The 1,153,433-nt window shown below is 36.2% G+C and overlaps 6 protein-coding genes across 13 annotated transcripts; 5 read left to right on the top strand and 1 right to left on the bottom strand.

Moving 5' to 3' along the window:
- Positions 1–292,262: 292,262 nt before the first annotated feature.
- On the top strand, positions 292,263–763,803 carry KCNH7 (potassium voltage-gated channel subfamily H member 7). Its single transcript, XM_028830770.2, has 15 exons — positions 292,263–292,580; positions 294,262–294,492; positions 589,571–589,723; positions 607,297–607,725; positions 620,402–620,616; positions 687,680–688,105; positions 698,452–698,851; positions 710,778–710,977; positions 734,339–734,591; positions 737,918–738,123; positions 740,378–740,474; positions 749,901–750,152; positions 754,800–754,968; positions 761,764–761,956; positions 763,306–763,803. The coding sequence occupies exons 1-15, from the start codon at positions 292,505–292,507 to the stop codon at positions 763,570–763,572; spliced, it is 3,567 nt and encodes a 1,188-aa protein (XP_028686603.1). The 5' UTR covers positions 292,263–292,504; the 3' UTR covers positions 763,573–763,803.
- An 8,968-nt stretch (positions 763,804–772,771) lies between these two features.
- On the bottom strand, positions 772,772–817,277 carry GCA (grancalcin). Of its 4 annotated transcripts, none has more exons than XM_077956374.1 (9): positions 817,120–817,277; positions 816,813–816,926; positions 788,942–789,109; positions 783,002–783,071; positions 778,932–778,975; positions 778,508–778,655; positions 776,239–776,352; positions 775,837–775,895; positions 772,772–775,183 (listed from the first exon to the last, which is right to left on the bottom strand). In XM_077956374.1, the coding sequence occupies exons 3-9, from the start codon at positions 789,071–789,073 to the stop codon at positions 775,157–775,159; spliced, it is 594 nt and encodes a 197-aa protein (XP_077812500.1). In that variant the 5' UTR covers positions 789,074–789,109; positions 816,813–816,926; positions 817,120–817,277; the 3' UTR covers positions 772,772–775,156.
- A 611-nt stretch (positions 817,278–817,888) lies between these two features.
- On the top strand, positions 817,889–869,051 carry IFIH1 (interferon induced with helicase C domain 1). Its single transcript, NM_001047123.2, is given in 16 exon segments — positions 817,889–818,341; positions 825,144–825,312; positions 829,310–829,456; positions 842,497–842,601; positions 847,799–848,019; positions 853,640–853,850; positions 854,684–854,901; positions 856,111–856,227; positions 857,903–858,026; positions 858,560–858,838; positions 859,308–859,567; positions 862,326–862,475; positions 863,853–864,014; positions 867,977–868,167; positions 868,682–868,772; positions 868,872–869,051. Coding segments are annotated over 16 exon segments (3,078 nt in total).
- Positions 869,052–892,731: 23,680 nt separating this feature from the next.
- Positions 892,732–964,496, top strand: FAP (fibroblast activation protein alpha). Of its 2 annotated transcripts, XM_028830766.2 has the most exons (26): positions 892,732–892,972; positions 893,303–893,387; positions 908,538–908,636; positions 909,584–909,678; positions 910,620–910,694; positions 911,490–911,542; positions 915,284–915,356; positions 916,028–916,148; positions 917,082–917,236; positions 919,236–919,339; positions 921,156–921,291; positions 925,201–925,245; positions 932,070–932,174; positions 932,273–932,343; positions 934,598–934,651; positions 936,345–936,469; positions 940,468–940,515; positions 945,457–945,555; positions 946,038–946,107; positions 946,840–947,034; positions 951,771–951,825; positions 960,240–960,339; positions 961,399–961,463; positions 961,965–962,037; positions 962,300–962,373; positions 964,106–964,496. In XM_028830766.2, exons 1-26 carry the CDS (start codon positions 892,967–892,969, stop codon positions 964,205–964,207), a joined length of 2,283 nt encoding a protein of 760 aa, XP_028686599.2. In that variant the 5' UTR covers positions 892,732–892,966; the 3' UTR covers positions 964,208–964,496. The 2 variants fall into 2 exon arrangements, with proteins under 2 accessions (XP_028686599.2, XP_014965724.2); XM_015110238.3 differs by lacking the exon at positions 925,201–925,245 and having other exon boundaries at positions 892,733–892,972.
- Positions 964,497–982,891: 18,395 nt separating this feature from the next.
- On the top strand, positions 982,892–992,325 carry GCG (glucagon). Its single transcript, XM_001093871.5, has 6 exons — positions 982,892–983,050; positions 986,013–986,113; positions 987,687–987,848; positions 989,522–989,659; positions 991,033–991,176; positions 991,835–992,325. The coding sequence occupies exons 2-6, from the start codon at positions 986,022–986,024 to the stop codon at positions 991,839–991,841; spliced, it is 543 nt and encodes a 180-aa protein (XP_001093871.2). The 5' UTR covers positions 982,892–983,050; positions 986,013–986,021; the 3' UTR covers positions 991,842–992,325.
- Positions 992,326–1,062,456: 70,131 nt separating this feature from the next.
- Positions 1,062,457–1,147,690, top strand: DPP4 (dipeptidyl peptidase 4). Of its 4 annotated transcripts, XM_077956052.1 has the most exons (27): positions 1,062,958–1,063,192; positions 1,063,689–1,063,776; positions 1,066,348–1,066,483; positions 1,092,010–1,092,105; positions 1,092,512–1,092,603; positions 1,093,886–1,093,966; positions 1,100,532–1,100,584; positions 1,100,695–1,100,767; positions 1,101,532–1,101,652; positions 1,104,646–1,104,806; positions 1,106,323–1,106,435; positions 1,114,978–1,115,113; positions 1,117,123–1,117,167; positions 1,119,249–1,119,356; positions 1,119,666–1,119,733; positions 1,120,683–1,120,736; positions 1,121,110–1,121,231; positions 1,122,803–1,122,850; positions 1,123,091–1,123,189; positions 1,125,485–1,125,554; positions 1,127,952–1,128,146; positions 1,130,624–1,130,678; positions 1,131,256–1,131,355; positions 1,134,091–1,134,155; positions 1,144,534–1,144,606; positions 1,144,872–1,144,945; positions 1,146,552–1,147,689. In XM_077956052.1, exons 9-27 carry the CDS (start codon positions 1,101,616–1,101,618, stop codon positions 1,146,651–1,146,653), a joined length of 1,725 nt encoding a protein of 574 aa, XP_077812178.1. In that variant the 5' UTR covers positions 1,062,958–1,063,192; positions 1,063,689–1,063,776; positions 1,066,348–1,066,483; positions 1,092,010–1,092,105; positions 1,092,512–1,092,603; positions 1,093,886–1,093,966; positions 1,100,532–1,100,584; positions 1,100,695–1,100,767; positions 1,101,532–1,101,615; the 3' UTR covers positions 1,146,654–1,147,689.
- Positions 1,147,691–1,153,433: the final 5,743 nt, after the last annotated feature.

The following is a 1,153,433-nucleotide window of genomic DNA, read 5'->3' as shown; positions in this document are numbered from 1 at the left end:
TTTTCCCCAAACTAATGAATGAAATTAATGGGCTATGTCTTAATTCATTTAGTGCTGCTATAATGGAATACAAGACATTGGGTAATTTACAATGAATAGAAATTGATTTGACTCATGATTACCGAGGCTTATAAGTCCAAGATTGAATGTATGACATCTGGTGAGGTCTTTCTTGCTGTGACATAACATGGTAGAAGGTATCACATGTATGAGAGGGAGTGTGAAAGAGGGTCAAACTCACTTTTATAATGAACCCAACTCCTTGGAGAATGACATTAATCCATTCATGAGAGCAGGGCTCTCAGGACCTAATGATCTCTTAAAGGTTCTACTTCTCAACACTGCTGCTCTGGAAATTAAATTTCCAACATGTGAATTTTGGGGACACATTCAAAACATAGCAAATTACTATTTCCCATGAGGTAATGCTATCCATTGTGGTACAGTAATCTCCCCTATCCATAGGGAATATGTTCCAAGAGCCCCCAGGGATACCTGAAACCATGAACAGTACCAAACTCTATATATTCTATGATTTTTCAATCTGATTATCTGTAGCCACGAAGTGACTAACAGGTGGGTAGCATATACAGTATAGATAGGCTGGGCAAAGGGATGATTCACATCTTGGATGGGATGGAGTGGGTTGGTGTGGGGATTTCATCACACTACTCAGAACAGTGCACAATTGAAAACATTAATTATTTCCGGATTTTTTTTACCTATTATTTTAGGACCACAGTTAACTGCAGTTAACTGACAGCATGAAAAGCGAAACTGTGGCTGAAGAGAGACTACTGTATAGCAAATCGATGGTGAGCCCAAGTCACTCCAAAACCAACTACTATTTGAAGTATCATGCAACATTACCCTCCCATAATTAGACAGTTTATATCCGTCATTCCTGCTTTGTTATTCCTCCTGTAAAGCAGGATAAGTTGTGGGCAGCAGTCACCTGACTATGGTCCCAGTCTATGACCTCCAGTTGGTAGCAGTCATGCTCCTGTCATTCTTCTGCATGAGGGTTAATAAAATACCAGCAAAGCATAGCGGAGAAAGTGAAGATGACATGGATGGTCACAGGTATTCCTGACTCAAGTGCGTATGCATTAAATGAACAATCTCCTTGAATATGCAACATAGCTATATGTATTAGTGCAGTTTCAGAGACAGAAACACCATATTTAGTTACATTATTTAGCTATTTATATAAGCACATATGCCTATACAGCTATACACAACTATATACGTATGTACACCATAAATGTAAAAAGTAACTTACATTCATAACCAAATAGTAAGGAAACTCCTTAAATCCTAAATTACCTAAATTCTCCCGATTACCCATTCTTAGGTAATTGAGACTTCATCATCAGTCTGAACTTCATGTTCATCTACGTGATTCTTCCTTTTACCACATTTTTTTCTAAATCCTTGGCCTTATAATTTCATACTTGCTTTCTCTGTTCTTGTTATGGGTCACAAAGCAATCTCAGAAGGAGATAGACAGATGTGGATTTCTCGCCTTACAGAGACCAACTCAACGGCAACCCTCCTGCTTGCAAATTTATTGCTGAATCCCCCTAAGTAATTCTATCCACTGCCTAATTTCCAGCTTCTCTTATTCCACACACATACACTATTTATGAGCTCACTTTTGGCTTCATTGAAAAGATGGAACCTCTTGGATCTGATGTATTCTTCTTAACCTGATATTTTATTTTCTGAAAAATAATTGCAAGGGAAGGTGTGCTGATCTTTATAATCCATAATCAAGTAACCTTTCATCCCATCATTTCCTGACACCTGAGAACTTTACTCTGTATTGTTTATGTTGAGACACTCCTACTTTAATACATAGTTTTTTGTTTTTTTTTTTTATCTTGATAGACAAAAACCAGAAAAACTCTAAGGAATCCTTCCTTTGCTCCACTAGACTTGCCCCCCGGTTATCAACTTTTATCTTTTATTTCACTGAAAACTGTGAAAATTCCAGCATTTTCCTTCCCATTTTTATCAACTATGACTTCTGCAATTTTACTGACACCTCTCTTCTAAAAAATGCTCGTTTTAAATTTCCAACACTCCCCTTTATAGCCACCTCTCCTGGCACTTTGACTGGTCCTGTGGACTCTTAGTTTGTTGACCAAGCTCTCCTTTGTGAACCTCTTTTGTGGTGTGGACTGTATGGACCACTAACTTGATGTTCCTCCAATCATTTTGATACCATGTTTATTTTAGGTCTCTTGCACTTCCATTTTCTTCCTAATTATAGATATTTCTCAAGTCTCATTGCATTACTAAACCGTTGCTGTTCCATTTATTTTCCACTTATTTACTTATTCATTCACCCATTCCTTTATACAGCTATCAGTTTATCCATACTACCACTAAATATGCCATATTTTATTGGGATATGGCTCTACAGGGTAAAGATCTCTATAGAAGAGCTGACTGGCAAGTGTTGAAAGAATGCTAACATTGGGAAATAACCATTTGACAACAACATACAATAGTACATATAAACCATATAATCATAACAAAGATGAGTTCAGGCAAGAATCATCAATGGACATTAACTCTAGAAGGAAGTTTTGGTGAGGTACAAGATATTTGCATTGTCCTAAAATGTCTCCTAACACATTGGTTAATAGTTGCAAAGGAAATTATAGAGATCATTGAATAGAGAAATTAATCATTACTTTGGGTGATAAAGTCAACATCAGTAAATCAGACATTGTCTCCCTGTAGGCGTTATGCCCTGATAAAATATCACTTAAGCATCTGGACTTGTTTTCTTATCAATGAATTGAAGATGTGACTTGTGAATTCAAGAACACAGCTTGGTGCCTGAATTATAGAAAACATTCAATAAACGTTAATTGTTTCGTTTAAAGTCTTCTCTAATATGACTTTATACATTTTGTACATTTAATCCCATTATTCCTCAGTATGTTTTCTTCGCCCAAATGCCATGTGTATTTCTTTTCGTTAACTAAATTAGCAGCTAGTATTTAGCATTGTGTCTTGCATAAAATAGATGCTGATGCATATTTTTTATTGCCATTGGTTTTTGATTACTTTGTGCCATGTTTTGTCTGGCCAAGTGGAGGAGAAAGGATTCTTCTAATTTAAACTAAATCCGTTGCTATAGATACCACATTTTCCGCTAGGTTTTCATCTTCTTACTTCTCTCTATGATACCAGCAAATTATTTTCATCACATCTCTTTTTACCTTGATTTAGCCAACCACACCATCATAAGCATGAAATGTAATAGAAAAACAATCTAAAGCTTAAAAACAATTGCCCTTATAATAAAGTTTACCATCCAAAACTAATATTGGAAGACATATTCATAGATTATGCTTTGAAGCATAATGTAACAATACGTTTTAAAGTAGAGGTTTTATCCAATTGTGGCTAAAGAAATGAATTGTTAAGACTACGCAATGCAATTTAAGTAGTTTTAAATCTCATCTGTTACATTAATATTGTATTGGCAAATATGTTTATTGATTACACAGAGAAATAAGGTAACTATAGATTTTAAACTACAATTATTTTCCATTGTGTCTAAGAAATAATTAAGCTATTAAGCTTGAGTGCATGATTCATTTTAATTATGCTTCCTCGGAACTTCTTTATTTACATTAAAATTCATTTGTCAAATTTAGATTTTTGATTCAGAGAACAAAAATATGGTTTTTATTTGTTATTTGTTTAGCATACAGTTTATGCTTATTAGAGCATATTGTAATTTGTCTATATTATCGTATGAAATGAGGAAAATGAATACTGATTCAATACAAATAAAGTCAATGAGAGTCAATTTAATATTTTGAGTGATTTTCACAATCACTGCTTAGTAATTTAGTAATCTTTCATGGTGATTTAATTGCGTAGCTCAGATTAAATTTTTTAAGTTTTCTTTTTAGACAAACTTAGTAAATGTATTAAGGTAATAAATGTTTCATAAATTAACTACTTGTTCTTCAGTTTGAGAAACTGAATGCTTGCAATAGAACCTTAATTCTTTGCATATAGAATGTCAAAGCAATATTTTCATTTGGTTTAAAAAATTAGAAAAAGAAATTAGCTTTATGGCATCATAATCCATGGCGCTTTTGTAGCTTGTTAAATGCAGGGTAGTGTTGAATTCTTGAGATAAAAAGCAATGACTAACAAATAGTTCAACTTTATTTAGTCCTTCTTTCATAGTATTTAAAGCCACAGTGCCATAAGACAACACCTAGAGATATAACACCAATCTTCATTTAACTTATTTCTAAGTAATTTTCAATATCTATTAAATAATGAATAAAAAGTGAGAATAAAGGAAGCATTTTGTTCTAAAATCTATATAATATTAATAACCTCCATTTGTCAAATTTTACTAGATGAACAGCGTCTTGTATACACTAATTTTCATCTTAACTCTATGAACTACATTTGACAAATTAAAAAATAGTCCCATATTAACTTGTTAAAAGAAAAACTTTGGAAAAATTAAATATGGCAAAGTTTGTTTGAGCAAAGTATGATTTATGAATTGGGCAGCAATTACAACCAACAGAAGTTCAGAATGCTCTACCCAGCATTGTGGACAGGCAGTGTTTATAGACAGAAAAAGAAAGTTATACAGAAACAGCTTAACTGGTTACAGTGTAGAATTTGCGTTATGTGGACTTCTAATCAGTTGGCAGCCTATGAATGACTGACGCTCAGCTGCTGGGATTGGTTGACACTCAGCTACTTGTTACAAAAATATACTAAGTGGGGTTCAGTTTGCTTATATACTAAGTTAGGTTGGAGTTCACGATGTAAGAATTCAAAGTACTGAAGGAGTTCTAGGCTAAATTTAATTTTATTTAACAACTTCCAACGTCCAAAGGTTAAATAACTAGGCCAAGGTTATGAGGCAAGTGCAGGCAGAACTAGAATTTAAAAATAGGTCAGTCGGGGTTTACAGTCTGTGCTTCTAGCCACAGTGCATACTGCCTTCACGGGCATGATCATATTGAAGTGTAAAGGCCAACCAAGTTTTAGTCTCTACTTTTTTCCTTTGATCATGGCTATATTCTACATTCATCTCACCAGAAACCTAATCAAGAAATGTAACTTTTCAAATCATGTATTATCTTTTAACATTTCATTTTATAGAAATAAATACAAGTTTTAAAATATCTGAAATCATTTTAACCTGATTTTCATTTTTCTGATGCATACTGGAAAATGTTTAAAGTGGGAACAGAAATATCTATCATCAAAGATTATTGTAAGGATTTAAGTGAGGTAAGACATCACAGAAGTTATGTGTAAAAAATTACAAAGTGTGCTTTATGAATGTAAGCAATATTTTTACTTTTCTCCGTGTTTTATGAGTGTTCATAATGACATAGTTACGACTAGAAAAAGGAGATTCAACTTTTGACTAACTAGTACCACAAATAAGTTCCTAAGTATGGTGCACTAAAAAAATCTGTTTTCCCCCTTGAGTATGGGGGAGATATGAGTTATTTAAGGAATTTCAACTGGTACTCTGATACACTAGCTGGTTTAGTTCCTCTGTGGCAACAATATTTTATGTTTTTTAACAATATTTTAAATTTTTAACAATATTGGGTAGAACCTAAGGGTTTTTTTGTAGGTGTGTGCATGTCCCTTGTTTTGAAAGATACATATATATTTATATATATATATATATATATATATATATATATATATATATATAAAATGTGTGGTTGCGTGTATATTACATGAATTGGGTACTTGCCCACCTGCCATAATAAATAAAAACTTGAGAGGTAACTGGATCATACTTTTTCCTGAGAGAGATATATATGTACACACACACACACACACACACACACACACATCAGAAAAAATATATATGTAATATATGTATTTATATACTGCCATGCTGTTGACATGGAATGGCCTCTTGAGACAAGAATATAAGTCATACTTTAACATTTTTTCAACAGGTACTTTTCCACCACCTGCACATCTGGTATCTAAAGCATACAAATCTCCCTCTAATTACATGGAATATTAGCACTTCAGATGTGTACAGAATTCAATCATGAATTAATTGTAACTTAATACTTGCCAGATGTTCACTTGAGAGAGCTAATGTTTAAGAGGTGGCATAGAGATTCATTAAGTGCTCATTCCTCCGAGTTCTCTAACTTCTCTCGTTTCTCCATCCTGAGTTAGGCCACAAGGAAGCAATATTGATTTTCCTTACCTTCTCATAAAACACTTCAAAGTCAGGAAATGAGACCACATCTCATGTATAGCCACTTCCAGATGATCACTTCTATTCTGTTGTAAAAACAGTTTTCCACCCTGACATGTAAACAGCTTGACAGTCATCACTCCCATCCTTACAACAAGGAAAAACTGAAAATGAACAACTCTTCTTGGATCCCTCAGGTAATTAGGATTCCAGGAAAACCACTGCCCCAAAACAGGAGAGACAGGCAAAGAAGTACAGTTCACCAGAAGGCAGAAGCTGGTGTAGACAGTGATTGGTAGGAATAATTAACAGAATTGACAAAAATGCTACAGGTGAACTAGCATCAGAGTTAAAACTCTTGGGAGACCCCACACTTTTATTATTTTTACCCCCAGGAACACTACCCAGGTTTTCATGGTGAAGATAAGAGAAAAAGCCTACTGTATGTTACGCACTGGGAGGGGAAACATAACCATTTTAAAATACACCTAGGGCATTCTGTTCTCTTTAACAAAGGTTGGTCTCAACTGAAACTACTTTACTAGAGGCTCATCTGACCTGGGAGAAGGGCAACAAGCCAGCTCCCGGCCCATGGCCTTCCTGTCTCACATAAGTGGAGAAATGAAAAGGCTATGAGACTCTTCTGATGGTCACAACCCAGGGGCTGTGTTCCCCTAAACCCTCAGAGATTTAATTATAGGATTATAGAATGCTTTCCCTCCCCAGCACTTCACACACTGTCAGGGCTGTAGGATTATATAATAGCAGTAGATTACATCTTAAAGTCTTGTAAGGCACACTCTTTTTAAGAAGTGGTTTCTAGGGAAACTGAATTACAACAGGGTAAACAAAAGAATAAGAATACTAGAAGAAATGGAAACCTCTAATGCAGCAACAGTAAACACCACACAGTTTAACCCCTAGCCAGATAAACTAAAAGCCTATTTACTTTAGTTCCTATTACCCAGTATATCATGTCCAACATTCAGCAAAATTTACAAGGCAAGGACAAGTAGAGTCTGAAGAAACAAAGCAAACATCAGAATCAGACCCAGATATGGCAGAGACTTGGCCATTACCAGAATAGAAATTTTAAATAAGTGTGATTAATATACTAAGAACTTCAATGGAAAAAAATGACACACAAGCAAAATTGTAACACTTCTGGTCTCTACCTGCTACAGAGTCCTTAGCATTGTCTAACAATCTTTCTGTTTCCCTACTTTGCTACCTTTTTTTTGCATTTTTCGGAGATGCCATTTTACTATTCTCAAATATCAGGCACTGCATCTTTCTTTCGTTTATAGCATTAACATCATAATTTAATAAAGAAAACAGAAGCTACTGCACAATCACTTGACTTCCTATTGGGAAACTATTCAGAATATGGACTCCAGAGTCAGACCTATGTTCAAATCCTAGCCCTACTAAGCATATGGCCTTGGGGAGGTAACTTAAACTTTCTGAATGAGTTTTAGCTTCTGTATAATAACGATAAAATTTTTTTCTTCATTGAATTATTTTGAGGATTAAATAATGCATTTTAAATATTCAAAATAGTGCTTAGTACATAGTTCTTCATTAAAGAGTAGAAATTAAAATTGTGATTGTCACTGTTGTTTATGCCACCCATTTCTACAAGCCTGACTTCTTTAGTATTTACTCCCTTCTATTTTAAAGGAAAAGGGATCCTTCTTGGTACATGAATAGCTCATCCTTTCACTTATATTTTGAATTCTATTCCCCTCTGCCTTTCAGGTGCTCATTTCTAGTTTCAATTCCTTTTAAATCCCATTATCCTGTATCTTTCCTACTTTTTTCTTCCTACCTCTTTCTCATCACATTTAAGTATGCTTAATTCTGTCCACCTTAAAGGCAAAGGAAATGAATTCCATTTTCACTACTGGCTTATATCCAACAAACTCTCCTAGAGACAACAATTATAAACTGTAGAAACATACAAAAATAACTGTGTGGTGGCCCTAAAAATGACAAACATCAGAAAAAACTGGAAAAGATTCAATCCTTGAAAGAAGAAAAACAGACTGGGTGAGATTTACATTTACAGGGCTTTTCCCCTGAAGGCACTCCAGAATCCCAGTGTCATGAGTGGCTAGGACTTAAGTAGAAAGCTGAAGTCATGTGCTTGAGAAGTAGAAGGGTAGAAGGCAGTGGCTACGAGGGTGGTTGGAAATCGAGAGTGGAAATTTTCAAAAGGACAGATCCACCAAATGGGAAGCCCCAACGGGTATATAAGCTCCCCTGAAATACAAATTCTTCCAGAGCTGCAAAACTCCCAAGTGAAAAAAATTCAAAAACAAACAGCTACAAGGCTAAAAGAGTTAAATAGAGATTTCACCTGTTGCGCATTTCAGGGAAGAAAAGTTGGAATCCCGACAAAGCAGAAGCACTTTGATAAACAACTTTGTATTGAAACTCTAGGAAAGCTACTTTAGGAGTAAAGACTACACCCTGGACTAAAATAGTCTCCCTAGGACAGAAGAAAAACAGAAAAACAAACAAACAAACAAAATAGACCCGCTCTTGCAAAGCTTACAATCAAGTCTGCAGGTTTCCTGTCTGGCAATTACTAAGTAGATTCTATTGAATCAACTCTTCCAAAGATAACAACGTCTATATAAAACTCCAAATCAAACAGATAGAAAACCTACCTGAAGGCACTGAGTTTCTAAAAACAGGCAGAAAACTGCAGGAGTGGAGGCCCTTGGAAGAAGGGATCACACAGCTTTATGGAAAATAGGTTAGACTTACCACAGGGGCAGCTAAGCAAAGAGAAAAAATCTTTAGTCTTACTTGCTCAAAGAAAGAAAGTAAAGGTACGGACAGTCACAACAACTGAAGTGAGACAGTGACAGCCCCAAGTTGTATCTGACCTCTGAAAGGATCTCTGGCTGGTCACCGAATGACACACTGATAGGACAGGCTGCAAAAGACCCAGCTGTAACAAAAAGAGCTACACATGGATTTCAGCTATCACCCACGTTAGAGAAAACAGAGCTTGTAGTTTTAGGCTGGCCAATTTCTACTAACAATTTCTGGTACGTTAAGCAAATCAGATTGTGAGCAGTTTAAAACTAGTTCTGTCCCTGCATAAATAGGATGTAGATTATCCTACAGCAAAAGAAGTAGTTAAGAATAAACAAATTACAGTTTATACGTCTGCTTATGAGCCATTATGGTTAATTATTAAATAAAAAATTAATACTCTGAAGGGAATAGAGAAGAATCCAAAATCTGTACAATATATAATTTTTTATGCTCAGCATACAATCCAAAATTACCAGGCATATTAATAAATATAAAAACATGATCCATAATCAAGAGAAAAGGCAATCAGTAGAGACCAAACTCAAGATAATCTAACTGTTGTAATTAGCAAATAAGGATTTGAATTACTTACTATAACTGACCTCAAGGAAATAAAAATAAATCAACTAGAAATCTCAGAGAAACAGAAATTATAAAAAAAAAAAATTACAACTCAATAACATAATAAATATCTCAGTAAAAAAAATAGCAAAAGCTTTAAATAAGAAGTTTATGCAAGAGGTTCTATAATGGGCAAAAATCATATTAAAAGATGTTCATTATTACTAGTTATCTTCAATGCAAATTTAAACTACATTGAGATACCACTTCACACCCATGGGAATAGCTAAAGTAAAGCCTGAGTATACCAACTATTGAAGAAGATTTGAAGCAAGTAGAACTAGCCTATACTGTAAAATGTTAATCGGTTTGAAAGTTTAGCATTGTCTTGTAACTTTAAACATATGCCTAACCTTTGACCTGGTAACTACCTAGGTATTTACCCAAGAGAAAAGATGGGCACTTATTTTTCTTCAGTGAATCTAAATATCCAGCAATAAGAGAACGAATAAACCAATGTGATAAATGAAACTCCACCCAGCATGAAAAAGTACAGACTATGGTATCTCAGTAATATGGGTAATTCTCAGAAACATTTAGCTAAGTGAAGAAAACAGATCCAAAGGACTACATAATATATAATTCCATTTATATAAAGTTCAAGAATAAACAAAACTAAACCATGGTGTAGTCAGAAGACTAGTTATCTTTAGTGTCACAAGTAGTGAGTAGCTGGGTCAGTGTCACAGGCAGTAAAGGAATTTACCATGACAGTTGTATGTAAAGAAAGGCAGATATATTAAAGAAAGTATGAAAATATGTTGTAAGGGTGCAACAGGCTGATCAGCAAGAGAGGAGCCGACTGCAAGGAGACAAAGTCTTGCTGGGGATTTTATAGGATGGTGCTTGTGCTGGAGAGAGCTACGTGCAGTACTGATAATGCCAAGGTTGCAGCGAGCTAACCTGCATTTTTCTATCAGGGTCTTCTGATAAGCTGGGCTCAGGAAGATTGCAAGTCATTTGCGCAGGAGGGCTATGTGTCCTGGACCATGAAAAAAGGCAGAGTTACAGAAAGCAGATATGCTTTCTCTTTTTGCTTTCCCCTCCTTGCCAAGACTGACTCCTTATCCCTTTAAGACTCCACATTTAGGAGACAGGATTTGACTAGAAATGGACATTAAGAAATTTAGGATGATGTAAATATTCAGTATCTCAGTTGTGGTGGTGGATATATGGATGTGTACCTTTGTACAACTCAATGCTCAAAATTTATTATTTAAGCAAAAAAATTATACTCAATTTTAAAAACTTTGAAAAAAAATTCATTCTTACATAAATACTGGCTGGCAGGCTATCTGCAATCCATTTCCCCGACATTGCCACATCCAATGCACAACTTCTGGAAATCTTCTGTGCTCTTTCTCTGCTGTCAGAACATATTAATATTCAGGCTCTCGTTTTCTCTCATATGGCTTATTGAATTAGCTTTTAATTAAGATATCCGCAATCTTTTTAAAATGCAAAATTGATAACATCACATTATTACTTAACAATTGATCTTAAGCTAAATCCCAAACTCCTTTCTGGGTTTTATGAGTGTCTTTATGTTCGGTCTGTGTCCCACCTCCATCTTACTTTTTACAATTTACCCACTAGAATATTTAGTCCCAGACATTAGAAATGTTTTCTGTTCAATTTCAAACCTTTCTCTAGCTTCAAGTTCCTCATCTATGCTTATCCTTTGACATGAAGCAATCCTATTTTTCTCTATCTGACGAATTCCTACTCAATCATCTGGTCTCAACTTAATTAACCTTTTGTTCTAGGAAGCTGTTCCCAACAATGTATTCTGTTCAGGGCATAAATGTTCTCCAAAATACCTATGCCTTTCAAACTATATTTAGTTACTCATTTATTTGTCTATTTTTCTTACTAACTCCAAATATGTGATTTAAAGGATTATCTCTCTCATGTTAGGATTACATTTACAATACCTACAACGATTTCTGGTCCATGGAGGGACTTCAATAAATATATAATTATTACTCAGTGATTGAATAATTAAATAAATGAATGATGAATGAAATAAAAAATCAGTGAGTATAAAATTCTTGGCGTTGTTTAGAAGAACTACATAAAGTAGGCATTTAGAGAACAGTCAAATATCATCTACAAAAATATAGTCACAAGTTTCATTCATAAACGTCTCATTGCTGCTTAAATTTGCCACCTTTTTGTTGGCTGTTTTTAGAAACCTCTGACTGATAAGCAACATAGTCTCAACAATTTCTAACCATTTCTGGTATATTGAACAAATAAGATTGTGGGTAAGTTAAAACTAGTTTCTGTTCTTGCATAAATAGAATATAAGTTCTGCTATAACAAACTGCTAAGTAGTTAAATGGTTAAACATAAAAACAAGAATAAAAGCTAACAGTTTGTAAGTAGACTTTCCAGAGAAAACTCAGGGAAAGCGACATAGTTATTAGAAGAAAATTTCCAGCAGGAAATTTGGGATTTAATCCATGGCAACTCTCAAGCATCACAAGAATGCATAAAAATCTGATAACTAGGCAAATTATTTCTCCTAATTTTATTGCTCTGTTACAATCTGTCTATATTTGTTAAATCCTCATTCTTTTCCCAGGTTAATACCTGGCAAACCCATCAGATATGAAAACATTTGAGTGAATAAAACTTTTAAATAATAAAATAATGAATTGCTTTCATTTTTTGTTTATTTTCTTTAGTACTAGGTGATAATGCTATTAGCTAGCATTTACCAAGTGGTTACTGCTTATCAGATAATGTTCAGTTACTGATCACTGACAGAATTTGTTCCACCTAATTGAAAAATAAGTGAGAAAAATGAATGGATATTTATAACATATCATGAAAAATAGCAGATGACAAAAAACTTAGTACAATTCTGAAAATTTTAAATTGTAAGTGTACTCTATGTGTGTGTGTATATGTGTGTGTGTGCGTGTAAAAAAAGCTAAGCAAATTACTCACCAAAATGATGACAATGATTATATTTGTATGGTGAGATTTAGGGTGACTCTTATTTTAAAACTTTATTTACTGTGTTTTAAGTGGGCATTTAATGATGAGCACACATTATTTCAAGTATCAGTAACAATTTCTCCCTTCTCACATACATTTTCACTTTGGAAAAATTAGAGAAATATTATACATTTAGTCTTATTTATTAATCTTATATATATTTCTATGTCCATAAACAAAAACTTGTTACTTCAAGCTTTATAATTTTAGGGTATTTTTCTGTATGTTCTGTGCTTGAGCCATATTTTACCAGAATCAGAGTGAGTGGGAATGGCTCACTGAAAGACAAATGAATAATGTTAAAGGGAATAAATTGTAGTTGTGTCTTCGCTTCTGTTTTTTTCTACTTAGTATATAGCTAAACAAATTAGTTTAGTTTTTAAATATATGAGCCCCACCAGAGTTAAGAACATAAACACTAAATATGTTTATTTACTCTTACACGTTGAAATGTACTTGAGAAGTTATTGAAAAATTTCTCATGAACGTTATGAAAACCCGAGTATTAGGGACAAGAATTTCCCACTGTTCAGACAATATAAAATTATTCCATCCCAATTCCACTCGATGTTTTTGTTTTTGTTTTTGTTTTTTTGAGAGACACGGTGTCACTCTGTCACCCAGGCTGGAGTGCGAGGGGTGATCTTGGCTCACTTCAACCTTGACCTCCTGGGGTCAAATGACCCTCCCACCTCAGCCTCCCAAATAGCTGGAACTATACGTTTCACTTGATAATTTATGAAGTGCCAACTTGAGACTACAGTTTGCAGCTAACATACTTTAGTAGGCTCAATAAAATCTGTGAACCTGAATTCAAAATCAGACATTCCGTTAAAAGCATCTAGTGATTTTCTTATTGTTTATACTTACATTTTAGAGGTTTTAAGTTCCTGTCTCCAGTCTTTGGAGCAGGTTTAGAGAATATTTTGAGAAAATATTTGGAACTGATTCCTACAGTTCATCTTTCCATAAGAGTATATTGGCACCATACTTGCAATAATGCAATTACTTAATAGCATGTTATCTACAGCAAGGGGGTTTCTTGTTCAACCACTTGTGTAATTTCTGCCCTTTAGACATTGATGAGAGCTTCATCCTATATTAACTCTTTTAATTCTTACCAAATATTTGAAACAAAGTTGTCCTTGAGAAAGAATGTCCAGAAAACATGCTATCTATCTTATCAGTAAATAGCTGGGCTTGCTTTGTCATGAAAAGACCCCTTCTATAAATAAGTCACCTAGAAGTAATATCCTTCTTAGGATATGGAAGCTTAGTGATTATGGGCTCATGAGGAACTTGTCCCAATTTCCAGTGACAAGAGCAAAGGAAAAAATGTAAAACCCATCATGGTTATTTTCTTGAGTTTTTGAGACCTGGTTCTACTCTTTAACCCTGTGCTTTGATTAGCAACTGATGCTGAGGACTAAGAGTTATCATATCTCATCTTCTATCTATACTCAGTGTATCCTGCCTTGAAACTAAGGTTGGAAAGAGAATATCATGCATTAAAACTATGAATGGGATATAAGGGAAAATGGTGATGTGGTACGACTATTTTTTCTTATACCACTGCAACAATTAGCACTTTAAGAAATTTCTTGGTGTATTAGGCTGTTCTTGCACTGCTATGAAGAAATACCTGAGATGGGGTAATTTATCAAGAAAAGAGGTTTAATTAGCTCACCATTCTGCAGGCTATACAAGAAGCACAATGGCTTCTGGGAAGGCCCCAGGAAACCTTCAATTATGGCAAAAGGCAAAGGGGAAGCAGGCACATCTTATATGGCCAGAGCAGAAGGAAGAGAAAGAGGTGGAGATGCCACACACTTTAAACAACTGGATCTCTTAAGAACTCTAGCACCAAAGGAAGATATCCACCTCCATGATTCAATTGTTCCCCATCAGGCCCCACCTCCAACATTAGGGATTACAATTCTACTTGAGATTTGGGTGGTGACACAAATCCAAACCATATCACTTGGAATTAACTATCTTGACATTGGTAATTCACTATTTCATATAATTTTTCCAGAATAATGGATCAAGAAGGTTGTGATAAGTGTTTTCTTCCACCGTTTATTCTTTGGATTAAATGTCTAATGACAAGAAGTTTTATTTGACATTTATCAAGAATCAACTGAAAAACTTTTCTGATTTTTCCACCACATATAAATACTTAATGCCTCCTAAATTGTTATTCTTAAAAGGAATGATAAGGGGAAACTATAAATTTGATTTACAATTTGGGGTAAGAAAATGTTTACCCTTGACAATCTTTCTCCAAATTGGTCTAAGGATTACAATTTGCATCCTTTACTAATCACAGTATACCATGAATTAAAATTAAACCACTGCATACTTAAGAGCCTTATTACAGTACAATTTATCTCTTTCCTATTCTTTGTACTATTTTGTCACAAGTTTTACTTCTACATGTTTCAAATACCACATTTTTTATAATTAAGCAATCAACTTAAATTTAAGAAATAAGATTATATGTATCTGCATATTTACCATTATAAATGCTCATCATTTCTTCCTATATAAAATAATTTCCATCTGGAGTCATTTACTTTGTGCCTGAAGAACTTTCTTTAGCAATGTTTTTGTGTATGTCTGCTGGAACAAATTTTATCAACTTGTTTACCTGAAAATGTCTTTTGCCTTAAATCTTTAAAGACACATTTCCTGGATATAGATTCTTTCTTTCAGAATTTTTAGAGTATTATTCCATTATTCCATTGTCTTTTGATTTATGTTGTTTCTTAAGAGTGATCAGTAATAAATTTTGCAGTTCCACTACCTATAATTTTTTTTTGAATGCTCTGGTTGCTTTCATAATTCTTTTTCTATTTATCAGTAGAGTTTGACTATGATTTTCCTATGTGCATTTTCTTCTTTATTTAAGCTGTTCAGGGTTCACCAAGTATCCTGCATCTGTAGGTTGCCCTTTTTAAAATCAAATTTGGAAAAAATGTTAGCCAATATTTCTTCAAAATTGTTTTCCTGCACCTTTTTCTTTATTCTCCTTTGGGGACTCTAATTACATGTATGTTATATTACTTGATATTGCCATAATGGACATGGAGGTTTTATTCTATTTTTTCAGTCGGCTTTCTGTTTCTACTTTAGTTTGGAAAATTTCTGATGACTTATTTTCGAGTTTACAAATGCCTTCCGTTTTGTGCAATCTGCTGTTAATTATACGCAATGAATTTTTCAGAGATTGTGTTTTTCAGTTTATGGTTTCCATTTGTTCCTTTATAGTTTCATGGTTCTTTTGAAATTCTCCATTGCTTCTCTAATTTTCCCATCTTTTTCTATAGTATCTTTAACATATTTATCATAATTATGTTCAAGTTCTTACTGGTAATTTCAACATTTGGGTCATAAATGAGTTTGTCGCTAGTGAACTATAATCACATATCTGATTTTTAAGTAGTTTACATTGTGCATTGTAGGGACTCAGGAATCTGTTATCTTCTGAAGAGTGCTGCATTTTTATAGGAAATCAGCTAAGTTACTGGCAGTTTACTTGATATTTCAAAAGATTATTTTTAGGCTTTCTTAGAATGGAGAATTTTGTTTTTTCTTTGAGTCTTATGGCAACATTTTTTTGTCTTTGTATGCAACCTTTACTCCTAAGATGTAACCCTTATATTGTTTCAATGGAGATCTTGAGATATTTACCAATTTCCTCAAAATGTTGAAATTCTCACTGCATTCCTGTTTCTCCAGCACTTGGCAGTTGCTAATACTCAGTAGAACTCTTCTAGAGTTTTAGATGTTTTCCCCAAATGGGCTTACTGATGTCTTGTTGTGTGCATGTACAGTTTAGGGGGTCATCCAACTATTTGAGAGGGATTAATATGCAGTCTCTGTGGTACTCTTCTGAGATGTTATCCTCAAATCCCATTGTCTGCCTCCTTAGACTAATAAGTTAGTGGCTTTCTTCTTGAGTTCTATCAAAGGTATGTCAATATAAACTGGGTGTTTCCTCAGGAGAAAACCATATCAATAGGGATCTTACCCAGAATGAGATAAAAATCCCTCCATTTTGTGTTTGTTTTTATTACTCTTAAATTTTTAAAATATTTGTATTCAATATTTTGTCCACAGTATATAATTGTTATCAGCAGGTGGGTTATTCATTTATAAGCTAAAAGCTTCCTTCACTTTTATTTGCTTGATTTGCAAATTAGTGAACTAGAAATCTTTGAAATATTTTACTAAAATTAAATTCATTTAAATGCAAAGTACCTCTTAATTATGTGCATTTTGGCACAACAAGTGAATAAGAGCTTCAAGAATTAGGTATGTCATTAAAGTATATCAGTCATTATGCAATGAGCACACTAATGTTCACACAGATTACTGAAAGATGACAATCAAGAATCTCAAGTCATCTTGATCCAAGTATCTGCTGAAGTTGCCAACATGTTTTCTAATGTTTATTAGTATTACTCTTGCATTTTACTCCATATAATTTAAACTGTTTACATTGATTTGCTTGTTTAAGGCAATACTATGTGTCCTGGTAAAGACCTATATTCAACATAAATAATGAACTTTAAGAACATCTCACATTCACAAAATAATCCATAGTTTGCAAACAAAACAAAATTCACACATTTTTACGGAATTTAATTTTCTTAACCACTGCCCGAGGCCATGGGAGCCCACCTTTTGCATCAGTGTGACCTAGATGTGAGACATGGAGTCAAAGGAGATCATTTCAGAGCTTTAGGATTTGGCTACCCCACTGAATTTTGGACTTGTATGGGGCCTGTAGCCCCTTCATTTTGACCAATTGCTCTCATTTGGAATAGTTGTATTTACCTAATGCCGGTACTCGCATTGTTATCTAGGAAGTAACGAACTTGCTTTTGATTTTACAGGCTCATAGGCAAAAGAGACTTGCCTTGTCTCATATGAGACTTTGGACTTCTACTTTTAGGTTAATGCTGGAATGAGTTAAGGCTTTGGGTTACAGTTGGAAGGCATGATTGGTTTTGAAATATGAGGACATGAGATTTAGTAGGGTCCAGGGGCAGAATGATATGGTTTGGTTCTGTGTCCCCATCCAAATTTCATCTTGAATTGTAATAATCCCTACGTGTAGTGGGAGAGACCCAGTGGGAGGTAACTGAATCATGGGGATGGGTTTTTCCCATGCTGTTCTCTTAACAGTGAACAAGTCACATGAGATCTGATGGTTTGATAAAGGGGTGTTCCCCTGCACAAGCTCTTTCTTGCCTGACGCCAAGTAAGACATCTCTTTGCTCTTCCTTCATTTTCCTCCATGATTGTGAGGCCTCTCCAGCCATGTGGAACTGTGAGTCAATTAAGCCTCTTTCCTTTATAAATTACCCAATCTCAGGTATCTCTTTATTAGCAGCATGAGAATGAACTAATACAACCACTCTGTGATAGCATATCAGACTCTTTCCATCTTATAGATTAAAAATTAGAATCTTAAATAAGTTATGGTGACTTTCCAGATAAAACACAGATACAGATAGTAGGTGATGGAACCAGACCCTAGACACAGATATTCTACTCCTGGTAAAATTTTCTTTCCACTAATTCATAGTAATCTCAACATTTGGGTCCCATCTCATTCTGCTTTGGATCTAAACGTTTTTCTTGGTGCAAGTCAAATACCTTGTATTACCTTTGATATAACAGAGTAACACAGGATATTTGATGGTACCTTAGAGTTGGAGTTTGGTTCCCTTGAAGATAACAGATGAGAAAATACAATTTATAAATTATTAAGAGACACATAGACTGACAGAGCTTGAACTATAATTTGGGTGTCTTAAGTCTACTAAATATTACACTGCATCATTCTTGGCATAGTGGGAAGAAATAAGTTCTGGTTCATTGTTTTTTATATTTTACATTTTAATTAACTTAAAGCTTAATAAAATAATTCATTTCCACTTTTGTAGGACAAATTTATAGGAAAAAAAGCAAAAGCAAATAAAGGCATTTTTTAAAGTAAATGGTAGACTCAAGTCTGTCTCTCTTAGCCTCCAATGTTTTATATAAGGCCTGAAGACAAATTTTAAAAACGTATTTGCCAGCAGCCTTTTATCGCCACAACCTAGAACTAGATAGACTGCTATGTATTCTCTGGGGCTATGGGTGGGGGTGGGGTGGGAGAACAGGAGATAAACATCATTCAGTCTTATCTGCAGAGCTCATTTGCTTAATCCCACTTTGAAATTAAACTATTCTTTTTAAACATGTAGCTCTGAAAATAAGATACCAGCCTCTTAATAAAATATGGTATGTTGCATAGGTATTAATTATATATAATATTATTATGGGGGTATCCTTCCATGTGATTTTTTTTAAGTTGAATTGGATCTAAAGAAATTGCTGCCTGAATATCTATTTGGCTTCTCCCTCCTTTATACAATTGTACCATTACTTTGATTGTTGGATGTCCTATGCAGAAATTGAAGCTGCTTCTGAAAAGCTCTTGCCTTGCTAATCAAGCTGAAGGCATACGATTGTAGAGACAGTTCCTTAAAGAACTTATATGTGATCCTTGTTACTAGGAAACTACATTCCTAGATTGAAAATCTCTTTCATACAGCCACAGCTCAATATAGACACAGATAGATATGTTATATATACATATGCATGTGCATATCCAAAACTTTGCACATACATAAAACCAAGTTAAAATAGGAAATAGCTTTAGAGATACAATTTCTACAAATATAGTTAAATCAAAGAGTTGTATAGTTGCATCAAAAGTGATATGTCACACAGGCATATAATTAATCCTGAATATTTTATTATTGACTTTAGAAATATACAAAATGGAAATTTAAAAGATAAAACCAGCTAAATTGAAATCTTCCCAGTTTTAAGCTATTCTGTATCAGAAATATGTGTGCAGGGTAATGAAGGGAGGCATCTGGTTAAATTGTCAGAGCCGAATTTAGACATATTACAGGATTTATAAATATGCTTTCTCCTAAGAGAGTAAGAAAGACATATGTATATCAATGTCATCAGTTTCTTCGGACTTAAAGAGCATTAGAGACCATGCAGTTAAATTATCTTTATTCCTGCACTTCTTTTTCTTTTTACCTAAGCAGAATTACCTTGTAATATTCTTGTATTTCTGATAAAATTACAAAAAGCTGCCCTTCGCAAATTGATATAGTGGTAAAGTATATCCATCAAGTATTATTTTCCAAAAATTTGTATTGTTAGGCTATTCTTGAAGATTAAGGCTGAATACAGAGTAATACAAAAAGGAGGATCATTTTGACCCAGTGGCCAGACAGACTACAAAGCTTCTTGGGATACTAGAAAAGCTTTAGGAATGGGAACTTACAGAGCAGAATGGCTGCCAGCTTTACTGCATTTAAAGGAAGTATACTAGACTGGAAGCAGTGTTTAATTTTGCCAGATTTAGTATGTCAGATCGCACACGCTCTTTAAGTACTGAAGGTGATTGAGAGACTTCATCATAGTATCTTTTTAAGTCAAGAGGGTTCCAAATGGTATTCTATACATATATGTGGTTCCTGTCCCCAGCACACTATACAACAAAAAGCATAGACAGATCTCAAGCAATTTAGAGGTTTATTTTGCCAAGGTTAAGGATATGTCCAGAAAAAAGAAACCAATCCACGGGAACAACCTGTGGTCTGTGGCTTTTTTCAAAGATGATTTTGACAGCTTCAATTTTTAAAGGGGTAAAGCAGGTTGGAGAGGAAGGAGGGAGAGTATGATCACGTTACTGAATCCACACGTTGCAAGAGAAGAGGAGCAAATAAGGAAATAGTCAATTATGTATTCGTTAATTGGCACTTTAGATAAGGTAAAGTGAACATAGAGTAGCTACCTCTGTTGATATCTAGCCTTTTATATGTAGTGACCTGCTTAGGAGCAAAATAAAAGGCAGTTTATTGCACGACCCAGCTTTCAGCTTACTTTTTTTGTCTCCTGGCATAGCAAATTGGGGTCCTGAGATTTTATTTGCCTTTCACAACACATACTCTTAAACAGAAATGACAAATATTCGGTAGCTGACCTAGAAGTTAGTTTTATAAAAGTCAGTATGTAGTTGCTATGGCCCGAATGTTTATGTTGCCCTAAAATTCATATGTTGAAATCTTAACCTCCAAGATGGTGGTATTAGGAGGTGAGGCCTTTGGGAAGGTGATTAGGTCATGAAGGCAGAACCCCCAGGAAAGAAGCTCCAGAGAACTGCCTTGATCATTTCGGCATGTGAAGATGCATTGAGAAAGGCACCATCTATGACAAAATGGGACCTAAGTAGACACTGAATCTGTTGGTGCCTTGATCTTGGACTTGCCAGCCTCCAGAGCTGTAAGATACAAATTTCTGATGCTGAGAATCTACTCAGTGTATAGTACTCTGTAAGAGCCCCTTGAATGGACTAAGACAGCATTTGATACAGGATGGGGAGCAAAATACAAACTGTTGTAGAATACGAAAATTTGGGTCCCTTACTAAAGTATTTCTGTACCCTCGTGAGGATGACAAAAGTTTTAAGTGAGGAAGTGAATTGGAATGATGAATTCAGGAAGTATGGGTAGTTGAAGCAGGTCCGATAGTGTCAAGAAAAGAAATATGAGGAAAGGAGTTGCTAAAGGAGTGCTAAAAATCACAAAATCCTGAAGTTTCCAATGTAGATTATATTTAATCGATCATAACTCTCAGATTTTACAGATCTGCATATTGTAAACCAGAAATTGATCACTCAACCTCCTAAGACGTAATTTTGACAGAACTACATCTTTATTCTCTTGATTCTCATTCCAGATTTTTTCTAATATACTGTAATGAATTCATACTGTAATGAATTCATACTGTGTTCCCATCGACTCTTACACAATTTCATTATTATTTCTCTCATTGCTGGGCAGCAAAATAACTCTATTTAATCTAGGTTCTAGACATAAATAGAAGTGCCCAGGTCCAGAGAAAAAGGACTTTCTTCAAGAGAATGTCTGGACTTTAGATGGATCCTGGAAACAATCTCTGGCCATAAAATTATGAGGTTAAACACATCTACAAAATTATATAATTCTGGCTGAAAATGAAAAACTAATTCAACATTTGAAAAAATATTAACTCATTTAATATAACTCACTTGTTCATTTTTTTTCCTTTTAGGGTAAAGAAGTAAATTAAAAGAATTGAGACACTGACAAAATAACAAGCAAATTTATATATCAACTTCTAAGGCTAATACATCTTTTACATCTCTAAAAAGTTCTTACACAGAAATGATCTGATTGGACTAAATCACCCACTGAAAAAATAAACCTGCATGGAGGATATATATATTTATAAAATCAGGCAGGAAATGTAGTTATATTTAGATTGTAGTTGACTTCAACGCTGCTTCTGGATTCACCACGGGTGACTAGTGGACATTGAGAAGGATACCCCTTTTAGGAAAACAATCTGCCTTTGCCAAATATTAACCAGGAATAGATGTCTATGACTTAAATGACCACTTTGGCACTTTGAAATTTGAAAAATAGCACTTCTAGTAAGAAAAATTATATGGGGTTTTCCCTTTTTAAAACATTTTATTCTTTTGATAATTGAGAAGCATGAAGATGGATAACTTCAACTAAATAAAAATCATGTCACGTAAAATCAATATAACACAATTAAAAGGCAGATTTTCAAAATATGAGCTAACACTTGCATTATGCACTACAAATTCATGTATCACATCCCTAAACAGCCGGATGTGGTGGCTCATGCCTGTAATCCCAGCATTTTGGGAGGCTAAGGTGGATGGATCACAAGGTCAGGAGTTCGAGATCAGCCTGGCCCATGTGGTGAAACACCATCTCTACTAAAAAATACAAAAATTAGCCAGGTGTGGTCACGGGCACCTATAGTCCCAGCTACTTGGGAGGCTGAGGCAGAAGAATCACTTGAACCCGGGAGGCGGAGGTTGCAGTGAGTCGAGATCACGCCACTGCACTCCAGCCTGGTTGACAGACTGACACACCATCCAAAAAAAAAAAAAAAAAATTTAGAAAACTGAGCAAATATCATGAATTTTAAAGATTTCCCACAGAAATTATACAAATGGCCTTTGCTCTCATAAAAAGATGCTCAATTTTACTCATTATAAGAGAAACATAAAATAAAATTACCTGCTTGATATTATTTATCATCTATCAGATTGGCAAACTTTCAAGTGTGACAAGACTCTTTTGCTGAGGTGGTACAGCACCAGGCTCTCTCATATATTGCTGATGGAATACAAAAATATAACAGCATTGTGAAGAAATTCCCAATAGCTAAACAACAACAAAAAAACCTGGATATGAAATTACTCTCACTCAGTAATCCCACCTCTAAAGATTTACTCTTAAAATACATCTCCAGGAAAATCAAACAAAGCAAAAATTCACTGAGATAATTATTGCAGCAATATTTCTAATAGCAAAATACATGAAAAAAATTCTCCTTTATAGGATATTGGTTGAATAAACTAGGCTAAACACACATGAATTGACAACTACGTAACTATGTAATAAATGAGCATAATCTTCATGAATTAATATTGCATAATCTCTAGGATGTATTGTGAAGTGAAAAAACAAAGTGGGAAAATATACTTAATACAAAATCTGTGTTTAAGCGTGAATGGGTATAAAATATATACTTATATATATTTTTTTAAGATCTTATTTTTTACAGAAAGAAAGAGAAAGTGTCAATCAGATACTAAAGAAAATGGTTACACAGAGAGAGTGATGGGCAATGAGTGGAATAAAAAGAGTTGAGAGTGGGACTCTTCTAATGTTTTTACTTTGAAACTATGTAACTAACTTACCTATTTAAAAAATAAAGCAAAAGGAATACAAATGAAGCAAGTGTCAACATGAAAAACAAATAGAAACAAAGGAATATATTTCACTGTAGCACTGATAGCATAATTATACTGAAGAATTAGTTCGCTTATTATAAAGTAGAATTTGTTCACTTTTGAACAGAGTGCTCTGAGGGGACATCCTCGATGAGATATACTCTAAAGAAAAGACAAAAAAACAAGAGAAAATGTGGAAAAATTCTAAGTTACATAGTAGGTTTGATGTTGATAGTGATAGGCATGTAGTGATTTCAAAACTATTTGTATGCAGTGCAGAATTGAACAAAGAAAGGAACATATTGATGCTATTGGGAAGTAGGTTATTATTATGGGAGAAGTGAGATGCAAATATGAAATAGCAATGGAGATAAAGAGCCTGGTGATGGCCAGGCATGGTGGCTCACGCCTGTAACCCCAGCACTTTGGGAGGCTGTGGTGGGCGGATCACAAGGTCAGGAGTTCGAGACCAGCCTGGCTAATATGGTGAAACCCCGTCTCTACTAAAAATACAAAAAAAAAAAAAAAATTAGCCAGGTGTGGTGGCACACGCCTGTAATCCCAGCTACTCGGGAGGCTGAGGCAGGAGAATTGCTTGAACCTGGGAGGTGGAGGTTGCAGTCAGCGAAGATCATACCACTGTACTACAGCCTGGGTGACAGACTCTGCCTCAAAAAAAAAAAAAAGCCTTGTGATGTAGGAGAGTATTAGAAGTATTAGTACAGTCATCCTTCAGTATCCCCACAGGAGATTGCTTCCAGGACACTGCAGACACCAAAACCCATAGATGCTCAAGTCCCTTATATAAAATGGCATAGTATTTGCATATTACCTATACAAATCCTCCCATATACTTTAAATAATATCTCAATTATTTTGAATACCCAATAAAACATAATTGTTATATAAATAGTTATACTGTATTTTTATTTTTACATAATAAAAATTTAAAAAATTGTTACTTTGTGTTGCATGTTTTAGAAAATATTTTCCTTCTGTGATTGGTTGCATCCATAGATGCAGAACCTGAGGTATGAAGGACCAACTGTATAGCCTCTGGATTTAAAAAAAAGTCTCTCCTTTCTCTATCTAGGCATTTCTTAACAATGTCCACTGACAGAACCTAGAATTCCAGTAGCTATAAAGTATTCAGATCTTTTAAAAATATATTTGGTTCCCCACTAAAAATCACCAAGCCTTCTTAAAGAAATGACTACAGGTGGGGCAGGAAAAAGTACAAGTTGAGAGCATGCCACAAAGAAGATAAAAGGACTCCAAAACACAAGGAGATGTGAAAAGAACACAGGAGCCAACTTAAAAGAGCATGCACTGGCCAAATTTGGCACAACTTGAGTATCAAAATGAACAAAAACCATGAATGGTTTTATAACTCATTCAATAAAAGAAGAATCCATGAGTTTATCTATTTTTAAAAGTTAAGAAAGTAGAAAAAGGGATGTTATACTTTACAGAATGCCAATCTGTATAGGATTGATAGAAATATAGGATTGATAAAAATATGGTATCACCATAGTATTAATTCAGCAACAATCACCAATGGATGGTAAAACTACTGCACGAAAGATTTTTGTGGAACAGGATTCACACAGTCCCAAGTGTTTTTCCACAGACTACTTGGGAATTTCAAAGAAAACATCCTTTAATAGTTCAACCATTATGGAAGATAGTGTGGCAATTCCTCAAGGATCTAGAACCAAAAATACCATTTGACTCAGCAATCCCATTACTGGGTATATATCCAAAGGATTATAAATCATTCTACTATAAACATAACATACACATGTATGTTTATTGTAGTACTATTTACAACAGCAAAGACTTGGAACCAACACGCCCATCAATGATAGAATGGGTAAAGAAAATGTGGCACATATACACCATGGAATACTATGCAGCCATAAAAAATGAGTTTATGTCCTTTGCAGGGCCATGAAGCTGGAAACTATCATCCTCAGCAAACTAACACAGGACGAGAAAACGAAACACTGCATGTTCTCACTCGTAAGTGGGAGCTGAACAATGAGAACACATGGACACAGGGAGGGGAACATCACACACCAATGCCTGTTGAAGAGTTGGGGGAAAGGGGGATGGAGAGCATTAGGACAAACGCCTAATGCATACAAAGCTTAAAATCTAGATGACAGATTGATAGGTACAGCAAACCACCATGGCACATGTATACCTATGTAACAAACCTGCACGTTCAGCACAGGTATCCCAGAACTTAAGGTAAAATAAAATTTAAAAAGAATAATGAAATCTGGGAGATGCCACACTGACCAAGGAATCAAGTTTGGTATTGCCAAAAATTTGGCACACTGACTTATGAGCCTCCTAGTGTGATGTATTGGGAAGGAGGCAATATCCCTTGTATCGTTTTCCTGCCAAAAATGTTAATATGAATCTAATCAAGAAAAAGTAACCAAAAATTAGAAAATTAAAATCAAAATATTTTTGTAAAAACAATTGTGACAGAATGTTAGAAGTATCAATGTTATGAAAGATTACAAAAGAGAGGAGAAATGGTCTAGATTATACATAACTAAAGAGCCGTAACAACTAAATGCAATGTGTGATCCTTAAACTGGATCATGGAATCAACAAAAAATTTAAAAATAAAGCATTATTGGGACAATCAGGAAATTCTGAATATAAACTTCTTTTCAACTTCAACCAAATGAAGCTTCTATAGATTGAAATTAATTTAAATGAACTATCTAAGAACTTGCATTACTCAAGAAGGATGTTCTACTTTGGCATTACTAACAACAGAACATATTTATGTAAAACTCATGAAAACATAACTAGATTTTGCCGAATTGAAAGTAAAAAAATATATATTTAATATATGTGATAACATATTCACTCACTTTGAAGAGTACAAAAGAATTCAAAGAAAAAAAAACAGTGCATCAATCTCTTTCCCAGAAAAATTCTTTGTATTTCATTGGGCTTGTTTCAATTTTTTCTAAACTTATTTTTATACATAATTTGGCTTTTCTTTTCTGTACACTATTTAGCACAATGCCATTTCCAAATATCTTAAAATATTATGCTATAGCCCCATTTTTACAGGCACAATAGTATCTTATGATATGAATCTAAATCTATATGGCTTTAATTATTTTCTAGATTGGTTTAGCAAGAAAGTTCTAAGCTTAAGTTCATTTTTTCAGGAGATACAATGTCTTCTCCTAGGTTCTGGTGCATGTATCTGTAAATGAAAGGGGGCTGTAGTTAGACAAAATAATTTAAAACCCAGGAAATGTCTTTTTATGAAGTAAATACAGTCAGCAGACATATCACACTAACAATCTTACATTTGACTTGATTGCTTTTCTATGCAAAATATTTAGAGCCTGGATCTCGTTAAAGACATAGAACATCAAACGAAAATGTGACTTGAAATGATACGTATGTAAGTGCTTGACTTTGTGGCTTCTGAACTTTTGCTAGAAAACATAAGGAAAGTTCTCAATATGGGTAATTGGAGACATAGCTTAGGGAATGCAAAAGAACAGGGGTAACTAGCAAAGACAGTCTCTTAGACTCAACTTGGGACTGGGTTCTTGCACAAAAGATCCCCAACACCTCAGACATGGCTATGACAGATCCCTCTCTCACCTCTGATACACCTTTGTATCATAGATCGTTTTCTGGCTTCTGAAATGAGACTGTCTCCTTACACCTCATGTACATAGAGCTCATGTACTTTCACACTTCATAATGAACCACTTCATACTGAAGAGGAGTTTTTATTTCTCTAGTAACTAGATAAGTATCTTTTTTTGATATCATGTATACAAACTTATACATGAATCAATCTCACTTCAGATCTATAATTGCCAAAGACCCAAAAGCAAAAAAAAACCTTTTAAAAATACTCAATAAATGACTCGAAATAACTAAGAGCTTACCTTGTTATATACTCAACACATTGACTTTGAAAATATTTGGACGTTAAAACCCATATTTTTCTGTGTATGGGTGTAAACAACATGCTCTTCTTGTATATTATAGGAAACTCAGAGCAGAGCTCTATATTTGTATTCAGGCAGCCAGCAAGACAGAATTCAAGCATTAATATACGTATGTATTTTTAATTTTAACTTAATTAACTATAAAATAAGCCAAAAGTAACTATTTTCCCTGTATTTTTCTCAGGCGTATGCCCCACATCCCTCTAACATAGGGATAAACAGTTCTGCCCAATAGTTGGCCTCATTAGTTACTGCTGCATCACTTTCAGCTGCACAGTGATGGCTGGATGGCTGGCTGCCTGCCAAAGGGCAATATTCCTTCTCCGCAGTCTCTCTCATTCTCTCATTAGCTGCATGCGAAATTGTCACATTTCTATAAGACGACTTTTTCTGTGAGAACCTAATTCATTTGGTATTATATCTAGCCTGAAATTCTGCCCATCACATACTTCTATGTGTTTCAAGAAACTTTATTTTTAGCTTGCCCCTTTTTGTGCCCTTTCAGCATTTATGGTTTGCCTTTCTCTGTAGAAAGGCAGTTAGGAAAAGCTAATGGCTAAAAAGAAAGAGCCCATTCAGAGATAAGACCCTCAATGAATTATTGGGATGACTATTTCTCCTGCTTTGTCAAATATTTACATAGCAGCTTGTAAATGAGCATTGTTCAGTTGGTGTTATTTCCATTGGCACCAAAGGTCAATATTTCCTTTAATAGATTCTATTTAAATATATGTTTATACTCACAGTGCTCTGATTTTGATTTGTCTATTCATCTCAAATGGTGCAACAACAATGTAGTTTTGATAATCTGTAAAAAGTCCTATTAGACTCTAATCATAATTCAGTCCATGTAAGTGACAGACTCTCCTGAGTCACACTCTACCCATCTTGCTCCTTGAAAACAGTTTGCCAAATTGAGCTACACGCCAAGGAAATATAAATTACATTTAGACTTTCTTAGGGTGGGATGATGCAAAGGATTTACCAAATTCTGTGAAAAATTGTATTGTCACTACATTTTGAAATGTATTTGATTTGAGCCTATTTCTTACGTTTTTAGGAAGAAGCCAGATTCTCACACTCCATTTTTCCATGTCTTCCTTAGTCTAAAGGACAAACCCTGAAGTCACAGATTAGTAACTTTGAGATAAGAATATTTGAGATATTCACTATCACTGCTCTTTGGTGAAAATAAGAGGAAATGGGTAAATATGCCCATTGGCATCATAACTCCAGTCAACCACCAATCACAGCAAGGGACCAAATGGTTAAGTCAAATAATTTGCAGAATTTTTATTCTGACTATACCCTATGTGAAGACAAACTCCTTTGTCTTTAATTGGCACTGAAAATATGTGAGGACAGACAAATTCCCTTGTCTTTAATTGCCACTGCAAATATTTTTTTCTAGTACATCCTCTATTGAAGTAACCCATGGAGGTTCTCAGTTTCATGCAAATACCTCATTCCACTTTTCATAACTTGAACTTATCACACCAAAAGAATCCAGAGTAGCTACACACTCTCTACCCTATTGTCTACAGCTATACTCTACAAGTAGTGAAGTTGTACTACTTAAAATAATATGCTGTGGAATTCTGAAAACAGTAAGTTCCAAAGCTGGAATAATTTTTACTCTGGTGGCTGTTGAAATGGCCAACAGGGAAAGTTCTGGGGCCCACCACCTGCAGTCAGTAAAGACGGGAGCAGATTATTTCCTTCAGCACACAGTACATAATCAAAATGCTGATCTCACCAAGTCAACATAAAAAGGTGTGAATAAAGAAACCTTTGTTATAAAACTCAGCAATCATAAATCTCCTAGTGCTCAGAGTTCGGGTGAGCTCATTTCCATTATGCTTTCTCTTTCCAGTCATCTCTGATGAAATTACACATTCCTTCTATTCTTTTTGCGGTTATCCTTAGGGTTTTAGCGGTATGTTGAACTAAATTTAATTATATTTCTACTTGACTCACTCAACAATACAAGAAACACTGAATTATTTAACCTGGAAAATACCTTCTGTTTTAATATGGCACATTTCTGATTTTTTTCTATTTTTTAATCACCAAAAATAAATCACTTATTTTTATTGAGTCAATGTAGATTTACCTACATGTTTGCAAAATTTTTGCATACTTGTCTGTCTGACATCTCAAATTTCATTCTCAAAATTTTTTTTTCTTGAAGTATATGTTTTAGAATTTCCTTTAATGTGGTTCTATTGAAGATAAACTCCCAATTTTGTTAGGTTGGGGCAAAAGTAATTGTGGTTTTGTCACTAAAAGTAATGTCCTTAACTATGTCCTTATTTTTACCTTTATTTTATTTTGTGTTTACAGTCCTATGTTATTTTCTTTTAGCAGACTGAAGAGGTTCTACTACCATCTGGCTTCTATAGTTGAGGATTTGTTTGCAAGTATAAATGCTGATTGCAAGCTCTCTCTTTTCTCTTTAATAACTTAAGATACTCTTTGCCTTTGAAGTGATACAATGTCACCATGACCTGTCCAGTGCATTTTTTTTTTCCTACTTGGATTTTGTTGAGAATCCTGAATCTAAAAGTCCATGTCTTTAGTTATCAAAAATGTTCAGCTATTATTTCTTCGAGTATTTTCTTTCAAGCATTCTATTTTGTCCTTCTAGAATTCTGCAGGTGAGATGCATTCAATGCTCTAATTTAATCACTTAAAATTTTTCTATTTTGATTCTCTAGACTTCCATGTATTTACTGTACTAATTATCTTCAGTGTATTTATACCTGATGTCTGTGTGATCCACTAATTTTATTGTTTGCCTATTATAGATATATTTGCGTTTTTATTTGGTTTTTAATAGCTATCTCCTTTTTAAAAGTCATTCATTGCTCACTTAAGTCCCATTCAATTTTCAACATGTTACTTATAGTCTCCATCTTTCTATAATTGGAAATATTTGTAGAGCTAATCCCTGTTGATGATTTCTGCTGATTCTTACCCCAGTGACTGATTTGTGTGTTGGATTATTTGGGATTATGAGCTCATATTCAGGTATCCTTTTTTGAACTAAGAGTGACTTGAGGGGCCGGGTGCAATGGCTCACGTCTGTAATCCTAGCACTTTGGGAGGCTGAGGTGGGTGGATTACCTGAGGTTAGGAGTTCGAGACCAGCCTGGCCAACATGGTGAAACCTCGTCTCTACTAAAAATACAAAAATTAGCTGGGAGTGGTGGCAGGTGCCTGTAATCCCAGCTACTCGGAAAGCTGAGGCCGGAGAATCATTTGAACCTGGGAGGCGGAGGTTGCAGTGAGCCCAGATGGAGCCACTGCACCACTTCAGCCTGGGTGAAAAGGCAAGATTCTGTCTCAAAAAAAGTGAATTGAGGTACGTCCTTCTAAAATATGATCTGTCTTTGATACTGCCAGATACCTAAAACCACTTGGTTGTCCTGAGACTCACAAGTAGTGTAAATTCAGGTATAAAACTGAAGAAACCACTGGCTATGAATTCTGAGGGCAGAATTTTTCTTCTGCCTGTAATCTATGTGAAGACAAATTCTCTTGACATCTTTAATTGCCACTGGGAATATTTTTTCTAGTACATCCTCTAATGAAGTAACCCATGGAGATTCTCAGTTTCATGCAAATATCTCATTCCATTTAATCGTATTCTATGGCCCAGGCCTGTTTTCTTTCTATCGTGAGAGCAGTTACTGCTTCAGTTTTAGTTTTCCAAAACTTTCAGATTCTTTTCCTTTTTCACATTTTCTCTATATTTGGATTTTTTTTATTTTTCAAAAGTTCAACTAGTTATTGTAAAGGATGTTTGTATTATTTTATTAAGAATTTGTTTTTATTTTAACCAAAAAATTTTCAGGTTTTGTAATTCATCCTTATAGCCAGAAATTGGTTACTTTTTTTCCCAATGTGATCCAAAGGACTAATGAAGTTAAACATTAAAAATATCGATTATGATCTTAAATCCATCACTGGTACTCTGAATTTTCATGTTTATGAGCAATTAGCAACACGTCTGAAGTTATTTTCCTATTTAAATGAATGTAATTTTACTGTCTTAATCCAGATTCTGAGGAAATTTAATATGCCAAAAAATATTCAAGTCTGACCACTACTATGAATTATTTGAGGTATATTTTGGTATGAGGTATAAATAATATACACGCGTTGTTGACATAGTAATGAGAGATGACAACGTGCTAGTAGCCCTAGCTCGCTCTCGGTGCTTCCTCAGCCTTGGCAGCTGCCGGGTCTGCGCTCCAGGACTGCGCTTCAGTACCCCTTCAGCAGTACCCGCTGCGCTGTGGGGGCCCCTCTCTGGGGCTGGCGGAGGCTGGAGCCGGCTCCCTCTGCTCGCGGGGAGGTCGCGGAAGGTGTGGAGGGAGAGGCGCCGGAGGGAGCCAGGGCTGCAGCACTCACCAGCCGCGCCGTGGGTTCTGGTATTAGTCTGTTTTCATGCTGCTGAAAAAGACATAACCCGAAACTGGGAACCAAAAGAGGTTTAATTGGACTTACACAGTTCCACACGACTGGGGAGGCATCAGAATCATGTCGGGAGGTGAAAGGCACTTTTCACATGGTAGCAGCAAGAGAAAAATGAGAAGGAAGCAAAAGCGGAAACCTCTGATAAACCCATCAGATCTCGTGAGACTTATTCACTATCACGAGAATTGCATGGGGAAGACCAGCCCCCATGATTCAACTACCTCTCCCTGGGTCCCTCCCACAACATGTGGGAATTCTGAGAGATACAATTCCAGTTGAGATTTGGGTGGGGACACAGCCAAACCGTATCTCATTACTTGCGAACCTTTTTTCTTTAACAAGAAAGTAAATCCAACTTAAAGCCTTATATGTAGTAGACAGCAATAACTACCTATAGATTTAAAAGCATTATTTCTGTGTTATTACATGTATTTAAAAGTTGTCTTTTACTTATGACAATTTTACCATTTTGTTTTTACAGCAGTGCAAGCATTTATGTATTTGAGTTTAGAAAGTCAATTTAAAGAGATTATTAATATATGTGAGTTGTTGACATAGTAAAAAACTTTAAAAGTAGTGTTCAGAAAATAGGAATGATGAGTCCACAATTAAGTATATTCTCTGAGGTATTAATCAGTAACCATGGATTTGTCCTGATCTTTACAAACTCCTTAGTTTGCTTTTTATGTTATAAGCAAATTGTTTTATGAGGCTGGAGGTAGAAAATTGGAAGAGTATATGCTTACAGAATAGGGTTCAAAGTACAACCTAGGTCTTGATAGTATGATGATCAGCCTAGTCAAGGTAAACAAATTTGATTATAATTAGTAATCTATCTTAATAAAGTACAAAAAACTCAAACTACCTCTGAAGGCTTAAAAATCAAGTTAGAATTCAGCAAGGGAGCAAATTTTAAAAATTACATTATCTGGACAAGTGACTGCTAAACCATCACATCAGAACACCTGAGGAATGCATTGATTGACTAGTTCACAACTACTGACTGACAGTTTGACTATTCAGTAGTCAATAGCTCATAACTATTGACTGATAGTCAAAGAATTGACTTCTTGATTCTAACTGCCTATGGCCCACTCTGAATACTGAATTAGAATTTTTAGTGGTGGGTCCTCTTAAAAATGGATTGAAAGCAACTTACTGTAGTCTAATACCTAAGAAATATTGCCAGGAATATATTGTTAATCTAATAAATTTGACTATGTATAGATAGTATATATGATTTATTCCATAGCGAAAAGCATATTATATTTATACTTTAACAGGAAAGAAAAGAGCAAAGAAATAGGCAATTCAGACTATAATTTTAGATATATTTCATTACATATGCATTATATTTCTTCTCTTGGTTAATGTTATTAAAATGTGCTATGATAGATCTATTTGATTTTGCTCTTTGTTATGTTACTGTCTAGACATTGACTAAGTTCTCTGAGAAACCTACTTGAAACTATCTTCTCATGTTTTTCAAAGGCCAATTTTCTCACATTTCCCTGTTATTAGTGGCTCATTATGCTTCCATCAACTACAACTAAGTTATTCTTTCTGGGTCTCAGTTTCAAAATCTATAAATAAAATGGAGATAATATTTATATCATTGTTATAAATAATAGATAATATTAGGTCGGTGCAAAAGTAATTGTGGGTTTTGTCATTAAAATTAATGACCTAATATTATACTGCTGATTCATATAGTCAGAGACCTCTCACTTTTGGAAGATGTCTTTAGATTGATATGAAACTTTTTTAGCACTAGTGGAAATATATTAGTTTCATTTTGCTCAGAAACAAGTGTTTTAAATTTCAAAACTATAAGAAAGTTGTTCCCCTTGCTTGAAAATGACAAAATTGTTACCATCTACTAAAAATCTGATATCTTATGTAAGTTTCTTTTAAGCAGCAACTTGAGGATATGTTAGTAAAACATAGCTGAGTTTTTACCAGGTTAATATTTTGAAATAACATTGCAAGACCATTAAAATTTCCTTGTCAGATATTCTGAGCTGATTTTAATCTATAATGACTGAATATTCCATACTAGTATTATTTACAATTGGTTATTTGAATATAATTTATTGGTGATCAATGGCATCATCAATAAAAAGAAAAATCCCTTCAAATATAAACACAGGACAATGAGAATTTTGAAACGAAAATATATTGAGATGGCATTGAAAAAAGGGATGACTAATTGAAAAAGTATATATCATGCAGTGACGAGAATATCATAAAATTACACATAATAATTTCTCAAATGTAATGAACTCCAATGTTGTTAGCTCTAATACTTATCAATAATTATAAACTGCTTTTAGATGTCAAGGTTACTCTTACGTATCATTTGCTTTGAACTTCTTTAGAAGATACTTATTTTTAAATAATACATTAAGAATTTCATAAATTTCTTTTAAGTCAATTAGAAAAAAAATCCATACACACCACCACCAACAAAAATAATAAATCTGAATACTACACTTTGTTAATTTTAAGAATTTGAAAACCCTACAGTTGTAATTTTGTGAAGACTAAGCTGTGAGAAAAGTTTTCCTACTGTTAATTCTTGTACTATTTCTGATCCTAAATTACTTCCAAATATTCTTGAACAAATATTGTTAAGGAGGCATGACAAAAGTGTGTGTAATAGTGATGAGTTATACTTTCACACTGACAGAATATTTATACATAATAACAGGAACAAAATATGTTCTAGGAAATCCTAGTGCATTAGACTCTTGGATTAAAAATTTAACATATTAGAAGCAGGTGTATTTTGTCATGACTGCAAAAGCAAAGAAGATGTGATATAAGACAGTAGAATCAATGGACAGAAGATCAGGGAGAATCTTCCCGCTTCATTAATGGAAAATAAAACTAAATTGCAGTTTTGAATAGGTCATCTTTGACAAGCACTAGGAAATCATGAACAGCCTGGGGGAGAAAAGAGCTTGCCAAGACTGTGCTGCTGGCCACCGCTTGAGATTTGGGGACAACTCATTACTGCTTTGAAACCTATCAGATCTAGGAATGAAGAGGACCTGGAACATCAGCTTTACCATGGAATCCCAGTGAAAAATTTGTCCAAGCAAGATAAAATAGTTCTCTCACTCTTTCACCGTTAAGTACATGTATGTGTATTTACATATATGCTATATATATATGCCTAAAATATTTTTAATCACAATTTAAACACCAAAAAGGGAAGACTGTACAGAATCAACATAAATTTAAAAGTGAATAGAACAGGGCCAGGAGCAGTGGCTCATGCCTGCAATCCCAGCACTTTCAGAAGCTGAGGCAGGCAGATCACTTGAGGTCAGCAATTCGAGACCAGCCTGGCCAACATGGTGAAACCCCATCTCTACTAAAAATACAAAAATTAGTCCGGTGTCATGGTGTGCACCTGTACTCCCAGCTATTTGGGAGGCTGAGGCAGGAGAACCCCTCAAACCGGGGAGGTGGAGGTTGCAGTGAGCTGTGATCATGATACTGCACTCGAGTTTGGGTGAAAGAGCGAGACTCCCTCTCCAAAAAGTAAATAGGACATAGGAATTGCTCAGAAATTGGGTTGGTTGACTATGAAAAGAAAATTGTGACTTTACTATTACTAGTGCTTTCTACATCTACTAAAAGAGGAGAACATGGCTTTACACAATATATAATCTCATGGTATGGAAGCCTTGCACTTGACCTAATGTTTTTGTCTAACTCGTATCTTATAAGACAGAAAATTAAAAGACCAAGAGAAGATATTAATTATTCACATCTACTCAATTAGACCTCATGTCAACTTTTGAATATATTCCAGAGTTGCATATACTTTCAAGATTATGATTATAAAATAGATTGTAATAGTCATTCCACCACAAAGCAATCATGTGAACACTTCTGGTGATATTTTAAACCCCTGCCTTTATAAAAAATAATGAAGTAGGTCTACATAACATGAAAAGTAAACCTTCTTACTATTGATTTTTCTTATTTGTATTTTGTTCTTAGGTGCAACAAGGCAAGTTTTAAAAAGGCAGTGATTACTTGTGCTGCCATTAAACTAGGGAAGCAATGAAAACTGGCAATTCTCTGAAACTGGTTGAGTACAACAATAACTACATTTTTAAAGCCCTACCTGAAGGCATACACTCTGAAAATAGATCTCAGCAGTGTTTCCAGACAACACCTTTAGGATCTAAGATCTTGCCTTCATATTTCGGATTAAAAAGTAAAAAAAAAAAAAAAAATCAAAATGACTTTTTGTTGAATTCTGCCAAAGTTGTTTCAACTGTCAAGAGACAAAAATAGAACAAATTTAGATCTAATTGACTTTTATTCATAATTCATGAATCATGCAGCCTCTATTCTACAAAATATTATGACTATAAGGAGTATAATACCAAGAGTTTGAAGTGTGCTTCTCAGCCGGAGTCCTCAGGAATCAAATCAACTAAAATTAAGTAGACTAAAAGCCAGATTAGGATTCTACCTGCTTTAACCAAGTAGCTTGTTATTTTTTGCAGCTGAGTCACTACAATACTTGATGTATTCATCCACGTGCAACAAGAAATATTAGCAGCTGCAAGACTCCTGTTCAGCTAGCAGGTAACAAATCTATTATCAAGCATCCCAAGGCTGGGTTAAATTGAAACGGGCAGTGAGAACATGTGGGTCTAGAAGTCTAATGCTATAAAAGAGATCATTCATATAATGTGAAGCAGTTACTTTAAAGATGTTGCTAACATTAGCCACTAGGTTAACTGGAGGATCCCTTAGGTCATAAAAGATTTGGGTTTGATATGAATGATCTAACACTCTGTCAAGTTTCCCACAGAAGCTATTGATTGTGAAATTCTAATTATAGCATCATCTTGCCAAGCGAGAGAGGTAGGCATAAGCAAGAAAAAATTAAGGGACTGAGTCTCATTATGATGTGGAGTCTTGTTCTGATATCTTGGGTACAGCTGTCCACAGAGTGAAGTCATCAACTTCTTATCCTGGTTTGCAGTTTCAGTGTCTCTACTCATGGCACTGGGCATTTTGGTGAAGTCTCTGAGTGGCCCACACAGCTGGCATGAGAATATTCTCTTGAAATTTACATTGAATTTTCAAGCTCTAGCTTATGGAGCTTCTGGAACAGAGAAGTTCTGGCTAGCAATTCCATGGCACAATATTAGTTTGGAGGAAACTAAAAGACTGCAGGATTCAGTCCAGTCTGTAGGTTGATTTCAAAAACCCAAAAACAGTGAACAGGATTTACAATCTAATAATGGAGTTACTGTTTTTCTTCTGAAATACAATTGTTTTCTCTACAATTAGCCCCATTTCTACTAATCAAAGTAAGACTAATTTGTTTGCAAAGTTTAGCCTCATCAGCCTTGGCCTGGTTATTTACATAAATGCGGCAAGAATAGCAATTGACCACATAGGCTCTTTTAAAGTACATTTGGCTGGAACTTTTGATAAGGAATATCAGATTAGACTTTTTTTTAAAAAACCCTTAAAGCAAAGATGTCAACGCAAGGCAGACTTCAGGCTTTACCTGCTGTAGCTATAGATTCATTGTAAGGACATACACAAATATGGCATTCCAGTCAATGTCTTGAGAGGATAACCAGTATTTCCAATTCTGTCCTATTATAAAGATACTAGATTCTTAACAAGGCAAATAACTATGTTACCATAAAAATATAATACTCATGAGTGGTTTCTGAATTTTAGAGGGGATCAGGTAGGAAGAAATAAATTCTTGCATTTTTGTTCACAAAAGTGTATTTTACCCAATTGCTGAAAGCTATGGATAGCTTACAAGAAGGAAAAAAAAAAAAAAAAACTTTCTTTAAATTTGGAAAATAGAACAGTTGAACCAAAAAAATTAACATAAAAAGTCGTAAAATCATGACCCTTTTCAGATCATCCGGTTCCATGCAATAAATTTTTGTTTTGCTTCGTGTAGGTTAGCAGTTTCATGAAGCTATCAGTCTCTTCACCAGAGTTCTAGAAATTCTTACTCAATCCAATGGAATGATATTAAAGCTGTAAGAAATCTGTATTCCAAAGTACTTGTCAAAGTTTTTACCATAAATCTCCTTGAAAAAGATAATTTTGAACTCTAGCTTATTGCAAATGTTTTTAGAGAAGACTCAGTTGTGGAGGACAAAGACAATGTTCATGGTTAAAAATATGAGATTTAATTGTAACCAGCAATTTAGAAGGAAATATTTTTCTGGTATATGGCATTTTAACATAAAAAATTATGATATAACAGCTTTCTGGAAATCAATTTTAAAAAACCCATACCTATAACATACTCATAACTTGAAGGTTTAGCATTGATTATTTGACAATGGTTCCCATATAATTTAACATATTAAGAAAGTGGAATTATTTTAACATTTCTCTTGTGTGAGAAACACATTATCCAAAACTTTCCAGGGACCCAACCTAAAAATTCCAAAGTTAATTCAAGATTAAAAAGACAATTTGGAATTTGATTTTTGGAAGTTCATAACAAATATCAAACATTTAAAAACCTTGATTAAATAGGATCACAGGTCACTGTGAAATAATAGTGATTAACCAGACTAACAATTACAAGGTCAGGCATGGAGGCTCATATCTGTAATACTGCACTTTGGGAAGCCAAGGCAGGAGGATCACTTGAGCTCAGTAGTTTGAGACCAGCCTGGGTCACGTGGTGAGACCTTGACTCTATGAATTTTTTTTTTTAATTAGCCATTCGTGATAGTGCATCCCTGTTGTCCCAGCTATTCGGGAGGCTGAAGCAGGAGGATTTTTTTGAGCACAGGAGGTGAAGTCTACGGTGAATTTAATTCACATCACTGTACTCCAACCTGGGTGACAGAGACCTTATCTCTAAAATAATAACAATAAAACTACTAACAAGACTTTAAAATGCAGATACAGACAGTTACATAGTTGTAAATAAAACTTTACCTCTTTAATAGAGAGGACCCTATTTTCTTAAGTAATCAAAGACCTACTGAAAAACAACTTGAAGCACAGGGAATCATCTTGATAAAACATAGAATCCGTTTTCTAGGAGAATTGCCTATTTCATCTTAAGAGCAGATCAAGAATCCAACAAAACCTTCTTGTTTTAACAGAGGACGAAATTCTAGTTTTGTATCAGTCTCATTTTGGAATTAATGCTTAATTTTTAGAACTTTAATTCTCTTCCAATTTTAGCCAATTTGATCACACATAAAAACTTTCTGCCATAAGATGCACCTTTCACAAACCTTCTATAACCTTCTTATAATCCCTTCAGTGTCCTTTAATTTTCCTTTTTCTCATAATGAAATAACCAGTCATTGTACTTTAGGACAAAAATTACTTTTTCTCTTAACAAAACAGAACAACAAACCCACATAATTTCATCATTCATGTAAGGTTTACTTACCAAAAATCTTTCTTTGCATAAGTTGTTTCCTTTATCATTTCTAGTTTTAATTATCATATGTAAACAAGAATTTTTCTGTGTTAGTAAAGTTAAATTCTACTGAGGACCTAGAAGTAGGCAATTTTGAAATGTTTTATGTTAGCATTTTGTAGATTAGAACTATTTCATGATTTTTAGAAACATGTTTTCTCATAAGAGTTTTTTTCATGTTTATGAACAGACCTGAATATATTTAGCTTCTTTATGCCATAGAAAAACAAAATCCCAAAATACCTATGCTTTAAGCCTATATTCAGTATGTTTCAGTATTTTAACTTAGAAATGATTCAGACATTTCACTAATACCTATTACTTAATTTAATATAATATAACTTTAAAAGTCAGGTACAGTAGCCAATGCCTATAATTCCAGCACTTTCATAGACTGAGGTGTGATGACTGCTTAAGGCCAGGAGTTCAAGAGCAGCCTGGCAACATAACAAGACCCTGTCTCCGCACTTACATACACAAATTAGCAAGGTATGTTGGCTACTGCCTGTAGTCCTGGCTAGCTGGAAGCTGAGGTGTGAGGATTGCTTGATCCCAAGAATTCGAGGCTGCGGTGAGCTGTGATTGCACCACTGCACTGCCGCTTGGGCAAGAGTGTAAAACCATGTCTCATTAAATAAGTAAATAAATAATCCACCATAATATAGCTTTTAAGATTTATAGTTACTGAAAAAGAATTTTAAAATGATACAAAAATTTCTTTAGAAACTTTTATTCTATTTACAATCACCTAATTTACTTGATCTTAATTGGGTTGGTATTTACTCATGGAAAACATAGTTGGCCATTATCTTAAGTTATTTTTTGACAAATCAGGGAAGTATCAAAAATATCACAGTGGCAATGAGACTAAAAAAGTTTTTTCCTCTTTTTTACTTCCATGACTGACATGAACCAACCAATTTATTTTCATCATGCATTCTGCTCTTAATTTGGATTTATAGTTTTATAAGCTTAAACATCTAGGAGATAACAAACTTGTTTGACTAATAAGTCTAGTTTTAAAAAAAAGCATGTTTGCCTTTGAATTAATGCTGACAATTTTGAAGACATTTCTGTTTGTATTTTATCAATTTTATAACTAGTTTTATTTACCAAAGACTACCAGAGATCACATGAACTAAAAGTCACTTGCATTAGTTTCTATTTGAGAGAAGACTCGATTTATTTAAGCACTCTCTTTTTCTAAGCCAGTTAAATAGAGTCCTTTACAAATTTTGGCAACATCAGCTGAGTTCGAAAAATATCTTATGTACCTAACATACTTACATATGCAGACATACATAAACATACAGACAAAAAACAGTTTTTACAGCTTTCATTAAGATATTTATCAGTTTCCAAAGAGTTTCCTTCCCCCTTTTTAGATTATCAGTCTTTCAATTATCTCTACCATTGTCCTAAGCAATTCTTAGCCAGGGAACCTTAAATTTATACTTCCAAAGGGATAACTCTTAATTGAAAATTTTATACCTAACAGGCATGCAGAAAGAATGCATGTATTTTTCAAGACAGTTTAGGACATGTTACATATTATTAGGAGTCAATTTTAGAGGCTGTAGAATATTGAATCTGAATGTCTAAGTTCATCTGTGGACAGAATTTCTAATTTTTACTAAAATTCGATATGATGCATTTTCCTTTAGTTTGGTCTTGAGGTTTCTGTCTGGAAAGTGGCTATAAACTCTAGCCCTGCCCTGATGGGCCTTATCAGGATAGTCCTTCTCTAGGACAGCCCTCACAGGAAGGAGACTTAGGTTCAGATATGTCAGTTTGATGAGACAAAGGATCGAAATTAAAGTTAAGGCCGGGTGCAGTGGCTCACGCCTGTAATCCCAGCACTTCGGGAGGTCGAGGTGAGGGGATCACGAGGTCAGGAGTTCAATGCCAGTCTGGCCAATATGGTGAAACCCCATCTCTACTAAAAAATACAAAAATTAGCTGGGTGTGGTGGCATTCACCTGTAGTCCCAGCTACTTGGGAGGCTGAGGCAGAAGACTTGCTTGAAACTGGGAGGCAGAGGTTGCAGCAGTGAGCTGAGATTGTGTCATTACATGCCAGCCTGGGTGACACAGCGAGACTGTCTCAAAAAAAAAAAAAAAAAAAAAAAAAAAAAAGCCAGACATAGTGTTATGTTCTTGTAATCCAAGCTACTCCAGAGGCTGAAGTTGGAAGGTTGCTTGAGCTCAGGAGTTTGAGGCCAGTCAGAATAACAGCAAGATTTTTGTCTCAAAAAAAAAAAAAAAAAAAAAATTATAAAGCAGTCACAGATTTTAGAAGGATGTACTCAATTAGATAGGTAGGTCTTCAATTTAACTTTTGTTAACTGGATTAGCGATTTCTTGGTGGAGCCCATTAACAAATAGAGCTGACAAAGCATTTTCTGTGCCTGAACTCAGCATGGATAGTACCTAAAAAAAAGCAAACCTACTTGGATAAACACTTTTTACGTTCTAGGGGCATAGCAACTAAGTGCAAAGGTTGGTAGATTCAATTTTTGTCTTACCAATTAGTTGCTTAAGCTTTTCAGTTTTCTTTTGCAAAGCATTTAAAAGAGGCAATACAAATTTTTGAAATCTTAGTAGAAGTTTCTGCACGTCAACAGACATCCCTGGATGGGCCCAATTTTAACCCCTCATTTTTAAATGCACTTTTCGAAGTACAGTGTTATTCATTTGGTATGTTCCATATAGTGATCACAATTCTAAGTTACCTTTAAGTAAGACTACCATTTTGGTAAGTATTTGCAGCTTCCAGGGCCTAATACATACACACATTGTGAAATGCAGGCATACTCAGAAGGTCGAGTACTCAGTTCTAGAAATTAAAAATCCCATTTTTATGTTGAATCTTGGCTCTGTCGGAGCCCAGAAAAAAAGCGCAAGAGAGAAATGCTACAAAATTGGGTTGTATAAATGCTTTCACAGTGCACCTTCTTGCATGAACATTTTTCTTGATGCTGGCAGTTGCTATCCTGTTCAGTGTTCAGTTTATCTTTTCACAGTAATCTCACTTTTTGGTGGAGGGTTGCTCTAATAGCTTTTAAGGGCCTGAACTGTGTCCGCTAGTCAAGTTGTGACTTTGGCTCCAAGTTCTCTTTAACCAATTTAGCCAATGATTCCCCCTACCTAAGCAAGAAAAAGAAGAGAAGAGGATGGAACCCAAATTCCTGCGAATTGTAAAAGCCAGAGTTCACACCCCCACAGTGATATCCTCTTACTGAAACTGCTGTCAGTTACCTTGAAAACTGCAGCTCTTGCCAGTGACTTTTTAGCCACCACAAACTCAAAGTTTTGTACTCCCTCACAGAACAAACTAACCCTTGGTACTCACCCTAAGGTAATGCTCTCTCTCATAGTAAAAACTACCCCTGGATTTGAAAGCCAAAAACATCCGGGGACTCAATGCAAAAAGGGCAGATTCTGTCCTGAGAGGGACTTACAGCCTTCAGGGCTCTGTGAGGAAGACAGGAGGCCCTCTTCTGCATTTCTCATGGGGTCTTGAGAGTCACCAGCAGTTTTCTTTGGGTCTTTGTCAACAGAACTATCAAATAACAAAATTACAAGGAATGTAGTTACATATTTAGTTGGCTTTTATTCATTATTCATGAATCATGAAGCCTCCATTCTACAAAACAGGCTGTGAGCTTCCTCTGGGCAATAACAGAACTGTGGGTTTTGTAAGGTGGGAACAAGAAAACAGAACAATTGAAAGATGTCTGACTGGTTAACATCAGGCTACTTCAGGTTACCTTTTTGAAAGGTTAAAGCAGAGGAGACTTCCTTATTTTACTGACTCAGGTAAACCGGAATCTCCTGTTTTCAGAAAACAGGATATTGGTCTGTTTGGGGATCTATCTGCTTCCTTAAAGCTTCAGTTTTGTGGCATTCAGATTGTGTGGCATTTAGCATAAATATCTTCATTTTGATTTGATCTGGTCTGCTGGGCCTAGTGCAAGAGTTTAGCCCCAACCAATGACCTCCCATACGATTCGTGTAACACAACTTTAACACTTTTTGAATTATATAACTTTACATATTAACTTAAATGAGTACTACTGAGTAAAGAGGAAGATTATATTTTATCTTCAACCACCCTTGATAGAAAATGGGTTCAAGATCCTTCTCAGTTATTTCTTATATCTGCTTATTTGAAGGAACATAAAACATTCTAGCTAAATTTAAAGCATTTATATACTAATTGGAGAAAGGAGATTTACACTTTTGTAAATGAAATATTTTTGCCCATTGCCCAGATAGAGCTGATTTATCAAGACAGAGAAATTTCAGTAGAGAAATAGTTTAATACATGGAGAGCTAGCTAAACTAATGACCAGAATTTTATTATTACTCAAATCAGCCTCCCTGGAACTTTGGAGGCTACCATTTTTTCAAGGATAGTTTGGTAGGCAGGGGACTAGGAAATGTGCTGGGACAATCAGACCCAACACCAGGTCGTTGGGGGGTAACAAGGTCTAGTGGAGTCTAAAGGATTGAGAAAAAAGACAGTTTGAGAGAGAAAGCTGGGATGAGGGGGCCATCGCAATCGTGGAGGCTGCGAAGGCCGGGAGCTCTGGGAGCCCACGCTATTTATTGGTAATCCAACAAAGAAACAGGTGGTGAGAATGTGGGGTCAAAAGGGCAGGTGCATGGTTTGCAGCTGTAATGGTTTAAGCATTTGTAAGGAACATGTTCTGCTACTTGGGATAATGGAGAGCAGGTTCTTTTAACTCAAGATACAATCAATCCTGGGAGAGCAAGGAGCAAGGAGCAAGGAGCAAGGAGCAAGTAAGTCTAGACACATTCCAGAACCACGAGCCCTGGATTCTATACAAACCACGAGGGATTTTATGTCCTGGGCTTAGATTATGGGACGTCAGGGTAGCCTTCCACCCTTTATCACAGAGCTTGGTGTTCCAAAGGCCACAGGGGTTTTAGACCCTGGACCATGGACATGTTCCAAGGCTCTTTTACATTATGTCAGACATGCAAGCCCTGCCTCAGCTTCTCCTGACACTCAGCTTTTCCCAACAGAAATGGGTGCTGCTAACTGGTTGAGAATGTTGTCCTAGGGATGTGGAAATTGGTCTTTGTGCACCGTGTCCACTTCTAAATGGGGGCCATCAGAGGAGTTGCTAGTCTAGGTGGGGTCATCTGGTCATCAGAAATACAAAAGTCTGAAAAGATATCTCCAAAGGCCAGTCTTAGGTTCCACAAAAGTGATGTTATTTGGAGGAATTATAAAGGATGTTGCAAACCTTGTGGCTTCTGAAATAATGGCTGGTGATCATTTAACTACTATTCCTAGCAGAATTCAGGCCCTTCTCCTTCTAGTCTAATAGCCTTAGTTTTACAAAGGTAGTTTAGTCTTTGGAAGGGCTATTATCATTTAAACTATGAATTTCTCTCATAGTTAGATTGATTCATGTCCCGGAATGACCAAGGGCAGTTTGGAGGTCAAAGGCAAGATCGAGTTTGTTACATCAGGTCTCTCACTGTCATAGTTTTCTCACTATTATAACTTTTGCAAAGACGATTTTAATTCCCCTTTGGGTGTTCACCACACATTATTTTTAAGGTATGAGCTATGGAGATGGGAAAAGGCCAATCACTGCTCTAACTTCTTCCTGCTGACAGGGAAATATTTGGGATAGGGGTTGTCTCCAGGGTAAGAGGAGTGAAACTGCTTCATAACTGTGTGTATTTATGGGTGCCTGGTTGAGGATTAATAGTCAGACTATAAGACAATGAGTGCTAATATAATGAGTGAAAGACCTAGTTTTAGACGTCCTTGTAGAATTGATCTGAAGCCCTGAGGGATCCTGATGAATAGCCCCAAGAAACCAATCTGACTTGGGGTCACTAGTAGATTGAGATTTGGGCTAGAGGTTGTTTGAAAGAAAAATTGAGATAAACAGGAAATAGTAAGTTTAAATGTTACATCCCATATTTTTTATTCTGTTTTTAGTTCTGAGACTAGATCAGTTCAATTAAACAGTTTTGTCCCATTCCGGGAGGTAGCATTGCAGATGGGCTCTCTATGCAATGAAGGCAAATAGATTTTTAATAAGATTCATTTCTATGGAAATAGAAGAAAAACAATAGTTAATATTGGGCATACTTTTTTCCAGATGATAGACTCAAAGCATCTCTATAGAGGAGGAAGGCAGTGGCAATCTGACACATTTTTTTCACCTGTATTACAAGGACTGAGCTTCATTTTGCAGGGCCTCAGGAAAAACGTAACAGTAATTTCATTAGTCCAAGTCAGCAAAATGAAAGAAAAATTTGAAAGCATTAGTTTGGGAACTTCTAGCCCAGAAAGAATTGAGGATTCAGTCCAAATTCCAGAAAATAATAAATACTCAAAAACAACAGATAAAACTAGAATCTAACAAGTATACTTCCAAACATAATTTTTCTCTCTCCAATCCATGCTTTTACTAAAGACAAACCATAATAGAAAAAAAATTTGCATAGTAAGTTATAGTCTTATTATACTTGGCCTGATTATTTGCATGAAATGAAGCAAGAATAATTATTTGTCACATAGGCTTTTTTTTTTTTTTTAAATTGGCTTTGCTGGAACTTTTTTTTCATAGGAAATTTTATATTAGACTCTTTAAAGCCTCAAGCCCAGCCATGGTATATTTATGCCAACAATACTTATATGAATTAGATAAATTCCTCTCCTCTGGAGGTCCCAAGATAACTTGGGGTTCCTGGGCCTATCAGAAGGTGACGTTCTTTACTTAGCACAGGTCAGGGTCTCTGTACAGGATCTGCATAGACAAGGTATAAGATCAAGTTCCTAAGGGGCTATTGTCAGCTCTGTAAGTCAACTTTGATTCCTTAAAGCAATCTGCTTGTACTTGAAAGAATGTCATTCCAGTCAAAGTCTTGGTAAAATAACCAAGGCCTCCAGTTCTGTCCTGTTACAAAAGAAAACAGATGCTTACTTTACTTTTGCAAATAAATATCTTGCCATAAGTTAGGAATATTCACAAATGATTTTCAAATTCTGTAGAAATCAGATAGAGATAAATAAATATGCACCAAACTTTCCTCAAATACTTTACTCAATTATTAAAAGTTATAAATAGCTAAAAAGAAAAAAGATTTCTTGACTTTGAAAAACAAAACCAAAATAATTAGTAATGTGTAAGCAACAACTCATAAAGAGTTCAGTCAATGCAATTAACCATTATTTTGCCTGATATTGGGCCAGCAGTCCTTATGAATACATTGGCTTTCTAGAAGAGTCCTGGTGTTGTGTTTTTTTCTCTCTATTTCAATAGCACAATCTCCAAAGTTATTAGATACCTGCATTCAAGAGTTCCTGCCAGAATCCTATAATTGATTACAAACCTCCTTTTGAAATGGATCAAAATAAGACATAATTGACTGTGGACGACCAAAGTCTTGAGACATCCACAGGTAAAGATGCAATGAAAAAAGAAATCTTGTAATCTCTGTGGCACATAATCATTTAAGATAGCAATCAAAATTATTACTGATAACATATACTGAGATAGAATTATAGGAATCTTATGTAATTTTGGAACACATACTAATAACATATTAATGTGAATATAACTCAAAGAAAGTTAAACATCATTTTTATATTTGACAATGCTTCCTGCATAATTTTAATATGCTAAATAAGCTGAATATGTCTCCTTTGAACCCCAAGGGACATAATACTTAAAAAATTAGTGAGGTCAAAAAAAGAATTAAGAATTTGATTTTAGAAAGTTTGTCAAATATCAAAGGTTTAAACACTTACTATCACAAAACAGAATCCAGGTCACTATAAGTCCAAAATGATAATTTGAAATTTTTAAAAGGCAAAAAAGCATTACTTGTGGGCACAGGGGAGACTCCGCTTTCCAAAAAACAAGACCCAGTAAAGACAGCATGAAACCACTAAATCTGTCTCTTCGTTCTTCTGTAGTGTATTTGAAAAGCAAATTAATAAAAACCTTTTACTATCTTTTAATATTACATGAACATCTTGCTTAAAAGAGAAAGCTTAATTTTACCTTCACATTAGTGTACCATTAGTTAAACTCAATTCTTAATAATATCTTATAAACAAGTCTATTCAATCTCAGTCAGTTTGAACGTAAGGTAAGATTTTCATAAACCTTTTATAAGTCTTTACAATTTCTTGTTAAAGAGCAGATTAATGCTCTTAAAAACCCTGTTATTCAGAAACATAGGTGTAGATTCTTGCCTTGCATCAGTGTGTTCTTATTTTAATGTTCAATTTGTGGAAAAACTAAATAATACACATTTAATTTTAGCCAACTTGCTCACACATATAATTTTTTAAGCCAATTAATTAGAGCTCTTTCATGTATTTTGGTAGTGAAATATCACACATACAACACATATAAATATAGACAGAAGCAGATCTGGTAGGGTGATAAGATTCTTCATTTGCCAGTTTTTAAGTTCCTCTTTCTCATTTTAGACTTTCAATTTCTTTATTACCTTTTCCCTGCCCTAAACAATAGCCAGGCAATTCCAAATTTGCATGTTTAAAGGGATAATTCTTAAGTGAAACAAAATAGAGAATTCACTTTTTATTTTAAAATGACATGAGTAAAAGTTCCCTTCAGATGGCCAGGAAAAGCAGACATATGGATATATTGTTACACGTGGATATATTGTTAAAGATCTGTTTCTTGATTGGATTATTGGTTTTAGGGTGGAACCTTTTAAAGAACAGAGCCAGGAAAGCATGCAATTACCAGGGCTTAATAAGCAGGCACAGCTGGAAGGCAAAACAGATCTCCAAAATCAAGGATCCCATTTATATATCTAATCCTGTGTCCTCAAAAGAGACAGATTCCATGGAGCAAAAGAGTGCAATGCTTCCATAGTGTATTTTATTGTAAGGACATTTCCCTAAGGCTGCTGGGCAAACAAACACCAATTAGCCCACTCTATAGTCAGCCCATTCCCCACACCATACATTCTAGGTGTCTAATGGCATGCTTTTTTTCGTTTAAATGCACAAAAAAAGGAGTATCACCCTGTAGTAATAATCACTCACTGTAAGTAATTGCTATTAGCAATTTTAAAAAGTGTATCTCTTATATTACTATTATACATGAAAATTAAATTTTCTCATAATGTAAAATAATTGTTGGTCCCCCCAAATTTCAAAAACATTAGATACAAGAGGAAGGAGGGACAGACAGGGAAACTGAAAAACAGAATTCAGTTGACTGAGAAGTTTTTACAGTGAGAGAATGGGGGCTTTATACCAATATCTGTACACATATGGCTCAAATATCAGCCTTAATTAATTTTATTTTTAAGTAAAGAGCTCCAAAAAAAATCCATTAAGCTACTTTATTATCAGAGTTTAGCTAGGACAAACAGCTGATATTTCTGGTTTTTAACTGTACCAAAGATAAGCTCCCAGGTGAAAACAATGTTAAGCTTTCATTAAGGTTATGACTTAACCAGAGGTATAGGAGATACTTTCAAAGAGATGGCAAGTGGTTTTAACAAGATTTAGAATTGCCCCAAAGGTAGCTCAGAGAAAGGAAAATTCGGGACAGGAAATCAAAAAGCTGTTCATGGGGGAAAATATAATGAATAAATGGCAAAAGTCTCAGAAGTACTGAATCTGAAAGGACTCTGATATGGTTTGACTGTGTCTCCACCAAAATCTCATCTTGAATTCCCACATATTGTGAGAGGAGCCCTGTGGGAGGTAACTGAATCATGGGGCCAGGTCTTCCCCTCCTGGTAGTCGGTGGGTCTCGTAAGATCTGATGGTATTATAAGGGGGAGTTTCCCTGCACAAGCTTTTTCTTTGTCTTCTGACATCCATGTAAGAGGTCACTTGCTCTTTCTTGCCTTTCACAATGATTGTGAGGCCTCCACAGCCATGTGGAAATGTAAGTCAATTAAACCTCTTTCTTTTGTAAATTGCCCAGTCTTGGGAATGTCTTTATCAGCAACGTGTATAACAGACTAATACAGACTCATTTCCTAAACTGCGAATAGAATGCTGGCTGCCATTATAACAGGGCAAAGGTATAGCTGCTGAGCTATACCATTGGCATTTACCATTACTCTTCCCAGAAAGAGTGTAGAGCAGCCATTTTTGAATATACAAAGGATTTTTAACTGCCAAGAGAATTCTCAATACTAGCCACGACATGAACCTCAAAATTCCTGCCCTCTGGATGGCAGAGACCAACAGAGAGTACCCCTACATGATTACAAACTCAAGTTTTCAAGGATATAAACAAGATAAAAGGGAAATCTCATTTGGTTTTGTTTTTTGTTTCAGGGACCCACAGCGAAATTTGTAATTGACTCACTTGAGCAGCGGTCTTATAGGAGTCCTAGGGCTGTATTCTATCCTGTGGTATCCCTCTTCATGACAGAACAACACAGAGAGACAAATTTATAGCACAAAATACACCAGATTCACTACAGCCTAAGACTAGTCTCACAAATCCTTTTTCCTGTTAATCAAAACCTTGTAGGGGAGACAAACAATGACTTTTAGCATTCATTCATCCAGTTTGCACAGATAATGAGAGGCCAGAACCCTGACTGGTAAGAAATTCTTACCCTTTAGCTAGCATGCCAGGTTTCTGGGTTTCCTTTGTCTGAATGCTTTGGTGACTGTACTCACTGTACCATAGATGTGGGGGCCCAGCTACATTACAAAAAAAAAAAAAAAATCCTTTCCTGTTTCATGGAATCATAAGCAAAAGCCTCTCAATGTTTCAAGATGCAGCCCAACAGGCTGTATGTGAGAACTGATTAATATTTCTTATTTCAGCCAGAACAAAACACATATGACAAAACACAGTCACCAGGTATCCCACTCAGTGTCCAAGTATTTACCTGGTAAGGCTCAAATTTTGATCCATTGGCCCTTGTCATCTTTGATTCACTCAAAGTGGAGTGGCATGGCCTCCGACCAGAAGTTTCAACAGGTGTTCTCTGGGTAAAATGGAAGAGTATACGGTCACCCTAAGTTAGATCTGTTGAACTTCCTTCAGGGCTTACCAAATGGGATCAACCAAATTAGGATGCAAACCAAGATTCCAGACCAGATTCCAAAATATAAGAGCCTCTCAACAGGATCCCTATTCTCCATTCAATTGGGGAAAATCTCCTCAAACTGAGACTCTTTCAACAGTCCAGGGAGAGCTGAACAGTCCCCATGACAGAGATACAGAACCAGCCAATCCCTATGACAGGGTTACAGTACCTCTAGATAGGCCAACGGAACAGGAGAAGAAAGGATATCTTGGCAGTACTGGGAATACTGGTCAAACCAAGTTACAAGATGCTTCCTGGACTATTTCTTCATAGTAGTTGGGTCTATGCACTATGGTTCAACAGTGCGCCACCTATAGAGACAGTGCCAAAGACAGCCTTTAGTCCAAGAGAACTAGGGGGCTGCTTGGGCTGGTATTGGGGGAAATTCAGCCCCCAATATTTCTCGTGGGTTTTCTATTTCCGTAAGTGTCGGCTGGTCTGAGAAATAAAGGGAAAGAGTACAAAAGAGAGAAATTTTAAAGCTGGGTGTCCAGGGGAGACATCACATGTTGGCAGGTTCCATGTTGCTCCTGAGCCATAAAACCAGCAAGTTTTTATTAGCAATTTTCAAAGGGGAGGGGGTACATAAATAAGGTGTGGGTCACAGCGATCACATGCTTTAAGGGCAACAAAAGATCACAAGGCAGGAGGTCACAACGTCAGAGTGAAACTAGAATCACTAATGAACTTCCATGTCCAGCTGTGCACGCATTGTCATTGATAAACAAGGTTCAAGAGCAGAGAACCAGTCTGACTAGAATTTGCCAGGCTGGAATGTCCTAATCCTAGCAAGCCTGGGGGCACTGCAGGAGACTAGGGCATGTTTCATCCCTATTTACATCTGCATAAGGCAGACAACCCCAGAGCAGCCATTCAGAGGCCTCCTCTGGGAATGCATTCTTTTCCCAGGGCTGTTAATTATTAATATTCCTTACTGGGGAAATAATTCAGCGATATTTATCTTACCCGTTTTTGGTAATAAGAGAAATATGGCTCTGGTCCGCCTGACCCACAGACAGTCAGACTTTAAAGTTATCTCCCTTGTTCCCTGAAAATCACTGTTATCCTGTTCTTAAGGTGCCCGGATTTCATATTGTTCAAATACACATACTCTACAAACAATTTGTGCAGTTAATGCAATCATCACAGGGTCCTGAGGCTATATTCATCCTCAGCTTACAAAGATGACGGGATTAAGAGATTAAAGTAAAGACAGGCATAGGAAATCACAAGAGTATTGATTGGGGAAGGGATAAATGTCCCTGAATTCTTCACACTTTATGTTCTTCTGCTATGGCTTCAGCCGGTCCCTGTGTTCGGGGTCCCTGACTTCCCCGAACAGGCTGGCCTCTGGATCTGTCACCAGTGAAGGGCTGCCAAACTGCAGGCAGGTAGCCACAAGGGCTAGCCCAGACAAATCTTTAAATTTGTAATCATCCAGTGGGTTCTTCTTGCCCACTGTACAGACAAAACCAATTCACGGAAACCATGGCACTGCAATAAAGAGAGTTTAATTGATGCAAGGCTGGCCATGCCACATGGGAGATGAAGTTATGACTCAAATTGATCTCCCACAAAATTCAGACGTTAGGGTTTTTCAAGGATAGTTTGGAGGGCAGGGGCCTAGGAGAATGAGTGTCACTGATTGGTTGGGGATGCAATCATAGATGTGTGGAAAATGGTCCTGATGTGCTGAGTCGGATTCTGAGTGGAGACCACAGGAACAGTTGAGACGAGAGTCATGGGTTTTGGTGGAGCCATCAGGTTGTCAGAAATGCAAAAGCCTGAAAGGACATCTTAAAAGGTCAGTTTTGGGTCCTACAATAGTGAACTGGGTAAGCTGAAAATATTGTGACCTCTGGAATAATGGCTGGTAATAATTTAACTATGTCCACATTTTCTAGAGAGAGAATTCAGGTTCCTATCACCCTCCTTACCTGGTGACCTCTCGTTAGCTTTTTCAAGGCAGTTTAGCTTTTATAAAGGGCTATTGTCATTTAAAATATAAAGAAAATTTCTCCCAGAGTTAGCTTGGCCAATGCCCAGGAATGACCAAGGGCAGTTTGGACGTTAAAGGCAGAATTAAGTTAGTTAGATCAGAGTCAGATCAGCTCTTTCACTTTTACAATTTTTTCATTGTTATAATTTTTGTAAAGGCAATTTCAGCAATGAGACAAGCCAATATCATTAAGACATGTATGCAATCAGTCCTAGTTCATGCAGTATACACACAAGATAGAGGAAAAGGAAAATGATTTTTATATTTTGGAAAAGTGAGATGTGAACTCCATGAGGATGGCATAGATAAATGGGAAATTTGTCCTTGTTAATTCAAGGACAAATGGGAAAAGGACTTGATAGGGACATGGAAAAAAGCAAACATAATTTAGACTAAGAAGATCAGCCTCATTTGGTGGCTATTCATATTCTAACTAAAAGTTGAGAAAATGGATGCACAAAGAATTTAGGAACTTTGCCTAAGATCACATGCTTTGCCAGGAACCAAAGGTTTTCTCAGGGAAGAAATGAATAAATATGAATAGGAGGAGTAGAGCCTTTTCTCAAAATTCATCGATTCCTATTTCTCAGTAGACTTTCATTCTGGCGTCCTTTATTTCCACTTTTGAATATTTTTTTCTTTTTATTTTATTTATCATTCTTGAATTTTCTCAAAATAAGATTTTCATCCTTAACTTGATTTCAGAGTTCTCTAGCTACTGCCTGGGAAACAACAACAAAAATACATTTTCCCCTACTGTGCTTTTGGTATCTGCCTCATTCAAAGATTTTTCTATGAACATTAAGAACAAAGGGCAAGTGAAGCTCTGCAGAGGAAGCTTAACTTGCTAATTACCATTTCAAAGAAATCTTATGGGAGGTTTTTTTTTCCAAGTTAATGGCTCAACTGTTTAATAGCCTGTAACTATGGCAGTTTACACACATTTTAGAACCATAGAAATTGCTCACTGCCTCTAGAACCCTTCCTCTTTTTTTCTCACTCTATCTTTTCCAAGCACCTCTCCTTTACTTTACTAGTCTTTCAAATCTCTACCTGTATCTTTTAACCTCTCTTGATATAGTTCCCTTTTCTTACATTTTGTCCTACTCCTTTCCCCACTCAAAAAAATATAATGTATATTATTTGTATTTTAAAATTTTTAAACTGGTTTTCTTTACCTTCTTACCTCTCAGAAGGGATAATTTATCTACATGAATTTTCCTTGAAACTTCATTTGTTCAATCCTCTCTCTCTTATTTTCAGTATTTCAATTCCCTACAAAGAAAAAACGATCTTACTTCCTTCTCTCCCTGCTTTATGAACTATATATGGGATTTTTTCATACAAACAAACGCCTGAGTGCTAAAAAAAGTAGCACCCTTTCCCACACACAGACACACACACTTTAGATGTTGATTCTGAACTTCTATTCATATTTCAAAAGTTTTAGAAAACACTATTTTATCTGCATCTTTTCCATCAAGTAAATAATTATTTGGCCTTCAGTTTTTCCTCAATTATAAATCATTGATTCCATGTCATACTGTATACATACTCAAAAAGCAGTCACATAATTTGTCATTTAATCACAAGTAATTGGTAAAGAAAGCACAAGATTGATTCATTGCAAAACTTCTCAGAGCCTTTAATGTAGTACTATGCATTATGAATTCTCTTTCATTAATTTTATTCCCTTTCTAACATCTTATAACAGAACTAGTGTTCCATAAACAGACTTTGGAAAACATCATTGTATTTTCATATATTTGTTTATAGGTTATATAATATAAACAAATATAATGGTATTTTTCTTTGACTGTATATATTTTTTAAAAGATTATATTAAGGCTGTATAAGAAAAATAAGATACTGAATTCAAACCAAGAAGTACAGTATTGATATTCTGGCGTGACCTAGAAGTACCTCGGAGAATTTATTCTAGGTTTCATGCTCCCTTGGTTCTTATGTTAAGAGATAAAATATAGATTTGAGTTATTAATATAAACAGAGCTGACACACTAACAAAAATAGAACTTAAAATGGCCCATACCTATTTTTCCAAGACACCTTGAAAGGAAATTTTACCTGATAAAAACATTGAGTTTTCAATTTAGAAATTAAAAATAGTGGCAGTGGTTTATTAATAATTTATATATTTGATTTTCAAAGTTTGATAGTTATCTTAAAGACAACAATGTCTTTTTCCCAAAGTGGAATTAAAAATCTGACAACTATGTGTTCTCGGTTTAAACACAGATATACAAAGGCATACACAAGGATTACGGCAAGATTGCTTTACTGCCTTCCGCTCACTCTGCATCAACAGGAAACTAAAGTTTTTGAACTTGTTAAGGTAATTTGAAAAGCCAGAAAAATTATGTTGAAATAGTATTTTTCTAATCCATGAGTTGCTGATGATAAATTATGATTTACTTTTAGGCACTCTGTTTGGGTGGTCATTTAGTTTTACTAATTGTTTAAAGGAAATTGTGGTTTTCCAACTAGAGACTCTAGTTGTGTATTGAGGGGTAAACAGATTTTGAATAAACAGGTTTGCCATTTTTCAAATCAGTTTTTTAGCTTCCCCTTGAGAGTGGGACTGTGCTCATAGTTTTCAAGCTCAGAATTGTTTAACGTGTCTCTTGCCAAAACTGATTAATGTAGCCTAACCTTCAGGAAAAAAAAAAGAAATTAAGCATTGTAGATCTTGGGATGCTGGCTTAGTGTCTTGAAACTTCAACACCAGTAAGATCTTTGTAAGAAAAACAGAATCAAGCCTTCTTCAAAGGGCTTCAAAGGGCATTATGGTAAAATCTGCACAGACCTTCCAAGGTGGAAATTAGAAAATTAATAGAGGTGACCTTGGGTTCAAGGTACTATATTTCTGTTTTCTTTTTTGCTCCTCTTCCAGCTCCTACTGGGAAATTCCACACAGAGATGTTAATCAAAATTCCACTAGAACTTGTTTCAATCTTTTCATGAAGATCCATGAGTGAAAAAATGAGTGTGTGACCTATAGTCTGAAAACTAAGTCAATGACAGAGTTACTATCTGAGAGCCAAAACCAAGGGTGGAAAAGTTTGTTAACATTGTTTGATCACTTGATACCAACACTGAAATTACATCACAGTTTTATATCTATGGAGCCCAGGATTGCATATGGTTTATTTTCTTTTCCACATCTCCTCACAAGTCATTTCAACAGAGGCATACAGTGTTAGTCCTATTGCAAGAGAGGTCACCTTGTGGCAGGGAGTTCAGAGAGAAGCTGGTCCTGCGCCATTCCAGATTTAGCAGGAAGATCCCACTGAGCACAGACATTTGGTCTACACAATTGCCAGAGAGTCCCCAGCTTTGTTATAGAAACTTGTGAAAACAAGTGTCACTGTCCACCACTGCAATGGCCAAGTACTCTTGAGCATCTCTAGGTCCTGTATTTAACTGAAGTTCTTTCCAGCAAAGCACCTACGCCTTTGACATGCAAAATTCTAGTGATATCCATACACTGTAATCTGGCTGCAGTGGAGACACAGTCTCTAATGCAGCACAAGTTCAGCACAGAATATAAAAACGGGTACTTCTACCAGAAATAAGGGATTCATTTGACAGTAGTAACTTGGAATAGCTGCTTAACTAAGCCTTCTTGAAAATATGCTTCAAGTTTGCTTTCAATGAGAAGAAATACATGATAATAAGTATCAAATGGTAATGAGACTACTTTGCAGAGAATGATATAAGGAATGTACTATAAAAGTCTGATTTAGAGATAATGAATCAGTAGACTACAAAATGAATCCCACAAATAGAATTACTTTGTTCAGCTAGCTTGTCTTGCTTTGAGTTAGTTTCTACCATTTAAAACAAAACTGGGCGTGGTTTATTCAAAGATCCAATTCCCGCTGTTTCTTAAAATCAGAAAACCTGGTAAGAGTAGGTCCACATTCTTTAATGTCAAACATGAGCTGAAGCTTATATCTCTGCAATCTCTGTAGCTGGTCTGTTTTGCACGTCACTTGAGCACATCACTTGGCATGTCACTTGGGTATTGAGTTTTCAAATCCTGCTCTAAGGGACACTTGAAATATAAAAGCTGCATCTGGATGTCACTTGGAGCCTTTATAGGATATATAGATACTTCTAAGAGATGACATCAGTTTTTAGATCATTATAATTTATCACTACACGTATATATAATGAGGCCAGAAATAGGTGCTATCAGAAAACTGACCTAACCCATACCCAGGAATGACTAAGCCCTTGTAAATCCACACTCCTCGCCATTATACTTATTGCCATACACATTCATCTGCTCTGACTTTTGGAAAAGCCTCCAGATTTCAAGGAAGACTTCTGCGATTAGTGTTCAGTATAATGATCTGTCTCTATTTGTTCCATGAAAGGGCTGTATATGTAAAGTAACCCCCAAGTGCAGAAGGAGCTGGAAAACAAAGAAGGAGGCAGACAAATCCAGTGTGTTGAGTGATTTACCAGAGGAATCTTACAGACAGACTCGTGGTCTTGGAGGGCTTCAAGACTGGTAGATCTCCGCACTGCAACCCCCCAGACCAGGGCTTAAATCTAGGAGGGAAAAGCACGCGTGCTCTGAAAGGAATGTGTAGGTGGTTATGGGCATCACAACCTATGATTTCTGGAACAACAAGGTTGCTTTGGAGGAAACTTACAATGAATAAGTATTCCTACATAAAGAGTAACATGTTGACTAGAGATTTTGGAGGCATTCCCCAACTTGTGGTTAGTCAGAAGTTACATGGCAGATTAGTATTTAAAATAGTCACTCTTGTCCCCACATTATTATAGTTTGTCCCCTCAAACGGGCAGGGAAATTTCATTATTGCTATTAAGGTCTTAAGTCATAAAAAACTTTTAAACCAATAACTATTTTCAGTACCATAGGAGCACTTAATATATGGCAATTACATACAATTTTTATAACACTTTACACATTTAAAATGTTCTCACATGTCTTAACTCTTTCATTTTTTACAAAATCACTGAAAAGTAGATCTTATTGTTCCTTTTAGTAGTCTCAAAAAATAAAAATGTTTTTTTTTCCAAGAATAAGTAAGTAATTTGAAAAGCCATGAGAAGAACTTTGGTTTATTTCCTACAAATAATAAAATTTTGGAATGTGTTCTTGAAATACCTAAGTTATCAGCAATTGAGTAAATACCGTTATACAGAGGTATAGTCGCTAACAGTGTAAGTTCTAAAATTAACAGATTTTACTTACTACTCTGGGTGTGTTGCTTAACAGCTCTGAGGCCTTGGGTAATCTATTTTTTTTTTCATTGTTCTTTCATTTCTCTCATTTTAAAAATAATTATAGTTATATTATAGTATTGTTGTGAAAATATATGAGACAATGCCTGTTAAGTACTTACAATAGTGGCTGGTTCACAATAGGAGTTCAATAAATAATACTTAAAATTATATTAAGATTCATAGGGAGAGAGGTGAAGTATCTGAATTTACCTACCTGGCTAAAAGAGTTATTTGGTCATTTTAATGTAATTTTCTCGGTCTACTGGAATTTAATAGCTTGCAAGGGAAAAAATGGCCAATGTAGAATTTAAATTGGCAACGTAAAAAGTTAAATATGCTTGTGCAAAGGGCTCCTAAAAGATGTCAGAATGATACTTGAAAAAATTGCTTTGGATTCTTTTATTTTTGTGCTTAACACTTAAACATTTGTGCTTATTTATTGACAGAATATTTTTAATACTTGAAGTGCTCTCAAGCACAGCAGTTCATTTCACAATTCACATTGAGTATGGAATCATTCTGTACTGATGCTGTCTCCTTTATAATTGTGAGATATTTTGTGAATCTGTTGAACAGTTGCCACCCTCCTTTTAGATTTTGACTGGCTTTTGTTCACCCCCTATCCTTCAGAGTTTCCAGAATTCTCTTACTGGGTAATGAGAAACAGGTGTACATGAGTCAAAACTCATTAAGATGAAAACCAATGGAGGCTCCTTTCTCTGTGTACCATGTAACAAACATAGTGCTCTTACATTCAAATAAGTATAAATGTTAATTTGTTGCTTATTGTTAATTCAAAATGGAACCTGATAACAAAATTGCAATATTATTGAGTTTTACTCTATAAACTACACCCTTACAAACACAACTAAACTATATATGCTACACACCACATCACTCAGACATTTCTCAAGTTACAATTGTACAGGTGACTGTAAGTCACTTTTCATTGTACTCATTGAATATTCAATTTTTTTACTATCTTTAATATTATAGGGTTTCATACAAATGTTACTGTTTCATATTCAGTTATTCAAAAAATCTCAGTCAAATTGATAATACTTTGAGTCTTGGCTTAATTAAAGCTCTTAGGATTTAGGTAAACCCATCTGGTTTGGAAGGTATTGTTTGTTTGCTTATACTTTATTTGTGAGGATTTCTTTGCAAAAAATTTTAAAAATACCTCAAAACTTTGTAAGTATTAAGAGCTATTTATAAAGAAGAAGCCAAAATATTCTTTTTCTTTAAAATGATCATATTAGGAAGGAAATAAAATTTTATTTAAACCTGTAGGCTCTTTCAAATTCAGAGATTATGATTATACAGCAAAAGGAAAGGCAAACTATAATATCCTCTTCCAATAAGAGTGCTAATGTATTTTCATTGCTCTTTTAACTTAATACTTTATCCTTTACTGTACCTCCCTTTTCATATGACAAAATTTTATTGAAGATTCTGATTACTATTTTTATAGATTTTATCTCTATCAAATTGAGATACAGCTACTAATGATGTGCAAATTAGTTTCATAAATACATACTTTGGTCTCATAAGTTTATACATGTGTTGTGATCTTGCCAATATTTTATAGAAAATGTAAGTCCATAGTCAACATATTTTTCATAAAAAGACTAGCATAGTAAACAAATTCTTAAAATCTTTAATCTTAAGTAAGTTACAAGATTTTAAGGCCTATTACAAAATAAAAATATGTATACTTTTTATTTTATAAAAAGGTGTACCCAATGACACATGATTAAATTATTATATATTGTGATCTTTGTTTATAAACATATTTTACTGCAAAGCTAGTATAATAGAAAGTAGATAAATGAAGGGTGTTACAGAAAAATATTAATAACCAGAAATATAAGTTAGACAGAAATCAAATAAGCAACAGATCCTTATTAACTGACTCCTCATATGAAAGTATAATATAAGTTGCTGGAGAAAAATTAAAGAACATTTATAAATATTAAGTTTTCAGACAATCTTTTCTCAGATACAACTTCATTAACTATATTACTTACAATAGTACCTCACTATTTGTGAAAGTACAAATAAGAAAACAATTAAAATTCAAATAACTGAACTATCATAAGCTGACATTGTCAGTTATATTTATATACATAGTCATTTGTTTTCTAGAAGTTATATATATTATTTCTAATCTTCATTTACTTCACTTAAAGCCTATTTTTAAAAGAAAGAGTGCCCAGTTCTTTGTTCAAATGTTAAGAAATTTGCCTATGCCCACAATTAATCATGAAAACCCACAAAATTTTCATTATTGGGAAAAATGGAGATTCATGCAGAGTTCAAGTATAAAAAAAGTAAAGACAGCATTGTTTCGCCACAAGAAAATTTTATGACCCATTTCACAGATTCACACATTCTATCTATATTCATTTTTATCTCTGTATATAAACTTGTATTTAGAACATTCGTCTAATCACTTCTCGGCCTTTTGGTTAAAATCAAGTATAGAATATTCATTTATATATATGTCTATAACAACATGTAAATGCAAACACAATGTATATATACACATACACATAAATAGAAAAACACCAGAAAGAGCATAAAATAAATTAACTCTGAAGAGAGATGAGAAATCATTGGGGTAGGCAGTGTGCAGAGGACTTACAACTTTTTGCTATATTTATTTTTATCATTGAGGGATTTCATAATGAGAATGAATATTCATTTTGACTTTAAAAAGAAATTAATTAAAAATGTTCAATATTTTGAATTTATAATATATAATGTATAACATATATTATTCATGAGCTTAAGAGTAAGAAGATTTTATGATTAAAAATGTGTACAGACAAGACATTTTTAATTGAATACTTATTAGACACTTTAAAAAGTTGTAGGTTTTCCACATGCACTTTACCATAATCACAGATTTCTCTCACTGTGATATGTATAATATTTTTGAGAAAGACCTCTACTTGTGTTAACAGAGTTCTGTTTCAGGTATTCAATTCAAGAAAAAATGAAAGTAATGTTTCTCAAGCTTTATTCTTTTTTAAATGATGACCTGTAAAAAAATCCAGATACTGATTCAGTAGATTGGGAATAAAACCTACATTTTTGAAAGCTGGCAGATGATGTTTTTTTCTGCTAAGGATGCCTAAAATTATCTACAAAATACTCAAAATCTAAAAATTGAAATTTTAATTAACCAATTAATTAACTAAAAGTTAAAGCAAACTGATAGATTCATGTTTACAAATTTCCAGGTTAATTAGATTTGCTGTTTTCATCTCAATGTTTGCCCTAGTGCTCTAATGTCTAAATGGCCATGGAATCATGTTATATCAAAGATCATCTGGCTGTCATGGTAGGTTTCATTCAGGGTTCATTAGCTGCAAGTAAGTGAAGCAGGCAATTGTTTGGAAGGGAAAAGGTAGTTCACAAAATATTAGAAAAAAAAAAACACAAATCATTGAATCGTTGAGCTTAGAAATGACAGGTTGAAGGCAGCTGTTAATATGTGGGACGAAGAAACGGTCAGTCTCTTCTGGATGTTATGATGGTAGGTCTTTTTGGCGTTGGTCATTCATCCTTTCAATTCCAAGTTGAATGCATCTAATTACCCCAACTTGGATCTTCCAAAGCAAAATGAAGGTTCTGTTAATAGAAGAAAAATGAGTAGAAAATGGGTGGCAAAAAGACAGAGGCCTACAGTTTCATGATATACAGAATCTATTTACCAGGTAACTGGAAAGGTAACTAGACCAAAGTACTACACATCATCTCATAAATTCCCAAATTGTGTGTGTGTGTGTGTGTGTGTGTGTGTGCATTCAATAGTTTTTCCCCCAGGACAATTACAATTTATGAAGCAATTATGAAAGCATCTTTGGATTTATGGAGTAGTTGTATCAGATTGATTTTACATGCCCTTTTTTGCATTTCAATATCTCTAAAATTTGGATGTATTTTACCATTTTACAACTTATGACATTTTAGCATTGGACATTTTAGCAGTGATTGGAAGCATTTCCTTTAGTGACACAAAAAGTGATGATGCACCTCACAATTGATGGCATTGTATATTTTATGAAATATGATAGTGATGTGAGGATTAAATAAGACAATGTTTATAAAGCACAATGGTTGTGCTTTATAAATAATGACGGTCATGATGTTAGAAATGGTAATGATTATATACTCGCCTGAAGGAGTTAGCTTGTTGCAGCATACAAATGCAAATAATTAAATTAATCTTACCAGTGTAATTTGAAGCATCACACTTGTGAAATTTTGTTATCCAAATTATTTCATGAAATTCAAGGAAGATATACAACTATCTGACTTATATGACAAAATGCATGTTCTTCTTTTAAACAAAAATTGTAAAGGGGAGTAGTCAATACACTTCCCAGTGAGAAATAAGCATCTGTGCAGCCCTAGAGATAGCCTAGGAATTCAAATGAATTGCTACTTTTTCCTCATAAAATCTGTTTATAAAAGTTTACAGATGTAAATTTTGGGACTAGGAAAGAAGTGTTCATAGTTTAGACTACTCAAATTCATGGTAAACTCAGTTGATATAGACATTTATCACTTGATCCAGAGACATCTTTAAGTTCCAGTGGCTTACATAGAGTCGTGACATCAGCAGGAGGATACTTGTTGTTGGTTATTACCTCTCCATACAATATCTGCTGAGATGATCTGCTGGTATTTGCAATCGATCCAGTCTCAGCCACATGGGAACATATTTGTTCCTATTTCTCCACTGGGTTCCATGGGAATTTCTGAAATTGTAATAGTTCCGTTTGCCATGGCACCCCCAGATAGCCATTTTTACTCTACTCTCCTGTGCCCTGGTAACATGAGAACACTTACCTCCTATCAGATCCCTAGGCATGAGATGGGACACAGGCCTTTTCTACTATCATGTCTCTAAGTTTATCTGGAGTAGTTCTATTGATCATTTCTCCTTCATCACATGGGGCAGGCATAGGGTCCTTTCTCAGCAACTCTTACCAGTTTCTAACATTCTTACTACTTTCTTTGTTGCAGCAAATTTTATCTTTTTTAGGATAGAAAAACTACCTATAGTTCTGTCACCCCAGTTCAAATAATAATGCCCCTTTTTGTTTTCTTATGGAATTCGTTATGATCTCTCATATATATTGAATATAGTAGGGATACTATACAATTTTGCTTTCACCACTAAACGTTACATTTACTGTATGGGGTTCTCTAATTTTCTATAAGATAGCACATTATCAAGTTGAGGTTTCTTTTTTTCTGTTTCTGACTTTATATTTTTAAAAATATCTAAAATTCTTTATGCTGGTGTTCTCTTTAGATAAATTTAATTCCAGTTTTCTTAATGTTGAATTATTTTTGTATTCTTAGAACAAATCCTACTTGGTTACAATGCAACCTGTTAGTGTTCTGTTGGAGACAATTTATAATGTTTTATCTAGAACCTTTATATCCATATTTATAAGTAATATTGGTCTACTTTTCTTTTTCATTAAGTTTACAGTTTTTGTTTTAGCTTAGTATTATCAATATTCCTCATATAAGAAATATGTGTCACTACTAAATAACAAATAAATAGTTGCTTTATGGGGGATATTTTAATCAAATAATTTGTCATGTATACATATATATACACACATACATGCATATGTATATAAATAAAATATACATGAGAAGGGTATTAATCTTCTTTCTGGGGGGTCCTCTACATACCAAATTCTTTTGCTTTGTATACAACTTCAATCAACCGATTCTAATATATTTTTACCTTGCACTTGAACTCTACATTATTTTAATAACAGGTATGCCACCAGTGTTGCCACTAAGATATTTTACATATTATTGTTCAAGTAATCTTCCCAAATCTCATCATTGCCACGTTTGGTTTCCTTTTCAAAATTTCCATTCTAGTACTCATTTGTAAATATTGTGTTTTAATCAGGTAAGAGGTTAGGTAAATTTATTTTTTGATGTTTATAATTACAATAAAATATGCTAAAACTAAGCATGATTTAGACATATCCTAATTCTGAATGTACTTTAGAATCTATTAGAACAAAGAAGAATTTTCACTAAATAATTTGTCTTTGTATGATTACTGTAAAAATAGGGTAGGAGGAATTTTGTGGTTCTGGATTCGAGATAAAACAATTTTATCTCAGTGTTCAAGAAAAATTGACTGTCATATATAAAGCAACAATATATTTTTTGATCTATATGAACATATGTAGTATTTGCATTAAAGAGTTTTAAGAAGCAAATATTGTCAGTTGTAATTTATACAAAACATGTGTATGTTTGTCATTCATCAAAAATCTGGAGTGCTTTAGTTTGTATGTAATCTTGAGAAAATTAAATGAATCTTGGCTAAATATAGAGCTGAAGCTCCTTTGATGCTACTGAATCTCTTCTGTCTTTGCAGAACGCACAGTTTTCATTCATCTTAGGAAAAGATCACACATACACATACATACATGCATGTGCATAAAGTAATATATAATCACATAAATTATATTTAAATATGTGCATTCATATGTATAAATTAATATATATGTAAATAAACATGACCTATGATTATTAATAAATGCATTACATTAAAGTCAAGGAACAGAAATTGTGCAAATGCAAAAAGTGATGGAACCACAGTGGCACATCAAATTTCCAAAATACATATTCTACAATGTACTTGAAATATGAAACAGCACTCATTTCCAGCATCAGAAAAATATACCAAAAACTCCTTGGTTGAATCTATTTTGGTCTGTAGACTGAATTCTTATTTATATACCAAAGTAGCTAAGTTTAGTAATTCTTTCTACTCTGTTAAGAGCTGTAAATCAACACTCTTAGAATAAAATTAAGCTTCTCACTGTAACATGTTTAATATTCATTTTTAAGTTTTATCATTTTCGGATATAACCTGATTTCTTTTAGGCAATAGCTAGATTCTCAATCTCTCAACCACTGCCTTATGCCTTTCATCTGTGTTAACTCCAAGAATTGGCACACAACTCCACGTTATGGATATGGGCCTCAAAAGAACTTCTGGAATTAAATTTTCATACAGATTGTTGGAATATGTGCTTGAAATCAAAATGAAGGGAAATTAGACAAAGAAAACATAGTTTTTAGAAACAAGAATCTGTATACTGAAATTCATACCTTATATAATCATACAATTTGTTGTTGTCTTTAAAAGGGGAATATAAAAGAAAGGGCATTCCAGGCAAGAAGAGCCTAAGGAAGGCAAAAAAGTTGAATTTAAATATGCTTATCTTGTGCCCAGAGACTGGCATGGTCCCTGATACAGAGCCGCTGCAAAATAAATATTTATTAAATGTGTCAAATTAGGGTTGCACTGGTAAATAATCTTGCTTTTCTGTATAAAGAGCCTGTATCCTCAACTCTAGTGTATGCAAAAACACTCAAGAGACTTAAGTATTGAGTTTCCAAATTTTTTTTTAGAAACTCTCAATTGTGTTTCCTGCCCCAATCTTAAAATCTGTAAGTTCCCCAAACAATTATTTTCTTTTACTTTGCCTGTTCCAAATTGATTGTTATTTTTGAATCCTTCTGCATCCGTTTAATTATAGCATATCATACATCTAATACCCTTGTTGAGGTATACCTGCAACCTCTTGAGTCTCACAATCCAAGTGTGCCTCTATTTCCATAGGCATCGATGAAAAGACCATTTATGAGCTTGTAGTTAAAAAGCTGTGGTTCCACTCAGCTGACTTTTTTATTCTAAGGCTTTTACCCCTCTGATATATCTATAATATTTCTGCTGTACAATGGATATATTTCTCAAGAATCTTGTTAGTAACTTAAATTCATCTAAGATTTAATAGATAGATTTAATATTGTATACTCTCCTCTCTCTTATACTTCCCACAATATAATTTTAGTTTAAAAAGTCTAGCCAAAAACATAATACTTACATAAATCTAGCACAATATGTACAGGATCTACATGAGCAAAACTAAAAAGCTTTAATAAAAGAAATTTAAAAAGAACCAAATAAATGGAGAAATATTCCATGTTCATGGATAGGAAGATTCAATATTGTCAGTTATTCCCAACTTGATCTATACACTCAAAACAATCACAACAAAATTCCAGCAAATTATTTTGCAAATATAGAAAAACTGATTTGAAAGTTTATATGGAGAAGTAAAATACCCAGGAGAGCCAGCACAATATTGAAGGGCAGGAACAAAGTTGGAAGACTGATGCTACCTGACTTTAAGACTTACTATAAAGCAATAGTCATAAAGATATTGTAGTATTGTCAACAGAATAGACAAATAGATCAATGGAACAGAAACAGAATAGGGAGCCCAGAAATGAACCCACATAAATATAGCCAACTGATCTCTTACAATGAAGCAAAGGCAATACAATAGAGAAACACTACTCTTTTCAACAAATGGTGCCCAAACAACTGGACATAATATGCAAAAATAAAATAAACTTAGACCTTATGTCTTTCACAGAAAAGAGTCTCAAAATGGATTCCAGACCTAAATGTAAAAAACAAAACTGTAAAACTTCTAAAAGATAACATAGGAGAAAATTGAGATGACCTTGGGTTTGGCAATGACTTTTCAGACAAAAACATGATCCACGAAGAAAGAATTAATAAGCTAGACTTTGTTCACATTAAAAATTTTGGATCTGCAAAAATAACTGTGAAGAGAATAAAAAGACAAGCCAAAGACTGAAGAGAATATTTGCAAAAGACGTATTTGATAAACGGCTGTTATTAAAAACATACAAGGAACTCTTTTTTTTTTTTTTTTTTTTGAGATGGAGTCTCACTCTGTCACCAGGCTGGAGTGTGGTGGTGCAATCTTGGCTCACTGCAACCTCTGACTTCCTGGTTCAAGCGATTCTCCTGCCTCAGCCTCCTGAGTAGCTGGGATTACAGGCATGCGCCACCCCACCTAGTTAATTTTTGTATTTTGAGTAGAGACAGGGTTTCACCATGTTGGCCAGGATGGTATCGATCCCCCGAACTCTTAAAACTGAATACTAGGAAAACAAACAACACAATATACATATAAGCTGAAGATCTTCACAGTCATCTCACTAAAAAAGACATACAGATAGCAAACAAGGCTATGAAAATATGCTCCACATTACATACCATCATGCACATGCAAATTAAAACACAGTGAGATACCACTACACACCTTTAAAATGGCCGAATTCAGCACCAAGTACACTAAAGATATGGAACAATAAGGACTCTTACTCATTACTGGCGGGAATTCAAAATGGTACAGCCACTTTGGAAAGCAGCTGGTCAGTTTCTTATAAAAGTAAACAGACTCTTATATGATCTAATAATCATGCTCCTTGCTGTCGACTCAAAGCAGTTGAAAACTTATGTCCACACAAAAAGCTGCATATGGATGTTTATATCAGCTTTATTTATAAATGTCAAAACTTAGAAGTAACCAGGATATCTTTCATTCCCTTTTTGTTTTTAAATTAAACTTTAAGTTCCGGGATACATGTGCAGAACGTGCAGGTTTGTTACATAGGCATACAGGTACCATGGCGGTTTGCTGCACCTATTAACACATTATCTAGGTTCTAAGCCCTGCATCCATTAGGTATTTGTCCTAAGGCTAACCCTCCCCTTGCCCCCCAGCCCCCGACAGGCCCCAGTGTGTGATGTTCCCCTCTCTGTGTCCATGTGTTCTCATTATTCAACCCCCACTTATAAGTGAGAACATGCGGTGTTTGGTTTACTGTTCCTGTGTTAGTTTGATGAGAATGATGGCTTCCACAGGATGTCTTTCAATAGTGAGTGGATTAAAAAAACTAGGGTACATCTGGATAATGGGATATTATTCAGCATTGAAAAGAAATGAGCTATTGAGTCATGAAAAAAAGACATGAAGGAAACTTAAATGCATATCACTAACTGAAAAAAGCCAATGTGAAAAGGCATACTATATGATTCTAAGTGTATGACATTCTAGAAAAGGCAAACTACAGAGACAGCAAAATGATCAGTGTTTGCCAGATGATGAATAGGTGGAGCACAGAAGATTTTGGGGGGCAGTGGAACTACTCTTTATGACACTACAATTCTGGATATGTGTCGTTATAAATTTGTTCAAACCTAAGGAATGACCACTAAGAGTAAACTCTAATGTAAACTATGGACTCTGCGAGATAATGATGTGTCAGTATAGATTCATCAATTGCAACAAATGTACCACTCTGGAGGGGGATGTTAATAATGAGGAAGGCTATGCATGTATAATAAGGGGATTTATGGGAAATCTCTGTGCCTTTCACTCAATTTTGCTGTGAACTTACTACTGCTCTAAAAATAAAATCTAATTAAAAACGAATGAGAACTAATTTGATATTTGCTATTATTCAAATAAAATACGAAAAATATAATCAGAAATTTTTGTCTAGCTAAAGTCTGTCCTTTTCTGATTTTCTGCATATTGAGCACATACTGAACTCTACCTCTTTGTCTTTATAAAAAGAGGGATGTTGGGATTTCTCCTTCTACATTTGAGCTTCACTGACCTTTTTTAAAATTATTGGTTTGTATTAGTGACTAAAGCCTAGTTAGCTCTATGGCCTCATAATAATCCTAATAAAAGCAAATGGCTTTTTGCAGCACATGATTATGTGTTCTAATTAATTCAGTGATTATTTTTATGTTAGGATAACTTTGACCTTTGCATTTCATTTTTTATTACTATGACTTTAAACAAAATCTTTCCACAAAAGTTGGAGAGTATATTAGATACATTTTAAACTTTTATGACATTATGGTGAGGAAATACAGCAAGAACCATCTTCATCTTAAATGAAGAAAAGTTAGAATTAACAAAGCAGGGCATTTTATCAAAAGCCATTAGAGACCAAGGTGGGAGGGCTGCTTGAGCTCAGAAGTTCAATATCAGCCTGGGCAACATAGTGAGACATCATCTCTGCAAAAAATTTAAAAAGTACCCAAGGTGATGCAGCGTGCCTGTAGTCCTAGCTACTTGGGAGGCTGAGGCAGGAGGATCACTTGAGCTCAGGAGGTCAAGGTTGCAGTGAGCTGTGATCTTGCCACTGCACTCCAGCCTGGGTTACAGAGCAGGACCCTGTCTCAAAAAAACACAAAAACAAACACACGAAAAAAGCCGTTTTAATTGATGCCATCTTAAAAAAAGAATATATAATTTACTCTGAACATTTGTGGCCAAACTTCTGTTTCTCAAATACAACAATATCACACCACATGAATAGAAAATTAATCATAAATTCAGATTATAGAGGATTTAAATCTTGAAATAACGCAAGTGGAATTCTAAGTAGCATCTGTTCCCACCCACATCCTCTTCTGGTTTTCTTTCCCCAAAGTGTAAGGAAGTGGTGATTGAGGACATTCAGCAATGTTCTTATGTGCTCTACCTCCAAACTCAAGGTTTACATTGACTTTGTGATGTGAACTACATTGCCTATAAGGAACTGGCCATATTCCATAGTTCAAAACTCCCTAAATAAAAATAGTTCTCATGCAAAGTTTCAAAAAATTGAATATAAAATGCAACAATAATTTCTTATAGTAACCTTTGTAACAAAGTTGTACCAAGTATGCCTTTGTATATTTTTATTATTTGTTTGCCTTTAAATTATGGTCTATTCATTTTTGTTTTCTATTGCAAGGTTTTTACAATTTGCGTATTATACAGGATGATGATCTGAGCTCATTCATATTTAGCACTCCATGACCTACAAAACAGTAACAACAAAGCATTTAGCTGATACTATTGCATACAATTTTCACTTCTTTTTAATATTTATTACCTTTCTGCACTAGTGATTGTGGTGCATAGTGCTCTCATAGATGTTAGAAAGCGTTACATGTGTGAACCATTGCCAGTGCTGCAACTAATAAAAATTAGTATCCACATGCAGTCGACTGTGCTTGTCTCTGCCTAATACAGTTCCCTACTTTGCCTGGCCAGCAAGAAAAACTGGTTTGGATATTAATGGATAAACTTCTTGGGGTTCTGTGGAGGTAGCAAGTGAGAGGTAATGTTCTTTTTGTTACTTCACTGGTAAGTAAGTACAAGCTTACCCAAAACTAGAAGGTGTACATTTCAGTACCAAAGATAACATTCTTAGTTCTTGGTGCTTCCTCTGGGGTTTTACAATACATTCATGTAAGCTAAAGAGGGGGATGTTGCCTTCTGTGGCCAGCAACTTGTTCTTGTACATAGGAATATAGACTGGGGTCCAAATCCAGACTGTCACACATAGCACTATCTTCCTTCTTTATCTTTCTCCTACTTATTTCTTGTTTCTACCACTATTTCCATTATCTTCTCTCAGAACTTGTAAAAGGTAACAAAATGTTTTCCAGTAGGAGGTAATATGATAGACATTTCTCTAATTGGAGGATACTGAAGTTAAACTTGGCCCAAAGGACCTTCATGTTAGACAGCTTCTGTGGTGTCTCAGAGCCGAGAGTGTCCAACTGTATCCACTTATTTTATCTCCTTTGATTGTATTAGTTTCTATTCTACTCAATACTTTTTAAGTAACATTTAAGGTCATTTATCTTTTGGTTAAGTAGGCAGGAAGCAAGAGAGAGAAGAAAGAGAATCTAATGTTCAAGTTCCTTTCCTACTTTATCACATTCTTCTGATAGCATCAGAATCACCATTGTCAGTCATAATGAACACTTGATAGCCCAAGATTCAGATTATTTATTGCACCCCTCCCTGGGAAAAGTGTGTGTGCGTGTGTGTGGGTGTGTACTGTGTATTCCCAAAAAGGAGGTTTTTAACCAATAATTAAAACCCAACAGGGTATGATGGCAAAGATCCAAATGGAGACACTTAAGTAATTATGAAAGTGTAACTATGAATTTCAATATCCACCTGAGAAGGCCCTTTTGTCTTCATGGTTACATTACACTAGAACAAAGAAGGGATCAATAATTAATGCACTGGGTTAAAAAAAATACCACTATGAAATAGGAGTAAAAAATGGTTATCAAAAGACCTCAGATTTCGAAGCATTTGCCAGTTTGTGTTTTATATTAAATACTTACATCCTTCTTTTGTCATGATCCATATTTTTAACAATGATTCCTGTTTTTGTAAAAAAAAAAAAAAAAAAAGCATTAATGTTTCAGGAAATTTCTGTTTTGGACTTTAGATACTAAAAATGGAGAGGTTTCTTGAGATATTTTTGGTGTTATTGACCACAGTGAGATGGAAATGACCTACAAAGTACTGTGTTTTCCCCCATTTCTGCTCTTAGGTGTCTCTAAAAGAAGAGCTGTGCAAACAAAATAAAAGTGCAGCTTATATCTCAACCAGAGTTAATATTTCTTGAGTAGTTACAGTGTGCTAGACACTATTCCAGGCATTTTATGCTTATTAATTTTATAATTCTCATAATAACCCTAGTAAGTTATTTTAATTCTCTAAATGATTTATATTGGTGGCAATTTTTATTATTATTTTTAAAATTTTTGAGATGGAGTTTTGCTCTTCTGCCCAGGCTGGAGTACAGTGGTGTGATCTTGGCTCACTGCAACCTTCACCTTTTGGTGTCAAGCGATTCTCCTGCCTCAGCCTCCTGAGTAGCTGGGATTAGAGGTGCCTGCCACCACGCCCGGATAATTTTTGCATTTTTAGTAGAGACGGGGTTTCACCATGTTGGCCAGGCTGGTCTTGAACTCCTGACCTCATGATCTGCCTGCCTTAATGTCCTAAAGTGCTGTGATTACAGGCATGAGCCACTGTGCCCGGCCTATATTGGTGGCAATTTATATAAATACTTATTCAACCCAAACTAGTTCACTTTTTCAGTAGCAAAACTCCACCATGCATTGTCTTTAAATGCTATAATAATTAAATTATAAACAGCAATTAAAATAATTCTATTAATTAAATATAAATTCAAAACATCCATGCCAAAATGAGAATATCAAGTTAAAATTTGGCATAGTGAATAAAGACATGATAATATTATGATTACAAATCATTTTCAGTAGTTCTTCCTTTAGAATTTTCCTGAAGGTCAGTGACAAATACAATCTGTATTGCTTACTGGCAGGAGACTATCTTAATCCAAGAGCTGATTATTTTGGTCTTGATAAATAAAAAATGTAGTCCCTAAGTAAGAGTTTATTTAAACAAAGACTGAACATACTTAAGAAATTGACAATTAGTCTTAATTACTTTGGGTGTGTTTAGAATCTACCCTTACTTTATAAGTTCTACTGCTACATGTTTTTTTGTTGTTGCTGTTTTGTTTTATTTTTTGGTTTTTGTTTGAGACGGAGTTTCACTCCTGTTGCCCAGGCTGGAGTGCAATGGCATGATCTCGGTTCTCTGCAACCTGCGCCTCCCAGGTTCAAGCGAATCTCCTGCATCAGCCTCCCAAGTAGCTGGGACTACAGGGATGCGCCACCACGCCCAGCTAATTTTTGTAGTTTTTTTAATGGAGGCGAGGTTTCACCATATTGATCAGGCTGGTCTCGAACTCCTGAACTCAAATTATCTGCCTGCTTCGGCCTCCCAAAGTGCTGGGATTATAGGTGTGAGCCACCGTGTACTGCTATTTTTTTTATTGTGAGTTATTTCACCAACCTGAACAATTACTGCTTCATCTCTTAATTCCACTCTTTTAGTCCTATAGTAGAGACTCTATTTGGGTTCTAAAACTGTCATTTTCTTGCTTAAAACTTCCCCTGAGCAATTTTCCATGTATGGAGGATAGTGGTAGCCACCTGAATCTGAATCTGTTCATAAAACCTTCTAAACAACTGCAATATCAACCATGAACACACATAAAGTTACTATTGGCCATGCTTTAGGCATTACTAGGGGACAGAGAATGCCAGGAGCTTCTAATTATTTGTAAGCAAAAAAATAAAAACTAAATTCCATCAAAGGTCTCATGACTGGTAAAAGTCTGTACATGTTGAGAGTAAGGAAGAGGAAACATAAAAGCTGCTGTAAAAATGAAGACTAGAAGAGAATATTTAGATGAAAGACAGACAAAATCAGGTTCAGAAAGAGAAATTATGATAGAGAGTACCAAAATGCCAAGCACAAGTCAAGGAATTGGTCATTCTAAGCGTTAACTGCTGCACTGGGGGGTCAAAATCAGATCTGAGGTGTTAGCCTTTGGAATGCATTTCTTCTGGAGGGAGAATGTGAAAAACAGAGAAGGGGCAGAAGTGAAAAGAAAGAAGTAAAAGAAGAATTGAAAGTTAAGGCTCCCGCAGAAACAAAAGACAACATGACGCACCATCTCTTCCCTCTTTCTGCCACCATCACTACCATCAGCAACATAATTAACTTTTTAAATGCATTTATTATACTGGTAGAAGTGGGCAGTATTCCTGAGCTAGGAAACATTGTCAACAAAAGGCTAAGGATTGCAAAAAATCAAACCAATTCAACACAAAAGTACTGCAAAAAGTATACAGAAAATTCAACTAAAATATATTCTGAGATGAGTATTCTCTCCAAAAAATCAATAAGGAAGCAGAACACTGTGGCAAACACTCCCAACTGAATTAAGTAGTTGTCAACAAATATTTATTTATATTTTTAAAAAATGTATTGAATCAGAAACTAAAAAAAACCAAAATAACACAAAGAACAAAACACAGGAAACAATGCAAAGACAGTCAATCAAATTCAGAAAAGAAGTTAAAGACAAAATGAACCAGAAAATAGAAAATGAAGAAGAAATTAGAAGGTGCCCAAGGGAGCACATATTAAGATAAATATTTAATAAGGGACATTGAGGAAAGGCAGGAAATTAACCAAGAGGGTACATTTGAGATTTTTAAGAAAGAGGAAAATGTTAGGGAGAAAGTAGATGAAATGGAAGACTGCGACAAAATAAAAATAAAAATAAAATAAAATCCAGACCATGGTATTATATAATTAAAGATCATAGGAAAGAAAAACAGAAAGAACAGAAGTAATATTTAAATGTGAAAGCCAAGAAAACTATCTGGAAATAAAAGGTAACCTAAATCTGTATTCTGAGAGGGCCTAAATTGTACCTGGGAAAATGATCCAAAACAAATGACTGAGAAATATTCTAGAAAAACAATTACATTTTTCAGGAAAATAATCACCAGTTTCTCTAGGCAAAAATAATCAAGTTACTCATAATGGGAAGAACATTAGTGTTATGTCAATCAGTCTTAATAAGAAGGAACAACACAAAGGAACTGGGGAAGCAGCATTTAGCAAGCACTTATTTAACAAGTGAAAAAGTTAACCAAGGTTTTTATATGCAGACAAGCTGTCAAAGTATCAAGACTAGAGAAAAACAGTTTTAGCTTTGCAAGAACTCAAGCCATATCGTATACATGGGTCATTCGAGAAGAATCTAGTAGAGGATGAGTTCAAGCAAACAAGGCATTCTGAAGAAACCATTGTGAATTGATTGCTTGTGATTATTTAATATATTCAATTGTAAACCAAAGATTAAAACAAGGATAGGGAGATGGGTGAGAGAATAGTTTATAAGCGTTACCTGTTCTAGAAATGTGGAAAGAAGTCAATAAAAATGGGAGGAGAAGAGAGGAAGAAGGGGAAATTTGAAAAATGTAATTGTTGTATATGAGTGTCCATGTATACCATTTAAAACTGACAGACTAGATTGTAAAGGGTTATTAAGAAAAAGGAAAATGAAGGTCACTAGAACAGGTAGAAATTACTAGAACAAAGTAGAATCTTTCTGAAAATCCCAATGAAGTAACAAAAACAATTTTATTATGTATATTATGTCAAAAATAGTGTGTGATACACATATCAATTATAGCATAAAATATGTCAGAATTGAAACTAAATGCCACTCATAGCATTAAAGACAAATGAGCGAGGATGTCTTCTCCCACCCTCCTATTCTACACTATACTAGAATTTCTAGCTAGTGCAACAAGACAAGAAAAGGAAACAAAAGGTATACAGCATGGATAAGAGGAAATAAAACTGCTTTTATTTGTAGACACAATGATTATCTACGTAGAAACCACTACTATTGAAGAATATATGTATTTAAAACCTACTGGAGCTAATAAGTGACTATGGTGTGTAGCAGGATAAAAGGTCATGTATAAAATCAACTGCTTTCCTATAAAAATTTATTGAAAACCTGGAACTTAAAATTTAACAAATATCCATTTACAATGGCACCAGAAAATCAAACACTTAGACAAAATCTGACAAAGTATATGCAGAATTTAGATAAGAAAATTGCAAAGCATGGCTGAAAGAAATTAAAGATGACATAAATGAAAAAGATGACATAAATGAAGAGAGGTATTGTGTGCTGACAAATTGGAAGGCTCAATATAGTAAAGATGTCAATTCTTTCCAACTTAATCTAAAGATTCAATGTACTCCCAATCAAAATTCTAACCAGCTATTTTGTCAATATTGACAAACTTGATACTAAAGTTTATATGGAAAGGCAAAAAGCATGCAATTCTATTCAACATAATATTCTTTGTTCATTCGTTACCATGCTTTTGTTCTTAAAAGGTTATTTTTATTCTTAATTCCAGACTTCTAAATTGTTAAAAGCATGTCATTAATATCTCTGCAAAAGTGGAATGGTTAATGAAAAATTACCTTGGAAACCAAACTCAAGTATACCACCATGGGATCAACTTTTGCCACTCTTAAGGAGATTGGCAGTAAGTTGTTTATGTGGATTGCTTCGGGATTCCATTTTAAATTTTCACCATGGTATACTCTGAAGGATTACACATGCCTGGTGGCAAGCATGCTGAGTATGCACAATTCTATTCACTCCATTGCTCAGATGTTCAGTACACATCATGGGAATATATAAATTGGAAACCACAATTCTCCTCTTGCTGAACATAAGAGACTTATCATTACTGATGATTCTTTTCACTCAGGATTCTGTCCCCGCTGAAATCTTTGAGACAGCTGATCAATGACTGAGTGCCATTTGAAAATCCAATACGATCCCCAAGGAAGGTATAGCACTGTGTTTTCTTTTTATAGCAAAGGAAACATGTAAAAAACTTGGCACCTACTTCATTTGACTTCTTATAGGAGGAAAGGCCCATTTAGAAAATATGGACTACAAATCTGGAGAGAAATAAATAAATAAAAGAAGTAGGCCTCTTATATTACAAAATTTTCCAAAGTCATAGTAGATCTCTGTGGAACAAAGTTAGAAAGTTAAATATCATGATAGGACTAAAGAATTAGGTGACAATTTGTTAAAACAACAAAACCCAAGCTATTCATTAGTTTAGACTGGTAATATAGTCTGCAAAATGAGAAGATTAGAATTCTATTCTTACCTAATCCTGCACATGAGTTGATTAGCCAAAACTGAGGGACTCTGCTGTTACTGATCATTATACTTGCCTAACAGAAAAGCTCTTAGGTTTTAATTTACTGTACATCATAATCACCTGCAGAATTTGTGAAACTCACAGATGCTCAAATGTAACCCCAAACTTACTGTATTGGGATCTCTGGGGGATTGGTCATTTATATTTTGAACTAGCTTCCCAGGTTATTTTGATGCTCACCTTGTCTTATCATGTGGAAAACTCTCTAATAAGGAGCATGGAAGGAACTTATTAGTGATTATTCGTTGTCAGGGTCCAATACGTAAAAAACCTATTGGCATTGCTGCAACTGTACATCTCTGCAATCATTTTCCTGGCACTTTACTTTGGATTAATATATCTGTTCTGTAGTAGCAAAGGAGAGAATGAGAGATAAAATAAAAATGTATTTATTGTGAAAGGTTTTGGCAAAGGGTTTTGTAAAAAATATAGATGGGCATAAATGTTAAGGTTACTTGAGGATTTCGCTATCTATACACATGGTATCTGCAATAGAATCGGTTGTATTGTCTTGGATCCTAAGTAGACCCTTAGATAGATTCAAAAATCTTAGAACTTGAAAGTTAGCAACAGTCTCAGAAGTTATCTCAGTCATCTCAGTTTCCTGATATAGAATTAGAACATATATATATTTTTTACTTTCAAACAGGCTTCCACTTTACTTAATACATACTTCAAATAAATACAAGTCAGCAATATAATGTAGAGCTGTTGATGTATAATTAATGAGCATAATGCATAAAAGAAGTCTTTTTTACATTCTGCCAACCTTATAAAATAGGTTATAAAATGTATTTGGTCTTGAGCCAACCAGTTTGAGAGAAAAGGAGCTGCGGAACAATATGCAAAGAGGGATGTTGAAAAGAAGTGAGAAAGGCTGGGCATGGCCGCTCACACCTGTAATCCCAGCACTTTGGGAGGCCGAGGTGAATGAATCACACGTGAGGTCAGGAGTTTGAGACCAGCCTGGCCAACATGGCGAAAACCCAGCTCTACTAAAAATACAAAAAAATTAGCCAGGCATGGTGGCGGGCACCTGTAATCCCAGTTACCTTGGAGGCTGAGGCAGGAAAATCACTGGAACCCGGGAAGTGGAGGTTGCAGTGAGCCGAGATCATGCCACTGCACTCCAGCCTGGGTGACAATAGCAAGATTCTATCTCAAAAAAAAAAAAAAAAGAAAGAAAGAAAGAAAGAAAAGAAGGGAGAAAAGGAATGCAAAGGGCTTATAAGGATCACTACACAGGGGGAGGAAAGTGTATTTTCTTTCAATCATAAAGAATATGAAGAGTATGTTTTAAATTGCTTCAGGAAAGGTTGACACTTTGCAGTTTCCCTCAGCTATATCTATATCTGTATCTATATAAACTATACATGTTAGTTTCCCTAAACTAACACTATATCATGCTTCCGTCTCTTTGCAAATGCTATTTCTTCTTCTTGGCATGCCTTTTTTTTTTTTTTTTTTTTTGTTCCTTTTGCAAGCCTTTCTTGACTTCACCTACCAAGCAAAGTTTTCCTTCTCTTGGCTTGTAATAGATTGCATCATCATTGTTCCTGTGTTTTGCTTCTATATCTCCTCCCAGGCAAAAATCATATTTTTATTCACCTTTAATTCCCCGTTCTAGCTCAGTGTCTTGAAAATACTGGTTTGTTGAAAGACTGAAAAGTTAAATGAAAAAGAAAATCTCTTGACTAAAGAGCTATAGGTTAACAAAAGTAAGTCATTAGCGGGGGAAAAAAGTGAAACTTCTGACCAAAATTGGTCAGAAGGTTAGTACATAAAGCCTCAAACTTACAGAGGAGGCAATGGGCATGGGGTGGCCACCAGAAGATTCTGTTTTTATTAGACCTATCACTTTATGTGTGAGCGCAGAATCTGGGGCCAGACTTCTCCTAATGGTACTTTCTATCACAGTTCCTGCAAGACTGAATGACAAGAGATATAAGGTGTAGTCTCTTATGTCAGAGCAGCAGCTTCATAGCCTATAACCAGAAAGCCTGAAATCATAAATACTGGCCTTACAACTAGGAGAGGTCAACTTCCTCATGGAATCTATCATAATATATCGAGACAAAAACATTCTGCATTTTATTTTAATCACAGTGTCACAAAATTTACAGGGCGTAAACTTTATCTGAGGAACCCATAAACCCAGATTCCCAAGACAATTGATTCCAAAGGTATTGAGAGCCTGCAATTTAACTAGTATCCTGTGATTCTAATGTGTTTAGCCCTTCAAAATCACTGTACTATGTTAGCTATGGTGAACACTTTTTTGCTAATTACCTGAAAAAAGCCTGGACACTTACCCAAATAAATAAAAATGATTTTAAATATGTTTAGCTTCTATAGAATTCATCAAGTAATTCAGAAACTATATTAATTTCTATTTTGTACAAGGTAGAGGGACATGATGTAGTGGTTCAGAGACTGTCCTCTGGATTCTTACTATGCGGTTGGATAACAGCATTTTGGAGAAAGATACTTAAACGTTTCACATCTCAATTCCCCCCACCTTTTTTTAAAGAATGGGAACTATAAAAGTACTTACAGAGCAGCCACAAGGATAAAATGAGATAAGTGTTTAATACTGTGTCATGCTCCCAGGGTAAGTTTAAAAAAGATTAGCAGTTGTGATGATAATCTAACTTATAATTTCAAAGAATAGATAATTGAAAAATACAAAGGGGATAGAAAAAAAGAAGAAAAACTATATATAGATATCTGTGTTATGACAAGAGCAATGGTTTGAGCAAGGTATATGATGTCAATTTTATAAAACAAGTAGAGATAAAATTCTGTGGCACTCCAGAAACGAAAATACTGTATGCAGTTGTGGGGTACAAACTCTGGGAAGGCACTGTGGTTGAAATTCCACTCAATTGGGGTCCTGAAGGATCAGTAAACTATCAGTGTATATGCAAGGGAGAAAACCATAAACTAGGGTTTGAAAGCATTAAAGCATACAGTGTGCATGGTTGTAAGAGTGATTCTATTTTGCTTCATCAGGGGAGTAAGAAATAAAATTAAAATGGGACATGAGTCTGAATAAACTAGCAAGTGAAGGCCTTTGCTTATTTGATGACTTTTTCTACCCAGGTGTGTCTAACAAACTGAGCAGCAGACACTTTTATTTCCAGCTTGAGAAGCAGTCTCAGGGGTGGTAACTGGAATGTCAATATCACTGCCTTTTCAAAATGCAATGAGTCAATTGGAGTTGAGAATAGAGGTCTCTATTAGTCACAGATAAATATTCAACCAAGCCTGTCACATGAACCTAACAAGAGGGGAGGTGCCACCAGTAGTGAACAGATGCAGCCTTTTAATTCTATGATCCTCAGCCTTTTCCAAAAGGGAACATTGAAAAAATTATAGTAGTTAGAACTGAAGAGAAATGACACCATCTTTGGTAACATGCATCACAGTGTCAGTACGGGCACCTGGGACCCATCTTGGCTTTAGCATTAACCCCTTCTGTGTTTTGGGGGAGATTCTAAAGCCTTAAAGCAACTTTCCTTCCAGGGCTGTGACTCCTGACTAAATTGAAAGGAAAGTTATTGCTATAAAAATGTCTCAAATCCTTGCATTAGGACAGTGGTTAAGAGGTGCTTCTATTGGCAAAGATATATTAAATTGGTACTATGTTTTTAGACATAATGTAAAAATATGTTACATACTCTCTTAATTCCAGCAGTGTTGAAGAAATTGAAACTGAGTTTTTTGAAATTTGCAAAGAAGTAGTATTACACAAAATCCATGGAGTATCAAGTTACTAAGTACTTACAATAAAGATTTTCTAATTATATAATGTGCTTGCTTTTTTTTCCCTTCAGGGAAATTATATAATAAAAAAAACTGTGGAGCAGAGTTTAGATGTCATAAAAATATCCCAGAGACTGTTGGCTTTTTTTCTATACTAACAACTCATATATTTAAATTATGTACATGTATATATATATATGTGTGTGTGTGCTTAAAATATTTATTTAAAATGTATACATGCATATGTACATGTTTTAAACATATATGTATGTGTTTATTTCAACAAGGCAAGTGTTCACAGGATTTCTCTGAAGGTACTTTCATTACAGTGTGTTAGTGTGTTATCAGAAGAATATCTAACCTCATTAAGAATCCAGAATTATGCAAGCTATGCATTTATCAAAAAAGGAATGTTTTTCAGAATGCCACATTTAATAAACAGCCTCAAATGATTTCTATTTATGAAAGGAATGAGCTGGCCTCATGTGAAGTATAGGCCACATTATTATTTCTGAAGGTGGTATTAACATACTGAATGCAAGGAACATGGTATGTTGAATGACCTTTAGATTTCAATACGGCAACCTTTAGCTCTGACAAATTTGCTGACTACTTTAATGGATAGCTTAATTGATTTTTCTAATGACCCATCCTTTATACTTTCAACATGTATACATCAATTATTGACAGCATTATCAAAATGACAATACAGTTTCATCACATAGATGCCACATTAAAAAAGATACACCATCTACTTAATTCAAAAATTACCACCAGAAGGAGGCATTAGTTTGAGTCTGAATAATGGTATCATGATCCTAGGGACAAATAGAGGGGGTAATTTCAGTAAACATCTAACTCAGTCCTTAGTATAAAAGAGTGAAAGGGAAGCTGAGTATCTCAGAAAGGAGGAATCTCAAATGAGCTTACGAGTGTGGATTTGAATTATTTAATGAATACTGTGATTTCGTTATTACTAATGTTTATATAGAGAACAGGCATTTAGTATGAAAGCAGTTGGGCAGTCAACATATTATTAATACTTTAAAAATTACCATTTATGTTCTAGAACATTAATTAATGAAGACTTCTTTATTTAAAAACATTTTATATACAGAAATAATATCTTTTTCTTTTTCTTTTTCCTTTGAGACAGGGTCTCACTCTGTCACCCAGGCTGGTGTTCGGTGGCACAATCACAGCTCACTGAGCCCTTGAACTCCCAGGCTGAAGTGATCCTTCCATCTCAGCTTTCCGAGTAGCTGGGGCCTCAGGCACACACCACCATATTCAGCTTATTTTTATTTCTTATTTTTTTATAGAGACAAGCTCTCACCATGTTGCCCAGGCTGGTCTGGAACTCCTGGGCTCAAGCAATCATCTCACTTCTGTCTCCCAAAGTGCTAGGATTACAGCCATGAGCCACTGTGCCTGGCTGAAATTTTAATTGATAAAATGTACAGCTTGTAGAAGAAATGTATGCCTCTTTAAAATAAGCTTTGGAAAATTTCAACTTTTTTTTTAAGCAACATCTACTTCTAGTCTGATAGCAAAACATCATAAATGTGACTTGCTTGCAAATGTACACACTTTGGGGACTCCAGTTGAAAAAATTGATGTTATTGTTACTCTTTATTTCCACCAAGACTCAATCCTCAGAGCCTGATGACAGAACTTGTGGTTTATTTGTAATAGTAATTATGTGCTATTTAGTAACTATTTGGCATATTGTTTCATTGAGTGTCTGGACATGCTCTATTTATCAAAAACACGTTTGGACTACAGGGTGTATTAGTCAGGGTTTCCTAGAGGGATGGAACTTATTAAGTATTAACTTACATGATCGCAAGGTCCCACAATAGGCTGTCTGCCAGCTTGAGGAGCAAGGAGAGCCAGTCCGAGTCTCAAAACTGAAGAACTTGGAGTCTGATGTTCCAGGGCAGGAAGTGTTCAGCTTGGAAGAAAGATGTAGGCTGGGAGGCTAGGCCCATCTCTCCTTTTCACGTTTTTCTGCCTGCTTTATATTTGCTGGCAGCTGATTAGATTGTGTCCACCAGATTAAGGGTAGGTCTGCCTTCACCAGCCCACTGACTCAAATGTTAATCTCCTTTGGCGACACCCTCACAGACATGCCCAGGATCAATACTTTGCATCCTTCAATCCGATCAAGTTGACACTCAGTATTAACCATCACACCTGGCAAAATAATTTATAAGGCATAGAACAGTTCAGTTTCACAAAGATTTGGTACATAATTACTGTGTGTCAAAAGTTGTTTACTTGAATTTTTGTTGACAGGTACTGTTCGAGAATTTTCAGCGGAGAAATTATTGTGGCTGTTGTATGAGAGATGAATTGAGGCAATGGGCCCCCTTAAGAAGGTGATGCCATGGTTCAGGAGGAAAATAGCCAATCTTTACTTTGGCTATGAGAGGGATGATGACAAAGGGGTAGTATTAAAGAATTATGTAATAAGTATTTAGAATTATACCTTTAACTTCCAGTGATTGCTTACATGTATGTGATGGAGATAACCAAGGGAAAGAAAAGTATTAAGGGTGATTCTCAGATTTTTAGAATAGATTGGGATAGTTGCTGTCTTCACCAATAAGATAACAAATACGGGAAAAGTTATTGATTAGAGATATAGGGATATGATGAGTTAAGCTTTGGGCATGTTACTTTAGAGGTTCTTCAAGAAATGCAGTTACAACCAGCTATCCAGCAAACATATGAATGTCTGAAGCACAGGGAAATTTCAAGGCTAGATATAGAAATTCAGTCAGGATTGATAGATGGTAGTGGAGTGAAAGAAGTTACTTTAGGAGGGAAAGAGGAGAAAAAATAAAAATAATTTGAGGACAAAAACTTAAAAAGAATATCAATGGTTAGAAGAATAAAAAGGTATTATAAAGCACAACTTCTCGGAGAGGTAGAAGAAGAAAAACAACGAAAAATGGTCTCACTGAAGCTAAGGAGTTTTATGGATAACCAACCTCGGTGTTCACCTAAAATACCAGCTTTGTGAGAGCAAGCTGCTTGCCTTACTTGTTCCTTGTTAATCCCCAACACTGGAAGTCCTGTTGGGACCTTAACAGACCCTCAATAAATCTTAAATACATGGGACAAACAGTGATATAAAATATACCACAGAGTTTTATTCAAATAAACACTAAAAAATAGCATTCATGAAATGAGGACATTGGCAAAAGCAATTTTAAAGAAATGGTGGAAACAAAAATCAAACAATAAGAGAAGGTTAAACATTACAAACACTGAGAGATGACATTCTTAAAAATTTTATATATGAAGGAAAGTAAGAGGATGGCAGTTTTTGAATAAAAAGATAAAAATAAATAAATAAATAAATTTTTTAAAATAAAAAGATAAAAAAAAGTTTTAGGAGACAGATTATGAAAAAGGAAGAATCTTCTAAATCTCAGCTCATGAAGGATTGGAATCAAGTCATACTAAGGTGGACCACAGCAAGGAGAATTCCATCACTAGACCGTAATTGTTTAATGTCAGGGAGAGTGTCTTATCCTGCTATCTCCTTCCTAGAGGTTGTGACCTGAAGCAGGTACTCAAATTGAATGTGCTTGCTAAATCAACTACATCTAACTACTCCAAAGTAAAACCTGTTGTGTCTTTCCCCTCCCACTTCTCACCTCAGAGTTGGTCTTGGTCCCACACTCAAAGGAAAAATGATGGGAAATAAAGAGTATGTTAATACCATCAGCAGATGGGGGTTTAATTATGCTCTAGTCCTGGGATCTCTGAGGAAATAGTGTGAAACCATTGCTCCTTATTATAGAGAGTAATTCTTACTCATCTAGAGATCAGATTTGTCATATAGCACTTGAAAATTTTTTAAATAAGATTTAAAGTATTTCATGCAAATACTAAGACCTTAATATTGACAAAATACATATTTTAGAGCTAAAGTATTTCTTAGTCCAAATAAAAGTTTGTTCCTATAGATACAATAAAATTACTTTCATACACTTGCCTATATACCGGAATATAATAATATTAATAATATTTTACACCCGAAATTCTTTTCTGTTTGCTTGCTCTTTCCTTCTTGTGCTCCATCCTTTCTCTTAGAATAGATATACAGGGAAGCTGGGTGTTTTGGATTTAGGTGATTATATTCTGGTTTTGTTTTCTGTTTCTCTCTTACCTCCACACGGCTAGTTTACAGTGTTTGGGTACATTCTTCAGTATCTGTGGTGCTTTGACAAAAACCTAGTTGTAGGTAGACTGTTATATAAGTTACTGCTGCTTTGCAGACTGTGAGCATTTGGAGCTCTGTCACTGACAGTTGCAGATATTGGGAGCTATTTCATCTAGATTTACAGGATGTCTCAGCGGATCTTTAATCTGATGTAATTGTGCCAAAATAACCTGGTGCCATGCATGTACAATATGCCTGTGCTAAAAATTCCCACAAAAATTTTGGATGCATAACCTCACAGGCTAAGTAACTGGGATCTGCTATTTTAAAAACAGAACTAATGTGATAGTGTTTGTTGTTTTCAAATAGCAAAGAGTATATTATCACTAAATATGCTCAATTGCTCAACATCCCTTGCATAATAATGTGTTATGCTAAGACTCCTGTAAAAAATATCAATGTAACATATAGCTTAAAGTGTTTTTCCTCATGGACATGACAGTAGAGCCCTTATTGCCTATTTGAAAGTTCATTTGTAATGGGTAACTACTTACACTCTCTCAAGACCTATTTTTGACCAAAAAAAAAAAAAAAAAAAAAAGAGTGTATGGTATTCATGCCCTAATCAGCTTAAAACCTGCTATACAGACCAAATAATTAGCTAGAAAAGGGTGAAAAGCATAAGACCTGGTTTGTGTTAATGTTTCTCAAACTTTCATGTGCCTAAAACTCACATGAGGCTTATTAAAATTTCAACTTTATGGCTTCTGTCTCAGATGTACTGAAAGGGAATCTCTGGGTGTGGAGGCTTAACTAGGAAATTTTAGTAATCACCTTTGGTGAGTTGTGTGTCAGTGACCCTAGGCCACACTTCTATATACACTGTATGTAGGCAAAATTTTAGAAATTTTTGCAATTCAATGCCAGATTTTTTTTTTTTAATTTTTAAATTTTGGTTGGTTTTCACATTTTTTCAGCTTCTATTCATGTAAGAAGGTGGCATGGGATTATAAGCAGAACATGATGCGTCTGGAAACGTAGAGAGAGTAAGAGTGAGAAGAGAAAGGGTTGTGCTTTTCCACTTCCTCTTTGGACAGAGCATGGTGATCAGCAGGATTCCCGCTCATCAAACAAAGCACCCATTGGAGGCAACTGACCAGTGAATTGAGGGGAATTAGGTCATTCCCTGAACAGATGAATTTGCTATCTCAATTATCTGGGGAATCGACCTGATTTTCTTCTTTGTCTTGTCTGTGGAGACTTGGCCTAAATTTGCCCTCACTGCATGTAAACGAAGTAGGATTAGTGGCCAGACACATCCAAATGGTTTAGGGTGTTCTTAGTACAGTTGCATTACTCTTTCATTAGCCTCAACACTGTATTAAATTGAATTTTGGTAACTCTTTAGTTATTATGAAGTCTGTATATCCATTTAAGCCTCAAAAACGGATGTTAGTGCAACATTACAGCTCAAAAAAAAAAAAAACCCCAAAATCCCAGAAAAATCTAACAATTAGTTTTTTGGAAAACTCCGGTTTTCTGACATATTATAGAGAGTTTTATCCTTGATTGTGTTTTGGTTTCTTTTTTTCTTAAAAAAGATTACTACATAATTATCAGTATTAATATGAATCCTAAATCTTAGGATATTTTTAGTCGCAAGTCACAGAAAATCACCTCAATATGGCCTAAACAATAAAGGCAATTTATTAGCTCCTGGTCATATAGCTAGTGTTGCTAGTGAAACCAGCAATGCTGGTACAACTAGTATTGTAAACAATTGCTGCCATAACTAATATTGCTTAACGTGAGACTTGATCTTGGTGCTCAAGTAAGGACCTGGTATTTTTCTCATATTTCCTCACCCAACTTACCACTGTTGACTCCATTCTTCACTTCCTTCTAATCCAGCAGGAAAGATAAAACTTTTTGCACTTCTCCTTGCCAACAGCTGGATTAAAATCTCGTTAGCCTGATTTAGCTCATATGCCGAGTTCTGGGGGCAGAATTAATGCTGTGAGGATTGGTTTAAGTGAAACAAGGTTTACACTTGAAGAAAAATTTTTTTTTTTTTTTTTTTTGAGACGGAGTGTCACTCTGTCGCCCGGGCTGGAGTGCAGTGGCCGGATCTCAGCTCACTGCAAGCTCCGCCTCCCGGGTTCCCGCCATTCTCCTGCCTCAGCCTCCCGAGTAGCTGTGACTACAGGCGCCCGCCACCTCGCCCGGCTAGTGTTTTGTATTTTTTAGTGGAGACGGGGTTTCACCGGGTTAGCCAGGATGGTCTCGATCTCCTGACCTCGTGATCCGCCCGTCTCGGCCTCCCAAAGTGCTGGGATTACAGGCTTGAGCCACCGCGCCCGGCCACACTTGAAGAAATTTAAACAAGGTTTACACTTGAAGAAGTTTAAACTTGAAGGTGAAGTGCTAAAAAACACAGTGTTGAGTGAAAAGAAGCTTCATGGGGGTCAGAAAAATTTGACTTGTTAAAATTCTGATTTCAACATCCCAATCTTCTTTACTCTTGGTTTTAAAAACATTTGCAAATTGGTTTCATTCTTCCTATCTTTTTCAGGGACCCTAATAAGTCATAGATTCAGTCTCTTTACATAATCTCATATTTCTGTGAGGTTTTTTTTCCTTCCTTTATATTCTTTTTTCTCTATTCTTGTCTGCCTGTCTTATTTCAGACAGACAGATTTCAAGCTCTGAGATTTTTTCCCCACTTGGTCTATTGTGCTCTTAATACTTGTGATTGAATTGTGAAGTTCTTGAGGTGTATTTTTCAGCTCTGTCAGGTCCGGTCACATTTCTATCTATATTGACTATTTTGGCTGGTTAGCGCCTGCATTTTTTTAATGATTTTTAGCTTCCTTGCATTGGGTTACAACGTGCTCCTTTAGCTTGGTGAAGTTCATTTTTAATCCACATTCTGAAGCCTACTTCTGTCATTTCAGCCATCTCAGCCCCATCTCCATTCCAAACCCTTGCTAGAGAGGTATCGCAGTCATTTGGAGGAAAGTGTGCACTCTGGCTTTTCGAGTTTTCAGCATTTTTGTGCTGATTCCTTCTCATCTTTGTGGGCTTCTCTACCTTCGATCTTTGAGGTTGCTGCCATTTGGATGGGGTTTTTGTGTTTTTTTTTTAATTTAAAAAAATGAACTCAAGATGGAGTAAAGAATTAAATATAAAACCTAAAACTATAAAAACCTTAGAAGAAAACCTAGGAAATACCATTCAGGACGTAGACATGGGCAAGGATTTCATGACGAAGATGCTAAAAGCAATTGCAACAAAACAAAAACTGACAAATGAGATTTAATTAAACTGAAGAGCTTCTGCATAGCAAAAGAAACTGTGAACAGATAACCTACAAAAAGGGAGAAAACTTTTGCAATCTATGCACCTGACAAAGGTCTAATAGTCAGCATTTATAAGGAACTTAAAGTTACAAGAAAAAAAAACATTAAAAAGTGGGGAAAGGACATGAAAAGACACTTCTCAAAAGAAGACAGACATGTGACCAACAATTATATGAAAAAAAAAGCTCAACATCACTGATCATTAGAGAAATGCAAATCAAAACCACAATCAGATACCATCTCACACCAGTCAGAATGGCTATTACTAAAAAGTCAAAAAAGAACAGATGCTGGTGAACTTGGGGAGAAAAAGGAATGATTTTACACTGTTGGTGGGAGTGTACAGTTGTTCAACCATTGTCGAAAAAAGTGTGGTGATTCCTCAAAGACCTAGAAAATGGAACTACCATTCAATCCAGCAATTCCATTCTGGGTATATACCCAAAGGAAGATAAATCGTTCTATTATGAAAACATGTGCTTGTGTATGTTTATTACAGCACTACTCACAAGAGCAAAGACATGGAATCAACTTAAATGCCCATCAGTGATAGGCTGGATAAAGAAAATGTCATACATATATACAATGGAATACTATGCAATCATAAAAAGGAATAAGATCATGTCCTTTGCAGGGACGTGGGTGACGCTAGAGGTCATTATCTCTAGCAAACTAATGCAGGAACAGAAAACTAAATACCACATGTTCTCACATAAAAGTGGAAGCTGAATGAGAACACCTGGACACATATAGGGGAACAACATACACTGGGGCCTACTGGAAGGCAGAGGGTGGCGGAAGAGAGAGAATCAGGAAAAATAACTAATGGATGCTAGGCCTAATACCTGGGTGATAAAATAATCTGTGCAACAAACCCCCAAGACACACATTTATGTATGTAACAAACCTACAAATCCTGCACATGTACCCCTGAACTTAAAGTTAAAATATATACATATGTATTAACTTTTAACTTATAGGTTCCATTGTATTCCTCATTTTGGCCAGCATTCCAGCAAAGCTTTATTTTTGATAATGAAGGGTACTTGGATAGACAGTGTACATGATTCAGTATAATCTGTTTTTCAATCTCGGTATGAAATCAGATAATCTAGAGTTCATGCTGTACCAGTAAATCTTAAATCAGTGATCTCTTGAGGACATGGGGACTCTTTCTATGGCTTTATTCAAGCCCTGCCCTCCAAATCTTTACTGGGAGTAAGATAGCCTCTTTGAAAGAGCATTGGAAATAATTACTAGATACACAATAAAAATGTATCAGTAGAAGAAAAATATGGAAAGAGAAGACAAATTAGGAGGAAATTTTAATGGTTTCCCCTTAGAAATTTGTATCAAAAGAGCTCTCTAAAGTTTAGGAAGATTCAGTTATCTCAAGAGAAACCTTTTTAGTTGTAAAAACAAGGTAACTTTATAAAGAAAAAGGTAAGCATTAAAGCACTGTTATTCAATGAACAAATGTTTCTTAAACAACTCTATGCAAAGGATTTATTTAAGCATCCTGTTCGATTACTTCAGAGGATAGATTTTATTTATAAGGTTTCAGTTTTGTTTGTTATATGTGTGGATTGAACAGCTTCTAATCCCCAAGTTTTCTTAGAAGGATATTGATTCACCTTTTGAAAATCACAGCTATTTAACTCTCAGTTTATGTTACTGGGGCATATTGACTTTACTGCCATTCTAAGGATAAGCATATGACCACCCTCTTGGCCAACAATATAATTATATATCCCCTGTCCAGAGAAATTGGTTCATAGATTTACCCAAGTTAGATCTATGGCAGTCTTTTCAGGCACCTTTGCTGAAACTATTAAGAAAGTGACATTGTTATTAGTTGTTACATGAACTATTAAGATACAGTCATCAAGCTTCTGGGGGTCACCATTGGGTAGAGTACCAGCTTGGTAATAAAACCCACATGGAAGAGAGCAGAGCTGAGAGATGCAAAGGGAGATCTAGCCTTGATAACAATATCTAAGCAGCTGTTTTTCTCAGGGTCCAAAACTATACTGTATACTTTTCAGTCAGGTGAGCCAGTACATTCTCTTTTTTGCCTAAACCAGTTTGCTTTGTGTTAACTTAGACAACTAAAAGTGTGAATTAACATAGTTGCCAATGCTACATTTATAAAGGTAAGCCCTTCCATTTAAGCTATCAAATAACTAATAAGTATAGAATATAAATAGAATGCAGCAAGTTATACTAGACACTATGTTAAATAGAAAGTTTTTATAAATAGTTGAATTTTTTTAAGGGATAGACCCAGTTTGAATGCAGTTTGACCAGTAGATACCATAGCCCTGTCTTACGACAATTGGTCTGAGAATTCAGCCCCCTAATAGGAAGACTAATACAGAAAGACCATCTCTGCAAATTCATGTGTTTTTTGAATGAAATGTGCCTAGTTCTCAAAAGAAGTCACCCTTGGGTCAAGAAATTTTAGAAAGAGATGACCTCAGGCACACTTACAATTTAATTTTACCTTAAGGGATTAAGTATGGAATTTCGAAGTCATAGATTTTTGGTCTAGCATGTTTATTAGGTGACTTGTTTGTGATATTTGGAAAGTGCAAACCACAGAAAAACTTAGTGTTTTAAGAATTCCTGAAATAAATGGCATGGTATAAAACCATAAAACAGTGACAAATTGTGCACTTAGTTTGGGTCCAAATATGAAAAATAATTCTCTTTTCTTATTGAGGTAAGATTTATATACAGTAAATTTTTTAAAAAATTAAAAATTCAAAGTGTACATTTTGATGAGTTGTGATAAATGTATACATCATAGTACAACCACACTGGTAAACATACTGACAATTTCCATTACCCAGAAAGTATTCTGGTGTAAGACTCCAGTCAATCATCATTTCCATAGACAACACCTTTCTGAGGTTTTTTTTTTTTTTCGATGACTGTAGATGATTTGTCTTGTTTAACATCATACAAATGAAATCATAGAGTGTTTACTCTTGTGTCTTGTTCCATTTGTTCCATGTAACAAGAGATTTATCTGGGTTTTGAGTGTATTAGTAATTTTTTTAAAAAATCAACTTTTTGAGGTATAGTTTACATAAAATCATATTTAACAATTTCAGGTGCATAATTCAACAACTTTTAACAAATATATATATGTAGTTATGTAATCACCACCCAAACTATGATCCATTATGCATGACATTTCCCACATCTCCTCACCCTCCCCCCAACCACCTGTCCCTATTAAACCATCATCTGCTTTCTGTCACTATAGCTTTGTGTATTTTATGCTTTTATATAAATGGAGTCATAGATTATGTGCTATTTATGTCTAGTTTCTTATATTTGGAATCATGCTTTTAAAATTCGTTCACTTTGAAATTTAGTAGTTTGCTCCTTTCATTGCTAGAATTATTCATTGTATTTCATTACATGGATACAATATGATTTGTTTATCCATGGGCCAATTGATGATTATTTTAGTCTTTTCCCAGTCTGGGACTACTGAGAATAAAGTTGCTATGAACACTAAAGTACAAGCCTTTTATGGGCATTTATGTTCATTTAGTTACTTACACAATTAGCTAGGAATTGTATTGCTAAGTTCTATGATAAATGTATATTTGTCTTTACAAGGAAATACTAATACATGTTTCACTGTTGCCTGTACTATTTTGCATTGCTACTAGTGATGTCTGAGTTATAGGTGCTCTACATTGTCACCAGTACTTGGAATTTTCAGTTGTTTGTGTGTATGTGTATAGTTTTTTGTTTGTTTTTGTTCATTTGGTTGTTTTGTTTCGGACAAACATCACAGTTTTCTAAAAACTGTGATGTGTTATTCCATGTTTTTAATTTGCATTTCCCTAGTTATATGATGTTGAACATTTTTTCATGTTATTATTTGCTCTTCATAAAACCTGTTTGGTAAAGTAACTGTTAAAATATCTTGCCTATTCATATATTTTTAAGTTAGTTTTTGTATTTTTTGTATATTGTAAATATAAGTCATTTACGAGATACATGTTTGCAAATATGTTTTTCATATCTGTAGATTGCTGTTTCATTTTCTTAACAGTATATTTTGAAGAGCAAAATATATTAATTTTGAGTAAGCTCATTTTTTATATTTTATGGTTCATACTTTAGTATCCCATCTAGGAAATATTTGTCTAATTTAATTTTCTTCTTTTTTTTTCTAGAAGTATTATTCATTAGCTCTTACATTTAAGTTTGTTAATTATTTTTATTCAAAATTTATAATGGTGTAGGGTAAGATGTGAGGGATTTTTTGTATATGGTTATTCAATTGTTCTAACACAATTTGTTGCAAAGACAATTGCATTAGTCTCCTATTGCTGCTGGACAAATGATCAGACTTAAGATAATGGAAATGTATTATAGTTCTGGAGGTCAGAATGCCAAAATTAATGTCACTGAGCTAATGGTAAGGTGTCAGGAAGGCTGGTTTCTTCTGAAGTTTCTAGGGGAGAATCCTTCCCTTCCGTTTTCCAGCTTCTAGAGGTTTTCTGTATTCCTTGGCTTTTGTCCTATTCCTCCATCTTCAGTGTCAGCAGAATAACATTGTCACTAATCCTTCACTGACTCTGATTTCATCATCACATTGCCTTCTTATTCTGAACCTCCTGCTTCCCTCTTCTAAAGAGCTATGTAATTATATTGTCTACCTAGATAATTATACAGGAGGCCTACACTGAGAAACAAGATCTTTAATAACATCAGCAAAGTTCTTTGCCACATAAGGTAACGTCTTTACAGGTTTAGAGGATTAGGACATGTACATCTTTGGTGGGATGGGGGAGGATTATCCACTCAATCACAGCAACAATTTTACTTATTCAGTTACCGTTTTCTGAAAATCAGTTGGCCATATATGTATGAATTTGTTTCTGGATGCTCTATTCTGATCCATTGCCCTATGTGTCTAGCCTTAAGCCAGTATCACACAGTCTTCATTATTATAGCCTTATAGTAATACTTAAGTCCATGTAGTGTGAGTCTTCCAACTCTGTTCTACTTTTTCCAACATCTTTTGGCTGATTTAGGTCCCCTGCATTTACATAAACATTTAAAATTAGTTTTTCAACATCTACACCAAAACTTATATATCAGTTTGAGGTGCTGACAGCTTAGCAATAGTAGATTTTCTAATTAACAAAGATGGTGTGTGTGTGTGTACACATGTGTGTATATATATCATATATACATCATATATATCATATATATGATAGGACATCATATATACATCATATATATCATATATATAATAGGACATCATATATACATATATACACACACACCATCTAATATATCTATATCTATTCATTTTGGTCTTCTGTAAGTTCTTCATCTATTCCTTGTAGACTTCAGTGCTTGTTCTTACATATATATTATTTAAGTTTATCCCTATGTATTTAATATGTTTTATTATATTAAAGTGGCACACAAATACATGGAAATTAAACAACTTACTTATGAATAACTCCTTGAGGGTGAACATTGAAATTAAGGAATTAATAAAAAATTCTCTGGAAGTAACGAAAATAGGGACACAACTTACCAAAATCTCTGTGGTATAGTCAAAGCAGTGTTAAGAGGAAAATGTATAGCCCTAATGCCTTCATCAAGCAGTTAAAAAGATATCAAATTAATAATCTAATTTTGCACCTAAAGGAACTAGGAAAAAAAGGACAAACCAACTCCAAAGCTAGCAGAAGAAAATAAATAACTAAAATTTGAGAAGCACTTAATAAAATTGAGATGTAAAAATCCATACAAAAGATCAATAAAACCAGGAGTTTTTTTCTTTAACAAAATTAGATTGATAGATCCCTAGCTAGATCAACAAGAAAGAGAAGATCCAAATAAGCACAATCTAAATGACAAAGGTGATATTACAACTGATCCCGCAGAAATACAAAAGATTCTCAGAGACTACTGTGAACAATTCTATGCATACAAATTAGAAAATATAGAAGAAATGGATAAATCCCTGGAAGCACACAATCTCCCAAGATTGAATCAAGGTAATGATGACCTTATAAAATGAGTTGAAAAATGTTCTATTTTCTGAAACAGGCTAGTGTAAAATTAGTATTTATTAAACATTAAGCATAACTTTTATATGTACTGGGAAACCAAAAGCATAAGCATAACTTTTATATGTACTAGCAAACAAAAAAATGTGTGTGACTTGCTTTACTATGATACTTGCTTTATTGCTGTGGTCTGAAACCCAGCCTTCAGGATCTCCATGGTATGCTATAGTTGAAATGTACTGTGAGTAGATCTCAAGCATTCTCACAACAGTAAGAAAGGTAAATATGTGAGGGGATGATATGTCAATTAGTTTAATGGTGGTAATTATTTTACCATGTACAAATCTATCAAAACATCAAATCGTATTTCCTAAATATATACAATTTGTGTTTATCATACCTCAATAAAGCTGGAAAAAACAGACAAAAGTTCCTCTTTTCATAGACTATGCATTTTACTATGAGAGTCAGATCATCAATAAGATTAATTAAATAAAATAGTTAATATGGTAGATAATGGCAAGTAACAAAGAAAAAAAAGTAAAAAGGGGGAATATTCGTGTCCCCCAGATGAGGATGTCTATGACATTTTAAAAGGGAGATTAGGCAAAGCTTTGCTGAGGTGATTTTGAGGTGAGGACCCAAGGAAGGTGAAATCGCTATGGGGATATTACAGAGAATTACAGGAACAAATAACATCAGGCTAAAGTTCTAAAGTAAAAATGTTAGGTGTATTCAAAGAATAGCAAGGAGGTGAGTGTAAGTAGAGCAGTGAGATTGATCAGTAAATCTCCCCAGAAATTTACTGAAGAACCAGAGCCTTGCTACTTCAGGGTAAGAATTCAGGTTGCTAAAAATAAAAATAAACAAATAAATAAGCCAATAACAACGAATGATAGTCATCACACAAATATGCTTTAAAAAAATAAAGCAAAGGCAAAGCTGGAACTCTTTGAATAGAAGAGAAAACTACAGGATCTGAACAGTCAAATCAGTCAAAGCAGATCATTTTACATCAGTACCACTGTAAGCTGTAATAAAGAGATGCACATCTAAATGTTGAACTACAATGTGTCATTGACAGAAATACAACCGCAATGAGAGATTTTAAAATTGTATTGATCAAAGGCTGAATAGGTGGATAAATGGGAACCATTTGAGCAATATATTTAATAAAGATTAATTAGTAGATATGATCTCATTCCATTATGATTCTAAGAGACAGGAAACCTAACTCAAAATAACTGCTCCATCAAGATAGATCTGGCTTCAGAGTATGCTGACCTCAGCACTTAGAGAGGATGTCTACGGAATCCATTCTCACCAGCTCTTGGCTCTGCTGTCTGCGTCGTGATGAGGTATCCACATGGAGATAAAACACCTGATTCTTATGCTGCAGAAGACAGCATGTTTTGCCCTCAGGACTCTCCTCTGATTGGGTCACAAGTGTATAGCAGAGTGTGTGATGAACTGTGTAGTCAGACCTGAGTCAAGTATTCCTCTCTGAAAGGGAAAATGATCCATACTGAGATTCTGCACTAGACTGAGATTGTAGGAGCAACTGGTTCCCCCAGAAGACAATTGGGTTCTCTTACCAATAAAAATAGAAATGAACCCTAAATGTTAAAATGCAGCAAACTCTACTCACTGGCTCCATGACTTGTCTCTGGTCAACTTCAACCACTCTCCACCTTGCTCTGGTAACCTGGTCTCCTTTCTATTGCTGAACAGGTCATACTTGTTCTTACCTTACTGATTGCACTTACTGTGACTTCTGCCCAGGATGTGCCCTTACTATTCCAACTGGCTACCTCCTTCCCAGTCTTTGGCTCTTGGTTTGGACCTTCTCTCATCTGTTCCCATGTTTCACTGTTCTTTATTGCAATATGCAATTCTATATATTTACTTAATAGGATACAAAGCAATCTGAAAATTTATTTATTTATTCATGATCTGTACCTCTATTACTTATGTTTTGTAAATCACAGAACTGCACTTTCTTGTTCACTGAAATAGCCCCAGCACTTATAGCAGTTCTTGGTTCATTAACTTGATAAATCCTTGTTCAATTAACACTTTATATTCTGAAAGAATAAAATTTAAGTGACTTTGGAATATTTCTAATAATAATGATATTGAGTTTTAGTCTAAAAAGAAAACTGAAATATCCTGTAATCTGATTTTTACAATTGAAAACTCCTTTTATATTCCTTGGTCAAATAGAAAACTGTATTTGTTTCCTAGAACTGTAGTATAACTGGGCAGCTTAAACAGCAGAAATGAATTGTCTCTCAGTTCTGGAGTCTAAGGGACTGAGATCAAAGTGTCAGCAGTGTTGGTTCCTTCTGAGAACTATGAGGGAGAATGAGATCCATGTTTCTCTCCTACATTATGGTGGTTCACTAGCAGTTTTCGGCATTCCTTGATTGTGGACACACAACCCTGATCTCTGCCTTCATGCTCATGTGGCTTTCTTCCTATGTGCATGTCTGTCTCTTCACATGACACTTTTTTATAAGAATACCCATCGTATTGAATTAGGGGTCTACCCTACTCCAACATGACCTCACCCAAACTAATTACATCTGCAATGACTCTATTCCCCAATAAGGTTATATTCTCAGATCATGAAAATTAGGATATCAGTGTATACATTTGAGGGGAACACATTCAACTCATGACATAAACCAACATTACAATTTCAGAAAATTCAGAAGGAAACCTTACTTTATCAGAAAAATGTGAAAATTGACAAAAGTAGTACCTGTCAATTCTTAACCTTTAATTACATGATCATGAAATGGATAATTAAAATAAATGAGATAAGTATTCAGTTTGATAAATTAACCAAAGATGATAAAAACTATTAGAGAAAAGAGTAGAAAAATTATAGAAATATGAAATTTGAAAAAATAAATTTAAAAAGAGTAAAATTAATATATAAATTAAAACTTTTAGTTAAAAATATGTAACAATCTGAAAAGTCTAATCAGGGTGAATTATAGATGATACAACTAAATAAGCAAGAGATGTAACAAGAAATGTAAGGAGGAGATTGCAAAAGTATAATTGTATATTTTACATAATCATTCATAACATTTTTTAATGGGATAAAAGAAAAAAATTGTAATTATATATGTAATACATCAAATATATATTTATACTATATTACATATACATATTTATATAGAATATATTTGTATTGTGTGTATATATATCTCTGTCATCTATATATATATATAGAGAGAAAACCTAAGCAGATAATAAAACAGTAGAATTTTAGAAATCAGATATCAATTCAAAATTAGTGCCTAAGGCTTGACATTTTTATACATATTTAAACTTTACAGTAGCAACTAATTCCAATGCTATTTAATTTGTTCATATACAAATAAGTGTGAAAAGTTGTTTATTTAATAACTTGAATATATTAAATTGAATATTACATAAAAGAACATTTCAAAAATAAACTATTATTAACAAGTGACATGATCGCCTATTTAGAAACCTAAGCAATTTAGATTAATAAGAGAGTTCTGTAACTTCCTCTGGACACATCAATATTAAAAAAATTATTAAATTTTGTCATACTAACAATGGCCTACCAGAATATACAAGAAACATACAACAGTAACAAATTCAAAAGATAAATCGTGGGACACATGTTAAAATATGTATTTTTTTAACTTTTAAGTTCAGAGGTACATATGCATGTTTGTTCCATAGGTAAACGTGTGTCATGGGGTTTGTTGTACAGATTATTTCATCACCCAGGTATTAAGCCTAGTATCCATTCGTTATTTCTCCTGATCTTCTTCCTCCTACCCTCTGCCCTCCAGTAGGCCCCAGTGTGCGTTTTTCCCCTCTATGTGTCCGTATTTTCTCATCATTTAGTTCCCACTTATAAATGATAAAATGCAGTATTTGTTTTTCTGTCACTGCATTAGTTTGCTATGGATAATGGCCTGCAGCTCCATCCATGTCCCTGCAAAGGACATAATCTCATTATTTTTAATGGCTGCATACACAGTGTATTTGTACCACATTTTCTTTATCCAGTCTATCCTTAATGGGCATTTAGGTTGATTCTATGTATTTGCTATTGAGAATAGCCCTGCAGTGAACATACACATACATGTGTCTTTGTAATAGAATGATTTCTATTCCTTTGGGTATACACCCAGAATGGGATTGCTGGGTCGAATGATATTTCTGTTTTTAGGTCCTTGAGGAATCGCCACACTGTCTTCCACAATGGTTGAACTAATTTACACTTCCACCAACAGTGTGTAAGCATTACTTTTTCTCTAAAACCTCACCAGCATCTGTTATTTTTTGACTTTTTAGTAATAGCCATTCTGACTGGTATGAGATGTGATTTTGATTTGCATTTATCTAAAATCAAAACCACAATGAGATACCATCTCACACCAGACAGAATGGCTACTATTAAAAAGTCAAAAAATAACATATGTTGGCAAGACTGGAGAAAAGGGAATGGCTATATACTACTGGTGTGAATGTAAATTAGTTCAGCCATGTGGAAAGCAGTGTGACAATTTCTCAAATAACTTAAAACAGAAGTACAATTCAACCCAGCAATTCCATTTTTGGCTATATATCCAAACAAATAGAAATCGTTCTACCACAGAGACACAGGCACACATATGTTCACCCCAGCACTATTTACAGCAGCAGAGTGATGGGAATCAACCTAAATGCCCATCAATGGTAGACTGGATAAAGAAAATGTGGTCCATATACACCATGGAACATTATGCAGCCTTTAAAAAATGAAGGAGACTCTGTCTTTTGCAGTGACATGGATTGAGCTGGAAGCCCTAATGAGAAGCAAACTAATGAAGGAACAGAAAATGAAATACTGCATGTTCTCACTTATAAGTGGGATTAAAACATTAAGTACACATGCACACAAAGAAAGGAACAGCAAACACAGGGACCTACTTGAGGTTGGAGGATGGGAGGAGAGAGAGGATCAAATAACTCCCTATTTGTTACTATGCTTATTACCTAGGTGAAAAAACAATCTGTACACCCAACCCGTGTGATGCACAGTTTACCAGTGTAACCAACCTGCACATGTATCCCTGAATGTAAACTAAAAGTTTAAAAAAACTAACAAATACTATAAATAAAAACGTAATAATTTTAAAAAAGAAATATACAAATGGTGCTTTCCAGAACTCAAAGACAGAAGAGTTAAAAGTGACAGGTATACAGAGTGCCTCGCACAATGAATTAAATTACACACACAAAGATTTGATATTAAACATTCAAGGAATCTGGGAAATATAAGATCCTAAAAAGCTTCTGAATGAGAAGGTGAAGTTCTATATGAAATATCAGATATTAGAATGACACCAGACTTCTCAACAGTAAAATACCAGAAGATGATGGATAAACATCTTCAGAATTTATGTTAAAAATTCTGTTCCAGAATTTTCGATGAATTCAAACATATTAATTAAGTATGGGGAAATAATAAGCATGTTTTTGAACATGGAACATGCACAAAATTTACTTTTCATACAATTTTTCTGATTGTAAGAGATGTTTTGTCTTTTTGAAGCATTTAGAAAGAGGAAGCAATCAATACTGAGAAACAGAAAATCACACACGGGAACGTGATGAAGGGCAGTACGGAATGATGGGGAAGGCAAGTCACAAGTAAATAGTCCCAAAATAGACTTACAGAGCAGCCAGTGCATATTGGAGCAGGGCAGAGATATATCTCCAAGAGTATGAAATTGAAAGAAAATCTGATGTATTTGAAAATACTGAAATGATTTTTAACCAAGTAAGTTAAAAATAAGTTTAAATATGTGAAAAAGTACAAAAAAGAAATAGGAAAGCTCAATCATGAAGTGTTCACACAGTCATAGTAGAGCCCCTGAATATTGTCCTAGCCAATAATTTCAAATTTTCTGCACTAAGAAAATATGGGAATAAGAGGGGAAGATGATGTGTTTATTAGGGAGGAGAGAAAGAATGGGAATGGAGCTGGTGGTAAAAACTTTTTTTTCCTCATCTATGTCTTGTAAAACTATTTTAATTTTTTTATGTGCAAAGCAAAAATTAAACTAAAACATTGAAGAAAAATAGACTGTTGTGAATAGCTGAGAAACGTTTCTCAAAAGTAATGTAATGAAGGAGAACTCACCCCGCTGAGTTAAAGCACATTAAAAAGCTATAATAATGAGTGTGGTATCAGTTAAGAATCACAAAACATATAGCAAAGGCAATATATGTGCTCAAAACCACACCCACACCCACACCTACACCCACCCACCCACACCCACACACACCGAGAGAGAGAGAGAGAGAGAGAGAGCGCAATATCAAATAATAAACAAATGATATGATATGAGGGAAGTTGGGTATTTAGAAAAAAACTTCAATCAAGGAAATAAACTTTACTGGGCCAGAGCAAACTTGCAATTGAGGATACTTCACGAGGGAGGTAAAGCAGGCACATTTTAAAGGAAAATTTTGCATTTAGAAACCAAAGACACATCCCAAATTACACCAGGTATTATTGAAGCAAATCAGGAAATGAAAACTTGGTCTGAAGCCAACAAGATGTTACTGGTGTTAACAAGTCATAAGAGGAATAAAATAAGCTATGTCATATTATAAAGGGCTCACAGCCTCACCTGTGAAGAAAACGTTAAGGATTCCAAACAGATCTGAACACATACAGTATAGCAAAATAAAAACTGCATGTAGTAAAACAAATGTAAAATAAATAAATAGATAGTAATGTAAAATAAAATTTTGTCAAGTGTTTAGTTAAACACTCATGGTGGAAAGAACTTCTAAACCACTAAGTGATGGAAGAAATCAATGACTAATAAATTAGCTCTTTCAGTAAAATTCACATCTATTCCTCTTTAATGCACATTATAGATAAAAGAAAAACCCAAATGAAAATTTGCAATCAATATGTCAATGGTTCATATGCATGTAATATTTAAAGAGGTGATAGAGATCGATGATAACAAATACAGTTATAAATAATGACAGAATAAAGACAATATTGATAACCAAAAAATTCACAGAAAATAAAATGTGAATAACCAGTAGATGCTGAAGAAAGTGTTCAACTTCAATACTAATAAAAATATACTTTTTATCATTTCAATAAAACTTCCTACTCAGCGCTGAGAAATTTGGAAGACATTCATTCTTACATACTTCTGGAAAGAAGATGTTTATAAAAATCTCAGAACTGTTTTAGAACACTTATAAAGAATCTATACAATGTTTATGCCCTTCTGATCAGTATAATTCTTAAGAACATATCCCTATGATAGTTAAAAATGCAGACACCATTTTGTGTAAAACATGCTTCTAGTGGTATTACCTCGAATAGTCCAAATTAACAAAAATCTAAATGTTAAACAGTAAAGCAACAGTTTAAAACATTGTATAAGAGAATATTAACATTTGAATAATTATAAAGTAATCTGTTTACAAAGATTTTAATGCCATAATTTAATAAGTATAGAAGTAAGATATAAAAATATATTTTCATCAAAAATAGGGATAATAAAAAGTGTTCACAAGGATGAGGAGAAATTGGAAGCCTTATCCATTGCTGGTGAATATAAAATGGTACAGCTGATTTAGAATAGTTTGGCAGTGCTTCAGAGATTTACCATATGACACAGCAATTCCACTTTTAGTTATATAAAAAAGAATTGAAAACATACATTCACACAAAAATTTGTACATGAGTGTTATTAATAATAGAATTAGTCCTAATAACCAAAAGTAGAAACAACCCAAATGTCATGAAGACAAGATTAGAGAAAAAAGAAGGAAAAGGAATGAACAAAGCCTCCAAGAAATAATGGGATTATGTGAAAAGACTAAGCCTGCAATTGAATGGTGTACCTGAAAGTGACAGGGAGAATAGAACCAAGTTGGCAAACACACTTCAGGATATTATCCAGGACAACTTTCCCAAATTAGCAAGACAGACCAACATTAAAATTCAGGAAATACAGAGAATACCACTGTGATACTCCTCAAGAAGAGCAACCCCAAGACACATAATCGTCAGATTCTCCAAGATTGAAACAAAGGAAAAAATGTTAAGGGCAGCCACAGAGAAAGATCAGGTTACCCACAAAGGGAAGTCCATCAGACTAAGAGCATATCTTTCTGCAGAAACCCTACAAGCCAGAAAAGACTGGGGGCCAATATTCAACATTCTTAAAGAAAAGAATTTTCAACCTATAATTTCATATCCAGACAAACTAAGCTTCATAAATGAAGGAGAAATAAAATCCTTTACAGATGAGCAAATGCTGGATGATTTTGTCACCACCAGGCCTGCCTTACAAGAGCTCCTGAAGGAGGCACTAAATATGGAAAGGAAAAACTGGTACCAGTCACTGCAAAACCATACGAAATTGTAAAGACCATCAACGCTATGAAGAAACTGCATCAACTGATGTGCAAAATAAACAGCTAGCATCATAATGACAGGATGAAATTCACACATAACAATATTAACCTTAAATGAAAATGGACTAAATGCCCCAATTAAAAGACAAAGACTGGCAAATTGGATAAATAATCAAGACCTATCCATGTGCTGTATTCACGAGACCCATCTTACGTGCAAAGACACACATAGGCTCAATATAAAGGGATGGAGAAATATTTACCAAGCAAATAGAAAGCAAATAAAGCAGGGGTTGAAATCCTAGTCTCTGCTAAAACAGACTTTAAACCAACAAAGATCAAAAAACACAAAGACAGGCATTACATAATGGTAAAGGGATCAATGCAACAAGAAGAGCTAACTATCCTAAATATATATTCAGCCAATACAGGAGCACCCAGATTCATAAAGCAAGTTCTTAGAGACCTACAAGGAGACTTAGACTCTCACACAGTATTAGTGGGAGACTTTAAGACTCCCCTGTCAATATTAGACAGATCAATGAGACCGAAAATTAACAAGGATATTCAGGACTTGCACTCAGCTCTGGACCAAGCAGTCCTAATTGACATCTACAGAACTCTCAACCCCAAATCAACAGCATATACATTCTTCTCAGCACCATATAGCACTTATTCTAAAATTGACCACATAATTGGAAGCAAAACGCTCCTCAGCAAATGCAAAAGAATGGAAATCATAACAAACAGTCTCTCAGACCACAGTGCAATCAAATTAGAACTCAGGATTAAGAAACTCACTCAAAACCACAGAACTACATGGAAACTGAACAACCTGCTCCTGATTGACTACTGGGTAAATAACAAAATTAAGGCACAAATCAGGAAGTTCTTTGAAACCAATGAGAACAAAGACACAACATTCCAGAACCTCTGGGACACAGCTAAAGCAGTGTTTAGAGGGAGATTTATAGCACTGAATTTCTAAATCAGAAAGCGGGAAAGATCTAAAATCAACATCCTAACATCACAATTAAAAGAACTAGAGAAACAAAAGCAAACAAAGTCAAAAGTTAGCAGAAGACAAGAAATAACTAAGATCAGAGCAGAACCGAAGGAGATAGAGACACCAAAAACAGTGAAAAAAAATCAATGAATCCAGTAGCTGTTTTTTTTGAAAAGATTAACAAAATAGATAGACCACTAGCCAGACTAACAAAGAAGAAAAGAGAGAAGACTCAAACAGACACAATAACAAATGGTAAAGGGGATATCACCACCGATCCTACAGAAATACGAACTACCATCAGAGAATACTATAAACACCTCTATGCAAATAAACTAGAAGATCTAGAAGAAATGAATAAATTCCTGGACACATGCACCCTCCTAAGACTAAACCAGGAAGAAGTTGAATCACTGAATAGACCAATAACACGTTCTGAAATTGAGGCAGTTATTAATAGCCTAACAAGCAAAAAAAAAAGCCCAGGACCAGATGCGTTCACAGCTCAATTCTACCAGAGGTACAAAGAGGAGCTGGTACCATTCCTTCTGAAACTATTCCAAACAATAGAAAAAGAAGGACTCCTCCCTAACTCATGTCAGGAGGCCAGCATCATCCTAATACCAAAAACTGTTAGAGACACAACAAAAAAAGAAAACTTCAGGCCAATATCCCTGATGAACATCCATGCAAAAATCCTCAATAAAATACTGGCAAACCAAATCCAGCAGCACATCAAAAAGCTTATTCACCATGATCAAGTTGGCTTCATCCCTGGGATGCAAGGCTGCTTCAACATATGCAAATCAATAAATGTAATCCATCACATAAATAGAACCAATGATAAAAACACACGATTATCTCAATAGACGCAGAAAAGGCTTTTGATATAATTCAACACCCCTTCATGCTAAAAACACTCAATAAACTAGGTATTGATGGAACATATCTCAAAATAATAAGAGCTATTTATAACAAACCCTTGGCCAATATCATACTGAATGGGCAAAAGCTTGCAGCATTCACTTTGAAAACCAGCACAAGACAAGGATGTCCTCTCTCACCACTCCTATTCAACATAGTATTGGAAGTTCTGGCCAGAGCAATCACGCAAGAGAAAGAAATAAAGGGTATTCAAATAGGAAGAGAGGAAGTCAAATTGTCTCTGTTAGTAGATGACATAATTGTATATTTAGAAAACATCATTGTCTCAGCCCCAAATCTCCTTAAGCTGATAAACAACTTCAGCAAAATCTCAGGAAAAAGATCAATGTGCAAAAATCACAAGTATTCCTATACACCAATAATAGAGAGCGAAATCATGAGTGAACTCCCATTCACAATTGCTACAAAGAGATTAAAACACCTGGGAATATAACTTACAAGGGATATGAAGGACCTCTTCAAGGAGAACTACAAACCAGTGCTCCAGGAAATAAAAGAGGACACAAACAAATGGGAAAAACATTCCATGCTCATGGACAGGAAGAATCAATATAGTGAAAATTGCCATACTGCCCAAAGTAATTTATAGATTCAATGTTATTCCCATCAAGCTACCATTGACTTTCTTCACAGAATTGGAAAAAACTACTTCAAATTTCATATGGAATCAAAAAAGAGCCCAAATTGCCAAGACAATTCTAAGCAAAAAGAACAAAGCTGGAGGCATCACGCTACCTGATTTCAAACTATGCTACAAGGCTACAGTAACCAAATCAGCATGGTACTGGTACCAAAACAGATATATAGACCAATGGAACAGAACAGAGGCCCCAGAAATAACACCACACGTCTACAACCACCTGATCTTCAACAAACCTGACAAAAACAAGCAATGGGGAAAGGATTCCTTATATAATAAAATGTGCTGGAAAACTGGCTAGCCATAATGCAGAAAACTGAAATTGGACCCCTTCCTTACACCTTATATAAAAATTAACTCAAGATGGATTAAAGACTTAAATGTAAGGCCTAAAATCGGAAAAACCCTAGAAGAAAACCTAGGCAATACCATTCAGGACATAGGCATGGGCAAAGACTTCCTGGCTTAAACACCAAAAGCAATTGCAACAAAAGCCAAAATTGACAAATGGCATCTAGTTAAACTAAAGGGCTTCTGCACAGCAAAAGAAACTATTGTCAGAGTGAACAAGCAACCTACAGAAAGGGAGAAAATTTTTTCAATCTATCCATCTGACAAAGGGCTAATATCCAGTATCTACAAGGATCTTAAACCAGTTTAAAAGAAAAAAACCAAACAACTCCATTAAAAAGTGGGCGAAGGATATGAACAGATACTTCTCCAAAGAAGACATTTATGTGGCCAACAAACATGGAAAAAAGTTCATCATCACCAGTCATTAGAGATGTGACAATCAACACCACAATGAGATACCCTCTCACACCAGTTAGAATGGCAATCATCAAAAAGTCTGGAAACAATAGATGCTGGAGAGGATGTGGAGAAATAGGAATGCTTTTTTTTTTTTTTGAGACTGGAGTCTTGCTCTGTCACCCAGGCTGGAGTGCAGTGGCCGGATCTCAGCTCACTGCAAGCTCCGCCTCCCAGGTCTACGCCATTCTCCTGCCTCAGCCTCCCGAGTAGCTGGGACTACAGGCGCCCGCCACCTCGCCCGGCCAGTTTTTTTTGTATTTTTTTGGTAGAGACGGGATTTCACCGTGTTAGCCAGGCTGGTCTTGATCTCCTGACCTCGTGATCCGCCCGTCTCGGCCTCCCAAAGTGCTGGGATTACAGGCTTGAGCCACCGCGCCCGGTCAGGAATGCTTTTACACTGTTGGTAGGAGTGTAAATTAGTTCAACCATTGTGGGAGACAGTGTGGCGATTCCTTAAGGATCTAGAACAAGAAATACCATTTGACTCAGCAGTCCCATTACTGGGTATATACCCAAAGGATTATAAATCTTTCTACTATAAAGACACATGTATATATATATATATTTATTGCAGCATTATTTACAATAGCAAAGACTTGGAACCAACCCAAATGCCCGTCAATGATAGAGTGGATAAAGAAAATGTGGCACATATACACAATGGAATACCTGCAGCCATAAAATGAGTTCATGCCCTTTACCAGAACATGGATGAAGCTGGAAACCATCATTCTGAGCAAACTAATACAGGAACAGAAAACCAAATACCATATGTTTTCATTCATAAGTGGGAGTTGTACAATGAGAACACATGGACACAGGGAGGGCAACATCACATGCTGAGGCCTGTCGGGGGGGTGGGGGGAAAAGGAGGGAGAGCATCAGGAGAAATACCTAGTGCATGCGGGGCTTAAAACCTAGATGATGGGTTGATGGGTGCATGAAATCACCATGTCACATGTATAGCTAGGTAACAAACCTGCATGTTGTGCACATGTATCCCAGAACTTAAAGTATGATGATAATAATAATAAAGTGAATAAATTATGTAAATCAATAGTGCTTTGGTCTACACCAGTGCTGGAAAATGTAGTGGAAAAAAAATGCTGTCACTCCTAGTTCCTTGAGCACTAATCCATCACTCTCTCCTGAAACAGAAAAGGCCCTTGACATCCTACTCAACATACCACAGCCAGGAAGCAATGCCAACAGAGTCGATTTGGCTTGTTACCAAGAGCTGAAAGCTAATTGCAATCTAAAGTGTTCACCACTAAGCCAAATATCTAGTCGTGTAATATTTTTTTAAATAACCATTGTTGATATTGCCTCTACCATACAGCCTGTTGAATGTTTCAACAAATTTACAGGATTTGAACAAAATAATGGATGTGGCTCTGGCTCTGGCAAGCAGGACTTGGCAAGTAGATGAAAACAAATGATATGCACCTGTCTATGCCCAATAACTATTAATTGCATAAACTTCACCCGTCTAAATCCAAGGAAGCTACAACATTACAATTTCATATTTGCCTGTTGCATTTGCATGAAAAATATTTAATCACTATATGAATGCAACTCAAAATTAACAACTGCTATGGGACAGACAAGCAACAGAAATAGGTAATATAACTAAAGCATAATCAATCAAACTTTTCAATTGTGTAATTTTACTAATGCAATTTATATTATTTAAATAGCAAAATTATTTTTAGGTGTCTTAGATAACATATGATTCATGTGCTAATTACCCCAAAGCATGAAACAGAATTAGATGATTGGTCACTCACATGCATAACAAGATACAAGAAACAAAAACAACTACAATGCTATGTGTAACATATTGTAATAAGAGTTCAAGAAGATACAAATTATTGAAAGCTGTAAATATATTTCAGAAGCAGCAGCAATAAGAAAAATAAATTCTAAGGAAGATGAGGAGCTGACATAACAATTCCTCGAAAAGAGCCCATAGCTGGATGATATACACTTTTCTTTACTTGATGTATGCTTTCTCTCTCTCTTTTTCACACCAGTAGGTGCAAAGGAATACCAGGAAGTCCAATATATTCCACCTGATTGACAAGCAAGTGAGAAATATTTGACAGTAAACAGAATTTGAAAAGAAGACTTGTGCCTAGAAGGCAATTGAAGGTCAGTAATTGAATCTTCTCAGAAACTGTGATAAATTATAAAGAAGGCCACTAGCAAAATAATTACTTGTGAAATTGAAATAATAGGCTGGGAGAATGGAGGGTAGGTGGAGCAAAGAGAGAGATGAGAAAGAGGGGTGGGAGATAACAAAGGCATGTGATGAAGAGATTAGAAAAATATGAACTCATGTATGTACATTGTAGAAAAATAATTATTTTTTTCTGAGACAGAGTTTCACTCTGTCTCCCAGGCTGGAGTGCAGTGGCATAATCTCAGCTCCCTGCAACCTCAACCTCCCAGGCTCATGTGATTCTACCATCTCAGACTCCAGAGTAGCCGGGACTACGGGCACGCACCACCATGCCCACTTAACTTTTGTATCTTTTTTGTACAGGCAGGATTTTGCCATGTTGCCCAGGTTGGTCTTGAACTCCTGGGCTCAAGTGATCTGTCTGCCTCAGCCTCCCAAAGTGCTCTGACTCCCAAAGTCCCATACAGAGAGATAATGTCCAAAATAGCTGATCAAACTGAGCAATCCTGAAAACTTCTTAGCCAGTACCATTTTGAATTAGCATTAGTATTTTCACTGTATTATATCTAGACCAGTGGTTAGAAGCTGGAAGGATGACTTTTAAATAGTAGCTAAATATTTTAGAAAAATATCTAAAAAAATTTAAATCTATCAGGAATAAACATATTTAAGATAAAGAAAAAATTCAAACAAAATTTTATCTATAACCAATCAATTACAATAATTTTTTCTTAGATGTAATATGCTTTTCAAACTTGTATTGCATATTTCTGGTCTACTTGGTAAACAAGGTTAGGTTGAAAAAATAAAATATGCATACAGATTTCCTTAATAAGGTATAATAGCTTAAAAGACCATAATCGTGCACATAATGTTTATCTTTAAAAGAAGCATTTAACTGTGTAAAATTATTTTTCCATAAAATTACTTTTTACTTATTTCAGAGGCAGCCTTTTCATTTGCAAGCATAATAAGAAGGGGAGAGCTTATGAACAATGGCCCAAGCTTAGGAAAGAGAAAAGGTAGGGCACAATATGGGCATAGCAGAAAAATTCAATGTTTACACTGAGATGCTCATTAATTCATTCTTTGAACATAATTGTATTTCTTTTTTTTTTTAAATTTATTTATTATTATTATACTTTAAGTTGTAGGGTACATGTGCATAACGTGCAGGTTTGTTACATATGTATACTTGTGCCATGTTGGTGTGCTGCACCCATCAACTCGTCATTTACATCAGGTATAACTCCCAATGCAATCCCTCCCCCCTCCCCCCTCCCCATGATAGGCCCCGGTGTGTGATGTTCCCCTTCCTGAGTCCGAGTGATCTCATTGTTCAGTTCCCACCTATGGGTGAGAACATGCGGTGTTTGGTTTTCTGTTCTTGTGATAGTTTGCTAAGAATGATGGATTCCAGCTGCATCCAAGTCCCTACAAAGGACACAAACTCATCCTTTTTTATGGCTGCATAGTATTCCATGGTGTATATGTGCCACATTTTCTTAATCCAATCTGTCACTGATGGACATTTGGGTTGATTCCAAGTCTTTGCTATTGTGAATAGTGCTGCAATAAACATACGTGTGCATGTGTCTTTATAGCAGCATAATTTATAATCCTTTGGGTATATACCCAGTAATGGGATGGCTGGGTCATATGGTACATCTAGTTCTAGATCCTTGAGGAATCGCCATACTGTTTTCCATAATGGTTGAACTAGTTTACAATCCCACCAACAGTGTAAAAGTGTTCCTATTTCTCCACATCCTCTCCAGCACCTGTTGTTTCCTGACTTTTTAATGATCGCCATTCTAACTGGTGTGAGATGGTATCTCATTGTGGTTTTGATTTGCATTTCTCTGATGGCCAGTGATGATGAACATTTTTTCATGGGTCTGTTGGCTGTATGAATGTCTTCTTTTGAGAGATGTCTGTTCATATCCTTTGCCCACTTTTTGATGGGGTTGTTTGTTTTTTTCTTGTAAATTTGTTTGTGTTCTTTGTAGGTTCTGGATATTAGCCCTTTGTCAGATGAGTAGATTGCAAAAATTTTCTCCCATTCTGTAGGTTGCCTGTTCACTCTGATGGTAGTTTCTTTTGCTGTGCAGAAGCTCTTTAGTTTAATGAGATCCCATTTGTCAATTTTGGCTTTTGCTGCCATTGCTTTTGGTGTTTTAGACATGAAGTCTTTGCCCATGCCTATGTCCTGAATGGTACTACCTAGGTTTTCCTCTAGGATTTTTATGGCATTAGGTCTAACATTTAAGTCTCTAATCCATCTTGAATTAATTTTCGTATAAGGAGTAAGGAAAGGATCCAGTTTCAGCTTTCTACTTATGGCTAGCCAATTTTCCCAGCACCATTTATTAAATAGGGAATCCTTTCCCCATTTCTTGTTTCTCTCAGGTTTGTCAAAGATCAAATGGCTGTAGATGTGTGGTATTATTTCTGAGGACTCTGTTCTGTTCCATTGGTCTATATCTCTGTTTTGGTACCAGTACCATGCTGTTTTGGTTACTGTAGCCTTGTAGTATAGTTTGAAGTCAGGTAGCGTGATGCCTCCAGCTTTGTTCTTTTGACTTAGGATTGTCTTGGAGATGCGGGCTCTTTTTTGGTTCCATATGAACTTTAAAGCAGTTTTTTCCAATTCTGTGAAGAAACTCATTGGTAGCTTGATGGGGATGGCATTGAATCTATAAATTACCTTGGGCAGTATGGCCATTTTCACGATATTGATTCTTCCTATCCATGAGCATGGTATGTTCTTCCATTTGTTTGTGTCCTCTTTGATTTCACTGAGCAGTGGTTTGTAGTTCTCCTTGAAGAGGTCCTTTACATCCCTTGTAAGTTGGATTCCTAGGTATTTTATTCTCTTTGAAGCAATTGTGAATGGAAGTTCATTCCTGATTTGGCTCTCTGTTTGTCTGTTACTGGTGTATAAGAATGCTTGTGATTTTTGCACATTAATTTTGTATCCTGAGACTTTGCTGAACTCGCTTATCAGCTTAAGGAGATTTTGGGCTGAGACAATGGGGTTTTCTAAATATACAATCATGTCATCTGCAAACAGGGACAATTTGACTTCTTCTTTTCCTAACTGAATACCCTTGATTTCTTTCTCTTGCCTGATTGCCCTGGCCAGAACTTCCAACACTATGTTGAATAGGAGTGGTGAGAGAGGGCATCCCTGTCTTGTGCCAGTTTTCAAAGGGAATTTTTCCAGTTTTTGCCCATTCAGTATGATATTGGCTGTGGGTTTGTCATAAATAGCTCTTATTATTTTGAGGTACGTTCCATCAATACCGAATTTATTGAGCGTTTTTAGCATGAAGGGCTGTTGAATTTTGTCAAAAGCCTTTTCTGCATCTATTGAGATAATCATGTGGTTCTTGTCTTTGGTTCTGTTTATATGCTGGATTGTATTTATTGATTTGCGAATGTTGAACCAGCCTTGCATCCCGGGGATGAAGCCCACTTGATCATGGTGGATAAGCTTTTTGATGTGTTGCTGAATCCGGTTTGCCAGTATTTTATTGAGGATTTTTGCATCGATGTTCATCAGGGATATTGGTCTAAAATTCTCTTTTTTTGTTGTGTCTCTGCCAGGCTTTGGTATCAGGATGATGTTGGCCTCATAAAATGAGTTAGGGAGGATTCCCTCTTTTTCTATTGATTGGAATAGTTTCAGAAGGAATGGTACCAACTCCTCCTTGTACCTCTGGTAGAATTCAGCTGTGAATCCATCTGGTCCTGGACTTTTTTTGGTTGGTAGGCTATTAATTGTTGCCTCAATTTCAGAGCCTGCTATTGGTCTATTCAGGGATTCAACTTCTTCCTGGTTTAGTCTTGGAAGAGTGTAAGTGTCCAGGAAATTATCCATTTCTTCTAGATTTTCCAGTTTATTTGCGTAGAGGTGTTTATAGTATTCTCTGATGGTAGTTTGTATTTCTGTGGGGTCGGTGGTGATATCCCCTTTATCATTTTTAATTGCATCGATTTGATTCTTCTCTCTTTTCTTCTTTATTAGTCTTGCTAGCGGTCTGTCAATTTTGTTGATCTTTTCAAAAAACCAACTCCTGGATTCATTGATTTTTTGGAGGGTTTTTTGTGTCTCTATCTCCTTCAGTTCTGCTCTGATCTTAGTTATTTCTTGCCTTCTGCTAGCTTTCGAATGTGTTTGCTCTTGCTTCTCTAGTTCTTTTAATTGCGATGTTAGAGTGTCAATTTTAGATCTTTCCTGCTTTCTCTTGTGGGCATTTAGTGCTATAAATTTCCCTCTACACACTGCTTTAAATGTGTCCCAGAGATTCTGGTATGTTGTATCTTTGTTCTCATTGGTTTCAAAGAACATCTTTATTTCTGCCTTCATTTCGTTATGTACCCAGTAGTCATTCAGGAGCAGGTTGTTCAGTTTCCATGTAGTTGAGCGGTTTTGATTGAGTTTCTTAGTCCTGAGTTCTAGTTTGATTGCACTGTGGTCTGAGAGACAGTTTGTTATAATTTCTGTTCTTGTACATTTGCTGAGGAGTGCTTTACTTCCAATTACGTGGTCGATTTTGGAGTAAGTATGATGTGGTGCTGAGAAGAATGTATATTCTGTTGATTTGGGGTGGAGAGTTCTATAGATGTCTATTAGGTCTGCTTGCTGCAGAGATGAGTTCAATTCCTGGATATCCTTGTTAACTTTCTGTCTCGTTGATCTGTCTAATGTTGACAGTGGAGTGTTGAAGTCTCCCATTATTATTGTATGGGAGTCTAACTCTCTTTGTAAGTCTGTAAGGACTTGCTTTATGAATCTGGGTGCTCCTGGATTGGGTGCATATATATTTAGGATAGTTAGCTCTTCCTGTTGAATTGATCCCTTTACCATTATGTAATGGCCTTCTTTGTCTCTTTTGATCTTTGATGGTTTAAAGTCTGTTTTATCAGAGACTAGTATTGCAACCCCCGCTTTTTTTTGTTCTCCATTTGCTTGGTAAATCTACCTCCATCCCTTTATTTTGAGCCTATGTATGTCTCTGCGTGTGAGATGGGTCTCCTGAATACAGCAGACTGATGGGTCTTGACTCTTTATCCAGTTTGCCAGTCTGTGTCTTTTAATTGGAGCATTTAGTCCATTTACATTTAAGGTTAAGATTGTTATGTGTGAACTTGATCCTGCCATTATGATATTAAGTGGTTATTTTGCTCGTTAGTTGATGCAGTTTCTTCCTAGCCTCGATGGTCTTTACATGTTGGCATGTTTTTGCAATGGCTGGTACCGGTTGTTCCTTTCCATCTTGAGTGCTTCCTTCAGGGTCTCTTGTAAGGCAGGCCTAGTGGTGACAAAATCTCTAAGCATTTGCTTATCTGTAAAGGATTTTATTTCTCCTTCACTTATGAAACTTAATTTGGCTGGATATGAAATTCTGGGTTGAAAATTCTTTTCTTTAAGAATGTTGAATATTGGCCCCCACTCTCTTCTGGCTTGGAGAGTTTCTGCCGAGAGATCTGCTGTTAGTCTGATGGGCTTCCCTTTGTGGGTAACCCGACCTTTCTCTCTGGCTGCCCTTAAGATTTTTTCCTTCATTTCAACTTTGGTGAATCTGGCAATTATGTGTCTTGGAGTTGCTCTTCTTGAGGAGTATCTTTGTGGCGTTCTCTGTATTTCCTGGATTTGAATGTTGGCCTGCCCTACTAGGTTGGGGAAGTTCTCCTGGATGATATCCTGAAGAGTGTTTTCCAACTTGGTTCCATTTTCCCCCTCAGTTTCAGGCACCCCAATCAGACGTAGATTTGGTCTTTTTACATAATCCCATACTTCTTGCAGGCTTTGTTCATTTCTTTTTCTTCTTTTTTCTTTTGGTTTCTCTTCTCGCTTCATTTCATTCATTTGATCCTCAATCGCTGATACTCTTTCTTCCAGTTGATCGAGTCGGTTACTGAAGCTTTGCATTTGTCACGCATTTCTCGTGTCATGGTTTTCATCTCTTTCATTTCGTTTATGACCTTCTCTGCATTAATTACTCTAGCCATCAATTCTTCTACTTTTTTTTCAAGATTTTTAGTTTCTTTGCGCTGGGTACATAATTCCTCCTTTAGCTCTGAGAAATTTGAAGGACTGAAGCCTTCTTCTCTCATCTCGTCAAAGTCATTCTCCGTCCAGCTTTGATCCGTTGCTGGCGATGAGCTGCGCTCCTTTGCCGGGGGAGATGCGCTCTGATTTTTTGAATTTCCAGCTTTTCTGCCCTGCTTTTTCCCCATCTTTGTGGTTTTATCTGCCTCTGGTCTTTGATGATGGTGATGTACTGATGGGGTTTTGGTGTAGGTGTCCTTCCTGTTTGATAGTTTTCCTTCTAACAGTCAGGACCCTCAGCTGTAGGTCTGTTGGAGATTGCTTGAGGTCCACTCCAGACCCTGTTTGCTTGGGTATCAGCAGCAGAGGCTGCAGAAGATAGAATATTTCTGAACAGCGAGTGTACCTGTCTGATTCTTGCTTTGGAAGCTTCCTCTCAGGGGTGTACTCCTCCCTGTGAGGTGTGGGGTGTCAGACTGCCCCTAGTGGGGGATGTCTCCCAGTTAGGCTACTCAGGGGTCAGGGACCCACTTGAGCAGGGAGTCTGTCCCTTCTCAGATCTCAACCTCCGTGTTGGGAGATCCACTGCTCTCTTCAAAGCTGTCAGACAGAGTCGTTTGCGTCTGCAGAGGTGTCTGCTGCGTTTGTTATGTTTACTGTGCCCTGTCCCCAGAGGTGGAGTCTACAGAGACAGGCAGGTTTCCTTGAGCTGCTGTGAGCTCCACCCAGTTCGAGCTTCCCAGCAGCTTTGTTTACCTACTTAAGCCTCAGCAATGGCGGGCGCCCCTCCCCCAGCCTCGCTGCTGCCTTGCCGGTAGATCACAGACTGCTGCGCTAGCAATGAGGGAGGCTCCGTGGGTGTGGGACCCTCCCGGCCAGGTGTGGGATATGATCTCCTGGTGTGCCTGTTTGCTTAAAGCGCAGTATTGGGGTGGGAGTTACCCGATTTTCCAGGTGTTGTGTGTCTCAGTTCCCCTGGCTAGGAAAAGGGACTCCCTTCCCCCTTGCGCTTCCCAGGTGAGGCAATGCCTCGCCCTGCTTCAGCTCTCGCTGGTTGGGCTGCAGCAGCTGACCAGCACCGATCGTCCGGCACTCCCCAGTGAGATGAACCCAGTACCTCAGTTGAAAATGCAGAAATCACCAGTCTTCTGTGTCGCTCGCGCTGGGAGTTGGAGACTGGAGCTGCTCCTATTCGGCCATCTTGCTCACATAATTGTATTTCTATTGAATATATTTTGCTAGAATGAACTTTCATAGGGCTATCTGTAAGGAAGACTTAATTTTAATTTTTGAAATTATGTGTGAAAGCAAAAGAAAATTGTCGTAAAATTATAAGAGTACAAATTTTGCTTTATGAAATTGAGCCTCCTCGGTGAAGGTGAGCTGCTGATTACTTTCTGACAGGTAAAGCTGTTTGCAAGATTTTTTTCAGTTTCAGGAGAATTTTAAAGAACAGAAAATGGCATATGTGGACACCAATAGTTTCTCATGAATATCCTCTAAACATATCCTTATATGGTTTACTAGTGCAGCTGCACACAGTGATCACTGCCTGACATTTTATTATTAATAGAATAATTCTACCAGCCATAAGAAGGAAAATCTTATTTTTTCACAGAATGTGATAAAACATTTAAATGTTGTGTATTATTTATTCTTCCTTTGAAGTCTTAGATACAGTAACTGAAATGATTCCATGTAGTAGTAGAATTAGCAAACTTTATGTGAGACTTAATCTAAAAATAAGATTTTAACATGTGGCTATAAAGCCAGGTTTTACGTTTCTTCAAATTTTTCTGTTTCTATCTACTTAGTTTGTAGTTGGTTTGAACTACCTGATATTCCTAATGTTTGTTCAAATAAAAACAAACCCAGATTGCTGAAACTCAAGAACCTACTGAAAGGCACTTTACATATAGCATCTAAGAAATCAGCATATCACTATCGTATATATTTTCCTCTGTCATCTTATCATTCTTTAGTTGGTAATTTTTCCTTGCTCACAAATATAAATTGAGAGTGTTTTGATTTGGTTACGGTAAAGTAGCTTTTACTGGTATAACCTATTCTCTCTTGGACAAAAAAAATACGTTCTGAATAAAGTTTCTAAAAATAAATAATTTAAGGCATGCAGGATTAAATAAATGCACGCATAAAATTAAGAGGCATTAAATCTAAAAAGAGAGTTCCACATTTCTACTACAATCCACTTCAATCCATATAGTACAGGGTGACTAGGACTCTAGCAGAAAACTGACGAACATTTCAGGGCCTTGAGGACTCAGAGGACAAAGGTTGAGACCATTGCAGCTCCTGGAAATTCAGGGTGAAAATCCTGTATATTAAGAGGACACAGAAGGGATATAACCCAAATCTGTGTATAATCATTCTCAAATTATTAACCATTTCCTATACTATGCATGCATGGAGAAGACTGTAATGGTAATAGTGTAAAACATCAAATAGAAGATTGAATGAGCTAGGCAAATATCTCAGTTTCTTCACACCAAAGGAAGATGAAAGTTTGAATTTGTGTTCTTCTCAGTGAAACACCAGAAGACAACACTTTCAGAATAGAGATGATGTAGCAGGACTAAAGCATTTATCTTGAACAAAGAACAAAACCAAAACAAATCTCTCCTAATAAAAGATAAAGTCAAGCCCCCACAGTCCATAGTTAATAACCAATGCTTTAACTGTCTGAAAAACAAAAATCACTCTTCAGAGAAAGTTAACAGAATCCAGAGTTTCTACAAAGTGCCATCTACCTTGTCCAGTATACAATAAAAGTTACTATATATAGAAAGAAGTGGGGGGAGAAACTAATATTTAAGAGAAAAAACAGTCAATAAAAATGGATTCTAAGATAGCTCATATGTTGAGGTATCTTCATAGCAGCTATTTAAAAACGTATTTAAGATGCAAATGAAAATATTATCAAAATGAGCAGTTATATGGAGAATATGATCATAGAGATAAGAAATTAAAAGAAGTAAACCAGAAATTTAAGAATTTAGAAGTACAATGTATAAAATAAATTTACTAAAATTTATAAACAGACTTTTGAAGATAATGATCATTGTGTATGGTAAGTGTTTATGAATTAGCCAATCTTAAAAACAGAGATAAAAACAAAAAAACAAAAGAGCTTCACTGATCTGTCACAGAAAATCAAGTGGTCTATCATGTGTGATTAGATTTCCAAAAGGACCAGAGAAAGAAAATGGGGTAGAAAAAGTATTTGAGGTTATAGGGCTGAAAATTTTTAAAGTATGGAAAAGAACAGAAACTTCAAAAACACAGCAAATGTAAGGTACAATAGCACATATAAGACCACATCTAGATACAGATATTAAAAATGCTGATAACCAAAAATAAAAAGATAATATATATAGTCAAACTGTTGAAAACCAAAAATAAGAATATCATAAAATTAGTCAGAAAAATGTATATTAAAAAGATAGATATAAATATCTGGAAATTTATATACATAAGATATAGCTAGAGATAAAAGAAAGAGAAAGAATATGTGTTGTGAGATGTTATCAGTTCTATTCCCCTATAGTCTTATGTTGAAGGCCCAACCCTTAGTACCTCAAAAGTGACTATATTTGGAATTAGTGTCTTTAAACAGGTTATCAAGCAAAATGAACTATTAGGTTGGGGGCTTATTCAGTCTGACTAGTGTCCTTATAAGAAGAGGAAATATGGACACATGGACACCAGACATGTGCACGCACAGAGAAAAGACATTTTAAGACATAGCAAGAAGGCAGCCATCTAAAAGCTAGGAAATAGGGCTTCAGAAGAAACCAAACCTGATGATACCTTGATCATAAGCTTCTCACCTTCAGACCTATAAAAAAATAAATATTTGTTTTTAAGTCACCTAGTCTGTGGTACTTTAGTATGACAGCTCTGGAAAACTTGAACATAGAGAGAGAGAGAGAGAGAGAGAGATGATAGATAGATAGATAGATAGAGTGAACATATAAGGGGCTTCAAAAAGTTTATGGAAAATGCATATCATGCAAACACTATGCATACGTTTCAAATATTTCTCTATCAAAATAAACTCATAGAAACTTGTTATAACACGTCTGAACAGGGTCTAGTTTGAGGCACTAAGAAGGATAAGACACCTACTCGAAAACAGCCCCTGTCAGAGCAACATATTTTGCTAAAATTGACACCAAAAAACATCAAATTTATGAAGAGTGGTGACATCACTGATACATTATGAAAAATGTATGGTGACAATGCCACAAAGAAATCATCAGTTTACAAATGGATAACTCATTTTAGAAAGGGACAAGATGATGTTTAAGATGAAATTCACAGCAGCAGACCATCCACATCAATTTTTGATGAAAAAATTAATGTTGTTTATGCCCTAATTGAAGAGAGCAATGATTAACAGCAGAAACAATACCCATTACCATAGACGTCTCAGTTGATTCCACTTACACAATTCTGACTGAAAAATTAAAGTTCAGTAAATTTTCCACTTGATGAGTACCAAAACTGTTGTGTCGAGATCAGCCACAGACAACAGCAGATCTTTGAATGGAACTTTTAAACAATTGGGATCAAGATTCTGAAAGATTTCTCAGAGGAATTGTAACAGGAGATGAAATATGGCTTTACTAGCATAATCCTGAAGACAAAGCACAATCAAAGCAACAGCTAGCAAGCGGTGGAAGTGGTTCGGTAAAAGCAAAAGCATACCAGTCAATAACAAGGGTCATGAAAACAGTTTTTTTGGGATGCTCAAGGCACTTTGCAGGTTGAATTTATACAAAGTATGAATTTGAACAAATCAGAAGTAAATTAAATAAAATAAAGATACCTGGAAATTTTCTAAATATTTGGAAATTAAAGAAAACATTTTGAAAAAATCCACAGTTGAAAAAGAACTCACGAGGCAAATTATAATGAAAATGAAAATATCACATACCAAAATTTGAGTCACGTAAATCATCTGCATTGCTTTCAGATAATTTTATAGCATTAAATTAAATCGTCATTTTAGAAAAGGAAAAAGTCTCAAAGCAGTTATTTAAACTTTAAAGAAATTTTTAAAAACTCAAGCTAAATGCAAAATAAGTAGAAGGAAGGGGATAATTATACAAATAGAAATCAATCAAATGTAAAAAGTTGAAAACCAAAAAAGTAGAGAAAATCAATGAATGTAAAATCTGGTTTATTGAAATGATCAATAAATTGATAAATATCTGGCTAGATTCATCATAAGCGAGAAAAACAAATTACCAATAGTAGGAATAAAATTGTGGATATCACAGCAGCCATTAAATAATAATACGTCAATGTTATGAACAATTTCATGGCAATAAGTTTGGCTGCTTACATGAAATGTACAAATCCTTTTGACAAGTATAGACTGCCAAAGCTAAAAAAAAAGAAATAGAAAACCTGTAGACTTTTATCTTTAAAAGAAACTGATTTATAATTAATAACTTTCCAATAAAATAATCGTCAACTCAAATGGCAAATTTTATTAATCATTTGAGAAATAATATAGAGGAACCACTATCTTTTGGCAGCTTATGTAGGGTCTTGATCAACATCCCTTGATGTTGATGTCTACTAACTGACCAGAGTGGTGGTTGCCGAAGGATGAAGTCACTGTGACAATTCCTTAAAATTTGACAGCAGTGAAGTTTGTTGAGTCTACTGACATTTCCTCTCATGAAAGATTTCTGTTTCTGCTGTTTGATACCATTTTACCCACAGTATAATTTGTTTCAAAATCAATCCTTTTGAACTCTATCACTGCTTTATTGGCTAAGTTTATGTAATATTCTATATTCTTTATTGTCATTGCAACAAGTTCACAGCATCTTCACCAGGAGCAGAGTCCATCTCAAGAAAAGATTTTCTTTGCTCATCCATAAGAAGCAACTTCTCATCCATTCAAGTTTTATTATGAGGTTGAAGCAATTCTGTCATATCCTCAGGCTTTACTCCTAATTCTAGCTCTCTTTCTATTTTTAATTACATCTGCAGTTATTTCTTCTACTGAAGTCTTTAACCACTCGAAGTCATCTGTGACTACTGGAATCATCTTCTTTCAAACTCCTGTTAATATTGATATTTTTACCTCCTCCCATGAATTATGAATATTCTTAATGGCATCTAGATGGTGAACCCTTTCCCGAAAGTTTTCCATTTATTTTGCCCAGATTTATCAGAGGAATCACTATCTTATGGAAGCTATGGTCTTGTGAAATGTATTTATTAAATAATAAAACTTCAAAGTCAAAATTACTCTTATATATGAGCTGCAGAAATGACATTGTGTAAACAGGCATAAAAACAGAGTTGATCTCCTTGTACATCTCCATCAGAGATCTTGAGTGACTAGGTGCGTTGCCAGTAAGCAGTACTATTTTTGAAAGGAATTATTTTCTAAGTAGTATATCTCAACAATCGACTTAAAATATTCAGTAAACCATGCTGTTAACAGATGCACTGTTATCCATTTGCTCTTCTATTTTCAGAGCACAGGCAGAGTATATTTAGCATAACTCTTAAGGGCCCTAGGATTTTTGGAATGGTAAATGAGCACTGGCTTCAACTTAAAGTTACCAGCTGTATTAGCCCCAACAAGTGGATCAGCCTGTCCTCTTGTCTAAAGCTTTAAAGCTAGGTCATTGACTTATCTCTAGCTATTAAAACCCTAGATGGAATCTTCTTCTAATATAAGGCTGTTCTGTCTACATTGAAAATATCTTTAGTGTAGCCACCTTCATTGATGAACTTAGATAGATTTTTTTGATAATTTGCTATAGCTTCTACGTAAGTACTTGCTGCACTTTTATGTTATATAGACACCTTCCTTTTTTAAGCTTCATGAATAAACTTTTGCTTGCTTCAGTCTTTTCTTCTGCAACTTCCTTATTTCTCTCAGCCTTCACAGAATTGAGGAGAGTTAGGGCTGGTTTGGATTAGACTTTAGCTTAAGGGAATATTATAGCTGGTTTGATCTTCTATCCAGACCACTCAAACTTTCTCCATACCAGCAACAAGCCTGTTCTGATCTCATATTACGCTTGTGTTCACTGAGGTAGCACTTTTAATTCCCTTCAGGAACTCCTTTGCATTCACAACTTGCCTAATTGTTTAGTGCAAGAGGCCTCACTTTTGGCCTATCTCTGCTTATGACAGGGCTTCTCACCAAGCTTTATCATTTCTAACTTTTGATTTAAAGTGAGAGATGTCTTCCTTTCACTTGAACACTTAGAGGCCTTTGTAGGGTTATTAATTGGCCTAATTTCAATAGTGTTGTGTCTCAGAAAATTGAGAGGCTTGAGGAGAGGGAAAGAGATGAGGGAACAGCTAGTGGGTGAAGCAGTCAGAGCACTTGCAACATTATTGACTAAGTTTGTTGTCTCATATGGGTGCAGCTTGTGGTGCCCCAGAACAACTACAATAATAACATCAAAGATCACTGATAACAGATCACCGTAACAGATGTAATAAAACAATGCAAAGTATTGTGAGAATTACCAAAATGTGGCATGGAGACACAAAGTGGAGCACATGCTATTGGAAAAATGGTGCCAATAGACTTGACTGATATTACTTCAATTTACAAAAATTATAGTATTCTGTGATGCACAATAAAACAAATTGCAATAAAATAAGGTATGCCTGTATACATGATTATTAACTATAGTTATCATGGAGTACACTAGGTCTCCAGTATGTATTTTGTGCCCTTTGGCCAGTATCTCTCCCATTCTGCTATCCCCCAACCCTTGGTAACAACAATTCTACCCCCGTTGCTATGAGTTCAGCTTTTTTTTTTAGATTCCACATATAAGTGAGATTATGTAGTATTTGTCTCTCTGTGTCAGGGTTACTTATCTAGCATACAGTCTTCAAGGTTCATCAGTATTTTTCCAAATGGCAGGATTTCTTTCTTCTTTAAGTCTGAATAATATTCCACTGTGTCTATATACCACATTTTCTTTATCCATTCTTCTGTCCATGAACATTTAGGTTGTTTTCGTATCTTGGCTACTGTAAATAATGCTGCAATGAATGTGAAAGTGCAGATATTATTTTGAAACAGTGATTTTATTTCCTTTAGGTACATACCCAGAAGTGAGATTCCTCAATCATATGGTGGTTCTATTTTTAATTTTGGGAGAACTTCCATACTGTTTTCCATAAAGGATGTACCAGTTTGCATTCCCAACAACAGTGTTCAAGGGTTCCAATTTCTCCACATCCTTGGCAACACTTATTGTCTTTTGACTTTCTGATGATAACCATTCTAACATGTGAGGTGATACTTCACTGTGGTTTTGGTTTGGATTTCTCTGGTGATTAGTCTTGTTGAGCATCTTTTTATTACAGGTTGGCCACTTGTATGTCTATTTTTGAAAACTGTCTATGTTGGTCCTTTGCTCATTTTTTAATTGGGTTACTCATTTTGCAATTGAGTTGAGTTCTTTATGTATTTTGGGTATTAATACTTATCAGATATATAATTAAAATATTTACTCTCATTACGTAGGCTGCCTTTTTTATTGTTATTTCCTTTTCTGTGCAAAAATGTTTTAGTTTGAAGCCCCACTTGTTTATTTTTACCTTTCTTGCCTGTACTTTTGGTATAAAACCCCAAAAATCATAGCCAAGACCAATGTCAAAGACTTTATCTTCTATATTCTTCTTCTGGCAGTTTCACAGTTCTGGTTTTAAGATTATGTCATTAATACATTTTTAGTTTACTTTTATGTCTGACTTAAAAGAAGGGTCCAGTTTATTTTATTTTTTATTTATTTTTTTTTTTTTTTTGAGATGGAGTCTTGCTCCGTCACCAAGGCTCTGTCACCCAAGCTAGAGTGCAGCAGCGTGATCTCGGCTCACTGCAACCTCTGCCTCCCGGGTTAAAGTGATTCTCCTGCCTCAGCCTCCTGAGTAGCTCGGATTACAGGCACCTGCGATAATGCCTAGCTGATTTTTGTATTTTTAGTAGAGACGGGGTTTCACTGTATTGGCTAGGCTGGTCTCGAACTCCTGACATGGTGATCCACCCACCTCAGCCTCCCAAAGTGCTGGAATTACAACCATAAGCCACTGCGCCCAGCCTAATTTTTATTTTTATTTTTGCATGTGGATATCCAGTTTTCCCAACGCTATTTATTGAAAAGGCTATTCTTGTCCTGTTGTGTATTTTTGGCATCTTTGTGGATAATTAGTTAACCATATATGTGTGGATTTATTGCTGAACTCTCTATTCTGTTTCATTTGTCTATGTGTCTGCTTTTATGGCAGTACCATACTATTTTGATTAGTATAGGTTTGTAATATTTTTTGAAATCAGGAAGTGTGATATCTCCAGCTTTGTTCTTTTTGCTCGAGGCTGCTTTAGCTCTTCAGTGATTTTGAGGTTTCATATGAATTCTAGAATTGCTTTTTTCTGAAAAACAGTCACTGAAATTTTGATAGGGACTGAATTGAAACTATAGATCATTTATTAATTCTTCCAGTCTGTGAATGTGAGAATCTGTGCATTTATTTGTGTCTTTAATTTCTTTCATCAGTTTTTTATAGTTCTCAGTGTACAGATATTTCACCTCCTTGGATTTATTTCTGTTTTTTTTTATGCTATCGTAAATGAAATTATCAGTTTTTTTGAATAGCGCATTGTTAGTGTATAGAAATGCAACTGACTTTTGTATGTTGATTCTGTATCCTTTAACTTTACTGAATTTATTAGTTCTAATAGTTTTTTGGTGTTTCATTAACATCTCTACACTCAGGATCCAGAATATTGCCTAGCATATACTAGGTACTCACTAACAGTCATTGAATGAATTGAAGAATGAAATCCATTGTTTAAAGCTGTACTATTTAATTTTGCCATGTGTCTCTCTCATTTTATGTTTTCGTCCTCCTTTTCTACGTGTCTTATTTTTATTTTCTTATTAACTTCTGAAGTTCTTTCAGTTAGTCATGTGCTTTTTAATTACATAAATGCTTTCTTTAAACTTTTTCCATGATATTTATAAACCAATATTATACTATGAAATATGAAGACTAAGATAAAACCCTTGTTTCAATACCTCCCAAATATGTGACTTTAGGCAAGTTTTCTAACCTCTCTGTTTCTCAGTTAGCTTACCTGCAAAGCAGGAATTATAACATTACCTATCGATTGGCTGTGAGAATTAAATTAGTTTATATGTGCACTCCTTGGCACACTATAAGCAACATTCAGTTGATAGAAATTATAAGTATTACTATGATTATCATAAAATCATAAAAATATGTAATAAACTAATAACTTCTTTCTCATTCTTATGGAAGACCTGAGTGTCGTTTTTTGCCTAATACTGTATTTCCTTCTTTTGTTAATTTAATCCACAAATATAAACCTGTTTTCCTTCTTGTTTCATTTAATAAAAGTATGGTTTTACAAATAGTTAACTGAGCACAGTATTAGGCAATAGGCTAAAGCAAAGTAGACATGATCCTGAGGATACACAGTTTAGTGGGAAAAGATGTAGTGAAGAAATCAGCACAAAAAACCAAATACATATATAAATGAAACTTACAAAAACGTTCTAATTATAACAACCATTGTGCTATGATAGAAAATATCAGAAGGGACTTTAAAGTTGCCACATAAGGCTCTCCAAGGTAATATGATGGAAATTGAGAGCTAAGGGATGGGAAAGGCCAGGAATATTGACAGTAGCAAAGTGGGTGGACTGGAAGTTTCCAGGCAGAGGTGCTCACAAGACTGCCCATCTTTAATCTTCCAAAATTCACCAGGATACATATGATTCTCTTTTTATTAACTTTGCTTCAAAGACCTTCAACTCTCAATTTTTAGACTAAATTTATCTTAGATAAAAGCGTTTTATGCTACTATTTCTTCTTTGAAATTTCTATTTTGGTAGGTCACATTATCCTGAATCTAAGTTAAGGTTCTCATTTTGTTCCTTTATTTTTAATTTTTTTTCTTTCTATCCCTTTGAATTTGAGGAAATTCCTTTAGATCTATTTCCTTAGCAATTTGATTTTCTGCAGCATTCACAGTCTCAATTTAAAAAAATATGACAATTATGTTTTAAATTCACTTAAAATTCCCCATAAGGTCAAATAACCCCATATTTATGACTACTTGTGTGTAACTCAAATAGGTAGTCTCTTTTGAACCTTATTGAGAGCACAAATATTGTGTTTCTAATGTGTTTTCTTATTCTTTTTTAAAAATAGCTGTTTTAATGAATATACACTTCTATGTCTTTAAATAAGTCATTCTTTTTTGAACTACAGAATCTTTTAAAAGACCTGATAGTTTTTTTTTTTTTCAATGGGAACTTTCAGACTATTCAGTATTGACTGATCATTAGGCAGAATCAAACAGGTCAGTGACTGTCTCTGGCCCTAGGTAAAGGATATTTTGTGAATTTCTATTTATAATTATGTATCTTTATACAAAGAAAAATGAGACAAAGTAGGAACTTGAATATGGGAAATTTCCTAAAAAATACTTTAATAATGACATTGGCTGGGAAGAGAAAAACTAATACCATACAAAATCTGTTTAGTTTCATATATTGGATAGCTCTGATGTAAAACATATAATGAATCTGATTATTTTGCATTGGTCAATAGGTCTTGGTTCTAAAATTGACTTTATTTTTACTATTTTATTAAACTTTTTGTTTCCCTTTCTGCATGGATCTTAGGGGGAAATAACCCAACAAAAGGAAATTCTGATATATTCTGAATCATCCTATCTACAGAAACAGAAAGTAGACTAGTAGTTGCCAGAGCATGGGGAGGGGGCAGTGTGGCATGGTGGTATAATAGGTATGGGGTTTCCTTCTGGGGTAATAAGAATGTTTTGGAACTAGATAGTGCTGATGATTTCACAGCATTGCAAATGTACTAAATGCCATGGAATTGTATACTTTAAAATACTTAATTTTTATGTTGCCTATTTAAACCACGATTTTAGAAAAAGGATCTCCCTACCGTAAAAAGCAATTCCTTTTTCTTAAGTAACAGACTTGGTGCTAGTGTGTAATAAAATGTTTTTAAATTTTTTTCCTGATAGACAAAAACACAAGGAAAGTACAAAAGGCCAAATCCTGATACAAGAAGATGCAGTTATGACCAGCACCGTGTTCTCAGTTGGAGGAGACACGTTTTTCTCTGGTGTTATCCACCTCCAAAACACATAATATAAAATGGAGTAACAGAAATATAACTCCCTTAAGAAAGATACCTGCTTGAATAAGAGCAGAATAGGAAATGCAGCAATCTCTTTTCCATAGCATGTATTCAGTGCTAAGTAGAAATAACTAAGAGTCCTTGCCTATCTGATGGTAGAATCAACTTATTTCCTATCTGATATAGAAGATAATAGTTTTGCTTTCAAGAAAGAGCTCTATTGTGTTTCATGACCACAAGGAAGATGGGCCCTTCCTATGTTTCCACTGCTTGAGTAGTCCATTTCCTGTTGGAATTAAGTTGGTGGTCTTAGGATTGAGCATTCTTAAGTTATTGCCAAGCTATTAAGTTTCTTTATATCAATAGAGTCCCCTGAAAAATCTAGCAGGCTTTTATAATACTTATTTACTGGACTAATAACTATCACCGAGATCTTGACTACACTGAATTTGATGTTCTTCCCACATCTAACCTTTTGTTTAATGCACTCTACCTTGAATCCAATAAATAATTGGCCATTAATCAGATTTTACTCTTAATCAAATTTGTTCATTGTTTGGTGGAGAATGCCTAAAGAAAGGACCCTATACTAGACTTAGGTCTCTCAACAATTATATTTTCTGCAGAATCATTTATATCCTAATTCTCTGAAGGCACTAGCTACATATTGGGGATAGATAAATTGTTTTAGAAACCTTGGGAAGTGTGATATAAAGGGGCTCTGTCTACTTAGATGGCCTATTACAGACAAAACTCGTTTCTCAATACTGCATTTTCTGTCCTTTCTCCTGTCAGATCAAACTTTTTAGGTTAAGTTTCTCTCTGTCGTGTAGTCCCTTGCTAAAACCTACATGATAAAATCAACTCAAACAAACATTTTGAAATGTTTATATGATTTTTTCCTAATTCTGTCTCTTGCCCTCTCGGAGACCTATTATGCTAGGAATAAAGCAAAATTGGTCGGGGGTGGGGATAGGCAATAACTATTGATCAAACAGCCAGCAAAGTCTGCCAGATTCAGGGCTTAATAAATGTTTATTGAATTATTTTGCTTGGATTTATAGTTGCTACTGACAATTCCTAATATGAAGAATGTTTTGTTGTTTTAGAAATCTTTCATTAGCTGTTTTTTCTCCCTGATGATAAACGCTCCTGCATTAATCTACTTAGACTGCTGTACAATATTCCACAGACTGGGTGACTTGGACAACAGAAATGTGTTTTTTCATCATTAAGGTTGCTACAGTCAAAGATCAAGGTATCAGCAGGGCTGGTTTCTGGCTGTGTCCTTACTGGCTTGCAGATGGCTGCCTTCTTGCTATGTCCTCTCATGCATTTTCTTAGAGTGCACAAGTATACACACATACACATAAACACAAACAAATGCACACACACACACAGATGTGGTGTGTTTTTTCCTTCATCTTCTAAGGACACCAACCTGTTTGATTAGGGCCCCACCCTTATGACTTTATGTAACACTACCTACCTCCTTAAAGGTCCTATCTCCAAATATAGTCACATTCACAGGTTAAGACTTCAACATATATATTTTGAGAGACACAATTTAGTCCATGACATTCTGCCCTCTGGCCCCCTAAAATTTATGTTTTTCTCAGATACAAACTACATTCACTGTGTCCAAGAGCCCCCAAGGTCTTAACCCACTCCAGTGTCAATTTCAAGTCCAAAGTCTCGTTTAAATATTTAAATCAGGAATGAGTGAGACTCAAGGCATGAATCACCCTCAGGCGAATTTCCTTTCCAGTTCTGAACCTTTGAAACCAGACAAGATATGTGCTTCCAAAATATAATGCTAGGACAGACATCGTTTAGACATTGCTGTTCCAAAAGGGAGAAATTGAAGGGAAGAAAAGGGTAATGGATCCAAAGCAAGTTCAAAACCTAGCAAGAAAAATTGTATTAACTATTACAGCTTCAGAATAATCCTCTTTGATTGGACACTCTGCCCCCAGGGCCCACTGGGGCAGCAATATCACTTGTATGGCCCTGGGTGACAATTCTCTCCCTTGGCTCTGCATCCTGACCTGCCTTTCAGTTCCATGGGGTGGCCCTGTCCCAGAGGCACTGGGTGGTAGCATCTTAGCCCAGTGAAATGAGAGAGGAAACAACCTTGTCCTTGTGCCTATGGTGGGAGTGCCAGGCCTGACATCTCTGAATTGCCTTCAAGGTCATTCTTCTCTTCTCCTGGAGGATGATATTGGATAGCTCTATTGTTTTATCCTGTAGAATCTCAGAAGTCTGAAACCTTTCTTTCATCCCATCACATTTTCTCTGTCCCTTTTATTCTGGCAGTGTTTCTGTTGGTATAATCTCATTTCTATTTCTTGTTTCAGCTGAGATTGCTGATCAAATGCACAAGTAATCTTTCTATGGAGAGATTTCCAGGGCTGCTCTTTGTGTTCTCTCCAGGAAATGCTTTTTGTTATGTTTTGCAATATGGGTAAGCTGAAAATGTTCAAATCTTTGAGTTTTGGTTTAGTTTTACTTAACAATTCTTTCAATTTATATCTCTTCTCTTGCACTTTACTATAATGAGTAAGAGAGACCAGGCCACAACTTCAACACTTTGCTTAGAAATCTCGTCTGATAAATATCCAGTGTTATCACGCACAAGTGCGCTAGAACATTATTCAGCCAAGTTCTTTATCACTTTATCAGACAGATCACCTTTCCTCCGGTTTCCAATAACAAGTTCCTCATTTCCATCTGAGACTGCACCAAAAGCATCTTTAATATTCACATTTCAGCCGGGCGCGGTGGCTCAAGCCTGTAATCCCAGCACTTTGGGAGGCTGAGGCGGGTGGATCACGAGGTCAGGAGATTGAGACCATCCCTGGCTAACATGGTGAAACTTCGTCTCTACTAAAAATACAAAAAACTAGCCGGGCGTGGTGGCGGGCGCCTGTAGTCCCAGCTACTCGGAGGCTGAGGCAGGAGAATGGCGTGAACCCAGGAGGCGGAGCTTGCAGTGAGCCGAGATCGCGCCACTGCACCCCAGCCTGGGCGACACAGCGAGACTCCGTCTCAAAAAAAAAAAAAAAAAAAAAAAATTCACATTTCTACCAACCTTCTGTTTGTCATGGTATATATGTCCTCTAACATGATATAACTTTCTCTGCAGCTCTCCTCTTTTCTTCCCGAGCCCTCATTAGAATCCCCTTTAAAATTTAGAATTCTAACAATCATCCCTTTGAGACAATCCAGGATTTTTCTAGCATGCAACTGAAAACTCTTTCAGGCTCTGGCCATCACCTAGTTAGTTCCAAAGTGTCAACCGAATGTCAACTTGTTTGGATTGAAGGATGCAAAGTATTGATCTTGGATGTGTCTGCGAGGGTGTTGCTAAAGGAGATTAGCATTTGAGTCAGTGAGCTGGGAAAGGCAGACCCACCCTTAATCTAGATAGGTACCATCGTATCAGCTGCTAGTGTGGCTAGAATATAAAGCAGGCAGAAAAAATGTGAAAAGGCTAGACTGGCTTAGCCTCCCAGCCTACATCTTTCTCCCATGATGGATGCTTCCTGCCCTCTAACATGGGACTCCAAGTTCTTCGGCTTTGGGACTTGGACTGGCTTCTTTGCTCCTCAGCTTGAAGATGACCTATTGAGGGACCTTGTAATGAGTTAATACTACTTAATAAACTCTCCTGTATATATATCCTATTAGATCTGACCCTCTAGAGAGCCCTGACTAATATAGGTTCCATCCTTATGATTTCATTTAACTTTCCTCCATAAATTCCTTATCTCCAAATAAAGGCACATTGGGGATTAAAGTTTCAACATATACATTTTGGAGGTATACAATCCTATCCATAAGAACACTTTTTAAGCAACATTCTAATAATAACCATATTTCTTTTGGAGTATCAGTTGCTCTCACTGTGAAAAACATATTACCACCTATAGGTCAGAGCCATTGCTCACTAGTCTTGACCAGATGGAAAATCCTTTGGCAGGAAAGTTTACTAAATAAAGTAAAATTAGTATAGAATATATTTTGTTAGAGAGCTGGAAATGTATGATCATGTGATTATTGCACTTGAAAATGTATGTTGTTAGAAGTAAAGTATATCAAATTGGTAGTCTGAGTAAAAGAAGTCTTGGTAACATATATGAAGACCAAGAGATACTGGAAAAACTATAAAGACTCTGCAATATTGCAACCATGAAAAGGAAGCATTCTGGGGGCTAGTACTGTATCCGATCAAATGAGATAAAAGTCTCAACTAAGAATGGACCAGGATAGTTTCATTCTGGGTTGCCTTGGAGAGTGGGCCTGTTTGCACAGGTGCATTTGTTTTAAATGCCTAATGCATTCCAGGAACTGAAGACGCAGCAGAAAATAAGACAAACAAGTGGAGCAGATGCTGGTGATGCCACATCCCTTATATCCTCAGCCAGTGACAATGGAGGACAATTTCTATGCAGGCTGACAGCTTTCCACTCAAGTACTTTTGCTTCCCAGTCTAAACTTTAGGCTTTCTTCAGGACTCATGAAGCTGTTTGTCTCACTCAATGGGCAGTCTAGCAGTGTTGGAAATTTGGCATTCTTAGCATAAATCCCCTCACTCAGAAAATTCTGAGGTACAGTCAGTTCTGCTATAATGCTTGTTTTGAATAGATGTATTAGTTTCAAAACAATAGAGATATTAAGAAAAAAATTTAAATATGACCCAAATTTTGTGTTTGATTATGCATGATTTCTTCCATAAAAAACATTAACTTAGGAGTTGGGAAACTCTGGCTCACTGCCTTGTAAAGAAGGTTTTATTGGAGAACAGACACATCCATTTTTATTTTTTTGGCTTTTTTTTATGTGCAGGTTCCATATGTCCTGCAATACCCAAAATATTTACTATCTGATCATTTAAGGAAAAGATTGATCATCTCTGATTTAGATAAATACAGAAAACAGCATATAGCTGGCCTAAGCCATATAAAAACACCAAAATGCACATCTGCACACACCTCAACATCTACCAGTGACCTTAGGGCACTTCACATGTTGTGAGCCACACTTAGCCAACCCTGCCATTAACAGCTATCCATCAACTTTCACCTAACTCTTCTTTCACCACTTTGCAATAATTCACCAACTACAACCCTTCCAAAATGCCCTTCCATGTGCAAATGCCAAACGTTTTTCAATATAAAGCACTATATTTATTATAGATGTTATGCATTTCTTAACCATTTATCACATGTGAAACTATGCTACCATTTTTTAAGGATTGTATCTTTTTTATGTGTGACTGATACCATTTTTTAGTGTTGTACCCCAACTCCATTTCTCCCACAAGCCTTGTGGTTTCTACGGCATGATTTTGTATAGCAGTAATTGTTTTTAGAAACATATATGCGCTATTATAGCAGAACTGACAGTACTTTCTACATTCTGTTTCTCAAAAGCTCATCAGGGCAATTGAGCCCCAATTGACCAATCAGAACTTCCTCTTTAACAGATAGATTAATTGGATTTGCCCTCTTCCCTGTCTCACTTATCCCACTCTCTCATTTGTGATTGCTATCATGTCTCACATAAACTACTTACTTCCCAGTCCTTGTTTCCCCAGGCTGTAATTTTGGGGTGACACTAAGAAACAAGTTTCTGCCCTCATGGAGCATAAACCCCAATTTAGAAGAAAAACCATAATCAATTAAATGAGTGAACAAACATATTAACAAACAAGCAAGACAAATAGAGATTATGGTAAGTGTTATGTAGGTAACAACCAAGGAGGTGAGAGGAAGAAAAATTGGGGGAGACTACTTTATAAAGCATTTAGGGCAGGTGTTTCTGAGGAGCGACATTTGCATTGAAACATATTGGGTGAAAGCAAGCCCACTGGGGAAAATGCTAATGCTGTTATAATGAGAAAAACTAGGGGGAAATCAGTGTATGCAAAAGGACCAGAGTGGTAAATAATAATATATCAGTACTTAAGGATGTGTTGGGCATTGTACCAGTCATAATTTCTCCCACTGGTACAGCAGCAATCAGTATAAATGCACTGTCTTAATAAAGCCATGTTATACTCAATATATACAAAGGACCACAGTGTGGAAGACTGAAGTTCATTCTTAGCATTTGTGAGTTGGCATCAGTAGGTAGAAACTGTAGCAACTTACAGCCTAAATTGCTCTCCCTGCCTTTTACGGCTATGAAAGTGTAATTTTCAGAAAATGATAGGAGGCAACAAGTAGAATAAGAGATGAAAAAGCATGGCATAAAAATACAATATATGATGCAGATAAAGCATCTTAAATAACCTTGGGAATCTTGAAGTCCCCAGTAGTGGGCTCTCAAAGAATAGTGGTGGTGATGACTTTGACATTGACATTGGCAGTTATGGCAGAGAGTGGGATAATCATGGCACTGATTGATGATCAATCCTCAGTGCAGAAACAATGAAATATAACCTCAACCATTAGAATTCTTGACAATGTAAAAGATACACACAATTTTAAGGTTCTTTTAAGACTGGCTCTTAAAACCTAAGGTATCCTAAAAGGAAAGAAACAGAAATAAGAAAGGACAAGTCAAGGAAAGTGACATTGCTGCATGTCCACATATCATCACTCTGAGTCACCTTTTATATGTTACTTTACTTATTTTCACAATAACCATATGCAATAATTACTATTTCCCCAATTTATAAACAGGCAAACTGAATCTTGAAACATTTCTCTAATTTGCCCAAGTTTGCATTGTTCATTCAAAGCATTATGCTTTATGCTAATAAAGAAAAAAATAAGTTACTATTACAGGCTGAACAAGTATGGACAATTTTAGGGAGAAGAAAAAACGTGGAATAAATGAATGTCAGACTTGAGTTTAAGACTTCATTTAGAAAAGTTTGGAAAGGAGACAAGACAGGAAAGGTGCAGTGAGATGTGAGGTCTCCTCATTTGATTATGTTGTCTCAAGCAATAGAGTCATTGTGGTGGATCATCACCTCTAGGAAGATACACAGTATTGGCTTACTGTCAGTAATTAAACATTTGTGCTGTCTTTGAAGAATTTTATGAACACAGTAGGGAAGCCAAACTAATTTAATTGTTTTGCTAATTGCTAATTAGCTTCAGTATAAGGGCAGGTGTTTGCATTTGTGTAATTAGGAAGAGGGCCAGAATATCATTTGTAAGAAATCCTGCGCTAAAAATTTGAAAAGTGACAACGATGTCAGTTGACAAAATGTCTATACAATAAGGCAGGTGGTTTGCAATTTTTTTAAGTTTAAAAAGAGAATTAAGATGCAATGTGTTTTCCCTTTCACTCTCCAGAAAGTATACTAACACATATCCCTCTTTCTTTCTTTCTTTCTTTCTTTCTTTCTTTCTTTCTTTCTTTCTTTCTTTCTTTCTTTTTTTTTTTTTTTTTGCACATTTAGGAATGAAGTTGCAAACGGTTCAATGGTTCAATGAAGATTAATTAATACAATAGAGTATAGAACTAAATAAAGGGAAACATTTTTGGAAGTGGGCTTGCCCCATTCTCCACCTTTATTTCTTCCTTTTAATTTTAATTTATCTTTTCTCAAATTTGAGTCTCCATTCTCTTTTAGATCCTTGTTCTTATTTATATTATACTATACTCTTTTACTATACTTCTAGTTTACTCTTAAAATCAACAAATGCTCTATGACAATAGGAATTCTGTGTGTCACAAATGCCATTTGAATTTCTTTCATATTCTGCTAGAAAGACAAAAATCTTGTTAATGACATAATTTACTGTTGCTCGAGCAGATTAATCAGGATTTCCAGAACATTAAGAAAATTGCTATAAATGTATACTGTGTTATAATACTATTTTCCCCCATAGCTTTGTTTCATTAGTATGCAGGAAGTGGCGATGTTAATCTTTATGTGAGCCATGCACTCCTAGAAGACTGTTAAGACAGTTAAGAAATCCTCCTACCATTTTCTTTTCTGAAATCTCCTCACTATTTTGTTTCAATAAATGGCTAACCTAACCACAAAGGACATTCTTTCTCTCTCATATTCAAACAAAAACAAAAACAAAAACAAAAGCAAAAACAAAAAAACACTCTCCTTAACCCCCTATCTTTCTTCAGTGACTCAGATTTGAGTCATCTTTGTTCTTCAGTACTCCCATCAGACTTGATAATGATTTTCTTGTTTACCTGACTCTCCGTAACCATTCTTTATTAATGAACATTTTCTCTATCACAATAGCCTGAATAAAATTATCCCCTTAAATGTCCAACATCTTTTTTCTTGAACGAAGTTTGAAAGAATTGGAAGAAATATTTGTATTTATACTTGACAAAAGCTTTCATCACACCCATTTTTCTTTGCCCTTTAGGTAACCAGGTGGCTGGAGAGCATAGCACATAGTCACAAACTGGTCCTTTATGCAAACTTGGCACAAATAAGGCTACCTAAAGCACAGAAGACTGCACTGCAGTTCATCACCACCAAGTGGTATAAATTGAATATAACAGGATGATCTTCTATTCCAAGTATCTTATTCCAACCTTGCTGTTAAAAACTCACAAACCTATCAAAAACAATGACATGAAGCTTTTAGTTCAGTTCATGGAACGTACTGAATGCTCTATAAGTGTCAGTAATTTTTACTGTTGCTAGCCAAGTGCTCATAGTTTCTTTCAGTAAATTAAACATTCATTTCTCTGGCTTACAGGCATTCCGCATCTAAGATGTTCACTACTAAATGTGAGTACTCCTGGAATGGGTGACATTTTTATCCGTTACTAGAAAAGCTCCTGATTAGCACAAATTACATTAAAAGAAGGAGGTAAATCATTCTCTTTAGTAAGGGATTGTCAAGAGAGGAGAAAGCACCACAAACAAACAAATTATATATTGATAAGTTGGCCTTATATTGGTCACTAAAGGTCATTGCTTCATCCTAGAGTTTTATGTTATTGTTGACAAGATCACAAATTTATACTTTATAGTCTGATTGCCCAGAAAAATACCTTGCTCATTTCTGCTAATTTATTTAACCTGCCTTAGGAGCATCCCATCACCATATTACATATACATTCATCCAATCCGGAAAAAAATTCTACATAAATGTAGTTCAGTCTGGTAAACTCATTTCAATTTGATAGTTTAGTCTATTTTGTTTCAGGTCAAAACAAATATTGAAGATTTTTCCTTTTTTCTCCCTACTGCTTTCCTAGGTCGATTTTAGATAAAATGAAAACTAGGGATTATATGACGTTGTAGCTGAAGAAAGTAGAGAACGAAGGCTGGGCCTTTAATTCACTTTGTGCCTTTGGATGCTCCGTGGAAAATGCTGTGGTGTGGTTAGTCTGGGCTACTCTCTGGACTGGTGATTGCTGAGGTGAGATTGGCCTTCATTCAGCCATTAAAGTCTTCTAAGCACCACTCGTCCTTGGTCAGAAAGTCCTCACACTTGGTGGCTGCTTTGTCCTCATCCAGGCCTCTGCAGACTCACCAGCTTTCTCAGATTCTCTGAGCTCTTCAACCAAAGCACACAGGAACACCTGGATTCCTCACGCTTCACATAGGACTTGGAACCCAGAAGCATCTCGAAAGATTTTTCTAGGCATTTCCTTGTGGCAGTGCTGTGCAATACTGCCACATCGTAATAGATGCGACTGTGTTGGACTATGCCTAGTTTGTGGCCTTCCCAGGAAAATAGGCCACTCACCAGTGTCAATGATTTCTAGTCCTGCGCTCATTCAATGGTGTTTCTCCTATTCTGTTTTTCACACCTTTCATTTCCCACCTTTACAGACAGAAAGCAAGACACATGTGTGCCTCATCTTTCTACATTGTTCACATGTCTGTCTTTTTTGCCACCACACATTGGGGCCACAAGAGGTGAAATTTCTTTATTATTTGCCATTCCATTCAAGGCAGAAAGGACGAATGTTCACCTCCGTGCTTTCTACTGGAACAGCGGATTGTAAGGACTTCAAGAGATGCTGCTGGCCAGAACAAATGGGCATCCCCAGGATAACTGGCATGAGTAGAAAACCAGAGAGGCTGCCCCCAAATGCGCTGTATGAGACCCGTGGTATTTTACATTACTTTCTGGAGAAGGGAAGACACCAAAAATAATTGAAGTTTCCCAGCAGGACAACTAAATGAGGGTTCTTCATCAACCTGTACTGACTTTAACTAGGTTAAAGAAAATAAAGAAATAAGATATTCTTGCAAACCTCAATTTGTGGACCACTTGGATCTGCTACATAATGCTGTTCTTCTCTCAGAATAAGTTCAGAATTTCTGATGATTTGCTTAACATTCACAAGGGCTAATGTCATGAATTTAGAAATTGATAACTTTTTATCTATAACAGATTTCTTCCCTCTCAAAGCACAATTGAGTAAATGTAAACCTTGTATGCTTTGCATTAACTGTAATAGCTATTTATTCCTCTGAAGGAAATTGAACTTTTGTAATTTATTTTATTCAAAATATCTTTGAGTTTCCCCATCATCCTTTGCTATGACAAGTATATCATATTTACTGCATCTATATTTTTAATAGTTGTGGCTTTTAAGAATTTGATAATTTTAGAGACAAGACATACTCAACCCACACATTAATGCTTTATGCTGTGAAAATTTCTAAATCAATAAACATTTTAGAAGAAAAAAATCAATACTGCCCAAACTCCAGTGAGCAGGAAATGCCCTTGTGTTTCAGATAAGTGCTGAAGACCTGCGAGGAGACCCATAATTGGATGGATTCTGTTTTTTGGCTTTGTGACACGGTATGATTCACCATGCTATATTCCCAGCATCCCCCTTTGCAGGAACGTCTGCCTCCAGAAAGAGATCGTAATCTTCAAATGTATATGTTCACTGTGTGATGCCTGAGGGGCATCTGGGGTCATCTGCTTAAGGCTATGAGGAAACAACTACAAGTACAACATATTAAAGGTGATTTGTAGACTGATGATTTTTTAAAATTTACTATGCCCATTCTCTAGAAAAGTATGGCATTTTACCTAACCCCGAAAACAACAAAAAAAGGAACCTCTGAGGTACTAGAGTTCTTATTCCTCAGCAGTGGACAAGATGAAGGCCCATCATTGAATCTCTACTAAGTTTAATTCAATTCAATAAAAACATAAATAAGACATTTATTGCAAACCTAACTTAAAATGGTAGTATAACAATACTGTAACTTGGTAGGTAATGGGGTATAAATATATTCCCAGTAGGAGTAACCCTAAAAAATCATATTTCAGGCCAGAAATGGTGGCTCATACCTGTAATCTTTGCACTTTTGGAGGCTAACACAGGAGGGTCACGTTAGGCCAGGGGTTCAAGGCCAAACTGGGCAACATAGTGAGACCCTATCTCTACAGTAATAATAGTAACAATAACAATAAATTAGCCAGGAGTGGTGGTGCACACCAGTAGTCCTTGCTACTTGGGAGGCTGAGATGAGAAGATCACCTGAGCCCGGGAGTTCAAAGCTACAGTGAGCTCCGTGGTACTCCAGCCTGGGTTACAGAACAAGACCCAGTCTAAAAACAGTCATCTTTCATCAGACATTAATATATTAGTTTCATGTTTTATTTACTTTAGAATCAATTGGTTTTAAAGTTAGACATCCCTAACTTCCCAAGCCAATGTTGCCGCATATGTCCATTTCAGTTATAATTAGGATCAGCTGGGTTCCACATGTATTTCTCCTTATCACCTGCTACGGACTGAATTGTGGCCTCTCCCTCTGCAAATTCATATGTTGAAGCCCTAAGCTTCAATGTGACTGTATTTGGAGATAGGGCTTTTAGGAGGTAACTTAAGTTAAATGAAGTCATCGGGGCAAGGTCCTAATTCAATAGGATTGTTGGCCTTATAAGAAGAGGAAGAGAACGAGAAAGAGCTCTCTCTCTCTCTCTCTCTCTTTCTCCAAGCATACAGACCAACGAAAGGCTGTGGGAGTGTGCAATGAGAAGGTGGCCATCTGCCTGTTAGGAAGAGGGCCCTATCAGAACCCAACGATATTATTACAGGGATCTCGGACTTCCAGCCTAAAGAACTAAGAGAACATAAATAAATAATAAATACAAACATTCTCTGTGGTTTAAGCCACCCAGTCTATGGTATTTTATTATGGTAGCCCAAGCTGACTACCTCCATCCCCACTGCTTTTCAAGGTCATTCCTGAAAGTGGTGGTACTGCAGCTACCATTCATGTTAAGCTGGCACCATATGCCGTGTTGACTCATTAGTAAACCAGGCTTGGGCTCCTTCATAGTCTCTCAGCTTGCCATTTGAGATGCTTTTCCCTTCTCCATAGGACCATGTGAGTGAGCTGGAGGATGGACTCTTGTGCACCTTGGTGAGTGATACATACGTTGGACCATCTGCTCATGCAGCTTACTTGCTCTGATCCTCCTCAAGCTCAAATCTGATGTACATTTCCATCTTCTGATGGACTGCTGATGGGCCTGTTCACCTTTGTGGTTTGATGGGTCCAACAAAGGCCATCTCATTTAAGGGAAGTTCTAGACATAGACACACAGTCATTTTGTACAGAGTCAGTGGTCAAGCATTTCCTCTCCTATAAGGACCCGGCAACATGCCAGGAGCCATTTTTTGAAAAAAATGCAACATCATTCACTGTGAATGACATGGCTTTGCTTCAGCATCTCAGAAGTCTGCATTGCTAGTAACTTGGGCTTGTCATAAATTCCACACTGAATCTTTTCCCATACTTATTTCCAGTATTATAGGATCTTCCAGATATTATGGCCCAAGAGACGATCTGGGCCTTCTGTGCTTCCCTTTCCTACTCAAGACCCTACTCAACACTGGTAGCCTTCCATATCACACAGTATGGAGGCCAGAGCAGTATTCCTAGGGTTGAAACGTGTTGACTCCATAACTTGAAGAGGCCTAGCAGGTTCTGTGCTTCTTTCTCTGTAATAGAGGATGTAAGATGCAGCAATTTGTCTTTTACTTTGGAGGGAGTAACCTGACATGCCCTCGACCATGGATACTCTAACATTTTTAACCAAATGGAAGGTCTCTGAATCTCTCAACTTTCCTAGGGCTTAATCTCCACTTATTTAATACATGTGTCTTACCAAGTCCTCCCATGTTCTAAACTCTTCATGCTCATTCTGCCTTGATCACCATGATGTCCTAAGTGAAATGATGATGTCAGTGATTATCAAAAAAATGCCACATTTGTCAGAATGTCCAAAAGGTACAGATCTCTTCAAACTATATTATGAAAGATAACCAGAGAGTTTATATAACTCTCAAGCAAAACTGTAAAATGAATATTTTTGTCCGTTCCATGTGAATTCAAATTATTTCTTTTCCCATTTTCTGAGTACAGGCTTGACACCTATAAAAGGAGAGAGGGAAGAAAAGAGGAGTGCATCAGGAGAGCTTCAGACTGAATTGGAATTGAAAATCTAGGCTAAAATAATGAGGAGTCTTTAGAAAATGTATTCCTAGAGGAGTTCCATGTCAGTCAAAAATGACTGGCTCTGGTAGTCCTGCCATTGTCAGTCATTGCTGTAAGCAGCTTAAGGGAAGCATGACCATGGTGTGGCTGTAATGGAGGATTAAAAGTGCACTGAAAACTCAGCCAATTATGCTTTCTGCAGGGAATTCTCTTGAAGAGAGATTCAAACAGTGCAAAGCCATTGGTACTAAGAACGGAAGAAAATATTGTTTGTTATCATTGCTCTCCTTATAAAGATTGTTATTATTAGACTAATTTCACTCTCACTTCTTTAGTTCATCCCTCCAGGTGAAAAACAAACAAGTAAACTATTTCTAACAGATGCTTATCCTCACTTCCCTAAATAAATGCTGAAAAAAATGCATAAAGAATATGAATCAGAAGGGATATCAAATTATTATTCTGCCCAGCGTATTTGCAATCCAACCCTGTGAATATTTGTTTTCTATCACTTTCTCTCGAGTCTCTCACCATCACATCCTTGCATTTGTGATGATTTATGTTGGTTGGTGGGTATGTGGCATTTTAGGTAGGGGATGCAGGAGTTTGATCATTTTCTTTATTCAGTTATGAGAACATCGTTCATCTGTTAGGTATCAGGTTTGAGCTTACATCTGATTTCCAAAGGTGTAAAAATCTACCTTTTTAGCATGTAGGCTGACAAAATAACTATCTAACTGGAGATGTGCCATCCTAAAAAGATTCCTTGTTTTGGCAGAAAGATAAAAGTTTTGTGAATCAAAGAAAAAAAAAATGTCACCAACTGCCTGGTTATGCTTTGGAACCTTAATGTATATGTTTTCCTACGTCAAAAATATTTATAATAGTATTCAATCTTGTTCTTGGAATTTTAATGAGAAAATAGTATCTAGTAAAAACAAGACATTTTGTTCTGTTAATTTTTCATTTTGAATGTACTATATGCTAATAGCCTATTAGATACAGAATGCAAATTCTTCTTAAATTTGTGGCTGTTCACTTTGATAGAGCAGTCTGTATGGTTATTGTTTTGATCAAAGATTCTTTATCATTTTATGTTCAAACTACCTTTCACATCTATCTATTGGCTTTAAACTAATCTAAGCATCTGTCTACAGGGTTTTTCACTGTTTACTGTTTCTTCCACATATAGTTTTATCAATCTGTGAAAATCCTAGTTTTTCTTTAGCTGTTTTTTTTAAATTTTTTTTTTAAATTTTAAGTTCTAGGGTACATGTGCACAACATGCAGGTTTGTTACATATGTATACATGTGCCATGTTGGTGTGCGGCACCCATTAACTCATCATTTACATTAGCTATTTCTCCTAATGATATCCCTCCCTGCTCCCCCAACCCCATGACAGGCCCCGGTGTGTGATGTGCCCTTTCCTGTGTCCAAGTGTTCTCATTGTTCAATTCCCACCTATGAGTGAGAACATGCAGTGTTTGGTTTTCTGTTCTTGTGATAGTTTGCTGAGAATGATGGTTTCCAGCTTCATCCATGTCCCTACAAAGGACATGAACTCATCCTTTTTTATGGCTGCATAGTATTCCATGATGTATATGTGCCACATTTTCTTAATCCAGTCTATCATTGATGTACATTTGGGTTGGTTCCAAGTCTTTGCTATTGTGAATAGTGCCACAATAAACATATGTGTGCATGTGTCTTTATAGCAGCATGATTTATAATCCTTTGGGTATATACCCAGTAATGGGATGGCTGGGTCAAATGGTACTTCTAGTTCTACATCCTTGAGGAATCGCCACACTGTCTTCTACAATGGTTGAACTAGTTTACAATCCCACCAACAGTGTAAAAGTGTTCTTATTTCTCCACATCCTCTCCAGCACCTGTTGTTTCCTGCCTTTTTAATGATCACCATTCTAACTGGTGTGAGATGGTATCTCATTGTGGTTTTGATTTGCAGTTCTCTGATGGCGAGTGATGATGAGCATTTTTTCCTGTGTCTGTTGGCTGCGTAGATGTCTTCTTTCAAGAAGTGTCTGTTCATATCCTTCACCCACTTTTTGATTTTTTTTTCTTGTAAATTTGTTTGAGTTATTTGTAGATTCTGGATCTTAGCCCTTTGTCAGATGAGTAGATTGCAAAAATTTTCTCCCATTCTCTAGGTTGCCTGTTCACTCTGATGGTAATTTCTTTTGCTGTGTGGAAGCTCTTTAGTTTAATTAGATCCCATTTGTCAATTTTGGCTTTTGTTGCCATTGCTTTTGGTGTTTTAGACATGAAGTCCTTGCCCATGCCTATGTCCTGAGTGGTATTGCCTAGGTTTTCTTCTAGGGTTTTTATGGTTTTAGATCTAACATTTAAGTCTCTAATCCATCTTGAATTAATTTTCGTATAAGGTGTAAGGAAGGGATCCAGTTTCAGCTTTCTACATATGGTAGCCAGTTTTCCCAGCACCATTCATTAAATAGGGAATCCTTTCCCCATTTCTTGATTTTGTCAGGTTTGTCAAAGATCAGATGGCTGTAGATGTGTGGTATTATTATCTGAGGGCTCTGTTCTATTCCATTGGTCTATATCTCTGTTTTGGTACCAGTACCATGCTGTTTTGGTTACTGTAGCCTTATAGTATAGTTTGATGTCAGGTAGCATGATGCCTCCAGCTTTGTTCTTTTGGCTTAGGATTGTGTTGGCAATGCAGGCTCCTTTTTGGTTCCAAATGAACTTTAAAGTAGTTTTTGCCAATTCTGTGAAGAAAGTCACTGGTAGCTTAATGGGGATCTCATTGAATCTATAAATTACCTTGGGCAATATGGCCATTTTCACAATATTGATTCTTCCTATCCATGAGCATGGAATGTTCTTCCATTTGTTTGTGTCCTCTTTTATTTCATTGAGCAGTGGTTTGTAGTTCTCCTTGAAGAGGTCCTTCGCATCCCTTGTAAGTTGGATTCTTAGTTATTATTCTCTTTGAAGCAATTGTGAATGGAAGTTCACTCATTATTTGGCTGTCTGTTTGTCTGTTGTTGGTGTATAAGAATGTTTGTGATTTTTGCACATTGATTTTGTATCCTGAGACTTTGCTGAAGTTGCTTATCAGCTTAAGGAGATTTTGGGCTAAGATGATGGGGTTTTCTAAATATACAATCATGTCATCTGCAAACAGGGACAATTTGACTTCCTCTTTTCCTAATTGAATACCCTTTATTCTTTCTCCTGCCTGATTGCCCTGGTCAGAACTTCCAACACTATGTTGAATAGGAGTGGTGTGAGAGGGCATTCCTGTCTTGTGCTAGTTTTCTAAGGGAATGCTTCCAGTTTTTGTCCATTTAGTATGATATTGACTGTGGGTTTGTCATAAATGGCTCTTATTATTTTGAGATACATCCCATCAATACCAAATTTATTGAGAGTTTCTAGCGTGAAGCGCTGTTGAATTTTTTCAAAGGCCTTTTCTGCATCTTTTGAGATAATCATGTGGTTTTTGTCTTTGGTTCTGTTTATATGCTGGATTACGTTTATTGATTTGCATATGTTGAACCAGCCTTGCATCCCATGATCAAGCCCACTTGATCATGTTGGGTAAGCTTTTTGATATGCTGCTGGATTCTGTTTGCCAGTATTTTATTGAGGATGTTTGCATCAATGTTCATCAGGGATATTGGTCTAAAATTTTCTTTTTTTGTTGTGTCTCTGCCAGGCTTTGGTATCAGGATGATGCTGGCCTCATAAAATGAGTTAGGGAGGATTCCCTCTTTTTCTATTGATTGGAATAGTTTCAGAAGGAATGGTACCAGCTCCTCCTTGTGCCTCTGGTAGAATTCAGCTGTGAATCCATCTGATCCTAGACGTTTTTTGGTTGGTAGGCTATTAATTATTGCCTCAATTTCAGAGCCTGCTATTGGTCTATTCAGGGATTCAACTTCTTCCTGGTTTAGTCTTGGGAGAGTGTATGTGTCCAGGAAATTATCCATTTCTTCCAGGTTTTCTAGTTTATTTGTGTAGAGGTGTTTATAGTATTCTCTGATGGTAGTTTGTATTTCTGTGGGATTTGTGGTGATATCCCCTTTATCATTTTTTATTGCATCTATTTAGTTCTCTCTTTTTTCTTTATTAGTCTTGCTAGCGGTCTATCAATTTTGTTGATCTTTTCAAAAAACCAGCTCCTGGATTCATTGATTTTTTAAAGCATTTTTTATGTCTCTATTTCCTTCAGTTCTGCTCTGATCTTAGTTATTTCTTGCCTTCTGCTAGCTTTTGAATGTGTTTGCTCTTGCTTCTCTAGCTCTTTTAATTGTGATGTTAGGGTGTCAGTTTTAGATCTTTCTTGCTTTCTTTTGTGGGCATTTAGTGCTATTAATTTCCCTCTACACACTACTTTAAATGTGTCCCAGAGATTCTGGTATGTTGTATCTTTGTTCTCATTGGTTTCAAAGAACATCTTTATTTCTGCCTTCATTTCATTATGTACCCAGTAGTCATTCAGGAGCAGGTTGTTCAGTTTCCATGTAATCGAGCAATTTTGAGTGAGTTTCTTAATCCTGAGTTCTAGTTTGATTGCACTGTGGTCTGAGAGACAGTTTGTTATAATTTTTGTTCTTGTACATTTACTGAGGAGTGCTTTACTTCCAACTATGTGGTCAATTTTGGAATAAGTGTGATGTGGCACTGAGAAGAATGTATATTCTGTGGTTTTGGCTGGAGAGTTCTGTAGATGTCTATTAGGTCTGCTTGGTGCAGAGCTGAGTTCAATTCCTGGAAATCCTTGTTAACTTTCTGTCTTGTTGATCTTTCTAATGTTGACAGTGAAGTGTCAAAGTCTCCCATTATTATTGTGTGGGAGTCTAAGTCTCTTTGTAAGTCTCTAAGGACTTGCTTTATGAATCTGGGTGCTCCTGTATTGGGTGCATATATATTTAGGATAGCTAGCTCTTCTTGTTGAATTGATCCCTTTACCATTATGTAATGTCCTTCTTTGTCTCTTTTTATCTTTGTTGGTTTAAAGTCTGTTTTATCAGAGACTAGGGTTGCAACCCCTGCTTTTTTTTGTTTTCCATTTCATTGGTAGATCTTTCTCCATCCCTTTAGTTTGAGCCTATGTGTGTCTCTGCACGTGAGATGGGTCTCCTGAATGCAGCACAATGATGGGTCTTGACTCTTTATCCAATTTGCCAGTCTGTGTCTTTTCATTGGAGCATTTAGCCTATTTACATTTAAGGTTAATATTGTTATGTGTGAATTTGATCCTGTCATTATGTTAGCTGGTTATTTCACTCATTAGTTGATGCAGTTTCTTCCTAGCATTGATGGTCTTTACAATTTGGCATGTTTTTGCAGTGGCTGGTACTGGTTTTTCCTTTCCATGTTTAGTGCTTCCCTCCAGAGCTCTTGTAGGGCAGGCCTGGTGGTGACAAAAATCTCTCAGCATTTGCTTCTCTGTAAAGGATTTTATTTCTCCTTCACTTTTGAAGCTTAGTTTGGCTGGATATGAAATTCTAGGTTGAAATTTCTTTTCTTTAAGAATGTTGAGTATTGGTCCCCATTCTCTTCTGGCTTGTAGAGTTTCTGCCAAAAAATCTGCTGTTAGTCTGATGGGCTTCCCTTTGTGGGTAACCCAACCTTTCTCTTTGGCTGCCTTTGACATTTTTTCCTTCATTTCAACTTTGGTGAATCTGACAATTATGTGTCTTGGAGTTGCTCTTCTCAAGGAGTATCTTTGTGGCGTTCTCTGTATTTCCTGAATTTCAATGTTGGCCTGCCTTGCTAGGTTGGGGAAGTTCTCCCAGATAATATCCTGCAGAATGTTTTCCAACTTGGTTCCATTCTCCCCGTCACTTTCAGGGAAACCAATCAGATGTAGATTCGGTCTTTTCACATAGTCCCATGTTTCTTGGAGACTTTGTTCATTTCTTCTTACTCTTTTTCTCTAAACTTCTCTTCTTGCTTCATTTCATTCATTTGATCTTTGATCACTGATACCCTTTCTTTCAGTTGATCAAATTGGTTACTGAAGCTTTTGCATTCGTCATGTAGTTCTCGTGCCATTGTTTTCAGTTCCATCAGGTCATCTAAGGACTTCTCTGCATTGGTTATTAGTTAGCCATTCATCTAATCTTTTTTTCAAGGTTTTTAGCTTCTTTGTGATGGGTGCGAACTTCCTCCTTTAGCTCAGAGAAGTTTGATGGTCTGAAGCCTTCTCTCAACTTGTCAAAGTCATTCTCCGTCCAGTTTTGTTACATTGCTGGTGAGGAGCTGCATTCCTTTGGAGGGCTAGAGGCACTCTGATTTTTAGAATTTTCAGCTTTTCTGTTCCGTTTTCTCTCCATCTTTGTGGTTTTAGCTACCTTTGATCTTTGATGATGGTGACGTACGGATGGGGTTTTGGTGTGGATGTCCTTTCTGTTTGTTAGTTTTCCTTCTAACAGGACCCTCAGCTGCAGGTCTGTTGGGGTTTGCTGGAGGTCCACTCCAGACCCTGTTTGCCTGGGTATCAGCAGCAGAGGCTGCAGAACAGCGAATATTGCTGAACAGCAAATGGTGCTGCCTGATCATTCCTCTGGAAGCTTCATCTCAGAGGGGTACCTGACTGTGTGAAGTGTCAGTCTGCCCCTACTGGGGTGTGCCTCCCAGTTAGGCTACTCGGGGGTCAGGGACCACTTGAGGAGGCAGTCTGTCCATTCTCAGATCTCAGAACTCTGCTGGGAGAACCACTACTCTCTTCAAAACTGTCAGACAGGGACATTTAAATCTGCAGAGCTTTCTGCTGCCTTTTGTTAGGCTATGCCTGCCCCTAGAGGTGGAGTCTACAGAGGCAGGCAGGCCTCCTTGAGCTGTGGTGGGCTCCACCCAGTTCGAGCTTCCTGGCAGCTTTGTTTACCTACTCAAGCCTCAGCAATGGCGGGTGCCCCTTCCCCAGCCTCGCTGCCACCTTGCAGTTAGATCTCAGACTTGCTGTGTTAGCAATGAGTGAGGCTCCATGGTCATGGGACCCTCCGAGCCAGACGCAGGATATAATCACCTGGTGTGCCATTTGCTAAGACCCTTGGAAAAGCACAGTATTAGGGTGGGAGTGACCCGATTTTTCAGGTGTTGTCTGTCACAGTTTCCCTTGGCTAGGAAAAGGGATTCCCTTACCCCTGCGCTTCCTGGGTGAGGTAATGCCTTGCCCTCCTTCGGTTCTCACTTGGTGGGCTGCACCCACTATTCTGCACCCACTGTCCAACACTCCTCAGTGAGATGAACATGGTACCTCAGTTGGAAATGCAGAAATCACCCGTCTTCTGCATCACTCATAATATTGTAAAATATTGTAATATTATATTGTAAAAATGATCAAATTTTTTATCGTAAATTCATAATATTCATAATATTGTAAAAATGATCAAACAGATACTTTGTTTAACATAGATAGTAAAGTATATCAAGCTTTCTTCATTGTTATACAAATCAAATTAGCCATATTAACATGTATTGTTGTGACAATAAATCACAGTATGCATACATGTTAGTATTGTTTGTTTGGCAGTGAATGACACTCTGTTAAGAAACTACTTAGACTCCTGAAGAAATCTAAAAGTACTGTTGAATTTCAATTCAAGTAACATGGCTGGAAGCTAATTCCCATATTATGTGTTGGAGAGAAAGATTTGTCCTATTTAAAATTGAGAGCAAATACATCTCCAGAGGAAATTGTCTATAGATAAAATCTCTACTTCTCTTCCTATTTACTCTTCATCTCAATTCATCCAAGTTTTTTCTCTACCATTCAAGTTTATTGCCTTGTGAAAACAAATGTTTTCCAAATCCAGTGGGCATTTATCAGTTTTTATTTCACTCAGTAGACTTAGATTGCCAGAGTTGAACACTCCTCTTTTCTGACTCACTTTTCTATTTTGGCTTCCATGTTGTTACATGTAATTGTTATTTTTTTTCTTTTTTTACCTCCCTAGCCATTGTAACTTGATCTTCATTTCTGGTTCATCAGGACATATTACAATTTTCAATGGGGCCTAATTTTGTCTTTCCTACTTTGTCATATTGGACAGCTATTGCTGCATAATAAACAACTATAAAATCTCAGTGGCATGCAATAAGAAGCATTGTTTCTTACATGTCTGTGGGTTGACTGAAGTGGCTCTGCTGATCTTGGCTGGGCTTGCTCATACATCCATAGAATGGGGGTAGATTGAACTAGGCAGACATTGCTGGGTAGTTTTGCTTGAAGCTGAAAAAAGTTGGCTGATCTGCCAGTCAACCAGGTGGCTCTGTTTCATCTGTCTCTTATCCTTCTTGCACTAGTGGGCTGGGCACAGCATGTCCTTATCATGGAAATGGCAGACATGCCATGGAACCAGCCAAACAAAATTTGCAGTTTGCAAAGATAATTGAGAATTAGCACACTGCCTTTTGCATTCATAATCCATTGATCAAAGAAAGTCACATTGAGTCTAAAGTCAAAAGGCATGGAGATACACTCCTCTTTTAGAGTAAGAAAATGCATTATCACATGGCAAAGGATGTGGATATTAGAGTGAAGAATTGGAGCTAAGAGCTCAATCCACCACATTGACCTAACTCACCATATTGCTCATCTTTAGTTCTTCAAATAGGTTATTTTTTCCCATATCAGGATTATTGTACATAATATACCCTTTTTTGCAGTACTCTTCCATAGTTGCCTAACTGGCTCTTATGGAGCATTCGTTTCCTCACAAATATATTTTCCAACCATTATAAAAAAAAAATCAGCTGCAGCTCTCATACAACACATCACAGCATCCTATTGTTTCCTTACAGCAGTCAATGTATAGTATTCTATATATTATTTTATTTGTTTGTTAAATGTTCTGCCATTCAGAATTCAAACTTCAAAAAAGTAGAGTATGTATGCTATGTTCACCATGGAGTTCTCAACACCTAGCAAAAGGTCTTGCATATTGTGTTCAATCAATAAATATTTGTTGAATAAATAAAATGGTAAAAAGGTTAGGCTATGTGTTTTTCTTCTAAAAATTATAAACAAGAGGTAGAGTCAACAGCATTATATTTAGCTCTTTGTGTTCCACAAATTTATTTGTTGTGGATGAAAGGGGGACACCAGGACAATAGCTTTAAAATAGTGAAGTATTGTTACTCATCTTTTAAAAAAATTCAGTTTCATTTTCAATTCAGAAAGCCTGTTACTCTTAGAAAAATGTTGCTTTCTAACCTACAGTGGTATAGCATCATAAAAACAAAGAGATCAGATAGGACATTATTGCAGTGGTACAGATGAGATAGTGACTTCGAGTAGACTGGAAAACCAGAAACAGGAGAAGGTTTTGGAGGAATATAATGAGTTCCACCTTGGGCATAGAAAGTTTAAAAGATGAATGAACATTTGAATGGAGATACTAGCAGGCTAGAGAAAGAAATTTGTTAAATGGAGTAACTGTGGCCAAGGGAGTGGGTAACATTATCTCTAGGAAGTAAGCAAAGAGTGAGAATCAAAGAGGTCCTAGAACTTTGCCCCAAAGGCTCTGACAATTAAAGCTTGGCTAAATAAGTTGAAATCAGACATAAAAATGAGAAGGGGGCGATTACAGAGGGGGCAAGAATACTATGCCATCACACACCACAGTGGAAGACAATGTTTTCTGAAAGAGAAAATAGTTAACTATTTTGACCCCTGTTGCGAGGGTAAGATGTGGAAGCAGCAGTATCCATTGAATATGTACGTATAGAAGACCTACTTTACATGATCAAGAGCAGTTTAGAGATGTTCTTTTGGTGGAAGCTAGAATGGAGCAGACTAGAGATTAAATATAGGCAAGAAATAAAGTCAGGAGATGTAGATGACTCTGAGAAGTTTTTGCAAGAAGTGGGAGATGTATAAATATAAAATTATTATGACATATGAGTCTTCTATTTCTCCTGGAATATCAATTCTTTTTCCTTCATTCCATGAGGTAGTCAAATATCTAGATATAAAAAAGCTAACCATAGGTTTGAATCTTAACCCCACAAATTACTAATTATTTTAATTATTTAACTTTTAAAGCCTTGGTTCCTCATATCTAAAAATAGGGATAATAATATCTAATTTACTGGGGTCCTTAAGTGTCAAAGAAATGGTTAATGAGAATGTGATTGGCATGGAGAAGATGTTTAGTAAATATTTGATCTTGAAAGGGTAAATTTTAGAACTAAGAAACAAAGCACACTTCACACTGAAGTCCTTTTAAGATATTTAAAAAAAAACTAATTCCTTTTCTTGTTTTTAACTTTGGTGCTTTGCTTTTACAGCTCATTTTGCTCTTCTGCCATATTATCTTCATTTTCTTCTCTTTTTTCCTTGCTTCGTTACTATTCATGCTATCAAGATTTGGAAATACTTTATGCTCTTTTTTTCTGCCTTTGACTTTGGAATTGCCTGAACCTTTCTGTCTCATCCACCCAGCACTTGATTCTTGACAAATAATATTGTTACTCTGAATATCCTTACTCTGAGCTGCAATTATGTATGTGGATGACTTGTCGAACTATGGTTCCTTCTCTGACACCCCAAACTCAATGGGCATGTATTTATTTTTGACATTGGTACCTTACTTTTTGGGGGATATTAATATTAATATTAAAAATGAAACAAAAAGGTTTAGTAGCTTAACTCTTACAGAGCAGATCATTATTCTTCATGAAGCACTTTCACGTATAACACCATTTTTTCCTTATAATCAGCCTATGAGGTATATATTCATATTATCCTCATTTTATAGATGAGAAAACTAAAGCACAGAAAGGTTGAGAAACTTGCCCAAATACACAATTACTAAATGATGGAACCACTATGTCTGCAGTCTATAGACCTTTGGTCTAATTCTAAAATCTAAAAGTTCTAAGACCCAAACATTTTTGTAACCTCTTTTCTGGCAATAGAAACTTGCCCTTAAAGTGATTTAGTCCAGGAACTTAAGATGGTGGTTATATCAAAGGAACAATTTGTTTGGACATGGAGACCCACACATGTTTGCAGGAAGCAGGGAAGGTGTTCACAGGAAAAAAATATGTTATTTCCACAAACATATTTTAGCGTATTTTTATATTGCACACTGTGCTAGCCTCTGAGTTTACTGCAATGAACTCAACACAGATTCTGGCCTCATGGAATCTGTATTCTGTAGAGGAAGGATCCTTGGCAGAACAAGATCTCAGAAGATGCAGGAGATGGTAGGTAAACAGTGTGGAGCAAAGAGGGAGCCAAGTGGATTGGAATGTTCATGATCTGATTCCTATGTAGGAGAATTTTGGTGGATCACATAGAGGGATTAGCCTCGCTAGGAAGGAAGAAGTAAATGGGAAAAATGTTGAAGGCTTTTCAAATTCCTAAGCTATTATGGACATATAATAGTTTATAAGTCTAAGAGGTATGTGTGAAGACATACAATGTGTAATGATCTAATCAGTGTCATTGGGGTATCCATCACCTTAAGCACTTATCATTTCTTTGTGTTAAGAACATTCTAACTTCACTCCTCTAGTTATTTTGAAATACATAATAAATTATTGTTTGCTAAATTCTCCCCTATTATGCTACTGAACACTAGATTGTATTCCTTCTATCTAATTGTGCCTTTGAGTTTTGAGGTGTAGTGACATGAAGACAAGGTAGGTTACACCAGGAGACCTTAACTTTTCATTGAAGTAGGAATAAGGTATGAACGTGTGTTTCATGCCTTTAATTTCTCTGCAGTTATGTCTCCATGTTCCTACATGGTGTCCACTCTAGCTAGTGTCTCCCAAATGCAACAAGCACCTTTCTATCTCCTAACCTTTCTCATTTCTCTGAAGTGCCTTCCCACTCCTCTAAATATATTAAGGTCTCCTTCCTTTACCTACAAGCCATCTTGAGCCAGTATAGACTTCTCATAGAAGAACTTCTATGAATTCTTGTTGCCATCTGTAGCAGTGTACGTATAACATACTCATTAAAAACAAATTCTAGGGCCAGATACCTGGGTTTATATCAGTTCTACATCTTAATATGGGATTTTTGGAAAATTCACTTAAGCTTTCTAAACTTCAATTCTAAATTGCAGATGATAGTAATATCTACCTGATAGGTACATTTGTCACATGGTAAATATTCTTTAAATGTTAGCATTTATTGTTTATTACCTACTCCAAGCATGCACTCAGCATATGTTACCCATATAGTTATTTTTCATATATGTATATATATGTATACATGTGTACATATGTATACATGTGTACATATGTATACATACATGCACACACATGGGTTCTCTTCTCACTTGAAAGCAAGGGTTGAATCTTAACTGCTCAACTCCATCTATACAAAGATAGCTGGCTGGTCACTTAAAAAAATGCAAAAATGATAACATAACAGTTTTCCATCGTGTACTTTCTGTTTTGAGTCCCAGGTCAAGCCATCCTTCTTAATGTATCTTACACAGTATCTCAAGAACTGTGTTCCACATTATTGCTTTGATGGATTCATTAGTAGCCTCAGAGAAAAAAGTAACGTTGTGATAAGAAAAAAATTGAGCTTAGTGTTCGAATACCTCTGTTTTGGAGTTTGTCAAACTCAGTACTATGGAAATTTAGAGCTAAAAAACTATTTGTTTGGGGGTTTGTCCTGTGTGTTGCAGGATACTGAGTAGTATCCCAGGCCTCTACAAACCAGATACTGTCCTTTTCCCAGTTGTAAAAACCAAAAATGCCTCTTCTGGACATTAGCAAATGCCCCTCTGGAGGGCAGAATTGCCCCTAGTTGACAACTGCTGATGTAACTACAGTTCTATTTATACTTGAGCTTTGTCATTTTTTAGCTACATGCAATTTTAGGTAGGTCACCTTACTACTGTAAGACTTGGATACCTCATTTGTAAAATGTATATAATATTAGCTACCACATAGAAGTGTTACAAAGACTAAATGAGATATTGTATTGCAGTGTCTGGTACAGAGTATATCAATAATACAATGTGTTAATCTAAATTTCAGAAGTCTCCATTGATTATCCACTCATAACAAGAGAAAATGTTAAAAATGCATCCGAAGGATGAAAAAAGATCATGCCCATTTCTAACTCTCAACTTCGCTCCCATCCTGACATCAGTTTCCACTTGATTTGACCCATGTTTGCTGCAGAGCTAAAATTGGCACTGTTTTAAGTAACCTTCATGCACCACCTGTCTCTTCTGGCAACCCAAACTTAAAGAGCAGCAAGTCAGAAGTGGAGGGGAAAACAAGACACAACAACCAAAACACACTGACAACCAGCAGTAGGATGGCTTTTGTAGTGAAAAAGAAGTGAATTCTTTGTCGCTAAAGTATACAATACGCTGGGTGACTTCACAGCATTCAAGTATTGAGACCAAACTTAAAAGGACATTATTCTTGATATTTGCAAAATAGTATGCCTTAATTGGGTAAATTAATCATTATTATTAAAGTAGAATATTAAATATCCCCATTATAGCTCAGGAGATTCAAGAAATAGCTGTCCACATAGAGTGAAATTATTCTTAAGGCGTTGTTTGATTCAGAACAGAAATTCTATCTTTTTATGGTATTGAAACTATAAATAAAATATTGTAATACTAAAATAATAGTGAATGCTTTAAAATGTGAAACCACATTTATATGTCAAAGGGTACAGATGGGGTCCTTTCCTAGAGGATATTATATCTCTTAGGCTTAATGAAAATTTGATTCACTGACATGCTGCAGCATTGAGCTGTTGTGTTTAACTTGGATTTTTTTTCTTGGCCTTGACTTTGCAAAAAAAAAAAAAAAATCTCCAAATTGTTGTAAATATATTTTTGAACATTTTTCTATCTTAAGAAGCAAAACAACCTGAGACTTTCCTTGCTAACACAGAATCCTAAAATGCTTCAGGGATCTACATTCTCATGGAGAATGAATAATGAGGTAGAAATCACTGAAATGAATATTTACTGGCCCAAAGGCAATATGTAGAAAATTGTTTTTAATATTAGACCTCTGGGACTCACTTTTTTCTTATATTTGTCTCTGTTTGATAGAAGCCAAGCACAAAAGTAGCTAGATGACTTAGATTTTATTACAGTAAATTGATTGTATCAGAAAACGTAATTTTGGATCACTAAGGGTCTTAATGAGCTCATGAATCTCTGAGCTTACATTAAAATATTTGTTTACTTACAATAGTTAGCCATAAATTACCAGAAATTCTTTTAAAAATGTATAATATACTGTTTTTAACTCTCCTTCTCTCCCTCCCTCCCTTGATTCCATTCCCTTCCTTCCCTCCCTCCCTCCCTCCCTCCTTTCCTTCCTTCCTTCCTTCCTTCCTTCCTTCCTTCCTTCCTTCCTTCCTTCCTTCCTTCCTTCCTTCCTTCCTTTATTCCTTCCTTTCCAGTGTCAAAAGCATTATTTGATTATATGAGCTGTTCCAGAGGGCAAATTTGATCAACATGGATAAACAGTGTGTTACTACATGCCTAGCTACCTCTAGGAAGCGATTTATCTCATGGATAAAAAATAGTGACTTTGAAACTAAATGTGTTATAGCCACATTGTTATAGACAATGTTACACTTACTAGATATCTAGCCATCATTATCATTTGCCTTAGAATTTCAGTCATAAACTGCCATACAAATAATTTGAATTTATTTTCTTTTGCATCGCTTCCCCTACACCTGTCATTTTTGAGTACAGAAGAATAGAGGAGAAAAATTTTTATTTTCCTTTTGCTCATAGATGGTCACCATGATTTTACCTTACATATATGCATATATATACACCAACACACACAAATAAGCATACATAATCTGTAACCTCACCCACATGCTGATTTGTTAGATAAGGATTTGTGAAACCAGGTTTTTAACTTCTTTTACTATTTTTTAAAATGAGTTTTTATTGCTCTGATGGAAAACTTTGCTTAATTGAAAAGGCACAGTTTTTGCCCATGTGTGACTAGAAAAGAGCTTTCTTCCTATGTGAGCTAATTATTTGTGATAAATTTTCTCTTTTTATTTCAACTATTCATTACTTTTAGTTACTTTTTACTGACTAATAACCTTATTGCTTTACTGATATTGCTCTTAAACTTGAATTTCATTAACATTTTGTGTGAGAAACAAAAGATAAATTATTTTGCTTGGTTTTTCTATTCTATCCCCATTTTATGAAATTAAGAAAACTTGTTCAGAATGTGTATCACAGACTTAATAATACAGTAAAAAGAATGGAATGCACTTATCCTCTCTTATGATTGCTCCATAGTTAAAATACATTCAGTTTGTCCTCATATTAAATTACAACTATTGTAAATATTGCAAGACCTACGTACACTTTAATTATATAACATACACAAGCACACACACAAAGATATGGTGAAAATTCTAGCTTAAGAAATTGTACATTCTACACATCCTGTATACAGCTTTATATATTTACATTTGTAATTTGTAGTTTTTACTGTATTTCATATTACTTTTCACATGATTTTAATCTCAAAACATTTTCTTCCTGCTTGATGAAGGAAAGTAAACACAGTTCAGTTAAATAACATCTGAAGTCACATAATTAGGCAGCGTTCAACCTGAAACTAGAATCTGAGGCTTCTGATTTTGAATCTAACAACCTTCCCACTCCATCTATTGCTGAGTGGGGTGTCATAATTCTCCTGAGGGCAAAACTCATGAAATTGGCTTGTTTAAACCCAGTTAGGTACATTGGAAATATTCGATAGTGTAAGACTGACATAGAACACTATTAACTTAAATTTCATTTTGTACATATTTTTCTAAGCAGCACAGGCAAGCTAATTTCCTCTTACTACTGAATACTATTTTGGGGGATTTAAAATCTGTTATGCCTCTTTATTCACTTCACCCCCCTTCTCACCACATCTTTCCCTTCACTATTTCTTGACTTTTTCTAGGAAGATGTCCCAATTTAGGGTGTGTGTGTGTGTGTATGTGTGTGTGTGTGTGTCACTCGCAGCTGTCTGTATGCACATGTTCCTTTTTTGTTTATCATTATGTACTCCATCCCAGATTATCTCTTTGAGTGGAGTGCTTCACAAATTGTTGTTAATGTTCGCATTAAAGCTCTTTACAAATAAAATGCCACATACAAGAATGACTGCCACAAAACAGGTAGATGGGGCGGCTAATTATACATCTTTGCATTTATGATCTCCCTCAAGGAAAAGTAAAAGATGTGTGAGTTTAGAAAACACTCACAAGGTGAATACAAAATGCTTACTGTTCTGAGACAGATGTCAGTGAATGAACTCAACTCAGGAATAGCTATAAAATATTCAAATTGCTGTTGTACTGGGAAAGCAGATCTAATGTGTCCATGCACAACAGCTTGCAAAAAGGTGCTTCTTATACAAATCGGCTATTGTTTCTTTATAGTAGATATAAACTTGAGTAATTTGAAATGGGATCCAGAAATACAGACTTGCTCTTGACAATTGAAAGGGTAAACAAAGCTGAAAATTGAAAGTAAAAATATTTTTCTTCTATTTCACTTAGTGAGACCAAATAGAATTTTCATAAGTCACTGAACAAATGCTGAAGTCTATGGAAAACATCACTTAGCCTCTCGAACTTGTCATATAATATTCAAAAACAAAGCTGCACTAATTGTGTTCTTGAGCTGCTCCTGAACCACTGTGGTGACTCTTCCTAGCTTTATTTCAGTTATACAAGCCACACATCATTGGGATTCAGAGAAGAGTGGTGGACATCCAAATTTCTTTGAATCGTATTATTTCAGGTTAGTGTTTTTAGCTGTGATATTAACATGCTGGGGATTTTAGTTTTAACAAGCTACTACAAATTACATTTAGTTTTGCTAACATGGCTAATATTTTATTAAAAGTGATGGCCTGTTAAATGGCTGGAGAACTTGTTGGCTATATGAAAGAAATATATTACATTTATTTCTTGGTTCTTAAGGTAGTCAATATGATGGATTTACACTGGTGAGCTGCTAAATCTTGCCTAATCTCTCTGTAAAACACAAATAGTCACCCTATAAACAATGCTATTGACACACCCAACTGGGAATATCTGGTGTTCACAAAAGGTTTCCAAGATAGTTCTCCAGCAGTTTGTGGGGTTTTTTTGCTGTTATCTGGTTTACTTTGTAGTGACTTGAATTGAAGGAGGAAAATGAAAAACTGGCCACCAAACATGTCATAATTTAGTCTTTGGAAATAAAACCAATATGACATCTAATTTCAGGGAATATAAAGCAGTACTTCTATTTATAGCCTGAGAAGTATGAGCAAGGTAATACTCTTTTAGCTGTAGCCTTGGGATGGACTGTAGAAAGCAAAGGAGAAATAAGGAAATTATTCCATTTTACAATAAAACATTTCATTTGTTATTTTCAAGTTGCTTGCTTCCTATTAGAGTAACCATAGTATCAAGGTTTGCTGTAATCGTGGGAGTCTAGTGGATCAGCCTGATTCCCCCAAGTGATGCCCAAAGCGATGAGTAATCTAAACTCTGATGAGTCAATTTAACAAAAATTTAGGGAACACTTAATTTGTGACAAGCTCTCGGTAGGAGCTCACAGCTAGAGCTTCTGTTGGCTTAATGACACCATAAGAAGGGAAACTCCTGCCACACAGGAAGGACTTGTTTTCAATGTAGTAGGTAGACTTTTGTGTATTGACATGACCTTCATTCAGCCTGAATTACACAAAGTAATGAGCTAGAGGTTCTTTTGATCTGCCAAGATCTTCATTCTACATAAACCACACTGATTACAAAACTTGGGAGACATCCTTATAAGAAACTAGGGAATTCCTACTTCTCACTGGGAGCTACATCTTCTTGGTCATTTGCATCATTGTCTCATATATCATTTACACTATTTGTTTGTAGTCTGACGGTAAACCAAAGTTTGTAGTCTTTGGTAAACCAAAGCTATTTATGTCAAATATGATTCCTCATTTTAATGGATATTCTGAATGGAATAGATTTTGTATGAGACTGGCTTACATCTTGCTAGGTGATCCTGAAGATGCAAGAACATGTATATGGTAAGTAGTATATTCACAACTGTGTAACTATACCACAGGCATAGGTGATAAAGAACTTAATATATGATATTTGCTGTTCAGTTTAAATTTAAAGATTTTATTGGCCGGGCGCGGTGGCTCAAGCCTGTAATCCCAGCACTTTGGGAGGTCGAGACGGGCGGATCATGAGGTCAGGAGATTGAGACCATCCTGGCTAACCCGGTGAAACCCCGTCTCTACTAAAAACATACAAAAAACTAGCCGGGTGAGGTGGCGGGTGCCTGTAGTCCCAGCTACTCGGGAGGCTGAGGCAGGAGAATGGCCTAAACTTGGGAGGCCGAGCTTACAGTGAGCTGAGATCCGGCCACTGCACTCCAGCCTGGGCGACAGAGCGAAACTCCGTCTCAAAAAAAAAAAAAAAAAAAAAAAAAGATTTTATTTTGGTCAATTACATGAACGAATCAAACTTCTTTTTCCATTAAATTAACTGACCTCAATTGGCCATAATTAATTACACGTGAATGTCAAATATAGGAGTCCTATGTATACACAGGCTGAGCAACCATAATCTGAAAATTTAATTCTAAAATGCTCCAAAATCTGAAATTTGCTCTCACAAGTGGAAAATTTCACATCTGACCTCAGGTCAGATATGTAAACTCCAAAAGAGATAACTGCAAAATGTGAAAATTTAAAGAGAAGAAAAATGCAGAAATCATCAGCAGGACCAAGCAACTGAGACTTTTAAGTATTTTAGTTCAAATTCAATCCCATGAGAGCACTATGAAATATTTATACTTTAATGTCCCCAAAGTAGTTTAATCTGATCTGCCAAGTCAGAGCTACAGCATGATGCTATGTCCCAGGGTCAGGCAATGTGCTGAACTCAGCAGGATAGGGCCCAGCTTCCAATGCTAACATATGTCTTACAGACATAGTTAAGAAAATCCCTCAACTCTCAGCCACAGAACTCCTCTAGAAATATTGAAGAATTTTCTGTTTAGATTTCTGGATGTATTATTTCTTAAGTGATATTTTGAGTAGAAGAAGCAATATTTACAGAATTGCTACACACACACACACATACACACACACAACCAAGGTATTAACCTATTAACAATTTTGAGACATCATTAATAATTAAAGCTATACAATTGCTTCAAAAATTACATATGATTAATACATAGCGATGAAAACAGTTTATTAAGATGGAGGGGGAGGTGGAGCAAACCAATCTTAATTGATTTATCTGTTACTCAGAATAACACCATGATAAATAATTATCACCTAAACCCAGCGAGTTGTACCGTTTCCTTTAAGGTGATATTTGTGACATATTATCAGTGTGCACAACTTAAAAGCTTACATATGTTTTTCCCATCCGTGTAATCTAATCAAAGGTGCAAAGCCTGGATCTATGCCAGTACAAACCTTCCTTGTTACACGGTTGCAGTTGCATGGTCCATCTGGAGTTTCTGGTCTGCTTGATGTCATATGACAGATCCTACTGGCTTGGAAGATGAAAGGATGTGCAGGCCACGTGTCTGGGGATGACAGTTTTCTTTGTGATGAACCACAGAGTCACAGCTTGTAAAATAAGCCTGTAAAGTGATAAAAGACAAAGCCATCAGTTTGTAGCAGAATATGGCCTATCTGCCCATGACAAACTATGCTATCTCTTCTCACACACACTGACATCTCATAAACCAGTCCCACAAGTGGTGGCCAGAAATAGTGTCTGAGGGCAGCCCTGTAAGAGTGTAATAGCTTGCTGCTTATCTTTGAGCAAATGAATGGAAAAAAAAAAAAAAAAAAACCTGGAGTGCACAGTGCAGTTCTCTTAGCCTCACGGATGAAAGTGACTTTCTACTTAGAACATTTTGCATGATGGACCTATTTCACATAACATTAAAATCCTGAGCAGTGACATAAAGATGACTATGAGATACCTGCTTCCAAAGGCATGCAAATTTTGAACTCTTCCGATTGTTTAATAAGTCCATAGGTTCACTTTACAAGGCTGCTTCTGCTTATTCAGAAACAATATATCTATGAGCCAAACAATTATGAAAACAGTAATAACAGCTACCACTTAGTCAGTGTTTACAATGTGCTAGGCATAGCGCAGATTACATAATATATACTATCAAAATTCTTACAACACAGATATTACCTAGACACCACTGGATGTATCATTTCCTTTCAAGCAATGGCATTATTATACCCATTCTGCAGATGAGGAAACAGAAACCCAAAGAAATAATGTTCCCAGGCCACTCAATAGATGAATCTAAGATTGGAATGTGAGAATCCTGATTGATCATTTCCACTCTATCAGAATAGTAACAAATATAGTGGGAAATATTATGAAAATGGATGGATGAAAATGTAAGGACTGTAATCTTGGACACTTAATTTGGGGTTATACCTAAATTCATCAGTGATTTAAACCAGGGCAGAAGTTGAAATAGTTAGGTCCAGTTATATTAGTATGTCAGAGCATGATATTCTTCCAGGTGTTTTGCTGATGTGGGGCAATTCACACAAGAGAAACCAGTAGTTTAACATTTGACCATTCCTTTCCTTTGTTTCTTTTTTCTCCTTCCCAATCTCCTAGTCTTTCTCTACACAATCTTACTGTTTAGATCACATTTCTTTTCATCTGATTCTCTTATATCTTAGACTCTCCATGGTTCCTTTGAATTTTGGTGTTTTCTATTCCTGAAGAGTCGTTTTACAGATACATGCACACACATTCTGGCATTAGGTTCTATTTAATCATATGATGTTTTCATATAGTTCAATAATTGCTTTGTGAATGTAAATTTTGGCTTTTCATTCTGCCTAACAAATTTCTTGAGAATGTAAATGGGTCAAATACTTCTCTGTATTTATATCAGGCTTTGTAAAATCCTGGACAACTAGAAGCTCAGTGAATGCTTATCCAATTGAAGTGTTTTTCTCTGCTAATACTTTCAAAGACCAAAAAGGATATGCAACCCCTAATGCTAAGGAATAATAATATCTGCCAAATCCAAATTCTGAATAAGCTTTTCAGTAGCAATAGAAGCTTGCTTTGAAAAAAAAAAAAAGAAAAAGACTTTCTCTAGTCCACTAAAATTGAAAAAAAAAAAAAATGCTTTCAATCCTGTGGTTCTTACTTACCGTACTGGCTAAACCATAACACTATATTGGTTTTAATGGCCACCTTAATTTTAAATGCTAATGATGGGATTTCAATAGAATTTACAGATACATTAGAATAGAATATTTGTACTTACAGATAGTTTTAACTATGAAATTATAAAATAAGCAAGTTTGAGACTAAAATTGAACTTAAATATCACGAATTAACTAAACTGGTTCTCGAATCTGGGTTTGCATTTGAATCCACTAAGATGTGCATGCACATATGTAAACACACACACACACACACACCACACACACGCACACACGTGCCATCTCCACAAATTACTAAGGTGGAATTTAAGGTGCTAAGACATTTAAAAAACATTCTCAAGTGATTCCGATGTGCATTCAGGGCAAGTCAGTGACCTAGTTTAACCATTGTTTGTTCTAGCATCTCTTCCATAACATCTCTTCCCAGAAATACGTAACCTATTTCCTTAATACTTTCAATGACAGAGCACTGTCAGAGCACTTAATGACTCTCATGAACTGAAAGAGTTGAAGTCACTTGCAAAATACATTATTTACAATCAGGAAGAACAGCTCCCTTCTGATTATAACATACAAGTCTATTAAATTTCAAAATCAGTGTCCTTTACAATTCAAAATTATAAAACATATAATACAAAGCAAGGCTTTTAAACCAATGTTTTTCCCACTGAAGCTTCGTGTTCTTGTTGATAAAAGTAGGGGAATCAGGTTGAAAGTGATTGGAAAGAGGCAGAAGAAAGATTCTTAAGAAGAAAGTAACAGAAAAAGGAGAACAAGAAATTATCCTGGAAAAAGAATAATTACCTTTTAGAATTTAGGCAATTTGGCCAAAAACTATGCTTAATTTTTGGCTGTGAGCTTTAAATCACAGAAGAACAACAGTAGAGATCAGATTGTACATGTCTGGATGCATGTGTTGTTTATCATTCAAGGAGATTCACAGGCTTGATAGAATAATATCAAAACCCACCATCAGATGAAATCACCTCGTATTTATGGAACATTACAAGACTAGCCAGTATGTGGAGGATCTGGCAAAATTAGGCAGGCTTTTCAAAGTGGGCCAGTCAGTTTTGTAAGAGGCCAGAAGTTACCAATAGATGGAGATAGAGATAGAAAACTATCAATGAGGAAAATAGAGCAATGAACAATGATTCTTAGTGGGATGTGAGCTTGGTCCTCTGAAATAGGAGAAGAATACAGTTATTAGAAAATAATTGCACCACTAGGAAGATAAACTTCTAAATAACTTGATAATATTGAACTAGTGATTTTGGCCTCTAGCTTCTCCCTGACTAAAAACCATATTATCATCACCAAATTGAAGTTTAAAGATAGGGTGAGAACAACGGTATTTCAAGTGGAGGTATGTGAATTTCGGGTGTAGTTATTTGAAGTTTACAAGGAAATGGGGCCAAGAAGATCATTGTAGACTCTATACTAGATATAATTGAAACTATATTTAGGTATTTTCTTCCTTCTAACAGACAGACACCCTATAAGAATATGATAAGAAATAATAAACATAAAGTTCAAATATAATAATAGAAGAGGTGTCGCAAGATAGTAGAAGATTAACTGCACAATAATGAGTTGTTCATATAATAACAGCATTAAGACTACCAAGAATATACAGATCCCTTCCATCTGAAGAGCTTGGGAAACCTGGAGGAGAAGAACCTTGCAAATGGGTATAAGGCAACTCTCCAGGGGAGAACCATTCTGCCATTAAGGCTTAGGGGCAGGATCTTAAGACAATGTCAATTAATAATTTATTTGATAGAAATGAAATTTTTGGCAAGGATAGGTTGGCTTAGGTGTTTAAACACATGCTGAGTAGTTTGGGTTTCATTTTATAAACAATGGGGACCCATGGAAGGTTTTTACAGAGGATAGTTATTTGTGATCAAAACAGCACTTTTAAAAAAATTGATAGGTCGTATTGAATAGATTGGAAAGAAGAGAAATTGCAGAGCTGAAGACCCATTATGAAATCATCATAGTAAAGTACACATAAGGCAATAAGGGTCTGAATGGGAGTCGCGGCAGTAGGAACAGAAAGAAAGCATCTGATGCAATAGTTTTTCTAAAGAAAGAACTGAGAAGATATAGCAACTGCTTCGTATTAACTTTGTACTTTAATCATTCAGCTGTAATCAGAAGTCTCAAATGAATCAATTTGGTGAAACATTAGCTCAGTTGAAATGTGTGACAATTTACTACTTAAAAGGTCACAAAAGTCAAACCTGAAAAGCTTCTTATTTGGATACAATTATTCAAACACCATTTGAAAACAGCACTTCACTCATATGCTGCCTACCAAAATTTAGCCAGTCCCCTCAATTAAGCCTTTTCATCTGTGGAACTTTTCCAAGCCAACAATGTTCCTTGGCCTCTGATGTCCTTTCCAAATCATATCTGACAGGGAGAGAACCCTCTGTCTGCACTGAAGACAGAAAATGACATTAAACTCTACAGCAATGCAGATTCATTACCATTTAAAAGGATTTTAAAAACACAGAGGTTATGAATTTGACCATATAAAAGCTCCATTTAGCTTTTTGGTACTTAAGGTGATGCTGTAGACAGAGATCAGCTATGAAGGTGGCAAAAACAATAACAACAACAACAAAACTTCGAAAGTTCTTAAAACATTCTAAAAAGCTAAGAAAGAAACAATGTTACAACTGGATTTATATATAGTTAAATAGTTTAAGCATATTCTGTTTGATAGGTAATAGTTAAATAATCCAAACGTTACCACCTAAAATGCATGAACTTTGGAGGAGTCTACCTCCTACATATCTCCTGGAGATCTATTGTCACATGATGTCCCAGTCTTTACTTTTGTCCTTTTTCTTTTGTATTCTTTGAAAAGCCCCAGGTAGAGAAGGTGATACATTTAACTCTCTTATCCTTTGTCAGCCATATATTCTGTAATTTGTGCTATGTAGAACATTCTAAGATGATACAGTTATCTCCAGCACATCCTGAAATGATAATACTTCACAGAATCATGACATTTTAAATATGGAAAAGATTTTGGAAACTATAGCCAACCTCCCACTCAGGATAGAAATACCTTCTTTGACAAGGATATCCCTGACAGAAATTATCACCCAGACTGAGAATGCTTTGCAAGTATTCCATTCTAAAGCTTTTACTACAAAAAAAAAAAAAAAACAAAAAAACCCTCCTATATCTTTATCCAAGGCATTTGTAAAATTGTTGAACAAAGCAAAGACAAATGCTACCTCTGTAGGCCCAGTGTATTCGTTCATTCTCATGCTGCTATAAAGAACACTCTGAGACTGGGTAATTTATAAAGGAAAGAGGTTTAATTAACTCATAGTTCTGCAGGGCTGGGGAGGCCTCAGGAAACTTGCAATCATGGTAGAAACGGAAGCAAACACATCCTTCTTCACATGGCAGCAGGAAGTAGAATAATGACAACAGAGCGAAGGGGGAAGCCCCTTATAAAACCATGAAATGTCGTGAGAACTTACTATCACAGGAATAACATACGGAAGGCCGCCCCCATGATTAAGTTACCTCCCACTGGGTCCTTCCTGCGACATGTGGGGATTATGGGAACTAAAATTCAAGATAAGATTTGGGTGGGGACACAGCCATACCATATCACCCAGAGACTTATTAGAAATATCACTATTCCTTATTTATTTATTTATTTATTTATTTATTTATTTTAATTTTACTTTAAGTTCAGGAATATGAGTGCAGAACGTGTACCTTTTATACATATATATACACATATATATACACACATATATATACATATTCATATATACCATATATCATGGTAGTTTGCTGCACCTATCAATCAGTCATCTAGGTTTTAAGGCCCGCATGCATTAGCTATTTTTCCTAATGCTCTCCCTCCCCTTGCCTCCCTACTCCCTGACTGGCCCCGATGTGTGTTGTTCTTCTCCCTATGTTCATGTGTTCTCATTGTTCAACTCTCACTTATGAATGAGAGCATGTTATGTTTGGTTTTCTGTTCCCGTGTTAATTTGCTAAGGATGATGGCTTTTAGCTTTATCCACATCCCTGCAAAGGATGTTATCTCATTCGTTTTATGGCTACATAGTATTCCATGGTGTATATGTACCACATTTTCTTTTTTTTCTTTTTTTTTTTTTTTTTTTTTTTTTTTTTTTTTTTTTTTTTTTTTGAGACGGAGTCTCGCTCTGTCGCCCAGGCTGGAGTGCAGTGGCGCGATCTCGGCTCACTGCAAGCTCCGCCTCCCGGGTTCACGCCATTCTCCTGCCTCAGCCTCCCGAGTAGCTGGGACTACAGGCGCCCACAACCGCGCCCGGCTAATTTTTTGTATTTTTAGTAGAGACGGGGTTTCACCGTGGTCTCGATCTCCTGACCTTGTGATCCGCCCGCCTCGGCCTCCCAAAGTGCTGGGATTACAGGCGTGAGCCACCGCGCCCGGCACCACATTTTCTTTATCCAGTCTATCATTCATGGGCATTTGGGTTGGTTCCATGTCTTTGCTATTGTATATAGTGCTATAATAAACATGCATGTGCATGTGTCTTTTTAGTAGAATAATTACATTCCTTTGGTTATATACACAGTAATGGGATTGCTGGGTCAAATGGTGTTTCTGGTTCTAGATCCTTGAGGAATCGCCACACTGTCTTCTACAATGGTTGAACTAATTTACATTCCCACCAACAGGGTAAAAGCATTTCTATTTCTCTACATCCTCACCTAAATCTATTGTTTATTGACTTTTCAATAATCGTTATTCTGACTGGCATGAGATGGTACCTCATTGTGGTTTTGATTTGCATTTCTCTAATGATCAGTGATGTTGAGCTTTTTTCCATATGTTTGTTGGTTGTGTAAATGTCATCTTTTGAGAAGCGTCTTCTTATCCTTTGCCCACTTTTTTGATGGGGTTGTTTTTTTCTTGTAAATTTGTTTAAGTTCCTTGTAGGTTCTGGATATTAGACTTTTGTCAGATGGATAGATTGCACAAATTTTCTCCGAATCTGTAGGTTGTCTGTTCATTCTGATGCTAGTTTCTTTTGCTGTGCAGAAGATCTTTAGTTTAATTAGATCCTATTTGTCAAGTTTGGCTTTTATTGCAATTGCTTTTGGCATTTTAGTCATAAAGTCTTTGCCCATGCCTATGTCCTGAATGGTATTGCCTAGGTTTCCCTCTAGGATTTTTATGGTTTGGGGTCTTATGTTTAAGTCTTTAATCTATCTTGAGTTAATTTTTATATAAGGTGTAAGGAAGGGATCCAGTTTCAGTTTTCTGTGCATGGCTAGCTAGTTTTCCCAGCACCATTTAATAAACAGGGAATCCTTTCCCACTTGCTTGATTTTGTCAGGTTTGTCGAAGATCAGATAGGTGTAGATGTGTGGTGTTATTTCTGAGGTCTGTAGTCTGTTCCATTGGTCTATATGCTGTTTTGGTTACTGTGGCCTTGTAGTATAGTTTGAAGTCAGGTAGCATGATGCCTCTAGCTTTGTTCTTTTTGCATAGTATTGTCTTGGCTATAGGGGCTCTATTTTGGTTCCATATGAAATTTAAAGTAGTTTTTTCTAATTCTGTGAATAATGTCAATGGTAGTTTGATGGATATAGCATTGAATCTATAAATTACTTTGGGCAGTATGGCCATTTTCACTATATTGATTCTTCCTATCTATGAGGATGGAATTAATTTTTCCATTTGTTTGTGTCCTCTCTTATTTTCTTGAGCAGTAGTTTGTAGCTCTCCTTGAAGAGGTCCTTCATATCCCTTGTTAGCTGTATTCCTAGGTATTTTATTCTCTTTGTAGCAATTGTGAATGGGAGTTTATTCATGATTTGGCCCTCTCCTTGTCTATTGTTGGTGTATAGGAAGCTTGTGATTTTTGCACATTGATTTTGTATCCTGAGACTTTGCTGAAGTTGCTTATCAGCTTAAGGAGTTTTTGGGCTAAGACAATGGGGTTTTCTAAATATAGAATTATGTTGTCTGCAAACAGAGACAATTTGACTTCCTGTCTTCCTATTTGAATACCCTTTATTTCTTTCTTTTGCCTGATTACCCTGGCCAGAACTTCCAATATTATGTTGAATAGGAGTGGTGAGAGTATTCCTTGTTTTTTGTATTTGATCTCATGTCATCATCTTGTCCACAATGACACAAGAGATTATAAGACTTATTAGATACTTTAGAAGCCAATGCATTTCCAAAGAGAAAAGTCTAGGCACTGCATCTAGGGCAGTTTCATCTACCAGAGGGAATCCACTTAATAGGGCATGACTTGTTTTTGTGAGTCCATGATGCCTTCTAGTCATCAGCACTTTAATTTCAAAGTACTTACAAATTATCCATTGAATAATTTATTCTGGATTTCTTTCGGGGCTTAATGTTAAAATCACAAGAATGTATATTTATAGTGTAATTTATTGATTCATCCAGTTTGACAAACATTCATTAAGCACCTACTGTATGCCAGGTATGAGCATATGTTTAGTGCTGTGATGGCACATATGTTCTCTACATTCCAGTCTAATGGGGTAATATGTTAAAAAACAGACAATTTCAATGCACTCTGGTAACAGATAAGAAAGGAGAAAAAAATCTGGGGAAGCATATCAGAAAGTCATTTAGTGAGGTTAAGTTTTCCAGAAGATTTTAGATATTAGCTGAGAAATAATCCATGAGCAGAAGTTAGGTAAAAGCAGGGATAATCAACGTGGAAGAATCTGCATGTTTGGAGATCCCAGTGACAGACTTTTGGTTCAGCAAATAAGGTTAGCAAAGGATGTAGAGGAGAGTATTGGGCTAAGTTGTAGAAAAGGTGTGTGGAGGTTGCAGTAAGAAATAAGATTAGGAGGAAAGTATTCAGAAGAGACTTAACATCCAAGGAATACAGTGTGTGTGTGTGTGTGTGTGTGTGTGTGTGTGTGTGTGTGTGTGTGTGTGTGTGTGTGTTTAAAAGAGAAATAGCAACCAAAGGTAGAAGAAAAATAGAAAAATGTGCTGGCAAGAATGCCAAAGAAACACATTTTCCAAGAAAGAGAGATGAGTTTATTAAACTATATGTACTTTGTGAAATCAAGCAGGGTAAGTTTGGGATGTTTTTATTGGATCTAGCAACAGACTGGTTCTTGGCACCCTCGTGTGAACAGTACCAGTGGAGGTGGAAATAGAAAATCCAAGTTGCTATGAATTGAGAAGTTACTGCAAGGTGAGAAAGTAGGCACAGTAAGTACAGAAAACCTAAAGGATAAATTTACTGTAAAGAGGAAGGATGAAGACAAGGCTGTAGCTAGAAATGCATCTCAAGGGAAAACTTTTAAGTATGATAATATTAAAAATTGAAAATATTTAAATCTAGATGAGGCACAGAAAAAGAAAAAATAACTTTTTAACCTGAAGAGTCAGAAGAGAATAAGATCAAGATGAAATGTAGAAATTCACTATAGACAACAGATGAGACACCACTTTTATTTTAAAAGGAAAAAGGGAAAATATATGAATGCAGATTCAGAGAAGTCAGTAAGTTGGGTGATGGCTATAGGAAATGAGAATGCTTATTTCATCTCTTCTACTTTCTCTATAAGATCATGAACTGAGATTGAGACAGATGTTAAATCAAATGTTTAAAGAATGAAGCCTCTGCAATGAGGAGACCTGGAGGCTAGAATACCTTGCTTTCCACTTTGCTCAAAATGTTGACAAACAGTAAATTTTTGACAAACTGTAAAAGTATTATCTAGTGGCATTGGGCATGAGTTAAAACATTTATATGCCCACTGAAAAAGAAATGTTTCTACAACCCAGAGTAACAACTTACTTGAATTTTTTACTTCTTTCTTTTGATTCATTCATCTTGTAAGTATTTTTAAATAAATGGCCATTATTGACAAGCAAATTGGGAGGGTCCCACAAAAAGATCACATAAGAATTGAACTATAAGGAAGATTTTTTCCCTTAAGAAGAATATATATGAATATGATTAACAATAATTTGTGAAAAATACTATAAAGGCCTTAAGAGTCTCAGCATAAACTTAGTTCCAGTACTTAATGCTAACTATGGGAATTATACTTACTATTCTCAATTTGTCATATACTTACGAATATAAGAAACTAGCAGCAATTCTTCTGAGGTGATAGGCCAGTTAAGAAGAGTTAGAAAGGGAGTTTCAGAAGAATGCATATCCGAGTCTCTGGCTAGGAGCCATGCAAAATTCTTAAAAGCTTCCAAGAGATTAGGATGTATTACCCCCTGCCCAGGCACAAAGGCATATTTTTTGAGGATTAGAAGTTTTCTCAGCTAAATAAAAAAAGGTTATACTGAGATATTTCTTTCTTTCTGGGTCTATCTCTCTGATAGTGAAAGTCTCGTTGTTGGATTTAGTGAGTTAATAAGATTTGGAGTCTCCTGAATATTATTTCTTCCATGAGTTCCCAAACTAAAATATATGTTTAATTACAAATATATTAGTGATTATTTTATAACAAAACAATTTTGTTTCCATTTTTTATTGTTACAAATATTTCTAGTATTCAGGTTAGTTTCTGGGTAGAATGGGGAAAGCAATTTGAATTTTATATTAAAAATGCACAATGAGCTTATATTTATGTAAACTAAAGAAATAGTTAAGGACAGAAGACAACTATACCTAACTGGGTGGTTATTTTGCATATTAAAGAAAAATCTTAGTTCCAAGTTGCCAATTGCTTTGAATTTAACGAGGAAAAAGATGTATCTACCACATATAAGATCATGTAGCCTTGTTAATCCACTTTAAGCATAGTGGATAGAGTAAACCCACCCTAACAAATGTGAAAGATAGAATGCTGGTGAAATATTTGATTTGAATAAGAAGAGAACTCTCCAATAAAGATACTGTTGTAGCAGAAGCTGGAGAAGGGTATAGTAGGAGAAGAGGTTTAGCCTTGGAGTTGCATACAGTAAGTACTCAGCAGAAGGTTCCTGTGTTCTAGAAAGATGCTGTGTTGTAAACATAAGTATTTAGGATTAAATGGCCAAATATTTCTATACTTGCTGTGGTTACATATAAGCATAAAGAAAATGTCCAGAGAGATTTTCAGTGTTACCTTCTAGGTAACAAAACAAAGCAAATCCATAACTTCCAGTACAATTATTAACTAACAAAAGTAACCCTGCTTTTACCTATTGCCTTTTCCATTTTCTCCTTTTCTTTCTTTCCTTTATTTATTTATTTACTTATTTTGCTTTCTTTTATCCTTTCATAGTCCAATATTATCAGTCATGGCTACCAGATCTACCAGGTCTATTTAGTTTGTACCATGTATTTTATGACAAAAGACAAAAGACAAGACCAAAAACATTGGGCACACAAATACACATACATACATATACATGTAAAATAAAATAATATGACAAATAAAGTCAGATGATGAATTATGAGGCAAAAGATCACTTAGAAAATGTAATAAAATATATTTCATTCACAACACCAACAAAAACATAATCTATCTTGGAGTGAACATATTAATACTCTAGATTTACAGTAAAATAAAACACTTTACTAAGGCACATAAAAGAAAACTGGAATACATGGTAGTTACCAAATAAATGTTATTGAACTGGAAATTTCATAACTATAAAAATGTTAATACCCCATACATTAAAAGTTGAATAAACTATTGAATTCCAATCCAAGTATTAATTTTGGTATTTTTAATTTTTTTTAAAAAAATTTTCCCTTTATACTCAAAATGTTCTTGGATATTCATGGTAAATAATTTTTAGAATTATTCATCAAATAACCAAGCAAATGGGCATGGTGGCTCACACCTGTAATCCCAGCACTTTCAGGGGCTAAGGCGGGTGGATCACTTGAGGTCAGGAATTGGAGACCAGCCTGGCCAGCATGGTGAAATCCCATCTCTATTAAAAATACTAAAATTAGCCAGGTGTGGCAGTGAACACCTGTAATCCCAGCTACTCAGGAGGCTGAGACAGGAGAATAACTTGAACCTGGGAGGCGGAGATTGCAGTGAGCTGAGATCACACCACTGCACTCCAGCCTGGGCCACAGGGAGACTCTGTCTCAAAAAAAAAAAAAAAAAAAAAAAATCAAATGATAATTCACTTGGTAAAAATTATGCAAAGGTCATAAATACAGAATGCAAATAAAAATAAAATGGCCAAAGGACATTTGTAATTTCTATAATATAAAATGTAAATCTAAAAGATATATTTTTCCTCTTCACATCAGCATTTTTTAGAGTAACTTGTGTCAGTGAGACTGAGAGAAAATAGTAGTCTTCTATACTACTGTTACTAACATACAGTTATAAATAACAAAATCCTAATTAGAAAGGAAGAATAAGTACTGGTGTTCTATTCCACAGTAGGGTAACTACAGTCAGCAGCAAGAGCGTATATCTCAAAATAGATGGAAGAGAGAATTTTGAATGGTCCCACCACAAAAAAAGACAAATGGTTGAGGTTATGGATATGCTAATTGTCCTGATTTGATCAGTACATAATATATACATGTTTTGAAACATCACAATGTACCCTGTAACTATGCACAATTATGTCAATTAAAATGAAAATAATTTTAATAATGAATAAATAACAAAATCTTTCATCTGTAATGTTGTGCCTGCTCACTCCCTTTTTTGCTACAACCATCCAACTTGCAGAAATGTACCTTAAAGAAATAACTGAATGACAACCCAAAGGTAGTTTACAAATATACCTTTATTTAAACTCAAAGACACTTTAGAACTTTATTTAAACTTTATTTAAAATTCTTTATATAAAGAAGTTTATTTAAACTCAAAGACAACCACAAGTAAGTTGAATACTCCTCACTTCCCGAAGAAGGCATCAACATTTCTCTAAACTTACTATTTTAAAGTCTTTCTGCAGGTTGTTGTATTTTAACCGAGAAACAATGCGATCGAGATGTGAGTACCACATCTCATTTATATTCACTTCAAATAAAGAATTTATATACAATCTTTGAAGATACAAACAGAAATAAAAAGCAAAAGTGATTTTGAGTTGACACAAAATGTTCTTAAATTTCTTACTAACCAACCTATACTACTTCTTAGAAAATTTGTTAGGCTTAACATTTCTAAAACTGGACCTTCAGCCCATGTTATCTTGGATAAATAAGCCCTTCCAAATTGCTCTAATCCTTTCAAGACTGAAATGTAGGTAAAGTGCCGCTCTATTTCCAGCGCAGAAGTGGAGTTCCTCTGGGTTTCGGTTCTCTTAGGAAGTCAGCCACATGGCCAGTAGTTCTTGACATGGCTTTTGTGTTGTACCAGCTACATTGAAAACTCTCCTAGCTTGTGGAACTCCAGAATATAAGACTAATGATCTGTGGAACTGAACAGGGTCGGTGAGAAAAATCACAGCAGGATATACCAGGATGTTTAGTGCACTTTTCTAACACTTGTATTGTGTGGAGTGGTAAGAAATAAAAGTCATTTTGCATTTTAGTGGAACTTCTCTTGAAGAGAGTGCATGCTGTCCCAGCCTTAGGCAACAGAATTAGAAGTCTTCAGTGATCTCTGGGACACCAAATGTCTCCTTAGAAAGACAAAATAAACTATCAGGGTGGCCTTATATTAGCATTTCAGGTTTGGAAAATGATCTGCCATTCTTTATATGAGTTGTTTCTCACTGTAATCTTGGGGTTCGTGAACTTGGTATAGATTAATGCATGGCATACAAAATGCCACTGTGAGAAGGGATATAGCAAAGCTAAGAGTTTCTGGATTCTAAATTGAGGTTATATAATTGAAGAATAATAGGAAGAAGTGTCTTTAGAGTATAAACATTCACATTTAAAAATGGAGGTAGCTTGTTCCCTGAATTGCAAGTGATATGGATCCTCTTTGAAGATATTGATGATCTGGAGCTAACTCCCTACCCCCAAAATCATTTATGTTGAGATTTGAAATATCTTGCACATATTTGGAGCAGTAAGTATATCTTGGTGATCATTAATGTGAATGTTTATGTCTTGAATTTAGAGATGGAGACCAAGAAATCTGATGGGTGGTAGAAAACAACTGGATGAGATTTGACTAGTTTGTTCCCACAGTCAATAATTCACAGATGGTTAAAAAGTTGTACTATAAAATTCTTTAATGAAAGGTAAATTTAAGTATTTTATATTATTATTAGTAGTTGTATTATATCAGTTCTAGATATGAGTAGTTAATTTGCAGATCAACTATTCTAGCCTCCCAGGATGACATTTGGAGAAACTAAGTGATATAACTTGCACAACCACATACCCACCAAGTGTCCAGATTGGGAATGGAATCTAGAGATACTCTTCCACTATAGCAAGTGGTCAGGAAGACAGATTTAGATTTAAGAGCCAAGTGAAATTTTCCTAAATATATAAATACACACACACACACCCACACACACACACACACACACACACACACACTCGGAGTAGGCAGAATAATGGCCCCCAAATATATTTGCATCATAATTTCTAGAACTGGGAGCCTGTAATTATGTGGCAAAAGAGATTTTGCTGATGTGATTGAACTTAAGGACCTTGAGGTGGGAGATCATCACAGATTATTCAGGTAGGTACAGTCTCATCATATGAATCGTTAGAAGTGGAGAAACTTTCTTGGCTAGTCAGAGATATGATGACAGAAAATGGAAGAGAGCTGCTAGATTTGAAGATGAAGAAAGGCAGCTATGAGCTAAAACAGTGGGCAACATCGAGAAGCTGGAAAAAAACAAGGAAAGGGTTCTCCCCTAGAGTCTGTAGAAAGGCACGCAACCCAGTGAGACACCAGTCAAACATCTGACCTACAGAACTGCACGATAACAACTCTGTGTTGTTTCAGGACATTATGTTTGTAGTACTTTGTTATAGCCACAAGAGAAAGCTAATACTATATGTATGTGTGTGTATATAGTATATTATATACATTATTATATATATGTATAAACATTTAATGATTTATAATACATATAGGAAGAGGTATACAAATTATAACTGAACTGGTCAGTGAATTATCCCAAATTGCTTACACATGTATAAGCACCAACCAGATCAAAAAATATATTACAAGTGCACCAGAAGCCTCCTTCATGCCCCATTCCAGTCACTATGCTGTTACCCAGGGTAACCACTATTATAACTTCTGACAGCACAGATTGTTTCCATGTTGAACTTGAAATGCATGGAATCATATAATTCGCACTCTTTTGTATCTGTCTTTTTTTTTTTTTTTTTTTTTTGAGATGAGTCTCGCTCTGTCCCCCAGGCTGGAGTGCAGTGGCGACATCTCGGCTCACTGCAAGCTCTGCCTCCCAGGTTCACACCATTCTCCTGCCTCAGCCTCCGGACTAGCTGGGACTATAGGCGCCTGCCACCACGCCCAGCTAATTTTTTGTATTTTTAGTAGAGACGTAGTTTCACTGTGTTAGCCAGGATGGTCTCGATCTCCTGACCTCGTGATCCACCCGCCTCGGCCTCCCAAAGTGCTGAGATTACAGGCGTGAGCCACCGCTCCCGGCCTGTATCTGTCTTCTTCTAATCAACGTTGTGTTTCTTAGATTCATATGTATTGTACTTGTAGTTGGTTCATTCTCATTTTTTGATAAAATTCCATACATCAATATACTACAGTTTACTTACCTCTTCAACATTCAGAAAATATGGCAATTATCAGTTTGGAATTATTAGAAATAGCACTGCCTTAAGCGTTTTTTGCATGTCTTTAGTGAATATATATCCATATTTCTGTTACATCTCTACTTTGGAATGGAATTTCTGAGTCATAGGATATGAGTACATTCCATTTTAATGTATGCCATCAGTTTTTCAAAGTTTTTGAACCCATTTGCACTCCTCCCATCAATATATGGGAATTCTAATGCAGTATATCCTTTCCAACACTTGTTGCTTATACTCTTTTATATTGTATTTATTCTTGTAGTGGTGGTATTGCGTTGTGATTTTAATTTGTATTTTTTTATTATGAAGATGTAGTTTACAGTTTTTAACATAATTAGGTATCTAATTTGACCAAATTACTTTTCTGCTTCTATTGAGATGATTATATAAATGTTCACTTATGTGTTTATTAATGTAGTGTATTACACTGATAGATTTACAAGTGTGAAAATGTACCCTTGGTTTTCTGAAGTAAATGGCTTAGTCTTGGAATATTGCTTTTTTAATCACTGAATTCTATTGTCTAGTATTTTACTTAGGATTTTGAACTAGATTAATGAAAGATATTGGGCAGTAAATTTCTTTTCTTTTCCCGTTCTTGTAGGGATTTGGCATCATGGTAATGTAATCGCCATACAAATAGGTAGAAAGTGTATCATCTTTATTATGTGGCAGATTTTGTATAATATTGGTGTTGGGAAGAATTCACAGGTTAATCTATTATAGTTTGAAATGTTCATTATGGGAAGATTTCTTAAATTGAATTCATTTCTTCATGGGATTTCAAATAATTCAGATTTTTAATTTATTATTAAGTCCATTTGGTAAGTTAGTTTTCAGAGAATGCTTTCATTTCATTCAAATTTTCAAATTTATTGGTTTAAAATGTTTCATATTCAATTGTTATAGTTTTAATATTTAAATGATTTATACTTATATCATCTCTAATATTCCTAACATAGGTAATTTGTGTTTGCTTCTTAAAAAATTAATCTTCTTAAGAGTTTTTTCAGTTTTATTAAAATTAAATAAGAACAAATTTCTGATAATTTTCTCCAGGTTCTTTAGTTCTTGGCTACTGTGGCTAGTGCTGCCATAAACATAAAACTGCAGATATATCTTCAATATACTAATTTCCTTTCTTTAGGCAATATAGCCAGCCATGAAATTGCTGGATCATATAGTAGTTCTATTTTTAGCTTTTTCAGGAGCCTACATATTGCTCTCCATTGTGGTTGTACTAATTTGCATTCCCACCAACAGTGAATGAAGGTTCGCCTTTCTCCTCATCCTTGCCAGCATTTGTTACTGCCTGTCTTTTGGATAAAAGCTTTCTTAGCTGGGGTGAGATAATATCTCATTGTTGTTTTGATTTGCATTTCTCTGATGATTAGTGATGCTTGTTGGACATTTGTAGCTTTCTTTCAAGAAATATCTATTCAGAGCTTTTCCCATTTTAATAATTGGATAATTTGTTTTCTTTCTATGGAGTTGAGTTCCTTATATATTCTAGTTATTAATCCCTTGTCATATAGGTAGTTTACAAATATTTTCTCCTATTCTGTGGGTTGTTTCTTCTTTTGTTGACAGAAGCTTTTTAGCTTCATGTGATCTCATTTATCCATTTTTGCTTTGGTTGCCTGCCCTTTTGAGGTCTTATTCAATAAATCTCTACCCAGGCCTATATCCTAGAGTGTTTCCCCAATTTTTTTTGTAGTAGTTTCATAGTTTAAGGTCTTACATGTAAGTCTTCAATAAATTTTTATTTTATTTTTATATATTGCAAGAGATAGGGGTCTAATATCATTCTTCTGCATATGGATATTCAGTTTTCCAGCACCATTTGTTGAAGAGACTGTCTATTCTCCAATCTATGTTCTCAGTACCTCTGTCAAAAATGAATTTACGTACATGTATGGATTTATTCTGGGGTTGTCTATTCTGTTCCATTGGTCTATGTTTCTAGTTTTATGTCAGTAAACAAAATACTAGAAAATTGAATCTAAGAGCACAAGGAAAGAATTATTTTGTATAATAGATAAAGATTTATTTTGTATAAAAACTTATATAAAAGATTTATTGTACTCTTAGATTCAGTCTTCTGGTTTTGTTGAAGATTTTTACGTCTATGTTGATTTGAAATACTGGCTTATAGTTTTCTTTTTTCATTGTATCTTTTTCTGGTTTTCATGTCAGGGTGATACTGGCCTTATATAATGAGTTTGGAAGTATTCCCTCCCTCCCTGTCTATTATTTGGAATAGTTTGAGTAGGATTGGTATTAGTTCTTTATTATATGTTTGATAGAACTCAACAGGATAGTCACCAGGTCCTGGGATTGTTTTTGATTGCAGTCTTTTTATTACTTCTATAATATCATAGTACTTGTCATTGGTTTCTTCAGGTTGTGGATTTCTTCCTGGTGCAAACGTGAAGTTGATGTATGGTTGATGTATGGTTCAACCATGAAGTTAAGGTAGGTTGTATGTGTCTAGGACTTCTTCTTGGTTTTCCCATTTACTGGCATATGGTTGCTTATATGGGCTCTAAAAATCCTTTGAATTTCTGTGGAATCAGTTATGCTGTTATTTTTTTTTTATCTGATTTATTTATTTGGGTCCTCTTTTTCCTTAGTCTCACTAAAGTTTTATCAATTTTGTTTATCTTTTCAAACAAGGAACTTTTCATTTCATTAAATTTTGGGGGTTTTTTTAGTTTAAATTTTATTTATTTCTCCTCTGATGTTTATTATTTATTTTCTTCTGCTAATTTGGGGTTTTGTTTGCTCTTGCTATTCTAATTCTTTAAAATGCATCATTAGGTTGTTTATTTGAAGCTTTTCAACTTTTTTGATGTAGGTGTTTACTCCTACAAGTTTTCCTTTTAGTACTGCTTTTTCTGTGTCCCTATAGGTTTTGGTGTGTTGTGTTTCCATTTTCATTTGTTTCAAGGATTTTTTTAAATGTTATTCTTAATTTCCCTGTTAACCCAATGATTATTCTGGAGCATATTGTTAATGTATTTGTGTAGTTTCAAGAGTACATCTTGTTCTTGATTTTCAGTTTTTTTCTATTGTTTTTAGTAAAAATACTTAATATTATTTCAATATTTCTCAATTTTTTGAGACTTGTTTTGTAATCTAACACATGGTGTATCCCTGAGAATGCTCCATTTGCTGAGAAAAAGATGTTTATTCTGCAGCTGTTGTATGAAATGTTCTGTAAATGTCTATTAGGTCCATTTGGCCTATAGTAAAGATTAAATCAGATGTTTCTTTTTTATTTTTTAGTAATTTCAACTTTTATGTTAGATTCAGAGGGTATATATGTTCATGTTTGTTACATGGGTATATTGTGTGATGCTCAGTTTTGAGGTATGAATGACCACCCCAGGTTGTGAGCGTAGTACCCAATAGGCAGTCTTTCAAACCTTGCTCCACTCTGTCTCTTGCCCTTCTAGTAGTCCCCAGGATCTATTGATTCCATCCTTATGTCCCTGTGTACCCAATTATTAGCTCCTTCTTATAAGTGAAAACAGGCAATATTTGGTTTTTCTGTTCCTTCATTAATTTGCTTAGAATATTAGCCTCCAACTGCATCCATGTTGCTGCAAAGGACAAGATTTTGCTCTTTTCATGGCTGTATAATATTCCATGATGTATATATACCACATTTTCTTTATCCTATCCACTGTTGATGGACACCTAGGTTGATTCCATGTCTTTGCTACTATGAGACACACAAATGCATGTGTCTTTTTGGTATAATTATTTATTTTCCTTTGGCTACATACCCAGTAATGGGATTGCAGGGTCAAGTGGTAGTTCTGTTTCAAGTTATATGAGAAATCCCCAAAGTCCTTTCCATAATGGCTAAACTAATTTAAATTCTTGACAACAGAATAAGCATTCCCTTCTTTTCTGTAGCCTCACCAGGATCTGTTATTCTTGTAAGTCTGACTTTTTTATTGATTTTTCTATATAGATCATCTGTCCAGTGCTGGAAGTGGGATGCTAAAGTCCCAGCTATTATTGTATTGGGGTCTATCTCTCTTTTTGGCTCTAATAATATTTGCTTTATATGTCTGAGTGCTCTAGTATTGGGTGTGTATATATATTTACAATTATTATATCATCTTGCTGAATTGACTCTTTGTCATTATATAATGACCTTGTCTCTTTTTACAGTTTTTGTCTTGACATTGATTTTATCTGATATGTATATAGCTATTCCTGCTCTTTTTTTGTTTCCATATGCATGGAATACCTTTTCCTATTCCTTTATTTTCAGGCTATGTATGTCTTTATTGGTGAGGTGAGTGCCTTATAGGCGGGGTATAGTTGGGTCTTATATTTTATCCATTCAGCAAGTCTATGTCTTTTGATTGGATAATTTAGTTTATTTTTATTCAATACTATTATTGATAGGTAAGGACTTACTACTTTCATTTTGTTATTTGTTTTCTGATTGTTCCGTTGGTTCTGCCCTTCTCCTTGCCATCCCCTTCCCCCTCCCCTTCCCTTCCCTTCCTCTTCCCCTACCCCTTCCCCCTCCCCTTCCCTTCCCTTCCTCTTCCCCTACCCCTTCCTCTTCCCCTTCTCCTTTTCCTTCCTTCCTTCCTTCCTTCCTTCCTTCCTTCCTTCCTTCCTTCCTTCCTTCCTTCCTTCCTTCTTTCCCTCCTGTCTTCCTTTGTGTAAAAGTTACTTAGTAATATGTTTTAGTGTTTTGCTTTGTATTTTGTGTGTGTATGTTGTAGGTTTTTGTTCTGTGGTTACCATGAGTCTTGTAAATAACATCTGATAATCTATTATGTTAAACTAAGGACAGTTTAATTCTGATTACAAGAAAAGAAAAAAAATGAACAAGCAAAGAGAAAACTAAAAAACTCCACAGTTTAACTCCATCACCACCATTAACTTTTTGTTCTCTCTATTTTCTTTATGTTCTCTATCTCCTAAGACATTTTTGTAGTTATGATTTTTACACATTTGTCTTTTAGTCTTCCTGCTCAAAATGCGAGTGGTAGTACACAATTACATTGTTAAAATATTCTATATTTGTCCATGTACTTACTATTGCCAGTGAATTTTATACCTTCAAATGATTTCCTGTTGTTCATTAATGTCCTTTTCTATCAGTTTGAAGGACTGTCTTTTGAATTTATTGTTAAGACAGGTCTGATGTTGACAAAGTCCCTCAGCTTTTGTCTAAGACAATATTTTCCCTTCATGTTTGAAGGAAAATTTTGCTGACTATAATGTTCTAAGTTGAAAGTCTTTTTTTTCATCAGCACTTTGAATATGCGATTTACCTCTCTCCTGGCCTATAAGGTTTCTGCTGAAAAGTCAGCTTTCAGACATATCAAAGCTCCTTTATATGTTATTTGCTTCTTTTCTCTTCCTCCTTCTAGGGTCCTTTCTTTATCCTTGACTTTGAGAGTTTGATTATATAAGCCTTGAGGTAGTCTTATTTGGGTTGAATCTTCTTGGCATCTATGACCTTCTTATACCTGGATATTCATATCTTTCTCTAGGTTTGGAAAGTTCATTGTTACTATTTCTTTGAACAAGCTACCCTGATTTCTTTCTCTATATCCTCTTCAAGGCCAGTTACTTTTATATCTGTTTTTATACTTTTGAGGCTGTTTTCTAGATCTTGTAGGCATGCCTCATTCTTTTTTACTTTTTTTCCTCCTCAGACTGTGTATTTTTATATAGTCTGTCTTTAAACTCACGAATTCTTTCTTCTGCTTGATCACTTCTGCTGTTGAGACTCTCTTGATTTTTTCAATTATTTATTTGAATTTTTCAACTCCAGAATTTTTTCTTTTTAAAAAATTAATCGCTTTGTTAAATTATCGACAGAATTCTGAATTTCTTCTCTCTGATATCTTGAAGTTCATTGAGTTTCCTCAAAATAGCTATTTTGAATTCCCTGTCTGAACTGAAATGTCACATATCTCCATCACTTTGGGACTGTTTACTGGTGTTTTATTTAGCTTGTGTGGTGAAGCTATGTTCTCCTGGATGTTTTTGTTGCTTGTGGACATTTTTTATTTCTCGGCACTGAAGAATTAGGTATTTATTTCAATCTTTGAAGTCTGGCCTTATTTGTATGCATCCTTTTTGAGAAGGTTTTCCATGTATTCGTGTGTTGTGATCAAAGCCTGTGGTCACTGCAGCAGTCTCAGCACCAGGGAGCACCCTAAGCCCAGAAATGCTGCGACTCTTGACAACTCCTAGAGACACTACCTTGGGGGGCTTGAGTAAGACAGGGGAGAATCCTGTGGGTTACCAGACAAAATCTCTCACTCTCTTCCCTCTCTTTCCCCCTCAGTCAGGTTGGAGGAAGGGTCACACAAGCACTCTTGTGGCCACCAGTACCACACTGTACCATTACCATCACTACCACCACCAGTACCATCCAGGCACCGCACTGGTTTGCACCTGAAGTCAGTATGGTACTGGGTCTTGACTAAGGCCTGTGACAACTACTGCCTGACTATTGCTAACATTTATTCAAGGATAGAAGGCTTTTTATTCAGCTGGTGGTGAATCCTGCTGAGACTGGGTTCTTTCCTTCAGGGCCATGGATTCCCTTCTGGCCAAGAGTGAGTCTAGAAATGCCATCCAAAAGCTAATTCCTCTAACTGGGTGATTCAGGAATCTTATTTCTGCTTACTTTTACTGTGGCTGAGCTGGTATCCAAGTTGCAAGACAAAGTCTTCTGTACTTTCCCCTCTTCTTTCCCCAAACAAAAGGAATTTCTCCTCAAGCTTCACTGCCTGGAGTTGGGGAAGATGCGATGCAGGCACTACTTGGCCTTCGTAGTTGGTGTCACACTGGGTCACATGCACCCCAAATGAACGGTGTGATATAGACAAACCTCCAGGTCTCACTGAAGGACTGTAGTCCAAGTCCTGACTGACACTCAAATTTATTCTGGCCCCAGACCACTTTATATTCAGCCAGTGGGAGAGCCAGCTAGGACTCAAATTCCTACTGCTGGGTGATTGTTTTAACATGCTGTTGACTTCAGTTTGCCTGATACCCCTGATAAACATAAAAGAAACAATTTTTTGCATATATGTTTATCAGGGATATTGGGCTCTAATTCACTTTTCTTGTACTGTCCTCATCTGGCTTTGGTGTCAGGGTAATTCTGGCCTCATAAAATGAGTTTGAAAGTGTTCACTCCTCTTCAATTTTTTGTAAGAAGTTGAGAAAGATTGGTGTTATTTCTTTAAATGTTTGGTAGACTTTGCTAGTGAAGCAATCTGGTCTTGGGTTTTCTTTACTGGGATATTTTCATTATTGATTTAATCTTCTTACTTATTATCAATTTGTTCAGATTTTCTATTTGTGATGCAGTCTTGAAAGTTTGTAGGTTTCTAAGAATTAACCATTTTTTCTAGTTAATACAGTTTGTTGGTTTATACTTGTTCATAGTATTCTCTTACGATCTTTTGCATTTCTGTGGTATCAGAAATATCAGACATTATGGTATTAGACATTATCAGGTAATGTCTCCTTTTAAATTTCTGATTTTATTAATTTGAGTGTTCTCTTTGTTTCTTGGTTAGTATAGCTAGTGACTTTTCAATTTGGTTTATTTTTTCAAAAACAATTATCAGTTTCTTTGATCTTTTCTAATTTTTTTTTTGTTGTATAGTTCATTAATTTTTCTTCTAATCTTTGCAATTTATTTCCTTCTGTGATTAGTGTGTTCTTGTTCTAGTTTACTGAGGTGTAACATTAGATAGTTTGAGATCTTTCCTTTTTCTTAATGTAGGCATTTAGCACTATAACCTTTCCTCTGGAAACTGCTTTTGCTGCATTCCATAAGTTTTGTGGTTGTTTTTGTTTGCTTGTTTGTTCGTTGTTTTGTTTTTTTGAGATGGAGTCTTGCTCTGTTGAGCAGGCTAGAGTGCAGTGGCACGATCTCAGTTCACTGCAATCTCTGCCTCCCAGCCTCAGCCTCCCAAGTAGCTGAGATTACAGGTGTGTGCCATGATGCCCAGCTAATTTTTGTATTCAACCTGAAGGTGGAGGGTGGGAGGAGGGAGAGGAACAGACAAAATTACCATTGTGTACCAGACTTTGTACTGGGTTGACAAAATAACCTATACACCAAACCTCTGTGACACAAATTTACCTATAAAACAAAGTGCATATGTGCCCATGAACCTAAAATAATTTTTTTAAAAGATCAGATTTATTAAGTAAACTCTTTTGAGTTGACAAGATTTTAATTTTTCTCTTGGCATTTTGCATATATCATCCAACTGTCTCCTGGTCTGCAAAGTTTCTGCTGAGAAATTCACTGATAGTCTAATTAAAGTTCTGTTGTATACAACATACCTCTTTTCTCTTGATGTTTTCAAAATTCTTTCTTTGCCTTTGATTTTTGACAATTTGATTATAATGTTCCCTGGTTAAGTCCTCTTTGAGTTGAATTGTTTCAGAAATTTCTACTTTGTCCTAATGTCAGTGAAAAAATACTCAATGGTTTTTAAATCCTAGATACTGGCCAGGCGTGGTGGCTCACGCCTGTAATCCCAGCACTTTGGGAGGCCAAGGCAGGTGGATCACAAGGTCAGGAGATCAAGACCATCCTGGCTAACACGGTGAAACCCTGTGTCTACTAAAAATACAAAAAAATAAAAAAAAATATTAGCCAGGTGTGGTGGCAGGGGCCTATAGTCCCAGCTACTTGGGAGGCTGAGGCAGAAGAATGGTGTGAACCTGGGAGGCGGAGCTTGCAGTGAGCCTAGATCGTGCCACTGCACTCCAGCCTGGGCGAGAGAGAGAGATTCCGTCTCAAAAACAAAAAACAAAAAACTGTGTTTTTGTTTCTACAATACTCATTTTATTATTCCGGTATATTGAAATCTCATATGACACCAATTTTTATATTATATTTTTTTTCTAATTTCTTCAACATATTTATCAAAGTTGTTTGAAAATCATTGATTTCTAAATTCAATATCAAGATCACTGGATATCTAGTACTATTGTCTACTTTTCCTTTTGGTTACTGATCATATGGTCCTATTTCTCTGCCTGTCTAATTTTCTTGAGCAATGATAAACACTGTACACAAAAACCATAAATGTTCAGATTATGGATGCTGCTTTTCACTAGAGAGGTGCTAGGCAAAGGAAATGGCAGAGTGATCAATTTTATCCAATCAGAAATGGAGCTAGGTCAAAACTGCACTGAAGTTGAGACTCAATTTATTTCTACCCTGTCCCTCTTTCTATAGTATGCCACACGAAGCTCATATAATTGAGGGCCTGGAAAGCATCTGTCTTTGACCTCTGAGAGAACGTAGGAATTTCTTCTCTGCTTTCACAGATTTTCAGTTTAGTCTTGTCTTCTGCAGCTTTTCAGTGCCAAACATCCTGAGAAAGAGTCTGACTGTGTGTCTGACTGCCAGAATTCCTGCTTGTTTCTTAGTTCTCCAAAAACTCTCTGCCATGGGGCCAGGCTTAATTCTATCTCTACCTTTATTCCGAATAGGCAAATATCCCCAGAAAGAAAAGCAAATGGTAGCTTCTCAGTATCCATTCACCACTCTCTCCAGAGCTCTCAAAAATTGTGTTTTTATGGTCCTTTTCTCTCACAGAGATACTTCAACATTTTTGCTCTAATTTTCTAAGCTTTACAGGTTGGTTCTTTTAAGCACTCACTCTGCCCATCTATAAGTTATTCTAATGAGAAAAACTGGTCATGGGTTTGAGGCTGCTTAAGTCTCCAGCCCTGGGTGACTGGTAAAAGCTCTGTTTGTTTATTTGTTCCTTCCCATTGCTTCTCTTTATGAAGAAAACCCAAGTCCTCAGGCTCCATATCACACTAAAAATCATCACATTCTCCCAGCGAAAAGGCAACTACAAATCTTGAGCTCACCTCTGAATATCTTTTCTGAATTTTTCTCTAAAACTGTAGTTTGTCTAATCCTTCTTGTATCCACAGCTCTCTGAAACCTTTAAAAATATGATTTTTATAATGTATCTGGTTTTCGAGGTATTCACATTAAAAGTGTTAGCCTCCTGTAAATTACTCCATTCTACTTAGAAGTGGAATTCTCCGTACATTGTTCTTCATTTGGATTTTTAATGCCAGCAAGGAGGGAAATTATTCTTCAGGTTTGTTTTTGTTTTTGTTTTTGTTTTTGAGACAGAGTCTCATTGTGTCGCCCAGGCTGGAGTGCAGTGGAGTGCTCTTGGCTCACTGCAACCTCCACCTCCCAGGTTCAAGTAATTCTCCTGCCTCAGCCTCCCAAATAGCTGGGATCACAAGCCTGTGCCACCACGCCTGGCTAATTTTTGTATTTTTAGTAGAGACAAGGTTTCACCATGTTGGCCAGGCTGGTCTCAGACTCCTAACCTCAAGTGATCTGCCTGCCTCAGCCTCCCAAAGTTCTGAATTACAGGTGTGAGCCACCACATCCAGCTAATTTTCAGTTATTTAACATTTCATTAATCCCTTTGTATGTATTTCATATCATTCTGATATACTGATATTGTTTGTGATCACTGTAATAAAATAAATTATACTTTTTCATCTCCTCTGACTGCCCAGTTTTTATAAGTTTTTAAAAGCACGATTCAAGCCCAACTCCTCTGGGACACCTTGCCTCACTGGCAGGAGATATCTACTTCCAATAAATGCCTTGACACTACTGTCCTCTGTGCCATCTTCCTCAACAATAAATATTGGCAAAGAGTTCATGGGTTCCAAAATAAAATAACATTTTCATTTGTCTGAAATAGTTTAGATATGGGTAGAGGCCCAGGGAAGAATGAGTTTTGATACTTTCCAGTTTCATCTCACCCTTTTAATTGAAAAGTGATTTTAAAAGACTTTAATAGCTATAGATTGCATGGAAGACAAGCTAATAATATTCTGAAGAAGTAGCTCTTTCTGATTTATTTGGAAAATATATTTTACGGGTCTCCCGCATGCTTTCCTTCTCTGCAAGCTGAGGATACAATGAAAAAAGAAAAATAAGGCCGGATGCGGTGGCTCACACCTGTAATCCCAGCATTTTGGGAGGCCAAGGTGGGCGGATCACGAGGTCAGGGGATCGAGACCATCCTGGCTAACACGGTGAAACCCCGTCTCTACTAAAAACACAAAAAAATTAGCCAGGCGTGGTGGTGGGCACCTGTAGTCCCAGCCACTCTGGAGGCTGAGGCAGGAGAATGGCGTGAACCCAGGAGGCGGAGCTTGCAGTGAGCCGAGATGGTGCCACTGCACTCCAGCCTGGGCGACAGAGTGAGACTCCATCTCAAAAAAAAAAAGAAAAAAAAAAAAAAAAAGAAAAAGAAAATATACACAGAAGTCGGTTGCCTGACAGCAACATCAAATTTATCTCACTGAATCTGACTGTTAAGTTGTTCAACTGAATATTCTGCTTCTGGCTACGCTTAAAATCTCTCAAGTTTCAGGGTTGGGTGAAAAAGCCCACTATGCTACTAATCAATTTATCTTTTCAGTTTGGGTAACAGTAGCTCTCTGGGTCCCAAAGGCAATCAGTTAGTTCCCTGAAGCACATAATTTAGGTATACAGTTTATAAAATGTTAATGTAAATAAAATGATGACTCTTATTTTGAAAAATAGCCTGTAACAGAAATAATGATATTATAGAAGTGGTATTTGAAAATCTAGCCATAATACCTTAATATTAAATTTTGTATATTCAGTAGTATATATTTGTCACTACACCACCGCATGATTTATTCATACCACTCACTCAGTGTCCTCCAGCATTGATCTCAAAGCTGCTTTTTAGCTCTGTAATGAAAACTCTAGAACTTAAAATCCTGATCAAATGTCATCACTACCCCAATCAGAAATATGGCCCATGAGGGTTGAGGTAGAAGAAACTTTGGTTTTTTGGCTCCCATTATAAAATCTTGCCCAGAGCTAACCTGAAAAAAAAAAAAAAAAAAAAAAGAGGATAGAAACAACTCAGTGAGTTGGGAGTCCTGCTGCCATCTTCTGCTCATCAGCATAGATTGAATTTGTCCTTCTGAATCATGTGCTCCAAATATTAAAAGAAAAGGAATGCCTTTGATAAGATGAGCAAGTGCTGGTGTTTAACTAAGATGTGACATTCGGAAATGCACTAATAATGGAAAGATTTTCCTTTCCTTTTTTTTTTTTTTTTTTTTTTTTTTTTAAGAGAGAGTCTTGCTCTGTCGCCCAGGCTGGAGTACAGTGGCACTATCTAGGCTCACTGCAAGCTCTGTCTCCCGGCTTCACGCCATTCTCCTGCCTCAGCCTCCCGAGTAACTGGGACAATAGGCACCCGCCACCTTGCCCAGCTAATTTTTTGTATATTTAGTAGAGATGGGTTTCACCGTGTTAGCCAGGATGGTCTCGATCTCCTGACCTCATGATCTGCCCGCCTTGGTCTCCCAAAGTGCTGCGATTACAGGCTTGAGCCACCGCGCCTGGCCAGAAAGTTTTTAAAAATTCTCTTTAAAGTGAGGTTAATTTAATATCAGTAACAGCCTTGGGACAACAGAAGTGAAGAAAACTTCACTAGAATGTTTCATTATCCATTGTTAAGTGCTTAGAAAGACAAGAGTTAGCTCTGGGATTCATGGGAATATTACAACTTTCTAAAAAGATATGATGCATGATTGTGATATTTTCATAAACAGAAACAAAAACAAAATATTGCAAGGAAACCTCTGAAGTATGTCTCATTAAACTCTTCTTGGAGAACATCTTATGAGTAAAACTCAGCACCTTCTTAGGCTTCCGACTCTACCATGGGGTTGTCTAGAAATAAGGGAATGTCATACTTTGCTTTTGAAAGACAGAAATATCCTAGTTTTCCATTTTATTTGACTTAAAAATCTCCATCATATGAATTTAAGAGTGGAGGTTGCCAATAATATCAGTCCTTTTATTAATATTAATTTACACATGTATTTATAATGTACAAAATTTTATAAGAATATCTAAAGGATCAAGCACAAAAACAGCCAAGACTCCATAGACTGAAACAAATGTATTGAGGTTAACCCAAGAAAAATAGACTGTAGATATAATAAATATTCACAAACCTGAAAGGATAACTTAGCAATGAAACATACAGTTTCTGAGTTTCATTAATTCCTAACATCTTACAGTATTTTCCTCAAGGGCAGGAAACACAGTTTGGTAACCTTGAAGTCTATTTCATTGGTTAACATTATGTTTGGAACTATAATCCAGGTAATTGTATCAATCAAAGTTAAACCAGGGAAGCAGAATTAGTAGGAGATATACATTGAGAGATCTATTGCAAGGAAGTGGTTTACACCATTCTGATGACTGGCTAAGAATATCTGAAGTTTGTAGAGCAGGGCATCAGGAAGGGCAGGCTGGAACTTTCAGGCACAGAATGAAGCTACTGTTCACAGAAAGTCTTCTTCTTTAGCAAAGCCTCACCTCTGCTCTTAACTTTTCAACTAATTGAATCAGGTTCATCTAAAATAACCTCCATGACTTTAAGTCAGCTGATTATGGATTTAAATCACATCTACAAAATCTACAAAACACCTCTACACCAACAACATGATTAGTATTCAATTGAATAACTGGAGACTACAGCCTAATCAAATTGACACACCAAAAAGACAATCATAGTAATATATATGTTGAAACAGGAGAGTTTCTTGATTCCCCTCCCAGGATGTGAAACATGGGTGTGGCTCGCCTGCTTGGTTGCCCTGCAGCTCAAACCCCTAGGGGGAGCACGCAGACAGGCAGGTGCAGAGGCCCTGATGAGTGCTTTTGGGATCCCGCCCCAGGGAGGCATCTAGGAGTGGGTGACTGCGACTCCCAAGGCCCAAGTGGGCATGTGTTGCAAAGCTCTTTCAGATTTGCCGTCTGCAGACGGCTTGAGTGTTAATCAGCTCAATGGACCCTCTTCCTTATCGCAAGGGCAGAGGGCCAGTGTGACAGTCTTCTGTATCCCGAGCTCTTGCCGAGCCTCCCGCAAGAATCACATCACTCGCAGGCTCAAAGGATGAGTGCAAAGTTTTATTGGGTGGTGGAGGTGGCTCTCAGCAAGATGGATGGGGAGCCAGAAGTGGGGATGGAGTGGGAAGGTAGTCTTCCCTTGGAGTTGGGCTGCCCAGCGGCTGTTCTCCGACCACCCCTGGCCAAACTCCCCTCAGAGTTCAGATGTCCCTCCTCTTCTCCCTTTCTCTGCCACCTCCTTCCACCATCGCTGGTCTGCTGGTCTCGACAGACATTCAACTGCCTGTGTGTGTGCCTGCTAAGGTCTTGGGTTTATATGGGGGCACAATTGGGGGGCATGGCAGGCCAAAAAAATGTTGAGGCTGGAAAACAGAAATGCCTGTCCTCATTTAGCATTGAGGGTCTTCAGGCTTAAGGGTGGGGCCTTTGCCAGGTAACCGCCATCTTTTACCCAGTATTTCCGTCTCCTGTCCATATCATTTGAATTTAAGTATTGGTTCATTTCCTCAAATCCCAGAGAGTGCTGAAGATTACTCAGTTGAAATTCAAGTCCTGCTTTCTTGAAAAATCAGAGAAATGAAGTTAGAGAAAGTTTAAATCTTTCTTACCATAAATGTTTGTGTCAATCCTTATAAACACATATAATGGTGAAGAGGAAATATGTCTGCATACAGTTTTCTATAACAAAATGCCATTGAGCATGCATTTCTACTATCCCTAGTCCAAAAAATATTAAAATAAGAAAAATAATTTTGTAGACACTCTATACTTGTCAATGATGAATAGCTGTAACACTGATATCCCTATGTATTGATACATCAACAGAGAATTAGAGGAGTTGTTTTCATAATCCTTAATAAGTATTGTAAAACCATTGAACTATAGGAAGATAGGATTCTTATAAAGATATACCATGTAAAAATACATCACGGAGTATCTGCAACAGTTTAGAACAAATGGAGCAACTTCAGTTCTTTTCTTTTGGCCTTATGATTGGCATTGTTTAAAATTACGTGGTTTGCTCTAGGTGACAGCATAACAAGAAAGGCAACTAAAGATTATGGTAAAAGGAGTTATTACTGTTTTAAAATTTATCTAAGTACAATTGACCTTAGTTTGTTCTAAAATTGTAATATATATTATATATACAATATATAAAATATAATACATATTTTTGTTCATTCAGGTATTCACTACTACAGTCAGAATCAGTTCCATCTCCCCAAAAAACACTCTTGGACTTCTTATTTGTAATCAAATCCCCTCTGTATGCTGAATTCTAGGCAACCATTGATTTGTTCCCTTTCCCTATAGTTTTACTTTTTAAAAGTATTTGAAATTGATGGAACATTCTGAGACTGTCTTCATTCAGCATAAGATTTTTGACATACACCCCTGTTATTGTGTCAATAGGATCAATAGTATTTTTTCCTTTTGGTTCCTGAGAGTATTTAATTACATGGATGTACCGTGATTCATTTATCCATTCTCCAAGGAATGACATCTGGATTGCTTAAAGGTTTTGGCAGTTATAAATAGAGACACTATAAACATTTGTGTGCATGCATTTGTGTGAACATATGTTCAAATTTCTATATGAGGAATATCTAGAATGGGGATTGCTGGATTGTACGGTAAAGATATGTTTCTCTTCGCAAGAACCTGCCAAACTGTTTTACGGAATGACAGTACAATTTTGCACTCCCACTGGCAGTGCATGAGAGTTCTAGTTGCTCCACATCCTTGCCAACTTTTGGTATTGTTAGGTTTTCTTTTTGTTGTTGTTGTTGTTGTCATTAACGGTTTTAGTCATTCTTATAGCCTTGTAGTGATATCTCATTGTGGCTTTGATTTGCGTTTCTCAAATGGCTAATGTTAAGTTTTTTCATATGCTTATTATCTATATGTATATATTCTCTGGTAAAGTGTCTGTTCAGATATTTTGCCTGTTTTTTAATTGCATTAGTTGTTTTATTATTGCTGAATTTTGAGACTTCTTATGAATTACAGTACTTTCTCCTATGTGACTTCTCAGTTTATTAATAATTTCCTTCACATGAAAAAAGTTTATCTAATATTGATGAAATCCTAATTTATCAATATTTTTCTTTAACCAATCATGCTTTTGGTGTCATATCTAATAACTTCTTCCCTAACACGTGGTTATAAAAATTTTCTTTTTATCAGGAAGTTTTATAGTTTTTACAATTTGTATTTTGTTATTTGGTCTATTTTGAGTTAATTTTTCTATAAGGTGTGAGGTTGAGGTTCATTTTTTCTTTATAAATGGATGTCTAATTGTTTCAATACCATTTGTTCATTGAAACAAATGGTAAGACTGTTTTTGCTCTATTGAATTGCCTGTGTGCCTTTGCCAAAATTAGTTTGTCATGCTTTTTTGGAGGAAAGATTCTTTTCTGGAAACATTATTATTATTTTTTGATTGTCCATATTACATCCTAAATACTAAAGCCTTATAATGTCTTAAATTAGTGTGAGTGCTCCAAATTCCCCTTTTTCAAAACTTTTGACTATTCTAGCTATTTCAACATTTTCTATAAATTTTGGAATATTCTTTTCTCTGAATGAAAAAATCCTTTTGAGATTTGTATGATAACACAGATTAATTTGGGGAGAATTGACATCTTAAGTAGACTGAGTCTTCCAATCTGTGTGTATTACATATATCATATTTAAATTCTTTCATTAGCATTTTGTCATTTTCAGTATACAGATTCTGTTTTAAAATATGCATATTTGTAAACCTTTTGGAGCCATTGTAATTGACATTAAAAAAAAGTTTCTAATTGTTCATTACTAGTAAATGGAAATGTGACTGAGTTTTCCTATGATGACCTCATATCCTAGGACTTGCTAAGCTCTCCATAGGCAATTTTTATTTGCAAATGGAAACAATGTTATTCTTTCTTTCCAATGAATTTTTGTATATATTTTTTACTCCCCTTATTACAATGTCTGGAATATATACTACAATGTGGGATAGGAATAGTTAGAAAAGTGGCAAGGACTTAATCCTGGCCATGTTCCCAATCTTATGAGAAAAAAAAACATCTTTTCTCATTAAGCCTGATGATACCTGTTGGGGTTTTCATGTAGATTATTGTTATCAATTAAAACATGTTCACTGGTATTCTTAGTTGACTGAGAGTTTTGCTCCTTAATAGAGGTTGAATTTTATCAAAAATTTTTCTATCAGTTAACATCATCTGCTTTCTACTTTGTTTTTTAATTAATATTTGAATATTAAACCAGCCTTGCATTCCTAGGATAAGCCCGCTTCATGTCGTGTATTATTTATCTTCTTTACCACTTCTGTGAAACTTTTCACTTCACAAGATCCATGCTTTCCAGCCCTCTGCCAAGAAAGCCAGAGTTTTATTTTCCCCACTCTGTTGCATACTTTGAATGACTATGGCTGCCTTAGAGGACAACCAATAAAAGGATGGGGAGGGAGGGAGAGAAAGAGAAAGAGAAAGAGATAGAGATAGAGAGAGAGAGAGAGAGAGAGAGAATATGAATTGAGATTTTGTGATTCTTTCCACACCCTTGGGACCAAAGTTCCTCTGGACAGAGAGAAGGGCTCACCTCCCTTACAGTTGTGGTTACCTGTCTGAATGTTGATGCCATTGCTTCCTCTACTGCCTGGGACTGGAAGAGGAGAGAATGGATGAAATGAAAGTACAGATATTTATTTGACTCTCTCCTACCTGTTAGGAATTTCTTTCCCACTCCTCAAATAAGAAACAGAGACTTTTCTGTGGCACCTTTTCTGAATGCATGTAGTAAGCATGGGTCTTAAGCTTCCTTTGAGCCCAGCCTTGGAACTAGTGGAAAATATAAAATAAAATAAGAAATATCCATTTTGTTGCTATATCAAACTCTGGCACTTTTCTCCAGTTCCACCTTCTCCCATTTAGTTTTGAGTCCTCAGACAGCTTCTTCATGCATTCTATACAGAAGTTTTAGGTGCATTTGGTAGGAGTATGCTTACTTCATCTTATTCAAAACTGGAACTAATACAGATTTTTTTTAGGTAAAAATAGTAAATGAAATAAATATCCTTCAGGCCTTGGATAGAATATACTTACTGCTAATGTTTTACCTTAAAATGCATTTTTATTTGACATAGCTAAGATGATAATTCTTCTGCCTAATTGAACTGTACAGATGATTAATTTGCAAACTTCAGTCCTCAGAAATTACAGTAGAAAAATGCATACCATAGATTTTTAAATAAAAAACCAAACAAATCTATAGAGTAGACTACATATATAATAAAAAGTTAACTACTGTATAGTTTAATGGTTTGAAAATAATAGCATTTCCCTGAATTCTCATTAAAAACAAATTTGTTATTGGGATCAGCTTTTTGAATCTATCATTAGACACAGTTCATTATGTGGCCTTGCATTATCCACACTTGTAATCATCCATACTTGCTTATCACAACTTATTCTTAGCAAGGTTGGAGATTTTGCATTTCTTTTTTCATCTAAGTGCTTTAGGTGGGATAGCAGGGTGATGGTGGGGAAAAACGCAACGTGCTTGATGCATGAGCAAACACACTGACTTGAGTTTTCCTACTGAAAGGAGTTATCTCTCATCTGGCACCTTTTAACTGAAAATATTTGATGTTTGTTTTGACTATTACCTCTGTTGCTGAACCCTGAGTTTAAAAAAATGTTACATATCTATTACTGAGGATTTCTAGGTTCCTGGATACTAAAGACTAACTGAAGAATTTTTTGGCATGCCTTTGCCTAAGTTATTCAGGATCTACAAAATGCCTATGGCCAGAATTTCTTGGAGGGCAGTCAGCACAAAGTGTATGAGACAGACAAGCCAGAGCAACTGGGTTCTAGATCCAGTTTTTCCCTAAAGCATTGTCTTATATAGGGGTTTGGGTTTTTCACACTAAAACACCCATCGTCTCACTTAGTCAACCCAACCCTGCTGTACTATTTTCCCCGTTTTAGGAATAAGAAAAGCCAAAGCATTAAGATCTACTTTGTTAATCTTAGATTCTTCCCACTTCAATGCTACTAGCCAGCTGTGTTGCTAGGAAACCCAGTTTCTTCATCTGTAAACTCAATTTTTCCAAGGCCTTTGCATGTATGATTGAGCCACATTTATACATTTTAGAAACCTATAAACCATAATGTTACTTTACAACCTATAAACCATAATGTTACTTTACAAACGACACCTTAGTAAAATGCATTATTTTTGGCAGTTCACCAATCTACATATGTCTCTGATTCTGTCAGTGAAATGCAAAGCATTCCTTTTGACCACACACCATTGTATAAGTACTGGCTGTGGATCATAGAAGCATATATGACATATGATTAATATGATTAATTAATAACATGATTCATATGATTAATTGATTACATATGATTTCTTGTTGTCTTTACAGAATTATTTAATTTGAAAATTGTGATGTATTTTAAAAGCTATTAAATGTATTGGATTACAACCACCCATCCAAATGCCTCTCAATCTAACTTGTCTCACTAATGTACACATACAATAGAATGGCAAAAATATGAATAGACAATTCATTGACAAGGAAATATATTTAGATAAGATAGAGGGTAGAAGATAGATGATAGATAGATAGATAGATAGATAGATAGATAGATAATAAGTAAATACATACTTAGCCTCAGTAATAGCCAACTAAATACAAATTTAAATGAGACACCACTTTACAAACATATGGTAAAGATATATGGAAATGGGAAACTTTATATACTAGATTATGTTAATATTCTTAAAACCCTTTATAGAGTCTCTGGCATATGGTAAGAATTTCAAATTGCTTGTTAAAAGTCAATCAAATAATTAAATAATTAAACTGCTAGTGAAAGTGTGAATTGTTTCAAACCTTATGGAAAGTTATCTGGAAATACCTATAAATACTAAAAGTTAACTTTTGAATGAACATTGCTACTTTTGGCCAATACTTTACAGCAATAAAAGCACAGTACATAAGAATATAGGTAGAAGACGTTTACTTCAACAAAAATACTGAAAGTAAAGTGAATATTCAGTAGCATGGTAACACTGAATAATTTTATCAGTCAGAGTCAAAGGGAACAGAGAAGTCATGATCATTATCCATAAGGGAAGTATTTTAAAAGTATAATTAGTATGTAGGGAAACCATAAGTGCTACTTCAATGACCAAAGTTTAGTAGCATTGGAGTTGCTACCTTCCCTAATTCCAAAAAGAGGAACCTGTGCAAAGTTCAGAAGAAGAAAGTAGAGGAAAGGGCCCGGGTGCAGTGGCTCACACCTGTAATCCCAGAACTTTGAGAGGCTGAAGTGGGTGGATCACCTGAGGTCAGGAATTCGAGACCAGCCTGGCCAACATGGCAAAAACTTGTTTCTAGCAAAATTACAACAATTAACCCAGGGTTGTGGTGCGCTACTCGGTAGACTGAGGCAGGAGAATCGCTTGAACCCAGGAGTTGGAGGTTTCAGTGAAGCAAGATCACGCCACTGGACTCCACCTGGGTGACTGAGCGAGACTCTGTTAAAAAAAAAAAAGAAGAAGAAGAAAGAAAGAAAGAGAGAGAGGAAGGAAGGAAGGAAGGAAGGAAGGAAGGAAGGAAGGAAGGAAGGAAGGAAGGAAGGAAGGAAGGAAATAGAGAAAGACCTCCTTGAGAGGAGAAGTGGTGCTCAGTTGAAAAACAGTCAAGATGAGTCTGACTTGCACAAAGGCAGTCAGGGAATAAATAAGCTGCCCTCACCTTTTTCTTCTCTTGTTAATCTCCTGTCTATTTGTCAACCCAACCAGAGGACAAGGGAAACCACGGGAGTTTGCCTCCTGAAGAGCAGCATAGAGGTGAGTGGCAAGCAGATCTGGGTAGTCAAGCAGAAGGTATCCAGAATGATATTCATATTCCATGGACACTGTGGAATAATACACAGCCATTAAAAAGATGAATTGATATGGATGACTATGCATGATACATATTCAGAAAAACAAACTGGGCCGGGCGCGGTGGCTCAAGCCTGTAATCCCAGCACTTTGGGAGGCCGAGGCGGGCGGATCACAAGGTCAGGAGATCGAGACCACAGTGAAACCCCGTCTCTACTAAAAATACAAAAAATTAGCCGGGCGCGGTGGCGGGCGCCTGTAGTCCCAGCTACTCAGGAGGCTGAGGCAGGAGAATGGCGGGAACCCGGGAGGCGGAGCTTGCAGTGAGCCGAGATCGCGCCACTGCACTCCAGCCTGGGCAACAGCATGAGACTCCGTCTCAAAAAAAAAAAAAAAAAGAAAAAAAAAAGTAAAACAAACTGGAGTGTAGAGTTTTAAATATTATTTAATTTTTAAAAAATAATTATCTGTGTGTATGTACAGGTATCTGTATATATTTATGTATAAACCTATATTTTGTATTATTTTATGACATGGTCAGTCAATTATGGCCAGGAAAGGAGGGTCGGGGGGAAAAAAAACAGTTTCTTACGTTCATAGGTCCTGCAGACAGGAGGCACTGCACACCACCCAGAGGTGCATGGAAAAGACACCAGGGTAGTCAGGTGCAAGAAGACAGGAACAACAGGAAGGTTCAGGCCACTGCCTTTATTGAGGTTTGCATGGTAAAGGCAAAGCGGGCAGGGTGAACAGTTCAGGATTGACTAATTGCAAAAAGTTTGGGGGATTTTGACTAGAGGGGTGATCTCAAGTTGCTTGGCACCTGGTTCTGAATAATTAAAGTAGAGGAAGATTGTATCCTTGGGTGGTTGGACAACATAGAGGTAACATGGCCCTAATTGGTCAGTTTGTTTATCAAAGTCATGCTCCTGGCTGGACCCTTTGTGGTCTTGAAGAATTAGCTAGCCCTTGTGGGGCAGTCTGTCTTCAGCCAGAAAAGTTTTTTTTTTTTTTTAAGAGCTCAAAACATCATACTATAGAGAAAATAAATATTTACAATGCAAATATATAGACACATACAGGCATGTATGTATTGTATATAAATATGTATATATAATGTTTGTGCAAAAAATGATGTTAGGAAGAGTGTTTTCCACACTGACTTGCATACGCTGGATATTTGAGGTGAATGTGAACGGTGTGGAAGAAAGGCAGATATAAGGTTAGAGAAGGAAGGAGATTGTTACCTCTCCTTTACGCCTACATCCTTAGAGTTCCTACAGAGCGCATTCACTTGTTATTTAAAAATCTAAGAGTTTAATGCCATGAGAAAAACAGGAAAGAAACTTCAAGACATTGCGTCTATGGGCTAAAATAGAAAAGTGTAGTCCAAGTCTCTCCAGCATTTCTCTTCTTCCTGAAGAAAATAAAGACCCAGTGAAAAATATGGTGGGTCTGGTGAGTGTAAGGTCACTTTTCTAGAGTTTTTTTTGTGTGTGTATACCTCGTTTTTATCTAAGTGATTCACAAGTACCACTCTATCTTGGAGAAAAGATGTAACAAGTGTTCAGGAGACACCATGAGCACTGCTTCATAAGCAAGAGCGATTCTGGAGAACCTAAGTGGATTAAAACACACACATATACACACACACACTCACACACACACGCATACTGTCTTACTCATACACATAATCTGCTTCTGAGATCACCTCCATTTAAATTTCAATAAATCATTAACCATTCTAGAAAATATTGACTATTATGTGAAAAATATACTTTTAGTGAAAGAACATATTATTGAAAGATAAGTAAATGAATGCAAAATTACATACTGAACATATTAAAATAATTTAAAAACACCTTTCAAATAACCTATTTAAATTAAACCATTAAGATATAAGTAAAGTCTAGAGTATTCTCCCATGTTCCCAGCAGAGTTTAACTTTTATCTTATAAATATAAATGTTCCATTGTAGACAGAAATTCCTGAGGACTGTAATATCTGGGGACTAATTTTTTTTCTTTAGGCTGCAGGAGTGTCCAATCTTTTGGCTTCTCTGGGCACACTGGAAAAAGAATTGTCTTGTACTGCAGATAAAATATACTAATGATAGCTGCTGAGCTAAAAAAAAAATTGCAAAAAATCTCATATTGTTTTAACAAAGTTACAAATTTGTGTGGGGCTGCATTCAAAGTCTTCCTGGGCTGCATGCGGCCCATGGGCTGCAGGTTGGACAAGCTTGCTTTGGGACATCAACTTAGAATATGAGATCAATAGCTTTTCAAAACGCATCTTGGAAGCCATTATCCTTAGCATACTAACACAGAAACTGAAAACTAAATACTGCCTGTTCTCACTTACAAGTGGGAGCTAAATGATGAGAACACATGGACACATATAGGGGAACTATATGGGAACAACACACACTGGGGCCTTTCAAAGGGTGGATGTTGACAGGAAAGAGAGGATCAGGAGAAATCACTAATAGGTACTAGGTTTAATACATATATGATGAAATAAGCTGTACAACAAACCCCCATGACACATTTACTTATGTAAGAAATCTGCACTTGTACCCCTGAACTTAAAAGTTAAAAAAAAAGATATATGAGTGCCTATACATACTATGAATTCATTTGTGTTGCTTCTATCTTCAATGAGAAATATTGAGAAAGTGTTAATACCATTAGAAGAGTAATGGATTGAAAACCAAACTGCTTCTTAAGGAGTTCAAAATCCAGCTGTAATTTAAAGTCTAAAAGGAATGATGACCTTTATTTACTTGTGCTTGAAAAACAGCTTCCCAATTCTCAACCACAAGTAATTACAGTCATGCATTGCTTAACAATGTGCCTTAGACAATTTCCTCATTGTCTAAACATCATAGAGTATACTCACACAAAACTTGATGGTATAGCCTACTACAAACCTAGGCTATATGGCATAATCTATTGCTTCTAGGCTACAAACCTGTACAGCGTGTTGCTATATTGAGTACTATAGGCAATAGTGACACAATGGTAAGTATTCATGAATTAAACATATGTAGACATAGAGAGGATACCGTAAAAATGTTAAATAAAAGATTTTTTTTAATGGTATACTTGTATAGGGCGCTTACCATTGATAGGGTTTGCAGAACTGAAAGTTGCTCTGGGTAAGTCAGTGAGTGAATGGTAAGTAAATATGAAGGCAAAGGATATTACACCACTGTAGACTTTATAAACACTGTACACTTAGGATACACTATATTTATTTTTAAAACTTCTGTCTTCAACAATAAATTAGTCTTAGCTTACTGTAACTTTTTTACTTTATAAAGTTTCAATTTTTTAACTTTTTGCTTTTAGTAATAACAGCATAAAACAATGTATAACTCCACAAAAATATGTTCTATCCTTATAAGCGTTTGTTTTTATTTTATTTTTCTTTTTAAACATTTTTTTGTTGTTAAAAATGGAGATACAAACACTAGGCCTATACATGGTCAAGACCAAGATGTCACTAGGCGATAGGAACTTTTCAGCTCCATTAAAATCTTATGAGACCATCATCCTATATGCAGTCCATTGCTGACCCAAAACATCATTATGTGGTACATAAATGTAGATTCTTGTTCTCTACTCAGTCATGGTTTTGGATAAGCGCTATTACTAGTATAAACATTCCCTTTCATCTGCAATGCCCAAGTGTCTGCCTAGATTGCATTAATATTCAATAGTCTAAGGGATTCTTGTGAGTGAACCATTGAGAAAATATAGTTTTTCTCTTCCTATGCAAATGATATTTGTAATTTGAAGATCAAGCAGAAGATTTCACTAGGGCTTATATCTGATTTTAAACTGTCAGCTGTGTGAAATACAGCAGGTTTTTATTTTAGTGTTTCTACATAGTCCTTTGAAATACTTTAGAAATATAAGATGTCGTAAATATTTTGGTACTGTTAAGAGTACTTTGCATGTTCATGGTAGGTGATTAGCAACATAGATGAAGTGGCTGAAGATAGCTGCAATAAAGATAGATTGTTCATAATTCACATAAACTAATTTAGCTTTGTAATGCAAGTAGGAAAAAAAAGACCATGCAGATAAGTAAACCTTCAGAAAAAGAAGAAGCCACTTTTATGTTTCTCTCATATCAGTCTCATGACTGGAATTTAAATGCAGCAAAGCATACTGGGATCTGACCTACTTTTGAAATAAGGAAACATAATAATCATTTGTAGGCAACTGTAATATGAGGGAATTCAATGAGGCCCTTCTCTCAGCAGCAACTTATCTCGAAGTCAGAAAGTTACTCTAAGTCTGGAATGTTGGTTAAATGTTAATCCGGTAATTTCTATTTCTTCTATTCAACTGGGATTCCCTAAATACGTGTGAATTTTTATTATTTACTGGAGGATTTTGTATAACTCCACGCCCATTATCACAGATACCCACGTTTATAACATGTTTCTATTTTTAAAGTATTTTCAAATGTCATTGACTTTCAAATATTACCTTTCACAATGCAACTTGCAGATCTTGTTTAAAAACACATGCCAGACTTGGACTTGCTACAGATAACATGCTACACTGGCACAGCTGTTTCATCAGCCTTACCTGGGATCATTTTCAAAATTCCAGGGCAAAACAGGAGTCCCACAGCTAAATGCCTGGAATATCACCAGTCTCACAGCACTGAGTCAGTATGACACACAGACAGTGAGTCAAAGGTTCTCAGGTCTATAAGATTCCAAACAACTGGTGCTCTCTCTGTTCTCTCACCCTCTCTTTCTCTGTCTCACGTCAAAGGAAATATGGAAACTTTTACATTATGGGCACAGAGTCTATTGGAAAGAGTACTAAGAGAGCCAAGCTGTATGTGCGAGCTGTGTGGGTAGGAACATAAGTCACACTGAGATCTTTCCAGGCATGGATGCAAATGTGGAGTGTGTTGCCCATCATTAGTATCAACTTCAGAGGTGAAAGGCAGCAATTATATAGCTGATTTTTAAAAGGAAAAACACACGGGTAGCAAAGAATTGATAAAAGGATATTAAAATGTGACTCTTATATTTTAACTCATGGAAGTGGAGCCTGGAGTTTAGGACATTTTGTTAATACTTAAGCAATTGACTTATGTACATTAACCTGGGGAAAAAGTGCATCAGGCTTAAATTTTGATGATATAAAATACATACTCTACCAAACTGAAATTATACCCTTGACATTGCAGAATTATAACTTGAGCTAAAAAGATCATTACTAGTGAAATTCGAATGTTGTTTATAATCACAAATTCAATATAGGAAGCTAAACATCAGTAACATTGAAATAGCTAATCTCATAATCGCTTTCTCTGTTTTAGGAATTCATCTTTGTACTTCCGGGTGACTGAAAGCAGTGGTATAGGAGGAGGTTCATAAAAGTATATGAAGGGTCTTACAACAAAGAACAAACAGGTGATTGTTACTGGAAAACTTGTGTAAGCAGGTCCAAGTTTGAAAACGGTAATGTCTTCCCATACCTTCGATCACCAACATTTGAGCACATAGGAAGCTTGCATTCTGGTAGAAAATAGAACAGAAAGTAAAATAGAACAATAAGGAGCTAAGTGCATAAGTAACCAGTAGAGAAAAGCAAAGACCATGGCTATTTTGTGGTGCTGGGGAAGGCAGGACAAATTACCACCAGATGATATGACAAAATTCTTGTGAAATATGCCCCTAGAGAACACTTAAGGGTTAATATTACAGGAAGGGTGCTGGTAAAAGAGTCTTTACCTGAAGAAAATAATTTCAACGCTTTTCTAAGTACCTATTGCTCACAGTCTATTTTCTTCTTCATTCCTATGGTGTGTCTAGTAAGGAGATTATACCAGGCAACAATTTTAACAGTGTCATGTCACACAGCGTGTTTGCAGGTTGGAGCCTACTGAATATCCTTATTGACTAGTGTTAAATTTTTAATGGTAGTCCATGATTTAATAATGACCTATATAGGTCCCTGCTGCCTCTCAATGTTACTGATTTTCCCTCACTGTCACTGGCTGTCTTCCACTCTCCCATACTGTGTTAGCTCTTGGGGGAAAAAAGAAATCATTATCATTAGGAGTCCTGTGGATTCAAAAGCAAAGGAAGACAAAAAGAGGTGAAAAGGCAATAAAATATTATGTATGTATATAGTGTGTGTGTGAAATATCTTTTAGGAGAAGCAGAGTTTTATACTCTTAGACCAGTCTGATAGGCCCACTCTGTGACCCACTGCCAAATCTAACTTCTTCATATGCTTGCTAGCTGAACTTTTCACTTAATTTCATATTGGGTCAAGAGTTCAAAGGCCTCTTGTTGGGTTCCAAGAGTTAGCAGAAGTGTTTTAATATCTGTTGAGTGACTGATTGATAAGTAACAAGCACTGTGATAGACATGTATTCTCATAACTACCCTGTGAGCTATAATAATATTAATCCAATTTAAAACAGAGGGGAGCAAAAGCTCAGAAAAAAAGATTAAGTAATTTACCAAGGCAAGGGTGATGGAGTGAAAATTCAGATATGTCGAACCCCAGAGAATATCACTGCTGCTTCTTCTGCTATTCCACATTGCCTCTGCAATGTTACCAGCAGTTTATGTCTTAATGTGATTTAACTCAATCTGGAGCCATTCACTCATCTGGATTCAACAAACATTTGTCGAGCACTGTGTGGAGTACTGTTACTTCCTGAAGCCTTGCTGAGATAAGCGCACTGAGGAATTTGAGTTTGGCATGGCAGTGGGTTAAGTGGCTGCATGTTGATTATTTAGCATAAGCATAGATGGGCAATACCTGAGAAAGGCCCCTAAGGACTTCTTGGACTAAGAATTAGAAAATAAACTAGATAATGGAGAGTGAGAAGGTACTAATGACTAATTTTACATCCTTAAAAAGTATCACCAGGTTTGATAGTTTTTAAATTGCCAACCTGGCTAAGTTGAACTACATTTCCCTAAATTCCCTGTATGTTCCTGGTTAAGGTAGGTACCAAAAAATATTTTTGGGCGAGATTTTGTGGGCAAGTGAAGCAGCACCCATTTTGTCTTTATGCTCAGGCCAAGGCAGGCACTTTTGTAGCTTATGCATGTTGTCACTACTCTGCTTGCTCACATTATTCCAGTAGGGGTCCTAGCCAAGCTGCACTGCCCCACCTTCCCTGACCCTCCTTTAGGTTCTCTGACTTCTGGGCCAGGGCATGTTTAACTCCATGACGAAAGGTACCAGCTTCTCCTGAAGGACAGCCAGTTCATCAAGGTTGGAGACAGTTCCACTCTGTCCTCATAAATTTACAATCATCTCCTGGTCATTGGTTCTAGATTGTCCCGGTGCTCCCCCACTTCGTATCCATTTTCCCTTTCCAACTGTCTATGCCTATTGTATTTCAACTTCCAGCATCAGACACAGAAGAAGCGGTCTGAGACTGTTTAATCAGCTTCCACAGCTGTGTGAAGTCAAATTCCTATACTAAACCTTGCTTCTCTGATAGTACCCTAATATATGAGGGAGAGATCTGGATGTTTTCCCTCCCACTTTCTAGACCACATGACCTACCTGTATCTAATACTCTTTCAACATCAAATATTTATGTTCCTCAGAGACTGCATGCCTCTTTTCTCCTTGGTCCACTTGGTCTACCTAAGCCACCTCCTACAGTCCATGTTTTCAGTTACCTCTAGGAGCCACTGTAAGCTACAACTATCACTCAGTATCAGTAGGCTGAATTTCTCTTGCAAGTTTCAATCCTGTATATCCAATTGCCTATTGAACACGCCCATTTAGATGTTTGCACTAAATACAAACATTTAATTTGTTCAGAATCAAAGTTATTATTGCTCTCCCCATCCTCTGGAAAAAAAAACAAAAACAAAAAACACACAAATGAACTGACAGATAAGCAAGCAGCCCTCTTCTTCTCCCAGTGATTTTTCTTTATCAGAATGACCATCCATCTAGTGCTCAAGCCAAAATGCCAGTTTCCTTTCACATCTCGCTATTCTCCACACCTAATCACTCAGCCATACATTTTCTAAATATCTATCAAATCCATTCACTTTTTTCCAAGCCACCCATTCTCCAAGATTTATCTGTCGTTATGAAATGCGCATCTTGTAAGACATACAGAATATATACATTTGCTATATACATTATATATAATATTTATTTGCAATATGTACTTTGTATATATTTACATATATGAGCTCATGTTATGCATACTTTTCTGAAACTTGCTTTTTCACTTAATATTCTGTAAACATTACTATTGCAAAGTATTACGTGCCATGAGAGTACCATTATTTATTTAAATTATGGAACTAATAGGCACATGTGGTTAAAATGTATGCAGAAATCTATGAAATAGAGAGTAGAGTAAAATCTACCATTTTTCATGGTTTCCTTTCTATTCTGCTGTTGCTGCCACTGCTAAAAGTTTATTATACTGGTCACACTGAGTTTAATATAACAACTTTAAATCTTGTGCTATACTTCTATTTTTTGATTTGTCAACATTAAACAGTAACTATTTACTTCCTTCAATAAAGTTTGAGAATTCACTGTAGTTAGACTATTGCCATGCGCCTGCTACAAATTCAACACTTTTTACTGATTTAGTTTTAGTTTTTTGTGTAGTAATTTCAACTTTTAACTAAACTATATTTTTATGGCTTTATATCTTTTTTCATCAACTTTTAACACTATCGAGACACTATCTAGAGGAGACTTAGATATGAAAGATGAGTCTCCTCTATGAAAGGTGAGGTAATGATTATCGCACTGGATTTTTCTCCATCTTGTTTTTTCTGTTCCATGTCTCAACTTCCATCATCTCTATCATGATTTTGGCAACATCAAGGTAAGTAATATTGATCAGTATATTCAGGTACATTACTCTACTTAAGTTTATTCTCTTTATTTGTAGGTTTTTAAATAAAGGCTGAAAACCAATAAATAACATTTTTATATCCACATTTAAATACTATTTACTGTAAACTTAAATAAGACATATGGATCATAAAAAAAGCAATAAAACCCTGTGTAACTGAAGCTTCTAAATGGCAAATGGTTAATGGCTTCTGTTGTTGTTGTTTTCTTTCCAGTGTCCTTCACTTTTTCTAATTTATATGCAAATTTTTCTTATATCCTATGTAATACTTCCTTGGATTACCAGGAGCATCTGCAGCTGAAGAAGTTGAGTTCATTACTTATTGCAGCTGGAAACTGTGGGGAAGCCTCTCACTAAGGAGTGTTAGAATGAACCTACTATTGGATTTAGAATTACTTTATATAATTTGGGAGAGTTTAAGTAAGTAGGGCTTTCTTTAAATTGCATGCTCTCAGGAAGTGAAGTAATTCTGTGATTGGATGTTGTAGTAAGTCTATCTAGAAGGAGAGAACATTAGATAAAGGTTAAAGATATAATTGATAAGGATAAAACAGTCACTCTTATTAGACAAGATAGGAAGATGCTGGTCACGTTCGTGGTTTGAAAAATATTTGTATTTTGTCTGTGTTCAGACATGATTACATAGTGGTCTTTATTTCTCTTATTTCATCATGGTCACAGAGTGGACTTGTCTCAAGTTTATGTTCTATGAGACTACTTATGTTCAACAGGAAAAACCAAGGCCTATCTGTGAGTGCTAAGACCAACACCAAGACTTAACTACTACGAGGCCACCCATTCCAGAATGCTGATTTTGGGCTGCTATCTATATCTATCTATCTATCTATCTATCTATCTATCTATCTATCTATCTATCCATCCATCCATTAATATCTATCTAATCTTCTATCTATCATCTGTCCATATATTCCTTTGACCCTTGAACAACACAAGTTTGAACTGTTTGGATTTCCTTTTGCATGGCTTTTCTTCCATCTCTGCCACCCATGGGACATTAAGACTAAGCCTTCCTCTTCCTCCTCTTTCTCAGCCTACTTAATTTGAAGACAATAAGAATGAAGACCTTCATGATGATATACTTCCACTTAATAAATATTAAATATATTTTCTCTTCCTTATGATTTTCTTAATATTTTTTCTCTAGCTTGCTTTATTGTAACAGTAAAGTATATAATACATATAACATGCAAAATATGTGTTAATTGACTACACATTGGTTAGGCTTCTTGTTAAGAGAAAGCTATTCATAAAGGTTTTGAAAAATAAAGAGTGATAGTCAAAGTTTTTACTGCATGGGGGTCAGTGTCCATAACCCCCATGTTATTCGAGGGTCAACTATATATTATGTATACCTTGTATAAAATCTTACATATATACATATATGTATGTGTACAGGTATATATATAATCATATATATAATCCTATACATATAAAATCTTACACATATATGTGCATAACATGGTTTTTGCATGTGTTTGTGTATATATAGATACATATGACACATATGTACATACACATATATATGCAAGGATACCAGTGGTTTCTAACTTGAGGTGATTTTGATCCCCTGCCTTTACCAGACAATGATGCTGCTAAATATCCCACAATGCACTTGATACATTTTTACAACAAAGAATTATCTGAGCCAAAGTGTCCATAGTGCCAAAATTGAGAAACTCTAATGTGCACATATATATGTATATGTATATGCATATCAAATCATATGTGTACATACACATTCTTACATATAAACATATATATGTGTATGTGTGGGCTTAACAGATTAGAAATTTTCTGAGTTCCTCCATATCTCCTAATTTTTATTTTTTCTCATAATTTGTTTACATATAGATTTATAGGCTTAAAATTAGAAAATATTACTCTACTGTCTTCTATTATTCAGTGTTGCTGATGAAACTGAGGAAAATATGATATTTGTTTCTTAATATTTAAGTTTTTTACTCTCCCTTTTCTCTCCTGTGATCTTTCTACATGTATGTCTTTTTGTAATTTTTCTCATTAATTCTGTAGGCCCCTTCAACATAAACATTTATACTATATATGTCATACTATAATATTAGTTTTGAAAATTCTCTATTAGATTTTAAATGTTTTTTCTTCTCCATTATTTCTGTTTGCTATACATTCTGAGTCTATCATCCATGTATTGCAACCTTTATCATGTACTTACTTATACTTTACATTTTTATCATAGTCTAGGAAACTTATTTTATTCCTGATCACATATTTGCTCTTCAGCCATTTTTATAGTATCAATCAGAAAATTCTTTATTTTTGTTCTCAAAAATCATATTTTAATTTTCAAGAACTTTTTGTCATTCTTTATCTTATCATGACAGCCTGGTTTTGTTTTAAAAATGCAGCATCATTTGAAACTCTCTAAAGATATTAAGTATATATTTCAATTATCTTTTTTCTCAGATGATTTGTTTCCTAGGCAGTCTTATTATTGCTAAAACCCATGGTGCTGGTTGTTCTCAACTCTCTTGTTAGTCTTGATTGCCTATTCATAATTAATTGAATGACTAGATTGATTAATATAGGCAGGGAGCCTGGAGACCTACACAGTTGCCAAAACAAGAAGTGACTCTCGAGGTGAAGTGGGATAAATTCTTTCTCTCGGGGCAGATTATAATTTCTAGTTTCCCCAGTCCTATCTGCTGTGGCAGTTAGGACTTGTCCAAAGCTCCAGGGTGCTTTTCTCTTAGGACTTCAAACTCTTCCCAGAAAGACCAGAGACTTTCTGTAATTTGCTCCAGTGTTTTACCTTGAGAGCAAATCTTCTCTTACCAGTCATTCTGTTTGGCTGCGGGAGAAAGGAAAGGCTTGCTCTCTGGGCTATTTTGTATTCATTCATTTAATGACTTTTTCTATGGCCCCAAGGCCCACTTCTGCTCTTTGAATTTGTTGGCTTTTATTTGGAACTCCTTTAGGAATAATTGGGGGAAACAACTCATAAGTATACCTTCGGTTGGTGTCTCCAGGGCCTCTCTAGATGTTTGAGCAGGTTAAACCCTGCATAAGTCTATGTAAATTGAGCCCCTAGAGTTATACAGTACACAGCTTGAAAAACATAGCTCTGGTATTTCATCTGCTGTGACTTCACTGCCAATCTTTATCTAACTCCCAAAATGTCTGCAAATTCTTACCATTGTGGTTTCCCAATGATCTCATTATTTTATTCTCTTGAAATATTATGTAAGTATTCAATACGACCTTGGAAGGAAATAAAAAATGGTAGTACTGGCTAATGACTTGAACCAGAAACCATATACTATATTTAGTAGTATATTTTCCTCTGATATTACCTATAATTGGACTATGTCCCCTGCATATTATTTCACCACAACCCATAAAAGGGAGAAACAATAAATCTTAACACAATAGGTATCTCTAAATTTTTCAGTGTTATTTATGAAAAACTATGACTTATCCAGAGTAACATAAAAATCATGGAGATTTTCTGAAACTATGTTTGTATCGGCCTCTGATACTTTAAACAAAGAAACATATTAAATAAAGGTGCATGTATAAAAGTGAGAATCATGAGGATAGAAGTTATTTTTTAAATAAATTTACACGTCCTTATGTTTCTGTATTTAAAACTTTCAGCTATGTAAATATGATTTAACGAAAAAAATGATTAGACATTCTTGAAACTTCTAGTTTAAGAGGGAAGAAAACCAATAAAAAGGAAAAAATAAAAGACATATTATTGACTATCTTTTCCTTTCTTATTCTAATGAATGGTATACAGTCAGTTGTGGCTTTACCTTAATATGTGTCCACCAAGGAAGGATCAACAATGTGTCACAGTATCCCCGAGAAGCAGATTCTGAGAGGGAGACTCACATGCAGTATATTTATGAAGGGGTGCTCTTAGGATCAATGCCTATGAAAGGAAGAAAAAGAAAGTGAGGAAAGCATAATTGAACAAGGTTGTCATCCCAAACAAAACCTCAGCCCACCCCACTGGAAGCTCCTGAACTCATCTGGTGTTTAAGAGATCTCTCAAATTAGGATGAATGACCTTGGCTGTTTACTTCCAAATTGATCAGACATTGAGTGTAGGCACACCCTAAAAAGGTGTGACTTGGCTAAGGCAACGTTCTTCTGAGGATAACCCCCTAAACAGCTGATAATTGAGGGCCATCTTATGCTATTCCTCCCAACAGTTAGGGAAATAAATACTTTATTCCTGAAGGGAGATATAGGCAGTACAATCTCAAACATCAACCACAGCTGACTCTTATCACTCGAATTCACTTCTTATAGGTTCTGGGAACATCTGTATTCTCTAAATATAAGGTATACTAAGAGGAAGAAGGTTAGTGGGACAAACTAGCCCAGATACCAGGTCACAATATCATACAAGGAAACGTTTCTCAAAGGCTGCAAATCTCCAGAATACTAGGGGTCTGCACGAGATTCTCCCACTAGGGGCTTGCCATAAAATCTGTATGGAATTCTTTCCAGTCACTCATATCTTCAAAACCACAGGGCCTTCCAAGTCATATAAGCCAACCCCAGCAGCAAGATTGCCTGCACTGAAGCCTGGAATTACTGCAGAGCCCCTCCTGCTCGGAGCCTGTTGTGGGTGTGACTGACTGACAGAAGGTAAAAGAATTTGCCAAGACAGTTGTGGGTAAAGAAGATAGATTTATTGGAGGAAGTATGATGATACCTTGCAAGAAAGCAACAGGCAGCACACCTGAGAAGGGGCTGTCTGCAGAGTCAGGGGCTGCAGGGACATTTTATAGGGTCATGCTGCTGGGGCTAAATGCAAAGCAAGGTCGTTGGGCCAGCAAATTGATTACCTGACTCTCAGAACAATTGTTCTCTCCTACCCAGGGCCCATTCCTTGTTGTTGCTTGCTTATTAGGACTCCACATCCCCCCACCCCACCACCACCAACAGAACAACAATGACAAATCTTTGACATTGAGGTGGAGGTCTCATCTTCCAACTGCTTCCTGCGGGCCTGGGACATAGAATTGACCCTACCTATGGTCACTAGTCTATCAGGAGACCCTGTGTGTTATTGTCCCATAATGTGGGACTTACAATATTGGATCTTGCTGGAGGAAGGGGTTCATCAGAGAGGGGGAACATGTCAGGGCAAAATTGGTGTCCAGCTAAATCCAGGGGAGGTTTGTAAAGATATCAGACATCATTGGGGAGATAATGACATCCCGTTCACATCATCATTTGAAGTTGAAACTGCCGAATTCTAGAAGACACAAATTTGACAAGTAAGTTACTGGAAAATGACATTCAGGGTTGGGATGTTGGGGGTAAGGTGAGGGAGAAGGAGCAGATGGATTAGGTGTAATTGAATATGAAGGTGGCTTGTCAAGGGAAGGTGTGGCCTCAGTGGGTTCATCTGGTTGGGGAGATCAGAAGCGAGTAAAAGAAGGTTCGTCCAAAATGTTAGAAGAGCAAGTGAGGCCAAAGAACTTGGTCAAGCACATCAGCAGGTTTGGCAGAGATCAGGATCCCCAGAGTCATGAAAGCCTGGATATAAGGAACTTCAGACCGTTTAAAAGAGTTGTGACAGAAAAGGCCAAGCTGCAGAATAGTGTAGGGGGCAAGAGTCCTGCCTGGAGGCCAAGAGGACTCCTGACCTGGAAGGTTATAGAGTGGTCATGCTGTATTATATAAGAAAATTAGATGTTTCTTTTTGAGAGTCTGAGTGTCAGATTTATCCCAAAGCTTTAAAACACAGCCCAGCGGCGAGTCTGAAGGAATGGAGGGGCTTTGTACCATGATGGGACTGGGAAACAATGTCCACTAGGAACATGAACTACAATTTCTCTCGGGGCCTCCTTCCAAGGAAAGGGGGTTCCACTTATGTCCACTAAGGGATCCACTTTCAAAAGAGGCATCCAACCTATTGGAAAAGATCTCCCAGCGCTAGGGCCTTGCGCTGGATGAACGCTGGGTGAGCGACCCCAGGTCAGTCCAGTACAAATTATGCGGAGCTTTCAATCCAGGTATGGGGGCGTGGGGCGGGGAAATGTTGAGGGACGACTTACCCTCTCGGCGCTATCGGGGATCACCTGGCTTAAGATGTCCGAAGCAAAGTGGCTGGCTGTCTTCATGTGGGAACTTAGAGAGAGAAAGAGGGGTCCTGAGTCCCCCAAAACATGTGTAGATTTGCCCTGGTCTAACTTCCATTGCCAGTCAACGCTGCACATAGGGACTGGGGACTTTTGACCAGTAAGGATAGGAGAGAGCCTTCCTCCCTCCCTGGCAAGAAGGCCACACCTGTTCACCTCCTGGTCTTCAGGCTACACCAGGTGCCATCAATTGCCAGAGGGCTATTAGAGTTTGTCCTCCAGAAAACTGAAAATGAAGGCAAAACTCCAAACTCTCACCTAATGGGGACGGCAGCCGTCAGAAGTCTTCATTATGAGACCTTCTGGTTCGCCAGGAAGTGGCCCTGGCTGGGGACCTTCACTTGTCTCCGTGCTTGGACGCTGTCCACCGGGAACCTGGAGTTGGAGGAGAGGAAAGGGGGGAAAGTAAAGGAGGAGTCCCCTAGCAGTCCCTGTACGCGCCACCGTAATGTCATGGGTGCAACTGGCTGGGACCAGCGTTGCGAGTGGTAAAAGAATTTACCAAGACAGTCATGGGTAAAGAAGGCAGACTATTAGAGAAAGTATGAAGATACCTTGCGAGAAAGCAGCAGGCATAACAGAGAAGGGACTGTCTGCAAAGTGGCAGGGGCTGGAGGAAAGTTTTATAGGGTCGTGCTACTGGGACTACATGCAGAAGGAGGTAATTTTGCCAGGGGTTTGTAATTAGCCGTTCCTAAGAACAGTTGTTCTCCCACACCTGGACCTCTTCCTCATTGCTGCTTACTTATCTTATTAGGACTCCACAGAAACACTCAAAGCTGCCAGACTTTCAGGTCACTAGGTGTATCCCTAGGTGTAAAACATGTTGACTCCAGGTCTATCAACTCACAAAGTATGTTATCCTTTACTTTGCAGAGAATGTCCTGGCATACTGGACCTCTAAAATTTTCATTAACACGATGGGACCCTGAATTTTTGTAGAGTTTATTACTCAAAACCTGGAGTACATGTACCAAGATTTCCATCATGCTAGCTATTTCTTGCCCATCCAGTCCAATTATAATAATGCCATTTATATAATAGTGGAGCAATATGATATTCTGTGAGATGTCCAGGCAGACTGGATTCCTTCAAACTGTGTTATAACAGAATAGCTGTAAATATATTCGGTTTTCTGTTCCTTTTTCTCTAATAAAGATGCAAAAGACAACATTCACCAGATCAAATCAGTGGTCACTTATCTGAGTTTCTGAGGCCATGTTACTCCGTTCTAGCAAATATACCACATCTGACGTCACACCAATAGTTGGGGTACTATTTTCTTGAGTTTTCAGTAATCTACTTTATGCTCCAATATTTGTCCACTATATTTTGTTTTTCAGAAGAAAGGCTTCTATATTCAATGAAGACACAATGATGACCACCAGCCCTGTATCTTTTAAGGATTTAAAGGTGATGCTAATTTCTGTCAGTCCCTAAGAATGCTATATTGTGTTTTATTTACTCTTGGCTAGGGGTATGAATAGAGCATTTCCAGAGATTTCCACTTGGTTTCAATTGCTCATATACCACAGGCCAAGAACCTAGTATACGGGATGGCACCAACTAGCAAATATAACTGTTATAAATTTGAGGACTCTAGAAATGACTATTGGGTGAGTCTATACATCTTGTGAACCCATTGGGAATTATTCCGGGGCCAGGACACAATTTATTATATATTCTCATATGATTCCACCATATGGAATCATTCAGGGTACCCATGAAACTCTTCAGGTCTCAGGGTGTCATATCATCTCAGCCCTGTGTCCAACATTCTTTAAAGTGTTCAGCTATTTTTCTTTTCCCACTACAGTTACCTGAGTAAATACCTGAAGGCCCCCTTGGGAAAACACTTGGCAGTTAATCATAGCCATGTACAATTGCTGTGGCTTTGTGGAGCCCTTTTCACCTGGTGACTCAGACTTTTCTTCAGTCAATGAATTTGAGGTCCAAAATCTGGCTCTGAAATGGAAACTGAGTAGGTCTTCTTGGATTTTTATCAGTATATCTGCAGTAACCCTCAGACTCCTGATTATTTATCTTTGGTGTTATAGATGGAGTGATAAACTTTTTGGCCACCTACCTAGGGTTACTCCTGGGATACTGTGTTCTATTAACTATCTCCATAACACTGAGTTGGGCTTCCTTGACCTCTTGACTTAATTCCAGTCTTAATTGTCACTAGGGCAATTGCGACCATGTCCCTTCTGATGGCTAACAGTTACCATCTGGCCTCTATTGTTTTAGGCCATGTTATCCCATTGTGTTAGTCATCTTAGTTCTGTATTGGTATTTCTCACTCACCTGGCCTAGAGACAAGGGCAGTAGATAAACTTCTCAGTATTACCAGGTTCAGTCTCACCAGCATATTCATTATTATTTCAGTAAATCCTTTTTCCTACTGTCCCTTCACACCCCCATAAATTAGAAATATCTAATGGGCTTTCCAGCCATATATTATATGTTTAACATACCCATATCTCTGAGACTTTTATCTCTTCTTCTACCATCTGCCTTGACAGTTCCAAAATTGCCACCTCACCTAGAATGGGCCATCTAAGTGGCATGCTACTAGGTGGTATTCTAACTATGCATTCACATCATCTTCCAGGGCTCTTTCCCGAGTGATTAATTCTGATTCCTTGAAGAGTATTATCCAGGTTTATATTCTACCCTCCTGCCTTGGACCAGCATCCTCAGAGCGTAGTCCCAGGCATACTCTCCCACCTCATACAAATTCATGTTGGTCAGGTCCTAGTGTCCCTTAGAGGTGTAATTCCTTTTGTCTCTTCACAGGCCTGGTATATTCCTACCTAGGTGATTGTAAATTTTTGCCTAAATTATTTTCCTGATGGCCAAGGAGGTCAAGGGTCAGGGAGAGAAGGTTAATACTGAAGGAGGAATACCTGTTATCTTTTAGGAAAAAGGCCTCTATATTTTGTTTAGACAAAGGAGGTTGCTAACCCTTTCAGCCTTTCTCTGCTCTCTTCCTATTGAGTTTCTTTGTGTGCTACCAAAGAGGCCCTCTGGCTTTCACATTTGGCTTTTAATGCAGATAAATCACTTTTAGCTTGTTATCTTTTACCAGAATATTGATAGAACTTAGCAATAGCAACCCAAGTCCAATATCCTTGAAATCACCCTACCTTCCATAATTCTCAAATGCCTAATGCATTGCATGAGCTAATGCTGTCCCTTCCACCACCCCAGTTTGCCACTGATAAAAGTTTTAGTAATTTGTTGCTACCTCATGCTCAGGGGCTATTTGTGCTCACCTACTACCAATAATGGGATCCTCAATTTCATCTCCAGCAAAGGGCAGGTGATCCAGCTTTAAAATCCCATTCAGTGTCTGGTTTCTCTGACCCCACTAGAGTAACAGGGAGTTTTATCTCTGGGAAGCAAACTCTGAGCTACAGATTAATAAGTAGGAAGAGGGATTTTGTTTGTTTGCTTGTTTCTGAAATGGATTCTTGCTGTGACACCCAGGCTGGAGTGCAGTTGAGCAGGGTCTCGGCTCCCTGCAGCCTCCGACTCCCGGGTTCCAGAGATTCTCCTGCCTCAGCCTCTAGGGTAGCTGGGATTACAGGCATGCATCAGCACGTCCAGCTAATTTTTTTTTTTTTTTTTTCAGTAGAGACAGGGTTTCACCATGTTGGCCAGGCTGGTCTCAAACTCCTGACCACAGTTGATCCACCTACCTCGGCCTCCCAAAGTGCTAGGATTACAGGCATGAGCCACCGTGCTCAGCCAGGAGAGATTTATTAAGGAATTTCCTTGGGATCAACATTTGCAGAGGGAGGAGCAGAAAATGACACATCATAGCATCCACTGCATGAGGTGATACATTTCAGCTGGAGATACATCTTTCAAATTGAGGCTGGAAACAAACAAACAAAAAAGTGACAAAATAATGTAAATAGTTCTTATTGTTGTCGGTTTTTAAATGTGACTAGGAGAGGAAAATCATTTAATGAGGAAGGACACTCACCTGTTATTCGCCTATTTCTTGAAACACAACTTATTGAGCAAAAAATCTTGCATTTTAAGTATCGATGGGATTTAGATGTGAATAAGAGATAAAGCTCTACACTCATGAAGATTATACCCTACAGAAGGGATCAGATAGTAAATACATTAGCAAATATACATGGCAATTGCAGATACCTTAGTAATAAGCATATTTTAGCTGGATAATTTAGTACATTTTATTGGGCACTAGCTTCATGCATATACTAAGTACTATACAGAATAGAGAAAAGTGTATATTTTGTCATTATCTTCAGTTAATCTACAATCTTACTGGGGCAATCAGAGATGCAAATAGGAAATTTGCAAACTGAAAATTAATGTGTAATTAAGGTTCAAGTAAATAAACCAAATAATAACTGCTATGTGATGTTTCTAAAAGTATAATCACAAGTCCACCAGAGTCTGAATCACTTGTGAATTTTGTTAAAAACAAAAATTCTGTGAGCTCACCATTGATTTACTGAATGCAAATATCTAGAATGGAGCCTGAAAATGTGCATTTTACAAGCATTGCAAGTAATTTTTATATAATGTTATGTTTGAGAGACATATGTAAAAATGTAAACTCAGAATGGATTAAAATAATTACCAATTGGCAGAATGCAAGAGAGATCCATGGAGCCACAAGCATTGAGAAGAACCATGAAAATAGATGGAATTTATATCAATGAAGATAGGAGAATATGTTTCAGATAGGGGGAATTGAATCCTAGGAATGAATAAATGAGCAAAGGATATTTAAGAGATTTTGAATAGATCATACAGATTATAATGTTGTGCAAACGAGAAACGTAGGAAATAAAGTTAGAAATACATTTGTATCAGGTAGTGGAGAGCTCTGAATTCCAGACAGAAATTTTTACTTTATTCTGAAAGCAATGGAGAGTATTTATTTATGCCAAGGGAGAATGTTTATATAGGCAAAGTTTTGTGAACATTAACCTGGCTGTGGTAGTAGGATAACTTGAAATGAAGAGACACTGTAAACAAGATGTCAGTAAAGAGACCATTGAGATAGTGCAGGTATGATATGAACAGCCTAGATTTATGTAGTGGAAGTGGAAGAGATAGATGGATGTCAGGAAGATTGCAGAAAGAATACTTCATACATGTTTTCATTTGCTTCTTAACAAAAATGAAAGTTGATAGTTATTTATTATCCCAAAGTATGCACAGTAGCATAAATAAGATAAACATCTGACTTGATAAATGATAACTGTAATGCATGTCATGTGCCTTGTCTAGTCACAGAGGGAACTGATGTTCAAAGAATGCCAGCCCTACCACCAACTATTCTCATATGGCACAAACATGTGCTCTTGTGAAAGGGTAATTTACTATAGTCAGGAGTGCTGGGTTCAAGTACCAGCAAGGTCTTGCTTTTTGTTAGGTTGTTGCTGTTTCTTCTGGAGTATGCAAAATGGCTCTAAGGTCCTTTTTAAGTTCTGAGATTCTAAGAAATGACAAGCTAATAGATATTATAATAGCTATCCTATACATAAATATGCACCATATTTCATAAAAAAAGAATAGCAACTTCTTGAGCCTCTTCCAGGCAGAGGTAATTCCCTTCTTTTCAGATAAAGTTTTTTTTTTTTAATTCCTTTATTTGTACTGTTTTCGGTATACATTATGCATTTGAGTTTAAAGGAATTTTTTTAAACTTTAAATAAGAACTAAGTCTTGTTCTATGAAAGAAGATAAACAATGTGGTGTAACAAAGATTAGAACTGGCCATCTTATATTTGCCTATACTTGTAGAAGTACTTGTAGAAATCATTTTTAAAATCCTTTTTCTAAGAAAAAAAAAGACACAGAAGCATGAAGATGAACCTCTAAGGCAGGGAAACTGTAGAACACTCATGTCTGTATATTGAGTTTAAAGACCAAGAAATATGATGGTGAAATGTCTTTTGTGTCATCTATGAAAAGAAGTATAAGCTGGCTTAGATCAGACTTGCCTTATTGAAATTCACATACTGCAAAGATAAATGTTTTTAAGTTTGGAAAAAAAAATCGCTTCTCTCATCTTCTGTTTAAAATAAGATAACTTGCTTTCTGTGAAAAAAATATTTCAGAAAAAAAAAAAAAAGAAAGATTGGGAGCTATGGGGGAATGTGTGCCTAGTGGTTTAGCTTTAGGCAATCATTTCTAGTCAAGCACATTTTTCTTCATAAATATTTATAGACAATCTGTAACAAAAAAGCAACTTAAAAATAAATCATGTTTATTTAGTAAAACCTATGATAACTATGAAAAGTTTTAGTGTCAACAAGGATTTATTTCAAAACAGATTTGTTTTATACTAACAAGTATCCTGTTACAAAACATGGTACCATTTTAATCGATTAAAATTGTGATTCATATTTTAAAAAGGGATTATTACTTTTATGAAAATATTCACCTTAGAAATAGCTTGAGTAGCAAATTTTTCAACTATATTAAAATGCTATTCAGTTTTCTAACTTGTATTTTATACTTTTTTAAGGTTTATGTTTGTTGAATTTATAAATATAGTGTTGAATCTTGGGTATTGAATTGGCTTCCTGGAATTTATCTAAGTTGATTATCCCTTATATTGTGTACCAGTGTATGATATAAGCCCCACCAGAACAAAAAAAAAAGGTGCATATAGCTCTTTCTATTAATTTATTTGTTTATAACATAACATCATTGGTCTTGTTTCAGATCAGTTTGAAGATTTTTAGAATAAGTGTTTATTTTTACACTTCTTCAAAATTTTTTTGCACCTTTATGTGGTTAAATGATCGTAAGTTCAAAATATAATCTACATGAAATAAGATAAAGTATATGGGACATATATATATATACTTGTATAGTCAGAGCTGTCTTTTAAACTCACTCTAACAGGGCTAATTGGCAGAGACCAAGGTGAGGGGAGAGCCAGATCTGTTGTGATCTCTTTGCATCTCTTCCTGCAATGGTGCCTGCCAGCCAATGCCCACTTGTAGGAAGAGAACTGCAAAGAGATTACAGAGTCATTCCAGGGGGAGCCAAAGGAAGCATTCAGGAATGAGAAGCAGGATTTAGGTGAGGGGCCCTTCGGTTTCCTCTTAAAAGTAGCATAAGATCGTTGTCACTGAGAGACAGATTTTCAGATCTTGAAATTTATAGTTTAACACACTATTTCCTCCAGTTCTGCTTAGGAAGAAGTAGTATCCATCAACATTCTTTTGCAAAGAGAAAGGGGAAAATGGTCTAAGACAGAGATTTTAATAATAAGTCAAGAAGGTTTGAATTTAGAAGGTATGTATCAGAACTAAATATTCCTATTAACTCCCTAACTGTGAAAAGCAATTCCTAACAGGAGAGTGCAAGATGTCAGAGGATTTGTGGAATAACTTCAAATTTTCATATCAAGCTTCCTTAGTATTCTAATAATATTCATTTCCAAAAAATATTTGAGAGTGGTGGAAGGGGAGCAGAAAGTTACCTTCATTCTGTATAGTTTTCTTTATCAGTTCAAGCCAACGAACCATGGGAAAGAGATAGTTAATAGCATGAAATCTGGGTCAGATATAAATGCATGATGATAAAGACCTGAATGTGTTTGAATTATGGCATTCAGAATAAATATTGGGAAATGGTTGCTGAATTATCATCGTGCTTTTGCAGAAGCTTTGTCTCAATTTGAGAGCCTAATTTTATAAATACTGTGCTGCAAATTCCAAAGTGTTATTTTACTGCATTGACTTAATTAGCAAAATGAGGTAATGATAGGTCAGATGAACAGAAAAACAAATATTCGCAGCCACTTATTAATATAACTTTGGTTACTTCTGTTTTCCTTCCTTTGCTTCCAGCACAGTATTGTTCACTATATATGGAATTGCATATGTCTTGATTTTATTTTGTTGAGTTTTATCTATGTTGAATACAAAAGCTCTTCTAGCCTAGCAAGCAAGTGCTGCGTAAACATGTATAGCCCGTAACATGAACCCTTGAGGCATGACCAGCAGAATGGCTTAAAACCTATACAGTGAAACTGAAATTCCATGTTGCAATTGCTGAGACAAGTATAACAGTGTATTTCATGTGTGGATACAACATTCATTTGTTTCAGCCACTGGTCTCAAATAAAACAACCAGGTTTTGTTGCCTATAAGATCCATAGTCGCCGGGCGCGGTGGCTCACGCCTGTAATCCCAGCACTTTGGGAGGCCGAGGCGGGCGGATCACAAGGTCAGGAGATCGAGACCACGGTGAAACCCCGTCTCTACTAAAAATACAAAAAAAAAATTAGCCGGGCGCGGTTGTGGGCGCCTGTAGTCCCAGCTACTCGGGAGGCTGAGGCAGGAGAATGGCGTGAACCCGGGAGGCGGAGCTTGCAATGAGCCGAGATCGCGCCACTGCACTCCAGCCTGGGCGACAGAGCGAGACTCCGTCTCAAAAAAAAAAAAAAAAAAAAAAAAAAAGATCCATAGTCAACATATTGCCACTCCTTAACTGGGTTAAGGGTTAACTAGGCTGGCTTCTCCCAGTTCATCCCTTAACACCTCTGCCCCAAAGCAATCTCCAAAATTCTGGAAGGTGGGGAAGCACGCTTATGCACAATACATCATCACTGCTAGGAAAACCAATCAAAACACAGGACCAGTTGATGATGGCCTGGCAGTGACACCTTTTCATTGGTAGTGTCATATATTTAGCTTACTACTCTGAATTCTATGACTTTTTGTGTCCTATATTTGAATATTAAACTGAGTCTGATAATACAACAAAGAAAGAAAGAGCAGTAGTCCAACTAATCAAAATGAACTATTCTCCAAATCTGGCTTTCAATTAAAAAATACAATCAATTTTGAGTTTTTTGTTCTTTAGTTTAAAAAAAAAAAATCCTTGTAGATAGGGATGATGTCTTACATTTAGAACATCATTAACATTTGGTCTTACAATTACCATAGTAGAAAAAGACAGACACAGTCAGGCCTTGGGTATACTTTTGAAGGAGTCAAATTTACCTCGAGGACTTTCTACCTCTCTATCAGCATCCCTCATAGATCATCTGGAATACACTCCCCAGATTCTGGGAAATATAACCTAGGTCCCTCCTTCCTAGATCCTACGGATTGCTGGAATTGCTGAAACCCAAAGACCCATGGAAGCTATCCAATCAAAGTTGAAGCCCTCATAACATCGCTTTTTCCTTATCCTACCCTACCTCTTCTTAACCAGCCTATACAATTGAACTAGGAACTTCGTCAAATTATAATTTCCAAAAGATCAAAAACCTTGGATGTCTTGCTTATAATTTTATCTTCCATCTAGTATCTATAAGCAGATCAATATATTTTTGAATAAATAAACGATCCATTCATTGCAGCTGACTTCTGCTAATCATTAGAATAAACATTCTGCTTCAGATCATTTCAAGCAACATCTCAAATGTGATCATAAACGCAATTACATTTCCTTTAGGCCATCTCTGGAAAAGAGTCAGCTGAGTCATGGCCTGAATCCTCCAGTGGAATTAAAGCAGCATTTACAGGTTTGCTTGACTTTTGTTTTTCTTTTTTGCAAAACAGTTTCACATTTTGATGACATTTGCTACCAACAGAATGGAACCTAGCTTTGAGTTTTCATCTTTCTCATTTATCCAGAACTATTTATTTATATACTTCTATGGGTACTCTGATTGTTTTACTATGTTATTAAGCTTTTCAAATAGTATAATTAACACACACACTACATGTATTTCCTTTAATGTTTAAGATATCACAATCACAACTAAAAGCAATTTGGGATATGAAAGGGCTTTTAATAATTTAACAATTGTTGTCTCTTGCCTGTGGACTATTAAATACCTAACCCAACAAGGATGAATGATTTGAGATGTGATTTCAAAATATTACCATGATGATGCTCCCTTGTATTTATTTAAGCCTGGGTAAAAATGGCCGAGTGATATTTACAAACAATAGTAGTTTTCATATTGTGAAATTTCTCCAATTTCCTGCCTTCCACTTTGATTATTTATGAAATACTTATTTTGTCATTGTGTGGTAGATAGTATATCTAATGGCTTAAAATTTAGTTTGAAATTAATAGGAGCAGCATCAGAAAAGTCCTCCATGATGTTTTTTATGGGGAGATAAATACTCGCTTCATGAGAGTTAGTGATTAATTAAATGTGGGAAGAAGCTGTGAGAGTACATTAGTTTCCTAGGTCTACTATAACAAAGGCCACACAAACTGGGTGGCTTGAAACAATACAAATTTATTATCTGACAGTTTTGGGGTCTATAAGTCTGGAATCAAGGTATCAACAGGGCCACAGTCTCCCTGAGACTCTGGGTAAAATCCTTCTTTGTCTCTTCCTAGCTCCTGATGTTGGCCATCAATCCTTGGCATTCCTTTTCTTTGGTGTCATCACTTCTGTATCTATCTCTGACATTACATGGAATTCTCCCTGTGTGTCTCTGTCCATGTTTTCCTCTTGTTATGAGGACACCAGTCATATCGAATTGGAGCCCATTCTGATGACTGCACCTTACTTCTGCAAAGACTCTAGTATCAAATAAGGTCACATTCTAAGGTTCTGAGAGTTAGGATTACAACATTTATGTGGGGGGACATCACCTATAGCAAGGAGTTCAGGGAAGATTTAAAATATTCATCTTAGACTTTTGGCATGCTGGTTAGGCCAGTGATGGAAACTGAGATTATAGGAAGAAGATGAATGAGAGAAACTTGGGGGAAAAAAACAGTTTATGGGAACTATTCTCAGCTATATTAATTGTGCTTGCCCAAGGAAACCACACAGAACAAGAAGAGGCTGTCAGTACCTGGTAGGTGAACAGCATTTTAATGAGCAAGAGGAGATAGAAAAAGAAACCAAGCAAGAATGGGCAGAATCTTGAGAGAAAATTTAGGGACATGTGTAATAAATAAGATGACAATAGAATTTCAAAGATAAGAGTGATCAATAGTTCTAAGTTGTTTGTTTCACCCGGAAGGAAATCTTAGAAATCAACAGTTTTGTTCCTTACATATAATAGATCAGAAATTGATATGCATTTCAATTAAAAAATAAGAAAAAGACACTTTATATATGCTGAAGACATAGCTAGGCATTAATTCAACATTGAGCTGACCAAATTCCTAATTTTACCATCACTATGAAGGTTCCCTTGATTGTTTAATATGAGATGGTCAGAATGCAAAAAAATGATGCCAGCTCTGTTTGTAGGTGTTTGTGAATGTGTGGGCTGCTATGTGACAACTCCACAATAGTTTGCTGAAGCCTAGACACAGACAAACCCACCCCCTGCCTCGGCCTGCTCTGTGACCGTCATCGGCAGTGATGAGTACTTGCAGATCACATCAGAACAGGGACCAGATAATTATATTCATGAGATGAGTTGGCCCTGTAATTATTATTTAAGTTGCTAACAAGTCCTAAGATTGCAATTACAACCTAGAAGTTCCTGGGTTTTGATCTTTTAATGAGTTACATTTAGAAGGCCAAAGTCATTACATGTTAGGAACAAAGGCCATTCAGTAACCCTCCCACTACCTATGCCACTTTACAAATTAAATCTGGAACTTTTTTTGGCTTTTTGCCTTAAATTATTAATAATCAAAGCATTGCAACTCATCATGTGGCATCCCATTTGTAGTGAAGTAGTGGAGTGTAGCGGAAAAAGCACTAGACTGGGAGGTGGCATTCTGGGTTATGGTTCTGGCTTTTCCAGTAGTTTCCTACATAAATATGAGCTGGTGACTTACCTTCAGGAGCTCTAGTTTTCCTTATTTGTAAAAATAGTGGTTTGGAACATGCTTATAAATAAAACATTCAAAGGTTGTATTAGTCTGCTCAGACTGCCATAAGAAAATACTACAGACTGGGTGGCTTAAACCAGCCGTGGTCCTCAACATTTTTGGCACCAGGGAGCAGTTTCATGGAGGACAGTTTTTCCACCAACGATGAGGGGATGGTTTCAGGATGAAACCGTTTCACCTCCAATCATCAGGCATCAGATTCTCATAAGGAGTGCACAACCCAGCACTTTGCATGCGCAGTTCACAATAGGGTTCACTCTTATGAGAATCTAATGCCACTGCTGACCTGACAGGAAGCAGGGCTCAGGTGATAATGCTGGCTTGCCTAACACTGCTTACCTCTCGCTGTGCAGCAGGGATCCTAACAGGCCACGGACCAGTACCATCCGTGTGTTGGGGACCCCTGGCTTAAACAACAGAAATTTATTTTTTCACAGTTCTGGAGGCTAGAAGTCAAGTTTGGGGGTGCCAGCAGGGTATGTGTCTGGTGAGTGCTTTATTCCTGGCTTGGTTGTGGCTTCCTTCTCACTATGTCCTCACATCATGGAGAGAGGAAGCGAACAAGCCCTTCTTAGAAAGGTACCAGTCCCATCATGAAGATCCCACCCCCATGACCTCATCTAACCTAATTATCTCCCAAAGACCCCATCTCCAAATACCATCACCTTAGGGGTTAAGAGTTTCAACATATTAATTTGAGGGGCACAATTCAGTCCACACCAAGGATTCAAATCTATGAGAAGCAGAATCATTCTTATGCTGAGAGAGAATATATTTTCAAGGTATTAAGGGAAATAATGTCAACCTTTATGCCTAACAGGAAATGATTATTCCCAGAGAGATTTGATATACTTTTACATTTACATGAGCTATTACAGCAATTTTAAGACTTCTTCTAGGCAAAGAAGTGAAAGATAATATTTTGCATCGACATAGTGACTTTTAAGTCTAAGAACCTAAAGCCACTTTAAAAATTTAATGTGAAGTTATGACCAGGAGAGCAAGTTTTAAATGGTTTGCTGAGAAAAGCATTATATCTTGCTGTCACAGTTAGCAAAATAAAAACATAAAATTTCGCAGTTCTGTTTTGGTAGTAGGAGCTTAAGAAAAGAAATGCAAAAATCTTGTCAATCAATATGAACTAAGTTATACTAGCTAGAAGAAACAAAAAAAGTGTTTGAACAGAAAAAAATGACTGAATAGTACATTTAATAGTATATTGTATCAATAGTTAACATGATCGTTTCCATCAAAGCAATCATGGGATTTTGGACTATGAGAAATAATTAAAATCATGCATTCATTCAATTTGAAATGATTCATTGATATATTCTACATGCCAAGTACTGTTTTGGGTGCTGGGGATAAGAGAGTGAACAAGCAAATCAATCTTTGCTCTCATAAAGATATTTCAATGGGATGTGATAAGAATAAATGAACAAATAAATGATACAAGATATTTCAGAGAATTACAAATGCTTTTAAAGAAATGTACTACAGCAATGTAGTAAAGAATGACTGGTGATATGGGTGAAATATTTTATTATGGGGTAACATATTTGCTGAATTCCAAAAGGTAAGAATGAACCAATGTAGTGGGCAAAATTACTCCCCACTTAAAAGAAATCTGTCGCCTAATCCCCAAAACCTGTAAATATGTTACTCTACATGGCAAAAGGGACTTTCCAAATGTGATTAAATTTGAAATATTTTGTATCATTTATCAACTCATTTATTATCTCGCCCTATTGGGATGTAATCTTTTGAGAGCAGAGATTATACTGAATATTTGGGTGGGTCATATCTAATCGGATGAATCCTTAAAAGTGTAAGAGGAAGGCTAAGTGGATCAGAGAGATGAGACATGACAAGAAATCTACCTGTCATTGATGACTTCGAAAATGGAGGAAAAGGGCCAGGAACAGTGCAATGCAGCAGCCCCTAAATGCCAAGAATAGCTCTCAGCTCACAGCCAGCAAGAAAATTGGACCTCAATTGTTCAGTTGAAATTTTCCAACTACCCAAATAACAGGAAATAAATTCCCCCTCAGTAATTTCAGAAAGAAAGGCAGCTTGCTTGTGCCTTAATTTTAGTCAAATGAGACTTATATCAGACTTAAAATGTACAGAATTGTAAGATGTTAAGTTTTGGTATTTTAATCACTAGGAAGGTGATATGACATTGTTTCAGGAGCAATAAAAAATCAATATGACCACATCTATTGAAATGATCATGTGATTTTTGTTTTTACTTCTGTTTATGTGGCGTATCACATTTATTGACTTGTGTATGTTAAGCCATCCCTGCATCCCTGGTATGAAACCCACTTGATCATTGTGAATTATCATCTTGATATGTTGTTGGATTTGGTTAGCTAGTATTTTGTTAAGGATTTTAAAAACTATGTTCATCAGGAATATTGGTCTGTATTTTCCTTTTTTGGTTATATCCTTTCCTAGTTTTGGTATTAGGGTGATACTGGCTTTTATGATTAAAACTGCCAGCAAAATCAGCATACAAGGGACATACCTCAATATAATAAAAGCCATCTGTGACAAACACACAGCCAAAATAATACTGAATGGGGAAAAGTTGAAAGCATTCCCTCTGAGAACTGGAACAAGACAGGAATGCCCAGTCTCCCCACTCCTCTTCAACACAGTACTGGAAGTCCTAGCCAGAGCAATCAGACAAGAGAAAGAAATAAAGGGTATCCAAATTGATAAAAAGGATGTCAAAATTTGCTGTTTGCTGATGACACGATTGTTTACCCAGAAAACCCTAAAGACTCCTCCAGAAAGCACCTAGAACTGATCGAAAAATTCAGTGAAGTTTTTGGATACAAAATTAATGTACACAAATTAGTAGCTCTTCTATAAACCAACAGCAACCAAGCTGAAAATCAAATTAGAACTCAACCCCTTTTACGACAGCTGCAAAAACAAACAAACAAAAAAAACTTAAGAATATACCTAACCAAGAAGGTGAAAGACCTCTACAAGAAAAACTACAAAACACTGAGGAAAGAAATCATAGATGACACAAACAAATGGAAACATATCCCATGCTCATGGATGGGTAGAATCTATATTACGAAAATGACTATACTGCCAAAAGCAATCTACAAATTCAATGCAATTCCCATAAAGATACCACCATCATTATTCACAGGATTAGAAAAAGCAATTCTAAAATTAATACGGAACAAAAAAATAGCCCACATAGCCAAAACAGGACTGAGCAAAAATAACAAATCTGGAGGCATCACATTACCTGATTTCAAACTATACTATAAGGCCATAGTCACCAAAACAGCATGATACTGCTATGAAAATAGGCATATAGACCAATGGAACAGAGTAGAGAACCCAGAAAGAAACCCAGACACTTACAGTGAACTGATCTTTGACAAAGCAAACAAAAACATAAAGTGGAGAAAGGACACCCTTTTCAACAAATGGTGATATGATAATTGGCTAGCCACACGTAGGAAAATAAAACTGGATCCTCGTCTCTCACCGTATACAAAAATCAATTCAAGATGTGTTAAGGACTTAAATCTAAGACCTGAAATTATAAAAATTCTAGAAGGTAACATTGGAAAAACCCTTCTAGACATTGGCTTAGGCAAGGATTTCAATAAGGAAGAACCCAAAAGCAAATGCAATAAAAACAAAGATAAATTACAGGGACTTAATTAAACTAAAGAGATTTTGTATGGCAAAAGAAACAGTCAGCAGAGTAAACAGACAACCAGCAGAGTGGAAGAATATTTCACAACCTCTAGATCTGACAAAGATTTGTTTGAATCTACAATGAACTCAAACAAATCAGCAAGAAAAAAAAATCCCATCAAAGAGTCGGCTAAGGACATGAATAGACAGTTCTCAAAAGAAGAAATACACATGGCCAACAAACATGTGAAAACATTCTCAACATCACTAATGATCAGGAAAATGCAAATAAAAACCACAATGTGATACCACCTTACTCCTGCAAGAATGGCCATAATAAAAAAAAAATTAAAAATAATAGATTTTGGCATGGGTGCAGTGAACAGGGAACACTTCTACACTGCTGGTGAGAATGTAAACTAGTACAACCACTATGGAAAACAGTGTGAATATTCCTTAAAGAACTAACAGTAGAACTACTATTTGATCCAGCAATTCCACTACTGGGTATCTACCCAGAGGAAAAGAAGTCATTACACAAAAAAAGATACTTGTACATGCATGTTTATAGCAGCACAATTTGTGACTGCAGAAATGTTGAACCAACCAAAATGCCCATCAATCAACCAGTGGATAAAGAAACTGTGAGATATATATGTGTGTGTGTGTGTGTGTGTGTGTGTGTGTATGATGGAATACTACACAACCATAAAAAATAATCAATTAGTGGCATTTATAGTGACCTGAATGAGATTGGAGAGAATTTATCTAAGTGGAGTAACTCAGGAATGGAAAACCAAACATTGTATGTTCTCACTCATAAGTGGAAGCTAAGCTATGAGGTTGCAAAAGCATAAGAATGACACAGTGGATTTTGGGGACTCAGGGGAAAAGTGTGGGAAGGGGGTCAGGGATAAAATAGGGTGCAGTGTATACTCCTTGAGTGTTGGGTGCATCAAAATCTCGCAAATCACCAGTAAATAACTTATTCCTTTAACCAAACACCACCTGTTCCCAAATAACTCAGAGCTGGTGGTTTGGAGGAAGGAAGTTAGTGAAGGAAAACAAAAACAATGATGACTCATGATTTTGCTTTAAGGAATTGGTTGGTTGATAGAGCTATTTCTTTGTATAAGGGAAACAAGAGAGGGAAATATCGTCTCCATTGACTACTGATGATAGTCAGGAAGATGGAATCTCAAACATAAATTTCAAAGGTAATCTGGGAATATTTGCATTTCATATTTATTTCTGAGGGAACATGGGAGTCTTTTCTATCACTCTCTCCAGAAGTTTAGAACATTTATTCAAGTGTGAGTTCCATATAACTCAACTTAATCCCTTTAGGCATCAACCAGAGCCCATATGCAGCCCATATGCCATGAGTACTTTTTGCCCCTAGCAGCTGTGGAGTTTATCTTACTTAGGGATGTTGTATACAAGTGGTTTTGTTTTGTTTTGTTTTGTTTTTTTGTTTTTTTTTCCCCCAGGGTCTTATCTTTAGATATCCTATTGTTAGGATAAAAACTAAACTAGTAAGACTGGTTTTAAAAGTAAAATTGTCAACTATGGTGTCTGAGAAGAACTAAAAATGACAATTATAATAATAGTTACAATTTATTGAGATCTTATTATATAACAAGCACTGATCTAAGTATGTTATACTCTACTTTTAATCTGAGGTAGATACTACTTTTAACTTATTTTTATATGCAATACTGACATTCAGAGAAGTAAAGTAACTTGAGGTCACATAACTAGCAAAAGATGGAGCTATGAATGGAACACAGGTTTGCAATTCTTTACATTTCACATGTAAAATCATGCTAAACACTTTCTCTTTCTAAACAGATCTCTTGATCTTCCTTCTAAATGCCTAAGATTCTACCATTTTATGTAATGGACATTTTCACACTCACATACATACTACCTCAATGGGTAACATAACAAACCTTTAAGGAAAATTGGCTACCAACCAGCCAATTCCGTTTATGTTTCCACTTTTTTCCGATGAGGAGAGTGGAGTTTAGAAGGTCTAATACATTTTTCAAAGGTCACAGAACTATAATTTGTAGTTCCTGGGTTTTGTTCTAATTCTAAATTTCAATCTCAGTTTTCTACTTTTATTTCTCTAATATAAAAAGTAACAAAATAGAAAATATTTATTCAAAAACTATGACTTAGTCTCTATTATATGTAGGCAGTATTCTAAGAACTTGAACGTAATCTTTCAAAATATCTAATTTCTGAGACTTCTTCTCACCATGATGGAATAATTGTTGCCAGATTTATTCTCCTCCTGTAAAGAATACAAAACAGAACAAAATGTAGGAATACACTGTTTGAGAGATTGAATATCAAGGAGTGCAGCACTATAATTATTTGGATTGGAGAAATACACAAATTAAGTCCCAAGTTCTTCTCACTTTCTTCCTGGAAGAACTTTTTGGACCACAGCATAGCAAAGATGAGCCCAAGAAGAATGTAGAGGTCCTAGTAAGACGAGGAGTAAAATATCTGAGTTTGGACTCCCTGAAGTGTCTGGAATTTGTGGAATAGGGCAATCAATGGTGAGGAAAGAGCAGTACAGGATAGAAGGAGAAGCCTTCTGATGGTTCTCCTGTGGCCCTGGATGAGGGCTGGGTTGTGCATGAGCATGACAAAATTCCACGAAGCTCACAGAAAGCAGATGCTGTGCGCATGAATCTAAATGTTGCTATTGGAGATCACACAACACTGAGGCTGCTGAAATTCTGGTCCAGTCAAAGTTTAGGGTCCTCACTGAGTACTTTGGGTATTCAGTTGAGACCCTACAAAGGCTAGACTTTAGAAATAAGGACTCCCTTTTAAAGTAAAGGTGATATCCCAGAGCTAAGGACAAAACTGAAATAGCCCTAAACATTTTTTTTTTAAGAAAAAGGGAAATCTGACAATTTTAAGAACATCTCCTATAACTTATCTATGTGCCAGAGCAAAACACCATAACGTATCTAGAAAACAACACGGAAAAGACAGTATAACAACAGTATTCAAACTGCCTACAGTATATGGCTACAATCTCCAGCATTCAATTTTAAAAATTACTAGATATGTGATGATATAGAAAATATGACAAATAATTGTGAATAAAGGTCAATAAAGACTGAGAGATAATCCACTTCTGATAATTCAGACAATAACTTAATAACATGTTTAAGGGCTTAAAGGAAAAAATTAGATCATGTGAAAAGGTACATGCTCTTAGCAGAGAAGTAGAAATTATAGAAAACAGAAGAGGAAACTCTACAATGGAAAGCTAACACATTAGAAAAGAAAAATCCAACAGATGGACTAACCAACAGATTGGATACTAGAGGAGAAAAAAAGGATCAGTGAATTTGAAGACAAACCATTATTTAGAATGAAGAACATAGCAAAGGAAGACATATGAATGATAAAAAGGTATATGAAAAGGTGCTCACCATATTGATCAGCGGAGAAATGCAGATCAAAAGTACAATGAGATATCATCTCACCCAAGTTAAAATGGCTTTTACCTAAAAGATGGGCAATAACAAATACTGACAAGGACTTGGAGAAAAGGGAACACTCATACACTGTTGGTGGAAATGTAAACTAGTACAACCACTGTGAAGATGAATACAGAAGTTCTTCAAAAAACTAAAAGTAGAACTACCATATGATGCAGCAATCTAACTAATAGGCATATACCCCAAAGAAAGGAAATCAGTATCTTGAAGAGACATCTGCACTTCCATGTTTATTGCAACAGTAGTCACAGTAGCTAAAATTTGGAAGCAGCCTAAGTGTCCATTGAGAAAAGAGTGGATGAAAAAAATGTGGTACTTACACACAACAGTGCACTATTCAGCCATAACAGAATAAGATCCTGTCATTTGCAGCAACATGGATGGAACTGAAGGATTTTATGTTAAGTGAAATAAGTCTGTAACAGAAACATAAACTTGGCCTGTTCTCACTGATTCGTGAGACCTAAAAATTAAAACAATTGAACTCATGGAGACAGAGAAGAGAATGATGATTACCAGAGGCTGGGAAAGGTAGTGGGTGGGATGGGGAGGGAACTGGGGATAGTTAGTAGTTACAAAAATATAGTTAGGTAGAATGAATAAGATCTTCTGTTTGATAGCACGATGAGGTGACTAGAGTCAACAATAATTTATTGTACATTTAAAAGTAACTGAAAGAATATAACCAGAATGTTGATAATACAAAGAAATGATAAATGCTTGAGGTGGATACTCTATTTACCTTGATGTGATTATTATGTATTGTATGTCTATATTAGAATATCTCTTGTACCACATAAATATATATACCTACTATGTATCCATAAAAATTGTAAATGCAAACCAAAAAAAGAGCACAGAGAAAGATGGTTTCACCTCTGGAATGGCAGCTGTGGAGCTCCACGGACTCACTCCTTACCTAGACAACCATAACTAGTGAAAATCATTATCTAAAGAAAACAGCTATTATTTTAAAAGTCTCTAAACTTTGTCTTATAGACATATGAAAAATACAGACACACGTATTCAAGAAAATCTACTAAGTCTCAGGAAGAACTGTGAGAGCCTGCAGAACATGAGCCACAACCTGCTCCCTCCCTAACCCCACTGCAGTGTGATAGAAGCTTCACTATGTGTGAGTGTGGTCAAGGAGATGGGGATCTCCCTGTTCTTCCAACTCCTAATCATGGGCTAGTTGGTTTACCAGAGAGAACCAGGAGAAAGGAAGATTACTACTAGAATAAGAAAAATTTCACAATGACTGGCCTCAAAAACCACCTTTGCAAAGGGGCCTGAATTTAATGGGATCTGAGTGTGGAGCAGTTTGTGTCCATGGGCATTGTTGAAAACAATAGAGCAATCACCTGGAAATTGGTGGAGCCTAGAAGTGGGTGTAATACCAATAGAAGCAGAAAGTTTAACAGAAAATTCAGGAAAAGAGATAGTCAAAAACAGCCTTTTAAAAGTACTGTTATCCCAGGATAACTTCATAGTAAAAATTTATATTTCTTCTTTTTTATCCTGTTAACTAATTTGAGAGCAAGTGTATAAAACAATATGCATATAATTGAATTTCTGGGCCTATAACATATAGAAATATAATATGTTCGAAAATAAATGCACAAGGAAGAGATAGGGAGGTCAATGAAATAACATCAGATGGTAACTTGAATCCATATGAACAAACTAGAAGAATCACAAATGTTAAATAAGAATGTAACCTACAACAACTCTAAGACATATACTCAATCTCCTTTTCAGTCTCTTTATAAAAGATATAAAATCATTTTGTTAAAGTTTACAAAATTGCAGTTAGGTAGGAGAAACAAGTTCTAGTGTTCTACAGTATGGTATGATGACTATGGTTAACATAAATACATAATTTCAAATAGCTAGAAGGATGATGTTGAATATTTCTAACAGAAAGAAATAATAATATGAGAATAATATTTGCTAAAATGAATATGCTAATTCCCTGATTTGGTTACTATACGTTATATGTATGGCAACATCATTATGTACCCCATGAATATGTACAATTATTATGCATAAAATTTTAAAAAATAGAAACTTTTTTAAAGTTGAAAAAAGATAAAAAAGTATATAAAGTAATAAAACAATTATAATGATGCACTATTGTAAAATATGTCAACATAATATGTATGACAATAACAGCACCAAATAAGGAAGACGGAAGAGTGTTGTATAGGAGTAACATTCCTGTATCTCACTGTAAAGAAGTCATTTGAAATCTGAAGTAAATTTTAATAAGTTATGATGGATATGATAAGCCCTAAGAAAATTATTTTTTTATGTAGTGAAAAAAACAATTAAAGGAATTAAAATGTTACACTGGAAAATATTCACTTAATGCAAAAGAAAGCAGTAAACAAAGAACAGATAAATAGTAGATGTAAAACATATAGAAAACAAAATTAAAATGGCAGTTATAAATACAAATATATGAATAATAATTTTAAATGTGAAAAGATTAAAACATTCCATTAAAATGCAAAGATTGACAGACTAGATTTAAAAAAACAATATTCTAGTATATGTTATCTACAAGAGTCACATTTAGGATTCAAAGAAGCAAATACAAGGAAAGTAAAAAGATACAAAAAAATATGATGCAACAGCAATCAAAAGATAGCTGTGATGGTTACACTAACAACAGACAAAAGAGACTTGCAAACAAAGAATAATGCTAGAGATAAAGAGAATAAAGAAAAAGGATTAATCCATTAGAAATATGAAACAATTATAAACACATATGCGTGTCACAACTGAACCCAAAAATACATAAAGCAAAAAGTGACAGAATTTAAAAATTGATAATTCAACCATAATAGTTGGAAATCTTAATACTCCATTTTAAATAATAGAACATTTAAGCAGAAGATAAATAGGGAAATATGATCTTTATTATTACAAAGCTTGCTCTTTAACTAAATGTGAAGAAACAGCTAGCTGAATATAACCTGGGTCTTTAATCAAATAATCCAAGTTTTGAAGTTAATAAAGCTGGAATAAATGTATTTTTAGAGTTGGTTCTAAACAAAACTAAGGTAATTTTTCTTTCTGCCATAGTTGAATTTGACCAAAGTGTAAAGGCTTTATGATGGTCATGAAATATATCAAATTGTTTTGATGTTTGAAGAAATGCATGCATCTTCCCATGTTGTCTTTGGTCTTTAAAAATAATAATAATAGTGGTCTGGCATGGCAGCTCATCTCTGTAATCCCAGTATTTTGGGAGGCCGAGGGGGCAGATCATGAGGTCAAGAGATCGAGACCATCCTGGCCAATATGGTGAAACCCTGTCTCTACTAAAAATACAAAAATTAGCTGGGCATGGTGGTGCATGCCTGTAGTCCCAACTACTCAAGAGGCTGAGGCAGGAGAATTGCTTGAACCCAGGAGGCGGAGGTTTCAGTGAGCTGAGATCACACCACTGCACTCCAGCCTGGCAAAAATTAACAAAATTTTAAAAATTGTTTAAAAAAATTAAAAGAAAACAAACAATAGCAACAGAATGAGCTATACAGCCATATACTGACCACAGAAAAAAATCAATATTACTTTGGGGCAATTTAATTAAATGAGGACCATGTTAACATTTTCTCTTCTAATTAGTATTCTTCTATAATGCTTGTATAGCATAGTTATTTAAAAATTTAGTGAAAATTGGCCAGGCGCGGTTGCTCATGCCTATAATTCCAGCACTTTGGGAGGCCAAGGCAGGCAGATTGCTTGAGGTCAGGGGTTCGAGAACAGCCTGGACAACATGGTGAAACCCTGTCTCTACCAAAAATACAAAAATTAGCTGGGCATGGTGGCACACACCTGTAATCTCAGCTACTTGGGAAACTGAGGCAGGAGAATTCCTTGAACCTGGCAGGCAGTTTGCAATGAGCCACGATTGCACCATTGCACTCCCGCCTGGGCAACAAGAGCAAAACTCCATCTAAAAAGAAAATAATAATAATTTAATGAAAATTATGCACTCTTTTAGTTAAAACACACACACACACACACACACACACACACACACACACACACCCCTGAACACGAAATCTTCACATAATTTCAGAGTGAGTAGCAAACATGGAAGCCTACCCTTGGACTTCAGATTAAGAATCTAAAAGTTAAAATCATATAGAAATGAAATAGCTGCCATGTATGATATGAATTACTCTGCACACAAGGCCAGCTTTATAACTGAAGCCAAGTGTTCTCAATTTTTATAAACTAAACATAATACTTTACCCCTAAAGGCAAACTTGGTTTTATTTCAAAATGATATTTTTATATTTACAAAAAAACTTTTCACAATTTTATTATGTACAGACAAAGAAAAATTGCAGTTTTTTATCTTGAACTGTCAAGGCCAGTTACTATCAAACACATATGTTGGCCTGGCACGGTGGCGCATGCCTGTAATCCCAGCACTCTGGGGGGCCAAGGTGAGTGGATCACGAGGTCAAGAGATCAAGACCACCCTGGCCAACATGGTGAAACCCCGTCTCCACTAAAAATACAAAAATTAGCTGTGTGTGGTGGTACACACCTGTAGTCCCAGCTACTCGGGAGGCTGAGGCAGGAGAATTGTTTGAACCCAGGAGATGGAGGTTGCAGTGAGCTGAGATCATGCCACTACACACCAGCCTGGTGACAGAGCAAGACTCCATTAAAAAAAAAAAATTTGTTGCAAAAACCATAAAAAAACTAGCATAATTTATTATTGGGGGAACCAGTCCCCAATATTTCAACATAGGTTCTTTCTATTTTCCCTAAGTGTTGACTGGTCTGAGAAATAAAGAGAAAGAGTACAAAGAGAGAAATTTTACAGTTGGGCTTCCAGGGATGTCATCACATATTGGTAGGACCATGATGGCAACCCCGAACTGCAAAACCAGCAAGTTTTTATTAGGGATTTTAAAAGGGGAGGGGATGTATGAACAGGGAGTGGGTCATAAGGATCACATGCTTCAAAGGTCTATCACAAGGCAAAGGCAAAATTCGAAATACTCATGAGGGTCTATGTCCTGCTGTGCATGCATTGTCTTGATAAACATCTTAACAGGAAACAGGTTTCAAGAGCAGACAACTGGTGTGACTAGAATTTACCATGCTGGAATTTCCCAATCCTAGTAAGCCTGAGGGTACTGCAGGAGACCAGGGCATATGTCAGTCCTTATCTCAACTGCATAAGACAGACATTCCCGGAGCAGTCGTCTATAGACCTACCCCCAGGAATGCATTCCTTCCCCAGGGTTATTCCTTGCTGGGAAAACAATTCAGTGATGTTTCTCCTACTAGCACATCCATCTATAGGCTTTCTGCGAGAAGAAAAATATGGCTCTATTCTGCCCCACCTTGCAGGCAGTCAGACCTCATGGTTATCTTCCCTTGTTCCCTGAAAATCACTGTTATTCTGATATTTTTCAGGGTGCACTGATTTCATATTGTCCAAACACACATGTTTTACAATCCATTTATACAACAGTGGTCCTGAGGTGACGTACATTTTTGGCTTATGAGGATAGCATGATTAAGAGATTAAAGTAAAGACCAGCATAAGAAATTATAAAAGTATTAATTTTGGGTACTGATAAATGTCCATGAAATCTTCACGATTTATGTTCTTCTGCCTTGGCTCCAGCCAGTCCCTCCGTTCGGGGTTCCTGACTTCCCACAACAATTTATATACCCAATGATTGGAATGTTCATACATTTATTAAATATATATATATGTGTGTGTGTACTTGTTTGTGTATGTGTTTGTATATATATAAAATACATAAATATATATGTATATTTATATATATAAAATCCTGCTAGATTAGGTGAGGTGGGGAAATAAATGCTAATTAAAACTAGAATTATCTTCTGTCACATGGAGCTTAAAATATAGTGATAGAAATAGATATTAATCAAAAGCTTGTTCAAATAATAACTGAATTGACGAAGCATGATGCTATAAGAAGAACCTATAATAGGGAAACTTGATATAATCTAAGAAGACAAGAATGACATCCTTTTGAAAAGAAAAGTAGCAATTCAGCTGTGATATGAAAAATAGAAAAGCTACATAGGTGAATGGGGAAGGAAAACATTTCACAAGAAGCAAATTATCATATGAATATTCTATGGCTGGAAGAATTATGAAACTGAAATGTTTCCTATATTACATGTATTTCTTCCTCTCTCATATATATGTTCCTGTTATACATATTTCTTCTCTCTCGTGTGTGTGAGTATACATATGCACACACACATAGATATTTATGTGTATATGTATATTATATGTATATGTATACTTATATAAGTATAAAATTTCTAGACTTTAAAAAATACCAGTAAATACTTGGCTTTATCATGATGTAAAGAATTATGTAAGTAGAGCAGCTAGAAATTATCAGACACTTAAGCTAAAAACAGATACATACATATATATATGCACTGCATATATATGTATAACCCTGTATTTATATAACACTGATGTGTTATTAATTATTAGTGTCCCTTTTATTCTCAAAAGTGTGTATGTTTAGACAATAAATGGAGTGACAACCTACACATCTTCTGAGCATGTGGGAAACTTTATAAGCCTGAGTCTTTTATCTTTAAGATTCTTTTTAGCTATGAGTGCCATTGCAATCGTTATGATAATCAGCGGTTTCTGGCTATTTCTCTTTCCTTTTAAATTCTAAAGTGGTTTATTCTTTTGAATACTGTGCATGCAATCATTGCAAATATGTTCATTGACCATGATTCTACTGTCTAAAGAGGAGTAAACTACACTGTCATGCTTTTTCATGTGTTCATACATGCATTTCTTGCATATATTATTGTCAATTGACATTTCATATATTAAATGACCATCCTCTTATTAACAAACTGGACCTTATTGATTAATTCAGTGATATCCTGAATCCTATTTATTTATTTATTTTGCCATTTCATACTAAAATGTGAGAAATTACATGGTAAGCTTGTGTGTTGTCTCACTGCCACCTGGTGGCAAGAGTATAGAAAAGGCAGCAAAGCAAAGATGGATGACAGACCAAGTGAAAGTCATTTCCCATAGCATGCAAATCACATTACCCAGACTTCTTTCAAACACCTAGTGGAAGCATTTTTCGTATCTATGTCTTGGCTCTTTCAATAAACTGTATGGAAAACCCTAAAAAGTATAAGAAATGAAATTATCAATGATTAATCAGTATATCGTTAGTGGGGAAAATGTGAAAATAGTGAGATGCTAAAAAGATCTGCTTAATTATCAAAGTATAACTTTGAAATGCTTTAAGATTTTTTTTAAATTTTATGGATAAACTTTCTTTAAAACTGTCATTTTCTATGGCTTTAATCTTGTCAGTTAAAGGAAATCAAGCAGACTAATCTTTGAAATATAATAAATAAATTTTTGCTATCAAATAGGTATGACTCATGACCTCGCTTCTGGTTTAAGTGATTTTTCAAACTAAAATCTCCAAGACAGAAGTATCTGTTTCTAGCTTATGTGTCTGGTTTTTATTTCTAGCTGCTCTATTTATATAATTCTTTATATCATGATAGAGCCAAGTATTTACTGGTATTTTTCAAAGTCTAGAAATTTTATTGTATCCTCTCAAACAATATGTATTTAAGAAAATAATGCTGAATATCACTTTCACTCTTGCTGTTCAAGTTTTTCTAATTCATTATGCATTTAGTGAATGAATCTCATGGAATAACAGTGCTGACTTCTGTCATCTACTTTTCCTATTTGAGGGATTTCTCATTTCAGGCTTCCAGGTATGTCAAAGTTATGCATATATGTCTATTTAAATTATCCTATTTAATTTATTCATATATATTACAATGTATTTCTATATTGGGGCTAGTTGAGTCCATGTGTATATATTTAATAACAAATTAGTGTTTTACATTTATACTAAGTTTCTTCATATGTTGTCCTGCATCTGGCTCTCAAAAAAAAAAAACTATTGTGAAGGAAGAAGGGAGGAAAACAGGACTAATTATTACTATCTCATGAATAAGAAAATAAAAACAGAAATTGACTGAAGGAGGAGTAGTTGAACCTAAGAATTCTGGTTCCAACACCAGCACTTTTTCACTATATAACAACAATGGGACTATCATTTCTTTCTTTTGGAATGTCCACCAAAATCTCACACACTTAAGGGAATTTGGCATACTTCTAAACAGACACTCCCAAGGTGGTGTGATAGAGTGAAGAAGCATCACCTTCAGTTTTACTAGGTGTGTGGCATGGCCTCAGCTGAAAAATTAGAATTATAACACATTTCTCTTCAGTTTCATCAGATGATTAGAGTTAATTTATGCAAAGCTCCTAGTACAATTTCTGGAATATTGTAGATGTTAAAAATAGCTATTATCATTAAAGAGAAAACATGAAGCTAACAAGATTCTTGTGGATCATCAGACTTAGGCTGAAGATAGGTCTTCTTTGATAAACTGAACTGGCATTTCAATACCTGAAATGTACTGCCAGATATTACCCCTACATTGTAAGGCTACCCTGTAGTTCTGTTTGATGCCTAGCAATGACTATTTTGCTGCCATACTAACACTGACTGGGAAGAATGAAGAAATGTTATAATGATTGCAAATCTACTTCACTTATCTAGAGCCACATATGGTTAGTTTGGTCTCATCTAGCCTGTCCATGAGGGCCTATCTTATTCCTAGCACTGTGCAAGAGAGGTTTCATAAACAGGGAAATAAAAGCCACAACTGTACCAAAATGAATATATCTAGCTAATATAGGAGAAAAGAAATTGCACATGCAACAAATAAAAATTCAACCTTACATAACCATTCCTAGATATGGGGTGAGTGTATGTGTGCACACATGTGTGTATGTGTGTGTGTGTTTTAATGAAACAAAGCAACAAAGCATAAATGCCCTAATCATACAAGCAAAACAAAACAAAACAAAAAAGCTATGTAACCTGTATCTCTGCAGACAAGTAAAGTGAGTGGGTTTGCCTAGGACTCGGAAGTGAGAAGACACTGCTATGTGCCAAGAGAATCTAACCATTTCAGTATCTAAGAAAAGAATGTTAGAGAGTACAATAAATGGCCTGGAGAGAAAAACAGGAAGTGTCACCTAGTAACCACTTTACAGTAGCATGATGAGGCCAAAATGTCCTCAAGAAAGCAGTGCCTTATGCAAAAATATGGGAAAGAGGCTTGGGAGAAAAGGCCACTATGCTAGGAGCCAACGTTTTAGAAGAAGGGTTTCAGAGTAAAAAAGAAGCATGTACATCATAGATGTAAAAGAATCTTATAAAAATAAGTGAAAGTCATTTTTGAAAATCTAGGCACAGTTTAATGTAACGAAAATAAACTATATATTTCTATGCAAATACTAAAATGGTATATATTTTATTCAGTACATTTATAACTCTCATAAACTCTTATAACTATCTTTAAGCAAATATGTAGAATTTACAAGAAATAATTTTGGAGATAAGTCTTTTTTTAACAAAATAAATCACTGAGTATTTCCTTTATAAAGAAGATTCCACTTATGCATTTAAGTTATGATCCAATTTTTAAAAGATGATGATAAATAACTTGGGTTATGGTCTACAGTAAAGGGTATAGCGTAGTCTTAGGCAGGAAAGCTATAATAAAATACCTGTGCACTCAGACTGTGGTTTTAAGTACCATAGAAATTCAAGTATTATAATGGGTGGTCTATAAGTTAAGCAAGGAAATTGACTTACTAACAAGAGAATATAATGTATCTCAATGATAGTAGAAAAATGAATAAAGTGAAAAGATTCAGTCTGAAAAGAACCTGAGTCATCAAATAATGAATTTTCAAACTATGACTCTTCTATGGTTCCATAAGAAAGAGACAGGAGTACTCAGTTCTTACTCAAAATTGATTTTCAGAGAAAAATAAACCACCAGAAGATTGAATGGTGAACTCTATAGTCTAGTTATAGTGAACAAAACATTCAGACAGGAAGTGAACAAATCTGTGAGGAAAAAAAAGATGCCTAATTGTAACACCCCAGAACTACTTGGAGAATGACAGAATGTACAACTAAAAATTAACTCATAGAATTGCTGTATGACTTTAATGAATGGTTCATATTTTTAAGGGCAAAGCCTGCGTGTATGTGTGTGTGTGCATTTCTTCTATAACTAATTTTCTGCCTTGGCTTCACATTATAATCATGGGTCACTTGAGGAGTTTTTTATAAAGAGAGATGTTTGTGCCTTGTTCTAAAACAATTAATTTGAATATCTAGAAGTAGGACCTGACCATTTTTTTAAATTATACTTTAAGTTCTAGGGTACATGTGCATAACGTGCAGGTTTATTACATATGTATACGTGTGCCATGTTGGTGTGCTGCACCCATCAACTCGTCATTTACATCAGGTATAACACCCAATGCAATCCCTCCCCCCTACCCCCTCCCCGTGATAGGCCCCAGTGTGTGATGTTCCCCTTCCCGAGTCTAAGTGATCTCATTGTTCAGTTCCCACCTGTGAGTGAGAACATGCGGTGTTTGGTTTTCTGTTCTTGCGATAGTTTGCTGAGAATGATGGTTTCCAGCTGCATCCATGTCCCTACAAAGGACACAAACTCATCCTTTTTTATGGCTGCATAGTATTCCATGGTGTATATGTGCCACATTTTCTTAATCCAGTCTGTCACTGATGGACATTTGGGTTGATGCCAAGTCTTTGCTATTGTGAATAGTGCCGCAATGAACATACGTGTGCATGTGTCTTTATAGCAGCATGATTTATAATCCTTTGGGTATATACCCAGTAATGGGATGGCTGGGTCATGTGGTACTTCTAGTTCTAGATCCTTGAGGAATCGCCATACTGTTTTCCATAATGGTTGAACTAGTTTACAATCCCACCAACAGTGTAAAAGTGTTCCTATTTCTCCACATCCTCTCCAGCACCTGTTGTTTCCTGACTTTTGAATGATTGCCATTCTAACTGGTGTGAGATGGTATCTCATTGTGGTTTTGATTTGCATTTCTCTGATGGCCAGTGATGATGAGCATTTTTTCATGTGTCTGTTGGCTGTATGAATGTCCTCTTTTGAGAAATGTCTATTCATATCCTTTGCCCAGTTTTTGATGGGGTTGTTTGTTTTTTTCTTATAAATTTGTTTGAGTTTTTTGTAGGTTCTGAATATTAGCCCTTTGTCTGATGAGTAGATTGCAAAAATTTTCTCCCATTGTGTAGGTTGCCTGTTCACTCTGATGGTAGTTTCTTTTGCTGTGCAGAAGCTCTTTAGATTAATTAGATCCCATGTGTCAATTTTGGCTTTTGTTGCTGTTGCTTTTGGTGTTTTAGACATGAAGTCCTTGCCCATGCCTATGTCCTGAATGGTATTACCTAGGTTTTCTTCTAGGGTTTTTATGGTATTAGGTCTAACATTTAAGTCTCTAATCCATCTTGAATTAATTTTCGTATAAGGAGTAAGGAAAGGATCCAGTTTCAGCTTTCTACTTATGGCTAGCCAATTTTCCCAGCACCACTTATTAAATAGGGATCCTTTCCCCATTTCTTGTTTTTCTCAGGTTTGTCAAAGATCAGATGGCTGTAGATGTGTGGTATTATTATCTGAGGACTCTGTTCTGTTCCATTGGTCTATATCTCTGTTTTGGTACCAGTACCATGCTGTTTTGGTTACTGTAGCCTTGTAGTATAGTTTGAAGTCAGGTAGCGTGATGCCTCCAGCTTTGTTCTTTTGACTTAGGATTGTCTTGGAGATGCGGGCTCTTTTTTGGTTCCATATGAACTTTAGAGCAGTTTTTTCCAATTCTGTGAAGAAACTCATTAGTAGCTTGATGGGGATGGCATTGAATCTATAAATAACCTTGGGCAGTATGGCCATTTTCATGATATTGATTCTTCCTATACATGAGCATGGTATGTTCTTCCATTTGTTTATGTCCTCTTTTATTTCACTGAGCAGTGGTTTGTAGTTCTCCTTGAAGAGGTCCTTTACATCTCTTGTAAGTTGGATTCCTAGGTATTTTATTCTCTTTGAAGCAATTGTGAATGGAAGTTCATTCATGATTTGGCTCTCTGTTTGTCTGTTACTGGTGTATAAGAATGCTTGTGATTTTTGCACATTAATTTTGTATCCTGAGACTTTGCTGAAGTTTCTTATCAGCTTAAGGAGATTTTAGGCTGAGACAATGGGGTTTTCTAAATATACAATCATGTCATCTGCAAACAGCGACAATTTGACTGACCTGACCAGTTTTTTTTAAAGTTCTCCAGATGAAAACGTAGTGCAGCCACAATTAACAATCACCAATATTCACAATAATTAATACTGCATCAGCCTGTATGTGCCAGGCACTCTTTATATGATTCACTCATATTCACTCATTTAATCCTCGTAACAATGTTATTGAGCCAGTATGCTTTATTTCCATTTACAAATGAGCAAACTGATCCTTTAGAGAGGTTAGATAACTTTCTAAAGTTATGGTGATTGGAAAAGAGGAAAAAAAAAAGGATTATCTGATTTTAGGAACTCGCAGCCTACCTCTATTATCAAATCTACAAATTCATTCAATTATTCTTTCAACTGCTGATTTATTCCACAATCATGGATTGAGTACTTATCATGTAATAGAAGTTGGAAATATAGACAAATAGAATGTGGCCTACATCTTTGGAGGAGTTCATTCCTAGAATATTCCTAACTTTTATGCCTGGAATGTAGCTGTGATGACTGGTGTCCTTATGCCTCTCTTGTATATTTTTCCCATCTGTATTTAGCAGCTCTTCAGATTGAAATTTTACAGCAGCTGTACAAAGGAATTTTAAACTGGTACATGTGCAGCATTCTCTATTTGGACCTTGTAATTCCAAAACTACAGTGGGCTGTTGGCTGGCCAATAGCTAACACAAAGTTGAGGTTTAATGAGTTAAATTGCCATTCCAAAAATGTGCATTTGGCACCTGTCTCTGGACATATTTGCTAACATTTATATCCACAGTACCTAGCACAGTTATTACCTAGCATATAATAAATAGTAAATAATTTTGTTTAATTGAAGTAAAGTATATTGACTTGGAATTATACCTCAAGATACCAATCTGAGTTACTAAAGGATTCATAGTTTTAGATCTCTCCTTTTTTCTTTTAATAGGCTTAAACATTCTCTTCCCAGACTTATGAGGCTGGTACTAGGTATGCTGATGCATTTAAGTAACTCATTAAAATAATTTTATCTTTTAAATTCTTGATGATGGGTAAAGGCCTTGTTTAGAAAAATGATATGCTTCTTTAATGTCTTCTGCTGGCATCTATTTATTCTCCTGATTTTGATCCACATTTGAAAAGTGGCTGTGATGAGAGGCTCATGAGAGAGTCATGTACCCTCCCTAATCCTTCATTTAATATAAAGCAATTATAAATGGAATTAAACATTAAACTGATTCCACAAAATTAAACGAAGCAAGGCCATCATTTAGTGGTCGAGGTTTTGTACCTTAAGGATTATATATACAATTACAGGAAAGACTTTGGGCAGTGGACACTTTAAATTTTGGGATAGAAAAAGTTGTAGTCAAATCTCTGGTGTAAGAGGATAAATGTTTCCCTACAGAACGGTGCACGAACTCTTGGGATTCAAATACCAAATTTTGAGTTCTGTCGAGAACTATCAGTGAGGCATTCTCTCCAACCAAACAAAAACTGAAAGAGAATAATCTCCCTTTCATAAAGTAGTACTCTTTATGTCATCTTCCCTAGAATCCAGGGGGGGAAAGGAGTCTAAAAGGAAACTTAACCTTTTATATTTGCATAAAAATGACCATTTTGGTTTTTACAAAGCAAGATGTGAGTAAAGGATAAAAAAAATGTAATCTAGTCCATTCTTATTTGTGCATACCTTTTTTTGAGCAGCTTGTGTCATCAGTGAAAACCTGTCAGAACTCTCAGAGCTCATAGCAAGGGCTGGCCACAAGCCTTAATCAGCAATGAACCGGCCAGCACATTTAATTTTAATTAAGTCCCCATGCCAGGAAAGAAGGCTTTGGGGGAAAACAGGCTTTAGAGGTGCCATGTGTTCATGGAGTTGTTCTATATTCACAGAACCATTTGAAATAATTGCAGCTGGTGTGAACATTAACTGACCAATTAAAAGAATTCTATCACTTGACTCCTGCCAAACATTTGACATGACTACAAAATGATCTTTGAATTATGCACACCTTTATGACTGCTCATTCTCCTGGGACATCAGGAGACTTTCTTCCAGAATTGATCTCTCTCTTGAATTGAAACCAGCATTTCCTCTTTCAGTTTCCTGTCACAAGTAATAAATAAAAAATAAACCATTCCATTCTTTTTGCAAAAACACCAAGGGCAGAGGTAATGATTTTACCCCAACTCCAAAGAGACTGGAGGAGGCCAATTACAGCTGTCGAAGGCAAGCTGGACTCTGTCGTTGCAGGTAATAAGATCTCCCCGAAACTCACCATCTGTACCTTCATTTCACCAGTTGCTATCAAATTACATTTTCCATAAAGAAATTAAAGAAAAATCGAATCACACACCATATGTAGATCCATCTCCCCTGGTGTTATTTACATTTGCCTTTTCCATTATGATTATTAGGGGAAAGGACACTTGTGACTTGCTGTACTAAGGTATGGCTGGATGAGGAACCTTATGCCAGTAATGCTACCTTTACTAGTTACCTTAGAAATAGGGGACCATAGCTTCATTGAGCCATTTCTCCTAATTCTGGAGTGTGGAAGAAGATTGTTAGAAAAAAGAGAAAAAAAGAAAAACACATGCAAATTTGGAGTCTTACCACAAATATTTCCCTTCCGATCCAACAGTGGGTGCTTTGATAAAGAACAAACCTGGAAAGCAATAGATTTTACTGGTAGTATGGCCCTGAAAGCATTCAGAAAATTTATTTCTTAGCTGTAAGGCTGCGGTTTATAGTACAATGAAAAGAAGGAGAGGCAAGCATTTACACTGAGGGAGTGCTTAAAATCAAGACTAATTTCTTCATTGTTTGCTCTGCATCCGGTTTATAGATCGTTAACCTCTTGGTACATTGGCTCTTTTCCCTAGGTATATGAACAAGCTATAATTCCTTCCATCTTAAAAAAAAAAAATCTATCCGTTCACCTCAGGCCTCTGTTCAGCTATTGTATTATATCTCTCTTTACCTTCATCATTATGGCTTTGAAAATCCACTTCCTCACTTCCCATTAGCATCTCAGATCACTGCAATCTTCCTCTTCTGTCCTCAGTATTCCATTGAACTGGAACATCCCCAATACAATGCATAAATTTTAGCTATTGTATTCTCTGCCTCACTAATATTTTACTACTCCTTTATGTTTTTAACCCTAGCCATATTCACTGCCTCTTTAATATTCTTTTCTGGTTTCCCTTCATCCTCTCTGGTCTCTCCTTCCCAGTGCCTCAAGTCCATCCTTTTTTCTCATCCCCACAGTGTGACATTAATGCACGACCTTATCGTATTATTTCAAAATTACACTTTCACTGGCTTGCTGAACTTTCAATAATTCTTTCTTTTTGTTTCCTGTCTTAACACTTTGTAATAACACTCATTTATTCTCCCTTGCCTCATCAGAACCTCACAATAGTCATTAGAATAAACCCAAACTTCCTATCATATGTCCTGTTAATGACTCCCCAGCTTCCTCTGACTCTCATCCACAGATAAGAAGCCATACCAAATTGTTTGCTAAGTATTCTATTCCATGTTTTGGTAAAGTCCTTATTCCACTCTTTTATCTAGCTAACGCCTACCCATATTTCATGAAATATTTTAAATCTTATCTCCTTAGAAAATCAACCCAGACACCATATGCAGATAGTCCAACCTCCTCCTCTTCATTACTTTCATTGTACCCTGTGTATGCCTCCATAGTTACTTATTGTACTGTTTTGCTGTGGTCTGTATTTTGGCACTAGACTCATCTTCCAGTAATGAACCATGTTTTTAATTAATGTATTCTTCAGTATTTATAACAGCGCTAGATATTAGTCACTAATGTCAAGTTAGAAGAAAAAAATGGAGAAGGAGAGAAAGAAAGAAAGGAAGGGAAGGAAGGAGGAACAGAGGGAAGAATCAACATATATGTTACTATGCCAGACCAGCATCCATCCATCCATCCATCCATCCATCCATCCATCCATCCATCGAAACTTCTTGTAGTAGTTTTCTTAGGAACCACCCTTTCCTACTCAGTACATGTGATTCAGGTAGAGTTAATTTCACACTTGGCTTCAAGAGTGCCATATGGATTTTGAAAATATAAGTATTAACTTTGCCTGCCAATTCTGAATGCAGACACTTTGAAAGCTCAAATATCTCAGAGATAGAAAATATTTTATGCATGTTTTCCAAAAATATGTTATATTAGAAGTTAAGTACAACTTTAGCATACATAACAACAATGCTAAGATGTCTGCTAACTATCCAGCAGGGTTATCTCAGGAGTCTAACCTAAGAATGAGAGCATTAATTCAAGTGATGCTTAAACTCATTTAACCATGCAAATAAGTCCTTGAATTCAAGTTTACATACTGTTTGTTAAAACTTCCTTGAATTGTATCTACATTTTCTTTATGCACATCCTATATGTTGAAGTTATTTTGTTGTCTCAGTCACAAAATCCTTCCTCTGAGATGTCCCAGGTATTCCACATTGCCTTTCCTTCTTGTTTCTTATATCCACCATCACTTTCCTTTTCCTTCTTTGTGGTGCCAGCTCCTGGAAAAAAATCAGGGAATACCTAAGCTCTTCACGTTCTTTACCCATCAACACAGAGGTGGCAAGTTGGCAAAATCACTAACTGCCTCCAGCCCACAGATTTATTTTTCACCAGCCAACTTATAATGATTTGAGGATTTAACCTAAAAACTGAGTTTTCAGCTTCCTTAAAAAAAAAAAAAATTCTAACAGATCTAGAGCACCAGTTTTTCCAGCTATTGTGGGTTACATGGTGCTCCCTATAAGGATTCATTGAAGTCTTGACCCCCAGTAGCTATAAATGTAACCTTATTTGGAAACAGACACTTTGCAGATATAATCAAGTTAACACAAGGTAATATTGGATTAGGATGGGTCTTAATCTAATTATTGGTCTCCATATAAGAAGAGGAAAATGTGGACATAGAGACATAGATACACAGGGAGCAGAATGTCATGTAAATATACACAGACAAAATGAGGTCATCATTGTGGAAGGGATGGGAGTGATGTGTCTACAAGCCAAGGAATGCCAAGAATTGTGGGTGACCACCAGAAGCTAGGAAGAGGTAGCAAAGGATGCTCCCTTCTCCTTCAAAGAGCAAATGGCCTTGCCAACACATCAATTTAGAAATTTCAGCCTCCAGAACAGTGAGACAACAATTTTCTACTGTCTTAAGCAACCTAATTTATAATACTTTTTTAGGTCAGCCCTAGGATACTAACATAGTAACAATGGGCTAAAAATAAATGTAGGCTGCCCCCTTTAGAAGGGGCTTGTGATCTACAGTCCAGGGAGCTCAAGATCCTTTTTGTCACCCCTATGGTTTCTTAGTCATCAAGGCTAAATGTCATTTGCCATTTGTCTCCTGCCACTCAGCGAATCTCCCTCACTCACATTATATCTTTGGTCCCTGTAAGACTTTCAGTTTGTGATATTTTACTATTTGCATATTAATACTTTCATTTTTTCATTTCAAGTTTTATATTTTGTTTAATACTACTCTCAACAATGTCATTGGCAACTGCTGCTTTTCTTTGTGTAGTTGTTGACATTTTGGAAATTGATTTCATCTTGAGTAAAAAGGAGAGAAATACCTATGTTTTCACCAAGATATTGATATTTTGTTACAGATAATTCTTTATTTGAGGGATTGTCCTATGCCTTTTATAATAATTAGTAGCATCTCAGGCTTCTTCTCACTGGATGCCAGAAGCACCTTCCGTCGTCGTGACAACCAAAAATGACTCCAGAAAATGTCAAATTTTCTAGAAGGGGAAGATCCTCCCAACAAAATCTTCCCAACAGAGAGCCGCCATCTTAGGTTATTTTTCCTATCCATGCTCAAAGAGAAAGAATAGGACACTATAACAAATGTTTCAAAATAATAAATGTCTCATAAAAAGTAATTCACAAGGGTTCATGATGCCTCTACACTTTTGTCTTGTCACGTATTTCTGTACATCTAGCTGTAAGAATTCTCTTTATGACAAAAAGTCTTAGATGTATCCCAGGAACTTTTTGGCTATTCTGCCTTAATAGTAATAACATTAATATTAATTAGGACATTGCCATACTGATAAAATTTTTTGTTCCCCAGCTGATTGTGGCCAGTGAGAATATGTGGATAGGTGTTGGCCAATGAGATATGAGTGGGAGTGCTATGTGAAACATTAGAAAATGCCATTAAAGAAAGCGCTTACAAATATTCAGTTCTTTTTTGCTTCCTGCTGCCTGAAATTTGAATGTAATGATTGGAGTGCTGGCAGCCATCCTGAGACAATTCAGTAAAAATAGAGGGAACACAAATTAGAAGTCTGGGTCCCTGAAACAGAGGATCTGCCATATTACTTCAGAATTGCCTCTCTTAGGACTTCAACTCAGGAAAAACACACACACACACACACACACACACACACACACACACACACTTTTATTTCAGGTTTCCTGATACATGGAACACAGTCTACCTCTAGTTAATACATAGCTCATTCTAATTCTACAAAGCTTTTTCAAAGTTTGCTTAACAATAATTTGTACTATTTCAATATTTGCTCATACATAGCTCTATTTAAAGTTCAAAAATTATCAAAGTGTTTTTTATTATATATTAAAGACAACATATACCTTGTGAGAGTACGGTTGGATCAGGGCTAACGTATACAAAGCACCCAAAACATTGCCTGTGTGATGGGTGTTGCTACAGTCATGAGGATAATTATAAAAATTGCCATTATCATTAGATGTGAGAATGTCTTCATTTAGCATTCCTATCATCTAAGGAAAGGATTCTAAAAGTCTTGAAAATATCAATTTGGGAGGCTAGGAATGAAATAGATATTTTACTTACCTATTTTCTTCTGTGTCATATTAAATATGATATTAAAACCAAAACTTGTATCTGAAATCTGAATGCCGATTGGCATCACCGATGATATTTTAAAACGTATAGATGCTTCTGGACCACTCCAAGAGATTCTGATTTAATTATTGTGGGGCACAGCCTAAACATTAAGAATTTTTAGAGCTCCCTAGCTATTCAAAATTCACAGCAGAGTTTCAGAGTCACTGCTTTAAACAACAGTAAGAACAGCCCCTTTTTTTTACTGCTTGCTGTAGTTGTCAGAGACCAGGGGGCTGGCATTGGAAATGGATGAGCAAACTGTAACTCACCAGGTTGCCTGAATACTTACCAAAATAACTAGATTTTCCTCTTTTTTTTTTCCATCATATTCTTCTCTTCTGATTTTTTTCTCATTTTTATCAGTCATTTATTGGCAATTCTAAAATAGAAAAGGAATTTACCATTTAATCTTAAAAAACTATATATGAGCTTTCCAGGTAACGGTTGAAAAGAGGAGAATATCAGAATGATTTGGCATTAGAGTGGCTTCCTCTGACATTGTTAGTCACAATTGCCTTGACTTTCAACCCATTGCCTTTCTTATCTTTAACATTAAACTTTGACATCACCTCTAATTTTTTTAATATATGAAAAAATGTAAGTTTATTGCTGATGAAAATTCTAATGTCACAGAAAAATGGCAGAACAACTTTTTAAGAGCAAGATATATTGCTGAATCCACAATGGGATTTTATTCTATTCTAAGCAATGTTTTTCATTTAAAATTTTTTTATACCCTTCTCACCTCTTTTTTTATATATATATACTTTAAGTTCTGGGTTACATGTGCAGAACGTGCAGTTATGTTACATAGGTATATGTGGTGGTTTGCCGCACCCATCAACCAGTCACCTACATTAGTTATTTCTCCTAATGTTATCCCTCCCATAGTCCCCAACCCCTAACAGGCCCCAGTGTGTGATGATCTCCTCCCTGTGACCATGTGTTCTCATTGTTCAACTCCCACTTATGAGTGAGAACATGCAGTGTTTGGTCTTCTGATCTTGTGACAGTTTGATGAGAATGATGGTTTCCAGCTTCATCCATGTCCATGCAAAGTACATGAACTCATCCTTTTTTATGACTGCATAGTATTCCATGGTGTATATGTGCCACATTGTCTTAATCCAGTCTATCACTGATGGACATTTGGGTTGGTTCCAAGTCTTTGCTATTGTGAATAGCACTGCAATAAACATACATGTCCATGTGTCTTTTTCATAGAATGATTTATAATCCTTTGGGTATATATATGCCTAGTAATTGGATTGCTGGGTCAAATGGTATTCTAGATCCTTGAGGAATTGTCACACTGTATTCCACAATGGTTGAACTAATTTACACTCCCACCAACAGTGTAAAAATGTTCCTATTTTTCCACAGGCTCTCCAGCATCTGTTGTTTCCTGACTTTTTAATAATCGCCATTCTAACTGGCATGAGATGGTATCTCATTGTGGTTTTGATTTGCATTTCTGTAATGACCAATGATGATGAGCATTTTTTCATGTGTCTGTTGTCTGCATAAATGTCTTCTTTTAAGAAGTACCTGTTCATACCCTTGGTCCACATTTTGATGTGGTTCTTGGCTTTTTTCTTGTAAATTTGTTTAAGTTCTTTGTAGATTCTGGATATTAGAACTTTGTCAGATGGATAGATTGCAAAAATTTTCTCCCGTTCTGTAGATTGCCTGTTCACTCTGGTGACAGTTTATTTTGCTGTGCAGAAGCTCCTTATTTTAATTGGATCCCATTTGTCAATTTTGGCTTTTGTTGCCATTGCTTTTGATGTTTTAGACATAAAGTCTTTGGCCATGCCTATGTCCTGGATGGTATTGTCCCCAGGTTTTTTGCTAGGATTTTTATGGTCCTAGGTCTTACATTTAAGTCTTTGATCCATCTTGAGTTGATTTTTGCATAAGGTGTAAGGAATGGGTCCAGTTTTAGTTTTATGCATATGACTAGCCAGTTTTCCCAACACCATTTATTAATAGGGAATCTTTTTCCCGTTGCTTGTGTGTGTCAGGCTTGTCAAAGTTCAGGTGGTGGCAGATGTGTGGCGTTATTTCTGAGGCCTCCATTCTGTTCCATTGGTCTATATATCTGTTTTGGCACCAGTACCATGCTGTATGGTTACTGCAGCCTTGTAGTAAAGTTTGAAGTCAGGTAGCATGATGCCTCCAGGTTTTTTCTTCTTGCCCAGGATTGTCTTGGCTATGCGGGCTCTTTTTTGGTTCCATATGAAAGTTTAAAGTAGTTTTTTCCAATTCTGTGAAGAAAGTCAATGGTAGCTTTATGGGGATAGCATTAAATCTATAAATTACTTTGGGCAGTAAGGCCATTTTCGTGATATTAATTCTTCCTACCCATGAAATGTTTGTCCGTTTGTTTGTGTCCTCTCTTATTTCCTTAAGCAGTGGTTATGTTTTTGCACACTAAACTGAAGGGCAGATAGGGAAACAAATAAAAAAATGAAATTACCATTTTTATATACCTTGAAAACTGACTTATAACAAGTTACAAGATGAAATAAAACTATAAAGAATAAAGGGATATACTCATTTCTTTTTAGCAAGTTGAGTTTTGAAGGAGATGGTGTACTATTTTGATAAATAATTTTCTCAACAAAGAAAGATATTGAGAAATATCCAGTGATTTTTAAAAAAATACAGTACAGTTTGGAACAAATAAAGTTTCAATGTTTATGCATGGAAGTTGGTTTTATAATACAATCCCCAACTTACAATGATTCGACTCAAAATGTTCATACTTTATGATGGTGTGAAAGCAATATGCATTTAGTGGAAACCAGACTTCAAGTACCCATAAAACCATTCTGTTATTCACTTTCATTGAATGGTATTCAATGAATTAATTAAATTAAATAAATGATATATTCAACCTTATTATAAAAAAGGCTTCATGATAGGTGATTTTGCCCCACTGTAAGTTAAGGTAAGTGATCTGCACACACTTAAGGTAGGCTAGGCTAAGCTGTGATGTTAAGGAGGTTAGGTGTATTAAAGGCATTTTTAACTTACAATGTTGTCCACTCACAATGGGTTTATTGGGATAAAACTTCACTGTAGTCAAGGAGCATATGTACACAGAAACCATATTAGTGCCTACCCCAAGTGTATATTATGATCTAGGATTTAAAAGAAAGCATTAAATATGCCCAATTGCTGATGTCAAACAGATTTGGATGTGATTCAGCCTTAATAATAGAAAATGGAATTTGAAAATTGAGCACAAATATTTTTGTTTGTCTAGGTCAAGAGTGATATTCCTTTAACTTGGTTGTAAACACATTTTTAACTTTTTCTTGGGAAATCCTTATAGAAAGTGAGTTTATATAGTCCCATGATTTATAAACAAAGAAACATCGACACCTATGTTATCCTCATCACAGGACAAGAAAATAGAGTACTGTCGGAACCTAAAGCCCCTTCATGCCATTTCTTAATCTTTGCCCATCCCTCCTGCAAAAGGCAAACATGATCCTTTTCTTTATAGATAAATTAATTAAGCATGTATCCATAAACACTGAAATTAGTTATGTCTGACTTATAAAATTTATTATATATTTATAATTTCTATAAGTATATGTAAATTTTATATAAGTAAAACTATAAAATAGGTGTTCTTTGAGGTCTAGTCTCTTTCACTCTACATTATGTTTATGAGATTCATTCACATGATTTCCTATCGGTGTAGTTCATTTAGTATTGATGGTATATATGATTCCATTTTGGTAATATGCCACAATTTATTTATCTATTTTACCCTTAATACATATTTGGATTGTGTTTAGTTTGAGAATATAATAAATAAGACCCCTATGAACATTCCTTACATGACTTTCAGAGCATCCAATGGAGGTTGATGTGCCAGTTGAGGGGGCTGACATTTAGGAAGCTATTAAGATGACTAATTGATGAGCAGCTAACAAAAATATCAATTTATATAAGAATGAATGTCCAGGAGACTGAGAAAACTCCTATAAATAAGAAGTCCTCATTTCTTACCCAGTTTCTGCATGTCAGCTAGTTCTCAGAAGCCAAATTCATTGGCCAGAAGAAAAGCTGGGTCCTCATGAGATGGACCCCAGTAATACAATGGCAAGTATATTTAGTAAAAATTACCTGAGTCCTTTCTCAAAGGAACATATACATAAATTTACTCAGGTTGCCATCCGTTGGAAAAAGAGTCATTCTCAAACATTTTGAGAAATTTTGGACACAGGTTCAAAGTTGACACTGGTACTCAGGGGCCTGAAGAATCATCATGGTCCACTAATTAGAGGTTTATATGGAGCAGTTAATAAATACAGTCATCACTCAGTATCCAAGGGATTGGGCCTAGGATGCCCTGTGGATTTCAAAATTCATGGATACTCAAGTCCCATATATAAAATGGTGTAGTATTTGTATATAATGTATATATGTCTTCCTGTATATTTTAAATCATCTCTAGACTACTTTTAATACCTAATACAATGTATATGCTATGTAAATAGTTGTTATACTGTATTGTTTAGGAAGTAATCACAAAAAAGTCTGTACATGTTTGGTACTGTTCATGTTCAGTATAGACTCAAACACCCATTTTTTGAGACCAGAATCTCATTGTGTTTCCTAGACTGACCTCAAGCAATCCTTCCACTTCAGCCTCTTGAGTAGCTGGGATTACAGGCAGATGCGACCACACCTGGCCATTTTTTTCTCCCTGAATATTTTCAATCTGAAGTTGATTGAATACATGGATGTGGAACTCATGATTATGGAGGACTGACTGTACTGTCCTAACCCAGACTCAGCTCACAGTGGTTTAATTGTGTTCAGAGACTGAACTGCTGATCATTTCCTGGGTTTCTGAGTATATAATCATAAACCACATCACATGATAATTGGCAGAGCCATAACACTAGCTTCTTGGCCTATGGAGTATGAGAGTGGTTATAAGTAGCGAATTCAAAGCAGAAGCTCCTGAAACTACCAACACCCCTTCCCTGTTAAAATAATGAATCAAAACACCATCCATTCCAGAAGGAATGACAGAGATTAGTGTCGCCTTTTTTTATTTTTCATTCATTTGTATATTTTTAATTTTCTCTTTTGATTTTTGTGGGTACATAGTAGGTGTATATATTTATGGGGTACATGAGATGTTTTGATACATACATACAATGGGAAATAATCACATTATGTAGAATGGGGTATCCATCCCCTCAAGCATTTATCCTTTTGTGTTACAGACAATCAAATTATACTTTTTAAGTTATTTTATAATGTACCGTTAAGTTGTTATTTACTACAGTCACCCTGCTGTGCTATCAAATATTAGGTCTTATTCATTCTTTCTATTTTTTGTACACATTAATCTTCCCTACCTCCCTGCCAGCCCCCGACTACCTTTCCCAGCCTCTGGTAGCTATCATTCTACTCCATTTCCATGAGTTCAGTTGTTTTGATTTTTAGATCCCATAATTAAGTGAGAACATGTGATGTTTGTCTTTCTGTGCCTGGCTTATTTCACTTAAAAGAATGATCTCCAGTTCCATACATGTTGTTGCAAATGACAGGATCTCTTTCTTTTTATGGCTAAATCCATTGTGTGTATGTACCACATTTTTTTAAATCCATCATCTGTTGATGGACACTTGGGCTGCTTCCAAATCTTAGCTATTGTGAACAGTGCTGCAACAAACATGGGAGTGCAGATATCTCTTCAATATACTGATTTACTTTGTTTTGGTTATACACTTGGCAGTGGGATTGCTGGATCATGTGGTAGCTCTATTTTTAGTTTTTTGCAGAAGCTCCAAACTGTTCTCCATAGTGTTGTACTAATTTACATTCCCACCAACGGTGTTCAACAGTTCCCATTTCTCCATATCCTCACCAGTATTTGTTATTGGCTGTCTTTTGGACATAAGCCACTTTAACTGGAGTGAGATGATATCTCATTGTAGTTGTGATTTGCATTTCTCTGATGATCAATGATGTTGACCACCTTTGCATAGGTCTGTTTGCCATTTGTATGTCTTCCTTTGAGAAATGTCTACTCAAATCTTTTGCCCATTTTTGACCAAGTTATTAGATTTTTATCTGTATTTATTTGAGCTCCTAATATATTCTGGTTATTAATTCAATGTTAGATGGGTAGTTTGCAAATATTTTCTCCCATTTTGTGGGTTATCTCTTCACTTTGTTAATTGTATCATTTGCTGTGCAGAAGCTTTTTAACATGAAGTGGTCCCATTTGTCCATTTATGCTTTGGTTGCCTGTGTTTTTAGGGTATTGCTCAAGAAATCTTTGCCAGACCAACGTCCTGAGATTTTTCCCTAAGATTTTCTTGTAGTCATTTCATAGTTTGGTCTTAGATTTAAGTCTTTAGGTCTTAGATTTAAGCCTTTAATCCATTTTGATTTGATTTTTGTATATGGTGAGAGGAGTCTAGTTTTATTCTTCTGCATACGGATATCCAGTTTTCCCAGCAGCATTTATGGAGAAGACTGCCTAGTCCCTGGTGTATGTTCTTGGCACCTTTGTCAAAATAAGTTCATTGTAGGTGTGTGGATTTGTTTCTGGGTTCTCTCTTCAGTTTCATTGATCTATGTGTCTGTTTTTATTACTGTACCATGCTGTTTTGATGACCATAGCTCTGTATTATAATTTGAAGTCAGATAATATAATTCTTCTAGTTTTGTTCTTTTTGCTTAGGACAGACAACTTTGCCTATTCTGGGTCTTTTGTGGTTCCATATAAATTTGGGGGCAGTTATTTTCTATTTCAGTGAAGAATGTTATTGGTATTTTCATAGAGATTGCATAAAATTTATAGATTGTTTAGGGGAGTATAAACATTTTAACAATATTGATTCTTTAAATCCATGAATGTGGAATACTTTTCCTTTTTTTTGGTGTCCTCTTCAATTTCTTTCTTCAGTGTTCTATAGTTTTCATTATAGAGATCTTTCACTTCTTGGTTAATTTCTAAGTATTTAATTTAATTTATGGCTATTGTAGATGGGATTACTTTTTTATTCTTTTTCACATTTTTCACTATTGGCATTAGAAATGCTACTAATTTTTGAATGTTGATTTTGTATCCTGCAACTTTGCTGAATTTGTTTGTCAGTTCTAATAGCTTTTTGTGAAGGCTTTAGGATTTTCCAAATATAAAATCATTTCATCTGCAAAGAAGGATAATTTGACTTCTTCCATTCCAATTTGGATGCCCTTTATTTCTTTCTATTGTCTGATTGCTCTAGCTCGGATTTCCAGCATTATGTTGAATAACAGTGATGACAGTGGATATCCTTGTCATATTTCAGATCTTAGAGGAAAGGCTCTTAGTTTTTTCCCATTTAGTATGATACTAGCTGTGGGTCTGTCTTATATGGCTTTTATCATGTTGCAGTATGTTCCTTCTATACCCAGTTTTCTTAGGGTTTTTGTCATGAAGAGATGTTGAATTTTATCAAGTTCTTTTCAACATCAATTGAAAAAGTTATATAGTTTTATCCTCCATTCTGTTGATATGTTGTATCACATTGATTGATTTGTATCTGTTGGATCATCCTTTCATCCCAGGGGTAAATACCACCTGCTCATGGTGAATGATCTTTCTATTCTATTGTTGAATTTTGTTTGCTAGTATTTTGTTGAGGATTTTTGCATCAATATTCAAAATAGATATTGGCCTGTAGTTTTCTTTTGTTGATGTGTGCTTATCTGGTTTTGGTATCAGGGTAATACTGGCCTTGTAGAATGAATTTGGAAGTGTTACCTCCTCTATTTTCCGAAATAGTTAGAGTAGGATTGGTATTAACTCTTCTTTAAATGTTTAGTAGAGGGCTGGGCGTGGTGGCTCAAGCCTGTAATCCCAGCACTTTGGGAGGCCGAGACGGGCGGATCATGAGGTCAGGAGATCGAGACCAGCCTGGCTAACATGGTGAAACCCCGTCTGTACTAAAAAAATATAAAATACTAGCCGGGCGAGGTGGTGGGCACCTGTAGTCCCAGCTACTCAGGAGGCTGAGGCAGGAGAATGGTGTAGACCTGGGAGGCGGAGCTTGCAGTGAGCTGAGATCTGGCCACTGCACTCCAGCCTGGGCGACAGAGCAAGACTCCATCTCAAAAAAAAAAAAAAAAAAATGTTTGGTAGAATTCAGGAGTGAAACCATCCTGGGCTTTTTTTTTTTTTTTTTTTTTTTTTTCTGGGACACATTTATTACAGCTCTAATCTTGCTACTTGTTACTGGTCTGCTCAGATTTTGGATTCATTCCTGGTTCAAACTTGGTAGATTGTATGTGTCTAGGAATTTGTTCATTTCTTCTAGATTTTCCAACGTATTGACATATAATTGTTCATAGCAGTCACTAATGATCCTTTGAATTTCTGCAGTAGAGTTGTAATGTCTCCTTTTTCATTTCTGATTTTATTTATTTGTATCTTCTCTCTTTTTTTCTTAGTCTGGCTAAAGGTTTGTCAACTTTGTTTAGCTTTTCAAAAAATCAACTTTTTGTTTTATTGATCTTTTGTATTGTTTTCTTCATTTCAATTTCAATTATTTCTGCTCTGAACTTTATTATTTCTTTTTTTCTATTAATTTTGGGGTTTGTTTGCTTTTGCTTTCCTAGTTCTTTAGAATGCATCTTTAGATTGCTTATTTGAAGTTTTTCCTCTTTCAATGTAGGCACTTGTAGCTATAAAATTCCCTTTCAGTACTGCTTTTACTGTTTCCCACAGTTTTTGGTATATTTTGTTTCCATTATCATATGTTTCAAGAAATTTTTAAATTCTTAATTTCATCCTTGAGCTACTGGACATTGAGAAGCATATTGTTTATTTTCCATGTATTTGTATAGTTTCCAAAATTGCTTATTATTAATTTCTAGCTGTATTCCATTGTGGTTAGAGAAGATACTTGATATTATTTCAGTATTTTGAATGTGTTAAGACTTGTCTTGTGACCTAACATATGTTCTACATAGTCTATCCTTAAGAATTATTCATGTGCTGAGGAAAAAAAATGTGTATTCTGCAGCTGTTGAACGAAATGTTCTGTAAATATCTTTTAGATCTATTTGGCCTGTAGTGCAGATTAAGTCTGATTTTTTTGTTGTTGATTTTAAATCTGGAAGATCCTGTCCAATGCTGAAAATGAGGTGTTGAATTCTCTAGCTATTATTGTATTGGGGCCTGTCTCTCTCTCTTTAATAATATTTGCTTTATATTTCTGGGTGCTCCAGTGTTGGGTGCATATATATTTAAAACTATATAATTTTGCCTAATTGACTCCTTTATCATTGTATAGTGACCTTCTTTGTCTCTTCTTACAGTTTTTGTCTTGAAATCTATTTTCTGTAATTATAGATATTCCTACTCTTTTTTGGTTTCCCTTAGTATGGAATAGCTTTTATCATCTCCTTGTTTTCAGTTTACTTGTGTCTTCATAGGTGAAATCTGTTTCTTGTAGGGAACAAATCAATAGGTCTGATTTTTTTTCATCCATTCAGTCACTCTATGTCTTTTGACTGGACAGTTTGGTTCATTGACATTCAAGGTTGTTATTGATGAGTAAGGACTCACTCCTGCCATTGTTTGTTTGTTTATTTGTTTGTTTTCTGGTTGTCTTGTGATCTTCTCTTCCTTCTTTCTTCCTATCTTCCTTTAGTAAAGATGATTTTCTCTGTTAATATTATTGAGTTTCTTGCTTTTGATTTTTTTGTATGTTTGTTGTATAATTTTGGTTTGAGGTTACTGTGAAGCTTGCAAATACTGTCTTATAGCTCATTATTTTAACCTGATAACAACTTACCACTCTCTGCATAAACAAAGAAACCAGCAAAAAGAAAACTAATAAACACTCCATGCCTTAAATGTTTCCCTCTTCTTCTTAACTTTTTGTTGCTTCTACGTATAGCTTATAATACTATGTCTTGAAAAGTTGTTGTAGTTATTATTTCTGATTAGTTCTCTGTTTAGTCTTTCTATTTAGGATAAGAGTAGGTTACACATGACAGTTACAGTGTTATTATATTTTGTGTTTTTCTGTGTACATACTATTACCAGTTTTATACCTTCTGATGATTTCTTATTGCTCACTGATATGGTTTGACTGTATCCTCACCCACATCTCATCTTGAGTTGTACTCGCATAATTTCCACGTGTAGTGGGAGGGAACTGGTGGGAGATAATTTGAATCCTGGGGTCAGTTTCCTCCATACTGTTCTTGTGGTAAACTGATGGTTTTATGAGGGGTTTCTGCTTTTGCATCTTTCTCATTTTCTCTTGCTGCTGCCATGTAAGATGTGCCTTTTGTCTCCTGCCATGATTTTGAGGCCTTCCCAGCCATGTGGAACTGTTAAGTTCAATTAAACCTTTCCTCTTCCCAGTCTCGGGTATGTCTTTATCAGCAGCGTGAAAATGGACTAATATAATGACTAACATCCTATTCTTTCTAATTTAAGTACTCTCTTTAGCATTTCTTGTAGGACAGGTCTGGTGTTGAAATCCTTCAGCTTTTGTTTGTCTTGAAAAGTATTTCTTCTTCATCTTTGAAGGATATTTTCATCAGATATGCAATTCTAAGGTAAAAGAGTTTTTCCTGTAGCACTTTCAATATGTTATGCCCCTCTGTCATGGCCTATAAGATTTCCACTGAAAAGTCTGCTGCCAGACATATTGGAGTTTCATTGTATGTTGTTTCTTTTGTCTTGCTGCTTTTAGAATCCTTTCCTTTTCCTTGATCTTTGGAAGTTTGATTATTGAATGCCTTGAAGTGGTCTTTTTTGGGTTAAACCTGTGTGGTGTTCTATAACCTTCTTGTACATGGATATTGACATCTTTCTCTAGGTTTGGGAAGTTCTCTGTTATTATCTCTTTGAATAAACTTTCTACCCTTACCCCTTTATTTACATCCTCTTCAAGGCCAATAACTCTTAGATTTGTCCTTTCAAGATTGTTTTCTAGATACTGTAGCCGTGGTTCATTGTTTTTTTCACTTGTCTCCTCTGTGTATTTTCAAATAACCTGTCTTCAAGCTCACTAATTCTTTCTTCTGCTTGGCCAATTCTGCTATTATAGTACTCTGATAGAGTCTTCAGTATGCCAATTACATTTTTCAGCTCCAGAATTTCTGCTTAATCCTTTTTAATTATTTCCATCTCTTCATTAAATTTACCTTATATAATTCTGATTTCCTTTTCTGTGTTATTTTGAATTTCTTTGAGTTTCTTCAACACAGCTATTTTGAATTCTCTGTCTGAAAGTTCATATATCTCTGTTTCCTGAGAGTTGGTTTCTGGTGCCTTATTTAGTTCATTTGTTAAGGTCATGTTTTCCTGGATATTGCTGGTGCTAGTAGATGTTCTTCAGTGTCTGGGCATTGAAGAGAGAGATATTTATTGTAGTCTTCATGGTCTGCGCTTGTTTGTAACCATCCTTCTTGGGAAGACATTCCAGATATTTAAAAGGACTTGAGTGTTGTAACCTAAGCTGTATCTGATTTAAGGGGCACCCCAAGCCCAGTAATGTTGTATTTTTTGCAGAGTCATTGAGTACTGCCTTGACGGTCTTGGACAAGATCTGGGAGAAGGATTACCAGGCAGAGACTCTTGTTCTATTCCCTTACTTTCTCTCAATGAAATGGAATCTCTCCCTCTGTTCTGAGCCACCTAAAGCTGAGAGTGAAGTAACACAAGTATCCCTGTGTCCACCACCACTATGACTGTACTGAGTCAGACTTGAAGCTGATACAGCATTGGTCTCACCTAAGGCCTGCTGTATTCACTCCCTGGCTACTGCCTGTTTGCTCAAGGTCCTGGGACTCTACAATCAGCTCATAGAAAGGCCAGCCAGACTGTGTTCTTTCCTTCAAGGCAATAAGTTCTTCCCAGGCCCCAGATGGGTCCAGAGGCACCATCCGGAAGTCACAGACTAGAGGCAAAAACCTTAGAAATCTACCTGGTGTTCTATTGTACTGTGGCTGGGCTGCACTCAAACCACAGGATGCAAACCTTCTCTCTCTTCCCTCCTCTTTACAAAAACAGAACAGCCTCACTCCATACTTCCCATTACCACAGGTCATGAGGAGTACTGCCACACTACCACCAATGTTCTCTTAAGTTCTGAGGGCTTTTAAGTCACCTTGTGGTAAATGCTGCCTAGCCTGAGACTCACCCTTCAGGCAATAGGCTCCCCTCTGACCCAGGGAAGGTCCAGAAATACTATCCAAGAGTCAAGTTCTGGAATTAAGGGACCCAAGAGCCCACTTGGGCTTCTACCCTCCTGTGACCTTGTTTTTACCTAAGATGCAAGACAAAGTATCCTTTACTTTTCCCTGTGCTTTTCTGAAGCATTATCAGTTTTGCCTCCAAGCCACAAAAGTTGATAATGTGTTGAATCTCTCCTGAAGACAGCAAGTCTCAGAGGCTTACCCGAGGCCCCTGACGTAGTACCTGGGTATCAACTGCTGGTTATTCAGGACCCAAGGGCTCTTCAGTTACCAGGTGATGAATACTGCCAAGACTGGATCATTTTCTTAAAGGCAGCAAGTTTCCATCTGGCCCAGGGTGTGTCTAGAAATGTTGTCTGGGAGCTAAGGCCTGTAACAGGGGCCTCACAGCTCTGACTGGTGTATCCTGCTGTGGCTGGGCTAGTATCCAAAATGCAAGACAAAGTCCTCATCACTCTTCCCTCTCCTTTTCTCAAGAGGAAGGAAGGGGTCTCTTTTGGAGGCTTGAGATATTCAGCCTGCGGTTAGGGAAGGAGGGATGCCAGCACTCCATTAGCCACCCAAGCTGATGTCTCAGTAGGTCACATGCCCCTACCGTCCACTGTCTTTTGGCCCAGTTCAGCACTAGGGCTTGCCTAAGAGTTGCAGTCCTTATAGCCTAGACTGCCTTTCAAATTTACTTAGAGACCCATAGCACTGTATCCCTCAGTGGTGAGATTTATAGGAACTCAAGTTGCCACTGCTGGTATCGACGATTCCTGTCTGGTTAGGGTGGACATCAGCTAAGTTTGATCTGATTTCCTTTCTACTCTAACGGTACAGCACTGAAATCAATGCCTCACAATGACTGTTCTCTCCCTCCCTCAGCACCCAGAGATGCTTTCCACACCACAGCCACCACTTGCAATTGATGGGGGAGGAGTGGTGTCAGTGAGTCAAGGCTATATTTTTTTATATCTCTTCAGTACCTCTTTAAGTGATATGAAGTTAAAACCAGGGCACTATGAGCACTCACCTAATTTTTGGTGCTTATGAAGATTTTTTTTTTTTTTTTAGATAGCTGATAAATTGGTATCCTAGCAGGGAAGACAATCTGTGGAGCCTTCTATTCCAACATCTTTCTTTACCTCCTAGTGTCACTTTTAAAGATCTAAAGGAAGCAATGATAATGGCCCCCATCCTCTACCCATTTAATTTATCAATCTGACTCATAAAACCAGACAGATCCAAGGTGATATGATAGGCTACTTCCAACTTGGCTAATTAGTAGCGTATTTGCAACTCTGGTGGCCTATGTGGTATCTTATCTAGAATAGAGTAACATAGTTTTAGGTACACAGCCAGTGATCTGGTTAATGCATTCTTTTTTATGTCAGTGGTGTATCAGAATCAGAAATACTTCATATTCACATAAAATGGATAAAGTATATATTTATTATCTCACACAAGCATTATGTTAATTCCCTCAATCTCTGTCATAATATAGTCCCAAGAGACCTGAATTACTTATATATTACACATGATATTTGGTATACCATATTAATAGTATTGATTATTCAGATCAAATGAATAAATAGTAAAAAATACATTGGGGGCTTTGGTACAATACATGAGGTTCTGCCCTTTTAGACATATGACCTAGCAGATCCTCTGATAGTAGAGCTATCTGTGATGAGAAAAAAATACTATGTAGAGTTTGTGGCAAGTTCCAGTAGGATAATTACATAGGCCCCTGAGATTCTGCAGAAAAGTTAATGATATGTGTTTCTGAAAACTACACATCAATTAAAAAACAGCCCCTGATGAGATACTGGGCTTTCATAGAGATGGAGTGCCTGACCAGGGGCCATCAAACAACCATGCAACTCATCTTGAACCAACTCATGTCAGACACATCAAGTCATAAAATCAGGTGCACTCAGCATCAATTCATCATAAGGTGGAAGTTACACATCATGAGCCTTGTGGAAGGAAAATATCTTGGGCCCCTTCAAGCTGGGAACCACCCCAGAAAAAATTGGTCTCCCATTCTATTCAAAGTCATCCCTCTGCTCACAGAGACAGATGCATATTCTGATTGCCTCTTTTGGAAAGACTTATCAGAAACTCGAAAGAATACAACTATCTGTCTGTCACCTACCTGTGACATGAAAGCCCCCGGGGGGGTTGGGGGGAATTTCTTTGAGTTGTCTCCACCTGTCTGGATGGAGCTAATGTATTTCTTACATGTATCGATTGGTGTCTCATTTCTCCCTAAAATGTATAAAACCAAGTTATGGCCCAACCACCTTGGGCACATGTTTTCAGAATTTCCTGAGGCTGTGTCATGGGTGTGTCCTCAACCTTGGCAAAATAAATCTTCTAAATCAACTGAGACCTGTCTCAGATTTTCTGGGTTCACAACCTTACAGAAGCAGAGAAACTATACTAGCAGGAGACCCAGACTATCATGCCTTATACCACTTGATATGATTTGGCTGTATCCCTACCCAAATCTCAACTTTACTTGTAGTTTCCATAATGCGCATATTTCATGGGAGCAACCCAGCAGGAGGTAATTGAATTATGGAGGTGGTTACTCCCATGCTGTTCTCATGATAGTGAATTCTTATGAGATCTGATGATTTTATAAGAGGATTTTCCCCCTTTGCTTGGCACTCATTCTCTTTCCTGCTTCCCTGTGATTCTCTTTTGCCTCCTGATTCCTGATTCCCTTTGGCCATGATTGTAAGTTTCCTGAGTCCTCCCCAGCCATGCGAAGCTGTGAGTCAACTAAACCTCTTTTATTTATAAATTTTCCAGTCTTGGGTATTTCTTCATAGCAGCATGAGAATGGATTAATACAGTAAATTGGTACCACAAAGAGTGGGATAAAGATACCCAAAAATGTGGAAGCAACAACGTTGGAAATGGGTAACAGGCAGAGGTTGGAACAGTTTGAAGGGCTCGGAAGAAGACAGGAAGATGTGAGAAAGTTTGGAACTTCCTGGAGACTTGTTTAATCGTTTTGACCAAAATACTAATAGTGATATGGACAATGATGTCCAGGCTGAGCTGGACTTAAATGAAGATGAAGAACTTGTTGGGAACTGGAGTAAAGGTCACTCTTGCTATGTTTTAGCAATGAGAATGGCTGTGTTTAACCCCTGCCCTAGAGATCTGTGGAACTTTGAACTTGAGAGAGATGATTTAGGGTATCTGTAGAAGAAATTTCTAAGCAACAAAACATTCAAGAGGTGACAGAACATAAAAGTTTGGAAAATTTGCAGCCTGACCATGTGATAAAAAAGAAGAACCCATTTTGTGGGAAGAAATTCAAGCTGCTACATAAATTTGTATAATTAATGAGGAGCCAAATGCTAATCACCAAGACAATGGTGAAAATGTCTCCTGGGTATGTCAGAGACCTTCATGGCAGCCCCTCTCATCAAAGGCCTGGAGACCTAGAAGGGAAAAATGGCTTCCTGGGCTGGGTCCAGGGTCTCCCTGCTGTGTGCAGCCTTGGGACTTGGTGCACTGTGTCCTAGCCACTCCAGCCATGGCTAAAAGGGACCAAGGTACAGCTCAGGCTATTGCATCAGAGGGAGCAAGCCCCAAGCCTTGGCAACTTCCACATGGCATTGGTCCTACAGGTGCACAGAAGCAAAGAATTGAGGTTTGGGAACCTTTGCCGAGATTTCAGAGGATGTAAGGAAATGCCTGGATGTCTAGGCAGATGTTTGCTGCAGGGGCAGAGCAGAGATTCTCATGGAGAAGTTCTCCTGGACAACCTCTGCTAGGGCAGTGCAAAGGGGAAATATGGGGTCAGAACCCCCACACAGACTCCCCTTTGGGGCACTGCCTAGTGGAGCTGTGAGAAGAAGGCCACCATCCTCCAGACCCCAGAATAGTAGATCCACTGACTGCTTGCACTGTGTACCTGGAAAAGCCATGGACATTCAATGTCAGCTCATAAAAGCAGCCAGGAGTGGGGCTATACTCTGCAGAGTCACAGGGGCAGAGCTACGCAAGGTCATGGGAGCCCATCACTTGTATCAGCATGACCTAGATGTGAGACATGAGACATGGAGTCAAAGGAGATCATTTTGGAACTTTAAGGTTTAATGACTGCCCCATTGGATTTCAGACTTGCATGGGGCCTGTAGCCCCTTTGCTTTGGTCAATTTCTCCCGTTTGGAATGGCTATATTTACCCAATGCCTGTACCTGCATTGTATCTAGGAAGTAACTCATTTGTTTTTTATTTTACAGGCTCATGGGCAGAAGGCACTTGCCTTCTCTCAGGTGAGACTTTGGACTTGGACTTTTGAGTTAATACTGGAACTAGTTAAGGCTTTGGGGAACTGTTGGAAGGGTATGATTGTGTTTTGAAATGTAAAGACTTGAGATTTGGGAGTGGCCAAGGATGGAATGATAAGATTTGGCTCTGTGTCCCCACTCAAATCTCACCTTGAATTGTAATAATCCCCACTTGTCAAGGGCCGGACCAGATGGAGATAATTGAACCATTGGGTTGTTTTCCTCCATCCTGTTCTCCTCATAGTGAATGAGCTCTCACAGGATATGATGATTTTATAAGTGTCTGGCATTTCCCCTGATGGCACTTGTCACTGCTGCTTCCCTGTGAAGAAGGACATGTTTGCTTCCCCTTCTGCCATGATTGTAAGTTTCCTGAGGTCTTCCCAGCCATGTGGAACTGTGAGTCAATTAAACCTCTTTTCTTTTTAAATACAGGCTGGTATTTCTTAATAGTAGCATGAGAATCGACCAATACAGCTGCTTATCAACTACTTTGAGAAGAGCAGTGACCATTGGTGGAGAGATACAGTCAGCCCTAGTTGATCTTGCAAGAGAATAAATAGTTTGGTGTCACTCTCTGGTTGGTACACTCATTGATAAACTTAATCAGAATCATAGGGCAAAGGAATGTTGTTGATGTAGTCCATGTGGTTCAGCCTCCTAGGGCAAAGCACAGGGTGGAAAATATTGGATAATGGATTCATAGGGACAAACAGCGTAAGGACTTTAGTATCATTCATAGCACTGATAGGTCCTGGCAGGATTATATTTCTACTATATAAACATCCACTTTATAAATACTTGGTAATTATATTTAGTTTAATATTTAAAAAGAAGCAATGTGATTGTGTTAGTTAATTAAATAAATATTTATTACCACCCACCATGTGATAAGCATGCTTATTCAAGTCCTGAGGATATAGTGGTAAACAATACAAACATTTTTAAAAAACCCAGCTTCACAAAGATTACACATGTCATATAGCAAGTATATATGACAGAGCTGTAAAAGAATGTGTTATATGTGAAAGATTCATTTAAATCGATTTCAAATCTGATAACAGAATCCCTTATATGTTTATTAATTTACAAAGGTCACTTGAAAAAAAATAAATTTCTTTAAAAGTTGTATATGGAATTTTAAAAGTTTAATGTAAAAACAAATGTAGCAAATTGTTTAAAATGTTGTTTCATGTTTGTCTAAATATCCATTGTGTTTTCTTAATAGTAGGTGAACATGTATAGATTTCTGTCTAAATATGAGAGTCCTTGGCCATAGAGCCCAAATAAATGTGAATGAATTTTCATGCAAATAAATTCCAAAGATGCAGGGTACTCCAGTTTTCAGCGAACTTCCAGCTTAGTTTAGCCCCTGCATTACATCATTAATAAATATTTTTTGGGTGTGGGGAAGGTTGGGAATATTAGGTACTAACTCTTTCAATTTTAATACTCAACATAGACTCTTTAGGTAGTTCCATGACAGACCAAAGGCTTTAACAGGGATTGTAACATTTTTTAAGTGTTAAATATGAGAAGTGCATTAATTTCATTCTCATTTCAAAGCACTAACTTTCGGTGCCATAATGAGTATCTCCAAAGGCTCCTTTTATCAAACCTAATTAACTCTCAATTTCCCTGTAAGTTTCCCTAAATCCTTTTCATCAAGATATCCAAGGTCAGAAGATAGTTACTATTCAAAATATTAAACATTCAGAATTAAAAGATACTTAAGGGCTTAGAATGCATCTTAATGGACAAGATCTCAGGCACAGACATTTATTATCAATTATTTTCAGATAACTTATTATTATCATATATCAAATACATACATAGAACTATGTTGTGTACTATGGGCAGCCAGGAGATATACAGGTAATGGAAAATGTCCTTAAGAAGTTTCTAATCCAATCCTAGAAGAAACATAGGTGAAATAACTACAACTCAAGACAAAATGAAATTCTGAGGCATCTAAACATTGAAATTTAAGAAGATAACCAACCATACATAAATAAGAAATGTTTCAATGGGAAGTAACAAATATTTAAGCTGATCCCTATAGAATGAAGTTTTGTTTGTTTTTGTTTCTTTGTCTAGGATGGGAGATATAACATTTCAGGAGGAGAAAATAGCACAACAGAAAAGCAGATATTACAATGTATGGGGCCTTTGCTCATCCAAATTTTTGTGTGGACAAATACATGTTTGGTTCTGTCCATCAGCAAAAGACTTTGAGGAACATTTCCATAACCACTTGCTGCTACTGAATCTGAACTTTTTTTTTTTTTTTTTTTTTTTTTTTTTTTGAGACAGAGTCTCGCTTAGTCGCCCAGGCTGGAGTGCAATGGCGCGATCTCGGCTCACTGCAAGCTCCGCCTCCCGGGTTCACGCCATTCTCCTGCCTCAGCCTCCCGAGTAGCAGGGACTACAGGCGCCCGCCGCCTCGCCCGGCTAATTTTTTGCATTTTTAGTAGAGACGGGGTTTCACCGTGTTAGCCAGGATGGTCTCGATCTCCTGACCTCGTGATCCGCCCGCCTCGGCCTCCCAAAGTGCTGGGATTACAGGCGTGAGCCACCGCGCCCGGCCGAATCTGAACATTTTTATATCATTTGCAGCCAGAATAATTACATTTAGTTGAATCTTCTTAAAAGATCATAGTTTAAAAGATGAATGATTTCAAATAAATAAATGTAATTGATAAAGAGTTTGATGAAATATGAAATAGCAACTATTTAAAAAATTGTAAAATTTTTGCCCCTCTCTACTCATCAAAATTCTGTTAATTCTTCTTGGACTTATTTCTCTATCTTTATGTCAAATTTTTCTTCTTCTTATTTTGTATTTTTATAGCCATTTGTGCATGGTCCTGGGACAAATCACCATATATTAATTTTATAATTTAATACCCAAATGATATTGGTTTATCTTGAAATATTAAATTATATATCAAGCAATAAAATTACATAACAATTTCGTTTTCCTTTACCCCTTGAATACCCAAAAGCATAAAGTGAATTTTAATGATCAATCATAGGTACTACATTAAGCTAAATAATGTCTATTAAATGAAGTCCCCTTTCATTTAGATGCACATTTGTAAACTGTACAGATGTTATAATATGTGTTTACATGCAGCAAATATTTTAACACTATTACTCTATTTAATGGAGTCTTTCTTCAAGCATGTCAGAAAATATAAATAACAAGTTACTTAAAATTTTATTTACATTTTAAAATATACTGCTTCATGTGAAATATCCTAATACAAGAATGTCTCCCATTAATAATTTGTGCACATTTATGAACTACTTGTTCCCAAATAATGTAGTTAAAAGTTATGACTCTACTAAATAAACCATTAAAACAAAGAAGTTGAAGCAGAGCAAGCTATTTGTGAGAATGAACAGCTTTGTAAAAATTATTTAAAAAAATAGTAATATGCTACCGAGTTACTCTCTTCCAACAATCTGCCATAGAGATATGCAAATGTTTTATAAATTTAATGAAATCTTTATCACTGAAAAAGTAATGGCTCTTAATGCTACACAACCAAACAACAAAAGAGGCTTATTTACAATTACAGATGGTCAAACATTTGCATCAGTATATATGTATCAACAATAAAATTATATCGCATTATATATAATGATATATATATTTCTGTTCCCAAGTTATAGTTATATTTTCTGATTAGAGAATCATGGCCTATGTTCAAATCAGCATGATTGAAAAAGTAGCAAAACATAGGTCATATCAACTGAGCCATCATGTGATGGACCCTTGACTGATAAACTTTTGATGCTGAATTTTGGTGAGAATAGTAGGGAGTCATTATGCTATGCTGGTATGACATAAAAAGAATGAAAGAAAGTGAAACTCTTTGGAAATCATAATCTAGGTAAGAAGTAGTCCTATTTGTATATGTTGTGGGTAGTATGATTTGAGGGACATTAGAAAAATAGAGTTTCCTCCAAATGATTTCCTAGTATATTTCTTAAATTTTGCTTTTAGCAGCCATGTTTTTGATTTAAACATTGGAAGTCTAATGGTCAGAATATTGGGTCGCTAAACATCTTTGTTTCTGTCAAAGTATTTTGGGGAGGAGTTATGTGAGGAAGAGTATGGAATGAGGATATTTTATTGCCTGAGCATGTATGCGTTTTCTTAAGACCTTTGCATTTGAGAGAGGAAGAAAACTCTGTGAAAGAATTTCAGATATCAAGAAAACCTTGTTAAAGTAACTAGCCACTTTCGAGTTGAGGGCGGCTGTGATGCATAGTTCTGACCAAGAGGCATAAAAGAACGTTTGCTGGGTAAGAATTCTGAGAATATGAAGATTTTCCTGAATTTTAAAAAAGGAGACAGATTCAACTTTTATATCCTTTTCTGCCCTTTTGCCCTTCTTTTTTATTCTTCTTGCCTTAAGTCACCTTGTCTGGAATACTGATTGGAAGCCTGGAAATACAGTAGCTATTTTACAGCCAGGAAGAAGCAAACATGAGCAAGAGAGTCAAGCAGAAGATGGAACAACTCTGTGTCTCTAATGGCATATGCTTGGGCTGTCTGGTCCAGGACTAACAAAGACTCTTATGGCCTAAGACTGACAGACTTTCTGAGTCAAGTATGTTAGAATGGAATTTTGGGTTGCTTGCAGTCAAGTACAATACTAAAAGATACACTTCCAAGTACACCATGAAAGGAACTCCCTCCTCTACCACTTAATCTTGTATCAGTGCCAAAGTCAATGAGAGAAATTGAAGTTTTCTAGGTTATCTCAGCTGACAATGCCAATATTAATTGCTTAATACAGGCACCAATGTTGAAAGTCTTTATAATGGTGCCATATTCTAGAACTATGCTGAATTATTATTACAGAAACTTATTCAAAAAATACCACACATGAACCCAATGCCCAAGGTGGTTTGTTTCACTATGTAAGCAATTGTTTAGACAGGGGTGTTCAATCTTTTGGCTTCCCTGGGCCACACTGGAAGAACTGTCTTGGGCCAAACATAACATACACTAACACTAATGATAACTGAAGAGCTTAAAAAAGTGCCAAAAAGTCTCATAATGTTTTAATTTAATGTTTAATTTGTGTTGGGCCACATTCAAAGCTTTCCTGGGCCACATGTGGCCCGTGAACCACTGGTTGGACCAGCTTAGTTTAGAACAAAGGATTTGTATTGGTATAATGTCTCTTTTCTCCTAGTCTTATTTTCAGCATGTTTCATAATGTAGTGTCTGCCAGGCAAAGGTATAAGAAACCCCATTTTGAGCCATAATAGTGAATGACAAAATGTCATGAAACAAAATTGTAAAGAATTGAAAGAGGAATTTCTGACCTGAATTCATTTTTTAGATTATAGTTGATAGCATAACAAGAAATGATAGTGACAAATGATCTGCCAGGGAAAATGATCCAGTATTATTTGCTGCTATGTGACATTATGCTATGAAATACTAATTCAGATAAAACATGGTAAGAAATTAAATCTTCAAAAGTACAATAGGAAGTATGTATGTCGTTGATCAGCATTATTTCTAACGCTTAATTCTATCCAGAGCTAATAATGTTAGTGACTAATTCAAGGGAGGGCAGACACCACAGTTTTGTTATTCAGATTAATTCCATTTATAAAACACATTAAGAATATTCAGCAAAAGAATTTAATGCAGAAGGCTTGAAATAAAATATTAGGGTGACAGCATTTTATAATTATATTTTGACCAAGAAGAGGCAGAATATTTAGTTAGCACGAATTACAGAAAGATAAATGAAAATTTATCTTTGAAAAGATTAAATATGTCCTCATTGGGTAAAAACATCTCAAAGAATTTCAAGATCCAAGTGCTGTAAACCATTGCTAAAATGTGCTTGAAAGTGCAGTATGGCTTAGATATGCAGTGTTGGTTAAAAAGAAACATTCAAATTAGTGATCCAATTTAGAAATTTAACAGATTTAGAAGAAGGAGTATGTTTTAGCAGTTAGGAAGGGCATGAGATTTATGTATTAGTTACAAGGCTGGGAAATGAACTGAACTGAACTCATTTTTGTGACCTAAAGCAAATCTCCTCTGGATCTCAATTTTCTTAGTTATAAAAGTGAGCTGAGAGAGACAACAGTGTTGTTCACTCACCTGTCTCCCTCTGTGAACGTCACAAAGTCCCCTTTAAAGTCAATACAGAGAAGACTGAAGAGGAAAAGGCACTAAAAACAAATAGAAATGCACATGTAGTTGCATGTGTAAGTCCTGGGTTTTGCTGTTAGCATCAATAACAACCACTTGCCAATATGATTATCTTTGATATATAGTCAAGCACAAGGTATTTAATTGCAAATACATATTTCCATTTAGCAGTTTCAAGATGGGATTTGTTTTGTATTGCAAATAAGCATTCTGCTTTACTCTATATACATATTTATTCTTCTTTGTAATGTCATTAAAATGGATGTCAGTTTGTAGGAAATTATTTCTAGACTCCTTTATACTACCAAGCATATGCTGTGATTGTAATCAACTTGAATGAAGCATATCTATGTTTATTTAGAAATAGTATTTTTTAATGGTTCTTGGAAATTAGGTAGTTCTTTCATGTCATGTGAGATGGGGGTGTTGGTGTGGATTTGGGGTGGTGCTGTTTTAATTGGCTATTAGAGTGTGTAGTAGTAGGGATGGCCGTCTTCCATAAAGGTTATGGTGGGCTCATGGTTACCTTAATTTCTTCCTTCTTTTCTCTTTCCTTCTTTCTACTTCCTTCATTTTCATCTTTCCTTCTTTCCACTATTTCTTCTTTTTTCCATTCATTCAAACTTCCTTTACTTTTTTCTTTATCCTTGTCTTTTCCTTTATTTCTGCCTTCTTCTCTTCCTCCTTCCATTCCGTCTTTCTTCCCTTGCTTCCTTCATTTCATCCTTCCTCTTTCTGTTTTTCTCTCTTGTCATTTTCTCTCTCATTCATCCCCATTGCCTCCTATTTTTCCTTCCCTCTCATCTGCCATAACTGCCTTCCAATCATCCATCCTGCTTAGTTTTCTTCCTTCTTTGCATCCACCTTGCCTCCCTTCCATCCATCCATTCATATATTTACCAGGTTTGCTTTTCTTTCTTCTTTCATTAAACAGCATTTATTGGACCCTGCTGTGTGCCAGATGGCAACTCAATATTAGGAATACTGAAATAAATAACATATGGTCTCCAAGAAACTGAAAGTGTGTCTAAAAGAAAGAAAGAAAGAAAGAGAAAATCTAAAACATCTTAGTAAAATCATACAGAGGACTATGAAGAAAGAGCTATGGCTTGGGCTAATGAGGTTTGTGCACAATCTTCAATTTCTACCCTCTAGACTAACTTTTGCAGACCACTTCGGGTATCTAGTACAGCCAATAAGCCCCCTCCTCCATAGTGATACATTGTGATAGAAGTTATCGCAACCATTAAAAACTGCTGTCTCTCTGTGTGTCAGCAGATCTCCGTTTTTTCTTTCAAGAATATCCATAATAATGTCATAAGAAAATACATTCCAAAGAATCCTTGGATTAGACAAGCACCAGAGATTATCTGCCTGGGTTCCTCAATGCCTGCTCTTCCCCCCTACTGCGCCCCCCCCCCAAAAAAAAGGCCCATTATCAGGATACTAGCCCTTGGTTTGGATCCTGGGAATCGATTTCTGACTCCTTGGAACATCCTACTTGATAAAAATGTTTTTTTGTGTGTGTGCCTGAGGCCTTTGATTATTCTGTATCAGTTTGACATGGGGGGATCTAGAGCCTGAAAAGCTGAGGTCATTCACATCATTCACACAGGTACTGCACACCTCTCTTACTCATCTCCAATTAAAACCTTAAGCACCAAGTCTCAAGTAAGTTTCCCTGGCAGGCAACATTTCACATGTGTGATAATACATAATTTCTGGGAAAATCAATCCTGTCTAAATGTGGCTTCAACTGGGAGATAACATCTGGAATCTTACACCTGATTCTCCTGAACTTCTCTTGTGTACCTTTCCTTTTGCTGATATTAATCTTTACTCTTTTCACTGAAATAAACGATAACAATGTTATGAGTCCTGTGAGTCACCTGAGGGTGTTATTAGGGACCCCCAACATACCAAGAGATGCCTACCCATTTTCCTGTACTTTCTACAGACCACACATTATACTATAATTATGAACATGATACCATTGGGAGAAACCAGTGAAAGTATAAAAGATCACTATGTATTGTTTCTTATAACTACATGTGGGCCGATAATGATCTCAAGATAAAACATTTTTTATTTTTTTATTATACTTTAAGTTCTAGGGTACATGTATACAACGTTCAGGTTTGATACATAGGTATACATGTGCCATGTTGGTTTGCTGCACCCATCAACACATCATTTATATTAGGTATTTCTCCTAATGCTATCCCTCCTCCAGTCCCCCACCTCCCGACAGGCCCCAGTGTGTGATGTGCCCCTTCCTGTGTCCAAGTGTTCTCATTGTTCAATTCCCACCTATGAGTGAGAACATGCGGTGTTTGGTTTTCTGTTCTTGTGATAGTTTGCTGAGAATGATGGTTTCCAGCTTCATCCATGTCCCTGCAAAGGACATGAACTCATCCTTTTTATGGCTGCATAGTATTCCATGTTGTATATGTGCCACATTTTCTTAATCCAGTCTATCATTGATGGACATTTGGGTTGGTTCCAAGTCTTTGCTATTGTGAGTAGAACAGAGGCCTCAGAAATAACACCACACATCTACAACCATCTGATCTTTGACAAACCTGACAAAAACAAGAAATGGGGAAAGGATTCCCTATTTAATAAATGCTGCTGGGAAAACTGGCTAGCCATATGTAGGAAGCTGAAAATGGATCCCTTCCTTACACCTTATACAGAAATCAATTCAAGATGGATTAAAGACTTAAATGTTAGACCTAAAACCATAAAAAACCCAGAAGAAAACCTAGGCAGTACCATTCAGGACATAGGCATGGGCAGGAACTTCATGATTAAAACACCAAAAGCAATGGCAACAGAAGCCAAAATAGACAAATGGTATCTAATTAAACTAAAGTGTTTCTGCACAGGAAAAGAAACTACCATCAGAGTGAACAGGCAACCTACGGAATGGGAGAAAATTTTTGCAATCTACGTATCTGACAAAGGGCTAATATCCAGAATCTGTAAAGAACTCAAACAAATTTACAAGAAAATAACAAACAACCATCAAAGTGGGCAAAAGATATGAACAGACACTTCTCAAAAGAAAAGATTTATGCAGCCAACAGACACTTGAAAAAATGCTCATCATCACTGGTCATCAGAGAAATGCAAATTAAAACCACAATGAGATACATCTCACACCAGTTAGAATGGCGATCATTAAAAAGTCAGGAAACAGCAGATGCTGGAGAGGATGTGGTGAAAGAGGAATACTTTTCCACTGTTGGTGGGAGTGTAAATTAGTTCAACCATTGTGGAAGACAGTGTGGCGATTCCTGAAGGATCAAGAACTAGAAATACCATTTGACCCAGCAATACCATTACTGTGTATATACCCAAAGGATAAAACGTTTTTTAAATATTTATTTTAATTGTACCCTTTAAATTAGTGCATTTTATTTCATATGAATTATACCTCAATATAATTGATTTTTTTAAAAGGTCTAAATTACTTTATTATGAGAGCCTAGTCCTTGACCTTTATATAGTAGTCTGAAACATTTATGTATCTCATCATGATAAGATTTTGTACTAGTAAATCAACTTTTCATGATTTTCCACTTAGGTTGAATGTTTCCCCCAGCAAGGCTCCTCAGTCCCTCTCACAAATAGTCTTTTGTAAGGCAGCCCCGTTATTTTGTAAGAAGTACCTGAACATGCAATAAAACCAGTTAGACACAAACTAGAATGCCTCCTTCAAAATAAAAGATAAATTTAATAACCCCTACTCAACCAACTCAAAATGTATTTATCAAATACTTTTTTAATGCTAACATTGTGCCAGGAATTGCAGAAACTAATAAGTTATTACAAAACAACATCCATGCTTTTGCAGACCTTACCATAGTTCTGCCACATGCTATCTATGCAATCTTGGTTAAGTTTCTTAACCCTTTTCAACTTTAGTTTTCACATCTGTAAAATAGAGAAAATGAAACCACTTACCTCATAAGTTATAAAGCTTAAATGATTTTTAAAGTTTTATATAGCAATGCAAAGAAAATGACCTCATGGCTGGCAAAAAGCAAATATACCTGGGGATTCATGAGAAGATAGTAAAACAATAACTAAAGGAGTCCCAGAATTATAAAGATGGTAGGATTTGAGTTACATGTGGAGAAAGGAGGTGGTAAGGGAAATAAAAACCATGAATAACAAGGGAGGATGTTTGGCACTGGACTATATAAGGAAGTGAATCTATTAATATATGGTTGTGGTAGGAGATGAGGATGGATAGGTGAAGTATGCAATTGTAGACTAAGTAGAACTTAGATGTTATTGAAAAAGTAATAAAAACTGTAAATAGTTTCCAATATGGATACAATTACAGTTTGATGTTTTCAAGATTATGAGTATGATATTAATTAGTAGGATGCTTTAGAGTGATAATATTCTTTAGAAAAAGGGGAAAGAATTTAGGAGACTACTGTGATGATCTAGAAATTAGGCAATAAAATTCTGAAACCTTGAAGTTTGGATCCAAAACATACAGTGAAGGCAGATAAACTAAATATGTCATTTAGTAGAATAATTTAACCTAACACATTATTGAATGAATGACAACAATATGATCTGGTGATGCTTTCTTTAATGAAAGGAGTATGTGTTGATTTGATGGTTAGTTAACAGGCTCTATTATACCTATTATTATTTCTCCTCAACTTTAATGTTTTTTTCCTCAGGAACTCATTATTAGTGACAATATATTAAACATACAGTGTTATCTTTTACTAAATTTATTACATAATTCTTTTCAGACTGCTCACCATTTAGCCAATGAAAAATACATACTGTTTTAGGTTTATGAAACATGCAAATTTTTATATATAAGATGATATTTTATGAGTTGCAAAGCTTCAATATATCTCCTGTTTTAAATTTCATTTCTACACCCAGATAAATGTAACCACCACAATTCTGACATGAAACAGTTCTATCATCTCCCAATATTTCCTGTCTTTTCTGTATTTAATTTACTTCTTCATTCTCTAGCTGTTAACAACCACCAACGTACTTTCTATTAGTATACTTTTGCCTTTTTAAGAGGAATATTATTTAAATGGAATCACACAGTTTGTACTTTCTTGTGACTAACCTACTTAGCATAACGCCTTAGAGGTTCACACATATTATCAAGTGTATCAGTATAGTTTTTCCATTTTATTCAATTGTGTGAATAAACCACAATTCTTTTATTCACTTGCTAGTTATTGGACATTTGGATAATTTCCAATTTGGGATTATTATGAACAAAGTTGCCATAAAGGTTAACATACAAGTCTTTCTATAGACATATGCTGGGTCACAGGACAAAATATATACTTAACCTTATAAATCTTTGTAAGAGGCCAGGCGCGGTGGCTCATGCCTGTAATCCCAGCACTTTGGGAGGCCGAGGCGGGCGGATCACAAGGTCAGGAGATCGAGACCACGGTGAAACCCCGTCTCTACTAAAAATACAAAAAATTAGCCGGGCGCGGTGGCGGGCGCCTGTAGTCCCAGCTACTCAGGAGGCTGAGGCAGGAGAATGGCGTGAACCCGGGAGGCGGAGCTTGCAGTGAGCCGAGATCGCGCCACTGCACTCCAGCCTGGGCGACAGAGCGAGACTCCGTCTCAAAAAAAAAAAAAAAAAAAAACTTTGTAAGAAACTTTATAAATATTGTAAGAAACTTCTTTCAATAGTGGCTGTACCATTTTTTATTGCTACCAGCAATTTATTAAAAGTTCAGCTGTTCCACATCGTCATCAACATTTGGTATTGTCAAACATATTTTTAATTAGTCATTCTATTGTTGGTAAAGTGGTACTGCTTTGTGGTTTTGATTCGTGTTTTCCTAGTGAGAAAAAATGTTGACCATATTTTCAAGTACTTATTACCATTCTTATATCTTTTTAATTATTTTTTGGATTTATTAAGGTATAATTGATGAATAGGAATTGTATAGATTTAAAGTCTACAGTTTGATGTTTTGACATATGTTTACATTGTCATATGATTAGCACAAGCAAGCCAGTTGATATATCCATCACTTCTTCCCTCTTTCCTTCCATCCTTCTTTCCTGAGAACTCTTAAGAGCTATCCTCTTAGCAAATCTTCTTTAATATAGTGTCTATTCCAATATATCACTCATTGTAATTAATTTTTGTTGTCTTATTATTGACTTTCAAGCAGGCTTAATTTTCTGAATACAGGTTCTTTATTGGGAAGATGCTTTGCAAATAGTTTCCCACAATCTTTGCCTTGCCATTGTATTTTCTTAACAGAATAAAAGATTTAATTATATTGAATTCCAAATCATCATTTTTTTCTTTTGTAATATGGGATTTTTTTGTATAGTTTTTTGATTGGATTATGCTTTCTTCTAGAAATTTTATATTTTTAGTTCTGATATTTACGGGTATCATGTATTTTGAGATAAATTTGTATATGGTGGTAACGTAAGGGTTGAGGTATCTCATTTTATTTCATATGACTTCCAATTGTTCTAGCATCAGTTATTACTAAAGAGTATTACTTCTCCATTGAATTACCTAGGCTGATTCATTGAAAATCATTATTTATTACTCATATATGTCTGAGTCTACTTTTGAACCCTTCCTTTGCTTCCATCATCTATGTTTATATTATTACACATGCCACATGGTCTTGATTAATGTAGTATGCTGAGTATTGAAATCAGATAATATAAGTCCTCTCACTTCTCTTTTAACATTCATTGTTAAGTGTACATTAATTGTTTGGACCATTTAATTTTATATAAATTTTGTATAAATTTTATATAAATTTGTAATTGGCCTGTTAATTTCCTTAATAAATCTGTTTGGATTTTCATGATAATTATATTGAATCCATAGACCAATTATAGGGATAATTGAAATTTTAACAATATTAAGTCTTGAGATCTATGAACATTATATATCTTTCTATTTGTTTATGTCTCTAATTTCCCTCAGCAATGTTTAGTAACATTTGGTGTATAAGCTTTATTATTTTTTATATGCATCCCTGTGGATTTCTACAATTTTGAACTACTTTAAATGGTGTTGTATTTAAATTTGTATTTCTAAATATTAATTGCTAGCATATAAAAATACAACCGATTTTTAAAATTCTCCTTGTAAAAGGTTGAAAAAGCTAATTATTAGTCATAATATTATTTTGTGTGAATTCATTAGAAATTCCTGTAAAAACGTTTAATCATTTAGTCTGTTAATAAAGACAGTTTTACTTCTTAATATTCAATGTGTATATTTTATTTATTTTTCCTACCTTATTACAATGGTAACAACCTCCAATAGAATATGGAATAAAAGTTGTCTGTGGATATTTTTGTTTTGTTCCTGAGCTTAGAGAGGAAAAATTTAGTTTTTTTATAGTTAAGTATGATTTTGAAAGCAGCTTTTCATAGGCGCCCTTTGTCACATTGAGGAAAATTCCCTGGCACTCCTAGCTTAAGAGAGCATTTTTAAAATGATAAATTTGTATTCAATATTACTTGTATTCAATATTACTATTATTTTAGCATGTATTAAGAAGATCATATGTGTGTGTATATATATTTATAAATGTATGTGTGAATATAGATGTGTGTGTGTGGTGTGTATGTATATATATACATCTTTTTCTGTCAATATGGTGAATTACATTGATTTTTAAATGTTAAACCATTTTTACATTCTTCAAACTCCATTTAGTTTTCTAAATTTTAGGGGGAAGAGGGATGCATCTATGTTTATAAAAATATTACTGTAAGATTTATTTTCTTGTAATTTATTTATCTGGTTTTAGTGTCTGATTACTATTCTTGTGATTGTATATTTTCCATCTTAGAATTAGTTTGCTTAGAATTAGTATTATTCTTTAAATTTATGGAATAAAGACATCTGCAACTAGAATTTATTTTTAGGAATGTTTTAATGACAAGTTATACTTCTGCAATAATTAGAGGGCTACTCAGGCTACCTACTTCTTGAGAAAATTGTTTTAATTTATGTATTTCAAGGACATGTGTACTTTATCTAATTTGACAAATTTGTTGGCGTAAGTTTTTCATAAATTTTAAGATTATTTTTCAATTGACTGTAGGATCTGAACCATTGATGCCTGTTTTACTGCTGGTATAGTTAATTTGTGTTTATTCTCTTTTTCTCCCTAATCTATCTGGCTAGAGGTTTATTGATCATATTGATTCTTTTAATGAGCCACTTATTGTTTTCACTGACTTTCTCTATAGCTTTTGTTTGATATTTCTGCTCTTATCTTTATTATTTGATATATTCCTCTTTGTGCACAATTTTGGGGATTTTGTTTTGCTGTTCTTTTTTTTAAGTTCCCTAAATGGGAAGCTTAGATTATTGATTTGACAGATTTGGGGTTTTTTTTTAAGCATTGAATGCCATAAGTGTCCTGTTTAGTCCTGTTTTATTTTCATCTCAGCAACTCTCATATGTCACATTTTTCTTTTTCAAAAAGTTTAAATTATCTTCTAATTTTACTTGTTATTTCTACCAGAGATACAGAAATACAGAGAGAGAGAGAGAGATTTATATATCAATATATATTTATAAATCTATTGCAAGAAAAAGGAATTGGCTTACATGATTGTGATGGCTGGCTTAGCAACTCCTACTTCTGTAGGGCAGGCAGTCAAGAAGATTGGTTGGAACTCTTAAGCACAAGCTGAAGCTGTAGTCCACAAAATGATTTTTTTTTTTTTCCAGAGAAGCCTAATTCTGCTTTGAGAGATTTTCAACTGACTGAATCAGGTCCATCTTTGTTATACAGAATAATTTTCCTTACTTAAACTGACTATAGACTTTAATTACAGCTGCCAAATATCTTCACAGCAATACCTTGATTAGTGTTTGATTGAATAACCTGGAACTATAGCCTAGCCAAGTTAATACACAAACAGGCTGCCTTAGTCCATTTATGCTGCTATAACAAAATACCACAGACAATAATTTATAAAGAGTATAGATTTATTGCTCACAATTATAAGGCTGGGAACTCCAAGATCAAGGTGCCAGCATGTTCGATGTCTGGTGATGGCCTCATCTCTGTTTTCAAGATGCTACCTTGAATGCTGTGTTCTGACATGGTGGAAGGAAAGCAAGCACAAAAGGACTGCCTAGTTTCCCTCCACCCTTTTATAAGGTTCTAATCAAATCCCTAATGGCAGGGCCCTCATGGCTTAATCACCTCCTCAAGGCCTCACCTCACGTTGAGAATTAAATTCCATCATGAATTTTGGAAGGGACACAAACATTCAAACCACTGGTCATCACATTGACTCAGTGGTAAAATAGAAGTATATTTTAAAATTTCTCAATATTTGGGGATTTATATGTATCTTTCCTTTTGTTTCTAATTTAATTCCATTTAGCAGGAGAACATAATTTCTATGGTTCTTTTTTATATTTATAGAGCTTATCTTACTGATTTTTTATCTTGGTAATTTTTCCATAACTACTTAAAACAAAGTGATTTCTGTTATCCTTTGGTGGAGTGTTCTATAAATGTAAAATAGCTTTAATTTTTTGTTAAATTTTCTATATCCTTACTGAAATCTGGTCTACACGTTTGATATGACTTGACTGTATCCCCACCCAAATCTCATCTTGAATTGTAATCCCCATAATCCCCACATGTCTAGAGAGAGACCTGGTAGGAGGTGATTGGATCATGGGGATTGTTATTCCTATGCTGCCTTCATAATAGTGAGTTGTCACAAGATCTGGTGGTTTTGTAAGGGGCTCTTCCCCCTTCGCTCCTCATTATTTTCTCCCCTACCACCTTGTGAAGGTCCTTGCTGCCTCTTCACCTTCTGCCACGTGGAACTGGGAAGGCCTCAGGAAACTTACACCTTTTTTCTTAATAAGTTACTCAGTCTCAGGTAGTATCTTTATAGCAGTGTGAGAACATTCTAATACAGTAAATTGGTACCAGGAGTGGGGCACTGCAATAAAGATACTTGAAAATGTGGAAGCAATGTTGGAACTGGGTATCAGGCAGAGGTTGGAACAGTTTGGAGGGCTCAGTAGAAGACATGAAGATGTGGGAAAGCATGGAGTGATATAAACAACAAAGTCCAGGCTGAGGTCTCTCAGATGGAAATGAGGAACTTATCGGGAACTGGAGCAAAGGTCACTCTGGCTATGCTTTAGCAAAGAGACTGGTGGCATTCTGCCCCTGCCCTAGAGATCTGTGGAACTTTGAACTTGAGAGAGATGATTTAGGATATCTGGCAGAAGAAATTTCTAAGCAGCAAAGCGTTCAGGAGATGACAGATCATAAAAGTTGAAAAATTTGCAGCCTGACCATGTGATAGAAAGTAAAACCCATTTTCTGGAGAGAAATTCAAGCCTGCTGCAGAAATTTTCATAAGTAACAAAGAGCTGAATGTTAATAGCCAAGAAAATGAGAAAAATGTCTCCAGAGCATGTCAGAGATCTTCATGGAAGCCCCTCCCATTACCGGTCTGGAGGCCTAGGAGAAAAAATTGGTTTCCTGGGCTTGGCACAGGGCCCCAGCTGCTGTGTACAGCCTAGGGACTTGGTGCCCTGAGTCCCAGAAGCTGGGGCAAAAAGACCCAGATATAGCTTGGGCTGTTGCTTCGAAGGGTGCAGGATCCAAGCCTTAGTGCTTAACATGTGGTGCTGGGACTGTGGGTGCACAGATATCAAGAATTGAGGTTTGGAAACCAACTAGATTTCAGAGGATGTATGGAAATGCCTGGATGTCCAGGCAGAAATATGCTGCAGTGGTGGAACCCTCATGGAGAACCTCTGCTTGGACAGTGTGGACAGAAAATGAGGGGTTGGAGCACCCCACATAGAGTCCTCACTGGGGCACTGCATAATGGAGCTGTGAGAAGAGGGCCACCGTCCTCCAGATCTCAGAATGGTAGATCCACCAACAGCTTGTACACTGTGCCTGGAAAGGCTGCAGATACTCAATGCTAGCCTGTGAAAGCAGCCAGGAAGAGAGTTGTACCCTGCCAAGCTATAGGGTCAGAGCTGCCCAAGGCTGTGGGAGCCTACCTCTTGCATCAGAATAAGCTGGATGTGAGACATGGAGTCAAAGGAGTTTATTTCAGAGCTTGGAGATTTAATGACTGCCTCTCTGGATTTTGGACTTGCACAGGGCCTGTAGCCCCTTTGTTTTGGCCAATTTCTCCCATTTGGAATGGGAGGTTTTATTCAATGTCTGCACCTCCATTGTATCTTGGAAGTAACTAACTTGCTTTTGATTTTTATAGGCTCATAGGCACAAGGGACTTCCCTCATCTCAGATGAGAATTTGGACTTGGACTTTTGATTGAATGCTGGAATGAGTTAAGACTTTGGGGGGAGTGTTGGGAAGGCATGAATGGTTTTGAAAATTTGCCTTTTCTCAGATGAGACTCTGAAATTGAACTTTTGAGTTAATGCTGGAATGAGTTAACACTTTGGGAGACTGTTGGGAAGGCATGATTGATTTTGGAATGTGAGGATATCAGATTTGTGAGGGGTCAGGGATGGAATGGTATGGATTGGCTGTGTCCGCACCCAAATCTCATCCCGAATTGTAACCTCCATAATCCCAACATGTCTAGGGAGAGACCTGATAGGAGGTGATTGGATCACAGGGGCAGTTCACTTATGCTGTTCTCTTGATGGTGAGATCTCATCAGATCTGAAGAGACCTGATGGTTTTATAAGGGGATTTCATGAGGACCCCTTACCCCATCAGATCTGATGTTTTTTTAAGGGGCTCTTCCTCCTTTATTCCTCATTCTTCTCTCTCCTGCCACCATATGAAGAAGGTCCTTCCTTCCCCTTTACCTTCTGCCATGATTGTATTCTGAGGCCTTCCCAGCCATATAGGACTGTGAGTCAGTTAAACATCTTTCCTTTATAAATTACCCAGTCTCAGGTAGTATTTATAGAGTCATGTGAGAACAGACTAATACAATGTTCTATCTTTTATTGACAAACAAGTGTTAAATTTGTAACTATAATGTTAAATTTGTTTATTTATCTTTTTCCTCCTCTCAAATTTTTGTTTAAAATTTGTTTAAGGACCCGTTTTAATGAGACCTAATTTACATACTACAAAAGTTATCTTTTTAAATTGTACAACACGATTAGTTTTATTAGTAGTTATGCATCGCTTAACAATACAAATGTATTGTGAAAAATACATTGTTAGGTGATTTCATAATTGTGTGAACATCATAGGATATACTTGCACAAACCCAGGTGGTATAGCCTATGACAACATAGGCTATATGGTATAGACTATTGCTCTTAGGCTACAAATCTATACAGCATTTTATTTTTCTGAATACTGTAGGAAATTATAGCACAATGGTAAGTATTAACATTTGGGGATCTGAGCATGAGAAGGTACAGTAAAAATATAATATTATATTCTTTTGTGAACACAGGGATATATGTAATCCTTCACTGACCAAAATGTAGTTATGAGGCACATGACTGTATATAGTCACAGATTTGAGCAATATCACCACAATCTAATATTAGAACATTTCCATCACTACAAAAATAAGCCTTATACTCATTAGAGGTTACTCCCCATTCCTCTCTCTACTAGCCCCTAGCAACCACTAATCTATTTTATGTCTATAGAGATTTGCCTGTTCTGAGCATGTCACAAAAATTGAATCATAGAATATGTAGTGTTATGTGTCTAGTTTCTTTCACTTACTATAATGGTTTCAATGTTCATTCATGTTGTAGTACGTATTAGTATTTTATTATTTCTATGTCCTAGTAATATCCACTGCATGAATATATAACATCTATTAGTTACCGATTCATGTATGTTAAAATTCCATTAGAAGAGAATACACATTTACTGTCATATCCTCATGAAAGAGTAATGTCTCTATCATTACAAAATGTCCCTCATTATCCCTGGTAATTGTTCTAGTTCTTCAATCTACTTTGTCTAATATTAATATAGCAACTCTAGGTTTTTTGAAAAAATAAGAGTTTGCATGTTAAACTTTTTCTCATAATTTGACTTTAAACTTAATTTCATCTTTTATTTAAAGTCGATTTCTTATAGACAACTCATAGAGGGTCTTGGTTTTAGGGTGACCAACTGCCTTTTAAATGGAACATTTAGATTAGTTACCTCTAATATTATTATTTCTCAATATAATTATGGTTGAGTTAAATCTACTATACAGGTTTTTTTGGTCCTATGTGTTCTTGATTTCTTTTCTCTTCTTTTGCATTTGTTTGGATTTTTTATAATCCTTTTTCAAGTCTACTATTAGTCCATTAGTGATACATCTTTATTGATCTGTATCATGGTTTCCTTAGTTTATAAAATACGTTTTAGAATATTACACTATAAGTTCAAATAATATACTGCTTCATATCTTTTATAAGAAACTTGCAAGTGTATACTTTTAGTTCCCCCTCAATATTATGACGCACCTCACAATTCACTACTGTTAGTTTTATCTTAAACATTCAAATATCTTTTAAAATACCTTTAAAATTTTGCGAAAAAAAATTTATTTTGCCCACAGATCTTCATTGCTTTGGGTTAATCCAATTTTTCTTTTGGTTTGATTTTCCTTCTTTTTCTAAATTAACACAAATTTTATTATAGGTCTGTGGTTAGTGAATTCTCTTGGGTTTGTTTGTCTGAAAAATTCTTTATTTCACCTTAATTTGTGAATGATAAATTTTACTGCATAGTAAATTCCAGATTGACAGCTGATAAGTGTTTCTTTTGTTTTGTTTTTGTTTTATTATTCCATGCATGTTGCTGAATTACATTATTACTATAATAGATTCTGATAAAAATTATCCATTATAAGGACTATGTCTCTTTTTTAACTTGTTGTTTTTAAGACTTTTTATGTCTATTAAAAGTCATCATTCATTTGATTATGATATGTCTTGTTGTGACTTCATTTTTCTTCTGTTTGGGCTTTGTTGAACTTTGTGGATCTCTGAATTCAAATTTTCTATTATAGTTTGAAAGTATTTAGAATTACTTTTGAAACAATTTCCCTTTCTGACTCATTTTTTCCCCTGGGGCCCCAATTATATGTTTGTTTGACCGCTTGATATTGTCCCACAGGTGACAAATGCTGTTCTTTCTTTGACCAGTTCTTTTCTCTCTGTGTTTTGTTTTGAATATTTTCTATTGCTATGTCCTCAGTTTCACTGAATTTTTGTTTTAGTGTCTAGTTACTCTTACTCTCATCCAATGTATTTTTTTTCTTGGATTCTATATTTATGGTACCTACATGTTTGATTTGAATCTTTTTATATCTTCCATTTTTTTCATTATCACATTTATGTTTTCCTCTACTTTTTTGTACATATGTAGTATACTTACAATAATTTTCTAATGTCCTTGTCTACTAGTTCAAAAACGTCTGTGTCCTTTCTGGTCTGTTTCTGTTGATTTTTCTCCTGGTTATGGATCAGGCTTTGCTACTTTATTGCATGCCTGATGATGTTTAGTTCGTTGCTGGACTTTGTTCATTATATGTCATGTGATGCTTCATTTTGTTATATTATTTTAAATATTGTTGATCTTTTCTCTAGGACAAAATTAGCATACCAGTAAAATCCTTTTTAGACTTCTTTTTGAGTTTGACAGAGAAGCTTTACTTATCATTTCACCCCCTCCATTAATACAATATATTTATGAAGACCCTATGTATACATAGGACATAGGTTATTCACTTTAGGTGGCGAGAATAGCAACTAATTCCAGATATGTGTGAGCTTTGCTAATTGTTCTGACAATATTTTCCTTAGTTTCTTCCCCTAGTCTTGGGTGGTTTCCTCACATGCTTGTGCAAATCAATACTCAGACAGACTTTCACTGACCCTATGAAGATACCTAGACCTCTCTTTCTGTGCAGCTCCCTCTGTTGAGAACGTTGTTTCCTCAGTTAAGTCCATTGAGTTCTGTTTGGTTTCTTACTCCATGCACTGTGCTCTAGAAGAGCTTTTTAGCCAGTAATATGTGTAAATCATAGGCTATATCTTGGTTTTGCTCTTCTTTCAGGAAATATTCTCATGTACTCCTTGTTATTCAATGTCTAAGCACCTCGATTTCTCTATTTTGTCCAATTATACAATTGTTAAATGTGAGGCATTAAACCCTGACTCCATCACTTTATCATGAACAGATAGATGTAGAACCACAAAATATTACTTCCAAATTATTTAAGTTTGGAAAAAAGCTGATTCTCTGTGTACAGATTTATCTGAATACTAAATATAGACTTTCTGTAATCAAATTAAACCTATCCGCAGATAGAGGCAATTTAACCATCACATTTTAAATAAAAGCAACTGTGCATTTTGTCCAGAAAAGAAACAATGCAATTTGGTGTAACTTGAAATCTCATTATCTATATTACCTGTATCTATATCTATCTATTTATCTATATACACATACGCATATTTCCACAAGGTGCAAAGACCAATCAAGTTAGACGTAATGAATACCACAAATTCATTAATTTGCATAATTGCAAAAGTAGATATGTCAGCCAAAACAATACAACAATTTTAAGGTCTACTGATATAAAAGTATCTCATATACCCTCTTAGCCTTCAGTAAAGCTATATGCAACAAAGCTCATTTTTGACCCATGTGCTAAATTACTTACTAAATTTAGTAAATAAATCATCTTATAAAACAGCCTTACCCATGCAATCTATGAAATCCTCACCTAGAATACCTAATTTTTCATTTTAACAAGCATACATTTATAGGTATATATATGTATTTTTTTCATAAAATATAATAATTTTGTTAGGTTCCTAGCTATCTTATGTGTCAGTTATTGATGAATGTATGATATTAACAACACACATACAGACAGATTATTTTCTGCAGGAATATTCATTTTTAGGAAAAGGACGGCCAATAACTTATTCCTTACAGGGAAGAATTTATTCTTCTACTAAGATTTACATATTATCAACAAGATTAGCCAAATCTTATACATTTGGATAAAAATTTACATGTAGAATATGTTGTCCCGAAGTATCTGAGGTAAAATGACTAGTTGGATTATAACTAACATATAAAGTATGGCATAAGAAGGGTATCTTAAATTTTCTGAAGTAAAATTCAATTTTCTGACTATATACACTTATGTTAATATATTAGGAACAGTCATTTGTATTAGTTCCTGTTGCCTGGATAAGCATGATTCACCGACTATTCTATACCTTATTCTCATGCCCCCTCCCCGACAAAACACTAGGACACCCTTAATCTAAATTAGTTAAATACTCTATGTTAATGTAAATGTTATTAATTTACTGATTTCCAAAATGTAGAACATTTATATTGTAGGATATATGATACTTAAATATTCGCTGTATACAAGATTTTGTCCTAATCACTGTATATCTATTTTCCTACTTCTCACAAAATTGAATGTTGGAAATTGTTATACAGATTTTAGAAATAAAGCTATGAGCAAAATACCTGAATTATCTTCGTTATTTTCTCCTAAAAATGGCAGTGTTAACACCAGGTTTCTTTCTTGCACTTGCCCCTATTTTATGCTGCTCAGCAATATTGTTGTTTTAATAAATGGCCTCAAAATTTCTGCCTCTTCTGAGATACTAAAGTTACATTATGATAATACAAGCTGAAATTTTCCTGACTTGTAACTGTAAACTCAGATGTTTCTTCAGTTAAATGTGACCCAGTTAGTAGAATGATACCCAGGATCCCCCTACAAGGCTACATTAAAACAGCCATTAAAATGCTGCATTAGGCCTGGCGTAATGGTTCATGCCTATAATCCTAGCATTTTGAGAGGCCAAGAGGAGCAGATCACTTGAAGCCAGGAGTTTGAGACCAGCCTATGCAACAAGGCAGAAGCCTATCTCTAAATTTTTTTTTTTAATTAGCCAGGCACAGTGGTCTGTACCTATAGTCTCAGCTAATCAGGAGGCTGAGGTGGGAGGATCACTTGGTCAGCGAGGGGTGTGAGGCTGTAGTGAGCTATAGCATGCCACTGCACTACAGCTTGGGCGACAGAACCAGAATCCATCTATAGAAAAAGATTAAATAGTCTGAGCACAGTGGCTGCCTGTAATCCCAGCACTTTGGGAGGCCGAGGCAGGTGGATCACAAGGTCAGGAGATCGAGACCATTCTGGCTAACACAGTGAAAACCCATCTCTACTGAAAATACAAAAAAAATAGCCTGGCTTGGTGTTGGGTGCCTGTTGTCCCAGCGACTCCGAAGGATGAGGCAGGAGAATGGCGTGAACCCGGGAGGCGGAGATTGCAGTGAGCCGAGATCGTGCCATTGCACTCCAGCCTGGGTGACACCGTCCCAAAGAAAAAAAAAGATTAAATAAATAAGAAAAATAAAAATGTGCACTGTGGTCATCAGATTATTAAACTAGTTTTGCTGAATTGGGAAAACTTTACATTAATTTCATTGACTTATATTCCGCAGCATCTCAAAAATGTGAACCAAATCACAATATTTAATTTGATATTAAAAAGTTTCTATTCTATACCAATACATGAATGCCACTTAAATATCCCATAGTGATGGTTGCAATAATATATGCTGCTTGAATGATTTCTAATGTAGGTTTCTTAAGCAGAGTTTCATTAATTCTGTGAGCTTCTATGGAAAATGCTGTGTGTGTAAAATTTATTGAATTGTTATTATATGGTAGGCATTCAAAATATTTTTACATATGTAAATACTAAATGACTTAATTTTAAAGTAATATTGATAATTAGGTAATTTTAAGAACATACAATCTATCCTGCAACCTTGCCTATAAGTAGATTGTATTGAGTGTTAAGCTGTATACATGATAGGATTTCAACAGTTGAATTGTGTGCTTGGTTCAATATTTGTACTTCCAAAAGGTCCAAAAATACTAAAAACTTGTGAAAGTGGGTCTCCACACAAAATATAAAGTTAGCTTTTATAGAGAGTGGAGTGGGGGAGGATAATTTTCCAGCCAACAAGCAGCCATGATTACCATCCACTGCTTTTATTCTATTGGCTGAATATAGATTAATGTACTTTCTCCACTGTTCCAATGCATAATGTATGAACACGATTACTGGGGTAATTTAGAAACAGGATGCCTTTAATCTTCTGCTCAATCAATTACAATACATAGGTTATAAAATGTTCTGTGATTTTACACTGAATCCTTAATAGAACTAATTTTGGAGTTAAATGAGATTAGGAAAAGTGTAAAGCCCACAGAGCTCACACATATGTAACAAAGACAATGGGATTTTAGCCATCACGTATTTAGTTAACCAACCCAAACAAACAGAGACCACTCTAAAAGTTGCAGAGAAAGAGAGAATACTTCAGGGAGCAGAAAGCCACTTTTTCTCTTGAAGAAGGAAAGTGGAATTCAAGGGTTTCCAGAATCAATATCCTATGAAAGTTAGTTTCAGACTTATAATTAGAGACATTATGCACAGTTACCTTCTGCATGTCAATATATCTTGTCATGTGACAGATAAACTTTGTGTTTCCAGCTGTATTTGGAAATACCTATTACTTTAAAACAGTATTCATTCACTAAATTTATGTGTAATTTTTAAAAAGTTTAGCTATATTACCTTTATATAACTTATTGTTATATTATTGTGCCGTGAAATCTTAATTAAAATACAACTTTATAGGTGAAACTTTAATTACAATCTACGCAATATGCAGTTTCTTCATTTTTTTCTGGAGTCCTTGATGCATTTTGGGAGGAAGGTGAACTTGGGTTTAGTTAAGACGCTAAGTAGAGAAGAAATGTGTTTTAGAACACTCTATTTCTTTGGGCATTTGGTGAAGAGAGTGGTGCATGTGGATACATTAGGGCCACTTGCCTGAGTTTGTAGTTCTATTGTCTGCGGCTGGTTGTAGGCAGAGAACAGTTGCCAACGGCTGATTCGGATTCAGAACCATGGATAGCTCCACACGTTCAGCACCTGGGAGAGAAACTCTAGTCGTCTCCCAAGCACGGCTGCAGCTAGCGAACAGTATGACGGAATGATGGACTTATATATATTTTTAAGGAGAAAATAAAACCACACACTAGTGATATATGGCTTTTTATATTCCCGCAGAGGCAACCATAAAGACTTAGGAAAGCTCAAGCTACTAGAAGAGCCTAGAGGTTGTCATAGGTTGCTTATTTTTAAAGTAAACCTTATTAGCCATAAAATTCAACATTCCTAGGAACGTCTTTCGTTTGATTCATTTTAATTACTCTGATATTAAAGAGGAGGAATTACTTCGGTTCTTGTTTTTGTTTAGACTTTGGGGTTTGTTGTTTTGGAACATAAAAGTTGTTATGCTTACTTCCTGGTTATTGCAACCCACCTGATTCACCTTCCTAAACTAACCCTGCTTCACGGCCCTTCTCAGTTCCACTCTCATTATTTCACTTCAGATTTGAAGCTGTAACTGAGAAAATAAGAACCCAATTGACTCAAGGCATAGCAGGCTAATGAGCTACAAGCACCCCCCAAATTCTATCATGCAACTGCATGTGTTGACAGGAATCTCTGGACCCTTATCTCCAGCAGGAAATGAGATATTCGTCTGTGTTCTGCTTGAGTAGATTGAAGTCGTAGCAAATTCCATTTAGAGAAAGGGGCGTGGAGATGGGCTATCAGGTTAAAGTGGGTGGGGGAGAGATAAAAATAAAGGGAAAACAATAAAGAAAAACTAGAAAAGCAACTTCAGAAACACGCTTTCCTGGCACAGCTTGTCACATTTGTTTTCCTAAGTCTCCAGGAGGACTATTTGAACAGAAGTGTCTGTATACCCTGAGATTCCCACGCTGGCAGCCTTTGAGAAGCGAGAAGGAAGAGGACTCTATTCTGCCCCTTGAACCCTTTTCTATCCTATATGAGATGGCTCCTTAGAGATGGTGGAGGAGAGCAGAATGTAGCTAGTGTGTTCCGGAGATGAGTGGCATCGGAGGTCACAGCCAAGGCTGGTAACTCTTAGCCCCACCCACCTTTTGTTCCTTCCCCTTGGCGCTCAGTCTCACCTATTTCAAACTCTTTCCTTGTTTTGTACTAGTCGCTGGCAATCTTTGGCCTTCTCGTCTTTGGCCGTCTCATCTTTCTCGCAGCCTACGGCACCTGGAGACCAAATCAACCCCCAATCTTGCAACCCTCCAGGGACTCAGGCAGAAACTGGGCATGCTCAGCGGCACGGGCAGCTTTCAGTCTTTCCGAGGCGCGGCTCAGCGCTGGGCAGGGACCCGCGTGCCAATTCAGTTCGGGCTTTGGCACCCACCTCTGCTGAACCCAGGGATCCGAGCTGCACCCTGAGGCTAATTCTGCACCCTTAGGTGGTTCATTCTCAATCTTCAACCTGCTGAGCGCCAACAGAGCCTACAAATATTCCTCATTAAGAAACTGTTTTCCCACCTGTGTTTTCCTTGCAGCTAAGGGTGCTTTAGCTACTGCGGCGTGAGGAGCTCAGGGACGGAGCTCTGTGGCTGGTGGCCGTAGAGATCACCTTCCCAGAGTAGCTGTTTGTCACGGAGTTTTAGAGATTTCTTGGCTGGCTTCCGCTAAAGCACGCTTGAGTAATCCGAGCTGTGGCGGCGCCCAAGCTACCAGGATAAAGGGAGCGTGTGTGTGTGTGTGTGTGTGTGTGTGTGTGTGTTAGGGGGAGAGGGCGGGGATAGAAACGTCAACCCCCCCGACCCCCAGCCTCCTTTTCTCTCTCTCCTTCCTGCAAAAGCAGCACAAGTCTTCCAACCCCCCTCAGCCATTCCTCACTGCTCTGGGCAACCGCCAGGTTAAGCCCATTTGCACTGGGAAATTGGCGCTGTTTGGGAGAAGAGAAACAGATCGATTGCCCTTGTGACTCCCCGCCCCCTTCCCACCCCACCCCCACCGCTCCCTCCCTCCTTCCCTCCCCCGCCACCTCCCCTCACCCCGCCTCCTTCCCGTTCCCCACCCCCAAACCCTCTCACCCGCGGCAGTCCGGTGCGAGGCCCCTCCGGAAGGTGAGGGGAATGGATTGGACTCCGGTGGGGAAAGCGGGTGTCTAGAAGTGGTGCTAATGGGAAGAGAATTCTGGTTTCAAAAGAGGATGCTCTGCCACAAAGAGCGGCTCGCGCGCTGGCCTGGGCTCTAGCCGAGGAGAGATCCCGGGAGAACTCCAGAGCTCCGGGGGAGCGCTCCTCGGAAGACTGGGGCCAACATGCCTGTGCGCAGGGGGCATGTGGCACCACAAAATACATTTCTGGGGACCATCATTCGGAAATTTGAAGGGCAAAGTAAGTTCATTTGTTCTCTTCTCTCGCCCTCGCTTTCTGCCTTGATAGTGCACTTGGCGTCCACCGCTTCCAAGCTGGGGAGACCGGCAACTCCAGGCTCTGTCAAGTTAAGAGGCTATGAAACCGAGCCAGGAGGTTCGAGCGGCAGCGGGAGTGTTATTCTTCTGATATTAATTTTGATTTACATTTTAGATTACGGTCTCCATTATAGGAGGCAATTTGATCCTCCTCTACCACTGCTCCATTATCTGCCTTGCTACTTAATGTCCTACTATTCTACTATCTTAAAGGGAACGTGCTAGGATAACATGGGTTTATATTTTGAGGTTGTTTTACTGTAGACTTTTTGAAAGTCGGAAGCAGAGCAGACCACACTATTGGAACAAGAGAATGTAAATGGTAGTAGCGATGTAAATGGCTATGCAAACTATATTTTACCTTGGTTAAACTGCAAGGCAGTGGTATGACACGGATGCTTGCTTGCTATTAGTTTATAGAAGCTAAATGTTGTATTGAATCAATGCAAATATATCCTAAGCAGGATAATTTGGAAAAGCAGTATCTAATCTCTGCTGGTTTCCGATGCAAATGGCTCATTATTCAAAATAATATTTCTATTCTTTTATTATCTCCTTAACATTTCCATCTAGAAATTTAAAAATTGAAGTGTAATAAGTAAATCCCACAAAGACTGAATGAACAGAAATTTAATGTTCTCATGTGGACTAAATATAGGGAATACATTTTTGCTATATAAGTATATTAATTTAAAATCCTATATTTGTTAACTTATCTTCAACCTTTTCTTAAAACTATATTAATACATTTGTATGCCATATATTTTGCGGTTATTTCAACACTGCATTTAGTGACGTGAGGATCTGGTACCTTGCGTACAAAATAAACTTGTATATCCTGCTTCACAACGTATTTGGAAATAGTAAATACAATCTGTGATATAAATTAATAAGCTCTTTGTATTAAAAAAATTCCTGCTACTACACAAAACATCAAGGATCTCCCAAAGTAAAAGTAAAAAGTGTCATCATGATATTCACTGAGTGTGTGTAAATATTTTTCTTTTGGAAAATATATATTATGAAAAGTTGAACCTTTGCCTTGTTGAATTGCTATTAAATATGAAGTAGTTTCATTACTAAAGCTAGTTGCCTTTGTTTTTAACATGATGTATGTAACATGCCTAAGAGAGATAGAGAGAAACCAAAGAATAATAACTACTTTGAGAAAGTTGTATTCAAAGGGCCAAAGTTGAAATGACAAATCTTACAACTACAGAATGTTTCACTGTTTGACTTTGAAAATATTTACATTACAATTAAATGACATTCTGAAAATATCAATGGGCAGCTGCTTGTCTGAGGGCCCACTAGGATCCTCAGCAGTTGCAGGGCTTGAGAGCTAGACTATTTGGGAAATTCTATTCTTGCAATTTGAAGAGTGGTTTCTTAATACTTTCTGTTAAAATTACTTAGGATCATTAATCCCACATTTAAAGTTTGTGGGGTTTCTTGTGTTTTCTTTTTTCATAAAGTATAGAGAAATTAATAATTTGGGGAAGCACCTGCATTTCAGAGCTCTTATTATGCAACAAATTTCTTCAGTGTTACGGAGAATATTGTGGAAGCTTTTTCAATGATGCCATACTATCTTCTTATTACAGATAAAAAATTTATCATTGCAAATGCCAGAGTGCAGAACTGTGCCATCATTTATTGCAACGATGGGTTCTGTGAGATGACTGGCTTCTCCAGGCCAGATGTCATGCAAAAGCCATGCACCTGCGACTTTCTCCATGGACCCGAGACCAAGAGGCATGATATTGCCCAAATTGCCCAGGCATTGCTGGGATCAGAAGAGAGGAAAGTGGAGGTCACCTACTATCACAAAAATGGTAAAATTTATCTATTTAGTATTCCTTCTATTTTATCCCATTGAAAAGAAATTTTGACTGTTAAAAGTTCATATACAAAGAAGCCCAAAATGTTCAGTTGTAGATATATGCTTTCCTTATAGTATTTTGAGATCCAACATGTATGGGTATTCTGATTAGTGATCTGGGAGAAACAATTTTTTCTTTGAATAAGGGTACTGTGATCTCTTCAAAAGTACAGTAATATAATGTCACTCAGGTTAAAAATGCTACAAATCAGTCTTAGATGCTTCTTTCTTTAGGAATTATAGAAAGATCAACAATTTACTGCTGCGTTGGTATGCATTTGGTAGGTGAGAAACACAGATACAGCGTTATTTGTTTGAACTTTAAAATACTCTACAAAGCAAGTTTATGTTGAAAACTATATCAAAAACTAAAACTATTACAGTTATGTCTCTTGGCTCTTTAGCTTTAGTTGATAGGCAACACCTCTTGTTTCTTTTCCTCCTTCTTATACAAGATTAAGGATGATAAATAGGTACTTATACATTGATCCAGTTAACCTGTGTATATTCAAACAATAAAGGCTGTTTATGTAGTCAAGATTTGTCCTAAACTAAGAAATGTAGAAAAAAATTATGATACTGTGGAGTTATTAGTATTGATTTTTATAACTACAGCAAAACTGGGATCTTAAACTTAAGGTCATACCTCAACTTCAAGGGCAACACCTCCTTCTGTCAAACTTGCTATGAGAACAATAAGAGTTAGATATAATAGTTCTTTTAAAAAACTACACATGTAATAGATAGGCATGCCTTAAATACACAATATATATTTAAATGAACTCACATATATGAATACCCAGATATGCCCATTTTAAGGTGTATATATATATATATATATACACACACACACATACATATATATATTCCTGAATATCTATATATCTATATCTATAATGATATTTGACAATTTGGGGCTTAAAGGTAAAATTAGTTTTAAAACTTGAATGTTATAGTTAATTTTGTGGATATTTCATCATCATCTATTTCTTTTTATTCCACTAACAGAAATTACTGAGGCAGAGAGGTAGCTGTTCAGATTTTTAGAAAACTCTTCAGATTTTCATAAATATGTAATGTGCCATGGCCTATATCATATAATGACTCATCATTTGGTAAACTAGACAGAAAAAAAGACAGCAGGGAAAAGGTTTCACTCTAACTCTTATTTTCTTATAATTCAATGTACAATGTACAATTCTTAATTATTACATTTTCCTTAACATGAACTTCAGTGGTTACAAAACATTACTAAAAACAAGTTTGTATAACTTTGTAGTAATCTGGAATGAAAGCAATTGTATAGTTATCAAACAGACAGAAATTGTTTTTAAAGTTCTTCCCACGTTTCTCGTACTTTTCAATCAGTAATGTTGGCATACTAGAAATAGCCTTATTGTTCTGTTGTCTTGAAAACATTTATTGGATTGAGCTCTCACTACCCAAATGTAACTCATGTCTTTCGAGTATCTGATGCCAACAATCTGGACTTTTGGAATAATTTGAATGTCTGACATTTTTTCCTATTGAATATTTATTATGATGCCAACACAGTCTATATTATGGTAACTTCAGTGAATGTTGGTCCATCTTTGGTCATTATGTTTTCTAGACCATTTCAGGGTTTTCTCCAACTCCTAGAATTTAAGTATGACATTAATCTGGACAGTCTAAATTGCTCAGATACCAGGTATATCTTTCAGAGTGTTTTCAAGTAGAAGTTATCTATTATAGCACAAGTGGCATGATGATGTTTTGAAAGTTGTGAGATGTGGGTGTGTAAAATGATCTCAAAACACTGTAAAACAGCAATTTAATAAGAATCACAAATATGATTAATTCCTATTAAATTATTGAATTTTCTGTGTTGAACATATTGACAAATACAAATCTTTCTATTTGAATGGTTTTCTTGGTTATATGCATTAAAACTCCCTTGTTTTCAGAAAAGGACTTTTGATTTGGAGGGTTGTTTAGGTATAAAAAAATTAACCTTTGGTAAAACATTTGATTCTGTTGACTTCCTTTTCAGGTGTAACTCAGTCTTCAAGGATTTGAATATCTTTAGCATTAACTATAAAATCTACCTATTTTGGTTTGATTGATATGGAAAACACGAGATAATGGACCAAGCATTTTCTTTTTATTTAATATTTTAAGAAAAATATTAATTTGAATGACCTTTTTAGATAGTGATGACACAGTTGTAGTCATTTGCTTTGAATGTAATAAACTTGTGTTTTGGCTGCTAGTTCAGATACCTTGAATAGAATCTTCAGTGTGTCTTGGTTTTATATTTATGACAACTACAAAATTAGTTAGAGCTTATGAGATACAAATTCTTGGACAGTCTCATCTCTTAGAGATAAGACTACTGCCAGGTTCTCTACATTTATAAAAGCGGGAAGGGGGAAAATCACCAACATATTTGTTGGTTTGTTTCTCAAAGTTTCCTTAATTCTTTATTATTGATGCCATTGACTTTTGAGTTTCTTGATTTCTTAACTGTATACAGTAAATGCTTCTTTTACTTATTCTTTATTTAGCATTTCACAAGAATATGAAGAGTGATGTAATAAGCCCAATGAACAAATTAACAGAAAGTTTATATATTCTGTTTCCATTTCTTCCATTTGCTCTTACTGGAGGAGTAAAAATACGACCGAGGCATTATTTTGGAAAGCTTGTTCGCTGAAGTGGCCCAGAGGCTTTATAAGCAATTTAAACCCGTGATCTATGTAATGAGTTCACATTGATGCGGTTCATGGTGAACTACATGATCATCATTTTGCAACACCATTTCCTACTATGCTTTTGTATGTGATTGTGCTAGGTACAATTAAACTTGCTGTTTATCAGAATATCAATTTTTAAAAACCTAGTTATTTGCAGTAGGAATATTTGACAGCTCTTCCTTTGAGGATTCTATTTTACAGTTTAAGTCATTATTGCATAAATCATCCTTGGCAGCTGTGAAGTATTGCTTGAGGTGATAAAGCTGTAAATCTTTTGACATAAAACTCTAATTATACAAAACTATAATTATGCTATGACTTATATAAGGATGGGCATGTATTTTAATAGCATAATACATTCATTTAAAAACACTTTTCAGCAACAAAGATTAAAAAATAGCAAATACTTCAGTTATTAACTAGTTCATAGTTTTAGATGATGCGAATGGAAAGGAAACAGAAAAAAAATAGTTCGGCCCCACAGCTAAGTTTATCCCTCATCTGGTTTGGAGTATGTCACGGAATAGAGCTAGCTAGTTTAAGTGCTAAACCCCTTCAGGCATATTTAGAAATGTGACTTTGACCTTAAATTATCAAGCAACTTTAAGCATTTGAAAAAACGAAGTATATTTCTCCAGGAGAAATAAATGTCTTTACTCAGTAAGACAGTAGGACTTAAAATATATTATTTTTTTAAGTCAGAGCATTCTTGTATTTTTGCCATTATGCTTTCATACACGCTACAGTAGCTACTTTGCTAACAAATCAGAAATATATAGTGCTACTTTTCTTATCTTCACACTGCTTTTAAAGAACTGAAGAAGGATAAGGGACTGAGAGAAGTTCTTGGCTAATCCAGTCACATATCAGTACAAAGTTTCCGAGGTAGAGTTTGATTAACTAAACTCAGAAGAGGTCTTGGTTTGACAACACTGAATTTACTATGTCTGAAAATTATGTGGAAAGACCTTCTAGAAACAGCTCTCTTTTGTGAATCAAAGTGAAGATGTATACTGAGTGCCTCCTCTCTCTCACATAACGTACCAGGCACTATAAGTACAGTAGGAAGAGGTACAAAGGAAGATGCAACCTGATCTCTGCTTGCAGGACATTTGTATTACAGAGTGACTAATGTTCATTTCCATCTTCTAAATCTCAGCTGTTTGTATAAAATTATTTTTAATGGAAAAAGAGTATTTGGACTATGGGGTTGTTAATTGCATAGAGAACCTGCAAAATTTATTATTAATTGCTATTTTCCTTCTATTCCCCAAATTTAAAATAAACGTGCTTATGTGTATCTTTTTTCACCATTGTCATGTATACATAATAATGTATTAAAGAAGCAATGAAGTTTAGTTAAAATTTTATTAGTACAAACAGAAATTTCACAAAATTTCATAATAGCTTTATATAAGTTATATGGCATATAAAACATTCAGCTCTCTTAATTCTTGGATTGTGTAGAAGACATACAGATGGTAGTTTTTTAGACAAGAACAAAAATATATTTTGTGTGTGTGTAATTCAAGCAATGAGAAAGATTTTCAGAGCGTATCTTGCCTAGAGTTTGCTTGGGTGTTCATTTTAACTTTCTGTTTATACATTTTTATATTCTATTCAGTAGACTACTGCAACAACAGTAATCCTAAAATTCGTTTTCCCTTATGTGCATAAATTTTATATCATCTCACCGACTTTGCGTATTATCCAGAATTCAGATTTGATCAGGTGTAATTGTTGATAAAATAGGCATTCGCAAGGAATGGTCTTCCCCATAATTTGAAAACTATTTCAGTATTGTACTAAGTGAAACCAAATGCCCTAAAACTGTGGCTGAGCTCTGTTTATCAGTTACTTTTCACCATTCACCAACATCATACCTCTAAGAAATTCTGGTGACAAGAAGCCATGTTGTCAGCCAGCTCGAGGGAGAACTTCTTAGTTATTTTCACACCCAAGGGGCTTGAGAACAGGTCAGTTTAGGACTGAAGGAATAGGATAAGTTTAACAGGAGGAACTCGTTTCTACTGGCTTCCAAAGGTTTTTGGTTTGTTGGTTGGTTCGTTGGTTGGTTGGTTGGTTGTTTTGGTTTTGTTGCTGTTGTTGTTTGGTATAAATAATCTCTGAATCCATTGCTGGCAATCTAGCCTGCCAGGAGAGTACCCGGTTAGTTGAGCCACAGGGAAGTAACAGTTGGGGTATGAAGTTTTGAGGTGTCATCATTCATCTGTGATCTATACTAGAAATTTTGGTGTCCTTTTCCATTTTTCTCCATCTCTCAGCTCCCTAAACTCAACTGGTCACCAAATCCTTTCAATCTTTACATCAGAACTATCTTTCAATGCTACCTCCACTTTTCCAACCACTTCGAAGTGGTCTAATGAAAGCCTGCTGTCCTTCTGAAGTATTCAAGTTTCTAGTTTCTCTCCTCCGATTCATCCTCTATGTGGTGGGAGAGACCTATTCCTGAAACACGAATCACCTATGCTGATGGCTTATTATCGCCAAGAATCACTGAAAGTAAATTTTATATACTAAAAAGTGGATACAACCATCTCATAAAATATATATTCTTATTGTCCCCTTTTTGTGGAAATAACACTGAGGCCCAGAGAGACTGAATAATTTGCCAAATTGCACATAACTCATGCACAGTGGAGTCTGAGCCCTTAACAACTTTGTCTTACTCCTGCTCGGTGTACGTATATCAAACTTGTTTTAAGTCATTAAACCAGGATACTGGCTGGCTTCAGAATTGAATTCACTTGGGACTTCAAGTATGGTGTTGTCTTAGTCTTTTCCTTTTGTGATAACAAAATACCTTAGAGTGGGTAACTTATAAACAATAGAGATGTATTTCTCACAGTTTTGCAGGCTGGGAGAACCAAGATCAAGGCATCAGCAGATTCTGGGACTGGTGAAGGCTGGCTCTTTGCTTTCAAGATGGCAGTTTATTGCTGTGGCCTCACATGGCAGAAGCAGAGGGCTAAAAGGGGTAGTCAGCTCTCTTAAGCCTCTTAAAGGCATTAATCCCATTCAGGAGAGTGGAGCCCATATGACTTAATCACACCCCAAAAGTCTACACCTCTTACTACTCTCATGTTGGGGTTGAAGTTCCAACATAAATTTTTGAAGGAACACATACATCCAAACCATCATAGGTACGTTTAGAAAAATCCAGTTGCATTCCCATCTCTGATAATAACTAGATGAACTCGTTGGAGTTTACCTTCTTCGTGCCTCAATTTTCTTTACTGATGACTATTTGGAGAATATCATCTATGTTGTTAGGCTTATTGAGTGTGTCTCATACAATAAAGAACACAGCATTACTTCTGGCATGGTTTCCATAATGTATTCAATAAATGTCAATTAGTTGAATATATTGCCACTTTCGTTTCTCCCACAGATCTTATGATCCAGTCATTCTTCATTGCTCAGAGTTTCTTAAAAAAGTAACATATTTTTCTTCTACTAAGACTCTGTTTAACCTTTAGAAGTTTTTCTTTACCTATAATGAATACTTCAAAGACTTTCTAAATGGATTGCCCTTCCCTCAGCTTCTTACCCTAAAGAAGCCATCATTCTTCTTTCAAAGACAGATCAAAAGACTTCTCTGTGAAGTCCTTCCTGATGTTCCCAATATTTGCACCCTGTCTCCTCATAGCACTTGGTTCTAGACTCCAGGGTAGCCTCTGAAGTGTGCTCCTTGTTATTACATATTATTGTAGTCAGTTTAGTCTATTTTTAGCTTATTCAGAGAAAATACCAAGTCTTATTAATTTCTGTGTCCAGGATATATGGAAGGGTAACTAGTACGAAGTGAGTGCACTGTTAGTATTCACTTAAAGAATGAAGAGAAGATGAAAAATGGTACCATACAGTTAGAAAAAAAAAAAAAACAGATTCAGTTAATAAGATCTGGGGGAAAGTGTGTTATAGGAAAAGTGTAATGCTTTGATTTTTTAAAATTTTCTTAAGAATACTTCTAAAATATTAAAAACAATTTTTACCTTAATTGTATTAATGGCCATATGTTTTATTTAGTAATCTAAGATATTAAATTATCCTCATACCTGAAACTATATGAATATGAATAGCTAGAAAAATATTTAGTGAACAATTAGAATCTATTCACCATAAATTATTAACCTGTTATCTAAGTGTCAATCACTTGCTACCCCACCAATGACTTACTAGTTTCTCAAACAATCTCTAATAGCCCAAACCAGAGTTTCTTCTGTTCTTTTCTGACTTGATTTCCTTGCTGTGGTTGACACAATTATATAACTAACTGAATATGTTACACACTCTACTGGAATTTTATATCTAGTGCAACTGTTTATCTCTCCATGTTTTCTTGAAAATTCTTAATCAGTAATGAAGCTTGATTTCAGGGTTATACAATAATGGCAATGTAAAATGTAAAATGATAAAGTTAGGTTATTAATAATTAATTATTATAATTGCCAAATGAATATTTTATCTCTCTTTACTATGCTGTCTGCATTTAGCAATAGCACTGAACTACCGAGAAGCAATAGAGTCAGGTAGCTACAAGGCACTAATTATAGTAGTGAGGAAATACGTCTTATTACTGAACAATTAAGAAAGTTAATGGTTATGAGAAAACAGAATTCCAGGTTCTCATGGCTGTGACTGGATATTCCATAATCTCTGCCTCATCCTCCTTTAATTTACATTAAATATCTAATTAAGAAAAGCAAAGGGCTCTTTCCATGATAGCTTGAATCATGGCTGAGGCGTCTTCTCTGACTTTTCCCAAGTTAAAGTAGGCCTGCTTGTGTGCAAACTTGTCCTTTTCATGATTCCCACTGTTTTGTAGAATGTCTCACACTACTTTTTACTCAGAAAATGGGTAAAAACAGCTGTGGCTGGTGCTCAGTGGGCAGGAATTCAAGGGAGGAGTGAGAGAGGACTGTGGGTACATTTCTGCCTTTAGTTGGCTCATTTTGTAAAATGATCTCAAACTAGACTGTACTGGGCGGGATATGTGAGGTTCCCTGAGCCACACGGCTTTTGCTTACCTGTGCTTTCTTTCCAGATGAGTCAGAATACAGTGTAACAGCAAGTGGACTCTCACCATTGTGGGTTTTCTTGTTTCCTTTTTCTGTTTTTATTTTGTTCCTTACCTTTTTTTTTTTTTTTTTTTTTTTTTTTTTAGATCTTTAGGAGTGTTTTTATTTATCATTCTTTCTTAATTTTGATAGGACATTAATTCTTCTGCATTTTTGGAAATATTTGTTTTGAGAAAAATGTAATAACTGCACAAGTTCAAGACAGCTTAAAATGTCTGTTGCCCATCATATAAATTATTGTAGCCTCAAAACACTCTTCTTACTTATATTCAGTGAAGTCTGTATCAATGACTTAAGATGATGGGCATGATGACAAAAATTAAAATACAAATTAGTGTTGGTTTTATAACAAGTAGCAAAGAAAAAGTAATAAAAATCCATTTGTGCTAAAAAAGATCACATATTGTAACACAATCTTAAGGCATTTGCATATACTAATTAAGATTATATCAATTGGACAAAATCATTGTTAGAGCTATGCAAGGTTGCATGGTGTATGAATACTTTTTAATGAAGTTTCTGTTTACCTCTTTTAGCTAAATCCATTAAAATTTCTTCTTGGTTTGCTAAAAAGTTTATGTACACCATCTGTTTTATTTAATAATAATATTAATCATTTGATCTTTAGCTGTACCTTTATTCAAGGGGCTTACATGCGACAGATGTGCTCTTCAGATTTTAATTTCTGTGGTTGCATGCAATGGACACCAGCCCTCTACTCAGTATAGATCTTCTCCCAAAGGTCTAACATTGAGTTCCAACTCAGTGACTGGTTCTTCATACAAATTGCTTTAAGTGATTTTCATGACAGTTTTGGGAGCAGATATTATCCCATTTTACAGATAAGTTAAACTGAGGTTCAGAGAAGTTAAGTACTAACGATCACAGAGCAATGTGGAAGTGTGGCTTATGATTTACATTTATCTATGCTTGCAAACTCTACCACATTGCCTCCAAATGATACACATCTTAAACCTCAACCTACTCTATTCTGTATTTCCTAGTTCCAGTTCTTAACCATAGATTTTATCGATTATCCAAGGTTTAAATCTGACTAACTTAATTCACATCAAAGAGTGAATAAAGCAAGGCATTTTGCATTTTTAACAGAACTTTATTAACAAAAATGAATCTCTATCAGGCAGAGTGTTAGATTTCAGTAGAATGAGGATAGCTAGTATATGCTTATAATCTACATCATTTTAAACGGTATTCTTTTTTGATCTTACAATGTCTCAGTTTTGGACTATATATTGTATGACTGACTTAGATTTTGGGGGCATTTTTGGTTAAGGTCCCCTCAGTTACTATATGTCTAGTCTTCATCCACGAAATCAGGAAGAAATTTCATAAGAGTATTGTGATTGCGGTGGCTCAAGCCTGTAATCCCAGCACTTTGAGAGGCCGAGACGGGCGGATCACGAGGTCAGGAGATCGAGACCATCCTGGCTAACCCGGTGAAACCCTGTCTCTACTAAAAAAATACAAAAAACTAGCCGGGCGAGGTGGCGGGCGCCTGTAGTCCCAGCTACTCGGGAGGCTGAGGCAGGAGAATGGCATGAACCCGGGAGGCGGAGCTTGCAGTGAGCTGAGATCCGGCCACTGCACTCCAGCCTAGGCGACAGAGCGAGACTCCGTCTCAAAAAAAAAAAAAAAAGCGTATTGTGATTCAGTAGCAGGGCCATACATGGTGTCCTTTTCCCCCTCTCCTTCCCACAAGAAAGTTTTATTTCCTGGCAAGATTACGTGATGTAACAAAATTCACCACTAGTATTTTAAAGGGAACGCATAAATATACTGTGTGGAGAGTGTCTGGTTTATTTAAAACGCCTCCAATTTTCTACATCTTGAGCCAAATGTCAGACTCACTTCTTGTTACACAGCCTACTAACTCGTTTCCCTGAGCTCCTCCTAAAGGCCATCATTCTTAGGACTCCTCCCTTTGACCACTGGGTTTCTTCTTCCTGAGATAGCCTTAATGTCCCCTCCCTGCACCCTTCATCAATTCTCCTCCACTTTTAAGCAAATTCTGTATGGCTTCAATCTCAGCTCATTTCTAAGGTCTCTAAGTCCCTCAGGCAGCCTTCTCCACATTTCTCACATATTTTCCTTTTCTCTATTGGAACACTTATGAAATTATATTGTATTAATTTGTTTCTATTTCTGTCTTTCCCACTCTATGTTGAACATTTTGAGGGGACTCATTAAGGCAGTTATTAAGAAGTAGAAGAAATGGTGGGAGAGCAAAGAACAGACTTACGAGAACCCAGCAATACACCCATTTACAGATGAATATGTGTGAAAGGTGTCAGAGTCTGGAAAGATATCATTCATTCATTCATTCACCATCTTGTGCTGGTCATTTTGCTGCTATGAGAATGGTAAAAATCAATAACTTACATTGTTTGTTAACTGAGAAATTAATTATTAACTTGCTGCCATATGGTTTATATACTATAAAGCAGTTTATTCTAATACTTAATAACCTGTAACTCATTATAAAAATACATAACAAATAACTCTTCTTAGTTAGCCTAGGGAAAAGGTGAATGGTCAGAAGAGTTCAGATAGATCCCTGATGCCAACACAGTTGACTGATTCTGATGGAACATCCACAAGTTCAATAAAAGGAAGAATATCTCTACATGTTCTCATAATAATATGTGCATGTGTACAAACCATCCCAGCCCTCCCTGGATCTCCTCAGTTAAATACACAAAATACTTATACAACCTTGTAATTATGCTGATGTATTTTTCTGCTATTTTTCTCCACACATTGGACGCAGCTTCATACTCACACTGGTCTCACAACACATTTCATTCTTTTTTCCAAACCTTGGGTCATGGGTTGAGATTGTAAGGCCTGTATGATATCAGAAGATACTTCATCAGTCACATCCTGATACAGGATTTCGCCACTTCAACAAGGACTTGTATCTCTACTTGCTCTCTGTCACTGTCAAGGTGATTTAACTTCACTGTTGAAAAATTAGAAAATACAGAGAGAAAATAGAAAAAAAGCCCCATAATCTTAACACTAAGAGATATCCACTGTAACAATGATGGCATGTAGTGCAGCTATAATTTTTCTAAACAAATACACACATGTAAGCATTCATGCATGTTTTTAGCAAGACCAGGACAGCACTACATATATCACAGTTTGTGGCTTGTTTTCCTCACCGAGAAATTTCTGCTGAACATGATTATGTTTTTTTAATGATTACATAAAATTTATACACAGACCATAATTGTTTTAATATCCACAGAATATTACCAATAATTGAGCACTCGACTATTTCTAACTTTTTACTATTGTACAAATGTACCAAAAGTCTGTTCAATCATCTTGACCACCCGTAATTTTTTTCCTTACTAAATACTCCTAGAAGTATAATTACTGCATAACGGTATACCTATCCTAAAACTTTTGATACTCCTTGTCAAACTATAACTCCAAAAAGGAATGTATTTAACTGCACATTTTATGTGTCTAATAAAACTTGGCATTCTTTTTAATTTTTGTTGATCCAGTAGAAAGAGTACCTTATTGTCTGATCACTAAATGTAATCTAGTTCAATTTCTGTTGAAATTTGTTGAATTTTGCAATTCAATTTTTATTGAAAAACACATGTAGAAAATATTTGAGGCAATTTATTTTCCTATTAAAAAACATGCTAAGTATTTTGAAACCTAGGAGCAATGAGGATATCTTGAATAGCCGAGTATCCTCGCTGGATGCCCCCACTTCACACCAGCTTCACTCTTTTAAAAACTGTTCTTCACATTGACATTTTCATTTCAGTAATTTGCTGGCATTTTTCCAAGCCTTAGATTCAGAAACTGATACCAAGTCTTTACTATTTAAATAATTTGCTATTTAAAAGTTCAAACATTCCTTGAACTTTTTCTCCTTTCTATGTGGAATAAGTTGGATTTTAAGTTATTTTCAGTATTCTTATATATTTCAGTATTTCTTATTTATTATCTAAATATACTATGATGAAAAGTATAACTAATGAAAGAGCTTTCCTTCAGTGGTCTTATTTGAATATATGTATATATATTCAGATTAAAATATACTAAATATATATATATATATATAGTTTTGCTGAGATGCAAAGTGATGGCCAGGAAAGTTAGCAAAGTCATAATAAATAAACATTCTTCTAGGATATCATGTAACAGAAGTGAAATGCACTTATGAAATGCCACTTATACTGACATGAAATGCTCAAAATTACATATATGTGAGGAAAGATATAAGCAACAGAATTATACACAGTATTAGATAAACTGCTAAATTTATTCCAATATAATAGTATTGAAACAAATGCAGGGAAAGATTATTCTCTTCCTAGGCTGCCTTACTTAACCAAGACATGCAGAGCTCTGGTAATCTGATCTTTCTAGCTGTGAGTCATTGTCAGGTCTTCCCTCCAGGTGTTCTTTATAATGAATGTCACTTAACCAAGGCTCAGTAGGATTTATGGATTCCCAGATTGCTGTTCTCAGAATTTGCCCCCCATTGAAGGACTACACAAAAATGCCATTAATGATGCACAACCTCAACTGTCCTATTAGCTGGCATCTATTCATTCTAAAATTGCAGAACTTGTTTCTTTGCAGGTCATGTTTCCAGAGTAAGCAGAAGGTGTCCTAGTCAAATGTCATACCCAGCAACATTCCTTATTTTAAATATATTCACTGTATATAGTGTGAGTTACACAACATTTTGTCTTAATTACTGGCTCCCTCAGTAATTTCAATGATGAATTTTCCTCTGAAGAATACTTCATCTCAAAGAGTTAATACTTTTTGTTATTAATCTAAACTTTTTGAAAATATGAAGAATCCTGATTACAGCTTTACATCTTTACCAAGTAAGATTTTATAATATCATTCTTGATTTTTCTTCAATATTAGAAAAAAATATAGAAAATAAAATATAGAAAATAAATACTATATTTTTCTACCATATAGAAAATAAAACTAAATGTTGGCAGAGCTAATGCTCTGCTACAGAAATGAAAATTAATTTTGAGTGTAAAAGAATAGAGAAAAGTATTTTCATAGGTACTTCTTATATGGCAATTAAAAAATAACTGGTAACATTTAAATTTTCTTTTCCAGAAGATAATTAGAGATTTTAGACTATTGGCATTTAAAAATCTATAAATTTAAAACATAAAACATAAAGAATGAAGATGAAGCCTGCTCTTTTAACCACTATAGTTGCATGGTGAAATTCTTGGAAAAGACAAAAGGAATCTCAGGCATTGAATTTTCATTCCAGCAAAAGTTATGTGTGCTAACTTCTGTTAAAGATTCCAAAAATCATGGACTAAAGAAGACCAGAGACTTTTTCTAAAAAAATAAAGACTTTATTATACTATGAAGTGTAATAAAGACTATGTTATAATATAACTAGACAGAGCTTTCTTGCCACTAACCTTTTTGTTCTAGAAATGGAATAATCAACCCCACTCCCATTACCACACCAACTTTAACTATAACTCAAGGCAGAAATCAGATCTTGGAATTTTTTTATTTTTGTTGATTTTAGTTTCTTTAGTTACATTCATGCACACTAGTATCTTGCTAATTATTTCAAGGATTGGGCTAAATTATTCTGTGGAAACATGAAATTCTATAATTGGAAATAAATAATAGAGTGTGGTTTGAACATTTTAAATAATATTACTAATAAGTATCATTGAGCACTTACAATGTGACTATACTCTTCTAAAATCTTTTTTTCAATTTTTAGCATATCCTAAGACATATTTTATTGTTCTTATTTTACAAATTGAAAAGATGAAGTTCAGTAACTTCCTCAGCACTGCACAAGTAGTACATAGCAGCTACTATCTGAGTGCAGACTGTCTTCTTTTAGAGCCTGTGTGCTCAGCACTCTACTGTACCACCTCACCCATCTCCTGTTCAGGTAGATACAATGACACACTCAGTACACACATATGTGGAATCACGTCTCCCCTTTATGCAAAGTGTGAAATGTTTCTGGATTTTAGGCATTTAAATGTTTTAATTTTGGAGGCTTGTAATCTTCTTTCCTTAAATGCAATTAAACATCTGCCTCCAGCTGTACAAGAGTGTGGGCTTGTGCTTTGACACCTCAATCCTATTCTCCTTTAGAAGCAACAGGCATGATAATCCCTGTGTTTTCCATGCACCATAAGGTTTAAAAACCATTGCTGTGCAGCACAGCAACATGGCACAAGTATACATATGTAACAAACCTGCACGTTATGCTCATGTACCCTAGAACTTAAAGTAAAATAATAATAAAAATAAAAAAATAAAAAAAAAAACCATTGCTATTTGATGATCTGATTACATACAGCTTCTGGAGGTTTTAGAAATAACTTCAATTCATCTCTGTTTCCCACAATTCCTTGCACAGAGTAGCTGCTCAATAAATAGTATCTTTAAATAATTGAATGAATTAAAACATTAGACACATTCTCTTAACTAAGCTTCCATTTGATCTATTAGTTACTTCTTTGATAAAGTGAAAGTAGTTCCTTACCTGTTTGAAAGGCATGATAAGGAGGGAGCATAGTCTACTGTTTCAAATTGTGAACACTGGAGTCATGTTGCCTAGGTCCAAATCTGGAACACACACATTGTGTGATATGTTTCCTTTCTGCCCTGTCCTCACTTTCTTCATCAGTAGAATGGGAAATACGATTATAATAGAACTTGTCTTATACAGCTTTGTGAGGACTAACTGTGTTTACATTTGTAAAAGCACTTAAAACAGCTCCAGGTATGCAGTAAATGCAATAGAAGTGCTAAATAAAATAATTTAAAAATGTGATAATGAATTGGGTTTAAAATACATATTAAGTTGATATGCCTATTGAGTGTCGTGCTCAAAATGAAATTTGCACCCACATCTGTGACTGAGTAAAATAATGTAAAACAAATTTTGACATCATAGGTCAAAGAAGAAATTAGCAGCAGTTTTTGAAAATTTAAAATGTGAAATTTCAGGGGCTTTATTGTGGAGATTATGGCCTCAATCAAATTCTGGACAATTTAATTTGTTTTTAATTTTGAACACTGAAACTCACTTTAGGTGTGGCTATATTGAAAATATCAGCAGTTGGGACAACTTGGACTCACAGTTTCTCTGTGTACAGCTGTCTTTCCACTATATTACAACAATTTTAGTAATGCTATTCCAGAAACCACTGTGTCTGAAAGCAAAATTTCCTCAATTCACACAGTGAGGTGTAAACTCAGACCAACCCTCCACTCCCCAGGATTTGCTGAGAACCAAGATAAATTTTATTGAAAGTAAAGATGTAAAAATAATCATAAACCTATCTTTTGAAAAAAATATGTAGATGTAAATGTCCAAATATAAGCACCACAGTTAAGGTGATCATATGATTTATTATCCAAAGAAGATTCTTTTTAAAGTGAAACAGGAAAGTTTTTACAAATTGTACCAAGAGGCTAGGAAAAATCCAGGACTGTTCCAGGCAAATTGGATGTGTAGACACTGAATACAAACTATATCTGACATGTTTCTAAATGTATGCCATTCTATAGTACAGAGTCTTCATGAACATTTTTTAGGCTTTCCAAACCAGTGAGTTTAAAAATGTAGCCACTCATTCTTGTGATGCCTAAAATGTTTACTGTGTAGACAAAGACATTATCTTGCAATCTGGAGAAATGAGTCAGAATTCCTCTAAAGAATAAATGGTACCTTCTGACCTCTTTCAAATAAGACTGTCAACCAATCCCTCTGTAAATTCCATGTTGAAGGTTCTTAGTAAAGAGAATTAACCTTAACCATTTTGTGAACCATAGTAAGTCCTGAGCACAGCAATGGACTAAAGGTAAAAAGATTGAGTTCATTGTTGAATGGCAACAGTCCCTTACAGGATATCTTTGACTTTGTAAAGGATGTTTATCTTGGAATCTGTTAAAGTGTGGGTGTGGATAGGGTATGTGTAGAGCCATTTTTTTCTTTCTGGGCTCTCCATTAGGCCTTAGTCATATGTGTTAGTCTATTTGTAATCCAGTGATAAAATTAGCCTTGTATTGCGTGTAACCTTTGTTGTCTAAAAGATGTTTATTAAGTAGGAGGGACACCCCTGAAAAAGCTGGGGCTGCTAGCATTAAAGCAGCAAGTTATTAACATTCTAATAAAAACAATAAAGAATAATGAATTAATTCAGATTTGTAATACAAGGTAAATTCATTAGTTCTAATGAGTTTAAGTAGAAAATGATGCTTCAAATTTCAAGAGAAAAGTGCAAATATCAAAAAATCAAAATTAAGGAATAAGAAATTATTTCTCAGACGAAAGTTAAAGGAAAGTGATATAGCTGGTATACTCATATTTGTATTTTTGCAGATCTAATACAAACATAAGGGAAATTATCTTTGTGAAAATTGAGTTTGTAAACCAATTTAGCTTTTGTAGAGTTACAATCCAAGAGAAAGAAAGAAAGAAAGAAAGAGAGAGAGAGAAAGAAAGAAAACACGAGTTAGCCACTATAAATCTTCTGCCTTCCCTTCCCTTGCAGATTCAACTAACTTTTTCTTTTAAATTACCCCTGAATGTTGAGGTCATTGTATGTGATGAAATAGTACCAGGAAGATGCAGACAAAGTCAATGGAGGTATAAGGAATTATACCTTCCACACCTAATTGCCTATTTTCCTGTTGACTTATGGTGTTCCTTTCACTTTGTATTTATTCAGTAAAAGTTTATGGAATAGGCTGGGCGCGGTGGCTCATGCCTGTAATCCCAGCACTTTGGGAGGCCGAGGTGGGCGGATCACGAGGTCAGGCGATGGAGACCATCCTGGCTAACACGGTGAAACCCTGCCTCTACTAAAAATACGGAAAAAAAAAAAAAAAAAAGAAAAAAGAAAAAGAAAAGAAAATTAGCCGGGCGCGGTGGTGGGTACCTGTAATCCCAGCTACTCCAGAGGCTGAGGCAGGAGAATGGCATGAACCCTGGAGGCGGAGCTTGCAGTGAGCCGAGATAGCGCCACTGCAGCTTGTGGAATAAAGAAATACCGGAACACACACGTTGCAGAATTTATGTAATGTGTGGGGATGGAAATTGTATTATTGTGGGTGCTTACATTTGCAGCTAAAAAATGTTGTAATTTTTCCTTTCGATAAACTAAGATGATACATAAACCAAACCAAAACAAACAAAATCCCCAAAACAGCAAATAGACTTTCACTCGGCACTATTTTCAGTTTAGCCTTTGTCAATATTATTAGAAAAGAATAGCACACGATACTCTTAGTTTAGGAGCCATTTATTCTTGTTCACTACTCTGCCTTTTCCCCCAACTCTTTATTCCAGGGAAAAATTGTCCTGCCTCCAAACTAAGCATAACAAGCCAAGGAGTGTAGAAATCCTTAGCAACTCAAAAGAAAATCTACCGTCTTTCAAGTGGCAACCAGATTAGCATGGTTCTTCCTAAATTACAGGAAGGAATGATCCATATACCTAACTTTACTACTATCATTTTAATTAAAATTTCTATTTCAAAAAATACTCTGACCTACAGAAGAGTTGCAAACGTATTACAATAAGCCCTCCTATAACCTTCCAGTAGATTCAGCTGTAGTTTACAAGTTGCCTCATTTGCTTTAAGGTTCTGAACATTTTGCCTGTGTCATCTATGTATATACATATTGCTGTTTTGTATCTACTTATTTATTTTGCTGGCCCATTTGAATTTATTTGCACAGATACAGACATTTCATTTTTAAATGCTTCAATATTTTATCTCCTAATAATAAGGAAATTCTTTAATATAACCACAACTTAATTATTAAGGCAATGTTACACTGATACAATACTATTATCTAATAGACTCTATAAATTTTTCCAATTTCCTCATATTGTCCTTTAGATCATTTGTTTTAACAGTTAAGGATTAAAGCAGTATCATACTGTTGTTTGTTGTCATGTCTCTTTAGTCTCCTTTAATCTGGATTACTTACGCAGCTCTTCTTGTCTTTCATGACACTGATATTCTTTAAGGGTACAGGTTCACTGTTTTGTAGAATGTTCAATTTGGATTTGTTTGATGAATCCTCTTGATGTGATTTAAGTTGTAGGTTTTTGTAAGGTTTAATAAATAAGTGATGTGTCCTACTTTGAGCATCACTAGAAGTACTTGATGCTGGTTTCTCCCATAATTGGTGGGGTTAACTTTGGTCACTTGTCATGCCATGTTTTACATGTTGTGACAAAAACTTGAAAAATGAAATTTAACAATACTCTGTAAATAGCACCAATAGAATAAGTTTGACAAAACTGTGCAAGAACTTATATCATAAAATAATCATAAACATGGCTAAGAGAAGCTAAAGAGCAAATAAGTTAAAGGAGAAATAGTCCGTATTCATGAATTGGAACTTGAAATACTGAAAAGATGTCCAGTCTTTCCAAACTGATCTGCAATCCTTACCAAAATTATAGCAGATTAAAGGTGATTCAAAAATTTGTATAAAAATGGAATCTAGAATAACCCGAAGAAACATGGAAAAGAACACAATTTGAAGACTCAAAGCACCTCATTTTAAGAATTACTGTAAAGCCATAGTCATGATAACAGTTTGGTATCAGCATAATATAAATAAATAATAATCAATGGGACAGGATATGTCCAAAACTAGATCCACACATATATGATTTAATTTTTGACAAAGCACCAAAGTAAGTCTTTTCAACAAATGAGCTAGATTAACTGGAAAATATATGAGAATAAATAAATATTGACCCCTTAATTATACTGTGCACAAAAATTAATTTGATTTAGATTACATACCTAAATATAAAAGCTAAAATTATAAATGTTCAAGATATAAACAAAAACATCTTTGTAACTGTTAGCCAGTAAATATTTGAAAGAAAGAATACAAACGGCACTAACCATAAGAATAAAGAATAATGAACATGACATCGTCAAAATTAAAAACTGATGCACTTCAAAGCATTCTGTTAAGAAAATAAAAACTGTGTGTATATATATATATATATATATATAAACAGTTTCCATTAAGAAAATAAAAACTGATACAGACTGACAGATAATATTTAATACATTTATTTGACAAAGAAATTGTTTTCTACAGGTATATGCTTATATATCAAATATGACCATATCTCTATATATATACATATATGTGTGTGTCTACAATCAGTAATGAAAAGACAACCCAAATAAAAACAGGTGTAAGAGGCTTATGTAGATACTCCACCAAGGAAAGATACACAATGGGCAATAAGCACATGAAAATGGAAGTGTAATTTAAAATTTAGATGCTATTAACACCCACTAGAATAGGTAAAATTAAAAAGACTGAGAACACCAAATGTCGGTGAAGATGTGGAGCAACTGAGACTCATGTATTGCCAGTGAGATTAAAAAATGACATAAACATTTGAAACACTGTTTACTGTTTCATTATAAAGGTAAATATACATCTATATGATCCAGCGATTTCTCTTCTAGGTCTGTATCTAAGAAAAATGAAAATATATGTCCATGAATGATTTATATGAAATATTTATAGTGGTTTTCATTTGTAATAGCCTAAATCTGGAAACAATCTAAAAGTCTGTCATCGGCATGTTAATAGATAAATTAAGTTGTGGTATAGCCAGACAATGGTACACCAATCAATAATAAACAAAAATAAACTATTGATATAAAAAATGCATGATTTCCAAAAACATGTTGAGCAAAAAATGACAGAAGCAAAAGAATGTGCATTGCATATCTCTAATTACATAAAGCTCAAGATTAGGCAAAACTAAACTATGGTTATATACATCAAAAGAGTAGTTGTCTCTAGGACAGGGGGTTAAGGATTGACTAGAAGAGAACACACAATAATTTTGGGGAGTGAAGGCATATTCTACATCTTCATTGGGTATTGATTACTTGAGTCTATGCATTGGTTTAAATCCAACACATTGTATAAATTTGCATTTCACTGTCTGTAAACTTTTACTCCATAAGGTCACTGTTTACTTTCAGGGCCAGCTTATTTTTTCTATAACCACATCATCATTACCCAGACCTAGTAAGACAAACAAATGTGTATAAAGGAAAATACATTCTTGAAATTCTGGGCTTTTACTTTTATGTATAGGAAAATTGGCTTGTATTTAATAGTCTATTAGTTGAATTTTCATTATAGCAGTCTACAATTCATTTTTGTATTTTTAAAAAAAATTTTCAACCTTGAAAGATACTAGAAATATCCTGATATATTAGCCAGGATTTATTTTCATGATTTAGGAAATCAGGGCTACTCATACTGATCAGCCATTGGTTTAGTTTATTTTTCCCTGTTTTCCTTTCAGATTTTAGCAATATCTCAAACAAACAAAATCTATTGTTACACACTGGCATATTTACTGTCCACACTTATTTCTTATAACAGTGGTGAATCATAAGTTTTAATCCAGTATTTCACCCACTTAAAACTATATCTAAACTAATTGCATTTAATCCTTTCCTATGTTAGGAAGTGATGTATCAAGTTTTGTTTAGGGGCGTTATTTTTATTCTTAAGTGGCAAATAGATCTTCAATAGTCTCTGATCCCTTCAGGGTAGGGTACTTTCTATTGATTTCTGTTTGTGCTTTTCCAGATTCTATTATGGGAAAGGGCAGAAATGACCATTTTAATGAAACTCAGTTTTCCTTTGATGCAGATTCAGAGTTCAACTAAAACAAAACACATAATCAGTGAAGAAAGGAAACTGAAATGATAGGAATATAAGGCAGATTTCTTTCTTTCTTTCTTTCTTTCTTTCTTTTTTTTTTTTTTTTTTTTTTTTTTTTGAGATGGAGTTTCGCTCTTGTTGCCCATGCTGGAGTGCATGGAGTGCAATGGCGCGATCTCGGCTCACCTCAACCTCCGCCTCCTGGGTTCAAGCGATTCTTCTGCCTCAGCCTCCAGAGTAGCTGGGATTATAGGCATGCGCCACCACGACTGGCTAATTTTGTATTTTTAGTAGAGACAGGTTTTTCCATGTTGGTCAGGCTGGTCTTGAACTCCCAACCTCAGGTGATCTGCCCACCTTGGCCTCCCAAAGTGCTGGGATTATAGGTGTGAGCCACCACACCCTGCCGTAAGGCAGATTTCTAAGTAAATTTTTTTAAACTGGAGGATAAGGTTGTGAGGAAATCTAATTATGTAATCCAAAAGATTCGTGTGTGCTACATATGTGGTCAGATGGGTCTCTTCTTCACCATAATCCTGAAATTTAGATGTCAGAACTTTGTTGGAAGACTGAAAGAAAGCATATTTAAGTGTATGGTTAAATTGGGATTAATATGGCTATGCCCAAGAGATGGTACTGGTTGTATTTATACATATGTTTTAAGAGAAAAGTTGATTTGTGGCTGCTAGAGCTGAGACAAGCATATCTGAGATGCAAAATTAACGTTTTATTGACTTTTGAGACTGACATAAAGTGTCTTCCTCAGTGTCTGTCTGCCCCTTGCTTTCCAGTCTGCATAACCCATCAGGGCTTCCTGAACCATGTTTTATTGTTTCTCACTTTCTTTTACTCTTTGTGTTTAATAGCTTCAAAATCAATTCAAAATCACACCTAAAGTCTACTGCACAAACAATTGCATTACTTGACAAGATTTTTATAATGACAGAATGTTTACTCATAAGGAGTGCTTGAACTGCGTCCTAATTCTTGTGTTATGTGATAAGTCATTGTAGCTTATTGAACACATATTTATGGTTTTTTTGGAAAAACATGTCTCATTTTTTAATATTACTCTGATTACTTATATCTATTTGTAGTCTTTAAAGCTTCCCTAGTTTCAATAGAAAGCTAAATTTTAATAATTCTTTTCCTCCTATTATAAACTGAACAAGAATGTTTAGAATAAGTTGAGGGGTAAAATATATCTTCTCCTTTAATTATACTGAACGTTAGATTAAGATGTGCGATCTTTAAATTTGAAATATTTGAAGAGGTTACTGATTCTGTGAAAAAATATGACTTTTGGAGTAAAGAGACAAAGTTCATATTTGCTACTGAGTTATTGGGGGAAGCAAAGTAACAGACAAATGCAGAGGCAGAAAAAAAGGAGGAGGAATTCAAATGTAGGAAAACAAAACCCTGAGGTGTAAGGAAAATAAGTACGTGGTCTTAGAGTGGAGAGTGAGTAGATAGGAAAGCTGCTCAAGTTTTCCTAATGACAGACTTAGTAGAAGGCTTGGAAGGAATAATAGAAGAACATTTAAAAAGCAGTAGCAACAACAACAAAATACTGCCGCTCACTCCTTCCAAAAGAGAGCATGCCAATGAAATCTCTGACAAGCGTAAGTTCAAGAGGGTTATCTGAAGCTAGACACCATGATCATAGAAGGATGAATTCTTCGGTGTGAAGAATATTTATTCTTTGGATCTGTTTACTGTTCTATTTGGAGCTGAGGCAAGAGTGATGAATAATTGATAGCAGGACACTCTAATAGTCTCTTTAACAAAGGCAGAAGCGCAGGAATTCATTATATCTTATTGTGTGAGAGCCATATATTGACAGTTACACAAATGAAAGAGCTCCCACTCTGTAGATAATAAGTCTTTGTTCCAAATGGCAGATTTACTTTTCCAGAAGTAGAAGCAAAGACTTGAGGCCTATTTTGCCTTCCACACCTTGTCTCTTTGATGAAGTAACTAGATTAAGTCTCATGGAAAACAAGATGATGATAATAATGGCATTTCCATTCTTGAGTCAATTGAAAACAATATTATCTAAAGATGAAATGCTGCAGAATCACAAAATTTTAAGATGATAAGGAATTAGAGTCATCTATTATGTTTTCTAGGAAGTGTGCCAATGGTTTCTGGCCCAGAGTAGCTGCCTCCTAAATGCCACCTGACCAACTTTCCTGCAAACCTGCTTGTATCTCTGAACTTTTCCTCCCTTTTCTTCCACCTACTTCCTCCCCTTTCTCTTTTCTTTCAAAAGTCTTTATTTTATAAATGTTGAAACCAAGGCCAAGCAATTGCCCAAGGTCGCTTGGCATCAGAACCAGGATCCACATTGTCCAATTTCCAGGTTTCTGCATTTCAAATTCTTTATTAAAAATCAGAATGTATTAATGGAATGATTCACAATTTTTTTTTACTGTAGACATATTGCTATAGTGGACCTGAGTTTGTTTGTCTCAATATCAGCTACTCAAAGAAATAAGCTTTGGCATTTTTATGAACTATTGTATCATGTTCACTGAGAGGTTTCTTACTAAATGAAGTTTAGAAGTTAGTAGTCTTGGAAGTAAGTGACAATGTAACTGGCAATACAGTTCACTGGAACTCATTTCTTCTAATCCTAAATAAAGCTAGGGCATGGTTTATTAAATATTTCTGTGATATTCAGTGTGTAAAAATGTAAAAGAGAATACAAATATTAAAAGGAAGTTTTCCTAATGACAGACTTACTAGAAATTTGAGTGGATTGTTAAATTTGTAAAGCTGTGTGAACAGTGCTTGATAGTGGATAAAAAAATCATTAAATCCCTCAGTGGTTGTATAGCTTTCCCCATCAATAATTGGGAGAGAATGAATGATGAAGGTAAAGTGCTAACCCAAAGGTTTTAAAAGTTTCACCAAGTTTTAATGAGCCTCACCAATCACCCCAGATCGCAGTCTGGTATTTTACAGCTCCTCTAATAAAGTTTTCTTCCCTAGTTTTCACTGACACCACCATTGTGTACACAAATATAGAGGAGTGTACCTGATTGAGCAATGTGTCTGATTCTGGCAGGCAGAAGAGTACACATTTGGCATTCCTTTTTATCCATGATTGTCTCACCTTTCTGTGAACTGAAGGTTAAAGTGGGTCGACCATTCCTGGGCCTGCTTGGGTTCTGGAGAGAAGTAATCTAATGTTAACTAGACACACACATTTTCTGACTTAGCCTCTCACCTTCAACATTTCCAATCCCCTGTCTCCATAGTCTTTGTTCTATCTGACTTTGAACAAGCAAATATATTTTCTAAATTTCATAGGGAGAATAGAGAGGTTTATCATCTTCCTGATGGTTACTCTGATTACTGTCCCCTCCTTTCCATGTAAAAGTTCTTAACTTTTTTCATCTTCTCCTTGCATTTGTTCACCATTCTTCATCCTCAAGTTCCAGAAATCTTTGAGTTCTAGCCATCCCAGTGAAACTGCACTTTGAAAGGTCACCAGTTACTCCAAGGTCATCTAGTCCTTCCTCAAACACACTCTGGTCAACTCTCCCTTCTTAGCCTTCTTGCTATTACAATGTCCTTTTCCTCCAATTGCTTTTTTGATTCTCACTTCCTACTGTCTTTGAATCTTAATTCTTTTATTATTATTGATTTCTCATCTGTAGTTTGACTTCTCAAACCTTACCTGTAGAAACGTTTCTTTGCTCATAGTGAAGTACTTTATATCCTAATGTCTAAAGGTTATTTCAGCTTCACTGCAAGATTAACTTGGCTAAAACCACGTTTGTCTTCTCCTCAGAATAATCCTCACCTTAAACTGGTCCCAAAAAGTCCCATTCCTCTTGGCATATAGGATCAGGGGATTCATGTCCTTTCTAATTTATTCCTTGCCTTCCTCCTTTACCTAGGTAATTATCATCCTGTGAGTTTGTGCTCTGAAAAGCCAGTGTCTACTTTTGCTTTCTTTCTATCCACAACCCTTGATCTATATCCCCATCACTCACTAGATTACTGTGCCAGCCTCCTGGTTGTCCCTGCAGGTGCCAGTCTCTGCATCCCTCAGTTATCTTGTATTAATATTTAACTACCAGCCTAATATCTCACTTTGGCCATGTTTTCACTGTGCCACTATTCCTCAAATATTTAGGGGCCTCTCTTTTCTTTCTGCTTCCTGTCTAAATTCTCTGCTGTGGTGCTAAGTTTCCAGATATTCCATACATTACCTCTAGTCTGCATCCTGATATTTATCAAACTTTTGAAACCGTGACCAGATAAAATATATTTTATATTTCAATTTAGTGTGTGTGCACATGTGCTCACACACACACACACACACACACAGTGTGCTGTACACTCACATAATTGAAACAAGTTTTCTAAAACAATCTTTACACTATGATTTATTCTATTATATTTCTTTGAAAAGGTAAAGTACATGAGCCCCTATATTGAATTCCTGTCATGAGCCCATGGTTTGAAGAGGCTCAGCTTATCTAATTTTTTTATCTCTTTATACCTCATCCCATCTACTTTGTCCAGAAGAGTCTATGCCTGCCCTGTAAGCATGCAGTGCTAGTTTCTGAGTTTTCAGTCATATTTTTCTAGTTCAAGTCTCTTCTAATCATAAAGACTTGTCTGCCAACTTTAGCTCTTAAAAATCCCCCATTCATTCAAAGGACAATTGTGCTATGCAAGATGACCTCTAATCCTCTGCTGATTTTGAAATGGTTTTATAATAGTAAATTGTATCTTTTCTATCTAGTTTATAAACTCATTGAAAATAGCCCTATGTTTCCTATTTTTCAAACTGCCGGATTTATGTGATGAAACAAAAATAACTTAGTTTCCGAGGCCTAGATAGAAATCCTCGCTTTAATATTTTTGAGTAATGTGATGTTGGGTAAGATCCTTAGTTGTAAAATAGAAACCCTAAAACTTGTCTCAAAAAATTGCCAGAAGGAGGGAACTAGATGGCTCATGGAAACCTTTGGCAAACACGACACCTAATGAATGTTTGGTGTTAAATATACTGTCCCTGGCATTTAACCTTTTCATAACGTTGTTTAGCTTCTTTCTATTTGTTTATAATATTTTCAAATACAATCCTTTCTCCAGTACTCTTTATTACACTTTTCTGATTATTCCAATTACTTGCTAGACAGATTTTTAAAAATTTATGTTTAATAAAATCTAACGAAGAATAAATGGAAACATATACATGCCTTACTTTGTAGTATTCATGACTCTAATGTTCTAGAGGGCAAAGGGACATAAGACCAGCATCTATATTTTATTTACTTTGTAGAAGAGCCATTCATCATAAGATTTGCTGCCACCAAATCTGAAGGCTCACTATGTCAAATTGAATTGATTTAAAATGTGTTATTTAAAAATAGAAAAATTTCTGAAATAAAAAGGGAAATATTTTGTGCTAACTTCTCTCTTTTGGGGGGAGTGGTCTTTACCATAATGAGTTTTTTGACCAATTATAATGTGATATGCTTTTTTAATTTAATTTATGAAAAGAAGGTTTTGTATTTTAAGATTAACTAGGACACTAAGTTTTAGAGGCACATATTGCATCAGATTTTAGAACTAAATTTAAATTCATTTTTAACATTCTGCACTGTGATATATGCAGATTAAAAAGAAAGTGACACACATAAAATCATGTCTGTTAAGCATTTTAAATTTTAAAAAATAGTTTTTTACTCACCAAGTCTCCCAAGAGGGGTACTTTCTGGCATAAATTATCTAACATCAGTTAGATGGCATGAGGTAATGGGGACCAAGAGCAGATCTAAAGGCCAAAGATAGGTGAGAAATGCAAATATAAATATAAACATAACTTTCCTATTAATATTAGATGACCACTACTTAAACCAAATGCAGTATAAAACATTTCTCTTTCCTATTTCATTTGGTTTCTATTATGTGTGTTGCATGTATCCTATGATATGATGCCAAATTCCTGACAGAATTTCTGCTGACACCCAGTCCTTATCTTCATTCACTTCTTCACTTTTCTCTCCACTTCAGAAGTGTATCCCCAGTGCAATAAACTTTCTTTGTGTGTGTAAAGTATAACTTCTATTGGTTTCAATTTATTTGATTACAAAATGAGTATCATTATAGATGTTATTTGATCAGAAATGTATATTATATTAAGAATACGTGAGAACATATGATTACAAAAGAATTCTGTAATCTTTAAATCGATAGCAACCAAAATTATAAAAACTTTTACAAGTCAAATAAATGAGTTAATCTTATTCTAGTGTCAGAGTACTTCTGCTCCTGCCAGTAATATGGGAAATTTGAAAATTATCTTTTGCTTATATATTTACTACCTTTAGAATACCTAGAAATGTTTATGTGAAATGAAAAAGTTATACTTGTGTTATCCTTGTCCTAAAAGAAAGATATTTTTATAAAACTTTAATTCTTACAAGATCCAATGGTCTTGTTCTCCCCAAATGTATTTCTAGCAAAATATATTTCTAGCAAAATGTATTTCTCATATTTCAAGACTGACTTATTTTTTTACTAAAATGCACAATGATAGTTATTACGGGAATCAAAAGTACTGAATAAAGCTTTACCTTCAGTGAGTTTAGGTTACATATCAATAAAGCTTGGATATTATTCTAGGAGGAAGAGGCAGAATAATAATGTCTAAAATGTCATTTTGATATTTATTAGTGTTACAAGTTAAGAAAACGGTATCTTCTGAATAATCTAATTCTTCATAAATTCACATCAAAAGAAACAAGAAGCTGAAGTATGTTAACAGACCTATGACTTAAACTGATATATAATTTTAATGTTTTTATTCAGACTCCCTCAATAAAAGGGTGGGGACAGTTGCTAGGTAAATTTTTGTCTTCAACTTTCTGTCTTCTACAGTACAGGGTTTAATAATGTCTTAATTCTATATCATGATATATATTTAATGTTATATTGTCAATGAAAATAATTATCTCAAGTCAAACCAACTCTCAGTTGAAGAATCTTGAAAATGACTCCATCTAAATTGTGACTCAGATTTCTATCTGTAAAATTAAATTTTTAATAAGTTAGAAAAGTCTATCAGTGGATACTGGCTAATCACAAATGTGTATGGAACAGTCTTCACCCTCCAAACCCTGAAGCTTGCAGAGAAACACTGGACTGTACAAGTTAGAGCTAACATGATTACTTATGCCAGCCAAAATTCAGCAGCAGCTGACTGTTTTGCACCACCTGGAACCCTTCTCCCTTTTGTTTTCTATTGTGTAGCTTCTTGTCCTTAGAGACTGAAAACTAATTCCAAAATTTCATTATGAAAAATACAATTAATATCCTTTTATTATATGTGTGTGTGTGTGTATATATATATATATATATATATATATATCATATGAAAACACAGGTTGCATATGCACGTGTGTGTGCATGTGTGTGTATGGTGCATTCCAAAATGGAAGTAACTTGAACAAATAGAGTATCAACACGGTGATTCATATTTTTAAACTCCCTTAAAGTTTGTACTCCATTGTTGAATTTCTTCTTTACCTAGTCTTAACATGTGGATTGACAGTTTCTAAATTTAAAAATTAATAAATCACTTAAAAGTTAATACAAATTTAGTAAAACAAAATTTGAACAGATTATATAGTATATAGTCAAAAGTAACTCTTTCTTCTGTCCCTTTGAAGCTCAGTTCTCCTCCGCAGAGATGAACTCGTTTGTGACAACTCCTGGTGAATTTCCTCCATACTAAAAATTTTACGGAGTAAAGAGTCTCACCATAGATCCAGAGCCTTGTGCAGTGTCTGGCATTTATGGAACGGTTGGCCTTCCTATCCCCAGGTTCTGCCTCCACAGAGTCAACTAACTATGGATCAAAGATATGTTTAAAAAAAATAAAAATTAATGCAAATTGAAAAATACAGTGTAACAACTATTTACATAGCATTACATTGCATTAGGTTTCATAAGTAATTTAGGGATATTTAAAGTATACAGGAGATGTGTGTAGGTTATATGCAAATATCATGCCATTTTATATATCAGACTTGAGCATCCCTGGATTTTGATATCCAAAGGGGCTCTGGAACCAATCCCTGTACCAGGCATTAAAGGATATTTGCAGAAAAAGAAGAACAGATAAATGGATGAAAAGATTATAAACAGTATGTAGTTTCAAGGCTCATGGTTAATAAACTATTGAAAAAATCACTTTTCCACTTCACGTCATTCTTTTTCAGCGTGCAGAGGGATATTAGACTGTTTTTCAAATACAAAAAGCCACAAACTTGTATCAGAATCTCTACTTCCTATTAAAATTAACCCTCAGAGGTAAATATTTTTAGAGTTTTGTTTTGTCAGGTTGTTTTTTGTTTTTTGAAACAGAGTCTTGCTCTATTGCCTAGGCTGGAGTGCAGTGGCAACACATCAGCTCATTGCAAACTCCTCCCGCTGAATTCCAGTGATTCTCATGCCTCAGCCTCTCAGGTAGCTGGGACTACAGGTGCATAGCACCACACCTGGCTAATTTTTTTTTTTTTTTTTTGTATTTTTAGTGGAGACGAGTTTTCACCATGCTGGCCAGGCTGGTCTTGAACTCCTGATCTCAAGTGATCCACCTGCCTTGGCCTCCCAAAGTGCTGGGATTACAGGCTTGAGCCACCACACTGAGCCTTGTTTTTGTTTGTTTGTTTTTGTTTTTTGCAAAAGAGTTTCTAGTGGTCATCGATAGGATTTCGATATTATAATTTCTTATTTTCTATTTCAGTAGTAGTTTTATTACTCTACTTTATATTTGTATGCCATAGTTTATATTTCTACTGCTATAGTTTCTTATTTTAATGATTTCCAACATAACTGTTTAAATGCATAGATTATGTACTAATCTATATAATGGTCAAACCAGCTAGTTTCTGTTATACTTTGAGTTAATCTAGTTACAAATTATCTTTTTGAAAAAAAGAATTCCGTTTGACCTAATAAAGAAACAAAAACAAAAACAAAATTCACTACTCCTTACTTCCACAACTTCAGATTTACTGAAACCACAAATTCCATTTAAATTTCCAATATTGCTAGTGGTGTGAATGCCTAATGTAATACTGAGATATCATTGCCAGATTAGGACAACTTTTATTGTCTGAGACTACTAATATTTCTTCCATTGCTGAATTTAAGAGAATACCCTAACGCACAATGTAAATTGTAACACTGAGTAGCAGAATTTGAGGGCTAGAAGGCCAAATCATTTTCTGTTTTTTTAACTGTAATGACAGCTATTGGTAACTGCCTGCTCTCTACCCAGAAATTATGGAGATAAGGAAATCTATGAATTATAGTAATAGTGTGTGTTAGTTATCATTCAAAGCTATTTACTATTTTCTGGCATCACAGAATGGAGAACATAGTAAAAACTCAATAAATTGTAATTTATAAATAGCATAAACAGCATGATATTATCTTCATCCAAAAGCTCCTCTTTGAAGGTGATGTATGGAGAGAAAAGCTGTTATTCCTAAAATTGAGTTAGCTAAGCTAAGCTTAAAATTTATTTTATCTTTTAATTTTTAACATTTCAATAGCTTTTGAGGTACAAGTGGTTTTCAGTTACATGGATGAATTATACAGTGGTGAATCTGAGATTTTAGTGCACCTATTACCCAAGTAGTGTATATTGTATCCAATATATAGCTTTTACCCCACATCTCCCTCCCACCATGCCCCCTTCTGAGTCTCCAAAGTCCATTATATCACTCTGTATGTCTTTGTGTACTCATAACTTAACTCCCAAGTAAGAACATACGGTATTTGGTTTTCTATTCCTGAGTTACTTCACTTAGAATAATGGCCTCCAACTCTATCCAAGTTGCCGTAAAAGACATTATTTCGTTCCTTTTTTATGTCTGAGTAGTATTCTGTGCTGTATACATACCACATATTCTTTTTCCACTCTTTGACTGATGGGCACTGAAGTTGGTTCCTCATCTTTGCAATTCTGAGTTGTGCTGCAATAAACATACATGTATATGTCTTTTTCTTATAATTTCTTATTTTCATTTGGATAGATATCCAGTAGTGGACTTGCTGCATTGAATGGTAAATCTACTTTTAGATCTTTGAGGAATCTCCATACTGTTTTCCATAGAGGTTATCCTAATTTACATTCCCACCAGCAATGTATAAGCATTCTCCTTTTACCATATCTACCCCAACATCTATTGTTTTTTGACTTTTTAATAATGGCCATTCTTGTAGGAGAAAGGTGATATCTCAACGTGGTTTTAATTTGCATTTCCCTGAAGATAAGTGATATTGAGCATTTTTTCATATGTTTATTGGCCGTCTGTATGTCTTCTTTTGAGAAATGTCTATTCGTGTCCTTTGCTTACTTTTGATGGGATTATTTTTTTTCTTGCTGATTTTTTTGAGTTGCTTGTAGATTCTGGATACTGGTCCATTGTCAGATGCATAGTTTGAAAACATTTTCTCCCATTCTTGAGTTGTCTGCTTACTCTGATCATTATTTCTTTTGCTGTGCAGGAAGTTTTTAGTTTAATTAGGTGCCATTTATTTATTTTTATTTTTGGTGCATTTGCTTTTGGGGCTTTAGTCATGATTTCTTTGCCTAGGTCAGTGTCCAGGAGAGTATTTCCAAGGCTGTCCTCTAGAATTTTATAGTTTCAAGTCTTAGATTTAAGTCTTTCATCAACCTTGAATTGATCTTTGTATAGGGTGAGAGATAGGGATCCAGTTTCATTATTTTTCATGTAGCTAGCCAGTTATCCCAGCGCCATTTATTAAATAAGATGTCCTTTCCCCAATTTATGTTTGTCAAAGATAAGTTGCTTATAAGGGTTTGGCTTTATTTCTGGGTTCTCTATTCTGTTCCATTGGTTTATGTGTCTATATCAGTAAGATGTTATTTTGGTAAGTATGGCCTCTTAGTATAACTCGAAGTCCAGTAATGTGGTGTTTCCAGATGTGTTCTTTTTGCTTAGGATTATTTTGGCTATTTGAGCTCCTTTTTTTTTTTTTTTTTTTTTTTTTTGGTTCCAAATGAATTTTAAGACTTTTTTGTAATTCTATGAAAAATAATGTTTGTATTTTGATGGGAATTGCATTGACTCTGTAGATGGTTTGGGGCAGTATGACCATTTTCACAGTACTGATTCTTCCAATCCATGAGCATGGGATGTGTTTCCATTTGTTTCCATTTGTCATCTATGAATTCTTTCAGCAGTGCTTGGTAGTTCCAGTTGTACAGATCTTTCATCTCTTTGGTTAAGTACATTCCTAGGTTGTTTTTTGTTTGTTTTGTTTTGTTTCGTTGCAGCTATTATAAAAGAGATTAAGTTCTTCATTTGATTCTCAGTTGGATCACTGTTGGTATATAGCAGTGCTGCTAATTTGTGTATATTACTTTTGTAACCTGAGAGTTTACTGAAATTCATTTATCAAATCTAGAAGTCTTTTGGAGGAGTCTGTAGGGTTTTCTAGGTATATCATCAGCAAACAGTGATAGTTCGATGACTTCTCTTCCTATTTGGATGCCCTTAATTTCTGTTGCCTGACTGCTCCGGCTAGGACTTCCAGTACTATGTTGAATAGAAGTGGTGAAAGTGGGCATCCTTGTCTTGTTTCTGTTCTTAGGGAGAATGCTTAGAATGATTTTATACATCTGTATAGTTCCTTGAGACAGTGAATTAGAACATTTCATATTTGTGAATTTAGATATACTTAATGTTTTGCTCGTCAACTATCCATTCTCACATTCATAGAAATAGCATTATTCTAATTTTACTAACAGTGTCAGATATACTCTTACTTTCAAAAATGAAATTAAGTCAATTTGATTTTAAAATACTTTGGAGTACATTTCTTGATTTTTTTTTTTTTTTAGATAATTGGAGACACTCAGGCATGTCATAATGATCAGGAATAGTGTGCAGAATGTGTCATTGTCTACAGGTCCTGTAAGCAAAAAATTCAAACACAAGAAAAGGGGGCACCAATCATCTGAAGTGAAGTTCCAGCCAAACTCCAAGTTTCAATAAATGTTCCTATTCCTTTTTTATGCTAAATATTGTACTGTGAATTATATACCAAAGTAAAAACTATTCATTGCAGTTACTCAGATTCCAGGGGTGAGTCTCTCATTAGAATGAAATATGTGCCAATAATTTTGACTGCCAGATCATTAACCTATGAATAATGACTTTTACAAAGTAAAATTCTATATTATCTCACGGTACAGTAAAAAGCATTTAGGCTACTCCCCAGGCAAAAATGAATCATTTAGGAGCTGTGTTACCTTGGGGAGATTATATACTCTAAGTGTCGTTTTCCTCATCTGTAAAATAGGGATGATAAACTTCTGTGAATGGAGAGTTAAATCCAATGTTACAATACAATTAAAATATTTCACAGAACTATTTAATAGATCAACGAAAATGCCTACAAATTTATTGTAAACACAATTAGTTTATCAATGGCAGCTAATCCAGAATTACTTTCAAACTAATATTTTTTCTTTTGTCTATTGCTAGTTTCATCAAAGTTAATTCCTCACTTATGGAAATTAAACTAAATTGGAATACATTTTAAATAATTAAAATATTCCCTTTCTGAAGGAGTCTATCGAGAAGTCTATCTCTTGTGGATATATTAGATTAAATAAAATATGTTGTTATAATTTATTTTATTTGTTTATTTTTACATTTTTGCTATAGCTACCAGAAAATAAAAATTATACTTACAGCACCCATTCCATTTTTATTGGATAATACTGGTATAGACAGATGGCTGGGGTAAAATTACTCAATTCTGAATTAAAATACCCCACTGATAATTAATTTCAGGCCTCATGTAAGTCAAGCAGACTTAGAGTATGACCCGAGAGAGAAGGTAGCTTTTGGCAGAAGTTTAACAAAAGTTGTCTGCTCTTAAAGTTCTAATTCAGAAGCTAACGTGGAGTTTAGTCCTAACAACTAGTATTTAAAACTGTTCATCAGCTAGAGTACTACTGACCACTTTGACTAATAGCTTAGGTTTTTCCCAGCCCATTTGAGTATTGGGAAACTTTGATAATATTTGATAATATTGGGAAATTACCAGTCTTTTCTTTGAAAAGAAACTAGAAAGTTATTAAAATAACAGGGAAGTTCTCAAAGTAGTTCCAGAACCAACACCATCTGCATCACCTGCCAAACTTACTACAAATGCAAATTTTCCAGCCTTACGCAAGACCTACTGAATCTGAAACTCTGGGAACGAGGTCCAGGAATCTGTGGCTTAAGAGTCCTAGGTGATTCTGATGTACACTAAAGGTTTGGAACCACCGTATTGGAATATATCATATTCTTGCTAACTGATAAATAAAATTTGCTCTAATAGTCTGAGATTTTAGTAAGTGAACATGTATTTAGTGAATAGCAAACTCCAGGGCCATAATGAAGTACTGAGGCTTTACGGAACTAATTAAAGCACAAGCATGGCTCCCTCTTCCAATAACTTCTTGCATTAAATCATTAGTATTCAGGAAGAACTCTAGATGGGGATTTTCCTTGTATAGGGTTTCATTATTATTAATTGAGTTCTTAATGGAGTTTATTGCTTAGCATTCTCAAATAACTTCTGTTTTATTGTGATACAAGAAAGTCTAATCCGCCACAATGTTTTTACTTTTCATAATGGCACAGAAGAATTGCTGAATGTGATATTAATTTAAATGCATTCCACTATCCTTCATCTATTTGTAATGAAAAATGATTCTGTTGCCTTTTGAGAACATCAGAATGATTATGTAACATTTTGTGGTGCTGAATTATTTTAGATATGACATTCTTAGTAAGGAAAAAAAATGGTGCTTCAAGAAATTACTTCCAAAAATGGTAAAAAGGAATTTGAGAAAAAAGAAATTACTTCAGAATCCTACTAATTTTTTATTCCAAAATTTGCTTGTGTAAATTAAAAATAGATAATTGTTGAGAATTGCTATTCCTGCTGTTAATTTCAGCACCCTAAATATTTAAGTGTAAATATGTAATTTAAGAAGGGAAATATTTATGCTTGAAAAAGCTTGTCTTTTTCATACTTTAAATCCCCACTAATACCTTTGCTTCATTATTATTTATTTTTTAGAATGGCGTTATTTTACTTTACCAAATATGCACTTATTTTCTAAGTAGTTCTACCCTCTTCACATTAGTTCAGAATACATAATTTTTTCTTCTTCTAAAATAGAGAACCCTTGTGTTTATCCTTGCATAAATATAAGCAGCATGGCTTTAAAAAACATGAATTTTATGTAAAATGTGAAATAAATGTCAATATTTATATGTAGCATTTAAGTACATTTTTCCTTTCTTACAAGGAGAGAAAAGCCAGCAAGAGATTTCTGATAACTACCATCACCTTAATCTGTTTTTCTAAATACTAACACTTGACACCCAATAAAAAACTAAAAACCAAATAGGATAAGACTACAAGAACACAGGATTACTTTTAGTGCTCTAAAGATAGGAGTTCTGCAATATCAAAAGGGTGTCAAAGGCCTAGCACATTGGCATTTGCCATTAATGGTCAACATTGATTATTATTGTATTTTAGCATTCAAAGCACAAGGAATAATAAAAGGCTTCGAAGTTTTTATTTTCATTAGTTTTAACAAGTGATGTTCTGTACATGTGCATGAATAATGCCTTTTTAAAAACTTAGTAATCGTGCATCATGTGAGTGGGTAATAAAGAAACAATATTGTTCACCACAAGAGTGGGCTAAACACTTCAAAGGACACTTCATGAAACATTTGGAATTAGAGCTTGAGGTATCGTGATGTTACTGTTTTCATCAAAGCTTTTAAGTTGGAGATGATAGATAAAAAACAAACAAATTACCATAGGTGATAATAGTATACTCAATAAAAATGTAAAAATACTGATGTTGTACAAGACTTTCAGTAAAAAGACCTGGCAAATCCCCAGGTATTACTGGGGATTTAAAATATGAAAAAGAAAAGCTTTCTTTTTTAACATAAATATTTCCCATCTCAATTTAAATATTTATGCTTAAATATTTAGGGTGCTGAAATCACGGCAGCAATAGCAATTCTCACTTACACTCATTTTCTACAATGCTACACCTGGTTATTTTTCTATCCGCGTTTAAGTTCCTTCACCATAAGTCCTTCTTTGTTTTTTGGAAGGCTCAGTGGATGCCCTATGATCTGCCCCTGGAATACCCATTGTTTGTTGTGGTGGAAGGTTGATAAGAAATCTTTTATCTTATAAAAGATAAAATGTGTATATTTGTATTGTCTTGTATTCAACAGCTTTGAGTTGGTGCACCCAATTCTGAGCAGGTGTGTGTGTGCGCGCGTGCCTGTGTGTGTGCGCACCTGTGTGTGTGTGTGTGTAAAACAAAGTACTTTATAATGCAAAGTCCCTTTCTTACACTTCCATAAGCTCTGTTAAGACAGCAATACAGAAATACAGAAAAGACAAGTGTATAATTGATGATGCCCTGGACTTTCTAAGGCTTTGAAATGCGAACCAGGAACGCAAATTGTTTTACCAAAAATGAAAATGTCCTTTTGCATGACAGCAGTTTGTTCCAGTTGCACCTGTGTTTTTCTATGATTTGCAAATAGGTTGGAATTTTGCCCTTGGTATACTTTTAGCCTCAAAATGTTCTAGAATTTGAAAAGTGGCGGGGGAGGGGAACTTGATCATATATGTACTGTTCAATCTGATTTTAGATAAATTCTAATTTTACGAATATTGTTCTTTGAACAGAACAATTTGAGAAAATGAGGATTACTTAAAAATATTTATAACGATCATAAAACAGTCTTCTAAATATTAAAGGTCTGAGTTGTAATGATTGATATATTAATATTTACCTCATCTTTTAAAAATATTAGTTGATTATTACCTATGCTTCATGTGGTTCCACAAGGAATATATTACTGTTTTAGAAAGATGTATGGAATTCAATAGTAAAATATTTCTCCAAAAATTTAAAGAAGAAATTTAAATTAAATAAAAAATTTAGGGAGAAAAAATTAAAAACAATATAGGGACCATTCAGACCCCATCATTGCTATATTTGAGCATTGAATTTGGCATTGAATTTTTTCACAGCTTAAGGAAAATGTACAAAGGGCCAGTTAAAAAGGAGAAAACATCTGTTTCTCGTGGGAAGCAAAGCTTTGCCTACTACTTAAAAAAATAAAAGATATTTCTCAAGTGGGGCTTCACACAGAGGGTCTTCAGTAATAGACACATAACTGACCCTACGCAAACACTGCTCACCAAGAATACACTAGAATTAATCATAAGTGGTCATTTAGAGTTTGTCTAGAAGTGTTGCACAGGAATTAGTCAATCCAAAATGTACAGTATGTGAGATGACACTGGATGTCTGGTCTTTTGCAGCAGATTTGTAATTGTTTTTTATTGTCTATCTCCCTTATTGAATTGGGGCCTCTTTATAGGTGGAGGGTCACTTTTCTTTCATAGTGTTGTGCCTAGTTTGCACTATACACTTGATAAGGAAAAAAGATAGTGTAAAATTTGTTAAAGGTCTCTATCAAAAAATTCTATGGGGCATTTCACTATATCTGAATATTTTTAAGATACAGTTTTAAGGCAGTCTTTTAAAAAACATTTTGAAAGGTGGATTTATGCTTACTGCTTTTTTTTAGAAGGTGACAGAATCAAACACAAACATGAGGTGTTCAATAAATATTGCTGACTATATTGATTTGAGCCAAAATTTCACCAATAATGCATTTGGACTGAATGCGTAACTAATATTCTTGGACTAGGAGAACAACAAAATTCTTAGAAAATGAATCCTAGGAGTTTGTTCAAGATTCTATCACCTAATATGTAGAATATGTATTGAAGATTTTGAAATATCTGTGTATAATTTTCTAAAATTCATGTGTATCTCATAAGAATCCTACCATATTAATACCAGTTGTAATGTAGGTCAGAGATTTGGCAAAGATTTTCTTACATGAATTTTTTTCAAAAGTATTAGTTCTCTAATTCTTCTTTCAGCAATTCTCTGGTATAGCAAATTCACAAGGAATAAAATGTAAATTTTAAAAAGCCTTAGGCCAAACTACTTTCATTTTCTTCTTAAAATACTCTGCTTCTAGGAAGGATGCTTCTACTCAGGAAAACAGGGAAGTGGTATAAGTGATCTATAACTATGTATAGTTTACATGGGACACAGAAGGAGATAGCTTTTCACCTTTGTTCTTCATTCACTGAAAGCAGATAAATGTATATTTATTTAAGGATGGCTTGAACTTATATTACAAATTCTATTATTATTCTTGTCATTGTCCACATTTTTCTTAATTTTATCAAGTGCAGAAAGAGAAAAACAGAAATAGTCTTCCTTTTAATTTAGAAATAGGCCACTATAAACAGCATACGCAACAACTCAAAATTGCAGTTTCTTAATGTTATGCACTTGATTAGTTTGTATGAATTCATGCCATATTTCTCTGGACGTTGCTGAATTATCAGGGATATGACTTGGCTTGTATCTCCAGTTATAAACCTTGGTATAGTCAGGCCTGACTAGGGCAGAATGGAGAACTTGCTTCTGTCTTATAGCCCTCCTGTAGGCACCATGAAGGTTAGTGCTGCCCGTGATGCTCTGGCATTTGGAGATCTGCACACACAACCTCATTACCCCACCTTTAACATCTGTGTCACAGATCAAGAGTTTGCAAACCATGATCCATACGCCAAAAATAGTCCAAAGATTTCTTTACTATAGTTATATTTTGTTCTTAGAATTTTAAAATTTAAATACCTTTGTGTCTGCATTCTCCTATAATTCTGGTCCAACCAGTCCTTGTTTTCTTATCCAGTCCATGACACTCATTTATAATAATAACTTGGTTCCTAAAGATAAGTGAATTTTTCATTCCTGTGACCACTCCTGTTTTCTGTCAAGTAATGTTAGATTTCTCTGTTCAAATATGAAATGTTGACATCCTAAAAGTTATTAATAAACAGATCAGTTCTCTCAGGTGACTTGAGTGTTTTCAGTAAGAATCACTAATGCAATAATCCAGAGATACTAAATAAATGACTGACTTTGCTCAAACATTGTTGGCTTGACAAAGCATCGTGTTGAGAAGATTTCTGAGACCAAACCCAAGTTCACAATGAAAGACTGCAGTCATTGGTGGCCATAAGACATGAGAGACGGGTTGTCAAACTTGGGTAGTCCCAGTAGATGAGGATTTACCATATTATGCCTTGTAACAAAGTGAGTTATGTACTTGTTTTATTGCCCCACGATCCTTCAACCAGATTGTACTTCTTCTAGGTGGACCTGCATCTTAAATATATGTATCCTTGTGACACTTATTTCAGAGCTCTACAAATGGAAGGTTATCCATATAATTGGAACTGTGCCAGATCAGAACAGGAGATGTTTTCTGAGACCCTGGCTTCTGCTGCAACATTACACAAAAAAGGGTTTAGAATTTAAAAAGAAAACAAGATTAAGCAAAAACATGTTCTTAAAAAGTCCCAGGTAATAGCCAACAAACAAATATGAATGCCACCTATTTTATAGAAGCTACATTTCTGTAGTTGCTGGTGTGTAGGAGTTGTGATTACTTGTTCATATATGCACCATGCTAAACATAATACAGAAGATGCTCCATGTAGCTGCTGTTACTAAGGAACTACAGACAGTGCCTGTCCTTTGAAATATTTTCCTGATAAGAAATGTGTAATGGTATCACATATTTTGCACTATTTAAGACAAAGTGAGAAGGGCATAACCATAGAACAATTATATCACCTGAATTACATAAGCAAAGAACCTCTAAACTTGCTATCGTTAGTGAAGTATGTAGGCGCACTAAGCTTACCTGAGGCAGATAGTTGAGCATCTTGCTACATGCTGAACCCAACAGACACTGGTGCCTTCAGTTTCAATGAGCATTTTTTTTTTCTTGGAAACAGTGTTTGTAAACAGTGTTAGCTTGCAGTCTTTTATGTGCTGGGTTTCGTCCTGATCCCTTACATGAATTATCACATTCAATCTTGTCAAGAAACCTTTGAGTTTCAGATTGTGGAAGCCATTTTACAGATAAGAAAAATGAGGTCTACAGAAACTAAGTAAATTTCCCAATGTCATGCAGTTGTTCAATGGTAGATGTGAAATTCAGACACAGGCCTCTGATTCCAGTTTCCATGCTGTTTCTTTGTTGTCATCCATTGGTATGTAAACAACTTTTCATTTAAACAAGATGTAAATAATATTGGTATAAAACAAATGTATTCTAGAATTTCAACTTTCCTGTTCATTTGTTCCTTGAGCCTGGTTTTTCTTGTCTTCAGGTTTATATTTTAAGGTGATATCTTATACTGTGGTCCTCTTTGTTTACTTTTCTATTTCCCTTCACTTCACAGGAGAAAGATACCCAACATCGGACTGTAATTTTGTGCACAGAGGATGTCCATGACCCTGTGCTCCTAGACTTGTTTATAGGGAGAATACAGAATGCTTTCCTCTCTGAATGTAAAAATAGAACCAGCCAGAGCAAGGTGTTCACAATTATCTTAAATTATTTATTGAATCCTACATATGTGTACTCCTATTTGGGTTGTAGCTCAAGATAAGATGAACAGAAACGGTCCCTGATTTCCAGAGAAGGTTTTCTTACATACTTCAGTATAATCAGAGGAGTTTTTGGTGTCAGAATCTGAATGCAGGCAAAGACTTCCTTTATAGCTTCAACTTTCTTCTCATTTCACAGGATTGGAACTATAGATTTTCAGAGTTAATGGTCAGTGACTATCAAAGTATGGATCCTGAAGATGGGGCTCAAGAGCTGCTAGGAGTCAATGGGGAGTGCCCACAGGACAGACTTCACCATACTTTAACCAGAGAAGCTACATTTGTATAGAATGTCCTTTAAAAAGAGGGTGTCCCTGAAATGGAAAAAAAAAAAAAATTTGAACACTATTATAACCTAGATTCCTCATTTGTTGCTGACCCTTCCTTGCATACCATTTTCTCTCCCCTTTCACCATCAAACTCCCCTGAAAGTATAGTCTTCAATAATTTTATTCCAATTTATCCACTGAATTTGGTAATGATAAAAAAGATTTTAATAGAAAGCAATTGCAATGCCTAATCACTGAATCATAGAATATAAAATCATTGACAATATGCAAGGCAAACCTCAATATACAATTAATTAATGAGTCCGCTTGTATCTATGAAACGAGATACCTAAGAATATAGATTTTGTGGATACTTATTCATTTTAAATGTATTAAAAACTAAAGCATATTCTTAACTACTGACCAACTAGGCAAATAGTTAAGAGTGGTATGCATAGCTTGAAATTTAAAAATGTAGTATAATTTCATTAGCTCTGATATGTATTTTACTCAAGGTCATGAATCAGAACTTTAAAAACTATTAAAATTGAAGGATATCAAGAAATAAAATTGATGTGCTTCTATACATATTAATAACGCCATTTTTCCACGTCAAATTCTTCTAAGTCTAAACTATGTTATAGTTTGCAGTTAGGCATTTTTGGAAGGCATTATCATATATTACTAATGGGAATGTATAAATTATACAATTAAAAACTGGCTTAGTAAGCCTAATTAATAGAGCAACTTCAAGTAATTCAATCAAGTAAAACTTGTCTGAGACTTTCTTTTACTATATGAGCAACAGGAATAGCCTTTACAGTATAAGTGTCTTTAAGAACATACGTATAAGAGAAAAAGAGAAAGAGTAAACATTAAAAGGACAGTGATTGTTAAATATTTGCAGAAGTTATTCTGGCAGTTAATGTATAAGTACCAAGTGAATATACAGAAGCCACAGCTCTAATAGTTTCTCCAATGTTTTAGCATCTTATTCTAGCCCAGGACTGAGTTGAGTTGTTTTTAGGAGAAAAGCATTGATGCCATCTGCAGCACACTTACAGATCACAGGCAAGAGCAAGAAGTAGATTGCATGCTCAGTTATCAGGTGTACGATACATCTGAGTTAGTTCCTGGCATGTAAATGGTCAACTCCCTCCATCCTTCCCTCCTTTCCTTCCTTCCTTCCTTCCTTCCTTCCTTCCTTCCTTCCTTCCTTCCTTCCTTCTTGCCTTCCTTCCTTCCTTTCTTCCTTCCTTCTTTGTTTTCCTTTCGTGTTTTGACTTTACTATCAAGTTCTAGCCAGTATACATACTACTTTTTTAAGTTCTGGAAATATTCTTGCAAATTTCTAAATGAGAAACAAGTAAATTTTATTTATTTTTTCAGCTTTCCTGAGGGATAATTGACAAGTAAATATTGTATATATTTAAGGTGTGAGATGTAATGTATTGATATATGTATACATTGTGAAGTAATCATCACAATCAGTTAACATACCTACTACCTCACATAGTTACCTTTTTTTGTGGTGAGAACATTTAAGATCTATTCTCTTAGCAAATTTCAAGTACACAACACAGCACTGTTAACAACAGTTCCATGCTGTACATTAGATTTCCATACAAGGGAAAATGAACTCTAAGTTAAAAAATGAATAGAAAATAACAAATAGATCTCCAGAGCTTTTCTCTCCTGAATAATTGAAACTTTCTACCATTTGACCAACATCACTCCATTCCTCCCAATCCCTGTTCCCTGGCAACCACTATTCTACTCTCTGCTTCTATGAACTTGATTTTTTTAGATAATTATTACATTGAATCTGTAGATAACTTTGAGTAGAATGAGCATTTTAACAATATTAACTTTCCAATCCATGAACCTGGGATATCTTTTCGTTTATCCGTGTTTTATAGTTTTCAGTATATAGATCTTTTTACCTCTTTGGTTACATTTACTTGTAAAGTTTTTTGATGTTATTGTAAAGTGATTGATTTCTTAATATTTTAATTTTTATTTTAAGTTGAGGGGTACATGTGCAGGTTTGCTATATAGGTAAACTTGTGTCATCGGGGTTTATTGTACAAATTATTTCATCACCCAGATATTAAGCCTAGTACACGTTAGTTATTTTTGCTGATCCTCTCCCTCCTCCTACCTTCCACCCTCCAATAGGTCCCAGTGTGTGTTGTTCGCCTCTAGGTGTCCATGTGTTCCTATAATTTAGCTCCCACTTTTAAGTGAGAACATATGGTATTTAGTTTTCTGTTCCTGAGCTAGTTTGCTAAGGATAAGGGCCTTCAGCTCCACCCATGTCCTTGCAAAGTACATGATCTCATTCCTTTTTATGGCTGCATAGTATTCCATGATGTATATGTACCACATTGGGTAAATAATAAAATTAAGGCAGAATCAAAAAGTTGCTCAAAACTAATGAGAACAAAGGTACAACATACCAGAATCTCTGGGACACAGCTAAGGCAGTATTAAAAGGGAAATTTATAAGATTAAATTCCCATATCAAAAAGTTAGAGAGCTCTCAAGTTAACAACTTAACATCACAACTGAAAGAACTAGAGAACTAAGAGCAAATAAATCCTGAAGCTAGTAGAACACAAGAAATAACCAAAATCAGAGCTGAACTGAAGGACATACACATACACATACACACATACACACACACATCATTCAAAAGATCAACAAATCCAGGAGCTGGGTTTTATTTTTAAGTAAATAAATAGACTGCTTGTTAGAGTAATAAAGAAGAAAAGAAAGAAGATTCAAATAAACACAAGGGGGATCAGAAACAACAAGTGGGACATTACCACTCACCCTATAGAAATATAAACAACCACAAGAGAATATTATGAACACCTCTATGCACATAAACTAGAAAATCTAGAAGAAATGGATAAATTCCTGGACATACATACACTCTAAGACTGAGCCAGGAGAAACTGAATCCCTGAACAGACCAATAATGAGCTCCGAAATTGAGTCAGTAATAAATAGCCTACTAACCAAAAAAAGCCAGGGCCAGATGTATTCACAGATGAATTCTCCCAGATGTATGAAGAAGAGCTGGCACTATTCCTGCTGAAACTATTCCAAAAAAATTGAGAAGGAGGGATTCCTTCCTAACTCATTCAATGACCCAGCATCATTGTGATACCAAAACCTGGCATAAATACAACAAAAAAGAAAACTTCAGGCCAATATCCTTGATGAACATTGATGCAAAAAAATCCTCGATAAAATACTGGCAAACCAAATCCAGCAGCACATCAAAAAGCTTATCCACCATGATCAAATAGGCTTTATCCCTGGAATGCAAGGTTGGTTCAACATAACCAAATCAATAAATGTGATTCATCAAATAAACAGAAGTAAAGACACAAACCACATGATTATCTCAATAGATGCAGAAAAGATTTTCACTAAAATGCAGCACCACTTCATGTTAAAAAAAAAAAAACTCAATAAATTCGGTATTGAAGAATATACTTCAACATAATAAGAGCCATCTATGACAAACCCACATTCGGCATCATACTGAATGGGCAAAAACTGGAAGTGTTCCCCCTGAAAACTGGCACAACACAAGGATGCCCTCTCTAACCAATCCTATTCAACATAGTATTGGAAGTCCTGGCTAGGGCAATCAGGCAAGGGAAAGAAATAAAGGACATCCAAATAGGAAGAGAAGAAGTCAAACTATCCCTGTTTGCAGATGACATGACCCAATATCTAGAAAACCCTGTAGTCTCAGCCCAAAAACTTCTTAAGCCAATAAGCAATTTCAGCAAGGTCTTGGGATACAAAATCAATGTGCAAAAATCACTAGCATTCCTATACACCAACAGTCAAGCTGAGAGTCAAATCAGGAGTGTAATCTCATTCATGATTGTGACAAAAAGAATAAAATACTAGGTACACAGATAAGTAGGGAAGTGAAAGATCTCTACAAGGAGAACCACAAAACACTGCTCAAAGAAATCAGAGGTGACACAAACAAATAGAAAAACATTTTGTGCTCATGGATAAGAAGAAAGAATATTATAAAAATGGCCATACTGCCCAAAGCAATTTGGAGATTCAATGGTATTCCTATTAAACTACCATCAACATTCCTCACAGAACTAGAAAAAAACTATTTTTAAAATTCATATGAAACAACAACAACAAAAAGCCCAAATAGACAAGGCAATCCTAAGAAAAAAGAACAAAGCTGGAGGCATCATGCTACCTGACTTAATTTCTTTTCTGGATAGTTTGTTGTTAGTGTATTGAAATGCAACTGATTTTTGTCTGTTGACTTTTTTATTCTGAAACTTCACTAAATTAGGTTTCAACAGATTTGTTGGTATAGTCTTTAGGGTGTTCTTTATATAAGATAATGGCATCTGTGAGTAGAGACAATTTAACTTCTTCCCTTCAAATGTGGATGCTTTTTATTTCTTTTCCTTGCCTAATATTTCCAGCTAAGATTTCCAGTACTATGTTGAATACAAGTGGTGAGAATGGGCATCTTGGTCTTAGTTCTGGTCTTAGAGAAAAAGTTTTCAGCATTTCACCATTGAGTATGATTTCAACTATGGATATGTCATATACAACATTTTTGAGGTTGAAATACATTTTTTTCTTTATCTAATTTGTTGAGAGTTTTTATTATGAAAGAGTTGTGGATTGCATCAAATGCTTTTTATGCATATATTAAGATGATCATATGATTTTTATCCTTCATTCTGTTAATGTAGTGTATCACAATTTTTGATTTGTGTATGTTGAGCCATCCTTTCCTCCCCAGCATAAATCTTATTTTCCTATGATGAATGATCCTCTTAATGTGCTATTCCATTCAGTTTGCTAGTATTTTGGTGAGGATGTTTGCATCTATGTTTATTGGTGATACTGGCTTATAATCTTTTTCTTGTAGTGTCCTTGTCTGACTTTGATATCAGGATAGTGCTGACCTTGTAAAATGAGTTTGTGTTTTCTCTTTAATTTTTTGGAAGAGTTTGAGAAGAATTTGTATTTTTTTCCAGAGGTTTGGTAGAATTCACCAGAGAAGCCATTAGTTTCTGCATTTTTCTTTGACAAGAGGGTTGTGATTACTGCTTCAACTTTTTTCTTCTTATTGATTATTGTTCTGTTTTAATTTTCTTTTTCTTTATGATTCAGTCTTAGTAGGTGTGTCTTTCTAGAAACTTATCCATTTCTTCTCAGTTACCCAATTTGTTTGTGAATTATTATGCAAATAGTACCCTGTAATTCTTTATATTCCTGTGATATCAGTGGTTATGCTTCCTTTTTCATTTATGATTTTATTTAAGTCATCTCTTTTTTCTTAGGTAATCTAGTTAAAGTTTTGTCAATGTTGTTTATCTTCTTAAAAAAACAACTCCTACTTTTATTGATCTTCTCTGTTGTTTTCTAGTCTTTATTTTATCTCTGTTCTAATATAGTTTGATTTTTTTCTGTTCATGTTTGGCTTAATTTTGTTTTGGTGTTTTCTTCTAGCTCCTTAAGGTGTAAAGTTAGGTTGCTTATTTGAAATCTTTATTTTTTCTTGATGTAGGTGTTCATTGCTATAAAATTCCCTCTTAGAACTGGTTTTGCCATATCGCATAAGATTTGATATGTTGTGTTTCCATTTTTATCTAGAGATATTTTTATTTCTCTTTTGCTTTCCTCTTTATTGGATATTCAGGAGTATGTTGTTTAATTCCAACTTTTAAAAAAATTTTCTAATTTTCTTCCTGTTATTGTTTTCTAATTTCATACCATTCTGTTCATGAAAGATCCTAGACATGATTTCAACCTTCTTAAATTTGGTAAGCCTTGTTTTGTGGCCTAATCTATGATCTATCCTGGATAACGTTCTATGTGTGCTTGAGAAGAACGTGTATTCCACTGTGGTTGAATGGAATGTTTTATATATGTCTGTTAGGTTCATTTGGTCTATAGTGTTGTTCAAATCCAATGTTTACTTACTGATTTTCTACCTGGATGATCTGTTTATTGTTGAAAGTGGGTTACTAAAGTCTTCTACTATTATTGTATTGCTGTTTATTTCTACATTCAGCTATTTCAATTTTTGCTTTATATTCTTAGGTGCTTCAATAAATATTGTAAATCTGTTAGAAAATGATGGTGGCTATATTAATCTTAATGGTCTTGTCTTTTAACTTTTATATTGAAGTCAAACGTGATCTACACACCACCATCACAGTATTAGAATATTCTGAATTTGATTATGTTCTTATTTACAGTGAGTTTAGTATTTTCATGTTGTTTGTCTGCTTTTGTTTCAACTTGAAGAAATCACTTTAGCATTTTTGTAAAGCAACTATAGTGATGAACTCCCTCAGTCTTTGTTTGTTTGGGAAAATATCTCTCATTTTTGAGGGAATCTTTGCTAGATGCAATATTCTCAGTTGACAGTTTTGGATTTTTTTTTTTTTTTTTTTTTTTTTTTTACCAGTACCTGGTTATATCATCCCATCATTTTCTGGCATCAAGGTTTCTGCTGAGAAATCTTCTGATAGTCTTATTGTGGTTCCCTTGTATGTTATAGGTTGCTTTTCTATTGCTAATTTATAATCCTCTCTTTGTCTTTGACTTTTGATAATTTGACTGTAATATGTCTCAGTGACAATCTCTTTCTATTTGGGGTATTTTACATTTTATGAATGTAGATATGCATCTCCTTCTCCAGATTTAGAATTTTCTGTCATTATTTCTTTTAAGAATCCCTCTGCCTATTTCTTTTTTTTAGTTTGTTCCTTCTTGGACTTAAATTATACATAATTGGTTCACTTGATGGTCTCCGATAAGCCCTGTAGGCTTTCTTCCCTCTTTTTCTTTATTTCTTTTTGTTTTTGTTTCTCCAATTAGGTCAAATGACCTGTCTTTGAGTTTGCTAATTCTTTCTTCTGCTTTATCAAGTCTCCTACTGAAAGTTCTTTAAAGAATTTTCAATCTTATCTATTGTGTTCTTCAGCTCCAGAATTTTTGATTGGTTCTTTTATATGGATTCTGTCTCTTTGTTGAACTTTTAATTTTGTTTATTATTGTTCTCCTGATTTTTATTTCAGGTAATGGTGTTCTCTTGTAGCTTATTGAACTTCTTTAAAATGATTACAGATGCTTCTCAACATATGATGGGGTTATGTCCTGATAAAACTATCATAAGTCAAAACTGCATGTAATATCTCAATCCATTGTAAAGTCAAAAAATCATAAGTCAACCATCATAAGTCAGAAACTATTTGTATTTTTAATTTTTGCCACACAGTTCATGAATTTTCATTTCTTTAAGATAGACTATGGATGCTTTATTTTTTTTTCTTTCTTGGTATCATGATTCCGTGATTATAAGCAATCCTTTTGGTCTCCCCTTGGTATCTGACCATTTGAAGAATTGGGGTCCTCCTCTACTCTTTACATATTGTGTTTGGCAAAGAAAGCACTTCACCAGTCAGCCTTTCCAAAGATTCTAGGTAGATAGGCTGAAGTGTCTGCAGATAACCTTGCTGCTGGAGTCCTTAGGTGGCTGGCCTGCTGCCTAGGTCAGCAGGCACGTGGGCCTGGAGCCTTGGCTCACTGGAGTAGGCCTGGAACTAGGGTCATTGTGGGTGGTCCTGGAGCCTGTGAGTCTGTGGGTCTGTGAATGCCAGCCTAACACCAAGGTCTACTGAGATGGGCCTGGAAACTGAGTATATAGCATTTGAACTGACGTTAGCTGGACTTTGAGTCTGAGTCAGTGGGGGCTGGGCTGGTCCTGGGCCAGGTCTTCTGCCTTGATCCATGGGAAAGACTTAATCATGGAACTAGCCAGGCACTGCAGTCTTCTGTGGTAGTCCTGGCACCTGAATACAGAGGGGTGGGCCTGATGTCTGTGATTATGTGTGTGGAACTGGGTCCAAGATCCATGAGTACCAGTCTCAAGCCTGAATTCATGGATGCCAGCCTGGTGCTCAGGGCCACAGAGGCTGGCCTGGCATTAGGTTGGTCCTGGATCCTGGAGCTATAGAAGCCAGCCGGAGCCTCTGAGTCTGGTATTGCACTGGAGTGGGCCTAGAGCCTGGGTTCATGGTGCCAGCTAGAATCTGGGGCTGCAGGAGCCAGCTTGACACTAAGGTGAGCCTGGAGCCTGAGTCTGAGGAGTGGGCTTGAGTTCTGGGTCTGTAGGCACTGGCCTGGAGTCTGAATCCATGGAGGATATCCTACACATGGAGCCTAAATACACAGGTGCCAGGCTGGAGCCTGGGACTGCCCAGGCCAGGTTGCAACTAGGGCAGGCCTATTGCTTGGGTCTGCAGGGCCTAGCCTGGCTCCAGGGTTAACTGGAGAAGGCCTGATACTGAGGTTCACTGTGAAGTCATTGCTCAATCCATTCTTCTCCCCACATGCAAAGGGTATAATTCTCCATGTAGTGCTGCATGGTTTTGGGGGAAGGTTGATGCAGGTAATATAAAACTGTCCTCCTTACCATCCGCTGTGCATCTTTTCTTATTCTTGTGCTTCGCTCAAGTGCTGTAATCTTTCACCTGCATTCCATAGAGAGTGCGAAGGTGTTTTCAAGTGGATGGTTGTTCAAATGGATATTTTTGTGAGGGGAAACTCCCATTCTACCATGTTACTGATGATACCCCTCTTCTTACTTATTTATTTTTAAATCATGCAGCTTAAAATGCTGAACATCTGGATACCTCCCCAAATTAACCTAGGTAATGTTCAGTAAATTTAAGCATGCTTGTGTTAGACAGCAGCTTACATTTAGAATTTTTATAATTGAAGGCATAATTTTAAAATGCTTTAAATACACCGAAACTTTTTGAAACATTTTCAAAGATATTACACCAACATTTATTTAAACAGAATCTATAAAAATCATATGCATTTTAAAATTTGTTTTGTTTATAATAGAAGTACAAGCTTGAAAAGTCATATTCCCAGGGTCCAATATCTCGCTTTGTGACTTGCTTATTGTGTGTCTTTGGACAATTGGCTTACCTCTGTGCATGTTATCTTATCTGTAGGATGGGGGTAATTGCAGCTACATAATGGAGTTTAAGTAAGAAGGCGTTGACATATGTCAGGCTCATGAAACAGTACCTGGCACACAGTAAGTGTTCCAAGAATGTTGGCTCATACTAGCAGTTTTTTTTTTTTTTTTTTTTTTTTTGAGACGGATTCTCACTCTGTTGCCCAGGCTGGAGTGCAGTGGTGTGATCTCGGCTCACTGCAACTTCTACCTCTCTGGTTCAGGCAATTTCCCTGCCTCAGCGACCACCCGCCCCGCCGCCGAGTAGCTGGGATTACAGGTGGTAGCACTACTTTGGATACACTATTGTTTTGGATAATTTCAAATTATCCACTATTGTTTGGATAAACTCCCACCCCCACCCTGAGTAGCTGGGATTACAGGTGCATACCACCATGCCCAGGTTATTTTTTTGCATCTTTACTAGAGGTGGGGTTTCATCATGTTGGTCAGGCTGGTCTTGAACTCCTGATCTTTTGATCTGCCCAGCTCAGCCCCCCAAAGTGCTGGGATTACAGGCGTGAGTCACTGCACCCAGTCCATACTACTAGTTTTAACTCAAGTTTGTCAAACCATGGAAAGGGGGAGTTTATTAAATAATTTGAAAAATTAATAGTCTAATAAGAGTAGTGCAGTTACAATTCAGTGTCCATTCTCAGGAGATGGTAAGTAGCACTGGTCGCAGACTCTTGCCTGAAAAACTTGCCCCCAAAAACCACACAGTCAAAACAGTCAACAAGCAACAACAACAAAAACAAAACAAAAATGCACCCCCAACTGCAAACAAACAAAAAACAAAAAACAATTCCACAGGCAGACTGAATAAGGAGTAATAGTGGAAAACCTGAGAAAATCCAAAACACAGAAAGCCTTCCTTTCTAATTAACTTATTTGAATATTTAAAGCAAGTTAGATTTGAGTGACTGAAAAAAAAAAAACTCCAATGAAGAAAATCAAGACAGCCCAATAGTAGCAAATTATTATAAAAAAGTAAAGTCAGTGAAATGTTGTAAAACTTCCAATGTAAAATATTAAGTGGTCATGATATAGTAAACACTAATACTTAGCAAGAACTGTAATGATAGAATAGAAAGAAACAAATAGGAAAGTAAGAGCTTTATTAAAGCATTATATTTAAGACTGTCAATCTCAAGAACAGACATTGCTAACTGGTGTATTTAGCTAAATGTGATTCATATCAGTCAAAAAGACTGATGTCTCTTGGTTTATCCTGTTTGATGACAAGCTAATTTTTTCTTTCAAAAGTGTAATATATGTATAGTTAGCAACATTTTAAGTTGATTCTGAAAACTAAATTAGGAAATAGTATGGACCTATCTTTGAATAGAAGAGACCATCCTTATTGGACTCATGTCAGCTATCACCGGCAGATTGAGAGTTCCAGTTGTCAGAGGTCTAAGGAATAACAACTCCCTTCAAAACAGCTCCACAATGGCTCCCTTTTCGTCATCCTTCATTGAGGAAAATGAAGACCCTCGTGTTCTGGTCATAATTGCTGTGGAGGTTAACTAGCAGTTAAAAAGCATTACAACCCCTGCTAGTGTAGAATTAACTCTATCATAAATTAAATGCTTCTAAAATATTACTGTGGCTAGTATGGGATAATTTTGTCAAAGATTTCTTTTACTATTAAATATTTGCTGAAATTATCCAAAACAATAATATATCCAAAGTAGTGCTACCTTCTGAGATCTTTAGGAAAGGAAAGGAATCTAACACGTAATATCTTACTCTATTTGATCCTTACTGCAATTCCGTAGGTGAAGTAAATCTTGGCTTTATTTGTGGCTGAAGACAATGAAACTCAGAGAGACATTTGCCCAAATTTGGCAAGTTTCCAAATGGTGGTTCTTGAACCTGGAGTTCTCTGGCTTAAGCTCCTTTTACTATTTGATGAAATTAGGGGGAAAAAAAGAAAATTTAACCTAAAACCACTGAACAAGAAGTTAATTCTTCAGTGCTTATTATCAGTGGCTATATAGTTAGTGATAGGTGAATTAATACATCTCTGGTAAGGATTAAATAATAAAATATTGGGGTCAGGATTATTATTTCTATACCTAACATGACAGGGGTTGAAGGAAGGAACACTAGTGGTCAATATGCCAGGGTCCACACTGTAAATCAGTCAGCTACTGGCTCTGAGGAAACGATCAGATTATTTAACCTGTTGGAGCCTCCATGTTATGTAAAAGCAGCCCACAGGATGATCATGAAGATTAAATAAAACAATGTGATAGGGAATCTTGAACATAGATGAGCTCAATAAATCATTGCTGACTTTGAAACAATAGTATGAAGTAGCATAAATGTTTTTCATTTTTAATTTGCTGAAGACTTCCACTGCCCTTCTACAGGCAGTCTGTATTTTACAAAATCCAAATACTATATTATAAAACATATATAAATTCAGACTAAATGGGAGTTCTACATGAATCAAAATCATGAGAATTCCTGACTCTTGTTTTTTTAAAGGATATCAACATATATTTTATTCAGACATCTAGTTATTAACTCTTTGAACTATAACTAGAGTGGACTCAATACATTTAGAAAGGAGAAATCCTGAAGTCAGAAATCACCAGAGAATAAGCAGACATTTTTTTACATTTCAAATAGAAACATCCAGAAATATTCTCTTTAATATAGGTTTCTTATGTTCGAAGCTCAGGTATTAAAGGAAACTATGTTGAGTTTTAATAACATCTTTTTGTATTCGTCATCTTAGAGATGTTGTCTCCAGAGGATACTGCTAAAAGGATTGGCAAAACAAATTTAAGAGAGAATATTTAATCAGTCTAGTCTCACGTTGTCTTTCCTTCAGAGAGTGTTTGCTAAGGCATCAGACTAGCAAATATATCTCTGTCAACATCTGCTCTCATTTTCCAAATTGACAGCATTCGGAAGCAGAAGTTGGGATTAAATGTTATTCTTAAACCTTGGATCAAACTATAAAACCACATTCCGTCTGCTACAGAAAAGCCTTCCTGAAAACATCTCAAAACATTGTTGGCCTGAGCCAAACATGTCCTACAAAGGATGTAAGTTTGTTTGCCAAGTTTATCAAATGTTGAAGCAAATGGATGTTTTTCTGCAAATGCACTATTTCAGGCAGGTCCAAGCAGGGGGAGTCACTAATGAGTGTCATGGGATAAGGAATTTATTATCACAATTGTATCTTACACAACTCTGGAAGGAGACATGAAAATGAAGCCTAACTATTATTATAGTTGGATCATCAGAAAAGTAATCTAAGAAACCAAGCAGATCCAGCTACCAGGTGGGTCTGCCAAGGAAAGCTTGTAGAAACATCTGTAGGAAACTATTGCTTCTGATATGTTATTACCTTTGTGGCTCCACAGTGAAGCACTTTGTGGTGGCCCTAGCCACTGCTGGGTAACAGAAATATGCTGGATGCATAGTAGAGAAGAGTTACTGCGGGCTAGGACCCACCAGGTGTCTCTGCATCAGTCCATCACAACATCTGACTGTGACGACCCTCAGAGACTAATTGCTACTCAATTACTCCACTTTCACCTCCCAAATCTCACACATGCTCCTCTTACTGTCAACTTAAAATAATTTGAAGGGAAGGAGATTTGGGGAAACATGATTTCCAGCTTAACCAGATATACAGTGCTCCATCCTACAGGCTGTTGATGCCTGTTCCATGGATGGCCTTGGTGAGGATCCTTCAGTGTCCCTTTGAAGCTTTTTAACTTTATTGTCAGAACAGTGCAACAGAAACATACTCAGAATCATTGCTTTTCTTGATATTCAGATGTTTTCTCTTCTTCATTAAATCTCTCTGGTGGCTCTGTTTCTATCCTCATTATTGAAGCCAAAGTTCTTACAATGACCCACAAAGTTTGAAAGTTGGACTATTTATTTGGTCTCTGGTCTTGTCTCCCAACCTTTTGTCTCTCCTTCCCTCAGCTCCAGCCACACTGGCCTTCTCATTGTTTCTTGAAAATGTCAGACATGCTCTGCTGTAGTGCCTGTGCGGTTGCTGTTCCTGGAATGCCTTTCTCCAAAATAGCCACATGACTCATTCCATCACCTCTTTCTGGTCTTTCTTCAAATGTCGAATTCTCAGAAAAGCCTTTCATGACAGTTTTATTTAAAACTGTGCCCCTTACTTCCTCTTCATCTTTCCTGTTTTATTTATTTTCATTGTCCTTTTCATTATCTACCTACAATATATTACATCTGTATTTTGTATGCTATCTTTTCTCGCATACTAGAACGTAAGTTCAGTAACGGGAGAGAATTTCATCTGTTTTGTTTACTGCCTTGTATGGCATATGAGGGTGGACAAAATCCAGTAGCAATGTTACTAGTATGTGTTGAATGTATTTAATAAAATAGAGTTACAAAATTGTTTGACCTATTTATAAGAATTATGTATGAGTTTTGTATCATGAATGCAAGGTCTATTTTTAAATGCCATATTTCAAAATTAATAACACTAGAAAAAACTAAATTTTAGTCAGTTTTTCATTCTGATTTTCATCTCACTAGTGAAGAGACCTGCAATGTGAAGAAATATTCATTGAATTTATCTAGCTTCATAATTTCTTTTGTGCAGGGTATTGAAATAGCCAGTCACTAAAGCAAATTTTCTCAGACATTTTAAGCAATGGCAATGTGTTCTCTGCGTGAAGGCTTGAATTAGTCATTTTCTAACTGACCCCCTGAAATATTAAGGATTGAGCTTAGTGATTTATGGGAAAGACAGTCTAAAACCAAGTATCTAGATTTATTTGCTGATTTCTTACATGTCAACATGTTGACACTAATCTTTAAGGACCCCATGCTCAAAAAAGTATAATATATGTAATGAAATCCAAAAACACCTTTACTTACCACATCACTGCTCTCTCCCCTATTACTACTTTCATGTTTTTTCCCACTTTCAATCTAATTTTTACCGTCCTCATTCTCTTCCACTAGGTGTATTTGTTTTCATTCTCTTAGATTATCAGAATATGCATAAATAAAGTTGAAAGCCAATAAACATAGGGATTTGGTTAATAAACATAGGGATTTAATAAACATGTAAATGAATGTTAATAAACAACCTGAATTCAGTCTCTGGCCTTACTGCTTACTGCAGCCTGACATTGTGAATTCTTTTTATTTCTCTTAGTTTCATCTGTTAAACTAAATAAAAAATTAATAATAATAGATGCTATCAAAAGAGGCCTTTATGAGGATGAGATGAGTTAATATATACAAAACATTTCCCAGAACGCTGTAGACATAATGCACACTAAATTCATGTTATTATCAATATCATTATTTATAAGTGTGAATATACAATTGGTATATAATACTTCAAATCTCTGGTTCTCAGTTTCCTTAGAAATATAATTAAAAATTAACTAGAGTATCTTTAATCTCTATTTCAGTTATATAATTCTAAGTCTATAATATATAGATTGGGTATGTAAGTGGCCATATTTGGATACATAAAATAGGATATAATCTCTTGTGAATTAATTCTTTTGTGTGTGTGTGTGTGTGTGTGTGTGTGTCTTTCTGAGGGATTCACCTGCCTAGGTCATTCAAACACAATTTTAGTGAAATCCAAAAAACAATGATGGTAATTTAACATTATATCATTTTACCAGTTTAGTACAGTCTTTTTATGTGACAGCTGTTCCAACCTTAAAAGGGATCAAATCATATTAATTCTAAACAGTACACTTTTCGAATTGAGTAACTTTTGTTTAGAAACTAGTCAAAATAATGTCTACTACAAGAAATCTCATACTTATAAGTACATTCTATCCTAAAAGTTGTTGAGTCAATTGTTTGGAACTCTTAACACATTTTACACAGAACTAACTTTACGTAAGATTAGACATGGGGGCTGTGTCTCCATGCTTGAGAAAAAATTAGTTCAATTAGGAAAATATAAGAGGGTAAATAAAAATGATTTTGCAGAGTCTGAAAGTTGTGTTTGGACATTGTCACAAAACTTAGGGCACTGGGTTGTTATCTTTAATAATATTTTCTGCCCCTACCCTTAGAACTCAAGGATTCTGTTTCTAGATATTGATTGTACAACTACCCCAGCACTGACTGGCACACTGTTAATTGAGTGCATCCTTTTTTGTAGTGGTAGTAAATGATTAGGGAAAAATCCCTACAAATGCTTCAGTAGAGAATGTATTGCATAAATGATGACACAATCATGCAGTAAAATACAATACAGCCCTTAAAAAAGAATGAGGTATCCTTTTGTGTACTTACCTGAACACATCACTAAGATATATCATCATGGAAATGAAAGGAGATGCAGAAAGGTTTGAGTAATGGGCTACAGTTTTTTGTGGAGGAAAATAACATCTCTATGCACGTGTCTGTGGATTACTACTGACTATTGTTACCTTTAAGGAAAGGAATTACTTTTCTGGCAACAAGGAAGAGAGACAAGAAGAATTTTGCTCTTCTTTATCAAATTCATAATTCATAAGCAAATGATTTAACTTCGTATTTTCCACCTCCTTGAATTCATTTACACAACTATTCTTGCTATACCAGTTGATCATGCATCAGAAAGTTTTTGTTAAAACTTGATTGCAACAGAGTGAAGGAGAAAACACACACGTACCTTGAGGAAGTGGAGGCAATTGAGAGGGTGAAAAGTAAGAGGATTTAAAAGGATGTCTGAACACACGCAAGAAAGAAATTAATTAAAGCGAGATAATTACTGTGTCCAGTGATTATGTACAATGACACGAAGTTGAGCACAATTATTCTGAGGGAAGAGACCATGAAGGAACATGGTTGGCTCAGACAGTGTTCTACCACCAGGTGGCGTTATCAACCCAAGACAGTTTGGATGCTATTAGAAGTGGGGTACCAAAGGGAGGGTAAAAATGAAATGGCTTTTGGATTAAAAAGTGGAAAGAAGTGTGTGAGCAACTATTCAGAAGTTATAGCAAGAAGCACATATAACAACCTAGCTCTTACAGGACAGGAAAAATGTATAATATTGGGTGCGCGTGTATAAAAAGATGTATAAAAAATTTTAAGGGCCGGACGCGGTGGCTCACGCCTGTAATTCCAGCACTTTGGGGAGCTGAGGCGGGTGGATCACGAGGTCAAGATATCGAGACCATCCTGGCCAACATGGTGAAACCCCATCTCTACTAAAAATACAAAAATTAGCTGGGCGTGGTGGCGCATGCCTGTAGTCCCAGCTACTCAGGAGGCTGAGGTGGGAGAATCACTTGAACCCAGGAGGTGGAGCTTGCAGTGAGCCGAGATCGCACCACTGCACTCTAGCCTGGGCAACAGAGTGAGACTCTGTCTCAAAAAAAAAAATTAAGACTTGCTTAAATGCTGTTGTTTTTCCAAAGGTGAAAGCTCTCCTACAACTTTTGGAAAAAATATTTTTCGCCATAAATTTGCCAACAGAACAAAGCAAATTAAACTGAATATTATAACAGTTGATTTAAGTAATTAAAATTACAATGAAGTTTTTTTGAATTTCACTAAAATTGTGTTTGAATGACCTAGGCAGATGAATCCCTCAGAAAGACACACACACACACACACACACACACACACACAAAAGAATTGGTTCCTCTCCACTAAAGTGTGTAGACTCAATGGATCAATAATTGGCCAAGTAGTAAATGCATATAACTCAATGAATAAATTTACTGCAAGTAGACACAGGTCAGTTCTATTTCAGAATATCATGCTAGGCAGTGATGTCTGATACCGTGTACAGTAGTTTAAAATGCAAATATCTGAAATATCAGTTTCATAATGAGGTAAATGTGAATAACACCCATTTACTCTCTATCAACTCCTTTTACATGATTTAATAATTGTAAAAGAAGTATTAAAATCATATGATAAAATATATATTTTGATATTTATTGCATATAGGGAAGAACCTTGTGAGATTATTTATTCAAGAACATTCACTGCTTATCTACCATGTGCCAGGTTCTGTGCAGGCACTGATAATAAGATCAAGAAAAATATACAGAGTTCTGTCCCTCATAGTGTAGAGTAATGAGAAAATAAAGGGTTTGGATTTAGACTTGTCTGGTAACCCAAGATGCCGTTTACAGATTGCATTACTTGACAGTTTAATGAATTTCTCTAATTCTCTATTTATTCAAAATATATTTATGGAGAATCTCCCATCTGCCTACTACAGTTTAAGGTGTTGGACAAACATAAATGATTAAAACAGGTAAAAATCCCTGACCTTAAGAGACTTACATATCAATTTCTTTATCAGATAAATAACATAATATCAATTTCATTGTAACAAAGATTAAATGAAAAATTGTACATCTAGAGCACTGAAATGAATTCCAGAAAATAAATTGACTTCCAATAAAGAGAAATTCCCATTTTCCTTTGATTTATGGCTCTTTAGATAAGTTTTTCTACAAAGCCTCATTCTGTGAGAAAGAAGGATCTCTGTTTTTCCCATCTTTGTATTCAAAATAGGAACTTAAAGTTTATTGAATTGCTATTATTTGGAGAATCATTCATTTACCTCACGCATGCCAAAAAGGGTCACCATATCAGACAAAGTTAGTCTTTTTAAAAAAACAAATGATAATAACCAGTCTTAGAAATTATGTAAAATCTGCTTCAACTTATTATATTCAATGTGATAATGCAGTTACTGTTAGTTCAATTTTTATCAATAGTTTACCTTGTTTCACACAAGGGACCAAATAAATTATATAGTACTCTCTTATGGCATAGTCAGAGTCATGCATTTTAACCTTGGTTGAAATCTTGGCCCTGTTACTTGCCATGAGGCTGGTAAGTGCTTCACTTTTCTGAGTCTTTCTGTTTTCTTCTGTGTATAACAAGGATGATTAAAACCTCACAAGGTTGTTAGGAAAATACAATAAGATACTGTAATACAGTGAGTATATATAAAGCACTTAGCATAGTGCTTGGCTTATATAGGAGATGCTCAACATACATTAGTCTCCTCAACTTCAATATTTACTCTTATACTTTTACTACCATAAGTAGAGGCTACAGTCAGCACACTGTATCAGTGGGTTCTGCATCCATGGATTCAACCAACTGCAGATCAAAAATATTGACAATAAAAAGAATGATTGGGTCTGTACTAAACACATACAGACTTTTTGCTCTTATCATCATTCTTTAAGCAATACCATATAACAACTATTGATATGGCATTTACATTGTATTCAGTATTATAAGTAGAGATAATTTAAAGAAATAATTTAAATTATTTCTTTATTTAGATAATTTAAAGAAAACAACAGGATATGCATAGGTTATGTGTAAATATTATGTCATTTAATAAAGAACTTGAGCATGCTTGGATTTTGGTTATCTGTGGGGGTTCCTGGAACCAATCTTCCATGGATACCGAGTGATGTCTGCACTATACTGGTGGGACTTGTTAAACAGCAGAATAATCCTAGGGATTCCAGGAAACCCTTTAGAAGTTTTGGAACACTTCTCTCAGAGTTTCTATTGATGTTAAATCACAGCCTTTACATACTAGTCAAAGATGGTGAGTGGGTGCTGAACTCCAAATACCAACTCTAGTAACAGAGAATTGAGAACAGGGAAAGAGTGAAGAAGAACTAAAAGTTGTTAGAGGGCTTATGTATGAAACTTCTTATAGACTAGGAAAACTGGTCTCATGACCAATCTCTACCCAAGCCAGAAAGTTACTTCATGTTCATCTTCTCTACATTACTCCAGTTAAAGCTCCCTGGGGAATGAGAAGGAGAAATATACCTAATATCTCAGATAAAAATGAGTGGGAGGAGAGCAGATATTATAAAGATATGAGAGTAAATCCCATTGCCTTTTAAGATTATGGAATGCACTACAGTCAGGTCCCCTAGAAGGGAAATTAGGAATCATGAAGTCCGAGACTGAGCTACTGTCTCTTTTAGAGGCTACGTGGTCTGAAGCTCTTTCCTCTCTTCCCTCTCCCAATGCATCTCCTTAATAGCTCCTCTCTCTCCTTTCTCTCCTTCTCTTTCTTTCTCTTGTCCTCTCCCTTCCCTTCCTTTCTCCTCTGCATCTTTCTCCTCTCTTTTTCTCTGTCTCCACCACCATTTTTGAATTATACTTGGCCCAAAATACAGTCTTCAAATCAATATATCTTTTCAGTTGAACACCCAAAAGAAAACCAATTCAGTCTTGCACTATTTTAACTACACTTATCAGAGAGAAACTTATTTGGCCCAGATCATTTGTATTGGCCAATGATTGGCCTCCCTGGACTCGAAGATGAGCACATGGAGTTGTGTACATGTAATACTTACATGAAGCCTCCTCTCCAGAGGCTACATATAGGATAGAGCAGGTTCACCAGGAAGGGATCATTTATATTCCTAGCACCACGCAATGGATCTGGAATGTAGTATGTGCTTGATAAATACCTGCTAAATAAATGAGAGAACAGTATATTCATAGCTTATTTTTGTAAATGTGTAGTTTTTTCATACTTTACTACCTTTACTAATAATTGACAGACAATATGTGTGGTGTGCTTATGAGCCAGATGTTGTTTGATGCACGTTCCATGTATTCACTCTGTAATCCTCACAATATTCCTGTGAGAAAATCAGGCATGGATTGTTTAAATAACTTGCCCAAGTTTACATATCTAGTAAAGGGCAGAGCCAAGGCACATACCTAGCCTTTTTAACACTGGCATTCACACTGTTGACCTGTATGCTGAATCCACTCTCAACATGCACTTTATTCTAGACAATATAAAGCAAGTCTATATTCACTTATGCCACTATGTATATTTTAGCATTTTGTAGTAGTTATTATTAAAAATAAGATAATGAAATTGTACAGCAGCAACTTAATGGACATCAAGGAGGTCAAAGAGTTTTCTGGTACATAATGCAAATGAATGCCTAAAAGAGTATAATCATCTTGGTCCTAAAAATCTATTAGTTTTTTTTTCACCTTTTTTTTTGGTTATATAGCTCTACATTCCTTCCTTTTATAATCAATTTTTTTACTTTGATTATTCATTTTATCCATATCCATTTGACTTTTAAATGTGATGGCTACTCTTTTAAAAGCATCATTTACACTCAATTTCTATTCCGTAGCCCCAAACCACAACTCATCAATGCCTCCTCAAAGGGTAACATGTGAGTAGAAAGGGAAGCATGGTAGACAATAAGAGGAAAGTCTTCTGTGCAACAAATAACAAGTCACAATGGCAGTGTAGTTTCTAAAATTCACATATATTATATATAATACAAAGATAATGAAATGAAATGAAAAGTACATATAGTTCAAATTAAAACTAGACTCACTGTTAATCAAAGAAACACAGACTAACACAATCAGATAAGTTTTTTTACTAAACTAGCTCATTTTTTTTAAAAGACAATATTCCCTGATATAGAGAAAGCATACAGTAGGAGAGTAGTATATTTCTAGCAAACAGTATGGTTATATATATAAAGAGCTTTCAAATGTTCATTCACTCCTCTTTCAAAAATTATATTCAAAAAATTATTTCAAGGTTCACATAAATTTATGTACAATGCTGCTCATCACTGTTTTTATACAAATTAATGCTTTGTAATTTAAATGATCAGTGAGAGAATGTTAAATTACAGATTATACATGTAAAATATTGTGCTACTATTAAAGTGTCTATAGAAAATTAATATGATTATTAATTTCCCTTGAAGTGATGCCTATAAAATTATTCTAGGAAACAAGTGAGGATGCATACACATTCGTAAACAAAGGAGACTCAAAAGAAAGACACCAAATATTTATAAACATTATTTCAGTGTGGTAGAATTATACGCGAGTTTTCATTTTTATAAATTTTGATATTCAGAATTTTCTGTGATAAAAAGTTTGTTTTGAGGGCAATATTCTTCCACTGAGTTTATAGTTAAAGGAATTTATTTACTGACTGAATTCTTACCACACACAAGCCCAGAGCATCCACATGCCAGTTCATCTTGGGAACAGTCTTGCTCTTGGTACATTTGGCCCAAAATCTTATGGCTCTAAGTTAGAAGAAACCTACAGTTACCCACCCTCCGCACAGGATAAGAGTTGTAAAATAGGACCAAATACCACTCCCAGAATGAAATACTTTGCATAGGCATCACAGAAATGAATGTTTCTATCCAATTCCTTCTTTCTCTTCCTTCCCTTTTGAGGATATAAGATGTCTCCACTTCTGACCCATGTTTTGTTAATCATTATAAAAGCAAGTAATAAAATCAATGAGGTAAGGAAAATAAAAGGTTTAAATAATACAAGTTTAAATGATTCAAGTTTAAAATAAGCTTAAAGTGAAAATAAATGTAAGAATATATTTTAAATAATAATTTGTAAAAGGACATTAACGTAAGTGTAGAAAGTTTCTTTTCCTGATCTGAAACGCTTTATATGAATTTTCTTAGATTGGTATTTCATGGTATATCCCTTGAACTTACTCTCCCAAAAAAGAAATCACTAAACCACGACACTGGAGGTCTGAAGTTCAATTAAAATAGCACCTCAAATTATTTTCTTTAACAAACAATGATTTTATTACCAGAAAAGAGTAATAAAATATCAAGTTTGAGTGTTGAAAATAAATTTTCACAGTTGGTGAAAGCAGTGATTAAAGTATTTTTTGTGTTTGTAATTTTAAGAGAAAGACAATCCCGTTTATCATATCATTTTATTTTTATTTAAAACAATGGATAATAATAAGGTTGTAAACATTTATGAAACCTCAGAAACGGTTTATCCTAAGTACTTTTTTGTCATAACACTGCTTATGATAAGCTAAAGTTTGATGCCAGCTACAAAATGACGGGTTATTTCAAAGGTTTTAAAAATATTGAGTTTTACACTTTTTTTCTTTTGTTTTGCTTTTGTAGGTTTTTGGTTTTGCTTCTTGATGTGCTTTTTGTTTCATTTTGTGAGTCATAAGTTAACACTATTTTCATTTGCTCTTCTTTCATTGTCATTTGCTGACACATTTAGTTCAAGTTGGCAAGACATAAGTTTTTTGTTTTTTGTTTTTGTAGACAGTCTCACTCTGTTGCAAGGAAGCTGGAGTGCAGCAGCGCAATCTCGGCTCACTGAAACCTCCATCTCCTGGGTTCCAGCGATTCTCATGCCTCAGCCTTCCAAGTAGTTAGGACAGCAGGCGTATGCCACCATGCCCGGCTAATTTTTGTATTTTTAGTAGAGACATATTAGCCAGGCTGGTCTTGAATTCCTGGCCTCAAGTTATCAGCCTGCCTCGGCCTCCCAAAGTGCTAGGGTTACAGGCGTGAACTACTATGCCTGGCCTCTATTCCTTTGATATTGGAAGACAGATTATGTCTATGATTTGACAGTTACAAATTATCTTGTTTAAGGAAATACAGCCATGTTTTGCTCTAGGAAGAATTCTGACATGGTATAAAAATTAAACAACTATAGTTCTACAAAATGTATTTAAAGATCACTGTCATGATTGAGGTGAACTTATCATTTGAGGTGCAATTTTCAACAGTTGGGTAATTGGGAAAAGATAGGTTCAAAGCTTCAAGAAGAGAGATTAGGTTAGCCATGTGTAGGATTTTTCCTTTTTATGGAAAAACTGGAAATTAGTCCCTTTTGCTTTTCTTCTCTGAGTTATATATGTCTATTTCCTCCACTGTATAAGATTCTCAAACACAGGGATGATATCGTATTCACATCGGTACACATTAAATGAATGTTTAATGCATTGAATTTGTTGAAGTGGGAGAAAGAAAGAGGGAGCAAAATGCTGGAGATGTAAAAGCTAAAGTTATATTTACTTTAACTGTATTCCTAATTGGCTTCCACTATTGATTCTGTGTGTTCAAATGGGGCTTTCAGTATCTTAAGTTTAAAATAGATTGATGTGTTTCCAAATATATCTGAGCTGGCTGATCTGGTGGTCACTTGACTTTAACACTTGTGGCCAATGGAAAAAGGGAGAAAAAGGAAGATATTCAATAAATACTCCAAGAGGAGAAAATACATAATACCGAATTAATCAGAGCAGAGAGAAATGTTTAACTTACCGAGTTATTGTCATGGGGATTGAATGTGATAATATATGTTGTCTTTTTTAGAGATCATTTGGATACAAGAACCTGAAAACTGTTTACTAATACAAATAATATAGGGATATATTTTAGAGGGTACAGGAAAATTCCTTAGTGACTAATCAAAAATAAAAAAAGTATAGCTTACTTCATAAAAAATTAAAAAGTCTACATTACTCTCTTTATCTCCTTTTCTCTCCCTGGGATCTCATAGTCTGTCATTAACTCATTTCTCTGAATGTCTGTGCCATTCTTTATGATGTTTTTGTCCTAGGATAACAGAAAATCTAACTACAAGAGGGTTATACAACATGAAATTCATCATCTTATATGACAAAATGTTTGGAGGTAGAACGGATTCAGCAGTGGTAATTCAACAGCTCAACTATGGCACCATGGATCCAGGTTCTTATCTTTATACTTTTCTGCCTTAGCCTGTAGGCTTACCTGTTAAGCTGGTGACTTCAATGGCTCTCAGGTAAATACCTCAGTCTCAGACGTCAATTGCCTCCAGAAAGAAAAACGGATTGTGTTCTTTCACTCACATTTCTTTTTAAGAGAAAATAGTATCTATTAGGTGTACTCTAGCAATAATTTTATTTGTGAATTACATAGTATTATCACAATAATTTAAAGCTATTTATAAAGATTTCAAACAGGATAGCCTAAAGATATAAAAACATGAGATCAGATAAAAGGCTAGGAAAAAAATTCAACTTTCACTCTGAGACTTTATTAATAGATCAAAAAGTTATAGGCAGTCACATGTAAATTGTTTAAATTTGTAGAAATTTTATTCATTTGGAATATTTTTCATATTAATGTTTATTATAATAGCTGTTATAGTAATTCTAAATTAAATAAATAACATATCAAAAAATCTAATAGAGGCAATAAAATGTATAAAAATAAGAATGATGAAATCCAAATGTAAATTTCAGAGAAAGGGACAACCAGTTCTACCTTAACATGGAGGGAAGAAACTGAGGAAAGTTTCATGGCTAAAGTGATATTTGACCTCTAGAGGTTGGGATAGAGGAAAGCTACACAAAGGAGGGGAAGAGAGTAAGTAAGACTCACAAAAGCCAAGTTGCAAATACATGAATAATATTATGGAATCATGAGAAGTTTTACTTTATAAGAGCGATGAAAATAACAATGACATGTAAAGTGATTTTGATCATGAAATGCCCTGAGAGTCAAGCTAAGAAGTTTTAGCTTTGCAATTAGAAGCCAGAAACCATAACACATTTCAAGGAGCGAGTAATGTGCTTCAGAAAAAGAAAATGGTCTGCAGAATGTTGGGGAAATTGGAGATCTGAAGATACTACAATAGTCTAAGCAAGAATTCATGATTATCTCAACCAGAGGTGAATGAGAATGAAAATGAGAGCTCAAATTCCTGAGGTTGTACCAAGTTGTAGAGGTATAAAACATAACCATCACCTGGATAGGAAGAAAAGGAAAGTCTGAGATTGTCGGACCGGACCTTAGAAACTAGAAGAAAGGTAATGCCTTTACCAGAAGAGTGACAGTGAGGAGAAATTTTTTAGGAAGCTGTGATAAATTGTTCAGATCTGGATCCAGTGCAATTGAGATAACTAGTAGGATGTTAGTTACAAATATTTGGGAAATTCAAGTCTGGAACCTGGAAGAAAATTCAAGAGTATATTTAGAAATATAGATGTCTTCAACATATTGATAATACACAAGAACATAAGAGGAAGAGAAGAGGTGAAAATAAATAAAGCTTCATGAGATGAAAAGCAAAACATTACTTTCTCGTAATGTGTATTATTCTATCCGAATCATATAAGAGTCACAATTGACTCTTATAAGTTGAATCACATAAGTTGAATCATATAAGAGTCACAGTTGACTCACAGCATGAATCTCTGTTATCTTAATTGATTCTCTCAAAGCCGTATCTCAAAGACTTTAGTATCATCGTTTTGCAGTTTGTGAAACGGATGCTCAAAGAGGTTAGACATTTGCCCCAAAGCCTACAATCTGAAAGCAGAGATATTAGAACACTTGTGCTTGGCTTTAGGCTGTAAATCTCACCTTTAATAGTTTATAGTTAACTGAAATAAATATAAATATAAAATCTTTGGATTTGAAATATTATTTAAAGAAGTAAAATAAATATGTATGTATATTATATCCAAGAGTAATGTTCAGGAACTCTATATTTTAATTAAATAATTTAAATATCTCTACTGTTCTCTAAATTCCTTCAAATTTTGAATCGTCAAAATAAGTTCTTTCAGAATTTATAAAGTAAAGGGATAAGATGAGTGGACTGATGTGAGAATTATCAGGCAAATATGTAATCAAATTCCCAAGTACTCAGTCTCAAGATGTAGCACCTGTGAATAGCTGCAGTGCCCAAATTAAACCAGTCAATTGTTTCATTAATATCACTAAAAATTTAAAGTTTAAAAGCTCCTAGTTGGACAAATGGTGAATTAATTTAAATTTTAAATCAAGAGCATCGCTTTGCTTTTGTATTGTACTTTTCTAAAACTCCCAAAGGGTTAAAAACATGATAATACACCTATGTTCAAGATTAATTTGTTTATAAAGACAGCTGTGCCTTCTGATTTGCTTATTTGCATCCTAAGTTTGTATGTTTACAAAATTTGACTGTTCAACCTGCAGATGCCATTTTTAATGTTTTGCTTCAAAACTATTAACCCCTAGAGTTTCTATTTTATTCCATGTTTTAAATATATATATATGCATATATGTGAACATATGCATGTATTTTATAACCTAACATATATATGTATGCATAATATATATAAACTATATATAGAATATATATATATACATAAAGTATAGTATATACAATTCAGTTGGTAGACGGTCTGTTCCTTAAAATAAAACTGTATTTTTCTCTACCTTTTCCTTGGAGATGGCCTTTCCTTAGCATAGTCTATAGAAGGCTGTTATAAGCTGGTTGCAATAGCAGTATGTGGGCAAGAGGACTGTAAATTCAGTGAATATTATTAGTTTATGAATATTCATTAAATGTGTTTGTATGCAGCAAATCAACTTTGTAAATGGTTACAGCCAAAAAAAGCTCTAATTAGAGGAATTAATTAGTATTTGGAAAGGTATACAGGGATTAGTGGGCATGTTGAAGTGGCATTTTTTTCCTCCTGTTGAGAAAAATACCTTCTAGGGAGCTTGCAATACGATTTATGTGCATATCAGGTAGAAATAAACTGGAGTGTTTCAAGTTTTAAGGCCACAAGAGAGTGGAGGTCTGTTGTTCAAGCTAGCACAAGATACTTTGTAGATCACAGAACACCTTGGTGCTTGTCGGAATTCACCATCTTTTAAAAGATCTTGTTACTCACCAATCTTCAAATACTACATTTAACCCTACTATAAAGTTAAACCCAGTTAAACAAGAATAATCTGACAATGGAAACTTTTCCATTTCGGAGTGGTGCTTCTTTGCCTCTGTTACCTCCATAATATCCCTGCCACCAGCAACCAAAAGGAAGCAGCTGTTCTGAATATGTACAAACAAAAGAAGCTGTTACTATGGCAACCATAGAACCCTGTGGAAAAGCTCTCCCTTTAACATTAGCCAACCTCTCCTCTTTACCCCTCCTTCTTTTCCTTTCCTGCGCCAGCACACACTGCCCTTGGACAGAAATGATACTTGGCGATTCCACATGGGGAAATGGAGTAAACACTATAGCCGGCATTCACACTTTCCAAGAGCTGGAAGACTTGCTCCTGGCCAAATCCTATGAAAAGGCTGCAGAACCTGACGACATTTATGGAGCACTTTGTTCCTTGATTCCCAAACCTTCCTTCATCCTCCTTAAAAAAAAAAAATCCTGCTGGTCTCTCTCATTCATGACTTGATAAAGTAAGGATATAATGATACCTCTTTTACCTCTGCTTTGTCAGTTTTTCTCTATCCTATATCCATGTTCATGAGCCAAATGTGGCATTGCTTAAATAAGTCTGTGGATTTTGCTGATTCCAGAGTTGGTGTTGAATTGGATGGAAGATAGGACAGTTTTGACTTCAGAGGTAAATGGTTGATGCTAGATGATCGATCCTGTAGGGTTTTTTCCCTCCATATGGTAAAACATAGAGGCACAATTTATTAAAATTAAAACCAGCTTCAGAAAATCTGTCCAAAACTATTACAATTTGAGGCCTTTCATTTCTATTTTAATGTTTCTCCATAGTTGTGTTTTGATTAATCAATAACATCTTTCACTTATTTATATCCTTTGATAGCCTTCAATTTACTAATTGCTTGTACTCCCAAATTAGTCTTTAAGTCAATCATTTACGAACTTAAATTTGTTTTAAGTCAGTAATTTAAAAAGTGGAATATATTTTGTTGTAATTTAAAAGTTAGTTGTACATGGTTATTCATTGCAGCAAAAGATTAGAAATACCGTTTATGTCCATCAATATTATATGGGTTAAATAAATTATTTTTCATTCGTATTATAGGGAAATATGCTGCCATTATGAGCGAGAGATTGAGACAGAAAGGAGGATACTCTTTATAAACTCTTTATAAACTTATATGGAATCATCTCAAAGATAAATTGTTAAATTTTTTTAAAGCCAGAAAAGAACATCGTACAGAGCATTCTACTCTTTGTGTAGAAATAAAAATGATATGTGTGTATATGTGTGTGTGTGTGTGTGTAATGTGCTTACAACATCTTTGGAAGGACACACACACACACACAGCACAGATTCACTAGAGGCATCAAAACTTCTCTGGAGAAGTAGCTCAGTTTCTGCGTTACAGCTTGGAAACAGACTTCATTTTATAACTTTTGTATATGTTGATTTTTATAGATATTACCCATACGAAAATCACTAGATGTAAAATGGTATGAAAATGTTTGCTTTCTAATCCGTGCTGCTCAAATGTTTGGCAGAAAACTGGAAGACAACGACATAAATGTAAAGAAAAACAACGAGTAAAATAGGAATCAAACAGTTCTCCACTAATCAAGCTTTTTTTTTTGTTTTGTTGTTGGGGAACTCCTTGATCTTCTGATCACTTCTGGAATTTAGACTTATCACAAAATGTTGTGACAACAAAGGGGTGCCAGACAGTCTTGAAACATTAACAAAAGGAACTCTATTGCCATGTTTTAGACCTTCTTTTTATTGATAACTAGGTCTTTCACAAATTCACAAGCCCTTTCTTGTAGCTGGATTTTTGTTTTGTTTGCTTTTGCATAACCTGTTGTTTCATGTCAAGGTACATGTGCCAAATGTGAGCAACACTGACTAGTGCTGAAATTGAACTTTCCTGATCAATAAGGGGCACGGGTAATTTCAAGCCTTCTTCCTTTGAGACACACACACACACACACACACACACAGACACACACATACACACACAGACACACACATACACAGACACTTTAAAAAGAAAATGAAGTATACAGGAAAGCAAAAACATTAAATGCTTTTTAGTAGTTAAAGTGGAGGAAGGGAGAAAATGAGTATGAATAGCAGAGCATTTGTTATAAAAGGAAAAAAAAGTTCTGCAATCCCAGCTACTCAGGAAGCTGAGGCAGGAGGATGGCTTGAGACTAGGGGTTTGAGACCAGCCTAGGCAACATAGTTAGACTCCATGTCTAAAAACAAATTATGTAAAAATTAGCTGGCTTGGTGGGGCATGGTCCCCGACACTTGGGAGGCTGAGGCAGGAGGATCATTTGAGCCCAAGAGTACAAGGCTGCCGTGGGCTATGATTGTACCACTGCACTCCAGCAGTCTGGCTAACAGAGTGAGACCCTATTTCAAAACGAAAAATAAAAGAGAAAAATGTGGAGAATTTTGTCATCAAGGTAAAGTAAAATTCATTCATTTATTGTATTTTGATCATATTCATTCTTCACTATGTATTGAGCCAGCTCCATGAAAGACAGTAATATGGCCACTTAAATTTGTAGTTATCACCCCCTCTATTAAATTCAATAAATATGTTTTGTTATCTTTTACAAACACTGCTTGTTAGGAGAACAGTGTGGTGTCAACAGAGTAAGACATATGCACCTCTAGTCCCTAGGAAGAAAACCTTCAAGCACATAGCAAAGGACCTACCTATATTAGAAGCCCCACAGAATTGAAAGAATTGAAACGCATGCAGAAGAGTTGTTTCAGAAAGCAAGATTCAAAGTGTGAACACTCATCCTTGTCAATCAGGGTTCTCACTCTTAAACACAATGTCAGAAGTAAGCTGATGGTTATATTTAATATTTAGGCAAGAAGATACATGTGTATGCATTTTTGGACTTGTACACATACACATACAAGGATTCAATAAAGTGTCATCTATTAGTTGAGTTTTGACATTTGCATCTTCATTTCATTTTCCGTTGTCTGCACCCTGCAATTAGGCTTTCTTTTGCTTCCACCTTGTGCCCTGAAGAGTAAGTTTATGTTGAATGTTGGTGTTAGTAACAGCTTCATCTTCCGTTTTGTGCCTTCTTGTATTCTTTTTCCTCTTTCCTTACCCTTCTCCTGGTTATATCCAACACAATAAAGTCCGTGTAGATATTCATGTCCGCATTGTGACATTTTAATATTTTTAAAATTTGGTTTTAGAGCTCTGATGTTTATATGGCTATATATGTCTAACAATTTAAAAATATAACAGCTTTAAAAAATTATGTTGGCTAACCAAAATATGTTGGCTCAGCTCTCTTTGCCTATTTAAAGTAAATTTATTTTGGCTAGAGTAAATGTATGTATGGTGCTTCATAACATACTAAAATATCATGAATTTGGGAAAATAAATTTAAAGTTGAAACTGCATCTGCTTAAAGATATTTTTGTTTACATTGGATATTTTTACAAATGTCTTTAGTTTTTTTAAAAATAACTCATGAATTGATTTTTTTAGGCATCTATATCTAAGCCTACATTGTTTATTCCTTGTCAGTTTCGATCTGGCTTTTGTACTTGCAGTAATCTGTAAAGGGAGTGATTATTTATGCTTGGACATAATTCTACTGGAAAAATAAGTCTATTCTGTACATTTGAAAGAAGATTTATGTATCATTTTTGCATTTCTAGTAGTTTATAATAGTGACCTGGAACACATTGCTAGATTGCACTAGATTTGATCATCTTTAACAATATTTAGATAATTGGGAAGTTATACTGTCTGTAAACTATTATGAAGGAGGCTACATGGAGAGAAGGCATATTTCCTTGAAAATGATTTCATTCTTAATACATACATAAAATATGACCACCTTGTGCTTTGAATTTTTATGATCATGCTAGCCATAAAATCAAAGCATCATGGCTTCTTGTAACTGCTGTGATTTCTCTTCTACAAAATGAAACTTTCAGAGACATCATACTGACCATTTATTTTCCACTTCCTGATTTGCAGTGCTCTGACATGAGATTTCCATGAAACCTTAAGGAATCGTATAGTTGTAGTAATATACTATTGGGAAATACCCATTTTTACATAAAATATATAAGCAACGGAAAAGCCAAATATTTGCAAGGAAAGAAATACTAAAGAGGAACTTTAAAAACACTGCCTACTGATAAAAATCTTTCCTTAGGGCAGAGAAAAAAAAAACCTCACAAACACACATTTCACACACACAGACTCCTGTAGCATCTTTATTAAATTCCTCACATCGATTTGTTATGGTGTTTGTCACATTGTTTACACAAAGGCAAAATAGCTAAATTTTTTAATCTCCAGAGACTACCATAGTAGTTGACACATAGTAGGCACCAAATGAAAGAACCAATAAGCTTAAGTAGTAAAAACAAAAACAAAAACAAAACACACACGCACACACACACACACGCTCCCACTGCAAATGCTTTCCTTCCAGATTAATTTTCTACTATGTATTTCACCCAACTAAGACAGCATTACTAGCTTTCTAACTTCCTCTGGTCATTTGTTTCTCTTAACCCAATTCCTATACCGCATTTCTCTCCCCGCAATTTGATTGAATGTTTACTGTCTACGGATGCATCAAGCTCTGGTCATGCTATTTTCTAACAATTTTGGAACTTTACTATAATTTTAAGTATCAGTATGGTGACAGAAACTAGAAAGAAGCACACTGTGTAACTTGCAGTGAGTAATTTGCAGTTTTAGATAGTGAAAGTCAACTGCATATGCATGCTATTTGCAATTAACAAACTGTATCTACTTCGTATATCGTAAGTGGGAAGCAAATGGCATAGTAATAATTGATACAAATGGATATAGGTACAGGGCTTTTGGGTTCAAAACTCATCAGTTGAATGATTTTTTAAATGTTTCAAATAATATTTGTAGTGTTTACTGAGTACTCAGAATGGTGCTTAATTAATCATGGCTCCTGTCTTAAAGTAGCATACATTCATTTATGAAAGTAAGTGTGTACAGTTGAGACAAAGTTATAGAAATTTCAAGAAATGGAATCTTGGGGCATGATTCCCGAAATGCTTATAGAAAAGTAGACAAAACTTAGAAGAAAGAATCATAGTAGCAGTGATGGATCTCATTATCTCTATTCTATCCATAGTATTATAAAATGCTTTCAAGATGACATGATGATTGTGTTACTGGCTGAAGGTTCTTTCTCTTCATTTTAAACAACTGCTTAAATAATTGTTTCTTAATTTCATAGAATATATTGATTTCTGGTTCTGGATAAAACACAGATTAAGACTCATACCTCCCATGTTTACCTATACCTTTACAGTTTCCTACACATATTTACATTATTTATATAACTTCATGTCTCACAGCAATTTTATAATGTGGGCAGATGGGAGTTATTATAATTCTCATATAAAAATGAATACGAGACATATACTGATACTATGACTAAAATCCAATTTTTATGACTCCTCCAAACATTCTTCAGATTCTCTCATTAAGGAGCTCAGACATTCAAAACACAAACACCTAAGACATATAGACTGAGTTCTAAATGAGTGAAGTGTACAATGCTGCTAGTGTTGAGAGGAACACCACCCAGTTCTCTGCTAAAGTTTGTGCCACAGGGTGGTCTTTATCAATTTCACATCTGCTAATTAGATCAGAATGGATCTAAATCCACAGTCTTTCTTCCCACTGCTCCCAAAAGCATAATTCTTCTCTCCACATCTCCTTCATTCACCCTCCCCATCCCCAGTGTTAGGCTCTCTTTCCTTCCAACCAGATCTTACATTAGCTCAAGTTATTCGCTGACAGATGTTATAGCAAAAGCCTATGCACACACACACACACATACACACTATATATATACATATATATGTTATTTCTTGATCCCTGTGAAATAAATTGTACATTGTGTAGAAGGAAAAAAACAAAAAAGTCATGAAAAAGGAAAGAAGATCTCTAGTCAGGGAAAATAAAATGAGTAGTTGGAGAAAAGCAATGGAGAGAACGACAAGATCTAGAGAAAGAGAGGGAAGCAGAAAGAAAGGGAGCCTTTGTGTTCTTGAGAGGCAAAGAGAGCAACACTGAATGTTGGCTTCTCAATTCCTCTGCCCATTCCTGAGGGACTCGCCTTTACTATCTTTCCCTTCTTTGGAGATTCAGCAACTCAACTCAAATTAGGTTAAGGGAGAAAAAAGTTGAGACTTATTAGGAGAACGGGAAATATCATAATTAAAGGAATATTTAACAGTCAAACTCCAGGAAGGGGAGAGGTTCTGGCACAGCTGAGAAGCAGCTGGATCTATAGACTCAAATACCACCATCTTATCTTATCGAATCCTTCATCTGTGCTTCTCCTTTTATGGTGCACCTCACACTCTCAGGCAGATTTCTTCCCACTGTTAGAAAGTGATAAGTAAATGTTGTCAGATTAAAATTAGACTGCCTGACTTAGATAAGAGCACCATGACTTAACTGCACTAAGACTTGGGCATTGACTCTAACCTACAGTTTCCTCACCTGTAACATGTGGTGTATAATGATAGAGTTGCTGTTAAATGTTTAAAGTGCTTAGTAGAATGTCTGAACTTAAAAAATGTGAAGAGTTGTCGCTGTAATCGAATCAGATATTTTGATTTTGGGGAACTGTTTTTCATAGTGCTGTCACCAGAGACTCTCTTTCTTTAGTCATAGTTTGAAAACAACTTGAACAACTTGAGAAAGCCTCTGATAATCTCGTCATATGTTCAGGTTGTAAGGACATAGGGACATTGAAACTCCAAGCTTGAAGTCAGAAGAAGGATTTTTCCAGAGGAAAAGGTGGAAATGTTGCTAAGCACACCAAGCAATAGATATTCACCATAGATATCAGCCAAATCTATTCAATGCCTACAGTAGAACTCCCCCACTTAAGCTTGCTTGAGTAGCTTTCTAATCAATTCCTTGATATAGACAGGGATATAAATGTAGGGGAAAATGTAGATGAAGCAAAAGTGTTAACATTCAATATGTGTCATATGACCAAAAGAGAATTGTGTTATTAGTTTTTACAGAATCATAAAAACAAGCTTATTTTTGCTGTAACATACCAACCTGACTCTTAGGTAGAATATTTTTAAAAGGCATTCATAAACTTAGAAATCACAGCCAAGCAACTAGAATGATAAAGCAATTGTAATTAGTTGCTATTCTACATGTAAATAATGTATTGTTCCTAAGTGAAAGAATAATACCTTGTGCAGATCTTTCTAAGGAAGTTTTGTTAGAATGCGTTATCTAGATAAATCTTAAGTGTGCTGTTCAAAAGACCGTATTTAGGTATTCAATAAAGCATATATTTTAGAGGGAAAATCCTTGTTGAGCAGATGCTGCAGTGAAATAAAATATTGAAGCCAAGCTTATTTGTACGTATACCAGACATTAAACATTTCTGGTGTAATTAGTTTTAAAGACAAGTGATTCACTACTTGTGATCTCATTATGAATACTAGTATATGGCTCAGAAGATACTATTTATAGGAGTAATGAGAAGGGGAACATTAATTTTACTTCACTCACAATAAAAATTTATAGTATTTTGGACTTTTAGTGGTAACTAAGTGATTATACTCTTAAAACCTACAAGATACAGACATTAAGGGGATGCAGAATTATTGCATGGGTCCCCTAAATTTACAGGAGAAATAAGCATAGCTGAAGATCGAATAAATAACATGTCTTGCACACACGGTGATTTTTTTCAAATACAAGGAAAAGTTTATTGAGATTTATAAAAATATAAATTAATTTAAAATATTTGCCGAATAATGGTTTGTGACAACTAATTTCCTGTTTAACCAATGTATGTCAGAGCAAAGTATTGTTTTTCTACTTGAGATTATTTTTCAAAAATTATGCAAGGTGGTCATTAAACTAGAAAATGTTTGAATCCACTGCGTTAGATTTCCAGTGAACATGTCAAGTTTCAGACTATGTCAAAGTGTTTTTGAAGATAAATAAGTATTCTAGCTAGCTATCATAAGCTACACAAATTCATAGCATTAAGAAATTATGTGCCACATACCGTACACTTGATTAGCATAGTGAAAATACTAAGGCTTTTCCACTTAAGTGACGTTATTATCTTTCATTTTCAGTAAACACACTATATGCAAAGTTATTACATATTCTTCAGGACTTTGTATCTTTTGAATGTTTTAATAAGTGGGACTCTGAAGGCAATTTTTGGCAATTTTTGCAAAGCTGAGAACAATTAGCAGAAGCAAATACACATTATCATCTAGAAAGTAATTATTAATTTGTGATATTTAAATTGTTTCAAAATTCTCTCATTTTAAAAATTCCAAAAGCTTTTGTTCTCTGGATTCTTTTTCTTTTTCTTTTCTTTCCTCTCTTCCTCTGTTTTTCCTTTCTTCCTTCCTTCTTTCCTTCTTTCCTTCCTTCCTTCCTTCCTTCCTTCCTTCCTGGCCTCATGTTCTTCCTTCTTTCCCTCCCTCCCTCTCTCCTTCATTTTAGTCCTCAATCTAATCACACCTAGCTTGCAACTTATTTCCAATCAACATCAGTGATAGATCTAAGAGCAATCATTGTGACGTGCCCTTACTATTCTTGAGTTGTAGAGACCCCAGGACTTATATCATTCAAGAAATTGGGCTGAGAAACCTTGAATGGGTTAATTCATTGTGATTATCACTGAAAATGTACTGTGGTTTGTCCTAGGGATCTACTTGAAAGATGACCTATCTGCTGTCAAGTTTATCCCCTCAGTGCTGGGCTGAGCTATTCTCCCCAGACTCCAATGATACCAGGCAGCTTTTAGTCCCTAGGGGATGTACAACTTCCTAGGACCTGTGTGAGGCAAGGTTGCAGGTCTCCACCGTTAACAGAGGACAACCCAATTTACTTCTCTGGCTTGGGCTTCTTACCTTTCAATCCGGAAGTCCCAAGGTCTCTAGTCTCTTCTTTACGTAGGGTATGGTTAAATATTCCCTTCACAGATCTACATTTTTATAAACAAAAAATTGTTTCTCCTGGAGGTGAAGAAACCCACGCCCAATCTTTAGCTACCCTATCTGGGAAAGAGTAGAAAGTACCTCTTCTTCTTTCTTGAGGAGTCGAAAATTTCTCAGGTAATTCTTTAACAAGGACTTTTCATTAGATCAACCAATTACACTATGTTTGAATATTATTTATGTCATCCTTTGTTTCCTCAAATAATAACCGATTTTTCCTTCATATGTCCTTGGCCTCAAAATGTGAACCCTGAAATGTCCTCCTGTGCATAGCAAATCATGAGACTTCAAAGCTTAGCTAAAAGGCAATGAAATTGTTATTGCTTATTTGCTTTTACTTTTTATTGAAACTTGTGTAAATTGACTCACACTTTAAGTAGACAAGGCAAACCTATAAGAGGATTCAGTGGTATAAGAGGATTCAATGGTAAAGGTATAGGAAATAATTTCTACTGAATGTAATACTTTATCAGATTTGCTTGATTATATATTGGTTTCTAAAAACAATACAACTATGGGTATATAAAAATACATATATATGCATATGGAGATATGTAACTGTAGATGCTTATATACATATATGTATATGTATAGCTATAGTTATATTGTTTATATACATATAAACAATATGTATGTGTGTGTATACACACAAACACACAAACACATATACTCACAAACTCTAGCTTACTTTTTAAAGCGAGAGTTTATTCAACATTTTTGGCTTTCTGTTTATATAAAAGATAAATGGTGTTTCAGTTTGACTAAAGAATATATCCTCCAATAACGATATAGCCTGGCTGCTTATACTGGGTCCTGCCCAATGTTTATATCTGTGCAGGATCTCAGGGAACTGTCATCCCCTCCAGAGAACTTTCTCTGACTTTCCTCTTAGTTCAAGGTGTAGTAGGTCTCATGTTTTTCCTAGAACACGCTCATTAAAACATCCACTTTTTCTTCAACATATATTTACTCAGCTCTTGCTATGTTTTAGTGACAACAGATCCCATGGAAACAACACAGAAGAAATAAGTTGTTTTTACTTTTCTCCTGGTAACTGGTGTTAGACCATATCTGCATATAAAATATCCTTTAAGAGTTGATATAAATCTACTATTACTCATAGTACTCACTTCAGCTTTGGTTCTGCCCAAGTGCAGTGAGCTTATTGAGAATAAGGAATATATCTCAGTTGTGCATGGTAGTAACTCATATGAATTGGATGGCTGTGCATATGAAAATACAGCACTCAATGGCAGTTTTTATTGAAAAACTAGATAACTTGACCATAATTGTCCCAAGAAACAATATATTCATCTACAATTTACTTGCACTCAGTAACCATGCCCTAGTTATTGCCTGGTGAGAAATCCAAGGTCTGATATGATGTACTCCCAGGATAGAGGGGGAAATTTTTTTTTCATGTCATTCTCTATAGCATGATTATGAACCTGAAGAAATAACTATCTGTGCATGGCAGTTTCTTTATCTAGAAATTTTGGTAACTGAGATATCTTTGTGGTCAAACGTTTCTAAGGATATACACATTTTTTTTTGGTGGGGATTACAGGGAGAAATGGCTAACTCTATAATCATTCTTGGGATATTTTGTTTTGTTTTGTATTTCTCACCAGATGCGAATTTTAGCGAAACAAACAAACAAACAAACAAAAAACTATATTGTTTCATCAGGAATCTGATTAAGACTGCACTTTTGAAAAGGGAAAAATTCATTAAACAGACTAATGGAGGAACCTGAAGGGTAGTCAGTAAAAGCAGCTGCTTTTTCAATACATGTTGGTGGATTTGTCTGGGAGCCTTTCTTCCAAATGATATTAGTTCAATCATGCCTAACATTTAAATCTCTAAACACTGATATTCCCATTTTAATTTTAGCTGGCACCAGAAGGAAATGGTAAAACAGCAGATGATTACCTTGGTAATTTATTCCACATTTTTTAACAGCTTTACAGATTCAAACAAAAAATAATAATCTAAAAATGAAAAATGCACAACTAAAATTAAACATAGAAAAAAAATTTTTTAACCAAGAAATGTTTTTCCTTGTAACCTCCCAAATGGTAGAAAGTAAATTTCACAGTGAAATGTAAACAGGACTTAATTTTACCACGGTTATATTATATTTTGATGACTAACTTAGGCTTTAAAATACTGATATTGATTCAGGCCCTATTAATTTAAATTTTGTGATTATTTAGCTAAAGGAGTAATTAATGTTTGTTTTTGAATTTGTGTCATCTAAAAGCAAATCTCACTTTAGAAACACCCTGTATATAAGTTAAATTGTCCTTTAAAGCAAATCTTCTAAATATTTTAATTTAGTTTAATTAGCAACTTCAGGGCCAGGGACAGTGGCTCACACCTGTAATCCCAGCACTTTGGGAAGCCAAGGCAAGAGGATGGCTTGAGTCCAAGAGCTTTAGACTAGCCTGGACAACATAGACCTCATCTTTCTAAAAAATAAACAAAAATTAACCAGGCATGGTGGCAGGTCCCTGTAGTCCCAGCTATTCAGGAAGCTGAGGTGGGAAGATCCCCTGAGCCTGGGAGTTCAAGGCTGCAGTAAGCTGAATGTGCCACTGCACTGCAACCTAGGTGACAGAGCGAGATTCTGTCTCAAAAAGTAAAAATAAAAACAAGTTTAAATGGAAGCCAAAGAGTTGAAATTTTCCTCAGATGTAATATAAAAGAATTGGGAGAAGTGTCACATCAACAGCATTAATGAAGAGTCTAATATATGGCAGAATTTGTCCTAGGTTCTGGGTATAGCAAACATTCCAGTCATAGAATTTACATGCAAACCTATGACCTTAACTAGAATTGGAACATTGGTACATCATTCAACCTCTTTTGGTTGTTTCTGTAAGTTAGATTGACCTCTTGTTTAGCTCAGCCTATTAAAATAATTGATTTACTTTGAATGAAAGATTTATACAATTATATCAATCTCTTGGAGTTTACTGAATAATAAAACAAATGTGTCTTTTTATGTTTATTTTATAACTCATTTATGATGATTAAGTTATGAAAACTCAAAAACAGAATTTTAGTCAACATAGAGTAGAACCCTTGAAATGTGAAACATTGAATTAAAAATATCACTTGTTGCTCTTTATTTCTCTTAACTTAGTATTTTGATAATACTAAGATCTTAATATACCTAATTCAACCACAATAAAGCAGATATAAATAGGACTATCACTCTGGTTGAGTATACACCACTTGCAGATTTCTTCCTCATTTTAATTTAGATGTACCAAGTATATGCCAATGATTTTTTTCCCAAAATATATGTTGACTATGGCTCATAGTTAATATTTCATATCATAACATATATAATACAGCAAATGTTTTCATAATTCAATAATGAAATAATAGTATCTGTCTAAATATGTCTGTATTAGATGGAAATTGTTATCATACTTTAAAGTGGGTATACTGTACTTCCTTCAACTTATGTTTTGCTAAGAGCTGTTCGATGTGAACATCTTTAAAATAAAGTCCACGATCACACAGTGTCACACAAGGATTCTAACTAAACACTCTTGAGTGAAACACGTAGGTAAACAAACTCCATTAAATAAATTGGTAAACTTTTAGATTTTGTTTTGTTTTGTTTCGTTTTTGAGATGGAGCTTGCTCTGTTGCCCAGTCTGGAGTGCAATGATGTGATCTCAACTCACCACAACCTCTGCCACCTGGGTTCAAGTGATTTTCCTGTCTCAGCCTCCCAAGTATCTAGGATTACAGGTGCCCACCACCAAACCTGGCTAATTTTTTTTTGTATTTTTAGTAGAGATGGACTTTCTCTATGTTGGTCAGGCTGGTCTAGATCTCTTGACCTCAAGTAATCCACCCACGTCGACCTCCCAAAGTGCTAGGATTATAGGCGTGAGCCACTGTGTGTGGACGTTTTATTATTATGATGATGTAATAAATACATATTTTAACCTCGACCATATAGAAGAGATCCTCTGTTCTAAAGAAATGAAATAAATTCTTTTGGAAAAAGAGTTAATTTTTGTTGCTGTTGTTCTAGAGAAAAAAGTGTCAGAGAATCTTAAACACAAATAGGAAAAATGCTATAAAGTAGGAGGAAGCTTTGTATTTCTGGGAAGAGTGTTATTGTGGTGGTTATTAGATTCAGGGCAGAATAGTTGATTCCAGCCCAATGTAGACTTTGTGACAGGAAATTCATATATTTATTTTAGACCAAAATTAATTCCTTGCAAAGTGACTCTTGTTCTAAGCACTCCACAAAAGCTGGTTTCCCAACAGTCTCCAAAAGTTTGCTGAGTCCTAAATACAGTGGCTTCTTCATAATTTCATTTTTTCTTTGCATTTTATTGCTTTAGATTTAAAGACATTGCTTCCTGTTGGTTTTACTTTTCTCCATCTCCTTTTCTAGGTGATTTTTAAAATCCATCTCTTAAATTTCATACTCTCTTAAAAGTCAGTGTAAATTCCCAAGTTTCTGTTCCTGGACTTGCTCCTGTGGTCTTGTTTCAACAACTGCATTTTTTTTCTGTAATTTATAAATATACAGACCCAGCCCTGGTTTTTAACTTGCTACCTGGATGTCTCCACATTGAAATCCTACTAATACCTCAATCTCTCTTCCTGTTGAAAACTGCACTAATTAGTTTAACTATTTTCTTTCAAATCTTTTGCTTGCTCATCCATTAATTTAATTTTTGCTGGAATACTTAATTTTCTTTTTACAATCTTTATACCCTCTCTCTCCCTTCTTATAAAAGTAATTGCCAAAGTTGTCAATTAACTCTCTGTGATGTCTTTCTTTTCCGTTCTCTTTCCATTTTTCCTTTTCTCATTTCTGCTACTCTTGTATAGTTTCAGACTGCTGCCTCCTGATCTATTGCAGCAATCTCCTTTCTCCCCTCTCTGTTGTCAGTTTCTTCCTTCTCAAATTCACCCTTTGTTATTATGAAAGTCATTGTGTTGGTTTGGTATTATGCACTCTGGGAAATAAAAGGCTATTTCTAAGGTTATAATAGTGGAAGTAACAAACATCATTTAATAAACTATATTATTCTCTTGTATTTTGATAGTGTTTTGTCTTGTTCTAAATGCTTTTATATTCATAATTCATATAGATTATTATAATTATTAAAATATTGTTATTTAATATAAGGTTTAATCAAGCTGAAAATGAGAAAATATAAACCATCAACTTATAACCCATGTGAGCTACTAATCTGCAGATAGGTCCTTTACAACTTGACTGTGTATCAATTGAGTGTTTAAGAGAAAGAGAAAGCAAAAAGAGAAATTAAACAGGAAAGGGAAATAATTCTTGAACCCAAGTCATTCATCTAGGAAATCTTACTAGCAAAGAAGGGTGAGCAGCTTGTTCCAAACTAATCTAAAAATTATAAAATGAAATAATCCCATCTGTGGCAACTCCTCTAGGATCCCAACTGAGAGATTACAGAATTAAAGTTTTTAGTTTCAACAGAACTGACTCCAACTAACATAAACAATAAATTATTGAAAAACATATGAGGCATTCTCCAACCTGAGTTGTGCTTGGATTCACTTTAGCACCACCGTTAGGATAGAATAGAACACCCAGAGTTTTCAGCCTCTTTGCCATCTGCTCAGAATTTCTTCACATGATTCGGATTCCAGGGAGCGGGCATCTAAATGGCCTAGTTTAAGTCCTAATTCTTAATCTATCTCATAAGCTTCTGTGAAATTATAAGGTATATTTTAAATATAGAAAATAATTACGACAAAATTGTGTATGTGTCCATTTCTGTAGGAAATTGAAATTATATGTGAGTATCTTCCACATCTAACCAGGCCAAATTAAACAAGCAAAAAAATAGCGTGAGGAATATATGGGATGACACAAGAAAATAAATATCAAAACTACCCCAGCAAATGTTATCTGTTCTCATGATGAGCAAACAAGTAAGAGAGAAACAAAGACAGGGCCAAATTATAAGCAATTTTAAAAGTTAGAGTTTCCTTGTAATTGTTAAATTTTTTTTGATGAAGTTCAAATATTTTCTTTATAAAATAATCAAACTAGGATTGATTATTATTAGGAGTTCGTTCGTTCTCTCTCTCTCTCTCTCTCTCTCTCTCTCTTTCTTTCTTTCTTTCTTTCTTTCTTTCATGGAGTCTTGCTCTTTTGCCTAGGCTGGAGTGCCTTGGCGTGATCTTGGCTCACTGCAACCTCCACCTCCTGGGTTCAAGAGATTCTCCTTGTCTCAGCCTCCTGAATAGATGGGATTACAGGCACACACAATCACGCCCAGCTAATTTTTGTCGCTTTAATAGAGATGGGGTTTCACCATGTTGTCCAGGCTGGTCTTGAACTCCTGACATCAGGTGATCTGCCTGCCTCGGCCTCCCAAAGTGCTAGGATTATAGGCATGTGCCAGCACACCTGGCAGGGGTTCTTAATTTTCTGTTGTGCCGTGTGTGTGCCTCTTTGACATTCTGGTGAACGCTTTCAAGCCAAACTTAGAATAAATTTTTAAATCCAAAAAAATGTAATTAATAGGAAATGAATTGATTTAATTAAATGATAATTAGTTAAATGAATTTCAAAATATATTAAATTTATGACATAAATAAGTTTGCTTCTTCAATAACACATTAAATAAGAAAATCTAAGGTGATGATTTCAAAGAAATGATTTGTATCAATAATGGTTTGGGATATCTACAACACTGTAGTTGATATAAAGCTATGTTTATTTTCTATTGACAACAAAGTGGTAAAAATTTTTAATGTCCTTGAGCCAAAAGTTTTTTCCCTCCAAGTTAATAGACCTACTGAACCACAGTTAAGTCTCTGACCTAGGCTAATTTCAAAATATGAACCTGTCTGAACATAGAAAAAGTATTTAGATGACTTTTGCTTATTTTATCCCTGTGTTTTCACCTGAAAAATTACTTTTATTTAAACATTGATGAGAAAATCATTAGACAAAAATAAGGAAGTCATTAACTGTCTTGTATTTTTTTTTAAATGTAAGCTACATACTGGAAAACAAACAAATACTTGAGAAAACAAAAAAAATGGTTTTTTTCTAGAAAATCACTTTGTTTTCCATGATCCTGGCTAGTTAGATATTAGTTGATTAGGCTTTATAGATATTTGACATTTTATTCTAGCATTAAAAATGTTATTTTTTTCTTTCTCCTGGAAAATTCAGTGAGTTATAGAGGTACATTCTTTTTAACATTTTTGAGATAACATTTTATATCATGAATTATTTGTACAATCAACCTTCATCTTAGGCAAAAATAGCATCAGTTAAATAGAATAATGTTTACTGTGATGTATAAAATACAAATTACGGCAAAAAGGTGACAGTAAGAGAAAAGCTAGTGTGGAATTTAATATAAGCAGAAAAAGGTAAATTAGTAAATTATTTCTCTAATTTATTGTATTTACCCTTTTTATACAACATTCTTCTAGTAGAACAATATATAATAATATAGTACTTTGGTGAAAAATAACTTTGCTTTATATATCACAGCCTGAATTTCTACTTTTATTTTAATCCATTCTTGGAAAAACATGAATACCTTCCTCTAAAGGGAAAGGTTAAGTATAATGTTGTATGAGATAAGAAACCCAAGACATCCAGAAACCTGATGAGCCTGCGTATCACACCAATGGACTCTTATGCTGAGACCATGCTATGCTTGTAAAAGAGTGCTGGGGGAAGAATCATGCCCAGGAAATAATCAGTTGTTGTTGTTTACTTGTTTTTTTTAACTTGGCCTAGAAGTTGAATATAAGGGAACTAGTCTTGGCAAATTCAGAGAAGAAAAAAAGCCAGTTAAATTTTAATACTGGAGAATTGAAAATATGTATTTATTATAATATGAAAAATGAAGTACAGATATTCAGTGAGGTTTCTTCAGATTTACTGTATTTTCCATATAAATATTGAGAGGTATAACTTTCTTCCCCTGTTGTTTCCATGTGTGAGAATTTGAACAAAAATAATTCCAAGGTGACACCTTCTTCCATGCACCCAAAAAACTGTTTAAACACAATTTAAATACTTTTGAAAATTACATAAATCAAACTGTCTTACAATGTGAAATATATCTATTAACTTACCCTTTAACTTTTATTAATGGCTTAATGTAATTCTTATACCTCTGTAAATTATCTCTAGAATAGGTGCATCATGCAAGTTCATTAATTAAATATAACCTTAACTTGGAAAATGTTTTACAATTTATATTAATTCTTTTGCACATACTTTATGGGTTATGTTAATTATCTGAATTCTAAAATCATTTTATTCATTTTAACATGAAGCTGATGCAATTCTAAAAGCATGTTATTCTTTAAGTCTATCCAGAATTGCTAAGCCTTTTATTTCTTTTATTATACAGTATATGCTAAAATTTATCCAGTTTTTTTTTTTTTTAATTTTTGCTCCCATGAGTTTTTTCTTCTCTGTGAGATTAAAAGTTAAGTTCTAGGGCCTTCTCTGTGCTTTCTGTCTCCCTTCAGGACATAGCAAAGCTGTTGTTCACTTTCTCTGTAACTCATTAACCCACTGCTACCTTCTTGATGGGCACCACCTTGAAGCCAATGCCCGTGTGTGTTCTGTCGACCCCTTGGCTTTGCAAAGGCTGATTTTCTGTCATTAATGATTTTAAAGTTTTCATCCTTATCTCCTCCATGTTAATGTGTTGAATCCAGAGTTGTCATTCCTTTTAATTAATCTGATTAACCTTCCTAGGCTATCTAAGTCCCCAGTGTACGTTTTATGTTTGAAATCAGAGAAACCCCACTTTCAAGGTCTTTTCAGGTTGTTAGTAGAATAAAATTAAGTTTACTCATTAAAAAGATTTACCTATTCCTATTATAGAATTTATTTCATTTTACCTTCATGCTTTATCTGACTCTCAGCAGGAATGTTCTTTTCCTTTCATTCAATTCTTATGATCATCTTTAAATTTTAATCATTTCTATGCTATGCATTCTTTTAACACCCAGAGAGACGTGCTATACTCTATGAATTTGCCCTTGAGATATATTGCTTTGGTATTATCTGTCATGTACTTCCTGCCCAACTGTAATTCAAGTGTCTTGGAGATTGACAAACTTGAGAATCGGCTAACTCCTTCAATCTGTAGTCAAACGTCAGCTACGTAACATAATTTACATTTTAAAATTATTTGTTACCCCATCCCCCAACACTTGTCATTGCCACATTCCTGAGCCACTTATTCTGCTGAATGTTTTACACATTACTTCCATAACATGTTATATAATTTACTTATGTATTATTTTTATTGTGTTGTTGTTTACAGCCTGAATTAGAACATAAGCCCCACAAGAGCAGAGATTTTTGTTTATTTTGATCACTAATGTATTCTGTGAATCTAGAAGAGTATCTAATATTTAATTTGCGCTCCAGAAATAGTTATTGAATGAAGAATAGTATCTATTTTCTGCTTTGTATCCCATTTCCATGTTCCTTAACATTTAGTACAGTATATTTAAAAAAAAAAAAAAGTGATCAAAAGTCCTAATTGGGTAGATCTCCAGTCAAAAGAAGGAAAGAGCAAAAGAGAGAGAAAGAAAGAAAGAAAGGAAAGCAGAGGAAAAGAGAAGAAAGGGATGGAAAATGGAGGGGAGGGGAGGGGTTGTAAAGGAAGGGAAAAAGGAAAGAAATACAACCACTTTGTTCTCAGTCCTAAAAGTTTAGAATATGTACTTGCTTCTGAAAACTCTTCAGAAAAATTCTCAGGAACTGAGATATTGTCTTCTATCCTTTTCAGTGCAAAAGAGAGGAATGAAGGAAGGAAGGAAGGAAGGAAGGGAGGGAGGGAGGGAGGGAGGGAGGGAGGGAGGGAAGGAGGGAGGAGAGGAGGGGGAGGAGAAGGGAGGGGAGGGAGAAAGATTAAAGATATGTCTGTTAGGTTTGGCTCTGTGGAATATTGCTTTGTTAGTTTCACATCTCCTTTGTGGTCATCATCTCCATAATCTTTAGAGTCATTGGAAAGTTATTACAGAAGAGAACAGCAACTTGTAAACTAATATTAGAAGATTCATTCCATTCTATATGGCAAACTTAAATTTTGGAAGAAAAACAATTATAAGGAAGGAAAAGAATGTCTGTTTAGCCAGCTGAATCAGCTGAATCAATGAGACTACTACATTTAGATAATCTTAATTCACGAGGAGTCTTCTATTTTCATTTCATCTTTAGTGCCTTGGCATAGGTATTTCATATTCCACATGTACACTCAAAAAAATTGTTCATCAAACAGCTTGACTAGGCACTGAAAAATGAGAAACTAAATGAATCTAGATAAGGGCATAAAAACTTAGTCCATCTCATCTCAGTGAAAGAACAATTGTTCTAGCTGAAAAATATGTGAAACATGAAAAATTCAACCTGGATATCACTTGGTAGCATATGGAATTTTAAAACTACAGTGAAGACACTTAAAACACATACACAGAAGCCATAACAAAACCCTATGGTACGAAGAGTTCTATATTGCGTTCCAGGTACCCCACAGGATTTCCCCAAGGGCTATGAAATAATGAGGTCCCAAGAGTATTTGCATTTCCCTTGTCCAAGTAAGTCTACATAAACCATGTTTAGTGTGTAGTGCTTTTTAAAGATATTTCATTGTAAAATATTCTTATTTATCTCTAAAGATTATAATTTCAAAGTTCACCATTAGCTTTAACTCTTAGGTCACCACTTCAATCACACTATCTGTAAACCATAAAGGGGCTGCTGAGAAAGCCAAGAATGAAAAATCAGAATAAGTATTTGCTCGTAGTGAAGGTAGGCACATTATAGACATTTCTGCATCTTCTTTCTGGACAACTGTAGGAAGTACTGTAAGTAGTTCTTATGAGACACTGGGTGATGATATAAAACATTTTTCCTTTAAAAAATAAATTATATAAATATTGGGTGCATATGAGTATCAAGAATCCCATTCTACAATAGAAGTCATAACATCAAACTACCTGGTTAGTTTTGCTAGTTTTCCCAGTGTATTCCATTTTATAAGAAACCTTTACATTCAATTTATCTGGTAGAGTGATTTCAACTAGCAAGCCAGTCTACCCTCTTGAACTAGACTATTGGGTGGAATATTAGGTTCAGTTCTGCCTACACATTTGCTGTCACTCCACAAAATCCCAGCTGTTCAACTCACACCCAACTAGAATGTACAAACAACACTTTTTAAACACATCAACAAGAAGCAATAAAAACATTACCACTTGTTCTCAGTAGTAAAAGTATAGAATATGTACTTGCTTCTGAAAACACTTGGGAATAATTTCCAAGAACCAAGATATTGCCTTCTGTCCTTTTCAGTGCTAGCAGATCAAAGTTCTTGATGGTTTCTTTTATTATTTTTAACTCCCACTGTTGTTAAACCCTCAAAACCTAACCCCCATTTAAATAAAGCTTCTTTTTAAGATTCACAGTTTTCTTACTCATTCAACTGCTGTTCACACCAGATGGCTTTTTTGCTACCATATTTTTAAGACTTTTTTTCCTTATCTCTTCATCCAGCTCCTTCTCCATTCAATGGAATATGCAGTCTGCTACAGTCTGGAGTTGAAGTTTAAAATTCTGAAAATAAATGCATTAAGAATATTTTATAGGCAGTTTTTGTATCTTTATCCAACAAAGTGATTAAGAATTTTCATACTTTTTTCTTCTTTGCTACTTTTACTCCTTTATCACTTTCATGTGGACAGAAAAATCTAGATTTTCAATTATCAGTGGCTAAAAGGATCATTTAAAACTTCATGGTAAACCAAGAAAGATGAAGAGAAGATTATCTGCTGGGTTTTTCCTTTTTTACTCATTCCTGACAATTTTGGGAGGATTCATGGACAATTTTAATTTTTACAATGCTGTCATTTAAATTTCCTATGATAATTATACTATCCCTAAGTTTTCTTTGCAGAAATAAAAATAAGCAAAGATGATTTACTCATGGCTTGCACGATATTTACTGTGTACATTTATTGACATTTTATCTGATTTTGGATTTCCGTATCTGATTTAGGTTTACAGTAGGTTTCATTAAACTTTCAGAACCTTCGTGATTTCATGAAATTTGAATTTTGTACCAGTCTGGGCTGTTCAAGTGTGATTTATTATTTCAGGGAAAAAAAAAGTGTAAAGTTTGGCAGTGTGAGATAAGTTTTGAGTTTGAGTTTTCTGGTTCATTTAAGCCAGAATCTTAGAGAAAACCTCAAGGGATAAGAACCCATAGGAACTGTAGCTGAATTCACTATAAATATTTTAAAGATAAAAATACTTTCTGACCTCTAACTTAAATTTTTTAATATATATTAACACTCAAAACATTACTGTCCAAATCAGTCATCTTTTTATAGGCTATGATGACAAATTACTATTTGAATATCTTAAATTTTACCATAGCATTATTAAGAATGATTCTGCTGCAATCCACAGTGAATTTTGCAATTATTAAACCCATTTTCCACAATATTAATTTCCATATTTATATCAAAGTTCCAGCTTGAAAATCTAAAAACCAATATATCAAAAGAAAGGGAGGTTAAAGGAAAATAATTGTTACATACTTATTTTTAAAGATATTCAAATATAGGGACTACAACAGTGACATTTTACCTTAGATTTGTAATACATAAAGTTCATTAGTTTCATTTTGTAAATTCTTCATATGTAAAAGTAATAATCTTTATAAAGTTACATCAATTTCAGTATCAATATGTTAGCTGAGCTGGGAGGTAGCAAACTTTGGCTTAGAAAAAAAAAGCATGCAACACACTGAAGTGCTCCTTAATACTTTTTTTTTAAGATCTAAACATCAACTGGGAAAAAACAGAAAGGTTTTTTAAGAGGAAAAATATATAAGACATAGAGAATTGTAGAGATGTTTTATCTAATACATGCTTACAATAAATTTTATATTACCTTTTTTTAAATTTTGGTTTTCTTAAATTATGATTAAACAAAAACACTTCAAAAGTCGAAAGTGGTTTGCTGCCATGTATTTTTATACTACTATATTTAATATCAAGTTTGTCCTATTGGAAAATGTCTTCTGTGGTGACTGTTGATTTTTCAAAGAAAATTTATTTAAGGAAAGGCAATAGTAGTCATGCTTACCATTTCTTGTTTAAAGGAAATTGTTACTGAAATTATCTGGTATGATTTTTATTTTCAAACTAAAAGAAAATCTAGATTAGAAGGCTTAACCTACATCACTTCCTAGATACTCCATGTAATGTTCTTTGTCATTTATTTGCTCTAAATAATGGGTTCTTTAGTTTAAAAAAAAACAAAGGCTTCAGGTAAAGACATTTATTTTGTCAAGCTGCAGTTATAAAACCTAGATCAAATGCAGTAAACGAGTAGAGGTGAACCTCTTTTAAAGTAAATGAAGCTTAAAACAGAATTGAAATTGAATTGACAAATGGCTACGTCAAATTGCTTCGTATTTCAGGATTGTCGACAAAACCCCTCTGTATGCTCTCTCTGTCTCTAATGCACTAGAAGCTCTACTAGTCAAGTTCACAAAAAGTCAAGGAGTAATATAAGGATATTCTCAAATTTCAGTGTTTTAATGTCTTCTAGGGACAAAGCATCTTAGAGAATTTTGGCTACCAGAATATCAGTAGGTAGATAGGCAAAAACCAATGAGCATGTCTCCAGCTTCTCTTGCAAAGTGTTTGGCTACTTGTATGTGGGAACCAGCCAAAAAGTTAAGTGATGTCTGAGTATCAGCAGGACTGACACACCAATCTTGTTTCTGGAATCGCAAGTTAGAGTTGTAATTAAAAGTTCTGTGAACTAGAATAAAACTATATGTGTAGAATTAAACGGTCAGGACAGAGCTAATGAGAATGTGGTTTTGAGAACTAGGTGGAACTGGGAATACCTGCCTAGTAGGGAAGCTTGTTTACCTGGGGAGAACTTAATTACAATGCATACAAGGAAAAATAACAGAACCATAAGGGAAAAGAAAGGCTGTTGCTTAATCTTAAAAGGTTTTATTGACAGCAATACATTTTAGAGAAATTATCAAAAATTAACATTTGTTTCATACAATAAAAATGCTATCAAGTTCTCCTTGACAATGAGTATTTTGGGACAATTTATATGGTATTTAACAAGATGGGTCTTTATGGCCTTTTAAATACTCTGTGATTTGAGATGTAAGTAGTCAGGCATGTTTGTCAGATTTTCCATAATCTGACAAATGGAGATTTTTGCAAGGATGATTTCTTTCCTATTTCTTTATTAATTGTTCTACCTCCCTAATGATTTCTGGGTCATCAACATTTTCAGGGTATGGCGAATCCATGCATTATGTGGGATTTGAAGTAGAAAAACAGTCCTTCCCTTGGTGTCCATAAAATATCTTGAAATAAATCCATTTCACCAGAACTTAAATGAATGTGAAATCTGCTAGATAATTTGTCAAGGTGGTTATTCCCTTTTACCCACTAGTATTATATATGGAGAAATATTTTAAAATATATTATTTCTCTTTAGATGCATTTCTTGATAATGTGTCATAATTCTTATTCTGTGATTAAGGTTTTTATGAGTAACCAAGGAACTGGCATTCTAGAGTGGCATAATTTAAATTTTAAGGACATCTTTACAATCAGTCTTTCTTATTTTTATTATATTTGTTGTCATTGTTGACAATTTGCTCTAGACTACTGAAGTTTTATCTTTTAACAGTGTCCATTAATTTACAGAGTCACTGAATTAAAACATTTTATATACCTCTAATTTTTAATACCAGAAATATGATAAATCTGGCATTCTATGTTCAGAGACCCTACATTTTGATTCCAGTTCTTAACCAAGTTTTATTTCTGTTAGTAAGTTGGTGTTCTGTAATTTTTTCATTTTTTCTTTGGTAACATTCTACAATATCTAGTATAATTTTGACTTTGAAAATAGCCTCTGGTTTGTCACTTTTATTTAGTCTTAAATGCATTCATATTTTATTTTCTTTCTCTTTCTTTCCTCCGTTTTTTACTTAATGTTACCACTTAGAAATTGCTCTTTCTGAAGTTTTTTTAAAATTAATAATTTATTCATTTTTTGAACAAATGCACAAGGTATACAATTCAAAAAGCTAAAAATGATATGCAAAAAGGCTCTCACCTCTGGCCATTCAGTTCCACTTGCCAGAAGTTCACATGGTAACCAGTTACAGAGAGAGATGCAGATGGTAGGCTCTGTCATACAGAGGTATGCAGCAACTAACAGGGGAGAGGGTAGGTTGAGAGGGAAGTCAATGAAATAAGAAGCAGCAGTAACTAGTGAGAGACTCACAGAAGGGAAGCCTGAGCACCAAATATGGCTGACAATTAGTTTCTGCTGGGTCCCCATAGCCTGTGTCAGGTGACTGAAAGCAAATAATAACATTCTAGTTTATCTAAAACCTGAATGTATTACTTCTGAAACAGTTCTTATTCTTCTGTACTTTGCATCTTGATTTAAAACAAAACAAAACAAAACAAACAAAAAAATCCTTCCACTGCCTGAATTGGAGCATGTCTCTAATTCTTGTCACAAGAGCTGTTAACATATGTCACAAGCAAAATATGTATCTTTGCTAAATTTCAAGAGTACCATCTATATCATAGGGAGGTCTCTTGCCCTCTTTGTTCTTCTCTTCTGTAGTAGAAAGTTAATACTATAATGCAGAGTGAAAAGGATAAGGCCTAAAATGAAAACATCTGTACTGTTTTAATCATACAGTTAGTTCAATTGCAGATAATTTGCCTAACATGTTATGTTTTCTCTGAACACATATTTTTAAAACTTTTAGTTCTCAAGAGAAAAAGCAAAATATAAAGCACTCAATTTTTATTAAAGAATGAAATATAAGAAGTATAATGTGCAAAAACATAGATATCAGAATGGATTAAATATGCTAAATATATTTATATGAACAGTAGATTCAAGTGAACATTTAACTTCTAATAATAAGAAAAAGTATTTTATCTTACAGCCAATAAAGAAACAAAAGGAAAAATTAAGAAAGGAAGTGAGGGGAAACTCATTTTACAACCACTCCATTAACAGATATAAAATCAAAGAGGAAAAAGTAAATAAATTAAAAGATAAATTAAACCAACTAACTCTTCGTATCATTCTTATCACACCCGTTGCTCTGAATCATTTTCAGGTCACCTGGATCTTAACTATCCATACCACTCCTACTTCTGGGTTCTTTCACTCCTTAAAACTATGTTTCTGGTAGAATCAACAAGGCAAATATCTCGAGATGTGGTCTTCAGGTGCAGAACTTTTGATGTCCTAATTTGTACCTAAAATCATCTCCTGCTCTTAAAGACAACAATTGTTATTCTCCATGCAAGCTTTGGAGCACTGATTATCCCACATCAAGTGATACAATAAATATATTTTCAAAACAAAGTATGAAGAAATCCAGCCGTTCTCTAAATCTTTAAATCTATTCACAGGAAACATGACTGGTTTAAACAAAATAAATTAAATTAACTGCAAGAAAACAACACTTTTTAACATTTAAAAAGTTTCAGTATCTTATGTATATCTCACATTGCTTCATAAAAATGACTGTATATTTTGTAAAGGGTTCTAATGATGTATGAAAGTGCCTTGAGAAATATATACTGTTTTATGAAACTCTACATAAACATAAAATATCATTATGTTTATGTTTTGAACTGCTAGTTATTCATATTTCTTAAGAGGGAAATATTAAACATTATAAAAGCTGACATGTTCATACTTGACATGTAGAACCTGCAATAAATTACCAGGCTATTGACTAAAATGAAATTTTAAAAATTTATGAGCATGCTGGTAAAACAGTGGTAATAGATGGATAAAATAGTATGTGGCACATAGCATATAACATCAAATCATATATAATACAATGGTATATAACATTGCATAGTATAATGTAAAATATATATAACAATTATATTACAAAAATGCTTTTGCTCTTATTTTTTTCTTTGCCTTTTAATTTAACATGAAAATAACATATGTTATTATGTATAATGCTAGCATATCACTATGCCATGGTATAAAACTACCCCTCTCCAAAGCATGGCTTTAATTTTACACTGAGAAGACTAGGTTAAGTTGTATCTGGATCTGCATATCCAGTTAGTCAATTATCATGTATTTCTGAAGCCTATATCATAGGCAAGATTTTTGAATCAAGATTCATAGAGAACTCCTAATAAACACCAAAAAAATTCAAGCCCTTGAGATGACAACAAACTCACATATAGAAAACTACCAAACCCATAAAGTCCGAAAAAGTACTTTAGAGGTACACACTGACCATAAGAGCCGTAGAATTTCCAATGACTTGGCATGGCCTGGAATGGTAATGGGAAGAGTTAAGGAAATTGCAGTTGACGGACTAGAGCAAAGTCACAGAGATGGAAAGAGCAGAAAGTTCAAGGGGTGTTATTAGATGGCATTCCCTGATATAGAGTGGAAGGTAACTGCTGAAGATCTGGCCAGGAATTAAGAGAACTTGGATCTGCTGTAAGATTGACAGACTGAGTCACCAGTCTCAGGATTCAAATTTGATTTCTTTTGAGACATCATTACCATTGTTAAGCGTGGTACGACTATTATAAAGTTTTCTGTATTCCGTGCCTTTCTCTTTAATTCGATGTACTCCTGAATCTCGCCTGCAGACACAAACTCACTTCCCTCCAGTCTTTGAGGCAGGTCAGTCCCCCCACCCTCTCCATCTGGTGCTGATTGGAAGCCACCTGAGTTACCAAACTTGTCAGTGCCTGTTGTGCCTGGAAGAAGCCATGGGCTCACTTTGGCCTTTCACTCACAATGCTTCCTAACTCCTAGACAATACCTGCTTTATTAGCTGCCTAATGCCTCAGGTTTACCTAAGACTAGGACATTTCTCCAGACCCATTTTTGTATTAAATCTTTGCCTCCTTTGAATATTTCACTCCTTCTTTCTCTTCATCCCAACTTATTCCAACACATACATACCTGGCGTCCAACTCCTGCTTGGGTCCTGACACAACAGGATGGTTTTACCTGGGCAATGATGACCTAACATTATCATCTTTCACCGAACCATCAGTGCTTTTAAGCACCAGGCATGGAACTAGAACCAGCCTAGATACTGACATGTCATAGCTTGTCCGTTACTTCTGACATAGTGGCCTCTTGGGACACTGATCTGTGAACTACTTGGCTCTTCTTATTTGGATTAGTTTCTGCAATCCAATTAATTCTCCCCATTTGCAGTGCTTTAATGAGTAATAACTTGGACTCAATCAATACCCAGCCCTGCTCACTCATGTACTGCCATCCTAATATCCATATCTCATAGATGTGTCTATTCTCATTAGGTCCGAATGATCATATCTTTCGATGTGGCTATTGACGTCGTATTTCTCATAGTAGAATCAGATAGGAGCAATAGTCTGGGGCCTGGGACTCTGACCACCCCTGTGGCCAGACCAAGCTACATGGAAATATTTTGAGGAAACCCTACCAATGATCAGGTCTCACTCAGGAGCAAGGCTGGCCTGGGATGCCCTCACTGCAAGTCCCAGCCTCTGAGGGAGACAGAAACATCCTGGGGAGGTTCACCTGATGACTGGGCCCCATGTAGGACCTGCAGCAACATATTCCAGTGGCCAGCAACAGCTCAGCATGGTTCCACTGGTGTGGCTACAGAAGCAGTTAGTAGAGGTGCAAAACTAGCAGGTAGAAAAAACATGATGCCCTAGTGATAAGGCAAAGACAGAGAACATTCGGGTGGGGTGGCTGGCAATGTGTCAGATGAGGTATCTAAGAATCCATGGTGACGACAGTCAGAAATGAAGGCAGACAGTTGACATCAGGAACAACATCAGCTGGGAGATGGTCCTTGGCCATTTAGCAGGAATTTGAAGCATGGTGTTCCTAGCCCTCAAGACTAGGGTGAATATAGTGAGAAGGAAAGTTAGCGCTAAGAGTAGAACAGGCATAAACGGGAGGTTTTGAGAAGAGTAATTGAAAATGGGAACCAAGGCAGAAGCTCATTTATAAGATATTTATAAGATATGGGGTACACAGCGGGTGTCTGAGGCTCCCAAAGAAGATGGGCATCAGTATTTCAGATGGACCTGAATGACAGTAGGCATGGGGAGCTCAGGGGAAGTTGAGCTCCTGCACAGGTTGTGATTAATACCCTGAAGAAGAAGCAGAGCAGATGTGTCAGAGTGGGGATCCAGTGCGGAAGGATCATGAACTAGAAATTAGGCTGAGTCTGACTTAGACTTCATGAAAATGATGCCCTGCCTATAAAAAACATACACTGCATCAGAGTTTAGCATGGATATGGGTGGAGGCATATAGACAACTTGATTGTCGAGCTATCAAGAGAGAGATTCTAATTACAAGTATTAAATGCTGTTTTATATTTATTATTTCTTTTATTTATCCTCCAAGGAGCCCAGATGAAGATGTTAGCTTAATTTTATGAATTAATCTCAGTAAGGATAAGAAATTGCTTAAGAGCCAGACAGATACCAGAATAAAGGACAAACACACTGATTTTCTTTTTTTTTTTTTTTTTTTTTTTTGAGCGTTTGTCCAATGTGCTCTATCAGCATCAACTCAGTTCCAGCGTTTCCTGTGGGTCTCTTGTTTTCTGGGAAGAAGTAGGTCAGATTACGCAACATTCAATATGAAGCTGTATCTCCTGACTGAGTCTGAAAGCCTCCATCAGCAAATTCTGGAGAACCCAGATTAAATGAAAACCAGCAAGGTGAACTTGCCCTTTGAAAAATGTCAAATCAGGGCAGTGACTATCTTAATATATAGGGGCTGTGCTCCTCTGTGCTGAAGAACTTTGCCAGAGACTTGCAAGCATAGGTCGTTAAGACCTCACTCACCGGGAGTTATACACAGAGGGAGTAGGGCCTTTGCAAACAAGGAGTAATGGGACCTTCATGTGTGTATACATACACACATATGTATACACACACACATATCATCAGAACATGACCAATGATTGACTGTTAGCTTTTAAGGTTAGAATTTTTAAAAGAAACTTACACAGAAAGATTTGATCTTGTTGTAGCAAAAAGTAGAGCTGTTTTTTTCCCACAACTTTTTTTTTTTTTTGGCTATGAAGTCTTGCTCTGTCGCCCGCCCGTGCTGGAGTGCAGTGGCATGATCTCAGCTCATTGCAACCACTACCTCCCGGTTCAAGTGATTCTCCTTCCTCAGCCTCCAGCATAGCTGGGATTACAGGCATGTGCTACCATACCTGGCTAATTTTTGTATTTTTAGTAGAGATGGGGTTTTTCCATGTTAGCCAGGTTGCTCTTGAACTCCTGACCTCAAGTGATCCATCCACCTCTGCCTACCAAAGTGCTGGGATTACAGGCATGAGCCACCACGCCCGGCCTTTCACAACTATCTTCAAATCCCAGGCTGTATCGTCCTGTGCTTGGCCCACTTTACCTTACAGCCGGAGACTGTAGTTAATAGTGGAGAAATCAAAATGGTTTTGGACTCAGTAAAGTTTCATAGTGTGTTTGTGATTTACTTTAAACATTATTATTCTTGTCTAGTAGTCATTAATATAATTTTCCTGAAATACAGTATGTGATTTGGAAGGCCTTATTTTAGTCTTCATGCATATATATTCCTTACGAGGGGTCTTATTTAATTCAATATATATAACTCAAGCTCTATATTTTATCTTTCACCCAAATGATAGCAGAACCTTGACTCCTTCCTCAAATACTTCTGAGAATTCTTGGAATACTGGAATACTCTCACTGTCACTCTGCCTTTGTCTCCATGTCTCCCGTCCTCCTTCCGAAAACACAAGGCTCCTTCTGGCCCTGTGTTTTGCAAGGCTACTCTCACTGTTCTGATCTACAGGCATGAACAGGGTCCTATAGCAGATGCTTCTCTTAGAGCTTACAAGCTCTTACCTACTGCTTTTGGCCTCCATGTAACTCAAGGCAGAGAAAGCCAACTCATACAGACCAAGAAGATCACTAGCCCCAGAGGTGCTTGGAACTACCTTTTCTGTAAGCAGGTGGAAATGGACTTCATTCTTCACTGAGAAGTTGTACACATGGTCCTCTTAGAGTTAAGTAGAAGATCAAATTCTCAGTCTTTGAGATTTTCTTTCTCTCTTAGTTTTTGGAGTGTGTTCTTTCCAGAAACATAGTCTTTACTTTGTTTTTGTTTATTTTAGATGTCTTCATCTATGAATATAATTGGGTAATAAAAAGAACATACATCCCCAGCTACTTTAGTTGCTGAATCCTCAGGAAAAAAAGAAAAAGAGTTTGTTTTTTTTAAAGGGTTTAATTGCTAGTCATCGTGCAGAACAACAGTAAAGATAACTACATAATCTTACAGAAGTGGCCTTACAGTGGGTTCATTTTCTTTAGGAAGCTCCATTGCCTCTTACTGTCATTCTTTAAATTCTGAGGGTACTGCTTGATGCTCTCCATCTTCCTCTGATTAACCACTACAGTCCAACACCCATTTGTCCTTCTGTGACTTTGTTTACCTCATAAATTACAGCAATCCCTGTTATTAGAAGGCATCACATCACCTATAATAAGTGAGCCGTATGAATGTGCCTTAGTCACAAATGAATCATTTACCTTTGGGGTAATTTCCAATCAGCAACATCATCCTCAATCTATAATCTCTCACCTTTGCTTTATAAAAGCAAATCACCTTCAGTTATTTCTTATACAAAACACTCTTCCTTAAAAGGCACTACTTTTATGTAAATCATACCTGGTGGGAATCACAAAGACATCAACATCCACAGGTTCTCAGATATTTGAAGCTCCTATATAATGAGTGAAAAATTCAGAGTTCTTAAAATAATACATACAAAAATATAACTTTAATTTCAGTTATTTTTCTATAATCACATTTAATTTTGATTATGGGATTCCATTATATTTAAAAAGCAACTCATTGCATGAAAGGTTTTCTTAGTCCAAGCAGGATTTTTAGTCAGTGCGGCGATCCTTCTCTTCTCCTTGCAGGTTTGCCAATGGACTCAGGGAGAAAGACCTAGTCCTGAATCCTCACCTCCTGACCAGGTTGGCATCAGTTAACAGGAAGAGCATGCGCTGATTTTTTTATTATATGTGTTATTATTATTATTATTTGTCATCAACATCAGTTCCACCAGACATTATCTAAAATAATTCATGGTCAAGTCATTGGCCCATACAAGTACTTCAGCATTCAATTATCCTGACTATGAGGTTCTGCCAGGCTTCTCTCAGCTAACTCCAAGCCCTCCTCAAGGAGCATATTATTATGTGTAAAATTGTCACAGCTTAACAGGCTGTTCTTGCCCATTGCTCAGAAAAGCCAATGCACTGAGAATAGCAAGTATTCTAGTAATATGGCCGCCTGAGTGAAGGATAAGAGGTATTTCTCAAATCTGCCTCCCTAAGAATCTGTAGATTAGGCTTTTTAAGGGTAATTTGGTGAGCAGAAGGTTGAGGAACTGGGGAACTAACATAATTGGCTGGGGATGAAATCACAGAAATGTCTAAACTGTCTTAGCACAGTCCGAGCCACTTCCCGCTTCCCAGAAGGAGGTTTCAGGACAAGGTGAAAGTTTTACCAAAATGCTACATCTGCAAAATACCCCAAAGGCCAGTTCTTTAAGGTTTGCAATAGTGACATTATCTATAGGAGTAGTTGGGGAAGTTATAAATCTTGTCACTTCTGGTTACGTGACTCTGGTGCACTAAGCAACTTACAGGAAAGCAAGCAAAGCAATGGCAGGTTATTTTTTAACTATGCTTATTCTTTAGCAGTATTCAAGCTCCTATTATAATTTTAACATTGTCTTGTGAATGTGACTTCACTCTCTGAACAAGGAGAGGGTCCAATTTTCCTTGCCTCAGAGTTTATGAAGTGAATTCCTCTCATAGTATCTTGGCTTTCCTACTAGACTAAGCAAAAACCAATTCAGCTTCTGAGATTAGAAGCAAGATGGAGTCACTCATGTCAGATTTCTCTCATTACTTATAATTCTCCAAAGGCAGTTTCAAAGTGATTGGTGAGCACTGTATCTTGCATGTCTAGACAGGTCATAGCCATTGCTTACTTTTTCTCATCCTGTGAAACTTACTGTAAGCCTTGTTATGTCCCAGAGAGGAAGAGACAGGTTCTGTTAACGTTTTAGATCAACAGATTACTAGGCTTGGATGCAAGGCAGAATAAGAAACTGGGCTCAAAATTCCTTTTGAAAGACTCTCATCAACATCTAAGTTCGTTGCTTTCATTTGTGATTCCTTTCCTTTAACACCACTCTCTTCAGTCCCTACTTTCATATGTTAAAAGGATTGGCAAGAAAAATCACTGTCAAGTAATCATATGTTTTTCTATGACTATGCTTTATGACATAAGCTTCATGTATTGAGTCCTACTGAGCTCTGGATTTTAATATTTGAAGCCATGGTTTTGAAATTTTTTTAAAAAAAGCTCTTCAATGATTTATGCCATGAGTTTGAAAAGTCCGTTTTGAAACACAAAGCACTCAATTTTTGTTTAAAAATCTGCCCCTAAGGCAAGGAGTGCCAGACTATCTTTCCGGGAGGAAGGGCTTTCATGTTGAAGAGAATCATGATGGAAAAAAAACAGCATAATATTTCAAAATACATCCCATCAAATATGAAACATATTTGAATGTTTCAAAATACATTCCATCAATATTGAGGAAAAACTCAATATTGACAAACAGTGAGAGTCGACACCATGTTGCTTTAGTGCTTGCAGATGAAGGCATTACATACAATTAACATCTATGACCACTACAATTTCTCATTAAAAAAATTGTTATAAAAACATAAAAAAGTCATAATCTAAAAACAAAGCATAGTTCTCTAAATTGTTAATTCTTTTAAGGATAATACGCAGCATTATAAAAAAAGAGAGAGCCACCATATTTTCCTATTCATAGTATTTATCTTTGTCCTAGGAGGGAAAAAGATAAATTTTATCATGTGATATCCCAGATTCATGAAGGAATTACTATCTCTACTCAAAAATGCTACCATATTATTATGTAGAGTTTTTGAATAAGACTTCGTAGAATCCACAATTTAACAATGAAATGAGTTTAGAAAAAAAAAAAAACCCATAAATTTTGGACCAAAAAATATATCCATTCAGATTATAGTCACTGCCAGTTATTTAAATTTCTGAGCCTCAATTTACTTATCTGAAAAGTGGGAAAAGCAGTAACTATACATTTAAGTAATGCTGGTGGTTTAAATGAGGTAAAGTATGAAAAAGACCTGGTACATTGTGAGACTCCAGTTAATATTAATTTATATTCAGTTTACTCTAGATGACAAACTAAGGAGGAAATATTTATACCTTTTTATATAACAAGTGGATATTTCTATCTTGTTCTATTCACTTCCCTTTCTTAAAAAAAAATCAGGTTGAGATCACTGGATCAAATGCTCCTTCTTTTTAGGCAGGCAGGAGATTGCTGCTGATGTCTGACAAAACAAAATGGCTAGAGGAGCTGAAAGGATGCATGAGTTAGCTTAGGCTAAGTTCTGCTGTGATGGAAAATGATACCAAAGTCTCAGAGGCTCACAATAACACTTACTTTGGCTCATGCTACATGCACATCATGAGTCTGTTTCAGCTCTGCTTTGTATTATCTTTGTTCTGAGAATAGACTAAAAGATCATCCCCCATCTGGGGAAATCCTGATCCCTTGGCTGAGGGAAAAATACAGAAGGCAGAGCCACATGATGGCTCTTACTGCTTCTGCTTAGATGTGGTATATTTCCCAGTTCATTGACCAAAGCAAGTTATGTGGCCAAGCCTGATGTCAATGAGTTGGGCAGAAACAATCCTGAAATAGGGAGGGATTTAACAAATATTTTGAACGTAATGTAATTTACATGGGCAAAAGTAATGAGTTTCAAGAACACAATTATAGACAATAGAGAATCTGAGAACGATCCATGCTAACTACTCAGCTCTAGTTTATTTGCTTTTACACAGCATTGGCAACCCAGTCACCAAACCTGTTTTTTCAAAGAAGCTAGGAGCTGATGATTCTCAACTCTAGCTCTGAGAGCCAAGCCCACCTCCTGGCCCCAGAGCTCTAATACCATGTGTAGTGTAAGAATATATCAGGTCTGAAAGGAATGGACTCCCACTGTTGCTAAATATGCCAAATTTTCGAGACAAGCTGTGAATCTGGAATTTTATGTAAAATCTTTGTATTTCCAATGTCATCAATGAATTCAAGTATTTTAAAACAAATTGCCAGATTAACAAAACATTGTTTCAGGCAAAACCTGGCTCACTGACCACAGTTTCTGAATAATGATGGAGGCGTAAAAAGAGACACCCACACTTTCCTGAATCAGCAGCTTACAAAAGGGAGAAATTTCTATTTCTAATGGCATAACAAAAGTACCCGAAACTTGTAAAGAGCTACTGTCCATATCTCATCATGCTATTCCAACCTCACAGTAATCCTTTGAGACAGATATTAACAATTATAATTTTACTGTTACTAGTGAGGATATTGAGGTTTAAAGAAGCAGTGACGTACTGACGTGAGTGCACCTTATAATTGAAAATGCAGACCATAGGATTCTCAATTCTATTGTCCTTCCATTGTACCTTGCATTTAGTTTAGACCTACCAGATCTCTAATATGTGACTTTTAAAACACTCACTCTTTATCTTTAACCAGTAACTGGATAAATGTGAAGCACTCCTTATCCACATGAACATACTAACTCAAAGGTAATATACCCTTTGAAGAAAGAGATCAAAGAATAAAATATCTATATATTGGCTGCCTGCTTAACTTACTTTCGTTTCCTTTTTCTATATAAAACTTTTTGGTTTCTCAGGTCCTTGATCACTGGTGGCATTCTCATTCACAGCCTGCATCAGAGGCTGTCACATCATGAGTCAAATGTCCCCTTAACTACTATTATCAGCTCAGGAGACACCTTGCTACAGAAAAGGGAGAAGAGTATCGCCCTTCTCTTCACACATAGTCCCTCTAAATGGTCCTAGAATTTGTCCACTGCCAGTGCATCTTGCTCCCTACACCACTATGGAGCAGTGATGTCCCTATGGCCACAGAGGAGAGCAAGGTATCCCCAGAGACCCCCTCAATATCTGCCTAGTGTCTGTAGCTGCTTACTGTTAGTTTACTTTGCCATTTAGCTGAAAACTCAAGTGCCTTAATTCTGCCAACTTTATCTGCCAGGAGGCAACAGTTCAAGTTTCTAAGCCCACAGGCTTCTTCTTATATTTATATTTTTGTAATTAGTAAATATTTCAAACACAGAAAGTAATATAATTGACATCCCTATACCTACCATTCAGCTTTACTAAATTCAACTTTTGCTGCAATTATTTCAGTTTTTAAAAGATACTCCCTCTAATTGTATTCCTCTGCCCTCTATAAACTTATAACCTTTTCAGAAGTAATCTGCAAATCTAAATTTAGTATAGATCATTTTCATAAATATTTATGTGCTTTCATTCATAGCAGATATCCATAAAAATAAGGTATCATATTGCATGTTTAATAAAATACTATAAAATGACTCTACTTTCTGCACTGTGTACTTCTTGATCACTATTTGTTTATTTACCCAAATTAATACCTGTAGCACAAGTTCATTTATTTTAATTATTGTATAAGAGTCAATAGAATGAATATACAAGGATTGCTTAGTCAATATTCTGTTTATGGGCATTTAGGTTTTCTTTTTTATCTTTTATTTTCTTTTATTTCAATATTTCAAACAAAGTTATAGAAACAGTTCCTTATGCACATGTGCAAAAATTTTTTTGTGTATACCAATTAGAAGTGGAATTGCTATATTACAAATTTTACTAAATATTGAAAAATTACTCTCAGGAGTGCTACAAATTTACTGTTTTTACTGACTGTAAAATCACAGTGCTTCACAATCTCAGCAATACTTGTACTGTATTATAGGTGTACAATTATATGTCATTAGTGAGTTTGAACATCTTTTTGTGTTTATTTGGAATTTGAATTTCCTCTTTTGTAAATTGTTTATTCACATATTTGCCCAATTTAGGGAAGGTTGTCTCTTTTATTGATTTCTAGGAGCTATATATGTATATAGACACACACACATACACACACGCACACACACATATATATACACATATATATACACACATATATATGTGTGTATGTATGTATGCAGGACATGAATCCTTTAAGAGTCAAAATGCATTGTAGAAGGTCTTCTCAGGCTCTGCTTTATTTTTTCCGTGTCGCTTATGATTTTTTTTTCTTTTTCTGATAGAGATGTTTCTACTGTTGTCAGTTTTCCACAGTTGTTTATCTTACATTTTGCATTTCATTTAAGCAACGATTTTGCTCTGATAAAATGAAGATTTTTTTTCTCTTATACTTTGTTTTATATTTTCATTTTCATATTAGGTCAATAATTCACTGCAATTCAATTTCGTGTATAGTATAAGGATAGATCCAATTTTAGTTTAGCTTGCCTGCCTGCCTTTTTTGTTTTCTTTCTACTTTCCTTTCTTCTTTATTTTGATAACCAGTTGTCTCAGCACTTTTATTTTGTTGAATGAATGATACTGGAACATATTTTTCTTTATCCCACTGATACTGTTTTTTTTTTTCATATCAGGGTTATACTAGAATGATTAGGCAAATCAGTAAGTTTCTTGATTTCTAGTGTCTGCGATGGTTTATGTAAGATTGGTAAAATTTGCCTATCACACCACATGAGTATTATTGACCAGTTTTGGAGGGAGGATATTTGGAAAGGAACAGTTTTTAACCTATTACTTCCATTGTCTTAATTGCCATTTGTTATTCAGGTTTGTAATCTATTTTATTGTTAGTAATATTAAAATGTTAATGTAGAAATTTATAATAGTATTCTTTAATGATTTATTAAATTGCTTGTCTTTAGTTTTGACTCTTTCACTTCTAATACTATTTGTGCATTTCCTAGTTTTGTTGATTCCCCATTTAGGAAATACAGTTTCATAACAAAGTATCTAGTATGTAATTTTTAATTAATCTTGCTTGAAATTTCTTTTACTTATAAACCTGAGAATTCATGTTTCACAAGAATTCTGGGAAACCCTCAATCATAAGCATTTTCAATATTGACGCTTCTCCATTCTATTTATTCTTTCTAATATTCTTACTAGATATATTTTGCATCCATGGTTCTTAATGTCTGCTTCATATTTTTCATCTTTTTTCATTCAACATCATCTAGTTTCCTAATTTGGCCATGTCTAATATGATATTTAAACCATTCTTTATTTTTTTTTTACTTTTATTACTGTAATGTAATTTTCACACATTGTATTTATATATTTTTTAAGATCAACCTGTTCAAATTAACTTGCTCTTTTTTATGTTTTCAATTTCTTATTCTATATGTGATATAATTAAAGCTACTTATTTTATAGACTTGATTTTATTGCTAAATAGTAAAACCATATGATCATCTCAGGAGATGAAGAAACAAAATTCTCACAAAATAATTCAACACACACCCAGTATAAAACCCAACCAATAGCACAGTGACCATATTCATAGAAAACTGCCAATAAAACAGTATTTCTCAAACTTTAGGGTACCTTAAAATACAGCTTATTAATAACATCATATCTCATGAGGAAATACTGAATACTTTCCCCCAAAACAAATATAAAGCAAGAATGTCCACTCTCACTACTTATAGTCAACATTTTACTGAAGGTACTATCTAGTTTAAAAAGCATGGAAAAGAAATTAAAAGTATACAGGTTGGAAAGTAAGATTGCTTGTATATACAGATGATAAAAAAGTTACTAGAACTAATAAATGAGGTTACCAGATCTGTTGAAACCAAGATCAGTTTTCAAATATCAATTGGTAAGCTGATTCTAAGATGTATACGGAAATACAAAAGATGTAGCATAACCAAAACAAGTATGGAAAAAGAAAAAAAAAGAAAAACAATATTGGGGGACATATATTACTTGATTTCAAATTTGACTAAAAAGTCAAAATAGGGTATATTGACAATGACAATCATATAGATCGATGAAACAGTATAGAGTCGAGAGACAGATGTACATATATATGGTTAATTGATTTTTGACTAAAGTGCCAAGGTAATGTAATGGGGGAAGGATAGTCTTTTAAACAAATGGCACTGTAACAGTTACATATCTTTATTTAAAAAAATTTTTTAAAAACTTGAACCTTACTGCACATCATGTACACAAACCAACTCAAAATAGATCATTAATCTAAATATGACAGGTAAAACTATAAACTTTACATGAAATCTAGGAGAAATTTTTATACTTTTGCATTAAGCAAAGATGTTCAAAATAAGACCAAAATTAGCATGAATTTTAAAATAATATTTGATAACTTGGCTTCATCAAAGTGTTTTGTTTTGTTTTGAGACGGAGTTTCACTCTTGTTGCCCAGGCAGGAGTGCAATGGCATGATCTTGGCTCACCACAACCTCCCCGTCCTGGGTTCAAGCAATTCTCCTGCCTCAGCCTTGTGAGTAGCTGGGATTACAGGCATGCGCCACTATGCCTGGCTAATTTTGTATTTTTAGTAGAGAAGGAATTTCTCCATGTTGGTCAGGCTGGCCTCGAACTCCTGACCTCAGATGATCCTCCCACGTTGGCCTCCCAAAGTGCTGGGATTACAGGCATGAGCCACCCGCCCAGCCTCATCAAAGTTTTAAACTTCTGCTCTTCTGAAAGACAGTATCAAGAAAATAAAAAGACAAGACACGTACTGGGAGAAATATTTGGAAAATACATTTCCAATAAAACTCGAACCCAAAATATATAAAGAAAATATAAAAAACATAACTCAAACAGCTTCATTTTACAGGCAAAATATTTGTAGAGCTATTTCACCAAAAAAGAATACAAATGGTAAAACAACACATAAAAAATTTATCAAGATCATTAGTCATTAGAGAAATTCAACCTAAAATCACAGTGATAAACCACTACTCAACTTTTAGAATGCCTAATTAAAAAAAAAAAAAAAAAAGCTGATTAAGTCCAAAGATTGGAAAGTGAGTGTATCAACTACAGCTGTCATATACTGCTGATGAAACTGGAAAACAAAGGAGTTTTTAAAATAAAATTAATTATTCACATACCATATGACCCAGAAATTCCTCTCCTGGGTATTCTCCCAAGAGAAATGAAAACATATGTACTCATGAACATATATATACACACACACATATATATATGCACACTCAATATATGTATGTTGTTTACAGTGAGCAGCTTTTGCATATATTTTGCTAAACTTATCCCAAAAAATTTCATACATTGGTGCTAAAATTTCAATTTTTGTTTATTCCTAGTAGTAAGAAGTCCAAATTATATTTAGAAATTGATGTTGGTCTCAGAATATATCTATATTCATAGATATATGAATTGTTATAGTGAATATATTAATAGCCGAAACCTTGGAAACAGCCCAAGTGTTCACCAACAAGAAAGTATGTAAACAAACTGTTCTATATCCATAAAATGGAATACTATTCAGCTACTAAAAGGAGACAATAACAACATGGATGAATCCCAAATACATCGTGCTGAGGGAAAGAGGAGAAAAAATATTACTCTATGAATAATATTCTATATTACTCTATTTAATATTCTATGTATATGGAATTCTTTAAAAAGTAAAACTATAGTAACAGAAAGCACATCAATGAACATCTGGGACTATGGGTAGAGTGGGGTGAGGAAGATCAACTACAAAAAGATGTAAGGGGAATTGCATGGTGATGATTTTTATATTGATTATGGTAGAGTTTAAACCTATGTCAAAACTGTAACAAATGGGTCAATATTATTCCATGTTAATTATATTTTATTAACATGAACTTTAAAAACACAAATAATTTTGTTATACATCTCTATTATGTTGTGCCCTGAGACAAAAAATATCTTAATAAAAAATCTTTAACTGTTTTATATAAGCATATTTTATCAGTAGCATCACTATTGTTATTCTAAGAATTTTGTAAGTGTACATAGTATAAAGTATAAAAGCTATTAAGTTGTCCTTGGAAACCAGGACTGTTGGAGTACACTGTGGGAGAAAAAGACATAAATAGGTATGTTTAAGTAAAAACTCTGTAGTGCTAAATTTGAATAAAATTATCTGTATGAACACATAATATTTTGATCTTTAAAGAAAAACAACCCTATCTCTGTCTACTGAAAAACAAGTCCTAAAAATAAAAACTGATTCAGCAGCAGTGACAAGCCCCCTCCCCAATATTTAGATTGTAGTTCTTATGTACCACTTCCCATTAGAATGAATCAGTGTTCCTTGGGAAAATAGCTGACCACTCAAGTCTAAGGTGGCAAATGAATATAGAGTCCAGAATGTGGTATCAGAAAGTAAGGAAACTATTAAAGCCATTAAGAACATGTCAAAAAGATACTGAAGCCAATTGAAAAGGGGCAATTGCCCAAAAATTGCAATTTGCCCAAATTGCCCAAAATGGGGCAATTTGACCATAAAAAAAGAATAATAGACGGGGCGGGGTGTCTCACGCCTGTTATCCCAGCACTTGACGAGGCGGAGGTGGGCGGACCACTTGAGGTTGGGAGTTCAAGACCAGACTGGCCAACATGGTGAAACCTTAGCTGGGCGTGGTGGCGGGCACCTGTAATCCCAGCTTCTCAGGAGGCTGAAGGAGGAGAATCACTTGAACCCGGGAGGCGGGGGTTACAGTGAGCCGAGATCGCGCCACTGCACTCCAGCCTGGGAGACAGGGCAAGACTCCATCTCAAAAATAATAATAATAATAATAATAATAATAATAATAACCTCTAAGATTGAAACCCCTGAAATATGTATATGAGTTTATAATAATACTTGTAAAAAATTCATTGTTACTCTTCGAGGAAACCAACTCATTCTTTTGAAAATTGGCAAGTAAAAGGCAATAAACACTTACCTTACTTGGTATCTGAGGATAATAATAATCAGCAAAACTCAAACTGCAGAAAACCCCACAGAACAAATGACCCAGTTTAAAATATTTTTTAAAATATATAAAAAGAAAGAAAAATAGAAGAAGGCTAAGTGTATAGATCAAAATTAAAGAAGAAAATTTATAGGAAAAAAATCTATAGATCAAAAGAGACAAGGACTTTTTCTACTAAATGCAATGAGTGGACTAGTGTCCCAATTCAAACAATTTTTTAAAAATCAGAGAAATTTTTGTATTGATTGGCTAATATTTAAAAGCATGATATTAGAATTGTGACTATGCATTTGTTTTGAAAGAAAATATTCTTTTAGAAATACATGCTGAAATATGTGCCGATGAAATGATACAGTATCTGGAATTTGCTATGAAAAATCTGAAGCGGGGGGATGTAGGTAAGGGTCAAAATGAAAGTTACTGAAAGCTGGTAAGTCCGCCCACCTCCGCCTCGTCAAGTGCTGGGATAACAGGCGTGAGACACCCCGCCCCGTCTATTATTCTTTTTTTATGGTCAAATTGCCCCATTTTGGGCAATTTGGGCAAATTGCAATTTTTGGGCAATTGCCCCTTTTCAATTGGCTTCAGTATCTTTTTGACATGTTCTTAATGGCTTTAATAGTTTCCTTACTTTCTGATACCACATTCTGGACTCTATATTCATTTGCCACCCTAGACTTGAGTGGTCAGCTATTTTCCCAAGCTGATAAAAGTTACTGAAAGTTACATAAGCTGATAATTATGTAAGCTGAGTGTTTGCTACATGGGGTGTTTTTACCCTATTTTCTCTTATTGTGGATAGAATTCAAAATTTTCCACAACAAAAAAGTTTTGTAATGTCCCTCTGGGCAAAATCACTTGTGGAAGAAAACAGACGAGACCTAAATAAGAGTGATTAAAGAAACAAAACAAAATAAAACAAAAGCTTGTCTTCTCCCTTTTGATGGCCTTGTTCATGAATAACTTCTCAGTGCTTCTATTATCCTAGTATAGTGAGAAGATTGAGTAAGACAAGATAATTAAACTTCGGATAATATAGAGTACCTTTGGTAAGAAGACAGCATGAAAGTTGTATGAACATATTCTGAATGTATCTTCCAGAATGCTTGCAGTTACCCCATGATTAAAGATTTTTGGTTATAATTATGTATTTTAAAAGAGAAATTCTGCCCTAAAGAATATTTGCTATAAAAATGTAAGCAGAGATGGTGATAAATGTTTCTTTTTACAATTTAAACATAATTTGCAAAAAAAAAAATTAAGGAAGACGTTTTTATCAATGTGATATTATTTATACTGTATTAAACAGTTACAACAGGAATATGCTTAATTGCATATAATCAAAGTGAATATAAAGTATAGAAATGAATATTATGAATAACAAATTTGTGTTTGCATTATTCAAGTTCAAAGTTGTAACTAAATCTTATCCAAAATATTGGAAATAATCTTCTTTGATTCTAAACACAATTGAATTGAGAAAACCACAGTTATAGCTAAAATTTGATTTATGAACTTCCTTTTTCAAATTACAGAAATGTTCATCAGCAAGCTGTTGGCTGATGTGACCTTAGCTTTTCAGAAGACATTCCAAAAATAAAACACACTTCAGTGAGTCATGAGAAAAAGTATTTTTCGGGGATACTGCATAGGATTTAAGGAAGTAACCTTTTTCTTTGATGCAATAAGTTGCTATAATATCTATTTGACTATACAGTAGTCCTTTCTTAGCCATGGTTTTCTTTCCTCTGGTTTCAGTTATCCATAGTCAACCATGGTTTGAAAATAGGTGAGTATAGTATAGTACAAGATATTTTACGAGAGAGAGAAAGAGAGAGATAACATTTCTATTAATTTTATTACAGTATATTCTTATGATTATTCTATTTTGTTATTAGTTATTGTTAATCATTTACTGTGCCTCATTTATAAATGCAACTTTATAGGTATGTATGTATAGGAAAAAATATATAGAAAGAACTGATACTTTCTGTGGTTTTAAGTATTCATTAGGGGTCTCAGAACATATTTCTGGCAGATAATTGAAGGCTACTGTATTCATTGTTAAGGCTATGAGGTACACACACACACACACACACACACACACAGAGAGAGAGAGAGAGAGAGAGAGTGTAGGTTTAATTATGTTAACAGGTCTAGCCAATTAACTATCATTCTAAACTAAAAAGATATTAGACAGGCAGAAGTTGTACTTCATTATTACCTGTTACTCCAAAGTTGTTGTTTTGCTCTAACTCCTTTTCCAAATTCATAATAAACTACAGGTATTAGAAAACTTTTCATTCTAACTCATTCAACCAATAATTGTATTGTCAAATTCATCTTCCCAGGAAAACATAACAATAACCGATATTTGAAACTATGTATATTGGTCCTTAGTTATGATTGTAGCCTTCTTACTTCTGGCTCCAAAAATAAGGTATTAATGTGCTTTTGTATACTATATACTTTTTAAAAGAATTCCTCACCACCTGTGGGTAATAAGATTTTCATTGAAAATTATTTTTTCATAACTATATTTTTGCCTCTTATATTTGGGTTTAAAATATATTTGAATTTCCCTCATATATGTACAAAAAAAGAAACTGAAGTATAAAGATTGAAAAGTTAATCAACATTGGGATTTATAAACAGTGTGACTCTTACAGAAAAATAAATAGAATTAACAATTGGAGTTAGTAGGTTCGGTTAGCAAAGTTGCTAAAGTTAAACTAAACAAAAATAATATGGTAGCCCCCTGCCTTCATCATTGGGTGGTAGTACATTCCAAGATTTATCCTGGTTGTCATCAATGGCAGGAATTCCTTCTTCTTTTCTGGCTGAATAATATTTCTTCATATGTGTACACCACATTTTCTTTATTCATTCATCTGTCACTGGATATCTCTTCAACTGGCAACGTACAAGCACAACTCCAGAGAAGAAACATGCACAAGAGAGGATTTGAGAGGCCCCTGGAGTTTCTGTCTGGGCTGATTGGTGGGGGTTTTCTCCTGTAAAAGACTAGTTCATGAAGACTGGGAAAGGTGGCTGTTTCTACTAATATGCATATAACAATATAGAGAGTTAAGGGAAACGAAGAAACAGGTAAATTATGGCCCAAACAAAGGAACAAGATACATCTCCAAAAACTAATGCTAATGAAGAGATATATAATTTGCCTAAATTATATATAAATAAAATAGCATCCTTATGGCAGATAAATTAAAATATCTTCCATAAAGATGCTCAACAAGGTCAACAGGATACCAAGGTCAGCATAAATAAACTGAGGATTTTAACAGAAATTATATGAAAATTTAGCAAACAATTTTTGGATCTGAAAAATGCAATAACTGAATTGAAACATTCACTAGAAAAGTTCAGCAACAGACTAGATTAGGTTAAAAAAAAGTCAGCAAATTTGAAGACAGATCACTGGAAATTACTCAGGGAAGCAAAAAAAAGAAAAAGTAATGAAAAGGTTTGAAGAAAGCATGATGATGAGTTTATGGGTTTATGGGACAGGACACAATCAATGGGCCAATATATATATTATGTGAATTCCAGAACAAGATAAGAGAAAGAAAGGACCAAAAACTTATTCAAAAAAATAATAACTGAAAACTTCCCACATCTGGTGAAGGAAATAGATACTGACATCTAAGAAGTTCAACAGATCACAAGTAAGACGAACCCAAATGGTCTACACGTGAGACATGTTATTATCAAATTATAAAAAGGCAAATGAAAAATTCTGAAAATTCCAAGAGAAAAATGACTTGTCACATATTAAGACATCCTCATAAGGCCATCAGTGGATTTCTCAAGAACAGTTGCTTCGTTTAAAAAAAAAAATCTACTATTTTCTCATTACCTTCTTCTGCCTTCTGTTATAGTACATCAATTTGATTTTCTTATTCAGTAAATTATTATTTGGATTTTTTCATCTTGTACTTTTCTGATCTACTTTAATATGCATTTCACATTACATTGTTTATTCCTCAAGTTATTCTTGAATTTTTTAATGATTTCTCGTTCTTACTTCATCACTATATCTACCTTAAACTATTTGAGTACATTTACTATGTTATTCTTAATGTTTTGAATTTTCTTTTCTAACAATTTTGGTTCATTTGGTAAAAATTATCTATATGTTTCTTTCATCCTGTGTGGTCATGTTCCCTTAGTAGTATTGACTATTACACTTGTAATATGTACTAGTGAAATGTTGAATGCTGACCCCTAGAGTCATCATAAAGAAGAATGTCATTATTAGAAATTACATATGGCAAGAATAAAAGTGTTCAATATTACTATTTTTCTGTAAAGATTTTAACATAATCACTTTCTACTGTTTCTTTTATTTTAATTATGTAGAATTACTTTGTAGGACTTATAGAGTTATTCTGCCATCATTTTTCCTTCATTGAAACATTTAACATAGCTCTGATTTTCTTTTCTAAATAAAGATAATCAGATACTTATTTGAAATTCTTAATTATTTTTTATAATACCTGAAATTTTTTAATTTCTGTAAATGAGACCTCAGGCCTTCAAAATGTCTTCGAATTTGGTGTAAAAAATTTACTTAGAGCACTTGAGATACAAAATAATGAAAGCATACTAATTACATGTTATTGCATTTGGCCAGTAAGAAAAAATGACTAAGGCAACCAAAAGGTTAATCCAAGCATGACCATGCATGTATTACACAATTGTTCTCACCTTCCATATTGAACGTTGACATCAAGTAATATAAGACTGCTGATCAGAGGAAGTGACCTGAGAGACAAAATAGACTGCAATGTGACTGGAAGAAGAATCTTAGTGTCTGCTTCTTTTAGTATCTTTAACTTATGTAGATATTGGGGTAAAAATAAAAAAGTTGTGTCTTCTTTTCTGATTTCAGATGTCTTTCCACATATGTAGTAGCATTCTGTTACCAGCATGGCTGACCCACAATAGCTGATTTTTAAATCTTTAGGAATTTTGTAATGAAGCTGTTAAAAATCATTTAAAACTATTATTAAAATTAAAGTCATTTTAAAATGCCAGCCAATATTGAAAATTACCTTCTATATACTTACAAATAAATTATATTCAAAGCAACTCATCACTTCCTTATTAGTTTACTGAATTTTACTATTATCTATGCTCTTGAGGTTATTCGCATCTATTTTCTGAATGGTAGAAATGCCACATAATGATGTGCTGCTGGGCATCTCTTCTCAGTTTCACATTCTGCAGCATCAGAAGCTGGTAGCTTGAGATGAGTCATGGTGTTAGTATCTATACCTCAGAAATCTGCAAGCACTGCAACTCAGGATTTGATTTATTGTTTTGTAGATTATCTAAATTTAAGTAAGTGACAGAGAAAATGCTAATAAGGCAAATTACAAATAAAAGTGTGTAGAGCCTGTAGTGGTTATGTTGTGACTAGCACAAAAAATGAGGAAATATTCTTCTAGTATTCACAAACTATTATCTAACTCAACAAAGGAGTCACTCATGTCAAAGACAAACAAGTGAGGTTTCTACACATATCACATTTGCTTCACTTTCATCTTATTCATTATCATAAGTGAAAATATCAACTAACAATCAGGTCAGAAGTACACTGATTCATGAATTGCAACCATTTTGGCTATAGATACCAGGATTCAGCAAAATTCAACTAAAGAATTATGTGAGAATTAATGGACTATTTGAAACTTACAACAGAGTATTGTATATATTATTATTTTTAAATTGTGTGCTATACAACCTTTATATCAGTAAAAGTCATAGTAAACCTGCATATGTATATATGTATATGTGTATATATATATGTATATGTATGTATGTATATGTATATACATACAGACATATGCAGGTTTCTCACATTATGGTTCTCACATTATGGTTCATCCTTTGGTTCATTGTCTCTCTCCCTTTCTCTCTCTTTCCCTCTCGTTCTCTCTCTCTCTCTCTTTTTTTTTAATCACACATCGCTAGATGGTGAAGGACATGAGAGTACCCAGGAAGGCAGGCTTATAAAGAATTTGTGATTTTAGTTGATCTCTTATACTTGACAGAGAAAGAAATCTGCACCTCAAATCTTCTTCACTAGGGCTGCATGAAGACTAGCATTTCAGCAAACAGTTGCTGTAGAGATGCAAATCCAGCTGGATTCAGTGTGAAGTGTGCAAGTAAAATACTTGGTTCCTGGACTTCCTGATAAAACCTATCTCAATGCAGCAATAAAGGCTATGCATGACCATTGTCTCAATACTTGAAAAATTAACAGAAAATAGATTGAGATAGGGGACTTTTCTTGGCCATAGCTAACAGCCTCTAGTATTTTAAATATGGTTAAATATATCCACAAATGAAGAGTGTATTATAAATAAGGTTGCAGGGAACTATTTAAACAAAGAGTCTTAACATGAGGGGTAAGTCTGCATGGCAAATTCATGTAGACCTTTCCTGACTTAGGAGAGGTTATTTTGTTTATTTGTTTCTTCTTCAGTCTGAGGATGTTGATTGAAAATTGCCAACAATTTGAAATAATGAGTAGGTTGAAGTCATGTTTTTGTATTTAGTATCCAACCCACATATTTCTATTTAAAAACAAGGTTGCAAAAATTAGGGTTTTCACTCCATCTGTTTAAAACTGGTATTTGCCTAGTCTGGGAGTTCTATTTTAATATCATAAAATAAAATATTTCTCCCTAAAACATAACAAAAACTTTATTACTAAGAAATAAGAGCTATTCTGTGGAGATTTGAAAAGAAAAAATAAGCCAGTTCACTTTAGAACAAATCCTCTCGTCGTTACCCATTGTTAGTATTTTGACATTTCTACCTTTTAGAATACAAGTTAGGATTTATTACATGTCATTCAACAAGAATAAACAAACGAAAAAACCCTGCTGCTAGTAAATTCAGCATACCTGTAATGAAAATAAATGCTGGTATACCATGTTTTATGCAGATTTACTACATTTTCCTTAAAAGAATTGAATAAGTATAGATATTCACTGGACACAATACTTTACAATAAGGTTCTTTGAAATTGCAAGCTCCCAATAATGAGCTGAATAAAAGAACAGCTAGGATGGAAGGAATTGTAGTGAGTAGGCCTCCATTCACATTGTCACTACTAGGAACTAAGGCTCTGTTATCTTGTCTGAAAGGTACAGCTAGTATATATACATATATACCCAATTGGGGACAAGAGCTCGTGTCACCTAACTTCCCTTCTTTCAGAGAGAATACAATTATCAGTGGACTGAAAGAGAGGTGGGAGATTTTGTTTCCAAATTATTTTCTGCATCTGAAAATTTTTAACTCTGACTCTTAAAATTGGGTAGCCATACAACATGTCAGAAACATATCCATCAGGCAAAATACAGTTTACTCACTTACCTAGTGAACAGTACTTTATAGAGAGCCACTAAAAAGGTATCCATATGCAGAATCAGAGACATTTGAAATTAAAGGATATGTGGAGACTAGAGAAGAAATGTTGTATTCTAAATTTTGTGTGTGTTAACTATAAACACTAATTGATACTTTTTAAACATAAAATATATCATAATATAAATATCAAAATGAGTGTTTTTTCATTCAATAGCAGGGCTCTTGTTATACTATGACACTCACAACCCAATTTTGAAAGTTCTTCCAGAGCCCACTTTATGAGCCATCAGTGAAAAGGAGAGTCTCATTATGTTTCAGTCCCAACACATTTTTTATGAAAAATGTATAAGCTCTGCTTTGTTCATACCATGTTCTCTACAGTGGGCTTTAAATGATTTCTGGCTATTTCCTAAACCAAGTCTACTCTCAAAGAGATGAAACACATTCACTGTTAAATGTACTAATGTTATGTTAAATTTTCACATGTTCTTAAGATAATTATAAAGAGGTGCAAGAAACGTGTTTAGACAATGATGGCCATTGAAGTCAGTGCACCACCTGCCAATAGGTTGATTTTGAGATGAAAACACTACTTGGAAGTTACAGCCTGATATGTTAAAAAAAAAGTCTATGGCTATACCACCCTGAACACATCCAATCTCGTCTGATATGTTACAAAATCAGGTCACAATTTAGGTACACAGTAAATTCAGTTAAATGTGGCATGAGATTTTAAAATCAAATATAGGTGTCCAGAGTTTCTAGGGCTTCTTCTAGATGTCAGCTAAGGAATTTTTTTCTTTAGGGACTGTTTTTATAATTGTCCTTTTCAAGTAAAACTGAATTCATTTCAATAATCAGCTTTTATCTCATTCATTCATTCACTCAAGTGTTAGGAATACAGCTGTGGAAGAAACAGGTGCTTATTCTCCAGTGAAAGAAACTGAAAATAAATATATGGTGACTAATATAAAGTCAGGATAAGAAGAGCTACGAGGAAAAATTAAGCAAAAGAAGGATGTGTTAAGGAATGCCAATTTAATCGAGAAAGTACTCTTTGAGAAGCTGACAAATGATCATATATCTAAATGCAGATAGTGGAAATGTTTTCCTACCAGAAGGAACAATTGCATAGAGTCTGAGGACTTTAAAGAATGACAAAGTGCAAATTGAGGCTGAAGAGCAGTGAGCAGGGGTCTGCTGACAAGAGATGGACCTTTCCTTAGCATGGTGTTTGGAAAGTAATGAAGGGCACAGTGCCTGGAGTCAAATCATTTGAGTCTACATGCTAGCTTTATTGAATATTATCTGTGTACAATTTACCTAACCTCTCCATGTTTTGGATCCCCACCTGCCAAATGGGGAAAGCAGTAGTACCGTCTCATAGATGTGCCAATTAAATAACATGTACGGCACTTTACATGTTGCATCAAGGATGACATGTTAGATGAAGAAAGAGTGGAGATATGAAGTTGTATCTTTTTTTAAAAAAGAACATTGTCTGTTCACATATTAAAATGGGAAACCTTACAAAGATTTAACCTTTTAGTTCGACCTCATAGTTAGGGCTTCCCATGCAGTTATTTCTTTCAACCCTCTCTGCAACAGCTGCCATTTATTTACATTTAGGTTTAGCTGCCTTTCTTTAAAGCAACACTCCTTGTAGCCAAGATCATAATAAAGAAGACAACTTAATGTTTTAATGAATTTTTATATAATCACAGAAGTATTAAATGTTTGCTATATAATCACAGAAGTATTAAATGTTTGCTAATCGTGGCTATAATCACAGAATACCTTCCAAGATCATTACATATTAGTAAATTGAACTATTTTCAATGAGTTAACATTGTGGTACATGTTTGATCATATTTTATGGTCACAGTTTGAATCATATTGGTCTGCTCAAAAACTTGTGCTCCTTCTTCACATAAACTTATAGCATAAAATCCCCTGGGTATTAGAATGCCAACGAGCTTTTGAAAAGGGCTTAATAGTCAATGATATCTTCACTTATAGAGAAAGCCCTAATAAATAATAATATAAAACACTTTACTGTAGCATGTAAATACAATACTATATTAGCTGGCTACAGTTTTATTACAAGACTGTGCTAATGTAAAGCACTCAGCAATCTAGGAAACAGAGATGAAAGAACACATATAATCTATCTTCTGTTTAACAGACAAGAATACTGAGACTCAGAGGAAATGTTATCTGTTTAAAAGTCACAGAAGACAAAACAGTAAATTTTTAAAATACCAAACCTAATTCAGTGCCTTTTTCATTTTTGAGAACAAAAAGTATAGTCACGTGACTATACTTCAAAAAAACTTAGAACATTAATTTTCGGGTGGGGTTCTTTGTGTGCTGATCTGCAGCCATAAACTACAGGAGCCTTGTTTCACTAAAGGCTATGACCAATCCGAACTTTGAGAAGAAGATTTCCTTTGACAGTAAATAAGATAATATCATAGAAAAGTACTTAAAATATGGAAATCCACTATTTTAAACCTATTTTATCTAGACAGATATTCTATTTTGAAACTTTTAAAATAAGAAGCATAGTAATGAAGGAAAAGTAAAGAATAATAACATTTTAAATTTGTTTTAAAAATTACTAAGATTTGTTAAAGGACCTTCTGAAGTGTGCACATACACACACACACACACACACACAAAAAGACATGCTCCCAGATGGAAAGATCTATACTGTAAACATATCAGAACAACCCAAATTAATCTATACATTTAACACAATTTTAATCAAAATTAATTCTAAACATACTTCCTATACTTTCCACTTATTTTTAAGTAAAGTTTTAATTTTGAGATAATTGTAGCTTTATGTGCAGTTATAAGAAATAAAACAGAGACATATGTGTACCTTTTACCTAATTCTCCCCAAAGGAACAACTTGCAAAACTCTAGTACAATATCACAACCAGGATATTGACAATCATTTTCCAAGATACTGCTTCTGTCACAATTGCTGACATACCATTGGCCCAGCAAATAACACGGCTCAATTTAGAATATGGGGCAAGATCATTTACTCCAACATCTTGTTCAAAGAAGCTACAAAGTCTTGGTGAAGGTCATAGATACAGAGAGAGCGATGATCTGGGGACATTATGGAATCAGTCCACTATACCAACTGATATAGTTTGGATATTTGTCCCCACGCATATCTCATGTTGAATTGTATTACCTGATGCTGGAGGTGGGTCCTGGTGGGGGATGTTTGGATCATGGGGTGGGTCCCTTATAGATTGGTACTGCCTTTGTGATAGTGAGCTCTCTCAAGATCTGGTCATTTAAAAGTGTGTGACACTTACCCACTTCTTTGCTCCTGCTTTTGCCATGTGAAATGCCTATTCCCACTTCACTTTCTGCCATGATTGTAAGCTCCCTGAGGTTTCCCCAGAAACAGGTGCTTCCTGTACAGCTTGCAGAACCATAAGCCAATTAAGCCTCTTTTTAAAAATAAATTATCCACTCTCAGGTATTTCTTTATAGCAATCCACAATGGCCTAATATACCAATTTATGACATTGCTGTGAGGATGAAATAGTGTACTTCAAACTTTTAGTATAATACATTTTACACATTTTGTTATTGTAGATATTCTCATTATTAGCATGACATTTATAACAAAGCTGTTTTTACTAACCTATAGCTTTAGAACAGAGGTCAGCAAAGTTTGGCCCCTGGGCTACACCTGGCCCACTATCTCTTTTTACATAGCCCATAAGAATAGGTTTACATTTTTAAATGGTTGAAAAAAGAATTAAAATTTAAGGATAATATTTTGTATTATGTGGAAATTATATAAAATCTAAATTTCAGTGTCCATAAAGTTTCATTGGAACACAGCCATCCTCAGTTTACACATTGTCTAGACTGCTTTTCCACACCAATGGCAGAGTTGAGTAGTTGCAAGAAGAGTTGTGTGGACTGCATTGCCTAAAATATTTACTATCTGGTCCTTTAGAAAGTTTGCCAACCCCCAGTTTCAGAATATTTATGTGGAGCTCCTGAGGTTTTAAACAGACATTTTTAAAGAAGTCTAGTCTGGTTATTGAGTCACTTCTCTAAGATCCTTCAGTGAATATTTGAAAGGGTTAGGAGTGTTATTATATGTGACTTTGACTAGAAATACTGTTAATGTACCTGCTTTGTCAGCTTAATACATACCTTATTTTCATCCCTCACAGCTCTTTTGTTTTAATATTTCAACTTCACACTAGCTGGCTATCCCTATACTCCTTGTAGCCCAGGTTTGGACCATTAAATGGTATGAACCTTAGTGGCTAGTTGTTGCCTGCAAAATTTTCCTAGAGAAAAAGTCCAGTCCTGGAAGCATGTGTCAATTCTCCTTCCTGTCAGAGGCAACAGGAACTATTAATATAACCCCTAGGCTGGAGTCTGTTGGCTCTGACCTACCCTTTAGGTTCAAACTAGACATAATCCTGCAGAAATAGTGGATAATAACTAGTAAAAAGGAATAGCCTGCACAGAACTCAGATATTCCGACTACAACTATTAGAATAATACTACATTGGCTAGGCACGGTGGATCACGCCTGTAATCCCAGCGCTTTGGGAGGCTGAGGCGGTGAATCACCTGATGTCAGGAGTTTGAGAACAGCCTGACCAACATAGTGGAACCCCATCTCTACTAAAAATATAAAAATTTGCTGGACATGGTGGTAGGCACCTGTAATCCCAGCTACTCAGGAGGCTGAGGCAGGAGAATCACTTGAACCCAGGAGGCAGAGGTTGCAGTGAGCTGAGATCATGCCATTGTATTCCAGCCTGGGTGACAAGGGCCAAACTCTGTCTGAAAAAACAAAACAAACAAACAAACAAAAGAAAAACAACAACAATACTACATTTCTCTATATGTGTGGTTCATTAAATGTTTAGCTCACATTTTCAAATTCATCCTTATTTTTTAAATTAAATAATTTTTATTAAAATAATTAAACATATCAGAATTAAAAATCTACCCTCAAGCACACCATTATGCTTATATATACTACCTTTCAGTTTTGAACTGCTTTCAGTTATCAATATATTTAATTTTATGGCTAGTCACTAAACTAGCCTGAGCAATTTTATATAATTCTTCATAATCAAGTGTAAACATAAGTCTCATTTTTTAATCTTCCTTAATGCTAAACTAAATTTCTAGGTTTACCAATACAGTTTGGATCAAAATACTATCAATTTTGCCCACAGGTACAAGCCACAAGACATTTCCTCTGTCCATCAGATATTTTATGGCTTAAACAGCAGTTTTCTTAACACTTCTTTGTCTCAGAATTTGCCTTCCCAGTTGAATTGCTCTCTCTTCCCATCTCAGCTGGTGAATAAAGAATCTACATCCCTGTCATCTCTTGCAGTAAATACTTTGTCTATGTCTGCTTTTTCCAGTCATAAGGAATTGTCAGGAGTCTGAGACCAGCCTGGCCAACAGACCAGCCTGGCAAAGCCCCATCTCTACCAAAAATACAAAAATTAGCTGGATGTGGTGGTGGGTGCCTGTAATCCCAGCTACTCAGGAGGCTGAGGCAGGAGAATCACTTGAACCCAGGGATTCATCCTGAATCAGTTATTCGAACTCTGTACACATCTTTCCCTCTACATGACTGAAAACGAGAGTGATTACAGCCAGGTAGCTACAACTTCCAAAACAGCATCCAATTGGCATTTTACAATCAAATGTAAATACTTTCTCCTTTTACTTTAAATGAAGTAGGAAGAACTTTTCTTCTGTCTAGTAAAGCTCAGTGAACTGCTCTGACAAGTGGCTTGGAAAGTGAAAGCTGAAATTGGCTTCTATACTTTTTAAATGGTCATCTAAATGACACTTGTTGAAAACTGATAGCAACTAAGTTGCTAAAATAACAGTATTAAAGTATTCATTTACTAAAAAGGGCACTATAGATATTTTAGAAAGTATACATTAACCTATTTCAAGAACATTTTGAGGCCGAATTTTTCATTTAATCTATCATCTTCCTTTGTTTTAAAATCACTCTGAGAGCTGTCTGTTTCAAACTCTCACTATTTTAAGCCATTCTGAGTTTAGATGAATGACTGTATCTGAACCATTCTCCCCTTATGCAGCAGAAAGCCAGCTTTTTATTCATGAAAAGCTAGAAGAGAAAAGTGGAAGGGGTTGCAGAGTAGGACTCTTGGAGAGCCCTCTGCTAGTGCCAGAGAATAACTTTATTGAGTTAGGTAGAGGTGGGCTTTGGAGCTGGTGATAAAGTAAAACAGGAGACATTTTCACAAAGAGAACCAACAGGTGTGCTCAGAACGGCAGAGAAAAAAATGTGCATCACAGGGGCAATTTTCTGTGATTCTCAAAAATCTGCTTTTGTTCAACTGACATTAAACTTCACTTTGTTTTTCAATTCTAAAGATACCAAGAACTCACTGGCTAAAAATATGACAGGAAAAACCATGCTACATTTCAAAATTTAGCCACTTTAAGTGCCGTGTAAAGAGTCTTGTACTTGAGGGCAAAGCACACTTTGATCAAAGCACTTGGGTCCTGTTGTGAAGCTTTGAAGGGAAAATGCAACATTCTAAGCACATAACAATGAAAAAGGGAAAAAGACAGATGGGAAGAGAAGACCAAGAAACTGCTCTCCTTTTGTCATCTTCTCCCTCTTTATCCTTTCATATCTATTGCCTTTAACATTTTTTTGTTTGTTTTGTCTGTTTGGGCCCCTTCTCTTTTCCTTTTTTTCCCTGCCCTTCTGAAGGTAATAGCTATTGTAAACCTGCTTCACTGTGGGAACTGAGGCTTCTGCTGTGTGCTCCTCCTTTTAGAGGAACAAGAAAACATTTACTGTGTGAAGCATTCAGAACTTACTCTGGTTGCCGACTTCTAAGTTGAAAGCATATTTTACCCTTTCCAATTTTTGAGTTATGTTAACTGCTAAAGAGTAATGTGACTTGTGGGCATTAGTAAAAGGTCCTCTAAGGTTGAACAGGCACACAATAGCTCAAAGTTATTCTTATAATGAAAAGAATAAGAACTAAATTCCCTTTGAAATCTATTACTGAAAATGCAGGATGAAGATGGAGGTGGGGCACTACTCGTGATTTTCGTTGAGCAATGTATGTTGCAGAAACCTTTCAAATGTACAACCTGTTTCCCAAAGGACCAGCCATTTCTCCCATTTATATTTTATCAAGGTGTTGCTGGTCAGAGACTGTTTTCAAGTGCCTTTTTGGCAGAGCCAGAGACTCATAGATTAATGGTGGTAATAGCAGCCTCAGTGAAAGAGTTCTAAAAATACAGTACCTTTCAAAATCTCTGCTGATACAAAGGCCCGATGATGACATCTAGATTATTGCTCTAGGAATATTTTCTGCCCAGAGGGCATGCACTGAATAAAACAGGGGCAAGACTATCATGTAATCTACATTTCCTCTTAATAACTCTGTCCCCTGGCCTTGTAGTTTTCACATATCATTTCAAACACTTTCCTATCATTTTTAAATGAATATTTTTTTCAGACACATGGAAATGTATTATAAAAAGTATAATGGTTATTTTAAACGTCTTGTAGGTAAGTTTTGTTTTGTTTTGTTTTGTTTTGTTTTTTCCTGTGGTTGTGGAGTTGAAGTGATATTGAAGAGGATCATGATATGAATCCAAAGCAAAATTGCAAAATGGCAGTTTGTAGGCCATCACACATCTGTTCTGCTTGATCCATAATATATTAGAAGAATTTGAGTCAACTTTTAAAATCTACTATTTTCCCATTAAAAAGTCAGAGTGCCCAACTTCTCCTGAAAACTTGGAAGGTCTGGTTGCACTAAGCCTACATTCAGAAACAGCACAAATCAACCAAAGCTAAGTAGCAGCAGCTGCTAACAAGCAGCTCTGGCCAATGCTCACTGGAATCCTTGATACTTATTGCATCCTTACACAGTCCATGTGTTACATACCTGCCATCCTCCTACTGCACTCATGCATACAACTTTCCCTGAAGGCTTTTGAGTCTGTGATCCTCATTCCAACCAAACACTAAAATTAGAATGTGTCTTCTCCCAAATATTAATAGACAATAGTGCTAACTTACTTGCAGTTTCTGAGTGCATGTGTAAACACAGGTTTCTGATGACTCATTGTGCAATTCTGCTGCACAGTGTACTCAGCTTCTCCACAGGGCCAGTGCCAAAGGACAAACAATAAATAGGCTTGGGTCATTAGCAGATCAATGGAAACAAAAATAGAAGTTCTAAAAAAAAAATCTAAAAATAAGCTTATCTAATTTTATTATACATGCATGCTCTGTAGTTTACAGCTTAGCATTGTTTTTGTTTCAAATTATTATGGCATTCCCTACACTCATTTTAGTGCTTCAGGGTCTATAAAAGATTTGTCTGGCTAATTCTGAGCAACTGGCTTTCAAAGCCCCTCTTGAGTCTTGGAGATAATTTTGGGTGTCAGATTTATTTCATATGATATGGAGCAAAGCTATTTTAACATCTGACCATCTCTGCTCACATTATTGGCAAGTCTTTGGCTGTCACCCTGGAAAACTCATGTACTTCCACTTGTTCTTTTCTTTTTTCTTAACTTTCTTGTTCAATGCTCATGCATGTGCAGAACGGTGAGTTCCCTTCAATATCCACTCTCATCCCTTCAACATCTACTGTTAAATTACCAACTGTATACCTTCATAATTTCAGTGACAATATACAATTTTAAGGACATGGTACATACTGGGCAGTCTGCAAGGGTACAGATTATAAGTTTGACAAATATCCAGGGAGGAAAGGTATTTCTAAAGGTTAATGAAGATAAGGAGTTCTTAGGGAAGGCTTGAGTAGAGCATTTGCAGAGGCAATGATGGCTAGCAAGTCAGGAGAAAGGAATTTTGAACACAGTAAGAAAAACAAAGGCTTAAAGATAGAGTTTGCCTTGGGCTATTGGGAAAAGTATGAACAGATCTGTTAGGCTGGTGTCAAATTTTACAAAAGAAGAGAGGGACAGAATGTAGTGGACCTTGAATTCCAAGCTTAGAAGTTCAAAGTTTCTTCTACACAGATAAGAAATAGCTACAGAAGACTCAGACCACCATCTTATGTGAGCAATTAAGAACCTTTGCCTTATTAAACCACTGTTATAGATAATCACCCATCTTATTTTTCAGTTATTTTAGGGAAAGGAAAACTGTTAATGCCCCCTGGATTGAGAGGTCTGGTTTCCAGGGTTTTGCTCAATCATCAACAATAAAGAATGAGCTTCTGAACCTAGAGATTCTCAGCACTTCACTGTCACATTATTGTTCTATATTTTCTTAAGCTAATACTTGTATCATGCCTACTCTGAGCTAAACACTGTTTTAAATACTTTGTCTTGAATTTCAGTTTTTAATCTTTCTCCAAATATCTTTTTTTCTCCAGGACTAAAATGAACTTTATTTAATCATCACAATAAACCTAGGAGATACGTACTAATACCGTCTCTATTTTGCAGATGATAAAATTAAAGCGTATTTGGAACCTTAGGGCATATTAGGGTTACACAAAACTTTTTAATGATGAGCTTCAGCATGCTACTGCCCCAGTTATCTCCATCATAAAATCTAACCTTGATTCTTTCATTTGTATAATTCCTTAAATAGTAGCACTAACAAGATAAGAGCAATCATTTATTGAGTGCCTACCTTGTACTTCTCTACTATCTGCTGATTCCAGTATTAGGTGATTCCAATGATATATTCACTTTTTCTACATCATAGCTGTGTCAGCTGGTATTCTGCAACTCTGATTTTCCCTGTCTCTATACCTAGATGACATCCACAGTGTTCTTTCTCCAGTCTTTCTTCAGGATGACAGGATGTATGTCGGTTCCTCTATAGATGCACATTATATACTTGTCATCAAATTCTCACTACTCCTAACCATTCTACTTATCTCTAGTGGTTCTCTTTGGCACTCTATTGAACAATGATTCCAATCTTTAATCCTCTCAGAAGCCCCCATTTCACCCCCTAGATCCTTTCACTTAGAAAATGGCCCTAGAGAAGATGAGCTTCCTGAGCTTCACTCTTCTCACAGTAAAACATTCTCACCTATCTCTCTCTGTCCTTTGATCCTGTCTTAAAAGATGAGGTGTTCCCCTAGAGAAGAAACTAATTGCTCTACTTATACCTCTAGGCCTGCATCCCTCAATACTTTCAGGACTTTGATCTTCAATGCTTTCAGTTTTAAAAATTCTTTTTTCTTTCTCTAGTCCCTACCTCACCTCATGTTCTCTGGTCTACAAACAAACCCACCTTAGCTTTACTAAACCAAGACTTTCTCTGAGCCCTGACAATAGTCTAGATGCTATCTCAAGTCTTTCATTCCTTTGTCTTAAGGACCCCCATGCTGACCTTGTCAATACTTTGTATATTTATTTGACAATATATTGTTGAGTGCCTACTATATGCTAAGAAATATTCCAAAGTCTGGAAAATTCACAGTAAACAAAATAAAATTCTTTGTCACTCTGGGTCTTACATGGAAGAAGGGAGAGAAATAATATATTAAATAAATAAGAAAATATCTTACTATGGAAATTAAGAGAGCCACTGAGAAAAACAGAGTAGGCAAGAGAAATGGGAAGTAGATAGGGAGGTTATAATTTTAAGTAGATCAGAGAGGGAGGAATCACGGAGAAGGAAATATTTGAATGAAGTTTAGATGAAAATGAGGAAGTAAACTTCATGATATCTGGGAAGGAAAGAAAGCAAGTGCAGAGGTACTAGGACTGAAGAGTATCTGCATGTTCTAGAAACCACCAGGAGGTCAGTCTGGCCAGAACTGATCAAATGGGAGAAACGTAGTAGTAGGTGATGTCAGATGTGTCCAATGATGTCTGTTTTTCACTTCTACTATATCCTTCCCTACCTTGCATTTTTTGAGGTTATTAATACTTCTTTATGTCAGAGCTGTTTATATACATTTCCTACATCCTTATTTGAATTTCATCTTCCTTACAGTAGTATTTAATCTTGTTCATGGTTAAATAACTCACAGACACCACCTTTATTCTTTTGACACAACAGATGTGCTTGATCAATGTAATTAAATTATACAAATTATGACATTAAAAATGAAGCATTTCTTTCAAAATATATTTAAAATTGTTTTAGTTAATTTTTTTTCAGATACAGCTGAGTGCTAGCTACATAGTTTATGATAGAAACTATCTAGTTCATATCCTACACTTGTAAGTAGAATGTTATCTATTCGTCAATTTGGCCATTACCAACTGATGCTAATGCTTTGTCTCTTAAAGGTTAATGATCCTAGTTCTTTTTACCTTTTATTAAAATTTATGAGTTCTGTTTGTTCTTTCAAATCTAAAGAAGTGTCAGATCTTCCTGAATTAACCTCAAATTTATAGCTAAGCTTTTTTAAAAAAAAACTAAACAAAAATGGAATCAATTAGATGCTTTATAGTTACACCAATTTGTATTGTCTTTCTTTAATTTCCAAATCCAAAGAGAATAAATGATGTTCTTTGAAGGTAAAAATCTTTTGAGAGAAAAAAAATGGACTGTCACAAGCTGTGTTAATAAGTTGTGTTCTTGGGCTTGAGTGAATGCATATTCTAGTGTGCTGTTAGAGAACACCATGAAACTGGAGATGCCCCTTGGCTTTCAGAAATAGAAAGCTCCTCGCTCCAATTGTACTCACTAAAGGTCTCAGTTACACACACAGTAAAAAATAAAGCGTTGGTTTAAATGACCAGGCCAACCTCTAATTGTGGTTATTGCCTTTTTAAGTATGAGAGGCAATTTTAACATTATTATTTTCTATGTGGACAAGCATTATGCCAAGGTTCTTCCCTCCTACAGGCAGCTGCATTTCAGAGGTAGTGCCAGGACTGCCCTGTGGGTGAAGGCAATTAGAGGTAAATAATTTATCAAGAGCTCTGTAAGCTTCTGACATAAAAACATGCCACAGAAGTACCAGTTAGTATATTTTTGGTGGAGTTGGAATATCTTTGATTATGTCATATGGTAGGATATTAAGAATAAAAACATTGTAGTGAGGCATATCCGAGCTCCTGACTGGGCTCTGCCATTTGCTAACCATGACCTTGTGGGGTTACCTAATGCCTGTGACCTTCAGTCTTCTCATCTGTAAAATAGGGAAAATAAGGTCCCTCTTACAGAGTTTTTATGAGGTTGTAATAAGGCACATAAAGTACATAGTGGGCAGTATATGAAAACTGTTCAAATCATCATTATCAACAACAACAGCATCATCGTTCATATTCCAATCATGGTCATTGAATTACTAAAGTCATTTATGGAGATTATAGATTTCCCCCAGTTTTTTTACTATTGGAAAAGTTCTTAATTTCTTAAGGTTTCTGTAGGTTAAAAGGGGGAACTTGAAATAAGTCTCCAAGGTTTACTAGTTTGGCTAAGCCATCCTAACTGCAACAAAGCACCACGGTCTCCAGCACAGCTCCCTTAGTCCTCCTGTCTTTGTGTAATGGAGCACAAAAGATTGCACATTTAGCAGAGCACTCTGCTGTAACTTGAAAGTGTACCTCTGTGGGCATGCACAGCAGAAGCTCATCTGAAACATCAGGAACTTTGAAATGTGAAGTCTGACTTTTAAATCAAGTACATTTGTGTAGAATGTGTTTTCTTTCCGATATTCTAATTTGAATCATGAATACTCCGGCTGGAAACACCAGTCGACAGTTGATTTATAGTGTTTTAACTTAATTTTTAAGTCATTTTTTTTTTGGTCTTTTCCAATTTGGTTTCCAAAATTCATTGATGAGAAAAATATTTTGCTGACTTCATTACCAAGTGCCAACTTTCTGCTGGATCCTCTCAGCAAGGTTTTAGATGGGTGAAGGCTATCTGAAACTACTTGAAATCTGAAACTACTTGAGTTGGGTCTTGCCAGTCATTCATAACATAGAAAGTCCATTTTATCAGCTCAAGGATAACAATAAGTATCATTATTGGACAAATCCATGAAGACCAGCTTAACACATTTTCTTAATTTACACTGTAATGAACTTACATCAGAGGAGACACAGAAGACCTATATGCAGACATAGTTAGCAAATGAGAAATGAGGCAAATGACTTGAATCTACCTCACAATTTCAGTGCCTTGAAAATACAAATGTTATATAATGTTGCAGTCTTTCCATAAACTCAAGATTTAGAAATTGTACTGGAGTAGGACCCTAGCAATAATAAAATTGCCATTATACCTTTCAGTTGCACAAGGTTGCTACTTTTTAAATACTTTAAAATATACCATTCCATACCTGCTTTCACTTAAACAGATATTATCTCTAGTTTCTAGATTAAGAAATAGAACTAAAGAATGTGCTTATGATTCCAATAGAACCCCATGACAGAATATGCAATGTGGTCTATAGGTAAATTCTATAAGTTGTATATAATTTTTAACTATAAGACTAATTTGATGTAAGTTTCCAAGTTGTTATGAAATATTTTGCATCAGTTTTCTTTTATAGTATGACAATTATTGCCACATAGCTGAAGTTTATAAAAAATATAAGATAATAGATGTGTATTATGATTTACAAAAATGTACTCAATTCATAATGACAAAAATCACTAAAAGTGCTAAAAAACTTAATTCACTTGTTTGAAGTTTTACTCATCTTAATTTTGTCAAAGCACAGATTTTTGAAAATATGAGACTCTTGGAATCCCTCTTAATTTATTCTTCCTTATCTCAAACTACTTCTGATGAAGAAGGCAGAGAAAAAATATTCATGTAGGTTTCTGATGTCTTTGCACACTCTTCCTGACCATATAGCCATTTTGCCTTCAATCACTAGAGATGCCAAGTGGAGGTCATGGTTTTGGAGACAGATGGCTAACAATCAGGCTCAAAGCAGCAGGGAATCTGGAAAAGGAGATGGAAAGAAATTGGCTTTCCCATTGCCCAGTAGGGTTCTTTTTGTAGTGTATCTTCTGAAGCTGGAAAGAGAAATTCTAGCTGGATAAAGCTGTGGATTTTTGAATCACATATTTAAAAATAATAGCTCTTCAAAAAGACAAAAGTTTCTGAATTTTAGCATTTACTTTCACCTTGAACCAAAGCATAAAACTCATAAAATAAAGGCTGTGATTTCTATACAATCAAGTGTTGTGTTTCAAGTCAGTTTAAACTCATGGGAGGGAAAAATAATGTTCATAATGTCTTTTCCTAAGATTTCAATAATTGAATTGCTTCTCTAATTGACTTTGTTGTTGATGTTGTTGAACGTATTAAAGTAAGAATAATGATTTGCCATTATTTTGCACCTTTTAATTTTTCAATCTACCAACATTGGCCCACTCTGGAACAGGTACATTTCTCTGGGGGAACTAAAACATAGGAAATATTATGTGATTTACTCAAGGTCAAACATAATTTCAGTGGCTGGGGAGGCATAAGAGAATATCTAAAACATATTTCTACTCTGGGAAATATTACCCAATCTCATATGAAAAGTTTACATATAGTTATTTGCTAATATTATAGTTTTCACAGTAACCCTTTAAAATGTGTAGCAGAAATCACAATATTACTATAAACAAACCTCTTGTACCTTTACATTTTTTATGTTAGTAAAAAGTTTTATATTATTCTTCTCTCTACTCTTTTCCAAGAAACTCACATATAATTTTTGAACAGTTGGCAGGTGGATTGCTTGATCCAAGCAACTTCTGTTTCTGCCATTTTGATGAGATCATATAATGTGTCTCAGAAGTGCTAGACGATCTAGCTGTATTGTCAGTATTTCAGATGGCTTCTGTTATTCTCCTAGTAATGTGATGACTATGGTATAGGGGATGCCTGTCTGGAAAAAGTCAATGTTAGTTCTCAGTCGAATTGAGAAGTAGTTAAATTTAAGTTTTATATTTCGGTATTCTTTAATCAGTTTTAAAATGCCTGCCCCCTTAAAAGAGATTAGCTATCAAGTAGACATTTTATATAATGTTTAACGTTCTCTGTGTTTAAGCACACATGTATTTGAAATTGGTTTCTTACTGAAATGCAAACATTTATGAAATAATAGACATTTTATACATTCATCAAACCATTTCTTCTTCTGACATTTTTTTATTTCTGCTGGTTTTGTTATCTAAAGTATACATTCTTAAATCCTTGAAGTCATGGACTCTATCCCTTTGAGGAAATAACTCCTAAAAGTTAAGAGTTCAGACATGAGTGTTATTATACCCTATTATACCATTATACCTAGCATGGTATTTGAACCCGGGGTCTAGTTTTTATGGGTCATTACCTATTTGACCTTAGATATATTGCTTAAGCTCACTGTAATTTAGATGTCTCAAGTATAAAGTAGAGATGATAATGGTAGGCACTTCATGGGATTTTGGGGGTATCTAATTAAATATTGCCTATTGTGTGGCATATCTATTATTAACTATTATTATTTACATCAAAATACTATACTTATTTAAATATCAAAACTACTGATTCTTGTGAATGTGTATCACATCCAGCATTTTTAAAAAAATCACTTATTCAACCCCGGTGATAATCGAGGTCTTTGCTGCCTTCCTGAACTACTGCTGTAACAGCACTCTTTACACAAGCGTTTATTGTGTTCTTACCAAGATCTAGTGCACTTGGGGAGCCCTATATTTCCAAAGATAAATCAAACACTGTTCCTAAGGAAACATTCAGCCTAATTAAGAAGAAAGAAAATATTCAGAGATTTATAATTACTCTGACCAGAGAGAATGAAGAAAGGTTACCTGGAAGAGGTAAACTTCAAGTGAGAGTTTAGAGGACAAACAGAAACTCACTTGATAAAATCAAGAGTTAGGAGAAGGATCCCCAGGAACAGAGATCAGCTTTTATTAAGGACCCGAGTGCTAAGAGAGAAAGGAGAATTAGAGATGCACTGCTTTAAATGCATGAATAATAATTTAACTGGGAATTTGACTTCTTTTTCTTAAAATATTGGAACACATGTCTTAAATTCTTTCCTATCACATCTACAGTGCACTATTTGACAGACAATATATCATGGGATAATTGTTGCAATTATTTTTAGATAATTTTTAAGCAATTTAAGCAAATGATGAGTAATAACATTTGAGACATAGTAATTCCATTGACTGTATTAAAGTGATAATGCATTATATTCAAGGTGAGAACTTGTAGTCTCCACCTTATGATATGTCTTTTATTTGACAGAACAAATTGATATCATACAACTTATTTTACTACTGTGGTTAATCTATGCTTAATATGATATAATAGCCTCAGATTTTCAATACTGTAACAGAAAGGAGGGGGCTACCAAATGGAGATCTAGCTTGGTCTGATTTCTAAAGAGAATATTGTGCTTATCACAATCTGTAATAATGATAATACTATACTGAGTATTGCTTATCATTCTTGCTGATTATTATTTCTCATTATTCTTGCTTTACTTTAAAAGAACCTAATATTTTGGAAATAATTTTTTTCTCCATGCATTTCCCTCTAGAAAATTGAAATTGGCTGAACTATATAATGCTGATTAGCACCTGGGCACCAAGATAGAATTTTTTTTTCTTCTTTTTTGAGGAGTCTCACTCTGTCACCAAGACTGGAGTATAGTGACATGATCTTGGCTTGCTACAACCTCTGCCTCCTGAGTTCATGCAATTTTCCTGCCTCAGCCTCCCAGGTAGCTGGGACTACAGGCACGCACCACCATGTCCTGCTAATTTTTGTATTTTTAGTAGAGATGGGGTTTCACCATGCTGACCAGATTGGTCTCAAACTCCTGACTTTGTGATCAGCCCACCATGGCCTCTCAAAGTGCTGGGATTATAGGTGTGAGCCACTGCGCCCAGTCCAACATAGAATTTGTAATTTGCTCTTAAATGTTTATAAAGTTAAACTCTAACCCTTAAGCCTCATTTTAAATTGTCTAGTGACTGGCTTTTAGAAGTATTTTAAGGTGTTATGAGATTACAATCTTGAATACAATGTGTTTTGTGCCTCCTGCTCCCCAAATAGCCATTTCTATCATATCTGTTCCCTTCTGTCAACTTCATTATTTTTGGACACTTGGAACTGAAAATAGTTAGTAAAATTATTTTTAAAAGAGAAAAATACTATATAAATGGATTTGAACTGAGATAAATTTTTGAAAGTGGTCTGTAAGTGTGTAATGAGGACTTCTAAGATAGAAAATAGATTATGATTTTATATATATATATACACATATATACATATATTTGCTAAATATGATAATTCTCCAGGTAGCTCATCAATGATACACGATTAGCAAACTTTTTATTATTCATGTTCCACAATAAAAATATTTCACACTGGATAAGCTATAGATAAAAACTAAATCACAGAAATGAGAGTATCCTAATTATTTATATCTGACAATATTGACAATAGCTTTATTTTTCTTGTTCCCAATGCCTTCTTTGGAATCGTTATATTTGACAGTGTCCTTAGTAACAATTCATTGACTGTACTATAATAGTTCTGAAGGGGCCAGAGGTGCAATATGATTGTCATTCCTTATTAACAGCACCTGATTATGTGAAAAACTGTTGGTTTTGTTAGTTATGAAACTAGTGCCCTGGCATATAGGGCAAACACAAGAATAATTCCATTTCTAAAGAATAATCCCAAAGCCTTAAAGAGAGCAACCAATATTTAACTATTTTAATAAGCCAAAACTCTGATTTTAAAGACACCAAAACAGATTTGTTGTATCATGTTCATCCAGGGGAAAAGAAATCTAAATGAATGAGCAACAATCTTCCAATTTGTTTAAAGCTTTTGACAGACTCAAAAAAGAAACAGATTCTTAAATGTTAAGGAAAAAACTGAGAGCAACAGTTTTTAAACCTCTGACACAATCACTAAGAAACAGATTCTGTTAGCTTCAAAGAAGTTGGAAATGATCTTTATTTTTCAAATATGCTGACAGTCATGAAGTAATGGATTTTTTTTTAAAAGAAGAGACTCCTCGCAAACATTTACATTTTCTCATGTAGAATCTTAGATTGGTTGTCTAGTAGAGCAAGGAATGGCAGTCTTATCATATTTAAGTCAGCCCTTTTCCTTTCCCATACGTATCAAAAAGATACGTTTCAAATCATGATCTTTACAGAGTGGAAACTTTCCCACTGAAAGGAAAGCAGAGAAGCTGGCCCAAGGGGATCTCTCTGACTTTCCAGTCACGAGGTCAGTCAGCTTGCAGCATGAACAGGGATTCAGAATAGCATCTTGTGGTTCCACAGCAAAATCATAAATGGATGAAAAGTGTTTGCGTTTGGCTTTTTCCTACAGTGGTACTCAGAATATCTCTTCTCGTCTCCTCCCTTTGTCTGGGGTTTTGGGGGGTTATGTGCCCCCTCATGCCTAGTAGCCTCAACTTTTGATACCTTTCTTATGTCCTGAATGCCTTTATTTATTAAGGAGGAGCACTCAACATTTTCCTGGAAAGGAAAGGAAATACACGAAGATTTGTCAAGTTTGTGTTTCTTTCCATTGCTTCTGGAATCGTACTACAGAGGTCTATGCCAACTTGAAATTCTGGTCATAGTCAGAAGGTATCATAGCTTCTTTTAATGAAAAGAAAAAGTAATTTTTCTCTTTTTTTCATTTCCTAGGTTGTATTTCCTAGGTGCTATTTGCTTTCCTTTGTTTCCTCATCACTTATTTATTTCAGTAAACAAGGAGTGGAGGGAGAGGGAGGGCATTATCTTAAAGATGTAGAACTTAATGGTTCTTCCGTGGTGTTCAAAGGGTGGCCTCCCATTTTCTTTAGAACATTATGAGAAAGAAAACTGGTTCACCAGGAGCAGGAAAAACTGTCATTTAAGTTATTGGAGGTCATTATTGATGATCCATTTGTCAGTTAGCATTCACTAAGTTAAGCAAATAAAAGACATGCTGTCAACTTTCAAGCTTATCACAAAGGTAACCAATTTATAAAAACATAAATATTTGACAAGAAACTCAATATTAAATAAAGAAAAGAACCCATTACTGCACGTTCTGCACATGTAACCCAGAACTTAAAGTATAATTTAAAAAAAAACAAACAAAAAAAACCCGTTACTTAGTAGAGTAGGTTATAGAGTACCGTACACATATCCAATAAATTTCTACTGTATCTTTTGGATTAAAATAAATTTACTGGGGAATAAGGATAGAATGAAGTTTAAAACTACCAATATACATTATGAAATACTATTCAGCCATTAAAAAAAGGAAATCCTATCACCTGTGCTAACATAGATGAACCTGGAGGACACTCAGTAGAATAAGACAAGCACAGAAAGACAAATACCACATGATCTCACTTATATGTGGTGGTTACCAGGGACTGGAGTTGGGATAATCGGGGAAATGTTGATCAAAGGATACAGAATTTCAGTTACACAAGAGGCATAAGTTCAAGAGATCTTTTTTACAACATGGTGACTGGAGTTAATAATAATGTATTGTATGCTTGAAAATTGCTAAGAGAATAGATTTTAAGTTTTTCACCACAAAAAATGATAAGGATGTGAGGTAATGCATATGTTAATTGTCTCAATTTAGCCTTGTATAGTATGTATACATATTTCAAATAACATGTACATGATAAAGATACATAATTTTTATTTGTCAATTTAAGAAAGCTGCAAATATGCCTGACCAAAGAAAATATTTTCCCACATAGTAACTATTTCAGAATTAAATCTAGTCTGCCATAAAACATAAACTTGAGAAAACAAAAACAGGTAAATGAGAGTAATTATAACATAGCGGGTACTTGAAATGCACTGAATATTTTAGGTGCATTTTCTCATTTACCTCCATGGTAGTCCCATGATGTTTATCTTATGGTCTCCATTTTACAGATGAAGAAATTGAGGCTCATTGAGGAGAACTGAGGAGATAAAGTAATTTTTCCTCTAAGTAAATGCAGAACCTAGGAATGAATTACAGGTCTGTTTGATGTGAAGCTGGTGCTCTCTCTAATATCCAGTTCTTTGAGTTTTGCTCAAGCACAGTTGTTTCTTAGAGGTCTCTAATTTGTAGCTATTATAAAAGGAATGGAAATTTTATGTGAAATACAAAACTTTTTTTTAAATGTCATATTAATAAGCCTGAGAAAAACTCATGCAATGTAAGCTAAAAAAGAAAAGTCAATTAAAGTTATCCTACAAAACAAAAACATATATATTCACTGACCCAGAGAAAAGAGTCACAGGCAGAGGAATGATTAAAAGGGAAATTTAGTGCTTGTAAGTTGTCATGGATTTCAATACACAATTGTATATGCTAGGGTATATAACATTTCCAGACAGAGGCATTAATTTAACAGGATAAAACACTTTCTCATTGGTACTGGTAGTATTCCATTCATATGTATAAAATGTTATCTTCTTGCAAAAATTAAATGTTTTATGAATTTGAAGTAAAAACAGGAGAATAGCAGACTCAAGGTTGAGGAGAAGTAATTAGAGAAAAGATGAGCTAGAATCTGTGAATTTGAGTCTTCCTGTATCAAGTATGTGAATGTTGAATCTAATTTGTATGTGCTCTGAAACTATGAGAGTAGTGGGGCAGCATTAATTTTAGGGATAGTAAAATCTCACACTCAAACTATTTGAAGTCCACCTTGGGAAATTAAATATTCCTTTTTCTTTTTTCAGAAATTGAGGCAAATAACATGCAGTTTATTTTTTTAAAGTAGAAAGGCAGAAATAAGAGATTAAAACTAGAAATAGGAGGAATTAAGATGAGGCAACTGAGGTAAACAAAAGCTAGTTGTCCCCTCCTTAAGTCACGTTAGCAATAATCTGGTTGTTATTTTTATTATTTTGTTGGAATATTAATAAATAAAACACTTATACAGAAAATCATGTAAAACAAATGTTTAGCATTATGAGTTGTTATAAGACAGACATTCTTTTATCTCTACCCAGGTCGAGAAATATGGGCTATCACTTGCCCCAGAAGCCCCCCTTTCCATGCCCTCTGCGAATCTCAACTCCTTCTCTCCCTTCTCTTTCCTCCCCACAAAATAACAATTACCATGACTTTAATATTATCGATTAGAATTTCTTTTTGGAGTTATCATCCCATTTTGTATACTTAAACACTACAGTTTATTTAGCCTTGCCCATTCTTTATCAATTTAAAATGTGTTTGAAATTATTTCAATCTACAGGTTGGCCCTCATTCCCTGGCCTGGTGCAGTGGCTCACACCCGCAATCCCAACACTTTCTCACACCTGTAATCCCAGCACTTTGGGAGGCAGAAGCGGGTGGATCACGAGGTCAGGAGTTCAAGACCAGCCTGGCCAATATGGTGAAACCCCATCTCTATAAAAATACAAAAATTAGCCAGTATGGTGGCGGATGCCCGTGGTCCCAGCTACTTGGGAGGCTGAGACAGGAGAATAGCTTGAACCCAGGAGGCAGAGGTTGCAGTGACCCGAGATCTCGCCACTGCACTCCAGCCTGGGCGATAGAGTGAGACTCCATCTCAAAAAAAAAAAGAAAAAAAGTACAGGTTTCTTTTCACTCTAAGCTAGCTGGAAGTTGTATTTCAGGCAATCTTCTGGCTGTGAGGAGTGCTTCTACTTCCCTACCTCCTCTTAATAGTTTTGCCAAAGTTTTTCCTCCATTCCTGGGGAAGTGCATTCTTGGAAGGAGCATGAACTAATGAGATAACCTTTGATTATGAATTCTGACTCCCAGAGAATGTGACATCAGATTTCTGAGTGAGGGGCTTAAAGAATCATAAGAGCCCAGATTCCTCATGTGAGGTTCTCACACACACACACACACACACACACACACACTCTTTCACACACACCCACACACACCAGATGGTTCTCAGTGTTTAATATTGCAAAGATCTATGAATGCCCACTGCCTCTCTGCCAGAGTAAAATAGAACTATTTAAAGCTGAGCAGTTAGGGTAGAGGAGAACAATCTGACTTCAGAGTTAAAGTTTTAATGATCTATTACAGATATCTTTCTCAATGACATTGGATGCCTTTTTTCTAGTAGTTGTAAAAGCCCAACCTCCAAACTACAGAAGGATGTTCATTATTTCCCAAGTTCTGAAGCACGGGTGAGAGTTCTTTATAATACTTATGCTATGTAAATTACTGAATGATAAGCGATTTAAAACTGGTGGTTAATTATAGTTCTTCAAGAATGTTTTCAGAATGAGAATACATGTCGTTAGAATATGTAGATACTTGTTAATAGCTAGATTTATACTTGTATAACACCTTTCTCTAAGGGACTTTGAAAACATTATCTCATCAACCTTCACAGGCTTTTTTCATTAAATTATTAAATCACTGTACCATTTAAATTTAACAACAATAGAATACTGTTTCTTTTATCCATAATATATTAATTGACGGTTTATTATCTGTAATCTCCTCTGAGATAGAGGCCAGTCTTGCTTTTTTGTGTGTATTTGTTAACATGAGAAAAGTTTCATTTTTGTGTTCAGCTTATTTTGACACATTTTTCAGAGATTTGGAAATTATCCTCATTCTTTTCAGTCATTAAATAAGACAAACATCTTATTTTATAAGTTTTGACCACATGTTCACGAGCTCCTGCCCCCTGGACAACTTTCTTCCCAAGAGAAATATTGCCAGAACCTCCTGAGACATCCAGCCATCAGTGGTTTCTTTCTTCCTTAACTATTCTGGTTTGCAACTGGATATATGTGCTAATGCCCTAACTCATTGCATATTGAAAATAACCTTCTACTATCCTGATGCTGCTTGAACATAGAATAATTCTTCCACATCACCTTATTTATCTTTAATACTTCCCAAATGTATGACATTTTGTGATGTGTGATTAGAGCTGGTCTGAAAAAAACACAAATCTCATGCTGTAGTTGAAAAACTACTAAATTAACCTTATTCACCACAGTCACCTTGAAAATTTAGCTCGTTTCTTTCCCTTATAACCTCTTATCTTCCAGTCTGTTTCTAGGTATTACAGAGGCATATGTGCTGGATGTGATCATTTTTTTGTGTGTGGTCAATTTACTCAAGAGCTCCTTTGTAATGAAGAATCAGAGTTAAGCCAAAGGGCTCAGGGATGTGTTTTTCAATGAGCAACTTTAACAAGTAAAAGACCCCTAACAAATAGTGTGTGAAGATAACTATTTAGAGAATTCCTTTCTCCCAAAACATCTTTTTTTCCATTTATTCAGTATATATATGTGGACTACTCAACATTATTATCTATGTGGATAAAATCCAAATTTTCCTTTTTACAAATTTAGCTTTTTACAAACTAAGCAAAGTAAATGACCATGCAGTTTTCCTTTATTTACTTTGTGTGTTTTTTGTTGTTGTTGTTTTGTCTGGATTATTTAGAAGGTGTATTTGGAATCCCAGCATTAACTTCTGAGTCTCTCCCTTTACACTCTCTCTTGCTGGATTACTCTTGGTGTGCTGGCTACCTTATGATGCTTACTTTTATTGGATTTCATTTATTTTGAAGTGGCTTTTAAGATCTCCCATGTGGCCCCAAATTCTTGAACACTAATATTTGTTTTCTTTTCCAGTGTTTGAAAATAAAGCACAAATATGAACTTTTCTCAACCCTTGTCAGCTCACCTCAAGTACTGCCTTTTCCCTGCATGGTGTTGTGCCATTCTATAGTCTAAAATATCAATAGAGGAAAAAAACCCAATTATCTGCACTCTTTTCTACCTACTGGGTTGTCAGCAGAAAAATATGGCAGTGAAAGTCTGTTTCTCGCTGTCACACAGACTTTTCAAATTTAGTATACTGTCTTTTCATTGAAGTACTCACACACTTTCACTGACATTCCAGATGCTGAAGTGCGTGTGTGGTGTGTATGAGTGTGCATATGTGTATATCAAGACATTTCATTCGGAGAAGTCTGCTATGGATTCTAAGATCCGTAATTCCTTGCACTTGTGGTGAGTAGGAGATCATCCTGGCCAATGTGGTGAAACCCCGTCTCTCCTAAAAATACAGAAAATTAGCCATGTGTGGTGGTGTGTGCCTATTGTCCCAGCTACTTGGGAGGCTGAGGCACAAGAATCACTTGAACCCGAGAGGTGGAGGTTGCAGTGAGCGAAGATCACACCACTCACTGCACTCCAGACTGGGCTCCAGAGTGAGACTCTATCTCCAAAAATAATAATAATGATAAAATAAAATAAAATAAATAAATTTCAATGTTGTTTGCATCAACATTAATTTCCCTTACACAATGCCAATGTCATTGTCTTAATGATAAGTAGGTGCAGGTTGTCATATTTGCAGAACTAAGCACAATTGATCATATCATCGTACCAATAGATCAGCAGCAGCAGAAATCACAGGGGAAAAATGTAAGTTTTTAATTTAAGCCATCAAGAGACAATTACCAAATCTTAACCTCAGGGACATTGATGTTTGATGTCTTCCTCAAAGGTCAGAATTGTTTCACAATCTTTCAGTGGACTGATACCATCATTTAAAAATTAACTAGTAGTAACAGCAATATTTGACTTGAAAATGTGACATAATATGACAATTTAATAGGTATTTTTGGAGGCAGTTATCAAACTGTGCAAGTAGTCTTGGTTTGCTATTCAATTGCGGGGTGGGTTGAGGAAAAGTAGAATCAAGGAACAATTTTTAGCCTTATTTCAATGGAATTTTAAATTATGCTTCATACACATGTAGAAAATATAACCTCTTAGCCTGTTATTTTCATGAGTAGAGATGACCTAACCAATCATAATACTCATGAACTTATAATAACAGACTGACCACAGCTATAAAAGGGTTATTACAAAAAGTATCTCTTGTTTTTCCTATAATTCATCATTTTTAAGAATTTGCTACTACAAATTTTTTCACAAGATAAGTGAGTTAGCAGAAATCACTCTTACCCTACCTGCTGAACAATGCCTCTTTGATCAGTTCTCATGAGTTTATAGGTAAACATTCACTCAAACAAAAGTCTCCACAGGTTAGAAAAAAATTTAACTATTGACCTGGAGCAACAATAAATGGCATATAAAGCCTAAAATATAAATAGGAATGGAGTCCATGAAGTTAAATCGTAACACTGGTCCTAGAGAAATAAATTCAAAACAATTCAGAGGAAACCACCACTCTGTCTTCTCTATGAATTTGGCATATCAACATGCTTTCTATTACAGTTAAGGTGTATAGCCATTTAATCTCAAGTGTAATTTTTAAAGCTATACCTGTTTAATATTTAGAGAGGTATCTGTTTAATATTTAGAGAGCTATCTTTTTGTTGTTATTGTTGTTTAATTTAGTAGTCAGTCCCTATCATTCATGGATGGAAATAGCCCTACTGAGTAGAGTCTGTGGCCAGGAAGCAGACAAATTCCTCCCTATCTTTATTAACACTGAGAAGTGGAGCAAAAGATAATTGGAACTGACTTGATATTTACCTAATAAGAGTGCAGGGATCTGACCAAGAAATTCCAGCATATGGGATAGTGCTGAAAATTATATAAGCGATAGGCTTCTCCTGTAGAAATAAAAAGTGAACCTTTTGGTGCAAGTTTTCTCTCCCTAAATAAAAGTGCTGTTAACATGCCAATTAACTAAGAACAAAATGTTGACTAAATTCTACTGTATAAGGACAGACATGGCTTCCCTTTCTTCTCTTCCTCCTTGTTGGATTGTATAAAGAAAAGTCCCAGGATGCCAGTAGAAAGCAAAGATTCTTCAGAGAGCCATTGCTTATAAATAAAGGTAGTAATGCTTCTCTTACTCATACTCCTTACCCTCTTCACTCTCCTCAAGTATTTTTTAATCTAAAAGGCATGTTGAGATGTTTGTACGTTTCCTCTATAAAACGGAATTTCCAGAAATAATTTAATTGTATACTAAATAGTGCATCTACCATCCCAGAGAAATGAATGATGGGTAAAACCAGTATTTCCTTTACTTGAGTCAATAAGGCCCTGAAAGACACTGAATACTTTTTTTTTAACTTTTATTTTAAGTTCAGGGATACAAGTTCAGGTTTGTTACATAGGTAAATCTGTGTCATGGGGGTTTGTTATACAGATTGTTTCATTACCGATAAGCCTAGTACCCATTAGTTATTTTTCCTGATTCTCTCCCTCCTTCCACTTTCCATCCTCTGAAAGGTCAGTGTGTGTTGTTCTCCTCTATGTGTCCAAGTATCCTCATCATTTAGCTCCCACTTATATGTGAGAACATGTAGTATTTGGTTTTCTGTTCCTGTGTCAGTTTGCTAAGGATAATAGCCTCCAACTCCATTTATGTCCCTGCAAAGAACATGATCTCGTTCTTTTTTAAGGTTGCATATTATTCCATGGTGTATATGTACCACATTTTCTTTATCCAGTCTATCATTGATGAGTATTTAAGTTGATTCCTTGTCTTTGCTATTGTGAATAGTGCTGCAATGAACATAATGCATGCGTGTGTCCTTAGCATTAATAATAGAATGATTTATCTTCCTTTGGGTATATACCCAGTAATGGGATTGCTAGATTGAATGACATTTCTGTTATTTGGGCTTCTCTCTTATTAAGTAACACTGGAATGTTAAAAATATATTTTCTGCTGGAAAAGCAAACGTAATGTCTAGAACTACAACTCAATACCTGTTAAATCTGCTTATATTGTTTCCTATTAAACATTGAAGAATGTTTAATTTAATTAAAAATCTTATTAAATTAAACATTAATCAAATAAAATGTTTCATATTAAAATGTGAGGCCTAAATACATTTTCACAGAAAAAAATAAGCAGATTTAACTAAACCTTGCATATTGTAGTCATTGAGTTATTCTAGGCATCGTATTTGCTTTTTCAGCAGAAAACGTATTTTTAACATTCCTATGCTATTGAATGAGAAAAATCTAAATAACCATAATAATTTAATTTGGCTGGCATGGTGGCTAATGCCTGTAATCCCAGCACTTTGGGAGGCCGAGGCAAGTGGATCACCTGAGATCAAGAGTTTGAGACCAGCCTAGTCAACCTGGTGAAACTCCATCTCTACTAAAACTACAAAAAATTAGCCAGGCATGGTGGTGGGCACCTGTAATCCCATTTACTTGGGAAGCTGACACAGGAAAATTGTTTGAACCCGGGAGGTGGAGGTTGCAGTGAGCCCAGATCGTGCCATTGCACTCCAGCCTGCAAGGAGAGTGAAACTCCGTCTCAAAAAATAATAATGGTAATAATAATAATTAAATTTAATACAATAATGAAATACTGTCTTCAGCCTTTACTATCATGGGAGTATAATAATAGATACTATTTATTGAAGATGTATGATGTGCCAGACAGTGACTTGGGTAATTGGGGAACATTATTGCCTTTCTACTTAGGTTTACAACTCTGTCAAGGTAGAAGGAAATAAGTCCCTTTAATAGATAAGAAAATTTAGGCTCAAAAGTTACCCAGCAAATAAGCAACAGAAAAGGAATTCATTCCAGATCATTCTGCCTCCATATATTGGCTCTTTGCACTGTAGCAGCTTATAAAACTCTGGGAGACAAGACCATACACCCACCTGTTAAATGACAATGAAACACAGCAGGTCATTAAACAGCAATGCAGACAGCAGAGACCAAAAAAGGAAAAACAAACAACAAACAAACAAAACGAACGGCGGCAGGAGAGGTTATTCTTAAAGAGATAACACAGAACCAGAGAATTATATTAAAAATACCTATACCACAGTGATTTTTATGCAGACCTGATTCTAGGAGTCATTCAGTGGCTTGAATCAAGGACAAAGTTCAGTGTGAATTCCAGGTGCAAAGAGTTATACATACATACACATCGAAAGTAGATTTCAATGTTATGATTTCTGATTAAACTAAAAGAGACTACTGTGATCTCATGTGCCAGCCACATGATTACAAATCTTAACCTTTTTGTGTTCCCTATATGTTGAGGCTATGGAATCTCTGTACGCAGTCTTTAGCGCCCAACTGGGAGTGACACAAGAGAATTCTAGGCATAGGGTACAACCACACAGTTATGGAAATGTGCCAACAGAACTTCATGGATGAAAAACTGGAATCCATGAATCTGTCTCCTAAAATTAAATTTGACAAAAGGAGGTGAACATATGTTCAGAAATAAATATGACAGGAGACAGTTTGTGTTTTTTCCTGAGGTAACTGTATCTACATGTTTCAAATTCTTAACAGCTAAAGGATGAGTTGAACCAGATTATTTAATAAATCATAACTCCATTGGAAAACTGTGAATTGACTTTAAATGGAGTGTCTCATATAGAGGTAGCCCTGTATTCCATCTCACGCAATAAAATAGGCTGGTTAAATCTGCATGCCCCCTAATTGCATAATGATTTTTAATTTTATTCTCAAAACTTTAATATTGGTCCTATATATGATAAATTATCACTAGTAAATTTGCTTTTTAATTGTTTTACCATGCAGTGAAATATGCTTTAGTTGAAAATTTCTTGATTAAATACCTGATAACATTAACCTGCACTGGACATACACATAGTTTTTATTTACTAGAAAGCCTTGTGAGTCATTTTACTTAGAAACCCATCTTTTGAATGTACTCTTGTTAGAGAAAAGCAGTCTAGTGATGTTCACACACACAAAAAAGCTGATATTTACATTAATGTACTCTTAATCTTGACCCATGGCTCAGCTGTCAAAATAGTCTTTACTAGTGGTATGCTAATAAATGTCTAGTAAGCAACTTTCTAACGGGCAGGGGGAGTTGTGATTTGTAGCATTTGCCAGCTTTTGTGGTGTAAATATTCCAACACAGCTGATCTCAAGCTACCAAGGTGACATCACTGAATGTAGAGTTGGGAAAAATTGCATAGTTATAGGCCTTATTTCCTATTAAAGAATTCTGCTGTACAGATACATAGGCATACATAACCCAAAGACATAGATAATAATAAAATATTGCCCAATAATTAGAAAGTAATATTTTTGTATATTTGTTACCTTTTAAAAAAATATAATCTATTTAATTTTAAATGTACACAATTTTATTATTAAAAATAGTTATGTTTAGCCACTGTCCCGCAAAAGTCCTGAAAATTCTTTCTTGAGAGCCAGTGTGAACTAGTTTGAACCGGTGTAAGCCAGGTCCAGCAGGCCATTGTTACTGAGCACATTTTCTCCATGACTGCGTGGCAATGCAAATCGTCAAGGTTGTGAATGTGAGGGAGTGAGGCATGAAGATGGCACTGTGGAGAATATGACCCGAGGCTGACCAAGCAAAGTCAGTGTCAAGACTGAGGCTGTTACCGGCCGTATTTTTCCTAATGGGAATTTTTATGACTGAGGAAAGATAGAGGGACAGTCGCTTTTTGGTGTGTTGCTGCTTGTGATGCCCTTTACAAATCTAGAGAGTGAATGCTGGGGACTGTTAGCAGCCACAACTTCTCTTTGATAGAAATACTTTCTTCTAAAAATAACCCTGTCCCATACTGAACATGGGCTTTACTGGGGATCTGGAGTATTCAGATGAACAGAAAGTTGTTCATCTTCAATGAAGCAGTTGCTGAAACCTCATGTGCAGCAGCTCGCATGCCAGGCAGACTGATGACCCTCAAGAAGTTTTTTGACCTTGATTGGTTTGTCTTTGAAACTGGTTCAGGCCTAAAAGGCACAGGCACATTTGTAAAAGGAAAGAATATAGAAGAATATCACAATTACAGAAAGGATTAGAGAAGCATTTCGAAGGAGACAAGTAGAGATCCACAGTTCTTTAAGGCATGCAACTTTATTCAGATATTTAGATGAACCCCTGCCAGACTCTCTCTAAAGCCTGAACTAATTTGCGTATTTTATAGACTAACATTTGTAAAACATGATCCACATTGTCTCACTGGGTACCCCTTATGACCAAACCATGACAAACATCTATACCATTACTCGCCAAGTTTGGTAATATTATCTCTGATAATAAATAGAATATAGTTTGCACTGGCTAGTCTTGGCTGATAAAATTACTTTTATTTGTTTGGGAAATTAGCAAAAACTCAGGATTGGAAATGAATTGATACATTCATTTATCTGCTTGGCCGAGAAGTTAACTACTTTGGATATTTGATTTGTTTTGTTTTGTTTTTAACACCCGGCTAAAAAAGAAAGCAAACATGTTTTTTAATTTGGGCTGTTGAATTGGGAGATTGCTGTTCATGAATTAGTGCTTAACTCCTCAGCTATAAAAGAGAAGTATATAGGATGACAGCAAAATCTTATAAGATTTATGCCCATCAGATGGTAATGCCATTGCCCTACCATACACTAAACTTTTCTCAATAGCAGACGAATACACTTTCCCTTTTTATATCTCAATCCCCTTGACCTGGTTGACTTATTCCATTAAAACTAGCTTATGGTCTGGACGGTAATATTAGAGAATAACTGTTTCTCATTTTAGGGTGAGATATCTATTTTATTGTTTTGTCTTCTTTGTTCTCTTTCCTGACTGAATGAGTAACAATCAATCATTATTAAGGTTTAGGTAAATTGAGTTTTTTTCATATCCTATTTAATTTACTTTTCTCTGATTCTTAGTTGTGTATATTTCTGTTCTGTAGGCCAGGACCTGACACATTCCTTCCTGAATGACTACCATAGCTTCTCAGATGTATCCCGAACTTCCCACTTCCCACTCCGGCTCTTTTTTTTTTTTTTTTTTTTTTTGGCTAATACATCTGAAATGTTCCTCACACCAGGCACTTCTATCACTGCTGTAAAAGGTAATATATCCATTCACTTGTCTGTTCCATTGCTCTACCAAATCTCCCAGCACCACCTCAGATATACTAAGATTATTTGGAATGGGATTTCGTCACAGAGCCATTGCCAATAATCCCAGTGTTTCCTTCTGAGCATGTGTAACAAGTCATCCTCTTGCTATACAATTTGTCGCTAGAATATATTCAGTTGGGATTTTATTGCCTATTACCTTGTACCAAACCAATGTTCTAATTGTACAGGTTATCTCTTAAGTATGATGCTAAGTTCCCAGAACGTACGGTCCAAAAATAAAAACATCTTTTTTATTATTATTATTATACTTTTAAGTTCAGGGATACATGGCCAGAACGTGCAGGTTTGTTACATAGGTATACACGTGTCATGGTGCTTTGCTGCACCCATCAACCTGATATCTACATTAGGTGTTTCTCCTAATGCTATCCCTCTCCTAGCTCCCCAGCCCCCGACAGGCCCCAGTGCGTGATGTTCCCTTCCCTGTGTCCGTGTGTTCCCATGATGAGTGAGAATATGTGGTGTTTTATTTTCTGTTCCTGTGTTAGTTTGCTGAGAATGACGGTTTCTACCTTTATCCATGTCCTCGCAAAGGACATGAACTCATCCTTTTTTATGGCTGCAATAGTATTCCATAGTGTATGCATGCCACATTTTCTTTATCCAGTCTATCATTGATAGGCATTTGGGTTGGTTCCAAGTCTTTGCCATTGTGAAGAGTGCTGCAATTAACATACGTGTGCATGTGTCTTTATAGTAGAATGATTTATAATCCTTTGGGGATATACACAGTAATGGGATTGCTGGGTCAAATGGTATTTCTGGTTCTAGATCCTTGAAGAATTACCCCACTGTCTTCCACAATGGTTGAACTAATTTACACTCCCACCAACATTGTAAAAACATTCCTATTTCTCCACATCCTCTCCAGCATCTGTTGTTTCCTGACTTTTTGATCATTACCATTCTAACTGGCATGAGATGGTTTCTCATTGTGGTTTTGAATTGCATTTCTCTAATGACCAGTGATGATGAGCTTTTTTTCATATGCTTTTTGTCCACATAAGTGTCTTCTTTTGAGAAGTGTCTGTTCACACCCTTGGCCCACATTTTGATGCGGTTGTTTGTTTTTTCTTGTAAGTTTGTTTAAGTTCTTCCTAAATTCTGGATATTAGCCCTTTGTTAGATGGGCAGATTGCAAAATTTTTCTCCCATTCTGTAGGTTGTCTGTTCACTCTGATGATAGTTTCTTTTGCTGTGCAGAAGGTCTTTAGTTTAATTAGATGCCATTCATCAATTTTGGCTTTTGTTGCCATTGCTTTTGGTGTTTCAGTCATGAATTCTTTGCCCGTGCCTATGTCTTGAATGGTATTGCCTACATTTTCTTCTGTGGTTTTTATGGTTTTAGGTCTTACATTTAAGTGTTTAATCCATCTTGAGTTAATTTTTGTAAAAGGTGTAAGGAAGAGGTCCAGTTTCAGTTTTTTGCATATGGCTAACCAGTTTTCTAAACACCATTTGTTAAATAGGGAATCCTTTCCCCATTTCTTGTTTTTGTCAAGTTTCTCAAAGATCAGATGGTTGAACATGTGTGACATTATTTCTGAGGCCTCTGTTCTGTTCCATTGGTCTATATCTCTGTTTTGGTACCAGTACCATGCTGTTTTGGTTCCCATAGCCTTGTAGTACTATAGTTAGAAGTCAGGTAGTGTGATGCCTCCAGCTTTGTTCTTTTTGCTTAGGATCGTCTTGGCTATACAGGCCATTTTTTGGTTCCATATGAAATTTAAAGTAGTTTTTTTCTAATTCTGTGAAGAAAGTCAACGGTAGCTTGATGGGGATAGCATTGAATTTATAAATTACTTTGGGCATTCAAAAATGCATTTTTATATTGATTGTATTGTGGAATAATTTTCCAGGCACCCAACAAGTACTAAAAATTTATTGTTGATACCAGAAAATGCTATGATTGAATTTGAGAAACATGATGTCTAAACAAATTTAGACATAGAGGGAAGGTCTTTCTATTTTAGGAAATTAGACAGTTTCCTAATGTGACCCAATGTCTCTTATTAGAAATGTCTCCAGTTTGTTTTACCTTTGTGAATTCAGACATTCTGGAGTAGTTTCCTTGAAAGTTTGAGCTGAAAAGTCACCTAATTTCCCTATCTCAATGCCTTCATTTCAAAAGTAAGGAAATTATAGGTGATTAATCCAAAGCTTATTTTCACCACTAAAACACCATAATTTTCAAGTAGAAATTTTTCTAAATGAGGAATTTTTAACTCATAGATCTAAATATATTAAGTTAATTTTAAAAATATCTACACTCTCTCTGAATAGGAAATTCTATGCTTTGTTACTGAATAAGAGATGTACATTTAAGAAACTGGATATTCTGATTTGCTACACAAAGAGGGATATAAATCTCTACCTACTTAAACATAATGTGTCTCTAAGCAAATAAATAGGCATCATCACCTTCTCATGCCCTGCAATAGAGAGTTCTGGTTCATTTAGCAGGAAAACTATTTCTTTATTATACTTTCTGTTACAAAGCTTAAAATTTTTACTCTTCCTTCAGCACTTCCTATTTCAATATCATCTTCTCTACCTATTTTTGATCCATACCCTTGGGAAGAAGAAATATAAAAAAAATTAGACTATCCTATATTAAGCAAGCCAAATTCAGTGCCAGAACACTATAAAAAGTCTTTCTTGAGTTCAATTGTATTGATTGAGAAATCATTTATTGTCTGGGTTTTTTTCTGGACCAACATTTAGGAAATTATGGTTCTCCATGGTTATATATAAATGTTGTGATATTGATCATTACAAATACAGATAGGTCTCTTTGTACATTTTGAAACCTAGTTTCAAGGTCTATACAATATGCTATTTTCCCTTTGATTACAAAAGCTATTACAGTCTATTTAAAATTTAAATTACAGAAAGCATAAAAAAAGTAAAATCATGTATAACCCAACTACACAGAATAACCATGGATAACATTTGGTAGGACATTCTTTCAGTATTTTATGTTGTAATACCTATGTCTTTTGAAAAATAAATATATGCCACTTTATCAACCTATAACTGTTGCCACAAATTCTGAAATAAGAGTATCTAAACTATGACTTTGTTGTATTAGATATGAGTACTCTTTTGTTACAAAGTTTCCCAAATTTTTACAGTCTGTCTCTCTCTCTCTCTCTCTCTCCCCCCCTCTCTCTCTCCCTCTCCCTCTCCATCTCCGTCTCTGTCTCTTTCTCTCAGGACAACTAAACTTATTAATGAATCAGTTCTTACAGTTGGTAGAAAGTGGGTGATGTCAACAGCAAGGCTTTATGGTTCTAACTTTGAGAGATAGATTTCTATTGCTCTGCATATCACATGTATGTATTACCATTCTGGACTCCCATTGCTGAGAACAGTACCTGGCACCTATGGACATTCAGATACATATATTTTCAATGAATGGATGAATTTTGAATTGGAAGGAAAGGCGGTCTGGCTCTTCCATTCTGGCTTCATGAAATTTCTGTGCATTGGAGTAGGTACTGTATTCCAAGATCTGACCCATCATTGAACAGAGTCAATAAGAGCTTTATGACTTTACTTTTGTGAACTAATCATGGAAATAAATTCATTTTACCCAGTCTCTAAAAGGAGGAAATTACTTTTGAAAAAAACACAGAAAAAATTAATTTCCTGTAATAGTAGCAAATGACAAGTGTCAAAGAGTTAAGATTTTCAGAAATTTCTTTATTTCTCATGACTTTCATTTTATAAGGCACTGTTTTCCAAATGCATCTAGGAAAGTTATGTAATAGAAGAATTTCTTTTAAAGTAAAAAACAAAAATCATCACAGACCCCGAGTCTTGACTTGAACTCTCTTCATATTATTTAAACATGTGTACACTTAACACTAGTTGTAAGCTACTGTTATGTTTGTAGCCAACACTGAATTTTAAAATCTAAATTTAAATTGGCTCCAAACAAACTATAAAACCTTTGGCATTTCAATTAGCAGCATTAATGGGATGATTTTTTCTTTTTTTTTCTTTTTTTTTTTTTTTTTTTGAGACGGAGTCTCGCTCTGTCACCCAGGCTGGAGTGCAGTGGCCGGATCTCAGCTCACTGCAAGCTCCGCCTCCCGGGTTCACGCCATTCTCCGGCCTCAGCCTCCCGAGTAGCTGGGACTACAGGCGCCCGCCACCTCGCCCGGCTAGTTTTTTTTGTATTTCTTAATAGAGACGGGGTTTCACCGTGTTAGCCAGGATGGTCTTGATCTCCTGACCTCGTGATCCGCCCGTCTCGGCCTCCCAAAGTGCTGGGATTACAGGCTTGAGCCACCGCGCCCGGCCGATTTTTTCTTTTGGTCCAAATTCATCCAACATGAAGAGTATGAATATAGTATTGACTTCTAAAGCATGAGTTTTTGGGTAGCACTGAAGGGGAAGTCTGTAACTTTTTCTATGTTCTCTTAAATTGATTTAGTTATTGAAATATACATAGAGAACAGTGCATAGTTCATAACCATATGGCTTTCTGAATTATCACAAATGAACACCTCGTATAATCATCACCAGAACGAAAAAGAGAATATCACCATAAGCCCTAATGCTTCCCTTGTGCCTCAATTCAGTCACCAACCTCATCCTTCTTCCTAAAGTTCACCCAGGAATAGTTTGTGTGTGGCATATTTATACTTCTGCATTCCCCCTCACTACTTAACATACACTCTTTTTTTTTTTTTTTTTTTTTTTGAGACGAAGTCTGGCTCTGTTGCCCAGGCTGGAGTGCAGTGGCCGGATCTCAGCTCACTGCAAGCTCCGCCTCCCGGATTTACACCATTCTCCTGCCTCAGCCTCCCTAGTAGCTGGGACTACAGGCGCCCGCCACCTCGCCTGGGTAGTTTTTTGTATTTTTTTTAGTAGAGACAGGGTTTCAACGTGTTAGCCAGGATGGTCTCGATCTCCTGACCTTGTGATCCGCCCATCTCAGCCTCCCAAAGTGCTGGGATTACAGGCTTGAGCCACCGCGCCCAGCCTCACTGCTTTTTTGTTTTTTAATTACAGTGAAAGCTTTATTTTTACAGCTCTCTACAGTCCATTACTGGAATATGAATATTTTACACTTACTATCACTTTATTTATTTTTATTTTACCTCTGTTTTTTAAAATAGATATACATTCATTTTCATAAATTAAAACTTCTCAGAAATGAGTAATAAAGTTTCCCATAATCCTTTGCCATAGAGATAATCACCATGTAAAAGACTACGGATGTCTTACTTTCCTTACGTTTTCTAAACATTGTTTTTAATGATTAAATAAAAAGGATCTTATATATACAAAACAATATGTGTGGTATACATTAGCATGATAACCCTCAGTCACCCTCTACTCTGCAACCTGAGAGGCTAAACTGTACCAATTCCAAAGCCCTATGGGAGTTTTCCTGATCTCATCTCCTAACTCCCCTTCTTTAGAGTATTAGCTGTTTAATTTTTGTGGCCATTTTATAAAGTAGACACTAGTATTACAGACACTTAAAAGTGAGTAAATGAAGGCTTAGAAGATTTGATAACTGACAGCCACACAACCAATAAGTGAACCAAACTCAAGAGCCTGACTCCAGAACTCAGACTTCCAACGATATGTATTTATATTTCTATTAGTATAATGTCAGCTTCCCACTAGCTTATACATTCCATGAGAGTAGAACACAGATGTGTCTTGTTCACTGCTGTAACCCCTAGTTACTAGAACTGAGTCTATATCTAATGAATAGATTAGTACATGGTCTGGGGCTGATTATTTATTTACATACACATTTTGTAGACATTCAGCTAGTGCTATGGGGAAAAAAAAAACCATAAAAAGACGAGTTTCTCCTGTGTTGTATAAGCAGATCACATATACATAACTCCTTTTCTTTCTCCACGAGTCCTATTCACTCATTCTTGCCCAGCATCTGTGTCATCTCTTTCTGCTTTTTCATGTGACTCAGTTTGTATGTTGCTCTTCACCATGTCTTCCCTGCCTTCTCTTCCTCTTCAAGACTTCCAGACTGTTTTGACTCAGGTGAAAATATTGTTAGAGGGAGGGTGGCCCACTAGGCGATCATACGCACTCTTCCACTCTTCTCTGGGAATAATCATAGTACTGTTCTAGTAAAAATTGTCTCTTTTTCTGCTTTTGCCCTTCAAAGTGAATCAGAATATTGAGACTGAAATGTTAGATAGTGTAAGCCCTTAAAATTGCAAAACATCAGTCACATGTTGCCATTCTTTATCTAGAAAGATGCCATATTCTTTATTGATTTAATTTCTGCAGCAGATTTAAATATGGCATGTGTTCCACTTTTAAAAAACAAAACTTTTTTATTGCCTTAAATTTGTAAATTCCAAAGACATTACAAACTTTAAATACATGTTTAGAAAGGTTCTTCAAAAGCACATTAATTCAAATTCATAAAGATGTTTTAGAAGGCCAAGTAAAATAGAAATGTGGGGTGTAGAAATAAATTAAGCATAATACATTAATTAACACAAAGCTGAACCCTGCCTTGGTTTTCACCCTGAAAGACAGATAATTAAAAACAACTCTGTAAAGCGTTTTTCATATGACTCTTAGGTTAATGAATGGATAAGAAATAAGATAATGATATAAAGGAAAACTTGAATGTGAAACTCATAACAGAAAAGCAAGATGTGCATACTTTGATGTTGTTATTCTGTATTTAACTCTCTAAATTGATCCTATATTTCAAACAACTGCTCAGAGTGCTTCAGTAATTAGCACATCAGGGATGCATTAGTATAGAATAATAGTCTTAACTCTAGGAGTTTTTAAAGCTTTAATAATCCATCTTCCCAAAAGCATAACCTGCAAATAATTTAAATTAAAACAATATATCTCAATCATCTACCAATGCACTCACTATATTATTAAATACACACAAACATATAAGCCTACCCATGCAAACCTGAAAATATTAGAATATTAAAATTGTTGAACAGCTGTCTGGGATGACTGAAGATATGAATACATGATAGCAACCCTTTCTACTCTTACTATACAAGCAACATTGCTCTTCGGAGAAAGTATTGTTTGTCAATCTTATTTCGTGGGGGCTCTTCTATTTCCTTATATCTCAGGGACTTATCATCAATTTGGCTAAAAAGAGTCACTCTGTTTCTGAAATCTTACATTCCAGGATAACATGCTGCTCTTTCCAGTTTCACACCTGTGACCTGTTATTTCAAATTTTGCCTCAGCATTAATGTACATTTCTGAAAGTTCATGTTGGAATATAAATCTCGTGGACTCAAATATCATGCAAAGCATTTGTGACAATTGTGTATATTTCAAACTCTTTGGTCAATTTTAGTATAAATGTGTAATCATGATCTTTATTCAATCTCAAGGCAACAGACTTTTCTCAGTCTACATTTGGAAAAATATCCTATGTAAGGCAAATACTTTCCCCATTCCCTAAACATGCTCAATGCCTCCTAGGAAAATATGACAAATCACAAGACTTTTGAAAGGGTTCCTGGGTTGTGATCAACAGGAAATTAGGTCACCTGATTCACATATATATCCAAATCTGTTAATCATAAGGGTAAAAAAAGTTTCTTACTCTCATGGACTCTGAAGCAAAATACACACAGAAAAAGACCCTAGAATACTCATTTGAGTTTGATATGTTGTCTAATGTCAGTGAAGCCATAATCCTTGGGCTGCCATCTTTCTCAGATTATTCTGAGATCATTGGTAGACTTCATACAAGGCCCTTCTATCCAATATGTGTGGAGTCACCATGTGGAGATTTTTATTAGACATGAAATATTTTTATTGTTGATGAAAATCTTTGATCAGCTATCAGTTGTTCCTTTGGTTAGATTTTGAGCTCCATCTAGTTCAGGGATACCATCATTCCTTAGCAATGTTATCAATGCTTCAAATCAAGTCAACTAAATGTTATAATAAGAGTAGATATCATGTAATGAGCTTGCACAACATGTCATATTCTCTCCTAGGGAATTAACATATATAGTTTCATACTCTCACAAGATAAATTTTGTTAAGAAAATGCCACATTAGGAAAATTCTCAGCCTTCACGTGATCTAGAAAATGGGCATCTGTCAATATTTCATGCACTCACACAGACACATACACATATGTGTATATATGTGTACATACATATATACATATATTAATTGATTACAGTGTTTTGTGCTTGTCTAACACTTGCAAATTTACAAAGATCCTTTTAATTACAGTGTTTTAATTTATCCTCAAAATAACTTGATAACAATCTGATAGAAAAAAATGAGCAGGAAACCTTAAGCAGACACTTTAAAAAGAGTCTATTCAAATGGACAATAAATGAATAGATACTTACTGAGACAAAGCAAATTAAAACCAAAAAGTGATACAACTACACGTCCATTGGGATGGCTAAGATACCAAATATTTGTAAGAATGTGAAGCAACTAAGATTCCCACAAACTACTTGATGTGACTGTAAATTGATAAACCCGGGTTGGAAAGATGTTTGACAGAATCTACTAAGCTAAACACACATGTAATGTATAACTCAGTAATTCCACTGAAATGCATAATATGTTTGCCAAAAGAAATGTACGAGAGTGTTTATACAAACATTATTCATAATGACCCTGAATTGGAAACTACATATGCTCATCTAGGGTACAATAGATAAATATGTTGTAGTATACTGTGGAATATTATATGGCAATAAGAATGAACAAACTACAACTCCATGCAGTGGCATTGATAGCTCTCTCAAAAGTAATGCTGAATAAAAGAAGCAGGCACAAAAGAGTATCTGAGGGATGGGGTCTTGAATGAGGTGTGAAGGATGCTTCTTCAGTGTTGATGGCACTCTGTTTCTTAATTTGGCTGTTGATAAAATAGATATATTCATTTTGTAAAAAATTCACTAGGTTATGCATGACAGTTGGCTGACTCTTCTGTGTGATACACTTTAATAAGATGTCTAAAATGATAATGTGATGACACTGGCAAAATGAGTATGAATCAATGAATGAATTAATGACCAAACAATTAAACAAACATTTTTGAGGTATATATTCCCAGATCTCTATATTTTCTACTATTTAATCTGTTCAAAAATTACTAGCACCATGGATTTGCTATGATTGCTGTCCTTTAAAATAACCTTTTTACATTCAGTTAATTAAATTCTTTAAAACAATTAAACAAGTTAAGGGATTATTGATATTAATCAGCACAAAATAATAAACTAATTTATTATTAGTTTAACTAATTTAAACTAATTCCTTAAAAAGTCATTTCTATATTTAAGCTATGTTGGCAAATTTTTTTTTCATAAATGATATCCTCTTAAACTCCTAGATATGAGTAATATTTCCAAGGGAAGCATTAAGCGCACAAAACAAGAAAGTGAGTATGATTCTATCACAAAATGGACCCTTATGTGGTAGTACAGAATAGAGAACGGTTTTCTGTGAAGTGTACTGGGGGACTACATTTTTATTTCAAATTTTAAACCCTCGACTGTAGTAACTATTGGAACTCTCCAAGGTACTTCTGTTTGCACCATTTAGTTTTGAATTTCTTTAAAAATTGCCTCAAAAGTTCCAGAGGATGTCAACTCTGACAGTTGCACATCTCCTAGACATTGAAATAGAAATTGGAAGTGCTTTGTTTGCTAGGGAAGGTTCAATTGGTTCTATTTTGTCCCTTTTCAGATACCGTTTTAATGTAACTATGTCAATGGAAGTAGAGGAATTGGAAAGTTTGGTATTTCTCTTGATTGGTTCCCTAAGTTCTGAATCCCAAATGCTAAAAAGGTTATAATTATTTCAGAAACAGATAAGAACATGAACGATACCTGCTTTGCCATAATGTTGCTATCTGTTTAAACCCAATAGAAATTTGGAGGTGCCGTCAATGAGATTTACCAAGAGATTACTTCATAGCTTTCATTGTTATCTTTAAAACCTTAACAGACTTTTTTTAGATACTAACATGCTTTCTTGTAAGTGAAGCAGAGCCTTAGAGGTAAATCTTCCTGCCTGCATGGAAGATAGCCTTTTAGCAGGATCACTATTACAATGTATTCAAGCAAACACTGTGTCTGCTTTTAGGCATTCAAGTTAATTTAAATTTTGAAGAGGGTGTGTTTAGGAAAGGACATGGGAGTTAAATACAGGAAGATTCAGCACTGCCTTCTTATCTATCCATCTCTGTCCAGACATATTTCTAAATTTGAAATGCTATTACCTATGTATTTAATATAGTAATTGAATTCCAGTAGTAAACATACATACAACAACTTCATAGAATCTTAAATGATTTGTATACACTATTAATTATAAGACTTTGCATGCCACCTTCATGATTTTTGCCATACAAAATTTTGCTTATTTTTGGAATTTCAGTAAAATAATTAACATGTATGAAATAGTATTTTCATATGTAAGTTACAGAGGATACCCAAGTATCCACTACTCAGCTTAAGTAGTCCTCCCTACCTGATGTACTTCTGTGTTTATAATAATTCTCATTTTAAAAAAGGAATAAGATACCAATAAACCATGTGGCTACATTTGAATGGTTTTGAATTACATATCAGTGGTAATATATTGCATCTTACTCTGTACCTGCATATTTTTCACTCAAATGACTACTGTTAGATTTATCTTGTATTGATCTGTGTATCAATAGTGCATTCATTTTCACTCCTAAGTGAAATGCCTTTGTATGGATATACTGCAATTTATTTATCCAGTATTCTTTAACACCCATTTATAGTTTCTAGTTTTCTTTTTGTTGTTGCAAACAATTCTGTAGGCTTTAATTTTGCTAAGTAATTCAAAATTATTTTTTCAAGTAATTGCATCAATTTATTTTCTTCAGGAGTCTATGGGCTTCCTCTAGATCCACATATTATAAATGCTTCATGCTACTTGGCTTCTTAATTTTGGGTCTACTTAATGAATATAAAATGCTGACACATTTGAGCTCTGATTTGCATTTCATTTCCTAATAATTGTGCTGATCATGTCTTAATATTTTAATGTATCATATATAATATATCATTTGTGTGTTATGTTTTTGTTTTTCCATCTCTAAGTAGAACCAGAATATAATATATCTTGTTCTATAAAATATCTGCTCATTTTTTCCTATTTTATTAGGCTGTTTATTGTAATCTTAATTATTTGTTAGTTATTTGCTGTAAATACATTTTTTCCAATTTGTAGTTTGTCATTATAAATTTCTTGAGTTGTGTTTTGATGAATAAAAGGTGTGTATCATAAGGTGATCATATTGATCAATACTTTCTTTTATGATTAATGCCTTTGAAGTCTTCATTAATAAATCTTTCCTTATTGCAAGGTCATAAATATATTTTCCAAATTATCTTCTAAAACTTTTACAGTTTGCCTTTCATGTGTGATCTTTAATCTACCTAGAATTGATTTTTCAGTGTACTTTGAAGTATATATAGATGTTTTTCTGAGTAAAATTTTCTGTTTTTTTATGTACTGATCTGCTGTGCCTTTTCTGTTCTATAAACATTTTTCTTACGTATGGAAATGTTTCTGTGATTTCTATTTTGTTGAATTGCTCTACTTGTTTATATGTCTGCTGTATCATCTCTTTTAATTATTATAGCCTTGGCATTGATCCCCTGAATTTATTCATTTTTTAAAATCTGTGTTGATATCTCTTGGATAGATATCCTAAATTTATTCTTTTTTTAAATCAGTGTTCAAGTCATTCATAGGCTTTTTCCTTTCTATAAAAAACTAAGAATCAGCTTTTTAACTTCACAAAGGACACTTGTTAGGGTTTTACTGTACTTACATATATTCTGCGGTTCAATTTAGGGAGAAGTAGCATAATGCAGATGTTGACTTTTTCTATTCAGGAATGTGGATATTGTTCCATTTACTCAGATCTTCTTAAATGCCTTTCATTAAAATTTAAAATCTTTTTTCATAAAGGTTTCATGTGTCTCTTATTAGATTATACTTAATTACTCAATAATTACGCTACTATCATTTTTGCTACATTCTCTAACACTTTTATCTCTAGTATATATAAATGCGGTTGAATTTTACAGTAATATGTACTCAGCATAGGTGCTAAGCTCTTATTAATTCTAAAAATTTATCATTCCACCTTCCTTGTATGTAAGTGTGTCATCCGCAAATTCTTCTTTTTCAATTCATGTTCATTTATCCTTTGCCTTACTGTGTAGGTGAGATGATATTTACTAGCAATGATGATTGTGGACATTTTTTCTTGTTTCCCATCTTTAAGATAAAATTTATATTTTATCACAAAAAAAGGTGTTAAGTACTTATGTAAGTATGTTTTGTTGTTTTGGTTTGATATTTTGGCAGATAGCATTAAGGAATTTTCTTCATTTTCTAATTTGCTAGTTTCTTTTGTAAAAAATGTAATTAGATGTTAAATTTTAATAATCTTTTGCTCTATTGAAGATTATCACAAGGTTTTGCTGCTTTAATTTGTTTTGCTGCAGTAACCAAGAATCCAATGTCTTGGTGACTTCCAACAAAAACACTCATTTATTCCTCATGTTACATGATTGTTATGTGTCAAATATATATGGATTGAGCTCCAAATTTCTCCCCTTTCCAGGGGCCATACTGAATGAGCAACCCCTAACTGGGACATTCTGTTCCCATGGCAGAAAGCAAAAGTGCAAGGGAGAAAACCAAATCATGCAATTGGACATGGTGTGTTATATTTCTTCACACTCTATCAGCCAAAGTAAATCATGTAGCTAAATCCCAGACCCTGGGATTAAGAAGCATGACAGGGTAGGGAAGGAATGAATTATTGTGACTAGATAATACAATCTAATGTGTGGTGGATTCTACTAATTGATTTCTTAATGTTAAAACAACATTTCTAGGATTAACCTGACTGATAATGTTGTTTCATCCTCTTTATACATTGCTAGATATGATTTGTTATATTTTATATAAAACCATTGCACATATATCCATGAGTGATACTGATCTCTATTTTTTCCTTCTACCACTGCCCTTCTCTCCTTTTGACATCGGTACAGTTGTAGTCTAGAAAAAATGAATATTTTCATAATCCTTGTAGAATACTCTGACAGAATTTGAAAATATTGCAAACATCAGTTATTTTAAAGTTTGGTAGAATTGTTTGTAAACATTCTTGGTTGCATGTGAAACTATTATAAGGTATTGATACAACCTATTAATTATTATTGTCTTTTCCTCCATTTATTCTCAAATCAATTTAGATAAGATACATTTTAATAGGAATTAGCCCAGTGCATCTAAATTTGCATTTTATTCTCAAAATGTAGTTTAGTTTATCCTCTTGTTATTTGGACTGTCACATCAGTAAATTTGTCCTGTTTTTCTTTCTTACTTTTGTTTATTGGTGGGTTCTTTTATTCTGGAAATACTAGAATTTGCCTATTTTATTATTTTAAATAATATTTGGGCTTATTTTTAAATATCATATTTTAATATTCTCTGTAATAATTCATCATATGCCTGGTAAGGAGAATTTAAGCTAATAAAAATAAAAAGTTAAAACAATGCTCAGCATACAGTAATCACTATGTGGGTATCAGCTAATACTTTTATTTCTATTTTTTCTTCTCTTCGTTTCATTAACATTTGTTATTATTTCATACATTCTTAAATTTGTTGCTGAGTTTATTCATCTTATTTAAAGAAATAAAAATATTTAGTGTTATTATGCTCCTTCTAAATACTACTTTAGCTGTATCCCACACAGTTTTAACTATTTTTGTTATCAGTTGTTTCCAAGTATTTTTAAAGTTTCATTATTGTTTCTTCTTTGAGCCATGAGTTATGTTTACACGTGTGTTTCTAAAATTTTCAAGTATTTGATCTTTTTCAAGTTGTTTCTTTACTGATGATTGTTAACAGAATCTTTGTGATCAGAAAATGTGGTGTACATAAACTCAATCTCTTGAAATTTGCTAAAACTTACTTTATGCCTATTATTTAGTTGCCTTTTGTAAATATTTCATGTAGATATTGGCAATATTTTATATATTTCATTAAATCAAACTTGTTATTTTTGTCAAATATTTTGTCTAAATATATTTGTCTGCTTGAAGTATCAATACTGTGTATGAAAATGTTCCACAATGATAATGAATTGATCATTCTTCTTCTTGTGGTTCTGTCAATCTTTGCTTTATGTTTATTGAAGTATATGTTAGTTACATGTCATAGTTACACATAATTTTTTCCTTATAGCTTGTTAAATTTCTGCTTTATGTTTATTGTGCTATCTCATTACTTACATGTATGTTTATAGTTGTATAGTGAATTAAATTTTAATCATATATTTTGAACAATTAATTTCCAGTTTCTCTAATATCTTTAGATACTGTTTTATGTCTTAAACCTATATTATTTGTAATAATACAGCTATATCAGCTTTCCTTTGGTTCAATTTGCTTGGTCTTTCATTTTTTATTAGACTGTATTTATTTTTTTTCTCTTTTTGAAAATTTTTATAGATTTAGGTGGTACAGTTGTGCATGTCATGCAGTTATATTACATGGATGTATTGCACAGTGGTGAAGTTTGGGTTTTTAGTGTACCCACAACCCAAATAGAGAACATTGTACCAAATCGGTAGGTAGTATTTCATCCCTCAATTCCCCTTGCATTCTCCCACCTTTGGGAGTTGCCAATGGCTTTTATTTCACTTTGTATGTCCATGTGTACTCATTAGTTGGATGCCACAAATAAGAGCATGCAGTTTTTGATTTTGTGTTTCTGAGTCATTTCACTTAGGACTACGTCCTCCAGTTCTATGCATATTGCTGAAAAAAAAAAAGATTTCATTTTTTTAATGGCTGAATAGTAATTCAAGGTATATATATTCCACATTTTTCATCCAGTCATCCATTGGTGGACACTTAGGTTGATTCCATGATTTTGCTATTGTGAATAGTACTGTTGTGAATAGTACTGCAATAAACATATTAGTCCAGGTGTCTTTCTGATAAAATAATTTCTTTCCTTTTGGGTAGATATCCAGTAGTGGGAATGCTGGATCAAATGATAGTTCTCTTTTTAGTTTTAAGAGATATTTCCATGGTGCTTTCCATAGATGTACTAATTTACATTTCCACCAATAGGGTATAAATGTTCCCTTTTCTCTGCATCTTCACCAACATCTGACTGGTATAAGATAGTATGTCATTGTGGTTTAAAATTGCATTTCTCTGATGATTAATGATGTTGAGCATTTTTTTCATATGTTTCTTGGCCACTTATATGTCTTCTTTTGAACATTTTGTATACTTTTAATTTAACTTGCATTTTCACTTCTTAGTCTGATAATCTTTGTCTTTAAGTTAAATTTCTGTTTCTGTTTAAGACAGATGTTCACCTCCTTCCTGAACAATAACAGGACAATGGAAATGTAATTACCTCCCAATTTATATCCTATTCTTTTCTACTAATTTAAATCTATTATTTACCTTTGAATTGTTTATACAGTCAATATTTTTCTTTTTTTTTCTTTTTTCTTTTTCTTTTTGTCTTTCTTTTTTTTTTTTTTTTTTTTTTTTGAGATGGGGTTTTGCTTTTGTTGCCCAGGCTGGAGTGGAGTGGTGTGATCTCAGCTCACTGCGACTCTACCTCCTGGGTTCAACTGACTCTCTTGCCTCAGACTCTCAAGTAGCTACAACTACAGGAGTCTGCCACCACGCCCAGCTAATTTTTCTATTTTTAGTACGGGCAGGGTTTCGCCATGTTGGCCAGGCTGGTCTTGAACTTCTGACCTCAGGTTATCTGCCTGCCTCAGGCTCCCAAAGTGCTGGGATTACAGGCGTGAGCGACCACGCCTGGCCATTTGGATACCTTTTCTAATAACCCCTTCTTGCATTTGCATTTCAGACATTCTTTTGGGAGTCATTTTTCTTCTTTCTTTCATTTGTTTGTTTGTTTGTTTTGAGACCGAGTTTTGCTCTTGTCACCCAGGCTGGAGTATAGTGGCGCAATCTCCTGCTCACTACAACCTCTACCTCCTGGGTTCAAGTGATTCTCCTGCCTCAGCCTCCCTAAAAGCTAGGATTACAGGCACACTCCACCATACCTGGCTAATTTTTGTATTTTCAGTAGAGACGGGGTTTCACCGTGTTGGCCAGGCTGCTCTTGAACTCCTGACCTTAGGTTATCCGCCTGCCTCAGCCTCCCAAAGTGCTGGGATTACAGGTGTGAGCCACTGCACCCAGTCTTCTTTCTTAAGCACATACTTTAGACATGACCTTGGTACTATTGACATTTGGGACCAGGCAATTCTTTGGGTTGGGGGACCATCCTATACAATACAGGATGTTTAGCAGCATCCCTGACCTCTACCCACTAGATGCCAATAACTCCAGTTATTATGATCAGAAATGTTCCAGATATTACCAAATATTCTCATATTCTCTGAATGAGGGGTGCAAATAGGGGTACCAAAAATTACTCCTGTTTGGGAACCACTGCTTTAAAAGTGTCCTTGTTATTAAACTCTGTCTTGTTCTTCTGAGAGCAACAGCAAAATAAAAACCTTTCCGAAAAATTGTATACCTCCTAGATTTACAATTGTATGTTGAGAGTTGTTTTCTCTCAGCAATTTGAAGATTCAGTCCACTAATTTTTGGCTTCTGTTGTTGCTTTTGAAATACTGTCATTCCTTTGAAGCTAATATGTCTTATTTAATATGTCCTGCAGTTTTTCAACGATGTGTCTAAGTTACATCATTTTATTAATGAATGTCAGTAAGTCTACATTTTATTTGCTCTACATTGGATTCATTTTGACATTTTGAGTTTAAACAGTCACATCTTTCAATGCTTTTAGAAAACTCATCCCTTTGATTATTTTCTACTCATGTTTCTCTATGACCCTTTCCTTGATATCTACCTGAACATATATTATAACTTCTCACTCTATCCTCTATAATTCTTAAACTCTTTCAGATTTTAAATCTTTCTGACCATCAACGCTGCCTTTTAGTTAGATTTCTTATATATACCCTCTAATTTTAAAAATTATATTTAGCTGCATTATCTGCTATTGAACACACCTATTAAGCTTTTAATTTCAAGTACTACATTTCTAATTTCCATAAGACTGTTCTTTTCCAAATTCATCAGCCATTTTTAAAGTTTCTAAATCTCTGTATGTACTTAGGATGGTTTTTGCATTTGTAAGCAAAATAATTACAGTTGTGTTATAGTTTTCATCAGGTCATTCCAATACTTAAAATATTTGAAATTGTAAAGCTTCTGTCCTTTTTTTCCCTACTGCCTTTCATTCAAGATACCTTATTCTTGTGTGTGTTTTGTGAGTGTTTGCTCAAGTCAACAGAACTTTATCTAGGAGAACATTATGAGCCTTACGTGGAAGATTTATTTTCTTTTCCAAAGAGTAGTAGTTCCTGCATACGTCAAGCCCTAGGGAAAGCTAGGCGAAACCCTGTATCACTTTAGTTCTGTACTTGGCATTTTACAGATGGCTCAGATAACTTAATCTGAGTCACAGTTCTACATCAATGATGGCTTGTAATTTTTAATTCTCATGAAATTCTTATCCTCCCTCTACCTGGTAACAAGCTAAAGGAAAAATATTTACTGTGTACTTCTGTTGAGTGTAGTTTACTGGAAGCATAGTCTCTTGAGGCTCTAAGTTTCATGTTGTCATATTTTCGAAGTTTGGTAAACGCTAGACTTTACGTCTTGTTATCTACACAGTGAGCAAATGTTCAAATTTAAGTGCACCATAAACGTGGATTGGTAGATGACCTCAGGGTAACTGTCAAGTTCAGATAATAGTTATCTTCCTAGATTTTTCCTTTCCCTTATTTTGGTTTCCTGGTATTTTTCCTACTTTCCTGACATCTCAGCAATAAAATTTAAAATATTTTAAAATAATTCAATAAGAGCTTTTAGTTGTTTTCAAGAATGAATATTAATCACAGAGTTTTTCTGATATACTGTTGAAAATGGAAATCAATTTTATATGCTTTTTAAAATCTAGCTTATATAAATAAACTGAAGCCTAACAATGCTATCTACTTTAATCATCCAATAAATATTTACTGAACATATACAACATTCTACTCACTGTTTTAAGCATTTAACGTATCATGTGACAGAACAAAATTCATGCCTTTGATGACCTTAGTATATTCTAGTGGGAGGAAATAAAACAACAAACACAAAACACGTACATAAAAAGAGTAGCTTTGGACACCGATGAGTGCCATGAAGCAAATAAAGTAAGGTGATGTAGTGGAGTTATCTGAGACAAGGGACCTGATTTATCTAGGAATTGGAACCAGTAGGTCTGAAGAAGTAAAATATTAGTGAAACCTGATAATTAATAAGATGTTAAATATTAGTGAAACCTGAAAATGTTAGTGAAACCTTAACTATGACTAGTTAAGAAAGAAGTAGAGAAAGACCAAGAGTGATATTCAAAATATTTAACATCTGCACATCTGAACTGGCCATAGCTTGGGTCTGATATAAACAAGCTTTAGCCCTATAATAGTGATGCGTCCTTTGTGAAGGGCTGGGAAGCCAGATCAGCTGTAAGAAGAGAACTTGGGGAGCTTAATGCTGAATATTTTCTGGAAAATACTTTGGTAAATACTTTTTTTCAATATTTAACAATCAATATGTATATCTACTGTATACTAGCTGAAAACAATATTGCCCACCCCTACCTAATTCATTCAAAGGGGAAGGGTACTCCAAACAGAAGGAATAGCAGTTGCAAAAGTTCTGAGATACAAATTAGTTTGAGTGTTTGAGGAAAGAAATATAGCAGTGTAACTAATTATGTAAGATGAAGAGATCAGTAGAGGAATATATGGTCAGAGGTAAAAGCACAGGACAAATAAAATATATAGGCCATAGTGAGGAATTTGGATATTTTAATAAGTTGAATGTAGAACCACTAGAGTGCTTGATACATGGGAGTAGCATAATCTGATTTACACTTCTGGAAAATCCACCTAGCTGATGTATGAAGAATGAATGGAGGCCGGGCATGGTGGCTCACGCCTGTAATTCTAGCACTTCAGGAGACTGAGGCAGGAGGATCACTGGAGTCCAGGAGTTTGAGAATAGCGTAGGCAAAGTAATGGGACCTTATCTCTATGAAAAATAAGAAAAATTATCTGGCCATCGTGGTGCACACCTATAGTCCCAGCTACTCAGGAGGCTCATGGGAGGTCGAGGCTGCAGTAGGCCATGATTATGCCACTGCACTCCAGCCTGGGTGATGGAGTGAGACCCTGACTGAAAAACAAAAAAAAAGAATAGACTACAAGGTATGGTTCTGCCAAAAGAGTGGAATGGGTAAGGTTTTGAGAGAAAATACCCAAGTAAGAAATGATGGTATTCAACAAGAAAGTCAGAGGACATGGCAGTGACTAAAGATCAAAGTAAAAGAAAAGATAATTTTTAATGACCAGAGGAACTAAAAGGCCAGGCTTGGGATGGACAGTGGAAATTTCCAAGAACATTGGCAAGGATGTCAGCAGCTAGTTGCTGACATCATCCATAAATGATATAACGTGATCAAGAAGTTAGCAAATGACAATAAAAAGAAGTACAGGATGGTAAAATTTGATAGTGTGCTTTAAAGGAGTAGTTTTTTTAAGGAGGAAAGGGTAGAGACAGGAAGGAGCAGTAGTGGACAAATAAAACACTTATTATAGCTACAGGTCCTAAAGGCACACGAGGTGTGGGAGAAAAAGAAAAGAAAAAACACCCTAGGTTTTATTTGAACATAGCAGGGAAACAATAGTCTCAGGAGAGATCAAGTTTTCAGTAAGAGTATGGAAGTGAAGAAAATCATAGAAGAGTTTGAAGATAGAAGGAAGCATTCTTTGGATGCAGTGAGAATTCTAAAAGGTATTGTGAAATGGTTTAGGAAGGAAGTTGTGGGGAGGGGCGAGGGGCAGAATTTATTAGGGATTGTATGGAGTATTTGGAAGATAATAATTAATAACATGTTAGAGAATCCAAGAAGGTTGAGCTTCTAGTGCTGTTGGAGGTGAACAGAAGTGTGAGGCATGATGACATTAGTGCTGAAAATTAGGGCATATAGAAGTGATTGCAAACCAAGGGGCAACTGGCCTCCCTATTTGGTTTAAGTTTAGTTGCCTTCTAGAGCACAAGGTAAGGGAGGATCTAAACTCCTAAACTCATTCTAAGCAATAATTTTCATGAAAGGAAGTCCTTGATGTGGTAATTCTTGTTATTATCTTAATCTACACTAAAATAAAGAATAAAATTATAAAAATGAAAAAAAATGTTTTTCTCTATACCCTTTAATCGCTATCCATGTTATATGTGTACCATGCTGTGCCAAATACTAATTTTCACATACCTTATCACATTAATGAGTGCTTTGAAGCAGCAAATTTGATGAGACTAAGGAAGAATAAGGAGGCTAGTTAGAGTTGGAGAGAAAAAAATATGCCAGGAAGCAAAGAGGACTGCCTGCATATTTCAATTGAATTGAATTAGACTAAAGAAAATTAATCCGGGCATAGGATCCATGTAGCAAAACACTTGATTATTAAATCATCAGATAATTAGAAGTAGAGAGTGATCAAAATTTTCTTAGTAACAACCCAAAAATGAGTTTCTTATACAAGATAGCAGGTTAGGAATAGTCTCTCTTTTTCTAGTTTGCAACAGTGTCTATTCGTATTTAGAAAATTTTTCTATCATCAGTTTTTTAGAGAGGTGTTAGAAAAATAACTCCATTTACTAAATGACAAATTTCGCTTTTCTGGTAATTTCACATTTTTGGTGTCAAGCATAACTTTTCATCAAAATACATAAATCATAAATCATAAATATATTAGTGAACTATATTTAAAATATTGTGTTCTTAGAGTCTATGTAAGTTTTTAAAATCCCAATTATAAACAAGCTCATTCTTCTTTGTACACAATCCAAAATCCTCTGCTGTGACTTTGGATTTATTCAATATTCCTATAATAAAAATGAGGATTTTGTTTGCTTTTTACACTCAATAGTGATGACAATAAAAGAATAAAAATTGCAATTTGACATGACTTGTGTGATAGAAGGTTTATTCCATGATTATTTTAAATAATTTCTGTTCTTACAGAATTTATGAAAAGAAATGAGAAATTTAGGAGATCAGAATACATATGAAAATTGTGAGCAAAATCCGAAGGCTTTGTTTTCACTTTTCATAATGTTTTTATAAGAATAGAAGTACACTTTCAAAGTTAATAATAAATGATAAAAAAATAAGTTGAGTATGACTTAGTTAAGAAAGAAGTAGAGAAAGACCAAGAGTGATATTCAAAATATTTAACATCTGCACATCTGAACTGGCCATAGCTGGGGCCTGATGTAAACAAGCTTTAGCCCTATAATAGTGCTATGTCCTTTGTGAAGGGCTGGGAAGCCAGATCAACTATAAGAAGATCACTTGGGGAACTTAATGCTGAATCTTTTCTGTTAAATACTTTGGTAAATACTTTTTTCCCATATTTAACAATCAGTATGTATATCTACTGTATACTAGCTGAAAACAATATTGCCCATCCCTACCTAATACTTTTATATAAAAGGACCTCGTATATTGCATATAGAATAACTAATACCTTATACAAACTCCAATTTATTATTGTAATCTATGATATTTCAATTACTTTCTCTGTCTGTCCTTCCTCTTCTCACCAAGTCTCATGAAGCAGTGTAGTGCAGCAAGAACAGGATGCATGTAGAATTAGATTTTTATTCACATCCCAATTTCACTATCAACTAATTGTGTATCAGCGGGCAAATTATTTAACTTCTTTACCATTCAATTTCATCTTCTGTTAAATGAGGCTTGTGAGTTTTAGAGACAAAGAATAAAAGACATCCAGCATAGCACTTGGTGTATGACAGTTACCCAATAAATGGTAACTGTTGCTACTGCTTTGAGAATTGGAAAGAAATTGCTAACACAATTATTCACCTGGAGTTTTATCCAGGATTAGGCTTTAGGATGTCCAAGAATCCCCTAAAATTAAAAGTAAAAGAGGTAGTGCACATATGCACTTCTCTGGAGAAAGGGTCAGTGACATTTGTAAAGTTCTTAAAGGGTGTCTTGAATTTAAAAGAGTTGGAAAGAAAGAATGAAGACAAGTTGGCAGAAAGCAGAGGGGGAATGACATGGAAAGAGAAAAAAATTAAGATGAGGGGAAAAGATGGCAACTAAAAGAGGAACCAATGTGCAGAATTTGCAGAGAAAGCAGACCATAGCATTGTCATAGTCTTGGAAAGAAGGTTGAGTTGGTGGAAATGAGTAGAGGAGGTCAGCTAAAAATCAATGAATCCAGACAGAAAATATTGCAGATTTGCAATGGTTTCTGTAGTAAGGCAGTGATTCTTAACAAATTCCTGGGAAGCTATTATATTTTAAATTGCTTCTGTTTCATCTTTCCTTGATACTAAAAACCATTTACATAGCTTAATTTATTGTAATGAGTGTTTTACATTGATATTTCTATCCCATTTTGAGACATCCAAGCCATTTCATCACTGTGATATTATCATATTGTCTGATGCTACTTATTCTCAATACTAATATTAGGGTTTGATGAAGCTTATTCAGAATGCTCTTCCCTACACAGGTTAAATGTTTAGATTTGCATTTCAATTTCTATTCACTCTGACAGCTGATCATTTGATTCTCTTGAAAATTTTCAGAGTGGGGAAACAGTTAATGATGGCTTTCTAGAAGAGCAAACTAATCAGCACTACATTAAAAAGGAGAATTTAGTGATAATCAGAATCATGTGTTACTCTGAGAGGACAGTGAAAAAGAGAAATTCAACTTGAATTTATTGTCATTAGTAAATCATCAAGAATTACCATCAAAATATATCCTAAAATAAAGCTAAATATGAAAAAGAAACAAATGTTGATGAAACCATAACAAGAAAAATTTCTGCAAATGCAAATTTTTTTCTCAAACTCATAAAGTGAAAATGTGAGTATTGAAATTAATATTACAGAATACAGTGTCTTAAAATGCATATTCAACAGACATCTGCCATGTGTCTACTCTGTGCCAGGCACAAAACTTATAGCAATCATATTGTCACTTCACAATAATGCAATTACTGATTTTACAGATGAATTATCCATGGCTACACAATCTTAATAACAACTAGGTTTACCAAGAACCTGTCATGTGCTTACACTTCTCCTTGATTGTCTTTCATCCTAATAACCACCATGTAAGAGAAGCCTTACTTTTATATCCCTATTCACACCTGTTAAACAAGGCCAAGAGAAATAATTGGCTTATAGAGCTGGAAAGGCATCAGAGGAGTAAGAAGAATCCGAGTCTTTTGACCTCAAATTCAGTGCTTTTTATGCTATGTCATATTTATTCACTTACTTATTCTCAGAACAAATATTTATTGTGTACCTAATATTTGCCAGGCATTTATTAAAAGCTGTGCACACAATCATGGTGAATAAACATTCTTATTCCTTATTCTAATGGAGTTTATACACATTTAGGTGAAACCGGTTGTAAACAAGCAAGCAAACAAGGGCTATAAAGAAGAGTAAAGTTTATTGAGAGCAAAGAAAGGAGGGTGATCACAGAGGACCTCTGAAGGAACTAGCTGTAAATAGAGAGCTTTCATATGTTCCAGTCAGACAGATGTGCAAAGACTCTGAAATAGCAGACAGCCTAGATTTGCTAATTTCTAGTGAACACAACAATCAAAGACTTTTTTGGCACACAGGATAAAAATATGTTTTTACTTAGAGAGATCATGTAAATTGATTGACTAGTATTTCAAGTTTCTGTCTATAATTTGCTTTTCCTAAAAAAAACTTACTTGAAAATAGAAGCATATATATTTCACAAATATATGTGAAATCCACAACAATGTGTAAGTAGTATGTTCAATGAATGTATTTTACTGTCGTCAATACTACATGGAAAATCAGAATTTTAATGCAATCTAATTTTCTTTTTTTTTTTTTTTTGAGATGGAGTCTTGCCCTGTCACCCACACTAGAGTGCAGTAACGCAGCTGTGACTCACTGCAACCTCCGCCTCCTGGGTTCAAGCGATTCTCCTGCCTCAGCCTCCCAAGTAGCTGGGACTATAGGCATACGCCACCACGCCGGCTAATTTTTGTAGTTTTAAGTAGAGACAGGGTTTCACCATCTTGGCCAGGCTGGTCTTGAACTCCTGACCTCATGATCCACCCGCCTCTGCTTTCCAAAGTACTGGGATTACAGGCATGAGCCACTGAGCCTGGTTTAATTTTCTTTAAAATTGAGAAAAGCATCATACAACAGTAGTCTGAGAGTTTGGAATTGCTCCTTTATTAAAAAATAAAAAAAAAAAAAAAGCTACTTAACATCAGGACCTGTTATAACCTCTGCAGACTCTGAAAAAGAGATGATGCAATAGTTCTTTGGAAACATCTGTTGTTGTCATTGGATCACTCTTCTCAGTTCCTTTTCTAAACATGTAGTATCTCCTTCTCAATATTATATGACCTTTATCCCATGAAGTTTATGATATTTTCATTGCCTAAAATAGCTTCTTACTGAGACATTTTTCACGTATTAGAATTCATAGATCCCTTTCTATACCACAGACACTGAGTTTCCAAGGTATCAACAATATCAACAACTGACACACCTCATTTGGATATGGGGAAATGTTTAGGGTTTTTACATCTCACAGACTCTTTCATAAATAATCTTCTATTACATACAATGACCTTTTATGTTCACAAATATAAATAACACTCTCAAAAAATTAAAGATTCCCTACCATTTTTATTTTTTCACTGTATTTTGTTAAAGATGTAATACTCCACTTTCTGTTTAATATCTCTTTTATCTTTTACAAACTTTCTTTCTTGCTGTGATTTTCTTCCACACTGAATTCTCTACCTTTCCAAATTCCTGTTGAAAACAGGAATGAACTATTTTGGGAACCTTCTGCAAATTTGAGGGATAACAATTGATTTTATTTTTCGTAACAGGTAAAGACCCAAAGAGTTTGCATTGACAGAGCACTTCTCTACAGGCAGCAGGAGGTAGCAACTGAGCTATAACACTGTACGCTTTGGGCACTGGAATTATAGTATTATCACATTGAATCTTGCATTGGAATGCATAATTCTTCAAAACATTTTGAAAATAATTTTAATTTGTGATAGTTTCTTCAAAATAATAATAAATCAAATATTTAAAAAGGTACTATAAGATAGTTTTCTTGTCAAATAAAGTACTACTTTATTGTACAGAACTTTTTGTTAATAATCACTGGGAGGCATGGTGTAGAGGAGACAATATGGGGGTCTACTGGTATCTAATAAATTAAATCTTTTTCTCAGTCCCACCTTGAAGTAGCTGTATGATATACAGATAGTTTAACTTCTCATGGTGTTTATTTTGACATATACAATTTTAAAGGTTGTGTTAGATTTAACACATTGTAATATATCAAGCATGTGTTTTTTGTTTGTTTTACAGTGTATAAAAAAATAACTGAATTAATTTCTAAACTGAGAAATTAGGAGTTTTTGAACAAATCTAACAGGCAGAAATTCTGGAAAGGTATAGCTGAAATCAACAGCAGCGTCAACCAATTGAATATAATTAATGTTTACAGAATACTTATTCAACAACAGCAGAATACACATTCTTCTACAGTTCACATGGGACATTCACCGGAATAGAATACATTCTATGCCATTAAGCACACCTTCACATTTAAAATAAAAGGAATGATACAATGGATACTCTCAGACCACAAAGAAATTAAACTGAAAATTCATGACAGAAAGATAACTGAAAGATCCTCAAGTACTTGAGGATTAAATAACACATGGGTCAAAAAAGAAATTTTAAGAGAAATTAAAAATACTTTGAACTAAATGGAAATGAAAACAGAACTTGTCATAATGTGTGGGATGCAGAGAATGCAGTACTTAGAGGGAAATGTGTAGCATTGAATGCTTATATTAGAAAAGAAGAAATAAGTAAAATCAATAATTATCCATCTTAGGAAACCAGAAAAGAAGAGCAAATGAAATCCAAAGTAAGCCTAAGAAAAGATATAATGAAATTAGAGTGGAAATCAATGAAATGAAACTAGAAATTTAATAGAGAAAAACCAAAGAAACCAAAAGCTGGTTTTTTAAAGTGACCAATACAATCGATAACCCTCTAGCCAGGCTAACTAAATAAAAACTGAGAAAACACAAATTATTAATACCAGAAATGAAAGAAGAGATATCATTACACATTCCTTGGATATTTAAAAGAATATCTTCCAAAAGATAAAATACCTGGCCTAGATGAGTTCAATGGTGAGTTCTACCAGAAATTTAAGGAAGAAATTATAACAATTCTCTATAATCTCTTCAAGAAGATAGAAGTGGTGGGAATACCTTCTAACATTCTATGAAGCCATCATTACCCTAATACTAAAACCAGATGAAGATATTACAAGAAAAAAATAGAGACCAGTGTCTTTTATGAATATGTATACAAAATACCTCAACAAAATATCAAATTAAATTCAACAATGTATAAAAAGAATTATATGCCACTATTGGCCAGGCACAGTGGCTCACGCCTGTAATCCCAGCACTTTGGGAGGCTGAGGTGGGCTGGATCACTTGAGGTCAGGAGTTTGACACCCACCTGGCCAATATAGTGAAACCCCGTCGCCACTAAAAACACAAAAATTAGACGGGTGTGGTGGCGCATTCCTGTAATCCCAGGTACTTGGGAAGCTGAGGCAGGAAAATCACTTGAACCTGGAAAGTGGAGGTTTCTGTGAGCCAAGATTGTGCTACTGCACTCCAGTATGGGTGACAAAGTGAGACTGAGTCTCAAAAAAAAAAAAAAAAAAGAAAAAATTATATGCCACTATCAAGTGGACTGTATTCCAGTATGCGGTATGCAAGGCTACTTAAACGTTTGAAAATCAATTAATGGAATCCATCAAATCAACAAGCTAAAAAAGAAAAGTTAAATGATCAAATCAACAGATACACAGAAACCATTTGGAAAAATCTAGCACTTGCTCATGATAAAAACTCTCACCAAACTATCAATAGAAGGTAACTTCCTCAACTTGATGAACATCTAAAATTATCTAAAGCTGCCATTATCCTTACTTGCAAGAAACTAGTAGTTGTTTCCTCTAAGATTAGGAACAAGGCAAGGGTGTCTCCTCATGCCATTCTTTTTTGACATGTATTGGAAATCCTAACTAATGCAACAAGACAAGAAAAGGAAATAAGGCCCGGCGAGGTGGCTCACACCTGTAATCCCAGCACTTTGGGAGGCCGAGGCGGGCGGATCACGAGGTCAGGAGATCAAGACCATCCTGGCGAACATGGTGAAACCCTGTCTCTACTAAAAATACAAAAAAAATTAGCCGGGCCTGGTAGCAGGTGCCTGTAGTCCCAGCTTCTAGGGAGGCTGAAGCAGGAGAATGGTGTGAACCCGGGAGGCAGCGGAGCTTGCAGTGAGCTGAGATCGCGCCACTGCACTCCAGCCTGGGCGACAGAGCTAGACTCCGTCTCAAAAAAAAAAAAAAAAAGAAAAGAAAAGGAAATAAAAGCTTTATAATTGGAAAGGAAGATATAAAACTCTCCTTGCAGATAACATTATTGTCTGTGTAGAGCACTCAAAAGAATTAACTAAAAAATCCTCCTGGAACTAATAAGCAATTATAGTAAGGTTGTAAAATACAAGGCTAATGTACAAAAGTTAATCACTTTCCTATGTACCAGGAATAAATGATTGGAATTTGAAATTTAAAATATAATGCTATTTACATTAACACCACAAAATGAAATGCTTAGGTATAAATCTAACAAAATGTATACAACCTCTACATGAGGAAAACTATAAAACTCTGACAAAAGAAATCAAAGAGGAGCTAAATAAATGAAGAGAAATCCCATGTTCATAGAGAGGAAGATTGTCCAACTTGATATGTGAAACCAATACAATCTTAATCGAAATTCCAACAAGTTATTTGTTGATATAAATATCAACAAGCTAATTCTAAAGTTTATATGGAAAAGTTAAAGACCCAGGACATCATATTTAATATTAAAGGAGAAGACGAAAGTCCTAAGACTGATATTACCCAACTTTAAGACATACTGTAAGGCTATAGTAATCAAGACTGGGATATTGACAAAAGAATAAACAAACAGATCCATGCAATGAACTAGAGAACTATAGTCACCTATCCTTTAGCAAAGGAGCAAAAACAATATGATGGAGAAAAACATTGTCTTTTCAACAAACGATGCCAGACAAACTGGACATCCCCACTAAAAACAACAACAGCAACAACAACAACAAAACCTGTCTGTACCGGTAGATATGGTGTCTGGTAAGCACCCCCTTCCTGGTTCATAGTTGGCCATCTTCTTCCTGTGTCCTCCCATGGCAGAAGGAATGAGGGTGCTCTCCAGGGTATCATTTATACAGGCAATAATCTAATTCCTGAGACCTCCACCCTTATCACCTAATCACCTACAAAAGTCCCCACGTTCTGATACCATAACATTGGGGGTTATGATTATTTCAACTTATATATTTGTAGGAATGACACAAACTTCCAGTATATAATACCAAAGCCATCTAGAATTTGTTATATTCTTCTGTGAGTTTTATAGTTTACCTTTCATATTTAGTTCTATGATTCATTTTGAATTAATTATTGTGAAAGTCATAAACCTAAATGAGAATGGAAAATGGTACAGTCACTTTGGAAGACAGTTTGGCAGTTTCTAACATACGCTTACGTATATCCAGCAATCATACATTTTGGTATATGCCCAAATAGTTGAAAACATATGTACACACAGAAATCTGTATACAGATGTTTATAGCATCTTTATTCATAATTGCCAAAACTGGAAGCAGACAAAATATTTTTATGTAGGTAAATGGATAAATAAACTGTAGTGCATCCATACGATGGAATATTATTCAATAATAAAAAGCTGAATAAACAGCAATAAAAAGCTATTCAGCCATGAAAAGACATGGTTTAAGAGGGTACTTAAATGCATATTACTAAGTGAAAACATCTGTTTGAAAAAGTTACACACTGTGAGATGACAACCATAAGACGTTCTGGAAAAGGAAAAACCATGAAGAAAATCAAAAAATCGGTGGTTGCAAAGGGCTCAGGGAAAGGGGGAAGATGAACAGGATGGAGAACAGAGGTTATTTAGTGCAGTGAAACTATTCTCTATGGAACTATAGTGGTGGATACTTTTCATTATAGCTTTTCAAAACCTATAAAGTGTGCATACACTAAGAGTGAACACTAACAGTAAACGATGGACTTTGGGTGATGGTAGTTCATCAATGTAGGTTCATCCATTATAACAAATGTACCAACCTGGTGCAGGGTGTGGATAGTGGAGGAGGCTGTACTTGTGTGAGGGGAGAGAGTATATGGGAAATCTCTGTACGTTCTGCTCCATTTTGTTGTGAACCTAAAATTGCTCTAAATAATAAAGTATTTTTAAGTGACAGTTTTGCATACAAATCCCATTTTCCAGCAGCAATCTGCTAAAGTTGCCTTAGCACCTTTAAAGAAGACCTGCTTTCCAAATCGCCATGGTCCCTATTTAGCCCATTTCTCATTTTTCTTATCTGTAGTCATTTGAATTTGCAATGCTTGAGCTTGCAATAGTCAGTATTTCTTTGAAGCTAAATCTAGCCAAACAAATCTCTGCATTTTTCCTTTGTATTTTTCTACTCTCTTTTGATGCTCCACAGTAAACATGCCACAAAATTCATCATTGATGCAATATGCTCATATTGAAAAACTTTGTTTTCTACTATATCACCAAAACTTTGTTTTCTACCATATCCTCAAACATGTCAACCAAAATGTAGTGTCCTAATAACATACCCTGGGTGCAGTCTCATAGAAGCGGAAAGAATAGTTACTTTGCTACTTTTATGCTCATCTCTCCTTTCTCATCATTTTCACTAAATCAGCGTGATGCCTTTTCATGCTTCCTCATATTCTCTGTATGCTTTCAATTTATGATTTCTTTTCTTACAAAAATGATGGATAAGAAATTTAAGGGAAGTCAAGGAGATAGAGCAACAGAGAACTGAATTTGAGACACATTTCTATACCCTTACTCCTCATATATTATGTTGTGCATGTGTGTATATATACATACCACTATTTTATGGTCTTTACAGACTTTATGATCTATATAGTCTTTTTATAGAATGTTTAGAAGACTAACATGAAAGTTGTATAGAAACAAGTCAGTGGATTTATTGTTTGTGCTTCTGTTTTTCTAGAAAAACAGGCATCATTTTTTACTTCCAAGACAGTATTTACAACAGACTAGCTAGCCACACAGATCTTCCAAATTTCAAAAGGGAACATTTAAAATATGTTTGACTTTCATACTTTACAAAATTTATGTACAGTACAATGGAATCTTTTTGAAGGGCTTGACACATAAAGTAATAATTTTAAGTGACTGTAGATGTACATAGTTGTATCTTTTTTTAATGTATTTTATTTTTGTTATTTGTGCCAAATAGTTGATCAGGGAGCTGTTCCTGTGAGACATATATACTAGAAGCGGTTATTGTTATTATCATTATTAAAGACAAGCATTTTTGAGAACTATCGATGTGCCAGGAACTATGCTATGAATTGATATGCTATCTCAAAATATGAGCACAATAATTCTATAAGCTAGATATTATTATCCTCATTTTGCAGATGAAGCTTTAGATTGTCCAAGATTTCACCACAAATAAATGGCAGAGCTGGGATTAAAGCCTTGATCTGTCTGACTTTGAATCTTGATGCTTTAAAAATATTAAAATTTCATCAGTATCTTTAAAAATATTTATTACATTGAAAAGAGGAATAATAAACTTTTTAATTGATCAATTTATGTTTTTAATTGATAAAATTGTATATGTGTATAAAATTATATAAGTTCATTATGTACATGATGTTTTGAAATACATATACATTATGGAATGACTAACTCAAGCTAATTAACATATGTGTTACTTCACATACCTATTTTTTCTTGTGAGAACACAAAATCTACTCTCTTAGCAATTTTCAATAATAAAATAAATTATTATTAACTGTAGTCACGTAACTGTACAATAGATCTCTTGAATTTATTCCTCCTGTCTAACTGAAATTTTGTGTATTTGATCAACATCTAATCCTGCTCCTCATCTTCCCCGGTCCCTGGTAAACACCATTCTGCTCTCTGCTTCTATGAGTTCAGCTTTCTTACATTCCACACATAATTGAGACCATGTAGTATTTGTCTTTCCATGCCTGACTTATTTCATTTAATATAATGTCCTCCAAGCTTATCCATTTGTTGCAAAGGACAAGAATTCCTTCAATTTAAGGCTGAATAGTATTCCATCGTGTATATATACCACATTCTCTTTACCCATTCATCTATTGATGCTGTATCTTGGCTATTGTGAATAATGCTCAGTGACCATGGGAGTGCAGATATCTGTTTGACATACTGATTTCATTTATGTTGGATATATACACAGGAGTGAAATTTCTGGATCATATGGTCATTCGACTTTGAGTTGTTTGAACAACTTCCATACTGTTTTTTATAATGGTTGTACCAATCTACATCACTACCAACAGTGTGCAAGGATTTCCTTTTCTCCCCATTCTTACCAACACATATTATCTTGCATCTTTTTTATGAAAACCATTTTAGTAGTTAGGAGGTGGTATCTCATGTGGGTTTAATTTGCCTTTCTCTGATGATTAGTGATGTTGAACATTTTTTCATATACCTGTTGGCCATTTCTATGGTTTTTTTTTTTTTGAGTAATTTCTATTCAGATCCTCTTCCCATTTTGAAATGATTGGATTATTTGTTTACTTGCTATTGAGTTGTTTGCACTCCTTACATATTTTGAATATTAAACACATATCAGATGTATGGTTTATAAATATTCTCTCCCGTTCCGTAGGTCTCTTCACTCTAATAATTATTTCCTTTGTTATGTATAAGCTTTTTTGTTAGATTTCATCCATTTTTCTATTTTTGCTTTTGTTGTCTGTGTTTTTAGGGTCATTTCCTATATATGTATATCATTACTCCCACTAAAGTCATAGAGCTTTTTCCCTATGTTTTATTCCAGTATTTCTAGAGTTTCAGATCTTAGAACTAAGTCTTTAATACATTTTGAATTGGTTTTTGTGTATGGTGTGATTTAAGGGTCTAATTTTATTCTTCTGCATGTGGATGGCCAGTTGTACCAACATAATTTATTGAAGAGACTGTTCTTTCTTCATTGTATGTTTTTGGCACTTTTGTGCCAATTGACCATAAATGTGTGGGTTTGTTTCTGGGCTCTCTATTCTGTTCCATTGGTCCATGTATCCGTTTTTAGGTCAGTACCTTGCTATTTCTGTCACTATAGCTTTGCCATATATTTGGAAGTCAAGTAGTGTGATGCCTCCAACTTTGGTCTTTTTACTCAAGATACATTTGGTTATTTGGGGTCTTCTGTAGTTCCATACAAATTGTAGGATTTTTCTTCTACTTCTGTGAAAAATGTCATTCGATTTTTGATAGAGATTGCATTGACCCTATATATTTCTTTTTTTTTTTTTTTTTTTTTTTTTTTTTTTTTTTTTTTTTTTTTTTGAGAAGGAGTCTTGCTCTGTCACCCAGGCTGGAGTGCAGTGGCCTGATCTCAGCTCACTGCAAGCTCCGCCTCCCGGGTTTACGCCATTCCTCAGCCTCCCGAGTAGCTGGGACTACAGGCGCCTGCCACCTCGCCTGGCTAGATTTTTGTATTTTTTAGAAGAGACGGGGTTTCACCGTGTTAGCCAGGATGGTCTCGATCTCCTGACCTCATGATCCGCCCATCTCGGCCTCCCGACCCTATATATTTCTATTGATTTATGTCTTCTTCAGTTTCTTTCATCAATGTTTTATAAATTTCAGTGTACAGATCTTTCACCTCCTTGGTTAAATTTATTTATTGCAGCTCTTGTGAGATTGTTTTCTTTATTTCTTTTCTGGATAGTTCATTGTTCATATATAGAACTGCTACTGATTTTGTATGTTGATTTTTGTATACTCAACTTTACTGAATTCACTCATTAGTTCTAACAACATTTTAGTGAAATCTAAGATCATGTCCTTTGCAAACAAGACAATTTAATGTCATCCATTCCAAGTTGGATGCTTTTTATTTCTTTCTCTTTCCTAATTTATCTGATTAGAAGTTCCAGTACCATACTTAATAAACATGTCAATCAATAATTTCTGTTGAGTTCATCACAGCATCTGGATAAATATAATAAACAACAGGAATATGTAGTTAGGTGGCATGGTTTTACTAGGTTCAACATCACACATTCTAAATTGAGAGCTTAGTTGGAATTTTCTCATAAGCCTCAGTTTCCCCGAAGTGAAATAGAATTATAACTCTGGGTTTCCATGAGGATTAGATATGAAAAAGTAAGGCCTTTGGCATAAAGGAATCACTCAATGGTATCTGCAGCTACATTAACTCCAAAAACGAAGAAAGGTGCTATCCAGATTCAGATTGCTTGACATCTGTCTATCTTCATTCAAACAATCTACAGCTTTTAAAGACTTTTAAAAACGTGTATGCTTTATAGAGAAAAGCAGCTTTTTATAAATATTTGTTGTTATGAAAGTGTTGAAATTGGAACTTGTATTTATAAAGTATCTAAAGTGCACTATTACTGTACAACAGGGGTCCCCAGCCCCCGGGCCATGGACCGGTAGCCTGTTAGGAACTGGGCCACACAGGAGGACACCTAGAGAAGAGTGGTAGATAAGTGACCACTACCGCCTGAGCTCGTCATCTGTCAGATCAGCAGCGGCATTAGATTCTCGTAGGAGTGTGAAACCTCTTGCAGACTGCATATGTAAGGGATCTAGGTCATAGGAGTGTGAAACCTCTTGCAGACTGCGTATGTAAGGGATCTAGGTTGTGTGCTCCTTATGAGAGGATCTAACTAATGCCCAGTGATCTGAGATGATCTGAGGTGGAACAGTTTCATCCTAAAACCATCCCCCACACTACCCCTCCCCCTACACTCTCCACCACCTTGTCCAAGTCTTTCTAACACTGGTCCCTGGTGCTGAAAAAGGTTGAGGACTGCTGCTGTATAATTTTTTTCAAAATATTTCATGTAATCATCATAAAAGTCTTGCTAAATGGTATTATTATCATTCCCATTTTCAGGAAGAGAAGTTAAAGGCTTCAAAAGTTTAGATTTTTCACAAGAAAACACTGCTAAAGTGTAGTTTTGAACCTATCAGTTTAGATTATTAAGTCTCAGCTCTTTCCCCCATATCACAAACTCAGATTTATCTGCTTTGTAATTTTCCCAGTTAAAATGAAAAATAACTATGAAGTTCATGGGAAACAAAACATTTTTCTTTAAGATCCTGTTTTACAAATTTACAAGAGAATAAAACATTAAAAAGGACAAAGGACATGAACAGACTTCTCAAAAGAAGACATATTTGTGGCCAAGAGGCATATAAAAAAAGCTCAACATCACTGATCATTAGAGAAATGCAAATCAAACCACAGTGAGATACCAACTTATACCAGTCAGAACGACTATTATTAAAAAGTCAAAAAATAACAGATGCTGGCGAGGTTGCAGAGAAAAGGCACACTTCTACCCTGTTGGTGGGAGTATAAATTAACTCAATCATTGTAGAAAGCGGTATGACAATTCCTCAAAGAGCTAAAAGCAAAACTACAACTCAACCCAGCAATCCCATTACTGAGCATATAGCCAGAGGAATATAAATAATTCTACTGTAAAGACCCATGCACACGAATGTTCACTGCAGCACTCTTCACAATAGCAAAGACATGGAATCAACACAAATTCCCTTCAATGACAGATTGGATAAAGAAAATATAGAACATATACACCATGGAATACTATTCAGCCATTAAAAAACAAATCAAAAAGAAACAACTCAAGATTGTATATTTTGCAGATAGAGCTGGAGGCTGTTATCCTTAGCAAACTAACACAGGAACAGAAAGCCAGGTATCACATTTTCTCACTTATAAGTGGGAGATAAATGATGAGAAATTGAGAACACAAAGAAGGGAACAACAGACACTGAGGTCTACTTGGGGGACAGTGTGGGAGGAGGAAGAGGAGTGGAAAAGATAACTATTGGGTACTGGGCTTAATGCCCAGTTGATGAAATAATTTGTACCAGAAACCCTCATGACACAAATTTACCTAGGTAGCAAACTTTCACATGTTCTCCTGAACCTAAAATAAAAAGTTTTGTTTTAAAATCCTGTTTCAAAAATTATGCACTAAGATACTTCTTCCTTACTTTTTATGGTATCAATATTTCAGAATTAATCTTGGACATGCATACAGAACATTTTACCAATAAAAAAATGGTCAGTATACCTTTGGGCAATGTTAGTCCTTCGTAAGTGTTTCAAAAACTTAGCAATCCTCCTTTATATGAAACCGTGCATTTTTCAAGACAATAAGTAATTATTCATGTTTTTCAATATGCTCTCTCCGAATGCTACTTATGGTGTGATTCTTCTCAGAGTTTTGCAGAGTAAAGTGTGGCTTTAGTTACGCATAGTTACCTGCTGACAGAGCCTCAGTGAGTTCACAGGCTCTTCTGTTTATTTACTCAGTCATTTACTGAATACTGATGGAATGCCTCCTACATATCAGATATTACACTGGGAGAATGAGTACAAAAGTATACATAACCCTTGCTCTGGTGGAGCTGAATGTCTAGCACGGGAGGCAGACATCACATAAATAGTCACACAGATAAGATGAAAATTGGCAACTGAGTTAGTTTCCATGAGGGAGAATTACCCAGTGCTGCGAGAGTACCTGACAGGAGAATCAAACCTTGTCAGGAAGGTCAGAGATGGCTTTGCTGAAAAGGTGACATTTGAACCTAGGTGAGGAATGAATAGGACTTGATTCAATGAAGAGGAAAGAAAAATTTCCCCTCATGGTAGCAGCATATGCCAAATTTTCTTGCTAGCTTCTTTCATACTTTTGTAGATATCATATACTGAAACATAGCCCTCAAGAATATTCCTGAACACCTGGATCCTAAATTATGTAAAAGATTCACTATAGAATTACAAATGAACTACCAAAATCATAAGTGTTTGGGTGAGGGAGAAAGGACAAGATGGAGGAAGGTGAACAAGAAGGCACAACCCACGTTGCTTCTGCATTCTTCCTCACCAATTTCCCGTGCACGGGAAAATGCAGACCACACCCGGGAAGATGCAGATCAACCGAGCATGCGCCAGGTGACGTCAATCTGAAGAGATCGAAACTTACCCAGCCACGCCTATGGAGACGCCCCTATCACGCCCTTATCCCACCCACTGCCTTCCCCCTTCCAGTACCAATGCATAAAAGTCCCCCGCTGGCAGGAGCCGGTGTGACTTCTTCGACCCCCATTTTCGTGGGCTGGAGAACCTCACCCGAGAGCGCTGGCACGACTTCCCTGGCCCCCATACCTGAGGACTGGAGAACCTCTCCCGAGAGTGTGTGCATATTTGCAAATAAAAGGGCTGCCACTTTCTTTGCTCGTTTTGGCCTTTATTGATATTTAGTCTTTGCACCTATTAATAATAGTAATAGAGAAACAAAACAGTAAGTTTTGGGTTCATACATATCTTCACACAAAAAATGATTTTAAACTATACAATCATAGAAAAAATTATGAAGCACTTTTATTGACATATGAGGTAACTTTATTACATTATTTTTGACCATGGAGAAGTAGCCATGTTGAATTCTCTAAAGACCTTCCAAATTACTACCATGTGCCAGGAATTATTCTAGGCTTAAGTGATTCTAAGAAATATAAAATAATGCCCGTGTGCTGCCAGCCCACAATAAAACTAAAGATCTATAACTGCAATAAGCTAAATAGCATGTAACATGTAAAAGGTCACACTCTGTAGCTTATTTAAGTTCTGTAAGAACGTAAAGCTGGAAGTGTCAGGCCTCTGAGCCCAAGACAAGCCATCACATCCCCTGTGACTTCCATATAAGCCCAGATGGCCTGAAGTAACTGAAGAATCACAAAAGAAGTGCAAATGCCCTGCCTCGCCTTAACCGATGACATTCCACCACAAAAGAAGTGAAAATGGCTGGTCCTTGCCTTAAGCGATGATATTATCTTGTGAAATTCCTTTTTCTGGCTCATCCTGGCTCAAAAAGCTCCCCCACTGAGCACATTGTGACCCCCACTCTTGCCCACCAGAGAACAACCCCCCTTTGACTGTAATTTTCCTTTACCTACCCAAATCCTATAAAACAGCCATACCCTTATCTCCCTTCGTTGACTTTCTTTTCAGACTCAGCCTGCCTGCACCCAGGTAAAATAAACAGCCATGTGGCTCACACAAAGCCTGTTTGGTGGTCTCTTCACACAAATGCGCATGACAGGAAGCAACTTTTTTTCTTCAGTCTTTACCTAATGGCCCAATGTGTTAGGAATATATCAACTGTCTTATATGAGTAAACATGCTATCAAATAACCTGGTGTCATTACAATGAAGATATATTGTTATTGCTGCTTAGTCGTGTATATGAAGGTAAATGTAGCTATGTTTTAATTGTGCTCTGTTACTGACCCAACAAAGAGAGACTGAAGAACTCTTTTTAACTTAGAGTAAATGTTCTGAGTTGAAAATAACCTCTGAAAATTCCATCTTCTCTCTCTCCCTCTCTCTCTGGTACCAGTATACAATGGCAACAGATCACAGAAGTCTTTCAGTGCAGAAATGGGAGATCAAGACCCGTTTCTATAGGATTTGTTCTCAGGTTCTGCTGTTGTCTCATTAAGATCTCATGAGAAATCTCTAAGAGTCAGCGCACAGAACAAGACAACGCATGCTGTACTATTATACACAGACAATGTGACTTATCAGGAGAGAGTTAATATTTAAATGACTTCAAAATAATAAGTAAATATTAAAAATTCATTGAATACAGTATAGCACTAGACAGTTGTTATTACAAATCTAAAGGTAAAAATCACTTTCAAATTTTTGGCATACTTTTGTTCTTTAACAATTTACCATTTGTGTAGAGTTAAGCTTCTCTCAAAACAAAAAGCCTTGTGACATAATTCTGATATAATCTTAAGGAAGTCTTCAGCATACAAAAGAAGTTTTGGTGCATTTTATTTCAAAATCCATTCATGTATAACAAAGAACATGCTTTTCCTCTGAGGTTTCATGTTGAATAGAGGAAGAAAATACTCAGGTGGATTTATTTAATAATTGATAGTGGAAATAGAGGCTTAATGAAATTTCCATCTTCCTGAAATATGAACTCTGTATGTATTACTTCTGTTATTACCTAATACTGATGCGTGCAGTTCCCTGACATAACTGTGACTCCTAGTAACAATATATTTTACAAAACAAAAAATTTTCTGCTGTGAAAATTTTTGTTAAAAACTTACCTCTCTCCATTAATTTCAAGTAGAACTATATTAGCTGTATTGAAGAGAAAATTCTTGTGATGGAATCATATATTCTTGCTCAACACATTTTAATTTAAATGAGTATTTGTTTTTTAGCTTCAGAGACTGATCGCTATTACTACTAATTGTAATAGTAGTATTACAATTACTGAAACAGACAGTGGCTCTTGTGAGTTTTTGGTAGAATTAAATAAATTCAAAACCATGACCCTAAAAGTGGTTAAATTTACACTTTTAAAAAATAAAATTTATAAAATAATCAACATAGAATCAAAACATTTTAAAAAATCTTCAAATACTAGGACCACTACTTTTCCAATCCTTTTTATTTTACATCTGAAGATATGCAAGCCCAAAAAGAAATGAACTCCAATTGCCTAATGTTCTAGAGCCCCTAAATCAGAGACTATAAGAAATCATTAGTGTCTTTACCAGCCTGTCATCCCAACAAAGTAGCAACTTAACGTGGCAGATAAGTGGTCATCTGGCATCTGCTGGAGAACTTCCAATAACAGGGAGCCCCAAATTGCTTTCAAACTGTCCATTCCATTTTTGAAGAAAGATATTTGTAACTTTCATTTATTCGTCTCTATTCTGCCCTCGATAATAACTAATTATTTTCTCTCATCTACAACTATCTTTCAACTCTGATTACAGCTCTCATGGCCCTTTGAGACTCTTCCCTCTTAAAGATCTTGATTTTTTCACTCATTTGTCACATGAACTTTGCCTCAAATTTTAAATCTTCTGTTGTCTCTTGTTTCAAATTTCTATTCTATCAATTTCCCTTCCAATACGTCATATCTAGAATAGAAGACTATATTGATCTTATTATGATCTCATTGGATAGCACAGAGCCCAGAGGTCCAATCACTATTATTTGTGTGGCACTAAAATTTTTAAAACTGAGACTAAAATTGCATTATGTTATTTTAATATTATCTTATTTGCAACATTGTGTTGTAGCTGATTTTAAACAGATTTACTCTAAAGGGTGATTTATTAATAATATCCACATTACAAACACATTTTATAAAAATTTATTTACTACATTTTTTTTTCCTGTGGATTTGAGGTATTTGCGACGTTCTAGAAAGGATAAATTTAGGAAAAGTCACTAATTATCTACTTTGCAGATTGTAGTACTTTAATATAATTGAAAACATTCTATAGCAATGTCTAAAGTAGTAATTATGTGATTTCCTCAGTCCAGGGAAACAAAGCCTCTGTAAGGGTGAGAATATTGGAGCTCCTTTCCTAATAAGTAGGTCAGACATTAGCTGGAGGCATCTCAAAGGCTGTTAAGCATTTGTTAACATTATGCGAAAACCCAGCTGCCATAAAGAAACCATACATTTCTAAACAAAATGCCAATATTTATTAGCAGCTTATTTGGGAATTATTGCTCTCTCTTCATCAGGGAATTTTTGTTTATACTAATAGGTAACATTAAGTGCTTACGTTATGCCAGGAGCCATGCTAAGTTCTCTATAGTATTATATCTTGTATTTCTTCTATGTTCTGAGTTATATAGCATTATTATACCCATTTTAAAGATAAGGAAGATAAAGTTTATAAAAATATTTTGCTTAAGATCATGCTTCTAGTTAGTGACAAAGATAGAACTTGAACTAGGTATGACTGATGCCCAATGTCTTAACTAGTTTGTTATCAATCCACCATTACTTGACTAATTAACTTTAAAAAATCGTGCTCCTAGCATTGATAAGGCTCAAAGATGTAAATGTAGTTAATAAATCCTGGGCCTAAAATAATATTAATGATCCTAAACTTCTGACCCGAAGACCTAGGGCTCTTTTGACATCGACATGGTAAAGAGACACCAGGTTTGTAAACCACAGTATCATATTTAGCTCTAATTGGATTACATATTTTGGAATTGCAGAGGCACCAATATATAGTTTGATGTCTCTAGATATCTTCTTCACTTAACTGAAGCTGAAGCATCTGGAGCTTTCCCGCATAAATATTCCTAATAGCAGAAGACAATGAAAATGCATCCTTGCCATGTAATAGATGAGAAGTTCCTGGTACAATCTATGTATTTCTTGGAAGTTTTGATTTTTAACTTAAAAATTAGGCAGTTTATACCTTACTGCATGATACATAATTGTTTTCTTTTGGGGATTTTTTTCCCCAAATCTTTTTAACAAAGTTAAAGCTTTGAAAGGAAGCACTACGTGATTTTTTTTTAATGCCCTTGTTACCATCATGTACCCATAGACATGCATACCTCAGTTTAAGAATAAGAGTGGTAAAAGATTCATTCAAAATTCATTAACTAATTTCTTATTCTTTAATTCATTTTAAAATATTTAAGTACTTACTTTATACAAAGACAATACAGTTAGGATACATAAAAAAATAATACATAGTATCTTTGTCCGAAAAACCTCAAAATCATAGCTAGGGAGTCAGTGTAGCAAATAACTGTAATACTTACGGAGCCTCTAGTAAGAAATACTTTTGTAGCAAGTCCTAATAGTTATTAAGAAAATATTAACACTTTCTATTTATATAGCTTTGCATTGGAAACCCATATGGCCTGTTTCAGGAAGTGAATGAATATTGCCACCACAAATATAAATACGCATTTCTCAATTGCTGTCTCATTTAGAGCAATTTTTTTCTTTGAGCACATTTCTTATGGACAGCTCTATAGAAAAGTAGCTGGCCTGCAAACAGCAAGTCAAGTGAAACCTCTGTCATTGCAACATTTCGTGTATTTATTTGAAATATTCAACTCTGGGCTCCAACATCTCTTAGTTATAATATTATGTTTTCCACATTACAGCCTTCTTTCCTGATAACAATTTGTTTATTATTGACATTTAGTACTTCTAGTTGATCAATATTAAACAATTTCGCTGTTCTCATATTCATTTTTATTGTTTTTTGAGACAGAATCTTGTTCTATCACCAAGGTTGGAGTGCAGTGGTACAATCTCAACTCACTGCAACCTCTGCCTCATATGTTCAAGCAATTCTCCTGCTTCAGACTCCCAAGTAGCTGGGATTACAGGCACCCACCACCATGCCCAGCTAATTTTTATATATTTAGTAGAGACAGAGTTTTGCCATGTTGGCCAGATTGGTCTTGAACTCTTGACCTCAAGTGATCAACTCCACTTAGCCTCCCAAAGTGCTGGGATTACAGGCGTTAGCCACTGTGTCCAGTCTATTGTTCTCATATTCAACTAGGCTGCCTGTTCTCATCTATCTTCACATCCTATCATAGGATTTTAGTATCATTGTCTATGTAGATTCCAATATATTGTTAGTATTTCTTTTGTGGTTTGTCTGAGTCATTTCACATGATTCAGCTATTTTTACTTTTGAAGCTTTTATTTATTTATATATTTTTAAGAGAAAGTCTCACTCTGTCACCCAGGCTGGAGTGCAGTGCCATGATCTTGGCTCACTGCAATCCCTGCCTCCTGGGTTCAAGTGATTCTCATGCCTCAGTCTCCAGAGTAGCTGAGACTACAGGCACCTGCCACCATGCCAGGCTAATTTTTTTATTTTTCGTAGAGACAGGGTTTTGCCATGTTGGCCAGGCTGGTCTTGAACTCCTGGCCTCAAGTGATCTGCCTGCCTCAGTCTCCCCAAGTGCTGGGATTACAGGTGAGAGCCTCTGTGACTAACCACACTTTTGAAGCTTTTAAATATAAGATTTATATATTCTCAAAAGTATACAAATCATTAACCCATCAGAAATATGGGTATTTTATGTATTATTACATTACAAATATATAAAACATATTAATAGTGTGTACTGGAATTAGAGGCCTAGTGTTAGCAATATGTAGTATATACAAGTCAGCTAGGCATAGAGATTTTATAAACATTCACTCCCTACCTGTCACCTGTGAATATTAACATGTATTAACTAACAGTTATAATATTCAAATGGTCCTTGTATGTTTAATTGTTCATTGTCAAGAATGACATGTGAAAACAATGTCCAGCCAAAACCTGGAGAATCATGTCTGAGCATTTTATGTGTAGACATAAGCAAATGTGAAATGAGTGCTTAAAATGGTTATAAGACATTTACTGGAAACTTAAAAGAAGACTCTTCCCCCACCTCACATCCCACCACCCAGAAGAATTTAGGTAAGCTCTTAAAGAAGGTAGCATTTGAATTGGTCTTAAAGCAAGAGTGAGCAAATATTTTTGGTGGGGGTGGTAAAGGTCTAGATAGTAAATATTTAAGACTCTATAGGCCAGAGACAAAATCATAAAAAACAGGTAGAAACCTGGATTTGGCTGTGGGCCACAGTTTGTCGACCCCTGACTTAAAAAGTAAGATATGGATTGGAGGGAAAATAATATTCTAGTCTGAGAAAAAGCATAAGCAAAATCACAGAGATGTGTATTCAAGGAACGTGAACAGGCACATGGAGAAAGTAGAGAGAGAGAAAACTGGAAATGTATTTTAGGCTAGATCATGAAGGGCTTAGCATGATGTGGTTGATACGGTTTGGCTCTGTGTCCCCACCCAAATCTCAGGTCAAATTGTAATATCCACATATTGAACCCATAGGTGAAGGAAGGACTTGGTGGGAGGTGATAGAATCATGGGGGTGGACTTCCCGTTTCTGTTCTCATAATAGTGAGTTACTTCTCAGGAGATCTGGTTATTTGGAAGTATGTGGCACCTCCCTCTTTGTTTTCACTCTTTCCTCCCACTATGTGAAGATGTGCTTGCTTCCCCTTTGCCTTCCACCATGATTGTAGGTTTTCTGATGCCTCCCAACCATGCTTCCTGTATAGCCTGCAGAACTGTGAGTCAATTAAACCTCTTTTCTTCATAAATTACTCAGTCTCAGGTAGTTTTTTTATAGCAGTGTGAGAATGGACTAATACAGTATTAATGTTTAGTTAATGGAAAAATACTGCAGGTTTATAATAGGTAATTCATTAGTAGCATTTACTGATCACTTATTATGAACCAATACTATGCTGTCTGGAATTTGACTCCAGATCCTATTTTCTAACCCCTATGATTTACTTATCTTTATGAACATCATTAATTCAAGAATTGTTTATTTAGTACCCAACACAGGCAAACTCGGGATATGACAATACATACCACATAGTTCTTACTCCCAAGGTATTTAGGGTTTTCTGGATCACAAACTACAAAGGGATATGTATTAGTCTGTTCTCACACTGCTAATAGAGACATACTCAAGACTGGGTAATTTATAATAGAAAGAGGTTTGATTGACTCAGTTCAATGTGGCTAGGGAGGTCTCTCAATCATAGTGGAAGGCAAATGAGGAGCAAAGTCACGTCTTACACAGTGGTAGGCAAGAGAGCGTGTGTTGGGGAACTCCCATTTATAAAACCATTAGCTCTCTTGAGACTTATTTACTACCACAAGAACAGTATGGGGGAAACCACCTTCTCAATTCAATTATCTCCACCCGGCCCTGCCCTTGACATGTGGAGATTATTACAATTCAATGTGAGATTTGGTTGTGCACACAGGTAAACCATGTTAGGATATAAACATAAAGAATCTGTAGATCTGGCCACACAAATTTACGGATGACCCCCACAGTTTTAAACAATTAATCAAACATACTATGGAAGCCTCATATGTAATAGGGGTTAGCTGTTTTTTACTGTAGCTATTAAGTATAACTATTCCCACAAAACACACTTGAACACATACACACCAACACACCCACACACACAAAAACATGTCAGAGCCCTAGTTGAGTTAGTTTAGAGACTGTGGCCACCCTGGGCAACTGTAAATCTCTTAGCAGTTTGGGCTATGAACTACTTAACTAATTAACACGGCACCCATGCCGTTAGGTGGACACATAAGCTAAGGTTCTCTAACTTTTCTTTTTTGGAGCCAGCAACCTTGTGGCCCTGGGAAGCCCCCGTTGAAGCCCCTCTGTATTTATTGATACTACTGACTGAATTTAGACAAAGTCTGTATGTACTTGTTTTCTATTGCTGGGTAGTGAATTACCACAAGCTTATCAGATCAGGTTAAAACAATACCCTTATATTATCTCATAGTTCTGTAGATTAGAAGGCTGGATGGACTTAGCTGGGTTTTTTGCTCAAAGTTCACAAGGTTAAAATCAAGATATCACCCAGCCTGGGCTCTTTCCTGGAGGCTTTGGAGAAGACTCCTTTTCCAAGTTTATTCAGGTTGTTGGCAGAATCCAGTCCCTTGCAATTGTATATCTGATGTTCCTTTTTCTTTGATGGCTGTCATCTGAGGGCTGCTATCCGCTTCTAGAAATCACCCACATTTCTTCTTTTATGGTCTCCTTTGTCTTCAAACTGGAAATAGCTCATCGAGTCCTTCTTAGAGTTTGAATCTCTCTGTTTTCCCCTTCAGCCACCAGCCAGAGGACGCTTTCTGCTTTTGAGTGCTCATGACATAGAATAAGCCCATTGAATAAACTTCTTATCTTAAGGTCGGTTATGCCATGCAACATAACACAATCACAAGAGTGGTATCTCATTATATTTCAGGTTTTGGAGATGATAGCTGACATCTTTGAGGGGAATGGCCGTTCTGTAGTGTGGAGTGGAAACAAATGGAGAATAGATAGAGAAAACAGTAAATGAATAGGAAGAGAGGACAACATAGGTTATGGGCTCAGAAATACATAATATACTAGATAAATTCATCTTCCTCTCTTATAGTGTGATGGATCATATTGATGTATGAGAAGCAGATGCAACAGTGTTGTATTTTACTAAGGCCTTATACTCTGTCCTACATGGGCATTCTCAGTTCCCATATATACAGATAAAACATAAATATATTTGCAAATATAAAGAGCTTATTGGAACTCTTTTCTTGTTTTTCCTGGCACAAATCCTCAAAACATGGTATGTTTTGCTGTATACAATGAGTTGACAAAACTGTTCTTGTATAATTTGAACACGTGGATTGTATATCTTTTCAAGCCCCTAGAGATTTCACGGTGTTTGGAAACCACTCATGTATGACTTTCTAGAATTAGATGGGCAAATAACTGTGACTGGCTTATCAACCTGGGGGAAAAGGATGATTCGTGTATACTGAGAGATGTGTTACATGAGAAGTTGAAATTCTCTCACTGGACAGCAATGTAAAAAGTTTCCCAGGAAAACATACACTCTCTGGGTGTTACCAGAAAGTCTCAGTGTGACCTCATTTGGGAAAGAGGACAGAGAGCTGGAAGAAATGGATACTGTTGTACATTCTACCCATGCTCAATGCATAATGAAAAATAATGAATTGACTTACCCTCTTTGGCAAAGGAAGTCAGTCCCTAGGAAAGTACAGGAGAAATATACACGTGGCTTATAACTTAATCTAGATAAAGTTTCCCAAGATTTCACAAATCTGAAAAGAGCAATGTCTTCTTTAATTTTAACATTTATGGAGATTATATACAGATGATAGAGTTCAACACATTCTAAATTTTCACATGACCTCAGATCAGCATTGTACCTCTGTTCCATGTGAATTTTTTCCTTAAAAATTACATTTTATAATAGGCTAGGTACGGTGGCTCATGCCTGTAATCCCAGCACTTTGGGAAGTTGAAGCTGGTGGATCACAAGGTCAAGAGATGGAGATCATCCTGGCCAATATAGTGAAACTCCATCTCCACTAAAAAATACAAAAAGTAGCTGGGTATGATGGCATGCGCCTGTACTCCCAGCTACTCGGGAGGAGAATGGTGTGAACCTGAACCTGGGAGACAGAGGTTTCAGTGAGCTGAGATCGCGCCACTGCACTCCCGTCTGGGCAACAAAGCAAGATTCTGTCTCAAAAAAAAAAAAAAAAAAAAAAAAAGCTACAATAAATATAAACTCAATCAAGCAGAGGTGAAACAAAGTACTGCCATGGGGATTTTTAAAACATAAATCTTCTCAAACATACACTGATTTTGCTAAACCAGAGCAGAAAAGTTGTACTTATTGTAGAGAAGCAATAGTTAAATATAAGTAGGCAAAATAGTAATGATTTTTTAAAATTTATATATATACACACACACATATATTGACTAAATTTTATTCACAAGATTGTTATTTTCTAAGGTCAAATAACCCTGGTTAAATAGGAATTCTGCATATTTTGCAGTGTTTGCGATTTAATGAAGCAGTGCATTAAATATAGTCTTCACTTGCTGTAAGGTGGTCTAAAGGTTTTGGGAGAAGATAAACTAAAATAATTAAAGAAAAAATAGGACCTCTGAGGAAAGCAATTAGTGTCATTTTATTTGGAAAAGGCAAAGCAAAGAGGTTTCTTCCCCCTAGGTATATGACACATTAGTACAAAAAAAAAGGAGTTTATTCTAAATTGCGACTGCTTAACTAAAAGTTATTAATAAAATGAATGGCTATTTTCTCTTACTATTGAAGTATTGATAGATAAAATCTTATATTTGTACTTTGGATAAATCCTAATGTTGGTCAGATTTCAAACCACTGAAGCACCTTTTTGGTTATATTCAGGACAGGATGGCTTAGCACACCATTTTGGACAGAAAGAATTGTAGATATGTTGTGATAAAAACTAAGGAAGCTTTTTAACTGATAAAAATAAATAGATCCAATGTGTAACGCTATTGGGTATTGTTCTGGGGTGGGATCATTAGTCACTTTTAACTATTTTACGTGAGCAACTTTACTAAGAAAAAAACTTTAATATACTGAAAAGACACACCACTATCAGTTTCCTCTCATTTAAATGACTTCCTACTTGCTAATTTCCTTTCAGAGAAACAGATTATTTGTTGATACTGAGTAGGTCATTGTAAATAGCACAGATACAATGCAGTCTTTTTCTCAAGTCCATTTGTTTTTCTGAATTTGCCCAAAGGACTTCCTTTTACCGTGGACAGATGATGTGAGGGATGGGGGTAGGAGGGAAACGCAGATAAGAAAGAAACATACCACAGAAAAGATAGTTAAGTAGAAAAGAGCAGTATGGTGGTGACTCCAGGCCCACAAACTGAAGAACCATGGTGTTTGCCCACTAAATAACTAGCTAGAACTCTCCATTGTAATGTTCCCTTTATCCTCTGAGTGTGAGTCACTATTTTTAAAGGTCCAGACAACTCTTGCCTACTAATATATCAGTCTGCTCCATTAATAATTTTTTTCTCTTTTCTTTCTTTCTTTTTTTTTTTTTTTTTTTTTTTTGAGATGGAGTCTTGCTGTGTCACCAGGCAGCAGTGCAGTGGCATGATCTCGGTTCACTGCAACCTCCACCTCCCGAGTCCAAGCGATGCACCTGCCTCAGCCTCCCGAGTAGCTAGGACTACAGGTGTGCACTGCTATGCTTGACTAATTTTTTGTATTTTAGTAGAGTTGGAGTTTCACCGTGTTGGCCAGGATGGTCTTGATCTCCTGACCTCGTGATCCTCCAGCCTTGGCCTCCCAAAGTGCTGGGATTATAGGTGTGAGCCACCACGCCCAGCCGTTAATAATTTTTCTTTAAACAATTAAATCCATTTTACTTTCTCTATAATGTAAATGCAATTTCATTTCAGCTATAAATTTTCACAAATACTTTTCCTAATATTTTTACCTTAATTTACTGTGTAATTAGAGTAAAAAAAAAATCTGAGAGTTTTTGTTTGTTTGTTTGTTTGTTTGTCTGTTTTTGTTTGTTTTTGCAAATAGGTTCTGATAAATTCCTCAGTGTGCTAGCTAAAATCAATAGTCTGAATGATCATCACCTGGGGCTGCTCTGAGCCAGCCTGCTGTCCTGCTTGATCCAAAAAGTTTGGAAGGTGAACAGCCTTAGCATTATTTGATGAAAATTACCATAAACCACTGGAAGGGCAATTCTTAGAGTCATTAAAATATTTCAAAGGAAGAAATTCTATTAAGTCGGGTTTCTCTAAGTAATAGCTTGGGCTGTGTACAGTTTCAAGCTTTAATTGCATAAATATTTCTATTTTATCTTCATTGCACTCTATAAAATATTCTTAAAATTCTCAAACCATGTGCATTCTTTCATCTTACATTTCCCCTAGTTCCCATAATTTGACCAGTATGTTATGCCTGGTTAAACTGTTTCAGCATAAAATTAAATACAGAAGGAAATCTGTGGTATTTTCCTTAGCGCTTTTCTGGTTACTTGGTGCTTCCTTCAGCCTCCTGGCTATCCACCCTCCATTCTACAGGAATAGCAAGAACACAGCTGCATGCTGATGTGGATTTTGAGTTAGGCAAGTGTCACTGCAGCCCTAAAGCACATCTGTGGCTTCCAACAGACATGTACAGGTGTTTCTGCTGCCAGGTGTTCTTTTGCTCCTAGGAGTCACCACAGTGTGATATAAATGAAAGCAGCACTGTAACAGCAGAAATGGTCCTCCATGAATCATTCAACTATTGACAACAATACATTTCTCCAAGAGCCCACAATGTATGCTATGCCTTTTCCTTTGGAAGTACTATGAATAGCTAAATTGAGAATCTTTCAGTTAAGTAACTCAGAAATATGTGCAATATGCCTACTGCACATAAGACCTTGTAATAAGGTCATGGTACATACAGAGACAAGATTCAGACACAAGAATTAACTTAAGGGTTGTACAACTCATATGTTAAATTTTAAGAAAAGCATGTGCAAATGAAAATGTAAAAGAATAAATATTAAATGACAAGATAATGATGTAAAGGCAGTGTTTTAGCTCAGTGCCTAACAGGATAATCAATACACATTTCTTGTTGTAATTAATATACTGGCCGAGTTGAGCTTACAAATTGAGTGCCTTAAAAGAGTCCAGACAGGAGCAGTCTCTGTGAAGTACTTAATTATGCAAAAATGGCTAAGGCTTGAGATCCTGAATTTAACCACGGCAAAAACTCTTGTACTCTATACTTAACTATTGGAATTTATTGGGCTGAAGAGCCTTTAGTTTCATTTGAAAGATGTCCTCTGAGTGGCCACATCATTTTCCTGTTTCTTTATGAGCAAACAAAATAAAATGACCATTGGGGCTCCACTGAAACTGAAATGGCTAAGAAAGGCCTTCCAGTTATTAAATGTCTAAATTCCCCAGACCCTATATCATATTTTTAAATTAAGCTTTTTATTTTGGGATAATTGTAAAAAATGTGGTTGTGAGAAATAATGTAGAGAGATTCCATTTCCACCAATGATAACATTTTGCAAAACTAGTTTCCACCAATGATAACATTTGCATAACTGTACTACAGGATAGCAGTCAAGATATTATCATCGATATAATCAAGATACAAAACATTTCCCTCACAGCTAGTTTGCCTTTATAATCACTTCCCACCCCTTCCTTAATCACTGACCTCTAGCCTGTTCTTCACTTCTGTAATTCTGTCACTTCAAGAATGTTGTGTAAGAGGAATCATATACTATGCAACCTTTTTTTTTTTTTTTTTTTTTTTTTTTAAGTACAGAGAAGGTCTTACTATGTTGAGGACGCTGATCTTGAACTCCCGACCTAACCTCAAGAGTTCCTCCCATCTTGGCCTCCCAAAGTCCTGGGATTATAGGTGTGAGCCACTGCACCTGGCCTAGGAATCACATACAATGTAATCTTTTAGTATTGGCTTTTTTCAGTCAGCTTAATTTCCTGGATATTAACCCAGGTTTTTGCATGTATCAGTAGTTCATTTTATTGCTGAGTAGTATTCCATGATATACATGTACCACAGTTTGTATAACTGTTCATCTGTTAAAGGTCATCTCTGTTATTTATGGGTTTTGGCTATTATAAATGGAGCTACCATAAACATTCATGTAGAGATTTTATGTGAGCGTAAGTTCCAGGACTGTAATTGCTGGGTCATATGGTAGTTCTCTGTTGAGTTTTTAAAGAACTTGTTAAACTGATTTCCAGAATGGCTTTATCATTTTACCTTCCCACTATCTATGTCTGAGTGATCAAGTTTTTCCAGCCCCCACCAGCATTTGATTTTATCAGTATTTTTTAGTTTAGCCATTTTGACAGATGTAGGGTGATATCTCATTTTGGTTTTAAATTGTACTTCCCTAATGGCTAATGAGATGTAACATTTTTCATGTGATTATTTGCCATCTGAATATGCTTTTCAGTGAGACATCACTTCATGACTTTTATCTGTTTTCTAATCGGGTTGTTTGTTTCTTTTGCTGGTGAGCTTTGAGAGGTCTTTACATATTCTAGATACCAGTCCTTTACTAGGTATGTCATTACGAATATTTTCTCCCACACTATATCTTGTCCTTTTTTTTATCTTCTTAACATAATTGTTGCAGTAAAAAGTTTTGATATTGACACAGTCCAAATTGTCAATTTTTCCTTCTATGTATCATCTTTTGGGTGTCAAGTCTAAGAATTACTGTCTATTCTAGATCTTGAAGATTTTCTTCCATGTTTTGTTCTGAAAGTTTTGTAGATGTACCTTTTACATTTAAGCCTGTGGTACATTTTGAGTTAGTTTTTGTATAAGATTGGAGGCTTGGGTTGAATTTCATTTTTTTTTAACCTATCGTTTTTATAACTTAAAAAAAAATAGGCAGGCATATTTATGTGGGTCTATTTCTAGGTACTCTGTTATGTTCCATGGATCTATGCATCTATGCTCCCACTAATAACATGCAATCTTGATTAGTGTAGCTACACAATAAGTCTCGAAATCATATAGGCTAATTATTTCCATTTTAATTAATCTTTTTCAAATTGCTCTAAAACTATTCTACTTCCTTTGCTTTTCAATATAAAATTCATGAAATATTGTCTATCTCTACATAAAAAATATTTTGCTGGGATCTTGACAAGAATTGTGTTAAACCTGTATAGCAATTTGGGTAGAACTGAAATCGTTACTATTGAGTCTTCCAATCCATAAACACATTTTGTCACTACATTTATTTAAATATTTGATTTTTTAAAATCAGCATTGTGTAGTGTCCGGCACAGAGGTGCTATACATGTTTGTTAGATTGACGCCTAAGTATTTCACTCTTGGTGGTGATTGGAAATTGTGTTACATTTTAAATTTTGGCTCATGGTCAGTACATGGAAATATAATGGGGCTTTTGTATATTTATCCTGTGCCCTTACTAACCTCATTTATTAGTTCAGAAGGGATTTTTGGTAGATTCCTTAGGATTTTTGTATGCGATCATGTGAACTACAAGTAGGACCAGTTTTATTTCATCCTTTCCATTCTGGATGCTTGTGCTTCCTTTTCTTGCCTTATTACACTAGAATTTCTAGCACTGTGTTCAATAAGAGTTGTGAGATTGGACATCTTTACCTTGTTCCTAGTCTTAGGGGAAAGACATTCAGTCTTTCAGACTCTCTGACATTGTAATTTTGTTATTATGGTTAGCTATTATGTCAGCTATTTTAATGCCTTTTAAATTTTCATAACAGGCCAGGTAAAGACTATACTGAAAAACCTTGTAATGTGCTACTTGTATGCATGAGCTTTTGGGTCAGTCAGAACTAGCTGTGATTCTTCACTCTATCCATTTCTAGTAGTGTTACCTTGGGCAAGTTTCTTAAACTCTCCGAGTCTCAGTTTCTTCATCTGCAAAATGGTACAAGGCATTTATTCGTTCAATAAATTTCAATGTAATATTTTTAATGAATTGATAATAAAAGTGTCTACCTGTGAGGACTGAATGAGATAACGCTAGTAAAATGATTAGCACAAGCTAAGAATTTAAATTTTAGCTATCATCACTGTTACTGTTAGATAAAATAGTGTCGAATGAAAGATTCTCTTGTAAGAATGTATTTAGTTGTTCTCAACTGGGATGAAAAGAATGATCTTTCCCCAATACCAAGGGATGTTTGCTAATGTCTGGAGATATTTTTAGTTGCCACAGCTGGTGGTAGGGGGAAGTGTGCTATTAGTATCTAATAGAGAGAGGCCAAGGATTGTGCTAGGCATCCTATAATGCACAAGACAGCACCCCCCATAACAAAGAATTATTAGTAATATTCAAATGATAATAGTGCCAAGTTTGGCAAACCTGATTTATGTGGCTAGATGGCTGTGTGTGAATATGTTAAAAATAGCTTGCAGTTTACCAGTAAATTTCCGTTTCCCGTTTAATGCTTGGTCTAAACCTACTTTCTCAAGGACCTCTTATTGATTGGTCTCCTCCAGTTTAGAACTGCCGTTAGTCTGGTATGCTTTCAATTCTATATTAATTTATTCTTACCGATCTGAGTTGGGTCACCAGCCAGAGAGTAAATGTTTGCACACAGAAATTTCATATTCCTTGGAAATAATATTATTTAAATATTCCATTTTTCTAGTACATATTGCTGATAGTCATCAAATACATTTAATAATGCTTCTTTTGACTTTGATTTTTTGATCTTAGATACTGGCTACTTTTTAAGCTCTTGCTCTTTATTACTATTGCATCAAATGTTCAGAGTTAATGATGTGATATTTTGTTTATCAATAAGGTTCACTAACAGTGCTAGAAAATTTCTCTTCTGCTTTCAAAATGCAGAAATTTAATTTGTTATAACCCTAAGCCATTAATATTTTCTGTTAAAAGTACTCCAAACAGCAATGCATATAAAATGACCTCATATTGATATTCAAATCAACATTTGAAAAACTGACTTAAAATCAGTATAAAAAAATGCAACTGATGACTAAGTATAAATCCTTTCCCAAGGGCACCAATCTAAGGCAGAATCTAATTTTATGTGCCTCCAGTGACTGTTTTGTCTTCCTGTGAGGTTTGTCATTGACCACAAGCACTTTTACAGCACAATCCTCGGTATTCGAAGGTAAAGCTAGAAATGTCCAAACGGTACCTCCAGATCATGTTGCAACTATCACCTCGATGTTAAAAACAATCTAGCCAAGCACTTTATCCTCAAGTATTATACTATTGCTAGAGTGTGCTTCCCATTCAACAATAAAATGTGAGGGGTGCATCCAATTTAAAAAATGCTCCTCCATAGGCTTGCCATTGAGTCTGAGTTCCCTCAGTCATGGTAACCCCTTTGAATTAAAATGTCATTTCTCACATGATACTATCAAAAGATAATTCAAACACAAGCACTAAGAGATGTAACACACTAGAACTTTTCATCAACTTACATGTAAACCAGCATATTAATGTCTGGATCTGAACGAGTTAATAAATCACAACCATCTCTTCTCTATCTTTCCAAGTTCAGATAGAAATCAGCACATCAATTTCTTTGTTTTTTTTTTTTAATAAAAATTGTATATATTTATGATGTACAACATGATCTTTTGATATATGTCTACATTATGGAATGACTAAATCAAGCTAATTATCAAAAGTGTTACCTCATATACTTGTTTTATCATGAGAACACTTAAAATAATACAATATGTTGTTTCTAACTATTGTCACCATGATGTACAATACAGCTCCTAAACTCATTTCTTCTTTCTAAGTAAAATGTTTTATCCTTTTACTAATGTATCAGTTGATAGCATATGAGCTTTCTAATTAGTTAAATGGATTAGAGAACAAGGCTTAGATGTTTGGCCACTTGGAACTATCAGGTATGTTTCTTCCACTAATGTAAGATGATCCAGGGGATAGTCTGCCAAGCAGACACCTACATGGAAAGTTGCAAGGGGAATCACTGCCTTACTCCACAGGCCCTGGCAAAGGAAAGAAGAACAGGTCACATAGGGAAGGATTAAGTGGTATGGAAAGAGACTAGAAATGTGGAAATTCCCCACATGAAAACAAGAGGATGGAATTCCCCTAACCATTAACATGGAAAATGGCACTATCAACTTTCAGAGATGAGAAAAAGAGGTGCAAGAAGGCACATTTTGATGTAGGCAAAGTTGTGGGGGATTGTGAGGAGTAAAGAAGAAAAAAAATCCCAATATTGAGTTTTCTTGATTGAGTCTCTAATGAATTCCTTTAAAGGTAGTCCTGTAAGATTCCATAGTTTGAAAGAATGGTGGGGAGGGTGGTGGCAAGCAGCCAAGTGGCCCCAGATTAAGTGAAGAAACAGATTGAATAACCACAAAGGGTTGACAGTAAAATTGTAAATGGCAAAGCAAGATCTGTTACTCAGTAAAATGTGTCAGGGTATCCTTGCAGAGCAACATTCAAAACCTGGGCCATTGGAGGAAAATAGAATAAATAGCTTTGTTTCCTACCCTTAAGGGATTTATAGGCTAATCCAGTGATGTCATTTGCTTCCATCCATGTTAATGAAATGTATTGCTTCCATTTGTGTGAAAAAATACCAAAAAGCAACCGATTATAATCAGTTTTAAAAAATGTGTACTTGTGATGTGATATGAAGTGTGTGATGACTATGTCATGTCAATGAACTTTTATGTTCAGTTTTTGGTTTGGAATTAAAATGCTGGTGCTTTGAATCATCCAGGCCTGGGAACAAAAAAGAAAATTTTATCTAGACAGTGAAAAAGAAAGAGCATAAGAAGCTAGCCAAGGCTGATTTTGCATGGATTAGGAAACACAATGAGAGTCCAACAACTAGCAGGAAGCAGTAATTGACCCGATATTGGCTCTCTGGTTGACAGCACTTGGCAACAGCTACAATGACTGTCTTACAAACAGAACGATCCAGGTAAATGCTGGGCAACATTCAACAACAAATCTTTTCTCAGAAGAAGATGAATGTTTTAGATACACATAATAATTTCTTCTTTTCTGTTTCTATCTTTGGCTGAGATTCTAATTTACCCTTGATTTGATAGTGCTAATTTTAGGCTTTCTTCGTGAAAGGAGATTTCTCCATAAAATCTCCTTGCCAAATGGAAAAAAAATGTGCTAAATAACTATTTTATTTGAACATCAATTTGGAAGGGATACATTTTATGCACAGATTCTAAAATACCTGAAACCAATGTAGGTGTCAAAAAGGAAGTTCTAATGAAATGGACATGGGCTCTTCCAAGAGAAGTAAAGTGAGCTTTTGATGTATTTTGTAAAGTGAGAAAAAGAATTATTCGTAAGAGAGAGCCCACTAAGGAGGCTATTTGATAGCTTTTTCTGGCAGCAAGATGTTTCCAAAAATCCCTCTGGCTTGTGGATGAAAACTCATAGGGAGTTTGAGCTTTCTTGTGTGAGAAAACAACAGCATTTTTCAGTAGCTTCTCAAAAGTTAAAAATTTCAAATGTTTAATAGCAAAGAACTGCACTCTTGCTGAAAATTTTGTCAGTGGTCATTTTGCACAAGATAAAATGGAGAAACATTCTAGGTCAAGATTTTGTCTTTTTCATTAGACAACAAAGACAAAGAAGAGGTGAATAGATCACGACCAACATAGTTATTATTCAAAAAGAATTAGCAGGAATTGTGATTCAGATATGTGCATGGCAGCAATTTTAGGCCTGCGTGGGTGGGTGTAAAATCATCACTGAGATTTGCAAAACTTTAAAGCCAAAAATCTGGACTAAACACATAGATTCTTGAGGCAATAGATAATTCAGACCACCCCAGATCTATCTGGAATAAGCAATGATTACACAATTTGAAACAGGCAACAATTCTATAGGGAAAGAGACCAGAAAAAGTATAGTAATATCTTTGGAACCTATTATTATTACTATTTATTATTATTATTTTTCCCAAGAATAGCAACTTCATTTCATTTCTCTGCCACTGGATTTTGAAAAACTTAAGGAAAGAAACTGTGTCTTACCTATTTTATATCCCAATGTCTAGCTCATATCCTGGCATACATTAAATATTTTCTGAGAAAATGAAATTATAAAGCAATTGCAGAATATGACCTCTGGGTCAGATATGCTAAGTCAACACTGTCCAATAGAAATTTCTGTAATGATAAAACTTTTTTACACCATCCAACATGGTAACTACTAGCCACATGTAGCTATTAAGCAGTTGAAATATGGTTGGTATAATAGAAGAACTGCATTATTAATTTTATTTAATTTTAGTTTAGTTAAATATAAAATTAAGTAGCCACATGTTAGATAGTGTGGTGCTATATTTTACAAAATAATAAAAGGAACAGAAGGTGCTGGTTTTCTGACTATTTTAATATTATTTGGCTATTGTCTAGCTACCCTCCCAATTTATCATCTTTCATCAAGAAACCCAAAGTAAAGAAAAATAGTCTTGTATTTCAAGTTAGTGAAAGGTGACAGGTCTTTTTCTTATTGACTTTCAATGACTTTCTTTTGTTGCCTATTCCCTCCTATAATCATCGACTCTGTCTGCAGCAAGCATAATGGAAGAATATTAAGCACACAGACCTGCTGGACTTGCACAGTGACAGCAGAGACATTCCTTAAGGCCCTGAGTCTCAGTCCCCTCATCGGTGAAACAGAGATTACAATGCTCACCTGATAGGTTGGTAGGAAGATTAATGGCAATATTCTTAGTTCCTGTTGCAACACTTACACATAAAAGACAGTAACTTATAGCTGATACTACTGTAGTTGTTGCTAGGATAAGACAATGTGCTAATTGCTGTGAAGATGTTGAAAGGTATAATTAAGTGCCAGTATTTTTTCTGCCCTTTGTCAATATGTCCCTTGTCAATATGTCATTCTAGCTGCTGATATAAAGATGGCATGCCTTTCTATCAGGACCTGCATGCTCTCGAAGTCTCTGTATTACCTATACAAGGAAAGAGAACCCTGTGTTACCCATATTTTCATACTCCTAGCACAGAGACTGGTATTTAATAGTATTTAATAGTGCTTTAAAAAGACTATTGAATTTCAACAATATAAAAATATAGTCTTTACTGCTGCTGCTAAAGGAAAACAATGTCCTTATAGTACACAGCAATGAGTAACAGCTACAAGTAGAAGATACGATGAACAGAAAGCATCTCATTAACTATAGTAACATTAATTTCCCACACAACTCATTTGTTACACACACAGATAAATACATATTCTAGGAAAATATTTAACATTAAATGGGAAGGATCTATGCAAAGAAAATTGTCAAACTTATATAAATTGCTCAATATGTACAAAGATTTCAGCCAATGCAAAGGCATGCCTTATTCCTGGATGAAAAAATTCAATGCTGGAGAGAAGCATAATTCTTTTGAATGGCTTGTGGAGAATTTCCAGGAAAATTTTGAAAAATAAGAATAATAAGATTGCCCTATCAAGTATTAAAATAAATTACAAGCTGAAATAAGTAAAACAATGTAATATAGGTATAAGAATAGGCACATAATATGTGGAATTAAATGGATGCATTCAAAATGGCCCCTAGTAAAATAAGTTAACATAGAAAAAGAGTCTCTTGCAAAAAATCAGTTTGCCATTTCTATTTGTGCTGTATACCAAAAATAAATTCTAGATGGATTAAGGGTTTATATAAAATGACACCAAGAAATAAGATGAAAATATTATCTGATGGGTGTAGGGAAAGCATACTAAACTTTAAAGAAAGTAAATCACATAGATAACAACCAACAGTTATACATCTACAGAATCTTTCAACTTTTTATCATCATTAACATATGAACAAAATTAAATTATACACCATAAACTGTGAAAAAAGATTTCATAAGCACAAAGAAAGGGAAATTCATAGAGTACTGCAGTTAGGAATTCTTTACCTTGGTTAAATAGTGGCTGGGGTACATATAACTATACAACCTTAGCCTGATTATTTCAGCCAAGTTTATTTTTCTTCTCTTTAAAAGGAAAATTTGAAATAATATGTATCTTACAGGTTTAACATAACAAATGTGAAAATGTATAAAACCCCCGTGTGTTACCTAAAAGATAGTAAAATAATAAATGATGTGATAGGCTAAAAACAAAAAGGAGTTAAGATCCTAGTTATATAGCTTTATGAATTGTAAATATTAATACTAATTTCTTTTTGATAAGAAACTTGCAAATACTTTTCCAAGGCAGTTACTTGCTGTGACCTTTATTTCTCTTGTATTTTGGAAAAGTCTTTCATTTTTATTTAGCTAAATCTACCAAATTTTTTCCTCCAACTTCTAGGTTTTCCATTTTATTTAGAAAGTCTTTCCCTCCTTACAACTTCTTCCATCTGATTATAAAAACGTTCTCTTGTATTTTTATCTAATATTTGAATTTTTAATTCACATAATATCTATTTGTTAGGACAGAGTACTATACATGATCTAATTTTGTTTCATTTTAGATGGTTAGCTGATTGTCACAAGACCATTTAATAGTCTATCCCTTCTTCATATTTTTAAATAAAGCTTATTCAACATATATTTATATTTATTTATAGGTCTTTTTCTGGAATTGATTCTTTTCCATCAATTGATTATGGAATCCTCAGCCAACCTCCCTGTTATAATTACAATAGATTCATATTTTGATCTCTTTTTAGACACTGTTCTTTATTGAAAGTTTCTTTCTATTATTGAATATTTTCTTTTTCATATGAATTTAGAATCAACTTGTCAGGTTCTATAAATATAATGTTGAAAGTTTGACAAAAACTTTTTTAAGTTTATAGATTATTTCGAGGGAAATTGATATCCTATGAAACTGAGATTTTAAAATCCTAAAATTTGATATACTTCTGTAATCTTTGAGTTATTTTCAGCACCACACAATCAGTTAAACTTGCAGATTTCATTATGTAGGCATACACCTTCCTTTATCAGTTCATTCTCAAGTATTTTATGCTGTGTTGTTGCTATTACCAATGATATTATTTTTCCATTAAATTTTCTAATTGGGTATTCCTGCTTTATGGAAAAGCTATTGAGTTTGTTAAACTTACCATCTTGCTGAATCATTTTATGTCTTTCAATAGTTTTCAGTTGATTAATGTGGATTTGCCTATTAGATAACCTTATCATCTCCAAATACTGACAGCTTTGTCCCTTCCTCTCCAACATTTACACCTTCATTTACTTATCTTCCTTTTTCTATAAATGAATATGACCGACACTGGTAGTTTTCTCCCTTACATTTAGTAGCAGGACCATTTCTAATATTTAACCATTAGGAATGATTCTTTTTGGCACGAGTTTCTGGTAGTTAATCTCCATTAAATTTTTGGAGTTAATTCATAACATTTTTAAACAGAATTTCTTGCCAAGCTTTAATATTTCCTGTGTCAAACTACATTTACCTTCTTAATCCTCTGTTAGTTTCTCTACTCTGACTTCAAATTCTTCCTTCTCGATAAACTATTAATTTCTTTCTGTGATTCATTATGATCTGGTGTTGTTTCTCACAGTTACTTTTTAATATTTTTTCTATGATGTTTCAGATACTTTTTGAGTGTTATAACTATATTTACCAACTCAGATAAAACGGAATAAACATATTGTTCTATGATTTTAGCAATAACCGTTTTCTTCACAGATTTTTCTGTAATTCAATATCTTAAACACTTTGTTTAAAGTGTTATAAATTAAAATTAAGAAATATTAGTATATGAATTTATTTCAACTTTACTCTTGAGTTAAATACAGAATATATCCATTGATAAGAAACAATTCAGATACATTTTGTCCTCTAAATTTTTACCATGTCTTAACCACCCCTGTTACATACAATCATCACAGGGAGATCTGCTCTGATCAAAAAATACCCAGAGACACAGGGAAAAAAAATGCAATTTGCCTTAGTGTACAGAAATAAAAATGTAATGTAAACACAAAGAGTCAGTAATACAGTGGTATTCCCAGTAGGAGTAGAGGGCAAGCATCTCAACAGGTGAAAGTGCAGCAGAACCCTGTTACAACACAATAAGTGGCAGCCTACAAAATTCAATTGCCTAAAATGCAATTGTTGGAGATGAATGAAATACCAGGACAAACCTGCTCAGCTTGCCAGCCTGATGTTCTTGAAATCCAGCTATGAAGTCTCACTCTGCCCAGGTCCAGCTGCAGCTGACACTAACCTAGTAGTGGTCTTTCCCTCTGGGTTTAATATGAACGGTGATGGTTCTAGGGCCTGTGACAGATAGGGAACCTCAGAACCACAGCAGCCACACCAGGACTCTCCCAGCTACCTGGAACCCGATCCAGGAGATTAGGCTGACAGAACACCAAGACAGAGTTGCTTATATGTTCCCCACCCAACTTTTACCCTCTCCCTTTAAGATTAAAACTTTAGCCCACCTCCATCTTTAATGGGAGATCTTATTTTTTAAAGGTTATTTTCTCACGGGTGCTATTTTTCCTGGCTGACCCAACCTTTAGACCTGCTTAGAATATATTAATGCACTACATTAATATTGCTAATCTGTGTTTAATCATTGCTTTTACTTTGAACAACATCTATTAATACGCTCAAAAGTGATACTTTGTATTCAGTGTTTTTATTGTCTGATTTTAATCCACTGCCTGAAACAACTATCTTTTTAGGAAGAAGGAAATCCTAATTGCTAAAGCTAGTGTCTTCACCTGTAGCTATAATGACATTATATTTTTTTCGCTTTTCTTGCATCTTTGTTTTTTCATGTCTTTTTTAATATTAGTTTTTATTCCTCTTTCTCCCGCATCTATTGGTTGTAGATGTTCCTGAAGGTCTTGTCCTTAGTGTACTTCTGCCATCTAACTCTATATCTTTTCCTAGATAATCTCATGTAGCTTCATATTTTCATGTCATAACAATGAATGTAATTCCCAGAATTGCATTTTGAACCGTTATGCTCCCTAAGCTCTAGATCCACAGATCTGGCTATTGTTTATCTATTTATAGGACTTTGTGGATAATTCAGTTCAATATTTGAAAAACTTAACTCAGTTTTACATATATCTGAGTTTTTAATCACCTTGAGTTATTTTCATGCCTATGGGATGACCTTTTTAGGCCCTAAGTCTTATAGTTTCTTGATTGCCTTAATTCCATGGAGCTTCATATGCATTTCATTTAGGTAAGTTACTCCATGATCAATATTTGGATGTTGTCATCACTTGACCATTTTCTGCCTCTGAAAACCAAAATACAAATTACTTATTTCAGTCAGTAAAATCAATTCGATCCAAATTTCTTCATTTACTTCCAATTACAATGTAATCTTTTTTGGGTAAATCTAAATTCTAGTATTGTTATGTCTGTCACTATTAGTAACTCAATGTCCTGTCTCTAAAGATTCACTTCAAACAGTGGTGTGATGGTAAACATTTGATAACCAGCTCACAGAAAGGAAAACCCTTGATCTATAGCATTTGCTCATTTCTGGGGTGTAAATACTCCTACCATGGCCAATTGCAAGCTACTAACACGACGTCACTGAATGTGGTATTGGGAAAAACTGTGCACTATTGACTTTGGAGAGGTCGTGTGAGCAAAGATGACTCCAGCACCATCACCATTCATATTAAACCCAGAGTAAAAGACCACTGCTAGGATACCGTCAACTGCTGCTGGACCTGGGCAGAGTGAGGTTTCTTAGCTGAATTTCAAGAACACTAGGTTGGCAAGCTGAGCAGGTTTGTGCTGGTATTTCATTTATCTCCAACAATTGTATTTTAACCTACTTTGTTGCCTCTATACTTCCTTTTCCTCTACATCCTGCCTCATGACAGATTCCAAACTCCATCAAGCCCTGCATTTACACTTCCTCTGACAGCAATGGTGGGGGAAGAAATGGCAATGGGAATGGCAGGGAAGTAATGGCCAGGAAAGGAAGCTGCTGGCTCTGTTATGCGATTCTCTCAGTTTCCACTAAAATGCCTCAATCATAGTCTGCCATGCCAGTGATCCAACGGAAGCAAAACTACTTCGGACCACTCACCAGAGCCCCACATGAGGGTATTTCCCTTATTCAGCAGCCCACTAGTGAGGTGGGAAAGTCACTGTTGGCCTGTGGGGGAGACTTCTATTTCCACCACATCACCACACAGTTCCTGGCTTTACAGAAAACTTGCGTGTATGTGGTGGTGGTGGTGCGGGGGGTGGCATTGATCAATTCTGGCCTTGTCCCAATCCTCTATGCTATAATGCCATATTCCTACTGCCCTTATGCCTCGCCCCAAGAGTGATGATTATCCCATGTGTTCTGCCATTCATGAACTTGAGGTCCAAAGTGTATGCTGGTCCTCATGTTCAGAAAAACCAACAATCTGCTGTGAGGGAGGAGTCTGTCTAGGAATAAAGTGGTACACAGACACCATAGAATACTAGCCAGCCATTGAAAATAAAAACAAGATCATGTACTTTGCAGGGACCTAGGTGAAGCTGGAGGCCATTATCCTTAGCAAACTAACACAGCAACAACAACAACGACAAAAAAAAACAAATACCGTGTGTTCTTACATGTAAGTGGGAGCTAAATGATGAGAACACGTGGGCACATAGAGGGGAAAAACACACACTGGGGCCTATTGAAGGACAGAAAATGGTATGAGAGAGAGGATCAGGAAAAATGATTAATGGTTACTAGGCTTAATACCTGGGTGATGAAATAGTCTGTACTACAAACCCCCATGACACAAGTTTACCTATGTAACAAACCCGCATATGTACCCCTGAGTAAAAGTTAAAAAAGAAAAGATTTCTCAAGGAGAAAAGATGAGCATTCCTCACCCTACATAAAGAAAGGAGAGTGTGGAAAGGATGCGGTAAGGCATCAGAAACTAAGGCATCACAAAACCTCTTTGGCCTGAAGACCTTTGCTTGTGTCTGGTTAATACTAATTTCTTCCTGGAGCAAGTAAAGGATGAGATGAAATTTCCTTGTTATATAGATCAGTAAATCTAATTTCCTTTCTCCATGTGTTCATTTTAGGGCATATTTCAAAGTAGGAGAAGAATTATCTTTCTCCAGTACCATGCTATTTTAAAAACCTTCAATTACAATGCAATTTATGCCAGTTGAAAGAAAACAAGGTATTTTCCTCTTAATACCAATACTCTCATGAAAAATTCTATCTAGATAAATAGATACACACGTATTCCTCTACTACACTTCCAAGCGTTCTTGGTTTTATAAAAACTATAATTCATCATTCTTTATTTTTATTCAATTTTTTGTTTTCAATAGGGGTAACAAAGATAAAACTTTCTTAAATTTTATAGTCAATAAATCTGTCCTTCTTTTGACTAGCAACTACTAAGTGCCCATTCAGCACAGGTCACTGGAACACTATAAGGCTAAAGGGAAAATCAAGATACAGTTTCTCTTCTTAAAGATTTTAATCACTAGAAAAATTTGAATGTTGACTATGTCAATCACTTAATTAGGCAAGTCTGTCCTGGCAACCAGTGTAGTGACAGATGTCATGGCCAGATTACTCCAGAGTCCAAGCCAACCACTGAGCCACCACAAGTTCCTTAGTGATTCCAAGTCAAATGTATTAAAGTTTTCATTATATAAATGATGAAATATGAAAATCAATCGTAGTCTCATATCCTTCAGTTTTTAATTCATTCAAGAATATTTAGCCATGGATTTTAAATAATTCCTATTGACTATGAACTATGTGTTATCTTAGTATTCATTACGCATAAGCAAATTAAAATTTTCAGTTATCTCAAATTTTTTGCTTGAATGCATGTTTAGGAACATGCATTTTTTAAAGAAGTTTATTTAAGGAGATACATATTAATTTTGCTTCAGTCTCCATGGATTCAGTTTTTTCATATATTTAACTATGGCATTGATAAGTTAATGTTCACCGGGTCAGAGATGCTATTTTCACAATCTCAACCTCTTTGTTATACCAATTGTAATACAGACAGATGGCGAATTCAGTGGCCAATCACAGACTTCTCCAATAGCTGCTGCTATCTGAACCTGGAAGCCCTAAGTAAATCTAGCATGCAATGCACTCTTGATGTTCTTATATGCTGGAGAAATTGAATTCCCCGTGCTGAATGCCTCTAGCAATATGCGAGAGGATATACTTCAGTTTCCCCACAGATGTAATCCAAAAGCCTGTCTTAAGACTACAAGGGAATTCATTCACTAATTAACAATTAGTTTCATTGGAGTGCCTTCTATAAGCATGATCTTACAAATTGCCACGATGTAGAAACTCAGTGACAACATGTTTTTTAAATTCTTATCTTTGATTGGTACCAAAGCGTAAGAAAGACAACTCACTCCTGGGGTTTTGGAGAAATAATTCAGCAGAATAGTTGAAGTTCCATCAGCTTAGTTACTCTCTAGTTCCTGTAATGATAATTGTCTTTGTAGACCTTTAATGTCTACACCTTTTTGTTATACAGGGTAAGTTATTAATTTTCATGTTTTAAAAACCCTGTGTTACCTAAATATTTAATAATGCTCCAACAACGAATATGATTGATCTTCTCTATGCAGTGATAGCACCTCTTCCTAATGCCAATGCTGCTAGCCTACAATTCAGATAAATTGACTCAGATTTTATGATTGAATTCGTTTTGTTACAGCATCCATTACTCATCAAACTTTTTTAAGATTACCATATATCAGACATGGCAGTCATTTATTTTTGCAGGTAAAATAAACTTTGTATCTTCAATCACAGAGAATAAATCAGTGTACTTCATGACCTTCAGAATTCCAGTTTTCTCTCATGTCAAACAATCCTCTTTTCTACCAAGTAGCAGCATCTTCCATTTCAAAAATTTGTTTTATGATTATTTCTACTATTGTATTGATTTTATGAGATTTTCAACATGACCTTAAGATGGCTAAAGATGCTGTGTTTACATAAGGCCTTCATCATCCAAATATGCCAGTTTTCAGTAGGTATTCTGTGTCTAAATATTTATTATCTTAATTAACAAATCGCCTGTTTGCTGACATTTTTTTCTCAGTTGTTTTTCCTACAGTTAATGTTTCGTATTTGAGAGTGCAACTGAAACTACATACCATAAAAATAGTATATATTTATTGAAATTTGAGCTAAACAATTACGTACTAATATAAATAAAATTTCTCCACATCTGCAGTACTCCACAATCTATAGCAACTGCAGCCAAAGTTGAACCATAATTTAACTAGCTGCTCCTAAGTCCTAGCTCGGTGGCAATATCACATTCAAGTGAACTCCATTTGATGGACATAATTATGTATATATATATATTTTTTTACATTTTCAAATATGTCCTGGGATTCCCAAAGCAAGACTTCTTAGAAGTATCTTTCCCCCAGGTGACCAAAGACTCTCTCCTCTCACCTCCCACACATCTCAATCTAAATCTTTTTATTTCATTCCCCCTTACTTTTCTTAATTACTTCCTGTTACTATAGCTTTTTCTCTTTCTAATATAAATTATACAATGTAATCCCCAGCCCTGTTGCTCTTTCTACCGATTATCCTACCTGCGTAACAAATACTAGAAAGCTAGGCAACAAAACCCTGTGAGGTGAGGTGGAGTTGTGAATACTCTTATATTGATACTTTTCTTTGTGCTTACCCAATTCTATTTTTTAAATCTTGCAGTAACTACAAAACATCTTTTTCTTTAAAATGGGATCTTGCTGCCTGGGCCCTGATGCTGCCTAAACCAGCTGTACCCCTAAAATGCTTCCTTCTCCACTAGCGTGTTCACCCCCTACTAGCTCCTACTTGCCTCAAGTAAGAAAATAACAACAGGAAACACGTTGAAGACAGATCACATACTGGGTAAAGTCCTAAGTGCTTTACCTGTATTCACTCAATATTCATAATAACTCTGTGAGGCCAGGGCTTTTCTTTTCCTTCTTTTATAGATTAAAAAGTAGAAGCCCCAAGGGGTTAAGTATATTGCCCCAGCTCATAGGACCATGTAAGTAATAGAGACATTATTTGAACTTAGAGATTTACAGTTAAGAGTGCACTTTGGCTGGGCACGGTGGCTCACGTCTGTAATCCCAGCACTTTGGGAAGCCGAGGCAGGTGGATAACCTGAGGTTGGGAGTTCCAGACTCACCTGACCAACATGGAAAAACACCATCTCTACTAAAAATACAAAATTAGCCAGGTGTGGTGGCGCTTCCCTGTAATCCCAGCTACTCAGGAGGCTGAGGCAGGAGAATCACTTGAACCCGGGAGGTGGAGGTGGAGGTGAGCCGAGATCACAGCATTGCCCTCCTGCTTGGGCAACAAGAGTGAAACTCCGTCTCAAAACAAACAAACAAAAAAACCAAAGAGTACACTTTTAACCACCATGCTCCTTGAAACCACCCGAAACCATCCCTTTGTTGGCGTAATATGAATCACTGCACAACTGCCAATAGAATTAGAGTTTAGAGGTTAAGAGACAGCTTTACATATTGGTAAAGGAGATGACTAGGCTATCATGTAAGGAGTTACTAAAAATGATTACAGTTTCTCATTCTGGAAAGATGTATATGATTGCAGCCCATAAAATCACAGATGATATAGCTAAAATGAGTAAGGACGTATCTATTACATTTCGGAATACTAGAATTTGAATAGAACTTTGGAAATTTACAGAGGTAAGAGTGTGTAATAAAAGAACGGCATTGCCTGGTGGTTAATGATAGCAGACCAGGTTTTACACTGTGCATTTCTAGGCATTATTGCTTGTCATTTTTCAGACGGGAATAGGATTTCAATGGGTTAAGAACTCAAATCTTAGCTTTTCTGATCAGTCCTTCCTCCTAATCCATATGTTACACAGTAGTCTCCTCTTATCCATGGGGGACACAATCTGAGACCTTTAGTGGATGCATGAAGCTGTGGATAGGCCTGAACCCTATATGTACTGTTTTTCCCTTTCCTCTTGTGATGATATGAGATGATAAAATGGTCACACATGGATGATGTGAGGTGAATGATGTAGGCATTGTGACTTAGCATTAGGCTACTATTGTTCTGAGGATAGGTTAGGAGGATGATCACCTGCTTCAGGTGATCCTGGGTCACTGAGTCATCATGATATTGCTGATTGACTGTCAGGAGCACACCATGTCCATGACTAATGGAGGAGGTGGGCAGGCAGTGTATAGAGTTTTTATACACTGGACAAAAGGATGACCCACATTTGGGGCAAGACAGAGCAGGACGGCATGAGATATTGTCATGCTACCCAGAATGGTGTACAGTTTAAAACGTTTTAATTGATTATTTCTGGTTCTTTCCATTTCATATTTTCAGACTGTGGTTAACTGCAGGTAACAAAGTGAGGAAAGCAAAACCTCAAATAAGGAGGGGAGTACTGTACTACCTCTCAAAGACTCCTCAAATTATTGAGTCAAAAGACAATGATATTGGCTAAGATATATTATGTGTACCAGGTGCATTCACTGCTCAAAGATTTTTACAAAGGTTAGCTCATTTCATATTCATCACAGGTACATAAGGTAGTATTGTCCCCATTTTATAGGAAACTGAGATAAAGAAAGGTTACATAACTCGTACAAGGTAACATAAAGTCATTCACAGAGGTGGGCTTTGAACTCAAGCAGCATAGCCCTAGAATCCATGCTCTAAATCTCTGCACTAAAACACATTAAGAGGAACTTTAATTACATCGGTATTTTTCAACGTGTGTCCATGATATTAATAGACCACATATAAAAAGCAGTTCTTCAGTCAAATCAGTTTATTTCTTTTATAAGAACATATGTGATATAAATCTTACCAAAGCATAAATTATTACTGTTAGGTGAAACCATATGAAATTACTAACACAAAACCACTATAGACTTACAAAAATGACAACAAAAGGCAAGTTACAATATGTAGTATCTCCAGGCAAATGGTTTTTTGAAATATAAACATTTTAGAATGCTTAGAGTAAAGCTGTTAGTGACTTACAAATATTTGCTTCTAAGGAAACCCAGAGGTAAGGAAAGAAGATATCTTCAACTTTTCTAGATTAATGTTATGGAAAATCACCATGACCTAGTAGAATCACTGTTTTTGAAAAACAGAATTCAGGTAATCCATAAAATTCTCAAAACCACCTTGTGACTGTTTTTGAGCATAAATACTCTGTTTAAATGTATTGTATTCTACCCATCTCAACCATGAATAATGTAGGAATATTTCTGAAATAAAAATTTACTTCCTTTTTTCCTATCTTTGGGCTAATTGGGTTTATAGAATAGAAATATGAAATATTCTATTCTTTGTTTTACAGAATAGAAATCTGTAGAAAAACAACCACAAAAATTCATGGAACAGGATGCACGAGAGGCAAAGCCAATACTCACAGCACAAATTCCACGCCAGTACCTCTTATTTATTTCCTAGTCACATCCCCTAGTAGTTTTTTATTCTTTGGGCATTTGTAATCAGGACTTTTTATTCTTAGGAGATTTACTACCAGGTTTTATGACCAGTTGCAACTGGCCTCTTAGTGGCACATACATAAATATAAATTAGAAAATTTAGCATTGCTTTTCATGACTCTGGGTATTAAGAGACACAAGTTTGGACCTAGAAGAAAATTCAGAGATCAGTTTGTTCTTTCACCCCATCCCCAGTAAAGGACAAAATTGAAACCAAGGGAAGTACTGAACTATCCTTTGGCATGTAGCTGCTTAACTATAACTATTCTGTGCTAAGAGGAAACTAATTTAAATCCATTTGACCACTGCCAGCCTTGAAGGACCTGTTTAGTGATACTTGCTATTTACTTCTAATAAAAGAATGAATAAAATAGTTATGTTAGGCCCAAAGAAACCATTCTGTTCTGTACATCCTGTTGTGATCAGGTGGCTAATATCCTTTTCCTTTTCCCTCCCTGGCTCACAAAAGCGTAGCCTGCATATCACCATATGAAGGGATGGTACTGACCCAGTTTTATGCTCCCTCCCATGATGTTTTATGTGAATGCAGAGCTGATCATTCTCATCAGCAAGGCACAGCTCCTCTGGGCAGCCAACACAGGAGTATTGTATATTTGATAACTATGCATAAGAATGGCAGTTAATTCTTTAGGAGTTTAATTTAAGCCTTTCTGCAGTTTCTAAAAGTAAGTAGGAGAATGACTAGAACAGAATGTTCTCATTTTGCAGAAATAGAATAGCAAACTATATATAAAGAGAGAAATTAGACTGAATATTCTTTAAAAAGACACATGAGAAGTGACAAAAGGAAACCACCCTTTAATAAAAATTTTATCTTTTGGTATTTTGGTTAATTTTCTTATAAAAGAAATATTTGTACTATGCATGCAACTAATGATGATACAGAGAATCTTGCAAACTGATCATTTAACAAATGTAACTAAATAACCCTGTTTCAATTTTGCTAAAACAAAAGTCAATGGTTACTTTGTATACTGAACAATCTCCCATATAAAACAAGGTGTGATGTAAAAAGTTCAGCCTCTGGATAAATATAATCAGCCAATAATACTTAAACTTTTTGCTTTTTCTATATATATACTCACCGGCACAGAGTAGGTACTGAATATATGCTTACTGAATTTATTTAAAGCCTATGACTTAAATATAGATGTACATAATAATTGTATGTGGTTTTATTCACCCACTCAGCAAGTGGTACATAATCAATTGTCAAGAAAAATGTATGAAGCATAAATCATTTTCAAAACCCCAGAGAAGTATGTATAGGATTACAATATCTGTTAAAAGGTTCCAGACCTCTTTCTCTTCCCCATGTTGGAACACAGGGAGTGACATTGTTGAGTGTGGCAGAGAAAAGGAGTGTTCTCAGTTGAGAAGCGAGTCATTGTGTTGTAGCTCCTCATTTGCCAGCAGGGGTATGTCTTCAGCAATCCCCATGCCATGGGTCACTCTTATATATTCTCTTTTTTATTAAAAAAAAAAAAAAAAAAAAAAGGATGATGATACCCAGATTGTGAAGCAGAGGAAAAACAAACAAACAAACAAAAATCACAAAATAAAATTAGAGAATTGCCTTTATAGAACCACAATGTTTAAAATTAGCAATATCCTGTGTAGACAGCTAAGAAAATTGCTTAACCAAATGAATATACACACACACCGTAAGAAGGTGTGAAATGAAAGAGAGAATGGGACAAGGTGATTTGATGGAGGCATTTGAAAGTCAGGGAAAGAGGTTTGGGTCATTTATGTTTACAGTGACCATATGTCCCGATTTACTGGGGCAGTCCCAGCTTATGCCTTTCATCTGAGCATAATAACAGAATTCCTGTTTCTCAAATGTGTCCCAGTTCAGATAATCTGTCATCATTATGCTAGGTATTAGAGATTTCCCGCATTATTGAGCAAAGGAATTATGTGACAGAGGATCTGTAATAGGAAGATCATTCTATGATTTCTTGGCACCTAAAAAAAAATGGAAGAAAAACTATAAGGAGGCTTTGCCATTTCTATCTACCTGAATTGAATGTTATTTGGTGATCAGAAGACAAATAATAAGGAGAATCTATGAGACCTCATAAAAAAGATAATTGGCAGAATTTAAAAATGGTTTAAAATAAAATATGAAGGATGAAAGATTTCAAAACTACTTAGATATAAGTTGTAAATTTGAGGGGTTTGGGGAAATGGTATTTTCAATAACAGGGATGAACTGTAGGAAGAAGACTTTTAAAGAGACCATTATCTAAAATACTATATTCAGGGGTCAAAAAAGGCAATCCAATGAAGTTATGATGTGCTCCAATGCCCAAGAAATAAAGGTATAAAGAAACAGAAAATCCACTTCCACTGTTGAAATCACCAGCCTATAGGTGATTTTGCATGGATCTTACAATTTCTGGACCAAGTTGACATTTGAATCTCTAAAAGGGACCTTTAAGATCATGGGGTTCAACACCTTAACTATAGAATGTATATACATACATATATATGAACAATTTCTCTCTCTATAAAGACATTTTCCTCTATATATTTTAATATATAAAATAAAGGGACACATAACAAAAATATATCTATGTATCTATATTTCTCTACCTATGGGTAGTTTTTTAAATTATCCATTATTTTATATATATACACATATTCTCTCTCTCATACATATATATGTATATACTGTGTATAGTGGGTCTGAGAACTTAGCACATGTCTCCTAGTCCCAGGATATTGGACTCAGCTCTTCATTATAATTTAGCTGCTTCCTTAGAACAAGTTGTAAAATCCCAAAAGCTTAAAGGTCAACAAGTATTATTCTTAATCTAGATATTTATGCAAATACCTTATGTCCTTTTAAAAATAAGGGATACAAACAAATAAAAGTTGAATAACAAATAATAAATTAGGTTGTCAAGCCTTCTGCTCTGGGGCAAGGTCTTGTAGAAGAAGATGAGTTTAATCACTATGGAGCAAGCTTCAGGATCTGGAGATTAATTTGCAATTGTCAACAAGGTCTTTAGTTTTCAGCAAATACTTAAGAGAACAGATAATTTTTTTCACCATTGATGGGGGTATATGTTGGCTTATTTATAAAAACGATCTCTTTGGGAGAAAGTTATACTTGTCTTCTGTTTTGTTTTCAAGTTGTGCTGTCATGGTGGAAATCATTACTAGATTAGCTGTCATCTGACATTGATTTTGGAAGATTTTCTATAAGGAGAGAGACTAGGAAAGGGATTTGGCTTTTTTCTTTTCTTTTTTTCTTTTTCTTCCTATCTTTCTCTTTTTTTTTTTTTCTTCTATTTTATTTTATTTTTTGAACAATTGAGTGTCCTGGACGAAGGGACCAATTCTTATTGTTCCATACTTGGGGAGAATTATAAAAGATGTAACTACCTCGCAAAGAACTTTTCAGTATTACCCTAGGTCCTTTGCCCTGACTGGCCACTGAATATGCCCAATTAATAAAATTGTAATATTTTCTGATCTTGTACTCACCTCTGTTAGTATCTATTCAAGCCTTTTTTATTTGTTTGGGACACATCTTAAAGTATCTTAAAGTTAAGTGTATCGGCTGGGCGTGGTGGTTCACGCCTATAATCCCAGCACTTTGGGCGGCCGAGGCAGACGGATCACGAGTTTAGGAGATCGAGACTATCCTGGCTAACACGGTGAAACCCTGTCTCTATTAAAAATACAAAAAATTAGCCGGGCGAGGTGGCGGCCACCTGTAGTCCCAGCTACTGGGGAGGCTGAGGCAGGAGAATGGCGTGAAGCCGGGAGGCGGAGCTTGCAGTGAGCGGAGATCCGGCCACTGCACTCCAGCCTGGGTGACAGAGCGAGACTCTGTCTCAAACAACAACAACAACAACAACAAAAAAAAACTGAGATGTATCATATTTCTTAAGGTGTGTTCCTTAGTAACTATGCTTTCCATGGTTAGTGGCTAAATAGCTTAGCACAGCTCTGACACACAATTAATGAAAAGTAATTGAATGAGTGAATAAATTAATGGACAGGCAGATGAGTTGAACGTTCAGTGGAAACTGCCCAAGATAATAATTTTCTTAAGGGCACCAACTTTTTTACTTCACCTCTTTGTCTCTAACTGAGTCTAGAAGAGTAATTTGCCCAAGCCAAAATTTTAACAAGTATTTGCTAAAAGAATGAATCAAGCAAGCATGAATAAATATGCAAATGAGCCATAGCAACACTGCTTAGTCTAATGTTTCCTAATCTAGCTAATTTATTCTTCTGCATCCCCATTTAATTAATCAATCTGATGGTGTGTCTTAAAATTGGTTTGTTGTGTCGGACAGTTTTCCACATCTTCTCTAGTGTATATCGAGAATCAGAGACATTTATTAAGCTAATTCATTTATTTTGAGGGAAGATTCACTTGATCCATCAATTTATTTACATCCACAACAGTAAACATAAATTTGTAGAGATCACAAGTAATGAGAAATAAGACACAAAACTGTTTTAACCAAATATGGCAGTTTATAAAATATTGAAGTTTCAAATGCATAATAGTTTATTTCATGTTGCCATAGTAAAATTTGATATAGTTTTATTTTCAAATCAGTACTTGAGGGTTTTCTTAAACTAGTGATTTCTGTGTATACATTTAAATTAAAGTTCTAGGTAAGCACGTATGTGTGTCCTCTTAAGTTGTCTTTAAGATGCAAATTTTCTAATAATTAGCTCATTTAATGATACTTTAGGATCCATATTGTAAAATTCAGTATCAAGGATTACCAGAATAATTTGATTTTATCTTTCCTAACCATAATAATACTGCCTGAAAGTATTATTTCATGGCATTTCTCATTTACAAAATAAAGAGGCCTGAGACTAAATAATAAGAGAAAGGGATAGATAAAACTCTTCAAGCAGGAATAATCTATGATGACATGACCTTATAATCATTTTACTATTATTATGCAGTATTTATTTAGAAAATCTAATGAGTCTTTTTTTCTTCATTTCTCTGCTTGAGAGGATAAATTAATAATATGCATCTCTTTACTAAAGCTAGGTTTAACTGCAAATATTATTCATTCATTTCTTCTGTAATTTTGTATTAATTTTTAAAATAAACACAAATGCTTAAAAACTCCCTAAATTTTAACAATTTCAAATTTTAAAACTTAAAATTTTATGTTTATCAGAGTAAAAAAAAATCCCCCAAATCGTAAGTACTCATTTCTACGATTTATGCAAGAGCTTTAAAGAGAGACAAGAAATTAGAAAAAATTATTCTAAATGGCACATCATTTTAATGAAGGTAGAAATTATTCCCCCATTTAGAAATTTGATTTCATAGTCACTATTACAGGTTTCATTTAGATCCAATTCACGAAATTACAAAATATTTTGATTTTTTTGTATATTAATAACCCATTTAATCCCTTAGAAATGTTACATTAATATCAGTTGCCAGACAATTTTTCTCCAAACAATTTCTGTGTATCTGATTTGAGATAAGCAACCATGGTCTCCAGAATCCTAACTCATGCTCAGCTTTATATATATAACTGTTTTTGTGTTTTTCTGTATCACCCATTATTCCTCTAGTGTCTGACCCAATCCAGTCTCTCTTGGAGACACGTTGCTTTGCTTTTCTAAATTCTTGAAGCCAATTGATAACCTGCCCAAGATCTTCATCTCAGCTGTGCTTCTTCATAACATTGGCTACTCTAATCACGTTGTTAACTGACTTACTGTATCTCAGATCCACCAGTCCCCTCCCCAACCTTAGATTTTACTTTTCTAGGTCTATGACATGACTTGATGTATGTAGACACTGAGCCATCTACACTTGCTGTATGTAGAGCCTGAGAGAGAGAGCAAGAACGACTATATACAAACTAAAAGACACACTGTAGGCATAAATGGGATGACTGAAGGCTCCTCTTTAAAATGAATTTCTATACTTTCAAGCAAGAAAGTAAGTGGCATTTTGGAGAAAAAATAGGGTACATCTTTAAGGAGAAATAAATGTTCTTTGTAATATAAACGGTACAAATGCTTTCTATCATTTTACATTTTCCCCATGTCACAGAGAAATCCCAGGATGGAAGTAAACTCTAATGACTTTTATGGAATTTGCATTTCTATGCTACTTGTTTTTCATCCTGCTACCCAACCCAAGTTTCAATGTGGTGTAAAGAAGGTTAGGATGAGACCAATGACAAATTTTATAAAAGGATAAAGAGTCTAGGACAGTTGATGGTGCAGGAAAACTGGAAGGGAATTTAAACATCATACAATCTGACCCACTCACTCTACAGATGAAAAACCGAGACCCAGAGAGTTAAAAGTGATACTTGGCCAAAGATGAACAACTAGTTAGTGACACACAAGGATAAAAGTCTAAGTTTTCTAAAGTCCAGGTTACTTCTCTACACCGCCCCCAACATGGCACATTAATTGTGTGATTTATTTTCCTTTAACTTAAAAGATTTAGTATTCCCAAGTCTCGTCTCTCCCCAAAATCCAGTGGCCAGATGAGGAAAGCTATGTCATCCACTGCATTTTCAACCTTTATAAACATTACAATGTAAGGGACATAGGTTTATTTAATACATATGAATTAGACGGAGATGAAGTTCACTCTTTTATCCCATGAGTCATAAATTGAACTTTGGAAATGGAGATCAGACTAATGAGAAAAAAAATCTGGACTCATGGATCATGCCTGTCATAACCTGTACACAATCAGAATCTTCTGTATTTTAAAATAAATGTGCTTGATTTCCACTCCAGCAACACTTCCGATTTGAAGGTAGTTTACAAAACCATAGTGAGGATACTCATCTCAGCAATTTTTCTATCTCTAATTTAGTAACTTCTAATTTAGTGGGAAATAGGACATCATTTTGTTAATTACTTGAAAACTAACTTATAAGCAATCCAGGAGAAAAGTCGTACTTTTCTTGCCAGTGTATTTAAAGTATGGATCATTAGTACATTTTTGCATGTGCATTCATAATTATAATTACATTCATAAACACTGTCCCAGAGCTAGGACATTTTGCTGATCACAATTAAAAAAAAATAGAGTAAAACGATGGGAGAGTTTCATAACCTGGTTGTTTTACCACCTTAACAATAAATAAAAATGACTCTAAATTACTCTACATTGAAAGAATGTTGCATAAATGACAAGTAATTATAATTAAAAGTAACAATAGATAATACTTTCTATGTGTGTACTGTGTGTAATATGATTCTTAAGACCAGTTTATGACTTGCATTGCTACCTACCATTTGAGAATGCTAATAAATTTTTTAAGCCTCAGGAGAATCTTACAAAGAATGCACAAGTCACCCTGACCACTGAGGCAAAGCCTAGCTAGATTTAAGTTGTTAATTGAATCCCTTGACCAATATATTTTTAATGTCTTTTCCTTTATGTAAATAGTCAACAGAGAACAGCAATTGCCTATTTATTGACAATGGATGTATTTGTAGACAATGTTTGAAGTGCTGAATAAGAAAATGAAAAGCATACAGTAGTTAATCTTGGTTTACAATGTGGGAGGCACAGCAGTTTTCTATGCTAATTAGAATCTACATGTGAAATCTCCCATGGTTGGCTACAGGCTCCCTGCACACTGATGCCTAGAAAACACTTTGTGCAGAGGTAGGACTCAGGGCAAGGTGTTCGAGTGAATGAAAACCACAAGTGATATACCTATGCTAGCCTGAAATATTAAAAGCACACAATTTGAACTTCTGTACAGTGAAAAACCAAATTCTTCAAGTATGTTAGAGAATAGCAGATCTGAATGATGGCTTACATTGAAACCATGTTGCTATAATTCTAAGCTGTCAATTTTTGAAATACTTTATAAATTTATCTTTTTCTTTTTAAATAATGAAATCTTTTAAACATAAAAAAATGATATAACGAATATAATGAACACACTTGAACTTTCTACTCAGCCGAAGAAGTATGAGTACAAATACAGTTCAATAGCCCTATCCAATAGCATTTTCTTCCCTTCTCACCACCTAGAAAAAGCAACTATCCTAAATTTTGTGCTTTTGCTTCCTGCCATGTTTTATACTTCACTACAAATATATACAGAGTATATATAATATATTTGTACATAGTATATATACTATATTATATATAGTATATATATAATATATAGTATACTATATATATATTATATAATATATAAATATATATACATTCCTCAGGAAAGCATAGCATTATTTTTTATTATAAAATACTATCATATGACATATATTATGAAAATTGATTTTTCTATCCTATTATGTTTTTAATATTTATCCACTTTGATAAATCTGATCTATGTAGTTTTAGTTTATTCATTCACATCACTAAATATTATTGGATGTATGACTATTCCACATTTTACTTAGCTCTTTTTTGGTTGAGAGACATTTAGTTAGTTTATTTTGTTTCATTTTGTTTACTGTAACAAACAGTGCTACTCTGATTATTCTGGTACATTTCTCTTGGTGCATGTGTTTACTCTGATTATTCTGGTACATTTCTCCTTGTGCATGTGTTTAAGACTTTCCATACAGCAATGCTACTCAAAGTGTGGTTTGTGGACGAGTGTCAATCTCTCAATGGTTAGTTATCTATGATGGCGTAAGTACAACCACAAGAGTAAGCATGTGAAAACTTTTATAGCAATTTGGCATTGCTACAACATCCATGCATGCGATTTTTTATTTTGAAAAATTATGGTTTTGTAGTAGATTAGGCACTTTAAAAGGTTTTTATAACCATAGATAGCTTAAGACGTACTGCTCTAGTTTATACACTTTGGAACAGAATTGCTTTGTCATGGGTATGTACAAGTTAATCTTTAAGTTATTGCCAATTATTCTTCAAAATAGTTGTGCTGACTTAGACTCCCACTAGAAGTGGGTAAGAGGCTCAGTTTCTTTGTACTCTGCTTATTTGGCTTTCCCTGTGTTTATTTTTTAAAAAAAAAAAATTCTCTTTGGGAAAGGATTATTTAAGTTTCTACTTCATTTTTCCTTTCTAGTAGAATTTAAACACTGTTTCTGTCCTGTTAGAGATAACCCTCAAAAATGCAGCATGCATATTTGTCTATGATTATCCTCTCCCCTCTTACATGTTACTTTTATCCAGTATAGCTCTCCAATCTCATTTTTTGCCCTTCAAATGAATAGTTATTATTGTTTTATACCATCCCTGATCATTTTGGATTACCTTAATCAGTTTTTTGGGTTTTTTTGTTTTTTTTGCCCCAATACATTTTGAGCAATACCTATAGAGAAAAAAAAAAACAGTTTGAAATAAAGAAAAGAACAGTGTTCTTTTGAAAGAGAGTCATAATTTTAAAAAGGAGTTTTAGAAACAACAAATAATTACAATTAAAATATAAATTTCAATGAAAAACTTAAATAACAGGCTACAACAACAGGCTTCGGGGATAATTTTATACTTAGTAACTAAGATATTTTTTGTGGGTTAGAATTTTTTCATTTACCTGAGGATTTGTTAAAGCAAATTCTTAGTGTTGTTTTCATTAAAATATATATTCTTCCTTTGAATAAAATTCCATGTGACGGTATTTTCCTTTCACAGATTGAAGAATCATTCTACTCTCTCCTGACTTCTATTGATGCTATCGATATGTTGATAGTCACTCTAATTATAGACTTTTGGAGAAAATCTACCTTTCTTTGAGGCTGCTACTGAAATTTTCTTTTTATACTTAGTGTTCTGCAGTCTCACTATGATACCTCTGACTGTGGATTCCTTTGTATTTACTTGATTGACATGTATTAGTCTCCCTCAATTTGAGTATCTGTGCTTTTCCATTCTGGAAAGCATCTGTGGTTATTTTTTCTCTTACTTTCTCTCATTATATAGAATATTTTTTACCAGAAGCCCAAGTGAATACATGTTAAATTTTCTTATTCTACCCTCCGAGTTCCTTAAACTCTGTCATGTTTTTCATTTTGTATCTCTGTACTAAATTCAGGATAATTTTTTCAGAACATATTACTAATTTATTAGTGATCCTTTCAGCTGAAGTCTGGTGCAGACTGTTAGTTAAGGTTTCCATTGATTTTCCATTTTAATTATTTTTTTATTTCTATAAATGCTTTTTCAAAAAACATTGATCTTTTCTGTGTTTCAATCTATTTTTCCCTAAACATTTCAAATGTATGTATGTACATTATATACTCAGTCACTAAATTATATAGTATTCTTGTGGATCTAATCTTAATTAATCACTTTGCTGATTCTTCTTCATATATTTTTAATTATGGACTTTGAGTTTATGATTGGAAGGGTCTTATCTCTGGAAATTCCAAGAAGTGCTATTTCCTATTGCCAGATGTTCCTGTACAGTATCAATTAATATGAATTACTTATGGTAATTTATTATTTGGGGTCTCCTAGACCACCTAGAGAGGTCAAATTTGAACTTTAAACCTATGTGAATAGAGGCTAATCCTTTGTAAGCATTAAAAATTTGAAATTTTTAGAGGAGATGTTTTCTCCGACTCAAGCTCAGGTCAAGATAGATGAGTTTACTTGTTTTTTCAAGTCCACCTTTCACCAAGGATCTAATCCTTTAGGGATTCTGACTGTATGTGGTACCTGCTGATATAAACTTATGTAACAACTAATATTCAATCCTCTTAGTTGCCAAGATTGGCAGTCTTGCAAAGATGCCATGATGTCTACATCACCTTTTCCTCTACATTTTAGTGCATTTTTTTATATTGATTCCTGCTCATTTCTTATCCAGTTTTGGAAGCTCACTTCAGAGTCTAAAATTAATGTTTGCTATATTTTATCTGATGTTTCTAGGTCTTTTGTATTCAAAGGGCTTTTCAAATTTTTTGATATACGTAATGCTGAAATAGAAGTGAAATTATATCCTTTATATTGGTCACACACTGTGTGATCCAGACTATTCCAGGTATCTATGCTTCCTGCAATGACTTTCTCCATTTTCCTAAGTCCAATCCATAAATTAAGACAACTCAATTTCTGACTCTTTTGAAGACTCCCTTGACTATCCCACCCTAAACTGAACTGTCATATGGGATAAGAGTTAGATATCAGTCTAGCAGTAATATCTAGATTTCTCCTCAGTTGCTGGTGTCTCAAGGGAGAAAATGGGTGCTACTCTTCCTCAGTATATAGCTGGTGCATTGTGAGGTAAAATTGCAGGTTAAATTCATGACATGCTCAAATATGCAAAAATATAAAATAAAAACTCTTTTTACTCTTATTATTAATGCTATCTTTTCCCATAGCCTCATGGACTTCTTAGTTTCAGAACAGTAACTTAACACCTAATCCATTCAGTTCTTTTTTAGATCTGTTGCTTTAATTAATCCCTCTAAGTAATGTTCACTCTGTCTAGTAAAACAACATCTCTTAATATTTTGTATTTCTTAGGTCATTTTCATATTCAAAGTTCTCCCTTAGAATGGCATCTGAGTATCAGAGAGAGAGTGTATCTTACACAAACTTGTACCAGAAGGCAAAAGTCAAAGGCTAGAAGTGTGATGCTATCTGGCTACTTATGTCATGGAATAAGATCTCTTGTTCACCTCGTTGTTGCTTGTCCTGCTAGAACTCTTCCATAATGAATAAGGCCTGTGTAATTCAAGATCTTGTTTCTTTTGACTCTGGCTAGGGAATACTGTGTCACTGCCATAATCAGCATTTGCTCCTCTGCCTGATGGTCCACACCAATGCCACCCAGCAGGTCCCACGGTGGGCCCCCGTTCTCAAATTTGCACCCATGCCAAGTGTGTCTGAAAATGGTTTGGAAAAGTTAAACCACACAATGTGCCTGAGAACTGCCTGAAGTTTTCTGTGCCTATAAATTTACTATCATATGCTGTACCTTTAATTGGTGAGGGACAGTGTGGCTTTTTCTCAGTGTCCCTACTGGGAGCAGGATCTGGAGTCCTCCTGTCCACATTAATCTAACACATCTTCCCATTTAGGCCAACAATTGTGTTTTCACTGAGCCTGGCTTTCACATTTATTGTCTTACAGAACAGTCCTTTTTGGGATATCATTTAATACCTTCCATGACAAATCCTAATTTTCTCCACATTCTTCTCTCCCTACCGTGGGGAAGGATAAAGATCCAGCACTTAGAGAGGTGAAACAGAAAACACATTACTAATTTTCAGAATATTAACCCAGTTATAATTTCAATACCTTAGCAGAGATGAGATAAATGAAGATAAAAATAGCTAAATCATCAGTCTATCCTCCTATTAAGTAGCTTGTGATTTTGCTTACATAATATTGGCAGAAAACCAGGACTAGGAAACTGGAAGATATTTTAATAAATTGTGGGTCATATGTAAGTTAATAAAATTACAGAATCTCTGTCTTCAGAAATATCCATATAAATACAATGTTCTAACTACTTTTATTTTCTGGCTTAATGGCAGAATAGCTCTAGCATGTAGTGAATTGAGATGATGTTCCTAAGTCCTAGGCCTTGGGAGAACAGCACTTAATAGGAGCTGTTTCTTGAAGATGGTGTGGAAAGCTAGACCTACGTGGAAGAATAAAATCCTCATTTAGCTGCTCTCTAAAGGAACTGTGGTACATCAAATTAAAATGTAAATGAGTCCCCCGGAGTTCAGGGAGGCTTGCCTGCCCATTCTCCATAACCTCTCAGGTTATATTGCTATAATGTACTTTTTTTAAAAGTTAAGAACAATGCCCCAGTATGATGTTGAATGAATATACCACCTTCTCTTGACCTTATTTCCAACTTTGGGTAATGTGTGACTGTGGCTCTTTTCCAGCTCATTCTGAGGTTCAATTTAACCCAACTGTGTTATGTAAAAGTGCTGGTGAGAGAAAGAGACACACAGTAAGTGTAATCTTCCCCGAGCTCCCTATTCTCCTAAACATAGCTTAGAATCTGAACCCTCCTAGAGACGGCCCAATTTGGGCCTATATTAGACTTAATTTAGATTTGGATTCAGACTCTTTCTGACCATAATCTGCTGGCAGGTTTGTCCCAGGACCAAACCAGTCCCCAGAGTCTTATAGCCCTGTTAGACCCTTTTCCTGCCCCTCCACCCATTCAAATCCTTGACTCTTCAGGAGTCACTATTATTAGTGTCTCAGTCTCTTTTGGGAGCCTCTCCACTCCGCAGTTTCCCCTCCCTTTCTTCTACTTTCTGCCAACTCTCCCTTCAAAAAGGAGGAAAAAGCAGTAAGAAGTTTGCCTTAACTTCATTTATGCACTCCTAGCACTTTCTCCCTTAACTAACTCATCTTGCCTCTGGGCCAAAATACCTAAAATACTTTCACAGTGAAATCTAAAAGCAATATCAATAAAAAGATTGGACTAAATGATCTCTGAGGGCCCTCCTGGACATGAGTTCTGTGACTTCATATAAGGACAACAACTCAAGGGAAAAATCCAATACAGTCCTTTAAAAAATCCTGTAAGTATTGAAAATCCTTACGTATGAAATGCTGAGTGGGGACAGGCTCAAAAAAAAAAAAAAAAGAAAGAAAAATGCATTCTCTAGTCTCCACAACCCCATTACCTCATTATGAAGTATCGAAGACCTCCATGCAAGAAAAGTTAAATAATATTTGAGAAATCCATTTTTTCATTTATGATAACAGAACTATTAGCCTTGTTGGGCTTTACTTATAGATGAAGTAAACAATTACCAAGGGACACATGGAGAATGTAGAGGATACTTTGGGTTTATGTAGGAAAAGCACCCAACCACATCCCATAGGAGAAGGCAGAAATGTCTTTTTGGAAAACGTGATGTCTCAGCAAACCCTTGAGAACTGTGTGAAGAGTGTGTTTGTGTCATGGGGGTGGGGGTGTCTATGTATTGTACATGTTTGGTAGAGCCATTATCAAATTGAATCAGAGGGGAATAATGGTCTGAGCAAAGGGAATAGCACTTGTAATGGTCCAGAAGTTGGTGAAACGACACCTCCTTTTCAGGCAGCTAATAATATTTCACTCTGGCTGGAAAGCATCTAAGTAGCAATATAAAACTATACAGTAATGTACAGTTCAAGTGATGCCATAGAAAATAAGTGAATTGCCAGTTGTATGAGGTAGACAGAATGCTGTGGCTTCATTAGTTAAATAACAAGAGTTACTAGAAATGAGTTACACTAAAACATGTGGAGAGGATAGTATGATAAGCTATTCCTAGTACAGTTAACAGTGTAATTAAAGGCAGAGTTGGAAGAATGCATGGAACCATCAGCATATGATAGGTGGGACCATTGGCAAAAGTCAGGATATGAATAGAGATTCACTGGACAAAATTTGCCACCTCCAAATATACCTTTCTCCTAATGCTAAATAAAAAGAAAAATTTTGATAACTCCACAAAGTAATCCCCAGTTGCCCACCAGGAGGCAGAGGAAATTATACTAACTTAGAAAATCAGAGAAATGACTTCTGAGTATAGAACTGTGCCCACATTATGCCCAGCTATGGTCCAGATGAGAAATGCCCAGGTTACACCCCAGAGTTTTTTATGGTTCTGTGTTTGTAGTGTGAGCTAAACCTACTAAAGAAAATTTTGTTTGGAGTTCAAAGTACTGAATTATGTTGCTGATAGCTAATCATGCTATGAAACCCCCATTTAAAAAATTCGTGCTATAATATATACCTGTTTTTATACAGACATTATTTTGAACATTAGTCCAAGTCAGTGTGTACTCTCAAGAAACAATTTTAGTGATAATATAACATTCCAAACTATAAACATAGTAATTCATTTAGTTGCCTTTGAATGCTATAAAATTTAAGCATTTCTCGCTTTTATCTTATTAAAAATATCATTTTGATGGCTATCTTTGTTTATATATTTTGTTTAAGGTGCTGATTATTTCAATAAAACAGATTTCTAGAACTATTGAATCAAAATATATAACTTTAAAAATTATCTTGTCACATTTCTTCTCAAGATATTTTGTTTGCTTGCTTTGGAACCAAGTTAGACTAAAGTTTATAAGCCTGAACACTGTTTATCTTGCTCATCCAAGTAGGCAGAAAATAGTCATCTGCTCAAATTCTCATTGATATGATACATAGTGAGGTGGAAGCTTTTTCTCATTTACAAGCCATTTGTATTGCTTCTATTAACTATTCCTGATTTTACTGTCTTTCCAATTAATTGAATAGAACTTAGGATTTAAAACAGTGAGTTGAATAAAATAATTTAAGAAACAATAATAATAAATGTCACCTTGTAACTGAATGAATACTTAAAAATTAATCAACTTTTCATTTACTGCTGGTTAAATCAGTGATGATTTTCATTAACACAATAAATTCAGAGTTTTTTGGTTTAAGTTTGGCTTTGACTTTTGAGTTTGTAAATCAGCCTTCTCACTGAAGATTTGTACATTGTCACAGTTTTATTTCACTTACTCATACTCTTCGTTTCTCCCAGGCTACAGACTCAAATATGTTACTTAGTAGCAGACAAAAATTCTGGAAAAACAATTCATGGGCCACAGAAATGAATCCTTAACAATATAATTTAAGGGGAATTTAAGGGGAATAGAATTTAACAATAAAATTTATACACAAAAGAATCATCTTCCATTATATAATCAGCCACTGCTTATAAAATCTGTCCAAACAAAAACTATTTTATTAAAATAAATAAATAAATATATGTATAAGTATATTTGGAGTTTACTAGAAGGTATGCAATACATCCACCTAATATACTAACATAAAAGTACAAAAAGTCTTGGCATATTGCACTAAATATTGAATAATTATTCTGAATCTTATTTGTATCTAAGCCATAGGTGGAAACTCAGATTTTTTAACTTGTAAAAGTTGTGGAAATTTTCTTTCTGACTTTGTCATGGGTCTATTTCAATGCTAAGAAAAGCAAATTATCAAGCTCAATAATAGAGATGGTGCAAGTTTCAAGGGGAAAGGGTCAACACTGAAAAATGAAACTTTAAGCAACTAGAATATCTTCTTACATTTAGAGTATTTTCCATCAGCGAAATGATAGTTGTGGAATTCACACTGAAGCAGAATTTTAGTGCTCACATCTATCACCTTCCAGGCATCTAGAAATCAAAACAAGAAAAGTCTTTCAAAAGTGTGGAGGTTTTACTTTTTCCTAGCAATTTGAAAACTAAAAATGCATTCAGTATTCCTTTCCCAAAAGTTTTAGTTGTGATTCTCTAGGTGTCTGTTTATTGCTGGCCACTGGACCATTATAAAAGTCTGATAGCTGCTAAAACAAGAATTCTAATCAGATTTAACAAATCTTCTCTGAAATGATTTATCTTGTCAAAGCTACAGAGGAAACTAAATTGGAAAGCAAAATTAATCTTCCTCTCTAAAGGTGAACTCTAGCCTAGCATGTAGTCTGTGACAATAATTAATGCTGTTTTAGCTTTCTTTCCATGCTCAGCCCAAGAAATCTAGTAGTAATTTAGGTATGTGGAAAACCTGTGTTGAACTTCATTCATTTCCACTACACAGGATGTAGAAAGATTGGCATGTCTGCACACTTTCAAACTCTCTTAAAGAAGCTTCTAAAAAAATTTCCTCTACACAATTCTCATTTCAATTTAATGTAAGAATAGATATTTTTCTATTTTCCACTAGGAGAAAAATGATTGTCTATCACCTCAATAATTTATAATCTCATTGATGAGATTTTTAGGACTCATTTATGAAATAATTAATAACCATTTGAAGTTATTTTCCCTAATGTACTAGTAGTTTTGAATACAAATACATGAAATACAAATATTTTTAGCTATTTAACAGTACTCACTTTCGTATACTAAAAAATCCAGTTTTTAATATTTCTTTCTTCTTTGAACATGGACTTTTCTTGCTTTGCAGGTCAATAGGAGCGTTCTTTTCCTCTTTTCTATGGCAAGAAAAATGTCAGCTAATGCCTTAGCATGAAAAAAGGGAGCAGGGGATAGATATGACACATTTAGAAAAATTAAAATCAAAAGGCTAAATAGAGTTGAAGTAAGACAACACTGAGGAAGAGGAAGACCTCTAGATTAGCTCCTCTGTTTCTGCTAATCACTAGGTATCTAAGGACACTTGCACCAAGATAGGAAATACAGAAAGAGGACGAGATTTAGAAGGGAAAACGAAGAGCTCAGTTGGGGTATATTGCCTATAAAGTATGCGTGGAATGAGAAATCTGATACGTAGACAGTAGCTTAAGAATGAAATCAGAGCTTAAGAAATTGATCTGGGAATCTTTAACACCTAAGAGGTCATTGAAACCATGGGATTGGGTGGGAATAGCTAAGTAGAATGGCAGTAGTCTATAAATCTATGCCAGTTTTCCAAAGGGAAAATTATTAAATTTTTCTTAATTTTAGAACTAATCAACAGTCCATTATTGAACCATATTGAACATTTAGCTAAGTAATAAAAGCACAAAGAGTAGAATTTCTAGAGTATTCATATCTGCTTCTTACTACCTTCTTTTTCATCACAGAAGCAACTTGATCATGTGTAAGCAACATATTGTATTCTGTATTCCTTAAAGAAATAATGAAGCCAACAGCCATAATTAGGGATAATGTGTAGTTTTTTCCTAAAACAATTTAATTTCACATGGAATCCCTAGTATAAAACAGAACTTTCTCTAGTTAAGTTAGTAAACTCTCTTTTTGAATGTGTTTGCTAGTAACATATTTTTATGTCAATCAAAGAGCAATTAAAACATCGTGTTTCCTTAGTAATTTAAGTTGCAGTACTTTACAGATTGAGATTTAAGGTGTATGTTTAAACATCGTTAGGTACTTGTCTACCATCTATAACAAATGAAAACCATACTGCAAATATTTTATATGTCTTTAAATGTAATACTAGTAAAGTTTATTAAGGTATAATAAGCTAGCCTTTGAATTTTGGAATTAAATCTTTCCATTCTTGGAGGAGATTACACTGAGGACAGTGTTCAAGCAAATATCACAAACAAAATGGAAAAAAAAAAGTAGTTTAAAGTAGATAGGATATTTTCTGAAAGCTGATAGTTTAATTATTTCTTATTTCTTTTTCTTTATGTCCAGTTCTCTGGGTTTGCTTCTTTCTGGGCTCAAGTGATCCTCCCATCTCAGCCTCCTGAGTAGCTGGGATAAGATGTGTGTGCCGCCATACCCAGCTTTTACTTGTTATTTAGAAACTGTTCTGTTATCTTTCTTGAAGAAAGCAAGAATAGTGTTTTCACAACCACTTTTTGCACCTTCCAATAAAATTTTGAAAATACACAACAGAAATACTTTGCCATATAATAAAAATATATTTAAGTTTTAATTAATATATAAAAGTATATTTAAAAATAATAAAAGTATTTATATGGAACCGAAAACAATCTTTCAAAACTCAGCAAGTGTAAGAACAAATGAGAATGAGGGAACAACATTAATACCCTCACAGAAAATAGATTTTTTAAATTAAAAATAAATTGTAAAAACCACCATATTCTATTTTATTGGGTCATAATTTATCTTCTTACAATCTATATATCTCAAGGTCTAATTATAATCTGGCATACATGTTGGACCAGGAATATCTATACTTCACTTTATTTGATTTTTGAGTCCTAGAACTCAGGATAGATGAAAACTAATGACCCTATACCTCAAAAATCACAGAGTTGTTGACAAAACTCAATCTCCAACTCATAATCTTCACCTGTTTGGTTCTAAAAGTATCTCCTTAGTATGATGCTGCACTAGTCCAACCCTGTGTAGTCCCTGCTGTGATTCCAAACTAAACTCAATGTTATTCTGCAGAAACACTACAAAAAAAAAAAGTCCTCCAGCTCCTCCCCCTCCTCCTCACATTTTTTTGTCTTAGTTCTGAAAGACTGACTCAATCTCTTTGTGTTATGACATTTTGTAATATCTGGAATGGCTTTTGATATTTTCAGCTTTTACCTTTACTGCTTATTTCCCCTTTACTGGCCTCTGTTTATTCATTGATACAAAACCAAAATTCAATATAATATGAAATGATCGTAAGAGTTATAAAAACTTCAGAAAAAAATGGATAACTAGTATTGGAATATTGTAGATAAAATCATTAGGGAGGTTCTAGCAGAGACCTGAATAAAGTGAAGCAGTGATTCCAGAGAAGGTCTAGGCAGAGGAAACAGATGTGCAAAGGCCCTGTGATGGCAGCAATGGACTTGGCATATTTAACAACAGAGAGGTGGCTCAATTTCAGTGAGTGAGAAAAAGAGAAGACAACAAAGTTTAAAAAGTAGCAGAGGCCAAATTAGTTAAGGTTTTGTAGGCTGTGCAGAGAACTTAATATTTAGCATCTTCCTCAGATCTCTAACCTTGGTGGAATTTCAAACATGGTTTGGATTTTCCCATCAGCCACCATACCTCAGGCTTTCTCGGATGAACTTGTTAAACAACCTTCCAGTTCATCTAGGCCCTGAAGCTGTATACCTTCTGCCTCTCATCTGCTGTGGTTTGGCTCTCACTCAGGAGACACCTATTGCAAATTTCTTTCTATGCCGCCAACTCACCTCTAACCAAACTTACTGGATCTTTTTCCTCACCCATCTGAAAGTATGTAGTAAAATAGAATGAAATTGCATTTTATTACAAAATATCCTAGTCGATTCTCCTATGTGGGTCCTCTCCGACTCTGACTCCACCCCCCTCCTCTGCAAGGACCCTAATATCCAAAAGGACATTTCTACTCCCAGTTCCTCTCCCAGTGAGACTCATAGCATTCAAATTTTTATGTCTGGTCTATAACATTTTGTAATAATTTCTTTTTAACTCACAACTAAACTACTTTCACTTTTCTTCTTAAAATTGACATTAATTCATTTGTCAGAGAACATGAATGGAAATGCTACAAACTGTTCATCCTTTATAAAGGTTAATAAGGTACATGTCATGAAAAGGTTATTAGGAAAAATAAAGTGCAGTCCATGTTTAACATATGAAAGGGAGCATCTGAACTCACGTGTTTACAATATTTAATGTAACTTTCTAAGATAAAGCATTCCAGAATTCTTAACTTTGATCAGCTAGGGCTGAGTACATCGTTTAGTACACAGATAATTGTGTAGATTATTAACCTTCAAAGAAGACAAGTTACAATTAACTTTACCATTGATAGTCCAAGCAAAATGTTAAAGAGATTAATTTTATAGTTTGTTAGGGAACATGACATTTAACTACAAATTGAATAATGGCAAGATCATTAAAGGTTATTTGTGTCCTGATTTAGAAGTTCCATCTGAGAAATGTTAAAAACACCAAAGTAAGAAAAAAAAAAAAAAAAAGAACAAGAAGTACTTTTTTAAATTTAGGAAGTCAGAACAGATACAATATATTCAGATGGTTATTGGCAAACGAATTTGGAACCAAATGCCCAGAACCTTGATGGGTGAATTTAAAGCTTCATCTTAAATGAAGGAGCTCTCAGTCAGCTGTTAGCATGTGCCCTGTTATCTGTAAACCACTAACCACTGGTAGGCCACAGACTTTCATAAACTGGAGCATCATAAACCATACATTAACCAATCATATTCTTCTCCAACTAGCTAGGGGAACGAAACTTCAGCTAGGTATTGTTCTCTCAAGAGTATTGATAGGAACAATATGAGTTACCTTTTTTTCCCCTTTCTTTTTGGCTAAGTTCTTATTGAATCTTAGAACAAAAAAAGAACTTTAAAAATAATATAGTGCAAGGATAATAAATAGCATATTTTCTCCTGTTCTTTTCTGCCCGTGGGAGACATCAGTACTCCATGGAATATCCTTTCCCATGAAGCATAGAATGCATCTCAAAATTTCTAATACAGCATTTAAGGCATCCACTCGCAATAAACTGGTACTCCAGGTAAAACTACCTGCCATACCTGATCTAGTCAAATTTCCATTTTACATTTAAAAAAACAGGGACCCAGAACTACTTGCAACTGGCTTAGAGACACAGCCTCTGTAACCCTGAAATGGAGTTTGTCTGTATTGGAAATGTTAATTCATGCAAGAAGTAAAACTTTCATCTTATTTGCCACATAGTCCAAGTTTCTGAACCAAAATGTGTATGTAGATCTGTTTCAATACAGAGTTGACTTTGAAAGGCTCACTTCTTTAGCATTTCTACTCTACACAAAATATTAGTGCATTTAAGGGCTTGTCACTGAAACCAGTTCTTTTCAAACCAACAAGATAAAATGTTCCTAAATACTGGGGGACTTGCTGCTCTTTGGAAAATCACAAGACCTGTAAAACTGTGGCAGAGACAAAATTGTCCACCCCCAAATTATCTGGTTTGTTCATGAGTGAATGTCAAAGTGGGGCGCCATAATTTGTGAAGTGCCCTAAAGGAAGATGCTGGACCTATCGGTGATCACCTTCCTGGAGCTGCTTGGTCTCATTTAATTGAATGAGCTCCCTATTTATCTTCCTCTAAGCCCCAGTGTGGAGAATAAGGCAATCACCAGAAGGTAAAAATAATATAATGTACACCTTTTGCCCCTAAGCTCATAACAGGTGGTGTTCTGCAGAGATTAGTCCTGAGTGCATTTAACATCTCTGTATGTGATTGATTACAAGCTAGAGAGAGTGGTCATTAAGTTTGCAAGTACATCACATCATCAGGATGGGTGAGCACCTTGAAAGACAGGACTAGAATTAAAAATGACCTTAACTGTTTGAAAAATGATTACAAGCAAATGTAATTGAGTTCCCTACAATCAGCTATGCAGCAAAATACTAAATAGACCTCCAACTGCACAAATTCAAGTTAGAAATGGATGAGTTGAGCTCAGTGCTGGTTGTTACCTAGTGAGTTGTAAGCTGTACTTTGGTTGACATGGCTTCACTGATTAGAAAGTTAGCATAATTCTGTATTGTCCAATTAAGAAAAGCAGAGTAATTTGGACTTTATAAAATGCGTAATGTATTTTTTGTGAAACATAGTATATAATTTTGTTACTAAACCAATGAAAAAGTAGATTAATCATTAAGTAACATTTCCAAAGTAAGTTATGAGATACATAAATTAGAAATAATGAAAAAGCTAAAAAAAAATTAGGGACCAGATGTAGATAGAAATAATAAATAATTACAAGAGTAGGAAATATAAAAAGTTAGGAAGCATTAATAAAACAATTTGGAAATTTGGAATACAAAGCTTTTCACTGTCAAAAGGAATGAAAATAATATATATTAAATAGTAGAGAATTTAGGTCACAAATAAAAACATATGTTCTTGAATGCTATAAATTCTAATTTGATTTCACAACATTATTTCATAGAGGAAAGGTTATGCTGTTAACAGCTTTGCCCCGATCCAACAGTGCGGAAGACCCAGAATAATGTCATCTTGTAAGGGGAAATACTTATGTGGAGTTTAAATTCCCGCTCTGAAGAAAGGCTAATTTCTGACAATTGTTTGATCATGTGAGCTTTCTTTTTCTCTTTCTTTTTTATTTTATTTATTTATTTGTTTATTTTTGAGCTAGAGTCTCGCTCTGTTGCCCAGGCTAGATTGCAGTGACACAATCTTGGCTCACTGCAACCTCTGCCTCCCAGGTTCAATGTTCAAGCAATTTCCAGCTGATTTTTGTATTTTTGGTAGAGATGGGGTTTCACCATGTTGGCCAGGCTGGTCTTGAACTCCTGACCTCAAGTGATCCACCCGCCTTGGCCTCCCAAAGTGCTAAGATTACAGGCATGAGCCACCGTGCCCAGTCCTCACATAAGCTTTCAAAGCAAGCAATTACAAATTTACTGTTTCAACTATTATGAAATTATAATATTCTCTCAAAATCTCCCTCAAAACTCTTTCATAAAATCTAAAATCTTTAATATTAGTCCATATAGAACACCATAAAGAATGTATGACATTCCTTTATAATGCTTATACCCCATGAAATCTTCCTTGTGTAAAGCAATAAAAACTTGTGTGAAAACTTTTATACTATATATGAAACTTTAATGCTAGAAAGAACTTTTGACCTAATCTCAGTAAACAATTTCATTTGGCATATTCAATGTAACAATGGCTTTTATAGTTATAAATATAGGAGTTATGGCTACACAGTACTCTGCAGTGTGCAGTAACATTTTTGATTGACCAAATTACTCAGTATTGGGTCTTTTAAATTAGTTTAAGTGCACAGAAAATACATATCCTAGATGCTACTTTATAGATGCTACTATGATTTTAAAATATTGCTTTTCTTAAATACCTAGAGGGGATTTTTTTGCCACATGTAACACTAAACTAATTTTTAGTGACTATTTGTGAATGTAGATATTTATTATGTGAATCATACTTATCCACCAAATTAGTCTTTGTATAATTAAAGGGGTTTTTCTCACTTGTGTTATTAATTTCCTGAAAATATCTACTTTTTACAAGATTTCACCCCGTTACTAGAGCCTAGCTTACTTACAAAAGAAAAACCAGATGGTAGCATCCACATTGACTTCATAGGTTTTGAAAATTAATTATTCAAAGTCTCCTCAGAACCCACCTAGATTTTGAACACCTTAACTTGTGTGTAAAGTTTTGGCTTCAGCAGCTTCTCCTTTAAAATGAGAGAATTTTTTCTATCTCTGTTGTAAGCTATCTCCAAGGTAGGACAAAAAAGGAAATAAACAAGAGCGTAAATGCAGGTAAAGGGAAAGCAAAATTACATGAGATTGGCCAGGAATACTGGGATTTAGGGGTAGAAAGAGTCTCTGGGAAATAGTATACAAACAGAACTCAAACTTAGATTTTATAATTTACATATTTGATTCAGTACATATTCAAAAGTACTCCATGTTTCAATTTGTAGGAAAAAAATATTTTTTCAAAATGTTTTAAATTTCATTATTAGTTATACTTGACAATACTTAAATATATTTATGGGATACAATGAGATGTTCTGATGCATGTATACATTGTGGAATGAGAAAATTAGGTCAATGAACTTATTCATCACCTTACATACTTTTCATTTCTTTGCAGTGAGAACTTTTAAAATCCATTCTTTTAGCAACTTTGAAATACACAGAACATTTTTATTAATTCTAGTCACCTTGCTGTGCAATAGATCACTAGAATTTATTCCTCCTAACTGAAACTTTGCACCCTTTGGCCAACATTCTCCACCGACCCTGCCATTAACACAACTCTATACCTCCCCAGCCTCTGATAACCAGCATTCTACTCTCTACTCCTATAAGTTTGATTTTTAGATTCCACATATAAGTGAGATCTTGTGATACTTGTCTTTCTTGCCTGGCTTACTTCATTTAGCATAATGTTCTTTAAGTTCATCCATGTTGTCACAGATGACAGAATTTTGTTTCTGTTTAAGGCTGAACAGTATTTCGTTGTGTGTATACACCACATTTTTAATCAATTGATCTGTCGAGTACTTAGGTTGCTTCCTTATCTTAGCTGTTGTAAATAATGATGCCCTGAACATGGGAGGACAGATATCTCTATGGCATATTGATTTCAATTCATTTGGATGTATCACCCAGAAATGGGACTGCTGGATGACATGGTAATTCTATTATTTTCTTTTTTTTTTTAATTTATTATTTTTATTATTTTTATTTTTTTTGAGATGGAGTCTCGCTCTGCCGACCAGTCTGGAGTGCAGTGGCCGGATCTCAGCTCACTGCAAGCTCTGCCTCCCGGGTTCACGCCATTCTCCTGCCTCAGCCTCCCGAGTAGCTGGGACTACAGGCGCCGCCACCTCGCCCGGCTAGTTTTTTGTATTTTTTTTTAAAGTAGAGACGGGGTTTCACCGTGTCAGCCAGGATGGTCTCGATCTCCTGACCTCGTGATCCGCCCGTCTCGGCCTCCCAAAGTGCTGGGATTACAGGCTTGAGCCACCGCGCCCGGCCGATTCTATTATTTTCTTATGAACTTCCATACTGTTTTCCAAAATGGAGGTACTAATTTACATTCTGATCAACAGTGTACAAGGCTCAGACTTTTGTCCACATCCTCACAAATGCTTATTTTACATCTTTTTAAGTAACCATGTCAAAAGACGTGAAGTGATATATCATTGAGATTTTATTTTGTATTTCCCTGATAGTAGTGTTAAGCATGTTTTGATATTCCTGTTGGCCACTTGTATGTCTTCTTTTGAGTAATGTTTACTCAGGTTCTCTGCCTGGTTATAATTGGGTTATTTGTTTTCTTGCTATTGAGTTGTGTGAATTCCTTGTGTATTTTGGATATTAACCCCTTATCAGATGTACAGTTTGCAAATATTTTCTCCTATTCCATAGATTGTCTCTTCACTCTATTGATTGTTTTCTTTGCTGTGCATCAGCTTTGTAACTGGATATAGTCTCATTTGTCTATTTTTGCTTTGGTTGCCTGTGTTTTTGGGGTCTAATGCAAGAGATTATTGACCAGGTCAAAGTCATTTAGCTTTTCCCCTATGTTTTCTTCTAGAATTTTGTAGTTTCAGGTCTTACACTTGAGGCTTTAATTCATTTTGGGTTGATTCTTGTATAAGAGGTGACATAGTGGTCCAATTTCATTATCGTGCATATAGAGAGCCAATTTTTCCAACAACATTTACTTAAGAGACTGTCCTTTCTCCCTTGTGTGTTCTTGGCAACTTTGTCAAAAAAAAAATCAGTTGACCATAGCTGCGTAAGTTTATTTCTGGGCTCTCTGTCTTATTCCATTATTTGATTTGTCTGTTATTTTGCCAGTACCATACTGCTTTAATTGCTATAACCTGGTAATATGTTTTGAAATCAGGTAGTGCAATGCCTTCAGTTTGTCCTTTTGCTGTAGATTTGCTGTGGCTATCTGGGTCTTTGTAGTTACACATGAATTTTCAAAGTGTTTTTTCTCTGTCTGTGAAGGAAGTCATTGGAGTTTTGATAGGGGTTTCACTGAATCTATGGATCCCTTGGGATAATATGGACATTTTAACAATATTAATTCTTCTAATCAAAGGACACAAAATTTCTTTCCAGTTATTTTGCCATCTTCAATTTCTTTCATAAATTTATTTTTATAGTTTTCAGTATACAGATCTTTAATCTGATTAGTTAGCCTTACCACTTAGTATTTTATTTTTTATGCTATTACAAATGTGACTGTTTTCCTAATTATTTTTTAGATACTTCATTGTTAATATATAAAAATGCTACTGATTTATTGATTTTGTAACCTGTGATTTTACTCAATTTATTTCTCTGTTCTAACATTTTTTTGGTGGAGTATTTAGGGTTTTCTATATATATGATCAAAATATCAGCAAACAGAGATAATATTACTTTTACCTTTTCTGTTTGGATGCCTTGTATTTCTTTTTCTTGACTAATTACTCAGGCTAGGACTTCCAGCACTATGTGAATAGAAGTGGTGAGTGAATCCTTGCCTTGTTCCTGATCTTAGGGGAAAATATTTCAACTTTTCACCACTGAGTATGATGTCAACTGTAGGCTTGTCATATTATGGCCTGCATTGTGTTGAGAAACTTTCCTTCCACACCTATTTTGTTGACAGATTTTATCATGAAGGGATGTTGAATTTTGTTCAATGCTTTTTCTGCATTTATTATGATGTTCATATGGTTTTTGTCCTTCATTTTGTTAATATGATGAATCATATTTATATGGTTTGGCTGTGTTCCTACCCGAAATCTCATATTGAACTGTAAGCCCCATGATCCCCACTTGTCAATGGTGGGATCAGGTGGAAGTACTTGTATTATGGAGGCAGTTTACCCCATGGTGTTCTTGTGATAGTGAGTGAGTCTGACAAGATCTGATGGTTTTACAAGCATCTGACATTTCCCCTGCTTGCACTTACTCCATTCTGGCACCCTGTGAAAAAGGTGCCTGCTTCTCCTTTGCCTTCTGCCATGATTGTAAGTTTTCTGAGGCCTCCTCACCAGGTAACTTCTTTCATTATGAATCAAATAAACCTCTTTCGTTTAGAAATTACCCAGTCAATTGATTATATGAGTCAATAAAACCTCTTTCCTTTAGAAATTAGCCAGTCTTGGGTATTTCTTTGTAGCAGTGTGAGAATGGGCTAATACACACATTTATTGGTTTACATATGTTCAACCATCCTTGCATCCCTGGGATAAATCCCCCTTAATCATGGTGAATGATCTTTTTGATATACTGTTGAATATGGTTTGCTAGTGTAATTGTCTCTTGGTATCTGTGGGGGGTTGGTTCTGGAATCTCTCATGGATACCAAAGTCCACAGATATTCAAGTTTCTTATATAAAATGGTGTAGTATTTGCATATAACCTATATATACCCTTTAAATCGTCTCTAGATTAATTACAATGTAAATACTATATAAATTGTTGTTATATTGTTCAGGGAATAAGGACAAGAAAAGTCTGTACATGTTCAATATAGACACAGCACAGCCATCCTTTTTTTCTCAAATTATTTATAATACACAGTTTATTGAATCTATGGATGTGGAACCCACAGATATGAAGGGCTGTGTTTTTTTATAACTGTTGTATCTTTATTTATCAGCGATATTGGCCTATATTTTCTTTTCCTCTAGCATTCTCAACTAGCTGTGTTATTACAGTAATGCTGGCCTGGTAAAATTAATTTGGAAGTATTTTCTGTTTTAAACTTTTCTAAATGTAAATTTGGGTTGGCTATAATCTCTTTTCCTTGCCCTCAACTCAAAGCCCCTTCCCACAAGAAACTTTGCTTAGGTTGGGGATGGGGAGAGTAGGAAATGAGAGAGAGAGAAAGAGACTGACAAAGACTAAAAGTAGTTAAAGCAATTGTGTGAAGTCAGTGGTTCCAAAGGAATATTTACTGGTTATAAACTAGCATGTCTGTGAGGTAAACTAGAATGTTCTTTTAAAGACACTTAAAAGGATATGCCCTCACTTTCCCCAAATTCTGAAGGCCTTCATCAAAACTTCAAGTTTAATTTGGAAGGTTTAATTTGAAACTATGCTGTGAAACCAAAGAAAATTGTTCCCAGATGAACGAAGATCTGGTCCCAAAAGGTCATGAAAGGTAGCACTCCCTGCACGAAGTGATGCTACTAATGCCATCCTTTATAGAAAGGATTAGCTAGTCAACTGCAAGACAGGAAAGATAACACCAGAATGAGGATATGCAACATTTGAATGAAAGTGCGAAATATCTGAGTCCAAAAATGCTTCAATGACATTTCCTTTGAGTCCCATGTCAGTGCTCAAAAAGTTTCAAAATTTTTTGAGCATTTTGGATTCGGGATACTCAAGCTGTAGAAACAAAAATGGTAAGGAAATCATCTTCATTTTCATTTAGAAGTGAATTTTGCAAAATACAAAATGTCAAATAGGTACATGGCCCTATTATTTTTGTGATTAATTATCAAGGCTGAAGATTTAGCCTGAAAGCAGGAAAAAAAAAAAGATTAAAAAACCATATTATCACATATGAGAAGTGGCAATTCTTGCTGCCCAGAGTGTTGCCCAGAGTATTGCTGCCCAGAGTATTCCAACTTCAATAACCAAAGAACAATATTGAAGATGGCATTTCAGAATTACATACGGTGCCTTTTCTGGAAGGGAAAAAAAAAAAAAAAAAAACGTGGCTACCTACAAATGTTAAATTGGGTCACATTTTTGCTAAGATTAGACAAGGACTAGACTAAGATTGACTCTGCTTACTGTGAGCATTTGGAAATGTTTAATATCCCTACTCTCCAAGAGAGCCATCACTTTCTTATAATACAGAACACCTGTCACTTCTGTCTACCTATATTATTATCCCCACTACACAGAGGAGGAAAAGTGCAGCTATTTAATTGAAGCAAGGAAATTCTTAAACATAACTTCCACTACTTGTGCCAGATATCAGAAAATCAGGGCCCACGGGCCATATTCAGCCCACAGGCCTGAACCTTGTTTTTTGTATACCCTCAAACTAACAATGTTGTTAATACTTTGAAAGAGTTGCCAAAAATACAATTATGAAGTTATAGAGACTTTGTGTGGCTTGTAAGTCCTAAAATATTTTTATTATTTGGCCCTTGACAGAGATAAATGATATAGTTCCTTTAAAATATAACTTAGATGATTGATTATCAGTAAATTAAATGATTTAAATAAAAATAGAATGTATCTATCTGAACCTAGAAAATAGAAATAGGCTGCAGATATTCATTCCATTTACAAAGTGCTGTGATACACTTCTGGATGTAGAATAGTGGATGTCAAAGCTACATCAATATTTTTATAACAAGAACAAATACACATGTCTATTTGTACACATGGCCAGATCAACAGAAACTAAGTTAATAAGGCCAATCTTTGCCAGTATAGTTAGGAGTCATAAATAAAAACTTTATATATTTATTTTAACATCATTTTGCTAACCCAGATATATGAATAAAGTAGTGCTAAATTCTCTAGTAAGTAAACAAAGGTTCTGAGGGTCCCTGGAGGGAGAGATTGTAAGCATTGGCTGCGGCCAATTTTTGCAGCTTTTATTTTGGCTTCCTTGAGCCAGATCACCTAAGTCCTGACACTGTTCATGCTGCTAAATTTCTAAGCCCGCCCATAGCCTATAGCCAAGAGTCCATTTTCTCAAAGTCCTCCAGGTTTTGTGGTTGAAAGAGTCATGTGGAAGTCCTCATAAAATGAGTGTGCTCCTTGTTTTTCCGTCCTCCCCCCCAAACACACATCTGGGGACGATATTTACTAGGCTGGACCCTTCAGCACTGAAGGATTTCTCTCTGATTCTGATGGCCTCCATCCCTTTCCTTGGCGATGTATTAAACACTTACAACCACATCAGCCTCCTTGCCTTGATATAACTCTGATGCTGGTTGCAGATTGTGGGTGAAACCTTTGTCTATCAGGAGACTAGGAATAGATCAGGAAACTCAGCACAACTCTGAATTAAGTAACCTTTCAGCTGTGGGAGACTTGAATCACCCCACCAACCTGGTACACTATTGTTAACTGTTTCTTTGTCTATATTTTTGTTAAATGGAAAAAGGTAAGACTGCCTCCCCTTCTCTCTGGTCAATTTAGTAGAAGGGAAAATAAAAGAGGATTGAATTTCCATCCATTCTGCATGAGACTTGTGATTACTTCAGCATTTAAAGACTAAAAATTTTTCTCAGAAACTTACTAACTGGACATATATAACCAGCTGCCTGAGAACACCAGAGCTAGGAATGTAATCTCTGAGAGGAAGAAAAGGAAGTGCTAACAGGAAAAACCGGTGTGTTGACTCTTGAGTAGAAAAAATACATCAATAATGAGGATTAAATTTAAAACACACAGAAAAAATTATTCGCTACCTCTAAAATAAGAAGAAAATATTTAAATTATTATTTTCATTTTAATAACAAAAATATTCTATAGACTTTTTGTGGCAGTCAAATACACACAGCTACCCATTGTTGACATAGTAGCATGATGAAACTATATGACCTATGTCACCCCATGACTCATTGAGAGTTAAAGTTATTCATTTAGCTGCCTACCAGCCGCTGCATGCGAATTAATTGCACCACTATGAAGGTACTTGCTATTTATCTTATCCCTTGCATGGGGTCTGTTTTTTTGTGAGAGTGTGTTTGTGTCCTCCACAAAATATGTCGCTGTTTAATTCTAGGGGATAAAAATTAGAATTCTGGAATAGGAATAGTTAGAAGTGACTCTAGCTTGCTGTTTTTATAAAAATAAATAATCATTGAGCTCTTTTTATATGTTTGTAATATACTGGGCACAGTTATAAGCACTGAGGAGAAAAACGTGGAGGAGAGTCTGTGCACTGTTGAAATCACATTCTATTGTGATAAGACACACAAAAAATAAAGAAAAATAAATGAAAATAAAAGAAATGTGGTATAGATAATAAATTGAGTGATGGATAAATAAAATAACCTTGCTGAGAAAGATGAAGTGGTTACTCAAGGAAGATTTCCCTAGGAAGAGAGTTTAGCTGAGCCCTACAGGTGGACAGGGAGACAGACATCGAAGAGCTGGGGAAATGCAGTCAGAAAGGAGGAACCAGCAAATCCCCAAGGGCATTGGGGGTGAGTATATCCCAGGAACAGAAAATTTACTGCAGCTGAAACACTGAGTGGTAGGAGATGATGTCAAATGATAGGCAAGGGCCAGGCCCTGGTGCTTATATGGACAAGAGTTTGAATTTTATTCTTGGTATATTGGGAACCAGCCCTTGGAGGACATTAATGACACGCTCTAATTTACATATTTAAAAATTACTCTAACAGATGTGCTTGGAAATAGGTTAAAAGAAAGGAAGAGAAGTGGAGACTATTACAGTCGCCCAGGCTACAGATGGCACTCACTAGGATAATGGAGTAGAAATGGAGATCAGTGGATGGGCTTGTTACATATTTTAGAGCTCTAACTTAGAAAACTTGCTGCTAATAGATTGGACCAGGGACTTTGTGCTGATAATTTGGGAAAATAATAAACAATAACTCTAAAGTATTTGTATTGAGTGTGAGGAAGACTAGAGAATATGGCTTTTCATTTATTTCCCTTTGCTATTATTCTGGGTCTAGGTCCCTTATGATATGCTCTGTGTCATCTTCCAGTCCTGGTCAAGTTAGGTGTGATTCATCAAGATACCTATCGCGTATGACGAGTTGATGGGTGCTGACGAGTTGATGGGTGCAGCACACCAACATGGCACAAGTGTACATATGTAACAAACCTGCACGTTATGCACATGTACCCTAGAACTTAAAGTATAATAATAATAAATAAATTTTAAAAAAAAAGATACCTATCGCTTTCATCTCATTCCTCTGTTAGAGCTAAAATGTGAATCTCAATGACCCTTTCTGTTTTTGTCTCCAATTGCAGTTTTTAAAATACTTGCTCTAGCTCTTTCCTATTTGCAGTGATTGCACTTGCTCGAGCTTCAGGAGGTACGGCTCTCCTCCCACTCAGATGCACTCGGATAAATGCCTAGTACAAGGTGTCTTCTTTCCTGCCCTGCTGTGGTTGGGAACGTTCTAAAACTCTGATTTAGGTGGGACAAAACTATCTTCAGGTGTATTTCTACATAAAAGGCTCTACAAACCAATTATTTTCCAGCTTCCATGTTCTAAAATTGTATCTATCCTTTCCCTCTCCTGCCCCTGACTTGCACCCAGAGTTACTCACTTAGAGCTCAACTAGAATTTTGTCCCTTAACAAATGCTTTCTGGATTGAATTAAAATAATCTAGTTTTCCACATACCATGCATGATTTTCTCTTTTGTGGATTTTATTTTCGTTCGTTCATTCCTCAACGTGTCAGTTCTTACCTTAATATACTGACTTGAACAAGGACCTAACTGTTTAAGGGAACATATGTACCCATGGATATTCCACACCTCAATAATACAGTTAGTAGCAGTCATAGTACTTTCAAAATCATCATTACTTGTCACTTTTTGTATTAGAAGCCACCCAAGTATAAAATCTGAAAATTTGGTGTTTTCTTATGTTAAATGCATGGTTTTATTTTGAAACTCATTTTACCAGTGGACTCCTTCCTCAGATAGAATCCTATGTGGGATTCCAATCCCTGATACATGAAATGCACAATGAAGCTGCTCTTCTGGGGGAGTGGGGGAGCCACCCTTTCAACCCCTTCTGTGCATCCTATGATTATGCTTGAGATATTTATCCATGTGAGAGTTTGTGCTCTACAAAATGCACTTGAAAACCTCAGTGTTAAAAAATTATTCAATTTCTGTTTCTTTAAAACATCAGGTTTGGGAACTTTTCTATTTGTTCTACTTTTTATGACTATAATTCACTAATCCTGATTATGAGACACACGCACACACACACACCTCATTCCTAGGATCACGACAATGCATCTAAGTTAACAAGAAGAGAGTTCCTTTCTCTGCCTCTTGTTAAACATTGAAGAGATTGCCTTCTACAGAAGTGGAGTTTTGTTCAGTAAGTAGTGAAGCCAGCTTTCTGGACCTTTCTCACTGCTCTTCTGATTCATGCAGTTTATGGTCTCCACTGGGAGTCGTTCAGTCTACAAAGCCCCAGAGTGCCATGGCTGCATTGCCACTCTGCATTTGGAATTCCAGTTGCATTTCTTCTACATCAGCCTTGTGAGGTAAAAGTGGGCATGAAATCTTTAGCACAGATTCAAAAGTGAACAATTTAGATCACATTTTGGGAGCCAACTTAACTACCCAGATTATCTACTCATGAAAATGTGGTTGCCGTGAGGCAGGGTGTCAGGGCTCCTGGTTAGCCAGGCTGTGCTCCTTGAGGATAGTAACCCAGTCCTAGGATCACACCCACCTTTGGAGGGAGAGGAAAGAGGGTAGGTGGGTTAATGACAAAATCATTATTGGATTTTGTTAAAGGACACAAAATTACAGCTAGATAGGAGGAACACATTCTAATGTTCTATACCACTGCACGATAACTATAGTTAACAATGATGTATTATATAGTTTCAAATAGCTAGAAAGAGGATATTAAATGATCCCAACATGAAGAAATGATAAATGTTGAGATGACAGATAATTACTCTGATCTGATTAGTATACATTATATTTATCAAAACATCACTGTGTACCCCATAAATATATACAATTATCTGTTGTTAAAAATAAAATTTTAAACTATACAAAATAACTTTAAAATGAATCTGGAATATACCAAATAAAGACTGGATTAAGAGAGACAAATTTGATTTCAACAAGAGGTTCATAAATTGATTACACACATCTCCACTTGACAAGCATCCAACTTTTGTTTTTGAGGAGGTATAAGGAAAAGACCATAGGAGCATAGTAAAATATTAATCAGTTAATAGTAAAAAATTAATAAACATTTACATCTGCTTTACATTATATCTAATAATGAAGCTACTAGAATCTGTATCAAACAGAACTTATTACATGAAGATAGTATAAAAATTGAATTTTTTTTTTCAGAAAAACAACCAAATAAATATTTGTGCTGTTTCTTAATCTTTTCCCTAACTTTTCCTCTAATATCTTTATGTGGGTAACACTCAGAGATGTGAAGGTCATTGTCTTTGCCTCTTTTCTTGTGGTAGGTTGTGGCAGTGCTTTAGTCGTCTACATTCCGTGGTCTTTCAACAGCTAGTTCAGTGCAGGAGCAACAGGAGGAAGGAGGCATGGGATTGCCAGTGCCACCAGTATTCCTATTCAATAGCATGACTGACTTTCATTTCTTGGCAGCAATTAGAGATATAAGGCTGTTTCCTGGGAAATGCCCTGTTTGGTATAAGCAGTAGAACTTGTAGGTATGTTGGCTGTTATCCTGTATTCTTATATATACTGACTCATTATGTGTTCTTAGGGTGTGAGAAAACAGAGAGCTAAATGAATTTGGCTTCTTATGGATACAAAGGCAAAGCAAATGAAAGTTGACATACATTGTGGTAAGAAGTAAATGTCTGACTATTCCATAGATAGAACCATTCACTACAAGGCAAAAAGGGAGATCCTTTTTTTATTGCTTTTTACCATGGCACATGCTAGTGTCTTTTCTGGAAAAAAAATGGGAAAAGGAAACTATGTAAACCAAAATAGACTCATAAAACACAGAGAGGGTTGGGATGACACAATATGTGTGTGTGTGTGTGTGTGTGTGTGTGTGTGTGTAACTAAATATAAAAGTGTTTTTTCTCTGCTGCTTCTGCTATCTTATATATTTTTTAAAATTCCAAATGCTATAAGGACAAAGGCTTCTCAATAAAATTGATACTAACAGCAATCTCAGCAATTTCTGCAACATGAACTCTGTATTAGTTCTTCCACAGCAAGCTGTGAGAACTCTAGGAAGTTATTGTGAGTTGATGTCATAGAGACTGGAGGAAGAAAATCTATATTCTAAAGGAAACCTCATTGCACTGTATTCTAAAAGTTTTGTTTGTGTCCAACATTCCCATGACAATTTCCCAGAAAAATAATATCTGAACCTTAAAATATCTACCCAAATAAAAGATGTACTCAATGTGTTTGATGAAGTCTACACAACTTTTCCTAATGGGACTGGCAGGTCATTCATAAATATGAAGTAAATGACATAACAAACAAGCAGAAAATTAAATTCATAAATTACAAGCAAAAACATTACAGCTATACCATGACAGAATTCATGTACATGAATTCATTTAATACTCAGTTTTGCTTACAAGTAACATTTAATCAGTAGAATTAGTGAAGGAAGAACAAGCAGCTATTTCTTCTGTAGGAAAAAATATATGTGTGCAGTGTACAAATCACGGCTTAAATTGGACATGGAGTCTTGACTAAATTTTGGTCATGATGATGATAGAAGTATGCAAAAAATGTATAGTATGGCTAACTTTACATGTAAAGTTGACATAAACATTTCTTATTTTCATTTTTAAATTTTAGTGGGTTTTATGGCATGGTGAAAATTATTTATACTAAGAAATTTATACATTTTGCACTATTTCTAATTTTATAATAAACTTACAACTTTTAATTTGTGTTGATTCTAAATTCAACATTGTATTTCTAGGAGACAAAAGGCAAAAAAAAAAAAAAGGAAAGAAACCATTATCATATCAGTTATTTACTGCATCAGTTAATCAAGCATTTCAAACTTTCTCAAATTTAGTGGCTTAAAACAAAAACCATTTATTTGCTCATGATTCTGCAATTTGGGCTCTGATCAGCTGGGTAACTCTGGCTGGACTCATCTGGCATCACTCCCAGGGTTGCAGTCATCAGATTTTGACTGGAGATGGGCTGTCTGAGATGGCTCCACTAACAGATTTGAAGGCTCAGCTGGGATGGCTGGGATGGCCAGGGAGCCTGGGTCTTTCTCCCCACCTGGTTCGTTGTCCTAAGGTTTTTCAGAGTCTGGTGCTCTCAGAGTTCCAAAGGGCAAAATAGAAGCTATAAGGAAGGCCTTTTGAGGTCTCATCGCAAAAGTTGCACAGTGTCACTTCCTGCACATTCTATTAGTCAGTGTCACTTCCTGCACAGTCAAAGCAAGATGCAAGATCAGCCCAGATTCAAGGAGAATGGGATTAGAAAGAGACTCCAGCCCTCGATGGGTAAAGCAGTGATGTCACATTGTAAAGGGGCCTATAATGTGCATATAAAGATGGAAGAATTTATGGCCACATTTAATAATCTGTCACAATCAGCACACTAAGAGGATATTACTTTGATGAATTAATAGTAATCTAATCATAAATATATAGGAAGAAAATCAGAAAATTTAACTTTTTAAAAAGGAAAGCTTTTATTATGTGAAAATCCATTTTAGGGTTTGATAAACTTTTTAAGGTATTATGAGATTCTGGACTAATCATTCTATGGCTTTATGAGTTCACACATTTGTGGCATTTCTGCATAATATATATGATTTATTCATTTTAAATAAGTATAGATAAGACTTGTTAACATGGTCAACTCCAACACAATTCTTATTTGCTTTAATATTAATCTAATAGTGCTCCTGAAAATTCTTACTCTAAGCTTGGGCCAATGAAATATGACACAGAAAATTGGGCATTATTTAATTTTTTATTCAAATCTGTCTTTTTAAAACTTAATGGTTTATACCGCTCTGTCTATTTATGCTAGATAGAAACTATCATTTGGTTATATAAGATATTTTAGAAATACTTTAACAATCATTATCAGAAGATTAATTTAAATTTCATTTCCTTTCAAAATCTATGTATTATTAGAATAAAAATCTGTACATGATTTGATGTATCCCAGTTTAGAACAAGTAGGTCTTTAGATATACTACATTTTTAAAACTTGTACATGTTCCATTTTGTTATATTTTATTGAACAGACACAAGTATTCAACTGGTGCTTTCTGCAAATAAATTTGCTAATTGTGGGGTAGAAGAAGTGAGACTGGAAGAGACACAAAGATGAATAAACAGATCCTGACAGAAAGAGTTAACAATTGCAGCAGAAAGATCTAAGCACACAAAAAATGCAAAGAGTTAGGAAAACAGAAATCAAGAAACATATGGGCTTCAAAGTAGTCCTGTTTATGTTTCCAAATTAGCCACTTTTAAATCCCCTGCTTGAGGAGAACAAGGAGAGAAGACAATGAGAGAGCCCACACCCAGCAGTTCCATCCACATCATCTGGGAACTCGGAACCCAGGCCGGCTACAGGAGCCTATTCTCTGCTCTTGCCCAGAAGTGAGGTGTTGATTAGTATTCAGCTGCACTCTGACAGCACATCTTTTTACAAAGCATTTTTATAAACACCCATATTCTCAGTAAGTCCTACAAAACTTGGTAAGACAGGTAGAGCTCTTGCTTTACAGATAGATAGATAGATAGATAGATAGATAGATAGATAGATAGATAGATAGATAGACAGATAAATAGATAAATAAATAGCTGGGGATTGAATCAGGGAAAGTGACTTGCCCAGAGCTTAAAAAAATTAAAATGAGACAGAATTAGGACAAAACTTAGGCCTCATGCTCATCCCATGACTTTTTTCTTTCTACATGGAGTATAAGTTAGAAGCATAATTAGTGGGGAAAAGCATAATCTTGCAACAGCAGTGCCTCTGAGCTCTAATGCTGTGTAACCTTGACATCTAGATTCCCCAATATAATAGGTTCCCAGTGAGGTGATGTATGTAAAGACCAAAGGGTGAGTTCTACCTGGCATAGCTTCTCAAATACTTCCACCCCAACCTTTCCATAGCTTTAGGACTTATACCTCACCATCAAAGTTCCCTGTTTTGTAACAAGATTCTTTTGATATTTCAAGAGCTAAACCACTTGAGGTGGTACCTGGGGTCAACTTTCCTGGCTCCCAAGTTTGAGATATTATCCCAACTTGATATATTAGTGCATTTCTCAAACTAAGATCTGAGGTTCTTGAAAGTACAAGGACATATTCTTGGGGATTAGATAATGCTCTATAATAATTATTTAACCATATTGAAACTGCTAATAAAAATAAAATGGAAATGGACATAAGATATAGATGATGTTTCCCTGCCATGAGAATTTCAGAAGTTTGGATGTGTGAAAGGATGTAAAACAAAATGTAAATTACATCATCACACAGCATATGGTATTAGAGGCCTATACACCTGTAGCCACAGTTCTAAATGCAATAAGTAGTTTCAAAATGCAGTAAGCATGTATCTAAGTAAGAGCAATTCCACATGCAGTAAGTAACTATAAATGCAAAGCGTGACCTGTCTGGACATAAAATTATTTACAGCTTTTATTTATACATTTTGCTGTGAACATTTATACATTCATATGTTTTGATGCATAGGTATCAATGTGCTTGATTATTGGGTACTGCCCTTTCTAAAATGTGAAAGCCTTTGAAGTGCGAAATAGATCTTGCCCCAATGTTTTTAGAAGATATGTATAGACCCATATAGGTGTGATCACTACAAAATAATCTGCATTAGTGGCCAGTGCCCTGTTTGCTCTTTTAAGGACAGCTTTATGAAGACATTAGTGCCCTATTCTTACTGTTAGTGTTTTGTCCAGCCAGGCAACACCAATCATAATATTAAATACTGTTCTTCATTTTCATTGTGTTGTTTTTGTTGTATTAAATTTGTAACTGCATTTGGATTATAAATCTATTAGGAACTGTGCACATTTGAAATTAATTCTGAATTTTGTCTTTTCACATATTTTACATACTTTTATAGTAAAATTATTATAGGTCAGCACTGGAAGAATTTTGAGTTTTTCTCTTTGCTTCTTTAAAAATAGATGTATTAGTCGTAGTTAAGAAACTTTCTTTACCATTATACTTAATAACTAAAACAAGGATAATAAGGTGATAGTTTAGTGAATTTCAACCTGTTTAAGCTCTGTTATATTGACAAAACAACCCTGGAGAAAATGTAGTTAAATAGTAAAAGATGACTGTGATATCCTGTTGTGTATCAGGAAGAACAATTTTTACTACTTGTACATGCTCTGAAAGTATGTCTAAATTTTCCTCCTTATGGAAAGCATGATGAAAATCTCAGTCTCCTTACTATTGGAAATCTGTAACTTCTCTTTGCTACTAACCATCTGCTCACCTACCTGAAGTATCTGTAGATTCTGGTAAATAAAAATTTCCCTAAATATATCATAACCAATTATAGTTTACACCTATTAGTCAAGCAGCCTTGTTTAAATAGTTGGAGTTTTTTAAAGCTTCAAAAATACAACCAGGGATGCAATTTTGAAACTTAGCATTTACCACAGAATTTGCCTCCATTGTCTATGCTAAAAGTAGATTTAAAATGTCTCACTCTCACTAAGCAACTAAAATATAATGTTTAAAATGCTACTCAGCGTGGGAAGATTTATGAGCAAGCAATTATATCAAACTCTCATTTGTTTCTGATTTTACTTTCTAGATACAGGTGTCCTCTAATATCCAAAGCAATGATCATAGAAAAATCAGGTTCAATCTCCTTATCTGGGTAGGAAAGTGAGATTGGAGAGGTTTCCTAGGTTGTGGAAGATCATACAACTAATTAGCATCAGAGTCAGTTCTCTTCCTCACCAGTCCAATTGTTTGAACAGTTTTGTTATCATTTGAAATGCGGTGTTGTAGATCTAAGGAGAATGTGACCTTAACTGCCCCAAAGTTTGCAAATCAATAGTCTCACAGTGCCAAGGCAATAGGGCAAGCCCAGGGACAAACAGCATGACTCAGTCAGGCCCCCTTCAGCAGGTCTGGCTTCAAAGCTGAGTCATGAAAAATTAGATTGCAGAGTCAAAGCGCTGTATGTTCCTGGCCTTGTCCTACAACTAAAAGGGCAGAAAGTCTCAACCAAGTCATGAAATAGAAGAGTTTCTGTAAGGAAAGTTTCTGCCAGTTCTAAAGTGGTTATTTTGTGTTTTATCGCTGCTACTCCTTACTACTAAAGGGTTAAATGCTAGAATATCACTTCGTATAAAAGAGTATGGGATAATGCCTCCTGGGTTTATTTATATCTTAATGAAGGACTCCAGAAAACCCTCTTCAATCCTAAGAAAGAATGGCAGGTTGTGGTTAATGTTTTTGGGCAGCAAATCTCAGCTTAACATCACCCAAAACCAAACTAGGTATACAGCTAAGTACAAATGGAGTCTTACATCCTATTCCAGCAGGGATAATCTTGACCTTTTAGAATCACCTCTCTCTAAATCTCAAACTGCACAGGGAAGTATTGTTCAGCCATGCTTATCCAGCCCTGTCTAAATTGCCCTTCAGTTTATCCAGCCTATTTTGCTTTGCAAGCTGGCTTGTACTTGGAGATCTCCCCAGTTCTTCCTGCAGACACTGAGCTTATCATCTTCAAATGAAAAGTCTGAGGGGGAGTGCAACTCAGCAGGTTATCCTTTTACCATGAGTATCTCATCACTACTTTTTCTTTCTTTGGGTAGGTGGGTCCCTTTGTAGCAACAAGGTTTCAGGCATCTTTCTGGATTATTGCAGTTTTCTTAACTGTACATCAAACCAAGTTTCAATAAACTAAGATATATGACACTGTCATTTTACTCCTGGCATTTGATATCACATTTTTCCCAATAAGTGCAAATACTACCCAATGAAATAGATATTAATTTTCAATCAGTCTAGTGCCCTAATAGCATACCATTATATAAAAAAGTTTGCATCTTGGGTAAGAAAATCTGCATTTAAATACACTTTTTAAAAAAAAATCTTAAAAGAGTTGCAGTTAAACAAGGTAATTTTCCATGGTTAGAAAGGACAATCAGGGGATATAACCTCCAATGCCTCTTCTTATAAGGTAATAAGCTCTCACCACCAAAGGAATGTGCCCCAAATACTTGGTAATTGGTATAATAAAACAATGACTCTATTCTTGCTCAGCTGTTATAGTAGTGATTGTTGTATTGTTCAGCCATTCATATATTTCATGCAGTTCTGAAAATAGCTATCCATTGTTATTTGATTTATTAAATTCTGTTCCATCACTTATGGATACAAAAGTACAATTATTAGCAAAGTAAGTTGTGCAGTATGCAATGCTTGGATTGGAATTTAAAAAAAGAAAAACACAGTTTTTGAAGTTTGGGTCTATCTGCCTATTGGTTTCAGTCTGTCACAAATAAAGAAAGCAACCAGTATTATTTGAAATTAACATGGAAATTCTTCTGCTTGGAAATCAAGGAGATATCCAGGGATCTATCAAATTTCAGTTGCCTGAAGCCTGCCACCATTAACCACTGTGGCCACTTCCATTCTTCAAAACTTGGGAAAATCGTGTTGCTGTATATCCTCTCTCTGAGTTTTAATTATAGGAAAGCAATGCCAATAAATACCTCACTGACCATCCTTGTGTGCAGCTAATATATTTTTAAAATTCTACCACATTTCAAAATGTTTTGTTCATTTCACTCCTTTCTGTGTCACCCAGACCTCTTGACATCCCGGGACCATTTCTATCTAGGAATTTGAAGGCTTCTCTCTACATGTTCCTCAGTTCCCACAGGGATGCTCTCCTTAAGTTTGTGCCCTCTATTTCCTACCCCAAACCAAGCACTCTTCTCAACCTCCCTGACTCTGCCCTGCTAAAAGAGGTTCTCCAATGACATCTGTTAGGGTGGGATTGTTGGATCTGTTCTCCTATCCAGTCCTCTTTCTCTTAACCCAAATAATTCACTGCTCATCTAGGACACATGATATTCAGAAGGAACCTTCTTTCTACAACAACACATGAAGATCTTGTCATTTTAAAATGTTGAATTGAGTTGCATTAAACAAAACTGAAGTGAATTAAATTGACTTGAATGCCATGGAATGAACTGGCATTATAAGATTATAATGACTATAAAGACTATAACTGGTACTATAAGATTGAGTGGAACAGAGTAATTTTGTGCTGGGTCCATCCTCTTTGAAGCCTCCCCTGTTTTTATTCTTAAAGTGAGCCCAATGTTTACTTCTTAGGGTGATAATTTCTTTCATGTTTTGGCTTTTATTTAAACCCTTTTATTTACAAAATGAATCATACAATATATCTTCCTGAAGGATATGTGCTGGGTCTGATTCATTTCTTGTTACTTTGTAGGCACTCAGAGAAATCTTTTTTCCTTTGGTCTGGGAACCAACTTACCCACCATTTCTAAGTGATGGACATATGCTGTGAACCATAAATAATGTAAACACATTAGCACTGCCAGAGGACAAGGGTTCAGTTAGAAAGACCTTCTAGACTGTGAGCTATGATGCCCTTAGTACGAGCTCAAAAAGGTCACAGAGTTGCATTCTCTGCATATTTTCAAGAGAATAGCCTGGAGCACATGTGACCTGATCTATAGTCAAGCCCGTTTTGAATGAAGGTAGACAACTACTAGAGGAATAGCAACAGCTATTTAGGAGGGTGTCACCATTATTTTTTCCAATCCAAGAAAACAAGTTATACTTCTCCATTAAAGGTCATTTTAAAATAACTACCAGAGTATTTCAGAAATGAGAAATCATTGTTTCTAGGTAACTCTTTCTCCCCACAGTTCCAGTCGTCAGCTTTCTGAAAAACAAAACAAAAACAAAACAAACAAAAAACATGTTTTCTATCTTTGATTACTCTATCTACTCTGTGCCTGTCTTGGCTAGGGTTCACATTAAATCAACTACTTCTGTTGCCATTATAAGAAATGTAGACTTTCGGGAAGGCTTGTTACATTTTAGAAGTACCTACCCTGTTCAACAAATGGTACTTTCATCTGTCCCCTTTTGCTGCAGGGGCAGTTTATCTGCCAATATCCCTGGAGTTGTTCCCTAACTGTTTCACTGCACCAAGGATGAGAGGCCCTACAGGTTTTTTGTCCTGAAACCCGTATGTCAAACACTAGGTAGGTTAACGAGTCTCCAACCTACTCACTGAAACTGAGGAAAACAGAAGTTTCATATTGACATAGCCGAGGATCAAGAAGGACATTACCTCCTTGGAAAAGTGATTACAGTGGCTCTTTCCATAAACTTCCATCAGCCAAGATGTGCTGCATCTCCCTCTACAGGAACCAAAGTTGAATAAGCCTGCATTTTACTGATGCTCCTTTTCTATTTCCCAGGAGAGACTAAAAAGTGGCTCAGCCTACAAGGGAGCCAAGGGACCACTTTAGCATGACCCTGATTCTTGAGGAGATACGAGCTTCATATGCAGATGCAGTGAAGTCTCCCTTCCGGCCCCATTCTCTGCTCAGTCAGTACAAGTAAGAAATACCTTGGCTTGCTGCTCAAATTATGTATATGACTCAAGGATCCACAGAGCCCTCGTAAGCCTCATAAATGAGCTCAGGAAAAAAAAAAAAAAAAAACATATTTTTCTTCATGCTAAGCCTGAATTTCACTAACAAATAGAATTATTTTATTATTCAATCAGTCCAAGTGTAGCTGTCTCAGTAGATAGGTAGACGTAACATACAGTTGATTTCCTTGCCACAGATAAAACAAAAACAAAAACAAAACAAAAAACCATAAATCTGAATGACAACTAATTTTTGTTTTCAGTAGAGCTGAAAATAATAATTACAATGGTAACAATGATTATAATTTGGTAGGATTTTCATCATAAAATGTTCATTTTCCCAATGATAGCAAAGGATGCTTACAAGGGAAATAGGTCCCACTTCTACACTCAGGAATTACTTTTCTCCTTTGCATTTATAAGTGGATATACCCCAAACGTCAGTTCCTATGCCACGAATGAGCATGATCTCTCCAGGTGCCACCTTCCAGTCAGCCCAAGGCAAAACACTAAAGTGGACAAAATACTCCAGTTTTCTGTTTTTCTTTTTCACGGTCATCTAAGCTTCAGCCCTGGCTTCCTAACATTCCGGTGTCATGCTCTACCCTCATCTGCCCTGCTTGAGCCCTGAACTGACCTTCATAGAACAGAGAGCCCAAAGCTGGGGGTCAGAAGCCTTGGCCGTGTCACTAGCTGGTTTGTCATGCATTAGATGTGTCACTGGCTTCTCTCTGTGAAGTAGAAATAATATCTACTTTACCAGGATGTGATAAGGACTGACATTATATATGTGGAAACATGTTTGAAAGTTGTAAAGCACAAAATAAACCTAAATATTTAAACACCTTGAAATAACTTATGCTAAATGCCTGACTCAATAAATATGAATTTGCTAAAAAATCATTTTTAATAAATGTTACTTTCATATGCCCCTTTTTGGTGTTGTCTCAGCTAGTGTTGAAGGACCCGCTCTCTCTCTCTTACAATAGAAACAATTTCTGTGTAAACACCCCAAATCACTAAGGGCACACTTGACTCATGTATGCATTGTAGCCTAGGGGCTGGTCTCAATAGTCCTTGGAATCCAATACTAGTGGAAGAATCATGGATTTTGGAAATAGGCATACTTGGAATTATATCTCAGCTCAGCCAATTAGAAGTTCTATGACCTTGGGCAGGTAACTGAATCTCCCTAGGCTCTCTTTCTTTAACTGTAAAACGGAAATAGCAATACCTATGTGGCAGGAGGCTGACACTAGTAAATACAAATATATAAAATAGTTTTCACTCATTTAATTTGGAACTTGTGGAAAATTCTAGCAAACAATAGTCTTGTAAATAAAACTGCTTAGTGTGGAGTAAGCAAGTTCACTCTATGGAGAAAAAAGTAAATGAAGTGATTTTATGTTGACATAGTCTTTTGAAGTTTGTGACATAGTCTTTTGAAGTTTTTGAAGTACTTTTCCTTGAATCTTCCTCATCTAGGTTGGTATGACTCTGTGAGGAAAGGAACAGGTTGTATTCTCTCAATTATGCAGAAGTAACTGAAATTAGGTTATGTGCCTTGGCTAAAGTTGCAGAAGAAAATCACAGGAATGGGGAAGCTGAGTCTGGTGCTAAGAGCCTCAAATTAAATAATTTTGATCCAAGATCCTCATTTTCTCAATTAAAGGCCAGTTCCTGTAACGAGTTTCCAAATCTCTTCAGGTTCCTCAATAGATGATTTCCCTGCTTTCTTCCCCTATCTATGAATAGAAGATAGATAGATAGATAGATAGATAGATAGATAGATAGATAGATAGATAGATAGATAGATAATGCTTTGATATGGACTTAAATGAGGGAGAGTAAGGAGAGAAATTTCAGGGAAAGCTGGGTGTGTTGACTCATGCCTGTAATCCCAGCACTTTGGGAGGCCAATGCAGGAGGATTACTTGAGGCCAGGAGTTCAAGAACAGCCTGAACAACAGAGCAAGACCCGATCTCTACAAAATAAAATAATTTTAAAATATCTGGGCATGATGGTGTGCACCTATAGTCCCAGTTACTCAGAAGATTGAGGCAAGAGGATCACTTGAGCCCAAGAGTTCAAGGCTGCAGTGAGCTATGATCACTCCACTGCACTCCAGCCTGGGCAACAGAGCAAGACCTGGTCTCCAATAAATAAATAAATAAATAAATTGCAGGAAGAGTTTATAATACAGTACCCTAGTTGAAAGAGTTCCTATTCTTCATAGTTCTACCAGATCTAATTAAAAACTTACCTTTCCTTTCTTTCTGTCACCTCTTTTCTCTTCACTTCTTTCTTTCGTTACAAGACTCTTGGTCATCATTAGAATCTTTGCTAGATCTAAAAGTATATGTTTTACCACTTTTTTTCTTTGTACCCACTTGTAAACAGGCAAAAACAAAAACCCAGAAAACTCAAAACACTAGAAACATTTTTGCATTGAGGTGGACTCTTTTGAGGGGGAAAAGTGTGAGGCACATTGAGGAAAAATAGATTTAAGTGAGAGAAAAGTTTAAGATTAGGTAAAAAGGAAGGTGTGGCTAATTTCATTAGCTGTCTCAAGTTTTCTGCCTTGAAAGAAAACATTCCATTAAGGAATAGGTCCCATTGCAAGTATTTCTCCGACTTTTTAAATCTTGGCATAGTAGAATTGGGAGACATTTCATCTCCTTCCTTCTCACTATCCCCAAAACTCTGATGAGTTTTACAGATGAGAAAATGAAAGCTAGAAAGGTGATATGACAGGCAAAGTTGCAAAGAAGTTGAGGGAGCTGCAATTATTCTTGTCTTTTGCAACATGAATTTCTAATTCTTAGCCTCAAAGAGTGTCAAAGAAAAAAGTTTAACAAACCAAATGTTAGTAAAATCACAGAAAATTTCATGAGAGGATTTGAATTCTTCACATCAATTAAAAATAAATACGAGTTACTTGGTATGCAGCCATGATCTTGCTTTATGCGAAGATTAGATGTTGCTATTTAAAAAAATGCTCTTTTGCCAAATTCAGACCTCTTTCAAAACTCATAGGTTCACTTTTAAATCAAACCCAAATTACGTCGTTCTCAAAGTTGTACATGGAAAAACCCCATTTTCTTCAAGTGAGTCAGCTGTCTGAAAGATTATTCATAATGTTTCCAGGACTGAAATAATAAATTGTTTGGTTTAATTTTACAACTACATGGCAAACTGAGAAATTAAATTGCAAAATGTCTCTGTGAGCTAATTTTAAATTTTTAAAACTAACCTACAACTGACATAAACATAATTTCCAAGGCAATATATAGTTTTTCTGGTTAATTCACAAATAGATGCTCTTGTTTTAAAAAGGCAATGCAGTTACATGCAGAAGAACTGAGCAGATAATAGTGGCCAGAACCTGAAATTTTATATGTTCCCTGGGAAAGTCAGTCTTTAGGGTTATCAAGTGCAGCTGTTGGTGCTGGTCGAAATATAACATAGTAGGATATAACGTTCAGGAAACTTGTGGGTAAACAAGAGCCAGCTAGCCAGGACAGCATTTGGAATTAGGAGATCCAACAGAAGTTAAGGGGTGACTCGACTAGCAGCAAAACAGTGTCAGGAATTCCAGGCAGGCAGGTGGGAAGGGAGCCCCAGGCAAATCTGTGTACAAGTAACAGAGTCCCAGACATTAGAAAGAGGCAGACTGAAGTCCCCTGTGGAAGAATATTCTAGAGGAACAAGTTCCAAGGCTGGGATTCAGACAAGAAAGCAAGAGTAGGGTAAATGTGGGAAGAAAACCACGATTGAGGAATAAGGCAGAAGGCCAATTATTCTGCTTGATCTACAAGGTCAGGGTCAAACTAGCGGCAGATGTGATTTGATCCTGTGTCCCCAAATAGAAGGCTTTACACGCTCTAAACCCTCCCATGCATGGTCAAATTCCCAGTTCTAGATCCCGGCTCAGCCTGCCTGCCAAGTGACTTAGCTAGAGAAGAGGGGGTTGGGGCTGTGCTGAGGCAAGACCTGGTAAGAATTCTATATTTTTTCCACAATTACAGAAACATTGAAGGAATAAAAGCCTCACATGCCCAACACTTCCACTAGCATTTGGTACCATATGCCAAGGATAGCTCATATAATATTTAGTATTCTCATCTACCTTAGCATGTAGCATTCCAGCTGAAATACATGTGATCGTAAGAAGCAACAATAGTCAATGTTTTACTTTTGTTAAACAACCTGATAATACTGCATAGAGGAAAGAATGTGCAACTGAATCTCCAAAGGCAACCTTTGTGTGATGGGCCTGCTGGGACTGACTGTAGCTTCTCTGCCACCACCCAGCTTTGCTCTTGTCACGTGTAGTCTGGCGGGATGAGCTCACAGCCTCCTTTCAGCTCCAGCTTTCTACGCTTCTGTTCCAAAACTCCAAGGGATGAACACTACTAAAGAACACAAGGATTGTTCTTCTAGAAAGTGCCTGTGGCATTCATAACATTGAATATTTAAATGAAAACCCAAAAACTCTTTTGGCTCTAAGGGGCTTCAGAAAGTAATTACAGTCTATTAAGTAAATAAGCTTACGTTTCAAGTGCACTTATGTAACTGTATTAAGAGACCATAATAAAGGAACTATTACAGTTCTATTGAGCCAACTTTCTAACAGGTATATAATTGAGTTTTTGTTCTTCTATTCTTTTTTTACAAAGAAGAGGAAATTAATACTTTAAAAAATGCTAGAGTTAAAAAGAGACTATTAAAGCCCTAAAATAATGAGTTGAGACAGGCTCGTCTGTCAACTTGAAGAATGGCTAATGAAAAGTCAGAATGTACAGCCCAAACTCTCCAAGCAGTCACATTTGCATTGTATTAAACATTTATGTTTATTAATCTTCAGTGTACAGTATGTACTTTGCAACGTCCAGTGAAAAATATAAACATCCATGCCTTAGAGATGCAAACTACACCTGTGTTGTATAAATTTGTTCAATGGATATTCAGTGAATTATGTGATTTTACATAATTAAATACTAATATTTAACACAAATTTCAAACTCTAAAAAATTACCTACTTAAGAGTAAGGGATTTGATGATAATTTGGATAAATTAAGAATTATGATTCAAAATTTATTCTCTTCTTTTTATAATATATTCATGATTTTTATAGCAACCTGTCCTCACAGGCATTTTTTTCCTGGTAACTATGCCACAATGTTCTTCCATAGGTATTAAACTGTGATCCAACTATCTCTGCATTTTCCTTAAAAAGTTGAAAATTAGAAGCTCCCTGCCAGTTGAATGTATAATAATATTTTGTAAAGCAGTCAAGTATACCATATTGAACATAACAACATATTGGATAAATTTTCCAAAGCAGTACCTAGAATAATTTTGTTATTCTTAATTTAGATGTATGCAACATAAACACACACAAAAAAAGGTGGCTGAAATACTTTTGTCTACCTGGTGGACTAAAGAAAATAATAATGTTCTCTACAGGTATATTAAAATAATACATATATTATCACGAATCTTTTAAACATGTAATTAATAAACTCTTTGTAAATTTCCAAGCAATGTAATTGCATAGCTTGCTATTTTCTAAGGTATGTCCATGTAAATCTTTATGCCTGATCTTCATTTATTTTAATTATGCTATTAGTATTACTTTTATTACATCAAACTTTTTATTCATTTTTGTATATCTTTCATCAGCAAATGTTTAATAGTTTCTCTTCTTCAGCCCTTGAGTGGTTAGACACTGTCATATTAAAGAAGAATGAGCTACTATTCTTACCCTTCAGGTTCTTGCACCCAGTCATGGCTTGATTTTATAATTCCTCCATCTCTTATCATAATTTCCCTTTTGACTTTTCTACACATGATCCTATTTAACTTTTTAAGTTAATTTGCATAAATATTTTCCCTCATATTTCAGAACATTTCTTGAGGAAATTAGTTTCTGATTTTCCCTCATATTTCAGAACATTTCTTGAGGAAATTAGTTTCAGGGTATATTGAGATCAAATATAAAAATTATTAGGCCGTGTTTGTAATTTCATGACCATTTTCTACAGAATGCAAAGTCATAGCATCTTTTAAAATTATTTATGTCATACATTTATGTTATACATGCAATATCTGGGAAAAAACATAAAGTTACTATATAAAGCTTAAAAAGTTTGCATTCTTTTTGCTAGACCTCTAGCTAGACTTCTTTCTTTTGCATATTTCTTATATATCTTTTATATTTCCTCTTTATTTCCACTCTAACAGCTCTAACTTCATCCTTTGACTCATAAGTACCATTGACTGCTGGTCATGCAATTCAACAATACATATTTAACGAAGAAAAAATGTATATTAAAATGTCACTCAATTTTACCTCATTTTAATATTTGTATATTTAATCAACTGGAAATAAAAATTACACAAATTACAGTCACACATTGCTTAGTTATGAGGATATATTCTGAGAAATGTGTCATTAGGTGATTTCATCCAAATGCAAATATTACAGAGTGTACTTACACAAATCTAGAAGGTACAGCCTACTATACACCTAAGCTATATGGTATAGCTCCTACATTACAAACCTGTACAGCATGTTACTCTACTGATGTGGTTTGACTTTGTGTCCTTACGCAAATCTCATCTTGAATTGTAATCCCATAATCGCTAGGTGTCATGGGAGGGACCCAGGGGGAGCTCATTGAATCATGGGGGTGGTTCTCCCCATGCTGTTCTCATGATAGTGAGTGAGTCTCATGGGATCTGATGGCTTTATGAGAGTCTGGCATTTTCCCTGCTTGCATTCATTGCCTCTTCTGCTGCCATGTGAATAAGGACATGTTTGCTCCCCTTTCCACCATGATTGTAAGTTTCCTGAGGCCATGCTGAACTGTGAGTCAATTAAAACTTTTTTCTTTATAAATTACCCAGGCTCAGGTATGTCTTTATTAGTAGCATGAGAATGGACTAACACATCTTCCAAATACTGTAGGTAATTGTAAAACAATGGTAAGTATTTGTATATCTAAACATAGAAAAGGTGCAGTAAAAATATGGTATTATAATCTTATGGGACCACCATCCTATATATAGTCTTTCATTGATGGAAACCTCATTATGTGGTGTATGACTGTATTTAACACCTTTAAGGTCTTAACATAAATGACTCATTGTTTCATACATACATTTGTATTATTCAAATTATTCTTGTTATTTGAAAATTATTTATTGAGCACTTACTGTGTGCCAGTGAATAAAACAGGGAAAAAATACTCTTATACAGCCTGCAGTCTGGAAAAGAAAGACAAACAATACAAATAAATATACAAAACTTACAAGGTATATGCTTTTATATCATTTCCTGCCATAATCACTTGGATGTTCTACTGAAACCATAGTTGCTTTTTCACTGTGGGAGGAAAAATACAAATTGAAAACCGCTTGCCACCCATGAAGTACACTTCCTAGCAAGGGTACAGACAATCAACATGTATGATAGTGGCAACATCCACTATTCTCACTTTTACAGCCCCCAATTTCGTATGAACGCTTACCTTGTTAGCCTCACCAAATGGCTTTTGGACTGTTATTTTCTGAAAGGAAGGCAGAAAGAAAAGAGAGTAAAAAAGAGGGATCTCCTTTGTTCCTAATGCTTTGTAAATTTCAATTTTTTATTAGAAGATCATTTGGAAGATAGAGTATAAAGAGTTATGTTGGAATATCGTATCTATTAAAGTGATCATTTTGTAATTATCATCTTCTTTCTGCTAAGGAATAACTATATTCATATTTATTCCAATATTGTCTTTGGAGAAAACTCAACAGTGTATTTGATATCATCTTACTTTTTCAGTTATTTTATTTTCTTGTATGTGTTAAGTTCATGCCATACACAGGTATAGTAATAGGCCTGCCTTTCTTTGGTGAAAAATTGCACTGTTGTCATGTATTAATAGATTTTATCCCTTGAATACATGAATCCTTCCATCCCATCCAGCTGATCAAATCCTACTATTTTTTTAAGACTAGGCTTAACTGACACTCACCCATTCAGGTGGAATGTTTTCACCTTTCCTTTGGATACTCCTGTGTTCAGTATATAATTTTATCATAGCTGCTGATACAAAAATCTGATATTTAGCTATTTACAAATCTTGATCTCTACCTGACCATCACCTTTGCTAATCAGAATGGAAGCCCTACAGTGGCAATTACTCTGTCTTGTCTTTGTAGCTTCAAGCAAAAACTACCTGGTCTTTACTAGGTACGTAATAAATGTGGTCCTTATTAGGTACTTAATAAGAGTTTTCTGATTAAATTAATAATGAATCAATGAATAAACGTTGTCTACATGAGATGATAAATTGACTATCTTTTATTTTTCCCTCTTGCACTTAATAATCATATTTTCAAGACAACTCATTTGATTTAAGCAGGTAGTTTGTGGTTGCAGGATAGACCACACAGAACTGAGTCTGTGAGCTAAGTCTCATTCTAACATTGTTATAAATAAATGAGCTGTACATGGTTACAAAGCCTTTATTGAACACCCGAAAGTCCCAAAATATTATGCTATCCCCAAGTAATATTGGATTGAAAAGCAACCATGCTTTACACAAAAACAGATTTTATAAAAGACATTAAGCCCAGGTAAGTGTCCTGGCTATGAGGCTGGTAAACTCCATGAATTATGATGGAAAGGGGAAGTACAGAATAATAAACAACAGACGCTTTTTTTTTTTTTTTTGAGGAGGAGGAGGAAAGGGTCGGTGCTGGTAGATTCCCCAAAAGGCAGTGGCCTCTTTGGTGAATATCTTTTGAAAGCTTTCAGTCCCCCACTATGAGCATTAATGTGGCAGGTCATGGTTCCCAGATAGATGAAAGGAACCTGTAAAATATCTTAAAACATAAAATAATATGCTCATATTTATTAAGTAGTATACAAAGTACCTTATAGCTATTATATTACTTATCTTCACAAAAAAACCCCTTTGTCATCACTGTGTTTTATGGATGAAAAAAACAAACGGTCAGGAATTTGTCCAAGGTCACATACTTCAAAATAAAGTTAATATTTGAATGCAAGCACACTTACACCAAGTTGTTAGTACATTCCTAGCCACTAGCCTGCTCTCAAACTTAAAATATATCAGGAAAATGTTTCAGATGGTGAAACTTTATAAGTAAATTTTATAAAGCAATAAACCTTATAAATAAAGCTTCACATCCTTTGTAATAATATTGGGAGACCAAGAGCTGACGTCAGACTCACAATGTCCTTGTATGTATTTAATGATGGAAACAAGTCTTCTAACTAAGCACCATTCAACAAGTGACTATTTACTGAGACAGGCTGAGATCTTTCATACAGAAACATAATGCTGACTTTTTCTTTCCATCTTATTTTGCCATTCAGTAAAAACTGTCATCCTTTGGTGCTACTTATCTAGATATTTTTGTATGCTCCTAATTTTCCCAATATTTATGCATAAAATATATGTTCCAGTAAGAGTATATACTAAATAATTAGAATTTATTTAAATAGATTGTGTTATCTGACTTATGTAAATGGAGGTTTTCCTAGGACTAGTTAAGTTCCTCAAGCAAAATAATGTATTTGCATTGTTGCTAAACAAGTGATGATCAGGAAATCAATATTTCATGTTAATCAAGTCTAAATGTTGTGTAAAAAATACCTATCTGGGGAAGAAAAAGGCATACCATGGTAACTGAAGGAGGTAGGAAATAATTACTCCTTCCTAGGGACAATATTCAGACTCAGTAGCAGGCATTTTGCCAGCCCAGCAGATGGACATATTGAAGCCCCTACTTGTCGGTATGAAATATTAATAGTGAGGGCATGATTCCAACCTGAAAACACAAAAACAAATTACTTTGGAGGTTAAGGGGATATACCATTACCAATCCATCTCTGAGCTGAATTAGCCTTTAGATATAAAAATGGCTCCCTATAAGAGTCTAGTCCAACGTTAGAGTTATTTTTAACCGAGTGGGGTTTTGGAGAGACTATAAAAAAAGAAAGATGATTTTCCAAGTTCATGAAATGTGAAATAAGCAGTTTGATGCAGAAGAAGATATAGTGACATGAACATGCTAAAAGTGAACAGAATGGGGATCTAACCTTTAATGAACCTCAGAGGCAGGACCATGTAGTAATTTTACAGATGCAAAAATATTATGTTGTACTTCCTTAATCCTAAACCAATAATCCTTCTCATCCTTGATGTTACAAAGCATTAGTGGTCAAGGTCATGCATAAAATGTTCTGCAATATGGGAAAATAATAAGGGAAAATAACCTGTATAAATGTCTCTTTAAATTTACCACAGAGTCTTCCCAAAGTTTTCCAAGAAAGAAAAGCAGAACAGATCAATTATATAAGCAATTTTAGGGGTTAGTGAATTATCTTTCACTTCTCCGGACCCCAATTTCCTCAGGGGTATGTGGCTTGCTTTATGTTGGCAGATGTAAGAAGATTCATTGAGAAGAATTCTGCAAATGTAACATTCCCTCTCAAGGTCTACTCTAACGCTCTTAACTGGGACTCAGCAACTGTGAAGTCTCTGCCTGGTTTCTTAACCTTTGTCAAGTCATTTAAACTCTCTGGGTCATATCCATAAATCAGACAGAAGAAATACAGGTCCTAACCATGCTATCCAGGGATTCTAGCGGGAGATATTTTTAATAATAAATAATAATGGAGGGGTAGAAATAGAGATGGAAAAACAGGATCAAAGGAGCAACATATTCAGTGACTTAAAAATTAATTATATGTGGTAAGAATTGTTTTAAAGTTAATTGTATGTAGGGAAAAACATACAGAAAAAATGAAATACATAGATTTTAAGGTTTGAAATAAAATAATTTTGAATTGTACCAGTTTATTGCTATTAAAGAATGAATGACCAATGAAGACATTATTGTAGATAACAACTTTTTAAGCCTCTGAGAAGAATAGCTGTGAGTTTTATCGGGAAAATATATTTCTTAAATAATCCCACAATAAATCATTGCTGTACACACCAAGTGCAAGAAAATGCTAAGGAGGAAGAGAAAGAACTAGAAATTAATGTTCTTTGTAAGATGACAGATTGTCAGATTTAGAGGCTGTCTATAACTAAAAGGAGAAATGCCATGAAGTCACTTCTTAATATCTAATAGGATTTCATTTTAGAGCTCTAATTACATGCTTTCACCCACAGCCAACAGGCTGTGTTAGTTTTCTTAGTTTACACTTTGTAAATTTTGAGCTCAGTTTTCACTTCTATTTTTAAAGATTAGTAGGTAAGTAGTCATATTTGACAATTCAAGGTCACAACACAAGAAATTGAATCTTTGCAAAGGCATTCTTTATCTGAGGCTTGCACCCTTTCACTGCAGATTATTATAAGCTAGAAAAAGAAGAATCATTTTGTGTTCTCAGCCATGCAAGCAAAACCACCACAAGAAGGATGTGTGTGCCTGTGTGTATGTGTATGTAAATTCCTATATTGTGTTAATCAAGAAATATAATATAAGGTAAAGTAATTAAAATGCAACTGCTCGCTTATCTTAAAACACTTATTGGTTGCTACTTTCTAAATGGTACCATCTATGTGTCTGGTGTTTTTGTATAAGCCATTTTATGATTTCATGCTGAAAACCCCCAACAAGGGAGTTAGAATTAATTGAGCAGTCAGATGAAGAAAGCAGGTTCGCTCAGTTAGTAGATGGCAGAGCTCAAACTCAAGCCCTCGGCCATTGTCCTTGCCTGGGAGGTACTTATCACTGCACATTTAAACTCAGTGAATGTGCCATCTTTCACTTAGTGGCAGTTGCTTAAATTACAAGTGTCAAAAACAATTGCCCTATGAAAAGTGACCCTGCGTTTCTGAGTCAGCTAAGAGACGGTTTGAAGAAAGACCAATATCCTACCCTCATCCTCGAACTTTGGCAAAAGTGATAGGTTCTCCACCAGGGCAAGCATTCTTCTCTCCTGTAACTGCCACTTTCACACTGGGCTATGTGACACAAGTGTGGACACCCAATACAAAAGACGAATTCTAGGAGGAATGAGTTTGTGCTAGATCATTTAAATCATATCTTGCTAAAAGTCCAGGAATAGCAAGATGGGCAAGACAAAGAAAGTAACAGACATTGAAGAACTGGTTTGCAAGATTCCATCACTTTATTCGTTGGCAAGCTGCTTCTCTTTGGTGGAAGCCACCCTTCTCCTACCTCCTGTCAACACCCTCAGCTTCCTCAAAGCCCAGGTCCAAGTGAGAAGGATCCAGTGAGAGGCAAGTTCACCTCCCATGCTCAGTCATCTGAGCTAAGGACCGAGTACTTTTACCTGGGTGGTCAACAGCAAGAATATCTGCTCTCTTATACTTTGTCTTTGCTACAGCATCTTGGACTCACCCCAAAGCCACTGTGCAACTAGCTCAGAACAGGACACAGGATGCCCAACCACCATATTAGGGGTCTGCACAGTGTTCACTGTGGCACATACACAGACAGAAGGAGCCATCAAGCCCACATCCTTACAACTGAAGCCTGTTTCAATTACCTAACTTTTACATTATATATGAACACCATTTTAATAAAACCATTCATATTATACATCAACCATCAATTTTTATTAAAAAGTGATGCAAAATTTGCATATTGCAAAGCAAAGGGAAAGTTTACATTTTTTGAAATTATACTTTAAGTTCTGAGGTACATATGCAGAATGTGCAGGTTTGTTACACAGGTATACACGTGCCATGGTTGTTTGTTGCACCCATCAACCCACCAACTACGTTAGGTATTTCTCCTAATGTTATCCCTCCCATAGCCCCCCACCCCCTGGCAGGCCCCATTGTGTGATGACCCCCTCCCTGTGTCCACGTGTTCTCATTGATTAACTCCCACTCATGAATGAGAATATGCGGTGTTTGGTTTTCTGTTCCTGTGTTAGTTTGCTGAGAATGATGGTTTCCAGTGTCATCCATGTCCCTGCAAAGGACATGAACTCATCCTTTTTTATGGCTGCATAGTATTCCATGGTGTATATGTGCTACATTTTCTTTATTCTGTCTATCATTGATGTGCATGTGGGTTGGTTCCGAGTTTTTGCTATTGTGGACAATGCTGCAATAAACATATGTGTGCATATGTCTTTATAGTAGAACACCATCAAAAAGTGGGCAAAGGATATGAACAAACACTTCTCAAAAGAAGACATTTATGCAACCAACGAACATATGAAAAAAAGCTCATCATCACTGGTCGTTAGAGAAATCCAAATCAAAACCACAATAGATATCATCTCATGCCAGTTAGAATGGCGATCATTAAAAAGTCAGGAAACAACAGATGCTGGAGAGGATGGGGAGAAATAGGAACACTTTATACTGTTGGTGGGAGTGTAAATTAGTTCAATCACTGTAGAAGACAGTGTGGCGATTCCTCAAGGATCTAGAACTAGAAATACCATTTGACCCAGCAATCCCATTCCTGGGTATATACCCAAAGGATAATAAATTATTCTACTAGAAAGTTTACATTTTCACTTAAAAAACTGGTTTAAAGAGAATGAAATGTTGATTCTTTTCAGCAACAACTGCAACTACGACTACTTCATAGCAAAAGCAACAGCCACAGCAGAATAGATAAATAAAGAAAAGAGTTTAAAGGAAGAAAAGGAGCATATGCATTATGTATCACGAATGTTCTATATAAATTAGATACATAATTATAATCTTGATAGAATGTAAACAAAAATTTCAGATTTCAGAGAACTCTACTGAACAAAACTTTTCATTCTGTAAAATCCAACAGTCAGTAAAAACAAAATTTCCAGATAGTAAAAAAAAAGTTATTTCTGTATTTTTAATATGAAGCTGTCTCACTACTATAGTTCCATATAAGAATAATTCCATTTTGACATCAGACACCCTTGCAGACACTAACATGCTGGGAAAATGGCCTTCATACTTTGTTATTACAAGAAGAGTGAATTATGGGATAAACCATTGGCTAAAGAGTCACCTTTTAAAGAATTTGATTGCAACCCTGTTAATTTTCTGTAACTCTGCAATACTTTTAAATCACAAGTATTTGTAGCAATAAAATTATTTTTATTTTGAATATACAGTTCATGAAAGCACATCAGTTTATGCAAGCACATCAGTTTGATGTGATACTCCTTCAATTTCAACATCTGAAGAATGATAGAGACATTAAAACTATAGGTTCTAAAAATTACCTAATTCATTTTCATACTTGACTGGTGTCACTCGTTCAAAGAGATAAAACTTTTAACCTTGACTATTGCACATAGCCTTTTACACATGAAATAGACACAGAATTGGGGGTTATGCATTATTTTCTATCCCTCTGTTCCCTTTTTAACCCTGGACGCTAGCCACCCACCTACTTGCTCTGGTGTCCAGCTGTCCCCGGCCTAGCTAAGTGGGCTCTTCCTGTCAGTCATGGCCTCTCCTCTCCTCTGAAATCTCCTTGAGTCAAGGATGGTGTGATACTTTTGCTCCTGTTCCAATGATACAGTTGGAAGTTAACCACTTGCAGGAGGTAAGAAGAGCTTTTTAGCACAGTCATCTCTCAGTCTGGAGCCTTACATTCAGGAAAACAGTTTGACACGGCAGAAAAAATGCTTCAGAAATATAACTTCCAGACACAGAGGAAAAACTTGTTTCCTCGATTAATAAATTTTTGGCAATGCAATTTGACATTTACTTCATTGAATTCTGGGAACATGACGTTCTGGCTAGTTGCCACACAAGAATTATTCTTGCAGTTGGCATCCTCACTACTTTTTGAAGTTTATCCTCAAAGAGAGACAACTTCATCACAAACAAACATATAGGTCAGGTTTATATGTCAGCAAATAAATATTTTGGAAAACTAATACGAATGTCCACTGTGGTTGTTAGTTTCTAAAAATGAGAACATGTTCTACCCTGTTTTGTTAACCAATAAATTTTTGTGATACAGCTATACATTGTAAACTGTGCTCACATAATTCAGAACTCCATCTACTAAATATTTGTGACAAACAGACTTCAGGCACACAGCCACATCCTCTCTCTTTCCAGTGTTCACATAGGCACTATAGCTCAGCTATATAGTTCATTCAGACACATTTTTGTGGACTATCTTACCCCATCAATGTGAGATATCATTTCATTGGTCTTAGCTCTTTTCTTGTTACATTCTATATCCACATCTGCAGCTTCAGTTGTAAAGAGGTTACAGTGAAGTCTGATAAGGGTTATGATCAAAAGGACCAATTAGGGGACTTGGAGATAATATAAAATGATCATGGGTGTCTTGGTTGCATGTTTTGAAGTCATAGAAATGCTAAGAAAGCCCTTGCTTTTAAGCTTTCTAAAATAAAACAGTTTTGCAAATAATAATATTTGTACTAGGATTAATAGCAGACCTTGAGATCATTTGAAGCAGTTTCTGGCACAATTTAACACCTTTATCACTAATCCTGCTGTTACTGATCAGAGCTGGCTCTCACACTGTTTTTTCTCTGCATGATTTATTAGAATTCTTTGATAAGAGCTCTTTGAACCTGGCCTTGTACTTAAGAGTTCTGTAGAAATTATCTGTTATTCTGGAGTATAGTTTCTCATACTCTCTGGCCTCAGATTCTACATCTGTTAATTGAAGAATCTAAATTTGATGAATTCTGCCTAAAAACATTGTAGCAATTTTTATCATTTACATTGAAAAATAAAAACTAGATCTAACTGACTCCATACTTTTTCAACTGCACCATATTGTCTTTTTAATGTAATAATAATAGTAATAATGCCAAAGTAGGAGTATGAAATAACTCCTATCAAACACTTTCTTTGACTGTATTATACTGTCTCATTTCCCAACAATTCAGGTGAGCACCATTATTATCATCACCATGTTACTTCTTTTCCAGGTTAAAAGGTCATGTAACTTACTCCAAATCACATATCTAGCTTCCATTCTTGCATACTGCAGGTTCTCATTTTTTCTTCATTTGTTCTTAAAAGTTTTGGCAAAAAAAAAAAAAAAAAAAAAAAGCCTATTGAGATAATGCACAAGAAAGAGTCTTGAAGACAGAAAACCTACGTATTAATCTTTGTTACTATCTATGTGACTCTAAGGATGTCACATAACTGACTTATCCCTTAGTTTTCTGACCTATAAGATGTTTTATGTAGGCTCAAAGCAGGTAATATATGGGAAAGGGCTTTAGAAATTTCAGGGTACAGAGATGTATGACATTACCACAATTACGTAGAAAGGATTATCTTCCCTCTTTTGTTTATTAACTTTGAAGATTAACAGAAATTATCAGCAAACTTGTCTTATAATTACACTAGCAATTTCTCTCTGTGGATTCACTGTTTTACTGCCTAGCTTTATCTTTATCCTGCATATCTCTATTCTTTAGTCAGCAACTATCAATTAAAAAGTAACTGAGACAGAAAGAAAGACTTTCAGAAGTGTAAAGTAGCATATTCCACATTGTTTATAATAATCACTATCACTTGGGGAGATATCACCTGTGGCAACCAGGTAGTCTCTTCCCAAGGGATAGTGATTATTATATTCACAATATTCATAAAGTTAGCCCTTCCCTGTTAGTGACATCATATTTTTTTTCATCAAACATGTTTTGCAAAGACTAGGGGAAAGTTGCTTTTTAATTAACTGGAGCAGATTGCATTTTCCAAAGATAGCTGCAACAATATCTCCCACCATCTCCCATCTCTTGCCACTGCTCCATCAAGAAGGGAACTCTGTTTCTCTGTGCCCTTGAATATGAGTGGTCCCTGTGGACTCATTGACCAATAGAATATGGAAGAAATGATGCTGTGCTGGTTGTAGGCTTCAACCTTAATTGGCCCAATAGCTTGAGCTTCCTGCCTCTTGGAAAGTTTGCAATTGAACGCCCATTTTTGGATGCTTCTTCTGGAAATTTAGGCATCATTCTCTGAAAAGCTCAAGCCACTTGGAGAAGGCACATGTAAACATTCCAGTTCATATTGCTGGCTGATCCCCCAATCATCAACCAGTTATGGCATCCAGCCATATGAGTGCACTGTCTTGAATGTCTGAAGTCAGCCTTCAGATGACAGCAGCCACAACCAAAATCTAACTGCAGTAACATGGAGGAATCTAAGCTGGAACCACCTAGCTCAGAACTTACCTATGGGGCCATGTGAGATAATCATAAATTGTTACTTAAGCACTAAGTGTTGAGGTGGTTTGTTACACAGCAACAGACAACCAAGACACCAACTGATCTGCTGCAAGACTTTTCCAAATGTAATTGTCGTTCATTCCTTCCTGTGAATCCATTAATACAATTTGACTGAGACCAGCATGATTTTTAAACTAAATCCTTTAGTAGTTTCCTCATAGTAATGCTGTGTTTATAAAATTCTATGGTTTTAAAATGTAGATCTATCTCCATGTGTTTTTGCAATTTACTGTGGAAGTCCGTTCTTCAGAAAAGATGAAATTTGTATGTGAAGACAAAAAGATTGTTTTACCCACCTATTTGTGTGAGGATTTTGAGATTAAATTTGAATTTATCTTAAAAAGGAATGGATTTTAAAGACTCAGTAAGATGGGCTTTCAAGTGTCCATTCTCCCACTTTTTAAATAAGCATGTCAGATATATTGCAGCCAGGTGTCTGTGACTGATTTCCTCTTTTTGGGAATCTTTTTTGTCCCCAGATGAAATATACATTTCCTCTTTTTCATAATTATAAAAGTAATACATACTAAGTATTGAAAATCCCAGCATAAACTATGATCAAAGTAGAGGTAAGAGTCCTCTGAATAGTCACATCTCAGCTAGTGTTCAATAACCAGGTATCATTGGCAAGTTATTTCATCTCTCTGTAATTTGTTTTCATGTATAAAACCTATACAATGAAGATAATACTAATAGTTTACAAGATTGCTGTGGAATTATATAAAATAGTAAATATAAAACACTTAGAACAGAGCCTGGAATATAGTAGGTATTCAACAAACGTTAGTTTTAATTAATAACAGTTTGATGTGTGTGTTTCCTTCCAAATTCTGTTCTAAGCATGCATATATATATATATATATACATATATATATATGTCATATATATTTAACACAAAAATATAATTATAAATGCTCAGTTTTCAGGTCAATTTTTGAACTATTCACTATACAATGTGGATATGGTTTTATAACAATATGTAGAATTATGTCTCATTAGTTTTTGTAATCACATTGTATTCTAATTTATTAATAATATAATAGTTGTGAAGAATATGCAGGATTCTATTTTATATTTTAAACACTTTGAGCTAGTATAAAACACTGCAATTAACATCTTTATTTACAAAATTACCTAACACACAGGATCTTATAAACAGAAAAACAGGAAAAATAATCCTGTTAAAATGTATGAAGACTCTTACTCAAGTAGATCAGAATATTTTGCTTATCATTATATGGCAAGTATTTTACTGATTCTAAATATTTATAGACACTAAGAGGCTGCTAATCTATGTACAAATAACAAATACTGATGAAACTAATAAAAAAGACCATAAGAACTGGAAAAACCTCAAATCTAAGGATCCCATATTATCAGCTCTCAAACAACTTAGTTCAAAAAAACTCTTGAGTGTCTACATTAATGTTAAATTCAGCATGTCACAAACAGAACTTTTATTTTTTATGACAGGTAAAATTCTAATTAAAAAGTAAATACTAAATTCCAAATATGCACACCTATCTGAAGACAGATTTTGTGTAAAGGATATCAAATCATAGGTTCTAAGAAACTGACTGAAACTGAGGTATATTGGCACATGAAAACTGAGATGACCTAAAGGATAAAATAAAAAGTCAAAGAGAGCAGAAATTGTTTAATCAGTGCAAGTCTGGTAAATTTCACACAAGGAGACAAACCTGCCTGTCCTGTCTCTTATCTTCAATCCCTTTAGGCAGAATCTTTGAATGCTACTAATGGTAGGGCCTAGAGGTTTGCCTTGATGGGGGAGAGGAAGGGAGGATTTACCTCCAAGAGTTTCCTTAGACCCTGGTCTTGATTTGCCCTCCAGATAAATATATCATCCTTGTAAAAATATCAAGCTTGCTATGAAAAGACAAATCTGAAGTGTGCTAGCCACCACCTTTCAGCCAACTGGACCTATCTATGCTCATCCATTTTGCAATTCTGGAGATTCCACAATTGCTAGTTGTTTTGGACATTTTTGCACAACAAATCTTTTTACATGAAGTCATTTAAATATACATATAAATGTGTTAACAGAAGCTTTTAATTTCTCAGCATCATCATATAAGGTCTTCTCTTTCTAGAAGTGTTATAGACAGACACATAAATGAAAGCTATTCCATGTGGTAGGCTGAATAATGGTCCTGGAAAAAGGTTCATGCCCTAAACCTCAGAACCTGTGAGTGTGTTACCTTACATAGCAAAAGGGACTCTGAAGATATGGTTAAGTTAAGGATCCTGAGATGGGGAGACTGTACTGATTTACACATATGGGCCCAATGTGATCATAGGGTCGTTATGAAAGGGAGATAGGAGGGCACAGTCAGTGAAGGGGATGTGACCCAGAAGAAGAGGGAGGGAAGGAGATGTGATGACAGAAGAGGGGCTCATAGTCAGAGAGACAGATTTAAAGATGCTACATTGCTTGCTTGAAGGCGGAGGAAGGGACCATGAACAAAAAATTGCAGGTGGCCTCTAGAAGCTAGAAAAGGCAAGGAAATGAATTCACTCTTAGGGCCTCCAGAAGGAATGTAGCCCTGCCAATCCATTTGATTTTCTAACCTTCAAGCTTTAAACACACCAGGCTTTAAACTAGCTAGTAATTAAAAAAAAAAAAAAAAAATAGGACAACATTTTTTTGGAGCAAATTTTCACCTTTATTACTTAAAAAAATGCTATGCTAGAGTTTGTGGTTTATATTTTCCAGAATGATACAGGTTTATATATTCTGTTTGCAGAGTAGAAAAGGTGTTCTCTTTGGTCAGGCTTACTCTTAAGAAGTGTAAAGGAGATGAGTCAAGCATGCCCAATATGTTGCCTTGATTTTACCAACCGAGTAATTCACACTTTCTCGCCAGAGGCATGGCAGATGGTATTTGTGAGATGATGAATGGGTTTCAACTAGCAGGTATGATTCATTAAAAAACCACAGGGATCATTTTCATTGTTCCCTGTAAACATTAGCTTAACATGCTACTGTTGCATGAGCAACTGAATTGATCCAGGCATGGGAGGAAATGTCAGAAAAGTGAAAGAAGAAACATTTCTCAGATAACCAGATTCTAAGATTGTTGCCAATAGACCTTCTACTTAGTCATTTTATTGTTTATAACTCAATATTCAATTCTTTAAATAAAGGACATATTTGTGAAATGCACTACCTAAGACTGTTTGACCTATTGATCATTTTAGTTGCTCATGTGGGGACCCTGTCTATCACTTATGTATTTCCTGATGTCTGGTTAAGAAGGATAACTATTTACATTATCTTTGGAGACAATTAACAATATTCATATTTTCCACAAACCTTTTGTTTCTAGTGAGTTTTCAACACCTTTCCTGACAATGCTCAGACTTTTTTTTATTTTCTTTTTTTTTGAGATGGAGTCTCGCTCTGTCACCCAGGCTGGAGTGCAGTGGCACAATCTTGGCTCACTGCAAGCTCTGCCTCCTGGGTTCACGCCATTCACCTGCCTCAGCCTCCCAAGTAGCTGGGACTACAGGCGCCCACCACCACGCCCAGCTAATTTTTTTTCTTTTTTTGTATTTTTTAGTAGAGACGGGGTTTCACCACGTTAGCCAGGATGGTCTTGATCTCCTGACCTCATGATCCGCCCACCTCGGCCTTCCAAAGTGCTGGGATGATACTTGTTTTTGTCTTCCGAACAGTAGCATGTTATGCTAATGTCTACAGGGAATGATGAAAGTGCCCCCTGTGGCTCTTTGGTGAATCATAACTGCTGGTTGAGACCACATCTTCAATGTCAGCTATATTTTCTTCCTTGAATGCCTTGCTTACTGCCCCCACTGAAACATCTACCAGTTCATACAGTCAGTATAACTCAATTTCCACGCACTGTACTTCCCACAGATCAAACTTTCACTATATGCACAAACTTCCTATCATTTTACCATTCAGTTGCCTGGACTTTTGTAAAATAAAAGATAAGAAAAATTCCAGAAGTAGCTTTTGCTGTGTGTTACTCTCCTATTGCTGAATGACAAAATACCACAAATTAGCAGTTTTAAACAACACCATTTATCAGTCATAGTTCTGTAGGTCAGAAGTCTGGGCCGGGTGTGGCTGGGTTTTCCGCTCAGGGTATTACAAGGCTGAAATCAAGTTGTGACTCTGTAGCTGTGGTTCTCATCTGGACTCAGGTCCTCTTCCAAACACACTGGTTAATGGCAGAATCTATTTTCCATGGTCATAAGACTGTGTCCCCACTTTCCTCCTGGCTGTTTATTCATCACTACTTTCAGTGCCCAGGGGCTTCCCTTCTCATCAGCTGCTCAAACGTGAATGTTTGCTTTCTTCCAGGCCAGCAGGAACACCTTTGACTTCCTCTTCTGTGACCAGCAAGAGAAAAATCTCTGCTTTTAAAAGTCTCCTGTGATTCTAGTAAGCACACCTGGATAATCTCCCTTTCTTAAAGTAAACTGTGCCATATAACATAAACTACTTGTGGGAGTCTAAGCCTTTCATTTTCGCAGCCACTGGAATTATTCAGAATCTGTATGACAGAGGAATGAAATCTTGAGGACCATCTTAGAATTTTGCCTGGCAAATACTGTTAGTGATTGCTAGCCAGAGAAATGTCTGATTTTCCTATCTTTTTTTGTTCTTATATTTCATTTGGCTCCTTATCTTTGTAAAACTATCCAATTGAACTGTCATTCAATGTTTAAAGCCTTCTAAAACTTCTGATAAATATCTATTAAAATTTTTCAATAAGTCTAAAAAGCTGGTAAAATAAACAGAGTACTAAGAACCAGATATATCTGGGCAACTGTCAGAATTTCAGTTACTAGCCATTAGACCAGAGCCAGTAAACAAGGTCTTTATGGAGCCCTCTTAGTCCATTTCCACTGTAAAATTGGGACAATGATTGCTACCCCCTAGAACATCATCATTGTCTAATGAGTGTATTAACATTCTTACCACAATGGTAGGACCAGAGTCGTCAACTAACAATTTCTGTCCTTTGTTTTATTTCTATTTTCTTTCCATTTTGGTTCTGCTTGGTTTGTATTTAAATGCAAAAAAAAAAAAAAAAAAAATCTCCAATAGAGCAGTCAGACCAGGTTTTGCGTTACAGAAAAATGTTACCTTTCCACCAATACGTTATTCTCAATGGGCTTTAGAACCCTCACAATTTATCACCAATGCCAACGGCTTGCCTGGAATTGAAGTGCTATTATAATCCTTTCTCTCTTAAATGCTTATTATGGGAATCACATGGACCCACAAATTAATCATTAAAATAATATGTTACATACTTAGGGCACCCACACTATACTTTGAGTACTTTATTGATTATGGCAGGTGATTTATTTATAATATTTTTGTCCAATACATGCAATACATTCTGCTTATATAGCTTGGTTCAAAAACTCACCCATATCTAGTAGAATAATTTTTAGCTAAATTTCCTCTTTTTCCCTTAGTATATTCTCAGTAATGTGATCAAATTGGTTCCCTAGTTCACCTTCTCTAGTTTTTTTTTAATATTTGAATAATTTCTAATTTTAATTAATGGCTTAGAAATTCAAGTGCCCCTCAAACTATTCTGGGCTTTGTTTTTACTTTACAACTGAACTTAAACTCTTGCTAGGTTTTCTAATTCTCTTTCACAATTTCTTCATTTTGAAAAAAAGCAAAAGCCCTAAATTACTGCTTGTTTTTTTCATTCATGATACAGTTTTGTCACTTGATTGTGCAAGATATGTGGGCAAGTTATTTTCTTGTAAACACATTTTTTAAATGACTTTGAGGGTTCCCCTGGAATATTGAGTAATGTTTTTACAAATGTTTTAAGCCCCTCTGTCAGTTTTTGCTGTTGCTTTGTTTTACTTTCTGTCATTAAGAACTTTCCTTCTGATGAACATCTTTTAGTTGCCCTCACTTTCACTAAAATGTTGAATTTGATCTTGGCAAATTACCCTTAATAATAATTTGTCATTCTTTTGACCACCACACAGAACTAAATCCCACACAGAACTAAATCTATTATATTTTATCCCCCTTGAAGTTCTAAGGGAATTTAATCTTGGAAAGTCATTTATCTTCTCCAAATATCTGACACCAACATTTTTGTCCTGATTAAAATTTCTGCCAATCTCTATAGAGACAAATGTAATGCCTTATTATTATTATTAATCTAGCCTAATTTTGTAGGTTATTTTTGCTTTGTCTACCATATTCAGCTGATTCTCATTATCATAGTATTTTGTCACATTTTTATTCTTTAAATATGGAATGCCTGCTTACCAAAATTCCATTTACTGTCTTTATCTGACAAATAATTTTATCCTGTATGACTCAGGATTCAAACATTTTGAAACACTCAAATTTGCTCATTTGAGGAGAGGTAATGACAGAACTATTCACAAGAACTCAGATAGTGTTTAAGAGAAACACTTAAATGAATGGTGCCGTGGCCCAGGGCTACTAATAGTATAGAGTCACCAGGGGCAAGCAGCAGAAATGAATGACTATGCTGGAACCCTGAGACAGCTATATGCTGAGGGTTGACAGTATCTACAAACTTCAGTGAAAGATGAAACCAACCACTGCAACCCCATAAGGTTTGAATCTGGGGAATAAATACTCCAACATGGCTCTCCTTCTTCTCCAGTTTTTTGCTGGAAATCCCCACTGCTTGAAACCCAACAGGAAGCCAGGAAAATAAGGAAATCCATCCAGCACCTTCTCTCTATTCTAAGCAGGAAGAGAAGGATAGACAGTGAACATAGAAGGGCAAACTGAGGAAATGCAGCAGAAATATGTTAGCATTTATACCACCATCTCAATTCTTTCCTAGAGAGGTTGTGGCTTAGGAGTTGCATATCCCAAATATTTGTGTTGGTTCAATTATTTTTCCTTAAGTTAGGCTCCAAAATACCATTTGATGTCTCTATATTTTGCCAAGAATTCCACACCACTATGGCCTCTGAAATTAGTTTGAAAATATCTATGCATTCCCCATTAAGATGCAACTTGATTTCACCTCTCTGGGAAGCCTTCCATATACTCCATGCAGAGACTCTGAATATTTGTTGTTTCTTAGATGCAATTCTGAGAAGCAGCAGCATCTAAAATATTATCAATGAAACAAATTCAATCTCTTCCTGTCAACTGAAATGTGGGTACATGGCCTTCTTACTATGTTTTCCTAGTGATGTTACAAGATAACCAAATATTATCTCCTCCCTTGTTCTTATAAGCATTGATACTATAATATTATCTGCTTTATTAATCTCTAGCAATTTATAACAACAGTAAGGAAAATGAATCTAGGAAATTAATTATTATCTTATTAACTTTTAATCTCTTTCTTTTCAAATATAATACATGATAGGCCAGCTTTGTTAATGGTTTTATACTGTCTGTTATAATCTTATCAGTGTGTTCATTCTATTTTTTTCAGTTCTTCTGTACTATTTGAGGGATTATAAAAAGTCTCCACTGACATCAAAACGTCTCTCCCAGTGGCTTACCATAGTGCCTGAAATTTCCATCTTCAGAGAAACTTTTCTGATATAGGACTTTATCTCAGAAAGTGCTTATTAAGTGGACTTAATTTACCTAAGAGAGGTAACATGTTGACACATTCAATGATCAGCTTCAAAGTCATCAGGCAAAAAGAAGGAACCATTGGTGTTTTGATGAAAGTTCCTGTTTAGAGAAGTTAACGGCTTAACCTTCAACTGATGGAATTAACCCCAGCTTTTATATCCAACATATTTCTAGTTATGGGTAAAGCCAGAGGAGCATAGAGATTGTCTGTAAAAAAAAATTCCAAAGTTGGAGCTGAGATTTATTCTCTCATCTTAAAATTAAGCCTCAAGCATCTCTGAAGTCAGGAAGTGCTTAAGCAAGACTCTTGGATAAATGTATGGACTGGTAAATTTTCATAAGGGGTAAGACTTGGTAAAAGTTCAGAACTAGAGGCAAGGTCTTGGGAGGTAACTGTAGCTACAGGCTAATAGGACCAGAAACAAGGAGAATAGGGTAGACAGCCAGATGTTCACAAGGGAAATGGTTATACCACAAGCACATTTTCCCCACTCCCCAGTTAATCAATATTGGGTCCTATCTTTCAGTAAATAACTTATTGGCTACAGAACTCAAACTTACTCTGACATTTTCTTTATGATCATAATAACTCATACTTTTTCAATATACAAGGCAATGTTTTAAGCTTTTTACAGATACTTGCTTATTTAATCATCACAGTAACTGTGGGTTATTGTGGGTAACACTATCATGTTCATTTTACACATAGGGAAATTAAGGTGTCAGAGCAGTTAAGTAACTTATTCCAAAATGAAACAATGGGAAGTGGCAGACCCAGGAATTAACTCCTGGCAATTAAAGCAGGCTTTAAGCTTAACCTCTACATTACACAGCCTCTCATGGACACAGGGAACAAACTATCACTCAGATAAATGTATGCTGCTGGGTGAACAAATGACATCATCCTCATCCTTCATCCTTCTCTGTGGTCTCAGTGTAGAACCAGACAATAGCAGTCATTACCCTGTTACCTTGAAAACGCACTAAGTTAGGTCCTGAAGCCTAACATGGGTAAGACACAAAAGCAACAGTAAATGTAGCCTGGGGAAATTTGAAATGAAACATCTCTCCCTTCTGTAACCACCTTTGGAAGAACACGTCTGGGGCAAGAGGAGCCACTGCAAAGCAATCCCTGCCATCAAGTATCTGCTGCAGGTTCCTGCCTCTGGCAGCCTTAGGGAGCAGGGATCTGTAGCAGCTATATGCTGCAAGGCCTGGTGTCCAAGCCGGGGAGAAGGGTGTTCCCCACTAAAGCTGGACAATGCTAAACATGACACTGCCAACAGGAAGAAAAAGCCCTATTCTCACTAATTTTCCAGAATATCGTTTCTACCTGTTTATTCTTCTGTAAAAATAGTATAGGCATAAAAAAAAATTAAAATCCCAAGTTAAAATAGTCCAACAGAATATGAACTTTTGTGAGAAGAGGAGAGAGCTAAAATACCTAGGGAAAAACATACCTTTACTTTCACCTTTTTCTGCTTCTATATCATCACTCTTGTGCCTGACATACCTAAAGAGCCTAATCTGTACCCCACTAAGATCTCTGTATCTATTGCAGGGGACTCTTACAAGAGGTCTGAGCCACCTTTAATAATTTATTTGTTGTTTTAAAACATGCCTTTTCCTGTGTTGGCTGCAGTAGAGAATCCTGAAGATACGTGCAGAAGTTGAACCCTGGGACAATATAGAGCTTTGTGTGACTTAGGTCACTCACATCACCTATTAATAGGTATAAATGAAGGCTTCCCTCTGTTATACAAAGACCTTGGCATGCATTAGACCATCTAGGTCAGAATCCTGACTCTCCTACAGACTAGCTATGTGACTTGGGGGAAGTTACTTATTTTTTTCATGTCTCAAGTTCCACTTCTATAAAATGGGGATATTTAGTGGATGTACTTCCTTAGGGTTCTTTTGAGGATTACATAAGACAAAGAATGTAAAGAACACAGCATAATAACTGGCATAGAGCAATTGTTTAATAAAAGTTAGCTATTATCAAAATCAGATGTACTGGGCATGGGAGCAATAAAATTAGTTGTCTTGAAAAAGGGCCACACACCACTCACATTGCCCTGGAGTCACTGTGTTTCCACATTGCTCAAGCTCTCCTTCAGCCCGAGATGCCTCTCCTCCTAATTTCTACCTATCACAATCATATCAGACCCAGCTTTAAACTATGATACTGATATGGTTAGGCTTTGAATTGTAATCCCCAGTGAGAGACCTGGTGGGAAGAGATTGGATTATGTGGATGGTTTCCCCCATGCTCCCCATGCTGGTCTCATGAGAGTAAGTGAATTCTCACAAGATCTGATGGTTTTATCAATGGTAGTTTTCCTGCACTGACACATGCCCTTTCTCAACTGCTGCCACGTAAGACGTGCCTGCTTCCCCTTCCACCAAGATTGTAAGTTTCCTGAGGCCTCCCCAGCCATGCAGAACTGCGAGTCAATGAAACCTCCTTTGTTTATAAATTGCCCGGTCTCAGATATTATCTTTATAGCAGGGTGAGAATGGACTAACACAGCTTCCCTCACAAAACCTTTTATATCCCTGAGAGGCATTACTTGTGCTCTCTTCAGACACTCCATCACACCCCCATGAGTGGCCTCTTTTTTAAAAAAAAATAAAAGATCCCTGTTTTTAGTCATGTTTGTAACTCCTACAATTTCTGGTACAGTACCTTGTACACAGTAGGTACCTAACCCATTCTTGTTAAATTTTATTAAATACAATGTATTTTACTCATTCTAGGCTATGAAATTGGCTCACATTATTTGTAACTCCCTGCTCCAAAGCTATAAACATAGAGCACAGTGTATGGTTCCTTTCGACAGTCATACGGACATCCTGAGCACAGCAGGAATGTTGCCATGCACAGCCTCAGTTAGAAATGACATCCACACAATGGGTGGCTGACCCCAGGATTCTCACTGTGGCTTGAGCTTCACAATCGTGTGCACTTACTATGGCAGTATGCAGATTTGCTCATATTCTGAGTAAGCTTAGTCAGTTCAGTGTTGTGTTAAAGCAATTTGACCGAACAAATGGCAGTTTAGTGGGGTGGGCCTGCTCTAAATGCATTTGAGGTTTGATAACATAAATATGTCTGGTGAAAAAAAAAATTGGACCGAATGACTAAATATTTGCTTGGGCATGAAAAAACAAAAATAATTAAAAATTGTCACAAATGTACCCAAACTTCCTGATTATAAATGTAGAATTGGTTTGCCTGGAGATTGAGTGCAGCACTGTAAATCAGCTTCAGCTTATTTTAACACTTGTATTTTCCAATACACTAATTCAATCCACAAAATTCCAAAATTAAATAGTAACCAGAGCTGAGAAGTGGGTAAGCACCATAAGGCATCTTAAGAGACTGCCTCTGATTTATGCATCAAAAATGTGAGAGAGTTCTTCCTGATTTAAATCACCAAATAATTTATCCACTGTTTATCAAATATAAAACAGAGCTGAACTTTCTTTTCTCAACAATCAAATTCAAAAGTATGAAAAGACCCTAACACCTGAGCATAAATGTCAAGAGAGAATGTGTCAATGAGATGGGCGATAGTCAACAATTAATTAGAAATTCACATATATCCACATTTTGAAAGGGAAGGGGAACAACTCCTGAGGAAATACAGTCCAGAATATTTCTTTGGCTATGTCAGAGTTATCTTATAAAATTTCTGGTGCAGAATATTAATAGAGTATTGAATTAGGTCTTTTATGTTATAAAACCTGATCTCTGTCAAGCAGTATGAATTGGTCCTGAGATGTGAAAAACTCTATCATATTTTATTTAGCAATAATCTTTTAACTTAGAACAAGCTTATGAGGAAATCATTGCTTCAAGATACATAATCAAATATGACAATACCATTTTAACTAGATTCCTAAGATCTCAGACCAGAGCCAATATCAAGCAAATATATCCAATAGGTGACAGTGGCCTTTGCCATTCCCTTTCCTCTCGTGGCCCAGCACTTTGTTCCCTGTAGTTACTCCCTCTCCTTGGGTGACCTGGGTGACCTATGATATTTACTTTCCTCCCTCTCAGAAGGGTGTCTTTGAAATAGGGAAGGAGCAGGATGCAACTCAGTGTTTCCCAATGGCATTCCAAGGAGCTAGATGTTATCACAGACTTCTCTAAAATAGGGCTTCAGAGTCAAATAAACTTAGAAAACGCTGCATTGGACAAAGTATATTTACTTGTTTTTGCAGAATTTCTCAAAACCTCTATTACACTAATGTGAGCTGAGCATCTCCTAGAGAAGGACATTTCCTAAATTGGGTTAATTACAGCAAGCCGTTTCCAGTAACATCTGTTAACAGCTTACTCTTTGGGTAACACTGATGCAAGGTAAAGAGTGAACACAGGATAGGTCTGAGTTCAAACCTTGCTTCTGCTACTTAGTTGAGAAAATTCTCTGAGATAAGGTTTTCTCCTGAGAAGCATGTGGCACATGGAAGACATTCAGAAAAGAGTAGCCATGATTTAATTACGTGGTTGTTAATAATTGTAGTAATAATAATATGTAGAGATCCAGGAAGCAAAGTATTCTTAAATACTTTAATTCCTTTATTCTTAAAAAGCCCTAAGCCGATGAAAGGGAGGGTAGAAGGAAAGCGATCGTGAGCCAATGTATGACTGAATAGATTAAAATGAAATGTCGGGCTGGAGACAGGCTGGGCAAATAGATGGTGTCTTGCTACCTCCCAGTTGGCAGGAGAAGGGAATTATGCCTAAGTTAGGAGTGCAGTGGGGCGAAAATGGACAAGATTGCGAGAAAGAAGTGGGAAGAGTTCTAATTATCAAGTCATTGCTTATAAAACATAAAAAATCTCTTAGAATACACCTTATTTAAAAGTCATGGAATTCAGAGTCTTGGCTTAATGAAGGAATTGGAACCCCAAGCATTCTGTCCCAAAACAGAAAGGGCACACAGTGTCCCAAGACCAAGGGACAACATGCATGGCTCACTTTACCATTGCATAATGGGGATGATAATGGTACTATTGCCATTTTTGTGAGGATATAAATAATATTACAGCATGTATAGCCCTCATAACAGTGGCTGGCACACAATAAATGTTAGCTGTTGGCATTACCTTTTTTTCCTAAAATGTGCTTTCAAATGCTAATCCTGGTACCTAGGCCAGTCCAGAAATAAAGATTGTTTCACACATTTCTACTGCATACCAAATTCCATGGACTATGGAGCTTGCTGAAAGAAGCTAAGTTCTGTCATAAACGTTACTTGGTGTACACTGTACTTTTTAAAGGCAGTGTGACAATCCACAGGGATAAAAGAAATACAATAAATAAACCAAAGGCCTCATCACTGCAAAGGTGAAAAGGAGGCATATTTTAGATATTACAAGATAAAAGGGCCTTCCCCCTACTATGTCCTCACTGCCATTCAAAAATCTACTTGATATACCTTATCATCTGGACAAGAGAATTAATCTGATGAGTTCATCTCAAGCACCTAAAGGGCTGAATGACTCAACTGCATCATTGAATATTTGCAGGAAGTTTACTCACTCTTTCAAATTGAGAAATTGATTTTTCTCATTCAAGTTGATAATACTAACAGTCACTTATTGCTAACATCTTCTATGCCAGGCTCCTTGCTAACTACTTTACATGTATTATCTGATTTCACCTTCCCCACAGTGTTAAATAGGACACTCTCTCTCCTCCCTTCCTTATTTTATAGATGAGGAATCTGAGTCTTGGAAGGACTAAGTAATTTGTCCAAAATCATTCACTAAATAATAGTAGAGCCACGTCTGTCCAATTCTAGGGGCTACACAGAGCTGCACATCCAAGAAATTTACTGCTCAATATCACTACCTTCCCCTTCTCTGAATGTTTAAAATTACTTTAATTAAGAAGTAATTGAAAATAAATTATTCACACTGTTGGCATCTCAGTCATTGTCAATATTGCCACACAGCAGAACATGAATATGACAACCAGGTTTGTGTTAATTAGATTAGTTCTTCATTTTTAAATGACAGGTAAATATATATAATCTCTCTTGGAAATTCTGAAAGGATCATCCTAGTCCCATATTACTGCATCAACTACATCAACAATCTAACAATCTAAATACATTCACTATTGTAACTTAATCATGTTGGTGATTGTATTTGTGTGTGTGTGTGCGTGTGTGTGAGATTATGTTAAGGATGTTTCTTTAGACCTAATGTATTATCAGATACACTGCCAACCTTTTGCCAGCTCAGTTTTTTGTTTATAATGCTTCTATATAAATGATTTTATTTGTTCACATAACCTCCTCCTTTTTGTTTTCAGTAGGCTCCTTTAGTCTTAACCAGGTGACTGGTAAAATGAGAGAAATGGGCAAGTATTCTACTGAAGGTCACAAGCCTCCCACATGTAAGTGGGACCCAATCCATCAGGCTAAACAGACTACACATGGCCATTCAGACCGTCTATCCCATTTATTTTTGGTGATATGATTTTGCGTAAGAGTTATAGAATAATCTTTCTAAATGTGCTTTTGTCTCTTCAGTCAAATAAATAGACCCTATATCTTTTAAACTTTTTTCTCTTCTTTAAGACATCACTAATACACAGTCCATGTCTATGTGCTCTGGACACCAAAATACTTCTGAACACACTTTCATGCTTAAAACAATTTGCTATATTCCCAATGCCAAAAGACTGAATTTCAAGAACACAGAAGACCATCAAGGCATGACCTCCTATTACTCAAGCCCTCCTTTTGAAATACCTCTTCTCTTAGCCTGCAATACACCACAGCCTTTTTTTTTTTTTCTTCAATTTTTATTTTAAGTTCAGGAGTACATGTGCAGAATGTGTAAGTTTGTTACATAGGTAAATGTGTGCCATGGTGGTTTGCTGCACAGATTATCCTATCCCCTAGGTATTAAACCCAGCATTCATTGGCTCTTCTGCCTGATGTTCCCTCTCCCTGATCCCCCACCTCTTACAGGCCTTAGTATGTGTTGTTCCCCCGCATGTATCTATGTGTTCTCATCATTCAGCTCCCATTTATATATGAGAACAAGAAGTGTTTGGTTTCCTGTTTCTGCATTTCTTTACTGAGGATAATGGCTTCCGACTCTATTCATGTACCTGAAAAAGACCTGATCTCATTCCTTTTTATGGCTGAATAATATTCCATGGTGTATCTGAACCACATTTTCTTGATCCACTCTGTGATTGATGGGCATTTAGGCTGATTCCACGTCTTTGCTATTGAATGCACCACAATCTTGACTATCTTTCCACCTCACCGTCGGCTCCTACCCAATCTCTGCTGTTCTTTTTCTTCCCTTCTTTGATTCTACGATGCCTCCAGACCCAGGTCACATAGTTTTTCAACTATACTGATTCCCTACATGACCTTATCCAGTCCTTATATGTAATTCATTCTCTAATGATTCCCAAATTTGTATTCCTAGCTTGGTCCAATCTCTGAACTTAACTTCAGTCTCCTGGATCCAACTACCTTCTCAACATCTCCACTTAGATATCTAATAAACAATTGCAAAGTCAACATGCTAAAAACATATGGATTTACACAATCCCAAAAATCACCTTCTTCCACAGTCTTCCCCATTTTAATAAATGGTTCTGCTACTTCTTCAACTACCAAATTTGTTGTCACCTTGGACCCCTCTCATTATCTTATGTCCCATCCAATATATCAGCAAATCCTATAAGCTCTACCTCAAAACATCCCAAACAGACCCCTTATTACCACCTGCAACAACAACACCCTGGACCAAACCACCATCATGACTTGCCAAGGCTATTGCAGTATTTTCCCAAATGGCCTCCCTGCTTCCATCCTAGCCTCCTCTGTAAGCTGTTCATCACACACAACGTGAAGGAAAGTTTTAAATGAAATCATGCTAACTCCTGGATAAAACTCTCCAATGCCTTCCTGTCTAACGCAGTGAAAAGCTTCAGATCCATTCCTTGGCCTTCTCCCCAGTGACTTCTGGCTTCTCCCTTGACCTTGCCTACTCTCCCCACCTTGCCCTGTCCCACAACCACCACACACTGCCCTAGTAACATTGACTTCTACACTGTTCCTCAAAGACATAAGATGCCCTGTGAACACAAACCACACACAGTACAATAAAACACCTTTAAATCAATTCAAAAGGAGGAGTCCCAGCATCTTATTGTAAAGTGCAACTAGGTGTATGCCACCAATATATAAAATAAAGTATACTTTTCATAATTATTCAGATTACCTTGAGTTTGTTTGCTCTATGGCTGCAGTAAAAAATCACACACTCTAAAAATTTTATTAAAATTAGCACTGTTCCTCCTAAACAGTCTTTTCCACTTTGGAAATGTTTTCACTCAGGAGAGAAAATGTGGATATGAACCGTAGTCTAACAATATTAGTATAATTGCATGTATAATTTTATAAATAATGGCCAATATTATTGTAAATAATCTGGTTCTTAACAAACACTATTAATTTCATTTGAATATATGATTCATTTAACAAGGTCTGAAATTTATCTAATTTTGTTTAGAAGTCTTATTTCCACATTATTATTATTATTATTATTTGTTGTTGTTGCTTGGCTAATGTTTGCTGGATTAGGTTTCCATTGCTCTTGTTCCCAATGTTACATTCAAGAGAAATATTTAGGAGCACAGAGTGATGACTTCTTATGGCAATGTCACCTGACCAAAGTAGTATCTTGACAGAACTTAGTTGGAGTTTGTAGAATCATCCAAGCTAAATATTTTTGTTCTATAAAATGTATTCTATTCTTCTCTTCCTCTAAATTCCATGTATCTCCTTTCATTGTCTGCCTTCCAGGAGGCTATGCAAGATTGATGGAGATATTAAATCCCCAAACTAAAACAGAAAAGCATGTGAATGTGAGTTTTCAGTTGACTTTAGAGGAAATATATTGCTTAATAGGAATGTACAGGAAACAATGATAGTGGGCAGTAAATCCCAGATTAATTACATTTATTTAATATGCTTTAGAGCCAATGCAGATAGCTGAACTTTTATACGAAGCACTATAATTTTATGATTTTTAGGACTAGACAGTACATTTACAAACACTTGTATTGAAAAACATGATTTTGTCCCATATTACCAAAAGCAAAATTGCTCTATTACAAACCTATTAGATCCCTATCCCCACACATTTTATTTCCGGATTTCTCAAGCATTTTTTTATGTTTTTTATAGTCAACGGTACACTCCAAGTGTTGGAAAATTTGAAACTGCTTAAATAACAAATGTGCGAATTCACAATGATATTCTAAATGATCCAGGAAATGTCATTTTAAATGGTAAAATCAATATGTATTTTGGTTCATTAGGAAAGTACATAATGACTATTTCTAGCATCTCCTCAGACTGTTTAACCCGTGTGTACTGTGATGCCTGGCCTGAAGCATTTCTATTTTTAGTTCTATTAGAACAGTCTTAAATTGCTTATTTTCTGTTTACTAAAGTCATCCCGTTTGTTACCATGGAAACTATGACAAGTGCTCTAGCTAACTATTTTATTAAATGAATTGGAGACATAGCTGAAGAAGCTGAAGACTGAAGGTGCAGCTTGCCGTTCCTAAGGCATATTTTCCAACATCTGTAAAGCCATTGCCACATTTATAGAAAATATGAAATTAGTTATAAATAAAGTTATCCACATTTCAAATTTGGGAAGCTGTCCACATTTGTATTAAAACTAGCACATCTGAATTATAAGGAGCACATAGGCATTCCTAACTTACAAAGAGTCTGTCTAAAAGTATATTTGTCGATCAATTCCTTGGAAATTAGAACATATTTACCCATAGAAACAATTTTACAAATAATTGTTAGATCTCCAGGCCTACCCTCAAAATCCCTTCCCTCTGAAGTCCTCGATCTATAGCAATATCCATAATAGCTTTTGTTCTCAGCTCTAGCAGCAGGAGCCAAGATGCAGGATAAAAAGAAAGGAGTTTTCTTATGCTGACTTTATTAGAGCTTACATAGGTCACCATTTGGGAATACTAGCATCTACTGGCCTTTGCAGATGTTAGGGCTCCCAAATACATCCTTCAGCTGTTTGCCCGGCCCCTATCGCCAGCCTCCAGGGGTCCTGGCACTTGCTCACATTTCTCTCTGATGTTTCATGCCAGACTAATCTTGCTCTCAACCTGCCCCCGCCTCTACATTGAACCATCATTCTCCACAAGATTCAAGGTGGCAGAGTTAGTTGTGAAAAACAACAGCAGTCAAAATGGATGCATTTCCTAAACCAGGGGGTTCCGATCTTTTGGTTTCCCTGGGCCACATTGGAAGAAGAAGAATTGTCTTGGGCCATACGTAAAATACACTAATGGTAACGATAGCTGATGAGCCAAAATAAATAAATAAAATAAACTCAACGTTTTAAGAAAGTTTACAACTTTGTGTCGGACCACATTCAAAGCCATCCTGGGTCACATGTAGCCCGCAGGCCACGGGGTTGGACAAGCTTGTAAATGCTTAAGAACACTTTCTGAAGTTTTGGCATTTTAAAAACACTTTATTTGTAACTTAAATAGCTGGAACTCAAACAAATTTCAAGCCTGTGAAATTTCCATTACCTTGACTAAAGAGCATATTCAGAGGGTAAAAGTGTGACGAAACTGCTTTGAGGAATTTTAGAAGTTAGCTGCAAGGAGTCAGTCAGCAGTCAGCTGATTTAAAAGAAGTCTGCTTTTCAAGTATATGCTCTGTATCTTGGACCTATGGGTTTCTGTTGGAAGATGGATGATGGTGGTTGATTGCAAACTGAGTCATACCTTTGTTTATTTCATTTCCAGATAATTCTAATGAAAGGTATCTTACTAGCCCTGTAATTTTGCTTTTAGAAGAATATCATCTTGAAGAATGTCATCTCATGAAGAAGATTACTAACGCAATAATATAGACAAAACTTTGTTCTTATTTTCTAACAGAATAAAAAACAGACAAAACCATTGTAATTTAGACGTTGTGAATTTTGCACAGAAAAGAATTACTTTAATATAAGATAGTATTAAGTATATCTTATATACTGTAATATAAGATAATATAAGAATTACTGTATATAAGATAGAGTCAATAATTTACCATTTTATGTCTAATAAATTAGAAAAGCACATAAGTTGCTTGTTGTTAAAATCAAGATGACATGAGTTACTTTCATTTTTTTATACAGCTATATTTTATAGAGATTCAGATTTAATCAAAATGTATAAGAAAATGATAAGAATTATTTCTAGAAAGTTAAAGAATGTATCTTTTTAAAAATTAAGTATTATAGGGATGGGTGTGAAAGCAAATAGAATTTGATATTTCTGTTTTTCCACAATGTAGTAACTGAATTTATTTATAATGTTTTTCTGGAAAAACATATATATTTTAAATGAATACGGTATGCAATAAAATACGCAGTAAAAAAAATCAAATTATTTTGTAATATCAGGGATCATTTAAGATACAAATTTCCTTAGGAGTATATTTCAATTTTAATGTTACTTGATAGTTCAAAACGAAGGCATATTTTTAACTAACATTCATTTTTAATCTCCTTAGGGTCCACTTTTATTTGTAACACTCACATAATTCCAGTGAAAAACCAAGAGGGCGTGGCTATGATGTTCATCATTAATTTTGAATATGTGACGGATGAAAATGCTGCCACCCCAGAGAGGGTAAACCCAATATTACCAGTCAAAACTGTAAACCGTAAGTAAAAGGCAATGTGTACTCAATGCTGTTGATAATTCTGCTACTGTAGTCACTTTAACAGTCTTCATATCAGTTCAGTTCTCAAAATATCTTTATATTTGAAGTAAAATAATTTTACATGAGTAAGCCATTAGCTCATGTTACCTTTTGCCTTCCAGAATTTATTGGCTGCTCTGGAAGCCATTTAACTTGGATATAATATAATGTATTTAACCAGTCCCCTGACACCTGATGGACATTTAGGTTGTTTTCAGACTTTGTCTATTACAAATAATGCCAGAATAAATTCTGCTTATGTATTTTCATGTGTATATTATTGGACAAATGTATCTTCAGGGTCCTTTAAGTGGGGTTCCTGGGTCAAGGGTGATGCATATATAATCTTTTCAGGTATTGTCAAATTCTCCTCCACGTGCTTTAAACCATTTTACACTACCAGCAGCCATGAATTAGCATTTTTCCCCAAAACTATGCCGACAAAGAGAGTCAGAATCAGTTTTCTCAACAATTGTCATCATCATAAGTGAGAACTAGCACCTCAATTCGTTTTAGTTTATATTTATTCTATGAGTAAGGTTCATATATTTAAGCACAAAGGACATTTCTTTATCAACTGTTCATTTCTTTTATACATTTTGGTTGTTTTTTTCTCTATCTTGTCAATTTGTAAAGTAAGCTGCAAATAGCTCACCTAGAAAATAGTGTGTCTTTTATCTTTTTCATAATTTTTATTTAAAGGGATTTTTGGTAATGTGTCTAAATTTATAACTCTTTCCTTTGTTGCATCTGAATTTTTGAGACATAATTAGAAAAGCTTTAACCACTCCAAGGTTCTAAATAAATCACTTCCTTTCCCCGGAACTTGTATGATTTCATTTTTTAGGATCTCTGATGCATTGTAAGCTTATTTTGGTGTATAGTGCAGGGTATACAGTTAATTTATCTTTTTCTCAATGGCTCATTCATTGTTCTAACATTATTTATTAAAAAGTCTATCTGTTCAACAGTAATTTAAGATGCCACCTTTATTATACACTAAACTTCCATATGTGCTTGAATCTACTCCTGGATTTTCTATTCTGTTCTGTTGGTTTATCTCTCCCTCAGAATCATACAGTTTATATATATAATAAATAACTAATATAGCATGATTCCTTATTATTTGATATTAATTTTCAGAAAGTTGAGGTTATTTTTTGATTAATTTTCCACGTGAACTTTAGAAAAAAGTTTTCTACAGCTAGAAAAAAAATGTAATATTTTTATTGGATTCACATTAATTGTATAAGTTAACTTGAAGATAACTGATGTCTCTGTAATATTGTCATTCTATTCAAAAATATATAGTACGTATTTTTATTTTCTAAGTCTAATTTTTGTGTCTTTCAGGAATTTCTTAAAATTCTCCTCACTTGTTTACTTTGCTCTTTGGCATTTAACTTTTGTTGTTGCTGCTATTATGAATGGGACTTTTTTTCCCCATTGTATTTTCTTATAAAAGTAACTTTTCTTTCTGAATACATTAAATTTACATCCAACTATCTTTAGTTAATTCTTATTTTACAGTGACTTATACTTTGACTTTTATGAATTTTTCAAATATTCTATCACATAAAATATAAATTGTTTTATATTTCCTTTCCAATTCTTGTACATCTCATAGTTTTCTCTTGTTAAAATGTGCTGGCTATTACCTCCAAGGTATCATTAAAAAGAAATCAACAGTGAACACTACGCCTGGCTCTGGTTGTTGTGCGAATGCCTTTAATTCAAACATTCCTCATTAATTGAAATAATGACATGTGAGTTGAGTTGTGTGTGCTTTATAATTTTAAGAAAGTTTCCACTGACTTAATTTTTTCAGAATGGGTGCTGAAATTTGTATAATGCCTTTTTTAGCCTCTGTGGAAATGAGTGTATTATTTTTTTCCTTATTTTTTAATACATTTTATAAATGAAGTTACTGATATAAACCATTCTTGCATCCCTGGAAGAAGTCACATTTGGACATGTTATATTTCATTTTGTAATACATTGTTGGGTTTTCTTAACTCAAATTAATTTTTCGGTTTGTGTCAATATCCAATAGGCAGAGTGATCTATAATTTTTGCCTGCATATGTGCAATTTTCTGAGGTGTTGGTATCAATATTATAATTCCTTCAAAAAATAATTGCGAGTTTCTTCCCCTTTTTGTATGCTATTGAAGCATTTAAATAGCTTAAGGATTATCTAGACTTTAAAAGTTCGGTGTGACTCCCCTGTAAAGTCATCGAGGTACTTATTTGTGGTACTTGTTTGTGAAGTAGCTCCTTGACAAATTTATTTTTCTTCTTTAATAATGGTCTACTCAAATTATCAATCTTAACTAGGTTCAGTTTTGCTAGACATTATTTCCCTAGAAATTATTTCATGTAAATATGTAAATTTTGTTTTAATAGAATTATGCAAAGTAGTATTTTATGATTTTTTAAAATCCTCTGTTCCTATAGGTTTTTTTTCTTGAAATTTCTCATTTATTTTATTATTGTTTTTTCCATTTAAAATTGATTAGTTAGTAGCTTTTTCCCCAAAGACCTAATTTTTTATTGGTTTTTTAATTCTATTAGTTTTCAAACTCACAAAATTTTGCTTTTATGTTTCTTAAATCAGTTTTTATCAGCTTACTTTGTTGCCTCTTTTTTATTACATTGATTTATTTTCACTCAGTTTTTGGCATATGATTTTAGGCTATATATTTTTATCTAAGCACTGTGTAAGCTATACCCCACGAATTTAGAAATGTAATATTATTTTTCCTAGAAAAAATGCAACTTTTGTTTTCCTAGGTTTTAACTTGAGTTGTTTAATATAGATAGTTTTTAGTTTTCCAGTCAGAAAAGTATTTTTAAAGTATTATTTTTTGTTAAAAACTTCTGGTTTCATTGTCTTACAGTCATAAAATCCTGTTTGTATTATTTCTCTTTTTGTAATTGTCTAAAATTTGCCCGTGGTTTATTATTTGATCAATTTTCATGATTATGTCACGTGAATATGAAAAGAAAGTGATATTGCAAAATATCAAGCTACAAAAGTTGATATCTACTTTATAAAACTCTGCCTTATTATTATGCTGTCTTCTATATCCTTACTTATTTCCTGTCCTCCAGATATGTCTTGGATTTAAGAAAGTGTATTAAAGTCTTCTACTGTTAGGATATTTCTTGGTATTTGTCATTCTGTCTCTTGCAATTTCTGTTTTATGAATATTGCTGCTCTTGTTTATTTCATAGATGGCCACATATCTTACATTATTAGTATAAATTAGAATTTAGCATTACAAAGTATCTTATTTTTTGTTTACTAATGTTCCACCTAAATTCTACTGTATCTTAAATCATGACACTTGAGTCTTTTCTTTTTTCCATTTCCTTGCTGTATTTTAAAGTCATCTTTTAGTCATTTCCCTTTGTTTTGGTTGTGTCTTTTTATACAGTGTGCGGTTTTTATGCAGTGTGGAGCTTTTCTTTTATTGCTTATAAGAAAATAAAACTCACACTTTAAATGATTATAACTACAATAGGTATTTACATTTATTGATGCAATTGATATGTTTGTTTTCTTGGTACTAACATATTCTATGTTAAATATACTCTCTTGAAGTATTTCATTATGTTATCTTTTCTTTGCCCTTTTAAAAACTGGTTTTTGTTGTGGTTTTATTCTGGTTTTGGTGACTTTTTGGTATTTGGGAAAATTTATATTGTTTTCCAATAGTTATCTTTGTAAGAAAATGTTATATGTTCTCCTTAACGCTTTCCTGTCTTCCTCAGTCAGTATATTTTGTTCCCTACTTTGAGCAGAAATAAAATTATTATGGCAAAAACCTCAATTACTTTTGCACCAACGTACTAGCTTATAATCCTTTTCTTCTTCTTCCTACCATGCAGTTTTCATCAACAGTATTCTATTTCTTAAGGCTCATCTTTGTGCTCCTGAGTATCCTTAGTCCCCTGCCATTCAGTGTGTCCGTTTAAAACAACATCACTTGACTCTCATCTGTTACCAGGAAGGCCCTCAGTGAGCTTGTCTATTTTCTTCTCCTCTGCCTCCCATTTTGCTGGGATATGATATTTCTAGCTTGTCAAGTAGGTAATGTGTATATACTTCCTACATTTCTTTTGGCCTCAAATTTCTAGCGAAATGTATTCATGACTGTCGTTTTGTCAGAGATTCCCCAAACACAGCTTCTTAGATGAAGTATATCCCCTTTGGGAAACGTGTGGGGGTAAAATATTTTCAGAGTTCTGTCGTGTTTAACATGTTTTTATATCACTTTGACATTTGAAGGAGAGCCTAGGTAGATATGACATAGTATTTGGTCCATATTCTATGCCTTCTGACTCTGGTAGATATTGTTTCATTCTTTTCTTACATCAACTGTTGCTGACAAACAGTCTGATGCCAACCTGCTTGACTGTCCATTGTAAGTGACTCGGGCATCCGGGTCTTGTGCACTTTTTAAGCCCCTTCTATTGTCTCCCCAGGAACTGGTGCTCATGTTACAGACCTGATCTTGAGATTTCATACTCAGTGTGAGGCCCTCTTCTGCTGAAGGTGAACTCTGTTTAATAAGTGTTCCCTCACTCCAGGGAGACTTCTGTACTCCTCTTTTCTTCATTTAGTTTCACCTTGACTCTCTATTGCAGTGTGCTCTTCTGAGCCAATTTTGCTGGTATTAGCAAATCCCCCACCTACGTGTAAATAAAAGTCTATAAGTTGTCTTTCTCTAGTTACTCCATAGGCGTGGTTTATGGGTACTTTTATTTGACTCCTCCTTTATTAAATCTCAAAGGTTTATATCGGGGTCCATGAGGATTTGGTAATTTAGGTATCTGTCATTATCTATGGGAAGCTGGAAGCCTTATCACAAAACTTTAATATTTGAGAAAGGAAATTGTTACACTGTGTATAAATTAAGATAGAAAAATATGCGTATAATGAAAAACATGTTCCCAAAAACCAATTTTGTAAACCTAAGTATAATACCAAACATACCTCAGCTGATAATTTTTCATAATAGCAATTTTTTCCTTATATATGTCTAAATGACAGTACAATATTCTTTTAAAGCAATATTGGCACAAATATATTAATGTAATGTGATTCTAGTATTCTAAATGTTTTACCCTGAACAGTATTACACTTGGAGAAAACTCTATCAGAATCGCTAATTCATCAGTCTTCCAGATGACGTATTTAGAAAAAAATTGAGCTACCGTAAAATACTATTCTTTCCCCCAAAGTCTTGATCCCAAAGTTGATGACTGTTTTGATTTTCTTATACTTTCCACGAACAAATGCAATCATTAATGAATGATTCCTGGGAGTACACTTCTAATGTCAACCTCTATTTCTGTCATGAATACCAATAATGTAATTTGTTTAGATGGTAGATACCTAGTTTAGTTTCTTCACTGTCTTCTCAAATTCTTATATTTTCCCACAGAATAGTTGTATTTCATGGTCCATCAAATTGGATGGAAGTGAAAAAAGAAGGGTACATCAGCAACATGGCAGAGAAGGGGACTTTTAAAAAAGATAATGTGTCTATTTAAAACTGAAATGTAAATGGAGAATTGAAACCTTGATTTCCTAAATGGAAGATAGTCTTTACAGTAGCCTCTGGGATATCATACACAATTTATGCAACTTTATATTGTGATTAAAATAAAGTCTTATGTACAAGTTATAACAAATGCAATAGAGATTCTGCTTCTTATTTTGTGAACCTAAGTGGTTTCCCTATGCTTTAGCCGTCACTCATACAGGGAATCATTGGAGAGAGTACAAATATGCAGATAAAATTATTCCAGAGCATTACAAAGGCCCATTATTTACCACCTGTATATCGGTTTTGATTACACCCTTCCGTCATTATATGACCTAGATTTCCTTTTACTTGGTGTCAGTGTTTGAAGAATGGATTGTTAAATCAAGCAGAAAAGTTAGAGAGAGACAAATTATGCTTTGTACCTTCTGACACTATCCAATTTCTACTTCATATTTTTTCTCATCTTTGGCAAACCCCTGCTGATATTTTTTCTTTGAAGTATAATGTTACTACCAGTGTAAAATAATGATATTGGCTATTTCAAACACTGTTGTTCCCCAGTGATAGCCACTTTTAAAAAAATAAAGAATAAAAAAATCTGATGCACCTATTTTAGCAGACACGTCTTACCTTCAAAATTGTAATATTATTACTTCAAAACCTACACTGTAACTACCAGCTTCTGTATCACTTGAAATGATCTTAAATAAAAATGTGGTTACAAAGAAGTATACAGTGGTATTCACAAAGGCAAATTTTAAACTGGCATTTCCCTTTAACCAATGCTTACTCTCTTACCAAAGTGTTTGTGATTGTGTGTGTGTGTGTGTGCACGTGCGTGTCTCAGAGTGGTAGGATTTCAGTGAGAGTAATAAGAAAAAGTTGTTGTGTGTTTGGGAAGATGTGACTTTCTGAAAATTTAAATACCTCTATTGAAATAGAGGCAAAATAAAGGAAAAGATGTGACATGACTACACAAGAAGCATAGCTTCAAAAAAAGGGAGGTATTAAATTATGAAGATTAAGTAAAAGAAAAGGAGGTAAATACACAGTAGAAAATTTGGATTATAAAAAGGCATTATGATACATTGGGCTCCATATATTCTGAAAACTGAGAGACTTATTTTATATTGAATTAAGTGGTGGATCATTTCTCATGCAAATACCTAGTTTCAGAGCTAGGAACTCTACGCAAAAAAAGTGAGCAGTTTTCTCTGAGAAGACCTAATTTTTCACAAACTTATTATCTGTAGAAGACATGGAATTAGCCACAATTAGATGACTTATGTCCCCTGAAATGAAGCAAATACAGAAGAAAGTGTTATGTTGATAAATCTTATCAAATTTTGATAAGTACTGAATAATTTGAGCCAATTAATTGCTACACAATAGATATAAATACCAAATAAAAGATGAAATTGAACACTTTCTCACCGAAGTCTTCTGTAAAAAGTTTGCAATCTAATAAATAGAAATAATACAGAGTGAAAGAGAAAATTGTGTATTCCTTACCAAGCATAAGGGGCCACATTTAAAGGAGCCAATAGTAATGGAAAAGTGTGCTCTCTTCTTTTCAGCCGTAATATTTGATGATGTCGAATACTTGTGAAAAATGGAGGAGAAACAAATTATGCGTTCTTGTTTACGTGATTAATGCCTGAGTTAACTGTCATCAAGTATAAGAGGTTTTCACTTTTACTGTTTTAGATAAATTATTTTTGTTTCATTTTAAATTATTGAAAACTACATTTGAATTTCATATGTCTTCTGTAGCATTAATCTAGTATCATACTCTGATTCACACACAGATACATGCACACTTTTTAATTTTCTAAACATTTCTTGAAGGGATTGGGGGAACCTAAATTAAACAAAAAGTGGTACTTAAGTTGGATTCCCTTCTTTTACATTCCATGTCACCACATTCCCTTGAGTCTTTCCACGTCTGTAACAGCTATTTCAGTACCATTTGCTTGTTTCTCTTACTCTACTCTTAAAAGCTGTTTGTTTCTCCCCTGGGAGCTGCTTTTAATATTCCTTCCTTCTTAGTCATCTCTATATACCCTGCTTGGGCAACCTCATCCTTTACTTACAGGATAAAGACCTTCTCACAAATCAGTATCTCCAGCTCATTATCTTTCTTTAGCCTTACTTACAACCTCATATATCCCACTAGACATATCATTTAGATTTTAGTATTTCTGGGCGATTTAGCATTTCAAGCTAAGAACTGCCTTTCCATCCTCAGCTACCATCCATTTCATCCCAACAAAAAACTGTTCCTTTTCATAAATTATGAATAGAATCATTATCCAAAGCTCCCAAGCCAGAAACCTGGGCATGATACTAAACTTCTCCTTCTATCTAATCCTCTATTTTCCCAACCAAAGGTTAGCCAAAGTCTATGAAACACATCTCTTAACTATCTCTCTCACATAGCCCGCTATAATTGTCCTACTCAGACCCTCAACACATGTTTCTTGGACTGATATAATAGTCTCATAATAGGTATTCCTGCTTTAAGCTTCTTTTCTTCAGGATTACATGTTATATTGCTGTACATCACATCATAATCCTCCACTGTCTATGTCTTTTACAATTGTCCTCTATTGCCTAAAATATAAGACTCCAAAACCCTGTGCATGCATAATACAATCAATCTATCATGATATAGCTTCTGATACTTCTTCAGTCTAATTTCCCATCACATCCCATATTTTAATGGGGATTCCTTGAAACTACCATTCACTTTATGCCACCTAATTTGTATCATGTGGTGTCCCCTATACTAAAATGCTTTCCTCCTTCTAGCATACCTATTCCAAAGGACTCTTCATCTGTGGCAGATGCTTAATTCGCCCACATGGGTCCACATGTTCCTGCCCCTGTGACATCATAATACCTCATACCTGTCTCCACTACCACATTGGTCACATCTGTTTGCTTAGTAAACAAGTAACATGAATGAAGAAGGCCAGGAGTAAAAAAATAGAGAGAGAAGTGAGGACTGGAAAACTGGAGAACATCTTTATCTTATTCGAAGTGGCCCATAACCCTACAGCTCTACTTCATAGCAGGGACATTTTATTTTCTTTCATATAGACTTAATATTTTGCAAATAGTAAGTATCCAGTACATATTTATAGAAGACATAAAAAGTTTTTTTTTCATTTAATAATTAAGCTACTTTTTTCCTACTGAATGGGCATTACTCAGATTGCCTATCAGTGGTTCTTCAAGTGTGAGACCATCAACGTCACCTTGCAATGTGTTTGAAATGCAAGTTCTTGGGCCCTACACCAGAACAACTGATTCAGAAACTCAGAAATTCACCAAGCTGTGTTTTAACAAACACTTCAAGTCATTCTGATGCCCAAGAAAGTTTGAAAACCATGGTCTAGGTTAACGAATGTTTAGATAGAACTATAAAAATAATTTTAAGTGAAAATAAATATAAAAAAAAACCCTGAAATTTCTGAAGCATCTTATAGTATTTTTTTACAGTGTACTTTTTCATTTAATCTTATTAAAGTACTATAAAGGACATCCATTATTTTTGAAAAGATTAAAATTACACTTTCCAAATCAAAGATAATTTTACTTTTACGCTTGCTAAAATTTTGAATTATTCTAAAAGCTTCAACTGAAGCTAAACCTATCCACACAAAATATAATTGATAATTTAGGCAATTATCTAGCTAATTTAAGCCACTAAAATTTTATTCATATGCTTTGGACTCAATACTCTGGATAATTGACACGTAAAATACACATTTGCCTCAATAGCTACATTACTCCCACAAATTTGTATCTCAGTTTTTAGACCTCAAGCTAAGGAACAAAGAAATTTTCCATGGAGCTGGTTTATAAAAGTGCTTTTACAGTGTTTTTACTATTCTCCACTGGAGCTGAAAGTCATTCTTTAATTTGAAGATGAAGAGCTGCAATAGTAATATAGAGTTTCCCATTCAGTAAGCATTACTATAGAAACAATCTGTTATTCAGATGAATTTAATTAAAGGTTTTACACTGTAACTAATGTTTACTATTCTCCTGTATTTTGAAGTTTCCTCTTTTTAAAGATTAAATTTGATGTAAAAGGAAACATGACATGGTTGCAAAAAACAAATCTGAGGAAAGTTTAGTCATAGTTGCAATAAATTTTATGTCATGTGCCTTTCCCAGCCCCCGGGATTTGAACAAAGTGTCTATTTCTAAGGTCAAGAAAATTGCTAGTAGTTGAAAAAAATACATTATTTCCTCATTAACAATGGATGTTAATGAATGCCCAAATTGGTATATCCACATCAGAGAGCCCCCATGTGAGTATAATTTGGAAAATTTTGTTACCTAGCAACACCCAATCAGGGGCAGTCCCTATTCATACAGCATTTGGGTAACTGGTGTCTGTACCATTTGTGTTTGGAAAAGTCCATCAAGAGAGTATCTGTTTATGTGATGACTACATGATCATCCATGCTCAATTTTGGTTAAGACGTTATCACTTTCACAGGACTTGAATGGACTTTTTAATTTGACATTTACAAACAGAAGGAATCTATCAAAAAGAAAGTATGTGTATTGCATGCATTGATTTACTAAGCTGTTATTTTAAGCGCATAGAAACTTAATTAGGTGTATATTATGCTGCTGTGTTTGCTTTCATTCCCAATCCCCTCTCACTGAGAGATTTTAACCCTAAGAGGCTGAAAGCAGTCCACCACTTTGTCCTGTCTTCTGCCCTATCCCCCTTATCCAAATTCATGTTTCTTGCTTCTTTGCTCTCGTGATGACCCAGCCAGATCACAAGCTGTGTCCCTCAGATATCGTCAACATTTGTGAACATGTTTACGGGAGTGCTCTGTTGCTGCTGCAGCTCCTGTAATTGTTCTCATGCCTTGCTACAGCACTGACTCCTCCAACCTCCACTTACTGCCTTTAACTCACATAACTTACAGATTCCAATTAGACCTCATCCTTACTGCTCACTGTAAGATCTTGCTTTTTTCTCTGGTATCTAATACCCTAGGAAATGTCACAGGATTCTTAGCCTTTCATGGCATTACCGATCTGATCTGCTCCTTTAGAGAACCTTGTATCTAGCTTCAAGTTTATTAGGTCAGTAGACTCCCTGGTGATCTTTTGTTATCGCTGACACTAGGCCTGCTCTGGCTACAGTGGAACATTTGTCACCCACTAATCAGGGTAGCCACTTGGCTAAAATTGAGTTCACATTGAATGATAATCTTTCCCAGTCTAGCTGCTATCTACATCCTTCTTTGACAATATTCTGAGTTGTTCTACCAGCTCATAGGCAATGTTATATACCTTCCTACATATGTAGGAGTAGGAGAGACTCATGTCCTTGCAGGATCCCTCTATGAAAATTTTCTTCCAAAAAAGAAAAAGGCAGCTATGTTAGTCATTATCTCTGTTTATCCCACCAAATTCGATTTTCTTCTCTCTCTGATTCAGGAGTTAAAGTCGTGTTTCTCTGCAAATCCAGGGTTATGTGGTTGGAGAAAATTCTCACACTGATTTTAAGGCTTCAGATTTAATGTCAGGCTTGTAAGTACTCTGACATTAGAAAGGTACACAGATACCAATTCACACATCCTTATTTTGTGTGATAATAGGGGACTGTAGGCTTAATTCAGATCATATTTTTTCAGGCCAAAAGATGGCTACATTTCTCTCTCTGTACTGGATGCTGTGGCCCTAAGCCCAGACATCTTCCTTAGGGCTGAGACAGCCCAGCTGCTGGAAATATCAGCTGTTCCAGATACACTGCTACCCCTCCCTAGAAATTGTGGTCTAAGGCAGGAAACTACCTTACCCAGCATTATGGCCTTTCCCATGGTGTGGCTTTACCAGTGACTGGTAGATACAGGGAAGCAAAGGCCAGGTACTCTGACTTCAATTTGGCAGAACTCTGAGGGGCATATCCCTGCATTTGAGCTCCAGGAGGATTGGCCGAAGCTTCAGCTGCATATGAAAAGCAGTTTAACTTTCTCTTCTTAATCCTGCCTTTTTAATAGACATAACATAATAGACATGAGAGTACTCCCTCAATAAGCCTTTTCACAATCTACTCTCAGGAATCCAATTTAAGATACCCTCCCACCACCCCAACCCTTTGTGAGGGGACAGATCTCTGCTTATGGCCTTTACAACAAACCTCACTTTACTCCCCACACAGATCCTCTCCTGTTTCACCATGGTCTCTAATTTGCTTGACTACTTGAACTTAAGTTTCTCTCTACTTTTCAGTCCATACTTCAACCTAGCAGAACCAAGCAGGAATAAACTGCTTCTAATTATATTTAATTGGGTTTTTGCAGTAAAAATATGACATAATCAAGGTTCTAAGAATTTATAGAAATGATGAAAAATTGAATGAAGGAAATGATTGGAAACTTGCCATTGTGTTGTGAGAAAAATCAATGATTGAAAATAGATGGAGAATTCTGCAGATATTTTTTGTTTTTCCACAAGAAAATTATTGTTTCTAATATCCCTAAATGTAGTCTTAAGTTAGAAGAATTGCTTGAAGTCAAAAATGGGTGTAATAGTTTACTTCCAAACTGTAATAGATGAGAATCAATTCACACAGGAAAGAAGTGGGGGGAGAGAGAAATAGGGAGAGGGAGAGAATAATAGCAGCAGATTGATGCGGTCTTCTCAAATTGGAAAAGTTTAGTAAAGCCAATTTCTAAAACCCCATTACCACAGGAGATAGGTTATAAGTGTAGTTGTGATCATTATAATTTTATGAGAAATGTGACTAGCACAAATATGTCAGCAAATAAATTTAAAACTAAAAGGAATATAAAGAATCAACGAATCCTGGGGATCTTAGGGGAGGTCAATGTTGAAGGGCTTTAGTTGGAGAAGGGGAGTTAGTTACTCAACTTCTGAAATCATAAGCAAAATTGTGTGTATGCATTTATCTACATTTATTTCAAAGAGAAATCAGGATTTTCATTAGATTCTCATGTGGCTATTTATGACCCAAGAAAACACCAAACCTTGGGTAAAACTAAAATTAAATCAAGGAAACTGCTGTTTTATGCTAACCTGACATGAATTTTCTGTATGAATTTGGCAAAATATTTAACATTTTTGCATGTGTACATTAAAGTTATAATTATAGACTTTTCACAGAGAAAGATGATGGGAATATCTGTGTTTTCTTGGTTGAGAACTACAAAGTTGTCAGTTATATATGACAGGATTGATGAAGATGCGCCCTCCAAATTTATATTCAGCATCTTCACAAAAATGACATGTCCTGAGAAAGACATTATACTAGTAGTTAATTGTAACTACTATAATTATATTCATGTATATTAACAACTGTATGCCTTCTTAGATGAAAAGGATGTGTTTAAACAAAATTATAATCATGTAAGTCATTTACCAGTACTTGTAATTCTTTCTGGAAATGTGTAAAAATGTGTGCAAAACCTTTTTCTGTTTCTCTTATTTCACATTTATTGAGCATTATAGTAAATAGGTTAAATAGTATCTATTTTAATTATTCAAATTAGAAATCAAATATAATAAAATCTGAAGACTTAACTTGCACGGATGTTTTTCAGTGTTAAGATCCATAACAGGATTACACTCATCTACGTTTTATATTTCATGCCTGAAAGTGCTAGCATTGAGCAAAATTCTCAATGTGCATTCTTTCCGCATGAACTACAGTTAGACAACTAAATCTGTAATGCAATATAACATGGTCCTATTAACCTAGTGATGCAGAAAAGACCATCTGTACCACACTGGATATGACTAAACTATAGGAATGAACTAAATGCCTATGTGGTCATTAATTTAAGAAAGCCAGTGAATTGTTTTTTAAAGGAGGAGTGTGAAGTAAATGATGAAAAATTAACAAAAGTAGTCATTGACTTTCAATGCATTGTAATAAGCTTGCAGAATTGATTTGTAAACTGCTTTAAAACTCAATTTCATGTGCATTAAAGACTAATCAAATGACTTGGATGCAGTTCACTGATTTTCAACTTGGCAATTTACTTGAGAATGTAAAAGTTATTAGTAGAGATATGTAAGAATGTTTGCAAAACAGTTATCACGATGAACTGTTACTTAATCTTATTTGCGCAGATTGGTTACTCTTGTCTTTGTCTTATTAATCCAGAGTTTAATGTTGATTGTACTTGTGGTTTGTCTGTATATTGTCATGTCTTCTACCACAGAGATAAGTAGTAGAATGATGGTTACCAGAGGATAGGAAGGGTACTAGGGTAGGGTGTGGTGGATAAAGTGGGGATAAGTAATGGGCACCAAAATACAGTTAGATAGAAGGAATTAGATCTGGTGTTTGGTAGCACTTTAGAGCAACAATAGTTAACAATAATTTATCAAATATTTCAAAATAACTAAAAGAGTAGAAGTGGAATGTTTCTGACACGAAAAATGATACATGCTTGAGATGATGGATATCCCAATTACACTGATTTGATCACTACACAATGTATTATTGTATCAAAATATCATGTGTACTTCATAAATGTGTACAACTATATGTCCATAATAATAATAATAAAAATGTTTAATTCTATTTCAATGATTTGTATCATTAATAACTGCTAGACCACAAATGAAAGCTTATAATAATAAATTGGCCTTCTTAAATTCTCAAATTTTCTGTAACAGGTATTTTACATAAACTTCATAGATGAGTTAAATCAAATAGAGAGGACATGGTACAGAGTTTGCCCTTTTCCATGAACTGTTGAGTTCTACTCAATCAATATTTTTTGTTAAATGTCAGTCAGTACAATTCCAGGAGGTTAAAATTCTCTAATGATAGTGATCAGAGCAATTAAATAGTCTAGTTTTCCTACAGTCAAAATTGAGCACATTCTGAGTTCAGTTTAGAATCTGTTTGTGAGAATTCATTTACCATGCCAAGTCATTCGGTCAGAGCTGGGACTCAATGGTGAGGAAAATAGCCTGGGGTCCTGCCCTTCTGAGGCCTATGGTCCAGTCATGGAAAAAAATTTTAAACAGAAAATCAACAAGTGCATAGTTATTAACTGTGGTGAAAGCTATGAAAGGGGTGGTAACCTGTTCAGAAGGAAGGAAAAGCTTCCCCATGAAATCACTTTGGTGCTGAAATCTAAAGGATGAGCTCAGTAGGTGAAGTAAAAAGGATCAAACAGAAAGAAGCCATGAATCTGAAAGAAGCAGAGGCCTCCAGGGGAATTAAAATTCTGTATGACTGGGTTCTAGAGAGTAAGAAGCTGCAAGATGGAGATAGTTTTGTCTTCCGTCCCCAAAGAGAAAGTTATTGGTAGCAGGAGAGGACAGGGGAAGGGTGGAATTGTGCAATAGTTTACATAATCATATATTAATTTTTCTTTCTTTAGAGATAGGGTCTCTCTCTGTCACTTAGGCTGGGATGCAGTGGCTCAATCATAGCTCACTGTAGCCTCAAACTCATAGGCTCAATCTGTCCTCCCACCACAGCCTCCTGAGTGGCTAGGACTACAGCCATATACCACCATACCTAGCTTTTTTTTTTTTTTTTTTTGTAGAGATGGGGGTCTTGCTCTGTTCCCCAGATTTGTCTCAAACGGCTGACCTCTAGAGAACATTACACCTTTTCTTCACAAAGTGCTGGCATTACAGGCATAAACCAATGTGCCCATCCTCTAAATTTTTTAAAAGATAAAATTTATTTATTATTTAAAGATAAAAATTATTAGTTTTAAGGGTGGACAATAAAGGTACAAATGTGAAGAGTGATTGGGATTCTTTTGCAGGAAATCTTGTGAACCAGTATAGTATCTTGGAAAGATGTAGGAGCAGTGAAGATGAGAGAAATGAAAATAGACGTTCAGGAGGCGAAATGAACACAATTAAGGGATTGATATTAATGGAATATTGGGGATGAGTGGGAGAGAGAGAACAGTATCTAGAATGGTCCTTAAATCTCAGGTTTATATGACTGGATGGATTCCATTCACAAAAAAAAAAAAAAAAAAAAAAAGAAGAAGAAAAACAAAAGCCTGGGCTTGAAGGGTCAGATTTTGAAACTGGATTTGTTATAAGATTGTAAGGTGTCTTTCAAGTGGAGATGTTGATGAGTCTATTAGATATACAGTTTTGAACGCAGAGGAGAGGTCTGGGCTGGAGATATATATTTAGGAGTCATTGGACTGAAGACAGAATTGAATATGTGGATATAGAAAAAACCATCCACTGGGAGAGTATACTCAACATGGAGAAATGTTTGTGAGTTTTGAGAGTGTTCTTCCATGTTTTAGAAGCATCTTCAATGCATTGAGGAAAAGTTCATAGTAAATCTATTAAAGATAATGGTGTCTATGACATTTAAATAATATAAGAAGGTAGTTAATATTGCAACTCAAAGATTTAAGTTGACTGACTTAAGGTCAGTGTGTAATTGTAAAGCCATGGGTAATGTGGACCTAGACTACTGTGGGGACAATAAAAATGACAGATTATTGTTTGGATACTTTGTCCTCTGTTTTTATGTTATTTGAGGAGTGAAAGTTTTACTTTATTAGTTTTTTGTTTATAAACGAATGCATGCTTGACATAAAAAAAGATATATAAAGAAGAATGCAATACACTATACCTCCCTACTTCCAAACCCACCCACTGAGCTAGTCAACATTAAAAGTTTGAAACTTTCAATACAAATATATGAACAAATATAAGCTGTTGTTTTATTTTGATGAAAATTATGTGAACACGTGGAATTTAAACTTGCTTTTTTTTACTTAACATTATATTTGAGCAACCTTTTAAAGAATATCGTAGGATTCCAAATAATAAAAATGCCATAATTTATTCAGTAATTCTCCTTCTAATGGATAATCCAATTGTTTCTCATTTTTATGCCTTTGCAATATCCCACATGTGGATAACTGAGTCAAAATAAAAGTGTATGTTTTTTCATTTTAATAGATATTGTCTGAAGACTTTCCAAAGAGTTTGTAGTAATCTGCAATCCCACCACCAAAATGTCAGAATGCTCCCCAGTATTCTTTGCCAGCACTAGATGTTATGCTTTCTTTCATTTACTGCAAAATTGAAGACTATAAAAATTATATCCTCTTGTTTTGCTTTGCAGTTTTTACTACTAGTGAGTTTATATACCTAACAATTAAAGTTTAATATTTTAATGTTATATTTATAGTTAATATTTTAACTTTTAACATCTGCTCTTTAAAGTTTATATTTAGTTGTCCTTCTGTGAATCAACCACTCTGAGACAGACATAACATTATATGCCATACTATCCAATTTTGGAGCCAAAAAAAAGAAAAGAAAACAGGAAAAAGAAATCTTTACCAGTATGGTGCATTTCTCTTTAAAACCAAAAGTCCTTAAGAATTCCAGATGGAATGATAAACCTCTCATACACAGTTGACCCCACTTTTTCCACCCAAACTTGACTCACAATATTATTCAGTACAAATCTTCTAAATATACAAGGTCTATTCTTTACCTCACCTCACTTCCTTCCTGCCTGCTCCAACACATTAGCCCTCCATCACCCACACATGTACATAGGCTGTACTCACTCCTGTGTCTATCCCTGGACTTATGATGCCCTAGATCATATTTCCTTAAAACTCTGTTCATCCTTCAATTTCCCTAGAAAAGTGGATGTATAGTGGATGCATGTTTTTATTTTATTAAAACTAAAAGTCTCCTGTCATCCATATAATTTTATGTCACTGATGTGGATCTAATCATCAGAAACATGATAAAATTATTTGCTGTTTTCTTATTACTTATATGATGCTTCACATTGGTCTCAGAGAAGTTTTCTACAATATCCCTTATTCCAACTATAACCATTGATTCATAATTATTTTTATATGGTGTTTAAATGAGTCAACAATGTTTGTTTTTGTTACAAGATATATCATTTACCTTATAATAATGCTCTCTCCTGTCTCCATTTATAGGGAAATTTTTTGGGTTCAAGTTCCCTGGTCTGCGAGTTCTCACTTACAGAAAGCAGTCCTTACCACAAGAAGACCCCGATGTGGTAGTCATCGATTCATCTAAACACAGCGATGATTCGGTAGCCATGAAGCACTTTAAGTCTCCTACAAAAGAAAGCTGCAGCCCTTCTGAAGCAGATGACACAAAAGCTTTGATACAGCCCAGCAAATGTTCTCCCTTGGTGAATATATCCGGACCTCTTGACCATTCCTCTCCCAAAAGACAATGGGACCGACTCTACCCTGACATGCTGCAGTCAAGTTCCCAGCTGTCCCATTCCAGATCAAGGGAAAGCTTATGTAGTATACGGAGAGCATCTTCAGTTCATGATATAGAAGGATTCAGCGTCCATCCCAAGAACATATTTAGAGACCGACATGCCAGCGAAGGTATGTTTGATTTTTTTAAAAATGGAAACATATATTCACGGGTAATAAATGATTATTTGCATATCGTTTTAAATTTCAACAATAATCCCTATGCATTGGGGAAAGAAATGTGATTAAAGGCTATTAAAAATCTGAGTCCTACACTCAGAGTTGTTACTGATTTCCTCTTTGAACCCTAATGAGTAATTTAGTTTCTTCTGGCTTCTTTATCTGTATTTCTGAAATAGTATGATAACCATTATCTGCCTACCACATGGAGTGTTAATTAATTAATGCTTATTATAACATGCGCTTAGGTGATGAACACTATCATCTCAAGCATAATTAATTTTGCTGCATTTAGCAAATGATCATGCCCTGGAAGAAAGAATTTGTGCCATCAGAGGGCTAGTTCATTGACCGACTCTTTCCAAAGGGAGCAGCATAGGAACCGTGATGTACTGAGTGATCAGAAAGCTGTAAGCTGACAGGGGTGCAAGGTAGGTAGGAAGAAGGGGAAAAAATGTAAAGGGAAAAAAAATCCTGAAAGTCCTGATCTCAACCAAAATCAACTGGAAAAGCAAATCAGAATTTATTTCTCCCTGACCTCTTTATGTTCACATTCTTATATTAGCCAGTAGTGAAATTAAGAACACTTAAAAAGCAATGGCAGAAACAATTCATCATGAACACAGTAATTGATAACATTGGTTAAGTACTTACTATGTCTGAGGCAATGTAAGTGCTTGACACACATTAAGTCTCATTTTACTCTCATAACAAACCCAAATTAGGAATCATTTTTAAGCCCTATTTAATAAGTGAGGAAACAGAGGCTTAGATACGTTAAATAAATAACTAGACTAAGGTTACAGAGCTAGTCAGTGTCAGAGCCTGGCTTCAAACTCAGGACTGCCTGTCTCCATAGTCTACAATCAAATTCATGCAATATTTTTCTTCCCTCACTCCTGCTCCTCTATGAAACCTTGCCATAGGAGGAGTCTGTTGAATCTCTTGACTTTCCCCAGGGAGTCTGAGAATCAAAGTTCTCGGCACGGGTACAGCAGACCCACTTTTCAGATTCCCATAGATTTGGGTTCTTGAGATACTGGCTGTCCAAGCTGTTGCTGGTTTTGTCTTTAAAACATTAATTCTTAGTGTGAGGTGTTAAGCACTTTGTCAGCTGATCACGCTTATTTTTCCAGCCTAATTTCTAGCCCCAGCAAGACTCTTTTCCCTACTACATACTCTATTCTACACCTGCACGGATATAATTTGCCTTTTCCCAAAAATGTAACATGTGTTTTCTTGCTTCATTACTTTGTTATGCCTAGAATACTCTTCCCCACTTTGTCCCTCCTTATACTACCACTCAGCATCAGGGACCCATTTCCCCCTTCCCAAACCAGAAGAATTAAATCATTTCACACTCAAGTTTACAAACCAATATTTACATATAGTGTAGCATGGATTGCATTTTATATTTATTGTGTATTATATGTCTGTCATTCTTGTCAGATATGTAAACAAACAATTATGTTGCTGTGAGCTCCTCCAGGATAGGCACTCTGGCATAGTGAGCTCTGCACCCTTAGTATCTAGCACAATTGTCTACTTCATGGCAGATACTTGATAAATATTGGTGTGACATTGAGAAGACCATGTGATGTTGAGAGGACTGTGCTTGTGAGTTCTGTTTCAAAATCATGCAGATCAGAAAATAATGAGTTATCTGCTCCATCATACTCTGAAGTTAAACTGAAGTCTTAAGAGTAAATCGTATAGAGGATCTTTATCTAAAGGACACCATGAAGTAGAGAAGGCAGAAGAGGTGAAAGGAAGAGTTGGCAGGAAAAAGTTCAAAGAAAGATAAATTGATAGCTCAGAAAAAGATACAAGAACAATTAACACATCCTTTTAATCTGTGGGCCAAAGAGGGTCAAAAGGAAAAAAGAAAATACAAGGCCAATTCCCAAATTGGATAATCATCTAAGGTCCTAGCCCATTTAGTAATGGCAGACTCACTATTTCCTGACAGAATGAAACCACTAGAATTTGATCTTTGATCAGTGAGTCCTGTGGCTATACATGACTGGTAAATTCAATATGGTAATTCAAATGGCCAGCGTATGTTTTAGCTAGTTTAGTTAGTGTAGTCACTTTTAGCAATCATACTGACTTTTCAGAAGTTGACCTTTCAGTGATTCCCTAGAGAGATCCTGACTTCTATAACAGTAGTATAGTAAAATTCAAAAACAATAAATTTGAAAATCAAACTGATATGTAATCAGTGCATTGTACTGACTTAGCCTGTGTTTGGACAGTGGTGCTAAGTAGTTTAGATTAGATTTCTTGATTTAACTTCATTGTTTTAATTTATATGATCTCCATTTAGTGCACAGTTACTGATACAATTATGAGAAAGAATGATTTAATATTTTTGGATTTCTCAGTACAGGTACAATAAACATTTGGTGCTAGATCATCCTCGATTTTTCTCCCTCACCCAAAGTAAGCTGTTTTCAAAAAAAGTATTACTTTCTTATAGATTATGCTATAGACGACATGTGACTACAGATTGATAAATTCAGAGGGTATTTTATCCTTCATCTTTAGAGCAATTTTAGCTACAAAATCACGATTAGCAAAAAAGAAACTATATTTCCTAAGACTTTGTAATTCGGTATATTTTACAAATAGAGCCATTGATAAGGAAAGATGGAAAACTTTTAGACGTGATTTTAGTTTTATGAATTCATGTAACTAACAGGTGAAATAATGCACAAGATTTCAAAGTCTGATTGTTGTCTCCTCATTCAAATAAATAAAAACATTCTCCTGTACAGGCTATCTTCACAGAACTTTAAATATTTTGCAGATACATTAATGAATAATATTTTACTTTATCCTCTCATTTAATCCACATTATCAAGTACCTTAGAACCATACTTTTCAAACCATCTTTGATGAAGAACTAGAATTTTGTTTTCTAATTCATCACTGACCAATACATTTGTGAATTCAATAAAAATGTACTACTAGAATAATGAAATGTAAAAAATAGACACAAAATATAAACCCCAGTTGTTTTATTATTAATCAGACATGAAATTACTCTGCCAAACTGCTACAAAAGTTTCTAAATATTTACTCCAATTTCTGTACTTACATTGTCATGGAAGGATAACAAGCAGATCTCAGCTAAGACCAGTGCACAAGCCATACTCTGCCTTGGAAGGTCAAAGCTGTAATAACTACATAATGTAATGTTTTGTTAGTTTTCTTGGAATTGGTAAATCTTTATATATAATTTTTAGGTTTAATAAGTACAGTTGTAATTTATAACTACTTGCAAGCAGTTGTTACTTTACTGATGGTTTTTGGACCCAGCTTCTGGTAGACACATTTATTCTGGGTAATCAAGATCTCTTCCGCTATCTCTATTTGTTTTATGTGATTCTCTCCAAGTGGAAAGGGAGTTGTTATCTAAGGCCACAGTTTTATTTGTATGTCTTTGTCCAATGCAATGTCTACGAGCAATTCATTATACCACACTCTTAGAATTATTTCAGTTGTAAGCTTTGAAATTATTATGATATATTCCAAGATTTTAAATGGGCACAGTGTTAGCATAGATATCAACAAAATGCTGAACAGATTTTTCAAATCTTGGATATATTTGAATGGTTTTGATACGACAGAGACATTTATTTTAAGCTTGTGTGTTTCATAGCTAGTAATGCATATTTTGTTAGTGGCAAGTGTGCAACATTTAGATTGTTGATCTCAAAATAAATCTGAAAATATTTAACTCAGATTTTAAAAAAGCCCATTTTATTACAAATAAAATTTTTCAATATTCTAGTAATTACACTGAATTCATTGTGACATTAATATGTTAACATTTTTTAAAACAATCTAATCTTTCATTTACATCTAACAATTATTTTTGTCTAAGAATGACTCTTTGAGTTATATTTGCTATTTTTAAAATATATATTGAAGAACATTTGGAGGAGGGCAGTTAATAAAATTGTGTTTAATAATGTAAGTTGGAGCCAGGCACAGTGGAGCCAGGCAGAGTGGTGTGGTTGTAGTCACAGCTACTAAGGAGGCTAAGGCACGAGGATTCTTGAGCCTAGGAGTTCAAGTCCATCCAGAGAGATATAGCCAGACCTTGTCCTGAAGGAAAGAAAGGGAGGGAGAGAGGGAGGGAGGGAGGGAAGGAACTGTTATCTTAGAAACATTTTCCTTATTAACATACTGGGTTAAATTATATGCAAAATATTACTTAACATGCAAAACGTGGAGTCTTCCTTTGAGTATATTCTCAGTGACAGTTGAGGAGACACTAAAATTGGCTGTTGACAAGGTTGAAAGTTTTGTCACAACTGCAGCATCTGGGGAAATCTGTTTCTAAACTGTCATAATTATAAAATCTGTACTTTGGAATCCATTGAAATTGAGATAAATGCTTCACATATTTAAATAAGAATGTATATTATGACAGATACTATTTTTAGTATATGCATGTTACTTGGTGGAATAGTACACAATGTTAATTTCAATTAAAGAGAAATTTTCCATCATATTCTGATTTCTCTGATTGTTTTTATACAGGTGATTCAGTGTATATAATATAATTTTAGTCTTCTTTTTATATTTCTCTTTTTTTATCCTTATGTGCTCAAAACAGACAATGGTCGCAATGTCAAAGGTAATGTACAAACTCAAATTTCACCATCTGATGCTCAACGTGCCCCTTTACTCGGCATGTTAACTTGCTTGCTGTATGCCCTGTTCAATGCAACATCTTCATGCTGCCCTTAGCTATTTGGGGTGCCTGGTGGAGACATCATGGCTTGATTTTGCTAGAGACATTGTTATTTCTCTGCTGCGTCACCAAAATGATTATGAGCTCCTTTTGCCTGCAAGAACTATAAGCCTAGGTTGACAATGAATACTTCCTAAATATTTAAATTATTTGGAAAAACACAAACCTCAAGCTAAATATATTCTGATGTGACAGAGGCACAAAAGCCTATTTCAGGAAAACAACAATTTTGAGTGCAAGATTAAATAAAATAAGCAAAGTGCTACATGACAGCATCACTTCACTTGTTCCTCTTTTGTTTCCTCAAAACTAGTTTCACGTTCCTGGATGGCAGGGGGTATGGTTTTCAGCTTACTGTAGTAGTAAACTATATATGCATGATAGTCGTTTTCTATTTTTCTCTATTATATTTTAATCATTTTAATTGTGTGCTATATTAGCCTGAAATCACTGGCATGACCTACAACTCCCAGAGGGTTACGTTTAACTGGAAATAGTCTGGATAAATTTGGATTGGGCTAAAAATTTGAAATTCACTTCTGTTTTCTACTGTATCATAGTAGATACAAGGATCACAAAATATGATAACCATATTATTATCATCAAATTGAAAACCATTGGGGCCTAGTCTTTCAACATAGGCCGTGCATGCTGCTGTGGGTGTGCAAATGGTGATCGTGACTTATTTTGTGCATGTGTGTTGCATGAACACGTCTCCACCAGTAACCGTCATTACTTAGAATTCACTGTTTTGACCACTCTCTCTTAAATGTCACTGGTACACTGACCACTGTGCAATTTTGTATATTGATTTCTCACTTGCTTCCCTAAAATAATTCAGAACTGATGATGGTTATGAATTAATAGACTAGGGACCAAAAATGCTTGGTCAGCAACCTAGGGAAATTTGAAAATCAGGGAAATTATGGCAGTATCCCCCCAAACCCAACCCAATTTTATTTTGTAAGCACTTTAAAAAGGGTCTATGCAGGTTGACCCAAATAGTGGGGCGGGATTTCACCTACATCATTATTCTTTTTTTTTTTTTTTTTTTTTTGGCCTGTCCACTGTGATTTCTAAAAGGGAGAGAATAGTGTCAACTGTGTGCAGTGGTTTGCGTTGACATAATTCAGAACGCAACCTCAAGAAGCACGATACAGATAGTTCTTGCCAACTAGCTTTAGAATTTAACAATCGTCAGTAAATTAGTAGGCATTAATTAATTTTCTAGTGATTTTTAAATGTAGTGATAAATGAACCTAATTTTTCTCAACAAATAGAGAATTGGACTTGTTTAACTTTCAAACTACTAGTTCACATATATGTCAAAGTACAGCTATTTTATTTTAGTGTCATAAAATAATTCATTTACTCTCCAACCTTTTTTCTCAACTCTCTCATTTTTAATAGGAGTAGTCTTTGAATACAGATATTCTTTATTTATTACATACATTTCAGATTGACATCAATTTTACAATCACAATTTAAAGTATATGGTAGAATCATCAAAGTCAGAATTTTGCATTACAAATCTCTAAACTATTGTAGAAAGTTTTCACATATTAATACTTAAGAAGTTCTATCCCCAAATTGGAGAAAGCATTTGCAAACGTAATGAAATTTAATGTAAATTTTCACTGCAAAGCCTTCATTACTTTTTTCAAGCTCTGGTTTTGAAAACTATTAACAATGTTTAAGTGTCTGCCTCTAAGATTTTTCACAAAGCCATTAACCTTGTTAATTAGGTACAGGACCATACATTAAGTGTGCATTTTAAGTTTGTTTGGCGTTGCTTCTATACCAGATCTAAATAAAAGACTAAAAACATGCAGGTTTCCACCCTGCTTTGTGTACAAAATTCATAATTATAATTAATTATTTCAATATTTAATTCAACCAAAAAAACATTTATTTATCAGAATTAAATAAATAATTTAGGAATGTGTTGGTAATGTCTTCAAGAGCATCTGGTTTATTTATGTCAGGTGAGGTATTGGCTAAATACCTTGTACAGGTGGTACATTTATCTCCAGAGGATGCCATTCTTTAGCTTTCTCGGGAAGTCTGTGTTAGTGCCTGTTACACAAAGAGCTAACCTAAATCCTTCTTTCTGATATGAATTTTTTCCCCTTCATCTGTCTCTACTAGACAGAGATACTAGCTGACTACTGCTAATCATGATGCAATATCACAGTAAAAAGACAGCAAATTGATACTCAGTCTTTTTTCTAAAACTAATTTCCACTTAATCTTCGTTCTTAGGATCTATTTCATTTCCCTTTAATAAATTTTCTTAGCATTCTGACTCCTTAAGCTCACACTTCAAAGTTCTTTTTAAAAGTGTAAACCATTGTCAAAGAGTGGAAAAGTTATTTCAAATAAATTGCACATCCTGCTATATGTATATATGATAATTTAACAACTTCTCTAATATGTGAGAGGACCTAATCCTACATCCATCACTCATATACTAATTTTTACCTCAAACTTGGTGGCTTTTCTGTCTATTTTGCTTTACAAGTCATCAATAAAAATCTACCTCACTTTCTCTATTTCGTAAATAAGTCATAACACAATTTTGCCCCTTTAATGCTTCTGCCTCCTTGTTATCCCAAGTAACCCTGCTTCCCTCTGACATTGGTGTGTTCCATTGCCAATTTGTCTATGAATCTGTCCTATGACTCTGAAGTAAAACTACTTCACAGGTTTGTTACAGCTTTTACTTCCTCTCTAGCCTATATGGCTCACAAATGAAATAAATTAATCTAATACAACTTGTTTCTCATAGGATGCATTGGCCATTACCCAGTATCTTGTCATCTGATGAGGATTTGCAAATTGATTTTCAATGATAACAGTTTACTCCTGCAATAATATGTCATTCACTGGAACAGACAATATGAAGAAAAATAATTTGATGATTAATTCTTATGCATCTTTCTAAGTGCTAAACTGGTTGCCTTATACTTATTGACAGTGTTCTTTTACAAAGTTTAATTATTAAACACTGCATTTGCATCTTCTCTCATGTTAAGTCACTTCAGCAATTTGGGTTTTATTAAACTTTAGCTAAATAAACTCAGTGCCCTAAGATATGTTGTACAAATACCTGATGATTTAAAAACAACCTTTTTCTGTCTGGTTTCCTTCTTTCCTATCATATTTTTCCCTCCAAAACGATTTTTTAAAGTAGTATTATTTTCTTTTAATCTATCAGATGCCCTTAGCTATGTTTCCAGCACCATCTAAAAGAAAAATATATTCTCCTTTAGCATCTCATATCTCATGATAATTTAAATAGCCTCATCATACAAATTTTAAATATCTTTAATCTAAAATTCTTCCCAGTTGTTGCTTTAGCCTCTAGCTTCTTGTCTAAATGTAGGTATTCCTTTGCAGCTGGAAATTGGCTTACTTTATGTTTAATCAGACACTTGAAATATATTAAAGCACTCTCCAGCTGTTGGTTTACTCTACTTGGTCACCTGTTTTCCACCTTCTCTTAATATATTGAAAAATGTAACCTGGTCATCCATCTTGCAAATGCTTCTCTGAAGAACATCAAGTACTCCTCTATGCTTTTGAGTTTTACATGACTTTCTATTGAATCTCTTATTTCCCCCTATTTCTGCCCATTCATTTCCTTTAAATTTATTTACTTTGTTTTTCAGGTTATTCTCCTTTCTTTCATTAGAATCCTAAATCCCATCTGTTCATGATCACTCTCAGTGAGGCTGCCTTTCACCTTTAAATCCTCAACCAAGGCCTCTCTGAATATAGACGTAGGAGGTAGGAAACCCTGTATTCTGGTCCTTTATTCTTATTCTTTTCTGGCCTCATATTCTGTCCGCTTAGGTTTACAATTGGTGAAATAAGGATATTGTTAATACCTACCTTAGTTAAAATGTTGAAATCTTTTTCATTTGCATTTTGATGGGCTTAAAGGAACCTAAGTCAACATTGATCATCTTGAAGACTCTAGAAGTCTTCTGCATTTAAACATCTGCTTTAAAATCACTAGAAAGAAGCATAATTATCTTTTTTATACAGCATGAAATAAATTTTAAATGCCTTATCTAAGTAGCTTTCACAAGTTAGTTTAAGTAATATTTTAAGTTTTACTGAATTAATTAAAATATAGATTAAAAGAAAATGTGGATTAACTCTTTAAGACTAAGAGAAAAAAAAACAAACCTGGAAGAGAGTAAGAGTTTAGAGGGTTTTTCCACCTGCAAATAAGAGAAGCTAAAATAGTGAATGCAATGAAGTTGCAAATTCTGAGGCTAAATTTGAGTATGACATTTTATCAACCAGTTTCTCAATCATATCAGATCCTATGTCTCCTTGTCTCAATAAATACTTCGTTATACTCATTTGCTATCCTGAAATTGAACTCGGAGATAATTTAACCTATTTCTAAAATATCAATGTGATTCCCTAACTGGAATACACAGGAGAAATAAAAGAAAAGCACTTTACAATAAAATATTTATTTCAAAATGTTAGTGTTCAAATATAACTGCACTAGAAAACATAATGCAATAATTAGACACATGAAGAAAATTTGGTTTTAAAAGCATTAAGTACATGAGAAAATATTCCATACAGGTACCAGATAAAATGGTCAGCAGGAGTATGGATGGGTAGCATAATAAAAACCACCATTGGAGTCAAGAATTATATCAGACTTATTTATACATGAATTTTTAAAATGGGAAGTAACTAAAATTTAATTATGATTGATATATCAATACAAGCTGAAGGGAAAATAAGGAAGTATGGTAGTCTCAGAAAGGATCTAGCTCTTGCTTTTAATGGTAGTGTCAAAATGATACTTTCCGTGATATAATGCAATAGTAGTGAATTACACAGAAGAAAGAAATCCCACTAGATGTCAGGACATACATTCATCCTCTAATACATTAAAAAAAACCCTGCAAACACGCTTTGTTATGTAAGGAGAAACCGAAGATGGAATGGAAAATGAAATGGCAATTGAGACATTATAGAGAAGTAGTGGTAGATCTGCAGGGAGTTTGGAGAATGAGACTGAAAACCAACAGGCAACCCAAAGACAAATAAATAATTACAAGTGATTCATTTTTAAGACATAGGTTCCTTTTCATAGTATCATATCATTTTAAATATATAGGAGGATATTTATATAAAATATTTTTGAAGGAACTTTTATTAGTGTGATTTTGGTAATTCTCTGAAAATTTAACAATATTTGGTTGCAACACTGATAAAGAACACTCAAGTCTCTTATCTTACATATTTGCAAATGACAGATCCAAACACAGATTGTAATCTAAACTCTAAAATTTTCTATTGGCCACTCAAGTGCCACAAGGGGTGTAGCTCTAAGTGGCGTAATTATCCAAAATGGTGAGCGATTTCTGACAAAGTTCTAAATAAAACAATATATATTCTTACCTCTACATGGAAATTGTAGCTCTGGAAATTTCAATTTATATTAAAATCATGTAAAAAGCACATTGCAGTGTTTATATGTGAAACAGTTAGTTTTAAGGCTCAATTCAAGAATAAACAGGCTTTTCACCTGCATGAATGCCCTTGAGGCAGGTAAGGTAATTCTTTAAGGCAAGGAGAATTGTGACATTGAAATTCTTTCATAATTGTGACGACAAAAAATGCCGCCACAAATCTCCCCTAGAGTGAAATACTACCATAGTTGAAATCACCTGCTTATATAAGTGTAGCCAGTTCAGTGGAGTTTATTGGAACTGGTCACAAGGGCAATTAAAGTAGATCAACAGTGTCTTTCTCTCTATTAACATTGTAGAATCTGTGATGACATCGATGATCCGTGAATTTAGCCAAATTTTAAACAACTCTGTGGACAGTTTGCTACAAAAATGCAGCATAGAGAAGGATGACACAAAAAGAGAGTGGAAAGATGAGCTTACGGGTTTTGAATACAATTTAACTATATATTTGAGTTCTGTTATCTGTAATCTCTTAATAGTATCCTTGTTAGTTAAATAAACTAAGAAGTGAAAATATGACATTAGAGTTGGGGAAAAGACAGTATCTAAGAAACCTGAAATCCTGGCATAATTTACAAATTGTAAATATTAAGATATAAAACCTAGAACTCAACTACAGAATGCTACAGAAAGGAAAACACTATCCTGGTATGCATTACAATAAAATAGTGATGTGGGCTGGAGACTTCCAAAAAGGCCTGAAGAATGAAGTTTCTGTCAGAGAACTATCTGAAGGCTAGATGAATTTGTTGCCACTATTTACTCTTATTTCTATCTTTGTATAAATAGAAAAGAGAGTTAGGTTCTATATGCAAATGAGAACATACGAGGCAATAAATTCCTGGAGAGCTCATGACATTTTTCTTCTAGATGGACTTGGTCATTGTCACAGATAAGAATCAGGGAGTCAACACAAATGCAACTCAAGAAACACAGTATTTGTTAAATACATGAAAATTTATTAAGATTACTTCACACTTTTATAATAAACAAGTCTAAACTTTTATGAACAAGTATAGCGTGATTTCCTCCATAGTGACTATGAACAAAATGATGAGCATTGATTTCTTAGTATTATATCTGACCCGAGTTGATTGATTGTTGTCCCAAATGCAAAATCTTTAACTCTAATTCTAAAGTGTTTATACCTTGCTTGATGCTTAAAGTACATTTTGATCCCAAAAATGGGTTCACTTCATTTTGAACAGATAAAGAAATAACAGAAGGCAACTATGCTGCCTAACAAGTTTATTGATGCAATTTGTATGTTTTAACCACTTTCCGGGGCACAAAAATAGGGAGTTCACGATTTTTATAAAATTCTGTTGTTAATTTTTAAGACCTAAATAACAGTGTATGTAATATTGCTCATTACACAAGATACTTCTCAGAGAATTTCCTGATTCTCCATAAGCAACAGATAACAGATTCATCCCGAAGGAAGATATAGCTGGTCAATCTACTCCCTCAACAAGGAAACCAGGAGTCTTGCCACCTTGCCAAGTTATCTTTGTAGGAAAGATTGCGAGAAGTGACTAGGTACTATCAACCCCAGACATGCCCTATTACCTAGCTGTGGCACTTCTATTGTAAGTTATGTTTGCCAGAGCATTCTGCTTTTGTGGTTTTTATAGCACCTTTTTTTTTTTTTTTTCTCAGAAAGTGGTCAAGACTTAACATAAGTGAAAGGAAAAAAAGGATCTAAAAATCCCACATATGATCCTGGAGTTTTCATTAGAGTACACACATTCACACAAAAATGGCCCTTCACCCTCTGAAGCTTTATCTGTAATTCCTTCATCTGGGTTTAACTATTTTAGAAGTTCTATGGAGCATCTCATATAGGTAGTGGAAACATATGAAGAGGCTAGATGGCTTGTCACTCCTCAGTGACACAGAGGGGAGTAACACAAATTAGAGCAGGGCAAACCATCCATTTGGAAATTTCATGGCCAATATGACTTTAACCATAGGTAAGTCCTTCTTAAATAATCCTCAAATTACAAAATGAAATTTGTAAGAAATTTTAAAGGTAGAATTTGACCAATAACAGAGAGTGTAGTTTTTTCTTTTATTGTAGCTTTTAATGAAAGAAACTAATTAACAGCTAAATCTGCCATTTGCTCTCTGAGTGCACACCTAGAACCCAGTCTTATTCTCAGATACTCACATGCCATTCCATGTGGCCCAAGGTGACCCAATCCCTGTGTCAAGGTATAAGCTAGCTGCATTTAGTCACAGTCAAATCAGGATCATATTGGTCATGAATCATTAGCAAGGTATTCAGAACTGTCTCTTTCTTCTGTATCTTCTTATATTACTCTTTCAAATACTTTCCTTTTTTATTTTTTAGGGCCTTTTAATCATATCAAGTCAAGCCTCCTGGGATCCACATCAGATTCAAACCTCAACAAATACAGCACCATTAACAAGATTCCACAGCTCACTCTGAATTTTTCAGAGGCCAAAACTGAGAAAAAGAATTCATCTCCTCCTTCTTCAGACAAAACCATTATTGCACCCAAGGTTAAAGATCGAACGCACAATGTGACAGAGAAAGTGACCCAGGTAGGACACAGTGTTCTTATCAATTTCAACTGTTTTAGAGGTTTGTTTCTGCACCTTAAAACATATTCTTTTTCTTATAAATGACTACCAGTAGAGGTAAGACATTTATCTGTACTCCTATTTATCTTGAGATGTTGGGCAACTCTCTAATATAACAGATTCATAAAGCTGTATATTAGGATTTTATATATTACAAGACTAAGCAAAAATGGACTAACATGGCATGGTAGCTCCTACTTTCGTAGAGGTGGTTAACCTGCTATTCATCATGTTTGGACACTTATTGTTTGGCTGCCAACTCTCACATTATTAAAACGTGGTTTTTTAATATAATGGATGTGTCTATTGAAGCTTTAGGGGACTAATTAGGATTTGCTGTGAACTATGGTATCCTTTTTGCACTTTACTAAATAGAGTCGGATCTAGTTCAGTTAACTTGGGGAAAAGAGCTGTCTGAGACGATGAAAAGTCAGTGAAACAACACATTTTATTGGAACAATATCTTATTGTTTTCAAATAAATACTGCAGCTTGAACTAGGGTAAAAAGCTAGCAGGCGTACTGCTTCACAGAGTAGATAAAAATGATTTCTACTTATTATATCAACATACCAACTAAGCAGTACCTAGCTTTTGCTTACAATGCACTTACATTGTTGAGAATTCATGACTCTAAAATTTGTCAAGCAAGCGGTTCTTTTACGAAAAATTTACTCAGTATATTTGCTTAGCAAATCTTTGCATAAACTCTCTATAATATAAAGCCAAGCTTGCCCCAATTCTCTATCCCAAGCATTGAAGTTTTTGAATTAATGAAGTTTTTCTGTGATTGTAATCACTACAAACCAAACTATAGTACTGTTTCCAGATAACCTCTTATGTGTGAGCTGAAATAGCTATGAAAAGACCATGAGCAAGTTATAAATAGACCTGTGCAGTCTATATTTATTTGAGAGGTGAAATTATACTTGCCATTCTTGAGAACATCTTTCCTATATATTTTATTTTATTTTTTTAATATATTTATTTATTTATTTATTTATTTATTTATTTAATTTATTTATTATTATTATACTTTAAGTTGTAGGGTACATGTGCATAACGTGCAGGTTTGTTACATATGTATACTTGTGCCTTATTGGTGTGCTGCACCCATCAACTCGTCATTTACATCAGGTATAACTCCCAATGCAATCCCTCCCCCCTCCCCCCTCCCCCCTCCCCATGATAGGCCCCGGTGTGTGATGTTCCCCTTCCTGAGTCCAAGTGATCTCATTGTTCAGTTCCCACCTACGAGTGAGAACATGCGGTGTTTGGTTTTCTGTTCTTGTGATAGTTTGCTAAGAATGATGGTTTCCAGCTGCATCCATGTCCCTACAAAGGACACAAACTCATCCTTTTTTGTCGCTGCATAGTATTCCATGGTGTATATGTGCCACATTTTCTTAATCCAATCTGTCACTGATGGACATTTGGGTTGATTCCAAGACTTTGCTATTGTGAATAGTGCCGCAATAAACATACGTGTGCATGTGTCTTTATAGCAGCATAATTTATAATCCTTTGGGTATATACCCAGTAATGGGATGGCTGGGTCATATGGTACATCTAGTTCTAGATCCTTGAGGAATCGCCATACTGTTTTCCATAATGGTTGAACTGGTTTACAATCCCACCAACAGTGTAAAAGTGTTCCTATTTCTCCACATCCTCTCCAGCACCTGTTGTTTCCTGACTTTTTAATGATCGCCATTCTAACTGGTGTGAGATGGTATCTCATTGTGGTTTTGATTTGCATTTCTCTGATGGCCCGTGATGATGAGCATTTTTTCATGTGTCTGTTGGCTGTATGAATGTCTTCTTTTGAGAACTGTCTGTTCATATCCTTTGCCCACTTTTTGATGGGGTTGTTTGTTTTTTTCTTGTAAATTTGTTTGAGTTCTTTGTGGTTCTGGATATTAGCCCTTTGTCAGATGAGTAGATTGCAAAAATTTTCTCCCATTCTGTAGGTTGCCTGTTCACTCTGATGGTAGTTTCTTTTGCTGTGCAGAAGCTCCTTAGTTTAATGAGATCCCATTTGTCAATTTTGGCTTTTGCTGCTGTTGCTTTTGGTGTTTTAGACATGAAGTCTTTCCCCATGCCTATGTCCTGAATGGTACTACCTAGGTTTTCCTCTAGGGTTTTTATGGTATTAGGTCTAACATTTAAGTCTCTAATCCATCTTGAATTAATTTTCGTATAAGGAGTAAGGAAAGGATCCAGTTTCAGCTTTCTACTTATGGCTAGCCAATTTTCCCAGCACCATTTATTAAATAGGGAATCCTTTCCCCATTTCTTGTTTCTCTCAGGTTTGTCAAAGATCAGATGGCTGTAGATGTGTGGTATTATTTCTGAGGACTCTGTTCTGTTCCATTGGTCTATATCTCTGTTTTGGTACCAGTACCATGCTGTTTTGGTTACTGTAGCCTTGTAGTATAGTTTGAAGTCAGGTAGCGTGATGCCTCCAGCTTTGTTCTTTTGACTTAGGATTGTCTTGGAGATGCGGGCTCTTTTTTGGTTCCATATGAACTTTAAAGCAGTTTTTTCCAATTCTGTGAAGAAACTCGTTGGTAGCTTGATGGGGATGGCATTGAATCTATAAATTACCTTGGGCAGTATGGCCATTTTCACGATATTGATTCTTCCTATCCATGAGCATGGTATGTTCTTCCATTTGTTTGTGTCCTCTTTGATTTCACTGAGCAGTGGTTTGTAGTTCTCCTTGAAGAGGTCCTTTACATCCCTTGTAAGTTGGATTCCTAGGTATTTTATTCTCTTTGAAGCAATTGTGAATGGAAGTTCATTCCTGATTTGGCTCTCTGTCTGTTACTGGTGTATAAGAATGCTTGTGATTTTTGCACATTAATTTTGTATCCTGAGACTTTGCTGAAGTTGCTTATCAGCTTAAGGAGATTTTGGGCTGAGACAATGGGGTTTTCTAAATATACAATCATGTCATCTGCAAACAGGGACAGTTGACTTCTTCTTTTCCTAACTGAATACCCTTGATTTCTTTCTCTTGCCTAATTGCCCTAGCCAGAACTTCCAACACTATGTTGAATAGGAGTGGTGAGAGAGGGCATCCCTGTCTTGTGCCAGTTTTCAAAGGGAATTTTTCCAGTTTTTGCCCATTCAGTATGATATTGGCTGTGGGTTTGTCATAGATAGCTCTTATTATTTTGAGGTACGTTCCATCAATACTGAATTTATTGAGCGTTTTTAGCATGAAGGGCTGTTGAATTTTGTCAAAAGCCTTTTCTGCATCTATTGAGATAATCATGTGGTTCTTGTCTTTGGTTCTGTTTATATGCTGGATTATGTTTATTGATTTGCGAATGTTGAACCAGCCTTGCATCCCAGGGATGAAGCCCACTTGATCATGGTGGATAAGCTTTTTGATGTGTTGCTGAATCCGGTTTGCCAGTATTTTATTGAGGATTTTTGCATCGATGTTCATCAGGGATATTGGTCTAAAATTCTCTTTTTTTGTTGTGTCTCTGCCAGGCTTTGGTATCAGGATGATGTTGGCCTCATAAAATGAGTTAGGGAGGATTCCCTCTTTTTCTATTGATTGGAATAGTTTCAGAAGGAATGGTACCAACTCCTCCTTGTACCTCTGGTAGAATTCAGCTGTGAATCCATCTGGTCCTGGACTTTTTTTGGTTGGTAGGCTATTAATTATTGCCTTAATTTCAGAGCCTGCTATTGGTCTATTCAGGGATTCAACTTCTTCCTGGTTTAGTCTTGGAAGAGTGTAAGTGTCCAGGAAATTATCCATTTCTTCTAGATTTTCCAGTTTATTTGCGTAGAGGTGTTTATAGTATTTCTGATGGTACTTTGTATTTCTGTGGGGTCGGTGGTGATATCCCCTTTATCATTTTTAATTGCATCGGTTTGATTCTTCTCTCTTTTCTTCTTTATTAGTCTTGCTAGTGGTCTGTCAATTTTGTTGATCTTTTCAAAAAACCAACTCCTGGATTCATTGATTTTTTGGAGAGTTTTTTGTGTCTCTATCTCCTTCAGGTCTGCTCTGATCTTAGTTATTTCTTGCCTTCTGCTAGCTTTCGAATGTGTTTGGTCTTGCTTCTCTAGTTCTTTTAATTGCGATGTTAGAGTGTCAATTTTAGATCTTTCCTGCTTTCTCTTGTGGGCATTTAGTGCTATAAATTTCCCTCTACACACTGCTTTAAATGTGTCCCAGAGATTCTGGTATGTTGTATCTTTGTTCTCATTGGTTTCAAAGAACATCTTTATTTCTGCCTTCATTTCGTTATGTACCCAGTAGTCATTCAGGAGCAGGTTGTTCAGTTTCCATGTAGTTGAGCGGTTTTGATTGAGTTTCTTAGTCCTGAGTTCTAGTTTGATTGCACTGTGGTCTGAGAGACAGTTTGTTATAATTTCTGTTCTTGTACATTTGCTGAGGAGTGCTTTACTTCCAATTACGTGGTTGATTTTGGAGTAAGTACGATGTGGTGCTGAGAAGAATGTATATTCTGTTGATTTGGGGTGGAGAGTTCTATAGATGTCTATTAGGTCTGCTTGCTGCAGAGATGAGTTCAATTCCTGGATATCCTTGTTAACTTTCTGTCTCGTTGATCTGTCTAATGTTGACAGTGGAGTGTTGAAGTCTCCCATTATTATTGTATGGGAGTCTAAGTCTCTTTGTAAGTCTCTAAGGACTTGCTTGATGAATCTGGGTGCTCCTGTATTGGGTGCATATATATTTAGGATAGTTAGCTCTTCCTGTTGAATTGATCCCTTTACCATTATGTAATGGCCTTCCTTGTCTCTTTTGAACTTTGATGGTTTAAAGTCTGTTTTATCAGAGACTAGTATTGCAACCCCCGCTTTTTTTTGTTCTCCATTTGCTTGGTAAATCTTCCTCCATCCCTTTATTTTGAGCCTATGTATGTCTCTGCGTGTGAGATGGTTCTCCTGAATACAGCAGACTGATGGGTCTTGACTCTTTATCCAGTTTGCCAGTCTGTGTCTTTTAATTGGAGCATTTAGTCCATTTACATTTAAGGTTAAGATTGTTATGTGTGAACTTGATCCTGCCATTATGATATTAACTGGTTATTTTGCTCGTTAGTTGATGCAGTTTCTTCCTAGCCTCGATGGTCTTTACATTTTGGCATGTTTTTGCAATGACTGGTACCGGTTGTTCCTTTCCATGTTTAGTGCTTCCTTCAGGATCTCTTGTAAGGCAGGCCTAGTGATGACAAAATCTCTAAGCATTTGCTTATCTGTAAAGGATTTTATTTCTCCTTCACTTATGAAACTTAGTTTGGCTGGATATGAAATTCTGGGTTTAAAATTCTTTTCTTTAAGAATGTTGAATATTGGCCCCCACTCTCTTCTGGCTTGGAGAGTTTCTGCCGAGAGATCTGCTGTTAGTCTGATGGGCTTCCCTTTGTGGGTAACCCGACCTTTCTCTCTGGCTGCCCTTAAGATTTTTTCCTTCATTTCAACTTTGGCGAATCTGGCAATTATGTGTCTTGGAGTTGCTCTTCTCGAGGAGTATCTTTGTGGCATTCTCTGTATTTCCTGGATTTGAATGTTGGCCTGCCCTACTAGGTTGAGGAAGTTCTCCTGGATGATATCCTGAAGAGTGTTTTCCAACTTGGTTCCAATTTCCCCCTCACTTTCAGGCACCCCAATCAGACGTAGATTTGGTCTTTTTACATAATCCCATACTTCTTGCAGGCTTTGTTCATTTCTTTTTCTTCTTTTTTCTTTTGGTTTCTCTTCTCGCTTCATTTCATTCATTTGATCCTCAATCGCTGATACTCTTTCTTCCAGTTGATCGAGTTGGTTACTGAAGCTTGTGCATTTGTCACGTATTTCTCGTGTCATGGTTTTCATCTCTTTCATTTCGTTTATGACCTTCTCTGCATTAATTACTCTAGCTATCAATTCTTCCACTTTTTTTTCAAGATTTTTAGTTTCTTTGCGCTGGGTACGTAATTCCTCCTTTAGCTCTGAGAAATTTGATGGACTGAAGCCTTCTTCTCTCATCTCGTCAAAGTCATTCTCCGTCCAGCTTTGATCCGTTGCTGGCGATGAGCTGCGCTCCTTTGCCGGGGGAGATGCGCTCTTATTTTTTGAATTTCCAGCTTTTCTGCCCTGCTTTTTCCCCATCTTTGTGGTTTTATCTGCCTCTGGTCTTTGATGATGATGATGTACTGATGGGGTTTTGGTGTAGGTGTCCTTCCTGTTTGATAGTTTTCCTTCTAACAGTCAGGACCCTCAGCTGTAGGTCTGCTGGAGATTGCTTGAGGTCCACTCCAGACCCTGTTTGCCTGGGTGTCAGCAGCAGAGGCTGCAGAAGATAGAATATTTCTGAACAGTGAGTGTACCTGTCTGATTCTTGCTTTGGAAGCTTCCTCTCAGGGGTGTACTCCACCCTGTGAGGTGTGGGGTGTCAGACTGCCCCTAGTGGGGGATGTCTCCCAGTTAGGCTGCTCAGGGGTCAGGGACCCACTTGAGCAGGGAGTCTGTCCCTTCTCAGATCTCAGCCTCCGTGTTGGGAGATCCACTGCTCTCTTCAAAGCTGTCAGACAGAGTCGTTTGCGTCTGCAGAGGTTTCTGCTTCGTTTGTTATAGTTTACTGTGCCCTGTCCCCAGAGGTGGAGTCTACAGAGACAGGCAGGTTTCCTTGAGCTGCTGTGAGCTCCACCCAGTTCGAGCTTCCCAGTGGCTTTGTTTACCTACTTAAGCCTCAGCAATGGCGGGCGCCCCTCCCTCAGCCTCGTTGCTGCCTTGCCGGTAGATCACAAACTGCTGTGCTAGCAATGAGGGAGGCTCCGTGGGTGTGGGACCCTCCTGGCCAGGAGTGGGATATGATCTCCTGGTGTGCCTGTTTGCTTAAGGCGCAGTATTGGGGTGGGAGTTACCCGATTTTCCAGGTGTTGTGTGTCTCAGTTCCCCTGGCTAGGAAAAGGGATTCCCTTCCCCCTTGCACTTCCCAGGTGAGGCAATGCCTCACCCTGCTTCAGCTCTCGCTGGTCGGGCTGCAGCAGCTGACCAGCACCAATCATCCGGCACTCCCCAGTGAGATGAACCCAGTACCTCAGTTGAAAATGCAGAAATCACCAGTCTTCTGTGTCGCTCGCGCTGGGAGTTGGAGACTGGAGCTGTTCCTATTTGGCCATCTTGCTCCGCCCCTCCTATATATTTTAATATTTATGTAGTAATGAGGCTTTCAGTTCTAAGAATTTCACTTAACTTATATTTAGTAAAATGGGTAAATGAACAGTTTACTGTTATGCACATTGTATTGACATCATTTTGATAGCTTTGTATTTTCCTTTCAATTGTTTTTACTTTAAAAGTTTTATTATTTATAGATTCCTACCATTCTATGAATATATAGGAATCAAGAGACTTAAGAGGATACAGAAGAAAAGTTGGAAATACTAGGGTCAGGTCCCTGCAAGTGCATAAGGAAATAAAATTCAAAGAAGCACAGCATGGCAGTAGGGACTGTGGCGAACTGTGGAGTGCAGGCCCCCTCTAAAGCAGACAGCTGATATGCAGCTCTGGCTAACTGTGGTTAGGCAGAAATGCTTGACCAACTAATGAATGCTTGCAAATCTTTCCATTTTAAAAGAGAAGCTGGAAATGCAGAATTTAAGATAACCTCTTTATTTCTTAAAGTTGACAAACTAAAAAATGCTTTGAACTCTTTTTTTAGGCTGAACAAAACACATCTTAAGGCCTGTGTGTAGCCATGTGTGATCTCAGCAAGTCTTTCATGTGCTTGGTCCACCACAGAGGCCATCCTATGCTGCCATGTTCAGCAGATCCACTGTGCCAGGAGTACGTGATACACACAGAGATCTGAGAAGCACCTGCTCTGGGGGCTTTCTCAGATAGTGGCACAGGAAACATATATACAAATATCAATAATGAAATGCAGGGTAATAAAGAATATTAGGGAGAAAGTTATTGTACTGTAAGGGAAGAATTTGCAGGGAAGAAAAAGAGATAGGATTAAACACTTAAGCCAGATCTAGAAGATCACATCAAACTGTGTAGTCAGTAAGTTTTAAGAGCATAAATCAGAGTCAAACTGGATTGTGTTTTATTTTAGCCATTTATTGTAGGCCATGAATGCAAGTGGCATTTATTGTGTGTCATTAAGGCAAATTTCAGGACTGGTAAAACTTACTTCTCAGAGTTGATATAAGAATTAAATAGAAATGTGGAAAGTGTCCATCCTAGTACTAAGTACATAAAAGCAATGTCAGGCCATTAGTATGTTTATTAATTTTCTTCTATGATCCCCCAACTCTCCTCACCATCTCTGCAGGATCTCTTTATCCCTACATCACGAGGGCCTAGTAGAACATCTGGCAGAATGCAATTCATCAAATGTTTGCTGAATAAATGAGTGCATAAATGAATGGAAGAGTTAGCCAAGAGAAGGGATAAGAATTCCAGGTAGAAAAAAAAACACAAGAACAAAGTTATGAAGGCATTAATGTCCATATGACTTTTTAGAACAAGTGGTTTTCTGAGCTGGTGAGAGGCTAGTCTGGACAATTTACCTTCAAAATAACACTTTTCTACCTTTTCACCTAAGTGCCATGGGGGTCTGAGTAAAATGCAACAGTTTCCATCAGAAGCTTTGCATTTTTTTGGTCTCACACTTTATCTTTAAAAGCCCTGTGACTTTCACATTTAACTTTGTAATATAACAATATTTGTTTTAACATTTTAAAATGTTTTAAAATATTGCTATAGACCCAATGTTTGTGTCCCCACCAAAATTTCTATGTTGAAACATAATCACCAGCATGATGGCATTTGGAGGTGGGACCTATGAGAAAAGGTCATGAGTGTGGAGCTCTCATAAATGGGATTAGTGTCCTTATAAAAGAGGCCCCAGAGAGCTCTTTGGCCCCCTTCTGCAATGTGAGGTTACAGCGAAAAGATGGAGATTATTTATGAAAAAGGAAGCAGGCCTTCACCGGGAACTAAATGGGCTGGCAACTTGATCTTGGACTTCACAGCCTCCATAACTGTGGACAATACATTTCTCTTGTTTGTGAGCTACCCAGTTGATGAGCATTTTATTTTAGCAGCCCAAATGGACTAAGATGACTACTTACCACTGAGTGAATCTGAGGCCCACAGAAAGGCCCCAGAGTTTTCCTAAAGCTTCTTATGCTTCCCACAAATTGTGGAGTGCCCCCCATCCCAGTCTCCAAAGTACCCCAATTGGAGAGGCAAACTGCTGGAAGATCAGAATTTGATCATATTTTATAAAAGTTCTTTATTTTTTACAGTGTAAAAAATACAATGAATGGAAGGAAATTCTGGAGTCAGGTAAAATACTTAAGTTGCTATGGTCCTTGCTAGAAATAAGGGATTGAATAAAAGCTGAGACTAGAAACTGGGAAAAAAGGCATCAGTAAGAATGCTTTATCTTCTTTGTAGGGGACCCCTTTAGCTCTTAGTGACAAACCTTCCAATTGTCCACGTGTCAAACCAAACAATGTAGAGATCAAATATCAAGAAATTCCTCCTGCAGGCATAGCCTCTGGGAATTTTATTCAAGCACTTGAAAGCAGAGCTCCTCAATAACTCATTTATAGGATTATATACTTCATTTTGTGTTTGTGAACTTTCCTAATTGAAGCTATCTTTGAAATTTCCATATTCACTACTTTTAGCATCAGTTGTCCTCTCCTCACCAAAAACAACTTGGTAATAACCAAAAGACTTTACTTGTCTTTTTGTTTTCTTTTAGGCCTGCATGGAAATTCTCTTTGTCAGGAAATTTTCAACATGTTTGCTCTAGGCAGCCAGCAGTATGTTCTTAATCAAATGTTCTTTCTTATTTTATTCACATAATAGATTGGTATGGAATTTCTTTCTTCATAAGAAGTCAAGATTTTGCTTATAGATTATTCAACAATAAATTTTAAACACTCTACAGTGCACAAACAATAGAGCAGTCATCAAGAGAAAAAGGCATAGATGAAAAGAATAATCGTTGCTCCTGTTGTTCTGTCTCACCACTTGGATCTTATCTCTATTACATGTTAAATTAGAATTAGGCAATTAGTTTTTTGCCTCCTCAGCTACAGTACCTTCTTCACCATAGGGACTATGTGGTCATTCATTCATTCACTCCTTGGTCATTCATGTATTTGTTTATTCATTCAAAAGCATTTATTGATATGTATTATATATAACATATAATATATATTATATATTAGGTATTACATATTATGTGTATATATAATATATATTATGTGTATATATAATATACATGTTATGTATTATATGTGCTATATATAATACATATATAACATAGTATGTGTGTATATAATATACATATTATATATTATATGTGTTGTATATAACATATAATGTATGTCTATATATTATATATAATGTATAATGTATATCCATATATAATGTATAAACACACACAGTGCTAGGTGCTGGGGATTCAGAATTAAAAGGCAAACCTCTGCCTTTGAGTCTTGAAGGAGGCAGACAAGTACAGTTCATTGGCATTACAGTACAATGTAAAGTATTTTTCTGTGGGTAAACATAGTGTGTGCAGATGGTGTTGAGAGAGGAAACCTTACCTACATTGGGAGTTTGGGATAATGTTTGGGGAATATAAACTCTTAAGTGTGTTTTGAAGGTGAGAAGTTTCCAAAATAAGGAATAAAAATCTGGAGTGAAACACATGTGGGAATCTCTATGTACCAAAGAATGAATGCAGCATGAGGTGTTTGTATGACCAGTGACTGATATAATTACATGACACATAGTAGCATTTTAAAAGATTCAAAAATGAACCACTGAGGGTATTGGGTGGAACTAAGCAAGAGTAAGTCTGCAGTCAAAAATCTCCAAAGAAAATGCCTTCCTTCTGAAATCTTTTGTTAGGCAAGGCTCCAGTTCTTGCTGTTATTTTGGATCCATAGACCTCTTTTGGCCTTATTGGTATTCTGGAATGCATCATGTCATATTTCATTATGCCATATTTCATCTGACCTTCTTTAGGTATTTGGAGAAAAGAGAAAATAATTCTCAGAAGATATGTGTTTTTCTTTTTCCTTCACTACAGTCCAGCCAGTAAAGGTTTATGTGCAGTAGTGTACATCTCAGGGAGGCAAGCCCTTGGCTGGCCATTTCTACCAAATTCCAATGGAGTGGTGGAGAGTAAACAATGAATTGTAAGAAAAGTTGGGTGGAGAACAAAGGTAAGGTCTCCTTTTACCAAGCAATTGCAATTCTCAATTGAAGATCAAATTATTGGCTATATTTGCCCCCTTTTAAATAAAAGTGAACCACACTTTCACACTCTTCTATGATTTTGTTATTCCTGAGGATAGTTTAGTTCAAATGTTGTGCCAGTTTTTAGGATGAAATGTATTATTTTGTTGCCATGTTCAGCTTTGACAAGTTTTGTATTAGACCACTCCCCCTGGAGAAGTATAAGTGTATCCCAATAGTTTAAGAAGATGGAACCATGGATTTCAAATCTTTACTGGACACTGTATCAGTCAACACTGTGACAGAATGCAAGTAACAGAAATCCAACTCAAACCACTTTAAGCAAAAAATGAAAGGAAGAAGGGTAGTTTATTGGTCCATATTACTGAAAGGTACAGAGAAAGATCTGCTTTGGGGTCGGCTATATACATTTTTGTGTAACTGGTGACATCCTCTCCCTTGCTTCTGTGTTGACTGCACTCCCTACCTAATAGCAGAAAGTTCCTCAGACTCTCCTGTCTCACCTGATGCTCACAGTTAGTAATTTGGGGAGAAGGACCTTCTTTCTTCCAGTGTCCATATTATTCCCAGAGAAAGAAGACTCTTATTGACCATCTTGGACCCTGTGTTCATCCTTGTGAAGGAAAAAGTATAGCCCCTTGACTGACAGTCACACTAGAAAAATGCAGTGGGAGAAGCAAGCCTGTAAAGCAGGAGAATCAAACAGCAGTGGCCCATTGCAGAGATGAAAATAGGATTCAAATTAACAGCATTAACCACACACAGGTGCACACCCTCACCACCCCCCCACCACCACAGAGTCCACATTGGGCAGTGGGTAATAAAACCTAGTATAGATACTCAAGATATTATAAATTACTTGGAGAAACACTACATAACAGTATATAGCATTTACACATGCTAATTTAATAATGCTACAAGGCCATATTATGAAAGTAACGATCGTTTACATTTCTTTTAAACTTAGTATTGGTCGAACTATGACCAAATAGTTCTATAACTTGGCCTTTATTACTTAAGAGGAATGTCTGGTGAATTCAGTGGAAACCCATTTTGAGATAATCAGGAAATAAGATGTATGAAGGGACCTTAATAAGCCAGAAGGTATTGATCTGTGGAACAGAAGATGAGAAAAAATTTACTATTAGTCCACAAGTATAATTTTCCTGTAGCTTTACCAAGGAAAGTACTCAAGAAAATTATTTTGTGATTTAATCACAAAATAACTTAGGTCACAAGAAAGAAATTTCTGAATATTAAAAAGGCCATATAATCTTTAAGTCTATGTAGAACTTTAGAGCCATAATAGATTCCCAATATGCAGGATTCATGTAAGTATATTATTGGCATGAAAATAGAATTATGGTAACTTTAATGATTTCTGACATTGATTGAGCATTTAATATGTGCCAGGCTCAGTTGTAAATGGTTTAGTGGATTATCAATTTTAATCTATATGACAGCACTGTGAAATCATGCTATTATTATCATCTGCATTTCATAGAGGAGAAATTAAGCTTAGAGAGAGGAAGCAACTTGCTTGGGTCACATAGTAAATGATGGACGGAGTCTTCAAACCGAGGTAATCTGATTCCAGAAGTGAAGTTCTCATTCTCTAAAATATATCCTTTTTATGATTCTGTTCTGTTTCCCCATTTGTCCCCTAAATCTCCTCAGGAGTTACAGTGGCAGTTGGACATACTTGTAACATTTGACTGTGACACCAAATGTCCTAATCTGAATGGTTAGTTAACTCTTCAAAAAGCCTACAAAGCTATCATTGCCATGGAGGTTCATTTCCAGCAGTCTCTTGTTTAAATTTATGTACCATCTACTTTATGCTGGTTTCAGATTAGAATAGTGGGATGGGGGGTTTTGTTGGTCGTATGCTGCACAGTTACAGAAAAAGCAAAACCACCCTGATGTTACTGACTTAAAGAAGAGCTGAAGGATTATGGCCTTTTACTTATATTGAACTTTGTTCGTTATGAACAGGTTCATTATCTCTCATTGTGACTCAGTGTCTCTCAATTTATACTTATTTTTTGACATAAATCCAAAACAAGTGTTTATGATTTAGTACTTCTTTAGGAATGCAGGCTGATTTGTAATGAAGAAATTTTAATGAAGAAATAACATTGACTTTATCTTATTAGCTAATGTTTAAAATTGTTTATCATCTCAGGCTTAAGAGTACAAAGTTTCTCCAAGTACTAACCAGGACCAACCTTGTTGCATTTCTGAGATCAGATCAGATCACATGTATTCAGGGTGGTATGGCCATAGATATTAGTACAAAATATCTTAACATGTTCTGTAGTTTCCTTCAAATTGGATAAATTTAGTTCTAAATTTCTTCAATGATAGGATTTGAAAAGTCTTTCAGATACAACAACAAACTAAAAGTGGTTTTATATATAGCACTACTTTTCAATAATAATTTCATGGTTTTAAAATTATACTTAAAAAGGCAATTTTTCCCCCCCACCCCGAGACGGAGTCTTGCTCTGTCACCTAGGCTGGAGTGCAGTGGCCGGATCTCAGCTCACTGCAAGCTCCGCCTCCCGGGTTTACACCATTCTCCTGCCTCAGCCTCCCGAGTAGCTGGGACTACAGGCGCCTGCCACCTTGCCCGGCTAGTGTTTTTCTGTTTTATTATTTATTTATTTATTTATTTATTTTAATTTTTTTTTAGTAGAGACGGGATTTCACCGTGTTAGCCAGGATGGTCTGAATCTCCTGACCTCGTGATCCGTCCGTCTCGGCCTCCCAAAGTGCTGGGATTACAGGCTTGAGCCACCGCGCCCGGCCCCAAAAAGGCAAATTTTCAACAATTATTTGTATAAAGACTCATTGATTCTTCACTCTTGAAATTACTAAAAACAAAATTCACAATACTGATGCAGGATTTTTTGCTTCTTAGCTCAGCTAGGTCTGGGTTCTTGTCTCATGACCAGGAAGAAGTAGGCACACAGATACTCAAAGAATGAGTGGAGTAGAATTTTTTAAGCAAAAGGAGAGCTCTCAGCAAAGAGAGAGGGGTTCTGAAAGCGGGTTTCTGGTTTCCCCCCTTTTTAGTTGAATACAAAGGATTCTATATATTTAAGCTGACAGGGCTGCGTTCCATCTTTGTATAAGGCGTGAATTCCAGGTGGCTTCCCCCATCCCCACAGTGTGCATGCAGGCCCTTAGTCCACTGTAGGCATGCTTAAGCAAGCACACTGTGTAAGTTCTCTTATCTGCACAAAACATCTGGTGTAAGCACTTGTGGGGCTGGTCAGAGGTTCTCTGGGGACACTTCCCTGTCTGCCTAAAGAAAGCTGACTCCTTTTATTCCCTTCTTCAGGAGTGGAGACCCCCAACAGCTGTTGGGGAAAGTAGACAATCATCATTCTAAACTGCTTCCTGCTGACAGGGAGTTCTGTTTTGGGAAAGTGGCAGTTAGGGCTCCTCCTGAGGTCTGTTTAAGGGTCCGTGGAAGAATGACACATCCATGCATGGTTTCATTTGCATCGCCATTTGAAGTTTAATGGCCTTTTAGTGAGAAGAAGCAGTTTGGGTTATCAGAAGACATATATCAAAATGAAACGAGAGGGTAAGGACAGCTCCCCAATCCCGAGATTGCAGACATGCCCAGATAAACTGGTGGCTATAGTTAACCCTGCTAAGATTTGGGTGCATGGGACTTGACTTTGGTTGACTCCCTTGGTCTTATTTTCCCAAACAAAAAAACCTCCAGGTTATGGGCACTCTATTTATTACTATCCCTGGGTAGGATTTGCAAAATAATTGCCCAGAATTAAAATATTGATCCATATTTTTACATTACCCATCCCTTTTGTTTCTTCTGAGCTGCAACTGGATATCACTGGTTGGTTCAACAGGAAGAAACAGAATTAGTCTAAAATGTTGGCAAAAACTTGAAAACAACTGATGAGATTAGAATTGAATCACAAGTGTATGATAAGTTTTGAAACATAATTTTTCTCTCTCCAGTCCTCATTTTTGTCAAAATAAATCATGATAGGATTGAGTTCTTTGTAAAATAAACTTAAGTCTTATACTTGACTTGATTATCTGCATAAAGTACAGCAAGAATTGTTATATTTCACATAGGCTTTTAAATTGGCTTTAATATTAATATCAACCCCAATTTTTAAATGAAACCTTAAACATAATTCTATCTCATCTTAACCATTTTTTAGAAAGGATCAAGCAAGACGATTGTCTGTGAATGACAAAATATCCAGGATAGTAACAGTCAAAAATATGATTGACAAAGAAATTTGGGTATTTCTGTAGTTTATGATAGGTTAACATAATAGCCTTTATTATGATTGATAGCATATACTCAGACATTAGAATTTTAGATATCCCACACAATTTTGGAACAAATACTCTTATTGTTCACTAAAATATAACCTAAAGAAGATTAAACATCACTTTGGAAATAACTAAAAATGTCAAATAATCCTGTTTACCTCTCTTTCGGATGCTCCAGGGGCCCTCTCTAGCATCTCAAAGTTAGGGGTCAGGAAAGACAACCTTGAAACTGAAGTTTGATTTTGTGAAGCCTAACAAACAGGGTAAAGGTTTAAACCACTTAATATTATGAAATAAAATTCCAGATTACCCTAAGTTATTTGTTTACCTAAAATGACGACTCAAAAATTTTGGGAAAGGCCAAAAACATTTCATTGTCCTTTACTATTACGTGAAAATCTTGTTTAAGAGAGAGAAAGCCAAATTTTACACTTGCATTAGTCTGCTATTAATATCAACCCCAATTTTTAAATGAAACCTTAAACATAATTTTATCTCATCTTAACCAGTTTGACCATGAGGTGAGATTCTTGTAAACCTTTTATAACCCTTTACAAATCTTTGTTAAAGAACAGATCAATACCTTAAGAAAACTTTGTTGTGCTTTTATTTCAATGCCCAATTTATGGAAAAACGATATAATACCTTTTTGAAGTTAGTTAATACGTTCATACACAGAATTTCTTTTGCACGATTATTTTTTACAAATCTTCCACCATTTGTTTAAACCTTGAGCTTTATCTTTTCTATTTCAAAACTATTCTGTAAGCCTAAGCAAAAATTTACATTCTCATGCCTTCTTATAATCTTTTACTAAAAACACATTTTACTTTCCTTACACAGCTTGCATATAAATCTATTTTCAGTAGTCTCAACAACATGTTATGATGGCAACTCTTAGCAATTTTTAATTTTAGTGTAAAACCTGGTAAGTTATTTTAATTATGTACCAGGCACAGATAAGGTCTGACTCCGGCATAGTTAGGGGTGTGGTTAATTCCGTGTGTCCCTAGGCCTTAAAAAATTGTAAAGCAGTTGAGCAGTTTTCAAAGGCCAAAGAAGCAGCTTATAACCTTAAAACATTTAGCAAACCTAGTATCTGACCTGCATATTTTAGACCACATATTTACATTTTGAAGACATTTGTATTTTACCGATAATCTTTAAGACTTTTATTTCTCAAAGATTAAAGTCACATGAACTAAAAGGCATTATAGCTTTTGTTTTTCCTTCAAAAAATATTTTATATAAGTGCTTATTTTTCTTTACGTCAATTAATCAGAGCTCTATTTTTATGTAACCATCACACATCTAACACATACATGATTATACAGACAGAAGAAGATCCAATTGTTGTAAGATTTTTCATTTGCCTATCTCCTAATTGGATCATTGGCCTTGGGGTATAGCTCTCCAAGAAGAAGGGCTAGGAAAACATGTGGTTTCTAGGGCCAGTAAAACAGGCATACCTGGAAGACAAAAACAAATTTTGAGAGGGATCTATTTGCTTTTAATTCCTGGGGTTCCATGAGGAAAACAAATATTTTTTTTCCCAAAATGGAGTCCGGGGCACCTTCTCTGTTTTTCCCCAGGCTTCCCAGGCCATCAGAAGTTATCTTAGGACCTCTGACGTGTGCATTAAGAGTGGCAAGACAAAACGGAGAAAAGTAATTCAGTTGACTGAGAAAAATAAAACCTTTTCCAAAAAAATCCAAAAAGAGAAAAACATAGAGTCCTTTTAGATATACCTATAGTAGCTTGGAGATCTGTTTTTAATTAAACTGAGTGCACTTTAAGAAAATCCTTTTAAATTCCTTATTACCTGTCTTTAGACATGCAAAGTGGCCAATATTTCTGGCTTTTGAGCTTTGCCAAAAGTAACCTCACAGGTGAAACCAATAAGCCTCAACTAAGGTTATGACTTAACCACGAGTGTTCAAGGTATTTTCAGAGGTGGAAAACAGTTTTTACAAAATCTCGAGTGTTTATAGGTAGCTCAGGGAAAGGAAGATTTAAGAAAGGAAGCTAGAAGTTGTTCATGGAGGGCAAGAGAATCAGCAAATGGTAAAAGTCACAAAGGTATTAACCAGAAAGTACTCATTCCCTAAGCCAGGATTGAGACCAGGTGGCCATTAAAATGGCAGAGACCAAAAGAGTACTGCCACATGGTTACAGGGTCAAGCTCCCAAGGACATAAAACAAGACGGAGCCCTATAGCAAAGTTTGTTACTGACCAATTTGCCAAGTTGGCTTTAACAGCAGTCTTATGGGATCCTAGGCCCACGTTCTAGCCTAAAGTACCCCAGAATGTATGACAGAACCATACAGAAAGACACACTACACAAAGCACACCAGACTGGCTACAGCTTAAGACAAGGCACAAATCCTTTTTTCCATTAATCAAAACTTTACAGAGGATATAAGCAGTAATTTTATCATTCATTCAACTGGTTTGTACAGGGAAAGGGAGACCAGAAGTCTGACTGGTAAGAACTTTTACCTTTTTCGGGGCATGTCAGGCTTCTGGATTCCCTTCCCCTGAACTCATTTAAGCTAAGCAGTTTAAGGTTTGGGGAAATTAACTTTTCCCAGTTTGGGAATGCATCTAAGGGAAGTGTCCTGTGGTACAGGACACAATTACCCATCCACTAACAGAGGACAGAGTTCGAGGAAAAAGAAGGCTTTTCTTCCCCCAAAGGAATCCCGGTGATTCAGGAGGCATTTGAGAGAAGTACAGACTGAAGGTGAACGGCTACCTATCTAGAAAGAGGGGAACAAGGCGTCCCTAGTTCCTTTCTCTTCCTAGCAAATACCTGGGTTACGTGAGGGAGAGAAATAATGGTGTCCCATTCTTTCTTCTGTCCTTATATCCCCGAGTCCTGGCAACCTTGGCAGGGTGCCACCCATGAATGCCAGTGCAGCTTTTCACCCATGTTAATAGGGAGGCCTAGTGGGTGGGAATTATCCACATTTACCCACATGCAGACTCCTTCCTGCTGTTGGTAACCTTTGAGTTCCCTTGACCTTGTCTATGTCATGGATACTAGCATGACTTCTATCTATGAAATGGAAAGGGGCCTAATTGGCAGGAATCAGTCATACTAAGGTAAAGCTGTGGAGCTGGGTCCCCCTCAAACAAGGGAGAGGAAAGGGAGTCCTGTGAATTGGGGTCCTGGGCTAGTAAAATGTCTTTCAAAGGAAAAAAAAAAAAAAACCTTTTGCATAGAAAAGCTGCCTGTATCCACAGGGGTGGGTTAACTCCTGGCACCATGGGAAAAAAGAAAAACAAGCAGTTTAAGTGCAGGGTGGGGACAATGCCTGGTTGAAAAACCTTTAGCTCTATGCAAATGTGTTTCTCCACCAGGGAGAGAAACTCTTAATCTTTGCACCCACTTGGCTCAGCCAGAGGAGGAAAGGCTCCACAGGTTCATGGCAGGACGGGTTGGAGGGTGGAAAACGCTGGCCAACAGGCTGCATGAGGGCCTTGGCCCCAGAGATTGCCTTGGTACCCAGGAAGCAACTGCAGCTTATTCCTGCCCTGCGTGGTCACTGGATGCAGCATGTGTGTATGGCAGACATGGCCATGCACCCCAGCTGGGAGGGGAGGTTGGAGCGGGGAGCAAGTACCTGTGGCCATTGGGTGGGGCTGGGGCGTGCCTCTAAGAACAGACAGAAATCACATTGTCCTGAATTGTATATCTTATGGCTTGGCCAAATGCTCATTCTACATAGTAATATCTCTGCAGTTTGCAGCAACACCCTTAACATTATTTAAAAAGAGGTACCATGCGCCACTGCACTCCAGCCTGGGCAACAGCGTGAGACTCCGTCTCAAAAAAAAAAAAAAAAAAAAAAAAAGAGGTACCATGACAGCCCTGAAAAAAAGAAAGAAAATGCCATAGAAAAGACTGAATTGGAATGATGCCAACATTCCCAAGCCCTGAGAGTGATAGGCAGGGGTGTTGTTGGGGTCCTATCTAGCATCCTGTCCTCTGTAGCCATTTATTCTTAATTGGCACACCAGAGATTTGGTGCTGCATCAGCCTTCAGAAAAAGTCTGAGGACTAGAAGTCTCAGAAGTGGAAGTGAAAGGTTTTGGGTCTCATTTACTCACCCTCCAGGCATCCTGGGCGAGCCCCCAAAATGACACAGGATTTTTTGCTCCTTAGCTCAGTTAGGTCTGGCTTCTTCTCTTACAACCAGGAAGAAGTAGGCATGTTGAAGGTTGAAGAGTGAGTGGAGTAGAATTTATTAAGTGAAAGGAAAGCTCTTAGCAAAAAGAGAAGTCCTGAAAGTAGGTTCCTGGTTGCTTTCCTTTTCAGTTGAATACAAGGGCTTCTATATATCTAAGGTGATGGGGCTGGGTTCCCTGTTTGCATAAGGCACTAATTACTGGTGGCTCCACCTAATCCCCCTAGTGCACATGTGGTCCCTTAGGCCACTGAGGGCATGTTTGGGCAAGCTTCCTGTGCAAATTCCCTTATCTGCAGAAAACATCTGGTGTAAGAACTTGTGGGATGGGTTGGAGGTTCTCCAGGGACCCTCCCCTTACTGTCTGCCTAAAGCAAGCTGGCTAACTTCTTTTCATACCTCTAGAGTGTGATTAACGTGTTCTCCTAAACTTCATTTTGTATCTAAACCAACTTATATATCATATAAACCTCAATAAAACTGTATTGAATTCATCTTGAATTGCCAAATAGTGGTAATCACAAAATTCCAGATTAAATTTGGGATGTAATACAGGAGTACAAAATTGCTTCCGAACAATTCCAATTTAATATAACATTAATTTTATTTCCATTATCTTGTTGTTATTTATAGAATACCAGCAAGCTTGGTTCAGCAAAACAGAAATTCCTATCCAATGTTTTTCCCATATTCTGAGTTTATTCTATAAACTATTCAATATTTGTCATTGTTTGCTAAATATAAGTCAAATATTATGTACTATGGCTGATATAAAAACATGTAAGTAAGATCATTGTCTTCAAAGGCCTTTGATTAAATACAGACTTTGAGTTTTGAGATCTTAGATTATGTTTTCTAATCTTCTCTGGTCGAATAAACATATTCTATTATCAAGTCCATGCAACCAGTGGGCTGCATGTGGGTCACAATGGCTTTGAATGTGACCCAAACAAATTTGTAAACTTTCTTGGAACATTATGAGATTTTTTTTGCATTTTTTTTTAGCTCATCAGCTATCATTAGTGTTAGTGTATATAGTGTGTGGCCCAAGACAATTATTCTTCTTTCAATGTGGCCTAGAGAAGCCAAAGATTGGACACCCCTGATTCTGGTCAATGATGAGGAAAAATAAAAACATTTTATGGGCTATTGACTACTGCAAGCATGTCATATGCTATGTAGATAATAAATATAAAATAAGAGTGTGTGTTTCTTGAAAAGAGAAGCGTGGAATTTTAAATTAAGCAACAAATTAGTTTTCTATTTTTACTAAATGCTGTACGCATATCAATACAATCACATAATGACATATATTCTAAATTAAAATGTTATTTCAGTTTAAAATACCAAATTAGCTTGGTAATTAAGTGTAAAAAATCATACTTCTCTGTATTCTAGATGATGAATAAATATATCTATATGAAAATCCTGGTAGCCAACTGACTAAACACCATAACTTGAAGGGGAAGTATTTATGTGTAATTCTGTTAATAAGTACCTATTTGGTTTTATATGTTCCTTATGCCAGGAGAGGTGTCAGAGCCCTGGCACTGGGAAGTGGTCGACTCATCGGTTGGCAAAAAGAATTACTGGCAATAGTATAAGTTTGAAAAAGGAAAGTTTATTACAAAGGAAGAACACTGCAAAACAGTGCAGTGAGTGGACTGAGTGCTGATTTTTCTTTAGGAATAGTTATGGACTTTATGGTGGGAGCATAGGATTGTAAAATGAGTTTCAGCATGGCATTCCAGAGATGTATAGAAATTTTTGTTACTTGTAAGCTTTTAGGAGGGAAAGAAATCTGGAATAAGATGCCTGCTTTTGATAATAGGAAAGTCTAATTACTTCTAATTTTCCCCAGATAAGGAGTTTTGCCTCAGTATGGCCTGTTTGATGGTGGTCTTTGCTCCTTTCTAAATTCCTCAAATAAGGAGTTTTTGTATCCAAGCCCTGTTCAATGATCACCAGGTGATTTTTGCTCACCTCACATCACAAATTTTAAAGCTAAGGGAAGAAAAAAATATCATCTCCTTTAAAAGTTCTGTTGGACAAAAAATCAGGTTGAAAGTAGCTGCTTAAAGTAAAGAAGTAAAATACAAATGGTCAGAAGAGGTAAAATTTAACTTGGCTTGAGTACACGGTAATAACCTGGTTGCTTTGGCAACTGAGACCCTGGAAAGATTGTTGATACCTGTTGTCAAGATGGCTCAGGTCTTTCTTCCCCAGTTGTTGTGAGCCTTCAGATAAAAGTCAGACCCAGTGACAGAAAAGCACAGGGAGAGAGTTTCTCTGCTCCTTTGCCCTCCTGGCCTGAGGGTTGGGACAAACACATAGTTCAAGGTGGGTTGCCTAATGAGAGTGAGCTAAAGCAGTACATATTCCATATATCACAGAGCAAGAATTAGGCAAAAGACACTTATCAAGGAAAAATTCCATAGTAGAGGTGGCATTTTCACACATCCAAGCAGCCCAAGGCCTTGTAAGTTTCATTGACTACAGCTATTTCCTGAGTTAGGAAGTGAATTCCAACTTGGGAACTTATTTAGAAAGAAATCCCATATAAAAAGGTAAAATAACATAAAGGGTCTCATTGATTATCTGGGTGGTGAGATTGTGGGTAATACATTTTCCCCCTCTAGCTCTATTTCTCTGTATTTTGCAGATCGCATTTATAATGGAAAAATATGCAGTTAGATAATAAACTCTCTAAAACTCAATTGTTTCTAAAGAGTTCATTAAAAAGCAGTTCATCTTCACAGGATTTTAAAATTCGAAGGAACCTTAGATATCATCTTCCCCAGGGTTTCTCAAGATTTCCTGATCAATGGCATCATCTGGAACACACTCTCCCTCTCCCTCCTCCCCACTCACCCCCCACCAAAATTAAATATATCAGTAGAGCCTGAGAATCTTGAATTTTTTAAAAACTGCATTCCATTTGTGACCTCTTCTGCCACACTGTTAAGATCAGGCAAACTTGGGAAATGTAAATATAGCACAACCTTTTCATTCTGTAGTTGAAGAAGCTCAAAAGATAATTCAGCAGAGACTTGTGTTTTATATTTCTTTGATTGTTATCGCAAGTTATAGCTCTTTCTGTAGATTTCTTAATGATTAACTAGTTTAGATGTATGTTTTTGTGATATTTTAATCACAAGATTTGTGTTAAAAGTGAAGGCATATGAATTCGTATTGACACGGTCATACTGGAGAAACAAGCTTACTTTCATTGGACTGTAAGCTTGAGACTGAGACCAGAGGGCAGCTGCTGTCATATTGAATGATTGTAAAAGTTCTTTAAGAAAGAAGCTCCCTTTAAGAGAACTTACCTAGGCTAGAGTCCTCTAAACTATCTTCCCTGCAGAATATGGGTCTCCCAAGGATGTCCCAGAAGAAACGTTTTCTTAGTTCAAATAGTATCCCTTCCAGAAATTAAAGTGAAAAATTAGCATGTTTACGGTTTTAAAAAGTCCTTAGTTAAATAAATCCATAAAAAATTGATTTACCAATATTTCTCAAACTTTTTTCATGACAGAACCCATTTTTAATTATGTTTGTTTGTTGATATTAAACATCCATTGATATCCTGAGGAATTAATATGCAGATGATTTTTTTAGAATATACATTTTTATAGATAACTGTGGGCTATATGGCAACTCAAACATGAATATGTTAGAAATTTAAAAACTCTTTAAAAGAAAAGCTTGAGATAGGCATGGTGTAATAGTGACTGGATTAGGAATAAGTGCATAATAGGAATACATTTTTTTTCTCCTTGTTTTAATGAAGCCCACATAGGTTTCTTTTTCAACCATGTCCCAAATATAGAACTTAGCTTAGAGGAACTAAAGAAATACCACGTATATTTCTTTTTCTACTTTAAATATACCTGTTCCAAGTCCACCTGTGTTTTGAAGCCTATCTTTTAAAAATCATTTAGCTAGAAAGGGAAACGTGTGGGCTGCAGAGTAATGGAGAAAAGAATTAAAGAACCCAAATCTCCCTGCTGGGAGGGACTGTAGTTAAAGCTGATCCCCTACCACATTTATAGTCCAAAGAATTGAAAATGGAGAGCCTTCCTTTTCTACCCCCTCATCCTAATGAGCGGAGGTTGTTGGTAGTAAGGATGTCGCTTTAATGGCCTAAGCAGAGGTGAAGTGGCCTATGGTGTGAGGAGAACCAGGATATAACCATGGTCTTTTTCACACTTTCTTGGCTCCTCTCTTTTCTGTTGCTCTTCCAGTTCTTTTCTGATGTGGCAGGAAAAATATCACAAAATGGTCTGCAACCAGGTCTACTTCCTGCTTCCTATTGACCCTTTTTACATTTGAAGTGAAGAGTCAAGCTGACAAATTTCCATGCCATTATCAGGAACACAGTCTTAATTTTCAGGTCAAGGAAATAAAGTTCAGTGAGATTGAGTGAGTTGAGTCAAAAGGGAAAAAAAGGATGTAATAGAGAAAAACATTGCTCTATACTGTTCTTTCCTGGTTGACTGGCAGCTGTCAGTTGAGTTGTACAATCCTGTTTCGGGGTGATAAGCTGTCATTTGTAAATTATGCCCATAGCTATATCCATTATTCATGGGTTTGTATTAGAAAATAATGATTTCAGGCCCTTAAATTTTCCTACCTGCAGGCACCTACATTACTGCTAAAATTGATTGCTGTATTAGTTCTCATACATTCTCTCTCCCTTTTTCTTACCACCTTCAGATTCTATCAACTCACTTTGTGTTTTCAATAAAGAAAGACTTCTCTTCCCTTCCTATATTTCCTTCTATAGAAATGAATGAAGAGTTTCTCATGCGTAGAGTTTCCTTTAATTTTAGCAACTGGACACTGCAAGTATGAGAGTTCAGTATAAAGTTACCTGAAGCAAAAGTATTTTTTAAAAAACGAGTATTACTTCTTTCCACTTTACATAACCTATTACTTGAAAGCAAGTAAAAACTAAGACATAAATCTAACGAATATTAAAAAGAGAAAGATTATTATCACATTTTTATATTTAGATATCAATAAGGAATTAAAATAACCCCTCAGCTTGGACTTCTGATTAGTAATTTTAAGATTTTGAATATGTTTCTCATGTAGTTTCCCCCACATTTGTTTGCATTTTGAAAGCAAACTACTATAGATCACTAAGGTAGAGAGGGGAAAAAATTGGCATGAAGAAAAGTTGAAGGAATCTCACCTTTGAGGTAATTTTGTTCCATTCTAAATATTTAAACTTTTTTGTTTCTTTATTTGTTTGTTTAAAATCAAAGAAAACAACAGAGACATAGATTCCTTAGTTCCTGTTTTCTTTTCATGTGTCTTAATCTGTTTTGTATTGCTCTAAAGGAATACTGAGGCTGGGTAATTTATTTTAAAAAATTTATTCACTCATGATTCTGGATGGCTGGAAAGTTCAAGATTGGGCATCTGCATCTGGTGAGGGCCTCAGGCTGCTTCCACTCGTGATGGAAGGCAAAGAGGAGCCAGCATGCACAGAGATCACACGGTGAGAGAGGAAGCAAGAGAGACACAGGGGAGATGCCAGGATCTTTTTAACAATCAGCTCTCATGGGAACGAATAGAGCAATAATCCACTCATTACCAGGAGGTTGGCACCAAGCCATTCATGAGGGATCTGCCCCCATGACGCAGACACCTCCCATTAACACTGGGGATCAGATTTCAAAATGAGTTTTAGGGGGACAAATATCCAAACCATAGCACAGTGTAATGATCTCCCGTACATGTTTAACTGCCAAAAATGAATTGTTGCACATTGTATGAATAAGTTAGGATGCATCCTGACAGTTGCAGTTTCTTCACCACATTATTATTGTAGCAACTTTGGAGGAAACTTCCTCAACAGCATATGAAACTGTTTTAAAGCAATTGTTTGAATAGCTTTGAAACTTGTGCTCCTTAGCATATAGGATGCTGGAAAGAAGAATGGGGACCAAGGAGACAGAGCATCAAGAGCTATACACTTCCCCAGATTCAACAGGACCTGCTTCATTCTACATCGCTTTATGTATTGGCTTTCTGTTAAGACTGTGTGTGTGTGTGTGTGTGTGTGTGTGTGTGTGTGTGTGTGTGTGTGTGTGCGTGTGTTGAAAGACTCGATTTGTTTAGGTCAGGCACTCTCAATAAATTTGGTCTAGTTCTACTATTTATTCTGAGCTTCCCAATATCAAAACTGCTTATATATTTTCACTGATTATAGTCATCCAAGTTTTTATTTTCATAGTAATTTTGAGTTAAGTGAACTTTCCAGAGTCCTATAAATAGTAAACTGCACACCTAATTTCTGGACTCTGACTCCAGTGCTCTTTCCACTCGGCACTTCCATTTGAAAGCAAGGCCATTTTAATCCCCGTATCCTCTGTTTTTTCACCTAAGGTGGCTGACTGCTGAAATTTCAACAGCTTTGTAGCCTGACTCCTAGTCTCAATCCTCTTCTTTACAAGATAAATGCTTTAAGAAATACAGCGTTGCTAGCAGACGTGAGTTTTCATAACTAGTTAAAACCAAGTAGTTGAACAAGATATTTTTGGAAGATGAAAATTCAACTACCTGACTCAAGAAAATTAACGTCATAGGAAAGCAAATAATTTTTTAACACAGTAATGAAAATTTAGAGGGTTATTACTCATTAGTTCTGAAAATATCCCCAGCAAAAAAAGAATCTGATGCTACTTTTGTGCCAACAGGTTCAAATGTAGAATTGATATTGTCAAGAAGAAACACAATATTCAAGAATATTAAAAAAAATAAAGAATACAGTGAACTTCTGTTACTTAGGAAATTATTTTTATCATTGAAAATTAGGATTTCTAAATGTTGCCAATAATGGTAATTCCACACTGCAGAATCCCTCTTCCATTCTATGTGAAATTGAAATCTGTTTCAAAAGACCATGTAGCAAAATATGAAAATACATGTCCCATGGATGGAGGAAATGGCCTGAAACTTGATTTTGTTAGTATAGCCCATTATTAACCCACTTCATTCTACATGATCCTGAAGGGATTATAATGATAAATACTGGAATAATCGGTCTAAGGTAAGATTTTAAAAGTATTTCCTTTGCATTATTTTAATATATGCGCCTCTGTTTCCCAACCATGTGGAATATTAAATTACCTATTTAGAAATTTATGAAATTCAAAAATGAAGTTTTAGAGTATGTTAAAATTGGGGATATACTTTGCTGTTTAACCTGCATTCCACTTTTATTTCTTTAGCTTATGAGGAGTTAATTCCTTATTAATAGGGGTCCTTCATTCCCATTCTCCTTTTTGAGAATAAATCCAGAACGTAATTACTGGTGCATAATAGTTCCAAGAATTTTCAGTTACAGCAGGTAAAAAGTAGGTTGCTAATAGCTGCCATATAATTATATTCAGTTGACATTCAGTTTATGCTCCAGAAAATATTAAGAATACACTTTCAGTTTTATATGAACCTTTTTTTCTTGGTATAGCTATCCAGAAAAAGATGGAAAGATTTTGATTAATCTTTGAAGATTTGAAGAACCTGCTTCTGGAACATTTTCAATTTCCCAAGGTTCTATAGCTGTAGGAAGCAGCAGACATGAATAATATCATTTTCTTCTCTTGCTTTGGCTTAATGCTTAACCTGAGTGACCTGACACATACCTTGACTGTGGTTGAACCAGTAAACTTAATATAGCTGTTTTAAAGTACTGGCATTGTTTGCAACAGCTATTCCCAAGTCTTAGAGAGAAAACTTTTATATTGTAATAGGTTAATTCTTTTATTGCACTGTCACCCCCGTAAATTCGCTTTAACATATCCTTTGGAATCCACTGTTTATCTTCCTGGAAAACAAGCACAAACACACATACACACACACCCACGCAAACCCCACAGAAGACATTTTGGTATTTCCTCCTCACCCCAAAGTGCTCTTTCACTACTTGTGCTTTCCCTCTTCCCTATCACTGTATTCTCACTCCTCATCAGCACATCACATCTGCTCTGGTCAGTCTTCTTTTAACTCCCCTTGTCCTACTCATGACAAGCATTGGAAATTCGCTTGCAGCGATTCCTAGACTAGACATATTGCCATCCTCTTCTCTATATATCAAAGCCTTCTCATTTCTGAGATTCAAATCATCCCCAGGTAAATTTAATAGGCTTCCGAGCTTGCACTGGCCTATCCCATCCTTAAACTCAAAGAGCACTTAGTTTATTTTTACACAACTAAGCGATTTATTTCTGTATTGCTTTGTGTTTCTTGCTAGATAACTAGATGGTGATAATCATGATGATGAAAAAGAAGAAAGAGAAGATAATAGATTGATAATAGATAGATGACAGATGATAGATAGATAGATAGATAGATAGATAGATAGATAGATAGATAGATAACTCGTGTATATATGTGTCTGTATAGTTTATTTCGTTTTCTTAACTATGCCTTGAGAGGTAGGATCATAATATCTTCTTAAAATATCTCTCAAAGTACCTAACAGACTAACTCATCAATTGGTAATTGAGCTAAATAAAGTGCACATTTTATTTAATGCATACAATACATTCTCTGCATTCATAAGAGAAGGTTCTGATGTCTGATAATACTTCCTTGATGAGAGGGAGTGGCAACCTCATGTATTCATTCATGTAACATTTATTGAGTTCCAGCTGAGCCAAATAAGATACATAAAAGTTAATTCTTCTCCTCCTTTTATATACTCCGCCCTTGCTCTCTCCTTTTGAGGAAAGAGTCCGGAAATGATGGGGAGACACTGTGCTGGATAGAACGTCTTAGATAAGACCATCCTGAACTGAATTGTAAAAGGTTGAGACTCTCTTCTTCAATTAGCTTCCAAATGGGAAGATAAGAAAATGTCATTTGTATTCAAATTCCCACCCCTATCATTTAATACTGACAATGTTCTTGACTGCATTGTTTGATTCTACCTTGTCTTGGATTCCTAATTTGTAAAGTAGGCATAATATCTTCTTTGTTGTAGACATTCAATAAAAGTTTAGTGTCGTTTCCAAGGAAAAACTGCAAATAATTTTTTTTGTTGTTGTTCTCCAGATGTATATGGAGTATCTAATCTGAAAAGGATGCTGTTTTACAAACTCTGGTTACGGTAGTTGACACATCCCTGCCATCTAGTTGAGTGGGAAAAGATAGAAAGAATAAGAGAAAAATCGGAGTGTGACAAAGTTTATACTGTAATAAACAGGACCATCTGTGAGCAGAAAGGGGGCACGTAACCCAGTCTGGAGGAGCCAAAAGAAGCAATGTCGACATTAAAACATGAAGGAAGCCAGAAGGATGTCAGTTGGGTGGAGACTCAATCAGTGAGTGTGCAAGGCAGTCACCAAAAGCAGCACAGGGATTTTCAAGCCCAGTGACTAGGGGAGGCAAAGTCCCAGAGGCAGCTGTGGGAAGAGTAGCATGAGACAGCTCCGATCTCTTTACCATCCTCCTTTTTCACACCTCTTTTTCCTTAACCCCCTCACTTTTGTAACTTCTTGCTCTCTATAAGCTAGACCATTCTCCCAGGCCAGTTTTCCATTCCAAAATGTTCCCTTCATATCATGGATGACTGATAAACTGGTCCAATGTTCTCAGGTAACATACAAAATTATAAATAGAGTTTGTTTAAAAATAAATCCCCTCAGGTCCCATCATAATAAAAATCCATGTTTTCTGAATGCCACCAATTTGATGAGAGTATCTCATGTAAAAAGCTGCATGACAAACTGAGAGTTTTGTTCTCACTGGGATATATTTGCATCTTGAATGAGAAATTCATTAACTCAAATGAATCTTTTATTGATGGAAACATGCAGGAGGAAGGTGAGGGATGGCAGGAGAAAGGAAAGATATGTTTTAGATTCAGGTCCTCTGGTTGACATCCTCCCAAATTTCCTACAAGTTCACCATCCTTAGGTACCCTCCCAATGCCTTTGCTATAGTCATTTCCCTTTTTTCACCTTCCGAAGGAGTTAGGGGCTCAAACAGCCTTCTGCTGAAGGAGGAGAATGAATGTATAATCGTGAGGAGCTTCCTGTGTTTACTGTAGACTGAATCATTTACAATGTAGTAATCATTGTAATGGAAAACCATACACACACACACACACACACACAAAATGCATATACCACAAATGTCTATTTAAAATAGCAGTATTTCAGTAAGGCTTAAATTTAAAAAAAAAAAAAACAGAATTCTTATAGTAACTAACCTGAACTCCATTTTTTATAGCATAATCTAGTGCTTGATTTCAACTAGAGATTTTCTTTCCTCTCCTAATGTCTTAAAATAGCTTCATTAAACTCTTAAGAAATGATGTTCTTCTTGACAAAATCATGCTTCATGGAATATCAGGTTACATTTGCAATACCTTCAAATGAAATCTAAGATGACATTGTCATGAAGTAGAAATTAAAATAAATTCCGTCTGTTATCTTGAGATTCAGCCTGCATTTATTTTCCATTCTAAGAAAGAGTAAAAGGCAGGGATTAATGAACTAAAAAAGGGCGTTAGGAGGGATTCTTGGCAATGCTTCTCCAAAGGCATCCTTGGGTAGGTAAAAATATTATTTCTCTTCAGCTTTTGATATCTGATTTCACTCTGTACTTCAATCATACAGTCATCTCAAAACACACACACACACACACACAAATTTCTTAATGTATCTCAAGTTGAATTTAGCTGCCTCTATCTTCGGAGACATCATTTATTGTTTCCTTTTCATCTTATGAGTATACATATAAATTTCATTTCTAATCTATAAAAATGAAATAAACAAGGAGCAAAATATATATTTAGGACAAATATGATTTATGCTTAAATTGTCAAAGCCAGTTGCTCATTCAGTTAAGTTTTGAATTGTGTTTTGGGTACTGATCATTTGCTCTCATCAACAAATAAACATGCTTGCTTGAAATCTGTAAGAATACATAAAGTTCACAAGCCTTTCATTTCACCAGAAATCTAAAAGCTGATATTTCTGTAACAAAAATAAAACCTTTCATCAATCCTCAGGGTATCCTTTGGCAAATAAATAATTAGCATTATTTTTTAAGATAAATAAGTTGTATTCAACTTATCAATGAATATAAGATATATTCAAGGTATTGACTTTTTTTAAAAAAAAAAAAAAAAAAAAGAAGACTTTTACATTTTTTTTTTCCATTCTCATTGCAGGGCCTCATTCTATCAGTCAGAGGTAGAATTTTTCAATAACTGAGTCATTCCCACTGACCTAAATTTAGAGTGCAGTACTGTACCTCTCTCCCCTCCCTCGTGATTTCTGTGAACAGATCTGAAGCTTTAAAATAAAAATTGCCCATATGTTTTATTTGGATCCGTTCTGCTTCCTTCTAAAAAGCACCAGGAAAGCCCAGGGAGTCACAATGATTAAGGACATGTTCTGGAGTTTAACCTGCTCTCTAAAACGGGATGCATTCCAGAGCATAAAAGTCTGAAGTAGGTCAGAAGCTTTAACTGCCTGAGGGCCTACCTTACATGGAAGGCAAGCAGGTGGTTTGAAATCAAATTAGTGCCAGAAACATCAATGAATCGTGATTCTATGGTTTTATATTAGACTGAAAGGTGAGAAAATGCAGTGTGTCATAAGGCCTTCGAAACCTCATTGATTTGGACTTCGTAACTTTGAATTTGCATTAATTCAGATGAGGACTTGGTTTGAAATCATTTTGTGCAGTCCCTCAAGTGGGTTGAGGTTATGTGGAGGAGAGAATTTGCAAAATGAATAAGGGAAATATCTAGCCTATAAGATTATAGACAAACAAAATACTTTCCAGAATAACATTAGAAGAATCACAGAGTAAATATTGTAATTAAAATTGTTCTTATTACACTTACAACATTTTATTCCAAACAAGTAGATTAAATCTATGAGATGCTCATCACTGAGGTAATACATAGTGCCCCCTTACCTCAAGCAGATCACAAATATTTGCTGCCCACCTCCACCTGTAACAGTCTATGGTACTATAATGAACAATTAACTGAGAAGAGGTGGAGTACTTGGAATTGCCAACGGAAAAGGGACATAGCTTCTTGCAATAGATACCCAGGTCATTGGGAGCCTTGAGCAGTTAATCCACGTGTGTGAAGACCTTTCCAAGGCCCTGTCTAATGAGCCCTCCCTGTGTCTAGTCTGACCTCTATGTTCTACCACTGTACCTAGCCCATTTCCTCAAGGGTGCCTTCCTTAACCTGAGTTAAATTCACCCAGTCCCACATGTTCATGGTGCCTTCCTTTTATCTTCTATCACACATTTAACAATTGAGGTGAAATCTTTATTTGTGTACTTATTTGTGTCATACCCATTTTGCCCCACTAGTGACTAAGTTCCATGAGGAGAGGGGCTGTGTCTTTTTTGTTTCTCATAGTTTTCCCAGTGTCTGCTCAATAAAAGTTGGGTGAGTGGGCGAATGGATGGATGGATGGATGGATGGATGGATGGATGGATGGATGGATGGATGGATGGATCGATGGACGGACGGATGGATGGATAAATGTGTGGGCAGAAGGCTACATAGAAAATGTAGGCATTCATTTGAAGAGGTAAGGTAAAGTCAGACATCTAACACATCCCCTCCTAAATAAATTATGGTATTTGGCTTTTAAGAGGTGAATAGTATTTCATCCAGTAATAGAAATTATTGAAAACAATAAGTATTAGAAGAAAACATTTTTGTAGAATTTAAATATGTTGGCTTCTTGTGTGTTTCAGCACTATTCCCTGTGAACACAGAAATGACAGCCTGCTTTTTTTAGGGTCTGACTGCTGGAAAATAAATAAATAAAACTTCCCTCATATAAAGTCCCTCCTTCTCTATTCTATCTCTGAAGGCTGCAGGAAAGACCCTGTTGACTTTTTTTCTCAAGCAGTCTTGCCTAGGAACTGGAAAGAGAGCCCAAAGGAAGAAGACGGCTGGTGAAGCTGCCAGGCAGCTTCGTGCTCCAGAAGCCTTGGGTCTTGGCTTTGACTCTTGTGCTCCCTGCCCCTTGGCATGTGAGCTCTGAGGACTGGTGATGCATGCATTCAGGGCCTTAGTCTCCTCTGTGGTGAGTCCATGTTAGTAAGTGAAAAGATACCATGACAGGAAAATCTGCAGAATGTCAAGAATGATCATAAGGCTTTCAAGATACTGTCTTTAATCATTATTTACTGCTAGGCAAGAATTTTATATTTCTCTTTCACTCTTGTTCTTACTGCAGTTAGGAAATCTATCTTTAAAAATCAGTTTTAATAAGTGGCCTGAATGACAACATTTATATGCCTAGCCTAAGCCTTAGATGCCCTAGTTCCTAATTCCTGAGGTAACTAAGACATAAATAAATCTGGTACCCAAGGCTACAACTTCTGCTCCTGACTAATGCATTTTTAATTGTTATTATATAAAAGCTTGTATTGCAAATATGAGACTTAATCATATGCATAACCACTTTTTAACATCTGAGAAGCTGTGTTTCCACTGGAGGTAACAATGGAATCTTAGTTTTCGAAGCTTCAAATTTGCAATTATTCTCTGGAAAGGCCTCCATTCTTCAGTTCATTAGGTAATGACACATGATGTTTTCTGCCATTCTTATTTACTAAAGATAGTACGGGATTGACCTCTGTTTTATCAATGATCTCAAGATTAGTTGTATTTAAAGATCTTTTAAAATACATTTACTAAAGCATACTAATGAACCTATAATATTAAGGATACAGAGCAAATGACATATAGCTTAGTAAAATGGAAGTAATTTAAAATGAACTGCTAAGAAAACTTCATTAGTTTAAGATTCATAACCTTTATTTAAAATATGTTACATTAAAATATAATATCTGCTGTAAAAATCATCTAGTTTGAGCATCTGTCTTCATAAGAAGTTAAATGATAGTTTCAAGATAATGAGTTTTGCTGAATTACTGAATGTATTAAGATGCTCTCGAGGTATTCTTATCCATTAGTAATGCCAGGCAAATATTAATATTTTGATACAGCCTCTGGTATAATGAATATGTCTTGTAATATTAACACTAGAAGTTTGCTCTATAAAAGTTTGCAGTATATAAAGTTTCAGTGTAATTTTGACCAGAAAGTTGAAGGGCATTATTTCAGTGAGTTTCACCAAGAAAGCTGAGGACTGGTAAAATGAATTTCATTACTGGGCGCCAGACTCCTTTAATGAGATGGCAGGCTTTGGGAGGCTTCCTGTGAGTTCTAAGTGTTCTGGACAAGGCTTGCCAATTTGCTTTGCTGAAGGCACAGAGTGCCCCCAACAAAAGGGGCTTCTCCAGTTGCAGTTTTCTGAGTTAATGTATTCCAGGTTGAATTATCTCACCCACTGATTGCTGCCCTGGGAATTTCAGTGTTCATACAAACTAACAAACGTCCACCAGATAAGCACCAGCAATGCCCATCTGGCTCTTTGTCCCCCATGGGAAATTTTCTCAGTTAGAGCAAGGTAATTGTTTAGCGCAGCTGCTACTGTTTCAAGGGTGCCAGCTCATCTGAGCCAACTGTATGCACACAGCCCATGACTCATGAGGCTGAGAAAGTACACACTGCTGGTGGGTGGGTGGGGGCCTTCAAGGACTCCATGTTAAATTTGCCCTCTTCTTTGTCAACTATTTGGGGGATAATACATAGTGAAAGGCAGTTATTTAAGGGGTAAAAATATCCTTTATCGTGACAATCAGCTATAGGCGGGCATAATAACCTCATCTTTATCAAAAAGCATTCACTGTATGTATCTGAACAGTCACTTGGCTGTACTGTATGTGCTATAATAATGACTATATTGTAAGATTTGTGGTTTCTTATATACACCCAAATATGGAGCTGGCATAATATCCAGAGCAAGGGACAATTTGGGTGGAGACGGGGAAGGCAAGCACTGTTCTCTGGCTTCATGCCGTGCTATTTGGCATAGGGTTCAATATCAGATCTTCCAAAATTATTCTAGAAATACCCAAAATATATTTTGTGAGACAACCAATTATTATTGTGAGGAAACTTGAATTTATTAGGGCTTTACTGTCAATTAGACATGGTAATGTCCTCCTGGAAAAATTCTTTTAAGTAATATTCTGTACATAAATGGCATCTTTAAACAGTGTCATTCGCCACATGTATACCACATGTCTCCAGGGGCCTTGTAGTATATAAAATAATAAAGTAAGAGTTCTTGATGAATTAGTTATCTATTGTTCAGTGACAAATTAACCTAAATCTTAGTGTCTGAAAACAGCAAGCGTTTGTTACCCCACAGTTTTTGTGGATCGAGAATTGAAGAGAAGCTTAGCTAGGTGTTCTCACTCCAGGTCTTCCACGAGGCTGGAAGAAGTTGAGCTCACTCCTCTGAGCTCACTTATGTGAGCCTTCTAGCAAGCCTGGTTTCCTCCAGAGCAACAGTCTAAGGGAAAGTGTGAGAGTGCACACAGACAGAAGCCACAGCCTTTTTGTAACTTAACAGAGTAATGAGATCTTTTCACCTCTGATATATTGTATCCATCTGAAGCAAGTCAGCAAGTCCAGCCTACACTCAAGAGGAAGGGATTACATAAAGACACGAATACCAGGAGGCGGAAATCTTAATTCAAGGCATCAGCCTTTCTCTCTGGAATTATAACAGCTACCTCTAATTAGTTTCAGAACCTCCAGTTTCGATCTACTCCAGTGAAACTATTTTTGCTATGACAAAGTGGTCTTTAAAAACTGCTAATCTGATCATGTCATTTAACTGGTAATTGTACTCAAGAGAATGTCTAATCTTCTTATTATGACCCTTTATATGCAGTGCATAAGGACAGTATTAAGTGGTATTTAAAGTCTTAGGCGCTAAAGCCAAGTTGCCTGGCTTCTAATCCTGGTTCTGCCATGTATCACTTTTATGCCCCTGGGAAAGTTTGCTAACCTCATGGGACTTTAATTTCTTCATTGAAACCTGAAATGGTAATAAGAGCTACTTTATAGGATTATTGTGAAAATTCAGTGAGATAATTCTCATGCAGCTCTTGGCACAGTGTCTAGGACATAGAAAGACCTTAAGAAGGGTAGGTTGTTACTATAATTCCCCATTTTATCTGAGCCATTTCACACCATATTGTGCAACCACAGCAACCTACAGTGCTGAGTCAATTCTGACCTCTTACAAAACTGTCTTTATCTGAAGAACTTCCGTTTATTCATAAAAACTCAATTCAGAGAGTTAAGTTTTCCTACAGAAAGACTTTATACACACACAAATGCACACATTTATGCATACAATTTTGGACCAAGTGGTTTTCTCTGTACTCCCTCAGCTCCTATGTGTAACCCTATCGTGGTGCTGATCACACTGTATTGCCACTTGTTATTTCTCTATGATCCCTATTAGAATATAACCTCTTCTAAGGAGTCTTTTATTTCTGTATCCACAGGGCCTAGCCCAGTGCCTGACATATAATAAATGTGTCCTTAATGAATGTGGACAGAATGAGCTAATAAATAAATGATTTGGGAGACTTTTGATGCAGTCTCCTTCTTCATTTCTTGATCCTATTTCTGACACTCACTTACTCATTCCTTCACCGCAGGTCCTGATTGAATAAGGATGTTTCAACTATTGCTTTGAAGAGAAAGCTGCCCAAACAAGTTGTTTAGATCAAAGAACATGTTTCTCCTCATATGCAGTTCTAAAGACACAAATTAAATTAAGGTCAATATTTCTTTCCCTGATTTTCTGTTATTTGGGCTCTTTCTCATTGACTGCTCTCAAACACATGCATACATACACAAGCACAAGCATACATACACACAAATGTACACATATACAAACATGTAAATGTATACACAGGAGAAAAAGTACATTGGAGTCACTTTAAATGCTTGTTAAAATTCAGATTCCTGGGCTTCACCTAGTCTCAGAGGGGAAAAAGCAGGAAATCTACCTTTTGATAGGCTTCCTAGGTAGTCCTTATGCATAAAAAAGGCTTGAGGACCATAGCTCTCATCCCACCAAACTTTGATAGTGGAATGTACTCTTCTGAAAAGCATATTATTTCCAACTGAAAACAAACAAAAACAAAAAAACACATATCCTTCAAGATTCGGTCAACCAGTACCCTTGTCAAAGATCCCTAGATGGCCCACAGTAGTCAGTTCCTCCTGCTTGCCTGGCCCTTGTCATACGGTGAATATTATTGGTTTGCATGCAAACTACCCAGGTCAGCCCAAGAGCATCTTGAGTTCAGGGACATCTCTGGCAGTACTTCTGGTACAGGGTCAAAACCATAGTTGTTCAATTGGTGTTTACTGAAGTGTTAGCTATGGTACTAATATATGATTTTGCTCTCAAATGTGTTGGTTTATATGAATTGACAAGACTTTACTTTTTATTATAGCATAAAATTTCATAACAGTGTTTAACTATCACATGCCACCTTAACTTTTCAAATACACTATAACAAAGAATGAAGGCAAAGCACAGTTGCTCACACCTATAATCCCACAACTTTGGGAGGCTAAAGCAGGAGAATTGTTTGAGACCAGCCTGTGCAACATAGCAAGACTCCTGCCTCTATAAAATAAAAATTAAAAATTAGGCAGATGTCATGGTGTGCACCTATAGTCCTAGCTCCTTGGGAAACTGAGTAGGGAGGGTCACTGGAGCCTGGGAGTTCGAGGTTACAGTAAATTGTGATCATGCCACTGCACTCCAGCCTGGTCAACAGAGCAAGTTCCTCTCAAAAAAAAGGAAAGAGGCTAGGTGCGGTGGCTCACACCTGTAATCCCAGCACTTTGGGAGGCCGAGGTGGGCACATCATGAGGTCAAGAGATTGAAACCATCCTGGCTAACACGATGAAACGCTGTCTCTACCAAAAATACAAAAAATTAGTCAGTCGTGGTAGCATGCACCTATAGTCCCAGCTACTCGTAAGGCTGAGGCAGGAGAATCGCTTGAACTTGGGAGGTGGAGGTTGCAGTGAGCCGAGATCACACTACTGCACTCCAGCCTGGGCAACAGAGCGAGACTCTGTATCAGAAAAAAAAAAAAAAAAAAAAAAGAAGGAAAAGAATAAATAGCTTGCCCAAGATATAGAAATAGTAAAAGAAAACTAAATTATTCTGCCAAGATATTTTGTTGATAATCTTGCATAATTTGAGGTAACAACCTGGAAATTAGACCATATGCAAATTTCATTTGTGTTTTCTTGATAACTTTATATTCTTTAGTATGAAGACGTAAGGTCAGATTGTATTGAGATTTTTATTTAGATCTTGGTATCTCAATTATTTTAATGTTTTGAAAATGCTGCAGAGTTTTTCTTCTCTGATTGGAACTTTGAGAGTGTCAGATGCCTGGTAATCAGACTCCTCCATGTTAACATAAACAGATGCCAAACACATAAAAGTGGAGCCACTGCTGAACCCACCAGTGCCAGGATGACTACTCCCAGATGGAGAGGACAAAGAGAAGTGGGCATCAAAAAAACCTGAACACTCTGACAGAGTCAGTTCTGTGGTCCAAATGTTTGCATCTCTTCTACATTCCTATGATGAGCCCTACATCCCGGTGTGATGTTATTAAGAAATACAGCCTGTGGGAGGTGATTAGGTCATGGGGGTAAGAGTCTTCATGAACAATATTAATGCCTTTCCCCTTCCACTACCTGAGGATATAACAAGAAGGTGCCATCTGTGAATCAGAAATCAGGTCCTCACCAGATACAGAATCAGCTGTTGCCTTGATCTTGGACTTCTCTGATTCCACAACCATGAGAAATAAATTCCCATGGTTTATAAGCAATCCAGTCTAGGGCATTTTGTTATGGCAGCCCAAAAGGACTAAGCTCCCAGCACATAAATGTAAGATTTTGCCAGCTGATTGAGCATTGTCTTAGTCTGTTTGTGTTGCTATAAAGTAATGTTGAGCATAGTTAATTTATAAAGTATAAAGGTTTACCTGCTTCACAGTTTACAGGTTGTGCAAGAAGCATGGTGCCAGCACTTGCTTCTAAAGGGTGTTCAGGCTGCTTCCACTCATGGTGGAAGGCAAAAGGGAGTCAATTTGTGCAGACTACAATGCAAGAGAGGAGGCAGGAGAGAAAGGAGGGAAGTGCCAGCTTCTTGAACAACCAGCCCTCAGGGAACTAATAGAACAATAACTCACTCATTTCTGTGAGACAGTGCAAAGCCGTTCATGAGGGATCTACTCCATGACCCAAACACCTCCTATTAGGCTTCAGCTCCAATGTTGGGGATCAAATTTCAACAAGAAATTTGGAGGATCATATATCCAAACTATAGCAAGCATGGTGAATTACATTTAGAACTCAGTTGACATATTGATTTCACAGTCTTAGGTGAAAGAATCACTTCACCTTCTCAGTGACAAGATAACTTCTGCTGACTGAACTCTTTCCTAAAGACAAGCAATTCACACAGTTTTCTAAGCCTCAGACAGTGTGAAATCCTTCAGGCTGTATGGTTTTTCTTTTAATATCTTGTGAATTCCCAGAACAAAGCCTCCCACTGTCATAGGAAAGAACTAAAATCCATCCTGAAGTCAAACAGAATTATTTGGAAATGACATGCTGGTTATAGCAATCTACTCATTCCCTCAAGAACAGATACAAGCAAAGGTTGACTACATTGATGCCTCTCTTCATTTGTAAGTGAGCCTTTCTCTTTTACTCATTTCCTTTTCTATTTTACATTTAATACATGTGAGTCACCTCTCTTCATTTCACATCTTATTTATAAAGTTAGTGTCCAGTCAAATTGTTCTTAAATTTACTGACAATTAGATAATTTTGAGTATTTTTAGCTGAGTGGCAGTCACTTAAAGCCCATTACCTGTCCTCAAATGAAATAAGCAACCAAACAAGTTACCAGTGAAGTAACACTACATAAAATGGCAGCCTCAGGTGGCACTCATTTTACTCAAGAAATCATCATTCTGCATCTATGGCAAATACAACAAATCACAGAAATGTGTTTCTGGTACCTGATATGGTTTGATTATGTTCCCACCCAAATCTCATCTTGAATTGTTGTTCCCATAATCCCTACATGATTAACCTCATGCTGTCCTCATGATAGTGGGTGAGTTCTCATGAAATCTGATGGTTTTATAAGGGACGTTTCCCCCTTTGATTGGCACTTCTCTGTCCTGCCGCCATGTGTAGAAGGGCATGTTTACTTCCCCTTACATCCTGATTGTAAGTTTTCTGAGGCCTCCCTAGCTGTATAGAACTGTGAGTGAATTAAACCTCTTCTCTTTATAAATTACCCTATCTTGGGCAGTTCTTTATAGCAGCATGAGAATGAACTAATACAGTACCTTTTAAGATTTCTTTCATAATACAATAGTGTCAGGCAAGAGTTCCCTAGCATATTTAATATATAGTGTCTCTCGTGCCATTTTTAGACTCTAGCTAGCATAGCATACTAGCATAAATATGTGTATTAAGTTTATATATTTATTTGCAACACAGTTATAAATCTTATACTCTGCCACTGTTTATAGTGGCAAGGAAGTAGATGTGGTCAATTAAACAAAGAGAGATAAGGCAATACACAGATGAGATGTTAAGTCTGATTACATGCAATATTGGGTAAATTCTGAATATCTTCACTGGTCGAGTTTAGTTCAAAGCAACATGCTATAAAATGGAATATTGATGATGGAGTTGAAAAGTAATTAATGGTGGGCAGTCTGTCATTTGGGAAAATAGATGCCTCCTTTGGATCCATAGCTGCTTAAAAATTCATAGAGAAAAAATAAAAATTGGATAAGAGAATGCATGACTGCACAACAGGATGCACATTTACATGATACTTAGTGGATTTTTTGTAAATGTATTATATTGATGTGCACAGTTAACTACAGTCAGATTCTGCTTATAACCTCAACAAGAGTTCAATGCACACCATTACTCAGCATGACTCACTGAATTGTCCCTATACAAAACAATATCCTTGCAACCAAAGTGATTGATGTGAGGCAGCTTTCACTCTAGCACAGTTAAATTAAACACAAAAGACACTCAGGTGGAAATTTTGTATGCAGAAACCTGCCATTATTAAGTCCTGTACTGCTACAGCAATTGCCTGTCTAATTAGTGTATAGGACACATGAATGCTTTTAAAAATACATTTCTATATTGGAAATCTGAATAAAATTTAAACTCTTTTAATAGGAAATTTTCTTTGATCATAGAGCTTGCATTTAATGTCACCAACGCAATGATTACTCTTGACTAGTGGAATAACTTATGGCATAAATAGTGCAGTAACAATTGGAATATCAGAGTATATGAAGGCTGAAAGGGATATTAGAGATTGTTTAGCTCAACCCAGTTAGTTTCTACTTGAGATAATTTGTTTCACACTTCTTCCATATGCTGATCTCAGAGCAGTGCTTCCTGGTAACACAGATAATACTGTCCACAACAAAATGATAGAGATGAAACAATATAATAAAGTCTTGGTAAAGCTGAATTTGCTTACTTAAAATTATTGCTTTTTATTCCTAGATGTTCCCCTTTTTGATGTTTTATCTCCATATTCTTTTATGAAATGATCATGGAAGAGAAAAATAGTTGCATTTCCTAACATTCATAATTGGTTAAGTAAAAAGTTGGCAACCCTATAATATGTCTTATTTCTTTTTTAATTTTACAAAACTTTGAAATCCAAGGTTGAGGAACCACAATTTTAGATGTCAATATAGAACAGAGTCCATTGATTTATCTGTATATGAGAAGTTTAAACACATTTATCAGTAAGGCAAAATTAGTAAGGAGGATTATTTATGAAATTAGTTATGTTAAAAGACATTGCTTCTGTTTACCATGTAAAATTTGATGAATGGTCACAAAGGGAGTAATACATGCCTTTTGTTATTCATATGTGTCTGACAAGAAAGTAAATGCAGCAGTTTTAGTTGTATTTAAAAAAAAAACTGGCATATTTTATCTAACAGTAAGATGTAAAATGCTGTAAGAATAAAGAAATCAAGGAGCCTGGAGCATGGATATAGTTATATTATTACACAATCATTAGGCTAGAGGTTAGAAAGAAAGTGATAGTTGCCATCAGGAGGCATAAACTGGCTTGATTTCTATTTGTTCTTTGTAACTTGCATAATACTTTTGTTTCAGTTACATATCAGATTCATGCCTCCCCCTAGGAGACATGGATAGACATAAAAAATCTTTGTAGTTTTTAATCTAAAAATGTCAAAGCTAAAAAAATTTCTCATGAGATATATAGTATAATATCAGCCAAAATGGAATTCAGGAACATTTAGAATCAAGAGAAATTACCTCCTAGGAAGTTATCCCTGTGAGATGATGCACAAAAATAGGAAGCTAATGAATCTCTGGTACAAAATTATGCTTCTACATCAAGTCTCTTAAATAAGCAAGAATGCCGTATTTATTTCTTTTTATTTATTTCAGATGATTCAATGTACCCATTGGTTTAAAATTACTTATAAGATTAGCTACTAAAAGACTTTGGTTGATAGTTGCTTAACAAAAGAAGGAAGTTATATCATTAGTACTTCTGGCCAACATTTAGATATAGCTCTTTCTTGACTATGATAGAATCAGTTTCAGACTTTATTTTAAGATTCATAATGGCTTTCAGTAGAATACATGATTTGTTTTCTCCCTTGGAGAAACATATCATAATTAAAATATAATATTTTTCAAATTGTTTCTGTGCAGGTTTGTTTGGTAACTTTTTAAAAAGAGGAATGCTTTTTTATTTTTACTTTTTTGTTATAGTTGTTTGGGGTTTTTTTTATTATTATTTGAACATGGAAGAGAGATTCTTAGTAATCAATTTGCCTACAATATTAGGGAGTACTGCATTTCTGAGTCCTAGAAAGATGTTTTTCAAAGGATCTTTTAAATTTAAAACAATAGAAATTAATTTTTCAAATAACCAACTTCATCCTCCTTACATGTTTTTGACCATGTGGGTCACATTTTAGCCATCTAGTGAAAAAAATATATATTGACTATTTACTATATGGGCAGCAATGCATGTGGGGTGGTTTAAAGTACAGAAAATATGTTAAACGTGGTTAAGGCCATCAGGGATTTTAGAATCTAGTAAACAACTCTACAACTTAATTTATAATTCCTCTTTTCATACAGATGAAACAATAAAGCAGAAGCCTGACTTCTGTTAAAACTTTTTTATTGTGGAAGGAAAAAAAAAATGGAAGAAAGGGAGGGAAGAAAGGAGGAAAAGGAGAGAGGAAAGGAGAAAAAAAATAAATGATTTAACACCTGACTGTGTGGAAGACAGCTTGTTTTACTTCTTATGGCTCTGTGGAATTGGCCTATAGCTATTCTGGCACTTTCTATTCCTTGTGCTTCTGAGTCCCTAATGAAGCTTGTCAGATCTCCAAAAAGAACAAGTTCAGAAGGCAAATGACAGCCTTCCAAGAACCTGTTACTAAAGTGAATGACTTGAGTAGATTCCTGTGGTTAAAGTCAGGTTTTACAGACTCTTAATTGATTTAACCATTAGACCTGGCCCGACCAAGTAAGATTCATCAACTACTAATTTGATGGAGATATCACATTTGCTAAGACTACTTAGTAACTGAATTTTTTTTTAATTTATTTATTATTATTATACTTTAAGTTGTAGGGTACATGTGCATAACGTGCAGGTTTGTTACATATGTATACTTGTGCCATGTTGGTGTGCTGCACCCATCAACTTGTCATTTACATCAGGTATAACTCCCAATGCAATCCCTCCCCCCTCCCCCCTCCCCATGACAGGCCCCTGTGTGTGATGTTCCCCTTCCTGAGTCCAAGTGATCTCATTGTTCAGTTCCCACCTATGAGTGAGAACATGCGGTGTTTGGTTTTCTGTTCTTGTGATAGATTGCTAAGAATGATGGTTTCCTGCTGCATCCATGTCCCTACAAAGGACACAAACTCATCCTTTTTTATCGCTGCATAGTATTCCATGGTGTATATGTGCCACATTTTCTTAATCCAATCTGTCACTGATGGACATATGGGTTGATTCCAAGTCTTTGCTATTGTGAATAGTGCCGCAATAAACATACGAGTGCATGTATCTTTATAGCAGCATAATTTATAATCCTTTGGGTATATACCCAGTAATGGGATGGCTGGGTCCTATGGTACATCTAGTTCTAGATCCTTGAGGAATCGCCATACTGTTTTCCATAATGGTTGAACTAGTTTACAATCCCACCAACAGTGTAAAAGTGTTCCTATTTCTCCACATCCTCTCCAGCACCTGTTGTTTCCTGACTTTTTAATGATCACCATTCTAACTGGTGTGAGATGGTATCTCATTGTGGTTTTGATTTGCATTTCTCTGATGGCCAGTGATGATGAGCATTTTATCATGTGTCTGTTGGCTGTATGAATGTCTTCTTTTGAGAAATGTCTGTTCATATCCTTTGCCCACTTTTGGATGGGGTTGTTTGTTTTTTTCTTGTAAATTTGTTTGAGTTCTTTGTAGGTTCTGGATATTAGCCCTTTGTCAGATGAGTAGATTGCAAACATTTTCTCCCATTCTGTAGGTTGCCTGTTCACTCTGATGGTAGTTTCTTTTGCTGTGCAGAAGCTCTTTAGTTTAATGAGATCCCATTTGTCAATTTTGGCTTTTGCTGCCGTTGCTTTTGGTGTTTTAGACATGAAGTCTTTGCCCATGCCTATGTCCTGAATGGTACTACCTAGGTTTCCTCTAGGATTTTTATGGTATTAGGTCTAACATTTAAGTATCTAATCCATCTTGAATTAATTTTCGTATAAGGAGTAAGGAAAGGATCCAGTTTCAGCTTTCTACTTACGGCTAGCCAATTTTCCCAGCACCATTTATTAAATAGGGAATCCTTTCCTATTTAATAGGAAAGGATTTCTTGTTTCTCTCAGGTTTGTCAAAGATCAGATGGCTGTAGATGTGTGGTATTATTTCTGAGGACTCTGTTCTGTTCCATTGGTCTATATCTCTGTTTTGGTACCAGTACCATGCTGTTTTGGTTACTGTAGCCTTGTAGTATAGTTTGAAGTCAGGTAGCGTGATGCCTCCAGCTTTGTTCTTTTCACTTAGGATTGTCTTGGAGATGCGGGCTCTTTTTTGGTTCCATATGAACTTTAAAGCAGTTTTTTCCAATTCTGTGAAGAAACTCGTTGGTAGCTTGATGGGGATGGCATTGAATCTATAAATAACCTTGGGCAGTATGGCCATTTTCACGATATTGATTCTTCCTATCCATGAGCATGGTATGTTCTTCCATTTGTTTGTGTCCTCTTTGATTTCACTGAGCAGTGGTTTGTAGTTCTCCTTGAAGAGGTCCTTTACATCCCTTGTAAGTTGGATTCCTAGGTATTTTATTCTCTTTGAAGCAATTGTGAATGGAAGTTCATTCCTGATTTGGCTCTCTGTTTGTCTGTTACTGGTGTATAAGAATGCTTGTGATTTTTGCACATTAATTTTGTATCCTGAGACTTTGCTGAAGTTGCTTATCAGCTTAAGGAGATTTTGGGCTGAAACAATGGGGTTTTCTAAATATACAATCATGTCATCTGCAAACAGGGACAGTTTGACTTCTTCTTTTCCTAACTGAATACCCTTGATTTCTTTCTCTTGCCTAATTGCCCTAGCCAGAACTTCCAACACTATGTTGAATAGGAGTGGTGAGAGAGGGCATCCCTGTCTTGTGCCAGTTTTCAAAGGGAATTTTTCCAGTTTTTGCCCATTCAGTATGATATTGGCTGTGGGTTTGTCATAAATAGCTGTTATTATTTTGAGGTACATTCCATCAATACCGAATTTATTGAGCGTTTTTAGCATGAAGGGCTGTTGAATTTTGTCAAAAGCCTTTTCTGCATCTTTTGAGATAATCATGTGGTTCTTGTCTTTGGTTCTGTTTATATGCTGGATTATGTTTATTGATTTGCGAATGTTGAACCAGCCTTGCATCCCAGGGATGAAGCCCACTTGATCATGGTGGATAAGCTTTTTGATGTGTTGCTGAATCCGGTTTGCCAGTATTTTATTGAGGATTTTTGCATCGATGTTCATCAGGGATATTGGTCTAAAATTCTCTTCTTTTGTTGTGTCTCTGCCAGGCTTTGGTATCAGGATGATGTTGGCCTCATAAAATGAGTTAGGGAGGATTCCCTCTTTTTCTATTGATTGGAATAATTTCAGAAGGAATGGTACCAACTCCTCCTTGTACCTCTGGTAGAATTCAGCTGTGAATCCATCTGGTCCTGGACTTTTATTCGTTGGTAGGCTATTAATTATTGCCTCAATTTCAGAGCCTGCTATTGGTCTATTCAGGGATTCAACTTCTTCCTGGTTTAGTCTTGGAAGAGTGTAAGTGTCCAGGAAATTATCCATTTCTTCTAGATTTTCCAGTTTATTTGCGTAGAGGTGTTTATAGTATTTCTGATGGTACTTTGTATTTCTGTGGGGTCGGTGGTGATATCCCCTTTATCATTTTTAATTGCGTCGGTTTGATTCTTCTCTCTTTTCTTCTTTATTAGTCTTGCTAGTGGTCTGTCAATTTTGTTGATCTTTTCAAAAAACCAACTCCTGGATTCATTGATTTTTTGGAGAGTTTTTTGTGTCTCTATCTTCTTCAGTTCTGCTCTGATCTTAGTTATTTCTTGCCTTCTGCTAGCTTTCGAATGTGTTTGCTCTTGCTTCTCTAGTTCTTTTAATTGCGATGTTAGAGTGTCAATTTTAGATCTTTCCTGCTTTCTCTTGTGGGCATTTAGTGCTATAAATTTCCCTCTACACACTGCTTTAAATGTGTCCCAGAGATTCTGGTATGTTGTATCTTTGTTCTCATTGGTTTCAAAGAACATCTTTATTTCTGCCTTCATTTCGTTATGTACCCAGTAGTCATTCAGGAGCAGGTTGTTCAGTTTCCATGTAGTTGAGTGGTTTTGATTGAGTTTCTTAGTCCTGAGTTCTAGTTTGATTGCACTGTTGTCTGAGAGACAGTTTGTTATAATTTCTGTTCTTGTACATTTGCTGAGGAGTGCTTTACTTCCAATTACGTGGTCAATTTTGGAGTAAGTACGATGTGGTGCTGAGAAGAATGTATATTCTGTTGATTTGGGGTGGAGAGTTCTATAGATGTCTATTAGGTCTGCTTGCTGCAGAGATGAGTTCAATTCCTGGATATCCTTGTTAACTTTCTGTCTCGTTGATCTGTCTAATGTTGACAGTGGAGTGTTGAAGTCTCCCATTATTATTGTATGGGAGTCTAAGTCTCTTTGTAAGTCTCTAAGGACTTGCTTTATGAATCTGGGTGCTCCTGTATTGGGTGCATATATATTTAGGATAGTTAGCTCTTCCTGTTGAATTGATCCCTTTACCATTATGTAATGGCCTTCTTTGTCTCTTTTGATCTTTGATGGTTTAAAGTCTGTTTTATCAGAGACTAGTATTGCAACCCCTGCTTTTTTTTGTTCTCCATTTGCTTGGTAAATCTTCCTCCATCCCTTTATTTTGAGCCTATGTATGTCTCTGCGTGTGAGATGGGTCTCCTGAATACAGCAGACTGATGGGTCTTGACTCTTTATCCAGTTTGCCAGTCTGTGTCTTTTAATTGGAGCATTTAGTCCATTTACATTTAAGGTTAAGATTGTTATGTGTGAACTTGATCCTGCCATTTTGATATTAACTGGTTATTTTGCTCGTTAGTTGATGCAGTTTCTTCCTAGCCTCGATGGTCTTTACATTTTGGCATGTTTTTGCAATGGCTGGTACCGGTTGTTCCTTTCCATGTTTAGTGCTTCCTTCAGGGTCTCTTGTAAGGCAGGCCTAGTGGTGACAAAATCTCTAAGCATTTGCTTATCTGTAAAGGATTTTATTTCTCCTTCACTTATGAAACTTAGTTTGGCTGGATATGAAATTCTGGGTTTAAAATTCTTTTCTTTAAGAATGTTGAATATTGGCCCCCACTCTCTTCTGGCTTGGAGAGTTTCTGCCGAGAGATCTGCTGTTAGTCTGATGGGCTTCCCTTTGTGGGTAACCCGACCTTTCTCTCTGGCTGCCCTTAAGATTTTTTCCTTCATTTCAACTTTGGTGAATCTGGCAATTATGTGTCTTGGAGTTGCTCTTCTCGAGGAGTATCTTTGTGGCGTTCTCTGTATTTCCTGGATTTGAATGTTGGCCTGCCCTACTAGGTTGGGGAAGTTCTCCTGGATGATATCCTGAAGAGTGTTTTCCAACTTGGTTCCATTTTCCCCCTCACTTTCAGGCACCCCAATCAGATGTAGATTTGGTCTTTTTACATAATCCCATACTTCTTGCAGGCTTTGTTCATTTCTTTTTCTTCTTTTTTCTTTTGGTTTCTCTTCTCGCTTCATTTCATTCATTTGATCCTCAATCACAGATACTCTTTCTTCCAGTTGATCGAGTCGGTTACTGAAGCTTGTGCATTTTTCACGTATTTCTCGTGTCATGGTTTTCATCTCTTTCATTTCGTTTATGATCTTCTCTGCATTAATTACTCTAGCCATCAATTCTTCCACTTTTTTTTCAAGATTTTTAGTTTCTTTTTTTTTTTTTTTTTTGAGACGGAGTCTCGCTCTGTCGCCCAGGCTGGAGTGCAGTGGCGCGATCTCGGCTCACTGCAAGCTCCGCCTCCCGGGTTCACGCCATTCTCCTGCCTCAGCCTCCCGAGTAGCTGGGACTACAGGCGCCCACAACCGCGCCCGGCTAATTTTTTGTATTTTTAGTAGAGACGGGGTTTCACCGTGGTCTCGATCTCCTGACCTTGTGATCCGCCCGCCTCGGCCTCCCAAAGTGCTGGGATTACAGGCGTGAGCCACCGCGCCCGGCAAGATTTTTAGTTTCTTTGCGCTGGGTACGTAATTCCTCCTTTAGCTCTGAGAAATTTGATGGACTGAAGCCTTCTTCTCTCATCTCGTCAAAGTCATTCTCCGTCCAGCTTTGATCCGTTGCTGGCGATGAGCTGCGCTCCTTTGCCGGGGGAGATGCGCTCTTATTTTTTGAATTTCCAGCTTTTCTGCCCTGTTTTTTCCCCATCTTTGTGGTTTTATCTGCCTCTGGTCTTTGATGATGGTGATGTACTGATGGGGTTTTGGTGTAGGTGTCCTTCCTGTTTGATAGTTTTCCTTCTAACAGTCAGGACCCTCAGCTGTAGGTCTGTTGGAGATTGCTTGAGGTCCACTCCAGACCCTGTTTGCCTGGGTATCAGCAGCAGAGGCTGCAGAAGATAGAATATTTCTGAACAGCGAGTGTACCTGTCTGATTCTTGCTTTGGAAGCTTCCTCTCAGGGGTGTACTCCACCCTGTGAGGTGTGGGGTGTCAGACTGCCCCTAGTGGGGGATGTCTCCCAGTTAGGCTACTCAGGGGTCAGGGACCCACTTGAGCAGGGAGTCTGTCCCTTCTCAGATCTCAACCTCCGTGTTGGGAGAGCCACTGCTCTCTTCAAAGCTGTCAGACAGAGTCGTTTGCGTCTGCAGAGGTTTCGGCTGTGTTTGTTATTGCCCTGTCCCCAGAGGTGGAGTCTACAGAGACAGGCAGGTTTCCTTGAGCTGCTGTGAGCTCCACCCACTTGGAGCTTCCCAGCAGCTTTGTTTACCTACTTAAGCCTCAGCAATGGCGGGCGCCCCTCCCCCAGCCTCGCCGCTGCCTTGCCGGTAGATCACAGACTGCTGTGCTAGCAATGAGGGAGGCTCCGTGGGTGTGGGACCCTCCTGGCCAGGTGTGGGATATGATCTCCTGGTGTGCCTGTTTGCTTAAAGCGCAGTATTGGGGTGGGAGTTACCCGATTTTCCAGGTGTTGTGTGTCTCAGTTCCCCTGGCTAGGAAAAGGGATTCCCTTCCCCCTTGCGCTTCCCAGGTGAGGCAATGCCTCGCCCTGCTTCAGCTCTCGCTGGTCGGGCTGCAGCAGCTGACCAGCACCGATCGTCCGGCACTCCCCAGTGAGATGAACCCAGTACTTCAGTTCAAAATGCAGAAATCACTGGTCTTCTGTGTCGCTGGCGCTGGGAGTTGGAGACTGGAGCTGTTCCTATTCGGCCATCTTGCTCCGCCCCCTCTTAGTAACTGAATTTACTCAATCTCTGATAGGAAAATTTAGCAGGAATGAGAAACTAGCATTCCTTTTGTTTAAATTTAATTTTATTTTAAAGTCACAATTAATAATTATATATATTTATGGAATACAGTGTGATGTTTTGAAATATGTAAACATTGTGGAATGACCAAATCAGGCTAATTAACACATCCATCACCTAGCCAACCTATTAAAAAGCAAAACACAGGCCTGAGAATTTGCAGACCATACACCTTGCAAATACGCAGAAAACCCCTGTCAATAATGAAGAATCATCTAACTGTGCTTCAGGCAAGTTGCCATCCTTGACTTTATTGTGACCATTGTGACTTTAAATATATTCCCTACTAGTGCCACCTGCATTGCTTTATACTTTATTTTCTATTTCCTAATCTTCCTCTTTTGACTCTCTCTCTCTTGTTCTCTCTCTCTCTTGCTGTCACTCTCCTGATGATTCTAAATGTGTTTGTGATCATACACAAGCATTCAGAGATCCATAGAAATCCAAGTCCTAAGTCAGGGTTTTTAACTTCTTGTAGGTGATAGATGACTGAAAATTCGATAAAGGACATAAACACATATTCCTTTGGAAATAAACAGCAACCAAACACTCTAAATTACTTTAAATAATTTGTGGAGTTCAAGTCCACCAATACACCCCAGGACAATACACTATGGTTGAGTATTATGTGCTTGCTCACATACATACACACACTTTTATTTTTCCTCATTATCCTGAAATTCCCATGGGTGGTGTTTCTGATTTCTTTCCTTAACACACATTAATCCTTGACCTGTAAATGGTGCAAACATAGTAAGATCACACTAATTCAGTGCAATTGTTTAAACAATGTGAGTTAAGAAAAATAAAATAATTGTAGAATCTCAGAGATCTCCTATATGAATCTTATTTTGCCACATACATCATTTCTATAGGACCCCTGGAAAGTATACTCAAATTTTAAAACTGACAGAGACTCCATAAATACTGACTTTATTTTAAAGAAATACCATTTCATCACTTGCAGGGAAATAGAGAAAGTCATGCAATCTCTGTCCTCCAACCACCCATCAGATGTACCATTTCCTTTATGATAGGTATTCCAACCAGACCAACTAAATGTTCCCTAGTTCCAGGATCGTTGCTTTTATGAGGACATATGCTATCACTTGCTTAAATGGGGTCCTTTGAAAGTGTTTGAGGGCTTTTAAAAAACACTTGGTGTCCTAAAATACCACTTTGCATGGGCCCCAAAACCAATAGATGTAACTGAGATGTACACAAACAATGAAACATTGTTATCTTACTAGCAAACACACATGGCCAACTGGCCTAACCATCTGCCTTTTGCATTATCTATCTTTGCATAATTGACTAGCTCCAAGGTCACACCAGAGAGCTGGGTTCATTCAATAACTATAATTAGCATTGAACGTTATTTGTAATTTAATTTTGAGCTATTCTTGTTAAATGTCTCTAAAACTTGATTATTATGATAGTAATAATCACTTATTAGGTATTTATGGTAAGATAGGGACTATATGTGGAACTTTATACATTTGTTATCTTACATAGTTCACAGTTGCCTATGAATTGGATATTGTTGTCCTCTTTTTGCTAGTAAGAAAATTGACACTCAGGGAGATTTTTAAATGGCCAAGTCAGAGCTGGGATATCTAACAGGGCCCAGAGCCTGTTATATATCCCAGAGCCTGGTTTCTTCAGTAATATTTGACCTACTCTGACTTTCTAATTTTTGTACATTGTCTTCGTTTTTATTTTGTTGATGCCCATCCATGGCTATCTAGCATTGCTGTTTTGTTCCTTCCTATGTTCTTCACATTCGTGTCCATCCAAACAAGCTGCATTTAGGCGCTAGAAAAAAAGGTAGTTCTACATAATTCTCTATTCTCCATTTGCCACAAGTGATGAAGACTTTATTAAAAGCATTTTGAAAACATCCACACATACCTTTTAAAATATTTTCTTTTTCTCCTGGAAAGAGTATGTATACTAGAAAAATAGAGGATTTATCCCCACAAAGAAATGAGTTACATACTGGTATGCTGTTGTTTAAGGACACAGGCTATATAGAACCAAACCACCTTGGAAAGTTAGCTAACCTGTTTTCACATCTGTAAAGTGAAAGAAACAATAGCACTGCATCATTTTCCTAGGGCTTCCGTAACAAACTACCATGAACTAGGTGGCTTGAAACAAAATATTTCATCTCTAGCAGTTCTAGAGGATAAAAATTCAACGTCAAGGTGTCAGCAGAGCCATACTGTCTCTCTGAAGGTTCTAGGGGAGAATGTGTTTTATGACGGTCTCTGAGCTTCTGATGTTGTTGGAAATCTTGGTGTTCTTTGGTTTGTGGACACATCACTCCAATTTCTGCCTCCAGCATCACAAAGCATTCTTCCTGCGTTTCTGTCTCTGTATTTCTTCTCTTCTAAAAGAGAAGGCATTGATGAACTAAGCTGGAATTCTAATTCCATCCTCTATATAAAAAAAGTCATCATCCTTATTTTTTTTAAAGCAAGGACTAAAGTGTCATCTATCCTCAATGTTTTCATTTAAAGGTAGAACTAAAGTAAGCTGACATAAGGCACCATACGGCAGCTCAGCATCTTCCTAGACATCAGTGGTGGCTGCTGCAGAGTGAGTTGGGTCTTTTTCTCTCGAAGGAAGGAGGTGTTGGAGAAAGCATGTCATTCCCCACAGAAGCATCCCTCCCATTCCCCTTTGGTTTAGTGGCAATGATTCTGAGGACACCCACCTAGGCAAAAGGAGCCTGGCTGAGCAAAGTGTGCCTTAGCATATCTGTTTCTTTGCTTTTTTTTTTTTTTTTTTTTTTTAAGACAATGTCTTAGTCTGTCACCCAGGCTGCAGTGCTGTGGCATACCATCTCAGCTCACTGCAACCTCCACCTCCTGGGTTCAAGCGATTCTCTTGCCTCAGCCTTCCAAGTAGCTGGGACTACAGGCATGCGCCACCATGCCCAGCTAATTTTTGTATTTTTAGTAGAGACGGGGTTTCACCATGTTGGCCAGGATGGTCTCAATCTCTTGACCTTGTAATCTGCCCGCCTCGGCCCCCCAAAGTGCTAGGATTACAGGAGTGAGCCACCACGCCCGGCCTCTTTGCATTTCTTTAGTGCTATTCACCCCACCCTTCCTTGCAAAGGCCACCAAACTAACCTGTGATCTGGTTCACATGATTTTGCAGGATATAGGTGTGGCTTTATTGGTCTTTTACACATTGACAATGCTATTCATTGTTAACATCAGTTCTCAATTTGGTGACCCAGCTTTCCTACATTTGGAGGTTCCACCATCCCATTAGACTTAAAGACCTAAGTCTTCGGAAGCTTCTGACTTCATGAGGTAGAAGGAAGAAGGGAGAGCAAGAAAAGATCCACCTGCTTGTCATAAACTTTGGCCAGGATGTGCTACTAATCAGACCTGTGGCCGTACCTAATTGCCAGTGGAGCTGGGAACTGTAGTTCTCCACGAGACAGACACGTTCTAGCAATAACTCTACTTTAGGAATGGAGAACAACAAATTTTGGTGCACAACAGCTGTCTATATCATAATCTTTTCTCTAGTGAATTTCCTATACTTCTATTTGGATAGTCTGGGTTTTTTTGTTTGTTTTTTGTTTTGTTTTGTTTTGTTTTGAAATGGAGTCTCGCTCTGTCGCCCAGGCTGGAGCGCAGTGGCACGATCTCGGCTCACTACAAGCTCCGCCTCCCGGGTTCACGCCATTCTCCTGCCTCAGCCTCCCGAGTAGCTGGGACTACAGGCGCCGCCACCTCGCCCGGCTAGTTTTTTGTATTTTTTAGTAGAGACGGGGTTTCACTGTGTCAGCCAGGATGGTCTCTATCTCCTGACCTCGTGATCCACCCGCCTCGGCCCCCCAAAGTGCTGGGATTACAGGCGTGAGTCACTGCTCCCGGACGCCTCTTTCTCTTTAAGCTGCAAACATGTTCAAGAATTTAGGATGCTTACTGTATACATTATATATCTATACCAGGTACTGTGCTAAGCCCTGGGAATACTGGTTATGCCTTTTTTCTGCTTCCCACATTTTAGTTATTTCTTCATGTACACTATCTCTTTCTGTACTCTTTTGGAAAATTAATCCACTTTCCAGATCTCCAGCCATTGCTTCTGCAAGATAAAATTTCTAGCTCTAACAGCATGAGAGCTCAATCCCAGACCTCCTTTTCATTATTATTATTATTATTTTTATGTTGAAACAGTGTCTCATTTGTCACCCAGACTGGAATGCAGGGTGCAATCTTGGCTTAGGGAAGCCTCTACCTCCTTGGGCTCAAGCAATCCTCACAGCTCAGACTTCGGAGTACCTGAGACCACAGGCACATGCCATCACGCCCAACTAATTGTTTTGAATTTTTTGTAGAAACAAGGTCTCACTATGTTGCCCAGGCTCAGACCTTCTAACTGCCTGCCAAAAACCTCCTCCTGTTGGCATCTATGTCTCTACCTCACATCATCCCAGCCAAACATCTAATTCCCTCTCCCATTTCTAACCTGGTTCTTCTGTCATCTGTGCTTTTGAGAAACATTTGTAAACTAGTACGCTAAGTGTTCCTTCTCTTGAATTCTACTTTTTTTCTAAATGAAAGAAACTAAGACAAAGATAAAGAAAATGGAGGGAAGAATCCATATGGAGTTTCCAAGAGACAGGTAAGAGAGGAAGGGAGGCAAGGAAACAAGAATTAGACTAGAGACTACCTGGTATCACCTGCACGGTGGGGCCACAAGTAGCTGGGACACAAAACCAAGGGGCATTATGTTGCTGGTGGGTAGCTTGGAGTTGAGTTTATGGCTCTGGAAGAAACTATATTTTTTAACATGCATATATTTGAAGTAATTTGTAAATATTATAAGTGTTTAAGATATTCAACCTATTTCTCTCACATTCTTAGACTCATACATATTTTATGAAGCTGATATTTTTCATATTAACGTATATAGCTAATATACAAAAGAAAACACTAAACATTTAGCTGAACTTGAATCTAAATGACTCTAATTATAGAATCATCCCTACTGCACCCAACACATACACACGCACCCACACGCACGCACGCACGCACACAGCCAAATATCTATTTTAATCTAAGCCTTGAAAAATCATTTAAATACCGAACGCTGCAGTGATTCTACTACCTAATTTTAATATTTTATTCAATTAAAAAATGACTTCCTATGTGACATCTTTGATTTATTGTGTGATTCTTTTTCATCTTATAATTTGAATATCTAGGTGATCATCAGTGAGATTGCTGGTTTCAGTGATAATTACTCAGGTCTGACTGTTTTTCACAAATCATATGCTGAAAAGCCTGGGGAGTTTAAGTCCTTCCCGATGCTATATAATCTATCTGATTCATTTTGTTACTGAGTGCTCTTTGTGATAGATAAAAATACAGCTAGCCTATTAGTTAAGTGTAAGTCCCGAGTAAAGGATAAATAACAGATGAGCAGCTTCAACCAACACCTCAGCATGGCGTTTAACAGCTGCCAAAAGTACTGTATAATCTTTTGGAAAGCTTAATCGTTCCCTATTGCACTTTTTGAAAGTGAAGAGTAGTTATTAATCCTGGTGTTCGCACAAAATTTTCACAGGAGATCTTCATTGAATAAATAGTGCTGTTTCATATAAAGGTTTTGGTTTTATGTAACACTTAACTGTTAGAGGTTAAACAAATAGCAGTGTACTAGCATGAAGAAAAATTGTATTTGGTAAAGAAAACTATATTTTAGGCTGTATTAAACTCTACAGCCTATTAATTAGTGCTTTGAGAAAAGAGAAAATATAAATCTTTCTGGAGGCCATGGAGTTTCCCTTTTTTTATTCCTTTTTTATTCCTTATTTTTTCTCTCTCTCTCTTAAAAGAAAATCCTTGTAATAGTTCAATTAATCATGTTTTATCTTCATAAAGTATGTTATTTATCAAATATGTGGGAGAAGTTGACTTTCTTAAGGAAATGTAACACTGTGTAGCAGCTTTTTCCTTTTTAGTCATTGGCTTCTTAGAATCCTATTCATGTTGTTAAAACATTTACTTTGTTAATGCTTCATTTTCAGAAAGGGTGGCTCCAAAGAACTGTCTTGATTCATTTTAACTTATTTGTGACTTTCAAAGAGATAGAGTTGTCCTTATAAAAATACATTTGCATTTAGGTCATTAAAATTGAAATTGACCAATTCAAACAATTTAAAGGAAAGAAATAGTAATTCTGTAGTTCTAAAGTCAGTTTTCTGCAAGAAGAAAAAAAAGAGACAAGTAATTAGATAACCTATTGTCTTATTTAAAAAGGAAAGAGAGAGAGGATGGAGGCATATTTAACAAGCAAATGGAAGGGGAAAAAAAGCAGAGGTTTACAATCCTAGTCTCTGATGAAACAGACTTTAAACCAACAAAGATCAGAAAAGACAAAGAAGGGCATTACATAATGGTAAAGGGATCAATGCAACAAGAAGACCTAACTATCCTAAATATATATGCACCCAATACAGGAGCACCCAGATTCATAAAACAAGTTCTTAAAGACCTACAAGGAGACTTAGACTCCCTCGTGATAATAGTGGGAGACTTTAACACCCCACTCTCAATATTAGACAGATCAAGACAGAAAAATTAACAAGGATATTCAGGACCTGAACTCAGCTCTGGATCAGGGGACATAATAGATGTCTGCAGAACTCTCCACCCCAAATCAGTAGAATATACATTCTTCTCAACACCACATTGCACTTTTTCTAAAATCAACCACATAATTACAAGTAAAACACTCCTCAGCAAATGCAAAAGAATGGAAATTATATAAATAATGTATACATTATAATTTGTATAATGTATACATTATAATTTCCATTATGTATTATGGAAATTATTATAAAATATAACCACAGTCCAATCAAATTAGAACTCAGGATTAAGAAATTACTCAAAACCACACAACTACATGGAAATTCAGCAACCTGCTCCTGAATGACTCCTGCGTAAATAAAGAAATTAAGGCAGAAATCAAGAAGTTCTTTGAAACCAATGAAAACAAAGAAAAAACATACCAGAATCTCTGGGACATAGCTAAAACAGTGTTAAGAGGGAAATTTATAGCACTAAATGCCCACATCAGAAAGCTGGGAAGATCTCAAATCAACACCCTAACATCACAATTGAAAGAACTAGAGAAGCAAGAGCAAACAAATTCAAAAGCTAGCAGAAGACAAATAACTACAGTAAGAACAGAACTGAAGGAGATAGAGACATGAAAAACCCCTGAAAAAAGCAATGAATTCAAGAGCCGGCTTTTTGAAAAGATTAACAAAATAGATAGACCACTAGCTAGACTAATAAAGAAGAAAAGAGAAGAGTCAAATAGACACAATAAAAAAATGACAAAGGGGATGTCACCACTGACCCTACAGAAATACAAACCACCATCAGAGAATACTATAAACACCTCTATGCAGATAAACTAGAAAATCTTGAAGAAATGGATAATTTCCTACACACATACACCCTCCCAAGACTAAACCAGTAAGAAATCAAATCACTGAATAAACTAATAACAAGTTCTGAAATTGAGGCAGTAATTAATAGCCTACCAACCAAAAAAAGCCCAGGACCAGATGGATTTATAGCTGAATTCTACCAGAGGTACAAAGAGGAGCTGGTACCATTCCTTCTAAAACTATTCCAAACAACAAAAAAAAGAGGGACTCCTCCCTAACTCATTTTATGAGGCCAGAATCATCCCGATACCAAAACCCAGCAGAGACACACACACAAAAAAGAGAAAACTTCAGACCAATATCCCTAATGAACATCGACATGGAAGTCCTCTATAAAATACCGGCAAACAAAATCCAGCAGCGCATCAAAAAGTTTATCCACCATGATCAAGTCAGCTTCATCCCTGGGACGCAAGTCTGGTTCAACATATCCAAATCAATAAACATAATCCATCACATAAACAGAACCAATGACAAAAATCACATCATTATCTCAGTAGATGCAGGAAAGGCCTTTGATAAAATTCAACATCCCTTCATGTTAAAAACTATCAATAAACTAGACATTGATGGAACATATCTCAAAATAATAAGAACTATTTATGACAAACCCATAGCCAATATCATACTGAATAGGCAAATGCGGGAAACATTCCCTTTTGAAACTGACACAAGACAAGAATGCCCTCTCTCACCACTCCTATTTAATATAGTATTGGAAGTTCTGGCCAGGGCAATCAGGCAAGAGAAAGAAATAGAAAGAGAGGAAGTCAGATTGTCTCTGTTGGCAGATGACATGATTCTATAATTAAAAACCCCATCTTCTCAGCCCAAACACTTCTTAAGCTGATAAGCAACTTCAGCAAAGTCTCAGGATACAAAATCAATGTGCAAAAATCACAAGCATTCTGATACACCAACAATAGACAAGCAGAGGGCCAAATCATGAATGAACTTCCATTCACAATTGCTATGAAGAGAATAAAATACCTAGGAATGCAACTTACAAGGGGTGTGAAGGACTTCTTCAAGGAGAACTACAAACCACTGCTCAAGGAAATAAGAGAGGACACAAACAAATGGAAAAACATTCTATGTTCATGAATGGGAAGAATCAATATCATGAAAATGGCCATACTGTCCAAAGTAATTTATAGATTCAATGCTATTGCCATCAAGCTACCATTGACTTTCTTCACAGAAACAGAAAAATCTACTTTAAATTTCATATGGAACCAAAAAAGAGCTGGTATAGCCAAGACAATCCTAAGCAAAAATAACCAAGCTGGAGGCATCATGCTACCTGACTTCAAACTATGCTACATGGCTATGGTAACCAAAACAGCATGGTACTGGTACCAAAACAGATGTATAGACCAATGGAACAGAACAGAGGCCTCAGATATATCACCACACATATACAACCTGATATTCGACAAACCTGACAAAAGCAATGAGGAAAGGATTCCCTATTTCATAAATAGTGCTGGGAAAACTGGCTAGCCATATGCAGAAAACTGAAATTGGACCCCTTCCTTACACCTTATACAAAAATTAGCTCAAAATGGATTAAAGACTTAAATGTAAAAACCAACACTATAAAAACTCTAGAAGAAAACCTAGGCAATACCATTTAGGACATAGGCTTGGGCAGACTTCATGACTAAAGCACCAGAAGCAATTACAACAAAAACCAAAATTGACAAATATATATAATTAAACTAAAGAGCTTCTGCACAGAAAAAGAAACTAGCATCAGACTGAACAGGCAACCTACAGAATAGGAGAAAATTTCTCCAATCTACCCATCTGACAAAGATCTAATATCTAGAATCTACAAGGAACTTAAAATTTACAAGAAAAAAGCAACCCCATCAAAAAGTTGGTGAGGATATGAACAGACATTCTCAAAAGAACACATTTATGTGGCCAACAAATATATGAAAAAAATCTCATCATCACCAATCATTAGAGAAATGAAAATTAAAACCACAGTGAGATATCATCTCATGATAGTCAGAATTATAATTATTAAAATATCAAGAAGCAAAGATGCTGGCAAGACTGTGGAGAAATAGGAATGCTTTTACACTGTTGGGAGTGTAAATTAGTTCAACCACTGTGAAAGACAGTGTGGCAATTCCTCAAGAATCTAGGACCAGAAATACCATTTGACCCTGCAATCCCATTACTGGGTATATCCCCAAAGGATTAGAAATCATTCTACTATAAAGACACATGCACACGTATGTTTATTGCAGCACTATTCACAATAGCAAAGACTTGGAACCAACCCAAATGCCCATCGTGATAGACTGGATAAAGGCAATGTAGCACATACACACCATGGAATACTATGCAGCCATAAAAAGAATGAGATCATATCCCTGGCAGGGACATGGATGATGCTGGAAGCAATCATTCTCAGCAAACTAACACAGGAACAAAGAAAGCCAAACACCACATGTTCTCACTTATAAGTGGGAGTTGAGAAATGAGAACACACGGACACAGGGAGGGGAATAACACACACCCACACAGGGGCCTGTCGAGGGGTGGGGGGCAAGGGGAGGGAGAGCATTAGGACAAATACCTAATGCATGTGGGGCTTAAAACCTAGATGATGGGTTGATAGGTGCAGCAAACCACCATGGTACATGTATACCTATGTAACAAACCTGCACATTCTATACATGTATCCTGGAATTCAAGGTGAAATAAAAATGAAATAAAATAAGAGAGAGAGAGGGAACTTTTAAATTCCTCAAGAGAGACCAACCATTTTCCGGAAATGAATATTAAAAGAAATATGTAATGCAAATATTTATTAAAATGACATTAAACAATGTAAACATTTTATTTAGTCGCAGTTTTGTGAGAAAAATGCAAAAATTTACTTCTTATATATTCAATCCAGAATGAAAGCTTGAAGGTTTAATATGTAACTCTAGCAAAGTAAAAGTATTTCAGTAAGAGACCTAAGGTGATGAGTCTCTGAAATGTGGCTGTATTTTAATCTAACTTGATGAGCAATGTAGCTATGTATACTCAAAGCAATGGACCTCTGCAGTTAGCATGTCTGACTATCTCGGAACATGATTTTCCCAGCCACCAACCTAACAGAAGCTTGGTGTCAAAGAGTTCAAGATTGGGCAAAATTAAGGTTGTGTGCAGGCTGTATGGCTGAACACAGATCTACATGACATGAACTAGATATACAGAAGGCAAAGTAAACATTCTGCTGTGTAAACAGGAATCTAAATTTGCCTAATCAGGAACCAACTCAATTCTTACAGAGGTAAGCCTCTGTGATGTTTGTAGACCTATTTCTTTTTTTCAATCAGGAAATTCCATTCTTAACTATTTTAGATATTTCTGAATAAGATTCTAGAATTCTTAACCTGTTTATTTTGGAAAATTTTAAGTTTATTATGAAAATAGAGATAATAGTAACTATCCATCATCCAGTTTCAATAAAAATCAATATACAGCCAACATTCAGACCTTCACTCTCCTTCTCTCCCCCAACTCTGGATTGTTCTGAGGCAAAGCCCAAATATTATAACATTTCCTTTATAAATATTTCACACTGTATTCTGAAAAGGTAAAAACTATTTTTAAAAGCACATGACTACAATATCATTTCTGTGTCTACAAACAATAATTGTCAATAATTTCTGTGATAGTTTGTCTCCAAGATGACCATAACTGATTGATTCCTTCCCTTCCACATGCATATTATTTCCCTGTCAAGAGGTAGAGACCATTCCTCTACTTTCATGAATCTGGGATGTCCTGCTTCTGCTTTTCCCAATAGAATATGGCATAAGCGAGGCTATAGAAGTTCCAGACCTTGACCTGAAGAAGCCTGGAAGTTTCCTCTTCTTTTGGGAGTGCTGAGTCAACACATCTTACTACCCTGCTAAAGAGACCGTAGGAGAGAACATATCTATTTATTTGTTGGTTGATCAAACTATCTATCTACATATATAGAAAGAGAGATAGAGAGAGAGACCCAGCCATTCCAGCATCTTGGGTGAGCCCAGCCTTCCAACTGTCTTCATCGAAATACTAGACATGTGAATGAAGCCTTCTTGGATTCTCCACACAAGCTCCCCCACCAACTAAATATCACTGAATTACCCCAGTTGACATTCTGTGGAGAAGAAAAATTGCCTAGCCAAGACCTGCCTAAATTTTGGATCCATAGAATCATAAATAACAAAATCATTAAGTCACTATGTTTTCGTTTGATTTGATACAAGGAATAGGTAACTAAAACAATTCTGTAACATTATCAATATTCAGTCAATGTTCAACTTTATCCAATCAGTTTTTAAATATTTTGGATGGAGTTGGTTTGTTTGAACCAGGATTTCAACAGATAACCCTAGAACTCAAAACAATAATGAAAATGTTTTATGCATCTGTAAACATTTGCCATTTTATTAACTAATTTTATAAAAAATATCTGATGTACTATGGTAACTCTGCATAGATAGGTGGTTTTTGCAAAGATTACTATCTACATTACACAGATTTTTTTTAAAAAAAGAACTAGATCTAGAGATTAAATGGCATATCAGAACAATTATATCTGGACTTCAAATCCAGATAGTAGCATTTAAGGTCTAGTGCTCTTTCCTTTATTCCAAACATGGTTGAGCCTTCAAAGATTTGTATTACCTGATTGGGTCTAATAAGATTTGCTATTATTGGAACCATAAAGAAACAAGTATTTCTCCACTCTTCATCCTTATACCCTGAGATGTATTTATTTCTGAAATATATCCCCTCCTCTCAATCTCTGCCACGTGGTTCCTAGTGTAGGCTTCCATTATTTCCCTCCTGGAATACCAAAGTCCTAATTGATCTCTAAGTATCTGGTCTTGATCCTCTTTCATTTTTCCTCCATTCCATTGCCAGATGCATCTGTCTAAAACCAAACTTGGCCATCTTGATTCCTCTGCCTAATAATATTTAATAATTCTCAAACTGATATCCATAGAAGGAAATGTTCTCAGAAGGCCACGAGTTCTCCTGGAAAATCTTTAAAATTCCTATATCTTGGTGAAAATGTAAAACAATAAATATAAGAATCTTTTGAATCATTAAGATGATTACCTAATAACAAAGTACTGCCATCTACCTGACTACAGTAACGATGACTGCATTTGGATTTACCTCACGATGCTAATGCTTGCTATATAAATAAAGCTTTTTGAAATTGTTTGGCTATTAAAAGTCATAAGACAATTAAGCAATCACATAAAATATGCATAATGATGCAGAAGTCAAAAGAACCTGGACCATAACATTTGATACCATACCGGTTTCTACAAATGCATTGTCAAAACACACTCCATGTTAAACATACCAAATTGCAGTGGTTCTGTATCAATGGGCATACTGGAATATAACAAATGAACTCCCAGTACTAAGAGATAATGTGTTTAGATAATCACTTAATGTAGAACTCAATAATGCCCTAAAGCTGAACTTAAGTAAAGAAAAACGTTTGTATAATTTTCAAGTAACACCATTTAAATTGGCTTTTGAAGCGTAATAGGAACAGAGTTCACATTAAGAATTAGGTTAGATTATCTTGATAAGACAATTAAATCTTTGAAGTTGGTAATACTATTCTGACAACATATTTTTTCGAAAAAGACATTAAGATTAGAGTAGAGAAAAATATTTTGTCTATTGGATTAAACCATACACCATAGCCAAATTTCAATCATTTTTGATCTACAAAATTGTAAAATATTGAGTTAGTAATGAGAGTTTGAATTCACTGGTTTTATAGATATTTTATTTTCAAGTGTTTTCATTTTTTGCCATTGCATTAGTTTTTTCAGGGCTACCATAATAAACTACCACAAGCTGAGGGACTTAAGACAACAGAAGTTTATTTTCGCACAATTTTGGGGTCTAGAAGTCTCAAATCAAGATGTTGGCAAGGTTGTTTCCTTCCGGAGGTTCTGAGGGAAAACAAATCCTGTGCCTGACTCTTTTCGAGGTTCTGGTGGCTACGGACAATCCATAGCATTCCTTGGCTTCAACTGTATCTGCTCCCGTAACACATGGCATTCTCCTTGTGTGTCTTTGTGTCTCTGTATCCAGACTTCTCTCTTCTTATAGGGATATCAGTTATTGGATTAAGGCCAACCCCAAACCACTGTGACCGCATGTTAACTTGATTTATATCTACAAAAACCCTCTTTCCAAATAAAGTCACATTCATAAGTACTGGGAATTATGACTTCAACGTATTATTTTAGCGTACACAATTTAACCCACAAGTCATATTAAAGGTACAAGCATAAGTTCTAATCTGGTTTTATTTTTGAATATATTTATCTAACATTGTGAATAAGAAAAATATAAATCCTGCAATAATTGTCTTTCCTTTTCAAAAAGAGCCTGTATATTATTCCTGTATGAGAAGGTTGACCTAAAGTACAGAGCCTGAGACCCCTATCCTGTCACATTAGACCTTCAGCAACCTGGGACTGGCCCTCTCCATGGCCATCCTCCACCTTACTTCCCTGGCATTTTATTCTTTAACAAAATATAAGGCTGCTTACAATTCCCCAACACACAATACATGATTTTATGCTTTCTTCCCCTTGTTCATTCTGTCCCCTCTGCTTGTAATGTCCTTCCCTTCCCAACTTCCTCATCCCTTAGCTGTGTCCTTTTCTGACTCCTATTCAGTCTCAGTTCAACTGCCATCTTTTCCCAAAAATCCTCTGTGAAGACCACCCACCTCCTCCATCAGCACCATCACCAATCCCAGGCCCTGAGTGAAGTGGACCTCAAGGGGACTCCTGTTTTCCCACACATCTGTCTCCCAACAGACTATAAATTCCAAGATCTCAGGGACAGTGTCTTCCCCATGTTTCAATCTCCAGCTCTTAGCACAGTGGTCATCTCAATGTTAAATGAAGGTGTTCGTATGTGGGATGGAAAGAGTTTCAGCCATAGTTCCAAGATTGCTGCTTGCATTCTAATTTATACTTCTGCTGAAAGAGGTATTGCAATTGTCCCATGTGGGAGGTTAGTATCAGAAGTTTGTCACCTAAGCAGTGAGCAAATTCACACAAATATACCTGTCATTAAAAGTGACTTATTTTTCCTCTTTGATTGACTGCATACCTTTTTTATAAAAGAGATTTGTGAATTTAGAGATATGGAAAGATCTCAGCAGCTCAAAAATTTTAGTTTTGTTTTGCTGGAGTGCCCTGGATACACAGGAATCTAATGGAAGAAAGGACTAGAAAGATAGAATGGGTCCATATTTTAAATGACTTTAATGACTTTGAAAGCCAAAATAAGGCTGTATATTTTGCTTTCTATATACTGAGTAGTTCTGTTTTTTTAGAAAGGAGCATGACATAATTAATTTTGTACAGACCAAAATGTCACACACTGGTTCTCTATACTAAGCATAATGGGATCAGAGTTCTATTAATCTGTACTTCTAAAATGACAGATAATTTAATTACTCCCATTTGGATTTTGAAAGTCATATATTTATATATGTGTGTATCCTGGACTTTTAATATTTCACAGATAATAAAATCACTTTATTTTCCAGATTGCTCTTTTGCTAATAATTAGCCACCATCATTTCTCATAATAGCTTAAAATAAAACCCTGCTCTCTCTATAAACTGGCTGGTTCAAATTTACACTGGACTGATTAAGTGGTCAGGTCAGATTCTTTATTATTTTTTTGAAAACTAGTTAAAGCAGTTTAGCAGTTATCAAAAAGCAGCTTTGCCTATTTTAGCTGAATCTTTTGTTATATTTAAAAGTTATATTGTATCTCATTTGGGGTTATTTAACTTTTAAAGTCCTTTTAAAAATAGGGATGATAACTAAATATGTGGGGATAAAAAGTTATGAGATATGACAATAAATATAAGATTTAAATTTCAAGTGCACCTGACATAATTCATTATTACAGTCAAATTAAACCAACATAAATAGAATTGCCAAAAACACAGAAATAACACGCTCTCACTAACCAATGGGAGATTACCTGAGATCCATGCTGCAAAGCTGACAATGTATTAATTGTGTTTAGAATAATCTAGTCTATGGAAATGTATTCAGTGAAGTTAACTTTGAAATAGAACCATTGTATATGTATGAGATATTCATAGCATTAAATTAGAACCCACATTTCCCTTTTTAAATGACTCTTTTTTTTTTTTTTTTTTTTTTTTTTTTTTTTTGAGACGAAGTCTTGCTCTGTCACCCAGGCTGGAGTGCAATGGCACAATCTCGGCTCACTACAACCTCCACCTCCCAGGCTCAAGCGATTCTCCTGCCTCAGCTTCCCAAGTAGCTGGGATTATAGACACATGTCACCATGCCCAGCTAATTTTTTTGTATTTTAATAGAGACGGGGTTTCACCACATTGCCCAGGTGGGTCTTGAACTCCTGACTTCAGGTGATCCACACACCTCGGCCTCCCAAAGTACTGGGATTACAGGCGTGAGTCACTGTGGCCGGACTTAAATGACTTTATATGCCATTTGTGGAGCCATTACAAAATTTCAGCTTTTTAAAACCCATATATTAATGCTTACATTTTACCCAATAAATTACATTTATTGGGTAGCTAGGTAACCTTTTTGTTTTGACTTTTGTTGCTAAAACTTAGTCTTAACTCACTAAATCATGGACTTTTCTACTTGGTAGAGACAAAACTGTACTTTAGCTTTCACTTTTTTCAGGTAAACTAAAACTCTAAAAGGTGAACTGCTTTAGTTTATCTGATGCCTTATAAGGAGAATAGATCTTGGAGGTGAAGTACCACTTGGTGTCTAAACATCTTGCAGCATTTCCAGGTCAATATTCTGAACATCTCCTTGTAGCATTTTCTTTTTGCAATTCTCTAAATGAGATGGAAGTGTTGGAATGAAAGTGTATTTGTCCCAAAATATCAAATACTCTCTCAACCTTTTAAGGAAAAGCCTCTTTTGTATTCATTTTAATCTCATTTGCCTTTTTTCCCCTAATGTTAAAAACAGATTGCAGGTGGGAAATTCTGCTTAATTAAAATTTGAATGAGTTGGGTTTAATTTATCAAGGTTTAATTATAAATTAAATACATGTAAATTAAATGTGACCATGGATCCAAGTAGACTGCTTCTATTCATTACAACTAATCCTTTCCTAGATTTGAAAACTGCATTACTAATATATCAAAACCAACTTCGCGATTTTCTAAAAACAGCCATGTATTTTTACATCTGAGAAGTACTATGTTCCAAAGGAAACAGTAACATTCCTCAATATCTCAGCGGCAATATTTATTATCTTTTCAGTGAAATCCATATTTATCAAGAAATGCCAGTGTGATTTTCTTGAGCCAAATACACTGTATAATAGAAGTTTATATGGGTTTATTTAATGTATGTGTGTGTTTCATAAATACTTCCAAATTACATGAATTCTCTCTAATAAATTTTACTGTATAATTAGTTCCCTTAATATTTTATAGGCTTACCAGATTAAAAATGGCATATTCATGTGGTATATGATTTTCTTTTCCACATTCAGGTTCTCTCTTTAGGAGCAGATGTCCTACCTGAATACAAACTGCAGACGCCACGCATCAACAAGTTTACGATATTGCACTACAGCCCTTTCAAGGCAGTCTGGGACTGGCTTATCCTGCTATTGGTCATATACACCGCTATATTTACTCCCTACTCTGCAGCCTTCCTCCTCAATGACAGAGAAGAACAGAAAAGACGAGAATGTGGCTATTCTTGTAGCCCTTTGAATGTGGTAGACTTGATTGTGGATATTATGTTTATCATAGATATTTTAATAAACTTCAGAACAACATATGTAAATCAGAATGAAGAAGTGGTAAGTGATCCCGCCAAAATAGCAATACACTACTTCAAAGGCTGGTTCCTGATTGACATGGTTGCAGCAATTCCTTTTGACTTGCTGATTTTTGGATCAGGTTCTGATGAGGTAAGAACTGCTTAAGATTCTTATTTTCTGAAAGACTGCAATTTTAAAAGTGAATCTATTTTAACTGCAAAAAGAATAGTTGCTTTGCAAGCTTCTTGTATCTCACAGGTAAAATTCATTTTCAATTGGGGATGCTACAGAATGAAATGAAACCATTTTGCCATTGCAAATCGAATTCTTTCTCTTTTTGCTAAGAGATGTAAAAGATTCTCCATTCTTTATCTACCAAATTAAACTTGGAAACAAGTGGTCCATAGCACACACATTCCCAGGATTTAAAATCTCTATTTACTAACTTCATGGGTGTAAAACTGTCAAATATTAAGTATGTCTCTGTTTTTCTTAACTCATTATTAAGGTTTGAGACAGCAGAGATTTGGTTTTTGTTCAAATTATGCAAAGAGGGCACCTTCTGGAATGTCCTATTCAAAAATGCATTTTCTTAAATAATATTCAGCTTGGAAAGTACTTTTTTGGTATCCCATTACCTAATAAAATTGGAAACTAAGAAAATATGAGAAGTGTATGTATTGTGCATTTTCTGGATAGAAGGTCCAGAACTTTAATCAGCTCCTCAAAAGATTCTTTGATCCAAAAGAAGTTAAGTTTTCCTACAGTTCCTTTCATCTAATTTCCATTATTTTTACCATTTATAAACTTTCTGGATTCTATAATGGAAAGATTTTCAGAATGCTTAAAAGTAGTTCCAAAGGAATAGGTTGAAAAAGATAACCTCAATATGTTGGATTTTTTTAAATCGTGTATTTTTCTACATAAGAACCCTGCCCTGCACCAACTTCCTCCTTTCTCCCACAAAGAGGAGGCCAACTCCTCTTGGCAGATGGTTGCTTCCTAGCTAATGAAGGTTTTAGAACAAGATAATCCTCCTCGACCAAGGGGAACCAAAAGATTTTATTTCTAAATCTATTTATTTGTTAGAAATAAACTCGCTCCTATAGAATATGCTGATAGAACTCTGAGTCAGTTAAGAGCAGGGCAATGAAACAATACATTTTTCCTGGGTTCTACAATTTTAAACAAAGTCCCAACCTGACTTTCCTCGTCTGTAAAAGGATGATAATAATATTACCTCCTCCCTTTGCTTTTTTTTTTTCTAATTTGAGGCTCTAATGAGATAATACATGTGACTTAGCAAAATACTTTTTAAAAATCAGCTGTTCTTAAATTAGCTGAACTTTTAATGTTAGCTACTCCTAACTTTGGGTTTTAACTAAAAGACAAGAGAGTGAAATACTTCTTTATTAATATATATCTTTGAGTTTCTTATAATGGGTGATTCATATCATTACACATATCATATCAACTTATGTTGATGAACAATAAAATAAAAACTCATTCTTTCAGAAGTTAAAATATATTCACCAACAGCAAACACTAGTGATTTTGTAGATAAGCTTAGAAGTATAATGGGAGAAGTTTTAAGAAGCTTGTGTCTTTTAAATTGTAAAGTCTGGATTTTAAAATGCCCTGAAAATTCTGGACATAATGTTAGTGTTACCCCCAAATTAAAATCTAGTACTGCTGCCAGTGTAGATCTTAGAACTAGAAGTAACCACAGGTAATCATCTAGTTCAATCCTCTGCCTAGGAAGCTAAAGTATTATTATTCCCATTTTACAGATGAGACTGTTGAAACCTAGAATTGTTCAGTGATGCACTCCGTCCTATTTTCTGCATTACTCTTAGTTACTAATATAATACTTTATTCATTCAAAACAATTTGTGTTGGGTACCCTTCAAAGTGACAGGCACTGTCCTAGGTTTAGAGATTCAGAAGTAAATCAAACAAAGTTTGTGTTCTCCAGAAACTTACATTCTAGGATTGAGGAAGAGGGGTAGGGGATGGCAGAGGGCACAAGACAGTTAATAAACAAACCACCAAACACAGTGCAGAATGGTTTCAGGAAAGAGTAAATGCTGTGATGATAACAAAGCAGGTGAATGCGATAGAGAACGACCTGGATGGATGGCTAATTTGAATTGGAAATTACAAAAGGCCAATAAGGAGAGGCCATTTGAGTTGAGACTTGACAGGAAGAAACCATCCACAGGAGACCGCTGTGGAGAGCATTTCACACAGAAGAAAACACTAGTGAAAATGTGGCATTTGGGCCACAAGTTTGTTATGGTAGAGGAACAGAAAGATGGCTGGTGGCTGCCAGGCTGAACCACACAGTAAGAGGTGGAATGCTAAGGTTTAAGAAGGCAGAGACAGGGACCAAATCACATAGATACGTGGGATTTCTTATTTATTCTGGCTGCAATGGAGTCTTTGGAAAGGGAATGATATTATCTGATGGACATTTTGAAGACTGCAGACTAGAGAGTCAGGCTAGGAGCAGGGAACTAGTTCAGACCACATGTGGTGATGCAGGACAAAACAACAGCTTGGTTGCAACAGAAATGAAGAAAAGTAAATAAATTTGGGATATATTTTGGAGGTGAGCTGCCAAGGCTTGTTGATGGATTAAGTATTGAATGGAAGAGTAGGAGAAAAAGCAGAATTAAGGGTGGTGCAAACATTTTTTGTTGCTTGTTTATTCTTATTGAAACATTTCTTTGGTGAAGGGCAGGAGGGTTGCTGAAGTAAAATTATAAATGGTAAGCATTATTCAGATGGAAAAACCTTACGGGGAAAAAGTGTGTTATGGGGAAGAAATTCAACTACAGGTGACATGTAGGCGAGTCAAGTACCCCATGAGCACCTAGAAAAGTAATATGTGAGTATAAGAAGAGAAATGAGATCCATTAAGTTAAATATTAGATATAATCATGGCAAAGATTGGTTTGGATCAGCTTGTATATAAGAACCATGTGTCAGTTTTCTGTGTGGATCTGTTAAGGGTCTGGAGACACATATTTGACAGGTCAAAAATAAAGCCTTAAAACCTACACTTTTTTAAGTGTCAGGGATGATTTTGTTGTTTAGATATACAAGATCCAGTAGCCATATCTGGAATAAAGAGGAGTCCCAGGAGAGGGCTTTCATATGTTCATAGATGAATATTTCTACACAATAAATGCATAAGTACATAAATAAATGCATAAGTACACACATAAACAAATTAAGAGTGATTTTCAACAAATTATAAGAACAGTCATAATTTCTTAATTGCTGAATTTTAAGACAGGGTCTCATTCTGTCAGCCAAGCTGGAGTGCAGTGTTGTGATCTCAGCTCAGTGCAGCCTGTGCCTCCCAGGCTCAAGTGATCCTCCGCCTCAGTCTACCGAGGATCTGGGACCACAGGCAGATGCCACCATACCCAGCTAATTTTCATATTTTTTGTAGAGAGGGTTCACTATGTTGCCCAGGCTGATCTCAAACTCCAAGCTCAAGTGATCCGCTGGCCTCAGCTTCCCAAAGTCCTGGAATTACAGGTGTAAGCCAGTGTGCCTGGCCCTAAAATGTTTTCTATCCATCAAAGCATCATAGATGAGCTTAGAAAATGTAATTTTGTCAATGTCAATTGGCAATTTCCCTAAATGTTAAGCTAATGTTTTTTACATTCAACCCTTCGAAAAAAATCGAATTTTTATCTATATTATTTAATCTATGTAACAGGTGTTAATAAATGCTAAGAGGATATATTGGCATATACATTTTTACTAAAGAAGACATGGCGTGGCCGGGCGCGGTGGCTCACACCCGTAATCCCAGCACTTTGGGAGGCCAAGGCGGGCGGATCACGAGGTCAGGAGATCAACACCATCGTGGCGAACACTGTGAAACCCCGTCTCTATTAAAAATACAAAAATAATTAGCCGGGCGTAGTGGAGGGCGCCTGTAGTCCCAGCTACTTGGGAGGCTGAGGCAGGAGAATGGCGTGAATCCAGGAGGCAGAGCTTGCAGTGAGCCGAGATCGCGCCACTGCACTCCAGCCTGGGCAACTGAGCGAAACTCTGTCTCAAAAAAAAAAAAAAAAAAAAAAAGACATGGCACAATTGTTCATATTTTTCTAAATAACTATTTAATTTTTTTCTTACATAATTACAAATCACCTACAATAACTAGAGGATCTCCTATAATGTTAAAAAAACATGTTGAGGAAAATAAATACTGGCAATAACTGGGCTTGCCTTTGTCATTAATATCTTCCTGATGATGATGCCATCCAGAGAGACAATAAAAAGATTCTTTATTTCCTAATTGCTGCATCAGCAAACATCATACCACCCATTACATCAATCATTGGCAAATTTTATCTGTATCATTGGTTCAAAGGAACAATGTTATTGGCTCAGTCTCTAGAAAGTTAACTTTTGATTATCTGCCTCATATTTTCCCATATTTAGCTCATCTGTGACAAATCTTAATTTCAGAGATATTAACAGCTGAAATCTACAAAACTCTGCTCAATTACATGCTTCATTAACCTCTTACTCCCCAGAAAATTAGGATTCTAGCAATTGATTATTTGCTTCATTGACCCCTCTCCTTTCACACTTTATGGTTATTTTTTCTGAATCCTGAATACAAGCAAAAAAGGCCTTTGAAACCTACGTAACTACTGTGCTCTTTGAGGGAAAATTCCAATAGAAAAGAGGAATTCTGATCATAATAATATGTTTGATTTATTAGTCTGATAGATGAATTGTGAAATGGATGCAAGGAAAATCTTCGCAGATATCTGTATGCAATCTCTGAGCATTTTGACAGCTGAACTTGATTTTTATAATAGATATCTTTAGTTTACTTCTAAACATCCAGTACAATCATGTTCAACTTTTAGGAACAGATCACATTTTGCAGACAAATATACATATACATGTCTACACATAAAGTTGCTAAGTCTCCTTAGATAGTTTTTGGGAGTTTGGACAGCAGTTTCTATTGGCTTATATTTGGAGCTATTGGTCATGCCTGTAAAAATGTATGGCATGACATATAAGAGATATGAGATCCTCAATGGAAAAATTATTTTGCTTTTAGTGGATCATTTGTTCATTTGTATGTGATTGATTGTCTACATTTTGCTAGAGATGGCATAAAGTATAACTCTTGGTAAAATATTTTTCAGGACAAGTCTAATTATCATTTAAAAAATATGACATCCCTAGTTATTTATTTGTTGTAACATTTGCATACTACTGTTTAGAATCACTTGATGGTCAGTTGTCTGTTACTGTAGAGAAAGCAAAAGTGAGTTCAAACTGCAGAAAAATAAAATGCTAATTGTAAAACAAAACAAAAATAAGTGTCTCAAAAAAAAGGTTATTAAATATTGAAATGAGTTTCCCAGTAAAGCTGTAAAAATGTCCTCTTTAAAAGCGATACTTTAGAAGTATTTGTGAGGTGTGATATAAATAAATGACAATCTAGGTAATTCCCCAATGTTTTAGACACATTCAGAATATATCTCTTTGATTGTATTAGTGAATGCATTCTTAGAAATATTGCAATGATGTAGTTAAGCTGAACAAAGGGCCAGAAACTAGTTTCCAATATTATTGAGATTTATTGAACAAATAATAATTGAATGCTGTATATAAACACCAGAACTTCGAGGGAATTAGCTGTAATGAAATCTAAAGCAAAATATGAGTGTGGAGTAATGACATTTATTACTTGTCTGGTGTTAACATTTCCCCACTTGCAGCCAAATATTTATTGACAAAAAGGACAAATGATGGATTAAGTAGAAAACTTCAGTGATCATTCATTCTATCAAACCTGCATATGAAACCAAAGATCACCTACTTATATATTTTCATTCATGGAAGAATAATTGTATCACTTATTTAGAGGCAAAGGTTTTAGAGAGTAAATCTCTTAAATAATATATTTTAAATATAAGATTCTTAAAAATGTTTACTAAAAAATAAGGTACAATTATTTTTCAAAAATTTTTAAATATTTCTGAACAAAAGATTTTTTTCTTGTTAGTGAGTCTCTCTTTGTTTAACTGTAGACAATTTATTCTTGAGACAAGAAGTTACTTATTCTAATTTCAAGCCTTCAGAAAGAATTCCACTGGCATGAAGAGAGAATTTTGTCTGATTTATTGTAAAATATCTACCAAAAAAAGAAAACACACGGTCTTCTTGAGTCTGGACCTAGTATCTAACATACATACAAAACGTCAATTGTTTAGAATATATATATATATGTATTTAAATAATGTTTAGTTTAAAAATTAATATACATAATAAAGGAAACTAACTTCTACCTCAATATAAGAAGTTATCTAGGGCTTCAGTAAACAGTGGATGTGGATATGTTTTTAAAGTTTTGAAATTGAATGATATTAATCAGCCACCCAGAAAAATGAATAATTGAATTTTTGGAAAAAGAGTTACTTTAGATTAAAAATAATAATATTGTCAAGATACATTAAAAATAAAAATCTTACATAGACCGACTTTACTGTGACGTTTTGGAAAAAAGAGTTGGAAAATTATTCAATCACAATAAATGAGTTGAGCTCTGAGATAGCATGGGTGCTGGTGGGTGAAAACTTGACTTGTTAAGAGTCCATTATATCCCCTTTGCTATACTTAGTGACAGGACTAGAAAACAAAGTGCCTTGCTTCAATGTACTGCAAAATGACTCACCTCTTTTTATATCTTATTTTCATTATGTGTTTGTTTTTTATAACAATAACCACATTTTGCCATCTACTGAGCTTTTATGCTCTTTTTGGTTGCTTTCAAGACTAACAAACAGACATTTTTCTAATACCAGTGAAAAGTTCAAGAAATACCATCTAAGAGACAGTTTTTTATCTCTAGTTTTTACAACTGTTGTGAATAGATTTATGTATAGTTGCATTTATTATATTTTCAAAAATAAAAAAATTGAGATTTTCATAATGTCTGGTATTACATGAAATTAGATGTGCTGGGAGATAATTATGCAATCTGAAAACAATTATACTGAGATTCTGATCTTAGCAAAATATAATAAGGTAGTTGTTGGTCCTGTTTCTCACTTGCAGGTAACATAAAGATGGCCCATTAAACTAAACAATGAGGCTAAGGGTTTAGAACAAATTGGCAGAAGATTGATAATTATTAAGTCTACTCTCTCTTAGATTTTAGTGCAATCACTTCTTTCTATTCTGCAATCTGGGGCAAGATATCTTAAGTTTTTAAAGCAATATTAAAATAATAAGCAGGAAAGAGTTATTACAATACTAAACATCATCTACAAGATGTGTTATACACAACTGTAGCTATGCCCAGCTATGCACAACGAATGCCCAGGTGTGTTAGCCACAATTTGATAACAATAGAAGTAAGGCAAGGCATCTGTTACATTGTCAAGCCAGCATATGTAGTTATTCTGGTACATGTTACAAAATTACAAGAGAATAGCTTTGACTCTTGAAGTCAATATTCACTCGTTCTTACAATGCAACTGAGAGAGATAATTACTACTTAGTAATTTCTTCCCCTTCCCCCTCCTTTGTGTCTCTGTCATTACTTCTGCAATTATTTAGCATGAATACTGTCATACATGTTGAGATTTCAACATGTCCCATTTATCTTAAACTTTCTTTCTCCAGAAATGATGTCACTTATATGTTATCATGTACATTATATTGTTTTATCTGCTTAGAGAACTTATTGTCATATAGATTTTAACTTCATTTTGATAGAATGCTAGAAGAATCATCAGAGATTTCTTTGGAAAGAAGGCAAAAAGGCAGCTTGCATGCACAGCAGATTTCATTGCTTTTCTTATCATAACATCATTTTTACTCTACCATCTTTTCAACCAGCAGAGTCATTAGTACTTATTATCACAACATGTTATAAAAACAGCTCATTTATTTTAAAGTTTTTCACTTCATTTAACCAACATTTGGAGAATTTTTATTATACTTCATTTACTTTGAGGGTCAGAGAGAAATTTTGCTCCAAAAACAAGAAAATGTTAACAATAATTCTCAAATATTTCTGATTTCTCAGGATAAGTAAACAGAACGTAGAATTAAGAGGAAAAATAAACATAGGAAGCTGAGTTGTGTAGAAATGGCGAAATGTTGAACCAGGGTGACTCCTACCAGAGTCTGAGCAGTCAGTTTGCCTACACGAAGTCCGTCTTTCAATGCCCCTGCCATTTCCCGGGGGGAGCTGCAGGGCCAGTATGGAGAGGCCCCCACTTGTGATTCCAGATATCTAAGTATTGCATTTAAAAAGGGTGGAAGCTCTTTGAACCCATTTCACAACATAGAGTTCCTGCTTATATATGGAAAGAAAAATGTAAAGGATGTTTAAATAGAAACACAGAGTTCCTGTTTATTGCGTGTTATCTATAACTTTGTAAGGTTGGCCTTATTATTTATATTCACAGATGAAGAAACTGAAGTGTAAGATTAAATGAATAACTTGTCCAAGTGGACACACTGGTATGGAGGCAGAATTCAAACATAAGTTTGTCTGTTCCAAAGTCCTAGCACATAACTGCTAAGCTAAATATTAATAATACATATATGAGAAAGTTTGCTTTTTCTCTCAGGGATCCAGCCAATAATAATTTAAAGCCTATATTCATTCATAGGGAAGGAATATACTTTTGAAACTATAAAGAAGGAAAAAAGCAAGCATCTTCATTCCACTCTGAAAAACAACTCAGTATTGGAGACAGAGAAGACTCACCTCTCTAAACATCCCCAAATGAGCAGAGACCAGAGTCCAGTTATGATAAATACATGTCGACTACACAAGCTCCTCTCACCTTTAAAGAGTTCCAATACTAACAGAGAATAATTCAGGAGAGACTAAGTGATCCCCTTTCCCTTGTGATCACAAGAAACTGTAGACACTTATTAGAACATTTTTTTTAAAGACAGGGTCTTGCTCTGTTGCCCAGGCTAGAGTGCAATAGCACAATAATAGCTCACTGCAATCTCAAATTCCTGGGCTCAAGTGATCCTCCACCTCAGCCCCTAGAGTAGCTGGGACTACAGGCACCCGCCACCATACCCAGCTAATTTATTTTATTTTATTTTAATTTTTTGTAGAGGCCGAGTCTCACTATATTGCCCAGGCTGGTCTCAAACACCTGGGCTCAAGCAATCCTACTGCTTCAGCCTGCCAAAGTACTGGGATTATAGGCACAAGCCACCACACGCAGCCAGAACATTTTAATGAAAAAGTGTTTTTAATATTTAGTGCTCCTTTGTTATCATCAATATTAATACATAGGGTGTGGTAGTTATTCCATGTGCTATTTCTTCCATTAAGATATAAGTGCTCTTAACATAGTTGGATGTGCTTTGGGAAATAAGCAGCAACAATGAACAGACAAAATGACTCAATAATTGATTGGTAAACACCATGTAACTATGGAATAATTACATGCCCTGTGAATTATACAGTACTTATAGTTGACGTTATTTAGGAAACCTAAGAAATGAGCTTGTAATTTGTACTTATCAGATTTGAAGTCCAAACAACCAGTTAAGTATCCTGTTATTATATCGAAGTATCCTATCATTAGATACCTGGTCAGTAATAATCACCCAATTAGTTGCACATGTCATAGCCAAAAGCAAAATGCAATTATAATATCACTGGGACATCAAGAAATAATTTCTCAATTTAGCATGTTTAGGAATAAAAACATGCATTTAAATGTAGTGCCTAATTCATGCATGCAATCATCCAATAAGTGTTCCCACAGTTATGGGAAGAAGGGGCTTGACTGGCTGGCTCCTTCTCATTATCCAGATCTTTTACAACTCAAATGTCAGCTCCTCAGCAAGGCCCTTCTTGGTCTTCATTTTTAAGGCCATATCTACCCCAATCTACACCTCCAAATACCCTCTGTCATATTTCTGTGCTTACTGTCATCATGTCACTTTTCTCTCTCTGAAATTAATTAATTATTTTTTAAAAATCTCTCTCTCCTCAGTAGAGTACGATCTTGTTTTCTCTTCATTAGATTAGACACGTTGTCTATTAAATAACTGTCTCTATTAGGAAAGTAACCGTGTCTGTTTGTTTGACACTATAATCCCAGTGTGTGGCCTTAGTAGGCACACAGTAACACACTAGAATTTATGTTGGTGAATAAATGAGTCACTGAGGACTTATGCAAGGCACTTAGAACATAAAATAAGACAGATTCTCTGCCGCGTGGGTCTTGCATGCCACAATACTGAATTACTGTGTCATGCACTTTCAAAGTATTTTCCAAAGCGGGTATCATATTTTAAAAAAAAAAAAAAAAAGAACTAAGTTTAATACTGAGTTTAAATAGACAGTCAAGCTTAATGCTACCATACTGTCTTAACCTGTTCTTGTCCACTTTGCTTCACATGAATGTACTTTGAATTGTTTACCAACTGTTTCTGACTGTGTACATTTATTTCTACAGACAACAACATTAATTGGTCTTTTGAAGACTGCCCGGCTCCTCCGTCTTGTGCGCGTGGCCAGGAAACTGGATCGATATTCAGAATACGGCGCTGCTGTTCTAATGCTCTTAATGTGCATCTTTGCCCTGATTGCTCACTGGCTGGCTTGCATTTGGTATGCGATTGGGAATGTAGAAAGGCCTTATCTGACTGACAAAATCGGATGGTTGGATTCCTTAGGACAACAAATTGGGAAACGTTACAATGACAGTGACTCAAGTTCTGGACCATCCATTAAAGACAAATACGTCACAGCACTTTATTTTACCTTCAGCAGTTTAACCAGTGTAGGATTCGGGAATGTGTCTCCTAACACGAATTCGGAGAAAATCTTTTCAATTTGTGTCATGTTGATTGGCTGTAAGTAGCTTTCTCTTCTGTTGTCTATTAGGATAGAATAATACCTTGAAATTAATATTTCTAAAGTATTTAGAGTCAGGCAAAGAAAACATTACAGAAAATTGAGGAGATAATGGGATTACATATATGGGGACTGTATTCCATCAAATCTGATTCTCTCTGTGAAGTGGAGACACCAAAAAGGTCTTTCTGAACCTTAGGGAACTATGGGCATAAAATTGGAGCAACATGGTTTCAGGAATTGAAACTTGCAGTCCAGTGTTACTGCTATGAAAAGAGTATCTGTAATTTATTACCAATGGTTATTTTCTATTTCAAGCTGAGGCTAGATTAGAATGGGAAATTCTCATTTACACTACGTGATAGGTAGATAGATAGATAGATATAAAAAAGTTAACCATATATATCATCACAACAATTATTCTGTAAACTAATCTTTCATATACATGTGTATGTGTATATATAATATATAATATATAACATTATATATATTATATATACACATATATTATATATTATATATACATATATAATATATTATATATACATATATAATATATTATATATACACATATTATATATACGTATATTATCTATACATATAATATATAGCATATATTATAGACATATATTATATATACCTATATAATATATATTATATGTAACATATATTATATAATACATAATATATTATATATTATATATTATATATATACACGCAACATACACATACCTATTTATACATAATATACATGTAATTTTCCCCTGTCATTGACTAAAAATTTCTTTTCCTGTGACATTATGTCAAGATCTAAGTGATTGGTTAATGTCATGAGCATCATTCGTAACAGATATTCTTTGGAATTAACAAAGTTTGTTAAAAGATGTTTTAATATTAATGTATATTTTAATAACACCGTGGAACCACTGAAGGTGAACTTGCTGTTTCCAGGCAGCAATTAGCAAAAGCATAAAAGCATGATGGATTTTTATTTTCATTTTTTTACCATATTTTTAAAAATAATTTCAACTTTTAGATTCAGGGAGTATGTGTGCAGGTTTGTTACATGGGTATATTGTGTGATGCTGAAGTTTGGGGTATGAGTGATTCCCATCACCCAGATCATGATCATAGTACCCAATAGGTAGTTTTTCAGTCATTGCCCCCGTCCCTTTATCTCACTCTACTAGTCCCACATGTGTATTGTTCTCATCTTTATGTCCATGTGTACATAATGCTTAGCCTCCACTTCGAAGTGAGAACATGTGGTATCTGGTTTTCTGTTCCTATATTAATTCACTTAGGATAATGGCCTACAGCTGCATCCATGTTGCTGCAAAGGACATACTTTTTTTTTTCTTTTTTATGGCTGTATATTAGTTCATATTGTATACATATTATGTTTTATTTATCCAGTTTACTGTTGATGGGCATCTAGGTTGATTCCATGTCTTCTTCAATGTGAATATGGCTGCAATGGACATATAAGCACATGTGTCTTTTTGGTAGAATGCTTTATTTTTCTTCAGGCGTATACCCAGTAATGGAACTGACAGGTCGAATGATAATTCTGTTTTAAGTTGTTTGAGAAACCTCCAAACTGCATTCCACAGTTGCTGGACTAATCTATATTTCCCTCAAGCAATAATAAATGCTTATATCCCCTAATATAAGCATTCCATTTTCTCCACAGCCTCGCCATCATCTGTTATCCAAATCATATTTCCTAGGTTTTCTTCTAGGATTCTTACGGTTTGAGGTCTTACATTCCAATCTTAAATCCATCTTGATTTAACATTTGTAGATGGTGAAAGATAGGGGTCCAGTTCAACACTTCTGCATGTGGCTAGCCAGCTGTCTCAGCACCATTTATTGAATAGGGCTTTCTTTATACATTGCTTATTTTTGTCAACTTTGTTGAAGATCAGATGGCTGTAGGTGTGCAGTTTTATTTCTGGGTTTTCTATTCCATTCCATTGGTCTATGTGTCTGTTTTTGCACCAGTACCATGCTGTTTTGGTTACTGTGGCCTTATAGTATAGTTTGAAGTTGGGTACTGTGATGCTTCCAGCTTTGTGCTTTTTGTTTAGGATTGCTTTGGCTATTCAGGCTCTGTTTCACTTTCTATAAATTTCATAATAGTTCTTTTTTCTAATTCTGTGGAAAATGACATTGGTAGTTTGATAGGAATAGCATTGAATCTGTAAATTGCTTTGAGGAGTATGGCCATTTTAATAATATTGCCTCTTTCAATTCATGGGCATGAAATGTTTGTCAATTTGTTTGTGTCATCTATGGTTTCTTTCAGCAGTGTTTTGTAGGTCTCCTTGTAGACATCATTCACCTCCTTGGTTAGATGTATTCCTAGTTATTTTATTTTTTGACTACTGTAAATGTGATTGCATTCTTGATTTGGAACATTATTGGTGCATGGAAATGCTACTAATTTTTGTACATTGATTCTGTATCTTGAAACTTTACTGAAGACATTTATCATTTCTAGGATCTTTTTGGTTGTTTATAGGAATAGAATAATATTATCAGCAAAGAGAGATAATTTGACTTTTTCTTTTCCTCTTTGGAGGCCTTTTATTTCTTTATCTTGCCTGCTTGTTCTAGCTAGGACTTCTAGTGCTATGTTGAATAGGAGTGGTGAGAGTGGGCATCCTTGTGTTGCTCCTGCTTAATGGGAATGCTTCCAGCTTTTTCCCATTCATGATATTGGCTGTGGGTTTACAATACATTGTTTTTATTATTTTGAAGTATGATCTTTCAATGCCTAGTTTGTTGAGGGTTTTTAATCAGGAAAATTTTGGATTTTAAGCATGGTTTATTTCTAAAGATTCAAGAAGAACATTATCCTTAGAATGCATAGAAAGTTGAAAATAGATCCTGATAGTTGATTTTTAAATGTCAACATGATAATAAAATGTGCTTAGATAAATCCCTATTAATGAAATGTAAATAAATTCACCAAGTTTATTGTCTACTTTATATCCAATGTGCTTTTCGTAAGTTTTTATTTTAGTAGCATTTGTGTAAGCAAACAACATTACATTTCAGTAACTATTAAGACATTCTACAAATTCAGTCCAAGTCTAGGCTGCAAACACAGAAGTAGCATTGTACCCAGAAAGAAATGGAAGTTGGATCTCCTAGAATAAAGTAGAAATATGTATTCCAGAGAGACTGAACACAGAGCAAGCACAGTTCCAACCATTTTGTGATTACAACTACTAGTAAACACTTTATAGGGGTCATCTGCTTTAGTGGCATAGGTATCAAACAAGGAAAAACTTGGTCTTAATTAAACACGTATGTAGCAGAAATATCTTTTTAAGAAAATAGAACCTGTATTTTGAAACTTAGAATTTTTAAGAAAGACTTTTAAAAATGCACTTGTTTAGCGACTTCACCACTTAGTAATCCACACCACTTGTAAGGATTAAGTAAAATACGTAGTGCTATTTATCATGTGAATTTTTTTAAATTGAAGATAGCTCAGTTCTTTACTTGCTCTGCACCTAATCTCGATTCCCTCAATCAGGGAATTTTAGTCAGTTGTCTTCCTTTGTCTTTCTTTCCTTCCTTTCTTCTTCGCTTCCTTTTTTTCTTTTTTAATATAGCACTAGACTATTTCTATTAATATGTTAAGAATAATACGTTTTCTGCAGATGAATTGTATCTTTTAAGAAAAAAGAAAGCACTCTAATCAAATTGGTTATAGTAGGATACACCCACATTCCACATACCGTCATTTATTTGAATATAAGACTTGGTTCTATACACCTTAATCCAAATAGGATTATGTAAAGCTTTATGTCACGCAGGAAATACTTTATAGGTACTCCTGGAGAACCGCACCATGACCTATTATGTCATAAATAAAGAAAAGAGTAAAATTAAGACTTGAAATTTGGCAATAATAAGAATACTGAAATTTATGTACCCATTGATGTATATAGGTGTATCTGCACACGATATTCTCAGTTCAATCTAACTATATTCTAAAATGATATGGTTTTATCTATGCCCATACTCCTCAGACCTTTTAGTGGCCTTATTTCAGCCTGAAAAAATAAAATAACAAAAAATGTGATTAAAAAATGTATATGTGCTAATTACAACTATTGTGGTTATCAGGTTGAACTTTCTCAGCATCCTGAGTTTAACTCTAATCTTTATTCTAAAAGAAAAATTTGAAGCCAAGTCGTAGAAAACAAGGCAATCAACCCTCTATCTTATAGCAATATAATTTAAGGAAACTAAAAATAAAACATTAAATGCAAATAGTAAATATCTAATGCATATAGATTGTTACATGCATTTTGTAAAGCTGCTGTTTGCAAAGACAGTTTTTGTACTGCTGACCTTGTACAGACTACAGTAACCAGATAATATGTTTTAAAAGTGTGTATAATTCAAAATAAAAAAGGAAGACTGTGAAGTCATTAAATAATTGTAAATGTAAGTCATGCTCATATGTTTACACCTGTTTTATAACATATAGCATAATTTTATATTTTAAATATTATAAATAACATGTATATATTTAATTTTAAAAAACACATAAGCCAGAAAAATAAAGGCAAATGTACTCCATTTCTGACCTGCTTGACAAACATCTTGATTGGAAGAATTTCTTATTTTTGTAGCAAGTAAAAAAAAAGTTACTAGAGTTCTGCTTCCAGTTATGATGGAGTTACTAAAACCTTACTCTCCTTCTATTAAAAACAAACAGAAAACTGATCAAAATATATAAGACAATGTTTTCAGGCACTGGAAAATTAACAGGGAAGTTTGATCCCTGAAAGAAGGAAAGCAAACAATATGGGCCACATGTTTTCTTGACTTTTTGTCTGGAGGCACTTTCTGGACTACAGTGAACAGAGAAGGGAGAAATAACCTAAGCAGACCCCAGCAGTCTTACAGAGTTAAGAAAACAAGATCAGAGGTCATGGAGGCTAAGCTACTGCAATTTGCAAGACAGACAAGTGGAGAAGTAGTTATGGAAAAGAAAAGCCCCAGAAACCTACATAGGTATCCTTTTGAGTCTTCTGATGAATACTAAGTCACAAATGCATGGGGTAAAACTCCCTAAAATCCAGCAAAGAAATACCAGAAATACTATAAGCTAAACAATTTCCAGAGCTCACATAGATGTGGGAGATTTTCAAATTTCAGCCAACAGAATGGAAAACCTTTATTGAACATCCAGGGTATTTGGTAGAAATCTCAGGAAAAAAAAAAAAATAGTGCTGTAGTACCAGGGCTAATCTGTCCTAAAAATAAGCTTAAACAGCAAGCTTCAAAAGGCACATGCTGATCTCCAAGTGGTTTAACTCCTGCAAGAACATCTAACTTCTTTTTAAGACAAAAAAAGTTACAAGCATTGAAGAAGGTTAAATTTATAGTGCCCAATATCTATTTAAAATTTAAGAGATATTATAAGAAACAGAAAAATGTAATTCTTAATAGGAAAAAAAAAAATCAAGTAAAATGGAACCAGAATTTACAAAGATGATGAAGACAAGCAAAAAAAAAAATTCTTTTTTTTTTTAATAATAGCAGAAATTTTTTAATTTAAAAATAATGGTAGAATTTTTTCCAAAATTGATGAAAACTATAAACCACATATCCAAGAAGTCCAGTGAATCCCAAACAGGTTAAATATATGTAAAACACACTGGTGCACATCATAATCAAATATTAAATGCTGCCGGAGAAAAAAAGACACATCATATACAAAGGAAAAAGATAATGTTGATAGATTTCTTATTAGAAATGATGAAAGCCAAAGAAAATGGAACAAAATCCTTATGTTGCTGAAAGAAAACTAAAATCTGTCAACATAGGAATCTATGTTTAATTAAACTACTCTTCAAAAATGACAAAACCTGACATAATTCTTCATGAGCAGACTACAAGAAATGATAAAGTTCTTTAAGTGAAAGGAAAATTATACCAGATGAAAATTTGATCAACACAAAAGAATGAAAAACTAGAAGTGGTAAATGTGTGAGTTAAAAAAAAAAAAAATACTTTTTCCGTATTTCTAAATGTCTTCAAAAATAATTGACTCCTTAAAGCAAAAACTAATGTCAATGAATGTGGAGGTTTTATAACATATGTAGAAGGAGAAATTATGACAATGATAGTACCAAAAAGTGGGAAGAAGAAATAGAAATATATGTTGTTGTAAGATTCCTACATCATTCATGACATGGTATTATGCTATTTAAAGTAGATGTTGACCAATTTAAAATGCATGTTATAAATCCTACAACTATAGCTAACAAGCCAACAGGAAAGACAAAATGGAATAATAACAAAATAACACATGTAAAATATTGTAGGAAATAAGTAAAAAAGGGAAATGCCGAAAACAAATAGCAAGATAGTATATATAAACCCAAATATATCAATAATTGCATTAAATGTAAATGATCTAAATGCTTTTGTTGAAATGGAGAAATTATCAGAGAGTATTTTAAAAAATAAGGCTCAACCATATGCTGTCTAAAGAAAACATACTTATAAAGAGTAAAAAAAAAAATGAAAAACAATGTTCATACAAATCCTAATCATAAGAAAATCTGAGGAACAGTATTAACTTCAGACAATGTAGTGATATTAACTTTAGGACAAGTACTATTGCCAAAGATAAAATAGATAAATATAGCAATCCTAAATGTGTAGGCACTCAACTACAGAACTTTAAATTACATGAAGGAAAAACTGATGTAACTGAAAGGAAAAATTGACAAATTCACAAGACAAATTCATAATTATAGTTTGCAATGTTAACACTGCTCTTTCAGTGTTTTATAGAATAAACAGACCAAATGAATAAAAATATAGAAAACTTAAAGAATACTATCAGCTAAACTTGGTATATTGACAATTATAAAATACCAGCAGAATACATGTTCTTTTCTAGCATATATGGAACATTTACCAGTAGACAAGCCACATGCTGGGCTACAAAACAAGTCTCAATAAATTTGGAAATGCTAAAATCATACAAAGTATTTGTCTGATGATAGAGAAACCAGAAATCAACAATAAAAGAAGGAAGAGGAAAAGGAGGAAGAAGATGAGAAGGAGGAAGAGGACAAGGAGACAAGGAGTAGGAGAAAAAACTGATAGATATTTAGAAAGTCCCCAGATGTTTAGAAATAAGTTCCAAATAACTCACAGTTCAAAGAAGAAATCACATGGAAAATTACAAACTATTTTTAACTTAATGAAAATGGAAACAAAATGTATCAAAACTTGTATAGGTCACCTAAGGCATTTTTTAGAGATAAATCTATAGCTTTAAGTGTTTTTATTTAAAAATGAGATCTAAAATCAAAAATCTAAGCTTGTATTTTAAGAAGCTAGTAAAAGGCAAGCAAATTAAAACCTAATACAACTGGAAGAAAAGAAATAATAGATATAAGAGCAGAAGTCAATAAAAATAGAAAACAAACAAGAGAGAAAGTTAATGGAAGTAATTTTTAAAATCAGTAAAACTGATAAGCCTCCAACTAGACTAAAAGAGAGAACGTAAGTTACTGTCCTGTATGAAAGAAAGATAATAACACAAATCTTATGGACATTAAAAGGATAAGAAAAGAACATTATAAAGAACAATAAACTTGACAATTTAGATCAAATAATAAAATTATTTGAATTATACACATTACCAAAACTGAAACAAACAAAAATAACCCTGAATCATACAATAAAAATTGATAAATTGGATTTCATCAAAATTAATAACTTCTACACTTCAAAAAACACCATTAAGAAAAGGAATGGACAAATGGTATACTTGAAGAAAATATTTTCAATACCGAGGTCAAAAAAGGACTTATATCCAGAATATATCAATAATTCTTACAAATCCATAATAAGAAGACAACTCAATTTAAAAATGGTTAAAGTATTTGAAAAGACAGTTCATGAAATATACATGAATGACTAATAAAGACATGAAAAAAATGTTATTAATCGTCAGGAAAATGAAAATTAAAACCCTAATGAGATATTACACATGTACACTACAATGGTTAAAATTAAAGACTGACAAAACCAAATGCTGGAGAGGATATGGAACAACTAGTATTTTCATACATTGCTGGTGAGAATGTAAAATGATACAACTTTGAAAAACAGTTTGGCAGTTTCTTATGAAGTTAAACATACCACACAACTCAGCAATTCCACTCTTAGGTGTTTAAAAGAAATGAAAATATATGCCCACACAAAGTCTTGTATACAAATGTTCATGGCAGTTTTATTTGTAATAGCCAAAAACTAGAAACAGCAAGGTTTCCATCAACAGGAGAAGAGATAAACAAACTGTGGTATAGCCATATGATGCAAATCAATTCAGCAATTAAAAAAAAAAACAAATTACTGATACACACAACAGAATGATTCTCAAAAACATGTTGAGCAAAAGAAGTCAGTCACAAATGTACATAATGAATATGTACATTATGATTCCACTTATATAAAATCCTAGAAAATTCAGACTAATCTGTAATGGCATAAAGGAGCTCAGTGGTTGTCTAAGGTCTGAAGTGAGTGATTGCAAGCAGCCAAGGAACACAAGGAGACTTTTAGGGTGAAGCAAATGTTCTATATCATGATTGTGTTTACAGGGGTGTATATATTTGTCAAAACTAATTGAATTATACACTTAAAATAGGTACATCTTACATATAAATTATAAATCAATAAAATTTATTTTATTAAGTTACAGAATTGTTTAAATTTATGTAGTAAGAATGCAGGTGTATTTGTTTGTCAACATGTTTCAGCTAATATCTTCTGACCAATCAAATGTATTAGTATGGTTACTATATCAAAATTAAGGTGTGGTGTGCTGAAGGAAGTTTTAAGATACACCTGTTTTATTTCTATAATACCTAAACTAAAGCAAACCATTTGGATGAAAAAAGAACTCCCTATTTTATAAAACTAAAATTATTGAGTTAAGGAGAGATGCCTAGATATCCATAGTCTGTCAACTTGCTTTTGATTGATATTTTTGCCAGTTGGGCATCAACTAAATAATATGTACAGAATATAAGTATTTTATTCTTCTCTCTAGCTTACAATCTCTAGCTCCATTTCCTTCCTAAAAAATAGGAAAAAGATTAATGTCTTTATATTAATTTAAAAAGTCATAATCACAGAATTTCCTAAAAATAAGTATTTCAGGTCACTTTTTGTTTTTTTGTTTGTTTGTGTGTTTGTTTTTGAGATAGGGTCTCACTCTGTCACCCAGGCTGGAGTGCAGTGGCATGATCTTAGCTCACTGCAACCTGCACCTCCCTGGTTCAAACGATTCTCGTGCCTCAGCTTCCGTAATAGCTGGTACTACAGGCACACAGCAAGATACCCGGCTAATGTTTGTATTTGTTGTAGGGATGGGGTTTTGCCATGTTGCCCAAACTGGGTTCGAACCCCTCAGCTCAGGTGATCCACCTGCCTCGGCCTCCCAAAGTTCTGGGATTATAGGCGTGAGCCACTGTGCCCAACCATGAATTAGTCACTTATCTGTTCAACTATGTACTTATAATCTAGATTTTTTTTCATCTTGACAGCTAGTGGGAAATGCTTGTTTATGACTTTAACATTTTGGTTAATTTTGATGGTAGAGATAAAACTCTACCATTCAAATAACATCTAATTTGCTAAAATCTATTTAATAAATAAAATTTTTTCCTGATCTTTCTTGATCATGTAATGGTTTAGATAAAACACGTGTTTCTTGATCATGTGTGGTTTAGGTTAAAAAAAATAGCATTGATTTCATGCCCTCTGATTAAATCTACTTCCTGAGCACTTGATAGGTATTTTGGAAACGTAACATCACATGTGATTGTTTCCCCACTACATTTGGGATAAGTAAAGCGTGTTTTTCACATGAATGTCCTTGGATCACAGGAATCAATTTCTGGCAAATATTGTTAATTCTCTATTTAAAGAATGATTCATTTACTCAAAAACAATTTAGGCCCACCTTTTCTTCATGTAGAAGATACAATTCAAACATCTGCTCTACCTTACAGAGGATTAATGTCTCTTACATATGCCAATTCAGCCTCACTAGAGATCTCCTGTGTTAGTCTGGATGTCCAGAGAAGCAGAACCAAAAGATAGATATTGGAAAGACATATATATTTGAATATAGATAAAGATATAAAGAGATTTATTAGAAGAAATTGGCTCACACAGTTATAGAGGCTGAAAATTCTCAAGATCTATACTCAGTAACTGTGTCTAGACCAGGGAGAGCCAATGATGTGGTTTCAGTCTGAGTCCGAGTGCAAGTCCAAAGGCTGGAGAAGACTGATATTCAGCTCAGACAGTCAAGCAGAGAGTTCATTCTCCTTTACTTCCCCTTTTTCTTCTATTCAGGACTTCAATAAGTTGGATGCAGCCCACCCACAGTGGGGAGGACAAACTGCTTTACTCGTTTACTGACCCAAATGCTAATCTCCTCTGCAAACCCCTCACAGACACATCCAGAATATTTGTGTAACCAAATATCCAGGCACACTGTGGCCCAGTCAAGTTGATATAAAATTAACCACCACATCTCCCCAACTTTCGTCCCCTTAAATAGATAAAAACAAGGGGTCACTGCTTTCTCCGGGACATTCTCTTACTTGGGATATCTATGGTACATAAGGATCTTGATAACCAAGCATGATAAGATAAGCGAACAAGGTGAGATGGAAAAGCAAGCAAGTGCTCAGGAAAACATACTAGTTTAAAACATGGCCAGAAACTGGCCAAAGCCTACTTTGGAAATGATTAAGTGGCTTATAGAAGCAATTGTAAAATTTGTTTGAGGAAAAAAATGTGTTGTTTGAATTTACTTTAATTAAACACTTCAGACTCTTTTGTTGTTGCTGTTTTCCCCACCCTGGTATATAGCTATTCCAGTGACTTAAACATATGTTACCATATCTCTCAGTTTCTGATAGATGCCCAAAGATCAATATTCAGATTTTATATCGTGATGTGACTTTCTGTACAGAGAATAGCGTTTATTTTTAGGATTATTAGAAATGAATACAAATATTAAAAAGAGAGAAAGTGCTTAAAGAGCTTATTTTAAATCATGAAGATTTAGTGGAAGAAGCACCAATACAGATATTCTTCCTAAATGCTGATTATATAGCAAGGGATCTCATAGCAGTTTCTTCCCATAGATGAAAGAACAAAAATGTGTTCTATTTTTTCCCTATAAAAATGAAGCTATGTGAATTTTTCTAAGCCAGAGATATGTTTCTTATGCAAAAATACTATGAAAATGAATTGGAATAGATTAAGAACTGTATACAAATTAACACTCCAAAGAAACTGAGTTTCTTAAAAGAATTTGTTATCCCTTAACAAACCTAATGTATTCAAAATAATCTCAAATTTAATAATAGATTTTTCTTCTACAAAGTTAGATTTGAGGCTGAGAGGCAGAAATAAGTCACAATTTAAAACTAATATGTTAACTCCAATTCAAAAAGGGTTTTTAAATCCCTAAAAGACACTTTTGCCTCATATTTTTTTCAAGAAAATGTATTTTTGGTGAGCCATGACATGCCTTCTTTTTCAAATGAAAGGGTTTATTTCAAATGCATTTCTCCCTAGTCAATGCTCCCAGCCACAAGCTGATATTATAAACAATGTGAGTTTTCACTTTCATTTAGAATCCATGATGAATTTGGATACTTTCCCTCTCCAGCTTTATCACTAAAATTATGAAATGTAAAGCAGTTTTAGTTTAACTGCTTTTTTTCCCCATGATCCAATGGTAAATCCTCACTAGACTGAGATAATCAAAATCCTCATGCTTGATACTCTAACAATATATAACTTGCCTATGTTTGCCCCCATAACTTTGTTTTTTATCCAATCCAGCACTAATGTATGCAAGCATTTTTGGGAATGTATCTGCAATTATCCAAAGACTATACTCGGGAACTGCCAGGTACCACATGCAGATGCTGCGAGTAAAAGAATTCATTCGCTTTCACCAAATCCCCAACCCTCTGAGGCAACGTCTTGAAGAATATTTCCAGCACGCATGGACTTACACCAATGGCATTGACATGAACATGGTATGTATGTCTGTTTTCCAAAATGAAAGTGCCACAGGCATTATAGTGATAGCCAAAATGGAATAAAAGCCAGAATCACCAGCTTTGAACCCCTTGCTTTTGTTTTCTTCTCTCGGATGTGTATTTTCTCCCCTGGAGATAGTCTCTCATTCTCAATTCATGGCATTGCATGGTGCTATATCTAGTTACACTGTGTGGCAAAGGCATTATAACATGATGCAAACTGATATAACTGTGTGTAGTAGAGTTCCCACTTCTGGTGAGAGAGAGCATTGCTTTAGCTGGGACTTGGGTTTTTACTGCATGGCCTCATTGCCAACACCCCCCAAAAATAGTTGGATCCAGTTGCAATAAGGTTTGGCAAGTAAACGGTAACAATTATGATGCCCCCAAACAGAGATCTCAGGTTAACACACTTTAAAAGACAGGAAATTGAAAACTTATAGGAGAGGTCAGGGAGCTTAAGTATACATAAGCATTTTGTGATAGGAAGTTTCACACTTTAAGAATGTTTTTTTCTATATTTTAAACGATCTACACTGTGCCCTTTTACTGTACCTGGTTTAATGCGTCTTTCCTTTCAAGGGGGAAATATGGATCCCTTCATATTTTTCCTTCACCTTTTAAGCAAATTCAACATCAACAATCACCTGTCATAACCTCCCTTCCTGTATCACTGCTCAAAAATCAACACTTTTAATGATATTAATGTGGTCCAAAGACCTCTTTTGATTATTAGGAGAATTGCCCACTTTCTTTTACCTTGCAATTTGGCTATAAAGGCTGGTTTCTAAATAAATTATACAGCAAATCCAAATTCGATGATGTATCATAGAGCGCCAGAAAAAAAGGAACAAAAATATGGTGGCTTCCCATATGGCTACTCCTCCACTGGGCAAGAACCCTGTTTCTAAGAATTTCTCAGAAAATAAAAGCACTCACATTTAATTATGTCAATTGCATGAAACAATTTTTGTGTAAGTGAGCCTGTACAATTTAAAATGGTACTTTCTGTTTAACCAGTAATAGTCTAATAAAGAAAGAAGGGTTCAAAATTAACAGGAATGGTGCAGAAAGCACTGCAAATATTACCCAATTTGAAAGTAATATTTATATATGGATAAGTTTATCATACCTGTGTGTGATGTATTTGATTGAGAAGGACATGCCATGACAAAAATGACAATTTGAAGAGCTAATCAAATGAGCACTTTTCACGTAAAACCCCTTGAGTCGTTTCTAATCATCCCAAAGTTCCTTGTGAAAAATTCATTTGTAAATTGATCCCCCAAAGGAACACTTTAATCTCACAAGAAAGAGCACCTACATGTTGATCACTTTTCTATATTTCCATCACTGTTATTGTTTAACAAAGGTGTCAGCATTCAAAGTCTTTTGGGGACTCTCTGCTGCTGGGTTGGCTGAAGCAGTGTCAAGAATTTTTAATCAAAACACATCACTCATTTTTTGTTGTTCCATACTGCCAGATTATTTCAAAAACAGTAGCAAAACAATTATTTTACCCCCCTCCATGTAACTCTAGTTTTGTGACCATTTTTTTGTGATAAAGTCTATTTTGTGACAACTATTTACCTTTCATTGTTTGACTCTATTACCTATGAATATGGTTTATATACCACTTGCCTATTTACAATGTACTTATGAAAGATTTATCTCTTTCCTGTCTGCTTCACACCTTAATAAATGGAATCACAACACCCACCGGTAAGAACAGGAGGTATTTATATCCAATTTGATTCTCGTGTAAATTGTGGAGAACACCCTTGTTATCTGTCAGGTTTAGAGCTTGTTAAATGATTTCCAATGTTAGTTCTGATCTTTTTTGCATGACGTAGCTGAGGAAATACAAAGCAAGAAACTGGGGAAGACAACCTGGAAGAGGCCAAGTACAGAATAGAAATCCTTAACTTTAACAATGACTTGACCTCTAACAATATTTATATACAATTTCCCAGTCCCCATAAAAATTCACTTCTCTGCCCCTATCCCGACTCTGGTAAAGGCTATGGGTATACGGTTTGCATTAGATAATTGTCATAAATAAAATGTCATTCTCTTTCATTATCTTCTATTTTCATGATGTAGGTGCTTTTCTTTCCTCTCATCTGCATGCCTGTATTACATCGTCCTGGAGTGTGTGAGCTCTAAACCATGTGCTGCTGAGTCTTGCATGTGGTTTTGAGAGCTTGACTTTGCACGGACTTCTTGTTTGTGTACAGTGTCTACATTTCTCATTTTGTGACTGCAAAGTGAGTAAGCGAACTGCAAGATAACTCTGAACACTCAGCAAATGGAAGATGCTTACTTGTTAAGCACTACTTATGAAACAAAGTTGATTAGAGAAAAAACAACTATACTCTTAGACTATTGAGAGGTTAAAAAAAATCAAAATGGATTTTTTTTACCTCCAAAACCACACTTAAAATCCCTATGTATTGTCAACTAAATTGTAATTTAATCGCAGTTTAAAATCATTCAAATTTATGTATTATCACACATAAAAGCACATTTAACTTGTATTTTGCATCAGCATTCCATGATATTTTAAGTATAACCTTAAATATAATTTCTCATAAAACATTTCAGGTCATTTTCACTGTTCAACCATGTCCAAATGAAGTACAAGATACTCAATCACACTGTATTGATTGACTTAAAATTATTTTTATGAACAAAACCATTTGATTGTTTGATAGACCAAAAAAATAAGAAATAATTGACCTAAAAAGTGTGGCCATATCCTTTAATCCCTGCATCTTTTGCTTTTTGTGTAAAAGCTATTACCAGAGTGTTTCAAAACTTAAAGCACTGTGGGAACAAGTATGGACTCCCTTTTAATTGAGCCAGATGGTTCAGAGTACAAAAGGAAATGGGCCAGAATAATGAAGCCACTGAAAGAATCACAGTGTTTTGTTTTGTTTTGTTTTTGTTTTTGTTTTGAGGCAGAGTCTTGCTCTATTGCCCAGGCTGTAGTGCAGCAGTGCCGTCTAGGCTCGCTGCAACCTCTACCTCCTGGGTTCAAGCAATTCTCCTGCCTCAGCCTCCTGAGTAGCTGGGATAACAGGCACATGCCACCACACCTGGCTAATTTTTGTATTTTTAGTAGAGATAGGCTTTCACCATGTTGGCCAGGATGGTCTCGAACTCCTGATCTCAAGTGATCTGCCACCTTGACATCCCAAAGTGCTGGGATTATAGGCGAGAGTCACCACGCCTGGCCTAGATCATGTTCTTTTGAGTGTGATCTCATATTAGGAATAGTAAAAATCATATGAAAGATGTGCAGAAGTTAATTCTGGAAACCTCTCTTCCCTCTACCTCCAACATTTTTAATTAGGAGTGAAGAGATACTTTTTTCAGAGTAGGACTGATAGCATCTCAATGAATTTCTCCAAATCAAAGCTGTCTTCTGATATAGTCTGAAACTTTCTGAGGTTACCTAACACTGTTTTAGTTACAGCACTACCACAGTAATGAAAATCATCTTTCATGTCACTGTAGAATCAAGTGGCCTCACATCACACACACACACACACACATACACACACACAAAGAAGTACTCCAATGACCATGGTCCATATATTTTTCCGGATGAAGAGAAATAAACTATTTAGGGCAGAGGCTACTCCTAAATTTAATATTATAATTGCATGGAAGAAGTGCCTGTATGAGCATTTAATGGAGAATTTACTTCTTACCTGAAAATAGCACCTCTGCCCCCACCAAATAATGCCCAGATAATATAAAAAATGCAGAATAGAGATTCAGAAGACCTAAAAACTAACTCTCAGTCTGCCACTACTCTTGGACAAGTCACTTAACCTCTCTGCAATTTCATCAAACTTGTTGTTTTCCAATATTTTGAAAGCACCAGAACTCGAATATGCTAAATGTGCAAAAACGTTATTATGGGAGCTTTTCTGCTTGAGGATGGCAATTCTAACCTATCTGCTTCCCATCCCCCAACTCAGGTACTCAGGTAATCCAGAAACAGTTTTCATTTCTTTTAATAAGAAAAGGGAATAGTTCCTTTTTTTTAGCCTGGGACATTAATGGAGGAAATTTTGAGAGACAGACATAGAAAGTGGTTGGAATAAGAGCCTAGGAAGAGGTATAAACTCTCATCTGGGTGGATAGGTAAGTTTTTCTTAAAGACAGGCAGGAAAGAAAAGAGAAAGGGTGAAGGTATTAGCTTGCAGGTTGAGAAGGGAACTTGATGGTACTTCCATTGCATTGTTCAGTTTCCTAGGTCAAGCAGAGACTAGATGAATCCTGAGAAAGGAGGAAGTGCAAGATAGAAGTGTAGCTCAAGACAGGGAGAGATTTTGGAGCTTTTGAGTTAGCTTAATAGGCTTTAAAAAACTTAGGATCATAGTGAGATTTTGAGTGACACAACATAGACCTGTAATGGACCCTATGAACAAAGCCAGTTAAAAGTGGAAAAGAGAATAATAAAAAAATGATGTAGGCTGGGCGCCGTGGCTCACGCCTGTAATCCCAGCACTTTGGGAGGCCAAGGCGAGCGGATCACGAGGTCAGGAGATTGACACCATCCTGGCTAACACGGTGAAACCCCGTCTCTACTAAAAATCCAAAAAAAAAAAAAAAAAAAAAAAATTAGCCAGGCGTGGTGGCGGGCGCCTGTAGTTCCAGCTACTCTGGAAGCTGAGGCAGGAGAATGGTGTGAACCTGGGGGGGCGGAGCTTGCAGTGAGCCGAGATTGCGCCACTGCACTCCAGCCTGGGCGACAGAGCGAGACTCTGCCTCAAAAAAATTTTAAAAAATGATATACTGTTTAATAGAAATTTATATTGCTTGGAGCTGATGTGATTTCCAAGGAACATTTTAATAAAAATTTGACTTTCTTTACCTGCACAACTTTTAGTTTCTCTGTGATCTGTCAGAGTCGCCTCCACTACTAACACAGAGCTTATCTCTGCATGTACAATCTAACCCTACTCCATCAAAAACTGTGTTACAATCATTCTCTACACTTATTTAAAAGACTTCATCTGGGCCAGACCTTTATATTTAGATCACAGAGTGTTTTGATACACCATAGTGAAGTGTAATGGTGAACTCTTTCAGTTATGTTCAATTCAGCAACTCGGATGAAAACAATCCTTGTGACAATATACTCCATCAGAAATGTAAAAGCAAAATTTGCAAAGTAGCATGGCTTGCCTTCACTGTATTGCTTTCCTCTCCCTTACTTTTTTCTAATGATTTTTAATCTACTGACGTTGATATATACAGTCCATGACCTAGACTGATATGTGTATCATACAGCTGTAATAAAATTTTAGAAATATGATGCCCTCATATCCAGATAATCCTTCATGCATTTAAAAGGGGGCATAAAGATTGACCAAAACCTACATTTAAATGATAATGACCCACAGGACTGGCACACCTTTTGGTTTTCTATAAATAAATACCTAGTTACCATTTAAGAGTTGAATTAAAGTAATAGTTTTGCACAATGCACTTGAAAAGATGTTGTCATCTGCGTGTAGATTAGTTGACAGGAATTGCCTGGCTCTGCAGAAACTGGGAATGTACTTAAATTTCACACTGGCAAGAAGTCTACCACTATGAACACACAAATTTATCACTCATGATCACCTACTGTAGCCAGCTCCTTAATAGCAGGTGCTTTTAAAAGGCAAAGTTCACTTGCCTTTCCTATTTTACACCAAGGCTACTTACCCTACAGTGCTTCAAAATATCACAAAGAACAAGAAAACACCATCTGGAGCCCCCTGACATGAGCAATGTCAAGCTTAAGACAGGCAGCTAATGTTTTCAGGTCACAAATGGTACATGTTCATCTTTCACAAGTGATGATGGTCACTTCATCCTGGTCTCCAACCATCAACAAGGAGGACTTATTTACAGTTGTAATCATGCTGCTTCTATGCAAAGTGAGTTCTTCAGTGGTAGGATCTGACCTTTAGCCCATTTTAAGTCAAGAAAAATAATGACAGTATGCCCTAGAGCTTTCCATATTATAAAAAGTCTACAGAAACATTACACTGAGGTGGTGAACCTACTTTGATGCTTCAGTCTCTCTGTTTATTAATAATTTTACTCTTACAGTAGTTGGAAGGTAGAAATGATGTCTCAAATTGTTTTTTAAATCCTTAAAATAATGTTCCTATTTGAATAGAACTGTAGAGTGGAATTTCTTATGCTGAAGGGTATGATGTGTTTCAAAAAACTTTGGAGTGGTAGGAGCACAGGAATAACTCAACTCAATTCAGTTTCAGATCACTTGATAATCAACACAGGTTAAGCCACTAATAAAAAATAGAGATCATCAAAGTTCAGTTATAACATATTCTTTGGAAATATGATTTTAAGTCTCTTTTCATTCAAATACTAGAATAACTCAGCATTTCTTAAACCTGATGGAATCAAGGCATCCACAATTTTTTTTCCAAAATAAAAGCCCAATATTTTCTTTAGTAGAAGACATACCCAGTGGACTGGGATTGATGTTATAAATGGATATGAAAATGGTCCACCCAATATGTCATATTTCATAATCATTTTTTTAAAAGTGAAAACATTCAGATGTAATTCATCTTAGACCAAATTATCATATAGCCTTAAAGCAGCAATAGCTCAAGAAATTTAGATATATTTTAATTGTTTTTCTCAGTTTAGACATATTGCAATCCATGTGGATGAGCGTGGATGGAAAAAATACATAATCATTACATGTTTTATGCCAGATATACCTAAAAAGGAATCTCCTTTACTTTGCATCTTGGGCTCCTATTATTCAGGTGAGCCACTCCCAGTAGAACTCTACGTTCACCTTAGGGACTATCTGATAGGAGCTTTCTTTATTGGATTGGGTTGGGGGGCATCACCTGTGATGATGCATTTTTTAACACTCCAGAGCTATGCTGAATCATTTCCATATATACTGTCATTCATTCTGCCCTCTCTTCCGTTAATCTTCTTAGATCAGTATGCTGTGCAACCCACACAAAGCTGAAACATGTCTGTGGTTAGGAAAACCGGCCATAGTGGGAAAATAAGCCAAAGACTCACTCTCCACAAAGGCTAAATTATTTTACTTGGATCATAGAGGTGAATCTCAAGCTATCATCTGATTCTGTGCTGTGAATAGAAAGGTGTGAGTGATAGAAAAATGTGTTTTCCAAGATATGGATTTAGCCCAGAGCCTAACTATAATTTTATCTGTTTTGTCTATGAGCTATTCTTTTTTTAAAAGATGGAGTCTCACACTGTTGCCCAGGCTGGAGTGCAGTGGTAAGATCTCAGCTCATTGCAACCTCCACCTCCCAGGTTCAAGCGATTCTCCTGTCTCAGTCTCCCCAGTAGCTGGTACTACAGGCATTCGCCACCATGCCCGGCCAATTTTTGTATTTTTAGTAGAGATGGGGTTTCACTATATTGGCCAGGCTGGTCTCGAACTCCTGACCTTGTGATCTGTACTCCTCAGACTCCCAAAGTGCTAGGATTACAGGCGTGAGCCACTGTGCCCAGCGTATGAGCTATTCTTAATATTTAATAGCAGGCAACACCACAGTGAGGTCAGAGAATTATAATAAAGCAATTCCCTTTGACTAGATATCTAAAGAACAAAGGAGAGTATAATGCCAGAAAAACAGCTACATGGTGCAAAATTTTACACGCCAGACTTCTAAAAGACAAACAAAAATATATAGGCTGGCCTAGAGTAATCATAGACAGAGACATTCTTGGAGTAAAAGCAGAGTGGAAGCATGTAAACAGTGGTCAGAATGAAAAAAAGTACTAGGTTACATAACATTTATATCCCATGCTTTCTAAATATGGGAATAACATTCAATGGCAATTTAAATCTGCACCTTGCTTTATTCCCTTTCCTTTCATTCTCACCCATCTTAGCATACAGAATTGAGATCTATAAATTTTTTTGAAAAAATCGTTATTAAACATTAATGATTGGTTCTCATATGCTTATGGCTTTTATATTGGCAGTTCTTAAAGAGAAAAAATATCTTAACCAATCACTGAAGCAAAGTTAAAGGAAACATTAGGAAGACCTAACTTTTTTCAAATTAAAGTACAGAATCATTGTAAATTATCAAACAGTACAAAAATTTGTTTTACAGTAATTAAAAAGTACTTTATATCTTTTCACTTAGAGACAACACCCCGATGTAACATCACCTTGCAACCATACTTGTGACATATCGTATACGTCCATTTTTCCTCTTACAGACTTATCATAGCCTGATAAGAATTTGTTTTTAAATTGGGAAGCATCTTCTCTGATGGTGCACATTTCATAGATATGTGTCAATCTAAAGAAAGAAACTGAAGCAAAATTTACATAGAGAGTTTATTTAGACCAACGTTGAGGACTTGCAGCTGGGAAACACTGGGAAATGCTCCAGAGAACAAAGGACAGGCTCAAAGATTTTTTGGTCTTGTTTTGCTCGTTTTGTTGTTGTTGTTGTTGTTATTTTTCTATTTTTTAAGGGACAAATCAGGAGAGTGGGCAATTAGAAAAGTTGTTTGTCAGGAACTCTCATTGGTTTACAGAAATAGCACTGGTTAGTGATTTGCTATACATTGTTAAACTATAGGGCATGATTTATGGTATCCAGCATATAGTGTTGTTAGGTCAATTTCTATCAATTGGTGGATCTCTCAGTCTAGAGTCCCGATAGCAGCTGGATTACTTAGCTTAAGGTGGGGAGTAAGATGTGACTGCACTCACATGTCATTGCCTCTATAGACCTCATAATTTAAAGGGGCTTGCATTCCTTAGATAAAAAGTTATTTGCCTTCTCATATACACAAATTTTACTTAAATAAAATTGCAACATCTCTACTTTTTTATGAATTTTACTTAAATAAAATTGCAACATCTCTACTTTTTTATGAGAGACTTTTTAAATGCAACATTTTAAAGGTTTCTTATACTTCAATTTTTATACTTTACTCATCCCATTATCTATTACCTATGTGTGTAAACTTCCATACCTTTTTATATGCTAATATAAGTATACTTATATTTGCATGTATACAGACATATATACATATTTACACACATATAGTTGCATAATTTAATCTATAAAAACATTTAATTATGTGCAGTCCATGTTTCTCACTTAATAGCTTGTGAAAATACCTCCAAGTTGGCTAATACAACTAATTTATTCCTTTTAATGGCACATACATTCCATACTAGTTTATTTCATATACTATAACTATATAATACATAATATAATAATATATAACTACATATTATACTTATACTAATAGTTTCTTCTCTTATACTAATGGCTACATTGCTGGGCATTCTTTTGATTTCCAATTTCATGCCACTTCAAACAATACTGCAATAAACCCACTTACATATATTTTCCTTACTTATACTTTTATATTTATGGGTAGATTCTCAGATAAGGGATTTTTGAGTAAAAGATTATATGTAATTTTAATTTTAATAGCTATTGTAAGATTACATTCCAAAAATGCTTAACAATTTACATTTCTATCAACAATGTTGGTACTTTTCCCCCTTCCCTTTACTAGCACTGGGTGTTATGGTTCTTTTTAATTTTTGCCAGTTTAATGGATATATGAAAGTTTGTTTTTACTCTGATGACATTTTCTGAGCTACTGTTAAATGCTCATTCATTCATATATACATACACACACCTTATTTGGCTTTTATTCTATGACTTGCCCATTCATAGCATTTTTTTTGCATATTTTCAAGTATCTTTTCTATATTATTTTATTTAATAAGAACTCTTTGTAAATATTAATGCTTTTCATATTGTAATTTGATCCTAATATCTTTTCAATATGTTGGTTTATTTAAGGACTCTTTTGGATACAAAAGTTTTGTTTTTTTTTAAATATTGTCTAATTGGTCAACTTTTATTATATAGCTCATAGATCCTTTCCTGTTTCAAAAAGACCCTAACTAAACTTTTGGATTATATGAGTAATTTCCTAAATTTTTTAATAAGATTTGGTATATGTTTAGAAGGAGAACTCCACAATTTGTTTGAAATCTATTTTTGTAAATTATTTTCTTCACATGAATAGAAAATAGTCATGGTAGAATTTATTAAATAAGCCATTCTTTTTTTTCATTTAATTAAAATACCACCTGTGCTACACATTACATCACTGGGTATAATTGGGATACATATCTAGACTCTAAAGGCTGCTCTATTTGTCCACTCAGCGTAGTATAAGAATGGTTTGGCCGGGCACAGGGGCTCACGCCTGTAATTCCAGCACTTTGGGAGGCCAAGGAGGGTGGATCACCTGAGGTCAGGAGTTCGAGACCAGCCTGGCCAACATGGTGAAACCCCGTCTCTAATAAAACTACAAAAATTAGCTGGCCATGGTTGGTGGGGGACGCCTGTAATCCCAGCTACCCGAGAGGCTGAGGCAGTAGAATATCTTGAAGCCAGGAGGTGGAGGTTGCAGTGAGCCAAAATCGTGCCATTGCATTCCAGCCTGGGGGACAAGGGCAAGACTCCGTCTAAAAAAACAAACAAACAAAAAAATGGTTTGTGTTTAGCAGCTTTATATAATATTTTAATATCTGATAAGGTAGGTCGACACTTACTAATCTTATTTTGCTTATTTCTCCTGGCTACTTGAGAGCATTTATTCTTCCATAAAAAATACATGACTTTTTAAATTCAGTTACAACTTACTCCATGTTAAGTTTTTGAATTAACCCAAAGATCAGATTGTTAAATATGGCTCCCAAGAGTGAGAAATCATAACCACTATCAAGATTTACTAATAATTTCAAGGATTAAGGAATTATGAGCATAGGCACAGAGATCTTCCTTGCCATGTTAGTATGAGTTCTGGCTCAGATTTAACGTAGGACTGTAAATGATATATGTTATTATACAACACTTAAACAGAAATTTTTTGGTCATTAAACATTTACATTTTACATTCTGGACATTACGCAGCTTATATGACATTTTCCAGAAAGTCATATTCTATTAAATCTACTAATGAAAGATTGGCCTATCATAGTTGATTATTTAGATACATCCTGCTAAAAATACTCCATAAATGGGAACTATTCCACTAATAAATACCCTTACTGTGTTTGCCAGGAGCAGGTCACTAATGTTTGTCAGTAGCTGGCCATTTTTCTTCCCTGTTATTTCTTGGGAAATACAGAAAATGGATTGTAGGTCTACTTTAACTCTTATTTAAATATAACTTTGGTATTTAAATAGTAAGTCTCACGCATGCTGCACATTAAAATCATCTGAAATATTTTATAATAGTTAAATCAGAATTGCTTAAAGTCTGTGTCAGTAGTTTTATAAATCTAATATGTAGACAAGGTTGGGAGTCACTGGTTTATATCTTAAAAAACAAAATCCAATTCAATAAGATTTTATCATTTTCTTCTTAAAAATTTTTACCTTTATTGTTAAATATCTTTATTAATTTTATATAGCATAGTGAATCAAATAAAATATATTATACATTTCCATTTTTACTTGCTTATAGATAATAAAGAATCAAACTATTTATCTTCTATCCAGCCACTTTAGCAAATTCTGACAGAATTTTTTTTTTTGTTTGGTTCAATTTATTTTCTCTGTAACCAAGTTTTGGGTCAATTTGTTTTTCTTTAACAAATCCTGAAGGACTTATTTTTGGTTTGGTTCAATTTGACCTCATTCTGATAGTACTTTTTAGTTTGGTTTAATTTGGTTCGTTCTGGTTTGTTTGAATGGTGGGTGGTCCTCCTGAGGATTTAATATTGGAGGTTCTAAGCATACAATCATATCAGCAGCAAAAAGAGGTAAATTCATTTTCTATTTTTAATAGCAACCACTTATTGGGGTGTTTTTGGTTCTCTAGAATCTCCAAAATAATTTTGGAAAAAAAGTTGATTTCAATTTTAAATTTTTAATTAAGAATAATAAAATTATTATTTTAATAAAAATCTTAATAATTGATTTAATTAAAGAAATGTTAAGACTAATATGACTAAAATATCCTTGCACTCATGAAATGCATCCTACTTGAGCATAGTTTTTAAAAAATATTTTAAATTTTTTCTTTCTTCCACTTTTATTTTAGGTTTGGGGGTACCTATGCAGATTTGTTACATAGGTAAATTGTGTGTCACTGAGGCTTGATGTACAAATGACCCCAAGGTAGTGAACATAGTGCCCAGTGGTACCCTTTCTTACCACTCTTCCTTCTCACCCTCCCTCCTCAAGCAGTCCCCAATGTCTATTGTTCCCATCTTTATGTCCATGTGTATTCAATGTCTAGCTGCCACTTATAAGCGAGAACATGTAGTATTTGGTTTCCTATTCCTGCGTTAGTTTGTTTAGAATAATGGCTTCCAGCTGCATCCCTGTTGCTGCAAAAGACATAATTTCATTCTTTCTTATGGTTGCATAGTATTCCATTGCATATATGTACCACATTTTCTGTATCCAGTCCACTGTTGATAGGCATCTTGTATTGGTTGGTTTCATGTCTTTGCTATTTTGAATAGTTCTGCAATAAACATACAAGTGCATGTGTCCTTTTGGTAAAATAATTTAATTTCCTTTGAGTATTTACCCAAGAGTGGGACTGCTGGGTTAAATGGAATAGTTCTCTTTTAAGATCTTTGAAAAATCTCTACACTGCTTTCCATAGTGACTTAACTAATTTACATTTTCCACCAGCAGTGTACAAGTGTTCACTTTTCTCCACAACCTCACCAATATCTATTGGTTTTAGATTTTTTAATAATAGCCATTTTGGCTGGTGTGAGATGGTATCTCAGTGGAGTTTCGATTTGCATTTCTCTGATAATTATCGATGATAAGCATTTTTTTCATATGTTTCTTGGCCACTTGTATGCCTTTTTTTGAGAAGTATCTGTTCGTGTCCTTTGCCCACTTTTTATTGGAGTTCTTTGTTTTTTGCTTGTTGGTTTGCTTAATAAGTTCCTTATAGATTCTGGATATTGGATCTTTATCAGATGCACAGTGTGCAAATATTTTCTCCCGTTCTGTAGGTTGTCTGTTTACTCTGTTGATAGTTTCTTTTGCTGTGCAGAATGTCTTTCATTTAATTAGGTTCCACTTTTCAATTTTGGTTTTGGTTGCAATTGCTTTTGGGGATTTAGTCATAAATTTTTTGCCAAGGTTGAAAAGGTATTGGTAATGATATGGCCCGGAATGTCATTTCATAGGCTTTCTTCTAGAGTTTTTATTGTTTTTAGGTCTTATATTTAAGTCTTTAATCCATCTTGAGCTAATTTTTGTTGATGGAGAAACATAAGGGTCCAGTTTCATTCTTCTGCATATTGCTACCCAGTTATCCCAGCATCATTTATTGAATAAGGAATCCTTTCTTCGTTGTTTGTTATTGTCAACTTTGTTGAAAATCAGGTGGCTGTACGTGTGTGGCTTTATTTCTGGTTTCTCTATCCTATTCCATTAGTATGTGTTTGTTTTTCTATCAGTACCACACTGGTTTGGTTACTGTAGCCTTCTAGTATAGTTTGAAGTTGGGTAGTATGATGCCTCCAGCTTTGTTCTTTTTGCCTCGAATTCCTTTGGTAATTCAGGCATATTTCTGGTTTCATATGATTTTAGAATAATTTTGTCTAATTCTGTGAAAAGTGACTTTGGTACATTTACAGGAATGGCATTGAATCTGTACATTGCTTTGGACTGTATGGTCATTTTAACAATATTTATACTTCCCATCCATAAGCATGAAATTTTTTTTCAATTTTTTTTGTGTCCTCTCTCATTTCTTCCAGTAGTATTTTGTAATTCTCACTGCAGACAACTTTCACCTCTTTGGTCTGCTGTATTCCTAGATATTTTATTCTTTATGTGACTAAGGCAAATGAGATTGCATTCTTAATTTGTCTCCGAACTTGGGTGTTACTGGTGTATAGAAATGTTACTGATTTTAGTACATTGATTTTGTATTCTGAAAGTTTACTAACTTTGTTTATTAAATCTGGAAGTCTTCTGGTGGAGTGTATAGCGTTTTCTAGATACAGAATCATATCGTCTGTAAAGAGAGATAGTTTGACTTAATATTTGTATGCCTTTTTTTTCCTCTTTCTTACTTAATTCCTCTGGGTAGGACTTCTGGTTATAGATTTTTCGATACATTGTTGATATTATTGGTTAATCAGTTGTTTAGTATTTTGCATCTATTTTATAATGATATTCATTAGTGGTTATATGCTCTTTAAGTGTTAGAAAGAAATCAGTTGTAAAATCGTCTGGTTGTTTTAATAGTGGGTCTTTAATCACCTCTCCCACTCTACTTGGTAAAATTATTTGTTCTACTTCTTCCTTAGTCAATATAATAATTTGCATTTTATCAAGAGTTCATGCATGTTATCTAGGCTTCCACAGTTGTACAATTGCACATAGGCTTCTCTTATAAGATATTTAATATTTTCTGAATCAGCGCATGCATCTGCTTTTCTTATTCCTGAACTTGCATATTTTTCTCTCTCTCTTCTTTCCTTCAGCAGATCTTTGAAAGATTTATATATTCTATTTGATTTTATTCAAGGAATTAGCCCTTAGATGTATTTAAGCTAGCTTGCTACTATTCTTTTCATTTTCAGCATTTGCCTCCATTAATTTTCTCTTTCTTATTTTTGATAACTTTATTATTCTTAACGTTTGTATTAAATTATTTGGTTGTCTGAGCCTTTATTTTTGATAATGAAGGTATCAAAAATAAAGAAAGAGTGTACATATTTCTTTGAATACAAGTTTTTCAGTGGTTCTACAGGTATTAAAATGAAATATTCTCATTTTTATTGTTTTCTAAATTGTTTCTTTTTTTATCAAAAAGTTATCATCGAATATTGTTCTTAATTTCTAAGTACTCCTCTTTTATGGTTACTTTTTAATTGTTTTTCCTGATTTCTTGGATTATAATCAGAGTTTAGTGACTATAAAATTTCTACTTTTCAGGTATTTAAGATCCCACACCTAATCTATCAATCTGTTTGCATTTTTCTTAATGACCCACCTTTATAAAAGATTTCTGAAGCATTCACTTTTATTTTCATAGTTGGGATAGGCAGGGGGAGGAGACATTGCTTTCTTTCTTTAGACAAAATTTTATTCTTTTATGTATTATATGATTGAATTATGTAATTCCACTAACAAGTTCAACTGGCATAAATAGGTTTGAAACACACACAGCTGTTTTATGACTCAAGTGGTAGAAGCAAAAATGTTCGTAGATACATTGGTATTTGGAACATTCAGAGTGCTAAGTAACAGTCAATACATTTTATAGGAGGGGAATTTGTTAGGTAGAGGAAGAGAACTTCCACTATTTTGAAAGCTTCCAATATTTTACAAAAAGTTAGATAACTGCTAATACAGCCATCCACTTTCCCTCAAAAACAATTGTTGTCCAGTCTTAAAATTCCTGAGAAACAAATACCCAACTGGTAGAAAGTGAAAAGATCATCTGTGCTAGATTTCTACCCTTTATTACTTTTCTATAAAACCAAAAAATTAGATGAATGGGAAACATTTTATGTCTCACTATTCTGTTATCAACTTTAGAAATCCAATTTGATGGACAGCAATGACAAGTCAAAATGATTGAAGAAGCCCTGGATTAAGTTTAGAGTCTTAGTTTTTCTACAAATAAAATTCCTAATGCATTGCCTCTGCTTTCAAATTTGAAAACTGGGGTGATTGTCAATGTATATCCCTCACATAATGTTGACAATTCAATAAAAAATTTGATGCTAAAATACGATACATGATAAATGTTTCTGAAACCGTAAAACTTGATTCAAGTCCAAGATGGTATTTTAAGTACATGTTGGTTTTTAAATTATTCTTTTCATCACCTGGTAGATTGTACCTCCTTTTTCCTTATTTTGTAGGCAAGCTAAGGTCACCCACAATCAATCCATTTGGGAAGAACTATTTGTAGAGCATCCAACAGGATCCACTATGGTTATATTCTGTTCATCCCTTCCCCGACTACCTCTCTCAAATAAATGAGCAGGGGCAAGGAGGAGAGGTCCTGAAACTGCTCCTCAGGATGCACATCCCTCCTGTTGCCCTTAGAAACCTTAATGGGTTCCAAGTTTTCCCCTGAGACTTCATTTTAGAAATCCGGAGGCACCCTTTTTAAGTCAGCCTTCTGCAGAATTAACAGAAGGACTCCAGAGGTTGGGTAACAAGGACATGTGTATGAAAGCAATAAATCCCCTCTGCCCACACATCATCACCCACACTTCTACCCATCCTTGGCCCACATTTCTACCCATCCTTGACTTAATTTCGATCAGGATAAAGTTTAAGTTTCCTTCTGAAAGCAACCAAACATCTCATAGTCACACTGTTAACTGGAGTTGCAGGAGAAATAGGAAGGATAATTCTGTTTCATTTTTCAAGGACTCTTTACCATTACCAAAACTGGTTTGGGATTTACAACATTGTCATCTCTGTCCATGTGTGACAGGTTTTTATTCTGCCCATATTTTTTTCCCTAAGAGATATAAATCATATGCCAAATGTTGAAAAGTCACATGAAGAAAATTAGCTTATTCTCTCAATGCTTATAAATATTCCCGCAGTTGTGGATTCCATAATGCTCTGCTTTGACAACAATCTGGCCTTATGTTGTGGCTTTATACAATAAAATCTTTCCTTATTTTTTCATCAACCACATGAAAGTGAAATAAGAAATTAGATGATGAAACAATTTGGGCTTCAAACTAGGCAACACATATTTGTAAGATTAAAAACAACTATAAGAGTCCACCTATCATGATCAGTGGTTAAAATGGAATATTTAGCATGTAATTGCCAAACAGGAAATATGTATGTTTCCTATTTCTCAATGGCTAACCCATAGGAATAAAATGATCTTAAATGACCTAGAAATTACAGAATCCATTAAGTTGGGACCTTAGCTTCTACAAACACCAAAAAGCAGGGTTTAGTATCTTACAAGTGCTAAAGATTTTTTGGAAGATGAATGCTCACACTGAAAACAATAATTTTACCAGAATCAGGAAATGCTATAAAATATTAAAGCTTTACGCTAGGACAGAGATTTAAGGTTTTAATATATTACTCATCTATTTGATAATCATGCTTGAGGTTTAGTGTTTCATAGGGAGTGTTAATTTGTGTTTTAATTAATCCTAATTTGTCAACATTTAAGTATATTTAATGACCCAGAGAATTTCCCTAGAAAATTTCCTAATGTCAGTTATCACAGCCGCCAAAGTCATCCATATGATTAATGTGCTATTTAGAGGAGTCATTTGCTACACTCAGACTTCCTAAATGTGCCTTATTCAGCCTGCCTTTGGGAATGCTCCCCTCTGCAACTATACTAAGTGAAATAAATCAAAAACCATTCATTACAACATAGATAAACTTTCTCATACTATCTGGATATGGGTATCTATTAGAGAATACATTTTGATTCTTTTCAGAAGCAAATACAGGAGTTTACAATCCTATGGAAGGAGCCTGGAGAGACTTGTTTTGGCATGTAAAAAAAAAAGGAACCAGCTCAATTACTGACACTTATCCAAACAGAATCGAGAAAGTATAACCACCATAAGTGTTTTGGAACTTGGCCTTAGAAACAGTAAATATTGAATCTTGTACTTTTAATTTGAGGAAAGAGTAATAGTTTATTGTCAATACATTATGAATATTTAAATCCATTTGGCTATCTTTATCAGCAGCCAGGTAAAATTTGATTAAGAAGATGAATATCTATCTTTTCTCTGTGAAAGGTGACAGAATAGTGACATATAAATATAGGAAAAACAACTTCATTTATTAGGATATTTCTCCCTTCTGACTCCACTGACTGAAATCTAGGAAATATTTCTTTAATTATAATCTGTCACAGGCCTGAGCTAAACTTCCTTGCCATTGGCACTCCAACACATAAAATAGATACTACAATTATTTTACTGGTATAAATTTAGAAGTTTAAATTTAAAGAATTACTTATTAAAAGTTAATAAGACATGTCATTTTGATAAGCACATACATCAGATCAGAAGTTCAGGCTTATATTAACTTTGGCACACATTGATTTTTGCATTCATTACTCGGCTCAAGAAAATTTGAATTCACTCACTACCTAATTACGAATATTAACAATATTATAATTGTATGTCATTAAGTGTGTGTCAGCATATATACATTTTAGAGAAGTTTTACATAAATTTGAATACTTCTGAATTAATGTCTGGTCATATTTGGTAGATATTTAGTATGAAATACTACTTCCATTTTTGCTCTCTCTTTGTTTTGTGTGATATCTCGTTTATGAGTTTTACTCTGATTTAATAGCGGTATTTTGTTTTGTTGTTTGGGTTATTTGTGTTTGAATGGCTTTAAATTTGGGGTCCTTGAGTACTTAACTATAGGATTGATTTAACAATCACAGAAAGCATTTCATATTCATTTAAAAGATCAAATTCTCATTTGTAAGTCATGATGTGATTTTGAAAGTCCCAAAGAGCTGTATTCATATAAATTCAAGTCAAAGGAAGTTAATTCATTTATGAAATATTCCAGTGACCTTATATCATAATAAAGATAAAGGATTTGTAGCAGCCTTGAAAAAATTTTCTGGAACTTGAAATGTTTAAAATCTGTCCCCATCACCAGTATTTGAAAAATGAAATTAGAACTTTTTATTTGCCTTAAATTAATTCTTACCTTGAGAATTTCTTTGAACAATCATTAGTATTGTAAATGTATAGTATAAATGTCCAAATTTGATGTGAAAGTAGAGTGTGGGAAATTCAGATTATCACTGTAATTTTTTGTTTTAATTTGGGCATTTAGAGAAAGGCTTGAAGTCCAGATATATTTTCAGACATGTTTAATTCATTGTTATGCTCCCATGCTTAGCATAGTGCCTAGCATATAGCAGTGTATTCAGCTGTTCTTGCATTGCTATAAAGAAATACCTGAGACTGGGTAATTTATAAAGAAAAGTTTAATTGGCTTATGTTTCTGCAGGCTGTACAAGCATGGTGCTAGCATCTGCTCAGCTCCTACAGAGGCCTCAGGAACTTACGGTCATGGCAGAAGTTGAAAAGGGGGCAGACATGTTACATGGCAGGAGCAGGAGCAAGAGAGAGAGTGGAAGGAGGTGCTGCACACTTTTAAACAACCAGATTTCATGAGAGCTCACTCACTATCGTGAAGACAGCACCAAACCATGAGGAATCCACCCCCATGACCAGACACCTCACAGCAGACTTCATCTCTGACATTCCGGATAATATTTCAACCTGAGATGGGTGGGACAAATATCCAAACCATATCTAGCAGATACTTAATAAATATTTGCTAAAAGAATGATAACTTCTGTTTCAAGCTGCAGGCCATGAAACTGATTCTGGGTGGTGTTTCTTGGTCTTTAAAATTAGATTGCCTCAATAAAACCATGGCTTCAAATGCACAGTGGAAGGTGATATGTACCTTCAAAGCTTCAAGGCTGGACAGTCAAGAAAGCTGTGTATAGTATAATGGAAATAGATATAACAATCACCAAATCAGCATGCAGTTTGTACTTGTGCAATTGACATAGCAACTCTTTGTAGTCAGATCTGCTAGGCCTGGTAAAATGTCAGCGTCTGAGTCATAAATGAAGAGGTCCTATGTCAGAGAGTTTAGCAAGGGAACCAACCCTAAAAATAAACAAACAAAAACATACAATGAACTGGAAGCCAAGAAGGCAATACAGCTGAGGCCAATGGAAAGGGGTGCCCTGGATAAATATCTTCTTAAACCTACCTCTTATTTCAGACTTTTTTCAATGTACTTCTACCTCTATTTCACTATTGCTCCCACTCTTAACTCTCCCTTTTAAAGTCCCTTTACTTAGACAGAACCCAGATACTAGAGCTGCTAACTTATTTGGGACGTTAAAACTACAGAACTAATAAGACATTCAACAACTGACTCTTAATTTTATTGAGTTTTACTTCAGTGATCTATGTGACTAACTTAAGAATATTAAGAAAATCTGTTGAGGGCTGGCATCATATGAGAAGTCCTTAACCTAGGCAAGTTCATGCCAACATCTGTGTATCTTCTCCACGTAACAACAGCAGCTCTATGGCACCTCCAACTTGATGTTATCCTTTCCAATGGCTGTCACTTCCAATAGAATGAATGTTGGAGGCAGGGGACATTTAATAATAAAAAACTTTCTGAATCATCCTTAAAGCTCTGTGGATGATTCTAAAACTATTGGAATTCCAAGAACATATCTGTATATTGATTTTAGTGACTACCTAATTTCAAAAGGGATTTAGGGCTACTCACAGTGACAACCTAAGTTCAAGTATTGCAGGACATATAACAAGCCAGAAACAGGAAACAAGAATTATAGTGAGATGCAAGGAGAAAGAATTCTTAAAGTGGTTATGCAATAATGCACAAAACATTTAAACTCTGCTGAGGCAATAGAACACAAAACTTAGTGGAGAATACCCTATCAGGCAGACCAAAGAGAAAACACAATAGATTTTTGGTTTTCTATTCCTAACTAAAAATAATACACTAATTTTTTCAGGAACAATAAATTTCTGACCAAAAACACAGAGGAAGTCCAAAGTACATTGTCTATTAAAAATCTTTTGTGCGTCGAAGGGTTTACACACATTCTTATTTAAATTGTGGCCACAACTCTGTGAAATACATGTTATTAATTTAATTTTCCCAAAAAAAGAAACTGATTCTCAGAGAAGTTAAGTAATTTGACCAAAGTCAAACTAGCAAATGATGGAGCTAGAACTTTGGATCAAGCCTGTCTGATTCCATAGCTCAAATAACACATTCAGGGAAATGGAGAATCTCATCTCTATCTCTTCTCTCTCTTCCAACTCAAAGCATGCCTGAATACACATGTAAGCGTGTGTGCATGCACACACACAGACACACACACACACACACACGCAATTTTTCTTCTATACTAAGTTTTACTTAAGGATACTTAAGGGAAAATGCCAGAAACAGCAGCTACAGTCTCAGTGGCTCAGTATTCTTATGCTAACTACTATAATCATAGCAATATCTTCCTCATGTGAAATATAAAATGACTTTATGTACTTTATTACAGGTGAATCTTAAAAGACAGATGGATATATTTGATTTGTTACTTGGTGTAATGCTTTATACATCTTTATCTGCATGGGGTTACTTAGAATTACTCAGAGACCACAGCAGTGGCCGTCAGAGAAGAGAAGTAATTCATATGCAGAGGCCTGTATAAACTAGGGTGTTTTATTCTATACAACCCCCAAACTGGAGTTGAACTAAATCTGGCCACAACACTCTAAAATGCTGGCCCTCAAGCAAAGTGGCCAGCATTTTACCACGTTGTGTCCAAATTTAGTTCAACTCCAGTTTTACATCACTTGCCAAAGAGTCCAATGAAGTGGTTTAAATGGTAGAAGGGATCAGTGACCCAGACAACTGGTTCCATGTGAAAAGCTGAGTTGATATAAGACTCCAACAAAGAGTAGGAAGGGCCTCCAGCACCCGGAGGCAGAAACAGGCAAAAACTAGGCAAGTTATCGTGTAGGAGAGGTCTTCCATCAAGCAGGGAACCTGGAAGGAGTCCAGTCATGTAGACCAAGCCCAACAGCTACAGTTAAGGGGAGAGATTACAGATGAGTGCCCAGAAACTCTTATCAAAAGGAGGCATATTTTTTTGGGACCTGAGCAAGGAAATACAGACTCTTCAGGATGAAAACCTGATTTCCTATAGCAACACTGAGCTGGATGGGCTGTGTCTAACAATTGACACATTGTTGAAGAGTAGTTTATTGAAATTATGGCTAAATTCAATATTGCAAAGATTCTCATTCTACGGTAGAGAAACACAGATTGATGAAGTGACTTGTACAAGAGTCAACCTGGGGCAAATCCATGACCAGAATTCAGTTCTATGAATTTTCATCTAAAATGCTCCCTATTCATTTCTGTGAGTGATTCCATACAGTGAAGAAAACAAGAGCAGAAAATCATGACTATTATGCTTCAGGTATCTTACTGATCCTCTTTATAACATATCAGTCTGACCACTTGCATTACACAGTGATCCTGTACACAGTAGGAGCCTTGTGCTTACCTGAATATTTAACAATAGTAATAATTGTATGTTTTTTCTCGTATGATTCAATTTGAAGCTCCTCTGTGAGCCAAATGCATTGGCCTTACAAACAATTCATGGCTACTTTTAGCTATATTGGAGGGCATACCAAGGTTGATCCAAAAAGACAGGAAATGCCCAAATTGCATCATTGCACTATAAATTGCACTATATAATGTCCCATTCCTCCACCTCAAAGCATATTTAAATGAGTCTGCTTGTACTGGTAGCAGAACATTAATATAAAAATTAAAATCTACGTACGACACCCAAAATAGCAAGACACAGATAAGCAAGAGTTGAATGTCTTTGAACCATTGTATATTGAGAATTGTATGAAAATAACAAATAATTTTATTCAGTTCAGATTGAGTAGCAGTTGTCACAAGATATTGTTTAATCTGTTCAACAAGTTTTAAATTAGCCCCTGAATAGGTTGTCAAAACAGTAGCACTTTAGAAGCTTATGTATGCACTGCAAATTCTGGTGCAATTTCCATTTCTGAATATTGGACTACACTTTTAAAGTGTTTTTGCTGTCCTCCTTGCTTTTCTCTATTTTCAGTGCTTATCAAAATATTTAGTATTAATAATGTGCATATGAGACATAAATATTTCAAATACTGTAAACTAATAGCACACTATGGTATATGACATTTACAAATACCATGGCTATTTCAGGGTCAACATTTTTACTAATTATAACTTAGATGTATACCAGAAATGGCAACCTAAATTGACTTGAGATTCTTTCAAAAGGTTGATTGTCTTTCTAGTTGTACCACCTTTCATTAGTTATGTCTTATTAATTGTCACATTGCATTATATCTGTGCACAGTATGCCACATAACATAATGCAGGGAAAGAGAAGCAGTGTGAAAAGTTGTAGGCATTATATTTTAATGAGACAGCATTTGTATTAAGTCTGAATGCCTGCAGTTAATTCAGAGAACAAGTATTTGAGTTAAAAATTTTGACATGTTTAGCAAACCAAGTATTCATTAAGAGGTAGGCGAGGTAGAAGAGTTGTAGGAACTCCTGCGTGACAATGACTACACCTGCAGTTCTGTGAGCAAGAAATTGACTGTATTTCAGGCGGAGACACCCAGAAGGCTGGTAGTATGAAACTCTTTCTTTTTTTCTTCAGGTCCTAAAGGGCTTCCCAGAATGCTTACAAGCAGACATTTGTCTACATCTCAACCAGACCTTGCTGCAAAACTGCAAAGCCTTTCGGGGGGCAAGTAAAGGTTGCCTTAGAGCTTTGGCAATGAAGTTCAAGACCACCCATGCACCTCCAGGAGACACCCTTGTTCACTGTGGGGACGTCCTCACTGCACTTTATTTCTTATCCAGAGGCTCCATTGAAATTCTCAAAGATGACATTGTGGTGGCTATTCTGGGTGAGTGTTTTAGAAGTGCATGGTGACAGATTCAGTTATTAGCTTATAATGCATAGTTTAAAATGATCAGGAAAAAAAGACTGATGTATGTATTTATAAGAACAGTTTAAGAGTGGTGGGTAATTTGAAAACTGTATTTAAAATTCAGTTCAAACCAAATTAACCTTGCAGAAAATATGTTTTCTTAACTGTCTCACTTTTTCTCCGATGTGTAAATGCTTCGATGATTCTCTTCAGTTCTTGGCAGCTACCTAGACATTTGAGGCCAAATATAGGAAAATAGTAAGCATATTCTTTTTTTATGTTAGAAGATCTTAGCTTCATGCTTGATCCCTCAACACCTTAAAATAAAATATATGTGTTATAGGAAATACTTGCTAGCATGTGCCAAAGCCCTGTCATGAACTGGGTTTATGTTTTGATGAATTTCATTTATTCACTGTGCACTTTTACCTGCCGTGTCGGATTAAATGGAATCATACAGTCCTTAACTAGGTAATTAATATAGACCTATGAACCTAACAACCAGGGATAGAAGTGATGAAGGATTAAATTAGTCATAACTTCAACTGATTTGGGTGCAAAAGAAAGCACATGTTTAATCTGCCTCTTTAAAAATACATTTAGGGGCCGGGCGCAGTCGCTCACACCTGTAATCCCAGCACTTTGGGAGGCCGAGATGGGCGGATCACGAGGTCAGGAGATCGAGACTATCCTGGCTAACACAGTGAAACCCTATCTCTACTAAAAATACAAAAAATAAGCCAGGCGTGGTGGCGGGTGCCTGTAGTCCCAGATATTTGGGAGGCTGAGGCAGGAGAATGGTGTGAACCTGGGAGGTGGAGCTTGCAGTGAGCCAAGATCGTGCCACTGCACTCCAGCCTGGGCAACAGAGCGAGACTCCGTCTCAAAAATAAAATAAAATAAAATAAAATAAAAAATAAATTTAGGCCATGTGAACTTGTAGTACTTCTTTATAATATTAGGACACTGGGGAAGAGAAAGGAAACAGAGAAAAGTGCAGAAGTGTAGTCAATTCTTCTTTTCTCCTACCATACAGCCAGTAGGTTTAAGCCTCACTCTCCCTATGATAACGCCTATCCTTAGTTTCTGTAAAAATTTGCATTTTTTCCCCTGTAGATTATCCAGCTCCACTTAAATAATGGGCATGTAATTCAATGATTTTCTGTCACTCAGCTTTTGATGTTCATATATGATAGTTATCGCCAATAGCACAGGAATGTTGTCTGTTTTCCCTGCTGCTGTGTAGAACCAGAGTATGGCATGGCACAGAACTCAAATACATGAATAAAGATGTTCAAGTGATTTTCTTATCTATTTTGATAATTTTATTATATTAGTTTTTTTTTAATTTCCCAAATTTGGTTTTCTAACCAATAAGCTGACAAAGAATAAACACATATTCTAAATCATTTTAAGGCCACACAATCAAGTTAGGTTTTCACTAGATTTGGCCTAGACAGTTTGTCCTGGTCAGTTTGTCCTTCTCTGTTGCCAGAGAAGGAGGATGCTTTGTTGCGTTTCCGATCTTCAAATCAGCCAGTCCTAGCTTCTACAAGAAGGTAAAAAGCTTTCTTGCTTTATCAAGTAGTAATTTTAGAGTGTTGCTAAGACATATCCATGGACTGGCTAGATCCTGGCTCATTTATAGTCATGTTGGTAGTTGAAATACAAAGTCCAGGCTTAATTTAGTTCAGGTCTTTTTTAAAAACAATAATATCTATATTGAGCTACCAAAACTATAAAGAATGTCAGGAAATTACTCCTTTTCTGTCCCTATTTTCATGTAAGCCCCTAAAATCCTTACAAATTATGATCGTTTATCCTATTTTTGGAAGGCTGATACAAATTTATTTAAACTGTGGTTAGTGTATCCTTTCTAATGTCAATTTTTCTTACATAGTTAAGATACAGTGTTTGATTTCTCATTGTTGAATTCTTTTGTGAAACAAGAATATTACAGCATTTTTTGACTAATTAGAATCTTATTACTTAAAAGTCTTTGAGAGCTTCCACAGTAAGGTATACATGAAGTTGTCTATCAAAATCTAAAATAATATACTCAAGGAGTTTTTTCTAAAAATGAAAAGAAGCTTCAGGATAGATACAAGAGAGTACTATTTTACATTGCCATTGATTATCTTTAGAAGTTATATAATCAAGTAATATATCAGTATGTATTAAGCATATATACCACAAGTACAATTTTTAAGTACTTTGATAGTCAGAAACAGAAAAATCTAAGTGGCCATGACATTCAGGGAAGTCATTGGAAGGAGATTAGATACACAGTATCAGGTGTGCAATAACTTTGACTCTGGAGTCACGATGCGTGGGATTTACTTCTGGCTGTTCTCTCCCTCTCTCCACTTCATTCAACTAAGAAGTTGACATTAGGCTAATCAGTTTATCACTTTAATGCTCTTTCTGTATTCGTAAAATGTGGATAATTATTAGCAATTCCTTCATGAAGTTAGTTTAGGAATAAATTGAGGCAATGCACCTAAGCATTTGACACAGTGCCTGGCACCTACTGGTCCTCAATAAATATTTGTTACTGTTGCTGTTGTTCTTATCTTGTCAGGGAATAAGACCTTGAAAAGCAGATAGTATGTGGCTAGGCAGAAGTGATGGGGAAGGCCCCTTAGAAGCTAGACACTGAAATAACCCTAGATTTTACAGAAGAGCAAGGACAAATTTCCCTAACAAAGGCCATATAACAAAAAGCAGGACTATATATGTTGAGAAAATATAACTAGATTTATTAAGCAGTTGGGCATATTTAATAAGGGCAAATTCAAATGTGGTTTTTAGGAAACAAGGTGTATTCCAATTGTTCCACCAATCCACTAAGTGTTGAAACAGCTCCATCATAACCCCTTGCTCAGCATCACCTGCAGAGACCATCCCGAGACAGAAAGATCATGAATCTGACTCACTGCAGCCTTTCTCATATCCCCAGATTGAAAAAATCAGAGTACACCTACCTGAAAGTATCTTTAAAATACTATATGGCAAGACCCTTTGCTAGCAAAGTGGGGCATACTGGACTGAAGATATGTTTGCTACATTCTAGATGGTTAGCCAAATAACCAAAACAAGGAAATAAAAGAACCAATCACCCTTAGAGATAAATTTCCACTCACCAAACATAGGATGTGCATTTAGTTGAGGTGCTGGAACGTTGCTCTCCAAGTCTGGTTTTCAGGGATTGATCAATTGTTTAGTGACCCCCTTCTACTTTTAGAAGGAAAACATTAGTTTGGATTCCTTTTCCCAGCCTCTTTTTCTTTTTATTTTCTTAGGAAAAAATGATATATTTGGAGAAATGGTTCATCTTTATGCTAAACCTGGAAAGTCTAATGCAGATGTAAGAGCACTCACATACTGTGACTTGCATAAGATTCAGCGAGAAGACTTGTTAGAGGTTTTGGATATGTATCCTGAGTTTTCTGATCACTTTCTAACAAACCTAGAGTTGACTTTCAACCTAAGGCATGAGAGTGCAAAGGTATATGTTAACTGTTTGTTTATGTTTACATTTCTGACATATTAGTTTATTCTAGAATTGCACAAATGCTTCTGAAAAATCAAGCAAAATATTGCAGCAAAACTTTACAAATTCTGAATATTTGGAAGGAAAGGTCAGCTGAATATTAAAATTTCTGAATTATAGAAAAGAAATTTAGCTTAATTGCTTTCAAATATGTTGAATAATTTCAAGTAGTTCAACTAGGTTTGACCTTGTAGAAGCCCTTAGGTGATACACTTGAGTTAAAATAGCCTTTGTTTATACTGTGCCAATTATTTGCTAGAAATGGGTGATTTTAGGCTGTTGAAAATTGCTTGAGTTTATCTTATACAGAGGTTAGAATAGTCTCTCAGCTATTATTTATACTATACATTGGTAATCAGTCTTCACAATAGTAATGAAAAAATTAACCTCATTCAAGTTTAGTTTCCTATTTAATACAATTTCCAAATCACAGAAGTACAAATTAGTCAGGTTTTACAGTATTGTCGGTTTTAATGGTGTAGAATGAATATGTAGTTTAACAGAAATAATAGTTAAATAACTGTATATGCAAGTTAAGCTAGAATGAACTTCAAGTGTAGCTCTTATGTTCCATACTCTTTTCTACTATGAAAATGTGCCCTTATGAGCTATTACTGTTCTATGGCTATAAAACTTACGTTGTAACCCAAAATTTATTACTAGGTTATTCCTTTTCTATCCCTTTCCCCCCAAAATTTCACAACTCCACTCCAATTCTGAATGCTTTTTAAAATCAGAAATCAAATATTGAGTGATTGATACTTGCCAGTGTATTTAAATGCTAACTAATATATTCTCTGGGGGGGAAAAAAACCCCTAAAGTCAATACTTAGGTAAGAGGGGGTAGACTTAATACTTCCTGTAGTCATAGATATTCCTAAGTACCATGAGAGGCTTAAAAGAGAAAGAGGAATTTTAAGGGCCCCTAGATGCCATTTAATATACTGATGCACCAGTTCAGATAGTTATTTCTTTTTAAAACACCGAAAAGATCTTTTTTAATTGAGGTGGAAAAGATTCTAGTTATTAAGAACATATGTTTCTGTAATGGTTTTAATTCAGTAATTTGTCACAATCTCAGTTTTATGTCACCAACCTCATTCTGACTTTGCCTTGAAAAGTAACAAGTATCTACCTCTCATAACTTCATTATATAAAAGTTTAGTCAGCACTCAAACAGGAGCTTCCATTTTTATTTACAAGACAGACAATATTAGACAGAGTGAACCAGAGAGGGAAGAAGGAGGATCTGGGAGCAAAATAATAAAGGGTTCAAAGTGTAATGTTTATGGAATTTAACCTATATTTATTGTTGTGAAATTTAACCTTATGATAATTACCACATCATTTAAACATCATAGCTAATCTTAACTAGTTTATACATTTTTCTTTGCCATACTATAATTTATGCAAAGTTCTTTAAATTACTACAATTGACTTTTGAACAACATGGGAATTCAGAACACCAACCCTCATATAGTTGAAAATCTGCATATAACTTTTGACTCCACAAAAACTTAATTACTGATAGCCTACTATTTATTAGAAGTCTTACCAATAATGTAATCAGTCAATTAACACATATTTTATATATTTTTATAAAATGTATTCTTACAATAAAGTAAGCTATGGAAAAGAAAATGTTACTAAGAAAATCATAAGGATGAGGAAATATATTTACCATTAATTAAGTGGAAGTAGATTATCATAAAGATCATCATCTCATCATCTTCATATTTAATAGGCTATGGAGGAGGAGGAAGAGGAATGGTTGGTCTTGCTGTCTCAGGAGTAGCAGAGGAAAAAGAAAATTCGTGTATAAGTGAACCTGCACAGTTGAAGCCTGTATTGTTCAAGGGTCAACTGTATTGTTCTTATTTTTACTTTACCAAGTTGCATAAAACACATTCCACATAAAGAAATATTTTTTCTTTAAATGTTGACATCATCCCTAAACATTTCACATATAAATAACTTCTACACTATGATTTCCCCAGCAAATGTTGAAAGTACTAAAAATTATTCTATCAGTGTATTTTATATTTAAGAGATGAGTATTGAGCAGGGTATTGTAGCTGTTTGCCTGCAATCTAATAATTAAGTCTCAAGATGGTTGAAACGATATGAAATAGTAAATAGTTTACTGATAGTACATTATATGTTCTAATTGAGTAATCTTTCATTTTATCTTCATGTTTCATTAACAAAGGCTGATCTCCTACGATCACAATCCATGAATGATTCGGAAGGAGACAACTGTAAACTACGAAGAAGGAAATTGTCATTTGAAAGTGAAGGAGAGAAAGGTAATTCATTCCATTCCTAAAGTTTAAATGTAGAGCATGTGGTAATTAGCCTTCTTACTTAAATGTTCATTATACTTCTGATTTCAAGAATAAATTTTACTCAGGCTTTAGAAGGGCAGATCCTTTGCTTTATTCAGTAGCTAATGATCTGGTTTCCAGTTTCTGATTGATAGCTCTCAATGATATCATTCAACAAACCCATCTGATATTCACAAGGACATCACAGATTAAGAAATAGAGTGGACTGATTTTTTAAAGACAGTCAATTCGTTCTGAGCACAGTGTTCTGGAAGGAGGGCTGTCATTTCAGGCCAAGAGCTCAATCCTCTTACATGCCCTACAAGCATGCATGACATGGATGAAGGCCACATTAGTTAGTCCTTCTTATCTTCAGACTCTGTGGCACTTGTCACTTCTTGTTTTCTCCAGGTTTTTCTGCCTCTCTGACTATTCTTTATGCTTTGCTCATATAGTCAAAAAATATTCATTTACCATTTCACATTTTCAAGCAGTTACTCAATGTTCTGAGAAATACGTTGTGCAGAACATCCCTCATCTTCCCTAGAGAGGGAGATAGACACACCCTCAAATAGTAGGCTCTGTAACAGGAATAGGTATTCCTCAATGGGAACTCAGATGAGTGTACATTTAACTGTTCTTGGCAGATGGGAGAAAGTTTTCCTGAAGAAGCTTTCACTCTTGCCTCATGCTGATCCAACAAACATTCTAGTCTTTACCTTATTTGGCCCCATAGGTGCATCTTTCACTATGAACCAATTCCCTTCTTTTTCTTGCATACTCTTTTCTTTGTGTCTGTAATACTTCAATCTTCCTATTTTCCTCCCACCTTCATGAACTCACTGAAGACAATTTCAAGATTATTATTTTCTACACCAGTGTTAATTTGTTAGACTTTTAAGGCATAGTCCTAGGCTCCTTTTTCTTCTCATTCTATATCATACTGTTTCTCAGGGTGATCCCATTTATGCCCACCATTTAATTATATCCTCACATAGGAGATGTGCATATTTACATGTTAATCCCAGACCACCTGAGCTTCAGTCCCACATATCCAATCACCTATAAAATCATCTACCTGAAATCTCAAAGGCAGCTCTAACTCAACATTTCCTAAATTGAACTCATGGTGCACCCTGGAAACCTGTCTCCTCTTCAATTCCCATGCCTCTACAGATGGTGACTCTATTCAATCAATTGTACAAGCCAGATATCTTGGAGCCAACCTTCTCACAACCTCTCCAGCAACTCTGGCAACAAGTCCTATTATTGCTACCTCCAATAAATCTCCATTTAGTCTTCAAATTAGGTCTCCTTTTGGTTAACTTCTCTCCAACTACTTAGCCACAGCTCTGGACCAAGCTACCATAATCTGCCACCTGGAATATTGAAACAGCCTTCCAACTTGCCTTCCCACATGCAACTTACCCCTCTTTCATCTATTCCACACTGGACTTCTGTTGATTTTTTTTCTAAATGCAGTTATGTTTATGTCACCCACATATTCAAAGCCCTCTAAGGACATCCTATGCCCTTAATCCTTATTAGGGTGGGTCTTAACTTACCTCTTCAGTCTTATCTCCTAATATCCTTCCCTTAACTACTCCCATCACTCCACTCCTTCCCCCATCAGTTCATCTCTTCAGCAACATTTACTCCAGGTGTACTTCTGGGTTTATTTGCATCATTATTTAATCAATGTTGTCTGCCTCTAGATCATAAGTTCTGTGGAAGTGGAAAATATTTGGTCCCCTGTAGTTTTAGTGCTTGCTGCACAGCAGATGCTCAACAAATATCTGTGGAAAGAATAAATGAAATAGAATTTGAGCATCTTTCTTTTTATTCTTTTCCCTTTTCTTGCCTTCTTATGCCAAGTTCTTTTTTTTCACTCTCTTTTCTCCTCAATGAATTCTGTTTCTAGGAGAGCATCTACTAGCTTTAGCTTGCTCCACATTTCAGTTGAAACAAACTGCCCGCTCCACCATGTACACTGTTTCTGTGGTTTTGGTTATAATATTCCCTTAATTCATTTGCTTCCTTGTCCTCAACAAAACACACACACACACACACACACACACAAATTCATACCACACCAGTTTCATCCACTAAAATTCAATTTTTAACAAAGTCAATCTCCAATGATATATTTAATGTGAATCGTTTCTTGATCTCCTCAAATGTAAACCTTCTGTTTCTCTATGAATTCTCAAAGCACTTGCTTCTTATAATATTGTCAAAATATGCCCTGTACAATGGCTACTGGTATATTTTTTTCCTTTGCCTTTGCCAAACTGTAGATTACTTTAGCAAACAATGGTTGATAAATATTTGTTGAATTGGACTAATTATTGATTCTTCTGGCTGACTGTAGAACAATAGATTACTCATAGATAGTTGATAATTTTGTTCTGCAGGGTCTTTAATTATTTTCTTGGTGACTCTTTCTAAAATCAGAACCACTACTATTAAGCAGTTCTTCCACGGAGTTCATCTAAATCCCTTATCCTGAAGTTCAGCTCTTATATTTATCTCACTGGAAATGAAAAACAGGTTAACAATGTGGTCAATATAATAATGTCCTCCACATAGTCGAAGATTTATTAAATCTCCTTTCAATCTCGCTCAGTTTCCTCATTCTTAAGCTAAATTATCTAATGTTTTTATCTCCTGATAAGGCCCTGAGAGCAATGTCACAATTTGTACTGTTCTCATGTAACTAGACATTTCTGTTGATTTTGAATACTGTCCCTTTAATCACAGGCTTAGTCTATGAGACCAATTTTATATAAAGTGTAAGTGCTAAGGGATTTTCTGCCTACAGCTCTTTGATGTTTCCTGGTTGTGCCAGTAAGTAACCATGAGTTGGTCAATGTGAAAACACAGTTAACCAGAGCCCAAGAGCCTATTCCAAAGTCTTTAGGAATCCAGGGTGCTGCGGGCAATTATAAAATTTGCTGAAAGCAATTTAGTCCCTGTCATCCAAATCTAATTCTCTTAAGGTGAGCATTCATCATAGAGTTATTGATGTAACATCAACATATAGGAGAAAAATACACATAATATAAAGAACAGAGTACAGGGGATCATTGATGCTGAACCATTTGTGGATACAGAAACTGAAATTTTCCCTTGAAATGCATTCATTTTTGTAGTGTTAATTTATTACTCGTATGAAAGGAAACCTTGAAGGCAGACATTCAAGAGTGCTGTTGCCTGTAAATCAGCAGTGGCATCAAGAATCAGAGAGAAGACTGTTTCTGGGCACTAGCAGCAGACAGAGGTTGAGTCCTGCATTGCCACTCCCTACCCACTGAGTGGAACAATGCAACTTGACTGGCTTTAATCCACACCTGCTGCCTGCCGCCTGCCACTTCACTTCCAGTCTTGCCTCTTACAAGGTTCTAAAGAGCTCACATTGAATAAGACATAATTTTTTAATGAAATATGTAGAACCTCTGGAAAGCTGAAAAACAAAATATATACTTATATTGAATACATAATGAATTTGTCGATGAGGGTGGCTTGTTCTCATGAGCTGTACATTTTTTTCTAAGGAAAAATCCCACTTCCCTACAGGAGAGACTTATAAGTGCAGGTAGAAATTTGAGAGCACCCTGTATTTTTAAAGGTATCTTCAAGTAGTTATCTTTTCTTCCTAAAATTCTGGCATGGAGGTGCCCAGGACCTCCCCAATATGACAATGTTCATTGTAGGAAGAAGTGCTACAGCTCCTGAGATGGAAGTAAAATATTATTACAGAAAGTGAAGAATAAAAATGATGCTTCAATGACCTGCTCAGTGGCCATGAGCATTGTTAAGGTGGCTGGGCAGAAGAGAAGTAAATGAAAAAAATGCTGAAAAATCATCTCTATTTACGTGGTCTTAAAAGTTGAACTGTGCCTACTCCAGTGTGAGCCAGATCCATTAGGTCGTAGAAGTAATAATTCTTCTAAAATTTTGTGTTGTGTACATTGTATAAAATACAGGGTATATTTGTAAAAATAGCATATATAATGGCACAGGATATATAAATATACATATGTGTATACATAATTTATATATTATAAAATATATAAATATGTGTGTGTGTGTGTATATATATATATAATGTGCCATTATACACTACACACATACATTTATGTATGTTTACTTACAGAGCTTATAAGACCAAATATTTGCAGTGTTCTGCTCAATGCTTTCTGTTAACAGAAAATACAGTATCAAAGTGGCTACTAATTATTAATTAGGAGGTGACCTTTTGGCAGAGAATAATCCAATGAGGGCAGCAGTGTAACTAGGTGCAAACAATCACCCATTCATTTGGAGTCCATTGTCGTTGAGTACCCACTATGTGCTAAGCGCCCTGAGTTTTTTCATGTTTATTTCTACTTTAGTCTCAAAAGTTTGTCTTAACATTTTACAGAAAATTCTTCATTGGCTAACAAGAAGACAAATAGATATTCCTTCTGAATTGTAGTTAGCGTCTGCATACTTACCCTCTTCAATCTTCATTATATTTTCTAGTTAATTTAGCAGAAAAAAATAAGTGTTTCTACAGAATTCTGAAGAAATTATTTTTACTATTTTGTACCAAGTAGTGAGTAGAAAAAAAGAGGACCTGGAAGAGGAAACTTTTTACTCTATTGGTTTTATTGTGTGGAAACGCCTCAAACATTGTGAAAATTAGTTCTTGCTGATGTTATACATTTTAAGAGAAATCCTATTGGTATATATTTTAACTAAAGTATTGATGTCACCTGAGGTCACCTCTCCCAGAACAACAGATTTGGCATTTATTCTTTTGCTTCCCGTTCCTCATCAGAACTCTGCAGAAGTATCTGAACCCACTCTTCCAAATATCCCTTCTCTATACCTTTTCCTACTTCCTTTTCCAAAAGTATAAAGATAATGTTTAAGAATAAAGTTAGCAAGTAGCCTCAATTATATAGGACTTGAAAAAAATCATTGCGTCAGAAAGAAAATAATTTTTCTTAGCAAAAGGGATATTGACCTGTGAAGTTAAAGAATGCTGAGCTTGTCCTTCCTAACCTGGAAATATTCTTACTCTCTTGATTTCCAAAAGCTAAGAAACAATTATCAGAGCTCCAAAGATCCTCTTACTTTTGCTAATAGATTATCGCAATATGCTCCATTGTAAAGAACAAACTGCCAAACATGAAAAACAAAACAAAACAAAAAAGACAAACAAAACAAAACAAAAAAAGCCACAAGAGTAAAACATTCAAACAGTGTTAAAGATGTGCCTGTAACAACCGAAGAGATGGAAATCAAGGTGAAAGATTGGACATAAATGGTTCTGCATGCATGATGACAAACAAGAACGCTTTTCAAGAGATACGCACATCCTAAGAGTAGGGAAGAAAACTTTACTCATTTCCCTATCCATATAATTTTATTAAAATGATCTCTTCAATATATGCTCAACAGGAAAAATACAATGTTCCAGAAAATAGAGTAGAAGTGTCTTGAACTCATTACATTTTGTATTTCAAAGGATAGCAATAAACACTATCACTTTGTAATACTGGTTTAGTGATTTTCCATTGCCATCCAAAAGCCAGTAAGTTTTAAAAGTGTTTCTCCAAAATAAAATAATCCTATGAAAATTATTGAAGGGGTTAATGTATTCAGTGATGAACTTATTTCTATAGAAGAGTGATAATTCTATTCTGGTTTTATTAGATTATTTAAATATATTGGTATTATACTTTGGTATGTCTTTGAAATATCTTCTTCAATAACAATGATTAACTTTTTAAATCCATTTTAGTGATCTATAAAAGTATCTTTTGATCTTTTCAAGTTTTATTGAGGTATAATTAACATGTAAAAGTTGTACCTATTTATGGTATATAAAGTGATTTTTTTCATATTTGTATACATTATGAAATGATTACCATATTTAAGCTAATTTAACACACTCATCACTCACATAGTTAACTGTGTGTGTGTGGGGGGGGGAGAACATTTAAGATCTAATGTCTTAACAACTTTCAAGTATATAATACATTTACTATAGTTACCATACTGTAGAATAATGCTCCAGAATTTATTCATTTTGCATGTCTGAAACTTTTTACCTTTAAACCAATATCCATCTTTTCTTTATTTTAATTTATAAAATTGTTAATTTTTGTATTTGTATAAAACATATTCATCTAGGCCCCTTTCAATATCCTTTAGAGCTATAGGAAGGCTAAAGTGTGTGATCTTAAATGAAAAAATACTTATTTTAGACACCAATTTTCCAATGTAATGCTTTTTTCATGGCATTTGGCTGGGAATTGCTCAACTTATTTCTAAATTGTCACCTGTGGGAAATCTAAAACTCAAATGCTGAGAGAGTACCTTAAATGCTTGTCTTTGACCAAAGCTTAGGTCTCCCTGTGGGGTCTGACAAATAAAAATGGTAAACTGAGAGGAAGACTCCATAAAAGACGGAGTGAGCACGAATGTTTATTCCAGGTTTTTTGAAAGGAACGATTTTATATTATCATTCTTAAGATAAATGGGTCAGCCATTCCATTAGGACACTTATTCTATGCTCTTGAATTCATTCTAAACTCAAAGAGACACTCGTAAGACGAGTCACAAATGCTTTAGAATTGTGTTCTGTGAAAAAAGAGGAGGAGATGAACTGTTCGCCTAGAGAAGCAAGGGAGAAAAAAAAAGTTTTGCGTCTTCTGAATCAGAGGCAAATTTGTGGTTTAATTAAACAGACATGGCTTTTTCTTTGTATAAAATGATGGTAACAGGAAAGATTATGCAATCAGATAACTGCCCTTCCTTAGAATATTATTTCTACATAGAATATAAATAGAATTAAGAAAAAAATAGTACCTGATACTATTTAATGTCTATCAAATAATTCAGTTTAACTGGAAAAAGGCAAAAATAGTACAGCCCATGAAAATTTAGAAGTACCTGGAGGCTAATTATAATGCATTTCAGTTGCCCAATTTCATGTACATATTACATCAGCCAATTTTCCAGCCAAAGCCTGAACAGTTTCCATTTTTAACCTACAAATAGATTGTCATTTCAACTTTCATTTCATGTGACAGAAAATGAAGCTTTAATTTATCTAGTATGGAGTGAAAAAATGTTGTTTCAGTGGGGTTGTATCAAAGAAATTGTTCATATGGTTTGGGTGATAGTCCAGCAGCAACGAATACAGAAATAAAGGTGGGTTTTTTTTTTTCTCCTTACCAATGGGGAAAATTCAAGGATATCAAATTTTTGTCTTCTTCTTTTACCTGATTCTGCTTTTACCTGAAATTTTTGCTAAAGAATTCTGTCCTATGTATACGAAGTAATTTTCTCCATTTTACTATACAACTAAATGATAGTAATTCCTCACTGACCACATTTTGTAAACACATGTCCAAGGTGAAATCAGCAAGTTATAATTCAACTAACAATGTATGTTAACTGGTGAATCTTGTTCACGAGCATCCAAAATGAAGTCATGAGTTAGTAAACTAAGACTGAAGCCCAGCATGGTAGGTAGAACAGAACATTCTACCATGTGTAAGGATTCCCCAAGACCTCTCCAGCCAAAGATACAAGATGGTTTATTAATTTGTGATGTACATTCATTACAAATATCCATGTTAGCATTATCCAGACTTTGAATGGAGGCAGATGAATTAATAGTTAATTCAGCTTGCATTTGATGCAGATGGGAAAACACTCCACAAAAGTGTAGAAATTAAAATCATTTTTGAGAACAATAGGAGGCCTGAGCTAATTCAAATATCTCTGGTTCCCAAGTCAGGGACTACAAAAAGGTTTACTTAGGAAGAGCAAACTGGTGCAATTCACTAAGCAGGTATGAGGATAATTTAGAAAAAATGAAATGTTCCTTTTTTTCACATTTACTAGCTTAAACTTTATAACTATTATTTTTTGAGGAATAAAATGATATGTTCAAAAAGTAGAGAATGTTGATCAAATTTTCAGAGGGCTTTAGAGAAGAGGAGAAGTTAAAAACAAGAAAGTTGGGAAGAAGATGGCAAGATGGAATTTTAGAGGTTTAAGGAGGTCTGTGCCAATGACACTGAAGAGAAAAAGCTTTTCGTAAGAAGATTTGATCTGAATATTTACAACCAATTAGATTAGTGATTGAGTGGGGATATACAAGTAACAGTAAGTAATCAATGATGTCTGTAATGTTGGAGATCGGAAAGGTCTGTGGCTTTCTCAGTAATGATGAAGACACTGAGCAAGCATGAAATCTTAAAGAAAATAAGCAATCTGCTTTTGCTAGACTTAATTTTAATTGACAGAACATGAACTCCTCAATAACAATTTCACATAAAACTGATTTTTAAACTCTATCTTCTTTTACCTTGGGCTGCTTTCTGACTTTTCATATTTTAAATTATGATTTAAAAAAATAAAGGGAAAAAATCTTTGTTGAATTTCTCTGCCATATGGGAATTTTTAAAAACAGTTGGAAGTTTCTCTGGCGTGGCCTTCCATCGGTTCATTTGGCCTTCTATAAATAACCAAGTAAGCACACTGAGGCGTACAGCGGATGGAGACACCGTCTTCACCATTTCTCCAGAAAACGATATACCTTCTGGAGTTTTGTTGGTTAGTTATTAGCAGAAACCAGATGGAGAATTATACTGTCTCCCCAGGACACTAATAGAAACAAGTTCTGGGATTTGTCTCTTTGAGTTTTTCCTGCTGAAATATGTTCTAACACAACCTTCAGGACTGAAATTATCCTGACATTTCAGTATAAAACAGCCAATATGCACTACCAGCTTTAATGTAATTAGGTAAAACCTACCTTAATTACTGTATTTAAGCTTTATATTCTTTGCATTATGCTACACAACCAAACTGCCTGGAATGCCAAGGCCATTACATGAATCAGACTAAGGTTGAAATTCAGCCTGCCAGTCTTTTACTAGAAGGAGGCTTCCAATTTTGACCTTTGCAATGCATGAGCAGCTAAAACAGATAATAAGGCATGCAGGTTAAAAATAAACAAATAATAAGTTGCATAGTGGTGATATTTTAAAATTGGGACATATTTTCCCTTGTCTTTTTCATTTCCCTAAAGAAAGAGTGTACCAGATTCTCAGAATACAAATAACTGTTGAACATATAAAAAACTGTGTAAGTTATCATACAGTTTTCCTCTGAGACATAAACATTATTACTATTGTAAATATTCTTTTAATTTTGAAATGAATACTTTATTTCACTAAGATAATCTAATAACCCTTGAATTTAAAACATTAAGTATCCAAGTAGCTACATTTTCAATAGGAAAAAGCTAGTTTATATATAGCTAGGTAGTGTAATATGCATACAGTCTCACATTTAATTATCTGCTATAAAATAACTTTTCTTTGATATATTTTGGCGAAGAAAACAGTACAAATGATCCTGAAGACTCTGCAGATACCATAAGACATTATCAGAGTTCCAGGAGACACTTTGAAGAGAAAAAAAGCAGATCGTCATCTTTCATCTCCTCCATTGATGATGAACAAAAGCCGCTCTTCTCAGGAATAGTAGATTCTTCTCCAGGAATAGGGAAAGCATCTGGGCTCGATTTTGAAGAAACAGTGCCCACCTCAGGAAGAATGCACATAGATAAAAGAAGTCACTCTTGCAAAGGTAATTCAGAGTTAGACATCAGGTGGTCTCTCTTCAGTGCTAATCACAAAATGATGACTTTTTACAAATTAAGAACTGTACTGACACATGTTAATCGAATCGTTTTCAACTACATGAAATGTTCACGAAGCGTTCAGATTTCAGATTATCTATGAAGTGTTTGCGCTATTCTAAAACAAGCGGTAATTATTCCCAAACACTTATAGCGTGAGAGGTTTTTGTGACCAACCAGACTTAATATAATGTCAAGTAGAAAACTATGGGAAAGTCTGTTGTAGTAATTTCAATGGGGAGAGAGGATCAATGAATATTTTAAGACAGCTAATCAATTGGTTCATTATATGTATCTTCTGTACCCAATTCTCACCCCCAACCCTATAATATTATAGTATGAAAGGCCAATGCAATCACACTATAATACATGCCAAACAAAATTTAATTTTACAGAGAATATGAGAAAGAGTGGAGAAATGCCCTGAAATAAACTCTGATCTTTATTTTATTTTTATTTTTATTTCCAAAAGGAATACCCAAATGTACAGATTTTGTTGTAGAAAATGTTCACGATTTGGGTAATAATGCTTGATTAGTAGATACAGATTTCATGCTAAAAAATGAGAAATTCAGGAAAATTTAAAGAACTCTTACATGGAAGAACAACTATTTTAGCATATCAGAGGCGAGATCTTTAGATCTAGCTAGTAAGTCGTACCAGTAATGACTGCTTGGGTTCCAAGTGCAGCTCTGCCACTTGCTCCCTTTATGTCTTTGGGTAAATGATTTGACCAAACCCACCAAGACTCAGCTTATGCATCTTTAAAAGAGGAATAATATTATCTAACCAACGAGGTTATAGTTATTAAGATAACATGTAAATTACTTTTTCTGAAATAAAATCTTCAACTGTTAGTCTTTTCTCACAGGTTTTATTTTTTAAGTTTTAATAATTTGTATATCCTTGGATGTATAAAAATATAAAGTTTAGGAAGGCATAACAAAGCATCAAAAGAATATTAAAAAAAGGAAAAATAGGATGTCCTAGGCCTGGTAGGATAGCAAAATTAGTACATTAGTACAGAGTAAGTAAATATTACTTATCATCATTATTCCAAAGTACCATATTCAGCCACAAAGCTTTTATTAAATCTAGGATACTTAGGCTTTATATTTTTCCAGAGTTGCTATCCCTATCATGTAACATCCACTTTTTTCATGACCCCACACTGAAGTAAGCTAAGAATATATGCAAGTGTTCTCTGGACAATCTAAAATCTTGATGAAGTGAGTGAAAATAGTACCTCATTTATCACAATGGAAGAATGGAATATTAAATGTGATTACCAAATGTCCCATTTTAGTTATTTATGAAAATGGATTCTGGGAAGTGCTAAAAATAGATACAAGTTGTATCATGGAAGTCACGAGTTCTGAAGAGCTTGCTGAACCATCTCTACCATCTCCAAAGATCAACATAATGTAAACCTAATAAAAATGCCTGTTGTTTTCCTCTTGAGTTTTAGAGTCTCAAGTGGCACATTATTAAACATATAATTTGGGGATTTTCTGACTTTATAATGACTCTCACTGACAATGAATTCTCATGCCCTTCCTTATATACTTTTCTTTGCTACGCCTTCCAATTATCTTTAATTGGACATATACACAAAAAACAATATTCTAACAAATTTAATATCTACATATTCTAATTGTTAAAAATTTACAGGGCAATCCCTATTCAAATAATTATCTTGAAAATGTATAGCTAAATATGCATGTCAATTGAATTGATGTCATATAGTTTCAATCAGTGTGACACATGGTTAGCCTGGCTATTTAATATCTTTAATCAATGGGGAATTCTAAAACTTCATTCACTGCAAATTTCATTCTCTAATGATTTTTAAGATGACATACTGCATTAATACGTAACATGTGACTTGTCGCTGCTGCAGTTCAAACTACTAAACCTCTGCAAATTTTAGTTCCACCATCAATAGGAAATTTCACTCACTCATATTCCTAACTTTTGTGATGCTGTATCCAACAGAGGAGCACATTTAGGCAAAACTAAAATGAAAAGAGAACAAATTAAATGGACTCTGTTCCTACTAAGATTGAGGCCAAAAGTTGACTCTAGGAAAATTGTCTACTCAGAGCAAAGTGAAAGTTTGCTTTCTGTTCATCCATTTCCAGAAATGTGTCTTGCAACTATAGCAACATTTTCCAAGGCAACCAAGTGCAGATTCTTTCCAAGCTATATTTAGAAAGTGTCTACAAGGATGTTCATTTGATTACGACCACTAACCAGAATTTCCCCTTTGAACTCCTCATTTTTTATACTGCTGTTAAAACAAGCTAATTACGTATCTTCGGATTTTAATTAAAGAGTAAATTATAATCAAGAAAGCCTCTAAGATATACATTTCATTCATTTCTGATAAGGTAATTATTTTTTCTTGAGCCCTGAAGAAAAAATATAATCCTCCGTAATTTATTGCATGTGATTCACCATTGTCATTTAAAAACCAATTTATTATATATGATTTGGAAAGAAGAGAGCTGTTAAACATAGGCAGAAATTCTGTAAGCTTTCTTGGCTCAAAACGTTCGTGAGCATAACATGTAACTTCAGTCTTATCATTCTTGCCTTCTCGAAAGGAAGATTCCTACATTAACTGGCTAGCAGCAGACTAGACAGAGACAAGCATCAGCATCACCAGACCATTTATATAGGTATTCTGGAAGTTTGCTTAGCATTACTGGCCCAATCTTCAAAATCCAGTTTGCTAAGATATTATTGTTTTGCATTTTAAATAGGTTCAAATGTCTGTGAATAACAAATCATAGTTCTCAGTGAAGATCTGCAGTAAGTGACTTAAAACCCCAGCAGTATCTTTTTTGTTTCACTTATATTTTGCCATGTTTCATAAAATATCAAAAGAAATTATAAACTGCCACTTTAAATAACAACGAACCCAGGATCCCTATAGTAACAAAGCCGTAGTCAGGAAGAGTCTTTCTGGAATTCATAGCAAGCCCTCTGAGGTCTGTTAGCCATTTCTGCAGAAGAAGGAACTCTGATCCTATATTTTTCTAATGTTGACTTTGGATATGCTAATTCCTTTGTCAAGCCTCACACTGTTGAGGCAGAAATTATAGGCATCTCATTTGAGAAATTTCTGTATATTCAATGATAAAAGATAATGAGTGAGAGGAAAACCATGAAGAAAGAATACAGACATGTCTGTCTTCTACTTGGAGAAAGGGGATACATTTAAACTACCCTTAGAGAAACTGCAAGAAAGGAAGGAGCTTTGAGAAGTCCAATGGTTTTGTTTCCTATTTCTAAAATCATAGCTAATCCTGCCCAATTCAGTTACTTTCTATCCAATTTTTTTAATAGCCAAGAATTCCATAACTTTACATAATAACTTTTCTCAGTGTTTAATCATAGATACTTGTCAAGTTTTTTTCAGTCTTTCTATCAAACCAAAATCACTTTCTGTAATTCAAGTCTCTTTCTATGCGAAAATGAATACCAGCTTTAGATAGTCCTTCCTTCCTACTAGCCCTCCCAGTGAAGAAAATGTTTCTCCTTCATCTCCAAAGTCAATTCCCAGCTCCAGTCTATTTTTTCATAAGTTTTATTTTCCAAACTGTTAATCATTCTTAGAGGTTAAAAGAGCAGCAAAACATCTAAAATATAGACAAAAATAAGAGGGAAAGGACATATTTGCCCCCAAATATTGACAGCTTAAAATATAGATTGTAGGAGAAACAGGAAATTAAAAGAAGTTCAGAAAAATGGATCTCTGTATGAAAAGTGATCACAACCCTGCTAGACTGAATTCTTCAAGTTCAGGGTCTATGGTCTCCTTTGTCTTTAGTTCCTCCATATTTACCAAGTTATCTGGCCCATAATAGATACTTAGAACATTTTAAATAGTAGACTTGAACAAATAGTTTATCTTAAAGTAGAGTAACATAGCAATATTTAAAATAAAGAGCCACAGGAAAACATACTAGAAAGCAATATAATTATGGTAAAGGGCAGCACAGAAGCGGCTACAAGAAAACATAAAAACATGAAACAGTAGCTGGCGACGAGGGGACGTGTAAGATTCTTCCCAGTTTTCATGGCTTATGGCTTCTTGGCTCTATTTGAATTGGGTTGGCCAAAGGGAATCACCCTGAAGGTCAGCACTTCTCTAAGGCTCTCTTCTTGGGCCCACTCTAAGTCATAACATATGCAAGTTATCCTGTGGGAAAGAGCCCTAAAAATCTTAAACCCTAGATAATTTGGTGCAAACAAAACAGACTCATTGCTCTCTAATCAGTTTTGGTTCTGCTGTGCTTATCTTCTCCTAGCACAAACAGAAAAAAAAAAAAAAATCCTAATCAATACTCAGCACCTGCTACATGTTTTTGTTCACATGGAAAAGGATATGGGAGGTAGCGCCAGCAGGGTGAAAGTGGGACCCTGCTACCAATTGGCCGTGGCCCCTGGACACATCACTGAATACTTTTGGTTCTCTGCCTCTCAGATTATACTCCGATCCCTTTCCAGCTTGTCTTGTGGATATCTGTGTGTTATTGACGCAAAGGGGCACCTAAGAGGGTTGACATCCATCTCACTATTTTCCACAGACATCACTGACATGCGAAGCTGGGAACGAGAAAATGCACATCCCCAGCCTGAAGACTCCAGTCCATCCGCACTTCAGCGAGCTGCCTGGGGTATCTCTGAAACCGAAAGTGACCTCACCTACGGGGAAGTGGAACAAAGATTAGATCTGCTCCAGGAACAACTTAACAGGTATAAGCAGTGACAGGGTAAAAGGAGAACATAACCGAAACCCTTACGTGGGTCCAGTTCTACTCTTTACAAATGGAAAATTTTCCTTGCCATGATCTCATAATTTCCTTATACGTTTACTACTTTAAAATAAGACTAGAAGTTGACAGAATAATGTGTGTCGAAAGGAGCATTTATTTAGAACACTTCATACTTCTGGCAGCATAAATCCTATTTTTTTCTTTGTTTGTCATCCAGTTAGTATTTCACCAGCACTGGCTACCTTAGAAAACCCCCTCCCCCCAAAAAATAATTCCTAATTAATTTGTTAACTAACACCCTTTCTCTTTTAATCCTCCTCTTACACTTATTCGGATGTTCCTGATAGCTTAGTTATGTGTTAGGGCATTTAAAAAATACTAACAAAGACATTTAGACTTTTAGTTATTCAGTCAGGTTGTCAAAAAATGTAATTGAATTGAAAGTCTCACACACAGAGTTTCTTGTTTCCTTCACCTTTGATCTAAATCACTAAACATGATAAATAAATCTTAGTTTAGGGAGGAGGCAATCTCTTCCCCTAAGTCTGCATGGTTTCCTTAAAATTAAAGTGGTCAAAAGGATTGAAAAGAATATATGAGTGAGTATGACACAGCTGTTTTAATTGGGTTTCATTTGGGAATTTGTCTTGATCCAATAGTAGCCTTTTAGCTCACCACCAGGCAAGATATTCCAGTAGTCTCAGACAGAAAACTGCACTGACTAAATTCAAATGCTCTAATCACAAGATTTATTAAATCAATTTAAAACACAAGTGATAGAAGAGGGAAACCATATGGGGCAATTAACACATTTTGAATACGCGCAAGCATGGTAAAAGGATTGCACTACCCCAATTCTGACTTACACAATGTTCATGCATTTGCCATAGTGTAATGAAGTTACCAAGACCAGAGTTGAGGTTTGCAGGCCTGCAGACCAAAATAATCTCCTGTGCCAGTGGCACACACTTGCTCCATAACAAGGATACAAGGTATAGTATACCTGACCTCAGCGGGGCTTTCCAACTAGCCAGCTCAACAGTCATGTGTTTCATCAGCCTTTCGTAGGTACAGCACATGTGGAGTCAGAATGCAATGATACTGGTATCACCAATGGGTGACCATATTTTGGGATGACAGTTGTTTACCTAGAGGTGACATGAGAATAATTTGTTCTTTCCATCTCTATGTATAAGCAACACTCTTGTTTGTTACATATTTCTATCGTTGATATGCCTGGCAGGTTACTAGCATGCTATTTAATATATCTTATGAATTCTGCCATGTTTAGCAAGCTACTTGCTTACTCATCTGTACTTAACACATATCTGAGTTTTGCCTATATCACATAAACTACTGATTTATTCACTATCTATGCTTAAAATTTTTTGTGCATTTTGTCCATGCCGTTTATTGTTGAACACACAAGTGAATGAATGAATGACAGAAGCAGCAGTGATTTATTTAGCACAATCCTATCACTGTACTTGCAATTGGTAAGCATAGGAAAAGGTCTTAAGTCTGCTACTTAATGATTTACAGGATTACCGGGTCAAAACATTTAAATTTCTCTCCATTTCCTACTTTGACTTATACCTACCTGTTATGCTACTGTAAGGACTAAAATAATGTAAATGGGAACAACATGTACTATACAAAATGGAAGATGATTTACTTGCAGATAGGTAAAATTTGATTAGCAAGGAACTTTGCTTCTATTATTGGTGTTCATTTGAGTATATTCTCTTACTCTACATATAATTCCTGGCTTGGACCTTTCATCAGAACTAAAATTGAGATTTTTAGTGTCACCTGGTTGCTCTGTCATGGGTGCCAATCATTGCTGCTAGGATAAGTCAATGATTGCTTAAAACATTTGTTCTAAGGGCACATTTATCTATGATCTATTTGGTGTGCAATCACCCAGCAGCAATAAAAATTGTTATTGCTATTTTATTACGTTAGTATATTATTATTACTGTATAAAACTTTTCCACAAAATGCAATTAAATCTCTTTCAACGTGTTCCCGATATCGGTATGTGTTTCCTGGATATGTTTTGAATTGCTGCTGTGAAAGTAGTCAAAATCAAAACGGAGTCATTAATGTTAGAAAATCCCTGACAAATACAGCTGGGGAATGCCAGGAAGAGAGGGGTGTATGCCTGATAACAAAAACTATCACAAAGACTCTATAAGATCCACAACCTTGCACAGTGGCCACTACAACCTAACACAAAAAATACTTCTGCAAGGACATCTGACCAGCAGCTGTCTGTCCAATCTCGGACCAGCGTCACCCTTGTTATTGATCTTTGTAGCCAAAGATAATCATTTCAAAACAATTATGTAGTCCTCCTCATTTTTCCTTTAAAAATCTCCATCTTTACTTCTCAGAATGAGCACATACTTTACTATGGCATGGATATTCCCATTGTGCTGCATATTCCCATATAAATATCTTTTCCTTTTAGAGTGCCGCCGTTCATTATTTAGGATGACACTACCACCAATACTACATCTCCTTTGACATTTGTTTCTAATTACCTCTGATATTTTCACAAACTTTTTTTTTTGCTTGTTTGGGATTTAAAATCCAAAATATTACATTTTTACTCCACTGCCATTTCTAACAACCTTTCACCTCCACTTTATTCTAGAAGTTAAATTTATACAAAATGTTTGAAGGGGGCAGCTCAACTCAGACTTCTACTTTGCAGAGCGAGAATCCCAGGACACTTTCTAGAGCTGAGTCTACCCTGTTTAGCTTCGGCATTTGTTCAAATGTAGAACTGTGGATTCCTACACCATTTGTCTCATTCAAATACACATATTAAATACAAAAGACGATAAAAACAAATAAAATGGTCTATCTTGAGTGGTTCTTGCTACCACTTCTTTTCTGCTTTAATGACTGATTAACCTATCGATAGGGTTAAAGGTTTACATAAGAAATGTTATTCTATATGTATATATTATGCCTGCAGATATACCTATTTAAGTAAATCATTAAGACATGATCCTAGACCAGTGCTTCTCAAATTTCAATGTGTATTTGAATCACTTGGAGGTCTTATTAAAATGCAGATTCAAGTTAATAGGTCTAATTGGCAGAGATTCCACATTCTAACAAGCTCCCAGCAATGTCCAGTGTTGCTGATATAAAGACCACACTTTGGCCAGGCACGGTGGCTCACACATGTAATCCCAGCACTTTGAAAGGCTGAGGCGGGTGGATCACTAGGTCAGGAGTTTGAGACCAGCCTGGCCAAGATGGTGAAACCCCATCTCTACTAAAAACACAAAAATTAGCCGGCCGTGGTGGCAGGTGCCTGTAATCCCAGCTACTCAGGAGGCTGAGGCAGAGAATTACTTGAACCTGGGAGGCAGAGGTTGCAGTGAGCCAAGATCACACTACTGCACTCCAGCTGGGCAACAGAGCAAGACTCCATCCAAAAAAAACACACACACACACAAACGCACACACACACACACTTTGAGTAGGGAAACCCTAGAAAATGTAAAAATTGTTAATAATGACTCCTTCCATTGCACACAGAGCAGTTTATCTGCATGCCTGTAATATGGCATTGAGCAATTGCTTTGCCTAGCGTTGTGGTTATTTATGCGCCTCCTTCATTTGTCCTTCCTAAGTACTTAGTTTCTGTTAGCACTGTTAAACCAGATTTCATATTTATTCATTATCATGTTGTTCCCTCACCTTGCTACCTAACATTGTACCTGGTACATTGTGGGTCTCTGAGTGAATGAATAAAAATATTCACTTTACACAGTTTTGTAACTATGCTGACAGAAGAAAAAGTTCTAAAACTATGTTATTTTCTGTTTTAAATACCAAGCTGGATTTATTTTAAATTCTTTGTAATTCCTCCTGAGTAAAGCAGGCTATTTAGTCTCATATAAGAGTCCGCTTTTTCTTTTTCTTTTTTTTAGATAGGGTCTGGCTCTGTCCTCTGTCACCCAGGCTAGAGTGCAGTGGTGCGATCTCCCAGGCTCAAGCCTTCCTCCCACCTCAGCCTCCTGAGTAGCTGGGACCACAGGTGCACACCACCACACCTGGCTAATTTTTGTAGTTTTTTGTAGAGATAGGGTTTTGCCATGCTTCCCAGGGTGGTCTCAAACTCCTGAGGTCAAGTGATCCACCCATCTTGGCATCTCAAAGTGCTGGGATTACAGGCATGAGCCATCGTGCCTGGCCCAAGAGTCCATTCTTATTAAGTTAACAGACCCTTGCCATAAAACACTGAAATACAACCCTATGCATATTACAAAACCTATCAGCAAACTGCTGCCCTTTGTTGGACTACCCAAGATATCTAACAACTAGTTAATAAAACAAAATTAAATATTCAGAATTACTGCAGAAAGGAAGACTGCCATCTGGCCAGAGTCTCAGTGATGTCTCAGAAATATTCCGCTGAGAAGAAGAACATTTATAGAAGTTTGGAGTCTGGGTATTTCAAAGTGGGGAGCTCACTGGAATTGGGTAAAGTCTATGATATACTTCAGGATTGATGGACACAGTAAGTTGAGGATCTTGAAGCAAGTCTTGATAAAGTTTGTCTGATTAAAAAAGTATTTGTTGAGATGAACCGATACTGTCTCTAATAAGGTGATTTATAGAAATTTCCTGAAGTAGCAAAGTTATTTATTGGTGTAGTCTTATTTTTCTCAAAGTTTTCCTGGAACAAACAACAATGTCATGTTGACAGAGGTGGGCTATGCTCTTTTCTAAGTTATACTGACACAGTCTCTGTCCTCACCCTGCACCAGCCACTTTACCTGCACATGAGCTGTCATGTGCCTGAGTCCCACTCATGGCAGTGGGCTGCAATTACTGGACGTATGGATGCTGAAGCCTCGCCTTCCAATAGATTTTTTCCTCATAGACACTATTCAAGTAGGTAGAATCCATGATAAAGAGATTTTATTTCTCAGAGACAGCTGCTGTTTGGCAAAGGATTTATATGACAAAAACATCACCATAATTTTTGACTCACTTTTGGATCTTGAATCTCCCTTATTGATGCAGTTCTTCTTCCAGTCTTTCCCCCAAATCCTTTTACATTCAATGTAACAAACGTTGTGTAAGCCAATCACAACTGAATGCTGTTAGTAATGGAATACGTTTGTACAGAAATATTTATGATGAATCTGAATGTATAATTTGCTTTGGAGACTCAGAGAAGAAAGTAATTCTGAATGGGGTAAATAAGGAAAGATTTTTGGGTACAGATAAGTGAAATGAAAGAAGGTGTATAACACATATTCCTTAAGGAAATGTGTATAACACATAACAGTGAAATAATGGGTCTGCTTAGTTTAGTTGGAAGCATACAAACTAGATCAGACCATCAGGTATCAAAAGTAGATAAATAAACCAGTTGGTAACTCAATTTTTCCCCTTTTCAGTGTGTGGTTTTGACATTTGAAAAAAATGACATTTGCAAAGTCATGTATAATTCATAGCTATTGGTTTAGAAGACACAAAGCTATATGGCTATATTTACTAACTATAGAAAAACTGTAAAAATAATGCATTATTGTGATTCTTAGAAGGAAGATTTGGAGTGTTAATATCAAAAACTAAAATATATATATATATATTTTTTTTTTCTCATGTTTTCCAGGTTCTCTATCAAATCAAAAGCCAATTTCTACTTTGAATTCTACAAATACAGCATGAATTTAATTGGGCAAAATTAATGCTATGATTTTACATTTTTTTGTTTTATTTCCATTCTTTATTCAGAGTCAAAACAGCATAAATAAGTGGAGTTACAAGAATTTTCTAAAGAGGCGTATGGTCCAAATTTTCTGTTCTTGTGTCCACAAAATTTCCTTTGTATTTAATGCTGTTGCTAACACATGCAAAGGAAGAGAATCTGACCAATTATATTTTGCTATTTTCCCTTAAATTTTAATTTAAAATGAGAATGAAATTAACAGGCCAGTTGGCTACTTGTGAGCTTTGGGGAAAAAATAGACTGGTATTTTGCAGGCCAGATGGGTCAATTAGAAGTAACTGAAGTCAAATTTGGTCAACTTCTTACATATGAAAGGCCATGACATATTTAGAGAGAAAAAGAATTTAACATTAAGCAGCATTAAACATTAAAGAAAGAATACAATGAATAATATACAATACTTAAAATGAATAGGAAAGAGGTAAGGTTAAAAAGCATTAATATAAATATAAAAACACATGAGAAATTATCCTGGAATGCTACAGTTATGAAAGAAATGTGCTACGAAACTGTTTTTTAAGAGCAAATAAAATGTTCACAAGAAACTGAGTAAAACCTAATTAAAAAGCAAAGACAATTACTGATTAAAAATAAATTATCAGTGTGTTTTACATTTTGAAATCAATGAAGGTTAGTAAACATGTAGTCTATTTTGTTCATCTGATTTTCTGTTAACTCGGTTTCACTGTGGTCTCGATCTCCTGACCTTGTGATCCGCCCGCCTCGGCCTCCCAAAGTGCTGGGATTACAGGCTTGAGCCACCGCGCCCGGCCTCTGTTAACTCTTAATATGAACAGGAAAGTTAAGTCTTTATCAGAATCATTAGTGAGACATACACAAGAAAGTATCCGTCAGGAAAGAATAGAGATTCTGTGCTCCCTCTCCTGTCCTTCTTGTTTAAAGCAAGGCCATAATTCTGTTTGTTGGTAGTGCTGAAATTTTTTTAAATGCTCTTGAAATTCTGGACTATTTTAGGACTGTCTTTTCCTACTTCTATCTGTTCTGCAGGCTTGAATCCCAAATGACCACTGACATCCAGACCATCCTACAGTTGCTGCAGAAACAAACCACTGTGGTCCCCCCAGCCTACAGTATGGTAACAGCAGGAGCAGAATATCAGAGACCCATCATCCGGCTGATGAGAACCAGTCAACCGGCAGCATCCATCAAAACTGACCGAAGTTTCAGCCCTTCCTCACAAGTGAGTGTGGATACCATCCAACCAAGTGTGTCTCTCAATGTGTGTTTCCAGGGGTCACCTAAATCAGAATCACTTGGGGTGCTGTGGAAAAGAGAGATTTCTGTCCCTAGCTCTGTTTCTACGCAATTAGCATTTCTGGAAATGGGCCCTGTAATCTGCATTTTAAACAAGCCCACGCTGATTTTTATGTTCATTTAAAGTTTGAGAACAAGGAAGCTAGAATAATGATTTTAAACATTAGCATTTTTTTTAAAGGAAAACCTTTCTTCCAGAATCAACCTGCTTAAATTTATATGTGGTAGAGCTTTGCAGTCTAAGGAATAGTCTTCCTGGCTCCAAAAAGGGCTTAGAGAAAAATCTGGGTCCAAAAAGAGCTTCAAAGAAAAATCCGTAATTTTCTACAGTGCCAAAGGCTGGGCGAGGTCTCAGGAAGGAAGGGGAGGAGAAATAGTAGGCTGGCCAGATTAGACCTGAGGTTCAAATGCCATCAGACTAGTAATATCTTCTGTACTCCACCCATCACCAGAGATCTCTAAATTGTTTTCACTTGGATGATAAACATGGTAAGAAAAGCAATTTAAAGTTCTTTATCCTACTTCTGAAGCCCTCAAAGGGGGTCTTTGAATTATGTTAATACGAGTAGTCTAGCTTTCCTTGTAATTCTGTCTTGGGAATTAGTCTTAATTAAACATTATGGTGAAATTGGACCTAAGAACAATGATTTAAATAAAGATTTGTAGAACAATCTCGTAAAACTTTTTTAGATGTTTGGGAATTTAATTTAAGATGTTCTGGAAAATGAAACTACACTAATAAAAGAAGGTAGTATGCCAGAAGGAAAATAATGCAATACTTCTAAAAATCTGAAAGTAGAAATCAATTTAACTAGTTTTGAATGACCGGGAAACATGTAAAACCATCTATTTTGTTATTTGTTTTCAGTAGGTTTAGGTAATATTATCTGACTAGGGATGACTGATTTTATTTCCCATCTTTTCTTTCCTCCTTATACCCTCTTATTCATCAAGTGATGCCTTTCCTCATCTCAATTTTGTCTTAAATTTTGAATTTAATTCATCTGGAAAACTCAATGTAAAGTAATACATTTTTAATTTGATTTTTAAAATCTGGTTCCAGGGTTAAATAAAAGTTCTTGGAATGGTTGGTTAGGATTATCTATACTGATAACCAATCTCCAATGTCTTGACTCCTTTTGGGAGGGAAATGTTGGCTAATATCACTAATCAAATACAGATTAGTGAGAAAAAAACGCTTCAGTTTTTATTAGTGTAATTTTCAATGACTATCAATGTGAATTATAAAAACTTGTTTTGTTCTTTTTCCATCAGTGTCCTGAATTTCTAGACCTTGAAAAATCTAAACTTAAATCCAAAGAATCCCTTTCAAGTGGGGTGCATCTGAACACAGCTTCAGAAGACAACTTGACTTCACTTTTAAAACAAGACAGTGATCTGTCTTTAGAGCTTCACCTGCGGCAAAGAAAAACTTACCTTCATCCAATTAGGCATCCTTCTTTGCCAGATTCATCCCTAAGCACTGTAGGAATCTTGGGTCTTCATAGGCATGTTTCTGATCCTGGTCTTCCAGGGAAATAATCATTTTGTACTATTTACTCCACATACAATGTAAGTGCTTTTAATGGCTGTTTTCCTTTTTCTATTTAAATCCTCTCTACTTGACTCAGGGGCTAACAAGGTACCATTATATGCAAAAGTACTGTATATTTTCCTAAATTGAAGCTTGTAAGGTAAAATTGAGCAGTTAGGATGTAAATATATGTAAGAACTTTTGGTTCCAAATGTTAAAACTGCCAGCATCTCACGGCACCTTATTTTTTATTTTTATTTTTTAAATCACATGCATGTTAGGAAACTCCAATTTCTCTTGCATGGAGACTCCTATTTACTGCTTTTACTAAACCAGTACTTTGTTATGAAAATGCCTTCCATGCAAATAAGAAACCAAGGGATAAAACTGTTCATGGATGCAACTCAGATTCAGATGATCCTCAACTCATGGGAATTCCAGGGGGATAAAGGAAACTTAGTCACTTTTACAAACAGATTCAGGTCCTTCTGTATCAAGATGTTTAAAGTTAATTACATTCATTCCTCCACACTGGAAGAGAAAATACAAAATTTGAGTTATAAACCTCTGACAGTATAGGAAGCCATATCCAAAAACTAAATGTAGGGCAACATTAATGAGAACAAAGGTCTTTCTATTTAAAATTATATCACTAATTGCATTTACAAACCATCTAAAGTATTTTCCACTGGCACATTTCCTAGAAGGCTTAAAAACAAATTTCTCTCATTTTGCTTTTTTTTTTTTTTTTTTTTTTTTTTTGTGGGGGGGGGAGGGTGTGGTCTCCTTAAGAACTGCTAAACTGTGATCAACACAAACTGATATCCACAGCTTCTTGTGATTCACATTTTAAAGCAATCCTGAATTTGACCGAAATAGTACACATACAGCCTGAGAAACATGGCAAAACCCCATCTCCACAAAAAAATGTTTAAAAATTAGCAGGGTGTGGTAATTCACACCTGTAATCCCAGCTACTTGAGAGGCTGAGGTGGGAGGATGGGTTGAGCTTGGGAGGTCAAGTGTGCAGTGGGCCTTGATCACACCACTGCACTCCTGCCTGACAATACAGTAAGACCCTATCTCAAAAAACAAAAAATAGTAAACACAGTTTTCAAAGAATGTGCAATTTCAGTGCATTTGCATGGCAAAACTAGTTTCCATTAAGTATATGTTATTCCATGTCTAATTCCAGCTGTGGGAAAGCAATGGGCCTAGAAAGAAAATGCATATACCAGCAGTAAAATTTCAGTTGTGTTTAGTTATTCCAACACTTTGCCCATTGAAAATTAAATAAAAATCTGTTATGCATGGATTGGAATGAATATATATTGACCTCAGAATATCAGAACATACAATGAAATATATCTTTCAATTAAAATATCTTCAACTATTAGATTTTTTGTGGGGGGCATATGTAGCTCATAAAATTGGTGTAAAGAAAAAAGTTGCAATTTAAGATTCTGATCAGTCAAGTTATAGTTAAGAAATGTTATTTTTCAATTCAATTACAACTTTACAATTATGAACTCTGATCCATTATATCTTTTCTTGCTGAACAAAAATATTGAAATTTATTGAAAGTTTCTTAGTCCATTAAGAACATTTTATCAGTGCACATTACTAAATGGGTTAATTTCTATCCCTTCGGGATATTCAAACTTTGACACTGATCTGTTAATCAGCTTCAAATGCAAGCTATTTAAATTTACTAAAACTATTGCACTATTTTAAAAATGTGATTAAAGTGACCTTAGATTGCCCCCTATATAATATTAAATGGTCACATAAATTGGTAATCCATGTGGAAGGCAATCTATAAGCAAAAGCATGTTCTTATTCCTGCTTAATTTTTGAAAAACCAAAACACAAATGTTCAAGTGCATTATTCAAAATGACCAGTCAATTCGAACATAAACTATTATACAAAAGTGTAATAATTATAACCAGCTTCCCAAATCATTTGTTGTTATGCAGATACAAACTTAGGGGCTAACTGATGCTTTCACTTCCTCACTCAACAAACATTCAATGGGCACCTAGCAGGGAAGAGAAAGTCCCATAAATGGCTAACTCTGATTCAGAGAACTATTTTGGGATTTTATTTCCATATTGGGACACATTTTTGCAGCTGCAACAAATTTCATAAGGATTGCCGGCCTAAGTTCAGGAACAGTCAGAATGAATTCACCAGAGAATGTTCATTTGTAGGGAGAGAGGATTTGGCAGGTGAGGAATTGAAATCTGATTGATAGTGAATGCCTCAGCTGCAACATTTGGTATGACATGCATAAAATCCAACCTCCCACATAAAACTTGTTTATATTTATGAAAACTGAGCATGAAGAAATAGGAAGATGGGGAATGGTGTGCAAGCATCCAGTTTATTTAAATTCTAGCACAACAGAAACCGTTTTCTTAATTCCTTGACATAATTGCTTATATTAAAATCTTAACCCTCAGAGAGTTGGACAGGATTAGGAAGGTCCCTTCCTACAGGATATTAGCTTAAAAAGAGACTGACAATATAAAGACGTGATTAATTGGGCATAAATGTCAGAAGACTCAATGGCTAAAGTGACTTACAGATGACCAAAGCAATGATCTTGATGTACAAAATTCATCCCTTTCCCCAGCCAAAGATCTAATGCCTAAATGTACCATCATCCCCCCTGTTGGCTATTGCAAAAACAGTGTGACCTCTCCATCTAGGGATCATGCTGAGGGCCAGGTTGAACTGCTGCAGCCAATCATAATTGCACTGTAGCAAATGCTTTCCTTCTAGGTAATTAGAAGCACTAACATAACACCTTCTGCTCTCCTCCTAAAAATAATATTACCTGGTCCCCTGGCCTAAATAAAATGTCATTTAAAATCTAAAGTTTGTTTGGGTCAGATGATCTCCTGCTGTTATTAATTGCTGGGCAAAGAGCTGAAACTTAGACTTATCATTCTCCCCAATAGGGGAGTCACATTCTTTAATTAGTTGAGACAACCCAAGAATAAGAAATGATGAAGCAATGTTCTCATGGGGTTTTTAAATTAATAATCACTCAGTCAACAAACACAGGAAGGCAGGGACAGATTTGGGACAGAATAGTTTCTTAAGTCCATTATAATATATTGGTCATCAGAGCACAACTATCCTACTCTTCTAGTCAGGAAGTATGGGAAGTAGGTCAGGGCATTTGGGGTCAGGTTTAATATGTTTGTGTAAGAATTGCTTACAAGGTCCTTTTGGAGGTTGAACTTTAGCAATGGTTCCAAAATGACTAGAAAAAAATGTTCTTATCCAAATGTCATTTTAAAACCCCATCATATATTGTCTAAGGATAAAATGTATCACCCATTGGTATATCTAACATTATTATTATTAAATAACAGTATCATTCCTCTAAATGACTTTCATGATTTAAAAAAAATTCTGTAGATCAGTTATTAGAAATGAATAGCAACATTGACATAACAGAGTGTTTAAATTGCTTATCTATGGCAAAAACCAAAAATAGATAAATATATGTAAATTATTTATCTATAAAAATCAAAAATTTTATAAATTATCAAAAAATCAAGTTATATTTTTACAGTAAAACAAATATGTTTCTGTCATGTGAGTTCGAAGAGGCACTTGAGGACAGGATGATACAGGACAGTGGACCTCAAAGAGTCATCCTCCAACCAACACTACTAGCATCACCTGGGGACCTGGCAGAAATGCAGTCTTGGTCTCACCCCAGATCTACTAAATCAGAAAGTTTAGGGGTGGGACCCAGCAATCATCTTTTAACACGCCCTCCCTCATGTGATCCTTACACACACTAACAATTTGAGAATTTACCAATGTAGAAGAGCAAGCATAGATTCTGCATCAGACCAACTTGGGTTCCAATACCAGTTTTTTCATCAATAACTGTGTGACCTTGAGCAAGTTAATTAACCTCACTGAGTCTTTTTCTTGAATCTCTAAAAATAAGACAATGATACCTGTCTCACAGAAGCTTGAGAAAGAAATGAGATAAAATATAGTAAAGGGCCTGGCATATACTAGGTGCTCAAAAAATGCTCAGTTCCTTGTTTCTCATCCAGAAACATGGCATTAAAACAATCAGGAGAACAATTTCCCAAGATTTAGATTTTGCACAATGTGCAGTGTCTCCAACAACATTGCTATTGCCAAGATGAAAGTTTTTGATTCAGAGAAACCTACATGTAGCTATTGTTTTATCTCTCTTAATTGTATTTTGCACTATTAGGTTTATAGCTTTAAAGTAATATTATTTACAATAATAGTGAGAGTATCAATCTCCTTATTATAAACATATCTACTCTGAATCAATGTTACATGCCAAGTATGTGAAAGTAATCTGTCGATCAGTACTACTAGAATGTATTCTCTAAAGGCTGGCTCACTGTGGAAGTCCTTCTTTAGATCTACGATATAGTCCTTAGATGGATATTTGAAAATACATTTACAAAATACAATTTTGAAAGTATATAATTTTCCATTTTTACAGAAAATATAATTTTATAGTTGCAATGGTTCTTTTCAGACCCCTAGACCACTCTCTCATTGCACAGATATGTTACACAGTCTTAAACTGGCTAAGCTCTTGTGTGGATCGATGGAAATGGCAAGGGACTTAATGTGGTAAACCTGAATTCAAATTATACCTTCTCCATTTATTCTTGGGACAAATCCAGAGTAAGCCCCAGTATCCAAAATTATAAAAATGGTGGTAGCATCTAACATATCTTGAAGGGGTGTGTTGAGGATCCTCTGAAATAAGTAAGTAGAAATGCTTTGTAAACCATAAAGCACATTATTCCTTATAGTAAATCTACAAGATTATTGTGTGATGTGTGCATCATCATAAAGATAGTGGAATATGGTGACAGTGCAGTCGCACTACTTAAGGTCTTCTAAAACACTTTCTGTTGCTTTCCTTTACCCAACATGCACATTCATACTGTATAACAAAAACTTCTAAAGTCATTTTCACATGCCTCCCAAAGATCTAGTTGCTCAGAGCAGGAGAACGCCAGTGTAGATAGCATCCTTATATTTGTTAAATATTGCCTTTGTCCACCATTCATAAACTTATTTGCATTGCAGTTGTTTTCTAGCTTTGCAATAGCTCATCCCCCTCTCCCTCATTCCTCAAATGTTCTCAAAGTTTTTTCTTGTGGTTCTACTTATGATGTGATGTTAAACCACTTTACAAACTAAAAGGATCGTGTTTTAAATGTAAAGTATTAGGTGTTGTGATTGATCAGTGCCCAAGAGTAGAATAATTCATCACATGCATTTGTGGTACAAACACACTTTGGTGAAATGTCAAATACAGAAAATTAACAGAAAGACATGAATTATTAATAACCAAAAGCATGAAAAGAAATTACCGTGAGGCTTATATATATAAACTATTAAGTGGAGATTGAGAGATGACTAACAAGAACTTATTTAAAACATGTTATTACTATGAATACATCAAAACATCTATAGAAATGCAATGTTAAGAACACAACCATACAATCAACTGACAAATTTAATTGCTCTACCATTCATGATCAAACTTTTAAATGAGAATAGCAACATTACAGAAATACTCCCAATAAAATAGTACTTATTATGAGAAGTGGCAATATTAACATCGTTATTCTTGAAAAGCTAATGTCAAAAATTAGATGAATCCCCTAAATTATAGTCACTACACCTGTGACTTCCATTAATTTATATTTTGAAAGATGTAAAATAATTTGGTATACCTGTGGTTTTAAAGCACTATGTTGAACCTCTATCCTTTGTATTTCTTCTTGTGTATTTTAATGTTTTTATATTGAAAGTAATCACAACTGTTAGCATTTCAACTGTATTATTTATACTGACATATATTGTTTGGATATATAAGAAATTCCATAACATTTTCATCATTCTTATTTAGGGGTAAAATTAAAGGATCAGTAATCTTATAATTAACTCCTCCACATAGTCTCCTCAAATGCCCCTATATTTATAATAGCACTGAAATGATATGGCACCTTCCTTCCAAATGTTATATAAGATTAGAAATATTGAGGAATCACTAGTTTTTATCTCCTAGCCACCTAGTGATTTCAATTAAAGGCTCATTACCGCTTTTTAGCTGAAATTTGCGTTTTATAATTTTGATGGTGGGAAAATGTATTACACCAGAATGTATACCAGTTACAGAATAATACATTTCAAAAAAGAATGTGTATAATCACTTGAAAATGTCAGTCATCTAATATAAAGCAGCTCACTTACATCTGGCTAAGTAGTAAGTACCTTGGAATGCTTTAAACAAAATGAAACAACCTACCAAAACACATACTATTTCCTAGTTTTTATGCACATAATGTAGCATGAAATCATAACGCTTTTGAAATATTCTGTGCAGAAATATTTATTTTTTAGTAAATATTTTCTTCAAAGATTGGTATGTGGTATTGACAGTGTAATCTACTTGCACAACTAGTTTTGCAATAAGCTTCTACAGATAACTGTAAATATGTACATTTCCTGTAAAAAATGGTTGCAAATTTTTGGTAGCTAAAAGAAGTGTACAAGTTGTATTGAAAATAGCGTATATATACATAATTTAAGAATGAAGCATATAATTTCTGATCTATTTATACATGAAAAATTCAAGAATTTGTAAAAGAAATTATTTTGGGGAAAAAGAAAGTAAATCTCATTAGCTAAGTAGGATACTTTTACTAGAGAAGCCAACTTTTTCCAACATTTTACTAGGAACAGTACTAGATATAGGCATGGTGGTGCTGATGTTATTTCATGAAATCATATGTAACAGTGCTACAGTTTTATTGAGTTCCATCAGGACACTAGTAAGATAGAGTGGCAAAAAGCATTAAATCTAAAATTAAAGAAATACAATATTTCACCTATTATTGCCTGTTAAGACCACAACAATGATTGACTAAAACATTTATTGTTTACTTAAAATTTCTGATGGATAAACAGGCTTTAACTTATGTGCAAATAAGTTTTTATAACATATGTTTGCTTCATTTTTTAACCAAGAATGAAAATATCCAGATATTTTCTTTTGTCTGAGTTTCATACTTTCTTAATTCCTCCCCATTTCTTCTCTATTATTTAAGGGGAAAAAACATCAAACTACCTTCAAGAAAACTTGTAAATAAAACGTGTTGGCCATAATGTGGCATGTAAGCTAAGGACTATTGAGTCTGTTTCATGGCTTAGATTTTCCAACCTTCATCTTAAAGGTTTAAAACACCAAGAGAACATTTCCCTTTGATAAATGAAAAACCAAACACAAATAGCAGAAAAAATTATATTGGTATCTACAACTGAGGCTGATCAGAAAATGAGAATCTAAATATGAAGAAGCTAAATATTTTAGAACTTACCATAAGATAAATTATCTCTTGCCATAATATAAATCTGAGGGTACCACAGATAGCTATGGGAAATTAAATGTGCATCCAAAAGTTCAGAAAAATCTTAAAATCATTTGAAAATGACTTATAATTTTCAAAAAATGAATGTTTAATAAATATGTTTCTGGGATATTCATACTAGCACTCTTCGGGTTATCCTTCGAAAATTCAACAATTACAGCAAAATGAAATTTGATTCAATAATACAGTCAACTAGAATGCAAATATTTGTATGCATGTATCTGTACATACTTACATTTTTATGGTTAAGGGAAAACACTGGGGTACCTCTCACGATATGTCAGAATTAGGACCTAATCATTCCCAATATAAGTGCCCCTGAATATTGCTATTAAATGATGATCTAGGCCAATTCTCACTCCCTGTAAGCTTTGCAAATTGCCACCATCTCTGATGTTACAGAAGGGGCACATCTGAAAACATAATTAGCACATAGGGAACCAGCTTCCTCCTTCTCTTACTGTATAGCACATCATAGTGATGTAGAAGTGTTGCCAATGTCTACTCACTATTCAGATATATAGAAGCACACCTGAGTCCTGAATACTCGCAAAATAATACACAAAGCTGCATATTACCAAGCTACTTGGATAAAAGGAATGCTGAGTATATAAGACTCTTTCTTTATATGCCACAAAAACGTATTTTTAAAAACAAGTAGAAAGATATGGCAAAAATGATTAAAAGCACAGATTTCCCAGCATTCAAATAATGAGCTGACAGACCAATTTTTCCTAAGTTTCCCAGTGTTTTGCTGGAAAGTAGTTTTATGCTCAGAATTCTAAATTACAGGGAAAGTTTAATATATGTACTATATGATGACCTCATTCTAGACTTCAAATTACCTGGGCAGTATTCATTTAAAATCCTGTCTGCACTCATAACTTCTAAATATTTACCAGTTCTAAATATTTTAATTTAACCTAATATTATGTATGAACTCTAGACATATTATTGGATGATACTTTAACATTATGTATTTATTCAAATGTGCTTAATTCATTATGTAAATGATTGAATTGCGACCAAAAAAATGGGATCTTCTAACACAAGTTTCAAAGTAATGAAACACCCATGGTTGCATTTTAAAGCTTAGGGAACAGAATATGCCTGCCTGAAAGAAGTCTTGGAATTTACTCATCGGATTTAATTCACCAGATATTAACAGATTTATTTCTATTCATTACCCAGAAGACTATAGAAAAGCAGAAGAAAACATATCATTTAAGAGTCTGTCAAATGTAAAAAGGCAAAGAAGAGCACATTTTTGACAAAGAGTATTTGTTTTTGTCCAGTTTAGTAATGCCATAAGATTACAAGTAAACTTGATGTCTTATATTTTACTTAAAGAAATAATCACAAACTGATTTTTTGTTATTTTTTTAACTCCACAGACTTTAAACTATATTAACAGATTCTACTTTCTTCTAGGATAAATGCCTTTTTTGGAAATAAACATAACTTGACTACATTTTTGTTACTTTTTTCTGGACGCATGCGTAAATAGATCAAATGAGAAATCCTTGAAATTACATTTAAAGTGGACCAAATTAAGATTTCCATAATATTGATTTACCCTTGATGTAATTTAAAATGTGTAAACTGCCACTCAAAATAGAAGTGCAATACCTGACATTTAATCATTTGGCAGTCTTTTAGATATAGGTGAATTACTGCACTGTTATTTGAACTGAAGCATCTCATAATATATATATATGTAACAGATTTTGTATGATACAAAACTTTACAGCAAGCTATTTGAATGTTTATTAAAAAAATTCTCAAAATGACATGGAAACATGTTTACTGTATAAATAAAAGCACTTATACATTAAGAGTGTACATTATTCAATAATTAACATCATCATAAAAGAACTGGGGTGTGAGTTAACCAGTGCAAACTACTATACTATATTCATATTGCAGTCATGTTCATCATAAAAATATTTTATCAGTTATTTTTAAAGCATCAAAAAGTGAACTGTATTTCAGTATAAAAATTCTGGTAAAATATTCTGTAGGCCTAATGTTTCTGTGAATATAAGTTTGTCTGTTTAATGTAAAGTGCAGAAGAGTTGCCTGGCAATTAAGTTGGATCGGCATAGAATGTTAGTTTTGCTAGAGAAAGGGGTTCTGTGGTCAAAAAGTTTGGAAAAAACTGGGCCAAATAAAATTAAACATGACTGATTTTATTAACCTTAGGCTTTCAGATGCTAATATACCTTATCAAGCTTTAGAAAGCGAGAGTTTCTAAATATGTTTGGCCATGGAAGCTCCTTCATAGACCTTCTATGACCAAAAGTAATAGGAACATTTTTAGATGAGAATTGTGTTAAAGAGTTCTAAGACAGAGTGTCATTTGGCAGAAACTTGCATAATACCATTTGTCATTTTAAAAGTTTTACCTCAACTGTGAGCCTCCAAGTAAGAGAGATAATCATAGTTGACCACAGAATAGTTCAGTAACAACCATCTGTATAACCTGGATGTTGAGATTACAGGCTGCTGAGTCACATTATCACCATTCAACGTGAACGACACATAGTGTTTTTACATTTGCTTTTTCCTACACTTCTAATTAGAATTCTGTTTCTTTAATTTACCAGCTCAGTTAATGTCCTCTCACATTATCAAATATATGTTCATAAAAAAAAAGCCAGAGAACAAAATTATGTGGATTACTTATTCACATACTTTTATAAAACTGACCAAGTGAATCTGACAGCAAATTATATAAAATTATCAGTGTCAAGTGCATTACTTCCTTTCCATGATTTTTTAAAGTGAAAGCTGATTTAAAATTCTGTAAGTTTATAAAAGGTTTTGTTCAAGATATTGCCATCTATCCTTCATCCATTAAGAAACATGGGATTTTATAAAATCTATAAATTAATTTGGTCAGCAGTCATAAAATTATGTCACTCACTGTTAGATTGGAAGATACGCATTTAAAGCGTAAGAAAAATATGTGGTTTTATTAAATCTTCACTAAGATAGACATGAGGTGTTTGCCAAGAAAGAAATCACATTAATCATAACATCTTATACCAGGGATATTGCACACGAAAGATCTGGTGATTCTACTTTGCATTTTCGGCAGTTTTAGTACCACTCAGAAAAGTTGCTGTGGTGCCTACTATGCTCAAAACACCACATCACATAGATGCACTCAATATACTTACTGGGTTTTTAACGGCAAAGCCACCACTAATGTTAATATTGTCAAATAAGTCAAATGTATAATTTCTGAGCAATTGGAGTGGTTAATTACTTTTTTTTAACTTTATAAACAGCTGAAATTACATTTAAACAACAATTTAATTAGGACAATTTTGAATGCTGACATATCATCAAAAATATACATCATTTCCAAAAAGTCTAGATTTAGAGGAGGATGCCATTTTAGGGGAACTATGTCTTCACTAATGAAATAGGGTGCAGAGAGAAATACTTTGTTTATTAAGAACTTTTTGCTTAGAGAAGACAATAAAACATATTGAAGAAAAATATACACAACAAAAAATTAAAAAGGAAAAAATAATGCCTTCTGTAGTCTTATCCCACCACAGATTTGACTGGGGAGATAACTTTCTTCTTCACGGACAAAGACCTTTAAGTGTTTTTTCTCTGATTATTTGATCAAGGAATAAACTATATTACGAACACAGCACAAAATCCAGGCTTTCATTTCTAGCTGGCCCTCAAACACCACCAACTACAAACAAAATTTAAAGTCTGATTTGTAACCTTCAGATAAGTATAAATTAGTTTTTTCTAGGCTTTCATCATCTGGCTTCTTATACAATCTATCTTTTAAAGTACATTCCTCTAAATTTACATTGTTAAAAATTAAGGCTAAGCATTATTTAAATCAATCATACACCAATATTTTATGACAATATGCACATATTTGTAAAATAACTTATCCAAAAGCAGTAATACACCAAAATTTTTTTAAATCTTTTATTGTTTTGAACTATCTGCTAAAATAAAAACACACAGAAAGTGAAGAGAGACTTAACGGGTAGGAAGAACATGGAAAACGCTTAAAAGTTTTAAAGTAGTCCAGTTCACTTCTTCCAAGCAAAAGAATTCACAGTGTCTCTTCAGGTTTAGAATTCTGAACATTCAAATTGCCATAGTGCCCTGCAAAAACTAATACGTAAGTAAAATTATTATCTATTAAGAATAAAATAGTTTTTCATTGTTTTTGACTATATTCCACAAGAGCATTTTCTTAAGAGGGAAAAGTTTGTTTCCAAGGCTTATAATTCAAGCCAATAAATACCAGTAATGTTGACCACATAACTTTCATCAGTAAGTATAAGAAAAACAAAACAAAAACCCTGAAACATTAAAGCACAGGTAAAATATAACTGTCTTATAGCTTGAATTTTAAAAAACCCTGAATATCAAGTTAATAGTAACCATTTGAAATGAGAAATGAACAGCTTCAATAATGTGTCATGGATTAAAATTTTTCCCTCCCTGAGAAAAAATATCACTACAGTAAACTACCCTTTTTAAAAATAATAGTGGTTTTGGCCCTTAAAAGTGATTCATTTTTTTAAATTCAAAAAACCTGTCATAAAAATTGAAAAGTATATTTACAATTTAACATGAAGTCAAATTGTTTGGCATCTATGCCAATATTAATCTTATATTTGTGTTAAGCTGAAAAATATGGAAAAGTATATGGCATACAAAATATATTATTTCCAGTACCGGTACTTGGGATCACTTAAATTTTTTTGCTAACTAAGAATGCATCTAGAATGCAGTATAAATATCAAAAGCAGGATACTCACATCATCATACATGAAATTCACAGACCCTTGTTGCAAGTGGTCTCTTTTCCTAAAGAAATCTTTAAACAAAGAAATCACTTTTTTATTGTAATTTAAAATATATAGTTTCAAATATTTAGTGCCCCCAGGTACAAAAAAAGAATAATTTCATATTCAATTAAATCTTAGAAGTGATTGAATAGCCCAGGCAACAGAGATATGAAGAAAAACTTCCAAAAATAACATATAACAAGTTTTTATCATTTATATTCCTTAATATTTAAAGCCTTAAAACTAATTAGATTTAACAATGAATAAAGGGGGAAAACACATATTATTATAAACTTGCTGGAGGAAACGAGACACATTATTCAAGAAAAATAGCTACATAATACTGTACACCTAGTTTTAAATAGTCAATACCTGTCAATGCTCGAAGCTTCACACAGCAAGCAACATAATCATCAAAGAAAATTCTGCCATTCTTGCTGTAACGTTTAACAATAGTAGTTATTGTTTGAGGACTCAACCTATAACCTAAAAAAGAGATAAATTAAAACTTCTAAATGTAAATAATATAAGAACACTGCAAGATTGCCTTCTCATTAATCAAGTCATAAAATAACTTTCAAAATTCATTCCACAAAAATATAATTAGAAACAAAACACATTAATATTGAAATTGATCAGACCAAGGCTTCACTGTTAATCCTGTTAATCGGTATATAAATATCACAATTCTAACTTTGTAATAAAGTCAAAGCTAAGGAAAAGAAAATAATTCTCTTCTTATGAATTTATCATATATTGTTATTTTGAAATAATGTCTAATTTCATGGGTTTTAATGCTTCAATATTTCAATTATGTAACTTTGTATAGTTCTTAAAAAACATTAAGGCAAGGATTACCAATGATCTTTGTTATTCAAATGATATTTCCCACTGAACATATTGCTTGAAAGTATCTTTTATAAGTGAGGGAAATTTGAGGATCAACATGATTAAAGGGGAAAAAACAGAAAAACATTATTCTTTTTTGTCCTGGAATTCTGAGTATTTCTTCATACATTGTAACACTTATAACAGCTTTCTCACTATTTCACTGATTTCCTTGGTTCTTTGTTCTAGTAGTCCTGTGATGTCCAAAATTTTTGACTGTATACTTATATCGATGAGAAAGAAGTTTTTGATCATTCACTCCCAGTATGTGTTAAATTATTTTAAATTCTATACATGTATTATTGTTTGATTACTCCCATTTTAAAATATACATAAAATCTAAAATTTAAAAAGAATAAAAAAGAATAAAAACATAAATTAATATATTCTACTTGCTGTACCCTTTTAGATGGCCCTATGCATTTAATGAGATGTATACATTTTACTAAGAAGAATAGTAGCCCACTATTATTGCCCATACATTACCGGATTTGTAGACTTGAGCAAATGACACTCACCCATTCAAAGGTAAAAACAACCAAAATAAATGCAATAGGAGATAATTATACATGTAGCTACAATAGAATGTAATGCAGGAAACGTATAAATTGAAAGAAGCAGTAAAACATGCAAACTAATGTAATTATATGCAAATATATTTTGAACTTCATATTACAGAGTTACAAGCTAAATGCGGTACTTATAAAATTCCTAGATTTTCTCATAGTATTCTCAGCAAAATAATTTGAATATTTTAAAATATATATGAAGACCTTAAATTTGGACAATCCAGAAAACCCTTTTTACATTCTACTGCCTAACTGGAACTCTGGAGGTTTTCTTTTCTGCCAAAGATTATATTACTTTCCCAACATTAGGCTGAATTAAGGTCCAGGTTTAATCCATTAGGTATCAAGGATCTATAATTGAACTACGTATGTTTACATGGGCTGGACTGTCCCTACTACTAAATTAAAATGTCTATTTATAAAACAAAATCAAACAAATCACTAATTTGACTTATTTAAATTGCAATTTGAGGTAAGTCCACTTCCATTGGGTTCAGATTTTAACTTCCAAAAAATTAATTTTCATGTAAATATATTTTGTTTAGAAAAGAGTGTAAATCACAAGCATAAAAACAATTCATAAAGCTATTTAAAACTGCATTAACTTTAAGCAAATTAAACACCATTGTATGTTATCCATTTTGAAAGTACACTAAGAACATCAGCTTATCAGAGAGAGGTATGATAAGAATAAAGTAATATACTTTTAAATTACTCTAAAATGCAACCTTTCCAACTTGATGTATTTTGGCACCTGCTATGTGTTCTGTACTATGTAAGGAAACAAAGACAAACAAAAACATAGTTTTTACTGCTGAAAAGCTATTTTGTACAGACTTTTGACTGACGGAGGCAAGCTTTGGCTCCCAATTAGAGACCCTGACAAGTTATAAAAGAATACAATATAAGTGGTAAGTACTAACAAAGAAATAAATTTAAACACAGCAGAAGAAATTCAAAATGTATGCATGTATGGAAGATCATCTTTTGAAAAAAAATCATAATTAAAATGGTTTTGTTGAGGTCTTTGGTCAGAATTTACCTACAACTTTGAAAACAAACAAAGGAACTTGCTGGTGAAAAAATATATCCCTTTATTACTTAGTAAATTGAAGCAATTAAGTTCATCTAATCAAAGAACAAAGATGAGCTTTATAGATTCTAAAGAATGTTAATGTTCTTACCCATAAGACCGATGGCTTGACGCAACTCATGATGTTCTACTGTGCCACTTCCATCTTGATCAACAGTCATGAAGTTTTGCTTCCAGGCATTAAGAGCTGCCCATAGCTCTTTGAATTCACTAAATCCCAGTTTTCCTGTGTAATCTCTCTGATAGTTTTATTAACAAAAATAAATTTTGATACCTGAGTTTATCTGACTCTAAATCATTGACTAAAACATGAGTATGCTTCTGTAGAGTTAGCCAAACTCATTATATGAATAGATTTCCGTATAAAAACTAAAAAGCCTAGAATTTAAACAGGATCTTACAAAGTATTTTTAAATTCACTAGTTTACTATGGGCACTGAAATCTAACCACTGGCTTGATATTCAAAAAGCAATTACTCTTTATTCTAGTATTTTCTATTTCTATTCAAGGATACATCCAACATGGCAATCATAATTCTGCAGGTTTCCAAACTGAAGGCTGTAAAACATATTCAATATTTAAATTAGAGTATGCCCAACTTTATCTATGTAAAATTATGACAATCTCTAGTTTCAAAATAAAACATTTAAAAACTGCCAAAATATATAAGATCACTACAATCAACAAGCTATTATTGAATGTTAAGTACCCATTGTTTTTAAAAAAATTACTGCCTTCGAAGTACTCACATCTAGTGAGGGGACTAAGGTAATTAAATGAGCAATTATAAACTAACTGAAAATTACTGTGACAAAGACACTCCAGGTATGTAAAGCACTTGGCTTCACCCAAGCCTGGGGAAGAGGAAGGCTTCCAGTCTTTATAACACAAATGACAAGTGGAGTTAAAGTAGAAGTTTGACATGTACCCAGAGATCACAAAACTTGAGTTAAAGTACATGGGAGAGAGTGACATATGATGACATCAGAAAGGCAAATGAGGGCCAAATCATGAAACTTTTGAATACTACCCCAAAAAGTTTGGGCCCATGAAAGCCACTGAAGTGTTTCAGAAGCAAAGGGAAATTCTAAAATTTCCATTTTAGAAACTTTAGTTTACAATGAATAAAATATAAAGTGAGATGATACTGGAAATAGGTAAGTCCATTGGTAGTTTATTGTAATAGACCAAGTAAAAAAAACTGAGCATCTGAATTGAAGCAGCTGGTTTTTCTCAGGGGTTGGGGGGAGAAAAAAGGAAGAAAATATCAATACAAGCTATCTTAAAACCAGAGGTAATTCGAAATATTAACACTTTCATATTTATAGAACTACAACTGATGACCTATTGATAAAATTCAATTTTTCTAATCCTTTTCTAATTTTTCTAATCCAATTACATTCAACTAATATGCTGACATATCCCAAGACTAATTTCATGCCCTGATAAAGAAAATATCATGTTAGTACAGTTTAAACTTACAAAGTGTTTAATAGCAGCTTGTTAATATGAATGAATGAATATTTTATTTTATACATAACATTTTAACATTTTATAAAAGAAGAAAATTATTTCCGCTAAATTTTAGACCCACCAAAGAAAAAATTATAAAACATTCCACAAGTTAAAATTGCTGATTTTCTTTAAATGTTTAATATAGTATCGATGTTAGAATTGTTAGTTGTAGTATTTTCAAATTGACAACTCAATAGATACTCGATGTGTTCTTAATATGAGTAAGGTGGTGTATGTTACATGATTTCACATAAACATGCTAAACGTATAGTAGTTCCAGTTTTTAAAAAGGAAGAAACTGCGACCCAGAAAGGTAGTTTCCCAAGTTTATAAAGCTAAGGCTATAAACCTATCAGAGTGAGAGGATTATATGAGAAATTCTGGAATGGTATTTCCTCTTTTGGGCAAGTAAATAATATCTATTTTGCTTTACAATTAACTTGGCAGACATTCATAAAGTGGGAGAATCTGAATTAATGACAATAGATGGCTAAATCTGAATCAGCAAACAAGCAGATCTTCAATATCAGAATAGGAATGTGTATGTATAAGAAAAAATATTTAGGACAAGGAGTGAAGAGACAGACTTTTCAGGAAAGTTGACAGATTTTTCACTTCCTCCCCACAGTCCATTAGAATGGAGAGTAAACTAACTTAAGGCATAAAACCAGAGAAAAAGAGAATTAGACAGGAAACAAAGGAACAAAATTTTGCAAGTTGAAGAGTTGATGGATGTGAGTTAACCAACCTAGATTTGAGAAAATGGATTCCTGAACTTGTAATGAGAAAAGCTGAGAAGCAACCCTTGGAAAAGACCCCAAATGCCTAAGAATTGGCAGTACTTCTGAAAGTGGGTGTGAAAGTGGAGACAAAAACAGAAGAATTGGCTGAAAGTCTACCTAAGGAGCATTCTAAGCCTCATATCCCCTCCCTGCCTCAGTTCAGTTGGATGGATGCTACACCTACTTCCAACCCAGCAGAAGTCTGGAATTTTATTCTCTGGAGAGGTCTCTGAAATGCAAGATAGCAGAGCTGAGACAGGGCTATCTTCTAAAGGTAAGGCAATTAAAGGACAATTTACAAAAGAGTTGAGAACCCTTCTGAGCCCACCTCTCCTTTCCAGGCAGAAGGTCAACTGAAAACCCAGTCCAAAAGGGAATCCCTAAAGATACCGACACCCAGAGTTACAAGACAAAACTGCCCAGCCAAACCACCATACATTGAAGCCCACAATTAATGCTTAACCATGATTTCAGGGCTTCTCACCAGTATTTTAGTTAAAATATGAGCACGACAGTATCATCAGATAACTGAGAAAAGCACCTAACATGAAAGACCACCCAAAACAAACAAAATGAGGAGAAAAAACAATCTGGAAAAAACAAAGGTTATATAGGAAGAAAAAACTTTGAAAATACATTAATAGTCTCAGAGAGATAAGGGACAGTATCACATTCACGAAAATAGAACAGAAGTTCTTGGATTTTAATGAAAAGCAGAAATTAAAGACTCAATAGAAGGTTTAGGAAATAAAGTTGAGGAAAATTCCCAAAAAGTTCAGAAAAAAAAATTGATAGGAGGGAAAAGATGATAAAAGTAGAAAACCCAGTGAAAACAAAAAGCATTCCAGAAACAGAAAATATCATTGAAGAAAATGTCCTACATCTAAAGCAAAGGAGTTTCTAGGCTAAGAATACCCTCTGAGTTCCCCACACAACACAACTAGGCACTTCACCATCAAATCTCAGAATACTAAAGACAAAGATCTCACAAGTTTCCAGAGAGGAATAACAAATCACATCACTTCCAGGCAGGAAGGAGAAAAAGCAACAAGGGACACTAGAAACAATGGAGCAATACCTTCAAAATTCTACATGAGAATTATTGTAACCTAGAATTCTATACCTTGCCAATCAATTCTGAAGGTAGAATGAAAGCATTTTTTGATAAATAAGCTCTCAAAAATTTATCTCCCATGTATTCTTTTGTTTGTTTGTTTTTGAGACGATGTCTCACTCTGTCACCAGGCTGGAGTGCAGTGGCCCAATCTCAGCTCACTGGAACCTCTGCCTCCCGGGTTCAAGTAATTCTCCTGCCTCAGGCTCCCGAGTAGATGGGACTACAGGTGCGTGCCACCACGCCCAGCTAATTTTTGTATTTTTAGTAGAGACGGGATTTCACCATGGTGGCCAGGGTGGTCTCGATCTCTTGACCTCATGATTCGCCCACCTCGGCCTCCCAAAGTGCTGGGACTGCAGGCATAAGCCACTGCGCCCAGTCATATTTTTTCTTTTTTATTAAGAAGCTACTTAACTATATATTTCACTAAAATAACATAATGAATTTTTTAAAAGAAGACAACAAGAGATGGAGTAAAAAGGAGATCTAACTCAAGAGAAATGGGGAAACCAGCTCCAGAATTAATGGTGAAAGAATCCCAGTATGACAGCCACGCATAAAAAACAGCATATCCCAGAGTTCTAGGATAATGAAAAAGAAAGAATGCCCGACAACTACTGATTTCAAGAAAAGCAAAACATTATATAAAAAGGAAAAGTAATCATGCATTATCATAAGATACAGCTATAAGCAGCATTCAGATAGTAAAAATAAAGACTAACATACCTAACAAAAATTATTATATATTATAACTACATTAGAAGGACAGGAGGATGGGAAATGTTCCTCTGTGGAGTGCAGAGACAGAGGAGAGTTTAAGGTTAAAATAAAGTGAAATCCTCATCTTCCATAGCAGGGTATCAATAGACAATCATAAAATCCAAAAATCAATCGTGAAAAAATATTCTACCTTGAAATATGGAAGCAAATTTCAAAAGAATCAGATTTTTAAAAGTTAAAAGAAGTCTCCTCTATGAGCAGTTAATGTTGAGGAGACAGGAATGCACAATGAACAGTTATTTTCATAACGAGTTTTACAGTTATTTGACTTCTTAAACTATGTGCATGTATAACTGTGATAATTTTTTAAACATTTTAATTACTGGAACAAAAAAGAAAGAAAATAAATTTCCTATTACAATTTCAACAAAAGGGGAAAAAAGATCTCACGAGAGTAAGTTCCACTAATTCCAGACTGTGTCAAACATCTCTGAAGTTCTTCAGCATCCAGTTCACCATCCTGTTTAAAAATAATTATGACCTAATTTAATGTGCAATTGTATAAAAGCATATTAAAATGTTAATTGACTGTTTTAGGCCAATCAAGACATATGCATTCTTTGAAACATTACTCTATAATTAACTACAAAATACTAGAAGTAATTACTGACAACAAAGGCATATTACAAAATATCATACAACATAAATAATTTCTTCTACTTCTGAATTATAGCACAATTACCCTGTTCTATAATGGTTCAAGATAATCTCATAAGAGTTGTTCTACTTCTATTTTAAACAGTTAGAAAAATGCCTAAAATATGTTCAGAAAAGTCTTGAAAACATCCCCACTCATGCTGTTTTGGGAAGAGATTATTTATAAATAATACTGAAGCTTTAACTGGAAGGGGAATATATATTTTCCCCCGCCATTACCCCTAGCAAAATTCTAGAGTCCCCCTGTATCTTGCAGCTATTCTTCTGATTACTGCCCAAACATATCTTGCCTGAACTTATTACAGAAAATAAAGTTTTAAAATGCAAACAAGAAATCACAATGGAAATGAAATAGGTTGAATATTCTCATTATGATTCAGTACCTCATCCTGTTTTTGACAAAAATAAGTAATTCCTTTGGAACCATCACATACATTGGCACAAATGCAAAACGTCAGCTATGATGAAGGATCAAGGAGGCAAATTCAAAACATACTCTTCATAAGAGATCCAAGAAACAACAAAACAAAAAACTTTTCTAAATTACTTCTAAGAAATATTATTAGCACTCATATTCTAATGGATTTTTGGCAAAAGAACCCCTTACAAAACTGCAGTTGTTCCAATAGAAATTACAAAATACTAAGCAGCATTCTTCTTAATGGACCACATGTATGGCATTACCTAGTCAAGAGTATCTAAGTGCTCCTTTCTCTGTCACATGTATTTTCTAGGAATCTTGCTTACTAAATTTGAAATTCTGTAGTTAGAAACTTATACCTTTAAAAATTAGCCATATTTTTAGATCAGGGGACAGGTTAGAAAATTTTTCCTCAAATTAAAAGACGGCAGAAGGCCTTTTTGGCACAGGAGCAAGCTATGCAGATATCTGAAGGAAGAGTGTTCTATGCTCCTGCTGTTCTATACAGCAGCCATTAGCTATAGGCTCCATTGAGCACTTGAAATGTGGCTATTTTGAATTACAATGTTCTGTGCGTATAAAATACACACTAGATTTCATATATTTAGTAAAAAAAAAAATGTAAAATATAATTGATAATTTGTATGTTGATTAAATGTTGAAATGTTAGGATTTTTATATAATGGGCTAAATAAAGCATTAAAATTAATTTCACATTTCTTTTTACTTTTTGAAATAATGCTGTGAGACATTAAAACTAAGTGCTTTGCATTTGTGGCTCATCTTATATTTACTTTGAGCAGTGCTGTTCTCGGCAAACAGCACAAGTACAAACTCTTGGTGTTGCAATCATCTTCACCTGTTCACCTCTAGCACATCTTTCCCTACATTCTTATCATTTTCTACTTGTCTGTATCTCCCTGGCTACATAGAGATTGTCTGAGTCAGTGTCTCAGTTTCCTTCATCTTTGTATTCCCAGGCTGTAGCAGAGTATCTAGTACAAAGAAGGTTAGTTGGTAGAATGAAAACAACTACCTCTGGTTCTTCACTAAACTGCTGGCATTTCTGACTGTTTGTGACCATGTTCATTTACTACTTCAAAAGGTTAAAAATATTGGAATTTCTCACTCAAATGTGGATTACATTTAAAAATCTGTACAATGAATGGAACTCTGCTTTACATGTGCTCTTTACAGAATTTTTAAAGTTAGAAAAACAACCGTAACAGCTTTGCTAGAAGTTATTCATTGCCATCAGAAAGCATTCTTCTAGTATACCACTTCAGAGATGTTATGAAAATATGTTATCTTAATGACTAACTCACAAATAAGCAATGTCTTCCTAAACTACAAGGATAAAATCCAAGGGATACTTTTGGATTTCTTTACCTACAGTTGAAGCTGATAATCAGGCTAACTATATAAACCCTTAACTGAATTAGGTAGCATTAGTGGTAGAAAGCTGAATGTCCTAATTAAATTACAAGAGTATCAGGTAGATAATTAATAAAAATCAATTGCCTTTAGTTAGGCAGCAAGATTTTAAAATAATATCCAACTTTGAGTCCTATTTGTTCAGTTACTCAATTTGAGTCTCTGCTTACTTATCTATAATGCAAAGGTACATGTGTCATGCCCACATCACAGTTGCTATGTGGAAAAGTAGAAGCAGTGTGTGCATACAAAAGTTAAAGTTGTTGGTATTACTGTGATGCACGTGTGTGTATGTATGAAAACAGAAACCAGAATTTCCCCGAATTAATCAATGATTTAATCCTTACTGTTTAGAATACTTAATCCTATAAATAAGAACACTGTGGAAACCTTTAATTGGATGTTTTTCATAGAGCATCATTATGAGGCCCATCAAAAAAGGATATGGCTGTAGATGTGAGTTCGGTAGTTGGGTTCTAGGAGCAGTATACATAAGTCAGATATTGCACCTGATCAGTCAAAGCTAGGTAGAACTCAACATATGAAAAAATACAGTCTAAATATTTAGACTAAAAATTGAAAATATTTTAGTCTAAATATTTAGACTGTATTTAGACTAAAATATTTAGACTAAAAAACTAAAAATTGAAAATGGGATAGTTAATGCATCCATTTAAAGCATTTATCAAATGTTTATATATTCCTGATATCTATCTGTCAAGTAGGGAAAATACGACCAGAACCCTGTCTTCATGGAGTTTATTTATTCAAAAGCACAAGACTGGGAAATTTAAGGAAAGGATCAAATAGTTCAAACATAGCAAATTTATTGCCAACAATTAAAATGCTGAAATAGTTCAGAAGTCAAAAAAAGTCTCCAAATATATGTCCAGTTCATATACTTTAAGTTGTAATTTTATATGATGAATATATTACATAGTCAAACAGAGATAACAGAATTATTCTCAGTATAATACTTATTCCCAGTATAATCCTTTAAAATGACAATGGTATAATGAGTAGAATAGTTAGGGTACCATTTAGGTGCAAACAGCAGAAAATATTATTGAAGATGCTTAAACCAATAGGGGTTTATTGTTTCATACAACAGGTTTGAGGCTAGGCAGAACAGGACTGTATGGCAACTTAGACTTGTCATCAATCTCTACATTTTTCCACATTCCCTATCTATAGGTCTTTATCTCAAGCCTGTTGTCTCAGGGTCACAAGATGGCTGCTGCACCTCCATACCTCAAGTCCCATTTCCAGGTAGGAAGAATGAAGGGGCAAAAACAGCCACACCCAAGGCTGCTCCCAGTAAGGCTTTTTTCATTTGGGGTAAAAAGATTTTCCAAAGATACTGCACCTACGTGTCAATGGTCAGTCCTACAGCACATGGCCTCCTTTAGTAGGTACAAAGGTATCTGGGATGGTGAGTATTATAGTCCCCTAGCCTCTAATACATAATAAAAGGTAAAGGGTTAGCCTTTTACCTTTTACATTTACCATAAAAAATAAAATGGTAAATGAAATTGGGGTAGCCAAAACAGAATGTCTGCCATCTCTATTAATTCTATGTATACTGTCTATTCCTAGAAAAGCATATTAGACCTAGTGAACACTCAACGGAATGAATAAAATGTTATTAAAGTTCTATAAAATTCTACCTACATCAATAAATCTTTGTTGACCATTATAAAAGAAAAGAGGTAAGGCCTGCAGCTAAGACTCAAGAGTGAATTTGTTTCTGCCCATTAGTCTGGTATTGGCACCTCCATTCTGCCAGTTTCTTTACCTTTTCCTAATCTGTTTTATCATTGAGCCTCTCCCACAACCATCCACAATTTACAAATCTCCTCTTTGATACATTGCCCCAACTCCCTCAAGATGATTTTCATGTAGATCTCTTTTTCCAAATCCTCTCTGGTCCCCAGTTTCCATGCACCAATCCACTGTATTCCATAAACACAGAAAAGCTTTCAATTTCCCCCACAAATTGTTAAACAAGTAAATGAAACATATCAAGAAAAAAAAACGCACATCTTAAAAAGATGTTCCCAAATGTTTCATTAACACACACAACTATTTTAGTTCATGACTATTCTAAGAAGTTTTGTAGACAAAAACGCAAATATAGCAGGTGCTGCAATACATACTAAAGCAGCAAAAAAAAAAAAAAAAGACAAGCTCATTTATTTCAACAATAGGAGATAAACACCAATACAACTTCTTTTCAATAATATATCTGGAATTCATGCTACTATATGGTATGGGCTGAGGATTTACATTTACTTTTAGATAAATTGTTAATTATTTCAGGATAGTTACTTCAGGAATCATTCTTTCCCCACTGATACGAAATGCTACCTTTACCACATACTGAATTCACAGGTAAGCTTCTGGGCTTTTCAGTATTATATGTTTGTTTTTACATTAGGACCACACTATCACAATTATTAATAATTATAATACATTTATATATTATAATTTAATATTTATTCTCAATAACATAGTATACAAGACAGACTTTAGAATCATTGCAGCAAGTGCCAAAAAGAAAAAAGAAAAATAAACCTTTTGGAATTTGACTCAAATAATACTATATTATTTATTAATTAATTTGAAGACATTGGCATCTAATAATACTGTATTCCTTCCGATCTTGAATATTTACTCAATACTTCTGTCAAATACAACTAATAACTGATACAAAGGGGTATAATACATATCCTCTTTGCTTAATTTTCCTTGAAATTTCACATGAAAAATATACATAAAATTACTTAGAAAAGAATAAGCTGTGGTATAGCATTACAGTTATGTAGGAGTAAAAGAAAAGCTTCCCGTGACAAAAGTATTCACATTATCATCAGTAACAATTCACCTACAGAATTCATGTACTTGAACTGGCAGTTTCACACTTCCCTATTGATCACAATAAAGTCAATCTTTTAAATAATCGCTCAAATTTACTGGAAACAAATAACATCCTAATACCATACCTCATCATAACATACTATCTCCTTTAATTTTTATTTAATAAATCCCAACATGATTATTTTGATAATCTGGAAATTTTACTAGCCATATAAAATCAAAATTACTATAAATGAAAAAACTTTACCTGTGAAAAAATGTAATTTCTCAACTTGAATAAATTTATGACACGCTGAAGTGATTTCCAATCATATTGTTTGACATACTTAGGTTTTAACTGAGATTTTTTTTTAATGGGAGTGAGGCCCAAGTTAGAAATATTGTTCCTTATAATTTTTTAAAATACTTCCTACTTTCCTCAAATTTCCAATACTCATTTTTGCATGCTATAAAAGAATGTGCAGGCTAAACCTACTTAGCTTTGTGTTATCTATCACTCAGGAAGAGTCTGATGCTCCTAAATGTCAAACAGAGTGAAGGAAATAAAAAGATTTACGTGATAGAAAAATGATAACTCATAAGAAGATATAATATCTAAGTTTTGGTGGAGTGTTTAGTGACTAGTAAGAGAAGCCCCTTGTAGAAGAATTTCAGTAAGGCAAGCATACTAAGTAAGAAAGAATCAGATTTCCCCACTATGAAAAAAAAATGTTTCCTCTTTTAGTCAAATGAACAATGTATCAAGCATCACAATAACAGACTTTTAAAATGAAATAATTAGGACTATGCTCATCTCTGATCTCAGGAAAAAAATTAGTCTAGATAAGTTTAAAATATAAATTTTATATACATTTAAAATGATACTCTAAGTAAAATAGCTGACATTTCTCTTAAACAATAATTTTCAAAGACATATTTATGCAATAAATTTAGCATCTCACCTGTCCAGCAACAGCACTGAAGTAAGTATACACGGAGTCACCAGCTGAGGAATAAGCGTCTGAAAATGCTGGGAACCCACAGTATTCATCGAGGAGTACGGCTGGACCTGTTTCTGGCACTGGCTCTCCCATCTGTATTCCTGGCACCTGAATGCTAAAATTTCCAAACTATAAGAGTGAAACAGGAGAAGGTTAGTAATATGAATATTACCTATTATCTATAAAAGTTGGATCAAAAGAAATTATTAGAAGCCCATCAAAAAGTAAACACAGTTACCAAAGCTTCTAATCCTATCACAAAAACTTTAACTACAAAATGTCAGATGTCCTACATTAAGACATAATTCAATTCGTTAACATATATTACCCAGCATTAAAAGAAGTGTAAAAGAAAAAAGAAAGCTGCTAGCCTCTAAGAACTTAATCTAACAGAGGAACATGTACAATTTTTAAAAATGTTTACCAACATTACTGAAGTAAACAAAAAGTAAAACAATGCAAGATTTTACCTAAAGTAAAACTAAGAAGTAACCCTCAAGACACATACTTAGAAGAATATATGTGTAAATACAATGAAACTTTGTTAAGTGTCAACATTTACAATATATTGGGTATTGTATTCTTTACAACTATTTAAACTTAAAATAAAAACTTTATATGTCAATATAAAATATGGGAAAAGGGTATATAGTTTTTCAAAAATCTTTTAAGGGGCAGGAAGCAAAATGTTTAAAGAAACTGCAGTGGTTGTGGTAGAATCCTGAGGGATGAGAGAGAATTCCATATGCTAGCCTCTCACTTGTTTCTTTCCAGCCTATTGTGACTTATTACAGTTTATATATGTGGTATTCTCTGCTGTTATAGATCATGTGATCTAGTTTTAACTAAAGCCCTCACAAAATGGCAATGGTAAAGATTAAAAACATGCACAGAAACATGAAAGGCTTGGACATGAAAATATTGTCTAAGCCTTTCCTTACCCACATTATGTAGTAATAATGACAATTATCAATTTTGACTCATTTGAAACTATCAAGAGGACAACTTGAAATATGAATTTATGTAAACCGTGTTTAGGGATGAACCTTGCTGGACAGGGACCCCAGTTCTCCTCCACATGGGCCCTTTCACATGGCTCTTCCACTTCTTCACAGCATGGCAGTCAGGTTCTAAGAGAGAGAAACAGAAGCTGCCAGTCCTCTTACAATAATAAGTCTGGAACCGCCATGGTGCCTTTTCTACTGTATTCTACCAGATGAAGGTGAAACAGGCCCAACCCAGATTGAAGGAAGTGGAGAAATAGTCTGTGCTTTTCGATAAGGGGAGCGGTAAAGAATTTGTAACCATCATTAATCTGACCACCAGGTTCTCAAATTATGAGATTGGGGAAAGTTAATGCTGCAAATTGGGAAGGCAAAACAGATTAAAAGTGATTTCTAAAGACAGATTCTTCATCTTTGAATTCATTTTGTATGCTATTTCTTGTGTGAAAATCTATTCTGTGTAAGTTTCCTGTGCTTAAAATGTATTTTTATTATTGAAAACACTGAAGCTTGTATAATACATGTACAAATAAAAACATGTAACAAAGTTTTAGATTGTTTCATTTCCTGTGACCAAAATGAGAAACAAAAAACGTCCTTTATATTGAGTTATAATTTTTATTCATATACAATTAGTAAAAAAAAAAAAGAAAACAACACAATTTTTATAAACAATACTTAAAAGAAGAAAGTAAAAATCTATTGGAAATGCATCTCCTACAGAGATAAATCATACACTTAATTAGATAAAAGTATACTATCAAAACAATTAGGTCTAGCAGCTGACATTTTATATTTTGTTAAAAGAATATAAGAAACATTAATAAGGTGTGGGTTTCCTTTATTTAACATGATTTATAAACGTCTCAACTATCTTATTAATATTCTCCTAGTAAAGAAATCATGTAAGTTTTATCCCAAAATGTTATCCAATGTATCTTAAAATATTTCAATTACATTTTTTTAAATCAGCGTCTGTAATCTATATTGCTTCAGCTATTGAGGGTACTTCTCTTTCCAGCGATTAATAATGAGCATGAGAACAGCTGAAAAGAGATGTTTATTTTAAATTCATGGAAAAGGGTATTTAAATGTTCAAAACATATACAGACGTTCTCTTTATCGTGTCGTGGAACTCTCCATCGAATTCAAGTACTCTGACAAAAGTGGGTAAGGAAGCACCAAATTATTTGAATGAAAATGTACTACTCTTGCCACCTCACTCTGACATACATATATGAATTAGGAGCATACCAAGAGGAGTAAATATATCACACTTCTAACAGATAGCTTCAACCAAATGAAAATACGTCTACGCTAGGGACGTTTTTAAAGACCCACAGGTTTATGCTATCTTGACTAATCTTTAAGGGACTTTCCTTTCCTTAGGCACTTTAAACTTCCTTCCTAAATTTAAGGACTGAGGAGGAGTATGCATTACAAAGCGGAAGGTGCCACAGGGAATAGAGGCAAGTCTTAAGGAAAGCAAATCAATTTTAGAAGCAAGTATGTGTGGAAGTTGAGGACCTGGAAATTCATATCCTAAAACAAGAACAAGAACAACAACCACCACCATGAACTCCCAGGGGTAGGAGTAACTCTTTTGAAGACCACAACCATAGCCCAAAGTCAAGTCCTATGTTAAAATCAGTAAAACACAGTTTCTCTGTTTAGGCAAAAAACAAACAGAAATAAAAATAGAAAATATATTCTACCCACACCGCAATGGATCAAGCTAATGTTAACTCTGTTAACACAGCGTGCTCAACCCACTTTGCAGATCACTGACATCAATACTAAAGATTTGGGTTCCTTTCTGAAAAGAAGGGGCTAGCCACCAGGACTCTACGATTATAACTTGCAACTCCCAAAGGTGATATAGGCTAAAAGTTATAAGAAAGAGTAACTTCCCCCCGCCTGGGGGCGAGGAGGTTGGGGGGAGTCTAGAACAGATTGCCCTTCGTATAACAGTAAAGATTAGGAGTTATTTACCGTACACCTTAATTTATTCATAAGGAACTTAGAGAACAAGAAGTGGTCAGGAAATTCAGAAACAGGATCTCTAGCAACACTGAGTGGGGGGCGGGGGAGGGATGTACCACAAAAGATTACTGGAACAAGAAGAGGGTGGCTTGTTCCTCCATTCCAGGAAATAAATTTCCAAACACACATCACTCCCTCGGCTCCACACCTGCGGCTCCAAGTCAGCACAGGCTCAATGCTCGCTGCGGCCCTGGCTCCCAACACCCCCGGAGTCCCGCGCCGCCGAGTACCAGGCGCGGACGCAGGGAGCAGCAGCCAAGTGCGGACCCGGCACGCTGGCACCGCCCTCAAGGGGGCGCCACACCCCGCGAGGGAGAGGGACACGGCCCAGCGGCTGGGACTCACCCCGCCTCCGTATCCCGGGTAGGCCATGACGAGCGAAGCAAGCGTCACCCTCGAGTCGAGTCCGCAGTGCTGGGAGAACAGCACAGATGCAGGTGCAGGGAGGCGAAGCTGCAGGTGAGGCTAAAAGACTCACCGTACAGTACACACCTCCGAACCCGCCCCCTTCCGCCGTCCAGCCCCGGCCTGCCCGGTTCCGATTGGCTGAGTCCCACACTTTGGAGCCAACTCTCCTGCAGTCCGCCCCTTCCCGCAGCCTAGCCCCACCCATCTCTGCCCTGATTGGCTACACCCCGTCGGGAGCCCACCAGTCCCTGCTCGGCTCTTACTTGGTAGCTCAGGTTCTCGCGCGCTCTCCTTCTAAATCCCGAAGAAGCCTTTTCTCCTGCAACTTCCCACCCTCTCTGGAAAGGTCTTCCACAAGCCTTCAACTCCTCAAGTTACTTTTGTTTCTAGAAACCCCAAACCGGCAAGTCTGTGACTTATTTTAACCTACTCCTCCACGCTTTTGAGCTGGACTTCAAAGACCCATCTGTGAATTTCAAAATTTGCAGTTACATTTACTTTTGTATAGTGTTGACGTCACATCAAAACTTTGCAACCAGGACCACACCTGTAATCCAAGAGGAGCGCTTCTGCGCCAAAACCCACTTGAGGCCACATTGGACGAACAGGTTATTGATTCTGTTCGGTAGATAAATGGGTACCTGAATTGTGAGATTTGGCAAATAAACAGGATATCTAGTTAAATTTGATTTCCAAATAAATTTTTTTTAGTGTAAGTATGTCCCAAATATTGCACAGGACATGAACATATACTAAAAATTTATTTACTGTTTATACACTGATAATGTAGACGGTGTCTGTATATAATCTGACTCAGCCTTTGGGCAAACTCTTGTTCAATGTTCAATTATTTTGGCTTATTAAGTAATACCAATGGACAAGTCTGATTTATCTCTGGAACTCAAATGAATTTTGTAGCTCTGAGTTTAAAAGGACAGGGCAGCTGTAGCTTTGGCTTATGAACAAATAGACCAAATGATATTATTTTGAGTTATCTCTGAAGAACAAGAGAAGGGCTAACATGTTTCTTAAAAATAAGGCTATCAAAAAAATGTTAACTATTCACAAAAGAAATCAGTCTTGCGGAGCTGAGTATCTGTTGTTCAGCTATGCTACAGAAGAGGATGTTGGACCTTGTGAAACAATTCTCAGAGGAAATGGCAGAGAGAAAGGAAGATTGCTGATGTAGAAGCTACTCTTGGGAAAGTGTCTGTAAGTTCCTTCAATGCTGTAAGAAATACTTAAGCCACTAAGGTTAAATTATTGGCATAAATAAATAGAGGGGAAAGGTAAAACCTATGTGATAAGAGCGAAAAATGCATGACTTATGAAGGTATCAAGTGATAAAGCACTAGAAAGAACAAACCATTGCAAAATTGTATTCCAACTGATTACATATTCAAAGAACTGCTTAGAAAGGATTGAGTGTTTACATTTATAATGTTAGGCTAATTCTGTGGTCAAAATTTTTGTTCATCTTGTTTTCATCAAAATAGCCTTATTGATGCAACTGCATTTGTGTAGTTGGGAGTTAAGTCCCCATGGGTTTCTTGCCTTTCTGCACATTTAATTTCAAAGAAAGTATTTCCTGCCAGGGTAAAGTTTGGGTACATTTGCTAGCAGCCTTCTTAGGACTTTCCTAAGCTTGGAGTTCTTCTTCCAGTTGGATAACAAACGTAATGCATGTGCAGCACCCATCTGGCAGCTCCTCTTCGCCCTGTGGGACTTCAGAATGAGGGGAATCTATGGAAGTATGAAGCTCATGCTGTCTGTTGTGCTTTGAGTAATAAAGTTCTTTGTCTCTGACTCAGGAATCTCACACATTCTGCCAATTTCTATGCAATTGTGGCACTCTACTTGTTTGCTTATAACTAGAGTAAAATATCAGATCCTTCATAGTTCCTGCCAACATATATCTTAACTTAGAGAAAGGGCTACCAAAGAAAGTTCCTACCATGAAGATGCAGAGGAGGACTTTGAAAAACACAGCATCTCCCTCCCTAAAACTGGTGTTTCAAATTATAAATATCCTAGTATAAAAATTCAAATAAGGCCATAGAGTTTTTTAAAAATAATAGTAATGTTAATTTGCCTCCATGAGTCAAGTTAATATTGTATGAACAATAGCATTTTATGAAAATGTCATGTTTATTTAAAAAGTTCGCTTTTTAAATATTTTCTTTTAATAAAATCCTTCTTTATTTTATAAAAATGGTTATAGAGTGAATATGACGTACCAGGCATTGTGTGTTGTGAAGTATTCTTTCTCAAAACAACTCCATCAGGTGTTATTATTCCCATTTTATAAATGTGAAAAGTCAGGTGGAGAATTGTATTTCACTACCCACAACTGCAGTTGCATAATGACTAGCAAATCTGAGAGTTTGGCTGCAGAATGTGGTTTCTTAAACATTGTATGTCCCCTTTTCTCTCCATCCCCAACCATAGTGCTGTAGTTCAGAATATAATAAAATTATTTACACCATAAAAGAAAAAAGCCTTGAAAAGTTTTTAAATGGCAGTAGAAAATGTAACTAGAGAAATAGCTAAGGAAATGCATTGTTTTGACCAAGATTAGCCAATTTAATTACTTCTCTTACACAGGATACCTCCTTTCTGGTGACCATAAAGCTTACAGGATTATGTGTCTAACTATGGAATTTCTTCTGAATCTTGTTGGCATTGGTCTTATCATAAATTGAGATATTCAATTAACCAGCACATTTACCAGTAAAATATAAACAATAAATTAATTGCAGTTCTTTTTCCTATCTGTTGCCACCTCATTTTCTCTTTCCCACTATATGAATGAGGGAGAGAAAAGAGTTACAGCTCCTCAGCAAATTTCAGTGACAAACCCAGAGCCTACTTCCCTCATATAAATAATATACATATATATAATAAGACATACCAGCTAATGGAAACCAACATTCATGGAGTTTATTTCATGTCACTAAGAAATTTCATTTAGATAGAACAATTCATTTATTCAACAATTATTTATTGAACATATATAATATAACATTATTTTAGATGTGGAAAACATACATCAGTAGGAGGGGAGGAATGTCCTTGCTTTTTTGGAGCTTACATTCTAGCAGGGAGAACAGACAATAGTTTAAGTAAGGATGATGAGTAAGTAAATTATAAACCATGTGAGAAGATGATAAATGCTATTGAAAAATAAGGAAACCTAAGTCAAGGTTAAGGGGTAGGGAGATGACAGAGTAGGTTGTAGCTCTAAATGGAGTACTTGGGTAGCTTTATTGAAAAGGCAAGATTTGAGCAAAAACTTAGAGGTCATGAATGAGTTAGACATTCTGGAGGTATCTGTAGGAAGAAATTTCCACATGAAGAACTAGAGTTAAGGTCCTAAAGCAAAACCCTGCCTGACCTATTTGAAGAATAACAAGGAGGCCGGTGAGCCCAGAATAGACTGAGCAAGAGGGAGAGTAGGAGTCGTTGCAGAGCAGGGACATTGGAGCAGATCATGCGGGGCTTCACAGACCATTTTAAGTACTTTCTTTTATACTCTGGGTGTGCTACAGAGCCACCGAAGAGTTTGAAATCTAAGTGGGACATGATACGATTTAGGAAGGCTCACTCTTTCAGCTGTGTTGACAATAGAAGGGGGTTAGTGTAGAAACAAGATCTGTTAGCAATCTGTTGGTAATCTAGAGATGATGGTGACCTACTAGGGTATAGCAGTTGAGATGGTGAGAAGTAGTGAGATGATTATTCTGTTTTTAAGGTATAGCCAGCAGGGTTTACTGGTGTTTTGGATTTGCCCTTAAATGACATGGTGAAGACTGGAGGAGGAGCAGTTTGGGATAGTGCTAAATCAAGAATTAATATTGGAGATGTTAAATTTGAGACGCCTGTGATACTAAGTGACTATGTCAGGCTGTTGATCTAAGAGGCTGCCTGGAGTGAACAACTTCTGTTGAGGGTGCCTACCAGCCACTCAGCATTTGCATCTTAACAGACCTTTCTCCATGTGATATACTGTTGACAGGTGGCAAAGAATTTATTTTTAGAGAGGGAGGATTCCTCCAAAATGGCCCTAACAAATTGCTGATGCTGATAATGAAAGCAAAAGGGGCCTAAGAAATTAAGGCCTCTTTGGGCATCATTGATTATAAAAATTAATAATATAAATAGTTTTATGACTTAGAGGATTACAGGTATAGCCCATTACATATGGAAAATAATTCTGACAACTTCTAAATCCCTATAACACTTAAGAAAGTACATACACAGTGTCTGTTAGCTCAAGCTGCCATAACAAAATACCATAGGCTGTGTGGCTTAAACAAAAGGAATGTATTTCTTACAGTTCTGAAGACTAGAAGTCCAAGATCAAGCTGCCCACAGGGTCAGTGCCTGGTGAGGCCTCTCTCCTTGGTTACAGATGGCTGCCCTCTCCCTGTGTCCTCTCATGACCTTTGCTTGGTGCATGAGGATAGCAAGAGAGGGGGCAAACTTTCTGGGGTCTCTTTTTATAAGGGCACGATTCCCATCATGAGGACCCCACCATAATGACCTCACCTAAACTGAATTATCTCCTAAATACCTATCTCCAAATATCATCCCATTGGTGGCTGGGGTTGCAGCATGCAAATTTGGGGAGGGAAGCATTTCGTTCATAGCACACAAAATCTGAAAGTTGAAAAAAGAGACACCTGATCATGATGTTCACTGTTGTGCTGTCACTTTGATCTACCCTAGTATTTATCTATTTTATGCTAAAATGTATTCCTTAATTGAATTTCCAATATTCCTTAGCATAGATTTCCTTAATTGATCTACATGCAATAATTATCATACTTTTCCAGAAATTATTCATTGTGTTTTTAATATGGAATAATGAAGGTATATATGTGTTATTTGCATAAGACATAAAAATATGACAGTGTCAAGTGAAGCCATCCAGTAATAATTTTATTTTAAGTCTGAAGTTGTTCCTTTCAATATCTTTCTAAGGGTTACTGCCCACCAGTGAGGACAGAAGAAAAATAATAAGCATGCCAAATAAGACAAAAATAAATATTATTTACCATTTATTACCTCAAGCAGCCATTTGACAAACTGACCTTTCTTCAGCTAAGCTCTCAATAACACAGTTTTCTGTTTCTAATTCTGAAAATACTAGTACTCTTTTGGCAGGAGTACAAACTCTGAAGCAATTTAATAATAGTGCATTTTAGCATAAAATTGTTAACAAGGCTCTTCAACAAGGTGATAATTGGTATACTTTCTGCATATATACATCCCCACTTTGATTATTAAGTCCATTAAGCAATTTGGATTCAATGAAAACTTCTTAAGAAATTTTATATATATGTAGATAATATTGATCACAATATATGTCCACAACTAATGCTGAATAAGAACAGCAACAGTATGATTAAAAGCCTCAATAAAGTCATCTACTTTTCAGGTAAGATCAGAAAAATACCTACCTTAAATTTTAAGTCCAAGTTGCATGCTTATGAATATCATTTAGATTCTACCTAGATAACATGGGATGATATACCCACAAAGCTGTCTCTCTAGAAACATATAAATTAAATATGTCAATTAAATTCTGTTATGTTGGTGTTTATCCCACTGGTTAGTAAGTCGCTTCTGTAATAACATGGGATGATATACCCACAAAGCTGACTGTCTAGAAATATATAAATTAAATATGTCAATTAAATTCTTTTATGTTGGTGCTTATCCCATTGGTTAGTAACTCGCTTCTGTATAGTGTCAGTTAAGTTAGAGTAGTCCTGTTACAAAAAATTTAAAATAGTTTCATCAAAAACATAAAAGTGGCCCAATTCTTAAATATATTATTGACCAACTAAAAGCTGAGATCATCTCATTTCCACATTAATCCTCAGGTGTTTTGTGTATGTGTAAAATAAGAGTGCCCCCCTTCATATTTCTGTAAAATTATTGGTGGAAATAAAACCTGGAAATAACAATTTAAAAATTACAACTTATTATTTTATATAGCACTTGATATTTTTCACAGCTGTTTTGCACATTATCACATTTGACTTTCACAACAATCTTGTGAAATAAGTAGCACCAATTACATCTTCAGAGGAAACGTAGTAATAACTTGCATTGTGGATGTAGACACAGATCAAAGCAGTTGCAAGATATTTTTAAAGCAAAACATGAACTGATTATTTTTCATGTTCAGGAAATAGCACACAAAATCTGAAAGTTGAAAACAGGAGACCCTGGTCATAATGTTCACTGTTGTGCTGTCACCTTTCACTACACAATCACCAGTGCGTGTATAGTTTTGAATGAATGTGAGAGAATGAAGTCCCATTCTTAGAGCCTTTAATGTTACTTAAAACCTAAGAATCAAGCTATAAAACACTTCGTTGCTTGAGTCATCCAGAATTAGAAATTGAAGTAAAAGAAAGAGAAAAAAACTTAGTACTCTCCTGGTACAAAAAGGGGTAAGAACTGTGATAGGTACTCATGTAGATGAGGACCCATAATCAGTTATGGATGGGTATAATGAGCCCAATTAATGCACCACCCAAGATTCTGCTCAGCTCAGCTTACCTTCAACACTTTCCTTGTTGCCTGTCTTTTAGCCATAAAGCTCAGTTGCTGCTGCTGCCACCTCCACCAGAAAAAAGCAGATGGCACATTCAGACACAGTAATTGAGGGATTGTAATAAAGTCACTATTTACAAAAGTGTTGACATAGGTAAGATAAACCAATCAGGCCTGATATAGTGTCCCAGTGCAAATAGCGTTGAGGATCCATTACCACCCTTAGGCAGAAGGTGCAAGGCAAGAAAGCAGTTATCAAAACCTGGATAGAATTATTGTATGAAGAGGGTCCCCTGACACATGACTTTTGGTACACGGATGCACCATGACCTGCATAAAGATTAGCCTAAGGAATAAATACCAAAACCTCACTCTTCTCCCCACCTCTGCTTTCCTGCTAGTGCTTCCATTGGCTGAATCTGATCAGAAGCTAGAGGAAAAGGGAGCTCATTGATGCAATCCACAAAGGTTACCCTCCCCCGGCACAGAGCAATGCAGAGAAGGGTGAAAAGTAGATCTTTATGGACAGGTGGAAAATGTCAAGCACACTGAAGAAAAAGAAATTTCAGAACTTAAATTCCGAACTCTGCTCAAATTAAGTCTCAGTGTTTCAACCCATGAAATTGTTCTGTAAGGTAAACCAAAAATCCAGATAAATTACAGAAAGTAGATATTTATAGAGTAATTATACTGAATGATTAATCTGTATTTAATTAAATCAAAATGAAATTCCAGAACTTAAATTCCAAACCCTACCCAAATTAAACAACTCTTCAGTAAGAGTTTCAACCCATGAAATTGTTCTGTAAGGTAAACCAAAAATCCAGATAAATTGCACAAAGTAGATATTTATAGAGTAATTGCACTGAATGATTAACTGGTACTTAATTAAATCCAAATATTTCACTGAGCAACTAGGTTATACAGAAGACAGAAAGAAAGAGAGAGACTCAGGTTTTTATTCAACTTCCAGGATTACAGTCAGGGCTTGAGCCACGCATTAAGAGAGGCACTATGGTAACCAGCAGAAAAGAAAGGGGGGGAGGAAGAGGAGGATGTTACCTAGCAACAGAATCTTTAGGCTAGAGTTTGCTCATAAAGTGTCTAAGAAAATTGTAGTTATTGATATAAAAAAAAATAAAATGAAAAGAAGATACAAAAAAAAAGTCTGGGGACATAGAAACCATTTAACTATTTGAGTATATAGATAACAAATATCAAATAATTATGTATTTGATATCCTATGTGAAATATCTTTCTGTACATTATTTTACATAAATCTACACATCAATAAATACATGTTTAGAAGCAAACAAAACTAATTTCTGTTGGAAAGCATTGCCTAAAATATAGCTTTTCATGTATAAATTTGAAAAATTAAATTATTATTAAACTCAACTTTCAACTGTTAACTAAGCAAAACATGTATCTTCAGGCTATGAGTCTACCATAGTGTTACAATAATGAAAAACATCAGCTGATATTCAGATCTTGAATTTTGATATTTCCCCTCATTAATATTTAGGAAACATCCATGTAGGAAACTACCTATCAGCTGAGCACATTATGAAAATAATAAAGTAATACCAATGTCAGAGTTGGGACAATTTCTCTTTATTTAAACATTTTACTTTTTTAACTTTGTTAATACTGATTTCATTAATTCACACACACATTCTGTTTTTAAGAGACTAGGTTAATTGGTTCCAGTCATTATCATCCATACTAAGTCTAGAAGAAACTGTGCAATAAATAACGAAGGGGTTGACAATTGACTCCAAGTTCATTTGTTCACAGTATGACATTGGAATATATAATGCAACTTCTTTAAATCTGAGTTCCTCCTTTGCAAAATGGCGATACTCCCTATTAGAAGATCAGTAAGTCCTCTTAATATTATGACAGAAAATCCAACTCAATATATTTAAACAAGAGAATGTATTGGCTCATGTAACTCAAACTCTTGGGCATCTTTAAGTTTCATCTGGCATATAGACAGTTTCTCCAAGGACCCATATTTCTCTAGCTGTCCGTTCTGCCTCCATTCTTAGAACATAGAGGGAGGCCCCCTAGGCACAACCATAACCCACTGTTAAAAATAGCTGCAAGGAATCTCCACTTTTGTTTCTCTGGTCTTTTTTTTTTTTTTTTTTTTTTTTTTTGAGACAGAGTCTCACTCTGTCATTCAGGCTGGAGCACAGTGGTGTGATCTTGACTCACTGCAACCTTCATCTCCCGAGTTCAAGCGGTTCTCCTGCCTCAGCCTCCCCAGTGGCTGAGATCACAGGTTCCTGACACCATGTCTGGCTAATTTTTTTTTTTTTTTTTTTTGTATTTTTAGTAGAGGCGAGGTTTCACCATGTTGGCCAGGGTGGTCTTGAACTCCTGACCTCAAGTGATCCACCACCTTGGCCTCCCAAAGTGCTAGGATTTCTCTGGTTTTAATTGGGTTCCATGTTCACACTTAATCACTATAGCTAGGGAGTGGGATATGTTGAATAGGTTAAACTAATCAGGCTCCAGCTCAATAGCTGGGAAAGGGGTCAATCCTACCCAAAGATAGTTTGAGGATGAGGAAATGGTGGTTTCTCCAGAAGAAAATCTAGGGGCAGTTTTACCAAAAACAGAAGGAATGAATACTGAGCAAGAGAAAACAACAGGCCCACTCATAAACTCATGGAGTTGTGAAGATTAAATGTAGTAACATATAGAAAGCGCAGGAAAAGCATAGGTATAGATCTTTGTTTTCCTCACATCTCCTAGCACATGGTAGGCATTTGATGTTCATTTATTCACTAAATATGCACTGAGTACCTCCTGTGTGCCAAGCTCTAAACTACTATTAAGGATTCAAAAATATTGAAGACATGACATGTCGCCTGTCCTTGTGAAGCTTATAGCTTACTAGGAATGGCAGATAAGTCAAAATGCAATTGTAACAAAGTGAGATGAGTGCTGTGGCTAGATGTAAGCTCAGGATGCCATCGAATCACAAAAGAAAGGTGCACGGAGGTGTAACATAGGCATAGTCATGAAAACAATCCCTGTAAACATCCTCAATACATGTTACCTTCTCCCTCATCTATAGCTATTTAAACCCTTATCCCCTGAATCTGTGGCAGAAGTATCTTGGGCCCTGAGCAACTTAATTTTTAAATGATTTTTTTCTGAAGATTGGAGAGAACACTAGCAGTAGAGGTAATGAAGTAGAAAGGTTATCTTCTCTGCCTTTATAACATGTATTTTAAGTTTAAATTATAGCCATGATTTTACCTTCATAGTAGGAAATATAGGTTATCTCCCTTTTCTGTTAACTGGCAAAAAAATCTATAATTGTACATAGTTACAGTTTTGTTTAACTGAATCAGCTTAATTTGTTCCAATGCAGTTGAGATCTCATAGTTAAAGCCCCACTAGGTGGCGGCAGAGGAAACATCATCTGTGAGTCGCAGTGTGGAGAAGCCTCAGGAAGGAAGCAAGGGAAGGCTTTCCCACTTACACCTTTCTGAGAAAAGCATGGATAAGACGATGTCTAGGATTTAGCCTGGGCTGCTTTGTGCCTGCCACCTTTTCAAAGGAGACACCGTGTCATCAAGGTTCCAGGGAGTAAGATGAGCCTTAGGCAGTAATTGGCCTCATCTGAGAACTTTGGTCAGCCTCCAGAATTCCTTTTTCAAGATAAGCTTCAGGTTTTCTCTAGGGTTCCCTGTGGGTGTTCCACAATTATTAAATGTTAACATTATGCTTAATTGGTAATTAACAGCATGCAGCACATTTGTGAGCACATAAGCAGTCTGTTCCTGAAATGAATGAAGCATTTCTGAGATGTTTATCAGGGATCACTCATAGTCCATGCATGCTGCCTTATTTATTTTTGTCTATTAAAAATCATAAATCCTTCATCGAAGTATTTTTAAATAGATTATTTGTAGTAACAAAATAATTTGGATCACTTTATAATTTAAAAATCTCTCACATACTATAAGTATGTCCCTCGAGACTCTTACTGCCTTTCAGGGAGAAAGGATGAATGAAATGAAATAATCTATGCCAAATAAGTTCTAAAATTTTGAATGAGTTTTAAGGATGAGGAGGGACTATGCAAGCTCCCCAAAGCTGTTAAATCTATATAACCTCAACACAAATACTCAGATAAATGAAACACACAGCTTATTTATTGGGAATTCAGAGGGAAAAAAAGTTAATTATTTTAGGAATAATCAGAAAATATATTTTAATATGCAGTATACATTTACATTATAAAATATGGTATAATTTGTGATCTTAATAAATAGGTGTCTCATCTCTTCATTCATTTACTGGCTTTACTCATCCATTCTTTCATTTATAACAGTAGTAGCATAATATAATTGAAGTCCCTTTCCCACCTTCAACAAAATGGTATACAGGTTCCAGAGCTTGCTCAACTTTTTTAGCATTTGATTCAATGAAAAACTGTTGATAAAGGCAGCTGCCGGCTCTGAATTAATCTTGCTACTTGTTGGGTGTATATAAATGTGAGGCAGTCTAAGAAAGCACTGATACCATATTTCTATTTTTGTGAGAATTCTTTGTACGTCATGTTTTGATCCCCCAGCAGAGACTTTCAAACGCCTTTCCAAAAATGCATAATCCCAAAATATGAACTTTTTTAAAAAAGTGTACTCTTTTTGGAGTACAGATGGGGCCCAGTGATCCACCCATTGAGACTCTCTCCATTGCCATCTTAGGGATGTATAACTAAGTCACATTAAATCTTCTCAGTTTAAATATTAATCACCTAGGCCATGATAAACTTGCAATAAAAGTGATTGTGCATTATTTTTGTGTGGAAGTTGAATTTCCTTATAGTCTCTATAACTTCCCTCCTCATTTTTGGTAAAAGTATAAGAAACTCCAGTAACTATAAGCAAGAGAGTTTTTCAATGATCTAGGACTTCCTCCTTCAGTCCCTCAATCTCTTTCCTGAACCACAAGTTGAAGGACTGCTATGGGCCTTGTTAGTAGGCATGAGTTAAGCAAAAATCCTTCGAGGTAATTCTGATTCAGATTTCCTGCACTTGTTACTTTGTCTCCAGTTTAAAGACATTGTGGACTTTTCTGTTGAATTCATATGTAATTTGATTCTTCCAAATATTAGCTAAGGATTTATGCTCTAAAGTGCCCAGGGGCCTACTGCCATGAGGTTATAGATATATAATATATATAAGTAATATTGTATATTATATATACAGTTTTTTTTTGTTTTTTGTTTTTTGTTTTTTTTTTTGAGACAGAGTCTTGCTGTCGCCCAGGCTGGAGTGCAGTGGTACAATCTCGGCTCATTGCAAGCTCAGGGTTCATGCCATTCTCCTGCCTCTGCCTCAGCCTACCAAGTAGCTGGGACTACAGGCGCCCGCAACCACACTCAGCTAACTTTTTGTATTTTTAGTAGAGTCGGGGTTTCACAGTGTTAGCCAGGATGGTCTCGATCTTCTGACCTCGTGATCCACCTGCCTCGGCCTCCCAAAGTGCTGGGATTGCAGGCGTGAGCCACCACACCCAGCCGAAGTTGCATATTTTATATAATGCATAATAGGTTTTATTTGTTCTAAGCAAATATGTGACAATGCCTAGGCCAATGAATTTAGCAGACAAATGTTCCAGACTACATGTCCTTTCATAAATTGCTGAAAATATGTGTTCACTTATATCACAGCTTTAGCCAAAATGAATTATGAATGATTCAGGAAGATATCTAAAAAACATAATCCAGTTTCCAAATTCTCCTGCTTAGGCCAGCAAGCTATATATATACAGTTTGTCTCAGTCTGTTAGTTCTGCTACAACAAAATACCTGAGACTGGGTAATTATAAAGAACAGAAATTTATTTCCTTAGTTCTGAAGGATGGGAAGTCCAAGATCAAGGGCACAGATAGATTCAGCATCTGGTGAGGTCCCCAGCCTCTGCTTCCAAGATGATGCCATGAATGCTATTTCTTGACATGGTGGATCAGAAGGACAAAATGTGCTGAACTCACTCACTTTTAAAAGGGTGCTAATCCTGCCCACTAGGCCACAGCCCTCATGGTCTAATCTCCTCCTGAAGGCCCCACCTCTTAACACTGTTGCATTGGGTACGATATTTCAACATAAATTTTGAAGGGGACATAATAATTCAAACCACAAAAGAGTTGATACTATTCATGGGTTTCATATGTGTGAATTCAGCTACTTGCTAATACTTATTTGTAACCCCCAAATAATCAATAGTTGTGGCCCTTTCACAGTCATTTGCAAACATGTGCAGAACAATGAAACATTTGAATCACCTGACTCTCAGATTCCTAACTGAGGTCAAACAAGGCAGTGCTCTGCCTTCTTGTTTCAGCTCTTGTACTCTAAGTATCCTTTTCATAGTATATTTAGTGCCAATTTTTCACATTTTTGTGCTCTTTGTTAGTGATTTCACTTTTTAAAATGGCCTCCAAGCACAATGCTGAAGTGTAATCTAATACTTCTGAACACAAACGAAAATAAGTATGTTAGGTAAGCTTTGTTCACATATGAGTCATAGTGCAACTGGTTGTGAATTCAATGTTAATGAATCAACAATATATACTAAGTAAAATGTCTATAAACAGAAATACACACAAAACAAGGTTATGTATTGATCAGTAGACAAAAATGTGACTGGGGCTCACAGGAACCTAACCGTGTGTTTTCTCTAGAAGCAATAGCTCAGTATTCACAAATTCAGTGCTTATAGTGACTTTATAGAATATAACTACCATCAAAAATGAGAATCAATGGTATCCTCAGTTGACCCCAGGCTAACAGAAGCCCTAATCCCTAGTTCTCACCTCTGACGGAAGAATGAAATTACAAATGGATTTGAAAAGAAAAATAACTGACTCTAAAGTTCTAACCATGGAGACTGTGAGGCAATGGATAACTTTATACAGGTTTCCATGTAAGTCTAATCTGAACATAGGCTGATAACAACTTCCTAAGTGGTCATTTGGCTCACTTTGCCACCACAAAAAGGGACTGAATGGGCCGTGTCAGCACTTCCTATTGGAGATATTCTTCAAGGCCAATGTGTGTATTTAGGTACATAAAACAACTGGAAAGCAAGTTTGTAGCATTCTTTGAGCCATTCTTTTATTTTAATATTCATACAAAATGGTTTGACCTACTGTAGCATTGCCTTACTGTTAAAAATCAAAATTATTGGCTATTATTAAAAAGTCAAAAAATAACACATGCTGGCAAGGTTAAGGAGAAAAAGGAATGCTTACACACTGTTAGGGGGAGTATAAATTAGTTCAGCCATTGTGGAAAACAGTGTGGTGATTCTTCAAAGACCTAAAGACAGAAATAACATTCAACCCAGCAATCCCATTACTGGGTATATACCCAGAGGAATAGAAATTGTTCTATTGTAAAGACACCTGTGTGCATGCATTCGTTGCAGCACTGTTCACAATAGCAAAGACATGGAATCAACCTAAATGCCCATCAGCGATAGACTGGATAAAGAAAATATGGTACATATATACCATTGAAAACTATGCAGCTGTAAAAAAGAATTAGATCATGTCCTTTGCAGGGACATGGATGGAGCTAGAGGCCATTATTCTTAGCAAACTAACACAGGAACAAAAAACCAAATACCACATGTTCTCACTTATAAGTGGGAGCTAAATGATGAGAACACGTGGGGGAACAACACATGCTGTGGCCTGTTGGAGAGTGAAGGGTGCAAGGAGGGAAAATATCATGAAAAATAACTAAGGGATACTAGGCTTAATATGTGGGTGATGAAATAATCTGTACAACTATTGTGGGATCTGGTCAGCAGCCCTCAATGCAACGGGGCTCTTTCTTTGTTCCCAGGAGGATCAGCAGGTCGAGAAATAATAGACACACACAAGATAGTGAAAGCTGGGTTCAGGGGGGTCACCGCCTTCTGGTCCTGCAATGCCACCAATGCACTGGATATACCAGCATTTATTATTAAGTTTAGTGAGGGCAGGGGTAGGTTAGTGAGGGATTTAGGGTTGTTTGATTATGAGGTGAGATGGTCACATGGGGATGAAGTAATTCTTTAACATAACATCTGTATGCAGAAGTACAGTATACAGAGAGAATAATTTACAGTATAGTATGTGCATCAGTAATTTCTCACAGAGTGTTTAAACAGAAACACAGTCTTTCTATAACTTATGATTAGCAAGATATTAATCAGCAGTAACAGTTGCAGCAAAAGCTTGTTACAATCAATCAATAGAAACAGGATGTGAAGCTAGACAACCGATTAGATCAGAAATTCTCAGAAAGGAGTATGCCTTAACCCTAAAGAGGCCTAGAAGAGCCATGGCAAGATGCGGGCATTTATAACCCTATCTTATCCATATGAACAGGTGCCCCTCATGCATCCGTTTATAGGCTCTCCACAAGGGTCGCATTCCATTCCCAGAGCTATGAACATCTGCTTTTCTGGGATAGGAATCTTGGTGATGTGAAACCTCCCTGACTATTGGCTCATTCTGGCAGTCCCACCTGGTATTGTCTTTACACAATCCTGCGTGCAATTTTGTATTTACAATAATCAGGAGCATTTCATCTTTTATTATGTAGCAATAGTTTCAAAGGGTCTCCCTACAACAACAAACCACCATGACACAAGTTTACTTATGTAATAAACCTGCACATGTACCCCTGAACTTAAAAGTTAAAAATAATGATAATTATTATTATAATAAAATAAAAATACAAATTTTTGATCACTGTCTTTAAAAACATTTGAACGTGGACCCCAGTAAATATATGTGCATTCATTTAGAAAATCTTTGCATGTACAACTATAATAATTTATCATAAAATACAACAAAAACTAAAAAGTAAGGAATGAGATGAAATAATTAAGATGTTAAAATGTGTAATCCCAGCACTTTGGGAGGCCAAGACGGGTGGATCATGAGGTCAGGAGATCGAGACCATCCTGGCTAACACGGTAAAACCCCGTCTCTACCAAAAAATACAAAAAACTAGCCAGGCGAGGTGGCGGGTGCCTGTAGTCCCAGCTACTCGGGAGGCTGAGGCAGGAGAATGGCATGAACCCGGGAGGCGGAGCTTGCAGCGAGCTGAGATCCGGCCACTGTACTCCAGCCTGAGCGACAGAGCGAGACTCCATCTCAAAAAAATAAAAATAAAAATAAAAATAAGAATAAAAAGATTTTAAAATGTAATTTATATAATTCAGTGCATTGATAATAAAAAAATTTGTAGTTGATAATGCTTATATTTTAAAATCATAGTTTAACCTTTCATGATTTAGCAGTTCAAAAATTTGATTCAATTTATCTCAATATTTCACTAATTAATTCTACAGCCTTCCTAATGTTACTTTAAGACTTTGTCAACTATAATATGGATACAGAAGTACTGGGAAGGGAAGAATGTGGTCCCTTTAAATGATATGGAAGTGGGGAAGGGAAGTGCTAAGTAGAGGAGGGCATGATCCTTAGCTAGGGCTCCATCCCCATGAACCTAGGTGAGGACAGGCATTTCTTGCCCAAATGTTGCATTTCCCAAGACCACCCTGGCCTGCCACACCCCCATCCTGTGCCTATAAAAAAGACCCTGAGACCCTAGCAGGCAGACATAGAAGGAGCTGGACATTGAGAGGAGCACATCAGCAGAAGAATACACAGGCAGCTGGATGTGGAGAGGAACGCACTGACAGGCACCAGAATGCTGTCAGGCCACTGACTAGCAGAAGCAGAATGATGCAGAGTTTGGCTGGGATAGTCAGTGGAGAGCCTAGGCCACTGAGAGTCCCAACTCCAGGGGTAAGCCTTCCTATTCAATCCCCTTCTGACTTCCCCCAAGCTACCTCCACTCAATAAAACCTTGCACTCATTCTCCAAGCCCGGGTGTGATTCCGATTTTTCCAGTACACCAAGGCAAGAACCCAGCATACAGAAAGCCCTCTGTCCTTGCACCAAGGTAGAGGATTTAACTGAGCTGGGTAACATAAGCCATCTATAGATGGCAAAACTAAAAGAGCAAAACTGAAAGAGTACCCTGTAATACACTCCCACTGGGGCTTTAGGAGCTGTAAATATTCACCCCTAGATACTGCCATGAGGTCGGAGCCCCATAGCCTGCCCATCTGAATGCTCCCCTAGAGGTTTAAGCAGCGGGGCAACTTTTCCCATCTCAACTGGGGACGCATCCAGGATCTCAGAAGGTGAGTGTGAGTGAATGCGAAACTGTCGGGTTTGCCTTTCTTCCGAAACCCTGCCACGTCTCTCTCTTTCCTATGAGTAGGAGGCTCTCTTTTCTTTTCTCTTCTCTTCTCTTCTCTTCTCTTTTTTTCTTTTCTTTTTTGAGACAGGATCCTACTCTGTCACCCAGGCTGGAGTGCTCCTCTTGGCTCACTGCTTCCCCTCCCAGGTTCGAGCACTTCTCCTGCCTCAGTCTTCCAAGTAGCTGGGTTTACAGGCACACACCCCCATTCTCGGCTAATTTTTTTTTTTTTTTTTTTTTTGGTAGAGACAGGGTTTCGCCATGTTGGTCAGGCTGATCTCAAACTCCGGACCTCAGGTGATCCACCCACCTCAGCCTCCCAAAGTGCTGGGATTACAGGTGGAGCCACCACACCCGGCAAGCCTCTGTTGTCTTTTTGTCACTTTTTCTCTCTCACACAGTTTGAAATGGCTCTCATCTCTTTCTTTACAATGTTAAGTGTTTTGCTACAGGCTGTGTCAATGTTACTAAGTAAAATGAGTATTTGGCCCAGCCACCAAAGGTGTAAATCAGACCAACTGTTCCTAGAGGTGCCAGGTATGCCTCCACCTTGACAGCCACAGTCATGCATGGCTCAGGGCACCTCTCCTTACCCTTTCCCCTCTCAGCGCGGGTGCCTAGGCATGCCTGCAGCAGGCAAAGACTGAGTCCAACAGCCCCAGGGGGGTGGGGGGGGGTGGGGGAGGCAGGAGAAAACAGGTGATAGCCAGGACCCTACAGGATGCTTCTTGCCTGCCATGCCAACAGAACCTCCCCTTGCCAGGGAATTCAACCTGGTCTGAACTGGGGGAAGGATGGGAAAGTTATAAGGATTAAAAGAGCCCACTGGCACTAAGCAAGGGGTTCTTCTCCCAGTATCCCCCTTTTTTTGCCCCTTTTACCATTTTCCTCTTTTTTTCCTTTTCCAAGTGAGAGGGCTCCCCATGCCCCCCACATATTTCTGATAGGGAAGTTAACAGAGGAGCGACCCTTGCTGGCTGATAACTGCAAATTCAGCAGGGCACATAGGAGATACTCTAAACAGATACAAACAGCCTCTAAAATACCTTTTTGGTCCCAAACTCCATTTAAGCTTCGGACTGAGGCCCAAGAAAGAAAAACTGGGCCTGAAGAATCCAAAGCCAGGTGACAGACACAGTGTAAATGGGCAGAACCAATTCCCGCCAACTAAAACCCACCCCACGGAAGGAGGCCATGGATCATGGAATAAACAGGCCCAGGGAACTCAAAAGTTTGCCAATAGCAGGGAGAAAGGGAGGCATAGGTGAGGGCAGTTAATTCCTATTCTCTATGTTTTTCCTGCCTCATGGGTACATACCTCATTGGTACTTACGGCTGGCACCTGCCAAGGTCTCTGGAGCTCAGGGATAAGGGGTGGAGAGTGGAGGGAGGATGCTCGCTTTCTCTCTCCAACACACCCTGAGTTTTTCACTGAAAGAAGGAAGGGAAGCCTGGGTGTGGTGACTCACGCCTGTAATCCCAGCATTTTGGGAGGCTGAGGCAGGCAGATCACCTGAGGTCAGGAGTTTGAGACCAGCCTGGCCAACATGGTGAAACCCCATGTCTACTAAAAATACAAAAAATTAGTTGGGCATGGTGGGGCTTGCCTGTAGACCCAGCTACTTGGGAGGCGGAAGCAGGAGAATTGCTGGAACACAGGAGGCGGAGGCTGCAGGGAACCAAGATCATGCCATTGCAATCCGGCCTGGGTGACAGAGCAAAACTCTATCTCAAAAAAAAAAGAAAAGAAAAAAGAAAAAAAAAGGAAGAAAAGAAAAAATAGAAGGGAAATGAGGGATGCCTCTATTCCCTGTCTTTCAGAATGGGCAACCAGTTCTCTTCACTACCCCCAACTTATACTCCTCTGGAGTGTATCCTAAGCCACTGGGACTACTTTGACCCTCAGAATCTGGAGGAAAAATGCCTCATAGCCCTCTGCACAAAGGTTTATGCAAATTATGATTTACAGGAAGGACTGGCTTGGCCTCAGGAAGGGACCATTCATTTAAATATCATCTGGCAATTTGAACTTTTCTGTAGACTTGAGGACAGATGGTCTGAGGCCCCATATGTGCAAACTTTCTATACCTTGCAAGGTAATCCAGACCTTTGCCGACAATGTAGGATTGCTTCAGCCCTTCTGTTTCCTGTCTCAGGAAGGCTGCAAGGGGCAAGCCCAGCGAATTAAAGATACGAGTCCCAGAGGCACCCACAGCAGAGGAGCCAATTCCCTCAAGCTCTGCTCTTCTGGGTCCACCCCGACCTCCCTATCCAGCTTCAGCCTCTCACTTGCCCCCTCCTAGAAATCCTCACCCTAAACAAACCCCAGTCTTACTCTTGCCTCTCCAATTGATGCCCAGTGAATTTGGGCCCAGTAAGGTCCAGGTCGCCTTCTCCCTACAGGACTTAAAGCAAATGAAGGGGGACCTTGGCAAGTTTTCAGATGACCCTGGGAGATATATAGAGGCTTTCCAGAATTTCACCGAAATATTTGAACTTCTCCTGGAGAGATGTTATGTTACTTTTGAATCAGACCCTGACAGACACTGAGAAACATGCTGTTCAGCAAGCGCAGAGAGATTCGGGGATAAGCTTTGTATCACATATAGTGTCAGGGAAGGGGGCAAACATTATCCAACTAGAAGAGAAGCAGTACCAATGGATGACCCTAAATGGGATCCCAATGATGAGATGGGCAACTGGAAGAGGAGACACTTTCAGGTGTGCATAATAGAGTGCTTATGTAGGACAGGAATTTGATGAAAATCCCACTGCCTTCCTGGAGAGGCCTTTGTAAAGCACACCTCTCTATCTCCTGATTCAGTCAGGGGGCAACTAATCCTAAAGGATAAATTTATTACTCAGGCAGCTCCTCACATCAGGAGGAACTTGAAGAAATGGGCCCTGGGAGCAGATAGTACATTAGAGGACCTCCTGAAAATGGCCACCTTGGTCTTTTAAAATAGAGACAGGGAGGTCCAGGAAAGAGAGAGGAAATACAGGAAAAAAACAGAAGCTTTAGTGGCCACCAGGCAAGCTCACAAACCCCAGAATTCCCAGGGTGCACCTGTTAACTGCTAAGGATACGGCAACAACAGTTATCACCCTTCTAAAATTTAACTGCTCCCATACAAGATTTAATTTCCTTCACCAGGCTGAAACAGCTCAGGGTACAATGTTGTTGTTGTTGTTGTTGTTGTTGTTGTTGTTGTTGTTAGTATATTTCATTTCTTATCTCTGTAGTCTTTGGCACTAAATTCTTTCCCTGTGTAATACACATGTTTAACCCATGCATACTTAATGTTATAGAACTTGTTTTTTTTTTCTCTCCCATGCCTAAAAGCCATCAAATTCCAAACAATCAGGCAACCGGAGCCTCGGACGATGGCTCTCCTTTGCTAGGAACCCTTAGATAGACCTCTGGGAGGAGTCTGACTGCCATTTTTACCAAAACAATGCCCCCTGACAGTAGGAAGCAGCTAAAACCAGTCATTGTCCATATTCTAAAGGTAGTTAGTTGTACCTCTTCAGAGGGGATAAATGATACGGAAGTGCTGGAAAGGGAAGAGCATGGTCCCTTTAAACGATACAGAAAGGGGAAACGGAAGTGCTGGGTAAAGGAGGGTGTGATCGAGAGCTAGGGTTTTACCCTCATGGACCTAGGTGAGGACAAGCATTGCCTGCCAAATGTTGCATTTCCCAAGACCACCGTAGCCTGTCATGCCCCAAACCTGTGCCTATAAAAACCTCCAAGACCCCAGCAGACAGATACAGAGGCAGTTGGACTCGAGAGGAGCACATCAGTAGAACACATAGGCGGCTGGACATCGAGAGGAACACACCAAAAGGCACCAGCACGCTGGCAGGCCACTCTCTGGCAGAAGTAGAACGTCGCAGCGTTTGGTTGGGGCAGTTGAGGGGAGCCCAGGCTGCTGAGTGGTCTGACTCCAGGGGAAAACCTTCCCACTCATCCCCTTCTGACTTCCCCTGAGCTACCTCCACTCAATAAAAGCTTGCACTCATTCTCCAAGCCCAGGTGTGATCCGATTCTTCCAGTACACCAAGGCAAGAACCTGGGATACAGAAAACCCTCTGTCCTGTGACAATGTAGAGGGTCTAATTGAGCTTGTTAAGACAGGCCACCTATAGACGGCAAAACTAAAAGATCACCCTGTAACACATGCCCACTGAGGCTTCGGAAGCTATAAACATCCACCCCCAGACACTGCCATGGGTCGGAGCCCCACAGCCTGCCCATCTGCATGCTCCCCTAGAGGTTTGAGCAGTGCAGCACTGAAGAAGCGAGCCACTGCCCCATCACACAACCTGACAGGGAGACAAGGGAACTTTACTCATTTCAATATGAGCAGAGGTGATATAAAAATATTTAACAATTTCTATGGGATGGATATTAAGCAATTAGAATAGCCGCTCCCAACTCAAAATGGACACAGACTGGGACATCTAACCCAAACCTCACTACTAGCTAAATGTCAATCATGATTGCAAGATAAAGACAATGGTAGTCTAGTTACATTTGACTGTAGTTTGCTCTTAAGCATTTATTTTAAAATAAAACAATTACAATCTAGCCTTTAAGGTGAAAGTACTGTTTTAACAAAAACATTTGCAGTTAACTGTTTTTGAAAAGACTTTAAGCTATGGAAGGAGTACTTGAAAAATGAATGTTCCAAAACTTATCTATTGATATGTGACTTCCATTTTTTGCCAAAACTACCATGTAGAAAACTTTTTATATGTAAAAGCTTAAAACCAGAATTTTAATTGAATTAGGGAAAGTGATTAGGAAATTATTATCAAGATTAAGTGAACTTAGCCAGAAATTTTTTCTATTTTAGGATTACTACTATTTTTGAAATAAAAAGCTATGGCAGTATCCTTTTAATAAACTTTCCTGCTAAATCAGCCTATCAGTTTCAGTTAAATGGCTGAAAGTCTTGCTTAAAGTCTCAGTTAAATGACTAGCTACTATATAGTGTTAATATGTACATGTATATATATTATATATGTAACTAAATTCTTTCCTTTATATATTGTGCATTCTTTGAAGACTAGCACCGCACCATCTCTTCTTTGTTTTTTATATAAGCATAGTGTGTTGGAGTCACATATTGGGCACATAAACATGCCAGACTGGTGCTACTGTAACACGCTAGCACCAATTGTTATGACATGGTACTGGAATCTTTCCATTTTACAACTGATGTATTTGAGGTGATTTTTCGAAGCACAGCAATTAAGAAATAGTATTGAGATGTGAACCCAGACAGCCTGAACTCAGAGTCTCTGTGCTTAACCATACCCCACACTGCCAGGTTAAGAGAATCTAACACTTCAAATTACACAAAGCAAGCTCATTATTGATACAAATGAGCAAACAAGTAAAGGAACAGAACAACAATTCCAGGGTTTCTCACTAAACTTAAATTATTGTCATTTTCTTTGAAAAAGACATTACTGCTACGCATGGTCATTAAATTGTAGTAGCAGCTATTATTGTTACTACTTTTTAAAAACTCAAATGAAAAGTTGCATAACAATGGGAAAATACATAGTTCAGCAGGATCTCCTACCTCAAAAGAGAAAGGAAAAAGAAACTTACATTTGGAAACTGGTGAAGAGGATTAAAATGAAACCTCTTAGAAGAAACTTGACAGAGGAAAACAATTAATTACTCAAGTGAAAAACAGAAAATAAACTAAATCATGATGCAAAAAATATAGATGAAAAAAGGATACATTGTGAGAGACTGTGTCTTGGCTTCTGTTTCCTTAACCTCCTTTTTCCAAAAAGGGTCCTATCAAGACCATGGGAGATTCCTAAAAAAGAAGTCCCTCCCACCCACGCCTAATCCTCATCACTCAGACCTCATCCAGCAGAGTGACTCCTACTTGTGAGAAAATATGAATTGCTATTGTTGGGTACTATGTGATGCTCATAGGGTTAGATGAGGATGACTATTAGGGAAATCAACCTGTGAAATTGTAATATACATTATTATCTAGATTTACTATGGTCTTCATGGCATTTATCCTCACATAGCACATTGTGTATTTTTTAGCCATTACTAATCATCTATCTTCCCACTCCCATTAGAATGTGAACTCCATAAAAGTAGGAACTTTGTTAATTTTATTAACTGCACCTAGATCAGTGCTGGTCATGTAATAGATACTTAATAAACATATTTTAAATGACTGGATGATATAATGAATGACATAATTTGAATGCCAAATATTTAAATATCTTTGGTTTAAATGTTTGGTGTTTGTGAAAAGGTCAAATACCAAACATTTGATCCTTTCTCTTCCAGAGCAACAATTAAGTGGTATGAAGAAAATAACATTAACTGGTTCCCCGTATTCAGTCAGCAACCCCTTCTCATTCCCCCATGTTTGAAACCAAGAAACGGAAGGATAAGTGCCAGGAAAAAGGATGTTTTTTGGTTGGTTAGTTTGTGCTTTAACATGTTGAATAAAACCCACTGGCAGCTGGAGGATAGGAGTATGTTTTTGCAATAGCCCTAAAAGATATTTTCATAGACCCAATACTTTAAATTAATAATTTGAGTACTTTTGTAGAAATATCTAATTGGATTATCCTCTATCTGGGCACAAGGTCAACTCCCAAAATTAAGTGAAAAAGGAGTAGGGTTCTGTGAAGAAACAGAAAAGAACAGTATAAATCAGGCCTACCTGCAAGTCCAAGGTTTCATTTACTTCAACTTTCAGTGTATTTGACATTATTCCAGCCACTGGGGTCAACTCAAATACAACTCCCAGGAGAGATATCATCAAGGTCCCACTACCTGTGAGTAGTGTACTAGTTACTGTGTAAATATATCCCTTCTTCAAGCAGCTTACAATCCTTCAGGGGTAGAAAAAGTCTTGCTACATAAGATAATTAGAGAATAAAATAGGACACCTTGCCATAAAGTGCTCATTTGGATATTTTGTATGCCCTTAGTCAACACTCACCAAGACTCTGTACTTCTATTATCCAGTTCAAAGCACTATCAGGTTTTCCTGGTCTACACAGACTTTATTGAATGTACTGTGCTAACAGATTATTTTTCCTAAATATGTCTCTTTGATAACCTGAATGATCTCTCCATCCTTTATATAATTCTGGACCATGAGGTTCTAGTTATGGTGTGTATGTGCCTACCACCCACAGTCACACGTGACTACAGAATGCCTCCTAAATGAGAAGTAACCTTAAGGACTCACATTCATGTGGCTTCTGTACCAAAATGAAGCTGCCATTTTTCAGTGTGAATATGTTTTTTTTCTCTCATGACATAGACAAATGTTGATGTTTACTACAAGTTGGTACATTAGTTGCTAATTAAGTTCCTAGCTGCTCCAGCCAAAACTTGCTGTATTGAATCCAAGAAAAGAATGGCAGCTATATCAAAAATAAGTTGTTGGGGGATTTTTTTGTTTTGTTTTATTAAAGGAAAGTTGTATATTAAAGAATATAGGGAACTTACAAGCTGGAATCTAGGAAGCCTTCAGTCTTGACTTCCGTATAAGCTGAGTTGGTGGTTCAAGGCCATCCACATCTGTTACCAGGTTCTGGTCAAAGCTGCATAAATACCAGCAATCTAAATATGAGGCAGTAAAGTTAACTGTTTATTGTTACTCACTTTTTCGTACCCACCTGCAAATTCCCAGGGAAACAAGTTAGTGTCTGGGAACCCACGGGAGGTCAGGTTTATTTTAGGGAGGGCACAGAGGTGACTTCCTCCTGGCTTCTCCACATCTCTGCAAAGATGTCTTCTGAGCTTCATCTCTCACCTGTCCCTCGCAGTCTCACCAACCTCAGCCAGGCCTGCCTTGCTGCATTCACCAGCCGAGGGTAACTCCCTGTTCACGGCCGGGTCTGTGGCAGTTTCTGTTCACTTCCCCATTGGAAAGTCCCAAATCACAGGCTTTTATGCACTGCACGTTTTGACCTACAAAGGACCTGATTGTTAAGGCAGAACCCCGCTGGGAAAACAAAATAACCGCAGGAGGAGCTTTGCTAGAGTGTTGGTCTTGGTGCCAGAGAGAATTCGCTTTCCTTTTCTGTTTCCCGCGGTGTCCTTGACCAAAGGCCTCCCGTCTTCACCCGCCCCGACCAAAAGGTGGCGCCTCCCTGAGGAAACTCCCTCCCCTCTAGGCCGATTACGTTTGCAAAGTCCTGAAAAGAGAATCGAAACAGAAACCAAAGTCTGGGAAACTCTTTAAAAACTGCCTGACAGAAAGCTAGACTCGAAGCTCCTACCCGTCTGTGCAGCCGGATCGACCCGGTTCGGGACCCGGGGTGCACACCGCAGAGTCCAAAGTGCCGCGCCCGCGGCCCCGCGCGCCTCCCCGCTGCCCACCTGCCCACCTGCCCAGGTGCGACCGCAGCCCCGCGCGCCGGCCGGAGGGCTCTGCGGGCAACCTGGTCGTTGTCAGGCACAGAGAGGTAGACCCTTCTCCTCCAAGTGGGCAGCGGACAGCGGCACGCACATCTCACCTGTCCCGCAAAGAACAGCACCATCTGCTTGGGAGAACACTCTCCCTTCTCTGAGAAAGAAAGATGTCGAATGGGTATTCCACAGACGAGAATTTCCGCTATCTCATCTCGTGCTTCAGGGCCAGGGTGAAAATGTACATCCAGGTGGAGCCTGTGCTGGACTACCTGACCTTTCTGCCTGCAGAGGTGAAGGAGCAGATTCAGAGGACGGTCGCCACCTCCGGGAACATGCAGGCAGTTGAACTGCTCCTGAGCACCTTGGAGAAGGGAGTCTGGCACCTTGGTTGGACTCGGGAATTCGTGGAGGCCCTCCGAAGAGCGGGCAGCCCTCTGGCCGCCCGCTACATGAACCCTGAGCTCACTGACTTGCCCTCTCCATCGTTTGAGAACGCTCATGATGAATGTCTCCAACTGCTGAACCTCCTTCAGCCCACTCTGGTGGACAAGCTTCTAGTTAGAGACGTCTTGGATAAGTGCATGGAGGAGGAACTGTTGACAATTGAAGACAGAAACCGGGTAGGTGTCTGTTCAGACGGAGCTAGCCTTTTAGGCAGATTTTGCAAAGCAGGTTTCCTTGTGCGTTTGCCCCTTTCCAAATGTGCATGACATCTTTGGGCACATCTAGTTTCTTCCTTTGAGAAGACAACATCTAGGCACTTTAAGACAATGTTGAAAATTTAAACACAAAAGAACTACTTTTCTAATCTTTTCACTGAACTAAAAAGGAGTTAACTTTAGAATTGTAATGTATATTAACAGGTAACATGTATTGAACACTTACTATGTGCACTTGGTATCATTTTCAAAATGTATTACTACAGTTCATGTTCAGAGTAACCCACTGAGGCTCCTAATGTTATTAACTCCATTTTGCAGATGAGAAAACCTGAGGCAGATTAAATAATTTGCCCAAAGTGTTGAATGTTTTTCTTATTTAATGTAGTTGCACGGAGCAGGGGTCAGCAAACTACGGCCCACGGGCTAAATCCAGCCTGCTACTGTTTTTTTCAGGCCCACAGGCTAAGGACGGTCTCTATATTTTTCAATTTTTAATTTTCAGTGTTCATAAAGTTTTATTGGAACACAGTCATGTTCGTTTGTTTACATATTGTTTGTGGCTGCCTTTCTACTCCAAAGGCAATTGGATGGAGACTATGTGCCCTTAAAGCCGAAAATATGTATTATCTGGCATTTTAGAGAAAAAGTTTTCCAATCTTTGCCCCACATTACATATTGTGCCATTTATTCTTAGCCCAAATGGGTAAATTGCAATCACACACACACACACACACACACACACACACACACACCCTTTTCTCTTTCTTTAATCAAAGTTTCTACATTTTCTGAGAATCAAAATTTAAAAACAATTCATTGAAAGAATGTGTTGCTAATTTCAGTTTTTCATATTAGTGAAGAAACTGGATTTTTCTTAAGGTGGCATTTTGACAGGGCGAATTTTACTGATGACTTTACATTAAATGTGATATGAATTGTTTTTTGATAAGTGAAGATGTACTGAGGTGTGTATAAATGCTGACCTGTTTGCATCTGACTTACTCAGGCTCGTAAGTCAAAAGTCTTGTTTTGAAAGACATGTAGATGAATAAAGCCATGACTAAAAGTCAAAGGCTTTGTCTACACCACTGTATGATTTTCACATTTTTTTCCTCTCTTTTTGGTTCATCCATTGTTTGTGTATTCATTACTAACTTCTGGGCATTTGATTGATTGGCTATAGCCTATGATGTAATTTAGTCTTTAGTGAATAAAGTTAGTGATCTTTTGTAGACTTGACAGACACAGGGCCTGTCCAAAGACCCAAACATGCATCTAATTTTGATGGCCAGTTTTCCCAACAAGTAAATTACTTTGCACTGTTGTCTGTAATGTTTATGTCGTTTTGTGTATTGAGAACAAGCTAGAACGCATTATAGTAGTCCAGCTGGATATGACAAATGTGTACATCACTGTGGCAGAATCTTAATTTGGAAGAAAGTATGCAGCCTTCAAGCCAGCTGGAGATGGAAGATGGCATTTCCAGCCACAGTAGCTGTTAGAAGTCCAGAAGCAACAGAGTCCAGTAACACCACAAAGCTGTTTATGTTTGGTGGGTATGATGTCCCGATTGCCAGCGAAACAGCACTTCTCCCTATTTACTCTAAATACTTCTGCCTATCAGCATCACTTTTGTCTTGCCTGGATTGAATTTCCGCCAGCTAGATTTTATCCAAGTTCTTGATTCTGGCAAGCTTGGAGGCAGCTAGCAGTAATGCAAGGGATTTGACACAAAGAAGATATAGAGTAAAGGGACTTTCTTGTACTAGTAGCAGTTAAGGCCAAAGCAACCCAAATTCTCCCTCTGATTCACATTTCAAAGGAGGCCCCGAAAGACTAAGCAGCTATACATTTGAGGCTCTCTAGGAAGTAATAGTATCTCTGTGAGAGTCTGGAATAATTGTTGTGTGCATCATTTTACATGTATTATCAGTTCCAAAAATAAGCTATGGTGGACAATGAGAAGCAAACATTATGTTTGGAAGAATAATCTATATTGAGGTGGTGGTCATTGATGAAGGTTTATCTTACAGCAGCAAAGTGTGATAAGACTGTAGAAGGGGAACACATGGATCTGAGGTCTATCTTGGCTTCTTACTGTATGTGTTACTTCGGGCCAAATTATTTAAGTTCCCTGATGCTACATTTACCTGTGAAAATGGACATCATAAAATTTCTCACAGTATTTTATTCAACATCAAATCAGAAATAGTGTTTATGAAAAAGCTTATAAATCAGAGCTATTTGATATGATAATGGTGTTGACTTTTATTACTATTCATCTGATTACATTTCCTTGTAAATTTAAGTTTGAGAGATTTAGGTAAATTCCCCATGTTGCAATTGAGATATACTTCTTAAAGTCCCTAGATTATACTGATTTGAAAAAGAAATTACCTCTTTCATCCCAGAACCTAACCAGGATTAGGTATAGGGTTGGTGTTTAATAAGCATTGATTACTTGATTGATAGACTGATTGAATTTATTTCTGAAAGTGTCTGGAATAAGTATTGAAAACACATGATGTATTGAATTGTGTTGCTAGGCATTAAAGAATGGATGAATGATGAAAATAAGATTTCCAAATTTGCGTTTTTGATGGTTTAAAATAAGTAATCAAGACTTCCATAAAATGGTCTGGTATTTTTGTTCTTTTTCTGTTTTACCATAGACATTTTCTACTTGATCTATTATTTCAGTTTAGGATTCCCACCCCATTTCCTAGCCCCTGCCCCTGATTCCAGCAGGCCTTCTGAAAATGACTTTAGACATAGGTTTGTGTCCAGCAAGTACCCAAAAACTTATTCATTCATTCATTCATTCAGTTTGAATTTATTGAGTGGCATCTTTGTGCCAGATGCCATGCTAGTGGTGAAAAGACAGGAGAAAAACACAGAGACTGTTTTGTCCTTTCTTGAAGTTGTGTTATAGTGTTCATCAGTGTTGATGAAAGAATGTCTACTGTAGGCCGAGCACGGTGGCTCACACCTGTAATCCCAGCACCTTGAGAGGCCGAGGAGGGCGGACCACGAGGTCAGGAGATCCAGACCATCCGGGCTAACACAGTAAAACTCAGTCTCTACTAAAAATACAAAAAAATTAGCTGGGCTTGGTGGTGGGAGCCTGTAGTCCCAGCTACTCGGGAGGCTGAGGCAGGAGAATGGTGTGAACCCGGGAGGCAGAGGCAGGAGAATGGTGTGAACCCGGGAGGCAGAGCTTGCAGTGAGCCAAGATCGCACCACTCCACTCCAGCCTGGGCAACAGAGCAAGACTCTGTCAGAAAGAAAGAAAGAAGGAAAGAAGGAAAGAAAGAATGAAAGGAAGGAAGGAAGGAAGGGAGGGAGGGAGGGAAGGAAGGAAAGAAGAATGTCTACTGTATACAAGGGACTATTCTAAATACCAGAGATTCAGCAGTAATATATATGCCATTTTATCAATCATTATAATAAAGCGATCCTTGTACCGCCTTGCTCCTCTTTTAGGATGCTAAGTTACAACTTGGCATTGTTACAACTTGGCACACCCATCAACTTAGGCAGTCATGAACTCTGGGAACTGAAGTGATCATATAAACATTTCCATAGTGTCTTAATAATCAAGCTGAACAGCTAAAGAGAGGTGCATGTTTCATCCCTGGCCAGTTCAGAACACAAAGCATCTGTAGTCCTGGAGACTCCACACCCCTTTCTTTTACACAGGAGAACCAGAGATGCCATGACTAGTCCAGCTGAAAACAGTCCAGTTCTCCCAACATCAAGTTGAGTACCCAAGTCAATCTCCCCAAGAATATTGTATTGTCTGGCAAATTAGGAAGGATAAGAATTTCATTTGAAAAAAAAAAAAGTATGACTAAGAAATTAGCTATGTCAATGTGACAATAAATATTTATTGGGTTAAGATATTAACTTTTTGTGGGAAACTGGTTCTTTAAAATTCTTTATTTTTAACATACAGGTTTTGCTTCTTGATTTACTTTTATCTGAGAGTTGAACTCTGCTGGGTTAAAAAAATCACCATCATATTTAAATAGCTATCTAAGATTATTATAAAAGGAAGAAAACATTTGCATTAAACTGTACAATTGTGTTGGCAAGCCAGTGCTTTATGGAAATGTCATTGGTTTCTTCACTGATTTCTGTTGGAAAGAAAAAACATATCAAATAATTTAGAATATGAAAGCATTGAATTGTATTATCCCCAATTAATTTTGTTTTATATTTCATAATTTAGTTAACAATGTGTTAATAGACTACATAGTCATGATAACATCCATCCATTTTTAACTTCATAGAGAAAACTTCGAGTGGAGTAGGGGAATGGGTGACAATCGTTTTATGACTTGTTGCAGTCTCAAATCTAAATATTTGCCTTCCACGAATTTCTGTAATTGTGTTTACATATTGGGATCTAATATCTTTACAATGTTTTAGGAGAACAGATTAAATTTTTAAAATTATATAATTGCGTCAAAGGGAGTTGATGTACTTTCCAGCACCAAAACTGAGAAGATTTCTTAAAAATTCAGCATCTTGATGAGGCTGCTAAAATTGCACAGATATATGTAGTTCCACATTCAAATTGTAAGAATATGTTTAGGAAATAATGACATCATGATCCTTACATGCTTGGACTCAATAAAGGCAAAGAAAGCTTGACAAATATGATTCCACAGTAAAAGTTGACTTAATAGATTAGTAGTTGAAGAAACTTTTGTGGATAGAATATGCTTAGGGATTTTTTAATAACAGTATTTGTTACAGTGCCTCACTGGTTCTTTTTAAGGAAATCCTTCCTGATTGCTTCTTTCAAATGTATTTAAAGCTGATTAAAGGATGGGGTAATAAAATATGAGAATGGCTGAGTTAAAAGAAGGCACTGAAACTAGTCTTATTTACATCTATAGCAATTACTTGTTAAATTAGCAGATGATAATAAAGATGTTACAACACCAGGGAAGCCAAAGAATTTCCACTAGGAGACTAAGAGAGTTAGAAAAACAATGGTAAAAAATGAGCAAAAATCTGCTTAGAAAATGTTGTAGATGACATGGACTGAATTCACTTGAAATTTACTGAGTTCAAATAGTTATTTTTAACCACTTCTTGCCAGAAAATGAACTAAAATTGGAGAAAATTATAAGCTATAATTATAGTTCAAGAAGGCAGGATTCAACCTCTAAATTCAATTGCCTGGGATCGAATTCTAATTCTGCCACTTACTGGCTTTGTGACCTCAGAGAGATAACTAAACATCTCTGTGCCTTGGATTTCTGATCTGTAAATGAGTTAATATTGGTACCTACTTCTGGGCTGCTGGATTAATACAAGTCCCCTAGAACAGCATTCTTAACTACTAGATGTTAAGACGGAAATATCCCTTGGGTAGAGACCATGCAGCATGTGCTTGTGCAGGTGAGGTGTTTGTAACAATGACTCTTCCCAGTCATCCATAATAATTCTAACACTGAATTAGTGCCAGACATTGTTCCAAAAACATTAACAAATTGCTGACATAAAAGGTTATGGAATATATTTATAGGACTAGAAAATACATAAATTTGTAGGAAAGAACTAAACAATCCAAATTTTACATGTGGAAGATTGGCAAATGTTGAGAAGGACCTTTGATAATATCAAAGGCAATATTTCTTATCTGGGAGGTTGATAGAATCACATAAGATGCTTTAATTTTTCTTTAATATCTGAGTTCCTAACATAGATAAAATAAATCAGTATCTTTTAGGGGTGTTTCCTAGGCATCAGTATTTTTTAAAGCTCTATGATTGTTTCTAATGTGCAGCTAAGATATAGAAACTCCGAAATTTCTTTTCAGCTGCCTTGTTTTCCACATATTGTAATCGAGGTCTAGGAAGATGAAGTAAATTGCTAAATGCCACAGAAAGCTAACGATGTCCTGCCTAACTTCTTTCATGTCTAAACATGGCTTGAGTTCATCTTTCCTCCAAATCCTTATTGCTGTATTATGACCTAAGGAGATGCGCTGTAACAATGATTACACAAATGATCCACATTTAAAAAGAATTTACTAGATTAACCTAAAAGAGAAAATAAATGAAGTCTAAAGACTCTAATGAATGGATATAAAAATAATTCTGCCCCATATTTCCAAAAAAAGGTATAAAAACAAATTTCCCATAACATTAAATAAACACAAATTTGAGAAAAATTGATTATAGTAATAATCAACTGTGCAAATATTGAATAGGAAAGAACATAAATCTGCAGTAGCAATTACTTATTTCATAATGATAATCATGAAGACAGAAGAATTACATAAGAAATGTTTGATTTCCTGTTTACAGACTCCATAGATTGAAAAAATATAGCCAGTCCTAGATATACAGAAAGAAATTGGTGAAAACAGATATAACATGGCTACAAACTAAAGATACTTTCTCTTCTACCCTTTATTCGGGAATGGCTGAGGTAAAATTTATTTTGTAGGTGTCAGGTTTGAATAATTCAATAGCGTTAAAAAAATGGTTCATATTTAAAAGGACACTTGGTCCAGAGAATTTTTTTTTTTTTTTTTTTTTTTTTTTTTTGGTCCAGAGACTTTTTTTTTTCCCTGCCAACTTCAGAATTGCTACAGGTAACATAGCTATTTTCTTCAATGTTTCAATGTAAGCCTTTATTTATACTTATGCTTAATTGCTCAGTTTTTCTAAATGGTATTTCCTGTTTAAGGTTATTCAGAAGATGTTTGATCTTACTTAATTCTAATTTTCTCTTACAACAGATTGCTGCTGCAGAAAACAACGGAAATGAATCAGGTGTAAGAGAACTACTAAAAAGGATTGTGCAGAAAGAAAACTGGTTCTCTGCATTTCTGGATGTTCTTCGTCAAACAGGAAACGATGAACTTGTCCAAGAGTTAACAGGCACTGATTGCTCAGAAAGCAATGCAGGTAATTTTACCTAGGAAGATTTTTCCAATTCTGCCTAGTGATTGAGAGTTCAATAAAGCAGACAGACACAATGCTAAACACCAAGATTTTTAGAATCAAAATTTTAAGAGTGGAACATATGTGATATATCATCATTGTAAAGGTGATCTATTTTATCACCTTTACAAATGAGGAAATTGATGCCTGGGAAAAAATCAACTGATCAAAGACCATTTTTAGTTCAACCAACACTCTTTCTACTACCTTATTTTAGAAATGATATGACTACCAGAAATTTTTATCAAGATTATTTAACATTGAATATACACAAATACCTTGGAAGAAAGTATTTTAGTGGTTATTAAAAATCTGCTGCATATTATTCTGAACATTTTATACATTTTTAAGCAATGTATTAAGCATTTGATAAAAGGATTGTTTTGTCAATATATCTCAACATTACCTAATGTGAGATTTTAAAAAGCATTCAACGACGGTAATAACATAACATTTTATAGCTCCTTCTCATACATTATTTGTAAACCTCACTTAAACTGCTATCTTATTTTTCTTTTCGTAGTATGCATCCTATGTTTCCAAAAATATCATATGAAAGACAAATTGAAAGTTAACTATTAATTAATTATAATCATTGCAGTTTTGTTCTGGTGACCCAAACTAATGAAAACTTTGGTATAAAAAGTGGGGTGCTGCTGTAACAAATACCTAAACATGTAGAAGTGGCTTTGGAACTGGGTAATTGATAGAGACTTTAAGAGTTTTTGGTAAATGGTAGAAATATGGGTGTTAAGGGTGATTCTGGTGAGGTCACAGAAAGAAATGAGAAAAATGTCATTGGAAACTGGAAGAAAGGTGATCCTTTTATAAAATGGCATAAAACTTGATCTCACAAGTGATGGATTTGGATATTTGGCTGAGAAAATTTCTTAGTAAAATGTTTAAGGAGCATCTTGGTTTCTCCTGACTGCTTATAGTAAAATGCAAAAGAAGAGAAGTTAATTGAAGGAGTTGTTACGCAAAAAGGAACCAAAATTTAAATATCTGGAAAATCCTCAGCCTATTCATATTGCAAAAAATGAGAAACTGTGTTATAAAGAGAACACCAAGGGTGTGGCTGAACAACCAATTGATAACAAGATCATGGGTGCCACTCATGGACTTAATCAGTCATTTCAGCAGAAGGTAGGAATAGAGATACATTATACCAGCAAATACACTTTCAGTTTGAACTGAAGGAGACAGAGAAGGCAGGGAAGAATGAGAAAAGGATACTGGACTTTCTGGATTCTACAGAACCAGACCGTAGAGCTATTTGGCTGTGAATGTGTGCTGTTCTTCAAGGAAAGGAAAGAATGCCCCAAAAAGTGATTCAGAAGTCATCAGGGTTGCTACTTCCACCACAGGCCCAGGGGCCAAGGCAGTTTCCTTTTTGGTTTCAAAGGGCAAGCCTGTCTCTCAGGTTTTAGTGAGCCCTGCCCAGTGGGCAGGATGACCCTGCCCAGTGTCTTAGAAGCAGAGCTATCGTCACAGAAAGCTGTGTGGATGGAGCCCTTAGAGAGAGCAGGCTGTCTTGCAGAGCCCTAGAAGTGAACCTGCCATTTCCATGGACCTGGAAGGCAGTGCATCAAACCAAACAGAGCTTTTCTCAAGCCTTATAAGTCTTAAGATACGATGGAATTTACCTTAGTAAGTTTTGGATTTGCTTGGGACCCATCACCCTTTCTTTCTTTCCTATATCTCCTTTTTGGAATAGGATGTCCATCCTATGCCTGTCCCACCATTGTATTATGGAAAAGAAACATGTAGCTCCTCTGGTTTCACGGGTTCACAGCTGGTGATGAATTTGCCTCATCATGAATCACATCTCCAGTCTCATCCATGTCTGATTTAGACAATGTTTAGGTGAGACTTTGGCTTTAAACTTAGAGTTCATGCTGCAGTGAGTTAAGGCACTTGGGCTGATGAGAAGAGATGAATGTATTTTGCATGTAGTAAAGATATGAATTTGGGGAAGCCAATGGTAAAATGCTATGGATGGAATTTTGTCCTCCCGTTATTCATATGTTGGAGCCTAATATGACTCTATCTGGAGATAGTGATAGTAGGAGATAATTAAGATTAAATGAGCCAGACCAGGCATGGTGGCTCACACCTGTAATCCCAACACTTTGGGAGGCCAAGTGGGCGGATCACCTGAGGTCAGGAGTTTGAGACCAGCCTGGCCAACCTGGCGAAACTGCATCTCTACTAAAAATACAAAAATTAGCCAGGCATGGTGGCATGCAGCTGTAATCCCGCTGCTCGGGAGGCTGAGGCAAAAGAATCGCTCAACCCAGGATGGGGAGGTTGCAGTGAGCCATGATTGTGCCACTGCACTCTGGCCTGGGTGTCAGAGCAAGACTCTGTCTCAAAAAAAAAAAAATTTAAATGAGTCATAAGAATAGAAGAACAGGACCTTAATCTGATAGAATTGTGGCCTTTTAAGAAGAGGGAAAAAGAGAAACATCTGTCTCTTTCTCTCTCTCTCTTAACCATGTGAGGACGCAGGGAGAATATGTCCATCTGCAAATCAAGGAGAGAGCCCTCATCAGACATTGACCCTGCTGTCACTTTGATCTTGGACTTCCAGTGCCCAGAACTGTGAGAAAAGAAGTGTCTGTTGTTTAAGCCACTCAGTTGATGGTGTTTTGTTATGGCAGCACAAACAGACTAATAGGAGCTCAGACTCTGGGTCCGGTTGTTATGGCAGCACAAACAGACTAATGTAGGAGCTTAGACTCTGGGTCCTGATACATACCGGATCCTGATGCTTATCAAATCCTGGCTCCTTCCTTGAATGTGTGACCTTTGGCCAGGTTCTTGACTTCTCTGTGCCTCAGTTTACTCCTCAATAAAATGGAGATAATATTACTTATCACCTCAGTAAAATGCAGACAATAATATTACTTACCATGTAGGTTTATTTTGAGAATTAAATAACTTAATATATGTAAAATGTTTATATGGTGAGTTCAAAATAATTAACTAATATAATAGTCCCTAACATACTTAATATCTAACTGCAAACATTGCCAAGTTTTCTTCTTGTCCAAAGTCACAACAGTTTTCTTTAGGAAATTTTCCATACAAAGTGGGGCACATTTTCCCTGTGTTCTTTAAGATGAGATAATAAAAAAATGATACGTTAGAAATTTTTCCTTATGGCATCAGTCTTTGACAGATTGCAACTTCATAAAGGCAAAAACTCTTGATTTTCTTTTTAACCCACATAAGCCCTTAATAAAATACCCATTACATACAGTTGAAGTAGGAAAAGCTGGAAGGGAGGAATGGAGGAAAGAAGAAAGGAAGGACACAGAATATTTCATTAAGTTTTAAAAATCCCCAGAAATTCAGAATACATGAATATAGGCTGACATTAAAGCAGATGTACGTCTCGTGCAGAACACACAGTGAGGAAACAAAATGGCAAGAGCAAAGCTAAAGAAAACTACCAAATTTGCATTTTCATTAATTCAGCCTTAAATGTAACTTTGTGTCACTGAATAAGTAACTTACTTCCTAAACGTGATGGTCAGACAGGAAATCACTTTTCTTGTCATTAGCATAATCGTTATCTTTTTTTCTTAGCTACAGTCTAATCATTACAAAGAACTACTCATTGTGTTCATATTACAATTAAAAATACTGTACCATAACAGAAGCACGTTCAAAGCCTTTCGAAATATCAACATATTACAATATATTAAAGCAAATCTCTATTGGGGGCTCTCCATTTTGTTTTCAAAATAACAATAACAGCTATTTATATTGTATAAAATCTTCCATTGTAATACAATTTACATTCTGTTTAGAACTTCAAAGTATTTAAATATATTCAGGCAACCTCTATTAGGAACCTCCGGTTCGTTTTCAAAATAACAATAACAGTTATGTATGCTCTAAAAAAACTTGTGTTGCCCTATGATTTGCCCAACACTTGCATTGTTATTCACAGAGATTGAGAATTTATCACAAGATGATGGTCCTCAAGTGGAAGAGCAACTTCTTTCAACCACAGTTCAGCCAAATCTGGAGAAGGAGGTCTGGGGCTTGGAGAATAACTCATCAGAATCATCTTTTGCAGATTCTTCTGTAGTTTCAGGTACTTGAAACACATACATACTTTAATACAGTAATTACTACTTCCAGAAAAACCAACTGGGCAGAACCTATTAATCAGAGGGAGAAAATGTGGGCACTAAGGTTAGTAAACTTTTATATTAAAATAATATTTTTAGAGGAGATTAAAATAAAATAATTCTTGGCCAAAATGCTTTCTAAAACTAATCCAATATCAATGTGGTATAAATATGAACACAACTGCATCTAATTTTAATTTATAAGAAATCCATAGTCATTGTAAGATAAATATCATAAGAATGCCCTATATTTCATGGGTTTCAAAGTACTTTCAAATAGATCAGTCAATTTAATTCACCCAAAACCCTGAAAATAAAACAGAGCCATTACTTTTTTTCTCTGGTTTAAACTGGGATGGCTCAGAGAGATTCAACTGGGTTGTAAAAATTAAAATCAAAGCTATAAAAAGGAAGATGAACAGATGCTGAACTAGGGTTTGGCTTGAATTGCCTTAACTAATCAGTGAGGACTGAAGACCACCATGTCCACCTTTTTGATACTGAAACAGCCCTGGTAGAAATAAATTACTTAATTATTTTTTCCCTTTCTAATCTGCTCTTAATAGGATAATCCACCTCTCCCCTTCACTGCCAAAAGGCCTTATTCTGTTTTCACAAGAAATAGTTGCTTAAAGCCTGTGGTGTGCTAGTAAATGTAACACGTAGCTCTCTGGGGAAAAGAAAAAGCCCTAGTTTGTAGCATTTGCCAGTCTCTGTGGTTTGAATGTTCTCGTTCAGGTTTATTTCAAGCCTCCAACATAAGCTCACTGAAAACAAAGCTGGGAAGAGCTGTGCAGTGGCACAGCATTGTACAGCTTTCCCACCATACAGATGCAAAAGACGGAGATAGCCTCCAGATCAAAGATGACAGTTAAATGATTAAGTGATGAGTTTTAAATACCTTATTACCTTTGCTTGGAAATAATTTCTTTAATCGTAAGTTTATATAATGTAATATAATTTAATTTTTGTAATGGCTATGGTTAAAAACTCAGAAAATTCCTGAAAAGTTACCAGTTAGCTCCTGTGAGCCCATATACACTAACTCTAGCACACCACTGGAAAGTTTATTATTTTTATATTTTATTTTGTTTTTGGAGTTGGAGTCTCACTCTGTCACCCAGGCTGGAGTGCAGTGGCATGATCTTGGCTCACTGCATCCTCCACCTCCCGGGTTCAAGCGATTCTCCTGCCTCAGCCTCCCAAGTAACTGGGATTACAGGCACCTGCCACCATGCCTGGCTAATTTTTGTATTTTTAGTAGAGACAGGGTTTCACCATATTGGCCAGGATGGTCTCGAACTCCTGACCTCAGGTGATCCGCCCACTTGGCCTCCCAAAGTGCTGGGATTACAGGTATGAGCCACTGCGCCTGGCCTTGTTATTTTGTACTTAGATAAGTAATATGCATGCATTGCAAGAAATCTGTAATACACAGAAACACACAAAGAAGTCACCAATATTCCCAGAGTATGGATATTACACTTAACATTTGGTTATGTGTGCTTCTGGGCTTTTAAAATACCTGAACGTGTATATATAGTGTCATTCCTCTTATGTTCATTAAATATTCTTCTACAGCCTGATTTTTAATGACTAAATAATGGTCCCACCATTTGGATGCAGTATAATTAATTGACCAATTGTTGAACATTTAAATAATGCCTCGATAGCTCTCTTTGTACTTATGTCACAGTTTGCTTCTTAAAAACATATTATATAATTGGAATTTCTGGGTCAAATGATTTATACAATTTTAACACATTTGATACTTAATGTCAAATCTCACTCCAGGAACTTGTACCAATTTACATGTTCTCCAACAGTATGGGATACGAGTGCTTATTTCCCTGAATTCTCTTCTACGAGAACGAATAATATTATCATGTTCAATCTTTTTCAATTTGGCCGCTATTAAAAATGGTATTTTGTTATTTGAATTTACATTTTCTGATTTCTGCTGAAAAAGAATTTCAGAACTTCATTCTCTTTGTTTCGTTAATTATCAATACTTTTAAAATTCATTTTTCTATTGGAGTATTCATCTTCTTTTTGTTGGCTTATATGAGCTTCCTAAGTATGCAAGATATCAATTCATTGTCATAAATAGCACCAATTGTTTTCACGGTTGGCTTGCTTTTTAGCCTGATTGTGGATTTTTCTCTTTTTCTTTTTTTTACGGGGGAGGGGGCCGGGCAGGGACAGGGTCTTGCTGTCTCTCTGTCGCCCAGGCTGGAGTACAGTGGCACGAACACAGCTCACTGAAGCCTTGACCTCCCAGACTCAAATAATCCTCCCACCTCAGTCTCCCAAGCAGCTGGCATCACAGGCATGTGCCACCATAACCGGCTAATTTTTGTATTTTTTATGGAGAATGGGGTTTCACTATATTGTCCAGGCTTGTCTGGAAACTCCTAGGCTCAAGGAATCCTTCTGCCTTGGCCTCCCAACGTGCTGGGATTATAGACTTGAGCTGCTGTTTGTTTTTTAATGTAATGCGATTCCACCTTTCTCAGAAACTCTGGTGATGCTGCTGCTGCTAATAGCAAAGCTTATACAGGATAGTTTTGTTGTTGTTGTTCTTGTTGTTCTTGTTGCTGCTGTTGTTGTTTTGCTTTTCATTTGAACAGCTGCACTTGCCTTTAAAAATCATGATTCTATAGGAATGCCAAAATCCACTATCTGAGTGTGGAGTTTTCATGTTTTAATAAATGTCCTTTACAGGCTACCTGACATCTCTATGAGTTACTGGCCATTTTCCGTAAATCCACACTAGAAAGAAGTGAAGATGGAGCTAATGCTGAGAGATGACGCTGCATCTTAAATGAGGGTTTATCATCAAAGATTACCAGACTAATGCATTGCATTAGCTTGTAGTTAATCTACTCTGAATTTTGAGTGAACAAAATTAAAGGCAAAAGTTTTAAAATTTTTTAAATTTTTACTTCTTAGTATAAAACTTAAAGATGCATCTTGTGAAAAAAAAATCTTAATAATGATATTAGACATTATATCAGAATATATATGACAGAAAAGGTTTTTATTTTTATTTTTTCCTCTTGGGTTCCTTTCTCTCTATCTCCCTCCTTCCTTTCAGAAGGAAGTTTATTATTTTAGAAGTTTCACTCTAACTTCCTTCCCTCTCTTCCTTTCACTTCTTTAATTTAGCAACTATTTTCCAATCTCCTGTCATGTGCCAGGCACCTTGTTGTGTACTGTGAACTCAGGAACATAATAGAAATGGCTTCATGGCCACGGAGCCTAATACGACTTTATCTGGAGATTGTGATGGTAAGAGATAATTAAGAGTAAATGAGTCAGGCCAGGCGTGGTGGTTCACACCTGTAACCCCAGCACTTTGGGAGGACGAGGTGGGTGGATCACCTGAGGTCAGGAGTTCAAGACCAGCCTGACCAACATGGTGAAGCCCCATCTCTACTAAAAATACAAAAACTTAGTTGGGCATGATGGCAGGTGCCTGTAATCCCAGCTACTCAGGAGGTTGAGGCAAGAGAATTGCTTGAACCCAGGAGGCAGAGGTTGCAGTGAGCTGAGATTGCATCATTGCACTCCAGCCTGAGCAACAAGAGCAAAAAAACTAAAAAAAAAACTCAAAAAAAAAAAAAAAAAGAAAAGAAATGGCTTCAGCCCCCATGGAACTTTCCACTGAGGGAGGTGTTGGCCCAGCAATAGTAACTGTATAACTACACTTGCAGTATGTGCCATGAAAGAATAGTACAGGGTATTAAAATATATAATAGTCTGAGAGCATGTAAGAGTATACAGTAAACCGCACAGTAATCCGAGGAACCATCCAATTCACAAACATCTTAACGGTCTTCTAGTCCTTAGATTCCTTATGGTATATGGATTTCGCATGTGGATTTGAGAGCAGGTTAGTTTAATCCATTCTGGCCCTTTCCAGAGCACTAGCAAAGGGTCACTTATTTATGAAAATGTAGCACTTTGCTTCAGACCTTTGCTTTAGAGACCGCTGCTGGCATTCCAAGTGTCTGTTTGTTTCCTTGTTATCTTCAGGACTAAGAATTACTGATATTAATAACTTATAAAGTACCATTAGTCCAGAGAAATTATTGGAGTTCTTTTGATTGAAGTTTTTCTTGCAGAATTTACTATGGAAGGGTTTTGCCTGCATAAGCATTTTCTGACAGAAGTAACAATCGAGGTAAATGTGGAGGTACTCCATAGCTTCTAATAGGCATTTGTGCAGTTTTGTTTTGTGTATCTTCTTGATATTGATAATGTTTAGTCTTTATTTTGAATTCCATTGTATTAGGTTAAAGTTTCAAATAGTTTCCAAGATAGCATTGAAAAAAACTTGTCCCTTAAGCTGCACACAGTCTGTAAATATGATTTTTACATGTGCAAAAAGACTCAAATTATTTGTAATTTTAAATTAAGATATTTATAATTATTATTTCTGAACCAGTTTCTCAAATATTTTCTCAGTGCATAGTAGTCTTAGTGCTATGCAAATGTTGTTAATTATTTATAGCTTTAATGCAAAGATTATGTGTGTGTGTGTGTGTAACACATCTGATGGATAAGACACACCACCATCAGTAACAGTGGCCCACCTTGAAACTAATTTTAAACACATATCTCTTTGGCACTAGAGGTCATATCAGAGTTCTCTAGTGGATTGTTCTAGAGAGTGATTTCGTCATATCTCCAAACTTGGGGGTTGATATGTGTCCTTTTTCCTCCTCCCACCTCTGTTTACAATCAATTGCTTCTCATTACAAAAGTGGTTAGTAATTAAGATATATCAATTTTTTCATTTGCCCTTTTCCAAATTAACAAAATTTCTAAACAACATTTGAACAGTTCTCAGACTATCAATGGGAATTTAATGCTGGATGCTATAGTTCTGCTTTCTGAAGTCACTGGTCGTCTTATAACAAGAAGATAACTGCAAAACTTTGGTGTTTCTCTAGACCAGATTTCCCTAGGAAACATCAGAGGGACACAAAGCCTGCTTTCATTTTCTATTAAAAGCATTTTAATTATAGCAAATAATTGACTGGATTATTTGACCTCTATAAGTTTACAGTAAAATTAGTTGTGCAATCAGTCTTTAATTGTCTGCTACTGTTGCTTTGTCAAAACAAGTGAGTAGTTACTTCACATTAACCTTTTTTCATTATACTATTTTAGGAATTAATGCATTACAATAAAATCAAAGAAAATTAAGTGACATTTAAAACTAAATTAACTTTATTGCATTTGATATAAACTTTTATGCAGAGTGGAGCAGAAAATCCCCCTAAACTTCTTTAATCATTGTGTTAGAGCTGCCCTATTGTGAAAACTAGAAAATGCAAATGCCTCAGATTGGTCAGCAGAGGGCGCCTTTACATTTATAAAGCCAATGGAATTTCACTGTTTCAGCGTGAAAGATTATAATGTAACTGTAGAGTGTGCCATGTGTGAATATACAGTGCGCATGACTGTGATTGCATGTGTGTATTTTGATTTATATATTCGTTCACGTGAAGATTTTAAAATTCCACCCCAGCTAATGAGCTTACCAACCTGCTTGTTTTCAGACTTTAATACCTTCTTTCTCATATTTCCCCATATGTTCCACTCCTTAGGTTTATCCGGTGACATTATGCTTTGGAATATATTGTGGATATATTTTGCATAGATCATGTTCTGTAGGAGGGGTTTAAAAATTGACCTTTATAAAACAGCCTTCTTCTCCCTGGCCCAATCTGTTATAGCACTTTTTTTTGTTGTTGTTTTGTTTTGCCTTTTTATAGACCGAAGTCCAATCTTAGATTTGGTCTATACTAATTTCTGTAAAAGTGCCACAAAATTTATCCTTGCACTTGAGGACCAGAATAATGTTCTGTAGCACTAACCTCTAGAAATCTAGAGATTTTTAGAATCTCTAGAAATAAAACCATAGCATTTGAAACCTAAGTGGAAAAAAATAATTGATACAGTAGTTTACAATAAGACTGTTTCAGAATCACTCATGCTATATCAGAACTGGTTTGAAGTAAGATAGCACACTCCTTTACTTTTTTATTATTCTAAATTTAGTTATCATTGATTATTGAGAACTAGCAGTACTACTGAGGCAATCCAAAAGACAGATATTAATTTGAGCTGAGAGAAAGAGAGGGATGCTGATGCTGATACTGATATTGGTACTTGTTAAAGGATTATGTAAGTTTGTGTTTTATTTGCAACCTAGCATGAGGTATCTGGGTCAGTTATATGGCTTACAGTTGCATAATAGTTCTAGGAGGATTACCATTCATACCTCAGGAATGGGGACATAGATATTATGACAGAAAGACAGAAAGAAATCTCCCTAGTGTGCAGTTAATACGTGTTGGATTTATTTTCATGATACCCGTTTATGACTACAAACGTAAAGCTTTTTTTTTAGCAGAGTTTTAACAAAAGCAGTGATTTTAATTTAGACCATCAGATCTTCCCTTCACAATTTTAGGATGCGAATTAAGTCAGAAGCCAGAGAAATAGGAAGAAGGAGGTGAGTTGGTCAGATAATATAGTCTCATTGAGAGAACCAAGCACTGAGGAATTGCTCAAAAAGTTTATACTCTAATGCAGGAAAGCAAGTGACATGCCTCCACAAAGAAACCGTAATCTAGCCATGGTAAAAGAGATGCAAGATCTGTATTACAGGATGAAGAGACAAGATCTGTGAAAGAAGGAAGACTGATGAGAAAGCTTACCAGATGAGGCATATCAGATATTTCATCTGAGCCTTGAGAGCACTATGCTGGATTTGTAAACAGAGGCAGCAGGCAACATTTCAGGTTTCAGAAACATCATGAGCAAAAGCACAGGCACAAGAAAGCTCAAAATGTGTTCAGAGGAACAGTTTGATGAGAGAGAGCATTTGTGGAGAGGGCAGTAGGATTTAAGACTTCTAAGATCACTGGAAGTTAGTGAATTTCTCAGCAATTTTTACAATACTTTTCCTCACACACACACTTTTAAAAGTATACCATTAATCATTTGGATAATTATAAAATACCAGCACAATGTATGTGTGTACAAGCATCATCTTAGATGATGATTGTAGGGAAGTCCTTAGGTAGAGGAATATATCTAGCAGAATGCTGGAACTGGATCTTACTGGCTTGTAAGAGCCCAGCATGCACATCTCTTTCCAGCTCCACTCAGGATATCATGCTGGAAACTGGCCACAGTGCGAATATTTACACCATGGAAATTGACAAACCTTTTAAAAATCATATCTCCCTCCACCAAAGAGCCAGTTGTTGAACATTTACCTGGGCACCCTTAATGTAATCATATCTCCCTCCATCCTTTCATGTCTACTTAAATTTGCTTAACTCCTATAGCCTTTCCTGAAAGGTGCTTACCAGCCAAAGAGGTTTCTAATTCACATTCTACCTTGCCGTCTCCAAACCTTGTTATTGCCAAGATTTACTTCCCATGTGGTTATCTGGCTCCTCACTCTTAACTGACTCTACTCTAGGACTTTCTGCCTCCATTACTGACTGGCAGTGAATGAATGGGTCATTCTGGTGGGGGTTGTTATCCTTGAAACCTGTGCTTTAAAAACTACCTTTCTTTATTAGAACCTAAGTGCAAAGGCTAAAGGGCATCAATGATACAATCTAAGCCAACCTCATTACACACAATTCAAATTTAATTCTGTTAGAAACATTTCAGCAGTAGAAATTCTATAAACAGGAACAGAGGAGCTCCATGGATAGCCATGTGGGCCTGTGGCTCTAGGAGAGTGATTTTTCTCTTTGGGGAACTCATTTCCTAGAAGCTTGGATCCAGGAGAGAATATGCAAGGTGGGTGGAGGTGGCTTCTCTCCATTCTGCGGGAACACATGTTCCCTGGCACGGAGAGGAAAATCTGACAGACCAAAATGTGAGTGTGTGTGTGTGTGCGCGCGTGCGTGTGTGTGTAGATCCATATACATAGAGCTGAAAATAAAAGTGATCTATTTCCTCTCAAAAAAGATTAAGTTATTTCAAAAGAAAAGGAAATATATATTATTAGCAGTATGAGTGTAAGCCCACTTGAGAAGCCCATGCAGTCTTTGTGTGTGTATGCCCAAACGTGCTCACATGTTTCAAGCTTTCCGGGTAGCTTGGACCTTCCAGGCATGAGGATTATGAAACTGGAGGGAAGGTTGGGATAGCTGCAAAGGTGAAGCTAAAATGCATCACAAGGTCAGAACTAGAATGAACATGAAATTATCATGAAAAGTGAAAGTGGACTAAAGACCTTGTCACCACTGACTCGCAGGAGAACAGGAGCAGTTGGTGCTGTTCTTTCTCAATATGCACAGAGGCCCTTTCCCCTCACGTTTCCTGCTGTAATGCAAAACCACTTTTCGGGAAAAATAGTGTGCGACTGACTGAGGCCAGGGGAAAGAAAGGAAAGATATTCTGTGGGGTGATAAATGCCTCTAGGCCAAAAGTAGGAGAGGCACTACCTGGTAGGAATAGAAGCAAGAATCAATTTGAATTTTACCTAATGAAGCTTAGCTCGTTGAGTAAAGAATACCTACTTGTCCACTACTTGCTATGTTAGCTTTCTCCAGCAGAGGGCAGACTTTACATTGAAATAGATCTAAAAAGGCCTTCAACCTCTTGGTTTTTCTTTTTTTTTTTTCGGTTTGAATTTTTTTTAACTTCAATATTTTTGGTTTCTAAATTATTTTAAAACATTTTAAAGTATTTAAGGTCTAGAGTATGTTAAATAAGAAATTTCTTGGATTTCAGTTAATATTTCTGCCTTATTAGCAAAATACTCAAGATGTGATTGCAAAATAAGGCGTTTTTTTTTTTCCATGGCTTTTGGGCTGGTCTTAGGCACTTTCTGTCATTGTAGGCAAAGCTGTTCTTCTTTGTGTTGTTTACAAAATTGCTAAAGAAAATCCTGTCTCTTAACTGGATAGTTATAATTTTCGTTCATTCCAATAGCTTTTGATATGAATAACTGCTTTTCCTTAACAGTTCAATTACTATCATCTTCTAATCTGTTTCATAGCTAGCTTTGATATTTTCCCTAGAGGAAATGACACCTACATAAAACTTAACTAAACTTATTATACAATATAACTTCAATATTCAAAGCTCCTCTAATGAGAATTTAAAATTTGTTTCTCTTCAAGTTTCATTTTTTTGGTTTAACCGAATCATTCTCACAATAAGTGAGAAAATAGAGACTACTACCTCTCTATATATATTTTTTAAAACAGGAGGTTAATTCGCTTGTAAGTAGTGGCTAAGTTCAGATCTGGAGACTGATCTGTTGGACTCCAAAGCACAAATTCTTTTCACGGCAAGGCCTGCCTCCAATTGACTCCATACGATCCACTTGTAAAATCATAAACGCAGGACTTTATTCATTAGGAGTTAAATCCAGACTGACATAGTTTGAAAAATACAAAGAACAAAACAAGATAAGCCTAAATAAATCAATTTCAGAAATTCTTGGCATTTAAACTCAATAGGTTGGTTTAATTTTGGCTTCACGCAAGCACTTTCTTGATCTTGCTTTTTTGGGAGTGCGTGTATGTTTGTGTGTAATATATTTTTTAAAGTGAATGCAGGAGGAAGATCTCTGGGGAAGGCGTTCTCCCTATTGTAAGAAATACATTATATTTTCTTTTATTATTAAATTTTACTTACATTTCTATGAAAGCAAAAACATATCAAAATGCATAAGAATTTGCTGCCTAGGAAAAAATATTATTTTTATGTGGAGAAACTGAAGATTTATATACCCTTAAAATGACAAAGAAATCGAGCTCTATATATTCGCTTTCATTTTCATAATAATCTCTACAGGATTACTGCAATTAATTTTATGTAACAAGAACAGAGGTGTTCTTTTTATTTGAGTGCAGAAAAAAGTTTAAAAAGAAGTGTGGACGCTTAAATGTAAAGTTAGTGAAAATCTATCAACGAAACCAGAAATGTTAGCAAAGTAAAATCGTCTCTCTAAGTTCTTTTCTTGGAAAGATAAGCTCTGTTTCAAGATGGATAGAAAATGTGACAATACAATGAAAATGTCTCTTGCTGTTAAAAAACAACAACACCACAGCTCTTAACACTGTGTTGACAAAACTTCACCCAAATCATCAGCCATGCTTAGTGTTAGGGGAAAAAGCACTGGAACACTGGACTTAGATGCAGAAATAAGGATTCTGCCCCACTGTAGCTGTGTGATCTGGATATACCACTTAACCTCTCAGAGCCTTGGTTTCTCACCTATAAAACAGGAGATAATGGGTATCTACCACATAGAATGTTGAGAGATTAAAATGAAATTTACATTACATCTGTGAAATATCTGAGTTCAGTGTCTTCCTGACACATTGCTGATTGGTTTGTTAGATCAAAATAATCCAGATAATAGACTTTATTAATAATACCCTATTTTGGGTAGCAACTTTTAAAACAATTCATCAATTATTCGTGCACATTGCATAAATAGCTCCTTCCCAAAACTTATGGATGTTAAAACAAAGCTTGGGAGAAATCTTGACTCTACATGTAGATGAAGTAGGTTTAAGATTAAAGTTTAACTGATAGCGATTAGAAAATGAAGCGGAAATCAAATATAATTTTTATTTCTATTATACTTGGAAAATTTAATGATACAGTCTTAGATTTTAGATAATTGTTAGTATTTTTTCAGTAATTTTTATATTCTCTTCAGTTCTCAATATTACATTTAAAACAGCAAATGAAAAGCATGTCAAAATTCACTTTTTTGCCTCAAAAATCTTAGCCTATATTTCTAGATCTAGAATTATTCTTACGATGACATTTTCCCCATCTCATTTTACACCTTGCCTTTTGCTTACAAATCATACTCTCTTTTCATCAGTATATCTGCCCAAAACGCTCTTCTACTTGACAGTTCTATCCTACACTCGCCTCTGAGCTTCTAACAAGACATACCTCTGGGAATTGCAAAGTGCCATATTTTAAATCTCTCAGTGAGATATGCAGGTTTTCCCGTGTGATCATAAGGGATTCCTCAAATCTGAGTTTTAGAACTAATCTGTGACAACTGATAAGCACAGTATTTTCACATTAGTATATTTATGTTGTGCTAATATACTTAAACAGTATGTGTGTCCATTGAGAATTTTTCTACAAATTTCTTATCAGCTTACTTTTAATTTTTAAGAAAGATATCTTACATATTTGATTGGCATTGGCTATAATTCTGTTATAGCTCTTAAACTAAATAGGCTCATCCAAATTGGATGGGAGATGTAAATGTCACAGATTCTCAGTGGAATACTAGTCAGCAATAAAAAGGAACAAATTAGTAATACACACAACAACATAGATGAATCACAATTATTATAAACTAAGTTTAAAAAGACAGACATAAAGGCTACACATTGCGTGAATCCATTCATATGACATTCTGGAAAAGGAAAAACTATTGGAACAGAAACCAGATCAGATAACCAGAGGGATTTACTACAAAAAGGCTTGAGGAGACTTTTGGGGTGCTGGAAATATCTTAATTATGATGGTAGTTGCATAACTGTATACATATGTCAAACTCTTTAAAGTTGCAAAACTGTATACATTTGTCAAACTTCTCAAACTATAAACATAAAAAGAGTACTCTTTCTAGTAAGTAAATTATACCTTAATATGGCTGACTTGAAAAAATTAACTAGTTAAGGAAAAAGGAAATATTTGCAGTTTTGAGTATTATATCATCTCTTTTCAGAGAAGTTTATTAAAACACACTATGTGTCTATTTTTTCATCCATTTTTATTTCCAGCCCTAAATATGACACTCAAACTAGTTTTAAATAGCTAAGAGCTACCTCATTGGTCTGTTAAGGGGCTTTAGGATGAAATATTATCTAAGCATAAATATTATAAAATATTTTTAATTATAAGAAGAACATTAATGGAACTCCTATCCTAGGAATATATCATTTCTTGATTTTTATTTCATTTTCTAATCACCAGCAACTAAAGTCCTGTGCCAAGAGCTTATTGTACCTAATGTTACTCAAAGGTTATCAAGGGCTGTGAAGTAAGTGGGATTAGCCTCATTTTAAAATAAGGGGAACTTGTTAGGTTCAGAACAAAGTGGATAGCAAATTTTGCAAGTCCTTCTGATTCCAAAGCCGATATTAGTAACCACCATTGCTTTATTTTTACCAGTTTAATGGTAGTTCTGGTGCTTGAGAATGAGATTGTGTTAAGTGTTTGGAAATAAACTGTAAGAAAAGAATTCTTCCCTTGAGGGAAAGAAGGTTTTCAAAAAGAATTGATCCTGAGTTCTGAAAACAGAATGTCGGGATTCATAAATGAAGGATGTGCACTGCCATCCATCCATATTAACCATAACTCTTTGATAGAGGCTTAGTCTAATTATAGTAAAGAAAAACAGTTATTTCCAACCTCACATGAGCTTCTAGTACAACTGTGATGCCAGACTTTAGTGATATTCTTTTTGAACAAATTTTCTTTAAGATTTTACATTTATGTTTATTGCCAAACAATCATTTTCATAACTGATCAGTAGATCCAGGTACTTTATTACTTTTTTATACTTCATTAATTCCCTATCATTTTGAATCAAAAGAGCTCAAAGGTTTCTATGTATTACTTTTGTTTAGAAGACATATCAAACCTAAATATTGTTTTCTTGGGCAACATTTACATGTAGCAGGACAACAAAAGTTATAAACCCTTAGGAATTTGCTTTAGCTCTCATATTGGATGTGTAGTGCTTTAAGTAGGTAATATGTATTTGAATCACTACCCAGCAGCTGCTCATCCATAGTGGATTTTTTTAATGTAGCCTGCCAGAAGCGCTTACCTTTTATTCATAATTGTCTGGGTGTGCCTTCCCCACTTGAATTGAACTGTATGTACTGTGTGCTGTAGAGGTGTGCAGTTAAAATACGTTTATTCTCAGAAATATTTTTAAAATATTTTAAAATGTTTTCCTTTGCAGAATCAGACACAAGTTTGGCAGAAGGAAGTGTCAGCTGCTTAGATGAAAGTCTTGGACATAACAGCAACATGGGCAGTGATTCAGGCACCATGGGAAGTGATTCAGGTACTGCCTAACTGTTGTGTAAACCTTAAAAAGTGTGAAATAAGACGCCATATAGTGGAAGCATGGGGGCTGTTCATACCCTCCCTAATGTATTTATGCAATTAAAGCAATTCTTTTCTACAGTGAAATAGTTTTGGAACTTTGCCATTCACTTTCTTTAAAAGTGTAACTTACAAAAGTCTTAGAACCAAACTCTCTAATTTTGATCCAGTACGTATCTTTTTGATCTGGCATATGCCACATTCCATAGAGTCATGTCATCTATTTTATTTATGAGATCTGTTTCAATTAATTTGACTGCATTTAAATAGACTGTATTCAATTTGGTACATTTATTTACTTCCAAACTCTACTTTTTAAATTAAAGTGCATTTTTAATAAAAAATTGATACTATCGATATGAGAAGTATGACTAACTAGAAATTACATATATAAGTAAAAGAAGTCAAATTTATATAAATATCTTTTGATATTAGGCAAAATATTTCGGTCACCAAATGAAAATTTTACCAGGTTTTTCCCAAATTACTCTCCAAATCAGTTGTATATTCTACCAGCAATAAATGAGTGCGCCTCTTCCTAATTCCCCACACCTTCATTAGTACTTTCTGTTATCAGTTTTCCTGATTTGTTAGTCTGATAGATTTCAAATTGTTCTTTCTTTTCTTTGAGTGTGTATTTCCATGATGACTACTAAGCTAAAATGTTAACATTATTAAATGTAGCGATGGGTTAGTGGGTGTCTATTATATACCTTTCTATATTTGTCTAAGTGTTTGAAGTATTTCACAATTAAAATGAACAAATCACAAACAAAAAGAAAACGCTTTGCAAGGGGCCAGCTAAGAAGCATTGGAAAAATGATAAATTAAGAAACAGATTAATTTATTCTTCATTTGTGATTGAGTTGTTTCCCCTAAGAATATATTATATAATTCAGATTATCCTGCATTGTCAGAAGAATTATAAAAATTGATATCCACAAGAGGCCTAAGGCGGCAAAATAGTTTATAGAAAGATGGTCATCAATCCTAAATGTTTTCCAAATTAGATTGTAGCACCTCTTTTTTCATATATCCTTTTATCACAATGACACTCCCGAATCCCTTAGAACGAATTAGTTTGAGGAAACCCAATTCATCAAATGTCATTCACAACTTTAATCTTCATTTAAAAGGGTGAATTCATTTTCTGTTCAATTCAGTCAGTGTTTATTGAGTTCTTGCCATGTGCTTATTTCTTTGGATTATATTTGTTTTTTCTATCCTTGTCATAAAATTGTTCAATTTAATAATTAACATTTCTATTACATGCTATGCTAGAACTCAAAATAGATACTCTAGCTAATATTTAACATCTTTATAGGTTGTTTAAAGTTTTTGGAGATCATGCTAATTTTCATTCGTCTAAGTAAGGGCTTTTCAACAATGTCCATTCATTCAATAAATATTTAATGTGTACCTTCTATGTGCAGGGCATCTTGCCTATTTAGAGCTGTTAACAAATGTATTTGCTGATTTTTAGTCCTCAATGTGGCATGAAACACATGATAAATCTGAACGCAATCTACTTTTGAAAAGCAAATACATTTTCAAGGCAAATACATTTTTGAAGACAAACACATTTGAAAGAACACCACTTGAAGTTCTAGATGGATCAGTACTTAGGAGCAAAGAATTACTTTGCCTAGTGGGTAGTCAATCTCTGAAATGGTAAAATTATGAAATTCCTTGCCCACAAGTGCCTGGTATAAGCTAAAGTAGGAATCAATTCAAAAGGAGGTTTGGATAAATTGGTGAACTGTTAAACACATATTGAGGCACTGAAAAATATTACAGAATCTGCAACTGTGCTTTAATCTTTGAAGCTGACATCAAAAGGGACTTTATTCTATATGTCCTTCCTCCTCCTCCAGAGGTCATATATGGGCCATAAGGTGTGACCTAAAGCAATCACGTTCTATTCCTTTGTGGAAGTGTTATGCCATAGTAAACATAATTACCAGTACTTTTAAAGTACAAATTTTCTAATTATATTATGAAAGGTTTTTTTTTCTGTTTCCCATTTTCAGAAAGATATACTGCCTCTCAAAAAGTGGCAATATTTTTGGCAATACACATTTGCCTGATATGTAGAAAGTGTTTCCTTACTATTTCAAGATAATGCCTATTAATATTTGTCCAGCTGGAATGGTGTATTTTTCTGTGGTTACATACTATAGGTAAAGGAATACTTTGTAGATTTCAAACACATGCGGTGACAGACCTTTTCTCTCCAAGAATAACTCAGCTGTCAAAATCAATGTGAGAATGAAATTTGCCACATGGTGTAGTTCCAATAGAATATTATTATTTAAGCCTTATTTGATTTTCTTTTTTGACCATTTATATGGTATAATATAATTTTAAGTCTTTAATCAATACTTGTTGTAGAGGGAGGGCACAGTGTTATTCAAGCTTGTGCATATTTTAAATGCTATTTTCATTTAATTGATTATGCTTTTCAGAGAAAGCCAAAAACAAACAAACAACAAACAAACAAAAACCCAAACATTTATTTTATAAAGGAAATTGGCTCCTGGCTCATTGATACCAGCCCAGTTCTCTCCTTCTGGTGACAGAGAAGAGAAAACTCTCTTTTCATTGCTTCTGTGGATAAATTCTTCCATCCCTATGTCAGAGGATGTGATAAGGCAAGAATCAGGCTGAATATTTAGCACTCACCCAGCTTTTATTCTTTGGATGCTAGTCTCACATTGAATCCAACTCTAATTTTTTCTGTATCCACACTGTGCTTCTTTTTAAACTTAGGGCCACCTATCAAATCTCCTAGTCTTAAATCAAAAATATGGAAGATTATTGAGCTATCTGTCTAACCAGGTATTTTTATATATGTAACAGCGGTATAGTGCCCCACACTCTGAAGTCCTTCAAGACAACAACTATATTATTGGGAGTGCCTGGCACATAATAGGTGTCCAGTCAATGTTGACTGAAGAATAAATTTGTGGTACATGCCTACTTAAGTAGCAGTAAAACCCCATGACTTCGGTTCTGAAGTTAAATTGTAAACACAATAGTCCTTTTAACATTCTAACTCTTCTTAAATGTATCAGCATAATAAATGTTTAGAATGCATGAGTAATATTAATATTTTACTCATTTGATTTGGTTCTATATTCTCGGGAAAGAGATTTAGGAAATCACTATATGTTTCTCTTGTTAATATTTCTTATCCAAGGATATAGTCGTAAGCATGAAAAATGGGGGAAATCATTATTAAAATGTACTCTTTTAATAGTTTACTCTGCAACTATTATGAAGGAAGCATCATTTTATTAGTATTCTTAAAATCTATGCAAAAATGTACCTTAGATGAAATTAAACAAAGAGGATTTATTGATATATTTAACAAACTTCCTAGATCAAATAAAAATTTAGCGGTAGTAAATTTCTGAGTCTTTGTTTAGACACTTTATAGTGCATCTTCCTTTGCAAATATACTGGCTCTTTTGGAAAAGTTAGGTGATAAATGATCTTAATAGAGGTGAAATATCAAGGTTTTGATAATCTATAAAAGCTACAGAGGGGTAACATTGTTCTTAAATAAATCAGAGCCTTACATAAATATAATACAAGATGACTTATTGTAAATAATGTAGAGTTCAAAACAAGCATGCAAACTTATAAAAGTATATTTTAAATGCTGGTGATTTTAAATGAGTTTTTCATAAAAATCATATTGAATGAATCAGCAGATGATCTAATGATAGCTTAAATGTATTGCATCTGCTTTTACTCATCCATACAGAAGGCAAATTTCCTGCCAGATTAGTAGATGATCCTAAGTGGAATTTGGTGTGAATTTTCCTACCTGTTCAGATAGTACTATCACAACAAGTTAAAACCCACTCAAATAGAATTATCCAGGGGCTGAAATGGAGCCATCAGCAAGTTTTTTTGAAGTTAATGGGACTATGTTAGTTTAGTTTTATTGCAATCATTGATAAGAAAAAGAAGTTATTTCATGTGTGATGAAATACTGGTAAATACTGTTATTCATTTTTTCTTGTGATTATATAAGGCATAAGATGGGCTTTTAAATTGGTGTAATATTTATTTTACTTCATTTCACATTATAAGCTATGCATTTTTAGATCTTTTTCCCTTGGTAATATAGGTTAAATATGTTCACTTCTAAATAAAATATATTCTAGCTAAAACAAGATACATTATAATAATTTTATTTTAATATTCATAAAGTTTATGTTAGAACTTACTTTATCAGTATTTTAAATTTAAAATCCATGTTAATTTAAAATATTTTCAATATATTATACTTTGGATTTTAGAAAAAGTAGGAATATCTGGAGCCATAAACATAAGGAAGTAATAAAGATCACAATTCACAACTAAATGGCAAAATTAGTCATAATTTAGTTTAAACCAACAAAATTATATTTTACCTTTTAAGGGAAACCTACCAATTAAAGGCTAGCATAGGAAGAGTTTTTTCCCCTACTCTCTAAATATCACTTCTGTACAACGTAGTTGCCTCAGATGGAAAAAGGAACTTGAGATAGATAGGGTGTCTGTGTGTGTGTGTGTGTGTGTGTGTGTTTGTGTGTATGTGTGCTTTTTGGTATTTGATTGTCAGATAAAGTTTCCACAAATGAAAGAAAGTAGTATCAGCCGTAATACCTTCTTTGCAATAAAAAATAAGGGGAAATAAGGAACTGGGAGGACTAATGATTCCTACTTTCTCAGCTCCTCTTGATTTTGTAGGTGGAAGGGCTAGGTGAAACAAGCAGGGCATAATGGCTCCACAAAGAAATGGGAAGCCTGATGCCTTAACAACCATACCTGCCAATCCCGCACCACAGCCCTTTCTACAGATTTGCCTTGGCTTCACCCACTCTGCAAAAACACTCCCCCATGTTGCTCCTTCCCAGTCCTCTAATCAGTTGACTCCCTTTGCACCCCCACACCCCCCGACTCCTTCTGTGAGAGGGATCCTGGGTTGTATTCTGCAAATGTAGAGAGCAGACATTCATTGGTACAGAAAAGAGAAAATGAATTGGTTTGGACCACACGTGAAAAGGAGTTTAAAGCAGAAGAAGCCTACATTCAGTTTCAGGCTTCCTAAGCTCTGTTATTTTGTTGTCCCTTCTCTTATTTTTCTTTTCGATCTTCTTCAGATGAAGAGAATGTGGCAGCAAGAGCATCCCCAGAGCCAGAACTCCAGCTCAGGCCTTACCAAATGGAAGTTGCCCAACCAGCCTTGGAAGGGAAGAATATCATCATCTGCCTTCCTACAGGGAGTGGAAAAACCAGAGTGGCCGTTTACATTGCCAAGGATCACTTAGACAAGAAGAAAAAAGCATCTGAGCCTGGAAAAGTTATCGTTCTTGTCAATAAGGTATTCAAAGAACATATAACATAAGTTGTTCATTTTCATTGTATTATTCTGAAACTTTTATATGATGGCATTTTTGGCATTGACTCACACATGTTCAGTTTACTTAAAAGTAATGTCAAAATAAGCTCTTTATTTTATTTTTAATCCTTTTTTAGGCATATGTAATATCTAAGTGATGAACCTAAACATAGAAATTTTCCAATAAAACTAGGTCATTATACCAAATAACTATAACTTATGTAGCCCCAAAACCTGGGAGTTAGTTTTGATTCATCTGCTTCCTTTATTTCCCTTATCTGGTCACAGGTTATATTAACCCAGATATACTTTAAGGTTAACTGGCTAATTTATCATTGCAAATGAACATGAATGACCCCAAAATATCACTGGAATCAAGGATCAAATATTGTTTTTTACTTTCTCTTTAGCTGTTGACCCTTAGTCAAAGATGGCAAGTCCTCTTTATCCAGAATACATATAATGCGGTTTGGAGATAAAATTAAGTGAATGTTTGATGTCTAAATCAAGTTAAATAGATTTTAAAATGCTCAAGAAGTATATATATATATATATACACACACACACACATATATACATATATATACACACACATATTACATTAAATGTAACTGAAGTTTTCCTTCAATAATTTATATCTTAGGGTATTTGAAGGCCATCTTCCTAAGTAAATATGTCTGCTTCCCTGTAAAACAAAATCTAGTTATTTGAGCTTTATTCAGATAAATGAGTTTATTAATTTATAAATATGTGAACTGGGGATATGAATATTTACTATTTTATGGAACAAAAATGAGTATACTTTTCCGCCATCAGAAAGTCTTTTTTTCATTCTTATCTATTCCTTTATAAAAAAAAGCAGTAGACTGTAAAATATTCTATTTTTTATTTCTATTATGCCAAAAGTTTTAGTTACATCCTGTTTTTCAGTACTTAGAATCCATGATTTGAATGATTTCTATCATGTAGTTCCAAATGCATTTTGTGTGCATCTGCTAAGTCCAAAGAGCTCTCCTTTATACTTGTATACTCACTATTAAAACACTTTTATTTCTTTTGCTAGTAATGGTGACACATTCAAATTTGTTTGCCAATAGCCTTGCATATATTCCCTTTGTACAGGATTTTTTTTTTAATGAAATAGGTTTGAATCCTATTTCTACCTACCGGTAGTTTGAATTAGACAAATTAGTGACTTCTCTAACTTTAATTTCTTAATCTGTAAAATGAATGAAATAATAACTACCCTGCTCTGAAATTTCAGTTGGATTATATATGGCCTAGTAATGACTCTTTCTTTCACTCTGAAATACTAGCTTTCTCCTGCTCCTTTCTCTTCACCTTCATAACTCATGAAACTGAGTAACATAATCAGAGAGGCTCTTAAATGCCAAGTCCAGAGAAAAGAACCACGTTAACTGGATTCAAAGCTACTTAAACTGATAATTTTGAAACCATTTGAGCATCTGCCATTTTCTCAAACTCAGCCTCACCATCTACCCTCCCAAAGGCTCTTCTTCCCCATTTACCTGTCTCTTTGTTAGTAATACCACCTCCTCCAAAGCATGCAGCCCCCACACCTAGGAGTTAGTTTTAATTCAACTACTTCCTTTATTTTCCTTATTTGGTCACGGGGTCATAGGCTACTAGAGTTGAAAAGGGGCTTCGAGATTCAGTTTTCTTCCTTTGCAGAATGGTTCTCTCACTTCTACAGGGTAACTTCCTAATATCACGGAGGTCCGCCTTCTAACAAGACAGCCATTCTTTGAACAACTGACACTGTTAGAAAGCCCTATTTGTATTCATCCAAATCTGTTTCTCTGGAATCCCACAATCACCGGTTAGAGTTCCTTCCTCTGCAACCACACGAAGTCTTAATTTTCCAGCCTAATGACAGCCCTTCACATCGAGAAGGCAGTATCATGTGGCTCCTAAGTTACATTTTTTTTTTTTTTGTCCCTTGGAATAAATGTCCACAGTTCCTTTAACTATTTTCCATATAACATGGTTTCTAAACCTGTCATCATTCCTAGTGCTCATACTCCTTCAGACGTTTTTCTAGGACACTCTTAAATGCGGTGTCCAGAGTTGCACAAAATACTACAGATAAGATCTTACCAGTACACAGCGTAGGACAGATGAGATGTGACACTCAGCTTATGACCGTGTTTGCCTCTGGCATCCACAGACTTATCTGGACCTTGTCATAAATTCAAAATCTGCAGTTCTTTTTTATTTGAAAATCTCTTAAAGTAGAACATTCTTAATTTATTTTTGTGCAGTCAGTTTTTGAGCCTAAATTCAAATACTTAGGTTTATTTCTTTAACTATTGATCTTTTCAAGTCTCATATTTTTGTATGTGTCTAATGCATCTTTCCTTCTATAATATTCCCTTCTCCTCTCAATGCTATATTCTAGCCAGGAATCTTTCATTGCATTGGATCTAGGTGATTCCTAGGAATGCACATTTATGGCTATGTGTAAATGTTAATTGATCCTCATTAATTATTCACATTCACTGCATTGTTGTGTGGACACCTGGGGACTTGACTCTAATTCCTTATCGCTTTTCTATTGTTTTTCTCCTTAGAATTACTAGAAATCCCTCCACTAATTCTTCCATCTATGTCATAATTGTTTACTATACCATCTTTTTGAATTTTAAATTAATTTCAGTTTTAATTCTTTTTGATTGAGTCAGAACACCTCTGGCCCAATAAGTCTACGTAACCTGAATCCTGTGTTTGCCCCAACAACAAGATATTGTTACCCTTGATCTAGAAAAGAGAAATCCTTTTCTTTAAAACCATTTACTTTCATCTCCCTTCCTCCGTCCTTTCCAAAGTTATAGCCTTCGAATGCAGGGAGAAATGAAAACACCACCTGTGTTCCCAGACTTTCCATTTCCTATCTAGGGCTTCAACATCATGAGAGATAAATCCCAGGTTCCTTCAGATGCTGCAATGCAGCCCCATATGATTCAGCAGAAGTGGGTAGCAGTTGGGTTTGATTAGTCTTGGCAGGCACTCTGTCACATCTCAGGAAAAGGCTCCAAGAGGACCACACACCTCCCAATTAGCCATGTCAGACTTGCATCTGGCTTTCTCTGTGTCCTTCAGTAGGAAGTCAACACCACCCAGAGCAAGTATCAGGATTTCCAGCACCTGCTATCTCCTGTGACAACTTATTTTTGTTCTGTACATCAGAAGGTGCTGCTTCTTTTGAAGATTTTTGACTTACCTTTTATGGGCAGATTTTGTGGTGCGATGTCACTCCATAATACAGAGATTCTTAATTAAATCATTCAGCATGAGTGTATTTAAAGACAAATCAAATGCAGATCTTGTCCTCAAGGAATATAGTCTAGAAGAGAGATGAGAGATATATGTTGATAATATGATAATTAATATTTTATTGTACTTTATAAAGCACTCTCAAATATATTATCTTATTAAATCTACACAGCGACCCCATAAGGTAGTCTTTATTATTCTCATTTTTTCCTATCAGAAAACTGAAGTTCCAAGACTTTAATTGGCAATTCAGGGATCATCCAGCCAAGAAACAGCAGAAATGAGATATGAACTTTTATCTTCTGAGTCGACTGGTCTTCCTTTGCCACTGCACCCTCCTTCTAGAATAAAAGGATGGGTGAAATATCAGGGAAATTTTAGTACTGACAATATGGCACCCTCTATTTCATTTAATTTTCACAACCCTATAATAGGTTAACATTATCCTCATTTTATTAATCTGGAAAATGAGAGCATTGAGATTATTCAGACCTTGTCCAAGGTATACAAGAAGTAAGTGGCTACAGTAGCTGTTTTCAGGGCTTTCTTCCTTCTGCATCATGCTACCTCTTTCCACTAAACTTAATTTCCATTCTTTTCCTCAGAAGTCTTCTGTCTTGCGTAAGTGGAATGGAAAGAATACTTCCAGAAAATGATTCAGGAATGGCTTTGTGGAAGAGAGAGAGAAGAGCAGAACCATGGCTCTCAAATTTTAAAGGCTTAAAAGTCATTAAAGTGAAGGTTTCAAGCCTCTGTCCCCATAGATGGTCCCTAGATTCAGTAATTCTTTAGTGGGACTTAGGAGTCAGCATTTTCCAAACTTCTCAAGTGTTTTTGTAACAGGTAGGTCAGAGAGACTTTACTTTGGAAAAAAAAAAAAAAAGAAAGAAAGAAACGAACGAAGTGAAAGTTTTTCTTCTTACTCTTTCTGCCCTTTCCACCTTGTGGTTAGGTAATGTTCTTTTCCACTCACCAACTTAATTACTGATTTTAAGTCCACTTTGCTTCATTAGAATTTATGGATTTCATTTTAACTCTTCCCCACCCCTTCTTCTAGCCCCCCAGACATCTACTTTTGGAAGCCTCCATCATTTCCACTAAATAACAATGTAAACCAGTGTTCTTTATAAGGTGTTCCCCTGAGCCAGGGGGATCAACCATTCCTTATTTAACACCGAAGTGGGGCTTACCTCAAGTAAAAAGATGAATAACACAAACCCTACAGACTAGGAGAAAGGTAACCACTGATTGCATTTCCAGTAGAAATATGGAGAGTGAAGAATATAATGGGCATTCTTCAAAGCTTGCCCTTGAAACTCTTCCTGCCAACTCTCCGTTTGCCATATTGTACACTGCTGGGCTTCCATTGCATAAATCTTTCTAGGATATTACCTTCAAGATGGCCTTGTATTTTTTCCCCTAATCCAGAAGGTATTTTGAGTGACTAGTAATGTGTAGCATTGAAGTATCAACCCAGCTACCTTTAGCAGATGCTACAATATACGGAATCAGCTGAAAAGGACCAGAAGTTTCCACTTCTTTTGCCAAGTCTACTTGTGGGTTTGTTCTTGCTCAGCCACCACAGCTATTTCAGCAGCTCATTTCTTCACTTCACATCTGTTCTCCTAGTCAATGCCCTAATTCCTCACTTGTGGTTCCCTGATTCTTCCAGTCCTGTGGGCCTGTTGCTTCTGGTCTAATCCAAAACAAACAACAGGAATAAATCACTTCAACAGTACAACTTGTAGGGATCCTGTAAACTGCTATACTACATGTAAAATACTCTGCTTGATGTTTGCAGCCCTTTATAACCTGGCCCTGCTCTACAAATTTAAAAATGTATTTCTTATTCAACCTTAGCTTCAGTTTATCTTTTCACTTACTTGAATCATGGCTTACTAGATTCAAATTCCTTCAAATTCCCCTTTTTTGAGTGGTCAGTTGCTTCTTCTCTTAACTGTCACTTTGTGTGTGTTTCTAGGGGTGCATTATTACCTCGTGTTGTAATAATTTGTCTTGCTTTGTCTAGTCTTGGTCTGTATGCTCAGCTAGACAGAGTTCCTCAAAGTTGTCAACCATATCTTAAACATCTTTATGTCCCAGACATAAATGCCTATACCTAACAAGGGTATAATAAATACTTATTGACAGATGAATGAAAGGAATGATGAGAAAGTTGTTATGCCTGATTCACCGGTGATGTAAATACCTCTTTTATTGCTGGACGCCAAACAGGCCTCTGATCAACACTCCTTTGGCTTTGACTAACTTTCTCTCTTTTAAAAAAATCTTCGCACTTTTTTTTAAGGTACTGTTAGTTGAACAGCTCTTCCGCAAGGAGTTCAAACCATTTTTGAAGAAATGGTATCGTGTTATTGGATTAAGTGGTGATACCCAACTGAAAATATCATTTCCAGAAGTTGTCAAGTCGTGTGATATTATTATCAGTACAGCTCAAATCCTTGAAAATTCCCTCTTAAACTTGGAAAATGGAGAAGATGCTGGTGTTCAATTGTCAGGTCAGTTTAAGTGTTTATTTTTTTAAAAAAATTAATAGTAATATTAATGATAACAAGTCTATATTTGTTAATTTTTTAAATGTTTATAAAAATTAACTTTGGTTTAAATTGTTTTTTATTGCTTATGGTTTTATTAAAATCCTTCTACTTCCTGGAGGAAACAAAAAAAGTAAGTTTTTAATTAGACCACTTTATTCTGCATAAGAATACCATTATTAAGGCAAGCACTTGCTGGATTTTCCATTTATTCTGACAAGTTCCTTTTTTTGCTAGTGAATGTTGTTAGATCTGCTTCCCGGAAACCTAGAATAAAAATACAAATCTTGTGTTTTGTGGGGTATAGGATGAGAACGTAAGATAAAGAATGGGAAAAAAGTAAAAATAATTTATAGTAACTAAATGCAATGTTAAAACAAGGCAAAATTTTCCCTCTTTAAATAGTGTGGTTTTCACTTGATGTAATAAAAATAAAATTCACTAACCTAAAATTAAATATTTTATTAAAGAACAAAAGTATAATCCTGAGATTTGTTTTATAATAAGCCAGGATGTGAATTCCACATCTAGTGCTTTTTAGCTCTGCAAACTTTCTGAATCTTATCTATTAAAGAAGGAGAATGCCTAACAGGGAGTTTCATGATTAGTATATATGAACTTGTATGTGTACAGGTGCTAGTGTAGTTGGATCTCCCTCCTGAAAACTGGAAGTGGATTGCTCTTGTGTCGTGCCCAAGAGAAGGCATCCCCAAGGCAGCTCAATTACTGGTCTAAAGTTATTTTCTCACTGTAGTGTGCTGGTATGGAGAAATGAACTCTTTGAATTTTCTTTGAAGACTTTTCCCTCATTATCATTGATGAATGTCATCACACCAACAAAGAAGCAGTGTATAATAACATCATGAGGCGTTATTTGATGCAGAAGTTGAAAAACAATAGACTCAAGAAAGAAAACAAGCCAGTGATTCCTCTTCCTCAGATGCTGGGACTAACAGCTTCACCTGGTGTTGGAGGGGCCACAAAGCAAGCTAAAGCCGAAGAACACATTTTAAAAGTAAGTCATAATTTTATGTATAACCAATGAAAGCAAAGCTAAAACAAACGCCAGGACTTCTTGGTCTTGTTCAATAAGGTTGAGTTCAAGTGTTGTGATCATCAGTTAAGTGAAATCTGTTTGCTTTAGTACAATAAATATACTCAGTCTTCTATAAAATACGAATATGCCTTAATAAATATCAATAACACAAAACAATATCATAAAAATGATGGAGAGTGATATAATTAATGCAAAGTTGAGACAAATAGAATGCCTTCTTTGCATCTACTCTTATAGTTAAACTTAATGATCTACTTGATATAGAAATATGCATAAACTGTGAAAGTTTCTCGTTGTCACACATGATAAAGTCTTGCTCCAAGAGTTTCAAAACTACATGTTTTCTGTGTTTCTTATGTGATTCTAGGAACCGAGGTAATTCAAATCAAAGGGAAATAGGGATATGAAGATCTTTAAAGATGAGCTTGTCAGCGGCCCCAAAATGGTAACACCGCGTACAGTGCTACTGTTAAGCTTGAGTGTTACATAAATCATAGTAGCCCAAGAAGTATTTTGGTACCAAGGCAATTGCATTTGAATTTTAAGTCCCTTACTTCAAGTTGAATTCAATACAAATTATGTAGAGTAGACACAACATTCAGAGATGCAATTATAGACTCCAAAATATAATTTATTACTGGGATTAAGGACTAATTCCAGTCTAATAATCCAGGAACATGGCTAAGGATGCTCCCAGCTTTGCATCGCCTGCTTTATGTGTAGAAGAAGGTGGTAGTATGATTCATGGATGTCAAGATGACTTTTGACATGCCTCATGTAACATGGTTATCTCAAAATCATTCTCTGTCAATGATGGTAAATTGTTATACTCTTTCCATGTCAGTTTTCCACCTGGAAAATGGAATTTAAGAACTGAATATCAATACACCTTTTTCTCTGGGATTATCCATCAACTTGATTTAGAAGCTCCTATTTCCTATATTAGGACAAATGTTACTGATGGTTGGTTAGTGAGATCCATAATAAAACAATGTTAAAATGCTATATTTAGCAAGCAATGCTACATATTACTTGCATGAAATTTTATACTACATATTTATACTACAATTTAATGCTACATATTTTTTACATGAAAAATAATTCTACACTGAATAAAGTGAACGGGAAAAATAATTGCATAAATATTTAAAAATGTCTCTTTTCCAGCTATGTGCCAATCTTGATGCATTTACTATTAAAACTGTTAAAGAAAACCTTGATCAACTGAAAAACCAAATACAGGAGCCATGCAAGAAGTTTGCAATTGCAGATGACACCAGAGAAGTATGTGCTTAACGTTTTATATCTATTTGATTGGCAATACCACATTCAGTTGAAAGATGGCAAAGACTATTTTATACTGACCATCTGAACAATATTGTTTAAAAATTTAAGCAAACAAGTTTCAGGTTTTTTTTTTTTTAATTGATGTTAGGCAGTGAAGCACTACATAGAATTCTCCCCTCTAGTCCTCTTTTAGTTTTCTAGTTTACATGAGGAATAGCTCATTCATTGTTTGCTACATATGAGTTATGAGGGACAGTGGGGGGCAATGACCAGGGGAATGTATAACTAAGCTGGAGGGGTTATGACAGTTCGTTTTAGCCTTTTTAATTTTCTTGGTGAATTCCAGGATTGATTTTCTGATATGCCACAGAGCCATTTTGTTGCTATCAAATTACATTTGGCAATGATAATGGGAATCCTACCTAATTTGCATACTTGCATATTTACTTTCTTAGGAAAACAGTGCAGTGGTAAACAAGTGAAATATTTACTGTAATGATGCCTTTCTGATGAATTTTTCAGGAATTATAAAAATAAACTGAGAGTCAATTTGGACATTATGGCCAGTAAATTATGTCAATACTTTGTTTTGTAAAATTTAGAAAGTGTTACAAATTCTGGCCATATGTACTTGATAATATCATTGAAAATAAGAATGTTGGGATCAAATGATATGATATATGAATAGTAGATAAAACAAAGATTGAAATATAGTAGGCACTAAACCAATGTTAGTAACTAGCCTCCGTATATCTCTTTTTTTTTAATTCTGAAAAAGACTGCTATCTACTCCAGCTGTACTATTACAGTTGAATATATTTTATTCACTTTCCCTTTTTTGTTACTTATTTGGTTTTACTTGATAATTTTAAATGCATAGTTCTACTCATTAAGATTTTCAAAACTACATTTCTCAGGTACATTTTTAAAAGAATTTGCCATTTTTTAAACTTACTTTAATTTTTTATATACTTTGAAGCATAACATACATACAGAAAAGTACAAATTCATATGTGTACTGATCGCTGAACTTTTGTAAACTGAATACACATATGTAAACAAAATCCACATCAAGAGATGGCACATTGCCAGTACCCCAAAAGCTCCTGGTTCCCCCTTCCAGTCACCATGCCCCAGGAATCACTACTATCTTGACTTCTCAAACAAAAATGAGTTTTCACTGATTCTGAACTTTATATAAATGGAATCATATAACATGCACTCCTTTATTTCTGGCTTTTATTCAGACTGTACTTCAACTTTTTATTTTGGTCGAAATAATACTGAAACCAGTTTTACAAAAGGGGAATGTTTCTTAAATTACATTGTAAGCTTTCTAAATAATTGTGGCATTAATGCAATATGTGTTTTCTAAGTTACCTTTAACATACAAGGTTTATATCATTCATTAACTTTACTTTCATTAACTTTTTAAGTTGGAGATTATGGCAGAGGTAACAGGGTGTTGGTGTGGGTGTGGCTTGATGGCAGACTTAAAAGAGAAGCTGACAAAAATAAATGTACAGACAAGTGATGGGACACTAACCTGTTACTTTGTCTAAACAAAGATTCCAAATCAGATTTCTTATAACCTAGAAATTATTTTAACAAAAGTAATGTTATTCTTTTAACAATAAGAATACGTAAGAATAAGTGTGTACTTTATTTTTAGGATCCATTTAAAGAGAAACTTCTAGAAATAATGACAAGGATTCAAACTTATTGTCAAATGAGTCCAATGTCAGATTTTGGAACTCAACCCTATGAACAATGGGCCATTCAAATGGAAAAAAAAGGTAATTTAGGTTTGGACCTAACACTTAGTTTATCCCATGTTTATGCCAAGATTTCAGATGACTATATCACAGATTCCCCCAAGAAATTAAAAGCAAAAGTAGTTCCAAATAGAATTTCTGTGTTCTGTGTAGGACAAGTATAATAAACATGTTCTAATTCCTTTTCTAAGAAAAGAGATTCCAATACTATCCAATTTTCTCTTTGTCTCCAGTCTTATATTTATTGTATATTTAAAGTATTGAGATAAATATTAATAGCTCTGTCTCCAAAGGCAAACTCAACTAATATATTTTCATGCTATTCCTCTGTGCATCAGCTACATGTTTTTGCTCAGGCAGAACTCAAGCAGCAAGTCTAGGAGTTGGAAAACTTGCCCTGTTTCAGAGCTCAGGACACATTTTGAGCCTTAACTTGCCCATTTTAAAACCAAGCCAGTTTTGGAGTTAGTAACATAAATATATTTAAGTCCATGGCACAATTTTAGGGGGTTTATATGCTTATTATTTCACTTACATAATATATTTTTTCACAGCTGCAAAAGAAGGAAATCGCAAAGACCGTGTTTGTGCAGAACATTTGAGGAAGTACAATGAGGCCTTACAAATTAATGACACAATTCGAATGATAGATGCATATAATCATCTTGAAACTTTCTATAATGAAGAGAAAGATAAGAAGTTTGCAGTCATAGAAGATGATAGTGATGAGGGTGGTGATGATGAGTATTGTGATGGTGATGAAGATGAGGATGATTTAAAGAAACCTTTGAAACTGGATGAAACAGATAGATTTCTCATGACTTTATTTTTTGGTAAGATTCAAAGTAGCATATACTGGTCTCATTCATTTACCTTTTCAACATGAAGTTACTGCTTCTCATAAGCTCTCCAAAAAGAGAAATATGTTTTGAAAGAAGAAATCCCACTCAGATTGGAACTATTTCTAATTATATGACCAGATTAACTACCAGTTATATGATCACAGTCAGTCATTTGGTCATTCAGTTTTATTGTCAAAACAATTGTAATGAATTTATTTATTAAACCATCCTAATTATTAGATATAGTGCAAGATTGGAGATGAGCCACAATTCATGAAACCTTCTAGTATAATTTGTTGTATGCTTTACTAAACTTTTCTTTCAAGTAGTTTTAAAATTAATTAATTTTTAATCAACAAAACTGAATATTTTTTGGTGTACAAAATGTTTGATATATCTATACCTTGTGGAATGGCTAAATAAAGCTTGTTAACATATCAACTGTAATTATTTCTTCAAGAAAACAATAAAATGTTGAAAAAACTGGCTGAAAACCCAGAATATGAAAATGAAAAGCTGACCAAATTAAGAAATACCATAATGGAGCAATATACTAGGACTGAGGAATCAGCACGAGGAATAATCTTTACAAAAACACGGCAGAGTGCATATGCACTTTCCCAGTGGATTACTGAAAATGAAAAATTTGCTGAAGTAGGAGTCAAAGCCCACCATCTGATAGGAGCTGGACACAGCAGTGAGTTCAAACCCATGACACAGGTATAAATATCCTTTTGGACTTCTTTTCTTTTCTTTCTCTTCTTTTCTTCTTCTCTTCTCTTCTCTTCTCTTCTCTTATCCTCTTCTCTTCTCCTCTTCTTCTTTTCTTTCAGACGAGGTCTCCCTCTGTCACTCAGGCTGAGGAGCAGTGGCATAATCAAGACTCACTGCACCCTTGACCTCCTAGGCTCAAACAATCCTCCAGCCCCAGCCTCCCAAACAGCTGGGACTCTAGGTGTGCACCACCACACCCAACCAATTTTTTTATCTTTTTTGTAAAAAAGGGGTCCCACTATCTTGCCCTGGCTTGTCTTAAACTCCTGGGCTCAAGCCATCCTTCTGCCTCTGCATTCCAACGTATTGGGATTATAGGCATAAGCCACTGCGCTCAGCCTGAACTTCTTTTCTTATGCTGTTATTACTCTTCTCAAATTGTTTTTAGTCTTTTCCTACCAATCCTCTCACTATCCACAAATACATTTACAGGATAAAACATGTGTTCTTGAAATAAAATCTAAGTCTAATAGCAACCAAATCTGTGGTTTTTGAGAGGTTACCTGTTGTTTTAGGAGTCATTTTTCCCACATAGTAATTGGAAGAACTTTCTAAGTTTCCCTTGCAAAAATGAGTGACAGGTAAACTTAATAACAAAGTTCAGAAATGATTGCAATATAGTATCAAGTGGAAAATTCAAACTCCCACAAAAATGTGTGCATTATAACTAGAACTATGCAAAATATGTTTACATAGAATGAGACCTATAGGGAAACTTGGAAAAATTAAAGAATTTGATACATTAGAGATTTGGGATTCTGATAAGTAGGTTTTCTGTTCCTTTTTAAGGTGTTTTGTTTTATTTTGTTTACATGCTGCTTACTGAGAGCATAGTAAAAAACACTTGGGTACGAAAAAAAGGCACTTGTAGACATAACAAGCATGCATAAAGCAATGATGTCTTGTTAGAGTAAAATATTCTTCTGAGGGATAAGGTCATATTGACCCTGAGTCTTTCTGGACAAATGGATATTTCCTTTCTATTACAGTTATCACTATTCAAGCCAATGGAGCAAATTAATTCTGTTTCAGTGTTTGCTGGGGAAAAAATTCTTGAAATGGTTCACTATAACTCTTTATATACCCTCTACGTGCACTCTTGTGAGCGCTGCCAATAAAATTAATGCCAGAGAAAGTACTGTTTTCCTTGGGTAACAAGTTTGCTTCCTTCTTTTTGATGAGATGTAGTTTGCTTAATATGTTTTTCTTTTTGCCTTAGCTTCCAGAAAGCTAGCAGGCAAAATTCAAGTTCAGTCTCACAGCGTCTGTGTTGATTCTTATGAGTCCTGTTTTTAAATTTCTTTTATATTAGCTTTAGCATTATGACTTTCATTGTAAGACGGCTAAGCTTCTCTTTAAAAAGAGGTAGAGTGCAAATGAAAAGCCTAGTTCAAGCTACTTTCTGCTCCTTATTCATTTCAAACCTAGGGGCTGTATGCCAAAATTCAGAACATATTCCCTTCTTCCCTACTCCTTGCATCCTCACCTTGTAAACTGGGGTGGATAAACTCCTTAGCAATGGTGTTAGGCATCTACGTGATGTGACTTGAAGATCTGACACTGTCTGGAATTTTTGTTATTAAAGTTACTCCTTCAAATTAAGACACAGGCATCTTCTACTAAAACCCAAGGACATGTAAGTTTTTATCGGGAGATGTCAGGGCAGGAGGGAGAAATTTTCAGAGAAGACTCAAAAGAGGCCTTTCTACAGGGTTCTCCAACAGTTAGGAGTCAAATAAGGACTCACGCTCCTCTGAGAAGAAAGGGAAGGGGATGGAAGAACATAGTTTTGGTCTGGCAGCTTTATTTTTGTTTAATGTATGGGGACAAAACACAGTGTGGATGTGCACCAAATGCCCACTGGACCAACAGCTTTGATGAGAGTGGTTATGAAAATAAAACCACATTGTCCATATCAAGCTAGGTTTGTGCTCACTCATTTCTCCCATGTAAGGGTAAGAGGGCATATTTTAATTTATTTATATTGACTTTCAAAATTCAGAGATTTTTCATTTGAAAATAGTTTTAATTACAGTTGTATAACCTCTTCTTTTATTTTTATTTATATTATCCCTTTGAATCAAGAATATATTTACCTCATTCAAAATTAATAAAGCACAAGGCATACCACTGACTTCTAGTCTTCCAGCTCCCCTCCCCAGATGCAGCCAATGTTTTCAGTTTCTCTTGTGTCCTTTTAGGAATATTCCATAGCTTCTCACTCAAATGGTTCTTAAAGTGACCAAATGCATATACAATGTGCATTTTCTCTGTGACTGAAAACAATATATCAAAGCATCTCTGCATCTTATCCTCAAATATTAAAGATTCTGAAGTTAATGTAGTGGGGGAAAAGCCCATTTTAGTTTCTGATTGTCATATCCTCTTCTCAACCGACAGCTCCTCCTTTCTTCCTCTGGAGTCACCCATCAGTTTATTTCCTTGGCATAAAATATGGTCTTCCCACCTCCAGACTGGATGATGGAAATATTTTTGTTATTGTGTGGTAATCCCAGATTGGAAATCAAATGTTGTCTCACCATTATGTCTTTGTTCAATGCCAAAAACAGATGGCAACAAATCCATGTATGATCTAATCCTTTGATTTACACTGACCAGTTGCAATTTATTATTTCTTCCTCTAATTAGAAGATTTTAATGTGTTTAGCATCACAAAATTTAATTTATTAAAATGTTTCTACAGAATGAACAAAAAGAAGTCATTAGTAAATTTCGCACTGGAAAAATAAATCTGCTTATCGCTACCACAGTGGCAGAAGAAGGTCTGGATATTAAAGAATGTAACATTGTTATCCGTTATGGTCTTGTCACCAATGAAATAGCCATGGTCCAGGTACATTCAAATACCTTTACTTACTATGTTAATTTTTATTTGTGTGTTCCTATTTTAATTGCTTTCTTTTAGTTAAACAGCACAAAACATCTTTTTAGTTTTTAAAACAAAGCCCTTTTCCTGTTAAAAGAGCATTTTTTAAATGCTGTGCACTGTTGCCTTTCATATTGCTGTCAATTCATATGATAACCAGATACCTGTTGTATGTTTAAACAACAACTCCTCTTTGGCTATTTCTGTACCCTAAGGCTTTCCAGGACCATGACACCAGCCCCATTTGTAAGAGTCAAAAGCAGCCTCCTCATTCCTAGGATGTCTGTGAGCCCCCAGCTGGACCGGGAATCTAAAGTACGGTGTCCCACAATTGTCTGATGAAGTAACATGCCCAAACCTGAGGGAGCCCTGCTGTTTCTGCATTTTACTCCCTTATCCTTTCCAATTTTCTGTATGTTTAGAAGTTTTCATGATAAAATGTTGGTTGGGGGCAGACTTATAAATGCAAAAATAAATAAAAGAGTGAGGTGTTCTGTTTTCATTCAGATTTCACATTATCTCTTACCCACCTGTGTTAATGGAATTATTGTAACCTTCTGTTGAGTAGGCATAGGTTTATGCTGATTAATATACTATTCTTCCTATAAAATTAACTGAAGGGTTTTCAAAATAATTTAAATTGCATCCTTGAATAAAAGGCAAGTCATAGAAGACTAAGATAACCAGACTGCCATCAAATTAGCAAATAATTTTATTTCAGGAGTTTATTTGTAAGTCAGTGATAAACTTAGTAATAAAACTTAGAATACATTTTTCCTTGAGAATAATTTTATAGTTGATAGGCTCCTGGGCCAGGCCACAGAAGTTTCTATTAGTCAAAATATAGCTGAATATCAAGAAAGTTATCACCATGTTAAATATATTCCCATGGGAAAATGTGCTAAGAATGTAACGTAGGATGCCAGAAACTGACCTGCCTTCTTACCAGCCCTGGTGTCAAGGTCAGAGATGACCCTTCTCTCCATTCATTCCTCCCAGCTTCCTACCAAGAAAGACGACTCCTCAGTCCACGTCATTGATCATGGTTCTCATAGTTTGAGAGAGAATTTCTGAGAGCAAAAAGGCTGGACAGGATGATATTATGTCATTGAGGCCTAATCATCATCACTGTAGAACACTGTTTCTGTATTAAAGCTTATTTTAAGTTTCAAAGAGCTGACTTACAAGGATGGATTAATAACTAACTTTACCCATTTAAAGACTGGCATGCTGAACAACCCAATATCATTTCATTCTGAGCAATGAATATCATTCCCAGAAAAAACCAGGAAGATTTGTATCACAGCGTACCCTTTCATTTACTTGATTTATTTGTGTTTTCAGGCCCGTGGTCGAGCCAGAGCTGATGAGAGCACCTATGTCCTGGTTGCTCACAGCGGTTCAGGAGTTATCGAACGTGAGACAGTTAATGATTTCCGAGAGAAGATGATGTATAAAGCTATACACTGTGTTCAAAATATGAAACCAGAGGAGTATGCTCATAAGGTATTGTTGGCTACCTCTGAATTTGATTTTCATTTAAAAAGGGCCACATGTGGTTGCCATTGATATCTCTGTGGCTCATTCTCCAGAAAAAAATTGTGCTGAATTATAAGTTTCTGTTTAGTGAACTGTGCTTAATCCGGATTCACATTGCAGAGAATCGAGATCCATAGTGGGCAGGAAATTATCGGGGAGCCGTTGCTCCTCCCAGTGAAACCAACCATAAATGTTGATAATATAAATTTACGCTGCCTTGTTCCAGAAAGACTGCTGCAACTCACTGATTCAATCCAACATGGTAATTTTGGTTTGACCCAATTTGTTTGTAAAGGCACCATTTTTTAATTTCAGAAATGTAGATGAAATGCTTACTGTGTGCCAGGTAACATTATAGGAATAGCCAACAGAGGCAAACAAAACACATAAGACTCCTGTTGCATGAAGTTTATATTTCTAGTATGAGCCTGGTGAGATTTGGAGGACAGAAACAGTAAACAAACATTAAAAAACAAGAAATATAACATATCAAGATAAGTAAAGAGAATTAGAATAGGATGATATGAAACAACTGACTAGATGGATACTTTCTCTCTTTTTTGTAGTTTTTGAAATTCTTTTTTTTTATTTATTATGTTTTATGTTCTAGGGTACATGTGCACAACGTGCAGGTTTGTTACATATGTATACATGTGCCATGTTGGTGTGCTGCACCCATTAACTCGTCATTTACATTAGGTATATCTCCTAATGCTATCCCTCCCCTCTCCCCCGACCCCACGACAGGCCCTGGTGTGTGATGTTCCCCACCCTGTGTCCAAGTGTTCTCATTGTTCAATTCCCACCTATGAGTGAGAACATGCAGTGTTTGGTTTTCTGTCCTTGCGATAGTTTGCTCAGAATGATGGTTTTCATTTTCATCCATTTCCCTACAAAGGACATGAATTCATCCTTTTTTATGGCTGCATAGACTAGATGGATACTTTCAACTGGGTGGTTGAGGAAGGTCTCTTAGAAGGAGTGACACTGAAGCTGCATCTGAATGAAAAGAAAATACAGAATATGTCATATAGCTACATCTCAATTTACTAACGCACAGTTATTTGAGTTGTGCAAAGGAATGCAGTGAAGAAAGAATGTATTTCTATAGTATTTCAGGAAATCCCCCATACCACTGAATTAAAGACTGTAACTACTATAATAGCAAACAATCCATTTAGAAGAAAATTCACACCCTTGCATATGGGTGTGAATGTTAGTTTCTTAACATTGGAATTGGCTCTACCTTAAATAGAGTTTCACTAAAGGAATGCTTTCAAATTGGTGTGCATTGCTATTACCAATTCCAAGGTTTCCTGACCAGGTTTCTGCACAAACCTTTATTTTAAAACTGCTTTAAATACAAGGCAAAGCAAACATTTTAGAGTATCAAATCAAACTTTTGTCACCAAATTATGCCACTGGAAAGTTACTGCCTCCCAGTTAATATCCTAAGAGAATTAATCAAGTAGATGTTTACAAAGACTGATATTTTAAGAGTAGTTGTTTGGGGGTCCACACTAGGACAATCTCTGGAGTTTAAGGGTTAAACTCTTCCAGACATTCTTTAGAGTAAGACACTGTCCCTTTGGAGGCCCCAGAATGGACTATATTTTTAGGTCTCCTTTGACCAAGAAACCTGCCCTCCTAAAACGACTTCGGGTAGATGAACTGAAAGTAGGAGTGGCAATGGGGAAGGAGGGGTACACGCCACCAGTAACCTGTTCAAAGCCTGTAGAAAACATTGCTACTGGGAAGATGTTTACTTTCTTCTAATTTGAGCATCCTTCTCAACACAATCTTCAGGCAACCACTAATGAATAATGAGAATTGACAGATAAGATGAAATATTTTTTCCATGTCATAAACACAGTTTATACATAACAGAGCTTCTTAAAATTAAATCAGACTTATAGGAGCAAGTTGATCATCATAAATGTTTTTCTCTAGCATTGATTGCAATTTTTGCTACATTATTACACTCTATTTGGACTTAGGCTGATTGTAGCTCTGCCTCGTGTATATTTATTATGAGTTATTTTGTTTGTTTGTTTGCCCCTCTAGTTACTTCAAATTCCTTTGCTATTTTAGAGTTAGTCTTTTAGCTTCTGATGTCCTGATTACAAATCCATACACTTACCTTGGCTTTATTTTTTTCTGACTCATTCATACACATTTCTTAATTCCCACATGTATGTGATCCTATAATTACCTTATCAGCTCACTGAACTGTAAATGTCTTATAAAAGTAACCTATTTTAACTTTTAGGGAAAAATATTTCAATGTATTTTTCTATAATTTACATGGAAAATTCATCTTGGTACTTTTCTGATTAACCTATTATATAGCCTCCGAGCTTGCTTGCAAGGTTTTATTCTCTTTTCTACGCTATATGTGGCTGCCTTGAAGGGAGATCTAAAATGTAGAGTTAGGAGCCAAAGAGATGGGCTTCGTTCATCTGCACTGATGACTTACTTCTACTGAAAATTTCCCCTCGGTCTTAAAGAAAACAATTACTTCCTCCATAATTTAATATAAATATTTCATCTATGAGAGGTCAGTTTGGAGGTAAATTATTCAAGAACCAGATTTTTCTACCATGAAGTTGTGTTAGTATAAACACTGGTCAGTCCCTATGTCAACTTTCATATGTTACATAAACTAGATTATTTCTGTTATAAAATAAGTGCTGCTGCTAGTCACAGAGCCTAGAATAAAGATGTTTATGGGCATATTCTCTCACATAAGGAATCTAGGCAGTATTGGCTCCATGATGTTATGAGGAATCCAGGCCTTTTCTCTCTCTTTTATGCCATTATAGCATTGGGCTTTCATTCTCATGGTCGAAGATGGCTTTTAGAATTTCAGCTGCCACATCCTCATTCTAGGCAGGAAGTAAGAAGAAAATGGAAAGAGCGAAAGGTACACATGCCAGCTATCTACTTTTTGAGAAGATTTTCTGAAAATTCCACTCAACAGCTTTTTACATGTCATTGACTGCTGGTTTGGAAATGTAGTCATTTAGCTAGCGTATTTCCACCCAGAATAAAATTATGACTCTGTTAGGGAAAATGGACACTGAGGGCAAAACTAGCAGTTTCTGCCACAAATGTGTAAACAGTAGACTGATTAAGATGGTGAAGGGTCTGAAAATTGTAAAGGCTGAAAAAAGATTAAAGGAATTTAGGTGCTTAGCATAGATTAGAGAAGACGTTGGTAATGTAATAACAGTGTTTAGTAAAGAGATTCCATGTGGGAGGAAGTTTAGACCTATTTTATGGAACAGAATTAAAGCAAATGGGTAGGCCGGTGCAGTGGCTCACGCCTGTAATCCCAGCACTTTGGGAGGCTGAGGCAGGTGGATCACTGAGATCAAGAGTTTGAGACCAGCCTGGGCAACATGGCAAAACTCCATCTCTACTAAAAATACAAAAATTAGCTGAGCATGGTGGCAGGTGCCTGGAATCCAAGCTACTCGGGAGGCTAAGGCAGAAGAATCACTTGAACCCAGGAGATGGAGGTTGCAGTGACCCAAGATAGTACCACCACAATCCAGCCTGGGCAGCAGAGCAAGACTCCATCTAAATAAATAAATAAATAAATAAATAAATAAATAAAACAAATGGGTAGGCTACACAGAGAATTTTTGTTGAATATTGCTAAGGACTTTCTCACAATAGAACTTTTCTGAAATGGAATGGGCTACTTTTTGAATACCTAAAGATTGCATATTTTCATGGTTACAGGAGATTATTATGTACCAAGTTCTTTGCGGGGAGGGTTATTACCTCATTATTTTCATTTCCTAGACCATGAGCTAACTGTATATTTTCACAACTAAGACCTCCAAATTTCAGGAGACTTACTTCTATGAAACTGAGAAAAGAAAACAAACCTGAAACCACTAACTATTCCTTTCTCTGTCCAGATTTTGGAATTACAGATGCAAAGTATAATGGAAAAGAAAATGAAAACCAAGAGAAGTATTGCCAAGCATTACAAGAATAACCCATCACTAATAACTTTCCTTTGCAAAAACTGCAGCGTGCTAGCCTGTTCTGGGGAAGATATCCACGTAATTGAGAAAATGCATCATGTCAATATGACCCCAGAATTCAAGTGAGTCCAGAAAGACCTATCTTTAAAATTTTCCACAAGGGGTGAGGCAGGTTGCATTGTAAATGTTCTTTCAAAATAGTGCAAATGAGAATCATTTATTTTACAACTTCCTCTCCTTTAGCCTCTCAATTATATTCCTATTTTAAATGTCTATGTTTTAAATAAACTGCACTGGTGCAGGAAAAGAGAAGTGTAAGAACCAAAGCCATTTTGATCCAAGGCATGTATTTTTGTATGCTCATCATTTGTTCTCAAATTTTTGAACAACTAAAGTCAAGTTAATATAACCAACAGACTTGAAAGAAGTTACAAAAGGCAACATGCCCCTTGAGAGGTATGTGTAGAAGAGAAGCATTGCCTTAGTTGCCATAACAAGCCTGGCAAGCAGGAGGGAAGGAAGGAATGCCATGTATACTGCAGGCATGTGGTTGAGCTCCAGGTCCAAAAACCCATGAACTACACATTGGTATTTTGTCAGTTCTCTGTGATGATTCTTTCCCTTTGATACTTACAGGGAACTTTACATTGTAAGAGAAAATAAAGCCCTGCAAAAGAAGTGTGCTGACTATCAAACAAACGGTGAAATCATCTGCAAATGTGGCCAGGTGAGTAAATTGCTGTGGGCCTGATTTTACTTTAGCCAAAAGGAATGTTTAATTGCATGTGCATTTAATTTTCCTCTTGTTCTCTCTTTTGTTTTTCAGGCTTGGGGAACAATGATGGTGCACAAAGGCTTAGATTTGCCTTGTCTCAAAATAAGGAATTTTGTAGTGGTTTTCAAAAATAATTCAACAAAGAAACAATACAAAAAGTGGGTTGAATTACCTATCACATTTCCCAATCTTGACTATTCGGAATGCTGTTTATTTAGTGATGAGGATTAACACTTGACTCAAGATTCTTTTAAAATACTATCAGTTAAACATTTAATAAGATTATGATTAATGTATTCATTATGCTACAGAACTGACATAAGAATCAATAAAATGATTGTTTTACTCTGCATTGAACTTTTTAAGAACACAATATATTATGCATGATCCATCTTGTTGGTGGGCAGGGGTAAGGAAAATCTCCCAATAATTCTCATTAGTGTAGAGCATTACAGTCCTGTGGAAAGAATGCTGAAGTACAAATGAAAATTCAAGGTATCAGTCTCAGGTCTGTCACTAATTTTCAGAATACAATTAGGAAAATCAGTTCATCTTTCGGAACCAGTCTCCTTATTGATGAAATGGTCATAACATTCCGTGGTTTTGCTTTTTATTAATTTTGTATTACTTTATAACCAGTTGCCACAAATGTAGTGGCTTAAAACAACACTCATTAATTATAACACATATCCTGTTGGTCAGAAGGGCAGGGTTCTCTGCTCAGGGTCTCACAAAATTGAAATTGAGGTGTCAGCCAGACTGTGTTCTCATCTGGAGGCACTGGGGAAAGAATCCACTTCCAAGTTCATTCAGAGTTTTGGCAGAGTTTGTTTCCTTGCAGCTGTCTGACTAGGATGGCTGTTTTGCTGTCTGTCCATTGGGGATCGCTCTCAGCTCCAGCAATGCCCCTACCACACAGCATGCTCAAGGCTCTTTCCCAGCACAGATATTTGCTTCTTCAGGGTCAGAAGAAGAATCTCTCTTTCAAGTCTGCTCAGATAGAGTCTTAGATAGGTTAACTGTAAACATAGAAGTGACTGTCTCATCATATCTGTAGGTTCTGCTTACACTCACCGCAAGGGGATTATTCAGGGAGTCACCCCAGCCAGTGGAAATCGTGGAGACCATCTTAGAGCTTTGCCTCCTACATCACTTGCCCAGTCTTTGCAACTAAATGATATCATAGGAAAGCACTTTAAAAACTATGAAATACCATCAAAGACCGGTTAAGAAGCAGCATCAAGTAGCTTAAGGCTTCCTTCCTAGATCTTACCTTCCACGAACATAGCACTATGCTGCAGAACTACCTAACGACAGAGTAGTGGCTAAATTCAGGCTGACCATTAATGCCAACAAGATTACTCGTGTCCCTGGACAGCCATTCACCTCCCACTCTAGGATTCACACTGGAGTTAGCAGGGAGTAGATGCTGAGTGTTATTAGAGAATAAAGAGAAAAATGTCTGCCTCTGCCCCTCCCAGAACACTGCGGACAATTCTCCCAGTAGAAAATCAGCCTCTTTTGACAAGGAAGAGCCGCATGATTCAGACAGAAGCCACAATTGACCATTTTAACCAAAACTTAGCAAGTCTCACAGATGGCTTGCTCCAAGGGAACAGTTACCTCCTGTGACTAAGGAGAAACAAAATGTTGGAGGGTGTGAAAAGAACATTCTTCTGAAGCTTTGATGGATTAATTGAGTTGATATTACAGTAGTTTTGAATCTTTCCTTGATAATGCCTAAGCAGAGATCAATATTAACCAATGAGATCTCTTGGGTATACAGGAGGACAAAAGAAGACACACATAATTGATAGTTTTCTTAAAATACTTTTTAAAACTCCAGCTGACTCCATTTAAAGTATTGCTGTCTTCTAGAATGTTTTGGAAACTATGCAAGAAACCAAATGCATAAAATAGCTAAATGTACTACTGTAACATATGTAGACTGTTTTTGAGGTGTCAACAAATATCAGGTTTTTTCATCTATGTTTTTCAGTAACTTTTTTCAATTAAAAAAGTGTTATTTCTACTTCAAAGTTTTAAAATACATGTTTCAAATAGTGTGAAACTTAATATGTGATGGTACCTGATAACTTGAACTATGGTGCATATGTTTCATTCAAAAAATAATGATGATTATTATAGCATTTCAGCTGATTGTCACTGAACAGTTCAATACTCATGATATTTTAGGGTCACTTACAGAATATGTTAGACATCAGCCTGTGAGAATGCCTGAGTTTTAGTTTCCATAAGACTTTCGGCCAGGCCCAGAGGCTCACGCCTAGAATCCCAACACTTGGGGAGGCCGAGACAATGGATCACTTGAAGTTGGGAGTTCAACATCAGCTGGCCAACATGGTGAAAAGCCATCTCTACTAAAATACAAAAATTAGTGGTAGCAGGCACCTGTAAACTCAGCTAATCAGGAGGCTGAGGAAGGAGAATCGCTTGAACCTAGGAGGCAGAGATGGTGGTGAGCCAAGATCGTGCCACCGCACTCCAGCCTGGGCGAAAGAGGGAGACTCTGCCTCACAAAATAAAACCAAAGAAAAGACCACCTTCAACCGGTGGGTAACTTTGAACAACCTTAGTTCGCAGCATTCTCTCCCCTGGAAAATGAGAGATTGGATTAGATAATATCAAAGGACCCTTACAACTATAGCATCCTCATAGTTCCATGCTTCTGGCTCACTTCCTGCTTTCAGTTTAAGACCTTGTCCATTCATTAAGACCTTGATATTACTTGTAGTAATATCAACCGAGGCTAAATACCTGCTCAGTATAATACATATTGAAATGTAGCTCATGTATGTTACAAGGCATTGTAAGGATCTCACAGAACAGGTACCCTGTCTGGAGTCACGTGTCTTAGGGCAGTTTTGAAAGGCCCACAAGTGCCAGGAAATTATAGAACAAGTATTTTCAAACCAACAGATTATTGACAGACCTGGTTGATAAGAAATATAAAGCATAATATTTCAGACCACATGAAATTAAAATACAGCAACTTAGAGTTTATGTAAATATCTTGAATGTAAGGCATTGATTATGGCAACACAAACATAAATAAGATACGATTTTCCAAAAGATGATTAATTAGTGCATGTCACAAGTAATTGTGAAAGTGCATAATGCTATAGATTCCTCTCTGCAGTCTAATAGTCCCTATAGCAGAGTGGTATGCCTTAGAGAAAAGAATTCTGGTGTTTTCAATTCAGTTGACCATAAAGCCAAAGAGGGTTGGAGTTTCTCTTATCATTGTTGCTTTTAAGATTTAAGAGACTCAAACACACATATGTGCCAATGGGGAAGAATAATAGAGAGTGATAAAATATTAGCATTGTCCAACTCCAAAATAAATTGCTTATTGGGTATTATTGATACATTCTACCAAATGCTCTTGCTATAGTCTTTTCTGGTCTCCCTTATCCTTTCTCAAATGAGTGCCTCTGCACGTGGTTAGAAGTTGTTCTTTGCCAACTCTTCAGATACCCTTTATGGTCTTCAAACACAAAACCCAAATGTCACTTCCCAGAATCTAGCACGTTCACATTTTCTAAACTGGAATGGAGAGAAATGTATGGAAGGTATCTCTCCCTCCTCCTGAGCGTGATAAAACGCTCACTCCCAAAATCTGGCTAACAATTATATGAGTCATAACAATAAAGAAATAAGAAAATTAGTTTTTTCCTTCTAAGACTTATGAAGTTTATTTGAAATTTCTTCTGCATTCTTCAGTTTGTGCATTTCTACTTAGTCTTACTAGATAGATGATTTTATATATTTTATAGGGACAGCCTTTTTATAGGGACAGCACAGAGTGAGACAAACTTGGGTTTGGATCCTCACTGGCTTTGTGATTGGGCAAGCCACTTAATCTCTCTGAGACCATAGGGAACTATAATAATATCAACCTTGAGGGACTCTAATGAAAATTTGGATATTTCATGGAGCATGTTTAGTTGTTGTCACCTCATAGGAATTAATGTATAGAATATAGGAGCAGGAGTTGCCCGAAGAATACCAGCAATTGTAGTAGCCTCAGCTACTACTATGAAAAACATAGATGAAAAAACCTGATATTTGTTGACACCTCCAAAACAGTCTACATAAGTTGCAGTAGTACAAAATAGAAGCAAAAAGAGCAGTTAGATGACACTAGGCAAGTCTACTGTGTGGATAGGGTAACGGTATAGCATACTAATAGTGAATTTTAGATCTATGTTTAACATTTAAGTAGGATATAAACAAGATTGGAGCCCTCTCCCTTTCATCAATGGTTAGCTCAAAAGACTCATCCCAAAAAAGTAAGTAGTATCTGTAATGAAACATCGTTGCTATAAATATGCTATTCAGTGTAGCCGGGGGACGATTTAATGTCCAGATCTTCTATGGACATAACAAAAAGATACATATCATCAATATATACACATAAGTGTTACTTTCCAAAAATGGTCTTCTTCCCATAGCCCCATCTACCATCTGGGTTTTAACTTGGATTTAAAAGTTATGAATTAATAAATAAGGCTCAGCACTTTCCAATCTCATCTTCAAGTAGATCTGCAATGCTTTAAAATGTTGTGATCAGTGTAACCCAATTGAAGCTGGGCCTCTTCGTGGTTTCTCTCAGCAGGGAGTTGTATTTAGAAGAAACTCAACAACAGTGTCTAAATTAATATAAAACCAACTTAAAGGTTTATTCCTGATATGCAAATGAAAAAGTTCCAAAGAAAAATTATATATTATACAATATTTTAAAAAATTATTTTAACTCTGTATTTCCCAAAGAACCATTTAGTATAGCATGAACACTACTTCTTAGTGTACTTCTCCTTAAAATTATGTTCCTAAAATCATCATGTGTAGCTGTTTATCTCCCTGGCCCCTTCTCCCAAAGTCTCCCTGATTGCTTCCTTCATAATGTAAATCAATATGGTTTTACTATGTTTATTTCTTTGCCTCACTCTGTTCAGTGTCCCAGACTTGATGGATGCCTGAACCACAAATGGTTTTTATATCTTAGAAATGGGAATGGGGGAGGGGGAATTTCTGTGAATATTCATATTAATATTTTTAGTCCCTACAATATCAGAAAACAACAGTGCCAGTTATCAATTTGTTGACTTTTATCTCCAAATTCAACTTTTTTGTCACGTCTCTGAAAATGCATCTGGGCCCTTTAAATATTTTTTCTTTGCCTCCTGGCAAGATATTAGGCTTTGCAAGTGGGAGGGACTGGAGAGACATTGCAGGAAAAAGGGTTGGGTTTTGCTTCCTGCTTCTTGTGTGCTTGCTTAGCCAGCTCCTGCAGTGTGGGTGGCTTCTCTAGCATCCAGTTCCTGTAGTCTATGTGGCTTTCTCCAGCAGCAAGGTCTTACAGTGCACTGCAGCCAGCAGTGTTCAGTGGCCAGCAACTCTGCTGGCACCTCTCAGGCAGTTTTGTGTGGAGTGCCTCAAGTGACACCTCTTATGAACAGCTTTCCCTAGCACCCTAGGGGGAACATTTCCAGCAAGTTCCATTGGCACCACAGCAACTTCTCCACCATTCAGTGACCCACACCCATAACTGCCTTCTCCAGTAACGCCTTGATTTCAGCCTTGCATGCTCTCTCTTAGGTCTAACGGTGGTGGCTGCTTCATATATCTGCTATTTCTATGTCCTTTATAATTATTTTTACTTCTTATTAGGTAATCCTCTGTTACTTCAATACTGATATAGTTCATAATTATTTATATCAAACTTTATCTGTTCATATTACTATGTGGTTTCTCCCTTCAGACTGGACTCAGACTGATTCAATCATAACTAACGAAATATGAGAATTACTTCATAAGAAGTTATAATTTCCAAAGAGCCAATTGCTCTTATGTATGAGCATTCAATTTCACACAGGAAATGACTCAAGCACATCTGACCAATTCTCTAACCGAATAATTTAGAAACATCACAGAATGGATTTTATAACAAGATAGTTTAATTTTCTCAATCCAAACACCCCTTTTGCAATACTAGTAATGGAAACAAAAATTTCTATCTCCTATAAAAGACAATGTTACTGAACTTCTTGTTTTTTAAAAATTGTATTTAATTTTTTTTTTAAGTTCCAGGATACATGTGTGGGATGTGCAGGTTTGTTACATAGGTAAACGTGTGCCATGGTGGTCTGCTGCACCTATCAACCCATCACCTAGGTATTAAGCCCAGCAACTCTGCTGGCACCTCTCAGGCCAGGTATTAGCCACTTACCTGGACGCTCTCCCTCCCCTGGCCCCCCGTTACCAAACTTCTGTACCTGCTCCTGTTCAAAACATGCAGGTTACCACTGATAAAGGTAAAATAAGGCCGGGCGCGGTGGCTCAAGCCTGTAATCCCAGCACTTTGGGAGGCCGAGACGGGCGGATCACGAGGTCAGGAGATCGAGACCATCCTGGGTAACACAGTGAAACCCCGTCTCTACTAAAAATACAAAAAAAACTTAGCCGGGCGAGGTGGCAGGCACCTGTAGTCCCAGCTACTCGGGAGGCTGAGGCAGGAGAATGGCGTGAACCCGGGAGGCGGAGCTTGCAGTGAGCTGAGATCCAGCCACTGCACTCCAGCCTGGGTGACAGAGTGAGACTCCGTTTCAAAAAAAAAAAAAAAAAAAAAAGGTAAAATAAAACTATAGAGGATATTGAATTCTCAAACCATGATTAGTGGAAAAGGAACCAATTTTTACTAAATATACCATATGTGCCAGGCACTATCTGTAGTGTTGTACACAAATTATTCATTTAAGGATTCCTTATTTTTACGAGACATATTAATGTTCCCTTTAGAATCCCAAAGCAAGCATTGCGTCTCTTATAAAGAATCACTGTATTGTGACTTTGAGGACAGAAATCCCTTAGGGAGCTCTGACTTGACCAATGTAGCCAATTCTTTAAAATGACACTTTTCTTTTTATAAAATCTGCCTATTTACATGCAATACAGGTGTTTAGAATCTTATGAGCTAAGTAAAAAATGGAGCTTAAAAAAAGCAGGAAGAGTTTTTTTTTAATTTTTATTTTTTAAGAAAGCACCAGAACCCATATTTGTAAATGAAAATTTTTCCCCCTTGGGAGGTGTATTCAAATTCCAGTTACGCTGAACTTCCTCACTAAGTCTTGGAATGTCTTCAGTTGTAAGCCCTTCTGAGCACACTATTGACATATTAAATAGATTAACATATTGAATAGATAGCTAGATACAAAGGCAGATAGATGGAAAACTAGCTAGATATAGATAAAGATATTAATATAATTAGAGTGAGGTATTACATTTGACCCTAGATATGAGTAATAGCATATCACCATTTCATTCACTGGGTTTGGCTCTACATAACTTTTGTCTATTTTCAAAAATGACATTAATGCAAAAGAGCAGAAATTTGCTAGAGGAAATAAATGAGAAAAAAATTGAAGAAAAAAATGCGTATCATACTCTCTGGGCCATTTCATAGGAAATATTCAAAAATCTTTTGAGCAACAATGACAGTATTAGACTGCGAAATTTCTACCACACTTTAAAAAAAAATCAATCACTAGGCCGGACGTGGTGGCTCACGGCTATAATCCCAGCACTTTGGGAGGCTGAGGCAGGCAGATCACGAGGTCAAGAGACAGAGACCATCCTGGCCAACATGGTGAAACTCCATCTCTACTAAAAATACAAAAATTAGCTGGGCATGGTGGTCCATGCCTGTAGTCCCAGCTACTCGGGAAGCTGAGGCAGGAGAATCACTTGAACCTGGGAGATGGAGGTTGCAGTGAGCCGAGATCGTGCCACTGCACTCCAACCTGGTGACAGGGAGAGACTCCGTCAAAAAAAAAATCAATTACTAACATAAATTTACAATTGCTATATGAACATGTCACTTTTTGTGTCCATCAAAAATTGACCCCACATTGTTATTATTATTACCTTCCAGCATAACCTCTCTGATCCTATCAAGTTAGATTTCTTACAGTTTCCCTCTATGCATAAAAATTTCCTCCAGTCCAAAACCATGCAGTATTTCACAACAAAGTCTCCCAACCTCCAATAAATCATCTCTGAGTAAGCCCCATGTTAATCTTCTCTCTTTTATTTTAGCTTCCCTCACACATCATGCTTTTAAACTGTACACACTGACAAACATTTTTTACATATTACCTTAGACTTGTTTTCTAGTCATTGTACGTACTTTTGCTTTATGTCTCCAATGGATCTAGTAGTCATTGCACTTATTTATCTGTTCAATATCATCTATTTTATATACTCATTCTCCAGTGGATCTACTCACCATTTATTTATCCATCTATTACACAAGAAACACAGATGGCATGTAACGAATATAAAGGTTAAGGGAGGACTCGGAATGGAGGTGACATTTTAGAGGGTGACTTGGAAAACAAGAAGAGGAAAACAAGAAAAGGACCACCTTAAAGGGTGGAGGGAAGATGTTTCCCAGACAAAAACAACTGCATAGGCTGAGTCCCACGTGAAGAAAACCTGGAATGTTCAAGGAACTGCAACAGGGCCAGGGTGGTTGAAGAGTGATGAGTAACGAGAATGACCTAAAATGAGGTTGGAAAAAAGGGCAGAGCCAGCTCACACAGGGCCCCGTTGGCCACTGTCTAGAGCTGGATTTCACTCTGAGGATAATCAGAAGCCGGTGGAGATTTTCATCCAGAGAGTGACAAGAACTGATATACACTCCAGTTACTCTGACAAATTGGTTGAAAGGGACAAAATAGAAGCCAAGAGAGCAGTTAGATGGTACTAGGCAAGTCTATTGTGTGGAATAGGGTGATAGTGATGGAATGGACTAGAAAAGAGGCATACTGGTGGCAAATTTGTTGATAGACAGGATATGAGGAAATCAAACAAAAGGAGAAATTGAGGGTAAGTCTTATAAAAGTACTGACCTCCCCTTCAGATCTCCATGAATTTAATATACACAATTAAGTTACATTAAGTACCTGTTGGGGAAGCCAAGTGAGGGCGACAAGGGAAGGACAATAATGCTTTCCCTAATAAAGCAAAGAATGGAACACGAGACCCTGGCAGCCAGAGCAAGGACTTCAGTAACATTAGTCACCATCCGAGTGACCACAGAAGATCACTTAATCTCTTATGTCTGCTTCCTTCTCTGTGGGCCGGGACAGCAACATCAAGGGTTTGGGCTCTGGAATCAGACTGCCTAGGTTTTTATTCCAGCTCTTTCGCTTACTCTTAGACAAAGTGCTTATCTTCACTCAAAATCTGTAAAATGTGAATAATAACAATACCTGTGTCTTGTGTTTATAGTGCAGGTTAAATGAAATAATATGAATAATGCACTTAGAACAGTGCCTGGTGCATAGTAAGCATTAAATGTGTATCACTAGCTGCTGTGAAACAGATTGTTGGGAGGATTAAATGAGAAAATGTTTGCATAGTAAATTAAAAAAATTATAGCTTGAAAAAAACTAAACTGCCTTTGTTTTAGAGAGAGAAAGAGAGAGACAGAAAGAGAAACTGTCTTTGCTTTAGAAACCCCCTAACAGGTGAATTTATTTTTTAAGATGAGACCTTGTTGTGACTCTACTGTGAATGAATCAAAGAAATAGCTTACCTGTTTTGCACAAAACAGGATCATTTAGAAGGAGATAGAAAGGAAGCAAGAAAATGTTGAAAAAAGACAAAGTCCTTGGAACAGGCAGGAGTCTGGAACCCAAGTAGAAGAAATAACTAGTGGAAATTCCAGCATCATTGTCCTAAAACACTAGTAAACTTGCTACTTACTTGGTTTGGTGTTATTTGGCATGAGTAGTCAGGGCTGTCTGGCAGGGCAATGTGGAAATGATGAAGGGAGAGCATGCACACACACAAAAACGTGGACTCAGAGAATTCTGAATAACAAATGTTGAACGTTTTACAGTTACTGGCACAGAGGAGGCATTCAACAAATATTAATTTCCTTTTCTGATTTGAGATATAAAATGTAATCTCTGACCTGGGAGAGTTAACAAATTGGTTGAGAGTCCAATGATTATAGGTATAAAATTATTAGAAAAAATATAGGCATACAACAACAACATGGCATACAAATTATAGGCACTGTAGAGTTTATAAAAGTCAGGGATCAATCAAGAGAAGTTCTAGATTATTTTAGAAAAGATTCTGAATTAGAATAAATAAATAATTCAAATGATGAGGTGTTAGATCCATATTTAATATAATTTAAAGATAGGAAAGGAGTAAGAAGTGTTTTCCAAAAAGAGAAAGAACAAGAAAGAAGAAGAAAGCCTAACACATTTTTGCTTGTGTACTAGAATGCTGTACTGTATCTGGGTTTGATTGGTAACCAATATGAAGTTATTGTTGAGCAGGAAAATGGCATGTTTTAGAAAAGATGACCTACAAGGAGTTAACAGGCTAAATCAAAGATTGAAGAAAAAAAGTGGAAGGAAAAAGATCAAGGAAAAATCTGGTTGCAGTCATTCTAGCTGAGGTTAACAAAAATCTGGATTTGGTCATTGGCAGTGGGAGGGGGAATGGGAGGAATGAGTGGTTCTGGATGACGTTCAAATAAAATCATGAGCTGGGGAAAGGAGGCTAGCATGACATTGATGGCAATAAATAAAATAAATATGAAAGTATAGCACAGTTGGTGATAGAAACAAATGCAAGTAATTTATTTGCATCACCTTATTTTTGCCCTAAATATGACTCATAGTTCTGCTTGGTCATCAACTAGTGCCAAATGTAGTCATATTCCTGGCATATGGAATAACTATTTTATTGTACCCAAAAACTTGCTCACTGGGCTCCAGCTGTTTCATAGTCTATCCACACTGAGCCATGGCAGATATAATTCTCTTGTCCTGAGGAAAATGTTTAAAGCAAGTCAGAATCTCTTTTGAATAGGAATAGAGCAAACCTTTTTACTTCCCAGAGATTCTGGTTCCCTAGAAGAGTGACATAATGAGTCTTGAGTACTTACTATGTTCACTGCCGCTCTATCAATGGGGGCAAACTAGTGGCATGACCTAGGTGCTATCTTGGTCTCTGTTTTGAACTGAATTTTTTTTATGAACTCCAAATTCATATACTGAAGTCTTGATTCCCACTGTGATGGTATTTGGAGATGGGTCCTTTGAGAGTTAATTAGGTTTAGATGAGGTAATGAGGTGTGGCCCTTATGTTGGGATTAGTGCCCTTGCAAAAGAAGAAACAAGAGAGCTCCTCCTGCTCCCCCATCCTTCTGCCTTGTGATTATATAGTAGGAAGGTGGCTATCTGCAGGCCAGGAAGAGAGCCCTCACCAGAACCTGACCATGCTGACACCCTGATCTTAGACTTACAGTCTCCAGAACTGTGAGGAGAAAATTAATTTCTGTTGTTCAGGCCACCCAGTCTTTGGCATTTTGCATGGCAGCTTAAGCTAATACAGCCTCTCAATAGCCAAATGAGGAGCCCAAAAGGTTACCAATTTAGAAAGGCCAGGGAAATGTGTTACTGAGAATGTTGTGTAACGAGAATGTCCATTATGTTGCTTTTTCCATTTTTACTCTGCTATAGTCTGTGGTCTGAGATAACAACTTTATCAGACTTTAAGATTATCCTGGACAAGCTCTGTCCAATAAAACTATGGTGGGATACACATAACCAATTTAAATTTTTTAATAGCTACATTTTAAAAAGTCACAAGAAGTAGGTAAAATTAAATTTAATAACTCATTTAATTCAATATAGTCAAAATATTATAGACATGCTACCAATATAAAAATTATTAAAAAGATAGTTCACTTTTTTTCCTACTAAGTCTTTAAAAATTGTTGTGATGTGCTATTTTACACTTATAGCACATCTCAATTTGTACATGCCACATTTCAAGTGTTCAATAGATACATGTGGCTAGTGGCTACTGTACCAGATAGTGCAGTTCTAGACATTTCATTTTTTTAAGAAAGACATAGACACAGTTTGTTTAAATATGAAGTCCTAGTTTTCTTCTTGAGGGTTATTAGCCGGCTTTAAAGTCCCTTATTTTTCTCCTAACTCCTTGAAGTCTTCTCTTTCTGGTTGCGCCCATCTTTATATCATAAAACAATTAATCGTAAGACTACATAATGGACACTGTGGTCCTGCTATGGTTTGAAAGTGTGTATCCCCTAAAGATTTACATGTTGGAACCTAAGACCCAATGTGATAGTATTAAGAAGGGTCTGTAGGAGGTGATCAGACTATGAGGGCTCTGTCCTTATGAGTGGAATTAATGCCCTTATAAAAAGGCTTATGGGAGTGAGCTATTAGGCTCCTTTTGCCCTTCCACTCTTTGTCATATGAAGACACGGCAAGAAGGCCCTCACCAGACACCCAAATGCCAATGCTTTAATCTTGGGCTTTGCATCATTTAGAACTGTGAGAAATAAATTGCTATTGTTTATAAATTACCCAGTCTCAGGTATTTTGTTATAGCAGAGGAATGGACCAAGACAGATTTTTTGTGAAGATTCTCTCTTCAGGGTCAAGGTACTCACCTTCCTGGGGCTATGAATATGGCTGCTGACAGTTCACAGCTGCCTCTCTTGATGGGTATTGTCCTAGGCTGTGGGGAACTACTTTCCCTCAGGCTATGCCCTCTGGAGGGTAGCCTGAAGCCAGATAATGACTGATGAGGGGCATAAGTCTGTTTCATTTACTCCACTTGAGACAACTCTGAAGGGACAGTCCAAATCCTGAAGTCTCTAAAGGGTTGACGGAGGCCTCCTTTGCCACTGTACTGCAGTTCAGCATTTCATTCTGCCCCATCCTGTTTCCTTCACTTTCCTACAGGTGTCTCTTGTAAGAGCAACTCCCCCTTACTCCTTCCAAAAAAATAAACTAACTCTGTTTGCGTCTCTTCATCTCAAAATCTGTTTCCAGGAAACTCAGTTTAAAAGAGAATATAAAGTAGTCTCTTTTTTACCAAGGCAAGATCATTAGCAGTGTTTGAGGTAGGGGAGGAAAAGCAGAACAAGGCTCTGATTCATTTTTATGTCTTATACTTCCCCACATGCGAACAAGGCTAGGACATACTCTGACCCTCTGGCTCTTCGTGTCTGCTCACTCCCATTGCCTTTCTTTCCCTATATTTTTCCCAAAGATCAAAGTGACAACTGAGTAAAGGGCATGGTCAAAATTGAGTTTCAGCAACAGCATTGGGTCAAAGCATGAGAAATATATCCCCAAATGAAAAAGATATCAATGGCACAATATGGTAGCCCATACATGTATTGACACCACCAGAGTACTGTCTTGTCTTTACTTTTCCTGACTCTCCAGGGTTGATCTGCATGGGTAGAGATGCAGAGCAGTTCTGCCATTGACATTAGTAGCTTCATCTTTTAATGCAATCATTGCCTTCATTTTCTTTCTTCTTCCTCAGGGAAATTCCACCCTTCTAGCCTTTATATTTATGACCCCATGCTGGTGTCTGTGGGTCCCTGCTTTCCCAAAACACTCTCTTCACTGCCTTAGACTGGTAGTCTAGTCCTGTCTGGTAGTCTTTTAACACTTTAAAAGATGGGGTGTAGGGAGATCAAATCCTCTTTGTCTTAAAACTTGGGCTTGTCTGCTACACAAAGTCCTGCCCTTGGTAGTGGCAGTCACATAATAGGACAGTAAATTAATGCCTGAACAGATTGTGCCGTTCCAGAGAGTCCACCTTCCCCGGCTTTCCTTTCTCCTGCCTACTGCTTCCTCCATCCTTCTTCACAACTCCCTCCCCTGTGACGCTTTCTTCCAGAGGATGAGTCTGGAGGAGGAGGCAGCATGAAAGGGAGAACTTGCTGCATCAGAGTTTGTGCCAATTGGAGGGAAAGCTCAATCCCTCAGCAGCCTGATGGTCCAGATGGCCCCATAGGCTTTGCAGAGCTCAGAGGCCCCCAGACAACTCCTTGTCTACATTAGCTTAGCATTGCTACTAAAATTGATGTTATACCAAGTCATCCCCCAAGAGCATGGTAAATCACTTGTTAAAAAAAGAGTTCCACAGTTTTGGCACATGAACCTGACAAGGATTTTTTGAGATTTCTAGCATTTCCAGAATTTAATCAAATGATTGTTATTATAATTAATTATAGTATTCTAGTACTACCGTATATTTTTATATAAACTACCAATTGCTGAAAAGAATCACATTGGATCCCAGTATTATTCGATTATACATTAATTCAAATTTCACTAATTAAAATGTCAAAAGGAAGTAGACATGGAGTTCAACTAATTCTCACTTTACTAATCCATGAAACAGATACTTCTCATAAATAGCTGGTAATTTTTCCTCAGTTCTCAGGAAAAATAACTGAATAGCAGCAGTAAACTCTCCTATTACTAGTTCTCCACATTACAATTTTTTTAAAACCTGCAATTTATCTTGAAAGGCACCCTGAAGCAGTAGCACAAGGATTAAATGACCATTTTTAGATAATAATGGTTAACATCTAATCGTTTAATAAAAAAAAGGAGCTTGACCCTTTCCTGATCACACTTGGAAGTGCTCCCTCTTGGTGTCATCTAGCTTGGGCCACAGAGGGCCACAGGACAGCTCCGTATCCTCTCTGTCCTACATTCATTCATTCATTCATTCATTCAGGCAACAATACTGATTAAATACTTATTTTATGCCAGGCATTGTTCCTCAGCTCTTGGGATAAATGAGCAAAACAAACAAAAGTACTTGCCCTCATGGAGCTCCATGCAGGGAAAAGAGGCAATAAGCAATAAAAATAATAAATGTTATAAGATGTTGGATGGTAGTAAGATCTATTGGGGGGAAAAAAGTAAGATCAGAAAAATGGGAAGCTAAGGGGAGCTGATTTTAAATGGGGAATTGGGCCTAATTTAGAAGGTAACATTTGAGCATGGACTTAGCCCATTTTGGTAATGTCTTTATTATTTTTTCATCCATAAATATTATGTTCCTATCATTCTCTTTTTCTTTCCCAGGGCCTTCTACCAGACACATAAGAAACATTATGTATGTATGGGCTTAAAACTACACAGACCTTGAGTCAGGGCCAGTTAATTTTTTTATGATAGTATCTCAATTATATCTGGAAAACCTGAGGCCTGGCCTTACTCATGGTAACTGTATGATATGATGATATGATGTAAGATGTGCTACACAAATTTCTGTCTCCTCCTTTCCCAGACTCTTTACTGCCTTAAAATCTACTTCCTGAAATAGTTACATAACTTTCCCATCAGCCAGCCATGCTGCCTGAATTCACCACTGTTAAGATATTCATTACTTTAGATTAAAGCATGGCATTTTTAGTGATTCTCTTTTAAAATTCAAACTTGCCATGGGAATAAGACTTTTAAAAAAATCATTCCAGCTCATGAAAGAAAAAGGCTGCATTTGTGGCATGGCTGGCAGGTTTGTGGAGAGTGGACCCCAGGCTCCCTCTGATGGGCCAGGGGCCAAACTGGAGGACAGGGAGTCCAGGAAGTCCACATGGCAGACCAGGCAAGGACTGGAAGGTCCTAAACTTGACCTGGTATTTTTTACTTACACAAAGAAATATGTTCTATAACTTTCTTGATCAGCTCGCCCTCTTACCTAATTTTATTTTCTCACTAGGATACATATTTTTGACCTCTGATAGATTAGCACACCAAGGAAGGGGTACAGTGGGAGCAGAGTCATCTGCCTCAGCAGGAAAAAGTGTTCTATCTTGAAAATAGTTTAGAATTTCTGGACATGGTGATAATAAACAGAAGACCAACTTTTAGTGATATTTACTACTATTTATAAATATACCGTAGGCATTGCACCGCTTTTCTTATCTGCTTCCAGGACACACCATGGCACCAAGCCCCACCTTGGTCCTCATGGCTCTGAGACATGTATTTCTAGAGTTTCCACTATGTACACAGATACATAAATATTTCCTTCTTCCCCTCCACAAAAATAAAGTCATATTGTATATACTAAGCAACAGATTTTAGACATTTTCCATGTCAACCAATTTAGACCTGTATCCTTCATTTTTATGTGTTACATAATTTATTTGTCTAATTTTGTCTGGATGAATTCTCAAATAGTTTTAATTTCTGGATACTGTAAACAGAGTTTCAAAAAATATTCTTGAATTTGCATCTTTGTACACTTATCAATGTTAACCTTAAAGCACATTCCTAGAGTTAGGTTTGCTATACCAAAAAATATGTGTAATTTTGACGTTTACTCCTAAATTTCCCTCCAGAAAGTTTCAGTCCTTCTTCTACCACCAGCTGAGTATGAAAGTGCCAGCTTCTCTACAGCCTTGCTACCAGTAGGGTTCTCTAGTCTTTTTAATCTCTGATAATTCAAATTAAAATGATCCTATTTTGAAATATTTAACATTTTTAATTTTATATTTTCACCTTTTGTGAATGTGTGGATTTGCCTGCATGAACTGCCTGCTTTGGTCCTTTACCCATTTTTATTATTATTTTTTTTTTTTTACTGCACTGTGGAGCAAATGTTCCTAAAAAGGGAAAAAGACGCCAAGCACAAATTTCATCTATAGTATAAGACTAGTTAGGAATAGACCTAATATCCATCACATGAGTTTGTAGACTTATTTTTGAAGTTCTGAAATTACATTTAAAAATCTTGTGGCTTCTGTATTTCTATGAATGTATTTCCCTTCCTACAATGTGTTCTCAACACCATTTGGTGATATCATGGCAGGGACTGTTATGTGTGCCTCCAATTCTTATTCTGGTCTTCACAGGTGAGATCTCTTCACTATCTGCTTTGGGAGATGAGGACATGGGCTTTCCTGCCCTCTGTCTTCCTTACCTACCTTTCTTCACTCTCTTTCACTTCCCAACTTTGGTTACACGTACATTTACTTTTATACTTCTTAAGATTGACAATTTCTCTGACTATAAAGGTCTCAGTGACTTCTAAAAATTTTAAATCAATAAACAGTTTAAATTACTATGACTACTTAAGCATTGCTCTTGAGCTAACTGGTTTGGTAGGATCACATTTCTTTCTCTGTGGCACCAATTACCATGCTGTTCAGCGAAGAAGGTACTTAGAGACTCTGCTTTTACAGTCCATCTAGTATCTCCAAACATTATTGTGACTACCAGGACTCTTGGTTCCAAATGGTATGAAAAACAACACAAACTTAGAAAAAAATTACTTACTCAAGAAAGTAGATCTGACTTCAGAAGTGGCTGGAGATAGGAAGTCACACAACGTTTGTTGTTAGCATCTGGTCTCGTCATTTGCTCTCTGAGTGATGGCTCTAGTACTATACTTCTTTATTTTGCTGAAATACACCCTTGAGTTCCTTTCTACAAAAGAATGCTCGGAGTATAAACTCTGATTTATCACACATCTGAAAATCTTTTATTTTGTCCTCATGTTTAACAGTGTCTTAGTTAAGTAGATTCTAGTTTGATTAGTATTTTATTTCAGAACTTTGAAAAAATAGATCCATTGTTTTGCAGAATCTGACTGGCAGTGACAAGTGTGTGGTTAGTCCAATTCTTGATTCTTTCACATGATACTTATTTTTTTTTCTAAGGAAGAATATAAAATTTTATCTTTATAATCAATATCATAGAATTTCACAATTATGTGTTTAGGTATAAGTCTTTTATCATATTTTGTGCTGGATATTTTGTGGGCCCTGAAAAACATATTTTCTTCTACAGTTTGGGGAAATTCCCTTGCATTCATCCTGTAATAACCTCTTCCCCTCTGCCTTCTTTGCCCTTTATTCCTCAAACTTCCTGAGTTTATATTTTATGTCTCTTAACTTTCCATTATATTATCCAACTTTGCCTTTCTGTTCTGAGGGGCTTCCTCGATTTTATTTCACAAAACCTATTTTGATTTAAATAAACTTTGGTGATCATATTTTCAATACCTTAGAGCATATTCATCAAGATTCTTCAGAGAAATGAACTAATGGGAGATAGATAGATAGATAGATAGATAGACAGATAGATAGATAGATGATAGATAGATGTTAGATAGGTAGATAAGAGGAGACTTATTATGGGTAGCCTTATGCAATTATAGAGGTTAAAAGTGAGGAAAGGCCCTGGTGTAAGTTTCAGAGTCAGAAGGTCTGAGAACCAGGATCTTAGAGCAGGACAAGATTGATGTTCCAGCTCAAGAACAGAGAGAGAATCATCTTTCCTTTGCCCTTTTGTTCAATCTAGACCTTCAGTAGATTGGGAGATTTCCACCCACACTGTTAAGGACTGATCTTCTTTTCTCGATACTGATTCAAATGCTAATTTCTTCGAGGAACACCCTCAAAGATAAACTCAGAAATAATGTTTTACCTGCTATCTGGGCATTCCTTATCCTGGCAAGTTGACACATAAACTTATCTATTATCCCAGTAAGTTGACACATAAACTTATCTATCATAAGAAGTTTTTTCGAATGTTACATTTTTTAAACTTGGTCTCTAAATTGTGGCAATATCTTGTTGAATCTCACTGAGAATGCTAATTCAAACATTTTTAAAGGCCTCTGTTCCCAGAATTATCTCTATGGTCATTTTCAAAATTTATTCATGTTGCTTAAAAAATTGTTTTTTCTTTCATGTTTTGGGGTTTTGATTCTTTTTCTTTTTTCTTTTTTAAAAATATTATTCTTGTCTACTGATTCTTATTTTTGTTGCAGATTAAGAATGAGGTGAGACTGGAGAGATCCTGGTATACAATTGGTGGGTTTAAGGATAAAGGTCAGAAAGCCATTAAACTGGAGGACTGGATTGACTTTGGTGCACTGACTCCTATACATGCTCCTAGGATAGATGCTTAGCTGCAGATTTTTTTTTTTTCACCCAGAGGTGAAGAGTCCATGTATGGATTTCCAAACAGTCCTCTTTTTTCAGCCCCCATCTCCCTTTCTTACCCTCAGTGGTAAATGCCATCTCAAATATGGAACTGTTTCATGCTTCTGCCAGGCAAAAGGATTCCTTTCTAGGCGTGGTCCAGGCAGCTGCTATTTCTGTTTTGCTTTATCCATTGATGATACTTCTTCAGTCTCTTCATTGTCATGTCAGTATCCTTTTCGTCCTTTACAATCAGCTTAATGGAGTTTCCAAAGGCAAAGAGATCAATGTATATGTTCAATATGGCATCTTAAACTGGAAATCTCTCCATCCATTTTATACAGAATTGGGGATATAACTCAGGGCATTTCTCTGCTGCCCTTAATTATCGACATAATTTGAGGTGAATTAAGTTCCCAGATGAACATCCCAAAGGATACCTTAGCCTCTCACTGCTTTGCCAACTGTATCTCTAAGGACCTTCACTTCTTTCTTCTATCTCAGCTACTTACTTCTGTGACCATACCTTAGGTCTCGTTGTAACTTGAACTGAAATCTTAAATACAACCTGCAGCTATCTGGTAAAAAATCTCTTTTATTTCCTATCCTACTCCTAGTTACTACTAGGACTCATACTTTGAACTCATCAAAATGTCCAGTTTTTTAGCCCATGTATTTTTTCCTTCCATCTTCATCTCTTCCTAGTTCCAGCTGGATCATACATCCCAATCACTGTACCAATATATACCCTCCTCTGAGAGCCCTAAGCATGGGTCAATCCAATTGTGTTATAATGTGAGACTATCTGGGTTTATCCCATCCCTACCACTCATAAGTTGTGGGACTTCGGGGAAGTTATTTAGATTTTCTGTGCATCCGTGTCCTCATCTGTAAAATGAGGATAATAATAGTATGAATGTTCTGGGGATGAAAGGAGATAGCACATGCAAAGTGCTGAGAAGAAACGTCATGATCAATAAAAGTATTCAATAGACATTAACTAGTAGTAGTAATATTCTTTAACCTGAAAATGCTAGTGAAAAAGCAATATGTGTTAATAAGTTATGTTAAAGTCTATAGGTGCTTAAACATTCTATTTATACTGTTTAAACAGTCTTCTTGTAAGTTAACCACTTCTAAAGAGATGTAGTATTTCCCTGTTTAAATGACAATGAAGCACTGATTTCTCTTCTGAGTCTTTGTACCCTCAGCACTCAAAAAAATGGGTTGTGTCTCTGTTCTGTTTCTTTTCTAATCCCATTTTGATAGTTAATCCTTTGGGTCTCCAAGGAGCCCTTGCCCTAATTATGATAGGATAATGAAACACTGACATCTAATTACAACTTTTATGAAGGTAGCAGATACCAATTACAAACTGGGAGTCATGTGGCTTTATATTCTTCCTTATGTAACACTTGTGGTTTTAGAAAAGAGATCAGATTCAAAAAATAGTTTGAGCTATATCATTTCCCACTGATGCTATATTATGCCATTTCTTCCAGATCTATAACTATGTAATAGTTATTTTGAGCTTTGAAGACCTCAGGACTCTTTCTAGCTTGGAACTCAAAAATCTCTTTGTTGATGGGTATTTTGATCAATCCTTTGATTTAAGCAAGTCCCTGGAGGAAGAGCTTTTAACCCAGGCACTGTATAAATAATTATCTGATTACTAGACCCCAATTTAAAGAAAACTCTAAACAAATTAATATTTTGAACACAGTCCTTGTAGAGTGAAATTGTGTTCTTTTGAGACATATGTAACAAGGTACTTTCAGGATGTGAAGATCATTAATATTTTAGCCTTAATTATTTTACCCTCACAACCTTAAGGTGTCCCCCAATAACAAATTGGTGAAATGTCAATTATAATTTTAAAACATATATGTTTATCACTTTGGAATAAAATTTTAGGAAGTATCACAAAAAGCAATGTAAGATAGCAACACTGGATCCTGTTAAAATCTTCGGCAAGTTATCCAGTTTTTCTAGGCTGTTTCCTAATCAGCAAAATGAGTTTTGGTATGGATCAAATGAAATAATGCATTAAATCACTTTGTAGATAACAGTAAATAGTAAATGTTCATTGAATCTGAGGAATCAAATGGGTAGGATGTTAGGAGCTTTTAGGTTTTCTAGAAGCAAATTTTTACTTTAGAGTATAAAATCAGGCTTATGTTTACTGCACTTCTATCATTATTCCCCTTACTTGTAACTTGTCTTTAAAATAATTTGTCATGGCTTTTGGTTAATAAACACATCTCTCTTTCATCTCCCCACCATAAAATAAAAAGATAACATCCTTATGCTCTCAGCGTGGTCTTACCTTCAGACTCTAGAAATACACAGCTGAATGTGTTTTCTGGGAAAACATATAAATTAAAATCATTTTTGGCAGACATACATTGGCTATTAATAAACTGTTCTAGTAAGCTCTCCTCCTTATAACCTAAGGATTTATGTTATAGCTCATTTATCCAGCAGGCTTATCAGAATGCAGTCATATTCCAAAGTCAGTCTTACAAGATCCCTCTCTGGAAAGAACTCAATTGATGAGCCTCTACTCTCCTAATTGCTGGCCTTACCTTTGTACATGCCAAATCATCATCCTTTCTGCTTTTGTAGCATTTTTATAGACCCAGAATTGCTTTCTGAGAAAAGTCTCAGTCCTAACAAAGGTTACACTTGAACTGAGGATTACATGCATGTGATATGTGTCCTTTCCAGTCCTCTTCCCAGGTCCGTGCAGAAATCACCAACCAGTGAGAACAGTCCTTCTACAAAACACAAACTCAGCTTCAGGCTATTTCTGAACAAGAGCTTTAGGAAGCAAAAGGAAGCAAGTATGTAAGAACGGACCTGCCATATTTGTACTAGAATGTAAGTTCCTTAAGGGCACATACTGTGTCTGATTCCTTTTTGTTTTCTCAACAAAAAGGTTGATTGGGTGTTAACTAATTGTATAAAGTAGGAATAAGAGTCAGTTTCCTAAATGTTTTTAAAAAGTTAACAAAAGCATTTTCACTTTGACTCCAAAATTTTAAAAAAGCTAATAAAGATGTTATAATATTTTAAAAATCCAAATTTTATGGGAGTTCTTGTCTGGATGAAAATTAGAACACATTCACATTGTCTCAAACGAACCAACATGTGTAACTCTATAAAAACAATACCTCCCTAAAGCATGAAATCAGATGGAAAAACTGGACATCTTTATTTCTGCAGTCAGTCTCATTTTTCTTAAAACAGTTCAAACTAGTAAGAATTTTCCAGAAGTTACAGCTTGACTCACCCAACCTTCCAAGGAAAAAACAAAAAAACTTAAACAGACATTGTTTCACTCTCATCATTTCCCCCCCTTACTAATAGTTGCAACTTAAATGTGTCTTAAAGCACTCCAACTTCTTCATAGTGCCTGTTAAATAAGTATCCTGTGGACCCCCACACACAGTCATAGAATCCTAAGTGGTGCTCAGACCAGTCACATGTCAGTGCATTCTTAATTGCTACAGCTAATATGCTCTCAGCATGGTCTGTTAATTACACCCTAATAATTTATTATAGTTTCTTTCTACAATGTAAAGTCTTGGAAATCACCCACTAAAAAGTACCTGTGTACTCTGGGGCTTTGGCAGGCTAGGACAGAACTTCTGAGAACACGGTGTGTTCCAGAGAAGATAATCTGAGAGGACTTACAGAGAAACACTTCATTCAGGACCTGGCTGCTGGCTTTTATCTCAGATCTGAGGATTTCACAATGACTTGGAGATACCTACAAGTGTATAGCACACCTTGGATATTACTCTTAATGATTACTTCAGTTTGTAAAGAGGTGACTCCACCAACAGCAAAGGAGAGGGCCCAGCCCCAAGCCACGAGGAACACAGTTCTCTGCCAGTAAGTGCCTAATGACTCATTTTCCTCAACAGAAGTTTCATAAGGCTGGAATTCAGGGAGGGATGTCTGGAGAATGTCTGAAAGGAAGTTCACAAGCCACTGTCCTGCTCTTTGCTGGAGAAACTGTCCCATGGTAGCCAGACAAGTTGACGAAGGCAAACAGCAACATGTTTTGGTAACATTTCCCCATTACCTTTCATGTACAATCCAAGAAAGGTTGCCATGAAGTGTTTTAATCAGGTTGGGAACATTATAAACTTCCAAAAAAGAAAACCATTAGTTGAAAAATTAAGGACACAGTAGATTTAACAACTGTGTTTACGTGGAACCACAAAATCTATCCAAGTGAATTGCATTAAAACAGACAGAACACTCCAAGAAACTGTTGTATGTGTATTTTTTTTAATTCAGTCAACCATTTTACTAATCTGTCAAGATGACCAATTTCTTTGGAATTATGTAGATTTAGCCCAAATGAAATTGTACATAAGATTTACTTCTCTTTTCAGATGCTTTTTTATTTATTTTTAAATCTTTATAATTACTAAATGTTCTCTCTCTCAGAAGATATTCTGAGAGGAAAGCAAAAATACCACTCTTGTAAAGCCATTTCCATTCTTCCAAAGGTCTGCTGGTAAATTATTCTTACTGATCTTTCCATCTTTCTAGCCTGTGCATACACACCTAACCCATACTAAATTTCACCAGATGGCATTTTATTTCTTTAAAGTAAAGCAGCCGTGGGTTTAGACAGTTGAATTTTTAAACTTCTGTATTTACTGAAAGTGCATATGGTGCTATATGGACAAAGAAATTGTGCTGAAAGAAAAACATTTCTGTCTGCAATACCTCAGAATCTTCCAGAGGAAAAAAAAGTGCAGTTATATGGTGCATTTCTCACAAAATCTTATGTGGCTTCAATGTTCTTCCTCTGTTAAAAAGTAGATATATGTTTAATGTACAGACCTGCAAGTTTCATTATTTTAAATTCATCTTTTAGTGGCAAATAAAAATGTTATACGAAACTCAATGACTTGCTAAAGCGATCTCTCAGTGAATTCTAGAAGAAAATGCAACATAAACCTGTACTTGTAAAAAAGAAAAAATAAAAACCTCTGTATGTCAACGTAAGCAGATGTTGGTGTAGAATTTACAAGGATGAGAAGGCTATAAAACCTTCCCTGAGTCACTCACAGTTCATTTGAGGGCCAAGAACGCCCCCAAAATCTGTTTCTAATTTTACAGAAATCTTTTGAAACTTGGCACGGTATTCAAAAGTCCGTGGAAAGAAAAAAACCTTGTCCTGGCTTCAGCTTCCAACTACAAAGACAGACTTGGTCCTTTTCAACGGTTTTCACAGATCCAGTGACCCACGCTCTGAAGCAGAATTAGCTAACTTTCAAAAACATCTGGAAAAATGAAGGTTAGTATAAGCAACCTCAAGTATCGTTAAAAAAATTAAGGTTGGCTGGATTGAACGTGATCAGAGTTTTCTATTGTTTAAAAGGTGAGGATTTTTTACATAAGTATTTACTTCCTGAATGGGTTGGGATTGGAAAATTGTTCAAATATACTGTAGAAACATTTGTCCTTGCAGAGCTGGAAGAATTCCAGCAATTATAGCCGGATCAGTGGAAGACAATCAAAAGCTTCGTGGGGCGAGAGAAATAGGATTTAGGTGTAAACAAAATCTTGCCATTTCTACTATTTAGCAGGAACTATGTGTATGCCTAATTCTCTTTATTTTATGTAGACTTGGGTAAAAATCGTATTTGGAGTTGCCACCTCTGCTGTGCTTGCCTTATTGGTGATGTGCATTGTCTTACGCCCTCCAAGAGGTAAGAACTTTCTCTGATTTGCTCTATCTGCCTAGAATAGCTTGGAAAATGTACTAATGCAAGATCACAAGTGGCTGAACATTTCCTAAGTGCTTATGTTCCAAAGTAAGTCTGTTATTTCTAAGAAGACATATAAGCTCACAGATATGTTGTTGTGCAAGACCAGAAATACTGAGGAATTTAAGGCATGGGTAGGAAGAGATTTACAGTGTTATTTCAGCAATAGAAAAACCTAAGAACTATGCTGCATCACCCCCACAACCCCCAAAAATATATGCTAAATACAAGCTTTGACAGGCCTTTAGAGACAACATTTTTAACTAACATTGCTTTTCATTATTAGGTTTGTCTCGTGGAAAGTAAAAATGAGTAAGAATGGAAAAGTTAAAACAGAATCTATGGACTTTTTTTATTACTAAATAGTCTTTCCAAAAATTTAGGGAGGAAGTTGAGAATACAGATCTCAGGAATAGCTGTATAGAAAAAGCGAAGTTGTTGTTTTAGATGTAGTAGCACTGCACATCAAATTAGAAAACTAAACATTGTTAAGCAAGCATTATGATCAGTCATAAATTGTATCCTTTTACAAAAAAGGCTTAGATTGACATTGATCTCACTTTAATAAAAATTGGAAGGTACTATGGGCTGATATCAGAGCTAGTTTAAATATAAAGTAGGACTATGTTGATAGATAATCCAGTGATATTAGGGGAATAGCTTTTTATGAAAATATTTATGAAGAGAAACTCAAGCTTCTAAAATAGAAAAAAAAATCCAGTAATAACAGATCTTATGTCTTTGTGTCTAGGAAAAGGGGAAAAATTTGTACTAATAAATACTAAAAGTTTATGATAACAAATGTGGGAAATATCTTGGTTAAAAGTTAACTGATAGTAAAGGAAGATCAATAAAATAACTTCAGCTAAAGAATGTATGAGTCCTGAACGACTATTGCTATTAAAAAGAACATAGAAAAATGTTTTGGAAAATTGAAAATAATCATGAGATTTTCACAGAATTACAAAATAGAATAGGTGAATCCATAAGATGAAGTCAGCTTATATCTTCAGTGTTCATTTCAGTCTTTGTTTCTGTTCTCTGCCAGCACAAGATTCTTCTTAGGCAGTTGAGAGGTATGTTGTGCATGTACATATCTTTCATAAATTTTCATGTTAAAATTATTTTCAGACCCGTCTCTCAACTCAGTGGTCTTGGGGCCACATTTCCCTCATACCAGCAGTTATCAGGTAGTGGATTAGGTCATATAGATCCTTTGAATGTTAATTCATTAAAAATTAGCTCCTGATTTTAAAAGAAACTCAATCTTGAAATTGATACTCTGCACCCTCAGAAATAAATGTTCTTGGAACAAAAGTTTGTTAATTTTATAGGGCACTTGCCTCCATGTCCACAGGGAAGGATGAATTTCACTACGGAATTCAAGCTATAATTTCTAATAAGAAATACGTTATATTTACATATTTACAAATGATGTATAGAGATACACATACACAGATATTTGTGTGATCACAAATAATCTCAATCCTACCCTCTTTCCAAGTTTAGTTATGTATAGCTTACATATAAATATATGTTGTAAACTATATACAGTATAAAAGTCCTATGTAATTTATAATACAATTATCTGTTTTCAACTAATAGGAAAATTCTAAGAATAAAGTGATTTCTTGATAGGGTGAAATAATCAAATTAAACTCAAGTACTCAATGAAATTTGAGTACTCATTCAGAAATAGAAAAATCATAACTAAGGTGAGAACTGCTGTTTTTTGATCCACTATATCATTCTCCTTCTGTTCTAAATTTGCTTAATAACTTCTTAGAATGTCAGCTAAACAGCTTGTGAATGGCACCAGTCATTCCCCTACTTTCCTGAGCAGGACCCGGGCAAGTCAGTGCCACGGGCAGCCCTGAAGTTAGGCGTGGTGGCCTCCTCCTGACTTTCCTCCTTTCTTCTCACATCTCACTCGTCAATCATCTCCCATCTGGAGTGCCAGGTCCAGTCCTCACTCTCACATCTGCCCAGTGCCTATGAGAATAGGATCTGAGATGGCAAGGCAGGAAAGGGAAGGAGGAAGGGGTAAAAAGAACAGAGAATTCAAAGCCAAGTGAACTCCTACTTAGCCTCCTTCTCACACTTCATCAGAAATCCCATTACCTCAGATTTGCCTTAGGTGCCCTCGTATCCTCAGCCCAGAATTTCATGAACCAGTATATGAACAGTCTTCTGAGAAACTTAAAGCCACACTCAGGAAACATTCATTCACTCATTTACATATTAGTGTATTAGTCCTACTAACTCCCTGCCCATCATCATGCCAGTTGCTGAGGATATGGAGGTACAGCAGTCTAGAATTTCCTCTGCAAGTTGGGGAGTAAGAATCCAGTGCTTTCTGCACCCAAAGATGCATGGTCAACACCACAGATACCTGAGAAGGATTTCTGTTAGTTCACACCAGGTCTAAAGGAAAAAAAAAGAGAAAGGCTCTTCCATCCCAGGAGAACCAGCCTCAGGATTAAAAGCGTTTAGGAATAATTAAACTGGATTGTAGGAACAAATATGAAATGTAGTAGTGAAATGAGAAAATCCATTTAGCTCACTTACAAAATATTAACTATAAGGAAAAACTTTCTTCGAAACTTGTAAAATATTCCCTTTTTGGTTTTGCCAAAGTGTGAAAAACACATGAGTTTCTACCCCTTATTCCCAGGTTGTCTTCAGCTTACACCCCTTCAACTGACTCCTTTCCTCTCTCTTACCTCCAATCACTTTTTCTTTTGAGGTTCTTCTTCACAAGCATCACTCCTCTTCCTGTGTGAATATGCAACAAGGCTGAGAGTGGAAACTAAGGCTCCCCTTATTTTTGTTCACCCCAAAGACAAACATACGTACTTTCTTGTTTCAAGAGATTTAACAGATGTTACAAAAGCAAAAAACTGGAAGTGAAAAGTTACAGAGGTTGCGGAATTTTGCAGGTAAATTCCACACAAACTTGATTCATGATTTATATTTTCTGAATACCTGGACCAGTCCTCCATGGCTTACAGAAAGAAATTGTAGGAGCTATTTGACCTCATTTGAGATTATTTTCAGTATAGAGTTCCCCACATGGTGATGAACAAATACTCAAATGTTAGTTACTAGTTTTCTAAAATTTCTAACATGTAGTAAATGATAGCTAGCATTTGTGTCTGTGTTCTCCATGTTGAGAATATATACTTATACACTCAACAATAGCAACTATTCCATTCTGTGTGATGTATTTCAATTTCAAAAATGTCTTAATTCTGAGAGTAGAGAGCCTTTATCCCAGAATATCATCCCCGTTCCTATCCCCAACTTTTTTTTTTAACCAAAAACAACAAATGTTTCAGAAACTTTTGTGTCTGAAGAACTCATACAGAACATTGATGGCTCTAGGGCAAAAGCAAAACAAAAGGAAAGAAGAAAGATATAAGAAGTTGAAGGGTGGAGGAATGGAGAATAAGGCTAAGTGAGAGTAAAAAAGGAAAGGGTGGGTGGCTGTGTTGGCTTATGGCTGTAATCCCAGCACTTCAGCAGGCCAAGATGGGAGGATTCCTTGAGCCCAGGAGTTTAAGAACAGGCTGGGCAACATGGTGAAACCCTTTCTCTATTTAAAAAAAAATACAAAAATTGGCTGGGCGTGGTGGCATGCACCTGTAGTCCCAGCTATTTAGGAGGCTGCATATCAGAAAAGTGTTTGGGAAGTTCAGGAAACCAAAAGGAAACTGATAGAGCATGAGGTCAAAATTATTTAAACAAATGAACAAAGAGAATATGTATATGCATATGTAATTGTGATTCTACATACATACACACACATATATACAATATGTAGTAATTATTTAGCTGAGTCCTGCCTTTTATAATGCATTGAAGAAAATATGTGAAGGCCACAGACAATTTGGATAGAACAGAGATCAATATTTTTTAAGAAGAAATATCATTTGGGAAGTCTGAATTTTAGTCAGAAATTCATTGTTGTTGTTATTATTACCATTACTATTCTGTTACTACTATAACTTCAACAATCACCTTTGGTAAAATAAGATATAAGTGAGATAAAATCATCTTCAAAGGAGATATAAATATGTAAGTTGTAAGGTTAAAATATTTTCCCAGGACCAACATTCAGTCTGTGAAACAGATTCCCTCAAACATCTTAAGAATTTTAAGTTTATTTTTTCACTATTCTTCTGGAGAAAATATGGGAAAGTCTAAAAGGTTAAGGAGAAGTTTCAGAAAGTTTATGAATATAAAAGAGTTTTTAAGTCAAGATGAAGAAATCAAGTTTGCAGTTTATAATTCTCTAATTTGCACGTGAATTTTAAAATCACAGATGAATCTTGGCAAACTCCATTTGAGTTTTGCCAAATTCTAAATAATTTAAAAAGAAATCCAAATCTTTGTATGATTCTCATAATGGAGAGGCGTTTACCTGTCTGAGATTTCCAAAGCAAACTGAGTTACAACTTCGACGAGAACATCCAGTCATAGATATACCTTGAAAACCAGATTCAAAAGTTTGAGCCAGAGGTGTGGAATCAGGACTTAAGAACCAGAGACAGTCAAACTGAGCCATAAAATACAGCAATAATTGACAAATGCAATCTAATTTAACTAAAGAGCTTCTGCACAGCAAAAGAAACTAGCATTAGAGTGAACAGGCAACCAACAGAATGGGAGAAAAATTTTTCCAATCTCTCCACCTGACAAAGGGCTAATATCCAGAATCTACAAAGAACTTAAACAAATTTACAAGGAAAAAAAAAAACCAACAACAATCCCATCAAAAAGTGGGCAAAGGGCATGAACAGACACTTCTCAAAGGAAGACATTTATGCGACCAAAAAACACGTGAAAAAAAGCTCATCATCACTGGTCATTAGAGAAATGCAAATCAAAACCACAATGAGATACCATCTCACACCAGTTAGAATGGCAATCATTAAAAAGTCAGGAAACAACAGATGCTGGAGAGAATGTGGAGAAATAGGAATGCTTTCACACTGTTGGTGGGAGTGTAAATTAGTTTAACCATTGTGGAAGACAGGGTGGTGATTCCTAAAGGATCCAGAACCAGAAATACCATTTGACCCAGCAATCCCATTACTGGGTATATACCCAAAGGATTATAAATCATTCTACTATAAAGACACATGCATATGTATGTTTATTGCAGCACTGTTCACAATAGCAAATACTTGGAAGCAATCCAAATGCCCATTAATGATAGACTGGATAAAGAAAATGTGCCCCATATACACCATGGAATACTATGCAGTCATAAAAAAGGATGAGTTCATGTCCTTTGCAGGGACATGGATGAAGCTGGAAACCATCATTCTCAGCAAACTATCACAGAAACGGAAAACCGAACACTGCATGTTCTCACTCATAAGTGGGAGTTGAACAATGAGAACATATGGACACAGAGAGGGGAACATCACACATAGGGGCCTGTTGGGGGTTGGGGGGACTAGGGGAGGGATAGCATTAGGAGAAATACCTAGTGTAGATGACGGGTTGATGGGTGCAGCAAACCACCATGGCACATATAATATCTATGTAACAAACCTGCATGTTCGCAAATGTATCCTAGAACTTGAAGTATAATTTTAAAAAAGCAATAATTAATACAGTAGGCATGTAATAAAACGATCTTCTCATAGAACAGTTAATCAAATACTAATCAGTCTCTTTTTTAAATTTTGTTTTATTATTATTATACTTTAAGTTCTAGGGTACATGTGCACAACATGCAGGTTTGTTACATATGTACACTTGTGCTGTGTTGGTGTGCTGCACTTATCAACTCGTCAGCACCCATCAACTGATCATTTACATCAGGTATAACTCCCAATGCCATCCCTCCCCACTCCCCGCAATCAGTCTCTTTTTATTTTATTTCTCGTGCATAGAGAACCAAGAACTTATTTTTCATTTCCAGTATCCTTCTTAATTGACTAATATTATGCAGTAAGAACAGAATAACGTATAATATTTATTAATATTTATTCCCATTAATAATAAAAATAGTATTATTTAGTATCTAAATTAAAATTTTGAATACAGGTTATGATTTATACTTGGTGGAAAAACAGATATGTTAGGACTTTTTAAGGAACAGGACATAACAATTGTATGTTAAAAAAGAAAACATCAGATAACAGGCCAGGCGTAGTGGTAATCGCAGCACTTTGGGAGGCCAAGACGAAGGATCACTTAAGGCCAGGAGTTCAAGACCAGCCTAGTCAACATGGAGAAACTCCCTCCCTACAAAAACACAAAAATTAGCAGTGGTAGCAGACACCTGTAATCTCTGCTACTCAGGAGGCTGAGGCAGAATTGCTTGAACCTGTGAGACAGAGGTTACAGTGAGCTGAGATCGTGCCATTGCACTCCAGCCTGGGCAACAGAGCAAGACTCTGTCTCCCCACCCCCCACCAAAAACAAAACAAAATCAGATAACAAATGAAATAAGCAGATAGAAATAGACACATAGAAAGATACTAACTACCAATACTTAAGAAGAAACAGAAAACATGAATGGTGCTATAACACCAAAAAAGATTGAATTAGTAATTTTAAAACTTCCAACCAAAAAAAAAAACTTCCTAAGCTCAAATGGCTTCACTGACAAATTCTACCAAACACTTAAAGAAGAATTATTACAAATTCTTCACAAATGTTTTCAAAAAATGAAAGAAAATATCTCCCCACTCATTCTATAAGGCCAGTATTACCCACATTGCTATAATGCCAAAACCAAAGATGTCACAAGAAGAGAAAATTATAAATCAATATCTCTTATGAATATAGATGCAAAAATTTTCCACAAAATACTAGCATGCCAAATCCAGCAATATATAAAAAGGATTACACACCATGACAAATTAGGATTTAGCTCGAGAATACAAGGTTGGTTTATCGTTTGAAAATCAATTAATACAATAAATTTCATTAATAGAAAAAAGGACACAAATCTCATAGTCATTATAATAGATACAGAAAAAGGATTTGACGAAATGCCACCCTTTCATGATAAAATCACTTAATAGATTAGGAGTAGGAGGAATTCCTCAACCTTATCAGAGACACCTACAAAAAAAAATAAAAAAACATAGCTAATATCACACTTACAGATGAAAGCTAATGTCACACTGTTTTCCTGCTAAGATCATTAACAGGACTTGATGTCCTCTCTCATCACTTCTATTCAACATTTTATCAGTGGTTCTAGCCAAGGCAATTAGGCAAGAAAAAAATATATAAAGTATCCAGATTTGAAAGGAAGAAGTAAAACTCTTTGTACTAACAGATAACACAATCTTGTTTGTAGAAATCCTAAGGAATTCACTAAAAAGCTATTAGAACTAACAATAAAGTTCAGCAGGGTTGCAGGATACAAGATCCACGTATAAAGACCAATAGTATTTCTATACACTCCCAATGAGCAATCCAAAAAGATCTAAATAAGTGGAAAGACATCCCATGTTTATGGATCATAAAACTCAATATTTTTAAGATGGCAATACTGCCTAAATTTATCAACAGATTAAATGTAATCTCTATCCAAATCCTGCATAGTTTTCTTTTTTTGCAGGAAGTGATGAGCTGATCCTAAAATTCATACAAAAATGCAAGGCACCCAAAATATCTAAAACAATATTGAAAAAGAATAATAAACTTGGAGGAATCACACTTCCTTATTTTAAAACTTATTTTAAAACTTACTACAAAGCTCCGTAATCAAGACAGTGTGTTACTGGCATAAGGATAGATATATAGATCAATGGAATAGAATTGAGTGTCCAGAAATAAAGCCTTATACTTCGTTAATTGATTTGTGATGAGGATGCCAAGACAATTCAACAGGAAAAGTCTTTTCAACAAATGATGGTGAAACAATTGGATATCTATGTGCAAAAAAAAAGATGTTGGACCCAATTCCTCACACCATACACAAAAATTAACTCAAAATGGATCAAAGACTTAAATGTAAGAGCTAAAAACTATAAAACTCTTAAAACATATGGATACATTTTTATGTTTTTGAGTTAGGTAAATTTTCTAAGATATGACCAAAAATGCAAGAAACAAAAGAAAACATACATAAATTGGACTTCATCAAAATTTAACATTTTAGGATGGCCAAGAATACCATTTAAAGAGTGAAAAAACTACCTACAAAATGAGAAAAAATATTTGCAAATATATATCCAATAAATAACTCCATTAAAAAATGGACAAAGGACAGACATTTTGCTAAAGAAGATATACAAATGACTAATAAGCACATGAATGATGCACAATGCCATTAGACATTGCAAAATGCAAAACAAAACCACAACAAAATGCCAGGAATGAAATTGCAGAGGAGCAATTAGGCATCCATTAAAGCCTACCGATTGTGAAATGGCTTGTCCCTGGGGTGCAGTAGAGATAGAGACAAGCAGTAGACGGGGTTGGCAGGCCTGGGAGCTGGTTAAGGAAGAGGAAGGTCAAGGATCACACCAAAATATTTGTATTGAGAAACTACATGAATGGTAGGTGGTGCCATTTACTTGGATAAATTTGGAAGAGGAGCATGGAATTTTTTTCTTAGCATTAAACATACTGATTTTGAAGTGCTTGTGAGATATATAGTGGGGATTTTAAAGAGGAAGTGTAATAGACATGTCTGGAGATAAAAAGACAATCCAGTGAAAGTCAGGTGTGGTAGTGGGGTCAGGGGGTGGTTCAGCCCAGGGGTATGTAGTAGAAACCCTGGGAGAATGAAATGACCTGGGAAAGTTGCTCTTTCTCCAGCCCCATGTAGCAGCAGAAACAACCATGACAAAATGTCAAATAGAGATTAGAGGAAAATGAGCTGGCAAAGGAGACTGAGGTCTTCAAAAATAAACAAGGCTTGCTTTCATCTTCAGGGTCACCAGAGGGTCATTTACCATTCATGTTCTTACACATTATGTTGATTATATCTTAGGATCTTTGAAAGCCTTAGTTATCCTGAAAAATAAATGAACCCTAATTAAAATAATGTAACACAACAGTAAAATAACACACAAATGGGCTATTTTTAAAAGCCCAGCAAATCCTTTGAATAACTTATGTTATTCAGTGTTGTTCATAGAGAAAACCATGGAAAATTGCTATTAGAGCTGAGACATTCTTCAAGTAGACAGCAATAATAGTAGCAGTAAATAGCTTTATAATAGCTAGCAACCTATTTGCTTTGAAAAAGCTCAAATTGCCTCACTTTCTCTTAACCTAAGTTTTGAGGTGTAATTATTCTACCCCTTTGTTTGTTGCTTGGTTCTTGCCTATTTTTGTGTTTGTTGTATGTTGTTGTATGTGTACACTTACATTTTAATTATAGTATAGTGGCAAAGTATCTAAAACCAGATACAACTGAATTTAAACCCCAGCTTTTCTCTGCATTAGGCAAGTTAGCTCACCTTGCTAATTTTCATTTCCTCATCTGTAAAATGGTGTCCACAAAAGTATTTACCTCAGATGGTTGCTGTGAGGATTTAACAGGACTATGCATGTAGAGTGCTTGGTACGTACAATAACTTATAAATTATAACACTTTCTATTACTCCTCTAAAGCCTCCTCATGTACTTGTTTTTCAAAGTTGTCAGTCTTGTTCCAATTTGATCATATTAGCTTGTAAATAGTATCTTTCCTGCCCTAATATTTACTGTCCTTGCCCCTGTGGTACGCACTCCAGAAACAAACAAAACCCAGTGTGATGATTGGAGATGATACCTCCCCATAGGTAGCACCTCTGCAGAGCCATCAGGATGTGTTTTCCCTGGGAGCCCTAGTTCCTTTCCTTGGTATGACCTCATATGCATCAATTACAAATCAAGTGCAAAAGTGAGAACAAAAGGACCTGCCAGCCATTTGTATGCCCACTTAATTTTCTCATTTGGTTTATGCTGAACGTTAGAACTAACATCCAATGTCTCTGCTCTGACATCCATTCCTAATTTTTCAGTACTAGAAAATCACATGGCAGAAACAGACACAGAAACCTAATAGAAGCACAACATTTTAAGAAAGAATTAAGAGAATAGTAAATCATTACTTGCTTGTGAATCATTTCTGTGAATTGTAATTTCTTGGATTCATAATTGAAATAATTTTCAGCTTTGCTTTAATAAGTTGAAAATGCAAATAATTAAAGTATAGTTAATTAGAGTGTTTAAGCAATGTATGAGTAACTATGCTAAAGATGGGCCAAAACGAAGTTAAGAGCACTGGCAAAACTTAAGAGCTAATCAAGTAAGTGTTAACATATACAGAGGAGAGATATGCTTTCAGAATTCATGTTTACTTTTGTTCAATAATTAGAATTTAAAAATTGTAGATGTCAAAGCTAACCTTCCAAAATCATCAAATAATTACATTTAATATTAAAACATTATTTGGAAGGGGACATGAAAATTCATTTATTCATCCAATAATTATTAATGGAATATTTTCTGGGTGACTAGAACATTTAGTGTATTTGGTGCTATGGAGATATATTTTATACTGATTTACACACAGACACACACATACACACATTCCAAACATTAGACAATAATGACCCCAATGCTTTTTCTATAATCTTACTTAAGTCTAGTCTAGGGCAGAATCAGTCCCCTTGCCTTTTGTCCACTTTTCCAGGTCTGGGAAAGGGAATATACTTAAAAAGGAGAGCATTTGAAGGCAATGAGCAAGGTCATTGAACAGGGGAACAAACATTAAAGTAGGCCATTTACATTCCTTGAAAGCCATGGTCAACACTCAGTTATGTGGAATCTCTTCTCCATGACATGTGGATTGCTTCACAGGCCAGCCTCACCCACCTACAATGAGTTTGTAGTCAAGGAATGATTCCTATTGATAGGCACAGGAGTGCATTGAGCAAAATAGATTCAGTGAAATCATTAAACTGAGATTCTGAACCTTTGCAGAAGAATCGTCAAAGAGGCTGGGTAAAAACTAAAACTACCAGGATCCCACCCCCAGAGATCTGGATTCAGTAGGTTTGAGATAAGTACTAGGAATCTGTTTTTTATATAAGCACACTCCAAGGGGCTCCAAGGACCAAGTTTTTATAAATATTTAAATGAAGGCAAAAGAGTCTACACATGAAATTTACAACTTGTAATAGAGGGTAGAAAGTAAGGGCAGATATATTCTCGGAGGAATTATCCAAAACGAGTGAACACAAAATCTGTCAAGTTGGTTTATTTTTTTATTCAGCAAATATTTATTGAGCCCCCGTGCTATGTCAAGGACTGTCCTAGCAGCTGAACATATAATAGTGAGAAAAATCAATCACTGCTTCTACTTTTATGGGTGGAGACCTATGTCTTATACAATTCTTTGCCACACAGAGATGAAAAAAAATTCATGTTCAATAAATTTGGATAAATGTTGAGAAAGCAAAATCCCATATGTACAAAGAATCAAAGTTTGGATTGAAAATTCTAAGTAATCTTTATGTTTTATTCTTATTCTAACATGTGACACATTACTGCACTGTGTTTATGAATACGTGGTCATGTTTAGCAGGAAGAATGCCTAATTAAATTTCTCTGATTATATTGGGGATGAACTTAATGTACCCAGCCTGACATCAACATAATTACACTTTCTAAGCCCTGGATACATGACATATGATATGGTTTACAAAGCTAACATGAGGTTAGGAGTAATCATCCCAGCCCAATCTGTGCCTGAAATCCATTCCCACATACATGTAGCTGGCTCATCTGGATATGTTATTCATACATCCACTCATCACTTCCTGGGGGATGGTGAGGATTATTCTCATTATGGCAATCAGTAGTACAATTAGTACATGTTTAAAATTGCTTTACAGATATTTTGAGTCATATGCTAAGTTATCTATATTGATTGTTGCCATTTATAGCTACTGTGCACTCATATAAAATTAATTGCTAACTAGGAAGTAATATAAAATATAGTATCAAGTCCAACCTTCCTGAATAAACAAAATTAGAGGTTTAAAGGAATAAATAATTAATTCTTAGAATCTTTTTGAGGAATCTGATAAGATCAAAATGCTTTTTAATGATACGAAAAGGAAAATGAGTAGGTATTTAAAAAGCAATTTGAAACTCTTGTTTTTTATGTTTTATTTATTCATTGTACAATATTAGTACTAATTACACTTATGATTTTAATTGTAACAGTTCAGTTATGGAGCTAGGCAATAGACAAAATGTTCAAGCATAACTGATGAATTTCGTTAAACTAAAATAAAAGTAAAGCTTAATTGTATATACTAATAGCTTTGTCTGGAACTGTGTTTCTCAAACTGTGGTTTTAGTAGATATTCAGAAGCAAAAATTCCCAGTGGACAAATCTGTTTGGGAAACACTGATCTAAAATATTTATTTGAAAAATACTGATGAGTTACAATAATGCGAAAAGGTAACATGTACTGACTGCTACCATGTGCCACACATAGAGCTAGATGTTTTAGTTGAATTATCTCACTTAATTTAGCCTTCTATGAAAACGAAGATTAATTACAGCTATAAATGTCTCAATTAAGCATAATACAAGTAAGGAAAATTATATGCAAAGATGCTTAAATAGGGAAAACTATGTCACCAGCCATAACTGAAGCATTATTTATACTTTCTAAAAAATAACTAAAGTTATATTCATTTATTGAATTAATATCAGAAACATTCTTTGAAAAAAATGGCGATCTTGGTATTCACAGTAAAACGACTTAATACATTTTTAAATTTTCCATCTAGATATTAAGGATTGTGTAGGCACAAACTAAGTGTGTTTCAAATGGAAAATAAGTTCCACTATAAATAGTGTTATAATTTTCCCTTTATTACATTAGAAATGGATTGCAACTTGTTCTTAGGAAAATTAAATAAAATTGCATTAAATACAATACTTGGCAATTATTCTAATGCTATTGTAGTAAACGGTCTTTTATTCACTGAATGAGAATTAAAAAATCAATGGTACGAATTCTACATAAGACCATTTCATTAAACAGAAGATATTTCATTACAAATAAATGTATAGTGTACACAACCTTGTTTAGGATGCACAGATAATACAGAAAGATAATTATTTAAAAAATAGAATAACAATTCTATTAAGTATTCAGTGTCTAGTTGCAAAGGGGTTCACCAGCCACTATTTTTACAGCCATGGAATAAGTTGCCGCAAATCAAGGAAAGAAATAAACTCATGGTCCTAATCAAATGTGTGGCGCATACATGCATCAGTATAAATCAGTTAAAACAACAGAAGATATTATTATTCCACTTTATTATTTTGATCTTACTACATACATAGCAGAACATTAATGTAACTACAAGGTTAATAGAGCAGGTTGAGTTTCAGATTTCAAAATCTAGCATGGCATAGCTGAAAGAGATTGCCAACACCTTCTAGTCCAGTACCTCGTAATACTGGTGAGGAAGCCAAAGCACCAGAGATCTTCTTACCAAAAACCATGCAGGGAATTCAGAAAAGGCACACATCTCATCCAGCCAGCCAACCAATCAGCCATCCAGCCATCCAGCCATCCAGCCAGTCTTCATTTCATGCATTCATTCGTTCAACAACTATTTATTAGATACCTGTATGTGCTAGACATTTGCGGTGTGCTATGAGAAAAACAAAACATGATTCCTGGCCTTATGGTAACTGTGGGAAAACATTAATCCAATAATCAATCAAATATACACACGATTACAAACCAAGACAAGTGTTCTAAAAGCAAGGAACATGGTATATGGGAATGTGTAAAAGGAAACCTGATCTAAACCAGGGGGTCAGAAAGGGCTTCTCAGAGGACGTATATAGCTTTTGGACTGAGTAGTAAAGGTGAGAGACTAGAAAAGGCTGTAGACACCTTACAGAAAGAGTATTTGAGGAAAAGAAAGCCTGGCTTGTTAGTGTCTAGAAAGTAATGAGAGAGGAGCGAGAAGAGCTGACAGGGTAGACTGCCCCACACCAGCAAGTGCCTGTAGTCCATCCAGATCATCATTTGTGATCTTTACCGGAAGAGTCATGGAGGGCTACAAAAGAGTTTTATAGCAGGATAAAGTTACAGCTCCCATCTTTGACAGTTTTGTTTTCACCTGGGCAAATGCCAGATTCATAAATGGCATTCAAGGTATAGGATCTTCCTGTAAGTTTTAGTGGCCTGTGGAAGGGGTAAGGTGGGAGAGATGGAGAATGGTAATATGGATATAAAAGGGCATTGGGATTTGGTTGCCTTATTATCTGCCTGGTGTATCTGACTGCTTCAGGGCTCTGTAATGAATATTTGTTCTGAGAATAAGATCATGTTTGAAAAACACAATGGTTTTGAAGGATTCAAATATAGATTGAATTTGTTTGTGGTTTGTGAGCTACATTAGATTAGCTTTTCTACAGAAAACCCTCTACTCTTGGGACTTCTAAGATATTTTGTATAGATCAAGGGGTTTTCTTTCCTTTCTGTCTGCTTTCCTTTTCCTCAAAGTCCATAGTATGAGAAAATAGCCTATATTCATAATACCTCTCTTGAGATTTCTGAAGGCAAGTGTTCTGGCCAATCTCATTTGACCAACTGGGATGCTAAAATACATCATTGATAAATCAGTTGAAATCTGAACCAAACCTATGTGAGGAAGTACAGTGAATTGCGTAAGAGAGTGAGATTTTAGCCAAACCTACCTGGTCTGTAACCCCAGCTCTGCAAAGACTACAGTTGTTGGAACCTCATCTCATCTTCCTTCTGGAAAACCTTGACAACTCTTCACTGCCTGAAGAACCATGCTCTGCATGGCCTTCCTTTGTAATCTTCATCTTCCCCTATAGTTTCCAGCCAGTTTTCCCTTCCAGGCAGTGAAACTACCTCCCTAATTCTTACTTATCCTATCTACAAAAAAGGAGATACTATTATTAATAATTAATAGTTATTATGAAAGGAGTTCAACAATCACTTAGCAAATAGCAGATATTATTATATTAGAAAGAACAGATGAAGGCCAGGCGTAGCATTTATTTGAGTTGTTAACCTTCTTTTTAATAAGGATGTGTTTGCTCTTCCCCCAAAGTTCATAACTCTGAAGAAAATACAATGAGAGCACTCACACTGAAGGATATTTTAAATGGGACATTTTCTTATAAAACATTTTTTCCAAACTGGATTTCAGGTAAGTGCATTATTTATCTTTAGGGGTTTTTTAAAATGTATTTTGTTTGGTTTTTATTTCAGTGCCAATGCATCTCTATAGTAACTGAAGCCGTATCAGTTGTAATGTACAAAAGAACAATTATCTGAATGGTTCAAGTGCTCAAAAAAGCGCTTTTGATGAAACCATTCATACTGGATTTGCCCCATAGTAATGAGGCCAATAGAGTTTTAAATAGAAAAAGAAAAGTTGAAAAAGTATTGTTGAAATAATTTGAACGTCTGTAATCACTTTTCAGAATGGTAGATATATTTTTATTTAGGAGAAGTCACAAAAATTTTACCAAAAGAGAAATTCCATTATTAATCTGGATAATCTGGAGAACAGGCAAATCTCAATCTGACAATGAACCCTTTAAGGGTCATGAAATCGGTATTTTCATATAGCTTTTCAAAATAGGATGTTATAAAACAAATCTAATCAAATAAATAGTGAGATCAACTAAATAGTCTATGAAGTTTTAGTTGCATATCTTAAGTGTCACTGAACAAAATGGAATATTTTAATTTTTTCTCTTAAGAAAATAAAACTAATGCAAAGTGAGTTTTAAGTTGAACCAAACACAATCTAAATGTAATTTATGTTTATTATTGCAAAAGAAATGTACATTTCAAACTAGTTTATCCCCTTTGTAACCCAGAGGAAACAAAATTGTGTTCCTAAGCACCCTGAATCAGTTAAAATAGGGCTGCTGTTTGCAAATGTGGCATCTTCGTGTGAAGTAGAAGAAAGCATTCTACCTTCTTCCTTCTACCACCAACCTACGATTTTACATCTCACAAAGCAATGTGTACTGGACAGAGAGGAAAAACAAAGTAGGTCTGTGAAATAGGAGAGGTTTCTTTTGTTAGGAATGCATTTCCTGTTAAGAGAGATCATTTAAATTTTGTTTTCTTTCTTGTTTAAAGGACAAGAATATCTTCATCAATCTGCAGATAACAATATAGTACTTTATAATATTGAAACAGGACAATCATATACCATTTTGAGTAACAGAACCATGGTATGTATCCAACATCATCTTCCCCCTCAGAAACCTTTGCCAGCTCTTCATTGACCAAGAAACAGAGTTCAAAGTCTTAGCACCTGATCTGGACACAACTTGCCTTCCCAGCTCCATACTCCACTAGAGTCTTCCAGTTCTGTCTGCTAATCCCATTAGACTACTGTCTTTGGCTTCTTCTAAATCACCTAACATATTTCCTCCTTTTTGAATATAGTATAGCATAAGATAGGAGTTAAGAACTCAGTCCTTAGTGTCAGGCCAATTGAGGTTCAAATCCTGGCTCAGTCCCTTACTGGTCGTGAAACCTTGGGTAAAGGGTTTTACTACACCAATCTTATTATGCCTCAGTGTTTTCCTTGGTAAAGTGGGAATAATAATGCCTCTTTTGTTTAATAAAAGAATTAAATGAAATAACATTTGCAAGTGCGTAGGGCAGTGCCTAACATAGAATAAATGCTTAATAAGTGGTAGCTATAAAGTATGGGCACTTAACTGTTCTGTCCCTCAGGCTGCCAGTCCTCCAACTTTCTCCACTCTGAAAAACCTACTAATCTTTTAAAACCAAGTTTAGATCATACTCTCTTTCTCTTTGCAATCAATAATCCTCTGATTTGAGTTTAATCATTTCTTTCTTAATAATTTTGCAATGCTATATTGAATCTTTTATAGGACATTCTAATTTGTAGTATGATACTCCTTAACAAGTTCATAAGTTTCTTGAAATCACAAAGTATATATTATCTCTTGCATCCTTCTCCCACAGTATCTAGCAAATTTCTTTGAATTATAGTTTAGTTCCACAAAATATTTTTTTCAATTGCATTGAAAGCCTATGTATGTAGGAGTATGTTAATAATATAATATTCTTTTAAAACTACAAATTTACATGGCTCTTTGTTATCTTTTCTGTATTCTAATCAACCTCTTCATTATTTCAGAAAAGTGTGAATGCTTCAAATTATGGCTTATCACCTGATCGGCAATTTGTATATCTAGAAAGTGATTATTCAAAGGTATCAACTATTTAATTTGATTATATCCAATTATATCTCCTACTAATCCACAAGGTGGTTTAAAAAAGTGAGAGAAAGCAAGAGTCTGTCTTTACCCCTAAATGGTCACCAATAATCTTCAGCAAGACACGTTTCAATCTTATGGAGCTTGTTTAAGTGTGAAAGCGCTTTAAGGAACAGAGTCCAAAATAATACTTGCATCATTCATTAACAACAGCACAAACATACTTAACAAGAAAATGAAGAGCTTTGTTCACGAAGAATTATAAACCAAATATTCTTATTCATTTGTTTCAATTATTATTTTTAAAACTATACTCAAAGAAAGGCAAGCATTTTGCAGCAAAAATACATGTTGAATGAAATTCTCTTTACCCAATTTTAAGGGGTATAATTAGAATGAATTACCCAGGTGCAGGGTATTCCTTATGGACTGTGGAAATCATTGTGGTTTTACTTCAATACAGGTAAAACATGAAGGGAAAATTTCTGGGATAGAGTATGCAAAGATAAGCTTTTTATGTTAGGAAATTTCTTTGGGTATGCTTTTTATGGAGTGAGGGTTGAATCACTGCTGAGATTAGTTCTGGAACTTGCACAAACGGCACAAAAGTCCACAGTAAGACTCTTTAAATGAAGACTCATTTGGAATTGAAACATATTCTTCCTTGTGCCTTGTGAAAGTAGTCCTTTTATAATTCTGAACTTTGAATTGGATGATATATGATTATACATTATTGATGTAAGCTTTCTAACAATTGCAATTTGTTTTTTTGTCTTTCTTCTTTCTGACAGCTTTGGAGATACTCTTACACAGCAACATATTACATCTATGACCTTAGCAATGGGTAAATCACCTCTGTTTATCAATACTACTTAAATCTAATACCTAGAATGTTTTCATTCCAAACTCTGATTTGGTGTTAAGAAGACTTTATCTTCTTACTGATCATTGTTTCTTACTTTTTAGTAATACAGTATATATGTACCCATAAAGCTTACAAAATTCAAGAAAATACTTATATGGGATACTCACCTCTTTATTTGACTAATATTTTGTATTTTTATTCACAATATTGTTTTGGATTTTCTGTTTTTGAAGATCAAATTAAAGATGTGCTATTTATGAAAAAAACATATATAGGAAAGCACAAAAACATTCTTGGGAATGAGACACTATTTTTAGGAGAGCGGCTATTTCACTGATGGGAGGAGGAAGGGAGGGAGAGAGATGCAGCATTAGTTGTGTCTGAACACATACTCCATTAATTGTTTTAAAATTAATTATTATAAAAATGACAAAATGTTAAAATTATTTTTAAAATGGAAAGGTATTTGACATGTAAACTACTAAATGTTCTTTTGAATTAATTTAGTTGGTAGATAAATTGTCAAATACCATTTTCCATATATATATATATATATATATATATATATATATGTTAACTGTTTGAAGCATTTACCGTTTAAAAGAAAAAATTAAATGGATGTGCAGATAGGCGAAGGATTGACGAAGAGAATTTCTGGCAGCAAGAAGAATATGTAAAGGCCTAAAAGGGGGAGGGAGAGCATTGTGCGTTTGGGAAATGCAAAGTAGGTCAATTTGTTTGAAATTGAGGGAGGGGCCTGCTGACTAGTAGGAGGTGGTGTAAGGTTGGGGAACAGCCAAGCCAGGAAGCATAGGCCAAATAATAATGAGGAAATCATTAAAATGAGTTTAGATCTTTCTTTCTGATGACAATAAGGATTCATTCAAGGGTTTTAAATGGAAAATGACATGATCAGATTTGCACTTTAGAAAAATCACCCTGGGTAAGTTTGGACAATGAATTGCCTTAGCTACTCACCTTAATGTGATATCCTCTTTGCTGTTATATAAAAGGGGAAATAATTATATGGCTTGAAGAGGTATTGAAAAAAAACTTCTGGTCTATTTCCCCTTTTGTCTAGCAAGAGCACAATTTTTTTTAAAAAAATTATCTATCTGCTTCTTTCAAATGTTCAGAGAATTACTCTGATCTACTTAAACTGTCAAATTAAGAAATAGCAACTGCTTCTTAAAGTAGAATCTCAAATCCATCTAATGCATTCCGAGCCCTTCTTGCCTCTGAATCCATATCATCACCAAATTTTAAAAATATTTATTGAGCCCCTTCTATGTGAAACACATATAACAATGAGATGCAAATGAGCTTGGGGCATCAGCCCTACCTACTCTTAAGATCTCTTTCTATTAGTGAGTGGGGAATCTTAGTCTTTCAGTCCAGTTTCTCAAGGCTCTCATCATGTCTTTGTTTTTCTTTTAATCATTTTGAAATTCTTTTGTTGAGGCTCGCCAAGTTGAACAGCATTCAAAAAAATGATAATCTTAATATTTTAATCATGGATTAGATAAGCTTTATGGCCTAAAATCGCATTAAATATTTAGTTTCTCTGCAGTGAATTTAATCAAATCACTATTTTTGTTTGTTTGTTTCTTTGTTTTCTGCACAACTATCTAGTATTTCAGATTTGGGGAGGGGGCGGTCAGGTAAATACAGCATAACTTAGGAAGTGAAGGATGGATGGCAAACTTGTTTGAGATTCCAGGCCTTCCTGAATACCACTAATTTCAAGTCTTTTTTATGCCTTTGAAGACTCTATAAAAATCTAGCATAGAGAAAATAAGACAGTACTGGTTTCAAGCTAGGTAGGCAAAACTGAGGAGATTAACGCCTTTGTAAAGCATCCTCCCTCGCCTTTTCTCATACCTTTACTGACTTAGAAAACAGAAAATGGCAGCTGTGGTGGCTTGAGACATGCGCTGAGATTTTTAGCTTAGTGCTGCCTGTGTGATTGCATAGATGATTCCACTGCATGCAGAAAACTGAGACAATGTTACAGTATCAAAGGTAACAGGAGCTTGAGAACAAATTGTGAACCAGGTGAAGAACGTCTTCTTCTTTTGTTTGAGACAGGGTCTCACTCTGTCGCCCAGGCTGGAGTGCAGTGGTGTGATCTCGGCTTACCACAACGTCCTCCTCCCGAGGTTAAGCAATTCTCCTGCCTCAGCCTCCTAAGTAGCTGGGATTACAGGCTTGTGCCACCACTGCTAATTTTTGTGTTTTTGTAGGTACGGGGTTTCTCCATATTGGCCAGACTGGTCTCGAACTTCTGGCCTTAAGTAATCCGCCGCCCAAAGTGCTGGGATTACTGGCGTGAGCGAGCGGGCCAGGCCTGGGTCAATCTTTTAACCCGGCTCTCGCATCCCTTTCAACGTATTCCCGATCACCCAGGTGCCTGGTGCTCATGTACTGCCCTCTGGCGGCCAAGACTCTCATTGCAGAGCCAATGGTCACTTTCCACGGGAATCACTTTCCCCACTCAAAACTATGCCATGTTCCCTTGTTACTTGCTAGGTCTCATGCAAGCACCTAAAAAGTTACATCAAGGCAGTGTGTGTTACAGATCTTCACAATTGTCCAAACATTAAAAGAATGGGAAAGGCAGAAATGTCAGGCACATATTAGGTCCAGGTTGGAGAGCTTTTTTTGGAGAGGTTGGGGTTTTTTGAGTCTCTTTTTTTTTTGGAGAGGTTGGGTCTTTTTTGAGGCTCTTCAAATTGTGCTTGGGCGGCAGGTCTTGCTTTGCTTTCCCATGAAGGCAGTCTTGATGAAACTGTTAATCCAATCTTCAAGATGACAAAAATCAAAAAGTAAGCATGACATCCTATGACTCTGTAACAGTTATAAAAATCTGAATGCATTCTTGCTGAAGAACTACAAAAGCTCCACAATGCAAGTCACTTAACTGAATACTTGCAGAGTGACTCTAAGCATCAAAGTGAGAGTTTTGGCCAATAGACTATTTGAAATTTCCCCATGGGTGGAGGACTTTACAAGCTTAAGGCATACTGCCCAGTATACAATCCGTTTTTCAGTTTAGCTTGAGATCAGATGTTCCTTTCCTTTTCTGATTTCAAGTCAGATCCCTGGGGAGATTGTCAAATGGCATCTTATTTTCAAAAATTTGAAATGCATATGCATTCACAGAGATGGGGGTTGTGAATGAGAATGTAGAAGAGCACATACTAAACTTCAGCACAATTATAGAATTTCAGAGCTGGAAGGCACTTCAGTGACCATTTCAGTCTAGTGTGTGCAAATTTTACAATCCCAGGGGTTAAAAGGACTTGAGTTTATTTCAAGGTCTGCCAAGAACTAGCAATGTGGTCTGAAAAAGTTCTATCAGCTCTCTAAGCCTCATATTTATTTTCTATAAAATGAAAGGATTGTATTAGATAATTTCTAGAGATGTTCTCCACTTTGACAGTCTGTAAGTATTTAATCCATTCACCTCACGATAAAGGTCAGAAAACTGACACCCAGAAAAGTTAAGTGACTCTTAAGTAACTACTGGAAGAACAGAAATCAACACCTATGTCTCCAGTTCTTCATTCCTGTATTCTTTTCATTAGGTTTGTAGGTGCAGAGGGAATGAGCCTTAATTTTAATTGTTTGTTTATTTTTTCTGTTTATACAGATTATTATTATTTTTTGCATTAAACAGCAAGATTTGTTGTTTTTCTTTCTTTCTTTCTTTCCTTCTAGAGAATTTGTAAGAGGAAATGAGCTTCCTCGTCCAATTCAGTATTTATGCTGGTCGCCTGTTGGGAGTAAATTAGTAAGTGTTTAAATTTTTGAAGTGTTTAATCATGTAAATAAAAGAGGAGCCATTTGATTTTGGCCTTTGTTAAATTTCCCTGCCTGAAAGAAAAAAAAAAATACATTCATGACTATTTTAGTGGTTAAAAACGGGAAGAGTTTTGATAAATTGAAACCCATCTGAGAATTCCGCAAAATCTCAAGCTCATGGATAGACTTCTTTAAATATAGCAGTCAAAAACTTTATCCTTATACTCAGCCAGAATGCGTTGTGCCAGAAAGCTCAGGAAAAATATGGTTTTCACAAGTTTCCCAGACTAGCTTCAGACAACATGAAATTTGGTCCAAGCTCTTATTTAAGGACTCTAAATAAAGATTAGATCTGGCTAGCTATTAATATTCAGAGATTTATTCGACTTTCTGTCAATATACATAATTATTTATTTGGGGGTAATGAAACAAGTAAGAAAATAATAGGCTTTACTTTTTATTTCATTCAGACTTTAAAATTTATAACTGATGTTAATGTAAGGTGGTTGGATTTTTTTACCTATTAAAATGATATTTTAGTTGTGAATCTTTTTCGTATCTTTATTACCACTCTGTTTAAAGGTATTAGAGGAATAACTAAAACAAATATACAGCCTTCATTTAATTTGTTGGGGAATTTCCCCTTACCACCACTTCTAGGCATATGTCTATCAAAACAATATCTATTTGAAACAAAGACCAGGAGATCCACCTTTTCAAATAACATTTAATGGAAGAGAAAATAAAATATTTAATGGAATCCCAGACTGGGTTTATGAAGGTAAGCTGTATTCCTTTTCTACTCTTAATGCTTTAGGCTTTTAGTTTAAAATAATTTCATATATTTAGTAAGATTTAGATGAGTAGTATCTTATTTCCATGAAGGGTAGCATTGCTGAAAATTGTCTGTAGGTTACAAATAGGGCATACATATTTTAAAAGAACAAATTGTGGTTATCAGAAGACTGGTAGAATTGATTTTCATTAACATTACTATGAAGTAGTAGTAATGATTTATAATCCAAAAACGTATATGGTCCTCAGGTGCTGCATTAGTACATTTTCTCATGTTTACTTTTTCTTTAGAAAAACAATTTTTTTTTCAAAACTAAACAACTGTCTATATTATCTTATGGGAAAATATTTTTACTTTCTGATACTCTGTTGATTTTGTTCTCATTCTTGGTAATGTAGAATTCAGGAATTAACTGGACTTTAAAAAGACTTCTAGTCTCTATCTATCTATCTATCTATCTATCTATCTATCTATCTATCTATCTATTTATCTAAACTAACTCTGTTTTTTTGCTTTTTTTTTAATTCCTAGGAGGGAAATGTAACTTTCAATGTTTATGCCACTCTCTAGTACAATTACAGTTCTTTCTGTTTTGGCTGTTTTAGGTGACTAAAAAACCTGAAGCTGCCCTGAAAGAAAAAATTAATTATTGCCGATGTGTTTATTATTCATTTAAAAAATTACATTTCTGATTAATGTCATTTTCTAACAAGGCTAATTGATGTTTGACATAGAGTAAAAGGTTAAACTATTCCTCTTAACTCAGATTATGTAATTTTTTTAATAACCAAAGTATGACATATGTCACATCCACATTAAATAAATTATTTCAGTTGATAAATAGCTATTCAGAAGTATTTACAATGATTTTAAGAGTAAGATGTAATTATAGTTAATATCCTAGTACTTATTTTTCAGAGGAAATGCTTGCTACAAAATATGCTCTCTGGTGGTCTCCTAATGGAAAATTTTTGGCATATGCGGAATTTAATGATACAGATATACCAGTTATTGCCTATTCCTATTATGGCGATGAACAATATCCCAGAACAATAAATATTCCATACCCAAAGGTATGTTGAATACTTTCAGCAGATGCTTTCATTTTCCTGGTATCAAAATGAGCAATGATTTACCATGAGTGAAGGTGGGATCAACAAGTTTGGAGAGCTTCTTATCCTTGTGCATTGTAAGGCAAACATTGTACTGTGCTCTATTATTTATGTGGACATCTGTTGCTTTGGACATCTGGTTGTGCTGGATGAAGTAGTCTTTGCAAAATCTATTGCAGAATCTTTGAAAAACATATGGTCTTGATCATGGAGGAAAAACAAGCTTAACTTAATTTTAATTTTTTTTCATATTTCATGCTCCAAATTCAGGGTAAAGTTCTGTTTTGCAATTCTCTCTTGAATTCTCATGTAAATGCAAACTAGAATAAGAAATACAAATGTTGAATTTGATGTTTCTGTCAGGTAGAAGCAGGCATGGGTTATGATCTTTTCAGGATATACAAGATAGGTTAAATTTGCAAGTCTCAATTTCTCCCTTGAAGGAATTAGATATGGTGTGAGCCCATAGTTTTTTGAATATTTAACATTGTAGAGTTGTTGTACATTCTTTTTATCCAGTCTTACGTCTGGAGGGAGGAGACCTCAGTGTGCAGTAGGAGAATGGGTTATGTCTCAGTGAAGAAGCATTATATCCTAATTTCAATGTAAAAATGGTATCAGAAAAAATGGAATCAAAGTACAAATTCACCTCTTGCACAAGGAATCGGATGCGATTTTAGAATTACTTCTTTGTTCTTTGGATCCTATTCCTTTTACTCGCCAAGAGGAACATTGTCATGGCTGGACACAGTGGGTCCCTGTGTGACAAAGATGGATGGATGTGGCATACACACAAATGAATTCTGAGCAAGCCAAAGTGGCCATAGAGAAAGAAATAGAATTGCAGACAGTCTAATATTTATGTTAAAAGTCTAAAAGCTGTGTAAAAACGCTAAAAGCTGGAGATGTTTGGGAAAGGCCTAGCATTTTGGGGGGGACCCAAGATGTAAAAGAACTCAGATCTTTGGGAGGACCTAAGGGAGCAGGAAGAGATGGGGAACCCAGAACCGAAAAGTGACTGGCACTGATTGGGAAGTTGGGACCCACATTCTCATATTTCCTTGAGGCTTAAAGTTGCTAAAACATCTGGCATTAGGTGGAGATGTGGGACAATTCCAAAAAACTAAGGGACCCCCTGATAAACTTGGGAGTGAAACAGGGAGGTCTTAAGGGAGATTGAATGGTTCTTTGGATGAATTCAAACAGCACTGAGTCATTAAATACTGTGTACCTACATTTCATAAATTTAAGTTTTATTACAACTGCAAGATTCTCTCTTTCTATGGTAAAATAACAGAGAAACTCTAAGAAACTGTCTAGGTATGAGCTATACTGTCATGTAAATTTTAAGTATGCAGTAGTATAGAAAGCACAAAACAAGAAAAGTATAAATCTCATGGATAATTCATTTGGAGGTGAAATTTCCCTAATCTTTTGGAGATGGTGGCAGTAATAATACAAGCAGGTAGGAGACTGAGCATTTGGTGATTGTCCTAAACCAAATCATATGGCAAAAGCAAAAAATGTCTTTCATTTATTTTTTCTTTCTGTTCTTCTCTCAAATTAATCCCCCTCTGAACTCTCCTTGGTATACAGAGATATGATTATTATTATAATTATCCCAACAATAAAAATGAGAGAGCTCTGTCTTGGAAATCAGAAAAGAGAATATGGTTCACAGAACTGCACTTTCATATCCAAAATGATTTTCCCTATAAATTAAAGCTCTCTCATTAGGCATTTAAAACACCTATTTTCACTCTGGTTGACGCAACATTTGTAATTGCCCTGCAGGTAAAATTGAAATGAAATTCTTGTCATGTTATAAATAGAATGTATTCCACAGTGATATACATAAGATTATTCACTTAGAAAAATGTGTCTAAATTCCTACAATTTATTTAAAATGTTGGTGATAATTGGAATTTTAGGAGGTTATATATCTCAATTTTTTTGGCAGGCCGGAGCTAAGAATCCTTTTGTTCGGATATTTATTATCGATACCACTTACCCTGCGTATGTAGGTCCCCAGGAAGTGCCTGTTCCAGCAATGATAGCCTCAAGGTAATTCATCTCAGATCCCTCCCATCTTTCTATCCTACATTCTAGTGAGTTTATGCTGTGCATGCTAGAAGCAAAAACAAATAAGTAAATAAGAGTTGCACACAAAGCTAAAGACATACAAAATTAAAGGTGACAAATAAGTTTCCTTAATTGGTTTTTCAAAATTAGCCCTTTTACACATATAAATGTGACCTCAGTGATCAATCTAAGTGAAACCTTCCTCAGATGTACAGATGTGAACTTGGGACAAGCAAGCAGATAGTAAAATTATGCATGCCCTTACCCTGGCTTCTTTCAAGTTTGGCTGACTTTATCTCAAGCCAGGATTTGGGGATCTATGTGGATCACATGTGTACGGTAAATAAGAGAAGATAAGCTGACCCTCTCCAAAAATTAGCATTTTTCGCTATGAAGCAGGATATTCTCATTTATCTGGTTTTAGAGTTGTCTAGAGATGAACTGTAGGCAGGCAGAGACGTGAAGAGTTCTCACTTCCCTAGCATGATGCCCTATGTCTCATTGTCTGATTAGTCCAGATTACAGCAAACTTCAGTCAGTCCTCTGTGGTCTTTCTGGTTGAAGTGGCTAAGGGGAAGAGGTGCCCAGGCCCTGCCTGTTGGGCTTTCTTAACACTTCCCAATGCCTAGCGGGCCAAGCTTGGGTCTTCTCCTTCTGCCTTATGAAGAATAGCCAAGATCAAGTGACTGATCATTAATAGGGTTTAAAAGAACCCCATGAGAGGCGTCCACTGGGCCTTGCTGAGTCCACTCATGTATAATCAAACGTGACTTTACATTTTTTAATTATCTGCTCTTCCCCACCCTGATCGAGTGGATAAAAACTTAACTCAATACATCATTTTTTTAAAAGTGTCATTCTCCATAGGTGGCAAATGAGCAAAATACAAGGATTCCAGAGGCTTGTTTGAACAGCTGTAAAATACTAACAATAAAATAGTAGTAGCAAACATATTCTGAACACTCATCATGTAGCAGACATAGTTCTTAAGTGGTTTAAGCCCTGTCAGCTAATCTTTACAGCAATCTTTAAAACAGGTAATATTATTATTCTGATGTTATATAAAAATAGAATAGTTAAGTAACTGGCCTAAAGGTATATAACTATTAGGACACAAAGCCCAGATTTGAGCCTGAGGCCCCTTGCAGCTCTATGATTTCCTTTACATCAATTTTCCAGAAGTTTGTGATTCATTTTATGTTGATGTTCTCTGCCTACTAGTTCATCCTCAGAGTCATGGAATCATTGCTGCCATTCACTGACATCTAGTATGTGCCAAACACTATTTGAGTTGTTTCGCATACATCATCTGTGATTTATTCCACAAGCCTGAATTTCAATACCTGACCATAGTCACAGCTAAAACAGCTTCCAACATGAATCCGCCAGGAGACAAAGATTATCCTTTTATCACACTTGTCTCTCTCTCAACTAATTATAAGGTGAAAAATTGAGTTTACTTGTGCAAAATGCCAGTTTAATGCTTTTTTTCCCCTCTAGATTGATCAGTAACTTTGGCATTATGTTTTAAATTCTTTTCTAAGATGTTAAAATCCAGAAACGGGGAGAAAACTCACATATGAAATGATTTCATTAGATGAAGAAACTCTCATAGAAATTTTTTAAGTAGAGCTATTTAAACTTTCTCTCCAGAGAAAGGAATGTTTTTTCTTCCTTAGCTATTAAATAAGTATTGTATCTTAATGACATATATTCTTCAGAAAACAAAAATTAAGAAATTATTGTTTGTGTGAAACTGGTTTATGGTTGTGACTCCCTGTTTCTATTTTATTTGCAGTGATTATTATTTCAGTTGGCTCACGTGGGTTACTGATGAACGAGTATGTTTGCAGTGGCTAAAAAGAGTCCAGAATGTTTCGGTCTTGTCTATATGTGATTTCAGGGAAGACTGGCAGACATGGGATTGTCCAAAGGTACGGTATATTAAGATCACAGATACATATTTCTGAAGATCAAGGCACAATAATGGGGATTCATCTACAGCTAACATTTTATGTTGTAAAGCCAGGATTACTGCATTCAACTATCAACTGCTTTGCAAAAAAGCACTCAGTATTCACGGGTCCATCTTTTTATTAAATAAATAGGATGCCTTTTATTTTCTTGAATGACTTAAACCTTGAAATTGAATAGCCAAAAATTAAAAATGGGACAACATGACATTGGGAAAATCAGATATCTGGTTCTCAATTATGATGGTAAACCAGCCTTTTGACATTATAACATTGGCAGTCCAATAAACAGCAAAATAATGCAGATGAAACCATAACATGGGTCTACTAGGTAAATATATATGTTTTAAACAAAAGAACCAGAGAAGAAATGCAAATGGGGCATGCATGTTCTATTCAATATTAAAAATGAAAAATTATAAAGGAAATGGATATTATCAAAGGAAATCCAGATATTCGGATTTCTTTTTTTTTTTTTTTTTTTGAGATGGAGTCTCACTCTGTAGCCAGGCTGGAGTGTAGTGGGCGATCTGGCCTCACTGCAACCTCCATCTTCCAGGTTCAAGTGATTCTCCTGCCTCAGCCTCCTGAGTAGCTGGGACTACAAGAATGCACCACCACGCCCAGCTAATTTTTTAATTTTTAGTAGACATGGGGCTTCACCATGTTGGCCAGGATGGTCTCGATCTCTTGACCTCATGATCCGCCCACCTCAGCCTCCCAAAGTACTGGGATTACAGGTGTGGGCCACCACACCCCACCCAAATATTTTGATTTTAAAATCAAATGAGAATTACTGAGAATGTGACATAAGCTATTAGACCAAATTATTCTGTTATCAGGTTATCTTAGGACAGTACCCGATATCTACTAATTTTGGGCAAGAAAAGCCTTGAAAACTAAGCACAGATTTATTGTTGAGTTTTAATTGTTTCTATTGCTCAAATTCAAACATAATCTGTTGAATTAATGAGTCAGAAAAACTGCTTAACCAATGTATAAACTTTAAAATAAGCCTGTTCTTAATTACTCACATTAGAGTCTAAGAGATACAAAATGTTTTCTTTAAATAGGATATTTGATGGGTACATTCTATGAGGCTTCTAATTATGAAGAAATGTTTCATTAAAACAAATATAGAATAATCATATTTTATAAAGTAAAAAGAAAAGCACAGAACAATCAAAGTAAATCACTAAATTTCATCTAGAAATTAGGACATTATGTTTTGCAAGAAAAAAGTCATATGAGTCTGTTTGGAAATATATCAGGACTATAATAGTCAACATTACTCAGGCTAAAAATATTTTTTTAAATCACTACTGTGTCTGTGAGAGGCTTGACTAATTTTGATGGAATATGCTAGAAGCGTATTTTTATCTTATATATATTTTGATATACAAAGCAGGAAGATTTTGGCTTTAATGCAGTATCATAGGCAAAGAAAGGATAGACTAATCTTGATTATGCTAGTTAATTAGAAACAATTGGTCTGATTAGTCAGCTTTGGGTGACTATATCTTTAAACTTTTCAATGAATCTAGGTATTAGGGACTATTGCTTTAATTTTATTAGTTTGAACATGATGAGATTTATAATTTAGACACAATTTTTAGCTTCTAAAACTAGGAATTTTAAAACTGTGATTGCTTTGAAATCTGAAATTCTAATTTATCAAAATCTGAGACAACTTTAATCCAAACTGACAGAACATTTAAGATGCTCATTCAATGAGGTGTGGAAGTCCCTGGAATATAAACTTTAGTTTTGCAGCCAGAAAACAGTGCTTAAATTTAGAATATCATGTTTGAATAACCTTAGAATTTCTAAACACCTCTGTTTCAAAATAGTTTGATAAATACATGCAACACATTTTGAGATTTGAGAACAACAGTGTTGAATTTCCCAGAAACCATCCTCATGACTGATGTGTGTGTATGTGTGTGTCTGTGTGTGTGTGTGCACGCACTATGAAAACAATATTTAAGGTTAAGTGACCCAGCAACGTTTTATTCATGCTGAGAGTCACGCCCAAAACAAAGAGGCAAAGAAAACTGATAACAATGACTTGTAATAAATTCTAATAGTGAGATTTATTAAGAAGTTTGTAGTTAGGGGAAGAAACATCTTTTATATTATGCCTCCTCCTCTGAAAAGGGAATTAAAATTAATTTTACTTTTATGGCTAAAAATAATAAATCCAAAAAGTTTCACTATTTTTTCCAAGTCTTATCTTACTTGTTCTCTCTGAGGCATTGGCCTATCCCTATAAGAGAAAATCCAGACTGTGTTCTTAAAATTTGTTATTCCCCTGCCTTTTATGACAGTACACCCTCTCATGGTTCTCCTTCTGCTTCATTGACTGTTCTTTTCCTTTCCAGCTCTTCTTCTGACTTCTCTAGAAATCTTATTATTCTCCAAGTTAATGTATTTGCAAGGTAGGCTAACTGCTGTAACAACAACAATAAAAACCTCCAATCATTCAGTTGGTTAATACAGTAGAAATTTATTGCACATTCATGTAACCATCCAATAGTGAGTCCAGGTAAGTGGGGTATGGTGGGGGTTGGGGAATGGTGTACTCTGCTCCATATAGTCATTCAGGAACCCAGGTGATGGCATTTCTGCTAACTGGCTTCCAACACTATTCCAAAGTTGGTCAAACATGAGCATCAACATCCAGTTGAGGGATGGAGAAAAGAATGAAGGATAATGTAAGAGAGGCTTTTATGGGTTAGGCCCAAAAGCAACCCATTTCTGTTCACACACCATTGACTAGAACTTATCAAATAACCACAGTCAACTGAAGGAAGGCTGAGAAATACATTTCCTACCCGTATCCCTAGCAAAAAGAGGAAATGGTCTGCTGATTATCCTCCTGTCTGTCTCAACTCTGTACTTATTCACTTTGGGTAATTTTAATCTATACCAGAGTTTTTTGGTATACTTGCCAATAACTCTCAGACTTATTTCTGAGGATTTGAACTTTTCAATATGCATGGCTTCATTTTCTCTGTTCCATTCTCACTGCCTTGAGCTTGATTAGAGTCTTTGTCATTCTTTTCCCAAACATTACAATAGCCTTCCAGTTGGTCTCTCTACCTCCTTCCCTCTTACCCACTTTTAGTTTATCTTCTGCATCATGTTCATAATTTTATTTTCCAAATTGTGAATTGGAAGACCTTCAAAAGATTTACCAAACAGGAGAAATTGAAACTTTTTAGGGTGCCATAAAGTTTCTCCAAGATCTTGCTCATAAACATGCATTCTCCTTCATCTTCTAACTCTTTCCTGTAGTCACTCTCCGCTCAGCCATACTGAACCATCTGTTGGGTGACTAAGCTGGTCTGGTCTCTATGCTATTTATTTTACCTAGAATGTTCTTCTTTTTCTAATTATTTGTCTAGAAAAGTCTAGTCATTCTTTTAGGATTACTAAATGTTTGTTCAGTAAATAATCAATTACATTATGTTAAAATATAACCCAAAATAAGATTCAGTGCAAATTTTAAAATTTTAGCTACTTCATGGGACCCAGAAAAGAAAGAATTTAACCTAAACTCCACTGTTTTACCTACACCACATCAAGTGGATTGTGCTGGGCCTCCATAGATGTTGTGATAATTCCAAGTCACTGCCTCATGGAAGGTTTAGGCATAATTATTAAGGATCTGCAATAAAATTACCCATGTATATACAACAGTGCTGTTATATGAGAGTTTTAATATTGTCCTTTTAAACTCAAATAAGTTAGTTGACTAGTAATGGTACACTCTGATCAGGCAGCTTAACTGTTTCCAAATGTCCAGATTATATTTAGGAAAAAAATGTTCTCCTAATACTGTGTTCAATGTGATCTTTTGTCTTTTAGACCCAGGAGCATATAGAAGAAAGCAGAACTGGATGGGCTGGTGGAGTATGATTTTGCTATCTTTTTCTTATGTAAATTTCAAATGAAATTTGACAGATTCTCAGCTATCAAAGGACTATTTGCAATGTACCCAAACTGGCACTACTTATTTTCATAGAAAAAATAGCAAGGTATAAAACATATAGGTAGTGATCTCTTGAGTGATTTTGTGCCAGACAATTTCAATGTCCATCTTTTTAGAATTCTATTGAAAATAACTCATACTCCTCATGTTCCAATTTTAAGTTTGTCAACTGAATCCTTGATATCTAGAACTAATATTACTTTTTAAACAAATACAATATAGATCATTTTTCAAAAGTAAACAAAATCCCTGATCTGTTAAAATAATCTTAATAATTGCTAGCCATCTGAATCTAAAAAAAATAAATACATTGGGTATCCTTGTAATTTAAAGACAATCTACCTCTTATTAAATTTCATATAACATGTACTAAATTTCATATATGTATACTCCTTCCAGTATTTAACGATTTGGTAACAAACAGGAAAACGTGTGTTTTGTTTTTTGTGATCATTTATATTTGGAAGTTTAGGATAGATTTATTCAATAATTGATGAGGATTTTTAAGGTAAAAATGATGCTTGAGGTAAATACCAATTGTATTTTATATCATATATGAAGAATAAAAATTAAGACAAGAGAATAAGTAAAGGTTAGTAGATGCTGCCACTTACCACAAACACGAAATTCAATTCAATTAGTATTTGAAGACGAAAGGCTACTTCTCTAAGATTTGGACGCATTATGCAATGAAAAAGGAAACTCTTAAGACCTGGTTTAACACATTAGCTCATGATCCAAGGACAAAAAAAAGGTCAGAAATCAATTATAAGAGGATAAATTATATAAAAATTTAAACTTAAATTGGCTGGGAAAAAGATAAATTATAAAGTGATAATCTTCAAATATTAAAAACTCTTAATTGTACACTTTTCTGGATCCAGTTGATTTTGGCTTACATGCTGTTTAATTTATACTCTGTGTTTAATTAAAGATACTGCAGTTTTATTCATTAACTAGGGAATAGTTACTTTATTTATTATATACAGTAAATGTAAATTACATTCTGTGGTAAAAAGATAATAAAGATAAGTATGTAATTCAGAAAAAAAAACCACTCCTATTTGAACTCACTTTTTCTACTGTGCTAAATATCACAGGAAAAAAGAGTAGTATTCAGTGAAAGAAAAGTAGTCTCTCAATTTTATGGATTCTTAATCAATCTGAATCTCTTAGATCAGTATTTGAAATTTTGAGGAAAAAAAGTTAATCTACCAATCCATTCCCATTACAAATATTTCTAGTAAAGAATGAAGAGAAGAAATAATGCTTGAAAATATTCTTTAGTCATGTTCTCCAAGATGATAATATAACTAGATTTACTATACAGTTATATGAATAATGTAATTTTATAATTATATCAGCAATGATACCAACAACCCTTTCAAAGACATTATCTTGAGCATCTATACACATTTATTTTGAAAATGCTGCAGTGTTCAAAACACTCTGAAACACTTTAGAATGCATCTTTTGAAAGCTCATATTTATAAGCATCTTCAGCATCTTATATTTAAAAATCTGTATTGCACTAACCTCATCAAATTGAGCTGAATGAATGAATGAATGAATGAATGAATGAATGAATGAATGAATTGCCTGCAAAGCTTTAAAACTTTTTTTTTCCCTCCAGCGACGGAGTCTCACTCTGTCGCCAGGCTGGAGTGCAGGGGCGTGATCTCCGCTCACTGCAAGCTCCGCCTCCCGGGTTCAAGCGATTCTCCTGCCTCAGCCTCCCGAGTAGCCGGGATTGCAGGCGCCCGCCACCACGCCCAGCTAATTTTTGTATTTTTAGTAGAGACGGGGTTTCACCGTGTTAGCCAGGATGGTTTCAATCTCTTGACCTCGTGATCCGCCCGCCTCGGCCTTCCAAAGTGTTGGGATTACAGGCATAAGCCACCGCCCCCAGCCCAGCTGTAGAACTTTTTAAAAAAAATACCCTCAGTGTCAGGAGATCGAGACCGTCCTGGCTAACACGGTGAAACCCAGTCTCTACTAAAAATACAAAAGAAATAGTCGGGCATGGTGATGGGCGCCTGTAGTCCCACTACTCTGGAGGCTGAGGCAGGAGAATGGCGTGAACCCGGGAGGCGGAGCTTGCAGTGAGCCCAGATCGCGCCACTGCACTCCAGCCTGGGCGACAGAGCGAGACTCCATCTCAAAATCAATCAAACAAACAAACAAACAAACAAAATACCCTCAGTGGAGGCACATATGCCTCCTTTGAGAGAAGATGAGGTCCTTACACTAAATCAAAAGTCATTCCCAACTAAATGGCATGAGCCACCGTGCCCAGTCCAGCTGAAGAACTTTTTTAAAAAAATACCCTCAGTGCGGGCGCATACCTCTCCTTTGGGAGAAGATGAGGTCCTCGTATTAAATCAAAAGTCATTCCCAACTAAATCTAGAGAGTAAATGAGTTACTTATCTGGGACTTGTGATTTTTGTGCCAGATCATTTTAATATTCATAGTTTTATAATTCTATTGGGAGCAACTTATTTTTATATACTAATCTCAATCTCTTCACATGTATTCAGTAGTCAGTAAAACTTCTAAATTCCAGAAGACAAATTATCAAAAATTATTTGCAATGATTGTTTTCAAGAGTTTAAGTTTACACTCTCCCAAGACACCTGCTTTAAATAGATTATTAATTAGCTTTTGTAAGTTCTGACATGCCTTTTGAAAAAGTCTGGCCACAATTTTGTATAGCCATAACTCATATGTAATAATATATTGTATATTTAATAGCTTCCTTTGACCTATAATGAAACTAGTGGCTTAATAAAATTAACCAGAAAAAAACTAGAAATGTGTATGTATTTCAGACATTTGTTCAAGTAACATTTATAGGGTCTTTAGATAAAGTATACATGCTAGTCATATTAATATAAATTTTAAAAGCTATTTTTGATATGTGGTTTCTTTTGAACTTGTCAGAGATATTTAAAATGGAAGAAGACTCTCAGAAATCACCTAATGAATTAGAAAAGGGAGATTAAATGTCTAGTTAAAAGTAACTGGTCTGTTAGTTGCAGGCACAGAACTAGCAAATAGGTTTGCTGAGAACTTTACTTACCACTTTTTCCCTCCAGCACTGGCACATCCAGTCTCTTAATTTAGGATTAAAAACCTAACTTCTTTTTTGGTATTTAATCAGGAAAAATAACAACAAACTTGCTTTTGAAACATTTTTTGTTTTGTTTTGTTTTTTTTTTTTGCTCTGTAGAGAACAGACAGGAAAGTGAAGAGTTAATCAAAGGAACCTAGTGCTTAGTTCCTTAAATTTGGAGAACAAGCACTGAAGGCATTATGCTTAGACTGCAAAGTCACACCAATTATTTTAAAATAATTTAAGCAACACACTACACCTTCTTTAGGCAGCTGGCAAAATCCCTTGGTTCAAAAAAAATGAATTTTCTTCTTGATGCTTGAAAGCTTGTGCTTTTGATTGAATGTGCACTCAGTTTAGGGCATCCGCTTTAGGTCATTTAACAGCTATGGCAAGATATTACATGGCAGTAAATAATCTCACCTTCCAGGTAAAATATTTTAAATGGCTTTGCACTTCATATAGAGATGAGTAATCTATCAAAAAATCTAAGCATGATAAAGAAACCAGTGTAAGGGCCTCATTAAAACTGAGGACAACTTAATGTGGGTGCTTATCTAGGGTCCAGGTATGACTTGCAAGAAGCACTTAACTCGGAACACTTTATGGGCCTAGCTCTAGCAAAATGAATGTGGACATATTTCACACTCTCTTTACCTCACCCAAGTTACCTGTTCATCTAAAGCAGCTGTCTTCAATGTGTGCAATGAAAGGGGAGAAGATAACAGTCCTTGCTTATCAGAAATACTCTTCCTGTTTGCCTGATTCTAATATCTTAAAACATAATGCTCTGCCCTGTTTTTTTTTTTATTTTCAATAAAAATGAGATGTTAAGTTTTAATCTAGAACAAAGCTCCTTCAAAAGTCCTTTACTAACTGACTGCAGGCTTGCAGACAATTTTTCTTTTTACTGTGGTACCTTAAAAAATGTTGTGACTCAGGTTTCATTTTAGTAATTAAGGCAATGTAGAACCAAATTTTGTGTTTCACAACGAGGAATAAGAAGGAGACATAGGCTGGGTGCAGTGGCTCACACCTGTAATCCCAGCACTTTGGGAGGCCAAGGTGGGTGGATCACCTGAGGTCAGCCTGACCAACTATAAATTAGCTGGGCATGGTGGTGCATGCCTGTAATCCTAGCTACTTGGGAGGCTGAGGCAGGAGAATCACTTGCACCCGCGAGATGGAGATTGTGATGAGCCAAGACCATGCTCTTTGCACTCCAGCCTGGGCAACAAGAATGAAACTCCATTAAAAAAAACAGAGGAGACATTGAAAGAGGTTACTAGTATGTTTATTATCATTTAGATAAGAGGGTGAAATTTCATTCTGAAATGAAAGAAGGATTTTGTCAAACACTTATAGTAATAAAATTCTACCCACAAGATTGCTAATCAGAGTTTTCTATTCCTGGGCCTCTTGGTTATAAATTTCACTTGGAAGCATTAGTCTCAATATGCAAAAGCCTACCAAGGTTGGTCTTATTATTAATGAAACTAACGCAGGAATCATGTAAGGAGGCAGCTGTTTCTCGTTATTGCATTTTTTCATTTTAAAGAAAAACTTTAGACAAGTTAAAAGTAGTAGAGTTTATTTGAACACAAACAATTCATAAATCAGGCAGCACTCAGAACCAGAAGAGGTTCTGAGAGTTCTGTCCAGCAATGTGAGCTGCCACCTTTTATAGGCCAAACACAGAAGCAAGGTAGATAAATCACTGGTTGGCTACACTAGGAATCAGCCTTATTGGGTCATAGAGCCATGAGGCATCTACCTTATTTGGATGTGGTGTGATATGATGGCTGCCTATGATTGGCTGAAACCCTTTTGCTGGACTTGTAGTTAGGTTTTGGATTGTATACGTACTAAGGTTGTGTTTCATTATATAGGAACTCAAATTATAGAGACAGCCTCAGGTTAATGGCCTTTTGCTTATTTGATTTAACTGATTTATTGATTCTAGGTAAATGTGGTAAGACTTAGGGTACTGTATTTGTTTCCTAGGGCTGCTATAAGTTATGGCAAACTTTGTGGCTTAAAACAACAGAAATTTATTCTCTCGTCATTCTGAAAGCTGGAAGTCAGAAATCATGGTGTCAGCAGAGCCATGCTCCCTAGGAAGGCTCAAGAGAAGAATCCTCCCTGTCTCTTCTGGCTTCTCATGGCTCCTAGAAATCCCTGGGCATTCTTTGGTTCACAGCTGTGTCACTTTAATCCCTACTTCTGTCTTCACATAGCCTTCTTCCCTGTATCTCTCAGTGTCTCTTTGTGTCTTCCCCTCCTATGAGGACACCAGTCGTTAGAGTTAGGGCCCACTTTAATCCAGTATGAGCACATCTTCAATTTCTACCTTGATCACATCTGCAAAGACCCCATTTCCAAAATGGTCACATTCTGTGGCTCCACGTGGACATGAATTTTGGGGGAACTTAGTCCATTACAGACATCACATCAAATAAGTTGTATTTTAATGTCACATGATTATAATTATTTCATGAGAAATAATGATCAGTTGTATCAAAAAGGCATCAAATATGGGATCATCATTAAAGGAGCCTACAGTGACTTCCCCCGCTCTCTTCTTGCTCCACAATGGGTCTCACGTTAGGTCTCACCAGGATAGGTATTTTAGCTAAAAGATACTGGTAGCTTTTTGTTGCTGTTGCTTGATGCAGTTCTCATGTGGAGGGATACCAACTAGAGCGAGCTGGCTTTAAATTTGCTCTGCATGATGTAGAGTAGCTCTTTCCTCATGTAATTCTTTTAATGATTTGCCATCATTTCACCAAACAATGGAGAAAGAAAAGTCAGCAAATGTAAGACAAGCCAATTAATTTTTTAATGGGAAATGTATGAAACTATTTTCAAAAATTTAGTGTAAGAACATTTGCAGAATTTCAGTTATCTCTATCATTTAGAATGTTGAAGTGTGACTTGTTCTGTTTCAAGGCACACTAAAGAGCCTAGCGTGCCTTAGGTAGTTAAGTGGTTCCCAGCAAGTTCTGCGTGGGGTTACCTGTTAGAGGTCAAACTAGGGCATTGAGGACAGTCTGCAGTCTGCTTCTTGTGCTCAAGGAGTAAACCTCTCCCAACGTAGGCAACCTTTTTCTCTCAAGTCCAGAAGCCCCTCCTCACCATTAAAAACTGTGGCTGGCAAGTCATGATCTTTTCATCTTCAAAATGTCTTCATTGAATGATTGGTATTAGGTGCTTGGCATCAGACAAATCAAGAATTAAAAGAGGTATAAGTCTTAACGAGCATCAGACTGTGGTCAAATACCTCATTTGAAGTTTGGTTTGGTTAAATATCAACATTCGTTTGTGATTCTTCCAACTCCGTTTCAAACCACATAACCTTCGACTTAGAAATTTAATCAAATTAAGCATCATGAATCCAGGGGTATGCAGTAGCAGCCAAGCAGTGGTTGGGATGTTCAAGTGCCTGTTAGAATCACTACATAAGCTGTTTATCTGAAAGAATGAGATTCCAGATGTGAATGACAGAAGACAGAGGAGGCAAGACATTCTGATTCCTCTAACTATGACCATAAATCGCTTTTATATATTAAAACAAAATCTATGGTTTTAGTTTGGTTTGTCTTTTGAACATAACCTCTGTTAATTTTTTTCAGTTCTTTGTTTCAACACCAGTTTTCAGCTATGATGCCATTTCATACTACAAAATATTTAGTGACAAGGATGGCTACAAACATATTCACTATATCAAAGACACTGTGGTACGTTCCTTCCAAGATTTATCTCCTCAAAGATCATTCACTTGAGGTTGCTCAAATAACGCTCGGTTTCACACAACATAATGTTTGTCTTTTTATAGGAAAATGCTATTCAAATTACAAGTGGCAAGTGGGAGGCCATAAATATATTCAGAGTAACACAGGATTCACTGTAAGTATTGCACGAAGCGCGATGCACCATTCAGGTTTTAATTGGCACCGATGGACGTAAATGATACTGTACCAACTCTCTTAGTTAAGAAGATTTTTGTTACTCTATAATTCAGACAGTTGTGAGTTCATTTACAATTGTACATTTTAAATAACTAGTCAAAATGATTTTCTTTTGGAAAAAAGTCTTCAGTAGGTGATAATTTCTCTTCTGATATTTGGTAGGTAATTATATAAAAAGTATACAAATTTTAAGATAATAACTGGTTCTAAAGGCAAATTTTACCCTTCAGCACTTGAAGCAATGAGCAAGTTTCAAAATTCCCTGGAGGGCAGCCCATAGATATGGAGCATCTTTTGTAGTGATTCATTGTTATATAAGTTGAACATTATTATTTATAACAGCTATCATTTATGGAGCAATTACTGTGTACCAGATACTGTAAAGTAGAAATGGTTATCCTAAGTTTGCAGATGAGAAAAGGGATACTCATAAAATTTAATTAACTTGGCCAAAGGCCACAGTTAGTTAGTAGCAGACTAAGATTCAATCCTAAAGCATTAAATCTAAGGCTGTTATTGTTAACCTGAACATAGGACTGCTTTCTTACAGTTCTTTCCTCTTCAGTCCATTCTGCTTACTATTTAAATAAACCATCTTCAAATAATCATTTATGATAAAACTGCTCTAATCACAAAAGTATACTTTCTTTCTATAATTTCTAATACAATCTGCATCTAGGGATCCTCTCTTAGTGCTGAAAATCTGCCCGCTATTAGCTGAAATTCTAGGAGCAAAAAGGTGAGGACCATTAGTCCAGGCTCATGGAATAAAAGCCTGTCAGAAATCTATTATCAATCTTTGGAAGGAGGGTAAAGGTGTTTGGACTTTCTTTGGAGCAGCCATTAAAATCACTAGAGTAAAGGGAAGGGACATGCTCAAAACTGGTGGGAGATTCGTTTCAGACATGATGTGTTGAGGAGGTGGGGAAAAACTGAAGGCGGAGAGCCCTAGCTCTGGTCATAAGAGACTTGGACTAGAATAGTGGCAATGCAGTAGATGCATTGAGGACAAAACTGCACCTCCTTCTTTGTTTGCGTCCTTAGCACTTAGCACAGCGCCTGACACAGAGGAGTTCAACACACATTATCTAAATGGAAGAGAGAGCAGAATAGACAGTAAAGACAGATGGAGGCTAAACAGGACTGGCGAAGGGAGACTGTCTGGGAAAACAGAGAGAAAAGAGACAAACTGGACCCAGCTGCAAAGGTTAGAGAGGGAGACAATCAGGGAAGCTTCCACATAACAAGGAAGCGGCAGGGGGCTGCTGGGGAAAGATCCTGAGTCCTTTATTCACAGATTGTTTGAGATTATGTGGGGAGGGCAAGGGAAAGGGATGATGGGAGTCACGCAAAGTTACTAAAGATGCATAGAAAGGTGTTAGTTTGGGAGATAAATTTGGTGCTATAAACAAGTTGTATTCCATTGCTTTTTTCTTCTACTTGGTGCTAATAAGATTTTCAAGATACCTAGGACAGAGTGAGAACTGGACTGCCTAATTGTCCTGAGAATTCAATCAAATTTCAGTTATCCCAAACTTTTCACATTCGTGGGGGGAGAATAATGACAGTTTCTGATACTCAGATGAACATACAGCAGAGTGAAAACCATGTCACGAAACTGAATTTCCCACTTCATGGCTATTTTAAGACAGGTTAGAATCAGAACCTGGATACTTAAGTAACAAGCATGTTCTCTTCTGACTTGTTTTACATTTGGCTAAATTTACATGCCCTGTGTGTGGTATCCAGTGTGATATCCTCAATTTGTAGCAAACCTATCTATTGACAGGGTTTCTATAAAATAAATTCAAGGTATGTTCAGAATCACAGATAAAATTAAATAACATAGTACAGAGAAACAGGTAAACTGTTCTTAATCATGGAAAAGGCAAAGTATGATATTAATACAATTTCCTAGTTAATTTGCATGGCTCATAATGAATCAGAATATAATATACCTGTAATAAAAACAGTATTCAGCATAATTGAATCTTCCTCTGATGATTTCGAAGTCAGAATAAACACGCAAAGTTCAGGTTATTAACAGCAGTTATTTGTGTACCTAAGCACCAATTAATAAATAGTTTCATTAGATGAATGCTTACCTATATTGATACTATATTAGTATTAATACTAACAATTCTATTATCACTTATTTATCAATACTTAATAATTTCTGAATATATTTTCAGGTTTTATTCTAGCAATGAATTTGAAGATTACCCTGGAAGAAGAAACATCTACAGGTAATTTATGTCCATTCATTCTGTTATTTCTGTATATTGACATTTTAATATAAAAAGTCATCATCTCCAGGAGATGGAAAATATTTTTAAATTGTGGCACGTAATAAAAATTATTTATGAATTGAGAGAAAACATTTGGAGAATGTTGTATACTACATCAGTATAAAAAACACACACTCTCAAAATGTTAGCCAATTCAAAGTATTTGTTTTCAAAAGGAAAAAACAAGAAATTCTAATGCTCATATAAATACTAAATACTATTTTGGTACTAAACACTTTAACTACATATAGTTAAATTGAGGACATTTCTTTATTTAACACACATTTGCTGAATACCCAGTATGAACCAGGCATTGTTTTTATTCTGATAATATGTGATTTCCTTCACTCTGGCTCACTTTGGCACCACCCATCCCTGTCCCTATATTAGTGCTTAAATTCAGTCCAGTTGTCCCCTTGATGACTGAAATGGTGCCCTCGACAGCCCTTTCTGGATGTGGAAAGGAAAGCGATAGTTACTACATGCCAGTAGTCTATTATATGCCAGGCACCTTTTAATCTGACTGACATATGTAATTTCATTTAATTCCTACAGCACTATGAGGCAGGTAATGTTGTTGGAGCCAGGATTTGTACCTGGGCATGCTGATCTCTGAGCCCTTGCTATTAACTGCCTGCCTAATGTTTCCAAGGTCACACCCAAATAGGGACATACGCTAACATACTAACCCTAACAGAGGAAATAAATTTGCCCTCTGTCATATTTCTCTGTTCCCTCCTGGATCGTGATCTTACTTTATGCGTGAAGAAGAATCACTCTCTGGGTCCAGCAATGTCTCTGGCCTGGCCACTCTCTGCCATGCCCAAGGCAAAGTCAGGGACAGCAGCAGAAGAAACTCAGAGGTGGCACAGGAGACCCTGACAGCCACCATGGGGTCCTGACCTGTCCAGACCCTGGCATGACATCATCTAAACTCCTCCACATGGAATTCTGATTCTGAGGGTGTAGGATAAGGTCCCTGAGTTTGTGTATTGAAGCCAATCGCTCTGTTCAGGAACCACACAGATGACTCTGCAGAGTGAGTGTGGGGGCAATGTGGGCAGGACAGATTGGCTTGTGTAGACTGTGTGGAGGGGGCATTCCTAGCCTGAGCTTCCACGAGCCCAAATTTCCTGCTGAAAGGAATGAAGGCACAGGAGGCACTTAGAATTGTCATTTCTTATTTCTAATTTGCCTATTATTAATTTACCCTTCCTGATATATGGTAAGAACAGGGACTCTTTCTTGGTAATACTGCCAGATTTTCCTTCTATGTTTTGCCATGGGGTGGAAACAGAGAGATAGGAAGATGAAGAACTATGCATTCCCAAGCACTTTGTAAAGTGTAAAAGATGAATGGTTATGGGAAATGACTACCTCACTGCCATTTGAGGTGTTAGATATTTCTCCCACTCCAGGGAAACCACATAGGGCTTCTTCCTCAAGGTTTGTGCCTATTAAGGCAAAGATGGATCAAAAATCAAGCTACATCAAAATACTGTGATTCCCCTTTACTTTAAATGATATTGGCAACAGAAAAATAGAGTGGGTTTGATGTCAATATGTAAATTAGTCACTTTACATGGAGTAGTACATTTTGATAAATACAATCTCAAAATTTCAGCTTAGTTTTATTTTCATTTCCCTCTAGAATTAGCATTGGAAGCTATCCTCCAAGCAAGAAGTGTGTTACTTGCCATCTAAGGAAAGAAAGGTGCCAATATTACACAGCAAGTTTCAGCGACTACGCCAAGTACTATGCACTTGTCTGCTATGGTAGGTAACGGACCTCACACAAGCACACCATCCCCACGGGCATTGTTGTCATCCTCCTCACCTCTATCTGATCAATTCTTAGCTACAGTTAATGAGCACTTGTTATATGTAAGAATCTTATCTTGTGTTTATAGAAAAGAAATGAAAGGAGGATAGGAGGGTATTATTATCTTCACTTTTTTGCAGCTGAGGAAACAGAGCTCGGGGAAACAGAGTAACTTGCCAAAGGTCCACACTGCGGCTAAGCATCAGCCAGGATTGAAGCAAGGGTCTGTTGCCTCTAAGTCCCATGCTCTCAACCACCGCATTCCACAGCACTAAGATTGCATGCAGAGGCAACCTATCAGCTAGGCTTCACAGGATTTGAGCAATAGCAATAAAAGAAATGTTCTCTGATAAAATGGTTGCTGGACTCTCTGCCCCCTTCTCCCAGAGAAATATCAAACTCTCATAGCCGGGGGAATGGACAAAGGCTTAGAAACCTGAGATCCCCACCTCGGAGGTCAATCATTCCTCAAACTGTAATTTCAATGGGGATAGAAAATGAACCTTTGTCACTCAAGATGTCCTTTCTAAATTTGGAAAACATCGTGAGTAATACATTCAAATATAACAAGCCATAAGTAAGAAAATCTACGAAACATTTCCTGATTGTTTAGGACATACGTACATTTAATGAATAATTTCTACCCATACAATTTTATTTTATGCACAACCTTTTATCTATATCTTGAGCATGTGGCAAACAATAAAACAGGTTAGGTTAAGAGGCCAATATAGATCAATGAAATATGTTGGTGTCTAAGTCATTATGGAGATTTGGAAAACTGACTTGGGAATCTCTAATTCTCCAATCTCTGTCACCTCCCCCAGCTTATTCCTAATTTGGAGCTGGGAGTTAGAGTACTTGGAAAAAGGTATTACAAAATGTATACTACCCTCCTATTTTAGTATCAGCTCCCCTGGTGGGGGTATGTGGCTTAAAGAACAAATGGAATCTTTGGCTGCTTGATATCCCGGTTCAGTTGCAGAGGCCCTGAAGATCCCATAAAGGGAACCAGAGTGAAGGCTACCCTAACATGCCACTTCCCTCAGTCCAGCCACCTGGCCCCTGAACCTGAGCTGCAGCTCATTTGACTATGTGGACATGAATAAGCATTTTAACCCAAATGCTCCCTTCAAGATAGCACAAAGATGTCAGTTTGAAATAACACTTTCATAAAATGTTTGGTCAGTGGCATCTTTGAAATGTCAAGAGATTGTTGTTCATGACCATATGTGCTGATTGTGGTTACTGACATTTAAAGGTATGCATTAAACGTCCCTCTCAAGTTCTATGCAACATTTTTCAACCTAAGCTATGTATTTATGCAACATAGATTGAAAGCTTACATGCCAGGCACATAGTATCATTGAGCTAACCATACTGAGTCATCTGTTTATCTATCTTTTTCTTCTGGAAGGCAGGGGCTACTTTCTTTTAATCTTTGTATTTCTAAGACCAAGAAGAATGTCTAATACACAATAGACATTCAATGCTTGTGGAATTAACATAGATATGAGGTAATATTGCCGTCCCTTGCAAAGTCTACCAAAAAACTGGTTTTATACTGATGTATTTGCTGATGAATGCATCAGTGACACTACATTTACATCCATGCATTTATATGTGTATGCATTCTGCATTTCTATAATGCTTTAATGTTTTTGGAAGGCACTATCTCACATTTTATATTAGTTTGTCTTCCTAATATATACTTGAGCCTGTGTGCCCACTGAAGAGATGAAGAATAAAAGCCTAAGCTCTCATCAAAAGTTGGTGGAAGAGTCCTTTCTAGAACTTGAATCGCCTGACTTTTCCACCACTCACTCTTCCTCGGCAGTATGGTAATTTCCCATTTAGCAAAAAATATACTGTGTGGGAAGCATCACATCGTCTGGTGTTTTTGAAGCTCCAGTAAAATGAGTCACTGCGCCATCATAGGAAAAACCTTGAAATCTTTCCCTTCGGGACTAAGAGTAAAGCCTCATTATGTAACTTCAAACTCTCCCGAGGGATGGTTAGTAAGTCCCAGATGATAGGATCAAAACAGGTAAAATCATATCGATGATGCTGATGGAACAAAAGCATGCAAGGTAGGCTTCTCAAGGATTGATGTTTAGGCCACTAGGATCACACCTTCCGTCCAGTGTCAAATGCAGTCAGTCATTTATTTATCTCATTTTTTAGGCAAAAAAAAAAAAAAAAAAATGTGCAAGTTTCCGTTATTGAAACTACACACCCACGAAAATTCCACAGGGTAGATCCTGGTTGATTAGACTCTAGAAATTTATATTCATGTCTCATTTCTTTGCACTCTGGCTGAAAATATAATATGTGTGTTTGTCCTTTTTCATAACTTTGATGAAAAACTGGCCAAAGTGAAAATCTCTGCAATAACATTCTATAAAATTCTGAGATTCCACACAGGAACTTTTGGGTCTTGAGGGAGCCTAATAAATACTATCCTTCTTCCTCATTTCCAAATTAGACTAGGATTCAAGCAGGAAACCAAAATATTATCTTTATTACTTGTAAAGGCTAGTTGGAAAATGTGGTAAAGCTGTGTGGTTTCCCAATATTGCATCCCAGAATTATATTTACACAAATACGGGTATGACAGGGCAGCCACCATCTTCCTCCATGGGGCTTGGCACTGGCACAGGTACAGCACCGAGGAACAGATCAAAAGCATGTTCTCTGCAGGCAGAAAGATGCCAGAAGCAAGACAGAAGGAGCTACTCATACCCAAGTCTTCTCAGAACTCTACAAAAAATTCATTTCTCCTCTGCTTTGCATGGGCCAAGCATGCTACTCTAATGGGTTCCCTCCACATAGAAGGTAGCATCCTCACCCTATCTTGGGGGGGGGGGGAAATGAACATGTACCTCCAACCTCCACATTTGTTGCTTTTAACCTACTGATGGAGCAAATTTATGCTTAAAAGATTTATTTCCAGACATTATTTGATCCTGTATTTCAAGTAAGGAATAATTCGTTTTTAATTATTTGTATATCTGGCTAAAAATGGCCAGTTTCTGCATAGAGAAGCTGAATGCATGTTGGAATATGTAGTGGACACTGGTGTGCCAGCCAGATCCCTTCATCCCTATCTTCAGGACTGACTCAGTCATTTCTTCAGCTATGAGAGTGCTAGTGGCTGACAGCTTACAGCTGAACAGCCCCCTAACCCTAACTCTCCCCAACACACTGGAGTTTTCTCTTCTCCCAGGCCACATCCAATGACTGCTCCATGCTAGGGGGTAAAGGCCGGCCTTGTTGCCACATTGGAGACAATTTTACAAGCCATCTAGGAGTCTCTATGTGACAGCAGTGACATCTACCTTCCTCCCCTGCCCCATTCTTCCTCCTCTTCCCCCACAAGTGTGCATCCCAATACCACCCCCACAAACCTCCTTCCAGGACTGCTTCCCAGGGACCTGCCACAGCATATTTTAAAAGGAAGTGTATCTCATATAGATTTCTGCCTGTATTACCACATGGAAGAAATACTAGATTTTACCCATCTCAATAAGCTGAACATTGAACCAAGAAACCAGATTGAAAATACAATCTGGGTACTGGTGAAGGTTGTTTGATAATAAAGACACAGCCAAAACTGGCCCAATACAGCATGACATCTTCCCAGAAGGCCATTTGTCACTGCAGCTTCTGGGGTGCATTTGTGTAATTAGATATTAACGATTCAGGATTAGTCTTGGAAAAGTGCACAGGCGAGGCCTCTCTCACAGCTGTTCTTTGAGTGGGCTTTGATCTCATGTATTGTTTAAATGTAACTTAAAAGTGATGTTTTCTTCTCTATGGGGAAAAAAATAGCTGCAGAATTAAAAGATGTACTGGCACTTGACACTAATCACAAATACTACCAGCAGCCCGTCTTGAAAACAAAGTGTTATTTTAACACTAAGCCATGATTTTGTTTTCATCCTGCACACAGGCCCAGGCATCCCCATTTCCACCCTTCATGACGGACGCACTGATCAAGGTACTCTCTCTTGCATGCTATTTATCTTGTCTCAAGTAATCCTGAACTCTCTACGATGCTCCGCAAGAGAAAGCAGGACAGTTTCTCCACACCACCAAGGGAACTGCGGTGGAATCCTGTTATCACACCACTTATTATTGCACAGATTTGGATATTATTTGGGTCAAACAAGATCCTATGAAATTTAATAATTCTTTGCAGTGAGAACCTGGCATAACACAGATGAGTTATATCAGAGGGTTTAATTCTATCTTCTCCAATCAGCCTTATAAAAAGCACAGATTAGAATTGGGAAAAAACTTAGCACATTCAGTACGATCTTCCTTCCAAAATAGAATTTCTAGGTTTTTTTTTTTTTTTTTTTTTGCTCAGGGGGTTGGGGGTAGGGGGTTGTTTGTGTGTGTGTGTGTGTGTGTGTGTGTGTGGTAACATCCCAAACCGGAAACAAATTCTACGTGTAACTTCTTCAGTTCAGAGCAGAGGGTGACTGTCACGCCAGCTTTTTTTGTTTTAACAGCTACATCACATTGTTGCCACGTATGAACGCCCTGAAATTTGGAGGCTCTTTCCATTTTCAACTGCTATCAAGACAGTCCTCCTCTATCCTGTATTTGTGATATTGGTTCAAAATAGTTCACATCTCAAAGACGACTGGTTTTGCTCTCAACAGAGTTGTCCGAGTGTCTAATTGCTCTGATACTCTCCTGCTGGCTCTCCATTATCTTTCGATTTACTATTAAACAACATTATAGGGTTGGAGTTGTTGGAGGCCAGGGACAATGAGGCAGATGCCACTTTCTTCAGCACTCATGCCTGCGATTGCTCCTGGACAGCTTTGGTGACAAGTCAGGAGACTGCCTTGGGATTAGTTTGGCTGTCAGCTCAATGGCTCAAGTATAGGTGAAAATAATGAGAAAAAAAAACAGAATCAATTTGGGAACTCTGGACAGGACAGGCATTGTGATAATGGGACTGTGAATTTAGTTTCATTTTAAGATTTTTTTTAAACCTTGTGTCTAATAAGGAAATACTTGTAAGAATAACGATTATGTTTCTTAATTTGACCATCTCAGTCAGTGAAATGGATTTCAAGTCGACAACGTTTTGTTTTAATAGAAATCACCATCAGTGTATAATTCCCATTTTATCAAGACTCAAAATAATAGCCAGCCTTTCTTTTTCCATAGCATGGATTTCTACTTTCTTGAGATCCTTCTTAGATTCCTGGCAGATCTCTGTACTGATTTTGAAGTTCCTTTATTTCACTCACTATTTACAAAATAGGTACATCCTCAGATATGTCAGATGTAATTAAATAAGTGCTAACTGAAAAAATAGAATTCAAATTCTTTCAGAGCACAGTTCCACAACTTACCTAATGTGAAATTATTCTCCTATGTTCATTATAAATACAGATTCCTAGGCCTTCCCCAAAGATTTTAATATGGTATATCTTAAGTTATGCTTGGAAGTTTGTATTTTTGATAGTAAATGTTCAACTGCTGTTTTGGAGCAGATGCTGTGTCTCTTGTTTACATCGCATTTGGTGTCAGCAATCTCATTTAAAAATATGTATGGAACTTCTACCACATTAAGCCAGGCACTGTGCTAGGTCCTGGATCTATCTATAAAATAAAGAGATACTGGGTTAGATGATGTCCTTGTCCTCAAGGAGGTTATAGATGAGTAGGGAATATGAACATGGAAATGAGCAGTTACAATACAGTGGGGTAAGTTCTAAGATAGGGGAACTACAGAAAGCCTGGAAGCCCACAGGAAGAGCAGCTCATCTGAGTTTGGGGGATTAGGAAATGTTTACTAATGATAGCTACCACAAGCCCAAGACTTATGAATATGAAGTAGGTGTTGATGCTGTTTGGATGATTGGCTTGATAATGGTTTTTTACTGAGACAGAGGATTCACTGTGGAGATCAGGTTTTGGGAGGATGATGAATTTTGTTTTAAATGTTGAGCTTGAGGCACTGATGGGATGTCTAAGTGGAGCTGCTCTGTAATGACATCATTTTGGATCTGGATGTCAGAAGATCAGTTTGGACTGAAGATACTGATGAAACTCATTAGTTTATGGAGCATGTGGTAACTAAGGCCTTGGAAGTGGATGGCATGAGCAGAGTGACAATACAAGAGTGGATAGGGTTAGCGGGGAGTGAGCCTACAACAAAACTGTGTGGAACATCAACACTTGAGAAATGGAAGGAGAAAAATGAGCCTGGAGAGGAGACCAAGAAGGAACAGAAGGAGGGGAATAAACTTGAGAGTATGGTATTGTGGAAAGCAGGGGAGGAGAAGAACTCAAGGAGGAGGAAATAATCATCCGTGCCAGATGCTGCAGAGAGTGAAGGAAGACTTGCTCTAAATTAATGGACTTAGCAAGAGGGAGATTGACATTAGCTTGGTCAGAGCCATTTCAGTGGAGCAGTGGAGGTGGAAGCCAGATTAAAGCAAAATTAGGTCTGCATAAGTAAGTTAAAAAAAAAAAAAAAAAAAAAAAGCAGTATTTCCAGTTGGCCTGAGTGTGATGAGAAGAGGGGATCGGTGGGATGATGGCTGTAAAAAGTTGATGTAGGTTTAATTTTGGTTTTGAAAGAGGATAAACATTTGATTATGAGTGAATGTTGATAGAGGAAATCAGGAGAAAAAATGGAATGAAAACATAGAGGAGGGAGGTCCCTAAGAAGTTGAGAAAGGATGAAGATCAGAGACAGATAAGAGGATTAATCTCTTGTGATGTGATGGGAGAGAATAAAGAAATTGTTGGTATAATTGTATGAAAGTTGGAACACAGTGAAATGGCTTCCTTTTCCCTGCAAAGAGGGGGAGGGTTATTTGAACATAGCGGGTAGTACTTGAACCAGATTCTGTGGGAATCCAGAAGAGCTGGAATTGACAGGGAGGGCCCAGTTAAAGCTTAGTTGCTTTCGGCACAGAAAATGCTCATTAAAATTAACTAATTCATGACAGGCCCTTATTAATCAGCCTTTCCATGGATTCTTCCCATAATTAAATTAATGAGCAATGTGGCATTTTAAAATGATTCAAACAGAAATCAAGTATAAGGTCCATCGCTGTTATAACTCAATTTCATCACAATGAAGAGCCTACAAATACATGTGGAGCAGATACTACATGCCAGATACTAGGTGCTGTGTGTGCTTGGTACTGAGTATACAGTGATGGATGAAAGAAAGTAAAAGGTATAGTCTGACCTGTACTCCCCTTGCTAGGTTATAGGTTTTTAATGCACAGCCTTATTGAGAAGCCCACCTGTCAACTCTCACTCTCCCCACTGCCCCCTGTGAGATTCTGTTTGTGCTCCAAGAGGTGGAAAAATTGCCCACTCACTATCCATAAAAATGCAACTCTGAACCCTAAAAGCATTTAGATTAAATTTGGCATTTCATTAAGCCATGTATCAGAAAAGTTCAGGAGCTAAGAACAGAACAGAGAAAGAGTCAAAGCCATAAGCACGTGACAACACCCGGATACTGTCTCCCACTTCCAGTGCTTGTGGTAAAATAATACAAATAGTAACCAGTCAATCAATCAGCCACTCTGTGCGCTTGATCCACACAGGAGTCTATTTATCCATGGCAGCTCCACACATAGAATCCACGCAAGAATGAAGGGTTGGCTCTACTGTACTTAGAATTGTGTATTCATTTTACTTTTTTGGTTTTAACTTTTAAGGTGTCACAAGTATCTCTTCCCTGATGGATTACCCAAAGTTAATGTGAAATTCATTATGTATCTTATACAAATCATACCCAAAACATCTATACTTGTGCTAAGATTAAATATAACATGTTGGAGCAAAATGCCATGAGTATATGAAAACTGAGAGTTACAAGAGAAGTGGTTTGGCAAACTTAGTATAGTTACAAGCACTCCTCCAGCTCTCTCTCTTCAGAGACCACTCTTTCAAAAAGGCATAAAAACAAGAAGTCCATGGACATCTTTTGTAGCAATAAATATACCTCACAAGTCATCCAGCCCCTCTTTTAAAATATAAAGCTAAAACTCCACATACTATTTGAAAGACTAACTTTTCCCTAAAAAATGCTGATGTCAATCCCAAGTTCAAAATAAAGTCTATAAAAAGCCCTCTATTGCTAGAAACCTATTTGCATGTATTACCAATCTACAGATTCAAGAGATCAATGGATTTCTTCCTTTTCAAATATTAAAGTGTGAAATATAACTGAGCTGAAGTATAAATAGCAGGTTTTAGATTTTTTAAAGATTTAAGACAGAGAAAGAGCATAGTGTGTGTGTGTATACACAATATATATTGTCGTCTTACTCAGATATATCACTACCTTGAGAGAAAGGATCTGAAAGAATAGCATACACAATAATTCAATTTCCAAAAAAAGGAGAATGTCCTATATTAATCAAGTACAACAGGAAAGTGTAAGAAAGAAAGATTTTTAAAATCACAGAAATAATATTCAACTTTACACATTAAAAATTAAAAAACAAATTTTGAAATTGCACAATTAATTATTTTAAATTTGAGGCCCCAGTAATCCAGATTGTATTTCCACTACATTTTTTTTAGTATATGATAAAATAAATATCACCTGCTTAGGTAGGTCATGGCTTTAAACTTAAAAACAAAACAGTTTTAGATGGGAAAACGTGATTGAATAAACATTGTTGCTCCTGTGATCTTGCTCAAAATGTGTTTTGATGCTGTTAGAATTAGTTAAAGACACAGTGATTCAAATGTGATGTCCTTCCTAAAGGCTGATTATGGTCTAAAGGCTGATTATAAATACATTTGTCAATATGAAACGTCACTTCTTAAGCAAGCTTTTCACAGTTTCAGTTTCACCCATATTGAAGTCAAAGGAATTTAAGGGAAAAAATTGTTTATGGAAATACTATTGATTAAAAATGAACATTTAACTTTTTTTCAGAAATTAAAATCCTGGAAGAAAACAAGGAATTGGAAAATGCTTTGAAAAATATCCAGCTGCCTAAAGAGGAAATTAAGAAACTTGAAGTAGATGAAATTAGTAAGATCTTTTAAAAACTTTCTCGTTTATAGATATGAAGCTGAGCAATTTTCTTGCTTTTAAAAAAGCATAGGGTGAACGTTACAGTGCAAATTCTGTGATCTATTAATATTACAGGATTTCATTTAAAATAATGTTATGGTAACAATTTTTAGTTTTACTAAATATCTTTAATATGTTTGTAAACATGGTTGATCTTATACATTTTCAATAGCTTCCTTTCCACATTGACATTTTTCAAAAAGAGCTTATCTAATTTTAATTTTAAAATGTGTCCTTCTAGAACAAATAGTAATTCAAGATTTCTAGTCATTTATACATTTAACACAAAAATTTAATAAAAGTTACTTTTAATATATCCTCAATTCTTAACAATTTAGTAGTTGAAAATTGATTTTATGGCATATATTGCTATTAAAGATAATAAATGATGCTATGAGTACTGTGGAATGAAGATTTTTCTCCTTTTTTTTTCCTCAAAGCTTTATGGTACAAGATGATTCTTCCTCCTCAATTTGACAGATCAAAGAAGTATCCCTTGCTAATTCAAGTGTATGTAATATTTTCTTTGGTGTAAAAACTATTTACTGAAAATATGTTAGATGAAATACACATTTATGAAATAGAATGAACCATTCTCCTTGGTAACAGTTCCTATTGATGCTGTTTTTATATATTCTTCAACTAATCAGAGTAAATAAAATATGGCTATTTAAAATAGATTGAGGAAGTTTTGAGATTTTAGCTGGACTTGCTTGCATTGGCTGTGTTAAATTTCCTTTGTATGGCAATTTGCCGAATGTGTCAGAATACCTTTGAGATAGAGAAATTGCAGCCAAAAAATATTGTAAATCATCTTCACATCTTATGTAATTGAGTTAGAAATGAAATAAAGGAATAGAATACATTTAGTGGAATCACACCCAAAATCAGTGCTGACCTACACACAATTTGCTTAAAACACCATGCATTTTTTTTAGTATATCTTATGTCTGCTTTTAGCAAGTGGCAGGTGGCAGAAATGACGAAAAACCCACACATATTCCTTGAAATGCCAACCCTAGATGTATCCGTTTTGGGGAATAGGAGAGGCTGTGTCCCAAAACAACTTCCTTGTAGCAAACCTCTGGGAAAAGCCTGGACTCCTCTTGATTTGGAGCCAGTTCTAACGCCATTGTTATTTTATCACATAATTGTACTGGAATTACTAGAAGCAATGCTTGGCCAGGATGGGAAATAGAGTTTTACAAAGAAATCAAAGATTCTTTTTTTTTTTTCCTTTAGGTATGGTGGTCCCTGCAGTCAGAGTGTAAGGTCTGTATTTGCTGTTAATTGGATATCTTATCTTGCAAGTAAGGAAGGGATGGTCATTGCCTTGGTGGATGGTCGAGGAACAGCTTTCCAAGGTGACAAACTCCTGTATGCAGTGTATCGAAAGCTGGGTGTTTATGAAGTTGAAGACCAGATTACAGCTGTCAGGTGAGCACCTTCTCATTCAAGCAGATGTCAACATGCAACAAAAGTCATGCAATCACTATTGTGTTTCTCCATTCTTCATGACTTAATTCTTTTTTTTTTTTTCTTTTTCTAACTTAGTCTAAAATTATTACTAATCTTACAGGGGTATTTTTGCCAAATGTGAAAAAAAAAAGTATTCATGGAAGAGTGCTGATAAATGTGTAGAAAAATGATTTCAAGCGCTAAATCACAAATACCCTCTTTTGAAGTGTTGTCATTCATTCTAATATCTTTTAATTTAGTTCCATTTCTTACAATTGATAGAAAAACTTTGAACTCTAATGATGATCCTCAGGGAAACAAATATCTGAATTTGCTCAAGCATTGTGGATTCTACCTCATAAGTTTAGAAATAGCTCAAGATTTTATCAGCACTACATGCTTTTAGATGTCAGGCATTCATTTGGGGTTAAACTTGCTATCAGTCAGCCATTGTAGCATGAAAGTGTTTGCCTATTTTCATTTGACAAAAACAAAGTCATTTTACACACAGAAATTATATTATGAAAACATTTAGGGGAAAGACAGATTCATAATCTGATTTCTTCTTCTCAACTACATATATTTTCAACCATGATTTATGGTTCAATCATCTTTTCCTGAAACAGGACTACATAGGCACCAAAATTGTGGCTTTTTTAGAAACACTGTGCAAATAATTCTTGCAATGTCTCTATAGTTGTTGAATTTCTGTTATTATGTTATGAGTAGGTGAAGCTAGAGAATAATAGTTCGTAAATCTAAAAGGTAGCAGGCTACTTGCACTCTCAGTCATGAATATATACGCATGTGCGGATCTAAAGGTCAAACACCGTTTCACAGGCAAAGAGCAATTTAGAAATTTCTTTAGTACATTTTTTATCTCCTTAATGTCCTTAATACTTAATGAGTTCACTGCAACATGCAGAACAAAGATTGTATTTAACAGCCAGGAGCCAGGCCTAGACAACACTTTTTTGTAATTTTGTCTCTAATCAAAGCAGTAGAGTTTAGACTCACAAGTAATTATTTTTAAAAATAGAAAGGTGTCCATAACCCATACATTTTCAAGTGCTTCTTTCATTCTGGGAACACACAAAATGCTCAATAAAAAACAAAGTCTATCTGAGTACGATATAACAAATTAGTAAGTAGGTTACTAACACTAAAATCTGTAGCTATCACTCAATTTCTGGAAGCTCCCTCTTTCTTACGGATTCAGACTTTGGCCTTTCAACTATTCACTTGTTTGGAGGAGATAGTTCAAAGAAAAACCCCACTGAGGTATCAGTTTCTCATATAAAGACTGTAGTGTGCCTTAGTGAGAATATTAACGCCATCCTCAGAATTATAGCCTAATTCCATGAGGGACTTATTTTTAGCACCATGGCTTACATCTATTTGCATTTAAACCATGCAATAAACATCAAGGACATGTAATCCTGGTACTACATGAAAACAGAGATAAAAATATGCCTCATCTATAATTTATTTAGATCTTTTCCAAAGCTAAAAGAGCTAAAAAGTGGTTTATTTTGGCATTGGTTAAAAAATCATTGTCTTCATCATCATTATCATCACAACCCATCAGTAACAACAAAATATGTCATTATACTTTTATGCATTTATTTACCACCACAAATGCACCATTTGAACCGAAGAAGAAATAACTTCTTAATATTTTCCTTGGATGAAATGAAATTTTAAACCTGAGCCATGATGTTCAACACAAAGGACACAAAGCCATAAATTCTACCTTCTACTGATTTTCGCAGTAATACCAATTTGTCTTTGGCATTTAGAATTGAAGACGGACTAGAGGTGGTAATTGGATACCTTTACTTTCTCTGAGCCATTTTTAGGATGGAATCTGAAGAAAGTCTTCCTGCTGTAGGGAAAACATATGTTCACCCATATACTCAGCCATTTAACAACATATCAAATATTAATGTTAATACATGCCATTGCAGTACATTTTGTATAAAATTGTGCAATTTGCAATCTCTGTTTTCAATGTGCTTACAATCTGGTAAAAGTAAATAAGCCACCTACACTCTGAAGGGACAACATTGTCGTTAGATCAAACTTTTAGTAAACACCCCAGAGAATATGGGCAGCTGCGTGGACCCATGCAAAGCCTATAAACAACAGTGGAGATGACAGCCAGAGCTGGCCTTGGTTTTTGCTTGAAATCATTCTTATGCAACTGTGAAAAGGAAGCCTTATAATCCAATGCTTTGAGAAAACAAAAGCAAAATAGGATTGATTTAGAATAATAATCCTGGGGATGATTCAATATACCTCCTAAGGAAGTGTTTCAGGAATCAGACACCAAATGCCTGACCTGGGAAATTGAGATTACAATCCTTCTACTGTAGCCCTTAAATTGTCTCTCAGAGAATAAAATTTGTCCCCTGAATCTTTTATAAAATGCAGTCTGGCTAAGCTTTTGACATACCAAAAGAAAATCGTACGTACATATTTGGAAACAACAGTAAATACTACTCAAGGGCAGCAAATAGATTTAAACAAAGCAAAGTAGGGGAAAAAAAGAAGTCATATCATCTTATAACTTCTGTCTATATGAAAGAAAATGCTTCAGAAGAGATGCTTGTGAAGCTACAGACATAAGGGAGACTGGAACCTGCTTTCTTTAGGTTTCTCTTCAAATAGTACATATGTGAGACCCTTAAAACTTTGGTGGTTATAAGGGCAACTTTGCTCATTTGGAGTATATTTGGCGTTTTTGATACTCCCACAACTTTAAAATTTGATATAGCTTGAGGGTTAGTGGTGGGGAAGAATTACATGAGATGAAATTTTCTATCATGCTTTTATAGATGGTATGAATAAGAATATTTATAAAATAGGATAATAATTGATCACTAGGATTCCAAGTTTACCTTGGCCTCGGGCCATCTTTATGAGAGAAAAGTTATAAAGTTCATCCAGCCTCCAAAATTAGAAAAACATCCTTTTCATTTGTTACTGACATTTTGTTGATATAACCACATTATCAACAGTATTTACAACCCTCTGGGAAACTCTTCATAATTTGAAGATGAATTTTATAGTGCCTCATTGGTCTGGAAGTGCTGAGATTATCTAGCTAACCTTTAACCTAGTCCTGCCACATTCAGTGTTAATGTTTCATTTCCATGTTAACTATTGCACTACCCTTTCCTGTAAATGTCATCCTTTCAGAATAAACCTAGGAAGAGAGCTGTTAAGAGTTTCCTGTTCCCATGTATCACCTGTTATTTGCTTTTTACCCCAGATGTAAGGCGGTATGATTGCTAGCTTCTGGGAGATCATAAAATCACAATTGACTTTATTTCTCAGAACTGTCTTCAAGCCCTAGTAGCAAGATTTTTTTTTTTTTTAACGAGAAAGTGAACCTTCTCTTCTTTCATTTGGTTTTTGAAGTTTGTGCAAGAATTGCTCAAGTGTCACAATTTGCTGCACATTTTCTCTTCTATACCATGAGCAGCATCCACACAGGTAGCAACTTTCCATTTGCTACTGCATTTCTTCTCTGTAGACTCCTCAGTGTCCTTCAGAATCAGTGTCGGGTAAGCTGTGACTAACGGGGCCTCTTCCCATCTGTTTGTCCCGGGCATTTGCCCAACTCCTCTGTGCATCGGAAACGTGCATGTTGAATCAATGCAAGAGCGAAATGGTTGCTGTGAAATCCCTTTAAGAAACTACATTATTCAAGTAATGAAAATCACTCAGTTCTACTTCCAGAGAAGAACTGATGAGGAAGGTCATTAACAGTAATTGAATGGAACAAGAAGATAGTATTTTTCTGGGACTGTATGTCTCCCTTTGGTCTTCTCCCCTCCTTCCTGTTACTGTTGCATACAGTGTTTACTGCAATGGCTGATACAGTTTGCTACATTCCACTCCGGCTTCTGTTTCTCTGAGATTTTCTTGAGTTTTTATGAAATCAATCCGCAGATAAATCACAATTGCTCTAGAACACTAGCCCTCAGGGGAGCATGTTAGATATTAGCTTGAAACCCTCAATTTTGAGAGTTTCCCATGACTTTTTAAAGGTTGTCCTTCAGTGTAGCCCCATGCTCCTAAGGAAAGAGTTATTATCAAAATAGTTTTCAAATGAATGTTCTTCTGGGATGGAGCTAAAAAGGAATTATTTCCATATTCTAAAAGACACATGTAATGACCCCATGCAAGATGAATTGAGGATGCCTAAATATGAAATGGAAGAGAGTTGTGTATTTCTCTCAAATGTCACTCAAAATGAAGTGGTGATTATCGGTAACAACTCAACAAACAATATGATAAGAAATTAATATAATTTAAAGCAGCAAGAACAAAATCCTTCTTTCCGATGGCTGGGGATTTGGAAATTTGGTCCTGCTCGATGGTACTGCTACTTCTTGTGTCACTATGACCCCGTATCTTGGCCTCTCTGAGTCTCAGGTATGCCCCCACGATTAGAATACAAGGCCTTATCGCTCTGAGATTACCACTCAATAACTGTACGATACAGTGTAAGAGAATCCTTTTATCTCTTAGCAGAAAACATGATAATATTATTTTAATTATTTGTAAATGCAGCCTTATTATGCATGTGTTTAAACAAAGAAAATGTAGCGTTTCTATTAAATCTTTGGATTAAATATGCTTGTGTAATGAAGTAAATGTCATGTGTACACACTTAACATTCTAAAAATTTGTTTCTTTTACTTTAGAAAATTCATAGAAATGGGTTTCATTGATGAAAAAAGAATAGCCATATGGGGCTGGGTGAGTTGTTTTATATTTTTTTATGCCTGTTATTCAGTTCAGCAATCATCATTTTCTAAAGTGTTCGTTTAGAAGGTTTCTCATGAAATGTTAATGTTGCAACATAATTTAATCTGTCAATGGAAACAGTCAGTTTGGATAATCTGGGCTTCAAAATGGTGGTTTTAAGTGTTTGTTCCTTTTCTTTCTGTACAGTAAGTTAACTCATAATTAACATATTTTTACTTAAGTCTTTGTTACTAGATTATAGCATACTGAACTGAACCATATCCATCAGAGGGTGAATTTCCTTCGTTATTTTAAAGTTAAATATATATCTTTTATTTTATATTTCTATTTTATAAAAATCGGAGCTACAATTTGAAATCACAGGGACTTTCAGAATATAAATTCCTTAGTACCTAGCCTAGCAGTCATATCTTAGCTGTTTAATTTTGTTTCTTTTTATTTGGCAATCAAATTATTTTACTAGACCGAATGCTCATTTGTACTAACTGGAGAAAAGTACTATTTAGTTTCTTAATTATAGGTCATGAAGATAACTTTTCACATTTGAGGAGCTGTACATATTTTGAAAATACACATTTCAAGGAAGTGGCAAAACTTATCACTTACGGGCAATGAAGTCACTGGAAAGTTTAGAGAAATATTGGAAAGAGTTTAAATTTGCCCATTATAAATTATGATAATTACCCTTCAAAGAAGATTTCCTGTTTCACTTTTTGGTCTGAATTTGTACATTTGCAAGTCAATTTGCAGCCATTTGTGCCTGGGTTGTTTTTCTTGGCTGTTTTCTCTGAGAGCGGCCTGCACGAGAAGAAGGGAATGAAACCCAATATTGAAGGGAATCTGCAGGATTCAGCTCCACTCAGCTCAGTGACCAGATGAAGAGCTGTTAGGAATTTGAAGAAAGTTGTTACTTCAAGCCATTTGGTCCTTCTTAAAACTATCAAATGTTAAATATCTAAACAGAATGAAATTCAAATGAGTAGAAATAAATGAAATATTTCTATAGTGAAATATTCCAGATAATACCTTCCCTATCATCCATTTTTATAAATGGTTTCCTAAAGCAAATCCTTGAAAGATTCTAATTTTAAGTTGAACATGTACATATAATCATTAACATTTCTCTTAGAGTTGGACTTTGCTTTTGCTGCAGGCTTTGAAATAACCATAAAGTAGAACTTTTTATTTTATTTATAGAACATTCTAGGTATTAGTTTGGTAGAAAACCATCTACGTGGGATGATTTTCTAAAAACCCACTCATCACCCAAAAATATATCCCTATCAGCCTGAAATTCTTCAATAATAGATTCTCACTGCATCTAGTTGGGCAAATGCCACTGAAATAGTACATTAAAACCCCCACCGCTCAATTGCTTACTTTCCAACATGGTGATGACTATGAGGTCGACTCTGAGAGCAAGTCTGAGCAAAGAAAGTAAGAAATGGGCTGCCACGTGATATAACATCTGAGCAGAAGGAACTAGTGTGTGGATAAAGACATTAATACTATACTGGGTTTTAAAATCAGCTGTTCAGGTTTAAGACATGTTTATTAATCCATCTGTCTAATCACTGACTTGTTCATTCTTTCATCTACATAGTACATTTTTTACAAGGTCTTCTACTAGGTTCCTTAAGGGATGAAAAGATGAGTAAGTCATAGTCCTGGCCCTCTTGTGGGGGAAACAGACAACAAAATAAGCAATGGCTCAGCAATGTTCCAAGTGTTAAGAGAGATGCAACTTGCTGTGGAGTACAGGGGGACAAGAGTGGATAATTATGGCTGTGGGAGCTAAGGGAGGATTCCAAAATAAGTTAGCATTTGAGATTGGTGAAGATAGCTGAGGAACGGAGCATTCCAGGCAGAGTGAAAACCACATTGCCCAGGACCTGAGTTAAAGAGCATGGTGCACACGGGGAGACTGAGCTGGCCAGGGATGCCTGAAACTTTGAAAGTCTAAAGTATCTTGAGGAAATTACGGGAAATGAGTCTGAATAAGTAAGTACACAGACAATACACAGTCTCTTAGGCCACCTAAAGGAGAGGGGGCTTTGTGCATGCCTGTGACACCTTTCTCTTTGTTCTTCTGTGCCTCTATGGTTGTTATACCTTTTTTTTTTTTTTTTTTTCCTTTTTTCGTTTTTGAGACGGAATTGCTCTCTGTTGTCCAGGCTGGAGTGCAGTGGTGCGATCTCGGCTCACTGCAACCTCTGCCTCCCAGGTTCAAGCGATTCTCCTGCCTCAGCCTCCCGAGTAGCTGGGATTACAGGCACATGCCACCACACCCGGCTGATACTCCTTTTTTCGTTTTTGAGACAAGGTTTTGTCATGTTGCCCAGGCTGGTCTTAAATCCCTAGGCTCAAGCAATTCACCCACCTAGGCCTCCCAAAATGCTTTGATTACAGGCATGAGCTATGGCACCAGCCTCCATTTATTATTTAAATATTGGTGTTTTTCTGGGTCTGGATCTCACCTTGACCCTCATTAGTCTTCCTTTCCTTCTGCAAACGCTTGTGGTGTCAAAGATGATGACGACTTCCAGATCCCTGGCACCAGCACACACCTCTCTTCTGTGCTCCGTGTTTCAAATGCCTGCTGATTATCTCTCCCACATGTCTCATATGGTCCTCAACTTATGCCTAAGGTAAACTTGTTAAGGCCTATTTTAAAACAAGTCTTAATCTTCATTAAGGCTTCTCCACACACTTATTCACCCAAATTAGAAACCTCAGAGCTGTTTTCAACCTCCCCCTGTTCCTGACTTCAACATTCCATTGATTAATAAGTTCTGTCAATTCTACCTTTAAACATCAAAGTCTGTTCTCATCATCCCTACTGACACTGCCTTAGTTTGAGTTTCTTCATTTGTAATTTAAGCCAGAAATTCTCAAACGTTAGCTTGCACAAACATCACCTGGAGAGCTTGTTAAGACACTAGAGATTCTGAGTCTGTGCTTCTGGGGTGGGGTCCGAGAGTCTGCGTTTCCAGCAAGACCCCAGGTGATGCTGATGTTTGGGTCCATGGAGCACAGGTTGCATGCTTCAATTTAACTATTCTAATTGCTTCTTACCTGTCCTCCTGCTTTGGCCTCACAAGCTCCAATGTGGTTAATGAAGTTATCATTCCAAAATAATTTTTACTGTGTGGCTTTTCTGCTTATGTATTTTATAGGACTCTGCATTGCCTGCAACACAAAGCCCAGATACCTTTCATGGCATGCAAGGCCTTTGGCAATCTGACTCCAGCTTATCTTCCAATCTCCTCTCGTGCTGCTTTTCCCTGTACCTTAAGTAATTTAAATTATGGCTGGGAGCGGTGGCTCATGCCTGTAATCCCAGTACTTTGTGAGGCTGAGGCAGGCGGATCACGAGATCAGGAGTTCGAGACCAGCCTGACAAACATGGTGAAACCTCGTCTCTACTAAAAATACAAAAATTAGTCAGTTGTGGTAGCATGCACCTGTAATCCCAGCTACTCAGGAGGCTGAGGCAGGAGAATTACTTGAACCCAGGAGGTAGAGGTTGCAGTGAGCCGAGATCGTACCATTGCACTCTAGCCTGGGCAACAGAGCACGACTCCATTTCAAAAAAAAAAAGAAAAATTATATCCGCGCTTCCTCGTTCCCACATTTTGTACATGCTGTTTCTCGCATCTGTAGTGTCCATTCTTGTCTTCCATTCCCCACGTTTTCCTCACTCCCAAATGGATAACTCACACTTGCTCTTTAAGATTCAACTCAGATATTATTTTCTTTGTGTTCCAGAAGCTCTTTGTATTTCTCTTACAGGAATTACTATGTTGTATCTTGTCTGTCTGTTCGTTTCTCCCATAAGAATGTAAGTTCATTCAAAGGAATGGACTGTGTCTCATTTTTGCTTTGTTTCTGAGCGCAGAGTTAGAATTGTGCTTGTTTAGCACAATGCCTGGCCACATCAAGCATCTATGATGTTGTTTAAACTGACTTTAATCCTATAAATCAATGTCTCCCCTCGAATGTATCCCACTAGTACCAGGAGATTTTTCAGGAAAATGTTCTATAGTCTAATACTTTGGCAAATCATGAATTCTATGTAACAGTGTATATAGGCTCTAGAAAAACTAGTAAAAAATACTGTCAAGTTTTGTTTAACACAGTATTACCAAAAAGTATTTGATTCCATAATTCCTTATTCCTCCACCATCCCAGAACACATATTGACAATGTTTTCTACGGACATCAACTTTTTAAGTGCTCTTGAAGTCAATAGGGCGAGGTATTGGTGCCTTAGAAAGATAATCTTGGCTGCAAAGTGGAGGATAATCTGAGATGTGGGAAGAGGATGGGCCAAGGGGCTAGAAGAGCAGTAATACCAGGGACAGGTATTAAAGGCCTAAATTAGTCAGTGAAGTAGCAGTTGGAAGAGGTTATATCTCTGTGTGCTCTTATACAATATAATAAGCAGGGACCTATGGCAAATTGGACATGGAAAGGAGAAAGACATTGAAAACTACCGTAAGGGTTACTTAGCTCTTACTGCGTTTTGTATTAGGGAAGAATATATGTGTTTCTGTGAAGTATTAGACAGTATAGTGGTTTGGGAAATACGTCATACCCAACAATATTTTTTGAAGTCGATTGATCAATAAGCTCCAAATCCCACATTACTCTCCATTATCGAGTTCAAGAAATGGGGAAGAAACCTTTTTATCTTTCCCTTTCATTTTCTGGCTCACATAAAACAAAGCCCACTAGCCCTGGTTTTAGCTCCTTGATAAATATTCACTATGTGCCCACCACAGTGCCTAAGAAGTATCAGTTTATGACAGTGGTTGTTAACCAGGACGATTTTGCTCCTTGGGACATTTGACAACGTCTGGAGGCATTTTTAATTGTCACGCGGGGGGAGTGCTACTGGCATCTAGTGGGTAGAGGCCAGGGATGCTGTTAAACATCCCACAATACACAGGACAGCCCCCTATAACGAAGAATTATCCATCCCAAACTGTCAATAGTGTCAGAGTTGCAAAACCCTGATATGCAGTGAAAACTCAACACAATTATTCTGACAATTGAAGAGCAGCGAGGGTTTTGCCTAAATTATTAGAATAACAGCCTCATTTCTGGGCTTCGCTTTGTTAATATAGGCCTAGCCAGGTGGTGTTGAATAAGCATTAGTTCATGATTTAATCTTAGTTCCTTTCTCTCCCAGTGACTAATTATAAGTAATTTGAATTGCTATGTGTGATCAACGATGTAAAAGTAGGACAAATGCACCTCTAATGAGACTATATTAGACTCTGAACTTACAGTTTCCCCAAAAGAGGTTGCCCTAAGTATAGGGATACAGAGGAAGGGGCATGGGTTGGTGAGTCAAGTGTCCTGGGTTTGAGTCCCAGCTCTGCTGCTTACTGACTCCATAGCCACTATAAGTTTACTCTGAGCCTCAGTTTCCTCATTGTGAAATGCAGCAGTAATTTCCTCACCAAGACACTGTGAGGATTAGACATAGTAATAGCAAAGTCATATACTCAACAAATATTTATTCCATTCCTATTGTGTGTCAGGCTATATTTTCAGTGCCAAGCATACATTCATTGACAAGACAGACAAAAATATCTACCCTTACAGAGTTGGGAATGGTTGGGGAGTAAGACAATAAACAAGATAAATATGTAAAATATAGAGAGTGTTTAATGGCATTAAGCGCTATGGAAAAAGACAAAACAAGAAAGAGGAATGGTGCAAGTTGGTACAATTTTAAATCAAAACGGCAAAGAAGGCTCATTTGAGGTGACATTTGACTTTGAAGAGGAGAGGAAGTGAGGCATGCCAGTGTCTGTGGAAAGAACATTCCAGGCAGAAGGTCACAGCATTTGCAAACGTCCTGAGGCCAGATCATGCTTGGAGAGTTCAAAGAACATCAAGAGAGCCAGTGAGCAAGGGGAAGGGAAAGGAAGGGGAGAAATGAGGTGGGAGAAGGGAGACAGATTGTGTGAGACCATAAAGGCCATTGCAATAACCCTGACCACATAAATGTTAGCGAGTTATTATTATTGCCTATAGGTAAAATGTTCCAGTGTGCATTATGCCTCAAATAAGAGTATTTCGTAAACCTTCCTTCAAAATCCTGTGCCCTTCTAAGAATGTTTTTAAAGATATCCTTCATTTAAACAAAATGGCAAGGCGTCTAAGTGCAAAGGACAAAATTCCAGAATTCTCATGGCCAATCTGCTCTGTGGGTTCTTTTCTTGCAACAGCCACCCACTCTGCCTGGGAGCCCCACTCATGGAGGGGGGGCAGGAAAAAGTCAACTCGGGTTTTCTTTTTTCCCCCTCTTCCTTTCTACAATAGGAATAGCTTTTCCAAGCTGCCCGAGAATTTAAAGTACACCTTCTTTTGTTGTGCTGCTGATACAGTCGCTTTTGCTCTTACAAATTCCCAGAGAAAATTTATATTCATTCTGAAAACAGGAAAGTTTTGTTTAAATACAACACTCTCACCCAATCACTGAATAGATACAGATTAATAATTCCTAAGATTTTCAACAGAAATATTCAAAAACCTTTTCATGTTATGCAAAGGCTTTTATTTTAATCTCAGGTCTCACTTTATTTCCTGCTCTGGGGCATAGGAAAGGAGAAGCAGGAACCAATATTTTTATTTGCAGTAAACACACTTTGCCAATAAAACCATAAATGATAATACTTTTTTTCTAAAGGTCTCTGGCTTACTCTGCTCTCATTTGAACTTGAAATTAAGAAGGAAGGAAAGCCCTCCCATTTCAGCAGGAGTTGCTCCAAACCTGCTAATCAAAACAAGTCATTTTTAAAATTATAAGTGAAAGTTTAAACCAGACAGAGAATTTTCACTTGCAATAAGGATTTTCAAACCCAAATGTATCTCCTGTTTTTAAAATATACTTTTTCCCTGTTAAAACATGGTTCAATTCTCCTCCAAGTATAATGAAAAGAGGCCATGGTACAATCGGAGCTCCCTCTTTTATTCTGTGTTTTGTAGCTAAAGGTCTTCAATAAAATTCCCCAGAGCTAAAAACATAAAACTGTAAATTAGTTTGAGAATTCTTCATTTAACTGTTAGATTCAGCAAGATTGTTTAGCTGATTCTCCCATTCCATGCATTTCATGAATCAAAAATAGACCCCTACCACTGACCTATTACCAGCACCATGTCTGTCTACATCTCTCTCTCTCACACACACACACTCACTCATTCTCCCTATCTAAAGAATGACTTTCTCTGGTAAAGATGATATGATCTGTCCTGATCTGAGGGAAGTGATTCCCAGAAATCTGTGGTCATAAGGTCCTAAAAACGCGGTTTGGCTTTAGCTGGAGAGTCACGCTGTCCCCTTATGATTTTTAGAGACGTTCTTGCATCAGGGCAAGAATAAACACAGAGAATCACTTCCTCATCTAGTGCACACATTTTTTTTTGGTCCATGTCCCAGACAACTGCTTAGTCCACGTTCCCAGGAGAAGCACCTCTCTCACAGCATGTTTGTACAGACCAAATTTGCTTCTCACGAGGCAATGCAACTTTATTTGGATGCCCTGTTCATTTCTTCATATTTAAGAAAATGTTCAAATTTCCAAATGACATGGTCAGAGATCTCTTTCTCTTAACAGGATCCCATTTCTGAATCACCTCTTGATTCCTTGGAGAAGGAAATCTATGAGAGCTAAACCTACTCCTGACTCTGCAAATTGCATCCTGCTTTGTATTTATTTCCTTTTCCTTAAATTTGCAGGAAGAAGTATAAGGTTTTTAAAGACACCGATGACTTTTCCTCCTTTGAGCTGCTGTGTCAGAAATCCTTAAAACAGAATATGTACCACTACGTCATACACAAACTATGGCCATGTCTTAAATTATCCAAAAAGTTCTTATGGCCTTCCTTTGGTATTCTGTTGTGAAAATAAATAAGTAAATACATAGATACATGTTCTGCCTCACAGGACTTTTGCAAACTGCAAGGACGTATCTTACATTTAAATTTTGGTAATTTTTTTTTCTGTGCATCTCTTTCAAGTCATCTCTTTCAAGTAAAATCCTGTTTTTGTTCCAGCACAGTCCTAGTTGGAAAGATATAGAGAAAAAAAGAAGTTTTTTGCAAAAAAAAAAATTGAAATTCTCTCTCTTAAACTGCTCCTACCATGTTTTAAGAGGGTCTGTTCTGATCAGCACACCAAGTATTTCTAATGCATTAGGGATGAAACGATCATTATGTCTGGTCATTTATCTGGAGCTTGCTGCTGAGGATGCAAGATAGACGTGTAATCCACCCTTAGCCACATTCTCCAGCTCCCTTCAGTCCGGATTGTGAGTAGAGTTGCTATAAACACATGGAGGAAAGCTTATGAAAGTAAATCTGAGTCTGACTCATAACAATGTCTCTACAGTCCTATGGAGGATACGTTTCATCACTGGCCCTTGCATCTGGAACTGGTCTTTTCAAATGTGGGATAGCAGTGGCTCCAGTCTCCAGCTGGGAATATTACGGTATGGAAACATTCATGAATGTTACCGTGAAAGCATTTAACACGTAATTACTGTACATTTGATGTTGCTAGAAAAATGGGTTATGCAGTAAAATTCACCCCAGCATCACTGGGGAAAATATAATTTATAAACAAAGTTGTTTATATCATTTATATAAGCATACTGTAACAATTGAAGAAACCTCAAGAGTGAGGAAAGGCTCTTCTTCCATAATCCACTATATCTTATTTTCTCCCAGAAACCTTGAGCCCCTGCCGAACCAAATCTTTAAAATCAGAGCTAACTCTGTTTTTGCAGGCACACAGCTACAGCATAATTGACTTTTAAGCACATCTTCTGCACAGTCAGGCCAGAGGCCAAGCAATTCACCTCCATGCCACAGTTAGCAATTGCCAGCTCTGTTGCCCCAGAAATCAAAGAAACAAAAAGTTTGTTGGAGAAATACTCCTGTGTGCTCCTATTTTTATCATTACATCAATGCAGGATGATTATTTGGAAGGAACTCTAATAATTATACAAAAATTAGCTTCATCGGATTCTCTCCTCTGTATTGGGGTAGATATAAAACAATTGTGACTTGTAGGGGATCTTGATTAAGAAAAAAAGTGTGTGCATCTATGTATGTGTATAGGGGGAATGGATTTGGGGAACATATTTTCATTCCAGATGAAATAAGACACCAGTAAAAGTCCTAAAGATGGCTTGTTTTGTGATTTCCTTTAAAATATATTGAGACCATTCTACAGGTCATTCCTACTTCAACATTCTTCCCTAGGAGGATAGAAGTGAAAAATATTAAGACTAGTCATAGAAAGAAAATATTTAGATGCTCCTGTTTCCATAATCTCTTGCTTCGTACTTCTCCAGCTCTGTTGAGGCAAATTGCAGAGATTATACATATTCTTTGAGACCAACCATTACAGCCAAGTAAAGCAAGAATTTACCTCAAGAGCTCAGGATGGGAAAATTGAGAAACAGTTATTAAACTAGAAGGTCTTGTTGGTTAATGAAATGACATGCATCACATGCAAACAATGTATATTCTTATATATTTTATAGCGTCTATCTACACAGAAAGATTCATGGGTCTTCCCACAAAGGATGATAATCTTGAGCACTACAAAGTAAGTGTTTCCATTTTATTTAGGTTATTAATTAATTTCTAATATGCTAAATAATTTAAAAGCCGTAGTTCAGAGTTTAGAGTTTTAATTCTGGGTCCCCAAGCAAATATAATCTTTTGTTAATTGCAAAACCCTTCATTAGAAAGGGTTTTACTCCTTTTGGATTCTGTTCTTGCTTTTCCCATCCTCCCTTCCCTAACCTCTCTTTTCTCAATCTTCCTCCCCACCCCCAACCCCTACACAGCTTGAGCGGGCATCATTTATGCCTAAGGTCTCACTCATATGTAACATATGACACATAAACTTTCAGTTTTTCAAACTAAGAATCAGATGGAAGTAATGCAAATGATGATGAAAATGTGTTGCTCTGACTCTTAAATATTTATCAAGCAAAGCAATACATAATTTCAGTATTGGTGCTAAGTCCATTGCACAATGATTTAGCTAGTTTTCTATTAGAACTTGCAGCAACTAAAATGTTAATTTTTTTCTCTTTTCCAGAATTCAACTGTGATGGCAAGAGCAGAATATTTCAGAAATGTAGACTATCTTCTCATCCACGGAACAGCAGATGGTGAGGTTTAAGCAAGACTCTTACACATAAAAATACTGAGCCAGCATCACTTTGTTTAAGAAACATTAAGCATCCTCCTATGCCTATGCTCAGGGTCAGTACCTAAGAGTCAGGGACATTTCCATATCTGAGTGTGATTCCTCACTGCTGACAATGTCAAATGCATGACTAGATAATTGTTGGTGTTCATTTCCAGGCAGTACATTGTCACTCTATGCTTTCTGGTATTTAGCCGCACTTTAACTCTCTCTCTTTGTTGCAGATAATGTGCACTTTCAAAACTCAGCACAGATTGCTAAAGCTCTGGTTAATGCACAAGTGGATTTCCAGGCAATGGTACATAATTTTGTTTTACTCATGTTCATGGCCTTAGACCCTCAAGCTAAAAGGAGGGGTTCATATTTTTATTTTTTTTAACTTTTAAAGTAAAATCTGACAAAGAGACTGCAGGATAGAGTAGGCAGAACATTAGCAAATGAATCTTGGATCTTTCTTTAACTCCTGAAGGACCCAAGGCAAACCAGATCACCTCTTGTGTTCCCAGTTGAGTCATGTAAAATAAAGGAGTTCACAAGATTAAGTGATCTTCTAGTTCAAACATTCAGTAGTTCTGAAATCCTATGTGAATAAGCAGCTATATGTTTAGAGTCCCTGCAAAACCTGAGCATCCTTAAGCAGCTAAAAGATGCTGTTTGTTCAGGAAGAAGCAGCTGCAGAATGTCATCACAAACCTACAAGGCTCCCTGAAATCATATGGCTCCATTTGGGGTTAGAGGACTTTTCACCTATGTATTCTCATCCCCTGGCATACACCTGGCCTATCACAGATGCTCAGCTTCTTACTGAGTGAATGAATGAATGAGCTAAATGTAAAATCCAGGTTTCATGAGGAATGAAAAATGGAACCAGAAAAGAAAATAAGGTGAAAGCCAAAGTTGGGGGAGGGGGCATTCTTGGTAGCTACCTTTTCCTCTCACAAATGCTCCCTCAGTTGCTTGAGTTGAACAAGAACCCCGAAAAGGAAACCCCCATCTTTTCAACATTTGTTTAAAAAAATGTACTGGCTAGGAAGGAAATGGGGGAGGGGGTATAAGGAGAAGGCGGTTGAGGGGTACAAAAGACAGTTAGATAGAAAAAAATAAGTTCTAGTATTTGAAAGTACAGTAGGGAAATTATGGTCAATGATAATTGATTGTATAATTCAAAATAGCTGGAAGAGAAGAATTATAATTTTCCCAACATAAACAAAATTTGTTTGAGGTGATGGGTATTTCAGTTATCTTGATTTGATCATTACACATTGTATTCAGCTATCAAAATATCACTGTACACCCAAAAGATAATACAACTATTATATATCAAATGTTTAAAAATATACAAAGAGTGAGGTGAGTTTTTTCTGACCTTTTTTATTGTGATCCCCAAAGTAAATTCAACTTAGTAAATATATATGTTATTACATGGTGACCACTGCTACCTTTATTCAGTGAAAGCAATAATGTTAGTGGCATCTCTCCAAGAGTGAAGTTTAAAGTTATAATACTATCTTTCACTTTTTAAAATGCTATTTTTAACTCCTATAAAGGGTATTTATGGCTATATGTGAATACATTATATTGTGGATTTTCTGCAACAGAGACGAATTAGATTCACAAGTTGAAAGCCTCATGGAATTTTTGAGCTACAAGGAATCTTAGGGAAAATCAGTTCCAACCCCTTTGTTTTTCAAATGAAGAAACCAAACTCCAAAGAAGCAAAGTAACAGACTCAGTGCATCACTTCTGGTAACTCTGATTCCTGATCCTGATCTTCCAGGATGCTGGATGATGTGAGATCTCAGCCACTGAGATCTAAAATATGTTTAAAGCATGTGAAACAGTAGTGGAGGTTAACGAAAGCTCTTCCTGCTGTAAATATTTACATGTAAGCTATTTTATTTATTCGAGTGTTCTTAGATAGAATTTCCCCATAATAGAAAGATTATCAGGTCCTAAGAACACAAAAAAGTCCAAGCTAAATGCATTTTGTGACTGCAAGAATAAAACAAGATTCTTTCTTTGTGTTTCAGTGGTACTCTGACCAGAACCACGGCTTATCCGGCCTGTCCACGAACCACTTATACACCCACATGACCCACTTTCTAAAGCAGTGTTTTTCTTTGTCGGACTAAAAACGATGCAGATGCAAGCCTGTATCAGAATCTGAAAACTTTATATAAATCCCTCAGACGATTTGCTTGTTTTATTTTTTATGTTGTAAAATGCTGGTATAAACAAATGAATGCTGTTCTGAAGGCTGGTAAAAAAATGATGAGGACTAAGAAGTTCAGGATAAATATTGTTTACATTTTCTGGTACTCTGTGAAAGAAGAGAAAAGGGAGTCATGCATTTTGCTTTGGACACAGTGTTTTATCACCTGTTCATTTAAAGAAAAATAATAAAGTCAGAAGTTCAAGGGCTATTGTGCTGTCTGTATTCACTGATTTCAGGTTCCAGGTTCTATCACAGAAAGAAGTGTTTGTGCAAAGCAAGGGCATGAATATTAGGGTGGTCGTGGAGGAGAAGAATCTAGAAGCAGTTCTGGATTTCTGTCATGAGAACTCCAAATACTGGAACCAACAGCTCAGAGTAGGCAAAAGCATTGTTCAGAAAATGCAAGTGAATCACGTTTGAGATGTTTGCACTCTATGCTGTCCCTCCAAGAAATGTTTATTTCATTTCTCCCAGAAGATTTCTTCAACATTGCCAAAAGCATTTGATAAAGATAAAGTCAGACTTTTGAATTCAGGCTCCTTTTAAAAAAAATGCTTCTAATTTGGAAGTGTTCCTATTTTGAATCCATTTTTAGAATTAGTAATGGTAACTGCTTTCAGATTGCTAACCCATAACCAAATCAAACCAAACAAAAATCAATCAATCAATCAATAAAATGGACATCAATGGCTAGAGAGGAAAATTTTATATCTATGAGGTTTTTCTGGGGTTTTAGTTCTACATTACAAAGTTCATATTGAAAAAAAATAGCTGTAATGCCTACAGTCCTAAAGCAATGCATTGCCAATTACTACCACCTACATTTAGAAACTACCAGTGACCTGCCATCTCTGTGACTGCCTCAGAATTAAAAGATCCATACCAGGTCACCAGAAGATATTTATTGAATGAATGTTGGAAGTATCCACCACACTGCTGTCTAAGGGACTTTTCATTGTGTGATCCCCAGCACTGGATTGCCCTGGGTAATTTCTCCCCATCCCTAGCTTGATACTTTCTTTCCAGTTGCAGGTTGAATCCCCTCATGCCTTATAGCCAGAAGAATCAATCCTGGCCTGGAACATTGCAGCAGGAAGACCACAAAGAGCACAAACAGTCTTCTCTAGAGTTTTCTGACTTTTCCCAATCTAGCATTCTTTCCACTTCAGCTTTCTGAAACCATTGCCCCCAACTCAGGCCACATAGCTCCACCTCACACATCAGGAAGGGACGTTTTGTGGTGGTCAGGAATTCTGGACAACACCTTCCCAGGTTCACGACTGGCCACAGCCCCTCTTTTCTTCCTCCATGCAATGGCTGTTGCCCTCAGGATCAGAGTAAGCTACCACCTCCCTCTCTGTTCTGCACAGAGCAGCCTCTGAAGCAAGCCCAAGAGATTTTCTCATAGTTTTCTCATCATTCACTCTCTCCATCTAGGGAGAGAAAAACAACCAGTCATTGTCTAATACTCTATCTAGGGATACCACACGGTCATTGCAAATAGAAAGAACAAAAATCCTATTTCTCCAACTTATTTTCTGCCTTTGTGAACTTTGCAAAACTGGATTCTAATATCAATGTGCAGTAAGTGGTCTCCAGTCTCAGGCCTTTGCTCACACTGCCACAGAGGGAACTGCTGAGACAAAATTAATAGTGCCATTTTCCCACTTAGAACCCTTTGGTGATTCTCCATTGTCTACAAAACAATATTCAAAATCAGCGTGACAGAGAGAGCCCTTGACAATCTGTCCCCATGCATGTTTTCCAAACCCTTCTCCTGACACCAGCTTCTATAGACTGTTAGATTAAAATTAGATAAAACTACAGTTCATCTCTTCAGTCCCACTTGCCACATTTCCCTGCTCAGTAACCACATGGTTAGTCAGCACTATACTGGACAATGTCAATGTAGAACATTTTCATCATCACAGAAAGTGCTGCTGAACACCCTAGTGCTACCTTAGAGAAAATCTTCCTAATGCTACCCTGGAGAAATCTTCACCGCCCTTGTCTTGAAATGTGGCATATCACAGAAAGTCACCAATTGTTGAATTAATGAAAGACTTTGTGTTCATGGATGATTCAGGTTTTCTACTTACTGTTGATGAAGCCTTCCCTGACCCCCTCAGGTAGAATCTCCCAGGTCTTCCTCAAAACTCTAAATATGTTTTCAGTTATTTATTCATTCATTCATTCAACAAACATTTACTGAGTCTGACTGTATATCAAACACTGTGCAAGACTTTGAGGATGTAGTAAGAGCAAGGCAGCAACTTGCATGGCAATCTTTTAAGTGTTCATCTTTCATGCAGCTTTATTAGATTCTTATTTTGGCTAGAAAGATAAAAGGTACATGAAGTACAAAAGGGAGAGATTTTAAGTAGAAAATGCCAAACTAAAAGAAAGATTTAAAAATATCTTGCCTTTTCTGTCTATAAGAGGCTGGAGTATAATAATAATTATCATTTACCACATTTTATTCTTGGATATGACACATGGGAAAGGGGGTATCCCAATAACCTAATTAAAGATGCAAAGTATAATCATCCTTCACATTCGACAAACAAGATTTTCATTCATTCATTCATTCATTCATTCATTCATTCAGTGACTGCAATTGCAGGCCACTATTTTAGGTACTGTAGGTAAGAACTCTCCCCCAAAAAAAATCTAGTGCAAGAGGGAAGTCATAAAACAATTAATTTCTAAACATTATTTCATTTTTTAGTCCCATAAGGCTGGCCTGAGGGCTATTTTTAAAGGTTTCAAAATTCTAGATGAGCATCTAATATTTCTTAGAGTAAATAAGATAAAAAGGAGCAAGCAATTGAGTATTTGGTTAAATTTAACACAAATGAGAGAACTTTTATTGGAGTTTTAAATGTTTTTTTTAAAAAAAAAAAAACAAAAAACCTTCCCTTATTTATAAGATGCATTACTTATTTCCTTAAGAAAACATTTATTGACTACCTATGCTGTGCACAGTAGTATTCTGGGTACTTCAGGGGTTACAAAGATGAATATATATGACAGTTTCTCCATTTCTAGACTGTTTCAGTAAAGGCGACTTAACGAATCTGATTTTCCCAACATTTGAGCATTTTTCAGAAACTGACAGATCTTTATGCAAATGTTGTTGCCAAGCTGTTTGTAATGGTGAAATTATACTTTGACAGTAACTCTTTAAAATATATTAAACCCAGCTAAGGTTTTTTTGGAAATGTTGCCAATTAAGTGACTTTAATGAGCTTCTTGATGGTAATGTAATTAAAATTCAGATGTTCTAATTGTAAAAAAAAAAATAGTTCTGGGAAAGTTAACAGTAAAATAAGCAAATGTAAAATGAATTGGGACTAATTTAAATGGTGATAATGTGGTCTTCTGAGAAGATTCTACCAAAACAATGCTTTCAATTATGCTGTTTGTAAAGAAGAAAGAAGGCACCTAACAGAGATTTTGAATTTATCCAATAAAGCAGATATTTTGAGTTTATCCAATAAAACAGATTGAAAAATTCTGAACGCAGTAAATCTTTCTCAGTCTGTGAAGGGGAACTGCTAAAACACTTCCTTGGCATTATGGACAGGTACCTTGGCAATTTGAAGTGGAATAATTTTTAATTCAGGAAGAAATAAGTGCTTAGACCTTACCAAGCTATTCATGGGGAAAACGATCTGGCTTCTAGCATAAGCCTCTAATGACCACCTGCTCAGATTACTGGCATGCAATACTAACATGCTGGTCATAAACACTTCTTTTGACACACAGGTAACATCTTTGGCAAGCTAGAGCAGTCTGATTTTATTCCATTGGTTTCTAATTAATACTCCATTTTTTACTTACTTAAAACATTGTATTGACAGTATATGTTTTAACAGATACTCGTTGGTATAGCACTCCATCCTTTGCTCTGTGGTTATAGAGAATCAGTATTGTGTGAACAAGAGAGAGGTACAATCAAGGTAAGGTCATGCCACAATGGCTTGACAACTCATCTTCCTTCTTTCATATTTACTATCTGTTGACAAACAAAGATAGGAACATCTTTGCTAGCCATTAATTTTTAGGGCCAGGAACTTTTGTCAATGCTACAGAAGGTGAATTTTTGAAATAAGTGTCATAATGAAACAGTAGAATATTAAGAAGTGATTTGTATGTTAAAAAACTACTACCCATTTGGAAAATTAGGCTTCTTATTGAAACATCCTTTTAGATATCCATGAACACAACAGAACATTATAGATATGTGATGAAATTTCCTTATACCCCACTGGTACTACACGAAATTTCCAAATTTGAGAAATGATCATTAAAAAGTGAAGATGCTTTAACATATATACAAGTGCTTTGTACACCCACAGGAAACAATGCTGCTCTCTAATTTCCTTCGGAAGATTAAGGCAATACTTTGCAATGTTATAAATCTCTTTCTTTCAAATGAAACACAACATAGCTCACTTGTCAATCTTGTAAACAGAACATGTTCACGACAGCGCATTTTAGGGACAGCACTGTAGTGGGTAAGGGAATGGAGGTTAAAGTGAATCTATCTGGTTTGAATCCCAGTTCAGTAATACATAAGCTATGCAACTTTGATAAATTTTCATAAGTTCTCTCTGTTTCAGTTTCCTCATATGTAAAATTGAGATAATAACAGTTCTTACCCCATGGAATTGATTGTTGTTTTCAAATAGTTATCATTTGTAGAGCAGTATCTGACACATAGTAGGTCTTTTGTAGGTGTTTGTTAGATGCATAAAATGAACTACTTTTTAATGGTTATTTTCAATGAACTAATTCTCAAGAAATTAATAGCCTCAGTCAGAAGCCAATAGTTTCTTTCCCATACCAGAGAATGTAGTATAAGTGTCCTTGATCATTTATACATGAATCTTTATTTTATGTTTTTTATGAGTCTTTATTTCTAAAACAAGGTGGCCTTTTAGGAATAACCAATATTGAAGTCGTGCATATCCAAGGAAGCTCATCTTCCTTGGTACTTATCTTAAATGAGTTGTTCATCCTTGTATCTCACTCAACACCTGTCTAAGGAGTCTAATATTTGATAGCAGTGATTGAAACACCTTTGAGAAAGACAAACAGCCAGGGTAATGTGTAGTTGAAGGACATGGGCAGTAAATTTACCCACCTTCCTGTGAAGACTGCAAAGCACCACAGTGGCCGTCCTCTCTGGCCCTGTCTCCACTGCTCTCTCATCACCTACAAAACTCCAGTCACCCTGGTCTCCTCTGTGGATTTTGTGTGTACCAAACTTATTTCTGTGCCAGGGTCTAGAACATCTTTTCTCAGTTTTTCACTTGGCTGTCTCCTTCTCATTTGGTTTCAGCTCAGGTGTCATTGTCTCAGAGGGAATTTCCCTGATCATTGGATTTCATATTGCTTCTGCCACAGTCAGAGACTTCCAATCACATTATTTAATCTTGTTTCCTTGACAGCACTTAGAAGCATCAGAAATTCTTTGATTTATGTTTATGCTGGTTGTTCCGATTCTCCATTCATGTACAAGCCCCCTCTGAGCAGAGAGCTTGTCTATTTTTTTTTCACCTCTCTGTCTCCTAGACAGTACCTGGAATAACGTAGGAGGACCTAAGTCAGTATTTGCTGAATGTATCCTCACATTCTGTGGATGAGAGAGCCCATGAAACTGGAATCCTGATGTGCAATCTGACAGTGGGTACAGATCATGCCCTTTCTGGAACTTAGTATATAATAGGAACTTGCTGTTGTCCTCCTCAAAGCAAAGAGAAAGAAAAATCCCTGAGCAGCAGGTGTCCCGGTCAGGAGAATAAGGTTAGGGAGGACATGAATTTTAGCCAGAGATCTAAAAGAAGTTAGTCTTTGAAACAAAAATAATTTGGATTAGGAAATGGAAACACAGCCTACTTCACTGTCCTAACTTAGATACTTGCTGCCTCTAGATGAATCACCACCGGGACACTGCAGGCTGAGGAAGTTTGGCACAAATGTTCAGGCTGGAAAATGACAAATAAATATCTGGAATGTGATTGATTACTCTAGCAGCTTTTATTTAAAAAACAGCACTAGTTTTTAAAAATATATTTTACTTAATAAGTATGTTTCAAGTACTAGTGATTTTTTTTACATTATAAAACAAGGATACCCATGCTTATTCTGTTTCTGTCTCATGATCAAATTATATGTTCAAACCCTGAAAGTCTGGTTGGTTTGAAAAGTTGGTTCTTTTAAATTCAGATTGTAAACTTGGAGTCATGAAAAATAAATCAGTGAAATGTCTCTTGTAAAGGTTGTGCATTTTAGATAATATTTTTTAGTTGATCATTCAACATGGGTGAACTGAACTTCCTAGTATCCCATTGATGCAACTGAATGTAGTCCTGTGTGCCTGCAAAGTTGCCAAACAGATTCAAGAGAACTGAGTTCTAATTCTTGTAATTCGGGCAAGCTCCTTCTCTTCCTGAGATTCAATTACTCCCTGTATACCACAGATACTGGGCTAGATCTATGGCTTTCAAATCACATTTTGCAAGCCCTAAGAATTCTTCTCTGTCCCTTTAGGGCATACTGCAAAACAATTCCTGATCCCTAAATCATCTTCCACAACTGGAGGCCTGTCAGTTAAATAATAGGAGTCAGTCCTGTGTTTTCATTTACTATTTTCTCTCCTGGATCTCAACATCCACTGGGATTACAGTGGTTTCTCTCAATATGGAGGTCTCATGGGTCTCTTTTTAGGCCATATTTATGGGGTTGGAGTGGGAAATATTTGGTTGGATGGCAACCATAGATCCCTTAGAAACACTGAGGTTGGAGTGTGGTCTCTAACTACTTAGGCAGTAAAAGTGAGGGCAGGGACCCACCATGGCATCTTGTTTGATGGTCATATGATAAAATTTTATTTTATTTTATTTTATTTTATTTTTGAGACAGAGTTTTGCTCTCATCACCCAGGCTGGAGTGAAATGGCACGATCTCGGCGCACTGCAACCTCCGCCTCCCAGGTTCAAGCAATTCTCCTGCCTCAGCCTCCCAAGTAGCTGGGATTACAGGCACCCACCACCACGGCAAGCTAATTTTTGTATTTTTAGTAGAGACGGGGTTTCACCACGTTGGCCAGGATGGTTTTGATCTCCTGACCTCAAATGAGCCACCTGCCTCAGCCTCCAAAGTGCTGGGATTACAGGAGTGAGCCACCATGCCCGGCAATAACATTTTCAAAGGGATTGCCATCACCATCACCATCCAACATCTTATTTCATAAAACTTATTTTATATGAGTTAAGTTGATAGCTGAAAATCTTGTATTGGATAAATGTAACAGGAGTCTTGGAGTAGAGTTTCCAATCTCAAGAACTACTGAGTTCAGGCAGGTGATCAGAACAAATGAAGCAAACCAAGAAAGGGGTCAAGGAGGTTCCTGGTAAAATAAGGCTGGGACTCTAATGAGCTGGTGACTGCACTAAAGGGATAACAACTACTGACTCAAACTGCTGCCATTGGAAATATGGTGTTGCCAGACATTGTGATTTTTGTCGAGAGAAACCGGAAAACTGGAGTTTTAAATGTAAATTCCCTCTCAATTTTGAACCCTTGACAACTAATTTATGAGTAAAGGAAACTCATCTGCGTGCCAGATTTGGGCTTTGGGTATCAATTTCTATTTTAAGGAATAATTTGATTGCTTTCTTTTGGATGTGAATTGTATACCGGTGCTCCGTATATATTCTTCCATTTAATTTTTGAAACTCTGTAAATTAGAAATTAAAATATATGTATTTCTGACTAGGAAAATAAGGTGTAAGTTATAGTACTCACCTAAGATTCCATAGATCCAGGTCAATTCAATTACTCCCTGTATGCCAATTGAATTGGCATACAGTTTCTGTACCACAGTGGCAGTGTCTCTTCTTAGGTATTCTAGAAGAAATATGTGGAATGCCTTTTCAGATAGCTTTTTTGCCTATTAATGTCATTATTCAAATAATGAATATATAATGGAGTATCAATAAACACGACCCTAATAGCAGGCCCTTATAAGCCATTATTAGAATTTAAGCACACATAATGAAATCACCATTAAGTGACTGCTAAACAAACATTTGAAGGTTGCTTTTGAAACTGAAGTTTTGTGCCTCCCTCTATAACTTAATAACTTCTACAGGGTCTACATCTTGTTTCTGGCCTCAGCAAAATTGTGTGTATGTCCAAACAAGTCAATCAATATGCAAATCCAATTCATTACTGAACTCTAAATGGCGTTGGCTTTCCAGTCTTCCCATGGCCTCTCCTCCACGCGTCGCTGCTGCTTCTTGATGTCTTCTCACCAATGTCACCTCTGCACTGTGTCTTCCCACACTTGCTCTCCTGCCAACTTCCACACCATGACTGTGGAACTATAGATGGGTCAGGGTGGTGGGGGACACTTGCAAGATATCACCCAGGGATGGTCCCCAAATTGGCATTGAGTGTGTCATGCCAACTGCACCCAGGCCGCCAAAGCAGAGGCTCCAGAAATAAGGAACAATGCGTGTATAAACCTGAGGCTTTATTCCTCTAGATTAAGTTTTTAGAAGAACAAAAAGGTACAATTTAGAAGATTACAGGTAAAATGTCTTTTATGGCCAGGCACGGTGGCTCATGCCTGTAATCCCAGCACTTTGGGAGGCCAAGGCAGGTGGATCACTTGAGGTCAGGAGTTCAAGACCAGCCTGGACAACATGGTGAAACCCCAACTCTACTAAAAATACAAAAATTAGCCGGGCATGGTGGCACATGCCTGTAATCCCAGCTACTCGGGAGACTGAGGCAGAAGAATCGCTTGAACCCGGGAGGCGGAGGTTGTAGTAAGCTGAGATCACTCCATTGCACTCCAGCCTGGGCCACAGAGCGAGATTCCGTCTCAAAAAAAAAAAAAAAAAAAAAAGCCTTTTATGTCTCCCCGCCATTTTTAGTTAGTGGCTATCAATTTATGATTTCAAAGGGTCACACACGTACCTCCAGGTTGCAAAAGTACTCCCAACATATCCGGAGTACTTTTGCTATTTACTTTTTCAAGTTACAGTATCAGGAGTCATAAAATATTGTTGACATAATCTTCTTTGATGAAAAAGCCGTGCTCAGTGAAACCTGCTAGAGGAAATCCTATCAGTTTCTTGATGTAAACTTAGAGCCTTCTGCATGTGTTTTTCTCTTAACAAAAATTAGGAATCTATCACTATCAAAGTATTACAATTTTATAATAAACTTTATAAATAGCAACTCAATATTCAAATCATCTTTGTGTCATATTTTCCAGAAAGTAAGTAAAGTCATGGAAACTATGAATGTAATTATTAAAAATGTATAATTTTTATCATTAAAATTTTATTCATTTTTTATAAAGAACTTATACATTATATATATATTTGTATGTATGTCTCATAGCTATATATACTTACATATTTACATATATACAAATATAACTTTATTTGTAGGGTTCAGTATCCAGAATATATTAAAAACACATACAATTCAACAATAAGAAAAGAGACAGCACAATTTTAACATGGGCAAAGGATTTGAGGAGACATCTCCCCAAACAAAACATACAAATGTCCAACAAGCACATGAAAAGATGCTCAGCATCCTTGGTCATGAGAATAATACCAATCAAAACCACAGTGAGGTATATTTATGCCAACAAAAAAGGCTATAACTATTCCAGAAAAAAACAAAAAATAAATATTGGCAAGAATGTGGAGAAACTGGAACTCTTGCGCATCGCAGGTGGGAATGTAAAATACTTCAGCCACTGTGGGAAACACTTTAGCAGCTCCTTAAAAAGTTAAACATAGAATTACCATATAACTCAGCAATTCCACTCCTACATATATATATATACACACATATATATATATATATATACTCAAAAGAATTGAAAAGAGGTACTCAAACAAATGCATGTACAAACATGTTCACAGCAGTATTATTCACCATATTCAAAGAGCAGAAATAGCCCAAATGTCCATCAATGGGTGAATGGATGAACAAATTGTAGTATATACATACAGCAGAATATTATTGCACCACGCATGTAATGAAGTACTGACATATACTACCACATGGATGAATCTCTAATGCATTGACACAAAAAGCTATTGTACGATTCAATTTATCCGACATGTTCAGAATACGTAAACCCATAGTGACAGAATTCAATGTGGTGGCTGCCACTGGATGTGGGGAGAGAGATGTAAAGAGAAACTTCTTATTGAATATGGGTTTTTATTTTGAAATTACGGAATTGTTTTGGTACCTAATAGAAGTGGCGGTTGCACACATTATGAATGTACTAAATGTCACTTAATTGTTCACTTTAAAAGGATTTATTTTGTTATGTAAATGTCACCTCAATAATTTTTTTAAAACTTCTTTTAAAAATTTTATTTATAATAATTTTCAGTATAAGTAATCTATAATAATTATTGCATTATTCCTGGATCATAGACTAAAGCTTCTGTTATAAGAGAATAGACTAGTCCAGGAAATTAGGCTCTTAGGTGCTTTAGAAAAATCTATTGTGATCCATTGTTGTTGCCAATAACAGGAATATTTTTATTCTCAATGAAAGAAAAAAATTAAAATTTCAGTTACATTTGTTTTACCCAGTTGCCACTCACACCACTATGTCTCTGTACAAAGCACAGAGGAAACCACAGGATTTACCCCACCCCCGCCACTTATTCCAGATCTACATTTTACAGCCCATGAGCACTCAAAATGCTTAAACCTATCATATAAGAAAATCCCTTTTCTGACCCCTACATTTTCATCTTTCAGTTTTCTGCTTAACTGCACTCAGCAGAGCAGCTCTTCCAAGGAGACTTTTTCCAACATCCAGCCTCATCTTGCCTCCTTCTCATTGACGCTCCAATTCAGTCTAGAGGAAACAAAAAGCAAAGTCGCTCCTCCTTACCAAGACCTGCCCCACCACTGACCTCTCGATCTTATGCTCCTTTATTGTCCTCATTGAAATCTGTAGCTGTTGAAAAGGACGAAAAAGTCCATCGTTTGACATATCCAAAATTCGTGGATCTGATTCTTAAAAAACAGAATCTCCACTGTCGCTTTGGAAAGCAGTTGGCAGTTCCTCAAAAAGTTAAACATAGAGTTAGCATATAAGCCAGCGATTCTACTCCTAGGTATTTACCCAAGAGAATTAAAAACATAGCCCAGACAAAAATTTGTGCATGAATGTTCACAGCAGCATTATGCATAATAGCCCCAAAGTGGAAACCATCCAGATGTCCATTACTGATAGATGGGTAAACTAGATGTGGTAAATACATACAATGGAATCATTTCAATCATAAAAAGGAATGAAGTACTGATTCCTTCTACAACATGGATGAACCTTGAGAATATTATGCTAAACAAAAGACATCAGACAAAAAAGATTATATGTTGAGTGATTCCATTTATATAAAATACACAGAACAGGCAAATGTGTGTACAGAAAAAGTAGATCAGTAGTCAAGAGCTGGAAAAGAGGGCAAGGGGGAGTGACTGCTGATGAGTATGGGGTTTCTTTTATGGGTGATGAAAAGTTCTGAAATTAGATAATAGTAATGGTGACACAGCATTCTGAACATACTAAAAACTATTGAATCATACATTTTTAAAAAACTAAGCCCAAAAATACCTCAATCACCAATTGTTTAGCATTTAGGTGTCTTGCTATCTTAGCTATCTGGAAGTTCTGAATAGATTTAGACAGCAGTCAACTCTGATTTGAGGAGATTTTGCATGTGCTTCCAGGACTACTTTGCAAAGCCTTACTCTAGAAAGGTTACAAAGTAGTGGGGTCCTGTATTCGGACCCAGATATGGCTTTAAGCAATTTGGTTGCCTGTTCTAAGCCCTTGTCCTGTTATTTGTAAAATGAAGCCAAAAATATTAAACTCGTTATGTATTTCGAGTATTAGACAATAATATACTCAGCTTTGCCTTTAGTATATATTCAGGAAATGGTAGTTACTTCTATTCTTAGAGGGCTTGATCCTCATTTCTCAATTGTAAAAAATACTGGTGCTCATATTATTCTTTTTAAATCTGTTGCTTACAGTTAAATCTCCATATAAATTCCAGATGAGAAATCAAAAAAGTAATAAGCTAATCAGCTGGTTGAAGTTATGTGCTAACCAATGGAAGGAATGACTATTACACTTTACCCCTGGTGTTTAGTCAAATAGTCAAATGTATCTCTGAATTTATAATTTTTACTTGATTCTTTGCATCAATGTCAACAGTCTTCAACAATACATTTATTAGGACAAGTGTCCATAAAAACATTAGATGCAAATTGATGTTTAATAAATCAAATAATTTTTTAAGATATTATTTGCATCACCTTTTTTTCCACTATGAGTTTTGCCTATTATTTCTGGGGAAAGAATGCAAACAAATTGGGAGGCCGAGGCGGGCGGATCACCAGGTCAGGAGATGGAGACCGTCCTGGCTAACATGGTGAAACCCCGCCTCTACTAAAAATACAAAAAAAATTTAGCCGGGCATGGTGGCAGGTGCCTGTAGTCCCAGCTACTCCGGAGGCTGAGGGAGGAGAATGGCGTGAACTCGGGAGGTGGAGCTTGCAGTGAGCTGAGATCGTGCCCCTGCACTCCAGCCTGGGCAACAGAGCGAGACTCCGTCTCAAAAAAAAAAAAAAACAAAGAAAGAAAGAAAGAAAAAGAAAAGAATGCAAACAAAGGTATAAAAGCCATGGTCTTCAACCTCTAGAGTTTTGTTCATAAGTATTTATGGAGGAGAATGCTGGCAATCATGGACTAGACATATAAGAAACAAAGGGAGATTCTTTCTTCAGCCTTAGAAAGGACTTGTGGTTAGTCGACTGTGCTTTATGAGGAGAAAAGAATTTTTATTAAAACGGACGTGAAAAGTCAGCTTTTACATCTTCTGACAACATGGCAACAAAGAAATGATTTACCTTTCAGTAAGAGCCAGGACTAGAACACAGATATGAAATACTTTTGGCCATAGAAATGTTTCTAACTGCAGAAATAAATTATTTTGGTCATTTCTTGCAAAATGGAAATGTAGAAATTTATTCTCCAGGTTTGAAGAATAAAATAGCCAAACAATGAATTGTAATAAATTAAATAAAGCTCTGCTTTAAAATAGGGTAATAGCCTAGATGGCTTTAAGAATTTTCCTCCCTTCTATGATTATATCATTTCAATTTCACCAGAAAACTGGGCATATCTTGATAATACATGTGATAAAATACAAATTGGCAATACTGAGTAGGTTTCAGGCAGGGGGCAAATCTTACTACAAGGTATAATGAACAAGAAAAAGTCTTTATAACTTAGGTTTGCATTCTCTGCATTTTCTTACTATACAGACTTCAAATTTTAAATTTTCTAATGGCTGAAGTTACTTCCTTTTACAGAAGACTTTAAAAAATTGCAATGTTTTAATTGGTTCACATTAAAGACTCTTAGAAGCTTGAAGAAAAAAAGTCTTTCCAGATGAGCAAGAGGTTGGATAAATGTAATGACATATGGTTTGTTTTTTATAGCTACAATATGCGAAAAATAGTAGCATAACACATGTATTCAATGATATATATGTATTTATACATATAAATATATATTCTGCTTGTAAATTATGAGATAAGATTCTTTTGTACAAATATGATTTTGTTTTCTTTCTCTTTCTTGTTCCCTTTAGGAATAAAAATAACAACTGAAACTTAGAACAATTTTAAACATCTCATTATACCAGAGATCTTGCAAAAGATAAAATCAACGAATGCAAAGCCATGATGCCACAAAGTCCCCTACACAGACTTGTGAGCGGGCTGTCTGCAGGGTCTCGGAGCCTCAGGGCAGGAAGACTGTCCGTTGATCTTATTACTGAATCTTCCCTCCACCCCAGCAGGCTTCCTCAGAATCCTTCCAGATGGATGGGTCATGAACTGATTTTTAAATATCTCTCAGGAAGGGTATTTCTCACATCCTCTGGCAAACTCAGAACTTCCCCTGAAAGTTCTTCTTTTATTACCCCTGGATCCCTGAGCCTATTAAGTCACCCATAGAGATGTGAAGGACATCTGATTATTATATTGTATGTACTTAATTTTTAGCTTTTCAAATGCTCTTGTTAAGTGGCTCTTGATCCTTTTATCTTCAAAGTTAAAACTAATCAATAAAATTTTTTCCTCAAATGCTATACATAATTTTTCTTTGATCTTTTGAAGGTTCACACCTATTTTCAGAAGACCCTTGTTAGGGACCCTTGGATGGTATCTAAATGCGTTGTGCTCTTCCTAGGTTAGAGCACAGGGTATTAAAATACTGTCCAAGAATCAAAAACAAACCTCAAGCATATCAGGAAAGCTTGACTGGTCGCTACTACAGTTTTATCAAACAGAGCTGGGCAAATCCTAGGGATGGGTGTTGAATAACATTGAGAAGAAGGGAGCAGTGATTTTGATTCCATTACCTCTGAGTGGTATCTTCCTCTCTCTGCCTTCATTGCAGTTGTTTTTCCATTACCTTCGCCCTGTCCTATGCTACTGTTTTCCATCCAGGCTCTGTTGCCACCATGTGTCTGTGAAGTTCACTTATTTTACCTAGCTAATCCTTAGTCACTGAAAAGTCTAACTCTTTGACTTCCAAAGTGATAAATGACCAATTAGTACTAATGCTCCATCCCCACAATCATTCTATTATGGCTTTAACTTTTTAATATGGGAAATTTCAAACATAAAGTAAGCAGAATCGCACAATGAACCCTGTTTATCCATCAGCCAGCTTCAACAATTATCAGTATTTTGCCATGGTTGTGTCATCTGTACCTCCACCCACACCTCAGACTTCTTCTTTTTGTAACTATTCTTTTTTTTTCCTTTTAGGTAAAATTTACATAAATTAAAAATCACGAATCTTAGCTGTACTATTTTGATAATCGGATAAACCTGGTAACACATACCCATAATATAGAATATTTCCATCTCCCAGAAAGTTCTCTCTTAGGCAATCCTCTCCCATCCTCTTCCAAGAAACAACCACAGTTCTGAGTTTTTTTAACTTCAGTTTTGCCTGTTCTTGAACTTCTATAAATGGATTCATACAGTATATAGTTGTTCATGTCCATCTTCTTTTATGCAGCATAATGTCTGCAAAATTCTTCAGCATTGCTGCCTGAGTCAGCTGTTGCTTAACTTTTGTTGCCGTATGAATTCCGTATCACAATTTGTTTATTCTTTCTCTTGTTGATGGATAGTTCAGTTGTTTCCAGTTTTTAAGTATTGTAAATAAAGCTTATTTGAACACTTTTTTACAAGTCATTTTGTGGACATATGTTTTTATTTCTCTTGGATAAAATACCCAGGAGTGGATTGCTAGGTCAAAGCGTAATTGTACATTTAGCTCTAAAGTTTTACCTTTTTCCAAAGTAGTTGTACTGTCACTCCTTTTTAAATTACATTTTGTTGGTTTGTTTTGAATGGATAATTCAATCAAATGGTCAAACAATCCAAACCACATAGCAGGTATATATAAAGAAGTATTCTTTGCATCCTGTCCCTGTCCACATGCACCTCACTTATCCACACTGCCCCCTACAGGTAAGCACTTTCATCAGCTTCTTGTTTATTCTAATTTTTTGACGCAATTACGAAAAATAAACATGTATTTCTGCCCCTCTACCTTCTAAAACAAAAGGTAGCCTACTACATACCCCTTCTGCACTTTCCTGTTTTCAACTAACAGCATATCTTGGAGTCTTTCCATATTGGTAAATAGACAGCATCCTCATTTTTTTTCTAAACAGTGCTCTATTGCTGACCCCTTGGATTAGTTCCCACCTGTTACTATTGTACTCAACCTTGTACCTAATCATTACATATCTACATAGCAATATGTATGGGATAAATGTTCAGAATAGTGCTTTAGCTTTACTGGGCCAAGAACTATAGGTATTTGTCACTTTGATAAGTATTACCAAACTGCCTTTCAAAGGAGTTAATATTTTGTACTCCAATCAGCAACGTCTGAGAGTTCTCCCTGACCATAGACTTCCCACCACAGCTCACTGTGAACCTGGATCTCTACCATATTCAAATATTCCTAAGTATTCTGAGCAGCTACAGAAAATAAACATACAATAACCCCACAAGGCATGGTTTTGTGTAAATTATTAAGAATTTCAAGATGGTAAAAGCATTAAGGCAAGCATGAGGTCCTGCATGCAGCCTCATGCAACTGGACAGATTGCAAATCTGTGGAAATTGTCCTTAGGACTAAACATCATAAAGAAATCATATACGACACTAGTCATAGAAATACAGGGCTGCCACTTTCCTTGCCTCACATCTAAATCAATGAATAACTGTATTGATGGGAATAGGCCAAGTAGAGGCTCATGCTGGAACAGTCATTGAAAGAAGATCTGCAAGTCCAAATTGCACTTGGGTTCTGTCTTAATTTCTGACAGTGCGGTGTCCATGAAGAAGCCTGATTGCCCCTCCTAGAGAGGAGAGCAGGGCACAGTGCAGTGGGGTTCTTATTGCTTATACATCTTCAGAATGCTTACCCTTATGACACTGGGAGCCCCAAGAAGCAATGTCAGTGGGCTGGAGATAAAGTCACAGGAAATTTTCTGAAACAACTAGGGATAGTCACTTCTAGAACAATGGAAGCAAGTAGAGTGGAGGGAAAGAAAAATGTTTGGTAGTTAAATACCGGAAAAGGATAGTTACTGCAAGACCAGTGCTTTCTTGAAAGTTTTATATACATGATCTGCAGATCTTCTTTCTTAGGGCTGCTCCATAAACAAGTACAGTCTGAAAAGGAAAGAGGGAGACAGAGACAGAGACAAAAAGAAACATTTACTTAAATAGACAAATAGACAACAGGAAAAATAGAACTGAATCTGCCAAAACAATTAAAACTATAGCTAATAGCTGTGTGAAGATTTTAGCCGAACAGAAAGACAAGCTAATCATACATTAAATCAATCCACTCTTTCAAACTATTACCGTATTTATAAGTGTTACTCTCTAGACTGACCTGGGGCGTGACACCTTTCTCTGCTCTTTCACCCCCTCTGCTGGTAGTGCCAAGAAACCGGTCTCAGATCAAGACACCAGCAGTACCAACGAGGAGATAAAGTGAGAAGGATATTTTATATAGCTGTGCTTCTCAAATTTTAATACGAACACAGATTTCCTTAGGATTTTGTTAAAATACAGATTCTGATGGGCATGAGATTCTGCATGACTAGCAAGCTCCCAAATGATGCTAGTCCTTGGACCACACTTTGCAAAGCAAGGCTTTCTAGCATCAATAATCACCAGCACAAAAACCCCTCAATGAGGTCTTCCAGTCTGACTTGAAACTGATCTCTATGGCCTTTAAGTAGCTCTACATTCCAATGTTGGTCTCATGCACAAATTGAACAGTTAAGTTCATTTGGAATATTTCTCCAGTTGCCTCAATGATTTACCTCCATGCAAGTCATCAGTTACATCATGCGGTTGGTTATATTAGAATATTGGAATCTAGTTAGGAAACATTGTGATGAGTTTGCAATATGGAATAAACTTTTTTATTTTAGAAAAGACATTTGCCAACCCCTCTCATTTTACAAATAAGGAGGGAGAGACACAAAGAGAATGTGTGACTTGACCAAGGTCACACAGCTGGTCAATAACAGGAAAACTAAAATCGAATTATGCTGACACTACGTCTTATGCTCTCTGTCCAGACTGTTTACCATTTTTCTATTTCTCTACAGTGACCAGAACAATTTCTGCTAAATCTTACAGATCATTAAAGGCCTATGTGGTCGGTCACAAAACTCAGGAAACATGACAACATGCATCTCATCTCAACAGTTTTCCTCATCTCATTCTTCTGTAACTTAGTACCCCACTCTCTTATCAGTAAAATTAGATTTTAAATGTACATTAGAGGGGGGAAAATGCCAGATAATTTCCTATTAGCATCAGCTATCTTGGATGTTTAATCTTCATTTGGCTCCATCCTTTCTGCCTGAATTCCATTTATTAAAACAGGACACATTGGGATTTAATCAATATCCTTAAATTTTCCATAAACACAACATAAATAAACTCCATGTAGTGAGGGAGAGGATTTTTAATACTTACCTGTTGAATGAATGATCATTTTTTGGATAGAAGAATGACTGAAGTGATTGTTATATTCAGGTAAATTCATCATGGCTAGGTAGCAAACCAAAAGACTTACAAGAACCTCAAATGAGGCCATGCACAAAACAGGGCTGGCCATGGGCTATGTAATTTCAAGGTCTTTTGTCTTCAACATCAAATTTCACTTTAGAGAACTTAAGTGGTTTTCATGCGTGACTGAAAGTGGAAGGTGAATTTCCAAGCTGCTCTTCCCATTCCCAACCAAAATAAATAATAAAAAAAAAGACACAAGAGTGCATAAAAAGTTTCCAGGTCTCTGAGGTTTGTCACCCAATGTAAGCGTAGAATGCAGATGAGCAAAGTGAGTGGGCGAGGGAAGTCATTTGTAACAAAAACTCCTTATTTACAGATGAGAAATTTATATTGTCAGCGTAATATCTGTGAGGCTAAACAGAGCTGGAGAGTATATAAAAGCAGTGCGCCTTGGTGCAGAAGTGCAGAGCTTAGGACACAGAGCACATCAAAAGTTCCCAAAGAGGGCTTGCTCTCTCTTCACCTGCTCTGTTCTACAGCACACTACCGGAAGGTAAGATGATTATAAAATTGTAAATCCTGTTTGGGGGACAGTTAAGTGTTTTTAAGGGATCAAAGTATTATAAATTAAAATGTTGTTCTTTCATCTTAGACTTTATTACTAATAGCAGACAGAGAGGAACGGAGATGAAAAGGTTATATCAAATGCATTTACGTGTACTTTAATATAGCGAAGTTGCAAAGCGAGTTGGAAAAATAATTCCACGCAAAAATATAAAATAGAAAGAAAAAAAAAGATTCAAATCAATGCACTTGTTATAATACTTAACTGTTATGAGAATTGTATTTTAAAATAATTGGTAACATTTTGAAGAATAAATATTTTTCTTGGACTTGATAGATGTGTACACTACTTTGAACAGAAGGCGCCTTTTAAAGTAAGCAGAAATGTGTCCATTAGGGAGCCTATAACAGAAATTGCTTTTTACCAATTAAAATCTCTAGTTTTCCAAAAGAGCAAATTAAATATCATCTTTCAAATATTCAAATTTCAGACATCTATCAGAAAGTCAAAGTCCGTGAAATCTACTCTTTGTAAATAAAACATAGCATACTTGGTGCGGAGAACAATTATCTGTTTGGGGGTTTTCTTTGGATGGATCTGAGTGAAGTCATAGATTAATAACTATTTACTATGTATTGAGGACAAATAGTAATAAAATCTAAAATAGCTACCCTCTGGAATAAAATTTTAATTTGTCTTTTTAGATTAAGCTCCTAAAGACAAAACACAAATTTACAAAGATCTTCAATGGAGTAAATGATTAAGTGGTGTATTTTTCCATACATACTGAAGACCTATTACATAAAATGAGCTAACCAGTTTAAAAAAGGACTTATGTGGACTACAATGCCAATATATTTGGGGATAGAATATAATGTCTTCTTTTTTAGGTCTAAGATTAATCTTTCTCTAAGACTTCCTACTTATTATTGTTACCACACTTTCCTTTAAATTTAAGTGGAAATTTGTAGTTCTTACAAAACTGTAGCCTCTCTTTAGACTACCTAAAGAGGGGGAAATTTGGAAATTATTTTCTTATCGAATAAGATTTTGATACTAAAATAACATAAATATTTACTTTCTCAGCAATTGTATTCAAACAATTAACTCTATTCTTATTTTTTCCCACAATTTGGTAGACTTTCACAAACAAATAAGTGAGATTTCTAAAGCCAGGTCTTTCTTCAGAAGAAGCCATTTAATGTTGCTAATATTATAAGATATAGAACGCTCACTTCTTTATGTTGTTTATGGTTGTTCTTTCTTCCATCGGTTCCTGAAGTGGCAGGATACCTTCTGCTCTAAATCTGCCTCAATGGAACATAATAGGAGATGTTGCAAAATGCTTAGGACTTTGGGTGGAATGAGTATTTTTTCAGTCTTGTGAAAGACTAAAAGCTTTTACAAGAAACTTTCCAACAGTGGTATAATTGTAAAAAGAAGTGCTTACTTTAATATTTAAATATTCCTGAAAGCATGGATATAACAATTGAGAGTTATAATCAGAAGACACTACCTAAATATATGGCAAGGTTTCCAACGTCTGCCAACTGGTGAAACTGAAACATAGCAAAATGTCAAATGGTAATTTGATGTTGATGAATGAAGAAGGGTGAATATATCATTCCTACTATGTTCCTTTGTCTAATCGTCCATTCAGTCTACAAAAAAACTTAATATTTCAAAGAAAAAAGTTACTGCTGCAGGTATTACAGTGTCTATCTTTTATTGCCAGTGATAGCAAATACAGCTAAGATGTTAAGGAAAAGATTGATAGTTTAAAAATGATAATATTTGTGAAATCCTTATTCCAAACAAATGTCATTTGCTAAAAATACTCATTCAAATTATTTGTGGATAAGCATAGTCAAACTTGGATTGAAATGCCCACTTCTCAAAGGAAACACCATTGGGTTTCAAAGTAGCAGAGATCCATAACAAATACTGGACTTGATGTCCCCATTCAGAAAATTGAAGAGCTTGCTCTGTGGGGACACTCTGTCCCACATTCATGTTGGTCCCAGTCCCCATCCACACTGCATCATCATGTCCTTAACATACTATGGCTTCACAGGGCATCCGCTTGTGACACAAGGACAAGCAATTAGGTGTATCCTATAACCAAGTCTATGGTGTCACTAGCAGTGAATGACATGTCCTCATCTAAGTCCAATTAGAAAACAACCTGGGGACTTTTATGACTTTAGAAGTAAGCTCTAATTTTCTTTTAGATAGTAATCTCTTAGTTTTTTAGTTGTGATTGTTCACGTTGCCAGAAGCATTAGTTCTTGCTGCAAATTGCTTGTCTTTAAAATGATTTTTTCCCTTTAATTTAGAACAGGTCAAAGCACCCTAAAATACCTCAAATCTGTTGGCCGCTTTATAATTACAAAGTCTAGACCAAGTTACACTATTTAAAATATAAATGAATAATACATCTGAACCGACAGCTGGTATGCCAAGTTGTAGCCTGAGGCTGCTTTAAGATAGTTGAAATGCAGTATAATGTAAATGCTTGGAAGTGAAGGACTATTAATTGAAAGCCAGACTGATAGTGAGGGGGGTGGCATGATGGATAAGGTGCCATTCAGGCTAACCATATGTAGCATATCATCTACAGTGGGTATTTTAAATGTTGATTGTGGACATTTTAATTTCCAGTCTGGAAATGAGCCTTCTAATTATTAAACAGAAGTGTCCCTACATTAATGAAAAAGCTTAATGGTGGAACACATCTTTTGTGTCCTTTTTTGCCTCCAAAAAATCTGGGGGAAAAACATAATCCACTATTTAAAATTAAGCTGAAAATATAATCAGAATAAAACTGATAACACTAGCTTTTTCTTTCTACTTACGATATTTATCTAGTCAAATCTAACTAATTTAGCCTAACGTGTTTAAAAATGCTTGCCTGCCCCCCTTACCCTACCCCCATTCTGTGTTCTGACAGACAGCAGAAATGAAAAGCATTTACTTTGTGGCTGGATTGTTTGTAATGCTGGTACAAGGCAGCTGGCAACGTTCCCTTCAAGACACAGAGGAGAAATCCAGGTATTAAATCCATAGTCTTGAACTAACGTATCAATATGGTTGGAATAAAGCCTGTGAAAACTATGATTAGTGAATAGGGTCTCAGTAATTTAGAGTAAATGTTCTGCACAATGATCAAATGTTTAAAGTATCCTTGTGATAAAAGCAGACTTTGTTGGAGTGTAGATCAGAGTATGTGTTTTTTATAATCAAAGGAGAGAGAAATGTTGAAAAACATGTTACATGGGAAATTGTAGCTCTTTGAAATCTACAGATGATTCTATCTGTCAATTCATTACTCACACACTGCATAATAGATTATTTCAATTATTCACACCAACCCTTTTCTCTTTTTTCCTCCTTTAAAAAATAACATTATTTCTTCCTAAATGTAAAAGCCATACATGTTCATGATGGAAAGTATGAAAAGTATGCAAAAAATACTAAGTACTCAAAATTCCACTGTCCAAAGAAAGCTGTTCAAAGTAAACAAATTTGGTGTATTACTTTCCTGTGTTTTATGTAAACCGTACATAAATATCTCTTGGCTCATTATATGGCTTTGTATCATGCTTGATATCTTAATGTAGTATTATTATATAATTTTACTGTATTATTAAAAATATCTATTAAACATATGATATTTAATGGCTGCATACTATGTCATCCCATAAATGTACAATATTTGTTTAGCTATTTATTTGGGAAGCTTAAGAGGTCTTCAGATTTCTTCCATGAAGAATGTTGCAAACAACATTTTATATACACACTTTCCTACATTTCTTACTATTTTTTGTACATAGGTTTATAGTTGTAAAAATACTGTATCAAAGGGTCTGAATGAGTTTAAACCTTTTATAATATCTTGCCAACTTGCTTTCCAGAAAGTTCATATACATGCACACTCTCATCAGCAGTGTAGAAATACTCCTCATAATATCCTCCTCAGCATTCAATGTTTGCTAATTTCATAGGTGAAAATAGTATCTCATTTCTGAGTATTAATTACATTGACTATTTCTCCGTGTATTTACCATGCCAACCAACTGTTGATTAGTGGCATATGGATTATTCATGATACAGTTTCAAATTAGAAAGTGTCCTTTTTCTTGCCTTTCTTTGAACTTTTAATTGTCTTCTTTCCACTATTAGCCACCATATAACTAGATAATTGTGCTGTTTTCATATTAATATATGCAAAACAAAACTGGGAACATAAAGCTGCTGCTCAAAGAAATGATTTGGGATTCTTCACTCTTTTAAAACATTCAAGTCAATACTCTCTTCTGTCACTATTAGCATAATCATGGGTAGATTAATTAGTAGAAAAAGATTTGTTTAATCCTATTTCAGGAAAAAAGAGGTCAGTTGAGAAACATGTTACTAGAATTCAGAATAATAGCGTATGCAACTATACTAAAACAATGGGATCTCATGACAAGCTGAGGAAGATCTCTCTAAACTACCTATTGAAATACTCTAGATGCCTGCCTTACTGTTTTATATGGTCTTGTATTTTTGTAGTGAAGATGCTTCTCAAGTGAGTCTACTCTTGAAGAGAGATTTATGTTGTACCAATCACTGTTCTTCACAGATCAGTCTCAGCTTCCCAGACAGACCCACTCGGTGATCCTGATCAGATGAATGAGGACAAGCGCCATTCACAGGGCACATTCACCAGTGACTACAGCAAGTATCTGGACTCCAGGCGTGCCCAAGATTTTGTGCAGTGGTTGATGAATACCAAGAGGAACAGGTAAGAGTCTAAACCTGGTTCAAACTTGCACATAAATGTATTAAATAGGTCTAAAATTTCTATTGACATTATTAAGTTCTTATGCTCGTCAAATAGTGCCCATAAGCTCTGATCATTTTGAAGATATTTAGGGTTGTGGATGCTCTCCTTTGTATTATGCCTCCGAATGTCTTAACCCGCACCCCTCTAAACCACTTACCCAACCTCCAGTGTGACATAGACTTTAAATTATTTTCCCAGTGGTAGTCCTAGCAATATTTACTTGCTTACTCACTTTCCCTTAAAGTGAAAATTTACTTTTGTGGACCTACGAGGTTACCAATCTAATTTCTACCGAAAGATAGAGCAAATGTAACATTCTTTTGTGGGGTTCAAACCCAACATTAAAATTATCCCCCAGCCAAGGGTAAGGAATGGAAACAGATGCATTCTTTTTCTTGTAGAATAAAATCCAAGACATGCATTTAAAATTACAGCCTAGCTGCACAGCATAGAGAGAGAAGGCAGCAAATAAGAACACAAGCCTATCGGAAGGCATACATTTTAATGTTGGATTTTCTTTGACGAGTGTTGGGTTTTTTGCTGCATCTAGGCTACTGGAGGAAATTATCCGCAAGGGTTTCACAGAGATGGTGGAATTTCACAATTTTTTTGGAGGGTGGCCCACAAGGGGAAGGGAGTTATGCATAGAAAGTAGCTGAAGAAATCAAAAAAAATCAGGAAAAGGACATAGATTTGTCTGGATAGAATGGAGAAGAGAGAGAGAGAGAGTAAGAAAGGGAGAGAGAGAGACAGAGAGAGAGGGAGAGAGAACAAGCAAGCAGGAGGAATAGGAGAAATAGAGTTGCTAACCAAAGGTTCTTAAAATAGAGGGTACAACCACAGGAAGATGGCTATCATGGTCAGAGCAGACACTGGGAGAGGTCCCTGTTAAGGACTACAGTGAAAGGTGAGAAATCACAAATTTATAAAAATGCAAACAACTGTCCTCATTTTGTAGAATGGGAATGCCACAACTTGGTAAATTGATGTAAAGCAATCCTCACACTCAAGCAGGGTTGGCTACATGTTTAAGATGAGGTGATATGGCATAATATGTGCCAGGGAGACTGACAGCAGCTGACGGCTCACCTCCACAGTGCTCTGCACATACTTGATGTTGATATGGGGTCATCTTCTTTGCTTTCCTTGTTGCTAGCAGATCACACATTTTCTTTAATCCATTATCAAGTGGTCCTTTTGGTGACAATTCAAGATGGTCCTTTGCTTTCCCTCAAATCAATTAACTAACTCTGACCCCATACTTACTAATAATAAACAGCTGCCTTGCTTGCAAGTCACATAGCACAGTGGATAGCCTGTATTCATTGAGGCTAACGTCAAAGGTAAGGCAGCTTTAATAACCAATGGCATACACAAGCAGGGGATTGCAGATGGGTATGCTGGGAAGGGAGGGGGAGCTTTAGCCCACCGATTGTTAGTAGCCCTCTTCCACCAGTTTCAATCCAGAACATTAACGTAGCTTCACGACAAATCCCCTAGCAACCCTCATCGCCTAAACTCCCTAAGCCCCTTCTACATAGAATCCTGAACCCAAAGTTGCCACTGCTTATAGGTGAGAACCATATTGCCAAAGAGACAGATCTTCAATTTAACTTTCACATTTCTTTCAGGAATAACATTGCCAAACGTCACGATGAATTTGAGAGACATGCTGAAGGGACCTTTACCAGTGATGTAAGTTCTTATTTGGAAGGCCAAGCTGCCAAGGAATTCATTGCTTGGCTGGTGAAAGGCCGAGGAAGGCGAGAGTAAGTCTGTACATTCTTATTTGACATTTTTTGCCTTGATGCAGAAAATTTAAGACTACAGTTATCTATATATGGATCTGGATTACAGAAGCAATTAGTAGTCTTGCAAAGTAAGGAAATAATTCCTATTGATGAGAAACAGTATACAAAAGTTGAGTCCATTTTGTTTTTGGTACTAAGTATTAATAATAGAGCCAAACAAGTTACATTTTTATCCCCCTTGTAGTTACATTATAATTAGGTATTAAATCTTTGGCCAAACCAGGCCACCTCTGAGAGTAAATAGGGTGTTTTTAATAACTACACTGAGACAAGTTGAAACTAGGACTGTTCCAGGGGAGCTAGAGATAAGGAAAAAGAAGAAATGGTGCTGAAAACTTCCAATGTTTAAAGAAAACATGTAATATTTAAAGCTTAACTTTAAATATTTACATATGTGATCAACATATATTTATATGTTAATAAACATTCAGATAAAAATTTGATGAAGACTGAAAGTGACCAAACATAAAATGTTGATAAAATGATATTCAAAGTACAAACAGGTAAAAACATCCATATATTTAACTACATATCCAATTTTGTATGGGGCTGTCATATAGATATCTATTAAACAATCAAAGTTGAAAAACAACCAAGACCATTCATTACTTGCTTGGATCTTAACACAACCAAACAGACCCGTGAACCATCTCATTTTCTCCTGATTTTTTTGGAGAGATGAAATATGAGAGACAGAGAATATATGTTCAACTCTGATTTTTAAATTAGATTTAAAACAAGCTTACTGAAATTTAAAGAGATCTCAAGATGAAAGAGAACTAGCATAATGGTTGGTTTTTAAAACATTAATAATTAAACTTATAAAACCAGTGGTAACATAGTTTCTTACTCTTGACGGTATTTTGTAGTGTTTTAAAGGGATAGCAAAAATTCTGCAATTGTAAACCAGTGAAAGAGAAAAATCTAATATAGATGAAGCTTTAACCTCTTAATACTGCATTTTGTAAGGCTGTTTCAGCAATCTCTGATTTTATAGGATATGCTATATTTTGTTGAACTACAGACAAATTAATAATCTCAACAATAGTTCCTGTATTGTCAATATACTAAAATCTTCAAAACAACCTGGAAGATTGAAAGGGGCATGAAATTATGCAGGCTTGGTATTAGATCTCAGCTCTACTACTTTCTCTTTCAGGCAGTTACCGGTCTACGTGAGTTTTTATCAGGTGTTTCATAATATGCCCTTTAAAAACAGAATCCTTTCCTGTTTCCTCAAGACACTTGTGCATGTTACCAGTAGTAGACAATCTATGATCATTTATTTAAAATGTCTAATCAAACGCTAATTTTAACCCTCATTTTCTTAGTTTCCCAGAAGAGGTCGCCATTGTTGAAGAACTTGGCCGCAGACATGCTGATGGTTCTTTCTCTGATGAGATGAACACGGTTCTTGATAATCTTGCCACCAGGGACTTTATAAACTGGTTGATTCAGACCAAAATCACTGACAGGTGATTGCTTTTTAGTTAATTCTGAAAACCATCAAACTTTCATAAGTACTGATTGCCATACTGCTACAAGCTATTCCCCATGTAGGGGGAAAGTCTGTAATCTCTCGTTATATAAGAAATAATTATGCGCGTTTAAGTCATATAAGAGTACATCGTTATGTTTGTTTTGTATCATTACAGTTTGTATACATTTATTCATTTATTCCAGAAACATTTACTGAGTGTCTATTAGAGTCAAGAAGCTAGAAACACAGATAGAAATGAAACATTGGAAATATTACATCATTCACATATTGTCTCATTGAAAATTGCTATGTATGCTGAAATTTTAGCACAATGGTGAAATGCAGCATATACAATATTACATGCTTAATAAGAAGAATAGTGAGAACTGGACACCAAAAAATACTTATCTTGATGAATTTTTATTTTTTAATAATTATTAATAATTGTTTGATAGCTTTGATGGGCAGATTTTAGGATAAATAATCTTTAAATGGAAATATTTTAAGAGTCCAAAGGATGGAGAGATTTATAGGCAAAGGGATTAATAAACAACTTTTATCAAAATAAATCATTGAAATACTTTCTGGATAAGTTAACCATATCATCTTCTCATTGTAATTATGTTAAATCATTTTCTTTTTTTAATCTCTAGGAAATAACTATATCACTATTCAAGATCATCTTCACAACATCACCTGCCAGTCACGTGGGATGTTTGAAACGTTAAGTCCTGTAAATTTAAGAGGTGTATTCTGAGGCCATATTGCTTTGCATGCCAATAAATAAATTTTCTTTTAGTGTTGTGTAGCCAAAAATTGTAAATGGAATAAAGTTTTGTGAAAATATTGCTAAAATATCAGCTATAAAATATGAAAGTGCTAGATTCTGTTATTTTCTTCTTATTTTGGATGAAGTACCCCAACCTGTTTACATTTAGTGATAAAATTATTTTTCTATGATATAATTTATAAATGTAAATTATTCCAATCATGACATATCTGCATTATAATAATAGGAGAAGAGAAGAACTGGTAGCCACAGTGGTGAAACTGGAAAGATAACTTTCTTCTTGAAACCTTTGTCTTAAAAAATAATCAGCTTTCAATGTATCAAAGATACAATTAAATAAAATTTTCAAGCTTCTTTATCATTGTCTGTTTGCTTTTTATGTCCCCCTTTTTCATGCCCCACTCCTTCCAAGCACCCCTGTTTTCTAAGCTGCAGTCCACAAGTCAAATCTGGTGCACAGGCATGACTTCATGCTTCAAATGGCTGCACAGAACTTTTAACATTTTGAGCCAACATTGAAAAATCAGGGTCTTTCATGGAAAACTATTGATTTGTAGCATCTCCTGAAAATGTAGGTCATCAGGCAATATTAGACCCAAAAGGCAAGTCTATCCTGTAACTAAGTAGCAGCTGCCTCTTACTAAAGGATCAGGTGCTCCCCAGCTTGTGTAGGTCCCCAGCACCTGCCCATGCATGCTCCCACACCTCACCTACATAATGGAGACATCAAGGAACTTACCTCTGGCCCACTTCACTTGCATACTGCACTTGCAGGCATTTGAGTTTTCCCATCATGCCTTGTACCCTGTTCTCCTTGTCCTGCAATGGCCAATATCTTGGGACAGTCTGACAGTGATTGCCAAGCCTGAGACTTTTCTTTGCTGTATTTAGCATTGCCAACTCTCTTTCTCTATCTCTATAGTGCTCCCACAGGGTAGACTTACCCACCAATAAGATTCTAACGTTTACAAATTACTTATATATTTTGATCAGCAGTAGTGAATTTGAACTAATACCTGTAATGATCACTCTTATTTGTTGACATAGTGATGAGCTTTTCCCGAAATGGATAGAAATCTTAAGACCAGAATTGTCTAATTAAGGCTACTGCTAGCTGTAGGATCCTGAGCAAGTCACATAAACTCTCTGGAACTAAGTTCCTCATGTGAAAATATAAAGTTAAAATTGTCCAATCACCATCATTTCTTAAAGAAGTCTTCGATTATAACTGATTTTTTGCCTTACAATAAGGTTTCAGTAAAAATAGCATCCTGAAGTATTCATCCTAAAATGGTGGTCATGGAGCAGATCAGGGCAGAAGTTACCACTGTATGTGTCAAAATTATGTCTGTCAGCTTCTCCAGAACCCAAACCATCATATCTTCCTCCAAAACACCTCAATGAGGGAGGCTCACAGGCTACAAAAGCATATTCACACATAGGGTTTTTGTTTGTTCATTTTCTTATTTTTTAGGTAGAAGATGGCTATGTTGATTGTTAAAGTATTCAATTGGTAAGATCAAAGTATAGTATTTTTCACAGTTCTCACTGAAGGAGCTCAAGGCAACTTTCAGATGTTCACTATGTTTTCTTTTATGCAAAGTGTTATATTTACCACCCCTACACCAATTATCCACAGGTGACCTAAGATGTCCCATTTATAACTAAAATTTGATTTGGAAACTGAATATATACCTCTGTGTGCGTGTATGCATGCATGCATGTGTGTATGTGTGTGTTTTCATGAAACCAAAGTCAAAATCTTGAGAACACCTCAGGACACACGCAGTGAGGCATCATCCTTCAGAAAAAGACTCACACAAAGGAGAGGAGGTAGTCCACAAAGAAAACTGGCACGTAGTAGAGGTAAATGGAAGGGAGACCATAAGATAGTGAGTGTGAGTCAAGCCCAAAAGAGTGCCAAGGGTCAAAAATAGAAAAGATAAGTCTGTCCTGAAGTTCAAGAGGCAAACGAAGGGATGTCATTGAAAAAGGAAGCTAAGGAAGTGAGTGAGGAGTCATTCAAGTGTAGAAATTAAGTGAAATATATCAGTTAGGTGTTATGTTTGACTGTGTGTAATATAAATCTAGCCACAGAGACTAAACTGATAAAAGGGTTATATGTTTCGCAAAATCAGAAGCCCAGAGGCAAGAAGATCAAAGGTAAACATGTCAGGTATAGATTGTGGTCTTTTTCTTTCTGCTCTGCCATCTCTAACAAACGGCTTTCCTCCCATGGTAGCTCCAGATTGAAATGTGGCTGCTCCATCTTCAGCTCTTATCTACTTTCCACGGAAGACACAAAAGGAAAAGGAGAAGGAGAAGAAGGAGAAAGAGGAAGAAGATAAAGACAAAAAAGAGAAGAAATGTAGGCAAGGAGAATTGATAATCAGGATGGTGATGTACCAATTTAGAGAAAGCAAAACACTCCCAAAAAATACCCAACAGATTTTCAATTATGTCCTGTTGGCCAAAAATGTGTCCCATGACCCATCCTGGCTACAAGGGAGGCTGGGAAATGTCTCTCGGCTGGATATATTGGATCCCATAGAAAATTCAGGATTCTATTGTAAGAACAAGGGAAAGAATAAATATTATACAGACAATTAAAATTAAAGGGCATATTTCCACAGTCAGAGTTGAAATACCCAGGGCTCACTTTACTGTCATGTTTGTAGTGTGGGGATGTGTTGGCCTGATTTAAGTTCAAGCAGGTTTCCGGAACCTTGGACTCCCTCAGAATGGAATAAAAGTAAAGCATCCAACAAAGAATTATTGAAGAGGCGGGGCGTGGTGGCTCACGCCTGTAATTCCAGCACTTTAGGAGGTGGAGATGGGTGGATCATTTGAGGTCAGGAGTTCAAGAACAGCCTGGCCAACATGGTGAAACACTGTCTCTACTGAAAATACAAAAATTAGCTGGGCGTGATGGTGGGCACCTGTAATCCCAGCTACTCAGGAGACTGAGGCAGGAGCATCGCTTGAACCTGGGAGGCGGAGGTTGCAGTGAGCTGAGATCACCCCATTGAACTCCTCCAGCCTGGGTGACAGGAGAGAAACTCTGTCTCAAAAAACAAAACAAAACAAAAGAAAACAAATTATTGAAGAATATTCAGCATAAAACTTTTACAGCATTTTATATCCTTAATTATAGGCAGATTAAATAATGAGCATGAAGGAGTAAATGAATCAAGTTGAATGAACATATAATATTTTGTTAACAGAAAATGAGGAGGTAGATACATTCAAAAATATTCAAAATATATTTTTGAATATAAAATGTCATAGGATTCTTGCTGGAGATGTCCTCAAAGTATTTCCATGTGAGTTTAATATGAGACCACAGCCTTGATCCTCAAAGAGTGGACCACACAGCAGGTCAGATACTTCAATATCCACAGGGAAACAGTTACAAAATGCAGAATGTCTGGACCCATCCTAGAAGCCCCATATCAGAATCTACATTTGAACAAGATCCCCAGTTGAATCATATACGCGTTGAGGTTGGACATATTCTGGACAGAATAGCCTCTCAACCTCCCCAGTGTTAACATTTTTGCTACATAGTTTTTGTGCTGTGGGGTGACCTGCTCATTGCAGGCTGTTGGTCAGCATCCTTGGATTATTTCTCATAATCACATGAAAAAAATAATATTATTTGACAGGTCAAATTAGGCATACTCAAGAGTTTTAAATTGCAATTATTCCCTTTCTGCTGAGACTGAGTATACAGTATTTGCTGGTTTGTCACGCTTTTACTTTCTCTATTGCAAATTTTGCAAGTTTTTTGCTTTTATGTTCTAGAATCTGAGTGTTTTTATTCTTTTGATTGCATTGTTTCAAATAAAGAATTAGAGATTTTTCGCTAAAAAAAGAAAAGAAAAGAAAATCTGCTTTTCCACATAATCTTTCCCCACGTAACACTTAACAGGTATTTTAAAAATTCTTCTGCAGCCTCCTGATATGCAGAAGCTCCCTCATTCACCTGCAAGTTTAACACTTTTCATGCTGTATCACCTTTTGAAATATACAAGCCAGGACTACCTAAAAAGCATTTAACGCCGGGCGCCGTCGCTCACGCCTGTAATCCCAGCACTTTGGGAGGCCAAGGCGGGCGGATCACGAGGTCAGGAGATCCAGACCATCCTGGTTAACACGGTGAAACTCCGTCTCTACTAAGAATACAAAAAATTAGCCAGGCGCGGTGGCGGGCGCTTGTAGTCCCAGCTACTTGGGAGGCTGAGGCAGAAGAATGGAGTGAATCCAGGAGATGGAGCTTGCAGTAAGCCGAGATTGTGCCACTGCACTCCAGCCTGGGCAACAGAGTGAGACTCCGTCTCAAAAAAAAAAAAAAAAAAAGGATTTAACATTTTCTTGACTTTGGGTAATGTGACTACACAATTCTTTAGCTTTCAACCTTACAGCAGTGCTGTCCATTATGATTTTATAAATTAGCAGTCATTTTATGAATCCACAAATTCAGCTCCTTCTTGCAGTTACAGACACTAGACGGCACTTCAGCACTACATTTGGGAGCCTTTTTATTTTTTTTCTTGAGACAGGGTCTTGCTCTGTTACCCAGGCTGGAGTGCAGTGGCATAATCATGGCTCACTGCAGCCTTAACTTTCTGGGCCCAAGCAATCCTCCCACCCTAGCCTCTCAAGTAGCTGGGACTACAGGTGTGCACTACCATGCCCAGCTAACTTGTGTAGTTTTTGTATTTCGCCATGTTGCCCTGGCTCGTCTCAAACTCCTGGATTCAAGAGATCTGCCTGCCTCAACCTTCCAAAGTGCTGGGATTACAGGCGAAAGCCACAGCAACCAGCCAGGAGCCATTTTTAAACACAGAAATCACCAAAGAAAGTACAAAAATGTGAAAAAGTGGTACTGAACTGACTGCTCAAAGGACACTTGTTTATTGCCTGAGAGCTGAAACAATAAGGCAGAGTGTCACCTTTTTTCTAATTCAGCTGGGATTGTGTGCATGGAGGGACTTAAGTTTTCACCACTGTGTACATGCCTGTGAGTAAACATGAAAGTGCTCTGAGTATTGATTGGGGGTTACAAATAAATTTTAGAGAGTAGGTGAGTTTGCAAATATGGTGTCTGTAAATAATGAGAATCAACTGCAGTTCAAACAGAAACCAGAGCAAGGTGGCAGATATAATCCAAAATACAATAAAACTAAACATACTTTGTTGTAAACTAAATATAAGAGGATTAAATACTCAAATTGAAGACAAAGGTCATCAACTGAGTACAAACATTCAACCAACAATTAAAAGAAATATATTATATATATACAAAAACATAAAAGGATTTTTATTAAAATCAATTCATTAAAATAAAAAGTTTTTAAAATTTATAGCATGCAAATACTAACACAAGAAAGTGTATGTGGATATATTAATATCAGAAAGTAGACTTTTTAAAAACTAGCATTCTACAGATAAAGAGGAGAATTTAAAAATGATAGAAGAATCAATTCACCAGTAATAAATAATCATTCTAAATATTTATGCAACAAATAACATAGTTTTAAAAATAGATGAGGTTTAAAATGGCTGAATTGTTTAAAGCTGACGAATCTGTAATTATAGTGGAAGACTTAAACAACTTGTTTAATAGCTGACAGAGAAAACAGAAAAGTCTGTAAGATTCAATAACACAATCAACAAGGTAAACAATATTTATAAATATCATACCCAATAACAACAAAACAAACATTTTTTTCAATGTGCACAAATAATGTTTACCAAGATTGACTTTATGCTGGATTTTAAAATTTCAACGAATTTCAAAGACTGAAATCACTCAGACTATGCTCTCTAACCACCATGGGATTAAGCTAGAAATCAATAACAAGATATCTTAAAATTCGCAACTGCTTAAAATTAGACAATCACTTCTAAATAACCCATGGGTCAAAGAAGAACTCATAAAGAAAATGTTAAAAAATACTTCTGTACTGTCTGCTAATGAAGATGCAATAAAATTCAAACTTGAAATGCAACTAATGCAATTTTTAAGGGAAAAGTATTGCTTTACATGCAATGGTAAGAAAGAAAAAATTTTGAAAATCAATAGCAAAACTTCTATCTCAAAATTTTGGAAAAAAAAGGGACAGAAAATCTCAGAAAGTAAAACAAAGAAAATAAAAAAAGAGGAGAAAATAAAGTAGGGAAAATCTATCATAAAAATAAAAAACTGTAAGTTAGTTCTTTGAATAGATTAACAAAATTAATAAGTTCCTAGCAAGACTAGTAAAGAAAAAAAAAAAAGAAGAAAAATGTCACTACGTAATAAAGGTGGCATCTCTAAAAATCTTATGGACAATAAAAGGGCAATAAAAATATATTACATACCAATCATATGCCTGATAAATTTGACAGTTAGATGAAATGAAAAAATTATTTTAACAATGTTACTGAAACAGATTAAAAAATAGAAAAATGTTAATAGTCCTCTATCTATTATGGAAATAGTATCTGTTATTTTAAAAATATCTCTGCAAAAAGAGCTCCAAGGCCAGATGGCTTTCCAGGTGAATTCTTCTAAACATTTTGGAAAAAAAAATACCAATATTACATAAACTCTTCAAGGCATGGGAGGAAGAAAGGGAATACTTCTCAGCTTATAAAACCAGGATAACCTTAATACAAAAATCTGACGGATTTTACAAGAAAGAAAAACAACAGACCAATCTAACTCATGAGAATAAATGAAAAATCCTATATAAACATCAAAGAATCAAATCCAGCAATATATAAAAGAAATAATACAGTAAAGACAAACAAGGTATATTCCAGAAATTCTGGGCTGATTTGTAATTTGCAAAGCAATTGATGTAATTAACGGAAATAGAAATGATAAAATTATATGATTGTCTTAATAAGTGAAGTAAACAGATTTGTTGAAATTCAAAACCTATTTATGATTTTTAAAACTCTCAGAAGGAAATAATAAAAGTAAAAAAATAGGTTGAAAACAAAACAAAAACAATAGTGCTAATAAATCAAGATAATTCTCTGAAGAGAAACAATAAAAGAGAAAATTACTAGTCAACCTAAGCAAGGAAAAAAGAAACCAACAATACTTAAAATAAAATGAATTGAGAAACAACCATTGAAACAGAAAAAATCAAAACAAATGGACTATTAAAAATGTTGAACAAATGTACTTGAAAATCTGGAAGAAATAGGTAAAATATTTTACAAAATGTAATTTTTGAAAATTGAACTTTGGGGCCGGGCGCGGTGGCTCAAGCCTGTAATCCCAGCACTTTGGGAGGCCGAGACGGGCGGATCACAAGGTCAGGAGATCGAGACCATCCTGGCTAACATGGTGAAACCCCGTCTCTACTTAAAAAAATACAAAAAAATTAGCCGGTCCTGGTGGCAGGTGCCTGTAGTCCCAGCTACTCGGGAAGCTGAGGCAGAATGGCATGAACCTGGGAGGCGAAGCTTGCAGTGAGCCGAGATCGCGCCACTGCACTCCAGCCTGGGCAACAGAGCGAGACTGTCTCAAAAAAAAAAAAAAAAAATTGATACCAGTGGAAAGTGAAAAGTAAACCAATTTACATAGAAGAAATGGAGAAAAGAACCAAAGAGCTATCTCATAAATAGGCACTAGGTCCAGATGGTTTCCCATGTAACCTCTACCGAACTCATAAAGAATGGATAATTATGCTATATAAATTGTTCCAGAGGCCAGAACAAAAAAAAAGTCGTAACTCTTTTTATAAAATGAGTATAACATTGATGCCTAAACTTGATAAAGAAAAATGGATTAATTTCACTTATGAATATTGATTTTTAAATCTTTTAAAATTCAGAAAAAAAAGAATTTAATAGCATATTAAAATTTTTAATAATCCACTATGACCAAATGTAATGTATTCTAAAATTATCAAGGGTATCTCAATATTAGAAAATCTATTAATGTAATCTATCATATTAAGAGATCTAAACAGAAATTTTTATCTTGAACTTCACACGTACTGCATAGACCTCTGACAAAAATCAACACCTATTCCTCATTAAAGTGTCAGTAAACAGAATTAATGCATTATATACTTATATCAAATCTGCATAAGGCACCAGACAAAATGGTGTCAAGAATGTAGAATAACTGGAAGTGTCATATACTCCTGGTGATGGTATAAAATTGGACAACTGCTTAGGAAAATTGACAATTTCTTATACAGTTAAACATACACCTATCTTGTATACATAAACAAATAGAAATATATAAACATCCTAAATTGCCATCTGTAAGATAGATACTGGTTGAATAAATCAAGTTACATCAACAAAATTGAGGAATACATAGTCATTAAATGATTTGAATAAGAATGTTCTCAGTGGCCTTCATAACAGCCAAAAAATTAGAAACAACCCAAATGTCCATCAATAGAAGAATGGGTAGAAAAGATTGTACATATAAAGTTTAAGAACAGGACAGACTAAGCAATGGTGGTAGAATAGTTTAATGGTTGCCTCCGGGAGAAGGAAGTGTGGAACTGAGTAGAAATGAGAATAAAAGAGTTTTCTGGAGTGATGGAAATGTTCTATTTCTTGATTGGGGTGTGGATAACCTGGGCAACCCCATACATTTATCAAAAGGCAACAAAATTAATGCTTAAGACCTGTGCATTTCACAATCGATAACTAAACTATGCCTTAATAAATAAATTTAAATACGCAAACCCTATATAAATAAAATGAAATAAAACTACAATGAGATAGTATTTCTAATTCGAAAACCTAACAATACTTTCTGTTGACAAGTCTGAGTACACAGAGCCTTCCAAACAGTGAAGACTACCATGCAAAATGTAATCATTGCTCAGGGAGGGGAATTGGACTGTGTCTGCCAAAACTACCCAGCAGCCTCCGTTCTAGAAATTCACCCTAAAGATGCACATCCAAACATTCAAAACTACATATGCACAAGGTTATTCTTTGTGGGTATTGATCATTCATTGTGAAAACTGAGAAACCATCAAAATTGCCATCCATAGGATACTAATTGAATGAATCAAGATATGTTCACAAAATGGGGAACTATGTAACCATTAAAAAAAAAAGGATGAGTATCAGTTCATAAAGATAGGTTTGGTTTTTACTAGTGTTATTGATACACTAATTCTGAAACTCCTCCTTCATGTGTGGTGGATGAGAGAACAAATGAGTAAATATATTGAGTTTGTTAGGAAGGGAGAAGAGAGAAACATACATGGAATAAAAAAGGTGAGAGTAAGTGCTATGTGGATTTGAATTGGTGATATTAATATAAATGTATATTCATGAATATATGTGTATTTGTGTACATACATATACATGAATATATGTCTGTAGATGTGTGTATGAATAAATATGTAAGTGTATATGTACATATGTGTATACACACGTACACACGAATACACACACACTAATTCTGGTTTCAAAACCCTCTAAAAAATCCAAGGCTCCTTAAAGAAATGCTTGAATCCTCCAAGATATGTAAAGTGCAAGGTGAGTTTGGAATATCTTGTGGTGCCAGAAAACATGGAAGCACTCAAAGGCCAATGGAGGAAGAGGTATTAATGTGACAATGCTACTAATTGGTGAACCTGGAATGTGAATAGCATATAAATGTTCATTATACTATTCTTTCAACTTTTCTTCAGGTTTAATTTTTTTCTATAAAAACTTTTATATTTGTATTTATTTATTTATTTATTGAGACGAAGTTTCACTCTTGTCGCCCAGGCTCGAGTGCAATGGTGCGATCTTGGCTCACTGCAACCATCGCCTCCTGAGTTCAAGTGATTCTCCTGCCTCAGCCTCCTGAGTAGCTGGGTTTACAGGCACCCACCACCACCCCCAGCTAATTTTTGTATTTTTAATGGAGATGGGGTTTCGCCACATTGGTCAGGCTTTGGAACTCCTGAGCTCAGGTGATTCACCCACCTGGGCCTCCCAACATGCTGGGATTACAGGTGTGAGCCACCATGACTGGCCTATAAAAGCTCTTTTAAAAACTATTTATTACCATTAATGATTGCTGAGATACCAACTCATTACTCTAAAAAATTATAGATATAGGAAAAGAGAGAGGAATTTGTTATACTTTTTCTGCACCAGTTATTATTCAGAGTAACTAAAAAGTTGGCGAGAGAAAGATTTTTGTATAGAAATGCAGCTAAAAAATAGAAAATAAAATTATAGAATTAGAAAAATACCATAAATACCATTTTGCAATCTCAAAAAAAAAAAAAAAACTGAATCCAGATCATGAGAAGATACTAAAACTATTAGGTGAAAAACTGATGTGGAACTGGGTAGTGCATGGATCAAGCTAGCCATATGTGAACCTACTAATTACGATGTGATGTGATAGAACACACCACCCTGAGCTAGTGCTGCCTAAAGACTTAAACTTGAATCTAATGGAAACTCTTAACCTAAATATCAGTTAATAAAGAATATCGAGGAAGCTGTGAACTAAATGCAAAATGTGTAATACTCTACAGGACACATTATTGAGTTTATCAAATAATTGTAAAAAAAAAGAAAAAAGGAAAGAATCTGTTACAGAAACAAGAGACGGTAAAAATATAGCAAACAAAGGCTGTAGAAAGGCACTGTGTTAAAATTTGGGAAATTTGAAAATAATTTGGGTGTTAAATAATATTATGGAATAATCATTAATTTCTTAATGAGTAATAATCTCCTGATATAGACTTAATTTAGAGATGAATATTAAGAATTTGAGCGAAATAATATAGAAATTTTTTTCAATTACTCCAGCTCCTTTCCCTCTAGTAACAAAAAAAAAGCAGGGAGTAGAGAATAAATAAAACAATACTGGCAAAATGTTGGTAATTATTGAAGTTGGGTAATGGATGTACAGGAGTTTATTATGCTATCCTCTCTATTTTTGTCTGTATTTGAAACTTCTTAATTTAAGAAAAACAAAAAAGAAAAAGCTAAAAATGGTTTGGCCAAGGATGTAGCAATAGATTTGAGATCAATGGGCAGAATTGAAATACAATCAGGGAGATAACCAACAGAACTAATTGGATGTGGAAGACGAGCAGTGGGCAGTACTGTGCAGGTAAGACCTTTCTCCTGGGAGGGTCAAGGAAGATCCCTGATTTGTAGTATTTGTCAATTTCCATGATGTAACTACTCCCACCATGGTGATCTCAAACTGAACGTGGATTTGGGAAGAGATGTGCACAACTGCCTCTCCTCAGTAGGCAAGCTCAGTGCCAACACACCCAAGGATTTTAAAAAAAAAGTGATTAAACAAGAATTAGGCCTAAGTTTCTGCTTTCAACGGATGGGTAGAGTAGCTGAGATCCTACATTAGGTAAGTGAGAGCCCTTGTAAATAGGGGCATTAAAAGTAAATATACATGAGAAGGAGAAAGAAGTCAAATTTCAGAATCAGGGGAGTGCAGGGGAGAAGGGGGCACTGGGCACAGGTGCTCCAATCATTACTGTATTTGGAATTTTATATTTTAAGGTTGGTGGTAAGTAAATGGGTGTTCACTTAATCATTCTTTATCTTTATTTATTTAATTTTTTGAGAGAGGGTCTCACTCTGGTACTCTGATGCCCAGGCTGGAATACAGTGGCATGGTCTCAGCTCACTGCAACCTCCACCTCCGAGGTTCAAGCGATTCTCCCACCTCAGCCTCCCTGGTAACTGGGACTACAGGCATGCACCACCATGCCCAGCTAATTTTTCTATTTTTTCGCAGAGATGAGATTTCACCATGTTGTCCAGGCTGGTCTTGAACTCCTGACCTCAAGTGACCTGCCTGCTTTGACCTCCCAAAGTGCTGGGATTACAGGCATGAGCACCATGCCTGGCTTAATAATTCTTTATATATTTTTGAGTGTCATAAGTGTATCATAATAAATTACAAATGAAATAAAAATAAAGAGAAAAAGTAAAAAAGCTATCATGTTCCAAGTTAGTAATAAAATACCCATGAAGACAAAATAATGATAATATTGAGTAATAATAACTCATTATTTTGAAGCCATAGCTGGTGATTCCAGTTACAATTCTAAAAACTCAGCTCTTCTCACCACCACAAGCATTCATGGAATAATATATGCTCACATAGACTACATTTTATCTACCAGTGTTCAATTATAGCATAATATTCTGAGAGGTGAGTGTTTAGGAGCCCACTAGTCCACATATGTTTCAAAGCTGTCCCCTACATTTCCATGTCTTCAGTCTCATTTCAATTTCTCTGACCATTAAAAATAAAATTCTTGGCTGGACGCAGTGGCTCACACCTGTAATCCTAGCACTTTGGGAGGCCGAGGCGGGTGGATCACCTGAGGTTGAAAGTTCGAGACCAGCCTGGCCAACATGATGAAACCCTGTCTCTACTAAAAATACAAAACATTAGCTGGGCATTGTGGCGGGCGCCTGTAATCCCAGCTACTCAGAAGGCTGAAGCAGGAGAATTGCTTGAACCTGGGGGCAGAGGTTGCAGTGAGCCAAGATCACACCATTGCACTCCAGCCTGGGCAACAAGAGTGAAACTCCATCTCAAAATAATAATAATAAGTGTAGTAATAAAATTCTTCCTTTGGCCATCTTAATAGCATAGGTGCCTTTTGCTTTGAACATATATATCTAGTCACCTCCACCTAAGAAGTTCCCATTGGTTTCATAAAAACAACAACAGCAACAACAATAACAACAACAAAACTTAAAAATTAAAGGAAAGTAGCAGTTTGGGGAGTGTTTCAGTAATTTAGCTGAAAAATGATAAAGACTATTGAAGAGGACACCAAAAAGTGGAAAGATATTCCATGTTTATGGATTGGAAGAATAAATATTGTTAAAATTTCCATACTACCCAAACCAATCTACAAATTCAATGTAATCTCTCAAAATACCAAAGACATCCTTCACAGAAATAGAAAAAAATCTAAAATTTATATGGAACTGCAAAAGACCCAGAATAGCCAAAGCTATAATAAGCAAAAAGAGCAAAACTGGAAAAATCATGTTATCTGACTTCAAATTATACTACAGAGCTGTAGTAACCAAAACAGCATGGTATTGGCTTAAAAATAGACACATAAACCAGTGGAACAGAAAAGAGAATCCAGAAACAAATCCAAACATCTACAGTGAACTCATTTTTAGCAAGGGTGCCAAAAACATACATTTGGGAAAAGATAGTCTTTTCAATAAATGGTGCTGGGAAAACTGTACATCTGTATGCAAAAGAATGAAACTAGATTTCTATATCCCACCAAGTACAAAAACGAAATCAAAATGCATTAAGAACTTAAATCTAAGACCAGAAACTATGAAAATACTAAAAGAAAACATTGGGGAAACTCTTCAAAACATTGGTCTGGGCAATGATTTTCTGAGTAATACTCCACAAGCACAGGCAACCAAAGCAAAAATGGACAAATGAGATCACATCAAGTTAAAAAGCTTCTTCACAGCAAAGGAAACAATCAACAAGGTTTAGCGATAACCCATAGAATAGGAGAAGATATTTGTAAATATTAATCCCATCTGACAAGGGATTAATAACCAAAATATATGAGGAGCCCAAACAATTATCTAGTAAAAAAGTCTAGTAATCTGATTTTTAAACAGGCAAAAGATCTGAATAGACATTTCTCAAAAGAAGACACGAAAATGGCAAACAGGTGTATGAAAAGGTGCCCAACATCACTGATCATCAGAGAAATGCAGATCAAAACTACAAAGAGATATCATTTCACCCCAGTTAAAATGGCTTTTAACCAAAAGACAGGCAATAACAAATGCTAGAGAGGATATAGAGAAAAGAGACCCTTGTACACTGGTGGTGGAAATGTAAATTAGTACAAGCACTATGGAGAACAGTTTGGAGGTTCCTCAAAAAACTAAAAATAGAGCTACCATATGATCCAGCAATCCCACTGATGGGTACATACTCAAAAGAAAGGAAATGAGTATATCAAAGAGATTCTGCACTCCCATGTTTAATGCAGCATTGTTCATAATAGCCAAGATTTGGAAGCAACCTAAGCGTCCATCAACAGATGAATGGATAAAGGAAATGTGGTACATATACACAGAGTACTACTCACCTGTAAAAACGAATGAGATCCTGTCATTTGCAACAATATGGATAGAACTGGAGGTCATTATGTTAAGAGAAATGAACCAGGCACAGAAAGACAAACTTCACATGTTCTCACTTATTTTTGTGTGCTAAAAATTGAAACAATTGAACTTATGGAGATAGAGAGTAAAAGGAAGGTTATCAGAGGCTGGGAAGGGCAGTGGAGGAAAGAGAGGGGAAGTGGATTAATGGGTACCAAAAAAAATAGAAAGAATGAATAAGGCCTAGTAATTGAGAGTGAAACAGAGTTACTATAGTCAAAAATAATTTAACTGCACATTTAAAAATAGCCAGAAGAGTATAATTGAATTGCTTGCAGTTCAAAGGATAAATGAGGTGACAGATATCTCATTTATCCTAATGTGTTTCAAAATATCTCATGTACCCCATAAATATACACACCTATAATGTACCCACAAAACTAATTTTTTTTTAAAGATGAAGGGTTGAATTAAAAAACCAAGAGTGAGCAGAAGGAGGTAAGTGAAATTACTTTTTTTTTTTTTTTGAGACAGGGTCTCGCTCTGCTGTTGCCCAGGCTGGAGTACAATGGCACAATCTTGGCTCACTGCAACCTCCACCTCCCAGGCTCAAGCCATCCCCAACCTCAGTCTCCCAAGTAGCTGGGAATATGGGTGCATGCCACCATGCCCAGCTAATTTTTCTATTTAATGTAGAGACGAGGTCTCACTATGTTGCACAGGCTGTTCTTGAACTCCTGGGCTCAAGCGATCCTCCCATCTCAGCCTCCCAAAGTGCTGGGATTACAGGTATAAGCCCCTGTGCCTGACCTAGAATCACTTCTTTTAAGGTAATGAAGATGACATAGATAAAAGAAAGCAGTATAGGGTTACATCCTAGATTTCTGGCTTGACTTCAAAATTGTGTCATTCACTGAAAAGTAAAAACAGGTCAAAGAGTGAGTTTTAGAGGCTGAAGGGGAAACAAGAGGTTTAGCTTGGGACACATAAAAGATACCAAGTTGACATCTACTCCCACTGCCACCCACAAGAACCCAAGTTTTTGTGAGACAAGTTTCATGGTCTCACAAAGGAATCATGGGGCAGAGTGAATTACAGTACAGTAAGAAGAGACAAGGAAGTAAGGGATGCAGATAACAGTATAGATCATTGTGGTCTTTTAAGATTTGCCAGGAGGTACAAGAGGGAGGGAAGCTGTCAGATTTATGTATCAGGGACATAGGTGCAGCAGTGTGGTTGGAAGAGAGGCCGAAATTGAAGCTGTATCTGCATAGTGTTTACTATGATATTAAGAAAATGGGCCGGGCGCGGTGGCTCAAGCCTGTAATCCCAGCACTTTGGGAGGCCGAGACGGGCGGATCACGAGGTCAGGAGATCGAGACCATCCTGGCTAACACCATGAAACCCCGTCTCTACTAAAAATACAAAAAAAAAACTAGCCGGGCGAGGTGGCGGGCGCCTGTAGTCCCAGCTACTCCGGAGGCTGAGGCAGGAGAATGGCCTAAACCCGGGAGGCGGAGCTTGCAGTGAGCTGAGATCTGGCCACTGCACTCCAGCCCGGGCTACAGAGCAAGACTCCGTCTCAAAAAAAAAAAAAAAAAAAAGAAAATGTACTAATTGGTCAGTAAAAAGGGAGAGGGAGAGGGATAATTAGCAGAACCAAGGGGAGGTTGTTGGCTGATTAAATATTTGCTGGTCAGTTTAAAATAAGATGACTTGAAAACAAATGTATATATGCTCCCAGCCTCAGCAGACCACATGGAAAGCGTCGTTGGAAAAGGTTAGTATTAAAAATAAAGTTGCACTCTCCTCGCTCCCAAACAGAGAGAACCGAGAAAAGGAAGAGGATCATGGAAGCAAAATAGCATCCCTCCTTGTCTCACATGTCAAATTATGTAGGCAACAAAATTCAACTGAAGAATAACACGATGTCAGAAACTTTCATAGGACAGAAGATTTAAAGCATACTTTGCTGAAAACTAATTCAGAAGTTTTGCTCCTTAGAAATGATATTTCCCCAGGGAAAGTATAGATTCCTGCCAAGACAGAGAGAGCTTTTGCTTTCCCCACTAATGTTTTTGAGTGATCCCTCTCACTTTTCAACAATTATAATTTTGGTTTTGGTGTTTGAAATCATTTCAATCTGACATCTGGAATAATTACATAGCGTTTCTAGGAAACCAGTTTTTTTTCCCCCAAGAAAATTACATATAGTAACACATCTTCCTTGAAAATTCAACGCTTCAGATTCTTCACAATTTTACACTCCACTAGAGAAAGTGAGCACAGCACAGTGGCAGGTCATCATGGTAGAGAGAAGATAGACTTTAAAATCAACAGACTGGAGCTTGACCATCAGCTCGTCAGCAACTAGCTGCTCTGCTGCACCGCTCCACGCCCCAGGAGAACGGGGCTCGGATAATAATCTCTGCCTCGTGGTTTTGTTGTCACGCTTAAGTGAGATAGCACATTCCAAGCTCAAATACGTGGTACATAGAACCTGTTCAATAAATGGAATCATCTAGTACATAAATTACTTTAAAACAGTTGATAAGAAGTTCGGGTTATCAATAGTCTAGTAAATACCCACTCATTTTGATGTGGTTTTGGATGATGAGAACACAGTATCAAGAAAACCTCTATAAATCAAAAAATGCTCTGTTGAATAAGACCATGAAGTTCAAGACAAGCACAGATCATTACGTTAGTTAATTGTATGTTTCTTATTGCTGTTTTAACAAATCACCACAAACTTAGCTGCTTAAGACAACACGAATGTATTGCTTTACAGCTTCGCAAATCAGAAACCCAAACAGGTTTCAATGGGCCGTGATCAAGGTGTGGGCAAGTCAGGGCCATGCTTCTCCATGGAAGTTCCAGGGGAAAGTCCATTTCCTTGCCTTTTCCAGCTCCTGCAGCTGCATTGCTTGGCTTGTGTCACCATCCTCCATCCTCAAAGCCCATCACGCTCATCTCTGCCGCCATCTTTTCTCTCCTACTCAGATCCTCCTGGCCTCCACTTGATAAGGACCCCTGTGATTACACTGGGCCCACCTGAATAATTCCGGATACTCTCCCCATCTCAAGGTCCTTACTCACATCTGCGAAGTCCCTTTTGGCAGGCAAGGTAACATATTCACAGTCCTGGGGACCAGGACACAGACATCTTTGGGGTGGGGAAGCATTACTCAGTCTATCAAGAAAACAAAGGCAAATGACGCAGATATGGCATGTAGAAAGTAGCAGTTTGACAGTAAAAGGCTCGAGGTTTATTGTGGAACCTAATCTACACCACAAACAAAAAGGAAGTGCTGTGATCTAAACAGCAAATATGATACTAGAGTAAGTAAGACGCAAGCTTTGCTGTTTATTTACAGCTGATTAGGACTTGAGGAGAGCTGGTATTACTAGTTTTATATAATGAGCTATGGGACAGACTCTAAGGAGAAAAAGTATAAATTACAAAAGTAATTGAGGAGGAAAAAATAAGTCTTGTGAAAAAATTAAGGAATTGCAACTGTGTAGCTTGGGAGGGGGAAAATAGCACAAATCCTAATAATTAATTGCAAGAGTACAGGTGTGGGCCAGAGGTAATTAGCAGGAAAGATTGGTCATGTGTTCTCCATGTTCACAGAGAGCTGAAAAAAAGAGGAAATGAGCCAAACTGCAGTGAGGAGCTGGGCTTTTAAAAAAGGAAGTTCTTGACCATGAAGATCAGACTACCAAGGGAAGCTGTGTAATCTCCATCCCTAAAGAGCTTTAAAAATAGTATAAACAGCCATCTGCACAAGATGATTTATGCATTGACCTTCAGGAGGCGGGCCCAGATCATCTCATGAAGTCCCTTCCAAGTGTGGGATTCTATGATTTAATCAGTATGTGATTTTTCTCAGCTCTACATTTTGTGAGATAACCAGCAGATGGAAGCCACAAATTCCCCAACATCATACCAAAATCATGGTTCCTCACACTGGTAGGGCCCAGTCAAGCTTGCCAAATTGGCATCCGTTGTAAAAATCATTGAAGGACCCACCTCAAACATTTATTTATCTCCTTGTGGGTGTCTGGACCACCCATGTCCACAAAATGCAGATAATCCTTATATCGATTCATGTGCATTTCACTCTGATTTTGCATAAGAGAAAGTTGCATACATTAAAAGCATTTGTCTGGTTGTGAAGCCTGAGAGAGCAGCCCTCAAAAATGTTATCAGAGATTTACAGACCCTAGTCTAAGCAGAAATGAGGCTGATTGGACACTTCCCTGAAAAAAAGTTTACAGCACACTTGGGCCTCAGTTGTTCTCACTTAGATAGCAGACATGGTTCTCTCTATATATTTGTTTGTTTATTGAACAAATATTTGGGCGCAAACCGTATTCTAGGTAAAGTACAGAGCATTGCAGCGGGGGTGGGGGATTCAATAATGAGGCAAATACTGTCCTTCCCTTACAGAACTTAGTGTCTCCTCCAAATAAACAGGCCATTTTGATGCCAAGCAATAAAAACTATAACACAGTCACGAACAAGGTGCTACGGGATAACATATGATGAGCAACCAACCCCGTTTTCGGGGACCTAAGAAGATTTGGGAGGAAATAATGCCTAAGCTGGGATCTGAAGGACGAATCAGTGCTTCTGGGGGAGCAGGAGTGGTGGAAAAGTATTTCATGGAGAGGGAACAGTGTGGTGAGAAGCTGGCGGAATGCAGCAGTATGGGAGGTGAGAGGCATCGGGGTATGGTTGGAGCATGGAGAACGGACAGGGAGGAGAGAGAGGGGCTGGGAGAAGGGAGAAAGCAAGGGCAAGTCAGAGATGAGGCTTCAGAGGTCATGAGAGGCCTCAAAGGCCATGCTAAAGAACTTGCACTTGATGTGCAGGTAATGAGCAGCTGTTGAATGATACAGATCAGATTTGTCCTTTCAAAAGATTTATTAGCACACTTTTGAATGTAGAGGCAAGAAAAAAATCGTTTACATTTGCTTCAGAAAATGGAAAGGCTTATCTGAGGAATACTGGGAATCCAAGGAATCCAAGGAGAAACTGAGCATCCAAAAGGAGCGAAGCAACAGAGCTGGGGAGGGGGAGCACAGTGGTGCTGCCTCGTTCATCGCCCGCTGCTGCTGCTTTGGGCTTCATCCTCTCCACTTGCTCTTTCTGTTTCTCCAGCTTACACTAATGGACACCCAAAGCTTCTGGGTTTTAAGCTCCCAGTCTTGACAATCCAGAGATAGACTGGCCCAATTCTCTTGTTTCCAAATTCAAAACTCCAAGGAAGAGGACTTATAGGCCCAGCTTTAGTCTAGGAGCTCATCTCTGGACCAAGGAGCTGGGGCCAGGAAGCTCTGTGCATTCCAACAGGGCAGCTGGTGCTGCAGCCACTGAATGGGAAGGAGAGTGCGTTCCCAGCGATGGAAGGCAGGGCTGCTTTCTAGATGAGCCATGTGTCCTTGCAGCAGCCTCCATGGATTGACGGATGGGAAGACTGGAGGCATAGAACCAGTGTAGAGATGGTTGCGTGTGTACAGCTTGTGCCTAAGGCCAAAAGGGAGATGTGCGGTCTCCACTGACGCCAGAACTACCCAACCGCACTGGCCACTGGCCCAGGGCAAGCTCTGGCCCTCCATTCGTCCCCATGGGCCAGAGGATAGGTTGCTCCCCTGGTGGTCTTTATTCAAAACTATAACTGCTGGAAGGCTCTGCTCTCATGTATGAATTTCCAGTCAGCATACTTTTACTCAAATTGTTCTTTTGTTTCATTGTGTTACTAAAAAAAGTCTGACAGGTTGGCATGCTTGTTTATGTGAATGTCTGGAACTGCAATTTCTTGTATGTTCATGCGGGATCACTATATAGGCTACCGTTTATAATATTCTCAGAAACAGTCAGTATTTAAAAATGTTTTCTTAAATTAGTGCTGAAGTGTGAGATGTAAACCTTTTTATTAATGAATAATTTACCTCCCTTCAAGTCTCCATCAGGTTTAAATTTCTGCCATTAGACTCCACATAGAACAATATGTATGCAATTACATGTTTAACCACTAGATGGCACCATACATCTTTTATTCTAATTATCTCAGTCAGTCAAACGGGATTTGCGTTTTTGTTTTTGTTTATTGCTTTCCACAGAGTTAATGATATTTTCACACTAGTTATTGAATATTCATTAGTGTCACTACTTATTTGTGATACTGCCTTTAATCATATACTAAATTTTTAAATATGCTAGACAATATTTCCTAGGAATTTCCTTCCTTTATCTGTCAATCCTTACTATAAAACCATGCTGTTTTAATTATTTTTGTTTTACAATACCTTCTAAAACCTGCTGTCACCACTATTCATTTTCAATTATGTCTTCGTTTTCAAAATATTTTTTAATCCATTAATTTATCCAAATGAAATTTAGGTTTATTTAATCAGTTTTTTTAAAAAAATCTACAATGGCACTTGTACTGGAATTGCTAGTAAATTTAACAATAGCAATAACAATAAATATAAGTCAGTTTGGAAGGAAGTTCCAACTTTGCAGTATTTATTTCCTTCAGCAAAATGAATGCTTTGAACCAGTGATGTAGACAACTGCATATACATAGTTTTTGGCGTGTGTGTGTGTGTGTGTATGTGTGTGTGTGTGTGTGTACATGTGCAGAATAAAGTAATATATAGAGATATAGAGAGAAGCATATTCAAGCATACATTATAACAGATGAAAAAAATGGAGGGGAACCTTTTCACATCTAACTAACTATAGGTAGATTGACTAAATTTGTTATTATATAATTCAAATGGGATATTTTGCTCCATTAAACATAATGATTTCAAATTATATATACAGCATGATAACATATTTGTTTAAAAAAGAGAGACAGAAGAAAACAGTTAGTAAGCTAACTCATTCTCTCTGGGAGGTAAAATTATAACTAACTCCTATTCTCTTAATGCTTTTCAGAATTTTCTACATTTTAGACAGTGACTTGTATTGCTTCCATAATCAAAAAAGAAAAGCAAACTTCTAAACCTTTAAAACAATTGAGCTTTATTGAAATTTCAAAGATATACCATTGTCTTATACAGATTGATTTATTGCTCAATTTTTCATAACAATTACTAATTCATTAAATATGTCTAATGATATTCAAAGTAAGGAGAACTTCCATAGCTAGGAGAGACACTTTATGACTTGTGCATGTCCCCTGCTAGAGCCTCAGGGAGGTGATGTTATAACATGTTGCAGGTCACAGTGGTTAGAAGTGCTCATGCAGGACTCTTCACCTCCATTTCGCTAGATACGTCTAACCTCTCAGCCTTCCCAGTCTTTGCCTTCTAGTAAGTGACAAAAATCAGAGTTTCTTAAACTCTCTGGTCTCAGGCCCCTTTTAAAAATCGGCTATCCCCAAAGGACTTTTGTCTATTCAGGTTATATCTATTAACATTTAACATATCCAAAATTAAACAGAAAGTCCTAAATATTCATTTTATTCATTTAAGTTAAAAGAATAGTTCCATTACAAGTTAACATAAATAATAAATTTTATGAAAAAGATTGTGTTTTCCAAAACAGAAAAAATATCAAGAAAAATGGCATCATTTTACATTTTTTAAAATCTCTAATTGCTGACTTAATAGAAGACAGGTAGATTCTCATGTTTGCTTCTGTACTCAATTTTTATCATATTTTGCTATCATATGTTATCTAGCCTCTGGAAAACTTCACTGTACACTCCCAAGACAAAAAAAGCAAAACCAGCAAATGACATCTTAGTTTCATTAGGAGAATAGTTATGATCCGAAAAAAGGTCTTAGGGAACCCCAGGAGTTCCCAAATCACACTTTGAAATTAATTACTGAGCTGGATTAAACTAACTGAATTATCATCACTCCACATTCTTTCCTTTTTTCTTTCTTCTCTATTATTCAGGAGATGCACGAGCTCAATTAAAACTGAAAAAAGAATAATGGCGAGAATAAGGACACTAGCATGAAACAATGGCCCCTCATTACCCACTTGCTTGTGTGGAATGACCAGAACATTTTTTTTTTTAGACGGAGTTTCGCCCTGTCACCCAGGCTGGAGTGTAGTGGCGCGATCTCGGCTCACTGCAAGATCCACCTCCCGGGTTCACGCCATTGTCCTGCCTCAGCCTCCCGAGTAGCTGGGACTACAGGTGCCCGCCACCATGCCTGGCTAATTTTTTGTATTTTTAGTAGAGACGAGATTTCACTGCGTTAGCCAGGATGGTCTCGATCTCCTGACCTCGTGATCCGCTGGCCTCAGCCTCCCCAAGTGCTGGGATTACAGGCGTGAGCCATGGCGCCTGACCTGACCAGAACTTTTTAAGCCAGATCTGTATGCATTCTGGAAGTGACTGGGTTTGTTGAGGTCATCCCTAACCTCATGCCGCCATTATCACCAGCACTTCCTGGTTACTCCTTGTTAGTCTTTGGAGATAATTAACTTATGATTCATTCTGTCTTCCTCTAATTCTCTTCTACTTATTAGTGAGCTCAATATCCCTATAGATGATCATTTCCAATGTCTGTTCTCTCAGTTCCTTGGCCTCCCCACTTCTAGAGATCTTGTTCTCCTCTTTACCTTGGCCACTGATTCCCATGGATAAACTCTTGTGCTTTTACCATAACTGCAAACCCTCCATAATATCAATTATGAGCAGCTTACTATTCTGGTCAATAACTGCTATTTTTTCAACACATTTCCTGAACCCCAATTCCAATAGTCGGCCAGCCTCACAAACATCTACAGTCTGCCTGGAGCTCTCTTCCCTGATTAGTCACTTGGCTAAATCCATCCTGCCATCTTCTGTCTATTGATCCTGTTGGTTTTCCTTGCAGCCTCCCTCACTTCCTCATTATCTTGCTTACATTTCATGGTCTGTCGTTATAATCACTCCCTTAAATTTGCCCCCAATTTCTCTACCTTACTCTTGTTCATCACACTCTCTTGGATAAAGCCAAACCCTAGTTAAATTTGACATTCTGCCTACACTGTGACTACACTCACACAAATGAACATATCTAGAGTAAAATCCACTAATGACATCAATATAGATTAATGATCATTAACATTACGAGAGTGATTAACACTGCCTAGCAATTGTACTGTATATCCCTAGATAATTTACTGTTCTACTCTCCTATGTGGTTATTTCTTACCTTCCCTCTTCTCAGATTCCAACACCTCCTCCTCCATCCTCATTCCCAGCTGATGGCTTTGCTTCCTGTGTAACTAAGAAAACTGAAGCCATCAGAAGACACCCTCCATGTCCTCCCCTGATGCATGTGTGTACACATGTTCCAGCTCTCTTCCTGTGATATAGTTGAACCATCTGCATTTCAGAAGGCCAGCCCCTCCAGTATGGCTCTAACCTACTCAAGTCATTGTTCCAGCAATTTTCTTCTCTCCTGTCTTATCAATGTATCCCTCTTTTTTGTCTGTATCGTCTGGTAAAACCTTTCATCATCCTATTGTCTTTCCAGCTATTGCCCATTCTTTTCCTTATCTTAAGAAAAAAAGTAACAAAACAAAACACAGTTCTTTGAAAGAGCTGTTTATCATTGCCTCTAATTTAGTTCTTCCTGCTCTCTGTTGAATCTACTCTAATTGAAATTTATTTCATTTTTTCCCCCAATTTGCTCCTATCAAGCTCACCAGTAACTTCCACATTGCTAAATTCAATGCTCAATTCTCAGGCTTCACCTTCCTTGAAAAGAATTTGACATTCGACAGAATTTTTCACTCTCTCCCTCTTAAAAATCTCTCCTCACCTGGCTTCCAGAACATGTTGCTGTCTTGGGTTTTCTCTGTGTGACAGCTATGAAGGAAGAAAAGAGCAGAGTGTTGGTTGAACTGGAATTGCACAGATCTCCATATTCATTAGGACATTAGGTCAGAAAGAAAAGTAGTTGAAGAGAGAAGGCTCAGGTGGCTCACCTGGGACTGAAAGAGAGTGAGAAAATGACCTTTGCATGAAGCGATAAGAAGACATTGAGCCTGGTAAGATCATCTCAGTGAACGGATGGATATTGACATTCAGCACATCAGGTCCTGAAGATCAAGGATCTGAACAAAAAGCCAAGAGATGCAGTAATGACAGGGAAGGGTAAAGATAAGGGTAATAATATCAAAAATCCCAACTCCAGTGTGGTAACCAGATTGTACTAATGCATACATATGTACTACCATGCATATATTTACTGTCTAACTTTTACAAAGTGTTTTCACATCTATTGATTTCTTCACAGTATCCCTAAGCAATACAACTATTTTTATCTTAATTGTATAGATGAAGAAACTGAGGCTTGCAGAGGTTAAAACAACTGTCTAAGATTATACTGGAATTTTAACAGAGTTGGGACTAGAAGCCTGATCCAGAAAAATCAAGAAGCAGTTCCCAGGCAGTTCCTTTCTAACACAGAAATCCTGGGCAACTGAGTCAGAAGCACCTGATGGCTTGGTCGAGAGAGATCAGAGAATCAGCATCAGATCTTGAGACTGTATGCCAGATATGGATGGCACAGGGCTGGGTGAAAATAAGTAGCAACACTGACAAGCCAGCATCTGTGAAAGGGGCACTTTATGAGGGTCAGGACCACAGTAGAAGCAGATGAGCTGAGCTGAGCTGAAACAGGTAGCTGCAGCAGGTGGGTTCACCTGATTGAGGGGGTACGGTGGAGGTAGAGGAAAACAAGTAATATCTGACAGTCATCCCAAAGAATAAATGATCCCACAATTCTCTGTGGAAAATCTGATATTTAGTTCCTGGAGTTGTTAGGCCTCCAGCCTAGGGAAGAAGAAAATATTTGATGTTTGATAGCTGTTGGAGACTGAGCGAGAGATGGGAAAGATGGATTTTTTTCCCTCTTTAACTTAAATTCATTATTTGAGGAATTTTAAACAGTCCATGGAAAGTGCATAATCTTTACAAAGTAGAGGAACAAACAAGTTATTTCCTTGACCTGTCATTTGTCACTTCACATTGGAGCAGGATTTTTGAAATTTCAAGTATAAGAAGTATGTTGAACGAGGACAGCCCATCGTGAAATCACAGCACTCCCCTTCATGTGTTCAGTAGAGTTAAGCTTCCCTTGCCCCTACTTGAACATTCAGGTGCATCCCAGGACTTTTCTAGATACTCTTGGATGTGTATATGAGGACAAGAACATCCTACAATCCCTTTAGTAACAAGTGAGTGGAATTCAGTAATCAGAACATCTTACATAACCAGAAACTGAAACTGATTTAGCACTAAACCTTTTCCTGTCCCTGTACCTCAGCTGCTCCACTGTGGATGGCTTATGCTTTATTCTCCACCTAGTGCTTTCCCTCCTCCCTTCTGATGCCCTCCCGCAGCTTGCTAGCCAGTTTCTGGGTTAATGCCAGAGCCAGAAGAGAGACATGGTAAAGGGCCAGGAAATGTCCTTCTTGTGCTGGCTTTGGGCTTTCCAGGCCTGGCAAACGTTTGCAGATGAGTCTTTCTTTCATGGGCACTTTCACGGGCATCCTGTAGGGCCCCTGGTGGGCCCCTGCCCTGCAGTCCTGTCCTGGGCTAATGCGTCTTATTATGGGTGGTCCAAGGTAGGTAGGGTGACCATCCATCCCAGCTTGTCCAGGAATATTCCCATTCTAGCCTAAAGGTCCCACATCTTGTGAAACTTCTGAGATCTGGGCAAACCAGAATGGTTAGTCAGGGGTTACTCATGAGTCCTTCTGCAGCCCTCAATTATCTGATATTAACTTCAACTTCTGGCTTCTGGCCCTTCAACCGTCTAGGGCCCTTGGACAAATTCATAAAAAACCCACACTGTCTCACTTGCCCAATCACCCCACACAGAGCTAGTCCACAGAAAATATTCCTTTACCCTTTGGAATCTGAAGGTATAAGCTCTCCATTCTGCCTGGATTCAAAGTTTGTGAAGGTCATCTCCATGTGCATAGGCAAAGCAGCTCCCTGGCCGCCCTTCCACTTTTCTGGAGAGGATTCAGGATTGTCCTGGGCCCATTAGAACAGATTCCTTCCCATCACCTCTGAGAAGGCTTGGCAATGACTTAGGGACCTCAAGGGGTGCCTAGTCTGGACTTCTTGGAAAGATGAGTATTTTTTGTAGATGTGGTCAAATCTGCTATCACCCTTATGTTGTATCAGCTGAGCCTACAAATTACCTTCCCTAACCATGGAGGCCTCTATCTGGGTCTGTTTTATATGGTGATAATAAATACCTTACTGATTAAATCACCTTTTAAAAACACTGATTTTAAGCTGGGCACAGTGGCTCATACCTGTAATCCCAGCGATTTGGGAAGCCAATGTGGGCAGATCACTTGAGGTCAGGAGTTCGAGACCAGCCTGGCCAACATGGTGACAACCTCGTCTTTACTAAAAATACAAAAAAAAAAAATTAGCTGGGCGTAGTGGTGCTCACTTGTAATTCCAGCTATTCAGGAGGCTGAGGCAGGAGAATCAATCACTTCCCAGAGAAGGAAGTTGCAGTGAGCCAAGATCGTGCCACTGCACTCGAAGCTGGACAACAGAGCAAAAACTCTGTCTCAAAAAATAAAGAAAGAAAGAAAAAAATGCTAATTTTAATAAAATAAAGCTGTGAATTTAAATGAAAAAATAGGCCGGGTGCGGTGGCTCAAGCCTGTAATCCCAGCACTTTGGGAGGCCGAGATGGGCGGATCACAAGGTCAGGAGATCGAGACCATCCTGGCTAACATGGTGAAACCCCGTCTCTACTAAAAATACAAAAAAAACTAGCCAGGCGAGGTGGCGGGCGCCTGTAGTCCCAGCTACTCTGGAGGCTGAGCCAGGAGAATGGCGTAAACCCGGGAAGCGGAGCTTGCACTGAGCTGAGATCCAGCCACTGTACTCCAGCCTGGGCGACAGAGCGAGACTCCGTCTCAAAAAAAAAAAGAAAAAATAAATACAAACTTTTAATAACATACAAGATTTTTAATAAAAAATAAAGATAATGCCTTATCCTCTTGCCTTTACCCTTTTTGGCTTTTTACAGCTTAAGTTGCTTCTAGCTTTAAGGAAGGTGATTCAGAACTTTCCAAATGAACTCCTGGAGGTCTCCGTTACTAAACATGGGGTAAACCTGAATGGAGCAACTGATCTTTCCAAATAAGTCATTTCAAAATTCTCCTCCACGTCAACTCTTTCCATTCTGAAAGTGGTTGAGGGGATTCAAGTCATGGAATGTAAATTTCACATACTGTGATCTGGCTTTGGAATATCACATCAATTCTATCTTGGTGTCTCAGTCTCTAACTTTAATTTTAACACTCTATTACACAAGAAACAAAATAAAAACTACCCCAGTAGGTGGCACCTGCAGAAATATATGCAGAGCATTTGTGGCAGATTGTATTTTCCAAAAATGGCCATAGCAATATTTATGTTCCCACATACTCTCCCAGAACCTTGACATCCTTCCATCAAGCAGTGGAATCTCTTATCTCCCCTTTGAATATGGGACACCTCAATGACTTGCTTCTAACAAATACAATGTAGTAGACATGATGCTGCCTGACTTCCTAGATGAAGTAAAAGAAGGCAATATAGCTTTTGACTAGTTCCTCTCCCCACCCCCTTCTATTTTTCTCCTCTCTCTCTCTCTCTCTCTGTCTGTCTTAATCTGGACCAGTGATGAAATTTGTGGAACCCAGGAGAAAATGAAAATGAGCAGCCTCTTATTCAAAATTAAGACTTCCAAAAGAGTGGCAAGCACAGAGCCCTCTTCTGTGTGTTAGCCTTGTGTAACTACACAGGACACAAACCCATGAAGCCATCCCTGTTTAAGATGCTTATCTTTGAAAACCAGCCACCATGTTGAGAGGAAGCCCATCCCAAATGGAGGAGTTATGTGTAGCCATTCCACTTGACAGCTGCTTAGTCAACTTGGACGGCTCTAAATACCATAAACTGGGTGTTTCAAACAACAAACATTTATTCCTACAGTTCTGGAGGCTGAAATTCCAAGATCATGGTGCTAGCAGGGTCAGGTTCTAATGAGGGATCTCTTATTGGTTTACAGACAGCCACGTTTGGCTATGTCCTCAGATGGTGGAAGGAGAATGAGCTGGCTCTCTGGCCTCTTCTTATAAGGGCACTAACTCCATTAATGAGTTTTCCTTGCTCCTGACCTAATGACATGCCAGGGGCTCCACCTCCAAATGTCATCCCACTGTGGATTAGATTTGAACATACACATCTGTGGGAGACACGAACATTTAGTCCACAGCAATAGTCCTAGAAATACCCTCAGCAACAGCCAGAAGCACCCCCCAGACATGTGAGTGAGCAAGCATTCAGGTGACTCCAGCCCCAGCCTTTGAGTCTTCTGGATATGGCTCCTGGCCTCATAGAAAAAAACTGCCCTCGCAGTCCCCTGTCCAAAGAATCCATGAACATGATAAAAGTTTGTTTTCCACCTCTAGATTTGGGGTCATTTGTTACTCAGCCGAGTAACCAGAATAGCATGACTTAGAGACAGGACTTATGAAGGATATGCAGCCCAGTCACACCTGCCCTGTCTCTGACATGGCAGCATCTCCCACAAGCATGTCTTCTAATACCATCCGAGTCTTCCCCAGTGTTGCTCCAAGTCTCTGGACTACAACTACCACAACACCCTAGCAACAGAACCCAAAACTCTCCCTCTGCAGCCGTCTGCTGCCTGAAGCAGCTGCTGCCTTTGACACCTTTTCCAGAATCGAACCTTCATGGTCCTCCACACGAGGCTGTGCAGCTCCCTTCACAGGGCTTCAGCCTCAGGACATGAGGACCATGGAGACCACTCACTCAATACTACAAACAACCCTTCAAGTACAGTCATCACCAATGAGACAAGTCCCCAACTTCAGATTTGGGGTTACCCTTCCAGCAACCATACCCATTAAATTGGGAATTTACGTGTCATTTACATCAGGGTTTCTATGAAAATGAGTCTGAGACTCTAACTTCGTAGTTTTGAAACTCAACCTTTGCCTTGGTTCAGAACCACAATCCAAGCTGTGATCACATACGCTCCATTTGACTTAAATAACTGTTGGGATTCAATGACTCTGTCCTTTCTGCCTGCTTATTTGAGTGCCCTTGGAAGCCATATCTGTTGGAATTTAAAACACTCAATCCATAGCAAATTAATATGTCATAGCATAGAATTTTGTACTTCTAAAAGAAGTACAAAAATAAAAACTAACTAGAAGGTTAGACATTTTTTAGGTTTTACAAATTATGAAACCATGACCACTAAAAGAAACTCATCCATTATACAAAATGATGTTATGAGTTATTTTGAAAAATATAGGAATGTTCTCAAAGTAAATGGTGTTTTTACCATAGTAAATTTATTCCATGCAACAACTAACTGAATTATTTGCTTTGCTCTTGTTAGTTCCCAAATTCAGCTGTTCCTAAGTGAAGATGCCTTTTTCTCTAAGTTTTCCTTTCAGTCATACATTAGTGCCTGTACCATTTCAAAGCCATGTAAACATTAACTTACATAATACATACTTTTTAAGAACCAAAATGTTCTCAAATTTTGAAAATATTTCTTACATTTGTCTTTGGTATCCAATTGCCAAACAAAGTTAAATTCAAATTTCTATCAAACTTGTTTTCTGTATCCAAACCACTCTAATTAAACACACCAAGCATAATAAAAACTAAAATAAAAAATTAAAATAAAATAGCATTGCATCCTTAAAGGATTATGTTGAATTATTAAAAAAAAAAATCTGCAGTGTTGCTTTTTCTGTTTTTTTTTTTTTTTCTCTTTTCTTTTTCCTGAATCATGTCCAAATTAAACCAAGCGTGACCATAAAGAAAGGTTATCAAAATACTCACAGTTCAGGCTCCCTACAGGACCGTTCATAGTGCTATAGTATTACAAAGTAGTAATATAAGTATGTTATGAGGAAATGTGAATTCCTAGCTGGAAAATCTAAAAACAGGATGTTAGAGAACAATGGAAAGCCACCCTGCCTAGTGGTGTATGTACAGTTAGAGAAATTGGCCAACCAAATTCTATTATAAAATAAAGAGAAATGATATCATTTTTAAAGCGCTTTGGAATATTTGTACAGTATTTGCCTCCAAGTAGACACTCAATTATACATTTGCTAAATAAAATAATACAGATTATCTCATTGTTTTACTCCTCAACAACCTTGCAAAAAGGATAATACTATCACTACTACTCAGGAGAAGTTCTGGAGTTCTACAGCTACTATTGTGGTCATTGCTCTTCCAATATTACACATCTGACACCACATTCACTCATTCATTCATTCATCCATCCATCCATTCATGAACTCTTCAAAGCCAAACTTGTGATTAGTGTATTCAAGGAGAACAGGAGAAAGAAATGCAGTGGGGGAACAGACATCTAACCACAGCACTGCATTGCACAATAGTGGTATAATAGAGATAAACTGCTCTGGGTCAGATAAGGCTCCCTGGAGCAACTGACACTCAGCTGAATCTTTAAAGTGGAGACTAAAGATATTGTTTCAATCCATTTTGTCTAAATCAACACTTCTCAAACTACACATGAAGGAACACTAATATGAGGCTTAATAACAATAAATATTCTATGGATGATAGAGTATGCCTATTAGCAGCAGTTGCTCTGGGCTTTGACCTGGTTCGTCATTCATTGCAAATGATTCAGGTTGGCCCACTGTTCCACCAAGGGGCCTGCTAGGTTTGACCATTCAGAACTAGCCTGTCATGATCTGGCCCTTTTTTTTTCTCTTTTCTTTTTCCTGAATCATGTCCAAATTAAACCAAGCATGACCATAAAGAAAGGATATCAAAATACTCACAGTTCAGGCTCCCTACAGGACGTTCATACTGCTATAGTTTTACAAAGTAGTAATAAAAGTATGTTACGAGGAAATGTGAATTACTGCATGCAGTAAGACTCCGTAGGTGGCCAGTTAACTGAATATTCTGCATTTTAAGACTAAGGGACAAGACTCTGGAGCAGAGGGGACCCTGAAAGACATTGCATCACACCACAAGTCTCACCCTTGCTGCAGCTAATACCTTGGGTGACTTTTCTTAATTGTTTAAAGAGAACTTAAACTTTCTTTAGATGGATTTGAAGGTGTGATAAAGGAAGAATTTATTTTAAAAACAAACTGGAAGTGATAATAAGCTGGATTGCTCTATATTTAAGTAAGAAGCCAAAACAACTTATCAAAGGGCCTTTTGAAGTTGTACAAGGCAAAGTCTTCTCCGCTTCAGGGTGAGACCAAGTAGCGCATATTATGGAAAGCCACTCAGCTTCCACAGTTTCTGGGAGAACAGAGAAGAAAGCCCATGGGTTGCCCGTTTAAAGTGAATAATCTGAGCACTGAAATGTTGAAAGCTGAAATCAGAATTAGATTAGTTAGAAAAAAAGTTAAAGTGAGAAGGAGCCTCTCCAGGCATCTCCCATAGTACACAGCAAGTGGCCAGGACTCCATAACAACCCTGAGAAGAGTGCAAAACTTTGTGAATTAGAAATTTGGCAGAAACCTAGGTAGGCCCACCTTTCCCAATGTGTTTCATGTCGTTTTCATAGAAGTCTCAAGTTGGTGCTTGTAATTTCTACTAAAATTTTCCCTCGGAATGAGATTTGTGTTTATGGGAATTGTTTGTGGGAGTTCTAAGGTTTGCTTATGCTTGCCACATTTCTCAATGGTTGGGGCAAGATGGTACAAGTTCAGAGTGGAAGGGGTGCCCTCTCATACATGACAGAGCCCATCTCAGGGCCTGCGCTAACATCTAAAGAGACTTTGATATTGAGTGGCATAGAATGTTCTTTATTTTAGGTGATGCTTCAGATGTGCAGAAGTCTCGCTGGAAGTTGTGCAGTGTGGTTGTGCGAACACTGAGGCTTCTGCAACCGGGAGTCTGAACAACAAGAAATGGTAATACTCGCTGAGCCTTTGCTCTGCACTGGGCCATCCTGTAACACATTGCCTATCTCATCAAAGAAGTGGGACTCTGAAGAAAGGAAAAATTTCAGCCATTTATGACATTTGGCTCTACTGTGTTTGTACAAACACCAACTCAATGTTTATTGACCCAGTCAGTCCAGTGGAAAATGAAACTGAGAAAAACAAGAAATAACAAAATAGAAAGTGAGTTATTTTCTTAGCCTTTAATTATAAGGAAATTTCATAATTATACACATATTATTTGTGTGTGCAAGTAATCTTGTAAGCTTATTTACTCATGTAACAAATGTTTTTGAAGTGTTTACAATACACCAAGTACACCAGCCTCATGCCAGGTGCTGAAGACATAGAAGTGAAGCAGTGTTTTGATTTTCTGTTTCTGTGTAACAAACCACCTCAGAACTCAATGCCTAAAAACTACAATTCATGGCCGGGCGCGGTGGCTCAAGCCTGTAATCCCAGCATTTTGGGAGGCCGAGACGGGCGGATCACGAGGTCAGGAGATCGAGACCATCCTGGCTAACACCGTGAAACCCCGTCTCTACTAAAAATACAAAAAACTAGCCGGGCGAGGTGGCGGGCGCCTGTAGTCCCAGCTACTCCGGAGGCTGAGGCAGGAGAATGGCCTAAACCTGGGAGGCGGAGCTTGCAGTGAGCTGAGATCCGGCCACTGCACTCCAGCCCGGGCTACAGAGCAAGACTCCGTCTCAAAAAAAAAAAAAAAACAAAAAAACAAACTACAATTCATTATGCTCTTTCAGTGAATTCACTAGACTCAGCTGGACAGTTCCCACTTGGCATTGCTCATGTAGTGACAAAGATATAGTGGTTGGGGCTAGAGGCATATGAAGGCTTGACTGGTCTGGACATCCAAGTTGTTTTGTGTGCCCGCAGCTGAGATGGCTAGAAACATCTGGAGCTGTCTAGACCATTCTCTCTCTCTCTCTCTCTCTCTCTCTCTGTCTCTCTATCTCTTTCTCTCTCTCTCTCCCCCTTCTTCTCTCCCTCCCTCTCTCCCTCTCTCTCTCTCTCTCTCTCTCTCTCTCTCTGTGCATATGGCCTATGCACCTGGCCAACGTGGGCTTCCTTAAGCAAGGCAACCTCAGGTAGTCAGATGTCTTCCAAGTTTTTCTGGAGCACAGAGACCAAGCCAGAAGCTGTAAGGCTTCTTACAACCTAGCCCAAAGTCATGCAGCCTCCCTTCCACTGAATTCTATCGACTATCCAGGACAAGCCCAGATTCACTGTGGGAGAAGATGACCCAAGGCTATGAATGTAAGTGTGGTTAGTTAAGGGACCGTCTTTAATGAGTAACCAGGATAAACAAGCATCATATCTAGCCTCAAGTATTTATAATAGTTAAATAAACATTGGATTCAGAGCTGTAGTCCTGACTACTAGCTTAGGCTTCGCCATGTGATTGTCAAAGTGATTACGCATTTAAAAATAAAATAACAAAAGGATTTATAAATGTTGTGTACAACTAAGTACTTGGCAGCAATTAAAAACTATGCTTTCAGCCAGTCATGGTGACTCACACCTGTAAGCCTAGCACTTTGGGAGGCCAAGGAAAGAGGGACATTTGAGCTCAAGAGTTCGAGACCAGCCTGAGCAAAATAGTGAGACCATGTACCTAAAAAACAATCAACAACAAAAACAAAACTAAAAAACAAAAAAGAAAACTATGCTTTCAAAGAATCTTTGTAAATGGAAAGTATTCGAGTTAAGTAAACAGCAGACCACGTAACCAGTGTATGTAGAGCATCCTCAATCTTTGTTAAAATACACATGCCTATACACACACAGGTACATATATAAATACACTCACAGAAACAAGACTAGAAAGAATCCCATGAACATAGTTAAGATGGTTGGCCGGGCGCGGTGGCTCAAGCCTGTAATCCCAGCACTTTGGGAGGCCGAGACGGGCGGATCACAAGGTCAGGAGATCGAGACCATCCTGGCTAACACGGCGAAACCCCGTCTCTACTAAAAACACAAAAAATTAGCCGGGCGAGGTGGCGGCGCCTGTGGTCCCAGCTACTCGGGAGGCTGAGGCAGGAGAATGGCGGGAACCCGGGAGGCGGAGCTTGCAGTGAGCTGAGATCTGGCCACTACACTCCAGCCTGGGCGACAGAGCGAGACTCCGTCTCAAAAAAAAAAAAAAAAAAAAAAAAAAAAAAGATGGTTGGGATGTGGGTGATTTTTCCTTCCTTATGTTTTTCCAAATTTACTGTAATGAACATGTATTGCTTTTATAACAAAAATTATGGTATATCATATAACTAACATCCTGAGAAAAAAGGAAAGTGAAGAGTTAATCTTTATACCTATTTCTGGAACTTAAGCTGTCCAAAACTCTACCATAGGAAGATGTCAAATAAGCATGGAATCCTAGTATGATACTTGGTAAAAATTGAGACTTTAAGGTAGACTGTAGATTCTAGCTGCTTGTCCTCAATTTAGAAGACATAATTTACATTGGTGCTGAAGTTGGAAGAGTCCTATCTGGACACTAAACTAAGTTAAAGCTGATGAATATGTTTTAGCATGTGAAATGTACTAAGTTAGTGATAATAACATTGTTTTGCTTGCTTTAGAGCTTTATATAAATAATATCATAATACCTCATTTTGTTTTCTGCCTTTCTACTTATTTTCTCCATAGCACTATTTTATTATCTTTTAAAATGTAATATTTGATACCTACAAAATAACATATTTTTTTTCTTTTGAGATGGAGTCTCGCCCTGTCACCAGGCTGGAGGGCAGTGGCATGATCTCAGCTCACTGCAAGCTCTGCCTCCTGGGTTCAAGCGATTCTCCTGCCTCAGCCTCCCTAGTACCTGGGACTACAGGTGCCCGCCACCAAGCCCAGCTAATTTTTGTATTTTTAGTAGAGACGAGGTTTCACCATATTGGTCAGGCTGCTCTCAAACTCCTGACCATAGGAGTTTATATATAAAAACTATAAAGAATACCAATAAAATAAACCCTTATGAAGTCCACCACCAACTTCAGAATTAAAAGATTTTAAATACCTGTCCTCTTCCTCATAGCATCCCTGACATATATACCATGACAATATTCACAATGATATGCACAATTATAACACAAAACTGAAACCAATACAAATATCCATCAACTAAAGAATAGTCAGGGCTGGGGCAGTGGTCATGCCTGTAATCCCAGCACTTTGGGAGGCCAAGGTGGGTGGATCACCTGAGATTAGGAGTTCGAGACCAGCCTGACCAACATGGAGAAACTCCGTCTCTACTAAAAATACAAAATTAGCCGGGCGTGGTGGCACATGCCTGTAATCCCAGCTACTCGAGATGCTGAGGCAGGAGAATCGCTTGAACCTGGGAGGCAGAAGTTGCAGTGAGCTGAGATCGTGCCATTGCACTCCAGCCTGGGCAACAAGAGTAAAACTCTGTCCAAAAAAAAAAAAAAAGAAGAAGAAGAAGAAGAATAGATATATTCACCCAATAGAAGACACATCAGGGAAATGAGTGAACTACAGCTATACACAGCTGACTACAGATAAATCTTAGAAACATAAGTGGAACAATTAAGCCCCTGAAGACCATACATTCAACCTTTGCTCTGTGCTGGCCTCTTCACGTTACTTATTGCCTATCTTAGAAAAGTGGGATTCTCTGATTCCAAAGAACCAAAACTTTGATGGCCATGCCTGAAAATTTGTCCCCACAGCACCTGACCCCAGGACACAGTAGGAACCTGCCTCTTGTGCCTCAACCAGTCCCACAGTTCTTTTCTACAACTCACCTCTCCATTTCAGTGTATTTAGAGTGTCTTTCTCGCTGTTATCTAGGAGATTGTTTTTGTTTGGTGTTTATCTTAATGCTGAACTTCAAATCAATAAAATATGCACATAATTAGTTTATCAAGCAGTCTTAACTGGAAGCATTCAAACCTAAAACAGTTTTTTTTTTTTTTTCTCCTCCAATTTGCTGCATTCAATTGTGCTAGGATAAACCTTCCTTATCAGGTACTTTTAGGTTACTTCCAGCCTAATTTATTTTAATCCAGTTAAATCATTATTCTCATAGAGTTCCCTCCTCTGCCCAGAGCTCATGCTGCTTGACCCATGGCCTGAAACCTGAAGGACATAAAAGGTGTGGTCCTTACTTTCTTTTGGTGTCCCCACTGTCTAGGTGACTGGGTGGGTGAAGGAATAGGAGTTATGTAAAGGGATAATTGAGTCCTGCTTAATAAATGCTGTCATATGGTTCTCTCTGGGCTACACTTTCTTGATGTGGTAGAAGTCCAGACACTAGCTCTTTGGGGGGACACAGTGCAAATTCACTTTGGGGCACAGTGTGTTCTTGTGGGAGAACCCACTCACCTCATTGTTTTGGGTATAGGATAGCTGTCCTGATTCCACCTATTCCAATCTCTTTATCCAGTTATACACTAAAGTTGGCTCCTATCAGCCAATTGTTAAATTTTCAGGAATTTTGTGAGCTGGTTGTTAATCCATTGGTAGCTTGAAATCGACCACGGTGAGAAAATTTACACTACAGAAATCAGCAAAAATTACAACTCTAGTCTACTTTCTTTTTTCTCTTGGAAAGTCAAACATATACTAGCACTTACTGGAATGTCCATGGCTTTCACCTCCTTTCCCGAGTGACCTACCCCACAGTCTCTTGCAGCTTCATCCAGAGGACAGCCCTTTGGGAAAGGGGTGCTGGCAAGATGACTGAAGCTTGATTATTGCATAAAGCATTTAAGTGGCTCAGGAAAACCATGCACCCTTCCCACATCAATGAACAGGAGTGCCCACAATTGCATTGTTGGCTCTTCACACCACCCTGTAATTTCTCTTCGAATTTCTGCTCTTTCTGCTCGGATTAGCATAGTAGCAGTTCAGCAATCAACTACATAAGCAGGCATGTGCTCAGGAAAGAAATATTGCCTCCCCTTCTTCTTCCCTTTAGAGTACCCTCAATCTCTGGAAGCAATTGTCTCAGAGGCCCCTCCCACTCAGAGAGAGAGTCTCATACAAACAGCACTCCAAGGTCTTCTCTCTCTCTTGATTGTCTCGAGGCAGCAGTTCTCAAACTTTTTGGTCTCAGGACTTCTTTGCCATCCTAAGAAATACTGAAGATCTCAAAGAGTGTTTGTTTATGTGGACCATGTCTATTGAGATCTACTGTATTAGCAATTAAAACAGAAACTTTAAAAACATAGCCATCATCTCATTTCATGTAAGCCTCTAAAAATCTCCACTGTAAATTCATGAGAGAATGAAAGTGAAAACTGAAAATAATATTTTAGCATAATTATAAAAGTTTTGGCCTAATAGGGTCCCCATGTAAAGGTCTCCTGGACCTTTAGAGCTCCCCATCAACTGTTGGGATATAATTCTCCATTAATCTCTCATGTTTCTGTGTGCCTTTCAGCATAGGCGCCAACTGTTTTTGATGGAGACTATCTTTTCAAGGATGTTTATATAGTGAACAATCTTGGGAATATAGACAATATTTACCTCCAGAGCAAAGGGCAGGTTTGTTTACTGTCAAATAAAAATAAAGATAATGTCTCCCTCTGTGACAAAGTTTATTTAAAAAAAGACTAATACCCGTTATAAAAGATTTTGTTTCCCACCGCTTGGAGTTCCTCTCTTAAAACACAGTCCATTGCATGTGGAGATATCACCTGATACTTTTCATGTTGCTATGTTGGAAATGGGCTTTCATGAACTTAGTGCAAAACTGATGGTACTCTGGCTACTGCTATGGTTGTGAATAATAGACTGTTGTCTCTGATACAGGAATCTCATGGCTTCTGCCAGCATCTGTGACCGTGCCAGGCTGACCTACTAGCTTGAAGTAAGATTAAATCTCAGATACTTCATAGTTCTTGACATCTACGTTTTGAAAACCGTGTCCTAGAGATTTTTCAATATCTCATAAACATATAAAATGATATTAGTTGTGGGCATGAATGAACCTGAAGGTTTTCTGGGGACTGGTGCAAAATGTATTACATTATTTTTATATTATACCATTATATTATGATAAAACACAATACAATGCATGAGAGAGGATACTAAATATTGAATTTTTGTAAATCTTCCAAATGAAATTTTTTCAAAATATTCAGTAAGAAGTGAAGGGAATTTGCTTCTTTGAACAGAATCTTTATACCAGATTTTTGAAATGAAGTGCCTCCATGTACTTTCTAAACATGGCTTTTCTAGTAATAACTATTAGAATGATAAGTTTCTATACATGCCACATTAATATACTAATGTTTTAAAATAAATTATTTTGTTATGAAAGAATAATGTGCATACAGGAACGGTGAGTAAACCTACTCTGAAGGTCATCGTTCCTGTCACAATTTTCGTTTCTATGCATATCCTTCATTGTTTGATAGAACCATGACTTTTATGTACTCCTATACACATCACTGAGAACTAGGATTTGCATAATGCCATTTTGGCTTTTTTGTGTATTTTTTAAAGGTAAAACTTATTGAAGTATAATAATCATACAGAAGAGGAGGTAAATTGTAAGTACCTAATAATTTTCCCAGAATGAATACATCCATGTTGCCAGCAGCCAGATATTTTATAAAACTCTCTAGCTGGGCATGGAGGTATGTGCCTGTAATCCCAGCTACTTGGAAGACTGAGGAACGAGAATCGCTTGAACCCAGGAGGCGGAGGTCCCAGGGAGCTGAGATCATGCCACTCACTGCACCCCAGCCTCCAGCCTGTGTGACAGAGAGGGAGTCTGTCTCAAAAATAAAATAAATAAAATAAAATAAAACTCTCATCAGAGCCCACTTGGTGCTTTGTTAGTCACTTCTCCCCTCCACAGGGAAACCATTTTCCTGACTTCTAACTTCAGATTACTTATGCCTGAATAAGATTTTTTAACAGCTTTATTGAGATATCATTCATATGATATATAATTTGTCCATTTAAGTTGTGTAATTCAGTGGTTTTTGATATAAGTTTGATATCACAGGGTTATGTAGCCCTAACCACAATCTAATTTTAGGGCATTTTCACCATCCCCAAAAGAAAACCCATACTCATTGGCACTCACTCCCTGTTCTCCCTCACTGCCCTCCATCAGCCCAGAATAAGATTTTTATTTTTTTTCTAAGACAGAGTCTCACTCAGTTGCCCAGGCTAGAGAGCAACAGTGCACTCATAGCTCACTACAGCCTTGAACTCCCCAGCTCAAGTAATCCTCCCACCTCAGCCTTGTGAATAGCTAGGACTACAGGCATGTACCACCATGCCTAGCCTAGCTAACTTTAAACAAAAATTTTTTGTGTGGGGATGGGGTCTCATTATGTTTCCTAGACTGGTCTTGAACTCCTGGCCTTAAGGGATTCTCCCTCTTTACCATCCCAAAGCACTAGTATTGCAGGTGTAAACCACTATGCCGGGCCCAGAATAAGATTTTACAATCTCTCTTTATATTTTTTGGAATTTGGCATCAATAAAAACTTTATTCTTCTAAGTAGGTAAAAACGTAAATTCATTTATTTACAACTCATCAAATATTTCTGACAGCTAAAATTATAATATAGAATCTGAGAATCTAAAGAATCTAAAAGTCATTTCTTCCTTAATAAATCTAGTATTAAAATTTCCTATGAAAATGTAAATAGACTTTTAAATATTAATAAACTTTTCCATTTTGTATTATCTATTGCTGGGTAACAAGTCATCCCACAATTTAATGGCTTACAACAATCATAAAAAACAAAATAATAAAACAAACCAATATAACAAACAACAAAAGAATACAAACTTTGTATCATCTCACAAAGTTTCTGTGGATCAGGATTTTAGGAATGGCTTAGCTGGGCATTTTTGCAGTCCAGTTGTCAGCAGAGGCTGCAAATCATCTGAAGGCTTGGGTGGTGACGGTAGGTCTGCCTCCAAGGTGGTTCACTCTCATAGTTGGTGTGGTAGACTGAATAACGGCCACATCAAAGACGTCCCTGTCCTAATCCCCAAAAATTTGTTAATACGTTAAAAGGGTTTTTGCAGGTGTGATTATATTAAGATCTTGAGGTGTGATTATATTAAGATCTTGAGGTGGAAGATTATACTGAACTATCCATGTGGGCCCAATGTAATCATAGGGATCCTTTTAAGAGAGAAGCAAGAGGAGTAGGGTGAGTAGTAGAAGATGTGAAGACAGAAGCAAGAGGTTGGAGTGATACAAGGGAAGATTCATGAGCCATGGAATGAAGGTAGCCTCAAAAAACTGAGAAAGGCAAGAAAAACATTCTCCCCTAAGAGTCTCCAGAAGCCCTGCCAACCCCTTCACTAGCCTTGTAAGACTGATTTTAGACTTCTGATCCCCAAAACTGTAAGATAATAAATCTGTGTTGTTTTAAGCCACTGAGTTTGTGTAATTCATTATAGTAGCAATAGAAAACTAACACAGCTGGTAGGTTGTTGCTGGCTGTGGGCAGGAGGCCTTGGTTTTTTGCCACATGGACATCTCCACAGGGCTTCTTGAATGTTCTCATGACTTAGCAGCTGGTTTTTCCAGAGCAAGGGATTCGAGAGAGCAAGGTGGAGGCTACAGTATTCTTCATGACCTAGTCTTGAATAGAACACTTGATGTTGTTTCCGCAATATCCTACTGATTAGTCAGTGAGCCTTATCCACTGTGGAAGGGGACTGTAGGGCATGACTTTGAGGAGACAAGAACCATTAGAGTCCACCTTGGAAGGAAATTACCACACATATTAATTATTTTAAATCATATTGAAGTTCTAGTTTACAGAATACATTTATGCCTTACAGAGTAGCCACCTTGTCTAGTTTCCATGCCACTAATGAGCACATCAGCCAGAAACGGACAGATATGCAGTACAGGTGAAGACAGAGACTGGGGCCTTAAGGTCACAGGAGCCCCAGCCTAGCTCTCCTGGCACCCTCTCTTTCCCCTCACTGCTGGTCTTGAGTTGGAGCAATGTTCCTTGAGCACCTATAATATGAATTCCCACCTGCAGCTGCAGCTCCAGCTCCATGGACTTTAGCATAGTCTGGATCTCAGAAAGAAGACCCTGAAATAAAGGCTTGCATGTGGGTAGTTTATCTGGGAAATGAGTCCGGAGTGCAGGGGTTAGAACCTGGGAAAGTGAAACAAGAGAAAGGGAAAATCAATCAAAGGGTGTGTTTACAAACTGGCTGCCATTATGGGTGACTGATGTTCAATCCACAGGACCTTCTGGGGATTCTTCTGAAATGTATCTTAGAATGCTGCCACGCAATAAAAAGGGAAAGCATTGATTCGTCAGTTTCCAGCTCCTGCATCAGACATGGCTTTGTAGGCGTTCATTTCCGCACACCTCCAGGCTGTGCATGCATGAGTGCCAAGCTGGTCCTCACTGGAACCCAAAGCCATGGCACCTGAGAAGTGTGGGGCAGGAAGCAAGAGGCACATGGGAGGAAAGCTGTCTCAAGGAAAGCTGCTGTCTGGTGGTACCTGAGGGAAGCTACTAAGTCTGCGTGGAACTGTTCACCACAACAGTGGCTGAAGAGGTAGACTGAGGGGATTTGAAGTGATTCGCAAGTGCTGTTCAGTATCGGCCCTTGGCCAGAATGAGTGGTTTGCAACTGGCTGGTGAAGGAGATTGATGTCCAGATGGCAGAGTGCCACCTTGGTCACGTGACCATGCAGTGTGGTTTGCAGAATAGCAAGCACTATATGTTTCTCCATGCAGACCTCATTGTACTCTCTTTTCCATGAGAAAGGAGAAAACTGTCATTTTGCTACTTCTTATGTCCTAAATGGTGTACTTAATGCCTAATGATGAGCCCTTTAAAGTGGGAAATACTTAACACCACATTTGTCCTCAGCTTTTGGTCTTAATGACCATTTTTAAAGTTTAAGGAAAAATTCCCAACTATGATACTGTTAATGAGTATAAGCATCTGGGTCATTCAGATGGTCACCACATTACCAACAAAACAAAACAAAACAAAAAATATGCTTTTTAAGTGTCCTAAATCTGTATTGGTGTCTAACAAGATCAATTATCACAGACTGTGATAGTTTTATAAAGTAGCAAAAAAGCCTTTGACCATTTTCTCATCAAGAAACTGAGAGGTGGTCAGTGCCCCCTCACTCTAAATCTGGGTAGTTGTGGCTTGCTGTAACCAGTAGAATACAGCGGAAGTAACATCCTGTGACTTCTGAAGCAAGAATGGAAGACATGAGGAGATTTCTACTTTGTGAACTGCGACATTTGGAAGCCAAGTCTGGCTACCCTGAGGGTATGATGCTGAGGAAGGTGGCGCTTCATGGAAAGGCAAGTGTACAGGCTTCTGCAACAGTTGCAGCTGAGGTCCCTGGTGACAGTCAAGATCAAAGCACCTGTCTTCCCAGCTAAACCCCAGGTATCATGGAGCAAAGACAAGCCATTCCCACTGCTCTCAGTCTGAATTCCTGACTCACAGAATCCATAAGCATCATATAGTCGTTGTTTAAGCAGCTAACTTTTTTTTTTTTTTTTTTTTTTGAGACGGAGTCTCACTTTGTGGTCCAGGCTGGAGTGCAGTGGCCGGATCTCAGCTCACTGCAAGCTCCGCCTCCCGGGTTTACGCCATTCTCCTGCCTCAGCCTCCCGAGTAGCTGGGACTACAGGCACCCGCCACCTCGCCCGGCTAGTTTTTTGTATTTTTTAGTAGAGACGGGGTTTCACCGTGTTAGCCAGGATGGTCTCGATCTCCTGACCTCGTGATCCGCCCGTCTCGGCCTCCCAAAGTGCTGGGATTACAGGCTTGAGCCACCGCGCCCGGCCTAAGCAGCTAACTTTTGAGGGAGACAATAAATTAAATGAAGGTCAAATGACATCACAGCACATTGTACAGATGGAAGACACACAAAAGTTGCAGCAGTGAAAAGACTGGATAGAAGAAGTGAATCATCCTAAAACACAAGATATTACAGGCACATTAAACTCCTTTACGAATAATGAACTCAATCATTTTTTCACACAGTTATTTCAGCAAAACATCATCCTTTGCATGAAGTTAACATTAACTTGGATTTTAGAGTTTATATGTTTTTGTTTTTATCTTTTATGTAAGTTGATTTTGGTTCTTCAGCTGTGTAAAAATTATAAGGAAAATGAATTTATATATAACTAGTTAAAACCGACACATACAGGATACACACTACAATAAAAACAATGTAAGTCAATCCTGAAAATGTCCACGAAAATATTTTCATTGAAAGGATTAACATAATAATTATATTTGAGAAACACCACTTTTTACTATTATCAGTTACCTTCTGCTTAAAAATTCACCAAAATACCCTATTGCGTATATTCTTTATATTAAGTCTAAACAGTCCTTCCAATCCACACCCAAAATCATCTTAGTTTTTTTCTTTCTTTCATGTACCTGCCCTCTGCTCAAGTCCCTGGAGCTTCTCCCCTGTGCCCTCAGGAACTCCTACTCCTCCATAAAGACCCAGCTCAAGTGCTGCTTCCTCTGTGAAGTCTTTCTGGAATTCCTGCAGGATTTATTAGTATCAGTATCAGTCAGGGCCTTGCAGGAAACACATGGCACATTCCAATGAGTAATTGAAGGACATTACTAGAAAGGCATTGTGACTTCTGAGAAACAGATATAGGTTGTGGAAGAAGCTAAGGACACACTCAGTAACCCACCTCACACTTTTCCTTTCCTTTTATCTGCTACCAGGGTCCCCATTGGCTGAACCCAACTAGCAGCCAAAGGGCAAAGAAATTGTGATGGTTAATTTTATGTGTCAACTTGACTGGGCTAAGGGAGGCCCACATAGCTGGTAAAACATTATTTCTCACTGTTTTACCAGAAACAGAATAAGAATGTTTCTGGAAGAGATGAGTATTTGAATCAGTAAACTGAATAGAAAAGGTCACCTTCACCAGTGCAGCCGGGCATCATCTAACCTGTTGAAGGCCACAATAGAACAAAAAAGCAGAGGAAGAAAGAATTTGCTTTCTGCTTGAGCTGGGACTTGCATCTTCTCTTGCCCTTGGACATTGCACTCCTGGTCTTAGGCCTTCAGAACTTGGACTAGGACTTACTCTCAGAGTTCTCGGGCCTTCGTGTATATATGTGTATATGTGTGTGTGTGTGTGTGTGTGTGTGTGTGTGTGTGTGTGTGTGTGTATGAAAGAGAGAGAGAGAGATTATACATTGGTTTTTTCCATAAAAGTTACGCTGAGTTTGTCTGCCTTCCCACCTTTTCTTCTACCTCCTCCACCTCTTCTTCTGCCTCTGCCACCTCTGAGACAGCAAGACCAGCTCTTCTTCTTCCTCTTCCTCCTCAGCCAACTCAACCTGAAGGCGACAAGGATGAAGACCTTCATGATGATCCACTTCCACTTAATGAATAGTAAGTACGTTTTTTCTTCCTTATGATTTTCTTAATAACACTTCAATTTCTCTGGCTTACTTTATCATGAGAATACAGTATATAATACATATAACACACAACATGTGTAAATTGACTGTTTCTGTTGTGTGAAGTCTTCCAGTCAACAGCAGGCTATTAGTTAAGGTTTTGGGGAGTCAAAAGTTATACATGGATTTTTGACTGTGCAGAGGGTCAGTGCCCCTAAGCCCTGCATTCAGAGGTCAACTGCATATCCTATTGGTTCTGTTTTTCTAAAGAACTCTGACTAACACAAGAACCCACTGATACAGTCATATAAATCAGCCTCCCCAAGGAAAAGCGCAAAGATAAGAAGGATAGAGAGTGGATACAGGGATGTGAGAGAAAAAATGTATCCAGACTTTTAACTCATATTTCAATGACATTCTATTGCTATGACCTGTTTTCATGAGTATTTTTCCACTGGACCATGACCCTGACATTGTTATCTCCCTATTCTCTGCACTTGGCAATGGGTTTGGACTTTTAATTTAGGTCTCCTAAATTAAGGTCTCTTAATTAGTGTTTGTTGAGTTAACGAATTAAGTTAATGAATTAGCAAGAGAATGACATGGATATGCAAAGACATGTCCTTGAATGTTGCTCAATTTTTATTATAATGATTTTTCCTTATAGTTGGTTTATTTCTGTTGAAATCAAATTCTTTTTTTTTTTCTGTATTAAGTTCTTGTGATTTTTTTCTAAGCAAAGCAGTTGTTTATACTGTAATTTTATTTGTTTAAATCTTGTTAATGAGATTTTAGTTATTAGGCCAGCTAGAATCACATCTTAAAACAAAGTTTGTTTTAATCTGTTTTATTTTTGCATACATGATTGTGGAGCAATTTAATTTATAAGATAGGACACGTTTATGGCACATAGTTTTAAATTTTCCCTTCAGTTTTGTACTGATTTTCTAAATTCCTTTACACTATTTGTATGGATCTTGTCAATCAAATCTACTCTGTATAAGAGATTAATAGAGGAATGCTACATTATAAGCTTTCCAGTTTCCTTGAATGATTTTTAGTATTCTGTAACACTTTTTTGTAATTAAGATTTAAATACCCAATCCCTCAAGACTTGCCATACAGAGAGCTGTCAATCAAGAAATTGGCAGGCTCTATGAACTGCATGATGAAGTCTTTATCCCTACTCTCTGATGCCTTCAAGACCAGCTTTTGCGAGCTGATCCTTCATTTCACATGTCTTAGAACTCACTCACACTTCTTATGCTTGGAAATGTAACACACAAAGTGACAACGTAATCCACAGCTAATAAGTTAGCGGCTATAAAAATGAACATCCACATTAACTTGCCAAGCATGGAGAATAGAGGTGTTACACTGCACTCGTGTATATATGTCTGCCAGGGCAATAGTACATATGCCTTTGGAGATGCTTCTAAGTTATGCAGAGAAGCCGACAATAATTCTTGAACTTTGTTGTCAGGATCCAGTTTCATTTAAGAGCCAAACCAACAGCATCAAAACACTTGGCCATGATTAGCCACAATCCAGCCGGTGAGAAAAGCATGCAAAACTAGCCATTGGGTTGTAAATTTTGTGGAAATAAAGCTATCTCAGTACGCTCTGTTGTGTCCTGGTTTAGGGTATATACTTTCACTGGGAAAATAATAGTAATGAAGAAGTTCTATCTTTTTTCTGTGTGTCTCTTAATTCATTACATAGTGAAATAAAGCAAATAGTTACTACCATTATTTAGAGAAAAAATGTAGTCTAAAATTTATATCATTAGTTACCATGTTTAAAAAGACAACTCCAATTTATATATTTTATTTCCATTGAAAATATAAAATTGTAAGAGTATTTTTTAGTTACAATGATATTTAAAATAATGCACTGTAAAATTAAGTAGCAGCCTAAAATTTGACCCTACATCACAGAACTGAGCTCTGCGTATTGAAATATTTTTTTTTTGATGGAGGGAGGGCAGACAGGGACTGAGTCTTACTCTGTTGCCCAGGCTGGAGTGCAATGACATAATCTCAGCTCACTGCAACCTCCACCCCCCAGGTTCAAGCGATTCTCCTGCCTCAATTTCTCGAGTAGCTGGGATTACAGGCGTGTGCCACCATGCCCGGCTAATTTTTGTAATTTCAGTAGAGACGTGGTTTCACCACGTTAGCCAGGCAGGTCTTGAACTCCTGACCTCAGGTGGTCCGCCCACCTTGACCTTCCAAATTACTGAGATTACAGGCGTGAGCCACCGCACCCGGACTTGAAATCTAATTTTAAGTTTACTTATCCTGTTCAGCAGGGTATGACATTTGACACACAATGCTTTAAACATTTAAAAGTTATTGATCTATGCATGTAATTTTAATGTATTACGGGTATGAATATTGTTTTTAATAAATATAAATTATCTTAATTTTTTCTTCAGTATGATTTTTAAAATTACGTAGGCTCGTGGTCACATAAATGATGGAGGAGCATCTCAAGTTCACTGACATGGTGAGCAAGGATGTGAGTTAAGTGGAAGCAGAGCTGGGCATTGGAGAGGGGAGGAGCCAGCATCTTTGAGCGCCTATTATGGCACACGTTTAACAGTGCTTACTTTAGTGCTCACAAGAACCCCACAGGAGGACATCTTTTATCCCTGCACTGATTTATATTTTGAGATTCAGGAAGATTTGGATAAATTACTCAAATTGACAGGACTGGCAAATTATAAAGCCAGGTCTAATTAAAAAGTTATTCTTTTTATTATTCCACATAATCATCCAATATACAGAAAGTAAAGCAGACTGTAATCTCTTCAAAAATAGAAGCTCTGCTCAAAGCACTATTGTGTATTTTCTAGGCCTGTCCTTATTCATTCATTCATTCATTCATTTGCTCATTCAACAAGCCTGCATTCAGTGACTACTGTGAGCTAGGCACTGTGCTAGGCCCTCGGAATACAATAGTGATATTTGCAGACTGCAGAGGATTGCAGAAAAGCAAAAAGACAATAAAATACAGTGCAGTTAGTGCTCTAGGAGGAAGGAGCTAAAGGTACCAGGGACACTCAGATTTTCCAGATCCAGGAAGGCAACTTGGAGGAAGCAGCACCCAAGCAGAAGCTTTACAAACAAACAGGGACTATACAGGTGCAGGCAACTGGGAGTGCTCTCAGGGATAGCGTTCCTGAAAGAGGATCCTGAATAAGCAAATGCCTGGGATGAAGGAAAGGTCAGGAAAAAGAAGGTGGCAGGGAGTGGAGGCGATATTGCAGAGGAATTTACAGACATGTTTAAGGGATTGGAAACAATAGGATCCCACTTGCATTTGAGGACAGTCTCACGGAGCAGAGTAGAGAGAATTGATGGAGCAGTAGGAAATGAGGTGGGCAAGAATCCTGGAGTCAGCAGGCCAGCTAAGAGAAGTGCTGGTAACCTGCAGTCCTAAGTGGCACTAGGGACTGGGATGTGGGAAGGCTGAGTCTGGCGACTGGATGTGATGGAGGGAGAACACACTGTAGGCTACTAGGAAGGTTGGTTGCGTTCCTCAGAAATATTGCAGGGAAAACACTGAGACAACTGATACAGCTCAAATCCCATCACACAGAACTCCACATGGAAACAATTCTGTTTTGTTTTTTTCTTGAAATGGAGTCTCCCTCTGTCACCCAGGCTGGAATACAGTGGTGTGATCTCAGTTCGCTGCAACGTCCGTCTCCCAGGTTCAAGCGATTCTCCTGCCTCAGCCTCTCGAGTAGCTGGGATTACAAGTGTACATCACCAAACCTGGCTAATTTTTGTATTTTTAGTAGAGACGGGGTTTCACCATGTTGGCCAGGCTGGTCTTGAACTCCTGACCTTAAGTGATCTGCCCACCTTGGCCTCCCAAAGTGCTAGGATTACAGGTGTGAGTCACCCCGCCCAGCCATGGAAACAATTCTAAATGACCACTCCCCAGTGATTAAAGTAAAGATTTCTCATAAGTGCTAAAGTGTAACTCTTCCATTGAAAAAATAAAAACAAAAACTGCAGCATCCAGAGGGAAAATCTCTAGTAATGAAGTAATCAAGTGTTTTAAGATATTTATCTTTGAAGGGATTGGGGAGTTTCAATCTGGCACCCTGGGATTGACAGAGGGGAAATCCATTTTTTCTCTCGGATGAAGATGCAGTCATTCTATGATTTTGCATTTTCTTGCCTCCCACAGGATGCGATTTACCCCTAGATTAGTGAGCCTGTTAGGTGTCTCCTTATGTTTATGCTGCACCATGCCATCAGCTACTAATTAGTTCCTTTATTAATAAGACTGTCTATGAGATGCACACAGACTGAAGAAGAGCATTCACTGTTTTGGATAATTCAGAGTTGTAAATTGTTACTGTACCTGGGACCAAAATATAAACAGGGGAGGGATTACTTTTGGACATTAGCCAGAACCTTTTCAAAACAAAAATATTTCATATATTGCTTGGAGTTCTTATTATAACAGTCAACCCAAATTATTATCAGCCATATTTCATTAATTTTACATGTTAGTACATTTTATTCATGTGCAGGGTAGTTTTAATTTTCTTACAGTATTTCTCATTGAAATATTACAGTGGACTAAATGTCTGTGTTCCCCAAAATTTATGTTGAGACTCTCATCTCAATGTGCTGGTATTTGGAGATGGAACAGTTAGGAGGAGAATAGGTCATGAAGGGGGAGACTCATGAATGGGATTAGTGCCCTTCCAAGAAGAAGCCAGAGAGCTAACCTGCTCCATGACTGCCACATGATGATACAAAGAGTCCTAGCCTGCAGTTTTAAAGAGGACTGTCATCAGAGCTGAAGCATGTGGGCACCCTGACTTCAGATTTCCAGCTTCCAGAACTGTGAGAAATAAATTTTTGTAGTTTATAAGCCACCTGGTACATGGTACTTTGCTGTAGCAGCCTGAACTGACTAAGACAAATGTATAGTCTCCGGGGAGATAAAGGAAGAGTTCCTAAACCTCGTAGAACACAGTTAAGAGTTGTTTCATAAAATGTTATTGGACTCCAAGGCTTATGGTAAACTAATATAAATACATTCATTTATATCAGTTACCATAATTATAAGGCTTCTATTTAATTACTGGGTACAAAAAGCCATAATTTTGTCATCAATGACTGGTTTATTACGGCGTTTTATAGATGTATTTAAAACAGTTTCGAGCTTATCTTCTTAAGTGTACTATGCCACTATTCCAATGTCAATTTTATACTTGACATAATATAGACTGTATTGTTTTATGAACAAACCTTAACATATTAGGTTGTATTACATTAAATATTTATTTTTGTAGGTCAAAAAAGGTGAAGGATCACCAGTTTTGTATGGCTCAAATCTAATATTTCCATGCATTTTTAAAATCCCTTTCCATTATCAGGAACCACTGCCTGATAATCATTAAGTAAAATAACTAAAGCAAGTAACATCCGTATAGTAATACATCCCATATGTTAACCCCAATATCATTTTTTAACTCTCGTTAAAAGTAGTTCACCAATCCCTAAGAATTAACTTCACACAGGGGTGCCTGGGTAGATTCGAGGTCCAGAAATATGATTGTGTATATGCTTGAGTTAAGAGTTTATGATTTTCACTAAAATAATAAAGACTGGTCTGTTTTACAGTAAATTCTGTGTTTGAATAAAATCTCAAAGGGCAATTGCTGAACAGAAATGTCCTAGTTACTAATCAATGCCTTTCAAAACAAATAGAAGAAAATGCTACTGAAAATTGTCCACCAGCAATGCCTTCAATGGAGTACACGAAAAAGAAAAAGAAAAAAAAGGCTCTTCTTGGGAAAATAGGAAGATCCATGAATTTTAATTTGAGAACCTGGTTTGTCCAGGTTTTATTTCACTACCCCCAAAAGTGAGAATACTTTGGTCACTTCTCTCTCAAAGCAGCTAGAAGGCCTGGAGAGGACAACAGGACCTCAGAGGTAGATATGCTGGCACACTGGACCCTTGCACTGCTGAGATCCAAGAAAGCAGTCACATCTGCTGAGGACAGAGGTCTCTGAAGGGCTAAGGGATGCCATAATTTGCCACTGTAGCCAGAATACCAGGTGTTTCACAAAATCTTTGGGTAGAAACTCTTGCCGTTTATACCTTTTATGAATTATATTTATATGAAACTCTATACTTGTTTAGCAATAGAAGTAGCTTGAATTTCTAGATTTGTTCTATCCATATGTGCATTCTCAGTCCTTGAAAGCCCTGAGAAAGAAAAAAGAAAGTTTATAAATACAAATTAGACGAGGTAGTCCTTGCCCATAAAGGGTGTATATTCTACTTGGACAGAAAAGATGAATATACATGAAAGAATTACAGAATACATCTCCTTACACAATTCCCCTCTTCCCTAAGGGCATTCATTATTACAATACACTTATATAGCACCTCCTTTCCAATAGCCCAAACACCGGCTGTGGAACAAACTGTTGAATAAATACTTGTCACAATCCCCTTTTAACAAGTGAGTCCATCTGGAAAAACAATTCAGGTCCTTCATTCTAATCAAGAACTCTTCTGATTTTGGGATCTACTTTAATCTTTTTATGATAGGGCAATACTTCAGAAATTAAGAAAATAAAGCTGCTAAAAAATTATACTAATGACAACTTCATTCTCGTTCATTAAGCATATCATGTGCCCTTGAGGTAGTGTTTTAGATATTCTCTATACCTCTTTAGTATTTACAAAGCTATTTGCAAAGTGTTGCTCAAAAAAGACACTGAAGTAGAGCCTGAAGCAGCAACTTCCCTAGGTTACAGAACAGTAGGGGCCTCAAGTCCATGTTCCATCTACTACACCAACGTATCTCTCAAATGCCAATTGCTAGAGAAGCCAGAGAATGGAACATGAGAATTGTTTGCATATCCATGAAAGCCTGACCCACCCTTCCCACCCAAAGTTTTCAGTGTCTAGAAAAAAATCTACAACAAAATTGTTTAATCTACAGGGAATTGTAAGTGCTCATTTAGAAAAGAAAAATGCACAATACACCAATCCCCCAAGATTTACCATCACTCCTCCCTCTGCCTGGGTCATATGGAACCGAGGATACTCTTTTATAATGTTTTGCTGAAGCTCAGACTGTCTTGTTCCTGGTAAAGTTGTCCTCTTCCCCTTGTCTCAGATCCTCAGAGGGCCTCTAGGCCCTGTTGCACATCCCTCTTCTCTGTGAGGCCGGTGACCATTGGCTCACCATCCTTCGAACCAAAGCCCATTCATGCACAGCCATTTGGGCCACTGGAGTGTTGACACCCAGTCTTTTCCTCTTCAAACTCAATTGCAATATATTTTTAGTTGTGTGGATCATATTTTTCAACACTTGAGTCATTTTTTGTGTCTCTGCTTATTTTCCTCCTATTTCTCCATGTTGTGTAATATTCCTTTGAGTTATCTTTTCCCAAGGAACTCAAAGAACTTGATGATTCAGCCCTCCACCCACACACCGCGTGAGGCAGGAGACTCTCCCCCTTGCTTTTCTGAGGTACAAAACTGGCTCAGGTACAGCTCTATTTTTCCAGCTGTCAAGCAGCAGCTGACCAGATTTTTTTCTACGCACTAAAAATTGACACACAGCAAAGTGTGCTGTGGTGTGGGAGGGTGAATACGGGGTCTCAGAAGAGCACAAAGGCAAAACAGAATCATGGATCTCACAGAGTAGCAAAGACCCTATGCAGACAGACAAACTTAACAATTTTCATATGTCCAGGATTCAAGCTAGCTGCTAGAAATAAATGGAATAAAGTCTAATCTCTGCCCATCAGGAAGGAAATGACACATTGAGTCAGCATTTGTTCACTCATTGAGTCAGTAAACACTTAATAAGCAATTATTATTATGCCAGACATTATTCTAGGCTCTAGGAGTCCATCAGTGAACAATAGAGACAAAATCCTTGAATATTACTAGATAATAGTAGATAATTATACAGCTCTGGAGTCAGGCCTCATGGGTTCAAATACTTGCTGTGTAATACTGAGAAGAGGATGTACCTCTCTGCTCCTCAATTTCCTCATCTGCAAAGCAGGGATGATAAAGATACCTATTGCATGGGGCTGTTATGAGGATTAAATGAACTATTACAAGTAAAGAGCTTACGGGAATATTCAGCACCTAGCATGGAGTCCTGAATCTTAGCAATTATTACATTAGATAATTGCATTACAGAGTGATGAGTGCTTTGTTAAAAAGCAGTGAGGCACAAGGCTGTTGGAGAGCACAGAAGCCATGTACCTTGCTAGGGCAGTGGGTGGGCAAAGCTTCTTGGATGAGATGGCACTGGAGTTGCAGTCATTGACTAGGACCTTAGCCACATGAAAAACAAAGGGAATGAACTCCAGGTGGAGGGAACGTTGTGTTTGAAGTTCCAAAAGCAAAAGAGAGAGCAAAACAGAGATTGCATTTCAATTCTTAGAAATGAATGCATGTAGCTTAGTGTGTAGGTGGCGGGACGTTGGGGAGGAGCCATGAGAAGGAAGGCTAAGCGGAGACCAGAACAGGATAAGGGATTTGGATTTGATCCTGCAGCAGGGGAAGCCAGTAGTTTTAAGCAGGAAAGTAATAAAGGCTGCCATGGAGAGAAATGACAAGAGGAGAGCCAGTTAGATGGGCTGGGCAATGAACTGATCTGGAAGAGAGGAAGGCCTGAGCAAAGGTGCAAGAGAGACCATAGAGAGATGTGGACAGAGAGAAGGGAAATTAGAGAGGTCTGCGTGTGGGATAAGGAGTGAGCAGTCATCAAGGAGGACTCCTGGATTTCTGGCTTGGGCCATGTGGTGGTGATACTCTCATGGAGGGAGAGCATGATGGAGAAGGACCTAATTTGGTGACTAGTGGGTAGTGGAGTAGTGTTGGTAATTATTAACCCTCTTTGGCTAAATTAGATTAATAGGCCTATGAGTCATCCAGGTGGGGAACTTCCGGAGGCTCAGACTCCAGAAGAGAGATCCCAGCTAGAGAAATACAAGCAGAAACCATCAGCATAGAGATGTATTTGAAGGCTTGGGAGTAACTGAGATGACTAAGTTCTTATCTCATTAAATCTCTGCAACTCTGGGAAGAAGCTTTTTAAAAGACAGTCAAGGGCACATAAAGGTTTTTTAAAAACCGCCAAGGGCATATAATTGGATTGCAGACCCAGGCTTGTCTAACCATGAAGTCCTCGCTCGTTTCTCTTCTCCCCACGGCCTTGCAGGTGGCCTGGTGAGTGACTCCTAGGAGCAGCTGTTTCCGTGTTGCCAGCTTTGGCACATGGCTAAGTTTACTCTAGCCCAGCACTGGTGTAGTTTCTAGAAATACAAACAATAGAGCATGGCTGCCACACTCAAAGCAAGGTCAGAAAGACAGAAACTTAACAGATCATTTTAATAAAATATGCTCAAGGCAGTGAAGGAGATGTGAGCAGGGCACACATTTGGGACAACTTTTGAGAATCGGGAAGGGCCTCTCAGTCTCAAAAGTCCTGATAAAATGCATATGTCAATCCTATCAACCTCCATCAAGTCTGTATATCAGAATAGATGGTTTTCTTTTTTAATAAATTTTATTATGTATATAAAAGGTATACAATATAAGATAAATACATATAGTAAAATGGTTACTATAGTGGAACAAATTAACATATCCTTTCATCTTACATAGTTACCAATCCCCATCATGGCAAGAGCAGCTATATCTAATCCTTCAGCAAAAATCCTGAATGCAATACACCAGTATTAACTATCGGTCTTATGTTGTATATGAAATCTTTCAACTTGTTCATCCTACATTTGCTACTTTATATCCTTTGACCTACATCTCCCCATTTTCTCCCCATCCCCAACCCTGGTCACCACTGTTTTAGTCTCTATCTCTATATTTTGCATGCTGTCATTTATATATGAAATCTTAAAAAAATGAAATAGGTTAGAATATGAAGTTTAATAGCAGAGAAAGGGAGGAAGAGGTTGGGCCTTTGGAGGGGGACTGGTTGGAAGGAAATACTACAGAAGGGGATTCTTGGCATAAAAGAGACATTGAAAAAGAGATGGCAGGACCTAGGAGGGAAACAGGGCACTTACAGGATGGAGCCAGGAGGACCACTTCACTCTGAACATCAGATCCATAGCCCAGTGGATTAATGTGGCCTCCAGGAATTCTAATCTCCTCCCTCCGCTTCCTCTGAAAAATGCTTATGTGGGGTTGGGGTTGGGGGCAGTAAAGCCTAGTTATCTCGGACTTAGTTTTGTGTTGTTTTGCTAGCAAGCTCAGATGGATTAACAACTGTAAACTGGTTTGTAAACTGTAATCCTGGAGGTGCTCCTGATTTGTTCAGCTTAACATTCCCAAGACATTTCCTGGCACAGTAATTTCTCAATAAGTATGAGTTATCCTTCGGCTTCTCCTGAGACCACTTTTAGTTTATCTGCCAACATACTAATCCTAATACTCTGGTGGATATATCAGAAAGTCTTAAATATAAATATACAAATATTTCTAATGAAATCCTCAAAAAGTAGACATTTGAGCATGGGTGTTTTCTCTGGTCACCATCAAAGTAAAGCATTCAACCAGCTCAGTAGTAGGGTTTTTATGTGTAGGATTTCTTTTGAAAGACTTTGACTAGGTCTTTTACCAACTTCCTGCATTTCCAAGCACCTTTGACTATTACGGCTACTGTAGTCAAATAGCAGAGACACATCATCTGAATTATTAAAATACTGTGGCTGAAAAGGGTGAGATAAATAATGGTAACACAGTAGGGGTGGTTGAAAACAACGGAGACCAACGAATGAGACATGTTTGTTGCCAAAACACTGGAGTGTAACAATTATTATCAATGGTGTCTTAACTGTGTGAGACCTTGCATGGCTGCATCCCCATTTTGCATTGTGGAAATAAATGAAAACCACCCAAATGAGAACAAACAGGGTTACTTTTTCAATGTTTACTGTAGCAAGGGAGTCAGTCACCATCACTTAGCAGGTGGCAGAGATGCAAAGGCAGGAAGGGCAGGGGGAAAGATTTATAGAGAAAACAGGAAAGGGTTCAGGTGTGCGCTGATCAAAGCCTGTTGGCATAAGAAACAGGAGGTAGGCTAACTAAAAACAGGACGTCTGACGAGATTGGTGTGGGGAGCATAGAAATCTTTTTCTGGTTGGTCCTGAGTTAGAATGTGGGGAGCATAGAAATCTTTTTCTGGTTAGTCCTGAGTTAGAAGCAAAGTTTATAATCCTGACTATTCTGGGCTGATTGCAATAGAGGTTGTGGGGCAGAGTCCAGTTGTCAGGTACAGTCTGACCACTGACTCTTTGCATATTCAGTCTCTCAGCATTAAGATTTCAGAGATGAGGCCAGGTGTGGTGGCTCGTGCCTTTAATCCCAGCACTTTCGGAGGCCAAGGCGGGTGGATCACTTGAGGTCAAGAGTTCGAGACCAGCCTGGTCAACACGGTGAAACCCTGTCTCTACTAAATATATAAAAATTAGCTGGGTGTGGTGGCAGATGCCTGTAATCCTAGTTACTCGGGAGGCAGAGGCAAAAGAATCACTTGAACCTGGGAGGTGGAGGTTGCAATCAGCCAAGGTCACACCACTGCACTCCAGCCTGGGCAGCAGAGAGAAACTCCATCTCAAACAAACAAGCGAACAAACCAAAAAAGGTTTCAGAGATGAGCTTTCCCAGAATGAATTCAGTATTTCTATCATGTGCTGGAAGCAGCAGTGATACTCAGCTGATCCTGAGTCACTGACACGTTCGTGCTGGAAGCGCATGTGTCTCCAGAGCATGCATTCTGAATGAGGGCAACATTGCCCCCAAGGAATGAAAATTGGTTATTGAGGGCAAAAGCATCACTCTCCCTATAAGTGAAGCACAGAATAAATATAAATATATATGTATATATGTATGTGTGTGTGTGTGTGTGTATATATATATGTATTCCAGATAGTGCATAAACATAAATACAATAGAGTATATCTGTGCTATTAAAATTTCATGGAGGATGAGCAGGAGAAAAAAAAAGTCTAAAAAATGCTTGGGTCTGTAATCCCAGCACTTTGGGAGGCCGAGGTGGGTGGATCACGAGGTCAGGAGATCAAGACCATCCTGGCTAAAATGGTGAAACCCTGTCTCTACTAAAAATATAAAAAATTAGCTGGGTGTGTTGGCAGGCGCCTGTAGTCCCAGCTACTTGGGAGGCTGAGGCAGGAGAATGGTGTGAACCCGGTGGCAGAGGTTGCAGTGAGCCGAGATCGCACCGCTGCACTCCAGCCTGGGTGACAGAGCGAGACTCTGTCTCAAAAAAATAAAAAACAAAAATGCTTGGGTCAGGGAGGTTAGTGTAGAGACTAAATTAAAAACAAAACAAACAAACAAACGAAACAAAACCAACCAACCAAACAAGCAAAAAAAAAAAAAAACACTGAAACGCGGGCGCGGTGGCTCACTCCTGTAATCCCAGCACTTTGGGAGGCCGAGGCGGGCGGATCACGAGGTCAGGAGATCGAGACCATCCTGGCTAACACGGTGAAACCCCGTCTCTAGTAAAAATATAAAAAATTAGCCGGGCGTGGTGGTGCGCGCCTGTAGTCCCAGCTACTGGCAGGCTGAGGCAGGAGAATGGCGTGAACCCTGGAGGCAGAGCTTGCAGTGAGCCGAGATGCGCCACTGCACTCCAGCTGGACAAAGCAAGACTCCGTCTCAAAAAAAAAAAAAAAAAAAAAAAAAAAAGAAAAAGAAAAAAACACTGAGAAACAGTCTGCAGAACCTAAGTAAATACTTCCACCCAAAACTGTAGTTTTCAGCTGGGGAGCCAAACAGCATCTGACCATTCCCATTGGACTGCATTTGCCTTGTAATTTCTGGCTCTCCAAACATCTTTCCAATTGGTACTGTTTCTATTTGAAAGACTACAACTATTGTCATTTCTCCTCTCAAAACATGAGGAATCTCACCAGAATAAAGGTATTTGCATACACTGTAGAAAAGCTACTATGCGGTGTCACTAGGAAGACCCAACTTCCCATGTATTTATCATTTTCCCTCTTATATTTCCTTTATAAAGAGCAACTCAAGCAGCAGAAACAAGATGCCAGTTCAAAAGAGATATGATGTGAGTAGTTAAGTCATACTCTGCCATCTTGCCAAGAAAAAGGGGAGTCCTAGATGAATAATTTTAAGCTCTATGTTTAATTCACTAAAATTACATTATAAGCTTTAGATTGCTCTCATTAAAAAAAAACTGTACACTGTAAAATGGTTAAGATGGTAAATGTTATGTGTATTTCACCACTAATTTTTTTTAAAAAGAAATGGATGACAGACATTTTTCACTCTAATCCAATAATAAGCACGAACTCTCATTCCTTGATTATTGTTATTCACAAATCAGCACACATAAAAATTAGGAGGCCCTCTTATATACGGTTTTCTGATTATGTGATCCACCACTCAAGAAAGAATAAGTGTTCCCTGGCTTGGCAAATTAGCTGTCTCTTTTTAGTATAGTTTGAGGCCTGCCCCCAGCCCTGTTCTGGTCCTTGCTACTGGTCCTTGCAACTTCTTTCCCTAAATCATGGCAACTACAGTGCAGCTCCACCACTCCACCCTGATCCCAATCCCTGTCTTACAAACACATGCTACTGAACGAGTGAAGGATGTGCACACTGGCAAAAGGAACAATGCCAGTATCCACACAGACTCCACATATGCTCTCAGAGTCTGCCATGCTGTTGGCACAACCTGGCCACTCTGTGAACTGCTAACCTATGCTGGTGCACCTATTGCCAGTGAACATACACTTGCTGCCTTATGACAGGCTATTCATCTTCCTGCTAAAATGGCCAGTGTTCATTGTCCAGCCCACACTAAGGAGACTGATAGTGTATCTTAAGGAGATGATAGGGCAGACAAGGCTGTTAACTGTGCAGCCAAAAACAGGCCCCCTGATTCTTTTTCCACCCAGTTTGTAAACTTGCCTTCATCTTTGGCTGATATTAATGATCTTCAGATGGGAGATATATATATATATGTGTGTGTATATATATATATATGATGATTTAGGTTCTAAAAGATAATTGGGATCTATAATTGCCCTGGGAGCTACAAAATTTCTGACCAAATTACTTTCTAGTGCATTACTTGTAACTCTCACCACATCTCTGGAAGAAACCAACATTCCTGAGCAAGTTCTCCAAGGCGCACACTTCCCTTGCAGAACTCCAGATAGACTTTATAGATTCACTTCCAGCTTTAGGCTTTTCTCACGGTTTGGTTATTGTCTGTATGTGTAGTGGGTGGACTGCATGCCATTGGACTAGACATGCTAACACCACAACAATGGTGAAGAAACGAGTAACAGATTATTCCTTGTTTTCACATCATTTTATGGATTTTAAGGAACTCATTTTATAGTAGAGATAAACCACTTGCTTGCAAAAACTCTGGGGTATTCACTAAAATTTCATACCCCATACTATCCCCAATCCTGAAGGCAAATCTAGACATTAAATGGACTTTAGAAAAAGATTTTAGAGAAATTGGACTTAAATTGCCAGAAGCATTACCTCTGGCCCTTATAAAAAGGCAAAATACTCCAAATAGAAAATATGGATTAACCCCTTTTGAAATAGTGTTTGGCTACCCTATGCCTACTGGCATCTCTAAACCTTCCATTCCTAGACTGAATAGACTGTATGTGGATTTAAGTAAACAATGTGATGTTATGTCTAGCTATGTACAGGCACTCACTGATATACTTGGAGCATATCACCATCAGGTAAAAAGGATGTGGCCTCTGCCAAATGACAGGCCTTGCTATTCTTTTCAACCAGGAGACTGAGTGTCCATCAACATTTTTAGAGAAAAGCACACACTGTCATTTCACTGGGAAGGCCCTTATGAGGTACAGCTGACTATCCATGCTGCCATTAAAAGAAAAACCCTCCTGAGTTCACAAAACAAGTGACCCCAAGCTAGATCCTGATCAGCACATCCAAGTCAATTGAAAGATCACCGCTACAGGTGACCTTAAAGTAAGGATTTCAAGGGCTAATCCTCAGGCCCCAGAAGCAGATGGCACTTTTTTGAAGTAGACAGCTTTTCCCAAGACCAGGGATGAAGAAATTTTACTCCCACCTATTTTCTCCCCCCTTTTAAGTCTCCCTAATACTCTTCCTTAAAACAAACAAGCAAACATACAAAAATCTCTTCTTTAGTGACAAATGCTTCCCACCCCCATTTATCGATAGCCTACTTCAAAAGCTGACTGAAAACTGTCTCCCTCTACCTATCCTCCCTCTGCTCCTCCACTACCACCTTTCTTCAAACTGTGTCTCGCTCTCATTAGCCCTCACTATTTTTCCAATAGGCCAGGCATAGATGCAGCAGCTCATTGTACCAGTCTTCCAAACACTGGCTACGATAACTAATCAGTCTGACTATTGATTATGTCAACATCTAGATTATACGGAGAAAAACCCTGAACTTATTTTTGTTCCTGACAATGCAAGTGTCCAGTGGATCAAGTTTGGAGAATGAATGTATGTCAAGGTATGGCATTCACCACCTAAACAACAACAACACATTATTTTTCCTTTCAGTGAGTCAGTTGGACACAGAGGAATCTCTGTAAGAGCTCAAAGACTGTCCTTGCTCTAATAAAGTCATTAGAAAGGAATTTTTCCCTCTGCAATATAAGCAGGGATAATGCTGGACTTTCCTTAAGTAACATACCAATGAGGCATGGCAGTCAAAGCCTGTGATTTGATTCCGCCCATGGCACCCTTCAGCCTTTCATGAAGGTCATAAGCAGCTCTGACACTGACTCTTATGATGCAAACACTTGCCAAATCACCAGATGTTATAAAAACTTCCAAAGTCAGCCCTGTGTAACTTGGGGAAACTCATTAGGCTAGCAGACACCAAAGATTACAAATAAATTGATCAAAATTCTAGACTGACTTGGCTTAATAAAATTAAGCCTTATAGCTGCCAAAACTGAACTAACAGCCTTCTATATCAGATATTTCACAACCTTTTGCATTCCTATGGACTGACAGAATTCATGGAGGATAGACATGAGCAGATGTCAATATGCTAGAAAACAAGGTGCAATAAACCCCAACCTGTGGTGTCACATATTCCACTCTGACCTTATTTGTGAACAATACTGGTCTTTTTTCTTGTGTGGTAACAAGGTATATGAAGGATTCCCACCTAGATGGTCCAGGCAATGTGGACTCATATATTTAACACCTCTGTCTCCAGGTACCCTACTTTAAATGCTAGCCAAATTACAAACTTGGGCTCTTTTGTTTATAAAATGGTACCACACAAATGTACTAGATGTACTACTCAAAACTCACTTTTATGTCACAATTCTAAGTTCTTTTCAATATTGAGAGCTTCTTTCCCAAGCACTGGAGTTTATGAGATTAAAAAACCAATTCTAAATCTTTCCATAGTTATAGAATCAGAGCTCAGTATTTCTATGCAAGCATTGAAAGCACTCCAGTCAGAAGCTGATATTTAGCCATTGCTGTATTTCCCCATGTCCTTGATGCATTGACGAACACTGGAGAAGAACACTGCCTCTATGTAAATCCCTGGGGACAAATAGAGCCTAATCTGTACCATTTAAAAGACAAGACAAATACTCTTCATCAAATAAATAAGGCTAAACCATTTTATTGGATAGAACTTTTCCCAGGATTAGGAGGCTGGTTTAATGGAGTGTGGGGAACAATGCTTAGATTGGTTGATTTCTGGTTTTGAAATCCTTATGACACAGTTACTAACTTGTCATTTCTTTCCACAACCATCACCTCAGCTTTTAATGTTGGAAACGTCTAGTGAAGTTTCAGACAGGGGAAATGGAGGAGTGAAGGATATGTCATCCCAAAGTATGTCAAATTGGTATATTGATTATTTCAAGTTGAAAACATTGGGAGAATTGTAGCATCAGAAAGGGCTAGTTGACCTGTCTTTTCCTGCTTGTGGCAAGCCGTAGATTCCTCTGGAAAGAATATTTCTTGCTGGAGCAAGAAAACAGAAATATTTCTTACAGTGTGTTAGGAATATTTTCTTACTGGAGCAAGAAAATAACCCTTGTCAACAGAGACTGGGGATCGGAGGCTGCAATGAACCTGAATAAATATACTGAATGAAGTAGCCCTTATCTTCCAGTAGGTTTACATCCTCCCCTCATGTATCTCCTAGTGACTCCCCTAGAAATGTACTGCTCTTAGTCAGATTCCCTTTGTCCTGTGATTTCTTCTCAGATTTGTTATTCTTTGTCTAAAAAGTACGAAAGTATCTTGCTTTGGCCACTTCAGACTTCAATCTCTTGTGAAGATCCCCATGTACATGAAAAACCAATAACACCTGTTTGCTTTTCTCTTGTTAATCTGCCTGATATCAGTTTGGTTTCTAGATTCAGTTCTATGGCTGAATCTAGAAGAGCAACGTAAGAGCTACAGGGGGGTTGGAGGTGATCTCTGGCTCCCCTATCCTGCCACCACATCTAGCCCATGTTCACAGTTTGGAGAACACTAAGGAGGAGACATCATTAGAGCTACAGACACTTTGTGGAATCAGGCTCCACGGGTTTTAAACACGTTCTCTTCATTAAGTCATATTTTTTCCCATAAGTCAGGGGCTAATATAAGCAAATTCTTCAAATTACAAAACCCACAGACTATCCAAAGGATACCATCCAAAGAGGAGCACAAAGTGCCCTTACCCCTTGACTGGGTTCTAGTCTAAAAGGTAGAAAAAGCACTTCTTTATGGAGTGCTGTTAGAAGAACCCCTCATTTGGTATTACGGATAATTGGGGCAAGGAAAACACCATGACCATAGCTGAGAAACAGCTTTTAGAGTCATATTTCAACAAGAATAAATAAGCATGGTTTACATGCTTGTACAACAAACTTTGCAGAGAGGCACTTACCCAATTAATTTTCTAACACCAAGAGTTTATACTGATTCTCACCCCAATTTAAGTTCTTCCCTTTCTCATTCCATTCAACAGACACTATTGCCTGGTTTGTTTGTTTGTTTGTTTGTTTGCTTGCTTTTATCTAAAGTATAAGTCTCATTGGGTTTCTTTTCCAGGTAAAGCTTCAGTGACGGCCGGGCGCCGTGGCTCAAGCCTGTAATCCCAGCACTTTGGGAGGCCGAGGCGGGCGGATCACGAGGTCAGGAGACCAAGACCATCCTGGCTAACACGGTGAAACTCCGTCTCTACTAAAAATACAAAAAAATTAGCTGGGCGAGATGGTGGGCGCCTGTAGTCCCACCTACTCAGGAGGCTGAGGCAGGAGAATGGCGTGAACCCGGGAGGCGGAGCTTGCAGGGAGCCGACATCGCGCCACTACACTGCAGCCTGGGCGACAGAGCGAGACTGTCTGAAAAAAAAAAAGAAAAGAAAAGACAAGAAAAGAAAAGAAAAAAAATTCAGTGGCTCCTTGGTACATAGTGAATATTGAACTTAAGACAAGAATATGTCCATGACCAACTTTCATTTCCCAATACTTTTTTGAATACTCTATATCCTGGCAAAATGAAAGTAATACATATTCCCTAACAATCTTCCAGCTTTCTTACTCAAGCCCTTATTTGTGTTATCCCTTGGGCCTGAAACTTCCTTTCATCTATCAAAATCCATAGAATGATCTAGCTAGCTAGTTGCCATCTATTAATACATATCTCTTGGTAGAAATAAATTTTGTTAAAGGTTGCTTCAACCTGGAACACAAGCAGCATAATCTTCCCGAGTATGGTTGGTAGGGAAAATAAAACAAAAACAGATGGTGAAGATAACATGGAAGATATGAGACTTGATCTTCAGTCCAAAGGAGCTGAAATGTGGGGTTTGGCACTAAGGCTGCAGGAAGTCATTCCCACACAGGTAGAGCAGCGTTCTCTGATTAGGTGGAGGGCAAATATTCACTGATCAAAGGAGCAATTAATTAAGTACCTTTGTATTGTCCTTTACTAATCCTTCAGAGCTGAGGGCAAGAAGTAAATCTGTTCCTTTCCCTCCCTGTTCCCCACCACACCTCACCTCCCCACCCTCCACCCTGCCATCTCTCCACATATGAGATCCTATTTCTTTCTGTCTTCTAGTTCCAGCCCCCAAGAACACAGAGAAGGATTTGATCTTAACTTTTCTTCGGTTATCATTTCATTTTTTAATTTATTTAACCAACAGTTACTGACCACTAATATATTTCAGGCACTTTATTAGGCACTGGAGAGAATGACGGATGAGAAGACAAAGGAATAAAGGGAACATTTCCAGTCCCCATAAGGAGACAGTTTAGCAAATAATAAGTACTATATGGAGTTGCCTGGTTATGTGGCTCTTTTTCAAGTTCCCCCTCCCTCTATCCACTCTCCACCCTTCTCTTCCCTGCATTGCACAGCCTTGCAGGGTTGATCCCTGAATATACATTCTCTATTAGCCAGGCTCCTTAGCCCTCTGTCTTTATTGGGCTCAACAGATGGGAAGCACCAGCAAGATACTGAAAGGAGAGAAGAGAAAGAGACTGAGGTATTTACTCCTTAAGCTTTTTATCTGCTTTGTTGTGCTGCAATCTGGCAGTGGCTGTATCCCTCCAAGGCTACAGTTCACCCTAGGTAACCCCAACTCCAAGACTCAGGTTCTCAAAAGGGGATATTGCCATAAACGGTGGCAGGAACAATATGATAATCAGGGCACTTGACTTCTATGGTGGTGGCTCATTTATCATGAGATACTTAAGAATGAAGTCAGTAGGTAGCATTCTAAATTATAGCTTGATTTAAATAATCAAAATAATTCTAGGTGTGATGGGCAGAAATTTGACTTAAGTTTTCACAGTAGTAATAAACGGCCTCTCACCAAGTTCTCAGACTCAAACCAGTTAATAGACCCAGAAAGCCTTGTTTGAAATGGAGGTCAGATCTTTTTCAGGAAGGACTCTGAAATGCTGTCACAGTATACACCTGACATATGACTTATAGCCAAGTTTGAAAATGCCCCATGAAAAGGGACATTCTCAGACCTCCCTGGAGTTTTTAAATATGAGCCCTGGGTTTATGCCAGTTTTTTTGGAGTTAAAAACATCACTGTTGTCCTTCTTTATGTTAGGTTTCCAATTGCTGCGGTAACAAGTTACTGTAAACTGAGTGGCTTACAATAATATAAATCTATTAACTTACAGCTCTAGGAGTCAGAGTGTGAAATAGGTCTTCCTAGGCTAAAATCAAGGCATCACCAAGGCTCTGTTCCTTCTGCAGGCTCTAGGGGAGAATCTATTTATTTGCTTTTTCCAGCTCTTAGAGCCTTCCTACTTTTCTTTGCTCATTTATCCTCTGACCCAAGAAGGGACATTAAGGTAGGAAAGACCAAGTGGAAGACCCTGGTACTGCCCCTGCACAACAATGTGGAAAACTAAAAGTAATACTGCATCCCTAAGTGCAGAAATTAGTGCCACTATGTAAAAATCTGAAAGATGCAGAGGTGCTGTTTCCCCCATCCCATACTTAATTAACTTTCACATTTAGCTTGTGCAAAACTAGGATGGATTATGGAAAATAACTCAGTTGTCATTTCAGATGAGTAACTTTGCTGAATCAAACAACATGGACATCTGAGCTGTTCAGCTGCAAACACTTTTTTCCTTGAGTCAAATAAGTAAGAAGTATTTAAAATAATTTGCCTTTACCTGGGAGGAAGAGCAGTGTATTTTCACCATCTTATTCCAGGGCTGTGACAACTCTTGCTTTCTGTCATATTAAAATCTCCAAAGACCTTGATCATCTTGCCATCCCACAGACCCACATTAGTCCACTACATTGATGACTATGCTACATGGACCTGAGGAACAAGAAGTAGCAAGTTCCTTACATTCTTTAGTAAGACAAATGTGGACAGAGGGTAGAGAATAAAATCCATGGAAAATTTGCGAAGTTTCAACAGCTTCAGTGGTCTAGAACATGTCAAGGTATCCTTTCTAATGTGAAAGACAAGTCACTACACCTTGTACATCCACCGTGAAGAGGAGCACTATTTGCCAGAACTCTTTGTATTTTGGAGACACCATATACTATGCTTGGTTATACTTCTCCAATCATTTACTCAGCAACTTGTGAGGCTGTCTGTTTTGAATGGATCCTGGAGCAAAAAAAGGGCTCTGCATGTTTAAGCTATAGTGCAAGTTGTACTTGGATCTTATGACCTAACAAGCACAATACTTATTTAAAATGTATGTGGCAGTCGGAGATACTGTATGATGCCTCTGGCATGCCCCAGTGGGAGAATCACAGAAGATATATGACTCTTAGAGCAAAGTCATACACTCTTTGCCAATTTATTAGCTACCTATTGTTGCATAACAAATTACTTCCAAAACTTTAGGGGCCATCTTGGAGGCTGCCTACAATAACCAACGACAATTCACTACTTAAAAAGCAGCAACTCTCTTGCTACTGGGCTCCTGTAGAGACTACATGATCATGGATCTAGTATATTCATTCGTTCACTAGGACTGCTATAACAAAGTGCCACAAACTGGGTGGCTTAAACAACAGAAATTTGTTATCTCTCACTTCTAGGAGCTATAAATTCAAAATCGATAGATCACAGGATTGGTTCCTTTTGAAGACTATGAGACAAAGAAAGATTCACTGTGATATGGTTTGGCTGAGATTTGTCCTCACCCAAATCTCATCTTGAATTGTAGCTCCCATAATTCCCACATGTTGTGGGAGTGACCCAGTGGGAGGTAATTGAATCATGGGGGACAGGTCTTTCCCATGTTGTTCTCATGATGGTGAATAAGTCTCACGAGATCTGATGGTTTTATAAAGGGGGGTTCCCCTACACAAGCTCTCTTGCCTACCACCACGTAAGGCATGACTTTGCCCCTCATTTGCCTTCAGCCAGGATTGTGAGACCTCCCCAGACATGTGGAACTGTGAGTCAATTAAGCCTCTTTCCTTTATAGATTACCCAGTCTTGGTTATGTCTTTATTAGCAGTGTTGAGAACAGACTCATACAGTAAACTGGTACCAGGAGTGGGGTTCTACTGTAAAGATACCCAAAAATGTGGAAGAGACTTTGGAACCAGGTAACAGGCAAAGGTTGGAACAGTTTGAAGGGCTCAGAAGAAGACAGGAAGATGTGGGAAAGTTTGGAACTTCCTAGAAACTTGTTGAATGGCTTTGGCCAAAATGCTGTTAGTGATATGGACAATAAAGTCCAGGCTGAGGTGGTCTCATGCAGGTGAGGAACTTGTTAAGAACAGGAGCAGTGGCGACTCTTGCTATGTTTTAGCAAAGAGACTGGTGGCATTTTGCCTCTGCCCTAGAGATTTGTGGAACTTTGAACTAGAGAGAGATTATTTACGGCATCTGGCAAAAATTTCTAAGAAGCAAAGCATTCAAAAGGTGACTTGGGTACAGTTAAAAGCATTCAGTTTTATGCATTCACAAAGATATGGTGTGGAATTGGAACTTATGTTTAAAAGCGAAGCAGAGAATAAAAGTTTGGAAAATTCGCAGCCTGATGATGCAATTAAAATGAAAACCCCATTTTCTGAGGAGAAATTCAAGCTGCCTGCAGAAACGAGGAGCCAAATGTTAATCGCTAAAACAATGGGAAAAATGTCTCCATGGCAAGTCAGGTCTTCACACAGCCCCTCCCATCATGAGCCAGGAGGCCTAGGAAACAAAAACGGTTTCATGGGCTAGGCCCAGGGCCTTGCTGCTTTGTGCAGCCTTGGGACTTGGTGCCCTGTGTCCCAGCTGTGGTTAAAAGGGGCCAATGTAGAGCTCAAGCCATTGCTTCAGAGAAGCAAGCCCCATGCCTTGGCAGCTTGCATGTAGTGTTGGGCATGTGGGTACACAGAAGTCAAGAATTGAGGTTTGGGAACCTATGCCTGGATTTCAGAGGATGAATGTAAACTCCCAGATGCCCAGGCAGAGGTGTACTGTAGGAGCAGAACCATCACAGAGAACCTCTACTAGGGCAGTGCAGAAGGGAAATGTGGGATATGAGCCCCCACACAGAGTCCCCTCTGGGTCACTGCCTAATGGAGCTGTGAGAAGAGGGCCACCGTCCTCCAGACCCAGAAAGGTAGATCCAGGAACAGCTTGTTCCATGTACCTGGAAAAGCCACATATACTCAATGCCAGCCTGTGAAAGCAGCCAGGAGGGGGCCTGAACCCTGCAAAACCACAGGAGCAGAGCTGCCCAAGACAATGGGAACCCACTTCTTGCATCAGCATGACTTGGATGTGAGACATGAAGTCAAAGGAGATCATTTTGGAGCTTTAAGATTTGACTGCCTCGCTGGATTTTGGATTTGCATGGCACCTGTAGCCCCTTCATTTTGACCAGTTTCTCCAATTTGGAATGGTTGTATTTACCCAATGCCTATAATCCCATTATATCTAGGAAGTAACTAACTTGCTTTTGATTTTACAGAGTCATAGGCGGAAGGAACTTGCCTTGTCTCAGATGAAACTTTGGACTGTGGACTTTTGAGTCAATGCTGAAATGAGTTAAGACTTGGGGGACTGTTAGCATGGCATGATTGGTTTTGAAATGTGAGGACATGAGATTTGGGAGGGACCAGGGGTGGAATGATATGGTTTGGCGGTGTCCTCACCCAAATCTCATCTTGAATTGTAGCTCCCATGATTCCCATGTATTGTGGGAGGGACCTAGTAGGAGGTAAATGAATTATGAGAGTAGGTCTTTCCTGTGCTGTTCTTGTGATAGTGAATAAGTCTCATAAGATCTGAGGATTTTATAAAGGGGAGTTCCCCTACACAAGCTCTCTTGCCTGCCATCATGTAAGACACGACTTTGCTCCTCATTCGCCTTCAGCCATGATTGTGACTCCCCAGCATGTGGAAGTGTGAGTCAATTAACTCTTTCTTTTATAAATTACCCAGTCTCAGGTATGTCTTTATTAGCAGCATGAGAACAGATGAATACATACTGCAAGCTTCTCCTTGGCTTATAGCTGCCATGTTTTCCTGTGTTTCTTCACATTGTCTTCACTCTGTCTCTCTCTGTATCCAAATCTCTCCTTTTTATAAGATTATCAGTCATATTGGATTGGGGCCCACCCTAGTGACTTCATTTTAAATTGATTAACTCTGTAAAAACCCTATATTCAAATAATGTCACACTCTGAAGTCCTAAAGGTTAGGATTCTAATATATCTTCTGGGGAGTCACAATTCAATCCATAACACCATAACACCAAAGTAACTGCACAACCTAGCTACCCTGATGAACTGAGTGTCGCCTAACACACCACATGATAAAATTGGGCATTTGCAGGAGCATTCTATTATTAAGTGAAAATGGTATCTACATGATAAAGGAGATAAGCCCACCAGGTCCACAAGACACAAGAAACTCAGACTAGCAGAAAACTTAGACTCTATGATGCCTTCTCCCACTGCCTCAATGTCTCTCAGTGCACACCTATAGCTTCACAAGGAAGTTCCTGTAACCAGGCAACAGATGAGGGAAAGGAGTCAACGTTACGCAAAGTAAGCTGGCACTAGCAATAAGTAGATGGCTGCTGCATCAGAGTCCCTCCCAGGGATGTCCTGAAACACAGCAGAAGGGGAAATCTTACTAACAAACAGAATTCTGAGCAGAACATCTGCTTTTCTATTTTGCAAGGAAAAAGAGATGGCCTGATGTAAGATCTACACTGACTCATCTTCGGTGGCTAATGTGTTGGCCAGCTGCTACCTTAAGGATTTGGAATAAACAAGATTGAAAGAGTGGTGACACAGAGGTCAAGGTGGGGGAGGCATGTGAAAGAGTCTCTTGAAATGGGCACAGGGTGTGAAGATATTTGCGTCTCATGGAGTGCCCTCCAGAGAACAAATTGACCTGTCCCGTAGATGTCAGCCAGCCTCCTGTCAGCTTCCTTGGAGCTTGCTGAATGTATAGTGAGTGCCATGGTGCTGGCATGGAGGTGAAGCACAGGCTCAACTCTCCGGACTTCCTTCACCGAGGCTGATGTGGCTACCACCAATGCTGAGTGAGCAAAATGCTGAGAGCAAAGGGCAGCACTGAGGCCCCTGTGGCACCATTCCCCGTAGTCCGTGTCAGATGGCCTCTCTTCACAGCATCGGCTCACAGGTCCAGTAACACCATTGACTCACCTTCATCAGCAGTTGGAAAAGGGAGGAGGAGAGTCAGTTTCAGCCTCTGGAGTTGGGGGTGGGTGAGGATGCGGATGTACCACAAGCAACTAGTGGGCAAGGGGGAAAAGATGACTGAGTTCAAAAGCTATGTCTGGATTGGAAATAAAAGATGGAAAATTGCATTAATTCATAATCATGTGGTAATGCCCCATAGGACTCTGCATTCTTAATCTTTTACCTCTACTGACAGAGAGGCTTTGCTTTTCACCTGCAGCGAACAAGCTGAAGAGGCCTGATCCTCTTATCTGCAAGAGTAGAAGTAATCAAGGAGGGGCCCTAAAGGCAAATGTTTACCTGTGTATTTTATGGTGAAAGTGCCAAGGGTCCAGACCTCACCTCTCTTGTCCCACTTTATTTCCAGTACCTGGAAGAGAGGCTGGCACATTGTAACCTCTCAAACATCTGTGGATGAGTGGAATAAATGGGAGGATGCAGGAATGAATGAACGAATGAATAACCCTTCAGGGAATAACAGGGAGCTGGGGGAGGGAGAAGCCATACCTGATCTTTTATTCTTCTCCAAAACCCTTGAAAACACTGAACGAGGAGAGGCCGCATAGACTAGCCATTAAGACCTTGAACTCCTAATTGAGGATCTACAACTTCCTAGCTGAATAGCTTGGCCAAGTTATTTATTCTCTGTGCACAGGCTTCCTTCCTGTAAAACAAACACAGTAAATGCTTAGAGCAGCACCTGGGAAAAAGTCAAGTTCCACATAAGTGTTACTCATTATTTTTGGCATTTTGATGAGTGTGTAAGCCTGCAAGACAATCGGGAAATTCTCTGGGGAGGGTGAATCCAGATACTCAGCTTCCAAGGGCCATTCATGAGGGAACAATCACCTTTTCTCTTTGCCTTTCATACAGCTTTAGACACCTGACTGCCTCCTAACATAACTTTCACTGGCAAGAGACAGAGGCCTGGGTTTTAGTTTCAGTTGCCAGCGGTGAGCTGTGTGAGTTTACCAAAGCCCTCTGCCCTCTCTGGGCCTCGGTCCCTCGCCTGTCCACGCGAGGTTGGAGGAGCTGAACGCCGACGTCCTTTTCAGCTAAGAGGGAGCAGGGTCCTCGCGTCGCCGACCCAGGGTCTGCGCATCTGAGGCCGCGCGCCCTTTCCCCTCCCCCACGGCTCCTCTGGGCCTCGCACCCAGCGCCCCGGCTGCCGCCCAGCGCCCCGCACCGCCCTCAGGGGGCCCTCGCGGGCTCCTCCCGGCCGGAATGCCAGTGCCCCGCGCCCCGCGCGCCTGCTCCGGCGCCGCCTGTCCAGCAGCCTACCCGCGGCGCCTTTATACCCTGCGGGCTGGGCGCTCACTAATGTTTAACTCTGGGCCGAAACTTGCCAGCGGCGAGTGACTCCACCGCCCGGAGCAGTGGAGCAGGACGCGCCTCTCCGCCGCTGGCTGTGACTTCTGCCTGCGCTCCTTCACTGAACGCACACTTCCGAGGAGACGCCGACGATGAAGGTGAGTTCCACGCCATGCACTTCCCCAGCCCACGGGGCGAGCTGTGGGGACCTCTTCGCCAAACTCCCCAAATGGCCCCAAAGCTGGCGAAACCGGAGCAGGGACTCCCCTTAGGCGGAAGCCCCAAGGCTACCCTCTGACAGGTGAAGGGACGTCCCAGAGCTGTCTCTTAGCTCTCGGACTCTGGTTTCTGCTAGGACCCTGGCGTCGAGCTTTAAATGTCCCGGAAAGCCACCCACAGATCGCACGCCTAAACTCGGGCAGGGGTAGAGAAACCAACACTAATGTGCTCTGAAGGCACAAGTTCAAGGGCACCCGCCTTAGAGAACTCCGACTGGCGCACTCCAGACGCCACCCCCACCCCCAGTCCACAGTGTCCCTCTTCTAACGCACTCCCACCTGCAAATCCTGCTGCCTCTGGAGCAGCTCCGACCCTCCTACGGAAACTGGGGCCACACGCTTCCCTCTAATTGGACTTGATCTGCCCGGCTTGCAGACAGCGTGGAAGGTTCTCCTGGGACTGCTGGGTGCTGCTGCGCTTGTCACCATCATCACCGTGCCCGTGGTTCTGCTGAACAAAGGCAGTAAGTTTGAAACATTTGAAACAGATAGGACAGTTGGAGCTCAGGTCAGCCTCCGTCTTACCATGCGAAGGGAAACGAGGGATTTTGCGGGAGGTTGGACGAGTGCCCCGAGATGTAGCTGAGAAGGCTTCCCAGGCGTTGCTGCTTGCAGAGCGGCAGCTGGATTCACTTCGCGGGGTCTTCAGTGTTTAGGCTGCAACTCTTGCCGCTTTCACGTCTTGTTATGTATGATAAATGCATGCTTCCTGAAATTAGGGAGAGTCGGGATTTTAAAAATTTCAATTTTAAATTTACTTTGTAAAGTTTTAGATTTACATATAATTTTTAAGAAAAGTTTTTGGGTGTGATCTGCAAAGGAAAAAAGGCAGTGTTTAAAGAACCCAAAGACAGCAGTAAGGATATCTGAAGTGGATAGGAAAAATGAGAAAGCAAGCCCCAAAATACGGTTTAGAGAAAAGTCGTTGCACGGGGAACCCAGATTGTTTTCCCTCAGGGTGGTGAGAATTGAGTTGGAGGGTGGGGAGGCAGGGAAGTAATTATTTGACCAATTTAGTGGTATTGCAGAGCTAAATCATAAAGCTGGTATACATGATAATATTTCAGAAGGGGCTGGAATCAGTGATGTTTTGGTGGATTCTTTTACTTAAAGACTTTCATGTCTTTTTAGCTTGCCTAAATATATAACACTCAGATAATGGAATACTCACTGTAGGACGCAAGCAAGTGAGAATTACTAGTTTCAGTCTCCCCTGGCCTTACTTTCCTTTTAAACACTTGCTTTCATTTCAGGATTACACACAATAAATTAGCCAGTTAAAGGATTCTCTCTGGATGGTTTAGCCAACTGAGGAATGTAGAGTCTGTGCTTGCATACTCACGGTATCTTATCTAGATTTCAGGATGACAGTTCAGAATTAGTTTGTGGAGCTATGAAAACCATACTTGCTGTGCAATTCAAGGCCAGGGCAAAGGTGCCAAAGGTTAAATAACTGAATGGGTTGACCTACTGCTGGTGAAATTTGAAGAAACCAGTGGTTGCTACTATTTTATACCATTAAATGACAGTCCACTTAAGCTTGACTCTTTTTTGTGGACTGTTAAAATATAATTATTTTCATAAAGCAACACTTTGTATAAACCATACATGCAAAGCCTCGTGGGAGAAGAATGTGCTAGTCGTACAATCGATAAATATAGGACTTACAGGCTTACATTATGTTCCAGGCACTGTGTTAGTTGCTGCAGATACAAAGATTAAATTTTGTAAATATAAATATAAAGGCCCCTGACCTCAAGAACTGTATAAGCTGGTGGGAATATGCAAACAAATACGACTTGTTTTACGTATATATGTATGTATGTGTATGTGTGGATACACACATATATATAAATAGAAATAATCTGTATAGCCTGTTTGTCTCCAAAACATAACTGAGGCATCACAGCATTGCTGGAAGTTTGGGTAAAACTGTAATTATCAGAACTTCCGTTAAAGCAAGTTGAAAGGAATACTGTATTTTGATTAGCCACTTGAGATGGCCAGTGAAATGCCCTAGGGATCTGAGGCTTGCTGCAGTTAACTCTGAGGATTTTGTTTTGCTAGGTAGGGTATACAGGCCAGGGAGAGCTGTTTTGCCATTTCTGCTAAACAGCACCTGCTGTCTTCTCCAAATGAAATTTGAACACATTTCAAGAATGGTCTCTTGAGGAGGACTTCCTGAGACACTCACTTGTTTCCATATAACTACTCTTATGACTCAAAAGGATAACTTAGAGGTGCTTGAGCAAACTGCTCTGGAGGTTAGAAGGAACACTTCTGGGAAAGTCTCCGCCTCCCGGGTTCCTGCCTCAGCCTCCTGAGTAGCTGGGACTACAGGCACGCACCACCATGCCCGGCTTATTTTTTGTATTTTAGTAGAGATGGTGTTTTACCATGTTGGCCAGGATGGTCTCTATCTCCTGACCTCATGATCCGTCCACCTTGGCCTCCCAAAGTGCTGGAATTACAGGTGTAAGCCACTGCACCCAGCCGAGAGACTTCTTATAAGAGGTTTCTTTTGTGGAGAAGCTTGAATAGTTAACATCAGTTTCTGGATAACATCAGTTTCTGAAGATAGGATATTCCAGAAAATGTGAATGTCTTGCATTTCAACACAGAGACATGAGATCACATCCCGTGTTAGGGGTTATGAAAGGATCCAGAGCCCCAGAGGAGGGTGGGAAACAGGCAAAAGAGTTTGATTCTAAGCTGGAGATGATGCAGTGAATGAGGTTTTGAGCACGCCTGAACTGTTGGCCATGACGGTGGGAAGGTGAGTTGCAATGGAGCAACACTGAAGGGGGAAGTGAGGGAAATGGCCCAGGGCACTTACAGTACAGATCAGAATATGGAGGCTCCAGAGCTACTCAGAAATGTGAATGACTGAACTTCAGTAACTGGTTAAACAGAGGGAGGTGAAGGAGAGTGTAGCTAAGGATATCTCTTGGACAACCAGGTGGAGATGTTGTTTCATGGTGGCTTTATTTATTTACCACTCTAGTTATTTCTTGTCTGTATTTCTTAATTTGTAGGTATGTGTGTTTAAGGAAAAAAGGGAAGTCATCTTGTTAACACTTCTGCCTTATCATAGGAATAAAGATAAAAGCTCAAGAATGCAGCATTTTCACTAAATCAGCAATACCTTTCCTGGGCTGTGCCACAATAAAGGTCAGCATTCCTTACAAAAAACTCAAAGTCATCACCCAAGAAATGCCCTCTATGTTGTCAATCAAGCTTTCAAGTAAACAAATACAGAGAAGGAAGAAAGGAAGGAAGTAGGGAGAAAGGAAATATGAAGGGAAAGGGAAGGAAGAAGGAAAGAAGGATAGGAATTTGATAGAAAAACAAAGCAAATACCTAAATTACAGGAAAACTAAAGAATTAAACAGCCAAAAGGAAGGAGGAAGCAAACCCAAGTTCATCTCCTGAGAGGTTGATTTAAGAGGTCAAGTGTTTCCATATGAAACGCATACTTTAGCAAAACTAGACACACCCAGAACAGGAGGGGGGCTAGTGAGTGGGGAGCCAGAAAGAGAGAGAGAGAGAGCGAAAGAGAGAGAGACAGAGAGAGAGAGAGGCTTAATACTGGACTATTGCCATATATTTAAGAATAAAAACTCCTTGAATTCAGATTATTCATTTCACCAAGCACAATTAAAAGTTCACTCTCTTCTGTGTATATGATAAATGATTGTATGTTTTAAAATTTTCTCAATCCTCCTACTATAGGAGGATATTGCATATGTAAGCATTCAGTTTCTTCAAGAATCAGTGAGAAATATATAAAAATACTTGTATGGAATTGTAGAACTCTTCATGGCTTAGTGGTAATAAAATTCTCACGCAGCATTTATGATTTCTTTATTTTTTCTTTTACATTATATTATATGCTGAAATTGGAAATATTTGGTTATCTGTCAAATAATTTTATTATTATTGAATTTTATTATGGAATAGAATTATATCTCTTCTTTTGCTCTTTTCACTGCTTTAGTAGTAAATTTCCTCTACACCTTCTTTCGGTGGAAAGGAAATTTGACTGCTCACCCATCAGTATCCTTCAGTAATAAGAGAAAACCCAAATGTGAAGGAGACAGGAATAATCAGAGAGAAAAGATAGCATCTATGAGGTTTGCCTGAGAAAGTCCAGGATCTCTTCCAGGTTTAAAAGCACAGAAACGAGCCTGAATGAAAGCTTTGTACATTTCAGGGGACAATTTCTAAACAGTATGCTCTATAAAAACTGGAGTTGACTCCAGCTTGCTCAGTTAACTATTGTCAACCTTTTCGGAATGCTCATGAGGTCAGCAGGTTAGTCTTTTTCAGGCCAGTTATTTTGGCTTTTCTCTAGCCATAACATATGCCTTAAGTTTCTCTCTCTTAGAAATATCTGCCTATCTTTTCAAAGGGGATCAGAAAGAGAGAGAAAATGAAGACTATTTATCCAGTTGATGGTCAGAGAAAGATAATATAAAAAGAGTGGAGCTGGATCGCGTCTTTCAAATTTTATGACTTAAGAAAGTACTGAGGCCCATGGAGAACATGGCTGTAAATAACACGCAGGAGCGCCTACTTGAGGAAGAGAAGGCATGCAAGCATACAATAATAGCGAATATGCATTTACTTTTACTAAGTGTTAAATTTGGGGCTGAGGGCTTTCAATGTATTTTTCATTTAATCCGAAGAACCACTCTTTGAATGAAAGGTACTATTACCCTCTCCATTCATACAGAAGATTTATCAGAACTTCGAGAGGGTATTTTAGTTATCTATAATTGCATAATGAATCACCTCAGAACTTAAAACAATAAATATTTGTTATCTCATAGTTTCTGTGTATAAGGAATTTTGGAGTGGCTTAGTTGGGTGGTTTTGCCGCAGGGTCTCTCATGAGGTTGTAATCAAGATGTTATCTGAAAGCTTAAACCTGACTGCAACTGAAGGATCCCCTTCCAAGTTCACTCATGTGGCTGTTAGCTAGAGGCTTCAGTTCCCTAGTGTATGGGCCCCAGTTCCCCACCATGTGGGAATTATATTATAATTTCATGACTTCTAATCTCTGTGTGCTAAATGTTCTGAAGAAGAGCCTACTGCTGATGCCTTCATTCCTATATAAAGCTGCATATAGGCAATGACTGACATCTCAAGCTTTTGAATGGTTCTGTTTAGTAGTATTAGTAGTAATAATAGGTCCGGATTTACTTACTTACACGAAATTATACTTAGGATAATATGGTAGCTACTTTCCCTTAGAATGAAGGATCCAAGAGAGGAACTAAGCAGGAGGCTGAATTGCCTTTTATGATCTAGCCTCAGAAGTGGCAGGTATACCATTCCTTCTGCTGTGTACTATTGGTCACACAGACCAACCCTGATACAATGTGGGAGGGCACTACACAAGTGCATAAATACCAGGAGGTGGAGATCGTTGGGAACCATGATGGAGGCTGGCTCCAATGACTATCAAAGAAGTTAAGGAACTTGCTTAAAGTTCCACAAAGTTGGGATTTATACTCAGGCAATGTGACTTTACAGCTGATACTCAGTACTGTTCAACTGCATATCATTCTGTTAGCTTGTAATCAAGTATAAAATCAACTTGGCCATATTGGCACAATTGTTATAACTTCTCATTTGCATAGCTATATTATCATTTCATGGCTTCTAATCTGTGGGGAAAAGAAAGATCAGACTGTTACTATGTCTATATAGAAAGAAGGAGACATAAGAGACTCCATTTTGTTCTGTATTTGAGATGCTGTTAATCTGTGACCCTACCCCCAACCTTGTCCTTGCAAGAGACATGTGCTGTGGTGACTCAAAGTTTAATGGATTTTGGGCTGTGCAGGGTGTGCTTTGTTAAACAAGTGCCTGAAGCCAGTATGCTTGTGAAAAGTCATCACCATTCTCTTAATCTCAAGTCCCCAGGGACATGTACACTGCCAAAGGTCACAGGGACCTCTGCCTAGGGAAGCTAGGTATTGTCCAATGTTTCTCCCCATGTGATAGTCTGAAATATGGCCTCGTGGGAAGGGAAAGACCTGATCATCCCCCAGCCTGACACCCGTGAAGGGTCTGTGCTCAGGAGGACTAGTATAAGAGGAAATAAGCCTCTTGGCAGTTGAGATAGAGAAAAGCATCTGTCTCCTGCCGTCCCTGGGCAATGGAACATCTTGGTGTAAAACCCGATTGTATGTTCTATTTACTGAGAAAGGAGAAAACCGCCTTAGGGCGAAAGGTGGGACGTGCTAGCACAATGCTGCTCTTCATGCACTAAAAAGGTTTATGGAGATATTTGCATATGCATATCAAGGCACAGCACTTAAACTTATGTCACAGAGATCTTTATTCATATGTCTTTTTTTTTTTTTTTTTTTTTTTTTTTTTTTTTTGAGACAGAGTCTCACGCTGTTGCCCAGGCTGGAGTGTAGTGGCGCGATCTCGGCTCACTGCAAGCTCCGCCTCCCGGGTTCCCGCCATTCTCCTGCCTCAGCCTCCTGAGTAGCTGGGACTACAGGCGCCCGCCACCGCGCCCGGCTAATTTTTTGTATTTTTAGTAGAGACGGGGTTTCACTGTGGTCTCGATCTCCTGACCTTGTGATCCGCCCGCCTCGGCCTCCCAAAGTGCTGGGATTACAGGCTTGAGCCACCGCGCCCGGCTATTCATATGTCTTACTGCTGACCTTCTCCCTACGATGATCCTATTATCCTGCCACTTCCCTTTTTCTTTGATGGTAAAGATAATGATCAATAAATACTGAGGGAACTCAGAGACCGGTGCCCGCTGTATGCTGAACGCCGGTCCCCTGGGCCCACTTTTTCTTTCTCTATACTTTGTCTCTGTGTCTCATTTCTTTTCTCAAGTCTCTGGTTCCACCTAACAAGAAACGCCCACAGGTGTGGAGGTGCAGGCCACCCCTTCATAATCTCTATGTGTTCAGTATCCTGAGGAAGAGCCTACCTCTGCTGTCTTCATTCTCATATAAAGCTGTATGTATATAGGCAATGACTGACATCTCAAGCTTTTGAATGGTTTTGATTTTTAGTATTAGTGGTAATAATAGATTCAGATTTACCTACTTACACTAAATTACACTTGCTTTGCTTCTGATGTAAGTTAAATTATTTCATTTGATCTTCACAGAGAAGTTCATGTTAGAGAGATATATTAATATCCTGACTTTTTACATGTGAAAGTTTAGGGGTTTGCAAGTAAGTACTGGATCTTGGGAATCCAAACTTTTTGGCTACCAACCTTCCCTGAGCCTGCTGGTTCCCATGAATGGCTAATTTATAGAAATGCCTTGGTGAGAGTTTTTCGGAGTTAATGTTTAATCATTACTTTATGGTTGGATGCTGATCCTTTCATTGCTGTAAATCAATATCTTGTAAATATTTTTACCTTTAGTCTTCACAGCTCCATTATGACCTCCAAAAGAGGGTGTGTCTCTCAATTTGAGAGTAACCTGAAACCATGAAATTAGAACTTCTGAGTAAACTGTTTTATTATTTGCCGAACATTGTATTGTTTTATATTGTTTCTCAAAATTGTAACTTCCTAGGAAGCTTTTAAATTTTGAAGATAAACTATGTGCTTCCTTCAACTGGGGGCATTAATGTGCACATTTCTTAATTATTTGGTTCAGTGAGGAAGCAAGTAGACCTATGAGTTCAAGTTACATAATTCAACATCTAAGGCCCTAGAAGAGGAGGTAAGGTAAGACAGAGCCAAAGCCACCAGATATTTTATTAATGGCACTCAGGAGCCATGGTGGGTCAGGATATATAATTGAGGTAGAGGGAGTAGGAGAGATGAGTATCAAGCAGGTCTTATCATCCACCCTTTCCCTGACTTCTTAAAACTGGGGACCCCAAAACTGAGCTTAGTGGCCCCTGGGGCCCTAATGCCATTTCTGTGGAACCCTCTTTTCTTGTTTTCCTCAGTTCTAAAGCCCACCCTGCTCAAACTCATCTCCATAAGTGTCATGGATGACTCTTATTTCTCTATTATATTCTTCCATTATTTGATTACAGGCATAAAACTCTTTTAGTATGAGATTTAAAACCTCTTCAGGGCCAAGGTCCTACAGTGGCCAGAGACAATATTTTTCAATTCAAAAACATATGTTGAATGCTTACTGCATGTCAAGTGTTACTGAAGGTATGGGAGTAGGGGGATATGGCTATTGAAGGCTTACTGCATGTCAAGTGTTATTGAAGGTATGGGGGATATGTCCTGCTATGACTGCATATTTGTCCCTTCCAAATGTCATGTTGAAATTTGATTTCCAGTGTTGGAGGTGAGGCCTAATGGGAGGTATTTGCATAATGGGATCAGAGCCCTCTCACAGGGGTGAGTGAGTTCTTGTTCTATTAGTTTCCATAACAGCTGATTATTAAAAATAGCCTGGCACCTCCCTCTTTCTTGCTTTCTTTCTCATCATGTGATCTCAGCACATGCCAGCTTCCCCTTTAACTTCTGCTATGAGTAGAAGCAGCGTGAGACCATCATTAGATGCAAATGCCCAATCTTGAACTTTCCAGCCACCAGAATCATGATCCAAATAATCCTTTCAAAAAAAATAAACTACTAGCTTCAGATATTCCTTTATAGCAACACAAAATGAGCTAAGATCTGGCCCTAAGCAGTATAGATAATGTCCCTGTTCCACTGGACCTTTACAATCCATAGAGCAGGCAAATTATAGGCAAGTGCAAAAATAATTTCAGATGGTAACAAATGCTATGACAAAAATATAGTGGGATAGAGAGGACTGACAGACACAGAAAGGAGTTTCTCTCTTATTCCAAGCATGATTTTGAGCTCCTGGAGGATTTCAACATGAGTGTGACATGATCTTTTCACATTTCAAGAATATGCTCTGACTCTTGTGTGGACAGTAGTTTGGGGTTGGTGTGGTTTGTCCAGGTGATCGATGATGGTGGCTTGGACAAGGATGATAGCACTGCAGGTGAAATTAAGTTTTTTTTTTTTTTTTTTTTAAAGAAATGTAGGATGTATTTTGGAGTAAGACAGTGGGCAGGCATGCGAAGAGTGAGGGAAGGAGAGAAGGTAAGGATGGCTCCTTGGACAGCTGGCTAGATAGCTTAAGTGAAGAATTTCTCTTGCCTCCTGGCTGTTTCCTTTTTGTAAGAGCTTGTCTGCAGAGGTTCCTCTGGTTTAACTCCCCTTTCCTATGGGATCAGGCTTGCCCTTTCAAGGATGTGCTCAGGAACACCTCTTACTTCGTATTTACCCAGCACAGACTTGTTGACAGAAGGTAATTCTCCAACTTGGCAAATATTTATTGAGGATTTTCTACATGCCAGGTACTTTGTGGGTCGTTAGGGATAGAAAGACAATAGATATGGCCTTTGTCCTCAAATTATTGACAGCATTAAAGGACGCATAAACATTAACTATAATCAAAAGAGCTAAGTGCCCTTCTAGTAAATGATCAAAGTGCTATGGAAGCACTAGTGACCAAATGATAAATGCTGCCCTGGGAAGTTTCTACATAACAAACTGAGCATAAAGCGTTAATAATTAGTGAGTCTTAATACAATCCTTCCAATCCTTCAGCCACCAAACTGGCTCTGAGGCATACAGTGCACCTCCATGTCGGTCCTCACTGACTTACAGTCCCCTGATGCTGTAAGAGGATTGTATCAGGATGTTTTGGGCTTCAAGGAACCCAATACCTGGCCAAAAATTATTTGAATGTTAGCGTTTTATTATTGTGTTGTCATTAGCATCTTTTAAAATTGGAAGTGCAGAAGTAAAGTGGTTCTTGAGTTTGTTAATGTAATGGCCTGAACACATCAAGAACACGGGGTCTTTCCACCTTTCAGCTCTGCCATCCTTGGAGTTTTGTCTTTTGACCTCCAGTATGTCATCTCATGGTGGAGCATGGCTTCTGCAGCTCAGCCCAGCACTTGCTCATACAGCCCTTTCACAGGGCAAAAGAGGATGCTCTTCCTCATTCATGTTCTGCTGTATTAGGGAGGAAAGCCGTTTCCATAAGTCCTCTGACTGGACACAAACTTTCAGGTCTTACTGGCTACATTTGTGTCACTTGTCCATATCTAAACCAATCACTGGCAAGGAGAAAGAATTGCCGTGATTGAACTAGACTAATCAAGACTCACCTTTCTAGGACTGGAGAGTATCTTCCTTTGCTAGCACATGGAAGGAGAAGGGCAAATACCTAAGCTGAATTGAAAATTCTGAAAGACAGAAATTGGGGGGACGGCCTATGTAGGCATATTGTGTATTTGGTTATTACTCTCTTTTCATTACATTAGAAAGATTTAATTTTTCAACAAAAGAGGACAGATATCAAGCCAGCTCTGATCTCCAAAAATCTGGAGCGGCAATTCTCTCCTTTCCTTCTCCTCACTTTCTTTCCTAACTGGGTTTATTGCAAACCAGTGTGCTTTGTTGCTGCCTTTCTGATCTCAAGGACATTTTGACCTCAGCCCTTTCTTTCTCTTGGCATCCAAAGTGACCAAGAGGAGGAAGTAATTGAATTGCAATATTAAAATATAAATCTGAGACAATAGAGCAGGTCAGAAATATCTGAGGGGAATTACTCACAATTTACCCCTAGAAAATCCACATAAACTGTCATATTTAATCCAGTTCGTAATAGCAGAAAGTGGCAGAAATAGTCAACATAAAATAAGATGGGCAAAGTTTTTAAAAAATGCTAAAACTTAGATCTGCGAAAGTCAACCCAGGAAAGTAGGACTTAAAATAATTAATAACCATAAAAATAAATAAATAAATAAATAAATAAATAAATAACAGAAGCAAACAAAATAACCTCACAAGGTCTAAAAGCTATAATTTAATCTAACAAGGGCAAAAAAAAATCTACTTGATGACTCAAATCTTTGTTTTAAAATTTCCAGGGAAAAAATTACTCTGCATGGTAATGATTTTCTTAAAATGAGAAGGGTTTGGCTACTGAAAGGAGAACCAAGAACCCAGCAGCCAGTGGACCTTTATTTCTTCCTGGCAATCCGGACCTATTTTCCCTGTCTGCTCACTCACTTGCTCTTCTGGTGAACTATTCCAGGTATCTCCTCTCCTCTCAAATTTCCAACATCTCCACCCTATGCAAATTCATAGCTAAAGACCTGGCTTCCTGGTTTGATAAGAAAACTGAAACCATTAGAAGAGAACTTCAATTCTCACCGGCTCATCAATGCATTCACCTGCATGGGCTCCCCTCCTAAGTTAGGGGAATGAATGCTCAGGCTCCTATCCAAGACCAAGCCCTCTGTTTGTGCCCTGGGTCCCATCCCTTTTGCTTACTGAAAGATTAGACTCTAGCTATCCCTTTGCATGTGGCATCATCATTTTTTCCATCCCTATTCGATCATGAACAGGCAATAGTGTCTCATATTCTTACAAAAAAAATAAGAAGGCAAGTATCTTTTTCCACCCTCATCCCTGCCAAGCTACCACTTCCTTTCTCTGCTCTCTTTACCACAAAACTTCTTAAAGAGTTTCTATTATCACCATCTGTTACCCCTCTTCTTTTTTTTTTTTTTTTCCTCTTAAGCCCCGTGGAATAAGGGTTATCCCCACCACACCACTAAAACAGCTCAGTTCTTGTCAAGGTCCCTAATCTCTGTGTTGCCGATCTGGAGTTGCTTCTCAGTCTGCGTCTCATGTGCCTGTCAATTAGTCATCCTTCTTCTCCACCTCCCCTCGGGGCTCTCACTCTCTCCTGGTTGTCCTTCTACCTCACTGTGCAGTCCTTCCCAGCCTTCTTAGGTACTCTTCCTGATATCTTCAACTTCTCACCTTGGACTACTCTGGGGCTCCCTTGGCAACTTTCCAATTTTATCTGCAAACCAGACCTTTTACTGAGCTCTAGGTGCAGTATACAACTGCTTACTGGACATCTCCATTCGGAGGTGATATTGGCATCTCGTACTGACATCTTCCAAAACTCTTTGTCTTCCCGTAGTACATTTTATCTCAGCAAGTGGCAATTCCATTTTGTAGCTACTGAGGCCAATATCCACGCAAGTTCTCCCCAACCCCTCTCTTTCATTCACAAGTCACATCCAATGTGTCAGCAGTTTTATCATCTGTATCTTCATATTCTCTCAGAGTTTGACCATATCTCACCACCTCATCTCCTACTACCCTGGTTAAAGACACAATTGTCCTTCCCCTAAATGATTGCCAACATCTCTCTTTCTTTTTCTTACTTCCCCCTGTGGTGTATTCTCAACACAACAGATAAGGTGATTGTGGTAGGCAGAATTCTAAGATGACCCCCAGGAACCCCCACCTCCCCTCCTGTGTACTAATCTCTGAGATTGTGGATATGATGGATTTTCTTCCTGTAGTTAAGTTTCGTTATAATGCACAGTCAGCTTTAAGAAGGGGAGATTACCTGCTTGGGCCTGACTGAATCACATGAACCGTTTAAAAGCAGAGTTTCTCTGACTCGTCACAGAACAGGCAGTCAGGAATCCCAGGCATGAGAAGGATTTGACATGCCATTGCTGACTTGGAAGATGGAGGGGCCATATGGCCAGGAATGTGGGTCATCTCTAGGAGGTGAGAACAGCCTGGCTTGTAGTCAACAAGTAAATGAGAACTTCACTCTCACAACCTCAATGAACTGAATTTTGCCAACAACCTGTGTGAGCCTGGAAGCAGGTAATTTTTCCCCAGAGCCTCCAGCTGACAACTCATTCCAGCCAAAACTTTGATTTTAACCTCACAATACTTTGGACAGAGAACTCAGCAAAATGGGCTGGACTGCTGACTTATAGAACCCTGAACTGATACATGTGTGCTGTATTAAGTCACTAAGTTTGTAGTGATTTGTTACATAGCAATAGAAAACTATTAATAATAGTGATCAAATTGTTTTAATTTATTATTTATTTAATTTATTATTTATTTATTTATTTATTTTGAGACAGAGTCTTGCTCTGTCACCCAGGCTGGACTGCATTGATGCAGTCTTGGCTCATTGCAACCACCACCTCCCGGGTTCAAGTGATTCTCCCGCCTCAGCCTCCCGAATAGCTGGTACTATAGGCATGCACCACCACACCGGCTAATTTTTTTTTTTTTTTTTGTATTTTTAGTAGAGATGGGGTTTTGCCATGTTGGCCAGGCTGGTCTCATCCTCCTGACCTCAGGTGATCCACCTGTCTTAGCCTCCCAAAGTGCTGGGATTATAGGTGTAAGCCACCGTGTCTAGGCTGGTGATCGTATTTAAACATAAGTCAAATCATGTCCTTCTCTGCTTAACCCCGGTCATTGGCTTTCCATTGTGAAGGCTCCATGGCACTTGTTACCACCTAACATATGGCATTGCTTACTCATTGTCTGTTCATATGTCTCCCCCAGTTAAAATATAAGCTTCATAAGGGCAGGAGTTTTTCATGCTTTATTCACTGTGATGTCTCTAATGCCCAGAACACTGAATAACACAGTAAGTGCTAAGTAAATGTTTGGTGAATTAAAGAAGTTATCTTGGAGCTCAGGCAAGAAAAAAATTTTTAATGAATATTTATTAATGTTGCTGTAATTCTGATTAAAATTCTTATATTTATAAACCACTCAGTACTAAATTGTATATACCTACAATTTGTAAGTGCTAGCAACTGTTTGAAAAAAGATACAATACGTTCATGGCTCATGGCTTATTAATAGTTTAGTTAAGAAAAAACTGTTAAGTACCTAAATAGATATAAAATTACTTGATTAATTGGCAAAATATGTGGTACAGAAAATAAGATGAGGAGAGAGAATGCAGAGGAATAGTAGGAAAATGAAGGCCATGAATGTAGATTGTTTGGTTGAGAAGTTTGTCCAGATGGCTTGAGGATGCAGCAAGATCAGGTAAGTATTTCTTTAAGATCGGTACACACCCTGCATGCTTAACCATAGAGCAGAAGTGAGCAGTGGAAAGAAACTGAAGATGCAGCTGGGCACAGTGGCTCACACATGTAATCCTAGGTCTTTGGGAGGCCCAGGAGTTCGTTCAAGGCTTTAGTGAGCCATGATAGTGCCACTGCACTCTAGCCTGGGTGACAGAGTGAGACCCTGTCTCAAGTAAGAAAGAGAGAGAGAAATGAAGGAAGGAAGGAAAGGAGGAAAGAAGGAAGGAAGGAAGGAAGGAAGGAAGGAAGGGAGGGAGGGAGGGAAGGAGGGAGGGAGGGAGGGAGGGAGGGAGGGAAGGAAAGAAGGAAGCTAGGAAAGAAGAACTCTAGGAAGGAAGGAAGCTAGGGAGGGAGAGAGGGAGGGAAAAAGGAAGGAAGGAAGGAAGGAAGGGAGGGAGGGAGGAAGGAAGGAAGGAAGGAAGGAAGGAAGGAAGGAAGGAAGGAAGGAAGGAAGGAAGGAAGGGTGTTTTAGAGGGAAAAGGTAAGATTAAAAAAATCCCTTGGGAACAAGAAGACAAGCATCTGAGTCACAGATTGGGGTGTGGAAGGATCGAGAAGGAAGCTCACCTCTCCTTCAGAGTTCTAAGGAAAGAGTTAAACAATGGCAGGAGGGACAGATACCAGAGAACTGATGAGCTTGGTAGAAAATAAGCTTCTTATGGTAGCTTTTGCTGTAAAGGAGGAATCATTGAATTTTTTTGTTGGCGAATTTTATAATTTTTTCAAAATGTATACTGCAGGACCTGAGTTGTTCAACGTTGTATAATATTTAAAATCTAGGAAACATGAAAAAAAGGGAAGAAAAGAACCCTGTTTTAAAGCTTACATGACTACTTTTTTATGAGTTCAGAAAAAGATGATAAAAGTTATTAGGTGTTCCCATGGAAAAGAGAATAGAGATGGTATAACTTCCTTTCTAGGAAGCCATAGTGTTGCCATCCTTCTTACTGTCCAGAGCAAACATTCTAGAGTTTTCTGAGAGAATTTGCACTCTTTTGACTTTGAAGCAGAACAAATTAAGTTTCAGCTGACCCAAGTCCTCATGATACTACCAACCTGCTTATTTTTTTTATTTTATTACTTTATTGCAACTGCTTAAATAGTTGCAAACACTGAATTTAAACATTCCATAAAGCCTAATTCATCTCCACCAATTCACAAAAAATGCCAAGAAAGCATTTACCACATGCAATCACTGTCCCAAAGATTTAGAGAGGTTTGGAAGAGTGATTGTAACCACAGGCTTTGGCGCCATATTGCCTGGTCCAAATGTGGCTTTGGTGCATACAAATCACAGGATTTTAGTCTAGTTACTGGCTGTGCCTGTCTGTGCCTCAGTCTCCTTATTTGTAAAATGGGAATGAGCATAAGAAGAATAAATGAGTTGAAAGTCTGCATTGCCTAGAACAACCCAGCAAACTGGAAGAACACCGTAAGAATGTGTAATTATTATTCTTTATATATTTGTAACATTTTTTGTTTGTTTGTTTTAACAGCTCCTGAATGTTTTGCCTGGCAAATACTGGGAATGGGGCAATTCCTGTCGCAGTTTTGTTTTCCAGTGATTGTTTTTTCTTATATCGGGGATGACAAATGCTTGTCACAAAGAATAGCCTTGTTGATTACACTTATAAATCTTCGGGAGACTTCAATGAGTCAGTGTTAGAGCTTTCAGTTTCCATAAATACAGATTTCCTTTACTCAATTTTCTTTCAAACATGATCTGATCTTTCTTAGTTTGCACTCTAATACCCTCCACTGAAGTCCCACTACAACTGCTTTTATGTATATGTCAAGAGAAACTAGCCCTTTGCTAAAATAGTTGCATGTTTCATGGGCCTGTGGGTCATTTAGTCATACACTTAAGAACTTTGCACCTTTTAAGTGTTTATCATCACCTCGGATTACACAGCCTAATGCCAGTCAACTTCATGGGGCATAAAAGCCCTGTACATAATAGTTTGGGCCATTATTGTATCAGTCTTGTTTATTCCCAGAAAAGTTCTATCAAGAAAAGAGGGAGTGACTATAATCAGAAAAAAAAAAAACAATTTCATTTCACAAAGGGATAAAGCAGTCCTGCCACCTTGCTTAGTGCTGGCTGCCTGTGTGTGTGGAGCTTCCTGACCCTGCTGTGATAGCAGAGGGAACCAGGCAATGTAATCGGGCTTAGTTCAGTCTTAGCTTTGCATTTCTTTACCAACATGTTCATATTTGGGTTAAGATGAAAATAGATATCTGATGCTTGAATACTGAGGCATAAATATTCTGCCCACTTTCACTTTTCTGCTACATATATTGGACTTGTATACTGATATTGTGTTTTGTTTTGTTTTGTTTTTTTTTGAGACGGAGTCTCGCTCTGTCGCCCAGGCTGGAGTGCAGTGGCCGGATCTCAGCTCACTGCAAGCTCTGCCTCCCGGGTTCGGGCCATTCTCCTGTCTCAGCCTCCTGAGTAGCTGGGACTACAGGCGCCCGCCACCTCGCCCGGCTAGTTTTTTGTATTTTTTAGTAGAGACGGGGTTTCACGGTGTTAGCCAGGATGGTCTCGATCTCCTGACCTAGTGATCCGCCTGTCTCGGCCTCCCAAAGTGCTGGGATTACAGGCTTGAGCCACCGCGCCCGGCCCTGATATTGTTTCAGGGTAACTGGAGTTTCAATCTCAACATCTGTCTTTCTAATCCAGTCCTGTGAGAAGTTTTTGTTTTTGTTTTAATGTCACTCACAATTTTGAGGAATGTCTAGATGAGGTTGTCAAACTATAGTCAGGACTGGCCACCTGATGTTGTAAAAGTAAAGTTTGATGGGAACACAGCTGTGCCCACTCACTCACAGACTGGCTGTGGCTGCTTGCGAGTTACAATGGCAGACTTGAGTAACTACAACAGAGACTAAAGACTGTAAGGCCCACAAAGCCTACACTATTGACCAACCAGCCATTTAAGAAAATGTTTGCCAACTCCAGGTCTAGATGTTGTATTCTTACCACTTAAAAATACTTTCTTTATAATGTCTAACTTAAATAACGAGATTCAGAAAAATGATTAAGTGTAGAGTTTATTCAAGTGCAAAGCTTGAGGATGACCTCTCAGAAAACATACTCCAGACAAATGGGGTTAGCATTACAAAGTGAGGAATTGAAAGTTTCACTCATATAGGCAGTTAGCAGGGTTGCAACATTTTCCATACAAGGTCAGTATGTATATTATAGTGATTTTATTGGTGACAGATTGGTATATTCCAACTAAAATTCCTTTAACTTTCCATGAGCAGGGGTGATGATCTGAGGGGTTCCTACCTCTGGCACCACAAGGTCTTTTCTGGTCATTTTTGGGAAAAAGCAGAAGTTACAGCTACATGATATGTGACTCAGGCCACATACCTCTCAAGGCTCAAAATAACCTAAAGTTCCAACAGCTTTAAGTTCTATTTAATTTCATCACAATAGGTAAGATGAATAAGTTCTTATGTCAGTTAGGGAAATCACACTAGAGGTCAGGCATGGTGGCTCAGGCCTGTAATCCCAGCACTTTGGGAGGCTGAGGCAGGCAGATCATCTGAGGCCAAGAGTTCAAGACCAGCCTGCCCAACATGGTGAAACCCCATCCCTACTAAAAATACAAAAATTAGCCAAATGTGGTGGCACACGCCTGAAGTTGCAGCTACTTGGGAGACTGAAACGGGAAAATCACTTGAATCAGGAAGGCAGCAGTTGCAGTGAGCCAAGATTGCACCACTGCACTCCAGCCTGGGTGACAGAGTGAGACTCTGTCTCAAAAAAAAAAAAAAAAAAGAAATCCCACTAGATATTTCAGCAGAGAGATTTAATATGAAAATTCGTTACACAGATAAAAGAGCAAAAGAGGAACTCTGAGGTAACTGAGAAAGAGTAACTGCAGGAAGGAGTCACCTCTAGGGCTTGGGAACAAAGAGGAAGAAGAGGATCACAGAAGATCTCAGATCAAAGCTCTAAAGTTTATAACCCCCCCAGCTGCTACTGGTACCTCTGAGAGGCATGATGAAGCAGATTCTGGATATTACAAAGGAAGTTAAAGGCTAGAGCAGGTGCTACTGCTGGGTGCATGCTGTCAGCAAGAAAGAGGAAAGGAGGAGCCCCTCCTCTAATTGCCATCTAATTTTTTCTCTCTTTTCCCCTATTAACAGAATCTAGCAAGAATCCTGCAGATGAGGCTTCTTGGAAATACAGCTTTAAAACCCTTCCCCAGAATTACTGAGCAAGGAAGGATATGTATATTTGGAGGTGAAAGCCAGTAGGTGACTGGCTTAGGCTTACAGAAGTGTGCTGACCTAACAGTAGCTAGTAGTGGTCTAGAACCTGAGTTGTAATAGCCTGACAGATTCTTCCTGCCTGCTGCACAGATAAAACCAATTCACTGTGACAGTGATATTGCAATAGAGAATTTCATAGTCACAGGACCAGCCAAGTGAAAGGACAGGAGACAGTTCTCAAGTTGCCTCCCTCAAAGCTTGGAGGCTAGGGTTTTTAAGGATGATTTTGTAGGCAGGAGGCTAGGGAATGGGTGCTGTTGATTGTTTGGGGATGAAATCATAGGAGTGTCCAAAATGGTCTTTGTGCACTAAGTCATTTTCTGGGTGAGGGTCACAAGACTGCTGGATTTAGTTCCTTGGTATGAGTCACAGGTCCAGGTGGAGTCAGCAGGTCCACCTGAATGCAAAAGTCTGAAAAATATCTCAAAGACCAATCTTAGGTCTTGACAACTTGACAATAGTGATGTTATCTATAAGAGTAGTTGGGAAAGTTACAAATCTTCTGACCTCTGGAATGATGGCTGGTTATCATTTAACTACTAGCCTACATCTTGGCAGAATTCAGGCCCTTCCTGTAATCCTCAGTTGTGGCTTTTTCTTAGTCTTAGAAAGGCAATCTCAGTCCTCAGAGTGGGCCAGTTGGGGGAGGGACTATTATCATCCTTGCTTCAAAGTTAAACTATAAACTAAATTTCTTCCATAGTTTGCGTGGCCTACACCCGGTAATGAGCAAAGGTAGTTAGCTTGTGAGGTTAGAAGCAAGATGGAGTCAATTAGTTTAGATTTCTCTCACTGTCATAATTTTTGCAAAGGCTGTTTCAGAGGCTCCTGTGCTCAATGTGTCTAGTCCTGTCTGGCTAAGATTACTCCTCTTCCTACACTACAGCCACTTGGAGTTCACATATTGTGTTTGGAGCTGTTGGTTCTTATTTTCAGATTGTCTGACTTTTATGTTTTCATTCAACAACTATTGAGTGCTTACTGTGCACCAGGCACTGTTCTAGGCTGCAGTAATATAATAGTAAACAGAATGAAACAAAATAAAATCAGTGCCCTCATGGAGCTTACCTCCAATTAAGGGATGCAGAGAGTGAACAATATAAAAAAGTAAAATGTATAATAAGTTAGATGGTATCATTGCTAAGGAAAAAATGACTAATGCTGGAAAGAGTAGTAGAGAATACCCTGGGGGAGAAGGCTGCAGTGCCAGTCCAGGGAAGGAGTGCAGCATTTGAATAAACACCTGAAGGAGGTGAGGAAGCAAGCCCTGGCCATATCTGGGGGCAGAACATCACAGGAAGAGCATATAGCAAGTGCAAAGTCCCTGAGGCAGGCATGAGCCTGGTGTGTCTGGCCACTGGGTGGCCAGTGTGGATGAAGTGGAAAGGCAAAAGAGGAGGAGGAGGAGGTGGAGGAGGAGGAGGTAAAGGAGGAGGAGATGGAGGAGGAGGGGTGCTAAAACCCATTAAAATGTTTTATTTTTTTCAAAGTGTTGCTATTTGGGGAAATGTGCATTGTACTATTTCAGGTGAACACACTGGAACGTGATTATGTCCCTAACCAAAGTTTGGTCACCTGACAGTCCCAACATTCTACAGCCTCCAGCTAGATGGCAATGCATTTATCATATGCCCCTGGATGTACCATGGTGTTCTTTTTTTTTTTTTTTTTTTTTTGAGACAGAGTTTCACTTTGTTGCCCAGGCTGGAGTGCAGTGGCATAGTCTCGGCTCACTGCAACCTCTCGTGCTTCAGTCTCCTGCGTAGCTGGGATTACAGGTGCCCGCCACCACGCCTGGATGACTTTTATTTTTGTATTTTAGTGGAGACGGGGTTTCACCATGTTGCCCAGGCTGGTCTCGAACTCCTAAGCTCAGGCAATCCACCCATCTCAGCCTCCCAAAGTGCTAGGATTACAGGCATGAGCCGCTGCACCCAGCTGTACCACAGTGTCTTTTGTTGAGAAGGTAAATCTGCTATTGTGATTGTATTCTAATGTCTCTTATGTAATGAGAGAAATATCAGTCTTCAGACATCCTCTAATTCCATTAGCTCCAATGTTTTCCCTTCATACTCAAAACTGCTGACTTCCAATATGGATGCTATGGATGGTGTTAGGCATGTATTAATAGAAGGGAGAAAGTGATATGCGTTGGCCCTTAGGAAATAATTAGATTGCACTTATCCTAAATATTTTTCTCAATGTAATTATCTCATGCTTTTTTATTAGGATCAGTTTTCATTATGAACATAGTGAAACCTAACTGGCTCTTATTTTACTGTGGTTAAATTCTTAATCTCACTCTTAGGTGCTCCAGAGGAAAGACTCTTTTATATTCTTTTTTGTATTCTGGTTGCCTAGCATATGCTTGGAACAAAACAGTAATGCATAGTGTAAATACCTACAGGTGCTTCCTAAGTTCTAAGTCCTGAGCTAAGCATATAACATACGTTATCTCGTTTAATCATTGAAAATCTCCATGGGCTATTAGTCTCGTGTTATAGATTTTTAAAATGAAACTTTAAAAGATGTCTTAGTTTGTGCTGGTGTAACAAAATACCACAGACTAGGTAATTTTTAAGCAGCAGAAATTTATTTTCTCACAGTTCTGGAGATGGGAGGTTTAATATCAAGGCATTGGCATTTGGTGTCTGGTGAGGGCCTTCTTGCTGCATTCTCACACAGCAGAAGAGTAGAAAGGCAAAAAGGCTTAGGCTAGTTCCCTCCACCCCTTTTATAAGGCACCTAACCATTCATGAGTGGGGAGCCCTCACGACTTAATCACTTCAAATAGTCCCAACTGTTAATATCACAACAGAGATTTAGCTTCAAGACTTGAATTTTGGGGTACACTCGACCATAGCATTCGCCCTTGAATCCCAAACTTCATGTCCTTTTCATATGCAAAATGCATTCGTTCCATCCTAATAGCCTCCCAACTCTTAACTTTTTGTAGCATCAACTCAGAAGGCTAGAGGCCGGAGTCTCATCTAAATTAGTTTTCACCTAAATTAGGTGAAACCCAAGGTAAGCTTCACCCTGAGGCAAATTGCTCTCCAGCTGTGAATCTGTGAAATCAAACAAGTTGTGTGCTTCCAAAATACAACAGTGGGGTAGGCATAGGATAGATATTTCCATTCCAAATGGGAGAAATAACAAGAAACGGTTAACAAGTTCCAAATAAATCTAAAGCCCAACAGGGTAAACAACATTACATCTTGAGGTTTAAAAATAATCTTTGACTCCATGTCCCATGTTTCAGACATACTAGGGTGGGGACTGGGTTCCCAAGGCCTCAGAGGACCACCCACGGCCCCAATATGGCTTTGCTGGGCACGGCCCATGGTGTAGCTCTCATGGATTGAAGTCTTGTGCCTGTGGCTCCCCCAGGCTGACATTGCATGCTGGTGACTACAGTTCTGGGGCCTCAAGGGTGGCCTTGCCCAGCAGCTCCATTAAGCATTGCCCTAGTTAGGACTCTGCAGTAGCTCCTGTGGCAGTTCTCTGCGTGGGCCACTAGCCTTTCAGAGGAATCTTTTGAAATTTAGGAGGAGGTCGCCATGCCCCCATGCTTGTGTACTCTATGCTCCTGCAAAATTAGCACCACATGGGTGCTGCCAAGGTTTATAGCCTGTACATGCTAGAGCGGCAGCTGAGCCTGCTTGAGTCACATATGTGGCAGCTGAAGAGTGCTGCACCAGAAAGCTGAGAGCAGAGACAAGGAGGTGCAGGGGAGTCAATGATGGGGTCCATGGGTGCCCAAGGCTCCTTTTCTTGACATAGTTCTTTCCCCTAGGCCAAGCTTGTCCAACCTGTGGCCTACGGGTGGCATGTGGCCGGACAGCTTTGAATGCAGCCCAACACAAATTTGTAAACTTTCTTAAAACATTCTGAGTTATTTTTGTGATTTTCTTTTTTTAAGTTATTCAGGTATCATTAGTGTTCGTGTATTTTATGTGTGGCCCAAGACAATTTTATGTGTGGCCACAATCCCTTGTGGCCCAGGGAAACCAAAATATTGGACACCCCTGCCCTAGGCCGTGGCACTCTGGGCCTGTGATGGGAGGGGCAGTAGCAATAATCTCCAAACTGCCTTCAGGGTCATTGTTCCATTTTCCTGATGAATAGCATCTGGCTTCCTATTCTCCATACTAATCTCCTTATTAAACTTAAACATTGCTTGGCCACACCCTTGGTATTCTCTCTGAACTTGCGGTTTTTGTCTTTCCAACCTGAGCAGGATCAGGCCAGGCTGAGACTTTTCCAAATCTTCCCTTATGATTATGAATTTTGTCTTTAATTTGTTTCTCTCTTCTCACGTTTTCCTATAGGATGTCAGGAGAAACCATTCAGCACCCTGAACGTGTTTTTTTCTTCTGCCAGACATCCTTGTTTATCCTCTAATTCTGCCTTCCAGAAGGGCACAGACACAATGCAGCCAAGTACCACTTTCTGGCATGAATGACCATTTCTCCAGTTCTAATGAGATCTTTATTTCTGTCTGACATCTCATCAAAAGGGTCCTTTACTGCCGTATTTCTACCAGCATTCTGATCGCAATCACTTAGATAATTTCTAAGAAGACCGAGGCTCTATCCACAGCTCTCCTCTTCTGAGCCCTCGCCAGAATTGTGTTTAACACTCTGTAGATGTAATCTAGGCTTTTTCTGGCCTGCTCTTCAAAACTATTCCAGCCTCACCCATTACCCAGTTCCAAGCCACTTCCACATTTTTAGGTATCTGTAACAGCAACACTCCATTTCTCTGGTACCAGTTTCTTTCTAGGTCCATTTGTCTTGTTATAACAAAGTACCTAAGAATGGGTAACCTTTAAAGAACAGAAATGTATTTCTCACAGTTCTGGAGGCTGAGAAGTCAGAGATTAAAGTGCAGGCAGGTCAGTGTCTGGTGAGGTCCCACCCCATCGATGGCATTGTCTCTCGAGGCAGCACCCCTACATGGTGGAAGGTAGAGGGCCACAAAGGCAGCAGCGAGTTCCCTCCAGAGCCCCCGCCCCCAACTTTTTTTTTTTTTTTTTTTTTTTTTTTTTTTGAGACGGAGTTTCGCTCTTATTGCCCAGGCTGGAGTGCAACGGCGCTATCTCGGCTCACCAATACTCCGCCTCCCGGGTTCAAGCAATCTTCCTGCCTCAGCCTCCTGAGTAGCTGGGATTACAGATATGTGCCACCACACCCTGCCAATTTTGTATTGTTAGTAGAGACAGGGTTTCTCCATGTTGGTCAGTCTGGTCTCGAACTTCTAACCTCAGGTTATCTGCCCACCTCGGCCTCCCAAGTGCTAGGATTACGGGCGTGAACTGCAGCACCTGGCCTCCCTTCAGCCCTTTTATGAAGCACTAATCACTTCCCAAAGAGGCTCCACCTCTTAACACTACCACAATGGAGATTAAGTTTCAACGTGAGTTTTGGAAGGGACACCATCTTTCAAATCATAGCAAAGATTCAATAATTTTCCCAAGGCCCCAAGGCAAGAAATGGACCTGGTTTCAAATCCAGGCTCTCTGATTCAAAGCAACCAGCTGCTGAACCCCTTGACTGGTGTTTGTTGAATCTATGGAGATGGGTGGCAGCCTGCATGTGCTGCTGGAGAATATAGCCACAGGATGAGGGGACATTCAGTCAGTTTCTTCTTTTACCTCCTTGATTTTTCTTCTACGACCCCTGTGTCAAGGCTGTTAATTTGCTAGAGCAAATTTTGAAGTAACCACTCGTTTTATTTCTTTATACCCATCATGGATACAAGCATCAGTATGGAATGTTAGCTGATTACCATATGGAACACAGGAACTTTATAACCAGATATCTCTTTTGCCTGTTTTTAACAACTTTACACAGTTATGCGCCGTAACAAGCACATTTCTTTTTAGATGTATTTCATTAGCCATTTATTTACCAAAACAGTTTATTTTTGTGGAGTGGAAACATTATATGTTAATTTAATATAGACAAAAAAGTTTAGTATGAATGGATGACAATATTCAAAATATCTTGTAATCATACAGAAGCAATTGATCAAAGCAAGGATATCCCATGGAACTGTACCACTCTCTTATTTGGATTTTATCATTCTGGAATTATTGTTTTTCAGAAATAATTTTGACACTACAGCAAGGATTCATTAAGATACCTTAACACTTTGATAAGAATTTATTATTAGATTGAGCCATTTTAAATGCCGCTATTCTACCTTTTTTAACTAACAAAAATGGTATTTTCATATGGTTCAAGTTAATAGGTGCTTTAGCTAAAGAAGAAAAGTATAAAATTATAAATCTATATTTTTATTTTTAAATTAAAGATTTGAAACTCAAGTTTCTGTATAAACTGATGGGTAACATATGATTAAGTGCTTTACTTGGCTGCACAATGCTTTGAACTAAGTCAAATGAACATGTCCCAGGCCGAACTAAGAAGAAAACCATGCAAGCAGCCAAAGACCTTCATCTGCTGCCGCAGCAGTGCCCTGTCAGTGAGCAAGTAGACAAGGAAGACGAATCATGAGCATGTCTTATAAGAGTTTGACAAAATAGGTTGTAACTTGGCAGCAAACTATGAACTTGCTAAAGGTCAAAACCTGGAGTTGGCACTCTTGTCTCACAGAACTCGCGTATCTTGATGTTTCAAAACCGTCTTCCAATGTGCCCTGCTTATCAAACAGCAAGGCGAAAAACAAGGAACATTTGTGTTGCTCTGCTTGCTCCAATTTAGCCGCACTGCTCTTGGACTGGCAGCTAATATGTGGAAACTGGGTTGCAGGGTTATTCTAAAGCAGCTGAGTGAGCCTGACACAGACCAGGGTAAGCCTAGGGCTTGCAGGAATGTCCTAAGCTCTAGTAAGTGTGCCATCAGAGTTGATATCTGGAAAATATGCCTATGGATCCAACTCACAGGAAGCCATCATGAGCAGAAGGGAACCTGAATGTGATAGAGATGATGGGTTTTCAAACTGTGGACTAGGCCAGGTGCAGCGGCTCACGCCTGTAATCCCAGCATTTTGGGAGGCCAAGGTGGGAGGACTGCTTGAGCCCAGCAAATGGAGACCAGCCTGGGCAACATGGCAACAACCTGTCTCTACTAATAATACAAAAATTAGCCTGGTGTGTGCCTGTAGTCCCAGCTATTCAGGAGGCTGAGGTGGGAGACTCACTTGGGACTGGCAGGTCGAGGCTGTAGTGAGCCGTGATTGTGCCACTGCACTCCACCTTGTACAACATGAGCGAGATCCTGTCAAAAAAAAAAAAAAGCTATGGAGTTGTAAGAGAATGAACTGGACTTCTGAGAGATCGAACCCAGCAAGGTCTGAGGAGGGCAGGCAAGTTAAGTGCACAGAGAGGAGCACATCATGAATTCAAGATGAAGCACCCTGGGCAGCAGGTGCTGTCAAAGGAATTTTGCCTCAATTATTTCAACATTCCCAATGTAACTGTGTTACCTGAAAAACCTGGGTAAATACCTTTAAGTGAGATGCATTTAAATGAGATAATACTATATGTGATCTTTTATAGGTATTAAGTTAATTCCTTTCTTACAAAATCAAGAATTAATGATAGATGTTCCATGTTGATATATCTATTTTTTTATATATACATATATGTGTGTGTGCAGATCTGTCTAGATATCTACATCAGCAGACTATCAGGATTGTGGATGTCAATAATCATCTGTATTTCAAATTACACTAATTTGGGGTGTGTTTATGTACATTTTAAACTAATACCTCTTGATAACAGAGTATAACTCCTTAATAGTATTTTTCAAATAGTACTCACTTTTTAACTATTTGATGCATGAAAGAATAGTCGGATGAATACAAGCAATTGAGAGCATTTTGTGAACAAATCCAGTTCCTATTCCCAATATGAGTTTCAAATATTTTCTGTAGCATAAGGCTTTACTTCTTGTTTGAAGGTTGGCAAATTCAAGGACTGATTTTACCTGCTTGCTATATTTCTACTAGCAAACACGAATCTTCTACTAACTTTTAGGGATGAAATGCAGGAATAAATTGACCAAAAAAAAAATAGTTTGCTTTTTTAAAGCTCTCTTTAACTTATAAACTAAGAAGGTTTAAATAAAATCAATAAAGTAATAAAGTGAAATGTAGCATTTTTATTTCTTGAAACAAGGTTGTTTTAGGCAGACACAAAGTTATTATCAGATAAGATCTGAAGAAATAAAATCTTTTTTTTAACCTTCAACTTGACCTGTATTTTCTTTATTATCTTTACTTATAATGATGAAAACGGAAAGCTTTGTCATTTTTAACCGAGGGAATGGCCCACCTCAGAAGTCTTCTTATCTTTTTTCTTTTTTTCTTTCAACTTTTATTTTAAGTTCCAGGGTACATGTGCAGGATGTACAGGTTTGTTGTATAGGTAAACATGTGCCATGGTGGTTTGCAACACAGATCAACCCATCGCCTTCGTATTAAGCCCAGAGTCCGTTAGCTAGTCTTCCTGATGCTCTCCCTCTCCCTACCCCCACCCCCACCCCCAACAGGCCCCAGTGTTGGTTGTTCCTCACCGTGTGTCCATGTGTTCTCATTGTTCACCTCCTACTTATAAGTGAGAACACGTAGCATTTGGTTTTCTGTTCCTGTGTTACTTTGCTGAGAATAATGACTTCCAGCTTCATTCACGTCCCTGAAAGGACACAATCTTTTTCCTTTTTATGGCTGCATAGTATTCCATGGTGTATGTGTACCAGATTTGAAGAAATAAAATTTTAAGAACATTGTTTGAAAGAGCATTTTCTGTAAGAAAATTACAAGGGAGGTATTTCCTGCAAGAAAATTAACAAGAGACAGGGCTGCTGGCTTCCTAGTCCCACAAATTGTAAGAACTGCAGCTATAGGAATTTTATAATGGTGGCTGATTATGTGAGTGTATGTTTGTGTATATGTGGAAAAAGTAGAGGATTTGAGAAAAAATACTTTAAGCTCTTTCATCGGTGGACAGACTCTGGGATTGGAGAAGAGGAATCACATTGGCTTGATTATGCTTCTAGGATGATATCTTACATCAACCAATAAAACCTCTCTGAGTATGTGCCTACTGTGGAATTGAACTGTGTTAGCTGCTAAAGGTTAATGTAAAAATTAAAACGAACAAGCAACAAGGCCTTATCTTCAAAGACTACATGGCCTAACTGAGGACACCACATGGGTAGACAGAGCAAAAGAGCTGTCAACTATTTTGTCATTAAATGACAAGAGCCAAATTAGTAGCGTTGGGGCAAAAGTCAGAGGGGGCAGAACTAAAATCTTCATGAAAGAGATGGGGATTGGAGGGTAGTGATTCTGACAACCAGGAAAGCAGGGAAGACACTGCAGAGAAGTGGTTTAGAAAAAGGAGCAGAGGTGGAGAAGCCCAAGAAGATCTTCTGGATTCAGTGTGTCGGTCATAAGAGTGAATGAGATGGTCCCTGCAAGGAGAGAGTGACGTAAGACACTCTTGTGTCAATTGTGGAGGGCTGTGTCAGGCTAAGGAGTGTTAATCTTCTTCCTGTAGGCAATGAGGAAACATTGAAAAGTTTTGGAGAAGGGATCGCCAGAATGAAAGTAGTGGTTTAGAAAAATTATTCTAGTGCTGGTGCAGAGAATGGATAGAATTGGGAGAATCTAATGGCAGGGATACCTGAAAAAAAAGTTTCCAGGAATAATCAAGAAGGTCAGTTAGATGGGCATGGTGGAAAAACAGACAGGTATCAAAAATGATTTTCAGACTTTGAATTTGGGTCACCAGTAGTAGAATACAGAACCACACAAATTCTGTTAAGTTCAAAGAAAAGTGATGATATTGATGAAGATCCCTGAATTGGGTGATCAGCAGGTCCTAAGGGTCTCTGAGAAGCAGGAGGGCCTGAAACTGGGCCCCAAAGTGTCCGAAAAGGATGATCTAGCTCCAGGCCATCCACCACAGTAGTCGTTGAACATGTGGTCACATGTAACTATTAACTTAAAATGTACCTAGTCAGATTGAGATATGCTGTAAGTATAAACTACATACCAGATTTGAGAGTTAGAATGAAAAAAAGAACACAAAAGTTCTCATAACATTTAAATATTCGTTACATGGCAAAATGATATTTTGGATGTATTGCGCTAAATAAAATATGCTACTAAAATTAATTTTACCTTAAGATCGTGTTTCTTATATAGCTACTAGAAAATATACTTACATTGTATTTCTATAGGACATTGCTGATCTAGACCTTCACAGTAAAGCGCACTAGTATAGCACAATACAGCACAGTGAAACAAACACACACACACACTTCATAGTTCAATGATTTTTACTCTATCTATTCAGTCTGAAGTCTTTTAAAATGTGTCTTGCATTTTGTGAGGGTATTTCTGAATTTTGTGAGCAGGGTTTATTGTAGTGATCCATTTGTTTATTTTATCCAAAACTTAGGTTATTCCATCTTACTGAACATTTGGCTCTTTTTCTCAACCAGCAGATGATGCTACAGCTGACGGTCGCAAAACTTACACTCTAACTGATTACTTAAAAAATACTTATAGACTGAAGTTGTACTCCTTACGATGGATTTCAGGTAAGAATTTTTTGGGTAGGGCAGATTTTATGCTTACGTTCATTCTAGTTAGGTTGAGATGTAGGGTGCTTTTATGGCACTCAGAAGAGGTAATCTTTGTTTTTAAAAAGTCTATGGAGAGTTTTTGATTTTTGTTTTTTGTTTTCTACTTGAAGTGCAAAGAGAGAAAGACTGAAAGAAACCCAAGTATTTCTTTGACATGTACAATAAAAAATTAAATGTGAATTGAAACCTTGACAATAATGATGAGAAAATGAATGAATGTTAGTATAATATCATTCATGTTTTCTCACCTTAGAAATGCCTATTTGGTATTTGTGAACTTAAATTGTATTCTATAATTTTCAGCTTATGAAGATGTTTAGTAACAACTTGAAATTTTGATCTGGTTGTTTTCTCTCTTTAGATCATGAATATCTCTACAAACAAGAAAATAATATCTTGGTATTCAATGCTGAATATGGAAACAGCTCGGTTTTCTTGGAGAACAGTACATTTGTATGTTTAATCACATAATTAATTCACGCATAGAATTCTGGGGATTTTTTTCATTACCTTTGAAATCACGAGTACTGTCATTTCTCAACCTGTTGGACTATTTCTACAGCATATGGCAAAGTGGATCTTTCTCTCCTTCTTGAAATGCTCCCTGCCTTGACTACTTTTTAGTCTCCTTTGATGATTCCTCTTCCTCTGCCCATATTTTTAAATGTAAGTGTTCCTTGGGGCTCTGTCTTCATTTGCCTCCCTCTTCACTTTGCATGCTCTCCTTTGGTGAATTTCATGCAACCCCACAGCATTACTGCCCTCCTCTCTGGCTTGACTCTCATATACACTCACTTAACACTAACCTTCTCCCAGATCTCAACTTTAATTTCTAATAGACTGCTGGCTCCTACATGTGGATTTCAAACTCAAAATCCCAAGCTAAACTGGTTATCTTTCCTCAGCTGTCCTAGCACACTGAAAGCATCTTATTCTTTTTCGTGAGTTCCCAGTATTGGTAAAAGTTACTTAATTCTCCTCCAAGCCACTTAAGCTAGAAATCTCAGAATCATCATTGACTCATGTCATCCCCCACAGTAGGTGACAACAGACCCTGTCAATTCTCCATCTGCACATCAGGTATATCGCAGTTTCCATTTCCACTGGACAGTCCTTGCTGAAACCCTCGTTTAATCTTGTGGTAGTGAGTGCTCTAACTTGTGTCCCTATCGCATTCTGCACTCCCCACATCCAGGCTGATATCAGCCCTCCGTCCTTCCCTCTCATTTCAGCCACTGTGTCACCAGAGTATCTTTGTAAAAGATAGATATGATTCTATCACTTGCAAAAACATAGGTCTAGTTCCACATCTTATATTTAGGTCCCAACTCTTTTTCTAATTTGTTGTCCTCTCACCTTCCACTGTCTGACACCAGCGCCCCCACAAACTATATTCAGGTTACACATGACCCTTAAGGAGCCTCTAAACATGATGTCCTTTCCCATGCCTGGCATTTGCTCTTCCCACTGTTGAGAAAGTTCTCTTTTCCTCATCCTAACTCTCGCAGGCATCTTTCCTCTTCGGATTAATCCTTCCCTTTCTGGCTTTCTAACACTGATCACCACCCACCTGGCATCACGGTCATTTGTGTGGGTGAATATGCCACCTCTGCTAGATTAGGAACTCCCAAGGCAAAAGCCACATGTCTAGAACAATACCCCCTATGAAGTAAGTGCACAGTGATGGCAGTGAAATGGAATTGTTCAATTTTTCTTTGTTCTTCTTGTTTGACAGGATGAGTTTGGACATTCTATAAATGATTATTCAATATCTCCTGATGGGCAGTTTATTCTCTTAGAATACAACTATGTGAAGGTAAAAGAAATGCTTTCTTACTGTAACATTTAAATAATCCAAGAGTATGCTATGTTATAACCAATTTCAAGTGTATGGATACTTAAAATTAACATCTAAGTAATGTAATGGGCACTAAAACTCATTAATTCAGAATCAGAGTCATTCTCATTCTTAAAGACAAGTCCAATATTTTAAAAGAAATTCATTTTTAGTGCTTTCAAATACTAAAAAGCACAGTTAATATTGTATTGTACTTATATATACTAATAACATAAGTCAATAAAAATTTTTCCTTATACACATATTTAAAAGTAAGTTTACGTGTCTGATTTGTACACCTAATGGCAGAACCCTTTATTTCCTTTGTCACAGCTTTATGTGTAGTAAGATCCTCTATAAATATGTGTTTTTAAAAGAGTTAAAGTTGGGCGTGGTGGCATGCACCTGTAGTCCCCTACTTAGAAGGGGAAGCTGAAGCAGGAGGATTGCTTGAGCCCACGAGTTGGAAGCTACAGTTAGCTATACTGTGCCACTGCATTACAGTCTAGGAGACAGAGTGAGATCCCGTCTAAAAAAAAAAAAAAAAGAAAAAGAAAGAATTAAACTTTCCATCCTCCAGAAAAGATTCCACAAGATGGCCCAGACCATCTCCTAACCTTCGGCCCCACCATATGCAAACTATTCTAAGGAGGAGAGCCTCACCACAGATCATAAAGATTCCACCATGAGCACTCAGCTTCCCCCAGTCACCCAGCCCCACTCCACATCCTAACACGTTCAGGAAAGGTTACAGCTTAATCATACATCCTCTTCATGTTTAGGATGGATGTGGATTGCCATAACTTTAATGGCAGCTTTTTGGTTACTCATGGATTTGACAACAGTTGTTCAAGTATAGGAAGTTTTGAGACATATAGTGAAGATTAAAAATTTGTAGAGATACCCTGTATTGCAAGCAAAATACAAAGCTGGGGATTCCCACCCTTGACCTTTCTTTTCCAGGATAAATTATATTGAGGACACACCAACACTCACACACCAACTCTGCTGTGCTCAGGCCAAGCAAACCATTCCCTACTGCATTGACCATCTCAGGATGGTGACTCTCAATCATAACATTTACCCTGGATTTGCTGGGCGGGGCTCCCTTTCCTGGACATGAAGACTCTATGTTCAGTTAAACTTAACTGTAAGTGAATCAGAATCTTGTACCAACTTTAACACATCTGTTGCCAATTAATGGATTATTGTTTGTTTAATGAAGTGCTTCTTATTACTATCTATAGAATACATCACTTAATCTACTTGAGAAACTTTTAAAACTTCCCAGTGTCCAGGTTCAATCCCCAGATCAGTAAACAGAAGTTTCTGGGGTAATGCCAGAATCAGTACTTTTTTCTTTTTTTGAGACAAGGTCTCGTTCTGTCACTCAGGCTAGACTGCAGTGGTATGATCATGGATCACTGTAGCCTCAACATTTTGGGCTTGACTAATCCTCCTACCTCAGCCTCCTGAGTAACTCAGACTACAGTTGTGCACCACCATGCCCTGCTGTGCCCTGCTAATTTTCAATTTTTTTTTTTTTAGAGATAGGGTCTCACTATGTTCCCCAGGCTGGTCTCAAACTCCTGTCCTCAAACGATTCTCCCACCTCAGTTTCCCCAAGTGCTAGGATTACAGGCATGAGCCACTGTGCCTGGTGAGCATCAGTATATTTTCAACTGTCATAGGTGATTGTAATGGCAACCAGGGTTGAGAACCACTGAATAACAGTTGTCCATGTTAAAGACTAACATATGAAGGTAAGGTAGAAAGAGAAAGATAATTCCAGCTCATCTTACTATATAGCCCAGTTCAGCAAAAGCCATTTGATGTGCACTAATGCGTGTATTCCCCTGGTGGCCCTTAGTTGGCCAGCCAGGGTTGGAGATTTGTATTTGTTGTGTCACTGGAATTTACCCGTGTATTTAACTGGCTTTTGCTTTTTACACTCTGTCCCCTTCCCCCTGCCATCTGTACTTCAGACAGTATCCAAAGTACTACTTTTAAATTCTAAATTAGTTTATGCCACACCTATGCCACTTACAGTGGCTTCCCATCACACTCAAAATAAAACACCAGCTCTAACCCTGGCATCCTGAGTCCTGTGTGATTGAACACAGTCTGCCTGACTGAACACATCTCCTACCCGCTTCTCCTGCACTCTGCATGCTTGGCCAGTGCTTCTCGCCTCACCTTCACCTGAGGAACACTTGAGGAGCTTTTGAAAAAACATATCTGTGGCCTACCCTAAAGCAACTAAATCAGCATAGCTGTGGGCCTCTGGAGATTCCACGGTGCTGAGTTGAGAACCTGTAAGTGCACAGCTCTTTCTTTTTCTCAAGCATCACCCTCATTCCCATCTAAGGGCCAAAGCACTTGCTATTGCTTCCTCATGGAAGCTTCTCCATCATCTTATGCTTCTCTCTTTATTAACTCAGGTCCATATTTGTTGGGTCACTTTGTCAAACATTGCCCGCTGCCACGCTCTTCCAGCCACACCCCACTAATCAGTCTCTGTCACGTTAACTCATTTTAGTTTCATCACAACATTTTGTGATATTTTGTCATTGATTTATTTGCTTATTTGTTGCCTGCCTTATTTGGTGCCATTTTCCCTGTGATTTATTCACTGCCACACCTCTGTGCCTAGGACAGGGCCCCATAGCAGTTGCTGAAGATCATTGATAAATGAATACATGTTTTATTGCAAAGTGCTAAATGATAAAGCTATTGAAAGTAGGGATCTATATCTTCAACATTTTTTCCTTTTTTTTTCAAGAGGGTCCAATAGAATTTTCTGTACAGCATATATATTTTGACTAAGTGACTCTTATGAAACGTATCTAGAAAAAATAAAAGTCTAATTTGATTACATTTCCTTGGAGGTCTACCTTTTAGTGTTTTTTAGATCCTACTATGTGACTTCTCCATGACTGAGTTAGTGTTATCGCTTCTAAGTTGTGGCTACAAATAAATAAACAAGCAAGTGAGTGAGTGAGTGGATAAGTACCCCCACAGTCTGGCATGAATGCTCTCCTAGCATCTCTGCTCATTACCTAGTGCTCTGAAAATCCTGATAATAGTTGTCATCGATTCCATGTTGACAATGTTCCACAACCCTGCTAAGTGCTTCCCATGAATTCTCATGCATCTGAGATTGTTGCTGGCATTATCCTCATTTGTCTAAAAAGAAAATTGAAGCTTAGAGAGAAGCTTGCTTCACATTACACAGTGAAACCTTGAATCCAGGTTAGAAGACTCCAAAGCTTGTGCTCTTAAATGTGATCTTTTCTATCTTTGCATTCAGCTTCTCTTTGCTATGATGCTCTTTTACTCTTTCCCAGCCACCCTCTGTCACTAACCTCAGCCAAAGAATCTCTTTTCCATAATCCTCTCTGCCTCTCCAAGGCCTAATTTATGATTCCTGCGTCTCCCACCCACCTCCATGATATCTCTTGGCACATCCTATCGTGATTCTTTTATTGTCATTTACTATTTCATATCCTCCATTCCACTATAAGCTCCTCCACGGGAGGGACCCTGTGTTATTCAGTAATGTCTGATAGATGATAGCTGCCAGTGTTTATAGACTAAATAGAATAATGAATCTGTTTCAAAAGATGAAGTGAACATACCGAACATCATGGCTTTTCTTTTACAACCCGTGATGGTTTGTCATGCTCAATGATCTCAGTCCATCTTAATATTTTTAGCTGGTACCACACCTTTTGGCTTTAGTGAATATTTTGCTTGAGGTTGCCCAGAAACAAGCATGGGGTGTGTCAAAATAATCCAGGATTCAGGAAAGGAATGTATGACTAGCAAAAAGTAGAACTTAATAAATATTTGTTGACATGAGAGGATAAGAGGGTGAGAAGTGATAAACAGTGAAGGTTAGGAACTCTGACTTTGTGTCTCAGCTCTGCTGTTATATAGCTGGGTGTCCTTGGGATACCTGTTTCATCCATCTCGTCCTCATTGGTACAATTTGAATTTTCCTGTAATTTGGTGTATTTCTTGAACACTCACTATGTGACTTGCACTAGAATAGATTCCAAGCATCCAAAGATAAATAAGATACAATTTCTTACCTCTAGGAGTATGGTAGAGAGGGCAGACATACAGACAAGTACCTTATTTGAAAATATCTTGGCCGGGCGCGGTGGCTCAAGCCTGTAATCCCAGCACTTTGGGAGGCCGAGACGGGCGGATCACGAGGTCAGGAGATCGAGACCATCCTGGCTAACACGGTGAAACCCCGTCTCTACTAAAAAATACAAAAAACTAGCCGGGCGAGGTGGCGGGCGCCTGTAGTCCCAGCTACTCGGGAGGCTGAGGCAGGAGAATGGCGTAAACCCGGGAGGCGGAGCTTGCAGTGAGCTGAGATCCGGCCACTGCACTCCAGCCTGGGCGGCAGAGCGAGACTCCGTCTCAAAAAAAAAAAAAAAAGAAAAAAAAAAAAGAAAATATCTTTAATTTATATATGCATCTATATTCAGACATAATTTTTCATAAATGCAAATATGTGATCATATACATTTTTATCTTCGGTCTTATTTTTTCCCTTTTTCACTTGGCTCTCTAAAGTCTAATATATATCTCTACATATTTTTATATTTTTCTTCTTGTTCATATAACTCTATGAAAATATATAGGATGTTTTTAGTTATTGCTTGGTCTATAAAAATAAAATCCTATACTTTTTTGTAAATTGCATTTCTCACTCAATGATACCATGTGAAACTCCTTCCAAGTCATCTGGTTAGCTCTGATTCATTTTTTAAAAATTAATATCACTTTATTTTTCAGAACAGCTTTAGGTTTATAGAAAATAAGCAGAGAGTTCCCACATACTCCCTTATCCTCCCTCCCCCACTTGCCCCTATTATTAATGTCTTGCATGAGTGTGGTCCATTTGTTACAACTGATGAGCCAATATTAATATATCATTATCAATTTAAGTCCATAGTTTACATTAGGCTTGACTCTTTGTGGGTTTTGACAAACATATGTCATGTATCTACCATTATAGTGGTGGATTCTGACAAACCTATGGCTCTTAACAAACGTATAATGACATGTATCACCATTATAGTATCATACAGATGACTTTGACTATGCTAAAAATCACCTGTGATTCCCCTATTCATCTCTTCCTTCCCCCAGACTCCAAGCAACCACTAATTTCTTTACTCTCTCCATAGTTTTACCTTTTCCAGAAACTCATATTGTTGGAATCGTACAATATGTAACCTTTCCACGTTGGCTTATTTCACTTAGCAATATGTGTTTGAGACTCCTCCATGTCTTTTTGTGGCTTAATAGCTCATTCTTCTTATCTCTAAATGAGGTTCCATTGTATGGATCTACTACAGCTTGTTTATTCACTCACCTGTTGAATGACATCTTAGTTGCCTCCCAGTTTTGGCAATTATAAATAAAGCTGCTATAAACATTTGTGTGTAGATTTTTGTGTGGGCATAAATTCTCAACTCATTTGAATAAATAACTAGGAGTTTGCTGGTAAAGGTATTTTGCCTTGGAGTTTTCTCTATGTAAAGCTTCTTATATCTGGATTCAATTTGTTTATTAAATATAAGACTATTCAGAATTTTTCTCACTTTTGAGAAATTATTTTTTAAGAAATTTTTTCTTTTTCTCTAATTTTTAAAATGTATTGGCAAAAAAATGTTTATAATAGTCTCTTATGATCTTTTAATGTCTGTGGAGTCTGTTGTAATGTCCCATTTTTCCTTCCTGATACCAGTCATTTGTGCTGTTTTACCCCTAAGTTTTACCACATTTGCAATTTTACTAGTCTTCTCAATGACTTGAGTTTTGGCTTTGTTGATTTTTTCTATTGTTTGTTTTCTACTTTATCAATGCTTTTACCTTTATTATTTCATTTCTTCTAATTACTTTGGATTTAGTTTGATTTCCTTTTTTAAAAAAATTTTATTTCCCTATGCTTCTGCAGTCACTGAAAGTTTGACTTTCATCTCTAGCTTTTTGAGATGGTTGTTAAAATATTGATGATACATGTATTTTAATTTTAATTTGTCTTGCCAGGGGGCTTTCAAAAAATTTATAACACTTTACATTTCATCATCAGCGTATGAAGTTAAACATTTCTTCACATCACCATCAGCAATAGCATCATATATCTTTGAAATCTTTTGCTGATAAGATAGGTGAAAAGTGAAAATTTACATTTTTCTAAGTAGGCAATCTTAGCATACTATGGTGAGTGCTAGGGATAATGTTTGTACAAAATGACATTTTTGGTGCACTGTGGTACTGGGAAGGCTCCTTGGAGGAGGTGGTGCCAGAGCTAGGTTGTAGATGAACTCCAGAGGAGTTTGTATGAGATGATCTCCAGGATACTTTTGAGTCCCAAAATTCTCAGAAGAAATGATAAGATATGAAAACATGTGAGAATTATACAATCATATATTGCCAAATCTATCGTTTTGGTCTCCTATAGTGAGTGGCCAAATTATCAAGAATCACAGAAGCCTGAAATGTCTGTTTTCTTTCATAGCAATGGAGGCATTCCTACACAGCTTCATATGACATTTATGATTTAAATAAAAGGTCAGTGACTTCCCAATAAAATCTATTAGGCTTTTCTACTGTCATATTTTTAAGGAAACCCCAATGTGAGTTACTCTTTTTGGTAATGTTTCCTTTCATCTTCTTTCCAGGCAGCTGATTACAGAAGAGAGGATTCCAAACAACACACAGTGGGTCACATGGTCACCAGTGGGTCATAAATTGGTTAGTGAGTCTCTCCAGTTGTCAGAAAAATATTGGCTAAATTTTTCATAGGCAGAAGTTACTAACCCTGATACAAAGCAGTCATCTTAGGAAGTCAATACTTCACTCTAGAATATAGTGTTATTGCCCAAGATAATATTTTACTAGCTTAACAAAATAAATATAATTCCTGAAAGTATCCATTGGGAATATTTATTCACGGGAAAATGCATATTGAACTCTTAAGTTCTAGTTATCTATTGTACTTAGATATTTTCTGAGTCACACCTGCTTTCTGCTAGTTCTGTGTTCTTCTGTGTTACTATAGATATACCTTTAGGTTCTATAGTGCTAGGAGAATGTCAGAAGTCCAAAAGAATCTTAACAAGAGGATCTAATGTTTGTCTGCAGTTGAACTTCTCTCTTCCAGAATGCAACTGCCTTCCCTCTACTCACTCTCCCAATAAAGAAATATACAAGCATATATCATCCTGTAGAAGTGGTCAGCCTTCTCGGTCTTCGCATATACTTTAGCATTCAAATAGTGATGGTTGTGTGCTTCTTATTTTTAACACATTATTAATAGTTTTAGGATTATTTTGGGTTTATAGGCTGTACACTTGTAATTTAAGAAAGAGAGGGAAGGAGTAAACGACTCTTCCTGTTTGAATGGAATATTTGACTATGGTAATCCTTACATTTGCAATAGATAAGTGTTTCTAAAACTCCAGGATAAAAACATAACATGTTATTATAGATATCAATGCTTGTTTTTTTCCTTCTAGGCATATGTTTGGAACAATGACATTTATGTTAAAATTGAACCAAATTTACCAAGTCACAGAATCACATCGACTGGGAAAGAAGATATGATATATAATGGAATAACTGACTGGGTTTATGAAGGTAGAAACTTTAAAGCTTTTTCAAATCAGAAAATCTATAAGCTTTTAAAATAGTTAAGTGTTTCTTTTGCAATGGGAAAATTTAAATGAGATTCAAAATAAGTTGCATTGTTTAAAACGGCATCAAACTTCTCTTAGAACTCACAGCACCAGGTGTCTCCTAGACCAAGAACTTAACTATTCCTAGCACTCCTCTGTCCTCGTTGCCTGACAATACTCCTTTTGTCTCTGGTTTATTGATACAAAGGGCTTTTCTGTGTAGATAGACCTTTTCTGCCTTTACTGGAACATAAAAGCCTCCAGAATAACATCAGATATTTCGTTAACTAGGCCTATCTAACCCAGAAGTTACTAAGGAAAGCTAAATAATCCCATCACATTGAGAAGATGATAAAATAATATCTACAGGTTGGAGAGAAAATGCCTATTTCATAGAGGATTTGTATTTATTTGAACTTGGACAAATTATGATTTCCTGTTTTTAAGAATGAAAAAGCAATTAGAAAGGCTTAGGAAAAAGTGACTAATAAAACTAAAAAAGTTAAAAAGGAATATTCTCCCTTTCAGGATACAGAGTTGTAGAAACTATTAGGAACACATTTTAGAAACTTAGAAAATATTAGAAAAACATTTTTTATGTCTGTATTTGCCAAGATAAAAGGCATTCTGGGGCTGTTCCAAACTGTTCACAAGGTTTCCTCATACTTATTAGAAAGACTCATCTATATTTCATCGTAATATTTTTTTCTTCTTTGTAGTTTAAAAAAATAGTTTTTCTTCATGACTTAATTGTAGTTCTTACCAAGTCCAAGTCAAGTTTAATTGACTCATTATAACAGCAACAACAAATCACACTGAAAGAAAGATAAATTTTCATGTCCTAGAAATAAGTCCTTGACTAAAACTTACAGTGAAATTTACTAACACTAGCTACTTAGAGATTCTTTAACCCTTGGACAGCACAAACCAGTCTCCAGGATCATTGACAAGAGTGGCCTCTTTCCAAAGCTCTGACCCTCCCTCAGAAACAGCTGGCCCTGTGGAAGATAAGAGGGCAGCTAACACTTTCATTCTTTCTAAAGTGGATGATCGCTGGAGGGAGACTTTTGCATGTTCATGACGAGGCCATTCTCATGCAGAACAGCTTCACAGTTCCAACTTGGGCCTCTCTAATAGCTTCAGTTCCTAGAAGGAAATTACTATATTGTCAACACAGAAAAATATGTCCTGCATTCCAAATAACCACTAATTCAAGACAAAGATCACTACCTGCTACTTACACTTACAAGTAATTCTAAAAACCAAAATCTTGGTCTGATTATATTGATTTTATGTAACTGCAGCTGTGTTATAGACCGCAGTCAATGGGTAAAAGTTACAAAGAACGATAAGTCAACTCAGTATGAACAAGTTCTTAGTATAATAGCAACCATGACTTGGAGTCATAAGGGCTGGGTTCTAGTTCTTGTCTCAGGCAATTCACTGGATCACTCCATGCCTCAGTTTCCTTCTCTGTGCAATGAGCTATGAATCATCACTCAGAGATCTTTGTGGAGACTAAATGTGATATGTTTTGTAAATTCTAAATTGCTACATAAGCGTGTATAGATCAATGATACAGATATGAGACAGTCAAAGGAAGAATAGGCTGCTTTACCCGGTAGTAGGTTTTCTGTTACTGGAAATACTAAAATAGAGGCAGGAAAGGGCAATATAGCACGGAGATGAAAAGCATGAGTCAAAGGAGATTTTGGTTGGTTTTTGATTCTACCAATTCTTAGCCATGTGATCCTAGACAAATTTCTGATCCTCTTCAAGCTTGTCTCACTTTATCAATACAGTGGGTTATTGTGAGCCTTAACTGAGGTGATAGATGTCAATTGCTTATCAATACCTGGTGCATAGTTAGCACTCATTGAATGTTAGCTGCTCATCACAATAATTATTATTACATTTTATTACAGTAATTATTTTTGCTATTATTCTTGTTGTTGAAAAAAAGCATTTGGAAATAACTTGTAAGGAAGTATCAGGCATCTGAAAACTGATTAGAATGCATGATTTTCCAACCCTAAGATTCTAGTTTCTATGCTTTTGCTTTTACATTTACACTTACATGAGACTTGTGGAATATATAGGAGTCTCCACTCAGTCTACTTAACTCCTCCCTTCCCGGTTGGTAAAGGAGTTTTCAACATATTAAGAGCCAGTGATTAAATGTCCCATGTGAAGATGCCTTAATAATCATAGGGACGAGCTATCTTTCCCAGAGATTGAGAAGAAGCCCAACAATGTACTGGAAAGCAAGATCCTGTCGTTTATTTGCCTCCCTCTTTGATCCTCTTCTCTTACCCATCATGTATAAGACCTTCTTCTCTTATACACCAGAGCAGTGTGTTAATCTAAGGGAGTTTTCAGTTTCTGGGCTGGGCAAGGAGATGTTTCTCAGTAGGGGTCTCAATGGAGCTCCTTGCCGTTCTAAATCCATCCTTCCCACACCTTGTTTGTGCCAAGAGTAGTAAACTCTGGGCACCATATTGGTTTGATAGCCTGGAGCTACACACCACCCACCAGTACCCTGCGGGCTCAGTACAAACTGAGCCCAGTTGGGGAGAGTATGCTGGCATGTTGACTGTTTGAAAATTAGAAAGGAGAATCAGCCTCCTGTGTGAAATTTACTTTTAGTATGTTTTGAGGCATAAATTTAGAGGATTATAAGATAAAGAAAAAAATGTAGAGCTTATATTAAATATTGCATGCTAAAATATTCTAAAATGGTCCAACGGGTTACTTATTTTTACAATCCAGATATATCCTTGAAGATTTTATTTTTATTCATTTGTATTACTCTGATTTTGGAAGCCCAGCAAATGCAAAGTGGTTCATTAGTTGAACTCTACTGTAATTACTAAAGCTAATGAGAACAATATTTTGAATGCCAAAGCCAATTTATCAGCTACTTCTTGTAACAGAACAATTTATGTCTTTTTTCAGAGGAAGTCTTCAGTGCCTACTCTGCTCTGTGGTGGTCTCCAAACGGCACTTTTTTAGCATATGCCCAATTTAACGACACAGAAGTCCCACTTATTGAATACTCCTTCTACTCTGATGAGTCACTGCAGTACCCAAAGACTGTACAGGTTCCATATCCAAAGGTCTGTGCTCCCGTTCGTACAGTGGTTCCATGATTTGATGGGAAGAGAATGGTTTCATTTAATCCCTTCCTGCTAATGAAAATATTGTCAGTCTCTCTTCAACAGCTTGCTGTGATTACTCTTGCTGAAGTCAACAGCATCTGGCAATTTTAAAGTATTTTTATTATCCCAGGAAAGAGTGTGATTTAAGGTTTTGTAATTTCTCCAAAAACTTTGAGGAATGACAAGCAGAAAAAATGGGGAAAATGCTTTTGAAAGAGATAAGGGGAATGAAAATGTTTGAATGGAGGAAAAGAGAGGCTATAATTGAATCAGAAGCTCATCTCATTTGTAGAAGTTGGATTGTGCCCTAGACGAAGTTGCAAAGCTCGGTTATATATCAGATTGTATTACTAATTAACGGGATACATGACTAGTTTTAGTGGTTCTATTATAGATTTGGCACTAATGTAAATTTTTCATGTCCTACATTTGGAATAATAGTGTCACGTCTTGGTTTTCAAAGCTGTTCTCCCCCTCAGGGTTGCGTGTTTACTAAAATTGAAGAGCCTTGTTAAGCAGTGTAAGCCAGGGAAGATGGAGTTTAGAAGGGAACCAGGGATTCTTCACTAGTACCGTAATAATAATGGCTACAGTATTGTCTGCCGGAAAATCTAATAGTAAAGTGTTTTTTCTGTAAGAAATTTGGAAAAGGGGATTTTTATTTTTACCAACTCACTCAATTTGCTTTATGAAGAGCTGCCATTTTAGGAAGACAGAGGAAGTTAAAAGAAAAAAAAAGATCAGAGACTAAATATGGAGATGTGTTTTCAGTGGAATGTTATTTTTTGATGAGCGAAACTGGCACACACAAAAAAACTCCATAAAGTGTTCTCACTAAAAATATCATATTATTTCTAACTAATCTGTCAATCGAAGATCTATGTGTATATTTAAAAAGGTTTTATAGGTTTCAGTCATAATATTGATTGTAAAGCTCCATCATAGTGAACCTGAATTTAGAGTGGAAATGATGGCTTCCTAATTGACATCGTTGGCTCAGGTAAACTGATTTTTCTGGTGGATGGTGTCTTTGGCAGAACCCAAGGTGTTCTTCATACTGACAGGCGTCAAAGACTTTTGGTCTCAGGGAGACAGGGTATATTTGCAAATAATAGAGTTGATTTTAAGAGGTTTATCTTTGCTTTCTCAAAGTGATAAATTATAAAGGTATAAGCATTCATTATTTAAACAGAAGTGCTTTGGACCTTCCGGTTTTATATATATACTCGGTGTGTGTGTGTGTATTGTGTGTGTATATATATATACACGTATTCTGTTTCTGCCTGACCATGAAAAGGTTGCATTTCATGACTCTCCCTTATGTTCATTTTATTTATATTAAATTGTTGGAATGTGTCTGATTGTGATAATTTTATGGCCATAATGCAGACATTTTGTGCTGTTTTAAAATATGTGCAATGATGTTACTTTTTTTTTTTTTGTCAATACCAATTCTGTGATTGTTTTTTCCTAGGCAGGAGCTGTGAATCCAACTGTAAAGTTCTTTGTTGTAAATACAGACTCTCTCAGCTCAGCCACCAATGCAACTTCCATACAAATCACTGCGCCTGCTTCTATGTTGATAGGGTAAGACTCTTGTCCTGAATGCTTGGCTTGTAAACAGTTTTACACTTTCTAGGGAGAACTTTTCAAAAGTGAATGGCAGAGTGGATCACAGCTGTGTCATGCCCACTGACAGTCATTCATTCTTCCCTTCAGCGACTCTTTCTTGAGCATCTTCACGTCCTCAGGCTGGGCACAACTCTAGAGATGAGGATGACAATGGACAGAGCAGCCGGTCCCTGGTGTCATGTAGCCTACATTCAAATTGAGGGAGACAGACAAAAACCAGATAAACAAAGAACAGTGTAAAATGCCAGTAGTGATAAATGTGGTGAAGAAAACCTGAGCAGAGCAAAACGGATGGGGCTGATGAGGGAAGGTCAGGGAAGCCTCATGGATAAAATGACCTGTGGCAGTGATGTGAAGAGCAGGAGGGCTCCATCCCCACTGATAGCAGGGGGCAGAGGAAGAGCAAGTGCAGAGGAGATGTGCTTGGGGTGTCGGAGGAACTGCAAGGAGGCTGGGGTGACTGGAGCCTTTTCAGTGAACAAGAGAGTGGAGCGGACAAGGTCAGGTCCCACAGAGCCTTGTAAGGCCTAGAGAAAATACAGGAAATCTGTGGGTTAAGTTTAGGGAGCTCCAAGGTCATTTTGTGCTCCAAGACTTCACTTGCTGGAATCATGTCGGTGGTTTGAAATTCCACCAGGGAGCACCTTCAGCCCCTTGTTTATTTTCCTGTAAAGGAACCAATGTACTGGGTACAATTTATGGCTGGCTGATAGCTCCATATTCACTCATTTCTGTTATTTATTTGGTCTTGTTGCTGTTTTTTTTTTTTGTTGTTGTTTTTGAGACGGAGTCTCGCTCTGTTGCCCAGGCTGGAGTGTAGTGGTGCCATCTCGGCTCACTGCAACCTCCGCCTCCCGGGTTCAAGTGATTCTCCTGCCTCAGCCTCCTGAGTACAGCTGGGATTATAGGTATGTGCCTGGCTCATTTCTGTATTTTTAGTAGAGACGAGGTTTCACCACGTTGGTCAGGCTGGTCTTGAACTCCTGACCTCATGATCCACCTGCCTTGGCCTCCCAAAGTGCTGGGATTACAGGCGAGAGCCACCGTGCCCGGCCTGTTGCTGTTTTTAAATAACAACTAGCATACATTGAGTACTCACCATGTGCCAGACACAGGGATTATCACATGCTTTATCTTAGGACTCTTCAAAGTCACTCTGTCTTTCCAACAACTATCATCGTGTGCCTGTTCACAGATAAGAAAATGAGGCCTACAGATTAAGAAAATGACGAAGTAGGAATCTGTATTCAAACCTGACTTTCTGGCTTGAAAGAACAAGCTATCAGACACTGCTTCGTGTCTCTCTCTGGGTGATTACGGCTGGTGCCCTAAGATTCCCGAAGGCACCGTCACAGCAGGGTGGAAGCATCCATTTTCTCTGGGGTTGCATTAACTACATCAGGAAGGCTGTGGGCTGTGCTCTGTGGTTAGTAATGCATTATTTTGGTTAGAAATATCTGTAGTAACCCATTCATTTGGGGGAAAATCAATTAGTAAGTTTTTAAAAAATTTTCTGGGTTTGTCCAATGGAGTAAAATTTTACCCAAAGGTTTCACAGTTTGCCTTTTGGTTCCATCCAGTCACCTCTTTAATCATCATTGATGGGCAGCCTCTGTTTCTACTGCCAAATGTCCATAGAAAGCCTGTGCCCTTGTAGCACTTATCATCAGTAGATGATAGAAAACATTCAGATAAATGCCCCCAGGAGTGATAGGAGACGTATGAGCAATAGAATGGAGGCATTCTGAGGAGAAGAACATGGGCTTTTCATGACCCCAGGACCAAAGAATGCCCCCTGGAGAATGTGCCGATTGAGCAGGCTGGCTTCCAGCAGGGCGCAGTGAGGTGGAAGGACACTGAGGTGGAAAAAACAGAGCATGGAAAAGTCAGGGCTTCCCAGGAGAAGACCAGTGGAGCCTGGTGTTGCCTTTTGGTCTGTCACCAATATCTGCCTGTAGGGAGGATGAGCCATGAGCACCTGCTCTGAAAAAGATTCCATCTGGAAGGGGCTTTAGACCTTATCAATGGTTTACAAACTTTTTAAGGACCTGGAACCCTTTGTTCAAGTGAGATATAATACAGAAGTGTATGGCCAGAAAGCAAATGGGAGATTGCTTCTCAGTTTTGGCAGGCCTAGTCCTTGTCCTCCCTCCTTCGCCCAACAGTCCTGGGAGCTTAGATAGAATCTGGAGTGGTTCCAGGACACAGTCACAACACCATTGTGAGGCACAGGTGAGAGAACCTCCCACTTTACCGAGAGAGGTAAAGTCATTTGCTCAAGGTCACACAGCAAATGAGTGTGGAAGCTGGGAAAAGGACCGAGGCCTATGCCTGCTGGACCAAAATATTTGAATAATTTAGTTAAAAATGTATTGAGTCCTTCTCATGGGCTGGGACTGTGCTCAGTGCTCTGCTCTTGCTGTCTCATTTATTCTCCAAAGAGACGAAGTCTTTCCCACTTAGAGATCCCTTTCCAAGGCACAGCTGTGTGAAGTGCTGGGCTCAAGAAACAAGCAATTCTCAGGACGGATTTTTGGCCTTATGTGAATTCGTCAATAAGTTCTTGTTCTCAGTAGTTCTTTAAGTCACACTTAAGCCTCACTATGGAGATTTTGTGTGGAATGTATATTACCAGAGAATATTGTTTTTTGGAAATGCCACAGGAACGTGTTTTTTAGGGAATTTAAAATATAGCTCTGGTCTCCGTTAACACTGGTAAGGTTGTGGTTTTTCTAGAACTAGACTCTAGATGCTCTCTGGAAAAAATGTGCTAGTACATGATGATGCACCGTTTTCTGGCCTCATGCAAAGATCCAGCAGGGCCAAGTAAATCCAGGTGAGTTATGCCTCTTAGTAACCTGCCCAGCCTGTTACCCGGTGATTTACTAGTTCCTGGAGTGGGAAGCCTGGCCAGGATCAGTGCCTCTCCTCCTTTCTCTGCCCATGTTTCCCTCGTTAGTTTTCCTGTTAGGCCGTATGTCTTCACCACAGAGCCTGCAGCAAGTGATATCCACAGGAGTATGAGGCTGGTTTGTGATTTTGTTAGGAATTAGCAGAAATGGGTGGAAGCCCTGCTTCTCTGATAACAAGTGAGAAGGGCAGACAGGCTGCGTTTCCAACAACCAAGGCCTGAACTTGAACCAGGGTGAGTCTCCCTGCTACCTGCATTGATTTAGTGCTAAAGTTTAGATTTGCTATGCTTTAGATTTGTTATGCTGCTAATTTGTGTTCATTGTTCATAATGAGAACTGGAAAGCTCAAAAAGTTGAAGGAAAACAGCACATAATGTAAAATCATAAATCTCCTAACTTTTATCTAGAGCAGTACATTCATTGTTGACTGAAGTAAGACAGGTTCTATGCGGTAGAGGCCAATCTTACAATCCAGTGTGTAGCAGGGTGCCTGCGACATAGCACATGCCCAACCAATATTTGTAGAATAATAGATAAGCAGAGGATGGATGGATGGGTGGATGGATGAATGGATGAGTAAGTTATCTAGGTGACTGTGTGTGTGTATAATAGTGGTTCACGCTGCCAGCACCATGGATAGACTTCAAAATGACCTTGCATAGAAATCCCTCCTTTTTATCTCCTCTCTGCAAAATGTTGTGACCTGAATCTAGACGATTGGAGAGGGCATGTTCTACTGCGGTAACCCCACCCAACATCTGTTGAATGGCTCTCGGGCTCATCACACGCAGCTCATGACATACCCCGTCCCTTCTCTCTCTGCTCCTGAATGACACAATATATATAAAGTCTTGCTATGCCTTCTCTGAACTGTTATGACCCTGGCCTATAAAGCTGCAACATCAAAGCCTCAGATTGTCACACAGGAGAAAAAGAAACTGGAAGCTAGTGACACCTGCAAGAGGCACATTAGGACTGGCATGCTACGAATGTGCGGGTGTACGGGTGCTGCAGCACTCAGATCTGCTTCATCTCATCCCACCCATTCCTCTCTTGAGGGATTTGTCAGCGAACCTGGGAGGGTTGGCATCCCCATCAGAGCAGAGGGTGGCATGGAGCCTGCGGCCAGCACTGGCAGTACGCCCGCTTCTTCGGGTGATTCACTGAATTAATCATTCCACGGTCGCAGTTGCTCTTGGTAGCATTTTTCCCTCCAGTATTATTTCCAGTTGGTAATAAATTCCTTATTTTAAGTATCCTTAATGCACCAAAAGAAACATTTACACAAATTAAGGGAATTAATAGTACCTAACAGACATTTATTAAATGCCTACTGTTTGCAAAGAATTATGCTGGGACAGGTGGTCACTTTACAAGGGGATTCTCTGTTGTGTGATTTTTAACAAGTCTTTCTCAGTGCATTCACATATAATTTGCCTTATAGAATTTAGTTTACACACAGCTCTCTAGGAATAGATTTCTTTAAGTGAGGAACTTTATGCTGAAAAGAAGCAAGAAGGTGAAGCTAGCTAGCAACATTTCCCAAATGGATGGGTGGAGGTTTCATAGAGGGAACGAGTATGAACAGGGAATCTGAAGCCAACAGCTTGAATTGAATCCCGGCTCCAACACTTCCCAGTTGGGTGATAGTGGGGAAGTTCCTTAAATCCTCTGCTGTTATATTTCCTTGTCTGCAGACAATGAACTGCAATACTCACCTTATAGGGTGGTCATGAGCTTATGTCAAGCACTTAGAACTGTTCCTGGCACATAGTAGACTCCACATGGGTGTGGACTCATTATTTTACATCCAAAAATTACTCCATCATTTTAGTATTAAAATCAACCGTATTCCCGTTGGACTAATCCAGCTGCAGAAGGTAGAAGAGCTTGCTGGCTCATATGTCTAACCTTGGTAAGTTGTCCAGGCTCTGAGGAAGGCCTGGACTGCAGGGGCGGTCCCTCTTCCACCCCACCAAAATCATTACATAAGAAAACTACTCAATACTGGCCTGTTTTTGCAGAATAAAAGCAGCATGCAGTGTGCAAACATAGATGATAATACTGCTGGCTGGATTTTTCTGGTTTTAAGTGGGACTTAAACTTTTCAGTAAAAAGGACAATTGAGCCATTGGCTTTATTTATTTATTTATCTATTTATTTTGAGACCGGGTCTTGCTGTGTCGCCCAGGCTGGGGTGCAATGGCATGATCTCAGCTCAATGCAACCTCTGTCTCCCAGGTTCAATTAGTTCTCCTGCCTCCGCCTCCTGAGTGGCTGTGATTACAGATGCGCCCTACCACGCCTGACTAATTTTTGTATTTTTAGTAGACACAGGGGATCACCATGTTGGCCAGGCTAGTCTCGAACTCCTGACCTCAAATGATCCACCTGCGTTGGCCTCCCTAAGTGCTGCTGTTACAGGCATGAGTCACTACGCCCGGCAGGTTTTTTTTTTTTTTTTTTAAATGATTCTTTGACATCTCAGACTGGCATAATCTTGGCTCAGGGCTGCCACTGAAGAAAAGTATGTTTATAAGAAAATTCAAAAATTCCTGTCTGCGCCAGGGGTGAACTGCCTTGCTGAGCATGCACAGGGTGCAGAGTACACCTGGGGTCATGGAGAGTAACCCAGGCCATGCAGGGTCCAGGACCATGAACCTTTGATCTGAAAATGGGCAGGGAGGATGATTGATGCACGTGAGTTTCCTGGCTGACTTCCCAAATTCCATTACTCAATGTTTTCAAATGGGGAAAAGTTGCTTTTATATTGCTGATTTCTGAACTTGACATTTAACTTATAACTTTTAGTAGATAAAACTATTTAGTACTGGGTGATCCACTAATTATTGTTAAAAGTTTTTTCCCCCCATCACCTAACACTTCGCTTAACCAGAACACTTTAAAAAAAGAAGAATATTTCTGGAGCCTAAATTCCTCATCTATGCCCATGGAATTTTCAGATGTTGTATATATAACGGTGGAGAGGCTTTTCCCACCTAGAGGGAGGTACATCAGTTTCATCAGATTGTCCAAAGGGTTTTTGGCCTGAAAAGATAAGAACTACTGATATGGGACAGGGGTTAGCACACCAGGGTTTATGGGCCAAATGCAGTCCACTGCCTATTTCTGTGTGGTCCACAAGTAAAAATGGTTTTTACTTTTTTTTTTTTTTTTGAGACAGAGTCTCACTCTTGCCCAGGCTAGAGTGCAATGGCTCGATGTTGGCTCACCACAACCTCTGTCTCCTGGGTTCAAGCAATTCTCCTGCCTCAGCCTCCTGAGTAGCTGAGGTTACAGGTGTGTGCCACCACGCCTGGCTAATTTTTGTATTTTTAGTACTGGCAAGGTTTCGCCATGTTGGCCAGGCTGGCCTTGAACTCCTGACCTCAGGTGATCTGCCCAGGTTTTACATTTTTAAGTGGCTGGGAACAAAAATCAAAAGAGTAATAATATTTCGTGATATGTGAAAATTTAATGAAATTCAAATTTTAGCTTTTCAGTGGAACATTAAATGAACTCATTCATTTAATTATGGTCTCTGGGTGCATTTGTGCTACAAAGGCAGAGTGGAGTAGTGACAGAGAAGATGTGGACCACAAAGCTTAAAATATTCACTCTCTGACTCTTAACTGAAAAAGTTTTCCAACCTCTGGTCTAAAAAACTAATTTCAGAAAGCTTCGTTTTCTGTTGTGCTTTTCATACTTCCATTCTCTTTTCACGGATTTATTGCCTGTCTTGGGTAAAGTGTATTCGCCCTTCCGTGTTCTCATTTAGCTCCCCTGCATTGGGCAGACGCAGAAGCATCAGACTGGATGAGATGTCTGTATTCCCCAGCATGGAAAGAGGCGGTTGCACTCGCAGCCCCTGCAGCCTGGCGGTTTGTGATGAGTGCAGTGAGACCTGGGAGAGTGGTGTGGGAGAAGGAGGTTTCCAAGAAGACATCGTGAATGAGGGGACATTTAGGCCAAGACCTAAGGAAGTTAGAGCTTGGCAGCCACTTCAGGCTGAAGAGCAAGACTGAACAAAGAGGGAGCAACTGGGGAACCTCATGGTGTGTTGTGAGAATACTAGCCACCCAGACTCGGTAGTATATAGGTTCTCCAGAAGCAAGAAAACAGACTGAAATGAAAAGGGACCCCTATTTACGGAAATGCGGTGCTCTGCTGCTGAGTGAAGGGGTTCGGTCTTGTTTCAGTACCTGCGGCTTGCAGCAGGGTAGCATGGAAGCCCGTTATCACTAGGCACATTCGCACATTAAGTGTTCCCAGCTGTAAAATGGGGATGATGAAGCTGTGAGGGGCTTAAAGGGCTTTACCCAGCACCTGACCCATCCCAAGTGCCCAGTAAATGTTTGTTGTGTGATTAGGTGTCTGCGAAGGGAGTGGAGATGGGAATTGATCTATGAATTCCGAGGAAGGACAAAGCTATAGTCCTTCAGTACGACAATATGACAGTTCCCACAGGTCAGCAGAGGGCTTTCCTTTCTTCAGTGCTGCATTCCATGGACATATAATTAGTGCCTGTTTTGAGTCAGGCATTCTGCTAGGCCCTGGGGACACCCTGTAAAGAACTTGCAGTCAAGCAAGGAGAAGGGCAGGCCCAGTCTGTAAAGGAGAGAGCAAGTGGATCTTGTGAGAGCATCTGGGATGGGGACGAGATGCGGCCACCAGACCAGGCAGGAAGAGGGGGATGAACACACTCATTTGGAACCCTCTGACAAAAAAGAGCAAAGCTGCGATCAGACACTTGAGAGCAGGGATTTGTGAATAGTCATCCAAAACCACACTGGGGGAGGAGGAGGGAGCAAAAAACATAAAGCATCCATTGCCAATAATGTGAGGGAGGCCAGCAGAAAAGTAAATGATGAATTCCATGCACTTCACTATAAATCAGAAGGTGGTTCCAAAATTTTTTTTTCAGTATGTGTTGGGAAGGATGTACTGCTAGAGATACCTCTGTTTACATAAATTTATGTGAACATACCGCAGGGTTCTTTCATTTCTTTTCAGGGTTCATGGTTTGACTTTTGAGAAATGTCTTTTTACAGTGTACTTTGATTTTCAAAGTTTGTGGAGGTGTGAGTCAATTTTTTCCCCTTTGAAAATGAAGTTGAGAAAAGGGTCAGCTGTAGTTTCACCCTAATAGAAAGAATTTTCTGGAGAAGCACGTAAAATGCCAGAAATACTCAAATCTTAGCCAGTGTCCATGGCCTCACTTCCCTCAAGACAGCAGAAAGGAGATGCAAAAACACCACCCTTGAGTCCCTGGCACCACCAGCGGCCAAGTTGAGGACTTGATAAATCCTGAGCTCGCGGTTTGAGTCACGCGTGTTAAGCCACTGTAGAATACTGTTGCTGCTTTTCCTGTTGGATATATTTTAATTTTCATCCCAAATTAAATTGCACTTTAAGCTTTAAGAAAAGGTGAAATATTATATTAAATGGTTTCATTAACCATTTATAATTCTACTTCCCATTAAGATTGATTTCTCTTCACTGAATAAAATATCTATTTGTACCAAGGTCTGGCAATAGTCATATTCATTCTCTCGCTCTGTTCTTCCTTTCTTTCTTCCTTCCAGGGATCACTACTTGTGTGATGTGACATGGGCAACACAAGAAAGAATTTCTTTGCAGTGGCTCAGGAGGATTCAGAACTATTCGGTCATGGATATTTGTGATTATGATGAGTCCAGTGGAAGATGGAACTGCTTAGTGGTGAGACTGAATGGGGATGTTCGGCTTCTAAAGCAACATGTGATCAGAGGGTCTGTGCAGTCGGGGAGAGTGAAGGCTGGGACTCAGGAAATGAGGTTTGAGTTTCTCTTCTTTCTGACTCTGTCTGATCCTGAGGTAATAAAATCTTAAATAAAACTCCTAGATAACCTGCCATCCCGGGGTGCTTCTATTTCTCCTACACTGACTAGTCATATGTTTTAGTTATGGATACTATCACTCGGGAAGGGAGAGGGGGTGACTGGCCACAAGATAGAATCTGATGTCAATATTTTAAAAACCAAAGAGGGCCAGCAGCTGCAAGCTCAACAAAGTGTGTTTTAATAAAGATAATATAGGGAATGGGGAATAATTGGCTGAGTGTGTGTGAAACAAAACAAATACATGAGGCCACAAACCCATTACCATACTGTCACTGTCTTTAAGCAGGAAACAGCTTTAGAATGCAAAGAAATAACTGCCAGTCTGAGAGGGTGGCAATCCTGAGGCCAACTCTGTTCATCCAACCTTGAGGTGCTGGGAGGCTTCTAGCCAGGAGACCACGAGGTCCAATTAAGATGATGGTCAAAGTTAAAGTCCCTCTGGGAGCCCACAGGCTCGGAGGGGTGGATCCTGGAAGAGGTTTGCTGGCATATGCCAAGGACACCTCCCCAATCCCCCTTATCTAGTCACAGACCTTGTGCCTACACACCTACCCTTCCTACTGCCATCCTGGCTAGGCTCAGGGCATATTCTCACCTCCCAGAACTGGAGCCCCACATAACTTGATTCACTTATTTATTTATGTAACAAACATAGAATTCCTGTTATGTTCCAAGCTCTGTGCTAAGCTATGGATTTTTTTCTAAAGTGAATTAGTTAGCATGCCTGCCCCCAAAAAGTTTCTGTTCTAGTTGGGAATATTATCAAAATAAATAATAAAAACTGCCACTTACAGTATACCAGGCATTGTGGAAGCTGAGGATCAATGTTTGAGGAGCTGGCTCAGGTCACAGGACACAGTCAGAATTCAAACTGCAAAACCCAAGCTCTTTGCTTGCTGCCAGTGAAATCCTCATAATACCAAGGTTGTACCATAAAAAGGGTTCAACCAAGTACCACAGAAGGAATAGAGGGCAAAAGAAGATGATCAGCTCTACTGAGGGCAGGCGGGGTGGGGAAGGAGATGATGTGGGAGAGCTATAGAGTAGCCTGGGATAAGTTGCCATGTGCTGAGCAGATAAGGACAGAAGGCCGTATGAGCAGAGGGCTGTGCAAAGGCATCCAATGTGAATAGCTTGGATGATGCAGGAACTAAGGACTGGGGGAGAGGCATAGTGGGGAGCACTGAGGCTAGAGATATAGGCAAAGGCTAAGGTGCCATTCTGGGAGTTTGGACTTATCTCGTAAGAAATGGGGAGCTGTTTCAAGGTTTTAAACAAAAGAGTATCACAATGGGACAGGCCTATCTATTGCTAACTAATGTAGCAGAGAAGAGCAGCAGGATCTCCAACAAGGAGATTCTGGCAACAGACCCCAGGCAACCTGCTGAGGACATGAACAAAGTCCTTAGCTGTAGAGAAGAGAAGGACAATGAAGTCAAAGAACTAGGTGACAGGGGCTGAAGGAGGTGACTATGAGGAGGGCAAGAATCTAGAATGACCCCCGGGTCTCCAGCTTGGGTGAATAGGTGCCACTAACTAGAAGAAGAATGAAGGAGTAGAACAGGTTGGTGGGACAGAGGAAAACAAATGAAATTCTCTTTAGTTCTGTGCATTCTGGATTTAAAGCACCAGCGGAGCTTCCAGAGGGACCCAGGATATAACTTTTGGCAAGAGAGGCAAATGATCTAATGTAAAGACTTGAAAAATACTAACATAAATAGAAATATATGAATGGATATAGTTTTCAATTATTATAAGTACAGTTCTATTTATATTACCACAAATTATGGCTATAGATTTCATCTTATTTCTCTTTGAAACGCTGTCATTGTGTCTTTCCCTTCCTAGGCACGGCAACACATTGAAACGAGTACTACTGGCTGGGTTGGAAGAGTAAGTATTATAAGTTGTGGGGTTTTATGGATGAGTCAGCTACTCAGCTATTTGATATGCAGTTATTCAAAACTAGGGCTCTAAGTGATACGTTATTAATAGCAATATTAGTTAACTTACTTCTCAAAATTTGTGAATGCTCCCTATAAAGATATCTTTTTGTAGAGAATATATAACACACACAGTTGGAAAAAGTAAGGGGACAAGTGAAAAATCAAAATCAGAGCAGACAAAACGTAACGCACTCCTGGCAAATTGTAGCTCCCAGTGAGTTAAAGGGTAACCATGGCTGAAAGTCGGCCAAGGTGTCCAATGTGGTCGTTGACCTCACATTTGAAGTTATGTGCTTTAAAGACAGAAAACATACGTTCTGTCCCCATCGTGCACAGATGCCTAAGGAGAGGTGACTACAACCAGCAAAAAAATTCAGCAGCAACCACACACTGCCCACTAAGCACCTCTCTTTGGAGGAAATAATACTCGTGGGCTTATGCTTTATTAGGCATCCAGATGCAGAGCTTTATCCAGGAAAGTGTGGTGACCCTTAGGTACTTGTCATGCTTCTCAGTCCCACTGAGTTATATACTCCTTGTACAGAATTACCACCCAGATTGCGATGACCATGGAATATAATGAGTTGATGAAGGAACTCCATTCATCATGTCGCCTTGCATAGTAGATGAGGAATGAATCTCACTTAATTTTTATGATCACTTCGATTAAGCCCCCTTTAAGAGGGAAATAAAGTGACCCCCAAAATGTAAAGATTTTACACCTCTTGGATCATAGAGGTGAGGTCCCCAGTCCAAGAAGACAACCCCTTCCAGCTGGGCTTGGAGCTCCGGCAGCATTCACACGTCCTTTTTCTTCAGGCATTGATTGGGCAGAGGGGAGAGGTTTGCCAACATGAAAAGTGGTTTCCTCCATGGCAAGAGACACGCTACACTTCCTCACGACTCTTTGAAAAAAATATGTTTTTTCCTCTCTGTATTTAACCAGACAGATGCCACTTTTCACACATTTCTACTAGGCACAACTCCATCCAGGGGAAACAGGGAAATGTATTAAAAAGATAAGGCTGTGAACACAGGTCTAGAGAGGGGAATGTGTTTCAAAGCTCTGTAATGAGAACACCAAGTGTACCGCACGCCTCAGCTTGCTCCATAAATGAATTCGCTTTGAATCACTAAATAGAAGAGGGAAGCAATTTTCTTCCTTCCCAAAATGGGAGCTGATGAGAGAGGAAACATCGAGGGCGAAGTGAACCAACAATTTTAAAAGACCATCTCCTACCTGCTCTCAAATGTAGCTAGGAAATCAAAATCGTAAACCAACATATTCCTTTCAGGCTGGGATAGACTCTCTTCTACTTAAACTGCATTATGTTCTGAGTACTGTATTTTATTGAACTGTAAAAAAACGGAAATTTGTTCTATATTTCTATACAAATATTTTTTGTAAATTGTTGATCATATTTAACAAAATGAAAAGGCTTATAATAAAAATATACGAATTTTTTCCTATGAAATATACAACAGACATTCCTTATAGTATGTAGTCCAGAAATGGTTAAATACTAAGTCTGACTTTCGAAAAGAAATATGTGTAAAAACAGGAAAGAAAAATATCCCCAAATTGCAAACCACCCCCAACCTGAAACAATAAAAAATAATATGTCTGTTTCAAGAGAGCACATTTGTGACATTGAGGAAATTTACTGCTCCAAATTGAAAGGTTAATGCTATTTTCCAGGTGCTTGCAACCAGAAGTCATAGTTATCATCCATAGAGAAAAGATGTCTCCAAATCAGCAACAACTTCTATTTATTGTTTTCTACAAGCCTCTTTATATGCATTCTCTCATTTACTGCTCACAAAAATTATCTATGAGTATGGTGTTTTTGTTCACATTTTATAGAAAGAGAATTTTCTTTTTGAGGCACTTTAATTTAATTTTAATTTGGCGTATAAATGGAGCATGGATTTTTCAGCATAGGTATTGGAGAGGACTTTCTAAAACTAAAGTTGGTACTGAGATGAGACCTGTGCTTTAATGTTCTTTTGTTTTCTATTATTTTCTAGTTTAGGCCTTCGGAACCTCATTTTACCTCTGATGGTAATAGCTTCTACAAGATCATCAGCAATGAAGAAGGTTACAGACACATTTGTTATTTTCAAATAAATAAAAAAGTGAGTATTCTTACATAATTTTTATTTCATGTTGACCTCTGGTTTTTTTTTTTTTTTTTTTTTTTTGGAAACCAATTTGATGTGGAAATCTTTTGGTAAGGCGGATCAATGTGTATAAAAATCAGATTAATTTAAACTCCTCAGTGATGTATTGTGTAATGTGGAACGAGGTGGGGAAACCCAACAAGAAAATCCAAGGTTATTTGAATTCCTGATATAAATGATTTAATCCTCCACTTTGAACAGAGAGAGTGTCGAATCAATCTTTTTTTTTTTTTTTCAAAAAAAAAAAAAAAAAAAACACATTAGAACTGCACATTTATTACAAAAGGAGCCTGGGAAGTCATCGGGATAGAAGCTCTAACCAGCGATTATCTGTGAGTATTGTAACAATTGACAGGGTATAAACCTACTTGTCATAATCGTGCCCTCTTTGCCCAGAAGTAGGAAAAAAATCTCCTACAAATAAAGAGTAGTCTTTTTGGAATGTGTTCAATACTTTTTTTCTTTTTAACATACGGAAGCCTTAATGATTTTCACATATGCTTAGCAGATTTGATACCATGCCACCAGGCAGCTCTACCTCTTGCTCTTACCTGCTTTACATTACAAGAGCTGTATCCTCTTTTACTTGAACGTCGTGGAACGCTGAACTAGCAGTCAGGGGCGTTTTGTTAAATTTCAACTGGCAGTGATTTTTTGGAAGGCTTGGAAAGGCAATTTTATCTGTCCATGTCCCGGCCTTACTCTCTGCAAAATGAAAAGCTTTGCAGAGGCTGTCAACTGCTATATATGAGTTGGTAGAAAAGGGGGTGTTATTTTTCATTAGAATCTTAGGCCCTTTTATGATTCTTTATTGGTCTAATCGCGGAGGAATTTGGCCGCCGCCCGAAGTAGCTTTTGAAGGCCTTCTTCAGCAGTGGCTCTGCCTCTCAGGAACGTGGGGCTCCTGCTGTCTAGTAGCTTATGTTATAAGACAGAAAATAAAGCAATCGGGATCAATGAGTGGGGTCTCAATTTCAGGTTAACTGTCCAGTCCTATTTTTTGACAGAAGCCTTCTTTTGAATTTTTACTTGTCACTCTAATTAAGGAAGAAATCCCTGGTTTTACATATTTTAGTCTCTTAAGAACAAGACCTTTCCGTGTAGAGATGACGGAGAAAAATGGCTTCTGGGGGGTGAGGGCCGGGGAAGCAATGGTGGAGGGCGGCGGGCACCCGTGCGCGTGCTCGGTGCACACTTAGGCTTGGGGTCTGAGTGTGGTGGATTGCCTCTGACTTCTTATAAAACATAATTAATATATATTTCATTTTTTTCTCTTCCCAGATACTACATTAGTAATGAATATAAAGGAATGCCAGGAGGAAGGAATCTTTATAAGTAAGAGCTTGACTTGAGTCATTTTAGCTGACGAACAATTTCTGAACTCCATTTTTATTTTTTGCCTTGTCCTAACTAATATTAACCTGGTAATGCTATTGAGCACTTTTTATTCCTTCATAAGTCAATCTACATGTCCACAAAAGAGAATGGCTTTATTCAATGTTTTGTGATATTTCCAAACAATGGGAGGTTTGAGGTTACTATTAATTCATGTATTTATTTCAAGTTAAAAAAAAAAAAAAAAAAAAAAAGAGTCCTGAAGATTGCGTTGGCATTCTGCTGTCTTTGAAACTAGAATATGGCTTTATTCAGTTCCTTCTTTTCACTTATCTTTTCTTCAAGCACTTAATTTCCATTGTTGGTTTTACAGAATCCAACTTAGTGACTATACAAAAGTGACATGCCTTAGTTGTGAGCTGAATCCGGAAAGGTGTCAGTACTATTCTGTGTCATTCAGTAAAGAGGCGAAGTATTATCAGCTGAGATGTTCCGGTAAGTCTGAGCTCCCTGGGAGGGAGGGCAGTCGCCGCTGTTACTCACTTCCAAGCAGCTCCCTCTGTTCCTTTTGAATCTGAGGAGCTCTTGAAATCACCTAAGTCCCCTTCTCTCCACTCACATTTAAGTAGTGAGCATAAACAATCTTTTCTTCGCCTTATCACTGAGAGACTTGCATAGTTTGCTTTAGACCGAACACACACACACACACACATGCACACACACCCTTGTGTATAACAGAAGCACTTCAGTCTTAAACACATACATATTGTGGGGTTTTAGATGATTATTTTATGCACTCGTCCCTTTCAGTGAGAAAATATATGTGGCTGGTGCATGTCACTCAACATGCTCACTGCTCCATCTTCTGTTGCTGTTGCTATTATTAATTACAAATGAAGAAACCCAGGCAAGGAGTGGCCAAGTGACTTATGCAGGTGGTCACACAGCGAGTTACAGGCACAGCAGGATTCAAAACAGGCCTCTGCCTCCCTAGCACTTCCTTTTAAACAGTATGCCCGGTTACTTCTCAAAATGAGAGAAAGGATCTGGATATTCTGAAAAGAACTGTCCATAGCACAAAAATAAATAAATGTTTTCAAACCAGTTATCTGAGTCTTCCCTCACTAGTATATTTTATTATTATGCTTTTCTTTATGGTTCTTTACTATGACTGTTTTTAGCAATTATTTCTTGGGCATGCACTTTATTCTAAGCACTGTGCTAAAAGCTTTATATTCAAGATCTTGTTTAATCTTTAAGAAATCTCTATCAAGTAGATATTATTATCCTCATTTCCTCATATGAGGAAATCAAAGCACAGCTCTGCTGTCCTAAGTCACAGAGCCAGTGAGCCAGGATTCATCCCCAGGTATGGAAAGTGCCTTCACTGTGTTTCTAACCCAGTATAAAAATTAATATTATCATCCAAACGCATAAAATTAAAGAGCTCACAAAGTAGCTTTTCTATACATTACCTTCCACTCTGCAACTACCACAGTTGGGATAAATAGTGACGATATGGGCTTGTGAGAAAAACACTTTTGCATGCCAGAAAGGAATCGCTTATCCAAGTCAGGCACTGTGCAGATGTGCCGCCTGGCTCTGGGACTCCGTGGGAGTGGGGGCAGCGGGGGGAAACCCATCCCTCGCTAGGGAGGCTGGCTCCAGGGCTCTGCAGCCCACCTGGGCAGAGCCTGAAAAACCCTGAGAGATCACGGATTTACAGTGGGGAAGGACGTCAGCTCACATTTTACTTTGCGGATGAATATATTAAGTTCGGAGATGATAATGTGCCCAAGTTGCCTAGCAGGGCACAGATTCATTTCCTACTTCATTCTACTGAGCCCTGTGCCTTTCCAGTAATACTTCTTACTCTCAAATTGCAACTATTTTAAAGAGGGAGGGAGGAGAAACAGCTAATATGTATTAAACTTCTTATCCATTGTAATATTTATATGTTCCATCAAAGTCAAATGGTAACAAATGATATTTTTGAAAAGTCATGTATACTATCTTTTCCAAAGAAGTATTCATCCAAAACATTTTTCTCCTGATTGTGTTAACAGGTCCTGGTCTGCCCCTCTATACTCTACACAGCAGTGTGAATGATAAAGGTATTTTTTCATACTTTACTCTTCATTCGTTTTTAAGAAAATGTGTTCAATAAGACCATCACGTACTTAGCATTGTGTGATTTTCTTTGGCTTTGTGTCTTGACAGTGAGTTGAACACAAACCTTATAACCTGAAGTATGTGTAGTCCGTCAGTGAATTTCATGTTTGCTCATTATTGCACTGTATAATCCACATTTTTCACATTGTAATGAATGACTGCTGTCTCCTGTGTTTCTTTAGGGCCGAGAGTCCTGGAAGATAATTCAGCTTTGGATAAAATGCTGCAGAATGTCCAGATGCCCTCCAAAACACTGGACTTCATTATTTTGAATGAAACAAGTAAGTTAAATTCCTTTGGAACAGTACTTTTCATGGAAACACCAATGCACTCTAACTATAGTAATTTGATCTGAAAATATGTATTTTGTTATATATAAATCTAATTTAGAAGGTTATTTCTCCATGAAATGTCTTGTCAAAAGAAATACTAGTTTTATATCCTTTTGTCTTAAAATACAATATCATTCTACATAAAACTTATTCTGTCAAAAGGGAAATGATTTGGAGAACATACTCTATCGTTAGTTCACTTTTATCCCATTAGCGACTCTATTATTCTACTAGTATTAATTGTATGTTTAACTTAATGACATCCTAACGTATTTCACCTTTAACCCAAAGAGATCAAGGATATCTGAGATGGTTGTATAAAACAATTCGTGTTTGCTATAAAATATTGAAACTTCAGTCTCAGAAGAGAAATTTTGAATTTTTCCAAACCCTCCTGACCTCCCATAGTGTGGTCCCCGGCCTGGTTGTGTAATCATGGATTATATTCAGAGACCAGTAAGAACAATGAGGTTCTTTGAGTAGAAAATCTTGTTATTTATTGTTTGTTTTTTTTTTATTTTTTCCACTCAAGGCTAACAGCTTATATGAGAAGGAGGAATCAGTTATATTAGGATTGATTCATTTTAGGCTTTAAAAAAATTTAGGATACTAGAAAAGATTCAACACATCTAATTTTAAATATCAGGAAAAGCACAGGAAAGTATAGCATCCTCATGAAGAACAGTTAAGAGCAGTGCCACTCAAACTGAATGTGCATGTGAGTCACCTGGGACCTTGTTAACAAGGACATTCTGACCCAGCGGGTTAAGGAAGGTCCAGGATTCTGCATTTGTAATAAGCTTCTAGGTGATGCTAGTGCTACTGACCCTTGAGCCACATGTGAGGGGCAAGAGCTTAGAGTTTTCCAGAGCTAACATTGACAGCCTGGTACAGAAGGCACTGAATACTGAGATGTGACATTCTATTTCAGTCATGAACACTGGGGAACCCCTGCAGGTTTTCAGGTCAGGGAAGCCACATTAGTAGACGGATGACTTGAGACAGGATGTAGGATGGAGCTGTGGGGATGGGGATGTCCCATTGGGAGGTGGTTATAGCCATTCAAAGAACAGAAAGGAAGGATGAAAGGTAGGTCAGGGAGGAGGGAGCTGGGAAGGCGTGACTCTGAATAGAAAGAACCCCCCAAACTAAAGAGTGTACATCTCCAAAAAAGTGGGACTAAAACACCTTCCCATCAACTAATGCCAATTCAAACAAAGCAGAGATCAAATGATGTATTTTGCATATTCATTAAAAGTATCATGGTCAACTGATAGTTTGGTGTTCTACTGCAATTATAATAGAGACTTAAATTTTGCTCTTATAAGCACATTTAATCAGAAGGCATGACAATAGTCAGCAAAATATAAATTGAAGATAAATCTATCTATGTATTTTACTCCCAAATCTTTTTTTCTTTTCAAGTAAAATAATTGTAACAAACATAAACAAAAAGGAAGATAAATGTTAGATAAAAATAGCTCTAGAGATAAGAATTTTTTGCCTACAGTTTAAATCTCCTGAATCTGGAATAATTTTATTTAAATGTGGAAAAACACTTTTATAACTCATCTTTTATTTGGGAGCAAAGGAAACTGACTCATTATTTAGGGACAAATTTTATTAAACTGATGTTAAATCAAGCACAGAGAATGAAACAGACCCGTGGGAGATCATACAGAACGTACGCAACAGTTTGCTCCATATAAACCCGATCTCATTCTGTGAAACGCAGAGCTGAAAATGGGAACTCAGATTTGCGGTCTGGGATGGCAATAAGAATTACAAAAATGTTATTAAATCAGAATTCTAAAATAGAGTTGGGGCCAACTAAAAATCCTAAACAGCTTCAAGGAAATTCAAGAAGAGGAAAACATTTTGGAGGAAAACTTAGAACATAAGCCATAAACAAACTAGATCAGTAGATCGGATGCCAAAGAACAGAATCATAAAAACAAAACATTAGAAATTCTAAGATGCACTTTTATTTTACTAGGCACCAATGTATTTAATAGATACATTAGAAACAACTTTATGTTTTAACATTAACTAGTGTTTTAACCTGAAAGAAAATGTTGTAATATCTTAAAAATGTGCTGAATCCAAGCAGTTCATTTTCCTTTTCTACTCTCATTTAACAAATTGTTAAACTCTAGAAATGACTTGCTACTGAGGGAGATGAGGAACAAAATCCTGTACTAATAATTTTTCTTACCTCACTAATTAATCTTTCTGTTTGTTTAGAATTTTGGTATCAGATGATCTTGCCTCCCCATTTTGATAAATCCAAGAAATATCCTCTACTATTAGATGTGTAAGTATTCAAGAGAAGGGAGTAACTTAGAAATATTGAGTCATATATATTTTTCTCAGTGCAGCTTACTGAAAAATGGAGCCAAATGCATCCTTTCCCTCTTCCTGAACCACTGTTTACTATTTCCTGCTTTCATTGTACAGCCACAAAACTCAACCTGTGTTTTCTCACATCTTCTTAATACAGAAGAGAGAGACTCCTTTTCTGTCATAATGGCATATAGATTTTCTTTTGTTTTGCTTCTCTGAACTCCAAGGGAATTTCAAAGGATTTCTTAAGTCTGCATTTTCATCCTTAACCTCGTGGACATTTTAACAAGCAAGAGATGGCCATTAACAGTCTTTACAGTTCCCTTACCCCAGCTCCCACTGGCTGCCTCATGTTTCTCTTCCTTTAGTTCCTGAAATATTACTGCCGGCTATTTTCTATTCCTTTTTTTGGTGAAGAGAAGTGATAGAGGAGAATGTTCATTATAAAAACTTTAAGTCTGTGAGAAAGTTATGAAGTCACAAGTCTTTGAACAGTGAATGTGAACTCATATGAATTCCAAATATGACAGCTTTGTAAAATATTTTTTATAATCATTAGGAATACACCCTACTTTAATTTTTCTAAAATTGCCCTACGGTCACCCATGATGCCATAATGTCAGACTCTTCCTGTCCTGGCTTGCATCATTTCCTATATCAAAAACAAAATGAAACAACGCTTGTGCAGGGAACTGCCGAATGCCGGGTGCTTGGCATCATTTGCCTTATTCACACAACAAGCCCATGTAGTAAGTTCTGTTGTTCCATTATACGGAAAAGACATTGAAGCTCAGGGACATAATGTCTCTGTTGTTACTAGTAAGAAAAAAAAAGTGGGGAGAGGAAGGGAGGACACAGATACTAGTATCAGACACAGCTTTGATGCACTATATTCACAGTTTCTTGAAAACCAAACATAAAGAAAGGAAAAGACAGGTATTTTAAAATTCCAGTTGCACTATCTGATTTTTTTTCAAGTAAAATAATTGTAGCAAATAAAGTCAGTTCATTCGTGACACTAATTTGTTTTAGGCTTCAGCTCCAATGCTAAAAAAGCGTCCTTTAGAGTGATATTTTTATCTTCTTTGACTTCCTAGTAAGTAATGATTTGATCTCCATTAGAAAAGGTTTTTAAAAATGCTAACTTTAATACATATTTCTTTTCAGTTATTTTCCTTTTCCTCTTTTAAGGTCTATATATTTTTTTCTACTTTAAAAAATAATCTTGTTTAATCTTGGGGTTAGGGAATTTGATATATACCTAATATTAAGGCAAACTCTTAATCTACCAAATTTAATATAATTGAGAGGAGCAAGACATTTCACATGTTGTGAAAAAATGTTTGCTTGCTCAAGAAATGCATGAATGCATTTTCCTGTTTAAAGTTAGAATGTTATAGTATTTTGTTTAAAACTAAAGTTCTTTTGACTGACATCTCTAAGTAGAAGGAAAACACTAGCAAAGGTATGTAAGCAGGACTTGTCCTATCCTGTGTGGGGGACAGTGAGCAGATGAGTGGAGAGATGGACTGGGGAGGGAATAAGCTATTGGAGAGTATCCATGTCCAGGAGTCGTGTAGATGGTGCAAAGATGACATATTTAAATGAATTGAAATGAGCTATAAGGAGCTCCTCTTGATTAACAAGCAGAAAAGAGAGCACTTTACGAGCTTTACAGAGATTGTGCACACAGCTCTGTGTAGGGTAGTTGTAACCTGTGAAGATGGCAGATACAAGGGAGTTAAACTTGCTAGTAAATAGAATGCCCAATGACATGCCCGTTTTCCAATGCAACCTGTTTCTTCCTCTGAAGTTTTAAATATTAGCATTCATTCTTACTGCAATCCATTCCACAATGATTTATAGTCATTGTGAGCAAGACTGTGCTGGGTGCTATGGGATGGGAAATGCAAAGTATATGATGCAGAAGTCAAGTCCTAAAAGAAGGAAATAAACTTGTAGTCCAGGAGTATTTGTAAGCTGAGATGGAAAGATATCCAAAGCTGCATTTATTGTTGTCATCATCATTTTTTTTTTATAACACAACTCCCCTTTCTTAACTATTAGAGAAATTATTTCTTTAATTTCCAAGATTATGTTTACTTTTTAAATATTGGCCTATGAAGTCTGTGTTTGATAACTGTCTTCAAAGACAAAACTGACAAGTATCTTTGAAGGAAATACACAACCATGGTAGTTGTATTGCTAAGTTTTAGAGGACTCATTCTGGACACCCCATAGGCTGGCACAGTTTCAGGCTCATGATTGGGAAGAATGCACAATTCTTGTTCACGGGGAAGAGAAATGTAAGCATTCCTCATTTGATTCAGGAAAACCATGAAAGCTAACAATTTGGTATTTTTCATAGGTATGCAGGCCCGTGTAGTCAAAAAGCAGACGCTGTCTTCAGACTCAACTGGGCCACTTACCTTGCAAGCACAGAAAACATTATAGTAGCTAGCTTTGATGGCAGAGGAAGTGGTTACCAAGGAGATAAGATCATGCATGCAATCAACAGAAGACTGGGAACATTTGAAGTTGAAGATCAAATTGAAGCAGCCAGGTGAGTGACTAGGAGATGAAGTCAAAGGTCATCTGATTTTTTTTCCCCTTTAAAATTTACATTTTAAAGCTGTAAAGTGTAAATAATTTAAAGTGTTCTGGGATGAATTTGTAATCTTTTATCTTTACGGTAGGTTTTAGTGAAGATGTTATGTTTAGATAAAAATATATTACATTATAGATTTATATGAAGTTAAAAAAAAAAAGCATTTCCTAAATTCATCTCTGTATGAGACTCTAGAAAGGGAGTTGGCATATGTCCTACCACCTTCTAAGAACAGAAACTCAAAATTCATCAGACTCGGGGACAAACTGAGGGATAAATGTACCCTAGTAAACATCTGACTAAACAAGCCAAGCCCATTCCTTCACAGTCAAGAATAAAGAGAGGACTTCAGTGTACATTTACATCACAGGCAGTGACAACTATGAAGTCCTAGGAGTAGCTCCTACAGTCTGGATGAGGGTGACTCTGCTATTTTGGGAAAATTGTGGAGCATAGCCATCATCGGTCCTATGTATAAGGGCTCTGATAAGTATGAACCACATCTCATTCTTGTGCTCTTCACTTATGGGACTATAAACAGATGTGATCTGACTCAAGAGATGTTAACAATGAATGATGGTTACTCATAATATGCATGTTACATGGGAAGTGCTTTACCTACAGGCATTGTCGCTGAAGCCCTGAAAGGTGGGTTTTCTTACCCCATATTTTAATTAAATAAATGGAGACTATTAGGTTAGGTACCTTGCTAAGGTGAATCAGGATTTGAAGCCAGTCTCATTCCAACTCTTATATTTAATTACATTCAACTGGTATGTGGGAAATGTAACTTTGAGTTTCTATAACCAACAGCATGGATGTCTGGGGAAGCATAATTGGGAGGGTGGTTGAAAATGATGTTATGAAATCATAGACTAGGAAATGCAGAAGGATCCATGAATGATTAAGTAGATGGAGAGAGGAGATGACAATTTATTAGGGATTCCTGAGTGAAAGAAATTCTCTTTCACTAAAGTTAATGATTAGCTATTTTCCTTAACAATTAAAAAATAGAGATTTAGAATAAATGGGATACGTTTGTTCAAGAGTGAGGCTTTGATATTTTAAAAATAGACATGTATCTATCCAGATTGCTCCCCTGTGAGAGAGGGCATAGTTTCCAGGGCCTCTCAAATCTGACTAACGAAAGTCCTAAAATTACAAAATTGAGGATCTACTATATACAACCCCAGTTAAATAAGTAATGAGAAGTAGTGTGTTTATACAGTGGAACACACTATTGCAGCAACTAAAAAGAGTTAAGCATATAACAACATGGATGAATTGCATATACTGTTGAATGATTACAAGATCCAATTTATATAAAGATAAAAACTAGGCAAAAAAGTTCAGTGAAATTTTTATGGAATTCAATAAAAGAAAAACGTTTCCTTTTGTCCCTTTGCAAAGAGAGAAATGCCTTAGAGGCTTCTGATAACATGCACAGGCCATGATTTCAAGGATACGTTCACTTTGTAAAGGTTGATCAATTTATACACGAATGATCTGGTGCACGTTGCTGTATGTCTGCCTCCTTCAATTTTACAAAGTTTACATGGAAAAGATGAGTTGGAAACGGTTTTAATTTTTTTTCTAACACTGCTTACCTTAGGGCAACCTAGGACATATATCATTATGTGAAAACACAAAGACTCTCAAAATCAAGATAGGTTAATGCAAAGGTCTGCAACCATCCACAATGCTAAAAATTTGAGTTTCATTTATCAGGTATTTTTAAGTAAAAAAAAAAAAAAATGTCTTTTGATGTCAGGCTAATATTAAGAAATAGGTGCATAAAACATTTTTCTTATTTCTTTACCTGGATTCCAATTCTGAACACAGTTTAGTGGCAAAGAAGACTTCTTAATCCATCAAGGAAAAATTTATTTTTATTGAGTGCATGGTGCTGAGCTAACTAATCAACACCCAGCATAAGAAGGGATTTATTTAGAGAATGGTGTTTCAGTTCTCAGGTAGGGGGCCCAGAGACATTTCTAAGCCCTACTCAGAAGTTTTTCATGCCCTTATCTTTCTCCATTGCAGGGGCAGACTCTCCCAAACTGAAAAACATCTGGAGAGATTTACATTCAATTATGTAAAGAAAAGTGCATCTGGGCTGCAAATTTTTATATAAAGCTGTGAAAAAAACTGCCAGGATTTGTTTTCTGTGAATCGTACACACACACACACACACACACACACACACACACACACACAATTTTTATGAACAACGAAAGTAAACCATGTTCATCTGGATCTTAGGTTAAAATGATAGATATTTATCTTGGGTGTTTATTTGATTACTGGCAGCAATTTTTAGTCTCAAATAGAATGAAGCAGAGAACAAATGGCAGGGTTTCACATTTGTGCCTTATCTAAGTTTTCTATACACAATGCAGTACTGATCTGTGGACTTTTTCCATGTGTTTTAGACAATTTTCAAAAATGGGATTTGTGGACAACAAACGAATTGCAATTTGGGGCTGGGTGAGTAGTTGACTGATGAATCTGTATGCATTCGTTAGTGAATATCACTCAGAGTAGGTTAATTTATCTTTCGTATATACATATTTGGAGGTGAAAATCACATGTATCAAGTCTTAGGTCTCTGGGCAGTAACCCTACAGAATCTCCACTGAGTCAGGCTTACACCTTTGTTTATTATGATGAGCGAGGGAGGTGAGGTAGAAAGAGCAAGAAGGAAGGAGTGAAAGGGAGGGAAGAGGGAAGGGAAAAAAGGAGGGAGACTTTTTCTTATGCATCAGTCAGTAAAGATTTCGTGTTATTGTTTTTAAATATTCTATAATTGGTACCACCCAGTCACTAGGGTCAGCAAATTTTCCATATTTTCCCCCGTATACCTACCAAGAAAGGGATCAGGGCTCTGAAAGTGTAGTCTTTAAAGATACTGTCCAATTAAGGCCAATTTAAGCCTCCTATACCATGCTTTTTATCTCTAAAGAGGCACAGTATATAAAGATGTGAGAAATGTGGAAACTGCGATTCGCTTACCATATGTCCTTATTCTTTTACCTCCATAAAAATAACTGTTTCCATTCCTTAGTCATATGGAGGGTACGTAACCTCAATGGTCCTGGGATCGGGAAGCGGCGTGTTCAAGTGTGGAATAGCCGTGGCGCCTGTATCCCGGTGGGAGTACTATGGTATGTAATTGCTGCCAGGTACAAAGAGATACGGAGTGTTGACCTCAAAATGCCAGTAACAAAGCCATTCCTTTCTGAGTTTCAGTGTTTTTACAGCGAATAATAGGCTGATTCATCTTAGAGGTTCTTTTTGGATACCTATAATAAGATGATCTCATTTATTCTGCTATTGTGCAAAGCTGGGTGGTATATTTTATTACACATTTGGTTTTTTATCAACAAATTCTGTTTTCCAAATTTCAAAACAGCCCCAATGCTACATTTCTACAGATAAATCGTTCCTTATCTTTACTCTAATTTGATTCTTGGGTTTCACATATTAGCAGAGTGAGAGAAGTGTGTATCTCTTTCCCTTCAATTAAATGTCAAATATAAGTAGGGCTTTGGATGGGAAGAGGAGAGGAGAAACAGTGGAAATACCTATCGGAGGGTTGGTTTCTTTTTTTCACTATCTCTTAATAGGTGAAAGCTACTCTAGAATATGCTCTTGGTCATTAAGAGACTATTATTTTGCAAGGCATCGTACACCTCTAAGACTGCAATTCTCAAAGGGGAGGGAGTGAGCGATGGAAGATGAAGGAGGAGGGAAGAGTCAGGGGTGGTAAGGAGATGAATGATTTTCCTGCACCTCTTTTAACCCCATCTGAAGTCTTCTGTCTAGTGTAAGAAAAGAATGGTTGATGATGAATAGCTCATTAAATATTTTATATCCAGAAATATGGTAGTACCCAGAGGAAAGACTCTTAAAGTCTCTCCCAGTCAAGATAAACCAATGTAGAAATATATTTCTATCTTTCTGTTAAGAAAATTGGAGGGCATAGTTATAATTTGATCTACACACAATGAATTTGTTTTCATAATATTTCTCTGCTTGATATTAATTGTTCTGTTGGATGGCTTGTTTTTGGAGACCTCTAGTGGTCAATAAAATAATGGAGTAAATCTTTGTAAGTTTAAAAATATGAAATGAGAAGAAAACTTCATTTAATGTATATAGACCAACATAATACATAGGAATTGTCTAGAGTTCTTACATATGTGTAAATTTAAACAATTTTATTCAAAGATGGGACAAAAGGAATACGTAAATGGTATTTTAAGGCATATTTTAAAAAGTTTACAATTGCATTGTGCAGTATTTTTTAAATGTTATTTTTAAAATTTCAGATCTACTTATACACGTAAACCTGGTTAGCATAAATAAGAAAGGAGTATTGTGTTCTATGACAAGCAGAATTAAAGTCTGCAGCTACCTGGAGGAAAATGTGTTTTGCCCTTTAAGGTCATTTTCCCCCATCTAACATACAGCCTGAGATATTAATATTTAAATACTAAAGTTAAAAAAGATACGAGCATTTCACGAAGATCTTATATTTCAAAGTATCTTTAAAAATATTCTATTTTTATATTAGTGTCCTTTAAGTACGTAAAATTACATATAGTCGGTTTTCATGTTAATCAAAATGATAAAATATCACTGTTAGTAATTTTGGAGGAAAATATTTTGACTTTCATAGAAATGGCATAAAGTACACATATGGAGCAACTAACACTCATTAGTGTAGTTTCTAATCTACAATACCAGTCATTCAAAAAGTGTTAGAATGTTGAATTTAGATAATATACCCACTTTTAAAATTAATGGAATTGGCTTTGAAATACTTGTAAATTATAGTGAAATTCAAGCCACTAACCTATACAGCACAATGGCAAGATAAAATTCTTAGACTTTTTAGCTGTAATCTGGTCACTTAAGGAGGCAGTTTTCAAAGCAGTTATGTCAGGTTTTTAAAGTTTATTGCGATTTGGTCTCAATAATTTTTTTTTTTACTGATATTTTAGGCCAAATATATATAATGTATCATTTAATTTTTTTTAAATCAGGCAAAATATGTTTAACTATCCAAAATAACCAAACCAATTATGCAACCTGTTTTTCAACCATATTTATAGATAAAAGAGCTTATGTCATTTCAGCAGACAGATATTAATGTAATCTGTTTCACAATGCTCAACTGTTATACCACAAAAATTGAGGCTTCACCACAAAATGAGAGAAAACAAATGTTTAACTTGCATTATGATGGAGTAGCTGAGCCAATGCGAGGATATATAGCAAATAAATGATAACTGAATTATTTCTTTTTATTATAGTGAATTCCAGCCTGACCCCCAAAATAAAATATGATTTAAATCAGCAACTAGTAATTGAACATTATTAGGGGTCTCCAAAAGGAAATAGATGATCATAAATCAGGGCACATACTTGTATTATAACCAAAAAATTTCAACACAATTGAGGCATTAAGTGACTTCCTAACTAAAATTCTTTGAGAGGGTCATATGATAATGTTAAGATCCCTTACCCCTTAGCACTTCACATTTGACTTTCCTGTAGGTGGATTATTGATTGGATTTTAGATCATCTGGTTTGATCTCCCTTTGCCCCACTGTAAGGGGAAAGTGAGAATGGGTTAGGGCTGAGTGTGGAAAGGTATGAGTATGCAGGGAGCTGGGAATTAGCATCTCTGGCTATATGAGCAAGGCAAGTAAAAAATTACCTCCCATAAGCTGCTTTAGCCACCCTTTTCCTTGTTCATAACCACACAGAGATACTTCTGAGAGTAACTCTATATTCCTATACATGAGTGAAGACATATGGAAACACTGAAGTGGCCCATTAAAAGCAAGAAAAGTTGTTATTGTATGAATTAAACTTTTTTTTTCTTTCACAGATTCAGTGTACACAGAACGTTACATGGGTCTCCCAACTCCAGAAGACAACCTTGACCATTACAGGGTAAGAGATGAGGACCTATGCCTATTTTATAACCTATTTATAAGTGGTTTAAGAACCTTCTTAAGTGTATCTATTCTAGAAAATATATATTTTTATTTCCAACAAAATTCTTGTTAAAAAGAAATAACACAGGTGGTTTAGAGATACTCCAATAGCTTCCCCTACTATATTCTGCATAATTACAGTCTTTATCGTATGCTATATAGGTCACAATATGCATTCATTTAGAAATACAAAGCAACATCAGATAATTACTTTAATTATAAAATTTCAGTTTAGAAAACCTATTAGAAATTCAACGTATTCCTTTAGAGCCCAGAAGACTCTCTAAACCTTTAGCTATATATTGAAATTTCTTACAGTATTATCATAAGATGTATATATGAGACTATAATTTTCTTACTCATAGCCAATTATGTACGGTTTTGTTCACACAAGATTTAAGTAAAGCAGGTGAGAGGTAGGTACAGTTGGGCAGTACCCTTAAAAAGCCCTAAACCTAAATCACTGAATAGCATCCAACAGGCTGGTTGCCTGATGGGAGAACCAGTGGGCAGGTTGCTCTGCAGATGGGCTATAGCATTTAAAATATGGTGTGGGTGCAACTATCATTGACAGCCCCCATGTGCTAGTGTAGATGCCACGGCAAAGCCAGAGCATTGTCTTTGGTGCCACATTGATGCAGCTGGAAGTGCTAGCATAAGTACTAGGGACCCTTCTGGCACTTTGATCATTCCAAAACTTTGCTGATTCTGTTTGTCATGTTAGGTTGGAAAAAAAATTGTTTTAAAACCCTGAAACTTACAGCTGACAAGGTAAATCATCTATGATGTTTACATTTTCCAAAGAATGTTCACAATTTTTTCCAAGACAGTGAATTAAAGAGAAAGAAAAACAGTAAGAATAACTTAAGAACACAATTTCTTCTCATCTGTGTCATGACTTCATATTAATACATTGCTCTGAGCAATATCCTTATGTTTTTGTAAGATGTCATCACTATTACTATGGATGCTGAAGTCATCTGATCAAAACACAGTAAAACTCAAAAGTTTCTAGTTTTGCAAGACAAGTATAGACAATTTAGTTTTACCAATTACTTTCAGCTTAATGAGTAAGGGATGTGTATGTGTGTGTGTGTATGTGTGTGTGTGCGTGTGTGCAGGGAGCTGTGATAGCAATGTTTTTGTGTTAGTGGCTATATGACGGTTTTCCTGTCTGTTTATCAGTTAAGATAGAAAAGTAACAATCTGCAAAGTGAGATGCACAGATCATCTACCCCTACAAAAAAGTCCCATAATTACATTGTCCCCATTTCTGCTAAGGGTCGCATTTAATACTTAGGGCTCAATTCTTCCCATTCTTTCTCCTCCACCTCCCATAAGCTGCTTTAGACACTCATTTCCTTCTTTGTAACCACATTGCTATTGTCATATAACCTATCTCCTTTTACAACAATAACCCAATTTGTCTCCCCTTATCCTGTCTTCTCACACTCCAGTCTACTGCGCACAGAGCTGGGAGATTGACTCCCACCCACAACATGTTCATGGTTCCTTCTTGTGTACTCGACTAAGCCCAGTCCTCACTCTTTACCAGGTGTTCGGCGCCCTTCCTACAGTAGCCCACTTTGTCTGGAATGCTTGCTGTTCTCTGAATGTTTCCGTGGCTCTCCCTTTTGTGCCTTTGCCCTCTGCTCCTTCCACCTGGAGTGTCATTTCCCCTCCATCTCCACCCACTGAGAAACGTATACAGCCCTCTCAGTGGAGTAGCATTGTCTTTTGAATCCCCTTTTGATAGTTTCCTTGTATATCTCTGAATCCTCAATTTTATTCCACCTTGAACTGATAGGTATCTTGTACTGAATTTTCCCCTCTTCAGTACTGTTAGCTCTTCAAGGTATACAAGCTATTCAACATTGTATTCTTTGCCTTCCCCTTTAGTGAGTATAAATCCCCAAACCTTTCCTGATTTAATTTAAACACTTTTTGAAGGGAAACATTGTTATACAAGAATTTCTCCATTGCCGCTTTCATTTTCCAGTTCAAATTTTCTTGTTAACGACCCCACCAGACTACTTAAATTTGATTGTCAAAGAGTTTTCTCCTAGAAAATACTGAAAGTTCCTGAAACATTAGAGGTGTAACTGCCTTGGATCCCAATCCCTCACTTGAACATGGTGGATGATGAATCCAAAACGTTCTTTTAAAAAGTTATATTCTAAAAAGTGGAGGCTGGAAGCACAAGATCAAGCCCTAACCCTCACATCTAAGGAGGTTCATGGCACCTACCCTACTTCCTCAAAGAACATCAGCCAATGGGGTATTTCCCCTTCAACCAGCCCTCCCTATATAATGAGATAGGATAATTGGCTGTAGTCTGCCATTTCAACCTGCATACATTTCCAGTCTTTCCTATAGACTCCTCGTTCCCACATAGATCCCCCTCTTCTCCAGCTCTACCCCCCACTGCGGTGGCCATTTCCATCTCCCCCTTTAGGTGTTCGCTGCATGAGGTAGTTATGTAAATAGAAGTCACTTCCTCCTGCCAATGGCAACACACGCACACTGGGTGCACAAAGTCACTCTTTCACTTCACTGCACAGATGGCACCCGAGGACTGTTTAATCCTTCCACGCCAGGAGTCGGGTTTTCTTGGCACAAAATTCATTGCTGGCAATGGACACATTAAAACTGCCAGTACCAGGGAGCTAAAGGTTCTCAATGTGTTACTAAGAGGAATTATTTGGGAGGGCGATAGTTAAGGTGGGCAGGATACAAGTGAGGCAAATGCACTAACTGAATTGTCTCCACCGTGGTAAGTTGCTTCCTCCGAAATGTGGAGAACTGAATCTATGTGGAGAACTGAATCTAAGTGCCTATTTTTGGTGCACAGCAGGCTTTAGAATAAAGCTGCCCTCCTTTGTTTTTTAAATGAGCCTGTGCTTTTGTCTCTGGCAGGAATACATTCAAAGATTCTATTTTCCTCCAAGGCCCCAGCTGCCCCTCTGGACCCCATCTTTTACTTTTCTTTCCCAGGTTGTTTTTCTTTTCTCCTCTCTCTCTCACTCACTCTCTCTCTCTCTCCCTCTCTCTCCTTCTCTCCCTTTCTGTCTTCCTCCCATCCTTTTTGAAAAGACAAAGGAGACAATTCCTTAGAGGATTTCACCACCCTGTGCATTTCAGTGGATCAGAAGGAAATATTTTTAAAGCGGTTCACATTTAGTCTGGATCAGTGACTCTTTTCAGTACACTGAGGATTAGGAATGACCAAAGTGTGTAACAAGTAAGGCCTTGATCTTTGTCCATGTTTTCAGCTAAATAGCCACTGATACGGTGGCCAGAATTATAGCCTCTGGAAGAAAATGCAGTTTTTAATAAAACTCAAATAAGAAAAGGATTTATTATTAGGTGATTGTTGGTCTGGATTTGGAAGAATTTAGAGAAATCCACATCACCAAGAGAAGCACATCACGTGAAATCAAAGTCCCTCTCACCATTGAGGAAAGGGAATTAAAGAGCCATTTGCATACATGAACGGAACAGGCGGGGATGCCATGTGCAGTTGTTCAGCCTGTGCCCTGCTGAAAGCCAGACCACACTCCATTTTCTAAGGCACACACCTCCAAGGCTGTGTCAAACCAGATGGAGCACCCTTTCCTATTCTTTCAAAGCTGCCATGTGGATTAGGGGACCCTGAGACTAAGGCTTAGACCCAATGCAGTGACACAAACAGTGACTCCATAAGACTCTTTTTGGAGATAATCATCCACCTACTGGCAAGAGGCAAGGGAGAAGCACTTTCAAAGGATATCCAGACCTCAAAGAGGAAAGGAGATGTTCATCCCCCCTTATCTCAAGGAGCTGATACCAGAAGCTCTAAATGGGCAGCTAAAGTGGAGGGGTGACAAATCTGAGCTAAAGGGCAGTATAGCTCTATGGAAACATCTTTTCTGCAATGTGTCTCAGTCCACAGCAGACAGATATGGTGACAGGTTTGAGCAAAGGAACCAGATCCAAAGAGGCAACCCTCACAACCAATGTCAATCAGCAGACAGCAGCTGTAGCCACACCTTGCGGAGTGGCCTCCTAACAGTGAGGAATGGTCTCTCATGTGGTCAGTCACAGGTCTTTTAGTCAAACTTGTAAAAAATGTTAACATGTGGTAGACTTTCATTCACCCATTCAAGGTGCCTGGCGTTTTAATCATTCAGAAGTTTATTCCTTGTCAGTTAGAGAAAACAGTATTTTGGGAGAGAAATAAAAGACAGTAGGAAATAAAAGATGAATTTGAATATGACAAAGTAGCCAATATGTATGAAAAAGACTTGTGGTTTTCCAGTTGTGACTATGAAGCCCCAGGAATTCTATACCTTAGGAGCATGTAGGAAGGGGAAGGGGAGTAGCCGAGAAGTTAGGGTTTCCCCTTCTCCACTCCCTAGCCAGAGGGGATCTAGTTTCACTTATTTCATTCATGTTTTCATTCATTTATTAAGTGCTTCTATGGCAAGTCATCATTGTAAGCTCTTTACATGGGTTATCAGGTTTAATTTTCCTCCCGATCCTCCGAGGTAAGTACTGTGTTTCTATTTTACTGACACAGAAACTGAGGCACAAAGATGTTATGCAACATATTGATATTGAGGGTTAGAAAAGGGAGAGAGGGCACTAATCTGAATCATTAGAGAAAGATTTCAGAAGATGGGGAGGATGAGCATGATGTTCTCAATAGGTTACACATTGGGGGGAGGCAGATCAGCACAGTAGACAAATGAATAGCAGGAAGAGTGGTTTTCTGGTGATGTGTGAAGCAGGTCCAATGAACTGAGGGATAACAGAAGAAGGGCTCTGAGAAGAGCAAGCCAAATGCTGGCCAAGAAGGCAGGACATAAGCCTGGGGAGGGGATGGATTTATGAATACACACAGAAGTATCAGATCAAGGGCAAGGGAAATAGGACCCAAGTCCTGAGCCTTGTTGCCAAGAGAAGAGGGCAGCCTGGAACACACAGAAGGGACTGATTTAACTTGTAGAGGAGATTTATTTTGCATTTTGCTCAAAATTTGATAGGCTTTTGGCAAGTGTATGAAACAGTCATAGATTTGGCAGTCTTCTGCTAGCAGATTTGAAATGTTCAATCCTTAAGAACTGCTGCATCGTTAGGTTATGCAAAACAGGGTGCAATTTTGTAAATATGCCATCTTGTACTGATTTGACATTTGTTCTATTATCCCAGAATATGCCAAAGGGAGAGAGACCTTCAGATTTAAGCCAAACCTTAACTTGTTTGTTGAGTGCTGATAAAATGTTGACTGCTGTGTGATCTTTAAAGAAGCCAGTGTTGCTTGGTGAGGCCTGAGGTAGAGCCCCCTGTCTGGGGTTGATGGGAGCTCTCCTTGGCATCCCATGAGTACAGTTGTTTGATAGATGTAAACAAGTAAAACATCTGATTTAGTGAGTTGAGTTCATTCTTTTCTTAAACATTTTCTGTGGCCCCTGTTGTGGCATTAATGGTGCTTCCCCAAATGGCATCATTTAATATTAATTATGGAGCTTTGGTTACGAGTAGGAGAATGCACAGAGCAAGCCGCTAAACCCAAGGTCATATCTTACTGAAGTGCTGGGTTGCTGTCCATTAGACCCAATGACTGTGTGCTCTTTCTATAAGATCTTATAAATGGGAGGAGTTGTTTGGTTGTGATGTCAAGTGCCAATAGAATATGACAGTAAGGGACATGGGCTTTTGGGATTAGGCCAACATGTCCTCAATTTCTGTGTCAACCACTTACCAGCAGTATGAGCTTGAGGAGGCTACTTAACCTCGCTGAATCTCAGTTTCCTCATCTGGTTAATGGGATAATCAGACCTACCTCACAGGGTTATTGAAATCATTAAATGAGATGCCTGTGCCTGCCATGAAGGAAGCTTTCAAAACATGGCAGCTGCCACCACTATTATCTCCAGGAAGCAAAATGTCCTTATGGTTCCTAGATGGCACTAGGGGTAGTTTAAAAATTGTTATACCTTCTGTTTCTCATAGTACTCTCCTCCTCTTATCAGCTCTCTCTTTTAATTCAAAAATACAAAGATTTATTTGTTGGAAGGTAACTGAAGAACCAGCATGATCCAACGAGCAGCTACAGATGGTTCTTCTTGGGGACTGAAGGAAAAGCTCCTCAGAGATGCTGTGGAGTCGGCACTGCCACTGGACCGATCCTTCCCACTTCTCCTTGCCAGGCTGTTGCTGGCAGCGGGGCTCTCCGGAAGTTTCTAGCCTCAGGAGAGTGCCAACTGCACCACCATTGCATCCTTGCCCATTTATCACTCTGAGTTTCCTTTTTAGTAGTTGGTGATAGACTATTCGGCTTCTAACTTAGTCATCCATTTCCTTTTTTATTTCTGTTTCCATGGATAGGCAAAGAGGGATTATCCTCTTTTGGTAGGTTAAAATAGCACAATTAATTTTTTTCTAATCATTAATCATACCTTAAATTCATGCCGGTATTTCCTTTTCTGGCTTTGTGTGTTACCTTTACAGCTTCAAGTGTGCCATACAGTGGACTGTAAAGGGTGTTAATTGAGAAGCCAGGGTGCACAGTTGAGTAGGGAATGATCAATGGTTCCAGAGGCAAGGTGACACAGCTGCCTTTTTCTGGGGGAAAAATGTTCTGTGTAGCCTCAGAGCCTTAAAGTGGGTGTATGTCTCTCGGCTGCCTCTCTCCCTCTCACAGAGAGGTCCCTCTGGAGGCTTCTCCCAGTGAGCAGGGGAAGTGCGCATTTGAAATGGCACACTTATCTTGCAGTTGCAGGGGAAGCTTTTGTTTTATTTTTCTCTTGCTGCATTAAAGTATTTGTCTTTCTTTCTTTGTAGTGTAATATTGTTAATGTAAAACAATTTGCATCATGACACTTTTATCACAGTTTTCGTCTTTTTCTCAGTATGTTGCATTTCTCACCATGTCTAGTTCATCACAGCTACAGTGTGTACATCACAACATTTATCTTAGGCTCAGGGTTTTACTTGTTTATAAAAATTGTCTTCTTTCAGCCTGTATTCACTCCATTTAAGAAAAAAAAAGGCAGCCAGAAACTGTTTTGGTCCAAACTCCAGTAGTTATCACATTCCTTGCTAACTGTCCTGCGTATTTATATGTCTCCTAACTATTACTCTATGTTTCAATGACATTTCTCAGTTTCATGGCTCGGGGAGGTTGTAGGAGCAGCTTTTGCTTTTCAAGCTGCCAAGCAAGGCAGGCCGATGAGGCTTTTGGAGGTGAGGTGAGGTGGCACAGTTGTATATTTGGGTCAGGTCTGAGTGTTAAAGTTGACTGTCTTCTGCGAGCAAAGAGCTAAATTTAATTTGGAGAGAAACAAGGAGGCAGGAAGTCAGTGCAGGCTGAGAGCATGGCTAACGGAAAGGATCACCAAAGAGGACTCACACGAGGGCACCTGGACCTGCAATTCAGGCGATTAATGTTCACAGTCAGTACTCAAGCCTCAGCCTTTCTTGTCTCCAGCTTTGAATGCTGCACAAAACTGTCTTTTAGGGAGATTTATTTTGACCTATTCCTCTCTGAAGGACAGAGAATTGCTCAGAGTTCTATTGCCCCATTAGGCTATACGTCACTTGCGTAGTCACAGAATATGCCTCCCAAATCACCCAGGGCTGTGCAGAGCAATCTCTCTTCTGATTAGCGCAATCTGAGAAGGCATGGGGTCTTAGGAGGATCTCAAAGGATACCCACTATTATTGTGCACTTCAGATTCCAGGACTGTTAATTAACATTTTATTTCACACTGTTTCTTTGCCAGAAGGTCACATCATAAACAGCTTGGAATTTTAGTAGAGACACAGCGCAATGTAGGAAGTAAAAAGGACTTGCTGTCAGACTTTGTCCAGCTCTGACACTTGCTGTAGTTGTGACCTGGTGCAGGTTACTCACCTTCTGAGTCTCGGTGCCTCCATCTAGAAAGCAGAATTGGTCTAGACCTATTTTAAGTGAATATTGCAAGGATTAGATATAACAGTGCTTTTATAAACCCTTATTTATATGTGATGCTTAACACAGTGACAGGCACAGAGTAAATGCTCAATTGAGTGTTAGCTATTATCATGAATGGCATGGTGTATGGATTGAAAGTGGGCAAAACATATCTCAATACATTTCAGAATGAGCATATTTTATTCTGCCTACCACAGCTGATAACACTTGATTCTGCAAAACTAGGACCAAATATAGTGGACACTGCAAGTGCTTGATAATTTATTTCATTTACTCATTTAATTGATAAATATTTAGCATTCTCTTAGTTAAGAGTAATGCACAATATAGACAAATCTTTTTTCTTATGGATCTTATCATTTAGTGGAGTACATAATAAGTAAATATTGATTGACTAGATGAAAAATGAATGGAGGGATGAATGGTGATGTTGGGATGGATGGACCGATGGATTTATATTTAGATGTATTTATCTGAGACATCTTACCAGACAAAAAAGTTTCTCAAAAATAAAAGGAGTCTCACTCAGGTTTTTATTCTGAGAGTTCATGAGTAAAATTCTCAGTTTGGGTGAGAAATGGAATATGGTCAGAACAAGTAGGAACTAGCCTGCACAGAAGAGGAAGCGCATTTGTTTTAAGCCTACCAGGCCAGGATGACCTTGGGACATTCAGTCAACTGAAACATTTTGGGTGGCTCTGTCCTGAAAGTCAGAGATAAAATGTCTGTTTTCCAGAAACACTGTTAAAGAATTCTCACATCAGCATCAGAAATTTAACCCCCAAAAATGCTTTTGCCATGCCTCTTGGTTCCTATAATTGTGACAGAGTAAGAGGAGTTACAGGAGCCCACCCTTATTTAAGGTGAATACATTCCAAGACCCCCAGTGGATGCCAAAACTGTAGATAGTACCGAGCCCTCTATACATTATGGTTTTTTTCCTCTACATATATACATACCTATGATAAAGTTTATAAATTAGGCATTATAAGAGATTAACAATAGTTAATAATAAAATAGAACAATTATAATGATAAACTGTAATAAAAGTTAATTGAGTATAGTCTCTATTTCTCAAAATATCTTATTGTACTATACTGCAGGTAACTGAAACCATAGAAAGCAAAACTGCCAATAAGGGGGGACTACTCAATTCCAATTTTATTGAAATCAAAGCTCAAAGAGCAGCGTATCTCCAGTTGCATAGCTCACTGATATTGAAACTGGAACTTGAATACAAACACGGTTACTTTAGCCCCATTCCCTTCCTGCCAGGCCACCAAGGTTCCCATCAAAAATATAAGCTGATATGAGCTACAGAGATATCTGTGAAATATAAACCTTGGCTTTCATAAAGTTGAATTTGATTCACCAAGGTGCTGCAGGACCAGCTGGCTGCTTTTAAACCCATGGAGATGCTGCTGCGCCTTTCCTGCCCAATCCATAACAGGACCATCAAAGTGGACTCTAGCTCACCCCCTCCCAAAGGCACTACAGTATTTTGTGGCATTTTTACCTTCATCCCAACTTTGGTAAATATCCTCAAAATTGGATGACCAGCTCTAAATGCTTTCAATGGCTTTTTCATTCAAAACTCCTGACCCTCATTATAGGAGCCCTGGCTCAGGCCACATAGCAGTCTCAAAAAGCTGAGTTCCCAATTTTTTTTTAATCCTATTTCCTTGACTAATTTGGGTATGACTTGATCTAATAGTATCTCCTCTAATACACAGAATGAGGCAGACAACAACAACCCACTGATTTTCTAAGGCCATTTTTGATCTTTTTTACCCTCTTCCCCTCCCATATGTTACATTTGCCTAGGTTTTTAACATCTGTTCCCAAAGAGGTAATATTTGCTTTTCATTCAGAGCTTAGCAATGTGGACCAAAGTTCACATGACATATTGCAGAGTATGTTTAGTTGCAAATGCTATGTACAGGCTCTTTGAAATGTAGCATGTATGGCACCATGTGACACATGGTTGCCATGGCAATACACTTTTTGGCTGAACTACAGCAGAAGCCCATGGAACATACATTGCTAATATGAGACTCTGCCCTGTGCTAATGCATAGGACACAGCCAATCTGGGATCTGGGACTCAAGGGGTTTTGCATGCAGGCTGGGTGGCAGGTGCCCTCTTCCTGCATGTTCAGGGAAGATGTGGCATCCTCCCTTCCAGTCCTGTCTCCTAGGCCCAGGGCATGCTGTGCATTCTGTCATGCATGGAGACAGCATTTGCTTGAATATCGGTTTGCTATATTTTGTATCAAAGGGGGCCCCAGCTGAAAACATTTTATTTTGTAAACTGAAGTGAAAAATCAGTTTATGGCAGATCCTTTTTTGAATAATGACATTCTTTTTCCCAATTCCAGAATTCAACAGTCATGAGCAGAGCTGAAAATTTTAAACAAGTTGAGTACCTCCTTATTCATGGAACAGCAGATGGTGAGTTTCAGTTAATTAGACTTTTTAGTATCACAGACAGGTTTGCAATTTCACTACTGACAAAACAAAAGCATGAGGGGCAAGACTGTTACATTTACTTCAATAAAACAGTGTTGCTTTCCACAAGTCACTTGTCTTGGGCTAAATGGGATGCTGAGTCCTAGAACTTCAAACGGTCCCTTTCTTCTTGTGCCTTTCCCACTCCTTGGTACCAGAAAACTGGAGCGGCTATTAGCTACTTTATGTTTCCTTTCTCTCCCTGCAGATAACGTTCACTTTCAGCAGTCAGCTCAGATCTCCAAAGCCCTGGTCGATGCTGGAGTGGATTTCCAGGCAATGGTATAGAAAAACTTTGTGCAAGGGGAGGGAAGTTGCTGGTGGGGTATAGTTTCCTCTTTCTGGGCCAATTCTCTTAGCAGTGCCAGAGACAGGACAGAATAAAAACATTAAAACAATTTTTTTTTTTCAACGTGAAGTCAGAAGAGTGGTATCCTTGAGCCATGCACAGAGTGATGTTCAATAATATTAGTGAGTTTGTGGTTAAGAAGCACAATAGTGCATATCCTGGGAGTATCAAGACACTGCTCTCCTGTTCATGTGATTGTTCAGTCTCTCCCTATTTTGATTCAGAAGTAATCACTTATTCAGTAAATGTGTGGCAGAGTAATTCTAAAGTGAAACCAGCATGATAATAGCTCAGCTCAAATATGAAAATCCATTTCTGTCTGGTACGTATTACTAGCCATTTGAACAACAGTGGGATCTTAATAATCAGCATGCTTCAGTTTTTGCAATTGCAAGGTGATCTTTTGTTAAATAACCACAGTTTATTTATTAAACAATTAGGATTGTTTTATAAAGTCAGAAATGGCTAGAGCTGTTGTTGTCTATGCAGAGGATATTTCTGGTTATTATGTCAAATTCATTTTCTGCATTAGAGATTTTCAGATGAAGGAAAAAATACGTATTTTTATGTATGTATGTATGTATGTATATGTATTTATGTGTCCTCTAACGCACGTGATCTGCTATGTGCTCAGTTCAAATGGTGCCCAATGCATAGGAGTGGGACAGTTACTTGATACTGAGAAAAACTGGCTATCTTTTGGGTCAGTGCTTTATAACAGTTTGAAGTTTATTTTTCTACTATTAAAAGGAAAAACACATGCTACTTAAATTAAGCTTTTTTTTTTTAAGTTAACTTATGTCTCCGTAATTTATGTTTGCCCAGTAATGACTTCCCAATTATTTAATAAGGTATGAATTGATAAATTTTTGCCCCAGATCATAAATTCCTTTTACATAAATGTCAAATATACAGATTTTTAAAATACCAGTTTAAAATCTAAGTGTTTGCAAATAATACATCTGACTTTTGACTTCACTTCTATTAAACACACATATGTAATATTGAAATAGATTTTTTTCTAGTTTATTGGTGCTATATATTAGGCAACATTGCTTTTAAAAATCATTTATTTTAATACAGTTTATCTTACTAGAGTATACAGAAATTTAACACTTGATAACACTCTAATTAAAACAAGTGGGCTTAATGGGATAAGCATTCCTTCCTATGCATGGTGTATTTCTAAGTGACCTTTGAGTCAAATTTGGAAATGGATTGGGTGTTTTAATTAAAATTTACATATCTTTAAAGCACTATTCAATAAAGCCAAATTCACAGTGAGTTCTCTCAGCACCTGCAAAAGAGGATCAGAGACTTTGCAGGACAGAACAACATGCCCTGGAAAAGCTCTGGGGGAAAATTAGACACCCTCCTTGACCCTGTTTCAGTTCATAAACTGCTTCAGGAATTAAAACACTAACACTCTGTTTTATACCATGTATGCTCGTGAGAACTCATTTGAATTTACTTTTTTTTTTTTTTTTTAAAGAAGACAACTAACTTCCTAATTCTAACTTTTTTTCTTTCTCTCTCTAGTGGTATACTGATGAAGACCATGGAATCGCTAGCAGCACAGCACACCAACACATATACACCCACATGAGCCACTTCATAAAACAATGTTTCTCTTTACCTTAGCACCTCAAAACACCATGCCATTTAAAGCTTATTAAAAGTCATTTTTGTTTTCATTATCTCAAAACTGCACTGTCAAGATGATGATCTTAAAAATATACACTCAAATCAAGAAACTTAAGGTTACCTTTGTTCCCAAATTTCATACCTATCATCTTAAGTAGGGACTTCTGTCTTCACAACAGATTATTACCTTACAGAAGTTTGAATTATCCGGTCGAGTTTTATTGTTTAAAATCATTTCCGCATCAGCTGCTGAAACAACAAATAGGAATTGTTTTTATGGAAGCTTTGCATAGATTCCCTGAGCAGGATTTTAATCTTTTTCTAACTGGACTGGTTCAAATGTTGTTCTCTTCTTTAAAAGGATGGCAAGATGTGGGCAGTGATGTCACTAGGGCAGGGACAGGATAAGAGGGATTAGGGAGAGAAGATAGCAGGGCATGGCTGGGAACCCAAGTCCAAGCATACCAACACGAGCAGGCTACTGTCAGCTCCCCTCGGAGAAGATCTGTTCACAGCCAGACTGGCACAGTTTTCTGAGAAAGACTATTCAAACAGTCTCAGGAAATCAAATATGCAAAGCACTGACTTCTAAGTAAAACCACAGCAGTTGAAAAGACTCCAAAGAAATGTAAGGGAAACTGCCAGCAATGCAGGCCCCCAGGTGCCAGTTATGGCTATAGGTGCTACAAAAACACAGCAAGGGTGATGGGAAAGCATTGTAAATGTGCTTTAAAAAAAAACATACTGATGTTCCTAGTGAAAGAGGCAGCTTGAAACTGAGATGTGAACACATCAGCTTGCCCTGTTAAAAGATGAAAATATTTGTATTGCAAATCTTAACTTGAAGGAGTCCTTGCCTCAATTTTTCTTATTTCATTTCTTTGAGTGTCTTCATTAAAAGAATACTTTAACTTCCTTGGACTCATTTTAAAAAATGGAACATAAAATAGAATGTTATGTATTATTATTCCCATTCTACATACTATGGAATTTCTCCTGGTCATTTAATAAATGTGCCTTCATTTTTTCAGAAGTAATGACTTGTGTCTTGAATCAGACCTAAACCCCACTGGCATATGGACACATTTATCTAGAAAGACTCTTGTTTATTTTGTTAGTAATCCCTTGTAAACATGGAAATAGTCCAGCTTTGGTAAAAAATTAGATATATAAAAACGTGTTAAGCTAAATAGTTCATAGGTTTTTGCCTAATAATATGCAATTTTCTTATCATAAATACATATAGCTTTTGAGAAATCAAATATTTTATTTATTTATATCATACACAATTTATAATTTTATTGCAGGGAACTATGATGAGGCTCATATAAGAACAAATACGATCAGAAATATCATTCTGGCAGTTCTTATGGCTCAGGAGAAGTAGTCAAGTCAATTACTTAAGTGGTTGACTAATTATTTGTGGTTGACATTAGTATAAAAATAAAAGCATAATTTTTTTTTTTTTTGAGACGGAGTCTTGCTCTATTGCTCAGGCTGAAGTGTAGTGGCATGATCTCAGCTCACTGCAACCTCCACCTCCTGGGTTCAAATGATTCTTCTGTCTCAGCCTCCCAAGTAGCTGGGATTACAGGTGCATGCCACCACACCTGGCTAATTTTTGTATTTTTAGTAGAGACGGGTTTTTACCATGTTGACTAGGCTGCTATGTTGACTTTTGACCTCAGGTGATCCGCCCGCCTTGGCCTTTCAAAGTGCTGGGATTACAGGCGTGAGCCACCATATCCGACTGAAAGCATAAACTTTAAATGCTGAATTTGGCCTAGCAAAGCAATGTCTAGATAACAGAAAACGTCATTTTTTTTCCAATTATTTGCAAAACAGCCTCATTTTAAAAAATTTGACTTTGTGAGTTTAAACTTAGCTTCAGACCATTTGCTAGACAAAGTTTTCCCAGACAGGGTGAGCTACAGCATAAAAACCTAAAAATGGAAGAAATGGAAAAAAGAAATCTATCAATTCAACATAAGACTGATGAGTCATGCATAGGCATGGACAGTGGATTGTGAAATCCATCTTCAACTACAGCTTCAGAGTGTGCCATTGAGTAGCTTCACCTTAATTAAATCTCAACTCCCACTCCTCCACTGGAACCACAAACTGACCTTCCAGTCTGTAGGGCTCTTGTCAAAATTCTGCTCCTTAATACAGTTCAATCATTGTGAGTAGCTGGACCAATATTTGCAGAATTGTATATCAAGAAGCAGTAGTAATATATGTTCACATCCTGGACAGCATTAATGTTGACTAGGCTGCTATGTTGACTTTTGACCTCAAGTGATCCGCCCGCCTTGGCCTTTCAAAGTGCTGGGATTACAGGCGTGAGCCACCATATCCGACTGAAAGCATAAACTTTAAATGCTGAATTTGGCCTAGCAAAGCATATTAGCAAATTAAATAGATATTCTTCTTTTATCTTAATTGAAGCCAGACATTGTACATTGTCAGATATTGTACAACATCAGATATTATACAAGCCAGATATTATAATCATAATATCTAAGTCAGATACTATTTAACATTTGTACAATATCAAAATAATATAGATTAATATTCCTTTAGTTTCTAAGCATGAGTATTTTCTCTGGAGCGAGGTAATCCCAGCACATATTTTTCAGGCATTGAAGGCTGCAAAAGGTAATGATGTGAGTAAAGTCAAAGCAGTTTTCATTTGACCCTCATAGGACAAGTTTTCTTTTCCAATGAGAGTTTTAAATTAGCTTATGGAAAAAGAAGAAAATGGACAAATAAATTAGAGATAATCTGAGAATAAGTTTAAAACATACAGGAACCAGTCATATCACTAAGATGTGCAGACTTGTCTTGATATTCATAGCTGCAGCCTCTGCAGACACAGGAATGGCTAAGACTCCTTTCATAAACAACCTGTGAGAGTACACCAGGGCCCAGAGGCACATACCCGAAAAGAAGGGAGAAATGGCTTACATCTCTTCTATGGGTACAGGGTTTGTTTTTTAAGTTTCTATCAAGATTTTTAGAAAATCACTAGGAATTATTTTAACATGTTTTGTTGGAAATTTTGCTAAATATGATTACATACCTTCATACTTTCTTAAATATCAGGCACAGAATATAATTCAATGCATCCTTGATAACTCAGAGCCACTACCATATAAGTTAATGAACGTATTGGGCTTTGTGTCATTCTGCATACTTTGTTTCTTTTCTTTTTTCTTTTTCTTTTCTTTTTTTTTTTTTTTGAGGCGGAGTCTCGCTCTGTCGCCCAGGCTGGAGTGCAGTGGCGCGATCTCGGCTCACTGCAAGCTCCGCCTCCCGGGTTCAGCAGAATGACACAAAGCCCAATACGTTCATTAACTTATATGGTAGTGGCTCTGAGTTATCAAGGATGCATTGAATTATATTCTGTGCCTGATATTTAAGAAAGTATGAAGGTATGTAATCATATTTAGCAAAATTTCCAACAAAACATGTTAAAATAATTCCTAGTGATTTTCTAAAAATCTTGATAGAAACTTAAAAAACAGGCCGGGCGCGGTGGCTCAAGCCTGTAATCCCAGCACTTTGGGAGGCCGAGACGGGCGGATCACGAGGTCAGGAGATCGAGACCATCCTGGCTAACACAATGAAACCCCGTCTCCACTAAAAATACAAAAAAATTAGCCGGGCGTGGTGGCGGCGCCTGTAGTCCCAGCTACTCGGGAGGCTGAGGCAGGAGAATGGCGGGAACCCGGGAGGCGGAGCTTGCAGTGAGCCGAGATCGCGCCACTGCACTCCAGCCTGGGCGACAGAGCGAGACTCCGCCTCAAAAAAAAAAAAAAAAAAAAAAAAAAAGAATTTGTTTCTTTTCTTATTCGCAGGTAGTCACTGAGGCTACCGGTTCCACTTCTTGGCATTTGTTACTTTTGCTCAAAGTTGATGTGAGAATACTGATTTGTAAGACTACTAGATTTGCACAATATTTACGATTCAATAAACTCTAAATAAAAAACATACCAAAACGCAAGCATAGCTTTTTTTCCATAAGGTAAGAGGATTTTGTTGGTGCACTCTGTGGCAGTTATTTCAGTGGTGTCCAGGAACCCTCTAGTGTACATCCTGAGTGACCTAGAGTGTGTATTCAGGATGTCTGAGGGATACAGATGATTGAGAATGACAGACAAGTGGGGGTTATAAAGTATAACATCACAGCTGGGTGCAGTGGTGGCTCACGCCTGTACTCACAGCACTTTGGGAGGCCGAGGTGGGTGGATTGCCTGATATCAGGAGTTCGAGACCAACTTGGGCAATATGGTGAAACCCTGTCTCTACTGAAATACAAAAAAGCAGTTGGGCATGGCAGTGTGCTCCTGTAATCCCAGCTACTCGGGAGTCTGAGACAGGAGAATCACTTGAACCCAGGAGGCAGAAGTTGCAGTTAGCCGAGATCACACCATTGTACTCCAGCCTGGGAGATAGAGAGAGACTCCATCTCAAAATAAATAAATAAATAAATAAATAAATAAATAAATAAATAAAGTATAACATCACTATCTCATGAGGAAAGCTCACAGCATGGTATGAATGAACCAATGTTATGCTCTGTAGAAATGTATCATCTTTCTGCACGGTCTTCTTTCTGTTACAATATTAACATTTACACCCAAGAATTTGAATTAATAGATAACTTCCTTACTTGAGAGAATAACATTTTTTTTTGGTTGCTTGCAGGCTTTAAGCCTCAACAAACTCGATAAATTCTTATTCTATATAGCCTTTGATCTGAACCAACTCTTTCAATTATTTAAAAAGCATGTGTGATTATGGAGTGAAGTGTGACCATCCAACAATCAAAACCCTTATTTATTGTTTAAGCTTCTTCTATCCAAAGTCCTGATATTTGTGACTCACGAGCAAAAAAGGTGTTGCATTGGGTAAGTTTGGTTTCCAATGTTAATAACAGAAAGATTGGTGGCAAAGAAAATGTAACACATTAAGCAGAAATATTAATCATCATAACCTGATTCTGGTTCCATGAGCCAGAATGAATAACCTGATAAGGAGGAAAGCGGTCACATCTCACCTCCTGCTGGAGACACAGTGCACTGCAGCTGAGGTCAGATGGACCTGGGTTAGAGTCTCAGTACCACTACTCACTAGTGGGAAACATTTAAAGAACAATACTTAGCCTCTTTGAACTCCAGTGTCTTCATTTGTAAAAAGTACAAAAAGACCTACCTTACAGAACTGTAGCATTGCTATGAAGATTTACATAGATACAATGCCTGACACCTTCCTTTCACCTTTTCCCTCCTCCTAGTAATAACCATTTAGCTGCTGCTTCTTGATGGCTCCATAGATTACACAGATTCTCGCCTTGGTCTTCTGTGTCCTCGGGTGCTGGGCACTTGAAGGTACTCATTAAGCATTTGCTGTGTTCCAATATTGACATGTCAGTGACAATTCCTTTTGGATTTGTAATCACTCTTAATAAACTGAGCAGCAGAATCTCCTGGTATATTTCACTTATTACATCAAGAGCCTTTGCTGGCTGGGTAAACAGCAGAGCACAGATCTGGGCTCTGGAGAGTTACAAAAGAGGGACAAAACACCAAACACCATCTCTACCTTCAAGGGGCTTATAAATAAATGGAAAAAAGAAGTCACATGAAAAAAAATATGTAACTCTACACACACCAGAAGGCAAGAGGATCCAGACAGAAAGCTGAGTCCAGGGTGAGAATGTAGGGTAGGATTCAAGGGTGAGCATAGAGAAGGTGGTTTCTGGATTATTATGAAGCAGTCATTGTCTGAACTGTGTACCATGCTTAGGTTTAACAGTCTCAGGCTTGCTGTGGACACTGTGCTTTTCAGAACACTTTGTTTTTTTTCAACTACAACTATATACACAAATATGTGTAATATATATATATAGTCTCCATATATAAGGGAATGCACTACATAAAAGTAATTACAATAAAGCTATTGTGTCTGGAGTTACTTGTTAGGTGCCTAAGGAGTATACTTGAGCCTGTTTCATTTCTACCCTAATACAAATTTATACATCACTCATGAAAACTTAGTTTTGTCATCTGAGAGTCATCCTGGAAGGGAAATTCCTAAGGAGATGATTCCACTGTTTCCCCACTATATTCTCTACTGTGCTGCTCTATTAATCACTTCAAAATTCATTACTCAAAACTCTTAATGGGTAAAATTCCAACAATTCTAGGATAGAACTTAACATCATTTGTAATGTCTCTGACTTGTGTTTCTATCTTTTCCTACAAGTCTTCACTACCCTTCTAACACTCCACCATATTGGGCTGTTTGCTGGGTTCCAAATATGCCATACATAAAATATGCCAGGCTCTAGTTATGCCATATAGCTTTACTTTTAAATTTCATCTTTATTTCAATACTGACATAGGTTTGAGAATCTTTGCAGTTCCGGTGTTGCTGGAAAAGGGGTCCTGATCCAGACCCCAAAAATGGGTCCTTGGATCTTGCAAAGGAAAGAATTCAAGGAAAGCCACGGCATAGTGGAAGAAGCAAGTTTTTCAGAAACTGCTTCGTTACAGTGTGGGGTATCCTCAGGAAGCAAAAGGAGGAATGCCCTGTCCTTTGTCAGTGCCTCCACTTTTATAAGGAGTTACAAAGAGCTACAATGAAACTTGGAATATGCCTACATGCTCACTGAAGGCAGGGGCCTTCGGTGCGACTGATATTACATGACACTTAATCTTTTAACCTAAGCTTGCTCATTAATGTTACCTCTAAGTAAAGAGGGCTGAATTC

This window comes from Macaca mulatta, chromosome 12 (genome assembly GCF_049350105.2).
Source record: "Macaca mulatta isolate MMU2019108-1 chromosome 12, T2T-MMU8v2.0, whole genome shotgun sequence".
NCBI classification, from domain to species: domain Eukaryota; kingdom Metazoa; phylum Chordata; class Mammalia; order Primates; family Cercopithecidae; genus Macaca; species Macaca mulatta.
Note: the sequence above shows the minus strand (reverse complement) of the source record. Positions and strands in the feature narration are given on the sequence as shown.

Excerpts from the sequence above, each read along its gene's own strand:
- KCNH7 (XM_028830770.2), top strand. The coding sequence starts at position 292,505 with ATGCCTGTGCGCAGGGGGCATGTGGCACCACAAAATACATTTCTGGGG. Across the intron at positions 688,106-698,451 it reads TTGGATCAGGTTCTGATGAG|ACAACAACATTAATTGGTCT; the intron begins GTAAGAACTGCT and ends TTATTTCTACAG. Across the intron at positions 761,957-763,305 it reads GTTTCAGCCCTTCCTCACAA|TGTCCTGAATTTCTAGACCT; the intron begins GTGAGTGTGGAT and ends TTTTTCCATCAG.
- GCA (XM_077956374.1), bottom strand. The coding sequence starts at position 789,073 with ATGGGAGAGCCAGTGCCAGAAACAGGTCCAGCCGTACTCCTCGATGAA. Across the intron at positions 783,072-788,941 it reads TCAGTGCTGTTGCTGGACAG|GATGGTGAACTGGATGCTGA; the intron begins GTGAGATGCTAA and ends ATTTTTAAACAG. Across the intron at positions 775,896-776,238 it reads GAAGCTTCGAGCATTGACAG|ATTTCTTTAGGAAAAGAGAC; the intron begins GTATTGACTATT and ends CTTTGTTTAAAG.
- FAP (XM_028830766.2), top strand. Across the intron at positions 911,543-915,283 it reads ATCTATGACCTTAGCAATGG|AGAATTTGTAAGAGGAAATG; the intron begins GTAAATCACCTC and ends CTTTCCTTCTAG. Across the intron at positions 925,246-932,069 it reads GAACTGGATGGGCTGGTGGA|TTCTTTGTTTCAACACCAGT; the intron begins GTATGATTTTGC and ends AATTTTTTTCAG.
- DPP4 (XM_015110130.3), top strand. Across the intron at positions 1,100,768-1,101,531 it reads CACCAGTGGGTCATAAATTG|GCATATGTTTGGAACAATGA; the intron begins GTTAGTGAGTCT and ends TTTTCCTTCTAG. Across the intron at positions 1,119,734-1,120,682 it reads GCTCTAACCAGCGATTATCT|ATACTACATTAGTAATGAAT; the intron begins GTGAGTATTGTA and ends TTCTCTTCCCAG.
- GCG (XM_001093871.5), top strand. The coding sequence starts at position 986,022 with ATGAAAAGCATTTACTTTGTGGCTGGATTGTTTGTAATGCTGGTACAA. Across the intron at positions 986,114-987,686 it reads GACACAGAGGAGAAATCCAG|ATCAGTCTCAGCTTCCCAGA; the intron begins GTATTAAATCCA and ends TGTTCTTCACAG. Across the intron at positions 989,660-991,032 it reads AAAGGCCGAGGAAGGCGAGA|TTTCCCAGAAGAGGTCGCCA; the intron begins GTAAGTCTGTAC and ends TCATTTTCTTAG.